The sequence below is a fragment of the Hermetia illucens genome, chromosome 4 (genome assembly GCF_905115235.1).
Source record: "Hermetia illucens chromosome 4, iHerIll2.2.curated.20191125, whole genome shotgun sequence".
NCBI lineage: Eukaryota > Metazoa > Arthropoda > Insecta > Diptera > Stratiomyidae > Hermetia > Hermetia illucens.
In genome coordinates, this window is record NC_051852.1 from 50,846,291 (window position 1) to 51,791,440 (window position 945,150).

Sequence of the window (945,150 nt, forward strand, 5' to 3'; positions counted from 1 at the left end):
CTTGATACTGTTGGGAAAGTGCTCGAAAAGCTCATCAGAAGTAGACTCGCTGAAGCAATACGCGCTGCCGGAGATTTATCTCCCCGGCAGTTTGGTTTTAGGGCAGGGAGATCGACAATTGATGCTGTCATGCAGGTCGTGGACGCCGTTCGACGAGCAGAGGCACATAGCCGCCGAACTCGACGGGTGGTGCTCCTCGTAACGCTTGACGTCAGAAACGCCTTCAATTCCGTAAGATGGAAAGACATTCTAGGCACACTAGACAATACCTTCAACGTGCCGAACTATCTCTTACGGATTTTGAGGGACTATCTGAGGAACCGCTCCCTGCTCTATGAGACACTAGAGGGTCAAAGGTGGATGGAGGTCACGTCGGGGGTAGCACAGGGATCCATCCTAGGGCCGGACCTCTGGAACGCTACCTATGACAGTCTGCTTAAACTCGACATGCCAGAAGAGTCGCGCCTGGTCGGCTACGCAGATGATGTCGCAGCGCTTGTTGCTGGACGCACTGTCGAACAGGCGCAAAGCAGACTCGGCATATTGATGCGACGGGTAAGCGGATGGATGACTACTCATGGTTTCAACCTTGCACTGGAAAAAACCGAAGTAGTCATCCTGACTAAGAAGAGAATTCCGACCCTGCGTCCCATATCGTTCGGCGAGTCGATAATCGAGTCAAAATCAGCGGTAAAGTACCTCGGGTTGACTCTTGACTCAAAGATGAGCTTTTCTGAGCAAATCCAAGCAGCAGCGAACAAGGCTGCGGCTGGAGTTTCGGCTATCTCTCTACCGCAGTACCTCGATGGTGAACAACTTGGCCACCGTGGTAACTAAAAGCGTTTTAAATAATAGATGATGATGATTAGATATTGTTCAAACATATCACAACTCTACCAAGAATTCCAATTACGAAGGCGAAGAATGATGCACTGAATCGAGATCGCTGGTCGACGAAGTCAACCGGGACATCCACCGCATCTACTCAAGAGGTACTCCAGGACGAGTAATGGACCTATTCAGGAGAAGCTGATTAATTTGAAGATCTCCTCCAATTTCAAAGCCGTCAAAAGAGAAAGCTCATGGAACCTCAGTAAATATTATTATTGAAGGAGTGTGTAAAAGGAGTGATCCAGCCAAGACTCAACGAGAACAACCCTGATCGGAAAAACAGTCTTTCATGCAGTTTCGCGCTAAAATAGTAGACGTGTTCAAAATCATCAAGGCAAGCATAACGTGCGCCATGCCATTAAAAACATGGTTAGAGCCAGTGCAAGGATTTTGAGGAGATGACATCTAGATAAAAAAAGCCTTTAAACATCAATTTAAATTGTAGGAGCTCAGAGAAGAACGCATCGCGAGTCTGAGAAAAGCGACACTCAAACCGGCGTAAGAAAACCTCGAATTGAATGGGCGATTTGCTGTCTAAGAGGACAGATCTCATTAAAGAAGTGCATTAAATGACTCCCCATAGCCACCCATCCCTAGCTTACACTAAAATACAAATAATAACGGACTGCGGATTATTCAATTATTAGCGTCACGCGAAATGGTTATTGGAAGTACCTAGTTTGCGCGGAAAACGGTCCACAAACACACATGACCCTCTCCAGACGGGACCACTTTCAACCAAATTGACCACGTGCTGATCGAACGCCGCCACTTCTCAGCCTTGATGAATGTCAGAACATATAGGAGGACCAATATAGACTCGGATCACTATCTCGTTGGCATGGTGCTCCGAACTCGAATAACAACACCACACAGAATGCCCTCAGATGAGAGTTAACACTGAAGCCAACCACAACACAGCTCTCCGCGGCACCTATAAGAGGGAAATGGATGCCGCAATAACCAGAGTCAACAGAGGACCTGGAGATGAAGCATCAACAAATGATCTTCACAACCACCTGAAGAACGTTATCATTGATACCACCACAAACATACTTGGCCCCAGCCGCAAAACGAGTCGGAACGGTTGGTTTGACGATGAATGTAAGCTAGCAATGGAACGGCCGCATACCAAGTAATCCTGCATTCTCAAAGAACGCGGGCACGCACAGCGACTTATCACAAACTCCGTCCAACGGAGAAGCGACTTCACAAACGGAAAAGGAATCCTGGCAAAACCAACAGGTCTGTGAACTAGAAAAGTACAGGGAGCAACCGCACGAGGTGCGAAAGTTTTACCAACAAGTCAGCAGGATGAAGCCTTATACACCTTGATGCTCATCCTGCCGAGACAAAGAGGGAAATCTGATTTCCGACAGAACGGGCATATTGGAGCGATGGGTTGAGTATTTTGATGAGCTACTGAACAACCAAAACATCGGCGAGTTGGAGATCCCGCCATATATAGAAGAAACAGTCCGTACAATTCATCGGCTAATCATAAGTTGCAGTGCAGCAAATATAGAGGTATCACGTTCCTGAGTACCATCTATAAGATATTCTCCGCTATATTGCTAGGCCGGATAGCCTCATACGCTCAGAACATCATTGGCCCATACCAAAGAGGCTTCACTCCAGGCAAATCAACAACAGATCAGATTTTCTCTCTGCAGCAAGCGATGGAAAAACTGTTGGAATATGGACAACAGTTGCACCATCTATTCATAGACGTTAAAGCCGCCTATGATAGCATAGCCAGGGTAAAACTGTACACGGCCATGAGAGAAATCGGTATCCCGACGAAATCGATAGAACTGACTAGGCTGACCCTGACCAATGTACGAGGTAAAATAAAAGCAGCACTCTCAAGACCATTCGACATCAACAACGATCTACGACAAGGGGATGCGTCCTCTTTAACCTGGCCGTCGAGAAAGTGATCTGTGATGCTGAGATAAAAGCAAGAGGTATGATCCTCTTTAAGGCCACTCTACTATTGGCCTATGACGATATTGAAATCATGGGAAGAACCACCCGAAACGTACAAAATGCCTTCATCCAGATCGAGCAGGCGATAGTCGGCGCGAGATCTTGGGCTGCACATCAATGAAGGCAAGACAAAGTATATATATATATACTAACAACATCAAACCGCACTGGTCAAATGGGAAGAATTAAAAATAAGAGAATACAACTTTGAGACCGTTGATAATTTCTCCTATCTAGGGTCGAAAATCACAACCGATAACAGCTATGATGATGAAATCCGCGCACGGTTGTTGTCAGGCAACAGAGTCTATTTCAGTTTACAAAAACTTTTCCGCTCGCAACGTCTCACCATAGGGTCAAAGCTCTTACTGTACAAGACTATGATCTTGCCAGTCCTCATATATTCCTCGGAGACTTGGGTTCTTAGCAATAAGAATTGCGAATTCTTGGCCGCGTTCGGGAGGTCAGGACGCCAGACAGCTTTTAGGGATATCGAATTGGTGGACTTCGGCGCAAAACCGGGATGTCTAGAGTTCCTTATTAAGGCAGGCCTAGACCGGATACCGGTTGTTGCGCCGTTGATGATGATGATAGCCATATACACATATACTTGAGAAAAAGCATCCACCACGTTTACTTCTGCATTGTTTATAGCGAAATCGGTGAGTTCCATCACGCTGTATGCTGCATCTTTCATATGTGGCATGTTCTTCAGACGCAATCGTATAGTGGAAACCAGGTCTTCGGTTCAATGTTCGCGCCGTCTATCATACCAATTCCAATCGAAACCGGACACGTTCTTAAAATTCAGATTAAACTAGAAATTAGCTACATTTTATTTTATACTTGACCATTTCGTATTGTTTACTATCAGTTGATATTAAAACTTTCAAGTTCTTTACAAGCTCCTTTCAACGTTTCAACGCTACAAAAAAGCTTAAACGAGTGATACCTCCTAGAAATTTTTGTCCTCACTTTCTACTTCCTATTTCGAAAGCTTCGCAAATTACTTTATATTGGTTTGTGAATTTGGTGAAATGTCAAAATCCGGATACATTACCTACGTAATAAACGGGTGTATGAGTATGTGATTTCCATTATGCTCCTAATGGGGTATAATGTGTTAAAGGTTCTATAGCTTCAGCACTTAGATCCTAATTACACCCAAAGCCTTCATAGCTAAGAGTTAGGGAATTCTCTCCACATATAACATACGTATCTATGGTTATTTTTTTTTATTCTGATTCGAGGGATAACGAGAATTTTGTGCATTTATTGAGGTCAACAATTTCGACTGGAATTGTATGCAACAGCCGGTATCCGATTTAGACCTGTCTTAATAAGGAACTCCAGACATCCCCGTTTTGCGCCGTGGTCCACTATTTCGATATCCCTACAAGTTGTCTGGCGTCCTGTTTGTTTATATAGGATGAATACAGTATTTATGTCTTTAATGTCGTATGTGTGGAGTTGGACATAATATGAAAGAATATGTTGTATTCTTAGCTATGTACAAATGGAATGTCATGCGTAAAGAATTTCTCACATAAAATGAACACAAAACCGTTACACCCAAAGCGCCCAGCTTCCGGTATCCCGACTGTAAAAGCTACCAAAATTCGATTTTCCCCGATCCCGTTAGTTCTAGTTCGGGTCATAACTACATGCGTGCTAAACAAAACTGCATTATGAATTCTTCTTCGAGTTCACGGTTTGGTAAAAAAAAAAGCAGGAGAAGTTGGATCAAGTCTCGAAAAAGAAAGAAATTTCAATACCAAATACAACAAAAACAAATAGATACAATTGAGCTCCGAGTGTAAAAAGTAGCCTTAAACTTAGCGGACTCAATTTTTGCTGTGCTCTTGGATTCCCAATATTTTATATATCTGTGTAATTGTATTGCATGGGACTCTACAAGGCACCAAATGGCTGAATTGAAAGCATTCCTCCCATCGGGGATCACTATCACACAATATTTGCTGGTACTATTCTTTCCGTGGATTGTACTACCACGAGCATAAAAAAAATGTTTTGATAGTTAGTGATATCTAAAGTGTTGGGGCGAATTCAAGGTAGCAGTGAATGTTTCATATGCTTCGTATTAGAAAACAGTGCAGCACATCAGCTTATGATATAATTTTATCCATTGAGCGATCAACAGCCAAATAATAATATCACCGAATGAATATCACCGTTTGGAAGAGACACAAGCAAACCTTGGTAATTATACCTTCGCAATACCATTTACTGCATTCCAGATACAAATCATAGAAACCCATTGCTAAGAGGTTTGGTTTCCCAAATCATAATTGGTGATCAATCGAGAGTATCGGGTGTCTACCTTGAGATAAGGCTTCCGTCTGGGTAATACTAAATAAAAATCTTATGAAATAAATCGGGAAACCGGAAGGTAGACGCTTCAGGTATGAAAGGTATTGTGTATATTTTTTATAAAAATATTTGAGTGGACATTTGCCTCATTAGTACCTAGTACATAATGCATATGCATATCTCATGTCAGAATATTCACTTTCGCGTGCCACAAAAAATCCTTAAAATTAACGCTGGAGCGACAGCTTTGAGCTATTATAACTTTGATATTAATAGTGTGAATTGGCACGATCATGCTTTATAGTCTATATTATTGAAAAATTCCATTATTCTAGGATGACCTTAAGGGGGGTTTTCAGTCAATTACTAAAAATAGTGACATAGTGGCACCTTCGTGGTTTTTTTCTGATTTTTCGGTTGGGAATGAGTCCTTGAAAGAAGTTAACAATTTCCAGTCCCCGGCCCGCTTCCTTAAATGTCAGAACTTACATTAAATGCTCGAACTGAGAACAGCTTTGAAAAGTAGCAATCGAAACCTTTCATTTGATACTCGAACTGACTACATTTGGTGAAAAATAAATGGTTCATTGCGTTTATCCTCTATTCATTACGTTTGTTTGGCTGACCAAAATTATTGCCTTATCAGAAGAAGTCTAGGAGTTCTATGAGATCGGCTATAAGGTGGCGGATATCAGCGCGCACAGTTGGCGCAAATCATATACCATATAAACAGGGCGGGTTAGAGAAATTGGAGACCTCACTGATAGCAAACCAATCCCGGTCACACATATGGGTGTTTTAATCAAAGAAACCGGTATAGCATTTCATGAATTGCCCATATAGACCCCTCACCAGGTAAGAAACCTGCCTGTTGACAGCAATGTCGATGAAACGATAAATTTATTTCAGGTCCTGTGAACTGGAAATCCGTTCACAATAGCAGGGTGGAGTATACCAACCAATCAATAGGCTAACAAAAAAAAAAAGTTGATGAAGAATTTGTAGGTATGGCGCTAACAAGAAGACTAGATACAGAAGATTTGTCTCCTCGCGGATTGAATTTATATGGTGGAAGATAAGCATTGCGTCTGTTCTTCAACCACATGAACGTCGCCAAGGTTGGTTCGAGGTCGATGGTAAACGACCAAAAGGAAACGATGCTGGATTGATTCGCTAGATGGTGATTTAAATTACGATCAGCCATTTAATAAAATAAAATGGTGAAACCGGTCTGGACGAGCCGACCCCGCTTGTGAACGGGACAAAAACTGAAGAAAAAGAAGAAGATGTGAGGAGCGATTCTATTGCCCTCTATTTTTTAGAAAGCGATTTAAATAAGTAATCTGATGAAAACACTGTATTGATAGTAGTCAACCTCATACACTTCACACTCGGAGTTTAATATTACTAGCAAATGTGAAGAACTTAACCTACAGCAGATACAAACAAGTCGGGAAACGGGGAGCTGGACGCTTCAAGTACATATGAAAGGTTTTGTGTATTTATTTTATAAAGACATTTGAATGTGAATTCGTCCAATCAGTACGTAATACGTAATATACGCATATGTTATGTGATAATATCCACTTTCGGGTGATATTGACATTAAAAATATTGAATTTCCAAAGAACTGACAATTTTGACCTATTATAACTTTGTTAGTAATGGTGCGATTTCCACCAAACTTGGTAAGCTCTATATTATAGCCTAAATTACCGCAAAACATCATGTTGCTAGGATGAACCTAAGGGGAGTTTCGCAGCCAATTACTGAAAATTATCGTAATATACTATTATTAACTTGATTTGAAGGGATATCAATATGGAAGTGTTTCCGAGCCTAGCCACCATATAGTGGCAGCCTCTTAATTTTTTTCAGATTTTTTGATTGGGCAGTTTCTGAGAATGGCCCCCTCAAATAAGTGATCACTTTCGACTCCGGATTTTTAACAAATTTCAAAACTAAGATCAGCCTCGTCCTAACCGTGATCTTTTATTTGATACCCTGCATGACTATATTTGGTGAAAAAAAAATGTACACCCCCCTTTTGCATGTATGGGGACCTACCTTAAATTCGGCGGTACAGGATGTAACTCACTGTTTGCGTGAGCGTTCACAGTTCCCACCTTTCCACAATATTCGATGTCAATCGCTGCTACAGTATCCGAGAAAAATGTGTGTGACAGACAAACAGACAGACAGACAGTAAACCGATTTTAATAATGGAGGTTTTTCAGCCAATTTCTACACAAAAACCTTAAAAAGAGCAGGGAGAAGTAGATTCTTCATAAACGCAATATTTAACGCAAATCTTATTTAATTAATTATTAATGGCCATATTTCCATGAAATTTGGCATGCCTATACGAAATATTGTTCTCTATGATGGTGCGTCTTAGTCAATTTCCAAAAGTTGGTAGTGTACTATTAATAAGTTTATTTGAGCAGATATCGGAATAGGACATCTTTTGAGGCGTAGATTTCATTTAAGCGCACCTTCCTGTTTTTTTTCGGATTTTTGGGTTGAATAGTTTCCGAAAATGAGTCGTCCCTCACTTTAAGTGTGTACATTTTGAGTCCTTACTCGTGCACTTTGCAATCAATCACGTCAAAACTAATATCAGATAGGATCGGATAGTACTAATTGAGATCTTTCATTTGATATCCCACAGGTCTACATTGGATGAAAAATGTTTTTACATTTCCCTTTAACATGTATGGGGATTCCCCCTTTAAACTGCATGTAAATTTATGTCACTCACTGTATGCGCTGTGCACTGTATGAATTTGACAGCCCCCTTATGTTCAAAAAATTTCGTTCGAATCGGTTAAGCGATTTTGGAGAAACGTGCATGTGACAGACAGATAGACAGTTTTGTTGTACACAAGACCTTAAAACTGGACGATAAATGGCCATGAGTCTTTTCGGATTACAGACATAATAATCTTCACCGGCAGGTCTGTCATGGAGGACGGACAAAGGTCAGGGGTGTTATCAAGAAGTCCGATTATGGAACAGGCCCAATAATAATAATAATAATCGTTGGCGCAACAATCCATATTGGATCTAGGCCTTGAAGTGTGTTAGAGCACTTCATTCAAGATCGTAACGGTACACTACAGTAGACTGTAGGAGGCAATGTGGTCAGCATTGCGCTCGCCCGAGATTATTACCCTGATTTGACTCAGGTACTCATTCACAGCTGAGTCGACTGGTATCCGACGTCAAATCACGATACAAATTCCACTGTCACCAGTGAGATTTGAACCGCGACCTTCCGTAAGGTAGCCTAGTGCTCTAACCACTCAGCTACCCGGACACAGGCCCAACCCCTTGGAAAAGGGACGACAATATTCCAAGGGGAATATTTATGGTGTTTCATTGACAGCAGAAGAATATTTGTGACAAAAATAGGGGGGTCGCATCATTCGAATCTGTTCCGACAGTCGGGCAGCATTATCAACACTCTAAATCAACGTCTTATCAAGGTGTGAACTTGTCATCAAGTGCTGTTGAAACTTGTTGGGTGCCAGGGCATCAAAACATCGCTGATAATGAGGATCTGAGTCCACAATGGTTGGGCCAGAACCAGCTTTTGGCATCCAGACACTCACTATCAAGTCTACACCGAAGAGTGAAATTACAAGGATTCGCGCAGCCGGATGGAGAAATCTGAACTGTTGCTGGTAGGTGAAAATCCTTGTGAAAGAACCTAGGGCCGCTAAAGTGGCACTTTTATTATCTCTTAAGATGTGGGATATGAAAACCTTAGCAGGGCTTTTAACGGGACACTGCTCCTTAAACTACTATATGGAATAATTGGGGTGGTGGTTTCGGCTATTCGCAGCCAATGTGGGAAGAAAGAAAAGACGTCCCTGCACTTCCAAAATCTGCCCAGGCTCCTCAGATCTCAGGCGAAAATACTTCGGTAAGGTTTTCTTCAATAAAGAATCTCCACTCTCTCTGCCTCTGGAGAACTTCCTCAGATCTGGAAAAGCCTACTAATGCCGCAAGCGAAAAGCCATTGCATAGGCATTTTACTGGGATAGTACAATGGGCCTAAAAAGGCTTGAATTCTCGCTCCGGCTACCCATTAAATTAAACTAAGTTATTATTATCATTAATATTTGAAACCGAGGTAATGAGATGGAGATCAGTCTCTAGCTCTGGCATAAACGTATGTACATAAACAAATGAGATATGAAAATAAAACACTCGAATGAGTGGATTTTCTAAAACAAAGTTAAACGAAAATGAAATTACCCTAACTAATGATAATTGCCATCATTACTAAATACCCCATTAACAATATATGATGAGTTCAAGGGCAGCAACTCTATCTCTAATGAAACAGCAAGGCAACTCAGGCAAATAAAACGTGATGCATCTTCCGTGAAGCAATTAACTAAGCAGCAATTACCTGTCACTTATCAATAAAGTGCAAATAAACAGAGATTTATCTTATCTTTTTTTACAACATCAAAGCGCGGAGGGAATATCAAGAGCCGATTCGGATCAGCTGAAATATGCAATAAAAATTGCTGCTGTAAGAGTTCAAGCCTACTCTCACTTATTAACCACCTGTTTTAAGGGGAGCATTGCTATAAATTGGTTAAAAAATCAATGAATTTTGGTTATGAAAAGGTAGTATTACATAGGTAAAAGAATTGAAAAGGCTTCAAATTTATTGTTTGCAAGAAGAGGAGCTTCTTGTTGACTCGTGGAGTTGCGCTTTACAATTAAATAACCCCGTACCCCCTAATAGCCTCCGTGAGCTCTGCGCCGACATTGTACTTACTTTACTTACTTACATTAAACTGCTAAGACTTTTTATATATGTAGAGTAATCGTTTTTCTTGAAAATATATTAACCTTCTACTCTGGAGAAAAAATGCGCATACGGTTAGAATTGTGCATCTACTTGAGAATTCTGCTGATCCTTTTCCGCTCGAAATATGCTTTCTGCTTCATTCACATTTTAGTCGTTACCATAGAAGTAGGCTGAATGGAAAGGGTAACCTTTTCCGGGGATGGAAAAAATTGACTTGATTATTTTAATTAGTTATTATAAATTTCGGAAATACCAGTCGCAGTAATTGTTCAGATGCGGCTCCATGACCTCCCTTAACAATGAATCAATCAAGAATAATTGCGTATATCTTGATTTGCAATATATATATATACTCCTATCTGCACGTTAATTTATTTTTCTTGGAAAAAATAACTTCTCGCCTTTAGTATAAAAGATGTTCATGTAAAGTGTCAACATTTAAAGTGCACTAAGCAGTTCTGAAGAGAAGTGTGAATTCGTTGTCTCCATTCTTTAATTTTGTTAATAAAAATGAGTTTCCCCAAGATTAACAGTGTCGTAATTGCTGTGATCTTATCTGCGCTAGTTTTAGTAGTTGTGCGGGTAAAATTTTTTATTAATATTAATTATCATGAAAATATCCCAGGTACTGCGTTTTCACACATTAGGATGAAATGGAATTTATTTGTTAAATTATACGACAGGGCCCTCGAAAAAATTAAAATGATTAATCAATAAAACCAAATTAATCAATTGAAATCAAAATGATAACTCGAAAATGTAGAAACAAGTGAATAATTTTAAATAAATTAATTTCAGGCCAAAGTGGATGAGAACAAACTCAAAGCGTACACTGCGAATATTGCTAAGACCTGTCAACCAGAAGGAGAACCTTTTGGTAAATACGATGTGTAAATTCGACGCCGTGAAATTATCCTTTGAAGTGCATGCATTATTGTATAAATATCTTCATTTCAGGCGAAGTGCACGATATTGTTGAAAAAGCCAATCCAACGCAAGATGAAAAATGCTTCATCACCTGTACTATGACGAAGTGGGGATTGGTAATAATTTCAAAAATGGAACATAATCAAAATTGATTCATAATTATTGCTTTTAATTTCTTGTAGTTGTCCGAGAATGGAAAATTTCAACCTGATGGAGTTAGGAAAGTGAACGAAGCTATACGTGAGTTTGATGATAATCCTGCAGAATACAAAAACGCAGATGAAGCCATAATAGCTAAATGTAGTGCAATAGAGAAACCAGAAAAGTAAGTCGCATCTATAATGTTATAGTTTAATATGCAGAGATGTATAATATTTGATGACCTTTTGAAATTACAGATGTGATAAAGGATATGCTATAGCTGAATGCGGTTTCAAGGTCTTTGATGAAATTCATGGATGAATATTCAAAAAAAAAATCGATCCGGAAGTTACTAAAATAATAAAAACGTTTCATTTTGTAAATATGGAGTTGATTTGATTAAATAATATTTCCGACAACAAACAATGTTTATAACGAATTTTATAAAACGAAAAACTTAAGCGAGTAACCTTCAAATTCTCTCTCCCACCTCATACACACACACCGACACACAACCTTCAAATTAAAGACAGAATATAAGTATATAAGATATACTTAGGCGAAACCCAATCGCCTTAATGACCCAATTTAGGTTCGGTTTTTTCGTTAGGTTTCCACATCTGCCACTTTCACTGCCCTGCGTCCTGCCTCAATAATTGTCGAAATGACACCGCGCCGAATAAATCTCTCTCTGGATTAGAGTCTGGCCAAATTAAAATGTTAATCCGTAAAAAAGCAAATATAACCCAGACTAATCATAGCTTAACATTCAATCTACCATGATGAGTTCTTCGAGAAACTTAAAGCCCAAAAGATCTTAGCCCGAGAACAACTGAATGAGTTTGAGAGTAATAATATAGGATTACCAAAAAAAAACCTCATGTGAGACCTAGCGCAGCAACCACAGGTTTTTATTCCTGTGACTTCCTCCACAATTGTATGTAGTTCTAGTGCCACTTGGTAGACTCTCTAATCGAGAATGGAGTTGCGGCTATTCCTTAATATGTGACCAATGCACTACTTTTTGATTCAAAAATTCTAGGATATCACCCGCCTGTACGTCAACCAACCAAGTTTTCAAAAGTTTGTTCAAAACAAATTGTTCTTAAAATTGATTTCCTGGCAATCTGTCCTTTTTTCGGGGAGGTGGAAATGTTTAAAAGGCACTGGCCTCGACACACAAGTGCGTGAGATTTTCAACTAAAACCATTCCCAACTGCTCCCCGTACCCCGTGGAACCACCTTTAAGTATTACATCACGGGCCGGAGTTAACTTACTTAGTCCCTTAGGGCTGTTCTTCTGTAGACCCCATCCAGTTTTTCTGCGCTAGATAAAATATGCAGCGTTGATCTTCAAACTAGGACTGCATACAGCAAGATGGAACTCTCTCCTACATTCAACATCATTCTTGCTAGAGTCCGTGCTGCCTGAAATTGAGCTTCGCATCTATCATTTATCATAAGTATTTGATGGCTGGTTTGGGAGTGATGATGTTACTCCCAATTCTAATGTAAGTGAAATTTTTCTTCGGGCGGTTGATGATGAGGACCGTTTCCGTCTTTTCATCCGCGGGTGTCAGTACAGCGTCAGCTAACCAACCCTTAACAGCACTGATTACTTCGCATGAATAAAATTCAGCGTCTTCAAGATGCTTTGCAACCACAACCAGTGAAGTGTCGTCGGCATAGACCACTACCATGGCCCCTTCAGAGCCGAAAGATGAAGGATATCGTTGTACATGATGTTCGACACTAGTTGGCTCAGTACTGAGCCCTGTGAGACAGCCGCGAAGACAACGCACTCCTGAGGTCCATCATCGGTATTGTACTAGAGCGTCTGTTCTCGCAAGTAACTGTCCAAAATCTAACGAGCTAGATAGGAGCACCAATCATTGCCAGGCACTTCTGTACATGGCTCCAATTGTTCGAATTGAATGCATTTTTCCCATCTAGGGTTACTACCCTACTATGCTTGCTGGTTCTGCCCCTTCCATGAATTGCATTTTCGGCCAAGCTTTACGAAACCCATACTGTGCTGTCTAGATTTCACGGTGAACGGGAAGGCCTTATTCGGTATTCAGTTCAGGTCCGGAGCTTTTTTTTCACCTATTGCCGTCACATTCAGGCACCTCTTAAAGGCGTCAGCGGCCCTCTCTTACTAGGGGATAATTTTCAGCAAAAGGTTAGGGCACTTGAATTGCGGAGATGATCGGTCTCTACTTCATCTCATCACTACTTTACAGGCGCTCCCCACGGGGTTACATCCGCCTCGGAGCAGAACTCCTTAAAGCTTCATTGTATACATGCTCTTTTTGCATATGATCGAACCTATCTACCGCCCGCTCGGTGACAGCTTGATCGAAGGCCAGCCAGCTCACTATTTCACTAGTAGTTGGCTACCAGACATGGACGCATCATATGGCTTGGAGATGTCTTTGTGACTTAGAGCCGCCAGTCTTAGTAAGTTGGTATAGCCACACTTATATGAAGTTTTGCTCACCCAGTGCTTTTGCGAACCAGCTTGCTCTCCCTCTCAGCTCTGTGTATGTTGGTAATTGCCTAGTGGTGGGTGTGACTGTAGTCCTCGCTAACATGCCGGGACATACAACACACCAATACAGGGATAACAAAGGTGAAGTCTACGATTGGAGCAGACCCTCCTTTCCGAAAAGTTCCTTACAGTATCTTCGTTGGCCACGACTATATCTAACTGTGCAAAACGCCTCTAATATACAGCCACTAGCTGCCCTATCGAAAGCATAAATCGCCGCTCCATCAGTCGAGTCAATGAACCCAACATACAAGTACAATTCACTCACCCAAAGAAAGGATAAAGCCATACGAATATACCGCACAACAAGAACTATCTTTGGATCTTGCAACGGTGTCAAATAATGTAAGTCAGTCCACGGCTGGGAGATTTTGAGTAAACGTAGACTTAAACGCCGTCCACCGGCTTTGGCCAGATTATATTCCAAAAGCCTCAAATGTGATAAAGTGAACCACATTAGGTGAACACAGAAAGGGAATCTGATGTTAAAATTAAATAGATTTAATGGATAGTTAGTGGAGGGCTTTTGGTGTTAGAGCCAGGGTGCAAGGACCTTGACGAAAGCACTTCGCGGGATATCTGCCCTGCGTTGAAAAACCAATTCCATCCTAGTGCTAAAGGACAGAGTGCCATAAAAAGGATCAAGAATTCTGTTTATTACTTTATCGACGAAGGAATGAGAAAATTGATAAACACTTGAAAAATAGGGATAGATGTGTGTGATGTGCAAGAAGAAAGCCGGAACATTGGGAACTGGAGGATGAATATCGAGATCTCCAAAGTAACCTTAAAGAGGCGATACAAAGAAGCAAACGAGATCGATATAGGCAGCTGTACTTCGATGATAATTTGGCATGCCGGCCAAGGATGTGCAGCGCATATAGTACAGCATCCCCGTGAGTCAAAGAAATCGAACATTGTGCCGATTAAAACTGTGCTATTTCTTCCAAAAAAGAAGGTATAATCCATCCGAAGTGACCCCCGAATTCCAAAAAGCCACTAAGGAGAAGTTGTACAAAAGATGATAGCAGCCATGGAATAAATACGAAGAACGAAGGGGTCGAACGGAGATACACAGAATTCAATTACCACCTGACACAATTTCTTTCAAGACATGATGGATACAGCAAATATTTGAGTCGTTTCGGATTGGATGAATTTCTCCGCTCTACCGAATTCACTACCATCCCCGAGGACTCAGAGCAATGCTTAGTTAGTTTAGTTGACTGAAGGGAGCCGCAGCACCGAGCCAGCTCAGGCCATTGTTAGGCCCATTGTATTATCCCCGTAAATTGCCTATTCAATGGCTTCCCACCTACGGTGTTCGCAGGCTTTAGCGAATCTGAGAACATTCTCCAGAGGCAGAGAGTGTGCAGATTCTTCATTGAAGAAAACCTTGCCAAGGTGCCTTCGTCTGAGATCTGAGGATACCGGGCAGCTGCATAAAAAATGCAGGGCCGTCTCCTTCTCCTCCTCGCATTGGCTGTACATAACCGAAACCACCATCCGAATCTTTTCCATATGGTAGTTTAAGGAGGAGTGTCCCGTCAAAAGCCCTACTAGGGTTTTCATGTCCCACTTCTTGAGGGACAACAAAAATGCCGCTCTAGTGGCCCTAGGCTCTTTTACAAGGATTTTCGCTTGCCGGCAAGAGTCCAAATTTCTCTACTCGGTTTCGTGAATCCTTGCAATTTCACCCTTCAGAGTAGACTTGACAGTAGATGGTCGGATTCCAAAAGCTGGTTCTGGCCCCACCATTGTGGATCCAGACCCTCGGCGAGCCAGTCTGTCAGCCTCCTCATGACCGGCGATGTTAGAGTGCCCCGGCACCCACATCAGGAATGTTTCGTTCAGTCGGCCAAGTTTCAGCAGCACCTGATGACAACTCCACACCAACTGGCTTGATATGTCGTTGCCATTTAGTGCTGATAATGCCGCTCGACTGTCGGAACGGATTCCAATGGTGCGACCCCTCCATTTTTGTCGCAGACATTCTTCTGCTGCCAATAAAATGGCATATATCTCCGCCTGGAATATGGTTGTCATTTTTACGAGGGGTCGGGCCAGTTTTATAATCGAATTCTCCGAGAACACCCCTGCGCCCGATCCATCCTCCATGACTGACCCGTCGGTGAAGATTATTAGGTCTGTAATCTGAAAAGACTCATGGCCACTTGTCGACTATTCATCTCTTTCGGTGAATACGACAGTATATGTCTTTCCAAAGACGAATCTGGAAACCATATGATCGGTCAGCATCAGGACTACCGGATGTTTTTCAAGGAATTTCCAGATAGACGCATTTGATGACGCGTTAGATTGGCCGCCTTTTCACACCCCAATGCTATCGAGCCTATATGCGTAGTTGACTGCTTTCCGTTTCACCTCCAAGTGAATGGGGGTAAATTTAGGATAGCTTCAAGTGCCGCGGTCGGCGTAGTACTCATTGCTCCAGTAATACTTCGGCAACAAAGTCTCTGAATCTACGTTAGCAGCTTTTTGCTGTTAGCAAAGTTCAGTCTTGGTTACCAGACGATGCATGCATACCTCAAAATGGGTTTTATTATCCAGTATATCCCTTTGAGTGAAAATCTCCAGGTCCTACCTATCGCATTCCTACAGCTCCAGAGCAATCTGCAGGTTTTCTTATATTGTTCCTGGATATGATGCTTTCATGTTAACTTGGAGTCGAAATGTACTCCTAAGTACTTGACTGTTTGTGTCAGCTGAATTTCCGCCCCTGCTAAGGTGGGTAGCGTATAGCTGCCCCCCCCCCTGACGTTCCTAGGTAACGTAACTAGTCCAGTCTTCCTAGCGTTCACCGTGAGTCCATTGCGGAGGCACCAGGTGTGGATTTCATGAGCAATGCTTATGTTCCACTGGTCGAAATTCGTGAGAAGGTCGGAAAATCTATGAAGTGGATTGAATCCGGAACCAGAGTCCGACCTGCGAAGTAATGCTTTGGGGTAGACCCGCAAGAATGTCGACATAGAAATGCGAATGGCGTCACTGAATGGGAATCTCAGTCAACCTGACGCAATAGCGTATATTTTCACTTCTATCAACAGAAAAGGCTAAACAATAAGAAGCTTACCCTTTTAGAAGTCGAAGAAGAGAAATAAAACGTGATATATCTTTTTCAATGTAATTAACTAAACACCAATCACATGTTACGTAATTATTAAATGCAAGTGAATAAAAATGGAAATGTTTTCCTACAAGATCGAAACTGGAGGAGAGAGATGAGAACAGAACTAAGAACCGACGTTGATCAATTGCCATTATGCAATTATTTTCCAAACAAAAAGCTGGAAATGGTGAACATTTTACGAGTTCTAACTTTACGGGATAAAAGTTGGCTTGCGTGAATTAGCACTGAGATTACTATAAAATTAATATAAAGTAATTTTTCAGATATGACTCCCATCAAACATGAACCAGTCAAGAATAATTGAACATGTTTTTATTTACAATATATTTTTCAGTCGACACTTTTACACTCGTATCTACTCACTATTTGCCTTAGCAAAAATAACTTCCCAACTTTAGTATAAAAGATATTCATCTAAACTTGCATCATTTAAAGTGCATTGAGCAGTTCTAAAGGATAGTTTGAGTTCGTTGTTTTCAGTGGTTATTTTTCGTCGTAAAATGAATTTGTGGAAAATAGCAAGTTTCGCTATTGCCGTAGACTTAGCGGTGTTAGTTTTATCAGCTGACGTTCAGGTGAAATTTAGTGTTAATGTGCAGTATCTGTAAAATACTCCGGATGCTGCACTTTCTTGCAATAAAAACGATTATTTCAAATAAAGGCGGCACCGTCAATTTCAGGCTAAAGACGATGGGAAGAAAATCGGAGAGTACATTGCGAATATTACTAAGGCATGCCTATCAGAAGGAGAACCTTTCGGTAAGTTATTTGTGTAGACCGTGCACCGTGGAATTATCATCTAGAGAACATTGCTGTAGAAATATCCTCATTTCAGGCGATATGCAGGAGATAATTGAAGAAGGTAATCCAACGCAAAATGAAAAATGCGTCATAGCCTGTATCATGACGAATTGGGGAATGGTAAGATTTTCAAAAATGTCACATTTTAAATTTTGTTCAGTATTACTGATTTCCATTTTGTGTAGTTGTCCGAGAATGGAGAATTTCAACCGGATGGAGTCAGAGAGGTGCACAAAGCTATACAAGCATCCGATCGTTATTTGGAAAAATATAAAAACATCGACGAAGTCATCATAGCTAAGTGTGGTTCAATAGATGAACCTGAAAAGTGAGTCGTATCTTTAATACTTTCATTTTGATCTGTGATATTCAGTGAGATTTTTACATTGCAGATGTGATAAAGGATATGCATTAGCTGAATGCTGTTTCAAGATCTTTGCGGAAGCTCGCAGATGAATATTTGCGGTTCTTATTTCATTTTGTAACCATGAAATTTCCTTTTTGTTTGATTAAATTACATTTTTTGCATTACATCTCGTATTCGTATTACGAAAATGAAAGATTTAAGCGAGCAAACCAAAAGTAAAGGCATAACAGGTTTCTGCACAATAGATGCCGGTTAACACTTCATGAAGCAATTCGGTCTCATTTGCGTTCCGGCAGATAATAAAGCAAATTATACCAGTTGGACGCGTGAATCTCTACAGCTTTGGTCTTTACAAGTAGCTTCACGGAGAATAGCAAGATGCCGTAAGGCTGGTCCCACTATTGTGGAAGAAGAGCCTTGGTGAACACATCTCGAGTGCCATAGTATCGTCATCAGGAACATTTGACGAATAAGTTCAACCGGCATTTCTCCAAGGTGCTCTGAGCCTGATCTCCCTTTCATACACTTCCATCTGTAATTTTGCAAAATTCGTGACCATTCGGTAAATTTTGCATAGAGGTAGTGTAGCGCCAGCGGTTTTGCAACTTGGCGGTATTTCACTCGCCTCGCTTCGCAATTATCCCTCTCAATTTCATAATTTCCATCCCGACATCTAATATATACGGTTACCATTACGCCTAGGTATATCGCGTAACCCACACCTACGCGCCATCGTTCCGGTTATATAAAATGCGCTTCAGGTCCCCCGGGACTTCCTGAGACGCGCGCATTCCTCCTCTACTGTCCTGCACTAAGCGCCCTTGCGGCGGCCATCATGGGGAAGTGGACTGCTGGCGTAGCCAGCAATGCAATTGTCGTCTCTTCTCAATATGTAACCTGTCCATGGCCACCTCCGTCGTCCAATTACAGCGCATATGATTGCCAGTACTGTGCGCCAATCAAGTTCTTCGTTTGAGATAGCGTCAGGCCAGCGTAATCCGATGATACGACACAAACAGATATACACGAAAGCTTGGAGCTTTTGAGTAATAGTGAAGTTCGCTTTCCATATGCGACTCCCATATAGCAACACAGAAAGAACACTAGCACAGAACAGTCTCAACTTGATCTTGGTGTTGAAATAACTGCATTTCTAGATTTTAGACAGGACAAATCTACCGCTGTTAATCCGCCTGACAATATCCAGTTCGGTGCGGCCGTCGACGGAAACCACGCTTCCGAGATGTACAAATTAATTGACCCCTTCGATGTTCTGCCCGTTAATGCAAATAGGGAGAGTGTGATGACCCGTCAGACTGAGAATCTTCCAATCCAGAGCCATTTCGACAAGGTCCATGACCCAATGAGAGAGCAAACATAGTCGAGGTATTTGAGGAAAGATGCCTTTGTCCATTGAACTCCTTCAAGTCCTCTGAACAAGGCGGCATGAAGACCGTCACCAATAAGAAGATAAAATATCGTTGACATGATGCAACCTTGGCCGACTGCGTTGGATTTCCAAATCACCGAGATTTTGCTTCGACGCAGCACGTGGCATTTTGCGCCATCGTATGGCGCTCTGATAATAGCTAGATAAGCGGCAACTCTCTTAGCAAAATGAAGCTAGAGGCAGATGGACTGTGCGGCTCACTGGCAACTTAAGTGCGTGGCTGAATCGGAAGGATGGTGAGATTGACTATTTCCTTACCCAGTTCTTAAGTGGGCACAGAGATTTTCAGTCTTACCTGCACAAGATTGGAAACGCGCGACCTCCGGATTGTGTGTTTTGCATTGGGGTTGTGAACGACACTCATCACGTCTTCTTTTCTTACGGAAGGTGATCCTTCCTTACTAAGGCAGGCCTAGACCGGCGCCGTTGATGATGAACGTTTCTGAGGTTCCATTCGCGGAGCTCTTGTGCTACTTCAACTTCCCTTGACCATAATGTTGATTATAATCGTTTTCAGCTTGACCCTCCGGCTTCATCTCTATCGACTCACAAAAATAGAGTTATTGGCATTTTGTATTATTTTTTTTTTCTGCTGTTTATATATACTTATATATATGCAATAAGCAACTGGAGCATTCTCCGTTTATTGTTAATCAAATAAATAATTAAAGCAGATCACGGAACGATATCTGCCCTGCGCTGAAAGAGCAATTCAGTGTTAGTGATATAGAGCAGAGTGCTATCAAAAGCATCAGGAAGCCATTCGGTCGTTAGTTTACCGGTGGGAGCATCTCTAAAGATATTTTCATTTCGGTCACTTTACACAACAGGATAACAGGTCAATATGTGAGATCGTTGTATCTACGAGCGAAGATACTTTTCCAAAGCGCAAGAAGAAAGTCGGAATATTGGGAACTGGTGGATGAATTTTGGGATCTCCAAACTAATCTTAAGGAGGCAATATGGAGAAGCAACCCAAATCTATACAGCTAGTTGTGCTTCGATGATAATACGAATTCACTGGCCGCTGCATCCGGGATTGTATGAACAAAATTCGTGTGCAAAGAAGGAAGCGGCAATTAGTTTTGTTACCGATGACCACCTGTCGTGTTTTCGCTCATTTTATGGTTGGGTTTAGGGCACCAAACTGCGTGTTCCTGGCCACTTAGCCATAGTTATCTCTAAGGGAACCTTTTTTAGTAGGGAAAGGACAACGAACCCAAGAAGTACATTGTGCCGGGAGGTATTCTTTATCCCCCCATCCCTAGGAACCGGAACGATATGGGGGGAAACTATTTATGCTACCACATCATGGTTGAACTGGATCTGGCGGGAGAAAAAGCGAAGCCATCGCAGGAAAAACAATACTGACAAAATTTGGGTTTGTAGTTACGAAATCGTTTCGAAAACGATCGTTAAGTGCCTAGGGCTAATAACCGATACAAAGTTTAGCAAGCAAGCAAGGAGCACTTGGACTTGAGAAGGCAACAAGGATGATGCCTAATATACATACTCGAAAGTTTCTTATCGCAGGTGTGGTGAAATCCGAGCTACTATATGCGGCCCAGGCGGGATGGGTGCACTGTTTAACACTGCGAACCGGTAGAAAGTGAATTCGGCATACCGGCCAATCGGGCTAAAGGTATGCGGTGCATATAGGACAGCACCGAGTAGTGTGTTTTAACGAAATTAAATAATCTCTTTGGATTTTGTAGCGAATGTGGCACACTATCTCCTCCAAAAAATTATTTCAAAGCTATCTGAAGTAAGAGCAGAATTCCGAAAGCCACTAAGTATAAGTTGTACAATAGATGACAGCAACGATCGAATAAATCCCAAAAAGGTCACTGGACATACTACACTGAACTACCACTTGACATAGTTCCTCATGGGACATGGTGAATGCCGCGTCGCTTCGGATTGGACGAGTCTCTTCACTGCACCCGAGGGGCCGGGCCATGATCAAGGGTCGTGGACGCAAAAAGGAATTTGAGCAACGCCCTAAATCTAGTTATCGTGCCTCATAACCTCTTAGAGGAGATGCTGAGGTTGCAATTGGAGCGCGACAAACGAGAAAATAGCCGAAGTACAAAGGAATGTCCATGAAGTAGAGCGGGTCCGAAAAGCGCGACGGACGCGTGGGGAAATAATACTTCACGGAGTGGTATCAATGGGTGAAAATCCCACCCATTGCTATAACCTGGCCCAGTAGCGTAGATATTCAACAAGAAAAAAATTATTACTATTCAACAAGACAACTTACCCTTTTAGAAGTCGTAAAATGAAATGCTAATCACAGAGAAGCAAATAAAACGTGATATATCTTGCAATGTAATTAACCAGGCAGCAAACATATGTTACTTAGTTATAAAATGCAAATGAATGGAAATGTATCATAGTAGTATTTTTTCTACAAGATCAAAGCTGGAAGAAAATAACGCGCCTCCCCCTACATTAATCTTTCGACCAATTTTTTTAACGTTACGGAATAAAAGTTAGCTTTTATTAGGCTTACCAGCACTGAGATTACTAGAATAATAATATAACCGGTCACGGCCATTTTTCAGATGTGACTCCACTTAAACATGAATCAGTCAAGAATAATTGCGTATACCTTTTCATTATCAATTTATTTATATTTATTTTTATGGTTGTCATTTTTATACTCGCACCTACAAAACATTTTTTGTTAGTAAAAATAACTTCCGACCTTTAGTATAAAAGATGCTCATCTAAACTTGCATCATTTAAAGTACATTAAGCGGTTCTAAAGGAAAGTTTGAATTCATTATTTCCATTATTTAGTTTTCCTCATAAAATGAATTTGCTGAAAATAGCAAGTTTTGCTCTTGCCGTAGGCTTAACAGGGCTAGTTTTATCAGCTGACGTTCAGGTGAAATTTTGTGTTAATGTTCAGTATCATGAAAATACGCCAAGGACTGCGCTTTTCCAATTTGTTTGAGAAATTACACAATAAGATCAAAACGATTAACCAACAAAACCAAATTAATTAATTGAATTAAACAAAACATTCACAACTTCATTTGAAATTGATGATTATTTTAATTAAAAGCAACACCATCAATTTCAGGCTAAAGTCTATGGGAAGAAAATCGAAAAGAACACTACGGCATGCCAACCAGAAGGTGGACCTTTCGACAAGTTGTTTGTGTGGCTCGTAGGCCATGTAGTAATCATCTAAAGTAGAAATATCTCCATTTCAGGCGACATTCACGAGATAGTTGAAAAAGGCAATCCAACGCAAGATGCAAAATGCTTCGTAACATGTATCATGACGAAATGGGGACTGGTAAAACTTTCAAAAATGTCACATCTTAAATTGGGTTCTGTATTACTGATTTCTATTTTGTGCAGTTGTCTGAGGATGGAGGATTTCAACCCGATGGAGTCAGAAAAGTGACCAAAGCTATACGAGAATTCGATCGAAATCCCGCAGAATACAAAGACATCGATGAAGTTATCATAACTAAGTGTGGTGCAATAGAAGAACCTGAAAAGTAAGTCGCAATCGTTGTATCTTTTTGATAGATAATATTCGATAATATATTGACATTGCAGATGTAATAAAAGATATGCTATAGCTGAATGCGGCTTCAAGGTTTTTACTGAAATTCAGGGATGAATGCTTGAAAATGATCAAATATCCGATCAAAAACTGTAAATGCTGGATTTTTATTTTGTTAAATATTATTTCTGGTATACTACGAACACGAATTTTACGAAAACGAAAGATTCAAGTGAGTAACTTGAAGGGTCTAGTCATATTATTAAAAATAATTAAAGGAACTTTTAGACGTCCCTCAACAATAGAAAGTTGTCGAAGGGGCCAAGTAGAGTCGAATCGTATCGATCAATATCGCTACTTCCTACTACAGCCAAGATTTCCTTCTAACTTCCCAAAATTCCCCTTATGCTTGTACTTCTAGCATGAATTTAAAGGCGTTTCCAGCAAAATTTCTAAAATATGGAAATATGCTATTATTAACTTAATTTGTGCAAATATCGAAACGGGATGTATTTTGAGACCTAGATTTCGTTTAGATACACCACTGTGATTTTTTCAGACTTTTCGGTTAAATAGGTTCTGAGAACGAGACATGTTACACTTTTTGGGGGTTACATTTTGAGCCCTCGCTAGCCTATGTTTCATCTGAGATCAAATATGGGACCAGTTTCGAAAAGTATTAATTAAGCCCTTTCGTTTGACAGCCCACATGTATGGCGCCCCCCCCCCCCCTTAAACTTAACACAAAATGGTGCCACTTGCTGTATGAAAAAGGAACAACAGATTACACGCTCTTACAAATTTTCGTGGCAATCGGTCTAGCCATTTCCGAATAAATCGGGTGTGACAGACAGACAGGCATCCACTTGATTCTAATAAGGTTTTGTTTCACACAAAACCTTAAAAACAACATTTTTATTCATAAATAATGAATATCACACTTTTAAAACAAATTTAACCTAAGAAACCTTAGTAGCTAATTTGAACTAATAAAAACTTGTTTTTCCTATTCGCTAGTGTTGATTTCTTGGTTTTGCAAAAACTGACATTTCAGGAACTACTTGTTCCCTTCATCAGTGCTAACAAGTCTGCTCATCAGTGGGTTTATCAGCTGTTTTTATACTAATCTAAATCTATAATACTATTCTTATTAATTATATGGCTAAATTAGTTTTTAAAGACTTATATTCGACATTTTTAAATGCAAAAGAAATAAATCAACACTAGATAGATGATTTGTTTAACGTTAGGAATGGGAATTGAATTGAGGAATTAGAGATTGATCTACGCTGGCTAACCTATTCGTTGTCCGGTTGCCTAGGTGCGCTAAATCGTGAACGGCGTGGAATACTTCCTTTCGGAATATATGGCCTTGGTCCCTTATCTCGCAGTATATACTTGATGTTGAGCCGAAAATAAGAGACTCCCTAAATGTGTATTTGAAGTTGGCCCTCAGACTATGAAGAACTGCGAAATATCGTTGGTGGCGGGGATCTTAACCTCTGCAACACGTGGCAAAGCGTCAGCAATTAAGTTATATTTTCCAGACAAGTGTTGAATGTCTGAGGTGAGCTGGCTGATGATAAAGCTCAAGTGCCGAAGTTGGAACGGTGAATGGATTATGGTCCGTGAGCACTATAAACCGCATGCCTTCACGAGAATACCGGAATATTTAATTGCGATACACGCATAGCTTGAATTTAAGAAACTTGTAAGGATTTCAAAACGACTTCTTTTAGGAAATTTTATAGCTTAAGAATGTAAAATGGCAGGATGACGAAATAATAGTATTATTATTATTCTGTTAAGGGAAAGTCGCACCGCGTCCTTGAACGGCACTATTTCCTAGTATCCCTATAGAGGAGGCTATTGGGAACCTAGAAGAATGGTTAATCTCACTGAACGCAACAATAAAAGGTTAAAAAAGCTAAACTATTGAGAAAACTTACATCTATATGCATGACAGAAAACTAAGTTATCTTCAGGGACGCTTCTTCTAAACAACAATAAGAATAGCTATGGGTAACCCCAACGGTAAGGGAGATATTTATGGCTAACCAAAAGAAGAAAATGCCTAAGGTATATATACTGCATCTAGGGGTACCTGCCGTGTGGACTTAATCCCACGGTCTTCTTAAGACACGGATTGATTTTGTCACCACGATCAGAGCCCCGCTATAACAAGCAACAACGCTACCAGTCTATACCAAGTGCATGGCTCAGCATTCATACTGGTGGATGCAAGACCTACCTAAATCTCTACCGAACTAAGGAGTACGGCATCCGTGTTGAAACGCAACACCACGCCGAGGCCCGAAGTTCTCCGCTCGCTTGAGCATAACCACAGCCCCCATAAGTTCCCACTAGCGAGCCAACTGCAAACAACCGAGCTGTAGTCCAGGGGCTATCCCGGTTCCCATGGTACCAGTATACTCCTGGTAAGGAAGGTTTCGTGACCAATTGCCACTTCAGATGAGTCCCCGCGCAGACTCGCGTCTGATCGCCCTGGTTAGACCTTTGGAGTATTCGGTTACTGCATCACGGCCGGCAAGCCAAAGTGAGTACAGCGTCTCCCGGTGCCACCACTATGGAGGTTCTCCTCGGCCACTTGATTTTGGTTCCGCCGACAGGGTTGCAGCCCCGTCTTCCTCACCGCCACCTCTGAGCACCAAGGGTGGGCAAATAGAAGTACCGACATGTACAAATTCTATTGTCATGAACACCGCAAAGCGACAAGGGCTCTAATGACTTTCAGGTCCATAGCAGGGAAAAAACGGGGATACACCCCGAAGATACTACCTTGGATATACACTGCAATAGTAACGCCAAACATTACCTATAAGGCGAAAATCTGGGCAGAAAGAACTGAACCCAGCATAACAGCCTGGGAGTTACACAAACTTCAAAGACTGACTTACGTACTTATCAGTGGGGCAATGAGAACATGCCCAATGACGTCCCTAAAGATCGTTCTGGGACTGACTCCTCTCCATCTGCACGTAGAAATGCAGGCAAGGAGGGCGATCTTCAGAATGTTCGTGAGTACCAGTAAGGCGGGAAGCTGCCTAAATCTAAGGAAAATTGATATTCTTTCTAGACGGCATCCCGAAATACTGATACTAAGGGATAACATGACAACATGATTCCACTTCGTTAAGAAATTTGAAACACGTTGAAGCACCAGGGCAAACTGGGAGAGCGTGACATTGACGTACGGCTTAAACTAGCAACTAATTACCTGGTACACGGTCGGATCACTTATGACAAAGGGAGGAGGTGCTAGAGTCATTGGTTCAAGGAAAATGCGCTTTAAATCAATTGGTAAGCATACCAGCATATTTCAGGTGGAAATACGCCCTATAGACAGATTTGCTTCCTTCAACCGCGAAAGGGGCTATAGGGGGCAGAACATCGCTATTCTAACCAACAGGCAAACAACTACTAAGGCACTTAGGCCCTACCAGGTAAATTCCAAACTGGTATGGGAATACCTTAACAGACTGAACACACTCGGCTCACTCAATAAGGTCTGGATACTCTAGGTTCCAGGCCATATTAGTTTAGAAGGCACTGAAGCAGCGGACGAACTGGCCAAAAAAGGAGTAGCCTTGCCGCTACACTGGCCAGAGTCATTGTTTGGAGTGGGACATAGGTTCATGGCGACGGCATTAAAAAACGAAGAATGAAGACTGAGAGAATTTCACTAGGCGAACTTACCAGAAATGGAAGAGTCCAGGGTGTTCATGGGGGGATACGAACCCACGGCCGAAAGATTGTTGAAACCTCACCAAGAAGAACCTCTGAATCATAGTGGGATAACTTACTGATTACTGCAGGGTAAACTATCACCTGGAGAAGCTATGGATAAAAACGAACACTGTCGCTAGATTCTGTGCGGAAAGTGATGAATCTTCCATGCATGTTCTGGGACAACCTCCGGCACTTATGCAAAGTAGGTTCAGGCACCTGGGAGAATAATTAATAGCAGACGCCAGGTTGAAATACTTGGAGATAGGGGACTTAATAAAGTTTCTGTCGGTTATAAGTTTAAACGATATACTGTAGCTTATAGGTGTACTAAAATCAGTAAAGAAGCACAATAGTTCTTTCAGGATTATTATTATCATTTTTCACATTTCATTCACAGTTCAAAGTTTTTTTACAAAAAGGAAAGGAATTTTGGTGTTTTCGGATAATTAGATGGAACTCAATTTTACAATTGAATTTTTAGACTGAAACTTTATTAGTTATTAAAATTCGCAAATAAAACAAAATAAAAAATGCAGAATGAGAAATCGAGGAAGTTTCTGTACAACACTAGAAAAAAGCAGGCAACTTAAGATGAGTTCAAGCATAGCAACTAGGTCTCTAACGGAATGGGTATTGTCACTAAACAGAGTTACGAGTATAACTTAAACTTTTAGAAACCGTCAAGCGAATTGCTAATTATTGTGAGGCAGATACAACGGGAAGTACAATATTTTCTACAAAGTAATTAATTATATAACAGACACTTATAACTTAATTATACAGTACAAATGAATGCAAATTTGTTACATGTTTTCCGACCAAATTAAAGCTGGAGGGACACTACTAAGAACCGATTTGTATCTGCTGCAATATGGAATGATGGTGTATTTGCGATCGAGCAATTAGATATATCTTCTCATGCAATATAATTCTTCAATCATTACGCGTATTCCTAATGAGAACAATTTCTGACCTTTGTATAAAAGATGCTCATGTCGAGTGGCAGGTTGTAAAGTGCATCAAGCGGTTGTGAAGGAAAGTGTGAATTAGTTGTGTCCTCTGTTTAGTTATGTTAATAAGAATGAGCGTACGGAAAGTTTCAGGTATTGCATTTGCGGTAGGCCTATTAGTGCTGATTTTGGCAGTTGACGTGCAGGTGAAATTTAGTGTCAATATTTACTGTCATGAAAAAACGGAAAGTGAAATTTGCTCACTAAATTGGACAAAGTAACAATCAAAATTACCCAAGTAATCGGCGGCATAAAAAATCTAAAGTAGTCAATTAAAACAGTTTTTTCATGTAGGGAAAAAATATTTCATTCGAAATTGATGATAATTTCAAATAAATTCCGCATATTTTCAGGCTAAACTCGATGGGAAGAAAGTCAGAGCGTTCACCGCAAATATTGCTAAGGCATGTCAACCAAAAACGACACCCTTCGGTAAGTTATTCGTGCAAACTGTATACTGCAATATTATCTACTGAAGTATATTAATACAGAAATATCTTCATTTCAGGCGAGATACACGAGATAATTGGAAAGGGCAAGCCAACAGCAGAAGAAAAATGCTTCATAACCTGCGCTATAACGAAAGGAGGATTGGTAATATTTTCAGAAATTCTGTATCATCAGGGTCGAATCCTTTTTTTCATTTTCCAATTGTATAGTTGTCTAACAATGGAGAATTTCAACCTGATGGAATCAAAAAAATAAACGAAGCTATGCGGGAATTCGATGATAATCCCGCAGAATACAAAAACATTGATGAAGTCATCATAGCCAACTGCGGCGGAATAGAGAAACCAGAGAAGTGAGTCCGCTTTATAATGCTATCTTTCGCTACGATAAAATGTACGATATTTGATAACCTATTTAAATTTCAGATGTGATAAGGGATATGCTATAGCTGAATGCAGTTTGAAGGCCTTTATTGATGTTCACGGAAATATATTCTAAAAAGGACATCTAAAGAAGACCCTGCGTACCGACGCTTACTCACACGATCAAGTCACTTTGTATCTATTTCAATTTGTAAATACATAATTTTCTTTTATATTTGATGAAATAAAATTTTGGGCATTATGAAATGTTAGCAATGAATTTTACGAGCGAAAGACTTAGGCGGGCAACCTAGAAGTCGGAAAAATGTTCCTATATATATGAATATATACGATTTTTTCTGCCTACTAAGCATATGGTTATTTGTTTGAACTTCGAACCAGATTTCTTCAGGAATCTTCATCTTTCTGCTTCTTTCCCTTTGGGAACACCATACCATGAAAGATACGCAGAAGGTTGATGTGACGGCATAGAATCACAATCGAGACAATGGGCGATCGCTTGACGTGTCTTTATATCTAAATGTCCCTAAATATCTGGTTAACATAAGTATATTTTTTTATTTATGTATATTTATTTTGCATAGACACCCAAATAAGCGCCTTCAATAATAAAATGATGATGATCACTTGCCATCAACGAAAAAAAATAATATACCAAGGGTTGAATATAAATACTTCCGGCGGTTGAAGGGTAATACAGGTCTGAGAGCGAAAATATGGATTGGTACCCATGATGGAGCATAAAACCTGGGGAACACCAGCTCAACCAACACTAAGAGCTCAAAACCCAAACCCCATCTCGATCTCCACGTGGTGATCGCTGGGAATTCTTTCTGAATGAAAATCTGCAGACAGATAGGTATAATGCCAGCCCGGCTCCTAAAAACGGAACAAGTTATACAAAATGATCATTCAGGTTAAGGATTGGGTACGGTTGAAAACATACACGGGAAACAATTGTTACTTGACCACAAAAGAAGCCTCGGATAGAATGGACTGCACAATGAAAACGGACTCATGGAAAGTACCCCCATTGTGCAGACCAGCAGCTGCTAAGTAGGAAGCCGTTCCCTGTTCCAACACAAAGCTTATGTCACAATGTTACAACACTAGAGATTACAGTGGTCATCCAGTAAAAATTGCGTTCGGAGTAGATATGCTAGTCACTCAAACAATGAAAGGAAAATTTAGGAACATAAGCCTTACGAACGTCGACGTCCCCACAAAGAAGGTTACTTTCTGCGAGACAGTAGAACAAACCTTCGAAATCTGTCCCTAGTATGACATCAAAATCAGAAGCCGTATTCTTTACATCGTCCTACCGGCTCGAATTACAACACCGCTTAGAATCCTCTATGAAAATCAAGTGAAAGTGTATGCTGAAATCATCCACAACACCCGAAATAATCACTGCTAACAGGGATTCTAGAGAAGACAAATGATCTTCAAAACCAACTGAAGTACGTTGCCATTGGTGCGTCCATAAACATAAAAAGGTAGTATAGTTCCCAGGGCGAAACCTGAATTGGTACCCACGATGGAGCATAAAACCTGGGAAATACCTGCTGAGCCAACAACAATAGCTCTACTACCAAACCCTATCTCCACCTCCACGTGGTGACCGCTGGGAGCTCTTTCGTAACGAAAAGCTGCAGACGGAGAAGGATGAAGGCGAGTCTCCCGCGCCTAAAAACGCGACAAACTGTACCAACTGGTCCTCCAGGTTGGGGGTTGAGTAGGGCTGACAACCCTACACGGAAAACCGATGTTACGGAGCCACGAAAGGAGCCTCGGACAGAATGGACTTTACAACGACGAACCCGGCAACGACAACGGATTAACGATTTGCGCATTTTCTCACGGAACGTGCGCTCCCTGTACAGAGATAAAGCTGACGAGCAGCTAGCCGATACCCTGTCCCAATATAGGGCTGATATAACAGCGTTACAAGAGATGCGATGGACAGGGACCGGTTTCCTGGAAAAATGTCGCTACACCATATATTATAGCGGTCATCCAGTAAACCATGTACTCGGAGTAGGTCTCTTAGTCAGCCAAAAAATGAAACCTGCTGTTATCGGCTTTGAAAACATAAGCGAACGGCTATGCACTCTGCGCTTGCGAGGCAAGTTTAGAAATATAAGCCTCATTAACGTTCACGCCCCTTCAGAGGAGACTGCAGAGTCGGAGAAGGATACCTTCTACGAGGGAGTAGAACGAACCCCCGAAGCATGTCCCAGATATGATATTCAAATCATATTTGGGGATATTAACAGCCAAGTAGGGAAGGAGCCCGTATTCAGGCGATACGGTGGCTTCCATAGCTTACACGAAAAAACAAATGATAGCGGACTGCGGATTATTCAATTAGTAGGGTCACACGAAATGGTTGTTGGAAGTACCTGGTTTGGGCGGAAAGCGGTTCACAAACATACGTGGGCCTCTCCAGACCGGACCACTTTCAACCAAATTGACCACATGTTGGTCGAACGCTGCCACCTCTCAGCCTTGATGAATGTCAGAACAAATAGGAGGACCAATATAGATTCGGATCACTATCTCGTTGGCATGGTGCTCCGAACTCGAATAACAACACCCACACAGAATGCCCTCAGGTGAGAGTTAACACTGAAGCCATCCCCAACACAGCTCTCCGCGACACCTATAACAGGGAAATGGATGCCGCAATAACCGCAGTCAACAGAGGACCTGGAGATGAAGCATCAACAAATGATCTTCACAATCACCTGAAGAACGTTATCATGGATACGGCCACAAACATACTTGGCCCCAGCCGCAAAAGGAGTCGGAACGGCTGGTTTGACGATGAATGTAAGCTAGCAATGGAACGGAAGAATGCCGCATACCAAGTAATGTGACATTCTCAAAGAACGCGGGCACACGCGAATCCGTCGAGCGGAAAATCGACTTCACAGACGGAAAAAGGGAGCCTGGGAGAACCAACAAGTCTGTGAACTAGAAAAGTGCAGGGAGCAACCGCACCAGGCGCGCAAGTTTTACCAACAAGTCAGCAGGATGAAGCCCTATACACACTACACGATGCGACCAGCTACCCCAAGTGGTTCATCAACTTGTCCTCAAGGTATGGGGCAACGAATCAATGCCTGACGATTGACAACGAGGCATTATCTGTCTCATACATAAAAAGAGAGATATCACACAGTGCAGCAATTATAGAGGTATCATGTTGCTGAGTACCATCTATAAGATGTTCTCCACTATCTTGCTAGGCCATGAGAGAATTCGGTATCCCGATGAAATTAATAAAACTGACTAGGCTGACCCTGACCAATGTGCGAGGCCAGATTAAAGCAGCAGGATCACTCTCAAGACCATTCGACATCAACAACGGTCTACAACAAGGTGATGCCCTATCATGCGTCCTCTTTAATTTGGCCCTCGAGAAAGTGATCCGTGATGCTGAGGTAAATGCAAGAGGTACGATCCTCTTCAAGTCCACCCAACTACTGGCCTATGCTGGCGATATCGACATCATGGGAAGAACCACCCGAGACGTACAAACTGCCTTCATCCAGATCGAGCAGGCGGTGCGAGATCTTGGGTCAAAGCTCTTACTGTACAAGACTATGATCTTCCCAGTCGTCACGTATTCCTCGGAAACTTGGGTTCTTAGCAAGAAAAATTGCGAACTCTTGGCCGCGTTCGAGAGAAGAATCCTCCGAAGAATTGCTGGCCCCCTACATGAGGATGGGATATTCCGTAGCCTACACAATGACGAAATCTATGAGCGATACCATGACCGTCCGGTTCTGGATAAAATCCGGCTCAATTGGTTATGGTGGGCGGGTCACTTAATCCGTATGGATGAGGATAATCAAACCCGGAAAGTCTATAAGGGCAATATCTAAGGTAGAAAAAGAAGACGAGGCAGACCCTGCCTAAGATGGAGCGATGGCGTAGGTCAGGACGCCAGACAGCTTATGGGGATATCGAATTGGTGGACCTCGGCGCAAAACCGGGATATCTGGAGTTCCTTATTAAGGCAGGTCTAGACCGGATACCGGTTGTTGCACCGTTGATGATGATGAGATGGAGCAATTGAGTAAACCAGAATGCCAGATAGCTTTTAAGGATATCAAATTTGAGGGCGCCAGCGCAAAACCGGAATGTGTGGAGTTCCTTACTAAGGCAAGCCTAGACCGAATACCAGTTGCACCGTTAATGATCATGATGCTTCCTCCACCAAAAACGACCGAAAGCAGGGAGAAATGAGGACAGGGAGTCACTATATTGTGACTGGCCTTGCAACACTCAAACGTATCAGGGAATAGATGTTCAATACTGTTTTATCGCATCTTTAGCTTATTCTATAGTATTTTTACTTTTTTAAGTATAACGTCGTTGTTAATGGGGTGATGTGATCCTAGCTTTGCCAAGGTAGTATTTTTGACTTGCATCCAGAGCGTGGTCGATTAGTATTCATGGAATCTGTATTAGTAGACCACGTTACCCCGAGCGAGCGCTGATCGCATACTAGGGTAGATCTCTGGAAACTGGGATAGGAGCTTTGGCCCCGAGGGTTTTTCCTGACTATTGCGCCCCCTCCCTTGCACATGGTGCCCTAGTACAATTCCAGGGAAAAATATATAAAACTTATAAAATAGTAGGGCAGAGAAAGAGGTAGCTGCGTTTGAGCGCAGCATGAAAATATAACGCTCGCCGCAGCACCTAGCGCAGGAGATGACAAGAGGTGAAATACCCGACGAGACACCGAAAAGAGCACACACCAATAAAGGACTCGGTAAAATTATGTGACACTCAAGACAAGGACAGCAACATCAGTACCCTGCAATACTACTGTTCTGAAAAAGATACAGACTAATAGCTGAAACTGGGCAAATGGCTTTGGATATAAGGTGTGAGAGCACAGTAGATTATCCTTGCGAAAATCAAAGAAACAAAGTTTATCAGATGGCAGATGTGGAGCGCATGCACTCTGGAACGCTACTTCAGAAAAACGTCAGGAAAGATATAACAAGTCGGGAAACCGGAAGCTAGACGCTTCAGGTATGAAAGGTTTGTGTATTTCTTTTATAAAGAGATTTGAATGTGCATTTGTCCCATATCATGTAGCACGTAAAATAGGCATATATTATGTGAAAATTTCCACTTTCAAGTGATATTGACATTCATAGCCTTGAATTTGCAGAGAAGCGACAGTTTTGACCTAGCATTACTTTGCTAGTAATAGTGCGATTTTCACCGAATTCGGCAAGATTATGCTCTATACTGTAGCCTACATTGTTGCAAAATTTTGTGGTTCTAGAGTGAACTTAAGGGGGGTTTTCCTGTGAAGTACTAAAAATTATAGTAATGTACTATTATTAACTTGATTTGAACAGGTATCGGTATGGAGGGTATTTCGGAGCCTAGGCACCATATAGTGGCAGCCTCCTGATTTTTTTCAAATTTTTCGGTTGAGTAGTTTCTGAGAATGGGTTCGTTAAAAAAATGACCACTTTCAACCCCCCACACTCCCCACCTTTTCAACAAATGTCAAAACTAAGACCGGCTTCGATAAGTACTAACCGAGACCTTTAATTTGATACCCCACATGACTTTATTTGATGAAAAAAAAATTACACCCTCCTTTTGGATGTATGGGGACGCCCCCTTAAATTCAACGTAAAAGGATGTAACTCACTATATGCGTGAGCATTCACAGTTCCCACCTTTCTACCAAATTTGGTGCCAATCGCTACAACCGTCTCCGAGAAAAATGCGTGTGACGAACAGACAGACAGACAGACAGACGGACAGACAGACAGACAGTAAACCGATTTTAATAAAGTTTTGTGTTTACACAAAACCTTAAAAACGAACTGATGGAGCTAGATGGACTACTGGATAGCATTTTCGCAAAGATCAAAAGCAACCGCACTTCTCGCTGGGAGCACCGTAAGTGCCAAACGGGTCGCAGATAGGCCGTTGCAGAGCGAACTGGGGAAAAAGCTTGAAGAGGAAGATACATTTGAACGAGAATTCACCAGGGCAGCAATGGCTTTGCTTGAATCTGGTGTTCAGGAGTTACGTTTGTCAGCGTCTATTTTACACCGAATGAGACGATGTGGGACTGTCCACGCAGGCTTGACGCTCTGGGAGACGCGGTCTTGGCACAGAGGGATAGAGCCTGGTGGGAGGTGACTCTATAGGGAAACCGATTTTCGGAATGGTGGCGAGAACCGCGCTCGTTATTTTAAACACCGCACACAAGCCAACGTTCCGGCACCCAAACAATGAAGAACGTTCTGGGCAAAAGACCATCAATACATCGTGTTTGAAGTAGTTAATGCTACCTCTCGGTATGCACCAGCTCGCCGTTCTCCCTGTACATCGAGCATCGCGAAGCTCTAGGAACAAGTAGAGCCACGTTGAAGGATACTCCGGAGGGTGGTAGCGCTACAGGTCACACTGTCGTAAATACAGGGAAGAACCTACATAGCGCGTGAAAAATGAGGCCGGTAGTTTCGACGAATAGGAGAAAAAGGACCAATCGATTGCAGACAAATACAACAAAAAACCACCTGGGAAACCAATAGAAAGCGAAACCTACCGTCTTTAAGCGAAATCGAGCCCATTAATAAAACAAAGAAGCAGAGTGTACACGGCTCGAGCGCCAACCAATCTCTGCAATCAGCGAAACGTAGCGACGTTCAGCGACGCAAACAGATCATGCTCAGGGTAACGGGCTGGACAAAATCTTCTGGTGAGGCCCTGGAGTTGCTAGGACATACGCCCTTCGCCACCAGTGAGAAGGACTGCGAGTCAGGGCCTTTTTTAAGGGTATGAGCCACAATCTTGTGAAATTGCCAAATCAGTAATTACCAAGGATAAAATCAGATGGGCTGTAAACAGCATCTCCACACATAAATCTGCCGACTCAGATGGCATAATGGCAGTCATGCTTCAGAAACAACAAGTTAGGATTCTGCCGTGAGTTGTAGATATTAACGGAACTTTCTTTCAGATACGAACCATAATCTTGGAAAGGCGCACGGATGTTCTCCTTGTTATGAGTGAAATCACCTAGGGCACGTCTGTTAGTTGAAAAATGTAATGGCACAAATCTAACCAAAGCGGAGCTAATGCTATTTACTATCAAGAAAAGGCTACCCGAATTCCTCTTCCCAGACTAAATGAAAAAGAGTAACTCCTTTCTCCAATGCAAACCTACTGCAATCGGTGTAATTCTAAATCGTACGCTGAATTAGAGACTGATCGTAGAATTGATGGTAAAGGAGGACTGTATAGCCTTCTACGCCAGCAAGAGGAGAATGAATTTCTGGATGTACCCAAGCGCGTGTTTCAACTAACGTGCGGTTCTATTTTGTGACAGGCGTTTAGTAAGAAATATAATAGGACCAAACTTGGTATGACTCAAAGATTAAAGGTGGTCTGTGCAGTCGATGGAGAAGTTTTCTCGAATACACACAGTGTAGCCGGGTTGCACAGCCTCCCAGGATTGAGCAGTGTATTCCAGGCGGAAGTACTGGTAATACTGGAAGCCTGTCAATGGCTGGGGAATCATTCGTAACAGCCATTCTGACCGACAGTCTAGCGGCCATTATGGTTTTGCACACAATGGTGACATCCTTCGTACTGATGGAGCAGTGCAGTGACGTGTTGAATAGTCTGGGCAGTCTGCCGGCCATACGAATAGAGAGGGAAATGAGCGGGCTGACGCTGGTAACTGTCAGGGGTTGAATTTACTCACAATACTTAACAGCCGCTGACTTCAGAAGGCGAAGGCTCACCATCTGCATCAAGTCAAGGAGGATTAGGCCTTTATATAACAAGAACCAATCACAAAAGGTGTTGGGCCAGAGATGTGCAAATGCAAATCTGCACAAAAACTGGTCTATATTTAGACCGTGCCGTTAGGCTCGACATACCCTACAGTTCGCATTGCCGATCCTGCGGAGAGGGGGGAAAAGAAACCCTCAGACACTTCCTTCGAGTTTGCCCAGTTCTAGTTAGAGCCAGGCTGCAGACGACAGGCGGACATTTCTTTAGGGACCTGAAAGAAATCTCTAGTTACAGGGTGGAGAAGCTACTATTCTTGGTAAATGCTACGAAGTGTTTCTAAAGGTATGAAGTCTAGTTAAATTTGCAATCATCTTTAGTAAGCTATGCTAACTGTTCTCCAATCAAAAGATGTTGGGCCCTGGCTTCTTGTAGTTCTCTGTTACATTTATAATCTAGTCAGGCACGCATACTTCGTTCTATGTTAAGAGTGACGCCTCAAACCATAGAAGGTTGAGACATAATACCTGGAAACTTCAACTACGGAGTCCCTTATCCCGTGAAAAAGGAATCAGTTAGAAAATTTACAAGGAAAATTCCAGGTTGAAAAGCACTGAAACGCTTGGAATAATAATTTTACTGTAAAAAAAATTACACTTTCTCCGAACTACAACTACATTGATTTCAGCATATATGGAAATTACTGTGAACATGTGTCACCGTGGTCCAAGCAGGAATGGTCTTACTGAATTTAGTGAACAAAAGATCCAAATAACTAAACAATTACACAAATTGTACTTACTCTTTGACTTCTGCTTCTTCATCGGCTTCCATGTTATCCTCGTTTCCAAACCAGAATCCTAATCACAATCACAACACAATCGTATTATTAACGAAGGAAAACTTCTTTCCCTTTTAAAGTACATACTAAAATCAATCCGACTACAAAGATGCGAATTTTTAAATCCAACATAACCACGCCGATTTTAACTTTATTCATGTCGCTAAAGTACACCTTTCGCACGAATACGTCCATTAGAGGCGTAAATCCGGAAGCACTTGACCGGTTTCCGTCTACAACACTCCTCAGAGCCATCTATTGTTAAGTACTTTAAATACCCCAGCCGCGAACCGCCATTATCACAGGGTGACTGGTCGGACCGAATGAATTTCTTGGTTTTTTTACACGAAATGTATAGAATGACTGTGGACTGCGGTTGTTGCTCCAGAAGTAGTACCCTGGGAATAAATCTGAAGCAAGTAGGTAATTTCTGAGTCGGGCGGATGTCTCGAATATTCTCCATAAAGGGGTGACCATCTGAAAAGCATGTATAAAATTTAGTGCGGTTTAATGAACGGTTAGTGGATTATATCTAAAAGTACAAGATAGGAGCTGGATATAAAGTGGCACCAAATATTGTTAACTACTTTTCCTTTCTACTTTGGCAATATTACTAAATAAATTTAAAACACTTTATTGGGAACAGTCAAATCGCATAATCCTTGAACAAAATCATTGGAACGGATGTGGTTTCCCAAATTTCTAAAGGTGAGAAGGGAGAAATAATTTTAGCCAAAGGCTGAATTCAGTCATTTATCAACCTTTATTCTAAGTTTTTGTCAATCGGAATTAATAGAATTAGTAGTCCAACGCCAATGATACCGTCGGAGCAGAAATCTTGCGTCATTTTTAAGGTTTTGTTTGTAAAACAAAACCTTATTAAATCGGTTCAATGTCTGTCTGTCTGTCACAGGCACTTTTCCCAGAAACGACTATACCGATTGACACGAAATTTGGTGAGAAGGTGGGACCTGTGCACCCCCAGACATACAGTGAGTGATATCCTCCTACGTTGAGATTTAGGGGGGGTCCCCATACATGTAAAAGGAGGGAGAAAATTTTTTTTCACCAAATATAGTCATGTGGGGTATCAAATGAAAGGTCTCGATTAGTACTTTTCGAAGCCAGTCTTAGTTTTGAGATTTGTTAAAAAGGCGGGGAGTGGGAGGGGTGAAAAGTGATGATTTCTTTAACGGACCCATTCTCAGAAACTACTCAACCGAAAAATCTGAAAAAAAATCATGAAGCTGCCTCTATACAGTGCCCAGGCCTCAAAGTACCCTCCATGTCAATATCTGTTCAAATTAAGTTAATAATAGTATATTACCACATTTTTGGGAAAATTGAGTAAAACCCCCCCTTAAGTTTATCTCAGAGTTATAAAAGTAGTAGTATAAAATATAATATGATGCATATTATCTCCAAGTTTGGCCGAAATCATACTATTAGTAACAAAGTTACAGTAGCTCAAAAGTGTTTTTACCGTGTAAATTTACAACCCGAAGTACTAAATCTGATATGCTAAATGCATATTCTTAACGGGCTACGTACAAATGGGATAGTTCTACACTTAAATATACTCACACAAGAAGAAAACAAAACTTTTCATACCTGAAGCGCCCAGCTTCCGGTTTCCCGACTTGTTTCACTTCCAGCAGTTTGTCATTGTTGGGAAATCAATCTAATTTTATTTTGTCGTATGGTAATCTAATTTTAGTAGTAATATGCAATGACCTTGGGTTTTGAGCGATGGCCAGAAGACCATCTTGAGCGGCTAGAGAGAACCGAGAACGGGGAGCTATCCCAAGGACCTAAAAAGTTGGCGCAATTGATCGTGAGCGTCCGCCGCATACATTGAAGCTTCACCGAAGTGTTCCGTCGACACCTGCTTGCTTGCTTCCCTGCTGTGAATGTGGGGGTGGTCCTTCAAACACGTAAATCCCCAAAGTTTCTTTCTACAAAATTTCACGTGTTCTTATGCCGATGCGTAAGCTCACATCGGAACCTGAAAATTTAAGGAACATGGGGATATCACGCGAACGCAACAGAAGATATCAGACGAACTAAATCTAGAAATGAAAACACAAGAAAAACATAAAACTGTAGATATGATTTCCGTGATTGAGAGAGAAGATCTACGACGGATCGCATCCTTAATCGATGCTTGTCCTGCTTCAGATGTTCATGAGGCGCGACCTTTGGGGTTCCCACCCTACCTTGACAACCTCAAGTCATTTTAATGGAGGATGCGCCTCGTTATAATGTGAGCTTTGCAGAGATAGAGAGGAGGTGGGAAAGAAGGAGTCCTCAAATTTTAATTTTAAATTGACTTAATGTGGCTAGAATTCAGCAAACAATTCATTCAAAACCAATAAAAGAACTGATACAGAGTGAAAATCATAAAATTAAAAAGAGGTGCCCCGATTTAAACCCAATGCAAAATTATGCCACATTCTGACTAAATTTCGTGACAATTAGCTCAGCCGTTTCCGAGTAAATCGGGTGTGATAGACAAATGGACAGATATACATTTAATCACTAATCTGATAAAGCAGGCGCCCCTGCGGAAAGAGATGTCCATGTGGCTCAATGCATCGCCAAAGCATGTGACGCTAGACCCAGTAGAAGACCAAACTACTGATGGAATGGTCAACTGGCCAGCCTTCGATCAGCCTGCTACTAAGCCAGAAGAGCAGCTCAGAGGGCGGTAGAGTCAATCAGGGGCAAAACGAGTGCGCCTATAAAGTAGCCCGCAAAATTCTCAAGCTCGCCATTCAACGAAACTTTAAAGAATTCTGCTCATAAGCACACGTAAACCCGTGAGGAGTGCCTATAAAATCGTGATGGGACGATTCAGAGGCCGTTCATTTCCGCACATCAGTGTCCTACCCTCTTGCTGGAAATTATGGAGGGATTATTCCCCTAGTAAGAGGAAGGCACCGACACATTCCAACCACCTCTGAATGCGACGGCAATTCCACTAATTACCAGATATAAGCTACTAAAGATCTGGGGTAGAATAGGAGACAACAAAGCCCCTGGTCTGAACGGAATACCGAATAAGGCACTTAAACTTGCCGTGAAAACCACACCGAACATGTTCGCTGAGTTGTCCGAAGCATTTGTGTCCAAGGAGATATTTCCAGCGGTATGGAAGCGGCAGAAGTTGGTGCTTCTGCCTAAGCCTGGTAAATCTCCAGGTGAACCATCCTCATGCCGACCCATATGTCTTTTAGACACGGTGGGGAAGATGTTAGAGCGGGTAATCTATAATAGAAATTGGTACCATCCTGTCTTCTTACCCCCGCTTGTTGAGAGTTAAGGCGGCAGATCGGCAGTATGTGTTCCGTAAAGCCAGATCAAACATTGATGCAATCAAATTGGTTAGTGGCTTGGCCGAAGATGAAGTTCACGCAAAGGTAGTAGAACCGAATATTGCGTGCAAGTAACCCTGGACGGCCGTTTCGGGAAATTGGAGTCTAATACGGAAATCCCTATCGAAAGTTGATAGTCCCGCCTATCTCACTTCCAAGTTGACCATCAAATACAGGGAGTGGTGATAGACAGCAAGCTCAGCTATAGGCAACACGTGCAGTATGTATTCGACAAATCATCCACTACCTTGGCAAGAAAGATGCCGAACGTGGGAGAACCAGGGTTTACCTCTAGGTTACTTATAGCCAGGGTGGTGACCTCAATCATGCTCTATACACCCCCAGTTTGGAAAAAGACGCTGCGGATGTCAATTAACGCTAACAGACTGACTGTTTCACATGATGCAGCATTCGTCATCTCGGGAATGATGCCCATTGACACCTTGGCAGATGAGATGGTGTACATATACAATGCGAAACCATCTCTCTCTTATCGTAGATGAAAAACGCTGAGAGGGAGAGATCCGTAGATAGATGGCAAGAACGATGGGGACGCTCGGGGAAGAGTCGATGGACTCACAGGCTCATCCCTACCATCAAGGAGCGGTTGGAGAGACGAAACGATGAGATTAATTATAATCTCATCCAATTTCTGACGGGACACGAAGGATATCGCCAGTACCTGCACAGGTTTAAACTAGACACCCCACCCGACTGTCCAAATTGGGACGGATTCTCAGAGGACCCAGAGCATGTATTTTTCCGGTGTCCAAGATTTGGGGAAGAAAGGAGGAATCTAGAGGAGACTCTAGGAGAGATGCTAGTGGCAGAAAATCTGGTGACGAGAATGATAGCACGTCAAGAGGATTGGGATGCGGTCAGCTCCGTGATCGCATTTATCCCAAACAAACGGTGAAAGGCAGAAAAGAGGATACAAGCGCGTTTACGTACGCCCCCTATTGAAGAAAGGTGGCGAAGCTAGAGTGAACTGACCCTGCCCCGTGATGTAGTACCTTATTGTGGTTCCGCTAGGCGCGTGGTTGGTTTTACTGGGTAATAATTCCACACACTGGGGCCTCCTCAAAAAAAAGACAGGCACCGATTAGATTCTAATAAGGTTTTGTTTTACATAAAAACTTACAAGCTGAAAATTTAAACAATTAAAGGAGGAAGAATGGATAGCTTCAGTCTTCAGTCCGTACACCACTGCCACGTCTCAGGGGGTAGGTGAGGAAAACGCAGGAGCTTTCTAGTCCTGCAAATTACTCACTGAGGCAGTTATCACCACATCTGGCAGTTAGGAATAAAAACCAAATGCAAAAATTAGGAGAAGAAGGAACTTAAAATCCGGTATACATATATGATAGCAATTTTCTGGACGGAAATGCGCACAACACGCATGACATTAGTGAGAGGTCATTCAGGGATGATTTGCAGAAGTTATGTAACCTAAAGGGTAATTTCTTGATCGGTGGAAATTTCAACTACAGGCACAAAAATCGGGACTCTACAAAAAAAACAAATGAGGTAACATCTTAAATATCTTTCTTTATTCTCATCCTATCTCTCTTCTATTTGGGGATGAGCATTCCAAATATTTGTTCCCCTTTCAAGGTGCTAAATGAACTCAACTCAAACCATCTACCAGTAATTTTTAAAGTCTATGTTTCTCGCATCTCAACGGGGGAGGAACGTAATTGAAGTAGCCAAACCAAAACTGTCCGCGGGCTTTGATAACATCCCCAACATATGCCATAAAAAAATGCCGAAAAAAAGCGGTTGTTCTCCTAGTGCATATCTTCAATGCATATATCAATTTTGCATATTTCCCAACCGCATGGAAGTTTGCGAGAATCATTCAGATTTTAACGCCGCAAAAACCTTCACATTTTGGCAAGTAGCCATAGATCTATAACTCTCCTCAGCAACTTATCGAAATTATTCGACATTGAAAAGACAGGATCTGGCACAATAACTTGATTTATAAACTCCTGTAGAGTCATTGTCCCTCGCATATTAGAGATCGAAAGAGATCACATTCTGATGGACGCTTACATTCGCTTGCGTGTTGCGTCCGCCATTTCTCGCAGGGAGCTGCGACCCCCCCAAGTTCAACATCGACCGCTTGTACGATCCAGCTCCGCTTAACAGTGGCAAGCTCTTTTGCTAATGGAACGGCAGATATACTGAGTAACCCGCCTGAGAACATCGATGAGCATTGGGCCGCCATAAAAAGCGCACAGGTCGTCGGCCACGCCTCGAAGTGGCGTCATAAGGTCTAGCTGATTGTGGAATCGTAGAAGCGGATCGATGAAAGGGATTGAAGGCTCTACTGACAGCTGCGAGCGACGGGAGGAGTGACGGGCTGGAACTCCAATACCGAGCGAAATCTCGAGAAGTTCAGCGAATTGCACGCCGTGATAACAGAGAATTTTCTATTGCGTTGGTCAGGGAAACAAAAGATGCCGCAGATTACGATTTCAGAAGTGTATACCACATCCCGAAAGGTCGCAAGTCTTTCAATCGTCCTGTGAAGGACGTCCTCTTGTGGATGAAGTTCCTTCTCTTGTGGATGAAATGATTAGTCACCGTAACATGCGGATGCGGACTGCTCCTCCAAATAGAAGAGAAATCATTTGGCCCATCAATGCACTCAAACGGAGTAAAGCCGCTGGACTTGACAGTCTTCCAGCAGAGTTATTTCTCGCTGCAACTGCAGTTATTGCTGCTTCCCCTCGTGCCGAAATATTGGGAATCCGAGGCCTTTCCCAGAGAATGGAAGAAGAGGATGATCGTCAAGATCCCGAAGAGGACCCGTTTTGAGTATGAAAATTGAGGGGGGCGGGGGTATCTGTGTGCTCCCCTTCGTTGCAAAGATAACGGCTAAAATTCTGGAACGTATCAAAGAACATCTCAAAAGCTTGATCGACAGAGAGCAGGCTAGTTTCAGTTCGGAATAATCCTGCACCAAAGCAAGATCTTACGGATCACTTTGGAACAGTGTGCGAAATCTAAACTCCATTTTCACTATACTTGCTCTTCATCGATTTCGAGAAATCTTTCGATAGCGTGAACAGGGGGTATTTCTGGAGTATTCTACGTAGAAAAGGCATTCCAGGAAAACTAATACATACATACATATGATGGCAAAATGTCACGTGCTGCACCGAGGCAAACCTGGGAGGATTTTCAGGTCAAAAGCGGAGTCCGCCAGGGTTGCATCTTATCACCGATATTATTTCTTCCTATTATCGATGACGTTCTTCATGCTGCCTTGTCCGGAGGACGCGGAGGAATTCAATGGAGGATGAGGTCTTTTCTCAAACCCCTTAGTTACGCTGACATCTGTTTGCTCCTTCATCAGGTCATGGGCCTTGGCCAAAAGGCTCTGGTTTTGGAAAGAGAGGCAAGTAGAGCTGGACTGGTTGTCAATCTGACGGATCAAGGTACTCTCCCTATCCACATTACTGGGCGGAGCATCGAAAGCGTCGATCAATTTGTATATCTAGGATATGTGGCGTCTGTCGGCGGTAGCATCGAAAGTGGCACAATAGATGCAAATAATTTGAATGACTAGAAATTTAAAGAAGATTGCATCGCAAAAGGTTCCAGCCTCCATTCAGTATTATAGCTGGGTCATTGATTGGCAGTACAGAACGCCCATAAATTATCCAAATGACAATAAGGCAAGACCAAAATGCTATATAACAGTATTGGAAACCAGAATGATACTGAAAGCATACGATAACTTTGCTTCATGCCAAAAGGCCAAAAAAAGAACATAATTTTTTAGAAGCTAAACAAGGGCTTTTGATCGGTCTGGTACTTCACCGGAACTTAATACCAGTAAAAGCCTTTGGGAATCATTGAAAAACTCAAAATTTTCAAGGAAAGTATAACGAATAAAAGATAGTTAACAGAAACCATTATGGTGGTCAAGCATAGAAGAAATGAAATAAAAAAAAATACATCGAATGTATTGAGAAGTAAGAGTTATGATTCGAGCAAAAGACGGCTTGGCTAAATATTAAATTTTTATTTTACTTTTAAAGTTATAGGATACTTTTAAGTAACATATATTTCAAATGTCTACTCAATACACTGCCAACCTATTTCTCTCGGGGTGCATGTGTGGCTAACCAAAAGCCAAGCTTCTCGTCTACCAAGACCATTAGTGTGGTGGTACCTACAACCTGTACGAGGTAAACCTACTATTGCTACGAATCTAGAGGAGTCTAAAAACACTTCCCCTAATCCAAACTGTTATGCGAACCATGCCCATTGGATATCTTACAGTCTGGGATAGCTGACTGTATTCGACCGAAGCCTCACTGACACCTGGTTCCCTCAGTGAGTAAGTGTAACCGTACCATGCTAGGGGAGTCTATGACACGGCAGATCTCATAATCGCCTATACTCGTGGGAACCATATGGGTGCACAAACGAACACAAAAATTAACTAAAAACAAACAAGCGGAACTCCGTATCGAACATAAACTGGCCATCAGGCGGAGGCACATTTCTGTAACACTGAGAATCAGGTGGCCACTCCCAAGAGGAGAGAAATTCGGAGGTCAAGCAGTGGAGCCAAGGCCAACATTGAGGTGAGTATATCAGAGGTCAGAAAGGAGACAGGTCTTAATGACGTAGGTGTGAAAAAGGGCCCATAAGAAGGTTCAGAACAGACCTAAACCTTCAACATCAGAGCCAAGTAAGTACAGAGCAGCGGAACTCAACACACAAGAGGAAGATGCTTCCAAAAGACCTAAACCCGTACCCAAGAGAAGAGAAACCTCGAGGCGGTCAAGAGTGAAGGCAGGAACCAGGAAACCTACCGTTAGCTATGCTAATGCAGTAAAGAACATTCGACTGGTCATACTGCTGAAAGTATTTCTGGAGCAAATACTTACTCGTGAGGAGCAGTAAATAATTGAGGACCTCATCGTCATAAAGATGTGCGACGGATGGAACAAGAAGCTAATGTTCACCAGCATACGCTTTCGACCAGGTCGTATGCTAGTAGACTGCGCGACGAAGGCCGCGGCGTATTGGCTTAGGACTCTGGTCCCAAAATTACCAGGATAGAAGGAAGCGGAACTGTACACATATGCAAAGGATAATATACCAGGGATACACATGGTGACGGTCTATCTTCCCAAAGCCGCATCAATAACCACGGGGAAGCTTCTACGCCTACTCCTCACTCAGAACATTAATGTCTACATGCGATTATCGAGAGCTTTCAAAAGCAAGGAGGGCAGTGCAAAACTTTTCACGATCGAGGTAGAGGACCAATTCCTGGAGGCAATTAAAAGTTGTAACTGCTTCACCAAATGCAAATTTAGTAGCACATCTGTGCCCGTCCACGGAGAGAAACGAAAGAAGGATACTCCGGGTGGTAAGCTTGCCGGGTTCCCCAGAAGAATCGGGAAAGTCATATAGGCTTAAAGGGCAAGACCGAGTAGGGAAATGGATTTGCTGTCCGAGAAAAGGAACAGCTGGACGACTTTGATCTAACTCTTAGAGAGACGACTTAAGTCCGACAACAAGACTCAAAGAAGTGCCATGTTGGAGGAAAAGGGTAATGCTCCAACACTGGAGAAGAGCTTCAAGCGCCAATGGAGCCGACTGCCAGCACTAAATAGCTCAGGTAAACCTTCATTATGTAAAAACTGCATCGGCGATAATTGGAAAGGCAAGTTCAAAGAATAACATTGGAATAGTGCTGGTTCGAGAACCCTCGGTGTACCGAAGACAGATTTGCGGTCTGTAACGAGGAAGTATGCAGGTAATTTAGGATTCCTCTGGTGAAAAATCAACAGCTTGCATAATTCTCAAAATAATCTTAGGATATAGATGCCTTTCAGAGTTTCTAACTGGAGACCTCGTGTTCTAAATCCCATTGGAAGCCTGGGGAAGAACTCGAGAGGCAATCGTGGCATCAGGATACTTCTCAGAAGCGACTCCCGGATCCCGGACTGACGAAGTTCTGCGAGAGGAAGGGCTACCACTTCTTCTCCGTTGCGATGTCGACGACCACCATGTAGTCTGGGGAAGCAGCGACATTAATCGAAGAAGTGAATGCTTTCTGGAATTCATCCTCAGTAACAAGTTAGAAATACATAATGTAAGGAAACATACGAACAATCGTGACCAGCAGCAAACAAGAAGTGCTAGACATAACTCTAGGAAGCATGTTGATATGCGGCTTGGTCAAGAAATGGAGGGTGTCGAATAAGCGTTCTATGGTGAATCATGAGGGCAGCTTGGAAGCAAATAGAATAATAAGGAATCCTAGGAGATCAGACTGGGACTCTTACACAAGATATCTGAATGACAGCATGTCTCATCTACAAATGAGCGTTGACAGCAGGAGCGAAATAGAGCTAGAAACAGTGGTGGAAGCCCTTAACAAAGCCATCATTAACGTATATCAGGCCAGCTGTGCGGCCAAGACAATCAAGTTATCAAAGAAGATACCCTGGTAGAACAGGAACCTTGCCCGAATGAGAAAGAAGGTACGAAAACTGTTCAACCAGGCGAGAGAAACTGGAGATTGACAGAGATACAAAAGGGCACTAACGGCGTATATCAACGCGATCTGAGAAGCCAAATGAAAGATCTTCAAGAAATTTTGTGAAGGAATAGAGCAAACCACAGAAGCATCCAGTTTATATTTACCGAAAATGAGGAGGACAGGATACATCTAATTCTCACAACTCATTTCCCGGTGTCCTACTCCACACCGGAAGGCAATAACATTCTGTCTAGCACCCCAAGAACGGACAGAAGGAAGGAGCAGGTGAATTGGAAACTAGCGAAAGAGGTACGCTCGAAAGCTAGATCAAGATGGGTAGTGGAAACCTTTAAACCACTGAAATCACCGAATTTTCCCAGCACCAGTTGCGACCTAGAAATGATAGCAGCGTAGCACTGGGATACATACCAAGGACATGGAGACGGGCAAAAGTGGTCTTTATTCCGAAAGCGGGTAAAAAGGATGCTTTTCACCCTACATCCTTCAGACCAATTTGCCTAACATCGTTGGTACTCAAAACGGTGGAGAAGGTCATAGACAACTATATTAGAACTAATGTTCTAAAGCGTAATCCCCTACATCACTGTCAGCACGCTTACCGGGCAGGACGGTCAACTGAAACTGCTCTGTATCAGCTGACAGAGGTACTACGGGATGCCATAGGAGCAAAAGAAATTGCACTGTCCGCGTTTTTGGATATCGAAGGAGCATTCGACAACACATCGCACACAGAGATACAAGATGCCCTGAGCCGCAAAGGAGTGGGAAACACCCTGGCATTCTGGATGGGCAAAGTGCTAGAAAGCAGGCAAATAGAGGTACCGACAGGTACAAATTTTATTATCATGAACACCACTCAAGGCTGTCCACAGGGTGGGGTAGTATCGCCGCTGATGTGGAGTATGGTAGTGGATGAACTCCTGGACGTGTTAACAAATACTGGAATACAAGTCCAGGGTTACGCGGACGACATTGTTTTAATCTGTAGGGGTAAATATGAAGATACCCTATGTGATAGAATCCAAACTGGACTGAGGGTTACTAGTGCCTGGTGCAGGAAGATAGGACTGCGGATCAACCCAGCCAAAACCACCATAGTACCATTCACTAGCAGGCATAAGCTTGATCACCTGGGAGCCATAACATTACATGATATGGAGGTGAAACAAGAAACAGAAGTCAAATATTTGGGAAAATTACTCTGGAAGACACATGTCGGAAACACTTGTCGGAAAGCCACGAGTGCTCTCTTGACTTGCAAATCCATAGCAGGAAAAAAATTGGGTTGCAGCCCGAAGATACTACTTTGGATATATACTGCAATAGTAAGGCAGAAAGAACCGAACCCAGCACACAAGCCAGGGAATTACAGGAGCTCCAAAGGCTGGCTTGCGTGTGTATCAGTGGGGCAATGAGGACATGCCCAACGGTATCCCTGGTGGTCCTTCTGCACATACAGATGCAGACAAGGAGGGCAATATTCAGGATGCTCGGTAGTATCAGTGAGGCGGGGAGCTGCCTAAATCGAAGGACGATTGATATTCTTTCTAGGCGGTATCCCGAATTACTGGTACCAAGGGATAACATGACAACGAGGTTTCACTTCGATAAGAAGTTTGAAACACGTTGGAGTAGCAAGGCAAACTGGGAGAGCGTAGCTGCGACATACGGCTTAAACCAGCAACTGATTACTTGGTACACTGACGGATCCCTTACGACAGAGGGAGCAGGCACTGGTCAATGGAAAAGGTACGCCGGACCAATGGGTAAGCATACCACCATATTTCCGGTGGAGATATACGCCATATACAGATGTGTCTCCTTCAACCTCCAAATGAACTATAGGGGACAGAGAATTGATATTCTAGCCAACAGTCAAGCGGTTATTAAGACGTTTAAGTCATACTAGGTAAATTTCAAACTGGTAAGGAATGCGTTAACGGGCTAAACATGCTCGCTCAATGAGGGTGGATAATCCGGGTTCCAGGCAACATTGAATTTGAAGGAATAGAGCAGCGAACGAGCTGGCCAGGAAAAGAGCAACGGCGCCACTATACGTGCCAGAGTGTGGAGTCAGAAGTGGGTTCATAGCTGCGACATTGAAAAATGAAAAGGACCGGGTGAGGGAACTTTATTGGGCGAACTTACCAGGAGTAGAACAGTCGAGGGTACTGGTGGGGGGATATGAGCCCAAGCGTTCACTTTTCAGCCCAAGTTGATCCTATCTCCATCAATCTCTGTTAACTACATCTAAATGAAAACGATGCGGGATGCAGAATTGGCGTAGTTTTTACTGCATTGATAATCTGTGCGTACTCTCGTTTCAAAACGGTTGTTTGAAATTTGGGAAGTTTCAAGCATCTGCCTGAAAATTTTTGCTCCGGGACCTTTGATTATCGGAGGAAGACATACGTTTGGAAATTTACATACAAGATGACAAGTGGAGAAGCAATGAAACGAAAGGTCAAGTTTCCTCTGAACAACAACTTCAGTAAAATCGGCATGAGCTTGTATAGAAAGGACTAAACTTGTTACGATGGTCATTAGCTGCCTGCATGACCCCAGCTGCATTCAGGGCATGCGATTTTCGAAAAATAAGTATAAAACTAACGAAACCACCGCACTGATTTTAGCAAACAAAAGATGCAAATAAATAATTATACAAATTGTACTCACCTTTCGAGTTCTGCTTATTCATCGGCTTCCATGTTATCCGTACTACCGACCTCGTTCACAAACCAAAATCACAACACGACCGCGCTATTGACGGAAGAAAAATAATTTTCCTTTTAAAAAACACACTCAAAGCCAATCCGAATGCAAAAATGCAATTTTTTATCTGAAGCAAAGCCACGTCGACTCTAATTTTATTTACTTCACTAAATTACGTTTCTCGCGGGAACACGTCCAATTGAAGCGGGAATCCGGAAACAACTGACCGGTTCCCACTTAGCATTCTGAGCAGCACCTGTTGTTAGGAACTGTAAATATCTCAGGCGAGAATCATCGCTACCAGAGCGTGGGTTGCCGACTCGAGTGAATTCAGTGATGATTTCTTTACATCTTTATGCGAAATGTATAAAATGACTGTGGAACATGGTTGGTGCCTCGCATATAATGTCGTGCTCAAAAATGTGCAGGAACAGCCTAGGTAGTGGAAATCGGACGGTTGTTTTCGATATTTTGCATGCAGGGGCGGGAGACTAACAAACATGTATAATATAAAATTTATTGCAGTTTGTGCAATTGTAATGTCGAATCAAGTATTCTTTCTGGTGTGGATATTTGGAAAGAAATTGCAAAAACTGTATTTTGAAGATTTAGTCCTATTATCCTCGAACAAGGTCGTTTTGGTTATTATTTCACTACTTGGGAAATAAAAAACATTTGAGGGAAATATGAATCATCATTTAATTCATGTTAGTTGGGCACCACATTTCCATTATACAACTTTGTAAACTCCCATCTTTATTCTTGCTAAAAACTTATATTTCACTTATATTTCTATTTTCTTATTATTTCTATTTCGCAATGACAAGTCAAACATTATTCTTATCGTTTTTTTTAAACGGAAAAAAGTTCCGTCCTCTTTGATCACTTTGATCTCACTAATTAGTTCAAAAAACTGATTCAGTCTGCTTGAAATTTATATGTCAATTCGAATATGGCTCCGCCACAAATTAATCATGTCACGCCTATTATCTCAGAAACCATCGTTCCTATTGTAGTGTCCATGGCCTTGCGAAATGGGCAGTATGTCATTTGACTGTCCAGGTTCCACCAGGAGACCTATTTTTTCTCCCATTATAACACTCCCTAGCTTTCATAATTACTGCTCTAAATTAGATAATTCCTATCGCGAGATTCCTTTAGATCCGACATTTAACATTTAAAATGCTTAATTATCAATTATTTTAAAAAAAGCCTTAACCATTGGTCATCATCATCATCAACGGCGCAACAACCGGTATCCGGTTTAGGACTGCCTTAATAAGGAACTCAAGACATCCCGGTTTTGCGCCGAGGTCCCCGATATCTTCAAAAGCTGTCTGGCATTCTGACCTACGCCATCGCTCCATCTCAGACAGGGTCTGCCTCACCCTCTTTTCCTACCATAGATATTGCCCTTATAGACTTTTCGCGCTGGATCATCCTCATCCATAAGGATTAAGTGACATTAAGATTAAGATTAAGTGACGCCCACCCTAACCTATTGAACCGCATTTTATCCACAACCTGATGGTCAATGTATCGCTCATAGATTTCGTCGTTACGGAATCGGAATATTGTGATGAGCTGATATATTAATGAGTTTCATCAGCTAGTCATCAAATCGATCGGCTTGGTCAATGGCGTCAGGGAAACTCTTTGGAATGGTAATGCCAACACCGTATTGAGTGTGTGGGCTACCAAAATAAAGAAGTTTATAGCCATTTTTATCGTGTTCGCGTTCTATGTTGCAGCTTTTGGCACCAGACCACTTTCCGAGGCTTGTGACTCAACACAACCTTTCCATTTCTAACGATATTAGATGCACTTTATTGATCGGTCGGTCGTGCGACCTGTCACCAAGAGAGATCAGGTAGGATTTAGTATAGCTCTTTCCCTGATCGCAGCGCTTTTTTTTTGTTCTACTGATGTACAATAGTACAAAGTACGTTACCTCAAACCGTCATCCTTCACCTGTGCTTGGGACCAGCATGCTATGACAATGATGATGTGCACCCCAAGATCACGCTCCGCCTGTTCGATCTGGAGGAAGTGTCGGGTCGTTCTTCCCATGATGTCAATATCGTCAGGATAGACTAGTAGTTGGGTGGACTTAAAGAGGATCGTACCCTTCGCATTTAGCTCAGTATCCCGGATCACTTTCTTCAGGAGCAGGTTAAACAGGACGCATGTTAGGGCATCCCCTTATCTTAAACCGTTGTTGATGTCGAATGGTCTTGAGAGTGATCGTGCTGCTTTCATCTGGCCTCGCACGTTGATAAGACTCAGCCTACTCAAACTTATTAATTTCGTCGGGATACCGAATTCTCTCATGGGCGTCTACAATTTTACACCGGCTATGCTACCATAGGCGGCCTGAAGTCGATGAAAAAATGGTCTATATTCCAACAGTTTTGCCATCGCTTGCCGCACAGAGAAAATCTGATATGTTGCTGATTTGCCTGGAGTGAAGCCTCTTCGGTATGGGCCAATGATGTTCTGGGCGTATGGGGCTATCCGGCCTAGCAAGACAGCAAAGAATATCTTATAAATGATACTCAGCAACGTGATACCTCTATAATTGCTGCATTGTGTCAAATTTCTCTTTTTATATATGAGGCAGATAATGCCTTGTTGCCAGTTGTTAGGCGTTGATTCGCTGTCCCCCCGCTGAGTAAAAGTTTATGAACCACTTGGTGTAATTGGTCGCCTACATATTTAACCAATTCGGCTGTAATTCCATCGGCTCCTGGCTCCTGGATTTTTAAGTCGATGAATTGCACGGACTGCTTCTTCTATACGTGGTGGTGGCAGTATTTTTCCGTCGTCTTCAGTTGGCGGGATCTCCGAATCGCCGATGCTCTGGTTGTCTAGTAGTTCATCAAAGTGCTCAACTCATCGCTCCAATATGCCCATTCCGTCGGAAATCAGATTTCCCTCTCTGTCTCGGCAGGATAAACATCGAGGTGTGTAAAGCTTCATCCTGCTGACTTGTTGGTAAAACTTCCGCGCCGAGTTCACAGACTTTTTGGTTCTTCCAGGCTTCCTTTTTCCGTCTGTGAAGTCGCTTTTCCGCTCACCGAAGTTCGTGATAAGTATCCACGCGTAGCCGCGTCCTTTGAAAATGCGACATTACTCTGTATGCAACATTCTTCCGTTTCGTTGCTAACTTACATTCATCGTCAAACCAGCCGTTCCGACTCTTTTCGCGGCTGGGGCCAAGTATGTTTGTGGCCATATTTATGATAACGTTCTTCAGGCGATTGTGAAGATCATTTGTTGATGCTTCATCTCCAGGATCTCTGTTGACTGCGGTTATTGCGGAATCTACTTCAATCTGACAGGTTTTGCGGAAGGCTTTGTTGTGGATTCTAGCACGGAGCACCATGCCAACGAGATAGTGATCCGAGTCTATCTTTACTCCCCTATATGTTTTGACATTCATCAAGGCTGAGAGATTGACTGCGTTCGATCACCACGTGGTCAATTTGGTTGAAAGTGGTCCCCGTCCCCGTCCCGTCTTTCCATATGGAAACATTGGCCTAACTCAGAGGAAGAAATCTGTCCGTGTGTTGTCAGAGGCAGGCACAGACATTTGTCTGAGATAGACACAAACATTTGTCTGGTACAGCTACTGACAAATACCGTTTTTTATGGATGGAAGTGGAAATATTACAAAGCCACTGTCGCGCCAGATGGCAGCACTGTGTGGGGTTCTCACTCTCTAAAATCACCCTCACTTTCACCTTCTTCCTTCCCCACAGAACCATTCCGAAGCATTACTGGGGGTGGACTGCGCTTGAAGCGACCAAACCTTCCGTTGTTCGCGTCCTTCTTGCGCGCTCCGCCTTCCAAGTTTCTCCTGTATACTTTTGATTGCAGAGTTCACCGTACACCAGTTTCCTCTCTGAATAAAATTGTGCACAGTAGAGGATAACATGCACCGGGTCCGGGTTCCACATTCAGGACAAAAGGGAGAATCATCTAGCCTGAATTGGTGCATGTATTTCCTGTAACCACCATTACCTGACACAAATTGCGTCAGATGGTAGTTAATCTCGCCGTGTCGTCGCTGAATCCACTCTTCAATACGGGAAATCAAAGTGTGGCTCCAGCGACCTCTCTGTGGGTCATCCCACCGTTGCTGTCACCTTTCCAGCGACTCTCGCCTTTCGGTATTTTGCGTCCTTTTCAGATGAATTCATTTTGCTTTTCTGGTGCAGGCAGCGTGTCTGACTTGCCAGAATATCTATCGGGATCACTCCCGCAATAACACACGCTGCGTCGCCGGATATTGTTCTGAAGCGCTGCACACCCTAAGATCACTAAGCGGTAAGTTATACTTACCCTCCTATGATTACTCTCGCACGCTAGTGCTTCCCCCCAAACTGGTGCCGCGTATAACAGCGTGAGCGAACCAGTCCGGCTACAAGTAATCTGCGACTGTATCTTGTGCCTCCAATGTTAGGCATCATCCGAGCTAATGATACGCTGGTGTTTGCCGCTTTCTCACAGGCAAAGTCCAGGTATGCCTGGAAATTGATTTCAGCGTCAACCATCACCCCCAGGTATTTGATAGCCAGTTTCGAAGTGATGATGTGACCACCAACACGAATATTTACCGTATTCGTCTTCCCACGGTTGGTAATCAAGACCGACTCCGTCTTTTGTTCTGCCCATATTCGATCTGGAGGCAAATCGCCTAGTGGTCGCTATGAGTATAATGCTCACTGACAAACCATGCCATTCTCCTCGCCAATGTGGTACTCACATATATCAGATCGACTATTCAGGCCGGCTCTGTCCCACGAAAAGTGGAAACATTTCCCGTATTTGCAAGCACCAAGTCTAACTCCGCGAAAGCAGGATACGGCCCCTAGTGTTCGTAATGCGACTGCCCTAATCTACCGCCCACGAGTTGAAATCACCCACTATGATCTTGGGGTTTCGACTTCTTACATCCGAGATTAGCCCAGTTAACCCGTTGGGGAGTTCCGTCCTCACGTACTCGAGGAGGGCGATCAGACCCGAGTCTACAAGGGACTCATCTGAAGTGGCTTCGGCCACGAAGACTCACCGGAGGTTATCTGGTACCATGGGAGTCGGGGCGGCTCCAGGAGAATTCCTGGAGGATGTGTTCTCGGCCCGGTTATTTGCGGTTGGCCCCCTAGAGTTTCATGGTGGTTGTGGTTATGCCTGCATCGCGGGCAAAGCTCCTCGGAGCTCAAGCGTGGAGTTGCGCTGTACAACTCGGGTGCCGCACCCCTTAGTTGCAGCAGAGGTGTTAGATAGGCCTCGCATGCACTGGTATAAATGCTGAGCCTACACTCAGTATAAACCAGGACCGCTGTGGTTGCATGGCGGGGCTCTGATTGTGGTCCCAAAATCAATCCGTGTCCAAAGAGGACTGTGGGATTATGCCTACATGGCAGGTACTCACGTTAAACCCCCACAACTTTCATTCGAGATTAGCATACCTAGTATTCCTTCGAATTCTGTTATCGTCGCGCTTGGTGGACCATAGCAACTACATATGTAAATGCCAGCTATTTTGTCCTGACGAATCCAACTACTGGAAATTCCATCATTTCTTGAATGGTTTGATTTCCATACATCTGCAGTCCAGGCACCGCTCTTATTATTGTTATAAGCTAACAGCTTTGATTCCCTTCTCATAGATGGTTTGCGGGAGAAGGTCTTACGCACCACACAGTGGTTGAGGTTGATTTGTATCAACTTCATTTCTTTACTGCATTCAAGACTCTCCTAAACTCTGGGCATCTGGTGCTGCTTGTAATATGCCGACAGTCGATGCCCTTTTTCCCTTGCAGAGCATACATTCAGGCTGAGCTTTGCACTCCCTGAACATATGACCTTCTCCCCACATTTTCTGCAACTTTTTGAACTGTCACAGTCACCGGTGCATTTCGCCGCGCTTGAGGGATATCTGCTCCCTGAGTCGGCAAATGACCCAACCTATTTTACTTTACTTTGAACGCTGCTTCAGCTGATAATCTTATAGTTACCGTTTGCGTGCTTCCGTATGCTTTCCTGAGTCCTCTGATTGAGGAACCTTGCAAGTCAAGTGGTCGGAACTGCTTTTCTAAGCCGTCGCCGATATCCTCCTTCCGCTCGAAATGTGTCACCATAGGGTTAAAGCTCTTACTGTACAAGACAATGATCTTGCCAGTCCTCATGTATTCCTCGGAAACTTGGGTTCTTAGCAAGCAAAATTGCGAACTCTTGGCCGCGTTCGAGAGAAGAATCCTTCGAACAATTTTTGGCCCCCTACATGGAGATGTACAATTCCGTAGCCTACATAACGACGAAATCTACGAGCGATACCATGACCGTCAAGTTGTGGATAAAATCCGGCTCAATAGGTTATGCTGGGCGGGTCACTTAATACGTATGGATGAGGATGATCCAGCCCGGAAAGTTTATAAGGGCAATATCTATGGTAGAAAAAGATGACGAGGCAGACTCTGCCTGCTGTGCCCAGTCAAATTCTCGAAAATATACTTGTAACAAATATAGTGATATACTCTTATTAACTTTCTTTAGACAGACAGACAGTAATCGATATGGAAAGTATTTTAAAGCCTAGATACGATTTGCATGGATCACCATATTACTTTTCAGATGTTTGGGTTGAGTAGCTTCTGAGAACAGGTGCTTGAAGTATTCGCCCCATTTTGGACCCGCACTCCTCTCCTTTGCAACCAATGCCAAAACTTATATCGGTCTCGGAAAATACTAATTGAGACATTTCATTTGATACCCCACATGATTATCCTTCCACCCTTAAACCTAGTGCAAAGTGATGCCACTCATTGTATGTGAAAGGTTCCCAGACCATACATTCTCACCAAATTTCGTGACAATTAGTTCAGCCGTTTCTGAATAAATCGGCCGTGACAGACAGTGAAACCCATGGTGTTTTACGTAGGCACCTGCCAGGAGACTTAATCCTACGGTCTTCTTAAAACACGGATGGATTTTGTGACCCCAATCAGAGCCCCGCTGCGACAAGCAAGAACGGTACCAGTCTATACCAAGTGCATGGCTTAGCATTCATACTGGTGGATGCAAGAATTACCTAAATCTCTACCGAACTATGGGGTACGGCACCCGTGTTGATACGCAACACCACGTAGAGGCCCGAAGGTCTCTTTTCGCTTGAGCATAACCACAACCACCATGAAACTCCCACTAGGGGGGCCAACCGCAAATAACCGAGCTGTCCTCACATACAACAGGAGTTCACCCGAAGTATGTGAGTCCAGGGGCTTTCCCGGTTCCCATGGTACCAGTATACCCCTGGTAAGGTTTCGTGACCAATTTGCCACTTCAGATGAGTCCCCGTGCAGACTCGGGTCTGATCGCCCTGATTAGGCCTTTGGAGCATTCGCCTACTGAATCACGGCTGGCAAACCAGAGTGGTTACAGCGTCTCCTGGTGCCACCACTATGGAGGTTCTCCTCGGCCACTTGGTTTTGGTTTGGCCGATAGGGTTGCCGCCCCATCTTCCTCACCGCCACCTCTGAGCACCGCCGTGACAGACAGACGGACAGACATCGGATCGATTTTAATCAGGTCCACACAAATCTTTAAAAACAGATTGGAAAGAATTCAAGAAGAATGACAGGACCGGACCGGAACTTGAACAACAAGAAGATACTGAACTATTTTCTTAAGTTGAACAACCTGACACTGGTTGCAAGTCATCCACAACGTCACAATAATATGGAAGGATATGAAACTGCAGTCATAGAAAGGCTGAGAAAGTGAAAAGCCTTCTGTTAACCCGTCAAACATTTTTTCGGAGATATGGGGACTCCTTAAGCTTGCGCAGAATGTAAACCGCCAATATTACATACATGAAGTGAACTCGCAATGGTGGAAGAAGTTCCAGGGTATTTCACCAAGCGATTCAGATACCATGTTTACAAAAATAAACATGCTGTTCCGGAATATGTCGCGAGTAACTGTGCCGAGAATGAAAGTCGATGGTAGCGAAATACAGCACCTTATTGACTCAGGTATAGACACCAATAGTGTAACTGCTGAAGCGCAAGGACACTACATTGGGATGGATGATGCTCTGAAACTCGAACTTATAGGGGAGCACTTTGAATCGGTGCATCGGCCCAGAACGGACTAAGAGCCAACGCGACATTCAGAAATTGCAGGACGAGATATCCACAATTTCAAAAATAACCTGAACAGCACTACAGTTCCCCAGATCAGTCCTGCCATGCTGATCTCATCCCGAGTGATAATCTGCTTGATTACTTCGCCTCATGTGGAGAATTAACTTCCATATTTAGACAGGTAAACAATAAAAGATCATCTGGTATGGATAGCATTCCCAACGCGATGCGGACATTGATATTCGCACTTACTGCATCCGGTTCAATAATCTATTGAACAATTCCTTCTTTTCAGGACAGTGGAAAATTCGGATTTCGAGCTGGACATTCGAAAATACATGCTATACCGAAGGAAACGTCGGATATTTGCTGGCGGATTAACAGGGAGTGTATAGGCGCTTGCTTCCAAGTTTCCCAGCCAAATCCAAGCGACCCCGTATAGTAAGGACTGGATGATGGAAATCTCACTACTAATAGAAAATTCTGTGTTCTGAATGGATTGCAGCAAGGAAGTGTGACCGCGCCTACACGTTTTGCAATATTTACAGGTGAATTACTCAACTCGTTCGGGTTTCATAAATCTTTGCCCTCGCTGACAATATGATAGACTACATGTCCTACAAAAAGGTAACTTAGGTGCAAGTTGAAAAAAAAGCTCATCATGAACAGTTGCCAAATGAGAATGAACGTTGTAAAAGTGTGAAACGACTCTGTTTCGAAATTTTTTGGCGTACGCGAGAACGAATTTGAAAAGGAATTTCCACATTTTGAGCGCATTACTCAGAAGAATTGTGCAGCATACCTGGGTTTGGGTCTTGACGAACATCTCCAATTTAGCGAGTACTTTGGCGTTAGAGGACACTCACAAGGTATTAAGTCTCTTCGAAAACTCTTTTATGCTCCACATCTCAGTCGAGAGGGTAACATTATTTGCTATCTTACTCTGCTTGGGCCGGTACTTATCTACGGGTGTTCTGTCTGGTTCAACTTGAGTGGCGCTGGCCAAATGTACAAACTAAAGATCTTTGAAAGGAAACTTCTACGCGCTGACATGGGGCTTAATAGGATTGCTTCGTCAAACTATGAGCATTATAAAACTAATGTGGTGATGTATGCAGCTACTGCAGTGCCATGAATCAACGCAGTTATTGTCATATTGATTGGAAACCCTTGGCTATCGGAGTTGTTCAACCCAAATGACGGGTATTTCGAGAAACTCTCATGCCAGGTTTCAATCCTCCAGAAGAATTTGTGTATCTTGACAGGAATGGTATAATTGCTGATTCTGCCAGAAATCAGGTTGTGTATCATATATATAGACGGCTCACAGACAAGAGGATAGATTATTCCCCGAAGTTGATTGTGGGGCCAATGGGATTCGACTGTAGATACTCCAAAGCGAAGGTGATTTAAATTAAACGGGATGAAAGAGAAATCCTGGTGCTGATGGCTGCGGGATGCCGGTTAATTTCCGCTGAAAAAAATTCGGCAAACCGGAAGCTGGACGCTTCAGGTATGAAAACGTTCTTCTACTTCTTATATAAAGGCATTAGTACTTAGCACGTAATATATGCATACATTATGCGAGAGTATCGTGGAAAAGTTTCAAGAGATTCGTCTTCGATGGTATGGTCATGTAATTCGTCGTAACGAGAATTCACTTGCCAAGATTGGTCTGAATATCGAAGTCGATGGTAAACGACCAAAAGGCAGGCCTAAACAACGGTGGCTTGATACACTGGATGGAGATTTAAAAGCCTCGAGATTGCACCCAGATCCGGCATTCGATAGAGTCATATGGCGAAACCGATCACGACGAGCCGACCCCGCTTGTGAACGGGACAAAGGCTGAAGAAAAAGAAGAATTTGAAAAGATATCCGTATGAAGGGTATTTCGGAGCCGTGGCAGCCTTCGGATTTTTTTTTCAGATTTTTCGGTTGGGTACTTTCTGAGAATGACCCCGTTAAAGATATGATCACTTTCGACCTCCCGCACTCCCCACCTTTCCAACAAATATCAAAACTAACCGGCTTCGGAAAGTACTGACCGAGACCTTTCATTTGATATCCCACATGACTATATTTGATGGAAAAAAATGCACGCTCCCCTTTTGCATGTATGGAGCCCCCTCCCCTTAAATTCAATGTAGAATTATGTAACTCACTATATACGTGAGCGCTTACCGTTCCCACCTTTCCACGAAATTTTGTGAGTCGCTGCAACCATCTCCAAGAAAAACAAAAAATTATTACAAAATGAAACCGCCAAGAAGGGCTGGTAGTAACAGCAAAAGAATGTATGTTCTATGCTAATATTTTAGGAAGAGTTAAGGCTGATCCTACGCTGAAGGAGCTTAGAGACAAGATAACATAAATTAGGCGAACACAAAAAGGAGGATGGCTTTTCGAACTATCGAAGGAAAAGAAGGATAACGTTGACCTACAAAGAAATACAGAGGCTTCACTTGGTGATCAAGCGACCGTCCGCCTAAGTCGGCCAATTGTTACGGTAGAGTGTAAAGATCTTAACAAGATTACTACCAAGGAGAATTGCAATTGAAACTGGAGAACGTGCAAGAAACGGACTTGAAGAGCCTAAGGAGAACGTATGGTGGAACGCAGACAGCGACCCTAACTATGTCTATGACCTCAGCTACAAAAGCACTGTCTGCGGGTAAAATCTGGTTGGGACGTGTGCAGACTACGCGGGCAAATTCCACTGAAAAAGTGTTTTAAATTCCTTGGATTCGGACATATGGCGAAGGATTGGACTAGCACAACTGATAGATCTAAACTGTGTCAAAGATATGGAGAGGAAAACATTTGGCGAAGGGCTGCAGTAAAAACCCTCACTGCCTTCTATGCAAGAAAACCAAAGATCGCGATTGTAACCACATAACGAGTAGCACCAGATGTCCAGCCTTTAGGATAACTTTAAGTACTATACGTAAATGGGAGTCATCCAACTCCAGCGTCCAAGCCGCCCCCGACCTGCTAGTACAGAAAGTGTATGAAGAGGAAATCGATGTTGCTATTGTCTGCGAGCAATACAAAAATGCAAAGGATGCGATGTGAGCTCGCTGTAATCGAGCCTTACAGCAATCAATGAAGCACCGTGAACAGGATTTTGTAAGGGTTAAAATCGAAGACCTCTACATTTACGGTTGTAATGTCGCCCCAAGTATGACAATAACAGAGTATTGCAACCCCAAAATTACTGCTGGTAACTTCAATGCTTGGGCAATGGAGTGGGGAAGCCACAAGCCAAATAAAAGTGGAAGAATCCTACTCAAGGTTTTCTCCTGCCTAAACGTCACCCTGACTAACATCGTGATTCGCTGGTCAAGCATTTACACTGACATGTTAGCAAAGAATACACGCATAGTGACCACCAGGCGATATATATTACTATTTATAAGGGACCCAGAACAATAAATCCTCACCTAAAGAAGCCAGGTTGGTCATCAAGGGCACTTGATGAGGATACATTTCTGGAGGTATTGCAGTGGCATACCGGGTTTAACAGCCAGAAAAAAAACATCGCAGCTGTCCCAACAGATATACCGAGCATGTGACGCTTCCATGACAAGACGTGCACACTCTCGGAAACGCAACCCTAACTACTGGCGGAACGCTGAAATAACGAAGTGTCGTACGCAATGCTTGAAGGCCAAAAGGCGGAGTCAACGCCGAAGAAACATGCCAGAGTATAAACAACGGTACCTCGAATATAAACAGGCACGCGAGAAGTTCAAGCGACTCTGTGATGAGCCAGATTCAGGTCTATGAGGAAGAGTGTATAAGTCGGTTATGTTGGCAATAAAAGGCAAAAGATCCCCGCCTATTATGCGCCCTAGTTTATTATTGGAGATAGTTTCGACATTGTTCCCCAACATCCGGGAACAATCTTCCCAATGATACCAATGGGCGCCGAAGATATACCTCCAGTAACTAAAGACGAAGCCTTGGACGCAATAACCACAGACGAAGTCTTGGACGCAGTGAAAAACGTCCGGGATACCACAGTCCCCGACATTGATCGAATTCGCAACAAGGCGCAGAAGCTGGCAATGAGAATCGCATCAAGCATGTTCGCACGGGTATTTATAGACTGCCTAAAACGAAAGGTTCTTCCCCGTAGAGTGGAAAAGACAAAAGCTTGTGTTGATCCCGAAGATAAGTAAGCCGATAGATGAACCAACATCCTGTAGACCTATTTGTTTTCTGAATACAGTAGGCAAGCTCCTCAAGTGGGTAATCTATACCCAGCTGTATACATTGATTGATAACGGCGGTTATTTATCAAATAGACAGTTTGGCTTCCGGAAAGCTCGGTCAGCGGTTGATGCTACCAAACTGGTTTTTGAGCTAGCTACGACGAAGGGAAATACTGCGCACTGAGGGGTTGGGGATAAAAATCGGAGAAAATCGTGGACAGCTTTAAGCTGCATATCGATTAAGCGCCTTCCGAACATATTCCGTCTACCGAACATCTTATGAGGCGGAATGCATGATTGCGGGAATGATCCCGGTAGGTATTCTAACCGATGAGGCAAGTCGTCTGTACCAAAATCAGGAACCGAGCCACAACAACCAAAGTGAGCGTATGTGGTCATTTGCTGCATGGCAAACAGTATGGGACCAGGTGGAGAATGGCCGGTGGACACACAGGCTTATCCCAGACATAAGTATGTGGACTATGCAGAACCACGGTGAGACGAGTTACGATCTGACTTAGTTCTTAACCGGACACGGTAGATGCAAAAATTAGCTCTATAGGTTCGGTCTAGATGAATCGCCCGATTGTCCTAAGTGTGAAGATCCAGCCGAAAATGCAGAACCCATTTTGAAAGGTTGAAACAAAGCTAAATACGAATATTTAGCCCCATCGTGGAATCTACTTGAAGTAAAGATTGATACTTGGAGATAACCAAAATTACCATCCGAACTCACTAAGCTCAAAAGAGAGTAGAACTATCTCCGAAACATGATGGCACGATATAGACAAGTGTTGAAGAAGACTTGGAACCTTCGAGTGATTGTGGTGATCACTTTCCTTATATTGTTCCTGTTTAGCAGTACAGAAAGAATATTGCTGCGGAACACTCCCAACTTAATGTTGGTGTTGAGAAAGCAACATTTCCAGGTTTTGGATATACCAAGAAACGCAGATTTAGCACTGTTCATTTTTCTTTGGTGCAGCTGTCTACTAGAGCATATAAGAGTGCACTATATATCGGTTATTCAAAACTGCCAATATGACACAATCGCAACCTTCCTCATTTCCACAGATATGCAAACAAATGACCTTATTAAGTTTAGAAACGTTTTTTATCTGTCTAAAGCAGCAAACAGACAAAAAGAGCAATTTACGGCGCATTATCTCGAAAGCCAAACACGTGACAATATTTATTAACTGAGAAAAGAAAATTTGATGAGACAATTTTCACTGTCAACGACATAATCATGTAAATGTCGGTTCAGAGCAAGTGGAAATCCCTTCAAAAAACGACATCAAGGACGAGGAGTCACATGGCAACATTATTCCATTATTGCCTAGCATTATGGAACCGTTCAAAGGGTGTTGCGGAGGAGACGCTGATATCGTAGTAATGATATGCATATTTGGTGTAATGGAGTGCTTGAGCATTAAACCGCAAAACTAACTTTCAGAAGATTCGCAGATAAGTGTAGTGAGGGCAGAACAGCACCGGTTCCTTTCCAGACTGTCGAACAAAATTGATGAGCGCCTTGAAGATAAATTAGGTGCTAATCATCGATTACCGAAACTTTCTTCAAAAGTGGAACAGAGACATGACTGCTTTCACGAATTTGCAATAAATTTATTTTAGAAAAGGCTCTGAATAAATATTTTCCAGGCTGGATCACCGAGCATTAACTACGTCTCTAATGAAAGCCAGAATATCGGTTCTACATGAAATAAAGCCTCATTTGAACCGAGTAGTCAACCCGGTGGAGTGAGCCTATTGACTCTGAATTAAGTGGGGCTATTAAACAACGGAAGGCTGCGTTGACTATGAATGAGTTATTTCGCGGAAAACTGTCTGAGGGCCATTTCTGAAATCTCCAAATTATATTGATGGCCCTCCCATAATAAAAATTAAATGAAGCGTCTGTAATTCGATAGTTATTCCAGTGGAATAAATCCGAACCACTTATGGCTTGGACGAGGACTAATGTCAACCAAAGGACGAAACAACTCAATTAAAGTTGAATTGCTGAGTTTTATTAGTTTTTTATGATCCCGTTTTCAATCGGAACTGATTCTTTCAATTGGATCTTGGTGGAATCAGCCGACAACCTTCAATCTTTTATGGACCCACTTTACTTATATCTGTCGTAGCGATAATCAGTGCCGGTTTCGCGTGTCCTTAAGGCAATAAACTTGAATAGAGCAGAAATTGTTCTATGATTCGGGTCATCCCTACAGAAAATGACACTTAATGGTGACCCTTATAAGTGTTCCTAAGAAGGTAATTCGCGTTCTTGGTCTGACTGACGTTATAATAGTCTGTAAATCTATGCAAGGAAAAAACCAATTCATTAAAATTTCACTTTGAGAGAGGGAGTGATGACATCATTATCGTAAAATAAGTTATTCATACTAAATACCACTAGCCACTGAACGGAAATTTTCTGTAATTCGACCGAATGACTTGTTCGAAGTTATGGCAAATTAAAGTAACGAAATAAGTGAGGGAAATGACTGGAAAGTTCAAGCAGAAATTTAAAAAAAAATCAAATGAAGGAAATGATATGCTGAACTGTTTTCAGGTCATACCATCTTACAGGCTTTAAATAGACAGAACTTTTAAGCCTTGTAGCAATTTATTCATAAACATTCAGTATTACCTTAAAGGCTTCCACTATCGCAATTCTCCATCCAGAAATGGACCTACTGGGTGGGTTAGCTGGGTCATTTTCAATTGACTGTTCCGGTCCGCCAAAAATGGATGGCGGGCTCAACGGTGTCTTAACCCCTAAGCGAAATAATAATGACTCGGTTGTGAATAGAGGATATGGGTAACTTCCGTCTGAATGGCTACAGTCCACCGCAGTGTCTCAGAGGGTAGGTATGGAACGTGCAAGAACTTTGCAGTCTTGCAGATTACCCACTAGAGTTAGGTATACAATGCAAATCCGTCAAATGTGGAGGAGAAGAAAGAAACATAAGGCCCATTACGAATAACAGGCGGGAGTAGTTTGATTCAGTGTTAGGGTCGGAGTCCCGAAATGGAAAGCACAACATCGAAACTGCTAATCTTTGGGCGATTCGACTTCTACTAATTCCAAATTGCATGTGTAGAAGTTTCGGGAATGAGTAATTTGCAAAGATCAGGCACTCCCAAGCTCGATGTGCCACAAGCAACTCCGAAAATTCTATCTCATATCAATGATGACATTGCGTTTCGACTATGTAACGATATGTCATCTAGGCAACAGTCACTTGTTTATTGTGGTGCAGTTGGGGCTGTCAAGTTACGAGATCCACCATGGATTGAATTTGTCGGAAACGTCGGCGTATTATAGTGGGAAATTGCTGACTCAAATTAGCACTGACAATGCCAGTAGACAGGTGAAGAATAAAGTGCAGAGGGTTACCGGAACTGTGCCATCTCCAGTGAGACACCCATAGTTGAATTTCAGAACACACTTAAGAAGAAATTTTCTATCGTATGCAGTCGGCGAAAGTGAATCCAGACATCTGTGCAAGACGTGCAATGTACGCAAGGTACCAGCGTATTTTTTTCACATCACTCAACGAATCCCAACAGAGCGTTCAGACAATGTACTTTTCGGTAAGAGAAGTGAATATTGGGATCGACTTTGGAGGTTACCCGCCCAGCATGTTGATTAGGTTAGCGCCGAAGGCAACCGCTAAACTACTGCGCAGGGCATGAATTCTACTGATGTTACCAAAGAGGAAGCTCGACGAACCACAAACGGCGAAAAGAACTAAAAGGGCCTTTGTCTTGAGCGGATGCAGAATTTCTGGAAGAAAAATTTCACCCGTACACTCGGTCGGTTAGCACATAGCATAAATCAGGACATTAGCCCACCGGAGGAATCACCATGGTCCAAGGCTCCGCACACATAAGACCGATAACCAAACGAATTGGATAAAGGAGTTACAAAGAGCAACTCAATATCGCATTGGTAGTTGTGGGAAGGCAGAAAAGGCCAAAGAATTTTCTTTAGTAACTACATCGGTTACGCCAAGGCGTTTGACAACGTGCCGCAAAGCTGTCTAATCGATGGCCTATATTCGGTTATTCCAAAACTAATAAGGTTTTTGGAAACAGCCTTGCAAGGGTGGCTTACCACGTTGTCAGTGCGCCAATATGAGGATACCGCCACCTTAGAGCTCATTCGCATACAGAAGCGCACCTTCCAAGGGGATTCATTAAGTCCTCTTTGGTTTTTTATAACACTCAAACCCCTTTCATAACAACTGAATGATGCTAAAGGGCATGGTTTTACAATACAATGATCATCTTAGGATTTATTGCGGATGGTAAACATGTTCAGCAACGATATTCGAATGAAATTTGGATTAGACAAGTGCCGAATCCAAGCCATCCGTAAAGAAGTATGGTAGTGGATGAAATCTTGAATGAGTTCACAAATATTGGAATACAAGTCCAGGGTTACGCTGATGACATTGTTTCAATCTGTAGGGGAAAATATGAGGATACCTAATGTGATAGAATCCAAATTAGACTAAGGGTTACTAGTGGTTGGTGCAGGAAGGCGAGGCTGCACATGAATCCGGCCAAAGCCGCGATAGTACCATTCACTAGGGAGCGTAAGATTGATCACCTGAAAGTTATTGGGTTGTATGCCATCAAGGTCAAATGAGAAATAGAGGACCAATGTTTGGAAATTACACTAGACCATGTCCGAAAGCGGGAATACTTGTCAGTCCATCTTGAATTAACATCGTTATTGATCCAAAGAAAATGTGCTTTGAATCAATCAAGCAAGTTGGTATATTCAAGGCAGAAATTTACTCGGAAGATAGATGTGCCTTCTTCAACCTCCAATTAAATGTGGCATATTACTATTCTGACCGACAGTCAAGTCGCGTTCAAGGCACTTAGGTCTGACTAGGTGAACTATAAATTGGTATGCAAAAACTTTGAGAGACTGAATACGCTCGGCTCGCATAATAAGTTCTGGATACTCTGGGTTGCAGACCATGTTGGGATGGAAGGCAATGAGGCAGGAGACGAATTCATCAGGAAGGATGCAGGGGTGTCTCTATACGGGCCAGAACTCTTTTGTAGAATTGGAAACAGGTTCATGGCTATGACATTAAAAAACGAAGAGAAACGGCTGAGAGAGTTATACTGGACGAGCCCACCAGGAATGTAGCAACCTAAGATGCTCATGAGGGACACGAACCCAAGCGCACAAAGAACTTGTTAAACCTCACCAAGAAGAACCTTCGAATTATAGTTGGAATACTCATTGGTCACAGCCGCCTAAACTATCACCTGGGGAAGCTAGGGATATTTACGGACACTGCCTGCAGTGTATCAAAACCTGCGAGTGTATCAAAACCTCCACACACGTTCTGGGATAGTGTCTGGCACATGTGCAAAGTAGGTCGAGGCGTCTGGAAGTCGAGAATAGATAGGCTTGCTTGACAGACGATAGTTAATCGGTGCACTATAAGCATAATAAGTAAGTAATTTCGAGCTACATGCCGGATATAGCGTTGGTGGCTTCCCTATTCAAACTATTACCGAGACAGACGTCCGGATTCGGAGCACACAACATCATTGCCAACTCGACTCACTACGCCCATATTTTCTCAACAAGGAGCAGGCGATTCCCTTGCATGGGGTTGTAAGGCGTACTATGAGCTGACTCCACCTAACTTGAAGAATCGCATTTTCAATCCTCTGAGTGGGGTGAAGTAAGACTAAGAGCAGATCGATGAATGGAAATCGAAGCTAATACAGTTAGACATGTGAGTTACCTCTGGTAGCCATTTGTCGATTTCCCTTATGGCTGTGTGCTTGGGAGCGCTTTTCTGATGGTGCGGGATTTATGTGCCGTTCAAGCTTATAAAAAGTTCATAATGAAAGAACGTCTGTGTCTAGAAAAGCCCTCTCGGCTTTGGATAAAGATCCTCATTCATTAAGCACTTGAACCTTTGGGACTCTGATACAGTGTGGTTCACACCATGCAGAAGTACATAATTCTGCAAAAGTGCACCTAAACAGTTGGCGAAATTGACCGTGAAAGGTCACCTACAAAAATTGAAGCTGCATCGAAGTATTCCGTCGACACCCGCTTGCTGTCTCTCTGCTAGCTAGGCTCGTGTTGCTTCGGTGGAGCTTCAATATTTGCGAGAGGACCTTCGCCGGCAATTTGGCCAACTTTTTAGGCGAGAAAAGGCAATGCTGCTGATTTGAATCACGCAAACGACTTCATAATGAGTCGAATGGCATTAATATGGTGAGTAAAGTCAGTAAAACTTCTACGGTATTCAAATACACTTTCAGTTATCGAGCTTATCTCCTGAATTTTGACGGTCCCCTTTTTCTACCTTTTCAGCTACTTATCATTGCGGATGAACAGTCTACACCTAGCGTCCTTATGGGGCCATCGAAAGGCTTATGATCACCTGTAAGCTATTTCGTGATGCGGTATATGGTAGCGAAATCGTTGGTATTTGCAGCAGCTTCTGTTTAAATAACGAACTCAATGGTGGAATTCCTTTTATCACGCTGTACGCTACGCTGAATTTCTCGCACTTTTTTTGCATTATTGGAGTTTTAGCGTGTCGTCCTCTTCTCCGCTTGCAGTCATCAATGCAGCACTCCTCTGCAAACGTTCATCGGTCAGCTGCCATGTTCTTCCAGTCAGTCATTAGACCGTTTGGGAGATGACTGATAAAGAGTTTTGATGACGGCTCATCAATCCGATCGAGTGGGTTGTTTGGAGTTTGTGCCATATGCACAGCAAGAAAGTTTTCCCACTGCCGGAAGACAGCCGAGTCGCGGGGATGGCCCGTATTGAGGAGTAGACGTAGTAACGACAAGCGAGCGAAAGTAAGTGACCATCGGATACTGATCCATTTCGAGGTCAATGTCAGTTCCTCTTGCGTTACGTACATCCAGAAATTTCGTCGATCTGATTAGATTTTGATTTTATGACAGGTCCTGTGTTCAAATTTTCGCGGATTTGTCTTGTCAGTTTAAGCGTTTTAGCAGGGATCAAGAACACTACATACAGGAGGTGCAAATCCAGCGACAAAGAGGCACGGAATCTCATTGTGTACCTTTCTGGTAAAGACGAGGTAGGTAAGAGGCCCGTGGCCGATGTGGTTAATGAACTGGTATGTCGGTGTACAGCTGTCGCTTAGATAGTTTTCTTGTGTGTGTTTCCTCATCCCATTCCAGTAGGAAACAGATGTATTCGACAGATTGATCTTGGATGCATCTTCTTATTTCCTCCTCATTTCTTAGGAGAACAAACAATGGATCAACTGCCGAGAATGTTGCGGTTGTTTGCTTCACCGAGCTTCCTATGGAAGAATTCTGAAGTTTCATTTGCTTCATGATTCCATTAGGGCCCATTACCACTAACCCGAAATCAGTCTTTAAGGAAGCTCTGCTTTTGGTTGCCACTGTAGTGTGGGAAGCCATAAACAGCTGCGCAATGTGTAGAATGGATTTTGGTTGTGGATAAGTAAGTATTTTGCTTGCCGACTAGCTTGTTTCGATTTGAGTAGTTAACATGTTAATTTGATGGAACTTCGCACTTCGCTTGCTTCTATTGTGATGACAGATGTTGCCCCGTGCTCACAGCAGCTCGCAGGAAAGGGCATGCAATTACGTGGCCCCATGTTAACGCACTGCATCACATACACTAACACCAGCGCATATGCGCGCGCAACTCCCACCGCAGTCGCAAATGTGCAATGACTTTCCGGTACCATTAAATTTTAGTTGAATCTCCTGTGTACAGTCTTCTTGGTAGGGACTCAATGGGGATATGGGAAGCTGCGTTGTTTCTAGCTCCTTTGATAATGATGATTGGATAAGATGATACTTTGGTAGGGATTCAATGGAGATAGGAGAAGCTGCGTTGTTTCTAGCTCTTTTGATAATGATGACTGGATAAGATGATGTTCAGATGGGAGAAGATTTTTAAAAGAATGCTTCCTCTTTCGTTTGCTTTAGGACTTCTCTTTCCATTAGCCAGGCATTTTAGTCGCTGACAATAATTTTCAATTTTTAATGTTTTTTGTCTCCAGTTAGTCTACCAAACATATCTGTGATTTCTGTTGTTTTCAGGATTGACAGTAAATGTAATCAATGATCCTAACGCCTGCGAAGTCTTATTCGCAATGCTTCACTACTTGCTTTTACACTTTTTCTTTTTGGTTCTGTTTCCTAAAAAGCTGGTGGATGTTTTTACATTGTTTGCAAATGATATCCTAAATCGTTTTGGTAGCAAATCCTGAACATCTTTGCAGTGCTTAAATTCAATTGTAGAATTTTCGCAAAGTATTTACGAGCATCCTGGAAGTTGGACGTCTGATATGTGTCCGCAATTGCGATCCATTCTTTTTTCCTGCAGAGTAAGCAGTTTCGGACTATTGCGAAAGTCGATGCAATTAGTTCTTCTCCATATGTTCGTATAATCATAGTCCTTGCAACATTACTTCACCGATCAGTACTGATGGTTATGACAATCCGATTTGATCGAATAGTTTAGTGACCCACCTTTAGATTGCCTTTTGTCCATCGACAAAGATTCTCGGACCGTAAAAGCCTCCAACCCATTAGACACCCAGCCTCTTAATAGTGTCATCATAAGCCATTGAAACGTGATACTGGCGTCGTAATTAAAGGGAATTGCTAATTTGCAGTTAGTAATTTCTGCAATAGGTCGATTCGGGAAGATTCACGATGTTGAGATCACTTCGTTTGCTCACGGCTACGGCACGCTTCATTCGGTTATCACACTTCTCATGCTTAAGTCTGGAGCATGTTGCATCTCACACGGGTTCTTGAATAATAATGGCATTTACCCATTTTTTTTTTATCGCCAGGTTTATAAGTGATAGGCATTCCCGCATGAGTTGAGGCATAAGAATACTCTTATGGACTACTCTGTTTGTCATAAAAGGCGATTACAGTAGGCTAGCAACTCGCAAATTTCGAAACGCCAATAACGCCTCGGATTGGGACTGACCTCTCGGATGCGACCCTTGGCTATCGAAAACGGACTATGATTGGTTTCCCGAAAGTGCACACATCCCTTGACAAAGGTATCGAGGGACTCCAGAATGATCGGTTTCTCTAGCTGGAGCAAGAATAAGATATTAGCTAAACATTCTGGACCTAAGCAAAGTAAGCTGGCAGGACTCTGAAGAGTACTCCGCTCTCTCTTGAAGGCTATGACAAGGCGCGCTCTTTTTACCTGGGAGCTGGTTTCTGACAGGATTCTGACTGCAGGAGACTTCCGGTATAGTGAAGAAGGATGCTTTCAGTGAGTAATTTGACGCAGTTCGGCAAAAGTTTCCCTAAGATGACATTGTGGTTGTGATAGGCGAGCTGAATGCCAAGGCAGGTTATGGAAATACCTTGCTCGTCCATGTAATAGGGAAACACGAACTTGGCGATAATGATGTGAGTAAACTGCCTGAGAATGTCGATGAATATGGAATACGAGCCGTTGGCAACGTCCCGATGAGGTGTCACAAAATCTGGTTGACTGCGGAATCGGATCAATGAATGGAAGGAAATGAACGATTTATTGAGCACTGCGAGCGATGCGGGATGTGACACGCTCGAGCTCCGATACCGTGCGAAATCCCGAGAATTTAGACGTAGTGTGCTCTGAGATAAAAGAGAATTTGTTTTTGCACTGGTGAGGGAAGAAGAAGCTGACGCAGATCGCAATGACTTCAGAGGTATATATAGTATCGTGAAAGAACTTGCATGTAGTCGCAAATTTTCCGACTGTCCAATGAGAGAGTTAATGGTTGACTCCTCATCCACGATGACAAGCAGTTGAAAAGGTGGAAGGAGCATTTCACCACGGTTCTCAGCCATATTATATCAAGTGAAGTTGCACTTCTCATGGATGAAATGACTAGTGAACGTAACATGGGGATATGGAGTGCTTCCCCAGAGAAATTATTTCGCTCATCAATGCATTCAAACATAGTAAAGCCGCTGACGGTATCCCCGCAGAGTTACTATTCGTCGCACCAGAATTTGAGACCTTTGCCAGAGAGTGGAATGAAAGGATAATCGTTGGAGCGCATCAACATTTCCAAAGCCTAATCGACAGAGAGTAGGCTTGATCTAACACCGAGTCGTGGACCTTGGGCAAATAATTCTGGATCTGGGAAAAGGATAAGCAGAGTCACAAAAGACAGAGAGAAAAGCATATAAGAGTTGATATAATAAGAAAATAAAAAGAAGACAAAATACAAGGGAAGGGGAGATAATGAAAATAATCCAGAAATTGGCGAAAATAAGTGTACCTAAAACACGTGACCGGATAGCTGAGTGGTTAGAGCGCAAGGCTGTCGCACGGAAGGTCGCGGTTCAATCAATTTGTATCGTGATTTGACGTCGGATACCAGTCAACTCAGCTGTGAATGAGTACCTGAGTCAAATCAGGGTAATAATCTCGGGCGAGCGCAATGCTGACCACATTGCCTCCTAGTGTACCGTTACGGTCTTGAATGAAGTGCTCTAACACACTTCAAGGCCCTGATCCAACATGGATTGTTGCGCAAACGATTATTATTATAAAACTTTGAAATTATCTATTGAAACAAATGATTGTGTCTAAAACTATTTGGAAATGTAGTTGCTTATTGCTCTGTATTCAAGAAGACTGAATTGGTTGAATTTGTATAGTGGAAGAACAGCATTGCTCATGTTCTACGCTCTTCAATCATTTGCGCATGAAGAGTTCTTCCAATCTTTTTGATGGCATTGCTGTCATATATGTGATGCGTGAGTTGGGGAAACATACAAGAAAACTATCTAGGTATCGTCGACACGTACGTCAGTGAGCTACCTCGTACCTAACCCGCATGAAATTTTTTTGCTATTGCTGGTTTGGTCGCTTCACCACTCTTCCCCTCTGTAAATTTTGAAAATGTAATTTCACCTATGAAGCAATTTCATCTTACCTAGTCATTACGAGTGTTTTAACAAATAAAACTACTTTTTGTTTGTTTTCTTAAAATAGTTTACCTTGTTCATCCCTTTATTCCTCTTGAATCATGTCAATTCTATGTCCATTTTAAATTTTTCAAATATTCCGTTTATTTGCTTTAGCGTATCTATTTACGATAATGTCCAATAGTAATTGTTTTTTACACTTTTGTAAAAGTGCGAATAATTATTTCGTCTATTCTCATCCAATACATACACACACAGTCGCACTTGCGCGCAAACAAAATTTCTTTTTAAATTTCATTTGCATTTCTATAAAAAATCCATTCGATATACACATAAGGAAAGAATTCTAAAAATTGTTCGTTTACAACGAGCACATTTTTTTGTATCTTTGTATCTTTACATTTAAAAATATTTTTAAACTAGTCAATAATTTTTATAAGGTACATATTGTGTGTATGTATTTAAGGGTTCGTTTTTTAAGTGTTGCTTAAACGCGTATCTGATTTATAGTTAGTTGTGCTCATTTTTGAATTTTTATTAGGATCTCTTTTATAAATTCTTACCTTTTAGTTACTTTGTCTAAGCTTTACAAATATCTAACTACATTTAATCTAAATTCAACATAAATTCTTTACATGTCAGAGCAGTACCCACTCTTCAACAAACAATGTTTCAGTTTAGTCCTTGTAAACATAATTTCTCCTATTTGATTGTAACAAAATAACGTTTATAGCATAGTCAATATTTCCTACGAAGTTTTAATTGATTTTGATTTACATTTATTTTATCATTGGGTTATGTATAGATTCCATAAACTTTAATTACAATTGCCTACTTTAATTGAATGTTGTGTATACGTAGTTATTTTACGACCAGACATTTTGGAAATTTATAATGAATTCTGTGTTATAGCCTCAATACTCTTCCGGGGCTCTATTGAGAATTGGAGGCTACACGTTTGCTTCTTGCATAGTTTGCTTATCTAATAGTTTGCCTTATGTTAGATATTTACATTAGATTCAAGTTTTTATTGTGTATTTATTTGAGGATTTTCTAATGAACGATTCCATCTCCGTTGTTAAAAAATCCGCAAATTTTGAACGTCGACATTTCTATACATCGAATACCCAGCAGCTTCACACAACTGTCGCAAAGTATGTTGTCCCAGCAACACACCCTATCGTTGGTGATGGACAAGGAATTTTCGTCCCCAGTCTTTAACCTTCGTTTCTCAGTAGGAGGCAGTTTGAGATCTTGTGCTGTGAGCCTTGTTGCTCCACGAAATGACCTCACCCACCCGCATAAATTCGGCTTGTTAATCAAATTGATGGACTGCAGCGGCGGATCGTTTCGAAATTGTTTTGACTTGATTAACCCCCTATGACTGAATAATTCACAGCTGACCGAACTTCAAAACAAATCGCAGAATAATTCAGCGTTCATCCAGCCTTTAGTAATTAAAATTTCAATTTCGTAATTATCCATAATAATTTTTAATTTATTCAATCATTCTGTGTCTTCTTCTTTTAGAATCATCCAACCCCCTGACTGTTACTTTGTGTTATTAACCTTAGTCGAAGTATTTTGTTATTTTTTGTAAACGAGGCTAAGCGAAACGATATCGTCCCACCAGCAATGGAAGGGGCAATATTCTTAGCACGTCTTTCGAAAACGATTCTGAGATAAAAAAAAAGTTTCAATCTTAAGGACTGAAAGTTTTAATTAAACTGGGAAAATTAGAAGCCATTAAAGCTATTAAGTGTATTACACCTTTCCAGGAAGGCGGCCGGGGGGTTCAGTTGGGCAAGCAGTTATAATGTCATTTTCACATTGCTCATTATAATAATAAATCTGGGGCTGGCAAGCAAAGGTTCCCCATGATTTCAGAGGAGGGATAGCTACTCACTTGTTCTGTTCACTGTTTAGATTGCCTTCGGATTCAATAATAAACAACATTACAGTTAACTCCTGTTGTGCTTCCCTCATATTCAAATTAAATGTTTTTACACAAAATTAGATACTATCTACAAACTGAATTTTGCATATGTTCCCCCATTCGCAGGCACATCGTTTTACGGAAATTTCATTGCAGAATTTTGAAATGCAATTTTGGGTTTTAATCAAATTGCACACTTGGCTTAGTTTGAGTAATTGGATTATAATAGTTAACCAAAGAATTGTGGGGGAGCTCCATCGAAAAGATAGTTCAGTTTTGATCACAAAATTTGAGGGTATAATGTGTTGCCTATAAAATATTATTATGATTCCATTAAAGGGGATAACTGACGGGTAATCTACATAGACAGATTCAATATGTACGTTTACATCTAATTATTGTAATGGCGTTTTATCATTATTGATTATATAATGTTAGGGGAAATATCTCTGAAAACAAAGCACATACCAACTACGATTCCAACCAGTTCGAATCACAATGGAGAGAAATCCATCGGACTCAATGGTCTATCTCAAAAGGATTTAGTTAGATAAAAGATGGGTTTTATAACAAATACGTTAGAACGCCTAGCTGAGATATATGTAGGGGTTTGGAGATTGGGAAAACGAGGAGACGATTTTGTGCACTTATTTGATATTTGTCAGTCGCAATTAAGCAACCGTGAAAGATGGACCTGTAAGTGGATTAACTTAGCAATCAATTTCAAACGAAAATCCGACAGTAGCTGTGTAAAACCTTATAGAGTATAAAATAGGTACCGATTCATTGCTCCAACGAAATGTGTAGAACATGCTACCATAGCAAAACCAATTGAAAGCGACTGATCAGCAATCAATCCTTAATTGCGGCAACAGAATTTCTCAAAAGAGAAGTTTCAAACGTGTTAGTACTTTTTTCAGTATTGTCAAGTCGAACCAACACTTCAACTCTTCAACAAACATGGAAGACGTCAGTCAGTCATCATCGAACCATTTTAATGGCAACCAATGCCGATGGAATAAGTAGATATGTCTCGAGCAAAATATTAATTTTTCAGTCAGCGCCAAGGTCACTCTGCATCTGGTCACCGTTTTTAGCAGATGTTTTTTCAGGTTCCCAAGAAGGAAGTGGACTACCACCAATCTGTACCACCCCCACTATTAGCCGAGGGTTTCATTGCCGCCGGACATCACCTGTTGTCAAAAAATTTGTAGGGCGCACAGAATGTACCAGCAAATTTTGTTAATTAAGTTTTTTTAAGAACTATGAAATCCTTTTTAAAATAGATAGATATTAACAATTCCACATAATGTGTACTGCGAAAAGCGGTTCTAAGCGTCTTAATGTAACGGATCGAGCGAGGCGATATCCGCCGTTTCCGAAAATGACTTACGGTCGGAGCTGATGAAGCCAATGGAAGTACATTTGATTTCTCGCCACTGCGCGAGCGGGAGAAGATATGCTTTGAGGGTGTCGAGGAGAAGCAACAGGAAGACCGCTTCAACTACTTCTGTCGGCGGAAAACTAACAAAAAGCAACAAAGCCACAAGGGATGCGCTAATACTTCCATCCCTGGATCTAGTATCTCAAAGTCCAAAAAGAAGAAAGTTCCTAATTATCCCTGTCGGCTACATAACAAATCGGAATACTGGAATTGGAAGCTTCGGGTTTTGTGTTCTTCTCATGTGAGAAATTTCCTATTCACGTTTTCTCATTCACATATACCTGCAATTCAAATGTTCCTTGATATACATATGTATTTCGAACTCAAATTCCGCAGTTCATATGAGTTCATTTGATATGACGAAATGATAAATTCACGTGTAATACACAATTTTGACCCTCTATAAATTTGTTAATAATAGTTGGATTTTTGTGAAACTTTCCAAAATTATCCATTATACTAATACAATAATTTTGTATTGCTAGGATGAACTGAAAGGAGGTTTTCGCGTAAATTTATAAAACATGATAATATACATTCATTAGCTTTGTTTCAGCAGATATTGGATGATGATATTGGGATGTATTTTGAGGCCGAGATTTCGTTTTCAGATTACTCAATGGGACAGTTTCTGAGAACGAGGTCTGTTACACTTTTTGGGCACCAGTTTTGAGCCCCCACTCCACAACGTTTCACTCAGTATCAAAAAATCATTAGTTTCAAAAAGTAATAATTGCATCCTTTCATTTGATACCCCGCACGGACATATTCTGTGAAAGAAATTTACCCTCCATTTCACATGTATGGTGAGCCCTCTTAAACCCAGTGCAAAATGATGCCACTCGTTGTATATCAAGGGATTCATAGACCACACATTCTCACCAAATTTCGTGACTATTGGCTTAGTCATTTCCGACTAAATCGGGTGTGACAGATAGACGGACAGACAGTCATCGAATCGATTCTAGTAAGATTTCGTTTTACACAAAATCTTCAAAATGGAAGTTGTTGGTATATATATCTGTTTGTGATGGATAGACTCCGAAACCATTCAACCGATCGCCATGAAAATTGGTACATACATAGATGTATTTTTCAATGAAGAAATCTTACACCCTACGCTGCTGTAATTCCATCCAATATGGATTATTGCGCCAACGACCATTATGATTATTATTTATCCTCGGACTTTATACGGTAGGAGAGGGGCGCTGTGCAAAAGGAAAATGAAGGTCCCCCTCCCTAATCCCATTAAAGATTGTGACAGCCATCCCCGCTTTAAAAGTTATGACGCCCGGGGCTATTTTCATGTTAAACTGATGGGCTTAACTTTGAACCCTATACCCCCACGCGAAAAGCAGAGTATGAATGGGAAAGCAAGAAATCTTCTTTCTGGAAGCTCCTTAAAAACCGCGCATGTCGCCTTTCACTCCCTCACTTGCGTGGGTGCATAAGGGGGTTGAGGGCCGCTCTCTCTGAAAATAACTCTTCTTCAAGGCACCGTAACTTTTTAAGAATTATTCCCCCTTTATATCCTGTCCTTCTAGTAGCGTCGTCGGCAAATCAAACTTCACCATGATGGTGTCGAAGTATTGCCCATTTACAATACCTTAACTTTCTCAGAAGGGATGCCTGCTGCGATTTGACAACCGCTACGAATTTCCATTGCATCTGAACAGAGAAAATCTCCTCGCACCAAAACGTTTCCACCCCTCTAGGGATGGGGGATAAATTCGGAAAATTAGTGAAAATGCTACCCAAAAGAAGTTCAACTAGCCATTTCACGGCAACCAGCAGCCAATAAAGCTGATGAGATATCTGAAGAACAAGACTCGCTACCGGAAACAGAAAAGAAACATACCCTCTATTTCAAAATCTGCTGAAATATGAGAAAAGCGTGATGCACGATTTGATAACCTGTGAGTTCCACTTCAACAGCTTTCGAAACATCTCAAAAAGATGATGCACGAAACAATCCAGCAAAAGTGTTTACTGAGAGAGCTGCTGAAATTCCCGGAAGGCAAACCACACACCGTGAAGCTGAACGCTCACGATAGGCTCGATCAAGTTTGAAAATCGAAACTAATGAATCAGTATTTAATTACAATGAAATGGGTCGACATGTCTCATTGATCTAAGGACTGTATTGTGCTTAGTTTCTCGTGCATTGAAGTATCAGTAACAAATGTCTATAATTATCAGCACACTCCACAGGCAAACTAATCTTGGAGAAATTATAGTGGAACTTAATTCAATGTACTTACTTCTAACATCTCGCTTGATTGCACATTTTGTGACCAGGAAAAATAAGGTCCTCCACAGAGGGAATCCTTCAATCTTGATCTGGGTTTTTAAAGCCATCTTTGGACACTCCCAGACGCTAGGTGAAATTTCGAGGTGAAGTAAGTATTTCACTAAAATATTACGTTCGAAAAAATGAAGCCAGTGGAGTGAGTGTAGTGTTGTACCCGCCAAAAACTTTGAGCATGTCGCTCAAAATTGCTCGCAGACGCGTTAAGTGCACAAAGGGAGCACGCGTTAGAAATGCTCAAAACCTACGACGGAAGTTTCTCATTGATGCAACTATGGTCGGGTGAGCCTAGCTTATAAAGAAAAATATTCAGTCAAGCAAACGGCGGTTCAACAGTCACAGAGCTTTACCAGTCAAGGCGTGCCATACGAGCAAGCCGCTAGGAACCCTCTTTCAACGGCTTCCGAGGATTAGTTGAGGCTCTCACTTTTCAGCCCACGAGGGGAGCGACAATAAGCTCTTAACTTATTCTCAATTGATGTAACTTGGCGTCCCTAAACTCACACGACTAACGTGACAGCGCCCAATTATTAATCGACACTCTGAAGGCAGGTTTTTCGCAGACTTAAAAGCAGGTATAAGGTTCACATTAGATCGCAGCCTCAGTCGATGTTTCTCCGGCCTCAGATCTTAAGGAGCCGTTTCCTTTGGAGTCCCTACTTTACTTGGCCATTGTAATTGATGATATCCCTTAACATGCGACGTGAGGTCCATGAATAATAAGAAAAAAGTGCGAAAAGGGATCCCCAAATCAGAAGAAAATGGAAAATAAAAACCATAAACAAAAATAATAATAAATTAAAATGCCAAAGCGAAGCAAAATAATAATAACAAATAAAGAGAATATATATATATATGAAGAAATGGTCATGCAAATTAAAATTGTACTACTAAGGAAAAAAAGAAAAAATTAAAATAATAAATACATACCGAATACACCAATTGCAATCAATTCGAATCACAATTCCCTAGAGCCATCCACCGCAGAAGATTTTCGGGAGCAAGTACAGCAAAAAATCACTGCAACTTTCTTTAATCAAGACAGCATTGTTCTCATTCTTCAAAAGGCACATGTGTCAACTGCTTCCCATTTCAAACGAGACGCAGTCTCGTGATCGCAAGGTCGATTTTCCCAGCCCAATGAAAAACCTATTTCTCCTCGTTTCGCAGCACCGGCCGCCCAGGTCACCGACCAGTCATGCGGAGCGAACAAAATTGGGAATATAGCCTGTGCGAACTTCCATATAAATATTGCCATACGTAATCGAAGCTTCACAGCAGTACATAAACGAATATTTCCCAACGCAATAATCGATCCGCAAGGCTAAATCCAATTAATTACCCGATGGCATGGGTATGCACATAATACGGTTCGACCTTAAAAGAAGGGGTCAATGGTCTATATTATATATAATGTTATGATTATTAAATAGGATTAGGGTTTCTAAAGAAATAATTATTAAAGAAAAGAGTAATTTTGATGACTGTGAAGTCAGAGTGAAAATGAGCAGTAGGGAAACATAATGGTGAAAAAGAGAGAAAGTCCTATGTGGCAGGAGAAAAAATAATGCTACGTACAATCAAATGAATTCCACCCAGCGATTCGGCATCAACTAATGACACAACAAGAATAGAATAAAGCACTCTCCAGTTCCGCGTATTCAACTCAACTCCTTCCATTGCACGGTTAATGACATTTTCGAAAATTATGGTAAACTGAGTACAACGGCTATTTACTGCCCACGTAATTCGACAATTGTTCCCAACCAATTCGACAATTTCTTCAAAATGTTTGATACCAAGTACCTAGCCGCAGCTGACTTCAGTGCAAGATCACCCTTTTATACGCAAACAACCATTCAAATCTGTATCCACTAACAACCTTAATTATATGCAAAGTGCATGTGAGAATAGAATTTCTTAGACATCTTCCAAGTATTCGATATGATATGGCGCAGAGGTCCGCTGAAAAGAATCCACACCTTCCCCCAACCAATTTTTCTTAGCTATCTTCAACTCCAGAGCTACCTACTCCATAACTGGCTTCCTCAAGATAGTTCCTACATCTTATCTTATCTGCATTTCGAACCTACCCATCAATCACGACTCACATCCTCCCTTCAATTTTTTCGATAATACCAACCTGTACGCACAACCCAGCTGTAGCAACGCGAGAGGAAAAGAAATTGAAACTGGTCCAAGAAATTTCACCCCCAAACTAACATTCAAAAGGGACAGCAAATTACTTTTACCCTAAAGAAACGCTCCACTTCTCTAGGTGGTCGCTAGAGTCTAGCCACCATTGAGCTGTAATATTTCCAAACATTTCTTTGTCTTTTTGGGTTCGCCTTTGGATTCTCTCCTAAAGATTGATGTCAGAGAAAGGATTTCGAAATCGCCTTCTAAGAGGGTCCACAAAATCCGGGCAATTTACTTCCCCGTGAGATTGGTGGAACCCTCAAAACCAATCGGATCTATCCCCGACGAAAACATATACGTGTGTTCGCCTAGCAAGCGGAAATTCTACTACAAAGCAGAGCGAGTTAGAGCCTCTACCTGATGCAAGAATCGATTAACAGGTAAGAACAATTCTATCCCCGAAGATTTCAAACCACAACAATTTAAAATTGTGAGATGCCTGTGAGTCGTAGAATGAAGCGGGTGGCATGATGCTGAAGATGGACGTAATTTAAGGTAGGCGGAAGGGGCAGCTCTCGTACGCCTTCTTTGCCTGCATAAAGAGATGTTGGCATAGAGGGATCGAAGATGTGCCATTCTAAAAACTCGCACAACAGCGTATCCTAGACATCCATTTCATTGTGATTACGGAAATGGCGGCTCTTTCCGACTTTCGACATGCCTATTTCAAAGGCAAATCTTTAGGAAATACCCTTCATGATTGAGTGAAAATTATGTACACCTTACCTATCTTGCTGAACATAAAACGAGCAATCAGCAATGTTATCACCGGAGCCATCCTAACACCGCATTGGATAGTATCAGAAATCAGGAAAATCTAATCTTATTTGGTAGGTAGTCACCTAATCAGAGCCCTGATAAAATGGGCGTCCTAGGCTAATGTCATCTCGCTGGCACTCTGGATAATAGTCATGAAACTAGACAAGGACGGGATCAAGGTGATACTGTATGCGAACACGTTGCGTTGGACGTTGTAATACTGGCATTGGGGATGTTTGCCCCCGTTTTCGGCAAGGTTTTGGAGGGTGTGTTGGAAAAATTGAGCGTTTGGACTTAGAAATAATTGAACCAACCAACTATCTGATACCTGATCACATTAGAACAAATCATACAAGAGGTTCGCTTCTGGTGACTAAACAGATGAATACTCTTACAACATGTACTCTTGCAACATCAAACATTTTGGTGTGATCCTGGATACGAAATTAAATATGGAACCGAGCATACAACTACGGATGAAGGAAGCCAGAATAGCTTTCTAGATTTGCAAGAAGCCATTCGCCGAAAAATATGAAGCTTCTTCCAAAAATGTACATCGCAAAGCTTATTAGGATCGCACCTCACCTCATGTAATCGACTTGCAGGAGTAAGGCAACCATCTGGGTTGAACAGCTGCAGTATGGCTAAATGTGATAGTTTCCTGCAATGACGGCGTCTCCGGCTGCTTATGCATTTCTGTCCCTCGTCGATTATGCGAATGGGCATGGCCAAGACATCTACGTCTTTCACACGCGTGCGGGGAAACAGGTCTTGATGATTCTCTGCGAACTGCAAACGGTGACCAGTGCATCCTAGACTTCCGAAGAACGACCAAAGGTAGGTGGGTAAATCAAACGAGATCAGAGCATAATAAAATTAAACAAATTAAAATTAGTAAGGCCAGCACGGAATTAAAAGTATGCAGCTCAGCTGACTAGATTTCTGGAAGGATCTTAACTTTATTCTACGCTGTCTCAAAGCCTTTTTCCTTTTCCTCATTGATTAAGGACTGCAAATAAGATCAAATAAACGAGTTCCCTTACCAATTTTTAGCGCGAATTGTATCTTGCCGAAAGAGCTGTGAGCATACACATCGAAAAGGCCTACCACCACTCGAACTCGGGTTCTACCGCGACTGTTCTGAGCGTGTTGTTTTCAGATGATACCATCGCCACGCGAATATCACCCTACCTATCGCACCTGCTTTTGCTCACGTTACCAACCGTGAGAGCCAGTCTTTACTGGAATTGTCCAAAGCACGTACGATAATTTCGCTAAATTCACAATCAAGCCATTAACCGTGCACAATTCCAATCGCATGTAATTTCCCTCGGCTTGGCCGTTCATTTCTCACCTATCTTTTAGCAAGCAGCGCGGATTCGTAAGGTAGGTCAGGCGGTCAAAGGATAGTATAGGTCCCAGGACGAAACGTGAATTGCTACCCACGATGGGGAATAAAAAATGGGAAACACCATTAGAACTCCCACCAAACCCTATCTCTAACTCCACGTGGTGATCGCTCGGAGTTCTTTCTTAACAAAAAGCTGCGGACGGAGAAGGATGAAGGTGAGTCTCCCGCGCCTAAAAACGAAACAAGTTGCACCAACTGGTCCTCCAGGTTGGAGGTTGGGTAGGGCTAACAACCCTACACAGAAAACTGATGTTACGAAGCCACAGAGAGAGCCTCAGACAAATGGAATTTACAATGACGAACCCGGCAACGACAACGAAATAAGGATTTGCACATTTTCTCTTGGAACGTGCGCTCCCCGTACAAACCGAATGGTTGCACGCGTGGAGACTTATCACGAACTCAGTCGAGGGGAGAAGCGACTTCACAGGCGAAAAAAGGGAAGAATGGGAGAACCAATAGATCTTTGAAATCGAAAAGTACAGTGAGCAATTGCACCAAGTGCGAAAGTTTTACCAACAAGTCAACAGGGTGAAGTTTTATACACTTCAATGCTCATTCTGCCGAGACAAAGAGAGAAATCTGATTTCCGACAGAATGGAGATATTGGAATGATGTGGTAAGTATTTTGATAAACTGCTCAACAACCAAAATATTGGCGAGTTGGAGGTCCTGCCAGCGAAAGACAACGGACAAACATTATCACCTCAAAGCATAGAAGGAACAGTCTGTGCAATACATCGGCTTAAAAACCATAAGTATGGAGGCAACCAACTAAACCAAGCGGTTCATCAACTGATTCTGAAAGTGTAGAAAGTGACGACTGACAACGAAGCATTATTTGTTCCATACATAAAAAGGGAGATATCATGCAGTGCAGCAATTATAGAACTATCACGTTGCCGAGTATCATTCATAAGATATTCTTCGCTATCTTACTAGGTCGGATAGAACCACACGCCCAGAGCATCATTGAGCAACACCAAAGAGGCTTCACTCCAGGCAAATCAGCAACAGATCAGATTTTCCCTCTGCACCAAGCGATGGAAAAACTGTTGGAATATGAACATCAGTTGCACCATATTTTCATCGACTTCAAGCCGCCTATGATAGCATGGCCAGGGTAAAGCTGTGCACGGCCATGAAAGAATTCGGTATCCCGACGAAATGGGTAAAACCGCAGCTATGCGATGAAATCCGCGTACGCCAACAGAGTCTATTTCAGCTTATAAAAACTGCTTCGCTCGAAGCCTCTCACCACTCTTACTGTTCAAAACAATAATCTTGCCAGTCCTCATGTATTCCTCGGAAACCTGAGTTCTTCGCAAGAAAAATTGCAAACTCTTGGCCGCGTGCCAGAGAAGAGTCCTCCGAAGAATTTTTGACCCCCTACATGAGGAGGTTGTGGTAAGCGGGTCACCTAATCCGTACGGATAAGGATGATATAGCCTGGAAAATCTATAAGGACAATATTTATGGTAGAAAAAAAGACCATTAGGTAAAATGCATGCGATTGCACCTTAGCAAGAAAGGAATTCTGCATACAATCAAATGAAGTTCTCCATCAGCTCAACCCAACACAACAAAGAAGAACGAAATGACGATGATTCGGAAGTGCTCTAACCGGCGAGTATTACATTTTGCCCAAACATTTGACAAGATTTGGCACAACTTTACATTAAGAGTTGCAGTAAAGTAAACTAGGGACCTATAAGGGTTGAATAGTTACAAAGAAGCATAATAAAACAAATATCAATTCAAACGATCCCCTTTGCAGTTTTCCTTTGCTCGTTTTCCATGTGTAAAAAAATAAGAAAAAAAAAAAAACAAAATCAGGAAATTTATTGGCCAGAAAATTCCTAGATATCTACAATAGGCACAATTTCATTTGGGTCGTATTCTTTGTAACTCTTGTAGAAAACAACGCCAGATTGAGTCGTCAAAAACGAAACGGGACGAAACTGCTCCATTGTCATGAAAAAAGGTGCCATAAATATTTTTCCGCTCATTTTCCTGTCTTCGCAATAAAAATATTTCATATATTATCCAAATCCCCAGAACAATTGTACACTTTGCATCCCTTCCTGGCATCGTTGGCCCATCCTTAAATTACCCAGTACTAATGGAGGCGCCCGACAAGCTACGTTCAGTCAGAAACGACGAGTCATATTTCCTATCTGTAAGCCCAATAATATGCGTACGTACGGACATGTATGCAAAGGTGTGTAATAAAATATAGGTTTGATGAGAAAAGCAGCCGCGAATATCCTTGTTATCTATATATTTTCCTCTGATCTTGATGTACTGAGTGTAAACATACCTGTGAAAGCACGTGCCCCGCTACAATGTTATTCAGCACCGCTCGTCGCATCGGCAAGCAGACACAGGTGCACATCCCGAAGGTAAGCATAGAGAATGGCTCCCGTCGAAAGCAAACATGAGAAACGTAAATAATCCCCAAGGAGCACCTGTAGCGTGCTGGAGCTTATTCACATGAGGAATAAAGGAAGCTTCGGGCTGTGAATTTTCGCGAACGCTAAGCTCCGCCAGGGGTGCGTAGGCTCGTATTTTCGTGATTCAATTGATTTTGAAACAAACACCGCAGATAGTATGCAAATTGCTGGAAATCATAACAATTCGATTCAGGTGCTTCCTTTGAAGGAGCGAATTTACATTGAAATGGAGAAGAATCCTGAAAATATTTTGGATGGATTTTGAAAAGTTTGCATTTCCTAGAAGTTCATTGAAACTTACCAAATATGCCCAAATCAATGTAAAATTCGCTCGCTCAAGGAAAAATCTTTCATTCTTCAACAGATAGACGAACTTCCCTTCCTCCTGCTTGAGATCTGAGAAAGAACTTTGGAAGGTGGCAATACCGTAAAAAGGGCACTACGGTTTGCCAGAGGACCGATTTCCATGCACGCAAATTTCCAGTTAGTTCTAAGACAAAAGTTTGTGTGGCGCTGCACTTTGGGTATTCAATGTATTGCGTTTACTATCAACGATGTACTATGCAATAAAATTCAGTGGCAACCCTGACCTCGTTAATTATCATGTCTACATAAGTAAGTATTATATTTTACCACTAAGGGTGCAGGGAGTGTGTGAGAATGTTACAAAATGGTTTCTATGTACAATAGAAGGAAACATTGTGCTTACACGAGTAACACGCACACAAATTACAAATTCTTGAGCTTTTATGTTAACATTTCTCCGCCTTTTACTTTATATTTAACAATTTGCAATTAAAATTTTCCACGACGTACATACTATAGCAAAACACTTCAATGTATCTTTAGATTTATGAAAAAAATCAAAAGAATTACCTTCGCTAATATCCTAGTGCTAGTTTAGAGCATTTCTCGAATACATACATAAATACAAATAGCAGTTTTATCTGCTACGACTTTAAAGTTGTTCAGATATCAGCGTAAGATTCCTATTGGCCCTATTATCCTCTATGTTCTTTATTGAAATCCGTCCTAATGCGGATTTTGGTCCGTATTGTATCCAACAGATCTCACTTTCTTAACGTAATATTATCTAGGAAAATTCAGTTTCCTTTCAATGTTCAGTGTGTAGGTGTGTGCCTTGAAGCTAGCAGTTGCTACATAGTTACAGAATGTCAGCATTGGAGGTTCCATTTCCGGTTGTCCTGGTTGTCTTCGTGGGCTGATTTCGATGTGTTTCGATAGGTGGTGGTCCGCACCAAACAATCTGCAAGAGAGATTATGAAAATGTACTTTTTGTCAAAATAGATTGATTTTATTTTTGAAGGAATATTAGTCTGAAGAGGGGGATGGACATTGTACTGTGGTGTAGGAGACAAAAGTGATGCTTTTGCCCTGTAACTGCGGTGATATATATTTATAGCCTTACTTGGATGAAAAATAACGGACTTTCTAAATCCGTCTGTTGAATTCCGATAACAATCTAAGTGGATATGTTTCATTTGTAATGGGTAGCTCCCGAAAAGGGGGCGCAAAGCTTATGTTTTCCATTCATTAGTTGAACTTTTACATATGTGGCTATATTGGGAAAACCGCTCGATTTACGTATATTCTTTACATTTCCCACTATAAACATAATGAGAAGAATTCGATTATTTCTTAATCTGTGGCTTACATTACTAACTCCTTATCCGGGATGGTTTTTATCCTATCTTCACTGCTGATACATGTTACAAGGTTTGCTGCAACACTTAGATCTATGGCACTTATCTGTTTATGAATCTGGAAATGGAGATTTTAAACAGACGCAGCTGCCGTGCTGCAGTAGTGTGGCATTACCAAACAATAAAATCACTCCCACCTCTCTGCTTATATGCCCGCGAGACGACCGCGAAGTATTGGGTTGAGGAAAAAGAAATGTCGTATTTTGTCAATAGATGACGACACTTAAACATACCTTATGTTGTACTTAGTGCATCGGCGATTTGAAGACGACAATCTGTGCTACAAGTACCTCTTTGACAGTGTTGTGATCGTACGTTTCAGTCTCAAGTTAAGTTATAGCACGTCAAAGATGGAGTCCACCAAGCAAGAAATTCGTCATATTTTACGTTTTTACTACCTGAGAGGCAAAAATGCAACGAAGGTGGACGAAAAAATTTGCGAAGTTTATGAGCCCGATACTGTACCGATTCGCATAGGACAACATTGGTTCGATCGATTTCATCCTGGTGGGTACTGGTGGGCCAATCGTCGTAGAAACCGATAAAATCGTCGAAATCATCCAAGTGAACCGGCATGTGATCATTCGCTCGATTGGCCAGGAACTGGATATAGACCATAAAACCGTTTGGAACCATTTGCAGAAGAGTGGATTCCAAAAAAAGCTGGATGTTTGGGAGCCACACGAGTTGACGCAAAAAAATCTCTTGGACCAAATGAACGCCTGCGATGTACTGCTGAAATGGAACGAATTCGACCCATTTTTGAAGTGGATGGTGAGTGGTCATGAAAAGCGGATCACCTACGAAAACCTCAAGCAAAAAAGATCGTGGTCGAAGTACGGCGAGGCGTGATTACCATCTCTTCCGGTCCATGCAAAACACTCTTGGCGCTACTAATTTGGCCTCAAAAGAGGCTTGCAAAAACTGGCTGAGTTTTTTGCAAATAAGGAGGGGCCCCTAAGCAGGATATTGAAGTTGCCTTCTAAATGGCAACAAGTCTGCGAACAGAACGGCGCATATTTGATTTAAATCGGAAAATTCTAAGTATGTTAAATAAAGCCTCAAATTTCGATCACAAATACGACATTTCTTTTTCCCCAACCCAATATTACTTTGTGAGGACTTTAGTTCACACCAGCTATCGCGCATTTTAGACTCGATTCAGCTCCTGGAGCTTATTTTAGATCGCGGTCATCGTGGCATTTGCTGCACGCCTCTTGAGCCCTCCACGCCATTCCCATCGTATCGATTTGCCATCTTCCACATATTATCCATTTAGGGCCTCGGTAGCAGAAGCCTACTACGAGGTTATCAATATTGTTCTTAAAGTTCCTGATATTCCGGTTTTGCGGTATTTGATTTCCTGACTCCATCAATAATTTGACTTCCAACTGTGGTACAAACATTACTGAGGCATTGTAACGTCACCTTTTGACACAACTGGCCACCTTTTCCAGAACCATTCCTTCGGATCATGACTTCTTTCTAAAGTTCCTACATCTCCAGGTTTTTTTCACTTCTATTGCGCTCCCCACTATCGCTTACACCATGTCCAATGTCGAAAAAGATTGCTTGTTGATCAATAAAGGTTTAGATTTCATTCAGCTGCCGGGCTCAATCTACTTTCCGGGAATTTTCGTTTTTGCTTCTTCTTGCGAGGCACGTGTTTACTAATATCGTCGTCCGGCGTTGCTGAAAAGGTGTCACTTTCGTTTCTTCCTCGAATTTGGAACTTGATGCTTCGCTATTTTTCTCCTCTAACGCCCTTTATCAGAGCGCTGATATATTGTTACATTTAATTTACTCGATGAACTTGTAAAACTGCGTTACGCGTTCTCGGAGTAAAAGAAACGCTGTTCCAGTTTGCTGCCTCCTACGTTCATCTTTTGCACCAGCAAAGTTGGTGTGAATATTATTCTTATTTCTTTCCCAGTTCTTCGACGAATCTAGACTGTTATGAGGACTGTTATGGATTACAAAGAAAAGGATCTTGTGTGGATTTCATTTTGACTTATCTCCGAAATCCAATTGTCCACCCTTAAAACCACTAGTCCACAGTAAAAAAATTCTTTTCCCTCCTCCAAATATACCAATATTTGGTCATTTTTTTCAAAATCAGATCTATTTAGTCAAGCTCCATGACTCGGTGAGTTAGCAAGCAGATGTCAAGATACTAGCTGAAACGTTTGAGGAAATATGACCTCGCCCAATGAACCCTCCCATATCGTCCATAAAAGGTAACATGAAAAACGTCACCGGTAATGAAAAGCAAAAGTATTGTTGACAACATGCAAAGCTGCCGAAATACGCTTTCAATTTTAAATGCTTCTAAGAGTTTCTCTCAAGGAAACACTTTACGCTTTCCATTGCCATATACCACTCCGATAATAGCTACAAGTTTTCCGGGACGTGTCTCCTTCATATCGCTATCGAGAATTTTCTCGAAATTGATGAATCGCAGGTGGACCCTATTCTAAAATTATAATGAAAATTTTAATGTGGCCAGTGCTGGATGATTCGGGAGAAAAACAAGCATCGTCTCTATGAATCAAGCTTTAGAGAGATATTCTTCGATGCGTTCCGGGCTGATTTTAGCAAGCTTCTCATTATCGTATCTGCAAGCTTTTCGTAATGTGGTATACGATAAAGAAATCGTTAATATATATTTGCAGCAGTTTTTTGTTTCCATAACTTAAACAATATTAAAATTTCTTCTGTCTTGGCATACTTAGCATACGTAATTCGCCACGTAATGAAGCTCCAGCGCATCGCGGTCTCAAGGCTCACAATGGCCTCACCTTCATCGATCCGTTTTCATGTTTCCGGTAATCCAGTGAATAAGCAGTAAGGTAAGAAGATAATCAACAAAGACATACTGTAACGACAAAGAATTAGATCTAGGGAAGAACTCTACTCCCTCAAAATAAATAGGATTCACACCGCGGAAAGCGAAATCAGCGTTTTGCAAAATAAGAGTAAAGATATTGGACCTAACAGATTTCGCAATGTCTCATCACAAGTCGTACGCGACGATCAAGAACCAAGTACGAGCTGTTAGGGCTACTTATCTTAAGGTGCAAAAGAAGCAAGCTACCCAAAGTTGTTGAAAAGAACTGCAGGCGTTACCTAAGAAACCCTTAAAGGAAAACATACAAAGGTAAGCCAAAGAAAGCGTAAAGAGTACACTAGAGCGCACCCGGAGAAAACGTAAGTACCTACCATGCGAATATAATTCTATTCTTCCCTTTGTATACAGGTTGAGTAGCACAGAGGCAGTGGTTATACTGAGTGTAAGTTTAGAAGTCATAGCAGCGGATATGAGACTTATCTAACACCTCGAGCTATGAAGTAAAACTTCACGCACTGAGTCCACTCGGAGAATGCACACAACCGAAACTGCCATGAAGCTTCCACGAAGAGGTCAAACTAAAACAACTGAATCGAAAGATCCAAGAATTCAGCATATGCTCTCAGAGGGTACTCTACATGCTACCAGATAACCTCCGGTGAAGATTCATCTCAAAAGCCACCTCAAGTCAGTGTCTTCAAGATTCACATCTCATGGCTCCCCGGTAGTACATTGGACCAGAAGAAATTAATGTACTATGGGATTTAGCTCGCGACCTTTTATCTAGCTTCACTTAGTTTTAGACCACGAACCCGACAACTGTGGGTTTACCATACATATCTAGAGTTTGTATAATCTAATTGTGGACATGGGATAGTTAAAACGAGTAAAATTACACTTCCACCCGTTAATAGGAAAGGCAACGTCTTAGAATGACAGATGCGTTCCTTAGTTGGCATCAAATTCTTGTCCAAGTTACACTTCGTGACGACCTATGGAAATCGGACGGAAAGACAATAAGATGGTTTTAAAAGATATGAACCCCACTCACGTTGACATTCCAGAAGGAGAACAAATGCCATTCTCTACACTCAAACATCTATCACTTTTTGACTAGGGTGCATTTATAAACATCGGAGAAGTTTCCACAGCTTTTCTGATGCAACATGGCGACATGGATTCGATTACGAAGGAACTGGCTTGAACCAAAATGCTCAGCGGCCGCCATCCAGAATCAGTTAGCCAGTCTATGGTTGATCGGTGACAGGAACGTGGGTGGGATCGACTGGTCTCTGGCCGTGGACTTTTCAGGCGGCCGGTGCTCGATTGAAAAACGATTCGGGCATCGGGCGGCTGGAAAGTAGGTAAGGCAAACAGGCACGTGTAGGCATACTGCGCCCTTCCAATGGTTGCCGCTGTGACATTTAAATTTAATGCGCATTTTCATGCCTGATAAAGAATTTTCTGAATATTCAAACACAAAAATACCTGAAATTTGCGTCTTGAAGCCTTTCATGGACATAGTTGAAGTGGCATTCAGCTTGCCGGTACGTGCATGGTGTTTTCAGTCCAACACACTGACGGATAGGCTGAGGACTGTTTAGGTGTGCCTGACAGGTGAATAAAAAGAGAGTTATGGCGCAAGTATTTCTGTACAAACTAGCTTGTAACAATCAAAAAGTTTGCGAAACGAAAACGTCACTGCATGGATGCAATAGATGGCGATATGGTTGAGGAGGGTTCGGATCCCGTCTTTGTACTTGTCTCCGCCGTTGTATTGAACTCCGCCATGTTGTTCACATAGCTTGCTGGGCCCAGACCCAGATAAAGGAGGAGTATTTGAGGCGAAGTACTTAGTGCTGTCCTCAGTAAAACAAAGATAAAATGCTAAGATCGGGGAATTTGATAAAAAAGGTACAGTTGGAGTTATTCCGCTATACTAAATCCTACCTGATCACTATTGGTGACAGGTCCCGCGACAGGCCGACTAAGAAAAGGTATCCAACGTCTTTAAAAACAAAATTACCGTAATGAATCCAAAGCTTCAGACAAATGCTATTACGTTCACCTCAGTTGACGTGCCAGAATGGGCCTCGAGCCTGTCGAGTATAAAGCAAGGGTTCTTCACAAATCGACAGCGGCAGGCCGTAGTTCGAGCAAAACAAATACAGTTTCACTATCATTACACTTAACACTGAGCAAGTGATAAGCTCACAGCAACGAGACAAACACAGACTGCGTGGATGCCCTATACTCCACTACGGTGTGACACAGATTGTGTGGATGCCCTTTACTCCGTTGAGGTGTGAACAGGATAGTGTTGTCTGTTCATACCTGTTTAAATACAACACTATACAAATACTAGTTATTGGTACTCTCATTGAAAAAACAGGATAAATCGGAAGAGTCCTTCGAAATAGGTGCATTGATATTTGCGCTCTACAAGAAACTTAATGATGCGTTGCCAAAAACTGCGAAATAGGTACGAACTCATGGCAGCCCCCACATTCAATAAAGTGTTAGCATTGCCATGTCTGCGACAGGTCGACTTGATGCCAAGAAAGATGCCTTCCGGCAACTTCCTAGTACGAAGACCTATAACGTCACTAATTCATATTGGGGTGAAAAAGCAGGGAGCAGCAAATAATAAACAAGTCGGCAAACCGGAAGCTAGACGCTTCAGGTATGAAAGGTTTTGTGTATTTCTTTTATAAAGAGATTTGAGTGTGCATTTGTCCCATTAGCATGTAGCACGTAAAATATGCATATATTATGTGAAAATAGCCACTTTCAAGTGATATTGACATTCATTGTCTCGAATTTGCAGAGAAGCGACAGCTTTGACCTAGTATTACTTTGTTAGTAATAGTGCGATTTTTACCAAATTTGGCAGGATCATGCTCTATGCTGTAGCCTATATTGTTGTGACTCTAGAGTGAACTTTCCTGTCAATTACTAAAAATTATAGTAATGTACTATTATTAACTTTATTTGAACAGATATCGGTATGGACGGTATTTCGGAGCCTAGGCACCATATAGTGACAGCCCCCTGATTTTTTTCAGATTTTTCGGTTAGGTAGTTTCTGAGAATGGGTTCGTTAAAAAAATGATCACTTTCAACCCCCCGCACCCCCCACCTTTTCAACAAATGTCAAAACTAAGACTGGCTTCGAAAAGTACTAATCGAGGCCTTTAATTTGATACCCCGCATGACTATATTTGATGAAAAAAGATGACTATATTTTGATGAAAAGAAACACCCTCCCTTTGCATGTATGGAGACCCCCCCTTAAATTCGTCGTAAAAGGATGTAACTCACTATATACGTGAGCGTTCACAGTTCCCACCTTTCTACCAAATTTGGTGCCAATCGCTACAACCGTCTCCGAGAAAAATGCGTGTGACGGACAGACAGACAGACAGACAGACAGTAAACCGATGTTTTACAAACAAAACCTTATTAAAATCGGCGTAACAATCCATATTGATATCCGGACACAGCTACAAATGCCATGGGGAAATAGGGTTTGGAGCGACGAAGATGTGTTTGAACGGTGGCGTAACACGTGATGAGTATATCCGGTGGTAATGTAATTCCCCTTAACGAGAACTCACTTCTCAAGATTGATCTGAACATTGAAATCGATGGGAAAGGATCAAAAAGAAATCAGGTGAAACAACGGTGGCTTAATACGCTGGATGGGGATTTAAAAACCTCGTGATTGCATCCCGATCAGGCAAAATGGCGACACCGATCAAGACGAGCCAACCCCACTTCTAAACGGGGCAAAGACAGAGGAAGAAGCACTGTCTTATTCAAAATAAAAATATGGCGAAAAAACAGGAATTACAACCGGCCCTATAATTCACAAAGGAGTGAACAGGAAACGAATGAGCATGAATCCAATTCTAGAAGCAATCCAAAATTGATGCCCCTACAGTGTCGCGCTACTATATGCTTTACGGAGGATTGCCCAGTTCATTGTGGTGGATGCGAACCTACCCAAAACGATCATTTATTTAGGAGTGTGACTACACCCAGAAACCTTGAGGCTGTCTGCTTATAGCTGGTTCCGGCGATGGAGTTGGTACCCGGCTTTTCACCGATTTTTGCCAAACTATTTAGCGCTTGTTGTTTAATTTATTTGCCTCGGGATAACATGGTAGTTTAACTACACGGGCATGCATTCTTAAAAAAAAATAAAATATGGTTGTGACGCTTACATGAAGAGCATTTTTGTGTGCTTCTCGAATAAATAGATAAGTGACGTTATGATCTCGAGAAAACTAGGAGTAGCGCTGACTACATTATGAACAGTAGCTGAATGCACATCGCCAATTTCTGATATAGTCGCTAGCGTTTTGATGTTCTCCAGCTCCAAATAATTTGGCTGCTTTTGAGGAGATGAACGAGGCTTATGATCCCCAGTTGTTCAGAGCGCGAAGCATAATCGTTTTATTACCTTAACCAGCAGCCTTCACTAATGCTTGCTTAATTGGGGAAAATATCCACTTTGTATTACTGCAAAGTATGGTGAAACTTGCCGTACTCCAAACAGCGGGCTTTGATTGTACATTTTCTAAAATCGGGCAAGAGACAACTTCGACGCAGCTTTCTTTACTTCGTAAACTGACATCCTTCTTTGACAGTAAGCTTTTTAAAGGTGTTTGAAGTAAATATTGAATGATCCCCTTTGCTGTGAGAACATCCCGGTTTTGCTAGTCTTTAAAACTATTTTTTCTTCGGGGCCTGACTGGCGACCAGCGGTTATCTGATGTTTACCAGAAGCTTTTCGGTAGGGAGAAACACAGCTTATCTACTGAAGGAAGATCCTTGAGATCGTTCATGTTCTCTTCATGGAGGTGAATAGTTTCCTTGTCATCGGTGCGTGTATAATGAATGACCGTATCCCAATCCTTTGTTGAAAACTAAAGATTACGGAGACAAACTAGACAGTTGCGTATTGTCGTATACATCGTTATTGAGTCGATCGTGCATTTATAATTTAACATCATGGATGCAGCTTAATAGTTGCGACTGGTCAACTGCAGATGAGAACCCACTTCCTTCGTGGCACTTTGCAAATACCCTAATAAGTAACGCATATTTTTAAATTTTCCCCAGTGTATTGTTTCAGTGATTGACAGCCATATATATTTCCACGAATTGACTCATTTCCATGCTCAGTCCTATGAACAACAGGATCTGCATAGTTGGTGATATTGGCAGTTCCTAAGGCATGTACACCTGTGAGCTCCCTCCATTGTTGTCCATAATACCCGCTGCCAGATAATAGTGTATGTCCCATTGCACTTGCTGCTCCACGTGCAGAAAATCTTGCTGATCCTGCATAAATAAGGCCGTGAGTTTAGTTTCCGATTCCAATTTCCAGTGTTTACTTTCACATACGGAAGCAGAGCTCCTTTACTTTCAACAAACGAATCAGTTTCAGATATACAGCATAACATGTCCTCGTCAGCACCACCAATACTTCGAGCTTGTGAAATATTCCATCGTTTTGTGTCGTTATTATAATTCCTTACGAGATACCTCTTTCATAAACGTCATTATTAATAGTGTCTCTGCCATTGTTGGTAAGGAAAATTTTGGGATTAAAGTTTTAAGTAGACAATTTGATGTTAGTAAAATTTGACAGGATTCGAACTCAGTAACAAGGAGTGAATTAACTTGCATCCACTTTTGGGCTCGGTTGACATTGGTTCTAGTAGCTAGCACGTTCCATGTTCCATGACCTGCCCAACGCACATTTTACAGCATAATTCTAACCAGTGCCCCAATGAGTGAACATCACTCGACTAGCGCAAACCACACTAGTATCAATGTTGACTCAGCTCAAAAGAATTACCTCGTCATTCCGTCCGATGTTATGCCTGGATTATGTAAAGGGAAACTAGACAGATCGTCAAGGACTAACGTTCATAGACCGGAAGGCAAACTGATGTGATAAACATAAAAAACTAAATTACTACTTTGAAAAATTGGAGACACAAATAGGGGTGTGGTTGTGCTCGGAAGAGCGGTTTTTCTACCTTCCATTACTTATTTAAAATAGGTGTCCAAAACTTTCAAAAGCAATTACAATATTCTTAAATCGCGGGAAACTCTAAAAATTTTTTCGGAAACGTGAGTGAATTATTATGACCCGATAGATGCGATTTATGCAAAATTTCTTAGCTATTGATATATGTAAGCCTTAATCAGGAGCAATTCAATTGGCCCTGTCAGTTAGAATTACCTAAATTTTCATGGAACGCACTAAATTAAATTCCACAGACAATCTCCTCGTTTTATCTTTTTCGGTAATCTCGTAGCCCAACAAAGTTTCTAGCGAAATTTCAAAATTCTCCCAGTGGAAGTCTCTAATCAATGCAGTAAAGATGTCATTGATTGCAATATTCAAAGGATTCTTTCCCGTGCCATTGTACTCCGATTTCGAGTCTATTGATCCGGGTGATTTTATGCTGCTTGCAGATTCGAACCTGCACAGGAAGCAAAGGAAAAGTGGAAGATGCACTTTATAGTTGGTTGTGTTCGGGGTTCGACGTAGTGGTTTCTTCCCCATTCAGCTGTGAATACCATTGTTGAAATTGCTGGATCCTTCTCTCCTTGAGGGCTTCAATGGAATCATTTGAACACGAACACAACACCTGGTGGCTTCGTTTATCTTCCATTCTTTTTTTGCAAATAAAAGCTTCTTTTGAATCGTTAATGTTTCAGCCTTTCCTGCTTTTGCAAATAAGGTACTTTACAGAGAAAATCGTTATTGCTGGGAAATTTGCCATCCATTGTTTTGGAAAACAGATACATTTGGTTACTATCTAGCTTGAATGTATTTAGATATACTTCGGTAAAGAATCGTATTTGCTGGAAGAGGCGAGTTGTTTGCTGTGTTGATAAGAACAATGGAAACTTATGTTTCCTAGAGGAGTCTAGTTTACATAGAGAGAAAATGGTTACTCTGCATTGATTTATCATACAAAATTGCATATATCGAATTAATGCAGTGTTGATGCATAAGCAACTAAATTGGAGCATTTGAATTTTGAAAACAAATTTGCCTACACTCTAGATTTCATCATTGAGAAAGTGAGGTGCTTGGCATAGAAAAGGCAAATAGTATCACCGAATACAATGGAACTATTTGATATCTACTCATCCTGTACACCAAAGAAGACGAAGATACCAGAATGGAAAAGCCTTATCATATTCTAAATGGAAACAAAGTACTTGCAATTACAGCTCTATTGATCTACAAACTTGAAAACTTTCGTTCTTCATGTTGCAAAGATAATAGATAGCATAAACATGGAATGCATCAAACACACATCGCAAGCATGATTGTAAGCATCTTGTACCGAAGATATTACCATCCTTTTGATCGTTATGAAGCATTGTGATATGATAAATATTGGGTATACCTGTAATATTACGAGCAACCAACCAAAAGATAGGCACAAGCAAAAAAATGTCAGGAAGGAAACAGACCTCAGTGGCGCATGGGCTAAATGACACCTGTGTTATCTGAAAGAAGGCCTGGAGCCAGAAGAAGCCCTTGGAAAGGCACAGGATAGACCTAAGTTATGATTATCAGAGCTAAGAATGTGCGCAGCAGCGGAGATCAGCCGCCATAAGGGGAAAGCTATCAAAAAACCCAAACTCGAGTTTAGGAAGAGGGAAATCTTGGGTGGGTGATAGATAAAGGCAGAAATAAGCCGGCCCGCCATTAGCTATACAAGGACATAAATCGGTATCAAACCGGTTGCGCGGTTAAGGACATTCGACCCCCTGGGCCTAGGCCTGGGCTTTTAAGGGTTAAAGCGGGCAACGACAGGGAGGAAAGTGTGATGTCGGAGGAGAAGGGTGAAACAATAGTGGAATAAAACTCCAAACACCAACGGTGCCAATATCTAACTGCATCTGCAGTGATTGCAAGTGTCGTCTCCGAAGACAACATTGGAAAAGTTCTAGCTAAAAACCGTGATTGTACCGGAGACAGATCCGTGGTGTGCAAGAAGGAAATATGCAGGTAGTTTGGAAATGCTCTGACGAAAAACCAAGAACTTGCATCATTCTTAAACGTAATTTTAAACATATATATCTCTTAGAGTTCCTGGGATCCTTGCGGCTGTTAAAGTTTCACTGGAAACCAGGGGGAGAACTTGTGAGGCAGTAGTGGCAGCAGGCTACTTCCCAGGAGACGACATCCGAGTCAAGAGGTATAGGAAGATCTCTAGGAAATGCTCTGATGAATAGGCTCATAAAGAATACTAGGGAGTACAAAATAATCAGATTCGACATTGAGGGCAACTCCGAAATGAAAATAATAATGACGAGTCCCAGAAACACGGTCTAAGACTCCTATTCACGGCACCTAAGCAACAATATGGCTCATCTACAAAGTAATTATACGCCATAGGCGGATGTGCCTCCTCTAAACTCGAAAGAAACTACTGGGGGCGAAACATTGCTATTTTGACCGACAGCCATAAGTCCAACCGGATGAACTTGAAACTCGTACTGTAATACCTTGAGAGACTGAAAACGCTCGGCTCGCACAATAAAGGCTCATGGTATCTCCCCAAACGCCCAAAGAATTAAAGTCACGAAAATGATCTTCCTAATTACGGTGGGAATACTTACTGGCCAATACCAGAATGTTTTAGAATTAAGTCTTATATTATCACTTTCACAAATGCTAAATTGTTTACTTCTAGTTGGGATTAAGGGGTGTTTACGGGTAAATGTCTAACATATGGTAATATGCTATTATTAATATTATTTGAGCAGCTATTGTATTGGGATGTATTTTGACGCCTAGGCTTTGGGTAGCTGATTAGCTGGTAGCTTATTGTGATATTTTGCAGATTTTTCGGGTACATAGATTCTGAGCAAGTTTCACTTTTTGTAGCACAAATTTTGAATTTTCACTAACCTGTTTTTGACCCAACATCAGAAATAATTTTATTTTCGAAAAGTACTAATTTAGCCCTCTCATTTAATATCGTTACATTCTGCGAAAATAATGTTTAAACTTCCTTTTACATATATGGAAATTCACGTTAAATCCAATATAAAATGACGCTACTCGCTGTCTGGGAAGCGATTAATAGATCACATATTCTCACTAAATTTCGTGACGGTGGTTCCCGCCATTGCAGAGTAAAACAAAACCTTATTAAAATCGGTTTACTGTCTGTCTGCCTGTCCGTCTGTCTGTCTGTCACACGCATTTTCCTTGGAAACCGTTGTAACGATTGACAACAAGGTTGGTGAAAAGATGGGAACTGCGAACGCTCACGTATACATCAAATTACATCATTCTAGGTCGAATTTAACGGGGGGAGGGGTCTTCAGATATGCGAAACGTGGGGTATCCCATGAAAGGTCTCGATTAGCACTCACCAATTCTAGTCTTAGTTTTGGCATCTGTTGGAAAAGTGGGCAGTGCGAAGGGGCGAAAGTGATGATTTCTTTCACGGACCCTTCCTCAGAAACTACCCAACCAAAAAAACTGAAAAAAAAATCAGGAGCCGCCACTCCGAAATACCTTACATAACGATATCTGTTCAAATAAAGTTAATAATAGTAGTTATAATTTTCAACAATTGGCTTCAAAAACCTCTTTAGGTCCATCTTAGCAACACGAAATTTTGCAACAATATAGGCTATGCCATAAAGCATACTATTGCTAAGCTGGAAGCCTCCAGCTTCCGGTTTCTCGACCTATAGTGGGTTATTCACCATTGATTTAGGAGATTAGATTTGAAGTCTAAACTAAACTTTTTTCCAAGTTTAATCGCCCTTTGCTATTACTTAGACAGCAGCTTCTCTACGTATCCCGACATTTTTACTTTTTTGTTTGTATCTCATTGTCGAGGTGAAATTAGTTGCTGATAGCAACTCCAAATGTGAAGAAAACTCTCACCTGGCAGCTCTTTAGAATTCAGAGCAGCAGTACTGAATTTGTTTCTTTATGGGTTCTAAGAAAGCTATCACATCACGGATACTCGTATCCGCCATAATTTTTGAAAATTTCCCACATATTAATCTTCTCATCACTATCTTCACAAATGTTCCCTTACCGCCCCAAAAGTTTATTTGTTGCATTTATAGTTAAGGTTTCATTTGATCATTAACCTTTAAGTATCGACGGGCGGTCTGAAAGACCCCGGCAGGCACTTTACTTGCTTGTTTACCCCTTTTTCCACACAACACCGAATCCTGCTTTTACGTAGTTGCGAGAAGAGTGCCCACATTGACGTCGAAGCAGGAGGTGGTGTCATCGCGAGAGCATTTGGTGAGTAATTACGATTTGAAATTCAGATGCGGCCATTGGTACTTACGTAAGCTTTTTGTTATAGTAAACTGTTATTGTTACAGAAGTTGTGAACTATGGATATACCAGATATTTCAGGTAGTGAAAAAAATACTTCTGCCTCAGATTTACAGCATTCAAAGAGATGCCGGATAGGTGCAAATGAATCAAATCCAAATTTCACAGGAGTGATTGAGAGCTGGCTTGTGGATGAAGATTCCAGCGGTTCCGATGTCGACGACGTTGGTAAAGATTTTTGTACGGAGTACAGTGAGCATGATACATATACTAGCACTGATATATCTGATACCGAAGAAACTCAACACAGACACCTGGATGGGCTACATCGCCATCAGATGAAGATGCTCCGCTTTCAAGGCTGGGTTATTTTAGAGGGAAGAATAAATATAAGTGGTGTGAGTCTCTACCAAACAGATCATCAGTTAGAACTCCAGGACACAATATTATTGCCCGAGTACCCACATCGAATGTAAACAATGATGGAAAGGATCCTTATTCTTTATGGAAACAATATATAAATGACGAAATGTTATCGGAGATTATGCTGAGAGAAGCTAGCTGAATATAGATGTAAATATATGAAGCAGGATCGACTAGAACTAAAATATATCGATATAATTGAGTTGTAAGCGTTTATTAGATTTTTGATGTAGATAGCTGTGCTCAAGCCTAACCACGAAGACGTGGATTTAATAGTTTCTACTGATGGCATCGAAGGAGATATGCGTAGTGTCTAAAAACAGATTTTTGTGTTTGCTTCACTCTTTTCGTTTTGACAATGCACTTGAGAGAGCAGAGAGAAAAAAAAACTAATAAATTGGCTGCGATATCGAATATTTTCAACAAACTCGTATTATACAAGTATTATTGTGTCAGAGGGTATTAATATAAGTCAATATGTTAGAGAGAGGGCGATCGTCTTTGATGTTATATATGCCAAACAAGCCCGCTAAGTATGGGCTAAAAGTAATATGCCTATGTGAGGTCGAAAACGGGTATTTTTACAATTGTTAGGTGTATTGTGGAAAAGGTTTAGATATAAAAACACTATCAGATGAAGAAAAAAAGCTTTTAGTTCCTAGGCAGGCTGTGATCCGTTGAGTAAACCATTACATGGCAGCTACAAAAATATAACGTCTGACAATTGGTTGACGCCAATTCAACCAATTGGTGTATTGAAACAGAGAGGATTAACCTTAAAAAAAATAAAAGGGAAATTAGTCCTGATAATGCGTGACCAGAAAAATCCCTATGAAAATTTTCTACTGTCTTTTGGATATAAGTTCAGTCAATTCTTATCTTTGTAATGACCGCGGCTGCGCGACGGGAGCGGAATCTCATTCGGCTCTTTCTTAATTAATTTGCTTAAATAATGCATTTAATAATATGCAATTACCCTAATGTTCGCCGCAGATTGCACATTATTGAAAGCATTCGGGCGAATTAATCTTGACAGAGGCGAATGATTTGCCGCATCCGCAAGCGCATGCGCATGTTGCCGCAACATTGACTAGACAGAGTTCAAGGCAATGTAGCGGCAAATGAAGCGGTGCTGGAAAAAAGGTGGGAGGACCGTTTTTTTTGTTTGGGAAGAAAGGAAGTGTGAGTTTGGTAGAAGTCGGAATCGTTTGAAAAGGGTGTGAAGTTTTTCGGGAGAAGAATAAAAGAATTCGACCAAGAAAACTGACACCACATCGTGCTAAATCATAACGCAAGTGTATTTTAAACGAAAGATTCCGAGAATAAGTTCAAATCGTTGACAAGAGTAACAAATGATAAATGCACAGTGATTTAAAGCAAAAAGGAGAGGCCTAAGACCAGGAAGGCTGTTTTTTGTTGTTGTGTTGGCGGGGACGTGAACGGCACGAACCCTTTGTCGTCTCTGTTCCGGACAAAGGAAGCCTTCGAGACTGCATCAGAAAACAGCAGAAGAAAGGAGAAGCGGCGGCTCCAGTGGAGGTGAAATTTTCGTGGAGGCTTTGGAAAGGACTTGGAAGGGAAAATACAGGGAAAGTGGGAACAAAAAAAAGAGACAATCCAACTACTTAATTAAAATTTATATTTTTAGAATTTTCAGATTATAGCAAGTCATACTGTAATGAAGTTCGTATTAACAACGATGTATCCTTCGAGCTCGGAGTGACGCCGAAGTAAGTTTTTTTTTTAAATTTTCTTTGTCTTTTTTCCCTTTTAGTTTTTTTTTATCTTTTTCCTTTACATTTCTTTAATTTAAGTTAATTTTTTTTCCTATTTTGTTTTCATTATATATTTATATATTTGTTTTTTTTTATCTTTAATACACTATGAATTGTAAATAAGTTTGGCATAATTTGAAGACTTCCTCCCTCTCTTTTCCTTCTTGCTCCCGCAGAACCTGTATTTAAGGGACATCCTCAAAAATGACAAACTGGCCTGAGGATGTCAAGGAAGGGTGGGAACCTCAGGGGCCGCGCGTCATTCAAGATCTGAGGCGGAAGAGGCAATAATTGGGACTGTGATCCGTCGTGGATCTTCCCCTCCTTGATCGCGGCACTCGGGTCCGGAGACTTACGGTTCCACGCGCGCGGTCGAGCCGTTTTTAGGATGATCGCTCTGATCATTCTAGCCACATAATACATTACATCATTTACGTGATGTACATTTGGGAAGACAAAATGATAGAGGGGCCTTTATAAAAAAATTAGCTCGACAGTTAGTATGTTTGTTAGTATAGCAAATGATTTTGTAATCTAAAGTTGTCCCGTGAATTTAGAATGGGTTTGGCAAGAATACTGAGTTCTGATAAGCAGGATACATCTGAAGATAACGCTGAAGAAGTCAACGTTCGAAAGACTTGTTTTTTATGCCATCCTAAAGTGAAAAGCAAATCGATGTATAGATGCTATTCGTGCAAAAAACACGTTTGTTTACAGTGCGCGAAACAAGTGTGCCCTGACTGTGTTTAGAATTTAAGGTGTCGTCCGTCTTAGGACGTTCTTTTTATTAGAAGGTTTATGTATCTAATATATTCTTCAATAAAAGTTATATTAGTCTTTAATAAAAAATACTAATTTTCTAAGAAAAGTATTCTTTGTGTTGCTTTTTTATATGTATTAGTAGGAGTTTTGTAGTATTGTATTTAAAAATTTAATAAAGTTGATTTTATTTCTATACTTCATTTTTCTTAAAACCCATTCTTATTCATTATACATCAAAGAGATATATTTAAATCATCACTTTCTTTATAAAACACTACATACATTTTTCTCAGGCCTCACGAGGGTACTAACGTATCAAAAAATTCAGGTCGGAACTTAAGGTTAAGGCTGCAGTTGCCAGTAAGTTGAAATCCGACTGCGCTAGAACAACGTGCCGTCAATGATGAGGTAGTGGAGTTGCGAAAATTTATAAAACCCTCATCGGCCACCAAGACGATGTTTGCCTATTGCATACCGGTAGCGTGTTATTAGAGTCTATGTGTACTGGCATTCAAATCACTCATCACGATTTCAATGGAACCCTCAGGAATTCTCTTCTGACTTACAAACAGTTTCTTAAAGAAAACATCCTCCTCTTCTTTATTGAAAATATCCGTTGGTTCATAGCATTGTACTATTGGGGCAATCCTCATTCTGGACAATACTCAGTTTGACACCGATATATATCATGGGGTGTCATGCAGAATATACCTGATAAATGGGTCCACCACCGAAGCAAGTTGGCTTTGAGCGAATTCTCCACCCTCAACTAACATGGAGTTGTCACTGTCTCAGCAGAGGTGACTATTTCACGGCTCAACCGTGAAAATTATTAGTCCGAGTGAGGTTAACTTCACCTAGACCATGAGATGCCTAGGAGTTCTATGTTCATTCAGACTGTAGTGACCCTTCCTTAATTTTCTTTCAAATGGGCTTAGGGCTGTCTATGGCTATGGTTATGAACTGATTTAAAACTTTCACAACTTTTTCATAAAAATTGTGTTTGATATCACTGTAGATAATAGTCTCATGCAATGTCTTCTTACCTTTCTGAATGCTTTCCTAAAATTGTCCGAGAGGAAGGCGTAGAGAATTGGATTAATACAGGAATTCATATACGCTAAAACATGTGAAACGATTTGAATTAAAACATTCACATGTGATGTTTCATATAAGTCCAACGCTTTCAAAACGAGGATAACCTGGAAATAGGAGAAATGATAGTATGTTATTAATCGTTCGAAAATATTCAAAGGAGTTAACAATGAGTAGAATGAGTAAAATGTATATGCATTTAGCATATCAGACTATTCACTTTAGTGTGGTATTGATATAATATTTAGTGCTTTGGGTTGCAGTACATTTACACCTACCTATACCTTTGAGGTACTGCAACTTCGTAGGTAATAGTATGATGTAAACTTAAGGGGATTTCGACTCAATTTCCCGAAAAATATAATAATATACAATTATTAACTTAATTTGAGCAGATATCGATATGGTAGTATTTTAAGGCCTGGACACCGGACAGAGGCGTCATGATTTTTTTTCAGATTTTTCGGTTGAGTAGTTTCTAAGAACGAGTCCGTTAAAGAAATCGTCACTTTCGACCCCCGCACTCCCCGCCTTTCCATCAAATGCCAAAATTAAGACTGACATCGAAAAATGCAAATCAAGACTGTTTGGGAGTCTTATATTAGGGCACAGGTCGCCCCAAGTCCAGCCTGGTATTTAACTAGACGCGCTTACTTCTTGGAAGCGACGGTCTCCTCGCCCTTTGCCCCTCGCTGTCGAGTAAAGCTGTGGAAAGATTGGGAAGTTAGGGTCTAACCAATTGTTTTTTGGAGTTCCGCAGTCACAATAAAGGAAAACACTCTTCTTTACTATAACTAACACTTTATTAATCGTTTAATTTGCACTACACTAATTTCCTTATATTATAAAAATTTCCTAAATGTCCTTGATACTCGACCGCTCGGGCTCTTACTAAATGCCCGTACTAGACACGAACGTTAGTTTTAATTTTGACTACTGCTTACTAAACACGACCGCTAGTTTAATTTCGATTACTCCTTGTGAGGAGTTCCTCCAGTTGGGAGGGGTTGGGCGGAATCGCGAAGGTTCAAGCAGAAGAACATCCCATTGCTAAGAAGGCAAAGACCTTATGTGGTCGGAAAAAACCGCATAAGGAAATTTCCCTTGCCGCAAAGGCACAAGGGGGAAAAATAAAGCGTTTTCCATGCTACATTTGTATGGAAGATCATCTGGTGTTAAAATGTCCACGGTTGTGGTATTGACGAATTGATATGTGATGATGACGTCATGCAGGTTGTAGAGTGCACGAAATTCACAAAAAAATGTGAAGTTTCACCCCCCATAACTTTGTTAATAATAGTTGGATTTTCTTCAAGTTTGACCAAACTGTGCACTATGTTCTTCATTATACGCATGCCAAATTTTGTACTACTGGGATGAACATAAGGGGGGGGGGGGGTGCCGGGTAAATTTCTAAAATGTGGAAATATACTATTATTAACTTTATTTGTGCAGATATCGGAACCGGATATATTTTGAGGCCTAGATTTCGTAGAGATGCACCACTGTGATCTTTTTCAGATTTTTCGGTTGGATAGGTTCTGAGAACGAGACCTGTTACACTTTTTGGGGGTCATATTTTCAGCCCTCACTCCCCTATGTTTCACCCAACATCAAATATTGAACCAGTTTCGAAAAGTACTAATCGAGACCTTTCATTTGATACCCCACATGGCTACATTCTGTAAAAAAAAAATTTGCACCCTCCATTTACATGTACGGGGAGCCCCCCCCTTAAACTTAACACAAGATGGCGCCACTTACTGCATGTAAAGGGAACACCAGATTACATACTTTCATCAATTTTCGTGATAATTGGTCCAGCCGTTTCTGAATAAATCGGGTGTGACAGACAGACAGACAGACAGACAGACGGACAGACAGACACCGTCTCGATTCTAATAAGGTTTTGTTTCACACAAAACCTTAAAAAGGTACGGAATGTCAAAGGCGTAAGTTTTTGAAATGCGAGCTTTGTCATGGGCAGCATGAAACAGTATTGCATGGCGGGAAAGACCAATCGGGCGAGTCATGCATGCAAGGGAGTATTTCTCATCACGCGGAAAACTCTACAAAGCTTGCCCATTCCGAAACTGTCTTACCCACAGCTGTAATAAAGAGAAAGGCAAAGGATAGAAGTATAATTTCAGTTCGGTGCTTGGTGGACCAAGGTAGCCAGAGCAGCTATATCACTGAGGAGTTAGTTCAAAGGCTGCGACTAACTAAGAAGAGAACCAATGTGGAAGTATCCGGAGTGGGAGGAGTATTCGCAGGAAGAGTGTCCTCAATTGTCGGGTTGACTCTTAGTTTAGAGGATGGTTCAAACATGGAAACGAAGGCGCTGGTAGTCAGGCGAGTTACCAATTACTTCATTGTTCCCAGGGAGGAGGCTGGCAGATCCGGTTACAGATCACGCTTCGCATGTTCCGGTTTTTCTAGGTTCTAATGTCCTTCCTCAATTATTTTTGGAAGGAGTGGAAGTTCTGGAAGGATTTTTAGCTCAAAATACTCGACTTGGATGGGTAGTACCTGGTTCTGCAGCACGGCCTGCTTCTAAAGTTACGGCCTACCTAAGGTATTTTTGGGACATGCCCATTGACAAAAATGAGAAGGTTGAATTGGATGAGGAGCGAAGTGAACATCTATTCCAATCACAGCACTATCGAACTGAAGACGGTCGGTATGTTGTACCAACCCCGTGGCGTCAGGAGGATATTAAGTTGGGAAACTCGTTTAGCAAGGCAGTTCAGTATTTTCTCGGCTAGGAGAAACGGTGGTTAAAGAACGCCGAACTCAAAACGAAATCGGACGAGTTCATGTCAGAATATCGGGACTTGGGCCATATGAAAGAGGTCCCTACTGAACTCCGAGGTGATACTAGTGGAGACGTTTATTACATACTACATACCTGAGTGTGATTCGCAAGGATGCCACCACATCGAAGCTCAGGAATGTTTTTAACGCTTCCAGTCCGACGTCGAATGGCGTTAGTCTTCATCAAACAATTCTTCCTCGCCCAAAGTTGCAAACCCACATCTTTGACATTGCTACCCGTAGTCGGAAATTTCAGTTTGTTTTCTCCAGTGATATTACTAAAATGTATCGCCAGATTTTGCTAAGACCAGAGGACCAGTTAAGACTGAGAATCTTATGGAGATCTAACCCGAAGGAACCTATTCAGGAGTATTCTGAAAACAGTGACCTATGGGATCGATTGCGCTCCCTGGCAGGCGATTAGGACACTTCGTCAGGTTGCCGAGGACAACACGCCCGATAAGGAGACGAAATGGGTAGTAAAAAACGAACATTTGATACCCAACGTGAATATGTTCGGCGAGAAAAAAATTGTACAACCCTTTCTTTTGCATGTTTGGGGCCCTCACTCCCCTTAATCTTAACGTCGAAAAATGTTACTAGCTGCATTTTGAAACTTTTCTGCATGATCATTATATTACTAAACCATTTTCAGTTATTTTTTTTATTGAAAATATTACATCGTTTGTAACATTGAAATGGCCGTTAAAACACATGTATTTATCTTTTTATATTTCAAGGTGACGAACGAATGGATCATCTGAACCAAATGTCGATGGGTTTAATTACATAATAGTGAAAGCTAGTGCTCGATCGAAAATGGTGGACCATCAAAATTAATGGTTCGATTTTTCAGTAAAAAACGGTGATTTTTTATCTGTAGAAAGTAATTCGAAGCCATTCTTGCTCGAATAATCAAATGAAAGCAAACTACATATTTATTATAATAATAACAAAAAATTGGAATTTTGTAAGAAAATCTCTAACGTGGAACTTTCGTCTGATGATTCGTTTCTGTTCTATCTTTTATAAAAAAATCCTATTCGCTGTCGATTCGGTACATTCGCCATTGCTGTTTGTAAATAAACGGTTGGATTATTTCTTCACAATCAGGCTCTTTTATTGTAGCATTATTATCATCATTATTATTCTCACTGTCGTCCGCATTTCATGCAATTTGGCGAAGTTATTCTAGAATTCGACACTCATCAAGAATATCACCTATAAAGGCATCGCTATCAATCTAGACATAGCCTAGTAGCTGAGAATCATCGACATTAAATCTGCGTCCTCATAGAGTGCCAAATTTCTTCAGATTTAATCTCACTGCTTTCTATCAGCAGTGACAAATTGTCATTGCCATCCCACTCAAATTTCGAATTTCGAAACTTTTAATACAATTTTTGTTTAGAATTGAAGGGAGCCCTAAGTCAATTGGAAAGGAACTTTCTCCCACTTTTTGATCCATAGGTCCTTTTTTGGATAAACACCCAAAGTTAAAATACAGACGACGACGGATTCGTCCAGGGCAGAGACGACTCATCAGAGCTACCTCATCTCTGCTGTTCCCAGGGTAGAAGTGAGCATCTGATGAGTTGGCTATCTTTTAGAAGAAACGGCACTCGTTTGTGGTCTTTAAGAGGTTAACCTCGCAACTTCGAAAAATATAGATTTTGTTGATTACATTTTTTGAAGTGAATACGTTCTTAAAATTGCAAGTCTGAGATATGATAATTGAAAGAAAAGAATCCGTGCACGACCCGAAGTTAAAACTAAACGGTTTTTTTTATAAACGACATGTTTGAAGCCAGTGATCAAAATTACTCGAAAGCTACTGAACCGATCTTTTTGAAACTTTGCAGCTTTTTCAATACATATGTAAGAATGTAGTGTCTAATTCTTCGATGTTTTACGGTAAAAAGTGGCCGTTTTATAGCCTAAAAACGACAGTTTATAAGGTTTTATGTGAAATAGAACCTTGCTAGAATCGATTTAATGTCTGTCTCTCCGTATGTCTCTCTGCCTGCTATCTGTCCCACCCAATTTACTCAGAAAGGGTTGAACCAATTGTCACGAAATTTGGTGAGAGCGTGTGGTCTCTCAATCTCTTTACATACAATGGGTTATATCATTTTAAGGGGGGCGGACTGCTCATGCGAAAATGCGTTATTGAATTTATTTTCAGCAAGAAATGGTCATGGGGAATATCGGATGAAAGGGCTTAATTAGTATTTTCCAAAACTGAGACTGTTTTTGACACTGGGTGAAACATAGAGGAGAGAAGGCACAAAACGTTTGCTTCAAAAAGTATAACAGGCCTCGGTCTAAGAACCTATCAAGCCCAAAAAAACGCACAATGGTGCATTCATATGAAATCTACATCTCAAAATAAATTCCGTTCCAATATTTACATAAATAAAAATAAATTCCGTTCCGATATTTACACAAATATCTCCATATTTTAGAAATTTACTAGAAATCCGCCCATCTGCATAGGAAATTTCTCATACTAGATGAACACATTGTACCTAAAGCGTCCAGCTTCCTGTATTCCGACTTGTTCCGATGAAAAATCGCACCGTTAACTTTGACTATCCGTCATTTGGTTAAAAATACAAATTTTTGAAATCCTTTAATAAAACACTGTTTTTGCTGTTATCAAACTAAGTCCATCGACATTTTCTGGTTTAGATGATTCGGTTCGCCACAATTTCGATCACCCCAAAACATAAAAATGAAAATACATTTTTTTGACGGCCATTTATAACTAAAGCGTTTAATATTTTCCAACAAGATAATATAATTATCGTCCAAAATATTTTCCTTGTTTCCCTCAAAGAAATTCCAGAAAATGACCTACAATTTTCTCAGAACACATGGGATTAATCCCTTAAAACAATTTGTAATGATGGCAGGTGTGACATTATTATATATTAATTTTTTATATTTTAATTAAAAATTAATTTATTTTTAAAACGAAATCAACGCAAGATTTCATGAAAACTTTTGAAAATTTAAGTGATAAGCGGTGTTAGGATATCCTCCATTTCTACACTCGCATTGAAAACAATTTTCGCTGTCAAAAAATGTTTTTCGATATCATGGCCAATGCGATTTTTTTTGCGTATGTTTGACACGCAAGTTGCTCGCTCCGCCACAGCATCTTGAGCACGGACTAAAATCTTTTTGATTCTTCAAAAGTTCCAGAACTTCCTTTAAACTATGTTTCTGGTAGTGCACTTTGAATGATTCCCATGTTCCTTGGTCCCTTGATTACGCATCACCTTCTTGCCCTCCTATCAACCACCTTCTAGAAATATCGCCGGGAATATGTTACATGATGGCCTGTTTATCATATAATTGACGGGCCGATAATTTAACCATTGAAAGCAATAAGAGTTGCTACTGGTCCGTATTATTGAAGTTTTCAGCTTGTCTTATCTCGCCATGTTGGCTCCCATCAACAAAGTTAGCCTTTCTTTACTTTACTTTCAGTCGAAGCATGTACGACCTTTTAGCATTAAAGTGTCATTCGGTAAGCACTTGTAGAAAATAGTATTTTTGTTTATACCTTCAAAGATCGAACTTTAGCCTTTAAGCCAGTCGCCCGTCCCTTCTTGATTGCTGCACTTCCTGCTGGTGTAATTATTTCATAGATCTCCTGTACATTTTAGAATCAGCTGGCCAAAATAAAGACACTTTATACTCAAACTTTGTAAAACAAGGCCCTTAAGGAAAAAAATTGGGCCTGGGGAGCAAATCATCATCACCAACGGCGCAACAGCCGGTATCCGGTCTAGGCCGCCGCGCCGAAGTTCAATAATTCAATATCCCTAAAAGCTGTCTGGCGTGCTGACCAACGCCATCGCTCCATCTCAGGCAAGGTTTGCCTCTTCTTTTTTTTCAACCATATATATTGCCCCTATAAACTTATCGGGCTGGATCATTCTCATTCATACGGATTGAGTGACCCACCCACCGCAACCTGTTGAGCCGCATTTTATCCACAACTTGACGGTCGTGGTATGGTTCATAGATTTCGCCGTTACGTAAGCATCCTCATGTAGGGCGCCAAAAATTCTTCGGAAAATTCTTCTCTTGAACACGGTCAAGAGTTCGCGTTTTTTTTTGCTAAGAACCCAAGTCTCCGAGGAACACATAAGGACTGGCAAGATAATAGTCTTGTACATTAAGAGCTTTGACCCTACGAGCGGGACAGTTTTTCTGAGCTGAAATAGGCTCTGTTGGCAGCCAACAACCGTGCGTGGATTTCATCGTCATAGCTTTTATCGGTTGTGATTTTCGACCCCAGATAGGAGAAATTTTCAACTCTCTCAAAGCTGTAGTCTCCTATCTTTATTGTTTTCGTTTGACCAGTGCGATTCGATGTTGTTCGTTCTTTGCTTTTTGGCGTTGATGTTGCCACCATGTATTTCGTCCTGCCTTCTTTTATGTGCAGCCCGAGATCTCATGCCGCCTGTTCGATCTGGACGATGGTAGACTGCATATTTGGGGTTGTTCTTCCGATAATGTCGACATCGTCACCGTAGACCAGTAGTTGGGTAGACTTGAAGAAGATGATGCCTCTCACATTTACATCGACATCGCGAATCACTTTATCCAGGGCCAAGTTAAAGAGGACGCATGATAGGGCATTGAGAGTGAGAGGTTAGCCTAATTAGTCTTATTAATTTCGTTTGGAATACCGAATTCTCTCATGGCCATGTACAGTTTTACTCTGGCTATCCTCTCATAGGCGGCTTTAAAATCGATGAAAAGATGGTCAAATTGATGTCCATATTCCAACAGCTTTTCCATCGCTTGCCGCAGAGAGAAAATCTGATCTGTTGCTAATTTGTCTGCAGTGAAGCCTCTTTGGTATCGGCCAGTGATGTTCTGTGCTTATGGGGCTATTTGGCCTAGTAAGATAACGGAAAATATCTTATAGATGGTACTAAGCAACGTGATGCCTCTATAATTGCTGCATTGTGTGATATCCCCCTTTTTATGTATGAGACAGATAATGCCTGATTGCCAGTCGGTAAGCATTGATTCGCTGCCCCATACTTTGAGCATCAGATGATGGACCGCTTGGTGTAATTCATCGCATCCGTATTTAACCAATTCGGTTGCAATTCCATCGGCTCATGGCGACTTATGGTTTTTAAGCTGGTGAATTGCACGGGGTGTTTCTTCTATGCTTGGTGGTGGTAGCATTTGTCGGTCGTTTTCGGTTGGCGAGACCTCCAACTCGCCGATGTTTTGGTTGTTAAGTAGGTCATCAAAATAGTCAGTCCATCGCTCCAATATGCCCATTCTGTCGGAAATCGATTTTCTCTCTTTGTCTCGGCAGGATGAGCATCGAAGTGTATAGGGCTTCATAATGCTGACTTTTTGGTGAAACTTCCGCGCTGGGTGCGGTTGCTCTCCGTATTTTTCTAGTTTACAGACTTGTTGGTTCTCCCAGGCTTCCTTTTTCCGCCACTCTGCTCGACAAAGTCTGTGATAAGTCTTTGCACGTGCTCGCGTGCTTTGAGAATGCAATATTACTCGATATGCAGCATTCTTCTGTTCCATTGCTAGTTAACATTCATCGTTAAAGCAGCCGTTCCAACTTTTCATGTGGCTGGGACTTGGGACAGGCTTCGAGGTCCGCTCAAATGCCTTGTAGAGGATATCCTTCTTCGACTTTGCAGTCTCCTCTGTAGGGGCGTGAACATTTATGAGGCTTATATTTGTAAATTTGCCTCCGAAACGCAGAGTGCATAACCGTTCGCTTATATTTTCAAAGCCGATAACCACGGGTTTCATTTTTTGGCTGACTAAGAATCCTACTCCGAGCATATGGTTTACTGGATGGCCGCTACAATATATGGTGTAGCGGTTCTTCTCCAGGAAACCGGTCCTTGTCCAGCGCATTTCTTGCAACGCTGTTACATCAGCCATATATTGGGACAGGGTATCGGCTAGTTGCTCAGCAGCATTTGATCTGCACAGGGAGCGCACGTTTCATGAGAAAATGCGCAAATCGTTATTCCGTTGTCATTACCGGGTTCATCCTTTTGAAATCCTTCCTCACCGAGGCTACTTCTGTGACTTTGTAACTTTGGTTTTCCATCTAGGCTTGTCAGCCCTACCCAACTAACTTGGAGGATTAGTTGGCACATTTTGCCCCGTTTTTAGGTGCGGGAAACTCGCCTTCATCCTTCTCCGTCTGCAGTTTGTCATAAAGAAAGAACTCCCAGCGATCACCACGTAGAAGTGTAGATAGGGTTTGATAGTAGAGCTGTTGGTGTTAGTTCAGCAGGCATTTCCCAGATTGTATGCTCCATCGTGGGTACCAGTCCACTTTTCGCCCTGGGACCTATACTACCCTTTGACCACCAGGGAGGAACAAATCATGCATACAAACTGAATTCGAGGCGAAAATAGTGCGTGCCCCACTATTATCCCCTTTTTCATTGAAATGTTTGAGCCCCACGTTGATATACACTTACATACATGGAAATAGGAAGATTTCCACGGTGGAATGAAATTTTAATTTCAACTTAAAGGAATTATAATGTATGAAATATTTCCCCAGAGGCAATAGAATATGGTTTGAGTAAGAGCAGTTTTCGATTTAAGCAATTCGATTCAGAGGTTGAATTTTAGGAAATGGGGAATGGGGGGGGGAATGCCAAAAAGTTCTAGTTAGAGAATAATTCAACTTAAAGAGGTTGGATTGTTCGTAATCCACATACACATCCGTTTGCCTAATCTTCTTCCAGGTCAGACTGATAGCGGAACCGTTTTTATTCGATCGCCGGCCGTAGGTTAACTGCAGACTCCTTCCTTCATAGCTGACAGGACGGGCGGAGCTTGTCTAATTTATTCAGCAAATATAAAATAAAAATTCGTTCATCAAAATCGATATTTGCCCCTTCGAAGTAGTCGACTACAACTATAATACAATCTTCTGAACATTTTTTATACTCAACGCTTGCTATGACCATCCTCTATTTTTCCAACAGCTGCTCTTGACCACCGATTGAGCAGAAAGAAGTCAGAGGGTGCTTTGCAAGTTTGATAAAATATTCCTAGAAAATGATGGCAATCTTGAAAATCTACGAAAAGTTTGCCAACAAATCTTTTCGTCTCTGGCGAATCGTTTCACACCAACATGTCATAAGATCCAAATAATACTTATTGTTCACTGTCTGAACTTGGCTTAATCAATGCACAAGCATCGTCTTTTTTTCCTACCACGTTTCCTTTCCAGTAATAACTCGCGGAACGAATGTAGGATCGAATTCAGTCACGGACATCATGTTGCAAAAATTTGATACAACTCGTTCAAGCAAATTCAGTTTCATTTTTAGAATTATAAAAAATCAATCTTGGTTTACGGTTTCCCTAATTCTGGCTGAATTGTCCAAAGTTTCAAATCCCCCGGAAACAGATACATGTGTTTGAGTTCTAAGGCGAATCACAAATCGGTTATCCTCGGACAGTAATTTCTCTTGTATGGCATAGTCAGCAATGAAGCTGTCGTTTTTCCTAATTGTGTGGCTTATCCACTACCTTCGGATCGCTTTCTGATCCATAGGTCTCTGACCCAAGCGCCAACGAAGTTTATCAGTTGACATTGCCTCAAGTTGGAGAGATCGACAACATGAGTAAAGTAGAGGAAATACTGCCACGGTACGCAGTGTTTGAGGAATGCTTGCACGTCCCCTAGCGAAGGCAGCATGAAAGACGCCATAGATAGCGAAGAACACAGTTTCGAACTTCAAATTTTGAGCTGTTATATGCAGCACAAGGCACAGGGCACTCCTATTATAAATCTCCTCGAAGTCGATGAAGGTGGAGCGGGGATCTAAACCCCACACACTGCTTCACAACTATCCGAAGGGTTTCATGTGGTGGACGTAGATACATTCGGAGTAGAAACCAGACAGGTTTTGAGTGGTCCTTTGCTACGTTTCAAGAATTTTTCCCTAAGAGGTAAAGTGTTTGGATGTTTGGAAATATCAAACGAGTTAAGCTATAATACATCATTGTGCATATGTATATACTTGCACGAATCGAGACCACCTTCTTTTTGTAATAAAATATAACAATATTCACATTTTCAGAAATTATTCTGGAAACAAAGTCATTAAATATTGTAATTTAATACAAAAGAACCAAAACAGAGACATAAAAGATACAGAACAACGATTATCCGCACCAACTGCTCCGCAATCAAGAGTCTCATTGGATCAAATGAATTAATTGATTTATGTTCTCCAAGTATTATCGGTTTTGGGTTGAACGATATGATATTGTTATTTACAGATTTAACATTCCAGCTTTTTAATATTCTCGCAATTAAATTTGCGAAAATAATTACATCCCTTCAACCATTGACCGAATAAATGCATATAAATCAAAAAGCGAAACGTTGAGTTTCCGCAAATAACAAGTGTTTTAATTTCAGTTTTCGGAGATGTAGCAGATGAATATTGCTTTACGCATTTTATTAATTCCATACGTTGATCCACTGATGAGAAAACAGGAATTATCAGAATCCACTTCAAAGCAAAAATTAATTCAATATGGAAAGTAGAAAAGTTGCGACATTTATAATTTCCACATATCATTCAACGAAGTATTACAAGGACAAAAATCATGGCAAGCTTTGACTGCGCAACAATATTGAATGTAGCAGTTTATTCAAACCGCGTGGTAAATATTATTCTGAAAAAGATTGAAAGAGTTGCTATCAAATCCAATCAACCTAGAGTGCGCATTTGAAATCCGTTTTTCAGAAGGTTACCCTATACTATGGAAAACTAACTTATAGTTATAGGTCCGAACGAGTCTAAGTGTTGGTTTGTACATGTAGAGGCCGCCTGTAGAAATATTTAGTCCTCCAATACGGGCTTTATTCTTAAATTTCATATTTTGTATGAAAAGAACAATATTAGGAAAGTATTCGTCAGAATGACGTTTGTAGATGCCGATCATTATAACGAACTCATGGGGCATACTCCTGATAATTATGGCCCTATTTCATTGGTGACTATTTCGATATAGATAACTTTTGACCTCTTGAACTCTTGGTGGATTTCATACTCTTGTAAACATTATATCTTACACAGCCTCATAAGAAAAGGCCCATCGGTATCAAATCACATGATCTTTCTAGCTAGTTAACAAAGTTGCGAACAATTAACCAAAATTCCACCACAACCGGACACCGGAAGAAGAGAGTTTCAGAGTTTCTACAACCCAAGTAAAAAACAACAAAAGCTAACTCTGGATCTCAAATCCTTTTTCAAAAGCAAACAATTAGCGCAGAAACGTTTCAGATAGATATCGAACATCATAAATTTCCATCTTTTCTCAGACCCCAAGCGACTATGGCACGAGGCTGTCATTGACACCAAGGAAAACATCGGAGTGAGATATGGGCAGCGAAAGTCGACGAAACGAAACGGTTTTGGGGAAAAACCAATGGCTTTTGCAACTGCCTCAGCGAAAACAAGGACTACCTTGAACTTCTAGCTGGTCAGCATAAAAATTCACCTCACTGTCCTAATCTCAACTTAAAATACCATTCAGTTGCAGAAACCTACTGTCAAGAAAACCTGGAGAAAGCCTTCCACAAACATAAGAAATCGTCTGCCCCAGGCAGGCAATTTCAATCATTAAAGTTATCCTGATTTCCAAGAAAGATTAAGACCCTGACATCCTGACCAACTACTGCCCCACAGCTATAATCAATGTTTTCACCAAATTATTGAATACCATGATGAAGAGCAAGGAAAACGTAAAGGAGGACTATAATGCATTTGCCAGCTGTTATGATTACTCTGCTGGAAAATCCACCTCTTCCTGTACTGACGATCTCCATGTGCAGCAGTCGTTCTTGATGTCATAAATGCGTATGAGAAAGTGATTATAGCGACCGTTTTCCCGCAAAATTTGTCCTTCGGATCATCAAGCTAATGTCGAAAAGACGACCCCAGCTCGCATTAGATCACGTTGAAATAAAAAATGACATCCCACAAGGAGGTGTTCTAAACTTCACACTTTTTTACATTTACGCAAAATCGTTACACAACAAATGTTTTGAGAACGTTGAAGTTTTCCTGTATCCGGACGATTTCGGCATCATACCCACGGGTGAGGACTGACAAAGCCAGGTCACTTTTTTTCGTTACCAAATGTAACGCACTGGGTCTTTCACAACACCCTAGATAAATCTAAATCTATAGCCTTCAAAAGAAGTAAAACAGTTTTACTTAGAATGCAGATAGACAGCCAAAAATTTCTTCGGCAGAAAAAACAATCAGACCGAGGGTAGCTAGAGACCATATAAGGAGTATCGCGCCATAGGTTTAAGGAGGCAGGAGAATCATAAACTTTTCGAGCATTCTTGGGGGCTTCCGCCTCATAAAGCTATTAAACTTTATACATCCCTTATAAGACCTATCATCGAATACACTGCCATAGTATGAATAGCCTCAATATTTTGAAAATAAATTTAATTCTCTAGCTGCCTGGAACTTGAGGAGACGCCTCGGCCTTACTAGAACTACCTAACTACATCAGGTTTTCGCTCTAGCCAAAGAAGTAAGCCCACACATAAAAGAACTGTACTTGCTGCGAAAGAACTGACTGAAGAGACAACTAGTGAAACGTAAAGTAACGTGGATAATGGACTCTCCAAAACTTTTAAACACTTTCAAAATTTGTTCGGCATGGTAACTCCAAACTCCAACCTAAAAATATCAGAAAAACTCCATTATTTACTATGACACAGATGGTAACACTGGTAGCACTGGTAGCAAAACCCAGATTGCAGCTGCATATAAGAGAGCGCTGACCCGCCAGATCTTGCAGGACTGCTCGGCCCTAATTTGTGACCCTTTCGTTACACAAAATGGATGTGCTTCTGTCATAGTAGGTCCAGTAGAGGCTGAAGTCTCACATTTCACTCTAGAAGTCAACTTGATAATAACAGCCGAGCTCTTTGTCATATATCACCACGACTAAGACCCTCAGGATCGGCATTACCAAGACTACATAATCTTGAATTCTCTGCATGCCTGCAAAATTCTAAAGCACCATCACAGCTCGTTAATAAAATTCATATTTTATTTCTAACCACGAATTCTCTGCGGTCAAAATTTGTTGGTGTCCAGCACATACCGAAAAACACTAAGATTTCCTCCAGACGGAAGCTACTGATGTTGAAGTAGTACTCACGCAACCACAAGATGCGGTTCTTATCCGAGAGTTAGTTTCAAACAGAATACTGGTATCCGATCCAGAATACAGCGCTGTGGCTTTCTACGAACAACTCAACGTAGTCTAAAAAATGCTTTCTAAAGAAATTCAATTCGAGTCACCGACTCCATAGCAAGTACTTTTTATTAACACATATGCCGGAAATTCGAGAAAAACTTGTTCCCTCTCCTCAGTGCTTGAAAGGGCTTCATATACTCTTCCTTTGCCTAAGCCTAACCTCAGTTAAGCATACATACCACCGTGAGTGCAGTAGACACCGTTTAATGGAACGGCAAGGGAAGCAGGATCTAGTTGGCTCAAATCTTTAGACCCAGCCCCTAGCATTTACCAAGAATAGCAGCTCTCCCACCCTGCAGATAGAGATTTCGTTGAGGTCCCCAAATAATTGTTTACTTAGTGCTCGCAGGCTAGCTAGAGCTGGAATCCCAAAGGATATGTCTGAAAATGTCTACCCCTACCACTCACTGTGTACCGAGGGACCACCAAGAGCAGAGCCTTGCCTTGCTGGTCCGTCAGCCCGTTCATTCCCCTCTATGGCCCAGACCCACCAGTATGTGTCCTTACCCCGTGGAACCGCCATAAGGTATTATATCGTAGGAAGGATATAATTCACTCTAGTTTAGTCTCCTTTCTTTTCTACCGCGCTTTCCCGGTCTGATGTTCTGTTCTATCACCTCTCCTAGAGTTTCCCCTTGGTTCCTCCGCTCTTGTACAGACAGTAGAAGAATACGTGCTCTGGGTCCCCTGGGACTTCGTCCCAGCATGTACAATCGAATGAGGTTTGCAGTTTAAACCTGCAGAGGTACTAGCGATATCATCTGTGGCCCATGAGAAATAGGTTAAAATTATAATTGGTTTATCCGTGCCGTCTTCCAACCACCCTTTGGTGGTACGGATAAGCCTGCGTGTCCCTAACCCTGGCTCAATGCCCTGCTTATCTATTGACAGATCTCTATCTTTCGACGCTCTTCATCTGCGATCATCATATTTACAGTTGTCATCTCATCTACCAAGATGACAATCGGCATCATTCCTGAAATGACGAAATCCGCATTATCTGAGACTGTCCTGAAGGCAGAGCACACTCTTAGGGCTCTCCTTCGGTAGACTACATCCAGTTTATAGCAAGAGCAAGATCGACTTCAGTATTCAGTACGCCATGGTCCTTCCACATATGCCAGGATTATACTTGCAGTGGATGCTTTGTCGCAAACATACTGCACGTGGTACTTATAACTAACTACATGTGGTACTTATAACCAGGCTGCTTTGCGACGGCAAACGTATTTCATGGTCGACTTGGCAGTAAGGACATAATTCCCAATTTGTATACACAGATGATGAGGACCGTTTTTTTCCTCCGTAAGCTCAGATCAGAACTCTCTAGCCAAACCTTAACAGCAATCAATGCTATTAAGGTTCGTCACATGAACATAACTCAGAATTTTCGAGGTGCTTTGCTACTATAACCAGCGCTATATCGTTCTACATGCTGTCCCACAGCAGTAAGCCCAGCCCCACCATCTATATTAAGATTCGAAACCTCCAGTGGCCAGGCTATATAGCGCCTATTCAAAGCCAAGGTTGAAGGTAAACGACCACCAGAACGATCCAAAAACAGATGGGAGGGCTCATTGGGGAACGGGATTTACACACTGTATAGTTTCTGAAGTTGGTGAACGCGGTCGCTCAATCGGGGAGAATGGAGACGAAGACTGCGGTTACATAAATACGGACAACGAACTAGAGCGCCACAGAAGAAGAACTTCACCGACGATCGGAGTCAGATACTTGCGGACTCCATGATGTGAATGTGAAGTGGAGTAGGTCGCATATTAAGAAATTACTGGCTCTGTCACATATGCATTCACTACCCAAGGGTTGTGAACGAATGGGTTGCCTCAGAACGACATGCAGAATAGTAGGAAAGGAATATAAGCTCCTCGGGAAGTCCTGAGACCACCCCATTTAGGGGAAAGTGATTATCAGTGTAATTTACGGTAACCACGACATATATACGGAACTTGCCGGTATTTGTATAAGATTGAATATGCTAACTGATTCGCCATTGAAATGGGAATCCATAAGAATTTTCAAAACAGAGACCCGAAAGTTTAGTTCAAGTGACGTTGCGTATTCATTCAACAATCCACAATGAAGTTCTCTATTCACACCGCCATTGTTTACATTTAATTAGAGCTGGCCACCAGTTCCATGCGCTGTCCTTGATTTCCTACAGCTGCAGGTATACATAGAGTATAGCATCGTCCGAAATAGGAGTAGGTGAAACAAATTTCTGTGTCGTTTCCACCCTCTCAATTAGGAATTTCGTTCCTGACATATTGTGGCGAACGGAAAACCACCAGCACTACAACTTAATTGCGGCACCAAATTGCACAGACATGTTGGAGGTATTTCTCCACCAGGGATTGTTGAGCAGAATCGATGACGTTTAAATTCCTTTCAAAGAATTGTGGATTCGTGTCGGAACAATTGAGGAATGTCATGAATCTTTGATTTGTTTCGGAAAACGTTAAAATTGGAAATAATTAGATTCTTTGGTAGAGTTTTTAACTGTCATTATGATGTACATTTGAAGGATATAATAAACACTGAATTTGATGGACATATATACTATATATATGCTCACATGGGCTAACTTAACTCCGGAATTTCACCAATATAGGTTGGACATTCCAACATTAAACGAAATAGGATACTGGAATTCTGGGGTATTATGATATTGTATTATTCTACTCTGGAGATCCTGCCGTAAGCAAGCATGAATCTGATAGTGAATTAATGCTTATTGTAACCGCAAGGGTGCCTTTGATTCCTGAGAACTTCTATCAAACACAATATTGATTGCCAGATTCCGTTCCAAAATAAGGAACATCTCAATACCACAGGTTAGCACTAAATTCTGAAACAGATAAGAAGGAGATTTTCTAAGAATATTTTAATTCGGCCCCGGAAAGGGTTCCAAAAATTGGCACTGGGATTGTGAGAGTGAGTGCGAGTGATTTGATTACTAAGAAGGGCTTTGGTAACAACATTTAATGGGAAAACACGGTCTTGGTAACCGTAACAGGGATATTAGGTTTTGCGGCTTCTTGTAGCTTCCACTTCCACGTCGTTAGCAGATCAATAAGGTCAGTTGGATTTCATTTCAATTCAATTGAGAATTGTGGAGGGTGGATAGCCTGATGACCGCAGAAACCTAGAATGAAATTAATAAGTGTAAGCAGCTGAAGGCTAATATTGACGCTATGAGTGCGAGCGAACATGATGTGTTTGAGCTGTGAAATTGTAATAAACATTAGAGGCATTGATTAGGGAGGAAGAAGCTCCCGAGGATAATAATAAACGCATACTGCGTCATAAGTGCCCATACCTCCGTACTATAGAGCCAAACAGACTGCGTCACCCCCATAAGAAATCTCTCCCCAGCTCCAGCGGCAGTCTTGCCCGGTGCCGCTTTGATTTTCTCCAGGAAGCTCACCTTCGAATCGAATATTATCGAATATGGCTTTGACTGTACAGTCCCTGCTCATCTTACGGAATTGAACGCATTTCTGACATCAAGGGTTCTGAGGAGCACTACCCGCCTAAATAGGCGGCTGTGTGCCTCGGCTCGATGAACCCCAACCAAAACCCCCATACCAACATCTACAGTGGATCTCCTTGCTGAACCCGCAATACCTTGGGGTCAAGTTCCCGGCAGTGGGGATTCGTTTAGTGTCGTGTCAAGCATACACAGCGGTCTGTATGCAGACGGCAGCCCATGGTCTCATTTTCTTTGTTAATTAACGCGAGTCTCGCACCTTCCAGCGACAAGGAAGAATGTCCTCCTTCAAGCAAGCGTTGAACAGTTGACGAAACACCAGCTTGTAAACTTCCGCCCGGATACCATCAGGACCTGGCACCTTCCTGTTTTCTATGGGGAAACCTGCTTCTCCGAGCTTTTTTAATGTAAAAAAAGGACAGTACTCGACGCTTTGCGCGCTGTTGACATCGACCTGTATAGAATGTCTGAAGAGTAATGCCCGTACAATGAAGTTCATCTGGTCGGTACTTAATATGCAGAATTTCCGTAAAGCCCCAATTTTTCGGGTGACAAGTTTATAACTTAGTCCCCACGAGTCCTCATTTACCTCGTTGGCTAGATTCTGCCAGCCGTGAGCTGTACTTTATTATTTTATATTTATCGCGCTGTGGAGTCTCCTTTCTGCTGATCTCTACTTTGTCTTTATTCCATATGTACCATTCATAGAATGCTTTTCAGGGCTGCGGCCCCTCCGGAGCACGGAAGTCTCACAGGCTGCCATTACCAAGTTCATCACTGAATTTACTACAGTGTCAGGACAAACGCTGCTACCCCCGAAGTTCCCTCCAGCGCGACTCTGTTTGTTCCAAGAGCTACGACGAATTTTCTGATATTGCGACGAGTTGGTGCACGCCGGCAAGTAGCGTCAACCACTTCGAACGCGACGTACTGATGATCATTTGCCGACAAGTCTTCTGGGACTCGCCACCCGTTCACCAACGGTGCCAGAAATTCTGATGCAAGCTATATCAGGGATGCTTGCTCCTCACCCTTGCGGCGAACGTTGACGTGGAACTAGTGTTTAAAACTACGAGTGCGGTTCTCGCCGCCATTTCCAGAATCGTTTTCCCTGGAGTCTAGCTGAGGCATGCCCATTCAAGGGCCCTAGCATTAAAATCACCTTTTACCAGGGTTGCTCCCTCGTCGTCCTCCAGAGTATCAAGCCGGCGCCGGTAAACGCTAAAAAACGTTAACACTGAACACTGAATCCAGATAAAGCCTCGGCCTTGGGCGAAAACCTGATGTCAAACGTCGCCCCGAACCCAGATGGAGCGGTAGCCGATAAGCCGAGATGCCATCAAGCTGGGTCTCTGTTTCACTATTGCACGCTGATAGCAGTATAACAACTTTTATCACTGCAGCGAACTGCACTAAGAAGTCGTGAGTGCTTGCAGTCCTGTACATGTTAATTTGCATAAGATTGGACACTGCCCGAGTCCGGAGGATCCTTACAAAGAACGCAATCTTCACTTTCATTGTAGGTCTTCACTTGGCGACATACCTGATCTGCCCTCCTGCCGGGTCTCTTGCAAGTTACCCAATCAAGAGAATATTATAACGTCACTAAATCGTCGACTGATCAACTTTCGAATCAAATGGAGAACTAAACCTCTATATTCGGGAGGGGGGACAATCCGCATTCACACGGATACGATGCAGACAAATATCTGGTTCTTTTAGAAGCAGTAAAGCCTGCCATGTATGATCAGGCTGGTGTGACCGTTACGCCTGAACAGTCTGCATGTAAACGGCGGCCGGGCGGCCCCGTTGTGGATGCGGCTGGCCTGTCAGCTTAGAATGCACAGACGGCCAGTAATCAACTGAAAAACTATTTGGCTCTCTGGCTGGCCGGAAAAGTGCTAAGGCAAAACGGTACGTGTATACGTTGAGACGTCAGGCCGACGGTCGCTGGACAGGCTGTCTAGGCAGTGAACGTTCTGGAAAATGCTAACATGCAAAAATATCTCAACTTTACCTCTCAACGCCTTTCACGCCAGAGACGAACTGGATAGACTGTGGACAGATCAGCTATAACTGATAGGCATGCCTGCCTTAAAAGGCACCAAATTTGCATCGGAACAAGCTACTAGGGTTGCGGTTCGACAGACCGCTGATGAATTTGACCAATTATTGGTACCAGGAACACATTATGGATTGCCAGGAGAGGTTTTATCTTAGCCTATGCTTAAAACTATTGCAGGAAGAAGAGTTTAAGGTATCAAGCTGTAGTGCATTTTAACAAAGACATAATCTTAGACTCAGAGAACGGAAATAGATTTCGAGCTACGCGAATGATACGCGAAAATATCTGCGTGGCATGTTTTATAGGAGGTGGTGCAGCAAATGATGTCGTTAAAGACTGAGCAGTCCATCAAAGCCGTGGAAAGTTTGAAAAAGTTACATAAATCGAGATAGGTTGTATGTAATCATAGGGTCATTAAGAAAATAACCGTGAATCAAGCCGGATTTGTCAAAAACTGCGGAACTACTGACATGGATAAACACCGTGAGAAGCCTCGCCCTGTTTACATTGCCTTTCTGGATCTAGAGAACGCGTTTGACCGTGTGTCACGCGAACTCATCTGGTATGCTTTACGACAACACTTAGTACCAGAAGAACTCAATTGCTCTACCACGATCCGAAAAGTAAAGTTCGAAGTATGGCGGGTATATCAAAACCGCTTCGTGTCTCTGTTGGTGTCCATCAAGGAAGCGCCCTTTCACCACTCCTCTTTGTTCTTGTTATGGACACCGTCACACGGGATATCCAACGTCCAGCGCCCTACACACTGCTTTATGCCGATGATATTTTCCTAGCATCTGAGAGCAACCAAGATCTCGAACAACTTGTCCAAAAATGGAATGATCGCCTCATGCAACACGGTCTCAGATTGAATTTAAACAAAACTGAATTTTTGACGACCGATCCCCATGAAACAGGCACAACTACTGTCAGCGGCAGTGATCTGCCCAGAACTGAGCGATTTAAATACCTCGGGTCAACGCTATCAGCCAATGGAGAACTGCGTTATGAAATTGCGTTACGCATTAACGCAAGCTGGATGAAGTGGCGTTCCACAACTAGTGTTCTTTGTGATCGACGTATCAACGAACGTCTCAAATCGAAAATTTACCACAATGTTGTCCGTCCTGTCGTTCTCCATGATTCTGACTGTTGGCCAACTATAAAAGACAATGAACGGAGTCTTGCGGTAATGGAGACGAAGGTGTTACGTTGGACTAGTGGCGTGACACATTTTGATCACATCTGAAATGAGGATATCCGCGATCGTTATGGGGTTGCACCGATCGTGGAAAAGTTGCTAGAGAGGCGTCTTTTATTGTATGGTCACGTAATTCGTGCTAAGGAGAATTCAATTGCCAAGATTGGTCTGAACATCGAAGTCGATGGTAAATGACCAAAAGGCAGGCCTAAACAACGGTGGCTTGATACGCTGCGAACGGGACAAACGCTGAAGAAAAAGAAGGGGATCGTTAAGGAAATAGGAAAAAGAAGTGGATGGGAATGTTACCCAGTAATACACCTCCCCCCCCAGCGAGTGTCTAGGTTTGATTGAAAGGAAAAACAGTCTATGGGTGAGTATATAGCGCATACAAGCTTAAGGCTTTCGGCATAAAGCATAAATAGACCCTCACGAGACGGGGAAGAAGGGAAACAGGAACGAATTGTGCAGCCATCAAAAGAGAAGTACATGGTCAGTTTGAAAGGTGAGAGGCAAATTTCTTTGGGTGGTGCAGTAAAGAACATTCTTTTCTAGACTACGAGAATTATCAAGCGGTATGGAAACGCTTCGTGCGCTTTAAAACTTACGCTGAACACTTTGTTGGTGCAACTCATAAGTGACTAAGAATCGACTGCAAAAGCCAATATTCATGACACAACGAAAGAATGCATGCACGGTTTGTCAATATATCAATGGTATACTGGGGCCCCATATTATTATATTTATTGAATGGATAGCGGCTGAAAAATTCAAACCGTTAACGGATTTGTGGAATTTTTTGAGATACAATTCCAGTTACTTGACATTTTAGTACTGAAAGGCAAGTTATCTAGCGATATTTATGCACCTTCAGGGTGCATTCACAACAATAATATTATCAGCATGTGTCAAATGGAAAGAAGCTCATTCGTTGCATGCTTGCAAAAGTTTCTTAAATCAAGCTCCTTATAAGAAGGTGTAAGTTGTCTGAAGCAATGATCAGTGCACCAAATAGAGTTCTTGAAATGCATGGTCAAGGAAGTACAACACTCTGCTGTATAACGATGGAGAGAAAGAATACGGCGCAAGTCAATCAGCAGAAAAGAAAGCATGTGATAAGCTGGTGTCAGAAAAGGCAGTCGATCTGACAACTTAAGACGATCAACAGAAGGAAGTCAATCATCAGGGTCTCAATTAATTGTTTGGAGGAGCAACTCCATTGTAGCTCTGTATAGTGACGTATAGGGCAATATCAGCTCCATTTTTATCTACATCTGTAATGCTTGGCTACTGAGGTGTAAACCAAATATATAGAAAAATCAACGATATTACAATAGTTCAAAATTTCCACGTTGATGATTTAAAGACCCAAGAACTTGAAAAAATATTACTCCAGAGGATGAGAATTTCTAGTAGATTCGTCAAGGACAAAATTGGTTTTGTCAAGACGATAGGAATAATCAGGCTCCGAAAGATACACCTATTTGAATTCAAGTTGGTCTTGAAAATGGTAAAGGTTCATAGAACTACAAAACAAATACTTACACCAGAAATGGCCCGGTTATTCGACCCATTCGGATTGGTAGCACCTACTCTGATAAAGGGGAAAATAATACTAAATATATAAACTAAAATTGGATTGGGATGTTGCCATTTCTCGGGAGGTAAATAATGTATAGAATGTAGTATGTTTCGAGATGGAGCTTGGCCGCTTATAGATCCTACGACACGTTTGCTCATCCGATTAGGCTAAGGTTGAAGAAATAATCTGCACTTTTAGTTATCAATGAGAAAATAGTTTACCCAAACTTCCATAATAACCTTGAATACCTGAAGTGTTCAGCTTCCGGTTTCCCGATTTGTAATAAATATAATAATTTGGCAAGCTTATACTAATGAGGTCGGAATAAGGGAGCGACCTCTAAGACCGTAATCACAATTAAGATTTGTAGGGCTAGAAAGTGATGGATAACCTGGGCTCTACATAAAAATAAGAAAAAGGTATATCGAAATATTTATATATTTGCAATTTTCCATAAATTTCATAAAATTTTTCAATCTAATTAAAATAGCCTGAAAGAGAACTCCCCGGCAGCTAGTTAGTATAAAATTTCAACTTAGCTGCATTTCAGAAATGCACTCACAAAAAGTGGTTAAAGTATGCAGTGCTTTACAGAGCCACTTTGCAGGTAGCATCTTTCTAATTAACGGAAAAACTCAAGTATGAATTTTGTTTTGCTTCACAGAAAGCCTGGAAAGCATCATTATTTCATTGTCTTCAGCCTTGCTCGCAAGTCAACCTTCATTACTCATCTCCATCCACCCCGACAACACAAAGAACTTCATAATTGTTACCATTAGCAACCTTTCCACTATAAGTGTCTTGCAATTACTTTCACGTCACCTGTACCCTCTGCAATATTCCACGGAGTAGCCCAAGATAATACTTTCTCTCTAATCCTTAATTTACCCCACACAGTTCGACAAATGATGCTGGAAGTGGCCTCGAATCAAAGAGAGATATTCATTGTGGTGTGACGGTGTGGTTTTCGCGGGTGAGAAGAGACAACGAAATTTAATTATTCCTCACCGGTGGCGATGTAAACGAATAAGGAGGGCACCTTCTCATCGAATCCTTCTGGGCTTCAAGGCTGGTCTTTGTCTCAGTCGTCGTAATGGCCGCGGGGTATGTTTCCGTGGATGAAAATTGAATTAGTTTCTGGAAAGCCAGTCCGAGCTTTTAAAAGGACACAAACCTGGACTTTGAAGAAAGAATTATGACAAGAATGAAGTGGAAGACGACCTGTAAGGGGAGTCTAAGTGTTGATTAGCTTATTATTGAGGCATGAACTTGAAAATAGTTCTGGAGGTCCGTTCGTTGAGAAAGTTGCACACAGTGGGTGGCATTTCCTTGTTTAATAGGATTATTATTTTCTTTCACTGTGAAATTTACGTGGAAAGTGATATTTATACTCAAATTATATGCAGAACAACAGTGATGAATTTACTTTTTGTTCCTCCTATTATCACGGTTAGCTGCTTGAACTCTCACGAAACTATCTCGAGCCCTACTACGGTATAAGCACAAGATGCACGGGAGGTTCTTCTTGTATCTTCCTCCACCTGCTGCATCCTTTTCAGAACAGTTTCTTTTCGTTGGTCCCTTACTACATAACTATCTTCTTCACGAGCGAGGTAGAATCCTTTATTGGTATGTTACGACTACAAGGAAAAATTCACTCGAACTTGGCTGTTCCTCTCTTCCTCCTTTGTTGCCACCTTGTACACCTCCATCTTCTGCCATCTTGTACATGCTGCTCCTTTACCGGCTTCCTGATTGCATACTAGGTAGTCCGCGCATCCGAATGGATAGGTTTTGTGAACAAAACTAAACATTACAGCTCCTATGGTCCGTTTACCATGGGTTAACCTTGGATAATATTTTGGTATTCACTGTCTTGGATCCAACAACGGTTTCGATTATATAAAGTAGGCGAAGTGTGCTGATGACTTATTAACCGGTCATGTCCTAAAGAAGACACAAATAATAGAGCCATGAGCGACTACATTTTACATATCTCGTATTGAGCAGAGCATACCGCATTTCAACGCAGTGCAGCGACTTAATAGAGGAGCAGTCACCAAGGCGACTTCGTAGCGGCACTATTTCCGGGGCAAATCTGGTAAATAGGATTAATGCTGTATATGAGAAAGTGAGGGAATTATTAACTTAGCAAATTCAGATGAGAAATATTGAAAGAACACCTTAGCCAGTCTCGTTAGTTGAAGAGACAGCGAAAGGTGAGCGAAATTAAAGACCTACCTGATATAGCGGTAGATGGCTTGTTAGAAAATGACTTTTTGTTTGAACCCCTCAACGTGGCAAAACTTTAAGACCAACTGATGTTCCCAAAAACCAGAAGCGCATTTCAGATACCTTCGTAGAATTTGGAATCAGCATCGAGCACTGACGAGGTGGTGTTGAATAAATCCAAAAAGAGCACTCAAGAGCAACACTCATTGAAAATCGAATGTGTGGTTAACACTGAGATGACATTTGGAATCAGGAAGAGAACAAAGAAACCACCCATAATACGAGGGAAGGGAGATTGAAGGTATGAAGCCGCGGCGAATAGTCAACCCGTGGAAGGTTTTTTCCAGGTGAATTTACGTTGCACAACTTTAAGAGCGCGATAGTCAAGGATGCGGAAAAGGAACCAGACTATAGAGCAAATAATTTAAGGTCGTCTGCCTCAAGGAAAAACAAGCAGGCGAGAGTAGAGGCGAAGTCATTGACAAAAAGCAGGAAAAGTAGAGGAAGCAGAGAAGGAATAGGATAAGTGCCCATGAAAAGAAACTCTGCAAGAATAGTATGCAAGATAAGAGGCAAACCACGTATCTCTCAACGATCTTGGAATAAGATGAGAGAAGAGAGACAGTAGGATAGTTCACAGCAAAAGGAGGATCTCCTATCTTGACGATAGGGATGATAGGGGCCTCTTTCCACAGATGGGGAAAGTAGCATTCTTCTAGACTTTTGTATATGCACAGGGGGAGGGAAATCTGTTTTTTACAATTGCGAAGGAAGAGGTTAGGAAGCGCATCGGGACCAGGTCAGACATTGAAGTCAACATTACCAATGAGGAACTTAACAAAGGAAGGCGTAAGAATAGGAATGACCAGACATTCGGAGCAGTCTACTACTAGAAGAGGCGTAGAAGGCGGAGGGGTCGAGAGAGAAAACACTGAAGACAAGTAAGAGCAGAGAAGATCGCAAGATTGTTGTGGGGACTTGGCAGTGGAGTCAGCAAAACTGAAGGAGGAAGAAAGAGATTGGGTGAGATTATGGGAATGGTGGGTGTGGGAACAAAACGGTTTCCACGGGGAAGGGCACTTTTTTAATCATGGACTTCACAGTGGAGCGCATAGTCTTGAAGTGAGCAAGGTCGGCATTATTCTTAGGAACCCGAAACTTCTTCCGCAATACATGTTTCAGGTGGATGTTTATAAGGATCTCCGTTGTGAACCAAGGGCACAAATGCAGACAAGGAGGGGAAGAAGTGACAAAACAGGAGAGAAGATCGAACAGCATATTGTAAAAGGTGCTAAGAGTTTGATCGTTGAGTTGCATAATATGTGATTCCAGTGGATAAGACGCTAAAGCTGAGTTTAGACCGTCAAAGTTAGCTTTGCGCAACTTGAACTTAGTAGATCTACGCGCAGTTTTAGTGTTTGAACGGGGAGCTCTGCTTCAAATTTAAGTGGGGGGTGATGAGCGTCAATTTTGACATACGGGGATGTGGAAGGAAATAGAAACAGGTGGCGGTCGGAGGGTTGCAAAGATCGAAAGTGCGGCCCAAGGAGCTTTTGGTGGTATTGCAATTCAGGGGAAAGCAAGTGTTCAAAAAGGAAGAAAATAGAAGGCAAGAATGGGAGAGGTTGCTGGAGGGAATTGGAAGGCGAGCATGGGAAAATGGAGGCAAGAGAATCTGACAGTAAGCCGTTCCAACAAATTGTCGAATAATTCTACATACAAGTGAGAAGGATAAGCACAGGAGACGTACATACAATATGCAATGAATGGTAGGGTATTGGGCGGGGAGACACGAAGAGCAACACAATGATAAGGAGAGCCAAAGGAGGAAAAGGGTTCGGGGCGAAGTGGATCTTTTATTTCCATTAGGACCCCACTACCCCACTACCGATGGATTCATGTGAGTGGGGAGCTCGGAATTTAATATAGCATCGTCCTTCCACTTTCAGAAATATGCCATGGTGTGCTGAGCCAGCGCGAATAAATTGCAGGCTTGGCTCCTAAACTCCTCAAATTTTGATAGAACAGACGGACAGTAAACACGGATCCAGAAAGACTGATCGGCGAGACAGGGGGGTTGTCCTGAAACTTACCCGAGTATTGGAGCGCTTGTACGGCTTGATGAACACAATTTCAGGGCAGAAAGGAGGTTTACCGATGACGTCTAACTCGTGAGGATAAGAGACCTTCGAAGAAGATTGACATAGGACAAAGGAAAAAGTAAACCGACTTTGCTCTTTGTGTACTAAAGTACATCATCCGTAGAAGTAGCAAACGCTAGCATGGAGATAAATAGCTGTTTAGTTGGGAGTGCCCCTTTAAACCGAAGCCACCGGCACGGTTGGATGAAGTACTACGGTATAGAGCAGTGGCAGACAGTGGAGCTTCGATGTTGAAATCGTTTCCATCGCCAACGCGCGGGGGGTTCTGTTCCGATACGTGACCTGCGGATATTGTCCCGTCGAATCCTGCATATCCAGTTGAAAAAACCATAATGTAGGAACGCATTCCAGATGAAATCAATTCAGATGCTACAGGGGACAGTGGGGAATATCAAAATGTTAGCGGTATAAAGATCTATGTAGCAGATTAACAGGAAAAACTCATTGCAAATTTTAGTAGAACAAAGAATCCATTGATAGAATTAGAGCAAACAATGAAGGTAGCAACACGCGTTTAGGCCTCGGTAGGAATGCCAGCAAAACTGGAAAAGGACCCCCTCTGCCTGTCACAGGAAGTTAGCGCGACTAGCGATGCTGAAGAAAAAAGATTCAACCAGTTGAGGAAGGAGTTGGATGTGGGGGATCATTTGAATATAAACGAGGAGAAGTCCGTTAGAGAATTGTGCGACAAGAAAAAGGTCATATTCTATCTAAAGGGAGATAGGTTGATATACACAAGAGATGTTAATCATCTGATTCACCATTGTTGGTAGTTATGAAATGATCCATGAATGAGGATGATCCAGCCCGGAAAGTCTATAATGGCAATATATATGATAGAAACAGAAGACGAGGCAGACCCTTCCTGAGATGGAGCGGTGGCGTAGATCAGAACACTAGACAGCTTTTAGGGATATCGAATTGGTGGGCATCAGCGCAAAACCGGGATGTCTAGAGTTCCTCATTAAGGCAGGTCTAGACCGGATACCGGTTGTTGCGCTGTTGATGATGATGATGTGGTTCATTTCCGCAAGCTAAATTATGTTGCCCCGAGTAGAAGACATGTGTGTGTGTGCGCACGCGAGTTGGGAGAGAGGCAAAGCCTTTAAACACTCACAACCTAGTGGTCCATTGTACTTCATTCCCCTGCCTAACGGAATATCCTCGATTTGTTTATGCATCACAGAATTTCCGTTAATTGATGTGATACAACTCTCTACTTCTAGAGCACGGTAGCGCCGAAAAAACTGTTCCGGGGATCCTGGTTCCTCATTATAGGATGGACACGTTAAATCTTTGAGCATTCCTATTCTGAACATATGTCCAGCTAGTGAATAATGGCTAGTCAGAGTACTCACAATACTTATGCAAGTCTTCCTGCTCTTCAGCCAGGTAAATTTTGCAGTATATTTGTATGGTTCTAACAGGAAAAGTTTTGTGTGTCTAGCATGATTAAGGCTCTGCCACCTGCTATTATGGGCAGCTTGTTTGCAGACTTTGATAGCAGTTTGGGAATTGCCAGGTTAGATACATAGCAGAAGTTTAATGAAATTGTGATATGTTTATTTAAATCTATTATCGATCCTGCTTCTCATTGGGGTGTTCACAAAGTCAGAGCTGTGAGTAGACTGACTCTTCTACTCTCTTAACCCTCTAGCAATTAGTTAACTTTTAGGAAGTAGATCACTTCGGCAGAAAAGAAAGGTAATTAAAAGTTCTAATTCCAGTGTCTGGAAATAATTGACACCGCCACAGCAGCATAAGCCAATGTGAACACGTGAACCGTATAAGACGCACGCAGAAAGGCGATTTGCTCCTTGAGCTTAGGCCGGGAGAGAGTAAGTCCCACGATTTACATAAGAAGATCGAGTCATCACTGAGCAAAGTAGCTGAGGTAAAAATGAGCCAGGACTTAATGCTAATTGAATGCAAGGACCTGGATGAGATCACCACAAAAGCGGAGATCTGTGAGGCCTTAAAGACTCAACTCGGGCTAGATTGGATCCTTGAGTCCAATGTGATAAGGCTCCGAAAAGCATATGGTGGTACTCAGACGGCCATAATAGCAGCAAAAAAGGCTGTTACTGTTGGCAAAATACGCGTCGGTTAGGTCAGCTGTCGACTGCGAGAACAGATATCGCCAAAGAGGTGTTTCAATGCCTGGAATTTGGACACATCTCGAGAAACTGTTCAAGCAAGTACGATAGATCTCAGTTGTGCCGAAGATGTGGAGAAGAAGGGCATACTTCCAAAGAGTGTAATGCGAATCCTAAATTCCTGCTATGCAGAGAAACACAGGAGGGTAACGTCGATCATATCACAGGCGGTTACAGATGTCCGGCGTTTAAAAAGTCGATTTCAGCATTTCGCAAATGAAATTCCTACAGCTGAATTTAAACCACCATTATATGCGAATATTACAAAGACTTCCACAGTGGTGTCTTTGCATCATACAGAAGCGGCAATCTGAACTTGCGGAAACCGAGCGATCGGAAATACGAGCAATAGGATAGAAGACGGATTCACACGAGCTAAGGTAGGCGGTATTCCCGTATTCAGTTGCGCCAAGCCTCACGCTAGATGAATTCGCATTGATGTTGGAAAAATTAGCTTCCGAAGCAAGCCGCCACAACCAATAATAATAGCTGGCGATTTTAACGCTTGGGCCGAAGATTGGGGAAGTCGCGAAACAAATGCTAGAGGCCGCATATTGCTCGAAGTATTTTCACGTTGTTTTGGTAAATACTGGCGGCGTCAATACTTTTGGGAGACGGGATATGGGATCGGTAATAGACCTCACCTTTGTTAGCGATTCATTATCTAAGGATCTTCAATGGCAGGTGAGCAAAGAATATACGCACAGTGACCATCAGGCTATCATCTTCCAAATGGCGCGTACGACAGGAGGAAAACGAATCAAGAACACTACAGTATCGGGTTCGACGTCCAAAAAACTTGATGAAGAAATGTTCGAGGAAATACTTCTGCAGGAAGCGATGCCGGTGAGAAATGCATCAGAAAAGGTGGCGCAGGTCCTTGAAAAGTTAAAAAAAGCTTGTAACGCGATCACCAACTCTGATTTGCTGCGGGAATTCATTACTACTCTCTCCCATACGTTTCAAGTGAGTCGAACCTACCCACTGTCCAGGTAGAACTCCTGGATGCCGCGAAGAAGATTGCCGAAAATAAAGCCCCAGGTTTAAACAGCATTCCGAATAAAGCACTGACAGTGGCCGTCAAGACAGTTCCAAGGTTGTTCTCTGAAACATTTACCACGTGCCTCATAGATGGGATTTTCCCGGAAGAGTGGCAGAAAGAGAAACTTGCGCTAATCCCGAAGCCAAATAAACCTTTGGATGATCCTTCGTATTATAGACCTATATGCCTGCTAAACGGCATCGGCAAACTTTTCGAACGGGTCATCTTCAATAGGCTTGTACCAATCACAGAAAGGGAGGGTGGTCTCTCAGATAGGCAGTTCGGATTCCGAAAGGCAAGATCTACTGTCAATGCCATCAGCACGGTGACGGAAATTGCGGAAAAAGCAATGGAGGCCAATAAATCTTGCGCGGTAATTACTCTCGACGTAAAGAATGCCTTTAATACGGCAAAATGGAAAATAATTGCGACTTTAAGCAAATTGGGCGCCCTTAAATATCTGGTGCACATAGTCATGGAATTTCTCCGGGAGAGGATATTGTGTTACAATTCGGACGATGGACGTAAGACGTATACAGTAACCTGCGGGGTTCCACAAGGATCAGTCCTCGATCCTCTCCTGTGGATAATAATATATGACGGAATTTTAAAGTTGCAACTACCCAAAGGAGTGACAATCATTGGCTTCGCAGACGATATCGGAGTAACTATCGTGGCACAAGACATTGATGAGATCGAGGTACTCACAAACGAGGCAATTTTTGAAATCAGGTCTTGGCTAGAAGAAGCTGGTCTGACACTCGCGGATCATAAAACCGAGGTAGTTTTGATTACAAAGCGAAGGAAGCAGACGTCGGTAAAGATTAGGATTGGAGAACACATAATACAGTCGTAGCCAACGCTTAAATACCTAGGAATTATGGTTGACCAAAGACTGAAATTCAAGTCTCATCTTGAAAATTTGGCAACCAAGGCTTCCGGAGTGGCTACCTTGTTGCCAAGAATGTTGCCAAATATAGGTGGTCCTAGGCAAAGCTCCTGGCCTCGAGAGTTGTTAGCTCCATCTTACTTTATGCAGCTCCAGTCTGGGCATCGTCTTTGAAGGTGGAAGCAAACAGAAGGAAAATCGCAGCCCCATACCGATTGAGCGCATTACGTACGTCATGCGCTTACCGTACAACTTCAGATGAAGCAGCTTGTGTGATAGCCGGCATGATCCCCATCGACATCTTGGCGAATGAGGGTCGACGCCTCAATGAACCATCATATGCAGTCGGTGAGTCTTATACCAATCGTCGGCAATTGGCACGAAGTGATTCTATTTTGGAATGGCAGAAAAGGTGGGATGATTCACCTAAAGGACGCTGGACACACAGGACTATTCCAGATGTCTCTAAATGGATCAAGCGAAGGCACGGTGAGGTTAGTTATCACCTAACTCAATTCCTAAGCGGACACGGAGGGTACCGTGCATACCTTTATCGTTTCGGGCATCACGCCTCCCCGTATTGCCCAAGCGTGATGATTCTGGAAGATGCGGAGCATGTGGTTTTTAACTGCCCGCGGTTCGCTGCACACAGAGCGGAGGCGGAAATTAACCCCGAAGCACGGTTGACACCCGAGAATATCGTGGACCACATGCTAGCCTCTGAAACATCAAAAGTAGATTATAAGCGTTATCTTACGAAAATCATATTGAATATGATTAACAATCCTCTCTTGTCTATCCCTGCCAACAACAGGACGATGTATTCTGAAGTATCTTTCTTTTATGCTCCAGTTCTCTTATATCAAAACGGATTGATTTGGTTAGATATTTCGTTAATGCCTGTTTTGCTACGTAAGACTATCACGGCATGTACGATTCAATCGTGTATTGAAATTTTTATAATCCCCAGAAATTTTTCATTCCTTTATAGTTGTTCAAACCTGAATTCACTTTAAATATGATAAATCCGACAGCTATCCCGAATGGGATTTAAGCAAACTTTTTTCAATGCAGTAAAAAGCATGAACCCAAGAATTTCAGGGAGATATTCTGCTAACCCTTGCGGTTTATCCCCTTCCGGTTGTATGCATACAAAACTGAAATAAAAGACCCGCAGCCAAATCCAATATCAATCGAAAGGAATTTTTGGAGGAACATAACGGAAACTGTGTAAGCAGCATCCAAAAGGAAACATGAGAAGAATTGTAGTTTCGGAATTATTTCATGCTCCTGTGAGTATGTTTGATTCCGTCACTCCGCATCATGCCGACGTAATATAGTACAAATATTTGCGAGGTCTGAGTGGGAATCAGAAAAGAACTTTCTTTCATCTTTGCTCGGTAAGCGCAAACACGCATCCATCAAATCGATCGATATGTTTATGTACGTGTAAAAAGATATATCCTTTGGAAGCGTCATGCTTTTAGCGTATTATCTCCTGGGGTACGGACAAATACCTTCACTGGAATCCCAGCTCATTAACTGATGCAAATGACCTGGATCTGGTTGGACACCCATGACAAACTCACGTGAGTTCTGATAATGCGTCCATTACATAGCTCCCAATAAGCCTTTCATCCAATGAATGGACAATTTGAATCAAAAGCAATTCTATCCCCACCATTCAAATGCTGCCACTGTGGGCTGCCCGTATGAAAATTCTTGCCTTGTTCACGGAAGGTCCCGATATAGCGCGTGAGAGCTAATAGATCCTTTTTCCAGTCAGTAATTTTGCAATTAAATAAATTTATCTCTGACAGAATCGCAGTCACGTAATAAACATTCCTCCATTAATTATTATATGTGTAGTTTGACTGCGACGTATGCGGAGACAAATTTGAGCGCAGGATGACAAGAACGTGAACCCGCCAACCATATGTAAACAGCGGTTGTCCCCGGCTGAGTTTATGCCTAGGTTTGGGTTTGTTTTCACGCTTTCCGAATACCAATCTCAGCAAATTATAATTTGCAATTATGACATTCATGGTAATGTTACCATCTGCAACCCGCTATCTGCTAACATACCAGAAATTAAATTACACACTGGCTCAAGTGAGGGTGCGTTACATCTAGGTCGTTCGAACATGACTTTTGTGCGCTTTGTTACGGTTGAAATAGAACCAAATTAAGCGTAGATGAATGTGGTATGAAGACTGTCTGATGCGATTTTAAGTATCTACTGTTGAAAGTCGTACGATTTGATTTACCTGAGATTATTGGGATTTTAAAACATATCAATATCATCCAGCAAGGTGTTAACCCACAGCTACGATAGGCATAAACCCATATGGAGCTGATTCGATTTATTCTCAATAAAGCAGTACGTTGTCATAGGCGATATTTTAGACCAGTGAACGGTATTTTTAGACCCTCTTTAAATTTTGAATTAAGAGGGTCTAAAAACGACTTTTGCGAGAGAGAGCATCTAGCTTTCATTTTGCAACATTAAACTTACTCCACAACTGGTCCGAGAAACTAGACACATACGTTAGAACTAACTAAGCGGTTCTCCCTTTATTTCTAAACACCGATGGTGCTTCCAATAACACATGGGCTAAATAACAGACTGGTGAGCGTATGAACCACCACCAATAATACAGTCATTAACCCAACCCATTGCAGTCCACAAGACGAATTTCTAAAAGAGCTAACTAATACTGAGTTGTGCCAATGACATGCTACTAATCTATATGAATAAATGAAGATTATTAGGAACTCTAGACCAAAATTTATTTTGGAAGACGCATCCTACAAATTAACTTGTACCGGAGAACAACTACTCACAAACTGCTTGCGAAGTTTGCTGCGGAGGTGAAACCTGATCAGCGAGCAATACTCACACAGACTCCAGAGGGAAACGAGAACCGAGCTCGTAGTTCTCAACACCGCATCCACGCTCATATTCCAGCCCAGGTTGCGAAGGAAGCATCTTCGACGTAAATTTTGCGTGCGATGGACGGGTGGCGAGTTCTAGAAAACTTTTCGACAACTGTCCACCGTATATCGCGTTCGAAATGGTTGACGCTATTTGTCGGCGTGCACCAACCCTCTCCCCTAGCGACGATAAACATCGGGTGATTTATCGAAGTTCTAAGAACAGGTGGAGTTGCGCTAGAGAGCACTTCGGGGGCGGGAACGTTAAAGCCGACCCTGTCGTAAATTTAATGATGCACCTGATAATGAGAGCCTGTGAAGATTCCGTGTCCTGGAAGGGCCTTTTATATTGGTGCATAACTGTCCAGAAATGGGCAAGGGTTCTTGGCGCATGAACGGCGTCTCTAGGTAAGTAAATTACTCCGAACAAATCAAATACGTGTCTGCACGCTAATTGTTAGGACCCTCACTGGAAAGGCCGGCAAGCAACAAAGCGATCGCTGTCACCCAAGCGATCTGTTAGGAAAATCTTTACGACAAACTGGATACTGGATCTGCACCGACTTGTCAAAGCACACAGACATGAGCGCACATAGAATATCGAAAACTTTTGTTGCGTTAATGGCAAGAATGGTACTTTGGTTACCAACTGACGAGATGCGAAAAATAAATGGCCAGAATATTTCGAGCAGATATCAACGGAAGAATTTGTTCATCCTCCACTTTCACAAGCATTGCCTGACGACATCGCAACTAAGCTCTGGAAAGTGAAGAACTAGAACCTTAAACTGTGGCCCAGTGAATCCTTCAATTGGGTTATTCAGGTAGAACACTGTGGCCAATAATACCATTGTGGTTTTTGTTCGATTTACTGAGAGCCCACGCCTGAGGCATCAACTGTCAATCAAATCAACGCCACCTTATATATGTGTATATTTCTACACACCGTTCCGAGATCCCGACGAACAGCTAGCACAACCACGTCAGCATGAGATTGTGCGTATATTGGCAGCTTACGACTGAAATAGTGATGAGTCGATCAGCACAGTCAACAGAAGTGGCGATTGTTCACCTCCTAGGGAGCAGACTTTCGTTACTTCTGCTTTTGGATAGCGATCGATTCACACAACAATCTTTGCTTTGGCATAGCATAGATCCACACACTTAATTAAAGTATCATCGACACTATGCATTCTGACGGCATAACAAAATTTTTGGAAAGATGCATGGTCAAAGGCCCGCTCAATGTTCACGAACACCCCAAATTTTAGAGTTGCATCCTTTATCTTTGAAATCAAAGAATGAAGAATAAAATGATAGGAATTTTCACGTCGATAAGCATGTTAGTCTTCATTAAAGTTCTTTGGGTTTGAATAGTAAGTGTTCCCAGGCTTCGGTATGAAGACTATCTTAACCTTCTACCCAGAGGAAGGCACGCAGCCCAAAAAATATTTCTTAGAAGCCGCTCTAAGTGCTCCATAGCCTCATTTAGTATTGCCGGATAGTTGCATCCACGTTAGGTGCTTTGGAGCGTCCAAAGGGCAGTATCGTAGCTCGAACTTCTTCACTGGTAATAACCGTTCTCGCAGTGTTCCAATTCGTCTTGCAACGCTTACATGTTGAAAGCGTTGCATCAACCGTCAACTCTTCCACTTTTCTCATTAGTTTTCCAAGATAGTGTACTTCGTGAAAGTACTGCCCGGTTTCCTAAAGAATCCAGTTCATAACCTTTTAAGGACTGTGCAGTTTTGAAGTCTCTCTTTTCAGTTTTCCAGTTTCTAATAGCACGCTCTAAAAGAGCCTCATTTCAAACCCTTAGGGAGCCCCTGTAATCGCGCTGAAAGTCCCGAGAGTTTAACCAGTCTTCGCTCTTATCGCTTTTACAAGCACGATTTAGAAATCGTCTGGTAGATTTTCTGAGTTTTACAGTGCGTGGTTCCACGAAGGAACATCTTTACCGCTCTTGCTTCGGGAAATAGGACCTCTTCAAACCAATCTAAAAGTGTGCGATTGAGAGTTTCTAATTCTTTTTCTAGCACCAAAGGAGTCCTTAGACGCCTATAGAGCTGCACTACAATGCCAAGAAGTTCATTGAACTTTGCCCAATCCGTTTTCCTAGGATTTCGTTCGCACGCATAACAGACTGGAATCTAAGTATTGGTGATCTGACAAGGAGACTTTGTCTAGCATCGGTCAGTGTTTAATCAGGTTTAATACCTTTGAAGTGAAGATCGTTTAGTCAGTTACTTCGTTTCTTCTTTACAGTCATGAGACCATTTGGAGCAATGAAGTCAAAAAGCTTCTCTTCTCAGCATTTGGTAACAGAGTTCGAGACTACTTGATTCTACATACGCTACCAGATCCCTTAGTTCTTGTGTCAGAGGGGGACATAAGGCACCATAGAATAAGTAAGCATACGCAACTACGATGTTTCACTTTTCGCCATTAATTTGATATTCTAAGATGACCGTAACCAGGGTCTGGGAACACAAGTCTTTCAGCATGATTGTGAAAGATTATAGCCCCCTTAACCATAGATGCCATAGATTCTATTAAATCTAACCCTAACCCTGGGTCTTGCACCAGGAAAATGTAAAAGCAGTCCTACAGCTTTTTCAGCCACGCTGTCAGCAGATAGGAATGGGCTTTGGCATGCGGCAGCTTGCTTTGAACAACCTTTATGTTTTTCGACATAAGCTTGGAACACAGTTACAAGCATATGCCACGGTCGCCAGGTTTCCCTCACACTTTACCGCCAGAGACTGGATCCCGTCGTGTTCGATTTTTCTGAGAATTACTGTCTTTGTAAATGCAGCATTTTCCGTCTCCTTATCCATGAACGATCTCATCTCATCACGCAGAGCATTCTTATGTTTCCACTTAACACCTTTACTGGTATGTAGTGTTCAGTGTGCGTAGATCCCATCACCCCAGCTGGCATCAAGACAGTTCCGTTCACACCTCTTCCGCTTACTTCGTAAATGGTGTAGAAGTTACTAAGAAGTAAGATTTACTCTAGGCACCTCGAGGCTCTTTTGGTCTAGTCGAACACCAGAATGAGACCCTCCATGTTTGTACATTGGCATTTCATCTACGCCCAGGTGCTGTTTACCCAGCATGCGGATAATGTCCTCTGCCTTCTTTCGAGAGCCAGGTATCCAATATCCAACATGTTCCGTACTGTGTAGCACGGTAGTCACAAAAGTGAATTTGGGGCAACCGCCAGAACTGAAAGCTGGAATCACCTGCTGGAAAATAGAGGAGCCCATCGCGAAAACCTATTATCATGTTTCGAGGTTCTTTTTGCCTTGTTACGTAAAGCAGTAACCTTCAACTACAGTTTGAATCAAAGAATGATAAACCACAGAAAGTCAGGAAAATCAGTCTTGACACTACTACGTCACACGGGCTGTAGCGTGTTCAAGGTGGGAAATAAGGAGCGATTAATAGTAGAGCTTAAGCATACCAGGGATACATACATATATGCTTTATTGATTATTTCTATTCAAAGCCCCCCTTTTACTGTTAATTTCAATCATCTTTCATTGAAATACTTGATTATTTCATTAATGTTCATCAGTTCATCCCCAATTTCCTAAAATAAGTAGTTAGAGGGTACGTGTCCTGCAGCTTCCAACAGTATACGGATAAATGACTGGGCCTACTCTGCGTTGTAATTTCCAAATCGATGTAGATTCCTAAGTATCTTCCGCACCTGAATTGATATATTTTCAGAATCTCGTCTGTGTCGGAACCATTTAATTTCAGTGCCAAATTGGATAATTCATATGAAATGCTCACAATGAACATGGGCCGACATTCTACTCAAATGTAGTCTATGTTGCCAGCATGAAATACCAAAGCAAACCATTAAAACCGTTCCGCTGGGAGCAAAATTGTTAGGTCATCGCCTTCAGGCCGCTACTGTATCATAATAATATTAGTCGTAAGAACAAAATTAATTTGCCGAATTACGCAAAATTTACTTCACCGAAAATGAAAATGACTTTCTTTGGGGACCTAAAACTGAATTAAATATAATCTGACAACAATTACTTGGTAGAAAGGATATAGTCGCCTCGAGGATTAAATTCATATGTCGTTACATGCACATATGATTTCTGGCGCTGTTGGAAAATTAACTTAATACCATAAACAGGTTGATAATAAGGAATGAATATCATTCACTCTTAGCAGACGGATAGCCCCATTTTTATCCTGTGGATATGAACTGTGCCAGAGATTTACCGCTGAGACGCTCCACAAATTGAATTGAGTCAACGAAATCCCAGCAATATATCAACATACAACGCAAGCCTATTAACTCCAAGTCATTTTTGCTAAACACATGTTTACTTTTATACCCCCATTACGTGGTCCCCGAACAATCAATCAGTATCTCCCATTTATCACACTCATTTATTAGTTATGCGGCGACGACCCTTTATTTCGCCAAGAAGGAGCTGTCTGAGTCCATACACAATCTCGAGCTTATTTTCTTCATCCACTATATGGATTTGTAATTTGACAATCAGATGCGTTCATTATGGGATTCGGATGTCCAAACGTATTTGTCCCTGCTAAGATGATTAATCGCTGAGTAATTTGAACGTCTTGGTTGCCGCAAAATGGCTGAGCAAACTGAGGTAGCTTCCAACAAGGACAGTCATATGAAATCTTCACGAAGCCATCACGTATGCAGGTTGAGTTGCGGTGATTTATTCTTACGAAAAACATCGCATAAAAGCCATCAATCTCGCATCTTGGGAGTTGACGAGATTCTCGTCTAGGACAAACTAAGGCCGGGGCTGAGAGCGGGCAATGCGAAGGATTTGATTTCTCCATCGTAGATAGGATTAGTTTGGAACGTGATTTTCTGTGTATGGCAGAGAAAGGAACAAATCAAAGGCTCTTTGCCTTTTGATTTAGCTGGGCGGGGAGGAAGGTCGAATCCATTACGACGACAACTGCAGATTGCGGAAATACGTAGTTATTCAAGCTAGCGCTTCAGAATCAAATCCTCTTTAGGGTCTTTTTACGAGGTCGTCTTGCGTATCATTTTGGCCTATTTAAATAATTATTTAGCACGTCCTTAGATGAGAGGATGTCGAGTTGTGGGTAGTAGACGACTTCTTGGGAACGAATATCTGTCCATTGATTTGAGGTAGATTATTCTCACCATTATTGCTTCTCCTTCCTTGTTTCAGATGCCAACATCATCGGATTTATTTGTGAAGGTGAATACTTAAAGGTTTATCAAGAACACAATTTTAGCTATTGTTGATTGATGGGATATTCTTAATGTTTAATTTCTGATATGAAACCTTTAATCAGATAAGTTCAGAGAAAAATGGATTCGGGATGTAAGCAGCACCAATGATAAACCTACTATGGTTTAAAAAACAGGAACGCAGTATCTGTTGTGCCCTGTTTTGTGCTAAGACGAATGAGTTTAGTCTACGAGTTTACTTTGGTCACTGACGAGGCCAGCACTGATATAAAATTAATGCGAATTCTGCTGTTAATTTCATTTATCATTGACGTGTGCGTTATGACGTGTGAGCACTTACAAAAATTTTGTCGTGTCAAATTTAACAACGGAAACCAAGCTAGAGTAAGGTAAATAATGCAATTTCTCAATAATTTTGATGCAAATAATCTCAATCTTGCCGTGCTATTTGGTTTCAAACTTGTTTCCGGTGGACATTCTGAGGTATGAAACGACGACTAAAATGTGCATCAGAATGACTGCATGTAAAATGAATGAGTGGCAACACGAATTGTACAGTCTAAGCGCCTCACTCAATCTCCTTCCTCGGAGAAATATAGAGGGAAACAAGCGGGCCGACGAATTAATCAGAAAGGATTTCGCCCTTGACGATCCGCCAATAGGCACATTCTGCGTCCCACTGTCAATTGCATACTTCTACAGTGCGTATAGCCAAGTCATCCACAAAACCGAAAAATGTAGCCTCTTGTTTGACGGGAACACGTAGAATTTTTGGCATCCAATGCCAACACGATATCGGAGCCGCCAGAAACCAGCGCGTATTTTGCCAGATTATTGCATCGATCAAATCATTGCTGCTTTCGATGATGGGTAGCAGTCTATTGTAAATGACTCTCTCCGCCATCTTCCCAATTGTATTCAACGAACAGATGCTGAATTTGCAGGTGGCTTATTGGTTTTGGGAAGCAACACAAACTTGTACTTAATTAATAAATTGTTTAGGTACGCCTCGAAGATATTAGCGAAAGAGTCAAACCTAGCCTTCACTCCCAGCTTCAACACCTGGTTACTAGCGCCGACCAGATCTCGGACCTTGCTGCCGCTGATCGTACCACATATTTCCCGCAAGCTCGTCCACAGTTACTGCAGCTACTACGCATTCGTTGAGCATGGCCATCGTTTGCTTTCCGCTATTTGTTGGTGAAGAAACAAAGTGGCAACAATCTCTTTCAGGAAGCGCAACCAGGTCACCTGAGGCGATGTTCGCAACCATTTCAGTACCATCTTATAGGTTCACCCTCAAGGGTTTACGTCGTGATGGTCCTACAACTGTTTGAAGCAGTTTTCTACTTCTCTCTCCGAAATGGTCTCTTTTAAGCGGCCGCACAGTCCTTGGTGATTCCCATCGGGCATTCCTCTAAACCTTTGGTAAAGCCTCCTTGCGCGAAAACATGCCGATCGCAAACTTGCGACTTTGTTGTTCCAACAGTAGTTGGGTTGCACACTGGGGAGCAATCGCTCTCTGGGTATCGCATCGTATGTTTCCGTCATCAGTCGGGTGATTTGGGTGACCTTCTCTCTGGCACTTGAGAGTCGCAAAAAACGTGTCCTCTCAAAAGCTTCCGTCATCCACCCGAACAAACCACCCGGCTTGCCAGACTTCTTTTTCGAGCTAGATTTGCCCTTGATTTCCATGCAGATTACGTGGCGGTAACTGTGGGTATAATCCTCGCTGACTTACCGAGCACCGGATAAAGCGGCACTTATGTATGCTAGGCTCACTATAACCCCCAAGCTCCTTAATCGGAACAAGTATGAAGTCCTGACATTCACGAATACCGTGTCTTGCTCCGCTAATGCTTCGAGCAGAGTACGTCCTCTTACATTCGTTGTGGCTACCCCATTCAAAAGCCCACGCATCAAAATTCCTCGCTATGATTTTCGGCCAACGTTCTCTTATTTCCTGAAAGGCTTGTTTTTCGCAAGCCCAAAGCGCTGCTTACCCCATCTTCGACGCAAATGCCACCATCGTGATTTCGATATGGCTCATTAATTATAACCACGACGATATTTTTCTCGCGGATGGTTTGCGAGACGAGGTCGTGCGCCGCCTCATTTGCGATTTGCGTTAAGGCCTCTCCTGTATCCCGGGCACCTGCTGCTGCCTTCTACGTGCTGATGGTCCACACCATCCGTTACTTTGCATAATAAGCTATTTAGGTCAGGCCCACAGTCATTGATAATATGTCCTTCCGCGTCACATCTCCTGCATTGATTTGACCTATGCAAGTCATGTGGCGCACTATGCCTTTGCCTAGCGGGCTTACCGCAGAAGGAACACTTAAAATAATTCATTAATGAAGAGTGAAAAAAGGGGTTTACGATGTAAGTTCTCGCTATCAACGTATCAGTGGCATTTGGACATAACCTTGCAACCTTTCGATAATCAGTAGCTCAATGGTATTTAAAGAAATAAATGCAAAAGAGCAAATGGTCCGAGAGACATCAAGTTAGATGCCGTTGTCATCCTAAATACACAAATAAATTGATGTATTCAATGCTCTACCCACTACAGGACCGTTACGATGAATCATTAGACTGAGAACCTTCGTTTTGTTGGAGGCTGTGGAGTGATTGCTATGTAATGAATGCCCTCCTAACGATAGCCATTGGCTTGGAACACTGATTCATACGTTTCCTCTTCCATTTCAATATCATCTGATTTATTAATCCATATGTCCAGTTTACGGAATATATTCATGTGGGGTGTTAGATGATAGGTCCCGATTAGTACTTTTCGTATCAGATATTAGTTTTGAAGCCATTTGCGAAACGGGGTAGTGATGGGATCAATCTACCCACCAGACTCTGTATGACATCTATGCCGCGCATGACTATATTTGGTGAAAAAAAACATTATATCCTCCCTATGCATGTATAGAGATCCCTCTTAAATGATGCAACCCACTCTATGCATGAGAGCTCACCTCAGATTTGAACTGTCACAGAATTTGAACTGTCTCTAAGTAAAGGCTGAGCCTGATAATTGAGGAAACCTGGTTTGCGGATATTGCTCCTACTTTGATATTTTCATAGTGGTTTTTATTTTGATTAAGCACGTTGATTAGCGCTGTGGGCAATATGTTACGATAATGAACCAATGCCGTGGAGTTTTTATTTTGCTCGAGAACATTTCCACAATGATCCTTGCAAGGATACAGTATTGTCTTGTATTGTCCATAATAAAGCTCGTATTTCATTTCAGAGAGTTTATAAGCGGAAGCTGTTCAGTAGGCAGCCAATAAAAGACTGATGCAACTGTGTTGTCATTTGCTGAACAGGTAGCGATTTCTTGGAGAAGAGCGAGGTATATTGCAGCAGCAATCCAGTAAACCACTCCCTTGGAGCAGATTGATTAATCAGCGGCTTCGTAAACATAAGCGAACATATGCGAACCATTGCAAATCACAATTACGTCCCTGCGCCTACAGAGGAGAATGTAGAATCGAAAAACGATACCTTGGGTGAAGCAGTAGAACAAACCCTCGAAACCTGCCCTGGTAGAACATTCAAAATGTTTATAGCCAATAAGGGACAGAAACCGTATTTGGTTGTGCGAGGTTTGCTGGCCTGTTGATTCGTACAACCTTTGGAGCAGCCTCACCCCGCGGTTTCGCTTCTCTTGTATTTTTAACAGGCATAAAGTGTGCCGTTTGGTTCAATTTTTCACTTGACGCCTTCATCTCTCTTCCATCTTCGACCTTGTCGTACGCGAACCGGATATGTGTTATCATGGCCCTTATATTCTAGTAAATATTCCGGCACTCTTTGGTGAATTCACAAAGTTCCACGATCTTTTCACAAAGTGCGATAAGAGCAGCTCTCGATTGGTCGCTTCGTCCTGCATCACTACTACCTATAATCGGGTTTCTTCTGCACAGGTTCTTTGATAAAGCCAGTTCTAGTCCCTCCGCGTGCTATAATAATAAATGATTCAGTAGCCAAGGTTCCCCCTTAAGCGCTTCATGTTTGGTTTTATTTCTGGGCATCCTTCTCACAGCCAATTTTTGTCCGCGGGTGGACGTTTTGTTCCCACCTAACCGACCTGCGCATAAGCATATCCATACACGCACATCTCCAGATGCATGCATGCCCAGAACATATCACAACACTCCTTTATCCGCATAGAGGGACGTGCCTGGTGAGAGATTCGCAACTCCTCATGGGATTCCGGTAGAACTAATAGCTATTATCCAAACGACGTACGAGGTAAAATCTCAGAGGAATTTCAGGTCAAAACGATTGTCGGTGATATTCTTTACAATGCCTTGTCCGAAGGACGTAGAGGGCTTCATTGGATCCTGACATCTTTGTAGTAGGAGCAGTACATGGAAAGTGAGCGTCAGTGTTACTCAAATGCTTCAAGCCTTCGTCAACACTTATCTGCGACATGTCATCGGAATATGCTGACCAAATATAATTTCGAACGAAGAACTTCGTCGACACACAGGCTCGTTATCTGTGGACGAATTGACCAGAAGGCCGAAGTGGCAGCGGATAGGTCATACGGCGAAAATTCCATTTCTGGCTACGCCATTGTCACGAGATGGCTGGCGAATGGGTTGTGCAGGAAGGAATGGCGCAGAACAGTGGACGAAGGGTGCACAGTTTCTCTGGAAGTCCCTCGAACTCTGAACGATGGTACAACGCGGGGATTACGACTTGAATGTTCGACGATCCCGCTGTATCCATTTTAGTCAAACTTCGTAAATGCTGTAGATATTCATGTGAAGCCTATGAAGAACCCAAAACGCATAAACTCACGCGGAAGTGTGGAGCTTCAGGCACAAAAAGCACTAAGAAAAAGATTATATGCCATTACGGCAGGTTACTTTAAGGACTTGTCAATTGGAGGATGTGGTCCGCCTATCGACGTTTTTGGAGGCCAAAGCCATAGCTCAATCCGGCCTTTCGCGCCACTGATGATGATGATGATGATTATTATTCTTGACAGTACGAGCTTCCACCCTATGGTTTCTCATTTTATTTTTTCAGTTGACCTTCGTTACTGAATGCTGCTGTTTTTAGTGCTAAGCAGCCCAGGATTTCTTGCCGCCCTGCGTCGGGGAACCAATTAATTCAACGTTGTGGATTACTTTTTCTATGGCCGTGTCAAGTTTTATCCTGACTATGGTAACACACATACATTTTTAACTTATTGAAAAAATGAAAAGTTGCAGCTGATTCAATCTGATCTGTTGGAGTGTATACTCTTCGGCAAGGGACGATAATAATCTAGGCGTATGAAAGCAACAGTTTATCATGCGTTCATCACGCGGTCTCACATTAGCTAAGAATTCCGTTTATAATTTGAATTACAAAAGATGCTCCTGAGAATGTCAATTTTACTACCTAATTTCGCATGACATCATGATAATGTGAACTTCTTTCCTATTGAAGCCGCAATTCGTATCCGCTATATGAAATGTTCAGCTTTATTTTATCTGTTTGATACTTTACCTCAGCTAATATCCATTAGAACCGAGGCTTCCTTTTAATGGTGTCCTATGCCGAAAGTGACTCGTCATCTTCCAACTCATTTCCTAATATGGATATCTACACTTTGCCTCCGAAAATCTAATCCTGCATCTCCTCACTTTACGTGGGATCTATCCACCTATCGCCTTTTAAATCGCATAAAAATGAATCCTATCCACACAGTGTCGAAACTTTGTAATCTAATCTTTAATAAATGTCAGTTTGGAGGAAAAGTGTTGCTCAGACTTTCTCATTTTCTTACTGCCTCAAATTTCTTTTATCAGAGCATCACTGAAATGAGTTCGCCAATATCCTTGCAAAAACTTTTCTTGCCAAACTCAATTTAAAAGTTGGAAGTATCGGCAAAGAGCTTTGCGGGTAAAGGCTACACACAGAAAATAATAACAAATTGGGCATATGTGATGTATCCTTCCTACATGTGTTATTGGTGGTGGCTCGAAAAGTGGATTTTAAGGATGTGTATACTGCATTTAGTATGGTTTATAGCGTTGGCGGGCAATAAAACGTAAAATCTAAAATTGCGTTGATTCACTATGCTCACTATCTTATGAAAAACAGAAATCTTGTCACGCAAATCGGAGAACAGCACGGCCGAAGTAGATAGAAAATAGGACATGATTTAGGGCTTTTATAGTATTTGCCTCAAACCAGTTGCATTTTTAGGGTAACTTTCAGTTTGAAGTGTATCAAATTTACAAGGAGACTACACCACTTCAGTAGAGCGTGGAAAGGCTGCTTTTTTTGAAGGATTCAAATATTGTGAACAATTCTTATCTTAGTTTGCTCGCATTCTGTAAATTTTATTTTCTATATGAGAGTGAATGTTTTTCTATTAAAGAACTTTCTCATAAAATTAGATGTAGCCAAAATGAAATGATCCTTATTTTTATCCTAAATGGGTCAACCTTCCCGTAACAAATCAAACACAGAGACAATCGTAAAACATTTTTTATAAACCGCACCCCCGATGACGGTAAGGTCGTGTGGGCATTGCGTATAAGCGTGAGTCCCTATCAAGAAGTATGTGTACGACTCGAGATTTTGGGAAACGCTGGCGAAAAATCACATGGTTGGCGGTGGTTTGATCAGGCTCACGGTCGGTTCATTCGGCTCCATCGCACATCCCTGGGGAGTGTCAGGTTTTCCCCGTATACAATTTCCGCGGGGTTTGCAGCAAACTACTCGCGGCTGACCGTCCGTAGACCAAGTAAGACAAGAGGCAGGAGTTGGGACCAGTACGGGTCGTGTGTCGCCATTACAGCGGCCTTTAGCATCTTGTGCCATCTTTCGAGCATCCAGTTGGACTGAGGGTACTAGGCAGAAAGAGAGAGGATTCAAATGCTAGCACAACAAAGCGTGGAATCCTCTCCCGACAAAGGGCCTAGCCACATCATAGTACCGTAATGTCCTTTAGGTGAATCACCTCAGGCCACTGCATGAACCTATCGATGATTGTGAGGCAATATCTGAAATCGTGCGAGTTTCACAAAAGGCCAGTGATGCCGAGGTGGATGGTGTGCAAGCGCTTGGTGGATCTGGGGAACAAACTTACTTTTTTTTCTCATATGGTTTGAAGTTTTACACTTCTGACATGCGATGCACTGTCTGACCGAAGAATTGATGTCCTTGTTCGTTGTCCCAATACCCAAGCATCCAGATCGTGAAAGCCATTAAACACTCGCTTGCGGAAAGCGGCCGGGATGAATGACCTTGCTTCGGTTACTGGGGTCTTGCAGTATAATGTAGAGGTCGAGTTGAATACGGATAACGCCCTGAAATTGTATTTGGAGTTACTGCTTAGGTTCTGGGGAATTGCATCGTCCTTCTGCAGCTCGGTGATTGCCAAGAAATCGATTGTGGCGGGGATGTTGACCTCGTTAATACACCACAAAGCGTCAGCAACTACGTTATCTTTCTTTCGGAGGTAAACTGGCTTATGAAAGTTAGGGCCTGAGTTGACAAGGAGACGCTTTGTTGAGTTTCTGTTTCAAAGCAAAGATAACAGGCTTGTATTCCATGAACACTGTGAACGGCCTGCCTTCTAGGGAATAGCGAAAGTATTTTATTAAGAGGTATGCGGCTAATAACTCATGATCGTAGGGTACTGTAGTTCCATTGGGCGGGGTTTAACTGATTCGAGAATAAACTCAACGGCTGCCAACCCATGGATGAGCGGTATGGGATAGCGGCGTAGCCTCACCGCTAGATCCAACGATTTTTTTTGCGTCAGATTGGGCGCTTTGAGTGTGCACTACTTTAGAATTCCGCTGCAGGTTAATTCGAGCGATAGATTTAGTTACATTCGTCTCCACAACAGAAAGCCTCCTTCTTTTCTGTATTAGAAGATTTCATGGGCGCGCAGTACTACAGTGTTGAAGTGTTCACCATTCTGAGGGGTAACCTCACAGTCAACATTGTGTATGATACAAGCATTAATCCACCATCCAACCAAAATACAATGATACATCGGTGAAAACGCAGCGATATCATTGCAGAGGAACGATCGTATATTTTATAGTTTAATCGTAGATCATAATTCAATCATCATCGGTCATGGAAACAAAACGTTGCAACGAAAGAAACCGAATAAAATAACATTACACTGCTATGGATTACGTAACATTCCATTAAAAATCATGGAAAGATTTTTAATTCGCAGAAGCTGAAAGCAGTTATCGCCAGTCTCCTAAATTAATCGTTGTTGGGGATGAGTAGTTCGAGGATGTCGGAAATTGGCGCGGTGATCACCTAATGGCATCGAAAACAGGCATCTGTGGCAGTGTCATCAATAGAAAGAGAGGTCACGGCTTAGATAGCTTTCAAAGCCATGAGCTTTCCAGTTTTGAGCACAATTGCGGTTGTATAAAACTAATTTTGTGTTCCGCAGGAACGTGCTGGAGTAGGAGACAGTCTGTGCTGTGGCGTCCAACAAAATGGAAACTATGTAGTTGACATCCTGACCAAAAAGATAGAACTAGGAAAAGGGGCTGAAATTGTGCAGATCCAAGCAGGCTAACGCGAGAAGGAGTGTTGGAAATTAGTGCGTCCAGAATGTTCGGGCAACGCTCAAGTGATTCGATCACGCGCTCGATGAATGCTGTATCGATTGATGATCTCACCCTAGATAAACAGCGCGATCAACAACCTTGATCTCTCTTGACACAGATGCCCCATTACCGAACAGGAGCCAAATATAAAATTGTTGACTTGTATTGTCCGCATCGGACTTCTAACCTCACATTAATCTTTGAAATAAAGCTCAATTCGTCCATAAAACCGTGCACGCTTTTAGTTCCTCCCTGCTCCATTTCCATCATTATACAATAATTGGTCGCTAAAGAGTAGTATAGGTCCCAGGGCGAAACGTGGATTGATAGCCACGATGAAGCATAAAACCTGGTAAACGCCTTCTAAACCAACATCAACAGCGCTACTACCATTTTCACTTGGTGATTGCTGGGAGCTCTTTCTTAACGAAAAGCTGTAGACGGAGAAGGATGAAGGTGAGTCTCCCGCGCCTAAAAACGGGACAAATTGTACCAACTTGTCCTCCAGGTTGGGGTTGAGTAGGGCTGACAACCCTTCACGGAAAACCAACGCTACAAAGCCACAGAAGGAGCCTCGGAAAGGATCGACTTTACAACGACGAATTCGGCAACGACAAAGGAATAACGATTTGCGAATTTTCTCATGGAACGTGCGCTCCCTGTACAGAGATGGAGCCGCCAAGTAGCTAGCGCATACCCTGTCCCAATATAGTACAGCGTTGCACACTACACCATATATTACTGTGGCCATCCAGTAAACCATGTGCTCGAAGTAGGTTTCCCAGTAAGCCAAAAAATGAAGCTTGCTGTTATCGGCTTTGAAAATATAAGCGAAAGGCTGTGAACTCTGCGTTTGCGAGACAAATTTAGAAATATAAACCTGATTAAGGTTCACGCCCCTCCAAAAGAGACTACAGAGTCGGAGAAGAATACCTTCTACGAAGCAGTTGAGCAAACTTTCGAGCCTGTCCCAAGTATGATATCAAAGTCATACTTGGAGATTTCAACAGGCAAGTATGAACGGAGCCCGTATTTAGGCAATACATCCGCTCCCATAGCTAACATAAGGATACCGATGATAACGGTCTGCGGATTATTCAGTTAGCAGTATCGCACGAAATTATTGTTGGAAGTACCTGGTTTGCGCGGCAAGCGGTCCACAAGCATACTACAAATACTTCCATCACTAAGCATAGAAGAAACACTCCGTGCAAACCATTAGCTTAAAATGATAAGTCGCCAGGAGCCGATGAAATTACAGCCGAATTGGGTAAATATGGAAACAGCTAATAAGTTCATAAACTGATGCTCAAGGACTGGCAACGAGGCATTATCTGTTCCATACATAAGAAGGGGGATATCACGCGGTGGAGTGATTATCATCATTACGTTGCTGAATACCATCTATAAGATATTCTCCGCTATCTTGCTAGGTCAGATAGTCCCATACGCCCAAACTATCATTGGCCCATACCAAAGAGGCTTCACTTCAGGCAAATCAGCGACAGATTAGATTTTTTCTGTGCGGCAAGCGATGGGAATAATGTTATGGACATCAGTTGCACCATCTTTTCATTAACTTTAAACTGTCGAGACCATTCAACATCAACAACGGTCTACGACGAAGGGATATCCTATCATGCGTCCTCTTCAACCTGGCCCTGGAGAAAGTGATTCGCGATGCAGACGTAAAGGCGAGAGGCATCTTCCTCTCCAGTCCACCCAACTATTAACCTACACTGACGATATTGACATTATGGGTTGAACAACCCAAGATGTACAGCCTACCTTCATCCAGATCGAGCAGGCGGCGCGAGATCTCAAGCTGCATATTAATGAAGGCAAGACGAAATACATGGTGGTAATGTTAGCGCGTGAAACCAAAGAACGAACAACATCGAATTGCACTGGTCAAACGAAAACAATAAAGATAGGTGACTACAACTTTTAGACCGTTGATTATTTTTCCTATGTAGGGTAAAAAATCACATCCGATAACAGCTATGACGATGAAATCCCCGCACGGTTGTTGGATGCCAGCAGAGCCTATATCAGCTTACAAAAACTGAAACCTCCCACCATAGGGTCAAAGCTCTTACTGTAAAATACTATGATCTTGCCAGTCATCATGTATTGTTCGAATACCTGAGTTCATTAACAAAAAAATTGCGAACTGTTGACCGTGTTCGACAGAAGAATCCTCCGAAGAATTTTTAGCGCCCTGCATGAGGATGGACGATTCGGACGGCGAAATCTATGAGCGATACCGCAACCATCAGGTTGTGGATAAAATCCGGCTCAACACATTCCGGTGGCGGGTCACCTAATCCGTATGGATGTGGATGATCCAGTCCGGAAAGTATATAAGTATATAACTTGTTTCCTCGGACCCTTCCGTCTCCAAATATCTTTAGCTAGGCAATAAATCGAAAATCAGGCGGCTGCATCCATCAGTAATGTTCGAGACTAAGGAGCCGAATCACCGACGACTGCAGGTGCCTGAATGCTTGCACGACCCACATCATTCCCCGCTGCCTTTTATTGAGGATTTATTGCAGGAAGTGAGAAGCAAGCCTTCTAGTGCACAATGCACAACCTTTCAACAGATCCTGACCGCACAAAAGGGCATTCCAAAGACGGCCATCACAACTCCATGCCGCCTATTCGAATTCACCCGGTCATCTACGGGTTATCGAAAGGTAGCCCAAGGTAGGCCAAGAATAATAAGTCCCGCCTAGTGTAGACGCCCAAAGCAGAAGCTGCATTTCGAAGCAACATGGCAGCATTAGCCACCACACCTGCAACAACTGATTGTTCTCACTCCATTGATTCGTCTCTGACACTATCGAGCAGTGAAAGTCGCTATAGCGCCTACTAATGGGAGCTATTCGCTGTCTTTGCTACCATTAAACACTTTCAACAAGTGCATCAACTGGACCGCATCCTGCCGCATCAGGTAGTATTCAAATTCGCCAACGCAACCGAACAACATCGTATCACATGCAATCGAACATAATGGTTGAACGCTTCCACCAAAGACCCAAGCGGCCATCTCGATCTATTACCGACAGTCCCCCTCGGCCTTCGAACAGCCTTTGAGGAGGACCTTCAAGCTTCAATAGCTGAGTCCTCGCAGTCCCAGATGAGCTCTTCATTTTATCTGAATACAAAGATTACAATCTTTCATGGTCCTTGGAAGGCTTACTTCGCTTCTCACTGTATACTATCTTGTAGCGAGGTACAGCGATAATTCGCAATAAAAAGGAATGCGTCTTTCGAAATCTCTCTGCCTTTCTCTTGTATCTTCGCGTAGTGACAGATTGGACGATCTCCAAAGCTATAAGAGTTTTAATTTTCTGTTTATAGGTGACCTTGTCCCTACCTGTATATGTACATATATGTATGAGAAGTGACAAATCTACATTAAACTGACCATGCCCTCAGATATTCGTAATCTTAACGGTCAAGCACAGTAAACTAACTGGTATACGGCCTTTAAAATACTGACTATCGTCGTGAGAGAATCTAACAACGAAGTTATCAGCCCCTGTAAAGATAAGTAAGTGTTGATTAACCTGACAGGGCACTAGACAATCTATACACTTGGTTTAGCCAACAGGATTAGGCTAGCTTACAGAATGAACTGGAAATTTTGGTCATAGATGACATACAACATTGTATCTGTATCTGAGAAGTAACGCTTGATAAAACTCCTCCTCTGTTCCACTGGAACGGTACAGTTGTTATTTGATTTATGGCTTCATTGCACTTCGACTCTAGGATACACAGCCTTGTGGATGAACTTGTTGCGGAAATGTACTGCAAAAACTATCCAAATTTGGGTTTCAAGTTCATTCTTAGATTAGTGAGGCAGACGAAATTGCAGCTGAGTAGCCACGATAATTGCAGCTTTTAAATAATGATTTTAATTAAATAGAGGAAACCTGACAAGTTGGATAGCAGGGAGCGTCCACATTCGTTCTTATAAAGCATTGAACAAATAAAACTACGAGCGTAGTTCAATTAAGTTAAACTCGTTTCCCCCAACATTTCAGAAATCTTAATGGAACTTTGTTGAAACGCAAACAGGAGCTGTTGCTAAGTCTGTTTCTCGGTTCTTTAATTAAGGCTTGCAGATTTCGTTTAAATTATAATTGCGAACTTCTGCAACTCACTCAGTTCAAAAAAGCGATTTACATTAGGAGTTCAGAAAAGTAATTGAATCAAGTTTCAATTCGCTTTGCTGCTGTCTAAAACATGATGTACAACTTGCAGAAATTTCACGTTTCACCAAGTTCCCCGGCTTGCAGCTTTGGAACATTTCAATTTTATTGCCAGTGGCTTCCTTTGAATTCCTCCGCAAGCTTTTATGGCAATTGCGTTATTAAGAATTCACCACATAGTTGCAAATGTTGCTAACTTTCTTCTCCGTTTCAAAATATTTCTTTTGTATGGGGGAAACTTACTATTCCGTTGAACGTGATAAATGTTTGATGAATTCTCAAGTGAGGAGCTGTTATACAAAGGAACTTCTTAAGAAGGATGGCACGACTTGGGCTGCTAAGTTGTTTGCCGGTATAAAAAGTATCTGAAATAATGCAAATTCAGGATGCGAGAGCATAAAGATGGCAGCAAATGGAAAATTATTGTTTCTTTTGGTTTCCATAATGGGTTTGTTAAGGTGAAAAATTAGGGTGCCGAGACGCGCATCGCAAAGTTGGAGGAGATAATGAAGAAGTTGCTGTTGACACCCTGTGGTATATCCTAGAATAATATCAAGGTAGGAACGGCATTAATTAAAAGTGATCCTTGCTGCTTGTTGTTTGCATATGGTAAAGAACATGTAAATGGCGGTTCACAAACAGAATAATAAACTCATGCAGTCATCAGGATAGATTCACTTGACTTTACGGAAGAAACGAAAGAGGAAAGAAGGGAAAAAATACTTGTTTATTGATATCAAATTTTGCAATTCACATATTTGTCACAAACAATATACCTACGCTTCAAATTACAGCTTTTCAAAAAAGTCCTCATCTTCAGACTGAGTTCTAAAGGGAGTAAACCACAAAAGATCTAGCTGAAGGGAGCTTGCAAATATACTCTTAGTTTAAGGAAACGGGATTGGCCTGTTCCTGAAAAGCACATTTTTACAAAAAGGAAACATACGACCGTAATATAGAATAAATCTTTGTAGTGACCTTGGGAATACGTATGAATTCTGTGGACTTTATTAACAAGATAAGCTCATGGTACGACGGATAAAACCTTCACCATATGGAAATCTTTCAATGAACTATACATGTAAGTCACGCTCCAATGGTAGTATAGGTCCCAGGGCGAAACGTAGATTGGTACCCACGATGGAGCATAAAACCTACGAAACGCCTCCTGAACCAACACCAACAGCTCTACTACTCTCTACCTCTAATAACCTCCACGTGGTGATCGCCGAAAGTTTTTTTTTAATGAAAAATTGCAGACGGGGAAGGACGAATGTGAGTCTCCCGCGCCTGAAAACGGAGCAAATTGTATCAATTGGTCTTCCAGGTTGGGGGCTGGGCAAGGCTGACAACCCTACCCGCCGCTAAAGGCGCCTCAGACTGGACGGATTTTAGAATGATGAACCCGGCAACGGAAACGGAATAACGATTTGCACATTTGCTCATGAAACGTGCGCTCCCTGTACAAACCGAATGCTAGCAGCTAACCTGTACCCTCTCCCCATATGATACTGATGTAACAGCGTTGTAAGACATACACAGGGCAGGGGCTGGTTTCCTGGAGAAGAGCCACCACACCATAAATTATAGCGGCCATCCGGTAAACCACGTGCTCGGATAAGGTTTCGCAATGAAACCTACTGTTATCGGCTTTAAAAGTATTAACGAAAAGCCATGCTCTTTGGGTTTGCGAGGCAAATTTTGAAATATAAGCCTTATTAACAATCACTTCCCTACAGAAGAGATTGTAGAGTCCGGGAAGGTTATCTTCCACGAAGCAGGAGAGCTAACTCTCGAAGCCTGTCGCAAATTTGATATCAAAATCATACTTGAAGAGTTGAACAGTCAAGTAGGGACGGAGTCCGTATACAGGCGATACGTTGGTGGATTATCCAACTAGTAGTGTCGCATGTACCCGAACCTGATGCAACAAGCATCAAAGAGGACAACGCCCATTCAATATATAGCCTGCGCTAGCTGCTTCGTCGAAGAATCATCGGAGAAGAGCTGCGTAAAATACCTAGCCCGGTGCAGAGCCAAAATTGTCAAAAATTTGGTTACACTAAGACATACTGGAATCTACCCAGTGTTTGTGTCATTTGTGGAGATCTCCACGCAACAGCTAATTGTAAGAAAAATAAGGAGAATGCTTATGCTAAAAACTTTAGCAATTGTAGTAGACCAAATACGGCTAATTACAGAGGTTGCCCAGTCTTTGCTGAAATTAAACAAAAGTCGCAACCGAAACAACAAATACCACTTCCGCAAGCACATCTGCGATTGAAGGGTCTAAAAACATACCTGAGCAAGGCGTAAGCTATGCCAGCGTTTTGAAGTCCGCACCTCAAAGCCATGAAAATGCAAGCGCCCCAACCCACATTCCTTACACTTACTCAAACGATGAAGCAGTTTATGGCCCTGATGCAAAACACATGCAAGAAATAATCGATAATCAGAGAGAGCCATTTATTCAGAGCCAAACAAGTTGTTCAACTCTTCGGAGAACAAGTGGACCCAAAAAAAGTTCCAGGATAATCACTTCCCAGATATCGCAATCACTAACGTGATTCACATATTCAACGCAATTCTACGTCTCGCCTATTTCCCCAAGGCTAGGAATATTTCAGAAGTTACAATGATTCCTTAATGCGGGCAAGACCAAACGCAGGTTGCATCATAAGTAAGTCTGCCATCCATCTTCTCAAAGGTGTTCGAAAAATTACTACTTTCAAAAATATCACTACATCTAGTGGAAAACAGAGTAATTTGCCAGCATCATTTCGGCTTTCGAGAGAAGCATAGTACAATCGAACAAGTTCCCAGGGTTGTCTCTGAGATATAGAGTGCGATCTTTTTGGAAGTGGAACAAACCGTCGGCAAAGTGTGGCACGAAGAATTGACTTTTACAATAAAAAGGCCACCTCGTTTTAATAGAGTTTTGGATTTTTTTCCCTTGGAACAATTCATGGTTGAATACAAAAGCTTCACGTCTCGCGAGTACAACACCCAAGCTGTAGCTGTAGTCCGTCAAGGTAGTGTTCTTGGACCGTCATTTTAACTCATGTATGCCTCGGATCTACCAACTGATCCTAATCTGATAGCTTCAAAGTTTGCAGATGATACTGCCATTCTATATATTCACACCAGGTTGCATCACAAAATTTCTGAATCCACCTAAGACGTATCGAAAAGTGGTCTACAAAATGGAAAATTAGAGTAAGCGAAACTAAGTGCTATCATGTCATTTTCACCCTGAACCGACAAAACTGCGCTAAGGTCTCAATCAATGGTGTATTGATCCCTCAAAAGAATGAGGCAAAGTATCTCTGTTTGCACCTAGAACTACTAGAAACGCCTGCTCTACAACGCCGTCATAAAGCCAATCTAGACTTTGGGATTTAGCTTTGAGGTTCAGCGTGTACATCTATACACGCTTCAGTTCGAGTTGTTTCAGAAAGCCCAGTCTAGGATACGTACGGATGATCAAAGGGCACCTTTGGTATATGAAGAACGAAAACATCCACAGGGACCTTCAAATTGCGAGAGTGAGAGAGGAGATCCTCTTCCATTCGACAAAGTATAATGCAAGTTTAGCTTCCGATCCTAACTCCTTAGCTAGGAGACTGGTACAACAGCCTGGTGGAAGGTGGATTGAAAAAAAGAAAATTCTAGGATGTAAATAAAGATAAACAAAGCGTTGTGTACGTAGACTAATCTGTAATCATACATTGATAATAATGCACTGAACAGGAATATATCTGAATTTTAGCTTTAAAATTTGAAAATTTATTGAAGTTTCTACTTAGAAAGACACAATAAAATAAATATGTCCTTAACAGAAAGTACCTGTTTTGCGCGAAAAGCGCCCAAAAACATACGGGGGCCTCCCCACACGGATCAATTTTCAACCAAATTGACCACGCATTAATCGAATGTCGCGGTCTGTCAGCCTTGATGAATGTCAGAACAAATCGGGGCGCCAATATAGATGATGTTCCGAGCTCGAGAGACAATACTACCTCGAATCCCCTTTGATAATTAGGTGGTAGTGGACACTGAAACCGTAAAACCGATAAGGAGGAAAGGAATGCCGCAATAACCGCAGAGTTGCAGATAAAGCATCAATAAATGATAACAATCACAATCACCTGTGAGGAACGTTATCATTAGTACGGGCACGACCACACTTGACGCCAGTCGCAAAAACAGTCGGAGCGACTGACTCGATGGTGAATTCGTCCTCTATCTCGTACGTACTAACAACTCCACTCAAAGCGCATTACCGGCAAAATTAAACGGAGATGTTGCATTGCCCACAGCAAAGTGGATTCTTCAGATTGTTTGTCTTCAGTTCGGGGACTCACTTAAGAAGTACTAACGTCAACCCTTGCTTCGGTCGCTCCTAATTTAAATGTTGTTATGCCCCGCAGGCAACATTTCCTATCCGTCCGATTAGCGTCGAATACATTGACTGACGACGTTCTAAGGTATGTGCAACATAAACTGGGGTCCTTGTCGTCTCCACTAGCTTGTACCAAATTAACTAAGAACAACAATCCGGGTACTGTAATTACCTTGTTTAAAATAACATATCCACACCATCTTTTTGAACTGAATCTGTCATCGTTTAAGATTTCAACCACCGGAACCGTCCCGGAAATTTCCGACTTAACTCCGTTCACATTATATCACCAAAATGTAAGATGCATCTGAACTAAACTACTAGATCTGTGTATATTGGTTGCGTCTTTATTGCGCGATATCATTTACTTTACTGAAACGTGGCTTGATAGTAGTATTTTTAACCCGAGCTTCTCGATGGGAACTCAATTCTTCGTTGTGATCGCGATGTGTAGTCTTCCGGCAGACTTATAGCTGGAGGTGTTTTAGTTAACAACAGTAAACAGTTTTATCTCAATCAGCTTGTTTAGTAACCGCTCCTGTAACGCAATCACTGTTCAGATTTCACTATCGAATTGCGTCCCATTCACAATTTCCAGTGCTTATTGTTCGAGTTATTGTGCAGCTTCTCTAGTGTATTAGCATCTCACAGTAACTTTGTTAATCTAAAATTGATGCTCCCCATCCTTCGACTTTCCTATTAATCGATCCATCGTACAACCAATACAGAAGGTTCGAAAACTCAACTTCCACAAAGCCAATTTCGTGGCCCTAAATAAATTTCTTGGCTGGGTTAATTGGAGCGTTGCCCTCTATAATTTATCTTGCAACCAGGCTGTCTTAGTTTTTAATGATACCGTGGAAAAACTCATCATCAACATCTGTCATAAGATCCGTAAATACCCGATTTAGTTTAGATTAGAAATTCGTGATACCTTAGCTGTAAAACACCAGCCTCGACCAAAATATCGTCGCACAGGCAGTGCAGCTCATCTTGCTAACTTTAAAGTCTTACGTTCGTCAACAAAAACCGTAATTAAGAGCATATCAGCATACCTGTCGAATATTCAAAGCTCTTTTGAGCGACATGAGTTGTCTCATATCATATTTTTAAAAAACTGTGAACAAAATATCTCCCTTCCCTTCTCGCTAATTTTTAACAAAACTTATATGAATTTGTCTTTCACGACAATTGGCCGGAGGCACTTATCATCACCCTACATTAAAAAGGCGATGCCACTTTAGCTGAGAACTACCGGTCCCTAAAATTCAAGCATGTTACGGTGGCTCCCCACATCATCATCAGTAGGTGCAACTTCACCAGCTATTTTTCGATTCTGAGTCGTCATAAAGTGCTTCTTCCATCTTTAAGCTCCTGATCATCGCGGGCGTGAAGCCTGCCGCTAACATCTTTCATAGGACCGTGGACAGGGTTATGTCCGGCAGCAAGCTCCTGATGAGGTAGATGATGGCGAAATCGCTGCTATTTGCGACAATTTGTTTCCTTACCAATACAATGCTGGAGTTCCTTTTATTACGAAGCGCACTACACTGCATTTGCGTTCACTCCTGCTCGCAACCATATCACCAACCTTTTGGGACGTAGTCAACAAATTCATCCCCACCAGAGTTAAAGGCACTAGAGATAGCAGCCTATGAGTGATCAATACTCCCGAGCAGATTGTTTAAAATTTGGCAACATTTGGATTAGATCTTTGTTGTCTTGTGGTAGGTCCTGTGCTTGAAATATGAAGAGGCAATCTCTCGAAGTTATTGTCTAGCAATCTCTCGAAGTTATTGTTACGGTTACCAACACCACGCCTACCCATCGTAGGCGCGGGCAAATGGTTGCCGATCATCCATCAACATGACAACGTCACTTTCTGGAAGCTTTTCCCAAATTGTCCAGATCATGTCAGAATCTGATTCTCAAAGCAAGTGTACGCGCTTTGAGTTAACCTGCCTCCTTATCGCTCTACACTGTTTTTGTTTTTTTCGCTATGTGATGAATTCCATTTTCACTTTTGTTCGTCATTTTCTTCTCGTTCTCAGGTTATAGTTAAACATCGGCTCTTTTTTGGGTTAGATAATATAGGTTTCATGAAAAGCATACCTCTATTAAAATCAGCCCAGCGCCCAATTTAAAAAAAAACAGCCACATATACTGCTGGTTGTGGGATTTGTATGCACTAATTAATTCCTATATTTCCTCTCGCGGAACCCCCGTTGAATGATATCCCGTCAAGTAAACTTACTCCAAGAGTCTCCCCTTCTGCCCACATCAGCCTATGATGAATAATAGATAAGTGCAACTTGATATTATTGTTAATCTGATAAGGAAAGTTTCACTGCGTTCTTTGTGCCCCTTCTACTGGTTATACTGCACCTCTTAACTATGGTACGTCATAACGGTCAGATTCCCTACATCCAAGTATTTCAAATTGGCATCTGGTATTGTCCCCAGAATGTGTATGGAAGTTTCGTCACACTCCGCACAGAATCTGCAGGCAGTGTCCGTAGACATCCCTACCTTAGTCAGCTAGGACTGTTCCTTTGTGCGCTTTGGTTCGTATCCCCCCATAAGCACCCTGGACTACTCCGTTCCTGATATGTTTGCCCAGTATAGCCCCCTCAGCAGCTGTCATAGCTAAGAACTCGTTTCCGAATCAACAGAAGGATTCTGGTCCGTGTAGAGTCATCCCTGCTCCTTTTCTGGCTTGTTTGTCCGCAGCCTCATTATAAAGAGAAAGATGCCTTCCGACAGCTTCTCGATACAAAGACCTGTAATGTGCTTGATGATGACTATATCGTCATTGTGGCTGAAAAGATCGCAGGTGTCATGTGGGAAAAGGGTTTGATAGACGTAATGAGGGTGACGCCCATATAGCCAATTTTGCGGATGCTCACGAACTTGTACTTGTCAATACATGGTTCATTAGACGATTGTCTCATTTTCCTACATTCTATATTAGAAACAATAAAACGCAAATTGACTATATCCTCATAAGACGACGATATTTTATCGCCTTCACCTACCATACCATACCATACCATACCATCGCACCTCAACATTGGCCGTTGATTGCTGCCCTTGCGAATTGAGGCACCGATAAAACAGCGTGACGCACTAATCCCGTCGTGAATTAAATAATGGTGATTTCGTGAGAAAGAAGAAGAGACCTCACTTATGCGATAACTAAAATTACAAATAACGAAAAATCGGAGGGCCAAGCCAAAAATACGGTCTACAAAGCCGCTTACGCAACCCTCGGGGCTACCAAACCTGGTAAGCAGTTCATCATCCGAAATAACTGGCTATGGTAATACGGACTAGCAAAAGTGGACGAAAACTTCCGCTGCGTGAATCAGAAGAAGTTTGCTTAGCGATCGACTAACCACGAAAGAGAGATGGCGGGAATATTCCCAACAGATTTGGAACGGAAGAATTTATACATCCGGTTGCTGTACCATACCATATAGATTTGTGAAAGCATTCTTGGCAACCGTATTCCCGACATAGTTCAAATAACCGTGAATGAAGTCAGGTTTCTCAAGAATTGCAGAATTACTGACATTGCGTGTATTGCACATGTTGCACAGTTACTCGTAGAGAAACATCGTGAGAAACATCGCTCTCTAAACATTGCATTTCTGGATCTAGAGAAAACCTTCGACCGTGTGCCACACGAACTCATCTGGTATGTTCTGCGGCAATATCCAATACCGAAAGAGCTCCGACGCTGGCTTAAATTGCTCTACCACGCTCTGAAAACTAAAGTGCAAAATATGGTGGGTGTATCAAAAATGCTTCGTGCTTCTGCCGGTGTTCATTAAGGAAGCGTTTTATGCTGATGATTTTTTCCTTGCGTCTCATAGCAAAATTGATATCGAACAACTTATTCAAAAATGGAATGACCGCCTCATATAACACGGTCTCAGATCGAGTCAGAATAAACCAGAGTTTTTGACCACCCATGGCAATGAAATAGGCACTTTCACTGTTAGTAGCTGTGTCCTGCCCAGAACTCAGCGATTTTAATATCTGGGATGAATGGTAAACTATGTTACGAACCTGCTTCCCTCATTAGCGCAACCTAGATGAAGCGGCGTTCCACAACTGGGTTTCTTTGTGATCGTCGTATAAATGAACGTCTCAAATCTAACATTTACCGCAGTGTCGTCCGCGTTGTCGCTTTCTATGGTTCTAAGTGTTGGCCTACTACAAGACGCAATGATCAGCGTCATGCGGTAATGGAGACGAAGATGTTTTGTTGGGCTATTGGCATAACACACCATGCTCACATCCGAAACGAGAATATCTGGGATCGATATGGGGTAGTTTTGACAGTGGAAAAATTTGCGCTAATAAGAATTCACTTGTCAAGATTGGCCTAAATATCGAATCCGATGGGAATCAATCAAAAGGTCGGGTGAAATAACGGCGGCTCCACGGTATTAGGATAGTGATTTGAAAGGATCGCGACTGCATCCAGAACAGACCTTTGACAGAGCAAAATGGCGCAAGCGATCAAGTCGAGTCTACCCTGCTTTTGAACGGGACAAATATTAAAAAATAGAAGAAGAGAGCATAGGATGTACTGGAAGCAGTTGTCGTAATAGCTTGTAACACTCAGATTCCCAAATTCTGTTTGGTATAGGTTATAAAGTTATCTTCCAGCGCATAGTCAACTGGTACAGACCCACGAGATACGTGGCAGGATATACTTAGGTCTTCTATACTAGTATATCAGAAAGAGAGTAAGGTTCTGGGACTACAACTCATATCAGGCATTCGTTAGAGCCAAATGGCGAAGCCGATCACGACGAGCCGACCCCGCTTGTGAACGGGACAAAGGCTGAAGAAAAAGAAAGAAAAAGAAGATCAAAATGAGAAACCGGCTTCTTCTTTGGGATAATATTCAACAGCCCTGCAGGTTGCAGTATATGCGATTCTAAGAACGGAGACTTGATTGATTGATAAGCGATTAAGGATATGCGCATCGCAATTTAGACCAATAAGCAAGTAGCCATGATGGGGTTCAGTAACCGCTTCGTCACCTCAATAATTGTAAGGAATGTAGAATTCGTTTGAACTCTATATATAGATTCAATACGATTGAAATAATCTGAAAACCCCATCGTCCCAGTAGTGTAGAAAGAAATTAAATCTCAGTTACCTAAACAAGAGAAGGCTCAATTTGTCCCATGTAGGGATTGGAACCAGCATTTGGAATGCATTTGAAATGTAATTAGAATTGGCAAAGGTGGCATTCGAAAACTGGGAACAAGCTTTCAATAAAGACAAGTAGCGGTGAGTAAATGTTGTAAGACACACCAAACTTTTCTTGCCAGGACCAAACAAACCTCCTGGTGAAAAATAGGAAAATGTGCCAAAATATTTTTGGCATTCTGTCTGGATATAACTCATTAGTTGGGCATATGTCCAGAGTGTTAGCATGAGATGATACGTGCATATCCCGTAATAAGGAAGCGGAATCTACGTAGCATTTTCCACGCGGATGCCCCACCTAAGGACACAGCAGGGCGTAAAGTTTTTGGTGTTCATGTACTTCATGATTACGGACTTATCGGTAGTGAGCACAGAACATTCGGCAAAAAAGGAGTCGAAGGATCAATAGATATTATAAACAGCATGTGTACCATTTTCAGATTGAATTATTCTACGAATTGCTCAGGATGACTTTGTACGCGGGAGGAGCAAAAGGAAGGGTTGTTTTCTTGCTCTAAATTCGAGGCCGATAGTAGCAGGCTGAAAAACAATCCGAAACGTATACCCCGAAAATTGAATCAGGCAAGTATTAAAATTAGAGGAAACCTTATTTGTAGTTATCTCCGTAACTATGCTAATTTATGATGAGAAGAATTGACGGAGGCAAGAACAAGGACAGCTGAAAGAACCCAAAGCATGATATTAAAAGGCAATCGTAACCCATAAAGTAATACTGTAATTGTAGTTCCCTAAGTCGTTTTAGAATAGTGGATGAGAATTCCATACGAATACTCTCCAGAACGTGATAATTTGAAGCCAAGCAGATATAGATGCCTTGGAATTTTCTGTACTACAAGAATAAAAGCAGGTCGCCAGGAGCAACGTTCTAGAGGGATACCAAAGGGCTTCTATCTGTAAGATAGCATGTAGCACTATTTCGGACTAATGTTTTCATTATGTTGAGAGCAACGGTTCATTAACGTAATGGCGGAGAGGATTACATAACAATTTGTTGCAATAATTGAGAAACTTTCAGGGCCTTGTCTTATTCGTAGGAAATCTTCCAAATCATCCAAGAATGCACATCGTGAATGAAATCTAGCCATAATGTGAAACGTCGAAATATAATATTGGATATGTTGGTGGAAATTTCCAGATGGTGTTACCAGCTGTTAACATATAAAGCATTTCACAATTTTTCTATTGGGAAGCAAGGACTAAAGCGCTCAGGAACATATCTGACGTATTTCCGCCGTCACACTGTTGGATTCAGATATCATTAGATTTCCAGTTGATTTTGCCAATTGCTTCACTACCTTTCAGTGCTTTTGCAAAGAGTTTAAATATTCTCCTTTTCCTTTTATGGGGAGCTCAGCAGTAAACGTTGAAGTTATGTCCCTTTTGAACGGAATGCATTGTGGAAATTCAATTTTGCCTCTTTCAGCTTTTTCGTGCTTATGGCAATTTGTTTGCCTATATTCCTGGCGCTTCCGGTATTTCTAGCTTTTTCGGATGCAATCTGAAAGGATATTGCATTTACGTGCAGCTGGCTTGCTGAATAGATTTTTTCTATGCAAGGGAAAATTATATTTCCTTCGAAGCTCTTTGCAGCGTAGTCGAAATGGCCGAGAGTGAAAAATGATAAATAGTCAAAAGGTCGGGATGGTTCGCTTGGTTGGCTTTAATTCGGAAGGGCTACCTAAAGCAGGATTAGTTGACATTTTCTCTTATAAAACCAAATATTGAATGCCACTTTTTATTACTTTCTTTCAATAATCATCCTGGATATAATTACCCAAGCGTAGATGTATAAAATAGGACATGCGAAGTATTATTCGAAGTGCCAGTAGCTGTTGGAGGAAATTGAAAGTTTTCCAATTAGTTAACCGAAGTTCCGCCTTATCTTCCGCTCCTTTTCCAATGAAACTTGCTCCAATTGCAGTAAATCGTTCCTTGGAAATAAAAGGCTTGCCCTTCATATATAATATCGATTAGGGAATACTGTTCAGACGTTTGTCAGAAGAGGAATGCACATTCGCTTTAGTGCCGACAAATAGTTACAAATTGAAGTGGAAATTCTTCTACATGAAAGTGTGCCTAGAATGACTCCACTGATGTACTTGAATCACTCCCTGCTGGTCTTACTAGTCCTTTAGATCGTGAAGCTGCTTATATGGAGGGCCGATTATAGGAGCAGAAACTTTAGATATTAAATTTCTTCTGCAAAGTCTTTATGAATGGATAGACTTACGAGCAGGATAATACTTGATGATAAGTAGAAGTAAAGGCTGCGAACAGAAACTCTTCAGAAGTGCTTGCTATATTTGTTAACTTATAAATAAAGTATTTCCTTTGACTCAAATTCCTCAAATTTCAAATTAAGCAGGAAGATGTTGAGAAAGGTAAATTAAAAAGGTGATTTTATAGATAATAATTTCGAGCAGAAATTATTCAGATTCGGAACAAGTGAAGTGCCATGAACACTGGGTGTTATTAAGGAGCTCGTCTGGTATCTTTAACAAATATTTAAGGATATTTTTTCATAGAAAGATTTACTTCTAGATTGTATTCTTTTCACACCAGAAAGTATACGTATTGAATTATATAAAAATAAATGCATCTTTTGGTTCCAAAATAGCGATGATATGGTTACCTCAAAAAATCCCTTTTTAAGGTTTTGTGTGAAACAAAACCTTATTAGAATCGAGACGGTGTCTGTCTGTCCGTCTGCCCGTCTGTCTGTCTGTCTTTTTTTATGGATGGAGGTGGAAATCTTAGAAAGACACTGCCGCGCCAGGTTGCAGCAGCGTGTGGGATTCTCACCCACTAAAACCACCCCCACTTTCTCCTTTTTCCTTCCCCGCTGGACCGCCGCAAAGCATTACTTCGCGGGGTGGACTGCGCTTTATGCGACCACGCCTTCCGTTCTTCGCGTCCTCCTTGCGCGCTCCGCTCTTGCCAGTTCTTCTTGTATTAGTTTGATGGCGATGTTCACCGTACACCAGTTTCCCTCCGATTTCAACATTTCCCCGACGATGTTCTGCGGGCTTAGAGTGGTTTTCAGGGAGTCTTCCAGACTCCTCCTTTCTGAGAGAAATCGTGGACAGTGGAACATAACATGCTCCTTGTCCTCAGGTGTGCAACCACATTCAGGACACAAGGGAGAATGATCCAGCCTGAATTGGTGCAGGTACTTCCTGTAACCGCCATGTCCTGACAGGAATTGCGTCAGATGGTAGTTAATCTCACCGTGTCGTCGCTGGATCCACTCTTCAATACGGGGAATCAAAGTGTGGGTCCAGCGACCCCTCTGCGAGTCATCCCACCGTTTCTGACACTTCTCCAGCGACTCCCGCCTTGCCTCGTCTCCTTGTCTCGTACAGGCAGCGTGTCTCACTTGCCAGAATGTCTATCGGGATCATTCCCGCAATAACACACGTTGCCTCGCCTGATATTGTTCTGAAGGCGCTGCACACCCTTAGCGGCACTAAGCGGTAAGTCATATTCACTCTCCTACGATTACTCTCACACGCTAATGTTTCCTCCCAAACTGTTGCCGCGTATAATACTGTGGAGCGAACCACTCCGGCTACAAGTAATCTGCAACTGTACCTTGGACCTCCAATGTTAGGCATCATCCGAAGTAATTATACGCTGGTATTGGCCGCTTTCTCACAGGCATAGTCCAGATGTCCCTTGAAATTGATTTTAGCGTCAATCATCACCCCTAGGTATTTGATAAACGGCTTCGAAGTGATGACGTGACCACCAACGCGAATATTAATCGTATTCCTCTTCCTACGATTTGTAATTAAGACCACCTCCGTCTTTTGTTCCGCAAGGTCAAGCTGAACCATCTCCAGCCACGCTTTTATGGAGCTAATGGTTTCGTTAGCGTACATTTCAACATCTTCAGGTTCTTTCGCGACGACAACCACAGCTAGATCATCTGCGAAACCGATTATCGTGGCCTCCTTTGGCACGGGAAGGACAAGGACCCCATTGTACATGACGTTCCACAGGAGAGGACCCAACACTGAGCCCTGTGGTACTCCTGCGGTGACGGTGTACTGCTTGGATCCTTCATCCGTGTCGTACCACAGTGTCCTCTCCGAAAGGTAACTGTTGAGGAGCTTAGTCAAGTAACTAGGGACACCCGTTTTAGCCAGTGAACTTTTTATCTACTCCCAGCATGCGGAATTGAACGCATTTTTGATGTCCAACGTCACTACGGCACAGCATTTTTTAGACGACATCGCGTCTCGAGCCAGCTTCAAAACAACGTCTACGGCGTCGATCGTTGAGTGGGCTTGACGAAATCCAAATTGTCGCTCCGATAGTCCATCCAGTTCGATGATAGGGAGCAGTCTGTTGTAGATGACCCTTTCGAGCATCTTTCCTGCCGTGTCGATAAGGCAAATCGGTCGGTATGATGATGGGTGTCCTGGGTGTTTATTCGGCTTCGGGAGCAAAACTAGTTTTTGCCTCTTCCACCGGTCGGGGAAAACTCCTTCTATCATGCATGTTTCAAACACGCTGATAAACCAGTCGGGTCTGGTCTTAACAGCGAGTTTAAGGGCTCTATTGGGAACAGCATCCAGACCGGGTGCTTTGTTATCACCAATTCTCCGGCAAATTTGCGTAAATTCCTCCTCAGTTACCGCGGGTATGGTGTAGACGTCGAGTGCTCGCTTGTGTTATTTGCGCTCCCCTTTATCGGGGGGAAGAGCGCCGTCACGATATCGAGCAGAAGATGCGGGCAGGTCTGTCTGTCTGTCCGTCTGTCTGTCACACCCGATTTATTCAGAAACGGCTGGACGGATTGTCATGAAAATTGATGAGAGTATGTAATCTGGTGTTCCCTTTACATGCAGTAAGTGGCGCCATCTTGTGTTAAGTTTGAGGGGGGGCTCCCCATACATGTAAATGGAGGGTGCAAATTTTTTTTTACAGAATGTAGCCATGTAGGGTATCAAATGAAAGGTCTCGATTAGTACTTTTTGAAACTGGTTCAATATTTGATATTGAGTGAAACATAGGGGAGTGAGGGCTCAAAATATGACCCCCAAAAAGTGTAACAGGTCTCGTTCTCAGAACCTATCCAACCGAAAAATCTGAAAAAAATCGCAGTGATGCATCTCTACGAAATCTAGGCCTCAAAATATATCCGGTTCCGATACCTGCACAAATAAAGTTAATATAGTATAATAGTGGTCAAAGGGTAGTATAGGTCCCGGGGCGAAATGTGGATTGGTACCCATGATGGAGCATAAAACCTGGGAAATGCCTGCTGAACCAACACTAACAGCTCTACTACCAAAACCTTATCTCCACCTCCACGTGGTGACCGCTGGGAGCCCTTTCTTGACGAAAAGCTGCAGACGGAGAAGGATGAAGGCGAGTCTCCCGCGCCTAAAAACGGGACAAATTGTATCAAGTGGTCCTCCAACGGCAACGACAAAGGAACAACGATTTGCGCATTTTCTCATGGAACGTGCGCTCCCTGTACATAGATGAAGCTGATAAGCAGCTAGCCGATACCCTGTCCCAATATAGGGCTGATATAACAGCGTTGCAAGAGATGCGATGGACAGGGACCGGTTTCCTGGAGAAGAGCCACTACACCATATATTATAGCGGTCATCCAGTAAACCATGTGCTCGTAGTACGTTTCTTAGTCAGCCAAAAAAATGAAACCTGCTGTTATCGGCTTTGAAAACATAAGCCAACGGCTATGCACTCTGCGATTACGAGGCAAGTTTAGAAATACAAGCCTCATAAACGTCCACGCCCCTACAGAGGAGACTGCAGAGTCGCAGAAGGATACCTTCTACGAGGCAGTAGAACGAACCCTCAAAGCCTGTCCCAGATATGATATCAAAATCATAATTGGGGAATTTAACAGCCAAGTAGGGAAGGAGCCCGTATTCAGACGATACGTTGGCTCCCATAGCTTACACGAAAAAACAAATGATAACGGACTGCGGACTATCCAATTAGCAGGGTCACACGAAATCGTTATTGGAAGTACCTGGCTTGCGCGGAGAGCGGTCCACAAACATACGTGGGCCTCTCCAGACGGGACCACTTTCAACCAAATTGACCACGTGTTGATCGAACGCCGCCACCTCTCAGCCTTGATGAATGTCAGAACATATAGGGGGGCCAATATAGACTCGGATCACTATCTCGTTGGCATGGCGCTCCGAGCTCGAATAACAATACTACCTAGAATCCCCTCTGACAATCAGGTGAGAGTGAACACTGAAGCCATCCACAACAAAACCCTCCGCGACACCTATAAGAGGGAAATGGATGCCGCAATAACCGCAGTCAACAGAGGACCTGGAGATGAAGCATCAACAAATGATCTTCATAATCCCCTGAAGAACGTTATCATGGATACGGCCACACCCATACTTGGTCCCAGCCTGGCCCCAGGCTGGTTTGACGATGAATGTAAGCTAGGAACGGAACGGAAGAATGCCGCATACCGAGTAATAATGTTGCATTCTCAAAGAACGCGGGCACGTGCGGAGACTTATCACGAACTCCGTCGAGCGGAGAAGCGACTTCACAGACGGAAAAAGGAAGCCTGGGAGAACCAACAAGTCTATGAACTAGAAAAGTACAGGGAGCAACCGCACCAGGCGCGCAAGTTTTACCAACAAGTCAGCAGGATGAAGCTTTATACACCTCGATGCTCATCCTGCCGAGACAAAGAGGGAAATCTGATTTCCGACAGAATGGGCATATTAGAGCGATGGGTTGAGTACTTTGATGAGCTACTGAACAACCAGAACATCGGCGAGTTGGAAGTTCCGCCAACTGAAGACGACGGACAAATACTGCCACGACCAAGTTTAGGAGAAACAGTCCGTGCAATTCATCGGCTAAAAAATAAGTCGCCAGGAGCCGATGGAATTACAGCCGAATTGGTTAAATATGGAGGCGACCAGTTAAACCAAGTGGTTAATCAACTTGTGCTGAAGGTATAGGACAGCGAATCAATACCTGACAATTGGCAACGATGCATAATTTGTCTCATACATAAAAAGGGAGATATCACACAGTGCAGCAATTATAGAGGTATCACGTTGCTGAGTACCATCTATAAGATATTCTCCACTATCTTGCTAGGCCCCATACACCCAGAACATCATTGCCCCATACCAAAGAGGCTTCACTCCAGGCAAATCAGCAACAGATCAGATCTTCTCCCTGCGGGAAGCAATGGAAAAAACGGTTAGAATATGGACATCAGTTGCACAATCTTTTCATCGACTTTAAAGCCGCCTATGATAACATAGCCAGGGTAAAACTGTACACAGCCATGAGAGAATTCGGTGTGCCGACGAAATTGATAAGACTAACTAGGTTGACCCTGAACAATGTGCGAGGCCAGAAAAAGCAGCAGGATCACTCTCAAGACCATTCGAAATCAACAGCGGTATACGACAAGGGGATGCCCTATCATGCTTCCTCTTGAATCTGGCCCTCGAGAAAGTGACCCGTGATGCTGAGATAAATGCAAGAGGTACGATCTTCTTTAAGTCCACCCAACTACTGGCCTATGCTGACGATATCGACATCACGGGAAGAACCACCCCAGACGTGCAAACTGCCTTCATCCAGATCGAGCATGCGGTGCGAGATCTTGGGCTGCACATCAATGACGGCAAGACAAAGTAGATGGTGGCAACGTCAACACCAAAAACCAACCAACTAACATCAAACCGCAGTGGCCAAATGGCAAGAATAAAGATATGAGAATACAACTTTGAAACCGTTGATAATTTCTCCTATCTAGGGTCGAAAATCACAACCGATAACAGCTACGATGATGAAATCCGCGCACGCTTGTTGTCAGCCAACAGAGCACATTTCAGCTTACAAAAAACTGTTCCACTCGAAACGTCTCATCATAGGATCAAAGCTCTCACTGTACAATACAGTGATCTTGCCAGTCCTAATGTATTGCTCGGAGACTTACGTTCTTAGCAAGAAAAATTGCGAACTCTTGGCCGCGTTCGAGAGAAGAATCCTCCGAAGAATTTTTGGCCCCCTACATGAGGATGGACGATTCCGCAGCCTACACAATCACGAAATCTATGAGCGATACCATTACCGTCGTGTTGTGGATAAAATCCGGCTCAATAGGTTACGGTGGGCGGGTCACTTAATCCGTTTGGATGAGGATGATCGCACCCGGAAAGTCTATAAGGCAATATCTATGGTAGAAAAAGAAGACGAGGCAGACCCTGCCTGAGTTGGAGCAATGGCGTAGGTCAGGACGCCAGACAGCTTTTAGGGATATCGAATTGGTGGACCTCGGCGCAAAACCGGGATGTCTGGAGTTCCTTATTAGGGCAACTCGGCTGTTGCGCCGTTGATGATGATGATATACATCAAAGGTATTCAATATGACGATAGGTATGTATGAGTTCAATAGCTGGTTACGATATTAACATCGAAAATATTTGTTGGGGAAGTTATATTATCAATACGTAGATATCCGGAATATTACAATATTTATCAGTAATCAAATTGCAGATCTTCAAGTTGGATAACGAACGAATCTACTTCCTTCATTGTGACCAGGTCGGAAATCATCGACATCATGGTGGTATACCCTAGCATGGCGACTCTTGCTGGAGAAGGGTGGGCATTGAATGGTATAACGCACTCAGATCACAAACGTATTGATTTATTAATGGGCATGGACCTACTTTCCGCTGGTCCATTTCGGAAGGAGAGAGAAGAAACGAGCGATGTATAAACTAGTGCTGAGCAACTGAGTTACGATTGCTAAGAGGCACATTAAATCAAATTTAATAAACAAACAACAAATTTATAAAACAACCTAGGGGATCAGGTAGTATGACAGAAGTTTCCAAGAGAGCAGAGCACCTAGTACGCCAAAGAAAAGTGAAACACTATGGATTTGGCAAAACACAGGAGAACAACAAGGGCTCTCCTCAATCAGCTCTGAAATCTGGCTCAGTTAGCTCTAAAGAGGAGCATAAGCGTAAGCTAAGTAACCACCATAGAGACACTTTTGCAAAGAGTCAATTTGGTGGAGACTACCTTGTTAAAGGCGCAGACAGCGCTTGGGTAATATACATTTACAGAATAGGAAGTACGCGGAAAGCCATGACAAAACGGCAAACCATTTGCTTGAAGTGCACTTCGCGGGACCAGAAGATATAATTCTAGCCCCAGTAATACCCGAAATGGGTATCCACAATTTAAATAAATCCAACACTGCTTATTTCGAAATTGAGTAAACTTACTTGAAATTGAGTAAAAAACTTCCAACTGATTAGTTTAACTTTCGAACGGACTGGAAAGATTAGCAAAGATTCTATAATTGGTCCGAACCTTTGAAACGCGTGGTAAGATAGTCTTCTACGACTCGAAATGCCTGATGAATCGCACCAGGTCGGATACGTGGATGATGTTTTGGTACTGATCACTGCATGCACGGTTGAGTAAGCTCAGCGCACAGTGAAAATGGTGATGCAGCGAATAAGCGGAGGCTGGGCAGGCTGGACATGGATTCTCCCTGGCTCTGGAGAAAACCGAAGCCGTTGTGTTAATTAATCAGAGGGTTCCCACACTATGATCTCGCAGAAGCCGGCGGTGAAATACATCGGCATCATGACAGATACAGTTAAGCCCTTGAGTGTTTAACGTAGATACCTGTCGTGGAAACTTAATCCTACGGTCCTCTTCAGACACAGATTGATTTTGTGATCACAATCAGAGCCTCGCTGAGACAAGGAAGAACGGTACCAGTTTATACCATATCATGGCTTAGCATTCATACTGGTGGATGCAAGAATTCCCTAAATCTCTACCGAACTAAGGAGTACGGCAACCGTGTTGAAACGCAACACCACACCAAGGCCCGAAGGTCTCTTCTCGCTTGAGCACAACCACGACCACCATGAAACTCCTACTAGAGGAGCCAATTTGCCACTTCAGATGAGTCCCCGCGCAGACTCGGGTCTGATCGCCCTAATTAGGCCTTTGGAGCATTCGCCTACTGCATCACGACCGGCAAACCAAAGTGAGTACAGCGTCCCCCGGTGCCACCACTATGGAAGTTCTCCTCGGCCATTTGGTTTTGGTTTGGCCGACAGGGTTGCCGCCCTGTCTTCCTCACCGCCACCTCTCAGCACCACACGACAGATACAGAGAGATTCAGCAGATTTGCACCACCACCGACAAGACTGTGGGTACAATTTTTGCGATATGCCGGCAGAAGGTTGGAGCGCCGTCGCCAAAACCTTTCGATGAAAGGGTGTCTGAGACCATACTGCAGAGCAAGGACACGTGGAGCTGAGCGGTTCGTTTCATTAAAGAATTCTTAAGGCGAAAAAGAGGGATTTGGATAAGAGAGATGCCAGCGTAGCCAAGGTTCCTTGAATCCACGGGGTTTCGCTCCTATGCTTAATATACCTGGCCTAAGGTAACGTGTCAAACGGTTTCGGGTCAAAGTCCTAGACGCGGAAGCGTTTTAGCCGGTAGTCTGTCTGAGACAGGAATCGGTCACTTTGTGCGTAAATTCATTTTACCGCCCTATTCAACAACAAAAACAGAAGGCAGATCGTGTTCAGAGGTTTTTTCGTAAAAATCGATAAGTTTGATCGGATCTTTTGGCAACAGGTGAATATCAGCAAACAAAAATGACGGAGTCGCACCCTCGTAATCTGTTCCTACAATAAGGTAGCATTATCAGCATTCAAAGGGAACATCATATCACGACACCCCTGTTGCTATTAAAACTTTGCCGATTGAACGCAGCATCCCTAATTTCTGATGCTAGTGTACTCGAGCTTCACTAATAATGAGGAGGCTGGGAGACTCACGTAGGATCTAGCCCCATAATGGTCGAACAATAGTTAGAATTAAACGTTGGGGTTGTAATGACTAAGAGGATTGGGGATGGTGGCCGAAGTTATTACAGAGCACTCACTGCCAAGTCTACTATGAACAATGAAATTTCAATGACTCACGCAGCTGTATGGAAAAATTTGAAATGCCGCCAGAGATAAAAGATCTTTGTGAAGAAAACTCCAGTATTTTTGAGAGTCTTTTTATTAACTCTTAAAAGCACTAACACTTTTAACGGACCAATTACCTGGTCTCTCCTGCATTTTATATTTAAACTAGATAGAACGCCAAGAACTATTATCAAAAGCTGATACAATTGGGGCATTACAAAGTTAACATTTCCTCAAAGACTGGTTTCCTGTTGAAAATGATGGAGATATTGCAGCTTTGAATCCACTTTTACCAGTTATCGATGACAACCCCGAAAATGTAGGTATAATTGAGAAAAAATTATGTCTCCAGACGAAACGAGTATTACAAATTTAGTTGGACTAAAGTGGTATAACGCTTACAAAAGCCAACGTAATTGAACCTGTAGTGCGGATGCTGATAATATATTAAATCCTGCGACGTGAATACAGGAATATACAACCTTTCGGCGACTGCCAATTTACTATAAATAATTAATCCATTTTCTTGTTTACACCTCGTACTTTTGTCGCTCAACTACCCCCGACGGTCGCGTCAGATAATTATAACAAACCGCAAATGAAAAATGAAAGAAACCTTTCCCAGGTGAATCTGAAAACAAAAGGCTCGACTCTTTTTATAGTTCCCTTTGTCTCTTCCTCCATCTTTCTGATACGTCCTTTATTAATTTGTGCTCATTGTTGCCGTAACATCCTTTCAATTCTCCTTTTACTCACAGCCTGCTTTCTCCAAATTTACTCCGCACAAATCTTTCTGGTGCAAACCAACCTTTTATTCTTTCTCCTCAGGAGCCTAGTCCAGGGCTTTTTAGTCCTTTCACCAATAAAAAGGAACCAACGTAAAGACCAGAGAATCAAGAAAGCAAAAGTAAAAGGGTATCATTCGTCCTTTTGCCTCGGTCTGGCGGCAAACAATACAGCAATTTGTTAGGGCGTGAAATAAGGATAAAAATGTGTCCTCCAAAGGTTCGTTGGCTGACTTCACCGCCCGCCCGTTCACCCGTCATGATTTAAAATATTCAGTTTTGGCCAATGCGGGATACGTGGAATGAATTAAATATATCAGAGCCTGTTAGGAATTATCTCGGGCTCAGTTTTCCTATTTTTTTTTCCTAGTCCGTAGTTACTGGCATTTGAGACAACATCTGGTCGGTGACATTTTCCGTTCAGAAATCTGGAAAGCGTAGATGGAAGCGGAGGGCTAAATAGCGTTCTATTTGTCGGGATTTAGGTGGCCATAATCAATGAAAATAACATTTGGGACCATGGATGGGTCATGCCTCCGTTTTTTATCCTTATTTCCCCAGCAGGATCAAATAGATTCCGGCGAATTCAGTCTCATGTAGACACTATTAGCAAGCCAATTCCTTGGAACATAATTTATGTACCATGACCCGAATGTGTGATAAGTCTTTTATGCCGGGTGCGGCAAATTGAGTTACTACGTGTATTTTCCTTTCATGAAGTGTCCAAAATGAGCGTAGGCGCGGCCTCATTTTGCTCTGATACCGGCCGCAGGAAGAGTCATATATGAGAAGATATTGCGCCGTTGCGAAGTATTTATGACTTGCGGGAGTGCTGCCCAACAATGAATGAATTTCTTTAAGTGTGCGACCGGTGTCATATATTTATTTGCAAGGCGCTCCTCTGAGCAATCGCTTCCATAATTATGAAAATGAATCCTTACGCAATCAAGAGAATTAGGCCACATCTCAGTCTCAAATCTCTCGCCAGTTGTGAAGTTATTATGCTGTCCGTGGACGAGTGGCACAATCGTTTACAAAGTTGCTTTCATATTTGAGCCGTAATTTATCGCAGGATGACATCACTTTCAATAGAAATGTAGGAACGTAGGCGTTGTGTAAGTTCCCAGAAAACACCTAACCCTAGTCCATATGGAGCAGAATAATAAACGGGAGGCGGACAAGGCTCTGTAATCCATTTGTTAACTTTGTCCTGAGGGCGGTAGTTACAGGACATCAGGCAATGCGGCGCACCTCATAGAGATAGTGGATGATGGCACCAGCGTTGAAATGCTGGCCCAAGTGGTAAATCAAACTCATGATGAAGTATTGGACGTGTTCATTGCATTGGATTTTTTGGAATATATTGTTTTATACTAATCAAGAAAAGAGAAAGATTTTATGGTAATATCGAGATAGTATCTAGCCTTCCTTGGAAATATAATTAAAGGCAAGGGGTCTTCTGGCTAGAGATTTTTTAAGTCGATTGGCTTCTATGAAAAAAGACGCTCATAAGGCTGATCTAATAATTGGAAACCAGATGCCGGATTTTTCCAATTTTTTTTTTCATTTGACAAGTTTTAGGGACTGTGGCTTTCATTTGAGTGTCTAGATTTTCACTACTTCCTCCCTCTTTTTACAACTGATGTCAAAATTAGAGCATGGTTCGGAATGGACTTTCACTTTCATTTATTTGTTATCCCACATGAACATGTTGACTTAAAATAATGTACAAGCCGTTTTTATGGGTGGGGACTCCCTCCGCGTACACGAAACATAAAGGGGAAAGGCATAGCCTCTGACGGCATCCTGTCCCACCGTATATCCCGGATTCATTTCAGTACAAAAAATATAATATCAGTACAAAAAATATGACATCTGATGTGGATATGTTCGTATGATCTTGTTAAATTTCTGTTCTGAACATATTCGCAGCAATTATGGACAGTCAGCCTGTATGTTTTTCAGCTTTCGTAGAGGATAAACTTTCCAGTAATATTTTTCCGATTCCGACAGAAATAGTTTGGTTTGCCAATCAACTGTAGTTTTAGCTCGAACCCCTGGGGGCAGCTTCATTATTGTTGCAGGCTACGATGCACCTGTCCTTGCTCGTCGATCCCCGAAGCTGCAGTCACGAGGATCGCACAGACTTCAGGCTGAAAGAATGATGTATACTATTCCACGGAAAAAGCCCAGTTCCCGTTTTTATTCTAAAGGTAGACTTCTACTACATAACCCTCTTCTGCCATTGAACCGTCGGTAGAGGGTCTATCCAACCACACATTCTTCTGGTTTGAGCAGGCTTTCCCTGCATATAAAGATAATATATGTCCCTCTTTTTTTGCAGTGAGGTTAGCTTACAGACAAAATACTTTTCATCATCATTAACGATGCTACAACCGATATCCGGTCTAGGCCTGCTTTAGCAAGAAACTCCAGATATCCCGGTTTTGCGCTGACTAGCAGCGTCTGGCATGTCTTGTTTTTCTACCATAGATATTGCCCTTACAGACTTTCCAGACAGGATCAAGCGATCCGCCCATTTTATCCGCAACCAGATGGTCGTGGTATTGCTCATCAATTTCGTTGTTATGTAGGCTACGGAATCGTCCACCCTCATATAGGCCAAAAATTCTTCGGAGGAGTCTTCTATCGAACGCAGTCAAGAGTTCGAAATGTTTCCTACTAAGAGCCCAAATCTCCGAGACATACATTAGGACTGGCAGGATTATTGTGTTGTACAGTAAGAGCTTTGACACTATGGTAAAACGTTTCGAGCGGAGCAGTTATTGTACGTCGCATTTCTTATTGACAGTGATTTTCGACCTTATATTGTTGCCATTTACGCTTTGTGTGTCAAACAGGCAAAATTTCTGTACGAGCAGATCTGAAGTAACAGAAGTTACGGCGATAAATGACGCTGCGGGGAGAACACCATGCCCAGCGGCTTCATTTCATTGGAGTGACCAATGCCTTGTGGCTAACATTGCTTAAGTCGCTCTCGAAGTGGGCAAATGCTTTACAGTGATAATACTCCGTAAAGAATATCTTCAATTCCGCGATGTGAAGCAAAATATTACAGGTTCTAATTAAATCGGGAGGGCCGAAGTACCTGGTTCCCATCATTGTCGACTTCTTAATCAATAGGCTGTGCTGCAATTGAGATCAAGGCCCTAAATCATTTCAAACAACATGCGGAGTTCAACAAGGGTCCATCGTAGGACCATTTTTAGGAAAAATTACGTTTAGCGAAGAGCTGAAGTTAGATCTCCCTACCAGTGTGGCCACCATCGGCTTCACGGAGGAGATTGGATTGATGGTTGCTCCGCGCACGCTTCGGGAGATTTACGCCAATGAAACAGTCTGCGACATTAAGTCCTGGCTGAATTACGACTATGAAGATCAAAGTGGGGACAAAAATAATACATTCCCAACCTGCGCTCAAGTATTTAGGCGTAATGATCAACCAGAGGCTAAATTTCCAATTACATGCAGTAATATGCAGTGATGATGATGCGGTGGACTTTTGGTGGGAATGCTACCAAATATAGATGGCCCCCGTGTTTCAGGGGTGGTCAACTTGATCCTACTATATGCAGCCTCAGTGAAGGTGGATGTACTGAAAAATAATTCCATAAGAAGCTTAAAGAGAAGAAAGACAGATGGAAGAAATAATGAGTGAGAAGCACAACGTGAGGACGAGTGAAAGAAAAACGCTGACCAGCTCCGCGGCATAGTGCCATATGGGAAACCCGCGAGGAGAGTAGAAGGAGAAAGAGGTAGTTGTAGTGGGTAAGAGTCCCACATAACCGGCTGACGGGAGCCAACAATAGCTTTCGAAGCTTTGCATCTTCCAGCGACCAAAATAGAAAACAAAGAGAGACAGCAAGCGCATGAAAACCCGTGAACGATGGCAAGTAGATGTATTTGACCCGCTATTCCCCAAAAGTTGGCTCTGTTTTCAATATTTTAAAAAGAACCATATTAGCAACCCATTTACAAGGAATCCCGCGTGTTGATAATTGTCCAGGATCCTTTGGGTGTTGAGCTGTTGTTAAACCAGGATCATTAGTTCCATTCTCCGCCATGCTATTAACATAGTATGCTGGTCCCAAGCCCAGGTAAAGGAGGAGGGTTTGAGGCAACGTACTCTGTACTATCCTCAGTAAAACAAAAATAAAATGCTGAGATCAGGGAAAGAGATAAATAGAGTATAGTTGGAGTTATTCTACTATGCTAAATCCTACCTGATCTCTCTTGGTGACAGGCCCCGCCCGCGACAGGTCGACCAAGAAAATGCATAGAATGTCGTTACAAACATGATGATCGGATTAAGTCACAGGCCTCGGAGAAATGCTAGGGCGTCCACCTCAGTCGACGCGGCAGGACGGGCCCCGGTCCTGTCGAGAAATGGGCAAGGGTTCTTGACGCATGGACGGCGTCAGGACGTAAGCAAGTTAGTCCGCACACAATGAACAAAACAAATACGTGTCTGCACGCTAAATGTTGGTACCCTAACTGGAAAGACGGAGGAACTCGCAAGAGCCCTTCGGAGAAGGTGCATTGATATCTGCGCTCTGCAAGAAACCCGATGGTCTGGTGCCAAAAGCTGCGACATTGAACGCGAACGCGGTAAAAATGGCTACAAACTTCTTTATTTTGGTAACCCACACACTCAATATGGTGTTGGTATTGCCATCTCAGAGGGTTTCCGTGATGCCATTAAAGAACTCGAACGATTTGATGATCGGCTGATGAAGCTCACCATTATATCAGCTGATCGCACTATTCACTTCTTCACCGCGTATGCACCACAGACAGGCCGCCCAGATGCCGAGAAAGATGCCTTCTGGCAACTTCTCGATGAAAAGACTAGTCACGTGCCTGCTGACGATTACATAATCATTGCCGGCGACCTTAATGGTCATGTGGGTGAAAAGGCAGACGGTAACAGGTGCCATGGGGGAAAGGGGTTCGGAGCGCGCAATGAAGGTGGCGAGCGTATAATCGATTTTGCGGACACCCATGACCTTGTACTTATGAATACATGGTTCATCAAACGATTGTCTCATCTTCCCACATTTTATAGTGGGAACAATAAAACGCAAATCGACTATATTCTCATAAGACGCCAACATTTTACCACTGTCACTGATTGCAAAGTCGTTCCCTATGAGACCATCGCATCTCAGCATCGGCCGTTGATTGCTGTCCTGCGAATTGAGCCACCGATAAAACGGCGTGAGGAACGCACTGGCCCGCCGCGCATTAAATGGTGGCGATTTGGTGAGAAGAATGAAGAAACGGTCTCACTCATACGATTCCCAACCATTACGAATGTGGAAGAATCATGGAACCAAATGAAAGACACGATCCACAAAGCGGCCTCTGCAACCCTCGGGGTCACCAAGCCGAGTAAGCGGTACATCAACCGAGATACTTGGCTTTGGAATGATGATGTTGAAATGAAGGTCCGTGAAAAGAAACGCCTCTACCACAAATTTCTCGACGATAAAACGCCTGCTAATTGGCAAATTTATAAGACTGCCAACCGGGAAGCAAAGAAAGCAGTCGCTGTCACCCGAGCGAACCATTTCAAAAATCTTTACAATAAACTGGACACTCGGGATGGCGAGAGAGATCTTTATCGACTTGCTAAAAGCCGTGATGAACGCACACAGGATATCGAACACTTCTGTTGTGTTAATGATAAGAACGGTACTTTGCTTACCAACCGTCAAGCCGCAACGCATAGATGGCGAGAATACTTGGAGCAGATTTCAACTGAAGAATTTGCTCATCCTCCACTTCCACAATCATTGCCGACATTTGGAGCAGTTCCACCAGTCAGCGCAACTGAAGTCGAGGAGGCAATAAAACAAATGAAATCGGGGAAAGGAACAGGACCTGACGACATCGCATCTGAGCTCTGGAAAGCAAAGAGCTGGGACCCAACACTGTGGCTCAGTGAATTCTTTAACCGGGTTATTCAGGAAGGAAGAACACCATCTGACTGGCAAGAAAGTACCACTGTTCCAATATGGAAAAAGAAAGGTAGCCCAGCAGAATGTTCAAATTACCGTCCGATCCGGTTACTTTCCCATACCATGAAGATTTTTGAACGCATTCTTGACAACCGTATTCGCGAAATCGTTGAAATAACCGTGAATCAAGCCGGATTTGTCAAGAACTGCGGAACTACTGACGCAATACACGCTGCGCGGTTACTCATGGAGAAACACCGTGAGAAGCATCGCCCTCTTTACATTGCCTTTCTGGATCTAGAGAAAGCGTTTGACCGTGTACCACACGAACTCATCTGGTATGCTTTACGACAACACTTCGTGCCAGAAGAACTCGTGCGCTGGGTTCAATTGCTCTACCACGATCCGAAAAGTAAAGTTCGAAGTATGGCGGGTGTATGAAAACCGCTTCGTGTCTCTGTTGGAGTTCATCGAGGAAGTGCCCTCTCACCACTCCTCTTTGTCCTTGTTATGGACACCGTCACACGGGATATCCAACGTCCAGCGCCCTACACACTGCTTTATGCAGATGATGTTTTCCTAGCATCTGATAGCAAAAATGATCTGGAGCAACTTGTTCAAAAATGGAATGGTCTCCTCATGCAACACGGTCTCAGATTGAATTTAAACAAAACTGAATTTTTGACGACCGATCCCCATGAAACAGGCACAATCACTGTCAGCGGCAGTGATCTGCCCAGAACTGAGCGATTTAAATACTTCAGGTCAACGCTATCAGCCAATGGAGAGCTACGTTTTGAAATTGCTTCACGCATTAACGCAACCTGGATGAAGTGGCGTTCCACAACTGGTGTCCTTTGTGATCGACGTATCAACGAACGTCTCAAATCTAAAATTTACCGCAATGTCGTCCGTCCTGTCGCTCTCTATTGTTCTGAGTGTTGGCCGACCATAAAAGACAATGAACGGCGTCTCGCGGTAATGGAGACGAAGATGCTACGTTGGACTAGTGGCGTCACACGTTTAGATCACATCCGAAATGAGGATATCCGCGATCGTTATGGGGTTGCACCGATCGTGGAAAAGTTGCGAGAGAGGCGTCTTCGATGGTATGGTCACGCAATTCGTGCAAACGAGAATTCACTTGCAAAGATTGGCCTGAACGTCGAAGTCGATGGTAAACGACCAAAAGGCAGACCTAAGCAACGGTGGCTTGATACGCTGGATGGGGATTTGAAAGCCTCGAGATTGCACCCAGATTAGGCATTCAATAGAGCCAAATGGCGAAGCTGATCACGACGAGCCGACCCCGCTTGTGAACGGGACAAAGGCTGAAGAAAAAGAAGAAGATTAGTTCCATTCTTCTCTGCCCTACACAAAGATTCAAAAACTGTCAACAGCCTAAGAACCGCTTCCTTAGGTTTTAAAAGTTGGTGTCAAGTCTACAGAAACGTTTGGACACATTCGCCACTTTTTGAGCGAAAGGTGGAACTGACAACTTTGTCGTTTATTGTTTGGGCGCGTTTGCCTCAAATCTACGTTTAGTACCACTAAGCCAAGTCAGACTTTAAGTTGTTTAAGACCGATTGATTGAGGGATTCCTGAATACATTTGTTGGCGGACTTGGTTAAGAGAGAGAAACGTTTTTAGTCCACGTCCCCGTTTTTGAGTTAAGCTCTGAACTAAAAAAAACAAGCAAGCTTGCGGTTTTGCCCGAAGCAGATGCATCAGACACTACCTCACCACTGCCTTGGTAGTAGCATGACCGAAAGTGGTGCCAAGGGTTTATTATTTGCATATATATAGAAACATGTCATATGTATTTGAAAATTGAAAAACTTTTATTAGTGCCTTGTTTGGTGCAGATATGCTGTTGCATAATTCTGGCCAAGGTCTTGGTTTTATCTGATATTTCTTGAGTCTAGGAGCAGTTGCTGCCGAGGGACATCCACCAAAATAATGGGCTGAGGATGTCAAGGACGGGTGGGAACCTCAGAGGCCATCGCTCATTAAACATCTGAGGCAGAAGAAACAATGATCGAAGATGTGATCCGTCGTGGATCCTCCATTTTGATCGCGGTACTCGAGTCCGAAGTTTTAAGGATCCAGGCACGCGGTGGGGCCGTCTCTTTTAATTTTTATATCCAGGTTTAGTTCGCGTGTGCTTTTATTTCGTTAGGCGCACGCGACCCTCCTTGTTTGTATATTCCAGGATCCGGTCCGAACCAACGTCCCGGCAACAGCAGGTGAATTTCGATATAATGACACATGAGTGATCGAAGTGTTCGAAGAACCCCCCCACATTCCCGAGCCTGGCTTTTCTTAGAAAATTTTGGCAAATTTCAGTTTAATAATTGCCAGCAATTGCAACCAGTTTGATAAGCTTTACATGTTTTTTTCACTTAGGGTATAGGATATTCTAGAGGTGTTTATGTAACCAAAGGAGAGCTCAGATTCATGCTAAATGAATTTGACAGTCATAGACAATTAGTATAGTTGAAATCTTTGGAACGGACTGTTAATGTGCCTTTGAAGCTAGTGCTTCAGTAATCTGTTACAGTGTCATAGTTAGATTCATGTTGTTACGACGAGATTTTTTGGGAGTCGGCGAGAGAGAACTATCTGCACGGAGACGAGCCTCCGTCTATCTGTTTCCAAGAATCAGCCCTCCGGGGGTATCGATCTGGTAATATTCGGCCACGTCAGCTTCGGTTTCCCGAGTAAATCACGGCACAGAAAAAATGGCAATGAGGACACTCGTGCGCTGTTCGAACCGATCATATCTTAACAATACACGGAGATAGCCCTAAGAAAGTCAAAAATAGATACAAACCAGCACAAATTAACCAACAATTTAGTCACGTTAGAACACAACAAAGACATCGAGTCCGCGTAGATGGAATTAACCACTCCACTCAGATCGGCGACTAAAAGAGAAGTGATGTCACTGATTATAGATTTAGGAATTCTACATTATTAGGATGCTCAAAAGTGGAGTGGAATAATTAAATATTGAAACTTAAGAGAAAATTCCAGTTATCTCTCAGCCAGAACGGTAGCTTTTAGCATTTCTCCCGCGTAAGTCATCTCGTTATGAAAATGGTCAGTGTCTTCCCTTTTCATTGAGCATCTCGTATAGTGCAGCGTTAGCTTGTTAAGTGGCTTACGAACTTCTATGTGTTATTCATGAAGTACCAACGATATATATAACTGAGGCTAGTTTATAAAGAACCCCCCACAGTTACTCGTATTCTCGCAGGGTAATGAATGGCCAAGCCTGCAACCTGCCGCATATCTTCCCACCGCAGATGCATCTGTCCTGTGGAGCATATCTCGCCACTTAAAACCCAAGTACGGCTGAATTCATTTTATTTTCTGCGAGCATTTAGTATTCCGCCCATGAAACCGCAGCAAGGAGGCTACCGGCAACATCCATACGGGATGTGTAATAAGATTTATCTTGCAGGACATGTTATGCATCTTGTTAAGCGAAGTGCTGGCATCGCAACGAATCCTTTGTTCGTTGTTAAACTGTCATGTTGGATGCTTTTGCTACCATTACGGAACTAATCTAAAACGACGGAAAAAGGACATACTAAAGCTATAAAGGTGTAATTTGTGCCATTTTTTAGTTCACTTGGCGAGATATATTGAGACCTGGTAGTACTTACTAAATGTCATCAGTTTTTAGTGTAGTTCGTGACTTACCTGGAAAGAGAAAGAGAGAAACATTGAGTTAGTTAGAAAACCAAAAGTAGAAATTAAAATGCAGCTGAAAAAAGATATATGTTCAGATTTCACAATTATGAAACATGAGGTGGCACCATGCTGCCTGTTTTCGTTACATGAGGATGCGCTTTATTTCCAAAACTCATAAGCATCCTTCTAAGTGAAGAAAGTGGATTTGATGTGCAATGAAAGCTTATACGTCCTTTTCATCACAAAAACGTTTACAGTCAGAATGTAAGGCTCCTTACAAATATGAGCTCTAAAGCGAGCCCTGAATAAAGCTTGGTATCAAATTTTCAACATGAGTCGCACTCAGTAGTCCGCATAATGCCAACAGCGTTTTCAGAATAACGACCTGCATAAACAGACACTTTTATATGTCATTCCCTACACAGGAGACAATGGATACATCCTTTATCAGCTCCAGAAGCCTTCATTTGTGAGCGCTATTGACTTTCAAAGTGCGTTATTAGTGGGTTCTGCGTCGGGCTCCATTTCTTCTTACCAGAGATGGGTTCAGAGCTGCTTTATGAAATATGGTACATGCGGACGAAGTATGCGAATTAAGGTTGACTGAAAAGCTTTTGAAAAATGTAGACAATCTATTTTCCCAGCTGAAAAATCATGAAATCTATCATAAATCTGCAAAATAAATTGAATAATTCGCAAGTGCAAACCCAACGAACTAGAAAAAATAGATCACATATCAGTTTTCTAGAAATACCTGCTAGGGCACTAGAGGGGCGGAAGGGAACACCATTTCAGCCTGGAAGTTTCCTCATAGTGCTGCTTCTCCAGATAGACCAAGTCCCGGAGGGTTCGTTTTCAACAAAACATATATTGTATGTATATTATTTGGGTCCCATATGCTCCGGCTTCCAATTTGTTTCATGTTCAGAGAATCCCGAACCCGTTCATGCGGAAATATTGCGAAGAGTTATCTCTCCGTGTCTCTAATTTGTTGCAGGGACATTGATAACTTCCAACTTTGAAAAAGGAGACATACATATATGGTCTGTGTAACCTTAGCTCGTTCATACGAGAAGTGTTCTGTTGTGTTATATTTTATCATCGAAATGATATGCCAGGGATTTTCTATTTCGTCCGCATGGAAATGAATCTTCGTCGCTCCAGGATACATATTCGCATATTACCAGGATTCTCGGAAAGTATGCTAATGAACAAACAAGTAGCTTTCGGTACGAGCTCCTTCCTTTTCCGCCCGTCACTTCTGGCGTGGTATGTCACTGAAATTCAGATTGCAGGCAGTAAATGAGTTTTGCTCTAATTTGTTGCGAGGATTGAGTATCTGAGCCTGGTTTAATGAGGGTATCGCCCATCAGATTTGATTCGGTTGTGCAGAATAACTAAATCTGAAAAGTTTAAAGGATACAGTAGTTGGAAAAGTTGAAATGCAAATAACTAACTAGTCTGGGACGACATTGGGTAGCTACTGATTCGCTTAAGGCTTTAAGGAATTCTCGTGACTGTAATCAAGTCTTAACGAGTCTTTATCTTCATGAAGTAGCTGAATGCTTTCACTATATTCAGGAAGTTTTTTGTCTGAAATAACACCCGACCATGCAGAATGGCTTAGCAATGAATGGACCAGTTCATGCAGCTCTTACTCTTTTGGAGAATAACCACAGTTTTGTTATTTTCAGGTGTAATTTCCAGGACAAGATTAATTTTCCAGCTTTCTGCACATTACCGAATGATGACTGACCTGGATACCTTTTTAGAAAAAATACATGTGCATATCCGAATTTGTTATTAGGGAGGCTATAAATTTGTGATTTTATAAGGAAGGTCTTCCTTCAGATTATGACTACTATTGTTGCATATGATTCAGCCGTTTGGTCGATTTTAGTACTATGATGGTCATAACTGAAAACTTGAAACGACAGATACAGAGCCCTTTAGTACCTAATTGAAGTATTCCCTCAACACACTGTCGTTTACCAGTTCGGGAATTTCGGTTGGGTCTTTCTAGCGGATCTTTTTGAAACATATCATCGCCAATAACGATGAGACAAAAAATAACGAGAACCAAAATAAAGAGCGTTGATTTGAACAATCGTTTGATTATCGTTCTGTCGTGATTCTTTCCCAAACAGGGAAATATAACCGGGATCTGCCGTAATTGTGCCTCAGACCTTAGATGTAACTATAAATTTGTATTGGCAGTTTGAATTCTATACGGCACATGAGGTCTGCTGGACTAATATATCACCTAATGAGTGCCACGGTGTATTGGAAGTTGCTCCAAGAACGATAGGCTCTAGAAGGGAAGGAAGAAGAGCTGACTACGCGGTGCAGCACGAAAATGCGAAGGAGATCAATTGCTGAAATATCCAGCGAAAGTCCAGGGCACACAAAACCAAATAATCGAAGGCTGTTGGGATCCTCCTCGTTGAATTAGATCCGACGACAACCCACAAGTGAACATTATGAGAGGCAGTTAAGGGACTTTACTTTTGATACTTGGGAGAATGGAGAAGCAGCAGCTCGAACTATCGAAAATTTAATTATGCACTTCAAAGTTTAGAATTTAGAATAAGAATGAATTCAAAATATCCCCGCCCTCACCAATTCCAGTAATATTAGCTGAATCTTCTCGGCCTAAGCGAAGGGAGATGGTGGGTGGGTTTATGTTCTTAATGTTTGTAACAAAAGAGGAGATGACATCGAAAGGGCTCATAATTTGGATCTGCATCTGCGTGCAGGGAAACAAGGCGGGGACCATCAAATTCAATACGGATCGCCTCTGCGATCCGGATGTTGCCCGGCAAACTTCTTCCTTCAGAAACAACGCAAACTCTAATTAAGTCTCTGGAGCGGGTGAAGTCGGCGATGATATCCCAAAATTACGTTTCAACAAGTCGGGAAACCGGAAGCTGGACGCTTCAGGTACGAAAGGTTTTGTGTATGGCTTAGTACGTAGCACGTAATATATGCACATATTATGTGAAAGTATCCACTTTCGGATGATATTGACATTCATAGTGTTGAATTTCCAAAGAAGCAACAACTTTGATGTATTATAACTTTGTTGGTAATAGTACGATTTCCACCAAACTTGGTAAGATCATGCTCTATATGGTAGCCTACATCATTGCTGGTGCTAGGGTGAATTTAAGGGGGCATTTAAGGGGGGTTATGCAGCCAATCACTGAAAATGATAGTAATATACTATTATTAGCTTTATTTGAAGAAATATCGGTATGGAAGGTATTTCGGATCCCAGGCACCATGTAGTTGAAGAGAAGTAGTTTCTGAGAATGGCCCTCGTAAAGAAATGATCACTTTCAACCCCCTGCACTCCCCACCTTTCCAACAAATGTCAAAACTAAGACTGTCTTCGAAAAGTAGTAGTACTTAGACCTTTAATTTGATACCCCACATGACAATATTTGACAAAAAAAATGTACATCCCCCTTTTGCATGTAAGTGGATCCTCCCTTAAATTAGCAAAAAGATGTAACTCATTGTATGCGTGAGCGTTCACAGTTCCCACCTTTCAACCAAATTTAGTGTCAATCGCTATAACCGTCTCCAAGAAAAATGCGTGTGACGGACAGACAGGCAGACGGACAGACTCGAGCAGGCCATCTACGAATCTGAGGTAGAAATTGCCATCATTAGCGAACCCTATAGAAACCATCGCGGTGGGGTATGGGTTACAGATTCGACCGGTGGAGCGGCGATATGGGCATGTGGTCGGCAAGCCATCCAATGTACTGGGGGTCAGACATATAGCGGCTTTGTGTGGGCGAAAATAAACAGGGTATATGTGTACAGCTGTTACACCCCACGAAGCCTGACATTGCCCGAATTCGAGAAAATGCTTGACGGTCTTGTCCTCGACGCAAGGGGTCGTAGTCCAAGGATGATTGCTGGTGACTACAATGCTTGGACCCGTGAGTGGAGTAGCAGAGAGAAAAATGCAAGGGGCCGCAGTATATTAGAAGCTTTCGCACAGTTGGAGATCATTCTGGCCAACGAAGGATATGCAAACACCTTTCAGAAAGGGGGATCTGTCTCAATCCTAGACCTAACTTTTGTCAGCCCTGCATTGGCACGTGGTATGTCTTGGTGCGTCAGCAAGGGCTACACCCACAGCGATCACCAGGCAATCTTTTTTACGCTATGGGTGGAGTCATCGGGCAGAAGATCATCATGCCAGAAACTGAGAAAGATGTCAGGCTGGTCCGCTAAAGCTCTGGATGAACAGACCTTCATGGAGGTGTGGTTGGACCAACCTAATAAAGCAGGCGCCTCTACGGGAAGAGCTGCCCATGTGGCCCAGTGCATCGCCAAAGCGTGTGACGCGTCCATGCCTAGGAGGTGCTCATTCCCCAGTAGAAGACCAAACTACTGAACTGGCCAGCCTTCGATCAGCCTTAAGTGTTTAATTACACATCTGCTAAACTTTAATGTTTTATTACACATATGCTTCACTTAGCAAAAGACATCTTCTTTCTTAACACAATATGCCAATATTTGAAATTGAAACTGTTACTATATCCAGGAATGATTACAGTCGTCACAATGATTAATAAGCGGAACGTGCTGTGTTATATTAAAATCTTTAAAATATTGCAATCCACAGCTGAGAATGACAGATGCCGGCAACTCCTAACCTCCTTGGTGGCTGAGACAGAAGAGACCGGCTTATTTCCATGCGGTCTTTCCTGTCCCAACCAACGGCACTTTCTCACCGCTAGTCCTCCACTCCCGTGGCGAGTTCTAAAAGTGGAGAGTTCCGCACCATCTATTTGTTCGCATTTGCAACATTCGAAATAAATTTCGAATGCCGCGAATCCTGCCGCGCCACAAGCCTGTGACCTAGGCAGAAGAGCGGCTTAGAGAGCGGTAGGTATAATCGACCAAGGGCAAAAAGACCGCGCCTATAAGGAGGCCCGCAAAACCCTTATGCTCGCCATCCAACGGAGCAAGGGGGAAGCTTTATGGAGCTCTGTTCGGAAGCGGACGTAAACCAGTGGGGGAGCGCCTATAGAATCGTGATGGGGCGATTCAGAGGCCGATCATCTCCGCAGATCACGTCCTCTTCACATTTGTTAAAAGTTATCCAGGGGCAGCAAGAGGAGGGCATAAATAGCTTCCATCGACCTCTCAATGTGACGGCAATACCACCAGTCACCAGTGACGAGCTGCAAGACATCTGCGCTAGGATAGAAGATAACAAAGCTCCGGGTCTGAATGGCGTTCCGAATAGGGCCCTTAAGCTTGCCATCAAATACAGACCGGACATGTGAGTTGTTCGAAGCGTGCTCGAAACGACAGAAGTTGTTGTTACTGCCTAAGGCTGGCAAACCTCCAGGTGAGCCAACCTTATACAGACCTATTTATCTTTTGGACACTGTGGGCAAAATGCTAGAGCGAGTAATCTATAATAGGTTACTCCCGGTTGTCGAGAGAGAGGGAGGTCTCTCAGATCGGCAGTATGGGTTCTGTAAAGCCAGATCAACCATTGATGCCATCAAAATGGTTACTGGCTTGGCCGAAGATGCAATCCACGGAAAGGGCAGTACCAGGAAATATTGCATAGTAGTGACCCTGGATGTGGGAAATGCAAATGATCAATTGTAACCTAATACGGGAATCTCTGGCGAAGATTGAGTGACGGACCCCAGGAGTACGTTGTCTCCGCGGGTATCCCACAGGGCTCTTTACTGGGCCCACTACTGTGGAACATCATGTACAATGATGTTCTTAATCTTTCCCTTCCGGAGGAAGCCACAGTGGTGGGATACGCCGATGATATAGCACTGGTTGTGGTCGCAAAGCACCTCGAAGATGCTGATTTATACTCATGCGAAGCGATCAGTGCTGTTGAGGGTTGGCTAGAGGGTTCTAGTCTGACACTTGCAGAGGAAAAAACGGAAGCGGTCCTTATTATCAAGCGCCGTATAAAAGTTTTGCCCGTATTCAAATTGGGAATCATATCATCACTTCTAAGCCTGCCATCAAATACTTGGGAGTGATGATAGATGGGAAACTTAGCTATAAACAACACGTGCAGTATGTTTATGATAAAGCATCCACTGCAAGTGTGGCCCTGGCAAGGATGATACCGAACGTGGGAGGGCCACGGGATGATTCCAGGTTGCTTATAGCTAAGGTAGTGTGTTCGATCCTGCTCTATGCAGCTCCAGTTTGAGGAAAGGCATTGCAGGTTGTGTTTAACGCTAACAAACTGAGTTCAGTCTAGCCCTAAAGGTGTGCTTGGCTTTCAGGACTGTCTCAGATGATGCAGCATTCGTCATCTCTGGAATGATGTCCATTGACATCTTGGCAGATGAGATGACGAATATATATAATGCGAAGTCTATCTTCCCTTTATCGCAGACGAAGAACGCCGAAGGACGAAAGGGTCGGTGGACTCACAGGCTCATCCCTGCCATCAAGGAGTAGTTGGAGAGACGGCACGGTGACATTAACTATAATCTTACTCAGTTTCTCACGGGGCATGGAGGATATCGCCAGCACCTGTTCAGGTTTAAACTAGATACCACACCCGATTGTCCAAACTACGATGGAGTCCCAGAGGACCCAGAGCATGTATTCTTCCACTGTCCAAGGTTTGTAAAGGAAAGGAAGAACCTACGGTTACGTACGTCGCGTAGAGACGAAAGGAGACCAAGGTAAAATGAGTTTACTCCACCGCGTGATGTAATATCGTACGGTGGTTCGGGGGTGGTGTTAGTGGGTAAGAATCCCACAGACTGGCGTGTCCAGACCAGTGTTTTTCGAAGATTTTCACCTCCTCAAAAAAAAAAGGCAGACAGACAAACAGACAGTAAACCGATTTTAAATTGGCTGACTATGGAAACGTTAAGACGAATCAATGAATGCAGGGAGTTGAGAGGTTTGTTGTGGGCTATGGGTGGTGAATGTAATGCGCAGAAGCTAAACTACCGTGGAAAAACTCGGGTAATTTAAGGTAGTTTGCCGCAAATAGTAACGTTTTCGCAACCGTATAGCGCATCACGAAAAAGTTGGCAAACGGTCTTAATTTTTTCGATAATTCTGCGAGAGACGTTAATAGTAGGCTCCTTATTCCACCTCTTGTGAGTGATATCATAACCGACCTTAGCACCGTAGCATGCGGATATGACGATTATCTCTGCCACCAACGCACTCAGCTGAGTAAAGCCGCCGGACTGCAGTTCCAGCAGAGCTGTTACTCCCATTCATTTGTAAAGCTGAGAATCTGCAATCATTCTCAATGAGTGGAAGAATGAGAAGGGGACGATTGGAATATTGTCAAGAAAGGCACCCGTCGTGAGTGCGACAATTGGAGGAAAATTTTCGTCTTTCCTGCTGTAAAGATATTTGCACAATTAGCCTGAAATGCATCAAAGAACACATCGAAAACTTAATCAACGTTGTGCAGGCTGATTTCCGCATTGGACGTCACTGTATCGATCACCTAAATACTCTCCAGATCATAATGGAACAGTATGCGAAGTTCAGATCACCGTTCCACCAGTTCTTCATCGGTTTCAAGGAAGCTTTCGATAGCATTAACAGGGAGTGTACCTGAAATGCTCTACGCAGTAAGGGCATTCCGGAGAAACTAACAGCTATTGTCATTATATTGTTGCAAAATATCATGTGTTCCATTGACATAAAAAATCTGTTAAATTTGATGTCCGAAACGGAGTAAGCCAGTGTTGCATCTTAATATCGATACTTCTTTTTCTCGTTATGGCTGACGTTCTTCATCTTGCTTTGACTGGGGGGCGTGGAAAGATTAAATGGACTCTATTATCTTTCCTTAAACACCTCCACAACGCAGGTAAAATGTGCTTACTCTCTCACCGAATCATGGACCCTGGCCAAATGGTTTTGTATTTGGAAAAGGAAGTAAACAAAGTTGGACTCAAAATAAACAGGAACAAAATCAAGGTTTTTAGTCTGACTGATCATCGCACACTTCCTATTTACAGTAGTGACCAGAACATCAAGGCTGTTGATCAGTTCAATATCTTCTGCCGACGGTGCGAATTAGATGTTGTGCGACGTATTAGCAGTACTAAATCCGCTGTTTTATGCGAAATCTAGAAACTCAACTATCTCAACACTAACATCGAGTTGAGGCTGCTCCGTGGCAATGTTCTCTCTGTGCCATTATATGGGAGCAGTGTATGGAAAAAGACCGCTACTATTAGTAAAAAGCTGCAAGCTTATATCAATTCATACCTACGTCGTTATATCGTCGCTCGTTACATCGTTATTCTGCCTAAGACAATAAATAAAGAAAAACTTTGGTCGGCATACGGGCTTGATAATTACGGTCGTATTGATCAGAATATGGAAGCGACCGGAAGCGACATGGGTTTTCTGGGTCCACACCTTGATGCTGGAAATCAGCCTGTGTTCATCGACCCTTTTCCGCAAGTTCTCACTATTTTTGCAACCTGCTTAACGATTTCTCACTTCCGGCGTTTTTAACGTGCCGATCAGAGGAAGAATTGGGTGTACCACAGAGATGCGTCATCTGATTGGCAAAAATGTCGAACGACATTATTCTGACTAGGCTGCTTCCTCTGAGATAAATCCAGAGCACACTTTTAAAGCGGTCTTTCTGTAAACTGCGCTCATCTTTTGATTATAGCATGTGATATGCAGCCCAAATTGGTGCTGCGTAGAGTAGCATAGTGTTCACTACTCTAGCTACAAGCAAGTTCAGAGTGCATTGCCGGCCCCCAACATTTGTCAATATCCTTGCGAGAGCGGTGCTGACTGAGCAGGACATGTAATTGGTAGAGCTGCCTGACCTTTGAATCTCCCTATAACAACCCGGTAGGCGTTTCCCTATGGGTCTATATTTGGCTCTACGCAGAGTTTGAAGCAGTCCCTCTTGCTTCGTTGTATAGCTAGCTTCAGGTCTCTTCAAGCTTCCATGTAAACGCGTTGCATCACCTTCTGGTCAATCCAGACCAGTGCTCTCTGGACCGCTCGTCTGGCACCGATGGCGCGACGACTGAAGATCAGACAACTCACTATTCTACCAGCAGTTGGGTCTTCTACTGGGGCAAGTATAATGTCTCGGTGTCGATGAGTCATATGCCCTCGCGATATACTCCTTAGTATGGAGGGATTTTTTTTTTTTTGTGCATACACGGAGGTGGAAAATCTTAGAAAGACACGTTCGCCGCAGCTCCGCCGCCCGAACGGCGGAACAACAGCGGGCGCGTGTGGGATTCACACCCACTAAAAACCACCCCCGGTCTCTCCAGCCCCAGCCCCGCGGGACCACCATTAAGGTACTACTTCACGGGGTAGGTTTGCTCTTAGGCACTCATCCTTCTCCTATTTGCAGCTTTCCTCCTTCTTTGTTCCTTCAGCAACTCCTCCTGCATTTGGATGATTGCGGAGCCAACCGCAAGCCACTTCTCCTCGGACTCCAGCATCTCAGTAACCAAGCTCTCCGGGGTCCCGCTCCTGCCCAGCACCTGGTTTAAGCTCCTTCTCTCCATCGCAAATCGTGGGCAGTGAAACATCACATGCTCTGGATCCTCCGGTATGCCATCGCATCTGGGACAGTTCGGAAAATCATCCAACCCAAAGCGGTGCAGATACTGCATGTAGCAACCACTGTGTCCCGTGAGGAACTGGGTAATGTGGTAGTTGGTATCCCCATGTTTTCGCTCAAGCCACACCCTAATGTTGGGAATGAGCCTGTGCGTCCACCGACCTTTCGCAGACTCGTCCCATCTGCGTTGCCAGAGATCAAGCGACTCTGACCTTGCCGCATTTCTACGCTGTGCATGCCCCTCCATATGTCTTGCATTGTACAGGACACTCATTTCTTTGGCCAGAATGTCAACCGGGATCATGTCTGCCACCACCAATACTGCCTCATGTGATGTGGTTCTAAAAGCACTGCAAACCCTCAAAGCCATCCGCCGGTAAACCGAGTTCACCTGCTTCCGTCTCTAAGAGTTTGCAAGCGCCTCTGCCCACACAGGCGACGAGTAGAGCAGGATGGAGCGCACGACTCCGGCTCACCAATATTTGGCAACATTTTTACAAGTGCCGTGGTGGCACTGGCTGCCTTTTGGCATGCATACTCTAGGTGTTCCCTAAAACTCAATTTGGTGTCAATTATTACCCCCAGGTATTTGATAGCCGGCTTTGATACGACCGTATGTCCACCGACCTCCACTTTTACAGTGTTATTTTTCCTGCGTTTCGTTATCAAGACCGCTTCCGTTTTCGCGTCCGCCAAGGTCAGCCCGGCCTTTTCTAGCCAGGACTTTACCGCTCTCACTGTTTCCGTTGCGTAAACCTCCACATCTTCGGATGTTTTGCTGCAACAACCACAGCTAGGTCATCAGCAAAGCCGACAATCGTAGTCCCCTCTGGGACGGGAAGAGCAAGCACCCCATTATACATGATATTCCACAACAGGGCACCAAGTACCGATCCCTGTGGTACCCCGGTTGTGACAATGTACTCTTTGGGGCCCTCATCCGTCCCGTACCAAAGAGTCCTCTCTGAGAGGTAGTTTTCCACCAAATTCGCTAAGTATCCGGGGACACCTATGTCAGCCAACGCCCGTTTAATTCTATTCCAGTTGGCCGAGTTGAATGCGTTTCTGACATCCAACGCCACCACGGCACAGCAGCCGCCAGAAATCAGTGCACCTTTTGCCAGGTTTACCACCATGCCAATTGCGTCGACCGTAGAGTGGGCGCGTCGGAAACCAAACTGGCGTTCCGACAAACCATTGTTGGCTTCGACGATGGGCAGGAGTCTGTTGTAAATGACTCTCTCCATCATCTTCCCCATTGTATCCAACAGGCAGATACGACGATACGACGCTCGGTTTCCAGGTTGCTTGCCAGGCTTCAGAAGCAACACCAACTTTTGCTTTTTCCACTGGGCAGGGAATATTCCTTGTTTTAGGCACGCCTCGAAGGTGTTGGCGAAAAGGTCGGGCTTAGTCTTCACTGCCAGTTTCAAAGCTCGGTTGGGGATGCCATCCAAACCTGGGGCCTTGTTGTCACCGATTAGTATGGAGGGATGAGGGCGTGTCTGATATAGTATCCTGGTCGAATCATACATCTATGAATGTTTGCTCGTCAATTGCTTTCGCAAACTAATTCAACGTTCCACTTATGATTATCGTTAGCCAATATAAAGTTTAACTGCATGGAAGCTTCCAAGAGGCAACGCCCTTTTGCATGCGTAAATGAGGTTCCGCATTTTGTGGATTATGCATTTAAGTTACCAGCGATGACTTTTGGTCTCTGTGCCAATCTATCCAACATGTCCTCGAATTCAGTCAACGTCAGACTTGAAGGACCATGGCAACTATAGACGCACATGCCGTCTATTTTTCCCCATTCGAACTTCCCTCACATTTCTGTGCGGCTTGGTACTCTCATGCTTCCAGAGCCACTCCACCTGTAGGATCGGCCACCTGTACATTATTGTTATGGATTTTTTTTAGTTCGTTTATTATAGCCTTCGATTCGTGGTTGGCCTGCGAAAATATGTCTTGAGTGATCTGAAGTGGTTGAGGTTGATTTGGATCAATCTCATTTTACCACTGCATTTAGCGCCTTTTCGGGCTCACTATCCGCCATCCAGGCATTTTTTTTCATAGCATTAAAGATATTTGGAATCTCTATTACATTCCCTGGCATTGCGACCTGTTTCCACACAACATCTACATCGCTCAGACCGATCTGCATGTTCTCGCCAAATGTCCGTCTGGAATTCGGATGGTCGCGGTCTGTGTGCCTCCATACGCCCTTCTGAAGCTTACTGTGGACGCTTCCTGCAATGCGTTAAACTTGACCTGCTCCACTAAGGCAGCGCCGTTTTCCGCCTTGGATCACGTCTAAGTCCTTGTATCGCATACCAATCTCATGATTTTGACCACGCACGGCACTACTTTCCTGTTAGTCGGGTGTAAAGGACTATGATTGTACTCTATTTAGACCTTTTCAGCTCCAGCATGAGATCCCGCTTTTGGTTATTCCGAACCCTGCTTACATTTTTCCCCAAACCTTTGAGATCAGGGTCCGCTTTCACCGTTCATAGTATGTCTGCGTAAAATATACTAGCCGTGCTTGATGGTCGCCTCAAGGCGGATCTAATTCTCCCCTTCCCCTTTTTAGACTTTACTGGTCCAACCCCTTTGGTGGTCCTAATGCCTTAGGCACTATTTTCCTACCTATGGAGGTTTTAGGCTCCCTCTTCAAAACGGCAACTCAACAATTTTCACTGCACGCAAAGAGAGGGATGACATTTCCAGATCAGACTCCTTTCTCCAAAGCTTCCATTCTTCCTTTCTGCCTTGGACATTGAAGGAGATTTCATAATTGTTGAAATTCATTGATCCGCTTTTCAATTCTGAGAAGCTTTCCCAATCACTTACGCTCGGATTCGGTTGGTGTCACTATTGTTTTTGAAGAACGCCGGTCTCCCATGGACACATCCTTCTGCGCTTTTGTTATAGAGAGAGCGATGTACTCGGTTTAAACACCTCCTCGTCTAAGCTGTCAGTCGAAACGATTACTCCCATTGATACCAAATTTGACAGAAAGATGGAAACTATGAACCCCCTTTCATGCATTGATTAAAATCGTCCTACGTTAAGTTTAAGCGGGGGCCCATGCATGCAAAAGGGGGATGTAAAACTGTTTTTTACCGAAATAGTCATGTAGGACATCAAATGAAAGGTCTCGATTGTTACTTTTCGAAGCAGATATTAGTTTTAGATTTAGGTTGCAAAGCGGAGAAGTGAGGGAACCAAAGGGGACAACTGTTTGAAGGACCCATCCTAAAAAATTATTCAAGTCAGGAGTTAAAACGTCAGTACTAGATAGAATAGAATATTGAATATATACAACGCTAGCGAGCTATATATAAGTAGAGCCAATGTGTACTCAATTACTCTTACGTAAAAATTAATAAAACCTTTCACACCTGATGCGCTGGAATTAGGAGCAGTTCCACCTGTCAGCGCAGCTGAAGTCGAGGAAGCAATAAAAGCCACAGGTCCTGACGACATCGCATCTGAGCTCTGGAAAGCGAAGAGCTGGGACCCAACACTGCGGGTTTAATCATCTGACTGGCAAAAATGTATCCCAGTTTCAATATGGAAAAAGAGAGGTAGTCCAGCAGAATGTTCAAATTGCCGTCCGATCCTGTTATTTTCCATCGCCTTCTTTACACTTCTGGATCCGGAGAAAGCGTTTGGCCGTGTACCACACGAAATCATCCGGTATGCTTTACGACAACACTTAGTGCCAAAAGAACTCATGCGCTGGGTTCAATTGCTCTACCACGATCCGAAAAGTAAAGTTCGAAGTGTGGTGGGTGTATTAAAACCGATTCGTGTCTCTGTTGGTGTTCATCAAGATAGCCCCCTTTCACCACTCCTATTTGTCCTTGTTATGGACACATCCAACGTCCAGCGCCCTATACACTGCTTTGTACAGATGATGTTTTCCTAGTGACCAACAAAAAATGATCTCGAGCAACTTGTCCAAAACTGGAATGATCGCCTCATGCAACACGATCTCAGATTGAATTTAAACAAAACTGAATTTTTGATGACCGATCCCCATGAAACACAGCGATTTAAATATCTCTGAACAATGCTATCATCCAATGGAGAAATGCGTTATGAAATTGCTTCACGCATTAACACAACCTGGATGAAGTGGAGTTCCAGAGTTGGTGTTCTCTGTGATCGACGTATCAACGAACATCTCAGATCTAAAATTTATCACAATGTCGTTCGTCCTGTCGATTTTGAGTGTTGGCTGTGATCGACGTATCAACGAACGTCTCAGATCTAAAATTTATCACAATGTCGTTCGTCCTGTCGCTCTCTATGGTTTTGAGTGTTGGCCGACTATAAGAAAATGAACGGCGTCTTGCGGTAATGGAGACGAAGATGTTGCGTGGGACTAGTGGCGTGGCACGATTTGATGGCATCCGAAATGAAGGTATCCGCGCTCGATATGGGGTTGCACCGATCATGGAAAAATGCGAGAGAGACGTCCTAGATGGTATGGTCACGTTGTTCTTGCTGACGAGAATTCACTTCCCAAGATTGGTCTGAACATCGAAGTCGATGGTAAACGACCAAATGGCCGGGGGATCTAAAAGCCTCGCGACTGCAACCAGATCAGGCATTTGATAGAGCCAAATGACGAAATCGATCACGGCGAGCCGACTCCGATTGTGAACGGCACCAAGGCTGAAGAAAAAGAAGAAAAATATTCAGGACAACACCTAACCTGAATCGAACGCAACAAAAATAGGTCCTCAATATTGCGATTATTTTTATTTGTCACCTATCGCAAACTCCTTTCTGAACAGATCGAATTATGAAAATACTTTTCCCTCAAACAATTCGATACCAAAAACGGTGGCTGATTGCTCTTCCGCTGAGTAATTATGATTTTATCAACTCGTTGAACGGTGAATGACAACATATTCTAAGTAAAACTTTGTTTCCTTTGTTGGACAGAAAGGACATCATTGTTCCATTTCCGTTATACCAAAAAAGTTAAGCTCATTTCTAGACAGACAAATGTACGAGTACGATATCAAATATCATGAGTCCTAGAACTTGGCTGTCCATTGCCTCTTCTGACGGCATGGCGCCGTGATGCAACCAAACAGAAAAGTAGGAAATACAGCTCCACTGCACTTACCCCGAAGCAATTTCTTCATATATTTCAAGGAAATCGAGGTAGTAAGCATTTCCGTTACCAGAAACTATGCATTACGGAATTCCTTATGCTACATTCCACTCTACGCCGTGACGTTGTCGAACTAGGACATCCGAGGAAAGTAAGATTACCTTCCTGTTGTTTTCCTCTGCTCAAATGTGATATACGAGCATGTTGGAATGGAATGTAGGAATTCTGATGGCTTCGAATGACGTGGCAAACGATAATGTTACAATGTCATAAACGACCAAAATATTTTTGAGGTTTCCATTGTCAGGGTTATTTGTGCCAGGTGGAGAGACGATAAATATTTTCGGTTCATCGACTGAAATGTTGCATTTTCCAATATCATGTCTACCCCGATGCCGACATTGATTGCTTGGTTACAGCCCAATAATTTCTGCTCAGGACGTTTTATTTTTGTCGATGTACAGAATTATATTACAAATGCTTGTCTTCAGGCGTGTACATGTTTCCATGGCAGCGAACATTGGAGCTTTGCCTTTTATACTTTTTGTAAGTCAGGAAGATTGAAAACAGGATCTATTTTGCATCAAAACGCCCGCATTAAATAATTCCTCCTTCAAAGAACATACTTTGCCTTCAATTTTTCTTCTCAACTTAATGGACTTAGAAACACTTTTACAGCCCCTTCAGACTAGTTTGTCGGATACGTTATACACACAGTTTTCCTTTAGATATAATTCCCCAGCGGAAAACGCCTTGATATGGATGTGAGTGCCCATAAATAAAATCAAAAGAATGTACTGTCGAGGATACATGGAAATTTCAGAACTGCTACAATATATTCGTGGGCAAGCATAAACAACGGGAAAATCCTCCCAACCATATTTGCATATGATACTGTTTCGATTATCCTCTCGGGCACCGCCAGACCCATAATAGTTACTTTCGCACTTGCTTCGTCGCCTTAAAGCCTAACCGAATAAAAATCCGCAGACTGACACGGAGATCAGGACTTCCTTAAAGGACAAACCAGGAATTGGGGAACCATTTGAATAATGCATGATCCGTATTCCGGATATCTACCGTATTCTCTATATCCTCAAAATACTTGCCTTATTGAATAATTCCAATGAACTTGTTGAAAAGCGAAGCTCCTCGTGGTGAAAGAGGGACGACGCCCAAGGTCCTCAGTTCGGTCGGTTCCACGTTTAACAGCCTTACAGTTCATAAATTGCGGAAACTTACGCCTCTTGTTATTTTTGTGTTTTTCAAAATAATATTCAAATACAATCGTGTCCTTGGGGATGGTAAATCATTCAGTGGAAATAACAAATGGGAAAAGCATTTGGGAGGTTGTTGTTTTCCTTTGTGACAGGTGGGAGGGTTGGATGTGCCGCGAGGGCAATTGGAGGAAATTTGTGCGAAGTAGATGTTGGAGAGTTGATGGAATTAAGGGTGTATTTACATTACTACCCCACAACGGAATTGATTTCCTGTCATAAATCAGATGGTGTTCGATGGATTCGGCTCACTGAATGAGCAACAGCGGCCGCTTTTATTTAATTAGCATGGGAAGGAATGCGTTGATAAAAGATTTAAGCAATGGTCACCCAGTAGCCCATGGATTTGCCACTCCAGTATTTACAGAACGAAAGACGAATGGGAGGATAGTACGCGCATTACTTATGAAGGACTGACTACGCCTCCTAATTTGATCATTATTAGATAAAATGTAATGTCGGCTAGAAAATTGAAGGGAAAATTCGCCGGAGATGCAAATAAACATAATTCCAAACTAAGGTATCTGATGGGCTAGCAGTATTCAAAAACATCGGTTGTCTTGCATATGAAGTTATATCGTATGAAGCAAATAGATTTTGTACTGTTCAATTGAGAAGATATCATGTTATATATTTAAACAATGAGAAAAGGTAGTTAGTCGGCAGTATATGTAGCTGCTGGCTGATGAATGGAAGTGAAAATCTTAGCGATATTGCAGGTAAGGTATAGGATTCACATCAACTCACTCCATCTTCCACTCGTCTCCTCCCGCTTTTGCCACGAGAGCCAACATTAAGAGTTATTTCAAACAGTCCGCAAACAGATCTCAGTCCCCGAATTTTAAGTATTATAGTTGCTTAAAATGAGGTAACTCTTTCTGCCTTCTCCCGACCGTAATCCAGGTGCATATTTATCGATTTTTGGATCTGTTGTTTTCGTTAGAGTTGGTCATAAAAACCGCTTACGTGCTTCAACTACTCAAACTAGATCGTTGGGTCTGATCTGATTTGATAGTATCAATGGTTTCACAATTTCAGTACACTCTTTTCCGCGTCTATAAGGATAGAGGGAATAAAGAAGAAGATTATGTGGATGCACCTGAATTAATACTGGTCTGTGGAAATCAGATCCACCTGGACCAGACACTGTGAACTTGTGAGGGCCCCTAGCCAATGGCGATGGACTTCGCTGCACTATCAAATGGTGAGAACAAGTAACCCCGGTGAAACCCCCAGCGACAATGCTTGAAAAAAGCGTAAGATCAACACATCGATGTTGGGCAATACTCCGTATCAGGCCTTAATTCGACGAGGGAGATTTCAATAAAACTGGTGCTTCACATGTACTGCAAATGGAAAATTTACCATTCTGTGGGAGTACCAGTGGAAAGCAATTTTTGAATCGGGAGCGAACCCAAGGTTCAATAATTAAAGTTTTCCCGACCGTTCGGGGGGGCTGTTTGGAGCTGACAGTCCAACACGGAAAGCAACTTACTTTACATTAGTAAGCCACAAAAGAAGCCCCGGACCGGATGGAACCCGGCAACAAAAACTGACTAACGACTTGCGCATTTTCTCGCAGTTTACCGATACCCTATTCCAATACAAAGTTGACGTAACAGCGTTACAAGAGATGCACTGGACGGACAGGGACCGTTTTCCTGAAAAAGAGCGACTACACCTTATATTATAGTGGCTGTCCTGTAAACCGTATAAGAATATGTTTCATAGTCAGTGAGAAATAAAACCCGATGTTATCGGCTTTGAACATATAACCAAATGGCTACGCGTTTGCGAAGTAAATCTCGGAATACAGACCTCATTTACGTTCACGCTCCCACAGAGGAAACTGCAGGGTCGGAAATAAATGCCTTCTGCGAAGCAGTAGAGCAGACCCTCAAAGCCTGTCCCAAGAATGATATCAAAATCGAGCCCGTATTCAGCCGGTATGTCCTATAGCTTACATAGAAACAATGATAACGCGGATTTTCATGAGCAATAACGCAGGAAATGGTAGTTAGAAGTACCTGGTTTACGCGGAAAGCGGTCCATAAGCAAACGTGAGCTTCTCCAGAGACGACCACTTTCACCAAATTGTCGACGTGCTAATCGAATACCGCTACCTCCAAGGCATGCTGAATGTCAGATTAAATGGGAGGGGGGGGGGGGGGGGAGCAATATAAACTCGGATCACTATCTCGTTGGCATGGTACGCCAGGCTCGAATTAGGACACCGCCTACAATCCCCTCTGACAATCAGATGAGAGTGAATACTGAAGCCATCCACAACAGCAACTTCGAAACACCTATAAGCCAATAACCACAATAACCGCGTTTAATATAGGCCTTGAAGATGAAATATCGACAACTGATCTTCACAACCACATGAAAAATGTTATCATTGTTACGGCCACAAATATACTTGGCCCCAATCGGCAAAGAAGTTGGAACGACTGGTTCGACGAGGAATGTAAGCAAGTAATGGAACAGAATAATGCATACCGCGCAATGCTGCAATCGAGTGAAGAAACGACTTCACAAACAGAAAAAAGATATTTTGCAGAACAAAGAAATCTGTGAACTCGAGAAGTACAGGGAACAACCGGCACTTCGATGCTCATCCTGCCGAGACAAAGAGGGCAATCTGACTTACGACCATATCGGCATATTGGAGCAATGGGTTTAGTATCTTGATGAACTGCTCAACAACCAAAATATCGCAGAGGTGGAGGTCCCGTCAACTGAAGACGATGACCAAATGCTACCGATACCAATCATGAAAAATGAGTCCATGAAATTCATACGCTTAAAAACTGTATGTCGCCAGGAGCCGTTAGAATTACAACGGAATTGGTTAAATATGAAGGCGACTGATTACACTAAACGGGCCATCAATTTGTGGTTAAAACGTAGAACAATGACTAATCACTGGGAACAAAGCATTATCTGTCCCATACATAACAAGGAGGATATCAAGCAGTGCAGCAATTATAGAGATATCATATTGCTGAGTGCCATCCATACCAAATAAGTTATACTCGAGGCAAACCAGTAACAGATCAGATTTTCTCTCTGCAGCAAACGATGGGAAAACTGTTGGAATATAGCCCTCAGGTGCATCATCTTTTTATCGACTTACGGCCGCTTATCATAGCATAGGCAAGGTAAAATTGTACACGACCATGAGGGAATTTGGTTTCTGACCATAGTGCGAGACCAGATAAAAACAACAAGATCACTCTCGAGACCATTCAACGTCAACAATTATCTAAAACAAGGAAATGTCCCATCATGCATCCTCTTTAACGTGACCATAGGAAAAGTAATTTGTTATTGCGAAAGACACGCGCATATTCCAGTCCACCTAAATAATGGTCTATGATGACGATGTTGACATTATGGGGAGAACAACCCGAGACGTACAGTCTACTCTCATCCAGATCAAGTAGGCGGCGATCGGTGTGAGGTCTTGGGCTTCACATTAATGAAAACAAGACAAATGACATGGTGGCAATATCATCAGTGAAAACAAGGGACCAAGAACATCAAGTAGCACTGGTCAAATGAGAACAATAAAAATAGGAGATTACAACTTTGCGACCGTTGATAATTTCTCATATGTGGGATCAAAAATCACTACCGATAACAGCTACGACGATGAAATCTGCGCACGGTTGTTGGCTGCAGAGGCAATTTCCGCTTACAAAAACTGGTTCGCTCAAAACGCTCACCATAGGATCAAAGTTTGTACTGTAAAATACAACGATCTTGTCAGTCCTAATGTATTACTAGGAGGCATGAGTTCTTCGCGAGCAAAATTGGGAACTCTTTTCTACGTTTGAGAGAAGAGCCCCTACATGAGAATGGAAGATTCCGTAGCCTATATAACGATGAAATTGACGAGCGATACCACGAACGACCGGGCATGGATAAAATCCGGCTCAATAGGTTACAGTGAACGGGTCACTTAATCCGTATGGGTGAGGATGATTCAGTCCGGAAAATCTATAGGAGTAATATCTATGGTAGAAAAAGAAGAGGCAGACCCTGACTGAGAAGGAGCGATGACTTAGGCCAGGATGCCACACAGCTTTTAGGAATATCGAATTGGTGGACCTCGGGAAAATCCGAGATGTCTGGACAGACTGACAGACTGTTCGAAAGGAGAGTAGGGTACCTGCAGACCAAAGCCCGGGATTAGTGGCTATTTAAACATAAGGTTTTACATCACATAAATATTTGGAGAGACGTGTTGGGCGTTACATTCGTATGAAGGTGCTGATGATTTTCAAGTTGGAGGACGCATCCCTGAAAGACGAGTACCTGATAGCGACATTCATGAACACTGAAGAGGCTTTTGATGGTATGCTTTACCAAAAGCTTCGTGATGCCGACAGAGAGCATAGTGTCTATGATGAGAGGCTGAAGAAGAAATTTGGGAGGTACCTGACAGGTTGAAAGACAGGTGCGCTTCAATCTATAGGGATAGACCAGCAGCTTTGTATTGGATCTGTATTGAGTCGATTAATCTCCTAAATCACTCAGGAATATAGAAATCGTTTAGAATTGATTACAAGTTAGCGATAGTGAACGAAATCCACTATCAGATTCCGTTGCCAAGAATTAAATCTCACTATTCCGGACAAGTGTCCAGATAGTTGAAGTAGTTAGAGCGCTGAGCTGTCGTAGCGGAAGGTCGCGGCTCAAACTTCACTGGTGGCAGAGGGATTTGTCATCGTGACTGACTTGTCTCAGGTCAGGTCAGGTCAGGTCAGGTCACGAGGTACGTAAACGCTACTTTGCTGGAGTATGGTGATCGACTCCCTGCTATTAGTAAATTGCAACAACTGACAAAACAGACTCAAGCTTGTTCTTAATTGTTGGTTCTTCAGCGCAAGAGCTTTCAATAAATCCAAATAGAACCACGATGGCATTATTTGCAAAATAGAGGCAACTAAACGGTCGTGCCGCCTATCTTTCAAGAAATTATACTCCAGCTTTCTGAAGGGGTGAAATTTTCGAAAGTTATGCTAAAGCTATTCTAAGCTTCTTTGGAAAAAACATGATATAAAGATGAAACAAGTTTTCAAAGCTTAGAGATTATGCAGGCCGACCTTTGCCTCGATATGAGGAGCATGCTACGTATGTTAATTTAAACATAAGTTGCCGCCATTAAGGCGATATTTGCATGTTTTGGGTTTTGGTGGCACAAAAGTGATTTCACTGAAAGTTGGTTTCACTGTACAGAACTGTATTAGGGCGCCATGGTCACTATATTGGGCGCAATTTTACTTGTAATCCTTGGATGTACATGCATGTATGCATACTCCGACCACTGCAATGGGAGCAGCCCATTGACTAATTCGTTTAGCTCTATGATGAAACAGTGGACTGCGGGGCACAGAGAAGTGGCCACAACTCACTACCTGGACATGTTCAAAATAGGTATTCTACAAGTTAGCCTCTAATGCTCCTACCTTGGGTTCAAACAATTTTCATTCCTCCTAATATAATTACCATCTTACCCTTAATGGCAACACAAAATATTAACACCTTAATTTGTTTATCCCACTAGTAGTTTTGCTTTCCTTCAGAACCCTCAATCCGATCCTGTATGGCCAACAAATTGTACCAATTGGTCTTCCAGGTTGGGTAGGGCTGACAACCTTATATGGAAAACTACTTATTAAAAAACCACGAAAGGTGCCTTGGAAAGAAAGGATTTTAAAACGAAAACAGACGAACGATTTGCGAATTTGCTCATTATTATTACTCCATTTAGGGAAAGTCGCACCGCGTCCTTGAAGAACTATTGTGCCCCTTTTACTGGTTATAGTGTACCTATTGATCATAGTATCTCAAGCAGGCCTGTAACCGTTAGGAACTTTAGTAGTTCCCCACTTCCAGATGTTTCAGCTTTGCATCTGGTATTAAATGTTCTCCCAGATGTCTCGACCTACTTTACGCAAGTGCCGGACACTGTCCCAGGACGTGTATAGAGATTTCGTCATACTCCTCACAAAACCTGCAGGCATGTCCGTAGATATCCCTAGCTTCCCTAGGTGATAGTTCACCGACAATGATCAGTGAGAATTCCCACTATGATTCGGAGGTTCTTTTTGGTGAGGTTTAAGCAATCCTTTGTGCACATGGGTTCGTATCCCCCAATAAGCACCCTGGACTGTTCCATCCCTGGTAGGCCCGCCCAATATAGTTCCCTCAACCGATTCTCTTCATTTCTTAGATTCATAGCCATGAAACCGTTTCCGATTCCACAGAAGGGTTGTGACCCTTGTAAAGGCATCCCTGCTCCCTTCTTGGCTAGTTCGTCTGCTGCCTTGTTGCCTTCCAACCCAGCATGGTCTTGAACCAAAGGTATCCAGACCTTGTTGGACGAGCCGAGTGTATTCCCATACCAGTTTAGAGTTCACCTGGTTGGACCTGAGTGCCTTGATCGCTGCTTGGCTATCGGTGAGAATAGCTATGTTCTGCCCCCTGTAGTTCTTTTGCAGATTAAAGGAGGCACATTTGTCTATGGCATATATTTCCGTCTGGAATATGCTAGTGTACCTGCTCATTGGCTCAAAGTACATTTTCCTTGGACCAACGACACCGGCACCCGCTCCCTCTGCTGCGAGGGATCCGTCAGTGTACCAAGTAATCAGTTGCTGGTTTAAGCCGTATGTCGCAGTCACGCTCTCCCAGTTTGCCTTGTTACTCCAACGTGTTTCAAACTTCTTATCGAAGTGAAACCTCGTTGTCAGTTGTCCCTCGGTATCAGTAATTCGCGAATTTGCTCATAGAATTTGCGCTCCGTATACAGATCGGATGCTGTCCAGCAGCTAGCCTGTACCCTGTCCCAATAGAAAGCTGATGTAACTGCGTTACAAGAGATGCGCTGGACAGGGACCGGTTTCAATGAAAAGAGCCACTACACCATATATTATAATGGCTATCCAGTAAACCGTGTATTCGGAGTAGGTTTCTGAATTAGCCAGAAAAGTGAAACCTGCTGGTATTCGCTTTGAAAACATAATACGAAAGGCTATACACTCTGCGCTTACGAGGCAAATTTCAAAATATTATACAATATAATGACGCCCCTACAGAGGAGACTGTAGAGTCGGCAACAGAGTTTTTGGAAAGGACGCATGGACAAATGATTTTCACAACCACCTTAGTACGTCTACAAACATACTTGTCCCCAGTTTTAACAACCACAATACCGGGGAATTGGAGGTACGCGAACTAGAGATGACGGATAAATGCTGTGACCACGAATCATAAAAGAAACAGTTCACGAAATTCATCGGCTTAAGAATCCTAAGTCCTAGGAGCCGTTAAAATTACAGGCCAATTGATTAAATATGGAGGTGACCAACTACTGCAAACGGTTTATCAACTTACACCCAATGTGACGGGCAGCGAATCAATACCTGATGACTGGCAAAGAGGCACTATCTGCACCATATGTAAAAATTAAGATATCAAGCAATGCAGCAATTATAAACGTATTATCTCTAAGACATTCTTCGTAATCTTCCTAGACTGGATAGTAGCATATGCATATCATTCACATATACCGAAGCAACTTCAATCTCTCTCTCTCTCTCTCGACAAACTATGGTGGCCATTAGTTGCATCATCTTTTCATCAACTTCAAGGCCTCATATGATAACAGCCAAGATGCAGCTATGAGAGAATTCGATATTGTGCTTAGTTGATAAGACTGGCTGAGTTACTAGGCTGATCTGTGGAAAGATGGATAAAAGCAGCACCATTGACCATGAACAACGGTTCAAGACTACCGTGGCCCTGGAAAAAGCGATCTGGTAAATGCGAGAGGCACAATCCTTTTCAAGTCAATTCAACTACTTGCAGTAGGCTGACGATATCGACATAACGGGGAGAACCACAAGATGTGCAAATTGCCTTCATCCATTTCAAGCAGGCCGCGCAAGATATTGGGCTGCACATTAATGAAGCTAAAACGAAGTATATGGTACAACGTCAGCACCAAAAACAAAAAAAAATGAGAACAATAAAGATGGGAGACTACAACGTCGACACCGTTGCTAATTTCTCCTACCTAGAGTTGAAAATCACAATCAATAACAGCTAAGACGATTAAATCCGCGCATGGTCCTTGGCCGGAAATAGAGCCTATTTTAGCTTACATAAACTATTCCGCTCGAAAAGTCTCATCATTGGGTCAAAGATCCTACTGCACAAAATGATTTTGCCAGTCCTCATGGATTGATCCGAAACTTGGATTCCTAGCAAGAAAATTTGCGAACTCTTTGTCGCGTTCGAGAGAAGACTCCTACAAAGAATTTTTACGATGAGCGATACCATGACCATTTGGTTGTAGATAGAATGAGATAGATAAAAAAATAATCCGTATGATTGAGGATGATCCAGCCCAGAAAGTCTAGAAGGACAATATTGAAGGTAGAAGAGGAAGATGCGGAAGACTCTGCCTCAGATGGAGCCATGGCGTAGGTCATGACCTCGGGGCAAATCCGGGATGTGTGAAATTCCTTATCAAGGCGGACCTAGACCGGATACCTTCCTTAATGATGATGATGATTGTGGGTACCTACCCGTTCTTTCGGTCTGTCACCTCAACTATCCTTTAACCATCTGGGGATTCTGAAGAGGCGGTTGGTACCATCCAAACGAACCATCCCTCCAAGTCATCGTCGTCACCTTAGTGAGTTGGACTAGAATTCAGCGATTGAATCGGAGGAACCATTGGAAAATTAAAGCCTAGAGGCCATCCATGAAAGCAACTGTCAAAACTCTGAGGAAAAAGGACAGCGCTATGGCACCTGAACAGCACCGCGACGCATCTTTTGTTGCAGCTGCAGGAAAGTATTTAAGCGGTAAAGCCTTCATTGCAGTGGTAGACAAATAAGCTCGAAAAGGAAAGCTCAGAGGAGCAGGGGATTGGTCCCAGGGCTGTCGTCATCCTCATCTCCTGAATAGTTAACAAGTATTCCTGACACCTTGCAATATTGACGCTCCTGTTCGGCATTGTCGCCATGAAACAACCACCAGTTAATAGGATCAACATAACACCACCATCACTAGTATCCAGAGGTCCGAGCCTTCCAGGTACCTAAAGCAATGGTAATTGGAATTGATAAGACAAAACCCTAAGAGCTTCCCTGTTCGGTTACTTCGAGTTTAATGACGAAATAAAGCGCTTCCGTCGACACGCCTGTATGCGAACGCCATAGCCTTACTTGTAAATATCTTGAGTCGAATTGACGCGGCAGGCAGGGTTAACTGGTTTACTTTGTATGCCGTGAATAAAATTATTATAAACGGTTGATTTAACATTGAGGCTTAAAGCACGTCTGAATATGGATGGTTACAAGCCTATATGCCAGCGACACTTTTCTGTCTCTTCCGCTATCGAGAAGTACGTCTTTAGGTCTGAGTGTAATTACGCGATTAATTATTTGAAATAATAAAACTTGTTTTTCTTATTCGCTAGTTTTGATTTTTATTTTGCAAATACCGATATTTCGGGAACCGCACTGATGAAGAGAGCAAGTGGTTCCCGAAATATCGGGTTTTGCAAAATAAAAACCAACATTAGCGAACAGGAAAAACAAAATTTATTATTTCAAAAGTCTTAAGGTTTTGACATGCCTGAGTCACTACTCATAGCAAACACATTCGACTAGCATCTTCTGTTGTTGGGCCGAGTGGCCCTCTGAATGAGACAAGCGCTGGATGGAACCATTCGCAGGGATCTGGTTAAGGGGCTAATTATCTCAGGATTCTCATTCCGGTAAAATCGCCTGCGATGTTGACCTAACATAATTTTTTACATCAGAGATCGATAACGCTGCAAATGATGGGAAAAGCTCTCGTTTTCGGGCCGGGCTTCGGTTTCGTGAGTTGTCAGGGATTGGCGAAGTAGAGTATTGTCGTTTGTTTGGATAAAGAAATGCGGATAAATACTATACTGCTAAATTTTATCAGGAATTTGCAAAGACTTAGGTTATTATGAGAGTTGACACTTATTAGCATTATCATCATAAAGGGGAACTGACAAAAACGCTTCGATTTTAATCGATCAGAAAAATGAGGCAAAGAATCTTGAGTGTAACAGAAATAGCAAAGTAGTCTCGTTGTAGGTTATTTTCCTTTCGTGCCTCTTTTCATTGCTGCTAAAACGACGAATTTATTGATTCTCGACTTCTACAATGAGCCTCGAAATGCTAATGAAGGATGAGGATTCAAACCGTTCGTGCCTCAATGTCAGCTAAGGCTATGGGTATGATTGTTACAATCCATTATAGATCTTCTATTCATCGTCCGCTCCTAGGTCCGAGTATTGCTGAACTTCTATTTCAAATTCTAGCACCATGTGCAAAAAATGTGAAGGTTTGTACGTGATGTGAGAGGGACTAAAAAGGATTCTAATTTAAATTCGAGCAACACAGATAACGCGCCGTGATTTTCTTCGTCAATGGGCGAAGTAGTGCCTGTAAATTGGGCACGCGATTCTGTCTTGTAGTTAACATAGGCTGAAATGTCCAAAGGACCATACCACAATCCTGAGTCCCGCTGACATAGGAGTATGCAGGCGTGTCGGAATGGAAAAATGATGAACTTGTTTCCTAATATTAGTTTCTAGTATGTAAGGATGCATGGACGCCAGAAGAATGATTTTTTTCTCTTTTAATTCAAAGTTCAAGTCCGAGGCCAATTAACAAGGATTCAAAACTGACATCACTAAAATGAATACCAAATTATAACCGCAGATTCCAAAATATATGCACCACATATCTCAAAGCTAATTCATCATTCATGGTAGAAGTCAACCTATGAATAATATAACCTAAGACATTTCTAATTATCTGTCTGTAATGAACTTCCCATCCAAGCTCCAAGATACGTTATCACACTTCCGTCACTGTCCAAGTTGAATGATACCATTAATATAAGGTCACCAGATCTTGTCAAATTTGTGGGAAAAATCAGGACGAAAACAATCCTTACTGACGCGTAAAGTTCGAGTGGAGTTTCCATTGTACTTTGACCACAGAATAATCAACCCCCAGACACGTATGAGGGATTCCGTCAATCAGCTTCGCCTGATGTCCTTATAATCCCATCAACTTAACACGTTCATTCAATTCCAACTCATCGGGGAAACTTTTGCAAAGTAGTTCCGACTGACTATCTTCCCATCTCGTCCGTTCTTCGTTGTTATTAGATTACGAAAGTTGTTTGCTCTCTGCTTGCTCCGTGTTCCTGTTCCCGCTTCCAGTTATGGATGAAAACTTCCCCTAGATATCCAATCTATGAGCTTATTATGTCTGACCCTTGGCTGTTCGACGCGTCACCGAGCCGTTATAGAAGCACTTCACTAAGAAACTCCGACAGTTCCATTTCCTGTCGTTCGGCTTGGGATCCTGTTTCTCTAGGCAGGCCTTGAATGGACCGAAAGTAGCAAAAGTTTGAAAGACAAAGACAAGATAAAATGTGGGGAGGCGTCGTTCAGGTTTCCTCGGCAAGGACAACAAAACTATTAGCGATGATTTTAGGGACAGGGTCGACGTGGGGTTGCCACACTGCCGACATTTCAATGTTTTATCGTTAGCGCTCTTCAGTTTGAAGAGCTTATCCAATACTCCTAAGAGGGATTAATGGTGCTGGAGAAAAGCCGATTGATAACTTCTGTAAGTCAAGTGGCTTTGGATGATTGGAAGCCTCGATGCATTTTTTCAACGGATCATAAATAAAATTTAATAAGTATGTTTTTGTGATTAGGATTATGAGGATGAATTCTGCCAAGGAAGATATCTAGATTCCGTCTAAGCGGCCTATTTATTCTCGAACTTTCTCCTTATTTTTCCCCCATTGGTTTGTGTTCATGGTGGTCGAGGAATAATTTTTCAAGGCAATTTAAATTGTAGAATTCAAAAAAGAGAAACAGTTTCGGTTGGTATTTATTGCCAACCATCCTCAGACATTGTGGGGATTGTCCTCTCTGTTATTTTCAGAATTTAGCGGAATGAGGCCCAGAACAATCTGAATAATGAAAAAACATGTCCTTTAAAATAGCTCCTTATTTATTTCTCTCCGTTTATTGATGGAAACCATTCGCAAATAGAAGTTAGTGACTCAGCGATGTCTTTAGCGGGTAGTTCAACTACCACCATGCAGGAAAGTTTTCAGCACTTTTTACAGCTCCGACATGGAGCCACTTTGACTGAAAAAGTGTGTTCATTGCGTAGCAAGCGTAGCAATGGAAATGTTGTTTATATTCAGAGTGTATCAACATGAGTTTCCAATCAACTTCAAAATCCTCGTCTAATTTGCTCACTAGAGTGTCTTTTCCTAAGAAATACCATTGGAGAGAAATTCCCGCTAATTGAGGTGTCGAGATAAATTGAATGGATTGAATATTACGGAACAGTGAATTTTAGACCAGTTGAGTTTTCGAGATGTGCCTTCATACGTTCACCTCTCTACCCCTCTAATTGATTCACTGAAGCCAATTTTAACAAGTAAAGAACTCAAATCAATTTATTTTTAATAAGAAATCCATTCGAATACACTTCGGACTAAGAGGAATAAACCTAGACTAACTTTAAAAGCTGGGGTTATGAATACAGTTAGAAGTCCTCCCTGCTTACCGTGAGAGACAATTAAAAGGGATGCAAATTTGTAGGCAAACAACCCGCGAATTTTACTATTATCGAAACGTCAACAACACCTTGGATAGGGTCTGGCTTCACGACTACAACCTTTGGCTATCGAAAACAGCTCAAAAAGCGCACTCGTACCGAAGATCACCAGAATATTGCCCTTCTCCAACTCGATCAAGAATTCCAGAGATATAAGCTGGTCATTCTGGGCCTGAGTAAAGTAAGATTATGGGACTCTCTGTTGTCCTTCTCCTGTCTCTTTTGCGGTTCTACACCCTGGAAAGTCAAGTGGAAGCAGACGAGGATCTTGTGTCGGACTGTTACTGACGGTTACTGCTCTCTTAATCAGGATCGGTATTTGACAGGATCTTAGCTGCAAGATTCCAGCCTAGGTTAAGGAACACCACAATTGTGCAGTACAACATCAGCCGATATTTCCGATATAGTGAAGAAGGATGCTTTCTATAAGGAAATGCACGCAGTAAAGAGCCTGCCTAAAGGTAACATTTTGACCATGATGGTTGATCTAAATGCCCAGGTGCGTCCGGACTGGGCCTTGTTCAGAAATATGATGAGGATGGGGATCTTCAACTGCCATCACCTCGTCATCTACGACACACTATTCCAACAGAGAATTTGCCATAAGTTCAGTTGGGTTTCGACTGACCGGCATTTAACCAGCGGCCATGTCGCGATCAGCAGTAGATTTTTGATTTTGTACGTAATAAAAGAGATGCTGGCACCTGCCTCGGGGACCATCATCTGATGGTTGCTTAACTTTGTTTGCTGCGTTATTACTTCGTTTGGTCAAAGGGGAACAGAGCGTCAACCCCCAAATTGAATATGGGTCATCCACGCACTCCTACTGTTGTCCAACAGTGGGAAAACTTTCAAGCGGTACATAGATCTAGCAACCTGCCCTGGAAAATTGATCAATCAAAAGTGACTTTGCCTCTTATGCGAGTTGAGTTATCGGCCATGTTCCAATTAGACATTACATGAACTTACTAGCTGCAGATACTTAGAGGCGGATCGATAAATGTATGAACCTGTTGTTATTGGCTGCGACCGAAGACGAGCGCGAAGGAATTTCACTCTTGCGCTGGTGAGGGAATCAGAAACTTCCGCAGATAGCAACGTTTCCACCATTGTCCACTGCATCACGCAAAATCTTACAAGTAGTCGTAAGCCTATCGATGGTCCTGTGATATACGTTGAAGATGAGCTTCCCATCCGGGATGATAGGCAGCTAAGAATACGCAAAGAGCACTTCACCGGGATTGTGACTCGTACAACATGGAGTGGGCCCCATCCCTCGTGTATGATATATCAAGTCACCATAACATGCGGATATGGACTACATCTCCAAACAGAAGCGGCATGATCACTGATATCAACGCAAACGGAATAAATCCGCTGGTCTTGACAGTCTCCCCGTGAAATTATTCCATGCAGCTTCTGTAGGTTCTGCAGAATTGTTACGTCCATTCATTGGGAATCAGAAATCTTTCCTAGTGAATGGAAAAAGGGGATGATTATTAAGATTATTAAGAAGGAAAAAGGTTCCTTTTGTCGAAGAGATATTAGCTAAAATCACCCCGGAACACATCAAGGAATATCTCGAAAGATCAAGCTTTCGAGAGACAGAGAGCAGGAACTCGTTTTGCTCCGGATCCTTCTGTATCGACCCCATTAGCTAACAGCAGGAGCAGCATACGGAGATGCTCCGTATGCTGCTCCTGCCCTCACCTCACTTCTCCACTTTTCATCGATTTCCAGGAAACTTTCGACAGAGTGAACAGGAAGTGCATCTGGGATGACCTATGCAAGAGGTTCATTCCGGAGGAACTAATTGCTATTATCAGAGTGGTATATAATGGTGGTTTTCCGAAGGTTCTATACTTGGCCCTCTTCTAATCTGTTTTTATCAATGACTTCCTTTTCATCCTTAATGACCCTGTTCGCTTTATGCTGATGATCTTAAGTTATTTGCCTCTGTTTCGTTTCCCCTGGACTGTACTCTACTGCAGGCCATTCTTGACACTTAGGTTCATTGCTGCTTGGTTAACAAATTGACACTGAATATCAGCAAAGGCCACTGAATGCGTTATTTACTTGAACCCTCCCCAACATCCTTTCCCTACTCTCTTGGCGGACAACGCCTTTCAAGACAAGCAAACTCCGTTTCACTTTCCACTGCATTGACATCATCAATCGAGTTTCCAAAATGTTTGGTTCTACCCTACGTTCCTCCGCCAACTTCACCACTAATTCAGCCTTTTTCAACTCCTTTATCAGAAACGCCCTCGAATATTGCTGCGTAATCTGATCCCCTTCCGCAACCATTAGTATCGCGCTCTTTAAGCTGTACAAAGTAAATATACCCAGATCGTCTTTTTCAGGAAGAACCTTCCTCGTGCAGACTATCCGTGCCACGTCAGCACCCTCAACCTTCCTTCCCTGCAGCAATGCATCTTCCTTGATATGTGTAAGTGTCAGATGGACTGCTCTGCCAAATCCGACATCATTTTCCGCATCGTCCATCGTAGTACATGTAGTGTAAGCATTTTCGAAGTCCCCTTTGTGGAGTTCGGCATCTATTTTCACTCCTCGATCCTAATACTATGCGGGTCCTACTTGCTTGCATCTTACTACCGCCATTTTTCTTTCTCGTAAACGGTAGCGTTTGTCATGATGCCTTGGTTAGATGACGTGAAAAAGTTCAATGAATTATGTCCTCTTACCTCAAACACCTCGACTACATTGATGACATTTGTTTGCCTTCTCACTAAGTCGTAGGCACCTGACCAAATGTCTCCAGATTTCAAAAAGGAGGCAAAGGGAACTAGCTGCAGATAAAGACCAACAAAGCCAAATGTAGCTATCTCAACACTAACATCAAAATGGGGTTGTTCCGCGGCAGCGATTATTGTGTGCTATTTTGTTGGAGGAATATATGGAAAATGATCGTCGCTGTTACTTAAAAACTCAAAGTTTTCATCACTTCATATCTAACTTTCATTGTATTTTGATCTAAAACAGACAAACAGACAAAGACTGGGTCGGTGCTCGGGCAGATATCTATGGACGTGTTGATGAGGAGGAGGTCATACATTAAGGAAGGGCGGCAACGCCATTGCGGGTTATGTCATGCAATGGAAGGTAGGACTCCGTGGTGTTGAACAGTGGAGGAGAAGTACAAGCGACCCGAAAAATCCTTGGATGAAGTGAAGCACATTGCGTGAAACCGAAATAATGGCGCATAGGTGTGTTTGAAGCGTTATGCCCTGCCTAGACAACGACGGCAACCAAACGTTTTGAATAGGCGCAGAAAAATGAACATGTCAAATGAATATTGTCAACCATGGGAACAAACTTATTCAATTTATTTCTACAGTTCTAATGAAAGTCCTGAGGATGTAACGTGAGAATCTCAGTACTGTGTAGGCATAATCCCGCGGTCCTCTTCGGACATGGATTGATTTGGACATCGCTATCAGGCTCAACATTGATACCAGAGGTTGCAAGGCCTACCGAACACATCTGCTGCAACTAAGGGGTACAGCGCCCGAGTTGTACAGTGCAACTCCACGCTAGAGCCCGCAATATGAGCACAATCGCTACCATCATTAAACTCTCACAAGGGGGTCAACCGCAAATAACCGGACCGAGAGTATAGTCTCTAGGAATGCTCCTAGAATATATGCTCTCAGAGAGTCATCCCAGTTCCCATGGTATTAGGTCACCTCCGGTGAAACTTCGTGGCGAGAGCCACCTCATATGAGTCCTTGCAGACTCGAGTCTGATCGCCCTTCTCGTATACATGGGCTAATGTGGCAAGGCCGACAAATATCTGTAATTCCACATTTTCAGCTGCTGAACATCAAGAATAATGAGGACCGTTAACACCCTTCATCGAAACTTTGGAACCAGCAGCAAATTCTGTCGCGATGCGGTATATAGTTTCTGAACTCGTTATTTTTTTATCACCAGATGGTGATCCCTTTTGAAACCACTAAGGTGGAGAGAAGACCAAATGTCGAGAAGCGCACACACATTTCAAAAATTAACTATGTGCCCTTACACGATAGTCGAAGGTCGTAAGCGATAACTCCGCCGTAATGCGCGGCATGGATACAATTTCGTTTGCAAGAAGGAGAATCGAAATTCGCAAATTACTAACGGGCAATACTTTGAGCGGGTTCTTAATTCACAACTCAAAGAGTAGCCACTGTCTGAATGGGGTAAAAATGCGGTAAGTTACAGTGTACAATTAATGAGGCCCTACCTATTCCTAGAAATGCTTGGATATTAGGTGGTCTTTGCCCTGTTAACTAGTGTTTCGTGCCTGGTTTGACGGACTTGTTCCCCAAATTTATCGAGTTAACTATTATAATTTGGGTGCTATGGTATTTTTGGAGACCCTTCGCCGCTAGACAAAATTTCCCTACCTCTACTTGAGCCTCGAGCATCATTCTGACCAAATCATAATGGAGTCAATATTGCCCACATGTAGTCTGTTCTGATATTCTTCAAGGCTTATAGGGAACGACATGGAATCTGAAGAGATCCACGTTCATTTCTGGATCCAAACCAGGTATTCGAAAAACTTTTTCGCGTGATGCTACTGGTTGGGTGATCCGCAGTGCCTTTTTATCAGCACATTTATTTAAACTATGGGTGCTTACTTGGCCATTCAAACACCCAAGTATGATTTCGATGTCGTACCTAATATCAACTTCGAGGGTTCGTTCTCTCCCATGAAAAAGGTTGCCTACTCGACTCCGCACTTTTTATTGCAAGGTAAAATCTTTTATGTGGCTTCCTTGTAAGCGAAAAACGCACATCGGTTTGTCCATATTTTCAAAGCGCCTAACAGCAGATTTTATTTCTTGTGTGTCCATTGATAATCTTGAATTTATTTGTGGTAAGAAGAGCTACAGCTTTACTGTACTATTGAGAAACTACAGCTTCTTTGTATTAGCTCTAAAATGTTCCACTCAAGTCACTTGTCATAAAACCGCCCTTAGATGCTACAAAATGTTGTTCAGTGAAGACCAATGTTAGGACATCGGCTTTACAATGGAGGAACTGACGATGCTCTTCGTCTTCAAATCATTTAGTCTTTTCAAGGACCAAGTAGTAACAATCTGCCAACAGAGGAGCTAGTTATCGCCTAGCAAAAATCTTTATAGGGAAACTATAGGCCACTGGCCCAGTTTTCTTCTTCAAGAAGATTATCTATAAAAAGTCAGTGTGGCGATCGGCTACCTGCAACCTACATGAAAACGAGGAGGAAATGCCCACCTACTTCATATGCAGCAGTTTTTCATTGCCAGACCTAAACAAAGATACCTTTGGCCAGTCTTCTTCAGCGACAAACCTGCACACTCTCTGATGAAGAAGGCACACTTTGTAGCCGCAACAAGTTGCGAGCAACGTAGATGCTCCAAGGGCCAATTGTATTCCGCCTAGTGCACCAGGCATAGATCCTTGAAACTACGGTTCTCTACTTTTCTTTCACTTAATTTTAAAGTAAGGCACCATCCTTTTGATGTTCTGTTTATTCTCGCAGATAAGGTTAGTTTTCCCAGCAATAGAATGGTGTCCTCGCAAACAAAAACTTGGTCACAGAAGAAGAACAAAAATCACATGGAAGCAATTAAAACAGGGAGTGAAGCCGCTCTACTAAGTAAAGAATAACATCGTCTTGACTGCGGGGTCATTTGCAGTACTTAAAGGGTCGGGATCCCCGAGGCACCGAAGAGGGTATTCTAACTCGATAATGAGCATTTTTTCTGCATTCTAGGCAATAGATTGGAGAAAGTTTCTAGGTAATGAGTAAACCGCGAATGATCGGTACTCTAGGAGTTCCCGGAGCCGTTGACATTTCTCTATGACGTTGATGGGATGAGGTGAGGTTGGCTCTGCCATGGTGGTAGTCTTGGAATCTATTAAGGGATCTTTGGAACCGTAGTCCGCATTGACCCGAGTGAATTTCGGGATCAGCTGAGGGTATATTATACCTCAGAAGGCAAAACAAGAAAACTACCTCCTTCCCCTAAGAAAAGGCAAAGAACCAACGACGACTAGATCGCAAATTTGATTCAATAAGTTGATGGAGGCCTTTTGTGCCAGTTAGAGGTTAGACTGGCTAGGTTAGGACTGAAAGCATTGGTTCAAAAGTGTGTTCTACATAGGAAACGAAGACTAGCTATATCCTCGATGAATTAGGTCCAAAGACAACCGACAAGGATACGTTTTATGAAGTGGTTAAACGACTACTGATGTTCTTTAGTTTTTAACCTGGAGGTTATGTAAGATTTTAACTGTCTTACAGAAAATTCCTGCAGTGGAAAAGGCCATCAAACGGTAATGCCCAGGGAGAAGCAATACTGGAATATCAGTCGACTCAGCTGTGAATGAGTACCTGAGTCAATTGAGGGTAATAATCTCGGGAGGGCGCAATGCTGACCAGATTGCCTCCTACAGTATACTGTAGTGTACTGTTACGGTCTTGAATGAAATGTTCTAACACACTTCAAGGCCCTGATCCAATATGGATTGTTGCACCAACTAAAAAAAACTCCATGGCGTGATTAGTAAAAGCTAGTCGATGGAGAACTTTATTATAAACTAGTCACTATTCATGCAATAATATGCATGGACGGTACGTACTATCGACACTTAGCCTCCATTAGTTCAGACTGAAAACAAGGAGATCAACAGAATGAATCATCTAAGAAACCGCTCCATGCTTTATGAGACGCTGGAGGGCCAGTGGAGGTGATCTCTGGATGACTTCGAACAATAGTCTGCTATATTGAATAGGTACAAAGTAAACTTGTCATAATGGTGCGGTAGGTCACCAGACGGATTACTCTACATGGTTGTACCTTTCTACCGGAAAAATCGAATCAATTGTCTTAACTAAAAAGAGAATACCGACTCGGAGGTCGGCGAAAAAATTGTAGAGTAAAAGCCAACAGTTAAATACCTACCCTTTGTCATTGTCATTCTTAAATGTATTTCCATAGTACTTACTCAAATTGCTCTAAAATATCTTTGGCATCTTCTGGACAGAATACTTACTACCAACTTACGAAAGTTTGACTCTAATCACATCAATATTGAAAGATAATAGTCTTAGTGAAATAATTACAAGATTCGGTGAGTACTTCAACGCGCAGCTAACTTTTGCTCACTAAAATGGAAACCTTAAGTCCACAAAGATACAAACAACAAGTATCCACTATAAAATTCCTAAAGGATGGTAACATTTACTCTAGGTATCACCGGAAAACAATCTGACATAGTACACAATACACAATACTTGAAAAGGATATACGAGTGTGCATGTTCGGACCCAGCTGCTCTGTGCAAGGATTAAGCTTGTTTGAGATGTGCCAAGAGATAGGATCAATGGAATAAAAGGAAGCGTACACGTGCTGTCCTCCACAGGGAGACATGCTACGGTTACCTGAACATTTAAGAGCAGATTAGTAATGTACAGCTTAATCCTTTCAGCTTCTCGAAAGTTCATTAAAAATTTTACGCCTCAGGAGTTTCGTTTCTATAGTTGTGGTTTATAGGCATTATTGTTAGCTGGAGGCATATCTTTTTCGACAACATATTTCTCCCAGAAGAGGAAGATTTTGGTTATGGAATCAGTTAGTGTCGAAGCTGTTTGTGTGGGCAGGATTAAGAATAATATTCAGTAGAATAATTAGAAGTTTGGTTTCTATAGGAAGAAGAAACTTATGCCAGTGAGCTATTATCTGCAAGAAAGGTCAAACCTAATATTCCAAAAGCGCAATTTCCTATGTTCTGTTGATGAGTCTTTAGAATTTGAAGGTCATCCAAGTTTCCTCTAGTTTCAATGGAAGATGATACTATTGTCACGAATTAAGCATATTTACAAATTATCTTGAAACACGTGTTTTCCAAAAAGGCTGAAATAGTTGAGAACTAAATCGAGACACGGTTTGATTTTCATATAGTCAAGTGGATTAAAATTTTAAAAAATAAAGGATGGAACACATACCAAAGCATTAATGCTATCGTCAGGAAAAGTTATCCTCCATCGCAAATTAACAATATTCCAGACGAAATTAACCATTTTTCAAATCAAATTAACGGCCTTCCATATAAAATTTAAGTTTTGCAAATCGAATTCACGATTTTCAAAATTAAGTTAAAATGTTTCCAAATCAAATTCAAATGAAATTAAGATTTTTCCAAACCAAATTAGCAGGAACAAATTATTATGTAACGTAAAAGCAAAGTACCTATGATTGGCGCCACTCTTACGTAATAATTTGATCCTGTAATATAAAAAAGTTAATTTTTTAGGAAATATATTAACCCAGCGTTGCACTTGAGTATATAGCATTTCCATAATTTTCCAAATCAAATTAACGTCTTTCCACATCAAACCTCACGTCTTTGCAAATCCAATTCACGATTTCCCAAATCAAGTCAATGATTTTCCAAATAAAATTAATATTTTTTCAAATTAAATTTACAAGATCAAATTGGTAAGTAACCTAAAAGAAAAGCTATTTGTGAAAATTGGGAATATAGTCCCAGTCCATCTTCATACATAGTGTTTTTTTAGATTATGAAATACTTTGGTCCTGTCAATTTGACTGTAAAATGTTAAATTTGGTTAGGTAAAAGTTAATTTCATTTGGAAAATCGTGAATTTGATTTGGACAGACGTGAATATAAGAAATGCTAACAGGAATCACCAGTATTATTATCAGAAAATTTATGTAAATGCTTGTAATGTTTTTTTTAGCGAGGTCTACCCTAAGTGAAAGGTCTATGCAATCGGAGAAAGAAAGTGCGAGGCGAGAAACTCCAAAGAAAACCAGTTTTCTAACCTGTTCCGGGAGAACTTGAATGAATTGAAGAATGGTTTAGTTGGATGAAATTCAACAAGTAATAAGCAAAGGCAACCTGGCACCCCCTTTGCTAAAAAGTAAATAATGTAGTTACCAAAGAAGAGCACAGCAAAGCTACAAACAATTTTTCCGGCTCCACAACCTCACAACTTATTACGGGTGCACGAAGTTTATAACTACACTCGCCTTGTGGATGTTGTGTACGGAGTTGTCAAATCTCCCATCAGCCGCGTCTATTCATGTTGACAAGGGGACGCTTGACGTGTTATGAACACGAGACAACGAGAAGTTGCAGGAAGCGCCGAGAAGGGTAATTTCATTAAAGGTTCTGTGCTGTGGTAGATTTTGTTGTGAAAACTGCCTTCAATTCTACAAGACTGAGCAAAATAATATGGGCTTTAACGAAATTATGCATTATGAAATACTTTTTGTCCCAGGCCGAAACATGGATTGATACCCGCGATGGAGCCTAAAACCGGGGAAACGTCTGCTGAAACCACAGCAACAGCTCTCTATCTAACGCCACCTCTGCAGTGCCGCTACGAGTTCTTTCTTAGTGAGAAGCTGCAGATGGAGAGGCATGAAAGCAAGTCCCCCGCGAGTAGAAACCGAACGAATTGTACCAACTGGTTCTCCTGGTTGGGGGTTACTTATTACGAAGTCACCACAAGAGCCTCGGACTGGATGGATTTTAGAACGATGAAACCGGCAACGAAAACGGGTAAACAATTCCGCTCCCTATACAGATCAAATGCTGCCCAGCAGCCGATATCCTGCCCCAATATAAGGCTCACGTAACAGTGTTACAAAAGATGCGCTGGACAGGGACCGTTTTCCTGGAGAACACCCACTACAACATATGAGTATATTATAATGACTATCTAGAAAACCATGTATTCAGATTAGGCTTCTTAGTCAACCAAAAAATGAAACATGCTGTTATCGGTTTTGAAAACATGAATGCACTCTGCACCTCATTAACGTTGCCGCACCTACAGAAGAGACTGCATAGTCAGGGAAGGATACCTTTTACGAGGCATTTGAACGAACCCTCGAAGCCTGATGATGATGATGATATCAAAATCATACTTGGAAATTTTAACAACCAAGTGGGGACGGAGCCTGTATTCAAGCGATATGCTGGCGCCTATAGCTTAAAAAAGGATACCAATGGTAGCAGACAGCGGACTATTCAATAAGCAGTGCCCCAAGAAATGGTTGTTATAAGTAGCTGGTTTGCGCGGAAAGTGGTCCAGAAACAATCGTGGGCTCCTCCAGACGGGATCACTTTCAAAAGTCGCCATTTCTCAGCGCCAATACGATGCTAATCTAATTGTCATAGCGTTTCGGGCCCCAATGACAATGCTACCTAGAATCACCTTACACAATCAGATGAGAATTAACACTGAAGCCATCCACAGCACCGCCCTCCGTAACACCACCGCAGTTAACAGAGGTCCTGAAAACCACCTGAAGAACGTTATCATTGATACGGACGCAAATATACTTGGCCCCAATAACAAAAAAAGCCGGAACGGCTGGTTCGACAATGAATGTAAGCTAACAACGAAACGGAAGAAAGCTGCATACCGCATTATGTTGCATTCTCAAAGAACGAAGGCATGCGCAGAGACTAGTTACGAACTTCAACGAACGGAAAAGCGGCTCCACATATGGGAAAAGGAAGCCTGATAGAATCAACAGGGCTGTGAACTCGAAAAGTACAGGGAACAACGGAAAAAGTGGCGCATGTTTTACCACCAAGTTAGTGCAAAGACGAAGAAAGAAATCTGATTTCCGACCGAATGAGCATATTGGAGCGATGGGTTGAGTACCTTGATGAACTGCACAACAACCGAAATATCGACGAGTAGGAGGTTCCGCCAACTGAAGATGACGGACAAAAGCTATCACCATTAAGCATGGAAGGAACTGTCCGTGCAATTCATCATCATCAAAAACATAGGTCGCCCGGGGCCGTTGGAATTACAGCCGCATTGGTTAAATATAGTAAGGTTTCAGCACCTGAAAAATGGGAAGAATCGAAAACTAGCAAACCCAAGCAGTGAATAAAGGTGAAAAGCAAAAGCGACAAAAAGGCGAAAAAGAAAATCCGTCCGGAAATCATATAATTTTTCTTCTTTCCTTCCAAAGGTGAAATCGAGTCCGGAATTGATAGACTTGGACAAAAATGTGACCAGCATCTTGGAAACACAGAAAGGGTATTGGCAGCTGGAAATGAATATAACCAGCGAGACTAGAGAGAAAAAGTGAGCAAGCGGAGGTTAAAGCCCGAAAGCAAGAGATAATAGTCTATTGTAAGGACCTAGACGATGTTCAATTTCGGTGGATATAATTCTCACCCACATCATGTTTGCGATTATATCAAAAAGGAGCTAATCAGACCAGTTGCCACTTTCGATCGCTCTCGGGTGAGTTGCCTCTGCGTTGAAACTATTCGTCACATTTGTTTTTTTTAACAACTTAATCTTGAAATAATTAAAACTTGCTTTTTCATGAATAGTGTTATTTATTGGTCTTGCAAATACTGATATTTCGGGAACCGTGAGGAGGGTTTAGACCTACTCTAACTAAATATTTAACGCTATACGCGAGAGAAGCAGTAAAGACTAATCTATCTCTAGTAAGAACGATGCCCATCACCGGGAAGCGAAAGTTCTGTAGTAGCGGTGATTGTATCCATACTTCTCTACAACAGTTCTTTTTGACCAGGAGCAATGGAAAATACTACGACCCGGGGGAGAGTGGATTCTCAGAATACCCGTGAAACAGTGTGTGGCATCGCAGGGATGACCTCTGAGTGCTTTTTTCACCAAAAAAAGAAGGCAAATCTCCCAAAGTGACTGACACAAGCAGTCCTACTCGCAGCTACATTTGTTCGAAATTCAAATATCTTTATTAATTGCACAGTTACGATAATTTTATCCATATCTTCATTTTTTGATGAGTAAAAGCGAATATGAGACAAACAAAAAACATATTGCTAGTGCTTGTGTTGTTTTTAAGGTTTTGTGTAAAGCAAAAATTTATTAAAATCAGTTTATTGTCTGTTTATGTGTCTCTCTGTCCCTCAGTCGCACACACCTTCCTCATGAGCTGCTGCACCTATTGTCACGATATTTGGTGAAACAGTATAACAAAAGGTGTTCTGACATTGACCACGAATCTGCATCCCCAAGTTCAATGCGGTTCATCTTCGAAATCCAGCTGCTATCCAGAAGTGGGCAAACTGGGCGGACGATATTCGTGAGCACGAGACTGCCATCAAAAGCATCTTTCGTGAATTGATCAGAGAGTTTCGTTGCGGGGGTTGGTGAGGGAAGCAGACGTTACCGTTGGTAATAACGGTTTCGCTATGATAAATCGCACTACGAACAAACAAAATCGAAATTAACATGGCCATCAATGAATTCAAGCGTTTCCGTTCCCCTTCGAAACTCTGCCGTGTAGCTCCTACAGTCTACGCTCGATAAGTACCTAGCCACATTCATAATTCCGAAGAACCTGAGAGTTTCCCAATGAGTAGAAGAAGGAGAAGATCTTAAAGATTGCGATCACAAGTAGACGAGTGGGTTGTTTAGACTTAAAACTGCGTGGTGAAATGCAATTATCTCAACACCAAGATCAGGTTCATTCTACTCTGTGCTAATGTTCGTTCTGCGTTACTATATGGAAGTAGCACATGGAAAGTGAACTCCTCTGTTACTCAAAAGCTCCAACCCTTCGTCACTTATCTACAACGTGTCATCGAGATACGCTGATCTGATCCTATTGCAAGCAAAGAAGTTAGGTCCGTGGACGATGTGATCAGAAGGCAGAGGTGGCAACGAGTAGGTCGCACATTAAGGGGGGGGTTGTGACAATTGCATTGCTGGCTACGCCACGCAATGGGCCCTACTTTCTCAAGATGGCCGATGAATGGATTGCCCCAAAAGCATTCGGTGCAAAACAGTAGAGGAACAGTGCGGCCATTTCGCGGAGTCCTGGAAAGTGGTGAAGCGAATTTCAACCAACTGGGAACGATGCCGCGTAGGAGTGGTTGACGCACTATTCCCCATCAAGGGATAAACGGCAACCATATCAACAAACATTGCGTCCCCTGCTTTAAAAGTGAAAACCTGGAACTACAATGAGGACATACATGTGGATTACAAACTTGGAACCGCCTTTTATGCCGAGTTCCCGACTGCCTCATCAAAATAAAACAAGGTTGCATAATTGTACCTCCTACGACCCAGTTTACATTGTTTCTTGCTCCAGATGAAAAATATAATAAAGGGGAGAATCAAGTGACGCTGGCAATATTTTATAATTTGTGGCTGTCAAATAACGACACCAAGCAACTTTTCGAATGCATCTAAATGGCCCCCTCTCTGAAAGCTTACCATTTCCTAAGAACCAATTCTTCTTCCAAAATTCTCAACTAGACGGGTAAAACGGTCTAAAATCATGGAAAGCCATTTAGAAGAAGCAAAACCACAGTCCCAAATATCTGCATATAAACGTAATCTATTCTCCCTTGTTGAATCTGTCACTATAAAATATTTACTCCCAATTTAACTCGGGGACGAGTTTAATACAAAATTTACGTAATCTAGGTTTGCGTTTGTATGCAAATTCAATGCCTAATTTAATTGCGGTCATTTTTGGAGTGATCCAGTCGAAACCAATTTACATTTTTGTGTATTACTCTTCGAACTGTTGGCGATAGTACCTAGATAAATGGGGATTCGCTGGTGGCATCCAATGTAAATATACACACATTCGCGGGTAAACAAATCCTTCAGTCCTTGAAATTGTGAAAACATACAAACGACCAGACATTAACATATTGGTACACGTTAGCGAGTTCCGCTGGGATATGAGGTCATTCTTTTAATTAAAATGCTGGAAAAAGTTATCCTGCGGTTAGTCAATACACAATTATAAGAGCCGACCTCGCCGCTAATACCTGAGGCTTGAACTTTTTTCAATTCAAGAGTAATGAAATGAGCATTTATCGATTTGTCCCCTTTTGTAGGAAGACATATATAGGCATACATGCATGTATGTTGTCCTTAGCGCCGAAATTCCTGGGAAGTATTTGCATCGAATTTATGTATTTGTATGTACGTAGGTCTAGATATTGTCATTTTTTTAGAGCTTCACTAAATATATGAGTTGGAAGATATTGTTTTCAGGACGATCTGTATGTTTTTGCTTCAAGTGTTGATGGCAAGGAAAACACTTTAATTTTGGGTACCTATAAATCATGGAGTTTTTCGTCCCACTTGAACGAGCAGATCCACTTGGGCATCAAATGGTATCGCCACAGTCTAATTGACTACGAGTACGTCCTCCGTATTTTCAAGGAAGTTTGTAAACTACACTGAGCGTTTTGTAAATAGAGTCCACGCGAATAAAATTGTTATTTGATACTTTGCTTAGACTCAGGACGAACTGAAAAACACAAAAGATAAAATAAAACGAGCACTAGCAGGTTGTTTACAAGACAAAAACATGACAGAAGTCGTTATCCTATTTTGATCTAGCCCCATCCATTCAAGCGAAGATCCGTGCTTCTGATACACCACATACATTAGAGCATCCTTTAAAACTGCTTTGAACCGCTCGGAGGAGGGTTGGGTGAATGAGGGAAGTCAACATTTCTTGGTTTTGTAAAGTTGTAAGTTGATTTTAATGTGGGTTGGGGGAGTAAATGCTTTTGACGTTTTTGAAATTTCTTAAGAGACGGAAGTTCACTAGGCATACAAAAGAAATGTTTCAGCTTTTGTCTGGAAGTCTATATTCCTTAACCAAAGGGAAGTATGTATTATGGAGCTATCATGAACTTGCTAGCTTTATGCAAAATACAGGAGTTCATGAAGTTCGACGGAAGGAATTATGTGCCATCAGAGGTTTAAATGAGCTTTGTGATGATCTATAAGAGATAGTCGTGGAAGTCAATATAACCTTCATCTGGAATTCCTGCAGAAAGTAACTTTCCCCTACTTTACAGGGAACAGGATTAATAAGACAATTATCCTTTGTAATTCTTCACTTCTTCGTAATGAATATAGACAGATATACAATATCTGACGCACTTTCGTTCACAGAAGATTTGAGCTACAGCCTGCTAACTACTTTGTGGAATATACGACTATAAGCATGCACTGATATAAGATAATATTTGTTCATTGTTTCTGTTCGCGTGTTCCATATAAGAGGAGCTTGCCTAAAATATTGCATCCCAACTCACATTTTGGGAACAATTGATATGTTTTAATATGTGTCTAGGAATGTATGTATAAGGGCAAGGCGGAGATGGACAATGGAACATTCAGTATTTTGAAACTTAATTGCCACCGTTGGCTATCGAAAACAGACTATGATTGGTTTCTAGAATGTGTCGAGCTAGTCGACGGCAGTATCACTGGACTGTTTCGGCGATATCCTAAACGGCCTCTTCCAGTGGGCTACCCTGCTTGGGCGTTGGCCAAGCTCGCGCACTAGCTCCTGGATTTTTAACTAGAGGACCGTGGTTGCTCTCGTTCCGGGCTGCCGAAACTTAACTTCGGAACGATGGGGTAATCAAAAACTACTGGAACAGAAAAGGCTAAAAGGTTAGGAATTATACTTACGTTGATTGGCTTCGATTTAGTTAAAGAAAACACTCGCGTTTCCACTTCAACAAACCTTTTATTACTAAACACAATATTCTACTTTTTTGTTTTTAACAATTTCACTAATTAATTCTATAAGTGAGTTAAAGAAATTACCGCGCGAAATAAAGTGTTCTCGGTTAGAACACTTTAGCTCTGTTCAGAGGCTTTTTGACTACTAAAAATTAAAAGTAATGCTATTCTTTAAGTCACCTATGTTTGACCCTTCCGTGTTTACACATTGGTTTGAAAGTGCTCTTGTACACAACACAATAACACTTGTTTATTACTATAAATTTTCTTGCTGGCGGCAAATCGACACCTGCTGTTGCGCTGCGAATTGATGACACGGAAGAAAGTCATGTCGAGGCCAAATATACCATTTGGTAAGTAACATGCTGATGCAATGGCGGAAGAGAATCTCGCGATATCCAAACAGGCCATTTGCATAGCATGTGATGTAACGATGGAAGAGGTTAAATGCGCAAGCAGACTGGGTTTCATGGGGCTAGCTCCAAAGATGCGGCTGCTGGAGAAAATCCGGCGAAATCGCTTAAACAACTGGACATTCTGCTCCTAAGCAAAGTACGATGATGGGACTTTGGAGAGTACTCATCTTCCCCTTGCGGCAATGTGCTTTTGTACTCTGAAAGATCAAGCGGTAGCAGACGCGGATGCGGTATTGGTATGTTTTCGAAGTCGAACGCAAAGCGCTCTCTCATGTCATGGAAGCCCGTTTCTGTTGGTGATATATTGCTCGATCACAGGGCTTGACACGAGGTCAGTTAGGTTTCAATCGACCAACACCGTACCAGCAATCAGATTGACTACTTTGGGATCAGCAGTAGATTTAGGAGTTGTCATCTGAATGCGCGTTACAATATCTGACTTACTATGGAATCGTGCAAGCGGATCGACGACCGCAAGGGACTGAATTTGTACTTCAGGTGGATGAAATGACTAGTCATTGTAACTTTCGAATACAAACTGCTTCTCCAATCGGAAAAGAAATCATCTCCGCCCTCAATGCACTCAAGTGGAGTAAAGCCACTGGGCTCGATGGTCTCCCTGCATAGTTATTTATCCTTGCCCCGCAGTTACCGCAAATATGCTACTTCAACTCTAGGGAAATTTTGCAAATCCGAAATGTTTGTTAGAGAGGGGAAAATATCATTAAGATTCCAAAAAATAGTAAGCACTTTGAGTGTGATGAGAGGCTTGATACCTGTGTACTCAATGAGGTCTAAAATAATCGCGGAACGCATTAAAGATCAAATATTGAAAGCTTAATCGACAGAAAGGAGGGTGATTTCCGCTTTCCATCCTCCAGTATTGAGCACATCTAAATCCTACGGATTATTTTCGAAAGGTGCGCGGAGTTCAGTTGTTCGCTTCAGCTGGTCTTCACCAATTTCGAAAAAGCTTTAGATCGCGTGAACAGAGAGTGTATCTGGAGTTCTCTACACAGGAGGGACGCGCCGGAAAAACTAATAGCTATTCTCGGCGCGACATATGATTATGCAAAAACTCACGTGCCGCATCAAGATAAACTTCCGAAAGAATTTGAGATCCAGCTAAAGCCTGCTAGGACTGTATCTCGTAGCCGATATTTTTTCTTCTCGTGCTCTCATGCTGCTTTATCCGAAGGGCGTGGAGGAGTACAATAGACCGTGACATCTTTCCTCAAACACCTCGACAACATCAATGTTTTCAGTCGGAGAGGTCATCGAATTCCCCCTATCTGCATTAACGACCAGACAAGACAATTTATATGCCTAGGAGCTTGGTTTCTGCCGACAGTGGCGCCGGACTGGATGTTTCCCAACGCTAGACCCGCTTTCGCTACCTTGTCTAAAATCTGGAGATGCAGTTAGCTATATCTGTTTCATGCTAGTGAGCTATATGAAAGTAGCAGATGGAAAATGACTCCCAATGTGAGTCGAAGGCTTCCAGCCTTCGTCAACAGCTGTCTGCATCGTATCATCGGAGCTAGAAACGAAGAAGTAAGTCAGCGCACAGTACTGGGTCATTGCGAACGATGGCGGTATTCTGTCGACACGTGTCAGACTCGGGCGTGTACAGGGGGGAGGGGGGGGCCAGGAAGGATGGCACCTTCAATCGATGCTTTTCCTGCCTTAGAGGTACTGTGAAGCACGGGCTACGTGGTTCCTTCCCTGCATTGGTACCCTCGGGAAATTCTACAGGATGCTCAGAGTGGTACCCGATTTTTTTCATGTGGTAGTTTAAGGAGCAATATCCCATTGAAAACACTACTAACGATTTCATGTCCCATTTTTTAAGGGTCCGGGTTCCTTTACAACAATTTTGGCCTCCTAAAATTTCCCCATTCGGCGGCGGCTTGCAATATCCGCCTTCAGGGTAGTCTTGATAGTAGATGGTGAAATGCCAAAGGCTGGTTCTGGTCCCACCATTGTGAATTCAGAACCCTGGCAAGCCAATCTGTCGGCTTCCTCATTACCAACAATGTTTGAGCGCCCAGGTACCCTCATCAGGAATGTTTCGTTCAGTCAACCAGATTTTGGCAGCACTTGATGGCAACTCCAAACCAACTGGCTTGATATGTTGTTGTCGTTTAGTGCTGATAATGCTACCCGACTGTCGGAACAGATTTGAATGGTGCAACCCCGTTATTTTTATCGCAAACATTCTTCTGCTGCCAGTGGAATGTTTAGAAGATGCTCGTCATTTTCCCGAGAAATCGAGCCAGTTCCATAATCGTATTTCTCGAGAACACCCCTGCGCCCGACATGCCTTGCACGACTGACCCTTCGATGAAGTTTATTACGTTTGTAATTCCAAAAAAAGCATGGCCATTTATCGACTATTTTCCTTTTTTGATGATTACAACGGAGTATGTCTGGAAACCGTATGATCCGCGAGCATCAGAGACACCTGATGTTTGCCAAGAAATTTTCAAATGGGTGCATGGCTGCTTTTCCGTGCGCCAATGGTATCGACCTTACATGCGTCGTTAGCTGCTCTCCGTTTTACCTCCAAATTAAAGGGGGGTAGATTTAGAATAGCTTCGAGCACCGCGATCGCCGTAGTACTCATTACACCAGGAATACTTAGGCAATCGAGTATCTGAAACTGCGTTAGCAACTTCCTGCTGTTACCAAATTCAGTTTCGGTCACCAGACAATGCATGCTTACATCAAAATAGGTTTTACTATGGATTTATACATTCAATGAATCCGTTTTGATGAAAGACCCCAGGTCTTACCTATTGCGGTCCTGCAGCACTACACCGTTCACCGTGAGTCCATTACGGAGGCACCAACTCATCACATGCATTCAAGCCGTCACATACTGTATTCACAAACTTGCTCTTGATTATTATGCTTTTTCGGAAGACCTTTGTATCGTCGAGAAGACATAGCAAGGTGTCCATAATCAGCAGTCATAACAGCGGGGGTAGAACCCCTTCCTGTGGGCAACTACTGAGGATTGTGCCTCAATGGACTTCTATCCGACCAATATATGAATCTTTCTCCGTTGTAGCATGTGAAGGAGCCAACTGATTAATAGGGGATCTATTCGATGATGTCTTCCCGCGTTACAAATCCCCGCGAATGAGATATAATTGAAGGCACTTTCGATCCGTGACCTCAATGAGTGCTGGCTCCGTCGTTTTGCCTTTTTGGTAAGCATGTTGCCTACAGTAAAGTGACCACCTAGGGATATATGTATCTCTTACGAACCGATCTACTAATCCTTCTAGACCATTTAACAGAAAGGAAGGTAGACTAATTGGTCGGAAGCTTTTTGCGTCAGTGTAGGTGGGTTCCCTGTTTTGGAGATAACGGGGGGACGTCTTTCAAGATCACCATGCACGAGCAGGGTCTATCACTTCCACTATCCACTTCGGAGTCAGCATGTCAGAAGTTTTGGCTTGCTGTTATTTTTTTCAGATTTTTCGGTTGGATAGGTTCTGAAAACGAGACCTGTTTCATTTTCTGGGACTAACATTTTGAACCCTCAGTCCCCTCTGTTACACCCAATATCAAAAATGCCAGCAGTTTGGAAAAGTATGTAATTAACCTTTAGTACTCCATTTGATATTTCCCACAGCTACATTCAGTGCAAAAAATTAAGCACCCCTTTCCCTCTTCTCACTTGTACAGGGACTCCCTCTTAAACTCAACAGAAAATGGTTCATACTATATCTAAAAAGTTACACAGACCACATATTCTCACCAAATTCGGTAACTATCGGCTGAACCGTTTCCGAATAAACCGGATGTGACAGACAGATAAACAGGCAGACATTGATCGCAGTGTATATTTATACTCCGAAAAGGATGTTAATTGCGTCCATGTGCGTCTCTGCTGCATAGCACCAAAAGATCCAAAGAGTTCGACCCACAAGTAACGATTCTTATGAAGGAAATCAATTTGTTGTCAAGCCACGACAAAAGAACTCTTCTTTTCTCAAAACCCAAGATCACTCTCTTCAGCAAAACTCAAAATCGATTTCCTGGCGAATCCATCTGATCAAACTCCAAATTCATCAGCCGATTTTCGGCCCTCCAATTCGTACTTTTGCGACCCCGTCCTCAAAGTTGAAAATTCAAAGTCGGCGCAACAAAAGCGAAAATTACACCAAATTTCATTTCTAGTGGAATGTCCATTCGTCCCAGCTAAGGCCAATTGTCTTGCCTGCATTCAATGATACACATGTGTAATCTGGGCAAGCAGAAGGATTAACGAACAATTTGGAATTGTTCAAAGGAAAATCGATTCTTAGGTTTAGGGAAGGCCATCAATTCTTAGGTTTTTTTTTTAAATAAATAAAATTAATCATTGTAAATGTTAAAGTTTTTATGTAAATGGAATGGGAATTATAAAATTGAGAGCGATAACTGGGAAAGCTGAGTGCTAAAATGGGAGAAAGGAAATATTACGTATTATTGAATGCACCCTCTCGTCAGATTTTCCTTAGAAGAGTCGAGTGAAATACCGTCTAAGTTGTAGGTCTGAAGACGCATTCATATCAAATAGACTCTCGCTTCTAAGTACATTCTCTTTGTGCTATGAAAATCCAGTAGATCAAACTATGCGATATACTTATATATGAAAATTCCATCTTTGTAGCAATCCTCGTACTCCCTATATAGGTAGCTTATGAATTTATTGATTTTATTGAGCTCATTTTTCAACTGGTTTTGAGTTAAACTTTTTACTTTTCATATCCACAGTCAAGATTCTTTTTATGAGAAACGTTTCCAATTGTATCTTACTTACATGAATAGGTAACCAGCAAACTGCAAACGCAAGCACCACCACTACCACCATCCGTGTGACGCGGCGCTTCCCTCGTCTGTGAACGAAAATAAAAAGAAAGCAAGGCTAGAATGCCATTTTCTAATAAAACCCATCATGTGCACAATCGAGATTGCATTATTATCCTTTCCAGTGCAATTGGAAAGTACAAATTGGTAGGTAGAGCGCAATGTGAAAGAAGCAAAAATAAACACCGTCGCTATGGAGGAAAAATCACTTACCTGGATTCCGCCGACTGCCTGCATCCTGGAGCACTTTTCCACAGTCGCACCAGCATGCCCATGTACAAGAATGAAATTAGTGTGAGCGGCACCACGTAGGACGAAAGAAAAAATGAAACCTGTTGCAATGGAAGAGAAAAGGATGTGATGACAATGAAAGTGGAATAATATTGATACTGGAGCAAATATGCAACAATAGCCCGAGAGGATGCAGCGTGATTTTAATATCAGGAAAAGATATTTTCTGTAAAAATCGAAAGGATTATTGGGAATAAATCCCACCCTCTTGTCAAAGTGTACCCTTGTGACGCAGGTATAGGTAAAAGGAATATATCCACCTCCAGTATGAACGGATAGTAACGCCATATGGGGGACGCAGATGTTGAAAATGTGTACTCTACATGAACGAGTAAGCGCTTTTATGATGGATATGTCATTTTTAGTATCAAAGTTAATTGGTTTACATAATGCCTCAAGCTTCTTTGTACTGCAGAAAAAGCAAGGGAGAATCATATTAACTAGAAGAGTTTTTTGCGCTATTTGAACGTTATCTATACGCCGAATATTGTTGCGTTCACCTTTCTGCCCTCGAAGCTGTTGATTGAGACTAAGAAACGAGTGAAGATTGTTGGGAATAGAAATGGGGACGGAGGTTTACATTGGACCATTCTAAACCCAGATTCTCGAATAGCAGCCTCTCGGCTTTGTCTGAAGCTGCATGATAAATGCCTCTGCAACTCCCCTCGCAGATGAAGTCTCGAATTACCTCTATGTCAATGATGAGTATTTCCAGACCAAGGCCAACCAACTGTCATCGACTGTTACTACCCGAGACAAAAATAGGCCCTGGTTAGCCCCGAAAATCACAAAACAAGCCCTTGTTTTTTTTTGGTTCTTTGGGTGGCATCCTAACTTCGCATTTTTTTTTCTTGTGAAGTTTAAAGATAATGATCAGCGCGGATAAGAGAGCAATACCATCGCAGACGTTTTTCTAGTAATATCCGAAATACGTAATGAACCTAGTTCTGGGCGTTAATAGCAATGTTTATGACAAGAACAAAGAGGGCACTCCGTATGATAAACACCGACAGAGTCACGATGTGGTTTTGATACATTTCATACATTTTACTCTTTAGAGTAATTAAACCCTACGCATGAGGTTCTCTGACACTAGGTGTTATCGCAGTGAATACGGCTAAACGCCCTCCAAAATCCTTGGTGGGCAATGTAAAAAGAGTGATGTTTCTCATGTTGTTTCTCCATGAGTAAGTTGACAACGTGTGACTTTGTTCACAGTAATGTCAACGATGCCGCGAATGCCAATGTTAAGAATGTTTTGAAATATTTTCATAGTATGGGATAACAAGCGAATCGGTCTGCAACTTGAACATTCCGCCGAACTCTCCGTTCTTTCTCCTTAGAGGAATTGTACTGGTTTCGTCTCAATCAAATGGTACTCTACCTTTTTCGGTTCACGCAACTGAAGTGGTTTGTTCTAACTATTGTATGATCCTACACATCCCTAAAATGGGACTCCGCATGAGATGGCCACAACCTCATTTGAGAGAGGAGGCGAAAAGAGTTACTATGGTTTGAGCACCCATGTGACATGTATGTCGGATGGTTATAAGGTAAATTTCACACTGACAGTTTCTACTAATAATGCTCCGCTGATCTGAAGATTGGTAATTCACTCAAAGTATTCCCTGCTTTGCATGAAAAGTGGCCGCTAATGCATTATATGCTACAAAAACCGTAATTTCGAATTTTATTTATGCTTCCTAAATGGCTCCTGGACCCTAGAGGTTGACTAATTTTTAGCTGCGGACAATTGTTTTCGACAACAGTTTACGATTTGCTGGCTCCAATTTCGGCGAGAATTTTAGCAGTACAGGCTAGACATTTTGAGGGTTAGCAGAGTAAATACAATAATCCAGAGAGCACTTCTCCGCCTTATGTGGCAGTGTGCTATAGTACTCTGAGAAGTCAGTCAGAAATAACATAACCGTGGGTCCGATGTCGTACTAAAGCTTTATACATACCCAAGGCACGCCTCACACCTTGAAACCGTTACCAAACAGTATACTGACCACAAGGTGCCCTAATAAGGAATACCTCAATAATGCACTGCTAAGTACCGCTTTCAACAAAGGAGAGGAAGGCTTCCTATAAGCAACTGAATAAAAGAGATTTTAATGAAAACAAGCGAGTCACTTGCTTGGGGGTTGGGTAGAGCTGACAACCCTACACGGAAAACAAAATTTACGGAGCCTCAAAAGGAGTCTCGGGCAGGACAGATTTTAAAATAATGGATCCGAAAACAAAAAGGCAATATCGATCAACGCATTTTCGCACGGAATGTCTCTTCTTTGTGGAGAGAAGGAGCTGGAAAGCAACTAGCCGATACCCTCTCCCAACATAAGGTTAATGTCAGAGTGTTATAAGAGATACTCTGCACAGGGATCAGTTTACTAGGAAAGAGCCAATACACCATATATAGTATTATAGCGGCCATCCAGTAAAAAATGTATTCAGAGTACTGCTGTTGCCGATTTTGAATATAAAAGCGAAGGGTTATGCACTCTGCCTTTGAGAGGTAAATTTCGAAATCTAAACCAAATTTACGTTCACGTCCATACAGGGGAGACTGCACAGTCGGAGAAGGAAGATTGCTGCGGGCAATGTTGCACAGTCGGAGAAGGAAGATTACTGCGGGCAATGTTGCACTGTCAAAGAACGCAGACACATACAGAGGCCTATCACGAACTCCATCGAGTAGAGAACCGACTTCAAAGACAGAACAAGTCGGGAAAATCGGGAGCTGGACGCTTCAAGTATAAAAGTTTTTGTGTATTTCTTACATAAAGACATTTGAGAGTGCATTTGCCCCGTTAGTACGTAGCACGTATTATATGCATTTATTATTGTATGTGAGAGTATCCACTTCCGGGTGATACTGACATTCATAGTCTTGAATCTGCAAAGAAGTTACAACTTTGACCTATTATAACTTCGTTAATAATAGTGCGATATCCACCAAACTTGGAAGGATCATGCTCTATATTATAGCCTACATTACTTTCTAGGATGCAGCAAATATCAAAACTAAGACCGGCTTCGGGGAGTGCTAATCGAGGCATTCCATTTGATACCCCACATGACTATATTTGGTGAAAAAAAATTTACTTAGTGGCAACGTTAGCACCAAAAACCATAGAACCAACAGCATTAAAAAGGACTGGTTGAGTGAGAACAATAAAGATAGGAGACTTTGACATTACGACCGTCTGGGGAGTCACTTAATCCATATGGATGAATCTATAGTAGAAAAAGAAGCGGCAGACTCTGTCAAAGATGTAGCGATGAGGTAGATGAGGGCGCCAGACAACTTTTAGGGATATCTAATTTTAGCAAAACCCGGATGCCTGGACTTACTAAGCCAAACCTAGATCGAATACTGGTCGTTGCGCCGTTAGTGATGAGGACGATTTGTATTGCGGAAAACGCTCGGTTTTCCACTATGATTCTATTTTTCGTTTCCTGTTTTCGGATTAATAGAATCGCTTGATTATAAAACTTAGCAATTATGCCATACGAAAAGGTAAAGGCAAAAATCTACATAAAGCGGTAAAAACGCAAATTGTTTTCTGAAATCTGACCACTAGCACACAAACAGCCAAATCGCATAATTAATTTTTACTTTTATATTCCCCCTCCCAACCAATCATCAGCGCAACATTGAATCAGCTGGTTCAAAGGAATGCACAAATACATCCCTTCCGCACATTTCCGAGGCATACCGCTAAACAAACTGCATTTACTAGTATACAGCATAGAATGACGGGAATAAGTCGCTTCCCAAATAAGGACGTATATGCCAAGTAAAATTTATTTGTAAAATTGAGAGGCTATGTGTTGAAGTTCGATCACTTTTGCGATCCGAGAATTTCAATAAATAAAGGTTCAAACTGTACACGGCCATGAGAGAATTCAGTATCCCCACGAAATTAATAAGACTGACTAGGCTGACCTTGACCAATGTGCGAGGCCAGATAAAAGCAGCAGGATCACTCTCAAGACCATTCGACATCAACAACGGTCTACGACAAGGGGATGCGCTATCATGCGTCCTCTTTAACCTGGCCCTCGAGAAAGTGATCCGTGATGCTGAGGTAAATGCAAAAGGTACGATCCTCTTCAAGTCCACCCAACTACTGGACTTTGTTGACGATATCGACATGATGGGAAGAACCACCCGAGACGTACAAACTGCCTTTATCCAGATCGAGCAGGCGGCGATAAGCGCGAGATCTTGGGCTGCACATCAACGAAGGCAAGACAAAATATATGGTGACAACGTCAGCAACGAAGACAAATCAGCCAACAACATCAAACTGTACTGGTCAAACACGAGGAAGAATAAGCATAGGAGAATATAACTTTGAAACTGTTGATAATTTTTCCTATCGAGGGTCGAGAATCACAACCGATATCAGCTAGGATGATGAAATCCGCGCATGGTTGTTGTCAGCCAACAAAGCATATTTCAGCTTACAAAGACTGTTCCGCTCGAAACGTCTCACCATAGGGTCAAAGCTCTTACTGTACAAGACTATGATCTTGCAGTCCTCATGAACTTGGGTTCTTAGCAAGAAAAATTGCGAACTCTTGGCTGCGTTCGAGAGAAGAATCCTCCGAAGAATTTTTGGCCCCCTACATGAGGATGGACGATTCCGTACCCTACACAATGACGAAATCTATGAGCGATACCATGACCGTCCGGTTGTGGATCAAATCCGGCTCAATAGGTTACGGTGGGCGGGTCACTTAATCCGTATGGATGAGGATGATCCCACCCGAAAACTCTATAAGGGCAATGTCTCTGGTAGAAAAAGAAGACGAGGCAGACCCTGCTTAAGATGGAGCGGTGGCGTAGGTCAGGACGCCAGACAGCTTTTAGGGATATCGAATTGGTGGACCTCGGCGCAAAACCGGGATGTCTGAAGTTCCTCATTAAGGCAGGCCTAGACCGGATACCGGTTGTTGCGCCGTTGATGATGATGATGATGATGAAAGGTTCAAAGAGATTTCAGGATTTCGGGAAACTTAAAGATGAAAGGGTTTTGTGACAACAATTTCAAGAAAGAGGAATTCCAATTGATTTTTTATAAGTGAGTATTTACGTTAATGTGTCCGGATGGCTGAGTGGTTAGAGCACAAAGCTGTCGTACGGAAGGTCGCGGTTCAAATCTCACTGGTGGCAGTGGAATTTGTATCGTGATTTGACGTCGGATACCAGTCGACTAAGTTATGAATGAGTACCTGAGTCAAATCAGGGTAATAATCTCGGGCGAGCACAACGCTGACCACATTGCCTCCTACAGTGTACTGTAGTGTACCGGTACGATCTTGAATGAAGTGCTCTAACACACTTCAAGGCCCTGATATGGATTGTTGCGCCAACGATTATTATTATTTTATAAATGTATAACCAACTCAGTCCTGGAAGGCAACTGCGATTCAGGTCAGATAGCAGACTTTTTCAGAAGTACGCATCCAACCCAATATCTGCAATTTAAAAGCAGTATTGCTCCCTGACCTCATCCATTCAGGCATAAATAGTCTATTTTGAAGTTGAGGAGCAGAAAACGGGATGCCATACTGAACTTTACTTCAGGCCAGCAGAGGATCAGCATATCGAAAGAGAAGCCCATTCAAGGGGGACATGTAAAAAATTTGCTGTTGCGAGGGGTTGACATTAAAGCATGCAACAAATGATTGGCCAATGATGTACTGTTTTACCAGACATAGGCATTCCTTACGTCAGTCAAAGATGATTCACTCCCAACGAAAAACAACAAACGTTGTATTTCATGATCCTTCAATTAACAACTCCAGCTGTAATTTATGCACTGATGAAAAGGAGATAACCTATCATGTAATATTTACGTGCAGGATCTTGAGCAGTACCGAGAAAATCAGCCGTTGCAATGTCGTAGCTCCGCTTGGAATTTTCTCCATCAAAACGAGAAGAGAAAGTATGACTTATTGGGAAATTATCATCCAAATCGCTACTGCCGGACTCCAGGACTGTTACCGACCACAGATTTGATAAAAATAGTCTAGTTCTACTTCTTGAGAAAGAACGAGAGCGGTTCATAATACCGTTGGATTAGGGTACTGTTGGTAAATAGCAAGAAAAACCCCGGAACTAAAGCCATTTCGAGGATGGTTTGAAGCTGACATGGAAACTATAGATGATGCAAATAATCCCAATAAAGTTACCGGAGTTAACCACCACATGCAGTATATTTCCCCCGGATCTTTCACTACATTTGGAATCACGCGCAATCCTATAAGTCTTTGAGTGTATTATCCCCTTTGTACTAATTTTAAAAATGGGGCCATGTGATGATTTATCTCCCTATGACGTCCTTTAGTTAACTTCTTTATATTGGGAATAAACTGGAACCGTTCTTTTACGACTCCCCTCCCCGTGACTTCCAACATGCTTCCCCCTCGCCCCTCTTCGAACTTGCCAAGATAGTAGGATTAGTTTATGCCATTTGGTGCCTAGCGGCCAGCATATTTTCTTCACGAGAGGATCGGTTAAGATCATACTGCCTATAAGATAGGTTGGTGTACAGGCTTGGCGTACGCGATGTGATCGGAAGGCGAAAGTGGCAGTGCATAGGGTTAAGGAGCGACAATAGACAATAATACTGCTGGTTACGCAATGCAATAGAACCCACTCTCTCAAGATGGCCGACATGACGATCGCCCCAAGAGCACTTGGCGCAAAATAGTAAAGGAGGAGAACGGGAAGTCATGGGTGAAACTGGAGCGCATGTCAGTGAACCACGAGCGATGGCGAGTAGGTATGGTTGACGCGCGATACCCTACTAAGCGTTAAATAGCGAACATGTTTATAAACGCTTTCATAATTTCTCGTGCTTCCATCGAGCTTTCGGAGATTCCCAAACCTGATAGACATAGGAAATTTCGCACAAGTCGTGAATGGAGATGAAAAGGGCCCTTCCACATTCCCGAGCAAAGCCAACACAAGAGAATGAAAACGGGATACTTCAGTAGGGTTGGCTGACCTGCGCGATCAATTCTCACCACACTTCCGGTTTTTGTAACAGGTTTGCCCACATGATCGACTACAGTCATATACATATATATTTAGTACCTAACCTGAATACTGATCTGATATAGCCCGATCTCGTAAACTGGACTGAAGATTTCTCTTGCGATCTCGCTCATCATACCTACGAATAAGGTCAGGTTATCTGCAAAGCCAACTCATTTCACAAGAGGGCTTCAGCACAAAGCACTATGGTATTCCTGCCATAATCACGCTCTCGTCAAGTCCATGTCCGTACTATAACAGACGGTCCTATGTGAGAGGTACCTTCCGCCGCCAGATAGCCAAATACTTCGATTCCGTAATCTCCATTTTCGATGTCTATGTTTTCTTAGTAGTGAAGGGAATTTTTGCCTAAGATGTAGTCTGCGAAACTGTATTTTAATAGATAACAATTTTCAGTAAACAGAGAAATTTCAAAGTATTTTTTGCCATTTAGGAACTTTTCTCTCGAATTCGCATCAAACCAGTTAAGTTCCCCATTCGGGTCTTTCTGTCACATATCCTGCCACATATCTTCAACTGCTAGTGTTACGGAAATATGGAGTGATATTTTAAACGACGCGCTGTTTGCTTCATGCGGAGGAAAAAGTTTTCTTGAAAGTCGTGGAAAGGTTATTTGTGGGGACCTTAATCCTCTTACTTTTTTCATCTCCCTTTTCCGGCACACATGGGTCAACATTAGAAACTATTTCTGGTATAACAGAAACGAAATGAATTGCCCAAAAATCTAATCCCGACCTGCAGTATCCAACCTGCGTGATTGTGTCATTGACATGATATCTTCTAGTCAGATGGTGGAAATAAATGGTTCTTTACCCTTTCGGCCTGCATTATTTCCCTCAATATTTTATACCCGAAATAATTCCGATATTCCAGCATTCGGTTTGTTTCTTTTTCAGGGAAGTGAGTTTGGGGGCGTTCGTAACGATTTCAAATTCAAATTAATGCCAAACGGCAATTTATAATTCTCTCTAACCCGATTGGATGAGGAAAGGCTCTATTAATAATGTATACCATTATAAGATGTTGACGGGATAGATAACTTACCACTTTACCCTCTATAAAATTTTATGGGGCTTGGGTTTCAACTTAATGAATACACACACACACACATCTGCCGGTAAAAGCAGTTCATTATTATTAATTTCGCTCGTGGCACTTAACTCCTTCAAGGTGGATTATCTATGTCTAACCGCAAATTTCCAAGAAGGGCTTTACCTCTATGAGCTATGGCAATAATAAACACTTTATTAACTACTTCTTGTATTGCTTCATTAAAACGTGGAAACGGGGTGGGCTTTGCACGCTGAATGGATGGCTACGTGCGTCTTGCATATTATCCGGGCATATTTGGGTTTCGGAACATTAGAATTTGAATTTCCAGTTTGTAATTATAATTAGACAGATGACATATTGCTAATAAAACCCGATAGTTACTTCTGGAGCAAGCTAACAAAGGACAGCAATTAGACAAATGGTAAGGACGTATTATGGAGAATCGAAATTTACAATATTCAGAAGGCCTCCGTGTTAATATGAAGGTCTCCATTAATTAATTGTCCATGCCCTCTCTTCCACCTGTCCCATTAAATAATCATAAATCCATGGAACTTCTCATAGGGACAAAATTTAATCATTGTTTTCGGCCAACAAAAGAATATTGATCAAAGTATGTTTGTTCAACTCCATTTATAGAAAGATCAAAGCAAACCGACAAGTAATGTATGAAGATAATCATTTTAGGGAGACGCCTCAGGCATTACGTAAAATCGAAATGGAGCGACTTTGGCTCTAGCAGGAAAACAATGAAAAACCTGACAAACCTCTCAAAATTGCCCCATCCATGATGGTGGACTTCAAACGTAACAATGAAAACACGAGAAGGGAAGCCCATGTTGGTACTGGAATACTTATCAGATCCTGCATGAGGCATTACCCTATAAAAGTTGCTGCAAAGACTATCTCCAAACAACTTGAAGTCGATTACTGGACTAGCGCGATAGCCATTATTGTGATATGCTGTCCTCCAAGTTTAAGCTGATTTCTCAAACATTTGAAAAGTTTTTCAACATCCTGGGGAACAGATTTCTTGCCACTACAGATGTTAATGATAAGCACACTCATTGGAGATCCAGACTGATCATTCCCAAGGGAAGACAATTATGGGATTCGTTAGCCCGGGACACTAGACTAGACATCTTGTCTTCTAGGTAGCCCACTTATTGCTTCTGCAGTCAGATACCGATCGACACCCACCTCAGCGCACAGCAATCTTTGCGTTAGCATAGCATGAGTCCACTTAATTAAAGCATCATCAACACCATGCGTTCTGGCGGCATCACAAAGTTTTTGAAAAGGCGCACAGTCAAAAGTCCTTTCAATATCCACGAACCATCGCATACTCACCATTCAAAGTAGAATCCTCTGTCTTTTTGACCAAGGAATAAAGAGCAGACTCACAGGACTTTCCGCTTGTACGCATGTTGGTTTTCATTCAGTGGGTGCGACCTAAGTGCGTTTGCACGAATGTAACGCTCCACCAGTCTCTCCAAACCTTTCAGCAAGAATGAAGTCAAGCTGATCTGTCTGATGTTCTTTGGGTTGGAATAGTCATCTTTCCCAGGTTTCGGTATGAAGACTACCTTATCCTTTTGCCAAGAGGAAGGCACGTAGCCCAGAGCAATACATCCTCGAAGAATATTTCTTTGTTCTGTGTTCCATACCCCCCATAGAAATTGGAGCTCGTGAAAGTCGTCGGGTTTTCTAAGAGAGTCCAACTTGGCCGACTCTCTCTTTTAGGGACTCTGCACGGCCTTGAAGTCACTTTTTCGCCTTCCAGTTCCTCACAGTACACTCTAAAGGAGTCTCGTTTCGAATACCTAACGAGCCTCTTATATTGCTGTGAGTTCCTGAAATTTAACCAGTCTTCGTTTTTATTACTTTTGCAAGCACGGTTCAGAAGTCGCCTGGTTGATTTCTTCTGTTTTTGTAGTACCCGGTTCCACCAAGGAACCGTTTTACCGCTTTGGCCTTGGCAAATAGGACAAGCCTTTTCATAGTACTCTAAAAGTGTGCAGTTGCAGAGTTTTCAATTCATCTTCCAGCGTCGCCTTCCTTAGTCGTCTAGGGAACTGTACATTATTGCCAAGAAGCTTATTGAACTTTGTCCAATCCGTTTTCCTAGGGTTCCACCTTTGTACTGGAGACTGTTCACCCGCAATAGTCAGATTGAATTCTAGGTATCGATGATCTGTCAGTGAGACCTCGTCTAACAATCGCCAGTGTGTGATCAACTCTAACACTTTTGAGGTACAGATTGTTAGGTCAATTACTTCGCTTCTTCTTGGTCCCACGAACGTAGGGGCATACCCTATGTTTGCAGTCATAAGACCAGCTGAAGTGATGAAATCAAATAGCTTCTCTCCTCTTGGATTGTATTTGCTACTGCCCCAACAAATATGTTGAGCATTCGCATCGTAACCTATTAAGAGTTCGAGACCACTTGGTTCTACATACGCCACGTGGTTCCTAAGCTCTTGTGTCGGTGGAGGATACAAAGAATCATAGGGTAAATAAGCGGAGGCAACTATGATGTTTTTCCACTCGCCATTTATCTGATATTGTATAAGTCCTGGGAGCAGAACTGTCTCAGCATGGTTGCCTCTAACCGTCATGACATCAGGACGCACGCTCTCGGTCTTATTGATCTTTCATCGTAGAAGATCCTAGCTCCTAATCCAATGCCGTAGATCCTGTTAAATCCAACCCGTGGCTCGTGCACCAGAAAAATGTAGGGGAAATCACGCTGCCAACAGATGGGAGAAAGCTGCAGGTTGACTTGACCAATCTTTATGTTTTTCGACATAATTCTGTTATGGAAAATAGTTAGAAGTGTATGTGGCAGTCCGCGTATGATGGGGTTTCCCCCACATCGTACCGCCAGAGACTCGGTCCCTTCGTGTTTAATTTCTCTGATAAAAACCGCACTTGGAGGTACCACAGTTCCCATGTCCTCATCCATGAAAAATCTCATCTCATCCCGCAGAGCACGCCTCTGTTTTCCACTTACCACCTTGATTGATTTGCGCTGTCCAGTTTGCATAGATGCGATCACTCGAACTGGCATCAAGCCAGTTCCATTCACTTCTCTGGCTTCCTTTTCTTCCGCCTATTCCTTGGAAGGTGTAGGAGAAGTTACTAGCAGGTAGGATTCACTCTGTAGTCCACGCCTGTATGCACTATCTTGCGCGCGCAGCTCCATTGTGGGAGAGCGCATCGTAGATGCTGCAATTTGCTCTATATTGTGTGCGTCGAAGACCATCATTGTTCTTCGCTCTCAAAAGGGAGATGATGTCCTACAGTTTCCTGATATGACTGAATTTTAGTCTATCTAGGAAAAAGTGGAGTACCATATGGTGACTTCCGCTGAGCACATTCAGACTCTCTTGGTCCAGTTCGAATACCAAGTTGAAACCCTCTACGTTTGTAGATTTCTCACTTTGGTTACTACTTACCTTATCCCCGAAAAGGACACGGTGCAGGATCCCGCAGACATAAGACCAATTACTTGCTAACCAACGCAATGCGTACCTCGAGACCAACAACATTCTGTCGAAGAACCAGAAAGCCTGTTCACTTGGATCAAGAGGTTGCAAGGAGCAACTCATTATTGACTCGGTAGTACTCCGACACACAACTGGAGGTCAAAAAATCTCTCTAGCTGCTATATCGGTTCAGCCACGATATTTGAAAGGAATTCGATTTAGGCAAGGGTCGAATACAAGCCATCCACATCCTTAACATAGTACTGGTGATCGACGCATACAAGACATGACCGGGACAAACTTCTACCAGTACCTAGGTACCCATGTTCAAGTTGCTTTGCTGTCCGAATTCCTGTAACTGTAGATGCACAGAATGTATTCTCTATCCCTTCATTGCCATATGTATTCAAAATATTGCCGTAGACGAAGACGAAGAACGTTCAGCAGTCGATACAGACTACTATGTCCAAATTCCGAATGCATCATCCAAACTCCGCCATCGAGTGGGTGAATCTACCTCTTGGCAGCGGAGACAGGGGTCTGGTTGACACTGGGGTACAACATCATCGCCAAAGTAGCTCGCTATGTGCTTATTTGTACAGCAAGGAGCAGGCGAGTCTCTTGCAAGGGGCTATTTGTGAGGCAGACTGTGGACTGACTCCACTTAACTTGAAGGATGGATCTTCCAATCGTCTGAGTAGGATGAAATTGGCCCAAGATCGGATCGGATCGATAAACGGAAGTGGAACGCAATGCACGGCAACCAAGTGAACTGCCTCTGGTAACCATGTACCGATATTCATTTCTCGAAGAGAGGGCTGTATTCAGGGGAGCTTTTTGCTGAAGTGCAGGGATTCATGTGTTCATTTAGGACAGCGCAATCGTCAAAAGAACTTATAAAAAGCTAATAATAAAACAGCAGGTGGAGAGACACCAGTGCAGAATGTATGGCTGGAAGTTAGGGACGTTGGACAATCTCATTTCCGGCTGCATAGTTATGGCGTTGGCATGTATTGGGACCGGCAAGTTTTAGCTGACTTGCTGTTAGCCGTCAAGATCGGTTAGATTCTACTATCCACCACAATAGCAACATTGAACGGAAATACGTGAAGAAGAAGGTAAAATATGGGCCACTAGTTTGAAAAGTCAAGAGAGTGGTTGTAGTTCCGATAATTCTATCAGCTACAGGTATTGTACCTAAGTCCCTGATGGCCTCTCTAGGCGTCCTGGGACTTTAACACTATCTGGTTCAAACCATGCAAAATTACACTATTCTTCTATTAACCTACCCCCGGCCACCACCAAAGGTCTATATATTTAGCGCCACTGGAGCTAAATGATTGGCACTCAGTGGTAGTATTAGGTAAAATCAGATATCTGCCGAGATTGTGATAACTCGTAAATAATAATTTCCTTTTTTGAGAATGATGGGGACTTAACTCCGCATCAACTTAATGCTGGAGCGGACCAAATGGGGAGCAACTTACTCCTTCTTGTTTTGGTTCACGGACCGTTCGTTTAAGTCTTAGCACCCAAACTTTCAAAAGTATCAGGCGATGATCTGTTTGCCTCCTGGTCATGTGTTAGAGGCAAGTGGATCTGGAGTGGGGACGACCCGAAGCAACAGCCCGGGGACCGGCTTCTCTGCAATTGAAAAGGCACTAACAGGACCTGCCAAGGTGGAATAGTATATGCCGAGGAATGTGTGAACAATAGGCCAGCCGTCGACAAAAGCAAGGACTAACAAAAATGTTAACTAAGAAGCGGAGGTCTAATGGAGACCTGCTCAAGAGCCAGTGCCAGATGGCCATGCATATTCTGAGCAAGATTGTGAAAAATAAGGAGACCGATACTGTCGACGGGCGGGGTGAAAAAGACCTCGTTAAATACTAAGCGATTGTTGAAGAATATGAAAGCAAACGCCTGGCAGATAATCAAAAGGCGAAGCCCATCACTCTCAAGCACATCCAGTCCATACGAGGACCAATTCTCCCGGAACTTCCTCGGTTCGTGCATGACTAAGATCAGCCATACCTGGGAAGTTGTAAAACACAAAGTCATCCCCTGGGACGAGATCCCCGGGAGACGAGTCGCTAGCATCTGGTACCCGAAGATTCGCATGGATAAAGACAAACTTATCCAATCCCTGCGACTTGAAAACACATAGACTACTGGGTAGTTGCACCCATTGGCAACATCCCCCAGGATGGTGGGACAGTGCAGAACAGTCTGGCCGGCACGATCAAGTTACCCTCCTCTTGGTTTCCGGTAATAGAGGGGAATGAGCAGACTGATGGACTTATCAAGCGGGGCTCAGGTTTTGGCAATCCTTAGGCGAGTGCATTATGTGTCCTGCTGGCGACTGTCAAAGGTGGAATCTACTCTCACTACTTAACAGCCGCGGACCTGAAATGGCGAAGACTCACCACGTGTGCCAAGTCAGGGAGAATTTGGCCCGCATATAACAAGACCCGATGGAGAATTCTTGTGTCAGGCGCGTGCAAATGCATACAAGGTTATGGCAGATTATGAGATTGCCCAGTTCTAGTGAGAGTCACGCTGCGGACACTAGGTAAACCATTTTTGAGGATCTCAGGGAGATTTCTAGCTGCAGGGTGGGAGAGCTGCGTTCCTTGGTGAATGATACGGACTGGCTCCGAAGAACTGAGCCGCATGGACTACAACTCGTTGCTCTCATAACAGGAGTCATGGTCTTAGGGGTTTATGGCATCAAAACGGCACACTGCGCCGCTTATTGGGCTCCTCGGAGTGGTCATCGACACCTACCTAGTTGACTGTCGAAAATTCGCTAATATCGATCTGGCGATAATGCAAGTACTGCTCTTAATTATTAAGCGTACATCTAATTTTCGACATGATGATACATAGCATAATAACGGCAAGTTCACGAATATCTGTCTTTATAGCAATTTGAGGATAAATAAGCGGAAATTATTATATTTAGAATGGATTTTAAAATAGTATATTGAAAAGAAAGTACATTTTTTAAAGATCCATCGTTTTAGGAAGTGGTATAGCTAGAAATTTGGGAAAGGTTCCGATAAATGTAATAGTCTAGGGAAAGACGGAGATTGATCAGACCATTAGACACTGTATCTTTTGTTGACGGAGTAGACTGAAGCAAGTGAAATAATGCTCAGTTATGCATAAACTAGCTTTTGTTTTTTTTTAAATTTCAGCTGAACATTCGAATTATATAATAAAATTAATATAGTTTAACCAAATCGTCATAACAGCATCACGACGCAATGGGTATTACTGACAATAACTTTTGGTGGGAACCGCATGTTGTCGCACATGAAAAACCATTGTTTCCATAGCCAAATAGAAGCATTGTGAGACCCAGAAAGCTTGTATCAGATTAATCCCTATGTTTGGAACAGAGCTCGCAAACGAACACACTCTGAATCCCATAACGGTGACTCCTATTCTTCTATGCATTTCATTTATGAGAGTATCCTTCGCATGTATAACAACATCAAGCCCAGCTAGGGGACTTTTTTCCTGTCGAATATATTCCCTTTCATGAATAATTGTGGAAAGTTCAGATTTCATTGTTGGGAGATTCTAGTCGAGTCAATGGGGAATAACCAGAAAATACTTCTGTTGTCTTCTGCACAAACAATCATAGTCGCATACATTAAGCAACATGCTTCCAACAGCGATCCTATGAATATGTAAATATGGAGCTGAAAACAAGGGCGTATTAGTACCAAATGGATTCCTACAATTCCAAAACTACGTTAACGACTTATATATGGTAACTAAACTGGAATAAAAAGCTTCGTAAAACTGTAATTTCCTTCCTGGCGCAGGAGACATCACTAGGAGCACTCGATGGAACTGTCACCAACAGACATCCTAGTGTTAAACGGTCGCACTTATCGCCATGCATATTGCCGAGTGCTTAATATATTATCCTGCGCCACGGGCGAAGTGACAACTGTGACTTTCAGTTGTGTGGAAGGACAAACTTTCCCAACATTCTTTCCACATATTTTCAGGAATACATTTGAATATTTAAATGCTATGAAGGGGTGTTTGTCCTTTGCAGAACTTTCAACGAAAAGTCAGGACGTCTGAATGTGTCCAAGAGCAAGAGGACAATTCCAAGAGGGCTAGCTCCATGCCAGCGCAGAAGTGTTCTAAATTATAAATCCTGTCATCCAATGCAACAACTGTAATAAAAGTATTCGCCTCTTTTTATTTTATGTGTGATATTTTGTCGCAGTTTGAAAACGATACACATTAAAATTACCCATTCATGACCGACGAATACCCAAGCGTTGCCACCCCGTGACTAATGGCCTGGTGCCATTTGCAAAATGACATAGCATCGCCTCCACATCACGAACCTGGTACTGTGCCAGGACTCCCTCATACAAGTCATCGAAGTATATTGCGTCGCACTTATGTTCCCCACTTGACGAAACACCGATGGTTTGAAGGTAATCACTTTATTAATGTGTTCGGAACAAATTGCAAGAATGCAATTTTGGCAATTCATAGAGGACGGTATTGTGTATTTGGACAACTCATTTTGTCAATCCGATATGAGCTAGAAATCATATCGTACCGAATTAATTATAAAGTTTAAAGTATAAAGCTCACTTCATTAGAAAATCGTCGAGCCTGTTTAAATACGTCCATTTCACCCAAATGGAGTGTTCAGCAAACACCCAAATTCTCTGGCTTTCCCCGAGGATTCGATTATTTTGCAAAATAGTTATCTGCAAGCGAATCTCCGATGTCAACTATAAAATTTTCACCCCCTATGTGTTGCACCATTTACCTATAGCTAGCAGATCAATACTCACCTGGAATCCTACTAAGCTCCACACCCCCTGATGCGATGAAAACACGCAGGCCGTGTGATGCAGTCCTTTGAGGCTATAAATTCGAACACTGTGTGACAATGCCACCGGAATGGCTGACGTCAGGATTAGAACCCAAGCACACAGAATAGCTCTATGGGAGATAACAATTAAAACGTCACAAATTAGACTCTCAGTATTGAATCCAGTTGGAATCCTTACAACATTGCATTACGTTCCGTCCTCAGGGACATGCTCGTGACAGGATGGACCACAGCCAGAAATCGATCGAAGGACATCAAAACAAGTGTATAAACGCTACAATGGCAGGTGACAACAATCATGTACTGGACGAACTTGCACCATAAGTTGCCAAAGGGCCATTCGGGCAGGATGTAGTCTGTGGCAGTGAACGGGACACAGAAGATGACGAACAGGATGTCGGATATTGCCAGATTTATGATGAGGAGGTTCGTTGTTGAACGCATTTGTTGGTTCACAACCACAACTGAAATGACAAAAGATGATAGATGTTATTAGATGACTCCATAAATTGTAGCTAATAAAAAGGGTATGGAAAGGTTAATTGAGTTATCTTGGATATGTTGACATTATATAAGTTATAGAGAATTAAGATAATAACTGAGCAGGAAGTTTATTGTTATGACATAACGATAATGTCAAAAGAACTGGAAAATGTAGTATAAAACTTTGATGGAATAACATAAAATGACAAGTTTAATGAACTTAAGTAATCCACTCGAGAGTAGAACCCGCCGTAGTATTATCCATTTTAGAGCCTTAGATCAGGGATTTTGTATGCTTTCAGAACAATATAATCTCCAATTTCTTAATGGAAAACTACCAGAGCGCCCAAAACTAATGCTTATGTCAATCAATCAAAGTTTCGTTGTTATGGAAAATTAGCTAAATTTCTACGGCTTGATGAATAGGTTGACTTCCAGTGTTAGACATCACAACTGCCCTTCGCATGCTACTATTCTTTCATTTGGTTTGCTAATAATTATCAATGGTGTGGCACAGCAAGAAACCGCGACGATTTTCATGTGCTACTCCCATAGACTCATGCGTGTTCTGGGGCTTTAACATGAGTACCTACCCTGCAGGCATAATTTCACGGTCCGCTTCAAGTGTAGATATGCTTGGAGACCACAATTAGAGCTCCGCCGTGACTACCGAAGCGATACTGACTTATACTGAGTGCAAGCTCAGCATTCATGCCAGTACATGAAATACCTATCTAACACCTCTGCCGGAAATAAGGGTTTTTTTTTGTTATGAGTGGAAACCTTAAAAGGATGCTGCTGCGCCAAGTTGCCACAGTGTGTGAGATTCTCAGCTACTAAAACCACCTCCACTTTTCCGCCCATATGTCCGCAGGAAGTATTACCTCCGAGAAGGGCTCTGGTTCACACCAGCACGACTAAGTCACGCGTCCGTCGCACTTTCCGGGCTCGATCCAGTTCCTCTAACTTTTTCTGCATCGCAGATATTGTTGCCTTTATCGCACTCAAATTTGCTTCCGGCCTCAGCATCTCCTCCGCGAGATTACCGGGTCCTATAACTGCGTTGCCCCTTGAAGCTCAACTTGGCCTTAATTATTACCCCCCATCTAACATAATGATCGACTTTGAAACAGCTTCGTAATTACCAACCCAAATTTTGACATGTCTCCCGAGCCAGGTCCACAACCGTTAATATTACATCGATATTTTATATAGACCACCCTCTCAACATTTTCCCCATAGTGTCTAAAAGTTAGAGCAATATGAAGAGGGTGCGGCAGGTTTTTTCTGGGGCTTCAGTAGCAGAATAAACTTTTGCTTTTCCACTGGGCGGGAGACACTTCTTCCACCATGTGCTTATGAACCATGCGGATCTAATTTTAGCATCCAACTTCAGGGCTTTGTTTGGAATCCCGTCCAATCCCGCAGCCTTGTTACATCAAATTCGTCCATAGATCGCTCGTAGTTCCTCCTCGGTCACCCCTTGATTGAGAAGACGTCCTGTTGAACCGTTAGCTGAAGTCCACTTTCTTCCTGTTGTGGGAAAAGGATTCCAATTATTTCAAACAAGAATCGCCTGCACGTCAACTGGAATGATTTTTGTTCAAGGATCTTGTTCAGTAAATCTTTGTAAGCAGCGCCCCACGGGTTTGTATTTGCCTCAAGGCACAGCTCATTGTAGCAATTCTGATTACTACCCGGCCTTTTTAAGGCCACTTGGAAGATCGCGCTATTCTTCCTCTGACTGCCGGGGTTCTTGCTTCCTCTTCTCCTTTGGCAAAGCCTCCTCGCTCCCACGATGAACTCAATGGCCAAATTTCTTGGTTTCCTACTGTGGTGGAACTTCCGTCGCGACGTTGTAGATTCGCATGCCTCAGTTACTCGCTGACATAGGTGGCTCACCTTCTCCAGCGCCGTTTCCTTCGGGTCATGGCTTTTAAAGCCGCCTATTCCTCGAAAGGTCTAATGGGCCATCGAGCTACACTAGTTTTTCCACTTCTGTTTCTCACTCGACTGTTTCTGATGTCGAAAAATATAACCTGGTAGTCATTGTGGGTGTAGTGTCCACTCACTTGCCAAACCCTTCCAGCCACCTATGGGGTACTGCGCTAAGTCAGATCGAAAAGTGGACATGCATTCTACTTGGCTCTGGTCTCCGATTCCATAGTTGAAATCGCCGGCAATAATTTAGGGACGGTGGTCTCTAGCGTTCAACGCAAATCTGCCTAGTATCTCCTCATATTGCACTAATTTTGCACTAGGGGGAGAGTGAAAGCTGTAGATATGGACGCCGTTGACTTTTTCCTTACAAACCTCGCTCCCGGGAATGCCATTGTTTCTTTTATGGCGCGCCTGCGCATGCCCATATCGGCGCGTTCCAGATGCGTCTTTCCTCGTAGCACCACCATAATTTCGGTGAGGTTCGCAGATTACCGTCACGTCTACATCCAATCAATCAATCAATCTTGAGCTGCCTTGTAATGGTTGAGATTGATTTGTATTGATGTCATTTGGCCCTACGATTCGACCCCCTCCTACATGCCGAATACCTGCAATGTGCCGGTTATCGTGGATTTCTCATGAAATCTTTGGTAATCTTTCCCCACACTTCCTGCACCTCTCCGGCTTATCGTGCTTAATAGTACTTGCTGCTACAAAGTTACCAAAATCGACGCATTTAAAACATCTCTTGAGAAATACTTGGTCCCTAAGTAGGCATATGACCCAACCTATTCTTACCTTGTCCGCGGAAATAAGTTTAATTCCTGATTCAACCGCCAAGTTGATATTAGCGGTCTATGTAACCCCATACGCCTTCTCTCTCACACTCTCTTCTATTCCGCTAAGATTGAATTGAGCACAGATCTTCTCTCGTGACGTGCCCGCTTCTAGGCCTTTGCGCTCGGTTGGTATCGAACTTTCGAGCTTTCACTTCTGCTTGCTCACCAAGCACCCTTTTCATCTGGATGCGAAAAGTATCCATTGTCTTCTCGCTGGATTTTTTTAGCTCCAAAATCAGATCCCCTTTCTGCGTACGCCTGATAGGACTCACGTTGCCGAAGGATACCGGATTAACACATATCGACCTTTATCCATTGTTCGGGTTTACGAACTCTGCATTCTTCCCCTTTTGTCAAGGTAATCGAGAACTACTTTCCCCGTTGCAGTTGCTACCTTATACGCTAGTTTTTCACAACAACTGTAATCATGTCGATCCCAGGACTATCCATGTTCCTTTGAGAGTCCCGCAACCAATCTCTACTGCCTAGGGGCAGATCTCTTGTACCATTAGATACCAAATCACAAAGTTTCTCATAGCTGAAGCACTACGGTTGCTGAAAATCGGCGGCCGGGAGCCCACTTGGCCACTGCCAAAAATCTGCTGGTGCTGGGGTTCCGAAGTCCGTAAATAAACTTCCTCTCTCGTCCTACATATATGGTTTAATTTCTGGATATCACACTACTCCACAAAAATCCGAAGGGGGTTAATATGGTCAGTACAGTGCGGAAATCCCCCTACTCTCTATAGACCAAGTTCGCAAAGGTGTCGCACTCAAGACAGGTACCCTTCTTCGGAATCTTAATGCTCCTTTCCTTCTTCCACTCACTGGAAAAGATCTCAAATTACCAGGATTTACGAAAAATTCCACCTTTATTTAAAGGAACCGTCCATATTAGTTAGCTTGCCATCAGGAGCGAAACTTCACCGGATGACATGCCACTGCTGAAGTGAAGTGCCTCTTGCATATTTTCAGTTGCTCATCATCGAGGATGGTTCCCCATGGGACCATCAAAAGACGATCATTTGTAAGCTCTACAGTACTATGTTGTACTCTAGGAAGCCTAGTGGTAGCAAACGGGAATTCAGTGGCAACCGGTTTCTGTTAGGATCCTGATTACGGAATTCCGGTCTAAGTTAATCAAGTGTGCGGTGATACACATGAAGAAAAATTTCCAATGAAGAAGAGAAGAATGCTTTCTATGAGCAACTGCACGCAGTTCAGGAAATGTTTTTCAAATTGGCATTTCGATCGTGATGGATGATCTGAACGAAACGATGAGCTCTAACAAGAAGTTGCTCGAGCATGTCAACAGACTTCTGCAATTTTCACAAACTCGTCATCAGTATTACATTCACCGAGCACAAGACCTGTCACAAGGTGAGTAGATATTGGACCAATCGGCAACGAATATCTGATCAGATTGACCATATTGTGATCAGTAGTAGACTTAGGAACTGTCCCAAAACGTTCGTCAGAAAAAAGAAGTACTGATATCAGAAGAGAGAGAGAGATTTTAGCCCACTTAACCCATATTGGTGAGGATAATCAAACCCGAAAAGCCTGTAAGGGTAATATCTATGGTAGAAAAAGAAGACTCTGCCTCCAATGGGGCATGGCGTCGGCCAGACCGCCTTTAAGGATATCGAATTAATATACCTCAGAGCAAAACCGAGATATCTGGAGCTCCTTACTACAGTAGACCTAACCCGGATACCGGTTGTTTGGCCGTTGATGATGATAATGTTGAACAACGATCAATGTCTTCGATATTTGGCTGAGACCGCTTTGTTGTTGTTTGTTTTCATTGCGACTCTGCTCGCTTCTTTCTCCAAGTCCAGAGCCATTTGTTGAAAGCCCATGACTCGATGAAAGAGCAACAGATATAATCAACGTAGACGAGGTGTTTAACTTTTTACTGGCATGGTACGCGATATACGTTCAACCCTCAGCCTCTCTCTACCCCCTGACAGTATCAACAGAACTTTCATCCCATTACATTCATTGGTTCACCTCCAAATTTCCACAGCCAGCTATATAGGTCTTGTAACTTTCTTTTGGAACATAGGCTACAAATTTTGGTTTGAGAAATAAGGAGTCCTAAGTCCGTATCCACTTCATGTGGAACCAGACCAGATGGAAAGCAATTCCCAGTTCATTTGATCCACAAACCACTCGCTTGTTGTCAAGTTTTGAAAAATCAAGGTGTGACAAAGAAAAATTACGATTTCGTACCAGGGCAGGGGCAAGTCATCGCCTCTCCTCTGAGATAATTAAAAGCGACAATTAAATCATCAGAAAGTTCTTGAGGAAGTAGAGACGTATAGTGGCAGTTAATAATTGATTAATAACTACCGCAGTTTCGCTTACTCCATGGCAACATACTATCGTAGGTGTCAGTATCTTCTGCCACATGTTTCCAATGAATTATCCTTTTAGTTAACGTTAACCTTTCAGATAAGGGGTAGGTATGCAAGCGTTATAATGCACGTGGTAAAGTATCAACCCAATCTACACGAAATAAAAATTCTGATCAAAGTCTCGAGACGAAAACCACAAAAGTCACTCACAAATGTTTTAGATAATCAGATAAGTGAATCAGATTGACATCTGCGGTTCATTGCTCTGCATATTTACGATGTTGATTGCCTTGGGTCGGCAGGAATTCCTCCTTGTTTGATGTGAATTCATTCCAACCAGATCTGTCATCTGAAAACTGGGCCATTAGTTTTAATGGACGTTCTTTCCTCGCATATCCATACATAAGATGTCGATTCGTTTGGGTGTTAAACTTTCATAGACCAACCTGCATGCATAAATCATTCTAACAGCTATTTTGTGTTCAACTTTCCCTCGCATTACCGTATTTTAAAATGCTTCCAATAACAGGGAAACATGTCAAACTTCCAAACAAACCCCATTGGAACTTCCCAAACATCACACGACAAACATTGAGTAAAAGTTTCCCCGCAAAGTAGTTCACACGAAAAGTTAAACTAGCAATCGGATTGTTAGCCAAGGACAAAGTTGGCCCATTACTCGACCGATCCTTGTCGATAGCATGTGACGTTGGGGTTTTCAGAAATCTTGATTTGAAAGTAATTTAAATTATAGAGGGGATATCCCCGTAATGGCGCTTGAATGTCCTTTTAAAAAGAGACAGTTTACGATAATGGCCATAAGGTGTGAAACACCTGTTGCAGGATGTGGGGAACGTGAGGGATATAAAGGGATTTGATTCATGGACAGGGAAGGCAAGCACTTGCAATTTGCTTAAATGGGGATTGTATCAATTGAAGTTTTCCTGGGCAAAGAAGTAAACGTTGGTGTTTTGAAGGAACTTTCAAAGTTTAGAAGGATGTTACATATTGGAGTAGGGATATTGACGAAAGTGGAAGTTTGACACATTTTAACTGCCTTCATTTGCATCAATTCCGTCACGGCTTTTGATGGGGAGTAACCTTACTGTAACCTTTGAATTTTATTCAATGGATTTAAGTAACAGGAATATCATGCTAGAAATACGCTGCTGTGCAAGGCCAAATATGTAGTTCACTACGATTGTTCGATTGACACTTCTTGATCCTAGTAAAATTGCTCATATCAGGTAATTGGCGAAGGAGAAGTAGTTGCTCATCTAATTGAAGCCACTTTTGTATTCCTGCAAGCTGTTGAAAATACCACGTATAATATGTAGCATGTCCACTATGTTCTCGGTTAATAATGTTGTAGTTAAAACCTATTGACGGAATCTGCACTCTTCCTCGATTATCATATGCCGTATTGCCTTAGATCGCTGGGCGAGTTTTCCGAGGAAATTGATTTTTCTGCTTGGTACACTCAAAAAATGAAATGATATCCATTATTCACATGTATACTACACATTAGTGTAGTTTATTAATATTGTATTATAGTTTCCTTTCTAGAACGTAGAGCTGTTTGTGCTCGCGACACTATTAGTTATCCCAAGGGACGCTTTCTAGAGACGTAGTTCCCAACTGGAATTCCCACTTCTAGACTGAGGGTAGCGACACTTAACTCTGATTAGGAGCTAATTACGTTAACAATAAACGTACAGACAATTTTTCCACTTTTTGGTCCAATGGGAAATATTCTGCTCAAAAAGCTCTGATGGAACTCCTACCTGAGAGAACCAGATAAGCCACGTAGAAACTGTTCAGAGGAAGATCAAATTCTAACCACTATTATGCAGGCAAAAGAGAACCGCGGAATAACCGCTCGTCCTCATTAATCAACAGTCGCAATTCTAAGCACTTTGGGAAATTCATCAACTGAGTGCAACCGTATGGGATTTCAACAAAACCTCGAAAAATAAAGGATCACCTAAATATTGGTCAATGCTGGCCTAGGCAGAAGGAGCTTAGCGACAATGTAACGCCAATTAGGCGAACACAAAAGGAGAATTTCTTTTCGAACTATCGAGGGAAAACAAGGATCGCGACGACCTACAGAAGAATATTGAGGCTTTACTCGGCGGCCAGGGACCGCGTAAGTCGGCGAATGGTGGTGATAGAGTGTAAAGATCTTGACGAAATTATCACAAAGGAAGAATTTTGCGCAGCGCTTAAACACCGATTAAACCTGGATAAGATGCAGGAAATTGATATCGAAAACATAAGAAGAGCGTACAGTAGAATGCAGACAGCGTCTGTGATTTCAGCTTCAAAGCACTACCTGCAGATAAAGTCCGCATCGGATGGATGGTGTGTTTCCAATGCTTCAGATTCGAACATATGGCGATTGATTGCACTAGCACCGTCGAAAGAACCAAGAAGAGGTGGAGGGTAAAATCATTTGGCGAAGGATTGCATCAAGAGCGATTATTGCCTTCTATGTAGAGAAACGGGTAGCACCAGGATCTTAAATAAATGAAAGTCATCTAGCTGAATGTAAACCATTGCCAAGTCGCTCAGGACCTGTTCACTCAGAAAATCGATGAAAAGGAATTCGATGTTGTTATTGTCTGCGAACGATACAAAAATCTCCAGCAAGGCGTTTGCGAAAAATATACATAAGCGGAAAGGCTACGGCATGGGCTTGCGGTAATCGAACCTTGCAGCAACCAATGAAGCATTGCAAACAGCACTTTCGAATGGTTAAGATCGGTAGCCTCTACATTTACAGTCATTATGCCGCTCAAAGTATGAGAATACCAGATAATGGCAACATGCTAAACAGACTAGCGAGAGACGCTAAAGATCACAACCCCAAAATTATTGCTGACGACTTCAACGCTTAGGTCGTGGAGCGGGGAAGCCTGGAGACAAATGTCAGAAGTGAAGGCACTTTTATGCGTGGAGAGACTCCCTCGTGGATCTTACTTTCGTAAGTGACCCGCTGGTCAAGCGTCTTTACTCGCTTGTTAGCGAAGAATACACGCATAGCGGTCAGCAGGCGATTTATATTACCATTCATAACGAATCCAGTGATTGTTCTCCAACATTCCGAAACGACCTTCCCAACGATACCAATGAGACCCGAAGACATCCCCCGAGTAACCGCTGCCGAAACGCTGGACGCAGTGAAAAGTGTCGGAGATACCGCAGCCCCAGATTTGATCGAATTGCCAACAAGGTGCCGAAACTAGCAATTTGAATGACATCAAGCGTACTCGCACAGATATTCGCAGACTGCCTAAAAGAAGGGTCCTTCCTGGCAGAGTGAAAAATACAAAAGCTCGTATAGACCTATCCATCTTCTGAATACAATGGACAAGGTCCTCGAGCGGATAATTTGAAACCGGATATATCCAATAAACGATAATGGCGGTTATTTATCAAATAGGCAATTTAGCTTCTGGAAGGTTGGCGGTTGATGCTGCCAAAGTGGTATTTGAGCTAGCCGGGAAAGCTTTGGACGAAGGGAAGTATCCACTTTCCACATCAAGAATGCGTTCAATTCTACCAGATATCATTGAAGCACTCGTCTACCACAAACGTCGAACCATATATTAAGGATAATCTTCGATTACTTATGACAGCGGAGGGTACTTCACTATTCAGACGAAGTGTCGAAAATGTACAATATAACGGCAGGAGTTCCATAGGAGTTTGTTCTGGCTCCTAGTAATTAAGCAAGCCATTGCCGTCGGATTCGCAGATGACGTTGAAGTGGTAATAACATCCGATCACCGCGATGAAGTTAAGATCCATGCGAACGAGACTATAAGGTAGAAAAGGCAGAGAGACAGGCAGTAAACCGAATTTAATAAGGTTCGGTTTTACACAAAACCTTAGAAGGATAACAGTTTTGCTTCAGAAAGAACAGATTTATCACCTTCATCTGCTGTTCTTTCAAACAGAAGAGAAAATATCTTGGTCGTCAAAGCCCTTAAGCCGTTGGGCTTAACGGAACCGTTTACTCAAAGTTGCTACTTTTTCCTATCTGAGAATGTAGTATCTTCAGGAGAGGAAGCAAAAGGAGATGGTCGTCATTAATGGGAAAAAGCCACTCGTCATGGGTGGGACAATTGGAGAGGTATTCTCGTACTTCCTGCCTTCGCAAAAATGATAGCTCAAATTATCTTGGAACATATCAAGGAATACTTTGAAGTTTAGCCAACAATGATAAGGCTGGCTTCCGACCTTGATCTACATGTTCTGATCACACACCCCGCAGACCATTTTGGAACATTGCGCGGAGCTCAGTTTTCTGCTTCGCCACCACTCCCAGGAATGCTTTCGACGGTGTAACAGGGAATGCATCTGGAGTGTCTTTTCACAGGTTGGGGTTTCGGAAGAAATAAAGAGCTTCAATCATTAGTGATGAGATGGCGAAAAATTAAGTACATAAGCCATATGCACACAGAAATTGCATCACTTGCAGAGCATCGGAGGCTACTATACCAGTGCAGGAACGTGTTCAGTACAAAGTCTTTTGTCTTCTTCTTTTTCTCAGCCTTTGTCCCATTTACAAGCGTAGAAGGGTGTAAAGGGTCCCAGGGCGAAAACGAGGATTGGTACCCATAATGGGTTACAAAACCTGGACCAGCATGAACTACTTGTCCCAAAATAAGAAGCGTTACAAGAAATGCGCTCGGGCGCCACTATACCATATATTACAGTGGCCATCCAATAAATTGTGTGCTTGGAGTAGGCTTTCTCGTCAGACAAAAAATTAAACTTAGTATTATCGGTCTTGAAAACATAAGCATAAAAACACCAATGACAACAGACTGCCGACTATTCAACTAGTAGTGTTACAAGAAATATTTGCATGAACGTCTATGTCTCTTAACTAGACCTTCTAGGGCTTATATCCAGCACTAAAATGGCCCAGGTAAACGTCTACAGTGCAAAAGCTGCATTTGAAGTAATTGGAATGGCAAGTTCCAAAGATAACATTGGAATAATGCTGGCTCAAAAATCCTAGGTGTATCGGGGACAAATTCGCGGTTTGAAAGGAGGAAGTACGTAATTTGGGATTCCTCTTGTGAAAAACCAAGAGCTTGCATCATTCTCGAAAGGACCCTATGATACATATGCTTTTCAGAGTTTCTAACTGGAGACCTTGTGGTTGTCCAAGTCTCACTGAAAGCCAGAAAAGAACTTGAGAGGCATTCGTGACATCAGGATAGTTTCCAGGAGAGGACATCCGGAATCCACCGAAATTGGTCGCTGGACTGGCGAAGGTTTGCAAAAGGAAAGCACTACCACTTCATCTTGGCTTGGATGTCAACGCCTACTATGAGGTCTGAGCTAGCAGCAACATTAATCGAAGAGGGTAGTACCGTTTAGGATTCATCCTTAGTAATAAGTTAGGGATGCATAACACAAGGAAAGCTCCAACATTTGTGGCCAGCACCAGGCAAGACGAACTGAACATAACTCTGGGGGTTGCTCAATAATTGAAGGGTATCGGATGAGCCTTCTATTAGAGAATAATCAGATTCAACATTGAGGGCAACTCGGAAGTAAATAGAATAATAAGAAGGAGAATAGACTGATATTCCTACAAAAACACTTGAGTGAGCGGTCACATCAAGAGCGAAAATAGAGAAATAGAAACAGTGGTAGGAGGCCTGAGCGAAGTTGTTATTGACGCATATGAAACCAGCTGTCCGACTAAGATAGTTAAGTCATTAAGGGACGTACTCTGGTGGAGCAGTAACCTAATAAGAATGAAAAAGGAGGTGCGAAAACTCTTCTGGAAGAGGTACAAAAGAACACAGGCAATGGATAGCAACGCGTGATCAGGGAAGCAGAACAAAACAGCGAATCCTGTGAAGGGGCAGAACAAATCACAGAAATATCGAGAATATATAAAAGAAAGATAAGATAATATATTCTGTCGGTCTGAAGAAGGAAGATGGACATTTCTCGAAAATGAGGAAGACAGGATACATTTGCTTCTCACAATTAATTTCCCGAAGTTCTACCCCACGATGGAAGGCGACAACATGTTGCCTGATACTCCAACAATTAACAAAAGGGGGAGAAAGGAGAACTGGAAAATAGCAAGAGGGATATACTCGGAATCTAACGTAAGATGGGCAGTCGGAACCTTTAAACCACTGAAATCACCCGCAGTAGATAGCGTTTTCCCAATACCACTCGAGAAAGGCCTTCGGATATATACCGAGGGCATAAAGACGTGTTAAAATGATCTTTTTCATTCTAGATCTTTCAGACCAATTTGCCTGACATCGGTGGCAGAAAAAGTCATACATCCATGTCAGCACACTTCCCGGGTAGGACGGTCAATCGAAACTGCCCAGTATCAGCTGACGGATGTAGTAAGGGATGCCATAGAAACATAGGGAATAGCCGATTTTGGAATTGAATGAGCATTGGATCGCACACAGAGTTACGAGATACTCTAATCTGCAAGGTAGTGGACAACACCCTGACCTTCTGGATCGCTTAATTGTTATAGAGCACGTAAATAGCAGCCATGAGTACTATTGAAGACTCTCCACAAGGTGGGTTACTACTATCATGTAGTTGGGGAACTCCTAAGAGAGCTAACAAACTTTGGAATACAGGTCCAGGGTTACGCTGATGATATTGATTTGATCTGTAGGGCAAATATTAGGATACCCTATGTAGCAGAATCCACACCGGACCGTTAACCACTAGTAACTGGTGCAGCAAGGCGGGGATGCTCATCATTGCAGCCAAAATCAATATAGTACCATTCACTAGAAAGCGCAAGCTTCATCACTTGAGACCCATTAGATTACGTGGCATGCAGGTGAAACGAGTAACAGGGGTCAATTGTTAATCACACTAGACCAGAAACCACTCTGTTCAGACATGTTGGAAACATATATTGGAAAGCCACAAGGGCGGCCAAAAATTTAAATTGTACCCCGAAGACACTACCAATGATTACCTATGGGACAGAACGGAACTAAACACAATAACCAAGAAGTTACACGAACTTCAAAGACTGGCTTGCGTGTGTATCAGTAAGGCAATGAGAGCTTGCCTAACGGCATCCCTAGAGGTCCTTCTAAGATTGATTCCTCTTCATCTGCATATACAGATGCAGGCAAATAGAGCGATCTTCAGAGTGTTCGGGAGTACCAGAGAGTCGGGGAGCTGTCTAAATCAAAGGAAAATTGGTATTCTTTCTAGGTTGCTAGACTTGTTCTAGGCATCCCGAATTACTGATACCAAGAGATAATATGACAAAAAGGTTTTACTTCCATAATAAGTTTGACACAAGTTGTGGCAAACAAACAACTTAAACCAGTTAGCGATTTCCTGGTACACTGACGGATATCTTACTGCAGAGGGAGCATTGGATTATTGGTCCAAGGAAAACAAACTTTGACCCATCAGGTAAACACGCCAGCATATTTCAAGCAGAAATATGCCCCATAGACAGATGTGCCTCCTTCAGTCTCTAAAGGAAGTTTAGGGAGTAGAACATTGCTGTTCTAACCAGCAGCTAAGTAAATTCCAACTGGTATAGGAATGACTTAACGAACTGAACACACTCGACCCGTTGACTAAGGTCTGGGTACTCTGGGTTCCAGGCCACATTGGGTTAGAAGCCAATGGAGCAACGGACGAGCTAGCCAGGAAAGGAGCTGCGACACAGCTGTAGAGCCATTCTGTGGAGTCGGAAATAGATTCATGGCCACGATATTGAAAAATGAGGAGGAAAGGTAGAGGGATAGGTATACTATAACCAGTAAAGGTGCATAACAGTTCTTTTAAGAGGCAGTGCGACTTTTCTTGACAATATAATAATAAGTAAGAATGCATTAACAATTCTTTCCACAACGTACCTGCGCTGCCCTGGGTATTTCATGTAAACATTCATTACAATTCACCTAATTAAATAAAAATTTAGATAAAGATTTACGATAATTATAAGAATAAAGTATAATAAGGGTTGATTGTGTCCGTATGGCTCAAGTGGTTAGAGCGCTGGGCTGTCGTAGCGAAAGGTAGCGGTTCGAATCTCGCTGGGGGCAGAGGAATTTGTTATCGTGACTGGATGTCGGACACCAGTCGACTCAGCTGTGAATGAGTACCTGAGTCAAATCAGGGTAATAATCTCGGGCGAGCGCAATGCTGACCACATTGCCTCCCACAGTGTACTGTGGTGTACCGTTACGGTCTTGAATGAAGTGCTCTAACACACTTCAAGGCCTTGATCCAATATGGATTGTTGCGCCAACGATTATTATTATTATTATTAAGGGTTGATTGCGGGAAGGTTTAAGAGAAAGTATTAAATCCCCTTTATTATTATAATATTTCAACTAATTTGTTTCAGTTTTATGGCGGCATTTCCCTTCCCTGGTCAAAGGGTAGTATAGGTCCCAGGGCGAAACGTGGATTGGTACTCACGATGGAGCATAAAACCTGGGAAATGCCTGCTGAACCAACACCAACAGCTCTACTACCAAAGCCTATCTCCTATCCTAGCTCTTTCTTAACGAAAAGCTGCAGACGGAGAAGGATGAAGGCGAGTCTCCCGCGCCTAAAAACGGGACAAATTGTACCAATTGGTCCTCCAGGTTGGGGGTTGGGTAGGACTGACAACCCTACACGGAAAACAACTTGTTACGAAACCACAACAGGAGCCTCGGACAGCACGTACTTTAAAACGACAGACCCGGCAACGACAACGGATCAACGATTTGCGCATTTTCTCATGGAACGTGCGCTTCCTGTACAGAGATGAAGCTGATGAGCAGCTAGCCGATACCCTGTCCCAATATAGGGCTGATATAACAGCGTTACAAGAGATGCGATGGACAGGGACCGGCTTCCTGGAGAAGAGTCACTACACCATATATTATAGCGGTCATCCAGTAAACCATGTGCTCGTAGTAGGTTTCTTAGTCAGCCAAAAAAATGAAACCGGCTGTTATCGGCTTTGAAAATATAAGCGAACGGCTATGCCCTCTGCAATTATGAGGCAAGTTTAGAAATACAAGCCTCATAAATGTCCACGCCCCTACAGAGGAGACTGCAGAGTCGCAGAAGGATACCTTCTACGAGGCAGTAGAACGAACCTTCGAAGCCTGTCCCAGCTATGATATCAAAATCATACTTGAGGATTTTAACAGACAAGTAGGGAAGGAACCCGTATTCAGGCGATACGTTGGCTCCCATAGCTTATACGAAAAAACAAATGATAACGGACTGCGGTTCAATTAGCAGGGTCACATGGAATAGTTGTTGGAAGTACCTGGTTTGCGCGGAAAGCGGTTCACAAACATACGTGGGCCTTTCCAGACGGGGCCACTTTCAACCAAATTGACCACGTCTTGATCGAACGCCGCCACCACTCAACCTTGATGAATGTCAGAACATATAGGGGGGCCAATATAGACTCGGATCACTATCTCGTTGGCATGGTGCTCCGAGCTCGAATAACAATACCACCTAGAACCCCTCTGACAATCAGGTAAGAGTGAACACCGAAGCCATCCACAACAGAACCTTCCGCGACACCTATACGAGGGAAATGGATGCCGCAATAACCGCGGTCAACAGAGGACCTGGAGATGAAGCATCAACAAATGATCTTCACAATCACCTGAAGAATGTTATCATGGATACGGCCACAAATATACTTGGCCCCAGCCGCAAAAGGAGTCGAAACGGCTGGTTTGACGATGAATGTAAGCTAGCAACGGAACGGAAGAATGCCGCATGCCGAGTAATGTTGCATTCTCAAAGAACGCGGGCACGCGCAGAGACTTATCACGAACTCCCTCGAGCGGAGAAGCGACTTCACAGACGGAAAAAGGAAGCCTGGGAGAATCAACAAGTCTGTGAACTAGAAAAGTATAGGGAGCAACCGCACCAGGCGCGGAAGTTTTTACCAACAAGTCAGCAGGATGAAGCCTTATACGCCTCGATGCTCATCGTGCCGAGACAAAGAGGGAAATCTGATTTCCGACAGAATGAGCATATTAAAGCGTTGGGTTGAGTACTTTGATAAACTACTGAACAACCAGAACATCGGCGAGTTGGAGGTCCCGCCAACTGAAGACGACGGACAAATACTGCCACCACCAAGTTTAGTAGAAACAGTCCGTGCAATTCATCGGCTAAAAAATCATAAGTCGCCAGAAGCCGATGAAATTACAGCCGAATTGGTTAAATATGGAGGCGACCAGTTACACCAAGTGGTTCATCAACTTGTGCTCAAGGTATGGGACAGCGAATCAATGCCTGACGATTGGCAACGAGGCATTATCTGTCTCGTACATAAAAAGGGAGATATCACACAGTGCAGCAATTATAGAGGTATCACGTTGCTGAGTACCATCTAAAAGATATTCTCCACTATCTTGCTAGGCCGGATAGCCCCATACGCCCAGAACATCATTGGCCCATACCAAAGAGGCCTCACTCCAGGCAAATCAGCAACAGATCAGATTTTCTCTCTGCGGCAAGCGATGGAAAACCTGTTGGAATATGGACATCAGCATAGCCAGGGTAAAACTGTACACGGCCATGAGAGAATTCGGTATCCCGACGAAATTAATAAGACTGACTAGGCTGACCCTGACCAATGTGCGAGGCCAGATAAAAACAGCAGGATCACTGTCAAGACCATTCGACATCAACAACGATCTCCGACAAGGGGATGCGCTATCATGCGTCCTCTTTAACCTGGCCCTCGAGAAAGTGATCCGTGATGCTGAGGTAAATGCAAGAGGTACGATCCTCTTCAAGTCCACTCAACTACTGGCCTATGCTGACGATATCGATATCATGGGAAGAACCACCCGAGACGTACAAACTGCCTTCATCCAAATCGAGCAGGCGGCGATTGGCGCGAGATCTTGGGCTGCACATCAATGAAGGCAAGACAAAATATATGGTGGCAACGTTAGAACCGAAGACGAATCAACCAACAACATCAAACCGCACTGGTCAAACACGAAGAAGAATAAGGATAGGAGAATACAACTTGGAGACCGTTGACAATTTCTCCCATCTAGGATCGAAAATTACAACCGATAACAACTACCATGATGAAATCCGCGCACGGTTGTTGTCAGCCAACAGAGCCTATTTCACCTTACAAAGACTGTTCCGCTCGAAATGTCTCACCATAGGGTCAAAGCTCTTACTATACAAGACTATGATCTTGCCAGTCCTCATGTATTCCTCGGAAACTTGGGTTCTTAGCAAGCAAAATTGCGAACTCTTGGCCGCGTTCGAGAGAAGAATCCTCCGAAGGATTTTTGGCCCCCTACATGAGGATGGACGATTCCGTAGCCTACACAATGACGAAATCTATGAGCGATACCATGACCGCCCGGTTGTGGATAAAATCCAGCTCAATAGGTTACAGTGGGCGGGTCACTAAATCCGTATGGATGAGGATGATCCCACCCGGAAAGTCTATAAGGGCAATATCTATGGTGGAAAAAGAAGACGAGGCAGACCCTACCTAAGATGGAGCGATGGCGTAGGTTAGGATACCAGACAGCTTTTAGGGATATCGAATTGGTGGACCTCGGCGCAAAACCGGGATGTCTGGAGTTCCTTATTAAGGCAGGCCTAGACCGGATACCGGTTGTTGTGCCGTTGATGATGATGATGATTTCCCTTCCCGTCCCTGTTTTAAAGGAAGTTCAGATACGCTGAATTTAAGGCACGTATTTGTTGGCAGTGATGAAGGAGGAACAATGTGTCAAGAATCCAATCCATCTCCTTGACTGGCAGATGCATTTTTGGTTGAAATTGCAATTAAGTGGTTTTAATGACCAAAATTCGGCACATTTTCAGTTTCTTTTGTAACTTCGGCCTCATGATTCATAATCGTTAATTCAGACGTTATCCTCAGTATCCTAAGTATAACGAATTAAGGAGGGATAATGTTCATGCTTCAGATCGTAGAAAGGCGGTTTAAGGGTGGTGATGTGGCAATCAAGCGGACTGTATCTGTATTTCCAATACCATGGACTCCATTAATATCGCCAATATTGCCAATACTGAAATGACCTTCAAACCTATTGACAGCTTTCCACTCCAATTCACTCTTCAACTTCTGAATTATCCATGCAATAAAAGTTTAAATTGTTGGGAATAGCTTCTTCATTACGCTCCAAAAATTTGCTCGATGGGAAAAGGCAAAAATTGGATGACTTTCCATTTTACATCGTTACCCAGCACAAACAAATTCTCTGTCGGTCTTTAAAGTTGCAGGAAGTAAACGAAACGTGTTTATGTTGGCCCTGGCCCCGAAGTAATTTTCATTTTTGCCTGTCTCCGGTGAAAATACACATAACAGACAGTAAGCAGCATCTATATCTACTTTCACCCGGCGGAGAGGAAAATGAAATGGAAAATTTAAGGTGTTTATTAGGATGGAATGTACATAATTAGAATACACAGTAGAAACCGCTGAGAGCTCTCACCTGCTTGTGCTGCGAAGTAGCAATCGAATTTGAACAGGTGTGCAAACAGCAAACAATAATGAATTCGAATGGCAGATGGATTTGTGGGGAATTGTTTCCTTTGCCCGGATGGAATGGAAACCAATTTACCCGTATTTCTGCTCACGCCGTGCATCTCCATCGTACGCCCGTTGCCATTAGTCAAGTGGCACTTCTGCACTTCCCATCGGTGGGAAATGCTATAATTTATGCAAAATCACCTTCTCTGTTGATGCATAGTATAATTGGTTATTTTATAAAGGAATGTGAAAGACGAATGGCGATTTCAGGTAAACTAACACAGACCTAATAAATAACATAAAATGGTAGTCAGACTTGTTGGGAAATCATCTTAACAGTATGGAAAAGCAATGCATAATATGCAGAATAAATTAAAAACAAGACTTCCAGTTCCAACGCCCGAACGACCCCCTCACTTCATTCAAATCGATACCGCCAGATCTGCAAGAAAAGTCCTTTAAGAGTAGAAGGCCAGAAATAGGTGCCTCATTGTGATGAGTTACTGAGGTTTCCTAATCTTTCCATTAGTATTTTTGTTTTCTATTTTTTTCAGTCATCAACCATCGTAAGCGGTCACCGAGGAATTAGGGGGGGGGGGGGGGGGGGGGGGCAGCTATCACAAAATCTAGAAGATGCCCGCAAATACTGAAGGTCTAACGAAATGCTCGGTTGACAACTTCTTGCATTCCTCTTTGCTAGACAGGCTCGGGAATGTGGGGTGTCCTTTGAGCGCTTCGGTTCCTCACTTGCCATTTTCACAAAATCAACTTGTCTATAATGATGCGTGGGTTGGCACCGGATCTAGAAATAACCACACAAACAAGGGAGTTCGTGGCGGCCCAACGAGATAGACTAGAACGCGAGCTAAACCTGGAAAATAAATAAAACATGTCGGGAAGCTGGGAGCTGGGCGCTTCGACTTTGAAAGGTTTTGTGCATTTGTTTTACAAAAACATTTGAGTATGCATTTCTCCCATTAGTACATCGCACGTAATATATGCATACATTCAGGTGATATTGACATTCAAATTCTTGAATTTGAAAAGAAGCAACAAATTTGACCTATTAATAACGGTGCGATTTCCACCAAACTTGGTGCGATTGTGCTCTATATTATACCCTACATTGTTGCAAAATGTCGTGGTGCTAGAATGAACTTAAGGGGGGTTTGAGGCAATTTACTAAAAATTATAATAATATACTATTAACTTTATTTGAACAGATATCGGTATGGAGAGGGTATTTCGGAGCCTAGGTTGTCTCCGAGAAAAATGGGCGTGATAGACAGACCGACAGACAGACTCACTGCCTTCTATGCAGGCAAACCAAAGATCGCGATTGCAACCACATAATGGGTAGTCTAGCCTACAGAATCGTTTTAAGTACCCTACATAAATGAGAGTAATGCAACTGAATCTAAATCACTGCCTAGCCGCCCAGGACCTGCTAGCACAGAAAGTGTATGAAAAGGAAATCGATGTCGCTATTGTCTGTGAACAATATAACAGCCTCCATAGCGGCGTTTGGAAACAGACATAAGTGGAAAGGCTGTGGTGTGGGTTTGCTGTAATCGAGCCTTGCAGCAAGCACTGAAGGATCGCTAACACGATTTTGTGAGGGTTAAAATCGATGGCATGTACATTAACAGCTGTTATGCCGCCCCTAGTATGACAATACCAGAGTATTGCAACATGCTAAATACACTGGGCTAGAGACGCCAAAGGTCGCAACCCTACAATTATTGCTGGCGACTTCAACTCTTGGGCAATGGAGTCGGGAAGCCAGAAAACATGCCAGTGGAGGAGAAGAATCCTTCTCAAGGTTTTCTCCTGCCTAAACGTCACCCTGGCTAACATCGGAAGCGTAAACACTTTTAGGCGTCGAGAGCTAGGTCCGTTGTAGATCTTACTTTTGTAAGTGATTCGCTGGTCAAGCGTCTACACTGCCATGTTAGCGAAGAATACACGCATAGCAACCACCAGGCGATATATTACTATTAATAAGGGATCCTGAACAATAAATCCTCATCTGAAGAAACCAGAAACAGGTTCGTCATCAAGAGCATTTGATGAGGATACAGTTCTGGAGGTATTGCAGTGGAACACCGAGCTTACTGGAACGATCATGAAAAAAGCATCGCAGCTGCCCCAACAGTCTGTGACGATTACATGCCAAGACGTCCACACTCTCGGAAGTATCGTGCGGAATGGTTGAAAGCCAGAAGAAAGAGTCAACACCGAAGAATCATGGCAGAGTATGAACAAAGCTACCTCGAATATGAACAGACACGCAAAAACATCCGGAAATAATCTTCACAATGATACGAATGAGGGCCGAGAACATACCTCCAGGAACCACAGACGAAGTCTTGGATGCAGTGAAAAGGGTCGGGATACCACAGCCCCCGGCATTGATCAAGATGACGTTGGAGTGGTCATAACATTCAATCACCCCGACGAAGTATAAATATATGCGAACGAGACTATACGGACGATCAATTTTTGGCTTAAAGGCCACGGGCTGGAGCTTGCCGAACACAAGACGGAGTTGGTGCTCTTTACAAAGCGGCGGAAACAGAAACTGTTGAAATTTGTATTAGGGCGCATGTCGTTAGCTCTCAGCCATCGCTGAAATACCTGGGAGTAACATTCGACTCCAAGCTGAGCTTTAAACCCCACTTAAAACTTACTGAGCAGAAAGCGGGCGGCTCGAAACACAGTCGACAATTATTCTTACCGCGAGTCGTCAGCTCTGTACTTTTATACGCAGCACCAGTGTGGACGTCGACGATAAAAATCGAAGAAAGTAATAGACAACTTGAAACTGCAGCTGCTCTCCGAACATGTTACGCCTCCCGAAAAACATGTTATGAGCCAGCATACGTGGGGATACTCATCAGGAAGCGAGCCTAAACAAGCAAAGTGGGCGTATGCGGTCATTCGCTGCATAGCAAACAGCATGGGATCAGGCGGAGAATGACATAAATATGTGGGCTATGCGGAACCACGGTGAGACGAGTTACGATCTGAATCAGCTCTTAACCGAACACTGTGGATACAGGAATTACCTCTATAGGTTCGGTCTAGATGAATCGCCCGATCGTCCGACGTGTGAAGGTGCAGCCGAAAATGCAGAACACGTCTTCTTTACCTGTCCAAGATTTAAAAGCTCAAGTTCTTCCTTCGCGAAATCAACCTTACTGAAATAACAAGTAACCTCGATTTTATTGAATCAGAAATAATATCAAATATTATTAAGCGAAATAAAATAAAAAAAAATCCACTGGTTCAGACCGTATCCCTACTTCTGCCTTCAAATTTTTCAGAGCTATCAAAACTGTTACCTGTTTGCTGGAAAAAGAAAACTTTCGCCTCAATCAGGCTGCATGTACTGATCCACAAACTTATTCGAACCATTTTTTTCACTCAGATTTAACAAAACTGATCGTTAGCTGCAATGTAGTCAGGATTCTGTTTCTCCATGATAATAACCCTGATTTTACTAAAAATCACCTTCAAAACAGTGAAACTGTTTGCTGTAGGCAACAGATCAGGCCGCTCATCTTCTTCAGGTTTACTTTTTGGTCGAAATCCGCGTCAAATGGAACATCTTCGGAGGATCATGAATTAACCAATTAAATTCTTGAAAAACTCGCCAATCATCACAACCCTCTATTCCCCAGATACTTCCAAAGCGATTGCATGGATGATAATTATCTCCAAGTATTGGTTTCTCCAATATTTCCTTTTTTGAGAGGACAACTGAATTTTTGGCTATGATGGTAGAGTCACTCTCTACAACAAGGCGTATTCTCTGTTTCAATACGACAAATCGTTACGATAGAACGGCAACGCAATTAATACATAGACCTTCTTTTCGTTACCTATTTTCCTAACTTCCTCTTATCCTGTTTCACCCTTATAAATAATGTATACATAATAGTTTTTCCTCTAATCAGGGTGTTACGCAAAAGAAGTCGATGATAAACGACCAAAAGGCAAGCCGAAACAACGGTGGCTTGATACGCTAGATGGGGATTTAAAAGCTTCGAGATTGTACCCAGATCAGGCACTCAATAGAGCTAAATGGCGAAGCCGACCACGATGACCCGACCCCGCTTGTAAACAGGACAAAGGCTGAACAAAAAGAAGAAGAAGACTAAAAGACTAGAGAAAATAAAATCAAGACCAATGATCAGAAAACAGGGATGCTAAGTTTGCTTGCTATGCTTTCGATCATATCTGATACCAATAGAATGACAGAGGACATGGTCGAATGATTTGAGAGCATAATTCCTGAATCGCCAGGCGTGAAGGGACCAGAACTGTTGATATGTACTAATGACTAGACACCGGGTTCACACGATAATCTACTTTCCCGATGGCGCAACAATAGCTTTTAAATCTCATGATTGCCCAAAATGAGGGGACTGACATATTGACTTGCTAATGATCTGGCTTCACAATAGTCGGAGCTGACTTTTAGAGCTAATTCATCCCCTATCAATTCTGTCCTGCAGGGTAGAGCGACAAAACTTCAAGCAGCTAAATGAAGCCATCCTTGTCGCAGGTCGAAAACCTTATGATAGAACGCGAAGCCCCTAGAGCTGCAATTTGGTTGTTTCTTAAGAAGGAGAGCAAGGTGGGCAGAAAAACGCAGTACAGTCTTAACGAGGAAACACGGCTTCTTAAGCAACAACATAGAAATCTGGAGTCTGGACTGAGTTATAGTTACCTAATATGGGAACGAAAAGACGTTGGTTCTTCATTTTATACGCAAAAGCTTCTGCCAACTTTAAATAAACTTAACTCCGAAGGGAAGAACCTTTTTGCCTATAGGTGACCTCTTCAGATTTGCAAAAGCGTGTGAACGTTGCAGGGAAAAGACGGTCTAAGTAGGTGCTACAAAGAGTAATAGAGCAAGTACGTATATGGATCCAAGTCCTTGGACCTGCACCTCCCCGGTCCCTCATCCTAAACCAAATGGAAAAATATCTTAGAAGCATACGCGGTTCTTTGCCCTCAATCAACGTAAATTATGACAATGAGTGGGAAGCACCGTATCCACTAAATCTTGGACTTCTAAGCTTATTAAGTGATTGATCTCGCGAGTAGCAAAGATATGTTTGTAAGCTCCAGGAGGTTCAAGTAGTGGCATTAATAAAACAAGGCGGGAACAGGAAGCTAACCGCTTTAGGTATGAAAGGTTTTGTTAGTTTCTTCTGTAAGTATATTTGAGTACAGAAATATTCCATTTGTACGTACGCAATGTACATGTATTTTCAAAATGACAAACTACTCACTTTAGTGTGATAGTGACATTTAGTACTTTGAGTTACAGTAAATTACACAGGAAAGATCACTTTCAACTACTGTATCTTTATAAATATTTTGATCAAACTCGGGGATATCATGCTTCATATCATATTCTACCTTAATGCATTTGTAGCTCTAGGATAAACTTAAGGGGACTTCTAGTCAATTTTTCGAAAAACATAATAATATACTATTCTTAACTTAATTTGAGTAGATATCGATATGGAGAGTGTTTTAAGGCTTGGATACCAGATTGTTCGGTTCGGTAGATTCTGGGAATGGATCCGTTCAAGAAATCATCATTTTTGACCACCCGCACTCCCCGGCTTGCTGACACATATCAGAGCTAAGGTTAGCTTCAAAAAATACTAATCGAGACCTTCCATTTGACCCCAACATGACTATATTCGATGAAAAAAAATTTTACACCCCACTTTTGAAGGTAAACTCAACGTAAACAGATGTACTGTATGTGTGGGCATTCATAGTTCCGACATTTTCACCAAATTTCCTGTCTATCGATACAGCCATCTTAGAAAAGTGCGCGTGACAGACAGATAGAATTTGAACTGATTTTAATAAGGTTTTGTATTACAAGCAAAACCTTAAAAACGAAGGAATCTCTAAATTATCACGTCATTCATCTAAAGAGAGGTACAATCCGCATTCTGAAATTTTGTTCATTATATCATTAGAGGAAAGTTCAAATAACTGTCAGTACGATCTCCAGAATTTGTCAGGGGAAATGAAACTCATTGCGAGAACCATTCATTTGACAGTGGGGGAAAGATCTCGTTGATCAGAAGGTAGTTATCCTGAAGAGCGAGACAGAAACCACCGCAAATTATAACGATTTCAGAATCATATACCATAACTTACCGGTATATGGAAATTTTTCAATGATCACGATGGCCTTCGAATCCACAATAATAACCAAATTATCAGCTGAAATTCAATTCCTAAGACTGTAGTTCCCTATCACAAATCGAAGCAAGATGTTATCAGAATCCACCTTTAGAAAGCTTGCTTCTCCTCTCTGTCGGAAGCCTACTTTGAAATGGTCCTCGTTGTGGTCCGTTACGAGTAATGAGGAGGCGCTCTGATGATAACCATAACGCATGCTTTGATCTAACACCGGTTCAAGTCGCATAACAACATATTCAACTCCAAGTTGTCCAGTTGTAAGGCTGGAACTTTCGCACAAGTTCCATAAACCAACCCTCATTTTCTTTTTTTGTAATAATTTTTTTGTAAGTTAAATATCGTCGTTGTATAGCCGGTCCGTAGATCGACGATATTTATGAGTGATACCAGGATGACAGAGAGTTTTTAAGGATGCCAAATAGGTGGATCTTGGCGCAAACCGGGAATGTTTAGAGTTCCCTAGTAAGGCAGACCCAGACCGGATACCGGTTGTTGCGCCAGTGATGATGATGTTAATGTAAGAGGACATGAAGGAGCTATGATCATTTATTTTAGATAATCCCTGACAAGGGTCAAGAGAAAGTTTCAAAAGTCAAATTTAAGTTCATATTTTATTACAGTTTGTTAGATATCGATTTTAATTCACTTTCGGTTATTTAGGACAACTAGCTGCTTGTACAAATGGCACCATTGTTCAGTTTACTTGCATAATGCCAAAAAGGAAAACTGCTTCTTGGATACTAACAATACTGCAATAACATGACATTTTTAAAGTGATACTTTCAAGAAGAATATACACAAGGATGTGGTGACCTCGCTTGCCACCTGCATGCACTTCTATATGCGATCTTCGCATATAGAAAGATCTGTTTTCTTGTTTGCGGTGGTGCATAGCCACGCTATCGCGATCAAATAGTTGCATGACAATCGTCATCTTGCAACAGTAAGTCAAGAAAGTCACGCCTATCGTGGCTGAAAAACAAAGAAAAAGTTTAAAAGTTCTTCAGTTCTTCTAGTGTACCTAAAAGTCCTGGCAGGGACATTGAATCGCCCGGCACAGTGGCGGCATCAGGGTTATTAGGGGCATGCGCTTACGTGTAGCACTACCGAAGCTAAGTGCTACCAGGCTGTGTGATATTGTCGCTTTTCACTTGAAACGAATTGTTAAGTTGTCGAAAACCGTTAAATCGTTGGAGTCAAGTCAAGAGCAGGGATGCCATCACTACAGCGGAGAATAAGGTTAATGTTGTTAAGTAATTGATACACATAAGCCTACTTGGATACTGAACCTTACTCGGATTGCCTTACATAAGAACCTCAGACTTCCGTAGTCGGAATTTTCAACACCCGTACGAGTTACACAGACTACATGGTTTTATATCACTGGAATGCGTAGGGCAACACGAAACCCCGTTCTATAATTTTAATAGAAACGTTTTATTGGCTCTTAATGACACAAGTTTATGCACAATTAATTATAGAACATGACTGACGCGTTTCGTGCTACTTCAGGAACTGGATTTTCTCTGGAGGCAGCCCTCAGATCCTTTGTATACTTCGCAGAACAATCCAGAGAGCTATGCGAATACTTTGTGAGAAAACTACGTTGCCACTTTGACACGATCTTCCCACTGACATTTGACCAATTCCAAGTCTTCCAAATAAATATTCGCCCTACTGTTATATAACTTTGGTATTCTGGCCAATTATCATTATTACGGTTACATATATTTCCCGCAATATAAAAACTGGGAGTGCCTTACAGGTAGTGCCAATCTTCTCTTTCTAAGCCAGTCCACGTAAATGCGAATAGTCGTAATTAAAAGCTCACGCGTCCAAACAAATGCCGATGCGAGCTTTTCATACCAACTTTTGAGCAGATATGTAACGTACACAAAGAGCCATCGGTGTGGAGAAGATCTAAGGGCCACAACAGAAGCATCGCACTGTAGCCGCTGCAGTCAAATCGGCCACCCAGCTAATGATTTCGAACGCCTTGCCTACAAAAATATGCTAACTAGAAGGGAAGCTGACAAAACCAGTAAAACCAAGGAAATTTTTGAGGTCAGGCAAATGGTATCTTTCCAGGATTTTGGAGCAAGAGGAGGGAAGAGAGATGGGGCGGTAGTTCACAGCAAGAGAAAGATTTCCGCTCTTGAGGATAGAGATGATAAGGGACTCTTTCCAGAGATGAGAAAGCAGCTTTCTTCTACACTTTTATTGTAGATTATACTCAGGGGATTGACATGTGTTTCTTTAGTTAAGAAGGAAGAGGTTAGGAAGTCCATCGGGGCCAGGTCCGGCATTGGGGTCATGATTACCAATGAGGAACTAAACCAAAGAGCAGTCTGCAGTTAGAAGAGGCGTAGAGGCTGGAGGGGTCGAGGGAGAAAACACGGAGGAGAAGTAGCTGCCGAGAAGGTCTCAGGATTGTTGTGGCGAGCTGGCAGTGGAGTCAGCAAAACTAATAGAAGAAGTGAGAGATTGAGTGGAATTAAGAGAATTGCGAATGTGAGACCAAAAAGGTTTGAAGTTACCGCGGGCAAGGGCGCCTTCGACGCTCAAAAAGTACCTTTTATACACTGTTTTAATCATTGACTTTAATATGCAATAAACGGGGGGAATTTGGGCGGGGAGACGCGAAGAGCAACACAGTCAAAAGGAAAGCCAAAGGGGGAGAAGACGAGTTTGGCGGGGTGTGTATCTTTTATTGCAATTAGGACCTCATCGCCGGTGGACTTACGAGATGTTCTTCGATGTACTTGTCTTTTGTCAGTTTGATGCAAGACAGAGGAGAAAGTAAGCCAACTTTGCTCTTTATGTACTCCAGTACATCGTCCGTAGAAGTTGCGATCGCTAGTTTGAAGATAAAAACCTGTTTAGGTGGGGACACCACCTTTAGCCCGGGGCCGCTGGTATGGGTGAATGAAATACCAGGATATATGGCAGCGGCGGAAGTGGAGCTTCGTTGGCGATGGGAGCGATGTCAAAAAGAGGAGCGGCGATTCGTGTCCTGCTGAGTAGGCTGCGAATATTGCCCCCTTGAAAGCGCGATGGAACGAGACAGGATCGGAGGTTAGGTGGACCGCAACTCGACGCATAGGAGCCACTGAATCAGAGGTGTAGAGCCAGTTGGAGCAACCCTACATCAGGGCATTGCAGATGGAGCCGACTCAGATTGAGAGTCCTAGTGCACAGATTCTTGAGAAGATGTATTGTAGTAGGAGAAAGCTACCTAGTTTTATTTTTATTTAGAGGAACTGCAAGCATCGGAACGATAACTATTTTAAAATGTTGAGGCTACACTAGGACACAGTAGGAAGTACGTTTTCGACGGAATTCAATGATTGTGCTGAATCGATTAACGGTCATAGGCGAAATAACGCAGCCACAGTGATGCAAAACCATTGAGTAGTTCTTGGCAAATAGTACCATACCTCCCGTGTAAATATCAATGAGACCAAAGTACAAATTTGAACTTCTAAGACAGTCTGGACACAGCGAATCTAGATCTGTCCACAAAAGAGCCAAACAACAGCTTAGCATGGGAGAGGGAGAGACTTCACAACCATTAAATTTCAGGAATTCCTGAGATTTAACCCACAGTGTAGATCGATGTCTGCAGTGCACCTATCCCCAATTCGGGGAAACGTATTCTAGTCCGCCTTGAATTGATTTTACTGTGGTTTTCTCTGATATCGTTTATTTTTATCAAAATTATTATTATACTCCTTATACCTAAACTAAAAGAAGGGTTGCGGCAAATACAATAGCTCGAGAATCGACGGCTTGAAAGTGTTGGAGTCAAAAGGAGTTTTAGTTCCCACAAAGAACCTTCCCTGGTATAAGAAAACATATATATACTATGCGCTAAGAAAACTAATTAACATTCTTCTATGTGATTCTAGCTCTTTCCGAACCGGAAAGATCCATACGACTAGGTAGTTCCCTAGAACTATCAATCCGAAATTAATCTACAGGTGGAAGGAGCACCATAACTAATTATTAATGAAGATATACGTGACCGCAATTAGCAGAAAATTATCATCTGCCCACAAAAGGAAACGCTGAACACACAGGTAAGCAAGGCATGCTGTTTCTCCTCACCGGTTTCTCCTCACTATTTTTCCGAAGGTACGTCCTTATTTGTTATAGTGCCCCCGGAGTCCTTCCTATCCCAAGTCAAATGAATCGTTACTTGGCCTCTAATTAACTGTAATAAAGTTTGGTTAGGGTGTCAGACCAAAATTTAAATGTTGCTCCCTCTGGAAGGAATTTCTGGAACGACTATTTGATTTCTAGCTTTTATTTGCTTGGGGGCACATTATTACTTTGCGTTGGTCGAATGGAAAAACTTTATGACCCTATAACGAAAGAAAAAGTGCCTCCGTTTTTAATAGCTCAAGGCATATCTACCGTAAATTAGGTAAGCTAGGTACATATAATGCATTCCAACATGTTCCGCTCATTTTGGAAAAAGATTATAATCTGAAATACAGAAACTAACGCCGACGTTCTGAAATCAATATATTCGGAGTAGACCAGCTCTAACTGACAGGAAATTGCATGTGAAACCGTGTATGATCATAAATAGTATGGAATTGGCGACAGAAAAGCTGCCATAATATAATTCGATAACTCGAAGTAATTACTGTAATTTTGTACTTTGTTACAATCGTTAAGGCTTTGTATTTCCATTAGGAAGGGATGCATGCATTAGAACGAGCTGATAAGCTTCATTGGCAGAAGGCCAATTTTTTAAAACTACGAACGGTGCGATGGTTGAGCGGGTAGAGTATCAGCCTATTAATCTTCCTGCTCTGGGTTCCAATCCCAGTTGTCATGGGTCATTTGTACAGCTTTAAGTGTGATATAGTGGAACTGAAATAAGTTGTTAAGTAAAAAGAATGAAAGTAACCCTGACTTGAGTAAAACATTCCAGAATGTTGAACCTGAGTGGAATTGGCTTGCTGGAATCGAACTGTAGTGAATTGAAACGGCAAGACCACCGCAAAGGAGAGTTCTCTTTAGAGGTAAAGAAGGACGTTCTTCGAGGATAATACATGATTTTCGTTCAGTTTTATCAATGCAGCCATTCAAAATGAGTTGATAATCTTCTGGGAAACGAACATCTTTAGATGTTTGACAGAAATTGTTAGTTTAGCATTACCAATTTTTGAAGCCTGAGAACCCTAAGAGCACGGCTCAGTATGAAGAGACATAATAATGCAGTGCAGTAAATTTTAAACCTAAAAACGACGATACATGAACAGTTGTAGGCCATAAATTGTTTAACTATCACTTTTGTTTATAAATTCTTTCTTTCCCCTAGTATTTAACTTAACTAAATTAAAGCTTTTACTGCTTCCCTATTGCTTGCATCTGACTGGTGAAGATCCGTAGTGAAAGCGCAAGCTCGTCAATGTTTCTTCACATGCCGAGTTCCTTATGGAAGATTGGGTGGTGCTAAGGAAATGAGATTCCAAAAGGACAGTCTGCCTCCTACTTATCGCAAATGGAGAATGGTTGGATAGTGATGAACGAAATTCTACGGATGTTGGATAGGACCGGAGTGAAGGTGGTCAGGAATGTTTACCTTCACTATGTGCTTGTGGGCTGCAATATGCAGACTCGCTATAAACCCAACTAAAAAGGCAAGAGTTCCCGAATTCTACCTCCTCCCTTCCTTCCTGCGTGGGCATGAATGTTGGACGGAGAAGCGGTACCGCCATAGTAACATCCTGGACGAAGAATCTCGGGAACTGTGGACATTCTCTACGGACAGTATCACATGCAAGCCGAGTTTCACGACGAAATTTGCTGCGGATTTTCCCTGCGAGGGCAGAGTAGAAGACCGGTGATGTGTTACAACGTTATGACATAGTATTCTTCACCAACAGATCAAAGATGGTCAGTGGAGCCGACGCAGGAGTTTTCTCATACGGTTTCCCAGGATTCTTCAATGAACTCTAAGCAGAAGTTCTGGCGACCCTGGAGGCTTAACAAAGCCATTCTAGCCGACAGTCAAGCATAGTTAATGTCCTACTGGGGACTGTCAGGAGTGGAATCTACTTACGCACTGTTTAACAGTCGCTGATTTCAGAGGGGGAAGGTATACAACCTGCGTCGAATCAAGGAGCATTTGGCGCGTCTAGGACAAGACCTAATCGCGAAAGCTCTTGTGCTGGACGCGTACAAGTGCACAGAAGATTACCGCGCTCTACACGGAACATTGATCTACAGAGAACCACGCCGCCAGAGTCTGCATACCTACAATTCGCATTGCCTTAACTGTGGAGAAGAGGGAGAGACCTTGAGTCACTTCCTTTGCGATTGTTCAACAGGAGGACAGACTATGGAGGCAAGGTAAACCATTGCATGCAGTTAACGAGTAACAGTCAATTCATACATAAGATTTTGAACTTCAGCTTAGTTTATACGATTGAGAACCTTGCTAAAGACCTGATGCCGAAAAAGATGCCTCCTTGCAACTTTTCGGTGGAAAGACTTGTAACGTGCCTACTGATGACTATCTCATCATTGCAACCGACTTTAATGGTCATGTTGGTGAAAAGGCAGACGGCAAAAGGTGCCACGCGGAAAATTAGTTCGGAGCGCGGAATGAGGGTGGCGTGCGTACAGTCGTATTTTAGACACCAAGGTCATTATGAATACATGGTACATCAAACGATTGTCTCATCTTCTTACATAAAACACACCGACATTTTACTACCATCACTGCCTGCAAAGCTGTTCCTTATGCGACCATTGCACCTCAACATCGGTCGTTGATTGCCGTCTTCCGAATCAAGCCAGCAAAAAAGAGCATGAGGGACGCACTGGCCTGTCGCCCATTAGAGAAGAAAAAATAAATAATCTCACACGATTACCAACCATTACGAATGTAGAAGAATCGTGGAACCAATTTAATGAGATGATTTGCAAAGCGGCCCATGCGACCCTCGTAGCGTGTGTCTCGTCCACTCTGTGGCGTAACACGCTATGATCACATCGCGATCGATATGGGGTTGCACCGGTAGGTAAAAATATGTGAAAGCCGTCTGCGATGGTGTGATCATATAATTCACACTAAAGAGGATTCAATTACCAAGGTTGGTCTGATCATGGAAGTCGATGGTAAGCGACCAAAAGGCCAACTAAAACAATAGTGGCTTGATACACTGGATGGGGATTTGAACCGATCACAACTAGCGGAGCCCGCTTGTGAACCGGACAATAGCTAAAGAAAAAGACCGTACTTCTCGATCCGACCGGTCCGACCACAAAATTATCAGAGCGCACCTTGCCATTAAAGTCATCCATCACGACCATCGTATCATCATAAGAAAGCCCCTCCTGTTGCTCGAAGTGAGGCTCTTCTTCTTTGTAACGAAAATTGCCATTTGTGGATAGGACTGTGTTATTGATATGTTCCTCATTCTGAACCGAAATCTCACTGCCAATATTCTGTGTAATACTGGTTCTCAGAACATCAGGGAGCACTTTTTGTGGATGCACTAAGTAATAACCCGACACCGAATTTACACTTACTTCCCGCAGGTGTGCACGGAATTAACTTATGTTAAGCGCTTCTGCAGGTCCTGTTCACTAACAATAACTGCCGCAGCTAATACAAACGATAAACTATATACTCTTACAGATTAGTCTGGTAATCTATTACTGTGATTAATAAGACCCTGGTCCTTCCATCAGAATGAGTCCGTAGGATAATACATCCTACCTATAATAGAGCTTATTTTGGTATATACAGACATGGTTTATTTGCGAAAATGGAGATTCCAGTACAAGTTCAAAGGATATGTTGCAGAGAAAGGAGAACCATATCGCATTTGACACTTGAAACTATCCCCCCCCGCCCATTTTTTACTGGCAACAAATAATGTCTTCGCAAAATTTCAACGTATCAGCGCTATCAGTCCGATTCGGAACTGCAGCCAGTTATCGCTTGAAGGTAATCGACTAAACGGATCGTTCCACAAGGGTAGAATCACTGCCTGCTTTTGGCGTTAAGGCATCTTTTGCCAAGACTGCTCTGAAGGGAGAAATCACAAAGGTTTATGAAGCAACAAAAAGTGAGCAAATGAAGAAATTTTACCTCAGGTTTATAAAAGAACCTGAGATTGCCAAAGCAGCATTTTCACGGTCCGTTAAGAAGGAGAATATGAAATACTTAGTAGAGGTTTTAACGGAACAAGTACTACTTAGAAAACATTGGAGTGGTAGTATTGCAGCCAATATATTTATGAGGTGGGAATACCATTTACTTTATGGGCAGTCGCTCTACTTCCTAAAATTTAAAACAGAATTTCATTGCAAAGGTCCTCTTCAATGAAGAAGGTACTCGCTTTTTGCCTTTGGGAGAGGAACTTCGATCGCAAATGCCTGTGCATGTTGGGAAAACCGCTTGAATAGATGTTTCAAAGGATAATACAACGGGATTAATATAAGAATATACGGGATTAATATTAATATAATGGAGGGAGATATCGTAGAATAAAAGTGGGGACCATAAAATCTACGTGTAATTGAATCGTTACGTCTTACTAAACGTTGATACCGACCAGGGTCTCAACAGAGCCTACCTTGTTTTACATGATTATGTCAGTTCAAAAAAGTTACTGTACTTTGTACCACTTTTGGTGAGGCCAGCTTTTTTGTATATTTCTTTAGAAAAACTAAAGTCCGGATATTAGAAAAAAGTTATGGAAATGATAGATACACGTTGTCTTTTATAATAAACCAAATAACATTGTAACAATCAAATGATTTATGGTTGTCAAGTTTAAACCTTACGGTATAGATTTGGATTTGCTGGAACTTCTTATTATGAAAGATGCATTCAGGCTAAGATAATGATAAGTGAATTTAAGAAGTAACCTAGAAGTAATACTCACCTAAAATTACTAATCCATTACCCAGAAGTCCTGCTAATCCAATTAGACCGAAAAATACTGGCACTACCATGGAAACAATCCGTTCCAATGGCCATATTTCATCGGCGTAATCTAGTGTTGAGTTGAAACACGGATACGAATCGTTGCAATGCGGGTCCATTGTCAAATATCACACATTGAGTTTTCTTGCCGCTAACTAAATTGTAATTTTCGGATTAAGAAAGCTAACAACTTTCTCTAAGTTCACTTTATTCTTTCACTGCAGTGGTACGGCTCATTTCAGTCAAGACCGCCTGTAATAGAAGAAAAGAAAAAGATATTTAAGTTTTGGTATGAAAACTTTAAACTATTATATAAACTATCTTTATAGCAAACATGCATGCGTATGTATATACATAGTATGAGGTACTCGTAACCTTTTTCATATCGTTATAGTAACATATCTGTAATAACGGGTTGTATTTTATTATACATCCGTATCTAACAAGAACTATCATTTTGAGTGATTTTCAAACTAAGATACAACTGACTCATATACTGGGTTCCGGTAAATGCTGAAGAGTTAGCATTTCTTTTTTCTAGGTCAGGGTAATTGCGACAACACGAGAGTAAAATGAACCCCCTCCTGAGGATATAACGTTGTTAAAATGAAAGTTCTTTTCAATGGAGCCTTTTAGATTTCATGCAAAGAAATATCAAAGATAGCACAGAGAGTTGCAGGGTCTTATCTAATAAAGTCACTTTACTCTGCTCCGTACGTTGGAATTCTTGCAATGCTTTGGCCATTTTGGAGTTGAACAAAAAGAGTTTAGTTCTTATCTAGGCTTACGTTATGATCTACATAAAGGGGGTGCCAAATGTATCTAGAACTACGTAATTAAAATGACAACCGTCACCAATGGGACTCACAAGTGCAACAAATTGCAAACTTTCGCAGGTAAACATGGACCCACCCTCGAAAAGTAAACCAGAATTGAAAACAAATTGATGTTTACTAACAAAACGTAATGAACTATTCTTTTCCATGAAATAACAGGTGTCTAGTCCATAATTAATTCGAATTGACTCCCCCCAGCTTTTTCTACGAATAAATGAGAAACTCCTTCCCGTCCAGTTGCCTGACCTCTGATGGGTTTGCTTGTAGGCTTATAACTTTTGTTCGACTACGGACAGGAGTAATTCAAACAGCCACTATCCATTAGCGTTTGAAAGGACGTTTCATATGGGGTTATGTGGAAATTGCGTGCTAACTAATAGGAGCCATGAGATAACGTATCGAATACAATCCATTCATGCATGTTTCGTGGGTGTAACTAAATATATAGTATACCATATATTTTAGATCGCAACCGACCCTTACTGGAGGTTACATCATTTTCGACGCGTCGTTGTGACCACATTTAGTTATTTAATAGACGATAATTCGTTGGTATTGGGAGTCTTAGATGAGCAACGGTAGCGATGTAACTAACAACGTGTCTTTTCTGGGTTTGTTAGCTGGGTTTTATGGTGGAAATAAAATCGGGATCCCTTAACTTGACATTGTTTTCGTGTTTTCGAGGCGGAATAAATCAGAAGAATCTCTGAGATTAGTAAGCTATCCTAGTTAGGCTCTTTCAAGAAGTCCGTATCGTAGGGAAGTCACTCATCCTTTATTACATCTCCATCGCAATCCGCAACTCCAAAAAATCCAAGCTAATGAATCGCATTGTATATTCCGAACCAACAGGGAATATGTTATCAGGATAGAAGAATCTCAGACGATAAATAATCGAAATAAAGATTGTGTACTCGGAACCTTAAACGTTTTCTCTTGCAAAAAAGAAGAAGATCATCACTAACGTTCAAACGCCGAAGGCCAGTTACATCGTATTCCAAGTAGCAGATTTCATTAACGAGTGTGTTGCCGGGGATGAGAAAATTGATATTCTTTCTAGGCGGTATCCTAAATTACTAATACCAAGGGATGACATGACAACAAGGTTTCACTTCGATAAGAAGTTTGAAACGCGTTGGAGTAACAAAGCAAATTGGTAGAGCGTGGCTGCGACATACGGCTTAAACCAGCAACTGATTACTTGGTACACTGACGACAGCAGAGGGAACGAGTGCCGGTATAATTAGTCCAAGGAAAATGTACTTCGAGCCAATGGGCAGGTACACCAGCATATTCCAGGCGGAAATATACACCATAGAAAAATGTGGGCAGAACATAGCTATTCTCACCGATAGCCAAGTAGCGATCAAGGCACTTAGGTCCAACTGGGTGATCTCTAAACTGTTATGGGAATGTCTTGAGAGACTGAAGACACTCTCGACACTCAGGCTCGTCCAAAAAGGTCTGGATACTTTGGGTTTCAGGCCATACTGGGTTGGAAGGAAACGAGGCAGCGGACGAACTAGCCAAGAAGGGAGCAGGGACGCCTTTACACGGGAAACGGTTTCATGGCTATGCATCTAAGAAATGAAGAGGAACGGTTGAGGGAGCTATATTGGGCGGACCTACCAGGGAGGGAGCAGTCCAGGGTGCTTATTGGGGGATACGAACCTATACGCACAAAGGATTGTTTAAACCTCACCAAAAAGAACCTCCGAATCATAGTTGGAATTCTCACTAATCATTTTCGGCTGAACTATCACCTAGGGAAGCTAGAGATATTTGCGGATACTGCCTGCAGGTTTTGTGAGGAAGATGATGAAACCTCTATACACGTCCTGGGACAGTGTCCGGCACCTGTGCAAAATAGGTCGAGGCATCTGGGAGACCACTTAATACCAGATGCAAAGCTGAAAGATCTGGCAGTACTAAAGTTGCTAACAGTTAGAGGCCTGCTTGAGATACTATGATCAATAGGTGCACGATAATCAGTGAAAGGGGCACAATAGTTCTTCAACGACGCGATACGATCTTCCCTTTACAGAATAATAATAGGTGTTGCCCAAGCTTCACCAAGTATTGAATTCCTCGCGAGAAACAAAAACCTAGGAAACGTCAACCAGAGAACATTTTGATTAATAAAAGTCAAACGATCAAAAAAGATTAGATGAGCGTGGGAGTGGCGACCGGTGAAGAGGGCTAATCTATCTTCCCTGTTCAAAAGACGGTTATCACTTTTATGAGACAGGAAGCTAAGCAAGTTTTCCTTGCTGATCTGAATCCCCAGATACTCAGCACCTAGAGGGTTAGCATGTGACTGCTACCATCCCAGCAAATTCAAGGCGTATTAAGCCATAATGGCAATGGGTATGGTGTATGGAGTTTTCGTAGTGGAGGTAAAGGGAGGTGTAGGTCCAGAAGAAGGAGAAACTATTAGCGGTTGAATAAGTGGGTATAGCAGAAAACCGGATTTTTTCGAAAGGCACTATTGGCACCGTTTAAAGTCTTATTAATGTAAGAGATGTTGAATAGGTATGACTTTATAGTGACGTCAAGGTAGATAACGTGGCGGAGATGGAAGATTTATAAATTCTTAAGAATATATTTCTGGTGCAGAAATCTGCGGCCTTCTTGTTTCATGTCAACAAAGGTTCGGCGGACAGTTCTACAGAAATACCTTGGGTTTGTGCAAAGTAAGAGTGGTTCAGACCACGATTAATGAATGATGTAATTTTCTTCGGAAGAAAAGTACACTTGAAAGCATCGCTTTGTTTTCCATGAGAAGGGTCTCCGTTGCGATGTAATACTCTTTAGATTTAGCAAGTCTTTGGTCATTGGAGATGCGGACCTTGAAAAAAGTTTTCATCCTCTACTTGCAGGTGTTGCAACCTGGATGCGCAGATGTTCATGTTCCGATATTTGCGGCGCATTTCACGTCAACAAATGCAATTGTTTGCGCAGATGGCCAGAAACAGAGAAGGGAATCTTCAAAAGATACTGGTACATATTTATCAGCGTATGGAATATTTACTAAAACACACTAAAACAATTTAGCTCCTGTCTTCTTTGCGCTGCAAACCATACGTCCCGAGGTAACGTAGGTCTGACTATCTGACCCTTCGGTTACATTGGCAACCACGCATTTCTCCTCGGTTCCACCTCTCTCAACCTAGACTGAATCCCACCTCCTCAATTGTGGATAACTACATTAAAGTTCTCCTAGCACGTAAGCATTTCCCTAGTGAACTTTCCGGTGGCACTGGCGTTTTCCTAATGTCTTCTGCACTATTGTTCTCCTCTTTGAATCAAGGACAATGGAACAAGATATGCCTTGACTGCTTGGGAATACCATAATAATTGTGTAACAGTTAAGTGAGCTGTCCACTTTAAGCCAATGCAGATATTTTCACCTATACCCCGCAAGAAGCTGCATTTGTTTATGGTATATCTCTCTGCTCCTTATATCTAGACCTTAATGCTGAGTTTCGATCTTTACGTCCGACGACTTTTTTTCGTCCATTCACATTGTTGCTGCTACATAATCAACGTTTTTCTTGACTCATAATAGATACGCGTCAGTTCATGGGCCAAAGTGTTGATCATTCCGGGTACCATGTAAGGCACCACAACATAAGATCTTAATCTTAAGATGGTCATTCTACAAACCACACTGATCTGTTAGGCATTCTGTGTACCTTGCAGTGTAGTTCACCAAACTGCTGCCGCGTGGTGTTGTATCGAGTTCATCACTCTTGCTATAAATAGCCTACCGGTCATTGTTGGTCTGCAACATTTGGTATCACCCTTGCCAGACCAAGTTGATATCAGACGCCTTAATTGCAGCCATTTCAAGTCCAGTCTAGCAGCTTCCATCACTGCCAGCTATACGATCGCAGATTTTACAGCGATGGTGTGGTTCCCATTCCGATGTGAACGTACGCTCTTTTATGATGCCTCATGACAGGCACTACTTTTCCTTTGACCTCCACGAGGGCAAGAGATGTGTTTTTGATTTTAGCAACAACAACAATCATCGTTGTGGGATCATTATAATCCACTATAGGAAATAGTCCGTTTGATAGGTTTCGAAGACTCTCTGCAATGCGTACCAATCTGTTATGGATTATTTGCTCCAACATTTTCCCCATTGTGTCTAATAGGGATATAGGTTGATACATAGATGGTTCGCGAACCATGCACCAACTCTCGCCGTTGGCATTTTTATACTTCGGGAATCATACTTCAAGCCACAATAATAATTACATTCCCGACTTTACAGTCAGCTTAGGGGTTTCTCATGGTATATCGTCAAGGACAGGGCTTTGTTGTTGCTGCAAATCTTCACTGCTTCTTTCGTCGTTACTGCAGAAGATTTTCACTGCGTCTGCCATCCTGAGGAACTAAACTTTGAATGGTTTTCAGAAAAAGTTCGGAGGCGCACCTTACCTGCGAATCCTTAACAAAACCTCAATAAGTGCTTCAATTGCTTTCGCAATCAAACGTGCTCCTCAATATTGGATGCGCAGGTCCCCAACAAATTTGCTAGATCTTCAGGTTGAAATGATTCCCTGGTGATCGCTGGTCCGGCACAGTTTAATTGCGAGATTGCCTCTAAAAGGTAGCAACTATTCGTTAGTAAATTTCCGCATTCTATGTGTATTAAAATCACCACAGTAACTATTGGCCTCTGTCTTTTTGCCTTCGGGACCAATTTTCCCAACACGTACTCGAACTGTAAGGCTCGTAGCAACCTGATAACTATAAACATATGTATATTGCATCTATTTTTGCTCATAAGAAGCCAGCTCCAGGCTCTTATACATTTCTATATGGCTTGGCTACCGCATGCTCACAAATACGCTCCAAATCTTAGATCCACCATCCATGCATTACTCCCAACTTTCTACATCTCCGGTTCTTAAGTAGACTGTGAGCGCAGGTCTTGAGTAACCCTACAGTGCTTGAAGTTGATTTGAATAACGCTCATTTTTCAATCGCAGTTCACGCCTTTCTGAACTCAAAATACTTGCTATTTCATGCTGTGTACCTCATAGCCAAGTCCTCCTTTCTATCAGCCTCAGCGTCGATCGGACCGCACTCGGCAGATATTCTTGCACGAGGCAGTTGAAGCATCTCTTCAAAGAGATCTTTAAGATGATTAGAACTGATCAATTTCCATTCCCCTCACTCCCCGTCTTTCCAGCGAATACCAAAACTAAGACCGGCTTCAGAAAGTACTAATCGAGACCTTTCATTTGGTATGCCACATGACTATATTTGGTGAGAAAATAATTTACACCCCCCTTTTGCATGTACAGCGACCTCCCCCTTAAATTCGACGTAGAATGATGTCACGCACTGTATGCATGAGCGTTCACAGTTCCCACTTTTCTACCAAATTTGGTGTCAATCGCTATAACTGTTTCAAAGAAAAATGCGTGTGACAAACAGACAGGCGGACAGACAGACAGACAGACAGTAAACCAATTTTAATAAGGTTTTGTTTTACATAAAACCTTAAAAATGACTTTTCTAGGTTCAATAACCCTTCTTTGCGGCAGGGAGGCCTCTATTCCTGCTTCCCTATATTTCAGGGTGTTTAGAGAGCTTATGCCTTTTTCCGCCCTACATATTGCAGAGAGTGTCTTAATTATTGAGGTTCTCATGAATGGATACATTCCCCTGCGATTTTATTATGGGTGTTAGAAGGAACAATACACTAGATGTTCGCTCCCAAAAGCCGTCGGAGGTGGGGTCCCTAATACCAATATTCTCAAAATCTGAAATCCATCCATCACTGATGTGGAAATCAAGTCATGAAACGATGGTCTTTCCGGATGCACAACAGCTCCAACAAGTGGCATACGGAGAAAAGCTAAGTATATCGGGCTTTGAATTGGGAGCAGGGCATTGTTCCAACCTCTCCCAGTTCTAGACCCACTCTTTTAAAAAATGGAAGTAACTTTTAGACCTACTCCTTGTAAAAAACGGAAATGTCCCTTTGTTTGAGAAACCGGGTCGAGCTCAATAATTGATTTAATATTTGTGTGTACAGGATATTGATGTGCGAGTAGAATGGCCTGGTTTGTTAGCAATGAATTTTGCGAGAGATCCAAGGTGAACCATAACGAAAAGTGTGTTCTCGTGGATGGGGAGCTGGGAACCGGGACTAGTCAACAGCAGCCTTTGAGGGGATGTTTTGGATTCTACTGAGAGCAGCACATATTCCTTCCATGGTTGTCTTTCCCATTCCTTTTCTTCCTCTTCCGGAATCTTCCAGTGTGCTATACTATGCCCCTACTATTCAATTTTTGATTAATGGCCTTCCTTTTTTTCTCACCTAGTCGGTGTATCCTGCACTCCTTCTTCAAAATTACGTCAGCCCAACCTTCCTTAGCCCAGAACATCATTGGCCCATACCAAAGAGGCTTCACTCCAGGCAAATCAGCAACAGATCAGATTTTCTCTCTGCGGCAAGCGATGGAAAAACTGTTGGAATATGGACAACAGTTGCACCATCTGTTCATCGACTTTAAAGCCGCCTATGATAGCATAGCCAGGGTAAAACTGTACACGGCCATGAGAAAATTCGGTATCCCGACGAAATTAATAAGACTGACTAGGCTGACTCTGACCAATGTGCGAGGCCAGATAAAAGCAGCTGGATCACTCTCAAGACCACTCGACATCAACAACGGTCTACTGCGCTATCATGCGTCCTCTTTAACCTGGCCCTCGAGAAAGTGATCCGTGATGCTGAGGTAAATGCAAGAGGTACGATCCTCTTCAAGTCCACCCAACTACTGGCCTATGCTGACGATATCGACATCATGGGAAGAACGACCCGAGATGTACAAACTGCCTTCATTCAGATCGAGCAGGAGGCGCGAGATCTTGGGCTGCACATCAATGAAGGCAAGACAAAGTATATGGTGGCAACGTCAGCGCCGAAAACCAACCAACCAACAAAATTAAATCGCACTGGTCAAACGGGAAGAATAAAGATAGGAGACTACAACTTTGAGACCGTTGATAATTTCTCCTATCTAGGGTCGAAAACCACAACCGATAACAGCTACGATGATGAAATCGGCGCACGGTTGTTGTCAGCCAACAGAGCCTATTTCAGCTTACAAAAACTGCTCCGCTCGAAACGTCTCACCATAGGGTCAAAGCTCTTACTGTGCAAGACTATGATCTTGCCAGTCCTTATGTATTCCTCGGAAGCTTGAGTTCTTAGCAAGAAAAATTGCGAACTCTTGGCCGCGTTCGAGAGAAGAATTCTCCGAAGAATTTTTGACCCCCTACATGAGGATGGACGATTCCGTAGCCTACACAATGACGAAATCTATCAGCGATACTGTGACCATCCGGTTGTGGATAAAATCCGGCTCAATAGGTTACGGTGGGCTGGTCACTTAATCCGTATGGATGAGGATGATCCCACCTGGAAAGTCTATAAGGGCAATATCTATGGTAGAAAAAGAAGACGAGGCAGACCCTGCCTAAGATGGAGCGATGGCGTAGGTCAGGACGCCAGACAGCTTTTAGGAATATCGAATTGGTGGACCTCGGCGCAAAACCGGGATGTCTGGAGTTCCTTATTAAGGCAGACCTAGACCGGATACCGGTTGTTGCGCCGTTGATGATAAACCTTCCTTAGCACTCTCCTTTGTTTGAAATGTACTTGAACATTAGTCTGTAATTTGTTTTCCCTGCCGACACTGTGAATGATTTGCTCTTAAATCTGTACCACGCGGTCCTTGATTCTTAAAAAGAACTTTCCCCGTGTTGACTACTCTTCCCAGATTCGCATTCTCAATCTCCCTCAATCCCAACAACAACGACGAATCTTCTTTGATATGTGTTTTAAAATTCTGTTGTCCGATGAGTACCTCTGCTTCCTCGGATATTATCTTTGACAGCGCGGACCACATTTTCCCTTCGCTTCGCGAAGCTTTCCAGCTACATTCATTCAACGATCTCGAAATTATGCCGCTTCTACAATGCGCTGCAGCTGGGTTCCTTTGTATTGCGTAGATTAAGAAACTTACTTGCTTCTTTCCGTGAGGGTAATAATATATGTAATTATAACTTTTTGTGTATCGTTCCTTAGTTAAATAAATAAATAGATGAGTATATGTATATGACCACCTGCTACAGTAGGGTTTATTATCTGAGGTTTCTGTGGCAGCTACAAACACTGAAGTGTTAAGTTTGCAGGTAAAAAGTGATGCGCGAACACCATGAAGTTCTTATAACCAGCCTGCTCATCAATGTATGCAGCCAAACAGGGCCATTTGGGGGCCCGTTGGCAAGCGGAGGTGTTTGTTTAGAAGTCTGAGGTACTTAGAGATTCTCATCTCACATGTAGAGGAACATGGAAAGCAGTACTTCAAAGAGAGAGAGAGAGAATCAATGTCCTCAGAACTAAGTCGAAGATACATTTTACCAACGAACAGCTCTCTTCCATTAGGAGACCTCCTCAGATCAGCAAAGATCTGGGAGGGGCAAGCAGGAAGCTGCCTGAGTTGATGAACCAGAGAATAGTGCAGTAAGCGAAATACACCCTAAGCGTTTGGAACACAACATGGGACGGTTAAAAGGATATCCGCATTTTTCTCCAAAACATTTAAAAACTCAGCAACTCTGAAATTCTGACGTTTCATAGGTATTAAAAAAGGACGTAAATTTTTGACTCAGGGACACTGAAACGGGATGGTTTTGCACTTCGTAACTAGAAGCAGTATAATGAAATCACCCATATCCTCCTTAGTTTTGGTTCTGGTGGATTATTTATGTTTTTGCATGCTGTATCTCGTTTCCATTTTTCACAAACAACATTTCCTTGCTCTTTCAGAATAAATACGTATTTAACTAAAATCAACGTCACCTACACAAAAAATACACTTTTTGAGTGGATTCGTTTCAGCTCTGTAACATGCATCAAAATTTTCGCCGAAAAACTACAAAAGCTAACCTTCTCACACTTGACATCATAGAGTCAGCTTTCCGAGCCTGCACCCTTCAACAATTTCTGCTGAAATTTTCCTTCACTTATACAAGCGAAGCAATGCTTGCTTTTCTTTCCTTACTGGGAATTTTTACATGAAAAGCTTCATCAACGTCATCGGGCCCATTTTTCATGTTGCCAAATGGATAAGGAGAACCACCTGGCGCAACTAGAGGAATTACATTGCAATCTATTCCTCCGCCAGCTTTGATGCCCTTATCGCCTGAATGCAGAGCATTTAATTAAGGCACTAAAAACAGTCCATTGTGTTCGGCACGAGCGTGAAAAGTACGCTTCACATAAACGGACCTCTTCCTACAAACGGATTCCAGTCGCACAGGGATCCGCTCGTCGTCTCAAATATAAAGCAAACAGATGGAATTCCGAAAGAATTTTCATTGGTTCCCATTTTCCTATGAATTTCAATCACAATGATTGCGTTTTTCGAGGATTCCAAGGCATTTTCATGCTAATTTTGCGAACAATGTAGAGGCGGCGACTAGAATGACTAAAAGGGAGAGGGGAATATGAAAGTGGGCTAAGCTGTCGACGAGTCCATGCCGACATCCTGCTGTGGTGGACTGAAACCAATGCTGAAATTGAATGTCTGACGATGATGACACCGACAGGGATACAATATTGAAACCCAAGAACGACAATACTATCAAAGCGAACTGTTATCTTAAAAATGGGCTCCTTGAATTGCCTAACCAGTCACAAGCTGTCGTCTAATAAAAAAGAAGGTGAATCACTAAATTCTCAGTAGCAGTTTGAGGCCAACACCGCTTACCCAAATGGGGATGCTTAAGCGGGAAAGGCTTCAGCAGGCAAACTTTTTTCTTAAATGAAATGAAAACTATGTGCCATCAAATTACAATAGGAATGAGATCCAAGTTCCTTTCATTGTGTCACAGCTGAACTTTCCCTTGAGGAAGTGTGCAAGGCCGTGTATTCGACCTCCTTAGCTTATCCCCGATTGCCAGTGAGAACCAACAAAAGCCCACGAACGTTTTGCTCGAACGGTGATGATGATAACCTCTAAGCGTAGGATAAGAGCGGATCAAGCAGTTTAAGGCTTAGCATTGGAGCTGAGATCTATACGTAACTTATAGCTCCTGGTGGACTGCTCACTTACGACGCGAAGGAAGGGGATGATATGGCTTCGTTTGGATAAATTGGATTTCGACTTCTGAAATGTCTGACATCTGTTTGTAATATGGAGATTTCTGGTTATTCTGGTTCCGATAGGAGAATATTTCGATACACATATTCGACTTGAGAGGACTCTTGATAAAAATCGCATTGGTTGACTGTTGGGGGAGGAATGGGGAGCACCTGTTGAATGGAATATGTCTGCAAGGAATATGTATCCGATACTATTGTAGGGATTTTAGAGAATGTACTGAAGTATTCTCCAGGAAGCATTCTTTAGTAATATGGTCTTAGCTTTTCCGGGAATAGGGGGGCGAATATATCGCTCGGCTGCAGTTAGTGAGTGTAGACAGAATTTCAGTGTAGGACGATTGAAACTCGGGATTGGCTTAGGCTTCTAACATAGCATATTTGAATATATTATGTATCATAGCAGACAAAGAAAATGTTTCTTGTTAGGAGGTACTACAATGTGATTAGTGTTGCAAGGAGACATGGAATCATCGTTCTCGTAATATTACAAATATAAGTAGAAAAACAAGACACGTTCGGGTTACAAATGACTTTAACATGGACACCCGCCCATATCTTTTCCCTATATCTGTATTCGGCCGTAGCGCAAGGCAATTACCGTTTTGTAATGTAATTACAAGCCTATGAGTACCTGCTGACAAGTTTCGATCCTTGACCATCGTCGTGACGTGGTTTGTCTAGATGGCTATTCAATAGAGGATTCTACACATTCGGTGATGTTTACATACTTGTTGCAGAATGTAGTAGATATTTGATGGGTACCATAATATTACATGCAAATAGATTTTCCTATACAAACTAGAAATTACAGAACACATTCTTTTCTATTGATTTATGCTGATTTAACGCTGTTTATAAGTAAGGAATATGTGTTGCTTTTGTGTTACTATGTCACTATACTGCATGGTCTATGCCTGTGTTCTTTCCACAGGGTATACTATGCCTTTTTAAGGTTCTGTTTGTAAACCAAAACCTTATTAAAATCGGTTCAATGTCTGTCTGTCTGTCTTTTTTTTTAAGGAGGTGCAAATCTTCAAAAGACTCTGGCCTGGGCACGCCAGAGTGTGGGATTTTTACCCACTAAAACCTTGACTCCCCCCCCCTACCAAGTGGAACCACCTTTAGGTATTACATCACGGGGCGGAGTTAGCTTACTTTAGCTAAATCCCCTTCCGTCTTCCTGCGGGGTTCGTAACCGCGCCTTCCTCACTTCTTCTGCTTTTCACAGTTTCTCCTGGATTACTGCGATCATGGAATTAATCGCATCCCAGTCTTCCTGGCAAGCTGCACGGATTACGTCCGCTTCCAAACAGAGCTCCTTGAAACATTCCCTCTTACTCTGCTGGATGGCGAGCTTGTGGTTCTTGTGGGCTCCCCTATAGGCATGTTCCTTTTGCCCTTGATCGATTCTACCTATTGCCATCTGAGCCGTTCGTCTGGCACTGTGGCAAATCGATCGAAGACTGGCAAGTTCACTATTCCACCAATAATTGGATCTGGAGATGCTTTGTGTAACATGGAGAGCTCTATCCGTGGAGGTGCTTGCTTTGCTAGGCAGGTCTAGCCACACTTCCATGAATGTTTGCTCATCCATCGCTTTTGCAAACCATCCTGGTGTTCTTTTGGATTTCGTCTTCCGGATTGCGCGTCTCTTGCCTTGTGGCTCAGTCCTTATTTCAAAGGTAATCGCCTGGTGGTCGCTGTACGTGAAGTCCTCGCTAACTTGCCAGGACATACCACGTGCCAGCGCAGGGCTGACAAAAGTCAGATCTACAATTGAACCAGTTCTCCCTTTCCGATAAGTGTTTACATCGCCTTCGTTGGCCAGAACTACATCTAACTGGGCAAATGTTTCTAATAACCACCGCCCCTTTGCGTTAGTCTCTTTGCTGCCCCACTCGATAGCCCACGCATTAAAGTCACCGGCTATCACTTTGGACCTCGTCCCCTTGCGTCGTGAACAAGATCATCTAACAGTTCTTCAAACTCAGGAAGTGTGAGGCTCGGTAGAGCGTAGCAGCTATATACCGCTTATTTTTATTTATTTGGTGAGAAGGTGGGACCTGTGGACCCCCAGACATGCAGTGAGTGATATCCTCGTACGTTGAGATTTAAGGGGGGGGGGGGGTCCCCATTCATGTAAAAAAGGGGTGTAAAATTTTTTTTCACCAAATATAGTCATATGGGGTATCAAATGAAAGGTCTCAATTAGTGCTTTTCAAAGCCGGTCTTAGTTTTGAGATTTGTTGAAAAAGGTGGGGAGTGGGAGGGGTGCAAATTGATGATTTATTTAACGGACCCATTCTCAAAAACTGTCCGGATAGCTGAGTGGTTAGAGCACAAGGCTGTCGTGCGGAAGGTCGCGGTTCAAATCTCACTGGCGACCGTGGAATTTGTATCGTGATTTGAAGTCGGATACCAGTCGACTCAGCTGTGAATGAGGACCTGAGTCAAATCAGGCTAATAATCTCGGGCGAGCGCAATGCTGACCACATTGCCTCCTACAGTATACTGTAGTGTACCGTTACGGTCTTAAATGAAGTGCTCTAACACACTTCAAGGCCTAGATCCAATATGGATTGTTGCGCTAACGATTATTATTATTATATATTCTCAAAAACTACCCAACCGAAAAATCTGAAAAAAATCATGAGGCTGCCTCTATACGGTGCCCAGGGCTCAAAATACTCTCCATATCGATAGCTATTCAAATTAAGTTAATAATAGTATATTATCATATTTTTTGGGAAAATTGAGTAAAACCCCCCTTAAGTTTATCTCAGAGTAATATGAAGCATATTATCTCCAAGTTTGATCAAATTCATACTATTAGTAACAAAGTTACAGTAGCTCAAAGTTGCTTTTACCGTGTAAATTTACACCCCGAAGTACTAATTCTGACATGCTAAATGCATATACATAACGGGCTACGTGCAAATGGAATAGTTCTACACTCAAATATACTTACAGAAGAAGCAAACAAAACCCTTCATACCTGAAGTGCCCAGCTTCCGGTTTCCCGACTTGTTTAAAGTTCCGTGTAAACACAAAACCTTATTAAAATCGGTTTACTGTCTGTCTGTCCGTCACATGCATTTTTCTCGGAGACGGTTGTAGCGATTTGCACAAAAGAAGAAGAAATAGAAAGGTGGGAACAGTGAACGCTCACGCATATAGTGGGTTACATCCTTTTACGTCGAATTTAAGGGGGGATCCTCAAACATGCAAAAGGGGGGTGCAAATTTTTTTTTCATCAAATATAGTCATGTCGGGTATCAAATTAAAGGCCTCGGTGAGTACTTTACGAAGTTTTGACATTTGTTGAAAAGGTGGGGAGTGCGGGGGTTGAAAGTGATCATTGCTTTAACGAACCCATTTTCAGAAACTACTCAACCGATAAATCTGAAAAAATCAGCGGCTGCCACTATATGGTACCTAGGCTCAGAAATACCCTACATACCGATACCTGTTCAAATAAAGTTAATAATAGTACATTACTATAATTTTTAGTAATTGGCTTCAAAACCCCCCTTAAGTTCACCTTATATAATAATCGTTAGCGCAACAATCCACGTTGGATCAGGGCCTTGAAGTGTGTTAGAGCACTTCATTCAAGACCGTAACGGTACACTAGGAGGCAATGTGGTCAGCATTGCGCTCGTTCACCTTAGGATTAGCAAATTTTGGTAATGTAGGCTACAGCATAGAGCATGATCCTACCAAATTTGGGGAAAATCGCACTATTACTAACAAAGTTATACTAGGTCAAAACTGCCGCTCCTCTGCAAATTCAAGACTATGAATGTCAATATCACTTGAAAGTGGACATTTCAACATAATGTATGCATATTTTACGTGCTACATGCTAATGGGGCAAATGTACACTCAAATCTCTATATAAAAGAAATACACAAAACCTTTCATACCTGAAGCGTCTAGCTTTCGGTTTCTCGACTTGTTTCTTACGTAGATAGTGCTCCTCTGGACATTGGGGACTAGATCATCAAAAGTGTCTCTATCTTTTTCGCGAATGAACTTGTCAGTCACGTCCCAAAAGTCGTTACAAGACCTGATTGACTAGGTAAATATTGCGGCCAAGGTACTTAGAGTAATCATCGAACTCCTCCTATTTCCATTAAAGAACAGCAGATTGATAGTGCAAGGCAACATAAATATTGAGGTACAATTTTTTCTGCCGATGACGGCACCGAACTTGATGCGATTCGACGCAGTAACATCTAGAAATGCATTTAGCAATGTTGTCCCTACACTGGGAATAGAATGTGTTTAGTGAAAGCCACTTTTAACCAAAAGCTCGAAACTATCGTAAACCCGGCTCTGCATAGTGTCAACGCCGCATGCTATCTTAAAATAATATCAAAAGGAGAACTTCGTCTGGCTGCGAGTTAGATACGCGGGGACGCGTTTTTTCAGCCATGCAGTTCTTGCACAATCCACTGCATTCTGCAAGAATTGTAGAATGAAAGCTTCTCGGAAAGTCGTGGAAAGTGCTGCTACACATTATCAAAAATCGTAAATGTAAATGCGGTGGACGTACTGCACTCATTCCCAGCATAAGGTAGCTCGCGGTAGAAATATCAGCTTTCTTTAATGTGTAATCTACACATTGCCACTTCCGCCTTCTGATCAACTCGTCCACCCGAAACTGGTCCGTTCGCGAAACAAGTTCTTTGCTCGAAATAGTATCAACCCCGATGACGCGCTACAGACAAATGTTCCCGAAAGTTTGAACCTTTAAGGTAACAGATGGGTCACCTTTCACATGTTACTCCCATATAGCAACACAGAAAGAACATTAACACAGAACAGCCTCAACTTGATTTTGGGCTTTACACAACTCTCCAGAGTTTAGACAGGACAGCGAAGGCAGATTTAGCACAATTAATGAATTTGGCGATATCCTTATTATTAAAATCGGTTCACAGTCTGTTTGTCTGTCTGTCGGTCACATGCACTTTTCTGAGAGTCGGTTATATCTACTGAAAAGAAATTTGGTGCGACGATGGAAACTGTTGCTCAACAATCAAGACAAATGCTGCCACCACCGAGCATAAAAGAAACAGTCCGTGCAATTCATTGGTTTGAAAACCATAAGTCACCAGAAGCCGATAGAATTACAGTCGAATTGGTTAAATATGGAGGCGTGGTTCATCAACTTATGCTCAAAGTATGGGACAGCGAATCAATGCCTGACGACTGACAACGAGGCATTATCTGTCTCATACATAAAAAGGGAGATAACACACAGTCCAGGAATTATAGAGGCATCACGTTGCTGAGTACCATCTGTAAGATATTCTCCACAATCTTGTTAGGCTGGATAGCCCCATACGCCCAGAACATCACTAGACCATACCAAAAAAGCTTCACTCCAGGCAAATCAACAACAGATCACATTTTCTCTCTGCGACAAGCGATGGAAAGTTGTTGGAATATGGACATCAGTTGCACCATCTTTTTATCGACTTCAAGGCCGTCTATGACAGCATAGCCAGGGTAAAACTGTACACGGCCATGAGAGAATTCGGTATCCTGACGAAATTGATAAGACTGACTAGGCTGACCGTGACCAATGTGCGAGACCAGATAAAAACAGCAGGATCACTCTCAAGACCATTCGACATCAACAACGGTCTACGACAAAGGGATGTCCTATCATGCGTCCTCTTCAACCTGGCCCTCGAGAAAGTGATTCGCGATGCCGATATAAATGCGAGAGGCACCATCCTCTTCAAGTCCACCCAACTACTGGCCTACGGTGACAATATCGGCATCATGGGACGAACAACCCGAAATGTACAGTCTACCTTCATCCAGATCTAGCAGGCGGCGTGAGATCTTGGGCTGCATATTAATGAAGGCAAGACGAAATACATGGTGACAATTTCAGCGTCAAAACCAAAAGAATGAACAACATCGAATCGAGTAAGTAAGAAAAATTGCGAACTCTTGGCCACGTTGGAGAGAAGAATCCTCCGAAGATTTTTTGACCCCCTACATGAGGATGGACGATTCCGTAGCCTACATAACGACGAAATCTATGAGCGATACCATGACCGTCCAGTTGTGAATAAAATCCGGTTGAATAGGTTACGATAGGCGGGTCACTTAATCTGTATGGACAAGGATGATCCAGCCCGGAAAGTCTATAAGATCAATTTCTATAGTAGAAAAAAAAAGACGAGGCAGACCCTGCCTAAGATGGAGCGATGGCGCAGGTCAGGACGCCAGAAAGCTTTCAGGGATATCGAATTGGTGAACCTCGGCGCAAAACTGGGCTATCTGGAGTTCCTTATCTCTGCCTGCCTTAGCCTAGACTGGATACCGGTTGTTGCGCCGTTCATGATGATGAACTACTGGCCTATGCTGACGACATCGACATCATGGGAAGAACGATCCGAGATTTGCAAATTGCCTTCATCCAGATCGAGCGAGCGGTGCGAGATCTCAGGCTACACATCAATGAAGGTAGGACAAAGTATATGGTGGCAAAGTCAGCACCAAAAACCAACCAACCAACAACATCAAACCGCATGCTCATTGATATTTTCAGACGGGTTTCGCATAAGTGGCCGATGTTAAACTTGGAACACCGTATCTCTCTAATCTTGCGAGAAGTGGCGGTGGTATGACGCGTATTTAGAAAACAAATAATAATTGTACTGCCGGTAACAAAGTGGTCAATCCGATTGCTTGGACGGTGTCAGTCAGTTGAAACCCAACTGACTTTATGCCAAGCTCTGCGCTCAAACAGTGTGCCATCAATGACGAGGCAATGGAAGTTGCAGAAATCCACAAACCCCCCACCATTATCGTTATAATCGCCAAAACCGTGCTTCGCCATCATATGTCCGAGTAAGGTGTTATCAGAGCCAACCTTGGCATTCAGATCACCCATGGCGGTCACAACGTCATCTTTAGAGCAGCCTTCTCGACTTACATATATTTGATTTCTCTGCTCCTCAACCTAAACCAGAATATTGCAGTCCCGTCAGAAACCACCTACAAGGTCAAGTGAACGCAAGTAATAGTTCGACATTCAATTGGAACAGCTACTAACTGACTTTTCAGAGCACAAAAGCACATTACCGCAAGAAAGAGTCTCACAACCTTACTTCGCTTAGGTCAAGAATGTCCAGCTATTATCGCTGGAATTCCCACTCGAGTTGGAGAAGGCGGGCAGTCTGGAGACCCTCCATACCGTCATTGAGAAAAGTGGGCGCACCCCGGAACTAGTTTCTATCAGAGGCGTTGTTGCTGCGTCGATACCATTAAAATTCCACAATTCTCAGGCTGCTAGCCCACAAATTTTAATGCCTTTTACCAGAAGCAGTGAAGACTTTGATTGTATTCTTGAACACAAACTTACCATAATAATAAAAATAAAAGCGTATCGGTGAGGAGGGTTGTCTAATTTATTAATGAGCACTCACAGCAATCCTCAGAAAGCAGATCGAAAATAGGCTATGGCACGTTTCTGCTCAAAAGGAAAGAGAGGGCTAGGCTATGAAAGATGGATTCATGGAGCTACTGGGACGCCACGATCTCAAAATGTATTGAATGAACCGGCGATTTGTCAAAGAATCAGCGATAACGAAGCCCCTGTTCTAAATTTCACTAGAGTTCCGGCCCGACAGGTTTGTTAACGTATTTGAGGAATACAAAAATGATTTTTTTTCCATGAATGAAGAAGCCAGAGGCTAGTTTTGATTCCGAAGTCAAGTAAACAATCGAAACTGACCGATCTGCCTTAACGAAACTGCAAAGAAGGTGATAGGATAATTTATCGTAGAGATTATTTGTCGGGTCGAAAATTTGGTTTTCGCCAAACCCCTTTTACGATCTACGCCATAGGGAATACAGAATACCGAAGAGTGGTGAGACAAGGATCACTAAAATGCTGGCAACTACCGTGGAATTATTGGCGAAATACCGCTGAAGTGATACACTGATTTCCCAACGGAGGAGGGGATTCAACAACCGGAACGGCAAAAATTAACTACCACCTAATACAAATTCTTGATAGTGCATGATGGCTTCTAGAAGTATCTGTACCAATTTAAGTTGGAAGTGCACTGATTCCTATTGCTAACGGATCACCTTATCAAGTTCAGGATGGAACAAAAGGCTATTGCCTAATTGGAGGAAAAACAATACAGTGAAATGCCCGATTTTGAAAGAACGTTGAAGTTGCATGACCAAAATGACCATCTGGATGAGCTATAGTCAATCACTAGGGCAAAGTTATTTCAAAAACCCAAGAGATGGCAAACGTTGACAAATCAACTCAAGCAGCACCTAAGCGTAGCTTCACTGAAGTGTTCCGTCGGCACGCACTTGGACAAGCTAACAGACAGAAATTTCTTCAAAAAGAGCTCGTTTAAAAAAAAAAACACATTTTCTTCAGGTAGTTTTGCCTTACAGTGTCGGCGATTTGTTTAAAAGCACAACTTTCAGCACAGTAGCTTTTGCTGCAAAAGCAATAGTTTATTATGATCCTACAACAATGTGGATGTAAAAACACTGAGAATGGTTTTAGTAGGTATCACCCCCACTAAACTGCAACCTGCCACGGAAACCTCTTTCTAAGGCTCCCAACTCTACCCGCTGATAAGTGCCTAACACTTAATGTTTCTAACGGTCTACCTATACACAGGATCTAATATACTTTCGTTGATAGAAGGAATTCTGTGAAAAACGTCATTTTGAGAAAAACACCTTTGAAAAATACCCTTTCGCATATGAAGCCATTCATTGGTCTTAATTACAAACAAAATATCGTTACAACAAATACAAATGCACTCATATAAGGTATTGATGCCATATGTTTAAAATACACTTCACAGAGCATTGCAAAGTTTCGTGAGGATATAAAGCGAGTACCTCCTGGGCGGTGCACTCTGTGCTTGTACCCGCTAACCGCTCGGGTCTATGCCCTTACAATCTAAAGGACTGTGGCGCGGCAGGATCCGCAGCATTCGAAATTTATTTCGAATGTCGCGGATGCGGACGGGTAGATGGCGCGGAACTCCACTCACTTTAGAACTCGCTTAGAACTCGCCGAGGGAGTGGAGAATTAGCGGTGAGAAAATGCCGTTGGTTGGGACAGTAAGGGCCGCATGGAAATAAGCCGGTCAGCTGTCTCCAACCGTGGTATAGAACGCATCGGGCCTGTCTATCAGGACGGATATAGCGTTGTTATTGTGTCGTGCCACATCAAGTTGCGTATCATAATCCGGAGAAACGGCACCTCGCAAAATACAGCAAATTGGTGACCCCGAGAACGCGCAGCAAAGCGCCGCCGCCACAACCATCGCCACTGCAGCAGCCGCTAACACCAGCGCCGCCGCAGTAATAAGGCGCCGCCGCCGTAGTCGCCGCCACAACCATCGCCACCTCAGCAGCCGCCAACACCAGAAGCCGCCGCTACAGCCCCAACGCCATCACCGCATTCCCGCACGTCAACAATTGCAGCACTTTTGTGAATTAGTGAAATTCATTACTTTTAGTATTGTTTGCAACTTTTATTGTAAGGACCATTTGCAACGTCCAAAACAAGGAAAAGTGCCTAGGATGCTGAGTTTGTTGAATTATATTATATATTATATATTATATATTATATATATATTATATATATATTATATATTATATATATATTATATATATATTAAGTTTTTTTCATATTATATTCAATTTAAAATCAATTAAAACAATAATCGCTGCAAGAGACGGCGTCAAGGTGTTATCTCATCGTGGGTTCTCCATTTTCTCGGCAAGTATTTATTTTCGGTCTGCGCTAGCGAGCGTCCGCTTCGGTCGTGTTATCCACTTTGTTCGTGCGTTCATTCGTGCGGCCTGCCGTGTCGGAGTAAATTCGCCGCATTGAAAACTCTTCCTTTTTTGTTACTCGAGATGTCGTTGGACAGTAAAGACGCGGCAGGCCCATCAGACCCGCAAGTGACCGCCCTCGCCGTACGCGTTCCTCCGTTTTGGCGGCGGAACCCGGAACTGTGGTTCGTGCATTTGGAAGCACAGTTCCAAATGTCCGGCATCACATCGGACGCGACCCGCTTCAACTACGCGGTGGTCGGCCTGGACGAAGAATCTATTCTTCTGGTGTCCGACGTAGTGAAGTCGGCATCATACACGCAGCTCAAGAGTGAGTTGATCAGGCGCCTGTCGGCAAGCGAGTCGGCAAAATTAGACCACTTGCTGGCGGGTTTAACATTGGGTGATCGAACTCCCAGCCAATTGCTTCGCGAAATGAGGCAATTGGGTGGGAGCAAGATTGGCGATGACCTGATCAAGTCGCTCTGGCTGCGACGGCTCCCGGAGGGCATCCAGGCGATCCTAGCTGGCGTCTTCGGTTCCTTGGAGGAACTGGCAGCGACGGCCGACCAGGTGCAGGAGGTGTACGTTCGCCCAACCATAGCGGCGGTTCAACCACCGTCGGATGAGGTTGGCGACTTAAGGCGCGAGATAGCCGCCTTAACAGCCAGCGTGGCCGAGATGCGGGCGACGTTGGACGCTCAGCGTTCGAGTGCCAGATCGCGAGCTCGCTCACGGTCTGCCACACGAAAAGGGCGTTCGGGTAGCAGGTCGTCAAGACAGCCTTCGGACAAAGGTATTTGCGGGTACCATCTGAGATTCGGAGATAAAGCGGCAAGATGTACGCTACCTTGTAAATTCGCGCCTACCGCAAAAAACTAGGTCCGCGGGGGGTCTTGGCGACGGCCACCCAGAGCGCAGCGCCACGTCGCCTAACTATTTTCGACCCCCTCAGCAGGCGTAACTACCTCGTCGACACGGGTGCGGAGGTTTCGGGTCTTCCCGTACCTCGGCATCATCGACTATATCCACAGCCCCTCAAACTGGCGGCAGCAAATTCCTCCCGCATCAACACATACGGGTACAGGCAAGTGGACGTGAGTCTTAGCTTGCGTAGGACGTTTTCGTGGCGTTTCATCCTAGCGGATGTCAGCTTCCCCATATTAGGCGCAGACTTCTTGTGTCACTATGGATTGCTGGTCGACTTGCAAAATAAGTCCCTTATAGACCCCACAACCAACCTGAATTCGTCGGGCCAAATGGTATCTCACGCTGACAATAACCTTTCCGTTCTTTTGGAAGACATCACCGACTCTCGTGTTCGGACACTCCTCCAAAAGTTCAGCCAGATTACTACCGAGTGTAGTCTCTCGAAACCAGTGAAGCACAATGTGCAGCACCACATTAATACTACTGGTTCCCCGATTTTCTCGAAAGTGCGTCCTCTACCACCCCAGAAACTGGCTATTGCGCGGAAAGAATTTGAACAACTTGTTCAACAGGGTATCTGCAGGCCCTCAAACAGCTGTTGGTCTTCCCCATTACATATGGTCCCTAAGCCAAATGGCGAATGGCGCCCCTGTGGGGATTACAGAAGGCTAAACGCACAGATTGTTCCTGACCGATGTCCGATTCCACTCATCCACCACTTTGCGCATCTCTTCGCGAATTGCCGCATCTTTTCGACCTTGCACTTAGCCAGCAAAGGACCACGAATTTCGCTTGAAATTTCTGTAGCGCATTCTGGGATGGTTAAGCTAACGATCAATAGAATAACAAAAATCGGCTCTGAAAACCTCCTAATGTAGTTTGCCCCGTAAAGGGTAATATCGCTTTACGATCACCTAACATCACCGCTTGGCCTAATATTTCAACATTATACCATATTACCTAACATCACCGTAGTGACAAAGTGCGCTCTCATTTGCAAATATATTTTGGCTTTGAACCAGCTTTGGACTGGCTTTGAGGTGACTTTGGATTAGCTTTGGTCTGGTTGTGGGCTAGAAAATGATTTCGGCTGCATGTGAATATGAAGATGCAGATTCTTGGTTTGATGTCATTAGTTCGTAATGCTACCGTTTGGTGATGAATGTCGGCTGCTGATTGATGTGTGTATCGCATTCATCCGATTGCCGAATGCCGATGTAAAATATCGGTTACGAATCTTCTCCCGTCTGGCTTTGGTGTGAAATGATAACTTCGACTTTGCACGTGAAAAAAAAACTTTTAATTATGCCAAAAAAGATAAAAATGAAGTAATGTTGACTCGCAAAAATCTCGAGTGCCTGCTCTTTGTGAAAATATTGTACTATCTAATATCTCATATGTGAACTTTCTTTTTTTTTGCTTCTGTTGAATGAAAAGTTCACCTATTCTTCATTGATACCTATGATATTTGGCGCTACCATACACAGATACCGTACATGCAAGGAAAGGTCCATATCGTACCATTTTAGAGTATGGCATCACTTTTCAAGGACACTATAGACATGGAGAGTTTAGATACACAAACTTTACAATGAGATAAGAGGTGCTCAGTATTATTATCAACCGCACTACTTATGCTTCGAAAGACAAAAAGAAATTTTGCAGTTAGCTGCCTTACTCCACCATGCAGAACTTAGTTTTAGTTTCGTTCCCGCACGCTCCTTGCATCTTTTGATGTGCTCTGTTCTGGCCTTTTCTGCTGCCTCTTGAAAGTGATTGCGTCGAAAAGAACAACTGTCATTCTTGAAGCCCGCAACGGTCATCTTGTGGAAGGAGCGAACTTGTCAACTTGTTTACCTGCATTCACATAAATGTGTTCTAGGATAGAACCATTTTGTTTGACAAATAATTCCCATTGACGAAGTGGTTCCCTTTTCCTAATGATGTCCTGTTCAAAAAAGACAGGCAGCTGAATTCCAACCCCTCGAAGAGTAGAATAGCATAATCAAAATTCCCTCACCATCTCCCAAGCGAGATGCTTCCAGATATAATAGTTTAGCTACCCAAACACCTGGACTACAGACGCCCCTTGGGTATCTTCATTACGAGAGTCTCTAGAACTTAATCAAATGAAAATATCTGGACTAAGCTCCGTATTAAATGTAGTCACTTGAAAAACAAAATCAGAAGTAGCTTCATTTCAACATTTTATAACCTATTAAAGGTGAATTCTTACTTCATTCAGGACTTAATATGCATTAAACATTGGAGCGTATCTCCCCATGCAACTAAATATATTCTATAAAATCCTTTTCCAGATAATACTTCGACTTTCATAGGGGTAAATAGTGGAAAATAATATCCCTATTTACCGTTTCCAATATGGACCCTTGTGAAATAAGAAATGTATTCAATTCATACAATCACTAGCTAGAAATAATCCTTACATTTGCATGCCCACATGGAACGCTATATCGAACGTAAACTACCTTGGGAACAGACATTCAAGGAAGGGCTACTTAAGCAGGATAATAGACACTCGGTTCTAGGAAAGTGTTCATCACGGAAAATCCCAGCTTTAGAAAAATAAACTACGAGCAGAATCCTTACCTTCGTCCTGGTCTGCAGCCATTCAGGAATTATTTTCTGTAACGAAGCAGCGAGAACTGAATCTCTACTTAGGACCATTGTTCATAAATACGAATATAACTTTTACTACGACTTCATCCCACGTATTCCTTGGAGCTGGACGTTGGGTCTGCCCGTCGTAGAAAATACATAAAACTTCCCCCAAGCTCCAGGCCTAATTGCATGACGTGCTTGAAAACGCGTCCGTTATGCAACAAAAGTGCTCTCGCCGGAATGGAATGAATTTCAATTGACAGTAATTCAGGCGGAGCATTACGTAATGGGAGTATATAAACATCATTATTGGGAGATAGCACAAAATTAAATGGCAGCCGATGAATTAAGTTAAGCCCGCGGATGATGTAAAATGAATGATATTTTGATTTGGATTTTAACGACCTTGTTACAGGCTTGCCCGGGGAAATTAATTTGAATTTTTCTCTTACAGCAACGACAGTTTCGGATGACATTTATAGATAAAACGAGCCCTAACATTTCGCAAGGGAGTGGTAGGTCCTTTTGTGAACTGAAGGACCTTTATTAAATGTCAAGCAAATTTTCTGTTTTCTGAGGGGCCTTTTCATTCAAGCGCGTATTGAAAAGCAATTTAAGCAGAGTAGAAACACCAGGAAAACACCCACTATTTCTGCGTTTATCGTTGACTGGAATAGATTTTGACGAAAGGACCACTAATTGTAGAGGGTAACATAAAACCTTTTTCGTCTATTTGACCACATCTTGATTGTGAAGATATTGTTTTTCAAATCGGAAATCAATGTTAAAGATCAAACGAAAAAAAACAATAAAAAAATAACTGAAATAACACGGGGTAGAGCTGAGAAAAAGCAAGGTTATTTAAACCTTCCCTTCTTTCTCCCTTGAAAACGCTTTCTGGGAAAACTGCCTTCCTAGAATTTATCAAAGTTCAGAGCGGAATTCGCAATTATGTTCAATACCTTCCTTTGAACATTTCAAAGAAATTAGGGTATGGGAAATTTCCAGATTATCCGACTGGATAATATATAATTTTTCCGAAATGTATTCTGAAAATTATTGGAAGTACTTTCAGCAGCAAATCAACCTAACCAAGCCAAGCTAAAAACGCTGTCAGACACTCGTATCTTATGAAACGACCTGACCTTCACTGCGGCATTATCGCTGTAGGGAAGGGAATGTAAACATAAACAAGTCGGGAAAGCAGAGCTGGACGCTTCAGGTTTGAAAGGTTTTGTATATTTCTTATATAAAGACATTTGAGTGGACATTTATCCTCGCGCCTAATGTATATGCACATAATATGTCACAATACTCGCTTTCGCATGATGCTGGCATTCAAAGTCTTAGAATTTTCACTGAACCTATTATAACTGTTCCAGTAATAGTTTGATTTTCACCAGGCAAGCGGGATCCTGGCTTATATTATAATCTATATTACTGCGAAATTTCATGATTCGAGGATGAATTCTGGGAGGGGGGGGGGGGGGGGATTCCCCTTAAATTCTACGTAAAATGATGTAACTCATTGTATGCGTGGACATTTATGTTTCCCACCTTCCCACAAAATTTGGTGTAAACCAGTATAAGTGTTTCTGAGGAAAATGCGTGTGACAGACAAACAGACCTGTGAAGATTTGCTAGGTGGCGAAGAGAGACATACCTAATTGATGTGTAAATACATGTTCATGTACTTTCCTCCCCTGGCTGTGCATGGGCTAGTGTTTGCTCGCATCTGGGGCATGGGAATGGCCCTAGAACATAGAAGGATACCTAGAAAGTGAAGTATTATTTTACCGAGAACGGCAATAAGCATGTGTCCAAGAGGAGCGACAGTAGAAGAAACCCAGGGACCAAGAAAGGAACCCATTCAAGAAAAGGTCCTCAACTCGGTTGGACCCGCCTAAGAGGAAAAAAGGCATACTAATAGTTATGGAAAAGGGAAATAAAGCGAGAAAACAGGTACCCCAAGTACAAAATGGCGAAATCTAAGGCAAACAAAAACGGTGGATTGGGCAACGTAGTTACACAGAAGGGGAAGAAACAACCGAAAGAGCAAGCAAGGAGACACGATATTTAAAAAAGTCAAAACTGACACTGACCCAAATATTTAGGCAGAAATGTCAGCAAGATTCGAAGGGCCCAAAAGGATGACGACATGTTTAAGCTGAAAGAATCCTGCTTAAGAAAATTGGATGGATTTCGTACTTAAATTGAGAACTCACTTGGGGAAAATATCACAGTACGATGAAGTGACAAGCAAAGCAGAAATTTGCACTGCTTTGAAGGAACAGTTCTAGTTGGAGGCACTTACCGAGTCTATTGTAAGTTTGCGAAAAGCCTATGGAAATACTCAAACGGCCAATTGCGACTACCAGTGGAAGCAGCGCAGAAGCTATTAGCGATCGAAAAAGTTCGAATCGGATAGATTGTCTGACGTCTGACAGCGCAAATTTCTTTAAAGAGGTGCTTCAAGTGTCTCATGTTTGGTCACTTCACGAAGGCATGCACCAGGAGCGTTAATCGGCCGGATCGATGCAGGAGGTGTATTGAGGAAGGGTTGTTGTGCGATTGAAAGGATGGACGGGATAACTGGAATATTGCCGGAAGTACTAATTGCTCGGAATTTAGGAAGTCGCTGACTTCAATGAGAAAATGAGGTTTATTCAAATAAACATCAATCATTGCAGAGTGGCACAGGACTTACTCGAGGAGAACACTTACGAATCCAAAGTGGAAATTGCCATCATTAGCGAACCCAAAGAAGCTATCACGAGGGTTTATGGGTCATAAGTTCGACTGGTGGAGCAGTGATATGGGCATGCGGTCAATAAGCCATACAAGGTACTGCGAGTCGGGCAGCCAGCGGCTTTGTGTGGGCGAAAATAAACGGGGTATATGTGTACAGCTGTTATGCCCCACCAAGTCTGGTACACTGCGAATTCGAGGAAATGCTTGACAATCTTGTTCCCCACGTAAAAGAATGCAGTCTAAACGTCATTGCCAATGAATTCAATGCTTGGTGAAGAATCACACCAATGAGCAACCTGATCAATGGAGTGTCTACTTGGCTGGGAAAACGCAAATATATAAGTGTTTTTTTGCTATATATCATTATACGTTGTATATGTATCTAATTTTCTCTCGATTTATGTATGTGATCCGGGACAGTCCCAAAAATGAGGCAATTCGTGAAATCAAAGAATACTACCGGCCAAAGTAGTAAAGTGAAAAGCAAAAGGATCTCTATGAGAATCGATCTGGCAGTCGAATACTACGTTTTTGGTGGGAAAGACTTTTTTACTGCGGTAGCAAAAATTTATTTAAGGGACTAACATACTGAATTGTAGTTATCTGCACCTGTAAGCTGCTTCCAGGACCCAAACTTGCTCTTTCGCTCTTCCTTTTCTTGCGATATGCCCCGGTGAGCAGAAATATTAAAGGCCGGATGAAAGTCCTGGGGGTTTAACGTGAGTACCTGCCGTGTAGGCATAATCCCACGGTCCTCTTCGGACAAGGATTGACTTTGGGACCACAATCAGAGCCCCGCCATGACTAGAACAGCGGTACTGGTTTATATTGAGTGCAGGCACAGCATTCATACCAGTGGATGCGACGCCTATCTAACACTTCTGCCGCAACTAAGGGGTACGACACCCGAGTTGTACAGCGCAACTCCACGCTTGAGTTCCGAGAAGCTATACTCGCGATGGAGGTATAACCACAACCACCATGAAACTCCCACTAGGGGGCCAACCGCAAATAACCGGGCCGAGAACACATCCTCCAGGAATTCTCCTGGAGCATATGCTCCATGACCATCCCTGTTGCCATGGTACCAGATAACCTCCGGTGAGCCTTCGTGGCAGAGCCACTTCAGATGAGTCCCTTGTAGACTCGGGTCTCATCGCCATCCTCGAGTACGTGGGGACGGAACTCTCCAACGATTAAAGACCGGATAATGAACAGGAGGTCAGCTATATATGCAACATCATGGTCGGATCAAGGGTTCGAAACTTACCGAAAATACCTCGACTAAACTGACGTTAAACTGAAAACTGAGAGAACTGAGGAACAGTCGGTGCTCTCGTTTTCCAGTTCTGCCAGTTATCAGTTTGGCCCCAGTCCGGCAACGGTTGAAGAAGATAAAAAGTTCTCGCATGTAGCAGAACAGATCGGCTATTTGTTTGTGTAAGTGCCGGGTCTGATCTGAATTTTTCCAGATAGAATTGACAACGAATCTGATCTTTGTTAGTTCCCGCTTCTGCAATTGTAAGTGCGAAAGCTCCAGCACAACTGCATATTGTCAAACTGCTGATTCAGCCCTACTCTGTGCCAAGCGTAAACTAAACACCATCAACCCTTTGGGTTGCAAAGCATTCACTTTTGAGCAAGACGTTTACATCCTCAAACAAAATAATTGCATACGTTCAGGTCAGCTTAAGTGAAAACCCGATAAGCTCAATATCATGGCAGACAGGGATTCACGAAATTCTTCAATATTCGTCGTTGGAACAATAATCTAAAGCGAAACATCAACAGCAACTTTCTCATATTCATAACATTTCTTGGGTAATACAGGGTGCGGCAGCATAACTTCCTCTTTTAAAATGCGCGCCACTCAGTTAGTTGATGTCATAGCGGAGCGCTAGTGGTCTCGTTCAAGAGGGGATACTGTAAAGTTTTGTCCCGACATGGTTCAGTCGCCATCATGCGTTGAAATAGTGAGGAGCGTGCCTTTGCCGTTGAGGTTTACTTTTCAAGCGGATGTTCGGTTATTATAACACAGCGTGCATTTCGGAATCGCTTTAATTTAGCCCCGCTGGCTCCCGTCCCAGACCGCAAATCAATTGCTACATGGGTCACTACATTCAGATAAACTGCAAGTGCGACAAAAGGAAGAACTGGAGTCCCTCGGCCCGTCAGATCACCTGAGAACATTGAAGCAGTGAGAGCGTCAATGTTGCGATCGCCACGGCGTTCTGCGCGCAAACACGCACCTGCCCTTGGACTATCCGATCGTTCTGTGAGAAGAATTCTTCGTGATGATCTTCATTTTCATCCCTATAAGATGGCGATAGTGCAGGAACTTTCAGAACGTGACTTCAATTCTCGGATGAACGCGTGTGAGCTTCTTCTTGATGTCGTTCCCGAGGGTGCTATTGTCTTTTTAACGATGAAGCCCATTTTCATTTGTGTGGGTCGGTTAACAAACAAAACATGCGCTACTGGGCTGACACCAACCCTCGGGAATTGCATCAAAAGCCTTTGCATTCACCCAAAGTCACAGTGTGGTGTGCAATTTCCTCAGCTGGAATTATTGGTCCCTGGTTTTTGAGGAAAATGAGGTTACAGTGACAGTGAATTCGGACCGGTATGTAAACATGCTACAGAATTTTTTTTCCCACGGCTAGAAAATTTGGATTTGGGGAACACTTGGTTCCAACAAGAGCATCGATGGCTGTTTTGAGGGAACACTTTCCAGAGCGCGTTATCTCAATTAGAGGTGATTTGGAATGTCCGGCACGCTCTCCCGATCTGTCCCCTTGTGATTTTTTTCTATGGGGTTTTTTGAAATCCCATGTTTATGTGAACCGTCCAAGAAGCCTATAAGATTTGAAGACCAACATCCAAGAAGAAATTGCCAACATAACACCTGCTATGCTAACAAGAGTCATGACAAACGCCAGAAATCGGTTTACGCAATGTATGGAGAATGGGGGACGTCACCTAACAGATTTGATCTTCAAAGCAATGTAAATAAAAACTTTAGACATGTGCCTACATTATAAAAAATAAATAAATATTTTCCGATGCATACAATAGTTTTTACTGAGTTTTGAAAAAAGGAAGTTATGCTGCCGCACCCTGTATCATGACATCCATCAGTATTGATATGATGGCGGATAGAGTTGATATCATGACAGCTCTGTCGTCGTTTCCTTAAATCGTGACCCTTCTGCTTTCTCCACTTTGTCAGCTTCCTTTCTGATTTTCTTGTATGATTGATATCGCGATAGTTGTACACAACATGTACACTTGCAAAATTTTGGACAAAATGCTTGGAGTTCTAGCAAATACACAGCTGCCGTTAAACTCCTGAACTTTTACAGAGCTACTTCGCCTTGGTAGCTAGAACTTCAAAACCGCCTTCGAGGTGTTAGTAGCCTCGGCGGAAAAGCACCATTCTGACTTCATTATGTGGCTGCCGTTGAACCTTCAACAGGCCGTAGTGCGTCAACCATGTCCATGTTATGCTCAATTCAGGACTTCGTTAAGAGCTGGCAATTTTGTTGACTGCCTGGTCTGGTATTTTTGAGTCATTTGTCGGCCATCCTGAGATAGAAGCCTTCTGATCAACACGTTTACATCCGCCTTGTCCGTACGCCGATGGAGCTCTTCATTTGAGATTCTGTCAGGTCAGAGTACCTAGGTGAAATGAGGCATTCAAGTGTCGACGAGAACTAGGAGCTATCGAATAAGAGTAGCGGCCATTTCACATGTGATACTCCTAGCACGGAACGGTCTCAATTTAATGTCGATGATTAGTTAATTGCATTTCCAGATTTTACGCAACGGAGCGAAGACACATCTAGTGCTGTTAATGCGTCCAACGACACCAAGTTCGGTACCGCCGATAGAAGAAACAACGTTATCTGCATGTACAAATTGATAAACGCTGTCGATGTTCTGGAAATATGAAACGTGCGATGATTTGTCAGACTGGGGGCCAATGCGTTTGTCTTCAATCCGAATCTTGGTCAAGATTTGTCATGTTTGAAACCCTCTGCGTATTTTAATCAAGAAGGAATAATAAAGACTTCGCTTTAGATTTAAAATTACTCTGAAATTTTTCCTCGGTGCGGCACGTGACATTGTGTGACATCATATGCCGCTCTGATCATTATTGTGAGTTTCACTGGAATGCCCCCCGCCCCCTTGCATAGAACAGAGATGTAAACTCAGTACATTACGGCCAAATGATCCTCAGAATCCTGATCTTGTCAGGGCAGGCCTACTCTCTATCGATCATGCTTTCGATTGGTTCTTTAATACATTCCATCCACCATGTTCGTCATCACTCCATGCGATCAATTGAGCTTTCAGTCGGTTATATTCATTGATATGTTCCCACGATTTCACAGTCAGCCAAGTCTTGTCACACCTTTCAGGATGTGGCCGACGCCCTGAATAGTGCCCCAGAAAAGACCACAGGCGGACTATTAGCAACATCAGTCAAACAACTGCTGGATCATATATGCAGGTGGTGTTGAAGTCTGGGGTGGAAACACTCCAACACACTCAAACGAGGACAAGCAACCACTAGATGATCTTATCGAGGGCAACGTCAGTTCCTTTCTTCTTATGCATAACCAGAGAATAGCTGGTAAATATACTGCTAATCGCAATGTAATCAATTCAATTGTCCGTAAGTCCCGCTCAGTTGAAGCCCAACCGCCCTTTCTTGAAAAATATCCCGCAACTGAATAGCTGCAGAAATCAGCGAATTTCGTCCCGTTGTCGCTGCGGTCACCAAGGCCGTGTTTGCGCAACGCATGTCTAAACAAAGTATTGCCAGATCTTATCTTGGCCTTCGGATCACCCCTCTCCTGAATTGCATTCAGTTGCTCATAGACAGGGTCTTTCGCTTCTGTATCGAAAGTTTCATTATTGATATATTCCTCATTTCCTTCATATAATCGTTAAAACTGCAAATAAGGGCACCCGTCTTGAGTGCGACAATTAGGGGAGGGGGTATATACGTGCTCTTTGCCAATGTAAAGATGATGTTTTTGGGCAGCTAACGATTGCCGTTCTGGTTCCTCCCGCATTGTCTGAAGTTCAGACCTTCATAAGGAAGAGGATTCCAAAATTTTCAGGTTGTTAGCCCAGAATTTTCTATCGCTTTAGTAGCCTTTTGCTTTGGGTGAATTCTAAATACCCAACTTAAAAGGAATCACTATAAAATGCATCAAATCAATAATACATACAATTAATAAGACATCATCTACTCCCTGAGACCCTAGGTGTTACACGCCATTCAGAACACAGTGACAAATCCCCTTTTTAAGGTTTTGTGTGAAACAAAACCTTATTAGAATGGTGACGGTGTCTGTCTGTCCGTCTGTCCGTCTGTCTGTCTGTCTGTCTGTCTGTCTGTCTGTCTGTCTGTCTGTCACACCCGATTTATTCGGAAACGGCTAGACCGATTGTTACGAAAATTGGTGAGAGTATGTAATCTGGTGATCCCTTTACATGCAGTAAGTGGCGCCATCTTACGTTAAGTTTAAGGGGGGCTCTCCGTACATGTGAATGGAGGGTGCAAATTTTTTTTTCACAGAATGTAGCCGAGTAGGGTATCAAATGAAAGGTCTCAACTAGTACTTTTCGAATCTGGTTCAATATTTGATATTAGATGAAACATAGGGGAGTAAGGGTTGAAAATATGACCCACAAAAAGTGTAACAGGTCTCGTTCTCAGAACCTATCCAACCGAAAAATCTGGAAAAAATCACAGTGGTGCATCTGTACGAAATCTAGGCCTCAAAATATATCCGGTTCCGATATCTGCACAAATAAAGTTAATAATAGTATATTTCCACATTTTAGAAATTTACCCGGCAGCCCCCCTTATGTTCATCCCAGAAATACAAAATTTGGCATGAGTGTAACGAAGAATATAATGCACAGTTTGGTCAAGTTTGAAGAAAATCCAACTATTATTAACAAAGTTATTGGGGGTGAAACTTTACAATTTTTTGTGAATTTCGTGCACTCTACAACCCGCATGACGTCATCATCACATATCAATTCGTCAATTCCACAACGAAATGAATTCTTATGAATTGGGTCGCAGACAATTATTTTGTTTTAGTTTTTTAGTTATTTGTCAACCAGACATGTGTATATGTAGGTATATAATATATGCGTGCTAATGAACTTTGCGGCTAGTGCCTAATTCAGATAGATATAAGACGTAAATCGGAAATATGGGTACGATAAATTTAGATACGTGCATATATGTGTACAGCAGGTAATAGGCAGTTTGTTTGTTTAGGGTGAGCGTGATATCTATGGCTCTAATATGTACGTATGTCTCGTAGTTTGGAAAAATATGAAGGATTATGTTGGATTTGTAGCTATATACGGACAGAGAAATGTGCGTCTCTTACATAAGATGAACACAAAACCTTTATACCCGAAGCGCTAGCTTCCGGTATTCCGACTTGTTTTTCAACTGTGCTTAGGACAATCGTTGACGGAGACTTCACTAGCCGCATAGGATGCTTCTTGTAGGAACCCTCGGTTTGCCTTAACTTCAGATACCTAGTGATAAGGTTTTTTTTATAATGCTCGCCGAATCTACCAACTATGAAAATGAGAATCTTAGGATCATTTATTTAGAAATCTTCTTGAAATCCTTGGAGTTCCTGAACAAGAACTTCTTGCATCCCCATTGCGATTTGTAACAGATGGGGCAATCGCTCGCGAAATCTTCGGTACAAAATATTTTGAAGAATAAAACTCATCGTTTTCCTATGAAGAGAAGAATGAACAATGCAGCCTGATTTTCAATAAATTGAAAGTAATTTACATTCTTCTATCACATTAAAAGGAGAGAAAGCCTAAGTACAAAAATTTTCCGATTTGTAGCCACCTTCAAGCAATCTTTTCCTAATCTTATTAGACCCATTTCTTCATTTCATGACATTCATTACAGCCCCATCATTTCTCCTTTACTTTGTATCTCCAGAGCAAAAACACATCAGCAAATTATTAACACGGTTCTCCCCTTTCGCAGGCATTTATATCAGTCATTCTACTGGTGAGTGGCCATTTTACTAATTGGTACAGCCTCAACTATCATTGCTTCGATTCACATATGTCCAGAGCACTTCCTCCTACCCCTAAATGACACCCTGCACATTCAGAATCATAGTCGGGGAATTATTTATTGTGTTCAGCTTATACTTGGTCATTAAGGCGCCCATTATATCATACGTAGCAATACATACTGGACATGTGCTGGACCGGTGATAGTCTGATAATGGAAAAATAAATCCTGGCCGGAAAATGATTACTCATACTTTGTCTCCTTCCTTCTGGTCGTTTCCATTACGACGTTATGAATGAGTGCCACACACTTCTTCTTTTTGAGGACCAATCTTTGTTAGGTAGATTCGTTTGATTAGAAAGAATGTGGTGAGAAACTTGGCTATAAATGAAGCTATACCAATCTGAAAAAGTGGGCCAGGACTTCATGGAATAATAACGGTCACTTTAATGTTTAATTCAAATTATTCGAAGCGGCGGAAACCATCTCGGGATTTTTTGGAAAATATTATTCATTTGAAACCAAATATAAATGGCAAGAACGAGCTAAGGGTGCAAGCTTTTTTGAAGCAGATACACAAAAACTCATCAGATTCAATTTATTGTGGCTAATTATCGTATAGGGTTCATTTTAGGGTTAGCCCTTGCTTTTTTTGTTGTTTGCTACCGGTGGATTTTCTGGTAGGTAATCTGTTTTTATATATGAAATACAATAGAAGAATGAATCGCCAATTTATCCCATTTGGTTCACAACTGATAGGCGAACGTGCCATGTTCTGCCTTTGGCCAACACATTTCGCTAACAAGCTCCACTTCATGGTATTGTACCATCTGAGCGCAAATAATTCGATTAACTAAATGGCAAATTATACTGCCACTGGAGGAGTGTCCACACGCCTCCGATAACGTCGATATAGCTCTGAACAGTTTCAAAAATATAAAGGTGTCAAGGCATTGAATTATGGCTATCAAATCATCGCTATAGTATGCGTGCGTGTATAATTTCACCCTCTGGAAATGGTGGAAACTTGTCGCACGCGTATGTCAACAGTCTATCGTGAAACGTTAAATCCAGCTAAGACGATATGCAAGAATGATTATCTAAGGGAAATTACAGCCCAGTAAACACAAAATTTCTCAGAAATTTTATCAGGATACATCACGTTTTTTTTGGCCATCATGTGCCTGATAATAGCTATTAGTTTTTCCGGAATACTTTCCCGCGTAGAGCCTTTCCAAGAGGATTGCGACCTCGTCCCTGCTCCCCAATAGAAGATACCCTTAGGTTTAGCGGCGGCCTGAGTGTTTTTCGAGTATCCAAAGTACCTTTAGTTCGTCTACGATAGGTCCGAAACAGGAAGAGCAGAACGACTGATGATGTCTAAGAGTAAGCTAAAAGAACACGTAAAGTTACAGAGCATTTGGGATTCCCTCAAGTCTAGAACGAAAACTTAAGAGTATATGGGAGGACCATATGGAAACCTGAGTACTCTTAGATTGGCGTTACAGTAATCGTCGAACACTAATCAAAAAGGAGACTCAAGCCCTCATAGAGTTTTCCCAGATAGCGCAAGAGGTACCATTACCATACCAAAGCTGAACACACGATCGGGGGTGTCCGTTATGTGCCTCCTATAAATTTCGGCGGGTAGTGGGGTGTCTCGAACAACAAAACAAATATTCAAACCGTGAACCTTTCTCCAAACAGATGTAATCGAAGTGCAGGGAAAGGTAATCCCCATCCATTGCTTAGTAAACCAAGGAAACCAGAGTAGCTATATAACGCAAGTCACATCCTCAAAAGAAAAGAGTCAGCGCAGAAGTTTGAAGGGTAGGAGGAATTGAAGTTGCTCGTTTGTTGGCCTGACCATGGCGTTGATAGACGAGTCGAAAATTGGAACTAAGATACTCGTCGTAAAGTATTTAATCGAGAAGCGCGCTTCCCTTGCTGTAACGAATCGCGTCATGAAGCACCCTTCACATATCCCGATGCAACTCGAGCCAAATATCTTGCTGGAGCTGCTGTGAAGGAGGGGGGAGGGTCAGACAAGTCGATAGATTCTGCGCGTGTTTGCTGGTTTGAATGTATGTGTTTCCGCCATGTACACAGGGGTACATGATAAGGCGTGTAGTATCCATCATTTCGGACCCCCCAAACTTAAACCGAGATACACGAGTTTTAATTGTTTTTATAAAAATAGCCAATCTTTCGGCTATTGAATTAGATATTCTGAAATACATGAGCCTTATTATTATTATTTCCAAGTTATCACAATCTCGGCAGATGCCGGATTTTACCTAACACTAGCACTAAGTGCCGAGCATTTAGGCTCGGACGATCCTACCTACTTAAAACTTAAAGGGGCGTTGGTGGTAGTGGCCGGTGGTAGGTCAATGGGAGAATCCGTCGAGAGCTCCCCGCAACATCGAGCACGTATGCAGAATGGTATACTTCTGCATGGTTTGAATCAGACTGTGCGAAAGTTCCAGGACATCAAGGCAAGCCGTGGGGGATCTAGGTACAACACCTGTAGCTGACAATATTATGGGAACTACAACCACCCGATCGAGATGCCAAATTTCTTTGATTTCCCGATCCAATGGCTCATAGTTCACCTTCTTCTCCACATATTTCCGTTCAATGTTGCTATTATAGGGGATAACAACATCAATAATATACGCGGAGCGACCCGTCTTGTCAACTAACAGTACGTCAGGCCTGTTATGTAGAGTATGGCGATCAGTCAGAACTTGCCGATCCCAATACATGCTGTAAACGGAACTATGCAGTACTGCTTACGGCTCATATCGGTAAACCGGACATGTTCCCGTGATCAGCCCATGCTTGTATGCAGAATTTTGATGGATAACCTTACATGCAGCATTATGCCTGCTGATATATTGCACTGCAGAAATGAAATGGTCCAACATCTCTAACGCCGAACCACACATTCTGCACTGGTCGCTCTCCACCCGTTCTTTCATGATGAGCTTTTTATAAGTTCCGGTGGCGACCATCCCATCCTGAATGGCAGTCATGAAGCCCTCCGTCTCAGCAAAGAGCTCCCCAGCACACAGCCATCTATTCCACAAATGCAAATCAACAAATGGTTGTCAAAGGCAATTCACGTGTTTACCGTGCATTCCCTTCGACTTCCATTCATCGATCCACGGCAGAATAGACCAGAATCATAGTTTCTAAATTGACACGTAAAAAGGGAGCAAAATCATGGATATGTCCTGACGGCAATATACAATGGGCGCAGATCGCGTAAGTCTATCTTCCTACAACTGCAATGATAGAGATGGAGAAGTTTCTGAATTCCGTAATCACCTAAAATGACGGGGTCTCCACACACGAAGCAAGCTCCTCTCGACCGAAATAAATGGCCGATCAATTGAGACCATCAAAAGCTACAATAGCAACAACATGAGCAAGAAGAAACAGAAGAAGGACATTTTAGAAGACACATCGGGTGGAAAGTGTACTACCCGAAGGAGTCATGAAAACTATGGAGGTTGCTCCTAGTAAGGGAGTGCACCTGCTGCCTATTGGTGCGGAGAGGCTGGACGATCTAGACCTGGATCCCCTAAGTTTCTAAACGACCAAGCAGTAATGAAGCTATGTCCAGCAATAAAATAGCTCAAATAAGCCTCCACGAAAACTGTAGAATCTCGGATCAAGATTCGACAATGAAAGCAATTATAAAGCATAAAAAATAGTAAGAGATTGGGATGCCTATGTGTATATGTGAATAACGATATGCTCACCTAGAGTCAGGCGGTGATATCAGGAATGAACTGGAGCTAGAGGCAATAGTTGAATACCTCAAAAGAGTCATAATTGATGCATATGAGAACATATCCTGATGAAACAGAGAGAGGATAGAGATCCGAACACTGTTCAACCGAGTACTGACCGAGGTACAGAAATGTCCTTGCGACAAACAGTAACGCGATCAGATATGCAAAGTGGAAACCAAATTTCGAAATATTATGCATAGGGATTGGATTGGAGGGCGCAAACCATAAAAGCCACAGTGAGAAGGACGTGAACCGTCTCTTTTTCAAAACTCATTTCCCCCGATTACGTCCCACGGAGGAGGACAGTAACTTTCAGGGGGAAAAAAAGGGAAAACTGAAGTATAGCAAAAGAGTTATATTCGGAAATTAGAATAATATGGGCACTGGGAACTCTCAAATCATTGAAATCACCCGTATGTCAAGAACATGGAGGTGAATAAAAGTGGACTTCCTTTCGAAAGCAGGTAAAAAAAATCCTTTTCACTTCAAATCTTTCAAATCAATTCGCCTGGCATCCTTCTTCCTAAGAGCAGTAGAACGTCCAGAACAACTACATTAGAACTTACTTTCTAGAGGGTATGGGTCACCGACCAACTGAATACCCTCGCTTGCCATATAATCTCTAGGTATAACTTTTTTAAGAATATGAGGGAATCCGGAGTTCGCCGTCCACTTGATGGCGGGCCAGATCATATGAAAAGAAACTTCCTTTCACTTTTTGTTCGACGGACTCCTCTGCTCTGGGCTGGAAACTCAAAAAACTCAAAAAAGAAACCCAAGAATAGAAAACTTGTCTAGATACTTTAGATTAGAAGCCATATTGGTTTGGAAGGCAGATGATAAACTGGAAGAGGAACCAGCACTAGGCGAACTTACCAGGAATTGAGAAATGTGAACTAAAGCGTCCTCAGATTTTTTTATGCCTCACCAAGAAAGCCTGGGGGCATAGATCGCTGTAAGCTACGTTATAATCTGGGGAAGCTGAGGTCATCTGTAGACTCTTCCTGTATATTCTGTGTGGAGCGCGTTGAAACTCCCAAACATATTTTGGTAGAATGCTCGACATTTGTGCGTTGCACTTGCAATTGGTTAATACATCTTGGAGAATGCTTAATGCCAGATGCAAGGCTGTGCAATATAGATTTTTGCCGATTATAAAACTATTCGACATACTATAGTTAATAGATACACTACAACCATTAAAAGGGATCGATAGTTCTGCAGAACGCAGTGAAGCTCGCTGGGTACTCTTTTTATTATTTCTCAGTTGTGATAATCTCAGTGGTTACCGGATTTTACCTAACACGAAGTGACTAGCAGTTAGGTTCGAACGATCCTTAATAAGAATAGAGGGGTTTGGTCGTGGTGGCTTGCGGTGTATTCCTGCATTGTTTGAACAAGATTGTGGGATGGTACCAAGACATCTGGGGAATCCGGGGCAAATTTACGTACAATATCTGCCGCTGACAATATTATGGGAACTGTAGGCAACTTGTCGAAACGCCTCGGCTCATAGCTCACCTTCTACTATGCGTATATCCGGTCAATGTTGCCACTATAGAGGTTGGTTGTGTGGTTGCAACACATTTCCTGACAAGAGCTATCTAGCACTGCCTGCGCTTCATATCGACAAATCAGGCATGTTTTTCGTAATCAGCCCATGTTTATATGCTGCTGGGGATCGAACGACGGCAGCCAGAAACAATTCAGTGTTTACCGTAAGTTCCACTTATCGATCAACTCCTGGTTGGACCTTACCGGATTTAAAAGATTGAAAGAAGTTCAAGTGGAGTGGAGTCAATTCTGCTTTACAAACAGCCGTACAATTCTCTTTGTAAAAATAAACACGACATGACAGTGATCTTGTGTGATATATTCGGAATTTGGGCCAGTAGCTTGTATCCGTCTCTGGACGTTTTCCAGACTGACCTCTGCCCACGGCAATATTCCGAATGCGTATGCCAATGAAAGTAGCAAAAACATGTGCACGCAGAAATCCTAGGTACTTGTATGCGTTATGCGGCTCGTGATGACATGTGCCGCGAAATTTACATTTTTCAATCTAAGATGGCCATCACTACCAGCATACAACCCTAGTATCATTCAGTAGCCATGATAAAAGGTTCAGTGCCATACAAAACCAAAGCAGATTCAATGGATCCTCTTAGAATATACCTCTCCGCATGCAGATGAGCGCTGAGGTGTTGATATCCGCAGGTGAACGCACTGACGAGTATGCCAGCCTTTCACGAGTATCGACAAAAATCTTACCAGTTTAGATCAATACGTTACAGACGTAGGACATCGACCAGTTAGGCATGTGGGACACTGTCAAAAACTCTGGCGTAATCAATACAGCAACTAAATAGCTTTTTAGCCTGCTAACTCTAAGAAGAATTGTTCTTTCCAACTATAGTGTCCGCGTCTGTGCAACGGTTGCAGTCCTTCCTTCTCAGTTTACAGAGACAGTGGAAAAAACAATGCATCCGTTAGTATGCAATATTCTTCCTTTTTCTTCCATTTTTAACATAGATTAGTTCTTTCTTTTTCCCATCCCCGACATTCATTTACCTCATTTAAAGCTTTAAAAAATACTCATTTCATCTGTCAATAAAACTCAGTGATGTATTTATATACAAATTTTCAATAGAATATTGCTTGATCGGTCAAGAATGGACATCAATCTTGTATTCAAAGTTGGCCGGTTCATATTTTTCGGAATGTAGTCCCAACGGTTGTTCTGGTTGAAGCGAATGACAAAGCATTTTTACTGAAGAGACTAGCGGAACCAGAGACCGGCTGATGGACTTACAGCTGATGAGCCCCATTCGTTAAGCAAGTCTCGAAAGGTGAGGTTGTGTGATTTGTGAAAGTCAATACGGAACTCGAAAGGGAGGAAATTGTTCATATTAAAGCGGGCAGTTCGGAAAGCGAATTGGAATCAAGATGCTGGTGTTGCGCGCCATATTGGTTGATTTGTGTGCTATACGAGGGAGAACCCAGTCTAGTGATTGTCCATAAGGATTTCGGCTTATTCTGGCATTGGGTGCTGATAACGTTTGAGATAAGATAACTTTGCTTATTTTAAAGATCCATGAAGAATACCCATATGGAATATTGAACAATCTTCGTCGTACCATGCAAAAAGAAGAAATATCAGCCACCATGGTGGAACCATGCAGTGGCACATTGTCTGCGCATTCAGTGGTCTGGAACACAGACAAGACACCATATCAATAATGAGGCTCTCTACGACATCTGCTTAAGACATAGGATTTGATGGTTAATGCTTTAAGGGGGATTGGAAGATTGGCACCGCGGACGGGTGCTGGTCTATAACAAGTGAAATTGTCTCTGCAAAGTGAGGAAAAAGAAATCCTAAATTACAGAATATAGGAGTTGGGCATAGAAATAAAGAAGGGTATTCGAGCCTGGGCACTATATAGTGGCAGCCTCTTGATTTTTTTTTCAGAACTTTCGGTTGGGTAGTTTCTGAGAATGAGTTCGTTAAAGAAATGATCACCTTCGACACACCCACTCCCCACCTTTCCAACAAATTTCAAAACTAACGATTTCGGAAAGTACTAACGAAGACCTTTTATTTGATAAACCATATGAGTATATTTGTTGAAAAGAAAATTAAATCCCCCTTTTGCTTGTATGGGGACCCACCTTAAATTCTACGCAGAATGATGCAATGCACTGTATGCAAGGGATAGTTCCCACCTTTTAACCAAATTTGGTGTTAATCGCTATAATCGTTTCCGAAAAAAACGCATTTGACAGACAGGCGGGCAGACAGACGGACAGGCAGATAGTAAACCGATTTTAATAAGGATAACACCGTAATGAAGAAGGATGTTAAATCCTCCAGCTGAATGATGGCCTTGTTTCTGCTAGGTGCTACTAGAAATTCTGCAACCGATCAAGGTTTCTCCAGTTCTTCAAGCTGTGGCTCGTCAGTGATATCCGCAAAATTTCTGGCAGGGATTGTGGAATGGCGAGTACCTTCGATGGCGACATGTTCTTTCGGTAACTTCCAAAACCCACACACATATTTTTGTGCTTTACTTACCGAAAACTGCATCTGCGCACTCCGTTGGGATTTGTTGAGTGATCTGGAAAAGCGCCGTTGCTTCCTCGCGTATGTTGTATTCTGAACGCGTCTGGAGCGAAGTTCGCCATACCGTCGCAATGAACTGAACACAACAAAAAGTTTCTGCTTGAGTGTGTCCAAAATTTCACCGAGGCGTGTTTCAGGGAGGATGGCTTAGTTTCGGTGGACTATGTACAGTTTGTTTAAGCCAGCTTAGCAATGAACCGGATTCAACGAATCGCGCTGATGTTCCAAATGAATTTTCTAGGACACGTTTTTCAGCCCTTACACTTTTCGTCTATACCAACTCCTTAATATCTAATTGAGCTAATGAATCCATTCTGCTTGTAACTTATAGTATACCCAGACCCATGTAAATTCTTGGGCCCTACCAATGTCCATCAACACGCCATTATAGTTTCGCGAATAACTATCGTTATATATGCATATATATGTATTCCGACTGATGACCGAGATAAACTCACTTAAGAGGATAACATGTATGCACATATTCGTTGATGTTCTAGCTCTAGAGGGCGTTATCTGCTTCCCATAACTGAATCCACGGATGTACCATTTCAAATTATTCCCGCACGTAATTTCCACCTCATTCATTCGTACGCCTCTAAAAAATGTTTATGCAAATATAGTTTACGAGAAGGGCACGTACGGGCACGTGGTGGCACACTCATTTTATGATTTTCGGGGCCATCAAACTAACATAAATCTCGCTTTCTACGGCCTCCCATTTTGTTGGCCAACAATACTGAAAGCAGTGGATATGGAACCAGCAGTTTTCAGCACCATGTACACGCGCTAACACATATTTCCCTAAGTAGGTGATCATATAAAAACAGGGCTTTGGAAAGTACTTTTTATATTGCAATCAAATGTGGATTAACGAGATTTCCTGTGTCCAAAGCTTAAAAAGGAGACAGCGGTACTCGTGCATAAAAGCTAGATGTGTTCGGCTGTGATGTGGGCTGGCGTACAATCTTTATTTCCTGGAAGGGAGGCTTTTGCGAATAATATTGAATAAATATAATTGATTCGAAAATAATGGACGTACACATGCCTGTGCACACGTATGTGCCAATTTTAAAATATGAAAATGAATTATGGACAGATGATGGATATATTTAGTTTTAATTGAAATTCAATTTCTGTAGATGTACAGGCATTCTTTTGGATCATCCTAAACGCCCATCCAAATAGATACACCATGTCTAGTACATATGTATGTTATGTATGAATCGCTAATTGCACAAAAGAACTTCCCATTGAAGCGACAAGAATATATTTTCCGAAATTAAAATGGTAAGTGATGTCTCCTGGTAAACAGTTCATAAAAAGTAGGAGAAATCGAGCCCCCAAACGCCCAGAAGTATGGAAAAAAGAAAGGAGGGAATGTGAAACAAAAAAAAAAAATATGTGCAGTGACGGGTGGTAAGCCTATTGTCAACTTTGTTGATTCTACAAGCGACAACTCATGAAATATTAAGCGACAATGACATCTTCCAACATTGTTGGTGAATAAATTCGCCTTATACCGGTGGTCCTGCATAAGCCTCGCGCATGATGTGATATATACAAATATCACCTTAAGTAGCAAACGATAAAGACCTCTTGCCACGAGTCCTGCACATCAACATCATCATCGCTGATAATGATAATGAAAATACCACAGAGACTACGTTTCTGAAAGTTGACTGATGATCTGAAGGCAACTCAGACGTTGAATTAGACTATTCAGGATAACAGTTCTCATTCAGTGGAAGGTTCTAAGTAGTAGGCTCGGGTAGCTGGAAATGAACCCTGTGTATTGGCCTGACGATCGTCTATGGTTGGTATACGGGGTAGTCAGCGGCGATGTAGCTTGCAACTAGCAGCTTTTTAAAATGGTCGGAAGCTACTATCGACATTGTTGAGGTAGCGATGATCGTCTAGCCTTTGGATTACCTTGTGTGGACCAATATGAGGGGTGAAGACATACGCATAAGTATGAAGATTCCACTACATAAACACTTTTCTTCTGCTATGATGTGTTACTGCACTCGCCGCAACACCCGGAAGTGCTTTCCCAGCTTATCCAAGAAAGATGCTGACGAAATCGGAAGGTGTAGGGGGACGAAACATTCTCCTGGTATCCATAGCCCACCCCAATATTTTTGCGTTTTAATTACCGAAAACTGCATCAAGGCACTCTGTTGCGATTCGTTGAGTCATCTTGAAAAGCTCCGCTGGTTCTTCGCGTATGTTCTATTATGAACATGTCTGGAGCAAATTTCGCTATACCGTCGCAATCACCTGCACACGACAAAAAGTTTCCGCTTAAGTGTGTCTAGAATTTCAACTAGGCGTGTTTCGCGGGGACTGGCATAGTTTCGGTGGACTATCTACACTGGCGTTGTGTGAATCCCTTCCATGCCAATCAGCTTTGCCAAGTTCACCATGGCTATCATACATTTTACCAATCGTGCGAGTGGATTCCCTGTCAGAGAGCCAAAATTCGAAGGTATCCTCAAAACCAATCTATTAACATCGAGATTCCGAAGGCATGTTGTGATAGTGCTGATTTGGCAAATGAAGTCGAGTTTATTTATTCATTTATTTATTAAAGACAATAAACAGAAAATTAAATTCCTAATTACATATTGTCCTCAGAGAGAGCAGCAAGTAAGTGGCTCAACTTACGCTTAAGTAAGTGAGGAAATAGACAAAACCAAAGGACACAAGCACCGGCATAGCCTAAAGAGCGGGGAGTGGAAGTAGATGTCGACCTCCGCGAAGGGTACTTCAAAAATATCCGCACTACGTGTACTACGAGAGTCGATGCGGAAAATAATACCGGAGTTGCCAGAACAGTTAATCAGGCAATTACAAAGTTTGAAAAAGGTAAACATTTCAAGGAAGATACGGCGTTGCTGCAAATAAAGGAGATTGAAGGTGCGGAGCCGTGATGGATGGTCTTTTTGAAAAGAGAGTCCCGGTAAATTTACATTGTGCAGTTTCAAGAACGCGACAGTCACAATTGTGGAAGGGGGACTAGTCTACACAGCAATATTCAAGGATGTTTTTGACAAGGTTGTTGAAAAGTGTTAAGGAGGGTTGAATTGAAGAAAAGTCAGAGGAGGAACCTAGGATAAAACCAGACATTTTGGAAGTCCAGTTGATGATGTCATGATGTGAGAACTGAAAGGAAGTTTACCATCGAATATTATATATATAGCGAAGAGAGGCGCGGGGGTGGAAGGAGTTGAGAAGAGAGAGTTTGAAGGAAAAACATGGTGATCAACAGTAGCAAAGGCTTTGGTGAAATCAATGTCAAAAGCGTGTAACTCCTGTAGTGAATTAAGGCATTTAGCAATAAAGTTAGTAAAGACCAAAAGGTTTGAGCCAGTACCACGAAACGATCCTGTTCTTTCACAATGAGGTGACCGAAAGGTGCGGTCAATCAGTAATAGACGTATCTCCTGTGGGTTTTGGAGCAAGACGAAAGAAGAGAGCTGCAACAGTAGTTTACAGTTAGTGAAGGAACTTCGCTCTTAAGTGTAGGGAATGATAATTTTCTTCTAAAATTTTAATAATAATAATCGTTGGCACAACAATCCAAATTGGATCAGAGCCTTGAAGTGTCTTAGAGTACTTCATTCAAGACCATAACCGTACACTACAGTATACTGTAGGAGGCAATGTGGTCAGCATTGTTCTCGCCCGAGCTGCTGAGTCGACTGATGTTCAACATTCAGCCACGATAAACAAATCCCTCTACCACCAGTGAGATTTGAACCGGTACGACAGCCCAGCGCTCTAACCACTTGAGCCATCCGGACACAAACTGCTAAACTTTTATTGAAAATAATACACAGAGGGAGGGAAATATGTTGCTTACAGTTAACGAGGAAGAGGTTAAAATACCTATCGGGCTAGGGTCCGACATTGGTGTCGAGATTGCCAATGAGGAACTCAACTAAGGAAAGCGTGAGGAGAGGAGAGGCACAGAGAAGGCGAAGCCTGAGAGAGTAAACACGAAAAAGGAGTAAGAACAAAGAAGGTCGCAACATTGTTGTCGCAATAGAATCAACAAAGTTGGTGATAGAGGGAAAGATTGGGATGGGTTACGGGAATGACGAGTATAATACTAAAACTTATGCACTATTTTAATCACCGGCTTCACAGTGGGGCGCATAGCCTTGAATTGGCCAAGTTTGGCGGCATTCCTAGTCTTTGTAAAGTATAGTCGAGACCTTTCATTTGATACTCCACACGGATATATTTGGTGAAAAAAAAATTTACACCCCCCTTTTTACATGTACGGGGACCCCCCCTAAATCTCAACCTAGAAGAGAATTGCGCACAGTTTCGGCCTCTAAGCTGGGGAGCTCAGCATAAAATTCAACTGGTGGGTGGTGAGCGTCAATTTTCACATGGCGAGATTGGCGAGCGGTTGGAAAGGAAGAGATCGATAGTGCGACCCAAGAAATTTTTGCATGTGCTGAAATTTAAGGCAGAACAAGTGTTCATAAAGGAAGAGAATAGAAGGGAAGAGTGGAAACGCTTTTTGGTCCTGCAGCGGTCATAGTACGTGCGGCAGCTGATGTAGACTCTAGAAGAAAATCTTTCTGATTACACGGCATGCTTCCTGTTGACAAGACATTTATACTGGTTGCTGCATGCCGATCGAATGGACGAAATACCGACAGCAAAGTAAAGGGAGTTGACTAGTTGTTGATATCGGTGTTTTGATTCCTTTTTGAGACGACCACAGTTCGAAATTTCAGTGGTAAACGACATTTAAGGGTGCTTGCCAGGTAGAGTGTATCATCTGGAGTCGATTGTGTATGGGTTAGGGCGGTTAAATTTGAAGTGGGAAACTGGTACACGGAACAAAATGTGAACTTTGTTACCCATCACACACAGATCCTACATGAGTCTCGCGCATGAGACCGCATCAGGCTGTTGTTTCCGTGAGCGTCACAGAACCCGCTGAGGCTTGCAAAAGACGGTGATTGAGTCCCGGGGTTGAGGGTTGCCACAGAATAACCCAAGAAGTAGAGTAAAAGTGTGGCCAATAGCTCAAAAATTTTCTTGTTCTCATTCTGCTTCTCTGCTCTGCTATCCTCTTCTCGCCACGCCTTTCGTTTCACTCTTCTTCTCCTTATCGGTCACAACTGACTTCAGTTTAGAAAGTATAGGTAATTTCTTTTATCCTGTGTGAATCACAGCAAAGTACAGTAACGAAAAGGATTAAATAAAAAGTAATTAATTACTGCTTGCTGAACGCGAATTGGAAGTCCGTTCGAATCACTAGTATTCCCAAAAGGAATGAAGGTCCTTTACTGCTACAAACCTATTTCCATCCCCTCACCCTCCACCGAAATCTTCGGCGAACCATCAAAGCATTCATCCATGTGCGCTGTGACAAGAACAATACTACCCCCGATTTCTAATTCGCCAACCGAACAGGTATTTCGGTTAAAGTTAACAGCTAAACACCTCCAATAGCCCGCCTCCATGACATAAGGAAAGTTTTGGACTCCAATATGCCGATGACGTCACTGTTTGCACCTCCAGGAACGACAGAGTATGAACTCACATTTGGATGAAATTTAACAATACTCCACCGAGAGGAAATTAGCTCCCAATCCTGCTCACAGCAGCAAGAAATGATCGGTGATCTGCATACGGCTCCGAAATAATCCGCAAAGTGTTGATCATCATATTTCATACGCATCATCATACGCAAGTAACTCTCCAAATTTCTCACTCGGGTGTTCTTAACAATAATTCCTATCTTCTGCTCTTTGGGTAAGGTTTCAAATTCCCGGCATTTCCGGGTTAATCGGAGAAACCAAAAGGATAATTCTACGAGGAGACCATCAACCACGAACCATTTCTCTATGAAGGGCTAGTCTTCGCCGGATGTTATACGATTAAGTGTCATAATAGAACGCTCCTTCCCGAGAAACCCACCGTTAACGTCTTTAACCGCATTATTAAAAGAATATGTACTTGTAAGTTTCTTCGTGATGCAGAATACTATTTTGAAATCATTCAGCTTCAGTTGCGATTTCCATGAGTAGTGCCAATCACACACAACAATACAGTAATAGCCAGGATGCACTGGTGGCGTCGAATAGTATTTTGATCACCACGAACCGTTCAGGAGTGTAGAAACCGATTGAACTCTCTATTTATAGAGTCAATACGGTGGAACTCCTGAGGAGCTGGTCACTGTGGGGTAGAGGAAAGTGAAATCTCGAATATTTTAGCGAAAGAGGATTATATTTCCCCCACACCGGGACCGCCACCAGCAATATCAGTAGCATTAGCTAAGGCTGTCTTCAAAAAACTGGGAATAAGCTACCCATATTGGCAGGTGAACTTAAATTTAGCCATTCAGAATTTTAATTATTTTACATTTTTTTTCCAAATCTCATTATAAAATGTATTAGGTCAATTTATTCTCAGATTTTATGGTTATTTTTCTTGAATAATAAACAAATTGAAAGAATAAAACAATCTTCTTTAAATCAATCAAGTTGAAGGTCGATTGGCTCTAAAATGGAATTACAGAATTCGAGAATCACGATATGCGAGGGTGCACAGTTCGCGTCCCGTATAACAGAGGCGTTGAATATCAAAGATTAAATTATGTATTTAGATTGTAACCTTACTCGTCCCGTAATGAGCATGTCATAAATACAAAACGAACAAACATTCATAGATTCTAAAGTATGTTTCTTCGTCAAATATGTTCGCCAGGCTGATAAGATAATATGCTCTCGATTCCGCATAGGCCGCATTGGTATAAATGTTTGATGATATTCACAAATATGAATCAATTTAGAAATGTTAGGGAAAAGATGAGAGTGAGAGTACATTTTCTTGAAATTCTGACAACCTACGCAGGAAAAACGGCAGATTACCGGTCCTACATCTCAAACCGGGAGAGATACATATACTATATGACAATTACCAGGAATAGATACTCTCCTGTTCGCCGTATTACCGAATCTACATGTTTAGTGCTATTGAACTTATAGAAATTGTCACCCTCATTGAGCTTATATATGATATATTGCCATCATTCCACCCTTATGTTAAAGTAACTCCCACGATAAGCTCCATTCCTACTAAAGAGTACGCACATATTTCTGAACGGCATTGTCGACATTGTCGACTGTATTTGCATCCCGATTTTTGTGATCCAGACAGCCTTGGCACAAGAGCTCATTGACATTTGAGTTCAAGAAAGTAATAAATCGTCTATGTGCGAGTCTATGTTTCGTAATCATGTATCATATATAAATGGATGTTCATGATATATCAAAAGTGCGATTTTCGCTCATTTTTGGGAACCTCCTAATGTCATACCCAAAATGCAATCCCAACTTCAAACCACACATACCATGCCCGTTGGCAATAAACAAAAAAAAAACCCAAAAAATCATCCTTGCCCATTAAAGCAAGGATTTATGTATTTCATTGGAGCTATATCACATAGCCGCCATTAATTATAGATGATTTTATGTTAGCCACGGTTTGGGTGTCCAGTTAGGGTGGAAACGAACAAAAATCGCCCTTCCATGATATCATACAAACACATGCGATATTCTTGGAGCTACAAAAAAAGTCCAAAGAGTAGAGGCTTTTTCAGCACCAAATTAAGTAAGCCAGGGGATATTCTGCGTTACGAGCGAAATTTAATTAAGTTCTTTCACCAAACAACCTGTGGATGACAACTTTTTATTGCAGCAAGGCCAGTTTTGCGTTGAATGAGGAGCTGCGGTCATACCAGTCACGAAGAGATTTGGAGAAGCTGCAGGACTCGCGTTAATTGTGTGTTGCCATTCAAAGTTATCCAAGTGAACTTCTTTGAAGGTTTGCCCATTGCTAGAAAGGAAACTTTCTTAATACACCAACCTTGAAAAGTTTCAGGTTGTTTTCGTTAGCTGGACTTAAACTCAGCTCGTCCGACAATGAATACAAAATCAACATGACTAATTTATTTCATGATGAAAATTCTCGCACTCCAGGTTCAACACTGAAACTAAATTAACATGAATTATTGATGGAATATAATTTTTTTCCTTGCAGGCAAACAAACATTTGGGGAATATGCTCAGTTATCCTCCAGTATTCTCATCGGCTAGAATCCTGAGGGAAACTCAAATTTCAGTGATGTTCCATTTGCTTTCTAGATTCTACCCTGATTACTGCGGATAATATTATTTCTCACACTTACTATCTTGAATTAGTGTCCATGTTCAAATGCAGCGCAAGAAATATGAAAAAAAATGAAAAAAATATGAGTTCAGCTCATTTTCAAGGTAAAAAGCTCTGGAATTCAGTTTTTGATACAGCACAATAGTGGCAAGTTTATTGCAAATCATGATATTTCCTAAATAAATAAAGTAGGCCTAAAACATGTGGAAGCTAATACATTAAAGAATGCTCCACAGGGTGGTCAGGGAATAAGGCAGGAAACCCGCCATTAACTGTACTAATACGGTAAAGAGCTTTCGACTGGCCATACTGGCGAAAGTTTTTCCGAAGCAAAAACTCACCCGTGAGGAGTAGGAAATAATTGAGGACCTCACCGTCATGAAGAGGTGTGAGGGATGGAATAAGATGGTCGTGTTTACCGGCATACGCTTTCGACCAGGTCTTATATTGGTAGACTGCACAACGGGGGGACATGCCAGATTGGCTTAGGACTATAGTCCCTAAATTGGAATGGAAAGGAACGGAATTGTCGACATGTGCTGGGCATGATATACCAGGAGGACATGTAGTGATGGTCTACTTTCCCAAAGCCGCAGCAACTGAGACGGGGAAACTTCTACGCCTCCTCCTCACTCAAAACATGAATCTACACACGTGGTTATGGAGAGTTTTGAGAAGCAAGAGGGAGGGCTAAGGCAAACTCCTCAAAATCGGGATGGACGACCGATTCCTGGAGGTAACTGAACGTCGTAACTATCGCATCAATTATAGATTTGGTAGCACACTTGTGCACATGCACAGGCAGAAACGAAGAAAAGATACATTAGATGGTAAGCCTACCAAAGCTCCTTAAAATAATCGCGGAAGCCATAGAGGCTGAAAGAGCAGGACCGAGTAAGGAAGCCCAGAGAAAAGGAGAAGCTAGACGACCTTAATCAGAGCTTTCTAGAACTTAAGTCGAACAAGGAAACGCAAGGAGGTGCCATATCGGAGGAGGAGGGTAATGCTCAGATATTGGAGAAAAGCTGTAAGCATTAACGGAATCAGTGGCCAGCACTGAAAGAGCACCGATAAATCGCCACCATGCAAAATCTGTATCTGCAGAAATTGCAAGGGTAAGTTCCAAGGATAACATTGGAATAGTGCTGGCTCAAAAACCCTGGAGGCTAATTTTTGGTCAACAAGGAGGAACCAAATCAAGAGCTTGCACCATTTTCAAAAGAAACTCAACATACATATGTATTTCAGAGTCTCTAACTGGTGACCTCGTGACTATCCAAGTCTCATTGGAAGCCGGAGAAAGAACTGGAGAGATAGTCGTGACTAGGAAAAGATACTTCCCAGGAGACGACACCCCGATTCCACCGCAATTAGTCGTTAGGCTAGCGAAATTTTGCGAGAGGAAGGCACTTCTACTTTTCCTACTTTTCCGTTGCGATGCCAACGCCCACCATGAGGTCTGGAGAAGCAGCGACTTTAATCGAAGAAGTGAGTACCTCAGTAATAAATTAGAAATACATAATCTAGGAAAAACACCAACATTCGTGACCATTATTAGACAAGAGATACTAGGCATAACTCTAGGGTACAATCTGCTGATCGGCTTGGTTAAGAATTGGAGGATTGCGGATGAGCCTTCTATGTTGATCACAGAATAATGAGACTCGAAATTGAGGGCAACTCGCAAGTAAATAGAATACTAAGAATCCCAGGAGAACAGGCTGGGACTCCCACACAAGACACTTGTGTTTGTGTGCTTAAGGTGGGGAGAGGCAAAGCCTCTGAGCACCCAGACTATAATGGTCCATTGTACTCGATTCTCCCGTCTACATCTCCAATTTATTTATGTATTACAAGATTTCTGTTAGTGAATATGATGCTACCGGCTGCAGTTGGAACACATTAACACCAAAAATCCGATATCTCACGCGTCCATAGGCGGAGTACTCACATAGAAAATGTTCCGTGGATTCCACTTTCTCATTACAAGATGGACACGTATCATCCTGGATAATTCCTATTCTGAACACATGCCCAGCTAGTGAATTATGGCCTGTCAGAATGCCCACAGGATAAACTTTGCAGTATATTTGTTTGATTCTGACAAGAAAAGTTTGGTCTAACAGCATTAAGTCTCAGCCACCTACCATTATGGGAAGCAGTTTTTAATAGTAGCAACAGCCAATGCTACTGACACTCCAATTGCTGGTTCCGCGCCCGGCATGGGGCTACACCACAATGACCGGGTACCTAGAGTAATTCCACCGTATTGAACCTAGAAGCAGAGTTCAATCGGTTCCTATATTCCTGAACGATTTTTGAAGTGATCAAAGCACTACTCAAAGTTCTCAATGCAGCTTGACTATCGCTACAGATTGCGATGCGCCTGCCCTTCAATCGCTCGTCAATCACCTAGATTGCCGCCCTTAGGGTCACATACACTTCAACTTGAAAAACTGTTGTGTATTGTCCCAAGGGAAAATCCAACTTCTCGTTTTTATTAGAGAGGTAGACTACGGCTTCTTGTCTAGAATAAATCCCAGATGTTTCACCTCTTCGGAGAGGAGAGAAGGATTGTACTCCTCATCTCTGGAAAGGAAAGACCATTCAGTTTCCTTCTTTTTGTAAATATTATTATTATAGTGTATATGCGGTTTTATTTGGATTTACTAAAAGTCAATGCATGAAACTCCAACTGTCAATCAAATCAATGGCGCGCTGTGTATTTCGACACACCATTCCAAGATCTCGACCAACAGCCACGTCACTTGCATAAGCTTGAGCGTGTATTGGAAGATTTTGCAGTTCGCATAGTAGTGAGTTGATCAGTATACTCCACAAAAGTGGCGATAGCACACCCTCCTTGAAGGCAGCCTTTCGTGGCTTCCGCAGTTAGGTTGCGATCAACACCCATTTGAGTTTTATTAAAGTTTCGTCAACACCATGCATCACAGAGCTTTTGGAACGGCGCCCTCTCAAGAACCTCTTCAATGTCCGCAAACACCCCCACGCGTACTCGTCTTTCAGAATTGCGTCCTCTATCTTTGAAAAGGAATGAAGAGCAAATTCACAGCACTTTCCACGTTGGTAAGCATGTTGTTTTTTTTAGGGAGTACGACCTTAGCGCCTTCTCTTGAATGTGACGCTCAACCAGTCTCTCCAGACACCTAAGTGATAACATGACTTATCTGCAGGTGAAGGGAGATATCAAAAACAAAATAGAGCTAGAAATAGTGGTGGAAGGTCTCAACAGAATCGTCATTGATGCATATAAGACCAGTTGTCCGACTAAGTCAGCCAAGTCATCAAGGGAAGTACCGTGGTGGGGCAACCTTGCCAGAATGATAAAATAGCCGCGAAAACTCTTTAATCGGGCGAAAGACACTGGGGACTGGCAGAGGTCCAAAGGGCACTGATGCCATATAGCAATGCGATAAGGGAATCAAAACGAAAGTCCTAGAGAATTCTACTCCACGGCAGAAAGCAATAGCATTACCCGACAACCCAACAACGGGTAGAAGGGGAAAAAGGTGAATTGGAAAGCGAAAGAAGTATACTCGGAAGCTAGATTAAGATGGAAAGTGGGAACAATCAACCCATTGAATCACCCGCAGTATGGTAGATGCAACTTTCCCAGCACTACTCCAAAGAGACCTAGAAATCATCCTAGGATATCTCCTAAGAGTGGTAAAGACAACATAGCCTTGGGATATATACCAAGGGCATGGGGACGGACAAAAGTGGTCTTTATTTCAAAGGCGGGTAAAAAGGATCCTTTTCACCCTTTCACTATAAATTTTCCAGACCAATCTGCCTGATATGATTCGTACTATATTATATTATATTAGAACTAACCTTTCAATATGCAATCCCTTACATCCATGCCAGCGCGCCTACTGGGTAGGACGGTCAACCGGGGTGTCGTAGAAACGAAGGAAATAGCACTGTGCGCGTTTTTGGACATTGAAAAAACGTTTGATAACACATCGCCCACAGAGATACGAGATGTCCGCATCCGCAAGGCCTTCTGGATGGGCAGAATGATAGAGAGTAGACAGATAAAAGCACCGACAGGTACATTTCCTATTGTCATGAACACTACTCAAGGTTGTCCACAAGGTGGGGTATTATCCTCATTAGTGTGGAGAATGGCGATTGATTAACTCCTAGGAGAGCTAACAGGTTACTCTGATGACATTGTTGTAATCTCTTGGACGCGGACATGGGGATACCCTGTGTGATCAAATCCAAACTGGACTAAGGGTTACTAGTGCTCGGTGCAGAAAGGCGGGGCTGCGCATAAATCCAGCCAAAGCCAATATAGTATCATTCACAAGAAAGCGCAAGCCTGACCACCTGAGAGCCATTAGATTAAATGACATGGAGGTGAAACGAGTAACAGAGGTCAAATATTTAAGAATCTCACACTGGACCAAAAAGTACTCTGGAAAACACATGTTGGAAACATATGTATGAAAACCACAAGAGCTCTGATGCCTTGCGGGTCCATAGCTCCTCAGATTTTGCATATGTGACTAATTTGTTCACTGAACCACTTCCAACGTATTATACAGACCGCCATTTAGCAATCTATTCAGGATTTTAGGACACTTACGAGTATTTACTTCCATTATTATGATCTTCAGTTGCTCGTGTAAAATCTATTGCAGTCGCCTAAAGTCAACTGCGATATTTAATGAGCCGATCATAATACGGAAAAAGATATTTTCCACTTATCACAGCAAGAATCTGATATTATACTTTCGTCCTACCTAATAGATTTAGGGAGTTTTTCGATGAAGCGCAAATTGGGAGTCACCAGTACACGTCGGAAAATAATGGGAGTCCCCGAACAGGTCATCAATTCTCTGCCGGGGTCGATGGGGTGGTGTAACCTTACTCTTCTAAGGTGGTAATTGTGGTGTGTATCAGATAATATCACCTTTGGAATCCTGATCGGGTAATAGGCATTGAACCTTTATTATTAGACCACTTCGTCCTAGCGAGTGCTGACTCTTCCGTGAGTTCCAAAATCAGCTAATCATAGGTCAAACCCCAGAAAATTGAGCCAAGGTCTCACCTATTCCTGACTAGTACAATTCACTCCCTTGTACTCAATACGTTGGTACGAATTCATGAAGCGTACGCAATCTACAACTTTGCCCTAGAAAAACATCAGCAAAGACGTGAAAACTGGCAGATGGAACTGGAAGAGGCACTGGCAAGCATTTTCTTCTACAGGCGAGCATGGACAGCAGCAGAGCGACAAACGGACCGCAGATAGTCCACTGTAGAGCAAACTGAGGAAAAAGGGAAAAGAGAAGGTCGCATCTGAAAGTAAGTCTCTTTCAGATGCGATCCAGAAAGCCTTCAGAGCGCAATAAAATAGAAAGCGAAGGAGACGAAAAAGAAATAGTCAATCACGCCAACAGAAAAACGTCTGCCTACAGTCAAGGTGGTACGAACGGTGGAGCACTAAAAGAGAAGAGGAAGAAGTAGGTAGGTTGAAGTTCTGAATATCAGGTCCGAAGATCGTGGAATATGAAATATCTTTTATGAGGAAAATAGATACTAACGAGATCCTTATTGGATCAAATACAAAAATCACGAATGAGGGTTTATTCTGTGAGGCACTCAAAAAGCTACTTTGAGAGAAGGCTGCAGTTTCTAGCTCGGAGCCCATGTATTTTTTGGAAATACGGCGTCAGGCAGTGCCTAATAGAAAATATCGTAGTAGATAGGCTACGAAACTTAAATGACATCTGCGAATTTTCGAGGCGAAAAACTCTATGTGGTAGACAACGCCGAACTGCACCCGAAGAAATTTCCGATAGCAGTGAAATCAGAGCTGATTGAGTAATGTATACGATACGAGGGGTAGAGAATAGAGGGGCTACAACTGACAGTATTGTAAATCCAGTTATGAACCTGATAACGACAGCCTGCGGGAATTCCACCGCCGGAAAGGCACCAAGCCGTGACATGCCTTCTATGCATTTTTGTATGGAGAAATTGTCAGCCTGCGAAAGGGATCTCCTAATTTCCACCATTTACTGGACTTTCAAATAACCAGATCAGATGACAAGATCGACTCAAAAGAAAGCTTGCTGTGCGATAAATAAAAGCAAAGCCCCCTGTTGACAGGAGCTAGTCGATAACCAAGAAAACTCGCGGATCTGCGAAGACCGTGTTCACTTAATATCGTAGACGGGCCGCATTGTGGGGGTATTATTTCTTTCGCATCCTTCTTTGGTTAACGCCTTTACCTATAAAAGAGTTGGAAAAGATACTCTTCTCTATGGAAAAAAGAATACAAAAGGGTACGACGGTATTCCCGCAGAGATACACAAACCGGTGTTCCATTGTCGAACGGATTTACTGCTCGGTGAATTCAATGCTTGCCTCCTTCTCCTTGTCGCTGTTGAATATTGCCGTGGAAGTCGCGAATGTGGTTCACTAAGCTGAGCCGTGGAGCTCGATGTGTAGAGGTCCCCGTAACGCTCAGTATCGCAAATGCCTTCAATTTCGTAACTTATGCTATAAACTCTAGAAAATGTTTTCCGGGTGCCGGGCTACTTCTTGAGGTAAAGATGCCCTCATACCTTAAAAATGACATATTCAAAGGATTAAGCTAGGAGAAGTGTCTTAAAAAATGCTATTCAGAATTTTAACGAATCCACTCTCAGTGTGTTGCGAACATATCAAAAAATTCAAACGCGTTTTCCTCGAGACTATGTACATTTTTTAAACCTGCCGGACTCCTAATGCGAACAAATCTTGACTAATTGGCATGAAATCTGTACTGTACTTTTATGATTAAATTCTGCATGGTAGCACGGAAGATTCTTGTTAAGGTTTTGTGTAGTCTCGTTCGCGTCGAAATAACATCGCGCCAGTAACCCCTGTTACCTCCTTTGCTTCTTTGCAAGCGAAAGAGGGAGGAATCAAGAGACATGGTCGCTCATAAAGGACACTGACATATATTGAGTAAGTGGAAACTCTCGTAGGAAAAAGAGTCAAGAGGTCTGCGGTATTCATCAAAAACTCGAAAAAGTTGGTAAGATTGAATATTTTTGTGCTCAGATTCTAAGCTGCCATGGACGTTCTCAGGTTTAGTTGCATAAAATTGGTAAAGCAGAATCATTTGCTGGATTTTCACCAATTTGGCGGTGGAAGTGACAAAGCATACCCTTTGTTCTTGCGAAAGATAGGGGGACATTCATCAGTAACTCTATTCAGACACAAGCGAGCTCTCTCCGGACAATATTATTAGAGAGATGCAAAGGATTGCTGGGAAATGAAGCAGTGTTACTTATTCCTTTCGGGTTCTTCTTCTCGCGAAGATCCACAAAAGAAACGGATAGCAGAGGGTCCTTTTCTACTGTCTTATTGATGGAAGGAATTCCTCGACATGATGACTGCCTAAGGAAATACGGCGGGAAGACAAGTCGGAAATAATGCATCCTACTCACAATCAAGACAAAATCTACCGAGGTGGAGCTGTTTCTGGACGAACATCATTCGAAACTATGTGTTTATCGGGATCGTTTTCGATACTCAATCTGGCCACCAAACCATATACTCGTGGAACGACATTTTCGATCAATAATTGTAATTTAGAAAATGGAAAAATGTTCTGTAACTTAAGATTTTCACCGGATTTCTGGCAGTCAGATTTTTTTTTTAACCACTTCTAAACTGAGTGTTCCCAGCACAATATTTTTTGACTCAACTTCCATATCAAAGTTAACTTACTTAAGATAAGGAAACTACATACTACCATAGTATGCATGATAAGTGAAGCAGTAATTACCCATATTGGACATCGTTGGCTACTGAGGAGTCCCTTTTCAAGCCAATTTTCCGGATTCCTACACAACACTGCTGAAACTGCAGTCGACCCTCTCTAAATTACTTTCGTAATTCGTTTAAACCTGAATCACACTTACTTTAGGCTGAAGGGATTTTTTTCTAATAAAATAGAATTCATTCCACTGACTGGTTTAACTGAAAAATTTGGAGTAACTTGCACTTTAAACAAATTGGTCTAGAGATAGTATGAACATTTTGCGACGTTCCACGGCCAGTCAACGGCAGAACAGCTTAAAATGATTCGGAAGGTCTAAATGTAGTTGGAACAGAAGGATCCAGAGCAGAAACATTCCCGCTCCCTTTCCATTAAGCTTTTAAGATATACGGAAGATATCAATTTGTGGTCCCGATTAGGGTGTTCACCATGTCTTAGAAAGTAGTGATAAAACTTAATGGCTTATAGAGGGATAACAGCAGGTCATTGAACGTAAGAAATTAATTTTATTTGTTCAATTCACCATTACAAATGGTCGTCAAACACCCTAATATTTCAATACAAAACTAAAGGGTAGGCGTTTGGTACGCCATGGCCTAGGGCACCCTGTCATATCCACTGTCAAAAGAGGAGCAATCGCAAATGGAAATACTCCAAATTGCTGTACATATTTTGAAGAATTGGCAATAAATTGACAATACGACTACCGATGCGTCAACGAATATACAAGAATCCATAACAAACATAACACCGAGGTATCGGACTGATTGCATCCAATTCCTTGGGCGCATTTCAAAGGCTCCGGCCTTACCTTAACCCCTTTCTTCTCTATCAGTTTCAGAGAGGCGCCTTGGAGTATTAAGTATGAGTATGCAAATAAGTTCATTTCTTCCAGACTGTCTACTAACATTTCCACTTTCATGTTGTTTGCAAATCCCGTGATTGGTGCCTTCTGTGTAAAATCTCGTTGTACTTGATGATCCGAAATAAGGATCCTAAATAAGATCTACACACATAGCTCCGGAATTCAGTTTGCAATTCAGGTATACTTCTCACGAAATCCTATTTCCCCAGCAAAAACACTTAAACGGTCAGTCATCTCTTCGGCAACAAATGGTCGGCACACCGCCGCTTCAATATCCCCTCCTCATCCCATACCACCAATCGACAATCCAATTTCCAGTGTTTTTTGGCAACAAGTGGAAGCTTTAATTGCCTTTAAATATAAAGCTAATCCACTCTTCGGAAACTTCCAGTTTCGTTTTCGGCAGTTGATTGAAATCCCTATATAGACCGGCGAAATGAAGTTACAGCACATTCTCAGGACCTAATTAATGAGAGAAAGCAAAAGAAAGCCGGACGCCCATCCCCTGCAACGAAGAAAGCCCGCAGTACCCGATTTCCATGCTTACCCAATTCAATGAATCAATTTAAAACTTGGAAACTTTGCGGTTGCAAATCGTCGCAATAATTAGCGCTTTTTATTAGATGACTTACGCTTCCCTGACTTTTAATATCATCAGATTCAGATCCACGATTTCTCCACATTTTCCAGCTCGACGTAGCTCTTAGGCGCGGATTTGCGGGAGTTTGTTAAATGCTTTATCAACAGTAATCGCATTAACACAATATCTGTTCGATTAATTGAAAACATTTTTAATCCTCGTTTATCTACAATCGGATGTAGAGCGAGTGATCTACGAATGTGTGCGCGGGATACAAGCGCCGCATTAGAAGGACAATTGAATCCTGGACAGCTGGATACATGGAAACTTGTGTAGGGGGCACTGAAGCCTTACTAAATCCTCTTTAGGAGGGATTAGTGCGAGCAGCAAACGAGTAGTACATGCGGCGTTGTTTATTGCCGCACGGATTGCTAGTTGCAGAAAGTTTTACACTGAAAACAATAAATGGTTTTGCTAAGGCTATTCAAGCGTTGAAGCAATTCTGGTTTCTTCCTCTTAGCGGAAGCATTGGGTCCTTCGGAATCGGAAGACAACATTTGAGGTGGATGACCAACCGCGGAATTAAGTGTAATAGTTCCTTTAGTACTCCAGTGTAACAAGGAAGCCATAACGAAGTGCAATAAAAAAGTTAAGGACGATTCAAAGTTTTTTACGACGTGGAAGAATTGTTCCGTGAAAATGGACGTGATAAGTAACGGCAGGAATAGTTCTTCCAAGAATTATTTGAAGAGAAGAAAAATGTTTGAAACTTTGATATGAAGCAATCTACTCTGAGAGTCTTTGTATTATACTAACTTTAATGGAAAATGGGAGCTAGATTGTTTATTCATTTCATTTTATGTCAGTTGTTACATTGCTAACCTCAACAACGCTATTTTCATCACCTAACTTTGTCGGTTACAATCGTGACAATTAATAAAAGTAGAGCACTGGTAACGACGGGGACTACTTTAGGTGAGGACCTCTGTCGTGAGCGCACGTAACACATCCTTTCCAAGAGTACTTCCACCCACAAATTTGCAAAGGGCACTTTGATTTCTATGATTCCGTCCAGTTTACCGATTGAACCTTATATACTAGACCAGAAGATCAATTGGAAACTTTGAGCTGCACAATTTTAGAGTATTTTAAAGAGGCGTGTCTTATTTCCTGAGGCCAACACGATAAAACGGTTCCATGGTGGAATCGAGAACTGCAAAAACGACTTCTACATCGTGCTTGCAAAAGCAATAAAGATGAAGACTGGTTGAACTCAGAGCATGAAAATGAGAGGCTCGTAAAACGTTCGAAACGAGACTCTTTTAGAGCATACTGTGAAGAACTGGAAAATGAAAGGAGACTTCCAGGCTGTGTAGAGTCCTTCATAAGCATGAGTTGGCCAAGTTGGACTCTTTTAGAAAACCGAATGATACTTGCACGAACTCCAGAGTTGAGTCTATACAGACTCTCTTGGAAGTACATCGCCCTGGAAAATAGGAGTCAAAATTAGAAAGAACAGAATTGGCGGTTTCTGCAAGCCTTTCAATACGAGAGTGTTGAAAAGGAACTGGGACACTGCAATTAACAACGGAAGGGATGAAAGGCTGCCCGCAAGGTGGTGTGCTATCGGCACTTCTGTAGAGTATGAACTCCCTACTATGCGAATTGCAAAATTTGCTAATACACGCTCAAGCTTATGTGGATGACGTGGCTGTGCTGGCTGTCCGTCAAGATCTGGGAATGGTGTGTAGAAATACACACGCGCTTTCAGTAAATCCAAATAAAGCCACAGTAATATTATTTACAATAAGGAGGAAACTGAATTGCCTTTGCCAGAGATGAGTGGTACAATCTTTCAACTCTCCGAAGAAGTGAAATAACTGGGAGTTATTCTAGACAAAAAGCTTCTTTAGAACAAACATGTAGAGATTAAGATGAAACGAGCTCTCACAACTTATGGACTGTGTAGGCGGAACTTTGCCTCGACATGGGAGCTTAGGCCTCAAGTAGTAAAGTGAATATATGTTGCACAGTGTGTCTGGACATCACCGGTGCCTTGAGCACGACATCTGGCGCAACTCTGAATGCATTACTTAATTTGCAGCCCTTGGATTTTGTTTATTCAGCGCACAGCAATGAGAGCAGCTCATACACCAATCCGATTAGAGCTATGGGGAAATAATCGACGTCGAGGGCACAGGGCGTTGGAAGAGTTATTGGGAGAACTGAATCTAGTTTTCGCAATGCCCTCCGATTCTTTGATCCCCATGCATCTATTTGGTAGAGGATATGAGGTTATCTTGAAACGAGGAGAAAATTGGGACGAACCAGAAGAATGCGTGTCAGGATATACTCACGTCTTCTACACCGATGGCTCAAAAAGACAAAATTATTCTGGAGCAGGAGCATATCTCTCGAATAAAAATGAGAAGTGGGCTTTTCCCTTGGAACAATATACAACGGTGTTTCAGCCTGAAGTGTATGCGATCCTAAGGGCGGCAATCATCTAGATTGACGAGCGGTTGAAGGACAGGCGCATCGCAATCTGTAACGATAGTCAAACTGCGTTGAAGGCGTTGAGTAGTACTTCGATCACTTCAAAAATCGTTCAGGAATGTAGAAACCGATTGAATTCTGTTTCTAGATTCAATACGGTGGATTTACTCTGGGCACCTGGTCACTGTGGTGTAGAGGGAAATAAAATCTCGGATGCCTTAGTGAAAGAGGCTTCAACTCCCACCATGCCCGGTCCGGAACCAGCAATTGGGGTGTCAGTAGCATTGGCAGGTCTGAGTGCTCGGAGGCTTTGCCTCTCCCCCACCTCAAATACATACACACACAGCTGTTTGCGTCAGCGGTCAGTACTTTTGGGTCATCTACGGAAGCCTCAAATAATAGATCTCACAGTAAAGAGTGCTGACTATACCATGTATTAAAAACCACAACCTCTGAAACGAGGATTGAATTGCCCTACAATCACGTAACACAAATCGTTGAGAAGGAGATGGGTTACTTGGAAAGTCTTTAGTTAATTCGAAGGAAATACTCCTTCAAGGGGAAATGGGATAGAGTCCGTTCGTTTCAAAAGTTTCAGCAAGAGCACTCCGTTAATCTAGAGTTCATAGTAGGGAAATTTTGAATTAATAGTGTATATTCCAGTGAAGTTCATCCAGCTTTAAGAGCTATTCAGTTAGTCGTGAAGCAACGAGAAAATTTCATTGTAAATTGTAAATCTTTGCTCCGTTATTAGTAAGCAACTATTACTACACATAAAGTTTCGCACCGTTATATATAGAAATAAAATCTTACCAAAAAGGCACAGAATCTGAATATTTCCGCTCATGTGACATACCTGGAAAAGACAAAAATTGAAATTAACTTTGAAATTATTGAAAAAGTTTTCTAGTTGAAAGATATGAAGGAGAATTTTAATTGGTTGAAATGTCATATCGTGACAAATTGACAATTTTCAATAAAAAAATAACTTCAATTGCAAGAAATGAAGTCCCTAACTCCGTGGATGAATTGCTCTTGACCTCTTATTATTATTAAGGAGAGAACAAGTCGGGATACCGGAAACTGGGTGCTTTGGGTATAAAGGTTTTATGTTCATCTTATGTGAGGAACTCTCTATGCACGGTTTTCATTTCTAGCTAGCTAAAAATGCGAAATATTCCTTTATTAACTGGTGAATATATCATACATACATATGTATTATATGTATGTAAATACTGTGCTGATCCGAAATAAGCAAACGTCTCCAATTACGGCATACCGATGCATACATATATATAAATTTATTATATCAATTTATACGCAAACTTAATTAGCATACATACATATACATGGCTGAGTAATTCATACTGATATAAAAATAACTAAAAACAAACCTTCACGTTAAATGCAAAACTTTGAGCATCTTCAACCTTGTTAGTAATAGTGGGATTTCATTTAAAATTCCCGAAGTTTGCCTTATATTTCCCGCAATTCACACACGTGCAGCGAGTCGCAGACCAGTACCGCTTTATTACTCGCAGCGACACAATCTCGGCCATCATCAGGGACCGTGTTTAACTTGAAGTCACCGCCGAAACTGGTGACCGAGAGTCGGCGGCGGCATCAATAACACCACGCCGCACAGCAGGCAACAGTTTCAGTACTCGCCGAAGCACTCTTCTCCACCGTCCAGCCGAGGTTTCCGTTGAGGTTCGCGACGAATCCCAAAGAGCAAGTATAGAATTCTCGGAAATCCATTCTTTGCATAGACCAGGTATTTCCAGGCTCTATACACCTCCAGCAACTCCGGGAATTCTATCTCAAATCAATCATGAGATTGCGTCTCGAATGTGTGCTGATATGTCGCTGCTGCAACTACAATCACTTGTGTATTATGGTGCAGTTACTGCTGTCAGATTGCACGGTCAGAGGATTTGCTTTCGCGTTATTGGTTTGAGTGACCAAAAAAATTCATCATGGAAAATTCGTTTGGGACGTCAGCGAGAATCACTAAGGCAGGAGATTGTTAGCCTGACTCAACTCAGCTCTGGCAATGCCAACAGACGGGTGAAGAATAAACTGCAGAGGGTTTACAGGCACTATGTCATCCCCAGTGAGACCCCCCCCCCCACAGACCTGTAGTTGAAATTCTGGACACACTAAGGCAGAAACTTTCTATCGTATGCAGTCGGTTACGACGGTATGGCGAAAGTCACTCCAGACGCGTCCAGAATGCCACACACGCGAGGAACCAGCAGAGCTTTTTCAGATCTCTCAACGAATCCCAGCAGAGCGTCCAGACAGCACAGTTTCCGGTAACGGGAGCGAAAGAATACTGGGGTGGACTTTGGGGTTACCCGCCCAGCATGTTGAGTGGATCACCGTCGAAAGCACCCGCCATGGTAATACGCCTGGCATGAATTTTGCGAGGAATTTCGACGAGCTATAAACAGCTCGAAGAACTGGAGGGGCCCAGGTCTGGATCGGGTGCATATTTTCTGGTATAAGAAATTTACCAGCGTACACAGTCGGTTGGCACACAGCATAAACCAGGTCATTAGTCGGCCGGAGGAATTTCCACCCTTCCTCACTGCAGGGATAACTTACTTTATCCCTAAGAAGGACACGATGCAGGACCACGCAGATACAAGACCGATTACTTGCCTACCCCTCTATAAATTCATAACGACCATTATTAGTGAAATGCGCAACTCGAGACCAACACCATTTTGTCCGAGGAGCAGAAGGGCTGCCGAGTTGGGTTAAGGGATTGCAAAGAGCGACTTATTATCGACTCGGTAGTTCTAGGACAAGCAACTAGAGGCCAAAGAAACCACTTTACTTGCTATATCGATTATGCCAAGCCAAGTGTTCCCCGCACCTGCCTAATTGATGTCCTAAATCTGTATCGCATTGATCCGAAACTAATAAAGTTTTTGGCGACAGTTATGAAAGGGTGGCATACCACCTCATCAGTGCGTACATCTGAGAGATACAGAGAGGTATCTTCCAAGGGGATTCGTTGAGTCCCCTGTGGTTTGGTTGGTTTGATATGGGACTGAACCCCCTTTCATGACTACTGAATGATGCTAGCGGGCATGGTTTTGCAATTAAATAAAAGCTGTATACTGGTACTGACGACCATCTTAGAAGTCTGTTGCGAATAATGGACATGTTCAGCCGTGATATTCGGATGGAGTTTGGATTAGACAAGTGTCGAATCCAAGCCATCCGCAAAGGTCATCTCGAGCCGCATGCCGGACATAGCATTAGTGACCTCCACATCGAAGCTATGACCGAGACAGACTTCTACAAGTACTTAGGAATTCTGCAAGGAACCCATGCTCGAGTTAGTGATCTGAAGGATGCTCTGCTGTCCGAATTCCTGCGACGTGTAAAGCTGGTATTGAAATCACATCCCTCGGGGAAGAATAAAATTAGCACATTGAATGTGATATCCCTTCACAGGCTTATGTATTCTGAATATTGCCGTGGACGAAAACCGATCGCGCCGCGTCCAGGGGCGGGCACGGGCAACTTTGTCCAAATTCGGAATGCATCATCCAAACTCTGCCGTGTAGGGAATGAACCTGTCTCGTGGCATCGGAGGTGGAGGCGTGGTTGACGTGGCAGCACAACATCATCGCCAAGTTGACTCGTAACGCACTTATTTTTACAGCAAAGAGCAAGCGAGCCCTTTGCATGCGACTGTCTATAAGGCAGACTGTGGATTGACTCCACTCAACTTGAAGGATCTTTGAATCCTCTGAGTGGAGTGAAGTCGGACCAAGAGCGGATCGATGAAAGGAAGTCGAAGGCAATGCACGGTAAACACGTGAATTGTCTTTGGCCACCATTTGTCGAACAGATGGCTGTGTGCTGAGGAGCTCTTTGCTGAGACGGGGGTTCATGTGTGTCATTCCGAGCCGCTTGAGCTTATAAAAAGCTCATCATGAAAGAACAGGCGGAGAACATATCCGGTTTACCGATATGAGCCGCAAGCAGTACTTGATAGTTTTGCTTAAAGCCTGTATTGGAACCGGCAAGTTCTAACTGATCGCCACATGCCGCACAACAAGCCTGACGTACGGTTAGTTATCAAGACGGGTCGCTTCGGGTATATTATTGATGTTGCTATGTATTCCCCATAATAGCGACATTGAACGGAAATACGCGGGTTCAAACTATACAGAAGTATAGTTTCCGTTTTCTAATCAACACGTTTACACTGTCCTTATGTCAATGCAGTTCTTCGTTTAAGATTATGTCAGGGCAGAGCAGCCCGATTACAGGACTTAGGCCGGGGTTAACGAAGTCTTTCGAGTAACATTAGCACTTCCCCCTTTGACTTTCATAAATTTTAGTAAATAAAATTCCACCCAAAGGATTCCCATTCAATACATATTTGAAATTATCATTTTGTCATCTTTCACATTGCAAGCAGGAGCCATTGGCACTTGTTAAGTAATTGAATGCAGATTAATCACATGAACTCTCGCACACATGGTCATTGGTTAACAACCAAACATACAAGTTTTCTTGAGTACAAAAATAATTCCAACAATGCATAAACAAGTAATCAATCATGGGCCCCACTAGCTACTTCTCGTAGATGTCATTAATCATGGCACGTTATGATTCCAGCTCCTACCTTCAACGTTCCTCCGCCAGATCCCATATAAATGACGGAAAAGCGGACTAAGACAGGCAAATCAGTAAGGTCAAGTATTTCCCTCGGTCAACCTTTAAAAAAAATACTTCAGAATGTATTTTTCCGCTCTTTCATCACAGCCAGGATAGGAGAATCTAAATTATGTTAAGATCCTATAAATCATGCTCGACTAAAGATTACCGCAGGATCCATCATCTTCTTTTCGGTTAATTCGCTCAAGGGCAATAAAGTGGAACATCGTAATCGTGTCCATAAATAACTTCAAACATAATTTAATTGAGAATAGTCAGGTTTTTGGGTTCTCACAATTAAGATGTGGACATCGCATTCTGGAGGTCTTTTGGACATACATTCAGCACTGGAAACTTTGCCCTTATCACTTGCCAGTCACACTCCAATGTACAAAGCATTTATTTTTATGCAAATTTTCACTAATCTGGAGAGTAATCTGTCTCTTGCTTCCTTCATGAGAAAACCTGTTAGTTCGCTATGGAATTAATATAGCAACGAATTTTCATGATAAACGACGGTCATGAAGGAGATAAAGCTCTACGCGCAATATTTAGGGATAAAGACCGCTCGCAACTTTCAGGAAGTACAATATAAATATTCAACGGTTATAATCCCCAAGCTATTTGTCAAAGTAATCTTGAATTTTTCAACTGTCCTACATAGGGGAGGGGTTTTTGCCACTGAAATTTCAAGGAGTGCAAGAGGAAACATATTTCTTTCGTCAAAAAAGTTGCATTTCAAAGCTGATAAAGGGTAATCGCTTTGAGAGACGCTTGAAAAAATATAACTGCGACTAGTGAGTTGAAAAATCCAGAAAGTAAATCTCTCGAAGGATTCGACTTTTTATATGTTAGCATCAATACTTTCCTTTTGTGTAGTTAACAAAAGGGGTAGCTTTTGAGAGTTCTTCGTATTTCAATGTAGAGACTCTTGAATCTGTATTCAGATCCGATGACAAAAAGGACTTAGTTCTAGTCACCAATAGAGCGCTTTTTATTATATAAATTCGGGCTATAGAAAGTTAAAATTACGAGAAAAAGTGACCTCTGGTGTTAACTGGTATCCTCCATACAAATGCTCGGAAAATTAATAACACTGAATACTGCAAAAAATCTTGAAGATAAAGCCTTTGAATCTAAAAAATAAATTGGAGTGACAGCTTAAGTGAGTACTACTAATATCCATCCATCAACTGAGACAACTCCCATTGTGATTCTTTCTTCTTCTTGAGCTGAGGATTAACAACTTTTTCAAATAATTTATTACCTAAAAAATACTTGTCGTAGAAATCACCTGGCATGACGAAATTTGTGGTCGAGCTTCCTAAATTTGGAAAAGTTTGGTTTATGATTAGCGGTTACAATAAAAGGGCTGAGGACAGAGAGAAATATGCATACGCTAAAGCCCAGCCATGAAACTGGCTTCCTATATAATTAGTGGATATTCCAGCAATAGAGACTAGCCTGCTATGTAGAATCGTCTGAAGAAGACTCCAGAGGCTCTCTTTTCCAAACTATGCAATCTAGCAAACTGGTTGCAAATAAGAATGAATCTAATTTGAGCTGGCAGAAATGAAATTGAGTGGAGTGCAATCAAAGCGAAATTTGGATTGGTACTCACGATGGAGCATAAAGTCTCGGATACGCCTGCTGACTCAATACCCAACTCCACCAAACTGCAAAGGGCCTAAAAGCGAAGCAAATTGTACCTGTTCGTTCAGGTTAGGGGTTGGCTCGTGCTGAGAACCCTTACGAAAAACCAAGACCATGGAGCCCTGACAGGAGCGTCGGAATGAACGAATTCTACAACGGTGGACCCGAAAGCGGACAAACGATTCGCGTATTTTTCATGGAGAAGGAAATGCCAAGTATTTACCAAATAGATAGTCCCAATATAGGGCTGATGTAATAACGTTACAAGAGATTTAGTGGAGGATGAGCAGTTTCCTGGAAAAGAGCTACTACAGTGAACGCAATTTCTATAGGCACACCCAATTTTTTTCAATTTTGAGATGAAATTCATGTTAAAACAAAATATTATATTCAAAGTAAAGTGGACACATTTATTTTAAATTATAATACAAACAAAAAATAACGAAATAAATATTATTCTTAAAAAAATTAAAAAAAAATAGCTTTTCAGTGCGCAATTTCCATAGGTGCACTTTCATTGTAACACTTTTACCAATCGAATAAAAGACATCAATCAAACTTTAGTATTTTGTTTTTGCACCATTATTTCTTATTATTTGAAATATTCTGTTTGGCATTGAATTAATAAGGGTTTTTAGTACATTATCATCGATTTCCCCCCAGCACTCTAATATTTTCTTTTTTAATTCAGCGACTGAGCTAAACTATTCCCCAAAGGTTTTCGATTGGGTTTATGTCGGGACTACGGGAGGGCCACTCCATTATTTTTATGTTTTTAGAATCTAGGTAAGATTTTGTGAATCGGGAAGCATGGACGGCGGCGTTATCTTGTTGGAAAATAAAATCTATGTTATTTTTCTCGTCTAAATATGGGACAAGAATAACCTCTAACAAATCGGTGTAAATGTCTGAGTTCATTTTTGTGGGTACTATCCCAAGACGAAGTTTTCCATGATAGGAGAAAGCACCCCAAATCATTAAACTTCCACCACCAAAGTTTCTGCTCATACGCGGAGGGTTATCTTTTCGTAGGTCGTGCCAGTAACAACTAAACCCATCGGGGCCATCTAAATTGAATTTCTTTTCATCAGAAAAGATAACTGTTTTCCATTCATCTTCCCATTTCATATGTTTCCGTGCAAAATCTAACCGGGCGGTTTTATGGCACTGTGTTAGGGCGGAGCTTTCGCGGATTTCTTGTATTTTAAATTGATATCGGCCTGCAAAATTTGCTGAACACGCCTCTTTTTGATGGGAAGATTCAGTTTGGAAACAATTTCAGCCGGACTTAATTTATTTTTCGTCGCTTCATCCTTAATTTGTGTGATGAGCCTGTTTCCAACTTTTTTGTTTCCTTTCGGGTGCTTTCGGGCGACGTATTTTTCCCCTAATTTGAAAAAATTTCGGATAACATTTAATGATCTGCCGATTTCCTTTGCTATAGCTCGCATACTGCATCCCAGATTCTTCATAGTGGCTGCTTTTACTCGTTCTGTTTCAGTTAATACTTTTCCACGTGGCATACTGTTGTTGCTATATAAAACAATAATATAAGACTATGGATTTTAACCTATATAACATTAAACAATACTATTACTAATAACACACCGTTTTTTGTACGAAAAGCCCCCTCTAAACAACACACTATAAATTTTTTTTCGTATGCACTTATAGAAATTGCGCAGTTGAAAACGGATTTTCACCATAAAAACATAGAAATTAGCACAACTAATCAGCTGATCACATTGCAAATGTCAAAACGCCTTCCCAGCAAACCCGAGAACAGATATTAATGCAAGTGGTAATGATACAGCAAGCGTTCTTTGTGCCTTCCTTGAAAATTATTAAAAATGCCATAGCACCTATAGAAATTGCGCTCACTGTATACTATATATATCCAGTAAACGATGTCCTCGAAGAAGGGGCGTTATCGGGTTTGGAAATATAAACGAATGGCTATACAGTTACGGCTTTCGAGCCGAATTTCAAACTGTAAGGTTCATTAACATCCACGCCGCGATGGGAGACTTACGCTCCCTCGATCGAGAATTGTGAGTGTACAGAATACAAAGCCAATATTTGCTCACATATGATCTTCCTGAAGATTGAAGATGTATGATTTTTCAGCCGCGATTCGGAACCGACCATGATAAATATATATATATATATAATTTTAAACAAAAGGCTCAGATAAAAAGAGATTTTCCATTATATTAATTACTGGCAGTATCCAATAAAGAAGATGGTCCCGAAGATAATTTTAAATGATACTGTTGCAATGAAATTGCTTCCATTACTGAAATCCCTTAACTCATTTAGATGCGATTAATGGCACTCCCGATAAAAAGGACTTGGAACATCATCGTAAACTGATTTTTAAGAAACTGGAATTCGAGCTACTTTTATGTGTTCATTAACTAAATGAGAATTACCATCATTAAAAGTTTGGAACATTTTATAAAATCTATGATTTGATTACATTATTCATTTTTATTGAGCCTTCATACATTTTAATATAGAGAATGAAATCCTAACATTTTATCGCCCATCTTTGACTGCATTAAAAAGCAATGCAGTTTAATAATTCCAGGGGGTCTGGGAAAGTAATACGTTGCTAAAGCGAACGTAAAATTGCTTAATTTCGGGAGAATACGGACGAATTACTACTTTGTGAAGTGTTCTTCACCCGTACTCTTCCACCTAACCCCCGAAAAATGTCAAATCTGAAATAAAAAACCAAAAGCAAAATCAGTAAATCTGCATTCAACAGTTTTCCCACTAACATGCTCAGCAGGAACTCTAAAATTAAACTATTTTCCGATGTTCCGTTTCTCAAGTAAACTTGTAATTTGGAACCAGGAAAATATATGTGTGTACTTGAGCATTTCCCTAAAGCTCTCTGGCAAGAGCCGGAATTCAATGGAAATTTTTTCTTTTTACAGGACATCACCCCTACCCTCTTGAATGCGGTCAGCCGCGTAGTGGAGCAATGATGACGAAGACCCCACATGATACCGACTTATGATTTAACAACGACAATTATGGTATTCTGTTTTCCTACCACAGCACAGTGCCGTCTAGTGGAAACAGCTGATGAATTGTCAATGTTAGAATTGTCTCCGTCCCAATAATAACCTCGGCAGGACTTGGTAGCTATAACACCATTAAATAAGCAAGGCAGGCCCAATTGAGGCAGACCCTTAATTAGCGCCTGATCCGACTCTGAAAACAATCTCCCAAAAGGATTTGTGTCCACCCACGTGTGAACTTCCTGCTTATATAGGCAACAACAGGGATCATTTAAGGCGACTGTACTTTTTAGCGGAGATAGCGGTTTTGCATAATATCAGCAAAGACGATGACACAACCGGCAATAGCCAAACATTTTAAGAAGGAGCGGCAATACGCTGCCCTCAGGTGTTCTTGCAACTGACCATAAATCCTTTTGCAAACGCAAAGCTACGATGGTCACCTACTAAAAAGATAGAAAGCTCAATTTTCCCAAAAGAAAAGACGACTAATAGGGAGAAAGGGAGCAGCACTGTGGAGGGTAGTAGCCCTAGCGGCTAAATAGGAGAGACGCCATCGAGCTTGAGGTCGGAAAAAGGGCCACGAGTAAAGATGTCAAGCTCAAAGCTACGGGAAAAAAGATTAACAAACTCGCCAACTTAGCGAAAATGCAAGCTACCTCACTGGAAAAGATGGACCTCACCTGAAAGACAAGAGAAGACGAAGAAAAATTAGTCAAGAAGTTCGGGGTCTCACGGAAAATAAAGAATTCTACCATCGTCCAGGGAAACATTGGCATGGCATAATGAGACTTTATGTATACATCAGCGAACCCTGAGAAGATCGCGGAAGAGGCGCCGAGAATCGCTAGCAGAGCACTAACAAACAACTAACAAATAGAAAGAAAAACAGCGCATATCTGCCGCAAAGGTGGTAACCGAACGGACCAAGGAGCGTAAAAAAAAGACAATATAACAACAACAGCGTAAGTTGAATAGCGATAACCATAACACCACAGCAGAAAATTCGAGATTGATTACGACAGCAACATCAGCGCCATAGCAAAAGAAGAAGTAGAAGAAAGCTTTCTTATATCTGATTTCGAGCCTACAACACATATACACCCCAGAAATAAGGGATCTGGACTGTTTTGCGAGCAGAGAACCGATGAAGGAAGTGATAAGGAAGGGAGTGCCAAGATGCGAGTAACGTCAAGGTAAGAGTTATATCCGTCAACTCCTGAAGACAAAAATTAGTAATTGTCACCGTTCATGAACGAGCGACTTCTTCATTCCAGGTAAAAAAGATCGAATGGATGGTGCTATAGGTTTGGCGAGCTCAGATACAAATCAAAAACTTGTGTGTCGAAAAAAACGTGTTCCCGCCAGGATCGCAGTCTGTGCAGGTGGGGTCTAGGTCTCCAAAGAAAAGTTGCAAAAAGTGAAAGATGAAGCACCATTACGCATAACCGGCAACCGAACATACATAGCAGTAACACTCCTGTCGACCGGATGGGGCAGATAGTGCAAGAAAGAAGAACTAATAAATGCTCCTCAGCCAGCATTTCCTAGATTTACCATCGTGGTAACCTAATTTATTTGGCACCGCTGCCATCTGGTTGAGAGATACGGTCAACTTGTGAGTCCGGACTCATGGTCGAGGAGATGGCTTCGTTTGGATTCGTTGCGCAGAAGCGAGTTTTTCACCGTTCACCTCGCATCGCAGGAATCTTTGTCCGTTTTTAAGGTTTTGTGTGAAACAAAACCTTATTAGAATCGAGACGGTGTCTGTCTGTCCGTCTGTCCGTCTGTCTGTCTGTCTGTCTTTTTTTTTTTTTTTTTTTTTTTTTTGTTGAGGAGGTGGAAATCTTCAAAAAGACACTGGTCTGGACACACCAGCGTGTGGGATTTTTACCCACTAAAACCACCCCCGACTCCCTCCCTGCCCCGCGGAACCACCATAAGGTATTACATCACGGGGCGGAGTCAGCTCACTCTAGCTTTGTCACCTTTCTTCTATACGCGGCGCACGTGACCGCGTTTTTCTCCTCTCCTCTGCTTTTCGCAGTTTATTTTGGATAGATGTGATCATAGAGTTTACCGCATCCCAATTCTCTTGATGTGCTAGCATTTTCGGCACCAGATTTTCTGGTACCAGCACCTCCCCTAGAGTCTCCTCTAGATTCCTCCTTTCTTCCACAAATCTCGGACAGTGGAAGAATACATGCTCTGGGTCCTCTGGGACTCCATTACAATTTGGACAATCGGGTGAGGTCTCCAATTTAAACCTGTGAAGGTATTGGAGATATCCTCCGTGCCCCGTGAGAAACTGGGTGAGATTATAATTAATCTCACCGTGTCGTCTCTCCAACCACTCCTTGATGGCAGGAATGAGCCTGTGCGTCCACCGGCCCTTTCCCGAGCGTTCCCACCGCTCTTGCCATCTATTTATGGATCTCTCCCTTTCAGTGTTCCTCGTCTGCGATGAGGAAGAGGTTGGCTTTGCATTGTATATGTTCGCCATCTCATCTGCCAAGATGTCAATCGGCATCATTCCAGAGATGACGAATGCTGCATCATCTGAGACAGTCCTGAAGGCAGAGCATACCCTCAGGGCTGTCCTCCTGTAGACTGAACTCAGTTTGGTAGCGTTCCCTGACATCCACAACGCCTCCCTCCAAACTGGGGTTGCATAGAGCATGATCGAGGTCACCACCCTGGCTATAAGCAACCTAGAGGTATGCCGTGGCCCTCCAATGTTCGGCATCATCCTTGCCAGGGCCATACTTGCAGTGGATGATTTGTCGCAAACATACCGCACATGTTGCTTATAGCTAAGCTTCCTGTCTATCACCACCCCCAAGTATTTGATGGTCGGCTTGGAAGTGACGATATGATTCCCGATTCTAATACAGGCGTAATCTCTCTTCCGGCGCTTAGTGATGAGGACCGCTTCCGTTTTTTCCTCCGCAAGTGTCAGACCAGAGCTCTTTAGCCAACTTTTAACAGCACCGATTGCCTCACTTGAGTATAACTCAGCATCTTCAAGATGCTTTGCGACAACAACCAGCGCTATGTCGTCAGCGTAACCCACCACTGTGGCTTCCCCCGGAAGGGGAAGATTAAATACATCGTTGTACTGTCTGTCTGTCTGTCTGTCTGTCTGTCTGTCTGTCACACCCGATTTATTCGGAAACAACTGGACCGATTGTCACGAAAATTGGTGAGAGTATGTAATCTGGTGATCCCTTTACATGCAGTAAGTGGCGCCATCTTGTGTTAAGTTTAAGGGGGGGCTCCCCATACATGTGAATGGAGGGTGCAAATTTTTTTTTCACAGAATGTAGCCATGTAGGGTATCAAATGAAAGGTCTCAATTAGTACTTTTCGAGTCTGGTTCAATATTTGATATTAGATGAAACATAGGGGAGTGAGGGTTCAAAATATGACCCACAAAAAGTGTAACAGGTCTCGTTCTCAGAACCTATCCAACCGAAAAATCTGAAAAAAATCACAGTGGTGCATCTCTGCGAAATCTAGGCCTCAAAATATATCCGGTTCCGATATCTGCACAAATAAAGTTAATAATAGTATATTTCCACATTTTAGAAATTTACCCGGCACCCCCCCTTATGTTCATCCCAGAAGTACAAAATTTGGCATGCGTATAACGAAGAACATGATGCACAACTCGGTCAAGTTTGAAAAAATTCCAACTTTTATTAACAAAGTTATAGGGGGTGAAACTTTACAATTTGTTGTGAATTTCGTGCACTCTTCAACCCGCATGACGTCATCATCACATATCAATTCGTCAATACCACAACGAAATGAGTTTTTATGAATTGGGTCGCAGAGAATTATTTTGTTTTAGTTTTTTAGTTATTTGTCAGCCAGACATGTGTGTATGTAGGTATATAATAGATGCGTGCTAATGAACTTTGCGGGTAGTGCCTAATTCAAATAGATATAAGAAGTAAATCGGAAATATGGGTACGATCAATTTATATACGTGCATATATGTGTACAGTATTCGGTAATAGGGAGTTTGTTTAGGGTGAGCGTGATATCTATGGCTGTAATATATACGTATGTCTCGTAGTTTGGAAAAATATGAAGGATTATGTTGGATTTGTAGCTATATACGGACAGAAAAATGTGCGTTGAAGTTTCTCACATAAGATGAACACAAAACCTTTATACCCGAAGCGCGAGCTTCCGGTATTCCGACTTGTTTGGAATAAGTTCACGCGACTTTGAGGAGGAGACTTTAGCGCCAGAGGCCTTGAATGGAGCAAGCCTTAACCAAATTCTTAAGGCGCACCGATTTTGGAGATGGCCGCTAGGTAGGACTTATTGTCTTAAATATCGATAGGACTCCAACATTCCGATGCCCCAGCTGCGAGGAGACAATCTCCGACGAACCTTTGCTACGGAGTCCTTATTGTTAGCGGCCAGACGATGGAAGGTACTGGAAAATTTCATGCCCACTGATCGTCAGTATATTTCATTCGAAGCGACAAATAGCTCTTCGCAATGTTCTGACATCCGGCGACAAGTCCCAGGCGCAGACAGAAAAACTGTGATTGAATCGTTAGTTGATTCAACAATAGTCCTTATCAACGCTGCTTGTAATGCAAAATTGCGTCCCAGGGAATTACCTATTTACTTGTTGACGGCTGAAATTGCAAGCCTACGAAGGAACTGCCTCAGACTTCGGCGGATTGCTCAGCGTGCAAGAGAGGTCGAGGTTACCCTTAGATCCACAGAATATAAGAGAGGGGAAAAGAAACTTCGCCACGAATCCACCGTCAGAAAGCACGTTACTGACAACTAATCAACTACGTTAACATGGAGCAATGGGGCCTCGGGTATAACCTGGTTACTAAAAACCTCGGTACCCATCGATTACCTTCTTCCACGGAAGCAGTGAAGGTTGAAGAAATGGTGCAGGCCCTTTTTCCTGTCACCCCATCCGGCGCTGTCGATGAGGGAATGAGTATTGGGGAATGCCCACTCTTCATTGAAAAGGAACTAGAAGAGGCGGTCTTCTCCTTGAAGGATAAAAAAGCAACAGCACCGGAAGGTATTGCCAGCGAAGTGTTGAAATTTGTATGTAGCTTGCTACCCACGGGTATCTTTTCCTCCAAAGGGTAAACACGACCCCCGTACTGTTAACATATCGTGCTCTCAGCATGTTGGACACAGCGGAAAAGTTATTTGAGAAACTCGTTAAGCCAAAACTGACTGACACGACGATATGGTTTCAGAGCCGAGCGATCCATAATTGATGCGACTGAGGAGAGAGTTTCGGTGGTGAAGCTGATTACATTCGCTACTGTCGGCGAGTGGTACTTCTTTTGATGGTGAATATAAGAAACACCTTTAATTCTGTTTCCACGCTCCAACTTTCACGGATATTGATGGGCAATTAAAAGGACTAAGACATGGGACAGACAGCGTAGACTGAGGGTTACATAGGCGGCTCAGGGATCTATCCTTGACCTACACCTTTGAAACGCCTATAACTCGAGGTACCTGTTCACCGCTTGTAACCGGGTATACAGGTGATGTTGCGGCACAGATCGGCGAAGACTAGGAATTTTGATGCCGTGATTGAGAATAAGAATGCCTGATTACTTCCTGCTCTGGAGAAAACCATTTTTTCAACTGGCGGCCAATAAGTATTCGTTGGAATCATCTACTGATGAGTATGGTTCAGTCCCCCCCTTTTTTACGTTCTGAATACTGGGATGACATCCTCAGAGAGCCAACAGTAACCGTGATAGAAGGAATTATTTCGATCGCTCTCAATGCTGCAGAACAGAGAAATAAGCTTGCGAAGAGAGGGTTCACGTTATCAGGGCTTGAGAGCATTTCTGCGAAAAAGAATCGAGGGGTAGATGGAGCGCACATCCCATCAAAGACATGTAACTGTGGTAAAACCGAAAGCGCAGTGAACAAAGAATCGGAAAATAAAGTCGTCCAACTGCATTTATTGCAAGGATATGGTAGATAATGCCTGTCACACCCGTTTCAGGCTTTGCTGCACAACGAGCAGACGTGAGGCAGGATGACATGTTATACTTAAGACATTCTTAAGGCGAAAAAGAGGGAGATGAATAGGAGAGACGGCAGGGTAGGTGAGGCGTCTGGAATCACGAGTTTGTTCCCGTACATTGAATAGGTCAGGTCTGATGTGGCAAAGAGTTCTGGGTCAGTATATCCTAGACGCTACAGAGGACGTTTTAACCGGTAGCCTGTCAGTGGCAGCAGTCTGACAATTTATATGCATCAAATCTCCTGCACAATTTTTTAGATGCCTCTTCCAGCCCAATGGCCGCAAAATCACCTTTAGTAAACTTTTTATCTGGATTTAAAGGTGCGTAAATAGATTGTTCCCCCTTGTAATGAAAGTTTCTCTTTGTAGGGAAGATTATTTTTTGTCTAAACCGGAGGGGCACCTTAATCCATCACCATTTAAATCCAAATCTGTATTACTGAACACTTAATCCCAGAAACAAACTTATTATTTTCAGGGTTTTCAATAATATGAACCACCTATTTCAAGGGCGTTTTACGAAAGATATGTGAGTAAATTGCTGGCCCTCAATTTGTTCAAGGATCACCACGTTCATAAGTTGTTCATTACATTAAAGTCAGCAGGGTGCAGACAAACCGAGTTCATGGTCATTTTAGACCGGCTAGAATATCACCCACAAAGGTGCTCATTAGTTATTCAGACTCCTTCCCCCTCGGCTATTCTTCCTCCGTACTTGGAATTAATTGAAATACATATTGTAATGAGTCTAATTGCTACTGAAATTAAATGCCCCCGTTCGATATATTGCTAACAAGCGACATTTGCACTTCAACCAATATTGAATTCTAAATAGCAGTCAAAGCTAAATTCAGGAGGAAATTAGACCAGGTACTTGCATGCGAATATCAAAATTAATTGAATCTGCAGATATCTATTTGCGTAACCGCCTCTCCGAATGTGTTATTAAATTACGGGGCATACATGCATATGTAAATAAACATGTGCTTGACTTGGTAAAGTTGATTGGGAACAATTCCAATTAGGATTCGTTCGAATTCAAAATGATCCCCGGGGGTGGGACTCATGAAATTTGAATATGTCACACTTTCCAGGAAGATATCATAAAATGTATAATATTGTATCATTCAACTCTCGATTTCGCAGAGAACAAAGGAAACTCAACCAATTTGTTGGATCATGTTTTGTTTTCTCGTTGCAATTGAGACACATGTTCCGTCTGAAAGGATTTTGTTATGCAAAGATTATTTTCGATTTTCGGTACTAACATGTTCTCTAATTGGGGAAAAACACAATTTGCCAAAGGATTTTCAAAACTCAGCCGAAATATACTGGGAGCTTTTTAGTAAACAGATTTATGTATTTTCGTATTCATACCACTGCTTTTATGCGCAATATTTATTATTGAATTTTTGCAAATTAGGGCCTAAAAACCTGAGTCTCATAAAGTGTTCGGATCGAATCGAACATTTGGCAAATTACGCATTTCCCTAAAATGTGACCTAAAAATACCCCTCTTGCCAACGGCATGAACTTTACCTGGGACTAGGAGGAATAGGATAGGAGGGACCAAGAGGGATAAAAAAAGTTCGTTCGACATTGCGTTAGTATTTTAAAATAAATAATACAAATCGTTGACCGGAAGCTCGGCGTTTCAGATATGAGAAAATTTGTAGATTTTCTGTGCAAGAATATTTGGGTTCACGATCTGATTCCATTTGTACTGCGATGCCGTCATTTTGAGCCTTGAGTGCTTAAAATTCACGCGAAAGTGACAAATTTGACATAAATCTTTTAATAATGGTAGGGTTACCACCAAACTTTCCAGAATAATGTCCCTATCATGACCTCATATTAGAACAATATTTTATAATTCTAGAACAAACTTGTAGCATATTTCCAAAAAAAATATGCTATTATTATTAAATTTGAATTTATTGTAGTAAATATCGAGATGGAGGGTATTTTGAGGTCGTCATAAATGATTTTTTTCAGATTTACTCGGGTGGGTAGTTTTTGAGAATGGCTTCATATGGTAAACTACCAACTTCTAGCCCCACTCTCCCGTTTTACATCAAATGACAAAACCAATTGATCGATTTGATAAGTGCTAATTTGGTTTATTTTTTGATATCTCACATGGCTATATTCGGCGAAAAATATTCTGCACCCTCCTTTTGAATGTATGGGGCTCCCTGCCCCACTTAAGCAATGTTGGAAGTATACGTGGGGTTTCACAGTTTCAACCTTCTCACCAAATTTCGGGTCAATAACCATGACCAGTGTGTGTGATAGACACACAAACAGACAGCAATGTAGGTCAACAAATCTTGCACGGTAATTGCTGTGAGAAATACCTTTAATTCTGCAAGATGGTACAAAGCAATTGAGGCTTCAATTAAAAAAGTTAAGAAAAAAATTAAAAGAAATTAAAAAAGTAATGAAAATTTAAAAAAAAATGTCACATAGCCGCACTCGTTGGTCAATGAACTAGCAGATGCGACATTTAGTTAGCAAGGATAAGTCGCTCAAACGGGATTTTTTTCCGGCTGGTTTTGAGTGTGGGAGGACTGAGAATTGTAAATGTCAGGTGTGCAAGTGGGAGGAGAGAGAGACGACTAAACACGTGTGGCCCAAACAAGAAAGTGCGAATGCTCTGGGAAGGGGTAGGGTTGAGGTTAAGACACTCGAGAGAATACTTAGTATCAAAAACCAGGTTGAAATAATTGGAAGTATTGAAATTCCTACGGGTCAAGCCTTGTTTGACATACTTTAATTAATAAGTATATTATAACTAGAAAGCTTTAGAAACTTTTGGTATGAAACAATAAGAACGTACTATCCTAAAGCAAGCCTACGTAGAGAGCGAACGAATCTCTTGTTCGCTCCGGGTACTCGCACGGCCACCAGTTCTCACCATGTGCTTGGACTTTTCGAATCCAATTGCAAAATCGGCAAATTAATTTTTGTCGATTCTAGCAAACACACAATTGAATAAAATTCGAGTTGAGGATAGGGAAAATGCTTGTCTTAGCTCCTTTATTAAATAGGTAGGTTCTCTTCAAGCCGACTTTTACGTCTCTAAAAATAGAGTTCTGCTGACTTCATGCATAAGGCTCTAAGTTAGGCAACTCCAATTGGCTCTGAGCCGAAAGTAGTTGTTACGCTTTCGTCCGATGGACCTCTTGAGCTCATCAGCCGGGATTTCCAGGATACTAATTAGATTTTGGTCTAATACTACAGATGTATATTTATGTAACCAAAAGTTTCGATTGCAAATAGTGAACATTTAGAATCAAGAATAATTCACGTTCTTTTTCTAATTGGTCTGTGAGCAGCAAACCCACATGAGACAATCCCTGAGTAAACACAGTAGATATTCAGAGTCCTTGAATGGATGTAGTTCAGACGAGTGGCAATACTCTGTTACGTGTAAAGACGTAACGGAAGATTTAGCATTTTCTTCTGTGTTTCATTCTGTAAGTTATTTTACCCCGAAATATCCAATAGGGCAAGCTAAATCAAACCGTCACCGCCTCGTGGTACATGAAAGAGAATGCTAATGACGGTAGTAACGAGTACGAGACGTCCCGTTTACCTGCGAAGGGCTGACAACCCTTCTGACAATACCCTATTGTCACAAACTGCAAAGGCACATTTCGGAACAGATTGGATCAGCGGAATGGATCACGCAAACGAACTACTCTCTAGGGTCCTGGAAAGTACAATAGATCTCCAGCACTGAATACCCTCCTCGTCATGCAGTACAAACTCTGATCACCGTCTAGCGAAGACAACTATCGGCGACACATATGTATTTACACTATACGAGCACAAAAATCCAATCTAATTAAAAGTCTCAACACCGATAGGCACCAGAACTAATGGGGCATGTTTTAATTATGGAAAAAAATGAATGCTCAAACTCAGTGACCTAGCAAATAAACCCGCCACGATCGGACTGACGGAATTCTGGAAAGCCAATCGACCACAATATTTCCCTTTGCCGGTCTATACTCCAATTCATAGCTGAATTCTTCCAAAATAGCATTCCGCATTACTTAACACACGTCGAAATCTTTCGATAACCACTAATCATCCGAGGTAGGAAGTTATAGGTCAGCCGGCCAATAGCAATACCTCCTCACTCGCATAATCGGCGGTTAACTAGTGTTCTTTACTGAAGCCCTAGGCTTTCTGATTATTTTTCGACTGATTAACAGACGCAGACGCACGTCAATCTCCCTTCACCTTCTCCGTGTAATCGACAGTGAAGCGGCAATAATACCTGGACCAACGAACGATCTCAATTAACGCACTATTTATTTGGAAGATCAGGAACAGCCTGGATCCTCTTTTGGTGGGTTTTAATTACTTTTTCTAGAATGGCATTATCAAAGAGTATAACCTCACTCCTAAGAAATTCGTGTCAGGATAACTGAGTGGTTAGAACACAGGGTTGTCGTAGAGGAAGGTCGCGGTTCAAATCTCACTGGTGACAGTGAGATTTGTATCATGATTTGAAGTCAAATACCAGTCGACTCAGCTGTGAATGAGTACCTGAGTCAAATCAGGGTAATAATCTCAGGCGAGCACAATCCTGACCACATTGCCTCCTGCAGTGTACTGTAGTGTACCGTTACGGTCTTGAATGACGTGCTCTAATATACTCCAAGAGCGTGATGCAATATGGATTGTTGCGCCAACGATTATTATTATTATTAAGAAATTCGGACTTATCTACCAATAGTTAGATTTTCATGTTCAATTCATCAAGTGTTTTCAATGTTCTAAATTTTGAAAACTTCCTTCCTCATCTTTGTCCATAACTATAATATCATCTAAGTTAATAATCCCCAAAGATTTCGTCTAGCGCGTGCTAAAAATTTGAAGGAAAATTTTTATGAGTGGAGCTCATATTTCATACTATTTATCTGCAATGAAACTTGACGAAGGCGACGTTTCAAATTAATGACGTGAAAAAGTCTTACACGTCAGTTATCTAATCCCATTAGTCAATAGCTTCATTTTCTGCCAAATTCTTTATGCACACAGGGTAAAAATACGATTTAGAATAAACCGCGGTAATGACTGGTGTGAGTTTCCCTCTGTATTCTATTTGAATATGTCAATTTTAAAATAATTCAGGGCGCTTACTAATTATACTCATCAAACTTCCTGTCTTTCCGAGGTTTTAATGTCAATGTATCTAACTCTATGAGGTTGCCATTGCCTATAATATCATCAAAGGATCTGAAACCGCTTATTAAGAATATTTTTATTATCGATTGATAGAGCTAATTGTGAAACGTTTCTCATTCATGTGCCAATTAGGAATGCAGAAGTTTTTCCAATGTTCGCCATATATCAATCTAAAAAATCACATCTGCAATTATGCTTCCCCCTCTGGATGACAATCTGGCAAAGATGCATACAGATAATTCATTTTAATTCACACCGAACATATTTGTTGATTTGTTGTTCGTCGTTCGACATGGACAGTATGGAACATCGTTTGCTGCTCCAGTTGCAAAACGCTGCACTGATTTCTTCTCTGTTCAAAATTGATTTTGATAAGTAATTGCTCGTGACCTTAAAGATTGATCTACGTCCAAGGGCTCTGGAGGACCCTCCAGTTTGAGTGACAAAGAAAGTCTAACCGCCACAGTTCCAAACCGATTTTATCAAATATCACAGAAAGCGTTCAAGCACAAATCGAGAACAATACCTTTAAGGTGAACCAAGGAGACTACATACCGGAGGAACAAATCGAGGCTGTCTAGGCGGCACGGAATGTGATGCCGTATATGTGGATTTGGTACAAGGTTTTCTTGTGTTTGATCTCAATCTCACGCATCACGTGCTCGTCACCAACACTATCAAAACAATGCTTAGGACTCTTCACGCACAAGTGATGGGAGAACATCCAATGCAATAATTTTCGTCCGCCCTACCAATGCAAGCAATTCCCAGTTGTTTTCTATAGAAGATTTACCCAGAGAATTGCAGAGGAACAGAGGAATATCAGTCCGCGCCTGGCATAGACAGGATTGTATACATACAAATGCAATGACTCAGTGGTCAAACGAAGATCATGCTACTGGAATCTCTCAATAACATCTGGTTGCTAATATCCCCCGTAGAATGGATGGAGATTAAAGTAGCTCCCATACCCAAAAAGCACAAAGACCTTGGCGACTTAAGGATCCCGGTTCAAACCCATTTCTTTAATAAACGTTTGTATCAAATTGCTTAACTCCTTGATTAAAATCAGACTCGTGAATTTCATCGATTCATTCAAATGAATCCGAAAGGGAAATCCACCGCAACTTGCCTAGATGAGCTTTTGCAACATTTAGATATTGATAACGGATCATGACTGAGTCTTAATCAATAGCGACATTCCAAAAGGCGTTCTAAGCCTTGCAATCATCAATTTATACACAACCAGGAGATGTGGAAATAATACAACAATATGTGGACAATTTAATTAGTAGTTAATAGCAGCAGAAAATCCAATGTAAAACGTTGAAAAACTATTTTCAGAAGAATGCAATTGACTTAAACTAGTCCCAAATTTAGAGAAATCCAATACCATATTATGAAAATTTGTAAAAATTCAATCAAATTTCTTAGCAGAATCTTGAAAGCCTCTCTTATCATCAAAGACCATGCGAACCCCACAAACAAGGTCAGTCCGATCACTAAATATGCTGATACCACAACCTTGATTGCTCACAGATACCTAGGTCAAACATAAACTCCATTCCAAAACTCAGAAGATATATTCATCATCATCATCAACAGCGCAACAACCGATATCCGGTGTAGGACTGCCTTAGTGCCTCCAGACACCCCGGTTTTGCATCTAGGTCCACCAATTCGATATCTGGCGTCCTAACCTACGCCATCGCTCCATCTCAGGCAGGATCTGCCTCGTCTCCTTTTTCTATCATATATATTGCCCTTATAGATTTTCCGGGTTGGATCATTCTCATCCATACGGATTAAGTAACCCGTCCACCGCAAGCTATTGAGCCGGACACAACCAGACGGTCGTGGTATCGCTCATAGATTTCGTCGTTAAGTGGGCTACGGATTCGTCCATCTTCATGTAAGGAACAAAAAATTTCTCGGACGGTTGTTCTCTCGAACGCGGCCAAGAGCTCGCAGTTTTTTTTGCTAAGAACCCAGATCTCCGAGGAATACATAAACACTGGCAAGATCACAGTAAGAGCTTTGACCCTATGGTGGGACGTTTCGAGCGAAACAGTTTTTGTAAGCTGAAATAAGCTCTGTTCGCTGCCAACAACCGTGCGCGGATTTTATCCTCATAGCTGTTATCGGTTGTGATTTTCGACCCTAGATAGGAGAAATTATCAACGGTCTCAAAGTTGTAGTCTCCTATCTTTATTGTTTTCATTTGACCTGTTCGATTCGATGCTGTTCGTTCTTTGGTTTTTGGTGCTGACGTTGCCACCATGTACTCCGTCTTGCCGCCATTGATGTGCAGCTCGAGATCTCGCATCGCGTGCTCGATCTGGATGAAGGTAGACTGTACATCTCGGGTTGTTCTTCCCATAATGTCAATATCGTCAGCGTAGGCCAGTAGTTGGGTGCACTTGAAGAGGATGGTGCCTCTCGTGCTCATTTATATCTGCATCGCGAATCACTTTCTCAAGGGCCAGGTTAAAGAGGACGCATGATACGGCATCCCCTTTTTGACCAGACCGTTGTGAATATTGAATGATCCCGAAAGTGATCCTGCTATCTATCTGGCCTCGCACATTGGTCAGGGTCAGCCTAGTTAGTCTTATTATTTTGTCGGGATACCGAATTCTCCCATGGCCGTGTACAATTTTACCCTGGCTATGCTTTCATACACGGCCTTGAAGTTGATGAGAAGGTGGTGCAACTGATGGCCATATTCCAGCAGTTTTTTCATCGGTTGCCGCAGGGGGAAAATTTGATCTGTTGTTGATTTGCCTGGGGTGAAGCCTTTTTGGTGTGGGCCAATGATGTTCTGCGCGTATTGGGCTATCCGCCTAGCAAGATAGCGGAGAATATCTTATATATGGTACTTAGCAACGTTATTTTTTTATGTATGAGACAGATAATGGCATTGATTCGCTGCCCCATACCTTGAGCATCAGTTGATGAACCACCCGGTGGAGTTGGTCGCTTCCATATTTAACCAATTCGGCTGTAATTCCACCAATCCTGGCAACTTATGGTTTTTAAGCCGGTGGATTGCACGGACTGTTTCTCCTGTGCTTGGTGGTGGCAGCATTTGTCCGTCATTTTCAATTGGCGGGACCTCCAACTCGCCGATATTTTAATTGTTGAGCAGTTCATCAAAATACTCAATCTATCGCTCCAATATGGCAATTCTATAAGAAATCAAATTTCGCTCTTTGTCTCGGTAAGATGAGCATCGAAGTGTATAAGGCTTCGTCCTACTGACTTGTTGGTAAAAGTTCCGCGTCGTCATAACACAGAAGAACACTATTAGTAACAAAAGATTTATATTAAGTAAAACACAAATGAACACACACAATTCAAAGTTAGTCAAAACCATTCAGAACAACAAATTTGTTAAGAATGACCTGAAAACAGGCTGAATACCCCGATGCTCTCATACTCTTTGGATTCTCTCCTCGTATTCATCTGGGAACAACAAGTCAGACTTTGCAAACGCCTGTGCGAAAAAAGAAAAACATCTTAAAAAGAAACGCTAACTGATTGTAGCCACAGATGTGGCGATTGACGATAAAGGTACTGGCTATGCAGTGTTCTCTCGAAACCATGGTTTCTGTCTCAAGTACAAACCAGTAACATTTCTGTGTTGGCAGAAGTTCTTGCAATCCATCAAACGAGTATGAGAAAGATTGAAGGGCTGACCATTATCACAGATTCACAACATTCTTTCAGAATCCTCAAAACCACCAGTTAACTATCTGGTGAAGATCATCCACAGCAAGTTGATTTGCATTCTATGGTATCTAAGTCATAATGGATACTCCATAAATTAAAGTGCACACTCGACTACTCGTGAGCGTATAAATCTTGGAATTGGAATCAGTTCTTCTCCGGGATATAACCCAATCCCCAAATGGGTACAGAAAAACTAGAACAAACAACGCAAGGAAGACAGTCAAACGAACATTTTTCGCGCACATGCTCCCCAATTTTCTAGCCAACCCGTGGAAATTCCCCGTAGCATCCAGTGTAGCAGGAATCAATCACATACAATAAATCCTTTTTTAAAAAATTGGACTTTGGTCATCGAACAGTTAAGCCCTTTGGTCTTTAACGTAAGTACCTGTCGTGGAGACTTAATCCTACGGTCCTCTTCAGACACGGATTGATTTTGTGACCACAATCAGAGCCAGTCTATACCAAGTGCATGGCTTAGCATTCATACTGGTGGATGCAAGAATTACCTAAATCTCTATCTCTATGGCACCCGTGTTGAAATGCAACACCACGCCGAGGCCCGAAGGTCTCTTCTCGCTTAAGCATAACCACAACCCCCATGAAACTCCGACTAGGGGGCCTACGGCAAATAACCGAGCTGTACTCACATACAACGGGAGTTCACCCAAAGTATGGGAGTCCAGGGGCTATCCCGGTTCCCATGGTACCAGTATATTCAGATGAGTACCCGTGCAGACTCGGGTCTGATCGCTCTAATTAAGCCTTTGGAGCATTCGCCTACTGCATCACAGCCGGCAAACCAAAGTGAGTACAGCGTCTCCCGGTGCCACCACTATGGACGTTCTCCTCGGCCACTTGGTTTTGGTTTGGCCGACAGGGTTGGTCATCGGACAGGAGAAAACAACGATAATCATCAAATTATATAATAAATCAATAGGCAACAGTCTGCCATTTTGTTTCTCCTGGACCGAATCAGCGTATGACTGTTAGCTCGCCGGGTTGTTGGAAAATACGCCTACTCACAACAGCAAGCAATCCTTCAAAATGCTAGATCACTAATGTAAATCACTCATGTAATTATGCCCTCCAATCGCCTTTGCAAAATTTACTAGGGCACGGCTCTTTCTGGAGAAGCAGCCTTGAAATATTCCGATTCTCGGAATTACTCAGGTTTTTGTTCGAGATCTTCTGAGGGCAAAGCACACCGCCGACACAGCGAAGCAGGTGTTAACGAAGGATTGGAGCTTTCGAATAACAGTAGTCACTTTCCATCGGCTGCATCCACATAATAGCACAGAGAGGACATTGGCAGGAAACAACCTCAGCCTTATGTTAATGTTGAGATATCAGTACTTCCAAATTTTAAACAAAGCCGCAAAAATAGATCTAGTGCTGTCAATGCGTCGGGTGATATCAAACTCAGTGTCGCCATAGGCAGAAATAACTATATCAAAATAGAATAACGTTTTGTTTTACACAAAACCTTAAAAATGGGCCGAAACCCTTGGTATTCTGCCCATTAATGCAGATAAAAAGAACGTGATGACCAGTCAGACTGAGCACCTTCGTTTAGTTGGTGTTTACCTTCTGTCCGACTCTGCTTGATTCTCTTTACAAATCCAGAACTATATGGCCAACGTCTATGACTTTGCGAGAGAGTAAACACATGTTACCAACGTGATAGAAGGATTTAAGGAAAATTGTCATGGTCCATTGAAGTTCCCCACATCCTTCGAAAGAAACAGTATGGAGATCATCCCCGATAACAAGAAGAAATAGTATCAGTGGCAGAATGCCAAATGCACTCACTGCTTACGCTATGAAAACCCTTTTCGAAATTGATGAATGTCTAATGAAGCCGAGATCTGAACTACGCGTTCCAAAATAATTCGCAGGGTGCTGATGTAGTCGATGCAGGAGGATCCAGAGCGGAAAGCTCTCTGGCGATGAAGCTTTGGAGATGTTTTTTTATTGCATTCCAGGATAATTTTGGCTATAATCTTTGCGACAGTAGGAAGCCGGAAATATCCCTTCAATTGTCGCACTTCGGAATCGATGACGACCATCCCCTTTTTCCACGCATTCGGAATGACTTCAGATTACTAGGATTTTCGAATGAGTAGAAAAAGTGAGTTTGCAGAGACAGTTGGAAATGTAATTACCAGCGAAGAGACCATCAAATCATGAAGCCTTACTTGCTTTAGGGCATTCAGGACCGAGATGATCTCTCTTTTGTTTAGAGTAGTAGTCCGTATCCGATGTTAGATGATTACCCATTTCGTCCATAACAATTGGAGCTTCAACAGGTGTTAAATGATTGTTAAATGATGATGATGAATCATCTTTTGTCAGGGAGCACGTTACGCATCACTTCGTGAGATATTCTGCGGTATCGGAGCTCAAGCGCGTTACCTTCGCCTCCACTCGTAGCGGCAATAACAGCCTTTAGTTCCCCACACTTCCGAATCCAGTCTCGTGTTTATTCAGCTAGACTTCATTCTGTAATTGAGTGAATACTCCTTTTTACCTTTTTTCCTACTAGGGGCCTCTCCGGAACTCTAGACAAAAGTGCACTTTCGTAACTTCGGCTCGAACCGCAATCAACCTTTTCGAAATTATTTTCGTTACTCGCAACTTGAATCGCTTGTGCTTTTGTAATTAGATTTAATTTTTCGTACTTTACTTTTTGCGAAATCGTATTTAAACTAAAATCGCCTTTACTTTCAGTAATGAGATTTTATGTTAGGGTCCTACGTTGAGAGCCAAGATTTTTTGGAAAGTGCAATTTATTTAACTGTTTGGTTTAGCTTCACAATTAAGAACGACTTGCAATCTAACCTTTAGCATAATAATAATTAAAACAGGCCCAGTTATAGTGTCAGCATATTCCGCCTTCAACAGCCAGATGGCCAGTTCATATTGACTGGCTCCATGCTGGATGATATTACATCCTTTTAATGATATTATAATCTCACTTTATCATTTCATCACACAAAAAAAGAATTTGTCATTTTTAAGGTTTTGGGTGAAACAAAACCTTAATCGATTTAATGTCTGTCTGTCACACCCGATTTACTCCGAAAAGGCAAAACCAATTGTCACGAAATTTGGTCAGAAGGTGTAGTCTGTGAACCCCTTTACATATGGAAGTGGCGCCATTTTGGGTTGAGTTTGAAGTGGCCTCTCCATACATACGAAAGGGGGCAGTAATTTTTTTTTTGGACAGAATATGGTCATGTGGGGTATCAAAAGGACTCGTTTGACTTTTCAAAACTGATTTTATTTCTGACATTGGTTGGAACATAGGGAGTGCGGGCGCAAAATGTGTGCCCCAAAAAGTGAAACAAGTCTCGTTCCCAGAACCGAAAAATCTGAAAAAATCACAATGGTGCATCTATGCAAAATATACGCCGCAAAATACATCCCATTTCGACATCTGAACAACTAAAGTTAATAATAGTATTCAACCATGTTTTAGAAACTTTCCGAAAAGCCTCCCTTAATTTCACGCCAGAAGTACAGTACAATTTGGCATCAGCTTAGGCGATAAAATAGGATATAATTCTAAAAAGTTTGATCGCAATCCAACCATTATTATAACAAAGTTATAGGAGGTGAAACTTTCACATTTTATGTGAATTTCGATCATCATATAAAGTGAACTTATATGAACGGCGGGTTCAATGCGGACGTGTTAGTTTTTCCTTTTTTGGCTTTTTTAAGTTATCTGCCTTCCGTTCTTCTTTTCGTTTCTTCATTTTCGTTCATATGTACATGTATGCTAAAGTGGAAATGCGTGAAGATGCGTTAGATCCATTTAGATGCGCACATATCTATGAATATAAGATGGATGCATCGTCATGCGGTAATAGTAATGTCTGTTTATTTAGGATGAACAGAGTATTTATGTCTTTGACATATATGTACATATGTGCATCTTGGAGTTTAGCATAATATGAAAGAATATTTTGTATTTTTTGCCATATACGAATGCATACAGGGTTTCTCACATAAAATGAACACAAAAGCTTTATACCCGAAGCGCCAGCTTCCGGTATCCCGACTTACTTTACATTGAGATTGTAGGTAAGGCCATGGGAGTTCCGACGTTACGCGGCTTACATAACTATCTATGTTGCAGAAATTAGGAAAATGAAGAAATGAATTCTTTTTTCAAGTTTCGGAAGGCAAGGGACGAAGAGACGCTCAACTATCTCGATCTGGTAGATAGACCGTTAAGACTCTAGACAGTTGACTCACAAAATAACTGTGGAGTGCAGTCATTTCGACAAAATTACAACCAAAGTTGAGCTGAGGCATAAGAATACACTCAAAGTCTTCCCGGCTTCTCGGGGAAGGCGACTTAAAGTGATAGACATTTGTAGGCAAACATCAATGATCATCATCAAACATCAATGACGCCGCAGAGAGATCTCACGGCGAAGTTCTTTGACTATTGAAAACGGACAATAATTGGTTTCTGGAATGTACGCACGCTCCTCAACACGCTGGCGAGAATCATCGGAAGGTTCGCTTTCAACAACTCAAGCGAAAATTCCAAAAATATAAGCCGGACATTCTGGGCCTAAGCGAAGTAAAATGGTGAAACCCTGGAGAGTGTTCCTTTCCCTATTGCGGCAATAGCTCTGGAAATTCAAGTTGTAGCAGGCACGAATCAGATGTCGGATTGCTCCTAAAGGCTACCACAAGGGGCACCTTCTTGACCTGGAAACCGGGTTCTGACAGACTTCTGGTAACAAGGTTTCAGTCTAGGTTAAGTGGCATCACAATTACACAGTACTATTCACCAAAGGAGACTTTCGTTATGATGGAGAAAATTCAGAAGAGGATTCCTAAATTTGACGTTGTTATCGATATGGGGGACCTGAATGTTTGCCTAAGATCAGTTGGGTTTCAATTGACCGACACCGCAAGAGCAATCAGATTGAACTGTTTTGCGATCAACACTAGATTAAGGGGTACTCTCCTGGATGTGCGGAACAAGAGAAGCGCTGACATCGGTCTCTAAGCAGATCACCATCTGATGGTCGACTGCCACATCTGGCAAAGTTGGTGAGCTTCGACCGCTCCAAGTTCAATATCAATCGCTGTATAATCCAGCTGTCACTCCACAATGGTAAAGCTACCTTGCTGATCGGACCGCAAATTCCCAGAGTAATCCGCCTCAGTTTATCGATGAGCATAGGGTCGCCATCAAAAATGATATCTTCTGTGATCAGGGAAGCGGGATATGTCGCAGAACCCAATGATTACGAAAGAACTTACATGTAATCGCAAACAATTTGATGGTTCTGCGAAGGATGTTAACTGTCGACTCCTCATCCATGATGACAAGCAGCTGAAAAGATGACACTTCACTGCGGTTCATAACCGTAAAGCCGATTAGCCGATATGGACTGTTTCTCCAAGTAGAAGAAAAATCATTCGACCAAACGGAGTAAAACCGACGAGCTTTATTTATCGTTGCACCTGCAGTTACTGTAGATCTGCTACTTTCAATCGCACAGAAATCTTGGGAATCCGAGATCTTCTCCAGAGAGTGCAAAAAGGGGGTGATCGTTAAGATTCCAGTTTAAGTGTGGCAAAGATAATAGCTAAAATATTTCTGAAACGCATGAAAGAACATCTCGATAGTTTCGTCAAGAGAGAGTAGGCTGGCTTCCGCTCTCCGTGCTCTTGCATTGAGCAGATCAACACATTACCGATCATTTTGGAACAGTGGGCGGAGTTTAGATCTTTGCTTCACCTGCTCTTCATCGATTTTCAGGTCGCTTTCGATGTAAACAGGGAGTGTATCTGGAGTGCTCAACGCAGAAGCAGGATTCCTTGGAAACCAACAGTCATTATGAGGACAACATATCATGGCGTAAAACATGACGTGTGTGTGTAAAGTACACCTCGTAGTCCGCCAGGGTTCCATCTTGTAATTTCTTCCTGTTGTCGGTTAAGTTAATGTTGCCTTGTCCGGAGGACGTGGAGGAGTTCAATGGGCTATGATATCTTTCCTCAAACACCTCGACTATCCTGATGACATCCTTTTTGCTCTCTCACTGGGTCAAGGACCTTGGCCAAATGCCTCCAAGTCTTGAAAAAAGAGGCAAGTAGAATTGGACTGAAATTAAACAAAAAACTAAGGTTCTCAGGCTGATGGATACCACACTCTCGTCGTTTGCATTAATGGGGCAGAGTATCGTGAATCAGTTTTTATATCTAAGAGTCGTCATTTCTGCCGACGGTTTCACCGAACTGGATGCCACCCGACGCATTAATAGTGCTACAGCCGCTTTCCCTGCCTTATATTGAATCTGGAAATGCAGACCAAGGCCAGGTTGAGATTGTTCCTTGCTAGTGTTCTCTCTATGTTGCTATATGGGAGTAGCACATGAAAATTGACCATCACTATCATTCGAAGCCCTCCACCTTCGCTAACAGCCGTGTACGTTATATCATCGGAGTACGCTGGCCTGATACTATTTCAAAGGAAGAACTTGGTCGGCGAACCGTCCTGTTACCTGTATAATTAGAAGGTGCATGCATAAGGGAGGGGTGATTCACACTCTCCCAAGATAGCTGGCCACCCCAAAAGGAATAAAAAGCAAGGGTCGAACGATTCACAAGCAGCAAGTTGAAGAGCTTGATACGGTGCGTTCAGCGATTATTAACGGGCTTTATGCGGGGTGAGTAGACAATCGACCAGTAAACGACCAGTAAAAGGTATACGATTCGGGCAACTGAAAGATTCGTGAAAATAAACGGAACATCTGGAAATGGATTCATTCTTCATGCCTACACTTGTATGCTCCGTCAAGTGAGAAAAGCGTAGAATATGAACGACTGTTACGTAAATAATCGTTGTGAGGCAAGTGCAAGATCACTTCCTCCTATCATCGCGAGAAACTTTAACGTTAGTCTACTGGATGGGTAAAGATTGAAACGACAGAGCACTAATAATGCTGAAAGTCTATCTTTACTAAACATTTTGGTTGCTAATATCGGAAGTACCTGCACCTGCTGCAAAGGTAGGGTAGGCTGAGTAAAAATATTGTAATCCGTGGGACAGACAGACGAGGCGATAGAGTTTGAATATCTTTGACGTCGAAATATTCAGCAATAACATATTTAAGGAATATTTCGCGGAGGAAGTTGCGAAGAGCAATCCATGTGTGCAAAGGAATTTCGTTTAAGAGATTGTGCAAAAAAGGTAACGTGACCAATGGGGTATAGTCGATAGTGCAGTAATGGCAAAGCTCAAACAGACAAAGCTCTGCGTATTGCACAAGCAGTGCCAAATTTATGCTTTGAAGTGCAAGCGTTCTGCATATACTTTTTGAGTCCTCGAACTTATTTTTTTGAACTAGGGCAAACAGGATTTGCTGAATCCCCAATAACTACAAACTCAATTTTTATATGCAGTTTCTCAAATAGGGAATCTCAACTGATCTTTTCATAAGCTCGCGGAAGGAAGAGCTTTCCATTGACTTCCCTCGATCCTGCCATCTAGCATGTAGAAAATGTTGGTTGTTACTTCGAGTAGATGCCGCTAGGCTGGGCATACCCTACTACTCGCATTGCCGAAGCTGCGGAGAAGGAAGGGAAACCTTCATGCACTTTCTCTGCGACTGCCCAGCTCTGGCTAGAGTCAGGCTGCCCACTCTGGGTAAACCATTCTTTGGGGACCTCAGAGAGACTTCTAGCGCAGAGTCGGAGAGCTGCTTTCCTTCGTGAACACTACGGGCTGACTCTGAAGATCCGAGCCGGTTCGACTCGGCCTCCCTGCTCCCATAACAACAGTCACGGTCTTAGGAGTTTGTGGCATCAAAACGGCGCACCAAAGCGCTAATTGGGCTCCTCGGAGCGGCCAGTGATACCTACCTACCTACCTACTTCGGATACGACGTAACTTGTATCCAAATCACCAAACCTTGTGCGACTCGCTCTGTTGACGTACGCATATAACTTGCTAATATTAGCAAACTAAGCGGTAGTAATATCAAAAATAACATACACTTCCGAACTGTATTTCGGGGCTTCGTAACTTTAAGGTTTTATTTCCTTTTATCTTCCTAGGAAACTAAAAGATATTGGGCAATTAAAGAATTAAATACACCACCCCAACCAGCTATTAAATCTGCTATCCTCCATTAAATTATTGGAGGGATATCAATGAAGAAATCAAATTATATCAATCAAATGAACTCAGGATATTTTCAAAAAATGTAATTACAGTATTTACTCTCTTGGCTATTGATTGGTCTTCTTTCTTCTCATCAAATTAACTTCTCCTCAAATAATTGGAAATTTTCAAAAACATTCCATGAATTCCCCTTCCTCCTCGTTTCAGGTCGATGCCGTGCTGTCAAAGACTCTCAGGCGCCATGAGGGCACTGATTTCTGTTTGACAACTTAATAAAAGCAACTTGAAATATTTCGTCATAAAAATGTATTGACTCAATAACATTATTTCGTGGAAAAGTGAAAAAGTTTCCCACTTTACTCGCCCTCATAATGTCTGAATAGAGAAAATGGAAATGATACTAGTGGGAAAAAATAGGCAAGTTGGAAATTGATTTGCTATTATGATCACCGTTGGTGAGTTTGTACTTTATTACGGCTATTCGCCAATTTATTCAGGACATTTGACGGTTTGCCTCAAATCCAGCTCCCAGTGTTTGCACTATTGGCAGCGACAAATGCTAAATTGATTTGGCCAGGACGAGGACATAATTGGCGAAATGTTTGAATAGAAATTTTGATTGGGAAAATTACTTGGAACTTTCAATTATAGACATGACTTTCTGCATGAACTCCTCAGTATTTTAGGCAAGTAATGTGGTGGTTTTGAAATAAGTTTTTGAGACTATCTAGGAGTCCACTACCACAACCGAAACAATTTCTCTCCATTTATTTACCTAGGATGGTGTATCGACATCGAACTTGATGGAGGCATGTTTGGCATTGAAGCGGTCTAGCCTCAAAGTTGAAATGCTGCGTTTTATATTCCGAGAAGCCATTTGCATTTTATTTTCTATTGAACCATCAATCACCTCCATCAATTCTCCTTTAAGGACGCTTATCGGCCACAATTAGGTAGTATACAGTCTAAATTTTGCCACTAGTGGAGAGCTTCCAAACGAAAACCATTCCATCCTCTGGCAACCTCTGCAGCGACTTTACGTAGTTCACTTCGCCCTTGGGTTACAAAAGAAATTAATTTTGCCATTAAGAATGAAAATAAGAAACCGAAAATCAATGAGCATTGGCTTTCGATTGTGGGCGGATGGGCTACAATCAGCACGTCGTCGTTAGGAGGATGACAAGAAACTCCATCAGGTTTCAAGTTCATCTTGGTAGAGATAACGGCGCCTGGAGAGTACAATTTTGCTCCAATTTTGCTATTTGTTAAAAGCCAAACAGAACATTGAAATTTGCTCTTTATTATTTGACTGTTGAACTGTTGTGTTGTCGGCAGTAGGTTTATTCACACCTTTGATATCTGGGAAATTAGGAAGCGATTGCATCATCATCCAATAATTATTTCTCCTTTTATTACCAACAACCACTGCCAAAAATAGATAGCTTGAATTTAGTGTATAAACCACTCCCAAACAAAACGACTAGCTACCTTAATTTGACGTGCTTTCCGCGAGGAAAGTGCGTCCAACTTCGAATACCTTAGGTACCAAAAGAACGAAGAAAACAAACATAACTCGTTTTGAATCTGCACCAGGTTATGCCACTCGGGAGTACGGACTGTTGGGACCTCTTTTTTATGTGAGTTTCAGCACTGCAGCTGACCTATTCATCGGCCCCAATTATCCCACGTTCATTACAAACGACGCCCAAATTGGGCCAAAAAACCTAAGTCACAGAAATAAAGCCCACCATGTTTTACTAAATTTAATAGTGTTTTATTAGTACTGACATTTGCGGCTATACGTAGAAAGATTTCCATGTGTGAGCTGCATCTGGTATGCCAATTTGTTGGCTCAATTCCGCAAATATTTGTCACTATCTATTCTTAGTCTGTGTGGACTTAAGTAGACGCTTGGTGGCTACTATTGGAAATTAGAAAAGATTTGTTTGTCGTTGAATTTTATCGTCCTTGATACTCCTCCCCCGGAATGAAGTTGCCAAACCTCCCAACAGGCGCGTTCCTTTCGTGACAATAACGTAATCCACGGTGGATGTGTTATGAGCTTGCACATGCGCGCGTCCTGAAGTGTAGGTGTATGAGCAAGGTTCAAAGGTAGTATGTGCCCCTGCGGAAAACCGGAAGCTGAACGCCTCAGGTATGCAATGTTTTGTGTATTTCTTTTATAAAAACATTTGAGAGGACATTTGTCCCATTAGTACATAGAACGTAATGTATACATATATTATGTGGGAATATCCACAATCGCCTGATTTTGACATTCAAAGTCATGAATTTGCTTAGAAACGTCAATTTTGACCTATTATAACTTCGTTAATAATAGCGCGATTTCCACCAGACTAGGCAGGATCATGCTCTATATTATATGAAGGGTATTTCGGAGCTTAGGCACCATACAGTGGCAGCCTCCTAATTTTTTTTTTATATTTTTCGGTAGGGTAGTTTCTGAGAATCATCATCATCAACGGAGCAACAACCGGTCTAGGTCTGCCTTAATAAGGAACTCCAGACATTCTGGTTTTGCGCCGAGGTCCACCAATTCGATATCCCTAGAAGCTGTCTCGTGTCCTGGCCTACGCCATCGCTCCATCTTAGGCAGGGTCTGCCTCGTCTTCTTTTTCTACCATAGATATTGCCCTTATAGACTTTTCGGGCTGAATCATCCTCATCCATACGGATTAAGTGACCCGTCCACCGTAACCTATTGAACCGGATTTTATCAACAACCGGACGATCATGGTATCGCTTATAGATTTGGTCGTTATGTAGGCTACGGAATCGTCCATCCTCACATGGGCGGCCAAAAATTCTTCGAAGGATTCTTCTCTCGAACGCCACCAAGAGTTCACAATTTTTCTTGCTAAGAACCCAAATCCCCGAGGAATACATGAGGACTGGCAAGATCATTGTTTTGTACAGTAAGAGCTTTGACCCTATGGTGAGACATTTCGAGCGGAACACTTTCTGTAAACTGAAATAGGCTCCGTTGGCTGACAACAACCGTGCCCGGATTTCATTATCGGTTGTGATTTTCGACCCTAGATGGGAGAAATTATCAACGGTCTCAAAATTGTAGTCTCCTATCTTTATTCTTCCCGTTTGGCCAGTGCGATTTGGTGTTGTTGGTTGGTTGGTTTTCAGTGCTGACATTGCCAGCATATATTTTGTTTTGCCTTCATTGATGTGCAGCCCAAGATCTCGCGCCGCCCGCTCGATCTGGATGAAGGCAGTTTGTATGTCTCGGGTGGTTTTTCCCATGAAGTCGGTATCGTCAGAATAGGCCAGTAGTTGGGTGGACTTAAAGAGAATCGTACCACTTACATTTACCTCAGCATCACGCATCCCTTTCTCGAGGGCCAGGTTAAAGAGTTCTTTACCTTAGGAGTTCCTTATTAAGGCAGGCCTAGACCGGATACGGATGAGAAAATCAGATTTCAGACAATTACATTATTCTGATCATAGCTCCGTTATTATTTATCCCACTGACCGCTATCATGCCTCATTTTAAAGGTGTTCTCAAGAACTTCAAAATGGCTTTAGATTAATTACCACTAGAACTTACTGACTTTGCGCCATTTAACCTTGAAAGTGCTACCTTTTTTTTAGAGATTACGAATCTAGGTTTGACGAGTCAGTCAGTCAGTCAGGAACTCAGTCCATATTGCACCTACAAAACAATGGAATGGAATGCTTTGTTGCTGCTTGACATCATTTCTACATGGAATGCATGGTTTTCAAATTATTTACGAAAAACCATTATAAAAACGCTATATAACTTTTGTTTCTTATGTCGCCCCAAATTTCACGTCAATCGATCTTGAGTGAAAGAATTCGGAAGTCGTACCCGATTTTCAGCTTTACTACTTTTTCAGAGAATAATCCCTAATGGGTTGTCCCCGGTTACTGAGGGCCTATAAGGGTCATAAGGTCGGCTGCAAGTTTTCCATAAAAGTGTAACTAATCGCTGGTGTCGGATTTTTTTCTTGATCATCTGTGGAACTATCAATTAGAGTTGTCGGTTAAGTTCCCAGTTTAGAAGAAGTATAGTGTTGGAATCAGAATTGTGCATTCACGAACATAGTTCTGAATCCTCGTTTTATAAAAACTAAGATATTGAAAGTAAGAATTTCCTTGAGGGTTGGCCCACTTTCATAACAAAGTATAATGAACTTTTGTTATCCAGACCTGGTGTTTGACCCGAATCCCCCGAAGAATCCTTGAAGTTCCCAATCAAGAAAATCCCATTCAAGATTAACCTTTAGACCCAGACCGAATGCTTAAAAATGTTTTTGACTCAAAATTTCACATTCTTTCCTCCCTAGCGTCTACTGCCACCTTCGGGAAAATGGGACCATGGATGCACTTACAGAAACTCTCGGCATTGGCAGTTGGATCTGCTGGTGGCGTTGTGCTCTACATGTACGCCACGCAAGACGAACGGAGAAGATTCGTTGCGGCTTCGTGGACAACAATTTCGAAACCCAGTAAATGTGCCGTATGGGACTACAACTGGGACAGAAGGGAGCCAACGTCACTAGTGGAGCCTCTGCGGCATCATCCAACTCCCGATGACGAGAGCAAGTATAGAGCATCACTCGAGAAGGCCAAATCGAAAGCCACACGCCATATAATTCTCGTTCGTCACGGCGAATATCTAGATAAGATTCTAGATAAAGATTCATCATCATCATCAACGGCGCAACAACCGGTATCTGATCTAGGCCTGCCTTAATAAGGAACTCCAGACATCCCGGGTTTGCGCCGAGGTCCACCAATTCGATATCCCCAAAAGCTGTCTGGCGTCCCGGCCTACGTCATCGCTCCATCTTAGGCAGGGTCTGCCTCGTCTTCTTTTTCTACCATAAATATTGCCCTTATAAACTTTCCGGGTGGGATCATCCTCATCCATACGGATTAAGTGACCCGCCCACCGCAACCTATTGAGCCGGATTTTATCCCCAACCTGACGGTCATGGTATCGCTTATAGATTTCGTCGTTATATAGGCTACGGAAACATCCATCCTCATGTAGGGGGCCAAAAATTCTTCGGAGGATTCTTCTCTCGAACGCCGCCAAGAGTTCGTAGTTTTTTTGTTAAGAACTCAAATCTGCGAGGAATACATGGGTACTGGCAAGATCATTGTCTTGTACAGTAAGAGCTTTGACCCTATGGTGAGACGTTTCGAGCGGAACAGTTTTTATAAGCTGAAATAAGTTTTGTTGGCTGCCATCAACCGTGTGCGCATTTAATCGTCATAGCTGTTATCGGTTGTGATTTTCGACCCTAGATAGGAGAAATTTTCAACGGTCTCAAAGTTGTAGTCTCCTGCCATCTTTTTTTTTCGTTTGACCAATGCGATTTGATGTTCATTCTTTTGGTTTTGGCACTGACGTTGCCAACATGTACTTCGTGTTGCCTTCATTAATGTGCAGCCCAAGATCTCGCGCCGCTTGCTTGGTCTGGATGAAGGTAGACTGTACATCTAGGGTGGTTCTTCCCATGATGTCGATATCGCCAGCGTAGGCCAGTAGTTAAGTGGACTTGAGGAGGATGTTAGCTCTCGCATTTACATCGGCATTGCGAATCACTTTCTCCAGAGCCAGGTTGAAGAGGATGCATGATAGGGCATCCTCTTGTCGAAGTCCGTTATTGATGTCGAATGGTCTTGAGAGTGATCCTGCTGTTTTTATCTGGCTTTGTACATCGAATCGATTATAAGCTTCTGACGACCACTTCTCCTTGCTTCTTGCTAAAAATAGATCAACTTCCAGACCTTGATTTAAAGTTTATAAACCGTCCTGTAGGAAAAGTAGAAACGTAAGATTCTTGTACACAAGTACTTAGAACAGATGCTCAAATGTAACACTTTGAATCATCGCTGTTTTTATGCTACATACAATATTTGTGCCATTCGTAATGAGAAATGTGATCAGATCACTTTTTTTAATACACTGCTAAGTTCACTTCATAATGGATCCCTTCTTAAAATGGAAAATACTTTAGATACATACCTAAATAACATTATTCCGAAACACTACGTGTCTTAATTACCTGGAACGGAAATAAACCCTTGATTAGTAAAGATAGAATTCCTAGAGTTCAAAAGCTTGTTCAATATTATTCAATATCAGTCTTCAAATCAAATACAAAGTTCAAAGTGACGGAAACAATGAATAGAATGAGATAATATCTATCCTTTGGATGATTGATTGGAAACTCTAAACGTGACTGCAAAATAGTACTTGTGTTGATAGAATAGTTGCTGCCTGGAAAGGGTAAGGAATCTTTTGTCACGTGAATTGAAGGGCAAGATGTATCTTAAATTCAATTTTGCAAAATCTAAGCTAACCTGATTCAATGAAAGAAATTCTGAAGCTGGAACTACGAAATAACTCGCCATTTTACAGATCATCTCGTGAATGGAACTGAATTAGGAGCTTCGGCGATAGCTGATGGGTGATCTTTGTATGCGTGATTCTCCTTGTGAAATCCATCTACATTTCTTTTAGACTCTATTTGCAGAACGCAAGCTCTTGGAACGAATCGAGATTAGTTTTGAATTTCTAGCAAACTTGATTCTGTTTGGCGAGAAAATTTCATGTCTCGATGCAGGAAATAGGAGAATGAAATGAGTATAAAGGATGGTGCTGAATGAAAGGTCCAAGTACCCTATCGGAAACGTAGCTTAGTATAACCAATATGATATTTCTATTTTCAAATTTCCTCTAGATACAAGCGTTTTTAAGGTTTTGTGTAAAATAACACTTTATTAAAATTCGTTTACTGTTTGTCTGTTTGGTTGTCCGTGCGTCTGTCTACCTGTCTGTCCGTCCATCACACGCACTTTTCTCAGAAACGATTACTCGTTCTGATATAAAACTTGGTGATCGTGAGCTCGCCATCTAACATACTTAATGTCGGGGTCACTTTTCATCTATCCCCAAACAAAAATCTAGGTCGCTTAGCAGAAACCAGCCAAAGTTGCAAACATATCGGTTCCCTTGTCAATATCCGTAGCTGCTCTCGGTGACGCTGCTCTGCAGAGCAGTGGCGCAAGACAGCATGTGATGAGACCACCTCGGCCCTGGAATTGCATCCGTCAGCCAACAAAAAAAAATTTGATTTGAATGGAACAATTATTTTCTGCAAAATTTATTGAAATGCATTCATTTTTAAGGTTTTGTTTGTAAAACAAAACCTTATTAAAATCGGTTTACTGTCTGTCTGTCCGTCTGTCTGTCTGTCCATCACACGCATTTTTCTCGGACACGGTTGTAGCGATTGGCACCAAATTTGGTAGAAAGGTGGGAACTGTGAACGCTCACGCATATAGTGAGTTACATCCTTTTACGTCGAATTTAAGGGGGGGTCCCCATACATGCAAAGGGAGGGTGTACATTTTTTTTCATCAAATATAGTCATGTGGGGTATCAAATTAAAGGTCTCGATTAGTAATTTTCGAAGCCAGTTTTAGTTTTGACATTTGTTGAAAAGGTGGGGGGTGCGGGGGGTTTAAAGTGGTAATTTTTTTAACGAACCCATTCTCAGAAACTACTTAACCGAAAAATCTGAAAAAAATCAGGGGGCGGTCACTATATGGTGCCGAGGCTCCGAAATACCCTCCATACCGATACCTGTTCAAATAAAGTTAATAATAGTACATTACTATAATTTTTAGTAATTGACAGAAAAACCCTCCTTAAGTTCATCCTAGAATCAACAATTTTTGCAACAATATAGGTTATAGCATAGAGCATGATCCTGCCAAATTTGGTGAAAATCGCGCTATTACTAACAAAGTAATACTAAGTCAAAGCTGTCGCTTCTCTGAAAATTCGAGACTATGTCAATATCACTTGAAAGTGGCTATTTTCACATAATATATGCATATTTTACGTGCTACATGCTAATGGGACAAATGCACACCCAAATCTCTTTATAAAAGAAATAAACAAAACCTTTCATACCTGAAGCGTTTAGCTTCCGGTTTCCCGACTTGTTAATGATAAAACACGACGATATTTGCGTTTCCGTAGCTCGACTGACGTTTCTGACTCTACTTGATACAAAGGCAATGAAAGAGCGCAAGTACTCTACCGAAGTGTCACCATACCAAACTTTGGGTATAATTTCCTTCAGTTTAATCATTGTTCTGGGTGTCCTTATTCGAATATTGGCAGTCATATGGACTCGAATATTCCCGACTGACTTGAAGTCTGAACTATTACTTGACCAATCCAAAGAAATAAGGCCCATACTGTTACTTATGGAGCGTGCTCAATGATAAGTTTTTCATCCTTTTCTGTGATAGACCCAAAATATGATATACCTTTTTTGAAACTCATTCATTACTTTGTAGAGTGTAAGGTGGGTATCCTATGCACAGTCCCAACGCAGTCTCTTTTCGTATTGTTCGTTTTTTCCTATTTGATTTTCGATGAGACTGAGCTTGTGATTCAGTTTCATTTGAATCCGGAGCCATAGACCATAGCGCGGTCCATTGAATCTAATGTCGTTTCTGTAACTACTTTACCCTCTTACTATTGGAAAAGGAGTAGGAAATGGTTGGCTATGGGAAGAATGCAATTTTTTACATCTTTTTTCCGACGGCTGGTATGCGACGTGAAAACCGGGACCGGTCTAATTATGCTTCAGGTAAGGGATTCATAATTCGACAAAACCTCATACGACCTTCCCACGGTAGCCACTGGAAACCGTCCTCAGACGGTTGTGCACGGCCGGGCCGGAAGTACATTCATCAAATCGACAATGCCATGGCCACGTTTTAGCGCAAGCGCACCGCCCCAAGCCAAAATGGTGTAGGATACGTTAAAGGCTGCGTGGCCAACGAGGAACTTCGTTTCTGGCACTCTGAATATCTTAGGAACCTTCATTTTCAAATAAGACGCTTATCGACAAAAATATCGGCCAGAGGAGAATCGATTGAACCCTGCAGTCCTGCTCAACAACCAGTCCCAGAAAGCCATACATATTCTGATCAAGACCACGAAGGATAAGGTGGAAGCTGATACTGTCAACGAGCAGGATGAAAAGGACTTGCCCAAATTCCAGGCGATTGTAGAGGAATACGATCACAAACGCCCGGGAAACCAGTAGAGGATGAAACCTACTGCCTTTCTTTGATCTCACGATGAGGTTGAACAACAGAACAAAAGAAGTAGAGTGTGCAAGGGTCCGTACACCAAACAACCTCTCCAAACAGTGAAATAGCAACGGCCGGCTGACGAGCTCTGCACTGACACTTCAGCGACCTGGCCAGGAGTCACTTACGGGTGAAATTCCGCTAGCGGTGATGGTTTGTTTCTGGTTGCTAAAGGTCCGCATGGGTAAGGACAAGACCGTCCAAACCTCCAACCAACCCTCAAAGATCCGGTATCTACATGGAGGTCTGGTTGGTGATCAAGGAGGAGGAACTCCAGCTGTACACTGAACTTTTTTTATTCCACACGAAGGGAGAGCACCTGCAAGCAAGGGGAAGAAGCAGATAACAAAGTACGGTTCAGAATTAGCAACGTATATTTGGGAGTATTCCAGTTCGAGACACCGGACTGCGACCTAGACTTAGTCGACACCGTCAACGAGCTGTTGGAGAAGATGATGATTGCAATGTGATAGAGATTGTCGATGCCCCTATGCAAGCAGATCGTGCTTAAGACATCGCACAGAAATTTACGACATTCGAAGTTCGCCTCAGTTGATCTGCGGTTCTTCCTCCGAGAGGAAGACATCGACGCCACATTAATACAGAAGCTCTGGATAGGAAGAGCGCGAACCATTAAAAGACAAAGTAAATATTACAATTTATCCCACGATACAAAGAAATTTTTTTTGGGGCAGACCTAGAAGAGTTCCAGCGACCTAACAGTAGCCAAACTGGACCAGGCGGGAATAAAGAACGTGTACATCCTCTTGCCGTATATGGCCCACAGCCGATCACCTCCAATGGAAGAACTACAACATTTGACAACCATCGCAGCAAAGAAAGCCAACCTGTTGATAGAAAACGACACCAATGCAAAGTGTGCACTTTAAGGCAACTCAGAAAGCGGTCTTAGCTGAACTATTATTAGAACATTGAAAGTACAAGTGAGTCCATTATAGAAGAAATTATGTAGAGCACGTTGGGAAAGATATGGGTTTGGACTGCTTTTTATCGCCAAGTCAAGGGTATCCGCATTTCAACTCCCGCGGCTAAATGGGCTCTGTTCATCTGGAAGCACACAGCCGTCGACCATTCCATTCTACGGTTCTATTGTATGGTGGCAGACGTTAATATTATATAAATTTCTCTCCTTTCCTAGAAACAATTCCTGCCATTAGCGCCCACAAAACTATAATACTCCACTATACTGAATTCTGCCGATCTCTCTTAGTGGCAGGCTCAGTGATCGGCCGACCAAGAAAACGCATTTAGTATCACGTTGCGGAGAAATACTAGGTTGCTCACCTCAGCCGACGCGGCAGGACGGGCCCCAGTCCTGCTGAGGAATCAACAAAGGCTCTTGACACATGTCCGAAGCAAACAAATACGGTAAATGTTGGTAACCACACTGGAAAGACCGACGAACTCGAAAGAGCCCTTTGAAAGAGACGCATCGATATTTGTGCACTTCTGGAAATTTGATGGTAATACCTTAGTGGCCGTAGGCTTCTCTATTTTGGCAGGCCGCGCATGCAATATGATGTCGGCATTACTATTTCTGGGGGTCTCTTTTTTTACCCTTGTATTTGCCAATACATGATTTATCAAACAATTGTCTCATCTTCCTACATTTGATAGTGGGGAGAATAAAACGCAAATCGACTATACCTTCGTAATACGCAGGCATTTTATCTCCGTGACTCCCTGTAAAGGCGTTCCCTGTGAGACGTTTATTGCTGTTTTGCGAAGTCATCGATAAAACAAAGTGGGGAATACACTCGCCCGTCGCGAATTCAATGTTGGCAATTACACGAGAAAAGAGAAAGCAATCAAACGAATTAAATCGGGGCAAAGCAACAAGACCTAACAACTTCTCAGCTGAGGTCTGGAAAGTAAAAAGTTGGGGCCCAATACTGTAGCTCAGGGAAGTCTTCAACTGGGATATTGAGAAGGGTAGAACACCATTTGATTGGCAAGAAAGTACCACCATTCCAATATTGAAAAGATTTAAAAAATATCTTGCATCAGTGCTATCAACGAATGGTGAACTGGGGATTGAATTTTCTTCATGCAACAGCTCACCTTAGATGAAGTGACATTCAATAACAGGCGTTCTTTGTGATCGATGCATCAGCACGTTCCAAATCTAAAATTTACCGGAATTCTGTCCGCCCTGCCGCCATTTATAGTTCACGGTAGTGGAGACATAACTAAAATTAATAACACTTGAAGTTATTAATTTAATATATTTTATTGATCTTCATCCTCACACAGTTCCAACTAGACTCCTAGTTATTTATTTAATATATTTTATTGATCTTCATCCTCTGACAGTTCCAACTAGACTCTTAGTTATTTATTTAATATATTTTATTGATCTTCATCCTCTCACAGTTCCTACTAGACTCTTCCTTTTATTATCTTACTGCTACCTTAATACCTACGATGCTCGCTCGTTTGTGCATCCGTTATGCAGGTGCACTTAATAATGTTTATGATTCTATTGGTTTGTGCATCCGTTATGCAGGTGCACTCAATAATGTTTATGATTCTATTAGTTTGTGCATCCGTTATGCAGGTGCACTCAATAATGTTTACAATGTTTCGGAATTAACTGTAAATGGGAGATAAGCGACTCAAGCGGATATTTAACCTCTCCCCTATTTAACTTGAAATTCTCCGTAATTTTACTGGATTGCGAGCTTTTTACAACAATTTTCAATTTTTTTTTTTTTTTTTGTTTTTGTTTTGTGTCCATGATATAGGGTAAGTATTATGATAAATAGTATTAACAAAAATGCGCTTACAATTGAACCAGATAGGTAATTTATATTTTTATGAAATTTTAAAATATTGATATGTTCCAAGTTTCTCTTATTTTCTAAACTATCTCTTTGAAATCAATGTTTTTGGTGAAATTATAATCCGTATTTTCATTATAAAAGAACCTGTCAATAAATTTTACATTTGTTTTACCAACGGTTTGATTTAGTATCTGGATTGTACAGTTATTGATGTTGCTTAAATAGTTACCATTTAGGTGTATGTTTCTGTCGTCACAATAATTAACAATATTAGTTTGTTTAAGATTCTTACAGATTATAGTGTTATCATCAACGTTCACAATTTCTGTTCCATTATTTTCTACAAGTACGCAATTATTTCTTGTAATACTCTTACTCAAGGGTTTCAACTCCCTTTCATAATTCAATTTTTCATCATAAACATATTTTGTTCCATTTATTTCTATAAAATACTGATCTTCTAACATTGCTTGTAAATTATTCGTAGTGGGTAACGATGTAATTAATTTGTACTCTTCAATTTTGTAAGAATTTGGAATTTTAAGGGCCAAAATTATTGTGTTTTCCTTATACTTCAGTAGTCCGGTTCGTACGTTTTTGAGTTTATAAAAGTCCAGTTTAGTCGTCAAAATTTCGGTTGCTGTTAGCATACTAGAGTGAATCAATCCATGTTTCATCATTGCTATGTTGTCAATAATCTGATTTAACTTCTCTTCCAAAATTCGGAGTTTTTAAAATTTGGTCTGTTTTCAGTTGTTTTTTTTTTTTTTGTTACTAATAATTTTTCGTTTCCTGTGAGTTGTTGAAAGGTTTTACTAATTGCGTTTCGGTCTGACTCTATCAGATTTTTAAGGTATTTAATCGAGTTATTAAAGTGAGAATTGAGTTCAATTTATTTATTAAGGTTTTGAACTGCATTTTCACAATTCTCTTCTATTAGTTGGATATGTTCTACTATTTCCTGTCTATCTGTGGTGTTGCTAATAGTAGAAGTTGCAGTGCAACTACCCAAACTGAGGTCATCACCTGCAAATTTACGAGGACGTTTTATATTAATGGGATGTTCTCTACCTAATTCTTTAATCCTATATCTCGGTTCGTTCTTATAGTAATTACGTTTATAGTTCTTAACTGGAATAGTTCTCCTAGTCTCCCTATAATCTTCTCTTTTCTTATTAAGCTTATTTATATATTTATTCTTGTACTCCTTCAAAGTCTTTTCAAGCATTGCAGGATCAGCCCGTACTGCTTGATTCGGAGTCATTTTGATAGAAGAGTGATATCTATCATTATAATTACTTACTGCCCTATGTATTTTCTGTAATAAAGTTAGATCTAATTTCCTCATAGATACTAGTGTTTCCTGTAATGTTGAGTGAAACCTTTCGATATCACTATTCCCTGTATGGGTATTTGGTTTCGTGAAATGTAATGCTATACCTTGCGTTCTAAAGAAGTCCTTAGTATTAATACTAGCGAACTCATTATCGGTAATAATCTTCTGCGGTTTACCAAATTTAGGGAAGTGTTCTTCCAACACTTCGATCTTCCTATTCCAATTTCTATTTTGCAAATGATAAATATAAGCTTTTTTCGTCAGCTTATCAATTAGCGTTAGAAATGCCTGCTTCATGAAATAGTATATATCCATATGCAAAATTTCGTTTATACTAATGGGAGTTTCACTAATTTTGTATTTAACTCTGAAAGGCTTACGTTCGTATTTGGTTTCCAAACACGTTTTACAATTATTAATAACTTTGGTTATCTCCTCGACTAACTTCGGGTAATACAATTTATTTTTTAGACTATTAAAGGTTTCTATAATCCCACTGTGCATACTCTCAACTGTGTGATATAAGGATATCTGTCTATGGATTTCCTCTGCTGTTTTTATTTCTCTAGCCCCCATTGTAGCTTTGATAAACTTTATGTTCCTATCATCTCCAAATAGTTCAATTAATACTTGCTGAATTTTATTAAACTGATGGTATGAAAGTTCGGTGTAGATTCCTGTTATACCTGGTCGAATATACCTTCTTAAAAGGTCAACCCAATGGTCCTTATCCCTAGTCATATCCATATATATTATTCTACGGTTATGCAATATTTCTATTTCCTGATCTACGTCATATGCTAGTATTAACTGCGTTTTATATTTATTTACTATGGTCTCTTTAATAGGAATGTGATCCAACTGTTGTTCATCTTGTGAATGAACTGTAGCGTTATCTGACAAATCATTGATCGATTGGTTATCAGTGGAATTTTCTTTTTGATTAGTGGCTTCTGGAATGCGACTCAAGAAGTCTGCAACCTTGTTTTCCTTACCTTTGATATACTCTATATCAAACTGATACTCTTGTAGTTTCAGTAACCACCGTTGATTACGTTGGCTAAATTCTTTCCCCTTATACTTCTTTGTCATATACTTTACTGGTAAGTGGTCTGTTATAAGTTTGAATCGATTACCCCACAAGTAGGGACGGAAATATGTTACAGCCCAGACAACTGCTAAAAATTCTTTATCGGTAACAGAGTAATTTTTCTCATGATCATTTAGCGATCGAGAGGCATAACACACAGGTTGATTATTCTGTGTTAACACGGCCCCTATCGCATAATTGCTCGCGTCGGTAGTGAGTGTAAAAGGTTTATCGAACTCGGGAAATTTTAAAATCGGTTGTTTAGTCAAAACTAATTTTAGTTGTTCGAATGCTTGAATATATTCTGGATCTCTAACATTAATTTTTTTGTCCTTTTTCAGGTATTTGATCATCGGGTGTGCAATTTTTGCATAGTCTTTTACAAATTTTCTATAATAGCCTGTAGCACCTAAAAATCCCCTTAACTGTTTAATTGTTGACGGTAGTGGATACTTTTGTATACACTTTACCTTATTTGGGTTAGGCTGCATACCCTCAGCTGTAAGGATATGTCCAAGAAATTCGGTGTGTTTTTGCATAAAAGAACATTTGTCAAAACGAATTTTTAAATTATGGTCAGATAAAATTTGGAATATTTTTCTTAATGCCTTAATATGCTCTTTTAGGCTAGTGGAGAATATGAGAATATCGTCTAAGTAGACGATGCAGATTACGCCTACACAGTCTCGAAGTATATAGTTCATAAATCGTTGGAAGGTCATTGGGGCATTCTTTAGCCCAAAGGGCATTCTAAGGAATTCGTATAGGCCGTCGGGTGTAACGAAGGCAGCTTTGTGGATATCCCTTGGATGTACTTTTATTTGATGATATCCATGAACCTACGGCTGAAAAATATTGTGCTCGTCCGAGCTTATCTAATAGACTCTCTATGTTAGGTAGGGGGAATTGATCATCCTCTGTGATTTCGTTTAACGCCCTGTAATCTACGCACATGCGAAATTTTTGTTTACCTGATTTATCTAATTTTTTTGGTACGATTACAATAGGTGAGGCATATCGGCTGTGTGATTTCCGAATTATCCCCATTTTCTCAAACTCCCTCACTTGCCGGCGGACTTCCTCCTCGTGTTTTGGAGGAAGACGGTATAGCCTCGAATGGATTGACTGATCCGTTTTTGTTTTTATTTCGTGCATAATTGTGTCGGTGTTAGTTAAAGGATCCCCTTCCTTGTAAATTAACCCACTAAATTCCTTAAATAACTTTTCCATTTCACTTTTTTCTTCTTTATTTAAATGACTTAAGTCAACTTCTCCTTGTTCGGCATTAAGTTCAAAGCACTTGAGATTTTCTTCATTTTCTGAAGAATCTAAAGATATTTTACTACCATTATTTAGGATGAGACATTTATTCTCAAAATTGAAGATTTTCACAATTTTGGATAATATGTCCATTCTGATTAAAAAGTCATACGACTTCCCTAATAAATCCCTCTTATACCATTTGATTCCACCTTTTGGATCAAAGTTAAATTCTGTTGGAATATTTGTAATTACTCGTTCAACGCTTTCCGTGGTTGTATCATATGATTTATAGTCTGCAAACGGATGTTAGTCTTATCGAAGATTTTAAACTTGCTACAATCTACTCTAGCAGAGTTCACAATGCTCATTGTTGAACCTGTATCTATCAAGCACTTGTACAGTTTATTATCAATGGTAAGATTAGCAAAGATTTTGTTTCCGAGGCCTAATTCATAAAAAAACTCTGGTTCAATATTATGAACCTCCTCGTTTACTGAATTAGACCCGGGTGATGGGTCATTTCTATTTTGATTTGATCTTCTATGGGTCACGGTACCTATCTCCATAAGTTTAGGTGGTGATCGCCTAACCTGGTCAGAACGATTCCAGGAATGTTGTCTATGTTGAGTAGGATTATTATTACTTCTAAACCCAGAATCTCGGAAGTTATTTAGTCGAGAATTTTGTCGATCTTGCCAAAAATGTCCCGAGCTACGTCTGTATTGATTTGATTCTACCCTATTTGGTCTACCAAAATTTGAATTGTATTGTCCATGATTACCGGATTGTTTCTGTCTAGTGTCCTGTTTGTTATGGTGTTTTCTATAGTCCTGACTGTTATAATTCTTTCTTTCCTGATATAGTGTTTCTCGGTCTAAATTATCTTGATCGTAGCCCACGTACGAGTATAAAATTTCTTTTACTTCATGTAAATCAAACAAATTTCTTATATCACGTGACAAATTACCACTAACTATTTGCTTAATTCTATTCACTAATAACGCGTAGAAAGTTTGGCGAGTTTCCGCTGTATTCGATTCATAAGTGGCGAATGTATTGATTTCTTCTATAATATATTCAATTTTAGAGTTAAGATCGGAGATAGAACATACTTTGAGTTGCGTTATTCTTCTCGAAAGGTCCTTGTAGTTCGTAGATGGTCGAAAATGTTGTTTGAGTAAATTTCTAGCCGACTCCCAGTTTTCCGGACGATTATTTAACAAAAGTTCCTTTGCCGCTCCTGTAATTTTTATGTTATAAATTACCTGCCAGGCTTCTTCCCGTGATTCCTCATCAATAGCACTAAGATGACCACCAACGGTTGTTAGAAACTGCGTTAGCTGCTTCCTGTCTCCCGAAAACTCTTTTATGTAGGCAATTTGTTTTATTATTGTTTCTGCTCGATTCGGCCGTTGCAAATTAGCTAAATTCTCCAAAGCTGCTATCAATCGTTGCGCTAATACGTTATCCATTTCGGCTTGAAGGATGCGTCGATGGTAAATAGCTAGTCTGTCTCTACGTTGAGTCTTGAGGTGAGTCTATTTCACTGCACTTTTATATTAGATTTTTTTTTTTTTTATTGCTAGGATTCCAAACCAGCCTCAGAATGTGTTTTAAGACGGATTTATGCTTGTTACTCCGCCTCCTAGCTTTGTATTTATTTTAGTTAATATATTTTTTTTTTTTTTTATATTATTAAACGAATCGCGACACTTGATTTTTTTAGTTAAAACAACTTTGTTTCTAAAAAATTGCGCCGGTTCTTGAACGAATTTAAAACACGTAACTTCGCGTATCACTGGATCCTGCTCGATGCATGGATCCTACCGACTGCGCCACTAAAATTAATAACACTTGAAGTTATTAATTTAATATATTTTATTGATCTTCATCCTCACACAGTTCCAACTAGACTCCTAGTTATTTATTTAATATATTTTATTGATCTTCATCCTCTCACAGTTCCTACTAGACTCTTCCTTTTATTATCTTACTGCTACCTTAATACCTACGATGCTCGCTCGTTTGTGCATCCGTTATGCAGGTGCACTTAATAATGTTTATGATTCTATTGGTTTGTGCATCCGTTATGCAGGTGCACTCAATAATGTTTATGATTCTATTAGTTTGTGCATCCGTTATGCAGGTGCACTCAATAATGTTTACAATGTTTCGGAATTAACTGTAAATGGGAGATAAGCGACTCAAGCGGATATTTAACCCATAGATGTTGCATTGGACGAGTGACGGGCTGACTCCGCTTCTGAACAGGATAAAGGCTGGATAACAAGATAGGAAAGCCTCCCTTAAATTCACCCTAATATTACAGGGATACAACAGTAGCAGAAGCATGAAGCACAGTACAGGGGAAAATACTGGAAAGTTTAACGGAAATTATACTATTGTTAACAACAAAATTAGAATACTATAATGCCGCGTAAAGCACCAGCATCGCGTTAAATAGTCCGATGTGTTAAATTCGTAAAACTACGCCAAACCTGTTTGAGAAAGGAGGAAAGAGTCATTATAGTTTGAAAGGCCGTGCAACATCAACGTGTACTGATAATATTAACTATTAAGCTGGGAATGCGGTGTTTTACTAGGGTAGTGACCTCTCGTGAGCTGAGGATTTAGGAATTGTGTTCACGATGTGGGAAACTATAGAGGCGGGACCATGGATGATTGGTTTCGCTGATGTGTTGGATCTGTATCTTCTAGCAGTGGGGGGGAACTTTGACCCCTTAAGCTCAATACTACCCACTTTCAAGACCCCCGAAAACCAGCTTATTGGCGGGATGGAAGATTGCCGGCGAATAATTATGAGGATTTCTCCAGCGCCATTGATTAATTATTTAATTTATCTCTAAATACCGAAACGATACAGCCGATCAACTAGCGAACGGAATAGACGGCCGCTGTGGGTGGAGGCGAGTAACTTGAAAGGAGAGAATATTTCACCACAATTATCAGGCAAATAACTAGTTTCAACTCTTGTGGATAATGTGGCTGGTATTATAGGAGGATACGGACTGCCCCTCCATGCAGTATTAAAATAATTTCAGCCATCGATGCATTCACACAGAGGCAGGTAGTTGAAATTTACGGTCTTCCTGTGAAATTGTTCCCGGCAGCCCCTGATTTCTCTGTAGGACTGCTTTTTCTACAAATTTGTAAATCCTGGGAATATCAAACCTTTCCTAGTGAGGGGAAGAAAGGATGATCGCTAAGATTGCGAAAAGGACACTCGTCTTGAGTACGACAATCAACAAGAAATTTGCTTGCTTCCTGCTCTCGTCAAGATATCAGCTAAAAATGATCATAGAATGCATCAGGGAACATCATGAAAGCTTCTCACCTTTAAGATCTACGCGTTAGTTGCTCTTCATAGCTAACGAGAAGGCTCATTCGAGAAACTAATAGCTAACTTAACGTGCTGCATCGAGGTAAAATTTCGGAGGAACTGGAGAGGGCTTCAATGAACCATGATGTTTTTCAGCAAATACGCTGATGATATTTGCCTACTATTTCACCGGGCTTTAAAGAAGGAGACAAAGCCGTGTTGAACACCAAAAAAAATCAGGTTCATATATGGATTAATGAACCGAACATAATGTTACTCGATGCATTTACAACGCTAGATTCGCCTTCGCTATTTTGGCCAAAATTGGGAAATGCAGGTACCTTAATGAATTTACGTTGACCCGCGTGAATAATGGGTTAGGGAAAAAGAAACGTCGTATACTTAACATATTTAGAATTATGCGATATAAGTCGTTTTGTTCGCAAACTTGTTGCCATTTAGGAGGCAACTTCAATATCCTCCCCTTATAAAACCCCCCTCCTTATTTGCAAAAAACTCAAACAGCCAGTTTTCGCAAGCCTCTTTTGAGGCCAACTTAGTAGCACCAAGAGCGTTTTGAATGGGCTGAAACAGTTGGTAATCACTTGGTGCCAGGTCTGGACTATACGGTGGTTGCGATAGAAAATCCCATCCGAGCTCCCGTAGCTTCTGGCAGGTCATCGAAGATGTGTGAGGCCGAGCGTTGTCAATTGCCTGCTTTGAACGGTCGAGTTGCTCACAGTAGAGAACCGAATTGCATTTCTTTTACCTCAACCCAAAATTTTCTCTTTGCTATATTGAAGCGGCACAGAGAAAGCGACCGACACTATTACTCAAAGGATTCAAGCCTTCTTAACCACCTATTTTAGCGTAGTCCTCGGTGCACTTTCGTCCGACAAAATCTCGAACGGAGAGCTACGTCGGCGTACAGGAAGGCAGATACTGGTAGACGTGTTCACCAAAAATGGGAAGTGGCAGTGGATAGGTAGCATTTTACGAAAAGGTGGGGACTTCGTTGCAGGCCATACCGAGCAATGAAATCTACCATCCTAAAGCAGCCGGCAGCCGGTTCTCTCTAAAAAATATCACGTAGTGTTGAATATACTGCGACTGTGGAACTTGAACTTTCAGCGTATTTAGAAGAAGAAACAAGTATTGCTGGAAACCATATTTACCGCGCAATTGCCTTATATATATTATACTTGAGTAATGAATCTTCAAAATAAACAAAGCTGCTTACACTTCCAAAATAGTCTCCAATACTCTTGTAAGTCCCCACCGGCTATGTCTAAGTGGTTGTCTGCTTTTCATTAATCTGTAAGTCAACTTTCAACAGCTCTTGAGGCACAGTTTTCAATGGAGTCTAAGTTTTATTTTTGGTACGCACTACGGACTACATTGTTCTGAGAACTTGAAAATAATAACATTCTTGCAAACCTTTCTTCCCCCTAGTTGAAAAGAGTAACAAGGTTTTTGGAGAATATTCACTAATGAGAAGGCTTTCTGCGAAAGCTTTATTAATTTTGTCTTTATGCTTCCTAGTGTTGGTATACTCGACTTCTTAAATATTCATTTTGATCTCGACCAGAATCCGACAGATTCTAAGGGTTAATTTTCAAAGGAATACTACCCATCTGGGAGTTACTAATTTTTATAGATTATACTCTACAAAACCTAATTCAATAATGGCCACACCGTCCCTAACTTTCAAGGAAACCATAAAAGGGAGGTCATCGCGTCTTGAATAAAACCAGCAAGGATCAAACAGCATAAATTACTTGCTGCGATAATATACTCCGTGGAGACAATGAGGAAATTGATTTCCTGTGTGCAGAAACACTCCTTCGCTTCCTCCTTCCTTCATTTATCTCTTTTGTGTCCCTTTGCGTTGGCAGCCGGCTTGTTTATCTAGCCAGCAAACGAGGGACGGAAACTACCAAAGAAATTCCCAAATGAATTGAAAGTTGAACGAGAATTTCGGGAAGACATAGCGTCGCGCATCAAAATTATAAAACGACAGAACGTAGAACAAACAATTCTGAGAGATTCGAACTGAATCAATAATTGCTCAGCGATGATGATGGCTCCTAGGAACATCCTGGAATATCCTTGACCTCCGGTCTCACGGAGTACGAACGATGATGGCAACGACAAAGGCGGCGATAGAAACGGTGACTTTCGACTAATGTAATGGAAATTGAAATGCGAAATAAATTTGTTCAGTTAAATTGACAATAAAATTTTCATGATGACAAATTTCGATGGTGATCAGGTGAGACATTGTCTTTGCGATACGCGTGGGAAGGGTCGAGGCGTTGGCCGATGGAAACCGTTGAATAACGCTCATTGTCACCAAGGCGCGTTGACAAATTTATGCCGAACTTGTTATGCCTTTCAAGTGGAAAAATATTTATCTTAAAAATAGCAAAATATACTCGTATATAAGCATCCATTGATTCGGAAGGTTTTAAGATTCTTTGTGAGCAAGTCAACTGGATAAAAGGACTTTGGAAAGGTGTCCCTTCTGAATTATTTTTAAAGTAGAATGGAGCGGCGAATATTTAAACTGCTATTGTTATACATCAGTAATTTTCATAGGATTGTTTTCATTTTGTGTTAACATTAGAAAGTGGGAAGAATTTATATCCATCCTCGCGAATTATATCAAAATTACATGTCAATTTATTTATCAAAAGTAAAGGAAAAAAAAACAAAACCGGAAATCGAAGCAAACGTGATATGATAAAACAAGTCGGGAAACCGGAAGCTGGACACTTCAGGTATGGAAGGTTTTATGTGTTTCCTTTATAAATGACATTTAAGTGTGAATTTGTCCCACTAGTACGTAACACGTAATATGCGCATATATTGTGTGAGAATATCCACTTTCGGGTGACAGACAGATAGACAGACAGGCAGACGGACAAGATAGTCAAACCCTACGATCCCAACTGGGAATACAGTCGATCCAGTAGCGAGATATTCTACGGCTAAGGACGGCATATGGCGGCACACAAACTGCGTCCATAAGTCTAACACTTGAAGCGGCCAAAAGGGCTATCATGGCCAGTAAAGTTCAGATTGGCTGAGTCGTCTGCCGACTACGAGAGTAGATAACTCTGAAAAGATGCTTTAGGTGTTTAGAATTTGGGCAGGTGGCGAAAAAATGTACTAGCGTTCACGATAGGTCTGACCTGTGTCATAAATGCGGGAGAAAGCCCACATTGCAAAATTCTGCGAAAAAAATTCCAATTGACAGCGCTCATATCACAGGCAGCAACACATGTCCGGTGTATAGGAAGGCGATCGACACTATGCGCAAATGAGGTTCTTACAGCTAAACCTGAACCATTTCCAAGCGGTTCAGGACCTGCTCTTCCGGACGATATTTGAAAACAAAATCGACGTTGCTATTATGTGCGAGCAGGACAAAAATCTAGACAGTGGAGTTTGGGTCGCGTATAAGAGCGGAAAAGCAGCGATATGGACATGCGGAAATCGGGCCATAGAAGAACCATGAAGATTCTCGAGAGTGGCTTCACTAGAGCAAAAATAAGCGGAATATCTATTTACAGCTGTTATGCGGCTCCAAGCCTTACAAGAGAGGAGTTCCATTCTTTGGTGGAGAGGCTAGCAAAGAATGCAAAAAACCAGAGCCCTAAGATAGTCGCTGGCGATTTCAACGCATGGGCTGAAGAATGACGCAGCTGAGAAACGAACGGAAGAGGACGTATATTACTCGAAGCTGTTTCTGGTTTGAATCTTATAGTTGCAAATATTGGATGCATGGACACTTTCCGTAAGAGAGAAATAGGGTCCGTGATAGATGTCACTTTTGTTAGCGATGTTTTAGCTAAGGATCTGCAGTGGTATGTAAGTGAAGAATATACACATAGCGACCACCAGGCCATCATTTTTTAAATCAGGCATGGTAAACGAATGAAAAGGTCTCGGACAAGAGCTGAAAGGTGAGCAGCTAATAAGTTTGACGAAGAGATTTACGAAGAAGTTCTGCAGCAAAATACAGCGCTTGAAGGAAGCGCAGAAAATAAAGCTTTACAGATTGGCGAAAAGTTGCGAGAAGCATGTGACGCATCCATGTCAAAGTATGTTGTATCCCAGAAACGAGTTCCGACCTTTTGGTGGAATTCTGAAATCGGAGAATGCCGCAAGACCTGCCTCAAGGTCAGAAGGTGCAGTCAACGAAATAGAACCCGATCTGGATACGAGGAATTACATGAAGAATACAAAAACGCTCGGAAGAAATTACATGTGGCCATAATAAAAAATAAAAGCGAACACTTTAAGCGACTGTGTAATGAAGCAGACGCGAACCCCTGGGTTGGCGCCAATAAAACAATAATATCAAAAGTTAAAAGCAAACGGATCTTTTCCCACAGAATGCGAGTACCGCTAACCTCCCCACTGTCAAGATAGACACCGCCCAAGTTCCCATGGTAAGTGAAATAAAGCAGCTGGCTGGGAGAACATACCCAATAAAGCTCTCAAGGCAGCAGTCAAAATAGCTCCAAATATGTTTGCCGATACATTCACCACATGCCTTAAAGAAGGAGCATTTCCTACCCAATGGAAAAAGCAGAAATTAATACTAGTCCCCAGGCCAAACAAACCTTTGGGGGAAGCTTCGTCCTACAGGCCGATATGCCTTCTAAATAATACTGACAAACTATTCGAACGAGTAATCTATAACAGAATAATTCGAATTGCCGAAAAGGATGGCGGTCTCTCCGAAAATCAGTTCGGTTTTCGAAAGAGGAGGTCTACAACGGAAGCAGCTAAGACTGCACTTGACGAGGGCAAATGTTGATTACACTCGATGTGAAGAATGCCTTCAATGGAGCTAGATGGCGCAAGATACTTGAGTCCCTAATCAACTTAGGCGTGGTGTAGTACCTGGTGCGTATCGTTGCCGACTTCCTAATCGATAGCATTCTGTGCTGCGAATCAAATGAAGGAATGAACTTATAACAAACGACATGTGAAGTTCCACAAGGGTTTGTCCTAGGGCCACACTTGTGGATTACTATGTACAACGGAGTAGTAGACCTTCCTACTGGTGTGGCCTCCATGGGTGTCGCGGGTGGTATTGGTGTGACGGTTGTTGCACGCCTTCTCGAAGAAGTCGGGCTTTATGCAAATAAAGCAGTCTATGAGATTAAATCCTGGTTAGAGGATGCTGGTCTACAACTCGCAGAGCATAAGACGGAAGTAGTACTTATTACAAAGCGGAGAAAATGCTCTTCCACGAAGATCAAAGTTGGAAGGCAAACAATTCATTCCAAGCCTGCACTTAAGTGCTTAGGTGTAATGATTGACCAGAGGTTAAATTTCAGATTGCAACCAAGGCATATAACATCGGAGCGCTAGTTGCGAGAATGCTACCAAATATAAGTGGCCCAAGGCCGAGCCGTCGACTTATTTCAAAGGTGATCAGTTCGATCCTACTGTATGCAGCCGCAGTATGGGCAGATGCACTGAAAAATATAGCAAATAAGAAAAAGATTGGAGCCGCGTATCGCATAGGTGTGCTCCGAACATGTTGCGCTTACAGAACAATATCCAATGAAGCAGCTTGCGTGATAGCAGGAATGGTCCCAATTGAGATTCTGGCGAAAGAAATACAACGACTTTACTATCGAACGTAACTCACCGGAAAATCGACAGTTCGTACGAGCTGAAACTGTCACGGAATGGCAAGGGAAGTGGGACGAGTCAGAAAAAGGCCGCTGGACTCACAAAATCATATGGGATATCACGACGAAATAGGTTTCGACCTAACTCAATTCTTGAGCGGACACGGACGCTATCGAGCATATCTGTATCGATTTAGGCGTGATGATTCGCCATATTGCTCAAAGTGCCCAAATATTGCAGAGGACGCAGAACACGTCTTTTTTCATTGCCCCAGATTCGAAGCCCAGAGGGCTATATTAGAAGCTACAACCGGGGAGCACTTTATACCCGAAAATATCATGGAACTTATGGTGAAAGCAAAGGGGATATGGACCGAAGTCGAAAAAGTGATTGCAGTCATCGAAAAGACGCTTAGGCAGGAAGAAGTCATCCGAAGGAATGAACACGAGAGAAATACGAATATTAACATGAGCGCAGAATAAATTCTGATCCAGCCCTGCGACGTAATACCAAATGGGAGTCCCGCGGGGAGAGTGGAAGGAAAAGGTGGTGGTTTTAGTGGGTAAGAGTCCCACATAACCGTGTGGCAGGAGCCTGCGGTAGCTTTTGAAGCTTTCCACCTTCCATTGGCAAAAAAAGTCAGACAGACAGACAGACGGACAGACAGACAGTAAACCGATTTTAATAAGGTTTTCTTTTACAAAAAACCTTAAAAAGGACAACGACTCTCAAAAATGTAAACGATCGCAGTACACGCCGTATGTTGACATCAGAGCAATCATCGAAAATTGTGATGTGACAGAAGTTAATGCCTTATCAGTGCACAGTACAAAGTCGACTGAGATAGTCTAAACCAATACGAAATAGGAATCGTGTTTGAGCTGCGATGTTCGGGAAAGACGTCTTACTGTCACGACTGACTCTTCAGAGAAATTGCCCGAAAATCTTGTCCGTGCTATCCGACTAATGGGATAGAAATGCCTGGGCATTTCACTAAGTGCAAGTCGTTTGGTTAGAAGTGCACTCGCTGAGGGAATTTAAACCATCATAAGTCAAATACGTTGGTCGATAGTTACTTTGATTAAGTGGAGCTAGAATAGAATCTGAACAACATCCTTAGTGCGGAAATGCATACATGAATGAGGAGCGCATTGATTTACTTCCATACTGCAAATTTGAGTTTATAGCCAAAAATGTTGAACCAGGTTGTCCACGTGGAGCTGCTCGTTGCTAAACTGCCAAGTAAGTAATAAATAAGCAAAAATTCGTTGATGTGTCACGTTGCAGAAAGGAACCAAATACAAACTATCCAAATAGAGTCGCCTACATAGGCTCACGAAGCTGCTTACGGAGAAACCCGAATTTTGCTATGAGCCTGAAGACATCCACTGCGGGTGGGATGTTGATGCTTACCGGTGCTCCGAAGATTGGAACCGCCATTGGATTTTTTGGAGATGAGGCTACTGAGACTATTGGACCCGTTCTGTTGGGAACATAAAAAAAAATCATCGAAAGAACCAGTGCAACCAGCGCAAGTGGATTACGCTGTCGCTGAGAAAAAACAGATTTAGCTTATTCTCGCAATACCTAGGTGGGACCGTTGAACTGCTCCAATCCTCGTTTGATATTTTCTGCCACAATTCCGGTAGCTACAAAAAGAACATTCCTTAAATGCATATCATGCTCATAAGCAGTTCAAGCAAAGATTCGAGCTTCGAAGGACCTCAAATCTCTGGCAACGACTGATACGATACGGAAGTTGACAGAGAATGTAAGAAAAAAGTAGGATGAGCCCAAATTAGATTGCACCAAGTATTGTCCAAATGTCCTGCATGTTGCTACTGTAAGTCCTCCTGAAAGGTAGGTATGTTCGCAAAACGAAATATGATTGCTGAACCGATCAATACATCAATGCCAATATCTTGCCCGATTCCTCCACCGCCATCTAGAACCATAAGATGTGAACTTCAGCTACTTGCCTCGGGCTGTTATTTAGATTAACACCACTTTCAAAACCCCTTGATAAATAAACCACCAAGAGGCATGACCTCTATGTTAACGGTATGACGAGGAATTACTAGCGGCCGTAATTTGAGCGCTCCTCATCACCAAGTACCAAGTACCAGCATGCGCATGCGCATATATCCGCAGTTGTCAGAAGCTGCTTGTGTATACTCACAATGGCCAGTAGTTCCTCCAATTTGAAACAATTTAATTTCAAGACTCTTTCAGACACTTTCTTAATGGAGTTGAACTCGCTAACTTAAGGTTGCAAAGAAGGTACAACCAGTGCCGAATAAAGTGCGTCGCCGATGACTGAACAAAGTCTAGAAGTAATAAAAAGCAGAAACAGCGCAATTATACAATGTACCCAAAATGGCTGACTTGGGGCTCGGCCAGTGAAGAAAACCCCCTTTAGAAGGGTGGTTAAACTTTATTTAATTTGAAAATAATATTAATTGAAATTAATCTTGCCAAAAGATTTCTACTCCACAGAATATACACCACGGTAGTGAAATAAACAGCAAAAAAACGCTAGAGTGTCTCAATGATAGTATCCTCTATTTTCGAAATTATTCCAGTGGTTTCGTGTTTCCAGAAAGCAGGCGCCAGTGCATGGTCTCGATTATATGTAAGTGCCCTCCGATCTCGTTACCATATCATAGTCGGGAGTAGTGGCCCTCCCCAGGGTTATGCTGTTCATTCATTCTCAGATTCCCAGAATTTCCCATTAAGTGCACAATATAGATCAGCAAAAAGGAGACTCCGCAGCGCTATAAATAAAAGCAAAGCTCGAGGCTGGCAGAATCTTTTTAATGAGGTGAATGAGGACCCGTGGGGACTTGGCTATAAGCTTGTGACTCGGAAAATCGGGGCTCTGCGAAAGCCATGCATACTGAGCACCGACCAGAAGGACCGTATTGTGCGGGCATTGTTTCCCAGACACCCTGTATAGGTTGATGTAAATAGCGCGGAAAGCGTCGTGGATTGCCCCCTTTTCACAATGAGAGAGCCCGAAGAAGCTGTTCTGACTATGAAAAATAGGAAAGCGCCAGGTCCTGATGGCATCCAGGCGGAAGTTTACAAACTGGTGTTCCGCCAACGGCCAGAATTGCTGCTTGAAGTGTTCAACGCGTGCTTGAAGGAGGGCATTTTTCCTTGTCGCTAGAAAGTGGCCAGACTCGCGTTGATCAGTAAGGGTAAAGGAGACCCGGAGCTCCCGTCTGCATACCGACCGCTGTGTATGCTTGACACGGCCGGAAAAGTGCTCGAGAAGCTCATCAGGGGTAGACTCGCTGAAGCGATCCGTGCTGCCGGGGACTTATCCGCAAGGCAGTTTGGGTTTAGAAAAGGGAAATCTACAGTGGATGCTGTTATGGAGGTCGTAGATGCGTTTAATCGAGCCGGGGCACACAGCCGCTGATCTCGACGGATAGTGCTCCTCATATCGCTTGATGTCAGAAATGCATTCAATTCCGTAAGATGGACAGATATGCTGGGCACACTAGAGAACTCCTTTCACGTGCCAAGCTATCTCTTGCGGATATTGAGGGATTATTTGAAAGACCGATCCCTGCTCTATGAGACGCTCGAGGGCCAGAGGAGGATGGAAATCACGTCGGGAGTAGCGCAGGGATCCATACTAGGACCGGACCTCTGGAACGCTTCCTACGATAGTCTGCTGAGACTCGATATGCCCGAAGAGTCGCTCCTGGTCAGTTACGCAGACGACGTTGCGGCACTTGTTGCCGAACGCACTGTTGAACAGACGCAAAGCAGACTTGGCATATTGATGTGACGGGTAAGCGAATGGATGACTGCTCACGGTTTCAACCTTGCGCTGGAAAAAACCGAAGTAGTCATCCTGAACAGAAGGAGAATCCCGACCCTGCGTCCCATATCGATCGGCGAGTTGACTATAGAGTCAAAACCAGCGATTAAATACCTTGGTTTAATGCTCGACTCGAAGATGAGATTCTTCGAGCAAATCAAAGCAGCAGCGGACAAGGCTGCAGCTGGAGTCGCGGCCTTGACTCGGCTAATGGCGAATGTTGGGGTCCTATATCAACTAGCAGACGTCTCCTCATGGGAGCAACGCAGTCCGTTCTTCTCTATGGTGCGGAGGTATGGGCTGATGCCCTTGACAAGGAGGTGCATCGTAAACGCCTCGCTCAGGTGCAGAGGCGGGAAGCTTTGCGAGTGGCGTCTGCACCATCTCCGAACCGGCTGTGATGGTGATTGCGATAGTGATCCCCGTTGCCCTCCTTTCCAAGGAGCGCAAAGCTATCTATTGCCGTAAGGGCGAAAACTTAAGAGAAGTTGCCCGTGAAGAACGTCAACGCACCCTTAGCGAGTGGCAACTTTCTTGGAAAAATGAGCCAAGGGGCAAGTGGACTGCGCGGCTCATCGACAAATTAGACCCATGGTTGAACGGAATGCACGGTGAGGTTGACTACTTCCTTACCCAACTTCTAAATGGGCATGGAGGTTTTCAGTCTTACCTGCACAGGATTGGGAAGGCGCGATCTCCTGATTGTGTGCTCTGCAATGGAGTGGCGGATGACACTGAACACACCTTTTTCTCTTGCCGCACGTGGGACGGCCTCCGCCAGCAGCTTTATGCAGACACAGGGGAGCTCTCTCCAGACAACATTGTGCAGAAGATGCTGAAGGGCGCTGGCAGCTGGAATCGTAGTGCGCATTATGTTCGGGCTCTTTTTATTACGAAGAAGATTGAACTCGGTCGGCGGAGGGATTGGACGGTGAGGGGTTCCTTGAACTAACAACAACCCCCTTCATCCCCTCCCCTCCCGTTGGTAAAAGGAATTCCCTGACTTGAAGGCTCCCAAAGCCGGGAGAGCGGGAGGGCTACCCCGAAGTAATGTGTCAAACGGTTCCAGGCTAGTTTTCTGATGACAGGGAGGTGTTAAGTTGGTATTCCGCGAGCGTACTGTTGCGGGAATCCAACACGTAAACGCATTCGCCTACCCTACTCCCCAGAAAAAAACAAAAAAAAAAGCCATCTAACGGAATATTCCGGATTCGTTAACGTATCGCAGGATTTCCGTTAGTGGATGTGATGCTACCCGTCGCAATTGGAGAATATCGGCACCAAAGATAGGCGGGGCATTCACATAGGAAATGCTCCGTGGATTCCGTTTCCGCACGTATCATCTTGAGTAATTCCTATTCTGAACATATGCCCAGCTAGTGAATTATGGCCTGTCAGAATGCCCACAATACACCTGCAAGTCCTCCTGCTTTTCGACAGGAAAAACTTTGCGGTACGCATGTTCGGTTCTAGCAGGAAAAGTTTGGTGTGTCGAGCAGCATCTAGGCACTGCCACCTGTCATTATGGGAAGCTTGTTTCCAGTTTTTGAAAACAGACTTAGCCAATGCTGCTGATACCCCAATTGCTGGCTCCGGTCCCGGCACAGGGCAGTTTCACCGGATTGAGAGATTGGGATTGAGTTCAAACGGTTTCTGCATTCCTGAACGATTTTCGAGGTGATCACAGGACTACTCAATGCCCTCAATGCAGCCTGGCTGTCACTGCAGATTGCGATGCGTCTGCCCTTCACCGCTCGCCAATCACCTAGTTTGCCGTCCTTAGGATCGCATAAACTTCGGCTTGAAAAATCGTTGCATATTGTCCCAAAGAAAAGCCCACTTCTCGTTTTTATTTGAGAGATGGGCTCCGGCTCCAGAACCCTCTTCTGTTTTTGAGCTATCGGTGTAGAAGACATCAGTATATTCCGCCACGCATTTCTTTGGGTCTTTCCAGTCCTCTCGGACAACTGTGTACTAGCACAGTCCAATGAGATGCTTGAAAGATGATGAAACCTGCTGAAAGCCGCTATAATGGCGCAAAACGATTCTCCTTAATCACGGGTCCTTCCGCTCGTACTACTTGGCCTCTGTACAGTCAATTGCGACAAATTTGCTGCAAGACTGTCAGGCTGGTATACGAGGAGAACCTTAGACTCCATAGCGACCTTGTACTCTGCATTAGGGGGAGCATTAATACCTCTAGATTGATGCATCTGCTCAAGGATACAGAGCGGAAGCTCAAGTCGTCACCACTCGCCGACCACCTGAAAAACGTGGGCGCGGTATCTAGAGATTTCGACCCCTGCCCGCGCGGCCTAATTAGAATGATCGCCTCCCGTAGACCGCTGCAGATACTTTGCGAGGGTCCCTACAAGGTATTCAGCTGAGGCCCACACCCAGCCTCGACGTCGGAGTTACGCTCAAAATATCTCCCTGGCCCGCTTTCTTTCCACCACTGAAAAAGCCTCATCCCTCAAGTGCCAGGTAAGCCACAACCAACCAGTCGAATTCCCTTATTGTGACAGATTTTGATTCCCAGAGGGTTAGGCCTTCTTTAATTTGAAATCTTCTCTTCTCTCGCCTTTCTTTCTCTCCCCGTCCTCCCAATGCGCATGCTTTTTCGGTTTGTAATTTCATTTTTCATAATTTTAAGCCCTCCATTTCATATTGACGTCTCCACACTAATAAGTTTTTCGACGCATTAAGCGGTAATAATCTTTTATTCAAAAGATAAAAACTTCTCCAAGCAGATATCGGGAACCTGCTCCCCACTTCACTTTTCTACTGAACTGAACTATACAAATCATAAATTGCACTTTTTGAGCATTTTCCCTAAATATCCGTTCAATAACATCTATAACAATATTTGATTTCATGAGGGTTATCTGCCAAAGGATATATGTTTGCGGAAACTTTCCATGAAAGTGAAACCCCAACTCGCAACTGAGATGCTGCCAATTAATATTCGATAAACTTACTTTTCGGAAAAAGACAAATATTGAATTTTAAATATATATGTATATAGAAGCTAGCTTGCTATCCCGCCCAAACTATTTTGCTTCACTTCCAAACAGATTGGTATAAACGTCCTTCCTAAGTCAATATTTAAAATTGACCCTGGAAAATTAGAGAATTCTATTTTATTTAATGTGTATCTTTCCTTAAATTCTCATAAAGGCGTAACCATTTCAACCCACACGCCGACATATTTCATCGATTTAATTTTCAAATCTAGCAACAAAAAACTGGAACTGGCTGGTGGGGGCAGTTGCGGCAAAAAGAAACGAATTTCGCCCCCAAAGACGATTACGACAATTTCATATACTTAATTTTTTCGAAATATGTCCAAAACGGATATTTCTCGGAACCACACTGAATGAAATCCTTTTCCCTTTTGGGTTGAAAATGAGAATAGATAGTGTCCCAAGGAAACCAAACAATCCGCAGCTACTCTTTTTCACTTCCAGACAACTTCTGTCCCTTTTGCAATTCTGAACAGGACCATAAATGTCGTCTCTGTTCGATAAACTCGATGGAAATAGCGAGTAATTTCTTAAAGGAAACAATCAGACCCTTGTCAGAGAAAAGTGGGATGTAAAAGCGCAGATTCACCCTGCTCCTTGCCTAATTTTTTACTATCTTTTCAAATCATGCACACTCCCTGAAAATAACACAGCAAAAATGAAAACGGTTCTAAAATTTCTTCTCTCGTCCCCTTCCTTTGTCCGGGTACAGATTTAAGTGGAAAAAATACTGGCAGAATTCTATAAAGCAAATCTGAACAATGGTGGAGCGAAAGAAATACAATTTCTTTCCGGGAGGAGAGATTCAACCGAAACCTGTGGAGCAAACAATAAAAAACTGATTGCGGGTGAATTTCAGAATTTGTTGACGGCATTGAAATAAAAGAGAGAATTTCGAAGACTGAAAACGATACACGTAGGCATGTTTCGTTTAATTCTCCGCACCCGGGGTGCCGTTGCCTAGGATTCCACCTCCGTCCCAAAAGCTGTCGAAATATCATCCATTTCCATCGTATCGCCGTGAAATGACAAAACAGTCGAAACAAGTACTGAACTGGAAAACCTGTTGCTCTGTCACTGTGTCCTCTTTAATATTTCATATTGTGTACTGCTACCTTTTAGTAACGTTTTGTCGGATCCCCCTAACCCCTCCAATTGCCTCGAGGACACAGAAGGAAAAGAACAGCAGCAGCAGCAAATTTCACTCAGGGCTGGTGGTTCTGCCCCCGCGGTTTGTAACAAGGCACAACCCCCCAAAAGCCTCCTCGTCTCACTCGCCCAGCACTGTACGCATGGGTTTGCATATGTAAGCAAGTTTCCAGTGGCCTCCGATCCCTTATCCTCTTCTGAATCCTTGTGAAATCGTATCTCACGTTCGACAAGTTTAATTCAATAGTTTATATATAAAAGTCACTTTAAATTTGGGAGAAGAGATTGCAAGACGTGGTCTGAGAGGAATGTTAATTGGGTTCTTGATCCTGGAGCTGGAAGGTGGTTATTGAAGGTCAAGCTATTTAGCTAGGAATTTCTGTGGGTGTCAACTCAGGGGTGAAATTTATACATTAAAACGTACATGACTGACATTTCATGTGGGTTGCCTGAAAGCGGAAGGAGGATGACTGTGGGAATGTGAGCACGGATTCTCACGGTTGTCTGATCATCGATTAAATTCTGATTTACTGTTGAAATGTGAGCTTACACAGTAATTCTTCTAATTCGTATTTGTAAGACAAGCGGATAAGATTTTATAATACTTCGGAGTGGATTCTGTTCTGATTCAGAAATAGAACTGGAGAATCGTGGAGCTAGCAGTAAATTCGCCATTATTAAGCAAATGAAGAATCTAGCTAAAGAATGCTGCTGGTACCCTGAAATCTAAGACGCTGCAAGTTGAACCGGCTGCCGTCTATGTATAGCGCGGAGTATGCGTGACACATTTTAGCGGCCTTGAATGTCGATGTACAGACTAACGTCTATTACCGGGAAATACATGAAAGCCTGTTTGATCTAAAGCGTTCCAGCAATTCCTAAGAGACATTAATCGACGCCTAATAGTTCTTATTGATTGTATTTCCGAAATGCGATGCTTGTCTGAGTTTTACGTCTTAAACTTTGTGGAAAAGGGGTTTGTTTCATCGGACGACCTTCCCTTCTAAAATTGAATTATATTTCTGCTGAACGGAACAACGACTAACAAATTGAAAAGATGATAGCAACTGTCATCATACACCTGAATTATATGGCTGAAAAGTAGAGCGTTTTTCACACAACCGTCGAACTCAAAACTAAAATAAAAAGGTCGTGAAAGATGAACCAATGTTTAATCAAATCAAGTCAAAGATTTTCAACTCTTCTAGCTGAGGAAGCGTTTCTATATTGAGTATAAGAACACAAACAGTGACACACCCACTGTAACTATGGAGTCATCTGCAAATTTGGTCGGTTGATGGACGGAAAGAACAAAAATAGTGACCTAACGATCGGGTTTATCGCAAATGGCGTCCCACAACTGCATGAGGCTCTCTTATTTATCAGGACCCCGACGAATCGCACCTTGTCTGAAACGACTAGCACTAGATGTAGTGACGACCTGACTATTTTATCGGAACGGAATGAATCTAGATCAGGGCGTCGAAAACTCTCCCCTCCAAACTCTTCTTACCATGCATAGTTTGTTACTCATTAATCGTTAGTATTTAGTCACCTCACTGTGTAAACTAGACCTATCCGCCCAGCTAGGGCAATGGAGTACGGACTTTTCGACTGCCGCGCTCATTAGAATAACAAGTCAGGAAACCGGAAGCTTGACGCTTCAGATATAAAAGGTTTGGTGTTTCCCTATGTGTGTTGTCCATTGGCTGATACCATTGACTCGAGATATTTAAATCCCTCAGTTCTGTCAATAGCAGTAACCTGCCCAAAACTAAGCGATTAAAATATCTCGGGTCAGCCACTGGAGAACTGTGTAATGAAATTGTTTCACGCATTAACGCAACCTGGATGAGGTGGCATTCCACAACTGGTGTTCTTTGTGATCGGCGATCGATCCCAAATCTAAAATTTACTGCAATGTCGTCCGTCTGCCGCTCCCTATAGTTCTGAGTGTTGGCCGACTATAAAAGACAATGAACGGCGTCTTGTGGTAATGGGGACGAAGATGTTGCATTCCACTGGTGACGTGACACGTTTTGATCACGTCTGAAATGAGAATATCCGCGATCGATATGGGTTTGCACCGATCGTGGAAAAACTGTGAGAAACGCGTTTTCGATGTTGTGGTCACGTAATTCACGCTAACGAGAATTCACTGACCAATATTGGTCTGAACATCGAAGTCAATGTAAAGGCCTCGCGATTACATCCTGATCAGGCACTCGATAAAATAAAATGACGAAACCGGTCACGACTAGCCGACCCCGCTTGTGAACGGGACAAAGGCTGAACAAAAAGAAAAAGATGTGAGGAGCAGCGAGTGCACAACAGCTCCATCTCACATAGCTAAAAATTCCATTGCCTTCTACACACTCTTCACACTCTGAGTTTAATATTATTAGCAAATGCCAAGAATGTAACCTACATCAAATATAAACAAGTCGGGAAACCGGAAGCTGGACGCTTCAGGTACGAAAGGTTTTGTGTATTTCTTTGTACGTAGCACGTAATATATGCATATATTATGTGAGAATATCCACTTTCGGATGACATTGACATTCATAGTCTTGAATTTACAAGGAAGTGACAACTTTGACGTATTATAACTTTGTTAGTAATAGCGGTATTTCGACCAAACTTGGTGAGATCATGCTCTATGTTATACTCTATGTTATACCCTATATTATTATTATATATATTTGATGTTGCTAACATGAACTTACTAAAAATTATGGTAATATACTATTATTAACTTTATTTGTACAGATATCAGTATGGAAGGTATTTCGGAGCCCAGGCACCATATAGTGGCAGCCTCCTAATTTTTTTCAGATTTTTCGGTTTAGTAGTTTCTGAGAATGGCTCCCTTAAAGGAATGGTCACTTTCAACCCCCCGCACTCCCCACCTTTCTAACAAATGTCAAAACTACTTCGAAAAGTACTAACCGAGACCTTTAATTTGATACCCCACATGACTATATTTGATGAAAAAAAAATTTACACCCCCCTTTTGCATGTATGGGGACCCCCTCTTAAATTCAACGTAAAGTGATGTAACTCACTGAATGCGTGAGCGTTCACAGTTCCCACCTTTGTACCAAATTTGGTGTCAATCGCTATAACCGAGAAAAATGCGTGTGACGGACAGACAGACAGACAGACAGACAGACGGACAGACAGACAGACATTCGGAGATGGTTTGAACGAAACCATGGGGAATTAAGCCACGAGTTAACACAATTCTTGAGTGGACATGGAGGTTATCGTGCCTATTTACATCGATTTGGTCACGACGAATCACCATGCTGCCCAAGATGTGGTAACGTGGCTGAGAATGCGGAGCATGTCATATTTGATTGCCCCAGGTTCACCGCGCACCGAGCAAGAATGGAAGCGGTCGCAGACAGGCGTTTAACACCCGAAAACATTGTGGAGTTTATGCTGGAGTCAACGGATGCCTGGAACCAGGTTGTAAGGGAACTGCAAGCTATTCACCAACAGCTTAGGCAGGAAGAACTACGACGAAAACAAGGAAGGGAGAGAACCATAATGAGCCGCAGTTAAAAGCTGATCCAGCCCCGCGATGCAATACTTGATAGGAGTTCCGTGGGGAGAGTGGAATGAGAAGGAGGTGGTTTTATTGAGTAGAAGTCTCACATAACTGCGTGGCAGGAGCCAGCAGTAGGTTTTGAACCTTTCCACCTTCCAACGCCGAAAAAAAAAAAAAAAGACAGACAGACAGACAGACAGACGGTAAACCGATTTGGGGAGTATTAGATTCTTCTTCAATGGAATTTTCATATTTCACTTGAATGTCAATTATTCTCGTTAATTATGACGTCAGCATCTTATTTGTATGGCTTAGGAGGCTGTTAATTTGCACGAAATTGCTAAGTTTGGGTTTTTCAGTAAATTTCTAAAAGTTAGTAATATACTACACATTTTGAGCCCTAGATTTCATCTAAGCACATCACCCTGATTCTTTTCGGATTTTGAGGTTGGGTAGTTTCCGAAAATGAGTCCTGAGTCCTATCTCACTTTAATTCCGTACATTTTGACTCCTTACTCACGCACTTTGCAATTCACGCCAAAACTAATATCAAGTTCAGAAAGTACAAATCGAGACCTTTCCTTTGGTACCCTACACGACCATATCCGGTGAAAAAATTGTTTAAATCCCCCTTCTACATGTATGGGGAGCCCCTCTTTAAACTCCACCTAAATTTATGCCACTCGCTGTATGTTTGGGATTTTATAGTTCCCATCTGTGCACCAAATTTCGTTTGGATCAGTTTAGCCGTTTTGGAGAAAAGTGCGAGTGACAGACAGACAGACATTGAATCGATTTTAATAAGGTTTTGTTTTAAACAAAACCTTAAAAATGGACGAAATAGAAAATGAAAAAGTATATATACATATATTTTGTGGAAAATCTTAAAAAGACACGTCCATTCTAGGTCCACTGGACAAAAGAGGTGTGGGATTCACACCTACTAAAAACCATCTCCGGTCTCTTCAGCCCCAGTCCTCGCAGAACCACCGTCCTTTGAGCTTTGCTCGTCCTTCCTTCCTTCACCAACTCTTTCCGCATTTTTACAATTGCGGTGAAAACCGTAAGCCAGTTTTCTATTGGCCTTAGCATCTCCGTAACAATACTTCAGGTTCAGGTTCCTTTTCCCCACCGTGAACCTTGGGCAGTGAAACATCACATTCTCTGTATCCTCCGGTGTACCACTGAATGCAGGACAGTTCGGTGAATCATCCAGCTCAAAGCGGTGTAAATACTGTCTGTAGCAACGACCAAATCCCGTGTGGAACTTGGTAACATGATAGTTAGTTTCTTCGAGTTTAGAATGTTTGGAATAATCCTTTGTGTACACTGGCCCTTCAAAAACTCATCCCATCTACGTTTGCAGATATCATGCGACTCTGACTTTACCGCATTCCTGTGTTCCCTCCATACGTCTTGCATGCACCGGCTCCGCAAACTCTCAAAGTCATCAGTCGGTAAACCGAATTGACCTGCTACCATCTTTGAGAGATTACGACCGCTTCCGCCCACACAGGTTGCAATTGGGCAGAATTGATAGGACGACTCCGGCTAAAGGCAATCTTCTACAGTGTTTCGGCCTTACAGCATTCGGCAATTCTTGCAAATGCGGTAATGACGCTAGCTGACTTTGACATTAATACTCTAAGCACTCCCTAAAGTTCAGTTCGGCGTCAATTATAAGCCGTAGGTATTCGATAGCCGATTTGGAAAGGATAATATCTCCACCAACTTCTGCCTTCCCAAGAACTTTCCAATTTGACTCAAGAATTTATCCGCCGTTCTATCATTCGACTCGTTGAGCTCCAACATAAGGTGTCCTTTCTAAGATTGCCTAATGCGCCTAACATTATCTCCCAAATTGAAAAGTTCTAGTCTGCCTTCACTCACTTGAAAATGTTAGCATATGATCCTTCGCTCGTTTGAAGATGATAATAACCTCTGGTCGTATCCTACTCTTATCTCCCTTTGAGGTGCTACCTTCCTCCAAGCTTCCATACATTCCTTGGAGGATCCATATACTCCTTGGAGGATCCACATACTCATTGGAGGATCCACACTCTCTCCCCGGATGGTTACATGAGTTTCGGCAGCAGTTTGAACCGTCCTTCTTAACTGCTGGCTGCTGGGAGTTTGCTGGCCTATTGACTCGTTCAACCGTTCGCGCAGCCTCTTGCCCGCTTTCTCCTCTCACGACTTGTATATGCGAGTCACTTGTGTTGCCCGGTGCCTTCACTTCTCTTTCATCCTGGCGTTCGTAGGTAAATTCGCACAAAATCCAAGATTTTATTAAGTAGTGCAATAAAAGCAGCTCCCGATTGGTTGCTGCACCTTATGTCACTCCCAAATCACACTACACTCATTTTCATTCCCGGGAGCTTGTGACTGCAAGAGTGGAGATCACGCGAAAATACTGGCGATACTAGAAGCCTGTCGATGATTAAGGCATGATATAATCCTCAAGCGCAAAATAGCTATTCTGACCGACAGTCAAGCGTCCTTACACCCAATGGCAACATCCTTCAGTTTGGTAGAGTAGTACAGAAACAAGCTGAAAAGTATAGGCAGCACGCTCAAGGTCACCATCCCCTGCGTTCCCGGTCATAGGAACATAGAGGGGAATGAGCGGGCTGACAGAATGGTCAGGAGAGATCATTCTTGGCAGTTGACCAAATTGAATGAATTTCTTATGTCTAGTGTAGTATTACCCTTTCCGACTAAGCAAGTAACCTATTTGTTTACATTAGCGGTTGATCTGCCTTTACGAAACTCAAACTACGGATTAGGAAGGACGCTTTGGTGCGCAATACCTGGAAGTAATCTATTGTAGATTGTCGGTTCTGAAAATTTTCCCGTGGCGCCTAGAGTACATATAGACTTCATAGCGAGCTAAGGGAAGCTGTGTTGTGGATTGTTTTACTGCTACTTATTTACAACTTGTTTCTGGCGATTGCAAGGATCGTCGGCCAATTTGGAGGTCTCCAGGAGCCTCTCTTGCTGAAAAAAAATCTTCGAATGATTTTGCAGCAAAATAGTAGTAAAACACGTGATCTACGGGGACGAACTGGCTCTGAGTGCCCTATTATAATTCAATAGGCCCTTGGCCACCGATTTATATTCACTTCTGCGCAAAAAGTATCCACTTTTGCTCTGTTAGGTAGCCAACTTGAGGCTTCTGCGGACTTCCTTAGATGCCTGCTCGCTTGGCTCGGTGGCAGGTCAACCGAAGGTCTGTCAACTCACATTACCACCAGTGGTATGGCCCCGGTGCATATGTTCTCTGTGTATTTCTCAATTTGTCTGTCACACGTAGTCTTCTCGAAAACGATTATCATATTAACGTAGAATTTAGTTAAAGATTAGAAATAGTTATGGCTCTTGACGCTCGTAGTTTTCCCAATTAAAGAACACAGAACTTTTTCTATTGCGAAAGTTTTAATCTGTGTCAATTAACTATCCGTAAAATGGAAAGGCTAATACCAACTTGAATAACTGTTGAAGGACTGTGTGCCCTGAGCCTTTTAAAGGTAATCGCTTGATTGTGAAGAATTACTATTGATCCTATTTTAAGACATTACCCATAAATATATTGATTTTATGCGGTCAACTATATTACAAGTCGGGAAAGCGGTATGAAAGGTTTTGCGTATTTCTTTTATAAAAACATTTGAGTGGACGTTTGTTCCATTAGTACCGAGCACGTATTATATAGTATATATATATTATGTCAGAATATCTACTTTCGTGAAGCAACAATAAGACCTATTATCACTTTGTTAATAATAGTATAATTTCCACCAAACTTAGTAGGATCAAGCTCTATACTATAGCCTGATGATTCGAGGATCAACTTAAGGAGGGTTTTACAGTCAATTACTAGAAATTATAGTAATATATTATTGACCTAATTTGAATATATATCGGTATTAAGGGTATTTTTTTCAGATTTTTCAGTAGGGCAGTTTCTGAGAATGAGTCCGACAAATGTCGAAACTAAGACCGGCATCGGAAAGTACTAACAGAGAACTTTCATTTCATATCACACATGACTATATTCGGTGAATCGCAGGCACACAGACAGACAGGCGGGCAGGCAGTAAACCGATTTTAATAGGGTTTTGATTTACACAAAACCTTAAGAAGAGAAACACAATTTGATAGAAAGCTTGAGTAATGTAACTCTTTAAGGCAGCATATTGCTCCTGATTTCATGAGATAATGTTCTTATTGACTCCTTTTCGTCCTTTGACTATATGCATTCATTTTGTAAATATATTTTGGGCTTTATGAAGGCATTTCAAGATATTGGATTCTCGGAAGTTTATTTGGTTTTGCATATTTGAGTTTATGAGGTTATTGTGTGCGTGTTTCAGACTGAATTTATTGATTTAGATTGACTTTTATGGGTCGAAACGGTTTTCTGAAAATTTGAGTGGCAAGATGTTCTTAGAATGTCGCCATGAAGCAAATTATTTATTCCCTTCTTTTCAAAAAAGAAAAAGGTATGATTACTTTTATTTTGCAGTTGTTTGGGGCTACAATGTTTTTGCACCAGAAATTTTTAATTTTCTTTCAATATTCCGAAATTATGTACCTCTGCATGTCAGAGTCGAAAGACGGTCTTAAGCTAATGTAGAAACCTAATAGCCGACCGCTCCAAAGTGGTCTATTAGTTTGAAGGAAAGTAATATCATCAATGGTTTTAGAAGATATTACTATTAGGGAATAGGAGGAGAAAGGTTTGTGTTAAACACTTGACGTTGCTTCTTAACGCTTTATTTCATTGGTTACACTAAATTCTCTTTACACTTAAATAGTTTGTTGTCATGAGTTTGAAGTTGGCACATTCGAATTTCCCACAAGCCAAATAGGTCGACCTGACCTAAAACCTATGGCTTAAGGGGGTCCTCCCGTGTGTCCGATCCGCGGAATCGAATACGGTGCGCAAACTAGGATAATTGTGATTCATTCAGTAGCTTTTTTTTGTATTCATTGAAAAAGCCGCAAAAAACACCAAAATTCAAAGATATTAATAAATCTATGGTGAAAAATTCGTATTTGTATCTTCATCCAGTTCTTCACAAAAAATTTCTAAAAAAAACGGCCTTCACACGGGCTGACCCCCTTAAGTCATGACTAGATGCATGATCCATTATAAGTATTCAAATTACAGCTTGGCAATATTAAACAAAAATATTCGCCTCGTTTCTGCGATCTTATTCGTTTACATACAGTGAATGAAAGGTGATCTTCGTTAAGATTCCGAAAAAGGACCCCCATTTGATTGTGCAAGTTGGAGAGATATTTGCATGAACCCTGCCCTTGCAAAAAAAGTAGTACAAAAAAAAAATGATGGAACGTATCAAACAACACCTCGAAAACTCAGTTGACAGAGAGCAAACTGATTTCCGCTCTGAATTTTCTTGCATTGTTCACATCGACCTCACGCGAGTCGAATCGAGAGTGTACGGAGATCATGATCTCGATACATTTGCTTTTCGTTGCCATCTAGAGGCATGTGGAAAAAACTAATAATTATTACAGGTGAAATGTCCCCATACATGCAAAACGGGGGGGGGGGGTGTAAATTTTCAAATATGGTCATCTGGTAATTTCGAGAAAATGTGGGGCATCAAATAAAAGGTTAGTCCTTCCCGAAACCGGTCTTAGTTGGAAACGTGGATAGTGTGGGGAGGGGTCAAAAGTAGATATATATCCTATGTAGACATATTAAGAAAGGTGAAAATTGAACTTAATCTTAAATACCTGGTAATAAGGTATGAAGGATCCGAAAAGCGGGCATTATTTTAGGCACCTAGAGCTAAAAAGAAGGCTTCGAAATTGAAGTAATATTTTTTCTAAGAAGTGTACTGCGAGCGTCGAGCAGGTTCTTGTTGCCAGGTGTGGGACAGGAACCAGAAGGGAATACTGCTCTATGAAAAGATAAGGCTTAAATAGTAAGAAGACTGCAAGAAAGGCAAATGTCCTGAATTACCACTGAAAGGATAAATTAATTTGATTTGAATAAAGCTCAACTACTGCAGGGTCGTTCAGAATTTACTCTTGAAGACCATCTACGAATTCCGAGCACGGATTGCTGCAATTAGCGGAGTTCTAATTGGCAATAATGTAACGGTGAAAAATTCGATAAATACAATGCCATTACGGGCGTAAGCCATACAGGAATTTTGTTTAAGAATTAAGAGATTGGATCCTTTCTCGAACTCTTTTTTTTTTTGGTCCACGATCCCCGTTTTTGGACTTAGCGCTCAAGTGTTTAAAAAAAAGAACGAAGACGACTTACTGATTGCTCTGGTGCTGTAGGAATGCGATAGGTAAGACCTGGGGACTTTCACCTAAAGGGATATACTGGATGTATACATCCATAATAAAACCCATTTTGATGTATGCATGCATTGTCTGGTGGCCAAGACTGAACTTTGCTAACAGCAGGAAGCTGCTAACGTAGATTCAGAGACTTGGTTGCCCAAGTATTACTGGAGCAAGGAGTACTACGCCGACTGCAGGACTTGAACCTATCCTAAATTTACCCCCCATTCACTTGGAGGTGAAACGGAAAGCGGCCAACCAGGCAAATAGGCTCGATATCATTGGGGCAAACGGTCATGCGTCTATCTGGAAATTCCTTGAAAAACATCCGGTAGCCCTGATGCCGACCGACCATATGGTTTCCAGATTCGTCTTTGAAAATACATACTCTGTCGTATTCACCGAAAGAGAAGAATGGTCGACAAGTGGCTATGAGTCTTTTCAGATTACAGACCTAATAATCTTTACCGACGGGTCAATTATGGAGGATGGATCGGGTGCAGGGGTGTTCTCGGTGAATCCGATTATAGAACTGGCCCGACCCCTTGGAAAAATGATATTCCAGGCGGAGATATATGCCATTTCATTGGCAGCAGAAGAATGTCTGGGACAAAAATGGAGGAGTCGCACCATTCGAATCTGTTCCGACAGGCGGGCGGCATTATCAGCACTAAATGGCAACAGCATATCAAGCCAGTTGGTGTGGAGTTGTCATCAGGTGCTGCTGAAACTTGGCCGACTGAACGAAGCATTCCTGATATGGGTGCCGGGGCACTCTAACATCGCCGGTAATGAAGAGGCTGACAGACTGGCTCGCCGAGGGTCTGGATCCACAATGGTGTGGCCAGAACCAGCTTTTGGAATCCGACCATCTATTGTCAAGTCTACTCTGAAGGGTGAAATTGCAAAGATTCACGCAACCGAGTGGAGAAATTTGGACTCTTGCCGGCAAGGGAAAATCTTTGTGAAGGAGCCTAGGGCCACTAGAGCGGCATTTTTGTTGTCCCTTAAGAAGTGGGACATGAAAACCCTAGTAGGGCTTTTGACGGGACACTGCCCCTTAAACTACCATATGGAAAACATTGGGGTGGTGGTTTCGGCTGTGTGCAGCCAATGTGAGGAGGAGGAGGAGACGGCCCTGGACTTTTTATGCAGCTGCCCGGCATCCTCAGATCTCAGACGAAGACAAGGTTTTCTTCAATGAAGAATCTGCACACTCTCTGCCTGTGGAGAATGTTCTAAGATTCGCTAAAGCCTGCGAACACCGTAGGCGGGAAGCCATTGAATAGGCAACTTACAGGGATATTACAATGGGCCTAATAATGGCCTGAGTGCTCGGAGCTCCGGCTCCCCCCAGCTAACTAAACTAACTAACTACTGTTTTGACAAAATGTGACCCTTATATACGGTAGCGACCATAATGTGGGTATGAATTATGATGAACATAAATCCGCCATAGTTCAGGCCTGCTCTGGACAAAGCCGTAAATCGTCTCTATACAAGAGTATTGACGCAGCCCATGATTGCCTCTGTTCTGGTCATTTGGCGAAATAGGAGTACATGAATGGCAGCTTGATTTCAGATGAAAGAGGATGGAGCCCACATATCTGATCTGATAATGATCTGTAATCTCAATAAAAGGAGGGAGGAAGAAGAGACGTTGGTAGGAATTAAATCCCGAATTTAGAGAGTATATTATCTGCGCAAGTATTTCATAAGCTTTTGTGCTGAGGGCACTGTAGTAGAATATCATTTATATGGTGTTAATAACATTTCGAATGGTTGGGATATTTGGTTACAATGACAGTATAACTGTAATTGTAGTTGCCAAACATTCAAACATATCTCAAATATTGAGCTTTAAATAAATGGCTGGAGAATATTACTACTAAGTACGTCTCAAACAAATTTAAACGGAAACGGAACCAAATTGAGCAGTTGCATTCTATAGTGCATGCAATGCCAAAAAAATCAGTGTGGATTGGAGGATCCTCACTACGCCGTCAATGACGCTGATCGACATTCTGACTCTTGAAGAACATTGGGCGACGACGATCCAGTTGATTAGAAAATGTCATTTGATCAACAAATTGATTTCCAACATCAGTTTGGGCATACAGTAACTATGGAAATATTAACTATAATTTTTATCAATTTCTCACAGAACATGGTCGATACCACTGTCACTTGCATAACTAGACAAATCACCTAACTGTCCCAGCTAGGAAAGCAACCAATCTTTTTATTACCTTAGTTTCAAAGATGAAAGAAAAAGTCTGGAAGAGGCACTGGGTAAGACGGTTGTACCGGAAAATCTACATGGTAGGGCGCATTAAATGTCAGCTGATGAAAACCAGAGGAGACCAAGATAGGCGGAGGCAGAGCTAAGTCTATCTATTTAAGAACTACATTCCTTCGAATTAGTTTTTCGTTTCCATTAGCTTTCAGGACGTCAGCTTCAACATTTATCATTTCTGCTGACGTATTCGTTGTCATTTTTAAGGTTTTGTGTAAACACAAAACCTTTGATGAATGCTTCAACAACTAGTAGATGAATGTTACAGTCATTGTGAGTTAAGAGTACGCCCAAAGTGTTCTCTCGCCTATAAGAGATAGAAACGTATATGGCAGCAACCTAAATATTTCGAAACTTTACCGCTACCGAAACATAAACGTCTTTGATAGGGGCCTCATGGCGAACACCTTTGGCTATGGAAAACGGACTATCATTTTATGAAATGTGAACCCGCTCTTCGACAAGGGTATCGAGGGTCTCAGAAGGCTCGGATCCTCCAACTTGCGCGAGAATTTCACGATATAAGCTGGTCTTGGCGACCGTAGTGGTAATTGTCGGGAATTTGTGAATTTAGTTAGTAATGGCACATCGTAATTGCTAATTGGATACCAGATTTAATGAATACCCCGGCTCAGAACATTGATGAACATTGGGCTGTCATAAAAAAATACTCTTTTCTCGCTCGCTGACCTCGGAATCATGGGAACGAATCGATAAACGGATCGCCTTTAGTGATGGTGAGCAAAACGAGCTCGAGCTCCGATACCGTGCGAAATCCCGAGTAATTCAACTTATGGTACACCGTAACAAAAGAAAATTTGTTATTGCGCTGGTGAGGAAAGCGAAAAATGCCGCAAAACGCAATGACTTCAGGAAGAATTGGCCAATTATTACGAAGCTTTTGATAAAAATGTCAGGCGACGACGACTTTACGGTTTCTTACCAGCATTAAGTTGATGTGAACTTAGGAGCCCACGATCCTCAAAAAAAGAACCTTTTGGTGTAAACGATAACCAACATCTTATTAGTACGGTGCTTACCCGTATTACATCCAGTGAAGTTCCTTCTCTTCCGGACCAAATGGCTAGTCACAGAACATGGGGATACGGACTGTTCTCCAAGCAGAAAAGAAATCATTTCGGCAATCAATAGACTCAAAAGAGCTCCATGTACAAGTTATTTATCGCTGCAACTGCAGGTTCAGTAGATCTGCTACTTCCACTCTCTCCAAATACCAGGAATCCGAGACCTTTACCAGAGAATGGAGGAAGTGAATAAACAACAAGGTTCCAAAAAAGGGAAATGCCAATTGGAGGGGTACCTGCGTGCTCCATGCCGTCGGAAAGATGATAGCTAAAATAATTCTCGAACGCATCAATAAACATCTCGAAAATTTGATCGACAGAGAGCAGGATGACTTTCGTTCCGAACTCTGCTGCATTGACCACACCAACACTATACGGATCATTTTGCTTCTTCGTTTCGCCTTCCAAGGAGTTCAATGGACTGTGACATCTCTCCTCAAACACTCCGACTACGCTGATAACATCTGTTTGTTTTCTCACCAAATCATGGACTTAGATCAAATGGCTTAGATCAAATGGCTTTGGATTTGACGAGAGAGGCAAGTAGAGTTGGTCTGAAGATAAACACCAACAAAGCCAAGGTTTTCACCCTGACGGAGCATTGCACTCTCCTTATCTATATTAATGGGCAGAGCATCGAAGGAGTCGATCAATTTGTATATCTAGAGAGGGTGGTTTCTGCCGACGGCAACACCGAACTGGATGTTGCCCGACGTATTAACAGAGCTCGATCCGCTTTCGCTTCCTTGTTTAAAAACTAGAAATGCGGTTATTTCAACATCAAGATCAAGTTGAGCTCATTCTGTGCTAGTGTTCTTTCTGGATTTCTGGATTCTGGATGGATGGAGTAGCACCCCCACTGTTATTCAAAAACCTCTCGCCTTCGCCAATACCTACACTACCTGATACAATTACAAACGAACAACTTGCGCGGCGCACAGGACTGGCATCCATAAGCCATTTGATCGGAAAGCGGAAGTGGCAGTGGATAGACCACATATTAAGGAGGGGCGACAATTGCATTTTGGAATCCATTCTCCCGAGATGGCCGATGGGTGACCAAGACCATTGAGCGACGATCACTCTCAAAATTTTTCATCATCGATAACACAAAGTGAAACTCTACCTAGCATTCTTCCTACCCTGGTCCTAAAAAAGTGATTCAAGACGATGAGATAAAAGATTAGCATTAACCTCTTCAAGCCCACTAAACTAATAGCTTGTGCTAACGATATCGACTTAATGATTACAAATACTCCATATCAATCAAATGCTTCCGATTCAGTAAGTTGTCGGAGATCTTGGGAGTATTGGTCAATTAAAAAAGGTAGGAAACCACAAATTTGGAAGCTTTCAAAATTTCGCCTTCGCCGGGTCGAAAATCAGAACAGCGCACAGCCTGGTTAGCTTCCTACAGAAAAATGAACGAAAAAATCTAAGGCTCAATAGGCTGCTGTGGATGGGTCATCATTTATATAGAAAAAGATAATCTAGCACGGAAATCGGGGTATGCTGGTAATAGAAAAAGGAGGCGTGGTAGACGTTGCCTCAAATGAAACCAGATAGTTGTTAGGAATATCGGTTCTTTACTAAGGCAAGATTAGATCGAAAACTGTTTGTTGCGCCGTAAATAAGTTATTTGCCGTTAAAGATGCTGCCGGTCGAACCGGCATCACAAGAAATGATGGTCGAACCGGCAGCGCACCAAAGAAAGATTTGACAAAATACTTTCATGAAGGTAAGAGTTTCTTGTTGAACTCAAATTGAGTAAGGAAGCCTCAAAGATTATTAATCAAGAATGACAACATTCAAGCCTCTATACGAAATGCTAGTTAGATGCTGGCTTGCGTTGATTTTCCAGTCTAGTTTTTCCACATTTCCGACCTACGGAGCAAAGGGTAGTAATTTTACTTCTCTTTCAGGTAGCGCTGATGTCGGAAAATCTCTGTTTGAAGTTATGTGTTTCATCAGCTTAAATGCAACCCGTGTTACTAATGCTCTCTGATGCTTTTCGGGTCCCTAACGGTCGTGGCACGCGACACGAGTGAGTGGATTACTATGAAACTTGCTAAACTTCCGAACTAGCTTGCAGAGAGTCGCACTGGCTATTTCACCTGCTCGGTTGTTTCTAAGCCATTTGTTTGCTCGGGGATTTGGTCGGGTCTAGACTGAATTCAAGGAATACGAAATTAATTGTCGAATAGGTTTGCTAAACGTAATTACCACTTAAGTCAGGGCTGTCATAGCCAGACTTTATATATGGTAAATTTCAACGGAAATGCATATCAGCTGCCAACCGAGAATATGCTCTTTCTGTCATCTCATGTTTCACTTTACATTAAACACCTTTTAGACTGGCTTTAACAGATTTATTATCACAAGATTCAGGCCAAATTAATCAATTTGAAATTTCAATCCGTGCTCCATGCTTTACACGCCATTTCATGTATGCACTTATAAAAGAGAGAGCCTGTCGCATGCTGCATCACGATAAAATCCTAGATAAAATGCACTTTGCACACGTATCACTGGACGTTGAAATGTTATTAATTTTCAGATAAAAATGCCACGCTCAATTTTCCATATTTCATAAATTCATTTGCATTTGAAATGGCAGTCATAAAAGGGTATCGATTTCGTGCATAAATGGCAAAGGACTCGAGCAAAACGCTAGAGGCCATTCAATATTTTTCCCAAATCGTGCAATATGGAGCTGAAAAGCGTTTTCAGTGCTGCAGTCGAACGTCGATATATCACATCATTTACAATTTCCGGAGCGATGAGGGCGAATTGGAACAGGAAATTCCTTACGGAAGTCATTAATGCTACCGAGGAAGAGGAATATTCTTCAAAAGCCGAGTTCACAAGAGCGAAATTGCTAAATTACGAGTCCTTTATTCATTGAGGAGCTGATTTTTTCATTCATTCAATTGGAAACATTCTTCCAAGCGCATAGAGAATAAGCAAATTGAATATTAGCTGTGCAAATGCAATTTGCCTGCACGAGCAATGCAGTAAGAAACTATTAGCGTTTTATGTGTCCTTTGAAGTGGAACGTATATTTGCAGAAGACAGAACAACGGAGGAATATTGCAATGTCAAATCAAGTACTTGCGACTCACCTGAAGTGCTGGAGGTCCAAAAGTCAAATATCTGCAAAGACAAAAGAAAATTGTGATTTCAATTTACGAGGATAGCTAAATTTAGGTGGTGATTTTTATTATTTTTCAGGACATTTCCTAGAAACGATTTATATGATTACATTGATGGCTTCGTGAACTGCGTAAACATTCATCTACCACATTTCTGGCAGAATTCCTTCCAAATGACTCGTAAACATGGCCTCATTGCTCTTGTGCTTCACAAATATTTTAGTATCTTTAAACAATTTATGAGGAGTTACTCATTCAAAAATGTATCTTCCGTCTTTCACTTCCTGCCTTTGCTGGCATTTTATCATCCAAAGTAGTTCTTTTGGCAGATTTCATCTCAGTATTTCATCAACACATTCGAAAATGTGCCATCAACTCTTATGGATTCGCTTGAAGGCGATGAAGATATACCAGGAAAATTCTCATCCGTAGCCTTGGCCAGGCACTCTATTCAGTTGATATTCAGAAGACCTTCATAAGATATAACAATGAAGCAGTTGATTGTGCACTGACTTGCTCAGGAAGTTGAAAGGAATATTTGTCCTTCATGTTCGTTGTAGAGTGGTACAGCATATATACATACGAATTTGTGTATACGCACCCTGTTACTAACCCTGATGAACATTAGTTATCACAACCTATGATTTCCAAGCTATTTGCCTTCACGTCCTTGCCGTACTTGGATGTACGGTGTAGGCAGCAGCTTGATGTACATACATTAATGAAGCTGAGAAGAGAAGAGATGCTTGCTTGGCTTATTAATTTTGATATTGGAAATTTCCGCTTGCATGGGAATGTCAAAGGTCTGCATGGCCTTTGTTTGCATTTCATTATATCCGTAGAAGTGTATTTTAATATAGAGATGATTCGGTGGTTGCTGTCAAGCATGGAAAGATACATGGAAGCACGTTTGAATTACAAATATGGAGAAAAGGCACTCGGTCTGGATAGATTTGCAATCAAAATATGGGGAATTGAAAGGAACAATCAAACAAATAAAGTGGAGGATTGAGATAATGAAACTCGCTGCAAAAATGAAATCCCACGCATACGATGAAAGATATGTGTTTGCAGGTAGTTTAATCATACGAGCGAAGAGGGGGTGTTAATTTTTTATCTCCTAATATAAACGTGTGGGATGTCAAACGAAAGGTCTTGATTAGTACTTTACGAAACAGGTCTTAGCTTGGATGCTGGTTGCAAAGTAAGGGAGTGCAGGATCAAAAAGTATGAACTTGAAACCGAAAAATCTGAACACATTCCTTGTCAAACTTGGGTAATATTACTATATTTTCAAACCTGGCAAGTTCCATCTAGGGATCCGGTAAAATATGTTATGAGGCATGATACTGGAAAATTCAAGCGTACTACTAACAACAAAGTTATAGTGAAGGGCGGCGTAGACGCCAGTATGTATTAGGTTGTTGCAAACTAAATGGCCGCTTTGGTACTAAAATTTGAAACGACTGTAAAGCTTACAAAAATTTATTTATTTAATCAAAATAGGTGCCAGTCGATTAAAACATTTCTCCCTGCAAGATTCAAGAGCATGTATGCCAGTTTCGTAAAAGTTCAACTGTCGGGTGTTGATAAATTCGTGGAAGGCAATTTTGACAGTCTCTTGGTTCCTAAATTGTTTTTCCACCAAAAAATTATTCAAATGCTTAAAAAAGTGGTAGTCGGTTGGCGAAAGGTCCGGTGAATATGGTGAATGAGGCAGAGTCTCATACTGCAATTCGTTCAACTTTTGAACCGTTGTTCTGGATACATGAGTTCGTGCATTATCGTGAAGGAGTATCACACCATCTTTGTTGACCAATGTCGGCCGTTGAATACTCAATTTTTGGTGCATTTCCTCGAGTTGGCACAGTATTTCTGTGCATTTATCGTTTCTCCAGGTGCCAAAAAAGAAAAGTGGATAACTCTAGCTGTAGACCACCAAACAGTCACCATTACCTTCTTCGAATTGAGGCTTGGTTTCGGCATATTCTTCGGTGGCTCATCAGCATTTAGCCATTGTGCTGATCGGCGACGATTGTCGTATAATATTAATTTTTTATCACATCTCACTATTCTGTGCAAAAAGGGATCGCTTCTGTTGCGGGTTAGAAAAGAACTGCGAATTTCCATTCGAAGCACCATGTTTTGCTCCGTAAGGGCACGCGGAATCCATCTGTCGAGCTTTTTCACCTTTCCAAGTTGTTACAAGTGCCAGGAAGCTGCCGAATTGTGTACGCCCAGTTTCTCTGCAATGTCTCTTACAGACTACCGTGCGTCAGATTCGATTAGCAAACACAGCTCGTCATTGTCAATCGATGGTCCTGGATTTCCACGTGGCTCCCTTTGAATGTTTACGTCGCCTGGCCGGAATTTTTTTGAATTTGCTAATCCTCCGCTTTCGCAAGCACTGCCGACGCAATTCCACTCGTCAGCACTACAGAAATCGTGAATCCTTAAGAAAATGAAATCGAAGAATGAAAGGAAACCTGACGATATCGCAACTGAGTTCAGGAACTTGCAGAGTTGGGACCTAACACTCTGGCTGAATGAGATCTTCAATCATACTATGTGGATGTTGGCAAGCGCATTCTTCACAAGGTTGAAATAAACGTGACCCGACGTGCCAATACTGACGCAATACACGCTGTGTGGTTACTCATCGCAATACGTCGTATTGCTCTCTACTTTATATTATATCATATTTACTCATCTAGTACGCGTTACGACAGCAACCTGTGCCAGGAGCTCTCGCCACCCGAAGAGTAAAACTAAGGTTCGGCAGTCATAGCAAATCCGCTTCGCGTTTCTGTTAACGTCGATAAAGGAAGGTTAAGGTTTCAAATGTTAAATTTACTGTAGTATCAGCCACCCTGTTGCCTTCTATAGTTCTGACTGCTAACCCGTAATCAAAGACAATGAACTTCTCCTTGAGGTAACGGACACAAAGAACTTGCACGAGTGGTGTAGTACAACATGATCTTATCCGCAATATGGTGTTGCGACGGCCGTGTAACGTCTTAACGTAGCGGATAAGAAAAGATCAAAAGGTCGACCGAAACTACGACAGCTTGATGCGGAGACGGTTATTTGACAGTTTCTCGACTCAACTCATATCAGAACAATGCGAAAATTGGAGCAATCTGTCGATTGGAGTTCATTATGCACCTGACCAGGACAAAGGCTAAAGAGGAAGAACATACACATATATGTACTAAAAAAGGACACGATCCATCTTCCCACCGAGCTGGGCTGACAAGAGACCAACCTAAGAATGTCATAAATCGAAGATAGTGCAAATCTAGAGAACGGCCCACTAAGCCTGATTGTTACCGGACATGCTTCTTAGGACTATAGTACAGGTTGCAAAGATAATAGCTTTTCAAGTCTGCACATATAGTTCAGCCCTGAGGTGGAGCAGCTTTATGTAAATTTTGCGAGACTAATCCTGTCGCTGAAAGTACGACTGGGACTACCTGAATATTTTGTAGTCCCCATGTTTGTTTAATATCGTCTGCCAAGGGGCCATAGTTCCGGATTTTTCTTGCTGTTCTTCAAACAATGTTCCGGTCCCACGGTAGGGTTACATTGATTATAAAACACGCTCGTTCTTCCTTGAGAGCCGATCAGGCCTATTGTGATCAACAGTCTGGTCGGTAGCAACAGTGTGGTCCCCACCACCCAGTCATTTCCCAAACTTTCCTGCGGGGTATGTTTATAATAAAAACGCGAGTTTGTCACTACGTCTTAATGGCTGAAGTTACATTCAATGGCGGGTCCCATGATCTGTTTTCTAGTTCAATTTATTATCCGCAATGACGGTAATCTGATATAATTGGCTAGAGGATTGTTAATATCAACTAAATTCATGGAGAGAATACACATAAGTATAGTGCAAAACCAGGCACCCACTCCCACCCTTCCTGATGACGTCGGATAATGATCCCCAATTTTGATATCCAGCGAACCCCGCGCCTCACTTGTGAAAACTTGGCTCCTGTGGAATCTAATGCTAGATAATAGATAATAGTGGAATGAATGAAATCTATTCCGATTTCCGTACAAACTGGAAGGTTTGAGGGTCACCACCAAGGGCCACGTTACTCCTCAACAGCCGAAGTTCATCGCGGAGCTCGGAAAGGAAAAGGCAAGAAACTGGAGCAGCGTTTCCTTCGCTGGACGAACGCGTAAATCATTTACTCTGCAGGTTCACTAACAACAAAAATTTCAGAGTTCTAGTACGAAGCATTAAATTATCCTATATTTAGACAATGGAGAGCCATGCATCATGTGGCAAAGTCACACACGAAACGTAGGGAGCAAGTATCTCCCAAAAGATTCTTCAGTCACAACCGCATACACTAATCAACACGATAGATCGAAATAATGCTAAAATTGTGGAGGAGAGAGGCATCTCTTAGAAGATTGTACTGTTGATCCTCGATACATAATGTAAAAGGGGAATGAGGAGTGTGCGACCGCTCCGTTGCAGTTGGTGACATGTATCCGGCATACAGGAGGGATAACGGCTACGATGATGAAATCTGCGCGCGGTTGTTGGCAGCCAATAGAGCCTATTTCAGCTTACAAAAACTGTTCCGTACGAAACGTCTCACTATAGGGTCAAAGCTCTTACTGAAGAAGACAATGATCTTACCGGTCCTCATGTATTACTCGGAGACCAGGGTTCTTAGCAAGAAGAATTGAATTCGAGAGAAGAATCCTCCGAAGAATTTTTGGCCCTCTACATGAGGATGGACGATTCCGTAGCCTACGTAATAATTGTTTACGTTGGGCGGATTACTTATTCCGTATGGATGAGGATGATCCAGCCCGGAAAGTCTATATGGGCAATATCTATGGTGGAAAAGAAAACGAGGCAGACCCTGCCTAAGATGGAGCGATGGCGTAGGTCAGGACGCCAGACAGCTTTTAGGGATATCGAATTGGTAGACCTCGGCACAAAACCGGGATGTCTGGAGTTCCTTATTAAAGCAGGCCTAGATCGGATACCGGTTGTTGCGCCGTTGATGATGATGTAGGAGGGAGCGCAATCATAGGGCTAAATGGAGTTAATACAAATCAATTTGAAGCATTGCGAGGCAGCTCAAGATTTGCTCTTGCAAACCATTCAAAAGTCGAATGTGGACATGGCGGCAATCTACGAACTTCATAAAAATTATGATAACGCTACGTGGGTGAGAGACACGTCTAGGTGGCATGGGTATGAGGAAGGCAAGCCATACAAGAAACAACAATATTGATACGAACAGCTGTTGCGCCCTCCATAGTGCACCAATAGCACAATCTTAGGATATGCTAGACAGCTTGGTGTTGAACCATAGGCACCGCAGCCCAAAAATGACTGTCAGCAATTTAAACAGGGGTCAAATCCTACTTAAATCTTCGCGGATCTCTATATTGTATTAGCCAACGCTGACTACATTTCCACATTCGGAGGCAGAGCGTTAAACTCGATCGTCGATCTGCCTTACTTCAGTACCTTGCTAATAAGAGCATTGGTTCTGACTGGTGACTCAATACTACACTCACAATGACCACCACACCATTTTGCTCGACATTAGAAACAGAGGCGGCTAAAGTCGAATGCGCAACAACAGTAAAAAATTGGAATAACTGGCTCAGCCACTGGATATTCCTAATGACTTCAAAAGGAGAACTCGATTTGGAGGGTACGGCACTGCGAAAACTAAGTAAGTTATGTCAGCATTTCTACAATGCCGCGGCGGCGTTTCCACCATAGTACGAATACAAACTAATGGCGGAACCAGGAAACCTGGCTACAAGCAGCGTTGCCATGGGGCAAATATAAACCCATAGGGAGCAATATACGCGATTGGAACGAACAATTTTCGTGCGAAAAAATAACCCTAAGTAATGTGCTCCCCGTCCTTGTTCAAAATAATTGCAGCTCCTTTCTCATAACACGAAGAAAGTAGACCTGAGCCAAAAATTTAACAAGGCATCTTCCCGATCACCGGGGTAACCGAGTAGGAACTACAGGAGATATGCGGAAGAATCGGTGATAATAAGGCTCCGGGATTGGACGCAATTCCGAACATTGATATTATGCATGGTAGAATATCACCATCTCTCTCTTTTAGACACTATGGGGTTGATATTATATTATATGGCGGAGTGCTTGACTTTTGCATGGCAAATGAGGTAATATTGATTGGTTCCGCAAACAACCAAATAGGACAGTATCGAGTAAAACAATACATGTTGGGGCGAGAATGATTCCCTCAGATCTTTTAGCGAACGACGGCACTGTCTCTACCATAGAAAGAGAATGGAATCACCTGATCCGACTCCGGACTGCCGAAAAGCCAATAGGGAGGATTTGTACAGGAAATAGCAGCAACAGAGGGATAATTCCACAAAAAGGCCACTGGACCCATAAACTGACCCACCCAACGGCCCCCCACCCAAAGCAGGTCTTTGTGAAACACGGTGGTTACGGGAAATATTTGCACGGCTTCGAATTGGGCGAGACCCCTGACTAAGTCGAATGCGCTGCTACACCTGTGGACCCAGAGCATGTTATGTTCCATTGTCAGAAATTCGGATGAAGGGGGAAGGCTGAACGACGCCCTCAACGTGATTATCCAACCCCATAATCTCGTGGAGGAGATACTGAGGTTAGAAACAAAATAGCGCAAATGCATCAATAATCGTGATACAACAGAAGCTCCACGAACTGGATGAAATGTGACGGACACGTAATTCAATCATGCTGGCGTAGACCGAGTAATACTTCTCGCTGATCCCGCTGGGATATGTGTGGAGAAGTGGAGGTGATTTCAGTAGCTGAAAATCCCACAGGCTGCTGCAACCTTTGAGGATAACAAAAAGGAAAAAAACATAAAATCAGACTTACGCGGCATCGCTGCTGACTTTTGGTAATTTACTTCAACTCCCTCTACGATTTTCCAAGAAGCTGGGACTCCTCCTCTTTCTACGACATGAAGTTCTAAGGTGACTTACTCCTCGGGCATTCTGGGATAATGGGTCGCATTCTATGACATAACTCCACTGTTCCTTCCACTTTGTGCTCAACACGTTCACAGGCGTCTGGCCCGAAAGGCGACTAAGGTCCTTTTGTTTTTTTCGCAAGTCAAAACATCCTAATGACAACACGCAGATATGAGTTGGTGGAAGTTTGGAGTTACAGCGATGGTTGCTTTTCATGTAGTACTCCCATATTGAGAGAATAGTGGCGCGAGATAGTTTCAACTTGATGTTAGTATTTAGATTGTTGCATTTCCTCGGCCAGCAAGGGAAGTAAGTAAGCGAAGTAACCGAATATCAAACGGTGTTTTCTTTCCAGACCAGTGTCAATACTTCTTTCCTCACGGACATTCAAAAGACAAATCCTAAATCTGCTGCTAGTCTCACCGTGCTCGATCAATTGTACATTACCCAACTAGCCTCTTGAGAGGCCCAGAGCTTCGATAATATCACGGCAATGATCACGTGATGAATGAGTGCATAAATCTATAAACCTTCTAGCACCGTTGTCATGGTCACCAAAAACATACCTCCTCAATACAATACCGTTAAAATGTCGCCTTCATTAAGTGGAATAGGGTGGAGATGCTTATATAATGAATCCTTCTCTCTGTATCGAAATCCTCAACTGATACACAGCGCTACATAATTAAGACATTCCTTAAGATGGACCAATCAGTTACCCTCTCCCAATTTACGAGAGTGCGTCTTGTGGTAGCTGGTAGCGTACATCTGCCAAATTTCTCGTCCTTTACCGATAGACTTTCCGGAGAAGAAAGTCAACAGAAACTTATGACGTTGGAACTTACGCTCAAGTCGAAGGGAGCGAGAATTTTTAGAGTTTTTGATACTGTTATTCAATTGCCTAGGTCGTACCTTATAAATTCGTTCCTATGCAAGGCGTTGTTGACGCTTCGATAGTAAAAAAAGTTTCAAAATATTCAATGGATTTCAGGCGTCTGAATTAGTAGCTCAGTCAAATCGGTATGATAATCTCGGGCGAACACAATGCTAAAAACATTGCCCCTAAGTGTGTCGTTACGAACTTAAGAGCTCTGAGACTCTTTATGGCCTAGATCTAACTTGGAGTGTTGCTGACAAACAACTTCAGTTTTAGGCTTTAGGAGACAATTTTAGGCGTCGTGGCAATAAACCTAAGTCTATCTTCGCCTCCGGCGTTGTAGGGTACCTACCCTGGAAGGACTGCTGATCAGTGGCCGCTCCAAGGAGCCTAATTAGCGCTGTGGTGGACCGTTTGGATGCAACCAACTAATAACACTGCGACTGTTATTATGAGAGCAAGGAGGCCGAGTTTAGCCGACTATAATCTTCAGAGTCAACCCGTAGAATTAACGATGGGAAGTAGCTCTCCCACATTACAGCTAGAAATCTCTCCGAGATCCTCAATGAATGATGCACCTAGTCTCTGTAGCCTGACTCTGACTACAGCTGGGCAAACGCAAAAGAAGTGCCTGCCTGCCCCCCTTCTCCGCAGCTTCGGCAATGCGAATTGTAGGGTATGCCGATTCTGGCGACATGGTCCCTTATAGGCCAGTGCCCAGGTGCTCCGGCATTGTACAGTTCTGGTTTTTCTGAATATTTTGTTATAAAATCTAACGTGAATATGGCATGGGAGCAGTGGTGATTGAGAAGACAAAGAAGTAGAACGATCAGGCTTAATCAGGCATAGAAAAACTACCACTGTTAACGCTCAAAAATGACTAGCAAATTGTGAAAGAAGTTCGCAAATTTTGAAAATTTTATATTGATGCTACGACTTCTGAAGTAGTAACTGACGAAGCTTCTCTCACAGTTCACTATATTAGTAGAATTGACGCTTCTGAAATATTTGGCCGGATTCGTCGATGTGAATGTGTTCGTTAACGAGGAAAGCTGAGAGCACTGGACCGTGTGGATTTAATTTTTCCAAGTTTTGAATTTGGAGGACTGCTTCACTCCGTGTTCAGAGTTTTCTCGAGACTCGAAACAAAAGTTTAAATGAAAAAAATAGTAGGTGGGCCTGCATAGTTTTCACTCGTTTCCCCGTTTTCTGGAGCCACGACATGGGGCAATAAGTCAGACTGATTGGGGAGGATATAACAAGCCTATAAAGACACCTAAAGAAACTTCTAGTGTGCAGCGAAGTGAAGGCGAATATTGAATGCACTGTGCTTGCGGGTTTTGTAGAGGGGATCTGTTCAACATCACGGGAGTGGCAGCTGTTGGTAGCCAAATTGAGTAAACTTTCAGATGAGCCATCCTTTTACTTTCCTACACATCTTTTAAGAGCCCTAAAAAACGCTGTGAGAAAGTGGGTATTTATGGGCTTTAGAAGGTATATATACATACATTCATTTTGCTTAGGCCGGAGGAATGAAGGAGAGAAGTAAGTAATTTGGCACAGATGCGGAATTTTTTTGGGTCCTCGAAAGAGACACACAATGAAATAGGCAAAGCTAAAGGTAGGTCCGCGTAGTTTTCACCCCGGGCCCAGTTTCCTCTCAGCAAGCCCTGGTGATCTATCCACAATTAATGGATTAGCGCCATAAACAATAGCCTTTTTGGATTCAAGAACAATTGAGAGATAAATGCGCATGTTTATAGTCATTTTTTGAGAACAGCGGAACGACTGCGAACATTGTTCTATTTGCCCAAAATATCTATATAAATCAAGGTATACATTGTACAAAGTAAACCGTGAGGAAATGTTGTGTCTGGAAAGCAGAATGGTTAGAGCACAAGGCCGTTGTACGGAGGTAGCGGTTCAAATCTCACTGGTAGCAGTGGGATTTGAACCGTTATTTGGCGTCGTGACAGTCGACTCAGCTGTGAATGAGTCAAATCAGGGTAATAATCTCGGGCGAGCGCAATGCTGACCACATTTCCTCCTATAGGGTACTGTAATCCTATAGTACATCATTACGGTCTTAAATGAAGTGCTCTAACACGCTTCAAGACCCCGATCCAATATGGATTGTTGCTGTTATATTGAGTGTTAACGATTGTTATTATTATGATGAGTAAATTACCCATTTTATTATTTTAGTATTTCGATGTTTGTGTATCGTTTTGATCAGTACAGATCCGAGATTTCGTGGTGATGGCAGTTCGATAGTGATCCTCGATTTCTTTTGAAAGTTTCTATTCATGGAATAGCTGAAACAATCGACTGTGAGCAGACTAAATACTTAAAAAAGAGAGCCCTTCCGCCGAAGTTATCATGTCGAAGATCAGGATACATTTTTGGTTAGATATGAATAGGATATGTAACATCACTTTAGCATCACCAAGCTTGACCCTAATATAACAACATCACCTAACATTACAACGTTATGATATCACATTGCAAACAATAAGCATCACCATTCCTCCAGTGGCGATGGCGATTGTCAAGTGCACATTCCAACTATCACTTGCAAATCTGCTATGACTCCCTGCTCCTTGGACGGCTTTGGCGTGGAAAAATGATTTCAGGTTTGCATGTGGTAATTTTTAAATGTGATGATTCTTTGGAGTGCCTAGTAATGCAAAAGTACTTGGTAGGCAATGTCCGTTCCCTGTTCTTTTCAATTAACTAATTCTCAACTTTCTCAAAAAGAGTTGTGATGTGACATTACCTATTAAAGCGATTCCCTAATTTAGGCAAGCGATCTTTACCGATCTTTTGAGCCAGTATGGCACATCTTCTTCACTTTCCACTGTCCGCTGTGAAGAAGGAAAATAGCTGACTGTTGCCTGTTATGCGAGCGTATGTCAGTTCTCATCAAAGAGATTTTAATAACAAGGTGTCATCCATTAATTAAGCTTTTCGTTCAGTAAACCACATGTTGAAAGAAACGCCTCCTCCTTAAAATACTTACGGCCTTTAATGACGTCCAAATGCCTTGTACGATGCAATTGCCCTTCTCAGGGCGTAGGGTTATATGCAAATTCTGAAAAGTTAAAATTTGCCACCCCTATGTCACGATTCACCTATATAAGTGTGCGAAAAAAGGAGCACAATTCCAAAGTAGACCGGAACTTTCATTTGCACTCGCAGGATTTCCATGATTTCTTTGGCCTGCTTGCAATCGAGAAGAGCGGATGTGCATTAGATGGATGAAGTGGATATCAATCTTCATCAAGGTTTGTCTAAAAATAAATCAACCTCAGCTTGCATCAGAGCTCGAATGTTGTTTTCCTTTCAAGCGAATCAGCAAATGGTCTACCAGAATTTTCATATCAAAACCGCATCTATTCCTATCGACTATAATTATCATAAAAATATTCTGCACCCTTGAAGACACGTTTCTGGACACTTATTTTCCAGGTTGCGTGCGTATATCTTGTCTACATTGTAGAGCTCCACACTTTCACACTATTATATCTGACCGTGACTTCCCTTTTGCAACGGATTCATTCCAGACCAATGAATACCGGAGTTTAGTTCATTATCTAACACCTTGTTGGATAAATGTGGGTTTGCGGTTGTATACATTCTGGGCTTTATCTCACGCGCATTGCATCCTGCTCCGGAACTTCTTTGAATTCATATTCATTGCATTAGGAATGCAACCGAACGTATAACCTCAGCTATACCGAACCTCATTGTCTCTCTTTGAAACCGGCCTTAATTCGGAGAATAATGCGGTGCCGTGAGGGTTGTGGCCCAGATCACTACCGGATTCAGATTAAAGTACAAGAATGCAGTCAGCTAGGAGTGCTATCAGACAAAACAACATCCTTCTTAAAAGCATACGTGATACAATTTCATGTCGTCCTTCTAAAACACGACCAGATAGTCCTAGCTCTTGCAGTATTAACTTGGCAATTCTACATATAATTCAAGCTTGAAATTGGGTATTGTGACCAGTTGGAAGGACACGGCTCGGTTTCTGAATCCCTTGCATTACATTTCTAATGGAATTATGCACTACATTTCGATTGTAATGCCTTCGAAATCCTAATCTATGTACGACTCCACATTTCATATGTTGGTGTAGTTCTGTCACTGGAATGTATACATTCCAGAAATTTTATTGCCTTCTCAGCTATGTTAGCCTCGAGGTAAAATGGGAATTGATTCGGCCTTTCAATGAATTTATTCCCCATGGAAATTGCAGTAGCAGGACAGCAGACAACTCGGCTGCAACGAAGGCTAATTGGTCAATAGTATTAGGCAAAGTTAATGAGGAAATGTAGCAATTTGTCCCCAGTAATGGACTGTTCAGTCGCGACGACTGGAGGCCGTAATCGACAATTTCCTACCGCAGGACTCAATTTCGCGGTATTCGCATTTCAATATCTTTAGCTCTACATAATTTCCCAGACAATGGTAACAAGCAATTGCGAATAAATGATATCAAAAACGTTGTCATCCTCAAAGAGAATATTTCCAGACCAGGTCATACGTGTGCACAGACAAGTTCAAAGTTCAAGTTCAACGAAGCGCTCACTCGCCTGTCGTAAAACAAAGTTTTTTCCTTTGGATTAGACAGTGAAATCCAAATCTGGAAAATCTCATTTCCCCTTGTCATCCTGAAAAAGAATATTCTTCATAGCCGATAATATTGACTCAAATGATTTCGTCAATGTCCTACGCTTCACGTTTCGCTTGCGTCGATATATCTATTTCCTCTCCACACGCCGGAATATGAAATTTAGTGGAATATATTCAAGTTGGGAAAATCCTTTAATCCTTGAATAAACATTCACATGAGCATGACGCTATCGAAAATCTGATTCCGAAGCGAAACATATTTGACGGACTAGGTCCGGAGTTGGGCCCATAACCATCGAATACTTTGAAACCATTTAAGAGATTTTCCTGAAGGATGAAGAATGTTCCTCGTTTCGTTGCGGATCAACAGAGCGAAAAATATGGCCTGACGTAGAGTCATTGAATCAATAGTAGTGACGGTCCCTCATAGAAACGGAAACCATTTAATAACGATGCTGACCATAAAACCTGTCAAGGTGATTTGCAGGCCTTATCTCCGTGTACGCCACGGCCAGGAAAACAGAATGGTGGAGTTTATTGCGGAGGTTATGCGTACGAGGCACATATGTGAGTGCTTCCACTCTCTAACAAGTTTACAACTGCCGAGTTTAGCTATTCAATGGGACTTATTTATGACAGGGTGGCATTACTCTAACGGAATTGCGATTGAGTTGATGTCAACTTGTCAGAAGTTGGTATACTCAACACAATGTAGTGAAATAAAATGTAGAATGAGGTATAAAGTAACAAATGGTAGATAACGTACCTAAATACAGAAAGGATGGATGGATTAACTTTCTGTCATAAATGACAAGAACTCACAAAAGCACAAAATTGTAAACAAGGGAACTGCATCTGAGAGTTTTTAGAGTTTATTTGCTATCTGACCAAAGTGCAAAGGCGTAGAGGACCAATAAAATGCATGGCTTTGAGGCTTCCCCCCGATCTTACTTCTAGCCAAGAAGACTATATACAGGCGATTTGTCTCCCGCCGCATCACTTGAATTTGTATAGTGGAGGAAACGCATTGCACATCTTCGACGTCCTTCATTCACTTTTGCATTCGCGTATTTACTCTGATGTTAGTTTTGTGTATGTGATACATGAGACGAGGAAACATTCACAAATATATTATCTAGGCGCCATCGACACACGCGCAAGTTAGTTACCTCACACTATTGCATGGCGCCTAGATTTGCTCCTCTTGTGTGTAGTTTTCTTGCTCTCATCATTGAAGCCCTCGTTACTCCCAACGACCCTAGTCCAAGCCGTGCCAATGGAGTGATACTGGTGGTAGTTTCAGAGGCGCTGGAAGCGGCAATATAAAAATAAAACTTCATCAGGGCCTAACGGCGTTTTGAGACTAAAGGCGTGTAGTTTCAGCTGTAATTATGTTTACAGTATATAAACAGCTATTTGAATCCCAATAGGTTATAATTGTTACTATGGTTTATGCTAATTAAAATTTCACCATCCAACTCCACAACTGTTGACCTCTCACACTTGCCACTGCTGATTGGGTATGCAACGCAATTCGCTGCGCTGAACTACGCCGTTTTCACGGAGTTGAAATCTGTTTTGAATTGCTGTACGCTTTAAAAGAAGGCATGCACTTAAGAGCCAGAAGGTTTTCAAAGAAAACTATTCGAAAATTCAGATTGGGGTTTCAATTACCTAAAATTATCTACATCCAAAAATACGTTTATTTTTTTCATCATCATCAACCAGTATCCGGTCTAGGCCTGCCTTAATAAGGAACTCCAGATATCCCAGTTTTGCGCCGAGGTCCACCAATTCGATATCCCCAAAAGCTGTCTGGCGTCCTGGCCAACGCCATCGCTTTATTTTTTTACTATTTGAAAATATCAAAAGGGTGCAACGATATTGTATAATTCTTGGAACGCTGGAAAAAAATCTGCACACAAAAAAAAAAAGAAAAAAAAATTATTAAATTAGATACTATAATCTAGTTCTCGTGGTTCTAGTGGTCAAAGGGTAGTATAGGTCACAGGCCGAAACGTGGATTAACGGAATAACGATTTGCGCTATTTCTCATGAAACGTGCGCTCCCTGTACAGAGATGAAGCTGATAAGCAGCTAGCCGATACCCTGACCCAATATTAGGCTGATGTAATAGCGTTACAGGGGATGCATTGGACGGGGACCGGTTTTCTGGAGAAGAGTCGCTACACCATATATTATAGTGGCCATCCACTAAACCATGTGCTCGGAGTAGGTTTCTTAGTCAGCCGAAAAATGAAACCTGTTGCTATCGGCTTTGAAAACATAAGCGAACGGCAATGCACTCTGCGCTTGCGAGGCAAGTTTAGAAATATAAGCCTCATTAACGTTCATGCCCCTGCAAAGGAGACTGCAGAATCGGAGAAGGATACCTCCTACGAGGCAGCAGAACGAACCATCGAAGCCTGTCCCAGATATGATACCAAAATCATACTTGGGGATTTGAACAGCCAAGTAGGGAAGGAGCCCGTATTCAGGCGATACTTTGGCTCCCGTAGCTTACACCAAAATACAAACGCTAACGGACTGCGGATTATTCAATTAGCAGTGTCACATGAAATGTTGTTTGCGCGGAAAACGGTCCACAAACATACGTGGGCCTCTCCAGACGGGACCACTTTCAACCAAATTGACCACGTGTTAATCGAACGCTGCCGCCTCTCAGTCTTGATGAATGTCAGATCATATAGGGGGCCAATATAGACTCGGATCGCTCTCTCGTTGGCATCGTGCTCTGAGCTCGGATAACAACACCACCCAGAATGCCCTCTAACAATCAGGTGGGAGTTAACACTGAAGCCATCCACAACACAGCCCTCCGCAACACCTATAAGAGGGAAATGGATGCCGCAATAAACGCAGTCAACAGAGGACCTGAAGATGAAGCATCAACAAATGATCTTCACAATCACCTGAAGAACGTTATCAGAAATACGGCCACAAACGTGCTTGGCCCCAAGTGCAAAAAGACTCAGCTGGTTAAATGATGAATGAAAGCTAGCAACGGAACGGAAGTTTTACCAACAAGTCAACAGGATGAAGCGTTACACACCTCGACGTTCATCCTGCCGAGACAAAGAGGGAAATCTGATTTCCGACAGAATGAGCATATTGAAGTGATGGGTTGAGTACTTTGATGAACTACTGAACAACCAGAACATCGGCGAGTTGGAGGTCCCGCCAACTGAAGACGACGGACAAATACTGCCACCACCAAGTATAGAAGAAACAGTCCGTGCAATTCATCGGCTTAAAAGTCATAAGTCGCCCGGAACCGATGAAATTATAACCGAATTGGTTAAATATGGAGGCGACTTATTACACCAAGTGGTTCATCAACTTGTGCTCAAGGTATAGGACAGCGAATCAATGCCTGACGACTAGCAAAGTGGCGTTATCTGTCTCATTCATAAAAAGGGAGATATCACACAGTGCAGCAATTATAGAGGTATCACGTTGCTGAGTACCATCTATAAGATATTCCCCACTATCTTGCTAGACCGGATAGCCCCATACGCCCAGAACATCATTGGCCCATACCAAAGAGGCTTCACCCCAGGCACGTCAGCAACAGATCAGATTTTCTCCCTGCCGGAAGCGACGGAAAAACTGTTGCAATATGGACACCTGTTGCACCATCTTTTCATCAATTTTAAAGCCGCTTATGATAGTATAGCCAGGATAAAACTGTACACGGCCATGAGAGAATTCGGTATCCCGACCAAATTGATAAGACTGACCAGTTCGTTTTGAGAATGAAGGGGGTCCTAAGCCCGCATCAACTTAATGCAGGACCGGACCAACTGGGGAGCAACTTACTCCTTCTTTTCTGGTCCACGGGCCACTCGCTTAGGGCTTGCACCCAAACTTTAAAAAAAAAAGTCAAGCGACGACGGCTTTATGGTTTCTTACCAGGGCAGACGCAAATCGTCAGACGCTGCCTCACCTCTGCCCTGGGAGCAGCGTGACCGTAGCGGCTCGCAGATGTTGAATGCTCCTTTATATAATTCGTAAAGCTGTCGTCGCTTGACTTTTTTTAAAAGTTTGGGTGCAAGCCCTAAGCGAGGGGTCCGTGGACCAGAAAAGAGGGAGTAAGTTGCTCCCCAGTTGGTCCGGTCCTGCATTAAGTTGATGCGGACTTAGGACCCCCTTCATTCTCAAAACGAATATTTCAGCTCTGGCCAAGCTCTGGTCAATAAGGCGGATTTACGCTCAATATAATTCGTAGGCATGTCGTGTTCTACGAATTATATAAAGGAGCATTCAACATCTGCGAGCCGCTACGGTCACGCTGCTCCCAGGGCAGAGGTGAGGCAGCGTCTGACGATTTGCCTCTGACCTGGTAAGAAACCGTAAAGCCGCCGTCGCTTGACTTTTTTTAAGACTGACCAGGTTGACCCTGGCCAATGTCCGAGGCTAAATAAAAGCAGCAGGATTACTCTCAAGACCATTCGATATTAACAACAATCTACGACAAGGGGGTGCCGTATCAAGCGTTCTCTTTAATCTGACCCTCGAGAAAGTGATCCGTAATGCTGAGGTAAATGCAGGAGGTACGATCCTCTTTAAGTCCACCCAACTACTGGCCTATGCTGACGATATCGACATCATGGGAAGAACTATCCGAGACGTACAAACTGCCTTCATCCAGATCGTGCAGGTGGCGGTTGGCCCGAGATATTAGGCTGCACATCAATGAAGTGCAATGTCAGCACCAAGAACCAATCAACCAACAACATCAAACCGCACTGGTCAAACGGGAAGAATAAAGATAGGAGAATACAACTTGGAGACCGTTGATAATTTCTCCTATCTAGGGTCGAAAATTACAACCGACAACAGTTACGATGATGAAATCCGCGAACGATTGTTGGGAGCCAACAGAGCCTATTTCACCTTACGAAAACTGTTCCACTTAAAACGTCTCACCATAGGGTCAAAGCTCTTACTGTACAGGACAATGATGAAGAAAAATTGCGAACTCTTGGCCGCGTTCGAGAGAGGAATCCTCCGAAGAATTTTTGGCCCCCTACATGAGGATGGACGGTTCCGTAGCCTACATTTCGTCTTAGAAGATACCAATTTACGATTAAACGGTGGAAATTTGAAAATAAATAGTGATTTTTGGATCGTTTCAGTGCATGACTGGCCGAACTGATTTCTTTTCTGCTTGGAGGAATAGTCCGTATTCACATGTTACGGTGACTAGCGAATTCATCCACAAGAAGAGGAACCTCACCGTATGTGATACGGTAAAGAACCATGGTGAAATGTTTTCCCACTTCTTCAGTTGCTCATCATCGTGGATGAGAAGTCGACCTTTGACATATTTCACAGGACCATCGAAAGATTTACGACCACACGCCAGCTCTTTCGAAATGCGGTATGCATTCCTGAAATCATTGCGATATACGGCATTTTCTGGTTCCCTGGCCAGCACAAGCGCGAATTCTCTCTTATCGCGGCGAACATTACGCTGAACTTCTCGGGATTCCGCTCGGCATCGGAGTTTGAGCGCGTCACGACCACAATCAGTCGCAGTAGTCAATAAAGCCTTCAACTCCTTCCGTTCTTCTATCCACTCCACAAAACCGCAGTTAGCCAGATCTTGTGAACGTAGCTGCAACCTGTGTAGCACCCGAGAAAAGAGCATTTTTGATGTCGGTACAATGTTTATTGATATTTTCAGGCGAGTTACTCAGCATATCTGCCTTCCGATAAACAAGATGGCTCCCACACTAGCGGCAGCAGGGTAAAGCGGCCGATGTTGAATTTATGAGGTTGTAGCGTCCCAGCCTTACAAAAAGTGGCGGACACAACACGCAAACGAATGTCAACGACCATCAGATGGGGATCCCTTTGGAGATCGCTGCAAGCGCTTCTTTTGTTACGCATATCCAGGTGGCAACTCCTCCTAAATCTACTACTGATCGCGAAGCGGTCAATTTGATTGCTCGTATGGCGTCGGTTAGTTGAAACCCAATTGACCTTATTTCAATCAGGACTCCACCAGAACTTAAGTGCTCCCGAATCTAAAAGCAATCTCCAAAAGTGTGGCAATTTAATCACTTTGACATTTAACTTCATGCAAGGTTTGAGAAAGCGGAGCAGTTGTATTTTTCAGGCTTTATCCCGTTCACGAGCAAGGTCGATTCATGATTATATCAAGCCATTGTTATTTCTTATACTTTGTGTCCTTCTTCCATTATGTGTACGGATAGCTGAGTGGTTAGACCCCAAGGCTGCCATACGGAAGGTCGCGATTCAAATCTCATTGATGGCAGTGGGATTTGTATCGTGATTTGACGGCGTATACCAGTCGGCTCAGCTGAGAATGAGTACCTGAGTCAACTCAGGGAAATAATCTCGGGCGAGCGCAATGCTGACCACATTGTCTCCTACAGTGTACTGTAGTGTACCGTTACGGTCTTGAATGAAATGCTCTAATACACTTCAAGGCCCTGATCCAATATGGATTGTTGTGCCAACGATTATTATTATTATCGTTATTTCTGCCGATCTTTTGGGCGTTTCCCGTTGACTTCGATGTGTAAACGATGTGTAAGTGAATTCTCGATAGGGCCAATTACATCACCGTATCATTGAAAATGCTTCTCTTGTAATTTTTCACGATCGGTGCAACCCCATGTCGATCGCGGATATGGTCAGGGCGTATTATGACACTGGTCCAATGTAACATCATCGTCTAAATTACCGTGAGGCGCACGTCATTGCTTGTTATAGCCGGGCAACACTCAAATCCATAGAAGGTGACAAGGGGGACGACACTGCGGTGTTTTCTTTTGCCTTTCTTAGGAGATAATAAATCCCCCAAAGATTTTTGCCTGCTGGCAGAAATTTAAATTTCTCCAATCCACTCCGTGAAGTATTCATGGTAGACTTGATTATGGATAGACTATTCCTAAAAGAATTCTCATGGAGGAGAGACTCCAGCTAAAGATCTACCTAATCTCGCGGGACAGACTCCATGTAGTATACATTACAAAAAGTGAAAAGGAAACTCCAAAAATGCTTCTAAAAACCCATTTCCAACGTTTTGAAATAAGAATGAGTGGCGAGGTCCAGTTGAATGAAACAGTTTGCAAAGCTCGCACACTGAATAAGGTGAAGTGGAGAGTGGGAAACTCACTTGTAGTTTACAAACCCACGCAGTTTAAATGGAATCTACACCATGGTGCTATAGCAGAGGGTTCTACAGGATTAGGTGACCTTTCTAACAAAGCTAAGGCCAGACCATACCATGGTTAATGTTTACAGGCCAATAAATCTCACCATTGACTTAGTGAAGACGCTCGGAAAGTTAGCTTGGAGACAAATTGCGGAGCAGCTAATATTCGTCGTCTACATAGAAGGAAAATGTAAGACAGCACCCCAACAGCTAGTTTGAACGATTCAGGTTCCAGCAAACAACAAAGGTAAAATTATACTAGTCGTGTTAGAGGCATCTGTGGTAACTCCTTAATCATCATCAATTTATCAATAATATTAGCCTGGAAGTACGGCATGAAAAACACTATATGTAGACTTTTCAATCATTGCTGGAGGGCAGACTAACTCAAACAGATCTGTGTGCTGAAATGCACACCGCCATATAGAGGGGTTGCCTAGAGGGCGGTTGGGTCCTACCAGCTCTAAAACGGAGCGGATTATCATACCCCGCTGATGATATCAGCCTCTATTGTTGAGTCTAATAGAGAGGTGGGGTGAATGAGAAAATCTCACGAGCTCCAGCAAGATAAATTCCTTGGGGTTCATAAACTCGCACTCCCATCCGTTTTGCAGCACTCAGGCTTTAGATGAACTCTTGTTCTAAACTGGTTGCATTTTGGATGGCAGCTGTAATATTTGTTGAAAACGCTCTTTTGACTGTAGTGCAGCTTAAACTTTATAGCGTCTATTCCATAAGAAGATGCCCATATCACTGTTCCTTTTCAAATACTAGGTTCATTTCTGTACAGTGCGTCCGTTAGATGTCATATCGGACTTTTTAGCAGCGCTCACCTTTCCAATTAGCCTATACATAAGTACATGACGTGGACGTATTGGGTAGGATTTCATTGACGGAGATAATGTTTTCAATAGTAGGAGACATTGATGAAATTATATTGACGTATAGAATAGGGCAGGGCTTCAAGACTATGAGAGCTGATGCTAGCACCTTGGTATTACCTACAATAACGAAAAATTACATATCACCTGGCTCTCAAAGAGTAGCACTTTAATTGAGACATCAACTATATCAACTACAAATATAATCTAATCAAGTTAAGATTTTCAAACGGCAATTTTCAAAGAAATATGATTTTCGTCCAGTTCAACCAATCCTGATTCTGGTAGTCACCCGAAATCGAGGCAGAAAGCATCAACGTTACTTTCGTCAAATCTGGTTCCATGGCACGCATCATAACAACAATTCCGTGTTGTACGGTTCCTAACTGTTTTGCAGCAATACATAAACCACGTTTCTCAATTCCTTCAAGCTATCCGCTAGGCAAAAACGAATTGCCAGCACGTCAGTATCGGCAATGCAATGTATGAGGAAGACAAAGAAAGAAAGTGCAATTTTGGTGTTTGAGAAGTTCTATAATCAAATAGTATTTAATGAAGTGTTAAAGGTAAGAAAGTTTTTGATAAAAATTTCAAAAATACATGAATTTTAAAGCAGAATGGGATTTAAAAAATTGAATAGAGAATCGTTGACACAACAATCCGATTAAATCAAGGCCTTGAAATGTGTTAGAGCACTTCATTGAAGACCGTAACGGTACACTACAGGATTGTAATACTCTGTAGGAGGCAATGTGATCAGCACGCGCTCGTCCGCGATTATTACTCTGAATTGACTCAGGTACTCATTCACAGCTGACTCGACTGGTATCCGCGATCAAGCCTCGATAAAGATTGCGCTGCCAGGGGTTAGGATTCAACCACGACCTTCCGTACAACGGCTGTGGGCTCTAACCTCTGAACTGCCTGGAAAAAAAATTTTACAAATAAATATATCCTACCCCTTGATCAGTGTACTCTCTGCTGTGAAAAACTGTCAAGAGCATATTGGTGAAGCAGCTAGTTCCCGAATTGGAGTATTTGCATTACATCATCAAAAATATTAGCTAATGAAAGTAATCCTGATTGAATTTGTTTCTTTTAATGAACCACACATGAATATCCTCCACTTCAATTCCTACTTAATTTCCAGAGCGTAGCATATGTCATATTATGTTAAATAATAATCACACCAGGGATACCTTAAACTCTAGAATTCCACTTTATCGCATTTCACTGTTTCTACTTAAGGACATGAAAACAATGTAGATTAATCCTGAAATGCGAAAAACCTTTTGACCGAAAAGGTTTAAAAGATTTTCTCTCATATTTTTCCGCTTCAACCCTAACCATGCACGATTAAAATTCTTTTTCGACCCCAACATTTCTGGTCATCCAATACCTTCGTGATAAGACTCATAAATTTTAATCAAAATTTCACTTCGATGCGAATTGAGGAAGAGGCACTATGGGTTCACATCAAAAAGAATGTTGTACAAGTTTAAAGGATGACCATGGATTTAAACGTAGGAGATACATTTCAGGGGATGTAGAACAACTGAACAACAAAAACTGTGCAAGGAATCCATTTAGGACAGAAGATTGGGCTCAGAGGTTGAATGAACTGAATTTTGCAATAATGACTTGAATGAAGAGAATCGTGATTATTTTTTTGGAAGTATTGAGTGAACTAAAGAGGCCAGACCAGCTCGTCAAACAATACAACAATATACTACGAATATAGATACACTATATTTTCAACATCTATAACTTAGATACATAGCACGTGTATCCAAGATGTTGTGTTATTTCATAATAACAAATGAGTCCATGACTAGATTGGGCACCATTTGAGTAGATTAAATTCTGAGGAAATGGATTTAGGCTTATAGTTTCGAACTCCTCCTGTCAAAAGTGAAAGAGAAATGACGCCAATATAGTCCAGAATCCATAGAGACCAGCGATAGATGAATTAATACAATAATAATATAAAATAAAATGAACTAATCAAATCAAGCGGTGGTGAGTCAACTTCTAGAAGACAGTGGAATCGATAACTTGAATCTGAATGGCAGAACAAGGATAGATGCGGAAATTGGAAAAAAATCTAATAATTGCCGAAAACTGTCGTGTCATCTATGTAGCAGTGTAGTATTTATAAAATGAATCACTGTCTTAAGAGAAAAGCCTGAACTTGATGTCTGGTATTGATAATCGGAGGGAGTCGCAATGACCAACATATAGTCTAAATGTTGGGCGATTGAGAGTTGACGGTGCTGATTGAGAAATCAGGTTTGGAATTTGCATATAAATTTACCACAGAGACCGGATCTGATCTTTTTCCATATTCAGACCCTAAGTTCCTCAACTTAGGCGAAGTTAATTTGAAGGCGCTCAGGGCATTTTACAACCTTCTGCCATCGCTATTCATTAGCGCTTCTTCTGCGGTGCTCCTCTTCCTCAAATTGGCTACGTATAGTCGAACTTATCACCCCAATTTTGTCGGGCGCGCAACTTATAGATAAAGACCAGTGCCTTACTTGAAGATATATGAAGGCTTTTATCTTCCACTTCTTTATGGACAATAGAAATGCCGCTACAGAGGCTTCGGGTTCTTTCACAAAGATTTTCAACTGTTCATATCGATAGATATTTTCCATATTAACATGGACTAAGTCTCTCCTGAGATGCCAGCGCCGTATCTGCTACGGCATGGATAAGTTGCAGTAGTGTCTGCCAATTTTTATGACCACAATGTTCGTTTATGAATTGTTGGCCTGAGTGACTGTGAGAGAAAAAAAGAATTAAGTAACTTGGTATATTTGGTAAATTTATTTTCTGTTTAAGAATGTTTCCTTCTATGCATTAACAATCTACATTTTACACCTTAGATCATCAGTCTGTCTGATTATGCTCTGGTTAATAATAGTAGTATTTCTACCAAACTTTCCATTATTGTGCTTTATACAATGGCTTATATTAATGCCACATTTTGTACTTCCAGAAGGTAGCTAAGAAAGGTTTTCAATATAGTTACGAATTTTAATAATATACCGTTATTATTTGAGCCGATATCAGAATGGAGACATTTTAGGGTCTAAAATTCATATCGTGACATTGTCACGAAATTTAGCAGATATTTTGGATGGATTGCTTTTGAAAATAGATCTTCGATGTAATTGTGAATGAAATTTAAATCCCTACATGGCCACAGCTAGCACATGGAACCATTTTTTTCAATGCACAGTTCACAGCAGCTGCAAAACTTAGACCGAAGTTCGTGTCAATCCCTTCCGAGTAAAGTGCCTGTGCATGTGACTTACAAGTCGGCTGGAAGCATGTATGCGTCGTTGACGACTCACTAAGCCGCACGGAAGATAGAAAATGCCTGATCAATCAGTTTGTGAGTATTTCGAACACTCCCAAAGAAGAACGGAACGACCATCACCATGGGAAAGAAAGTCCCTAAAACAAGCACAGGCTTACCAGAATGGAAGACTTTGCTAGGTTGAACACACTCATTGTACAGTTAATGAAATTCGTCAGGCAAATGAATGACGACTATCACTATCAAAGAACTTTAAAGGAATGAGCAACACAACCCTATCCCCCCTATCTCCAAATACGATTGAATACATCATGCCTTATGAAGAAAAAGTTGGGCGGATTCAAGGTTAAAACCGGAAAAGTGTTTCGGAAAAGCGTCTCTGAAAGGCTGTATGTGATCCCAGTCTTCATTCACAGAGAACCAACCAAAGTAGAAAAAGAATAAAGAATTAAAACCGGAGGTGCTGACAATTAGAAATATCCGATGCCAAACTAGACTTCTAGACTTGAGTTAAACCAAAAAGAATTTACGATGAAACTTAGAAAAAAAATCCTAAATCTACATTGTTCAGAGTCGATAATAATTTATAATGGCTATGTCATTTTGATTGAGCAACAGCCAAAATCGATTATAATTGGCTGACGTCGACCAAGCGAGCAGACCTATCATAAAAAACTAAAGAGTTGAGCCCATAAATTCTGTAACTCCACTGAAGTTTCCTGTCGCCAGGTGCTTGCACGCGTCTATCTCAAGGAGACTAAGGAATGTGGGACGATCCTTCTGGAAATTTCACTTCGTCAAATAATATTAATCGGAATTTCACTTGCCCCGGGATGTCGTCGAAACCTAGGGAAAAACATAATAATAATAATCGTTGGCGTAACAATCCGATTGGATCAGACCCTTAAAACACTTAATTCAAGACGTTAAGGGTACACTACGGGTTTACAGTATCCTATAGGAGGGAATGGAGTCAGCATTGAGATCGCCCGAGATTATTATTATTATTATTATTTTGTCAAATTTTTCAGTGTTCCACCAGAATCTCATTTCCCCTGTCAAGAATAAATACTAAAGTCTGAAATAGTAAAAATTTGTTGTTTTTTTTTCGTTGGTGTGAATATTTATTCTTGCAAATACCGATATTTCGGGAACCACTTGTTCCCTTCATCAGTGCTTGTTAAATGGATTTGTCGATAGTCAAACGACTATCCTTGGTAGCCGGAGACGATCAAAAAGGGGAAGCTAACCCAGAAACCTGAAAAAGTGCAAAATTAACCGCCGGAAATATTCAAGCTAACTAAGTGAACTAAGTGCGTGTTTGGATTCGAGCCTCGAAGTGCCGTCACTCGCTCGCGAACCAATCCTTCAACCCATGAAATTTCCGTCGCCCTTGCATCCTGCGTAGAAGGATCAACCCAACCTACAGCATCTATACTCGTAGACTCATGCCACCGTCAATCAGTGCGTTGCGCTGACAGGGCAAGCTCATCAGTGCTCCGTTGATCCGAAGGAAAATCAGAGATAAGACGACATTGATCACGTGAAAAATGATCCCGTTGTGACATTTCTATTTGTCAAAAGCGAGTAAAAAAAGGGAGGAGTGATCTCTATATTTAAAACGTAAAACGAAAATGTTCAAAGTTAAGCGAAACCAAGCGATTAAGGCAAAACAATTTATAAAACTGCCAAAATTATGACAGAATGTAAAAAGTTAATACAACCAGAATGTAGCCAAGAGAGTGGAAATAATGGGAAAAACTGAAAGATAAACTAAATCCTAAAGAAAAGAAAATAATACCAATAATACAAATAATTAACGAAATTAAGTAATTAAATTGCAAAAAGCTCAATCCTCCGGAAAAAAATGAACCCTAGAGACTACTTCCACCCTAAATTTTCAACTCTCCTAGTCAATTCCCCCAAAAATCATAGATGGCCAGAATATCATCCCAACCATATACACTTACCTACACATGTGTACAGACTAACTTCCGACACCAAGCTTATTGACAAAGACAGCCCAATCGTATCGCTCCTTGTCGCAGAGAAAGGGATCACGAGAATTAAATTTTCTTTAATCGATATCGGCACCAAATGTTACCATACCAGGTTATGTACCTACAAGGAGATTCATTCCGCAGAACCGAAATGAATAATATGTAGGTCATCAACCTGTTATAGCAGCCTCAGTCAAAATTGCTTATATTCATCTCAGAGGGCCATGGTATTCCCGCAGTACTGATGTTCATACAAAGTCTGATATTGAGAACGATAGTCGGAGATATAAGGCAGAATGTGTGGTTCGGCGTTAGAGACGTTGGACCATCTCATTTCTGGCTGTACTGTTATGGCACCGGTGCAATACATCACCAGGCATTATGCTGTATGTAAGGTTACCCATCAAAACCTTGCATATAAGCATGGGCTGATCAGGGGAACATGTCCGGTTTACCGATATGAGCCGCAAGCAGTACTTGATAGTTCTGCTTACAGCATGTATTGGGACCGTCAAGTTCTGACTGATCGCCACACTCTACACAACAAGCCTGACGTACTGTTAGTTGACAAGACGGGTCGCTCCGCGTATATTATTGATGTTGCTACCCCCAAAATAGCAACATTGAACGGAAATACGTGGAGAAGAAGGTGAACTATGAGCCATTGGCTCGGGAAATCAAAGAAATTTGGTGTCTCGAGCGGGTGGTTGTAGTTCCCATAATATTGTCAGCTACAGGTATTGTACCTAAATCCCTGACGGCTTCCCTTGATGTCCTGGGACTTTCGCACAGTCTGGTTCAAACCATGCAGAAATACACCATTCTGCATACGTGCTCGATGTTGCGGGGAGTACTCGACGGGTTCTCCCACTGACCTATCACCGGCCGCCACCACCAGTGCCCCTTTTAGTTTTTAAGTAGGTAGGATCGTCCGAGCCTAAATGCTTGGCACTTAGTGCTAGTATTAGGTAAAATCCGGCATCTGCCGAGATTGTGATAACTCGGAAATAATAATCGTTGGCGCAACAATCCATATTGGATCAGGGCCTTGAAGTGTGTTAGAGTACTTACAACGGTACACTACAGTACAATGTGGGAGGCAATGTGGTCAACATTGCGCTCGCCCGAGATTATTACCCTGATTTGACTCAGGTACTCATTCACAGCTGAGTCGACTGGTATCCGACGTCAAAATTAACTTGGTGGCCAATAAATTTATTAACATCGCCAAATGACAAACCTACAGCATCGGCACAGCACAAATACGAACGCAAACGTCCAAGACAACTGGAATTCGAACCCAGAGTACCAAGATGGAATGGCTGGCGCTCATCCATCTCGATCACCGAGTCATACATACGCTTGAGAGAAATCAAATAATAAATTTTCACTAACCCAAAAAATACTAGATATAGTTGTGGGGGAGACACATAAGGGCGGACAGCCACTTAGTGAGGTTTACAAGTATATGTGCCAAGAATGGGGTTCGCATTCAATCCGATGTACTTCTGCTAAACTAACCGCTGATGGTCGTTTATAAGCCTTTGAAATAATTTTCAAGTGAAGAGAGGGAGGTTGCAGGATTAAGATCCCAATCTTTATAAATTTCACCCAATAATTGCAAGCACTTTGAAAACCAAAAACCGAACCGAACCCAAGTTCTTGGCAAACACTAACCAGAGTTTTTAAAAATTCCCACATTCGCCAATAATCCCATAATCCTTTTTGGTTAATATTTTCAGGAACTTACTGGCCACATCCATTCATTATTCTGTATATTTTCCCTACTATTGTTGTGTGTTTTTGTATCTGCACCTCCATTTGTTTATGGGTCCTCCTTGTTGAAAAAAGGTTCCACTAATTACTTAAGCCTGCTGCAAATGAAAACGGATTGAGCTGTTGATAAAATCAAAATCGACATGCGTCCACCCTACTTTTATCAATGCGGGTGGATTTAATAGTGTTCAACAAAATCCCTTGGGCAAGAAGTCCTCCACGTGTTAAAAAAAACTCTCTACCTCATTTTGCTGTTGCATGGAGTCCCCTAATTGCACCAATTTAAACTGAAAGCAGAGCGACCATATCACCTGTACTTGTAAATTGGAGGACTCTGCTGTTACGGAGTTGCATACTTAGTAACAGACCAACTTGCATATATGAGTAAATTCATTACATATGCATGAGGCATGAGGTTAAATAAAGTAATTATAAAAGTGGATCCTGTACCTCAAAGCGAGAGTGGCGACGTCTGCAATTTGCACGCGTAATAGTTTAATATTAGTTTCCCTGGTAATGGTAAGAGTTACGAATTTGCGTTATTTCCAAAAGACAGACATGCGAAGTGAATTCAGAAAGTTCTACAGCCAATGAACGATGCAGGCGGTGTGGGATTTTCTGCTTTTCGTGGCAAGCTCATTTGCATCTCTGCTCAGGAGTAGCTAATTAAGAGGTGGATGAATACACCTATACTAGGAACACACAAGGTTACGTTACCAACACACCCCCGTACGGTAAATTCGGATGTTGCATACATTAGTTAACGTGAAGGTAATTTGTTACATATTTGAGTAGAATTTGTAATTTTGGATGAAAATTAAATAATAAATTTGATGCCGTTTTCAGCCATTGCAATAACAGGATTACTCTCAGCAGATAAGTTCTCTACCCTTCACCATTCTGGTGAAGACGTTGTCTCCGAGAGTAATTCACATTGAGGATAATTGAAGGCAAATAAGCACTACATCATAGAAACACCTAAATCAAGCCGAGTGTAGTGTCGTTAATAGTAGAAGTAAGAGCTGATTTTTGAGTGTACAGCTCACAGCAATACAATTATGCTCTCTGGTTTGAAAAGTTAAAATCCTCGCCCATTAGGCAAAGACCACAACACTGCAAGCTTAACTTAGAAATGTAACGATTTCTGAGAAAGATGGAAATGTGCATCCTCTTGGTGATCTATCTGGTGACCTGAACAGGGATCAATGATAGTTTTTGGAGTTTCCGTAGTGAGATTAACTATTTTACTGGGCGCAAAATTTTAATTTCAATTTTCAAAATGGGCTATAGTAAAGTGTCAATGAGTTAATTTAGCTTGTCTGTGCAAAATACCGCAAAATTTTCTAGCCATGTTGTGTCCAATATAACTCCAAATCTCTCTCAGTACCATTTTAGTATGACAATTAGAGGAAACATCCCGCTGAAGTTGGTAGTCACTTTTCTCTTCCTGTGAAAAGGAGCTGTCAATTATTTCAACAAAAACCGTGGACAAATCATATGAGTTAAATTTTCCCCATGTGCCTTGCACACAATAATATTACAGGCAGTTCTGGTTTCGCTTAAAGTTGTTCCGTAAATCCAGGTATCATTCTCTTAGTCATTTATTCCGCCTCCTACTTGGCATTTGACAAAAACTTCTCGACGGAAGGACAACCAACCAACCAAAAAATGTCAATTTCTCGATTCTACCAGCAATTTATTAGGATTTATTAGGATATTAGGATATAGAGGGGATACTGTAAAGTTTTGTCCCGACACAGTTCAGTCGCCATCATGCGTTGGAATAGTGAGGAGCGTGCCTTTGCCGTTGAGGTTTACTTTTCAAGCGGATGTTCGGTTATTGCAACACAGCGTGCATTTCGGAATCGCTTTAATTTAGCCCCGTTGGCTCCCGTCCCAGACCGCAAATCAATTGTTACATGGGTCACTACATTCAGACAAACTGCAAGTGCGACAAAAGGAAGAACTGGAGTCCCTCGGCCCGTTAGATCACCTGAGAACATTGAAGCAGTGAGAGCGTCAGTCAATGTTGCGATCGCCACGGCGTTCTGCGCGCAAATACGCATTTGCCCTTGGACTATCCGATCGTTCTGTGAGAAGAATTCTTCGTGATGATCTTCAGTTTCATCCCTATTTCATCCCCAATTCTCGGATGAACGCGTGTGAGCTTCTTCTTGATGTCGTTCCCGAGGGTGCTATTGTTTTTTTTAACGATGAAGCCCATTTTCATTTGTGTGGGTCGGTTAACAAACAAAACATGCGCTACTGGGCTGACACCAACCCTCGAGAATTGCATCAAAAGCCTTTGCATTCACCCAAAGTCACAGTGTGGTGTGCAATTTCCTCAGCTGGAATTATTGGTCCCTGGTTTTTGAGGAAAATGAGGTTACAGTGATAGTGAATTCGGACCGGTATGTAAACATGCTACAGAATTTTTTTTTCCCACGGTTAGAAAATTTGGATTTGGGGGACACTTGGTTCCAACAAGACGGTGCAACAGCACACACTTCAAGAGCATCCATGGCTGTTTTGAGGGAACACTTTCCAGAGCGCCTTACCTCAATTAGAGGCGATTTGGAATAGCCGGCACGCTCTCCCGATCTGCCCACTTGTATTTTTTTTCTATGGGGTTTTTTGAAATCCCGTGTTTATGTGAACCCTACAAGATTTGAAGACCAACATCCAAGAAGAAATTGCCAGCATAACACCTGCTATGCTAACAAGAGTCATGACAATCGCCAGAAATCGGTTTACGCAATGTATGGAGAATGGGGGACGTCATCTAACAGATTTGATCTTCAAAACAATGTAAATAAAAACTTTAGACATGTACCTACATTATAAAAAATAAATAAATATTTTCCGATGCATACAATAGTTTTTATTGAGTTTTGAAAAAAGGAAGTTATGCTGCCGCACCCTGTATAAACCACCAGAAAGACCTTAATATGCATTTCTTCACATTTTCCTGTTTCTGGACAGAATAAACTGCCGTTTTATCTTTGTTTGATTTTTTTTCCCTTCTTCGCTATATTAACCAGGTACATAAAGTATTTTTACCGTATCAAACCTAGATATAGAGTTCAAGCGACTTCTACAATTCTGCAGGTTGCTGGGCTTTAACGACAAGATTCCTTCATCGCTTTAGAATCGTATATACCAAAGAAAAAAAAATTTCTCGCTGTGATCTTACTGATAAATTCCTGCTCCAGGACCCTGTACTACTTTTCAGTCATTAGTGAGGAAGACTGCGGTATAAGCTGCCATGTATTCTCCTGCTCTGGCCCAGTTTTCTCTGAATTAGAGACTAACTTTCGTTTCTAATTCTCTGTGCTTTGATCTCGATAAACCTTAACTATTTAGCCTATGAGGTGATGTGTTCAGTATATACATATGCATATACCCATAAATCAATATACCTGGGCAAAGGTCAGCCGGCATAGCCTATAACATATGGGAACTCGTTTAATCTTTGCCCCTACATATTTGTTTTAAAGGTGGTTCTTAACTATGAAGAATAACTTCCAGAATTTTCACTTTCTCATCTTTGGATGGCAAAAATTTACAAATTTGCTTCAATTGGTAAATGATACCATCGTGATTTTGATTGGATTTACTGTAACTCCTACACACTGTTGGAAGATTTCGATCAACAGCCAGTACCACCACGTTATCTGCATATGAATATGGACGGTTCTTGCAGTTCGCACAGTCGCAAGTAGGTCAGCATACTCTACAGAAGTGCTTATAATATAGTAGAAATCTTTGAGGCTCTCTCATTATCATCAACGGCGCAACAATTGGTATCCAGTCTAGGCCTGCCTTAATAAGGAACTCCAGACATCCTGTCTGGCGTCCTGACCTACGCCATCGTTCCACCTCAGGCAAGGTCTGCCTCATCTTCTTTTTCTAACATAGATATTGCCCTTATAAACTTTCCCAACTGGATCATCCTCATCCATACAGGTTAGGTGACCCGCCCACCGCAACTTGTTCACCCGGATTTTATCTAGACTTCGGAATCGGCCATCCTCTTGTAGGTGGCCAAGAATTCTTCTCGGAAACGCGGCCAAGAGTTCGAAATTTTTCTTGCTAAGAACCCAAATCTCCGAGGAATCAATGAGGACTGGCACAGCAGAGCTTTGACGCTAGGGTGAGACATTTCGAGGGAAACAGTTTTTGTAAGCTGAAATAGGCTCTGTTGGCTGCCAACAACCGTGCGCGGATTTCATCCTGTTGCGTTGCCTCTACCAGCAGATAACTATCGACACCTACTTCAGCGCAACGGTAATCGGTATTCCAACTTCTCTTGCAACACTTTCGTGTGGAAAAATTTTCTAAAACTTGTTTTCCCGGATCCAAGAGAGCTCAACTGAATCAATTCTGGAGTTTGTAAAATTACCATTCAGTTTTCTGAGGGAGCTCAGTTTTGCCGATACATCCCATTTAACGACCTTGGACAGTCTTCATGGTGGAATCTCCCTTCAAACTTGTTAGGAATCTCTTATATTCGCTTCGAAGTGCTCTAGAGGTGTGACTTTTAGAGTTTCTTTCGCTAAAGGAGTGTTTTGTAGCATTTCAATGCCAGAGACTTCACTGAACTTTATCCAATCCCTTTCCCCTTGGATGCCGCTTTTCTTTTCTTTTTTTCTCCATGGTCCGATGGACACAGGCGCAGTAATGAAGCTAATGAGCATGATAAGCAGGACATATGGCTGAAGCTAATGAGCATGATAAGAAGAACATATGGCCGTGGTCTGTCCCTTGGCGTTTTCTTTGACACCGTCATTGGTAGTTGTTTCAATGATTGCTTCGTTTGATCGCTATGCAAGAACTGGCGGCATATCTGCGTCGTTTTGTTTTCCTTCTATTAGCGGACCATTTTCTCTTTGGCGTTTTAGGGCGGCTTGACTGTTTCGCGTTTTATTTGCTTTTTCTTGAACTACCCTTCAGCGGTCTTCTAGGTGCTGAACTGGTGATAGGTATTCAAAGTACATGGAGATATATTGCATGACAATAATAGTAGGCTTCGCTTTCTTTAAGACGACTATGCATTTGATAAGCAACCCCTCCATATGAGGTACATCTTCTCCTACGAAATAAGCTGCATTTTCTTATTTAATAACGGCAACAAGTTCCTTTTCTTGCCTATTCCGCAGTGGCATTGGCCTTTCAAACAATACCAACATAGCACATATCCCTTTTTTAAAATACATAATAATTCCGTGTCCGGTCTTTGTTTGCAAACTTTAGCTATTTCTGTCGGACTCGTCTTCTTTCGGAAGTTTCATTTAGTGAAAATGATTCTTTCCTTTTAAAAATTTGATAGCCATGTACAGGTTATTCATCACCTTTCCTTCTTTTGAAGGTGGGACCTCCTACCTTCCTTGGGAAAGTCCCGCATTTGACTTGTCCACTTGTGCTCTGAATATTTTGCTCTCCCAATACCTTATTTTGGGACAATTCAATTTCTCTCCGTCTACAATGAAAATCCAATTGTTTCTACGGATGTTGCATCGCTCTTCTATGATTTAGAATTGCTATCTTATGCTCTCGCTAAGTGAAAGAACGCTACCCCAGTACGCTTCTTCCTTCCTTGGCGCCTTCCACTGAGTGAACCATTTCGAAGACAGAAACCATCCACATTTTTTTCGGTTACGTGAAGAATCAATACTGATAAAAGCGTCTCTCTCATTGCAAGTAATTTCAGGAGTCCGAAAGTCCTTTTATATTGATCTAGCGTAGAACTGACATTGCATTATATCATAATCTTCTGCAGTATTAGATGCGATTGTTGCCAGGTTTCTCACAATTGAGGCAACGATGGATATCGACAGCCTCGAGTCCGCTTAACGATTCCCAGAAATCGCTATTAGCAAATTAGACAGGACTGTTCACTTGGATATGGAATGCGAAATTCCAGAGGATAACACGAGCGTATGCACGATATGGTTGCTATTCACGGCTTGGTGGGGTATAGCCCGTCAACCATACCTACCCACTGTCGTTGGCGGTTACCTGAAACGCCCTTCAGCACCACCCACGACTTCCCGTGATGCCCGCACTCCTCCTCCACCGTCCTGTCTCAAGTGCTCTTGGTACGACCCACTCATCGGCCACCCTGAGAGGATGGGTTCTACTGCAGCAATGCACTTGCCGCCCCTTCCTAATGTTTGACCTATCTTTTGCCACCTTCACCTTCCAATCATATCGTTCACGGGTAACCGGCATGTGCGCCGACCAAAGTCATTGGTTGGATTAGTATCAGGCCAACGTACTTCGATGATACGTCGCATACAAGTAATCACGAACGCTTGAAGCTTTCGAGTAGTAGTCGAGGTCACGTTCGATGTGTTCGTATAGCAACATAGAAAGAACATTAGAACAGAACAGTCTAAACTTGATCTTGGTATTGATATTGGCGATTTCAGGCAAAACAGCGAAGACAGATACCACACTTTCTACATATGCGAAGTGATCGATGTCTTCGATGTTCTAGCCCCCTGTCAGATTGAGAATAACGGTTTTGTTGGTGTCCATGTTTAGTCTGACTCTATTTGCCTCTCTTTCCGAATCCAGAGCCATTTTGCCAAGGTACATGACCTTCGATGAAGAGCAGGTGAAGCGATGCGTTATTATCTTTGCGATGGGAGGCAGCACGCAGATACCCCTCTAATTGTCACACTTAAGACAGGTGCCCCCTTTCGGAATCTTAATGATCATCCACATCTCCCACTTCCTTAGAAAGGTTTCGGATTCCTAGTATTTTAAAATCATTAAAAGATTTGTGACCACATACATATTCTTTTGTGATATGTCCGATCAGAAAGATAGCTCTGCCACTGTCGAACGGCAGCTGGATCATACAAGCGGTCGATGTTCAGCTTGGCGGTTCGCGACACTGCGAGAATTGGCGAACGCAAAGGACCATCAGATGATGATCCCTTTCGAGGCCCATGTCAGCGCATTTCTTGTTACACACATTCAGAAGACAACTCCTAAATCTATGGCTGATCGTGAAGTGATCAATTTGATTGCTCGTACGGCGTCGGCCGGTTGAAATCCAACTGACTTTGTTGTGGGCTTGAACAATTTGCCACCGATAATGAGGCGATGGAAGATGCAGAAATCCACAAACCTCCGACCATTATCGTTATGATCGCCAAGACCATGCTTCCCGATTATATGTTCGAGCAAGGTGTTATCAGAGCCCACGTTGGCATTCAATTCGCCCATCACGATCAGAATGTCACCTTCAGGAAACCTCCCCTGATCTGAGTTTAATTGCTCGTAGAAAGCATCCCTCTCCTTTACATCGGAAGTCTCCGTTGGTGCATAGCATTGTACAATTGTGATGCTCCTCAACCTCGAGCGGAATTTTGCTTTTACAAATCTGTTAGAAATGCGTACCAAGTCAAGAGAGCGGCAGCCATCAGAGGTAACCCGACATCGGATTCGGGTCTGCTACCACTTTCCATAGTACAAAAGCATACTGCCACAAGGGAAGGAGAGTACTGTCCAAAGTTCTATCATCTTACTTCGCTTAGATCCAAAATGTCCAGCTCATGTCACTGGAGTTCCCGATCAAGTTGGAGAAAGCGAGTATTCTGAGAACCCTCGCTGCCGTTGTCGAGGAGCGTGCGCACGTTCCCGAAACCAATCATAGTTTTTTGATAGCCAAAGGTCTTCAGCGTGAGGTCAGTCCCTATCCGATTCATTGTTGAAGTTTCGGTAGCAATACAGTTTCAAAATTTGTAGCCCGCAAATGTCTATCCCTTTACTCGCCTCTTACAAGAAGCAGGGAAGACTTTGAGTGTATTCTTAAGCCCCAACTTACGAGGCAATAACCCTAGCAGGCCCCAGAATACAAAGCACAGAGAAGTAGTCCTTATGGAACAATAAATGTATGATTTATCTGGAAAAAAGTTACCATACACAGGTTTTCCTCCGTCAGGGAGGCGCGTTTGATTCCGCGCGTGTGATTACATTATGACCGGAAAAAAGCGTAAATTATTGTCAGGCAGAGCAGCTTAACGCCAGCTTAACCCTGCACCCCATCCTAAAGAAATGATGATGGCTTATGTCTTATGCAGCCTTAGGCTGAAGCACAAATATATCGTTAAGCCCTACCGCCGCTTCCTGTACCACTCAAGCATAGAAAATCAGGAATGCATGAATTTTGCAATTAACTAGAAACTGTTCCCAAAAGAAATAAGTATACTATCTCTAGCTAACACGCATTGTTAGTTAGTGTTTCCCAGATGTCACAGCAATTATTTCTTGGCCAAGCTTTAGCAGCCTTTCTTCCGAAAAATTGCTTTAGTTCCTATGAGGAATCTAAAAGTAAATTTAAAAGCTTGTTCTAGTCATCCTATATGGCTCTGCTATCACACCTCGTTGGTTAACAATTCAGGGTCAAATTTAATCGGAACTACTTGGACTAGAAGCTAGAATTCCGCAAGGAAGCGCGTTGAACCCGATTTCGGAACCCCTATTGACGTCGAATTCACTTTTCATCAAAATCTGCTCATATAAACATGAGCGAATGTCGCATATAAATCCCAGAGAGGGAGGATATGAGTGCATGAATTCTACGTGATATACTAAAGTCCTCTTATTCTGTGAAATAGAAAATTAAAAGTTACATTTATGTCCATGAATGTTACTTTTTTTCGAGATTTAAATTAGCTTTTCTATCAATATCTAAGAATCAATCTACACCCGTGTTTGATCAACAAGAATACACTTCACTTCATCCCCCATAAATACAATTATCCTGTTCGAATAATAACTATATCTTATTTTCTTGACAACTAGATCTAAGCTCTCCCTGAATTTAGGACGCACCCCATAAAATATAACTTGTCCCGATGAATTTGGAGCGATATCATCATTTAAAGGACATGTCAGAGAACTTATTCCCTAAAGCAGGATACAGAATCATAACAGCAAAAGTTTACCAACACAATTCCAGATCGCATTCGAATGATTTTTTGTTTTATAGTTGTGAACCATAAAAGGATAGTTTAAAATCCCCAAGGGACGTGCATCTGTGTCATCATTTGTAGAATAAAAAGGAAAAGTACGAACGGGGAAATTTACGGTCGCCACCGCGCGCTATGTGGTTCATGTTGTGGCCATTTCGACACATGTAATTTATGTTTTAGCGTCAGTATTTTAAGTTTTCTGGCGTTAAAACGGTCACGCCGCAAGAAATATAAGGACGTTAAAAGGAATGGATGGTCCACTCAGGGAGAATGCTGTAAATCTCGTGGACAATAGCTTCTTGTTTTAGAGTCTGCTGATGGTCGTAAAATTTTTCGAAGCCAACAGGAACAGTAACGAGTTTATAATCAGTGGAACTATTATCAATCCAGAAGAAAGTAATTTCAAATTCTTTCTCTCTTATCTCATGTGGATGTAGAGGTCATTTCGAAGAATCTAATTGGAATGCTCTTATCTGAACTCGCATTTCCCTGAACGTGACCATTTACAACCACCTGCATTTTCTGAATGTCCTATTTCTCTAATCAAGGAAGCACATCCATTGAATCAATTAACTCGGAACCATTTAACGTTTATAGATTCAGGAGGAGTCATTACATTCCCAAACGTATTCACAAAAATACTTGTGCTCTTATGTGGGCCTCAGTTCAATCACCAGTAGATAGTCCAGAAGTACAGGCAGATGAGGACGCTTATCCCAACGAGAGCATTGCAATTGAAGTGAATGTAATTGAGAAAGCTACATCCAGCTTCTCCAAGTGGTTCCTTTAAAATATCGAGAATTTGTTTCCCAAAAAACCTTTCCAAATATTGACAATTAGTACTTCCTACAGTTTTCGAAATATCTAACGAATTACAACAGTATCCATAGCCATTCTGTGCGTCATTTCTGCTTTATGTGTCAAAACCTCGCCCTCCATTGCACATTTATTGATGGAATAAAGTGAGTGTAATCCAATGCCCATGAGTGCGTCATACTCGTATCTGTTCACCTGAGACACCACCGCTCTCGTGCAGTATACCTGAAAGGCACACGGTGTTTGCTAGGAAAGCAAACACAAAAGGCAATCCTTTAATTAAATTCTTTCACGTCGATGTATGGCGATAGCCTCCCACAATCGCCCCATTCCGGCGTATCCTTGCTTAACCGAACTCTGCACTGGCTTCGAACTTCATTAACTGCTGCCACTATCTTAAAGATTAAAGTTCTTTCGTAGGATTTGTTGCCAACTATTGTATTTTTCGCAAATAGGACACGGCACGAGAAGGCGCCACACATTGGACTTTTGCTTTGTGCCTAGGGAAACCATATTGCATAGGATGACAATGTTTTTCTTTGCAAAAATAGATTTTCCCTGAAAAGTTTGTTTTGAAACGTATCCGCTCTTATTGTGTTTAATGATGGAAAGCACACAGGGAGACGAGCTCCGAGGGGGGTAGGAGGTTTGTTTGTCAACTTTTTGGGAGTAGAAGAAGTAATTCCACAAAATCTGGGCATCCCATTTTCATGTGAAATCAGTTTTACGAAAGAATAAAATGGAAAATAGGAAATGTGATGTTTCAGAAGTAAAACAGGTCGTAATGTTTGGCTGGGATATAAAATATACACTTAGGGATACCATTGTATTTAACTTTTACGGCTTCTAGCTAAGTGCAGTAAAAGGACGAGGCTGTACTGTATTCCCGGATTTGTTTGATGTGTTTCACTTTTTGTGCATACTTGACAGAATAAAGTACCACTAGAGTTGAGAATCAATATGCAGTCGGTCAATTCTTCTGGTGGCTGGATGAATAAATATCTTACGAAACAGCAGCAAATTTTTATTCCGAGAAGGAGGCACTTACTAGCGCATTCTATCCAGGAAAGCTTGGCCTAGGTCATAGCTAATGAGATTTCAATATCTACCCGATCATACTTGACTCGAGGAATAAGAAAAATGATTCAACCTAACAGATAATTCCAGTAACCACATGTCCGGTCAGGAACTGTGTCAATTGGAAGTTAATTCGTCCATGTCCATCCTCAATCCTAGGAATCATTGTGTTAGTCCTATAAGACTTTATGAAGCGTTCCACTGTTATGGTCACTTTCAACGCCAATTAATTCATTTTCAAGGACGATTAATTCGGTTTTTTTTTTCACAAGAAAATCCACTGCACACGCGTCGAAACGGCCTGCTCTCTCCTAAGGTTCACGCAAAGCTCGTCCATCTCTAGCCACGGTTTATTTGTGACACTAACCTTAATCAAATTATCAGCAAAATCTGCCAATATAGGCTTTTGGAATAGCAAGAGCCACCAGCCAATTGCAGAAGTTTAAGTCGTATCATACTTTCGGAGAAATACCTCTCGGCTAACTTAGATGAGAAAGCCTGCATTAGTCAATATACGTTGCTCCTACAAAATCTTTTTTTGACATCCAATCTCACTGGAGCATTTGCGAGGGTCGCCAACTTTCAATATAAATTTAATAACATCCCTTTCGTGTCGACTGTAGAATAGGTGAAATCCACTTGCCACCCCAACTGACCGATGGGATATTTAAAACCAACCCGAAGAATTTGGGCAGAATAGGCCCCCCCATCAACCGCAGTTCTGTTTGAGATCCCAAAGAATTATGTACCTAGCGACCGCAAAGTGCTCAAGAGGTGCTTCTTCCTCTCCGCAACTTCGACAATGCGAACTATAAGGTATACCGAGTCTGAAATATAGTCCTCGATAGACGGGCACCCCATGGAAACTGCTGGGTTTCTTTTAGGAGGATCTGATTCTTCTTGATAGACTATAAGAGGTGAGCCATGCGAATAGATTTCACCCTTCATAAAAGCCCCGAGGGATTCCAATTGAGCGCAACAAGAGATTTGCCGCTTATTCCCCTGTATGTAACCATAACCCCAGAGGAAATTGACATTCAGCGTATCGACTAGACTGTTCCGCGCATGTCTGCACTACCCTATCAGTCTGGAGAATGTCGCAATTGAGTACTGCTTGGCTGCAAGTTAGAATGTCTATGTCACACTAGTTGACCCGAGACTACTTTTGCATCGGCTCCACGGACCATCTTTCATTGTTATTATTATCACGATAGGGCTTCGCTGACTAACGCTCGGACTTATGTAGTTTGAAAGCGTTGTACGCTACAACGCGTTTAATATGGAGATCCAGATTAGGAGGCGAAGGAGTACATCGAAGACACCTGCTGGGCAGGACCTGAATCCTCTTAAACTTTGATCTGTTTTATTTATTGCTCATCGCGCACAATAGAGTCCTTGCCGTGTACATCCAGTAAGGCATCCTCCAGCTTTTCCAAGCATAGAAAGCTCTACAGGTCTTATTAACTCTAAATCCTATGCTGGTCTTCAATTTAACTTTTTTAACGCTTTAGATAACGAGGTTACAGCATAATATTCAACAAATTTTACAGCATACAGTGAAGCAAACGCAGCGACACTAACATTTCAAGAAGTCACTGCCATTTCTCAACGATAGACAGGAATGTATTGCAAAAGACTTTAGCTCTCCTTTCTTTCCTGCCTGTGAGCTGGGGCTTAAAACACTCAGAGTCTTCTCGTAAGAGGTGACTAAAAGAGATAGAACATTCGGGGCTAGCAACCAATAAATTTTGAAATTTTGTTGCTAGCGAAACGTCAAAAACGTCTCAAATTGGAACTGATCTCGGCTACGGGATAAGATTGGTTCCTGGAATGTGCGCACGCTCTTCGACAACGGTAGCGATGATCTTAGAGTACTCGCTTTCTTGAACTTCAGCGGGAATTCCAACAATATAAGCTTGACATGCAGGGTCTAAGCGATGTACGATAGTGGGACCCTGTAGAGCAGTTCTCTGCAAAGCTAAGTAGTAGCACAGCCGAATCCGATGCCGGATTGTTTCAGACGGCTACAACAAGGCGCGCTCTTTTCACCTCGAAGCTGGTTTCTTACAGACTTTCGACTGCAAAATTTCGGCTTAGGTTAAGAAACATCACACTTTTACAATACTACAATGAACTCCGATGCCGAGCGAAATTCCGGGAAGTTCCGCGTAGTGTACACCGTAACAAAAGGGAATTTTTTATTGCGGGAAGCGCAAGATATCAGAATTGTATACAGCACATCAAATCTTTCAATGATTCCGTGATCATTCCGTGACTCCTCATCCACGGTAAAAAGCAACTGGGGATGGGGAAGGAGCACTTCACCAATGTTCTTAACCCTATCACATCCGATGACACGGACTGTTTCTCTCATACCGAAATCCTGAGAATCTGAGACCTTTCCGGGAGAGTGGTGTAAGAAGGGATCATCGTTCGGATTAAAAAGAAAGGCACCCGTTGTGAGATTGACAATTAAGAGGTATCTGCGTATCACGTAAAATAATCCTGAAATGGATCAAAGAACATCTCGAGAGCTTGATCGACAGACAGCAGGCTGATTTTCGCTCCCGGCTTGCCTGCATTGACCACATCAACACCTTACGGATCATCTGGGAACAGTAGGCGTAGTTCAGATCTTGCTTTCATCTGCTATTCATCGATTTCGATATTGTGGACCTGAAGTGTATCTGGGGTACTCTACGTAGGAGCCACATTTCGAAAAAACTAATAATGTCACATACTGCACCGAGGTAAAATTTGGAGCACTTTGAGGTGCAAAGCGAAGACCGCCAGGGTTGTATCGTGGCACCGATATTATTTTTTCGTTTTGTCAGTGACGTTTTTCACGCTGCTTTGTCCAAAGGATGGACTTTGTCATTTTTCCGCAAACACTTCGACTGCGCAAATGGTTCCTGCTCTCTCATCAGTTATGAACCCTGGCCAAATGGCTCTGAATTTGGCAGAAAGAAAGCCAAACAGAATTGGACAGAAGATAAACACCAATAAAGCCAAGGTTCTCAGTCTAAACGGTCATCGCACTCTCTCTATTTGCATTCATGACCAGAGATTCGAAGACGTTCAATTTCCACATCTAGGAAGCGTGGTTTAGGCCGTCAGGGTCATCGACCTAGATGCCGAGTTATTAACAGCGCAAGCTCTGTTTTCGCTGCCTTGTCTAAAATCTGGAAATGCAATTACTACTTAACACCTAGTTGAGACACTTTTGTGCTAATGTTCTTTCTGTGTTCCTATATGGAAGTAACACATGGAAAGTGAACCCCACTGTTACTCAAAAGCTCCCGGCTGCGTCGTTTCATCGGAAAGCAGAAGTAGCTGTGGATAAGTCACACATTAAGGAGGGGCGACAATTGCATCCCCGGCTACACTATGCAGTAGAATCGACTCTCACAAGATGACCGACAAGTGAGTCGATGCGCGCAGTAGAGGAGGAGGTGTGAGGATCTCAAGAAATCATGTGGGAAGTGGATATCAGGTAACCCAAACGATGGCCCGCGGGTATAGTCAACGCGCTATACCCCACCAAGGTGTAAATGGCAAACATATATATGTGTATTGCGCCTAATCCTAATTTTTTTCTTTTCGACGGGAAAGGATATTTCCTCTATTAGTTTTAAAGTTCTATTGTCAATGCGATTCATTAGTCCAGGGCGTTGCGGGAAATGAATACTGTTCAAAAGTCTGCACCTCCCCTCTTGGTGGGTTGCGTGGCTCTCTTTGGAATTCGATTTACTTTTGATCTTCGTTAGTTAGTTAGTCAGCAAAACAGCTGTTTATATGGATTTCTTTTACTTTTACCCTTATGAGTGTTGCCGGATATTAGTTCGTGGAAGTTCTGGTCTCTGCCATTTTGGCATATAGTAGCGGTCTTCATACGACTGTAGGCTTTTCGTTTGAAATTTTACTATTGATTACTAAAGTTCGATAACACCGACATCGTTACCTTCTTGATCAAGGTTTTTATACTCTGTTGTGACTTCTATCTATGCCTGCTTCCTTTCCTAAATAATTTTCAATTTTGCTAAATAGTTTGTCCGCGATTAATTTATTGAGCTTTAATTTATTGAGCCTTCATCCTTCTAATAATATTGGCGTATGATCATTCACTTCATTGTTGGAATAATTTTCATATCCTCAGCGACGAAATCTATGAGCGATACCATGACCGTCCGGTTGTGGATAAAATCCGGCTCAATAGCTTACGGTGGGCGGGTCACTTAATCCGTATGGATGAGGATGATCCAGCCCGAAAACTCTAGAAGGGCAATATCTATGCTAGAAAAAGAAGACGAGGCAGACACTGCTTAAGATGGAGAGATGGTGTAGGTCAGGACGTCAGACAGCTTTTAGGAATATCGATTTGGTAGACCTCGGCGCAAACCGGGGTGTCTGGAGTTTCTTATTAAGGCAGGCCTAGACCGGATACCGGTTGTTGCGCCGTTGATGATGATGATGATCCTCATCTTACCCCTTCGTTTCTTTGTACAACTTTTATCTAAGCTTCTGCATGCCCTTTGAGAGGCTCACTCCTTTTCTGAGGTGCTACGAAATAAATGTTTCGCCAGCACTTTCGGCCTCTTGCCACACATGTTCCTCTTTCATGGAAGTTAAACCCTGATATTTTTAACTACATAACTATCAAGATCAACAATAGGTCGTCAGGAAATTGATGCACCCATTGCATTGATTGACTGTTACATCCACATGTCCTTAACCGATGGATGAAACCTCAAGCTAAACCTGAGAATTGAAAAAAAGACTGAAGGACCCTTGTGCTTCGATCGAGAGGGAAGACCTACGCGGATCGCGTCCTCAATAGATGCTCCTCCTGAATCAAATGTGAAATAAGGAGCGGCTTTTGAGGTTCTCTCCCTTCCCCTATTACATTGCTTTTTAAGTCCCTGTACGGATTCACGTATCGGTTAAGGACTCGCAAGGAATGACACGTGAGGAACTGAAGTGTTCAAAGAATGTGGCATTCCTGAACCCGACTAAAATAGGGCAGCAAGCAAGCAAACGATCTCAATGGTGTACTTCGGTAGAACTTCACTATTTTGTGTACGGAATTTCACGGCCTATTTCGCAAACATTTTTTAGGTTTTGGGATAGCTTTCCCCTGTTAGTCATCTCCGATCAAAAAGGTGCTCCCATCTTTCAGCTGAAAAGGGGCGGCGAGAGTAAAGCATTTTTGTAAGAAGTATAGCATCCCCACGTGGTGCAGAGAAGGTTATTTCTTATGTCAAAATCCGCACTGGCATGGTAAAATAGTTTGACTTGCATACCCTTTCGATGACGGCTCTTCTAAGCCTCATTCTTAAATATTATGAAATGCCAGCGGCTATCAGACCTACAAGAAAGGTAGTTTAGGAGTGTACAGCCCCATGTTGCCATTCTTGGCTTACCCTCGCATTGTCGAAGCTGAAAATAGGAGGAGGAATTCTTTAGCAACGTCCTTTCCAATTGCCCAGCTTTGACTAAATTCAGGCTGCGGACACTAAGTAAACATTTCTCTGGGAACCTCAAAGATATCTCTGGTTGCAAGGTAGCGGGGCTATCCTTCGTAAAGGCTAAGCGCTGATTCTGAAGACCTGAAAACTTGAAGCAAAAAAACGTTTGTGAGAACAAATGGATATTCTTGGGTGTTTGGCGCATTTGGTTGAGAATTATCTCTCAGAAAGAGATCTATGGTATAAGGTGGATGTGGGCCGAAGAGAGTACACTGTTACAGCACACAAGTATTGAGCGTTCTACTGTTGAATGTGACGAATAATCGAATGCTTGCCGTTTTCAACCCAGAGTTGGCTGCAGTTGTCGTAACTTGGGCGATACACTTCATTTCACTATATACGTTTCCTACAAGAGCAGAGATGCTTGCCAACTCGAAATGATGGAAACAAGTGCCATCGAAGGTTTGGGAGATAGCAACTCATTCACGGAGTAATGTTCAAATTAAAGGAAAACTGGCTTTCAATTGCCACCACGATTGTAAAAATGGAAAGGTAGCTATTGTGGGAAGCTAAAAAAGGAGAGCCGAAATAGTGGAAAGCCGTAAACCTAAAAGCAACCCTGCCAAGGAATACCTAAATGAGAGCTCCAAGGAACCAGGACCGCGGAAAGTAGGAATTGGTTTCACTAGACGCGAATTCACACACACACGCTCAAGCCACGACATATTCACATCATTTAGTAGGAGCAAAAAACATATAAAAGTATATGCGCTACATTTTAATGACCTTGTTTCATAAAGGTTGTGTAACGTTCGCCACATTTTTATGTATCTATATAGGTTTCAATATTTAGGTGTATAGGTGTTGCGATTCACCTCCTGGTGGGGTATAGCACGTCAACTACACTTGCGCGGTTATCCGAATTGCGCTGCAGCTCTTCCCAGGACTTCTCGAGATGCCTGTACTCACTGGCCTTCTTGCGACAATGGGCCGCACACCGCATGGCCTCCATAAAGTGTAACCTAACCTTGTGTGCTGAAGAAACTATCCGTTTGAAATAGTATCAGGCCAACGTCCTTCGATGATACGCACTATCATGCAACCTATAATCTTCAGTTCAACTGTTCTTGTCTGCTTTTGAAATCCAGAGCCCACTGCGAAAGCAAACAGATGTCATCAACGTAGTCAAAGTATTTTCGGAAAGATACCATGGTCCATTGAACTGCTCTACATCAAGAACGTCATCGATAGCAAGAAGAAATAATGTCGGTGACAAGATGCAACCCTACCAGACTCTGCTTTCTATCTTAAATTCCTCTGAGATTTTACCTCGATGTAGCACGTGACATTTTGCAGTATCATATCTTGCTCTGATAATAGCTATTAGCTTCTCCGGAATGCCCCTCTACGTAGAGCACGCCAGATACACTCCATGTTGACGGTGTGCATGAAGCAACGTTCTAAACTCCTGGCACTGTTCCTTTTTTTCAATTTTTCAATCGAGGAGGATCCGGACCGGCAAACAGCCCCCGCTTTGTCGATCAAGCTCTCGACATGTTCTTTGATGCCCTCCAGAATCATTTTGGCTATAACCTTTGCGACGGCAGGAAGCACGCAGGTCCCTCTCTAATTTTCATACTCAAAACGGATGACTTGCTTTGGGATTTTAACGATCATCTTCTTCTTCTTCCGAGATTTCACATGACATCCCGGTTCGATCATGCTACACCCGCCATCATTTGTAGTTATCAATAGAGACTACAATCTCTTCCGTTCATCGATTTGCTTCCGGATTCATTAGTCGGCCAGATCTTATAACGACCCAATGTTCATCGACATTCTCTGGCAAATTACTTAGTGTATCTCTGCTCGCCTAATCATCAAGATAGCTCTCCCACTACCAGGCGACGGTTGGATAATACAACTGGTCCATATTGAACTTTAGAGTCACAGCTCACCAACCCTGCGAGAAGTGGCGGACGTAACAAGTAAGCGAACGTTGGCGACCATCAAATTGGCCTTAAAAGCCGATGTCAGCGCCTCTCTCGTCTCGCACATCCAGGAGACAACTCCTAAATCTACTACTGATTGCAAAGTGGCCGATCTGGTTGCTCGTACAATATCGGTTAGTTGAAACCAAACTGACTTTATAGCTGGCTCTGGGCTCGAATAATAATAGTATGATTTTGATCAAACTGGGAGATAATATGCTCCATATTATATTTTATACTACTACAAACTCTTATAACTCTGAGATAAACTTAAGGGGGTTTTCCTCAATTTTCCCAAAAATATAGTAATATACTATTATTAACTTAATTTGAACAGATATCGATATGAAGAGTATTTTGAGGCCTGGGCACCATACAGAGGCAGCTTCATGGTTTTTTCAGATTTTTCGGTTGGGTAATTTCTAAGAATGGATCCGTTAAAGAAATCACCAATTTTCACTCCTCCCACTCCCCACCTTTTTAACAAATCTCACAACTAAGATCGTACAACTCTTCCCATGGTTGGCCATCAGCTACTTTCTGATGAAGTAGCTATATTGTATACGGTCCTTGTACTAAAGACTAGGAGGGAATTAATCCAAAATTAGAAGCTTGGGAACTTAGGACCGACTCACATTATCATACAAAGTAATTTTCTAGTCACACACTGAAACCCAAACACTATGGTATGGTCGGTCTGTGTTTTCTTTATGAATCAATAAAGATGGAGGAAACAATTTCGATATACCGTATTAGGTGGCTCTATCAAATTCCTGACTACAACGTGCAGACCCTTACCATCATCATCAACGGCGCAACACCGGTATCCGGTCTAGAACTGCCTTAATAAGGAACTCCAGACATCTCGGTTTTACGTCGAGGTCCACCAAATCGATATACTTAAAGGCTGCCTGGAGTCCTGACCTACGACCATAGATATTGCCCTTATAGACTTTCCGGGCTGGAAGCTCATCCATACGGATTAAGTGAACCGCCCACCATAACCTATTGGCCGGATTTTATCCACAACCTGACGGTCATGGTATCGCTCATAGATTTCGTCGTTATGTAGGCTACGGAATCGTCCATCCTCATGTAGGGGGCCAAAAACTCTTCAGAGGATTCTTCTCTCGAACGCGGCCAAGAGTTCACAGACCCTTACCAAGTAACGTCTAATGTGCAACCCTGTCAGCATATTCAGGTCCTGTTTGATGCGGCTATTTTGCGATATTCGAGAAGAAGATATCTTGTCGCTACTACCATGATTATTTAATCTGCAAAAATCTATGAAACTAGTTCTGAATGAATTCACTCATTGTTTTCATAAGCGTAAAATTATAAATCACAAAATCGTATTCAGGAGTGACACAGAAAACAGAAATCACATCTCAGATATCGTCCCTCATAATTTCTTCCTCTGAAAGCTTGTTTGCAAGTCTGTCCTCCGTAAACATTTTACAATTCCGCAATTACGCATTAATCAATGTTCTTATAAAGTACCTAATTCAAAACATAATAAATTTATTCACTACTTATAGAGAAAAGCTTGAACAACCCCCGAAGAGCTGTTGGCCGAATTTCAGGACTCGGGAGGGAGTGCATAGCTAATTACCCTAATTTATTGAATTAGTCATCTTCACGCTCGCAATCCGTGAGATTATTTATCAATTTGCAAGCAGTTGTTAGTAGCAGTAAAGGAAAACCCTTTGTTATACTTATTGCCAATGAAACTTGTATCCCGCAGCGACGGGTAGGGAAGAGAGAACATCTGAGTTACGAACTACCAACATTGACATTGCTTGTTCTCGTTATTATTCCACTTGGGAAGTTCTGACAGAAACGGAAATGTTGTCCATAACAAACAAATTTATTAGCGCCATTTGTCTCGGTCGTGGCTGGAGTCGGTGAGGCGGAAGGAGACACTGTCAACGACTTTAGAACCCGACGAGACGCAATTACGTCAAATTTCTGCACCCATCCTTATGGAAACTTCCAGTCACTTAAGGATGTTTTGAGTATCTGATACGGAGAAATTCTAAGAAGAACCAAATGTAAGGGTAGTACTCCATGAATAGCTGGAATGGAGTCATCGGGATCATTAGGAATGCAAGGCCTCCTTTCGTAACTTTTAACTTTAAGCAAAAAATAGTCTGGCATCATCGGCGAAGCTTCTGAATCAACAATCCAATAACATATTGATTTGTAGCCAACCGTAATTTATTGCAAACACGTTCTCTGCTAGACATGACCTGCTCAACCCAATAGACTCCAAGTACTTTCCAATTTGTTCCACAATCAATTAAGCGAGACTGGAAAAATATGTGAATCGTCTACTGCCCAATAGAACAGAATGAAATACGCGCCAAGCATGATATATCACATCAGGATCCCAATATCTTTGCTAGTGTAAAGGTTTTGCTCTTAATAATTTTCCCATAAGATTTTCACGGAGTTTCCTTTAACAAGAAATGACAAATTATTCCTTTTTCTCGACAAGAATATATGCTGTACATGAAACATATCAAACTTCTGCAAAAAGGATGGTCGCTGGTATCCAAGGATCCTAAAAGTCGTCAATATTTCATGCTTGATTAGGTGGCGGTTGTTTGATATCTTTTACTTGATGAAAAAGTAAAAGCATTCCTGTGTCTGGCCGTAGCTGGTGGGTAAAACATTGCCGACTCCAATATTATGAGTTATATGCCCAGAAATGTACCAGTTTGGGAGGGTTGTACAGATACTCTCTGTAAAAGCACATCGTCCTTTTTACTTGCTTAATTCCATGCTGAATTATTAATTCATTCTACTTAGACATGAAAGGGTTGTTTTGAGTGAAAACGTTATTCTTACAAATTCGCTGTAATACGTCCTTGCATCAAAGTGGATGGATTTTGCTTTAATCTCTATGGCTTTATTAGATTTAAGGTGTCCTAGATATTGAGGGGGCGAAAGTAAAAATTCCTTTTAGCAAATATGACAACTATTCGTTTATGAATGGCCAATATCGCAGATCATTTTGCCTCAGGATACAGACAGGGATTATACGAAATTATTAAATGAAGGTATCCTTAAAGCCTTGAGTATTTTTCCATTAACAAAATTCATCTTATCCTATCCCCGACCCAAAGTTATATAGCGTCGATTCGCGCTCTCATTGTAGTGCATCAAAAGAGATTTTAGTTAAATGGAAACCTAATTTTGAAAAGGAGTTGACTTGCGTTTTCGTCCAGGGAAGAGGCAACTCATCGGATGTTGCCTTAGCCATGCCTGGTTGTTAGTTGCTCATTTATATAAATATGGCGGGCTTAAGTGTCACAGGTGCGCCATGAAGTGGATGGACCAATTTAGTTATGAGGTGAAGCAGCCTCTAATGAGTTGCATTTGGCCTGAACAAAACAACAAATCGAGTGTCTGCGAAGATAGGACACTACCCCAGGTGCTATAGATCACAAATAATGGGGCCAAGTTGCTCCCCAATTGGTCCAAGCGGAGGGCAAACTTAGCAATCACTCCCCCTCTCAAATATGCGTCAAACATCATGCAATGCTGGAAAAGGGAGCGAATGGGCTCTCCTGGCCTTGCGGATTCCATTAACTAGGCAACATATAAACATAAATATAAACATCTTCTAGTATGGAAAACCTTACATTTGCCAGTCCTACTCAGAAGGTCCCATCCCGTACCCGGCAATCTAGTTGGGAGGGCGAATGCAATTGTTTGGCGCATCAAAATTATGTACATGATTAAGACCAACAATCTTATTGTTGAAACTTAAACTCATTGACAAGCCTCAGGAAAAGTTAAACCAATGAACTCGTTAACGAAAAAGTAATAACAATAAGTACATATTGAAAAGGCAATGAGCTTTGTGAACAGCATTATTACAGGTTCGTTAATCATGTAATTATCGATTTCAAAACAATAAACGCAAGACACTCCGCACGATGGCTGAATTGCGAAATACCATTCACAAGCTCTGATAAAGGAAAAAGTTTTGGGTAATATACTTGATGCTATCCCCAATAAAATAAGTACAAAATGCTGAGAGCAAGAAAATGGTAAATTAAGTATCGCTGGAAGTACTCCTAGTCGAAGGTGTTATCCGAATCGTTGGATAGTTTGCAGTTAAGGGTCCCTTACCGACTCAAACAGAGGGTAATGGACACCTCAGCTTGTAAGCCTACCCTTCCTATAGCTCGGAGAAGTATGACACAGGAGACCTACTAACCCCCATACTCGTGGGAAACAAAAACATGTAAAAGGAAAACAAACAACAAACAAGCGGAACCCCACATCGCACATAAAGGGGTCCATCAGGCAGAAGATCACCTCTGCCAATCTAGACCTAAGACAGGATAACATAAGCGTTCATAAACAGGTATCGAACAAAAGGGGAACAACAGAGATCAGCACACAAAAGGAGAATGCTCCCAGGAAATTGGAATCCGAACCCATGATGGAAGACATTCCAGATAATTCACGGGCGAAGATAGGAGCCAGGAAATCCGCAATTAGCTAGTGGTGAAGAATGTCAGACACAAAAGTTATTTCTGTAGAAAATGCTCACTCGTGAAGAGCAGGAATTCATTGAAGACATTCTCGTCGTGCAGACCCCTTGTTCACCGGCATACACTTTCAATCAAGTTATATACCGGTAAGCTGCGCGACAAAGGACACGGGGAAATGACTTCAGACCATAGTCCCTAAATTTACAAGCTGGAAGGGAACAGAAATGTTGGCATGTGCTGTCGATGATGAGCAAGGACACACATGGTGACAGTCTACCTTCTCAAAGCCGCAGCGATTGAAAGCTTAGAATAAAGATCTTCACATACAATCGCGGAGAGTCTTTGGATGTAAAGTGGAGGGGAAAGGCAATCTTCTCAAAATCTAGGTAGATGACCGATCCCTAGAAGCAAATAAACACTATAATTGCCCCATGAACTACATATTTGGCAAGAACCCTGCATATAAAAGCAAGGATGGATACTTCAAAGGACGCATCGGGTGGAAAGCGTACTGAGATCCTCGAAGAAATCGTGCTGGTATTCTAGAATGAAAAGTTAGGATCGAACACGACTAAGGAGGAGAAGCTGAACGACCTTAATCTTCTAGGGTTCAAGGCAGATAGCGAGACAAAAGGAAGTTCCATGTCAGAGGAGGGGAAGCTTGAATGGTGCCCAAGGTCAGGACTAAGCTACTTTTGATAAACCTCCACCGGGCAAAAGCTGCACCTGCGACGGTAATTACATATGCCATTTCCAACGACAATATTGAAATAGCACTGGATCATGAGGACAGACTCATGATCTGCAATGGAGAAGCATCCGGATAACTTGGAATTCCTCTTACGAAATGCCAAGACCTTGCACTATTTTAAAATAACATATACATATATGTCTTTCAAAATTCCTGGCTGGTGGTTCATGGCTGTCCAAGTTCTATTGCCGGAAGAGGAGAACTGGGTTACGCAATCGTTTCATCGGGCTACTTCCCTGGAGACGACACCCGGATCCTACCGGAATTAATCGACCCCGACGTCTATAATAAGAACTGAGGAAACAGTCAGTACTCTAGTCAAGAAATACACAATGTAGAGAATACGCCAGCATTCATGACCAGGCAATATGCACTAGAACTAATCCTAGGGTTATGAATCGGCTATACTAACATGACCAGGGAAGCTGAGTGAAACGCCTCAAGGAAATTTATTACGGGATTGAAAACTATAAAAGCATCCAAGCTAGACAAAGCTGTAGTCAAAGATAGCCAATATCCTCTGCTTTTTTAAAGATGAAGATGGGATAATCACCGATAATAAGGAGTGCAGGGTGTACACAATTTGAAACCCGATGGGAGGGTGAAAGGAGAACGAAACATCTATGCATACTCTGGGACAGTGTCCCGCACTTGCGCAACCTAACTTAAGGCACCTGGAAGAATAATTAAGACCAGGCTGGAACACCCAGAAGCAGATGACATCTTAAAATTCCTGTAGATTACAGCCTTCACTGAAATACTATCATTAACCATCGTTAGCCGTTACAATGGCACAATAGTTTTTCTATTTTCCTTGTTACTACACTTTACTCTTACTCCTACCCAAATTCTCTATCTGACTTGAATCGCAAAAGCGCATTGTATTGTATTGTATTTTATTGTAAGTCCTGCCAGTTAACAACATCAAGCCTCGGAAAAATATTTGGTTGCTCACTTCAATCGCCCCGGCAGGGCGAGACCCGGTCCTTTTAATAAATAAGCAGGGGCTCTTGACGTAAAGACAGAATAACTAGCTCAATCCATGCAATTTCGATTCTACCCTCCACGTTCCTGCGAAGAAGCTTGCAGAAGCACTTCGAAAGGGGTGTACTGATATATGCAATCTGCAAAAAACGGTGGCATGGTGCCAAGAACTAGTGTTTAAAACGTGAAACCAGTAAAAATGCCGAGAAGGACACCTTGTGACAACTACTTGGCACCCAAGACTTGTAACGTGACTGCCAGTGACAAGATCATTATAGCGGGTGAGGGCAATGTTAATGTTGGCGAAAATACAGACGATGCCATGGGTGTAAAGGTTTCGGTGCCCGCAATGAGGGTGGAGAGAGAAACATTAAGCACCATCTGATTAAAAGAAGAATGTTCAAATTATCATCCAATCCGGTTGTTATCCCCCATCATGAAAATTCTTGATAACCGCGTCAACAACAAGCGAGGTTGCTCCAACGTCCAGCATTATACACACAGCTCTAGGCAATAATGTCACTTAACTTCTATGACAAAATTGACTTGGAACCAGCTTCATTTTCACAATCAGTGACAACAAACTGTCTTTAACTGAGCACTCTGAATTTTTTCGATCGTTGCCAATCAATTGTCATCTGTTACATGATAAGACGGCGCTGCAAATACTATCATTTCCTATGGTTAAGAATTCTAACTAGTTACCAAAGAGAAACAACGTCGCTTCACGGTAATGAATCAGCCGGGTAACACGCTATAATCAAGTCCGAAATGATAACATCCGGCTGTACCCAACATGGAGATATTGGTGGAGGCGCTTTCGATGGTTTGGTGATTTAAAACGTGCAGTATGAGACCTCACTAATTAAGATGGGCGTAAACGTCGAAGTTGATGAGAAACAACCCAAAGGCCGATCGAAACAACGAGCGCATAGCCGAGAAAAATGGCAGACTCATTCTAGACTAGAAAATTCCTTTACCAAACTGGCCAAAAACTAAAGAAGAAGAAAATCAACATTCATGGTACTAGTGAGAAGTCCTATTTGGTGCCAAAGATCGTCTTTTTGAGGAGATTGAACAAACTTAAGATATAATATTAAAATGTTGCCCGAGAAAAGGAAGGACTCTTATATTCAACCGATACGTTGACGCGCATCTTTGCTAACTCAACCACATGAACGGCGGAGCTAGATGGGATATTTCTCAGAGTCTCCCTCATTTAATGTAACCTTGGCCTATACCACTCTGCTCTCATAAAAAGTGAGTAGGAACCCTAAACACTACTACAACCTGGCGCAGCATCTTTTTAAGATTTCCATTTCTACCCATAAAAAAAAATCTTGGACCCATGGGATTACTATTTAGATACTATGACGCGGGGAAGGTTTAGAGGTAACTCTAGTACATCATGTTTCCAACTCCTCTTCTTTACGTAACCTAACGAATTAATAGTTAGTTGTGTTAGCAACTACAACCCAGTTCTTCTTCAACGTGAACATCTCCTCAATTATACCCTCAGCTCGTTCAAAGTTCATCAAGTTCGTAAATCACGCGGAGATAATACATTACATGCTCTGGTCCTTTTCCGCTGTGTCATCATATCCAGGACAAGTCGAGAAGCCAGCCAGTCCTAAGTATTACAGATACTTCTGTAGCTACTATCGCGTCTTGTCATGCACTGAGTGAAACGTTAGTTGGTCACCTTGGGTCTCCACTGGTTGTTATGAATAGGCAAACGCATCCCCAGACTATTTACAAACTCGTCCAATCCGCGTTGCTAGCGATTATGTTTCTTTTGCCTTGCTTCCTGCTGCTACTTTTTTCTCCTTCCATCCATAAAAAATGGTAAACTAAACTTGCCTGCTTTCGCCCCGTCGACACAGGTGGTATATATACTCGTAATAGAATGCATTTCATCACTCTAGCTGCGTAAAATGTGTGATTATGTTTTGGCCCACCAACATTTAGCAACACTTTTGCGAGTATCAAAATGGCGCCGTACGTTTGGTAAGCATGCAATAAAGTTTCATTTGGAATCAATTATCACCCCCAAATACTACCGTATATACACCTACTTCTATATTGGCACAGTTTTTCTACGATTCGTTATCAAAATTGCCTCCATTTTCTCGTTTGGCAGGGCTAATTTGGTTCCTCACCCTTCCTCACAAATCCCATCATCCATCCCATAGGTTTTATCTCATAAAACGCATTCGCAAAGATAAAAATTGTTATCTCTTTGGAGCGGGAACCACAGGGGCTCCAATATATATCATTCACACATTCACAACGCTGTACTCAGTACAATCCGCCCTGAAAGGTAATTCTCGACCAGGTTCACTAGTCTTCAGTTGGCGGAGTTGAATGGGTCTAGCGTATAATTCAACACCCACCACAATCCACCGTATTCACGATGCTATTTTATAAAATTAATCATGAATTGAATTCTTTTGCTCTAGTCCTCTCGCAAGAAAGCGTCAGTCCTCCCGTTTATTTCGAGTTCCCCCTATTATGTTTGAAGTAGCAGGGAGTAAACATTTAGGTTAGGCTAGACCGCCGCAGGGCCACCACGTCATCTAGCCCACCATGAAGAAGAAACGAAAACGGGGGCCATTCGGCGCGTAGATGCCAGGAGCAGCTCAGCGCTAGTCCTTCCCCGTCCATTCCGCGCGTGTTACTTTTTTGTGATTTTGTCGCCTCCCTTATTAGTCCGTTGGACAGTTTAGCTTCCTTGGTGAAAAAAATGTTCGACGGTATCAACACAGCCCAAGACTATTAGAGTAGTTTATCCCGGGTGGGTTTCGTGTTTTTGTATTATTGAGCCTAGGCACGTGAGGAAAATTGCGTCCTGGCAGGGAGATGATATTTGAGAATCAAGAACCTCGGCCCCATCCCATCATTCGGGTTAGCTCCAACACGTGCCGTCTAGTTCCATATATTATCTCGCGTAGTTGGTGTTCACCTGTTAGAGGTGTTTGGTTGATTGACAGACTTGGTGCTGTGTTGATGCCAATCGTGCCAATAACCGTAAACTAGAAAAACATTGAGGGATTTTTTGGATAACGTCATCATCTTGAAACGCCTCGACTACAGTGAAAACGTCTGCTTGCTCGTACATGGAGTCATGTACTTTGACCAAATGATAGAAAAGTCGGACTGAAGATGAACAATAGCAAAACCAAGGTTTCGATCTGGTTCTTGCTCAACGTTTTACTGCACTAAATCATCCTTCACTGTTTTGTCAAAAATCTACAAATACAACAATCACAACACGAATGTCAAATTGAGATTGTTCCGCGTCAACGTTTTCTCTCTGCTGCTATTTGGAAATATCATATGGAAAGCGCCCAACATTGGCTCAGGCTGCACGTGAAAGTGTTACTCAGAAGGTGGATGTGAAAGTGACAGAGGTTAGGTTGCATATCGAGAAGAACTCTTTTGCGGATTAGGACATTCAATGGGATGGCGCTGAGTGGGTCGCCCTAGAAATCGCGGCGCAGAATAGTGGAAGAAGACCAAAAGTTTTTGGGAAGCTGGAGCACGTTGCCAGAAACCGACAGTGATGACGTCTTATGGTGAGGAAATAGGACAGTAACAATTTCCTGCGCCGATAATTGCGGTCGCAACCTGTTCGTTGGTACCCTGTAGACCCCACACCAAAGTTTTATGTCGGTATCCTAGCAATTTGAAGCAATTTATTTTGGTCTTTCTGATAGCTTCTTTACTGAGCCTTTAAAAAAGTCTCCCCACCCCAAAAGGATGATGACCGCACATTATGTTTCCATTTCTCCACCAATAATTGGGTTGTCTAATACAAGTATTCACCGTCTGAGCATAAATACATGATCTGGTGACCGTTTGGATAATGTGGGTGTGACTGCGCTATTCTGGGATATACTGTTCACGATTGTCGCAGAAATCGTGTACTGACCCAAGTAGTCCACCCAGTATCTGACGAAAGTTCTACTGACGTCCGTGCGATTCTTCTTGGAATTATATGTAGATTGCCTGGTTATCACTGTAAATATAATGCGCGCCAGTAAAGTATCAAAAATACATGGCCAAACAAGGGCAAGCAAGAAATATATGTACTGTCACAAATCCCATCTAGTCTATTAAAGTCTGAAATAGAATTAAGTATCCTTTTGGTGGCCCTGGATTTAGAAATGCGTTCGAACCTCTGCTCCAATAGCAAAGTACTCAGTTCATTCCATTTCATTATGAAAACCTTCCACCGTATTTTCCATTTCGGCGTATGCGCCAAAAGAAGAGCTGACTTGAGGAACATTATAATTTTCAAATTATTAACGAAATATTTTACATTTTAATAGGCTGCAATTAACTCCGGAGAGGTTATGGGTTCCAGGATAATGGATTACCACGATTATACCGTATACCGACCTGCACCTAAAAGAAACACAAAATCCGCATATTCGCGGTCATAATCAGGATTATGAGGTGTATAATTCCTTCCTCCTGGTGCAATTCGCCCACGAAGGACACGTTCAAACAACGCACACTAGAACATTTCCGATGTTAGAATTAAACTACAATACCCACTTCGGCGATGAAACCTATTTATTGCCCGTAGAAGAAGCTAAAAGCCATAAACCTTCAGTTTTACGAGTTATGGTGATAATTTGAAGTTTAACAACTTTTTCTACTGTTCCTTAAATATAAGGACTCGTATTGTAGCTTCATCCACCCAGTCCTTTGTGGATGTTGTAAAGTGTGACACTTCATTATGGATTTATTATTGGCATTACGACAGTGAGTAATGAAGGTCTAAGAACGAGCAAAACGCATAACCTTCTTCAGTACACCAGGATATGGATGAGCATGACGGTAGTGGCCCATTTCTAATTTTCGCACGGAGTTTATGCGATCACAGGTGAAATGGAAGACACGTTTATTTTCATGACAAGATTGAATATCGTAAAACCACGAGTGGATGGTAACGAGCTCCTCAACAATTTTTCAAGGTGATCAATATTTTATAGCAAAGGCAAATCATAGTGCTGGCATACATTTTAGAAACAATCGATAAAGCTAAGAGCTTGTCATTCCAGTATATCTCTCTCTCACCTAATGTATTAGCTTCTGTCCATGCAGGAGTATAATTTGTAGCTAGAGACAATGTAAACAAATTAATGTTTTTGGTTATTTTCCTTCTTTCCTTTATAGTGAAAAAGAAAAATAGTCTAATTATTCAGTCGTTTAATTGCTAGAACACCGCAAGAAAGCACTTAGTTGGGCGAATCTAAAAGTTCGTTTTAGGAATGATGGGGTCCTAAGTCCGCATCAACTTAATGCAGGACCGGACCAAATGGGAAGCAACTTACTCCCTCTTTCCTGGTCCACGGACCCCTCGCTTAGGGCTTGCACCCAAACTTCTCAAAAAAAAAGTGAAGCGATGGCGGCTTTACGGTTTCTTAGCAGGGCAGAGGCAAATCGTCAGACGCTGCCTCACCTCTGCCCTGGGAGCAGCGAGCATAATAGCGAGCCGCTACGGTCACGCTGCTCCCAGGGCAGAGGTGAGGCAGCGCCTGACGATTTGCCTCTGCCCTGGTAAGAAGCCGTAAAGTCGCCATCGCTTCACTTTTTTTTTGAATCTAAAAGTATCTATCACCGGTGAAAACAGGAACGGTTTTGATTTGTGAATACGGATTTCAACATACAGATATGAAACTCTGGAATTGCATTTCAAATGCATACTCCCTAGTTCTCGTCAGCCCCGGAGAAATGGTAGGGCATTCGCGTCAGCTGACGCGGCAGGATGGGCCCCGATCCTGACAAGATACTATTAAGTATTCTTGGCGCATGGACGGCTTCAGGACGCAAGTAAATTAATATTGGCAGCATCGCTGCAAATACGGAGAACCGGAAAGAACCATTCGAAAAAGGTGCATTCATATTTACGCTCTACAAGAACCCCGATGGTCTGGTGCCAAAAGTTGCGACATAAAACGCGGAAGCAGTAAAACTGGCTATAAACTTCTTTATTTTGGAAGCCCGCACACTCAATACGGTATTGGCATTGCCTTCTCTTTCTGTGATGTCATTAAAGAAGCTAAGCGGTTTAATAACCAGCAGAGATAATTTAATAAATAAATAAAAGATGAAGCTGACTATTATATCAGCCAATCGCCATATTCAGTTTATCGTACCGAAAAATATGGATTTTGGCCGCTCCTCAATGGAAAGACCTGTAACTGCCTGACGATGACTACAGGAAAGCAAAGCGGTCGCTGTTACCCAGCAGTTATTAGAAAGATCGTTACAATAAACTGGGCACTCGGGATGATGAGGGAGATTTGTATCGACTTCTCCGGAACCGACCCCGACGCACACGGAATATCGAGCACTTCTGTCGCGTAAATGAAAAGAACGAAATTTTGCTTACCGATCAACCAGCCCCGACAGATAGATGGCGGGAATATTTCGAGCACAAACACTGCTGACAATTGGAGCAATTCACCTTTCAGGGTCACTGGTACCCCGAAGTGACGGTGATGAAGAAGCAGCAGCTACCATGTCGGCCAGACCAAAATCAAGTGACCGAGAAGAATCACCGGACCGGAAAACTCTGTACTCACTTTAGTTATGCGTTATGCGAATGCTTAATTAGGGCCATCAAATCCGAGCCTGCAAATTTTATAAGGAATATACTGGTATCATGAGAACCGGGATAGCCCTATGAATGTACATGTCTCTGAAGAATTCCAGGTTCCTATAAATTCAGTTCAATGATGGCGGTTAACCTCCTAGTGAGACTTTCATCGGGGTCGTGGTTACATCCAAGCGGATAAAGAGATCTTTGGGCCTCCAACGTGAAGTTGCGTTTCAACTCGGATGACGTACTCCTTAGATCGGTATAGATTTAGGTAGGTCTTGCATCCATCAGTATGCATGCTGAGCCATGCACTCAGTATAGGATGGTATCGTTATTGCTTGTCACAGCGGGGCTCTGATTATGGTCATAAAATCAATGCTTGTCTTAAGAAGACCATGGACCATGAAATTAACGAGAGGAAAAAGACAATTAACAGCCCTCTGGATGAATGGGAACTACTTTATCTGCAGAGACCAATTCTACAAAACCACCTTAGGAACCGCAATGGGGTACCCGTTATCCCCCTTGATAAGCGAAATCTTCATGAAAAGCATAGAAGAAGAAATTGAAAAAGGGGCACCATACTACGTAGACGACATATTGGTTATAATCCCAAATGAAGACATAGAGGAAACACTGGACGCAATAAACAACATACACCGCAACATAATTTTCACACTGGAAAAGGAAGATGACCAACGGATAGCGTTTTTGGACCTAGCAATAATAAGGAACAACAATACACTCGAATTTGACATAGACAGAAAGAAAACTCACACACAGCCAACCATACCAAGGACATCGAAACACACATATGGGCAGAAAATGGCGGCTTACTACAGTATGATCCATCGGTTGCTAGTGACACCATTGACAGAAGAGCGCTTTAAGAAGGAAATAACTTACATAAAAGACACAGCGATGTAAAATGGATATAGTAGGGAAGAAATAAACTCACAACACTCTACAAACAACAAAAAAGGGATAATGCTCCTATCAGAGCGAGCATTACATTTTCATCGTTAACGAGCAAAATAAGGAATACAACAAACGAAAAAGCGACGACCCTCGGAACATCAAGTCAATAGTTGCAAGGCATATGGTGGAAAAGGGACATACCCTAACGATGGACAATGTGGATGTTATAAAGCGGGTGCGGAAACCCCACCTTTTAGATGCAGCAGAAAGGATATACATCATCAAAGAAGGGAGGCAGATAATCTTAAATCACGACGAAGGAAACTGTGCAACGACCCTGGTAAAAAAGCTAGGCAGCACGTAATAAAAAATAAAGAGAAGGGGGAAATATGGGTAGGATCAGAAAATTAACTATAACGTAATTAGTAGAGCTAAAAAGCTACGGTAGTTAAGGTAGTTTGAGATAGATTAACTAATTAGGTACTAGCACTAAAGAAGGAGGCACGTGGTCTCCGAAACAATTCTATGCGGGGGAAAAAATAAAAATATTTACTGGATAAGGAAAAGCACCTAGTTCTTTTCTTAACTTATAAGACCATGGGGTTACCGCAACTTGACAGGCACTCACGTAAAACCACCCAGCATATAACTGTCAGCGCCACTAAAGTCATGGAAGCTATAAAACAAATGAAATGGGCGTGAACAATAGGTCCTGATAACATTATATCCAAGCTCTTGAAAGCTAAGGCCTGGAACCCTACACTATAGCTCAGTAAGTTCCTTAATCGGGTTATCCATCGCGACGTTGTTCAAATAACCGTGAATCAAGTCAGGTTTGTCAAGAATTGCAGAACTACTGACGCAGTACACGTTGTGTAGTAATTCATCGAGAAACACCGTGAGAAGCCCTCTTTATATCTCATCCCTCTTTGCATTTCTGGATCTAGATTGGCCGTGTGCTACCCGAACTCATCTGGTATGCTTTACGACAACACTTAGTGCCAGAAAAACTCATGCGCTGAGTCAAATTGGTTTACCACGATTCAAAAAATAAAGTCCAAATTGCGGTGGGCATACATCATACCATATGTTTATCTCACACCACTCCCCTTGGTTCTTATTATGGACACTGTCACACTGACAGTAAACGGTTTCTTGCGGTAATGTAGGCGAAGATGTTGCGTTGGACCACTGACCTGACACGTCTTGATCACACCCGAGGATATCCGCGATCTATATGGGATTGCACCCATCGTGGAAAAATTGCGAAAGCGATGTCTTTGATGGCATAGTTGTGTAATTCGCGATGTCGAGGATTCACTTGCCAAGATTTGTCTGAACATCGAAATCGATGATACACGATAAAGGCACGCGGCTGAATCCAGATGAGGCAAATGACAGAGGAGAATGGCGCAACCAATCACACGAGAAGCTGACTTCGCTTGTGAATGCTAAAGAAAAGGAAGACTTGACCATTCAAAAATTTAGTCTAGATGAGAATATTCCGATCCGACAAATAGCTAGCCTTTCACGATGAGAGGACCAGGTAGGCGAATATTTTAGAAAACTATGAGTAAAATCTGAAATTAAATGGTACCCCACTCGAAAACTTAAATACTACTACCACGCTGCGGGTTAACTATTATAATTATGCGAGATAAGATGTGATCACGAATGGTGAACTATTAGCAAAAAAAGGACATGACAGCCATTCATGAGAACAAATTTGAAAAACAAACGAACTAGGGGTATCTTGCTATGCGTAAATCCTTACCAACCACATACGCGACAAGTTTCGCGTAAAAACATCTCCGCCAAAGGAATGACCCTAGCAAAACTTTTGAACAGAACTAATAGGAAAGAATCCAGGAAGATGTTTACGACCAAGGGTATGACGAAACCGGAATAAGTTTCAACAACTACAACACCAAATCGTCAACTTGACAACAAAAAATATAAGTTCGGTGTCAGCCAAGGGAAGTTATGAAAGTTAATGCGAGAGTTTTATTTTCGCAATCGATCAGGTCATGAAACATTATAGACGTCAAGAATGCTCAGAGCTGAGGCATGGAAGTTGTAGTAGGCTGTGAAGTTTGTGGCAACTACATACAGTTGCAACAAATTCGTAGGTAGAACCGTCATCGGACGGACAAAATGCTACCCAAAAGTACAATTTGATAGACGCCTTTAACTTTGTTCCAGTTAATGCCAATAGAAAGAGTGCGATAGTACGCCACTCGCTATTAGCTTAGCTGAAATCACTGATATTAAAAACAACAGTTATCAACCGCAACCCTGTTGGTTGTTGCTGCTTACCCCGATACAGACGGAAGATAAACACCAACAAAACCAAGGGTCTGACGGTGCATCGCATTTTCCCTATTTGCATTCATGGGCAGAGTAGCGAAAGTGCGGATTACTTTGTATATCGAGGAAGCGTGATTTTTGCCAGCGGTGACACCCAACCCCTGGTCTGTGACATATCATCGGGGTACCCTAGCAAAAAATTTCGGGCATGGGCCAGTTAAGCCCAGGCGATGTAATCAGAAGGCGAAAGTGGCAATTGATATGTCACATATTAACCATCCAGTAATAGCTATGCCATGCAGTAGAATGAAAGTCGGAAAGTTCTCGATGGAGCTGTTAGTAAATCATGAAGGATGCCGCACTGAGGCGTAAATGGCATACCTATACATAATTGAAGCAGACACACATATTTTAATAGAGCAAATCTATATCTAATAATTCTAACTCCAAATTACCCAAAAACTATTGAAAACAGAGACCAAAATAGATAGGTCGGTTAACGTGGCGAGAGTATAACGGTAAGGTATCAATGCATTATTTCAAAAGGAACTCATGGCAGTGCCCATTTCGCGGAACTCAATAGAGTTAGAATAGTAGGCAAGTCAGAGCTTGCAACTGGGTATTTTTTTCATAGGGACGTGGGATGTATTTGCAGACAATGTCAGACTCCTGTTTCAAACGGACTACCGACTAAAGCACCCATGTGCAGCGTCTAGGCCTCTAATCCGGAACCTTTGACATATTATCCCAGGCCAGGCCTATTCAGTATAAGAGCAAAAGCCCGTGGAATCAGGGAGCCTTCGCTACCCTAGCATCTCTCCTATCCATCTTTCTATTTTTAGCCTTAAGAACGCTTTGAGTATAATATGCCACTCGGCTCCACGTGTCCCCACTCTGCAACATGGCAGACACCTTTCCATCAAAAGATGATGGCGATGACAATCCTACCTTCTGAAGGAGGATAGGTTTGGCAGGCATCATCCACCATATCCTTGCAATAAATGCAGTCGGGCGATCCTGATTTCCCGATTGTGTGCAGGTAAGATTGAAAATACCCATCTTCGCTGAGCAGCTGGCTTTCGATTAAATCAAGTCTGCCTCTCGCCTTTTCTGAGGTAAATAAACTTTTGTTCGGCAGCATGGAGAGCGATCGGAATATCTCCCGCGGCGGACCCAACTCACAGAGCCCCTCCCCTTTGTATTATACATGCGTTAGGCACTTGCGGTACATCTCCTTACTGAGGGAGAACGGTAAAGAAGAACGGACGTCTGCTAGATAAGGGACCTCCCACATTGGACATCAGCCGGCAAATCGTAAACATTCTAGACGCAGCCTTGTCTGCAGTGTTGCGAATCTGCTTGAAGAAGCTCATCTTCGTGTCTATCATGATGATTTCACCGTCGGTTTCGACAAGAATATGGTTTCACTAACCTGAATAAGGAGGGCTCTCCTTGATCAGCACAACGACTTCGATTTTCTCCAGATGGAAAATGCATGTTCAGCCATCCATCTGCTTACTCATCACATCATCATTCCCAGTGTGCGCTGAGCTTGTCAAACCGTGCTTGCGGTAACCAGTGCCGTAACATCACCCGCGTATCCGACCAGACGCAATTCATTAGGCATCTCGAAAGGGTATAATGTTTAAACCCGGAATAACAATTATTCGTAAAGATAAAATGAGATAAACATAAACACGAGAAACTTTAAATAAAAGAATAGAAACCTTATCAGCACACTCAGCTCTCTTTGAAATAAACATTATAAGGACGGTCTTCAGCTACCAACTACGGTATGCATGAACAACCTAATAATGAATATATAATCATTCTTGTCAAACTGATAAAATTGGTTTTGGAATTAAGTCAAGCTGTATGTAATTAGTAAACATTCAATTGGTAAACATGCAAGCTGATTCCTATCTATAAACTTCTACGATCTGAAATTCGCAACGCTCTAAACCTACTGTAGCGATTAACTAAATAGAAACCACTCAACACAGTCAGCTGCCTTCTAATATGGTTGCTAAGGACCTATCAGACCCAACCTTGTTAAAACAACTTTACGTATCAAAAACGTGCCGATTTGAAGTAGAATCTAAGCAAAAGCACATTTCATGTTAGGTTCTCTCGCATCCTCGTGACTGCCACCTTTTCCATCAGTTACACGCCAGCCTCTCATACTCATGTTGTCCCGGCCAGACGTTCTTACTTAGGATGCATTGGGAGCTAAATAACATCAAAAACCCAAGTGGGTGAAATTCAATACAGAATTTTCACTTGTTTAGCTATGTATCCTATAAAGTATGCAGATTAATACAATGAAATGGCACTATTAATCCTGCGGCGATTGACCTTCCTAGAATATTGCAAATCCTAACATTTCACTTAATAGAACTCAATACAATTATCCTGACGACCTGTAGCTATTCATCGGAAAACGAAAGTGAGCCCTGCTAAAACCCCAGAAAAAAATTCCAAATCGATAGGAGTCCCACATATAAGATACCATACGGTATCCTGCTCAACCTACGTATGTGCCAGGACTAGTGAGTAATTGTTCCATAGAAAATCTGATGATTAACCACATCAAGATATGCCCTCCCTCGAACTAACTATCAGCAGAAGGTGGATGTATCGATCGCAGCTCCTACAGAACATCCTTGAGCCCTCGTGTCGTCCACCTCACGAACAATTAGTACCTGGCGGCAATACATTTTTGCCAATAAAACTAGATTTAACGAAGCGAATAATTGACATAAGCAACCCTCAGGATACGAGCATGTCGAACTCTTTGTATGACAAAGAAAGCAATTACGGCGATGTTTGCGAAGAACACCACTAAATTTTGTGGGAAAGCATCCGGGAGGGATTCTCGCCTATACCGAAGTGTAGTTCTGCTCGCACGTAGTCTTCTATTCTACATTTGGAGTCTGGACACATTTCGGGTACAACAAAGTTTGATTTACTTAGGTTTAAATACAGATACCTGCACACTCGGATATTTTGAGGATGGCAAGGCACAAGGGCGGTCTGATTTTATCACTGTTTAATGGTGTTCTGTTTCCTGAAAACATATTTGATTCTACGTCGTTATTAGTTGGTTTCGGGTAAATTTCGAAAATGGATTCTGGAATGCCTCGGGCAATATCAATTAGTTGGGTTGGGAAAAGTTTGTCTATCTGTGCGAGATGGGGGATTAGAAATTGTGGCAGTTGGAATCTTCGGGGTAGTCATAAAGGCCTACAAGTTTACCGATAATATCATCATGTCATCACTACCATGTGCAGAAAGAATTCTTAATAAACGGTACCACTCAAAGTGACATGGCATTCTGCAGAAACATTCGAAGCTGAACGGAGTACTATACTATTGAAGCTAATGAGAGAAGGGTCCTGTAGAGTAGTAATAAGGGCTCTTGATCTGACTTCACTTGAAGCAACGTGCACATGACAACTTTTTTTCAACCATAGAAATACTTCTTATAGCCACTTTCTGAAATCACCTTAAGGTCCGTTATGGCTATCCAGCATGTCTGTTTGCAACAGGGTTTATGAAGACAATTGTGGTCTATTAGAATTAGACTTTCAGCGGTGCGTGTTATGCCTTACTTATCGACAAAATTGAACAAAGGAGCCCATGGAACCCATGTTGAGCTCATATGTTATCATATCTCTCAAACTTAAATAATGGATTCCGAGTTAATTTTTTTCAATTTTTTTATGTTGTTTTCAGGCAAATTTGCCGCAGTGTATTCACAACGAGGCAACTGTTCGACAACCTCTCGATCATAATCGAAGGCTTTGAGCAACTCATATGTGTGAATGAGTTTTTTGATAGTCCTATATCATGACAACATTTTTAATGCATCGGAATATGAAAATTTCGTTCACAATATAAAAATTGAGATAGATCGCAAGACGTTATTGATATTGACTGACTTAAACTGCTATTTTTTCGTGTATAGTGGTGTCAAAATCATATAAAGATATACCATATACGGTCCAGCTTAGCCGCGCAAGAAGTTGAGGTATATTGGGCGTGTGTGAGATTCGCATCCATTAAAAACCACCCCGGTCTCTTCAGCTTCGGGACTGCGAAACCACCATTTAGGTATTACTTCGGGATGAATCCGTTTAGAAAAATGTATTTCTTGTCTTTTGAGCTTTCGTCCCGCTTCCTTCAGCAGCTCGTCCTGTATTTTTACAATTGCCGAGGTAATCACAAGCCAATGTTCCTTCGACTTAAGCATCTCCGCAACTATTATCTTCGGGTTCACGCCCCTTCCTCATGCTTGGTTCAGATTTCTTCTCTTTATCGTAGACTTCTGGTATCCCACCGCGTCCAAGACAATTCGACGAATCAGCACGAAGCGATGCAGATGCTGCCTGTGCTCGGCTAAACCTTTACTATTCTCACTGTCTCTATCAAGTAGATATCAATATCCTGTGTCTGCATAGCCGACAATCGAAGTCACTTTTGGAATAGGAAGGATAAACACTCCATTATACCTGAGATTCCACCACCGGGCGGCTCAGTACGGTATCTTGTGGCACCCTCCTTCTGATTATGTTCTCTTTGGGGTCTTTATTCATCCCGCATCAGAAAGTCCTCTCTGAGAGATAACTCTCAACCAGACTCGTCAAAAGTTCGGAAATGCCTATGGCTATGTATGATTTTAACATCCAAAGTAAACATGGCACAACAGTCGCCAGAATTCAGTACGTCCTTTATCAAGTTCATCATCGTAGTTATTATATCCATCATAAAGTGGACGTGTTGTAATTAATATTGGGGCTCCGGGAGGGCATTGCTCGACGATGGGTAACAGTCTATTGTAGATGATTCTCTCCATCATTTTTTGCATTGTATCGAGCGGTCACGTTGAGCGATATTATGTGTGATCTCCATGCAGCTTATTGAGCTTGGGAAGCAACACGAACTAGTAGACATGCATCGAAGGTGATGACGAAAATGTTGGTCCTAATCTTCACTGCCAGCTTCCAAGCTTTGTTAGTGATCTGATCCAAACCTGATGCCTTACTGTCGCAATCCTACTATATGCATATTTCCCACAGTTCCTCGTCGGCACTCGGAGGTATAACGCACTCATTGAGTTGGACCACCAAAACCCAAAACCTTCCACTGGTTTGGTAGTGTGAAAACAGAGCATCAATAACTTCTTGCAGAAGGCACCCTGTAAGCTTCAATTTGCGGCGCTCGATTCACACTAACAACGACAGTAACGTAGCGGAGATCGATTACAGAACTCAGAGTCGTTCCTCTGAAAGTGGATGAGGTCCAAAACTTCGCGAGTGGCAGGTATAGTTCCGCAAATGCTTCGAGCAGAACACATTCTTCCCGGCTACCATTTTTGGCCCACGTTCTCTCACGTCCAAACCCAAAGCGCTCAGCACCTGCCCATACTCCGAATGTGTAGCGCTGGGCGGAGCACAGTAGGTGTATATGTGGACCTTAATGACTCCCCCAATCTTCTGGTCCACTCTTTCCTGGAATAGATGTTCTTGCTGGCACTATTTACCCCGTTTGATCTTTGACTCAAATTCGAGCATAAAGAGGTTAAAAAAAGGTACATGTGGATCCGTGAAACAGCAAAAGTACATGAGCAATATTGCGAACGGAGTACGCGAGCTTAATCCATGGACCAACACCCATAAAAGAAACCCAAACAAAAATGTGTTAGTTACTAACAGATTTCACAAGAGAGAGATGATCATATACTGGAGTAGACCTTAACCCAGCCAGCTTTTCTCCTGGGAATCTCAGAAACAACGGACAGTTGACTTATTACTTGTTTTACATCCTGGAGGACTCGGGGTACATTCATAATGATACCAGAGTCACCGCTACCATGCCCCCTTGAAACATAAATCCATGCATGTGCCAATCACTGCAGGATTGCACTATTAAGCTTCCTTACATTCAGACGTCACGGCGCTGTCTACCGCCAATCAATTCGATGAACTGAGAATGTTTGACACAAAAATTTGAAACAAAAATGAACAAAGACTGCGAAGCAAAGGAAGGGGATAAGAGGAAACGGAACTAAATAACTATCCTCAATAGCAGCGAGATAGCTGGGAATGTCGCCAGTGATTTCTGTGTTTGGCTTCAATTGACCGAACTGGAACCATTTTTCACGCTCAGGATCAACACAACGCAATATTTGCTAATATTATACTAGGTTCTTCGTAAATTGCATCTTCGGCCAAGCGTCAATTGTTAATCTGGCTTTGCGAACCAATACTACAAAGCTGGAGGCCTCCTTGGCTCTCAGCAATCGCGAGCAATCTATTATAGGTTACGGGCTTTAGCATTTTCTCCATTGTGTCCAGAAGACAAACGGGTCTGTAGGGGCAAAGTTCAATTGGAAGTTTATCAGCCTTAAGAAGTAGTACCAACGTCTCCTGCTTCTAACTTAAGGGCCCAATTTGATATGCCGTCGACACTCGGAACTTTACTCTCGCATATAATTTACCGCAGATTTCCAGCAGCTCACCTCTGGTTACACTTGGAATTGCCGTCACATTCAGTGGTCACTGGAAACTGTCAGTCTCCCTATCTTGCTGGAGGAGTAACTACTCCTGATGATTTTCAACAAGCATTTATACAGATGAGGTGCCTTTGAATCTCCCATCACAGTTCTGTAGATATCCACCCACGGGCTTATGTCCTTCTTCGCGAACAACTCCTTACAAAATTTCTTTTTGGCTCGCTAGATGGCTTGCTAAAGTCCAGTATTCTCGATTGTTCTAGAAACGTGTGGCGCTAGAGCACATTTTTGTAAACCATCGTCGACATCTCGTGGGCGTTGTTGTTGTATCATGCCCCATTCAAGGAAAATTTGGCTAACATATATATCGTTAAGAATAATTATGGTCGTCACAGTCTCGCCCAACGGATAATTCGACTGACAAGAATTGGTGAAGAACATCGCTCAACGGAAGTAATGTATATAAACTATATCAGATGAACGAAAGGCCTCAACGTATTAACCTGAGGGTTATCTTCAAACCGGAATCTAGTTGAATTGGGATTCCACAAACCAAAGCCAATAGGTACACTTATAAGCGCCAAGCGAAACTTTGCGAATTTCCTAAGTCTGATCGCAATAATCTTTCCAGCGGACTTCCGATAATACGAAACTCTACATTATGTAGGCAGGACATTAAACTCCAAACTGAAGTAGTAGGTGAATTCGAAAAGCAGGACGAAAAGCTAGATTGGCGATTGCAAGTTACTAAAATTATTAATTAAAAGCTAATACAAAAAGTAATCTAAAGAGATATCAGGACAAAATCGTAAACAGTATATAGTAACAACCATTCTGTTCATGCAAGGCATAATATTATAGATACATTACATTGCATCATAATGAGATTGCTATTGTTCACCAAGGGATTCGAAAGAGCTGGTCTATCCTATTCCTACCCTTAAGTTGATTTGGACTAGTCTCGGAACTGAAGATTTGCAGTCCGCATCGCGACAGTTTAAACATAATTTCAAGACGCTCATCAGACAAATTATTGCCTCACGCAAAATTCCGCATTCTTACAAATCTTATCAAAGCGATCCGACACATGTATATAGTTGTCATAAATCCTTATGTGGAGCATAGCGCGAACAATTCACTTCAAGTTTCCACACAACTGAGAAATTTACACACCTTACATCTACATGTATCATGTAGATCTAGAGCGGCCCACTTGCTGGTAATCCTTCGTTTTGTTGGTCTTTATTATCAATCTACCGGTTCTTCCTCCATGTCCACTAAGCCATATCTCCAGGAAGAAAAACCCTGATAAACTTCGCTTTGGACCTCAAATTTCTCTTGCACGGTCATAGGTCGTCCTGATAACACCTATTAGCTTCTTCGGAATGCCCCTCCTACGTGGGGCATTCCAGATGCACTTCCTATAGACGTTGTTGAAAACGTTTCTTCAAATCAAGCACGCACATACTATAAAAAAGTTGACCGACGGTTTCGTCCAGGGCACGGTTGTTTTATGTTTGTGTCATTTACATAACACAAACTGTTTTCCAGTGCTGGATGGCAGTCGGATCGCGGAAATGGCCCGTATTGAATTTGGGGCCGAAATACTTTTCCCTTGCAAGCAGATGCAATAGTGACCCTCAAGTCAAGACAAATGAAGAACGAAGCCAATTTCTGCACCGCTTTTCGGAAAATAACTCTTAAGTTTACGGTTGATCACGATTGATCGATCTGATCGAATGTTCACTGCCGGACCCCAACTGGGATCATGGCAGATCCTATATTCGAATAATGAATTGTCAATAGCAATGTCCACCAGTTTGCAGACGTCTAACAAATTTTCATCTTTGTTACGAGGGTCATCGAAAAAATGCCACTTGTTATATGACAACAATCATAAACGTTTTTCGATAACCAAAGGTGCGGAGCCGCGAGATTAGTAGTTAACCAATACGTTGTTGAGGTTTCTGCAGCGATATTCCAATTTCCAGGGTGCTGGGCAACAGATTTCTGTCCCTAATACTCGCCTCTTACTATATGTATTATTAAAGAGCAATAGGCAGAGACGTACCAGCGTTATCATTCGAGAAGACCCCAATTGCTAGAGAGGACAGTTGATTCTAGAGGAGAAGACATCACTATGCTACTAGCACACCAGGTGATTTCCTTCCCGGTGGAATTCATCGAGAAGACTAGTGAGCATTTTCCTATTCGGTCATCTAATGAATCCTTTCTTCGCGGGTTAAAAAATAACCTAATGCTATAGAAGCACTAAGGAGCAAGTTTTTTAAGCATTAATCGGAATAATTGCTCTCTCGGCCAAATGCTGGTAACAACAAGGTGATCATCTAAGTCTTCCGTCAACATATGGCATGGGCACATCCTAGTTAAGATTACAGGAAACATAAGTGAACGTTTTGTCAATTTCGTGCCCAAAAGCTTCTCCACCTACCAGCTGCGACACTAAGAAATTCCTTGGAAAGATGTTTGACAAATTTACGTACAACCTAGGCATAATGCCACATTAATTGGCACTCCTGTTCATTGCTCCCGGAAAAGTAGGTTCCTTCGCATGGGATTCACTAATGCCGCTGGTAGACGAATAGCGAGTTCAAGTACGGCCAGAAGCTCTTCCCGTGTGTCGAACATCGTGAAAGTGATCACCGGGAGATTTGTCGTAGCTCTTGGAGCATGTGGAGCCGCGCTGGAAAGCACTCAGGAAGTGACACTGTCGCCAATTAGTTATGAACCTAATAACGACAAATGCGATACTCCCCCTGTTCACTTAGAGTCGAACAAATGGATCGTGTTCTATGGGCACTATTCCTTGTACATCCCATACGAGTTGATGACAGCAGCGCTGAAGAAGCCGACGATTGACCGCAATTCCCTATAAAAGAGTTGGAAGAGGCAGTCCTTTGTATGAAAAACAGTAAAGTGCTAGCACCTTGTGGTATTCCAGAAGGGCTATACAAAACGGTGCTCCAACATCAGGCAAACATATTGCTCCGCGTTTTCAACGCTTCTCTGAAAGAGGGCCGGTGAAATGAGGCAAAGGTTGTGCAGTCTTAGAAAAGGTGACCCTGAGCCACCGTTTACACATTGGACATTTTATATGCTTGTTACGGCCGGAAAAAAAGGTCGAAAAGCTGATCAAAAGTATTATAGATTGGTTGAAGCGATACGTACTGCTGGCGACTTATCCCGAAGAAAGCTCGGTATTAGATCATGGAGCTTTATAGTAAATGGTGTTATGCGAATCGTGGATGCGCTCTGTCAAGTAGAATCATCGAGCCGCTGAGATTGCCCTCGTAAAATTTGTTGTCAAAAATGCCTTTTATAGTAAAATGGAAAGACATTCTAGGCACATTAGACAATTCATTCCACGTGTCGAGCTCTGTTTTACGGATATAAAAATCTTGTCTGAGAAATTGCTTCCTGCTCTATGAGACACTAGAGGATCAAAAGAAGATGGAGATCACGTCTGGAGTAATGCAAGGATTCATCCTCCGCCTGACCTCTGGAAAGCTTTTTATGATAACCTGTTAAGTCTCGGCGTTCCAAGAGTCGGCTCTGGTCGGTTATGCGGATAATGGTGCAGCACTTGTTGAAGAGGTGCAAAGCAGACTTGGCATATTTATGCAACGGGTAAGTGGATAGTGGAAACGAAGTACTCATCCTGCTTCAAAAGAGAAATGCGACATTGCAGTTCACATCGATCGACGAGCCGATAATCGAGTCAAAAACCAGTATTAAGCTCTCTGAATTGATACTCGACTCAAAGATAAGCTTTTTGGGCGAATCAAGGTAGCAGCGCACAAGGTAGCAACAGGAATTTCGGAGTCTGATTGAGAGGGTTGAAAGAATCGATTTTTTTGCCTGAATCTATTACCAATATATTTGGGAATATATGCATAAAGTTACAAAGTCTAATACTCAATACCACCATAGATACGAAGCCAAAAGGAGACGAGTGTCAGACAGTTATGATGCGACGGAATGGCTTCACTGCAGCAGGCACGCTCCCTTTCTTGTGTCGAGCCGGAGTTCTTTACTTCAGACGGTGACGGATGTTCAACACGATAGGTAGAGTGCCATTATTATATGGTTATGGAATAGTTAATTAGCGAATAACTACAATTCGATAAATGGTACTTTTCCTTATCGAAAACTTTGAAGTTCATTTGTATGACTCTTCATTTTTATGATTTCTCTTAATTTGTCGGCCGTAATTTGAAAAAAAAATAATGAACTTTTTGAAATAAATTAGAGCTTCCTCTCTTCAGTACTAAATTATCTTTTATTTCAGCCAAAAAAAAATGTTGAAAAATCATTTTCATAATATTTTTACCAAGCCGAAGTAAGTTTTTTTCTCAAAACCACATTTTGCCTGTCAAAAACCCAGGGAGTTATTTTTTTTTTATTTCATCCACCGGAAAAAAAAGTAATAGTGAAAATTCATCCCCACTTTTTTTGTTTCCCAGAAGAATTGCTATTCGATGTTCTACAAATTTCCACGCTGAAAACAACAACAATTTTTCTGAGGTCAACTAATTTTCCTTCTCAAAAATAAAATTGAAAAAACGAGCTTTTGAGACCTCCTAATGTAGAGTCCCCCTTAAGCTGGCTAAAGGCAATCATTGGAAGTAATAGGTCTAGCAAGCGACGTCTGCTGATGAGTGTAACCTGGTTTGTTCTGCTCAATGGCGCGGAGATATAAGGTGATGCTCTCAGTAAGGAGGTATATCGCAAAGACCTTGCGCAAATACAGAGACGGGGAGCTGGTGACATCTACCACTGCCTCTGAATCAGCCGTGATGGTGATTGCGTGCAGGATGCTCGTTACCCTTCTTGCTAACGAGCCCAAGGCCAAACCGAGCTAAACACAGGGAGAGTGTCTACTCGTGAAGGACGACAACGTACACTGAATAGGTGACAATGCTTTTGCCAAAGCGAACCAAGAGACGGATGGACTGCACGGTTAACTGTCAACTTAGGTCCGTGGATGAATCAGCAGCATAGTGAAATTGACTATTTTCTTACCCAGATTCCAATAAGTTTCCAGGGAGGATTTCAGTCTTACAAACTGCACAAGATTGGAAATTCACGATCTCCTAACTTTTGCAGTGGAGGTGTGTATGGCGTCGATTTCCTCGCTAAAATTGGGATGGAATTTGTTAACAATTTTATTCAAACACGGAGAAGTGCTCTCCATACAACAGTGTCAGACAGAGAGATGCTGACCAATGGGTTCTTCTTGCTGCAAAGGGGCTAGAGCTCGAACGGTGAAGGGGGCGGATGGGAGAAAGTTGCTTGAACTAGCAGTTCTCTTATTTCTCTCGTTGGTGAAAGATTTTACCTGACTTGAAGGCTCCCTAACGCGAGAGAGCGAAGCGATGTGACAAGCAGTTCCAGGCTAGCTCTGAAGACCTGGAAGTGTTTGGTCGATAGTTTAACGGTGTACATTTGCGGGAGTGCAATATTGGTTTCTTTAGAACAAAACTATCTCTCTCAATTTAGTCATTGAGAAAGCTCGACACTTCCATGAAATAAGTATAAAAATCGCCTTGTTTTGGAACGCAAAACTTGATAGAAGACAGCAAATAGGGAAGTCAATGAAAATTTGGCACTGTCTGAATATAGCCAAGAGCGGCGATCCTAGGGACGAAGATTGGTTGTCCGCGATCCACCAGAAACGATGATCTAATTAACAAAGAGACTTTCTGCGAAGGGATGGCATCACCCGGAAAAATATAGCACAGAACTTGTGTCTTACTGTTCCAAAATAAGTTCATTGCCTTTTTTATGATTCTGGTTTAATGAACTGAAAACTTTTGCAGAACAATTATTTCGAAAATAAAACGCCTTAGAATCGAAATGAAACCAAATGCAATAATTTATTAAAATTGTACTGACCACCCCCAACTCGAACAGATCAGAGTCATTCAAGATAAAAATTTCATTATTGGAAAACAAAAATAGTTTATCAGCGCCGAATGAGAATATCCAGAGGCATGTCATACGCGTATTTTGCCGTAATCAAATTTCAGCTTGCCTTCATTCGTTCCCTGAACAAGCTCACATAAGATAGTTTCAAAAGCCGGCCATATTGCTATGCAGTAAATGAAGCCATTAATATCGCATTACGGATACAACACCATCGTTCGAATGGCAATCGGAGATGATTTCGCCACATGGCCGTTTATTTGCGAACATAACAATTTTCGCTGACTGAGTTAATCGCTTACGAAACACGATAATGATACCGAGAGGAGTTTATAGTTGAAGTCGGAAAGCCAGCCCAGAATGAGGGTGGTCATGGTATTGGATGAAATCCTCAATAATTCGAGTATCGATACGATTATGTTCTTAATTGTCGTTGATTTATCAGACGAATTTTGCAGTTCAATTAACATCAGAAGTATCCAATCTTCACTATCTCGAAAATGTAATCTCATTGATCAACTACAAGCTTACCTTGTACTCAAAAGTCGAACTCACATCGAAACCTGGAAGAAAAGAGAAGAAGAAAGTGTGTGAGTAAATGAATCTAATAAACGCTGATAGAATTATCAACCCTAAATAAACCCATCTTGCCAGCAAAGCCCTCAGTTCGTTCTGGATAATTGTAGTTTCACCAGAGGCTAATCCCCGCATTGAGAGATAGCTGTTGATTTCACCTGCAAAGCGCTTTCCAAAGTTTCATTGCTGTTTTTATTGCATTCAATCAATAACCCACGTCCGAAACGACTCCTTCATATAAAGTACTCGCATAAGAGTCCTTTGGTATATTTGAATGGGATCCCAAGCAGGCCAATATGCCCTTGAACAATGTTCTTCAATGCGAAGCATTTTGGTCAAAATGTTCCCAGTTGAAAGCATCTTCATGTGGCTGGCTGGAAACGGAAGTAGGGACCCATCGTTGAATCTCTTAGCGTAACAAAAGCCCAGCATGCTATTCTGAGGATACCTAACATGGAGCGCTCTAATATAATATTGAATGAGCATTCAGGAATCTGCAGCACGCTGGCAGCTTATTTACAAACGAGCTTCATCCCCAATAGATTTAGAGAGTTTTCTGAACTGCAGTTGAAGCATTATTGAAGAGTCTTTACGGTGTGATCCGCATTGATTATTGAAGGAGGATTCCAGGTTGGATTCTTGCTGCTTTGTTGAGGTTTAATTAACAAAATTTTGTACGTGCTATGGCATGACCACACTATCCTAAACTATAAAGGTAACCAGCATTTTTTGCTGTGTACTTTCCCATACTTATACATGTCAATATTAGTTGTGACTTTGAAAATTTGGCAAATTACGTCAATACATTGATAAAAATGTCTTGTAAGGTCACATTTTAGAGGAACTTATTAACATTAAGTTAGCCTTTAACAAATTGCCCCATTCATCTTAATTATTATGCGGTTAAGCAAAATAATTTCAGGGCAAGCAGAAGTGACAGCCTTGCGTCTACCAGGACTTGTACGTGCGACATAACTTGGATAACTTGTAGTTGGGGGTAACTGATTGAATTCGAATGGGGTTTTACTGACACTTGGATATCGAAGGAATAATGAGGCAAGTCGTATCACCCAATACTGTAGACCACGAAGACCACAACTTACGGGGAACAGCGTATGGAGGGCAAAATCACATCTTAATTAAGGATAGCATTCTTCAGAAATAAGACAGGTGTTGCAAGAGGCAGATAATGCCTACGTTACCTGAAAGATAACCTAAGATAACTGTTAGAAAGGTTCAGAAACAACTGAAGCCTTTGCTGGGAGACCCGAAAAAAGGGGGCTAGGGAAAATTGGTTAAGAAGAAGGAAGTGATTCAAAAAGTCCGAAGTTAGAAGCAGAAGTTTCAAGTAGCTAAGGAGTGAATATAAAAGCCAGTATACCCATGTTAACTATACTAGTTTAGTAAAACGGAATTAAATTGATAATTTTCCTTAAAATTTATTCAAAGCAAATAACAGATGCCTTTGGTTTCTACCAATTTAAGAACTTTGAACTGTCAACTCGAGCGAAGATAAAATATTGGGACACAGCAGCAGAAGCTCATAGATGCCACTATTCCGCAAACTGAGCAAGTTTATATGAAATTATGGACAGCATTCAGGAGGAGGACGCAAGCAAATTGTTCCCACATGGAAGCAGCTAAGAGAAATAACTATGTCGTAAGATATAGATTCCGTTGCGTCCCAATGAATGTTCATAAGAGCATTTTGAAGATAGAGGTATCTGAAAGAATACCGGACGAAATTCGACTGAAATTCCAAAAGGAATCGTGAAGGTATTTGAAACCGAAAGAGAGGAAAGTAGTACAGAGGTGAACCCACTCTCTAGCGAAAGAAAAGGATAATACTAAGAAGAATAATTCCAAATTATGGCCCAGTCAATGGTAATACCTAGAATTGCCTAGAAAAACCGCCATATAACAACTGCTTCAGCGCTAATTGTAAGGGTAACTACCGAAAACGACATCACAGTATTGCTGGTTTCAGAAGACTAGGTACACCGGTGACAGATATGTATTCCGATGAAGAACTTCCCCAGATGTTCTAGGTTACATCTCGCAATCGATTCGATAAGGTATAATTATATAATAATATAGGAGTGGAATAGTTGAAAAATGAAAAAAATTAAATGAGCCTTCCCTTCCATGTTGGATTATAAACTAACTCGATATGAGATATAGCAAATATATATATACATATATAGCTGATAGCAAATCAGAAATAGAAAGGGTCATTGATGTTCCCAGATGAATAGATTGGCAATCCTATGTAAGATATCTGAGAAAAAATACGACTTGCGTAACAGCAGAAAGGGTCATTAAAAACGAATTGAAACTAGTAGCAATGATAGAAAACTTCGATGGGGTTATCAAGGGGGAAAAAGGGTGGAATAAAAACCTGGCCAATCTGATAGCAGCGCAGAGTAAACCGGAGACTGGCTGAGGTATCAAAATGCACTAATAATGTAAAACATTAGGATGAGGAAAGTAATGCGAGAGTAATGAAGAATTCTGAACGGGCATAAAGAAAACCACAGAATATACAGATTACCCTGTCTTCATTTACGTAACCATAACTATCGTGTCCGAATGACAGGCCGAACAAGAAACCGTAGTGATTGAAGTTAAAAAAAATAACCCACGCCGGAAAAATGGTGGTGGTAAATTCAGCCCCCATTCGCGCAACTTGAATGAAATGACTTTCTACAACTCTTTTTTTGCGATCAACGCATTAACGAATGTCTCATTCAAAATTTACCACAGAAATGTCTATTTTGTCGCCCTCTATGGCTCTGAGTGCTGGTCGACAACAGAGAAGTTGCGTTGGATCAGTGGTATAACACGGCATGATCAAATCCAGAATGAGTATATTTCGATCGATATGCCACTTAAATTGAAAGCACCATCCACGTACCGGCAAGTCGCAACATCATTAGTGCAACTCTGCACGTGGGAGGCTTTGAGATGAGAATTTAAGATATTTTATGTATCAGCATTTATCCATGCCCATAGTCTAAACAAACATATCTGGCCGGTTGGCCGAATCATTTTTCATTCGATCACCGACGGCCTGAACATTCAAAACCAGCAGACTAACTGGATCCCAAACACGTTACGGCCGCCGATCAAATGAGGACTCTTCAGGCGTAACTGACAGACTGAATTGAACATGGATGCCAGGTTTAAGATAGGCCTAACCAACAAAGTCGATGGACAAACACCAAAAGAGGTCCCGAAACAGGGATAGGTTGACACGTTGGATAATGATTTAGAGCTTCTCGACTCCACTCAGATCAATCATATAAACGAGAAAATGGTACTTTCATTGCCAATCGTTGGAGAGGGGAACAAGAATCATCAGATAATAAGCTAGAATGGGATACGGTAACGCTGCTTCTAGGGCAGAGGTGAGACAGTCTCTGATGCCATGGACGAAATCGTTGGGCGTCTTTGTCGTTTTCATACTAGGAAGATTTCTGATAGAAAAACTGAAAAACACGATGAAACAAAGCTGAACGATCAGTAATACGGCATCGTATATCACACAGCGAAGAGTTCGGTTGAAGTTTAATTTTACACACATTGACTTTTATCAGCGGTCTCGTTTGTTCAACTTATTTATGAGCGACTATTATTTATCGAAATACTTGACGTCTCCTGTGTATATTGATAAATTCAACACCTTACTCAGTTTCGCTCAAATATTGAACGTAAAATTTCCCCTATTGGTATCGCGACATTCTGTCCAGTTTAGAAGAGGCAATTCCACCCGGAGGATTCATAGGATTTTGACTAACCGGCGACCAGGGTCTAAACAGATTGATCATATGAGAATTGGGAGTTATCTTCTGAAGAGGTACTCTCATCGGCCTTCTAAAATACCATTATCTGATCATCGTTTACCTTCGTTTACGTGTCGTGTCCACTTTCCCTCCAAATTCAGTGCGAACCGATGTTGGACTGCTTTCTGCTGTCGCCTGGAGGAACACCTCGAAAGCTTGACCAACAAGGATTAGTAGGCTTAACATAGAAAGGTGTTTCGATAAAGGTATTATCAGAACAGGATATGATGGAGCGCTATATGACGTGTCCAAAGCGAATTTCGCCAGCGATGCATTGATTCACAAATGATTTTTCTTTTTGTTGTTAGTGACTTTCTTGAAGTTGCCTTTCCTTAAGAGCATGGGAGGCTCAATGGGCTATGATCTCTCCCCATAAACACCACAAATGGTATCTGCTTGCTCTCTCACTTAGTCATGGACCTTGGCTAAATGGGTATGGATTTGGAGAAGAAGATAAGCAGAATGAGGCCGAAGTTTAATACCAATGAAGGTAAAATTCCCAATTTAACTGATCATCGGTTATTTACATTAATGACCAAAGATCGAAGGTGTCGATCAGGTCAGCCAATTTTTATATTCATAAAGCATTGTTTTTATTGGTGGCGGTGGTGACCTTCATCCGGCATCCGCTGCGTTAAATCTGCTTTCGCTATTTCATCAAAAATTCGCAAATGTAGCTATTTCTACAAACCTGTCAAACTAAGACCACTTCATGTCGATGTGTGAGCTGTGCTACTATATGCAAGCAACATATGGAAAGTGATCTTTACTATTACTCGGAAGGTTCAAGCGTTTATCGGCTCATATTTGCGTAATGTCATCGGGGTACTTTAACTTGAGACAATGTCAAATGCTGTGAATATCGACGGCAAGGGAGCTGAAGCCCATCGCCAGGAACTAACAGTTATACCTTATACTAGTTAATAGATGTATTACTTCTCGTATTAAAACTATAAGAAATATTTGTGTGGGCTTTTCGACATCAGGGACGCCTTCGTCATCCATTACCACTTGTGGAAAGAGGAAGCGGTTGAAGCAAACTAACGAGGAAAGGAGAAATTTTCTGCACTCTGTGAAAGGTACTTGTCTCCAACTGGGGGCAATATGCTTTCGTAATCACGAATCTGTTGTCGGGATTGTTTCTGACGGCCACCGCAAGGCGCGCTATCTTGGTCTGGGAGGCGGTTTCTGAAAGACTTGTCTGTAAGATTCCAGTCCAAGGTAAGCAGCATCACAATTATACAATCCCATGTACCGACGAAGACTTCCAATGTAGTAGAGAAGGATGCTTTCCACGAGTAATTAAATGCAGTTCAGGAGAGGCTTCCTAAAGGTGATATTGTAATCGTGATGATTGGTGTCAATGCCAAGGTGAGCTCCGACACTACATTGCTACGTCTTGACGACCGTAACGTTATAATGGTCGGAGGTTTGTGTATTTCTGAAATTTCCACCGCTTCATCATTGGTGGCACATTGTTTCAATACAAAGCCTGCCATAAGATCAGTTGTGTTTTTATTGACCAACACGGTGTGACCACTTTGTGCTGTAGATTTAGGAGTTGTTTCCTGGATTTGCATAGCAAGAGAGGTGCTGGCGCCGGCCTCGAAAGGGATCAACATTTGACGGTCGTTCACGTTCACTTGCGTGTTGTCTCTGCTACTTCTAGCAAAATTGGAGGGCTTCGACCCCATAAATTCAACATCGATCGCTTGAATAATGCAGCTGTCGCTCGACATTGAAAGAGCTACCTTGCTGATCGGAAGGCAGATACATTATATATCAAAAAGCCACGGACCCTCTTCCCGCCCAACCGGACCGAGGGGCGACCAACCTAAGAATGGGCTGAAGGCAACATCCAAAGGCCCGCATCACAGCGATGATGCGTTTTAACGCAAAGTGTGTGCGACCATGCGAAAATGTATTACTACATCCCGATTGTCGCAAACACTTCAGCCAATGACGCGGAGGTTCTACACTACAGAGACATGGATCTTATATTGAAGACAGTGCAGATCAAGACTGAAACCCATTAGGTCAGATTGTTACCGGACAGGACTCTTCGGACTGTAGCACAGGTTGCAAGGATAACTGCTTTTTGCATCTCCATGTATGAAATTATTACTGGGACTACTTGGATCTTTTGTAGTCTCCAAGTCTGCTTCATATCGTCTGCCAAGGGGCCGTAGTTCCGGATTTTTTCGTGCTGTTTTTCAACAGTGTTCCGGTCCAACGGTACGGCTACATCGATTATAAAGCACGCTCGTTCTTCCTTCAGAAGCAGAACTAGATCGGGTCTGTTATGATTAACACTGTGGTCGGTGGCAATAGTGTGATCCCACAGTAGTTTGACCCGATCATTTTCCAAGATTCTCTGCGGAGTATACTTATAGTAAGGATGGTAGGTTGCCACTAAGTTATACTTCAACGCAAGGTTTTGATGGAGAATCTTGCAGACGGAGTTATGACGATATATATATATATATATATACATGGCGTACCAGGTTTATCCTCACCTGAGTTGCAAACGCAGAGCTGCATGCGACCAGGCGCGTGTCATGGGTTGCGGATAATGACATGACCCACCGGGTCAGCTACGAATATCGCAAGTTAATCTTGTAAATAAGTAGCCGCGGACAAGCAGAACGTTTCCCTCTGTGTTCGTCCTCCCTTACCGATTCTTCCCGTTCAGGGGGAGTAAACCTCCTTAACAAATCCGTAATCCGGGGTGAAGGGATCGACGCGCCTATCGGATGAATTGCAGTGACGTTACACTGTATTTCAGCGGCTCCCCTCCAAATACCTTCCCTACCTTTGGAGGTAACCATGGGGCATTGCAACATTGGGGCTCTGTTGCAGGGTTGACTGCTTCCCCAATACTCGTGGGAATAAAATTGGGGAAAACAATTTAAATTCTCTTAATGGGACCCCAGGGACACGAAGACAGTACCCAACACGGTTAAGGGTCGTTCAACAACATCAGAGCGGCTCTTCGCCCTTGGATGTTTTGGCGGTTATGCCGTCAACCACCAGGGACGGGAGACCTAGGCGTCGTATGGTTTGGACGAACCAACTCAACGAATTTATCGTCCGCGCCTATTACCGTGTCACGGATTTGGAACGGAATCCATCAGGGTACAGACATCGACTACATGACGCGTTCATAACCCGATTTCCGGAGCTAAGTCATGTTCCGGAACAGAACGTCGTCAACCAGTACCGGGTGATCGTGAATAACAACCGAGTTGCCTTACCAACTAGGCAACAAATCTTTCAAGAGGTTTCACTGGAGCTCGGGCTGGAGTCATCAAATTACCGGACTAGTCAAAGGAGTGACACAAGTACTCCACCTGTAAGGCACTCCATGAATCCAGTAGTCAGGAGAAGCTTAGTAACTGGGGATGTCGACCCAATTTATTATATAATGAGGCTTTGACCGCATTCCAGGTCGCATTCACAGAGTATGCTGAGATTCTCCCAGACGCTAGGCCCAAGATCCCAAAACTGAAGTTTACTTCGGCAACTACTAACATCATTGCTGCCGTTGACAGAATTTTGGCTGATCGTTTGGCTAGCGAGATTACTGCTACAGAGGTTCACAGCCTGATCTACGTTGCAGCTGCCACGGTTATTCGTCTCCATAACCAACATCTTAGAGCGAATAACAGAGGTATGCGCAGAAGGACTTTACCGTTCTGGGTGTTTCGACTCAACAAAAGAGTCGAAAAGTTGAGAAAGGAGATTGGTCGTGTGACGCAAGCACTCCTTGGAAATCCATCACCAAGAGTGCACAGATGCGTTGCGAACATCATTGGAAACTACCATCTGTCCAATGATATGCCAATCAAAGAAATCCTCGAGGTGCTGAAGCAGAAACTTGCGGTATGCTCCAATCGCATCCGTAGGTATCAGAAAAGCTTTCAGCGAAGGACAGACAACACCTTGTTCTTCCAGAACCAACGGGGATTCTACAAAAATCTCACCAGCTCAGATAGGGAAAGTAACCTCAATCTGGATCAGGCAGAAGACTTCTGGAGAAGTGTTTGGAGCGAATCTAGCCGTTGCAATTTAGAAGCAGCGTGGCTCCCACACCTTATGCGTTCATGCAAGGCCCTCCCCGAAATGACCATGCCTGACGTAACTGAAGTCGACGTTGAAGCAGCCCTTGACAAGGCAGGTAACTGGAAGGCGCCAGGAGTTGACAAGATTCACAACTTCTGGCTGAAGCGGTTCAAGAGCACTCACAGGATATTGGCAAATCAATTTAATCAGATGATTGCCGATCCTGATTTAGTTCCACCATTTTTCACCAAGGGGATAACTTTCCTCATCCCCAAGGAACAGGGTGCCTCTTGCCCTTCAAAATGTCGACCAATTATTTGTCTTCCTACCATCTACAAGGTCTTCACTTCAGTTCTGTGCGCGAACATCTCAAAACATCTTGATGTTCATAAATTGATAGCTGAGGAGCAAAAAGGATGCGCAAAAGGCTCCCGAGGCTGCAAAGAACAGCTTATAATCGATACGGTAGCTGTAAAGCAGGCTGTTCACCAAAAACGAAACATCTCGACAGCCTACATCGATTATAAATCAGCCTTTGACTCCATATCACATTCGTGGTTACTACAAGTGTTACGCTTGTATAAAATCAACCCGAATGTCGTTCTTCTATGAGAACAGTAATGAAGAATTGGAGCACGAAGCTATCGGTATCTTCGCAAACATCAGGAGAGATACCAATCAGGCGTGGCATTTTCCAAGGCGACTCTCTAAGCCCACTGTGGTTTTGTTTGGCTTTGAATCCGCTGTCCCATCTTTTGCATGAAAGCAAATACGGGTTCCAAGTCAAGCATGGCATATTGTCGAAATGTACATTGAGCCATTTAATGTACATTGACGACATCAAATTGTATGCCAAAGACGAGAACCAACTTCGCTCCTTGCTGGACATCACCATCCAGTTCAGCAGGGATATCGGCATGCAGTTGGGTTTGGAGAAATGTCGCATAAAAATAATTGTTCGGGGAAAACACACCGACAACGAAGGATACAGCCAAAATAACATCCGAATTGAGGGTATGGATTCGGACGACGTCTACAAATACCTCGGCATATTGCAAGCAACAACACCTGCTGTAGCAATAATCAAATCTAAGTTGCTGGGGGAATTTAAACGGCGTCTGGATCTTGTCCTTAAAACTGAGTTGTACGGGAAAAATAAAATCATGGCAATCAACACCTTCGCCATTCCCGTCCTTCTATACACTTTCGGTGTGATACAGTGGAGTAATACTGATTTAGAAGCTGTCAATAGACGGGTAAGGGTAGTTCTTGCAAACAACAACATGCATAATAGAGCTGCCGAAAAATTGAGGATCACTATCCCACGTCATCAGGGAGGAAGGGGGATACTTGATTTAAAAACGTTGCACTACAATCAAGTGCATTCTCTTCGTGAGTTTTTCTATGAGAAACAATCCTCTAGCCAAATACATCAGGCTACCGTCATGGCAGATAACAAATTATCTTCGCTCCCAACAAAAAATTATAAACGGTACATTCTTCACGACTCCTCAATCACCAACTCCAGTTGTAGGTTATGCAACTGTGAAGAGGAGACCATCCAGCACATAACATCTGCGTGCAGGATGTTGAGTGGTACCGAGTACACCAATCGTCATAACTCCGTCTGCAAGATTCTCCATCAAAACCTTGCGTTGAAGTATAACTTAGTGGCAACCAACCATCCTTACCATAAGTATACTCCGCAGAGAATCTTGGAAAATGATCGGGTCAAACTACTGTGGGATCACACTATTGCCACCGACCACAGTGTTAATCATAACAGACCCGATCTAGTTCTGCTTCTGAAGGAAGAACGAGCGTGCTTTATAATCGATGTAGCCGTACCGTTGGACCGGAACACTGTTGAAAAACAGCACGAAAAAATCCGGAACTACGGCCCCTTGGCGGACGATATGAAATAGACCTGGAGACTACAAAAGATCCAAGTAGTCCCAGTAATAATTTCAGCGACGGGATTAGTCCCGCAGAACTTACATAAAGCGCTGAAAACGCTCGATCTTAGGGCTGGACTATACATGGAGATGCAAAAAGCGGTTATCCTTGCAACCTGTGCTATAGTCCGAAGAGTCCTGTCCGGTAACAATCTGACCTAATGGGTTTCAGTCTTGATCTGCACTGTCTTCAATATAAGATCCATGTCTCTGTAGTGTAGAACCTCCGCGTCATTGGCTGAAGTGTTTGCGACAATCGGGATGTAGTAATACATTTTCGCATGGTCGCACACACTTTGCGTTAAAACGCATCATCGCTGTGATGCGGGCCTTTGGATGTTGCCTTCAGCCCATCCTTAGGTTGGTCGCCCCTCGGTCCGGTTGGGCGGGAAGAGGGTCCGTGGCTTTTTGAACTATATATACATTTATACATTTATAACAACCCGGCTGAAAATATCAATATGCATTGGGCGCGATCAAAAATGCTCTTTTGGCGGACGCTAAGCAAGTCGAAGGCATAAAATCATAAAATCTAGCTGACTGCGGAAGCGGCTCAATGAACGGAAAGGATTGCAGATTCTATCGACAATAAGGAGAAACTTAAAAGTCGGAAGCTTGGCGCAGATATGAATTTTTTTGTGTACTCCTTTCGTAAGAATATTTCGATGCACGGCAGGGAAGCCCTTAAGGAGGGTATAGCTGACAAAAAATTTAGAGATGTGGAAGGAAGGAAGGAAGGAAATTTTAGAACTTTTAGCAGATTATTCAGTTAATTAGTTTCCAAGGACTCATGATTCGTAACTGCTCTTTTGGTTTGTTTTGCGTTTTCTGAAAAACCTGAAAAACTGTCGAATTAGTATACATGGAATTAATAAAAGAGCTTGGTTTCCCATAATTAGAATAGGAGATAAGGTCACAGTAACCATATACAACAAAATAGTGAGTTAAATAAACAAAATGAAAGCTGTAGAGCAACAAATGTACATACTTCATACTGCACAGCTCTGTTTGGCTGAAAATGTAATTGTATATTCTCCATAAAATCTCTCAACCATTGCTCTTTCTGAAAACATATTTAAACCTTTTTTCGCTCGTCACAAAGTTCTTTCTCGTGATGTATATCATTATCCCTTAATAAAGTCATTTCTGCATCAACTCATAAAAGCACAAGCTTGAAAAATTGCACAAGAATGGCATACGCCACCGCACTAGCAATTCATGAGGGACTTCTAATTACAGAGAATCCAACATAGCAACCCGAGAAGCACCTCAGAATACGACCCACACCACGATTTCGCCTGACAATTTTCGTATTTTTAATCGTGACGCCATGAGCCAACCAAGCATTAAAAGTTCTGCTTATAGTCTGCAACCAGAGTTGGGCGAGAAATAAATTATGCCAAGTGCGATTCCACAGAGACGTTTTCAGGCTTCCAGGATATCTTGTATTTACACAGGACACGACAAAGCCACTGAGGTAAATATTCAGAATGACCTTCTATAGAAGAGTATAGACGACTGCATAAATTTGCAGGATGAGTTCCTCTGCTATTGGGATTTCGACTGAACTCAACCCGATAACTGTCTGCGAAATATCGAGGACGCGGTCTAGCAAGTAACTGATTTATAGTCGTAATAATGTTCAGATTTGATACTTTTACGAGTATGATCAGGAATGCAAATGAAGGTGCCATCAATGGTAGCCAACGGGATGCACTCTTGTTGTCTTTGCTAAATAAATTCAACCTTGTGAAGGCTGAGCGGCGGTCACTAAAGGAGACTATCATCTCATCTTAAGGCGAACTGGCCGGTGAGCGTAACAGGTGAAGTCAGAGGAGCCCAATGTTGAAATATGTTCTCAAAATTGTCACGTACTCCCATTCCTCTGAAATGTAAATTCAGTTATCTTTGCTATCAAAATCTTTTTTTAGAACCATTTTTTCTGTCTTTCTTTTGTCTGATAAAAATTAGCGGATGAAAAACGATAAGACCCATCGATGCGGTTGGTATACTACAAAAGCAATTATCGTGCTTACGTATTCAGCAATAAATGCCTGAATTTGCAATTATTTACAACAAGAAAACTTCTGTAAATTTTCAAGTTTGTCGGTCAATTTACATTCAAGAATATATGGAAATTGGGACCAAACATGTCCAAGGATATTAGACAGATTAAAGTCAGTCTCATAATCTGAAAGGCTTCCTTACTTTAATTAGAGGAGTGTAACGCTGTCTTGGTTACATGATACTCGCAAATTCACTGACATACGCTTAAAACCGAAATAGTGATAATTTTCGAGAATTTCAATAAACGGACCTAGGCCCACCTTGAAATTAAAGTTTGGCCACAGAAGTAATGATTGCTCCATTAATCTCAAGTCCAAGCACAATCACCAGAGGGATAAAGTCGAAATTTCAGTTGAAATTTCCGAATAATCGTTTTCATGTCTACCTGAATTAAACGGATAACTAATTAGGGCAAGCACACAGCTGGAGCCCACAAAGGATTAAAAGCCCAGGTTGACCGCCGGCTTTGAGTAATAGGTTGATGTTTCGCCTTTATACCCGAGTCTTCTCCGTAGATTATGTCGCCACTAATCTGTTATCTATTTCAGTTGATATCACGCAAAGAACCAAGGATTTGGCCACTTTCTTAAGCATAGATAAATTACTAAATTTAGTAAAACATAAACACTAATTAAAGAGTTCAGCTTCCTAAAGAAACGAATAATATTTGGCAAACTATGCCAAGCTGTTTTGGATATGATAACCGGCATCCGAACGGGATAAACATTTGCAGTGCAACAGTCTCCCAGCCGTGACGAGTGGTTCGGAAATGAGATTATAACGACAGAGTTACACTTCAGTGCTGGCATCAATTGTAATTGTAATATGAATTGGCCCGATAACTACGTTGGGGCCGTCATTTTACCTCAGGCAATGGAACATAACATGCTCCGGGTCTTCCATTTTAGCGGCGCATTCGAGACAATCGTCGTCGTCGTCACATCCGAAACGATGCAAGTACTTCCTGTATATGGCCTGTAAGGAATTAAATTCTCCATATTTTCACTGGACCCATATCTCAATACACGAGATCAGTGTATGTGTCCAGCAAACTTTTCCGGAATCAATCCACCATTGCTTCCATCCCCTGTACAGTTTCCTAGTGGCTTTTCGGAAATCCCTAGTCACATCGGCCCAATTTGCCCTTCATCTCTGACAGCGGCAGTATGCCTTATTCGCTAGAAGATCCAGGGGGCCATTCCCGCAATGGCACACATTGCCTCATCCGATACTGTCCCATAGGTGCTAAACACGCTCAGCACGATTGGCAGGTATACCGAAATCACCCTAGTCAGGTTCAGTGCTTCCGCCCAGACAGGAGTCGCGTTTATATTTTGACCCTCCAATATTAAGTACCATCGTTGCTAAAAATGAATCAGCCTTTGTTACCTTTTCTCAAGCATAGTCCAAGTGCCTCTTGAAGATCCACTTGGCATTGATAATTATCCGACCTCGCTATTAACAACCCTGTATATCCAAGGTGCATTTAACCTCAGTTGCCCTGGTTGGAGGCATTATTCCACATGAAGAAGCCGTCATGTTGAACCGTTGGCTTCTGTTGTAAGAAAGGAATTGCGTTCCGTATGGTCTTCTTAAGGCTACTTCGAAAATCGCGGTATTCTTCCTCCATCTGCCGATATTCGGGCTTCCAATCTCTTGCGTCAACTCTAAAGTTGCGGGCAAGCCTGCTAAGTTTAACTTTCGAAGGTCTGAATAATAATCGCAATTTGATATATTCAGCCCCAATTATGATTATCAACTGGAATCTCAACATCAGCACTTTAACAAGCTACCCCGTATCCGATCCCTTTTATATCTATCTACCCTGCTAGCTTGTTACGCCCTTTCATCCACTCTCAGCCATTCTAATTCACAACTGAGATCTACAAATAGCTTGACTTGGAATTCGCAACAAAGAGAGAATATAAGGATTCCGGAAAACTTCCCTCCGAAAAATTCAGTAAAGTAGCTGATAACCAACTCTAGAAAGGAAACTAAAAGCCCTTCTGGTTTCACAATCGTAACACCCGTAACCCCAACCAACGATCTCAGAGGTCGTCTGCGACTTTTAACGGGCCGTTCACCATGCGGATACTAACATGCCCGAGGTGCCCGAGTAAGTAGTTCTGACCGCTTAGTTGGCATAATATTGGGTTGGGAAAAAAGAAATGTCGTATTTGTGATCGAAATTTGACGCTTTATTTGACCTACTTAGAATTATCCGATTTAAAACGAATATGCGCCGTTTTGTTCGCAAACTTGTTGCCATTTAGAAGGCAACTTCATTATCCCCCCTTATAAAACCCACCTCCTTATTTGCCAAAAACTCAGACAGCCAGTTTTTGTAAGCCTCTTTTGAGTCCAACTCAGTAGCACCAAGAGCGTTTTGCACGGACCAGAAGAGATGGTAATCAACTCGTATGGCACCCGAACATCCAGTTTTTTTTTTTAATCCACTCTTCTGCAAGTGGTTCCAAACGGTTTTATGGTCTATACCCAGTTCCTGGCCAATCGAGCGAATGCTCACATGCCGGTCTGCCTGGATGACTTCGACGATTTTATCGGTTTCTACGACGATTGGCCTACCAGTACGGGGTGTACCTTCGACATTAACTACACCAGAACGAAGTCGATCGAACCAACGCTGTGCAGTGCGAATCGTTACAGTAACGGGCCCATAAACTTCACAAATTTTTTCGGCCGCCTTCGTTGCATTTTTACCTTTCAGGTAGTAAAAACGAATTTCTTGCTTGGTGGACTCCCATCTTTGACGCGCTATAACTTGATACTGAAACTTACGATCACAACACTGTCAAAGAGAAACAGCACAGATTGTCGTCTTCAAATTGCCGTATAGTATGACCCGCTGCGATAAGTAGAACACAAGATATGTTTAAGTGTCGCAATCTATAGACAAAATACATTTCTTTTTCCCCAACCCAATATCTTCGTCCTAGGTAATAGCCTTGCGAAAATTTCTTGGTGAAGAGCAATTCGCAAGTGACCGGTACAGGTCGAAACACACTACGTAGTCAGAACCGTCGGGAGCATTCTGCCGACTTTCATGGTGTGATGTGACCTCAACTCTGACAAGGTGGTATGTTCGGCGTGTATCGGAAGGCAGCCCTTTCGGGATGCTGGTCGGATCCGGATAGTGTACATTGAAGCAGTATTAGTAGACCGCGCCGACTCGAGCGAGCGCTGCTCCAGAATCAACAAAGCGTAATTGAAACTTCGAAGACACCTAGGAAAAACATAGCGTTTGAAGTAGTTGACGCTATTTGTCGGCGTGCACCAGTCCGGCGCTCTCTCCACGGGTGGAACGTTGCAAAATTGAAAATCGACAGTTTCGACGAAGCTATGCAAAGCACTGGAGGTCATTTTAAGGGGTGATGGGGTTGAAGCTGACACTGTCGTAAATTCAGTGATGAACCTTATAACGACAGCCTGCTGAGCTTTCATACTACGGAGGGCAACCACTCATGACGAGCCTGCTACGTATCAGTAGGCGGCGGAAACTGCCGGCCTCCGGAAAAATTTTCGTATGTTACGGCACAACGTTGGTAGGAGGCATGCGCTACAATGACACAATACAGAGCAACTAAAATGATATACCGCAGCGTGACAACAAAAGAACAAAGCTCGCTGCTAACTGACCAGTTGAATGGGGATGAGTATGGAAACGGTTATAAACTTGCCACCTGGAAAATCGAGACAATAGCGTGGAATCCGGCAGGGACTGCCCAGTTTTCATCATGACAGGGATTGGCGAGGCAATTCTCCCTATAAAAATTAAGAAGGTGTCAGGTCCTGATGGTATCCCGGCAGAAGTATAGAAACTGTTGTTCCGTCATAAGCCAGACTTGCTGCGTTTGCCTGGAGAAAAGCATTTTTTCTTTCCATTGGAAGCTGGTGAGATTAGTGGATAAGCAAAGGCAAAGAAGACCCTGAGCTGCCGACTGCATGCGAAAAAGCTGCTGATGTCAATGGGTAGTGCTCCTTATGACGCTTGATGTCACAAATGCCTTGGATTCTGTAAGATGGGCAATTATGCTAAGCACATTAAGAAAGTAGCTATCTCTTGCTGATACTGAGAGATTATTTGGAAGATGGCTTCCTTTTATACGAGATGCTGGAGGACCAGAGGATGAGGATCACATTAGGGGAAGCACAGATATTCATCCTAAGACCAAACTCCTGGAACACCTCTTATGATAATCTGCTAAGACTCAGCATACCAGGAGTGTGGCGCCTAGTCGGTTATGCAAAGGGTCTTGCGACACTTGGTAACGGACACACATAACAGGCAGCAAAGTTGGAATATTGGTGGTATCCACAAAATAAGAAAAGGCCCGAAATCCCCCAGGCGGAGTCACTTTAATTACCGTATGTTTACTGTAAAATTACTTTTCTTTGGTGTATAACTACTTTCCTTTCCTTCTCTTCTTTTGCAGTATTTTGCCCTACCTCTTTCGAAGTCAACCTTGCCACCCATGCTAAACCTGATCCCGATAATCTTCCCAAGCCTTTTTGCAAGAAAGAAACGGATACAATTCCCTCCCTTTTCTGAATAATTCTTAATAAGAGCCGAGACACTGATCATTTTTAGACTATGGCAAGAGGCTTTCGTTGTTCCCAAAAGTGGCGGTAACACGGTCCTGTCTCGCTACTTTTCGACTATTCCATAATCCTTGAGAAATATATTAACAACTGGTTGACTTCGTCATACCCACCTCAATTCTCTTCAACTTCAACTTACTGCGTACCCATTTCTATCTTTTAGTCTCCCTTAACTAAACGACACAGAATTTTCTTGGATAGCTTTAAAGTTTTAAAAGGGGGCTTTGTTCTTCAGTATCTCCTCCTTCAAGGGCAATATTCAACTGGATTGACCTCTTCAAATAAATGAATAAACAAATAGATATTTTGAGAACTAGAGCGCACTATAACACTGTAGGGAGGGATTATATTTAAAAAATTTCAAAAGTGCTCGTACAAAACCACAGATGTGCATGTAATCTGAACAAGCCGGAAACCGGAAGCTTGGCGCTTCAGTTAAGAAAAGTTTTTTGATTTTTTATGTAAGAATATTTTCATAAACGATGATTCCGTTTATATACAGCTCGAAGATATATACGGAAATATTCATTTTGTATTTAAGGCTCTGAGTCCGCCATGATGGTGGACCGGGCTAATTGGAAAGAACATGTTTTCTTCATTTTCTGGTCCACGAACCCATCTATTCTGGGCAAGAATCCAAACACCTGGTAACCACTTGGTCACGCTGCTCCCAGGGCAGAGGTGAAGCAGCAACTGATGGATAGCATCTGTCCTGCTCGAAACCGCAAGTCGTCGTATTTTTGGATATATTCAATACCCGATTTTGAATTCGATTCGATGGCATTGACGTTAGATTTCCAAGGGAGTAGTAATTTGGCATGAAAGAGGCAATTTCGTCCTATTATAGCTTTTATAACTTTGTTAATAATGGTAGGATTTCCACTAAAATTTCCAATATAGCTTATATTACTGCATGATGAACTTAAGGGGGGTTCGCAGTAAATCATCAAAATATAATAATGTACTATTAGACGAGCAACTAAGTATACTCGCTATTTCTTTATGAAAATCTAACTTTATTGTGAAAAAATAGTTACATGTAACTCAGTGAAAGTATTACCCATTGCTCGAATACCGTCACGATGTTCGTCTCTTGATGCTATCCACGAATTAAGCTATGTTTCGACGTCTTCACTTGAGAGGGACTGCTTAAAAAGTAATGATCGGACAGGGCAATATCTGGGGAATCTGAGGTAGGACTTCCCATTTGAACGACTCTATCTGGGTTTTAACGCGTTTGGCAATACAACCCCGAGCGCTGTCATGCAATAGAATAACTTTTTCGTGCCTCTGTCCATATTGTGGTATTGTTTGCGGAGTGCTCGGCTTAGTTGTATCAATTGAAGTCGATACCGTCCCCCAGTAATGGTTTCGTTCGTTTTCAACAGCTCATAATAAATAACACCCCCCTAGTTCAACCAAATGCACAGCCTAGCCTTCGCAGCGTCTACATTCGGCCCTGCCGACGACGTAGAAGCATGACTGGGTAATTATCAATACTTTTTTTTCTTCGGGTTGCTGTAATGAATCCATTTTTCATCCTTCCTTTTTGTCACTATAGCAGTTGTTCACAGGCGAAGAAAAAACGACGATCAACGTCCCTTGTCTTCAATTCATAAAAAACATAAATTCCTTTGTTTTTGAATCATTCCCAATGTTCCCAATCACTGGGAAATGGCGTAGCAGGTAATTAGTAATACCGAAGCTAACTCCGCCATCCTACTAACATAGTATGCTGGTCCCAAGCCCAGGTAAAGGAGGAGGATTTGAGGCAACGTACTCTGTACTATCCTCAGTAAAACAAAAATAAAATGCTGAGATCAGGGAAAAAGATAAATAGAGTATAGTTGGAGTTATTCTACTATGCTAAATCCTACCTGATCTCTCTTGGTGACAGGCCCCGTGACAGGTCGACCAAGAAAATGCATAGAATGTCGTTACAAACATGATGATCGGATTAAGTCACAGGCCTCGGAGAAATGCTAGGGCGGCCACCTCAGTCGACGCGCCAGGACGGGCCCCGATCCTGTCGAGAAATGGGCAAGGGTTCTTGACGCATGGACGGCGTCAGGACGTAAGCAAGTTAGTCCGCACGTAACGAACAAAACAAATACGTGTCTGCACGCTAAATATTGGTACCCTAACTGAAAAGACCGAGGAACTCGCAAGAACCCTTCGGAAAAGGCACATTGATATCTGCGCTCTGTAAGAAACCCGATGGTCTGGTGCCAAAAGCTGCGACATTGAACGCGAACGCGGTAAAAATGGCTACAAACTTCTCTATTTTGGAAACCCACACACTCAATATGGTGTTGGCATTGCCATCTCAGAGGGTTTTCGTGATGCCATTAAAGAAGTCGAACGATTTGATGATTGGCTGATGAAGCTCACCATTATATCAGCTGATCGCACTACTCACTTCTTCACCGCGTATGCACCACAGATAGGTCTACCTGATGCCGACAAAGATGCCTTCTGGCAACTTCTCAATGAAAAGACTTGTCACGTGCCTGCTGACGATTACATAATCATTGCCGGCGACCTTAATGGTCATGTGGGTGAAAAGGCAAACGGTAACAGGTGCCATGGAGGAAAGGGGTTCGGAGCGCGCAATGAGGGTAGCGAGCGTATAATCGATTTTGCGGACACCCATGACCTTGTACTTATGAATACATGGTTCATCAAACGATTGTCTCATCTTCCCACATTTTATAGTGGGAACAGTAAAATGGAAATCGACTATATTCTCATAAGACGCCAACATTTTACCACTGTCACTGATTGCAAAGTCGTTCCCTATGAGACCATCGCACCACGACATCGGCCGTTGACTGCCGTCCTGCGAATTAAGCCACCGATAAAATAGCGTGAGGAACGCACTGGCCCACCGCGCATTAAATGGTGGCGATTTGGTGAGAAGAAAGAAGAAACGGTCTCACTCATACGATTGCCAACCATTACGAATGTGGAAGAATCATGGAACCAAATGAAAGACACGATCCACAAACCGGCCTCTGCAACCCTCGGGGTCACCAAGCCGAGTAAGCGGTACATCAACCGAGATACTTGACTTTGGAATGATGATGTTGAAATGAAGGCCCGTGAAAAGAAACGCCTCTACCACAAATTTCTCGACGATAAAAAGCCTGCTAATTGGAAAATTTCTAAGAATGCCAACCGGGAAGAATTTGCTCATCCTCTAAATCCACAATTTTTGCCGACATTTAGAGCAGTTCCACCAGTCAGAGCAACTGAAGTCGAGGAGGCAATAAAACAAATGAAATCGGGGAAAGCAACAGGACCTGACGACATCGCATCTGAGCTCTGGAAAGCGAAGAGCTGGGACCCAACACTGTGGCTCGTGAATTCTTTAACCGGGTTATTCAGGAAGGAAGAACACCATTTGACTGGCAAGAAAGTACCACTGTTCCAATATGGAAAAAGAAAAGTAGTCCAGCAGAATGTTCAAATTACCGTCCGATCCGGTTACTTTCCCATACCATGAAGATTTTTGAACGCATTCTTGACAACCGTATTCGTTTGACCGTGTACCACATGAACTCATCTGGTATGCTTTACGACACACTTCGTGCCAGAAGAACTCGTACGCTGGGTTCAATTGCTTTACCACGATCCGAAAAGTAAAGTTCGTAGTATGGCGGGTGTATCAAAACCGCTTCGTGTCTCTCTTGGTGTTCATCAAGGAAGCGCCCTCTCACCACTCCTCTTTGTTCTTGTTATGGACACCGTCACACGGGATATGCAACGTCCAGCGCCCTACACACCGTTTTATGCAGACGTTGTTTTCCTGGCGTCAGATAGCAAAAATGATTTCGAGCAACTTGTTCAAAAATGGAATGATTGCCTCATGCAACACGGTCTCAGATTGAATTTAAACAAAACTGAATTTTTGACGACCGATCCCCATGAAACAGGCACAATCACTGTCAGCGGCAGTTATCTGCCCAGAACTGAGCGATTTAAATATCTCGGGTCAACGCTATCAGCCAATGGAGAACTGCGTTATGAAATTGCTTCACGCGTTAACGCAACCTGGATGTAGTGGCGTTCCACAACTGGTGTTCTTTGTGATCGACGTATCAACGAACGTTTCAAATCTAAAATCTACCGCAATGTCGTCCGTCCAGTCGCTCTCTATGGTTCTGAGTGTTGGCCGACCATAAAAGACAATGAACGGCGTCTTGCGGTAATGGAGACGAAGATGCTACGTTGAACAAGTGGCGTCACACGTTTAGATCACATCCGAAATGAGGGTACCCGCGATCGTTATGGGGTGGCACCGATCGTGGAAACGTTGCGAGAGAGGCGTCTTCGATGGTATGGTCACGCAATTCGTGCACACGAGAATTCACTTGCCAAGATTGGTCTGAACATCGAAGTCGATGGTAAACGACCAAAAGGCAGACCTAAACAACGGTGGCTTGATACGCTAGATGGGGATTTGAAAGCCTCGAGATTGCACCCAGATCAGGCATTCAATAGAGCCAAATTGCGAAGCCGATCACGACGAGCCGACCCCGCTTGTGAACGAGACAAAGGCTGAAGAAAAAGAAGAATAGTAATACCGAAGCTGATCTTGCATTTGACACGAATCCTTATCGAGCAATTCCTCCAATTTTGCGGCTTCGAAGGGTTTTGGCCCTCTTTCATGTAAACAGTCGTCCACATCACTATTTTTAAAGCGACGAAACGAATTATGGCACGATGTTTCACTTATAGCAGAGTTCTGTAAAATTTTTCAACTCTCAGTCTACTTCAGCGGTTTGTCTTAGCTTGGTAAATAACATTTTAGATACGCCAACATTGAGCAGCACTTACCGCTAAATCAAGAACTTAGTTGTGCACCTAATATTATTAACTTGATTTAAACACACTATTATGGAGAGTATTTCGGGGCCTAGATGCCATGCGCATGGATGACTATAATTTTTTTCAAATTCTTTGGTTGGGTAGTTTCTGAAAACGAGTCCTTAAAATAATTGACCCCTTCCGTAACCAAAACTAATACCTGTTTGGAGAAGCCCTAATCGATACTTTTCATTCGATACCTTACATGACTATATTCGATTAAAAATAAATTTGTACCCCACTTATAGGTGTATGGGGACCCCCCTTAAATTCAACATGCAGCAACGTAATTCATCGCATGCGTGAGAGTTCATTGTTCCAACCTTTCTATCGAATTTCCCCTCAATAGATCTAACCGTTTCTGAGAAAAGAGGGTGTGACAGAGAGACAGAGAGACAGACAGACGGAAAGACATATCTCATAATTTCATATGGTCTGAAATGTGAATTGTGTAAGAGTAAACTCCACGGAAACTCAAAAACAGTAGAGGAAAACCCAATGATAAACTAATTCACTCTGCATGTTTCGTTCACTGGAAGACGAAATTGACCGAACGACTAAAAAATAGGCTTGGAGATAGCCTTCTTCATACAAATTTCTTAAAAGTCAATTTAAAGGCGGAGAAGATCATTTTGGTACAACAAAAAATACACGAGATAACACTAAGCTTTAAGATATCTCAAGGATTAATCTTGAGCTCTCGTCATAAAATTCTCCAAGGAACAAAATTTTTTAGGTCAAACTCCCTCGCAGGACAATAATTGTCATGGACGACGAAACTGCCGCTCGTACCGGAAGAAATATAAAATCCTTCGAAGTCATCATAGGATTTGACTAGAAAGCTACATAACAAAGGCACAGTTGCTAGAAAAGGATATACAGAAATACAAATAAAAATTTCAGGATAATAATACATAAATCATGTTCCCTTTCACCTAGATTAATGCCCTTTTTCTCCCAGATGTCTAGGGACTTCTAGGGACTCTGAACATATATTTTCCATTATTTACGGTTTACGGTAACGGAGCAGATGCTGCGGTCATCTTTAGGAAGCCGCGAGAAAGCCAGAACTCACGAGTGGAAGTATTTGATTGACATAGCGGATACAATTTGGTGGTAAATGCTGTCGACTGGGCCAACAAAGCCTGGAGGTTTAGCATACCCAGGAAGGAGATGGAGGGCGACAAAATCATTTGAAATGCATAAAAGTTCCAGTGAAAATATTATTTCCGCTTGGTTAAATCTTCGCGACAGTCCAAACAGCGAATTGAAATGGAATTAGTGCTGCTCGCTCTATGCACAAGAACCATCGATTTTCGATGTAATGAATTGTGAATAATTCACTTAAATTGAGTGGAAATATATAACTGTTCACCTCGTCCGTGATTCTGGATTAATTAATGGAGTTATCGTCCGAATGCATGGATTCAATTATAGTAATGTATCTTTAACTGATTGTACGAGTAGTTTGTGAAGTGGTGGAGGTTCAAAAACATCTCCAAAATTTCGTTCTACTGACGGAAATTCGCTATTGAACGGACAGAAATCTTGAGAAAATTTATATAATTATTCTTCGAAAAGAACAAAAAGCCATCAAACTCAAGGGAAAACTTCATTTATATAAATTGTCAACAAATTAAAGTGAAAAATGCAAAGAGGCCGTTTAGATTTGACTACTTACAGCAGCAAAGATCTGGCCGCACCACGGTAACATTCCTTGTTTGCAACTTTTACAGTACCCAAAAGAAACCACCATCAAAGGACTTCCAATTCAAACATTTGTCTCTTAATAGCTGTTAAAAAGTTTCGTAAATAATTCAAATAATTCGCTCAATGCTGCTGTGTAATTGAGAAATGGCTACAGCAAATGCCAGGGCACTGTCTTGTGAGAGTTCATCCTTCAAGGAGGCCCCTTTTCCCTCGCCTATTTCCAGTCCATTCATTTTCCTTAACTATATACGTTCGCTTTCAGCCATCTCCCACCGCTTCCGTTGAAGTTTTAAATTAAATTAATTATAGGTTAGCATTATGTGCTATTAAGGAGCTGGTGCGCGGCTGGAGGGTTGAATAAGTCTCAACTCGAGAACAATCGCACTCTGGCTATGGAGCGATGCGAGCACCCTACTTTGAAAGTCATAATCGAGAGAGAATTTATTTGAAATCTGGATCCCTGTTTGAGGCGGTGTAGCCTTACAGCTGCTGGGACTTGGAAACGGATTGATGGAAGCACAAGAAAATCCCAGGACTGTGTGAAATATTAAAAATTCCACCGAACATTCATTCTCTGACTAAACGAAAGTCCTGTGGGAATAGTTGGAAAGTTTTGCGAGAAGACTGTTCAACAGTCGGAGTGGGTATATTAAGCTAAATCTGAAATGAGAGTTTTGATGAATTATAGATGAGGGAGGTGCATACATGTTCGTATTCCCAAATCCATTTCAGATTGATGGTAAATATGTAGCTACGAGACTGTACATTAGGCATTAGCTGGCGGACGACCCTTCAAGGCTCCAATAGAATGGCTGATAAATTCCAAGAAGGGATTTATTTGGATTTCATTGCTTTGATTATTACTCCGTCAACAGTTTGGGAAATTTAAAGGGTCAATCAACTGTGGCCTATCCACTCGTAAATGATGATACGACAGCTCAAAGGAATAATGGAGGTTATTAATAAATTAAACTGTCTGCCCATTTTTGTCTGGGGTGAATCGTTTGTGTCTGCGAAAAAACTGGAACTCTGCTGACAGGCGATTTTTCGATTAGGGTGCCCCAAAAGAATTGCAAATAGGGCAATGTTAATTTTTATTGGGAATTCAAACCTACGCTATTGCACTAAATTATGGAGATAGCATGGCTCGTATTACGACTCGCCGAATTCGGCATGAAGAGTCCTTGGTTTCAGTAATATTAAGAGATATTCAAGTTCTCAATTTCTGTCTCTGGTTTACTGACATGGATTACAAATTTAATATATCCTTCAGATAAAAATTAACAAGATGAAATGAAAAGAAATTTATACCTACTAAAAATCAGCCCTGTTCCCAGCCGGACGGGACCATCATTTAGATATGACTACGTACGGTGCGCTTGCCTTTAAGCACTCCTTTCTTTCGGCATCAGCATCTCTACAACTATATTGTCTGAGCTCCTGCCTTTCCCAGCGCTTCTTTGAGATCCATTCTTCCTATCTCGAACCCAATGGCACTTGACATAGTCTGGCGTCCTCTGTAGATAGGCCCGATGCAGATACTGCCCATAGTAACCACCATGTCTCGTGAAGAATTGGATAATGTCGTAATTAGTCTTGCCGTGTTTCCACTCAAGCCGGGACCTATGCTCCCAGCGACCCTTAGTAAAATCGTCCCTTCTATGTTGCCAAAGATCATAGGACTCTGCCTTTGCCACATTTACACATTCAATGTGTCCATTCATACACCCTGCATGTAACATCACACCTATTCATTTCGCCGGGATGTCGACTGGAATCATGCGCGCCACTAGCAAGTACTGCCTCATCGGATGCGTTCCTGATGGCGCTGCAAACCCTCAGAGCCATTAAATGGTAAACCGAATTCACCTGCTTAGATCTGTAAGAATTTGCAACGCCTCCGCCCACATAAATAACTCTAGGTGTTCCCTAAAGCTCAGTTAGGCATCAAACAACACTATCAGGTACTTGATAGTTGGCTTTGAGACCACCGTATATCCGTCAACATTTACTTTAATGCTCTTCTTTCTATGATTCGTTAAGACGGCTCCCGTTTGCACAACCGCTATGATCAGCCTGGTTCTTCCTAACTAGGACTTTCATGCTCTCTTAGTCTCCGTCGCGAAGACTCCCAAATCGTTTGGGTGCTTTACTATAACAACCACAGACAGGCCTTCCGTGAAGCCCATCATCGTGGCCTTTTGTGGGACATGAAGAGCCAACACACCATCATGCATGATATTCCATAACAGAAGAGCCAATACAGAGCCCTGTTATCCCCAACATTCTCTTTCTAGTCTTCATCCCTCTCGCACCAGAAAGTCCTCTCTAAGAGGTAATATTCAATCAGATTCGCTAAATATCCGCGAACACCTGTCTCAGCCAATGTGCCTTTAATTCGATTCCAGTGGACGGAGTTTAATGTACGGCAGCCGCCAGAAACCCATACTGGTGTTCCGATAAGCCATTACTGCTTTTGACGATGGGTCACAGTATGTTATAGATGACCCTCTTCATCATCTTCCCCATTGTATCCAACAGAAAGATCAACCGATATGATGTTAGAGCTCGAGTTGGATTATTGGGCTTGGGAACCAACACCAATTGTTGCTTTTTCTATTGAGCAGTGAATATTTCTTCTTTTAGGGACGCTTCGAAGTTGCTAGCGAATTGGCCGGGGCTAGATTCCCAGCTCCAAAGCTCTCTTAGGGGTGTCACCCAAATCTAGGACCTTTTCTTTTATATTTCCTGCAGCCCCTCCTAGGTTACTAGAGGTATTTCGCACTTGTTGAGTTGCACCGCCGCACATAAGGACAAACGACCATATTACGACGACAAAATTGATTTTTAATATTTTTCCCAAATTTAAAAAAAATGCGCCAGAAATTTACACTATAAGTCCCTTTATTGTGAACTAGAAAAAATTTCCTTTTTTCTGCGACACAGCGCTCATCCCATGCGCGCAAAGTTGAGTAATTGTTTCTATTCGTTGATACTGGTGAGTTACAAAAAATTGTTGACAGTTACTATACGGTCGTTACACTTTTGTTAGTAAGAAAAATTAAAGTTTTGTATCATGAATTTAGAATCGTCAGGTAGGTACTTTAATTTGCAGTTATTAATATCATTACTGTGTACGAAGTAATTACTTAGTATGCGTATCACAAAATACTACTACTTGATGTTTAAAAGAAATTGAAATTTTGACTTTTGCTTGTGTTACAAAAAAAGTTCCAAAAAGTTCCATGACTTTTTTTTACTTGTTTTGTAGCACAACGTATAGCTGATAAAGGCATGTAATACTCATGTCCCCCCGTTTCCCCCTTTTCTTAAAATCGCTAAATTTCTTTCAGGTAGTCGACTTGACCCTGTTCCTAACGAAATTCGAATTAAGAAAGGGGAACTTTTTACAGTGCTAAGAAACAGCCAATTCAACAAAATGTCATCGGCCAAATGTAATCAACAATTGATTGGCTACATAACGGAAAAATTTGCCATAAACGAACTTTCAGAAAATTGCTCAAAGCAACTGAAAAATATAGTAAAAACGTTTGTTGCAAAATTATTTATAAAATTTATTACACGTATGAGCGGTTTCGGAACAACAACATGAAATGGCTTGATGAAGATTTAAAACTTCCAGAGATATTTGAATTAGAGCCGCTTCGGCTATCCGGAAGGCCAAAAAAGGACTTTGAAGAAAGTTCTCTACGTACTAAGCAAAGGCAGATCAGTGAATTAACATCAAGCATAAGCACAGACAAATTGTACATGGCCACAGAATCAAGCTTAGTCAAATCTGGAAAGAGAGGTGTAGCTAAGGTTGTAAAATTAGCCATCCAATCTTCACCCAACAGAATAAAAAAAATGAAGACTGCTCACGATACACAATCCTCTGGTTCTATAAGAGCATACAGCCCTGAAGAGGCTTTAGGTCTTGTAGTTGATCTTGGCCTAACCAAGGAGGATTATATAACCATGCGAGTTGGAGCGAAGGAAAGAGGGGCTGACATTTACCCTTCGTATCATTTAATAGTAGAGGCAAAAAAGATGTGTTATCCTCCAAACATTACCGTTTCTGAAAAAGAAGCTTTTGTGCCCTTGCAAGATCTTTTTACACATACAGCAGAACGTTTTACACAAGTACAGGCTGAAGTAATTCTTCAGAATATTTTGGAGAACTCTAATATCATCGAAAGTGGTGGGCATAGCATATACAAACAGAATTTTGCAGATAATTCATTATAATTGGATGCTTGTATCTTCGGACCCCATTGTAACAAGTAAACGAAAAAATCCCAAAAAGAATAAAACCAAATTTAACCAGGTGGTAATAAGTATGCTAAGAACTCCTATTTGCTGTGCGAATGAAGACGAAGAAGCAGAACTCTAATTTTAAAAAAATGTACTTATATTTCTACTATGCATAATATATTAATAGATAAGAATAAGTCCTTTTGAAATACAAATTTTTATTTAATTTTTTGTTTTATTAATATTTCCGCTGTCTGTTAATTCCCGTGTACATTTTTTAATAAATCTAACGTCAAATTGGGTATATTGAATCGTTAAAACCACTAATGTGAATGAAATCTCGTATCTTCAAATGTCATATTGGATCCGCCATTTTGAAATTTTACTCGAATTTGTAACTAGCAAACTCTGTTACCCTTGAATTCTATGTTTTACCAAAATCGCTCTCATAAACAATGAGCAAATAATTTTGTCATGCTAAAATAACGATTCGTCCCAGTGTGCGCCGGTGGCTTTTCGCTATTTTGTTGGTGAGGAAGTGACAACAATCTCTTTCACCACAAGGGTTTACATCGACATGGTCGCAACAGCCGCTTGAAGCAAATCTGTTCTTCAGATGACTTCTTTTAAACGGTCACGCAGTTGTCTATATCTTTTCTCGATCATCGCTACCGGACTTTTCCCTAATCCTCTGATAAATCTTCCTGTTCCGGAAACATGCGACTCGCAAACTTGCCATTTCGTTGGGGAAGTTGAGTGGCCTAAAGTCCTCACTGACTTTCAAAGCAACTCTGCTAACTTAAGCGGTGCACATGTATGTCAGGTCCACTATAGACCCCCGGACTCTTAAAGTGTATGACGTTCCGAAATTCGCGAATATTACGTTCAGCTCAGCGAATGCTTCAAGAAGAATACGCCCTCTCACACTCGTTGTATGGCTGTCCAATTCAAGAGCTCTCGCGTTAAAATCTCCCGCTATGATTTTCGGCTAATGTTCTCTTGCTTCCAGAACCAGAGCGCTTAGCATCCGCTCATACTCGAAAGTTTGGGTGGAGCATAGCAGTTACATATGTGGATTCCTTTCAGATTTGCTATGACGAATTCACCCTCCGAATGTGTTTCATTATTTCCTGGAAGGCTTGTTCTTCGCAAGCCCATAGCGCTACTAGATGCACTTGGTCTTTGACTCAAATAACATCACCGTGATTCCGATATGTCTCATTAATTATAGTCACATTGATGTCGTTTTCACGGATGGTTTGCGAGAGTAGGTCCTGCGTCACCTTGCAGTGGTTGATTTGTATCAACTTCATTTGCGATTTGCGTTATGGGCTCTTCTGTATGCCAGGCACTTGATGACGCCTGCACAGTGCCAATAGTAAATATCTAGCTTCCCTTTGCATAGTAGGCAATTTGAGTCGGCTCCATAGCCTTGATGATATAGCCCTCCGCCCGCATCTAAACCATGGCTTCAGTGCCACATATTCCCTAAGCCAGCCTCCCAGTCTATTCATACTCTTCCTGCTGCCAACAGTTTGGGTGATGCCTCCACTTTCCTTAGCGTTTTGAGCGCTAGCCCTTGTAATCTTCTCCAAGGCCTTGTAAACCTTCTTCTTCCTGGTAATCTCATCTGTGTCCTTGCAGACCATACTAATCTCCGACTTGCTAGCCCTTATGTCGGCTGGGTTCTAGTGGGCTTAAGAATTTCTCCGCCGGTACACCCTTTCATTTAAAATCTTCTTTCTGGGACCGTTTAATGCGGCTAACATTATCTCTCAAATTAGGGAATTCTGGATCTGCCCTGTGAGAATAATAATAATAATAATAATCGTTGGCGCAACAATCCATATTGGATCAGGGCCTTGAAGTGTGTGTGTGTGAAATGAGCACTTCATTTAAGACCGTAACGGTACACTACAGTACACTGTAGGAGGCAATGTGGCCAGCATTGCGCTCGCCCGAGATTATTATCCTGATTTCACTCAGGTACTCATTCACAGCTGAGTCGACTGGCATCCGACGTCAAATCACGATACCATTCCCACTGCCACCAGTGAGATTCGAATCGTGACCCTCCGTACGACAGCCTTGTGCGCTAACCACTCAGCTATCCGGACACTGTGGCCCTGTGAGAATATCAGCATATAATCCTGTCTGGATATGATGATAAACTCCGATCCTTCGATCTTCCGAGTTGCAACTTTTCTTCAGGCTTCCATATTCTCCTTGTGAGATCCACTTCCTTTCTCCAGAATTGCGGTTACGTGAGTCTCCCAGTTCAGCTCCTTTTTCTCTTCGGAGTTTGTTGGGCGTCTTCCGCGTTGCCTGGTTAATTTTTCCGCTCGATTCCTTCACTCCCCTTTCATCCTGAGCCTTGCCATAGGTCACCAGGATATCCCTTATCATGGCATTCATATTCTTATGAATATTGCGGCGTTCCTTAATGGATTCACAAAGCTTCATGGTCTTGCTGCTCAATGTAATAACACAGCTCCTGATTGGTTGCTGCATCTTAGATATATAGATGTGGTGGTTTGGCACCAGAGTTTCTTCCTTTGCGTATCCTCTTGCTACACCATCCCCACTGGCGGTAGCGCTTTCGATTGAGAGAAATTAGCCCGTAGGGGCCGGAATCTGCCAAGAATAGAGCTTCTTGGGAACAGGTCCGTCGATGGAGCTCATTCTAGTCTATCCCGTGCGCTTGTCACATTAAATGCCAAAGTAGTTCCCACTACTGAGGCATTGCGATTCTTGGATATCGACGCTCGGGAGACCGTTTGTGCACAGCGATCAAAACATAGGAGCAACAAAGGGGGACCTAAGTTATCATATGTATGTACTGAGACATAATGTAAGTTAAAGGCGGCAAAGGCAACGAAATATAAATCAAATCTAAAACCTAGTTACAGTTGGCACCTGAAAATCTATCTTTCTTTGTAAAGTAATAAAATCTCTCATATTGCCACGGAGGCATCTAAGCATGTTTGGAAAATGGGTTCCGTGTTTATTGCCATGTTTTATATGGCGTAATAAACGTTACATTTAAAGCACCTGACAGGTACATCTTTGTATGTTTGTAACGCAACATTCACTCGGTTCCGTCCTCGTAATTCGCAATTGAAAACTCACTCAAATTTTATGATCCTTTGTATTTCGTCCATCATTGATTGACTAATATGAATATGCATACAAGGACACATCAATAAAATTTTCCTGCGTATATTCTGTCCTTAAATCCTTCATGCCGCCGGTACCACCCCGTTTCAAATGGCACAAAATCCCTTTGTATCAGTAACACAATTAGTATTGACATCGTACTGAACACAACAAGCAAATCGGCTCTCATGCCGCCAACCATTACCAATAACTGGAGGTATCTGCGTTTGGGAGTTTCATAGAACCAAGCACAGAAATGACAGCATCCATCATCTAGCATAAAAGATAATTTAAATCTGCCGGGGAAAACGTGCTGCTTCGGGCGTTCGTAACCATTGACAGCAGACATAAATTCATCATCATCAGCAAATGCTTTTATTGAAAAACATATTTCGTATGCGGGTTGGAAGGATTTATGTATTTCAGGACATGAGAGTTCGCAGACATATGCGTATTTGATATACGATCTTTTGTCAACATTTCTTAACTATTGCAAATTATTTCACTCAGAAATGATTTGAATACATTCCACGGGATATTTATGAGTTACACTTCTGGGTGAACCCTTTCTTAGTAAATGTCATTCACTTTTGGAAACGATATTTGTACAAACTTTTAACAATGAACATATGTTTTTGAGTTTTGTACATATTTCCTTATATGTATGTATCTATACACAGAATGCTTTATGAGCGATTTTTCAAACACAGATAAATTTTATCATAGTTGATGTTAATAGCCCCTTGAGTGGTATAAAAGTTTGATGGTTAGGATTTAAGTTTTATCTATCTTTCGGAAAATGTCAAATCATAACAACAACACCACGTTAATATTCAGATCCCTTCACTCTTCTTCTACTCATCCCAAAATCAATCAATAACTATAATTCACTCCAAGCCGTTTGTCTTAAGGATACATGATCGAAAGAGAGACAAATATGTGTTTTATTCATGAGGCACCTCCTTATTTTCAAAGTAAACCCCTTTTAGCAGCTTTCGCTTTAATTTCTTCAAAGTTAACTAATTGTTTTCCACCAAAGAAGTAACCTGCAACAAGGTGACACATTACTTCGGAATAGGTCTCCCGTTCTTTCGCCTCAGAGAGCCTCCAAATCAGGGAATTTCTTCCTCCAAAGAGAGAAGGCAGGAAGGGGACTTATTAGTTTCGCTCCCCCCACCGATTGAGCTCAATCTTCGCCACTTGAAGAGGGAACCAAATGTATTTCTTAACATGGCATGGGACGGGCATCTCTCTTCCCGCCTGTTCCGAAGAAGTCTACAACGAATTCCATACTACTAACAAAACAGATGTGATCGACGTTGTCCACCACTTCATTACAAAAGACAGTCAGGTGATAGAACCTTAACAATTTGTTTGGGTAAAACTGAAAACCTCTACGCCTCTACTAAAAGCTGGGTAAGGAAGCAATCAATCTCTAGGCTCGTTTCCCACAATAGTTGTGGTCAGTGTATGTTGCCGTTTTCCTCCCTTGAGTCGCTTGTAGATGGCATTGTATTTCTTAACTCCATCACCTAGGTTCAGTTGGGCCTGCCAGTTTCGCCGAAAAAGCCGGCAATGCAGTTGAACCGAAAGCACCAAGCTCCGACAAGCCACGATATCATTAGCTCAACTTTGGACATAGAAGGCCTTAAAAATGTTCACCAGCGATAAAGATGCGTATGAAATTCTCGACGCATTCTAAACAAACGTGTCGGGAATCATTTTCCATTCGATCAAAGACCGCTTGAAGGGCTTAAACTGACAGGCCAGAGCCTCCCATCTACGTTTCAGCCATCAGTCAGACGTAACTGACAGGCCGACTCAGCCATTGTGGTATGAAAGGCTTACTGTATTTTTTATGCAGGAATATTTCAGTAAATATCGGACGAACTGTTATTAATTTTGTTTAATGAGATATTTTATTTTCGACTAGAAATGGCCACTGAATTTAATAGTTCACTTCGAAAGCCTCACATTCCTACATTATAACTAACGTCATAACGTGGACCTGCTTCGAAAAGTACCACTTTACACATTTAGAGGTTGAAACTTTCAAATCTTCTTGTTACCAAAACATTAAAAGCTCTTTGGAAAGAGGCTAATCGCATAGCTACGGCCTTTGATTAATTAGCGAGCATGAATATGGAATGTATGCCCGTCCATCAACGTTGATATCGCTGCTCGCTTTCACCAACTTGAACAAAAATTCCTAAACATTTTAGGTACCAGCGATATGAGATAATGGACCTCTGGAAAGTACCCTTCTTTGCCTCGAGGCGCATACTTTTCTACTTTGGACAACCTAGTGGCAGTACACGCGAATCTGGTTTTAGCCAGTTACGACAATACACGCTCTCATGACCTGAGACCCTGTTTCTGATATTAAACCTGCCAGAGTGTCAGTTGGATTTCGACTAACTGAAAACAAACTTCGCTACCGTACCCCGCCTCCCCAACAGTCTGGATCCAACAGTCTAATAACAATTTAAAAAATAGGTTATTATTGGATTACTAAAACTTTACTTTCTTTTATCTCTTTCAGTTATTTTTTTTATAACGTGGTATTTTTTCCACTTAATATAGCACTATCGTCAAACTAGCTCCAAAGCTTAGAATCAACTAATTTAATCCGACGTCAGACTTCAATTTATATTCAGAAAAAATCTCATCATCATCAACGGCGCAACAACCGGTATCCGGTCTAGGTCTGCCTTAATAAGGAGCTCCAGACATCCCGGTTTTGCGCCGAGGTCCACCAATTCGATATCCCTAAAAGCTGTCTGGCGTCCTGACCTATGCCATCGCTCCATCTTAGGCAGGGTCTGCATCGTTTTCTTTTTCCACCATAGATATTGCCCTTATAGACTTTCCGGGCTGGATCATCCTCATCCATATGGATTAAGTGACCCGCCCTCCGTAACCTATTGAGCCGGATTCTATCCACAACCGGTCGGTCATAGTATCGCTCATAGATTCCCTCCTTATGTAGGCTACGGAATCGTCCATCCTCATGTAGGGGGCAAAAATTCGTCGGAGGATTCTTCTCTCGAACGCGGCCAAGAGTTCACAATTCTTCTTGCTAAGAACCCAAGTCTCCAACGAATACATGAGGACTAGCAAGATCATTGTCTTGTACAGTAAGAGGTTTGACCCTATGGTGAGACGTTTCGAGCGGAACAGTTTTTGTAAGGTGAAATAGGCTCTGTTGGCTGACAACAACCGTGCGCGGATTTCCTCATTGTAGCTGTTATCGGTTGTGATTTTCGACCCTAGATAGGAGAAATTGTCAACGATCTCAACGTTGTATTCTCCTATCCTTATTCTTCCTGTTTGACCAGTGCGGTTTGATGTTGTTGGTTGGTTCGTCTTCGGTGCTGACGTTGCCACCATATATTTTGTCACATCGTTCGCTCTCAACTATCACTGAAATACCCTTATTAAAAGCCGATTGAGCTGAAGGCAGCGATCACCCGCTCAACAATGCTTCCAAATATAAGCGATCAACAACCGATGATTACTTTTATCGCCAGTCATCAGCTCAGTTTCCCTTATACGCGGTACCAGTGTGGACACCAGTGATAAATATCTTAGAAAATCGCAGACAGCTTTAAGGTACACATGGGTTAAGCGTTCCCCGCACATACTGCCCCTCCCGGACAACATCGTATGAGGCAACATACGTAATTGCGAGGATGATTCCAGTGGATATTTTAGCGACTAAGGCCTGGCGTGGCAAATAGCATGGAGTCAAACGAAGAAGGTTGGTGACACAGGCTTACCGCGAAGACAAGTACCTGTATGTAGATTCCACGAAATCACGGCGAGATCAGTTATCAATTAACTGTGTCCTTAAGTGGGCATGGTGGGTGCAGAAAGTACGTTAATAGATTCGGTTATAAATCACTTGATTGTCCTACATGTGAAAAAGAGGTTAATACCATGATCCAGCTAGGATTGATGCGTCTGTCAAATTGTCCATAGGCTGTACCCTTGCATATGGAGCCTAAAAGGAATAACGAATGTGGAGATTATTGCACAGACAAGTGCCCAATTCGGCAATATTCAAGATTTGGCTCAAATGCTCTATGGAAGAAGCGTCATTTCAACAGTGTTAACTTTTGAAGTTCATCAGTACCTTAGTACCTTTTTCTAATTTTTCAATACTTTCCAACAGAAACCGCGAGAAAGGTACTATTTGTCAATACCACATTTTGCTCAACGACAAAATGACGGTAAAGCTAAACTGGTAATATTATGCTGCCTGTCATGACTTTGTGACAGTGAAGAGCTCGAAAAAAGAAGGAAGAAAATGTTGTAACATCCATGAGTGAAGAGATTCACTTTCAATGCATACACTGAATATTGTTGGTTCATAGCCGCCAGGTAAGAAGGAAACCCCTCTCTGAAAATAACCGAGGTCTGTGGTCTGGTAAAAGTAAATACGACTTGTTTGGGTTTTTCTGATAAGCCATTAAGAAGCTTAAAACTGGCGACATACGTACTGTCAAGCTAAGCTTGGTGGCGGGAATCAATTGAACTCCAACTTAGGCATAAAATAACTTTTCCAGTCGGACAACAACCCTTAGTACACTTTCTTCTCAGAACGGTATGGTTGTTGTAAAATATCCAATGCCGACTCTTTATGCCTACCCAATCGGTAAACCTTAACCTGATTGACCATCTCAAGCATTTACTCAAACTTCAGGTCCATATATGACTCATCTCCTCAAAAAATGATTTTCGGAAGGGATTGTAAGAAACTTGGAAGGAATTTTCGCTCTATATGGTTTAACACCTTTTCAATTTGGAGCTTTATTGTCTTACATTAAAATTGAACCTCAATTTGGTTGGTTTAGAATTAGAATCAGTTCACTTTCCTTGCTGCGGCAATACTTTTGTTGCGCTTCGTTAAGTTCATCTTCTTTGTTCTCCTTGTGTTATCTGTATTACGTGGGAACAAATGTTCTGGTCTTTTCATTGTATCGTCTCATACGTGTTTAGATGCGTGCTCTTCACCTTACTTTCTCCTAAAACATTTTTTCGCAGTATGCAAACAATATTGGTAGTCATACCACGCGATATATATGGACATGAAGCAAAACACAACAACAGCAGATGTAAAAATCTTTTCTTTTTGCTTGAACTTAAGTGTACTCATAAAAAGATACCATTTACTACTTTTTGTCACGACAACACTGCTTTTCAACAATAAACCAGATAACCAAATCCCGGTAGCTGAAGAAGACATACCAAAGGCTGCTATCACAGGATAGTTTACGGCCTCAGTGAATGCCCGATTATGACCTTTACCCTACGGAATACAACGCAACATCCCAACAATTGGTTGCGCAGGCTTTGAAAGGTTTGGACTTTTGCAATGCTTACATCGATGATAGTCGAGTCGCCCCGCCTTTCTCGTGAAGAGCACGCCAACCACTTAAGAACTCTGTTCCAAATGTTGAAAAGATAAGGAGTAGTGGTGAATCCAAGCAAATGCGTTTTTGATCAATTCGCGATCAGTTTCTTAGGATATCTTGTCTCATGCACACACGTCCCTTGCCAAAAACCGATTCGATCACATCCGCAGCTAACCAACGTGAAGCAACTCAGGGCATTCTTGGATATGTTAAATTGTTAGAGAAGGTTCATACCCAGAGCAGCAGTGCAAATACTACTAAAGGAGATTCTTCCCGGCAAAATTAACGAAAATGCACCAATCACCTGGACCAGCGAATCTGCTGCAGCTTTTGAAGCTTCCAAAAATGCACTGTAATAAGTAACACCGCTTGCAGATCCAAAACCCGACGTACCTTTGGCCATTTTTTGTGGTGCATCTGCCTTCGCGATTGCAGCAGTCCTCCAAGAATGGATTAACTGTAGCTGGCTTTCTTTTCAAGAAAACTCAGTCTAGCGAAACGTAAACATTGAACGTAGTACGTTCGTATATCGAGCCGTTTACTATCGATATCCAACACATATCCGGTTGCGACCACGTTGTCACGGACACATTATCGCGTGTTGAGGAGGCAAAGTCAATTATCGATTATGCAGAGCTTGTAGCGTCTGAGGCCGAAGGGGAGGCAACAGGGAAACACACGGCTTCGACTAAGACAATTTCATGTTCCGAAAGTCAGCTGCAAGCTATGCTGTGATGTATCTGCTGTTATCATCCTACCTTACATCACTGACCCATTCCGTAAAACTCTTTTCAACAGCTTACCCTATCTATCCCACCCAAGAACAAACGTCACCCTTAAACTAGTAACGCAGAGATATATTTGGCCATCTGTCAAAACCGATTGCAGGAATTGGACGCGAGGTTGTAATAATTCTCAACGATCAAAAGTGATTTGTCATGTGGCATTAGTCCAAATTTTTGCGCCGCCTTCATCTAGAAACTAGCACATTCCTCTGGATCTTATCGTTATGGCTTATTGTAAAGGGCAATGGTAGATCGTTTCTCACTTTGGTCAGAACCAGGACAAATCTATGGATCTCCAGGTTCGGCATTCCACTTTGAATCGAGCTTGTTCCAAAAACTTAGCAGCCTGACCGACGGAACCTACATTAGAACGACACCATCCGGCAGCTAATGGTATGATAGAACGTTTTCGCCGTTAGCTCAAAACAGCAATACGATGTCACAATAGCCGCTGGAGGGAAACATTACCTCTCTTGCTACTACTTCATCCGTAACGGTGGTCCAAAGAAAGAGGGTCTTGGAGTGTGTTAGAGCACTTCACTGGAGGCAACCCGAGATTATTACCTTGATTTGACTCAAGCACCCTCTGCCACCAGTGACATTTGAACCGCAGCTTTCCGCTACGACAGCCCAGCGCTCTAACCACTTGAGCCATCTGCAGCACCCGATCTCGGACCAAAAACAGAGAGTCTTCGTGATAATACCGGTTTCCGGAGAAGTCGCCCACAGTGAGAAGCAGGTCAGATGTTGCATTCAAATAAACATATTAAGTTTATAAACAGTCGGGAAATCATAGCGTCAATGGATCATGGCATCTTTCTTCGGACACCTCGACTACGTTAATGCTCTTGGCAAAATGGCTCTTACTGAAAAAAATTACCAACAATATCAAGGTTACCAAATTGTCCAATTGGGCGGTTTCTACACCTAGAAACCGCTGTTTCTGCCGATGGTGACACCGAACTCAATATCGCTTCACGTATTAGCAGCACTGAATTCACTTCTGCTGTTTTATTTAAAATCTTGAAATGCAACTACATCAACACTAATATTTCACAACCATATGTGCCAGATACCTATGAAGGAATCGATAAGAAGGCTTAAGTCACAATGGATAAGTCACACATCAAGAAAGGGCGACAAAGCTATTGCTGGATAAGCCATGCAATTGAATCCACGATAACAGAATGACCGACAAATACTCCTCTTGAGCAAACGAGATGTATACACACATGACACCTGGGCAACAATGACGTCATCAAGACTTTAAACGGGAAAACACGCTTTTCTCGAAGCATAGTAATCATAGACATTTTCTATACCGCTGATTACAATGCCATGAAAGTCCGGTAGATCCATCAAACAAATTCATCATTAAACAACATCCTTCTTTTCATCAAATGGAAACCCTAAACAATAAGTAAATTATCCATCGCCTCCTCCAATGTAGAATACTTTTGTTTCCCTAGTTTACAATATCACGTCTCTTGTTATGGTTATTATTGAGCATAACCAAGAATTTGGGACGGGGTTCATCAAAGAAAAAGAAATATTGTTACCAGGCCGAAAAAGATCCCAGCACTTCGCTCACCTTTGAATTTCTATCGTTTTCTAATAAACCCTCGAATCGCACAGCTAGTCTCAATGCCACAAGAATATCAATTTATGTGTACCCATTCATCACGCCTGTAAGAAATCCTTTGCCTCTTAATTGTATTCAAATTCAGCAGACCCTTATTCTTCCAAAGATTCTGGAAAAAGTTTCAAATTACCACAACTCACACCACACGAAATGTATTCAAAAGACTTTTCATCACAATTTACATAAATTTCAGCCACCCATAATGGGTGGCTGAAAAGGAAACCCCTTTAAATATTTTCCGATCGAAAGGCTTTTCTCACCTTAGCTGGGGACGTAGATGAATATGGATACTCACTTTTTATTCAATCTTCAGTTGCGAGGATGAAGAACATTCACAATTTGTAAAGATGACCAGAAAAGTTTCCTAGGGATAACTTTTTTCAACTTCGTAATATTCTCCCCGGACTAAACGAAATTGATGATGTCATGACGAAGCTGGAATTAAAGCCGTCGCACTTTGTTAAGTCTTACACCGGAACCTACCTGGAGTAATTGGGACCTTGACTTATTGCGAGGTGCGCGCGGAGCAGTCAGACTAAGTAGTTTCACGTGTTCACCAGCCATCAATCCCGACCAGTGTCAATATGAAAGCATGGATCGAGAAAACATTATCCAAACACAACAATAAAACATCGTGGCCCCAAACCTCCCCCAATTTCATCCCCTATGGAAAAATATGCTTTTTCTCTCCAGCGGGAATAACAAACTGCTAATCTCTGGATTTTCTCGGCAGTGAAATACGACATTTTGAAACGTCTGATAAATTAAAGACGAATCTGCCCCATTAGCACCTCCCCTCCGATACGGATACACACAAATACACGCACATCTCCGAAATAAACTCGCTAAGTTATCTATTCCACCTATTCCCGGATGCCAACATTCAAAAACCAGTCTAAACTGTAATCGATAAAAGGGGTGCCAAAGTATCCGTGGAAAAGTGAACATCTTGGAGTTATCAAGGGGCGAAATTTGCTTACAACCCTTATGTATGTATAATAGTTAGGAGCGGGAATATTATCTTCGATAACATGAAGTTATTGAAAGCTTAATGAAGCGGGCAACAGGGAAAATGTGAAAATTTAACAGTCAAGAAGTGTTCAGACATCCATGAAAAGTATTCTACATTAGGCTTAAGTACCAAATTAGCACAATAGGTATCGGTGAAAATGAAGTCGTCAAGTGAGTGGGGAAGTACTCGGCAATATGCTTGCCGTTGGCCTCATAAATTCATGGGTTGGCGGGTTACTGTTCGATGTGAAGGACTTTTCGAAGCCAAGGATAATGCAAATCCAGAGCTTAGAGGATAGTAAAATTAGCAATTTTTCATTTCGGTTCCGTCATGTGAGTAATTCTATTTATCTTTGTTGAAGAAATTTATTACCAAGGAATTTCGTGATTTAGTTTGATGACAACGAACGATGGAAAAACTAATCAGAAGGGAAAACTGTCCTCAGATAGTGGTTTCATCTGAGAATTTCAAGAGTTGCAAAATGCTTTCAAACTAGACTAGTTTACCAGAATAGAATGCATGTGAACCACGTACGATCCTTCTTTTGCCATTAAACACAAGTCAACTAAAGGGGGTAACTTATCTAAAAGTAACAAAAGATGGCAAAACGATTTTAAAGTTTCTACTGATAATGCAACCTATGAACAACTTTTGAAGTTACTACACGAACTTTTCCCTGCGATTGTTGTTTTTATTATAACTATTCAGGTTGCGAGCAATGTAAGAGCTTGATAAATTCTTAATAGAAGTCATATTGGCATAGAATTTAAAGTTGAACTTTAGAACGGATCTGAACCTATCTTTGATTAAATCAAATACCCCTTGTAAACAGCTACATTATTGTGTTGATTTGTGGTGCGGGAGAAATTCTTTCGATTATACGCAACTCATCCTCGTTTTTTCTCTTACATTATCATTTCCATCATTTCATTTAATGGGGGTAGTGTCCAGATGTTAGCGTTAGAAGGTTTTCCAAGTGATCAGTAACAGTAACAGTAAAAGGAGAAAGAGTACTTATTTGTCCGGCAAGAATTTGAATTCGGGCTTCACTAGAACAAGGCTTGATAAGCCGATTGAGTTCAGTTTACATATCCAGAAGCGTGACACCGATTTTATAAAGTTTGTCTTCAATTAATATTATAAGATAGGATTAGATAAAATCGTATGTGCTGAGTGATTTTGTGCTGGTGACACATAGAGTTCAGTGACTTTTCCTGCTCAAATTTGGCATGGAGATGGCTCTGGACACTCGGGGATTCACTAAATAAGTTCATTTCTTTACCTTTGTGAGATAACGTCGAGTTAAAAACCTCAGGAGCAGCTTAACATATGAAGCACGAGCCACCTTTGAGTTTTAGATTTTATACTAGTTAAATTGTTGTTTAAATGCAAATGTCTTTCTGCAAAATTTCTTTCTACAAATGACATGTTGTTCCGGTGAACAAAATTACCCGAAAACTACTGAATCGATCCCTTTGAAAATTGACAGGCTCACACAATGCACAAAAGTGTGCGATAATAATAATAATCTTTGACACAACAATGCAGTTGGTTCAGGGCCTTAAACTGTGCTTCATTCACGACAGTGACGATACTGTAGGAGGCAATGTGGTGACCACTGCGCTCGCCCGCGATTATTACGCTGATTTGACTCAAGTACTCATTCACAACTGAGTCGACTGGTGTCAGACATCCAATCACGCTAACAATTCCGATAAAAAATGACCGTTTGTCCTAAAAACTACCGTCCTTTTGATGCAAAATGGAACCATTAACATTGATTGTGAAAAAAGCGTATTTTTTAAAATTCGTCGCTCAAGCACTAGTTTTTACTGTAATTTATTGAATCAGAGACCCAGTTTGCCATAATTTTAGTTATAGCGAAACCTTCTTAGAATTGATTCGATGTCTGTCTGTCATATTCGATTTATTCGGAAACGGCTAGACCGATTGTCACGAAATTTGGTGAGAAGGTGTGGTCTGTGGATCCCTCTACAAATAACTGGTGACGTCATTTTGTGTTGAGTTCAAGGGTAGGTTGTCCATACAAGTGATCTCCACCTCCACGTGGTGACCGCTGGGAGTTCTTTCTTAACGAAAAGCTGCAGACGGAGAAGGATCAAGGCGAGTCTCCCGCGCTTAAAAACGGGACAAATTGTAGCAACTGGTCCTCCAGGTTGGGGGTTGGGTAGGGCTGACAACTCTACATGGAAAACAACTTGTTACGAAGCCACAACAGGAGCCTCGGACAGGACGGACAACATAATGAGGAACCCGACAACGACAATGGAATAACGATATGCGTATTTTCTCATGGAACGTGCGCTCCGTGTATAGAAGTGCATCTGTCAAGCATCTGGCCGATACCCTGTCCCAATATAGGGCTGATGTGACAGCGTAACAGGAGATGCATTAGACAGGGAACGGTTTCCTGGAGAAGAGCCGCTACACCATATATTATAGCGGGTATCCAGTAAACCATTTGCTCGGAGTAGGTTTCTTAGTCAGCCAAAAAATGAAACCTGCTATTATCAGCTTTGAAAATATAAGCGAACGGATAAGCACTCTGCGCTTGCGAGGCAAGTTTAGAAATATAAACCTCATAAACGTTCACGCCCCTGCAGAGGAGACTACAGAGTCGGATAAGGATACCTTCTACGAGGCAGTAGAACGAACCCTCGAAGCCTGTCCCAGGTATGATATCAAAATCATACTTGGAGATTTTATCAGCCAAGTAGGGACGGAGCCCGTATTCAGGCGATACGTTGGCTCCCACAGCTTACATCAAAATACAAATGATAACGAACTGCGGATTATTCAATTAGTAGTGTCACACGAAATGGTTGTTGGAAGTGGCTGGGTTGCGCGGAAAGCGGTTCACAAACATACATGCGCCTCTCCAGAAACTTTCAACCAAATTGATCACGTGCTGATCGAAAACCGCCACCTCACCCTTGATGAATGTCAGAAAATATAGAGGGGCCAATATAGACCCGGATCAATATCTCGTTGGCACGGTGCTCCGAGCTCGAATAACAACACCGCTCAGAATCCCCTCTGACAATCAGGTGAGTATTAACACCGAAACCATCCACAACGCAGCCCGCCGCAACACCTATAAGAGGGAAACGGATGCCGCAATAACCGCAGTCAACAGAGATCCTGGAGATGAAGCATTAACAAATGATCTTCACAATCACATCAAGAACGCTACATAAATACGGCCACAAACATACTTGGACCCAGCCGCGAAGAGAGTCGAAACGGCTGGTTTGATGATGAATGTAAGCTAGCAAGGTAACGGAAGAATGCTGCGTACCGAGCAGTATTGAATTTTCGAAGGACGCAGGCACGCGCAGAGACGTATCACGAACTCCGTCGAGCGGAAAAACGACTTCACAGACGGAAAGGAAGCCAACAGGTCTGTGAACCCGAAAAGCACAGGGGGCAACGGCACCAGGCGCGGAAGTTTTACCAACAAGTCAGCAGGATGAAACCTTACACACCTCGATGTTCATCCTGCCGAGACAAAAAGGGGAATCTGATTTACGACAGAATGGGAATATTGGAGCGATGGGTTCAGTACTTTGATAAACTACTGAACAAGCAGAATTGGAGGTCCCACCAATTGAAAACGACGGACAAATACTGCCAACATCAAGTATAGAAGAAACAGTCCGTGTAATTTATCGGCTTAAAAATCATAAGTCGGCAGGAGTCGATGGAATTACAACCGAATTGATTAAATATGGAGGCGACCAATTACACTAAGTGGTTCATCAATTGCTGTAAGACAGCGAACCAATGCCTAACGAATGGCAAAGGGAGATATCACACAGTGTAGCGATTATAGAGGTATCATGTTGCTGAGTGCCATCTATAAGATATTCTCCGCTATTTTGTTAGGCCGGATAGTCCCATACGCCCAGAACATCATTGGCCCATACCAAAGAGGCCAATCCAGGCAAATCAACAACAGATCAGATTTTCTCTATGAGGGAAGCGATGGGAAAACTGTTGGAATATGGCGCCTTAAAGTCAATCGGATTCTTCAAGCGTAACTGACAGGCCGAAATGAACGCGGATGGCGGGCTTAAGATGTTAATGTATGAAGAGAATTTCAAAGACTACCAATTGTACTAACTGACACCAAAGAGAACACCAAGAATTCTCTCTTTACCTTAACTTTAGCCGCGTTATTCAGCGGTCTAGCCATTTATTTGTTTCTTTCATTCATTTTCGTGAATGAAGTTCACATTCACGAAATAGATAGCATGGTGATATATAAGGGGTTGTTTATGGAATTATATTTGGGCATATGTAGAAGTGAATACCCAATGTCCTAATAGCCAGCCCCAGGAGCTCTAAAAACAAAAACATATTGATGAGGCGGTAGGCATAAAGACAACATGGGAAACATGTGCAAATTCGCAATCACCTGAACTTCTGCCAGAGATTACAAAGCTTTGTTTTCGCAGATGAGAACACCCATGGTTGCGTGAGACTTTCAAAAATATTATTTCTAGACGAGTCAGGGACACAGCAACACCCGATGCCTAATCGACAGAACAAAAAGGTGAGAACGTGGGAAATAAGACATGAATGTCATGATAGACGAAATCCGACTGCCGGTAGCTTTGACAACTTGCGTAGCGATTTATAAGCACTTTGCAAACGCTTGGGCAAATTTTTCGTCTTCTATCCAGTTTTCTAAGAAAGTCCCCGTTGTTAGACTAATCTGAAGTCCATCTTTCGCCCCTTAGTTCCTCATGGTATACTCTGAAGGAATCTCGCAGTGATTTCCTGAAATCTTACCAATCTTCATTCTTATTGCCTTTACAATTAAATTCAGAAGTCCTTTTCATGATTTCCTAAGTTTCTACAGTTCCTGACAATTTGATTTAATTAATAATAATATGGCTTTCACCAAATTTTCCTGCTTTACAGATTACTTACAAATAACTAAAAAACAAGGAACTAAATAAAAAAACAAAACAAGTTTGGAAAACATTACTTCGTGACGCTCCATCAAAATACTAGCAAGCTTTCAGTAACGCTTAACCTTTCGTAACCTCGATCGAACAAAAAGCGGTTTGGAGTTTTTCAAATATCTCTTATTGTGGTCTTATAAAAAAACAAGTGCAGTATTTAATATTTAACAATTAAATCTTCATTTAAATTTGTACTTTGCTGTTAATATAGTATGCTGATCCCAAGCCCAGGTAAAGGAGGAGGGTTTGAGGCAAAGTATTTTGTACTATCTTCAGTAAAACAAAAATAAAATGCTGAGATCAGAGAAAGAGATAAATAAAGTATAGTTGGAGTTATTCCACTATGCTAATTCCTACCTGATCTCCCTTGGTGACAGGTCCCGCGACAGGCCAACATAGAAAATGCATTTAATATTAGAAACAACGTGCACCGGCTCGAGTAACAAGCCTCGGAAAAATGCTAGGGCGTCCATCTCAGTCGACCCGACAGGACGGGCCCCGGTCCTATGGAGAAATATTAGTCCGAGCAAAAAACAAATACGTCTTTGCACGCTAAATATTAGCAGCCGAGGAACTCGCAAGAGCTCTTCGGAAAAGGCGCATTGATATCTGTGCTCTGCAGGAAACGGCGCGAATTAAATGGTGGCAATTTCGTGAGAAGAAAGAAGAAATCATCTCACTTACGCGGTTAACAACCATTACGAACATGAAAGAATCGTGGAACCAAATGAAAGACACGATCCACAAAGCGGCCTCTGCCACCGTCGATGTCACCAAGCCGGGTACATTAACCGAGGCACTTGGCTTTGGAATAACGATGTTGAAATGAAGATACGTGAAAAGGAACGCCTCTAACACAAGTTTCTCTACGAGAAAACGCTCACCAATTGGCAAATTTATAAGAATGATACCAAGAGGGACTCAAAGAGAGCAATCGCTGTCACCCGAGCGGGCCATTACAAAAATCTTTACGATAAACTGAGCACTCGAGGTGGCGAGAGACATCAGTACCGACTTGCCAAAACCCGAAACGAACGCATACAGAATATCGAACACTTCTGTTGCGTTAACAACAAAATCAGTACATCTATCATTGCAACTGAAGCCGAGGAGGCAGTAAAATGAATGAAGTCGGGGAAGCCACAGGACCTGACGACATCGCATCTGAGTTCTGGAAAGCGAAAGCTGATACCCAACACCATGGCGCAGTGAATTCTTTAATCGGGTTATTCAGGAAGGAAGAATATTATCTGACTAGCAAGAAAGTATACCAGCTTCAATATGGAAAAAGAAAGGTAGTCCAGCAGCATGTTCAAAATACAGTCCGATCCGTCCGATTCCCATATCATCAAGATTTTTGAACGCATTTTTGACAATCGTATTCGCGAAATCGTTGAAATAACCGTGAATCAATCCGGATTTGTCAAAACTGCGGAAGTACTGACGCAATACACGCTGCGTGGTAACTCATGAAGAAACACCGTAAGAAGCATCGCCCTCTTTACATTATATACCTGGATCTGGAGAAAGCGATTGACCGTGTGCCACACGAACTCATCTGGTATGTTCTAGAACAGTTAGTACCATGAAGACTTCGTGGCTCCGAAAAGTAAAGTTCGAAGTGTGGAGGGTGTAACAAAACCGCTTTGTGCCTCTGTTGGTGTTCATCATGGTAGCGTCGTCTCACCATTCCTCTTTGTTTTTGTTATGGACACCGTCACACGGGACATCCAATGTCGCCCTATACACTGCTTTATGCAGATGATGTTTTCCTAGCGTCCAATAACAAAAATGATTTCGAGCAACTTGTCCAACAATGGAATGGGGATGCAATCAACGGACGTGTCAAGTTTAAAATTTACCGCAATGACGTCCGTTCTGTCGTTCTCTATGGTTCCGAATGTTGGCTGACTATCAAAGACAATGAACGGCGTCTTGCGGTAATGGAGACGGAGATGTTGCGTGGGACTAATGGCGTGACACGTTTTGATCACATCCGAAATGAGGATATCTGCGATCGTTATGGGGTTGCGCCGATCATGGAAAAATTACGAGAGAGGCGTATTCGATGGTATGGTCACGCAATTCGCGCTAATGAAAATTCACTTGCCAAACAACGGTGGTTTGATACGCTGGATGGGGATAAAAAAGTGTCGCGATTGCATCCAGATCAGACATTTGATAGGACCAAATGGCGAAACCAATCACAACGAGCGGATCTCCCTTGTGAACGGGACAAAAGCGGAAGAAAAAAAAGATATATTATAATTACGCTAACTTATTTCACACAAAATATTAAAAGCAGCATTTGTTACCATGGGTGTTTTACCCAATACCGATATGTATATTGCTGATTAAAAGCACGTGAATATCTCTGCCTGAAAGCACAGTGCGTCATGGGAAAACAGAAAGAAAAAGAATGATAGTGATGAAAACTTTCCTGTTTTCATGATGAAATTTATAAATGGAAGGAAGTAGAAAAGAAAGCCAAATCACTAAAAAAAGAATGATTAAAGGACAGTTGACGTCTGTTTAACCGTAGAAAACATCCTGGTAATCTTTGGAAGCAGTAAAGGTTATAAGGATACAAATTTAATATGCAGGAGCCAACAGAAAATCTAAATGAGTTGGATGACAGCTGCTCAGAGAAATTACAGCCCATACTCTATTCTACCTTTGATGACTTTGGCTGGCAATATTTTCTCTTTGAGTAGTGGACATGTTGCAAGAGTTCGCCATTTCAACAAAATTTTCCTCCTGTTATTTCATGAAATTCTCATGTTCTGATTTTGTTTTACGCAGACTAAGCCTCTTTTCATGAGGGCATCACTCATGAAAGATTCAAAAGCAAGACGTTTTGGCAAATAACATCAGCTCTCCTTACCAATCTCGAGTGCCACCAACTGTTCAGACTAATGACAAAATGATCTCTCCAGAGATACAAGCTGGCAAAAGAGCCATTAGACACATAAAGTTTGCCTTCAATTCACAAAGGACACACTTTTTCCGTGGCAAGCGACTTGGTTCCTCGTCAGCGATCCTTGCCTGTTTATTACAAAATTAATTTCATATAAAAGCGAATATGGAAAGTAATAAAGTTTTTAACGAAGACGATGAGATAAGGTTGTTAAAGCCTTTTATGTGGTACCACGTCCTTAGCACAAAACCGTGTTCCTGCCTACGGAGAATGCATACTACTCTGGCTTGTATGCTCAGAATACCGCCGTTATGTATAGCAATTACGTTTAAATATTCATAAACAAGAAATATAAACCATCTGTAGCGGCTTCATCTAAAGACTTCATTTAGATAATTGAATGTCGTTCCAGTGGAGGCACGGGAATCATACGTTATTCCATTGAAGTCGAGCTCTTGAGTATAGAAAGCGCTATTTTCACTAGATTACCTAGTGAAGGGTACTTTTTATTTATACATATATAAATATAATCAAGACCGGCTAGCAAGCACTGTTAATCTCATCCTTCTCTTTATTTACTTTTTTTTTTAAAAAAAAAAGGTATTTTAAACAACTCGAGAGATGACACTCCTACATGCTGCCGTCCAGGAAATGAGAACAGCATATCTCTATTCATGTGAGAAGTTTCCCTAATAAATATACCAATTGGAAAGTTTCGGGGGCGCGCAAGCAAACAGTTGCTCATAGATTACGTCTTCTAGCAGTTCTCTGCTAGTTGAGAGAGCACAGCAAAAAGACTATAACAAGGATCCTGTAAAAAGTTTTCCTTTGATAAAAGCAAGCAAAATTCCATCATGAGCACCCAATTCAGGCATCATATCCGGGAACCGAGGTGTAGGGGAAGCCTCATTGCATCCTTATTGAATCGAATGAAATTCACACTGGTGTTTCCCTTTCCACCCTTTATGTTTTACTTTATGCTAGTGGAACAGGGTTACTCCACGTTGCATCTTGCAAATGCAATCGAGAACAATTGCAACAGTACAGCACGTTTGTATACTTTCTAGTTCTTCCCCTTATCAATGCAGAACAGTTCGCTATTGTGAAATAGAATGAACCAGTCTAAGGGCGCAGGGAGCCTGTAGATAAGCATTTCAATTGTTAACTGTGAGGGTGTATACAATGTATTTCAGGAAAGGATAAATCCCCGACTTCGCATGACAGTCTGAAACCATCCACTCACCTGTAGAGTAGAATAAACTTATAATCAAGTTGATTGTTATGAAGTAAACCCAAGAGTAATACCTATGAAATCGATGTGACATCATATGATACGAAGCAGGCTCTGTCAAAGAACAGAAGAGAGTGGTGTGACAATAAACAATACGTTGTTCGAAATACTTCTGAAATATGTGAAGTGGAATCACAATCTCTCGAGGAGCGCTCTTAATAACATAAGGACGGTAGCGCTTTTCACGCAAATGAATAAAAAGCCCGGAGCCATTGCTAATCTTACCATATGGAAGAAGAGGGGATCAGGTAGAGAGCTTCAGTCGTAACTAGAGAGCATTTCACTTAATGGAGTAGAGAGATTTCAAGCAGCTCCTTGGCATTCCGATCCACTTTTTTTTAAATAATGGATTGAGCTTGTTTTCTGTGGACTTCAATGAACAGCTGGAATGGACTGCTGATTTTATCTTAAGACCGAATAAGCCGAAACCCAGAGTCTAGACGATTCATGTATATAATTTATGCTCGCTTTAGAGCATAGCTGCTCCTTTTGTGTGGAGCTGAACAGTCAGTTCCACTCTATTCTCCACAATTCATTTAAACGTCGAGAATATTATCTAATTATTGTACTAAGAGTACCCGAAGTATGAATATAAAAGTTAAGAATTTATAGTCCCCAAATGTAAATCGCATCTTAGACGTGGATTTTGGAGGCCTCGTCCAAGAAATCCCTGGGAAACATACTCTCCGTAATAAAAGAAACTAGAGACCCAAGCATAATCATTCTGTTCACGGCATTGTCCAGATTTTCCAAAGAACGGAAGAATTAAGCACGACGTAAGGAAAGTTCAGTGATATATTTAGTCGGACCAAGGGCCCACCAACCTAAGGATGCGCTGAAGGCAACATCCAAAGGCAAAGGCGTTTCAACGCGAAGTGTGTACGACCTTGCAAAAATATATTACTACATCCCCGATTGTCGCAAACACTTCAAGCAGTGATACGGTGGTTCCAAACTACAGAGACATAGATTTTAAATGGAAGACAGTAGACTGAAGTCCGCTAGGTCAGATTGCTACCGGACAGAACTCTTCGGACTATAGCCTTGGTTACAGGATAACCGCTTTTTGCATCTCCATATATAGTCCAGCCCTAAGATCGAGCGTTTTCAGCGATTTATGTAAATTTTGTGAAACTAATCATGAGATTACTTCGATCTTTTGTAGTCTCCAAGTCTGTCTCCCCTCACCCGCCAAGGGGCTATAGTTCCGGATTTTTTCTTGTTGTTTTTCAACAGTATTCCGGTGCAACGGTACGGCTACATCGATTATGAAGCACGCTCGTTCTTCCTTGAGAAGCAGAGCTAGATCAGGTCTACTGTGATCAACACTGTGATCGGTGGCAATAGTGGGATCCCACAATAGCTCGGCCCGATCATTTTCCAAGATTCTCTGCAGAGTAAACTTATAGTAAGGATAAGAAGGACTTCAAAGCAAGGTTATGATGGAGAATCTTGCAGACGGAGTTATGACGACTACTCAAAATCCTGCCACGATCTATTTTTTTCCGAACAGCTTAGTTTTCAGGACAAGATCCAGATGCCGTTCAAATTCCCCTAGGAACTTAGATTTCATTATAGCCGCAGCAGATGTTGTCGCTTGCAATATGACCATGTATTTGTAGACGTCGTCCGAATCCCTCAATTTGGATGTTATTATGGCTGTACCCATCGTTGTCGGTGTGTTTTCCCCGAACAATTGTTTTCATGGCACATTTCTTCAAACCCAAATATCCAACAAGGATCGAAATTAGTTCTCGTCTTTGGCATACAATTTGATGTCGTCAATACATCAAATGGCTTAATGTAAATTTTGACAATATGCCATGTTTGACTTGGAAACCGTATTTGCTTTCATGCAGAAGATGGAATAATGGATTCAAAGCAAAATGAAGCCAAAACTTGCCTAGACAATCACCTTGGAAGATGCCACGCCTGATTGGTACCTTTCCTGATGTTTGTGAGGATGCCGATAGCTTCGTGCTCTAATCATCACTGTTCTCAGGAGAGGAACCACATTTGGGTTGGTTTTATACAAGCGTAATACTTGTAGTAACCACGAATGGGATATGGTGTCAAAGGCTGATTTACAATCGATGTAGGCTGTCGAGGTATTTCGTTTTTGGTAGACAGTCGCTTTACAGCTACTGTATCAATTATAAGCTGTTCTTCACAGCCTCGGGTGCCTTTTGCGCATCCTGTTTGTTTCTTAGCTATCTTTTTATTAATATCAAAATGTTTTGAGATGTTCGTGCACAGAACTGAAGTGAAGACCTTGTAGATGGTAGGAAGGCAAGTAATTTGTCCACATTTTGAAGGGCAAGAGACCCAGTTCCTTAGGGATGAGGAAAGTTATCTCCTTGGGGAACAATTGTGTAAGTTGATGCGGACATAGGACCCCATTATTCTCAAAATATTTTCAGCTCTGGCGCTCAATATAATTCGTAGTCATGTCGTGTTCTACGAATTATATAAATGAGCATTTAACATCTGCGAGCCGCTCCGGTCACGCTGAGCACGCTGGCAAAGGTGAGGCCTCTGCCCTGGTAAGAAACCGTAAAGCCGTCATAGCTTGACATTTCAATGTTCTTACTAATCCTCGTGTATTCCTCGGAAACGTTGGCTCTCAGTTCTGACAAGTACTAATCGAGACTTTTCATTTGATACCCCATATGGCTACATTCGGTGAAGACAAATTTTGCACCCCCTTTTTGCAAGGAACCCCTTTTTGTTTCCGAGAGGGGAAAATCTTAAATAGACGATAGAGATCTTGCTCAAGTTGCAGCAGTGCGTGGGATTTTGATCCGTTGAAACCATCTCCACTTCCCTACCTCACGATTAAATCAAATTCAGATACAAATAGAACAGGACCGTGCTTTCTAGAAACCTTCATGCAGCTAAACGTTATACTGAGTAAGGAAACAAAGTAAACAGATCCATTACTGCGCTCATAACAGATATACTTCCCACAACCATCATCAGGCAACTGTTTCCAATTTGAAAAATAAGTGAAAAATAATTTAACATTGGTATCCAAAAGCAACGTGAGTGCTCACGAAAACCACAAACTTGTTGTACAGTGAAACAAGGCGCTGCTTGAAATTCCCTACAAAGACGATTATAAAGCAATGGGGAAAGGCATTCAGAGATTACCTTCTAAAAAATACTTCCTGGTTACTTCCCCTGGAGGGTAATCAAGTCGTGGCCGAGATACGGACTTTGGAGGCTTCATTAGACATATATTCCCCCACAGAGAGGCCAGCCGGAAAAGAGAGTGCTTAATCCTTTCAGAAAACTGAAAAGAACGGCTCGGCAGAAGGAATCTTGGACTACAGGCTAAATCTTACCTCTCAGAAACTTGTCTTGTTCTTTGTCTGCACCGGAAAAAGTGGAGGAATGGAAAGCTGGTAATATGAGCACAGCTGGTCTAATACCAATATGTGAAAACAGATACATGCATGTCGGATACCCTAAACCTGGGAAGACAGAAGGAACTATTATTATTATTATTCTGTAAAGGGAAAGTCGCACCGCGTCCTTGAAGAACTATTGTGCCCCTTTTACTGGTTATAGTGTACCTATTGATCATAGTATCTCAAGCAGTCCTGTAACCGTCAGAAATTTTAGTATGTTCCCCACTTCCAGATGTTTCAGCTTTGCATCTGGTATTAAGTGTTCTCCCAGATGTATCGACCTACTTTGCACAAGTGCCGGACACTGTCCCAGGACGTGCATAGAGGTTTCGTCCTCCTCCTCACAAAACCTGCAGGCAGTGTCCTAGCTTCCGTAGGTGATAGTTCAGCCGACAATGACCAGTGAGAATTCTCACTATGATTCGGAGGTTCTTTTTGGTGAGGTTTAAGCAATCCTTTGTACGCATGGGTTCGTATCCCCCGATAAGCACCCTGGACTGCTCCATCCCTGGTAGGCCCGCCCAATATAGTTCCCTCAACCGTTTCTCTTCGTTTCTGAGATTCATAGCCATGAAACCGTTTCCGATTCCACAGAAGAAACTATGAAAGAAGGCGATGTTTTTGGGAATGAAGAAATGGGCGTTGCTGCACCATTAAGTGTTTCAACATCCAGAGAAATCGGGCGGAAGGAAACAGAACTTTTGTGGGAATGTGTAGACTGGTGTGGTAACCCTAACAGGACCACACTAGAGGCAGAGGACCCTTCAGTTAACAGCGGCTTTTCAGGAAATCTTACAGCACACTTATTAGTTAGTTATATCTTTCAGTTACAATAGCCATGGATTCAGTTTAACAAAATCTGTGGTATTGGATCAGCAAAGGGGACTAGGATCTTTTACGGTGAGAGATCCACAAAGCCAAGAGACAGTGCTAGGATATCCTAGGAAAACGGATTGGACAAAATTCATTGAACCTTTCGGGAATAAAGTGTAGCTTCGCAGATGAATAAGGACTGCTTTGGCGATAGGATATCAATTGGGAACTAGGAGGCTTGTTCTGTTACCTGAAGCAAACGTGGTAAATCGATTCCCTGGTAGAATCAAGAAATGCAAAAATTCAGGAAATTAATCATACGACTTCTGAAGCGCTTTCATAAAAGCAATAAGAATGAAGTCTGGTTAAACTTATCGAACTCACAGCGTGAGTATAAAAAGAGACTTCTTTGGAGCGAGCATGTGGAACTAGGATAAGAGACTTCAAAGCTTTACAAATCTTAAAAATTACGAGTCGGCCAACTTGGACTCTTTCAAAAAACTGGTGGAGGGAATCAAAGACTTGCGCCACATTGAGCTGTTGTTTGAATAGCTATGACGTGGAGAAAACTTAAATATTGGAAGACTTAGCCAAAGAGGGATTGAATCTTCCCCTTGCACGAATGGAATCAGCAATATAAGTAGCATTGACAAAAATAGTTCAAGACTGGAACATTATTCAAAGAGGATCATCAACGCAGTGCAGAAAAGCAGAAGCAAAGCGATGAAGCTGTTTTTGATTGCAAATCGATCAGCAGTTACCCAGTTTCAACTTCCTAAGCGATTACAATAGTTCCAAAGTTTCACAAAATATTGAAAATCAAATAGGGGAAAAAAAGAAAAAAGAACAATACGAAAAAGAAATCGCGAGGATGCCCTATACTCCAGAAAGGACTAAACATACAACAGAAAATTTGACAATTAACTGATGGAGTATTATTGCGGCCGAATGGCAGCCTTGCAGTTCAGGAATCGGGCGTGATTGCCGCTCTGGAGACAAAAATTAGACAGCCTTGACTCAAATGCAAGAGAGCGAAGATCAATTACCTCTGATGGCGTTACTGATAATTGAGGGATAGCTTCAAACAATTTTCTACAGGGAGTATACATCCGTAGAGAAAAGCCGGAAAATGTTGGAATATAGTTTACAACTATTTGCCTTTTTTATTGAAGATGTGAGGGGCTTGTCACAACAACATCGTGATTTCCGCAAAACTTAGTGAACACTGACGTTATCACATTGTTTGTTGAATTATATTCATTTAAAATGATCATTAGCAGTGGCTAAGAAAATGACTCGTGTGGAGAAACTAAAATGGTGTCAATCACCAAATTAAGTTCGACATGTTAATTACATAATAACTGGTTCAAAGCCATATAAAGGGTAAGAGCAGGAAGACCATGCACAGAAGATTCTTGTCCCGGCGCAATCCTTGTAATTGTATGGTGAAAAAAATCATTGCGCATGTTCGTCTTTCTTCGGTACGTGTGCGAGAAAAATGTCACGCATTAGTTTTGGTGTGTACGAGATGCGCCCGATTCTGTCGAGAGACTGAAAAATAAGCACTTCTTGACACACGGGTGGCATCAGAAGGTAACCAAATTAGTTAGAACCACAAAAATCTGCATCAGCACGCTAAATAATGCTACTTTCACTGAAAAGACGGAGGAATTCGCATGATTCCTTCGAAAGAGATCGATATCTGCGGCTTACACGAATACCGGAGTGCGAGTTACGATAAAGAATGAGGGCGCGGTAAAAATGGTTGTAACCTTTTCCACCCGCTTTGTGTCTCTGTCAGTATTCATCAAAGAAGCGTCCTCTTCCCACACCTGTTTGTCCTTCTTATGGATACTGTCATCCGGGACATCCAATGTCCAGCGCCCCACACACTGGCTTATCCGGACGATGCTTTCCTAGCGTCTCATAGCAAATCAAATGTAGGGCACCTTGTCGACAAGTGATATCACCGTCTCACGCATTGTTGTCTGAGACTGAATCTAAGGCAAACACTACCATCGTTAGAAGTGGCAACCTGCGAGAACTAAGCGATTTAAATATCTAGAATCAAGGCTATCAGATACTGGTGAATTAAGTTATGAAATGGCTTTTCGTATCAGCATAACTTAGATGAAGTGACGGTCCATAAAAGGCGTTCTTTCTGATAGACGTAGCACTCAGAGTTTTGGCGAATATAAAAAAAAATTAACGGCGTATCGCGGAAATGGGGAAAAAAATTTTGCGTGGGGCCAGTTGCGTAACATATCATAATCAGATCCGAAATGAGCCCATCCACGATCGATTTGGGGTTGCACTGATTGTCGAAATATTGGAAGGGTGACGTTTTCGATCGTATGGTCATGTAATTCACGATGGCGAAAACTCACTTCCAAGGTACATAGATCTGAATATCGAAGTCGATGAGAAACCACCAAACATCCGACCAGAACAACAGTGGCCTGATACGTGAACTGTAATTTAAGATTCTCTCGATTCCATCGATTCAGTGCCAATATAGCCTTCAATATAAACGTAGACTGCTCATCATCAGAATGTTGGTCTGCATCTATCAGTTAAAATGCTGTGGAAGCTGTTAGCCAATGGAAAGTCTGCATCAGATGGATTTGTCTACCGTTGGAAAAAAAACACCTTATTAAAGAGACTTTTCATATGTAGGACGTTCGGACATTTATTTCCTCGTATAAATTACCTACAAAATGGGGAAGGAGATGCACATTATAAAAGACCCCATTTAAATAAGGTAATAATATAGGGAACACACTCTAACTGACGAACAGGTGATATAAAGACAGTCGGGAGTGTGAGCAAAGGTAAGACTCGGATGTGTGCATAATTGTCTTCTAGGAACTACGCGTCTTGGTCGGTTCGCAGAAACGCGCTTCCAAGTCTTTTCGACAAGCCTAGAGTCTCCTTCTAGCTTCGGTCACTCTGGGATTATAGATTCCATTGGATGGCATAACCAGCGATGGAGTTGTCGCCCGTTTTTTCAAATGTGACCTATCCACTGCCTCTTCCGCCTTCTAATCAACAGGTCCATCGATATCTTTCTTAAATCCCGACGACATTCCTCGTGGATTCCCAAGATTCACGGATAAGTAGAAATAGCAGCTGCAGAGCTGCTGTAACTACATGAAGTGGGACAATTCCGCGGAAAGATCGTCAGAGCCGTCGACTTTTCCCCGATTGAGCGTATTGATTCAGTTCTCTTATCGTCCGATTTCGACGACACTTCAGGGCCTACTCCCAGACGCAAAAATAGTAATTACACTACTAAGAGTGGAAAAATTGAGTATCAAATGCAAGGATATACAGCTTTTCGAACTTGATTACTCATCGGAAAATACATCTGTTTCATTTCTAGAATGGTCATTCGTTAACTTTAAGTTGCACGTAACGAGTTCGCAATTGTTAGCAAGGGTACTCTCACAGTCATCACGAAAGAATCTCTTCGAACATATTTACTGAAAACGAGCAGCAGAGAGGAACTGTGGCTAGACCAACCATACTAGGTATCCTGATAAATAAAGCTCTATGCATAATATAAATATGTGCGAATCGTTAATACGGAGTAGATTGCTTATAGGGTTATGACAGCGAAATTCAGGCGATATCGGTTTTCCTGTGTTATAAGCTGGTTTTGTCATCTAAAGTTGGTAAATTTCTTGACTAGAAAAGAGGGCATTCCATATGTTTTTAGGTGGCGTTATCAATCGCATGTCAGATTGTGACAGCAAGTTTCCCTTACAGTTGGATTCACCATTAAGTGGTCAAAGAGTGTCAAATTGCTACTCATATAACAAAAACAGGAAGTAGTCCTTGTAACAAAACATCGCAAGGGAAATTATGCTTCGATTAATGACTGAAATCTACAAATGAAGTTTTACACACTGGTGAGTGGAGCTTTCTTCGATTGCGAGCCAGGCAAGACCAGTAAGCAAACGTTACTAGAATTGAAGCAACATTTCAGTACAAGATATTCGCATTCCTTCGCGTTTCACTTAAGACTTTTTCAACCAACTTTGCTTTGATGACCAGGGTAACAACCCTGTTTTTCCACTAACCCAACTCTTTTTAAAAGCGCTCAGGCCGTAAAATGCTAATTGCATATCCTTTAGTTCGCCTTTTCAGATGATTCTCCGCCCTCTTAAAATACACTGGGACTTCCGGGATGCCGGGATCGAGTCACGCATATTTTCGTTCATCTTTGTGCTGTCCCCCACTGTAGGCTTTTAATTGTGACAGCAACAAAAAGTAATAGGATGTAGTAGGGTTTTATTGATTGCTGTCATACATACCTGAATTGTGAACAGATATTTCGTGATGTAGAAATTATTATCGAATTCCATATTTTCTACAATTGGTTCGATCAATAACTCCCTTCAAACAGCATCCTTTGCACAAGTTGATACCGAACGAATTCGGCATAACACAGCCAATTAACAGTGAACTTAGTAAATTTTATCAAATGCAAATGCCATCCCTTTCCATATGAAGTCCTAAACATACAAATCAAACACCGCTAATTAGAGGATGACATACCGTCAGGTTTCAACTTTATTGCAGGCAAATGCATTGAAATTCTTATCGCATAGGTGTAAACAAGTGCATGTGCTCCCTTCAAAATTAATTATTCATTATTTACCACATTTCATTATTCGAGTTGTTTTGTTGACTCACCCAACCACAATAAATGTGGAAACCGGGCGCAGTTACCTGATATTTAATAATGCAATAATTAGATAGTGCAGACAAACGGAACCTGCCAAATATGCCAATTAGCACATAGCCTTTGATGAAACACCATTTTGCCAACCACAGGCAGAATGCAGGCGTGCGAAGTCCTGGGTACGTAATTAATTTATGCCGAACAAAACACCATCTAATCCGAGTCTAATTGAATAACAACTGTTCTGGCCCCTAGCGCTTACAAAGCGTGTTGCTCATTAATGGGTTTGTCTAAGCCAGAAAAAGGATAAGACTAAATAAATTGGAAAATTAAGCGGTTACTGTTTTCGAGCTTCTTGAAAAAAAAAATAACTACTTGCGCAGAGTTTATTTACTTCTGAGCACTTTTGCAACCTGGTGGAGCGTTCGGAAAATCAGGGATGGAATAATCCAATAAAACATCCACGCAAAATCCTTATTGTTAGAAAACAAAGTGAGCAGTCCCTTAAGTATATCAATTACATTTATAAATATGCTGAAAACCCTCGATGTCTAATCAAAGCAGTGATAAATTTATGACCGATTACTGCCAGACCGATAAGCGCACTTTATCGTAAAAGAGGGAGGACAAATATAAACATTGTAATGGTGGTTTGCAAACTATGAAGCTTAATTGGAAGATATTCACGGCTCAAACTGAAGTAAATACCATATTGAGGCAGGTCGCACAACTTTCAATAAGTAGCTTATTTCGAGATAATCTTTCATCAATTAATTGCCAAATACCAGTAAAAAAACTAGCGTAAAATATGGAATTTGGGAGTAGAGAAGTATATTAAACATTGGCATGCCAAACTACAATTCAAAATATAACCTCAATTGCCAAGGCTAAAAAGGTCTGAAGAACTCATTTAAATCTTCATAGAGAGTCATAAGATTATTCTCGTTAGTAAAATGATATTAGAGCTCCTTCCATTCATTAATAGTGAGAACCTCCTAAGAAGCTCCTTGTTTGCAGTCTCATTCCTCACTCCTTCTATCCCATGGGTTTTCTAAAGAACTTGGTCTGCTAAGAAGCAAAGGTGAGATACAAATATACTCATGGAGTAAACCGAACATTCGAAAAAAAAACAAGTAGATATAATTTGTATCGGAAAAATGTTTAAAGGTGGAGACATCACACACATACATGGTTAAGTTAGTTTTTGCACGGACTCATATGAGGGCCTTACACCTTTCTGGGTCCTTTGACTCTTGCTGACATTTCCGCCGAGGTGTCTTAGATGATGGTCCACTTTGACGTTTTTCAATGCTTCCATGTACGACAGGTTATCCTTGCTAGAGATAATAATAGATATTTGTTTACTACTTTGGACCATTCACCGTTTTCGTTCCCATTGTGTTTCACTTCGATTGGCAACGCTAGCCCCTTCCGAACTGTGAGTTCCATTTCTCGATACTGCTAGTACGATTTTCTCTCTTTCTCTGTCTCTCTTCAGCACCTACTGATTCCCAGCGGATCCCCGCCTTTTCCGGCACGCTTTTATTTGATAGCAGGTTGATGACAATACGATTAGGTGTTCCTTGGGTTGCCTGTGAAACTGTTGTAGTGAAAGATTTTAGATTTGCCCTAAACCAGGACCGCATTCCTCTTCCTCTACTCTAATACTCGAATAGTTCTCGCAGGTTTTTGTCTGTTTGTCTACCTGCCCTCAAGTAAGAAAGAGGAGAAGTAAATGCAATTAGGCGTGGTCTATTAGAGACTTTGGTGAAGTTGGACTTTTTGGCCAACAAAGATGATGTGAGCACCTACTGCAAAGGGAGTCTACCTCAATCATAGATCTACTTACTGCCAGTTCCAAATTGGCGAGTGGTGCATTCTGGCATGTGAAGAAGGACTACGCTAACAACGATCACCAGCCAATAATTTACGAATTATGGAAAGAGCCGAGAAGAACATCAGATTCGTCTACGTAAGTATTGGATGCGGAAACTTTTATAGAAGTGTGACTAGACCAATCCATACAGAGGTGCCAGGACGGAAAAAACTCTTCATGTGACGAATTGCATCTCCAAAGCTTTCAAATCTTCGATCAGCTTACCAGCGACCCAGACGAATGACTCCAAAGAAGCTATGTAAAACCGTGGGAGAACGTCTATGGAATATTGATGGAACGAATCAAGGTTGAGTCATCCCTATAGCGCGTGACCTGCCCTCTTGTTCGAAATAATTCAGAGAACCTAATACGGAAATTCCTGGTAACGATTGGTATTCTCGCCCATCTGTCCTCCACAGAATTCCTCAGTGGTTTCAGTTGTATAACATAATATACAGTGATTAGATACATCATCTTCCGATTCCGGAAGAGACCACTCCGAGGGGGGTGACGACATGGTACTGTTGTAGTCGCAAAGCATGGAAAGGATGGAGAGTTATACTCATATTATGCAATCAAAGGGAGGGGATGGTGGATTGAAATTGGATAGTTCCAATGTTTGCCCCGGGGACCCAAAAAACGTATATGCCCACTGCTTGAGAACAATGTATAATAAAATCGAACCTAAAGGTGCTGATACCACAACATGTAGTTCGCAGAACGCTGGTATGCCAGGAAGATTGGGTTGAGATCAACTCTGTGGTCGGAACTATGCATGGTCCCGAGTGCTATGTGTAGAAAGGAAGAGATGTAGCTAGAGTGAGTGGTGCTTCCACTTGTTGGTAGACAAATTCATAAGGGGTTGCCGAATTTCGCATCAAGCGTTTCCTTTTACACGAGGCAAAATAATTCTTGTAGTTGCGTATGGACCAAACAGATGTATACATTTGGAAATATGCGTGCATAGGCAGATTCAGGTTGAGTAACATAGCCGAAAGGAAGGTGTCTAACCATGAGTACAAATTGTTATGGAAAGAACATCCAGAACAATGCAACAACAGTGAAGAGAGGGGGAATAAATTTATAGTAAACGCTTTTGGGAGTGGAAAAGCCGGCCTCGAATCTAGTATTGGGTAGTAGTATCTGATGCAAGCAGCTCGGAGGAGGAGATGTTTAAATGGACTATCTCGCTTTCGGCAGCCCAGGAAAGAGCGTTAGAAGCCGCAATAACAATAACCGCACTCGGGTGTAGGAGGTCATAAAAGACCACTCAGGATCAGTATCAACTCAAATATTTAGGGCAATAACGAATGTGGGCAAAGAAGCTCCTTTAGCATTTTGAAATATGAAGAAAGAGGACGGAAATTCAATCCAAAAAAAGCAATTCTTTATATTGCACGGAATCAAAATTGTTGAGCTTTTCGAATTTATTACAAACAGAAACATGTAAAAATCAAGAATAGGACGAGAACCATCAACGCGCTATACAATAAGTAGCCGGTGAAAGAAAAGTAATCTATTGAAAATTCCAAAACTACTCAGTTAACGATAACACAGTGAATACATCCAGGCATATATCCGCAGGTATATGTGGAAAAAGAGGGTATAAGGCAAGAAGGAGGAGCATCCTGCAGCCAGAGACCAAAAAGGCATGCCACCTATCTTGGAGAAAAGGTAAGGTGAACAATAAGCCAAAAACACTAGTGCCAACAAGCAAGCCGACCAGTCGAGAAGACTGTAACGACTGGACTAAAATTGAGCCCAAAATGCATGCAATGCACAAACCAAACAGGAATGAATTAGGCAGCCTGCAACCAGCTTCGTTATGAACAGAAATAAGTAGCCTATACATCTATGCTTGTTATGCCTCTCCAAGCGTCACATTGCCTGAGTCCGATAATATGCTAGATAGAATCGTCTGGACACGAAAGGACGAAGATCAATCTATGGGCCATTGAACGAGAAAAACACTGACGAATGCACGAATGTGCTGTCTTTTGGAAAGCTTTGGTCAGTTAGGTATCATGTTAGTTGGTCAGGTTAATACGCACTGTCCAGGCGAGTTTAGACTTGACCTTCATTAATTCTTCACTTGGTAGGTAGTTATATGTCCTGGAACATTACTGAACAATACACCTACAATGAAAGCAATTAGTGGCCAAATATTTACGGAAGATTAGTTGCACCAACACTCCATAGCAAGTACACCGTCTGGGAGTGTTTTCTATAATATTGTAGTACATCGTGATGGCATGCGATTCAACAATTCCAAAGGTTATATTTTCCTCAGTGGAAGATCGAATTGCTGGTGAAATAATGAAGTAAGTGTCCCGCAGTACAGTGGGTAGGAATGAATAGGAGCCAAACGAAACGAAAAAAATAAAAAAAAACCTATACATAGAATGAAAAAGGGCTGCTTCCAACAAACCCGCGCAGAGGTGGATATAAACTTCTTGAATATCATTCAGGCTTTATCTCCTTATCTCCTTAGAGAAGTGGGCATGGAAACAATCTTTAAAGACTTTTAGACATAGTAGTAATACGCTCAGTGACAAGGAAGGAAGTGTTAGGCACTCGCAGCAACCTAGGAAATATGAGAGTTCTGGAGTTTGACGGTGTACCTAATAATTCTCGTTAGTTAGCTGTCAGGTCGAGCCAGAACATTTCCGTAGAGTTGTGTGAGGCATGCTTGGGAGATGAGATCCTTCTTGAAGTATGGAAGGGTTAGGGGATAGTGTTCTTGCCTATAGCTGGTAAACCTCCTGGTGAATGATTATTTGATTATATATGCCTATTAGATACCATGAGAACAATATTGGTTTCCACACCCTATCAAACTGGTTACGGGCATGGCTGAAAATAAATGGAAATGTTAGTACTAGAAGTATTCCGGAGTTGTTTTTTATTTCCGCAGGATCGTCGCGGCGGCTTTGGATTGGCACCAATGTTGTAGAATATCATGTATCGTGTTAACAGCATGGCCATTGAACTTCTCAATCTCGTTGACTTTATCACTTGCACAGCATTAAGTGTGAGAAAAATGGAAATACAGCAAAGTTTTACTGAAAATGGTAGACTAAAATAAAGGGGATATAGATATATGTGGCGACTACCGCCAACTGTTTTCACAATAAGATTCCGTGCCATACGTCGAAGTTTCGGAACGCTCCCAAATCCAGCGATCCTATCACCGTCATCGGGCAACCAACGACGCATCCTTTGAGTGGAATTTGGCCCAACCTTCCCTTCTTCTTCGATGAACACACAACGGAGACGACGACGTGACGGTTACCGACAACCATTTCGAACATCAGCGTACTTACAGTGAAACTGAACTCCCAAAGAGTTACGTCAAGCTGCAAGGAAGGAAAGACCGAACTTTGCTGGACTCCTGAAACTGAAGCGATTTTACAGAAGGCAAAAGATAACCTAGCACAAATCACCTTGCTCGTCTATCCTTGCGCTAAAGTACCACTTACGCTGCTCACGAACACCTCTGATTTTACTGCTGGGTGAGCCCTTCAACAGCAAGTTAATGGAGTGTGAGAGTGTTTGATGAATTTTAGCCCTCCACAGACTCACTAGAGCGCCTTCGATCGAGAGCCCCTCACTGCCTTCGAATTCCTTCAGGAACACGACAAAGCCTCAGTACGCCACTTCAACGTCCAGTTTTCCACGGACATGTAACACGTCGCTGGGAAGGAGAACATCGTAACCAATGCGTTCTCTTGCATCAAGGAAATGTCAACATCACGCCACTATGCAGCGATTGTACGAGTACAACGAGATAACGAGAAGCTGAAGCAAATTCTCGCTTTTCCATCTTCTTTCAAGCTGACGGAAGTAGACATTCCAGGTGTGGACGATCGAATATTCTGCGATATTTCCACGTAAGCTTCTCGACACAGGCTGTCAGCAAACGCTACACCTGCTCAGCCATCCAGTGCCAGGATTCGAAAGTCTCGAGACATACGCACACCTATCGGTAGGTTTTCACTATCATCACCATGCTTTCAGCATGAACACATCAACACAATCGCTATACCATGGTCAGAAGACAAACAATATAGCCGATGCCAGACCAAACAGCCGACTCCGTGGCTCGAACATGTTTCCGCAAGTCAAGTTACTGATCAGTGAAAATAGCTCGGATCGCACCTGATCGAATCACCCAGCCAATTGACTGATACGACTCATCTCTGTAGAACACCATGCCACGCCCAAAGGACTTTAGAGTGTTTACATTCACATGTTAAAACTACTGTCCGATGCAACAAAAATGTACAATGGACGCGCCTATTACCATATCAACTGTCCTTCTCTGTAGTCGTGCACCTTAGTGCAAGAATTTGGAAGCCACCGACCTTGTTTGCGGCCAGCCTCCCCAGCTTCTTCCTGGGGACGCTGTCAAATACCAACAACCAGGATCCAGCTCGCTCATCATTGAGCTGAGTCAACATTTCCAGCAACTTAGACTGACGACCCAATGGCAGCATGGTGAACACAAAACGTTCACCTTCAGGGAACTTGCCTCTACAAAACATGTTTTCATAAGACAAGATGCGATAGAAATACTGTACGATGTTCCTGTCCCGATCATCACCCGTTGAGAATAGACTTTCCTCGTCGACATCCATGGGAGGCAAGCACCGTTGACATACGATCTCAACGACAACAACAGCAGCCAGCTTTGCAAGGCGACTGCCAACGACACAACCGAGCAAATCAGCGAGACGTGTGCATTTTGACTATAAAGCCAGTTTAACGTGATTTACATCCTTTTCACCCTTCAATGTAAATTTTTACCGTGACTAGCGTCACCTGTTCACACAACGGACACGTCATCGGGCAACTCTCGACGCGTCCTTCGAGTGGAACGTATCCTTTTCAACGGACAGAAAAAGAAAAACACACGACGTGAACCGAACACCTTTCCGAAGATCAGGGTTTTTACGCCAAAACGGAACAACTTCTTTGAAGAACAGCGAACGGAGATGGCAACCAAGAACCACGATTACCAATTTATTGGTAAGTGTACTTTGTAGTAGTGTAATAGTAAGTATACTTTACGTTAAAAGTGGCACACATCTTGTTCACTCCTTTATGGAGGGTAGGAAATCCACAGAAAGTCTTTTTCGTGCTGTTGCTTTTTTCCTATTTGATTCCCAATGAGACTGCACTTCATCATCATTCTCATTACACTAAGTGAGAAGCCTATAGAAGCTGGCCAGCGCAAAGACAAATCACAGCATAACATCTATAACAAAGCGAGACTAGAAGCTGGGGCAACAGGATCGAGAGGCTGACGTTCAATCAACACAGCCATCGCATCGTTAATTATCTACATGGTAGGGCAGAAGAAACGAGAAAGACTCGGTTATTAGTGCAGTGGAAAAGCTGGTGGTTAATTCTTAGTTCACCTCGCAGTGTAATTCTTTACAGTGGTCCCGCGAGGAAGAGGAGAGAAGTTAGGCATCGTTTTAGCGGAATCCTCTGTGCTTGCGTCTTTTGAAGACTCCTATCTCCGGGCAGACAGTATGCTGGTTTGCGTATTAAACGTTAAAAGTGGTGTCTACATAAATAGCTCTAATGAGGATAAAACTGGATATGAGCAAACCAGAACTTTTCAAAAGGTGCATTGAGAACAAGGCGCAGGAATTTATTGTATACTGTAATTTAGCTCAGGTTAATTTGTACGTAGATATATTTATTGTCTATTGCTACTCGTTTTGTAGGATCTCAATTTCAAAGAACTCGGCTTTATTAGAATTTTCTCATCGAAACAGAGGTATCATGTTCACGTCGTCAATTCTTCCATCATTCACATAACTCCTAAATAGTTTGCTTCGCTGCAAACACTAAACATCTCTTCAAAAAATAACTCTGACCTTTCTAAATTAATTATATTTTAGAAAATGCCTGCTAATGTTTCATCATCTCCACAATGATAATCTTTGCAAACAAATAAATACGATCGCACCATTAGCTCCATTAGTGACAACTTACCCCTGCTTACGCAGCCTACTAGGATCATAACAAAAACCCTATTATTCCTAGAATGTGAACTGCAACCACTGCAACACTTGTACAAACATTAGCAAATGCGATTACAATTAACCGGGAGTGTATTTGCTTAAAACAAATACTGCAATAAAGTGATAGATTTGCATCCCCATCTAAAGTTCACTGGGAGCCGCACTGCTGGTAAATTATTTGTTTATTCGGTGCACTTTGTTTGCATATTTATGCAAATGGAAAACGCGTTTGTTTTGAATGAAACAGTTGGGGGAACCTTCCGTAGCTATAGATGAATAGCAACAAGAAATGTATCTCAACGGTGCTGCTGAAGGATGCACCTCGAGGTGATTTATGGCGTAGGCGCATGGCTATCTTGAGGGTTAGGAAGAGTTATTGATTCAAATTTTCTTTAAAGGTGCAAGTTAGTTTAATGTCAAGCTAGTTGAGGCTTGAATAATCAGCCAGCGACCAACTCTAAATCATATCGACAGGAAACCAAATTCGACAATAATCCTTCTGAATCGTTGAAGGCAGCCTTTCTCAACATAGAAAAACCATGTTTGCCGCATGAACAATCGTTTTATTCCAGGCAAAATCTTCAAACAAGGTCGTCGGCAAAATCCTCCATCCTTACTCCCGGAAAAACGAAAATTCCAAAAACCAAACTTATATCATGTTCTATAAAAGAAGTCCCAATACGGTAATTTGGCAACTATCTGCTGTTTCCTCTCCCCTTCATATCATAAGGACCTCCCGTGAAGATACAGTTCAAATTTTAGCCTGGTATCTTACGTCATGTGGAACTGGTTGACATCTATCCACCAAGCGCACTCGTCGACCTCACCGGCACGCAAAATACGATGGGAGATTCTGGCTTTCCGCGGCAGCAGCAAGCGGCACTGGCTATTGGCCCTGGTTATTTGGTTGGACTGGATGTTGTGCGTCAATGCTGGTACTGGACTGCTGTTCGTTTTCGCGGGCGAATGCATGCGGATCTCATAATATTCTCCCTTATTGTCCTCATATTTTTTGAATAAAAACGTCTTGTCGGTTCTACTTACCACCTCGAACAGGCGATCATAGCGCATTTTCAGCATGTTTTTCACCACGTCGAGTCAGAGCAAAACGTGCGTGGCCATCCTGATGTCTTTGAAGGCAAATGGCATACGCCGATGGTGATGAAAATAGCTTGCTTGACTAGACCGCCTGACCTCTTAACAAGAAGTTCTCCGGTTAATCGGAGTTGTGTTCCGTACATGAGGTTGGCTTACAGATCCACGCCCCAAGGTGCTCGTATGCCCATGAGCACAGTTAGTAATACCTGGGTCCATAAGTCATGTTAGTGGCAGCGTACTTTCAGTTGTCGATGGAAACGCTCGGCCGGTAACGAAGAAAGATTAGACCGTCGACTCTGTTCAATAAACCGGCGGAAGGTAAGATATTTGGGGAAGTTATTAATGAAATCCGCTACAAGATAAAACCCGAAGACAAAGGGGGGAAAAGTGATTTCGAAGTGGTCAAGGAGTTACTAGGGGAAGGCTCTTCTTTCTAGTCTACAGCATATGTTCTGTCTTGAAATCTGGCAACTTGACTGGCTTCACAGAAAAGGTCGAAGCGGAGGAGGCCATAAATTGTGAATGCCCAGATGAATGCCTTCTGTAAATACTCGAGAGCAAAAACTCGCTTTGGTGGAAGTCGCCGAGTAATATCCGAGAAAGCTCCTTAATAGCGGGAAAATCAAAATCGGATGGGTAGCTTGCAGAGTACGAATGTGGATATCCCCACCAAGTATTACAGACCGATACACGTCTAAAACTTGCCAGAGACCCGGGATAAAAACAGCATGCCGTAGATGCACTCAGGTAGGACTGCGGAGATAAAAGCTGATCCAGTGCTAATCAGCGAGCGGCGACATAGCATCTCTACTTAACGAATACCACTGACATTTGTCTGGATTCAGTGTTAAAGGGTAAAGGTGTTCAGCGTTTATCTAACAGAGAAATAATGCCCCACTTTCAATGAAGTCTTCATGGTCTGGTTTACCCCCTATTCTAGTATTTCTGGGGCCCGTGCATGAGGTATGCCCGACTCAGACTCCAGAGGGAAACGGATCCTAGAAATGGCGGTGAAAATCACGCTTATACTTTTACACACACATGTTGCGAAGAAAACATCCCCGAAGTTTGGCGAATTCTGGAAGACTTCTCGGCAAGTGACCACCAGCATGCGTGTGGAATGTCATGAGAAGAACATCAGGAGAATCGTCAAAGCTTACTTATTAACAACCAAATAAACGGTATTCTACAGATATTATTCTCCAGAGATACCCTACGGATTGATGGTACCAGAACGTAAAGCAGCAAGTACTGTCCGTTGTTGACCATGAAAAAGTTTGAAAAGGCAGTGCTCACTATGAAAAATAAGAAGACGCCAGATCCTGATAGTGTCACGGCAGAAGCATATAAACTAGTGTTCCACCAACGGCCAGACTAGTTGCTCTTCGCGTTCAATGTTTGTGTGAAGAGGGAAATCTTTCCTTGTCGCTGGAAGGTGAGGGGGTTCTCGCTGATAAAAAAACAGCTTGACTCGGCCGGAAAAGTGCGAGAAAAGTTCATCAGAAGTACACTCGGCGAAGAGCTATGTGCGGCAAGCGACTTATCTCCCATGGAGTTCGGTCTTTGGAGAGTTTCAGGAAGATCTACAGTGGATTCGGTGATGAATGTCGTCGAGCCGGTTCACCAGCCATTGCCATGCCCTCAATATTATTAACGCTCAGAACTGCATAATATGGATAGATATGCTAAACATACAAGTAAATTTTCCTCCCTTTTTTGCAGATATTTAACGATTGTCTAGGGGGTTACTTCTTGTTCTATAAGACCCAGAAGAGATTGGGGGTAGTAGATCGGAAACTTGAAACCATGGTGAGATTGATCCTCTTCTAGGCGGATGTACGAGTTTACAGTCTTATCTGTACGAAATCTTTAAGGGACAATGTCCTGCCTGTGTGTTGTGAAACTACGTTATGAAATTACTTTTCGCATTAGGCCAACATGGATGAAGTGATGTTCTTTGTAGTTGATGTATAGACGAATGTCGCCAATGAAAAATTTACAGCAATGTCGTCTGCCCTATCGTCTTTTATGACGCCTCGCGGTAATGGAACCGAAGATGTTACTGTGGACCAGTGGCGGAACACCACTCCATGATCACTTCCAAGAAGAGAATATCCGAGATCGATATAGGGTTGCACCGATCATGGAAGAATTGGGATGGTATCGAAGTGTACTTCGTGCTAACGAGAATTGATTTGCCAAGATTGGTCTGAAACTAAAAGTCGATGGGAAACGATCAGAAGGCCAAACAATGGCTTGATACGCTGGATAGTGATTGGAAAGTTTCGCAACTCCATTCAGATCAACCCGCCTCTGAACAGGACAAAGGCTGAAGTAGAAGTAGGTGAGGTGGGACAAGAAAGCTCTCTCCGAGTAATATTATCAGAAAGATGCAGAAGAGTGTTGACAAATGGTCCCGTGATAGACATTGCATTCGGATATTTCTTCTGCCTTAGAATAATAACCTTGGCTGACGCAAATACCAAATGACAAGGGGTTCGTTGAACTATGTTGGTGAGACTAGTTCTTTGATAAAGGGAAGGAAAACAAGGAATTTTCGTATTAAACGGTTCCACGATCATTTTCTCATTATGGAGAGATCTTTGACTTGTAAATGTGTAGGTTTATAGTTCGACAGCCTATCGTTGCAATAGGGCAATATGCAGTGAAGTTAGCCACCCCACCTATAATAGATAAAAAAATAAAAAAATCAAACGTATTATATGAGCAAAAAAGGTCGAAAGTACAATTTGTGTTAATAGCGTTCTTCCTTGTTGTATCCACAAAAAACAGCGAGAAACTCCTTTCCTACTCCCAATGCTTTCGAATCAAGCCTATCAATCAGAAATTTTATATGTGTGATTTTATGAACTCTGATGGCCATAAATTCGGTGGTCAAATGATAGTAAGGATCACAGGACGACACCGTGATCTGGTACAAGGTTACCATAAATCCTGCAATACGTCCCCTATATTTTAACACAGACAGCTCTGCTTTCAAATCCTACATCCACCTCCACACGGTAACCACTGGAGGATGGAAGCGGGTGAATGTGAAGGCGACCTTTCCGCGCCTTAAATCTATCTGGACCCGCCCTCCAGGTAGAGGGTTGAGCGAAGCGTTGACAACGCTTTCTCGGAAAATATCGGCATGTCCAAAATCATAAACAACAACTTTAGCTGGACGGTGATATCCGCTGTACAAGACAATGATCTCGTCAGTCCTCATGTATTCCTCGGAAACTTGGGTTCTTAGCAAGAAAAATTGCGAACTCTTGGCCGCGTTCGAGAGAAAAATCCTCAGAAGAATGTTTGGCCCGCCTACATGAGGATGGACGATTCCGTACCCTACATAACGACGAAGTCTATGAGCGATACCATGATCGTCAGGTTGTGGATAAAATCCGGCTCAATAGGTTACGGTGGGCGGATCACTTAATCAATATGGATAATCCACCCGGAAAGTCTATAAGGAGAATATCTATGGTAGAAAAAGAAGACGAGGCAGACCCTGCCTAAGACGGAGCAATGGCGTAGACCAGGACGCCAGACAGCTTTTAGGGATATCGAATTGGTGGACCTCGGTGCAAAACGGGATGTCTGGAGTTCATTATTAAGGCAGACCTAGACCGGATACCGGTTGTTGCGCCGTTGATTATGATGAAAAGCGAAGAACAAAGACGATGTCATTAAAGATGAATTCTACACCCGACTAAAAAGAATTTTTGACTGGCTACCTTCCAATGATATCAGAGTGTTATTGGAAGACTTGAACCCTAAAATTGGCAACGAATTGTTTCATAAAGCCATAATAGGAGGGCAGAGCCTCTATTGTGAAACAAACGGTAATGACCAAAGTCTTATCGGCTTCGCCAGCAGCAAAAATTTAGTCGGAAGCTACAGTTGCTTCCCCCATAAAAACATACATAAAATGATGTAGACATCACCAGCCGGGTAGACTTTCGAACAAATCGACCACCTCCTCGTCGGAAAAAGGAGCAGCCTCAAATATATTGAATGTGAGGGCGTTACGAGGTGCTAACTGTGACTCGAACCATTTCCTGGTCAGAGGGAAATACTGCTGTCGAATAGCCAAAAACAGTCACAGTCGCAGGAGCTAGTGTCCCAAGATTCGTGTGGAAAAGTTGAAAGACGACACGACCAAAGTGGCTTACATGTCCAAATCAACTTTCAACAAACAAACAAATTTCGACATAATACCTCATGGTGATTCTGAGGAAAATAGTAAAGAAATGTGGCGACAAATTAGGCATGGTATCCAGAGTGTAACTAAAAACACCCTTAGGCATGCAGACCGAAGGAACCGAAACGAATTGTTCAATGATGCTTGCATGGAAGTGTTTAGCAAGAAAAACGAAACTTACCGCCTTCTAATGGATAGACGAACCCGAGCCAAAGAAGACAATTATCATGAACTAAGGCGATATGGTAAGATCTCCAGACGAGACATTTACACTGCTTTAGCATTCAGAATTTTCCGTTTTTGTACGAAGCAGAAGCAGCTTTGTCTAAAGCTGATAACGAACATAATGGAATGATGACTGGGAGAGTATATGAACAACATCATTAGGGAATACCAAGGTGGTTTCAGAACTGGACGATCGACAATGACGATAGTCACAGTTAAGCAGGTGCTTGAAAAGTGCCGCAACTGTTCGTAGACGTCTGTCAGCCGTACAATAGTGTAAACTGTAATGTTCTGTACAGAATACTGTTTGAGCTGAAAATCCCACCGAAGCTAGCCCGGCGAGAGAAAGCCACAATGATTAACAACGAGGGCCAGGTAAAAGCCCAAAATTAACTCCTATATTGTCAGGGCTTAAGCAAAGGGATGGTCTCGATCCCGCCCTTTTTAATTTGGTGCTCGAATACGTCATGAGGAGAATGACGTTACTGGTAAAATCCGCTCAATGGGTGGCGTACGTAGACGACGTGAATATTTTTGCCCGATCGATGCTTTGTGCGAAGGAAGTGTTCGGGCAGCGAGTGAAGTGGGGTTCAGAGCAAATGAATCCAAAACGAAATACATGTCCTAAATTGGAAAGGCGGCTACTAGTATGCAGAACATTACAATGGATGAGCATAATTTCGAACATGGATGCGAGAAGTGGACCTTGACGCAAATGCCGGAAAAACAGATATCTTCGAGAGAAACGTTCTCTGAAAGATTTTCGGAGCGGCAAAGGAAGGAGATACTTGGTGAATCAGATACAATCATGAATTGCATGAACTATTTGACTGGAAATTGCAATGCATCAGCAAGGCATTCCGAAACGGGTGTTGAAAGGCAGAGCCGCTGGTAGCGAAGCCAAGGAAATGTTGGGAGAACTCAGTGAATGAAGACTGCATATCAATTTTAAAATTTTCTAACTGAAGGACGCGGTTTTTGAATCGAGATAATTGGAGGGGATGCATCCGAGAGGCCAACGCTCGTTTTGGGCTGTAGCGAATTTCTCATTTCAGTTCTGTATTATGTTATTACTTCCTTTTAAAGTAGAATCATTTTTTTCTTATTATCGAACTCTAAGTTTAAATGGCGCAAGAATTAACATGTTCCCTCTTCTCCCATTTTTCATGTTACTGAGGAAGATATCTAATCATCATTTTATGTTATATCAGAAGAAGCCCCAAAATCATGTCCCTCTTCTCAATTTACTACAGGTCCACTTTTCCTTTAAACAACACTTGTAACCTCCCCTACCCAGGAACGGTTAGATAAGTTACGGTTAGTTAAGTTAGTAAGACCAATTCGCTATTTAACTCGTACTAAAAACACGGTTAACTTCCTAAGCGTCGTTTTTGACAACCGAAATTCCTTTCTCATCATCATCATCATCAACTTTCAAATTCGATATCCCTAAAAGCTGTCTGGCGTCCTGATCTACGCCATCGCTCCATCTTAGGCAGGGTCAACCTCGTCTTCTTTTTCTACCATAGATATTGCCCTTATAGACTTTCCGGGTGGGATCATCCTCATCCATACGGATTAAGTGACCAGCCCACCGTAACCTATTGAGCCGGATTTTGTCCACTACCGGACGGCCATGGTATCGCTCATAGATTTCGTCATTGTGTAGGCTATGGAATCGTCCTCCTCATCATACCTATCATAATTCAGAACCAAATTATATCTAATAAGCAAATAGTTCAATGTGATCCCATTATTCGAGCCTCTTTTCATTTTAAGAGTCTTGCTAAGTACTTTGTCTACTTTCTGTTACAGTAAGCAGGTGACAACTAAATAAGCGATACTGGGAAGTTATACTTGTTGAGCATAGCGAATTTCTGGAGTATTACTTTGGTAGGCTGTTCAAAATAGTCGTGTGCGTATAATAATAACAGATACACTTTTCCAGCAACTTTCTCAGAAACTGAGCTTTGTGAAACAATAAGTGCAAAATACAAGGTCCGTAACTAGGGGAAAATCATTGAAGCATTTATTTCCAGGAGAACAATTTCAATAAATTTTTAGATATTATCTTGGGAATTGCTTCTTTCCATTTTTAAATAAATTTTCCAGGAATTCTGAATTATATTTAGTCAGCTTTTCTCTGGTGATAATGGAGGCCCTTATATTAAAAGCGAATATTTTCAGATTTATTCTTTTCCATTTTAGCTTCGGAACCGAAGTCCTATCTGCTGCTGTTGTCTTTATAAATATCATTCTATCCAGATACATACTACAAAAACAACTGTCCGTCCTGACTTAATGCTTATGGTTACTAAGAAAGCCAATACCAAAGGTTTGTTCACTACCATTGCCTTGGCAAAATGCAAATTACCTCCCTCAAACAGCTTCAAGGCTGCACAGTGAATACGTTTCAAATTAATTATGAGCTCAAATGCATATAATTATTGATAACATGCCATGTGAATATTATAATTGCTAGGAATGCATCAAATTAATATATGCATGCGTTTATTCGGTCGCATAAACAATCATGCAAACATTATTGCATTCGAAATGCCTGAAATCATCTGTGAAGTACGTAAACCACCAAAGGCTACTTCTAAATTACCCAGCAATGCATGCCTTTTGAAGGACACGTAAGTATTCCTTCAATGAGAATCCTCTGGGTTCACGATTGCATTCTGCAAGATTTGCGACTAAACAATTAGTTCTACTCAATTAATTCAAATCAGGTTAATTGCGAAATATCCTACATCAATTCGTATATTATTACAAGGATTCACTGTCGGAGAGCAAATGGCTCACAATCCTAAATCGACCACGAAAGTGACCCCATTCAACCGAATTCCTTTGCTTCCTGGGCTTTATTTAGAGCAACAAGTCCTTGCAGAAGATGCCGACACACATGCCAAACATAATTTGCACCAATGGGTGTAAGACAGTAAATTGTTGGGTACATTGTTCACGTTGCTTTTGTTAAAAGCCTACTTGGGGTTGGGGTTAAACTTTTTTGTACGTACAAGCTTGAAAGACTTCTTACAATATACTTTTTCTGTACAAAAAAATTCTTGACTCTTTGAGTAAAATTGTATGAGCCTTGGCGGGTCATTCAGAAGCTCTCAGTCGAGAACCAACTAATGAGCGTTGTCAGCATGTCATAAACCGCTGTAATTGCAGTTGCTTATATGAGGACCCAGTTGCAACCATTGTAATCCAGTGAACCATTAGTGAAACTGACATCCGCGCTAAATCATAGCAGTATAGATAAAGATATGGAAACGGTAGAATTTCGAGTATACACGAAATTACCCGACTAACATAACTGTGGCAGATTGCAGGCTCTATTCTTTCTTACAACGCTGGAAAATCTCGGTCACCAAATCACCAAAGAAAAAGTGAATGATACCCACGTTTTCTTCATCTCAAGAAAATGCTGAACTTCATCAGAGATGAAAAAGGAAACCGGGTAGTGCATTATATCCAAGATGTTTGGCAAGGAAGAATGGTACTGTGCCAAAAGGGATATAAGAATCGCCGAACGCGGATGCTTCATATAGCACAAATGACTATAGAATAATATTGTAGATGGAGGTACCCATCAAATGTCCTCTTCAGTTTATAACTTCACAAACTCTAACTGGCGATTTGTTAAGTTTCAAATGCTTCCCAAACCCCAGACATGCCACCTATCTATTTATCTGGCTTGGTAGCATTGTTTCTGCTGACAGTGGTACCGAGGTTAATTTTACCCGAAGTATTAACAGCTGTAGGTCCGTTTTTGTTGTTATTTCCAAAATCTAGATGTGCAGTTACCTCAACACCAACATCAAGTTGATCCTGTTTCACACCAACGGTCTCTCTGAGCTGCGATATTAGATTAGCAAATCGAAAGTGACCATCACTGTTACTCAAAAGCTCCAAACCTTTGTTAACATTTGCCTCCGTAGTCCCATCAGTGTACTTTGCTTACCCTAAACTAAAAGAATATAGGTTCTCGGGAGGATCTAGAAAGAACTGAAACAGATTTCAAAGAATCGGCAACAATGCTGCGCACGCGTGTTTGATGCGCTATAGCCCCCTTATTGTCTTGTACACCTTTTCTCCTTCCTAGGTGAGGAAACCACCTAAAAAAGTTACTAATCCGAGGCGGAAGAATTCACATGCCTATCCGATTAATTAAAATGACACAACACTATATATGGAAGATAACCGCTGTCTCCAGATACTTTGTCTGTCTATGGTGATGACCGCCGCTTTTCTATTAATTGAGGGCGCAAAACGGAAAAGATAGTCCTAACTTCTCCTCTCAGACATCACTTTTTCATGGTAGGGTAGCCTGCGGTAGTTCACTATTACACTAGGAATATGGAAGCTAACGATTTCGACTCTCCAAGTGGTAAGCAATTACACACTTCAAACATGTTCTCCACATAGTATGACTGATTGACGTGAGACAAAAGTGTCTTCACTGTAAACTAGGCTCACTGCAAACAACTGCATTTCTTATTATGCCCGGTGCCATGGCCCCGGCATTTGACAAGTGGCCAAAGCAAGTAGTCTAAGCAACCCATGGAGTCATCAAGCCCGGTAATTGAGATACTTGGCTTTGAAATAAGGATTTCCGAATGAACACCCCTTAGAAGAAACGCAGCTACCATCAGTTTTTCTACCATAAAATGCTTTTACACAAACGTGAACCGGATAAACTGGACACTCAGGACGGCGAGAGATATTATTTTCGACTTTCCGAAAGTAGACATCATAGCATAGCCAGGATAAAACTGTACACTGCCATGAGAAAATTCGGTACAAAATTGGTATGAGTGGCTATGTCGACCCTGACCAATGTGCAAGGGCAGATAAAAGCAGCAACAACATCAACAACGGTCTAAGAGAAGGGCATGCCCTATCAAGCGTCCTCTGCAGATGTTAATGGAAGGGGCACTATCCTCTACAACTCCACCCAACTACTAGCCTAACCTGACGATATTCGATCTACAACCAGATGGAGCAAATGACAATCAGTGCGAGATCTTGGGCTACACATTAAAGAGAACAAGACGAAGTACATTCTGACATTGTGGAACAAACTACTTTGAGACCATTTCTACTCCAATCAAGAGTCGAAAATTACAAGCGATAACAGCAATGAGGATGAAATCCACGCATGGTAGCTGGCTGCCAACACAGTCTATTTCAGCTTACAAGACCTGTTTCGCTGGAAGCGTCCCATCATAGGGTCAAAGCTCTTACTGTACAAGACAATGATCTTAACAAACCTCATGTATTCCTCAGAAACTTGGGTTTTTAACAGGAAAAATTGCAAACTCTTGGCCGCGATCGAGAGAAGAATCCTCCGAAGAATTTTTGGCCCCCTACATGAGGATGCACGACTCCGTATCCTCTATAACGATGGAATCTATGGTCGATACAACCACCGTTCGGTTGTGGATAAAATCCGGATCAAGAGGCTACGCTGGGCTGATTACCTAATAACTATGGGTGGGAATGATCCAGCCCGAAAAGTCTAGAAAGGCAATATCTATGGTAGAAAAAGAAGACGTGGCAGACTCCGCCTCAGATGGAGCGATGACGTAGGTTTTAGGAATATCGAATTGGTGGGCAAAACCGGGATGTCTGGAGTTCCTAATTAAGGCAGGTCTAGACCGGATATTGGTTGTTCCGTCGTTGATGATGATGGCAACATAACACACAGGATGTCGAACACTTCTGCCCCGCGACATTGTTCAAATAACAGTAAATCAAATCAGGTTCGTCAAGAACTGCAGAATTACTGACCCAGTACACGCTACGCTCTCTCATAATTTCGTAAGAAGCATTGCCTTCTCTATTTTGCACCCACCCCCTCTGAACCCAAAGAAAGCATTTGACAGTGTCACGTGTTGCGGCAACACCTAGTGGCAGAGGAATTCATACCATGGGCTAAACTGCTTTACTACGATCCGAAAAAGCAAAGTTCGAAGCGTGGCAGGTATATATATGGAAACCGCTTCGTGTTTCTGTCGGTGCTCATCAGGAAAACACTTTGTCATCACTCCTCTTTGTTCCTGTTATGGACTCTGGCACATCTAAAGTCCAGCGCTCTTCACACTGCTTTATGCTTATGATGTTTTCCTTGCATCCCATAGCGAAACTGATCTTGGACAAAAATGGAATGATCGCAATCTCAGATTTAATCTGAATAAAACAAAATTTTTTATGAACACTTTCAATAAAACAAATATTACCGCTGTCAGTGGCAGTGACCGGCCCAGAACTGAGTGACTTATCAGCCAATGGTGCAGTACGTAATGGAATTGAAATTGGAAACTTGAATGAAATAGAATTCCACAACAAGCGTTCATTGTGATTGACGCTTCAACGGATGTCTCAAATCCAAAATTTACAGTCATCTTGCATTGGATAGCATGGATGCATTGTTGCATGGATGAGAACATTCGCAACAGATATGATGTTGCCACGATCCTGAAAACATTGCTAGAGAGGCAACCTCAATGGTATGGTTATGTAATTTGCGCTAGCTAACGGTAATTCGCTTGCCAAAATTGGTCTGATCATCAAAGTCGATTGGAAAGAGCCAAAACAACCATAATGAATGGTGATTTATGAGCCCCGCGACTTTATCAGGGCCAGGCTTTTGACCGAGAAATATCGCGAAACCAATTAAGATGAGCCGCTTTTGGACGGGCTAAAGACAGAAGAAAAAGATTGTCGAGAAATGAGTGGCAAACGAAACCCAACTAAAGAATGTATTACACATAAAAGCATTAAAGCTGAATTCCGTGTTATATTACTTTAGGATAATGGAATCTAAAGACATTGCCTTCGTGGGTTCTTAGCATCCGCATCATTTAGTTCTCTTTGTTCCGTGACGAGCGAAGTCAGCGATTCATTCTCTTGTTAGCAGCATATTTTTTTCTCCTCCTTCCTTCAATATCTCCGTCACCCTTCTTTCAATTCTCTATTTGCTATCCCCATAATCGGTAATTTTTAAAATAGTACTTAAAAAATTAACATTTTGATTTTCATTTTTGCATTTTTATCTATAACACTCTCATGCCTTTTAACTTTCTACAAAACTGTAAAATTCGTTTAAAGTTTAAAGTTAAAGTTAATATAGATAATTACTAACATTTCGAAAACGATCATTAACCTTTTTTGTTGTTATTTACACAAAGGTAGATTTCATCACGTTGCATATTATGAAGTGCAGTCTTAACGTTTGTTTCGCTGGAATCCACTGTCTGGTTGAAAACCCGTTTGAGGCCAGCAGCTAAAGGCTGGTCCTTGTTGGAAAGTCATTTTGCGAAGAGAGTTGATTAAATTGAGTGCTCAAAACTCGAAGTGCCAAAACGCCAGTTCGAATATTTTTTTTCGGATGAATTCATGTTCCTAGAAGTGGAAGAAATGATGACGAAGGTGTTTCATAAGAAATTCTGGTTACACAATATACGAGGAGACGCAGTGCTACCGGTGGCGGGATAGTGGACCAGCCAAAGTAGGAATGCTCGTCCTCGAAACATGCTGTGATCACTTGAAATTTGGCTTTGCGAAGTCGTCAATTAAATCGCGCTTGCTGTGTAACTAAATTATTGATGGATTGTTCTTCATTATACAACAAGGGATAACAAAGCTATCCCAAGTGCTATTAACCTATTTCACCTGGGCCGACCATGGGACGAGAAATAGGATTCGAGTCAACCATGGTTTGATAACCACCCCCATTAGTAATGGATTAAATTGATTTTGGAAAAATGATTTGAACTTTGCGTTAAAAATGTCCTACTGTAATGCATTGAGATTTAACGCTTATCATTAGTTTCCAAGCTCGACAGCAAGAGAGAATTTTGGAAAAAGAGGAGATCAGCTGTTCTTGAGGCAGTGTCGCCCTTTTCCCGTGAAAGAAAGTATACAAAAAATCACTCCTCTTCGTTACAGTAAAAAAAATCGAAACCAACGTCCAGAAATCCGCGATGAAACAAGTTTAAACATTGCTGGCGACAACGGGGAGTATCCTAGCAAAAATATCTGCACGCCGAGCTCCGCGTTCGAGTTACGATCACGCAGCGTCGTCCTCGTGGATTATAAGTCATTTTCATTTATTTCCCAGGCAAGGTGCGTGATGCGATCCTGCCGAACTGACTGCAGATCAAACCAGGGCGCGACTTAAGGTTTATGATTTTCTACATTGTGTTGGCGTAAATACGATTTATAAATATGATAAGATATATCCACCAAAACCTTTGCTTCAGAGCTTTTAGATGGGAAAACATTATTATATTTTTGTGTTTCTATTTCATTTTTTATTTCAGTTTTTTATGCTAGTATTTGGAATGTTTATTCTATTTTTAATTCAACGATTACATACCTTTATTATCCTTCTTTTATTTTTAATTTGTTTCATTTTTTAAGGGTTTGTGTGGGTCTAGCGGAAAATCGCTAAGTTATTCTTACCGAAATTATGGTAGGAAATTCAATGCATTCCGGAACATGTCATACCTGAAAAAGACAAAAATAAAGCAAAAGTAAGCAATATTATTTTTAAAAAGTCTTGTAAATATAATATAAGCTAAATTTCAGATTATGTTCCTAAAACAATGTCCCCGTTAAAGCCAAAGAAAAAACCTCCCCAAACCTTGTAAAACAGGACCTGAAATTCCATAAATAGGTCACCCTATGAAAATATCCAACCATAATATACATATGTATGAAACGAACGGAAATTTCCGATATAGATAAAGGCGGACTTATTAAAGGAGACATCATGATTGTAATGGTTGATCTACGTATGAAAATGGCATGGTTTTGGTGACTATAACAACAACCGTGGAAGATAAACCCACTTCTGCGGCTTTTACTGCTTGAAAACAATAATAATAATCGTTGGCGCAACAATCCATGTTGGATCAGGGCCTTGAAGTGTGTTAGAGCACTTCATTCAAGACCGTAACGGTACACTAGGAGGCAATGTGGTCAGCATTGCGCTCGCCCGAGATTATTACCTTGATTTGACTCAGATACTCATTCACAGCTGAGTCGACTGGTATCCGACGTCAAATCACGATACAAATTCCACTGCCACCAGCGAGATTTGAACCGCGACCTTCCGTACGACAGCCTTGCGCTCTAACCACTCAGCTATCCGGACACTTGAAAACAAGGTCCGCCGTAAAGTCAGTTGGGTTTCGACTAACCTACGACGGATATCTAGTTATCAAGGTAGACGACGGATATCTAGGAGTTGTCTATCGAATGTCCAGAATGCTGCTGACATGTCCTAAAAAGGGACTATTATCTGAAGGTCGATTGTACTCAGTTGTGTGTCAGCACCACCATTGTTCGTAGAATTGTGGAGTATAGGCATTCCAAAGATCCGAATGATATCCTCGGGGCACTTCCAGGATCCGAATGTCGTCCAGCAGTGGGAAAACTTTACTTCTGCACAAGCGATACAAACTTTGAACAGCCCGCCCGAAAATATTGCGTAACATAGATGACGTTGTCGACCATGTCACAAAGGGACGGACACAAAACCTGACTAGTTGTGGAAAGGTGAAGGCATGATGAATCGATGGACGTAAGGAGCTGGGAGCTTTATTAATTACTACGAGGAGAACGAGATTGAGTGCAACTTGCTGAAATTGTGTTATGAAAAAGTACGTACTGTTTTCTTGTATTTTGAGGGAAGCAAAAGTTACTGGAAATTGTACCAACTTGCAACCTTTCGATGTTAAAGGTGGGTGGGCTCTCATCCACGAGCCCCGGCTATGACGGTTTCTTTACAGAACTGTTCTTTTTCACCCTTAGATTTTATGCAGAATTTTTACTTCAGCTCATTCGTAAATCTTTATATCTTCCCCAAGCAGCGAAAGAAGTCACACTCCTTGACTGGGCCGGGTATTGGCGGGCCTATTGTCATCGCAGTGATAATAACTAGAACAATCCTGGACTATTCTGTACTGATCTCATTAACTTAAATTCCGACATCTTCCCTAACTGGGGTTAGACATTTTGCGCTTAGTAGCCTAACAGTCGATATCTGCCGTCTGCCAGGATATCTACGATACACACTATTTTCTAAAAAGGTAGGTGAAAAGCATAATTACTTTTCTTCAAATCATCAGACCGCCGAGTAAGACTTGGCAAGTCGTTTAATTTTTTTGTCTGCTACCTTGCATTATTTACTATTGGAACCTCCTTAAGGAACCACATAAAAAGAGTTTGGACGTTATTCTTAACAGGGATGTAGTCATTATACGTAATAATAGACTGCATAGGACCTTCGGACTTACGTTGAGTAATGTCGCCTGCATAAATTATAGAAAACACGAAAGACAGTTTCCACTGCAGGTAGTATGCAGGATGACTCAATTTCTCCCAGGATTAAGTCCTCAATAATTGAAAAATATTACCAGAAAGAAATAATCATTTAGTTGATGGTTCCGATAAATTGGAAGATCAGATGGAAAGCCGTACCGATGAAAGCCAGGCTAGTGTTGATGATCGATACAATTTAAAAACATTCAAAACTCTGGAAGCGAGGCCGCCAAACCGCTAACTACGTGGTGAGGGTAGTAAGGAAAATCCTCTAGGAAACTAGAGGTGATACTTGAAACTAAGCGGTCAAAAACCCAACCCCAGCATATGGCTGAATGATTACAGAGGCTAAGATGTTCCCGTGAACGGTGAATTGTTCCTTAGTTTCAACTAGTCTTCTCTCAGCAAAAAGAGATACTGTTGAAATCGACATACTTTCCCCGGTAATTCGATGCCTATGGGAAAATCTAAAAACACAAAACTAAAACCAAAAATAAATTTCGATTGCGACACTTCAAACCCGAGCTTATCGATGGAGAACCGAGTATAGACTCAGATTATTTACTTATTCAATTGGAGACTTATCGTACGAGCCGAACCAGACTCCTTCTATTAGTTGACCCAGGGCTCCAGTTAGCACCACCTGCTGAAGCTAGAGTCTTGCCTATGGCTAAGCATTTGTTTTTGGGGAGAAAACAATCTCTGGGCAAAGCACCTTCCGGCGAAACACTGCTTCTGGGGGAACGATCTTCGTACGAACGGCCTCTTTGCAAATTATGTTCGGACAAGCATCCACTGGTACTAATGCTGGTTCCTGGATCTAAAATCAACCTATATAACCTATTATGACCAAAGCTTCAAAAAATCTGAGTAGGTTTATCTCACCAAATTTACAACATGGAACCAATTATGAAACTGAAGCAGCAAGAAGCCATATTCGAGAAACAGCCTTGATACCAAATGAATTCCAAAAATAAGGCAATGGCATCTGCTGCCTCAATTTTTCCACATAATTATGCAAAAAGGGGAATTATAAATTAACATACTTTCTTTTACTTGATCACACAAATGCTTCCATTGTCTACAACTTTTATATTGCTACAGGCCGTTGTCGGTCATTCACAAGCCCTTTCATTTCGTTAACAGGTGTGGCATTAACATTGAAAGATCTCCAACGTATCTAACATATCTTCCTTGGATATACTTGCCGAATCTATTGTTTGCTACAATGCAATATGCCATAAGAAAAACCAAACCGAAAAGACGTCTGTACGTCCACACTTAACGTAATATACATAGGTACAAGCAGATAAACTGAGCAAGCTCTTCCCAAATATAGACCAGTTCCCTACTCCTGAAAAGAACTCCACTTCAACAGTAGCTTTCATCCTAAATGAAATTGGAAACTGTATCCTGTAACATACACATTTCGAATAGGTGCCAAAGCAAACACAATTATCCGTGTGACCTGGTAAAGAAGGCTTTTGTGGGGAATTGGGGGATGAGTCGAGTCTCATAATAAATATGTTACCGGCTCTGTGGGATTCCCAGAAAGAAGTAGATATCATAGTGTCTTCTACGCTCAGGTGAAATGGAATCCTGGCATTATCCGACAGAACTCCTTGGAACTAGGGAGACATTGGGAAAGACACTCAAGCATTGTTTATTCTCGCTATTGTATTAAGAAAATGTGTGTCCAATGATCCATCTTGAGCATGATACAGAGTTTTGATTTCATGGGAAGGGAAAGAATTGAATTGAATTTTCCCGGAACTTGTTGAACTTCTTCATTCGTCCTGTTATCTTCCATCTTTGAAGGATGACCTTAACATGGAAAATATGTTTGCCCATTCAGATCTAACTTTGTGTTATTATCTGGAATGATATGAAATTCAATTTGATGCGATTTCAGGAATAGTAGAAGGTTCCATATGAGATGAATACATAGAGATAAACCAAATATTTGATTAGAATACCAGAAATATATCTCTGCGTAGATACATTCAGATTTCATTCTGAATATGAGAAATATGGATAAACCCACTCCACCTACCTTCCCTTTCCAGCTCCATTGAATTTCGTGGTTGTACGTACTCCTAGTGTGTGAAAGCAGTTATTTTGGCTTGTGGGACGTTTCCATGACGTCATTTGAACCAAATTTCCAAATCAACTTTATGGTTTATTTCGACAGATATTTGATGCCTTCATAGTCGCAAAATTTTTCTCTTGATACCGACATATCATATTTTTAGACATCAGGAATGGTCGGTAGTTTCAATATCTTTAAAAATTTAAGATTACAGCATCTAATTAAAGTTCAATTTTGAAGTAGTAAATAATGCATCCTGCAAAGTATTAATACAAAGCAGGATGTCTACAGTTCCTACGCCTCTTACTGGGTGTTAGCCATGGACTTCCCAGGCGACTTGTCCAACCATTTACCGAGAGGAAAGTCAATTTGAAGGTTTATTTGTTTGTTCTGAACAAATTTTAACACGAATGGCAGTGCGGACTGCTGGGCAGTTTCGCTGTCGAACACGAGAAACACTTCGGTTGAATCGATCCTTGGCTTTAAACTATCATGGTTTTAAACTAGAGCATATGTGGAAAAAAAGACAAAATTTTCTTTTTAGTAGTTTTTATTGCTCGTATACCGATATTACGAGGACCAGTTGTCCTCTTCCTCAGTGAGTTTCTGTCTAAACTGCTTAAGGTTCAGCTTGTCCTTGAATACCTAAATCTGGACCTTAATTGCTAGTTAATTTAATCACTTGCCTAATTAACTTAAAAAGTCAACTGTTCACGTGTCCTAAATCACTGTTAATTCTTTTATCCTCTGTATCTTGTAGATGATGAAACTTTCTAACGCGTCCAATTCGTGGAAGTCATTAACCTCCTTAATTCCTCTAAGGTTATCCTCCGTTATTGCATGTTTCTCCTGGGCAATATGCTTAGCTACCAATGAGGGCATGTGTTGGTCTGTTTTTTGCTTTCGCCAGATTTGCTTCCCTTATATGTTCGTTGAACCTTATTAGCCTTTTAGTTTGCCTTATATATCTATTTTTACATTGTATTATAATATACTGCTTTTAGGCTTGTAGTCGTTTTTGTTCCTTCGCTTGGAAATTTTCAGCCTTCAGCTTAGACATCAAATATTTTCTTGGGAATGCGTGATTCTTTTCTCAAGGTCCCTCAGTTTTGGATCGGAGTTGACCTTCCGGAGGAACTCAGCGTATGTAATATAACCTTTTTAAAAGATGATGGTCAATTTGGGTCATAATGTTCTCTTGCGTGCCACGTTTTTTAGTGTGACCGTCGTCAGTCCCTTTTTGGGTTTTGCCTCCCTTGAGTTAATTGAAGCCTGCACCTCTGTTTCCACAATTTTCGTTATTTTGTTAGCCTTCTTCTTTTCCGATGAGAGGTGTTTTTGCACTTTGGCGTCATGTAGGGGCCCAAATGGATTGTTCGCCGCTGCTCTACTCCTCCTTTGGATTTTAGCACCCTTTGAACTTTGAGACGTGTTTTTATTGGCCTGGTGCTCGATGTTTTTATCCTTTCTGAATTCGAATAATTCTATTATTTTTCCTCCGAGTAATGCAGCCCGTGAACCTCGGAAGGCTCTTGGCCATCTAAGGCACTGCGGGAGAAGCCGAAGCTTCTGGGAATGAGGACATGGGCGTTGCTACACCACCAAGTGTGGCGATGTCCAGACAAATCGGACGGAAGAAAGCGGCACTTTCGGTGGAAGGTGAGATCCCCACTGAATGCAGCGGACTTTTCAGTTAACGGCGGTTTCATATTAGCATGCCAAAGCCTCTTCCCATCTACTGGCGGCAAGGCTGGCAAAGTTACAGAACTGTCTTTATATATTTTTGGTTCAAGAGCCATGGGTTCGTTTTGGTATTGCATCAGTCAAGGGGACTAGGATGTTCTTCGATGAAAGATCCTCGAGACCGAGGGCCTGCATTCTTCTTTCAAAATTCCCAGGCGCAACCATGCTGAGACAATTCCGTTTCCAGGACCCAGTTGCGGTCAACTTACAATACAATATTAATAATGAGAGGAGAAACGTTATAGTTGCTTATGCTTATTTACCCTATCATTCTCTATGCCTTCCGCCGACGCTAGAACTAGAATCTGGTAGTGTATGCAGTGTCAAATGGCCTTGAACTCTTAAAAGGTTGTTATGCGAACGCTCAGCATATTTATTGGAGCAGTAGCAAATGCAACCCTAGAGGAGAAGAGCTATTTCATTTTATCACTTCAGCTAGTCTGTGGAGTTCCCTAGTAGACTAAAGACACCCTTGGCGATAGAAGATCAATTGGAAACTCTGAATCGCACACTTTTAGAATGCTTTGAAGAGGCTTGTCCTATTTCTCAAAGACAAAGCAGTAAAACGGCTCCTTTGTGGAACCGAGAACTGCACAGACTCAGGAAATCAACCAGACAATTTCTAAATCATGTTTGCATAAGCAACAAAGCACACTGTAAGGATATTATCATCTGAACACTTCAAAGCACGTGGCATGGATGGCATCTACCCAGCCATGATAAAAGAGGGTATAGAGCACTTAAAGCGATTTCTAAGAAATATGTTTCGTCGATGTCTTGGTCTGGGCTACGTGCCTTCCTCTTGGCGAAGGTTCAGATGGTCTTCATACCTTAGCATGGGAAGGGTGACTATTAAAATCCAAAGAACGTCAGATAAATCAGCTTATCATGAAATCTCTGGAGAGACTGGTTGATCGTCACATTCGCGAGAAGGCGCTAAGGTCGCACCCAGTAAATGGAAACCAACATGCTTACCAACGTGGAAAGTCCTGTGAATCTGTTTTTTACTCTTTGATTTCAAAGATAGAGGACGCAACTCTGAAAGGCAACTACGCTATGGTGCGTTCGTAGACATTGAAGCGACGTTTGACTGTGAGTCCTTTCAAAAGCCCTGTGATGCCGCCAGAGAGTAAGATGTTGATGAAAGTTTAATTAACTGCATCTACGATATGCTAACGCTGAGATTGTTGTATGCTCCAAACCAAACAATGGAAGCCACGAAAGGTGGCCCTCTGGGAGGGGTGCTATCGCCGCTTCTGTTGGAGTATGTTGATCGACTCATTACTATGCGAACTTCAAAATTTGCCAATACACGCTCAAGCTTATGCAGATGACGTAATAGCTGTTTATCGAGATCTCGGAGCGGCGTGTAAAAATAAACGAAGCACCGTTAATTTGATTGACAATTTCTGCCTCAGGTATGGACTTTCAGTAAATCCAGATGGAACCACAATGGTATTATTTACAAAAAGGAGGAAACTGAATGATGAATTCAGAGATGAGGGGTTCAATTCTCCCAGGAAGTGAAATATCTTAGAGTTATTCTAGACAAGAAACTTTTTTGGAGCAAACATGTAGAGGTAAAGATGAAACGAGCTCTTACAGTTTACAGTTTACTGTATAGGCGGAACTTCGCCTCGACTTGGGGACTTAGGCCTCAGGTGGTAATGTGAATATATATTTCTATCATTAGGCCGAACTCCATGCCTGGATATCACCGGTGCCATGAGCACGATATCCGGCGTAGCCACGAATGCATTACTCAATTTGCAGCCATTGGATTTGTTTATTCAAAGTATTGCAATGCGAGTAACTAAGTCGATTAGATCTATGGGGAAACATTGGACATGGAGGGCACAGAGCATTGAAAAACTTATTGGGAGAACTGAATTCAGTTTTCTCAATGCCTTCTGATTTTCGCATCCCCATACATCTTTTGATAGATTTGATAGATATGAAGGGAAACCTGGGAAACGAAGGGAAAACTGGGACGAACCAGAAGAATGCGTGTCAGGATATACTGACGTCCTCTGCATCGATGGCTCAAAATTAAAACATGATTCTGAAGCCGGAGTCTATCTCTCAAATAAAAACGAGAAGTAGGCTATTCCCTTGGGACAATATACAGCAGCCTTTCAGGCTGAAGTGTATAAGATCCTAAGGGCGGCAACCTGGATGATTGACGAGCGGTTGAAGGGCAAGCGCATCGCAATCTGTAGCAATATCCCAACCGCAGCTCCTTCCAGCTCCGTGAACAGTCCTTTGATCACTTCAAAAATCGTTCAGGAATATAGAAATCGATTTAACTAGACTCAATACGATGAAACTACTCTGGGTCCTTGTGGGGTAGAAGAAAATGAAATTTTTCATGCTTTAGCAAAACAGGGTTCAACTTCACTCATGCCCGACCCGAATCCAGCAATCGGGGTGTCAGTAGCATTGGCTAATGCTGCAATCAAAAACTGGGAACAAGCGTTCCATAATGACAGCTGGCTAAGCCTTAGCTGCAACAAACTTTTCCTGTCAGAACCAAACAAACATACTGCAAAGTTTACTCTGTCGAAAAGCAAGAAGACTTGCAGAAGTATTGTGGGCATTCTGACAGGCTATAATTCAAAAGTTGGGCATATGTTTAGAATAGGAATTCTCCAAGGTGATGCGTGTCCATTGGGTAATGAGGAAGCGGAATCCACGGGAAATTTTTTATGTAAGTGCCCCGACTATGAACGCATCAGATATCAAATTTTTGGTGCTGATATACTACAAGTGCAGCGGGTAGCATCACATCCTCTAACGGAAATCATGCAATACATAAACTATTGTTTAGGATAAGTGAGGGATCCTAAGTCCACAACCACTTGCTGTTGGACCGGACCAAATGGAGAGCAGCTTACTCTCACGTCTTTTTGGTCAACTTATCCTAAACAATAATTTAGCTTTAGCCTAGCTTAGGCTCAAACTATTGGCGGTTTCAATTGAATATAATTCGCACCCTTGGCGTATTTTTTCAAATATATAATATAAAGGAGTGTTTTCCATCTGATGCCACTCACGGTCACGCTGCTCCCAAGGCAGAGGTGAGACAGCGTCTGACGAGTTGCCTCTGCCCTGGACGAAACCGTTTGTCCTATGTTTATTCTGCTGAAGGAAGGGGAGGTTGTAATTAGGCATATATACCTTAAAAATACAATGAGGTTCTATGATCCTCCTTTCGCGTCGTTCTGTACAGCACCCCACTATCCACACTCAAAAGGCGCTGCAACCGCAATTTTCGAAGTTGCTTTACCTTAATTAACAACGTTGTTTTATAAAAAAAGGAAATTTCCTCCCAGATAAGATTAGGTATATGAGAACAAATTGCCCACTCCCCCAGTAAAAATACTCCCACACATACCACGACTACACAAATATGCAAACCTCAAATAACATTCTAATCATACATGATTGCCACATGTCCCAGCGATATTACCGCTGTTACACTTTTCCTGCCGTTGGCATACATTTTTACATTTTCTCTGCCATTTTTATATTGTCGGACAAGAATTTAATTTCGCGCTTCATCCAGCAAACAAATTGAGTTTCGCGATTCCTACTTGTGCGATTTCTCCAGAAACACAAATACCGTGAGTCGCACTTTGTGATGTGTACATGCGGAGACGAGAAATTACACCTGGCGGCGGCCTTGAATCATGCAGGTAGGAGGATCATACAGGATGGTCTGCTACCAGTGTCGGAGATGCTTTCCAAAATGACAGAAATTAAACTAGAAGAGTGGGAGATGATTGTATTGTTTTGTTTGTTCAGAAAGTATTTGATGTCTGCGAAATGAGGGGGAAATGCTCCTTTTTGGAGGACGGAAAAATTAATCTGGAGGATAAATTTTATTAGACCCAAGTTATTTAGGTATCTAGAGGGCAATTCATCAATTATCTCTAAACGAAATTGCTTCTTTAAATAATCTGTGGTATAATTTTGTATTCATAATTAGCTTTTTGACTGGAGAGATTCTTGCAAATAGGGGTCGGAAAAGGTTTAAAGTCATTGTGGAATCAGTTGGATGTAGGTTTCGCTATTGCGGGGATAATAATTGTGAGTAACTTCGAAACACAATCCTAATGTCCTACGTACAATATGCCCGCCACTGGCGTTGAAACAAAATTATCTTCCGCGTATCAAGCAAATAGTTCCAAGTTTGGATCATCTTCGCACATGAATAGAACTGAAGGGAAAAATTCTTTCCTTCCTCTCCCTCGAAAGGTTCAATATTAGTCGCCTTCACAACCGGTCTCTCACTCAGAGGAGTGAAAATTATTTACGCAATAATATATTTTGAAAATTTCATTGTTATAAGACCGGATTGATATACGCCCAGAGTGGAGTGCCGAAACAACATTTGAGAACGGGATTGTCTACGCTAGAACCCCGATACAGTGACAGAAGTCATGGAACATTGGGAGTACTAACGCGTTGTGCAGGTTAGGTAAGTAGAAGTTGCGTTTTACGGGATTCAAATATTATTTTACAGAAAGCCTTGGTCATAAGTTTGCCGAATAATCCGCATCTGGATATTTATGCCTTCTATTGAACAACTTCAAAGGTCCAGTAATTCAACAGCCACGCTCTCTAGTTAGACAGTCTCAAGAGTGTCAAGTGTGTCAATTCAGTCTTTCTATTTTTGATGTAGTGCTTCTCTAGACTGTTTTGTTTGGGTTCTCTCTTTTAGTTTCTCAGCTGAAAAATGTGCGTTCGTCCATGCAATATCCGTAAAAACCTGAGGTACCAAATTCGGTATACCTAGCAACTGGAAGATGTCTATAGCTAGACTATTGCTCCATCTAAGGCAGGGTCTTTCACATTTTCTATTGCTGGATCAGCTTTCCCTATAACATTAGATGACAGATTCGCGGTATCCTATTCAGCCTCATTTTTTTTGTCACGACCAAAAAGTCACCATATCGTTCATAGATTCTTATTATACAATGAGGGGATGTAAATGTACAGAGAGCTAAAAATTCTTCGAATGTTGTTCCCTTTTAGTCTTAGACAGTGACCGATCCTTTTGCTTTCATTTGGAGTGGTACATTGGTCATGATCAACCTAGCCAGTCGTACTAATTTTTGGCCTCATCTTGCTAACTCGTTGGTAAAACTTTCAGACTTAGCGGAGTTCCCACCTATTCTTCACAATTTTATCGACTAATTGGTTTTCTCCAGTTGTCTTTATTGTCTGGAAAGTCACTTCTCCATTCGGTGAAATTTACGATAACTCCGCTTGCATGACCCCTGCCTAATGCATCCTTGTTGTGGAAGGTGGAGATCATTTTGGCCATGGATGACATTATTCTGTGGATCTACACAAGTTTATGAAAAATGACACTTTCTTTTCTTTCATACCGATTAAAGCGGAAAATGGATTTTCTTGAAGGTCACACACTCATCAGAGGAACTAATATGATTTCCATCTCAAGTTTTTTTAATTATTTTTGGAAGTTGACCTTCCTACTCGATCATCTCTTCAACAAAATACTTCAAGTATATATCAATAATAAAAATCATCTTAAGTAGAGAAAATCTTGGAAAAAAAATTCTGCCTTCGATAATTTAAATTAAGAATATAGTTTTTGGTAGCTCGATTCTTCAAAGAGGAGGGTTTCATTTAAGTCAGTCAGAGAATTGCACGAATAACTATTGTGTCTCGACAATATTTCATATGCATATGATGCTTCACTTACTTGAAGGATATGGTAGATTTTATAAATATCCAGAAAACGAAAAGTTTTCGTTTCCAAAAATATGAACCAAGTTATTTTACTGAAATTATTTTAGCATGGCTGATTCAAATCGGAGGTGGCTCCTATTCCCCTTTTTTATTGCCTATTCGATATCGGTATACGTCACCGAGTAACCAAAGATATCTGACCTGTCCCAGATGACAGATACAATTTTAGCCCTTATTCATCAGTCGTTCGATGCGCATTTGCCCTCATTAAATGATTTTCTTTCCGAAATACAAAACCAAGCTTGTTTTTTCCTTTAGCATCACAGCTTATAAATGGAGTGAGACACATTCGAAGCAAAATATGCGCTCTATGAGTTGGAGCTTAAGAATACACTACACAGTCTTCCCTGTTTGTCATAAGAGGGTACTAAAAGAGATAGAAATCTATGAGCTAGCAACTTGCAAATTTTAAAATTTTATTGCTACCGAGACGGCAACAATGCCTCGGATAAGGACTGACCTCACGTCGAAGGCCTTCAGCAACCGAAATCGGACTACGATTCGTTTCCGTAATGTGTCGAGGGTCCCCAGAATGCTCACTTTCCCCAGCTTGTTTTCGTTCTGCGCCTGAACGAAGTAAGATGGCGGAAATCTGGAGAGTGCTACTCTCTCCCTTGCGGCAATACGCACTTTAAAAAACCAAGTGGTAGCAGACGCGAAAACGGTTTCGAATTGTTTTTGATAGCTACCCCAAGGCGTGCTGTCATAGGAGCCGGTTTCTGACTGGATTCTGGCTGCAAGATTCCGATCCAGGTTAAGGGACATCGAAATTATACGGTGCTATACACCAACGGAGACTTCCGATATAGTGGAAAAAATACTTCTTATGAGTTACTACATGCAGTTCAGGAGAGAATTCCTAAAGAAGACATTGTAATTGTGATAGGTGATTTGAATGCCAAAGCGGGGTCTAACAACACCTTTCTGGGACATGTGAGGGGGCAGCACGATTCTGGCGACGGTAACGAAGGAGGTTTGTGGATTTCCGCAGCTTCTACAGTCCCATCATTGGTGGCACATTTTTCGGACAAAGAGCTTGCCATTAGGTCAGTTGTGTTTCAGCAGACCAACATCGCACAACCAGTTAGATTGACAATTTTGCGATCAGCACTAGATTTCCGAATTATCTTGAGGAAAGACATAACAACAGAGGCACTGATATCGCCCTCGAAAGGGATCATGATCTGATAATGACTTACGACGACATTTATATGATCCAGCTGTCGCTCGACAGTTGAAGAACCATCTTGGTCAGCAGACGATAGACACCTTGAATAAGTCAACTTAGAATGTAGGTAAGCATTGGGCCGCCATCAATAAAACTTTTTTCTCGGGTACTACACAGATCGTTGGCCATGTTCGGAAGGGGCGCTGTAAGACCTAACTGAATGCGGAATTGTGGCAACGCATTGATAAACGAAGATGAAGATCCTACTGATCGCTGACAAATGGGAATGAGAACAACCTAAGTCAGCGAAGTCGAAGATGCCACGAAACACAATAATTTCAGAGCTGTATACCGCATTAAGAAAAAACTTGCATGTACTTGCAAACTGTTCGATAGTCCTATGATTGACGTTAACGGTCGATTTCTCATCCGTGATGACAAGCAACTGAAAAAATGGGAACAATGTTCCATCACGGTTCTTAACCGGATCAAATCCTTTGGGGTTCCTTCTCTTGCGGATGAAACGGCTAGTCACCATTACATGCGGATACAGGCTGTTTTTATTTCGGTGATCAATGCACCTAAAACCTAAAAAGATGATGAAATTGACCCTGAAAGTCCGCCTGCAAATACTGAACTTCTATCGAAGTCCTCAGTCGACTTGTGTTTGCACGCCTATGTGCCAGCCAGGCTCGGGAATGTGAGGAGGTCCTATGAACAATTTAATCCCTTACGTGTCATTATACCAAAATTCACGTGTCCTTTTCGAATTAAAGAAAATGTGTGTTAGTGTCACCCTCTATACATCACAGTACCACTCATTTGTCACCATTCCTTGATGCACTCCTTCTTATTCACTTCCCTCCGACGTTATCTCGCATGGAAAACAACATGCTGATTCTCTAGCCGGTCAAAGGACCGAATACAAGCGCCAAACACTCGCAACAAGGGACAACTTCGTTGAGTTTATTGCTTGTTTGATTTATTTATTTTTTCAGCCTTCTGTCAAGCATATCTATATTTTCGGCTCGTGTGTAAGACGCTAAATCCCTAGCTGAATATCACCCAAAAATACACGAAAATGCAATTCATTACAATTTCAAAATCACAAAAAAAACCGCAACGTGACAATTTTTTATTACAAACTTAATACTCGGCTAACGAGCCACCAATTTTTTTTCAGGATGTAAGCTACTCTCAGACACAACACAAAACTCCTCAGACTAAGTGATTAGATTTTTGTCTGATACTTGTAGTCCAGCCTATAATTTATAGGCAAAAGAGTAACTTATCTCAAACTACAATTTTTTATTTTGAACGAAAGTTAGCTTTTGTACTGAAGAAGAGAGTATGTCGCTCCCGAAATATATATATATATATACATTCAAAACAAAAAATTGCAGTTTGGTTAAAGTTAACTCCTTTGTCTATTAATTATCCTCAGACCGCCTCTTTCAACAGCCAAAAACGATCTCCCTTTATCTAAGTGTAATTTCGTAGTGTTTCTAGCGATTAAATTATTTGAAATTATTAGGACTTGCTTTTTTCAATTCGGGAACCACTTGTTCCCTTCATCAACAAGTTTACAAACTTGGTAGCACTTGCTGAAGGGAACGAGTGGTTTCCGAAATATCGGTATTTGCAAGATCAATAAATATCACTAGCGAATAGAAAATAGCAAGTCTTAATTATTTCAGGATCTCGCTTTTCGTCAATTCCAACCAACCTCTTTCTCCGAAAGCCCAGAACCAGATCCCCCAAAAGACACCAACGGTCTCCCTTAAACACTCAACTTATCCAGCTGATTACATGTCCATTCCATCAGCCGGTCCCGGTCCCGCTCATTTCTCATTCCACTGACCCTTGAACTTCAAATTAAACTCGCTCAGCGGAGGCAAAAATCAACTCAAATGTTGGCATGACTAAACGCATGCATATTCATTCTAGCCTAAGCAACCGTCGTCTCTATGTACATTCAATAATACCTAACAGGGGGGCCAACGTACATTTTCACTGGTCAATATTCAATGGAAATAAGGAATTGTTAGAAAATTCAAACTGAAATTTGTTTATATGAAATTGGATTTTTCAATTTAGGGGAAAGAGGCCATTTCTTAGGTTTTTTTTAAAAAAAGTAAAATTAAGTATTTTATTAGAAAATATTTTGCATTCCTGCATAGCTAAGAATTCAAAATATCTCCAGTAGTTGACACTGATATGCGGATCACTAAAAAAAAGCCAAAAAAGGAAAATTAAAATTTCTCCATATAGCCCGCTATTTACTTTATATGGTGATGACGTCATCCACGTCTTAGGGTGCAAAAAATTTACCTGAAGTGCAAAATTTTGACCTTCTATAATTTTGTTAATAATAGTTGGATTGCCTTCAAACTTTGAGAATTATGTCCTAAGTCATCGCCTACGCTGATGCCAAATTTTTTCCTTCTGGGATGAATTTAATGGGGGTTTCCAGAAAAATTACTAAAACATGGTAATATATAAATTATTAACTTTATTTGTGGGAGATATCGGAACCGAATGTATTTTGAGGCCTAGATTTCATATAGATGCATCACAGACTGTTTCGGATTTTTCGGTTCGATAGGTTCTGAGAACGGGCCCTGTTTCACTTTTTGGGGCACACATTTTGAGCCCTATCTCGCCTATGTTCCACCCAATATGAGAAATAAGATCAGTCTTGAAGGGTACTAATCGAAACCTTTCATTTGATACCCGAAATGTACACCCGTCTTTTGCATGTATCGGCAGTCCCCTTACAAACCCAACACAAAATGGCGCCACTCGTTATATGTAAGAAGACACACAGACTACATAATCTTGCCAAATTTTCTGACAAGCCGCTTAGCCGTTTCCGAATAAATTGATTGTGACAGACAGACAGACGGACAAACAGACATTGAATCGATTTTAATAAGGTTTTGTTTCATACAAAACATTAACAAGGAAGATAACATATTACTGAATGCACTCTCCTGTCGGATGTAACTCGGGAAAGCTGAATAACAAACCGCCACCTTCAGAATCGATAGGGGCAGCTTGGTTTCCGCTTCCGAATTTGAGCTGCAGAGTCGGTTGCACCTTGTACGTATGGTTGCCATTTATTCCTTGCTAGAGTAGAGTGCGCCAGTAACACCTATCATCGTTCGCGGTTACCTGAGATACACTTTAGTTCCCGGAGACGCCTACACTTCTCCTCTATTGTTCTGCGGCGGTGTCACTGAACCGAATTTAGTTCGACGTGTTAATAGTGCTCGTTGCTTTCGTTGCTTTATCATAAAAACTGGAAATACGCTTATCTCAATACCAAGACCAAGTTGAATCTGTTCTGCCGATATTCTTTCTGTGTTGCTATATGGGAGTACCACATGGAAAGTGAACGCCACTGTCATTCATAAGCTCTAAGCTCCCGTGAACACTTGTCTGCCACATATGGTCAGAGCAGGATGGCTTGATATAATTTCGAACAAAGAACTTGGTCATCGAACAGGACTGTCACCTGTGGACGATGTGATGTGAAGCCGGAATTGGAAGTGGATAGGGGCGATAATTCCATTGCTGGCTGCACCATGGTCCCAAGAACACTTGGCGCTAAACAGTAGAGGAGTGTGGGATTCTCGGGAGGTGCTGGGGGGAGTCCAAGCGTTATACCCAACCAAAGGGCAAAAATACCATAGACTAGTATTTCCAGGCCAATGGCATATCCAGCTAAAAATAAATAGATAGGCAGATAGCCAATGAACTGATTTCAATAAAGTTTAGATTTATATAAAACCTTAAACGGAACATGTATCTTAATGAAATCGAAGGTACCGTAAATTCGCCATATACAATTCGGCAGATGCTCAAATCATAGAAAAATCTGCTTTTATGTGTTTTCACATCTGTACCCACGCAAAATGAACTGGTGACACAGGTGTGAGTGAAAGAAAAGAGTTCAATCAAGTTAATCCCCGACAGCTTTCGCACCGTTTATGTGACAACATACATTGAGGACTACCGCTGCTTTAATGGACATAACTCATATAGATAAATTCCTAATTTTTAACTCACGCGGAATGCATTAATTTGTTTATTGAAGTGAATTATATTAGCCCATTACTATCCGGTAAATACCACCAGATCTACTATCTAAAATTCTCAAATGCTTTGCAACCGTTCAAACTAGTCACTTTTAAATAAATCGCGAAGAATTAGCAAAGTTTTTAGACTGGCAGATAAAACTCCGCAGATGGACTGTGTATCTCTTCTTCCTTATCCTTATGCAACAGTTTCAAACAACAAATTGTGTTGCCATGACTCCTTCTTTTCTACAAGCGATGCAGCTTTCTAAAGTTTTCCCGGATAGACACCATCTAAGAATAGTCAACCGAACTGTTCCGATGCAACCAAAAACAAAGTGGCAGCGTTACTTACTTCCAAACTACTAAAACTTAAGGAAACTTAAATTAAGTTAACTTCAATGAAACTTATATTCGAGAAATGCATTTGAATTGAGTACCTTAAAGATGACTATCATAAACAGTTTCACAACATCTGGACCCGTCGTTTTCAGACACGAGATGGCTAAGTAATAAAGGCTCAAAATATCCTTAAACTTCTGCTCCCATATTAAAACAAGTCTGCATGCGAGTATTTTGCATAGGGAACAGTTGAACGAGGAGAAACTTTCCACAACTTGAACATTCATTATTGATTGCATGGTGAAGTAAGGCCTCGAATTGCACGCCACTAAAACGCAGTAAGTGCTGTGTGGAATGGCGTCCTTAACGCTTTATTAAAAAAAAGTCAGTAGTCATTGGCCATGCAGAGGCGTCAATGCAATTTCAAAATGCATAAAAATTATCATAAAAATGCAGAGCGTCCCTACTGGTCGTAATTTCCATCATGTTCCTGCATAATGGATGGAAGCCTAGCAGCCTCTAAAGCGTTTTATTAGTCACGACTCTTGCGGAAAGCCCCACTTATGTTAATGGGGAAAAATTGAAAGTTTTTACGTACGCAATTTGTACTGCAAGTGAAATTATAATATTTCTAGCCAATTGAGTCTGAAATTTAGTTTGAAATGACTCTGTTCTATCCCTCCCTTGGATGCATTCTCAACTAAATCAATTCTAGCCCCCAGGCACCAACATAAACATCAGCACTGAATCCCGCTGTAAACGCCTCAATGGTTTCCCCGGAAAGATTTAAATTGTGCGCAAACGGGAAGCTGGGGATGCAATGATGAATGAGTTTGTTTTGATTATTTTTTTCCATGGAGCATGAGGTGGAATGCTTCATGCATGGAAATATTTATGAATTGCGGAAAAAATCTGTCTGCAATTGAAAGGATACGAACAGACGGTAGCTGCCCTTGGATAGCAAAATTTGTTTTGGAAATTAATCGTGGATGAAGGCGGGAATATTCGCTGGTGCACTATTGTTTCCGAATAAAAATGCAAAGTGGAATAACAATTTTTAATTAAATTAAATTCCGTACGTTTCGAACGAATGATGTGGAATATTCCATATAAGTTTCTACTTGAGCATTTTTCAATTAAAGGGACCACAACACGAAATAAATCACGAATATGTGTTGTAAACAATTGGAAAATACCAGCTTTATGATGACGTACAAATGAAACTAATGAAAAATAGACAAGATCGAAATGAAAGGATACAATTTAAGGTAATAATTATATACACAACTACATATAAACCTCCCCAGGACAGGAAGGTCAGAGGAGCTCTCAACCAAATAGGAGCAACGAAACTCAAGGAAGAACAGTTGTTCTTATCTTAGTGCAGAGAATCAAGCAGTGGACTACTAGGGCTACTGCGAAATATAGCTCCCTGGGAGTGAATATATAACTCTTCAAGGGTTAACATATAGCCGGAAATCAAGCCTCTTGTCTACCACAACCCATTAGTCCTTGGTGACATCTCCACCGGGTAAAAGATGACCCTCCTATCCACAAAGCCATCCAGATGTAGACTGGGGAGTCCAAATATACCTCTCCAAACGAGGCTTCTATGCGAACTGTACCCATCGGTTCGTTGAACATTTGAACGGAGTCTTCATCATCATCAACAGCGTAACAACCGGTATCCGGTCTAGGTCTGCCTTAATAAGGAACTTCAGACATCCCGGTTTTGCGACGAGGTCCACCAATTCGATATCCCTAAAAGCTGTCTGGCGTCCTGACCCACGCCATCGCTCCATCTCAGGCAGGGTCTGCCTCGTCTTCTTTTTCTACCATAAATATTACCCTTATAGACTTTCCGGGCTGGATCATTCTCATCCATACGGATTAAGTGACCCGCCCACCGTAACCTATTGAGCCGGATTTTATCCACAACCGGACGGTCATGGTATCGCTCATAGATTTCGTCGTTATGTAGGCTACGGAATCGTCCATCCTCATCTAGGGGGCCAAAAATTCTTCAGAGGATTCTTCTCTCGAACGCGGCCAAGAGTTCGCAATTGTTCTTGTTAAGAACCCAAGTCTCAGAGGGATACATGAGGACTGAGAAGATCATTGTCTTGTACAATAAGAACTTTGACCCTATGGTGAGACGTTTCGAGCGGTACAGTCTTTGTAAGCTGAAATAGGCTCTGCTGGCTGACAACAACCGTGCGCGGATTTCATCATCGTAGCTGTTATCGGTTGTGATTTTCGACCCTAGATAGGAGAAATTATCAACGGTCTCAAAGTTGTATTCTCCTATCCTTATTTTTCCTGTTTGACCAGTGCGGTTGGTTGGTTGGTTTCCGAAGCTGACGTTGCCACCATATACTTTGTCTTGCCTTCATTGATGTGCAGCCCAAGATCTCGCGCCAATCGCCGCCTGCTCGATCTGGATGAAGGCAGTTTATACGTCTCGGGTGGTTCTTCCCATGATGTCGATATCGTCAGCATAGGCCAGTAGTTGGGTGGACTTAAAGAGGATCGTACCTCTTGCATTTACCTCAGCATCACGGATCACTTTCTCTAGGGCCAGGTTAAAGAGGACGCATGATAGGGCATCCCCTTGTCGTAGACCGTTGCTGATGTCGAATGGTCTTGAGAGTGTCCCTGCTGCTTTTATCTGGCCTCGCACATTGGTCAGGGTCAGTCTAGTCAGTCTTATTAATTTCGTCGGGATACCGAATTCTCTCATGGCTGTGTACAGTTTTACCCTGCCTATGGTATCATAGGCAGCTTTAAAGTCGATGAAAAGATGGTGCAACTGGTGTCCATATTCCAACAGTTTTCCCATCGCTTCCCGCAGAGAGAAAATCTGATCTGTTGTTGATTTGCCTGGAGTGGCCTCTTTGATATGGGCCAGTGATGTTCTGAGCGTATGGGACTATCCGGCCTAACAAGATAGCGGAGAATATCTTATAGATGGCACTCAGCAACATAATACATCTATCATTGCTGCACTGTGTGATATCTCCCTTTCTATGTATGCGACAGATAACGCCTCTTTGCCATTCGTTAGTCATTGGTTCGCTGTCTTACACCTTGAGCAGCAGTTGATGAACCACTTGGTGTAATTGGTTGCCTCCATATTTTACCAATTCGGCTGTAATTCCATCGACTCCTGGCGACTTATGATTTTTAAACTGATGAGTTACACGGACTGTTTCTCCTAAACTTGGTGGTGGCAGTATTTGTCCGTCGTTTTTAGTTGGCGGGATCTCCAACTCCCCGATGTTCTGGTTGTTCAGTAGTTCATCAAACTTCTCAATCCATCACTCCAATATGCCCATTCTGTCGGAAGAGGTCGGAGGGTTGTGTTGTGGATGGCTTCAGTGTTAACTCTCACCTGATTGTAAGAGGGGATTCTAGGTGGTGTTGTTATTCGAGCTCGGAACACCATGCCAACGAGATAGTCAGTCTATTTTGGCCCCCCTATATGTTCTGACATTCATGAAGGCTGAGAGGTGGCGGCGTTCGATCAACACGTGGTCAATTTGGTTGAAAGTGGTCCCGTCTGGAGAGGCCCATGTATGTTTGCGGACTGCTTCCGCGCAAACCAGGTACTTCCAACAACCATTTCGCGTGACCCTGCTAATTGAATAGTCCGCAGTCCGTTATCATTTGTTTTTTCGTGTAAGCTATGGGAGCCAACGTATCGCCTGAATACGGGATCCTTCCCTAATTGACTATTAAAATCCGCAAGTATGATTTTGATATCATATCTGGGACAGGCTTCGAGGGTTCATTCTACTGGGGAAGGTATCCTTCTCCGACTCTGCAGTTTCCTCTGTAGTGCGTGTAGGGCGTGAACGTTAATGAGGCTTATATTTCTAAACTTGCCTCGCAAGCGCAGAGTGCATAGCCGTTCGCTTATGTTTTCAAAGCCGATAACGGAGTCTTACTAATACTCATTCATCATATTACTTGGTACAACTAATTTTGTGTTTCCGTAACACAGAGGGCCAAATGACCACAAAGCCGCAGCGATTGGAACGAAAAAGCTTCTACGCCTCCTCATCACTCAAAACATGGATCTCCACAAGCCATTATGGAGAGTTTTTAGAAGCAAGGAGGACAAAGGCAAACTTCTTATGATTGAGGTAGGTAATCAATCTCTAGAGACTATTAAACGTCATAACTGCCTCATCAATTACAGATTTGGTATCATATCTGTACACGTGCACAACAAGAAACGAAGGAGGGATACTTCGGAGGACACATCGGGTGACAAGCCTACCGACGTCCTCGAAGAAATCGCGAGACTGAAAGGGGAGGACCGAGCAGGGAAGTGGACATGCTAGAATCTGGACGACGTTGATCTAGGCCTTTTAGAGCTCAAGTCCAACAGGGAAACGCAATAAAATGCCATGTGGAAGTAGAAGGGTGATGCTTTGACATTAAAGAACTCCAACCCAGCTGATGGCCAGCACTAAAATATCCCAGGTAAACCCCCACCAAACAAAAGCTGTATCTGCAGTACTTGCAAGGATAACATTGGAATAGTGCTGCCTCAAGAACCCTGGATATATCGGGGACAGATTCGTGTGCTGCAAGGAAGGAGTATGCAGGGCACTTGGGATTCCTCTGGTGAAAGACCATGAGTTTGCATCATTCTCAAAAAAAAATCTTAAGATACAAGGCGGGGCAAAAGTAATCACTTAAAGTTCTTTTCCTGCAATTTTTTTTTAATGAAAAAGTTTGGTTCTGCTCTTGAAATTTGTCTATTATTATAATTTACTCCATCATTTTCCATCACTCCTCCCAGAACTTCGGGCGACAGGTTCTCGCATTGCTGGCGAATATTCTCCTTAAGGGCTTCAAGTGTCTGAGGCTTCCATACAAAAAAGTCTGGAACGGTTAAATCAGGTGATCTGTCCGACCAGTCCAAATTATCAAAACGAAAAACTAAACGACCCGGAAATGCTTCCTTCAGAATTTCGGTTGTGGTTTGGGCAGTGTGCGCCGTTGCACCTTCCTTTTGAACTCACATGTTATCCAGCCCCAATATATCCAATTGAGGAGAAAAAATCGGTAATTATGGCTCTGTAGCGCGAAAACGTAAACAGCAGTAAACAGCACACCATGCAGTAACTGTGAGCGAGTGTAATGACCCTTCGTGGGTGATACGTGGATTTTGGGTGCCCCAGAAATGATTATTTTGTTTATTCACGTAACCGCTAAGATGTCTGGTCGATTTTTCTGGCTTTCTATTCGACATCTTAGACAACAGTAGCTATATTCTCAGCAGAACGGGTGCTCCGGGATAGGTCAGCCTTGGGAACTTCTCGTGTTGCCCCAGTCTCTTCAAGGTTAGTGACCAAACGCCGCAGTGTTGGTTGGTGTTGGACGGCCAGAATATTCCCGCTGCGCAAACACAACCGACGAGTTGTTGCGTAAAAAATGGACAAGAAGTACTAGATATAACTTTAGGGTACACTCTGCTGAGTGCTTGGTCAAGAATTGCAGAGTGTCGGCGGGCCTTCTATGTCGGATCACCGAATAATCAGATTCGGCATTGAGGGCCAGTCGGAAGTAAATAAAATAATAAAGACTCCCAGGAGAGCAGACTGGGGCTCCTACACAAGATACTAAAGTGACAACATGGCTGATCTAGAGGTGAGCAGTGACACCAGGAACGAAGTAGAGGTGGAAACTATGATGGATGGCCTCGGTGGAGCAGAAATCTAGTCAGAATGATAAAGGAGGAAAACCCTTCAACCGTGTAAAACTAACTGGGGATTGGCAGAACTATAAAAGACCATTGACAGCGTATAATAATGCGATCAGGCGAAAAAAACGGATGAACTTCAAGGAGTTCTGTCAAGGAATAGAATAAACGACAGAAGCATCCAGGCTATATAAAGTTATAGCAATATTTTCGGTCTGTAAGAAGAGGGAAGATTAGACATTTACCTAGAATTAGGAAGACAGGATTCACTTGCTTCTCCGAACCCATTTTTCGCAGTTGTACTTCACGGACTAGCCAAAGAGATATGCTGGGAAGCTAGAGCAAGATGGGCAGTGGGAACCTTTCAACAATTGAAATCACCTGGAGTAGATGACATTTTACTATTAACTAACTAACTGCTAAAAAGAGGCCTAGAAATGAATCTAGGATCCCACTTAAGACTGATAAAGAGCAGCATAGCCTTGGGATATATACCAACGGAATGTAGATCCACAGCCACAAGAACTTCAGTGATTTGCAGATCTATTGCAGGAAAAAAAATGAGAATGTATCTCGAAAATGCTGCACTGGATGTACACTGCGATAGTAAGGACAATGCTTACTTATGGGGCGATAATCTGGACAGAAAGAACTGAACTCAGTACAACAGCCAGGAAGCTACACAAACTTCAAAGACTGGCTTGGGTGGGTGGGTATCAGTGGAGCAATGAGGACCTGCCCAACGGCATCCTTAGAGGTCCTTCTAGGATTAACTCCAGTTCATCTGCATAGACTGATGCAGGGAATGATGGCGATCTTCAGAGTGTTCGGGAGTACTAGTAAGGCGGGAAACTGACCAAATCGAAGGAAAATTTATATTCTTTTTAGGCGGCATCCCGAATTATTGGTACCAAGGAATAATATGATAACGAGGTTTAACTTCAAAAATAAGTTTGAAACAATTTGGAGGAACACGGCAAACTGAGAGAACGTGCGACTTAAACCAGCAACTGATTACCTGGTACACTAACGGCAGGTGCTGGGGTTATTTGTCCAAGCAAAACGCAATTTAAATCAATGCGTAAGTACACCAGCATATTTCAGGTGGAGATACAACCCATAGACAGATATGCCTCCTCCAACCTCGTCTAAACATACTGAACACGCTCGACTTGTTCAATGAGGTGTGGATACTCTGGGCTCCAGACCACATTGGGTTAGAAGACAATGGGCCAGCGGATGAGTTGGCCCAGAAAGGAGCAGCGACGTTCCTATACGGACTAGAACCTGACATTGAAGAATGAAGAAGAACGACTGACGGGACTCCACTGGGCGAACTTGCTAGAAAAAGTCCAGAGTGCTTATGCGGAGATACGAACCCAAGCACACGAAAGTTTGTTCAAACCTCACCAAAAAGAGCCTCTGGCTCATAGTTGGAATACTCGCTGGTCACTTCAGGCTGAACTATCACCTGAGCACGCTGAAGATATCTACGGACACTGTTTGTAGCTTCTGTGAGGAGAGTGATGAAACCTCCACACATGTTCTGGGACAGTGTTCGGCACTTACGCAAAGTATGTTCAGACACCTGGGAGAATACTTAATACCAGATGCCAGGTTGATACACTTGAAAGTAAGAAACATAATAAAGTTTCTGTTGGTTATAGCATAGGTTTAAACGACATACTCTGGTTTATAGGAATACTATTACCAGTAGAAGGGCACAATAGTTCTTTTAAGATACAATGGGCAGATGTATAAGAAATGGAACTCGAAGTTGCGTTCGGCGGCATACGCTTCGGAGCAGGTCTGAAACTGGTAGACTGTGCGACGAAGGGCATAGCGGAATGGCCCAGGTTTATACTCCCAGATTTACCAATCTGAAAGGAAGCAGAACCGTCTCCATGTGTTAGAAATGCTATACCAAGGTCACGCATTGTAACAGTGTACCTTTCTGAAGCCGCATAGTTTTGAAAAGACCAAAGTGGGTGACATTTTTAGAAAGCACAATAGAAAGTTTTTGTGAATCTTCGTGCTGAACCAAGTTCGATAAAAACGAAGACAAGTAGAAAAAGAGATGTATAAGGTCAGGGAATCCAAAAAGTTAAGTTACGTAATAAACGTGAGCGTCATAGTTGGTTTTGCGGAAGTTGAACTCAAGTGGTGTTCGCGCAGGGTTGTAGTTACGCCGACAGAGCTCACGCCAATTTGACATAAGTTCAGGCAGATTTTTGGTGATGTTGAATTGCTGGGCAGAACAAATATTCATAAAGGAAGACAGTAGGAAGGGAAGATTCTTCATACAAGTGGAGTCAAGCACAGGGCAATATAGACAAAAATTTTGACCAGGAGGGTTATAAGGCCACATCATAAAGGGGGGCGCAGAAGACAAATTCGACGAGTAAATGAAGTATAATTTGGGGAGTTCGGATTTTAACATTTTATCGTCAAGCAAGGTTTCAGAAATATTGCTGGTATGATATTGCTGAGCCAGTGTGTTTGACTTGAACACCCTCAACTTGGATCTTAATGGATTATATGCAGTTTTAATGACCGGGAAAATCGAAAACAAAACTTTGAAGGTGACAGTCGTGAAAGTGAGTTAAATTTGCTCTTAGCGTACCCCAATATCTATTCCGAAGAAGAAGCATACGACAGCCTGAAGACTGTTTTGGTGGAAAGGCAGGAAAGTTAAAGACTTCGGGCTACAGGCGCGAATATATAAAGCAGGGACGGGCGAAGCAATATCAAAGAGTTGGCCTGTTATGTTTCGATTCTAGACCGAGAGCGCATTATTGACTTTTTCGGAGCATCTCTAACTACGTCGTAGGCTATGGAACAGGCGGTGCTCTCAGCTGTGCAACAGATTGCGTAGTCGCGGGTGTAAATACAAGAAGCATGTGAGGCGCCTAAGCCAAAACTGGCTGGTTATGCATAGTGAAACACATTTGGTAGAATACCTTGTACCAGAAAGAAAATTAAAACACCTAGAAGTATGGAACATCGTAAAATTTCTGTCAAGTATATCAAAGGAGTGCAATCGTCACAATCTCACATTGTACATTTCTCAATTTAAACTTCAGCAGAAATCAGAACCAAACGAGCATGAAGTGTAGAGCTACAAAAACAGGAAAAAATGAGAGGTTTGTTTACTGGAAAGATGTCATGACAATGCAATACATACAGTAGCAGCTACTTAGCATCCTGCCCTACGTTATCGCTCCAGTTGAAACAGGATCTTTAACGTCTTCTTCTTTTCTATAAATGTTGTTCTTGTAGACTTTGGGGCTGGGTCATCACTCATACGGATTAGGTTCCCAGCTTTTTACACATTATACTAAGCTAGGTCTATTCACTTTAAGAGTAGACAACTCTAATAGGAGACTTCAGGTGATCTGCCGTCTCTTTTATCTACATCGCGTTATACCTTCCTGTCTCCTATTCTACCACAGATCTCTATGTCTTGTCTTTGGCGTTATTAAGTTAATCTAACCATGCTTCTATGAAGGTTTGGCCATCGAAAACTTTTGCAGACCAGCCTGACACGTTTCTCTCTTCGGCTGACAAAAGTCACGTCTACTTTTGAGACAAATCACCCTTTCCAAAAGATGCGTACATCACTTTCATTGGCCAGAACTATATCCAACTGCACAAAAGCATCTAATAGACTGCTCCCATTTGCATTTGTTTCTGTGCTATCCCACTCAAGAGCCCCAGCATTGAGGTCATCTTGCCCTATGTCCCCATGCGCCGAGAACTAGATTGAGATTTATTTGAAAAACCTCATTTTATCATTACAGTCAGCGGCAATGTGCCGGCTATCCTACCCCTCCTTTCCTTCGTATCTGTCTGTTTGTCTGCCTATCATTTTCTCAAAAACGGTTGCCCGTATTAGTTCAAAATTTTATATGGTCCTCATATAATATATTCGAAATGAGAGTGTAGATGTCGATTAGTATTTTCCAAAGCAATTTTGACATTTGAGGCAAGAGGAAGGCGTGGGCTGGTAGGTAACAATTCCTTTCACGAATTCGTTCTAAAAACCCTCGGCTTGTTAACGTTTTGTTGAAAACAGAACCTTATTTAAAATCGGTTCCCTATTTGTGTCACGAAATTTGGCAGAAAGGTTGAAATCTCATACATGTGGTGAATAACACTGCTGCACATTACGGAGGTGTCCTCAGATGACGAATATAACCATCTGGGGTATCAGATAAAAGGTTTCGATTAGTACTTTCCCGTGATAATATCTGCTCAAATGAAGTTAATAATAGCATATTATTATATTTTGAAAGTTTATTGCAAACCTTCTATGTTAAGTCCGTAGAATTTTACAACAATCCAGGTTCTCTTATGAAGCGTCATATTGGAAAGTTTGGTTAAAATCCTGCTATTAGTAATTACTACTCCGTAAGAGAAAAAACGTATATTTGACGAAATGAAAACTCGACACCGTCTCCGTTACTAGATGTTATTTTTATTCAGCATATATCGATATTTCGGGAATAACTTGTTCCCTTCTTCAGTGTCGGGTGCTTCACGTCAAATTGAATATCGGGTATATTCAGCGAAAATATATGACAGGCTATCTATTAAAGAGACCACCGTGTACCCAAGTATTGCTACATACAAAATTAATAAAACCTATTATGTCTCAGGCACGTGCGTTCCGATTTGTTAAGGTTTTGTTTTACAAACAAAACCTTATAAGAAACGGTTCAATGTCTGTCTGTCTGTTTGTCTGTCACAGGCACTTTTCTCAGAAACGGCTATACCGATTGGCACGAAATTTGGTGAGAAGGTGGGAACTGTGGACCCCCAGACATGCAGTGAGTAATATCCTCCTACGTTGAGATTTAGGGGGAGTCCCCATACATGTAAAAGGGGGGTGTAAACATTTTTTTCATATAGTCATGTGGGATATCAAATGAAAGGTCTCGATGCTTTACTTACTTACGTACTTTTCGAAGCCGGTTTTGGTTTTGAGATTTGTTAAAAAGGCGGGGATTGGGAGGAGTGCAAAGTGATGATTTCTTTAACGGACCCATTCTCAAAAACTACCCAACCGAAAAATCTGAAAAAAATCACAAAGCTGCCTCTATATGGTACCCAGGCCTCAAAATACTCTCCATATTACCTTAGTTTTGGGAAAATTGAGTAAAACCCCCCTTAAGTTTATCGCAGAGTTATATAAGTTGGTAGTGGTATAAAATATAATATGAAGCATATTATCTCCAAATTTAATCAAAATCATACTATTACTAACAAAGTTACAGTAGCTCAAAGTTGTCTTTACCGTGTAAATTTACAACCCGAAGTACTAAATCTGATATGCTAAATGCATATTCTTAACGGGCTACGTACAAATGGGATAGTTCTACACTCAAATATACTCACACAAGAAACAAACAAAACCTTTCATACCTGAAGCGCCCAGCTTCCGTTTTCTCGACTTGTTTTTAAATAAATTTTGCGCAGAACATTGGAACATAGGACTATCAACCCTGGGGTGCTCTTTCTAGCAAATTTCTAGAATCTGCCAAAAAATCTGGTGATAATGGTAATCTCTAAGCTCTTACCTTCTTCTGCAAAGATTTCGATTAATCTGCTAATAGACTTATCAGCTAGTATCAAGAAAACCTCAAATAACGTCGGTGCTATTTGTGAATGGACAGCATCCACTACCTTCGGGATGTAGCAAAACCTAGTACATCGCTATGTTTAATGCACTATTTCCGCCATACTTCAAGCAAACACAAAAGGAAATAAGCTCAGAATAAAAAAAGCCTCGAATTTAATTATTCCCCCTACATTGCACGCAAAAGTCAATTCTACCAAATCACAGAAAAGTTCCCAAAAAGATTATCTTATTCGTTCCCAATCCACCAAAGAACATAAAGCACTTAAGCTCCTACAGCTATTCAATCATCCTAGCCCACAAATAGCTCGCAGAATCTACTTGCTTTCCTTGTTTCTAAGGTGGATATTTCTTTATAGGAAAACTTTTGTTGCAGGATAGACAAAAGGATAACTCAGTACAACTAGCCCATGAGAAATGGCTCTACTTAAACCTTATGAAAGAAGCGAAGGACGAGCAATAAGAATAGCAATGAGAAACTCCCAATCCTGATAAATACTTAAAAGCCTTATAATGGAAATAACAGATTCAAACTCTAATTAAAGCATCTTTTGGATGTGATACTCGCCTCTTGAGACTGCTATTCCACATCGCGGCTTTAGCAACAAATTAAGTACAAGGCAAGCGACAAGAGCAACTTATCAAACTGCCTCTCTCTGATAACATTCGAACCAGTTCACCTGTAAAGATGTAGCACACACTCGACAGTTGGGAAGTTCAAATTCGCCTTATCTTAACTTTGCAACCCGCTCTGGCTGCTGTACCTAATCCGAATGATAATATACTGTTCAATTGACACTGAAAATAGTTCGTGAAGTCGCACAATAGGTGCTGAAGTTTCAAGTGAATTTAGTTTCAAATCGTCCCTGGAGTGAACTAACATTTCAAGAATTCGAGTGATGTAACCACGAACGATAGCACAGTTACACAATGCCTCGAACTTGAGCTTATCGGAACCCCCCATGCCACCCCTACCGTCAATTTAGAAACTGTGCAGAGTGATTCAATAACACGAAGGAATAAATTCAGAAGAGGAGATAATTGAAACCTTAACAGTTCTGGAGCTATTGGCAGACAAAGTGGCAATCTTGAATATGTTGCGCTACATTACGAAACGTATTTCGTTATCAAAGAGGGGATTCTAGAAAAACGTCTGGTGACTCTTACATTGCTTGGAGCTTTAACTCCAGCGACCATGACCCAATTTCCTCTAGTAATGACAGAACCACCACCGACGATCACCGTCTCTATCCTCCCTCTATTAATGCTTGTTACATGAATGGCATTTACACTTACAAATAGAAGATAATTTAGATGGCTCACTTCCATACCACGTTCAAGGTATTAAAACCTTTCAAGGACCTTTTTTTCTAACATTGGAAAAGTAATACAATCAGCTCCTCGTTTCATACAAATTCAATCCCTCAAATCGACTTGAAAGCTTCATTGATGAGAGTAGGACATTATCCATTATCCTGTAAATTATCTTAACTTGATGAAAATGGCATCTTACACGTTAAGGCAATCATTGTGTGTTAACGCCACCCCTGAAAGAGAAAATTGCACTACTTTTATCATGGACGATAATTCTATGTGAGTCGTGTCCGGTCACATTACAGATTTTTTCCGAACATTTCGCTTTTATGGTATCTCATACTTGGTCATTACATTTAATCACTTTCCATTTATCTGACTGAATTTAAGTTTGGACAAAAATCGCCAAATAGGTTTCCATTAGCTTCATATTGGTCAGTAAAATGTTTTGGATGGTCCTGACAGAAAACTCCGATTGAAGTGGGCATCAAAATGAGGCAGAAATTACAACGGCATCAAGTTAGGAGGATACACCCTTCAATGTTAAACAAACCAAACGCATCCTCAGATGAAGTATCACAAAACTTCTCTCTTAATTAACGCTAGGAGGTCAGAATTGCCAACCTATCTCTCTACTGCGAGGATGGCAACCAACTGTATTCTTTAGTGAGACGATAGGATCCAGCGAAAACACGTCTGAAGGCAGGATATCAGGCGTCTGGAAGGGGACAAGGCTCAGTGGTGTAAGTGCTACATGAGAGGCTCTTAAGAAGGCTTAGGATAAATCTAGCCTTCAACAGAGGAGCCAAGGAAGAGTGAAGCAGGGGAAGTCAGCTCACAAGAAGAAATGCTCCAAGAAACCCAAATCCGAACCCAATTGAGAGAAACCTCTGGGTGGGTCAGGATGAAAATAAACGTCATGCGGTCTTACGTTAGCTATGCTACATAGTGTGGGGAAGGACATTCAAATAGCTACGCTGCCAAAATTACTTACGAAACAAAAACTTCCTTATGAAAAGTAGGAAATCACTGAAGAGCTTGTCGTCATGCAGATTGGAAGACGGAGGATCTTCTCGGCCTCTTGATTGCTCAGAATAAAGATATGAACACATAATTGTGGAGAACCCCCAGAAGCAAGATTGAGAACAAAGAGAGAAGGGCAAATTCCTCACAATCGAAATTGACGACCGGAGGCAACTAAACGCCGTAACTGCCTCATCAATTGCACATCTTGCATCATTGCGGTGCATGTGCGCATGGAGGAAGGACATATCAGCTGGACCGCTTAACGAAATCCCCGCAGGAATCGTGAATGTCATTTAAGCCTAAACGGCAGAATCAAGTAAGGAAATGGACTCACTACGCACAGAAGAAGAGAATCTGGATGATCTGGACCGGAATTCCCTGGGGCTGAAGGCAGACGGTCGTACGCAGGAAAGTGCCGTGTCGGAGGATGGTAGTCTAACATTGAAGTAGAAATCGAAATATTAATGGAGCCAATAGCCAGCACTAAAATAGCCCGGGTAAACCTCCATCATGCCAAACTTCCATCAGCGGTAATTGCAAGGGGCAATTTTCAAAGACAAAACTGAAAGTTTACATCGTTGTTAAGTGCAAATTTAAACATATATGTTTTTCAGACTATAAACCTTGTGGCTGTCCGAATTTCATTGGGAGCCTGGGGGAAAATTTGAGAAAGAGCCGTTGCCTCGGGCAGTTTCACAAGAGACGACACCCGAATACCACTAGAATTATTCCCTGGACTAAAGAAGTTCTAAGAGAAGAAGGCAATACCACTTCTCTTTGGCTGCAATGCTAGCGTTCATCGGGAAGTGTGGAGAAGCAGGAACACTAATCGAAGACGCGAGAACCAATAGCAATAGGCTAGGATAGGAAATATGTAAGATAGTGAACACGCCAATATTCGTGACCAGCACCATCATGGAAGGTGTTTGATTATAGAATAACCAGGCTCCATTTTGAGGCCAAATTTGAAGTGGGATGAATAGTAAGAAATCTCAGGAGAACGGATTAGGATTCTTATATAAGGCACCTGAGCAACTCATTTATAGGTGGACGGTGATATCAGCTGTACAAGACAATGATCTTGCCAGTACTCATGTATTCCTCGGAAACTTGGGTTCTTAACAAGAAGAATTGCGAACTCTTGGCTGCGTTCGAGAAAAGAATCCTCCGAAGACTTTTTAGCCCCCTACATGAGGATGGACGATTCCATAGCCTGCATATTGACGAAATCTATGAGCGATACCATGACCGTCAAGTTGTGTATAAAATCCGACTCAATAGGTTACCATATGGATGAGAATGATCCAGCCCGGTCCAGACGCCAGACAGCTTTTAAGGATATCGAATTGGTGGACCTCGGCGCAAAACCGGGATGTCTGGAGTTCCTTAATAAGGAATCAGATACCGGTTGTTGCGCCGTTGATGATGATGATGATATCAGCAGCGAACTGAAAAGAGGGGTGGAACCTAAACAGAGTCGTCATTGATGCGATGAGGTCAGCTGTCCGGTTAAGACAGTGATGACATCAAGAGATGTACCCTGGTGAAGCAGCAACCTACCAAGTATTAGGACAGAGATCCGAAAACTTTTCAACCAGTCGAAACAAATCGGAGACTGGCAGAGGTACAAGAAAGCACTAATTACATATAGTAACGCGATCAGGAAAGCCAATCGAAACAGCTTCCGAGAAGTTAGTAAAAGAATTGAACCACCGCAAAAAATATACAAAGCTATAGCTAAAGACAGGGCAATATTTTTAATATGTCTGAAAAAGGAAGATGAAACATTTATCACGAATGGAGAGGACAGGATAAATGTGCTTCTCGGAAGTCATCTGCCGGTGTACAAAAGCGTACAAAAGGGCAGAGCAGTTAGATGGAAATGAGTGCTTTCAGAGTCCCACCGCATCATTTCACTTAAACCCAAAAAGTTGATCCTTTACCTATAGAATTTTCAAGTTATCAACATTCCGGAGACCAAATATAAACCATGCTCTAATAATAATTAAAGCAAATTCTAGGGCTTTTGACAGGTATGGTAGAGTCGAGATGGTTGAACGTCAGCCTCTCGATTTCATTACCCCGGGTTCGAATCCTGATCGTCTTTGATATTTGTGTTCGTATTCGTGATGTGTCGCTGCTGTAGGGTTATCACTTGCACAGAATTAAATATGATGATAATGAAACAAAGGCACAGTCTGCATTACAACGGAAAAAATAGCTTTAGTCCAAAAGGAATGCGGAGAATAAACAATTGCCACAACAGTTGGATCTACGGCAACTTCAACTCGATTGTACGGATTTACTAATGAATTGTGACTTTTCACATTTCAATGGCAAAACCAGACAAAGGATCATACAGAAAACGTTCGTTTGGCCAAATATGTCAAAGGAAATTCAAAATTGATCATGCTCATGCTAAATTGACGGGGACGAGGGCGTAATTCCTTTAAGTATGATAATTTCACCCGAACCTAGGGTTTTATTGGGAACCCGAGGTAGACACTGAACAAAATTAGATGAATCTAATGATATATTCACCCTAGGTCCAGATTTTCTCTCTACAGTTCTCCTCATATATGATCCGTCTATTAGATCCGATAGTTGTAGGAATAAAAGGCATATGGTTAACATCGTTAGCGCCAAATGCACGATAGGTGTTAGCCGAACAGGAAAAACAAAATTAATTCGACGCTACTCTTTGAAGAGTCGTTCAGGATTTGCATTTTTAGGCCATTTGCCAATTGATTCCTATAGGAATGGATCATGGTTTTGTGCGACGAAATTGCTGCGAACCCCGTTGACAGTATTCAAGGGGATTTTTCGACAGCCTGCTCCTACGCCCGTTATTCCAACAAAAACCCAACATCAGTTCATTGTTTTGCGCAGTTGGAAATAATACTATCGAACGAAAACGATATGAATAAGTAACGAAAAAACGTACCAAGTTCAGTTTTGGGATTGAATTTCATTAGTGTTATGCAGGGACAACATATTTACACACTTAAGTGAGAGTTATCTCTGTAGTAGATCTGCAAGAGTCGAAGAAGAGGTAACATCAAGCTGATCAGCAAAAAGTGATAAGCAAGCAAATTTTGGTGGAGGTATGGTACAATAAGGTATCCACGCAGAGAAAGCCTGTTCCTTCAAGTCATTCTTCATAGCGAAACATAATTTACGGGATGCGCAGGACCGTAGGCAAAGAAGAAAACCAAGCCCCATTCTCACAATTTATTCCTCAACGACTCAGGAAGTGAACATCACTAGGAGAGGATTGTGAGACGACTCTGTATCATGCTAACATGATCATGGAGTTTCACCATTTTCCCAATAAGGGCGGCAGGAGCACAGGGAAACTCTAACCTAAAAAAAAAATGCTCTTTTTCCTCTTATCGTTTATCACACGTTCTTATACCGGCACGAAAATACAGAATTAAAATTTGAGTTTGAGTTTTAGTTTTGGCAGCTGTTATGAAGGGGCAACGCCTGTAAAATGCGACCAAGGTGGCCTGATTCCGTCATCTAAAGACACTTGTTATGTGATGTTGGCACACAACCGCCGAATGGATGCCTTCTCGAGCTTGTGCGAGAATTCCCGATATATCAGGGGTCTAAGTTGAGTGACAAAATGCTACTTTCGAGAACAACCCTGCTTGCAGAATTATGCGCTTGTATCCTAATAAACATAGTGGTAGCAAACATGAGCTGGCAGCTGGTCTCTGTTACGATTTTTACTGCAGAATTCCGATTCCGATCAAAGAGCTTTGTAGCATACACAGATATTCGATTTAGAGCAGAAAGATAATTTCTGCGAGTAATTACACATGGCCCTTTTCCTGGCATGCCGTTGGGAGGATCGTCCTAACTCTGAAGTGGCTCTTCCCATGAGGCCTTACCGGAGGTTAGCTAGGAGAGAATGTGCTATCACCGCTGACACATCCACTATCGAATATCCTGCGATAAATAAACGAATTCGAACACAGCTCATTAGAAAAGCATGCCGCCATCCAATATAATTTCAGAATACAAAAAAAGGAATACATCCGTCTGATCAACACGTTTTTTACCGAAGCAGACTTCTTATGCAATTATGTGACTGACCGATCAACCAGCCAGGTAACATGGCTATATTGTGCGAAGCGAGAAGTGCAGAATTCAGGGCTCTTGATCCAGGAGCTGGTCCAAGTCAAGCTTTCCGCTCTTCTGAAGATGTTCGTGTTCACCCAAAAATAAGAAAACCAAAAACTGATCGAAAGTCGAAGAAGAAACGCAAAAGTGTGATGGCTGCAAGCACTCCAGAAATGAAAGCCATTGCAGAAAATAAGAAGCCGGTTCCACTTTCCAAGAAGAGGGCAGCCAAAAGGAAGTTATTTGGATCAAAGAACAAACAATTTGCACAACGAAAGAACGTTTATTCATCAGAGGAAGGTGATGAAGACGTTCAATATGTAGATACGGACGACGATGCGGACATAGATGAAAATTTGTTTGCAGTCAAGTCTAAGCACCATGCAGATGGAAGATGATGAGGGAGACTACGAGGTGAAATGCCTTCAATACCAAAAATGCAACACCTTCAGGGAGCCTCCTGTAGATGACATTGCTTCGTTCAATGGTACAGAAAGACAGAAGGGTTTAATTTCATTCGGGATCGATTTCAACAATTTGAACATGGGCTGAACATATACCCATTTAGGTAGCTACATGCTACCTTCATCAGTGGGTTATCTATAATCCCCCTACATATAAGGGGCATTGGGCACAAAGAAATAAAATTCATTTTTTGGAAAATATCCGCTCACTGTCACACATGATGCAAAAAATAATGGGTGATGCATTTCTTACATAGATACGTAGATCCTAAGTTAACAGAAAAAGATATGGAAAATTCGAGAAAAAAGTCGCAGGAGGGGTGCTATGGGTAAAACTAATTGTGCCCCAGCCTTCCTTATGTACTTTCATCATCATCATCATCATCAACGGCGCAACAACCGGTATCCGAACTAGACCTGTCTTAATAAGGAACTCCAGACATCCCGGTTTTGCCTACGCCATCGCTCCATCTTAGGCAAGGTCTGCCTCGTCTTGTTTTTCTACCATAGATATTGCCCTTATAGACTTTCCGGGGTGGATCATCATGTCATCACTACCATGTGCAGAAAGAATTCTTAATAAACGGTGCCACTCAAAGTGACATGGCATTCTGCAGAAACACTCGAAGCTGAACGGAGTACTATACTATTCAGGCTAATGAGAGAAGGGTCCTGTAGAGTAATAAGGGCTCTTGATCTGACTTCACTTGAAGCAACGTGCACATGACAACTTTTTTCAACCATAGAAATACTTCTTGTAGGAACTTTCTGAAATGGCCTTATGGTCCGGAGTTGCAGCTATCCAGCATGCCTGTCCACAACAGGGTTTTTGAAGAAAATTCTGGTCTATTAAAATTAGACTTTCAGCGGTGCGTGTTATGCCTTACTTATCGACAAAATTGAACAAAGGGCCCACGGACCCATGTTTGGCTCATATAATACTCAAACTCAAACTCAAACACTGGACTCAAATACTCAAATAATGGATTCTGAGTTAATTTCCTTCAATTTTTTATGCTGTTTTCACACAAATTTGTCGCAGTGTATTCACAACGAGGCAACTGTTCGACAGCCTCTCGATCATCGGTCCAGGCCTGCCTTAATAAGGAACTCCAGATATCCCGGTTTTGCGCTGAGGTCCACCAATTCGATATGCCTAAAAGCTGTCTGGCATCCTGACCTACGCCATCGCTCCATCTTAGGCAGGGTCTGCCTCGTCTTCTTTTTCTACCATAGATATTCTCCTTATAGACTTTCCGGGTGAATTATCCTCGTCCATACTCATACTCATCCATAAGTGATCCGCCCACCGTAACCTATTGAGCCGGATTTTATCCACAACCGGACGGTCATGTTATCGCTCATAGATTTTTCTTATGTACTTTAAGATGATATATTGCTCGTTCCGAAATGTTTCGAAGTTCCCTTGAATAAAATTTGTGAAAATGAACTCTTGTGCAATAAGTGGGGTTATCCCCTTGAGTATTATTTGATTGCCAGAAGGAGACCTTGATATCACCAAGCCCTCACATTCATCAATCATTTGACAGCAGATAGGCCATGTCAGAAGATGACGATTCGCCTAAACGTACATAACTGCGGATAATAATGAGAAAAAAATACAACTCTATGGTACGCTATCCTTTCATGACTTAGTACTTGCTATTGTCATTAAAATCTCCTTCATAAACTTCTTCCAAGTTCATTTCCTCAAGAAAGTGAAATCCGCTTTTGTGCTCACCCGAAACTTTCATAAACTACTTCCTGTAACTGCATTTCATAACACTTTGTTGTTGGCTCATGGCGGTCCTAATTTCAAACCCCACAGAATTGACATAAAAATTGATGGAGGTTTAAAACCAAGCCAGACCTCTTCCATTTTGGAATTTACACTATGCATGAATAGTATCCCCACATGGTCATAGGAGCATGCATAGTGCACTATTGAAAGTTCAATCCTGCCATAAAACAATGCAATAAAATTTAAGAAGGTGCTAACTAGTTTTACGCTCCTTTTACGTGCCAACCCTAAACAAACAAGTAGGAATCATTGCTGTAAAACATTTCTTGCAGAAAACCCACTCGTGCATATGCTTTCGGCGACATATTCCCATAAAACAGTGAAAGTTTACGTAAGCATCGTAAAGTGTCTTCCGGGTATTTGGGAGTCTTTTCAGTAATTAAAACTTCATTCACACAAATCCTCGTTAGCAAAGAAACAAGGGCCAAGGAATAGCTGGTACCTGACGAGGATATCTTGTGTGAATGCAAAATATATTTCGTTGAGATTGCACATCGAAAATGGCTGGTAAAATGGTCTTTTCTCTTTGTCCTGTTGATGCCAAAAGTTTGTAGACTTCAACGTTCTAACGGAAAAGAGCTTCCCTGCTAAAGCAATTAAAAATGAGCTGGACATGGTGAACGAATGGAAGGCACTCGAAAGTCAAAGTGGAGGTTAAAGAGTCGAACCTGGCGTATCCGTAAAGGCGGTGAGCAAAAGTAGCTGTAGAAAAATATGGTATGTAAATGGTACCGCGGGCAAATTTTCAAACGACCATGAAGCTTCAAGGGAACTGTCGTCCCTTAACGCATATTTATTGCAGTTATGCTTCACCGAATTGCTCGTCTATGTCTACAATATGAGCTAAATTAACCCCGTATCCTTGCCTGCCACAGCTATCTTCTGGCAAGAATAAAGATCTTATTTCAACGCCACTTTGAATGCAAATCTCTGCCCGTTTATTGGAAGTATGGAACTGTATTTTTGCTAATTGAATTTATGTTTCGTTCTGAGTTTCCTTTATTGCTGTGGTGGTTTGACAGCTTCCTGTCCTGTCTTTGTAACAAAACAGCGATTGCCGTTTAGATTAAACAATTTCGAAATAAGCTGAAATGCATTTTAATGATCGTAACCTGTGCGAACTTCGTACCCCATCATGCGCATTCTTCATCCACACGTGAAATCCATGTGGTACCTTCCCAGTGTTAGAAAGGAGAAAGCCTTGTTAAAACTGGAGAAAAACCCCACGGAAGTGAGTAACAAATGTAAAGCAATTACAGAAAATAAAGGCTAATCCGGTGCTGACATATTTAGTGGATAGTGATTCTCATCATACTAATGTAAAACCAGGATTGAATCAGGAGCCTATAATTAGAGCTTAAAAACAGGAGATAACCTTATAAAACAATGAGGTAACCTCGTGGGAAAATACTCATGTTTGCTTCGAAGCAAAACACATTAAAGAGTCTGAAAAATTCGGTGGAAACAGCAACTGTAGACAATGCAAACATAAGGTGCAAAGTGTCCAGCTTGATGACATAAGTATCCTTTAAAAGAGGCTTTAGAGTTCCAAACGTCGGCAGGGTTGAGTGAGTGGGAAGAAAAAGGGCACTTTGTCGATTAAGCAATGCTTTACGTTTCTCCCGTGGAACGAGCAGGAATGCTACAGGAAATTAAATTGACGAGCTGCTTACGAAGTTGTTACGAATAAATAAAATCAAATGCCTGCTTCTTTCAAAATGAACCGGAGGTTTAGTTTCTTAGAGTCTTTTTTCAATATCTACCAATTATAACCGGCATTCTACAAACAACTTGGTAGCAAGGGCCGTGAGTATGCTTACGCAGCGGAAACGCTAAACGTCAAAAATACTTTTAATCTACCAATTGAAATTGGATTTAAAACTTTTAGACAAAAGTGGTGTCCATGGTTACTCAGTTCGACTAATCAAAAATTGTCTACTATTAAAAGAGACGAAGGAAGTGTCGGCGAGGCACATGGTGATGAATGGTTATGAAAGGAGCTTCTTAATACTCTTTGAAAATATTAAAAATCTTTTATGGAGCACAATGTATAATACAGGTCTCAGCTTTCATATATCGGAGGAGTCTGCGGTTGTTGCCGCGAAATCCATCAAATATCTCAACCAATCCAGGGTCAAAACAAAAATACTATGAACCTGAACCTGGGGAAGGTAAACGCGAAGGTCTCATATATACGGCATATTTACTATCCCCTATAACACCTAATGAACTGCCTTATACCTGCGGTGTTCGCAGGCTTTTGCAAATATAAGCACTTCTAACAGAACCAGAAAGTGTGCAGATTCTTCATTAAACAAACCATTCCTAGGTATCTTCGTCTATGGCCAGAAGAGGCCAGGAAGTCACATATGTAATTCCCCTGAAGTTTCATGTCTCCCTTCCTTAAGGACAATAAAAGCGCCTATTTAGATGCCACAGGTTCAGTCAGAAAAACGTTCATCTACCAGCAGAAATTTAAATTTCTCCATTCACCTCTTAAGAGTAGCCAGTAAAGGACTTAAGGTCGCTGGCTCTAATCCCACCATCGTAGAGCCAGACTGTTTTCCAACTTCCCCATTACCAACGATGCTTGAGTGAAATTTTCGGAGTAATGGTCATAAAGTTTTGTGGAAGTACATTGTAAAGTGCCAGGTTGGGTTAAGAGAACAGTCTGATCATGTCTGAGCGAAGGCAGTGAGCAGCGATACAATCCAATGCGCTATGTACAGGGGCCCCTTTCTCGCCCAAAAGATTAACCAATGCCATGAAATAGAGAAGAGTGAATGTGCACCAATTTGATTAAGATCTCTATGGATCCTTCAGCGAGTGAAACCGATTACCTTAATGAAAGAGCAAAAATAAATCCATCTAATATATAGTATCATAAGCTCAAAGGAGTAGATGGCGTGTGGAAGGCAGAGCAGATGACAAGCATGATGATATTGGTCTAAGCTAAAGCCTTCTCTGCGAAAATTTTTTTTACATGTGACAGGGAGAGATTTCGGGGGACTAATTCCCAAATGTTACTGCACTCAAGGGTAGAAGCATCTTTCTATCTCAATAAGAGTGATTCTCAAGGGTCAGACAAAAACATTTTAGGCGAAATGAACGATATGGTGAAACTTTATCCGAATTCAACAAGAATGAAGACGAAATTAAGGCCAATCCATTTTGAAATTTTAATACAATCATTACATCAGAAGCTTATTGGGATTATTACCTGCTTGACCAGATTCAGCTTCAAGCTGGATCAAAGACCGTCTTGCATATTAGCCTCCTGGCAGGCCCTCTTTATCATCAATTGTACAACAACCAGTGCTCAGGCTGAAGTCGCCGGAATCGAGAATTCCATATTCCCAGCCCCGCGTCAATCGCGCAGTTCGACATGTTTGCCGTGCTGACATACATCATCATTCCACTGAAGGCTAACTCTACCTCATCGACTCTTATTATAGATATTTCCATTATATATTTTTCAGGCAGAGATCTCCTCGTCTATTGCTCAGTCTGAACTAATCCACAGTTGTACGATCACCATATTATTCAGACATTTTGTCGCTATACAGACGCAGGAATCGCCGAAACTCCTCTGGTTTTAACTGGAGATAAGTAAATATCAATGTTCTGGATAGTATCATCCAGGTGGGTCTTCGAAGGATACTCTCTGTAAAATAGGAATGGAAACAAGTCGGGAAACCGGAAGTTCAGACCAATCTTGACAAGTGAATTCTCGTTAGCACGAATTGCGTGACCATACCATCAAAGACGCCTCTCTTGCAATTTTCCATGATCCATGATCCCATAACGATCGCGGATATCCTCGTTTCGGATGTAATCAAAACGTGTTACGCCACTAGTTCAACGCAACATTTTCGTCTCCATTACCGCAAGACGCCGTTTATTGTCTTTTATAGTTGGCCAACACTCAGAACATAGAGAGCGACAGGACGGACGACATTCCGGTAAATTTTAGATTTGAGATGTTCGTTAATACGTCGACCACAAAGAACACCAGTTGTGGAACGCCACTTCATCCAGGTTGCGTTAATGCGTGAAGCAATTTCATAACGCAGTTCTCCATTGGCTGATAGCGTTGACCCGAGGTATTTAAATCGCTCAGTTCTGGGCAGATTGCTGCTGTTGACAGTGCCTGTTCCATGGGGATCGGTTGTCAAAAATTCAGTTTCGTTTAGATTCAGTCTGAGACCGTGTTGTATAAGGCGATCATTCCATCTTTGGACAAGTTGCTCGAGATCATTTTTGCTATTAGATGGTAGGCAAACTTCATCTGCATAAAGCAGTGTAGAGGGCGCTGGCTTTGGATGTCTCGTGTGAGTGTTCATAATAAGAATAAAGAGGAGTGGTGAGAGGACGCTTCCTTGATGAACACTAATAGAGACACGAAGCGGTTTTGATACACCCACCATACTTCGAGCAGCGTGTATTGCGTCAGTAATTCCGCAGTTTTGACAAATCTGGCTTGATTCACGCTTATTTCAACGATTTCGCGAATCCGGTTGTCAAGGATGCGTTCAAAATTCTTCATGGTATGGGAAAATAACATTCCCCATTGTTCGAGATCCTGCGTACGTTCGTTACAGCTTTTAGAATCCCCACATTCAGTCTTGAATTTGCAAAGAAGCGACAACTTTGATCTATTATAACTTTGTTACTAATAGTGCCAAAATTTCCTGATGCTAGGATGAACTTAAGGGGAATTCTGCAGGCAATCACTAACAATTATAATAATATATTATTAACTTGATTTGAATAGATATCGATATGGAGGGTATTTCGAAGCCTAGGCAATACATAGTAGCAGCCTCCTGATTTTTTCAGATTTTTTGGTTGGGCAGTTTCTGAGGATGGGTCCGTTAAAGATATGATCACTTTCCACCCCCGCACGCTCCCCACCTTCCCAACAAATATCAAAACTAAGAACAGCTTCGAGAAGTACTAACCGAGACCTTTCATTTGAAACCCTAAATAACTATATTGGCTGAAAAAAGTTACACCACCCTTTTGCATGTATGGGGCCCCTCCTAAATTCGACGCAGAATTATGTAGTTCACAGTATGTGTAAGCATTCACAGTTCCCAACTTTCCACCAAATTTGGTGTGAATCGGTACAACCATCTCCGAGAAAAATCCGTGTGACCGACATACAGATAGACCGATTTTAATAAGGTTTTGTTTTACACAAAACCTTAAAAAGAAGCAAGTATTTGTGGATAATTAGTTTGAATTTGAAGTAGGCTAGGAGAACTGCCCGAGGAATATGCGACAATGGTGTATTGACCATCTAAAGGGAAGTCACGGTTCCAACCTCACTGGTGGAAAAGGTATTTGTATTATAGACTCACACACTACAAGGCTTAGGTGCAAACAGGAATGTTGTCTTGTCTCTCACAAGTTTGTCAGTCAGGGTTGTACGCTTCTAACGTTATGTGACTTGAGGCTACGTCCAGGTATCAAAGGCATGCCGGACCCAGGACCCCGTCCACTTCCTAAACAAAATCTGGTATCTGTTTTGCATTTGATGTAATTCTGACGCGAACCCAAACACGTTAAAGAATTCACCATTCATTTTCCTCTACTTCCATTTATCTCTGGTCTAACTACGTGCCAATAAATAATCCATCCTTAAAATTATGTGGAGTCAGGTTGAAAACAGGCACATTGAAGAGACCCGCTTGATCCTTGTTGCAAAATTATCTGATTTGATTTTGATTTTGCCCCACAACTAAATCCTTCTCTTCTTAGTAATTTCTTGCCGGTGCATATCATTCAACATTTTATCTCAGAAATTCACAACACTCGATCGTGGGCTCCCTGTTGCTTACGGCTTGTCAAACATCCTCTTCAGTAACATTTGCTAAATTCGTGCTACCCCATAGGAGCCGCCTCCGAAGAAAACCCAATCAACGCGCTCAGCCTTGACATTTGTTAAATAATTCAAAAAACTCCACTGATCCATCACATACAATACATTCTGAACACTTCTGGAGCAACAGGATACTTCTCTTTAATTATGTGCAACATTTCTATAACAGAAATGTCAGAGTTCCAGTAAACCCTCCCCGCTGGCATATCCAACGACGATGCGAGCTGCATGGTTTATCAATATCCAGCTTCAATAACGCGTGCCAATGCTCCAAATGCATCGGCAATCTGTTCAATTACTCAAACCAATAATATAAAGGCAGACTGTCTGGTCAATCAACCTGCAAGCCACAACTGCACCACCATGACATGTGATTATATTTACAGCAAAGATATATCAGCATTTGGTTTAGATAGTTGATTTGAAATAAAATTTTTGGCAGGCATGCATAAAACATGAGAACATGATCTACGCCCTAGACGAAGCTCCATACTTTCGTTTCGGAATTTGTCCTAAAACTTCGTGAAAACTTCAGCCGAATCTTGAAGAGATCTGTTTTGATGAGTATGAACTTGTAGGCTCCATTGTGGCGAAGTGTTGTTAACGGCCTGCAATTCGCCATACAGTTACGCCTCTTTTGTGGGAAACGTTCGACAAATCTTCATTGCTACAAGGAGGGTTATTTTAAAATAGGAACACATGGAAGAGGTTCAAGACGAACTCATAGTCGTCATGGTCCCTAAACGTCTAGCCACACCGTGTTCACTAATCATGGAATATTTCGACGATCAGCGAGTTTGACCGCAGAGTCCGGCCCACTTATCAAGTTATAACTAAAATCTCTCCAAAAACAGAAAATTTTTGCCCTCCTCACCTACCGGCTGAGATACTAGAGGGGCCAACAGACGGGACTTGCGATCGGCTTCTACATATTTACAATTTCATTATTTGTCTTCTCATCACAATCACATGAGATTTTTCATCACTTAATGTTTAGAGTAGATGGAAATTCCTTTAACAATATCAAAAAGATAAATCTGATTGTAGGGAATAAAGGATCTCAAGTCCTTTTTCGTTCGGTCAGTTATAGAAACAGCTGGTGGTATTAAAATCAAAGAAGCTCTGGTATCTGAAAGATTTAACACAAATAGGCGTACAACATAATAATAATAATCAATGGCGCAATAGTCAAATTTGGATTTAGTCCTTGGGGTGCGATTAGATTACTTCATTCCCAGATCGTAGCGCGAAACTAGGAGGCAATATGATTAGAAATGTACTCACTCGGGATTATTACCTTGATTTTATTTAGGTACTCATTCGCAGCTGAGTAGACAGCTATCCCTTTGCCACGAATAGAATTTGAACCACGTCCATCTGTTCCATCGAACACCACTAGGCCATCCCGACACATACTAGGCTAAATTATTTACAAAAAGCCGCCCAGAGAGAAGTGTCTTCAACATTGCAAAATTCTTGTTGAAGAGCCGCACAAACGAACCGGACTGGTAGAATGTTAAAATAGGCTGGAATTTGGCCACACAAAGGCTTACTGCCTAGCCTAGCCTATATATCGACGAAATCTATGAGCGATACCATGACCGTCAAGTTGTGGATAAAATCCGGCTCAATAGGTTTCGATGGACGGGTCACTTAATCCGTACGAATGAGGATGATCCAGCCCGGAAAGTCTATAAGGGCAATATCTATGGTAGAAAAAGAAGACGAGGCAGACTCTGCTTGAGATGGAGCGATGGCGTAGGTCAGGACGGCGCAAAACCGGGATGTCTGGAGTTCCATATTAAGGAAAGCCTAGACCGGATATCGGTTGTTACGCCGTCGATGATGATGGAAGACTTACTGCAAATTGCTTGATCATGCTATTTATTGAAAGAAGAAGCAGAACTGCAGTTCCAAAAAACAATTAGTAACTGGCGGGAAGTATACTCCCTACTAATTATGAAGGCTGCCCACTATACGTACAAGCGACGCCTGCCACAATATCTGAACTGTCATCCAATCAGCAACTGTGCTAATGTTGTCAAATCTATTCCATATGAGCGTTCACCTATATCTCCGGCTTTTTTAAATTTACGTGTCGCTACATTAACGCAGACAATGGTCCGGTTAAGGTCAGCAACATAAAATATATTTAAGAAGGTTCCGACCTCACTGGAAAATAACCACAAATATGTTTGATTGAACTACAATTCAATCCTTTTTTCGGGCTGTTGATCTATCTATCTATCTATCTATCTATCTATCTATCGAAAGGCTCCTTACGTTTGTTGATCAAATTGTATTAGCAATCCAGTCGGCTTCCTCGTAAAGTCTAGCGATTTTCAGGCATATTCGGACTCTTTCGCCAGACCTTCCGAGGAGGAGGCTTAGTGGCGGACGGATCATGTGGTTAAAAGAGATGATCTTGCCTGACAAATGTTGTCAATTGAATTCTTCTAGATTTTCAGATCAAATGTTTCCTTCGAATTAACGGGATTAAAAAGGGCAACTTCCTTTTCCCTCTTTAGAGTGAATTTTATTTAATATTTTGATGTAGTTTATTGGGAGAATTGAGGGTGTTTTCAACGCCATCTTTTCTGACAATGCCGCTTTGAGCTCATGAATGTCAACCTCCAAATTAGACGAGATTCATATACTACCTCATCTTATATTTCCATTACAAGAAAAAAGAGCCTTGGCCGTAAAGAGCATCAAGAATTGTTTCTCTCTGATTACCCCTATCAACTGAAGGGCTTAACTGAATTCGCTTCAGTTCTCCGCCGATTTCATGTCAAAACGTTTTTCCATATATTGGAATTACTTCACTGACCGTTTATCTATTTGATACGCTGATGACATTTCCGCGGAGTCGACTCCTCTTCTTCGGCGTATCACGATACAAGTTTTGCTGCCGGGAATTACAATGCAAATCACACTCACTGGGAATCATGTGTTGGTCTTACCAGAAAGAAAGCAGTCGTGTACTACACTGAATTGAAACAGTGGTCTGGGTTCACATCAATCTATCAATTGACCAGTGAAAAACGTAAATTTGATTTCTTTATCGAAAGAAATCTAAACCGTGGACTGTTAACTGTTACAACCTTTCTTCAAACTATTCTCCAGTGATATTAAAACATCTTAGCCCCAATAAAGTTTTGGCCCTCGCAGTAAAGAACTGCACACCGCAGCCAACAAGTAAGACAAGGGCAATATCTAAATCGCCTGATGAGTTCCAGAACCATTCCAGAGAATGGCGAAAATATAGGACCCTTCACTAAAATAGCAGCCGAATACATGGAAAAAGCTTAGTTAGAAATAGAAACTTGAATTTTGAATTGCATTTAAGCCACTTATATCCTTCAGCAACGTCTGATTCCTCCTTATGGAAGACACCTAAAGGAATAATGTGTCCGCATCTGATATCATATTGGAGGAAAACTGCTGGGCCAGAGATGATGCTGAAAAAGATGCGGCATTTGCAAATTATTATCAGTAGCCCACCTCCCCTCCGAGCAAAACACATAGCGATAATCCAATTGACTCAAGTTTTCAATGCGTTATCATGGATTCAACATTATCCTAACATTTTGCAAGATTTCGAAATGTCAAAAAGAAAACTCTGGTTACTTCTTATAGTAGTATAAGTATTCTTTCCCCTCTATTTTCAACAATGCCATGAGATCGTGAATCAGGAGTGTCCTGCCCAGAAGTTGTAACCCGGAGAAACAAATATCCATTATCAGAATGACGGCAGTGCAAAATGCCTGCATCGAGATAAATATCCGATGAATTTGAAGTGCAAAGCGGAGTCCAGCAAAGTTCCATCATATAGCCGATATTATTTCTTCTCGTGATGTTCTCCATGTTGCCCAGCTCGGAAGACGTAGAGGGTTTTAATCAACGATGACATGCTTCCTTAAATACTTAGAATAAGCTAATGACATCAGGTTGCTCTTTCACCGAGTCATGGACTTTGGTCAAATGGTTCTGGATTTTTGGAAACTGCACAAACTGGAGGTGCAAGCGGCAGTAGCTATATCATACCTTAAGAAAGGGCGAGAACTCCATTGATAACTATGTTATGCAACGAGAACAACTATCCCAAGCCGATCAACACATGCTGTAAAATAATGGAGCAGGAGTGTTAGCCCCACGGGAAATTTTGGAGAAAGATAAAACACATTTTGGCAAGCTGATAACGATGGCACATGGGTATGGTCGGCGCAGTATGCCCCATTCAAATGGCAACCATATTATTCTCTAGTGTCCAGATGGCTCAGTGGTTAGAGCACTGGGCTGTCATAGCGGAAGGTCGCGGTTCAAATCTCACTAAAGGTAGAGAGATTTGTATCGTGACTGAATGTAGGATACCAGTCCACTAAACTGTAAATCAAATCAGGGTATCACGGGAGAGCACAATGCTGACCGCATTATCTACTACAGGGTACTGTAATCCTGTAGTGTGGTTACACACTTCAGGAAACAGATTTAATTAGATTGCCACACCAACAATTATTACTGTTATAGTATTCTATGTAAGCTGTTTGAAAAATTGTTGCAGACGCGAATATTCTCGCTAAAATCTCAAAGCAATATCATCATTGACGATCGGATTGGATTCCATGATAAACAAGGTGCTATTGAGGAAATTCCCAGAAGCAAATCCAAAACTGGATCTGATCTAAAAACAGGAAAATCTGCACAGCGATATTTCTCGATATTGTGCAAACACTCGGCAAGGTATGACACGAAGGCCTAGTATAGAAAGTTGCGCCCTAGAGAAAAATGTCCATCCATTACATAAAACAAAGCTGCTGTCCCTTCTGCAACGATATCAAATAATTCGGGGTGGATCACGATCGAGGCTTGGCACGGAAGGCCCAAATCGATACCTACATCTAGAAACATCGAGTTTATACTGAACGGTTCACAAAAGTTTAAACTGCAACTTATAATCTTTTCCTCTACAAAGTTAGCTAAGTCCATCTGAACTTATGGAGCTCAAAGCTGGGGATCAGCAAGGAACTCACCCATTGGGCTACTACAACGAGCTTAATCAGAATAGTTGTGGCCGATAACCGGTACCCTATGGCAACTGTCGAATAACTAAAAGTTTGCTGGCTTTAATCGGTTAATACTAAGCAATTTTTAGATCTTATATGCATCAGAAAACATTTGAAATAACATCCTTTGAAAAAAGTCGCATTCCACTATATTAATAAGGAGCGCTATTTATGACTAGTTCTTACGATCTGAAAGTTTTCTGTGAGTTCTTTATGTAAAACAAGATACAATATACAGATGCTTACAACAAAGAAAACTTTCTCGTTTGTTACGACAGCACCAACGCTTCTTCCGAATCAGAAATTGCATAGAATCTTTAGTATTCTGTATCATTTCTGATTCTTCCTCATTCTCGTCGTCGTCTACAACGCCATTGATTTCGAGATCCTTAATAGACTTAAAAAAGTATATTCCATATAAGTTTCTTTCTTGTCTTACCCAAGCGGAAAATCTCGTTAAAAAGCATGAAAGACAGATTTCTGAATTTCCTGATAAATGATGCTACTCGTATCAGGCACCAGCACCTACCACTACTAGGGATCAAATTAATCGTTTTCCCAAAAACGGACGAAAAAAGTCAGGAGCTTAAAGCGTCGTTAATGACCCATTATTGTTAGTGGCTAAGGCCGTCAAGTTAGGTGACATGAAAGATAAAAGCAGGAAAAAACGAATACAACAAAAACAATAGCCAATGGCTAAGTAAAAAACATCATCATTTATTGCAACTTGACTGAGTGTCGTTCTTGCTTAAATGTCACTATATCAGATATCCGATTAATTAGCAATTGGGTAATGGCAAATGATGTATGTTATGTGGAGGATACCCACGAACCTCCACTTTAAATGTTGTTCGAGTATAATATCCTTATGGGCGCAACAGTTCATATTCAATGCATGGTAGGATATCCGTCACTGCTGTGATCACCTTTTCGTAAAGATATTTTAGTGTCTGTGAAGCACTTGGTAATCTCGTCTGCCTTTCCCGAGCCTAAAATGACATACGCCCGACGACAAAAGTATATGACATAGCACACATAATTTTTCAAAAAATCGGAAAAGTAAAGAAAGGGTGAGTATGCACAATATTTAGCTCAGAAGGGCTGAGATACATTGTAAATATGATCGAGTTTTTAAAGGTCCGGCATCTCAGAGATGCATCAAAACTATGAGACATAAATTTGTTAGGCATTATTACTAAGACATTCGATTTTCGTCTGCTAGTTGTAGTCCAGTTTGAAATTAATAGAAAAGGAGCTGCTCTAATAATATTAATAATATTATTCATTATTATTATTAATAATATTGTATTAAACCAGGTGATATACAACCTACACTGAGACGTACAAACTGCCTTCATCCAGATCGAGCAGGCGGCGCGAGATGTTGGGCTGCACATCAAGGAAGGCAAGACAAAATATATGGTGGCAACGTCAGCACCGAAGACGAATCAACCAACAACATCAAACCGCACTGGTCAAACACGAAGAAGAATAAGGATAGGAGAATACAACTTTAAGACCGTTGACAATTTCTCTTATCTAGGGTCGAAAACCACAACCGATAACAGCTACGATGATGAAATCCGCGCACGGTTGCTGTCAGCCAACAGAGCCTATTTCAGCTTACAAAGACTGTTCCGCTCGAAACGTCTCACCATAGGGTCAAAGCTCTTACTGTACAAGACTATGATCTTGCCAGTCCTCACGTATTCCTCGGAGACTTGGGTTCTTAACAAGAAAAATTGCGAACTCTTGGCCGCGTTCAAGAGAAGAATCCTCAGAAAAATGTTTGGCCCCCTACATGAGGATGGACGATTCCGTAGCCTACACAATGATGAAATCTATGAGCGATACCATGACCGTCCGGTTGTGGATAAAATCCGGCTCAATAGGTTACGGTGGGCGGGTCACTTAATCCGTATGGATGAGAAAAGGATCCCAACCGCAAAGTCTATAAGGGCAGTATCTATGGTAGAAAAGGAAGACGAGGCAGACCCTGCCTAAGATGAAGCGATGGCGTAAGTCAGGACGTTAGACAGCTTTTAGGGATATCGAATTGGTGGACCTCGTCGCAAAACCGGGATGTCTGGAGTTCCTTATAAGGCAGGCCTAGACGATGATGATGATATACAATTTACGCTGGTCTTCCAAACATCTTTTTGCTTAAAACTGGCCAGTCCATCTCTTTTCCCCTATCCCTTATTTTTAACAAAAGCCTCGAAGAGAATTATGTTCCCGGCTGGCGGAAAGAGGCTCCGATCATCCCTATTCACACGGTTGCTGAGAATTGCCACCCCATTTCCCTCTTCTCCACAAGTTCCAAAATCTTGAAAAGATATGTCAGCGACTGGTTGCCCGCCCCCTTTGGCCTCCACAGTGAAAGACGCAACAAGGCTTTGTTAAACATAGGTCCACTGCCTCCAACTTGCTCGACTTTACCAACTTTGTCGCGAATTGTCTACATTCGCGGCAAGAAGTGCATACCATTTACACTGACTTCGCTAAAGCCTTCAACACTGTATATCACAAGATACTTCTATCCGTCTCTAAGCGTTCCCGTACCACTTATTTTATGGCTTGCCTCTTACCTTCCCAATCGATCCTGCCGCGACTTTTTTGACGGTTGCACATCCCACTCCTTCTCCCAATCCTAAGGCATCCCGAAGGGATCTATTCTGTTTTTTTTTTTTAATTTTTTATCAACGACCTTCCCCACCTGCTTACTGTTTGCTCTATGCCGACGACTTTAAGCTCTTCAATCTAACACACACAATATGTTCGAAGTAAGTAAGCTTGCGAAAATTTTCCTTTCTTAAATTTGGAAAATAATAAATATGCCAACTAATTTCGGAAATCACACAGATACCGAAGTGAAACCAAAATTCTACCAAGGTTGTCACTCTAACGCAATACGCTGGTATAGGTTTTGATTGCAATATAACTGGTGGAGGCTCGCATCATGGCGAGAACCAGAGATCAGGTGGTAGTATTACTGTCAATAGACTCATTAAGGTTTCGAACGGCCTTTCATTTCCAAAGGGCTGTCACTGCACTGGAAAATTGCCTCAGTAGGCGTGAACATTATGCTGTAGTAAACATCTTGGCTTCTGCCCCTGAGCAGATCCCAGATCTACGGAGATTGTGATTACATCTTGGTTAAGATCAAGCCTAGCGAAATGTTTCCAGTATTTTGAGCCTAAGCATATGGAGTTAGTACCTGCAGACGAATTAAAAAACTCAGACGAATATTTCATATCCCACCAGGCTGTTTTTAATCATAACAAATTCAGGGAGTTTGCATGGCTTTGCCAATGCATCAGAAAATGCGGCCTTCTGCCGGTGCATATTTTATCTCCGTGTCTATATCCATCTGGCAATCCCTTACTCAAATAATTATCTGCTGCTTATTTACCAACCAGAGTACCAAGTTTCTCGTGTAACCGATAGAGGTGCAGGGCTGGAGTAACTCGTGGAACGTGTATTGCGTGTTAAGGATCTCGGCTGCAAAATCATATTAATTTTGAGCAATGTCATGTAGAAGTATGTTTCCACAATCAGATACTGCTCGCTGGTTGCTTGGAGGCTGCTGCATCAATTTGATGTGTTTCGTCCTTATTCTTAAGACTGCTGATAAGCTTAACTGCAGGACAAATCTCACTGGTGACAGAGGGATTTGTTATCGTGACTAGACGTCGGATACCAGTCGACTCAGCTGTGAATGAGTACCTGAGTCGAATCAGAGTAATAATCTCCGGCGTGAGCAATGCTGCCCACATTGCCTCCTACAGTGTACTGTAGTGTGCCGTTACGGTCTTGAATTAAGTGCTCTAACACACTTCAAGGTCCAGATCCAATATGTATTGTTGTGCCAACTATTATTATTACTAAAGCGAGACACAGGATTAAATACAAACATGGCAGTACCTTGCCCATAGATATTGAAGCATATCTACTGATGAATTAAATGCGGCTGATTCGGCAGAATCAGGTCATCCACTTTGTAGGGGAACTCGAAGTGAAAATAAACCAAGCACTTCTTAAAAGTAGGTATTAAGGCAGCAAATTATGACTATCTCATGACGTAAAACGAGGAATTTCCCATCATTTTCGTAAGGTATATTATCATATCATTGCAAAAATTATAGTTAGGGTTTACCACCTAACCACCATGCGGTGTAATAAACTAATCAACCGCAAAATTGAGGCTCTGTTAATCCCGAAAGGATGGACCGCGTCCGGGCATTATTTCATAATCTATATGCCTTCAAATTTCGTAAGATGGACAGATATGCTAGGCACACTAGGAAATTCATTTCAGATGCTGAGCTATCTTATGCGGATACTGAGAGGTTATCTGGGAGAACGCTTCCAGCTCTACGAGATACTAGAGGGCCAGAGGATGGTGGAATTCAGGGATCCATCTTAGGCCCGGACCTTTGGAACGCCGGTTTAAACCTTGGGAGACGTCTTCTTTTGAGTGCAACGCAGTCTATCCTGATCTATGGTCCATGGCTATTAGCTAGCCTTGGCAAGGAGGTGTATCGTAAGCACTTTGCCCAAGTGTAGAGACGGAGAGTTTTGCGGCTGACGTCTGCTTGACTGTCTCTAAACCGCGTGTGACGATGATTGCGGAAGTGATCCCCGCTGTCCGCCATGCTAAGGAACGTAAAACCATCTAAACAAGGGCAATACTAAATAGAAGTAGTTGCTCGCGGAGAACATTAACGTTCTTCTTGTTGTGAAGTAGTTAGAGCTAGACCGGCGGAGGGATTGCATGACAAGGGGTTCCATAAACTAGCACTTCCCTTTCTCTTCTCCCCTCCCGTTGGTGAGCGGCATTCCCTAAATTGAAGGTTTTCTAAGCCAGCGAAAAAGCTAGCCAGAAATAAACTGTCAAAAGGTTCCAGGTCAGGAAAGCCGACTTTTCATGCTAAAACGCATTCAACAACTATATCAAGAGTACGTGTCAGAACTATCTTCAACTCAACTCTGAGTATCATTTTGCAGCTATCAGCTGAGACGACAAATAGAAGTGACCTCCATACCATTGCAACCTTCCTGATCGAGAGCTCTCGACATTGCCACAAATTGAACTTTGTCTCAACGTCGCAGTAGACAGTCTGAAGTCCGTTTGAGACAGGAAGACAAAAGAGTTCCTACAGTCTCTATGCCGGTGTTGCACTTTAATGTCTCAAGGAACTTCACCCGAACTAGTAACTGAGCCAAAGCATTTGCTGCTTGTTATAAAAGGTAGATTTGCGAATGTCTCTCGACAATGGTATGGAAGCTCGCTCGTCGTTCGGTCCAACTTCAGTGAAAATTTCAACGATTCGGCGTATACATTCTTAGATTAAGCGAAGTAAGATGGTGCAATTGTGGCGAGGACTCCTTTCCCTCTTAAGTGCTACGCAATGTGCTATTGTAAGATAGCAAGTCGACCCGGATTAAGGCATGCTGCATACGCGAGATGCACCGTCTTGACCTGAAAACCGGTATCAGACAACTCAATAAAAGACTTCCTAAAAATGACTTTGCGATCATGAAAGATGATCAGAATACCAAGGTGAACTCTGACGAAAAAATAATGCCGAAACACGGTTTTGGCGATCTTTCGTTATGATGGTGTGAAGTTTACTGGTTTCTTCAGCTTCTACCACCGCGAAATTAATGGCACATTGTTTGAACACACAGCCTGCCATAAAATCAATTGGGTTTCTACTGATTGGCAAAGTATATTTTATATATATTATATATATATTTTATATTATACTCTGGATGAGCAAAACAAATAAGGAGCTGACATCGGCTTCGAGCGAAATGATAATTTAACGGTGGCTTGCCTTCACTTACGTATTGCGTCGGCGTCTTCTCGGAGGCGTGGGAAATTTCGACCTCCGAAGCTGTCGCCCCACAGTCACAGGAGAATATTGATGAGTACTGTGGTCCACCATCAAAAGTGCTCCTCTCTGGTGCAATTAACGCTGTCAGATGCATCTTTAAGGTCAGCCAAAAGACCTGCTTGATTATCGGGACATGGTAGCGGATCGAGTGAAATGAAAGTTCTCTTATTCGCTGTATGTTTGAGCGAACGTGATGAACTTGAACTGGACTACCACCGAAAATCTCAAAAAGTAAAGCGTAGCGTGGGCCGTCGCAACATTAAATTTGTTATTGCATTAGTCAGAGAAGCGGGAGCTGCTCTAATGACAGCGTATCATGCAAGAACTTGTGGGTGGATGCAAGTCTCTCTACAGTCCAGCGAGGAATGTTTATGGTCCATGGCCAAGAGCAGCTAAAGAGGAGAATCAAACTTTTCACCTTAATCATCAATCCTATAACATCTGGAACTTCCACCTGTCATGGATGAAATGCCATCAGAACATATGGATATAGGCTACTCCTCCAAACTGTAGCCAAATTATCTCGGCCAGCGATGCGGCATATAACATAATTGCCCAATATATCACGTTTTGCATATAAATGAAATTTCTGAGAAATTTTGAATTCAAAACGCATTCTGCGCCGATACTATTCTTTCTTGTCATCGATGATTTCCTCCTTGCTGCCACTTCCAGAGGAGTTGGAAGACTTCAATAGACCATGACTTTTTTCTTCAAAAACAACGACTACGCTGGTGAGCAGAGTCGTGCTGAAGAAAATCATCATTAAACTCAAGGCTCCTAAATCGACGGGTCACGCTCTTTTCCTATCTGTATCATCAATCAATTTATCTATCTTGGTAGCGCTGTTTCTGCTGACAATGCTATATCCGTCCTCTAAACTATTATATAAGAGTAGGAAAGTGGAAAGGGACCGCCACTGTTACCCAAAAGCTCCGAATCTTCGACAAGACTTGTCTGTGAGTCATGTCACCGGCAACTCTGACCTGAGAAAATCTGAACAAGGAGCTGAGTCGACGTACGGGCTAGGTACCGGTAAATGTGTTAATTAGAGGGCGAAGGTGGCAGTTAATAAGTCACGCTTTGAGAAAGGATGACAAATTGCTGGATACGCCATGCGATTGAATCCACTATCCCCACGTGGTCGCCTAGTGGGTCCCTCTAGAAGCACATGGCACACAGCAGTAGAGGAGGAGTTTAGACTTTTTGGGAATAACTGAAGTAAGCTAAAGGGCATTTCCTGGAATCGGTAACTATGGCGCGTAAGCCTGGAGGCACTATGCTCCGTTTAGGGGATATTGGCTACCATATATAAACTCACGACCATTATGTGCAGTTAGCGTAGACAGCCAAAACCCAATTCCAATAACTCCTAGCTAGTTTCTGATTGATCATGGTCTGTACAAACGTATATGTGAGTAACCTGTGGCGCGGAAGGATTCGCGGCATTCGAAATTTATTTCAAATGTTGCAAATACGAGCGGATAGATGGTGCACCGAAACTCTCCACGTTTTTTTTAGAACTCGCCAGGGGAGTGGAGAGCTAGCGGTGAGCCGTTGGTTAGGGACAGAAGGACCGCATGGAGACGAACCGGTCTTCTGCCTCCAGCTGTGACCGCGAACAATCCGAAATACGCTCGACGTCTCCTTATACAAAAATTTAAAGTAGGATTTGAATCGAAATAAAATTAAAAATAAAGGTAAATACCTAAAAACCCTTTGGTGCTGGTAGTGGTGAGTGAACTACTACTAGGAACTAGGAAGAAAGGAATAAAATTCGATGAGGGGAAGACAGTCGAAAATCAAAAAATAAAGTATTATTATTTGTGAAGTTTTCTCGTTTTGGTCCCTTGTCTTATAATCTCATCGCGCATTTATTACGCCACTCTTTATCAGGAGAAAAATAACGCCACCCCCTTTTTATTTTCATCTCCTTCCATTCTTTCAAAAACAAAATTAAATGTTGGGGATTCTACCTTCTTTTCAGTAGCAATAATGTAGTACTATTGCTTCCCTGGTGAGCTTTCCCTTGCAAGAAAAATACTGAAAGAACTGTCCATATAATTCCACTTTCCTCAGTAGCCATGATGTGATTAAACCTCTTGATCCAACGGGAATATACTAGATGTAAATATAATTCTAAAACTTTCAGGTACAGAAAATTTTTGCAATTACAAATGCACATATTCTCAGGAGTGCCTTGCACAGTGCATAATTAATGAATTCACGTTTTATTCCAAGCAGAAAATACAGAAAAATCTAACGAGAGATATATAGATATAAAATCTAAAAAATTCATCAAAACGATTCTTGCTGTATATGAGAATGGTATTATCCAAAGGGAATATTCATTCGCAAGTGCACCCACGGTCCCTCAATTTTCCTTCTATAAATACAGAATCGCAAACTTTGTGGAATCCACGAGATTATTACTAACGAAATTAACATTCCCCCAAACAGATGGCTGCATCATCTGCTGGAATTCACTCCCAATTAAAAATGCGACAGTCCACACGTCCGTGAGGATAACCGTTATTTGTACAATTTTATGTTTTCAGGATTCCTGTAATTTAATTCACGAACAACTGCAACATGCACCAGGATAAAGTTCTTTCCGGACATTGCTGTCGTACACGACACGATGTTGCAGTTGTTCATAAGGTGAAGTTTTCAGAATAACAAAATTAAGCAACAACTCAGGATAGGGATGATAACGCCAACTACCATCCTGGTCCACCGTATGGCAATATTCAACTAGTTGGATAGACAATCTGATGCTTCTCTCAAACTTAATCATAATTTCTGTTTTCCCGTTTTCGTATTCTACCTCATTTGAATTCAAAAAAGTGGGAAAGATACTTTGACGATAGTATCTGCAATGAGCAATATTGTGTTTGAATTTGATGATGAGAAAATATTAACGAATTTGATTAAGGCATTATTTTTAGATCAGGTCGGAGAAGTTCGTTTGCGATTTAGTAGTTTGTACAGTGCTCAGTGAAATATTCCATTGTATGCTCAGAGGATGGATCACACCATTGCGATATCTGTCATTCTAAGCTAAGTTGATTAAGGAGTCCAAACATGACTACTAAAAAGACAATTGAAATGGTTTCCAGCAACAACTTCAAGGGAAGTTTTCTTTCAAGGAAGCACCGTTTTCTAGTAACAATAGAGTTTTGGGATTAGCCGTGATATGAATGCCAAATGTGCCCTTGACGAACATTGATACTTTTATCATCAAAAGGAAAAGACAATGCTATAGAGCTCGCAATTCCTGTTTTACCAGCTCTTCGGACGTTGGTTCTAAGCGGTTGGGTAAAAAATAATTGCCTTATTCCATGAAAATTGTAGCACACGGCAAATAGCGGTCGTTGTGGGCTTTCGTCAGCCCTCTGCAGCTGAGTTTTTGATAAAATTCCGGGCCACTGGGTCAACTGGCCTAAAACAGGCTTCTAGAAGGACGAGAAAGACTACATCAGCCGAAAACAGACTGATGCGGAGATTCTGCCTGCGGAATCGGTTCAAAACTTCATCGGACATTAAAAAGAGCTCAAGGATGCCATTTGGACAGAAGTTGATGCGTCAACGGTTCGTCGGAGGCTCAGAGAGGGCGGATTTCATGGCTGACGTCCCCCCAAAAAAACAACATTTTTTAAATGGAAGTAACACTATTTATGGGCTAAGGATCACGAAAATTGGACACTGGAACAGTGGAAAACTCTTATATTGTCCGATGAATCCCAATTAAATATTTTTGGGACGAATGGGATCCACCACGTATGGAGAAGATCAAGTTAGTGAATCAGTGGCACAGTACGCCAGCCGGTGAGCAGGATAATCTGGGGCTGCTTTTCAGATGATGGTGTGAAAGGACTTTCATTAATTGATGGAAGAGTCAATTGTTCAGCCTATAAACGAATTTTGTAGGAATCCATTTAAGAGCAATATCAGTATTCCAGTGAGGCCATTTTTCAGGACGATTCTGAATCACAGGTCTCACATTGTAACTAATGATTTTTAAGGTTTTGTATAAAACAACAAAAAACAAAAACAAACAAAACCTTATTAAAATCGATTGAATGTCTGTCTGTCTGTCTGTCTGTCTCTCACACGCACTTTTCTCCAAAACGGCTAAACCAATCGGAAAGATGGGAACTATGAAATCCCATGCATACAGCGAGTGCCATAAATTTAGGTGGAGTTTAGTGGAGGGGGGCTCTCCATACATGCAAAGGGAGGATTCCAAAACTTTTTTCACAGGATATAGTCGTGTAAGGTATCAAATAAAAGGCATTGATTAGTACTTTCCAAAACTAACATGAGTTTTGTTGTGAATTGCAAAGCGCGCGAATAAGGAGTCTAAATGTACGCACTTGAAGTGAGACAGGACTCATTTTTCGAAACTACCCAACCTAAAAATCCGAAAAAAATCAAGGCGGTGCATTTAGATGAAATCTAGGGCTCAAAATATGTTCCATTCCGATATCTGCTCAAATAAACTTACGAATAGTATATTACTAACTTTTAGAAATTTGCTGGAAAACCCCCCTTAAATTCATCCTAGGAATTCCAATCTGGCCACTAACGCCAAAGTTATAGCAGTTCCAACTTTCGCGCGCATTAACTGCTTCCAAAGCCATGCAAATAAGATGCTGACGTCATAATTAACAGGAATAATTGATATTCGCGTGAAATATTAAAGTTATGAAGAATCTACTTCTCTCGAGCTCTTTTTAAGGTTTTATGTAAAACACTTATGTGAAATCTAATCCTCGAGAGATGTCCCATTCCGGTATCTGCTCAAATAAATTTACTAATAGTATATTACCAACTTTTAGACATTGACTGAAAAACTCCCCTTAAGTTCATCCTAGGTGTACTAAGTTTTGCACCGATGCCAGTTTCATGAAAATCCAACTATTAGTGTCAAAGTTATAGCAGTGCAAACTTATCAATTTCGGGCGAATTAACAGCATCCTAAGCCATACAAATAAGATGCTGACGTCATAATTAACGAGAATAATTTAATATTAAATTAATTAAATTAATTAATTAATTAATTTAATATTAAAATTCCATTCAAGAAGAATACTCCCCAGCCCTTTATAATATATTTGATGTAGGTTAAATTCTTGGCATTTGCTAATAATATTAAACTGAGAGCGTGAAGCGTAAGAGGTTGACCATTATCAACATAGGGCTTTCCATCAAAATAATAATAATAATAATCGTTGGCGCAACAATCCATATTGGATCAGGGCCTTGAAGTGTGTTAGAGCACTTCATTCAAGACCGTAACGGTACACTAGGAGGCAATGTGGTCAGCATTGCACTCGCCCGAGATTATTACCCTGATTTGACTCAGGTACTCATTCACAGCTGAGTCGACTGGTATCCGACGTCAAATCACGATACAAATTCCACTGCCACCAGTGAGATTTGAACCGCGACCTTCCGTATGACAGCCTAGTGCTCTAACCACTGAGCTATCCGGACATCCATTCCATCTAAAGATTTATTTAAATCGCTTTCTAGAAAATAGAGGACAATGGAATTTTTAGCTATATTACACGGAACTGTCGTGCACTCGTCGCTCCTCACATCTTTTTCTTTTTCTTCGGCCTTCAGTTCACAAGCTCACAAGGGTCGGCTCGTTGTGATCGGTTTCGTCATTTTATTTTATCAAATGCCTGATCAGGATGTAATCGCGAGACCTTTAAATCCCCATCCAGCGTATCAAGCCACCATTTTTTTTGGCCGGCTTTTTGGTTGCTTACCATTGCTTTCGATGTTCTGACCAATACTGATTGTTGAATTCTCGTTAGCGTGAATTACGTGACCACACTATTGAAAATGCCTCTCTTGCAGTTTCTCCACGATCGATGCAAACCCATATCGATTGCGGATATTCTCATTTCAGACGCAATCAAAACGTGTCATGCCACCAGTGCAATGCAATATCTTCGTCCTCATTACCGCAAGACGCCGTTCATTGTCCTTTATAGTCGGCTATAGAGAGAACTATAGAGAGCGGCAGACGGACGACATTGCAGTAAATTTTAGATTTGGGATGTGCACTGATACGTCGATCACAAGGAACACCAGTTAGGAAATGGCACTTCATCCAGGTTGAAGCAATTTCATTAGGCAGTTCTCCATTGGCTGATCCGAGATATTTAAATTGCTCAGTTCTGGGCAGGTTACTGCCATTGCCAGAACTGAGTGATTTAAATATCTCGAGTCAATGCTATCAGCCAATGAAGAACTGCGTTATGCTCCTCACATAGGGAAACACAAAACCTTTTATACCTGAAGCGTCAAGCTTCCGGTTTCCCGACTTGTTTTCCTTTCTCTAGCTGTTTTATAAGAAATATTGAAGGTTTCCCATTTTTTTGCTTTCGAGGTGCGCAACGTTCTGGCCGAAAACTCCATAAAGCAGCTGACTGGGCCCGGGAGCAGCCCGAATTTAAACCTCATAGAGAACTTCTGGGCACTAATGAAGAAAAAGGTAGCTGAATAGAAGCCGCGAAGCCAACATGAGCTGGATTTAATGTACTTAAGGATGTGGAATGACGAAACTGACCTGCAAATTCTGCAGAATCTCATTTCATCAACGCCAGCGAGGATTAAAGCCGTAATTGAGGCAAAAGGAGGTGCAACGAAATTCTAATTAAGAATTTATGAAGTCATTGTTTAGTTATTAAGTAAACAAAAAAAAGTATTTAATACGGCGAGTTTTGTGATTGATATGAAACACAAACGAATTTCACCTATTTTTCGTAAAGTAGATTAATTTTCAATCCCTCCTGAAAAATTTTACATTGGCTTTTTTTTTCCAAAAATTATTTTCAGTCAAAAATATCAATACAAAAAAACACTCATATTTACTTTTTTTATTAGCTCGATATTTTTTCGCAAAAATCAGATTTTCTTACTGATCGGATTTTTTTGCCAGCATTATACGTCGCGAACACATGAATTATTTACAGACTCATCAAAGACTCGATTTCCATTTATCGCCTACCGCCCGTTTACCTCCGTTCACCTAGCTTCAATTTACGTGGATTTTCCAATTATTAGGAACACATAAAAACTTCCTATGCTGTTCCATAATCAGGGGATAACGAAGATCAACGTCGGATTTTCTGGCTTTTCTTGAGTTCTTAGCTGTCACTTCTGCCTCTTCTATGTGCGACATTTGTGGTATTCTTTGTTGGCTGCGCTCTGTGAGTTGGGGCTTATGAATATACCCAAAATCCTCTCTGCTTGTCGTAAGAAGGGACTAAAAGGGATAGAAATTTGCAAATTTTGAAACTTTATTGTTATCGAAATGTCAATAGCGCCTTGGTTACGACCTGTGGCTATCGAAAACGGAATATGATTGATAGGAACTAACGGTTTCGTCCAGGGCAGAGACAACTCATCAAACGCGACCTAACCTCTGCCCTGGGAGCAGCGTGACCGAAAGTATCACAAAGTGGAAAACGCTCCATTAGGATCCCTCATTATCCCAAACAATAATATATATTTAGCCTATCTTGAGCTCAAATTATTGGCGGTTTAACTTGGATATAATTCGCACTATTGTCGTGTTTTTGCGAATATATAGAGGACCGTTTTCTACCTGTTGACACTTTCGGTCACGCGGCTTCCAGGGCAAAGATGAAGCAGCATCTGAGGAGGTGCCTCTGCCCCGAACAAAACCGTTAATCCGAACACAGGGCCTGCCTTAAGGCCAGTTGAGTTTCAATTCACCGACACCATACGAGCAATCAGATCGACCACTTCGCGATTAGCAGTAGATTAAAGAGTTGTTTCCTGAATGTGCGTAACAAGAGCGGCATCAGCCTCGAAAAGGGTCACCATTTGACGGTCGTATATTTTCGCTTGCATGTTTCTTCCGCCACTTCTCGCAGAGGTGAGAAGCTTGGACCCCCTACGTTGAGCGCTCGAATGATCCAGCGGCCGTTCGACTGTGAGAGGCTATCTACTGATCAGAGAGCAGATATACTGATTAACCAGCCTGGGAATATCGATGAGCATTGGGCTATTATTAAAAATGCACCATTTTCAGGTGTTATACAGGTCGTCGGCCACGTCTCGAAGAAAAGTTATAAATCTGGCTGACTGCGGAAGCGTGGAGACAGATCGATGAATGAAAGAGGTTGAAGGCTCCATTGATCGCTGCGAGCTCCGATAACGAGCGTACTCTCGAGAAGTTTAATATAGTGTACGCCGTGACAAGAAAGAATTCCTATTGCGCTGGTCAAGAAAGTAAGATACCACAGAACACAATGATTTCAGAAAGGTATTCCGCATCACCGAAGGGGTTGCATATGGTCGCGAATCTTTCGATGCTCCTCTGAAGGACGTCAATGGTCGAGTTCTCATCCGCGATGACGAGCAACTGAAGAGGTGGAAAGAACACTTCACTCGCACCTGTAGTTACATCCGATCTGCTACTTCCACTCGTACGAAAATCCTGGCAATCTGAAACTTTTCCTAGGGAGTGGAGAAAGCTAAGATTTCAAAGAAGGACATCCATTTTGAATCTGTCAATTTGAGGAGCATCTTCCCCGCCGTTGCAAAATTAATAGGTTAAATAATCCTGCAACGCATCAAAGAACATCTCGAAGGCTTGATCGGTAGAGAGCAGGCTGGTTTCCGCTACGGATCTTCAGTGTGTGGATCATTTTGGAAAAGTGCGCCGAGTTGAGATATTCGCTGCACCAACGCCTCATCGGTTTCGAGAAAGCTTTCGATAGTGTGAACAGAAAGTGTTTCTAGGGTGTTCTACGCATTCCGGAGAAACTATAATAATAGCCATTATTAAAGCGACACATGAAGGCATAAAGTGTCATGTGTTGCACTGAGGTAAAATCTCGAAGGATTTTGAGGTCCAAAGCGCAGTCCGCCAGGATTGCATCCTTTCTCCGACATTATTTCTTCTTGTTATCGGTGACGATCTTCATCCTGCATAGGACGTGGAGGAATTCAATGAATAATGACATCTTTCCTCAAACAGCTCGACTACGTTGGTAACATCCGTTTGTTCTTTCACTGGGTAATGGACCTTACCCTAATGGCTCTGAATTTGAAAAGAGTGGCAAATGGAGTTGGACTGAAGACAAACACCAACCAACCCAAGGTTATCAGTCGGATCATCGCACTCTCTCTGTCTGTATTAATAGATAAAGTATTGAAGGCATCGATCAACTTATATATCTACGAAGCGTGATTTCTGCCGACAGTGGTACCAAACTGTACGCTAGTACAATAAAAATGGAAGCTGTATATCCGGGAGGCCACAAGTGTTGACCTCCCGGATACAGGGTAATGGTTCTTCGAAGATGCGTACAAGATCGCGGGTGTTGGACGTTCAGTATGAGATTCAAGATATGAGCAGTGACGCAAACGCAAACAGCTTTAATGTACCTGGCACACTTCGAACTCTGCTCTCAGGATTACGGAAGAGCAGTTTAGCCCAGCAAATGAGTTCTTCGGGAACTTGATATCTTCACAACACAATTCCTGTCAATTTTATATGGAGTGCTTTTTTTTAAATGGATGAAGGCAATGTATTGAACATGATTTCAGTGGAACCGTACAGCGTGTATGGTGTCGATAGCAGCACAGTTCTTGTCGAACCCGGCTCAATTGATAGGAGTTTGATCATTGTCGAGAATGTGCTTACCAACGATGTTCTTCTTCCTTTGCCCTTGTTCTGTTCAGAAGCGGATGCGGCTCGTTTTGATCGGTTGCGCCATTTTGTTCTATCATAGGACTGATCTGGATGCAGCCGCTTGGCTTTCAGATTACCATCCAGCGCATCAAGCCACTGTTCTTTCGGCCGGCCGTTTGGTCGTTTCCCATCGATTTCGATGTTCAGACCAATGTTGGCAAGTGAGTTCTCGTTAGTGCGAATTACATTACCATACGATCGAACACACTCCCTCGCAATTTTTTCAGGATCGGTGCAAAAACCTAGAAAAATCCAATTTAACTTGGGAGGTGGCGACTTGACTAAACCTGTGAGCATTAAGGTGTTGAACTCAATGGCTATCTACCAGGCTAGTGAGGAGTTCAAGAACGCGTTGATTATTCTGAGCGGCACGCTGAAGAGGAGAGAGGAAGAAAGCCTCAGGCAATTCCTTCGCGATTGTCCAACTCTAGTTAGAGCGAGACTACGAACACCATTCTTTGAAGACCTCTGAGAGATATCTAGTTGCAGGTTGGGAGAGGTGCTTTCCTCCGAGAATACTACGGGCTGATTCTGAAAATCTGAGCCGCCTGGACTTTGACCACTTGTTGTTCACATCACATCAATAACAATGATTGCTTTCTTCGCTTCACCTTTTTACCAATGGCACTCCTATACACGAACCGTCATTTCAGAATCACCCTTCCACAATCGCGTACTATGGTTGTACTCTCCAAATTATCATATTCCCTGCTGGAGCAATTTCATTCCGTGGTGCTTTGACTGAAGCCTGTTTAGTGTGTATTTGTAACATATACAAAGGAATAGTTTTAGAACTATTGCAATTTTAATAACTTTTTCTTAACAAAAATGTTCCACAAATCCTCATTACTACAGCAGCTCGGCGTTGATGCTGACTCAATAGAACCAAGATTCCTTCATTCGATAAAAGGCGTTTTGTTTGAGCTGACCTTCTATTCAATTGAAAACTTTTCCTCTTAAGCTTTCGTTGCTTGATGTACTTACTCTTATCGTAAATTAACTGAGTATGAAAGTCTCGCTACTGCTGCTGTCAGCTTCAAAAAGGTTTACTTGATACCTAAGGAATTCTTTTTAGAAGTTCTTTTCACAAATCTGTCTCTATATTACTTCGACTTCAATTTCTTACTGCATTCTGAATACCCTGGGGACTTGTCGAGCTAGGTCGAGCACTCTTGAAATTAATTCCTTTTCAATCGCGTCGTCACTTTCGACTATAAGGATGCATTTCAAACTTGTCAAGACCCTACATTTAATTAGCTCTAGAATTGATAAAATCTACCGCATATTCAATTTTTACTCCAAAGTTGGGTTTCATGCATTATTTAGTAAACTCAGAAGGAGTCCCTCGTAAGTGGATTACCTGGAACCTTTTCAAAAAAGATGGATGTACTTGTCTTTACTTTCAAAGGTTGCATTGTTTCCTGCATAAAACATCCGCTCCATTGTTCCCATTTTGTAATATGACCTATCTGCACATTCACCAGCTTCTAAGATAAAGAATCTACTTCTGTCCATATTCTCAATACCAAGGAAGCACATCATAAGTCAGAAGGTCACTTGTGTTGTATCAACTCAAAGCAACTTGAAGAGGATACTTCCTTTACGTAACACCCCCAGGCTATTATTATACTCCAGCAGTTCATACGACTGTCACGTACCTCTAATCTTCTCACACAATTGATGTAAGGCAGTGCAGTAAAACGTGAATAAAGTGACTTGGAAACTCATCGAGGGAAGACAATGAACGTCTCCCCCGCCCACTCATTCATTCACGAGACTTCAGCTGGAAGGAACGCTTTCACAGAATCCGAGAAGAAGCTCCTTGGATGCGCGCATGAGGAACCCAGAGAGCCAAGATGAATTCCAAGGAAACGATGAATGCAAAAATTGTCAAGATATCAACTCGAGTTTTCTAGTTGCCAGAGAAAGTTTTTCATTTCTTTCCTTTCCTTCTAATGCGTTGTTCCACTCTTAACGAAAAGTGAAGTTATGAAGTTTTGTGTATGTTACTCATTACATACACACATCCTTGTACAGTCATACAAAGTGTCATGTTTACTTGATGAATGAGTAAAAACTGCAAAACTTTTGTCTAGAATCACAACCAACTTCCACAACAAGGACGCCAAAACAAAAGTCAGCACTCTTTCAGCCCCCACCGAAATGGAAGTCTGAGTGAAAAGTTGAAACTGTGTCTTTCTGGGGATTGTAGTCTGCCGAAAAGCCTTTTCGTTGGGACGGGAAATGACTGTAATATATAGACTTAATGAGCGGAAACATTAGCACATGTTCATGAAACTAGCAGCATTTTGACTTCTCATCATTCCGACAAAGTACTACTAAGTAACAGCTTGCCTCTTAATTATATTTCATCTGCAGAAGTAGTCCTGAATCTGATTACGGCAAATTCGGGGAAAAGTCTGCTGCCGAAGAACAAAAGTGGTAGCCAAGAGAACTACGATAGGAATCAAGAAAAAGTAGCTCATTCCTAATGATTTAAGGTACATTTGCTTTATAGCTCGATGATGTATAGGTGGTTGAATCCACTTAACTGCTTGTAGCGTTAAGCCCTCTTTAAGACTGTAGGAGAGAATTCCAAGAAATAGATATTCATAGCCACTATTGCCGGCATATAAGAGGAGAATTGCATAAAATATCAACAACTGGTTAGATTGGGCAACGATGAACGACAAGCTCGAGAATAAACGTTACAGGACCGATGCTTTACTATAAGTATTAAAACAGATGTACAAAGTCATCAGTGAATGCCAACCAATCTTATGAAATACCAAACTACAAATCCCAGTGCGAGTACTGCCTAGGATCAACGAGCATCTCAAGATCTTTAAGCCAGGTAGGAAATCTGGGTAAAGGAATTCTAAAATATGGCAAAATAATTTCAGACGAAAACGATGACGACGAAGAAAACATTAAACCCCATCCCCATCGAACCACGCCTCTTTCAACTACTTAATCAATCGGATGTTAACTCTGCTCATGTTGTTCGACAATTCAGTAAAAGATACTAAATATGTTCCGGAACTCGGCAGACATAGCGAGTACACCGACCAGACTATCAACTTTCAACGAGAAACGCTCGTGAAGCTTCACTTCACACCAGCAACCCAAAAAGAGAAGGACATTGAAGTTTAATTAAGTCTGGCTTTCGCTAAAACAAAAGCTGTGGAAATGGTTTGGGCATTGTTTTCACTAAGGCCTAATCAACCAAATCAGCTAAATCTGGGGTATACCAAATATACTGCACCTATTGCAACGAGGTGAGCATCGAATAAACTAGAAGGGAAACCAGGCGAATACCAGAAGTAGACAAGTTGAGGACAAGGGTATAAAGTTCAAATAAGAGATATAAGCGAAGGGAACAATCAACTTGTGAGAGCTGTATCCTCACAGCGTATCGAACTTGGCTTAAAATTGCTAGGTGCCTACCGTAAAATATTACGGCTATACTTTCAACAAACGAGTGGTTCATGAGATACAGATCCACCAAAATAATAATCGGAAAGGCACACAACTGTCTAAAAAGAGGTTTACTGAGCTGCATTGTTCAACAAGTCCTTTCTGGATGACGAGAAAAATGTTACTATGGAATGGCTATGAGAAAGAGCTAATCAATCGGGAATTTTCTGACTATCGGCTCTTCCCAGAAAAAAGTATGATGAGCTACGGTGAATTTCGAATAGAATAATTAAATGCAGAAACAGAAATATTTTAACGAGAAGTTGCTGAATAACAACAAACGTAGCTAATAGAAACACCCGACTAGGATATCAGGTTATCAACCCAGGACTAGCCTCTTTAAGGGCAAATATGGAAACATCATCATCGATGTCGGCAACATCACACGCTGGGCGTCCTAGTTCTGAATCCGACACCTGGCGCCCCATAAAGTAGCCCAAGTCGATGGCGGTATTGGTGATCCTAGCCCCACTACACATCCTCTCACTGAAATTAAACAAAGCGCCGGGCGCGGACGAGAGAGCCGAGCTGTTACAATCGGGTGGAACGGGTCTACTAATTGCAATATACCAACTATTGTTTCGAATCTGGGAGGACGAGGAGATCCCAGACGACTGGCGCAGGAACATCATCTGTCCCATCCACAAAAAGGAAGATAGATTGCGTTGTAGTGCTAAGAAAGTTGACGTGTACCAAATCTTTGTCGAGTTGAAGCAGGCATATGGCAGCATAGATAGTGGAGTACCGTTCAAAATAATGTTACGATTTGGTATACCAGCTAAACCAGTACGACTGATCAAGATGGTTATGATCAACTCCATCTCACATGCCAAGATCCAGAACTGGTTGGTTGATCCTTTTGGAATACATCCAGGTTTGAACCAGAGCGGCGGACTGACTGGCGCTATCCGAGCAATGGATACCAATACCAGTGGAATGCTACTCATTATGTCGACACAATTGCTAGCGTATGCAGATGATATCAACATCATGTCCAGAAAACTGACCAGAAGAACTTCTGCATACCCTTGACGGTGTTGCGAAAGAAATTGGACTACGCATCAATGAGGAGAAAACGGAAATAATGATGCAATGATGAACTAGAACGCCAACATCAAATTCGTAGGCAGCTTTATATACCTGGGTAACCTGTCAAAGGATGCCAATGAGACTGATGAGTTCAAGCGGCGGATACAGCTAGAGAATAAAACTTTCTTCCCGGTTGTTCCCAGAATGAAATTGAAGCATGTGCATAGAAACATACAAAACCATCATACGACCCGTGCTATGTTATGCTTTCGAAACCTAGACCCTAACCGAAGCCTCCGATAATTTGGTAAATACGTTCGAAAGGAAAGTCCTTCGGCGAATTTTGGGAGCAGTTCGTGAATGTGATGAATGGCGCTTTCCGCACAACCATGAGTTGTATGACCTGTACGATGAGCGAAAGGTGTCGAAATTCGTTGAACTACGACGCCTTCAGTGGGCAAGGCGTGTCCAAAGAATGAGCGACGATCGCATGTCTAAAAAGGTTATGAACGGAAGATGTGTGAATGGAACGAGTCAACGAGGAAGACCGAGAAAACGGTGGGAGAGCACAATATATACGGGGAGTGACGTCCCCGAGCTGCCTGAGGAAGTAGTTCTCATACCCTAGCTGGCAATATACCTGTGTTGAGAAAACCTCTCGAGTAGGAGCTTCGTCCTCGAAGGTACACTAGTTCGTAACTATAATCTCCCTTGCACACGATGCGTTAGTAAAAAAATCTCGTCGAGAACAAATTTAAAACAAGTCAAACAAGTCGGGAAACCGGAAGCTGGACGCTTCAGGTACGAAAGGTTTTGTGTATTTCTTAGTACGTAGCACGTAATATATGCATATGTCCACTTTCGGGTGATATTGACAATCATAGTCTTCAATTTTCAAAGAAGCAACAACTTCGACGTATTATAAATTTGTTAGTAATAGTGCGATTTTCATCAAACTCGGTATGATTATGCTCTTCATTATAGCCTATATCACTGCAGAATTTCGTACCGCTAGGATGAATTTAAGGGGGGTTTCCAGCTAATTACAAAAAATTATAGTAATATACTATTATTAACTTTCTTTGAAGAGACATCGGTATGAAAGGTATTTCGGAGCCAAGGTACCATGTAGTGGCAGCCTCCTGATTTTTTTCAGATTTTTCGGTTTGGTAGTTTCTGAGAATGGCCTCCTTAAAGAAAAGATCACTTTCAACCCCCCGTGCTCCCCACGTTTCTAAGAAATGTCAAAACTAAGACCGGCTTCGAAAAGTACTAATCGAGACCTTTAATTTGATATCCCACATGACTATATTTGATGGAAAAAAAATTTACACCCCCCTTTTGCATGTATGGGGACCCCCCCTTAAATTCAACGTAAAAGGATGTAACTCACTGTATGTGTGAGCGTTCACAGTTCCCACATTTCCACAAAATTTGGTGTCAATCGCTATAACCGTCTCCGAGAAAAATGCGTGAGACGGACAGACAGACAGACAAACAGACAGACAGACGGACAGGCTGCCGGAAGGGTTCGGATTGGATGGGTTGTCTGCCGTTTAAGGGAACAAATTTCACTGAAGAGGTGCTTTAAATGCCTCATGTTTGGACACTTCGCGAAGGCATGCACCAGCAGCATTGATCGATCCGATCGATGCAGAAGGTGTGGGGAGAAAGGCCATATTGCCAGAGAGTGCAATAGGGACCCCAAGTGCCTATTGTGCGAAGTAAAAGAGGGACAGCATAACCGGCATATTGCCGGGAGTGGTAAATGTCCAGAATTTAGGAAGGCGCTCACTGCAATGAGAAAATGAGGTTTATTCAAATAAACCTGAATCATTGCAGGGTCGCTCAGGATTTACTTGAGCAGGCCACGTTCGAATCTGAGATGGAAATCGCCATCATAAGCGAACCGTATAGACACCATCACGGTGGCATATGGGTCAAAGATTCGACTGGTGGAGCGGCGATATGGGCTTGCGGTCGACAGGCCATAGAATGTACTGCAAGTCAGGCAGGCAGTGGCTTCGTGTGGGCGAAAATAAGTGGTGTATATGTATACAGCTGCTACGCCCCGCCAAGTTTGACACTGTCTGAATTCGAGCAAATGCTTGATAATCTTGTTCTCGACGCGAAGGGACGAAGTCCAAAGGTGATTGCTGGTGATTTCAATGCTTGGGCCCTAGAGTGGGGTAGTAGGGAATCAAATGCTAGGGGGCGCAGTTTATTAGAAGCTTTTGCGCAGATGGATATAGTTTTGGCTAACGAAGGTGCTGTAAACACCTTCCAGAAAGGGGGATCAGGCTCGGTTGTAGACCTGACCTTTGTCAGCCCTTCGCTGGCGCATGGTATGTCCTGGTGCGTCAGCGAACGCTACACCCATAGCGATCACCAGGCAGTTTTCTTTGAGACATGTGTCGAACCTCAGGGCAAAGAGCTATCATGCCCGAAACCGAAAAAGATTTCAGGCTGGTCTGCAAAATCTTTAGATGAGCAGAGCTTCTTAGAGGTGTGGTTGGATCAACCTGATATAGCAGACCCCTCTACGGAAAGAGCTGTCCATCTGGCTCAATGCATCGCCAAAGCATGTGACGCGTCCATGCCTAGGAGGTGCGCATTCCCCCGTAGAAGACCAAACTACTGGTGGAATGATGAACTGACCGGCCTTCGATCAGGCTGCCACCGAGCGAGAAGAGCAGCTCAGAGGGCGGTAGGCAGAGTCGATCAAGGGCAGAAAGAGTGCGCCTACAAGGCAGCCCGCAAAACCCTCAAGCTCGCCATCCAGCGAAGCAAGAGGAAATGCTTTAGGGAGCTCTGCTCAGAAGCGGACGTAAATCCGTGGGGGAGAGCTTATGGAATCGTGATGGGACAATTTAGAGGCCGTTCATCTCCGCAGATCACGTGCCCCGCCCTCTTGTTGAAAATCATCCAGGGGTTATTCCCTCAGCAAGAGGAGAACACCGACACATTCCAACCACCTCTGAATGTGACGGCAATCCCGCCAGTCACCAGAGACGAGCTCCTGGAGATCTGCGGCAGAATAGGAGACAATAAAGCACCGGGTCTGGACGGAGTACCGAATAAGGCCTTTAAGCTTGGCGTGAAATCGAGGCCGGACATGTTTGCTGAGTTGTTCGAAGCGTGCATGTCCGAGGGAATATTTCCAGCGGTATGGAAGCGGCAAAAGTTGGTGCTTCTGCCTAAGGCTGATAAACCACCAGGTGAACCATCCTCATACCGACCCATATGTCTTTTGGACACGGTGGGGAAAATGCTAGAGCGGGTAATCTATAATAGATTACTCCCACTAGTTGAGAGCCAAGGCGGCCTTTCAGATCGGCAATATGGATTCCGTAAAGCCAGATCAACCATTGATGCCATCAAATTGGTTACTGGCTTGGCCGAAGATGCAATCCACGGAAAGGGTAGTACCAGCAAATATTGCGTGGTAGTAACCCTGGACGTGAAAAATGCATTCAATTCGGCCAATTGGAATCTAATTCGGAAATCTTTAGCGAAGGTTGGTATTCCCGCCTACCTCGCCGCAATTGTCGATAGTTATTTAACTGAAAGGAGGCTCTGGTACGACACTGATGACGGACCGCAGGAGTACGTCGTTTCCGCGGGTGTCCCGCAGGGGTCCGTATTGGGCCTACTACTGTGGAACATCATGTACAACGATGTACTTAATCTTCCCCTTCCGGAGGAAGCCACAGTGGTGGGTTACGCTGACGACATTGCACTGGTTGTTGTCGCAAAGCATCTCGAAGATGCTGAGTTATACTCAAGCGAGGCAATCAGTGCTGTCAAATGCTGGTTAGAGAGCTCTGGTCTGACGCTTGCGGAGGAAAAAACGGAAGCGGTCCTCATCACGAAGCGCCGGAAGAGAAATTACGCCTGTGTTAGAGTCGGAAATCACATCATCACTTCCAAGCCGGCCATCAAATACTTGGGGGTGGTGATAGACAGGAAGCTCAGCTATAAGCAACACGTACAGTATGTTTGTGATAAATCATCCACTGCCAGTATGGCCCTGGCCAGGATGATGCCGAACGTGGGAGGGCCACGGCATACCTCTAGGTTGCTTATAGCCAGGGTGGTGACCTCAATCATGCTCTATGCGACCCCAGTTTGGAGCGAGGCGTTGCGGATGTCAGTTAACACTAGCAAACTGAATATAGTCTACAGGAGGACAGCTCTGAGGGTATGCTCTGCCTTCAGGACTGTCTCAGATGATGCAGCATTCGTCATCTCTGGAATGATGCCCATTGACATCTTGGCAGATGGCTCGGGAAAGGGTCGGTGGACTCACAGGCTCATTCCTGCCATCAAGGAGTGGTTGGAGAGACGACACGGTGAGGTTAATTATAATCTCACCCAGTTTCTCACGGGACATGGAGGATATCTCCAATACCTTCACAGGTTTAAATTGGAGACCTCACCCGACTGTCCAAATTGCGATGGAGTCCCAGAGGACCCAGAGCATGTATTCTTCCACTGTCCGAGATTTGTGGAAGAAAGGAGGAACCTAGAGGAGACTCTAGGAGAGGTGCTGGTACCAGAAAATCTGGTGCCGAAAATGCTAGCACATCAAGAGAATTGGGATGCGGTCAACTCCATGATCGCATCAATTCAAGATAAATTGCGAAAGGCAGAGGAAAGGAGAAAAACGCGGTCACGTGCGCCGCGTATAGAAGAAATGGGATTAAGCTAGAGTGAGCTGACTCCGCCCCGTGATGTAATACCTTATGGTGGTTCCGCGGGGCAGGGAGCGAGTCGGGGGTGGTTTTAGTGGGTAAAAATCTCACACGCTGGTGTGTCCAGACCAGTGTCTTCTGAAAATTTCCACCTCCTCAAAAAAAAAAAAAAAAACAAAAAAAAGACAGACGGACAGACAGACAGACAGACGGTAAACCGATTTTAATAAGGTTTTGTGTTTACACAAAACCTTAAAAATTGATGCGATAACAGACAACGAAGGAGAGTTGACTGCGTTTAAGCGCAGCATTTAAATGCGACGCTCGTCGCAGCGCCCAAAAAAAGAGCCAGCGAGGGCTGAAACGCCTAATAACATGATGTGACACCAGGGCGCCAATGAAGAGGCAGCCAGGTACCACAGTTGCAAAGACAGCAACTTCAGTACCATGCAGTTTTTCTGCTCCGGAAAAAAAACCGGGCAAAATCGGTAGATCTATATAGGAGGATTTGAAGACGAGCCAAGTAGAAGTGCAGTCGAGCGTCTTAGCTAGTGCCCAAAATGAAAGGCTTATCAGGGAATGCATGAGAGTGATGAAGCGTATGCGGTCGGCAACATTTCTGCAGAAGAACGTCAACAAAAGTGTCAAAAACGAGATGATCGATCTGGAAACCCAACTAGGTCGCATTTTCCTCAGCAGGCAAAAAACGAGAAAACGAAGTAAACCATCGGCGCTGTTGATTAAGACAACGGAAGGCAACATATTTGCTGTTCTGCAACTTATGTGCCTTCTAGAAATCTGAAATCTTCACTGCCTCACAGAAAAGGTCGAAGTGACGGAGGCCATAAAGCGTGAATGTCCAGAGGTAACCAATGCCAGGGGTATTACTTGTGTGAATGCTCAAATGTGGTCTGGTGGAAGCATCCTTAATACCGAAGAAATAAAAATTGTATGGGTAGTATGCAGGATATGAATGCGGATAATTCCCATAGATAGTGATTCGCGGCCATATTGCATTCTTATGGGAGGAACGCGGTATGCTCTGCTCTACGGCGCTGAAGTATAGGCTGATGTCGTTGGCATCTTGTGAGCACCTTGCCCAAGTCCCGAGACTGGGAGCTTTGTCAGTAACGTCTGCTTATAGCACTGTCTCGCACGATCCCCTCATTGTGTGTTATGTAATGGAGTGGCGGACGACCCCGCAAAGAATTTTTATCTTGTGAAATCTGGGATGGGTTTCGTCACCAACTTTATGCAAACACAGTGGAGCTTTCTCCCGACAACGTTGCCAGAGAGATGCCAAAGATCGCTGGCAGATGGAGCCATGATGCACATTACATTCGGATTCTTCTAGTTACAAAGAAAAAGCTACTAGCAGAGAGAGATTCTTGGCTAAGCATATTGAATCGACGAGAACGATGGCACAAAAGAGAACAAGCATCGCTAGATGGCCGGCGGCAATTAAGACTTTAACTCCGGGAGACCGGGAAGAGGGAAGCAAGGAAATCCGATAACAGAACGTCGGCAAAGAAACAATTGTATATCAGCTATAGTCATCGAAGCTTCACCGAAGCCTAGGATGATATCACACCTGTGTTCCATCCTAGATTTACTGATATTTAATGTTAACGCATTAAGACTTAGGGTCCGTAAAATAAACGAAGGCAAGTGAGCATAGAGCGAAAATTATTGGCGTAGTATAAATATAGTATTGGACCCAGAATGGATCCTTGCGATACACTAGAAGAAGAGAAGAAAGAACGGAATTTGCAGCCATCAAAAACCCTGGAAGAACGGTTGGAGAGGTGGGAGACGAGTCATGAAAAGAGTGATAAGGGAAGGTTAGATGAGGCGAGTTTAGACAGAAATATCATACGATAAACATAGTCAAAGGCCTTGTTGAAGTCTACTAGGTTGAGAGCGGTGGACCAAAATTTCACAATACCGTGTTATTATTTAGTTACAAGATCGCCATGGTTAGCAGTCAGCCAATCTAATGTGATATATGATATATGATGATATATCTCTCGAAGATTTTGGGGTTGAACGAGATGGTAAGTGTAGCGGTGCAAAGCCAGAAAAGTCTAAAATTTCAGCATACCAATCTTGACACTGGTCGAATATTTCTCCTAACAGTTAGGTTTCGGTAACTTTACTAAAGTTTACAGAGCTTAAAAATAGGCGAAATCTGCGTGATTTTCATGCTGCGGGTAACGAAGTGATTTCCGAGGAAATTGAGCTCGATTCACATGTCCATGAACGTGCATAAAGTATGGGAAGAGAGAGAGGACGTATTGGGAAGGGATAGCGAGCATAGAACGTGAAGTCAGTCATAAAAAGAAGAGGAGGAGGGAAAGATGAAATCAGCGAAGAAGTCAGTCATAAAAAGAAGAGGAGGAGGGAAAGATGAAATCAGCGAAGAAAGAAGAGTTAACAGCGATCAGGGAACCTTCACTAGTAACCTTACCCAAACCTATGCAATCTCTGCCACAGCGAAAGAAAAAGTTGCCTTTGAAGAGCGAACAATTCAAACATTTTATCATCCGGGCAGATTTCAGAAATACATATGTGTAGTGCTGTAGCCCAATTGGTTGGTTCCTAGATCTATTTTGATTGAAAAGCCTTCAGCAAATAACTGATTCAATAAAGTAGACGGATGGCACGAAAAATCCTTTGTAGTTTGTTGGAAGCTTGGACGATAGCGCCGAGGTCGTGGAAATACTGTTCCACGACCGACGGTGTCATTCTTCGTTAGCTTTACACACGAGAAGCGCCCCAAAGATGATGGATTGCTAGCTGTGGAAAACTAAAATAAGCCGTCTTGCATATGAAGATTTGGCTTACGTGCTGAAACGAGTTACAGCAGTGGCCCATTGGAGCAAGCAGAAGAATTACGACAAATGTAACTTGTGGTGCTGCAATGACCATCATATAGGAGACGTTACCGTGTTGAACCCGGCACAGTGATAAAAGGCAAAACTGGTGTGTTGCCGGTTGCTGAGAAAGCTAGCTAGATGGGGAAAAAAGGCAGTGCATTTCACCACTAGGTGCAGTGGAGAGGAGTTTTGAAGCGGAGGCACCCCCTTTGACCTCTTCCGAGTTTTTGCTCGCATGAAGAACGTAAAATTCTAGTCCGTCATATGATGCTTTGATAATGGTTATTATTTTCTTCCAAAGACTTCTATACAAAGCGTTTCAAGTACAGTCCCTGCTGATGATGTTAAAAGTTTTCTCAGAGTTGAAAAAGAAATTGATGCACAATGTTGAAAAAGCATCCGATTGGTATGCCGGAGGGTTCAGAGTGGAAACTGGCTTTCTCTTTGTGAATTGAGCTCACTGGGTGTTCGTCTTTATTTTAATTAGTGTCACCCGTCAAAAAGTATAGGAACCAGAGGGAAATGATATTAAATATAACGAAGCGACGTTGGGAGTACGTTGTCAAAAATTTTAAATGAACATTGCATAGTTTACATTTCAAGGAAAGTGTAATGTTAATTTCTTCGAAAAGTATTTGCTCCAAAATAAACCGCAGTTATTTTAGAAATGATAACAGTCCCTTACTTCGCACTAGAAATTGAGGTAACCGGGTTCAAAAGCCGAAGAGTATATATTGACGAATTTATAGACACTATAAGCTACACACGTTTTCAAGTCAGGAAAGCACCCTGTCGAAACTATCAATGACATAATTCAATCTGAAAACCACAGATTAATAAAGCAAGATACTCAATTAAATCCTGAATTCGAAGAAATTTCTCCCACTAATGTTCATTCCGTCCTACCGCAAGACAAAAGATCCATTCTTTCAGTTCGCTAAACAACTTCTCGGCGTGACACCCTTTTTGCTTTCAAATTTTTCACACCTGCTTCCCCCTAGGAGTAAAATTCAAAAGGCAAAAATCCCATTTGGAATGAAACCCACAGACGCTTAGAAATCCAAGTACAAGGTCGTTGATTGCCTTCCCCAAAAGGCATTAAAATTAACTTGAACTCTTTGCAACGTGCGAAAACGGTCCTAATGAAGATTAAGATTGCTACTTTCAAAAGGCAATATGCTTACCTTTCTGATATCTACTTCCACAACAGTTTCTTCTTATCGCATGAGTTCCGCTACGCATTTAAAGCCTCATTACCAGGTAAATCGATAGCGAAATGGACGATAAAGGAACATCCCGAAACTAAGGGAAACCGAAATATTACGACACTGATTAAAACCCAACGACTCAGACGAAGACCGATGCTGGCGACCGGGAACATGACAAAGCAGGGATGGCTTTTAATTAACGTGTCACTCAAGGATAAATGTGGTGGGCTCCGTACGAGGGTAAATAGAGGGTGTGTTACTTTTTAACATTTTTTTGTCAGATCCTATCTTAATTACAACTTGCCTTAGTGACAGTGCAAATATGCTAAGTAGGGATTTCATGGAAATGCCAAGGGAATCGTAGCAAATTGCCTGATAATTTGAAACCGGACAGTCCTTTAACTAATCTTTACACCACCACGGAACGGTCCACCCTTCCGGCGTGTATTCCCATTTAAGGCACGAAAGCCATCATTGTACACGACACCCTACGGAACTACTGTTTTCAACCTGAACCAAAAAGTCCTGATACAAATTTCATGATAGCATCCTAATGGCATTACTGGAGTTTTCGTCAAATCGGATTAGGCCGTCAGTAATTTCCGATGAAATTTCATTATCCCGGATGTTGGGTTTTCTTCCTTATACGATTATATGCTAAAAACGGAACATTTCTTTAAGCATATTCGGAGTCTGATTGATTTACCTCAGCGTATGAACCAAAGTATATCAGTTTAAGGACGGTTGACTGGTTATGTGTTGCCTCTTGGCAAATTTGAGTATTAATTAATTAAACGCGAAAATTGGAAGACATGAATTGGTAATTTGGAGAGAGAATAAGGTTTTATATGGGGGGAGGGAGAAGGAGGTAGAATGTTGCGAGCAGATTTAATTGAATCGTGCGCCACAACAGCATTTTATGCTGGGGCAGAGAACATAAGATCAAATCGGAATAAGCTTCCTCCATCTATCTCCCGGGCTTTGAAAGTATCTGAAAGTGGTTGCGATAAGTACACAATGAAAAAACATCAAGTTTCCAAAGGCAACTTCAATTTCGTTAAATTTTGCTAGTTGAGGAGGTTAGCGCTCGCTATCGATGCGGAATAAATCTTATTTTAAGTAACGATGACAGTCAATGATGCATATTTTTTCCATTGTATTCTCAAAAAAGCTGACGACTCCGTATAATTTCAAAATGAAACATTTGAGGTCAACGTCCGAATCACAAATTACGAATCATTTTATTGGCTCCTTACTCTAATTGCTACAGATAAAATAGGCTCTAATATTTTTACGCTAAATCAAATCAAATGATGACAGGACATTATTTTTATCGCATCCCAAATTACTTGGTAACATTGTCTCCAACGCACAAATAGCTACAGACAATGTTGCATTGAATTTTCTGCTGATGCTCTCACCTTATCAATCTGGAATAAAAAAAGAAAATAATTTGAGAACGTTTAAAAATACAATATTTCTTATTTTATATGATAAATGTGCATGTGTGCTTATTCCAATAATATCCAACTCAAGGATAATCTCAACGATTTTAAAATCGAAATGTTTGGAGCAGTCGCTAGGTATCGTTCAACGACGCTATTCGAAACAGATCCCTTTTCATTGCGCCATATGTCACCTGTGCATTTCACGTGTGTTACTTCTTTAACCAAGAATAGTCAAATTTTGTACAAACAAATACAAATTTCGGGAATTGCGTAGTTTCCCTTAGATCCGCCGCCCAAGCAACATCCCCGTTGTTATTTCGGCTTGCCAGAATATGACCTCGAAAAAACATCTAGTTGTCCCATACTCTCTTCTTCGCCCAGCATAAAATTTTTCTGTTTTCTTCACAATAATTTCTAGCCCCTACCTAAATCCACAACTTGCTTTATCAATATTTCCATATTCAGGCTCCTCCTCTCTGAGCTAAATCGTGGAAAGTAGAACATGATATCCTCTAGGTCCTCGGATGTCCGGCTATATTCAGAACAAAAGAGAGAATCATTTAACCTGAAACGGTGCAGACACTTCCCGTAGCTACAATGTCCTCTCAGGAATTAGGTCAGGTGGTAGTTAATCTCGCCGTATCGTCGCCAAATCCGCTCCTGAACATAGGAAAAAAGCAGGAAGGTCCAGTAACACCTCTCCGAGTCATCCCACCGTTGATGCCAGCTTTCCTTTTCATGTAGATTCAATATCCCTTTCTGACACAGATAACACGCCGCACTGGCCAGAAGTCCATCCGAATCATTCCCGCGATAATAATTTTTGCCTCGCACGAGATGATCCTGAAGATGCTGCATCCTCTTGATGCCATTAAATGGCACCCCATGTTCACCCCTTTCCGATCACTTTCACAAGCTAGTGCTTGCTAATAAACTAATACTGCATATAATAGTGTAGACCGAACCACTTCCGCGACAAGTAATCTGGGGCTATATTTTGAGCTTCCCGTGTTGGGCATCATTATCAGCAACGGCGCAACAACCGGTATCCAGTCTAGGCCTGCCTTTGTAAGGAAATCAAGACATCCCGATTTTGCGCTAAGGTCAACCAATTCGATATCCCGAAAAGCTGTCTGGCGTCCTGACCTACGCCATCGCTCCATCTCAGGCAGGGTTTGCCTCATCGGCTTTTTCTACCATAGATACTGCCTTATAGACATTTCGGGCCGGATCATCATCATCCATAGGGACTAAGTGACCCTCCCACCGTAACCTATTGAGCCGGATTTTATCCACACCCTGACGGTCATGGTATCGCTCATAGATTTCATCGTTATGTAGACTACGGAATCGTCCATCCTCATGTAGGGGACCAAATATTCTTTGGATGGTTTTTCTCTCGGACCCAGCCAAGAGACCGTAATATTTTCTTGCTAAGAACCCAAGTCTCCGAGGAAGGAGCTTTGTCGGCAGCCGACAACCGTGCGCGGATTTTATCGACATAACTGTTATCGGTTGTGATTTTTTACCCTAGATAGGAAAAATTTTCAACGGTCCCAAGTTGTAGCCTCCTATCTTCATTGTTTTCGTTTGACCAGTCCGACTCTATGTTATTCTTTCTTTGGTTTTTGACGCTGATGGTGTGTGCAGCCCAAAATCTCGCCGCCTGCACGATCTGGATGAAAGTAGACTGTACATCTCGGGTTGTTCTTCCCATAATATCAATACCATTAGGCCAGTAATTAGGTGGAGTTAAAGAGGATGGTTCCCCTCGCATTTACATCTGCATCGTGAATCACTTTCTCCAGGACCAGGTTGAAGAGGACGCATGATTGGCCATCCCCTTGTCGTAGACCTCAACAGTGATCCTCATGTTTTTATCTGGCCTCGCACATTGGTCAGGGCCAGCCTAGTCAGTCTTATCAATTTCGTCGGGATACCGAATTCTGTCATGGCAGTGGCTATGCTGTCATGGACGGCTTTAAAGTCGATGAAAAGATGGTGCTACTGAAAACCATACTCCAACAGTTTTTCCATTGCTTGCCGCAGAGAGAACATCTGATCTGCTGCTATTCTGGGCGTATGAGGCTATCCAGCCTAGCAAGATAGCGGAGAATATCTAATAGATGATATGGATTCATCCCGCTGACTTGTTGGTAAAACTTCCGCGGCTGGTGAGGTTGCTCCCTGTACTTTTCTAGTTCACAGACTTGTTGCTTCTCCCAGGCTTCCTTTTTCCGTCAGTGAAGTCAAGATAGTCTCTGCGCGTGCACGAGTTCTTTGAGACTGCAACATTACTCGGTATGCAGCATTCTACCGTTCTGTGACTAGCTTACGTTCATCGTCGAACCAGTAGTTCCGACTTCTTTTGCGGCTAGGGCCAAGTATGTTTGTGACCGTATCAGTGATAAGGCTCTTCAGGTGGTTGTGAAGATCATTTGTTGATGTGTCATCTCCAGGACATCTGTTAGCTGCGGATATTGTGACATTCATTTCTGCCTTATATGTGTTATGGAGGGTTGTGTTGTGAATGGCTTCAATATTCACTGTCACCTGATTTTCCTTGGGTTTGTAGATGGTGTACAACGTCCGGAGCACTATGTCAACAAGTCTATATTGGCCCCAATATATGTTCTTACATTCATCAAGGCAGAGAGGTGGCGGCGTTCAATCAGCATGTGGTCAATTTAATTGAAAGTGTTTCCCTCTGGTGAGACCCACGTATGTTCGTGGATCACTTTCCGCGCAAATTAGATACTTCCAACAACCATTTGGTGCGATACTGCTAACTGAATAATCCGCAGTCCGTTATCATTTCTATTTTGATGTAAGCAATGGGCGCCAACGTATCACCTGAATACGGGTTCCGTCTCTACTTGACTGTTGAAATCTCCAAATATGATTTTGATATCATACTTGGGACAGACTTCGAGAATCTGCTCAATAGCCTCGTAGAAGGTGTCCTCTATAAGGGCGTGAACTTTTATGAGGCTTATATTTCTAAATTTTCCTTGCAAACGCAGAGTGCATAGCTTTTCGCTTTTATTTCCAAAGCTGATAACAGCAGGTTTCATTTTTTAGGCTGACTAAGAAACTTACTGTTAAGCATCATCGGTGCTAATTTTACACTGATATCTGCTACTTTCTCTCAGGTAGTCTAGGTATCCCTTGAAATTGATCTGCATGTCAATCAGACTCTTAACAATTAGGAGAAATTTACTGTAGTTCATTGCTGCTTGCCGGCGTGGCAGCTGTTGGATTTTAAATAATGAGGGAAGGATCCGTACTATAGACATGTCTCGAACAACTCCACAAGCATGTCCAACCTCAAATTAACAGCCAGTTTAAGGGCTTTATTTGGCATAGAATCCGGGACAATGGCTTACTGTCTCTTACTTTGATATATGTAATACTACAAAAGTGATTTTGCTTTAAACGGTAATATCACATTACCATCACCGAACGCAAGATCACCAAACTTTATAACAATAATTGCAGGATTATATTACCCTGTAGGAGGTAACCTCACAGGGATCCTCCTACAGCGGCTGTAGCGACCTCCGAATAGCATCATTCTTCACCAGAACACAGGTGGAGACTTCAAGCTTCCCAGAGGTGTGGACAGCTGGCCGCTCGAGATGGCAGAAGCGGGTTCTACCTGAGAAGAGCCTCCCGTAGCAAGCGCAACAATCCGCTGCCTGCAAACCTGTCTTTCTTGTCGAGGACTAGGCAGTTGGGTAATCGCAGATTCTTCCATCTACTAGGTCAGCTAGGCTGGCAGCACATTCTTCTCGGACGGCCACACGAAGCCCAAGCAGAACAAAAGGCAAAACTTGCAGCCAACTGTCTAGCATTCTATTGAACTGCGGATGATATGCAGATTATATGATGTGGAATCGTTCGCCGTCGATTGCCGAAAAATCGACTGAGGCTGGGAAGTTGATCTCAGGTAGCCGAGACAGTCAGTCCTGGGGGTTTAACGTGAGTACCTGTCATGGAAACTTAATCCTACGGTCTTCTTAAGACAGGGATTTATTTTGTGACCACAATCAGAGCCCCGCCGAAGCAAGCTACGACGGTACCACTCTATACCAAGTGCATGGCTTAACATTTATACTGGTGGATGCAAGATCTACCTAAATCTCTACCGAACTAAGGAATACGGCACCCGTGTTGAAACACCACGCCGAGGCCCGAAGGTCTCTGTTCGCTTGAACGTCTCCCGAAGTATGTGAGTCCAGGAGCTATCCCGGTTCCCATGGTACCAGTATACCCCTGGTAAGGTTTCGTGACCAATTGCCACTTCAGATGAGTTCCCGTGCAGACTCGGGTCTGATGGCTCTGATTAGGCCTCTGGAGCATTCGCCTACTGCATCATGGCCGGCAAGCCAAAGCGATAAATCGTCTGCCAATGCCACCACTATGGAGGTTCTCCTCGGCCACTTGGTTTTGGTTCAGCCGACAGGGTTGCCGCCCCGTCTTCCTCACCGCCACCTCTAAGCACCAGATAGCCAAGACAAACCATCAGCGTGTAAATTGTCTCTACTGGACACATGTTGAATGTCCGATGTAAACTGGCTGATGTAGGCTAAGTGCCGAAATTTGCCGGGGAAAGGTTGACCGGTTTTCGGCCTTAAGCCAAAAGCTAGAGGCATATGGTCTGTAAACACAATGAACGGCCTGTTTCAAGGGAATATCAGAAGTGCTGGATACTCAGATACACGGCTAATAATTCACGATCATAAGCGTCCGAGGAACGGAATTGAACTATTTTGAGAAGAATCCCAGCGGTGGCCAGCTTTCGTTGGTGAAGAGCAGCTCCTACTGCAATGTCTGAGAAATCGACGAATACGGCTAGGGGTGCATCTTGTTGAAGAAATGCCAAAAGTCTAGCCTCTATCAGCTGTTGCTTGGTGGTTTCAAGCGCTTGGACGACCCCTGCGGCTCTTTGGTCTTAGGACCAGGCAGGTAGGCGTTAGGTCAAGCCTGGTGGTGAGCGGCTTTTGGCAAGGATCGTCGGTAGAAGTTTACCATACCGAAGGAGTTTCTAAGGTCTTTGACCGTCTTTGGCAGTGAAAAATTCGCAATCGCTTGCATCTTATCTGGATCGAATCGTATGCTGCTGTTGAAGGAATCTGCAATTTTCAACGGTAAAAATGAAAGCCAATGTCACGAAGATGATGGAAAATGTACTCGAAAGGCTCCAAATGCTCGAAATCGACGATAAATGCGACCAGAATGTAATCCAAATAGAGGAAACAAAAGTCCAAATTTCCTAACACAGAGGGGATAAACCTCTGGAATCTTTGCGCCGCATTGAACAGGCCAAAAGTCATCCGTATGAACTCGATGAATCCGAAGGGTGTGTAAATTGCTGTCGTTGGAATATTTTTGGTTTGTAAGCGCTGGCGAGATCCAATGTCGAAAAAACACGACAATTTGCTAAATAATCCGCAAAGTCTTGGATGAGTGGAATGAAGTTCCGGTCTAGAATCGTCTGAGCATTCAAGCGCCTATAATCTCCGCCAGGTCGCCATTCGCCGTATGACTTAGTGACTAGTTCAAGTGAAGATGACCAACTGCTGTTTGAACGTCTGCATATACCCTGATTAAGTATCTGTTCATTTTCGCAACGCAAGCTGATAGGGTGGTAACGGATGCACCGTGGAGAAGGTTAGAGAGCCAGTAGCGTTGATGTGGTTGGTTACCTGGCTCAAAAAGACTACACTCGGTAGTGATGTGGCGGTATTTGTAAAGGAGTGCACGACTACGTGGATCCGCAACGTCCTCAAAAACGACGGAAAGAGTACTGGGTGAACAGGTTGAAATTTTCTCTGACGATTCAAGTGAGGTTGTGGGGTTTATCAGGGAGCTATACTGCATATCCATCAGCAGCCCATAGTGATATAGGAAGTCGACGCCTAATACGGGAATGATGAGACTGATGTCAGCCAAAATGAAGCAACATGAAAAGGTCATACGCAAACCAACACTCATGTCTGACTGTGACCGTAAATTCTGATGGACGTCGAGTTTGCTGCATCTGAGCACATTGAACAACAGCGCATTTTGAACAACACTGATTCCTCCGATATTCAATCGTTCAATACCTCAATGCTTACTTGAATATGATGATCTGGACCACGTATTCGCCTTATGTCTGAATTTTGCCGGCGAAATGGAACACTTTAAATAATTCTTGAGAAGACGCTTACGAATAAAGATAATCAATCCACAGATAATCGAGTCCCAAGCAGCACTGAATGAGGTAAATAACACCAGCGCACATAAAGGAATTACATGTGATTTGGAAAGAGGGGAGGGAATAATCGTCACCGTAGCACCCAGGCGGTAGGGCCGTAACACTTTCACGATGAATAGGTTATGTCTATAGTTAGTTCCGTGGAGCTCAGTGGAGGAAGAGGGTTGATTTTGGTAGGTCAATGTCCCACACTGCGGCTTTCGATACTTTCCAGCTTACGTAGATGGTTTAATCAAAGAAAATAGACAACTGATTTCAATAAGGCTTTGTTTCACACGAAATAATAGAAAACAATGTGTCAAGCGGGCATTACTTTTGTTTTAGAACTAAAAAGTAAGGTAGTAAGTAGGTCATACATATGTAACATAAAATACCTTTGTCAAATAGAAATTCAATTAAGATCGTGGAATTCCGAGAATTTTTTTTTCTATTTTCCGTGATCAGTTGGCAGCTTTAACACACTAGAATTCAAAGTACCAACAACCTCAATATAGTACGCAAAACAAAACAAAAAAAAAATTAATTTTTTCATTTTCTACCCCACAGCATAATAAAAACTCCAATATCCTGACCACATACCCGCAAGTGTTAACTATAAATAACAGCTCTTCGAAGGTCATTTCATGCTTGAGGAAGCTAAATAAATAAGAAAGATGAACATCCCAGAATACCACAAATTGCGTCTTCATACTCCGCATTATCCCTGACATTTTTTACAAATTTTAATTCGCAACTCGAATAAATTCACTTCTTCCCCAACTTCTAAGTCCAGGTCGGAAAAATTCTGGTCTGCGTCTGGCATTTATCCAAAAAAAAAAATGTTTATCACATGCGAGAAAGGTTCAATTACCACATACATATATATCCAAAATGAGCGCTCCTCACAGTCAGTTTAAGCTATGGAATTACGTTCGACCACGTTCGTCTGCCTGTCCTCATTTATCAGGTGACAAGCACGTGAATATGAACATCATAAAATGTACACCACCCACGGCCATATTTTGCAGTCCTTACTGAAATTTTTCTTCCTGGAAAACTTTTATTTAGATAATCTTTCATGGTCCTGGAAATTCTCCAATTTTTTTTAGCTAATTTAGCATGGATTTTGGCTGGATGCAAAATTTAATAAGTTGTGAAGTTCCTTTTCGGAAAATTCCTCTTTACGGACTTTTCCAGGGCAACCGTTTAAGGGAAGTTCATGAGGAACAAAGCAGAGTCTCCAAAGGTTAAATGCAAGGCTAATAATAACTTACCTTTCAAGGAAATTCAATTAGTTCCCGAGTCTTAGTTGAAAAACTAATAATGCTACTGCTAACTTGAAGTCAGCCCCTTCACCGTCAACCAGTATCTGATAGAAATTTAAAGTGATGAAAGTTGCAGAATTTTATGACTATTCCGAGGAAGCAATGCAGGAGTGCAGCAGAAGGAAACCTTTTTTCCCCAAAGGAGAAATTGGTAAAAAGCAAATCTGATTACTTACACTACGCGGACAGAAATCTGTGGTAGTGTAAAGGAAGATTTCTGGAAGCTTTCTATGACTAAGGAGCGCTCCTTACAACCGTAATGAATGTGAAATGTAAATTCACTTTGAAGGGATTTGAAAACTTCATTCTCAAACGTGTCTTGCAATGATACTTGATTACATTCCCATGTATCCTTTGAAAGTCCTTACAATGTTGATTAAAACCACTTCCACAAATTGGTTGAGAAAGTGGTATGAATGAGACCTTGAAAAACTCATCGTGGAGTGGAAGACTTCCAGAACTACCCTTAGTTAATAATAGAAACCACAATATCACGAATAAAGAATTGGTAAAATCGATACATAAAGAATCGTTACTCTGAATATATCCCATTTAACGGGATGAAAAAGTACATTTTGTGAGCCACCCAATCAGAATAAAGTCACTTGGGTCTGGGACTGGTTTTCCCACAATCATGTACCGTAATACTCCCTACTCGATTAAGTTTATTTCCTTTTTCGGCTGGGGACTAGATTTAACAATCGCCAAATTTGCAGTGAAGAATGTTTTCATCGTTGAATGATCCGATCTAGGTTAACTCAAGTCATGAAAAATAGAAATTGGCATAAATCACAGGCATAGTCTGAGATATAAGCCTTCTGCTTCGAATTATTCTAATTTTACCCAAATTATAGATACCGCCGCTCTATCCTTGCAATCTTGAAGACACCTAGAAATAAAAGATTATTTTTTATATGGAAGGACTTTTTGTATTTACCGATATTTCGGGAGCCAGACACTCCCTTCTTCAATACTGTTTACCTTTTGAAATTGGACAAACAGAAAGTTCATAGAAGCTACAAGACTACAGGATTATCGCTTATCTTTATTTTACCATAAGTCGAAGTATCCTTTGTCTATAATAAGCTTAGTTTTGTACATGTCAACAGCGGAGGTTACGCTTCAAGATAAAATTACATCAGGTTACAAGTCCCCACACAAACTCCCCCTAATGGGCGCTGGAAAGTGTTTTCTAACAAATCAAGAGGTCGTTGGGCCATATTAAGGATAAAATCGTCTAGCTGACGAGACCCCATTTAACAGACGGTCATGGAAAACGGCGAATGAACAAACTGAAGCAGCTTTCGATCTAAACACAGAGATCCAGGCCCTCTTCCTGCCCACCTTCCCCTTCAACTAACCCTCATTCCCACCGTCCAAACATGCGGTCCTAAATCAAACTCTTCCGAGTAAGCAATAACCTTCTTAACCAGTCCTGGGGCACAACAACTCCCATTAACCTTCCAACCATCACAAGCCTCAGTGGTGTTATATTACCCATAAACATTTCAGAACGACTACCGAGAGCCCAACCCAAACTTCTTCTTAATTACGCTGCTGCTAATTGTGAACTCCATAACCAACGACTTGTGGACAAACTGCCCGTACTCGACCACCCCATTCTCCTCACAGATTGACTCTGCTGTACAAAAGTATGCAGAAATCACTCAAGATGTTTCGTAACCTCAAAACTACCAAGGATTAATCACCCTTCCTCCACAAACTCTTAACCTCATCAAGGAGAAAGTTACCAACTCCACCGCCGCAGATACTCCCCGCACTTTAACTGCAGCCCGTATTTACCTCCTTTCCCAATGCATCCGGACCGATATCCAAACTCTCAGCCAGCATAAATGCAGCCAACTAGGACGCACATGTCCCCGACTAACTAAACCCCGATCAGCCAGCTTACTTCCTCAAAATACCTCCCACAAAGATCACGCAGACAGCATTGCTGAGACCTTCCTTACATCCCACCATACCACACTCCACAGTTTAACCCTGATTTTGATTCTACCGTACGCCAGTACGTCGACCCTTCCCGGTACTGATCACACAGCCGAAGCCTATATCCCTTTTCTAACCGCCACCACTCACAAAGTAAATTCCATTATACAACAACAAGAAATCCACCGCCCCTGACTTGATACCGTTCATTGTCTTAAAGACTGTTAGCCCGTTCTTATCTCAGCTCCTCAACTCATGCGTCCTTACAGCCCATTTCCCTGCTCCCTGGAAAAACGCCCACATCTGCCGCCTGATCTTATATACTACAACCCGTAACATTCCAGCTACCCAAATTAGACCTAACCTTACCATCCAAATCCTCTGGTTCTTCCGTTTAGCCACGACCGATTCCTCTCACCGTTTCAACCAGTTCCTATATGACAATGTCAATTCCACCCGTATCGACAAATTCATCTTCAACTTCCTCCCCTTGCATAAGGCGGGGTAATGGGTTAAAGAAGGACTAACATATAGCGAACATCAGGTTATAATGTTTGGAATCAGGGAGCACAGAAGGCACATAATCCCTAACTGACAGGTCCAAATTGAAAGGAGAGTTTCTTCAACAAAGACGCTTTTGACTTGATGATGGGGTCCACGAGTATGAATCAAGAATCAACAAAAACGTTGCTCAAAAAACTAATTCAAGCTGCTGTTAACGACTGCGATGCAACAATACTGAGAAGAGTATCCACCAGGAGAGGCTTGTCTTGCCACTGGTAAACGAAGAAATAAAGGAACTAGGAGGAAGACTGAACTTCAAAGAGCAGCTCTCTATGTTTAGACCAATTGAAGTAAAGAAAGTAAAAACAAAAGCCTTTAAAAACCTCTGGAAGGAAGCTGACGTAAACCCTTATGACTACAGACAGGGAGATTGATGATCGATCAACAAAGATGAATTGTTCAGAGAAAAGGGTATCACTATTACAAGCAGCCCTCTTAAGAATGCAACAAAATTTCTTAGAAAAGGCTATCGCTGTTTACAGTATATGGGCCCTAAGAATGATTAGTAGCTTTCGAACGATATGCGATCGCGCGACATCTAAGGATGATAATTTGAAAATTATCAAGGCCGAGGCAGCATCAATGGCCACACGCCTGACCTGATGCCGTGGAGAATGGTGGCTACCGTAAGTACCTAGAAAAGTTTATCCACGAGTCTCCAGCAAAGCAATACAAGAACAGGGGCATAGTGGCTAACTACGCCCACGAAGAAGTATTTAACGACTGTTCCGCGGGGTTAGCGATGGAAGTGGTTCACGTGTGTGGTTTGGTACGTACACGCTAATCTTCGGTAAGCAATATATAGGCAATGGCGGCTTTACGGTTTCTTACCAGGGCAGTGGCAAATCGTCAGACGCTGCCTCACCTCTGCCCTGGAAGCGGCTCGCAGATGGTAAGTGCTCCTTTATATAATTCGCAGAACACAACATGACTACGAAGTATATTGAGCGCAAATCCGCCTTATTGACCAGAGCTGGTGGCACATTGTTCGAAAACAGAGTCTGGCATAAGATCAGTTGGACTTCAACTGACTGACGCCCAACGAGCAATCAGATCGATCACTTCGCGACAAGCACTATATTTAAGAGTTGCCTTCTGGATGTGCGTAACGAGAGAAGAGCTCACATCGGCCTCGAAAGGGATTACCTTCTGATAGTCGCTTACGTATTGCCTTTGCCACTTTTCGCAGGGTTGAAGAGCTGCGATCTCATAACTTCAAGATCGACGCTTGTATGACCCAGCTGTCGCACGACAACACTATCTTGAAGGCTCCACTGACCGCTGCGAGAGTGCGTGACTCGCACGAATTTGCTGCTTCCACTCGTACAGAAATCTTGGGAATTTGAGACTTTTTCCAGAGAGTGGAAGGAGGGGATTGTTAACATCCCAAAGAAGGGCACCCGTTTTGAGTGTGACAATAGAAGGAATATCTGCGTACTCCCTGCCGCCGCAAAGATAATGGCTAAATTAATCCTGGAACGTTTCAAAGAACATCTCGAAAGCTTGATCGGCAGAGAGCAGGCTTCGCTCCGGATTCTCCAGCATCAATCACGTCAACACCCTACGGATCATTTTAAAACAGTGCACGTAATTTAGATCTTCGCTGCATCTGCTCTTCATCGATTTCGAAAAAGTCTTCAATAGAGCGAAAAGGATATCTGGAGTGCTCTACGCAGGAGGCGCATTCCAGGGAAACTAATAACTATTATCAGAGCGACTTATGATGGCGCAAAATGTCGAGGTAAAATCTCGGAGGATTTCAAGGTTAAACGCTGATGACATCTGTTTGCTTTCTCACTGGGTCAAGGACCTTGGCCCAATGGCTCTGGAGACTTAGTAGGATTGGACTGAAGGTAAATACCAACAACACAGTCTAACCGGTCATCGCATTCTCTCTATCTACATTAATGGGCAGAGCATCGAAAGCGTCCATCAATTTGTATATCTAGGAAGCGTGGTTTCTGCCGACGGCGGCACCGAACTAGATGTTTCCCGACGCATTAAGGGCGCTAGATCCGCTTTCGCTGCTCTGTCTAAGAACTGGAAATGCAGTTATCTAAACACTGAGATCAAGTTGAGATTGTTCTGTGCTAGTGATCTTCCAGTGTTGCTATATGAAAGTAGCACATGGAAAGTGAACTCTACTGTTACTCTTCATCAATACCTGTCTGCATTGTGTCATCGGAGCACGATGGCCTGATACTATCTTAAACGAATAATTTGGTTGGCGCACAGATTTGGCATTCATCGTACATTAAGGAGCAGCGACAATTCGACATGCAGTGGAATCCACTCTTCGAAGCTAGTCGACGAGTGGGTCGCCCCGAGAGCACTTGGCACAGAACAGTACAGGAGTGCGAGCGTCTCGGGAAGTCATGGGGCGAGCTGAAGCGCATTTCAGGTAACCGCAAGCGCTGGCGCGTAAATGTGGTTGAGGCGCTATACCCCACCAAGGGGGGGCGAGCTGAAGCGCATTTCAGGTAACCGCAAGCGCTGGCGCGTAAATGTGGTTGAGGCGCTATACCCCACCAAGGGGTGAAAGGCAACCATATATATATATATATATTTGAACATTTCGATTCCGGGAACTTCACGTGTCTTCTAAGCGATTCGTCGGTCCGCACTAACCTAATCAGCCGATTCAGGTCCTGATAATTCTTGCTTTCACTGACAACGACCTTGAACTTCACATTCCAAGTGGGTAAAAGTAAAAATTACATACTTTTTTGCAATGCCAAATGAATTTACACGCGCTCCACCCGAAGACACAACGTTAGGCTTACATGCAATAATATTGAAAAGTCAACCTTCACTTTGTCAGCGTTCAAAAATGCTTGAATACCATATATCTGAAACGTTGTCTTTTCCAATTGAATTTATTTGTTCATACATCTCGTGGCTTGGGAGAGCTATTTAATAAACAACGCTTCAGACAGGTGCAACATTGTCCCACAATTTTTAAATTCAAAGCAATCACTCCTCTCAAAAACACAACATATTCGCCTTTTTATTGAAAGAAACAGCGATTCAATGCAATATTTCAAACAGTTCATTCCTCATGCAAGGCTTCAATATATTTCTTACCGAACTCAATATTGAGCTGTACCAGTTGAATATTCCGTCCAATTGCAAGCGTTCAAATATTCTGATTTATCATGCACAGCAAGCTACTACTATTCAACCCCAAATGGACTTCTCCATTCGTTCTCCTTCTTGCACTTTGGAACATTTCCAATTTATATTTAGTACGTACCGTCTTCAAATCTTCTCTGATTCAAGTAGATAAAGTCAAAATGTTATTTGTTTGCCACTAGATTTATCATACATGTCTCCTCCCCCAGCTTCTCAAGATTTGGCTCTAATCGGATTTGGTTTGCCACCACACAAGCCGCAGGATCGTTTGGTCCATTTAGACTCATGAGACTGAGGCTCCTTCATGGAAGGCATTAACCGTAACGAGCATATTATGGTTATCTATCCAATTGCCAATTTCTAAAATGAGGTTTTCTGTCCTTCGGATTAGATGGCAGAGATTTTCAGTGGTGTGTATGGTCGTTACCGGTCTTATCGAACGGAGACTTAGTACGATAGACAGAAATATGTTTGTAAACATCCTGAAGCTGGCCCGTTGGTAAAAAATGTCCTTCCAGCTTCCTCCACAAATGAATTCTTCGTCTCAGTATAAGAAAAACACGTTTCCACCCGTGTTTCGAATTAATTCCCGTCATATTTCACCCGCACCAAAAAAAAAACCACTTTCACAAATTAACTTTGTGTACGACTTTGTTAAAACGATTACAATAAACAATTGCAAAGCCGCAGCACGGACTTCCCTCTTCCGCAAACCCCACCGCATGCACGAGTCATTAAATTCAGATTAATTGATTCAAATTCTCCAGTAATTGTTCCAACTTTCACAGGGTATAATGGCTTTTCCATGAGTTTCTGTTTTTTGTGACTTGCATTTTGTAGGCGGCTCCACTCCACTTTCACCATTCATCGAGGTAACACCTACATGATAACGACCATTTGTTTTTTACACATTCGCAATAAAACCGCACCGTGTGCAGGACTAGTTGATTAATTGTTGGATCCTTGGGTACATCGCGTCTACTTGGAATGTTAAGCACATTTTAGTATTGAATACAATCTTAGCCGTTTTCCAAAGCCCCTAAGATAAATGAAAATCTATTCGACAGCAAATGATTGTGGTAATACCCGAGAGAAAAATAGATCCAATATGCAAACAGATATTTTCGAATGAAACTTGCTGGGAAGCTGTTTTTGGTGGACCGAAATTAAACTCAACTGAGATAAGTGTTGTATAATTGCTCTGTCCAAGTCTTGGAATAGGGGCGACTAACTTTAATCAGATGAAAACGAGAAAATTTTATGGTCGGGAAAATGTGTGAGATTAAACGAAATTAAAGGGATGCACCATTAGTCCCTTTTTAAATTTCGTCGTTCAAAGATTAGAAAATCTGATTAAAACATAAATACAAACCCTATCTTCACAAAAATAAATAGGCTATTCTTGCTTTCTTCCTATTCAATGCATTTTTTAAAGATTGCGAAGGGTGGAATTTAGGAGGATCCAGCCTCCTAAAGGAAAGCTCACCCAGGTACGTGCCAATGCGCATGAAATAACACAATTCTTTAAAGACTTCAAATAGACCTAGGTCAGCTAAATCCTCGTCCCTTCCAGAAAATTTAAATCGTTGAGGATGCTAAACTAATCCTTTAGATGTAATCTGATGATCGGAGTGGATGAAATTTCTATATCATCACAGATGACGTTATCGAATTAAGATCAGCTGGTAGATCTGAAGTGAGGATAAGAGGGGTAATGCTAAGGGCAAAAATTGAAGGATTGCATGATACAATTGTCAGAAGTAAAGCTTTTTTATTTCATCCCCAATTAGGACTAGAAGATTGCCAAAATTTCATCTAGAAGCAGAGCAGAGATTTGATGTACCTCTTGCCAAAAACAACATGCAAAAAAACCGCTGAAGAATACCGTCAACCACCTAAAAGATTGTAATCTTCTTGTAAGTTCCCTGTAATGATGTCATATCCAATCTGTCTTTTAATGATCTGAGCTTACTTGGCTCGAAATCAGAAGGTCTTTTTTCCTGTCTCTATAGATACTTTTGGAACTCTTAACTCCATCTACGGCAAAAGAGGAAGCAATAAAAGGAATACACTTTCCAGATATTTTTCAAAAGTTACCTTCGTTTCGCTTCTTTTCTAGCTAGCGTCTCGCGATCATAGTGATGCATTAGCAATGAACAACGTTCTTCATCTTTTTACCAGAATAGAAAGAAATATCCTTAAAATGTTTGTTTTAGTTTATCTTTGATGGTTTCATAAAACGACTAACGTGCTCTACGAACTGGTTTTTAGGTCTAGAGATCCGTGCATCCCCCATTCCCACATTACCTTGCTTTTTATTCGTCAGCGATCCTCCGCGGATGCCGAAGACTGCGGAACAGAAGTGTCTTCAAAAAACGAAGGGTGGAGGAGTCCCCGTCGTATTAGATCCGAAGCCAACCGACAAAGGTACTGGGAAAGAAAGTTCTGCTTTCTAGCCAAGAACCCGCGTGCTTTCTGGAAATCCGAAATGTTGACTGCCTCACGGAAGAGGCCGAAGAAGAGACCATCAAGCGCGAATGTCCGGAAGTAACCAATGACCAAATTGATACCACCTCTGTGAAATCTTCGAGCCAAAACGACGCTGCGGTGGAAGTTTGTAGTCCGATGGCATACAATTGCAGGAATCCAAAACTCTTTTCTCAGTTGTTGTCCCGTTCAGAAGCGCGATCGACTCGTCAACATCCCAACGATCAGACGCAAAAGTAACGAAGGAAGTATTCGTGTCCGAACGCTGCGGGACGGGAGGCGAGTCCGGAAAGACTTCTGAGCAAGCGATCATCAATGCATCACGTTCGAAGCGGTTGACACCACCTCTCGGTGTACACCAGCCCATCGTTTTTCCTCTGTGTGGAATATCGCGGTGGTGAGCATCGAAGATTTATCAAAGTCTTGGAGCAGATGAATCCGCGTTGGGAGGCTCTCCAGTGGATATTCTCGCTACATTCAGTCATGGATCTGATAACGGCAGCCTGTGGAGCTTCCATACCGATGGCAAAACTTCTAGTCCTGGACGACGAAAATTGCTGATCTCGGAAAGGAGTGACAGAAACTCCATCGCTTGACACAACGCCTAAACGACTGAGAGGAAGCTGTTCACTTAAGGCCGAGCAGATACACGCACGTGTTGATAACCGAAGCGTAAAAGGCGCCGAAGATTTCCCCTTTTTCTCAATAAATGAGTTGGAAGAGGCATTCCTTTCTATGAAAAACAAGAAGACGCAATGGCCCGGTGATATCCCGACAGAAGTACACAAGGTGGTGTTTCAACATCGACCAGATCTACTGCTCGGAGCATGCAACGCTAGCCTAAAAGAAGGCATTTTCCTTGCCACTAGATGGTGTACTCGAGGGGGGCGATCAGACTCGAGTCTGCAAGGGACTCATCTGAAGTGACTCTTGCGACGAAGTCTCACCGGAGATTAACTGGTACCATGGCAACCGGGATGGCCCTCTGAGAGCATATGCTCCAGGAGAATTCCTGGAAGATGTGTTCTCGGCCCGGTTATTTGCGGTTAGGAGTTTCATTGTGGTTGTGGTTATTCCTCGGAGCTCAACCGTGGAATTGCGCTGTACAACTAGGGTGCCGTACTACTTAGTTGCGGCAGAGGTGTTAGATAGGCCTTGCACTTAGTATAAACCAGTACCGCTGTGCCAATCATGGTGGGGCTCTGATTGTGGTTCCAAAATCAATCCGTGTCCGAAGAGGACCATGGGATTATGCCTACACGGCGGGTACTCACGTTAAACCCCAGGACTTTCATGCCACTAGATGGTGGCGAGGTTAGCGCTAATCAGCTACGGGAAGGGTGACCTTGAGCTGCCGTCTTTATATACTTAATGTGACCAGGAAAATGTTCGAAAAGCTCATCAGGCGTAGAACCGCTGAAGCGATACGTGCTACCGGAGATTTATTGAAAAGAAAGTTCGGTTTCAGAGCAGAAAGGTCCACAGTGGATACTCTCATGCAAGTCGTGGATACGACTCACGGCCGCCAAGCTTCACGGGGAGTGCTCCTCGGAACGCTTGACGTCAGAAATACCTTTAACTTCGTAAGACGGAAAGATGTTCTGGCCACATTAGACGATTCATTCAACCTGCTGAATTATCTCTTGCAGATATTGCGGTATTATCTGATAAATCGCACCATTCTCTACGAAACGCTAGAGGGTCATAGGAGAATAGAGGTCACGTCGAGGGCAGCATAGGTATCCACCCTAGGACCGAACTACTGCAACATTTCTTACGACAATCAGCAAAGACTCGACATGCCTGAAGTGGAACTTATTGCCGGATGCATTATTGAACCGGCACAAAGCGGACTTCGAACATTGATGCGGCGGGAATGCAGATAGATCACTGCTCATAGTTTCAACCTTGCGTTGGAAAACAACCCGAAACCAAAGATAACTTTTTTCGACCAAATCGAAACAGCAGCGAACCAAGGAGTTTTGATATTAAGTCGACTAATGCCAACATTGGGAGTCCTACATTTAACAAGTGACGTCTTCCAATCAGTGCAGCGCAGTCTCTTCTGCTCTACGAAGTGGATGTATGGGCTGATACTTTTGGTAGAGAGGTATATCATCACCGCCTTGCGCATCTGCCTATGGCATGTTTCTGAACCGGCCGTGGTGACGATCGCGGGACTGATTCCCGTTGCTTTCTTGCTAAGGAGCGTGCCAGGTACAAACGCAGGAGAAAAAAACCAAGGGATGTGTTTTTTGTGAAGAATGGTAACGTACACTAAATTAGTGGTAACTGTTGACAAAACGAGCCAAGATGAACAGCGCAAATCACTGGCAGCTTAGGTACGTGGCTGAACTGAAAGCATGATGGGATTGACTATTTCCTTACTCAGCTCCTTGTTGGGCACGGAGGTTTGCAGCCTTATTAACATAAAATTAGGAAGGCACGGTGACGGTGTTTGGCAATGAAGTTGTAGACGGCCCCGATCACATCTTTTTTCTTTTCACAATGGGATTCGTCAACAAGTTTCACTCTAGATCGCTGTGACGAGGGGGATTATAGGGGAAGAAAAGGGAAATATCGACTAATTGACTGAAGATATTTGGCCCCAGATCTATTGGCAGCCTCCGGAACACATTGCCTTCAAAATATCAGTTCACTAGCCGCGTCTACCGATTGTGAAATCCTAACAGTGACCTGCTATAGTTTTATATCGTATCGTCCCGTCTATTTCCTTGTGGCCCTGTGCCTCAAGCTTCGTCTTGCGTTTATACATTCTGACGTCATCTAAACGCTCCGCATGGCTTGACTACCGCAGCTTGCAAGGTTGGAATAAAATGGATATACCTAGGTTGTCTAAGATTTCTCACAACTAAATATTTCGCCTGATTTTCCTGATCTGATCCCACCCGTATCGGATCAAGTATTAGCGGCAGCATTGAATGGCATTTTCAGATGCTTTTGTCATACCCCAATTTTTACAGCGAAAAAGTAGCACAGATCTAATGATAATTCTATATGTGTGTGCAATTCCCGGTAACGTGTACCTTTTTCGACTTTACAATTGCCTCCGAACTTCGTCATCTTCACTGCTGTCCTTTCTCCAAGGACCTTAAACAAGAATCAGAACCCAAATCCATAGCAGGAAATGCAGATGCATCCTAGAAGTACTACGGAGTTCATTTTCGCCAAAAGTGTGACCAGTGATTACCTAGAGAGCGGTTATTTAGGCAAAGAGAAGAAATTTTAATAAAAACGGTGACGATCAGAAAGCTACCCAAGATGTAAGAAAATGGACATCTTTTTCAGATGGCATCCCCAAGTACTGATCTAGAGAGAAAGCATGAAAACAATTTTACTTTACCTACAAACTGGTGGGCAGGGTAGACTATAGGGTAGTAGAGGAAAGACATGCTACCCGTGGGTCTCTTTCAATGAAAAAATATATGCTATAGATAGGATTGTTTACTACAACCTCCAAAAAAAATACAAAACATTCTATTTCCTAGCATTAGGTACTTAAATCTAACCAAGTGAACTTGGAAACGGTAATGGAATACTTTAATAGACTGGGCACGAATGGCTGTTTAAACCAAGAAGTGGATAGGTTGCACAGAACACCTGGGACTTCTTTTTTCAAGTTCAGGTGATTTTTGTCAGTTATAGGATACCTCGGTGAACGATAAAATCTAGGTCTGTGACAAGGAAACCAACGAGTTCGTTGTAAATGAGAAAATAGATGCTATACTTTTACCATCCCCGCAACTTGGCTCCTGGTCAAATCTATTATTAACAGTAGAGCACCGAGTTTCGTAAAATCGTTTGAGATTGTAAAGCTAATTTACGCTCTTGAGGAATTTAGCAACTAACCTCGTCAAGTTACAAGAGTAGACCAACATGCACACACATTTAAAATAAGCCCCAATCAAATTATGTTCTACTTAATATTCATGATAACTGGCAAGAAAAGACTTTGGAAAAGCACCATCGAAATGGTCTTAGCGTTAACATCCAAGGTATTGTAAAATCAATAATTTATTAGTTGCACATAAGCGTCAGACCCTCTATGATTGAAGTAGTTAAGCGAATAAAGTACTGAACAATTCTTCTTCTTTTTCTTCTTTTGCCTTTGTACCGTTCACAAGCCATTTGGCTCTATTAAATGCCTGATCTAGGTGCAATCTCGAGACTTTCAAACCCCCATCTAGCGTATCAAGCCACTGTTGTTTAGGTCTGCCTTTTGGTCGTTTACCATCGACTTCGATGTTCAGACCAATCTTGGCAAATGAATTCTCCTTGGCACGAATTGCGTGACCATACCATCGAAGACGCCTCTCTCGCAACTTTTCCACGATCGATGCAACCCCATAACGATCGCGGATATCTTCATTTCGGATGTGATCTAAACGTGTGACGCCACTAGTCCAACGTAGCATCTTTGTCTCCATTACCGCAAGACGCCGTTCATTGTCTTTTATAGTCGGCCAACACTCAGAACCATAGAGAACAACTGGATCGACGACATTGCGGTAAATTTTAGATTTGAGACGTTCGTTGATACGTCAATTACAAAGAACACCAGTTGTGGAACGTCACTTCATCCAGGTTGCGTTAATGTGTGAAGTAATTTCATAACGTAGTTCTCCATTGGCTGATAGCGTTGACCCGAGGTATTTAAATCGCGCAATTCTGGACAGATCACTGCCACTGACAGTGATTGTGCCTGTTTCATGGGGATCGGTCGTTAAAAATTTCAGTTTTGTTTAAATTCAATCTGAGACCGTGTTGCATGAGGCGATCATTCCTTTTTTGAAAAAGTTGCTTGAAATCATTTTTACTATCAGATGCTAGGAAAACATCATCTGCATAAAGCAGTGTGTAAGGCGGTTATTTCAACGATTTCGCGAATACGGTTGTGAAGAATGCTTTTAAAAATCTTCATGGTATGGGAAAGTGACCGGATCGGACGGTAATTTGAACATTCTTCTTTCTTTTTCCATATTGGAAACTAATTGCAGAAAGTTTCTAGGAAACCTTTTCCCCTTTCTATTCACTGCTAATTCCTCTTTCCGTTTAACATATCTATGGATATGTGACCCAATAGTCGGTGAACTTCTTTAGTTGATTATGTTGACACAGACATGAGTTGATGAAAACTTGGAACTTCCGAGTAACTATGCCTACTGTTCATGTACAGCTCCTATATAGCATATACCCTGCCAAAACTCTGCTTTGAACTTCATTTCTCTGAGAAGTGATAATTGGCATCATTATATACCGCCCCATTAGCTGGTGGTCTATTCGAAATTACCCTCCAATGTAAAGCGCCTCAGGTGAATTCCTTGCTGACGAAATCGTCCCCCGAAATTGATAAAGAGCAGAGATTCAATGTTATACGACTGAAGATCGTGATTAAGTGCTCCTTTCCCCTCTTTAGCTACTCACTATCATGGACAAGAAACATATTGTTAATTTTAAGGAGAATTTTGCAAATTGGGTAAAATTTCATTCATTTCATTTTTTCAATAATTTTTTCATAACTGTGCAAGGAATTATCATCAATATAATATGGTCAAAGCCTAGTTTTTTCCTGAAAGCTTGATTAAGATGAAAAATTATTGCGTAAGTCCAAGTTCATTCCCGTGGGAGTTTTTGCCAACAGGTCTTTACATTATCATCAGATGATTCCCTTACTCTAGCTTCTACCTTACCTGGGAGTGGACCCATCTGCAATGAACTTAAAGGAAATCGGAAGGAAGCTCCATCAAAGCGCTCAGTTGACACGTTCTTACACCTCTGTGTTAGCTAGCCTAGCCAGGCAACTGTCTTCAAAAATTACCTCAGTCCTATACCAGAGAATGTAGTTAGGTAGCGAATAGCGAACAAGTCGGTAAAGTTTTGAAAAATAAAAACTAAAAACATATTCCGCCATCAGGGATACAAATTCTGCTTTTAACCTAAACCTTGTCTTTTGCAGAACCACGCTTGTTGCTGAAATTTTGGTTTTGGTTTGGTCTTCGTTCGCATCACCGCAAAAGAAACTGAGATGAACTCAAATCAAGGCCCTTAAATCGAGGCTGCTGCAAAGTCCCCAAGATTACCAATGAACTAATAATCGCCTTGCTGTACCAATCGGGACAGTATTCGTACGGAAAGCCCCTGCTTCCCCTTTCGAAAATATCCGTCAACGAAAAAGGACTTCATATGAATAATTGGCTTCAACACTAACTAGATTACTCCCTTTACAAATACCAAAAGATAGTTTTTATTCGATCAGCAGTGCTAGGCCGAGCAACCCGCGAAAAACATCAATGGAAGTCTTTGACCATAATGCAGTGACAAAGTCGAAAAACAGAAGCTTGGCGCTGCACGTATGAAAGGTTTTGTGTATTTCCTATTTGCACCATTCTAACCTAACTCATGATGCTTATGTATTGAGTGTATTAGACTATTCGCTTTAGTGCGATACTGACATCAAATTGCAGTTAATTTACACAAAGCAGGCAACTTTGTTAGTAATAGTGCGACTCCCACCAAACTTGTTAGCATCATCCTATATGTTCTAGCCTATATTACTGTGCAAGTTGATGATAGTGGGGTAAATTTAAGAGATTCACAGTTTCCACCTTTCCATGAACTTTCGTACCATTACGAGTAACCATTTCTGGGGAATGGATGTGACAGATAGACGGACGGACAGACAGAGAAGCAATAAACCAACTTTAATAAAGTTTGTTGCACAAAAAACCTTATAAATAAGGAAACTACACTCCCCAGCAGCAAGAAAACCCTCTTCAAAACAAATGCTCCCGTTCCCAATTTTCAGTGCTGCTCCTAGAGCTTCATAAGCATTCCACTTAATACTGCGCAAGTGATAAACTAATGTTATGCAAGTGATGAGCCTACAGCAAAGGGGAAAGATTATGACAGACACTCCTTGAGGTTCGAGCCCGTATCACAAAATCAATCCATCGATTTGAATTATCAAAGCAACTGCTTTGCACGGTGTTTATCCATTGTAAAAACTGGAAAGTTATTCTAGGTTTCGAGTTTTTCTGAATAAGGAAACTAGGGCCAAAAAAGCAAAAGGTAACCTACAACATATCACATGCCATGGGTAAAACTGTCTATTTTCAAACACGCCATCTCCACAAATCTGGAAAAATATCCAAAAACACAATATGTCTCTCAAGGAACTATCCCACAAGGGACTCCAAAACATGTCCTCAATCAAGAGTATTTACAAATTATTCGAAATTTTTAGGACAACTGAGGACAAGATAAATCCTTTAAAACCTTAAGGGTATGTTACTTTTCACGGGCACATCTCAAATCTTTCAAAAAATCTCCCATCATTCTGTATGTACATTCTTTCATATTGACAAGAGAAAATGTTCTGATACAATTCTGTAGGATAATGTTACTGAATGAATGTTCTCATTTCATGTATGACTAATGCAGGCATAAAATGGAATCTAGAAACCAGTGCACTCAATGACAGCCACCTGATTTGATTCAACCAAATATAGTAGAGATCCAGCCTTCAGCTTCATCCAACCCAGCTTTCAACCTCTTAGGAAACAGTTTCTCGAAGAATACTTCAAATCCTTCTCAAAGTATTATTAAACGAAAATGGGATAGACTTTTACGTCCTTCGTCGTATTCTACTTTGTGCCAATTTTCTAATCGATTAAACTTGGGTAAAAAAAAAAACTGTTCCTTTCTATACTTTTTGAAGGATGAAACTCCACAAGTATCATAAAAAGAAAGCTCCTTACCTTGGACGTATTTATAGTCTACGTTTCAAAAAAATCAATATTCTTACTTGGGGAAAACGAGCGAAAATCCTGACACCAATCTTCATATGTAATTATTTCACTAGCCCAAGGACACAAAACCATCCTCGGGTTATCCACGCAGCCTTCATGCAATGCAACCAGCAGCCGCCAGCAAACCTCCACATCCGCTCAGTAGGGCATAACTGCTGCAAAAATGGATATACACGTGTACATTTGACGGGTAAGTTGTGCACATCCCAGAAAACCTGAGCCTTTCACTTTGTAGCATTGAATCCCTCTGCGGTGGCTTGCAGAAGCTGGAAAATGTTCATATTTCAGAGTACGTGGATTACGATAATTACCGCAGTCGCCCAGCACCCTAACACCTTAAAAAGCATTCAGCAAGCTGAAAAGTCTTGAGGTTCCACATTCTCTATTCGTCCGATCCCTTTAAAGGAAATTCCTTTCGTATCTAATTACAAGTAATACCTTTTTCACTCATACGAGAATTGCACTCGATGCTTGCTTGTGCTACTCTGTCATGGAGTGGCAAGTTCCTGGCCATACTTCCCGGAAGTGTTCATTTATTGCTAATGGATATGTTGCTTTTCATATTTAATCACAGCGAACGAGCCGGAAAAGCTTTGAAAAGTAAAAACAAAAAACAGATTTTCTCAGCAAAGTTCGAAAAAAAAATCGCACAAAAGTCCTTAATGCTCGGAAATGTGGAAATCTTTCTAGACACCTGGGAAATTTGGTTTATTTTCACGCTCTTAAGCCTAACCTTCCTTCAAAATGGATTGCAGTAGCCTTGAAGCTGTTATTATTTATGAATGCTGGTGCTAATGCCTGGAAGGATCCTAGTGCTTTCGCAAATGCAGGAATAGGAACATCACTTATTGCGTCTCGAAGAAAATCCGTTTAATGTCGTTTCTAGGGTTTATTATCGATTGCTTCTGTCCGTCACTGCAATCCTTGTTGCACTTTCTAATCCCGAGAAGAAGTGGTTACTCTAAGGAATCCCCATTATTTCTGATTGAAAATGTCGGCGGAAATTGATGAAAAGTGCGGTTTTTCCCTTCCTCTTTTAGAAAAATAATTGAAATCCCGAACAATCCTCAACCTTAAGCAACACATTGATTCAAAGAAGAGAACTTTGTGATATTTAACGTTAATTGTATTACATCGCCGGATCAGAATTAATTCACAGAACAACAATCCCGGAGTGAACACCTAATGAAATTGTTCCTGCCAGGATCTACATGGAAGGAGACGAGTCTTTCACAAACGCTATCTGATGAACCTCCTCAGGGTTGAATATTTTCCCACTTTCCAAGTTAATGAATTGAAATCCGTGCCTTGCTTTTAATGACAAGTGTGAACCTTTCTAAGAATTGAATTGTGCACCTATCATTATGTATGACCTTTGATTCAAGAAAATTCACTGACATGACTGTTTGGTTACAGAAAACTAAGACAATATATTATATTTGAATTACTTCCCCTTCCCCGCTCCACGTGCATTGCCTCAGAAATTTTCTTTTTCGGGGATTACATGAGCCTGCAAAAGGATACTAAAATAAGCGCTTTGTGGTCTTTGTTGGCGCCTTTATGTTTTTCAAAGCCGTCATACACATTTACCTGGAGACGAGAGTGCATACGAAGCGATGCTTCTTCGACAATGGTTTCTAGATACATAGGGGATTTTGCGTCTGCTAGCTACGATGTTGTCTTTAAAGAAACTAATTTTTAAAGACATGTCGTAGATCAACAGTAAAAGTCCCAAAATATGTAGTTCGAAATCGTTGAAAAATATTGGCTGGAGACATTGAGGGGTCAGGCGCGGAATATAGCTCCCTGGGAGTCAACCTGTCTTTCTCTGAGGGTGATACGTTAATGAGTGATGACCGCCACATCCTGTACGAGGTGACCCTACTATTAGCAAAATACTACGGATTTAGGCGGGGTCGAAAAACATCTTTCCCAATTTAGAGTGCCCATAGGATAGTTTGCAATTGGGAGTAACTGACTGTATTCGAACGGAGTCTCACTGATACCTGGTCGCCTAAGTGAATTAGGTTTACCTTACCGTAGAATGGGGAGCTATGGCACGCCGGACCTCCTGACTCCCATAATGCTCATGGTAGACAAATGAATACACCAATCAATATTAAAAACACCAAAACTAATAACAAACAATCGGGCCCCGTACCGCACTGGCTTGCCAGGCGAAAGCACATATCCGAAACACTGAGAGCCAAAACAAAAGGAGAAGTTGGGGGGCGTTAAGTAGTGGAGAGGAGATCAACATTGACCTACTGCGAGGACTACAACCAACAAATGCCACTACCTAAGAAGCAGGGATATCCGAAAGCACAACTAAGATCAGTATATCAGGCACCAGTAAGAGGCAGATCTCAGTGGCGCAGATGCTAATTGTTACCTGCTTTATCCCAAGGAAAGTGCGAAACCAAAAAAGGCCCTTAAGAAGGCTCAGAACATACCAAACGAACATTATCTGAACAGAAAAAGCGGGGAAAAACAGAGATTAGCCTGCATGAGGGGAATGCTCCCAAAAAAACCCAAACTTGCACCCAAGTGGGGGGGGGAGGGTCAGAAAGCGCCCCATTATCTACGCTAGTGCCGTTAAGGGCATTCGACTGGCCATGCTGCCAAAAACCTTTTCCGAAGCAAAAACTCCCTCATGAGGAGCAGGAGACTATCGAAAACCTCGTCGTCAGGCAAGTGTGCAAGGAATGAACTGCGAAGCTTGTGTTCACCGGGATACGATCTCGATCAGGTCAAATACTAGTCGACGAAGCGTCTTGTAGGAAAACATCATGTAGGAGGAAGAGGGCGATACTCCCAGAGTGGAATAGACCCCCAAAAACTAATGGAGCCATAGCCCAGGTTAACCTCCACCAGGGTGCTGGCTCAAGAACCTGGGCATATCGAGGCGAATTCGTGGTTTCCAAGGAGGAAGTTATCCAATAGTCAAGTTAGTATTAGAATCGGGAATCATATCACCACTTCCAAGCCGACCATCAAATACTTGGGGATGGTGATAGACATGAAGCTCAGCTATAAGCAACATGTACAATATGTTCACGATAAATCATCCACTGCTAGTATGGCCCTGGCGAGGATGATGCCGAACGTGGGAGAGCCACGCCATACCTCGAGGTTGCTTATAGCCAGAGTGGTGATCTCAATCATGCTCTATGCGACCCCAGTTTGGAGGGAGGCGTTGCAGATGTCAGTTAATACTAACGAACTGAATGCAGTTAACAGGAAGACAGCCCTGAGGGTATGCTCTGCCTTCAGGACTGTTTCAGATAATGCAGCATTCGTCATCTTTGGAATGATGTCGATTAATATCTTGGCAGATGAGATGGCGAATATATAAAATGCGAAGCCAATCTCTCCCTTATCGCAGACGAAGATCGCTGGGAGGGAGAGATCCATAAATAGATGGCAAGAGCGTTGGGAACGACAGGGTGAGATTAATAATCATTAATTATTATCTCACTCAGTTTCTCACGTGGCATGGAGGATATCGCCAATACCTGCACGGGTTTAAATTGGAGAACTCATCCAACTGTCCAAATTGCGATGGAGTCCCATGCATGTATTCTTTCACTCTCCGAGATTTGTGGAAGAAAGGAGGAATCTAGAGGAGACTGTAGGAGATGTGCTGGTACCAGAAAATCTGGTGCCGAAAATGGTAGCACATCAAGAAAATTGGGATGCGGTCAACTCCATGATCGGATCTATCTAAACCAAACTGTGAAAGGCAGAGGAGAGGAGAAAAGCACGGTTGCATGCGCCGCGTATAGAAGAAAGGTGACTAAGCTAGAATGAACTGACTCCGCCCCGTGATGTAATACCTTATGGGGGTTCCGCGGGGCAGGGAGGGAGTCGGGGGTGGTTTTAGTGGGTAAAAATCCTACAGGCTGGTGTGACCAGTGTCTTTTGAAGATTTCCACCTCTTGAAAAAAAAAACAGACAGACAGACAGAGAGTTACGATCTGACTCAGTTCTTAACCGGACACGGTGCATGCAGGAGTTACCTTTATGGGTTCGGTCTAGATGAATCGCCCGATGGTCCAACGTGTGAAGGTACAGGCGAAAATGCAGAACACGTTTTCTTCGCCTGACCCAGATTTGAAAGCTCAAGGGGAAAGCTTGAAACAAAGCTAAATACCCGTTTAACGGTAAAAAATCTGATAAGGTACATGGTGCAATCGAATATATCATGGGACGCGGTAGTTGCAATGGTAAAGCGGATCCACCAGCAACTAAAAGCAGCAGAAGTACAGTGGAGACATAGAAAGAAAGCTACTACAATTAACATCACGCACAGCGGTAGCAGCTTGTTTAGAATGAACATCTAAGAACTGAACAGCCCCGCGAAGCAATACCGAAACGGTGGTCCCGCGGGAAGAGCGTGGAGAAAATATGGGAGGTTTTAGTTGGTAAGAGTCCGGCATGCGTGTCCTAGATTCCAGATGCGTATCCATGATAGATTTCCCCCAGCCAAAAAAAAAGACAGAGAGACAGACATTGAACCGATTTTAATAAGGTTTTCTTTTGCAAAAAAAACCTTAAAAAATACAAAAAATAAAGAAAATATTTCAAATTACTGCTATTAAAGGATTCAGGATAAAGATATGATGGAAATGTTGCTAGAATACACATACAAAATTGAAGATAAGGAAATTAAAAAAATTAAGAATTCGGACCGACAAATTCTAGATACAATGCCTTTTTGGCGGAAAGAAAATGGTGTAGCTACCTAAATGACAACACAAGCTCACGGTCAGGTGAATCCTAAGTAAGCATTCTGATCAACGCAAGACTACACACAGGAGATTCATTTCCCCTTGAAATTTTATGATGGAAAACAATCATTAAGCATGTTCGAACTTCTTCGATACGTGCGAAGAAAAAATTTCGCGAATTGGCTCTGGTGTTACTGTCCGCTAGACACTTGATTTACCCTTCCTGTGCTTAGCCTTCTTGGACCAACGGGCACTGCATATCCCACATCACTTTCTAAAAATACAAGTAAAAATACTAGTGGTCAAGATTCCAACACTCGATTAGCCGAAACGAAGCTTGAAGTGGAAAACCTCTGGACAAAGCTTAGTCAAAGGGCTAGAAATCTGCTAGGACTGCTGAATGAGACTACCTAGTCTGCCTGCGCTCTAAAGCACAGACTGCATTCTGAACCTTTCTGTCCTTCTGTCTCAGATAGCTATGAAGCATGGTTGCAAATTCTAGCTGGCGTTGAAAATTATTCAATTATTCAAGTTCAAGTACTCGTGAACCCAGGTGCCCTATCGAAGGAGGAAAATGCATCACAGGTTGCATTCTGAACCTCCCTGCCCTTCTGTCTAAAATAGCTATGAGGCATGATTGCAAATTCTTCCCTTACTTTAGCATCTCTTGTCAGAACTATAAGAAGATGCTACTTACGAGATGCAAATTTCTAACTTAATAATTTATCCAAAAAAAGTATGTTTATTTGATTTCTGCTTGATGAAGGCAACTGTCAATATACCCATTGTCCTTAGATAGAGTCATACTAGCTTAATAAAATGCTTGTCCAAAATCTTTCCTCAATTATGCTAAAGTTGTATAATACTGAATGTTAACTTGGAATCACAATTTTCAAATAATTTGGCCTTGGCTCTATTTGTTGATTTATCGTCGTCTCTGAGCATACACGACATCATACACTCAGTGAATTTCTAATGATGTTTCCATGCGAATTTTCAAAACTCAGAGATTATCTGAGCTATTTGAACTAGCTAACAACATAAGCGCATAAATGTGGATAGAGTGCGAAAAAAGCTGCAAATGCCAGTGGAAAAAACATATGGAAAAACCAAATCCCCTTCACTCGAATATATCCTCCCCAAACAAGGATAACATGTCCACGTGCATTGCCAGTCGAGTCCTTCCCTCACAAATCCAGCTAGCTCATTCTGTGCTGCGCCAATACCACGAGCTGGACCAAACAAAAGGAAAAACTTTTGAAGTTAAACATTATATGACCCCTCGTCGACTTATATGCAATTTTTCGAAGTTGGTCTCTGTGGAAAATATACAGGCAGTCCCCAAGGATGGCTATTTCAGTGATATGTATGTTTGCAGATAGAAACTGAAACTCATCGCAAACATAAAACTGGCAGATGGCTAATACGCCTTGTGTTAGCCAGTGAACGGGTTAATAAATCCATCAGTATTCAACATGAACACCTTCGTGTCTCCACTATAGCCAGCGAAAATGCTAGAGTGTTGTGTTCTTTGTGTGCTCCGAAAAATAGGAACGGATTTTTGCAAAAAGTGATGAATGCTTTGTCCTTTGTTGGAAGATTTATTTCCATTGGTGAATTTTGATGTTTTTCCGGTTTTTGTAAAAATCACTGGACTGCACACATTTCAAGTAGGGCAGGGAAATAGATGAAAAAAGTTTCCAGACCACTATACGAGAATAGTGCACTTGATATTGACCAGTACATTCTAGGAGAGCTCTAGCTTCATGAAAGTATCTATAATCCCAGGAATATCTACAAGCACTACTAGAAAGAAGTACACAATCACATTTCCTGCAACCTTACAACAAACTAACATCTACCGGGTACCGACTATTGTAACCACACGGACAATAGGCCATGCTATTTTCATTGTAAATTTGGGCAATGGAATGACAAATATCTTTCGACATGACACACTAAAAGTGCAGTTGGCATTCCCGCACGAAGGCCGCGCAACATAACAAACTTCTACGCCAACGATAATGCCAGAAAATCAACTGACAACATATCAATTGTAAACTTAAACGCTTGCCTTTGCAAAAATAGCAAATTGAAATTTAGCCCGGTCAGCTTGTCAATAAATTAAAAGGATTTCTAACTTGGAAATGCTGAAATTGCTTCGGTACTATTTTGTATGAGTGCAAATACAGAAAAACACAAATGAAAGCGGCATCAAGACTCCATTAGTTTCAATAGAGCTTGAATGAAGGAACCTGCTTTCCATTTGAGGTTTCCAAAGTACACAAAAAGGAAAACTTACACCAAGCTCAAAACTCACGCATTGCATCACGAAATATCTTTTATTCTAACAAAATCCAACCATCTTACTAAAGATTTCTTGAGGAGCTGTCACAACTTAATTTGTCAACCACTTTCAGAATCAAATCAAATCGAATTTCGCCAAAGTAAAGTTTTTTTTCTGTTGTGATATCCACGGTTTCAAAACGGACAAAATCTCTTGCTGCTGGAAAGAAATAATTTAATTGCACGCATCACTTCCACTTCTCATACTACATGGTATCTTTCGTCATTTTCATCATCCACGTTAACAAAAAATTAAAATATTTTTATTGTAAACTGCAACCCTAAGCGCTATTTAATAAATATATAATTATATGTAATACTTCACAATACTACGTACTTTCTTATCCTAATATGCAATGAAATGCATTTCTACCTAGCCGCCCGCAACGGAGAAACAATTATGTTTGGAATTATGCCAAACCAGAAATGGAAGGGCGACAAAAGCAGTCCAAGGTTTTTTCCGTTTGCGCACTGAAGTCGCAATATTCGTATGACCGAGTGATAACTACAAGGAAAGAACCCAACTGGTCGTGTGAAACAAAGAGTAACAGAAGACGAGTAGCCTCTTCCCTGGTAAGAAACCGTAAAATCGCCTTATTTTTTTTACTTGTTAAATAAATTTGATTGGTTTGTTAATTTTAGTTTATTCAATTCTACTTCCTTGACCCGCTTTCCATTTCTCTGACTTATTCAAACAAATATCCGAACGTATTTGGCACTATGAGGACTTTCCCATGTTGCGCGAGTTACAGCGAGAGGTGAAAGAATGGAATCGAACGGGATTTCGCCAGAATCAATGTAAGTATGCTCGGTAAGGTGTGATTTATGTGTTTTATTAAGAAAGCTCACGTGAGAAACCTTCTGTCTAGCGAACTAGTCCTGGTAAAAAATTACCTCTAGACTTCAGCGACTAATTTTTTTTTTGCGTTTGATCTGCACGCAGGTTTTCAGATTGTTCCCCACACCCGCCCTATAAATAAATAAATTTCGGAACATCCGAATACGTCAGCTTCTGACAAGGCGAAACTGAAGTTAAGAGAAACATCCGAGAGGCGTGAACTACAAAGCAATGTTCTTGTTGTGCACGCGCTACGATCAACTCAAATATTTTCCGTCAAGAAAAGATTAGAAAAACAGCAACGATTCACCCGGAAGTGATCCAGCTAATACGAACGACAATAGGGCAATAGGTACAGATAGTCAGCCACGGATCAAAATAAGTTAACTTATGACTTCCAGACTAAGTCAGGATTGAATCAAAGAAATGCTTTCGCCCCAATACCCTTCAACACTACTAAAGTCTGTTATCCCAAAGGTTACCTCAGTGAATACAAATCAAAATTTACGCAGTCGGTAGCGACATTTGTACAACTTGTAGCGTATGCTTTCTCACTTAATTATTGAGAGCCTAAGTGCGAGCCAGACGAATCACATCACCGAACAAAACGTTCCATGTCATACCTGTTCATACTAAAATCAGTGTTGGTCCACAGAAACTATAAACTAAACATCTATAAAGCATTGCTAAGGCTGGTGCTACTATGTGCATATATAACGGCAACATATGGGCCTTAACAAAGGTGCCGGAAGCGGGAAATCCCCAGAGACACTTTCTCATCAGGGAAAAAAGGAGATACATGGCCAGTTAGATAGGACCAGGAGTTGCATAAGTTATTTAACGAACCACATCGGCCAATTAAAATGGGCTGAGCATATCGACCTAAAGGGCGGCCTCGAGTGAACTTCATCGAACTGGAAGACGCATATATAAAACGAAGTGTGGATCCGCGGAAGGCTCATCACGACCTAATCTGCCATTGCAGAAGAAAATACAATAGTTTTTTATTTATTTTTAGATTTTGCCAGTTTACTGAAACTTTTCAGCCGCTTTTCAAAAAGTTTGCAATCCGCAGTTCTACATAATAATGTCTGTGGGGCGACTCTCTCACCTGCCAGTTGCATGGCATTGTCGTCCTTCAAACATTTTAGGAAAGATAATCCATAGAACCTCCCCACATCCTCCAGCCCGAGAAGGGAAAGTATTATTGACAGAATGCCTCACCCAAGAAGAACACTCCAGATATATATACTCCATGATCACATTATTCCTGTGCTTGTGGCAGAGATCCGAATGCTGCATGTAAGTCCCAGATTGTTCAGAAAGCGGTTAATGTGGGTGTTTCAAGAAGATTCAGAATTATAACCAGCCTACTTTTGGTCGGTCGTACCTCCAAGGTGTTTTTTGATGCGTTCTAGGTTTATTTTAGCTACAATCTTTACGACAGCAAGAAGCGCGGAAATACCTCATTGACTCGCTTAGTTCCGATGTTCCTCATCAAAATTTGAACGAGCCTTTCTTTCATTCACTGCGAAAGCTTCGCTTGTGCTCATTCCGGCCCCACTATTCCACAGTCAGTTACGTCTTTTAGGACATACTGAAAATTCAACCCCGCCAGAGGTTCTGGCACTTTTCATCGCATCGGTGGCGACTTGTAGTTGAGAAACTATCAACTGCTTTTTCAGGGCGATATTAGCATCATTGTTGTCACGTATATTCAAAATCTGCTGATTCTAGCAATATTTTCGATCTAATTAACGATAGACCTGTACTACCAATCCAAATTTACAGTTAGAAATGATGTAGCTAAGCGGTTACACAAAGTTGATTTTCAAACAAGAATTTTAAAATTAATTCCCCCAAAATATTTTAATATAAAACTGAATTCTGCAACAATAGTAGCAGGGAGCAGTGAACCTGCAACCACGAGTATGACTGCAATCGCCGTAAACTATGCACCAAGTTTTCCGGACTTTAATCCCCACGACCCTGAAGGTTGATTTAAAATCGCGGAGGCAAGCTTTGTGATACATAACATAACATACCCACAACAGCAATATTTTCAAGTCATAGCAGTGCTGCCACTGCCATGACAGTTCATACAACCGATCCCGTGAACAATTAATAAAGCGGTTGTGTGTCTGGCAGGAGAAGAGAACGAGGCCACTCATGAAGAGCACTTCCATGGGTGACCGAAACCCCTCCCAGTTCGTCCTCCACCTGCAGTGTCTCGGTGCTGATGAGAAGGTTAAGACGCCTGGCATCTTCTTTTTAATGGATTATGGTGCCACTACCAACTGCAATCGACATAGCTGCTAAGGTCTACGATGCACTTCTGTCAAGCATCGCGGAAATATCAGATAAAACAACATCCAGCTGAAACCGGCTAGTCCAAGAATTATTAAGCCAACTTGCAGAGCTGCGAATGGAGCTACACGGGGTCAAACAGGAGTCCCACCGCGTGAATTCTTCCAGACGTAAGCGTCGTCGGTCACACTCTCGATCGCATTCACAGCCCAGATCCGAAAGTCTTCGTCCCCAAGGTATATGCTGGTATCATTGGAGATTTAATGCCGAAGCTACCAAATGGAACCGTGTAACTAAATTTCGGGAAACGTCTTCGGAAGTTTTTAAAGGTAACAAACGGTTCCATTGCATCGCCTTCATAATAATAATAAAGTGTGTTAGAGTACGAGAGATTTCCGTGATTGAGTTATTATAGCGAACGTTTCTAGATCCATATATGAAACAGATTACGGACTCCTCCTCCAGGTCGTCAGTACGGTCATCTTCGCGGTTCAACAATTTACCTACCAACGAGAGATATCAGAATATACAATTGCGACCATCAGAAAAATTACTGAAGGAACCCCTTATTATGATATCGCAAAGGAGTTCCCGGAAATAACTCGCCCAGGTGGAACTTGAAAAATGGTGTTTCACCATCATATAATCACAACGACAGGATCAGTTGCTTTAAAACCCAGGCGATTAGCTCCGGATAAACTGAACATCGCAGAACGGGAATTCAATACCATAATCCTAGCTAGAATTGGAGCGTCCATCAAATAGTCCATGGACTGCACCCTTGCATATGGTGTCTAAAAAGAATAATGAACGGAAACCGTACGGAGATTATCGTACTCAACGTACGCCCTAATCCAACGATTATTGTTATTATCATTTAGATTCAAATACGTTCATCTGGATCTTCTCACTACGCCTAATTATGAGAGGCAACGCTACTGCCTGACCATGGTATACCGTTTCTCATGTTGGCCGAAAGTAGCACCAAGCTCGATCAAGAAGCCATCACAGTTGCCGGAGCGTTCCTTGACGCATGGATCTGCAGGTTCAATATACCACTTCGGATTACTGAGATCAAGTAAGACTGTTTGAATCAAGGTTGTTTCAAGAACTCAGTAACCTGACCGGTACAAGCCACATCAGAACAATACGATACCATCCGGCAACTAATGGTTTAATCGAATGTTTTCACCGTCAGCTCAAAGCAGCAATACGATGTCACAATAGCCGCTGAACAGAAGTAGTGTTAGTAGGCATTCGCATAGCTTGGAAGGAAGACATCGGCGTAACTGAAGCAAAAATGACGAATGGTCAGCCATAACCTTTCTCAAGGAAATGTTCCGACTCACACATCAACGAAGAGGGGTATACACGTCTAACTTAGCCAACGAGTTAACACAGCGAAGACCTGGCAACAATAAGACATGTCTTCCAATATCCGTACCAGTGTCCATATCGGATAATCAGCAGAACGGATAAATTCTTTAAAGTTGAAGTTGTTGCTGAAGTGTATCCATAGATAGACTGATACTTACTTACGAGATGGCCGACGATGGAGAACCCCGACCTCGTGCCAACAACTGGAAGTGAGCGAGAGAGACATCCGAAAAATCGTTCAAGCTCCTGACCACAACCTGCAGTGGCGAACTCAACGAAATTGGGCAGCCTTACTAGTTAAAAGTCGTTCGGTTCAGGACATAGCATGCCAATAGAGGGTGTCGCTCCTATTTACTCGATTTGGAGAGCCACAGTATTCGAGTGTGTAGATGAATTTATCTCTGGCTAGAAGAAGGTAAATGCAGATCGCCTCAGGTTTTCAGTGGCCCGCTTTTAATAAATAGTCGTTGGCGCAACAATCCATATTGGATCAGGGCCTTCAAGCTTTTAATAAAACCTAGCTATTGAAGTTAGGCTTATGGCAAGCAGCGGACATTTGTATTATCGTTTCCTATAAGGGGAACATGTATCCTAAAGATAGTTTGAGATTTAGACATCCGAAGAAGCAGTTCTTCGTTTAGAAACGCTCATCTCCATCCCGCAAAATGGTGACGATATGGTAGGTTGCCCTTTCGAAGAATATCTGCCGAACAAAATGAGGCCATCGACCATTTCATCAGGTTTCACTGACCTCGCTCTGGTGGACACAAAAATTCATTAAATTTGGGATTTATACGTAGTGCTCACATTGCTACAAGCGTAAGCGAGTCTATAAAAATCAAAGACGGACACTGTCATTGCATTACCGTGACAAGCACTGCTGCTAGGTGCACGTTTTTTGAAAAATGTATTACATTTAGTAGGTGTGTACTACTCCATCCATTTGCATCCAAAGTGTCGTTTCTCTTTTACCCAAGCTTCACGAATTACAGTCGCTATCTAATACACTCCATCAAGTAAATTTGACAATTTCCGAAGAGAAGTCGACTCAATAACAGAATGGCGATATCACCATAAAACGAAATAACGATTCTCGGAACCTGGTGATCTCCGACCCCTGCTAGAATGAGGTGGAGTTCTGAAATTCGAACAATTATTCACCGAGATAATTCCGAAATATTCAAAAGGAAAAGATATACAAATACGAGTATTTAGTATTTTCGAAAGACAGAAAGAAGCAGACATTACTGTAGAAGTTTCACCATGAATCGAATCGGAATCAACACCGAACGAAATTTAGTTCAATGGTCAAACCCAGATTACTTCCCAACTATTGACTCCCCTTTTCCTATTACATATTCCATCTGAGATATCCAATGCTATGAATTCCATTTTTAAAAAGTACCATCTGGCTTGTTTACAACTATCAAAGTCAATTACAGAACGAATGCAATAATAAAGATAAGTTAGCACTCAGTGATTAGAACTTGGGCGGAACTCGATCCAGTGTGCCTTCGGTTGGTATAGAACCCCTCCACTAACTACACCCTAAAGGAGGTAAACAACTTTTAATTCACATTCTGAAAAACTTTTGTGGTTACCAGAAATGTATAAGGAACCAAACAATCTGATAACATATACCTGCATTTACCCACGGGCAAGTCAGCTCTTATCGATTTCTGAAACAACCCTAAATCAAGCTGTTCAATCAACGGAAACTAATTAACTATATCCGATTATAAATGATAACAAACCATAACGCCAACAACCATAAAATCCTCACGGCTGATGTTATCCCAAATGTAATATGCCTTGTTAACTTTTATTATATTATTTTGGGAGCCAGTTGCTCTGTTGAAGTACAAGGGATGACACAAAGATATATTTCAGGCGATCTAATTATTAATGATGATTTATTAGGATTCATATAATTTTTGTCATTTCTTCTTTGGTTTTTGTAAAAAAAAAATCAGTTTTCATGAAACAATGGAAATATTTCGCCTTATTAGATAGCACTATCAGATACATGGTTTTATGTTTTTAATGGTATTTTATATTCATTATACCTTCAGATCTTTTATCTCCTCTAAAGGTTTCCACAAGGATACGGCGATAGAAATGTCACTAATGTCAACCTCTCCCCTCCTCTCCAATGTTGACAAACGTAATTTCGAATTGGAAAATGGAAGAGATGTGGCAGATTTGCAAATAGGTTTGAAAAGCTAGAATGAATAGACGAACCTAACATGGAAAGCTATAATCGCAACACAGAATGAATAAGAAAGTGGAGTACCTGTACGCAAGGATTTTCGATAAGCAGTTTACAAAATGGATTACTAACCTAAACTTATAAAATGTTAAAAATTTTAAGGACTACCCACAGTGAAGGCCTACTATGACAAACCCGGATAATTGTGCCATATTGCATGCCATGAAAAAGCTCCTCCTAACAAAAAATGGAAGCGCCTAGCGTCTGTCAACACACTTAAGTAAAGTAAACCCGATAGTCTTGATGGTTCTACCGACGAGCTGTTCCTTGGGGTACCGATATGATCTGCCCTCATGTCAATTGCGCTATCCAGGTAGTAAGATATTCGGTTGAAGGCCTTTTTTCTTCTTCAGCTTTCGTCCCGCTTTAAAGCGATGCCGACTCGTCTTAATTTATTGAATCAGGATAACGCCCACCGTTGTCTATTATAAGTACGACGATCTCGATGTTTATTGGAACTCAACGTGGTACGAGACTAGCAACAGAGAGTTAATTTTTGTGAGACCAAAATTACAATATATGTGAATATGCTTCGGATAAATGAGTTGTCAGCAATGCGTTCGTTACTCACAATAGTCAACTCATGATAAGTACTAAGCACTTCCAAGTAAGCCGGGTCTACTACCGCTACTCCGGTTATTTTAAAAGCCACGATTTCGTCGAAAGCTATCGTTTTGATTCCGATCATTAAAGAGGAAATTTACATAACTTTTGCAAGTTATCGTAAATGTAACGATCAAAATAGCTGGGAGCCTACAAAAACATCTTGATCAACTTTATGTTTTAATCATACCGACACTGCGGATCCGAGTTAGTAGTTAGCAACCATCAAGTATAAAATGATCGTACAAACATAAATGAGAAGATGCGTATTAATATATTGAATGTGAAAAGTGGAAAGTAGTTTAACAAGCCGAGAAATATGAGGATTAAGGTGAATGCTACACACCACTCAGGAAGACAGCTCCGATGCCGGTAGTACAAGTGGGAAGAAAACAGACGGGAATGGTACGCTATAACAAGATCACGGAAAAAAAGCGCAGCCTCCAATCCACCAACCTCGAGAGCCTCGAAATGAGCAAAGAACGATAATAAATGAAAATCCTCGGTATTTAACGTCAATAAATCCTGTGAGACATTTTCAAGTTGCTCTTCGAACACGGATTGATCTAAGGACCAGAGTCAGATTACAAGTTCAGCGTTCATATCGGTTGTTAGGGGCCTATTAACACCTTCATTACAATTAAGGCTTACGGTCCCATAACGTAGCTGTAAAGCGGAACTCCAAAAGCACACCTACCCAACGATCAGGTAACCTCCGTTGAGGCTCCTCTGCAAAGCCACTTCGGATGAGTACTTTGAAGACTCGATTTTGATCGCCTCTCTTGAGTATGTGGGGTAGGCAAATACAGCAATAACTATTACACTATCATATCTAGAGTACATAACAAACATACATAGTAACACAAGAATCTCCACGTATAAACAACCTAAGCGTAAAAAGTGTCCGCTATGAGCAAACATCCTTGATGCTGTTGACCATCGTAAAGGCGACATTAAAAAGACTACAATAGAGACATTTGAGGGAATCATGTATTGACAAGTAGTCAATCAGTTTGATGACGATCGGATAAACTTTTATATATACAAGCTGAAAAGCTTAAAGGGGCTGTTGGTAATAACTAAAGACATAGGCCCTGAGATAAATCCAAACGACATTAAGGAAGAGCAACTTAGCCAAGGCTTCAAAGTGAAGGCGATTCCCAACGCCATTAATAAAAAGGAGCTACCAGCCAAGAGTTTGTGCATCGGAAAATTTACTGAAGGTTTCCTGGTCCCTGCCAACAGAAGGATAGCGAAACCGTAATGGGAACCATACCAATAGGGTCTGCTCAGTCTACCAGTGGCAAATGTGCTGCTAACGCTGCAACCGGTAGATCCAAGTTTTCACCCACCTTGTAGAAGATTGAACTCGGCCGGTGAAAGAACCAGATGGACAGCTCCTTAAATTAACAATTCTTTTTATCCACCCACTGATGAACGGAGTTTTCCGACTTGAAAACTCCTAATCCCTCCGGGTTAGACCGAAGTGATTTGTCAAACGGTTCCAGGCAAGTTCTCTAATGACGGGAAGGTATTCAATTGGTAGAGTGACGTAATTGAGTAGCTCACCCTTCAACTCTCCCAGGAAGATTAGTAACAGCCAATAGGATGAAATTATACAAGTTCTACTCACTCTCACTGATAGCCTACAACAGCTTTCCTCCTAAATTTTTAATCAATAATGAATGCAATGCAACTTGTATCTTTTAGTGCAAAGAGTGTTCTAGGATGCAAACTAAAATTATTCATAGCTTATAACTGTGTCCGGATAGTTGGGTGGTTAGAGCACAAGGCTGTGGTCCGGAAGGTCGAGGTTCAAATCTCACTGGTGACAGTGGCATTTGTATCGTGATTTGACGTCGGACACCAGTCGACTCAGCTATGAATGAGTATCTAAGTCAAATCAGGGTAATAATCTCGGGCGAGCGCAATGCTGACCACATTGCCTCCTACTGTAGTGTACCATTGCGGTCTTGAATGAAGTGCTCTAACACACTTCAAGGCCCTGTTCTAATATGGATTGTTGCATCAACGATTATTGTTATTATAGTTAATAACAATATTGATATTATATTTATTACAGCAACCTCTGTAGAAAAAAAACTGATGGTTACACTATTCATAACAACAATCAAACGGACGACAGGTTACATTGCACAACCAAACTGATAAACAAACATTGAAGCATTTCCCAAAACCCCATATGCATACCCTTTTTCTCCCTTATACAGTTGTTCATCATCATCATAGGCGCACAATAACCAGTATCTGGCCTAGACCTGCCTTAACAAGGAACTTCAGACATGCCAGTTTTACGGCGAGGACCATCAATTCGATAGCTCTAAAAATTGTCCGGAGTCCTGGCCTGCGCCATAGCTCCATCTGAGATGTCTTCTTTTTCTACCATAGATAGAACTGTTAATATCTATCTCTATTATAAACCAATAAATATTATAACCATCTATTGTGAACCAAAACTGAAAGTTAGATCAAATCTCTAGATTTTTTTTCTATGGTCACTAACGACCACCATCTCCGACGTAAGTAGATCCTCAAAGCAGCACTACATAATAAGCGCCAATGCACAGCCAGATATTTAACAAACAAAAAATCAGAATCTAATCGATTTTAGCATAGTTAAAAATATAAATAGCAGGTGCATTTCTGTAACGACATTCCCTGATCAGTCGTCAGAAACTCTCCAACTATGATACAATGAGATCTCCCCGACTCTACCGATATTACAACTGAACGAACAACCAACTGGACAAAATTTAGAAGACAATTTCAGATGCTTTGTTGCCCCCCCATAAACAAAAACCGGCAAGAAAGGCCCCTTTACAACATCTGACAGCAACTGTTACCGAGTATGGAATGTGAACCAACTCTTAAGTAACACTAAGGAAAACAGAATCTAGCTCCCCTGTACACCGCGATTCCTGATCACCCCGGGGCTAAGTGCAACGCCAAGGCGAAATAGTAAAAGTCTCGCTCTCGAAAAGGTAAAGCCGCGCTTAACAAATATCCGAAATGAAAATAGTTCTGGCACGCGACAAAAACCACAAAATTGACTCATTTATAGGCAAGTACAGACGCTATCTCCATATGGGTAACGCTAAAGCACCAACAGCCGGTCCTCCCATTAGCAACTATTAAGGAATTTCAGGCAACCAGAGACCAGAACAAGTAGAAATCTTTGCAGTACATTTGTATAAAGTCTTCAGTCCAGAAGCAAACTACATAACTCAACAAATCCCCCTTCCCTTCCCCCTCTACGCTGAAATTAGTACCTAATAAATCAACTACCTAAATAACCGCTCTTTCGATATTCAGTTAGGTCAAGAACGAAATTGTACAACCCGACATAGATACAAACACGGTAGAGGGAGAGCAGTGAGGCAGTACGTATAGCCCCGCCTTCAAGCGCTTTTCCTTGGTTTCGAAAAATCTACCAGGAATTTACGTTAGTGCAGAATTTCATGTGTTGTTATGTATACGGGTCAAAAATGGAGCCCGTCGGGGCAGAAATCAGAATTATTATTCCTGTGGTCTTGTTAGACTCCATAACGTTTCACAATAACGGCATTTTTTGTTCGCTAGACAGACATTTATACATTCAATTTCCCACTATAAGACGAGGCAAATATGCATTGCATTCTTGAATTTTCTAAATGCAACATTGACTGAAGGATATGGAGATCAATCACCCAAAATAGCGTTGAATAAACCCCATGGCCTTATTGACTCACTGCCATATGAACGTTGGCTGCTGGATTTACATCTTCTTCTTCTTCTACGTACTTAGTCCCGTTCACAAGCAGGGTCGGTTCGTCGTGATCGGTTTCGTCATTTAGCTCTTTCAAATGCTTGATCTGGATGCAATCGTGAGGTTTTTAAATCCCCATCCAGGTATCAAGCCAACGTTGTTTCAACCGGCTTTTTGGTCGCTTATCATTGACTTCGGTGTTCAAACCAATCTTGGCAAGTGAATTCTCGTTAGCGCGAATTACGTGACCATACCATGGAAGACGCCTCTCTTGCAATTTTTCCACGATCAGTGCAACTCCATATCGAGCGCGGATATACTCATTTAGGATGTGATCAAAACGGGTCACGCCACTAATCTATCTTCGTCTTCATTACCACAAGACGCTGCGCATTGTCTTTTATAGTCGGCCAACACTCAAAACTATAGAGAGCGACGGGACGGACGACAATGCGGTAAATTGTAGATTTGAGATATTCGTTGATACGTCGATCACAAAGAACATCAGTTGTGGAATGCCACTTCATCCAGGTTGCGTTAATGCGTTAAGCAATTTCACAACGCAGTTCTCCATTGGCTGATAGCGTTGACCCGAGACATCTAAATCGCTCAGGTTACTGCCGCTAATACTGATTGTGCCTGTTTCATGGGGATCGATCAACAACAATTTTTATTCAGATTCAATATGGGACCGTGTTGCATAAGACGATCCTTCCATTTTTTGGACAAGTTGCTCGAGATCATAATAATAATAATCGTTGGCACAACAATCCATATTGGATCAGGGTCTTGAAGTGTGTTAGAGCACTTCATTCAAGACCGTAACGGTACAGTATATTGTAGGAGGCAATGTGGTCAGCATTGCGCTTGCCCGAGATTATTATCCTGATTTGACTCAGGTACTCATTCACAGCTGAGTCGACTGGTATCCGATGTCAAATCACGATACAAATCCCACTGCCGCCAGCGAGATTTGAACCGCGACCTTCCGTACGACAGCCTTGTGCTCTAACCACCTAGCTATCCGGACACAGTTATAACTATGAATAATTTTAGTTTGCTCTTGCAGCCTAGGACACTCTTTGCACTAAAAGATTCAAGCTGGATTGCATTCATTATTAATTAAAAATTAAGAAGGAAAGCTGTTGTAGGCTATCAGTGAGAGTGAGTAGAACTTGCATAATTTCATCCTATTGGCTGTTACTAATCTTCCCGGGAGAGGTGAAGAGTGAGCTACTCAATTACGTCAGACTACCAATTAAATACCTTCCCGTCATTAGAGAACTTGCCTGGAACCGTCTGACATATCACTTCGGTCTAACCCGGAGGGCTTAGGAGTCTTCAAGTCGGAAAACTCCGTTCATCAGTGGGTGGATAAAAAGAATTGTTAATTTAAGGAGCTGTCTATCTGGTTCCTTTACCGGCCGAGCTCAATCTTCTGCAAGGTGGATCTACGGGTTGTAGACTGAGCAGATCCTATTGGTATGGTTCCCATTGCGCGAGATCATGAAGAAGCAAAAGGAATCAGACTCAGATTAACGCCAACACAGCCAAAAATGGTTCTGAATCTAACGGGTCATCACATTCTAAGTAAACTGTTCGTCATGATGATAACATACAACGCCACCCTACCCAACGCATTGACAACGCGAAGTCCACTTTGATTGTCTCAACCAAAGGCAGGCAGAGCCATAGCGTCAATAAGTTAATATTCGATTTCTTAAACCGGTAATTGTGTATTTTGAGGCCAAATCCAAATAATTATCTGCAAAAAGCTAACCCCTAAAAATGAGGAAGTTGGACGAAAAATCGAAGTGAAAAGGAAACCTACAATTACCAACCGGGAAAGAACAATGCACAGAACACTTCCAATCAAAATACGTTCAAAATGTACCAGCAGGAAAGGTTCCCTGCAGAACCAGTAATCTGTATTTTCGATATTTCTCGGAGAGAAAGTAAAGAAATTCAATTATAGAAACCGCTATCTATAAAGGCTGTGAAATAACAGAACCACGATATGGGTTAATCGTTCCGAAGAAAAGAGAAAATCATCTCCACGGCTGTAATGCCTTATACCACGCAACATATTCAAGCGACCAAGCAAAGTAAGGATCGACAAAGAAGCATTAATTTACCAAGAGGAATAGAGAGTTTAGGAAGACATAATGCGGACTGCGATAATTTCGATACGATTGTTTAACAGATTTCGATTGAATATGAAAAAAAAACTCCAGTCAAGCTTCTTAAAAGCTCCTCGACTTCTAGCGATGCCTACAAGGAACATCCAGATGCAGCAAATTATTTGAGGCAGGGCAAACATGAAAATGTAATTTCAGCCAGATCTATATGCCATCGCCTTCTGACAGTATGTCTCAGCTGCCCCACGACTTCGCGAGAAGCTTTCACCGTTGCTCAACTGTGCTGCGCCACGTAGCTCAAAGGCAACCCACTCGTCATCCATTCTGCAATCGTGGATTCAATTGCATGAAATAAGCTATAAGCAATAGACTAATCGCATGATCTCTTCACTACCAATTCAACTTTCTTATCAATACGTCTACTAGTAGCTGGTAACCATATAGCAGATCAGAAAGAGCATTGATGTGGAAAGATTCAACTTGATGATGATGTTGAGATAATTGCATTCTCAAATTTTGGACAAACCATGGAAAGCAGATTTAGCGACCTCAAATCCAAATTGGTCATCGCTCTCAATATCCTATCCTTTAATACAGACAAGAAGAGTGTCAGATTTAGTCAGATTTATTGGCTGAAACGTGTTAGGAAAAGTAGCAACATCCCTTTAACCCCTCTGAATCGTCCAAGCAAGTACCGATAAGGAGAACAAAAAGTATCGGTGGCAAAATGTAGCACTGGCAGTATTCGCTTCAGAATTAAAGTTACCCTAAGATTCAACCAAAAACCTCGCACGATGTCACACAATGGTCCGAAACCCGCTCATTTCAGGATTATGTGTGCCACAGCAGGAAGCAAACAATGACTGCTTAAATTTCGAATTGGAAATCGGAATCCTAATTTTCACTCATTAGAAATAATCTCAGAATTTCCAGATAAGTAGAAGTAACTGCTCTGTCTGTAAAGGCTGAAGGAAGACCAACGAGGTTGCAGTATTTCGCTTGGGACCCGTCGATGGGCAAACGGAACGCTGAGAAAGATCTACGAAGCCCTCGAAGAAAAAAATCATCCAATAACCATGAACAACATGAACATGATTGAAATTATTTTCAATCTGGAAAAGAAAAGCCAAATATCTTTCTCTACGGGTCTAGAAAATAGCTACCAGCTTCTAGATGCATAAGCGTCTACACGCCCGCCTAACACCAACCTAAAAGTTCCTTTGAACACTTCAGTCCCCCAATTGTCATTTAACATAATTTCGCGTGTCCTTACACTGATGTGTGGGTCAGCACCGGAACATGAAAATGGAACAAACATGGGATATGGGGGACACATACGTACCTATCGGGATAGAACACGTGGGCTTCTTCTTTTTCTTCAGCGTTTGTCCCGTTCACAAATAAGGTCTGCTCGTCGTGGTCAGTTTCGCCATTTGGCTATATCAAATTCCTGATCTAGATGCAATCGCGAAGCTTTCAAATCCCCATCCAATGTATCACCGTTGTTTCGACCGGCCTTTTGGTCGCTTACCATCGTCGCTGTTCAGAGCAATAAAACAAAAAAAAAATAACCGAATGCCGAAATTGAGAGGAAAGATCCGCGTCAATCTTTCTCCTGTCTCATAAGTTCAAGAGACGCGGTTTTTGGAGCTCCCACCCTGCCTTGGCATCCTCAGGCCATTATATTGGAGGAAGTCTCTTTCATTATTGTGAGTCTTGCAGGCTAGGGGGAGGAGGGGAAGAGAAAGCCCTCAAGTCAAACATTTTGACCCCGATTCATGCAGAGACAATAAAAGAATTCATGAAAAGGCAATAAAATACCCAATTTAAAAAGAAATAATAAAAAAGAAAGGAAAAAGAAACAAGTTAGAAATAAAAGAATGATAAAAAAAATAAAAATAACCGGCCAACTAAAAATAAAGCCTCAATTTTAAAAATAAAGAAGCACGAAAAATCTAACTAATCGTAAAATTAGAATACTAAAACGGAAATTAAAAAAAAAATATACAAATATAAAACATTAAATAAAAAAATAAAATTCAAAAAAAATGTCCTTCGCTTTCAGAGCTTTTAAATGGTTGGTTTCCAAGATCCTTGGACTACGTACAAAGTGTGATGTCAATGATTGCCTCGCATTCCTCGAAATGCTTCTGGTGGCTAGTGCTGGAAATTTTCGATGTTCTGTGAATTAAAGCACTGTCTAGCTAAGACCCTCTTTTCAAGTGGAGATGAATGAGTTCTTCGGAATACGGGCGTTCAGACAGAGGGTCACCTGACTGAGGAACACTTTGAGTGCCACTTCGCTTCCTGGATAATTTAAAAAGTATCATGAAAACTGATTACCATACCTTACCACCGTTAGCGACGCAGGAATTCGACCAGACCGTATAAGTCACTTGTTCTTCCACTCGAGTTCCTATTTTCCAATTTCGACACTTACACAGGAAAACCGATGCTCCAAGGATACTTCTCGACTGGGCTTAACTCGACCAAAATCATCCGCTGAATAATGTGCAGGACCGCAATTGTTCATTTGAAATTCCTTAACAATCCGGCTGAACGATTGACTTAAACTTCATCTTATGTTTCGCATTTTTTTTTCTCCCAGACCAAAAAAACAAAGTTCACTAATATTTTCTTAACTTCTAAATTCAAGTCTATTCTCCATCAAAATCCAACTACATCACTCTCGAGTCAGCTTCACCGCCCAATGTCCCGCTAATTGTTTTTGGCCCAGACTTTGAACTCAAAATTCTTCGTCAGCTGAAACAACAGCAAAAGCTACCAACATTTTTGTTCATAAATTGTATGACGCAAATCGGCCTCATTCTTCTTTTTCTTCAGCCTTTGTCCCGTTCACAAGCGGAGCCTGACTACAACAATCAATTTACGTTCGCATGCATAAGCAACGGATCATTAAAAAGAAATTGAATCCTATGAAAGTCATCTGAAAAGGACAAAACTTGCGACACTTTAGGTTAAATAATTGAAAAACATATTCTGAAAGCGAATGCAAGAATTAGATACAGACATATGGAACGTATTCCCAGATTCTTAGTCCAATATGAAGATATAGCCTACCGATGTGGGAAGCTAACTTGGAAGTTATTCAAACTGCATCATCATCACCAACGGCCCAACAACAGCAAACGGCCCAAAACTACTGGTTTTGCCCCGAGGACCACCAATTGACCAATTAAAAGTGGTTTCAGTGGATCACTAATGTCACACTCGCAAGACACGTTAGCCCGGGGTCCAATCTTTTGACGATTTCACCCTCAATAAAATAAGTAAAACAGTAATGTTTCTGCACGATTTGTCAGCTATTTACCAAAAAAACTTTGTATGCTTTGAAAAGCTGTAACCCGATATTCCACAGAAAATATTTAGAAGAGGTTTCTACAGTTTTACGAGCTAAAAGTACTTCCCAATCATTTCATCCACTTTTCAAAGAGCTCTGTAACCAGTTGAGGGGATATAAACCCAAATCAGGTTTTCATTCTATTACATAATTGACCCCCCAATAAATCCTTTTCATTATTTTAAAAATAGATAAATTCCATCTTAAACACAAAGAACTCATCCATTTTCTGATAAATTCACTCATGTTTCCAGATAAAAACTACATACGGATTTACACTTCAAGATTGTTTAACCGAATACATTCTAAATCGATGGGAAGCCCTTCACTGTATCGCGTTCATATAAAGTACACCACTTCATTTACTCATGAGTATGAATATATGAATATATACCTCCCCCAGGCAAGGATTCGAAAAGTTTATCTCAGCGCTTTTCAGGCCACCCGTAGGACAAATAATAATTGCAGCAGCCAATTTATCTGCGACAGACAGGCAAACAAATTGGAAACACACACCTGTCTCCTGCAAAACCCTGATAGCGAATACCAGAAATGGTCTAAAACAAAATTCAAGCAGCGAATTGTATCAAACGCTCTTAAATATCCTAAAAAAGATATGAGCCCTTCAGTCGTAAATATCCATTCCAGTAGAATTTCTTCCAAACATCAAATAGATCTTCTATGAGATGACCATGTAAGATGGACTCTGTTTCTTGGTACAGCCAACTTCTGAATATATCTCATTCACCATCAATCTAAAGACAAGCGTAGGTGTCAGCAATTATGGTCGCATAGAATGAAAAAAGAAAGGGAAAATTACCCAAAATTCCAGACTCTCGAGACTTTCGATAGTAGATTAAGAGCAAGGTCGCGCGAAACCCAATTGCCCATTCAAAAGGCTGCGTGAAAGCACTCGAGTCAAATTTAGATGGCCCAAGATTATTTCAATTTATCTATAATTAGTACTTAAAAGAGTGGACAACCAGTACCTAACCCTTCGCATTATTGATAATTGAATGTGAGCCAGAAGGATGAAAATTGGTTCAATTAAATGATTATTTTCCATGGAAAGGCTTCTTTGTTAGTGAATATATTGTGTCTATAATTGAGGATAATCGAATTGAGCATTTGCAGATACTAAAGTCCTTCATCCCCGGAACGTGCTTCACATTAAAGTTGAATTAAGAGATCACTTACAACCTAGACCCGCGAGACTCGCGTGTTAAGAGAACAATTCCAAAACAGCAACTTAAAAAACACACCTTGCAACATCTCCAATTCCACCCACGCCTCAAAGAAAAGGGTGAAGTTTTCGCATCGTAACGAGCGCAAAGTCGAGAGCCTTCGCCAGAGCGCCTATGCCGCTTCCGAGAAGGGTGTGTCCTGTTATTAAAGTGAAACAATTCCAGGAAAGAAAAACGTTACAAGCCCCAAGTATGCCTTCTTTTTAATTACCTCAAAACCAGCTCGAGGCGAGGCACCTTACTCGAGTAGGAACAATACGAAATTGGCCAACTTACACACTCCAGTGAATTAGAGTCCGCTCCTAATTGCCGCCGGCTTATCACGAACGTCCTGGACCGTTTCCGCACTGTATGCGGTGAAAATCCTTCTTCAAATTACAACCGCAAACATTGGTTGCAGGCACGCATTATGTCAGACGAGGACCGTGGACAGCGAGCGCCGCCACCTTTCGCCTCCACAACAAGGCTCACTGTCGCTTATCACTTATCACACGCCGTGCGGCACGAGACAGTCACAAAGGGGCGTATCACTCGTTATCATGACACAACTTGAATCAAATTACGGCCACGGACCCCGCTTGCACGGGCACGCACCAGCCGCTCCGCGGAAAACTACCGAACACCAGAAAGCAATTATCACATCATGATCGCATCGCGGATTTTCGCGAGCACCGAGAAAAATCCAAATAAACACATTCCTGCCAAGGATGCCTGATTCGCGCGCGGGATGCCGAAGCCTCGCTCCTGCCCAACGATAGTTTCACGTACGACGAAATGCGAGCGAGTTAGCACTGCGTTCACCACCTCCGCGGAACACAATCCGAACGCAATGAGTTTCCGCTACCAACTGGCCGACAAAACTATTCGCGAAAAAAGCTTCCACTCCCGGCTCGAGCGCCGTTACATTCCGATACGAGTCCAACACGCGACCTTGGCTGGGCTTACACTACACCCGTGGCGCGTGGGGGCCTGTGCGCAGGCTCCTGCCGAGGACCGAGTACCCACCCGATAGCGAGATGGTATCGTCGCTCAACAGCCTCATGAATGGACCACAAATGACAGCGTGTACTCAAAACAGAAGTAAGTGTTGCAGGAGCCGGGGACCGGTTGCAGGGCGCGAGGGGAAAACGCTCACTTTCAGGATAACGCGAGTTGCCGTTCGAGTGCAATTAATTTGTTTCCGCTGTGGAACCTGTTGAATGCCGCCCACACAGTCCTTGATTTTTCGTGAAAATACAAGCCGGAAAATGAACTCATCTTCTCACTTTCACGAATCATTTTTTAGCCGGACCAACTTTTATACTTAATTTCTGTTGACTCAGCTAAAACCACAAATTCAGCCGGAAATTGAGAGCCTTTTCTGTTGCTCCTGTCAACGACGCGACCAAGTTCCTGTCATTTCTAGGAATGGCGCCCAACGTGGGAAATCAATGCAAGCATTTTTCTTGATTTTCTAAATCAAATTTCATTTTCTTTGGAAAAATATTTACAGTTGATAAATAAGCTACCATGCAATATTTTATATTCCCGGATAAAGTTATTGTCTCTTTTTCAATTCTTGTGATAGCTTACTGTCATTACCAAGCTTTTGTCATAATTCTTCCAAAGGAGACATATTAAGTTTGATGTAACCATACCTCCGGGACTGCCTCCTATAAGTTCAGCAGATCTGAATTTGCTTTGAGACAGAAATGCTTTGTAGAAGCGGCAACTACAGTTGTTGACAATATCTCGTCTTCCATCGGACACCACCTTCTCGTGGTGGGGTAGCCTATCCAAAATATATGAATATTGAAGCTACCGACTTTGACTCTCCAAAGAAGTAAGAATTCACGGGCTTCGAGTCGCGGCCAAGGCAAGGATTTTTCAGCCCTTACGGGATTCATATTCCCTCACTGAAAAATATGTGGCAGCCATGCTCTCCACTTCAGTGGCAAGTCTGCAAAGCGATTCCCATAATCTGAAAAAGTTCTCACTTGTTCCAATAAATAGAAGAGGGAGACAAGATAGAATCTTCAATCGCAAAAGGGAGGAGACTACAGGTTAAATCGTGCCTGTCGTGATTCACCGAAATGCGCTTCAGCTCAGCAGGTTTTTCGAGATACCCGCACTATAGTGTTCTGCGGCAAATGTTTTTTGGGCGATCCAGTGCAATCGTCACCCCTCCTCAGTGTCTGACAGAACCACTGCAACTGCGGCAAGTGCTTTTTTTGGCGAACCAATCCAATGAAATTATCAGCCCTACTTAGTGTCTGACCTATCCAATGCCACTTCCGTCTCCCGATCACATTCAGTATGGGGGGTAGGCCTACGCCCGGACCAATTTCTTCTTCTTTGAAATAGTATCAGGCCCGCGTACCTCGATAATACGACACAGACCTGGTTGTCTCAGGATGTTTCTAACAGTTTTAATATCGGAATATTGACCAAGTTCCTAGTTCCCTCTACAGATCCAATACCACAGATTTTGTTCAATCGAACCCATGGCTCTTACCCCAGAAAGATCATCTAAAGGCAGTTTTGCTGCCTGGCAAAACGAGGAGACTTTGGTATGCTGCTTTGTATACCATATAACACTCTATCCTCAATGACTCGGTCCACTAACGGTCGATTTCCTTGGGAATTGCCACATTTGGTGGGGCAGCAATTCCTTGCCTTGCTGGACGAGCCAAGTGTAGTCAGTCTCTCAAGGCATTCCCATACCAGTTTAGAGTTTGGTTGGACCTCAGTGCCTTGATCGCTGCTTTCCTTGGACCAATGACACCGGCACCCGCTCCCTCTGCTGTGAGAGATCCGTCAGTGTACCAAGTAATCAGTTTCTGGTTTAAGTCGTATGTCGCAGCCACGCTCTCCCAGTTTGCCTTGTTACTCCAACGTGTTTCAAACTTCTTATCGAAGTGGAACCTCGTTGTCATATTATCCCTTGGTATCAGTAATTCGGGATACCGCCTAGAAAGAATATCAATCTTCCTTCGATTTAGGCAGCTCCCCGCCTCACTCATACTACCAGCCATCCTAAATATTGCCCTCCTTGCCTGCATCTATATATGCAGATGAAGAGGGGTTAATCCCAGAAAGACCTCCAGGGATGCCGTTGGGTATGACCTCATTGCCCCACTGATACACACGCAAGCCAGCCTTTGGAACTTATGTAATTCCCTGGCTTGTGTGCTGAGTTCAGTTCTTTCTGCCCAGATTACCGCTCCATAGGTAATCATTGGCCTTATTATAGCAGTATATATCGAAACTAGTACCTTCTTTTTTCCTGCTACGGATCTGCAAGTCATCAGAGCCCTCGTGGCTTTCCGACAAGTGTTTTTGCGGCATGTGTCTTCCAGAGTAATTTTTGGTGACCTCTGTTTCTCGTTTCACCACCATATCATGTAATGTTATAGCTGTCAGGTGATCAAGCTTACGCCTCCTAGTGAATGGTACTATGGTGGTTTTGGTTGGGTTGATCCGCAGTCCCACCTTCCTGCACCAGGCACTAGTAACCGTTAGTCCAGTTTGGATTCTATCACATAGGTTATATTCATATTTGCCCCTACAGATTAAAACAATGTCGTCCCCGTAACCCTGAACTTGTATTCCAGTATTGGTTAACACGTCCAGTAGTAGTTCATCCACTACCATACTCCACATCAGCGACGATAATACCCCACCCTGCGGACAGCCTTGAGTGGTGTTCATGACAATAGAATTTGTACCTGCCAGTACTTCTATTTGCCTGTTTTCTAGCATTTTGCTCATCCAGAATGCCAGGGTGTTTCCCACTCCTTTGCGGCTCAGGGCATCTTGTATCTCTGTGTGCGATGTCTTGTCGAATGCTCTTTCGATATACAAAAACGCGCACAGTACAATTCCTTTTGTTTCTATGGCGTCCCGTAGCAGTTTTTGACAGTGATGTAGGGGATTACGCTTTAGAACGTTAGTTCTAATATAGTTCTTCTAGCATGTCGACGATGTTCTCTGCCCTGCTTCGAGGACCGGGTATTAAACATCAAATAGGATCTACCTTGCTTAGCCCAGCTTTTATGGTGGTGAACTTGTCAAACAAGCCAAAGGCAGAAAAAAGCCGAAATTTCACTTTAGGGTAGCCTCATCTGCCTCAGCATCTTTAACGGGTCGCTCATTATACGGGGAGTGACGTCCCCGAAGCACCCAAGTAGCTAGCTAGCTTGCAGTATGCTGCGGCACTTTACGTCTTAGGTAGCATGTGATAGCCTCTCGGTAAAGAATGAATCGTGAATGACCGGTACACGTCAGGCCACACTGCTAGTCTTTACTGCCGTCGACAGCTCTTTGTCAACGTGGATGGCTGATGTGAGTCTACCTCTGTCAAGGAGCCAACTCCTTCGAGACTTTGGTCAGATAATGTGTTTTGAACAGGTATTAGCAGACTGCGTTGCCCGAGCGGGCGCTGATGCGTCCGTGCATTCCGGGATCACCTAAGGGTAGGTCAACCCTCAGGGAACTGGCTTGTCCACGAGATTACACCCGTTCTTAACTTTTGCGAAACGCTTCCTTGGATACGATGGCTGATGAGAAATCACGTGGAAAATAAAAATAAAATAAAGCAAAAAACGACACAATAACAGAGAAAGAGGAAGAGTTGACTGCGTTTTGGCGCAGCAAGAAAATGAGTCGGTCATGGACACCAATAGAAAATGCGCGAAAAGCAGAACCAGCCGCACTTCCGGCTGAGAACCCTGTAAGCGCCAAAGCAACCAAGAGACAAGCGGAAAGAGGGAGACCCCCCTGAAGGAAACTTTATCTAAGGAGTTTCCAGGCCTTAAAAGGGAGGTCAAACAAAAAGGAAACAACACGCTACGCAATCAGAAATCCGTCGGTCCGAAGACAAGGAGGACACCAATAGAAAACCAGCGACAGAAAAGACGAGGAAACGAAGAAGGACTAGATCTGTGCTCAGCTCATTAAGTCGACGGAAAGCAAAACATTTGCAGAAGTCCTTAGTGAAATACGCTACAAGATGAAATCCGAAACCAAGGGTGGAGGAGTTCTCGTTGAATTAGGCCCGAAAACGATTAGCAAGAGTACGTTCTGCGAAGCGATTTTCCATGTACTACTACCGTATAGCAACACAGAAAAAAGTTCACACAGAACAGTCTGAATTTGATCTTGATGTTGAGATAACTGCTACTTTTTAGACAAGAAGGCAAAAACGGATCTAGCGCGGTTAATGCGTCGATCGACATCCACCATCCACAGAAACCACCCTTGCTAGATATACAAATTGATCATTAAAGCATTCTTTTGCTTTTATCCTTAAACCATTTCCACCTCCCTATCCTTCCAAATCCAGAGCCATTTAACGAAGGTCCAGGACTTGATGAGAAGGCAAACAGATGTCATCATCGCAGTCGAGGCGTTTTTGGAAAGACTGCTCCACGTCTTCCGGACATGACGACATGAAAAATATCACTAATAACGTAAAGAAATAATATCGGTGACAACATACAACCATGGCAGATTTCGCTCGACCTTAAATTCCTCTGAGATACTCTACTACAACACTTAGTGCGGGAAGAACTCGTGCATTGGGTTAAATTGCTCTACCACGATCCGAAAAGTAAAGTGCAACATGATCTCAGATTGAATCTAAATAAAACTGAATCTTTGACGACACCCCACAATCACTGTGAGCGCCAGTGACCTGCTCTGAACTAAGCGATTTAAATATCTCGGGTCAATGCCATCAGTCAATGGAGAGCTACGTTTTGGAATTGTTTCACGCATTAACGCAACCTGGGTGAAGTGGCGTTCCACAATTGGTGTTCTTTATAGTTAACGTAGCAACGAACATCTCATATCTAAAATTTACCGCAATGTCATCCGTCCTGTCCCTCTCTATGATTCTAAGTGTCGGCTGACTATAAAAGACAATGACCGCCATCTTACGGTGATGGAGACGAAGATGTTGGGTTGGACTAGTGGCGTGGCACGTTATAATCACATCCAAAATGAGGATATCCGCGATCAATATGGAGTTGCACAGATCGTGGAAAACTTGCGAGAGAGGCGTCTGGTGTCGATGGTATGGTCACTCATCACTCGTCTTTAATTTGATCCAGGATTATTTTAGTAACTTTCTTTGCGACGGCAGAGAGCGCAGAGACCGCCTTCCAATTGTCACACTCAAAACGCCCCTGCCCCTCTTTGGCACCACAAAGATCATCACTTTCTAACGTTCTCTAGAAATGATCTCGGATTCCCTAATTTTCCCTGTGAGAAATAGGAGATCTGCAGTAACTGCAGGTACAACGATAAATAATGGCTTTACTCCGTTTGAGTGCATTGATTGCCGCAATGATTTGTCTTCTGTTTGGAGGAACATTCTGCACTCGTATGTTACGATGACCAGTCATTTCATCCACAAGAGGAGGAAATTCACCGACTGTGTTTCCCCCTTTTCAGTTAATCGTCATGATGGATGAGAAGTCGACCGGTGACGTCTTTCACAGGATCTTTCTCGACTCGGCTTCTCGTGCACTTGACTCCATCTTTCAGTTTCAGGCTACATGCCTTTTCCCTAGAAGCAAGTTTTTCCTAAACCTAGTTTTTCCATCCCAGAGTAGAGTTATTTAACCTTCCCTTGGTAGTATGCCTTAAGAGATTGACGTTTCTTGTGTCTACCTTAAGGGATTAGCGTCTCGTAGATGATTGCATTTCAGATGTCTAGATCTAAAGGCCTTTGCGGCTATATGCTGGAAGGTATTGCGGTCCGAGCTTCTGACGAGTGTCTCCCTCATCTTTGTGTGAAGCGGGAATCTGTTTATGCAACTATTTGAAAAGTGTAATACCCGAGTGAGATGAAATACGGAGGCAGTCGTTCAAAGCTGTATGGCGGAATGAACGTATTGTGTTTTAAAATTATAAAATAAAAAATTAAAAAACAAAAAGGTATGGGTTGACCGTCTCTTGAATTTGTAATAAGAATACTAAATTTAATTAAAAAAAAAAAGTGAATTGAAAGAACGCATCTTTAATAACAATTGGTGACCCTAAGTGTAAATTGAAGAGTGTGCATGAAGCGGAGTCTCAAGCGCGGCGGAAAGATTGTTTCAATTGAGGTTCTACCCGCAGGTTACTGTCGCCATCGAGGTGGTTCTCGAAGCACTTCTGCCTTACCCAGTACATTTATTGCAGCGATTGCGCCCGCGATGTTGCCCGCATCCCGAATGAATTTTGTGCCTCGCATTAACGCAACTCAAAACTTCCTGAGGAGTATTTTGAATTTTCCCTTGACTTCAACGCTCCTCCCAGCTGATGATATCCACAAGCGTACATCTGGGACAAGCGACGGCGAAATTTAGTTTGAATAAAAATTACTCCAGTTTTGATTATAAATAAAGAAATAGGTCCAGTGAAGAGGATCGTTGGCGAAGTTTTTAATCAAGCAAACAGGCGGAGATCATCGACAGTTGTGACGCACTTCGCACAGGTTAAAACAAACTGAGTTCGCTGTGGTACTCGGTTACGTCTACTTAAAGCGCATCAACACGTTGCCTTAGAGTGTAGGACCCGCTTAGTAGGCGCAATTACATAATAAACATGGGCAGCAAATTCCAAACCCCTCACAATTTACGGCTGCAGGCAAGTAGACGCGAGTCTTGGCTTGCCTAGGACATTTTCGTTATGCTTCATTCTGGCTGACATCCGTGTCCCCATATTAGGGGCAGGCATCTTGGGTCACTATGGGCTGCTGATGGATATGCACCAAAGGTCCCTGTTAGACCACACAACCTCACTTGAATAGTTAGAAAAATTTCAGCCTGTTAACCGAGCACTATTTCGTCCACTTCTTCAAAAATACCGCAGCATTACTACCGAGCATAGTCCCTCTGAGCCAATTAAGCACGATGTTCACCACGAAAGTGCGTCCTTTACTATCCTAGAAGCTCGCCGTTCCGCGGAAAGGGAGTGAACAGTTACTTAAGCAGGGTATGTGTAGACCTTCCAATAGCAGTTATTCATCTCCACTCCATCGGATCTCAAAGCCCAACGGCGAATGGCGACCTTGTGAAGATAGACGCCTGAATGCTCTGACGATTCCAGACCGATACGCCATTAAATTCATCTAAAACTTTGCGCATTATTTACCAAAAAATCATGTTTTCTCGTCTTTGGATCTCGCCAGGGTCTACTGTCAAATCCCTGCAGCTCCCCAAGATACTCCAAAGGCAGCCATTTGTTCGGACTCTTCGAGTTCACACGGATGAGTTTTGACCTGTGCAATGCGGTGCAAACCTTCCAGAGATTTATCCACTCTGTACTGCGGAACTTGAACTACTGTTTCGCCTAGTTGGATGATATTCTGGTCGCATCTCCACTGAGTCTAAGCATTTGGCACATCTCGAGTGCATTTTTCAATGTCTCTTTGAAAATGGTCCAATTCTTAACGTTGAAAAGTGCAGATTTCTCCAGCAGCAGGTGAAATGTCTAGGCCATTCCATACCCCTGACGGCCAATAACCCTACCCAGGCAAGGTGCGAGCTTTTCGTTGCCAAAGACCATCAAAGACCTTAGAAGGGTCTTGGGTATGATAAAATTCTACCGTCGTTTCCTGCCCAAAGCCGTTCACCACCAGAGACTATTTAACGCCTTCCTGCCTGGTTCTAAGACCAAAGATTCGCGGCAAATTGTGTGGTCTTCAGAAATTGTCCAAGCGTTTGTACCACCAAACAGCAGCTGGTAGACGCTACTTTTTCGGCTTTCCCTCAACAAGATGCACCCGTGTTCATCGATACCTCAGACATTGCATTAAGCGCTGCTCAAAACAATTGATTTCCGTTCAACAGAATTACAGCACCCATGATAGTGAATTACTAGCCTCGTATTTGAGCAACAAGTACCTCCGTTCTTCCTCTGAAAGCAGCCAGTGTCCAGTAAGGACAACTTAGTCGCTGATGCTTTACCTCGGATCTCTGAGATCAACCACCCAGCCGCAGTCAATTGGCCAATCACTGTTGCTCAGTAGGATGACGTAGTTCATCACAGACTGCAGTCGGGTTCAAATGCAAGTTTAAAGAGTTCCCCGACTTCGGCTCACCTTGTTCTATCTACTGCGTGATTACCGAAAAGGGGCCCAGGCCATATATTGCGGCCCCTTTCCATAAGGAAGTATTTCGCTCGATGCATGATCTTATGCACCCCGGCATTGAGACAACGAATCGGCTAATCTCAAGCAAGTATTTCTGGCCGTCCATGAACAAGGACGCGCTTTGGTGTTCCCGCCGTTTTCATTACAGACCAGACAATGCAACTCGAATTCGCCCTTTCCTCAGACTTCGTCCGTGAAGAGCTTGCTGCCAACCCTGCTAAACTAATGTATGACGATTACCCAGCGACCTGGTCCACGACAAGAGAGACGAGCTTGGAGAGACCGAATGTTTGCAACTGGTACGGTTCGTCACGTGTGGCTAGCGGTCCACACCCCAGCTTGAAGTTTGAAGTCTGCACCCATGTTCTGATGAGGTCTGATGCATGCCACTCGGAGGACGCTACAGCCACCGTACAAGGGTCTCTAGGAGGTCCTCGAGCGTAAGGAACACGCAACACCGAATTCACGCTTCGTTCCGCCAGTCAGGGTACAACAACACGGTGCCGTTAAAGGAGGGGAGGGAAGTGCTCCTCAGAGTCCTCTGCATTTATCTGACTGAAATTCACCCCAAAGTTTCAACAAACGAACATCTCGGGGATTCAATACCGTTGTCGAAAAGTTTTCGCTTATTCTAGAATCCAATCATAAACCGATGTTCAAAGCAAGCATTGTAATCAACAAATTAGTTCCATTTCGAGTCGTTTCTGATCTCACAGGGGAGTCACTACCTCCGCAGGGTACTAATTTCCACCCCACCTGCTTCCTGAGACGCTTAGATGTTACACGGTCATTTAGTTTATAGCAACTCTTGTTTTGCCCCCATCTTAAACCGGATCCAAAGAGAAAATTGAAGCGTAGAACAACCTCAACTGGTGTTAGTGTTGAAATATTTGCATTTTTAGATCTTGGACAAAACAGCGAAACAGAATTTAGCGCTTCTACGATCTCGAGAGAGATCAACTTGGACGAAAGCAGTATGCTTTCTGTCCATCAAACTTTTGAGGCGTTCTTTCATATATGGTACTGGAAGCTTATTTGAGCTAGTATCCTGCACTTAACGAATCTTATGGCGTCCTATAGAAACGTGAACGACAACTTCATCCTTGCGAAAGATTAAAAACCTTTATTGATTAAATGTTCGTTGCCAAGCAGTGAAAACCTTGTGACCGAACAGTGTAATGCGGATTATGAGCCAGTGAAAGTTGAAGGAGTCCTCAAACCTTTCACCATTGTTGTTACGGTCATTAAGATCATGCCTCCGCATAACATGCCTAAGCAAGGTATTGTCAAGGCCCATCTTGTCACCTTTAGGAAACTATTCCTCAACTGCATGTAGTGGGTCATAGAAAGCATCCTTTTCCTTTATATCTATCTATTTTATCTCAGCTCAAGGGCGCACCTTGCGGAAGCTCTTAATAACTATTAGATATCAGATTCATGTTTGTTACTACACTTTCGAAATTGCAAAAGCATAGTGACCGAAGAGAGAGAAATATTCCTTAGAGTATCACGTCGCTTAGTTGCAGAGTTGGTGAGAGCAAGCATTCTGTCACCCTTGATGCCGTTGTTGAGGACCGTGCGCACATTCTAGAAACCAAGAGCAAGCATTCTGTCACCCTTGATGCCGTTGTTGAGGACCGTGCGCACATTCTAGAAACCAATCATAGACGGTTTTCGATTGAAAAAGGTCGTAGCCGTGAGATCAGTCTCTATCCAAGGCACTGCTGACGGTTCAGTAGCAAGGATGTGCAGGTTTCTAGCCCCAAGTTTGTATCCCTTTCTCCAGTAAGCAGGGAATTCTATGAGTGGATCCTTGAACCCCAGCTCAATAGACAATCAATCAGAGCGTGAATATATAAAGAGGGGAATAGAGACAACGATATTGTTATAATCTAATCCATCTAACTATAAAAATTCTCCTTGCTCCACTTCAATCTAAATATCATGTATACATACATAGATCATCCTTTGTGTCTTAGCCGTAACTCAACAGAGTAATTAGCCACCGAAACAATATAGTAAAAGTTACCAATGCATATTACATTTCGAATATCAGTCCTGAAGAAGTTAAGGCTGTTAACGTTATGGTTTGTTATTATCATTTATAATCCGATGTAATTAATTAGTTTCCGTTGACTGAACAATTTGATTTAGGGTTGTTTTAGAAATCGATAAGAAGTCGCTTGCTCCTGGGTAGATTCACGTATACATATGTTATCAGGCTGCTTGGTTCCTTATTAAGTTTTGGTAACCACACATTTTTTTCTACAATGTGGGTTTATTTATGTACCTTCGGTGCGGTGTACATATGTAGTTGGTGGTTATATTGTTCTCCTTGACCAACTAAAAGGCCATAAATAAAAAGTAATCATTGAGTCTTAAGTTACTTTCACTATTGCGTTACTTCTATAACTGGTCTTGCTAGCTATATAGTTAAGGCAGATGATACTCTCTAAAAATGGAGTTTATTGCACTGGACATGAATTAGGAATTCTCACTAATAGAGTACCTAACAATTTTTTAGATGCAGTCAATAGTTGGGAAGTAATCTAGGTTTATTTATTGAAAATAATTGATTTACGTCTACGTATCGATTACATTATGGGGTTATTTGTCCGGTGCAATATCTGCTTCTTTTTTTAAATCCATCAAGGTTTATCGCTTGCCCTTACCATACGATGGAGGGCTATTGCATGGCGGACCAAGTCCTATATATGAATACTTCTTCTTTTTCTTCAGGCTTTGTCCTGTTCACAAGCGGCATCTGCTCATCGTGATCAGTTTCGCCATTTGGTTCTATCAAATGCCTGATCTAACCTGAAAACAGAGGTGCGAAAACCGGGGACTGGTAGAGATACAAAAGAGCACTAACGACGTACAGCAACGTGATCGGGAAAGCAAAACGAAACCGTCTGAGGTAATTCTGCAAAGGGATAGAACAAACCACAGAAGCATCCAGCTATAGCCAACGACAAGGCAATATTTTCTGTTTATCTAAAGAAGGAAGATGGGTCACTTGCCGAGAATGAGAAGGTAATAGCATTCTGCCTGACACGCCAATAACGGAAATATATACATGGTTGCTATTTACCCCTGGGAGTCGGGTGTAGCACATCAAACACACGCATGTGTTATTGTTTGCGGTTACCTGAAATGCTCTTCAAACCCAACAACGATGCTTTCTCGCAATGTGGATACATCGCTTTGTGTATTCTGCTAGGTTCGTGCTTTAATTTGCTGTCCCCCGGGAACCTTAGGCTGCTTTTGAGTTGGTGAATCCTGTGTGACGGCACCGCTGATGTTTAACCTTTAACTCGTTTTTTAGGCTTCATCGAAGACCTTATTCTTCTTTTCCCAGCCGTGTTGTTGACGAGAGACGCCATGCCCGTATTTCTTGGAGTTTCGTCTTTTTTTTAAAGGGATTTTCAATAATCGACGCTTCTTCACTCAGGTGTCGATGATAGACTTCTTTCCTTTCATTAATTTTACAACACTGAGAGGGACAATCTGTGGATCATTACATTGAAAAGAACCATTTTATATCAATGGGATTGGTTCAATTTTTCCGGAGCCGTATTCGCTCCAATCATGCGCTAGTCGGGCGAGATGAAGAGACAATTGAGCTTGTCCTCCACATCTCCGAGGACTGCTTTTACAAAGTACTGACTCATAAAGCGCCTGTCAGTAAGTGAGGCAGCTAAAATTTACCACTTACTGACAAACCTAATACTAAGTGACCGTTACCCAAGCCGGATGCTGGGTGAAATGAAACAGTTGCGTGGTGACAAAATCTGTATGGAGCTGCAGAAGACTTTTGGATGCAGAAGCTTTCGGAGAGCATACAGGCCACCCTGGCATGCGCGGATTCGGGGTCTCTAGACATGTTAACCGCCACCGCGGACAAAATTCAGCTGCAGCAGATGGTGGCAGTATTGACAGCCACCATTTCTAGTTGGAAGAGGCCATCGGTGATTTACATTCGGGAGGTAGGATGATGTTCAGGCCGCGTCTTCCTCTGAATGCGAGCACTTAGAGCACCTCGAGTGCATTTTTAAACGTCTCCTTGACGCCGGTCTTGTACTTTAGGTTGAAAAATGCTAATTTCTACAATCACCAGATTACTCGGCTACCTGATTACTCCTGAAGGTATCCGACCGGACCCAGTCAAAGTGCAAGTGATTTAGAGATTCTCGCTTCCGAAAATTGTTAAAGATCTGAGAAGGTTCTCTGGCACATTAAACTTCTACCGTTTTTTCTTGCCTAAGGTCTTCCACCAAGTGTGCTGGAGCACTTCATTCAAGACCATAACGGTACACTGCAATACACTGTAGGAAGCAAAGTGGTTAGCATTGCGCTCGTCCGAGATTATTACCCTAATTTGACTCAGGTACTCATTCAGAGTTGAGTCGACTGGTATCCGACATCCAATCACGATAATAAATCTCTCTGTCACCAGTGAAAATTGATTCCCGACCTTCCCCTACGACAGCCCAGCGCTTTAACGACTTGAGCCATCCGAGCATTACCTGGTAATTAAATAGTTCTGGTATTCCCTTGAAGGCAGGCCATTTACAGTGTTCACGGACTATAGGCCACTCACCTTTGCTCTGCAACACAAGCCCAAAAACTCGTACTCTCGCTAACTGCGGTTCATAAGCCCGTAAACTCCCGGCGTTTAACATATGTCTGGAAAGGATAACATAATTATTGACTTTTGACATATATTGCACAGGTCCCCGTTGATTTTTTCATAATTATGGGGACGCAGATCGACGTCACAATTCTTTAGAAACTCAGAACCAACCCCAAATATAAATCTAAAGGGTTTCCTATCTTCGGCTAAACTTTTATTCTAGACTAGATATACTATCTGCAAGACCTCAGAAAAGCTAACAAAGCCATGTATTTCGGCCGATTTCCTTAAGGAAGTATTTCGTGCTGTTTACGATCTAACATAATCATCCACATAACGAATCAGCCATTCACCGCATATTTCTGGCCTTCCATGAAAAAGGACATTAGTTCTTGGGTCAGGCAGTGCAACGCATACCAGAAATGCAAAACAGTCAAGCATGTAAGAAAAGAGGTAGTCGTCTTCCCTCGGTCCACCAAACGCTTTCACACAATCCATCTCGACATAATCGGCCCTCTGCAAGACCCACACGGTTTTAGATATTGTCCCACAACCATGCATAGGTTCGCGTGGTGGTGTGAGGCGATTCCTCTAGAGAACACTACCGCGCAATCTAGTGCCGAAGCCCCCTGTCGAGAGTAGGTTCCACGCTTTAATGAGCCGGCGATTATAAACACCGACCAGGGACAGCCGTTCAAGTTCTCCCTTTTCTCAGAATCAGACAAACCGGTGTACGGGGAGAATCTGAGACTCCTCATGGACCATGCAATCAAAATTAGGTTCAACCTTAACACCCCCGAATTGTTGCGTCTGCTCAAGGGTGCAGTGTCCTAGCTTTGCCACTGCCACCACCGCACGCCAAACATTCGAAAAATTTAGTCGACGTGCCAGGAAATTTTAACCCAAACAAACACATCCTAATTCAAACTTAACCGAGAAAATCAAAGCAGACTGCGTTAAAGCCTTTCTTATCGGAAGTAAATGCAGCTTGGAAAAATGCGCACGTCCGTTGGCAGACGAACTGAGGGGGGCACGTCTGGTTCGTCGCTAAAATCATGGGCATTTCACTACTATTATGAAAGACAATGTAAAATGATGTGCTCCACTTTCCACTTCAGGAGGAAGCCACGGGGAGCCTCTTGGAATGAACAGAGAGGGGTCTCTTCGAAGGATAGTGCCAACCAATCTGAATACCCTGTGGCGAGAATGATCATAGTCCCAAAAAACTTAGATTTAATTAATTCGATGATCAGATCTATCCATGTATGATAGTAAGTACTACCAGAGGGTAAGATGAGGCCTACAACAGATTCGCCCTTGTGACATTACATGTATGCATGAAAGTCTATCACAATGACAAGGCTGTGAAAGCTGCAGAGATCCACCAACCTCTCAAGTTGTCTGAGCAAGGGATTGTCAGAACTCATTTTGTCATTCAAATCACCCATCGCGATCACAATGTCTTAAGGAATCCTCTTCTGAAACTGAATGTAATTGCTCACCGAGAGCCTCCTTTACTTCTATATCGAGGATCTCCATGACTACGAAGCACTGCACAATTTTGATACTCTTTAATTTGAACTGGTATCGCGCATTGAACATTCTGTCAGAAATCGTCTGTCAAGTACTCTAATACAAGCCTTCAGAATATGCCTCCGAGATCTCTGGAATTCGCACTGATGGCAAAGGTTTTTTTTTTCTTGAATAGGAATTAGAGTGAGAAATTTTCCTTAGAGAATGCCCTTAAATCATATGCTTGTCAATCTGGATCTGCTAACAAAACTGCCGGGAATCGATAAAAACCAAATCCAGAGCTCTAGGTTCGAAGCACATACGACTGATTACTTAGTTGCGTATAAAAGATAAAGAATTTTGACATATTCTCCACATTCCGATCGATGAAATATCCAATTCGGTATCGAAAAATTGAGTAAAAGTTCCTGAATATTGTAAGCGATAGCGTTCAGAAAAGCTTTTGAATGTACTGTAACGAACACAACCTTTCGTTCCTGAAATATGTTCACAAGTAGATACTTTATATGGTTGCCAGTGAAAAACTATTTGCAACGAGTGCAAAATAGGATTCGTTCACAGAGAGAGCGGGGAGCAAAGAATCCACTTTGAAAAAGGAAAATTTAATGAAAAATCCAGAGCTACTCGGTGATTTGAACAGGATATTTGACTCTGAAGTCAAAGGATATTACATCAATGCAACCCGAAGTAAGTCCACTATTCAATCCATTTCGTTAGAGCAAGGAGTGGATAAGCCACTGCAATCCAATGAAATCTAAGACTTATTCAAGACTTCAACGAATGAACGATATCTTATCGAAATGTGCACGGTGTATTTGACCAAACATTTTATTGTTGATCCATTCCTCACCTAGGTATCGCAAAATCGAGATTCATTTGAAGGAAAAGTTTGTCTGTTACCACCACCCACTGGCATACCCACGCATTTAAGTTGCGATAGAAATAAAATAATTGGAGAAAGAATGTTTCATTGGTATCCTTGATAGCGAACAGTTCGCAAGTGCAAATTTTTGCCCTACCGTCAACTTCCCCTTGTCATCAATTAAAAGTCGGTTGAATACAACGAAACAATTAATCTCCCTCAAAACACAATAACGAAAATGGGAGAAATCTGAACATGAGCGCAACAGATGGTTTTCATCCTGTTTCCCTTGAACCATTATGGGAAAAGTCAACACTTCGATAGAATCAAGTTGACATTTTCCATTCGCCCACGATCCGATCCTGCCCTGTCCGCCACCCCGTGCTTACCTTGGGTAGCACAAACCATCCCATTAAAGTCATAAAAAAATGTCTTCATCTTTAAATAAGTCTTGAAAACAACTTTCAGACGATTTCACTTTGCATCCGGATATCCGAATTTCGTCTTCATCATTTTTATTTCCCGAGTTCAATGAGAAACGGACAAGTCAGGATTCCACCCTGGAGTCATGTCTTCATCAACTTTTCTCCCATTTTGGTATAGAAAAAAAGTTTCGTTTCCGAACTTTGAATTCTTTAGGATACCCAAAAGTGCTCGGGAGACGAATTTCGTAGAAATTGGAAAACATAGCAAGCGATCTCTATCAGAGTTTGACTCCGTTATCAATCAGTGGGGGAAGTTAAAAGCCGATCCAAATGACTACATAAATAATTAAAAATACTGAAGCAGGGGGAGGGTAATCGTTTAGTTTATTCCGAATTCCCAGCGTGATTTGATGAAATTGGACTTTGTGCGTAAAATAGTAATGAATCAATTCACCTTTGATAATTTCTAAGTCAACCAGAAAGTCCTTCTTTGATTCCTGCTGGCAGCTATAACATGGCGAGGATGACCTTCAAATTAGTTTGAATAAATTATAGAGGACTGAATACATCTGTCGGGGAGCCTCCCAAGCTCCATGCTGTAATCTCCACACACCATTGATGAGCCCCAAAGAAAATTTACGTACGTTTGCGATGGTGAGTAACAAAGCCGAAAATGATAGGAATTAGCAGTTTTTCATCTCAGCGTGGACATCGCAGGTCAATGTCTAAGCAAGTGTTTTGCATGGAAATGTTTAAAGCTCTTAAGAGAAAATTCTTGAAAACTATGCACTGAGAAGTGTTTTGCGATTTTTATCACTAAAAATAATACGATTAGCGTCAAGCCAAATGAAACAGAAGCATCTTTCATACAGAAAACGAAGGATGGCGGAATCCTCGTAGAGGGGGGGGGGGGGGGAGAAAGCTCTCGTTTCTAGTCTACAGCTATGTTCTCCCTAGAAATTCGAAATCTGGACTGCCTCACAGGAAAAGGCGAAGTGGAGGAGGCCATAAAGCATGAATGTTCAGAGGTGTCTGGAATATGGACACACAATCGGAACTCGCCAGGGAGTCAACAAGAAAACATCATACCGCGTCTGCGCTGTACTTCAACAAGCGAAGACCAGTAGCAAAAGCGGGAATTGTGTTCTTTGCAAGGATAGCTTTGGCAGTGTACTGTGCGCGGTTTTGGGGCAGTGTGCACTCTTCAAGCTAGAGCTGGAAAGGGCTAAGATGCGATTAAAATGGTCCACATCCTAAAAACCTAAACCGGAGTGCAACCACTCACGAGCTACTTGGGCAGTTCGCTGCGGAGGTAAAAGCTGATATAGTGCTAATCAGGGAGCAACACCGGAACAAGGACCCTACTTCATGTCATCTCGACTTATCGAATACCACTACCATCTGGATTCGGAACGGCATTCGACTTCGGGTTTTTGCCCAAACCCGGGGGGAATGGTTTTATCTAGATTCGATATAACATTTTGTAGCATTTACCTAACGCCGAATGAAACAATAGCGACGCAGGCTTGATGCTGCGAAGGACGCCGTTTTAGGCACGGAGGTAACTTTAATGCTAACACCCTTGAATGAGGCATGCCTCACCCAGACTCCAGAGGGGAACAGATCCTGGAAATGATGTTGGATGGCAGAAATTACTTACCTACGTAAGGAATGTGATAAGCTCTCCCATTTGGCACGATGTTCGCACGCCTGCGAGTAGGTATGCGCCACCAAGGCAAAGTACAGTTCAACGAAACGAAGATATGGCACCGTAATAAATAAAAGCAAAGCTCGCGGCTGGCATAATGTGGTCAACTAGGTAAATATGGACCCGTGAGTACTTGGCTATAAACTTGGCACCCGGATAATCGGAGCTCTACAGGTTACTTAATACCGACGAGATGGACCGCATTCTATGAGCATTATTCACCAGACATCCCGTGCGTGTTGATGCCAACAGCGCGGAAGCCTTCGAGATGTGCCCCATTTTAACCATACAAGAGCTCCAAGAGGTAGTTCTTACCATGAGAAATAAGAAGGAGTCAAGTCCTGATAGTATACCGGCGGAACAGATGTTCCGCCAACGGCCAGACCTGCTTATTGAAGGAGGGCATTTTGCCTTATCGCTGAAAAGTGGGTTCGTTATGGAGGTCATCGATGCAGTTCATTGAGACGAGGCAAATAGCCGCCGGATAATGCTCATTAAAACACTTGATGTCAGAAATGCCTTCTATTTCGTAATATGGATATTAATGATCCATCCTAGACCGGACTTCCGCTTCCTATGATAGACTGCCAAGGCCCAACACGCCAGAGGAATCGTCGCTGGTCGGTTATGCAGACGACGATGCCGGTCTTGTCGCTGATGCACTGTTGAAGAGGCACAACGCAGACTTGGCTTATTGATGGGACGGGTAAACCAAAGGATAACTGTTCATGGTTTAAGCCTTCCACTGGAAGAAACTGAAGTAATAATTCTGACCAGAGAGAGAATCGCGACCCTACCTCCCATATCGATCGACGAGTTGACTATAGTCTCAAACCTGGTTCATCAAAGAACCACCAGATATGGCTGCAGCTGGAGTTTCGGTTTTCAGCCGGCTGATATCGCACGTTAGGTCCCTATATGTATCAGGAGACTTCTTTTTATGGGACGCAGCCCGTTCTGCTCTACCGTGCAGAAGTATGGGCTGATGCCCTTGGCATGGGGGTTTATCGTAAGCGCCTTTCTCAAATGCAGAGAACCGGCCATGATAGTAATCAGGGAAGTGTTCCTGTTGCCTTTCTTGTTAAGGAAGGTACAATGAGACAGGTAGATAGACTCGATTCATTGGGAATTTAGATATGTGGCTCAATTGGAATCATGGGGAGATTGACTATATTCTTACTAAGCTTCGTAGTGTGTATGGAGATTTTAAATCTTACCTGAAACAAGATTTGAAAAGCACGATCTCCGTCGAACACACCTTTCTCTTATGAAATTTGGCATGAGTTTTGTCAGCAACTTCATGCAGAAACAGAGAAGCTCTCTTTAGACAACGTTGTCAGAGAGATGCTGAGAAGCGCTGGTAGATAGAGCCGGGTTGCCCATTACATTCGGGTTTTTCTTGCTACAAAGAAGACTGAGCTCGACTGGACCGGATGGTAAGAAGCACTATGTTAAATTGTTCTAGGCTAACTCTCTGATGGGGAGGTGTTAAGTTGGTCGTCCGACGGCGTACCGTTGCGTTAGTCCAACATTCTGAGTGTAAATGCATTCACCTACCCTACTCCAAAAAGAAAGACAACAAAATATCACAGTTCCAAAATGATTTCAACTCTCCAAGTGGTGAGAAGTAGCAAACTTCGAATCCACTGCATGGCGATGTAAACGCAACGAATCTCATGACATTATGTGAAAATGGAGTCAGAGGAAGGCGAAGCGGATTGGTGATCAGGCAGGCTGCACAACCAATATCCAGAGAAATCGAACGTAAGAAAGCGAAATCCTGGTCGGAAAGTGGAAATATAACGATAGCTCCAGTGAGATCACCTTCGGCTGCAGTAGACTCTTCCGTCAGCAGAAGACGGGTAAGACAACCACATCTGTGGTGGACAACGCTTCATTGTGCTCTACCTTAGTGGCCCGCTTTGAACGGAGACTACGACCGGTGCACCAAGAGGTGATCCAAAAAGGCGAGAGATATATCAACGAAACTGGTTGTATACCTTTCTGATAAATTAACTAACATTTTTCGGTGTAACACATCCGCTAAGTCGGAAAACCCGAAGGTCGGTACTTCAGGTATAAAGGTTTTGTGTTCATCTTATGTGAGCGATTCTCTATGCACGTTTTTCCACTCGTACATAGCTAAGAATGCAAAATATTCCGTCATATATTGCCAAACAAAATATGCAGACATAAATATTGTGTTCAAACTTCACGGATTTCCACTTTGCTCTGTACACGAAAGCATATGTACATACGTACACACTTCCATTTTATTGAACACTCCCCGCAATTTTCATTAGCATTTACATATATACACACATGCCTGTCTCCAGTAGTTGATACTGATATTCAAATAACTAAAAAAAAGCTAAAAAAGAAAAACGAAAGTGTCTCCATGGATCCCGCCATTCATATAATTATTTATATATATGATGACGACGTCATAATGATGCTAAAGTGCAATATTTTACGGGACATGCAATATTTTAACTTTCAATAACTTTGTTAACTTGAAATACGATAGCTGGGTTGCGTTCAAACTTTCCAGAATTATGTCCGATATTATTGCCCAAACTGATGCCAAATTTTGTACTTTTAGGATGCTATTAACATAGTATGCTAGTCCCAAGCCCAGGTAAAGGAGGAGGGTTTGAGGCAACGTACTCTGTACTATCCTCAGTAAAACAAAAATGAAATGCTGAGATCAGGGAAAGAGATAAATAGAGTATAGTTGGATTTATTCTACTATGCAAAATCCTACCTGATCTCTCTTGGTGACAGGCCCCGCGACAGGTCGACCAAGAAAATGCATAGAATGTCGCTACAAACATGATGATCGGATTAAGTCAGAGGCCTCGGAGAAATGCTAGGGCGTCCACCTCAGTCGACGCGGCAGGACGGGCCCCGGTCCTGTCGAGAAATGGGCAAGGGTTCTTGACGCATGGACGGCGTCAGGACGTAAGCAAGTTAGTCCGCACACAACGAACAAAACAAATACGTGTCTGCACGCTAAATGTTGGTACCCTAACTGGAAAGACCGAGGAACTCGCAAGAGCCCTTCGGAAAAGGTGCATTGACATCTGCGCTCTGCAAGAAACCCGATGGTCTGGTGCCAAAAGCTGCGACATTGAACGCGAACGCGGTAAAAATGGCTACAAACTTCCCTATTTTGGTAACCCACACACTCAATATGGTGTTGGCATTGCCATCTCAGAGGGTTTCCGTGATGCCATTAAAGAAGTCGAACGATTTGATGATCGGCTGATGAAGCTCACCATTATATCAGCTGATCGCACTATTCACTTCTTCACCGCGTATGCACCACAGACAGGTCGACCTGATGCCGAGAAAGATGCCTTCTGGCAACTTCTCGATGAAAAGACTTGTCACGTGCCTGCTGATGATTACATAATCATTGCCGGCGACCTTAATGGTTATGTGGGTGAAAAGGCAGACGGTAGCAGGTGCCATGGGGGAAAGGAGTTCGGAGCGCGCAATGAAGGTGGCGAACATATAATCGATTTTGCGGACACCCATGACCTTGTACTTGTGAATACATGGTTCATCAAACGATTGTCTCATCTTCCCACATTTTATAGTGGGAACAATAAAACGCAAATCGACTATATTCTCATAAGACGCCAACATTTTACCACTGTCACTGATTGCAAAGTCGTTCCCTATGAGACCATCGCACCTCAACATCGGCCGTTGATTGCTGTCCTGCGAATTAAGCCACCGATAAAACAGCGTGAGGAACGCACTGGCCCACCGCGCATTAAATGGTGGCGATTTGGTGAGAAGAACGAAGAAACGGTCTCACTCATACGATTCCCAACCATTACGAATGTGGAAGAATCATGGAACCAAATGAAAGACACGATCCACAAAGCGGCCTCTGCAACCCTCGGGGTCACCAAGCCGGGTAAGCGGTACATCAACCGAGATACTTGGCTTTGGAATGATGATGTTGAAATGAAGGTCCGTGAAAAGAAACGCCTCTACCACAAATTTCTCGACGATAAAACGCCTGCTAATTGGCAAATTTATAAGAATGCCAACCGGGAAGCAAAGAAAGCGGTCGCTGTCACCCGAGCGAACCATTTCAAAAATCTTTACGATAAACTGGACACTCGGGATGGCGAGAGAGATCTGTACCGACTTGCTAAAAGCCGTGATGAACGCACACAGGATATCGAACACTTCTGTTGTGTTAATGACAAGAACGGTACTTTGCTTACCAACCGTCGAGCCGCGACGGATAGATGGCGAGAATACTTCGAGCAGATTTCAACTGAAGAATTTGCTCATCCTCCACTTCCACAATCATTGCCGACATTTGGAGCAGTTCCACCAGTTAGCGCAACTGAAGTCGAGGAGGCAATAAAACAAATGAAATCGGGGAAAGCAACAGGACCTGACGACATCGCATCTGAGCTCTGGAAAGCAAAGAGCTAGGACCCAACACCGTGGCTCAGTGAATTCTTTAACCGGGTTATTCAGGAAGGAAGAACACCATCTGACTGGCAAGAAAGTATTACTGTTCCAATATGGAAAAAGAAAGGTAGCCCAGCAGAATGTTCAAATTACCGTCCGATCCGGTTACTTTCCCATACCATGAAGATTTTTGAACGCATTCTTGACAACCGTATTCGCGAAATCGTTGAAATAACCGTGAATCAAGCCGGATTTGTCAAGAACTGCGGAACTACTGACGCAATACACACTGCGCGGTTACTCATGGAGAAACACCGTGAAAAGCATCGCCCTCTTTACATTGCCTTTCTAGATCTTGAGAAAGCGTTTGACCGTGTGCCACACGAACTCATCTGGTATGCTTTACGACAACACTTCGTGCCAGAAGAACTCGTGCGCTGGGTTCAATTGCTCTACCCCGATCCGAAAAGTAAAGTTCGAAGTATGGCGGGTGTATCAAAACCGCTTCGTGTCTCTGTTGGAGTTCATCAAGGAAGTGCCCTCTCACCACTCCTCTTTGTCCTTGTTATGGACACCGTCACACGGGATATCCAACGTCCAGCGCCCTACACACTGCTTTATGCAGATGATGTTTTCCTAGCATCTGATAGCAAAAATGATCTCGAGCAACTTGTTCAAAAATGGAATGATCGCCTCATGCAACACGGTCTCAGATTGAATTTAAACAAAACTGAATTTTTGACCACCGATCCCCATGAAACAGGCACAATCACTGTCAGCGGCAGTGATCTGCCCAGAACTGAGCGATTTAAATACCTCGGGTCAACGCTATCAGCCAATGGAGAGTTGCGTTATGAAATTGCTTCACGCATTAACGCAACCTGGATGAAGTGGCGTTCCACAACTGGTGTCCTTTGTGATCGACGTATCAACGAACGTCTCAAATCTAAAATTTACCGCAATGTCGTCCGTCCAGTCGCTCTCTATGGTTCTGAGTGTTGGCCGACCATAAAAGACAATGAACGGCGTCTTGCGGTAATGGAGACGAAGATGCTACGTTGGACTAGTGGCGTCACACGTTTAGATCACATCCGAAATGAGGATATCCGCGATCGTTATGGGGTTGCACCGATCGTGGAAAAGTTGCGAGAGAGGCGTCTTCGATGGTATGGTCACGCAATTCGTGCAAACGAGAATTCACTTGCCAAGATTGGTCTGAACATCGAAGTCGATGGTAAACGACCAAAAGGCAGACCTAAGCAACGGTGGCTTGATACGCTGGACGGGGATTTGAAAGCCTCGAGATTGCACCCAGATCAGGCATTCGATAGAGCCAAATGGCGAAGCCGATCACGACGAGCCGACCCCGCTTGTGAACGGGACAAAGGCTGAAGAAAAAGAAGAAGATAAATAAGAAAATATATCAATATACTATTATTAACTATTTTGAGGCCTAGATTTCGAACAGATGATCACTGTGATTTTGTTCAGATTTTTCAGTGGGATAGGTTCTTTGAACGGGACCTGTTTCACTTTAAGGGCACACCTTTTGAGCCCTCACTTTCCTTTGTTTTATCTAATATCAATTTCGAAACATCATACAAATCAAGCCCCCAACATGACCATATTCTGTGGAAAAAACGTTCATGCCCTTTCGCATGCATGGCAAGCCCCCTCCAAACCAACACAAAATGGCGCCCCTCGCTGCATGTGAAGGAAGACGCAGACCACATGTTCTCACCAAATTTCGTAAGAATCGGTTCAGTCGTTTTGGAGTAAATCGGCTGGGACAAACATTGAATCGATTTTAATAAGATTTTATTTCTTCCCATTGGAATACTAGCAGGGAAGCTGGAAAGAGGAGAACGTATGTTCAAACGCAACCTCGGACTTTTCCATAGTAACGTACAGAGGATAGTGCATCCAGTGGCATAATTCCCATATAGAAGCTCGCCCTGGCAAAAGAACTACAGAGCAAATCCTACCTATTAGTGCCTTTTGTCACACCTTTAACAGAACAACCGGATGAGAGACAAGCTAGAGACGAGAATAGAACTGGCTCGATACCAGTTCATGGAGGGAGATCTGCGCGAACGAAGAACGCTAGATAGAAAACAGAAGAACGCTTTGCGTGAAGAGAGAAGGATCTTTATGGATGAGGATATGGACACGGCGGTAAATGCGTCAAATCTCTAAGAAATCGATCATGAAGCGAGAAGCCTTAAACCTGATTACACACACGAAATACATAAAGGTTAGTCAAGTAAATCCGGGACCTCCTTTCTGCTACATAGCAGCAACGCTGTGAAAGTTGTAAACCTACCCTCATATATTTCTGGTGGAAGAACCATACGTTTGTTTTACCAAAACTGTGAATCAGTTAACTGGCTGGCTCTTTTACTATGTAATATTCATAGGACTCAGAGCTTGTGTCTTGATGTCAAAGTCGTTAGAAGCAACCGTGCTAAGACGCTTTTGTTCCCAAGACCAAGTTACAGTCATCTTATGATTCCAGATTAATAGCAAGAAAAACGTCTTAGTTGCCTTTGTTTATTTACTCTAATATTCTATCCCGACGCACGAGCTAAAGGCTCTGATAGCGTATACACAATTACGTGGTCTTAAACTCTTGTTGGTGGAGGAGGGAAACTATTTCATCACTTCAATTGGCCTCATGACTGTGAACGTAAGCTGTGCCCCTTAACCCAAAAATGTTAGAGTTGATCAGGGACTGGCGGGGGCCAGACGAGATCCCCCGATGCTTTTTCCACCTCAAATGTCATTGAGGCACGACCTTTAAATTCCCATATTGCCTTGGCATCCTCAGCCCATAATAACATGAGTTTCACGGGTTAGTGAGGAGAAGGGAAAGAGGGAGCCCTTAATTTGAAAAACTTACTTCGCCCTCCTGTCACTATAATTCCCGAAAAATTGCTAAAACAAACAAATTAAAAATAAAAAAAACAAAGAAAACGTAAAAATAAAAAATAAAAAGAAAGAGAAGGGATAAATAGCTTCAATCTGAATGGCTGTACGTCACAGCAGCGTCTCACCGGGTAGCTGAGGAAAGTGCAGGAACTGACTCACTGGGGCAAGGTATAAAATGCAAATCCTTCGAATCAGAAGAAAAAGCAATTTGAGGTCCGGTACGGATAACCGGCGGGAGTCGTCTGGCTTGGTCACTGGGTTGGGCTCCCGTAATGGAAAACACGGTGTCGGTCTCCAGCAACCCCCAGCATTTTATTTCAAATTAATGGAATGGGGATTACGTTTCGATTGCGTATATCGCTACTGCAACCACTTGTGTATTGTAGTGCAGTTGCGGCTATCAAATTGCACGGTCAAAAGATTCGTTTTCAGATTATCGATTTGAGTGGCCGTGCGATCCAGGCTTAAATCAACACTGGCAGATGGGCGAAGAATAAAGTGCAGAGGGTTTACCGGAACTATGCCAGAAACTTTCTGTCATATGCAGTGGTGCTCTGAGGTGGCGGGGAGGAAGATGGGGCAGCAACCCTGTCGGCTGAACCAAAACCAAGTGGCCGAGGAGAACCTCCACGTGGTGGCACCGGGAACCGCTGTATCGCATTGATTTGCCGGCCGTGATGCAGTAGGCGAATGCTCCAAGGCCTAGCTAGGGCGATCAGACACAAGTCTGCACGGGGACTCATCTCAAGTGGCTTCGGTCACGAAACCTTACCAGCGGTATACTGGTACCATGGGAACCGAGGTAGCCCCTGGACTCTTATACTTCAGGAGAATTCCTGTCGTATCTGAGTACAGCTCGGTTGGTTGCGGTTGGCCCCCTTGTGGGAGTTTCATGGGGGCTGTGGTTGTGCTCAAGTGAGAAGAGACCTTCGGGCCTCGACGTGGTGTTGCGTATCAACACGGGTGCCGTACTCCATAGTTCGGTAGAGATTTAGGTGATGCTCGCATCCACCAGTATGAATGCCAAGCCATGCACTTGACATTGACTGGTACCGTTCTGCTTGTCTAACGGGGCTCTGATTGTGGTCACAAAATCAATCCGTGCCTGAAGAGGGCCGTAGGATTAAGTCTTAAGACAGGTACCTACGTTAAACACCGAGGACTTCACTATCATATGCAGTCAGTTACGACGGTATGGTGAAAGTCACTCGAGACGTGTTCAAAATGCAACGTACGCGAGAAAACAGCGGAGTTTTTTCAGATCGCAAAGCGACCAGACTGTGCAATTTTCGGTGCCTGAAACAAAAGAATATAGGAATGAACTTTGTGGGTTACTCGCCCAGCATGCTGAGTGGTTTACGCCAAACGGTCTGGAATCGTCTTAGCATTTAGGCGTCTGTAGTCGCCAAAAGGTCTCCATTCGCCATTTGATTTAAGGACCACGTGAAGTGGCGAAGACCAACAACTGTCTGAAGCCTTGCAAATATCTTGCTTAAGAAATTTGGAATGGACGCACCTTAGAGAAAAATAGGGAGCTAGTAATGTTGGTGTGGTGATGAACATCATCCGTAGCTAGCTGCAAGATACCACGTAATTTCGAAGAAGCGCGCGAATGCGAGGGATCTGATGGCATGCCTTGATTAAGTCGAAGGTCCAGAGAGTGCGTAAAATCGTGGATGAATCTGGAATCATCTGAGCATTTGGACGTGTGTAGTCGCCACAAGGAATACATGCGTCGGCAACATCTTCAAAAACAATAGAAAAAGTTCCGGGTGAGCAGGATGAGATTATTCTTTGATGATCTAAGGGAATATTCTTTTTGAGAATGATGGGGTCCTAAGTCCGCATTTGGTCCGATCCAGCATTAAGTTGATGCGGACTTAGGACCCCATCATTCTCAAAAGGAATACTTTAAGCTCTGGTCAAGCTCTGGTCAATAAGGCGGATTTGCGCTAAATATAATTCGTAGTCATGTCGTGTTTTACGAATTATGTAAAGGAGCATTCAACATCTGCGGGCCGCTACGGTCACGCTGCTCCCAGGGCAGAGGTGAGGCAGCGTCTGACGATTTGCCTCTGCCCTGGTAAGAAACCGTAAAGCCGTAATCGTTTGACTTTTTTGATCTAAGGGAAGTTGTAGGGTCAATGAAGGGCCTGTTATGTATATCCACTAGCAATCCAAAGTGACACAGGAAATCCGCGCCTAAGATGGGTGTGCTGATGTCCGTGATAATCTAACACCAAGAAAACACTCATCGACGTCCTAACCTCAAGACCACCTGCCTTTAGCCATATGTGCGAATCAACGAAGATGCGTGTAGTTGCGCCGGCTCAAGGCCCATTTCAAGAGGCGGATCTAAACGTTGATCTAGTTCTACTCCCCGAATGCAAACCACTGACGACCTCTGAGGCTGTTAATGCTGCAGCTGATCCTCCTGGCGTGGGTTGTCCCGAGACACCTTACCAACCATGGATCGCACGTGAGCTTTGTCCGCGGTGATGGCTAACGAATCCAGAGACCCCGAGTCCGCACATGACATGCCCTGTGTGCTCTCCGGAAGCCTCTGCAGTCACAAAGACTGTAGCAGCTCGGTACTGACTTGCCACCCAACTTCTACACTTCACGCAACCGTTGACTTGAAGCATGGTAGCGTTAGCTCTATCAGTAAGTAGTTAAATTTAGACGTCTCACTCACTGACAGGCATTTTATGAGCTGCTCTTTTAATTGCTTATAAGAGCAGGTGCTCAGGCAACCCTGTCGGCCAAACCAAAACCAAGTGGCCGAGAAGAACCTCCATAGTGGTAGCATCGGGAGACGTTGTACTCACTTTAACTTGCCGGCCGCGATGCAGTAGGCGAATGCTCCAAAGACCTAATCAGAGCGATCAGATCCCAGTCTGTACGGAAACTCATCTGAAGTGGCAAATTGGTCACGAAACCTCACCAGGGGTATACTGGCACCATGGGAACCGAGATAGCCCCTGGACTCTCATACTTCGTTGTATGTAGGTACAGCTCGGTTATTTGCGGTTGTTAGTTATGCTCAAGCGAGAAGAAACCTTCGGGCCTCGGCGTGGTGTTGCGTTTCAACACAGGTGCGGTACTCCTTAGTTCGCTAGAGACTTAGGTAGGTCTTGCATCCACCAGTATGAATGCTAAGCCATGCACTTGATATAGACTGGTACCGTTGTTGCTTATCTCAGCGGGGCTCTGATTGTGGTCATAAAATCAATCCCTGTCTTAAGAAGACCATTCGTCCAGACAGGTGCTCACGTTAAACCATCAAGGATTTAACTGCCTATAAGAGCAGTCCACGAGGACGTCGAAAACAAGCTAAACGCGTAATTGAAGCGGTCGGCATCCGCTATGACACCGGCCGAAGCGAATTGGGCCTCGAGCCGCCCGGCAGCCTGGTTCCTCCAGGCTAGGCGTTTTCGAATTCCACAAAGTACAAAGCTCAGCTTACATTGCTACCAACTGTTTGTTTGCGCCCTAATCATCAATTTGCACGATACCTACGTCGCCTATGGTTTGTCTTAGCACTGTTCACAGGCAATTAGGATTTTTTTGCCACGAACACGAAAATTCACACCAGACACCATTACTGAATAATCGGTGGTGTTTGCACAATTAAAATAACGGCCACTCTATTCCGGGGGTGAGAAGTAATAATAATAATCTTCGGCGCAACAATCCAATTGGATTAGGGCCTTGAAGTGTGTTAAAGAACTAAATTCCTATCACAAAATTCATCGGCGCAAGCAATTGATCCGAAGCCAGATCCTTCGCAGACAAACTATTGCACTGGAATTAACGTGGAAATTTTGGATCAACCCTTAGGATGCGATCATGATCAAACCAGCAAACATTTCAATCAGCAGATCGCATTCCAGGCGGGTGGCAGAGTAGCGACTTGTACTTGCTTTATTTTTTATTTTCACGGGGTCACCAATTGTGGATAAAATTACATTTTACTAATTACGAGTGGTTAAAGCACAAGGCTGTCGTTAGGAAAGTCGCGGTCCAAATCTCACTGGTGGCAATGACGTCGGATACCAGTCGGCTCAGTTGTGAATGAGTACCTGAGTCAAATCAGGGTTATAATCTCGGACGAGCGCAATGCTGACCACATTGCCTTCTACAGTATACTGTAGTGTACCGTTACAGTCTTAAATGAAGTGCTCTAACACACTTCAAGGCCCTGATCCAATTGGACTGTTCCGCCAACGATTATTATATCCGAATTATCACCAGCTCGGCAGATGCCGGATTTTACCTAATACTAGCACTAAGTGCCAAGCATTTAGGCTCCGACGATCCTACCTACTTAAAAACTAAAGGGGCGCTGGTGGTAGTGGCCGGTGGTAGGTCAAAGGGAGAATCCGTCGAGAATTCCCCACAACATCAAGCACGCATGCAGAAGGGCGTACTTCTGCATGGTTTGAACCAGACTGTGCGAAAGTCCCAGGACATCAAAGGAAGGCGTGAGGGATTTAGATACAATACTTGTAGCTGACAATATTATGGGAACTACAACCACCCGCTCGAGATGCCAAATTTCTTTGATTTCCCTTCTTCTCCAAGTATTTCCGTTCGATGTTGCTGTTATGGGAGATAGCAAATCAACTATATAAGTAATAGCACAATATGAATATTTAGGGTATACATATAGAATAAATATTGTTGGGTGCAGGCATAATGTATTTTATATTGCCTGTACCATAGTTGTAGACATATTCTTATCTTAAGATAATAACAGGACCTTGTTCGAAGAACGCATCTTGTTTTGTAACATGTGTGAACGGGCCTGATAATAAAAATGGTACAAGCATAATGTTATTTATATTGCTTGTACCCTATTTCGTAAGAAATGTGTGTTCATTAATGAAGACACTTTGACCTGCGTATTGTAAAATGCAATATGGACATGTGCGCGACACATGATAAAGATAGGATAATGTTTACAAGATAGGTTACTTTGTAAGAAATATTGTAAGTAGTCTTTAGTCTAAATTTGGAATTTAAATAAAATGGTCATACGATCCTTCCCAAACGGACTCAAATTAAATTTTATTTTAATTTATACGCGGAGCGACCCGTTTGTCAACTAACAGTTCGTCAGGCTTGTTATGTGCAGTATGGCGATCAGTCAGAACTTGCCGGTCCCAATACATGCTGTAACTATCAAGTACTGCTTGCGGCTCATATCGGTAAACCGGACATGTTCCTGTGATCAGCCCATGCTTTATGCAAGGTTTTGATGGATAACCTTACATACAGCATTATACCTGGTGATGTATTGCACCGGTGCCATAACAGTGCAGCCAGAAATGAGATGGTCCAACGTCTCTAACGCCGAACTACACATTCTGCACTGGTCGTTCGTGTTTATTAATTGCAATTATTACTTAATTATTCATTTATTCATTTAAGCTGAAATAATATACTTCAAAATCAATAACTAGTGAGAAGTCCTTCTCCTCCTCGTGCTCGTTTTTCTCCAGCTGACACCGACAAACAATTTTCGCTGTCAAAAATTGTTTTTCGGTGTCATGGGCAACGCAACTCACACTTGGGTACGTGCGACACGCAAGTTACCCACTCGGTCACACCTTTATCTTTTAAATAGGTAGGACCAAACCTATGTAAATGGTTGGCATTTAGTGCTAGTATTAGGTAAAATCAAGCGTCTGTCGAGATCGCGAAAACTCGGAAAAAAATGAAATGGACTTATCAGAATAAGAAAGTAAAATTATGAGAAAGTAAAAGTATGGAAGTAAAATGCCCCCTTCCTTTAGAGCTCTTATTTTAAGTTATGCGAGCGGCGAATTGTTCCTATCGTACATTGATGGTAGGGCTTTGATAAACTGTCCGAAGTGTAAACTAACTTTTTTTAAGGTTTTGTTTTCAAAACAAAACCTCGGTTCAATGTCTGTCTGTCTGTCTGTCCGTCTGTCTGTCTGTCTGTCACAAGCACTTTTCTCAGAAACGGCTATACCGATTGACACGAAATTTGGTGAAGAGGTGGGAACTATGGACCCCCAGACATGCAGTGAGCGATATCCTTCTACGTTACATGTAAAAGGGGGGTGTAAAAATTTATTTCACCGAATATGGTCATGTGGGGTATCAAATGAAAGCTCTCGATTAGTACTTTTCAACGTCGGTCTTAGTTTTGAGATGTGTTAGAAAGGCGGAGAGTGGGAGGAGTGGAAAGTGATGATTTCTTTAACGGACCCATTCTCAGAAACTACACAACCGAAAAATCTGAAAAAAATCATGAAGCTGCCTCTATATGTGCTCTATGGTGGTATCTGTTCAAATTAAGTTAATAATAGTATATTATCATATTTTTGGGAAAATTAAGTAAAACCCACCTTAAGTTTATCCCAGAGTTATAAAAGTTGGTAGCATAATAATATGAAGCATATGCTTACCGTGTAAATTTGCAACCCGAAGTACTTAACATAGTCTGACATGCTAAATGCATATACATAACGAGCTACGTATAAATGGGATAGTTCTACACTCAAATATACTCACAGAAGAAGCAAAAAAAACTTTCATACCTGAGGCCCCCAGCTTCCGGTTTCCCGACTTGTATCAACTTTCTACTTTTCTTTGATCTGATTTATTGAAAGAAAATTTATTATGGACAGAATGAAATCTCTCACTATGTTTGAATAAATGGTAAAAAATAACGGACGCTTAATTGAATGTCGTCAAAGTTTGCTTCACTTTTCTCTAAACGGTTGAAGTTTCTGATATCTTGCGCTGAAAAAGTGCTCTGACTCAAGAATTGCCCATGTGAATTCATACGCAGTCTATCTAAATTTCCCCTTTCAAGTAGAGATGAATGTACTCTTCGAAGAAGATGCATTCGAAAAAAGAAGTAGTCTAAACCACCAGGCATAAACACGAAATTCCGATACTAAATATGAGAAAATCTACATGCGAAAATCACTTTGAGAACTACATTCGACGAACCCGAAAACAATTTCTTCTCAAAACGATGGGGCGAGATGCCCCGTACGAGATTTTCTCTTTGACTGCAGGAAACTTTTATTTGCGGGAATTTACAAAGAGCTATTCCACAGCTGCACTAGTTGATTCCTCATCGTACGAAAATTCCGGATGAAAACTGTGTGCACTTAAAAAACCGAAGGGCGCAACATTTAAAAACCTCCGTACATTTTCCTAGTTTGGGCGGGCAGATATCACACAACAATTCCGTTGCGCTTTTATGATTACCATAATTTGAATGTTCCTCAAAAGAATCCATAAATCCACGAACGTTGATTGCCATCTTTTTTGTTTGCCTCGAAAACTGCACTCATCGAGCCAGGTGACTTATCGGTTTACCTCCCTCAGTTGCCCAATGTCTACGCAACTTTCCAGCTCGAACCTTAAACCCAAAAGCTACTATATAGCTTCACTACCACAACGGAGTTTCTACAAAATGAATCTGCATTTGCATGCATTTCGCGTTAGCCAGAAACAAGCGTTTGGAATGTATTTAATGTAATCCAATATGAGCTGATCTAAATGAAACCAACGACAGAGTAATGTTCATATTCAAAATATTGACAAATTGCTATATTAAAATTTAATATAATAATTTAAAATTTAGGGTTTTGGGGGAAAAATAAAATAAAACGATCATTTTGAAAGTTAACTTTTTTATTTAAGTGAATGTGGCGAAGGGAATTAGAAAATTAGAAGAAATGTATTGGAGAAGCTAAGGGGTGTAAAAAAGTTTGTCGCCGCGAAGTCACGGACACTCTACTTTTCACCCCAGGATATTGGTTGAATAACTCCCGCAACTTAGAAGATACCGAACCTAATAACGGTGATTTGAACCAAAAATTAACCTTGTTAGCTATGTATCTAACCGAAACACTTTCGGGTTAGAAAGGCAACGAAATTGAAACTAAGAGACCCAATGAGTGATTTACTACTACACAATACGTGGCGATTAATCGAGAAATTATGGGGGGTAATAGAAGTCTTATTAAACTCGTTATCATAATGACGCTATTTTATTTGATTTTCATTGATTTGTTTTCCATTGGGCTGACTGCGCTGTTTATTTATTCACCTCATCCCTACCCTTTTCTCAACGCTCCCCAAAAAGTAATATTCCTAGATCCGGATTGCTTCCTGGACGCAATGCGAAATTCGGACAATATCTAGTATAAAGAATATAGAAAGGCTAATGCTGTTTACAGATAATATGTGTCAGGTTCTATGGCTAACAAATTGCTCGTTTCCACCGGCTTCGATATCGCCAGGCCGACGAACAAATTAATACTTTGGGTGTGAAATATACAAACAATTTGTTAATCTATTTCCAGAAACGCAGAAGACACCTGGGGTGTCGATTGCTTGTTATCGACCTTCAGAATATACGAAACAAGAGAATTCCTCCTTCGGCCGGAACGTGACGTAGTCAGACCCAGATGATCCACAAGGTGCTAGTGAAATGTTTCATCTGCGAGTAATCTTCGATTCCGTAAATCTTAATTATTTGATGCGAGCAGTTGGACCGGCTCTCGATGGACCATTATTTATCAATCAACACTTTTTCCACACAATGTGATCTAATAAACACGATGAGAGGAAAGACATTAAACGTTTTCGCCTCTCATTTACCCCGAATTTTTCTACTTTTCTGAATTTATTTCGGTAGGTCGTCGTTGCAAATTAAGATGAAATTTTGATATCTGGACGAGTTTTATGACACGCTGCTCCTTGAAATAGAAATTGAATTATCGTATTAACTTTGATACGAAGAATCCAGGCATCAGCGCTTTTTTGCAGGATTGATGCGAAATTTCAATGTTCATCACGAGCGTAGTAAAAATTATTGTTTTCACCAGCGGAGGCGAAGATTTATGTGTTTTTGTTAACAAATTTCACCTACGAAAATTCGCACGAAAGCAAAGCGTCACTGGTTAGTTAGAAATCGCTCGTGTAATAGTAGTTTTCGTCCTGTATTGCTTAGTCTTTTTAACGACTTTGAGCTCATCGAAATTTCAAGGACATATGGGAAAATTTTAAGGGAAAGGCCAAACTTGTGAAGTTATGTAAACATTTTAATAGTTGCCGAAATGTAACTTTCTAATAAGCGGAGAGTTTGCTAGTTGCCTCACGAGTGTACCTAGACGGCATTGTGCAGACAAGTGTGAACGGAAAGTTGAAGTTTATGGGCGACCGTGGCGGTCACTTTCCATGTGCTGCCCCCCCAGAGAAAACAATGGCACTGAATAACCTCAATGTTGGTATTGAAATAGTTGAATTTCCGAATTTCGGACAGAACAAGATGATATATGGATAGTCAATATAAATTTACAGATACAAAAGTGTATTAATGCCATGAATGATGTGCCCATTAACGAGATACAAAAATACATGATTCGAATATTAGATACTAACTCCGTCTTTCATTTCTAGGCGAAATCCCAGATTCTCAGGATTCTCGAGTAAGCGGAACCAAAAGTACAAGAGACACTCTAAGCGCAGTTAGGAGAATATTAACACATTTCACTCGTGTTTGGATGAGCAGTCCCTATCCACATGTTATGATGTTTTGCTATATCATGCAACAGTGGCAAAACTTGATTTGGTGATCTTTCTATCTAGTCAAGTGCTCCTTGAATGAGAACCCTATCGTTAACGTTGTTGGCCGAAACATTGAAAGATACCACAAAATGCAAGCCCTTCGTGATATGTAGTACTGAAATAATTTTAGTTCGCGGCAGTTGTCCTTTCCTGACCAGCGTAATGACTAAATTCCCTTTAAAACGGCATAAGTCACGCTGTACTTCTAGTCCTTCGTCATGGTATTGCAGCGCTAACGATCTGTAGCAACGCAACACAAGTATTTGTCCATAACTTTTTCCCCGACCAATTGGGGAGAAACTTTTTTTATAGTTCACGAACCCCTCTTTTTAGGCTAAATGCCTATTGAAGGGCTCAGACTACTCATCAGGTTTTGCCTCACCTTTACCCTGGAGAAGCATCGGATACGGACTCAGGACCTCCTCAGTCCTTAATAGGTATTTTTTTACACAGTGAAACAGCATTTATCCAAGCGTCACGGTTACCTCTTAAGACTCTGCACAACAACAAAGCACTAAGCGATGTAAAGATGCCTTCAATTCGCTACATTCCATTCTCTCTCATCCCCCTCCACTCAAATAAGATTTAAAAGTGCAAACAGCTCGAGAAACCGAAAGCTAGACGCTTCAGGTATAAGAGGTTTTACGTTTCTCTATGTGCTCAAATAATATATCATCTTACACTACGTACTATGAGTCCAACATTATTAGAAAATTTGAAAACAACTCAGAAAACCGGAAACTAGATACTTCAGGTATGAAAACTTTTATGTATATTTTATATAAAAATATGTGAATGGACATTTGTTCCATTTGTGCCTAGCACGTTATATATATGCATACATTATGTCAGAATAGTCACCTCACCCAACTTGATGTTGACATTCAAAATTTTAGAACTTGTACTGAAGCGACAACTTGGACCAAACATAACTTTATTAGTAGAATGAGTGACAGTGACGACCCAGAAGGGTCGTATTCGGGCATTATAAATGTTTTCACCGTCCTGTGCCGTCTTTCAAGCGTCCCAAGTGACTGTGGGAGAAACACTGTTCTCCGGTTATATTTGAAGTCCAGGAGTTTGCCCAATTCTGAGAAAAGAGAAAACTCGAACTCCATTGGCTGATGGATGATTAAAATTACTGGCACTTCCAACCACCGAATCAAATCTAGACAGGTGGTCTCGACACAAGATTGTACAGAAAACTATTTTAGAGGTATCGCCGCGCGAACCTATTGTGAGGCAATACCTGAAAGCAAGCGAGTCTCACAAAAGACCGTTTAAGTCGAGACTGATTGTATGGAAGCGTTTGTGGGACCGAGGCAACACACCTACCTCTTTTCGTTTCGTTGTTTTGCACTTCTGGTATGCGAGGCACTATCTGGGTCGAGAATTAATATCCTTATTCATGGACGATCAGGAATATTTTTTGTCCGAATGCCTGAGCATACTAGATCGCGGACGGGACGAAATATTTGCCTATGGCCTTCGTCCTTCTTCAGAAGCTTCGCAGTATATATTGGACGTTGAGCCGAAGATCGGAAACTCCTTAAAACTGTATTTGTAGTTGGTCCTGAGGCTCTGAAGAACTGAGTCGTAATTCTGCATCTCGGCAATTGCTGAAAAATCGACAGTGGCAAGGATTTTGGCCTCTGCAATACGTAGCAAAATGTTAGTAACGACGTTATACTTTCGAGAAACCTGCTGAATGTCGGAAATGTGATTTAGCAGTTCAGGAGAGGAGACGCTATGTTGGACTTCTGCTGTAAAGCAAAAATGAGTGGCTTATTACCTGGGGACACTGTGAACAGCCTGCTTGCCGGAAGTATTTAATTGTTAGGTGCACGACTAATTACTCACGATCTCTCTCCTAAGCTATAACCTTCTTTCTACTAAAAGGAAAGGGAAAAGTAGTTGGTTCGTAAGGGATATATCTATATTCCTAGGTGACCGCTTGACTGCAAGCAGCATGCTTTCTGGAAAGATAAATTCACGGAGATAGGACTCCCCGAGCTTAGAGTGAAATTTGATGACATCTGAAAGGAATATGAATTAAGCGCATTCATGGGCATTGAATGTACCACTAAGTATAGTACGAAATCCGGCCGGATTCTCCACATGCTGGAGGAGAGAAAAATCCACAATGTGGAAGCGTGGAAGGGACCTCGAATATCATCATCATCATCAACGGCGCAACAGCCGGTATCCGGTCTGGGCCTGCCTTAATAAGAAATTCCAGACATCCCCGTTTTGGGCTGAGGTCCATCAATTCGATATCCCTAAAAGATGTCTGGCGTTCAGGCCTACGCCATCGCTCCATTTCAGGCAGAGTCTGCCTCGTCTTCTTTTCCTACCATAGATATTGCCCTTATAGACTTTCCGGGCTGAATCATCATCATCCATACGGACCGCAACCTGTTGAGCCGGATTTTATCCACAACCTGACGATCATGGCATCGCTCATAGGTTTCGTTGTTATGAAGGTTACTGAATCGTCCAGCCTCACATAGGGGGCCACAAATTCTTCGGACGATTCTTCTCGCGAACGTGGCTAAGAGTTCGTAATGTTTCTTGCTAAGAATCCAAGTCTGCAAGGAATATATGAGGACTGGTAAGATCATTGTCTTCTACAGTAAGAGCTTTGACCCTATGGTGAGACGTTTCGAGTGTAAGCGCTCGCGCCACTTGCTCGATCTGTATGAAGCCCAGTAGTTGGGTGGATTTAAAGAGGATCGTACCCCTCGCATTTACCTCAGCATCACGGATTACCCTGGAAAAGGCCAGATTAAAGAGAACACATGATAGAGCATCCCTTTGTATTAGACCGTTGTTGATGTCGAATGATCTCGAGAGTGATGCGGCTGCTTTTATCTGGACTCGCACATTGGTCAGGGTCCCTGTTAGTTTTATCAATTTTGTCGGGATATCCAATTTTCTCATAACCATGTACAGTTTTACCCTGGCTATGTTATCATAGATGGCCTTAAGAGAAGCTTAACAGCTGGGTCACTTTTTAAAGAAGAAGAAAGGTAAGCGTTAAGGATCGATCGATGGTGAGCGGCCTAGGGCAAGAAATGACTGTAGAAGTTGCATGCCCAAGAACCTTCGCAGATCCTTAACTGTTTTCGAAAGCGGGAAACTTGAAATCGCCGGCACTTTGGCTGGGTCCGGTTAGATGCCATTAGGAGTTGTTAGGTGTAAAAATCTCTCTCCAAAAAGTTTTCTCGGAGTGTCTTCGGGAGCAACAGGAATTTTATAATATGCCTTCACTAAGTTCAAGGTCAAGAAAATACGGCAGTCTGCGATACCTTTGAAGAAGCGACATTGCGATACCTTTGAAGAAGCGCGCAAATACGCGGATTGGCAACGTTTTCAAAAAGGATGTAAAAGGTGTTGGGCGTGCAGGTTCCTCGTAACCTAAGATAGGTTGTAGGGTCAATGAGGGGTCTATTGTGCAGATCAACTAGCAATGCAATACAGTGCACAAAGTCAGCGCCTAAGATAAAAGTGCTGATGTCCGCTATAATGAAGCGCCAAGTAAACGCCCGTCGAAGTCTTTAATTCATGTCTATATGCCTGCAGCCATAAGTACGGATGGACGAGAAATTTGTAGTTGCGAGTTTTAAGGTCGCGCGATGTCAATTTATGATTCCGGGATACAGAGAAAAACCGAGACTTAAGCGCCTGTATCGTGACGCTGACTCCAGGAGTCGTAAATTTTCTGGAGGCGTGGTGCAGCATTTGGCATTTCAGATAGCCTTCGTCATAGCTCCTGCCAAGTCTAGTATTTTGAAGACTTTTAAGTGCAATTCGTAGGCTGGCACAATCCGTGGGAATTTCCGCCTACCTTCGCTGATACCAGCATACCCCGGCACTTGTCGAGGTTCGTGATGACGTACTACCGTACTATCTACACCGTGATCTAGTCGCATTCCCCGAACGAAAACCTTCGCACTTTAGAAACGGTTGCGCGCCACCTCGCCAACCAAGGGTTGCACATGGAGCTCTTGTTAATTACAGGCGGTGGTAGTCAACGTATTCAGACACCCATAACTTACATCAGGATACCGATGATAAGGCGGATTATTCCGCTATCAGTATCGCACGGAATGGTTATATATGGGCCTCTCCAGACGGAACCATTTTCAACCAAATTGACCACGCATTGGTTGAAAGCCATGATCTCTCAGCCTTGATAAATGCCAAAACATATAAGGGGGCCATGTAGACTCGGATCACTATCTCGATTGTCTAGTGTTTCGGGCTCCAATTACAACACCACTTACAATCCCCTTTGGAAATAAGAAATAAGACAGAATGGCCACTTTGAAATGATGGGTTCAGTACTTTATGTAAACCCAACTACTAGCCTACGCTGACGATACGGGAAGAATAACCCGAGATGTACAGTCTACCTTCATCCAGATCGACCAGACAGCACGAGATCTTGGGCTGCGCATTAATTAAAGTAAGACGACGTACATGGTGGTGTTAAAACCAAAAACTAAAGAACGAGCAATATCGAATCGCATCGAAAGAGAACGATAACTTTAAGACCGTCGAAAATGTCTACTATTTACTGAAATCTATGAGGAATACCACCATCTGGCTGTGGCTAAAATCCGGCGCAAAAAGTGGAAGGGAGTCTATCTATGGTAGACAAAGAGGAGATAGCAGACCCTGCCTCAGACGGAGCGATGCCGTAAGTCAGGATGCCAGATAGCTGAATAAAACTAAATTTCTGTTGACCGATTTAAATATCTCGGGTCAATGCTATCAGCCAAAGGAGAACTGCGTTATGAAATTGCTTCAACCATTGACCCAACCAGGATGAAGTGGCGTTCCACAACTGGTGTTCTTTGTGATCGACGTATCAACGAACGTCTCAAATGCCCTATATGGTTGTCCGTTTTAGCCGACTATAAAAGACAATGAACAGCATCTCACGGTAATGGAAATAAAGATGTTGCATTGAACTAGTGGCGTAACACCCCTTGATCATATCCGACATGAGAATATCCACTATCGATATGAGGTTTCACTCATTGTGAAAAAATCGCGGAAAAGGTGTCTTCGATGGTATGGTCATGTAATGTCTTGCCAAGGTTGGTTTGAACATCGAAGTCGATGGTAGATGACCAAAAGGCCGGCCGAAACATCGGTGGCTTGATACGCTGGATGGTGGTTTGAAAGTCTCGCAACTGCATCCAGATCAGCCAAATGCGAAAGCAAAATGGCGCAACCGACCACGACGAACCGAGCCAGATGTGAATAGAACAAAGACTAAAGAAAAAGAAAAAATGGAATCTTTAGTAGTTCGACAAACCGGCCTTCAGAATAATTTGCCTCCAGTTTTCTCAGTTCATTGACCATACTTTCCGGGCACATGTCCTGAAAAGGTTTCTTCTATCAACTTTAACTGAGTCCTTTTCCGTGGTACTCGTTGAAGTTTACCTTTTAATGTCCGGCGTAGGACTCTCCAGAATGGTTCGACGTATAAATCGTACGGTCCTCCCTTACCAAGACCAGGTTCATTGTATGCTCTTCAAAAACGGCTACTGTATTTTATGATCTATCTTTCAGTTTACATGAAATTAGTAAGGAAACACTGCTCTCGAATACCGAACTGCTACCGAATGGTACTGCAGTTGATGCAGCGAAGGTAACAAATAAGGCACCACAACAAAAATAATTGAATTTTGAATTTATTTGTTGTTTAAATATTAAATGCGTAACATTTTTCAAAGTAGCGATGAATCTGGTGATGAGAGAACTGTAAAAAACTTATCAATAATGTTTTATTGACAGTACTGCGAGACAGAAATTACTTTGATAGCCTACATAACATACAATCTGTGAGAGAAAATGGGGAGACAGAAAGGGGGGTGAGAGGATGAAAGGGAAGGAGCTCATCCTCAATTAAAAAACTTGCATATAGAGCACCGGGGTCAGACTTAGATATCAGATATTCTTCCCAACTTAACGACGGCGACCGCTAGAATATTTTTGCCTTCAAGGATGCTGCCCGTGTCTTCTCTAACTCTCATAGCAAAAGGGGCAAACTGTAGCAAACCTATGGAGGTTTCCTACAGTTCGGAAAATCTTCCCGGTCTACTTCTTCGTTTTCCCATCATTTTCATCGATTATAAAATTCAGAAGCTATGTTGCCTTACACTGAACAGTCCTAAGAACGCTTTCCTTTGAGGCTGATGACAAAATCCGCTGTAATTTCTTGGAAAGAAGAAAATTGTTATTTCTTCAGAATTCACATTCCCCTTTCCTTTATATTGATCCTACTTTAGAACTCTCTCCTCCTCTCCTAAAACTTCAATAAAATTATAAACAAAAGATTAAGCATAAAAACGCCCTAACCACTGCATATGCTAATGAAATCCAATTCCACCAAACATCCCCCTCCCCCAAAATTACAATTATGTGATTAAAAAGTAATTTTTTATTCGTTCGTTGAAGCTCCTAATCACCTGCTATTGAACGAATTTCCAATAATGGCAACCGCCTTTCCACCTGCCGATGTCGCTACTCGTCGTGCTCATCCTCCCACTCACCAAGTGCTTCCGAGCGCCCCCGGAATATAAATCATCCAAACGAATTTCAAAACACATTGGCATCACGGCTTAGCATGTGAATCCACTCATTTACATATGATACATGTGTGTAATATCGAGCAGGTGATATTCGGATAGCCAACGATTCCAACGCCTCCAAGAACGCTTGTAGGTTATGCCCGCATCAGAGAGTCATCAATTCTGGCACGAGGCAGTTGATATGTAAACACGTAATCAATCACACCTTCTTTTTGAAGAACAAAAATTAAGAAAAACGGTCCTCGTCCTGCTTGAATTACTTCGAATTTAAATATTTATTGGAAGCAGGTCGACGAGCCTGTTGGCAGATAATTTATGGATCGTACTTCAGGTGGCTATTGATGAAGGTATTTGTCGCTGAATCGGTATCCTTGACGTTATCCTTTAATTAGATTTGCTACTCATGAAAGGCAATTTAGATCGCCTTCGGATTAAGTTGTGTGGAACTTTGGCTGCACGAAGATAGAATGCAAACATCGTATCAAGTCAAGTGGCTTCAAGTTTGACTTTATACGTCAATAAGAATCTTTTTTAACAAGGAAACCCTCGTAAGTGGCAATGATTCCCCTTGTCATCCGAGCTTGCTTCTCCTTGAAAAGATCTACTCATGAATGTCCGGCATATGCATCGTTTGCGATTACGCCGTTATTGAAGGAGCTCAAATATTTTATTCAGTTAATCCAAAGCCATCCTATGCCAACTCATGAATTATAGACCACTCCGAGATTAATTTGCCCATAATTCCGGAGCATTGATCCCATACAGATTATCAATCCATACATATAATATGAGTGCATTTCCGTTGAAAATACTCAAACACAACTCGCCGAATGGATTCCGGAATCATCAACATTCAAGTGTTTGATAGCTATTAATAAAGTTCCATCCCTCGGAGGTTATAATTCTCCCGACGAGTTGCAGGCCGAAAACGTTCCATGTCACCTGAACGTTCTCCTCCTCATGTCAGATATTCGTGTTTACATCTATCACTTAATTGTCGCAGGTGTAACTTTTCCAAACTTCAGAATGCGGCTCCTTCACGCTATGGCTGGGCAGGGGCATGGGGAAGTCTGAATGATTGACACTCGATGACAGTTTATTTGGATACGAAGGCCGTTAATGGGATTTCCGTTTCGAGGAAACAAGAAATGTTATACGTTTTAATAATAGTTTGCATGAGATTCAATGTTTTCCGGGGCTTAAAGTTCGGGACGCATTCATGAAACTTCTATTTTTATCCTTCGGTATTTGCTTGTCACTGGAATGCACGTGAATTAATTATGACTGTCCGCTTACAAATTGGATTTGGTTAAGATTAGGTACAACTAGCCCCACATGTGGGAGCTGGAGAATGGAATGAAATGAATAGAGAATCTGGCAGGATCTTTTTCTGGAAATGGTAGTTTCATATATCCAATCAAGTGTTGATACAAAGTGTCAATCCCAGCATTCTGAAAATGTGAAAGTGACTTATCAAGATTGAATACACTTTAAGGGTATTTCAATTTTGAATTATAGGCAATTAGCTCATTCACTAGCTTCTTGTTAGGTAGTCACATTGTTTGGGACCACTCTATGATTACTTAATCGAAACTTACATCGTAATAAAAAGTGAAAGAAGCGGCGAAAATTCGGGTTTTTCAAGGAGGCAGAACGAAAACCTGGATTTTAAATTAGTCGAAAACGATGGATTCTGGGTACCAATCGACTACAAGTTCCATCTACAGACCCTGTTGATGTCGACCTACTTTCATTAGTAAAACACAAAATTACCCAATGAAAAACACGAAAATCGGAACAAGAGTTATACTTCCATCGTTGGGATCCACTCCTGAGTAAGGGCAACCCTGAACTCGTCGATAGAGAACCTGTGTCGGGATTGAGATTGGAATCCAATGATATCAGTCAATGAGCGAGCCAAAACAGGCCCCTTTTATCAACACTCATAACCCTAGGCTCCTGTGGCCCAACCTGCCGATGTCACATTCTGCCGACCTGTAAGCCTCCGCCGGATCTCTTTCGGGCAAGCTCCCTTCGGTGAAACCATCACCCTTTGGTTATACCAAGATTGTGTGGGAAGGATCGTGGAAGATATCTGCGGCTAAGGGCAAACTGAAGTGACAAGGGTTTTTGATGGTACAAATCATCAACACAAATGGTAACGAAGCAGGTCCGGGTGGTAACAGCTAAGTCTTCATCTCCAAGGGAAGCTATTAAAGCTGATCAATGGGTCTTGTACGACGACATAAATTGGTCAAATTGTGAATGTGAGCCATGAGAGCAGATTAGGAATAAACTCCTGTCTGTAAGGATTGCATCCTCGCATCAACAAAACGAACGACTAGCAGGCAGTACTACTCTTCCCTCAACGATATGTGGGAAAGAGTAACTAACCGTGAAAAAGGCTGCTAAGATTCAATAAGTGCAGTCTCTGGCTTCCTTACTAGAATCACAACGGGTTGATGTTTTGAACCAACTTAGAATGCAGCACAACTTCAACACCAACACTTGGATGCTACTAAACAATGGGCCTTCATAAAGGGCTGATGTGGTTAGGACTTTCCTTACTATCCTGAACCGGATGTTAACACGGTTAACAATAAACGGATCGCCAGCTCTGTTACGAGCTTGATACCATCACGCTGCAAATGTCTACTCCTATTACCTCGCTCTTGCATGATGATTTCGAAAAAAGTCTAAGCTGTCTTGGTAAAGGTATCTTAGAGAAGTTCTAACGTCAATGAGAGGGAATTCAGAGTGTAGAACTGTAGAGCGCGTCAGCTCGGGTAATAAATAACGGTAACATCCTTCAGATAACGTTTCTAGTCATCATATTTGTTGGAATTGAAAAATCCAGATGATCACAATTAATAAGAAAGGAACTTACAAATCGAGGTGTGTACTCCGTACGGCAAAGAAGAGTAAAATACCCCAGGGCATTCTTCAATCAAGCTTTGCGGGCTGGAATAGATGCCAAAGGGCTCGTCTCAAAAGTTATGAAGAAAAACATTAAAGAACTTAACTCTTATGGTGGAGACGCTTTTATAAAAATCAAACTTGCTGGCATGATGGTCGAACTTAAGTTTATACAGCGAACAGTACGCAGAATTCGAAGGGGAAATGCGAATCATCTGCTTGAAGTAACAACAGCGTGATTAACGACCCAACAACTGGTATCCAGTCTAGCTCTACCTTAGTAAAGAACTCCAAACATCCCAGTTTTGTGCCGAGGTCCAATAAACTCCATATCCCTCAAAGCTGTCTGGCGTCCTAGCTTACACCATCACTCCATCTGAGGCAGAGTCGGCTACGTCTTCTTTTTTTACCACAAATAATGCGCTTATAGACTTTCCAGTTTGGATCATCCTCACCCATATGGATTAATGACCCGCCCACTGCATACTATTGAGTCGAATTTTATTCACACTTAAACTGTCATGATATGCTCATAAATTTCTTCGTTATGTATCGTTTATCCTCATGTAGGGGCCGGAAACCATATGCAACCCCCAATGCAGAGGTACCCATTTACTAGGACGGGTAAAATGCGTTACATAGATACAAATCTAAATTTGACTTTCCTTTGATAGTCGAGTGATTCCTAAGTTCACCAGCCACTTAATGGCGGACCGGGCCAGTTGGAAGGCAATATACTTCCATGGTTGAGGTCCATCAAATAGATGGCGGACTTAGGAATCCCTCGATTCTCAATCAAAAGTCTAATTTAGCCTCGGCCGGCTTAGGCCTGAATTTTACAAGGCGACCCATGTTCAATTGATATAAGGGAGCAAATTCCTTGTAACCTTCCAGAGGTGAAGCAGCGTCTAATGAGTTGCCTCTGCCTTGGAAGAAACCGCAAGTCATACAAATCTACATACTCAGATAATATCATTCTTATCCTAGCCATAGAGAGGACGGATGTTCTATGTCTACTAATTCGGAGTATATACCATGCATGCTTGATACACGCTTATATTCTTATTAGCTGGCGTGTTGCAATAGTAATATTTATTCCCAATCCGGGGAAATTAGCTAACATGAGCACAAAACGCTTCCTAATAATATACCTATATAATCTATAACCTCCTTTCTACTAAAAGGAATGAAAAGGGTAGTTGGTTCGTTAGGCGTATATCTATATTCCTAGTTGAACGCTTTACTGCATGCAGCATCATCATCATCAACGGCGCAACAACCGGTAGGCCTGCCTTAATAAGGAACTCCAGACATCCCGGTTTTGAGCCGAGGTCCACCAATTCGATATCCCTAAAAGCTGTCTGGCATCCTGACCTACGTCATCGCTCCATCTCAGACAGGGTCTGCCTCGTCTTCTTTTTCTACCATAGATATTGCCCTTATAGACTTTTCGCGCTGGATCATCTTCATCCATACGGATAAAGTGACCCGCAGCCTGTTGTGCTGAATTTTATCCACAACCTGACGGTCATGGTATCACTCATAGATTTCGTCGTTATGTAGGCTACGGAATCGTCCATCGTCATGTAGGGGAGCATGTTTTTTGAAAAGAGAAATCCACGGAGATAGCACTCCCCGAGCTTAGAGTGAAAACTGATAAGATGCATCTGAAAGCAATACGAATTGATCGAATCCATGAACATCAAATGTACCATTAAACATAGCATGGAATCCGGCCAGACTCTCTACATGCTGGAGGGGAGAAAAATCCACAATGTGGAAGTGGGGAAGGGAACTCGAATATCACTGAGAATAAGGAGTCTAACCGGCTCGCAAAGGTTTGTGAATCAATACATAGTTAATTTGATTGAGAGTTTGATCACTAGGTAATGCCCAACCTCTTTTGTGTATTCAAAGCATAACAAACCCGCACTTGACTTTAGGAGATCCACTGTCAAGGCTACTCTGAAGGGTGAAGTTGCAAACGTTTGGGTTGCAGAAGAGAGAAATTTGAATTACTGTCAAGTGAAGGAGATATAGAAAAATTGCCTTGGTCCTTCAGCTTGGGGGTCCGGAAAAATGGGCTTACAACGCATCATCCACCAAAAAACCAAATATCATGTATCGAATCACAATAAATCGCCTCCAACAGGACCGATACCATGGAAATGACTGCGCAAACGAACGACTACGCAACAAGCAAGTACAAGCTCAGGATTTTTGAAGTCCAGGTAACGAATTGGAGTGGTTGCGAGGTAACCGACGTGAGATCAGCCACACAAAAAGTAGGAAGCTAGCAGAGTAACGGGAATTTGGAGTCACTTTCATCATAGGTAAGGACATTAAAGCAAATGTTATTGACTTCAAACTTATACACAAAAAAAATTGTGTGCGCTTTGTATCAAAGTAAAGTTTTTTAATATATAGTGAGAATTGTCAACTAAGAAAAAAATGACGAGGTAATTTTGGTAGGATCATGATCTATGATGTAACCTACATCGGTGATTTTAGGATGAACTTAAGGGGAGTTTTCCTGCCAAATACTAAAAATTATAGTAATGTACTATTATTAACTTTATCTGAACAGGTATCGATATGGAGGGTATTTTGGAGCCTAGGCACCATACAGTGGCAGCCTCTTGATTTTTTTTTCAGATTTTTCAGTCGGATAGTTTCTGCTAAAGGGTCCATTAAAGAAATGATCACTTTCAACCCACCGCACTTCCCACCTTTCCAACAAATGTCAAAACTAACCGAAACCTTTAATTTGATACCCCACATGACTATATTGGATGAAAAAAAATTTAGGGGGGGGGGCTTTTGCATGTATGGGGACCCCCCTTAAATTCGACGTAAAAGGAGGTAACTGACTATATACGTGAGTGTTCACGGTTCCCACCTTTCTACCAAATTTGGTGTCAATCGCTATAACCGTCTGCGAGAAAAATGCGTGTGACGGAGAGACAGACAGTAAACCGATTTTAATAGTTTTGTATTTACACAAAACCTTAAAAATTAAGATAACACAACGAAAACATTTTGACGACGAATGAAAGAGCAACAACAAAAAGAGCAACAGGATACATATTTACGGCCAAACAGATACTAGAAAAATAATGGGAATTCGACGTTCCATCAAGACCATTTGTTGACATCAAACAGGTATATGACAGTATGGACCGAAATGATTTTGGATTTCCAATAAGACTGATAAGCCTTACCAGAATGATAATGTCCTGCACAATAACGCAGAACAGAATCGACAAAATCCTGACAGATACATTTGACACAAGCGTCAGATTAAAGCAAGAAGATGGACTGGCGCCTCTACTGCTAATCTGGCACTATAGCAAGTTATAAGAAAGTTGCTTGTAGACACAAAGGTACACTCCTTTCTAGGTCCTGCTCAGTCGTCGCATATGCGGAAATAAACATCATGTCGCGATCTCTCATATCAACAAAGCAGGTTTTTATTAGTCTGGATAAAAAAGCAAAAGAATTGGTCTACGAATAAACAAAAACAGGACGAAAATTATAGCACAAATGACAAAAATTACGCCCTCCAGACAAGATATAACAATTGATGCAACCATGAGTTGCATCAAATATTTGATGACCCTGAAATCTCCGAAACAATTAATCGGAAATTCCAATGGGCTGGACTTGTATGGAGGACACTTGGATGCCGGAAAATACCGAAAGCGGTGGGTAGATTCTATTGACGACGACAGCGCATCAATGCTCGGATTTGGATATCAGAGGACGCAATCGATGGATAAAGACGACTGGAGGAAGGACATTCTAAAGGCCAAGGTCATGTTATCCCTGTATCCCTCGACGACGAAGTGTCTTTATAAAAGAATCTAAGGCCTCTAGAACGGCATTTTTATTGTCCTTTGAGAAGGGGAAGACCCTAGCAAACCCTTTTACAAGGCACTGCTCCTTAAACTACTAGATAAAAGAAACTGCATGCACATACATCGATGAGTGCCCGCGAACACGAGCAATGTCGTTGTATCATAGAACAAGGCCAATCACTATACTACTAGCACGGAAGGTATGCCAAAATGTTCAGCATACCATAATACTACCTTATTTCATTCAAAAATTTAGTGATATCCATCAAAAAGGCTAGTGACACGTACGCTATTGCTTTGCAAGTCGTTAAAGTTTGTTTTTACTTAACCTTTGGATGCACAACACTATGCCGATGCAATCCTGAAAATCACTGTCAATTAGCGCATTTCATAACTGTCAGAGAGATTTGTATCGTAACTGGATGTCGGATACCAGTCGGCCAGCTGTGAATGAATGACAATAAACTCGAACTGGGGTGAGCATTAGGTTCTCATTAGCCACTATTTTTTAAGTTTCCTGATTCACGCCTCTTTCGGAAGCTAATCCATAATTAGTAGAAACGAAGTTAAGTTTCAATCGCCCCCATTTTACCAGTTTTATCAAAACTGCCAGCAATTGTACAATTTCGTCCTAGGGTTTAGGTTCTTCGTTCTTTGGCTCCATTCCCTGTCTCTAATACAACAAATACTTTTTACTTGCAAGTAGATCGACTAACATCTTATTCGTCATAACCTCAGCTATCTAATATGTGCCACCGCCCTCTACATCTGTCGGCTGTCTAGACAGTACTTTCCAAGAGATAATTTTTGGTTAATCCTGACAATTATCCAGGAACAACTATTCCAACAAAAGCGTCTTTGCTTGCTTCCCTCGCAATCCCACGGTTGGATTAATCGACTTCATAAGCCACTCGAAAAGTGTTTCTGGTCCCAACTCTCACGAGTACCATGTGCATTTCCGCGTTACTTCGAGAAGAATGGGTTCCCTAACATTCATTTGTGATCTCATTTAAGACTATTCCATTTCACCTCATTCGCTGGAATGATCAGAATCTCCTTACATTTAACAGTCCTGGAAGAATATAGACATAACGAATTTATATCCATTCATTTCGCTCTTGCGATTCCGAATCAGAGTGTTCCACGAATTCCTGATAGTTCTCCCAGCTAGGTTTCACCCTATATTTGCCATATTATGGTAGCATCGATATTGTCCTCGCAAATAATCTGTATCTTTATCAACACTTTTTCCGATTCAGAGTTTCTCTATACTACAGGCATCTACCACTTTCTACATTATGTCGATGCTCAAAACTGCATAGCATAACTGGGCTATTTTTAGCAATCAAAACTTCTTTAGTCCACTTTCCGTTTATTTGGCGATCAAAATAGCGGTAGCTATTGTATGGTATACAATTTGAGTCGACTCTGCAACTCTTATTCAAAATTCCCGAAAAATTTTGTCAAAGCCAGAGCATATTTTCTAGTGCTGCATAATCACTAAGTAAACCTAGAACTCCACCTCATGTCACTCTCCCACAGCCATCAGCTTGAGTGGCCAATCTGCCCAGCACAAAATCGCCTCCTAGGGCTTCGCAATCGTCCTTCTTCATGTTGATCTGATCGACGACGCTTCAATCGATAATGATCTCCTAGATTCTCGCCCTTATATTCGCCTCCTACGCTACGGACTTTTCTACTGCCCAAAGCGGTTATTTTTTCATTTGTTTCTCATTGTCAAACTCTTAGACTACTTAAACTTTTCGGAAAATGTTGGCATATGCTCTCTGCTCATATTTAAATATGATGGTCAGTTGTTCTGCTCTTCCCGGACAGCTCGACCGCTCCTGCCACTGTTCCTTTCTCTTGTTAGTAAAGTCCTTCTGCAGTTTGAAAATTTGTTGTCCTAGTGGTTCATTCAACTGTTTATTTAGTCGTCCCCTTTCAGCATTATTCTATTCACCGAAGTAGTTGACCTTAATGAGCTCGGATGATAAATTGAACATCACTTGCCTCCGTATTCATTACAAATGGCGCCCTACGTGGGGTCATAAAACGGCGTGTTTGAGTAAGGTTAAGCTTTTTCGTATTTAAATTATTGAATAAAGATGACAATAGCCTCTGAGCTTATTTTCGGTTAGGCTTCCGAACAAAGCAGTTGTTGCTTTGCTTCATCCCTATCCTCCTTTGTAGAAGAGACCTACCTATCCTTTCCCTTATTAATGTAATATACCATAGAGAAACTGCCATCTCTTTGTTAGTCCGGGTATTGTATTTCCGATCCGAGGTTGATGGAAATATCTTATTTTGCCGACAACCCCTTTTCGTTTGCTTGAAGTTGCAGCTACAGATCATCTCCTCTTTAACGATAGAGAAAGACTGATTTCCTTTAAGATTGGTTACTAGCTTGAATGACAGCGGCATGTTGCTAGCCGTTCTCAATGCTTCGTCTCCGTGTTCAGAGTACAACCACAAAAGGCTATTTTATTTATAATGTCATGGCGCGTTAACTACGCTGACATTGTTGACGGTTTGCTGAAATATGTTTCGCCTACCTCCACGACTTGAAGAGAGAAAACTACTACTTTCTTTTGAAAAAACGGAATGAATGATGGTACGTCTGGGTATACGTATAGCATATTGAGGGTCTCCAACTATGTAACATCAGCTTCTGTAAAACTGAAAACTTCATTGTTTGAACGCGCTATTGGATTTCATCAAGTGATCTGAAAACCTCCGATTATCATTGATCAAAACAATATGCTGTTAATCGACTTCTTCAGTTATCCGTTTGCCTCTATTTGCGGTTGCATTTACCACCTCCATGTGTCGTGGCTGATTTCACAATAGGTAATGCTAAGAAGGCCTTCAGCCTTCTGCTTTCACAGCCTGTCTTGCGAATACGCGGAGTAAATTATTAATTGATCTATTGTTACTAGCATTATCCAATTTTTATATTATGCTATTTTTTATTTAAATCTATTGTTATTATTCAACTTGAGGACTTTCACTTTTTACCCTTCCTCGTTACTCCCTTAAGAACACGAGAGAGAGCATCTGTATTTAAGTAGACCGTTGAAGATCAATACAAAGTGGCGGCTCAGTAAGAGAAGTGACGAGAATAACTGAAGCATAAAAGGAAGCAGCTTGTTAAGGCTTTCCCCCGGTCAATCGTGCCCTTTAGCACATTAGTTTTAATTAAATTATTCATAGAACCAATTTTCTTCCGGAAAAATGCTTTCACATGCCCCCATAATACTGCTTAATTGGCTATAATCGGCCCACCTCATATACATATGTAAGTGCTCCCCAGAGCTCTATTTCCGTACTCGAATTTTTTCATATAACCAGACTTCCATTCCTAGTAAACGCCCTGCCCTCACTAACTATAGCAACCATAAAATACCATCCCAAAGAAATACTAATTTTAATTATATTTTTCCATATCATTGCAAATAAATAAATACCCACAATCGTTACTATTTTGCGAAACAAATTGAACATCCAAAGCTACACCGAACAATTCCATTCCGTTTAGAAAAATATACAAACATTTGGAAAAACACTAACAATCAATTGCGGACTCAAATGAATCGATAAATGTAAATACAAAAATAAATCTATTTTCAGAGAGATAATTGTATCTTTTGAGCTTTAGTTAGGCTTTCGGCCAAATTTTCTATTGAAAACGAATAAACTTGTTTTTTGGACAAGGTATTTCCTTTAATTGGAGGACAACAAAGAAAAACGGAAAGAAAATAAGATTTAAATATTTGAAATTGCTACGGATGAGTGCTGCATATGGAATGCTTACCTAGAAACGAATGGAGCTTAAAATAAAATAGCGAATACAATATAGTTAACTCAACTAGTTCCGAAGAAAGCGGGGGTGATATTTTTTACCGAAGAAAACATTGTTCAAAAGATATTCAGTATGAAATATTTCGGCATACAATAAACACTATTGTAACTTTTGTATAATTATAGATGCAAAATCAATTATTAAGCATTGATAACTGCTGACTGTCTGACGCAAATATTGGTTTGTAAAAGTAGTAGAGGCGCAAAAATTTCGCAAGAAGGTGAGGCTACTAGTATATAAGATACACTTAAAAAAGAGAGCTACTTCATAACCGTTCGACTTTCATTTACCTTACCGCCCGGGGAGAAGAAGGGCCCAGAGGGAGGAAAGTGGAACTAAGCAGGAAGGTAAGGTAGAAAGGAACTCACGGAAAACACTAGTAAACTATACCACCTTGTGGGAGGGCTTCGTTTAACACAAGTAATTCCGTACAGAGAGAGACATAAATTTGTGAGGGATGCCCATAAATTTGCTAGGAATAACTGAGAAATCATACATCTCCACTGATCACTTACTAGCTTACTAGCTATTCACAAGCCACTTCCTCAACAATTCAGAAGAGGGTAGCCTCTGTCATTAATTTCTGCATGTGCTAATAACGCTTGTAGTAATGAGAGAATATGCATATATGATAGGTATACACCTAATCATACATCTTAGCTCCCACCAGAAATACACTTATACTCCTTCTCAGTTGATACTTAATATGTAACCTATCCAGTGCCAAGTCCGTCGTCCTTTACGGTACATTAGTATAGGCTGACTCCTTCAGTAAGGAAAGCGCCTAGTGTAAGCACAAAAACGAGGGGCTCTACAAGTTGTGTCCGCCTATTGTACCGCGTATTGGTGATAGCGGGAATTATTCCGATTAATCTCCATGTGGCCGAGCGACACCTTATAGACCTCAGAAAAGCGTGGGAAATAAGGAAGCTGTTGCTTTTGAAGAGAGAGCCCAGGAGGAGGGGGCATACAAAATGAGATATTTTATTATTATGGAATTTCAAGGGGAGTCCCTCACTTGCATGTATGTGGGGATGTAAATTTTTTTCCTCGTAACATGCACAATAGTTCTTTAAGGACGGGGTGCGACTTTCCCTTAACAGAACATGCATGAATGGGGTCTCAATTACTAATTTCATACGCAGATTTTAGTCTCGACGTTATATACCAAATAAAAGCTAAAAATGTGCAAACTTAAAGTGACACAAAACTTATTTTCGGAAACTATCCACCAAATAATAATAGTAATATTATTAATAATATAAATAATATGTTTCGTGTTATTGTTTTGAGTGACCAGAGAGATCCACCATGGAAAATTCGTCTGGAACGTCGGCGGGACTCACTAAGGCAGGACGTTGCTAGACTGATTCAGATCAGCACTGGAAATGCCAGCAGACGGGTGAGAAATAAAGCTCAGAGGGTTTACCGGAACTATGCCATCCCCAGTGAGACACCCGTAGTTGAAATTCTGAACACACTAAAATAGAAACTTTCTGTCATATGCAGTCGGTTACAACGGTATAACGTGTCCAGAATGCAACATACACGAAGAACCAGCGGAGCCTTTTCAGATCTCTCAACGAATCCCAACAGAGCGTCCAGACAATACAATTCTCGGTAACGGAAGCGAACGAGTATTGGGGTGGACTTTGGGGGTTACCCACCCAGCATCCTGAGCATGCTGAATGGATCACCGCCGAAGGCACTCGGCATGCCAATACGCCTGGCATGAATTTTGCGGATGTTACCGAAGAGGAAGTTCGACGAGCCATAAACAGCTCGAAAAACTGAAGGGGCCCAGGTCTGCATCGGGTACAGAATTTCTGGTGTAAGAAATTTACCAGCGTACACAGTCGGTTGGCACGCAGTATAAATGAGGTCATGAGTCGGCCGGAGGAATTTCCACCCTTCCTCACTGCGAGGATTACCTTATCCCTAAGAAGTACACGGTGCAGGACCCCGCAGACACAAGACCGATTACTTGCTTACCAACCCTGTACAAATTCATCATGTCCATTAGGGGAAGGATCAATGCGCACCTCGAGACCAACAACATTCTGTCCGAGGAGCAGAAAGGCTGTCGAGTTGGATCAAGGGGTTGCAAAGAGCAACTCATCGACTAGGTAGTTGTAGGATAAGCAACTAGAGGCCAAAGAAATCTCTTTAGTTCTTTACGTCGATTATGCCAAGGCTTTTGATAGCGTTCCCCATACCTGACTAATCGATATCCTACATCTGTATCACATTGATCTGAAACTAATAAAGTTTTTGGCGACAGTCATGGAATGCCACCCTTCACCTTATCGGTCCGTACATCTGAGGATGCCAATACCCCAGAGCCCATCAGTATACGGAGGGGCATCTTCCAGGGGGATTCGTTGAGTCCCCTTTGGTCTTGTATGGCACTGAATTCGCTTTCATGACTACTGAATGATGCTAGAGGGCATGGTTTTGCAATAAAGTATGGCCTACGTGCTAAGTGTGAACTGACACATCAAGGTATATGCTGGGACTGGCGACCATCTTAGAAGTCTGTTGATATTCGAATGGAGTTTGGATTAGACAAGTGTCGAATCCAAGCCACCCGCAAAGGTCATCAGGACCCGCATACCGGACATAGCATTGGTGACCTCCACATCGAAGCTATGACCGAGACAGACTTCTACAAGTACCTAGGAGTCCTGCAAGGAACACATGCCCGAGTTGGTGATCTGAAGGATGCTCTGCTGTCCGAATTCCTGCTACGTGTAAAGCTGGTGCTGAAATCGCATCTCTCGGGGAAGAAATAAATAAATAAATAAAATAAGCGCGTTGAATGTATTCGCTATCCCTTCACTGGCTTATGTATTCGGAATATTGTCGTGGACGAAGACCGATCTGGAAAACGTCCAGCGGCGGATATGGACAACTATGTCCAAATTCCGAATGCATCATCCAAAGTCTGCCGTGGAGTGGACGAATCTGTCTCGTGGCATCGGAGGTACGGGCGTGGTTGACGTGGTGGCACAACATCATCGCCAACTCGACTCGCTGCGCGCTTATTTTTACAGCAAAGAGCAGGCGAGTCCCTTGCATGCGGCTGTCTGTAAGGCAGACTGTGGGCTGACTCCACTTAACTTGAAAGATCGATCTTTCAATCCTCTGAGTGGGGTGAAGTCGGACCAAGAGCGGATCGATGAATGGAAGTCGAAGGCAATGCACAGTAAACTCGTGAATCGTCTTTGGCAGCCATTTGTCAATTTGCATTTGTCGAACAGATGGCTGTGTGCTGGGGAATTCTTCGCTGAGGTGGAGGGGTTCATGTGTGCCATTCAGGATGGCGTGGTCACCACCCGAGCTTATAAAAAGCCCATCATGAAAGAACGGGTGGAGAACGGCCAGTGCAGAATGTGTAGTTCGGCATTAGAGACGTTGGACCATCTCATTTCTGGCTGTACTGTTATGGCACCGGTGCAATACATCGCCAGGTATAATGCTGTATGTAAGGTTATCCATCAAAACCTTGCATAACAAGCATGGGCTGATCACGGGAACATGTCCCGTTTACTGATATGAGCCGCAAGCAGTACTTGATAGTTCTGCTTACAGCATGTATTGGGACCGTCAAGTTCTGACTGATCGCCACACTCTACACAACAAGCCTGACGTACTGTTAGTTGACAAGACGGGTCGCTCCGCGTATATTATTGATGTTGCTACCCCCAAAATAGCAACATTGAACGGAAATACTTGGAGAAGAAGGTGAACTATGAGCCATTGGCTCGGGAAATCAAAGAAATTTGGCGTCTCGATCGGGTGGTTGTAGTTCCCATAATATTGTCAGCTACAGGTATTATACCTAAATCCCTGACGACTTCCCTTGATGTCTTGGGACTTTCGAACAGTCTGGTTCAAACCATGCAGAAGTACACCAGTCTGCATACGTGCTCGTTGTTGCGGGGAGTTCTCGACGGATTCTCCCATTGACCTACCACCAGCCACTACCACCACCGACCCTTTAGTTTTAAAGTAGGTAGGATCGTCCGAGCCCAAATGCTTGGCACTTAGTGCTAGTATTGGGTAAAGCCCCGATTCTGCCGAGATTATGATAACTCGGAAAATAATATATAATATATATAATAATTAATATTAGTAATAATAGTTCATCTTAAAAGTCCCAAATGCAAATCCCCCTTAAGTTCGTCTTAGTGTCATGAAATTTTTCCGTAGTATACGCTATGCTATAGAGCTTGATAATGAGCAGTTTGGTGGAAACTGTACCGTTACTAACAAAGCGATAATGGCTCTCTACAAATTCAGTGCAATCTAAGAGTTCGAATGTTGTTATCACGCTACGAGCAAGATACAAATGGGAAAAGTGTCCACTCAAATATTTTTGTATAAGAAATAAGGAATAAATTGCTCCCTCTCGTACTGCCACACTAAGGGTGTCCTCAAACACATCAAGATGGAAACAAAAGATTGTAACTCTCCAAGTGGTCTCAAATTTCGAATAACCCACGACTTTGAGAAATCAGGTCGTGGTCGAGGCATGGATTTTGGAAACCCCACCAGATTTATTGTACCCCGTATTCTACACCGTGAACTTGCGAGGGCGCCAAGTCGACGACATCGGAGGGCACTGCGAAAGAAAACGAATTTTCTTGGGAATGAGGGCATGAGCGCTGCTAAACCACCAAGTGTGGCGATATCCAGAGGCGGCTCGTTTTAACGAAGTCTATGTTATTGGATCAGTAAAGAGAGCTAGGATCTTCTTCAATGAGAGATCCTTGAGACCGAGGGCCTGTGTTCGGATGTCATAATTGTTATCGGCAATCATGCTAAGAAAATTCTCTTCCCAGGACTCAGTTGCGGTCAACTTACAGTACCTGGTTAAGAGTAAGAAGAGAAAAGTTATAGTTGCCTCTGCTTACTTACCCTATGATTCCTTGTGCCCTGCCCCGACGCAAGAACTAAGGGATCTGGTAGTGTATGCAGAAACCAATGGGCTTTAACTCTTAATAGATTGTGATGCGAACGCTCAGCAGATTTGTTCGGGCAGTAGCAAATGCAATCCTTGCGAAGGGAAGCTGTTCCATTTTATCACTTCAGATGACCGCAAACCCCTATGTTAGCATTTGACCTAACAATCTGCTCTCAAAGTTGTTAAAGTTGATTAGAGACTGGATAGTGCTAGATGAAGTCGCACTATCAATTCACCATTACTTAGAATTTAGTCTAACTATTGCAGGCGAACAGCCGAAGACGGAATCCTAGGAAAACGAATTGGATGAAGTTCAATAAACTTATTGTCGACAAAGTGAAGCTCCCTAAGCGAATAAGGACTCCTTTGGATAATCCAATATCAATTGGAATATCAATATCAATTGGAACCCCTGAATCGCACACTTTTCGAGTGCTTTGAAGAGGCTTGCCCTATTTCCCGAGGCCAACGCGATAAAATGATTCCATGGTGGAACCGTGAACTACAAAGACTCAGTCAATCAATCAGATGATTTCTACATCGTGCTTGCAAAAACAATAAGGATGAAGACTAGTTAAACTTCCGTAACTCAGAGCCTGAATATAAGAAGCTCTTAAAACGTTCAAAAGGAGACTCCTGTAGAGCATAACGGGAGGAACGGGAAGTTGAAAGGGAGACTTCTACGCTGTGGAGAGTCCTTAATAAGGACGAGTCGGGCAAGTTAGACTCTTTTATAAAAGAGTTGGTCCTTTCACGAATTCCAGAGTTGAACCTATACAGACTTTCTTGGAATTAAACCAGCCGGTGGGAGAAAGAGAATTGGCGCTTTCTGTAAACCTTTCAATACGAAGGTGTAACAAGGGGACTTGGAAGAGCAGTTGTTACCAATGAAAAGGCGAAAGCTGCTATACTATCGTTTGAACATTTTAAAGCACCTGGTATGGATAGTATCTAGCCAACCATGCTAAAGGAGTGTATAGAGCACTTAGAGCAACTTGAAATATTTTACAAGATGTCTTGCTCTGGGATTCGTGCTTTCTCTTGGCAGAAGGTAAAGCTATTCTTTATACCTAAGCCTGGGAAATATGACTATTCAAATCCAAAGAACTCCAGGCAGATCAGCTTAACATCATTTTCGCTGAAATGTCTGGAGGGACTGATTGAGCGTCACATTCGCCATTAAAAACCAACATACCTACCAACGTGGAAAGCCTTTGAGTCTGCTCTTCACTCTTTGTTTTCACAGATGGAGGACGCAACTCTGAAAAACGAGAACACGATGGGGATGTGCCTAAACGTTGAAGGGGCATTTAATTGTGCGCCCTTCTTTAATAAAGTGGACCTGCGCTATGCTACCACAGAGATTGCTGTGTGCTGAAGTGGATGTTGATCAACAGCTAACAACGGAAATGACAAAGGCTGCCCTCAAGGAAGTGTGCTATCGCCACTTCTGTGGAGTATGCTGACCGACTCACTACTATGAGAACTGCAAAATTTGCCAATACACGTTCAAGCTTATGACGATGTCGTGGCTATGCCCGTCGTTGGTGGCGATCTTGGAACGGTATCAAGAAATACGCATTGATTTAATTGATAGTTAGTGCCTAAGGTATGGCAATAAATGCAAATGAAACCACAATGGTATTATTTATAAAAAGGAGGAAACTGAATGTTCCTTCCCTTCCAGAGATGAGGGGTACAATCTTTCAACTCTCTGAAGGAATGAAATATCTGGGAATTATTATAGACAGAAAGCTTCTTGGAACAAGCATGTAGAGATAAAGATGAAATGAGCTCTCACAGCTTATGGGCTGTGTAGGCGGACTTTTGCCTCGACATGGGGACTTAGACCTCAGGTAGTAATGTGGATATATGCGGTATCATTAGACTAAAGTTCGCTTAAGCATCGGTAGTGTGCTAGGTTAAGCTGAAAGAAAAGAGTCTTAGCTGTAAACTAGTCACACTGCAAAGAACTGTGTGTCTAGGTGTCACCGGTGCCATGAACACGACATCGGGCGCAGCTTTGAATGGATTACACAATTTCCAGGCCTTGGATTTGTTTATTCAGAGCATTGCAATAGCAGCAGCTCATAGACTAAGTCGATTAGATTTATGGGGGAACAATGGACGTCAGGGGCGCACACCATTGGGAGAGTTGTTGGAACAACTAAATCCAGTTTTCGCAACGCCTTCTGATTCTCGGTTCCTCATACATCTATTTGTTAGAAAATGTGAGATTATGTTGAGACGGTAGTCAAGCTGCATAACGTCAAGCAAGCTTTTGATTACTTCAAAATCGTTCAGGAATGTAGAAATCGATTGAACTCTGTTTCTAGATTCAATACGATGGAACTACTCTGGGTACCTGGCCATTGTGGTGTAGAGGACAATGAAATCTCGAATGATTTAGCGAAAGAGGGTTCAATTGCCCGGACCGGAACCAGCAATTGGGGTGTCAGTAGCATTGGCTAATGCTGCTTTCAAGAACTGGGAACAAGCTAAACACATCAAACGTTTCTTGTAAGAACCAAACATGCATACGGCAAAGTTTATCCTGTCGAAAAGCAGAAGACTTGCAGAAATATTGTAGGCATTCTGACCGGCCATAATTCACATATGTCCAGAATAGGAATTTTCCCAGATGAAACGTATCCTTCCTGTAATGAGGAAGCGGAGTCCATGGAACATTTTCTATGTGCCCCACCTATGGACGCATTAGCCATCAGATTTTTGGTGCTGATGTGCTATAACTGATGCGGGTAGCATCGCATCCACTAACGGAGATCCTGCGATACATAAACGAATCCGGGATAAAAACGGGAAAGCCAAGTACAATCGACCACTAGAGTCTGAGTGCTCAGAGCCTTTACCTCTCCCCTACCTCAAACTCACCCATACACAATACAGAAAACCTTTCATACCTGAAACGTCCGACATCTATTTTCCCAACTTTGTACCTGTTTTAAGTTAACTTTTGCACACTTGCTAATAATGTTGGGCTCCTAGTGTGAAGCTTATGTTGACTATTATCGTTACAGTACTTTTCAGGGCAAATTATTTGTGTAAATAACTCTTCGAAAATAGTGCACAATTGAGCTGTTATGCACTCAAAGTTCCTCCAGAAGGAAATACAGAACCTTCCACACCTGAAGTTTCCCGGTTCCGATTTCTCGTCATGTTATGAATCTATTTTGATACTTATGGGACAGGTGCTTCAGAGTATTGATAATTTTGCTGTCAAATTGTTTTGCCCGGCTTAATTTCATCCGTTTTAAGGTTAAGAAACTTGGTAGAGTACGCCTTCCACCCTTTAAATTGCTCGTCATTTTGGACGAGAATCCTAAGAATCATAAGATCGATAAATTTATCTCATAACGAGGTAGCAAAAGTTACAGAAGTCTACAAATTTCCCATTGCAGGGCTCACGTTATCCAAGATCTTACTTCCTCACTATTTGCCTAAGGAAGATACTATCGAGGTTCACCTAGACATTTAGATTATCCATCGCAACCATTTGCCACATTGCCAATGGCATGACCCAACACAGCAAATATTTTCAAGCCATACTTTAAATGGCACTGATGAATAACGACGAAATATTGCTTGACATACTTACATTGTCTGGATCAACCAAATGTCTGCAGCTGCTTTAAAAAAATGTGCACCTACCTCAAACAAAGACCTGTATGAGGTAAATGTTAGTCTTGGCTTGATGTTTCACTCCCTTCCTTTTGGATCAAATGGCAATACAAACGACAGCTTTAGAAAGTACTAACCAGGGCCTTCCATTTGCTACTCCACATAACTCTATTCGGTGAAAAAAAACTTGTACACCCCCTTTTACATGTATGGAGACCCCCTTTTTTAAACGCAACAATGTTACTCACTGCATGCGCGGGAGTCACCTTTTCGCCAAATGTTATATCAATAATAGTAACCGTTTCTGAAAAACATGCGTGTGACAGACATCCGATTAAGCAAATAGACTCAGAAATCTCACTTGAAGCTGGAAGACGTGCAGGAATTGAATGTGAAAAGCCTAATGAGAGCATACGGAGGATCGTAGACAGCGGCCCAAAGGACGTCTGTGGCGTCAACTGCGAAAGCACTGTCTGTGGGTAAAGCCTGCACACGATCCATCCTACGCGAACAAATTCCATCAAAAAAGTGCTTTAAATGCATCGGGTTCGAACACATGGTGAAAGATTGAATTAACATCACCGAAACATCGAAGTTGACTGCCGTAAGAACTCTCACTGTCTTCTGCAAGTATGTGTAGAAACTAAACGCGATTGCAACCATATACAGGTAGTACCAGGTGTTCAAACTACAGGATCATTTTAAGTAGCTTACACAAATGATCCAGCTGGATTTACACCACTTCGCTATTCAGGACCTGCTATCACAGAAAGTCTTTGAAAAGGAAATTGATACTGCCATTGTCTATGAATATCAAGGCGTTTGGAAAACGGACGCAAATGGAAAGCCTGCGGAAATCGAGCTTTGCAACAAGCAATGGAGCATCGCAAACACGACTTTGTGAGGATTAAGTTCGACGGCCTCTGCATTTACAACTGTTATACTGCACCAAGTATGATAAGACCACAGTAATATGCCAGACAAACTAGCGCGAATGGTCACAGCCTTTAAATATTGGCAGCGACTTGAACGCCTGTGTACTGGAGCGGAGAAGCCGGAAAAGAAATGAAATAGGGAGCATTCAACTCGAGGTCTTCTCCAGCCTTTACATCACCTTCGTGAATATTGAAAGTATAAACACTTTATGCGTGAACCACTAGACACCATCGTGGAACTTACTTTCGTAAGTGGATCGTTAGTCAAGCATCTACTCTAGCATGTTAGCGAAGTGTAGACGCAAAGTGACCACAGGCAATATATATCGCCATTGGTGAGCGATCCGAAGCAAAAAATCCTAACCAGAAGAAACCAGAAACAGGTTGATCATCAAGATCAGTTAATAAAAATACATTTCTGGAGTATATTGCGGTGGAATGTCGCGTTTACTGGAACGCCTATAGATAAGGCATCGCAGTTGTCCCAGCAATTATGTATATCAAGCATGTGATGCTTTTATACCAAGACGCGCACACTCTCAAAATCGGAACCCAAACTAGGAACTACGCTGTCATACGGAAGGTCGTGGTTCAAATCTCACTAGTGGCAGTGGAATTTGCATCGTGATTTGACGTCGGATACCAGTCGACTCAGCTGTGAATGAGTACCTGAGTCAAATCAGGGTAATAATCTCGGGCGAGCACAATGCTGACCACATTGCCTCCTAGTGTACCGTTACGGTCTTGAATGAAGTGCTCTAACACACTTCAAGGCCCTGATCCAATATGGATTATTGCGCCAACGATTATTATTATAAACTAGGAACGCTGAAATACCATGTGGAATGCCTGAAGGTCAGAAGACAAAATCAACACCGAAGAAATACGCCATAGTATGAACAACGATATCTCGAACATAAACACGCGCGCAAAAGATGTCAGTGAACCATCCTAAGAAGTCAAAACAATTGCTTCAAACTCCATGATGAGGTAGATTCTGACCTACGCGCAAAAGCGCACAAGTTTGTTATAGTTATTGTTTCCTGTTCACTCCTTATTGGAGTATAGGGCATTAACGCAGTCAAATTGAACTGCAACTTCACTATCATCACACTCAACGCCGTGCAAATGCTCACAGCTGCGAGACAAACACAGATACTCATGACGACTGGGATTCGAACTCAAAGTAGCGAGATTGAGTGACTGACGTCCTACCCCCTCGACCATTGCGCCATTAGATCAGGTAAGTCAGCAGTAAAAGGTAAAACGACTCCTCCTATCATATGTTCTAGGTCGTTATGGAAGATAATTTCGACATTGTTTCCAAAAATCTGGAAAATGCTTTCCGAACGTTAACACAAAGTGCCGAAGACATCCCTCCAGTAACCGCAGACGAATTTTTGCACACAGTTTTGTTCTTGCATTGGATGTCAGCGCTATTGTAAATTTACTTAGAGCTGGTGTATTTAGTAACAGTCTTTACTCCTTCACTAACAGCGTGCTTGACCAACCTTCTTGGAAGTAGCTGTCTGGATTTCCCGACTGGTGAGAGAGTTCAGGATAATACAGTATTGATCCAATCTTAAACAAAAAGCTGAAACTGGCAATTAAAACGACACCAAGCAAATTCGCACAGATATTCACACTGCCTAAAAGAAGAATCTTTTCCCGCAGAGTGGAAATTGCAAAAGCTGATTTGATTCTGTAGCCAGGGAGGCCGATTGGTGAGCCACATGCTATAAATATATCTGTCCTCTAAATATAACAGGGTAGGTTCTCGAGTGAATAGTCCATCTATAACCGGCATTTATGAAATAGACAGTTGGCTGGAAGATTCGTTTAACGATTGACGCTGCCAAAGTGGTTATTGAACTAGCCAGGAAAATCTTAAACAAAAGGATATACGGCGCACTGGTGGCTCTCAAAGAACGCGGTTGATTCTGCCAGATGGAACCGTATCATCGAAGTGCTTATTACAAGCGCCAAACTATATACTCGGTATAATCTTCGTCTATCTCTGACAGCGGAAACTACTTTAGGATTCGATCGAAGGCTCGAAAACATACGGTATAACGCCAGGAGTTTCTTCTGAGTCCTCTACTATGAAACATAATATATGACGCGTTCTACGCCACCCAGTACCGCAGATGACGTTGAGGTAATCATAACTTTCAACTACTCCGACAAAGTGGAGATCTATGCGAGCCAGACTATCTGGACGACCGAGTCTTGGCTTAAAACTTCGGACTGACGCTCGAGGAAAAACATCGAGAGTGAGCTGGGGTCCCTTTAATGGTAGAAAATCTGGTAAGCTATATGGTATGGGGGAATTGAACACAGCGTGGAATGGGTACACCAACGGCTAAAAGAAGCAGCGATTCGAGATGCGTATCCATAATGGATATCACCCAAAGAAAGAGATGATCAGAGCGTTGCTAAACCGATTTTAATAAGATCCGTGCACCAGAGATCGAGGAAGAAAGTTTCTTTCCAATTGTTCCGGTCCGCCATCATTGATCGAGGACTCCAGACGTTCCTCATATTCGTAAACAAAAAATTAATAAGGTTTAGTTTTACAAATTGTTCATCTGGCTCATGTAGAAATGCTATTATATCATAGAAAGGCAACGCTACATTACTAACCATTCTTTCAACAGAATCCACTGCCCCATCAAAGATAACGTGTAGCTCGCCACAAAGGTACATAAATATATAGTTTAACTACTCGACAAATTTTTAGTGAGAATTTAGACTCTTAGCAGAGATCCGATAGCAATGGCACCCCACGAAGGTATTTTCAACAATCATAATTATATTCTCAACCAATGGATGTTTGTGCCACTTAACGTCGCATAGTTACGTTCATCCCAAAATCTTGTATTTAACGTTGACATTTTGAAAGATTTCCAAAATATATCAGATCAATACAACCTGGAAAATATTGTATCTTGAAAAAGTACAAACTTTATCATCGAACTCGGTCTTGGCTGGTCTATTAGCCCGCTCCAGTGCCAGTATCCTTTGTGCTTACTCTGCACATAATACTCAAGATGTTTGCATCTCGAAACTCCAAGAGAGCATAATGCAATTTACCATATTCTATTATATGTTCATTACAGTTCTGGTGCATTAAAAGTTTGAACTGCTTATCTTTACCAACCCCAACTTCGTGGGACATTGTTCTAAAAATGGCAAATGAAATTTTCTGTGCAGGAGTAAGTTCAGAGCGCAAACACCCACTCTAGTCAAGTTTGACACTGAAATACAATAAGAGCCAGCTCTTTGCCTTTTTAACCATGTTCTGTACGTTCGAGTACTTTCTGGGACGTGACTGGAAATTACGATGTTTGTGTATATGTGCACGTATGGCAAACATATCATAATATGAATATTTAGATAACCAGCAAAATTTCGTAACGAATACATAAACATTTGGAAGGGTCCTTTTGAATACGAATTGGAACGGAAAAAGAGAAATTGATTCCGATTGCTGACGATTGTAACTGATAAAAATATATTGGGAGTGCGTACGCGTGAAAAGTCCGAAGACAAGTTTAATGTGTACCGAGATCCTTCGCTACAATATTCAATGAACCATTCAGGTCTGGAGCAGGATAATGAACTCGAGTGGAAATGGTAGCCTCCATTATTCTTCAAAAAGTGTTCCTACTGCTCAACCAAAACCTGAAAATTTGCCTACACATGCAACCAATATATATGTCCGCTTTGTCACTTGGGAGCTAATCGATGACATGTATGATGACCAAATTTTAAAATTTACGATTATATTACAAAACGGAATCTCAGGTGACGACACTGCGTTAGCATATTTGTGGGCAGAGATAGGTGTTGATTAAGCTGAAGAGAATACTGGTGTCACCTAGGATCCATTTATCACCAAGCATTTGCCAACAATGCTACCGAACTCCTGACGACCAGCCTTGTTTAATACATACATAAACTTACCCTTAGGTTAGTGCTTTCTATTTCTAATCTTTCAACCCCTCAACCTATAAACCATATCTAATTTTCAGTCGAATCTGCTTTTCTAACATTTATTTTGATATCCTGCGATTTTAAGAACCAATTTAAGAACCTTCTCAATGAGGATAGCCCTTAAAATGCCATGCTAAGTGCGGCAACTGCAGGTGTATTTTCGTGTCTTTCGTTGTCATCAAAGCAATGGCTTAAATCATCCCAGAACACATTGAAAAACACTTCGAAAAACTGATCCATAGGGAGTAACCTGGTTTCCGTTCTTTATCCTAATATACTAAACAGATTAGCACCCTTCGGATCATTTTAGAACTGTGTGCAGTTCAGATATCTGATTAACCTGCATCTCATTGATTATAGAAAGCTTTCGATAGCGTCAACCGAGAGTGTATCTGCAATGCTCCACGCAGGAGAAGTATTCCAAAGAGCGACATTTGATCGGCTGGAAAATATGAATTTTATGATCTGTCTCAATCCTCCTGACATGGTCTCCTGGAGTTTCCTCCACGTCCCTCCTTTGTCACACGAATCTAGGATAGTGGAAAAATACGTACTTTTGGTATCCTAAAATTCCATCTCAGTTTGGACAATTGATTGAAATGTCTAGTGTACACCTTTGGCGTTATCCTCCATGCCCTTGGATATAATACACTGGCTATCCAACTACTGGTTGATGACAGATATTAACCAATGTTTCCACCGACCGCTTCCTGAGGGTTTTCGACTCTGCTGTCTAAGCAAGCGTTAACAGCGCTGATTGCTTCGCATGGCAAATAACCAATGGTACGTTCGAGATGTTCTGCCACTACAACCTTCTCCTTTTGATCGTCCACAGCAGTAGGCCCAACACAGAACACTGTGAGAGACCCGCGGAGAAAATTTACATCTTGGATCCGTCGTCGGTGTTAGACCAAAGCCTCAACAACCGCAAGCCATTTTTTAACTACCGGAACTAGCGTCACATCCAGAAGTCGTTGGCGGTTGTTAGTGTCCCTCTCTTGCTAAGGCAACAACCCCTGAATGATTTCTCTGAATCGTCCTATCACGAATCTATAGGCGCTGCCCTAAGAGTTAACGTCCGCCTCCGAACAGAGCTCCTTCAAATGTTTCTTTTTGGTTCGCTGAATGGTCAACTTAAGATTTTTGCGGATTTCCCTACAGGCCTCTTTCTTTTGGCCCTGATTGATTCCATCTACTATCCTTTCAACCGTTCAACAGTTCGCTATACAGCCAGTAGTTCGATCTTCTACTGGAGAATATGGACATGGACGCATCACATGTTTTGGCAATGCATTGTGTTGCATGGAGAGTCTTTCGGTATTTCGCCTGCACAACCTTTTTCCGGAAAGTGTTTACATCACCTTCGTTAGCTAGAACTGTACCCGATAGCGCAACACCTTCTAATACAGCGTGTTCCGTGCATTGTCTTCCCTACTATCCCATAACTTTTGCACTTCTCCCCTTACGTCGAAAAGAAGATTGAGTGTTTCCGCGGATTCAGACGATGTCAAACATTTTGGGCGAAACAGCTGTATGCTTATACACCACTTATTTTCGCCCACACGCTTGGCGACCGCATTTCCATATCGCCGATTTATCGGTCGAATCTGTGCCATACGCCACCGCGATGGTTTCTGCAATGCATCCATAAATGATGGCAATTTGCATCTAAGGTTTGCAGATCCTCAGCGACCCTGCAATGGTTGAGATTCATTTGAATAAACTTCATTTATTCATTGCAGTCAACGCCCTCCTAAATGTCGGACAATTACCAATTCAGGTAATATTCCAGTTATCCCGCCCCTCCTTTCGTTCGCACAATAGATATTTGGATCCCTATTGTCTGCCTCAATAAACTTCTGGCCAACCAATATGTGGATTTTTCTCCACTCCATCATGTGATGGATCCAGCTGATTAACAGCGGTTCGATTCCATGCTGTCTTGCCGCGTAACAAATTGCCACGAATGATGCATAATTGAAGACGATTTCGGTGTTCAAGAATGCGCCTAAAGCGTTTTCTTTTTTGGACATCGATTTTTCAATTTTTGCCGTGAGCTCATGGAGTGATGTCGCCATGGGTTTGCCTTCCTGGTAGGGTGTTGCCTATAGTGAAGTGGGCACTTAGGGATGTGTGTGTCCCTTATGAATCAATCTACTAGTCTTCCTAGTCCTTTTAGTAGAAGGGTCGTCAGACTGATCGATTCCAGTCCCTCGGTTGAGGGCTGTATGGACCCATCGACCCCGAAATCAGATTATGGATGCTACCTGGCAAGTGCACTTCAAGTAAACGGTTTCATCGCTTTCTGTGTACTTCCCGCTCGGTAAACGCAAATAACCCAGTTTCTGGCTATGGCTTCTGGATCCTCTTCAGTTTTGAGAGTGCCTCAAGTGAGTTAGTCTCTTCGCAAAAGCGTCTCTACGATGATCCTTTCGCCGATCTTATCCTCTTCTTTAGAGCCTTCTGTGTCTTTTTCTAGCGATTCCAGCCTTCGACTGAATCAGACTTCAGAACACGACCCCTGTCGTTCTCCTCTGTTTTGCCATGGTGTTTTACCCTTCTTTAGAGTCTCATACTAGCTGTGATCATCTGGGTTATCTTCTCAATTTCAGCAATGGATTTAATGCGCCTCCCAGGAATCGTGACTTAGTGCCTAGTTCTATTTTATACGTAACCCAATCTGTCTTCCGCGGATTCTGAAATGGAGTGGCCGAAAGTGGATCAATGTCCATTACGACAATACGCCTGTGATCCGAAAGTGTGATACTCTCCATTCTCCGTCAATGACCACTCGCCTGACCACGTTAAAGAAAGTGGATTCATTACCCCAATTGAGGATCTGCAGATCGGTTCCCACTAGATATTCTAATAGTCTGAATCCTCTTGCGTTGATGTTGGAACTCTCCCAGCATATGGGCGTTGACAACACATCTTTCTATTAACCCCATGCCTTTACGTTTGGCATATTGGATAGCTCTAATGAATGTTCCGCTGGGAACTACTTCTGCCCCATTCCCCCTCTTTATCTTTTTTTTTTACTTTTCATTATTAGTTTGTTCGTTTTGGTGTCGTCATCACATATGTCTTTAACCAAATTTACCAGGAAGAGGAAAGTTGCCGGCCTATCGGCTCTCTCTCCTGTTTTGCTGCCTAGCAGCATCCAGGTGGGAATGCCAGAGGGAGCGCTCTTGAACGATAGCTGCTCAGAAACCCTTTTCACGGTTAGTCGCGCACCCTCCCACACATCGTTGAGAAACGAGCAGTACTGCCTCAGCAAGTATAATAGTTTGCGTTTTCGTGTAGCCGCTAGAACAGCATATTTGTTATCCCTTTAGAAGTGGGATATGAAAACCCTAGTAGGGTTTTGTGCGGGTCACAGCTACTAAAGTTACCATATGGAACAATAGGTACACTATAACCAGTAAAAGGGGCACAATAGTTCTTCAAGGACGCGGTGCGACTTTCCCTTAACAGAATAATAATACCATGTGGAAAAAATTAGGGTGGTGGTTTCGGCTATATGCAGCCAATGTGACGAGGAAAAAAAGACGGCCCTGCTTTCCATATGCAGTTGCCTGGCCTTTTCAAATCTTAGATAAAGTTTTCTTCAAGGAGAATCTGCACACTATTTGCCTTTGGGAAATACTCTCAGATTTGCAAAAGCCTGCGTACACCGTAGGCGGGAAGTCAATCAATAGGCGATTTACGAGAATAGTAGGCGGCAGAATGCTCGGAGCTGCGATTCCCTCCATTAAACTTAACTAAAGTAAACTGGGGTCCCTATTGCTCTCACAGATAATATGGCTTTCGCTCCACACCTTTCACGTCGATCGAATTGATAACGCCGCTATTGCATCCCTTCAAAAAATATCCAAACATGGGGTACTTGAAGCACCTCTTTCGTGAGGTCTGTTCTCTTAAACAACATATTACCCATCCAATCTAAACCTCTTCGGTCGCCAACATCTTCTGTACTTCCTCCACTGGTAATCACATTGAAGCTGTTTGAATACCGCCAGCCAGCAATTTCCTCCAAACTGAGTTGTTCACTGCCTTGAAGATTTTTTTTTCGATCCTACTTCGTCGAGATCGTTACACTATATATGTGAATTGTTAAGTTCAGTGCGAAAGTTATCAGTTTTGCCTACATTGAATATCTTCAGCTTTCACTATTAAGTTAGCAGATTTCGGCTACTCCTTAGAATTTCTTTCTTCCTCTTATAATCTGTTATAGAGGACTCAATCCGCTCTTATCAAATTTTTTATGGCTTGATGGCCTCTGTGCTTGTCCTTGATAAACTCGGAAAGCTCAACTAGTTTTGCCTGGGTGAAGGGTAATTCCTCCGGATCAGAATCTTCCGGTATCTAGTGACCTTCCCTGTCCTTTATCTTTCGCAGTCTTTAACATTGGCAGATATCGTCCTGAATGGGTCTTTTCCGGGGTCCTGGGGTACCTACTGCTGTTACTTTTCATGAACAATTGAGGTGCTTTTGTTATCATTTCTGTCATCCAGCGTCCGGTTTTCACCTCATCTTTCTTCGGTTTTATTATTATTATTATTATCAGCGGCCGGAAATCCGCTTGGTCACTCTTGAAAATCATTAGCACTGGCGTTCCGTCTGACATGCTAAATGTATATACAGTACAGTCTGCGTACAGATTGAATAGTTTTGAATAGGGAGTTGAGTTGAAGCACGTTGCCGGGAACTAACAGCGGTGGCCCGTAGGAGCGGTTCACGTATTATAACCTGCATATGGAAATTGACCACCACCATAACTCAAAAACTCCCGAATGAGGCAATATCAAATAAACAACTGCGTCAGCATACGGACCAAATGCTAACGTTTTGATAAGAAAGCGGAAGTGGCAGTGCACAGGTTAAATATTGCGGAAGGGTGGCGCCATTTCGGGATGGCTAACGAACGGGTCGGTCTAAAGTTACATGCTCCAGAACAGTAGAAAAAGGATGAAAGCACAAAAATTCAGGTTATGGCAAAGCGGAAGCACGTGGCGAGGACCTATGAATGTGATTAACATGCTATGCTCCCCATAGAGGTTTGTTTCAGCCTTATAAACGAGAAGAGGTAGACCTGAAACAGTGGGCTGAGGATCATTGGAAGGGATACCCATGAAAACAGCAAAAAATCGACACTGAAAAAAATAAGTCTAGCAAATAGATAACTAATGAAAATGAACTGGAGAAAGCATTGCGCGATTGAAATCAAGTTCAGTGTAAATTGCAAGGCAAAGTTACCTTTTCTGGCTGAAAGTTTTTACGGTTTTTTCAGACAAATTGGTTAACAAACCCAGTCTAGGTGGTAGGCTAACAACAAAAAATCAGGATAATTACAGGAAATGGATATGGACCAAGAAGCCCTGACAGGAGCACAAGACCTAAGAAAACTGCAACAACACAAGAGACTCGATAAAGATCCTGATAGTAAGATTGCTTTTCGCAGTAAATGCTGTCATGCCGATACAAACGACAGTACCGCACTTGGTATGTGCAACGAACACAAAAGGTGAACATGGTAACTCAACCCGAACTCGCTGAAGTAGGACAAGCAGAAAATGGGAACGTCAATGTAATCGTAACATCCACTTCCGTAGAAAAAGTGTGTACCTCAGAAATCATACAAGGTGTGGATCTATCTTTAAGGTCATGAACTGTATTTTAAAATTCACGGGGACGAAAGCGGTCCTCATTATGGTTCATTGTTAATGATCCATTATTGATTACTGATCAACTTGATAAACTTACTGTGATAACCGGCGATCATGACAATTCTTAAGCGCATGCAGTGTACAAACTTCCTCTAGAAAAACGTCAGCAAAGGTGTGCAAAAAGAGCCTATGTGCTCCCTGGAAATCAGCAATTTTGACTGGAAGAAGTCAATCAAAGTTGAATTTCCAGAGGTAACGAACGCATGGTTAAGTATCATCTCTGTGAATTCTCGAATCTAAAAACCCGGTGTAGCAGAAGTTGCCGAGTAATACGCGCGAAAATTGTTTACCGGCGGAAAAATCAAAACTGGTTGTAGGTCACAAAGCGATGACGACAATGAAAAGGAGAGTTGCGTTCTATGCAGGGACCGTAGTGCGACTGGTGAGAGTGTTGCACAATCTTCAGGGTGGAACTTGAAAGGATGATTCGCACCCTGTACTAGTACAGTTCGCTACGAAGCTAAAAATTGATCTGCAGCTAATGAACGAACAGTACCGGAGCAAGGACCCAGCTTCATGGCATTTGTACTTATCAGGTAACCGCTGCATTTGGATTCTGGATGGCACCCGATTTCGTGTTCTTGCCCAGGATCGATGGTTTGGTCCGGATCCGGTATTTAAGAATAACGTTTTCCAGCATTTATCAAACACCGAATGAGAACTTGCCAGACTTTCGACGCAGGTTTGATGCTCTGAAGGATGCCGTTGGGGCAGATTCTAGTTAGGGGTGAAAATGGCGGAAAGCACGGGGCTCTTGATTTTACACACCCGATACACACCAACGTTCTGGCATCAGGTTGCGAAGGAAAAAATCCCCCGAAGTAACCTTCGCTTAGGAATCATTGATGTCGATAAACGGAAGGGATATCATAAGCTCCACCATTTGCCATAGCGTTTATATGGCCATGTACCACAATAATAGAGTACACATCAGCTAAAAAGAGACTCCACAGCGTGATAATCAAAAGTAAAGCTCTCTGCTGAACTTATTCTACTCAGTTAACGCCGGATATTCTTCCCTAAACGTCAAATAGACGTTAATAACAACGGTGTGGAATGCGACAGTTTTCTCTATGAAAAACTAAAGACGCCAGAATCCGACGGTACCCTGGCTGAGGTGTATAAACCGGTATTCCATTTGCATTTTTCCTTGCCCCTGGAAGGTGATGCAACTCATGTTGATCAGGAAGGGAAAGGGCACCCTAAAACCGGAAAAATGCTAGAAGCCCATCTGAAGTAGGCTCCCTGAAATGATTCCTACTGCCGGCCTTATCCGTTCGGTTTTCGAGCAGGATGCTCCACAGTGAATGCTATCGCGGCAATTGTAGATGCCGTTCATCGCATAAGGTGCACAGCTACCGATCTTAACGAGTAGTGCTCTTCGTAATGCTTCATATTAGAAATGCTTTCCATTCCGTAAGAATGGTAGATAGGCCACTAGCAAACTCATTCCATGTTCCTGACTATCTCTTATGAATGTTGAGAGGTTATTTGAGACGCCGCTCCTTGCTCTATGAGGCGCTAAAGGGCCAAAACAAGAGACGGAGATCACGAAGGGGGTAGGACAAGGATTCATTTTAGGATCGGACGCTTCTTACGGTAGATTACTAAGGATGTACCTGCCAAAAAGAACGTGCCTATCCGATTATGCAGATAATATTGCAGCATTTAGAACAGCAAAAAAGCAAACTTGGCATATTAATGTGACCGATAAGGGGACGGATGACTGCTCACGTTTTCATCCTTGCATTGGAAATGAAGAGAATCCCGGGTTTGCGCCTTATATCGATCGCGGAGTTGATTATAGAGTCAAAGCCAACGATTAAGTATCTTAAATTGACGCTCGAAGTTGAGCTTCTTCAAACAAATAAAAGTACCAGCGGATAAGGCTGAAGTTGAGGTTTCGGCAACGGCAATCGCTGGGGGTCTTACACTTACGAACAGATGTCTTCTAATGAACAACGCAGTCCGTCCAGCTTTATAGCCCGGAGGTATGGGCTTATGTCCGTGGCAAGGAAGTGTATCATAAGCGCCTTGCGCAAATACAGAGATGGGGAACTGTACGGGTAGCGTTTGCTTATCGCACTGTCTCAGGACCGACTGTGATTGTGATCCCCATTGATTATTTCTCTATCCACCTTCTACATTGATATCAAGATTTTCAGCCTTACCTGCAGAAGATTGGAAAGGCACGATCCTTGACTGTTTGTTCTGCAACGGGATGGCTAACACCTTTTTTCTGGAAGGTGGGATGGGAATTGTCAGCGACTTTGTACAGACACAGCGGGGCTCTCTCTAAAAAACATTGTTAGAGAGATGTTGACCAGTGCTCGCAGATGGCCGTGTTGCACATAAGCTATGGATTATTTTTGTTGCAAAGAAGATTTTGCTGGACCGGATGGCAAAGAGTTCTTGAAGCAACTATGCCCTTCCTCCTCTCCCCTACCGTTAGTGAAAGGATTTCCTTGACTTGAATGCTCCCTAAGGTGGAAGAGCGGGGGGTAGGGCTAAACCGAAGTAATGTATCAAAAGATTCCAAGCTTAGGAAAAACACACTTTGAGAGTCCATAACTTTTAAGAGACCACCTCGAACTTTCATCTGGGTTGAAGCGAAAGGACCTCTCCCTTCCCCTTTCAACTTCTCGCCTCCACTCGGCCCCCGCCACCTCAAATCTCATATTTACTACCTTTCAATACATTAAGTTCTTCAAAAGTTTATGAGGAATGTTTATAAAATACTGTTCTAGAACCAAAAACAGATTCTCATATCAAAAATTGCACCAGCGTAGTTATAATAGTTTTTGCTTTGACTTATCATTCAATCAGGGCCCGAAGCCTTTCTCTAAACAAGTCTCCTAATATAAGGTAGCCAGGAACGCATTTCATCCTAATTTTTTTAAACGAAGGCTCCCACATTCATCCAAAAATCTGTAATACACTCACGCTTAGACCGCCACAATGAGGGAATGATCACATTACCAAAACCGTCAAATTTGATTGATTGGAACCTCATCGTTAACTGAAGTCTATGTAATCACAACTTGGATATTTGTTTATTGCACGCATAAGCACATTAGAAAGAATTCCAAAAGCAAATGTTTGAAAAAAACGACCAAAAAGGAAAGCGGATGAAAGCCACGCGAACGGATGTTAATTTACAGCATCAGAGAAAGGAAACTCTCTGGGTTCATTGAAATCTCATTTATTCGATGGGAATACACACTGTTTGCCCAATTTTCGTGAACAAAGCTCCGGAGAAAAGATGCGAATTCATCTACATCAGTAACATAATTTAGTGTGTACTCTCCCATGACATGCCAAAACCAATAACTCTAATAAATCACATCACGAGGATATATCCTGCCTTTAATGAAATTTCATTTATTTTTCTCCAAAGCTCCAACAAATTAGTCTTCGATGAAGAATCGTATCATCACCGAAATATAATAGAAAAAATATTTCCTAGGCCTTTCTAGTCTCGCCCGCGGTAGTCATATATCGTCATCGCACGGTAAAAATTAGTATGTAGACAACAAAGGCCCAAGTTTCAATTCCCCCGAGCGAAAGCGACGGAGGAAAGTATACCAAAGTGGCAAGGTACACTCCAGTAAACAAGACGTAATGTATGAAAGGATTTTTTTTTGATTGATTGTACAGTACCCTATAGCTCTCAGACTCAGCCTATGTATGCGTGACGGAAAGTTGTTCGCTACAATGGCGAAAACGAGCCAACGTCTTCCTATTTGTCGTGGGTTTTGTTCGAAGGGCAAGAAACATCCGTTTGTTAGAGACATACATCGCGGCATTCACTATGATGATGGAAAACCACAACCGATTCATTGTCCTTGATCTCACACGCAAAAGCAAATTTCCTTCAAGTGAAAGATGCTCCTCCGCTATTTCACCTTCCCCATGATCGGTGCCGGCACTTTCGGAATTAGTGATGAGAAGTGAAAATTCGTATCATCACAATGCTCCATCACCTGAGAAGGAAAAAGGTACGAGCACACCCCATCCACAGCAGTCCTATGTAAACTTTTTCTGGAGCGATCTTTCCTTTATTTACATTCACCCGCCTAACCAGGAAGAAGTCAGATTCCCTTAACCAAAGCAGATGGAAATGGAACAAACTTCACGGGAGCCCTGAATAAGCGACCTAGAATAAATCCTGCGATAAAAGTGAACAAGCAATAACACACCCACCTGTGTTCGAATACCATGGACTGGGGACCCCTGTTCCGTGTCCTTTCGCAGCACTTCCAGAAATATTCCTCACTGCATGATAGCACGGTGCGATTTTATTCCACCGGAAGAGTGTATTCGCTAGAAAATGGATACAAAAGAACTCAACGTCTGGGTGAAAGTCGGAAGATTCCCCATTTGAAATTGAAACGTATTTGAGGGCGTGTACGTTATTATCTGACAACCCGAGGAGCGTATCAATGCAACGTGAATCAGATACAGAAGGATTCACTATTATGTAAATTCTCCGCAAATCTAAATTTCATAGCGCCATTAATCATGTGGGCATAGAATGAAGGATTTCCCCCTTTTTCAAGAAAACGTTACGTTGATGCGAGTATTGTAGAACTTGGTGTAAAACGTTTCTAATTTTTCCACCATACAAAGCAATTGACTAAAAGCGATTTTAAAACGATTCAGGGAAGCGAATGGCGTTAATGGAATATTTTTCAGATAGAGATAGATTTGACACTGACTCTATTTGAAGTCATTCGGGAATAGCATGAGAATTGGATGGGAACGAATTACGATGGGGTTGTTGAAAAGAGGATTTGGCGTTTTTATATACATTTCCTAGAAGTAGATGTTTCTTTTTATCCTAAATAGTTGACGTACTCTGAAATCAACTGGCTGCAGAATTATCCCCCATGGTGGATTACACTGCCGTCGTGCGATAAGGACTCAAGTAATAAGCGTCAGTTCTACGTTGGGTCAATGGTGAAATTATCTACAAGACCGCATGTCCTATAAAATAATTTCGAACAGAATTCTGACTGCAGGGTTGTGATTCAATATGAGGAGCATTAAACTAGTGCCGTTAATCAAAACTTCCAAACGAAGAGAAAAGATAATTTCTATACGCAACTAAACGCCGTAATCTAAGAAAAGTTTGTTCGAATGATACATCTTTCGAGCAAAGAGCTTGCGATTAGACCACTTGAAATTCGACTAACAGACAAAGATCATCAGATCCCTTCATTGGCACTGCACCATATCCAAAGATGAATTGATTTCTAGGGTGTATAGTAAAAGCAGCATCGGCGATTCAAAATCTAAATAAGAGCACCTTCTGTTGATCTCAAATAACCGTTGCTGTAATAGATTCATTCGCGCAGGACGGATGAGCTTTGACGAATCAAGTTCAACGTCAAAACATTTTATCTATCAGCATTGGAGGACCTACATATATCGCTCGAATGTTCCGAGTGTATCACTAATCACTAATCCTCAGTCAAATATTCCTTTTTGTTGTTGGTCCATGATTAAAAATTATATTGTTGGTTGAGTAAGCATTTCAAAGGCCATAGAGGCTGTAAGGACTGGATGAATCAGGGAAGTAGACCTGCTGACCAGTGAAGAGCAGAAACTTGACGACCTATACCTAAATCTTCTAGGGCTTAGGGTGGACAGCGACGTACAGAAGAACATCATGTTTAAGGAAGAGGGTGATACCCCGACAGTGGAGAGGAGCTCCAAACAACAACGAAGCCAATACCCAACATTTAGGTAGCCCAGATGAACCTTCACTATGCGAAAGTTGCATCTGCGTTAATTGCAAGGGCAAGTTCCAAAGAGAAAATTGGAATAGTTCTAGCTCAGGAGCCCTGGGTGTACCAGATTCGTGATCTGCAAGGAGGAAGCATGCATATAATTTAGGACTCCTCTTGCGAGAAACCAAGAGCTTGCATCATCCTTAAACGGAGACCTTGTGGTTATCCAAGTCTCACTGGAAGCCGTGCTACTTCCCACGAAACGACATCGGGATCCCACCGGAGTTAATTACTAGACTGGTTAAGTATTGTCAGAGGAAGGTGCTCTTCAACGCCCATCACGAAATCTAGAGAAGCACCCACACCAATCGAAGCAGCTGCAGGGAATTCTATGAAGGGATCAAGCAAACCACAGAAGAAACTAGGCTATACAAAGGCAAAGCCTAAGACAAGGAAACATCTTCTGTCTGCCTGGAGAAGGAAGACGAGACATTTACCGAGAGTAAGGAGGACAGAGTGCACTTGCTTCTCAGAACTCATTTCCCGAAGTACTGCCTGACATCCGAACAACGAACAAGGGAAGAAAAGGAGAACGGGAAACTAGCAAAAGCATCTAAACCACTGAAATCACCCGGAATAGATGGCTTCCATTTTTCCAGCACTACTCCAATGAGGTCTAGAAATAATCTTAGCGTCTCTTTTAAGGGTAGCAAGGGGCAGCATCATCATCATCAACGACGCAACAACTGGTATCTTGTCTAGCCTGAAGGTCTGTAGTAAGGAACTCCAGACAATCCAGTTTTGTACCAAGACCCACCAATTCGATATCCTTAAAAGTTTTCAGGCGTCCTGACCTCCGCCATCGCACCATCTGAAGTGAGGTCTGCCACGTCTTTTCTTTCTACTATATTATTATTATTCTGTTAAGGAAAAGTCGCACCGCGTCCTTGAAGAACTATTGTGCCCCTTTTACTGGTTATAGTGTACCTATTGATCATAGTATCTCAAGCAGGCCTGTAACCGTTAGGAACTTTAGTATGTTCCCCACTTTCAGATGTTTCAGCTTTGCATCTGGTATTAAGTGTTCTCCCAGATGTCTCGACCTACTTTGCACAAATGCCGGACACTGTCCCAGGACGTTTATAGAGGTTTCTCCTCCTCACAAAACCTGCAGGCAGTGTCCGTAGATATCCCTAGCTTCCCTAGGTGATAGTTCAGCCGACAATGACCAGTGAGAATTCCCACTATGATTCGGAGGTTCTTTTTGGTGAGGTTTAAGCAATCCTTTGTACGCATGGGGGTACTATAGATATTGCCCTTATTGACTTTCCGGGAGGATTATCCTCACCCATACGGATTAAGTGACCCGCCCACCGCAACATGTTGACGCGGATTTTATTCACAATCAGACGGTCGTGGTATCTCTCATAGACTTCATCGTTATAGAGGCTGCTCATGTAGGGGGCCAAAAATTCTTCGAAGGATTCTTCTCTTGAACATGACCAAGTTAAATATATAAAAACTTGCAAGATCGATGTACTGTATAGTAAAAGCTTTGACACTATGGTGAAACGTTTCAAGCGAAACAATTGTTATAAACTGAAATAGACTCTGTTTGCAACCAAGAACCGTATGAGGATTTCATCGTCGTAGCTGTTATCGGTTGTAATTTCCGACCCTAGATAGAAGAAATTATCAACAGTCTCAAAGTTGTAGTCTCCTGTCTTTATTGTTCTCGTTTGACCAGTGCGATTCGATATTGTTCGGTTTTTGGAGCTGACGTTGCCACCGTGTTGTTCGTCTTGCCTTCATTAACGAGCAATCCAAGAGCTCGCGCCGTCTACTCGACCCGGATAAAGATAGTTTGTACATTTCAGGTTGTTCTTCCCATAATGTCAACATCGTCAACGTATGCCAGTAGTTGGGCGGACTTGAAGAAGATGGTGCCTATTGCATTAACATTTGCATCGCGAATCACTTTCTTCAGGGCCAGGTTGAGAAGGACACATGATAGGGCATCCTCCTGTCTTAGACCGTTGTTGATGTTGATTGGTCTCGAGAGTGATCCTGCTGCTGTTATCTGGCCTCGCACATTGGCCAGGGACAGCCTAATCAGTCTTATTAATTTCGTTGGGATACCGAATTCTCTCATGGCCGTGTACAGTTTTAAAGGTCTTAAAGTTGATGAATAGATGGTGCAACTGATGGCCATATTCCAGCAGTTTTTCCATCGCTTGCCACAGAGAATATATGCAACGTGATATCTCTATAATTCCTGCACTGTGTGATATTTCCTTTTTATGTATGGGACAGATAATGCCTCGTTGCCAATTGTCAGACATTGATTCGCTGTCCCATACCTTGAGCATAAGTTTATCTACCGCTTGGTGTAGTTAGTCGCCTCCATATTTAACCAATTCGGCTATAATTCCATCCTCCTGGTGAATTACGGTTTTTTAGTCGATGGAGTGTATGGACAGTTTCTTCCATGCTTGGCGGTGCCAGCATTTATCCGTTGTCTTCAGTTGGCGGAACCTCCAACTCGCCGATATTTGAGTTATTCAGCGGCTCATCAAAGTACTCAACCCATAGCTCCAATATGTCCATTCTGTCGGAAATCAGATTTCCTTCTTTGTCTCGGCAGAATGAGCATCGAGGTGTGTAAGGCTTCATCCTGCTGACTTCTTAGTAAAACTTCCGCGTCTGATGCGGTTGCTCCCTGTACTTTTCGAGTTTAAAAACTTGTTGATTTCAGGAATGTATACTGTATCACGAAAGAGCTTCCAAATCTTTCGATAGTCTTCCGAGGGACATCAACGATCGATTCCTCATCCACGATGATGAACAACTAGAGAGGTGGGAAAGAACACTTCACCATGGTTCTTAACCGTATTACATCCGGTGAGGTTCCTCCTCTTCTGGATGAAATAGAAAGTCACCCTAACATGCGGGTACGGACTGTTCCTCCAAGCAGAAGAGAAATCATTTCAAACATCAATGCACTCACACGGACGGGGGGAGGAGGTGTTTCCTGCCGTTGCAAAAATAATAGACAGAATAATCTTGGTAATGCGTTCCAAAAAGAACATCTCCGAAATCTGATCGGCAGTGAGCAAGCTGGTTTCAGCTCTAGATCCGCTTGCACTGACTACAACACCCTAGGGATCATTTGCGAACATTGCGTGGAATTTAGATCTTCGCTGCATCTGCTCTCCATCGAGCTTTTTATAGCCATTATCAGAGCGGCATATGATCTCGGAGAATTCTGAGGTCTAAAAAGGATTCCGTCAGGGTTGCATCTTGTCACCGATATTATTTTCTCTTGTTATTCGCGACGTTCTTCGTGCTGCCTCGTCTGGAGGACGTGGAGGAATTCAATGGACGAAGACATCTTCCCTGAAACACCTTGACTGCGCTGGTGTCATATGTTTGCTCTCTACCGGGTCATGGACTTTGGGGAAATGGTTCTAAATTTGGAAACAGAGGCAATTAGAGTTAAGTTTTTAAACGTAATTTAAAATATATAGGTCTTTCAGAGTTCCTGACCGGGGACGTTGTGGCTATCCAAGTCTCAGCCGGGAGGAGCAGTTGTAGCATCGGGATACTTCCCTGGAGACGACATCCGGGTTCCACCGGAACAAGTCGCTAAGCTGGTGAAGTACTGTGAGAAGAAGGCGTTACCACTTCTCACAACGTCCATCACGAAGTCTGGGGAAACAGCAACACCAATCGAAGAAGTGAGTACTTCTTTGAATTTACTCTTAGCAATAAGTTAAAAATATAGAAATTGGGAAACACTCCAACTTTTGTGAACAGCACTAGACAGGAGGTACTATATATAACTCTAAGAAATACCGGAATTGCAGGGTGTAAGATGAGTTCTCTAGGTCTGATCATAGAATAATCATATTCAACATTGAGGGTAATTCCGAAATAAGATGAATAGTAAGGAATCCCAGGAGAACAGATTGGGAATCCTATGCAACGCACCTGAGCAACAACATGACCCACCTTCAAGGGGGCAGTGACTCAGGAGCGAACTGGAACTCGAAACAGTGGTGGAAAACCTCAACACAATCACCATATGAGGCGATTAAGGGATGCACCATGGTGGGACAGGACCCTAGCCAGAATGAACAGAAGTACGAAAACTCTTCAACCGGGCAAACAAACCGGGGACTGGCCGAGGTACAAAAATGCGCTTGCTGCGTATAGCAACGCGATCAGAGAAGCAAAACGGAACAGCTTCGGGGAATTCTGTGATGGGATCGAACAGATCACAGAAGCAACCAGGCTTTATAAGGATGTAGCCAAAGACAGGGCAATATCCGCTGTCTGTTTAAAAGAAGGAAGATGCGACATTTACCAAGAATGCGAAGGACAGAGCTTCTCTGAACTCATTCCGCAGGGCGCTACCCCAGGGCGGCAGGCAACGTCATTCTGCCTGACACCCCAACAACGAATAAAACGAGAAGAAAGGAGAACTGCAAACTAGCAAAAGAGGTATGATTAGAAGCTAGGATAAGGTGGGCAGTGGGAACTTTTAAACCACTGAAATCAACCGGAGTAGATGGCATTTTCCCAGCACTAATCCAGAGAAGCCTAGGAATCATCTTAGAGTCTCTTTTGAGAGTGGTAAGGGGCCGCATAACCCTGGGATAAATACTAAGAGCATGAAGACGGACAAAAGTGGTCTTTATTCCGAAAACTGATAAAAAGGATCCTTTTCATCCTAAATCTTTCAGATCAATTTGCCTAACATCGTTCGTACTCAAAACGGTGGAGAAGGTCATGGACAACAATATTAGAACTAACGTTCTAAAGCGTATAGCCTTACATCAGTATCAACACGCTTACCGGGCAGGACGGTCAACTGAAACTGCTCTGTATCAACTGACGGATATACTACGGGATACAATAGAAACAAAAGAAATAGCACTGTGTGTGTTTTTGGATATCAAAGGAGCATTGTACGCCAACGAGGAGGCATGTGCCATAAAAGCACAATATAGATCAGCAAAATGGAGACTCCGCAGCGCTATAAATAAAAGCAAAGCTCGTGGCTGGCAGAATCTTGTTAATGAGGTGAATGAGGACCCGTGGGGACTTGGCTATAAGCTTGTCACTCGGAAAATCGGGGCTCTGAGGAAGCCCTGCATACTGAGCACCGACCAGATGGACCGCATTGTGGGGGCATTGTTCCCCAGACACCCTGTACTGGTTGATGTAAATAGCGCGGAAAACGTCGTGAATTTCCCCCTTTTCACAATGAGAGAGCTCGAAGAAGCGGTTCTCACTATGAAAAACAGGAAGGCGCCAGGTCCTGATAGCATTCCGGCGGAAGTTTACAAACTGGTGTTCCGCCAACGGCCAGAATTGCTGCTTGAAGTGTTCAACGCTTGCTTGAAGGAGGGCATTTTTCCTTGTCGCTTCATGTCAAAAATGCCTTCAATTCCGTAAGATGGACAGATATGCTAGGAACACTAGAGACCTCCTTTCACGTGCCAAGCTATCTCTTGCGGATATTGAGGAATTATCTGAAAGACCGCTCCCTGCTCTATGAGACGCTAGAGGGCCAGACCAGGATGGAAATCACATCGGAAGTAGCGCAGGGATCCATCCTAGGGCCGGACTTCTGGAACGCTTCCTACGATAGTCTGCTGAGACTCGATATGCCCGAAGAGTCGCGCCTGGTCGGTTATGCAGACTACGTTACGGCACTTGGTGCCGGACGCACTGTTGAACAGGCGCAAAGAAGACTTGGCATATTGATGCGACGGGTAAGCGGATGGATGACTGCTCACGGTTTCAACCTTGCGCTGGAAAAAACCGAAGTAGTCATCCTGACCAGAAGGAGAATCCCGACCTTGCGTCCCATATCGATCGGCGAGTTGACTATGGAGTCAAAACCAGCGATTAAATACCTTGGTTTAAGGCTCGACTCGAAGATGAGCTTCTTCGAACAAATCAAAGCAGCAGCGGACAAGGCTGCAGCTGGAGTCGCGGCCTTGAGTCGGCTAATGGCGAATGCCGGGGACCCTATATCAACTAGGAGACGTCTCCTCATGGGAGCACCGCAGTTCGTTCTTCTCTATGGTGCTTTCTGTCGGTGAGATTGATTACTTCCTTACCCAACTTCTAAGTGGGTATGGAGGTTTTCAATCTTACCTGCACAGGATTGGGATTGTGTGTTCTGCAATAGAGTGGCGGATGTCGCTGAACACACCTTTTTCTCTTGCGTGAGGTGGGACGATCTCCGCCAGCAGCTTTATGCAGACACAGGGGAGCTCTCTCCAGACAACATTGTCAGAGAGATGCTGAAGAGCGCTGGCAGCTGGAATCGTATTGCGCATTATGTTCGGGCTCTTCTTATTACGACGAAGATTGAACTCGACCGGCGGAGGGATCGGTAGGTAGGTGTTCCCTGAACTAACAACAACCCCCTTCCTCCCCTCCCCTCCCGTTGGTGAAAGGAATTCCCTGACTTGAAGGGTCCCAAAGCCGGGAGAGCGGGAGGGCTAGCCCGAAGTAATGTGTCAAACGGTTCCAGGCTAGTTCTCTGATGACTGGGAGGTGTTTAGTTGGTAGTCCGCCAGCGTACTGTTCCGGGAGTCCAACACTCTGTGCGTAAACGCATTCACCTACCCTACTCCCAAAAAAAAAGGAGCATTCGAGTACATATCACACACGGAGATACAAGACGCCCTGAGCCGCAAGGGAGTGGGAAACACACTGACTTTCTGGATCGGCCAAATGTTAGAAAGTAGGCAAATAGAAGTACCGACAGGTACAAATTCTATTGTCATGAATACTACTCAAGTTTGTCCACAGAGCGAGATATTATCGCCGCTTATGTAGAGTATATTAGGACATATACTGGAATACAGGTCCATGGTTACGCGGAAGACATTGTTTTAATCTGTAGAGGCAAATATGAGGATACCCTATGTGATAGAATCCAAATTGGACTAAGGTTACTAGTGCCTGGTGCAGAAAAGTGGGACTGCGAAACAATCCAGCCAAGACCACCATAGCACCATTTACTAGGAGACGTAAGCTTGATCACCTGAGAGCCATAAAGCTACATGATATGGAGGTAAAGCGAGAAACAGGCGTCAAATATTTGGGAATTAGGCTAGACCAAAAAGTACTCTGGAAGACAAATGTCGAAAAGCCACGAGGGCTCTGATGACTTGTACGTCCATATCACTAAAAACATGGGGTTGAAGCCCGAAGATACTACTTTGGATATACACTGCAATAGTAAGGCCAATGATTACCTATGTGGCGGTAATCTGGGCAGAAAGAACTGAACTCAACATACAAGCCATGGGGTTGAACAACCTCGAAAGAGTGACTTGCGTGTGTATCAGTGGGGCAATGAGCACATACCCAATCGCACCCCTGGAGGTCCTCCTGAGATTAACCCCTCTCCATCTGCAATGAGGCAGCGGACGAACCAGTCAAGAAGGGAAAAGGGATGCCTTTACACTGTGGAATCGAAAACGGGTTCATGGCTATGACATTAAAAAATGAAGAGGAACGGTTGAGGAAATTTTCTAGGGGGCCTACCAGGAATGGAGCAGTCCAGGGTACTTATTGGAGGATATGAATCCAAGCGCATAAGGGATTGCTGAAACCTCACCAAAAAGAACCTCCGAATTATAGTGGCAATTCTCACTGGTCACTATAGGCTAAAATATCACCTAGGGAAGCTAGGTATATCTACGGACACTGCCTACAGGTTCTGTGCGGAGTGTGATGAAACCTCTATGCACGTACTGGAACAGTGGTCGAGGCATCTGGTAGAACACTTAATTCCAGATGCAAAGTTGAAAGATGTGCAAGTAGGGAATATACTAAAATTCCTAACGGTTATAGGCTTGCATGAGATACTATGATTAATAGGTACACTATAACCAATAAAAGGAGCAGAGTAGCTCTTCAAGGACGTAGTGCAACTTCCCCTTAGCAGAATAATAATAGTAAGAAGAGTTGGACTGAAGGCAAAGAGCAACAAAACCAAGGTTCTCAATCTGACGGGTCATCGCACTCTCCGTATCTGCAATAATGAGCAGAGCATCGATAGAGTCGATCAATTTGTATATTTGTATGGTATGGCACCGAACTGAATGTCGCCCGACGCAATAACAGCGTTAGATCCGTTTTCGCTGTTTTATCGAAAATCTGGAAATGCATTTACCTCAACACCAACATTAAGTTAAGACTATTCGGTGCTAGTTGGAAGTGCTAGCTACGCTATGCAGTGGAATCCACTCTCCCAAGCTACCTGATGCGTAACCCGCTCCAAGTGCACTTGGCGCAAAACAGTAAAGAAGGAATGTGGCCGTCTCAGAAAGTCGTGCTAGAGCTTAAAGGCATTTCAGGTAATCGTGTGGTAGACGCGCTATATCCCACCAAGGGGTAAATGGCAACCATATTATTATTATGAAGTCTACAAATTAATAAAACTTCAGAAATTGCAATGGGTTGGCTACGTTCAGAGAATGTATGACACTTGGATACTTAAAAGGATATTTTAAAGACGAGCAGAAGGACGAAAGCCGATAGGAAAACTCCGAAAGCGATGGGCAGATTCTTTTGACGAAGATAGAGCATCCCTCCTCGGATTTCAAAATTGAAGGACGCGATCAATCTATCGAGTTAGTTGAAGGTAGAGCCTCGACAACGACGAGTCCGTAGAAACTACAGAAAGCCAGGTCTGGATTGTTATTACAGTCCGCAGGATCGTGTTGCTCCACCACACGTCCAAGATGTTGTCTGAACCCACCACAAATTTCTACATCTTTTAGTCGCCTTTTACAACAAATAGGGAATACTTTGAGTGAATTCTAATTTACCAGAAGAAACACGTGACAACGGCACACCCTAACCCACAACAGGACCCCGCAAATGCTGAGCAAGCAGTGATGGTGAGATTTCGCGACCACTTGTCTCATCTTTGACTCAAGTAACACAAGAAATTCTAGCCAACCAGAGTCAGAAACATAACATCCAGCCTGAAGTCGTAACACTACTCTGTATTTTCATTAGTGCTCCTCAAATGTGTTCGAAGTCAAAAGGCATAATTGCAGACAATCGAGTATTAAACAATTATTTCCACCCGTTTAGCAAAATGACAAGCACCCATTTGTGAATCATAAATCCCAATCGACTGGATTAATGCAAATGGGATAACATTCTCTTGTTTTTGGATCATTTAATTACTTTTTTGCACGAAATGACTTTCATAGCAACACCCTCGTCCTCTGGTGCTCCAATGGAAATCATGTGCTATAAATCATTTTACGATGAAGCCGGTGATAGCTCAATCATTTTATGAACAATGATGGACTTTATAGTGTCTGTAACTGGGTACGGATGAACAATTGTTTCCAGTCCTTAATCAAGTAGTGGAATGAAAAGAGAAGAGTAAGACAGCTAGACACATCTCAATTATATCTTATCTGATATAAATCGGATAAATTATTTATAAGTGCTCAGGAATCAATCGTAACTTCATGGATCCTGATAGACATTTCACGATGAAATTGAGAAGTACAAATCAAGCCGCACCGACCGCAAGGAATGTCTGCTTAATAATTAAATTTTAAAGATTTCGACTATTTCAAGTCAATCAAACAATGGCAGAAAGAATACGCCTCCATATTTCCAAGAAACTGAACAAAGACTTGGAACAAAAAAAACTTGTTATCAAAGCTAAAAACATTTTATCCTTTCGGCAAACTCGAAATACTTTCCTAAAGATTCGTTCTATTCCCTATTAAAGTTATCCTGTACATTCCGCCTACTCCAAAAAGAGTTAGTATCAATGACATTCATTGGGAATAGACGGAGGAAAAGAAACCCAGAGAATTAGGTTGTAATTTCCCAGAAATCCACCACCGAAATCCATTATGGAGCGTTCTCTTTCAAGTATTTCCCGTCATATCTTGTACCGTGACTGAAACTGAAACAATGAGAATCATGTTGTTGGCAAAGAATTTTCCTGTCTTATGATCCTGGCATTTGAGTTATTCCATTCAGATGCTACAGGCGCAAGAGAGCTCCCAACAATGGTACCACAGCGGAGGGACGTCTGATGGAAGAATGATGGGATGAAAACTGTAAGTCCCTTCTTATTTTATTTGCGGGTTTTACAATTTCACTGAGAACGCCTGGTGCGGTGGAATAAGACAAACTTCTCAATTAATTACAGATAAAGGTTTTCGTTTTATGCACAATACTCCAACCCAACGACATGAATTATTAAAGGACTTTCAAAATGTGACTCCCTTCAAATTGAAAACTTTCTCCCGGAGAAGGTCGCCTCCAGCCAATATCGATAGCTACGACGGAAGGCTTTCTTCTTTTCTCGTAGCTTCGAGCGTGCTGTAGTTTACATTTAGCCTTCATTTCGGGACCCTACTTCATTTTAACTTTTTACATTGATTTTCCGTGAAATTATTGAGGCCGAAACAAAAGGTTGTTCTCCTTTTAAGGACGCGCCGTGACTTCTGATTTCAGAGCGAGAGATAATGGCGATATTAATATTTTATTATGCAAAATCGTAGAGTGCAGAACCTTGTTCATCTTTGTACAGCTAAATTAGTAAGTATGGCGAAAGATACCACAACTTGCTTATTTAATAAGAATTAAAATCCATCAACATTTTATTTATTTATTTTTTTAACTGAAATGTGACTTGTATGCGCTCCGACTCAATAATATTTATTATATCTCAGGCTTGGACTTGTCAAACAACATACTTATCCTAGCAGACAGAGGAGTTTTTAAAATACCTGCGTTAGGGGTCTAATTCCACCGTCCATAAAAAGGCCAAAATATTGTATGAGAAAAGAAAGACGCTCTTCAGTGTCCTCCAACCTTAAGGTGTAAACATCAATCTATGCCAAGTGCACCCTTGAAATTAATACCAGTCGATGCATGACCTAATATATCTTCGCCATTGGACACCGGCACCAAACTGGTTAGATGAATGGATAGGAAACTTGCCCAGTGTTGTTTTCTCGGACGCGAGTTGTATCGATCGAAAGCCTCGAGAAATCAGAAGTCCACTGGAGTCGTTCATAAAAGTTAATATCAAAGGGGCATCCATATTCTGAGCAAGACAGCCAAGGATATGCAAGCCAACGAAAAACACAGTGCATTGCAGCTAAGCGTACACATCTTAAGAAGAGGTTGATCATCCTAGCGCGGACAGTAAGGGGAGAAGAAAATCTCATTAAATAGGATCTAAAGACAACTGAGTGATGGCTACGAAAGAAAATTTCCAAAGAATAGTGCGCCTCTCCTCTTTCTCATTAGTTGAGAATATCTTGCAGTACTGAGAAAAGTGAATGACAGAATACAGTTTAGGATCGGAACGTACCTACCGATCTTTGAGCCCACATAGCAACTTGAATCCAGCTGACATAGTTAACGATATGTTGGAAGAAATGAAAACCGGCAAGCAACACGAAGGGCAGGGCAGATCGATCCGCAGTACTGCACCTCAGCTAAGTGTTAATTTTCCCCATATACATATATAGTTGCCATTTAACGCCTTGGTGGGATAAAGCGAGTCAACCACTTCTAAACGCCATCGATCGCGGTTACTTGACTTCCCGCACTGCTCCTCTACTGTTCTGCGTTAAATGCTCTAGCGGCGATCTATTCGTCGGCGATCTTAGAAGAATGGGTTCCATTATATGGCGTAACCACCAATGCAATTTTCGCCACTTCTTAATGTATGACCTATCCACAGTCACTACATGCAATTATCGCCCTGCCTTAATGTGTGGCCTATCCACTGCAACTTCCGCATTCCGATCACATGACGTACGGTTGTCATGCCCGTGCGCTGACCAAGTTCTTCGTTAGAAATAGTATCAAGCCAACATACTTTAATGATACGTCGCAAGCAGGCGTTGACGAAGGCTTGGAGTCTTTGAGTGACAGTCAAGGTCACCTTCCATGTGGTACTCCCATAAAGCAACACGGAAAGAATACTAGCACAGAACAATCTCAACTTGATCCTAGTGTTGAGACAACTGTATCCACATCCAGTTCAGTAACACCGTCAGCAGAAACCACACTACACCACACCACGCTTCCTAGATACACTAATTGATCTAGGCCTTCGATGCTCTCCGCAGTAATGCAAATCCAGAGCCATTTGACCAAGGCCCATAACCCAATGAGAGAGCAAACAGATGTCATCGAGATGTTTGAGGAAAGATGCCATAGTCCATTGAAGTCCGCCACGTCCTGTAGACAAAGCATAACCAGAAGAAATAATATCGCTTACAAGATTCAACCTTGGCGGACTTATCTTTGGACCTCAAAATCCTCCGAGACTTTGCCCAGATACACGCTGTCGAAATCATCCTCAAATCGATAAAGAGCAGATGCAGCGAAGATCTAAATTCCACCTACTGTTCCAAAATGTAGATTGTTGATGTGGGCAATGCAAAAAGATCCGGAGAGGAGACCAGCCTGATCTTTGTCGATCAAATTTTCGAGATGTTCGTTGATGCTTTCCAGGATTATTTTATCTTATTATCTTTGCAACGGCAGAGAGCACGCAGATATCACTCTAGTTGTCACGCTCAAAAGGGCTCTCCTTCTTTAAGATCTTAACGATCATCCCCGTTTTCCATTCTCTTGGAAAAGTCTTTGATTCCCAAGATTTCCGTGCAAGTGAAAGTAGAAGATCAGCAGTAACTGTAGGTGTGGGATACTGTCAAGTCCAGCGGCTTTACTTCGTTTCATTGCATTGATGGCCGGAATGACTTCTCTTCTGCTTGGAAGAACAGTCCGTATCCGCATGTTGTGTAGTCATTTCAGTCACAAGAAACGGAACTTCATCGGATGTGACACATGAAGCGTTCATCATTGAGAGTCGATCATTAACGTTTCTAACAAGACCGTCGAAGGATTTGCGACTACATGCGAACTGTATACAGTATACACTTCTGAAATTTTTGCGTTCTACTACGGGTTACTCAGTTTATCTGCCGTCTGATCAGCAAGATAGCTGTCCAGCAGCTTTCTAACCCTGCGAAAACTGGCAAACCCAGCATGTAAGTGAAAATAAGCGACCATCAAATGGTGATCACTTTTGAGGCCGATTTCAGCGATTCCCTTTGGATAGAAGACATATGATAATAAAAAAAGTTCCAAGACAAACTGTATAAAATATTCTATAGCTAAAAAGATTCCGATCCGGAACAATCCAAGTCCTATCTTATTGACAAACAGGATTTTAATGTACTTCTTTCTCCTGAACTAGACCCCAGTGAATTTTGTCGGACTGGAATCAGTGTGAGTAGAGGACTTGTATACATCCTCGATTAATTTAAGGAGCGGTGCGCCACCCTCGTTGTTTAGAGTGGGAAAGAGGCAACGCCTCTGAGCACGCCAACCTCTTATTTTCGAAGTTCAATGAATTGGGACAGATGAAATGAGATCAATGAATTGGGACAGATGGAAGGTCGGTTCAGAAAGTCTCAGGAAGATGACTGAGCCGATCCTATTCATTTTCTGCAAGCAAAAATCTGTGGTTTCCAGACACAGGAACAAGGATCGGTCCAGAAATGGAAATATCGAAATAGAACAATGCTATGCACCAACGAAAACTGCCGATACAGAGAAGAAGGAGGCTTTCTATGAGGAACCAAATGCAGTTCAGAAGAAATTTCTCAACGTGAGATTGTGATTGCAATCTGTCATCTAATACCAAGATGGGCTACGACAACATATTGTTCAGATCCGTGATTGAAAAATACGGTTTCGGTGACCGCAAAGATAACGGTGAAAGTTTAGCGGATTCTTGCAGGCTCCGCCACCTCGTTTTGGTGCCACAATATTTGAGCATAGAGGCTGCTGTAAGGCCAGTTTGTTTTCAACTAGCTGACAACATACATCTAATTTGATTGACCATATCGCCATCAATATCATTAGAGATCCAGAATGATCACTTCCAAAGGAAGACAGTGGGACGCGCCAGCTCGAGGCACAAAATTAAAGAGCCCACCTGCTGAGCAGCAACATCGACGAAAAATTCTTGACTTGATTTGACTTTGGTGTTACTAAAAATGTGAAGTCTAAGCTGGTAACAGGCGAGGCAAGCTATGAACTATTTTCAGACCACCTGACCGTCACTATGTAATTTGCAAACGTACAACAAATTATAGTGAGGAAACTAACAGTCAAATCATCGAACAGGTTTTATTTTCGAAAGTACATAAGCGTTCCTTTACTAATCAACACTCCCCTGAAAACCAAAGCTGAAGTCAGACCCTAGCTACTCTGTCTAACGCAAATATGTCGTCAATCTTACAAAAAATATTACACCACATAAGATACTGCAGCTGCTCAAAGTAAAACACAAGTCAGGAATGTAGGCGCACAGATCACCAGACCTAAAAAGATAATTAGCCAGAGCAAGTCAATCGCTCCTTGAAGCCCTTAAGGATCAAAAAGAACAGGAGTCATGAAGCTACTTACGAAACTCACTCCACTCTCACCTCTCAACCGTCTTCGGATGGGCCAAGAGGGTGCAGGGCTCCATCCAACCGAGGAGAATATATCTACCTACTGATCATGTATTAGGAGCAAATAGATCTGGTGGGGGATGAACTGAAGTAACAGTTCGAGAACTGTTGTACTAGAATAGAACTCAAAACCAAAGTGAGACAACACACGCCGAGATCTGCTTGGCCAATGCGGAGGTTAGTCTCTAGCATGCCGACTCTGAATACCTTGGGGTCCTTCAGTTTCAAGTAAGACCCTTACCCTGATGGCTGGGCTACTCGTGGAATGATTTTATGGACTCAAACTTTATAAAACAAAAACAGGAATGGACTACGACAGGGGAATGCCAGAGGCATCCTAGGAGAATATGTTACTGGCATTCAGCCAGGAGACAGTAGCCACGCTTTGTGAAATTCTTCAGCGCCGTTGCCAGTAGTCAATTATGGGTGGTACTGGCAAATAGTAATTCCACTAACAACAAACGGACGACGGAGGTGTGGACCAGCGCTGAGGCCATGCAGTCGGAAGTGGTTATCGAGCATTTATTGGACGACAAGGCATAACAAGGCGGATATATAGCCTGCTTTGATTCCTCGCAGGTGGTCCATGGGTTATAGCATGTGAGGGCCAATTCTCCAGGACCTTCCTTGGTTTTTGCGTCGCTAAGACTAGCAATAAATGGAAGGGCCACTCAAAATTGTCCCATACGATGATATTCCCAGCGAACTGGTGGAGACCTCGAGGGGATTGGTTTAATTGCCTATTACCTGACTAATAATGTTGGAGTGAAATTCTACACATATTGGACAAGAGCGGGATGAAGGTCGTGGCGTATGCCGATGATTTATTGATATTGGTGTCAGGGATGTTTCCCACAGTTGTAAGAATTAAATCATGGAGGGCGCATATTCAAAGGTATGTGTGCTGCAGGATGCAGACTCAGCATAAATCGAACCAAAACGGAGCCGATACTATTTACTACTAAGACTAGGGTACTCTCATTTCAAATACTGCAACTAAACGGACAAAAATTGTGTGTAGATGCTACCGAGGTTCGGCAGTCCTGCCTGGCGGATGCTTCCAATGTACCGGTACGCCCCGCCCCTGCATCCCCGATTAAATCTACTCTAGCCTGCAATACGCAGACTACGTGAGTCCGGACATCGAATCCGAGGCATTACGACCATTGTGCCATCTTAAACAAAATACCTAGGGAATTCTGACCATTGACAACCGATTGGACTACACTCAAGCACAAGGAATTTTGCTGTTGGTTTTCCAACTAGAGCAAAATTCAGCGCCGATGACATATTACCAGGTTATGACGCAGTATTCTTCACCAACGAATCAAAGACCGTTTGTGGAATCGCGCGGCCTTTCAGGGTTCGCCACTGCACTACAGGCAAAGATACTGGAGAGCTGTCGATGACTGGGCACGACCCGAATTCCAAACACAGCATAGTTAATCTAACCAACAGCCAAGGGGCCACTTGTGCTCAGTGGTGGCATCTTCCAAGCTGGCACGACAGTGTAGTATAGGCAATACATTCTACACCCCCCTCCTGCAGGTTACAAATTATAGAAAAATAGAATTCCGACGGAGGGGTCAGGCGACGCTCTGCTTTTGATGGTCCCTCTCTGGGCGTAGTCCGTGTCCCGCTGGCGAATGCGAAGGGTGGACTCTACTCATACTAGTTCTGTTGCAGGCAGGCTCAGAACTCCCAGCATCCTCAACAAAAAAATAAAGGAATCTGTTTTTGGGCTAGTGATGACTTCAATACCGTATAGTGCAGTGCAGAAAAAAAATGGCAGGTTGTGTCCATTTAGTTTCTGCCCTGATCCGTAAGTCCTGAAAATAGTGCATTGTTATAATTTTTAGTAATTCACTGCAATACCCCCTTAAGTCCATCCTAGAATCATGAAATTTTTCAGTAATATGGGCTATGATATACAGCATGGTCCTACCAAATTTGGTGACAATTGCAAGGCACATGTGCACTATTACTAACAAAGTTATAATAAATCAAAGTTTTCGCTTGATCGCAAATTCTAAGACCTTGACTGACAGTATCACCCAAAAGTAGATATTTTGACATAATATATGCATATACATTACATGCTAGGGGGGAGATATTTGTATAAAAGAAATACACATCAGGTATGAAAGCTGAAGCTGACTTATTTTTGTTTTTTTGTTGCAAAGACACCTGTTTTCAAGTCAAATGCCTCAGTTTGGTTTTTAAATTGGACTGTGGTTTCATTCAGGGCAGAAGCAACTTATTAAATGCTTCCTTACGATGGGAGCAGCTGGTGAGTTATCTCTACCGTAGACGAAACTGTCAACTAAAAATTACTCATGACAATGTCGAAAACTTTTTTGATTTCTTTTTAAAGCCAATGAAACTTTCCGCAATCGCAACAAAACTCATCATCTCCAAGTGCTGTAAAATTCCATTTTATATCGTTCAGCTACATATGTACCTATATGCTTACACTTAAGCAAGCATTGTTGCTGCGATGTTGTACTCTTTTTAAAAATGCCATATCTACCCCCTCATTGCAATCTGCCTTAAATACTCCCCTGACGGTAACCTACATTAAACGTCTAGCAATGGATTATATCCAGACTAACGGGATAATGAATTTCTAGCAGTCCGACAATTTGCGTCCCTTTTTTCGAAGTGAGCCTAAATTGAATTTGCACAATGAAAAAAATCTACAGCTCAGAAGAGGAGCAAAGCTATTTTACACATGATCCTTGACCTCGTACCTTTCGTAGGTTGTACTCCGGCCATGCATTACCTGCTCAAGTTTAAAAGTTCCCTACGGTTTTGACTCAATTTTCATTGTCCAAAAAGCTACATAATATAGTGAAGGCCAAATATAATATGGTTTTCAAGTGTCCTCAAGTGAGTCCTTGAAAGATTCATTCACATGTCCTGTCGCAGTCTCCCAGGGAGAATATCTCCACAAATTGTTTAAATCTCGAATACGTAATGCTTTTGTTTTCTGTCAAGGATAGCCACTTTCCGTAAATAACTTACAAATTTTATTTATGAATAGCACTGAACCACTCCCTGACAAAGGACAGTACTATTGTGGCTGGCACTTCCACCACATACCATACCGGGCAACCGAGAGAGAGAGCAACGAAACAAGGACTTCTTGACATTTTTCCAAGTGAATCCTGCAGTAGCTAGGAAGCAGGAGAACCCACAGCACGCAATTTACACAAATACCTGCACACATCGAGCACCAAGTGCTACCCTGTTCCTCTGAGTGATGTCTTCCAAGGTTAAAGGTGAAAGTTGACGTGTTCTTGCAACAGGTGTTCCCATTATCTGGGCAGGACGCAGACTGTGCTCGGCAGATCCTGCTCGTGAGATATTTCATTATCTCCTCGTAAAGAGCATTGTCAAGGCATTGAGCAAACGTTGACTTTCTGAAATAAAGCTTTTTCGTAGGTTGTAAATTGGTGAGGAGAAGCATTACGTTAATGAGTTGCTGTTAGAAACATTTAGCAAATTATTTCAGTTGTACTGGAAGACACGCGGTGGGCAGGGAGGGAAGGGTGGCACAAATGGACGTTAACAACCCGCATTTAATTTATTTTGTAGCGCTGAATAATGCGCTTAAACTTGTGCTTTTAACTAGGTGGAAGCATTGTGAACGTAGGCCTCCCTTATTTGCCAGACTTTAAGCTTCTTCGACACCACACAGCCCCTGAGTTTGGTATGAGAATCCATTGTTCCGGTTTGGTTATTTCCATTTCCACATTGGAAATAGACTTTACGGACAACAATTTCAGGCTAAAGGCTAATATTTCTCGCCACTCATAACCTGTTTTCAAGCAATTTAAATGGGTTTTACGTCAAAGGCCACAATGAAAGGTGGAATTTACAATGGGTCATTGATGGGAAGAGAAATACGTGCCTAGAATTAATTGAAATCTTACCGCAAATGCGTTGCGTTTCCGTAAACTTCACGCCTAAAAATATCTGAAAGTCTACCTGCAATGCTTACGGGTTATTGGTTTGAAGCAAGTTTGAGAAAGTAGCCCAAAATAATCAACTCCAATGGAGTAAAAGACAATGAAAACCATTACGGCAGTAGGCTTCCATGCAATAGAGTCTCTACAAAGGCACTCAAAAAGTTGGTGCACCACAACCTTCTGGGGAGAAATTGGGGTAATTGAAAATATTTTGAAAATAGAAGGCAATAGAACAATCTATACTAGGCTTAGGGCTTTTGACTTGAAGAGATCTTTGGCCAACATAAATTTAATGGCCGTTTTTCTAACATTATAAATTTATTGGTAAATGACAAAAAGATCATCAGAAACATTGTTGAATTAATCAATTATGAAGTGTTCCTTATTATCTACTACTTATTTTTATTTTTCGTTTCGGTGTAGTTCATTCGAATATACCGCATTCAACTAGCTGGGAAGTTTTTGAGGAATAAGTAGTGAGCGCCTTAGGAAAAGTCCGGCAGGTATTAAGGAATTTGCCAATTAAACTCGAAATGGGTTTCGTTGACCAACGCCACTAGATACTCGTATGAAAAATACTACTGACAGTTTCGTCGGGGGCGGACGTCACTTATCAGACGCTGCCTCAATGACATGAAAGCATTGTGACCGCAAGTGGTGCTCCTAGGGCAGAGGTGAGGCAGCGTCGGATAAATTATCTCTGCTCAGGACCTATCTTTTTTAAAAAGAAAAGCCCGAAAAGAGTGGTCCGTCTCTTCAACTGGTCCTATCTATCATCAAATAGATGAGGGCTAATTACTGAATGCGGTCCGGCGTTTCCATCAATATCACATGACACCTACAATTCTGTCTTTTTAAGGCCTTGTGTAAAACAAAACCTGATTGAAATCGGATCATTGTCTGCTGCCTGTTGGTTTGTTTGTTTTTTTGTTTTTTGATAAGGGGATGGAAACCTTCCTAAGACGTTAGCCGTAAGTGTGTGATTTTACCCACTAAAACCACTACCAACTCTTCTTCTGCTCTATGGAACTACACGGAATTACACCACGAGGCGGAGTAAGCTTACTTTAACTGAATCTGCTTTCTTCTATGCATAGAGTTCGTAAATTTGCCTTCCTGACCTCTTCCACTCCTGGCTTCTCCAGACGAAATTTTCCGGTGAAAGCATCTCACCTAGAACATCTGGAGTACTGGAAGAATACGTGAACTGTGTCTACCGGAACTCGATCGCAGTTCAGACAATCTCAGCCACTCCCCGATAGCAGGGATCAAACTTTGGGTCCAGCATTTTTTTTTTTTAGTGATTCCATCACCGTAGCCGTCTGCCAAGGTGTCAATCGGTCCCATTCTCAAGATGACGAACGACGTATCTTCTGATACGGTGCTGAAGACAGAACATATCTTTAGGACTCTTCTTCTATAAACCACACTCAGTTTATGCACATTAGATAAGATATGCAGCGCTGTTCCCCAAAGTAGGACTGCATACAGCATGATTGAACTTACCACCCTGGCTATAAACAATCTTGAAGTATACCGTGGGTCTACATTCGGAATCATTCTTACTAGGCCCATAATCGTAATGGATGCCTTTTCAGTAGTACACTCAATGTGGTGCTTTAAACTTAACTTGTCACTTATCATCATCATCAACAGCGCAACAACTCGTATCCAGTCTAACGCCGAGGACCACCTGTTCGACATCCCTAAAAGCTGTCGGGCGTCCTAACCTATTCCGTCGCTCTATCTGAGACAGGGATCGCCTGGAGCCACAACCAGAATGTCGTGATATCGCTCATATACTGCGTCGTTATATAAGTCACGGAATTGTCCATCCTCATGAAGAGTGTCAAAAATTCTACAGAGGACTCTTCTCTCGAACCTGGCTAAAAGTTCACAATTTTTCTTGCTAAGAACCCAAGCCGGAGGACTAGCAAAATCATTGCCTTGTATAGTAAGAGCTTTGATATGGGTCGTCAGCGATCCTTAACGGGGAGTAGCGTGCCCGAGGTGCCCGAGCAAGTAGTTTTGACCCCCGAGGAGATATCAGGATGCGCAAATAAAGAAGAAGGAGACAGTACCATGAAATGCTGTTGTTGCGGAAAGAGGCACAGTGGAAACTGTGTTAACTGACCAGTTAATATAAGTTGCGTGGGAGCGCTGTCAACTATTCTTCTGAAAACTGAAAACGAAGGCTTATTAAGAAATCTGTGGCAGTTGTGAAACGCATGCAATCTGCTACGTTCCTTCAGAAAAACGTCAGCTAAAGACTGAAAGACGGGCTGATGGAGCTGGAGGAGCACCTGGATCGAAATTCGTACTACAGACGGACATGGTGAGCAATAGAAGAAGTGCGAAAAACAGAAGCAACCGCCACCCCCCCGAAAACTAGCGAATTGGAAAAAAACGAAAGGTGAAAGGGAATCTGAAGGGCATTTCACTCAGATACTCCCAAGGCTCATGAATAGAAAACGAAGAGAGACAAGAAGAAACAACACGCCGCGTCATCAAAAAAAATTTTACCTAAAGTGAGGACCGACACGAAGGGGGAACTAGACCGCCAGCTCTGCTTATTAAGCCGGGGGATGGCAAGACCTTTGCAGAAGTACTCAGCGAAATTCGTTACAGGATCAGATCGTTCTGTGAAGCCGTCAAAGGACTACTGGGATAGAAAGCATTTATTTCTATCGTAGAACTTACATGTTCTCTCAAATCCAAGACCTTGACTGCCACACAGAAAAAAAATGATGTAGAAGAGGCCTTCAAGCACTCTGCCTACAAGTCGCCGTCCAATACGCGAGGAAGTTTCTTAACAGCGGGAAAATCAGAATTGGTTGGGTAAAATTAAGGATCCGGGCCGCCCCAACCAAATTTTTGAAGATGTTGAAATTATACACGTCAGCAATCTGCCGGTGACCTGACAGAAGGGCAACATAGCGCAGATGCAGCCAGGCAGATCATAATACGAATACTCTGTAACAAAAGGGAGAGTTACGTTCTATGCAGGGATAGTGGCGCGCCTGATGAGAGTGTTGCGCATACTGCGGGCTCGGAGCGGAATCCAATCTTCAGAGCGAAACTGAAAACAGCAAGGACGTGGTTGACACGATTCGCATCCTATAGATCTATATGCACCAGAGTGCAACCGCTCACGAGTTGCTAGCGCAGTTCGCTGCGGAGATTAAAGCAGATCAAGTGCTCATCAGTGAACAGTACCGCAATAAGGACCCAGCTTCATGGCATCCCGACATATCAGGTACCACTGCCATCAGTGCCCGAGACGGCACCTACCTTTTGATTCTCGCCCAAGGCCGCGAGGACGGCTTTGTCTAGATTCAGTGTTTAGGCGTAACTTTTTTCAGTGTCTATCTACCATCGAATGAGACCGCCGGACTTTCGACGCAGGCTTGATGCTCTGGAGGACGTTAGCATGGACACAGAGGGGCGGATCCTGGTCGGAGGTGACTTCACTGCACTTGAATTGGGCATGCCTCACTTCAACTCCAGAGGGAAGCGAATTCTCGATATGGCGGAGAGAACAGGATTCGTAATTTTCAACATCGGATCCACCTTAATGTTCAGGCGGAGTCACTGGTGTCGCTGGTGGACGGGTGACGAGTTCTGGAAGACTTCTCTGCAACGACCAATATATTAATCAATACATTGCCTTCGAAGTGGTTGACACAAACTCTCGGTGAGCGTCACCCCGATGCTCTTTCTGTATATGAAACGTCACGAAGGTGAACACCGGAAGTTTTGTCGAAACTTTAGCCGGTGAGGCCACTCTGGACACCTTCCGCTAGAAGTGGTGGCGCTGCAACTGATAATGTCGTAAATTGAGCTATGAACCTGATGAGGACGGCCTGCGAAGCTTCCATGCCTAGGGGGGCCATAACTGGTGTCATACAAGAGCCTCCTTTCTGCTAAATAATTATCAACAATAGTAGCGTGATAAGTGGGAACACCAATCGTCGCCAGGGACTTCTGTATACTGCTCCAACTGACCGAACTGAATGCATCCTTCACGCCCAGGGTCACCACCACGCAATACTTGCTGGTGTTACCCTTTCTGTGAATTTTTTTTTCGACCAAGCCAACAACCAATTTGATCGCGTCAGTGGTTGATCTGGCTTTGCAGAACCCATACTGCCGATTTGACAAGCCTCCTTGGTTTTTAACAACTGGGAGCAAACTTCAAACAGCTTAGCAAGTATGTCCTGTCTGAATTTCTCGCGAGCTTAAGGGTCCCATTCGGCATTCAGTCCAGGCCCGGAGCAACAACTCGTCTCTGGTTACTGGCGGTTACTCAGCATTTTCCTCTTGCTTAGGCAATAACCCTCACTGATTTTCAACCAGAGGAGAGGATAACAATTCCGTAAGCGCTCGCGACGGGTTTACATCGGCCTCCGAGCAGAACTCCCAATCGATCGTACCTACAGCCCTCTGAGCTGACTCGGTGGCAGTTGTTGGGTATCCTTCTGGGGAATGTGCACCTCCTAGGCATGGACGCGGTATATTACGACACATGGAGACTTCTTTCCAACTCCAAGGCTTAATTAGTTGATCCAACAACCCTCCCATGAAGATTTGTTAATCTAATACTTTTGGAGGCCAGCATGATGTTCTTCTCGGCTTTAGTTATGCTGTTTCCCTGCCGTGTAGCTCCCTCCATAGATAATTCCTCTTAATCGCTGTGGGTATAGTCTTCGCCAACGTGCCAGGGCATACCGTGTACCTTCTTTTCCGAAAGGTGTTTGCGTTATCTCCGTTGGCCATATCTATACCTAAGACTTGGCCCTTTACGCTATTCTCTTTACTTCCTCATTCGAAGGTCCATGCTTAACAATGACCAACAATCACCTTGAGTTGTGAACAAAGTTTTCTAACATGTCTCAAAATCAGATAATCTGAGATACACATCGCTTACTTTCGCCCACACAGAGCCACACAAAGCCCCTAACTGACTCATGGCGCATTGAACAGCTAAACTACCGCTTCGCTAGTCAACTTTGTTTCCTAATTTCTTTAGGGTACACTTCCGGCAATATACCTACTGTCTTGTAACTCCTTCCCTTCCTACAATATGCATTTGGAGTTCTTATTGCACTTCTCGGCAAAATGGCACTTTTCCCCACACCTTCTGCAACGATTAGATTGATTAATGCCGCTGGTGCATGCCCTCACAAAGTGTGCAAATATGAGGCACTTGAAGCACCTCTTTAATGAAGTCTCCACTCTCAAACGGTGGGCAACCCATGCAATTCAAACTTTTCAGACCGACAACAATTTCTACGTTGCCTCCACCGAAAATGGCAATGTAGTCGTTTGAGTACCGCGACGAACTTTTCGCAAGCATACAATAGACTCCTCGGCAAGTTCCTCCAATTTGAATGGTTCGTTCAAGTCAGTGCAAATTTTCCCTTTGGATGTCACTTCGTCGAGATCCTTACACTGTATATAGACCTCATGATTTTGAGCCGGTACTATGATATTCTCCCCGAGTGAGTTCTTAACTTGAATGTGAACGCCTTCGACCCAAGCTGGATTTTTTCAGTTCAAACATCTTTTAGGTCGAGGTAAGCTTTGTCCTTTTTCAATATCTCCATATGACAGATTGCCCTTGTAAGAGATAAAAATTGTCTCTGGGCGAATTCTAACATCTGCTTTCTTCTTAGCCTTTTTAGCGTTTATGGTCTTGGTTAATCTACCATTTTCGTTCCCCTTGCATTTGGCTTGAATTGCCAGAGCTCGCACTTGAGGAACTTCCTTTCCCCCTTCCGTGGTTTTAGCTTCGTTTCTCGAAAAGCTAATATGCTTTTTTCCTCTTAGGCGCTGCTGAAATCTTTTTTCGCACCATCTTGTTTGGTGCAGGCACAATATGGTTAATTGTGGCTTGGGTAGTCTGTCTGTGTCTGGTTCGTCCTTGATATTCCGTTCTTCCTCCTGTTATAGAGCACTATAATAGCTCTCATCGTATTCTTTATAGCTGCATGCATGTTGCGCTCATCCCTGATAAGCTCGGACAGCTCTACTATTTTTGCCCCAAATTGAATGAAGGGTAATTCTACCGGATCAAGGCTCTATTCTCCATGAGTCCCAACTGGATTACTCTTTTTATATAGTCTTGCATCTTTGGTATTCGCTGATTTTCCTTCCACTTTATCTTTTACGATCTTTGGCATTGACGCAGATCTCAGAGTTGATAGTGTCCCTAGCTCCCACGGATGGTAATTAAGCGAGCAATGGCTAGTGAGTATTCCTAATATGATCCTACAGGAAGACCCTGGACTATCCCATTCCTAGTAAGTTCGCCTAGCATAGTTCCCTCAACCATTCCTCTTCATCCGTTAGCGCTATAATCATAAATCCCTTTCCGATTCCACAAAATGGTTCTGGTCCACAAAGTAGATGATTGTCCATGATCCGATCAGAATAGCAATGTTTTGCCCCCAGTATTCGTACCTATAGCGTACATTTCAATTTCAATTTTTTTGTCGAAATGAAACTTCATTGTCATAGTATCTCTCAATATCAGTAAATTGGAATACCGCCCCAGAGATCAATCAATTGCAATCTTCTTTCAATTAAGCCAGCGCCCCACTTCGCTGATACCGCCGGACATTCTGAAGATCGCCCTCCTGCCTTGTATGTAAATAAGAAGAGGAGTAAAAACCAGCAGGACCTCGAGGGATGGCGCTGGACATGTCCTCATTGCCCCAATAATACACACAAGCCAGTCTTGGAAGTTGGTGTGACTTCCTAGCTGCTGTGCTAAGTTTGATTCTATTTGCCCAAATTACCACCCCGTAGGTAATCAATAGCCGTACTATTCAAGTACATATCCAACATAGTATTTTCGAGGTCATCAAAGCCTTTATAGCTTTCCGACATATGTTCTCAACATCTGCCTTCTTAAGTAGCTTTGGTTTAGTGTAACTCCAAAGTGTTTAACATCTGCTTCACGTTTAATTTCCTTTCCATGTAGTCTAATGGCTCTGGAGTAATCAAGCTTGCACTTCTTTCACTTCTGCTTCGACCTCCTACACTGGGTATTAGTATTTCTTAGTTTAGTTTGGATTTTATCTCATAGCATTTACCCCTGCAGATTGATACAATATCGCTAGCGTAACCCTGGGTTGAACTGCCCTATCAGTTTTGGTTAAGGAATGCAGTCAAAGCATTCCCTGCTTGTCGTAAAAGGCGACTAAAGGCAACCTGTACTGCTACCGATACATCAAGAACGCCTCGGATAGAGACTGACCTCATAATTACAGCCTTTGACTATCAAAAATGGTAAATAATTGATCTCTGGAATGTGCGCACGCTAATCAAGAACGGTATCGAATACCCCCAAATGCTCCAAGTCAAGACAGGATTCCAGCAATATTAGCTGGACATTCTGGACCTAAGCGAAGCGAGATTGTGAAGCTGGAGAGTACTCCGCCCATTTTGCGACACTACGCTTTTATTCTCCGGAAAGTGTAGCAGAGATGAATTGGCGATCTAATTGTTACTAATGGCTCTCTTTACCTGAGAGCCAATTTCTGACAGAATCTTTCTCAGACATGTGATGGATAAACATGGTCTTGCTGACCGTCATGATAATGATAGGTCTGTGGATTTCTGCAGTGTCCCTCGCTTCGTCATTGGTGGCACATTGTTCACATCAGCACAGAGCTTGCCATAAGGTCACTTGGGTTTCAATTGACTAACACCATACGAACAATCAGATTGACTACTTTGCGACCAGTAGTAGATTCAGAAGTCGTCTTCTGAATGTGCATAATAAAAAAGATGCTGACATCGACCTCGGACGGATTGCCATTTTATGACTTATGGTTGGTCATCCCCAAATTCAACATCGACCGATTTCAGCGAGTTTTCTCATCTAGTTTTGGAACACGAATTAAGGAAAGTTGTACTAAAGATAAATACCAACAAAACAAAGCGTTTCGGTATGACAGGTTATCACACTATTCCTGTCGGCAATAATAAGCAATTACAGCTGATGGTGGCAACGAACTTCATGCCGCTCGACACATTAGCTTCCAGATACGCAGATACTTGCTGCGTTCAGATAAGGCAACAAGCATATAAAGATGAAACAAATAGGCCAGTTTTGTCAAGAAACAAACTTAGAGACTAATGTCATCTCCATCCAGCAATCCAAAAAGAAATTTGAAGCTAAAACAAGCTAATTTTTAGTGTTTCACTCATGTGATTTAGGCAGCTTTGAGGCAGCATCCACTCATTGATGACCCGATAAATTAAAGAAAAATTCTGGATTTAGTTGGTTCGTTTAAGGTAAAGGACCCAACTTTTAACCGGTTTTCTGCAGGGCAGAAACTACTGATTCAACCCCACATTATGAATATCAAATCATTGAAGATCACATCAAAGGGATGCTGCTAATAACAAGTCGAAATCCCGGAAGCTGGACGCTTTGGGTATAAAGATTTTGTGTTCATCTTGCATGAGAAATTTCCTATGCACGCTTTTGCATTCGCACATAGCTAAAAATTGAAATTATACTTGATATACCCGATTCCGCCGTTCATATGAGTTCGCTTTATATGATCATTACGCTATACAGGACTTAGATTGCTTTGTTAATAACAACTAGATTTTTTTCAATTTTTTCCAAAATTGTGTATTATATTTCTTACTTATGATTTTGCACGTCTAGGATAAACGTAAGGGGGGTTTTCAGGTAAATTTCAGAAATATGGTAATATGCTATTAGCAGATATCGGAATGGGATGTATTTTGAGAGCTAGATTTTCTACAGCTGCACCATCATGAAATTTTTCTGATTTTCCGTTGGATAGGTTATGAGAATGAGATCTGTTACACGTTTTGGGGCATACATATTAAGCCCTCACTCCCCTAAGTTTCATCCAATGTCAGAAACATGGTCAATTTCGAAAAGTACTAATTCAAACCTTCAAATTGATACCACACATGACTATATTCTGTGAAAAAAATGTACACCCTTCTTTCACATGTATGGGGAGACCACCCTTAAACTCAACACAAAATGGCGCCACTCGCTGTATGTAAAGGGATTTACAGACGACATATTCTTACCAAAATAGCTTCGTTGCCGAATAAATCGGGTGTGACAGATAGACATCGAATCGATTCTAATAAGGTTGTCAGAACTCCCTGAGATGCGCTCTTCCTCTACTGTTCTGCGCAAAGTACCTTTGGCAAAAGTTTCAAGTCGTACTATGAAATTAGATTTGTTTGGGTATACTATTAGAAATATATATAATTGCCATAAACCCCAATAACAGGCACAACACGCAATTCGTACCTATTTGTTATCATAGACAAATCCAGGAGGGATATTTCAGCTTTCTCCATGTCTTCCCGGGACATTTTCCCTCCTCCTCAACTTTTCTGAGCCTCGCAATTTTAGAGCTTCACTCGCCTGCCATCTTGCTGCAACGGATCTCACTACGTAGCATTATCCGTAATATATCCTCTCTCAATATATTACCTATGTTCCAATGTACGGTATGGAAGAAAAAGCAATTAATCCTGCTCTTTTCACACCGCTCTGGTACAGAATAGCAAGCTTGAATTTCATAAATATCCACTTCGTTTTGGAGAAAAAAGATTTCTGGAGGAAACTCGATTGTACAATTGTATTGTACTATATTGAGACTATTGTAAATTTTTAGAAGAGTACTGGTTAACCGAAACGTTTCATCATAGGGTCAAGACTATAATCTTGCCAGTCCTCATTCCTCGGAAACTTGGGTTCTTGGCCGCGTTCGAGAGAAGAATCCTCCGAAGAATGTTTGGTCCCCTACATGAGGATGGACGATTCCGTAGCCTACACAATGACGAAATCTATGAGCGATACCATGACCGTTCGGTTGTAGGTAAAATCCGACTCAATAGGTTACGGTGGGCGGGTCACTTAATCCGTATGGAGGAGGATGATCCAGCCCGGAAAGTCTATAAGGGCAATATCTATGGTAGAAAAAGAAGACGAGGCAAACCCTGCCTAAGATGGCGTAGGCCAGGACGTCAGACAGGTTTTAGGGATATCGAATTGATGGACCTCGGTGCAAAACCGGGATGTGTGGAATTCCTTATTAAGGCAGGCCTATACCGGATACCGGTTGTTGCGCCGTTGATAATGATGACTGGTTAACAGTCGAAATCTTAACAAAATTAAAGGTATAATGTCTACGATTTAACTGCACCTATATGATTCCTTCCCGCTATTTAATTCTATAACAACTATAGCAACTATAATACAGGGTGCGGCAGCATAACTTCCTTTTTTAAAATGCGTGCCACTTAGTAAGTTGATCTCATAGCGGAGCGCTAGTGGTCTCGTTCAAGAGAGGATACTGTAAAGTTTTGTCCCGACACGGTTCAGTCGCCATCAGGCGTTGGAATAGTGAGGAGCGTGCCTTTGCCGTTGAGGTTTACTTATCAAGCGGATGTTCGGTTATTGCAACACAGCGTGCATTTCGGAATCGCTTTAATTTAGCCCCGTTGGCTCCCGTCCCAGACCGCAAATCAATTGTTACATGGGTCACTACATTCAGACAAACTGCAAGTGCGACAAAAGGAAGAACTGGAGTCCCTCGGCCCGTTAGATCACCTGAGAACATTGAAGCAGTGAGAGCGTCAATGTTGCGATCGCCACGGCCTTCTGCGCGCAAACACGCATCTGCCCTTGGACTATCCGATCGTTCTGTGAGAAAAATTCTTCATGATGATCTTCATTTTCATCCCTATAAAATGGCGATAGTGCAGGAACTTTCAGAACGTGACTTCAATTCTCGGATGAACGCGTGTGAGCTTCTTCTTGATGTCGTTCCCGAGGGTGCTATTGTTTTTTTTTAGCGATGAAGCCCATTTTCATTTGTGTGGGTCGGTTAACAAACAAAACATGCGCTACTGGGCTGACACGAACCCTCGAGAATTGCATTAAAAGCCTTTGCATTCACCCAAAGTCACAGTGTGGTGTGCAATTTCCTCAGCTGGAATTATTGGTCCCTGGTTTTTTAAGGAAAATGAGGTTACAGTGACAGTGAATTCGGACCGGTATGTAAACATGCTACAGAATTTTTTTTTCCCACGGCTAGAAAATTTGAATTTGGGGGACACTTGATTCCAACAAGACGGTGCAACAGCACACACTTCAAGAGCATCGATGGCTGTTTTGAGGGAACACTTTCCAGAGCGCCTTTATCTCAATTAGAGGCGATTTGGAATGGCCGGTACGCTCTCCCGATCTGTCCCCTTGTGATTTTTTCTATGGGTTTTTTTGAAATCCCGTGTTTATGTGAACCATCCAAGAACCCTACAAGATTTGAAGACCAACATCCAAGAAGAAATTGCCAACATAACACCTGCTATGCTAACAAAAGACATGACAAACGCCAGAAATCGGTTTACGCAATGTATGGAGAATGGGGGACGTCACCTAACAGATCTTCAAAACAATGTAAATAAAAACTTTAGACATGTACCTACATTATAAAAAATAAATAAATATTTTCCGATGCATACAATAGTTTTTATTGAGTTTTGAAAAAAGGAAGTTATGCTACCGCACCCTGTATTAAATCATTTAATATTTGGAATGACTCAAATTACTCAGACTTAGAAAAGAATAAAATATCTAAAGCTCCGAAAGGATATATTTACTCTCTTTCATAAAATAAATGAAATTTCCTTTCTCCATAGCCGAAAGTAGTAACAATAGAAAAATTTCGCCTACGTAAGTCGGTGACGTATACCAGGTGTAATGGCATTCAGACATGCTTGTGCTCCCACGATGAAAGCAAATATTGTTCTGAAGCTTCTCAGGAAAATTGGATAGAAATACTCTGAAACTCAGAACAACTCTTCGAAAACTTTTCACAAATCATAAAGATCCATTTGTCTATTTAAAAAATGTGCTAACGGAAGCCATGGCAACACGTTCTCGTCATCTCAATAGACATTTTTAATAGGTGTTTCGCTCTAGCCTTGTTACCCAGCTAACTCACTTTGACGGATACATATAAACCTACAAAGGAAGCTCGTCAAAGCGCACAATATGGTCATTCACCTGCTTGAAAACTCATTTACCCACATCCTCGCAAAATAAAATTTTAGTTAAGCGTGTGCGAAGGATGAAAACCCATTTCATCTCTAAAGATGTCTTCAACGTTCCATTGGCGCTTCCCTTCAAGTCTTCAATAACACAAAACAATAAAAAGTTGTTACCATCAGAATACCCTTCTCCTCCTTTCAACTGACATTAATCAATTTTTTCCCTTCCCATGGAAAATTTAAAAGAAGAAAAAAATTGTATTGATACAACGATAAGGAAGTAGAGCCTGAGGAGTGTTTTTCATCCCAGTAATATGGAAAGGGTTGAAAAAGGTAGCAAAACAAAGAGAAATATTTGTGAACCCAGGGACCCACCGAGCTAACCAAACAGAACGCTGTAGGCCTGTCGGCTCACCTGTCCTTACATACCTTATACTTTACAACGAGTCCTGTCTTGTACCTGTCCTTTTAAATCTCCGACAAAATATTGGTTGAATTTCTTGTGAAAACAGAATGTCGACGATAATACAATTAAGTTTTGTGTTTTTATTAAACAGGGAGGGAGTTTTGGCGAAGATGAGGAGTTCCCCATGTTGTTTTTAGAATATTGCGAAAGGATATAAAAACTATGAAAGGAAATGAATTCTGGAAAGCGTACTGAAAAGTGATGAGTATGCATATAGCATCGCTCAGATTACAAAATCTTGGGACACATCCAATATACAAAGGAAATCTAGAGAAACGTTTAGGCATCTCAGAAGATATAATAGCACTGATACAAACCTGATGCCTACTAATCACAGGGCATAAGATCCGGCAGTAAACCATGGACTCTATATAGTATATGCCACTTATGATATTGGAACCCAGCCCTCAAGAGATGAGTCAAAGGACCGCCTTCAGGTCAAAAATGTCTGCAAAGCTTCAAATTTTATTTGAAGCCGGGAGCATACTGTAATACGCTAAGACAAACACGTTCAAAAATTATCCTTTTGGCTTCCTATTGAACCATAAATTGGTACTAAGGTCCGAAAATAACTTAGTGTCCAAAAAAATTTCAACATAACTTCAAGGATGCTGCTAGGCAGAAGAGCGAAAGATAGAACCGGATAGAGCACCTTCTTCTGATCAATTACTGCCTGACACTTACATGCCTCATTCCGAAAAAAAATTAGAAGTCTAAATTTCCAGTAGGCAGGTCTATTATATGTGAAAAAAGTGTCAAACCCACTACTTGCATGGCGATAGCGTAGTAAAATAAATCCCAGAGTCCACACACAGATCGGTACTTACAATAAATAAAACCAGGGACGCTAACAGCTCTACTACCAAACCCTATCTCAACCTCTACGAGGCGATGGCTGAGAGTTCTTTCTCAATGAAAAACTGCAGACGGAGATGGATGAGTGAGAATCTCCCGCGCCTAAAAACAGGACAAATTGTACCGACTAGTATCCCAGGCTCGATTGGCAACGAGGCATATCTGTCTCATACATAAAAAGGGAGATATCACACAGTGCAGCAATAATAGAGGTATCACGTTGCTGAGTACCATCTATAAAATATTCTCCGCTATCTTGCTAGGCCGGATAGCCCCATACCGCCAGAACATGGTATGGGCCAATATACCAAAGAGGCTTCACTCCAGGCAAATCAGCAACAGATCAAATTTTCTCTCTGCGGCAAGCGATGAAAAAACTGTTGGAATATGGACAACAGTTGTACCATCTATTCATCGACTTTAAAGCCGCCTATGATAGCATAGCCAGGGTAAAACTGTACATGACCATGAGAGAATTCGATATCCCGACGAAACTTATAAGACTGACTAGGCTGACCCTGACCAATGTGCGAGGCCAGATAAAAGCAGCAGGATCACTCTCAAGACCATTCGACATCAACAACGGTCTACGACAAGGGGATGCGCTATCATGTGTCCTCTTTAACCTGGCCCTGGAGAAAGTGATCCGTGATGCCGAGGTAAATGCAAGAGGTACGATCCTCTTCAAGTCCACCCAACTACTGGCCTATGCTGACGATATCGACATCATGGGAAGAACCACCCGAGACGTACAAACTGCCTTCATCCAGATCGAGCAGGCGGCGATTGGCGCGAGATCTTGGGCTGCACATCAATGAAGGCAAGACAAAGTGTATAGTGGCAACGTCAGCATCGAAAACCAACCAACCAACCGCACTGGTCAAACAGGAAAAATAAGGATAGGAGAATACAACTTCGAGACCGTTGATAATTTCTCCTATCTAGGGTCGAAAATCACAACCGATAACAGTTACGATGAGGAAATCCACGCACGGTTGTTGTCAGCCAACAGAGCCTATTTCAGCTTACAAAAACTGTTCCGCTCCAAACGCCTCACCATAGGGTCAAAGCTCTTACTGTACAAGACTATGATCTTGCGAGTCCTCATGTATTCCTCGGAATCTTGTGTTCTAAGCAAGAACAATTGCGAACTCTTGGCCGCGTTCGAGAGAAGAGTCCTCGGAAGAATTTTTGGCCCCCTACATGAGGATGGACGATTCCGTAACCTACATAATGACGAAATCTATGAGCGATACCATGACCGTCCGGTTGTGGATAAAATCCGGCTCAATAGGTTACGGTTGGCAGGCCACTTAATCCGTATGGATGAGGATGATCCAGCCCGGAAAGTCTATAAGGGCAATATCTATGGTAGAAAAAGAAGACGAGGCAGACCCTGCCTAAGATGGAGCGATGGCGTAAGTCAGGACGCCAGACCGCTTTCAGGGATATCGATTTGGTGAACCTCGGCGCAAAACCGGGATGTCTGGAGTTCCTTATTAAGGCAGACCTAGACCGGATACCGGTTGTTGCGCCGTTGATGATGATGAGTACCCTAGGTTCGGAAAATCGTTAGTTACGAAGGACTCTCGGACTTTTACTAATAACACAACACTGGACCCGGCAACGACCAAATTCAAACGATTTGCGCATCTTCTCATGGAACGTACACTCATTGTACAGAATAAGAACTGCTAAGCAGCTAGCCACGACTTCCGGAGGCGCCCGAATTCATTCTCTCCTGCTCTGTGCCAGAATGCGCAGCCAAAAATACAATTGTCTTCTTAATGTGTAATCTATCCACTGCCATTTCTGCTGCTGCGTTTGTAATAGTAGTAGGTCAGCGTACCCCTATGATACGACGCAGACAGGTGTTGCCGAATTCTTGGAGCTTTCGAGTGATAGTCGAGTCTCTTTCTACGCGCTACTTCCACATAGCAATACAGAAAGAATGTTAGTGTAGAACAGTCTTAGCTTCATTTTGGTGTTGAGATAACTGCATTTCTAAATCTTAGACAGAGCAGCCAAAACGGATCTAGTGCTGTTAATGCGTCGGGCAACATCTAGTTCGGTGCCACTGTCAGCAGACTGAGAACCCTAAAATCCTCCAAGATTTTACTCCGGTGCAAGACGTGAAATTTTGCGCCATCATATGAAGCTCTGATAATGACTTTTAGTTTCTCCAAAATGCCCCTCCTGCATACAACACTGCGGATGCACTCTCTGTTGACGCTATCGAAATCGATAAAGAGCAGGTGAAGCGAAGGTCTAAATTTCGCACGCTGTTCTAAAATCATCCGCATAGTAATGATATGATCAATACAGGAGAATCCAGAACGGGAACCAGGCTACCTGTCCACCTCTTCAGTTGCTCGTCATCGTAAATGAGGAGTCGACCGTCATCATCCTTCACAGGACCATAGAAAAATTTGCGGCAACATTTAAGTTTTTTCGTGATGCGGTATACATTTCTGGAGTTATTACATTTTAGTGCATCGTTCGTTTCCTTGATCGCCACAACAGAAAATTCCCTTTTGTCACGGCACACTATGCTGAACTTCCCGGGATTTTGCACGGTATCGGAGTTCGACCGTGTTGCGCTCGCCTTCACTTCCAGCGGCCAAGAGATCATGCAACCGCTTCCGTTCATCGATCTGCTTCCATGGGCTACCCTGTTTCTAAGCTGCGATGTCAATACGAGGCACACGTTTTGGGTCAGTTCGCAAGTCAATGAAAAAAATAAACCCCTCTTCAATTTTATTATTAGCACACAACTATCAGTGTATAACATAAGCAGGACTTGAAACTTTCATTGCCTCAGCTCGGGAAATGTTGCAGTTGGAAGGAGATCCTCGATATCGCCCTTCTAACCGACAATGGGACTTTCAGGATGAAGAATCGGAAAGTGTCTAATACCCTTTCAGAGATCCCAGGAGGATCGACCTGAGGAATTTCGATCACGCTATCAAAACCAAACTCCCCGGTGCTCTTGTCCTGTCTTATGAAGTATAATTCGGCCATCAAGACTACCAGCAAGCGGTCCTAGCTGAATTATTCAGCCAGATTCTAACAAAGGAACATAGCATACGGACAAATTTTACCACCGGCGAGGAGGACTGTGAGTTAGAAGCTGGCTTGGAGGTTATGCAACCCCAATTGTTAGAGATTATCCAATCGGCAATTAGCCACGGTAAAATCAACTTGACAATAAGCAGCTTCTCCGCATATACGTAAGCAGCAATGAAGTGTTATACCGAGGCTTGTAGAGATTTATCAGAGCTCTATTTCATTTGGAGAAGTACCGGATTCCTGGAGAAGTGCGAGCCTCAGCTCTTTAGTCCTGAAAACCCTAACGGTAATCATAGAGAGGTCGCTTTGCTCCAAATTTCTAATTAGAACGGTTACAGTACAAGTATATATCCGAAATATAGAAGAAACATTCAGTAACGTGAGAAGACTACCAACCAAAATATGATTAGAGAGGGATATCTTACTTAATGGATATTATCCGGATAATCCATCCTGATCTGGGAGATAGTCAATTGACAAGTGCTGGTGTTGATTGCCAGGGATAAAATTGTAAGGATACTAAACAACAGGGTGAAAGTGGTGGCGTATGCCGACAATTTGGTGAGATTGGCGTTAGGAATATTTCCTTCCATTGTAAGTGGAATTAAAGATGGCACGTTTAGAAAGGTGTGTCTGTAGGATGCAAAACTCAGTCAGCATAAATCTAACCAAAATGAAGACGATGCATTTACAACCAAATCAAGAAAAACCGAATTGCATGTGTTGCGGTTAAATGAGTAAAGATTGGCATTTTCTCCCAATGTAAAGTATTTTGATACGATACTGGATCCTAAGTTAAGTCGTATATTGAACATAGAACTGACGGTTAAGAAAACCTCTCTAGCCTACGAACATCTTTGGGATGAAGTTGTACACTACCGTCGTTGGTCACATCCTGACGTATTGCCCTACTACAAAGGACCGTATTAGCAAATGCTACTGAGGCTCTGTAGGCCTGCCGGTGGATGCGTTCCTCTGAACCGTCAAAAAGTCAAAAGAATCTGGTTCTCCTACAACAAAACCCGTTCGCGAGAGCTTTTGGGCTAGACACGTACGAATGTAAACACGCGGCACTAGCCTATAGGAGACCACGTCGCCAGGCTCGATATACTCTACAATTCGCATTGTGGATGGTGCAGAGAGGAGAAAGAACCGGCAGGCTCTTGCTACACTCAGTCAGAGCATAAAATGAGCAATCCTTTGGAGATCTCAAAGGGACCTCTGGTTATAGGGAGAGTAGTTTCTGTCTGGCTGGCTCTGAAGATCTAACCCAGTTAGATTCTGCTCCCGTTGTCCTTCATTATCCGAAGTTACTAGATAATGTAGAATGAAATTCAACATCCCCCACAAAAGGAGAAAATAACAGTAGCATATGTATGTGACCTTACATTCTTTTACGTTGCTATGGGAAGCTTTTAACAAGTGATGTTATGCACACTTATCCAGAAAAAGTCTAGATGGGAAGTCGCTTCATGGAATTCTAGGAATCTTCCTCACATTGTCCCAGTTCGCCCTTCCATAACTACCCGTTGGTTATCATTTATTGAACCAACTGAATATTTAGATTATGTTTTGGAACTTTCATTTTGCCATCTGCTCGTTATTGATGAAGATTGTTCCTTAAATGTATCAAATTTCATCAAAAATTCTTCATGATTATATTCCCAAAACTTTAAATCGTAAATTGTGGGCCTTCTGACGTCATTATATATTGAAATTACGATCAGTAACTATTTCAATATTTGCAATGAAGAAATTTGGTTTCCGGAATTTATTTATATTCCATCGTCAATCCTTTCGACGTCAAGTCCTTCACGATACCTTTACGCCCTAGAAGAATTCTCTACGAAAGCCATAACCACTGGATTCTCATATACAATTGGATATTTCGTTTGAATTATGTAAATGCGAAGGAATCAGTGAGTACGGAAGTTTGAAGCTGTCGGATATCGGGTCGTAAAAAGGCGGAGATACAGATGAATGTAATATCTACAAGTCAAACAAAAAGGCACTTGAAATATCCTGATATCCTGGAAGAGATGAATCGCTGTACGCTACTCCCAGATTGCATGTTCTCGTCGGTTCAATTTACGACTCTTATCCACTTCATTTCCGACATTTGTCTGTAATATTTCATAAAATTTACGTTTACGTGTATCACGGAACGTTCTGAAATTTAATGTCGACAAATAATGATGTTCCTACGAAGGAAAATTGAGTGGCATCATAAAAGTCGATGAATGCACTTAGCCACTTGTGCCAGCCCTAGTTTCAGCGAATATATATATACACCGGAACCACACATAAAGTGCACCCGGAATTTTATGAAAAATTGAGATGGCACTCAGAAACACTCACCAACCCTTTGACATGCTTAGATACGGTGTAATATCATCTTCTCCTGTGATAAAGGAGATGAATATTAAAACGACAAGTTGCAGTCTAATTCAAGCGGAAGGATATTACCCGAGACAACATCAAATATTTGAGCATTTTATTCATACAAACCGATTTGCATTTATTTTCGTTGCATCTGAGGAAAATTGTGTTTTATCGGGGCTTGTTTAGAGCTATTCGAAATAAAGGATATTTGATTCTTTACATAGGGGAGGTATACTATATTTAATGGTGCCATATATATTTACGGTGTTTTGCGGAAGAGTTATCCCGATATACATTTAAGCTACTGGAATAGGGAGCTGGCCAATGTCTGGGAAGAATAAGGCAACTTAGAAATTCTAGAACTAAAACTCAAGGCCAGTTAGTATCTCCGGCACGACAAAGCGAATGGGATGAACGCTCAGATCAGCAACGCCTGGAAGAGCTTAAGGCCATCCAGTTGCTCGCATCTGGTTGCCAAAGATCCGCATGGATAAGGGCAAGTTCGTCTATGCATTCTGTCTTCAAAACCCCAGGATCCCCACGGATGAATGAGTGGTTATCAACTAGGAGGAACCCCAGGCGTACAGTCAAACTTTTCTGCTCCGCATAAATGGAGAGTGCCTGGAGGCACTAGAAAAGGCGAATTATAAAGTGTGGTTCGAAGTCAGTAACGCAAAACTGAAGGTGTTTTGCTCCGGGCGGCCACCTCCATTCAGTGGAGGCCGCCAACAAGCTGTTAGAGAAGATGGAGATCTATCGTCCGACGGGGACTGACGAATTCCCCTACGCAAGCATATCATGCTAAGCGCACGTAAATCTGCAGTACACGAAGTGCGCCTCATCTGCTCTTCCCCTTAGAGGAAGACCCCCAATTCGCATTAATACAAGAGCCCTGGCGGCCAAACCACAAAGGGCTCCAAAACAGATATTTCAATTTATTCCACAGCACAAGAGACAATGATCGTTAAAGGCCTAAAGCAAGCATCCTCGCCAGGAAGAACCTGTGCGTTTTTCAGTGTCCAGACTTGAATTATAGCGACGTAACCGAGGTCAAACTGGATCAGGTCAAAGTGGGGAACATGTATATCTTCTCACGATCAATCAGCTCCACTAGAAGAACTACATGCAATACTGTTACTACTACTAAAATATTTGACGTCCACCATCTCAGCAAAGAAGGCCAATCTTCATATTACTCTACTACCCGACAATGAAACTTTTGGGGTGCAGTACTGGAGACTGCCTGAGCAGAGATCCTGCTCAGACCAAAGTCAGCTACTTTTGAGTTTAGATCTTACTGAAGAGGTCTCTAACACTTCGACTGCGACTGGAAGATGCTTGGTCAAGTTATCAAGAAAAAACTCTCCGCTGTGCAATTCGCAACATTAATCTTCAACACCTGTTGAACTATTGTCAGAACATTGAAAGCATTAGCGAATCTACGAGACCCAGTACGATTCTGGGCAAGGGACATAGGGCCCTATCCTTCCTGCTAGTTCAAACGCACTTTCCTGTCAGCGAGTAGCACCGCTTGGCGCGTATACAGTCCTAATCATGTGAAGTTATCAAACTTCTCTGCATTTAAATCTCTAGATGGCATAATGCCAGTCATTATACAGAAACAGCTGTATCTCTTTGGGATACGTATCACACACTTAAAGACATGCGTGTGGTTTTCACACCGAAAACGCCCAGGTGCAACCATATGTCCGTGAAGAATTTTCAACCAATCAGCCTCACCTCTTTCATGGTAGCATCTTGGACATCTATTTAAGGACAATTATGGAGAGAACACCCTTCTCCAAGTCTCAACATGCCTACCCCAAAGCAACGCTGCAGAAACTGCTCTTTACTAAGAAATTAGCACGGGTGAACGGTCGGTCGCATTCATAACACAGCCCTCCGTAACACCTATAAAGGAGAAATGGATGCCGCAATAGCCGCAGCTAACAGATGTCCTAGAGATGAAGCATCAACAAGCGATCTTGACATCCACCTGAAGGGCATTATCATTGATAACGCCCAAAAATTAACTTCGCCACAGTCGCAAGAAAAGTCGGAACGGCTGGTTTGACGGTGAATGTAAGCTAACAATGGAACGGAAGAATGCCGCATAACGGGTAATGTTGCATTCTCAAAGAACGTGGGCAGACGCGGACTTATCACGAACTCTGTCGAGCGGAGAAGCGACTTCACAGACGGAAAAAGGAAGCCTGCGAGAACCAACAAGTCTGTGAACTAGAAAAGTACAGGGAGCAACCGCACCAGGCGCGGAAGTTTTACCAACAAGTCAGCAGGATGAAGCCTTATACACCTCGATGCTCATCCTGCCGAGACAAAAAGGGAAATCTGATTCCCGACAGAATGGGCATATTGGAGGAATGGAGTGAGTATTTTGATGAACTGTTCAACAACCAGAACATCGGCGAGTGGAGGTTCCGCCAACTGAAGACGACGGTCAAATGCTACCACCACCGAGTATAGAAGAAACAGTCCGTGCAATCCGTCGAATTAAAAACCATAAGTCCCTTGAAGCCGGTGGAATTACAGCCGAATTGGTAAAATATGGTGCGCGGAGAGCGCAGAGGACTATCCACTTTTCTCTATAAAAGAGTTGGAACAGGCAGTCCTCTGAATGAAATGCAAGAAGGCGCCAGGACCCGATGGTATTCCAGCAGAGGTATACAAACTGGTATTCCAATACCGGCCAGACCTACTGCTCGGCGCATTCAACGTTTGCCTGAAAGAGGCCATTTTTCCTGCTCGTTGGAAGGTGGCGAGGATTGCGCTGATCCATAAAGGGAAAGACGACCCCGAATTGCCGTCCTCATACCGCCCACTATGTATGCTTGACACTGCTGGGTAAGTACTCGAAAAGCTCATCAGAGATAGACTCGCTGAAGCAATACGCGCTGCCGGAGATTTATCTCCCCGGCATGCAAGTCGTGGACGCCGTTCAACGAACAGAGGCACATAGCCGTCACACCCGACCGTAACGCTTGATGTTAGAAACGCCTTTAATTCCGTAAGATGGAAAAACATTCTAGGCACACTAGACAATACGTTCAACGTGCCGAACTATCTTTTACGGATATTGAGAGACTATCTGAGGAACCGCTCCCTGCTGTATGAAACACTAAAGGGTCAAAGGAGGATGGAGGTCACGTCGGGGATAGCACAGGGATCCATCCTAGAGCCGAACCTCTGGAATGCTACCTATGACAGTCTACTTAAACTCGACATGCCAGAAGAGTCGCGCCTGGTCGACTATGCAGATGATGTCGCAGCGCTTGTTGTTGGACGCACTGTCGAACAGGCGCAAAGCAGACTCGGCATATTGATGCGACGGGTAAACGGACGGATGACTACTCATGGTTTCAACCTTGCAATGGAAAAAACCCAAGGTAGTCATCCTGACTAAAAAGAGAATTCCGACCCTGCGTCCCATATCGTTCGGCGAGTCGACAATCGAGTCAAAATCAGCGGTAAAGTACCTCGGGTTGACTTTTGATTCAAAGATGAGCTTTTTTGATCAAATCAAAGCAGCAGCGAACAAGGCTGCAGCTGGAGGTTCGGCGTTAATACGCTGGCGAACATTGGGGATGTCTCCTGATGAGTTCAACGCAGTCTGTCCTGCTCTATGGCGCAGAGGTATGGGTATCATAAACGCCTCGCGCAAGTATAGAGACGGGCAGCTTTGAGGGTGGCGTCTGCGTACCGCACTGTCTCTGATCCGGCCGTGATGGTGATCGCGGGAGTGATCCCCATTGCCCTTCTTGCTAAGGAGCGTCAAGCCATATACAAGCGCAAGGGAGATGAGCCAAAGGAGGTGGTTGCTCGCGAAGAACGGCAACGCACTCTAGACGAGTGGCAGCTCTCGTGGCATGAAACTAGAGGCAGATGGACTGCGCAGCTCATCGACAACTTAAGTGCGTGGCTGAATCGGAACCATGATGAGGCTGACTATTTCCTTACCCAATTTTTAAGTAGGCATGGAAGTTTTCAGTCTTAGCTGCACAAGATTAGAAAGGCACGATCTCCGGATTGTGTGTTTTGCAATGGAGTTGTGGACGACGCCCACCACGCTTTTTTTTCTTGTGGAAGATGGGATGGGGTTCGTCAGCAGCTCTATTTAAACACGGGGGACCTCTCTCCAGACAACATTGTCGAAGAGATGCTGAGGAGTGCTGACAGGTGGAGCCGTGTTGCCCATTACATTCGGGCCCTTCTCGTTGCTAAGAAGATAGAGCTCGACCGGTGGAGGAGCCGGAAGGCAGGGGGTTCCTTGAACTGACAGTTTCCTTCCTCCTCTCCCCTCCCGTTGGTGAAAGGAATTCCCTGATTTGAAGGCTCCGCAAGGCGGGAGAGTTCAGATATACAGATATTATTGCAAGAGACATCCTTATATGCATATTTGACAAAAGCGCGATGCAGATGCTGGCGTCTGGCAACAATTTGGTGATATTGGTGTCAGAAATGCTCCCCTCCCCCCCTACCAGTGCAATTATGAAAACCACATTGAGAAAATGTGCCTGTAGGCTGCAAGATATGGGACTCGGCATAAATCCAACCAATCCCGAATTTCACCTCTCCCGATTAAATGGACAAAAATTGTAACTTTCCTCCAATGTAAAGCCTCTACGTGTGATTCTGTGTACGCCATGTACGCCCCTTGGTGGGGTATAGCTCGCCATCATTCGCGGTTACTGTAAGAAGTCTATATCATATCATGAAAAAGCGTAGATATGGTGGCAAATTTTTCGAAAATCCTGTGAAGGACGACAAGTGAAGAAGGGGAAAGAATACTTCGCTACGATTCTTAACCGTATCACGTCCTGAAAGGTTCCTCCTCTTGTGGAATACATGGTTAGCCGCCGCAACCTGCCGACACGGATTATTCCTCCCAGCAGAAGAGGAATCATTTCCACCACCAATTCACTCAAACGGAGTAAAGCCGCTGAACTAGCCGGTCTCCCCTTAGAGTGATTTGTCACTACATTTGCAGTTACTGCAGATCTGCTACTTCGAGCAGTTTCAGTACAACTCAACACGGTATGAGATCTTCCCTAGGCAAACAGTGTCGTATTTTCCGGAGGACATCAGAACTTCAGATCCAGTTCAAATTCACCAGCAACGAATGGTGAACCTTGCAAATGGAATTAGATGGCTTTTTGATTTCGTCGAATCATAATTTATATGAGCTGCTTTCTACGTTTGTCCCAAAGGTTGTAAACATACTAGGGGTAAGAAAAGTAAATATATTGCTGTTATATAAGGGATGAACTCTCATTGGGAGAAGGTCAATTGAACGAGGAAAGATGATACCCATCACCGAATGAGGAGCCAGAATGTCTAGAATATTTCCTTTCTTTGGGTTCTATAATTGGCAAAATCAACCGCTCGCTTTTTCTACACCAGTTGCGGTGGGCAGATCCCATGAGCTTCTTCGAGCAGATTGGCAGCGGTCACAGCTTCATCTTTAGTTTCGGCTAATGGCCGACGCTGGAAATCCTGCATCTAACAGGAGACTACACTGTACACCCAACAATCAACCTCTACCGCACTAAAAGAATCAAGTATCACCTTCTCAAATCTGCCCAAGCAAATAAAACGGACATTGAAAAGGTTCGATGTACAAAGGGTAGGATCAGGTCGTATCTACCAGCTAAAATCCCAGCTGGCTAAGGAAAAGGACCGAAAAACGGTAAAACGAACGAAAACCTACAAAATCTATGGTGGCTAAACATATCGTGGAAAGCAGCCATAAAATAAGCGCCGATGATTTGAAGGTGCTAAAGCAGGTAAGCAAAATGGACGCCTACGAAAGCTTATTCATTAGTAAATAGCCGGTAGACTCTAGGTTGAATTCGGATCTATTGTTTTTTATTATTTCAAATAATTAAGCGCTGGAAACACCGCATAACTACACTCATATATATTGGAAATAAACCGAATGTCCTGAGAATCTCCTGAATCAATCAATCAGTGAACTTGGACCGACTGCCAACCGGGATTACCTGCTGGAGCCAGTGCAAGGCAGCTTCTTCAGTGAACTCCAAGTGAAAGAACCCATCGCGAAAACTTTGGCTTCGTTCCGGGCTCCAGCATTTTTTCCTACAGGCATTCCCGGAGGATGGTAAAGTGTATCTTTGACATTTTGACCTCCCTTGAGGAAACTCCCACGGCAGCGGTCAGAAATGGAGAGGAGTCTGGTCGATCCAGCGTGGATCTCACGGGATTACCCATTTGAACTTTACTGCATCTAGTTGTGCAGCCACGTCCATGTCCTCATTCCCAAAGTGCCTCACTTTCTTCCGCAGTGCCTTCCTTTGCCGCCGGCTTGACACCTTCCAAGGTTCACGGTGGCCGGACCACTTGGCACCATTTTCACATACCGGAGCTAAACCAGTGGCGCTTTCGTCTTTTCTTTCCATTTTTTCTGGTATGGATGAAGGAGAAGGTTCTGACAGGCTGGACTCAGCTTGGAGTCCCCCCTCATTAGTGGTTAATGTTCCTTGAATGCAACTCTACATGAAATCCCCAGCTGGTGCCTCCGCAATGGACTCACGGTGAACGCTAGGAAGACTGGACTAGTTATGTTCACTAGGAACGTCAGGTGGGGCAGCTATACGCTACCCACTTTAGCAGGGGCGGAAATCCAGCTGGCACAAACAGTCAATTACTTAGGAGTACATTTCGAGTCCAAGTTAACGTGGAAGCATCATGTCCAGGAACAATATCAGAAATCCTGTAGATTGCTCTGGTGCTGTAGGAATGCGATAGATAAGACCTGGGGACTTTCACCCAAACGAATATGGTTTCCAGATTCGTCTCTGAAAAGACATACACTGTCGTAATCACCGAAAGAGAAGAATGGTCGACAAGTGGCCATGAGTCTTTTCAGATTACAGACCTAATAATCTTCACCGACGGGTCAGTCATGGAGAATGGATCGGTCGCAGGGGTGTTCTCGGAGAATCCAATTATAGAACTGGCCCGACCGTATTCCAGGCGGAGATATATGCCATTTCATTGGCAGCTGAGGTATGTCTGCGACAAAAATGGAGGGGTCGCACCATTCGAATCTGTTCCGATAGTCGGGCGGCATTATCAGCACTAAATGCCAACGACATATCAAGCCAGTTGGCGTGGAGTTGTCATCAGGTGCTGCTGAAACTTGTTCGACTGAACGAAACATTCCTGATGTGGGTGCCGGGCACTCTAACATCGCCGGTAATTAGGAGGCTGACAGACTGGCTCGCCGAGGGTCTGGATCCACAATGGTGGGGCCAGAACCAGCTCTTGGAATCCGACCATCTACCCCTCAAGTCTACTCTGAAGGATGAAAATGCAAGGATTCACGCAAGCGTGTGGAAAAATTTGAACTCTTGCCGGCAAGAGCTCCCTTAAGAAGTGGGACATGGCTCTTAACGAGACACTGCTCCTTAAATTACCATATGGAAAACATTGGAATAGTGACCTCGGCTATATGCAGCCAATTTGTGGAGGAGGAGGTGACGGTCCTGCACTTTTTATGCAGCTGCCCGGCATCCTCAGATCTCAGACGAAGACACCTTGGCAAGGTTTTCTTCAATGAAGAATCTGCACACTCTCTGCCTCTGGAGAATGTTCTAAGATTCGCTAAAGCAGGCAACTACGGGAATAGAATGATACAATGGGCCTAACAATGGCCTGAGTGCTCGGAGCTGCGGCTCCTCCCAATAAACTAAACTAAGTAAATATCGATTTGATACTTTGAATAGGAATTCTATTTTTACTTACTTTTTCACAAAAACAAGTAAAAAAATAAAAATGCAAAAATAATAATAGGTTAAAAGATTGCCTCTCTCGAACTGCATCCAGTAGCCCATAGAAGGCATAGAAAGCGTTTCCGAAGCATTTTTACTAATAAAGTCTATAAACTGGTATGTAATCTTGCATTCAAGACCCTATCTGAAACCAGCCCCCACGTTTCCAAGGCGTAGTTTTCACATGCTATCAGTATTAATCCGGCTTCTATCCCAGAAAAAAAGAGATAACCTCTCCCAAATGCCACTACTTTGCTTCGCTCGAGCCTAGAATGCCCAGCTACCATTCTGAGCACATCCATGCCGTGATTGAAAACCGAACAACCTAAAAGCTCATCCACATTTTTGCATGATAACCAACGAATATCGTAATCGTCCTTATCCGAAATTTGAATAACATTTTATTGGCGATATTTTGTGTTTCTTACCAACAAATATCTAGTCCTGTTTGCTACTTCCTACCACAAGGAATTCTTAATCCCAAATCCCCCGGGAACTATCAGTAGCGCGTTATATTGACCGCATATACTTCCTGAAACTTAAAATATTGAACGGACGCTCTCTCCTCGTTTTTCGCAAACGAATTCGGCGCCGTCGCTAAAAGACAAGTAGGTAATATATTGATTTCAACAAACAAAAACAAAATTTCAATTTTATACGAACCCCAAAAATCATTAAAAACTAAAATCAACTGAAAGGCTCGCAATTTAGAAAAGACAATCTTCCAATCACACCTAACCACTTCCGCATAAAAGTTTACTTTCTCAACGTAGTTCTCTTAAGGACTTTCAATGTTACCCTTATTTAGATAATACAAAACCCTATCCGTAGTAAAGACTCTCTAACATACAACAATACCTTTAGATGGCAGCACCCGAGTTCAACTTTTCACCACAAACCGAGTCCAACAACTTCCCCAACCAAAATTGACAGAAGACCACAGATGACAGTGAAAAGGTAAACAAGCACGTCTTGTGTCGTTCGCCTGCAGTTTTTCGGTCGATTTAGGCAAATCCAGCCAGTAATATTGATTGACGCTGCTCTAAAGTGATTGTGCCTCGAAACGAGGCTGTCACCCGTGGTTACTTCTCTCTCAGACGTATATCAAATTTAATCAACTCTAACAGGTGAGTTACAATCAATAGAGATCCAAGCAGCACCCAAGTGCGGCGTACATCCCGGAATTTAGCTTCTACAAATTTAAAAACAACACAGGATACAAATATCTAATTTAATGCTTCTCATTGGCCAAGCAAGCTCTTGCTAGATAAGTGAGAAGTACAGAGAAAGCGATGTTGACCCTTAGATCATCGTAACCAACAGGCCGGTGTACATCTCTCTCGCTTAGGGAAGATTCTCCGGAAGTTTTTAAGGTGTCATTTTACTAATTTAACTTTCTCGTCCATAGTCCATCGAAATGGGGACTATTTTGTGGAAAATTACGCTATTAACCTTCCATGCTTGGGTTTCGTTCGTTTTGCTTCCAAACATTGTTTACATTTCCTTTCCAGCTGCTATGGAGTTTGTGGTGCAATCGCTATAGATGCCTTTACATTTTCCATAAGAAACTACTCTAATTGCCGATGTCAAGTCGTTGACTAACTTCAAGTGCAAGGGCTTTGTCGTCTTTGTTGATTTTCGCCCCACGACCTTTTGACACTTTTTCTATGTTTCCCATCAGTTGTTTTCGATTATGGGTTACTTCCGAAAAAAGATGCATTTATGTTTTACCATTTCCTACCTATTTAAAATCCCGTGGAGTTGATAGCTGCTGCTTTGGTCTGTAAAGTAGGCGCACGTTCCATGAGAAAATGCGCAATTATGTGTCCTTTTACTTTGACGTGTCCATCGTTGTATTGTTAGTCCAGTCTGAGGCTACTTCCGTGGCTTCATAATAGTCCTTTTCCATTGTCAGCCTTACTCAATCCCTAGCCTGAAAGAGCAGTTGTCATAATTTGTACCGCCTTTTTGCGCGAAAGACATTCGTTCTGAAAGCTGATCGTCCTCTTTACATTGCATTACTGGATCTATGTAGAGAATGCGTTTGGCCGTGTGCCACACGAACTCATCTGGTATGCTCTACGACAACATCTAATACCAGAAGAACTCGTACGCTGGGTTCAATTGCTCTACCACGATCCGAAAAGTAAAACCGCTCCGTGTCTCTATTGGTGTTCATCAAGGAAGCGCCCCCTCACCACCCTCTTCGTTTTTGTTATGGACACCGTCACGTTAATGAGGCTTATATTTCTAAACTTGCCTTGCAAACGCAGAGGGCATAGCCGAGGCAGTAGAACGAAGCCTGTCCCAGATATGATATTAAAATCATAGTTGGGATTTCAACAGCCAAGTAGGGAAGGAGCCCGTATTCAGGCAATACGTTGGCTCCCATAGCTTACAGCAAAATACAAATGATAACGGACTGCGGATTATTCAATTAGCAGGGTCACACGAAATGGTTGTTGGAAGTACCTGGCCTCTCCAGACGGAACCACTTTCAACCAAATTGACCACGTGTTGATCGAACGCCGCCACCTCTCAGCCTTGATGAATGTCAGAACATACAGGGGGGCCAATATGAACTCGGATCATTATCTCATTGGCATGGTACTCCGAGGTCGAATAACAATACCACCTAGAATCCTCTTTGACAATCAGGTGAGAGTTAACACTGAAGCCATCCACAACACAACCCCCCGCGACACCTATAAGAGGGAAATGGATGCCGCAATATCCGCAGTCAACAGAGGACCTGGAGATGAAGCATCAACAAATGATCTTCACAATCACCTGAAGAACGTTATCATGGATACGGCCACAAACATACTTGGCCCCACCCGCAAAAGAAGTCGGAACGGCTGGTTTGACGATGAATGTAAGCTAGCAACGGAACGGAAGAATGCCGCATACCGAGTAATGTTGCATTCTCAAAGAACGTGGGCACGCGCAGAGACTTATCACGAACTCCGTCGAGCGGAGAAGCGACTTCACAGACGGAAAAAGGAAGCCTCGGAGAACCAATAAGTCTGTGAACTAGAAATGTACAGGGAGGAACCGCACCAGGCGCGGAAGTTTTACCAACAAGTCAGCAGGATGAAGCCTTATACATTTCGATGCTCATCCTGCCGAGACAAAGAGAGAAATCTGATTTCCGACAGAATGGGCATATTGGAGCGATGGGTTGAGTACTTTGATGAGTTACTGAACAAGCAGAACATCGGCGAGTAGGAGGTCCCGCCAACTGAAGACGACGGACAAATACTGCCGCCACCAAGTTTAGGAGAAACAGTCCGTGCAATTCATCGGCTCAAAAATCATAAATCGCCAGAAGCCGATGGAATTACAGCCGAATTGGTTAAATATGGAGGCGACCAGCTACACCAAGTGGTTCTTCAACTTGTGCTCAAGGTATGGGATAGCGAATCAATGCCTGACGATTGGCAACGAGGCATTATCTGTCTCATACATAAAAAGGGAGATATCACACAGTGCAGCAATTATAGAGGTGTCACGTTGCTGAGTACGATCTATGAGATGTTCTCCGCTATCTTGCTAGGCCGGATAGCCCCATACGCCCAGAACATCATTGGCCCATACCAAAGAGGCTTCACTCCAGGCAAATCAGTAACAGATCAGATTTTCTCTCTGCGGCAAGCGATGGAAAAACTGTTGGAATATGGACAACAGTTGCACCATCTATTCATTGACTTTAAAGCCGCCTATGATAGCATAGCCAGGGTAAAACTGTACACGGCCATGAGAGAATTCGGTATCGCGACGAAATTAATAAGACTGCCTAGGCTGACCCTGACCAATGTGCGAGACCAGATAAAAGCAGCAGGATCACTCTCAAGGCCATTCGACATCAACAACGGTCTACGAAAAGGGGATGCCCTATCATGCGTCCTCTTTAACCTGGCCCTCGAGAAAATGATCCGTGATGCTGAGGTAAATGCAAGAGATATGATCCTCTTTAAGTCCACCCAACTACTGGCCTATGCTGACGATATCGACATCATGGGAAGAACCACCCGAGACGTACAAACTGCCTTCATCCAGATTGAGCAGGCGGCGCGAGATCTTGGGCTGCACATCAATGAAGGGAAGGCAAAATATATGGTGGCAACGAATCAACCAGCAACATCAAACCGCACTGATCAAACAGGAAGAATAAGGATAGGAGAATACAACTTTGAGACCGTTGACAATTTCTCCTATCTAGGGTCGAAAATCACAACCGATAACAGCTACGATGATGAAATCCGCGCACGGTTATTGTCAGCCAACAGAGCCTATTTCAGCTTACAAAAACTGTTCTGCTCGAAACATCTCACCATAAGGTCAAAGCTCTTACTGTGCAAGACAATGATCTTGCCAGTCCTCATGTATTCCTCGGAAACTTGGGTGCTTAACAAGAAAAAATGCGAACTCTTGGCCGCGTTCGAGAGAAGAATCCTCAGAAGAATTTTTGGCCCCCTACATGAGGATGGACGATTCCGTAGCCTACACAATAACGAAATCTATGAGCGATACCGGCGCAATAGGTTACGGTGGGCGGGTCACTTAATCCGTATGGATGAGGATGATCCCTCCCGGAAAGACTATAAGGGCAATATCTATGGTAGAAAAAGGAGACGAGGCAGACCCTGCCTAAGATGGAGCGATGGCGTAGGTCAGGACGCCAGACAACTTTTAGGGATATCGAATTGGTGAACCTCGGCGCAAAACCGGGATGTCCGGAGTTCCTTATTAAGGCAGCCCTAGACCGGACACCGGTTGTTGCGCCGTTGATGATGATGGATGGACACCGTCACACGGAATATCCAACGCCCTACACACTGATTTATGCAGATGATGTTTTCCTAGCTCCTGATTGCAAAAATTATCTCGAACAACTTTTCCAAAAATGGGATGATCGCCTCATGCAACACGGTCTCAGATTGAATCTAAACAAAACTGATTTTTTGACGACCGATCCCCAAGAAACAGACACAATCCCTGTTAGCGGGGTCGCAGTCAAGAAACGACAGGCCAAGATCTTTCAATTCTAAGGACTCAACTAGATACTCCGCAATAGAGAAACAAACTCCCTGGACACGAAATCACCTTGTTTCTAGGGGATATTAGTCAATAAAGCTTGTTCAAGTTGGTTTACAATGGTTCCGATATTGGCGATGCAAAGCAAGTAATCGACCACTTAGCGGTCTGTGGGGAAAATTATGATCGAGCATGGGATCTCGTGGGTCGATGATATAGAAATCGGCGAGCCCTAGTAGAAGAGATTCAAGCACTTATCGATCTACCCCAGATTTCGCTAAAGGATCCAAAGATCCTTGGGATGGCATTGGACACAATGCGTTCCGTAGTCCAGGAGAATCTCCTCAAGGTAGAATACAGCGCAACGGAGAGCGTCGAGTTAATCCTCTTCATTCTGGCACGTAGTTAGTTCGACACATCACTGCGGAATCCAAAATGCCCGTCATCATTGATGAAGTTGACGAGTTTCTTGAAAACAAATTCGTGGAGTAGTAGTACCTTTTCTAACGGCCATCGTCAAGATTGCAGCAAAAGATGACCATGGAATTCCAGTTCGTTGTCTAATTGACCAGGGAAATCAAAGCAATTACATCACCAAATATTTGGTTCAGAAGCTTCACCTGAAGAGGATGAAAACGAATATAGAAGGATTATATTTAATTGGGGAATTCGTACCAGCAGTATGGCAATTTCTGACCCAGGATAAAAAATAGGCAAAGAATATCGAACTGAAGCAACTATCGGATGAATTCATGCATGCATATTTGGCTCTGGACCACATGGCGGAGGTGCCAAGTGAGTTGCAGGAGGAGGTGTATTCTATTCCGTATTTAAGTATATTATGGAAGAATGCCACATCAACGAAGTTGCGAAATGATGTAATCCAAACTGGCCAAAACTGCATTCGACATTTTGACCTGAGTAAGAAAGTTTGAATTTGTGTTTCGACATTACAAAAATGTTAAAGCAAAGCCAGAGAGGACCAGAAGAAATTTAGAATTTTGTGAAGGGCAAGTTCTGAGGAGCCGATCAAGGAATACTTCTTGGAAACTGTCATATGCGATATTGACTACGCCCCATAGCAAGCCGTCTGAACTCTACACCAAGTAGCGGACGACAACACACACGATGAGGATATTCAATGGATTATTATAAACCATTTTTAAATGGCACATTCATTGTGAAAATGGCCCAGGACATGATTCGCAAAATCTCTCAAGGCAAAATTTACACTCACAAAATGGGCATCCAACGAACCTAGTTCTGCTATAAATTGATGGAAGTAGGCGAATTGAGTTATTTGTGAAACTAGAGGAAGGAGAAGGCAGCATAAGAATCCTAGGATAACTTTATAGACCTAGAAAGGACTGCCTTTGCTATAGTATTAACCCCTTTGAAAAAGTTGTCTATACAAAACGCAAGGTGTTAAGTTTAACTGCCGGAGTATATGATCCGATCAACCGGTTTTTGCCTGTAATAATGAAATTGAGAACCGAGATTCAGCGACAGGTGTGGCAGGTGGGTTACGACTGGAACGACGTCATCACAGGCCCATCCAGGGACCAGTGGGAAAAGATCATTTATTCCCTGCATTGTCTAAATGGCGTGCGTATCCCTTGTTGGACTGAGCATAGAAGCAACGAGGAAACAGTCGAACTAGTTGGGTTCAGGGGTGCTCTAGTTAGAGCCACGCTCTGGACGCTAGGTAAACGATTCTTTGTGGACCTCAAAGAGATCTCTAATCGCTTTTTGGGGGAGCTGCTATCCTTCGTGAATGCTACGGGCTAGCTCTGAAGATCTGAAAAGTCTGGACTCTGCTCCCTGGCTCGTCCCATAGCAGTCGTAATCTTAGAAGTTTGTGGCATCAAAACGGCACACGACAGAGCTAATTGGGACTTCGGAACTACTTTTCGGCCGCAAAAAAAGATGTAAGTTGTCGAATGTTGTTATAGAATGGACAAAATCGAATCAGTACCTGTAATGGATAATTAAAAAATCAAATGAAGGCGTCACAAAAGTGATGCGTTCTCTTTAAACTAAACAAGTCGGGAAACCGGAAGCTGGGCGCTTCAGGTACGAAAGGTTTTGTTTGCTTCTTCTGTGGGTATATTTAAGTGTAGAACTCTCCCATTTGTATATAGTCCATTATGTATATGCATTAACATGTCTGACTACCCACTTTAGTGTGATATTGATATTTAGTTACAGTAAATTTACATGGCAAAGTCAACTTTGAGCTACTATAACTTTATTAGTAATAGTATGATTTTGATCAAACTTGGGGATAATATGCTCCATATTATGTTTTATAATACTACCAACTTTTATAACTCTGGAATAAACTTAAGGGGGGTTTTACTCAATTTCCCCAAAAATATGGTAATATACTATTATTAACTTAATTTGAACAGATATCGATATGGAGAGTATTTTGAGGCCTGGGCACCATATCGAGGCAGCTTCATGACTTCAGACTTTTCGATTGGGTGGTTTCTGAGAATGGGTCCGTTGAAGAAATCATCACTTTGCACCCCTTCCACTCCCCGCTTTTTTAATAAATCTCAAAACTAAGACCGGATTCGAAAAGTACTAGTCGAGACCTTTAATACCCCACATGACTATATTCGGTGAAAAAAATGTTTACACACCTCTTTTACATGTATGGGGATCGCCCCTAAATCTCAACATAGAAGGATATCACTCACTGCATATCTGGGGGTCCACAGTTCCCACCTTCTCACCAAATTTCGTGTCAATCGGTATTGCCGTTTCTGAGAAAAGTGCGTGTGACAGACAGACAGAGATTGAACCGATTTTAATAAGGTTTTATTTTGCAAACAAAACCTTAAAAATGGTCCCCGCAACTGTAATCAACTATGAGGTTTTTGGAAACGATTCGGCCCTTGGCCTACAGGATAATTCGTCTTCCGTATCCTTGGGGCAATGACCGTGTCCTCAACAGTCTCAGAAGAGATTTCCTGGCGTGAACCATTCTACTCTTCGTTATTTTGAGAAATGAGTAGTAAATAATTTTGTCAACATATTTCGACCTAAAGTTTCCCATTGTAAGTTTTTAACGTATCGGTGTTTGTCCGCTTATTTGGGCGCGTTGATACTGAAATATTTTAAATACACTGACCTATTGCAAACGAATGTTACCTGCTCCCTCTATGCAGACTGCTCTCATATATATTGTTCCCTCTATGGGTTTCCTTCTATCCAATACAATGCAATAAAACCCGATCTTAGGTTACTGTCTGGGTTCAACAACAATTGGGTTATTAGGTTTCTGTTCTTCTTTAATCTGTTTAGCGTCAGGAGCCTTTTTGTTGTTTGCAAAATAAATCTTAAGCGCTTTGATCTTTGCCGATAAACACCAATCGGTGACACCTCACGTTCATTAATTCGTTGCTACGTCTCCATAATCGCGCTGAACATTTTACGAAGCCTTCATTAGCATCAACAGTTAATTATTTCGAATAGCAACCTGGTTTTCACTCAGGACTTTTACAGTGCTGAAAACCAGATGAACTACAAAAACAAAACATAATTTTTATTTCCATGAAGTTACATTTTTCGTTTCTTTTTCCGGTATGCAGGCGTACTCAAATATTCGGCAAGAACCATCCATCTTCACTCACTTCAATCTAAAAATGGAGAAGCCAAAGATAGTTTTCGGAAAAATAAAACTAAATTTGTCGAGCAGCACAGAAACAAAAGGGGAATCAGTTCCAAGTGAAGTTAGCAGTGAAGCTTCAGGTTTCAAAAAGTTTGGAAATCCCAAGGAATTAGATAAGAAAATCGAGGAGCAGGTCGAAAAGACAAATAACGACAACACGGAAACTAAAACGAGTACAGGTGGCTTTAATCGAAGCGCAAAAGTTTTCGATATCAATGTAATTACATCAAAGTTGTCTCCACTTTCTAGTTTTTAGTAATTAACTTAAAATTTTTAACTGAACTTAGACCAAACGTAATCTTGATAAAAAATATTTACCAAATAGGATCAAATTGCGAAGGCAATGGAGCATTCAAAAGCAAAGATACAAGAACGGGAAGCTATGGATGAAGAAGACGAGGAACTCATTGGGCCCCTACCAAACCTCGCTGTTCAAAAAAATCACAACAGGGAGAGTAACGAAAATTCTTCAGATGAAAGTGACGGAAACAGCGATGATGAAAGCGACGAAGATACGGAAGGAAATATTCCTGTAACAGATCACGCTACCATGCAACATGGTAATAAGGCTGTTCTGGCATTGGCTTGTGATCCATCCGGTGCGAGACTTGTGTCCGGTTCAATGAATTATGAGCTGCGCTTTTGGGACTTTGCCGGCATGGACTCAACAATGAGAAGTTTCCGAACGATTCATCCATGTGAAAATTACCCCATAAGAGGTTTGCACTACTCCGTCACGGGCGACAGCATCTTGGTCATATCTGGCAATTCTCAGGCGAAAATCCTTGATCGAGACGGTTTCGAGAAAACGGAATGCATAAAAGGCGATCAATACATTGCAGACATGTCCAAAACTAAAGGTCATACGGCACAACTAACAAGTGGATGTTGGCATCCATTTGAGAAAGAAGAATTTCTCACAAGTTCTTTGGATTCTACCCTTCGCATCTGGAACGTATTCAATGCAAAACAGCAGCAACGGGTCGTGATTAAAACGCGAGCGCAAGGTGGATTGAAAACGTCACCTACATCATGTGCATATAATCGAGAGGCAACATTAGTAGCAGCCGGTTGTCTCGATGGATCTTTACAAATGTGGGATACCCGCAAAGCTTTTGTAAATACAGCGCATTTAGTACGGAATGCTCATCGTAAAAACTGTGAAATCTCGTGTGTGACTTTTTCATATTGTGGTGAGTGTTAAGTTCTCATATCTTCCCCGACTCAAATAATCTGTTTGTGAGTGCTAAAATAACCAGAAATTCTTTTCGATTCGTACAGGAAACCATGTTGGAACACGATCGTGTGACGAAACAATGAAGCTTTGGGACCTTCGATCGATAAGAGAACCTCTCAACGTTTGGGACAACTTAGCCATACGATATGACACTACAGACTGCTGTTTCAGGTAAGATCTAACGCCTTCAGAAATGGTGCCTGGGAATATTTCTAATCTCATATGATACATTTTATCTTTCGTCTGAGTTAGAACCTAAACAATTCTTCTCTTCTGAGAACTAAATCACATTTTCATTTCTAGCCCCGACGACAGTCTACTGGTGACCGGCGATTCAGCTTATGTTCATCCAAAAACATCTAACCTGCATTTCTACGATGTAAAAACCTTCCAGTTAGTAAAAACTGTTCCCATAACAGATTCTCACGTTATCAAAACCTTGTGGCATCCAAAACTAAATCAGATTTTTGTCAGCTGCGGTAATGGCGTTATCAACTGCTACTACGACGAAAAGAGAAGTTCACGTGGTGTGAAACTCAGTGTGGCCAAAACATATCGTAGAAAGAAGCAATCCGAAGTCGTGGGCGTCTCTCAAATCATCACACCCCATGCTTTGCCCATGTTCAGACAAGAGAAATCTAAATCAAGTCGAAAGAAAATTGAAAAAGAACGGATGGATCCTGTCAAGTCTAGGCGACCGGATCTTCCAATCACAAGTGGACAAGGTGGACGTGTGGCATCCTCGGGTGGAACATTGAGTTCTTATGTTATTCGAAATCTGGGTCTTAGCAAGCGCGTCGATGATGATCAGGATCCAAGAGAAGCCATTCTAAAATATGCGAAAGATGCCGAGGAAAATCCATACTGGATTGCGCCTGCATATGCGAAGACACAACCCAAGGCGATTTTCAATGTGGAAGATGAACCGGAGGCTAAGAAGCTGAAGGAATCATAAACGATGTTATCATTTAATCGAATTGACAAAATAAAATATTGTAAACAATTCATACGACTTTTATTTCATCAAAGCAACTACAAGCAGAATAGTTACCCCCACCAAGTGTGGAGGATGCTCCTCTAAATATATTGAAGGTGAAATTCGCCCGAATAACATTATTCATTGAGGATATCTGAATACTTATCGATTTAAAAAAATCTGATATGGGATGTGAAGAAATTTTGAAAGTAGAATATGTTGGAAGTTTGAGTTACAACAAATAGGAAAGAACGCGCCATGTTGACGTGCACACAAAACGAAAAATTTAAACGCGTTTCCTCTGTTCTGTTGATTCGATCCTGTTAAAATTTGTACATCTTATTCTACACAACTGCAGTTCTGGTCCGAACCAAGATTATGTAATTTCGTTAGTAATTCCCTATTTTTATTTATTTTATTTCCGAGTTATCACAAACTCGGCAGATGCCGGATTTTACCTAATACTAGCACTAAGTGCCAAGCATTTAGGCTCGGACGATCCTACCTACTTAAAAACTAAAGGGGCACTGGTGGTGGTGGCCGGTGGTAGGTCAATGGGAGAATCCGTCGAGTACTCCCCGCAACATCGAGCACGTATGCAGAATGGTGTACTTCTGCATGGTTTGAACCAGACTGTGCGAAAGTCCCAGGACATCAAGGGAAGCCGTGAGGGATTTAGGTACAATACCTGTAGCTGACAATATTATGGGAACTACAACCACCCGCTCGAGACGCCAAATTTCTTTGATTTCCCGAGCCAATGACTCATAGTTCACCTTCTTCTCCATATATTTCCGTTCAATGTTGCTATTATGGGGGATAGCAACATCAATAATATACGCGGAGCGACCCGTGTTGTCAACTAACAGTACGTCAGGCTTGTTGTGTGCGGTATGGCGATCAGTCAAAACTTGCCGGTCCCAATACATGCTGTAAGCAGAACTATCAAGTACTGCTTGCGGCTCATATCGGTAAACCGGACATGTCCCCGTGATCAGCCCATGCTTGTATGCATGGTTTTGATGGGTAACCTTACATACAGCATTATGCCTGGTGATGTACTGCACCGGTGTCATAACAGTACAGCCAGAAATGAGATGGTCCAGCGTCTCTAACGCCGAACCACACATTCTGCACTGGTCGTTCTCCAACCGTTCTTTCATGATGAGCTTTTTATAAGCTCGGGTGGCGACCACGCTATCCTGAATGGCACACATGAACCCCTCCGTCTCAGCAAAGAGCTCCCCAGCACACAGCCATCTGTTCGACAGATGCAAATCGACAAATGGCTGCCAAAGACAATTCACGTGTTTACCGTGCATTGCCTTCGACTTCCATTCCTCGATCCGCTCCTGGTCCGACTTCACCCCACTCAGAGGATTGAAAGATCGATCCTTCAAGGTAAGTGGAGCCAGTCCACAGTCTGCCTTACAGACAGCCGCATGCAAGGGGCTCGCCTGCTCTTTACTGTAAAAATAAGCGCGCAGCGAGTCGACTTGGCGATGATGTTGTGCCGCCACGTCAACCACGCCCCTACCTCCGATGTCACGAGGCAGGTTCATCCGCTCCACGGCAGACTTTGGGTGATGCATTCGGAATTTGGACATAGTTGTCCGTATCCGCCGCTGGACGTTTTCCAGGTCGGTCTTCGTCCACGGCAATATTCCGAATGCATAAGCCAGTGAAGGGATAGCGAATACATTCAACGCGCTTATTTTATTCTTCCCCGAGAGATGCGATTTCAGCACCAGCTTTACACGTCGCAGGAATTCGGACAGCAGAGCTTCCTTCAGATCACCAACTCGAGCATGGGTTCCTTGCAGAATTCCTAGGTACTTGTAGAAGTCTGTCTCGGTCATAGCTTCGATGTGGAGGTCACCAATGCTATGTCCGGCATGCGACTCGTGATGACCTTTGCGGATGGCTTGGATTCGGCATTTGTCTAATCCAAACTCCATCCGAATATCACGGCTGAACATGTCTATTATTCGTAACAGACTTCTAAGATGGTTGTCAGTACCAGCATACAGCTTGATGTCATCTAGGTACATCAAGTGTGTCAGTTCGCACTTAGCACGTAGGCCATATTTTATTGCAAAACCATGCCCTCTAGCATCATTCAGTAGCCATGAAAGGGGGTTCAGTGCCATACAAAACCAAAGAGGACTCAATGAATCCCCCTGGAAGATGCCCCTCCGTATACGGATGGGCTCTGAGGTATTAACACCCTCAGATGTACGCACCGATAAGGTGGTATGCCACCCTTCCATGACTGTCGCCAAAAACTTTATTAGTTTCGGATCAATGCGATACAGATGTAGGATGTCGATTAACCAGGTATGCGGAACGCTATCAAAAGCCTTGGCATAATCGATATAGCAACTGAAGAGGTTTCTTTGACCTCTAGTTGCTTGTCCTACAACTACCGAGTCGATAATGAGTTGCTCTTTGCAACCCCTTGACCCAACTCGGCAACCCTTCTGCTCCTCGGACAGAATGTTGTTGGTCTCGAGGTGCGCATTGATCCTTCCACTAATAATGGACGTGATGAATTTGTAGAGGGTTGGTAAGCAAGTGATCGGTCTTGTGTCTGCGGGGTCCTGCACCGTGTCCTTCTTAGGGATAAGGTAGGTAATCCCCGCAGTGAGGAAAGGTGGAAATTCCTCCGGCCGACTCATGACCTCATTTATACTGCGTGCCACCCGACTGTGTACGCTGGTAAATTTCTTATACCAGAAATTCTGCACCCGATCCAGACCTGGGCCCCTCCAGTTCTTCGAGATGTTTATGGCTCGTCGAACTTCCTCTTCGGTAACATCTGCGAAATTCATGCCAGGTGTATTGGCATGGCGGGTGCCTTCGGCGGTGATCCACTCAGCATACTGGGCAGGTAACCCCCAAAGTCCACCCCAATACTCTTTCGCTTCCGTCACCGAGAACTGGATTGTCTGGGCGCTCTGTTGGGACTCGTTGAGAGATCTGAAAAAGCTCCGCTGGTTCCTCGCGTATGTTGCATTCTGGACACGTCTGGAATAACTTTCGCCATACCGCCGTAACCGACTGAATATGACAGAAATTTTCTGTTTTAGTGTGTCCAGAATTTCAACTACGGGTGTCTCACAGGGGATGGCATAGTTCCGGTAAACCCTCTGCACTTTATTTCTCACCCGTCGGCTGGCATTGCCAGTGCTGATCTGAATCAGTCTAGCAATGTCCTGCCTTAGTGAGTCCCGCCGACGTTCCAGACGAATTTTCCATGGTGGATCTCTTTTGTCACTCAAACCAATAACGCGAAAGCGAATCTTCTGACCATGCAATCTGATAGCCGCAACTGCACCACAATACACAAGTGATTGTAGTTGCAGCAGCGACATATCAGCACACAGTCGAGATGCAATCTCATCATTGATTTGAGATAGAATTCCCGGAGTTGCTGGAGATGCATAGAGCCTGGGAATACCTGATCTATGCAAAGGATCCATATCCGAGAATCTATACACGCTCTTTGGAATTCGTCCCGAACCCCAGCGGAAATCTCAGCTGGACGGTGGAGAAGAGTGCTTCGGCGAGTACTGAACCTGTTGCCTGCAGTGCGGCGTGGTGTTGTTGATGCCGCCGCCTCTGCCCCCATCGACTCTCGGTCACCAGTTTCCCCGATGACTTCAAGTCGAACACGTTCCCTGATGGTGGCCGGGATTGTGTCGGTGCGAGTAATGAAGCGGTACTGGTCTGCGACTCGCTGCACAGTCACGTGCGCGAATTGCGGGAAACGCTCGACGAATCTCTGGTGCAACAAGGAGCGGTAGGATATTGTATCCGCCCCCGCCGTTATTTCGTAGTAGGAGCGGATCCGCTTCCTACGCGAACCTACTGAAGTGGTCGCCACAGATTGTGGCGAAACAGCTGCAGCAGGCGGAGCTGTGCTCCTGGTCGTCGTGGCGCCTAGACGTCGAACCGTCCCACGACTAGCGGTTTCGACGCCGTGCTGTCCATTACGAGAGCCCGACCCAGTCACCAAGTCAGACGACTCCCGCCGGTTATCCGTACCGGACCTTAAATTTCTCCTTCTTCTCATTTTTGGTGGTGCATTTTATCCCTAGCTGCCAGGTGTGTAGATAGCTTCCTTAGTGAGTAATCTGCAAGACTGCAAAATTCCTGCACTTTCCTCACCTACCCCCTGAGACGTTGCGGTGGCGTACAGCCATTCAGACTGAAGCTATCCATCCCTCCTCCTTTCACAACCGGGCTTGGGACCGGCTTCGGCAGAGTTATTTTATTTTATTATTTATTATTATTTATAAACTCTGCCATTTTAATATTGAAAAGGTTATAATCAATGTGCGGACGATAGAGGCAAGTATACAGAATAAAAAAACATTTAAATTTTTGGTTTCAGATTACTATAGCTTTTTTAAAGGAACCCACTTTCATGAAAGAAATATAAACGATTATCGAATTCATTAATCAAAAATTTTGCATCATAATTTAACACCCCAATTCCGGCGTAGCTGGTTGTGAAAGGAGGAGGAATAGATAGCTTCAGTCTGAATGGCTGTACGCCACCGCAGCGTTTCAGGAGGTAGGTAGGGAAAGTGCAGAAGCCCTGCAATTTTGCAGATTACTTACTGTGGAACTATCGGCACACCTGGTAGTTAGGTGTAAAATGCAAACCTAAGATGGGAAGGAGAAATTTGAGGTTCGGTATGGATAAATGACGGGAGTCGTCTAACTTGGTGACTGGGTCGGGCTCCCGTAATGGACAGCACGGCATTGAATCCGTTTATCGTGGAGCGGTTCGACGTCAGGAGCATTACTCCGTCTGCTGAAGCGTTTTCGTTACAACCTGTGGTGACCACATCAGCAGGTTCGCGTAGGTTGCGGATGAAGTGGACTGAAGAAAAGTCTCTGTATCATCCACTCCTACTACAAAATAAAGGCGGGGCAGGTGTAACATCTTACCGCCCCTTGTTGCACCAGAGATTCGTCGAGCGCTTCCCGCAATACGCGCACGTAACTGTGCAGCGGGACTTCGCTTCGCTTCATTACTCGCACCGACACAATCCCGGCCACCATCAGGGAACGTTTCTGACTTGAGGTCGTCGCGGAAGAGTCGATGGAGGCAGAGGCGGCGCATCAATAACATCACGCCACACTGCAGACAACAGTTTCAGCACTCGCGCAGCACTCTAGCTGCGGAACGATCTGGAACGAATTTCAAAGAGCGTGTATAGATTCTCGGAAATGGATCTTTTACATTGACCGGATATTCTCAGGCTCTATGCAACTCTGAGAATCCTACCTCAATTCAATGATGAGATTGCATCTCAACTGTGTGCTAATATGTAGCTGCTGCAATTACAATGATTTGTGTATTGTGGTGCAGTTGTGACTGTAAGATTGCACGGTCAGATTCGCTTTCGTGTTATTGATTTGAGTGGCCGAAGAGATCCACCATGGAAAATCCGTCTGGAACGTCGGCATGACTCAAATTAGCTCTAATAACGCCAGCAAATGGGTAAAGAATAAAGTGCAAAGCGTTTATCGGAACTATGCAATCCCCAATGAAACACCCGTAGTTGAAATTGTGGACACACTAAAATCGAAACTTTCCGCTATATGCAGATGGTATGGCGAAAGTCACTTCAGACGCGTCCAGAATGCAACGTACCCGAAAAACCAGTCAAGCTTTTGTAGATCACTCAACAAATAGAGCGCCCAGACAGTAAAGTTTACGGTAACGAAAACGAAAGAATGTTGGGGTGGACTTTGCTCGTCCAGTATGCTGAGTGGATTATCGCCGAAGGCACTCGCCATGCCACTATAGTAGGCATGAATTTTTCGAATGTTTCCGAAGAGGAGATTCAGCGAGCCATAAACAACTCGAAGAACTGCAGGGGCCCAGGTCTGGGTCAGGTGCAGAAATTCTTGTATAAAAAGTTCGCCAGTATATATGGTCGGTTGGCATATAGCATAAATCAGGTTATTAGTCGGCCGGAGGAATTTTCTCACTACGGAGGTTATCTACCTTATCCTTAAGAAGGTGCAGGACCCCGCAGACATAAGACCGATTCCGTGATATTCGGATGGAAAGGTCATCACGAGCCGCATGCCGAAGATAGCATTGGTAACCTCCACATACAAGCTATGACCGAGATAGACTTCTACAAGTACCTAGCAATACTCCAAGGAACGTATGCTCGCGTTGATGATCTGAAGGACGCTCTGCTGTCCGAATTCCTGTGACGTGTAAAGCTGGTACTGAAACCGCATCTCTCGGGCAACAATAAAATGAGCTCACTGAACATATTCGCTATCCCTTCACTGGCATATGCCGTGGACAAAGACGGGTCTGGAGAACGTCCAGCGGCGGATACGGACTACTGTGTGCAAACTCCGAGTGCATCACCTCAGTTCTGTCGTGGAGCGGACGAACCTGCCTCACGACATCGGAGGCACAGGCACGCTCAACGCGGTGACACAACATCACAGTCAAGTCGACCCGTTACGCGGTTATTTTTTCAGCAAAGAACAGGCGTTCCTTGCATGAAGCTGTTTGTAAGACAGATTGCGGGCTGACTCCACTTAACTTGAAGGGTCCATCTTTAAATCCTCTAAGTGGTGTGAAGTTAGATCTAGAATCGTTTGATGAGTGAAAGTCGAAGGGATTGCCCGGAAAGCACGTGAATTGCCTTTGACAGCCATTTGTCGAAGAGATGGCTATGTGGTAGGGAGCTCTTTGCTGAGGCGGATGGATTCATGTGTGCCATTCAGGACGGCCTGGTCGCCAGCCACCCGAGCTTATGGAAAACTCATAATTAAAGAGCGGGTAGAGAACCACCAGTGTAGAATATGTGCTTCGGCCTTAGAGACGTTGGGCCATCTCATTTCTGGCTGCACTGTTATGACGCCGATGCAATTAACGAACAGGCATAATGCGGTATGTAACGTGATCCATCAAAACCGTGCATACAAGCAAGAACTGATTACGGGAACATGTCCGGTTTACCGGTATGAGCCGCAGGCAGTATTTGATGGTCTGTTTACAGCGTGTATTGGGACCGGAAAGTCCTAACTAATCGCCATATACCACACAACAAGCCCGACGTGCTGTTAGTTGACAAGATGGGTCGCTTCGCGTATATTATTGATGTTGCTATCCCCCAGAACAGCAACATTGAACGGAAACACGTGGAGAAGAAGGTAAACTATGAGCCACTAGTCGGAAAATCAAAAAAGTTTGGCGCCTCAAGAAAGTGGTTGTAGTTCCCATAATATTATCAGCTGCAGGTATTGTACCTAAATCCCTCATGGCTTCCCTTGATATCCTGGGACTCTCACACAGTCTGGTTCAAACCATGCAGAAATACACAATTCTGTTTTTCGACGGGTTCTCTCAGTAACGTACCATCAGCCACTGCCACCAGCGCCCTTTTATCTTTTAAGTAGAAGAAGAAATACACAAAAATTCTATGCACATATGTGTTTGCACAACGGATAGCAGTTTTTCACATGTATCATGGGTGGACCTGCCAGTTCGGAAAACGCATTACTTGCCCGACAACAGAAGGGAAGTTTTCAACTCCAGCCACTGGACCATAATTTCCTCCAGGGCCTTACCAAAGCAGGGAGAAGTAATATGGCCCTGTACGATCAAGAATTACTCCTACTCTTCTCTGGTAATCTCAAGAGCACAACAAACCAGCAGTCTTCTAGAATGCAAGGAAGTATCCCTCCCGTAAACAACAATCATACAAACACTAGATATGAGATGGAATTGCCCGCCATAGACATAAGCTCTCCGTTCATCTTAATGCCGGCAATGTCGTGACTTCGTTTGGAACTAAAAGGTATAGAAATCTATAAGTTCCATAGAATCATGCAAATTTCGAAACCTTGCTTGCTTATGATTGGTTTCTGAAATGTGAATACGCTCATCGACAACAGCATAGAGAACCGGCGTTTCCAATAACAGGCTGTGGCCCAGCAGTGAAAGGCACTGGGCCTCCATCAAAAGTGCCTTTGCATCTGGAACGGATGCAATTGTGTGCTACATTCCAAAAGAACGTTACAAGACCTGGTTGACGCCAGTCGATGAACGTAAAGTGAAGAGAGCTCGGTCGATGACTACAAGCGGGAGTGAACGCAGGGCGTAAAGATCCGTTATTGGGAAAACGTGTGAGAAGTGCAGGGTGGTATCCGCCATTTCGAAGATTGCTCTATAATTGCATTTTTGAGAGAAACGTAAGCTCCCGCAAACAGCAACGATTTCGCCACCGTATATCGCATCACGAAAGAGCTTGCAGGTGATTGTAAAAATTGTGAACGTGCTGTGAGCGAAATTAACCGTAACCGTTTCTCATCCACGATGATGAGCAACTGAAGAAGTGTAAGCAAACAGACTGTTTCGATGTCGGAAACTGCTAGAAAATCAAAAAGAGGTTGGAATACTAGTCCCGCATGTTGAAAATTCAACCGTAATGACAAACTCTAGTACCATTTGCCCCACACCCGTAATCAAGGTAAAAGACAAGGGATGGGCATGCTTCTCATATTCGTGTTAAACTAGGATTCAATAGCTGTCCTTAAAAGGAATGTCAATGAAAGGTGGGTTTCTTGCTCAAAACACACGTTCTGTTTGATTGATTTGAAGTCCAATTAAGACATCCGTTTCCAAGGTTTCCATGTATCGTTGGAGGAGTTCAGAACAGGAGCTAATAACTTCTAATATATGCCAGTCAGCAAAGAAGATAGTATTGAAACTTGTATCATGCTAGCACTATCGTGGAAAAGATTGGTGCTATGTTATCTTTCCATAATGTATTTGATCTTTTCTTTGAACAAGAGAAACGATAATTAAAAAACGCCGAAGTGGCTACGAATTATATTCGTAACAAAAACGCCTAGTAAAATTCACGAAACAGAATTGAAATAGCGTCTGATGAGTTGTCTCTGCCGTGAACGAAACTGCAAGTCGTCTATATTTAATAGGATGATTAATGTCTGAGTATCGGTTTCTGCTCAGTTAAGGAAAGATACTGATGGAAGGGTATACTCCATACCTCCTCATACCTTACCTGATTCCCGGAATACAACTACGCGAAACTTAAGAATGCCTCAAGCCCAATTTACAATTGTATCAACCTTAACCAGAATTCTTCCTGCGCCAAAGCTTCAAACCCGCATCTTCGACATCGTTACTCCCATTCGCCAATTTCAGTTCGTTTTCTGAGGTGATATAACGAAAATATATCTGCTACTCCCAAAGGACCAGATGAGATTACGTATTTTGTGGAGAGCTAACCCCGAGGAATCTTTAAGCACAATACACTGTAAGAGGCAATTTGGTCAGCATTGCACTCGCCCGAGATTATTACCCTGATTTGACTCAGGTACTCATTCACAGCTGAGTCGACTGGTATCCGACGTCAAATCACGGTTCAAACTCCACTGCCACCAGCTTTGTGCTCTAATCACTCAGCTATCCGGAAATACCCTCACTCGTAAGGCGGGACTTATAGCAGTCTTTAAGAGAACATTTTCTGAAAACCATTAGCTGGAGTGGAATACCCCCTCCCCTGGCAGGTTATAAAACGCGCCCGGTGAGGAGACCACGTAGATCATGAATAACGCCTTTTATATACAACGATCTATATAACCTATATAACATATAGGGCTGATTCAACGACGCATCTGGGAATAGGTATACTACACTAATAGCAGGGCAAAAGTCAATGAAGGGTATGTCGTACATTTGATTGCAGCTAAGAAACGAGTCACCTCATTGAGTTCTCGAAAAAACCTAGACTTCGGGGTCTGTAGTAATCCCAAAATAGATGTGACGATTATGTTATGAGCCACCCCCACAAAGTTCATTGCTCACACTGATTCAGCATGGATACAAAGCTAGAAAGAGCTGGGCAAGAAAATAGAGAATCGAAAGGACTCGGTTACCCTAAAATCCTTAAAAGCCACTTCCGAAATACAGCACGTGAAACCAAAATTAAACCCGAACTGGCCCTCCGCAGAAGATTATAGATCATAAGCTATGATTCACTGGCAATCTTTTTTTGAGAGAAGAACTCTCAATGACCACTTTTGCTGCATATATTATCCAAAGTCGAAGAGTGCTTGCATTAAAGCTTCATGATTCCCCAGGGGAAGAATAAGCGAAAGGTTGTTTGAAGCGGCAGTTGATTCTAAAATCGTCCTCGATATTGCGAGCAGTTCTCGACGGTTTTCCCCCTAACCTACCGATGACCTCAACAGCCAGGCCCCCCTTTAAATTTTTTAGCAGGTAGGAGTTCCGAGCCTAACCGTTCGGCACTTAATGCTAGTCTTAGTCAAATCCGGCATCTTCCGAGTTTGTGGCAACTCCGAAAAACTATAATAAACATATTGATCGAAAGTGATAGTGAATAGAAGTGATAGTGAATAGATCACTCATTGAAAGATGATGACATCAACTTTTTTTGATGTGGTCGACGACTACATTGTAGGCTTCAGCGATTCAAAAGCGATAATTTCGATTTGAGAAACAAAGAACTTGGCAGACCACCGAAAAAGTTTGAAGATGCCAAATTGCAGGCATTACTCGATGAGTATGAGCCTCAAACTAAAGAACAATTGAATGTGACTCAAGCGAGCGTCTCCTTACGTTTGAAATTCTTCTCAAAAGGCACGAAAGGAAGCGTTTATTTCATTCAATCGTGGCGGGAGATGAAAAATGGATCTATTTGGAAAATTCTAAACGGAGAAATCATAGGTCGATTCATCGACTGCAAGACAAGGCTCTGTGTTTGGTGGGACCACAAGAGTGTGATCTATTATGAACTTCTAAAACCAAGGGACACTGGTGAAACGCAATGTTATCGACAGAAAATGCTCAATCTGAATCAGGCATTGCTTGGAAAACGACTAGAATGGGACACGAGGCACGAAAGAATAATTTTTCAGCGCGATAATGCCTCAGCACACACATCAAAACGAGTCAGAGACAATTCTGCTGCACTTCGCTGGGATTTTCTGCCCCACCCGCCCTACTCACCAGACTTGACGCCTTCTGACTTCCACTGCATCAATGGGGGCACGCGCTTGCTGAGCAGAACTTTGGGTCTTACGAAGAAGTAAAAAAAAAAGACCAATGCTTCTACTGAAAAGGCATATACAAATTGGCAGAAAGATGGCAAAACTGCATAGGTAGCGATGGCCGATACTTCAAATGAAATAAATTTTACCAATTTTCTAAAATATACGTATTCTTTCAGCTTAAAAAAAATCGCGCGTACAGGTAGGGCTTGTAGTCCTTCCTGGCAGATGCCCTTAAATTACTCTGTAGCCTGGAGTCCTGTCAGACTACGTAAGTACAGATGCTGAGAGCGAAGCACTACGGCGATAATAATATTCTACACGAAGTACCTCGAGGACTCTGGGCATTTCCGGCGGATTACGCCACACGCAAGACGATTTTCAAGAGGAATTTTACTGTGAGCTTTCCAACCAGAGCGGAGTGGAAGGCCGACGATTATGACGCAAGCTTAAGACCCAAAATGGTCCTTGGAGTCAATGCACACAGGATAGGTGAGTTGTACTGTCTTCCAGGAGTCGCCAGTGTATTGCTAGGGCGTGACTCGAGTTCAAAGGGTAACATAGTCATTCTGACCGACAGCCAAGCAAACATTAAGGCACTTTAAGTAATCCAATTAAGTAATTATGATTACTTATTATTTTTATTGAAATATTTAAGCGAACTCAATGCGAATTTTATACAGCAAACTCAACGCGAATTCTATACAGTAAACTCAACTCAAATTCTATTTTCAAAAAGGACTTCCATATTCTTTAGCAATTTTCACTTAATTATTAAATTCAGTGACAGGTCTGAAAAACATAGTTACTGCGATCTTCCACTCCCTTGGTGTGCCACGCAAAGTGGATAGATCCGCGCCATCTATTCGCTCGCAACATTCGAAATAAATTTCGAATGCTGCGAATCCTGCCGCGCCACATCACTCCGCCCCCAGATGAAACCTAGGGGGTTTCAGCGACTGATCCCCGAACTTCGTTCGCCGTTAATCCACAAAGCGGACACGACGTTGCTTCGGGGCGCACGCGGGTTTCAGCCTGGACAAAGAGACCGCCTTTTTGTGACCACCAATCTCGAGCTGAAAGAAATGTTCTCCCCGCTCGAGAACGCGGTACGGGCCCTCATATGGAGGCTGCAGCGGCTTCCGGACGGCATCCGTCCTGATCAGCACATGCGTGCATGTGTCCAGTTCCTTGGGCGAACAAGCAGGTATGGACGAGTGTCGAGTGGGTGGTGTCGCCTTGATGCGCCGGAGATTGTCCCTCAGCAGACGCACCAACCCCGACTCCGTGAGACCCGATCTCTTGTCGAAGACCGGATCGCTTGGGAGTCTTGGGTTCTCCCCGTAAACCAGCTCCGCGGGGCTGGCAGCAAATTCCTCTCGGCGGGTTGTACGAAGGCCGAGTAGGACGAGAGGCAAGACTTGCGTCCAGGACGGGTCGTCGCGTGCCATAATGGCGGCTTTCAGCGTCCGGTGCCAACGTTCCAACATCCCATTGGATTGTGGGTGGTATGCCGTAGTCCGCTGGCGTTTAAAACCAAGGAGTTTGCCTAACTCGGAGAAAAGGGTGGACTCAAATTGCATTCCCTGGTCAGTGATGACCACTGCAGGGACGCCAAAGCGAGGTATCCACTCTCGACAGAGGGCTTCAGCACATGATTGCGCCGTGATGTCTTTCAGAGGTATTGCCTCAGGCCACCGCGTGAACCTGTCGATGATTGTGAGGCAATACTTATAACCATGCGAGTCTCGCAAAGGCCCTATAATGTCGAGGTGTATGGTGTGGAAACGCTTGGTAGTGCGGGGGAATGAGCCCACTTCTTTCCTAACATGCCTGGAGACCTTACATTTTTGGCATGCGATGCACTCTCTGGCCCAGGAATTAATATCCTTGTTCATGGAGGGCCAGAAGTATTTTCCGGTGACTAACCGGTTTGTTGTCCTGATGCCGGGGTGCGCCAAGTCGTGAACTGCGTGGAACACTTCCTTGCGAAATGTGGCCGGAATGTATGGCCGAGGTCCCTTTTCCGAGTCTTCGCAGCAGAGCGAGAGGTTTGAGCCGAAGATGGGCAACTCCCGAAATTTGTATTTGGGGTTGGACTTGAGGCTCTGAAGTGCTGCGTCATCCACTTGCGCCTTGGCAATAGCCGAGAAATCGAGTGAGGCGGGGATGTTAACTTCGGAGACACGAGACAAAGCGTCAGCAACAATGTTGTCCTTCCCGGACACGTGCTGGATGTCCGACGTAAACTGGCTTATGAAGCTCAGGTGTCGAAGCTGACGAGGGGACGCTTTGTCGGGCTTCTGTTTCAAAGCGAACGTGAGAGGCTTATGGTCCGTGAACACTGTGAACGGCCTGCCTTCTAGGGAGAAACGGAAGTATTTGATGGACAGGTATGCGGCGAGCAGTTCGCGATCGTAGGTGCTGTAGTTCCGTTGAGCGGGATTCAACTGCTTCGAGAAGAAGCTCAACGGCTGCCAAACTTGGTCCACCTTTTGGTGAAGGGCAGCACCTACTGCGATGTCAGAGGCATCAACAAAAACGGCTAGGGGTGCATCTTGCAGAGGAAATGCCAAGAGTGTAGCGTCAGCCAGTTGTTGACGAGATTTGTCAAACGCGCAGATAGCCTCTTCAGACCACACGATCTCTCGTGTGTCCTTAGTTTTGGGGCCAGACAAGTACGCGTTCAAAATGGACTGGAGATGGGCGGCATTGGGCAGGAAACGACGGTAGAAGTTTAGCATGCCCAAGAACCTCCTCAACTCCCTCACTGTCTTTGGACGCGGGAAGCTTGTGATTGCTTGCACCTTGTCTGGGTCGGGCTGTATTCCTTCAGGGGAAATGAAATGGCCGAGGAATCTCACCTGTTGTTGAAGGAATTTGCATTTCTCAACGTTTAGGACTAAACCGGCCTCAAGGAGACGTTGAAAAATGCACTCGAGATGGGCTAAGTGCTCAGACTCAGTGGAAGAAGCGACCAAAACATCATCCAAATATACGAAACAGAATTCGAGGTTTCGCAGGACTGAGTGAATGAACCTTTGAAAGGTTTGCGCCGCGTTGCACAATCCGAAAGTCATCCGGGTGAACTCGAAGAGTCCAAAGGGTGTGCATATTGCCGTCTTTGGAATGTCTTCAGGAGCTACTGGAATTTGGTGATAAGCCTTGGTTAAGTCCAAGGTCGAAAAGATGCGGCAATTCGCGAGGTGATGCGCAAAGTCGTGGATGAGTGGAATTGGATATCGGTCAGGAACAGTCTGTGCATTTAGCCTTCTGTAATCCCCACATGGGCGCCATTCGCCGTTTGGCTTAGGGACCATATGCAGTGGGGAAGACCAACAGCTGTTTGAGGGCCTGCAGATACCCTGTTGAACGAGTTGTTCAAACTCTTTCCGTGCAATTGCCAGTTTCTGAGATGGTAGAGGACGCACCTTCGAGAAGATCGGGGAACCAGTAGTGATAATGTGGTGCTGCACATTGTGCTTCACTGGTTTGGAGAGACTACAGTTGGTAGTAATCTGGCTGAACTTTTGGAGAAGTGCCCGAACACGAGAGTCGGTAATGTCTTCTAAAAGAACGGAAAGATTATTGCCTGGGTGAGATACCATATGTCCCGACGTATTAAGGTTGGTCGTGGAATCTATAAGAGACTTGTTTTGCAAGTCCACCAGCAATCCATAGTGACACAGGAAGTCTGCGCCTAGTATGGGGAAGCTGACATCCGCCAGGATGAAACGCCACGAAAACGTCCTACGCAAGCCAAGACTCACGTCCACTTGCCTATACCCGTACGTGTTTATGCGGGAGGAATTTGCTGCCGCAAGTTTGAGCGGTTGAGGGAAAAGTTGATGATGCTGGGGTACGGGAAGAACCGAAACCTCCGCACCCGTGTCGACGAGGTAGTTGCGCCTGCTGAGGGGGTCAAAAATAGTTAGGCGACGTGGTGCTGCGTTCTGGGTGGCCGCCGCCAAAACCCCCCGCGGACCTAGTTTTTTGCGGTAGAAGAGAATCTACACGGTAGCGTACATCTTGTCGCTTTATCCCCGAATCTGCGGTGGTACCAGCAAATCCCTGGGTCCGTGGACTGTCTTGACGACCTGCTACCTGATCGCCCTTTTCGGATGGCAGACCGCGAGCGTGCTCGCGATCTGGCGCCCGAACGCTGAGCGTCCAACGTCGCCCGCATCTCGGCCATACTGGCTGTTAATGCAGCAATCTCGCGCCTCAATTCACCCACCTCATCCGACGGTGGTTGAACGGCCGCCAAGGTTGGGCGTACGTACACCTCCTGAACCTGGTCGGCCGTCGCTGCCAGTTCCTCCAAGGAACCGGAGACGCAAGCGAGGATCGCCTGGGTGCCCTCCGGGAGCCGACGCAGCCAGAGCGACTTGATCAGGTCTTCGCCGATCTTACTCCCACCCAATTGCCTCATTTCACGAAGCAATTGGCTGGGAGTTCGATCACCTAAGGTTAAACCTGCCAGCAAGTGGTCTAATTTTGCCGACTCGCTTGCCGACAGGCGCCTGATCAACTCGCTCTTGAGCTGCACATACGATGTCGACTTCACCACGTCGGACACCAGAAGTATGGACTCTTCGTCCAGGCCGATCACCGCGTAGTTGAAACGGGTCGCGTCCGATGTGATGCCGGACATTTGGAACTGTGCTTCCAGATGCACGAACCACAGTTCGGGGTTCCGCCGCCAAAACGGAGGAACGCGTACGGCGAGGGCGGTCACTTGCGGGTTCGATGGGCCTGCTGCGTCTTTATTGTCAAAAGACATCTTGTTTCACGAAAAGTACGAGATTGAAATGCAAACGCGGTGAGTTTATTCTGAAACGCGGTGAACTTTACACCGACACGGCAGGCCGCACCCACAAATGCACGCACGAAACGAGAAAAAACGAAGCGGACGCTATCCAGCGCAGACCAAAAACACCACCAATGAGAATGGAGGACTCGCGATGCTAAACACCTGCACGCCGTCTCTTGCAGCGATTTCAATTTTTTTATTACTATTTTTTTTTTTAACTGAATAAATAATATATTATATATAAATGAATAATAACTTCTCTTAAAAATAACTCCTCGTTGTTTGTCGGCTGTAGCTGCGGCGTTGGCGGTGCTGGGGACGTCCGTTTGTTGCCGTTGTTGATCGTTGTGGCAATGATGACTAGTTCGGTGCGTGAAAGGTGTTGTGCAGGAGGGCGTGCGTACAGGAAGTCGCGTGAAAATCCACTTCTGGTGAGGGTCCGACGTGTGTCGCGCAGTACACTGTGTAGAGAAGGTTTTCTCGCGTTTTTCTTTCTTGCCTCTGCTCCGACTCGGGATGTGGAGATGTGACACGTTTTCGTGATGTTTACCACGGCACTCCACACTCAACTGTAGATGCGAACGCGTGAAAATCGCTTGCCGTACGGTCTACTGATGTTTTGGAAGGATTTCTCAGTCCTTGGAAGTTCTATTTCTGCCGTGTTGTTCGGACGAATTTTTGTCGTTAATAGAACTTCACCAATGTCGTCGATGGTGGAGTTGAGTGCGGCGGCGAAAGTGGCTGCGGCAGCGATGGCGGCTGCGGCTGCGGAACTCTTATTTATCTCCAATCGGTTGTTGCGGCTGCCTGCTGGGCGATTGTGCTTGCGCAGACTGCGATTTGTTGATGGGGATGATGATGTGCTTGAGTTTTTCAATTTTGCAGGTTCTGGGAATTCGGGATCCCAGTTGTTGATGCTGTTGGTGCGAGTTCCGGGGTCACCAATTAAGTAATCCAATTAAGTAATTATGATTACTTATTATTTTTATTGAAATATTTAAGCGAACTCAATGCGAATTTTATACAGCAAACTCAACGCGAATTCTATACAGTAAACTCAACTCAAATTCTATTTTCAAAAAGGACTTCCATATTCTTTAGCAATTTTCACTTAATTATTAAATTCAGTGACAGGTCTGAAAAACATAGTTACTGCGATCTTCCACTCCCTTGGTGTGCCACGCAAAGTGGATAGATCCGCGCCATCTATTCGCTCGCAACATTCGAAATAAATTTCGAATGCTGCGAATCCTGCCGCGCCACACACTCAGTGGCAATATCCTCTACCCGAGTGGAGCAGTGCAGAGGTGCTAAACAGATTGGGCGGCACGCCCAAAGTCATCCTCCTCTGGGTGGTTACAAAAACACAGAAGAAAATGAGCCGGCCGACGGACTGGCTAGGCGGGGGTCTGCCGTTGACAGTTCCGCGGTGGGTGCTACGACGTTCCGATAGCGAATGTGGGGAGTGGACTCCATTCGGACCGCTTCAAAGCCATTGATTCTAAATGTTGAAGGCTCACCGCCTACGAGAAGAGGCGAATTGAAAGGGTTGGACCCTGCTATAACAAGACCCGTTCGCAGAGCATTGGGTCAGACGTGTGCAAATATATACCGAACTACGTCAGGCCCGGCATCGCCTACAATTTGTATTGATGAAATTGCGGGGAGGAACGCTCACGTACTTTCTTAACAAACGCCCAATTCTAACTAGAGCCAGGTCACGGACAGTAATTTAACAATTCTGTGGGGACCTCAAAGAGATCTCTGGAGGTGGCGGTGGAGACGCTATTGTTCATAAATGCTATGAAGTGACTGTGAAGAACGGAGTCAGCTAGATCTTGCTCCTCTTGCTTTTCCTACAGCAGTCATATCGCTAGTTGGACTCTCTGGAACCTAGTTTTGAACTAATGTTTAGAAATAATACAATATATTGCAAACAGAGGAAAATACAGCGGCTACGAAATGTGTGCACTTCCGCCGAGTAAACATTTTTATGAAGAATGAAATTTCAATTTACACATAATTGGGGTTCCCTTGTTTCAATTAATCAGAGCAATTGGAACTTACCTCCTCAGAACAGGATAATTTTTAGACATCTAGACAAGGACTTTCTTGAAAACTTGCTTCACAATGGTCCGCAAACCGCGTTTTCCCGCCTAAACGTTTCCCTTCGGATAACTTCGCGGCATTCTCCCCAAAATAACTTTATCATGGTTAGCTCGTAAATGAAAGTCTGATTTCGGGTATACAAAAAATCACAAACGTGTCGAAACAACTTAAACTTTATTCCCTAATCTGATTTTACTGTGCTGAGAGAGTCTTGCAGACGATAGCAATCCGACGCTATTTTCCACTTGTCACCTTGCGCTGTTATAATGAAATTCTGCTGGAAGGGTCGCATCGGGTTGTCCTGAAACTTCACAGTTCCCGCCGCTGAGATGAGGAAAGTAAGCTGCCCAGAAACGGCGTCGTCGACCACGGGCTGAGCATCCAGGACTTGTAGGTTGTGCTCCGAAGCGGGCAAATCCAAGATGTACTTTTGAATCGCGTCTCTGTTGGTGACACCGCAGCCATTCCACACTAGCAGTCCGTTGTCTAGGTACAGTTTGCCCAGTTGCTACATAAAAACGGAACATTAGTGAAAGAACGCTCATGGGCATTCCAAAACAACATACGTGACGTCTTTTGTCGACGCTACTGTAGTAAAGTTTCGTGAAATCCTCCGCCGTGCGGCTGCACTGCTCGACTTTCAACCTCATTGCCTGCAATAGAAAACGTCTGTAATCACTTGATTCGGGCTTCAAGTCAAGGCAGGAGAGCATCCACCCTTGATAATAAGTTCAAATCATTGAAAGGGCTAATCCAATTGAATTGACCTGTTAATCACTTGTATTGTGGAACTTTACTTACATCGTCCATTCTGTATAGAGAATAAAATAATTTATCACACCAATGTGCAGCAAAACCACGTCTTCCACAACCCAAACAAATTCCTTCCGACAACTGTCAAATCAACACGTACACTGTAAATCGTCGTATACAGTCCCTAACAAAAGTGTTATCACATCCATTCGTATGGGGAGAAAACTGCTTCATTAAGAACAAGATTGCGGTAAATCCCACCACAGAACAGTAGAAGCAAATATGAATACGTAATACGTAATAATACGTAATCGTCCTATTTGAATATGAAGGTTAACATTACTCAGATCAAATACTGTTGCGATCATCAAAAATCTTCCATTTGGTTTGTGCTTAGTTTTGGCAAATGCAGGTAGAACTTTTAAGGTTTCTAATGAATTCTGGGCCATCTCCCACACATCTCAATATCATACATCCAAGCGGTCTCTAATAGCGCTTTGCACACATATGGAGAAACCCCATCTTGAAGGCGGTAGCGTCAACGACAAAAGGGTAGTGGGTTTCTTCAACTGTAACCACCTCCTCATTAGTGACATTTTTGCGCAGGCGACTCGGGGATCAATTCGATGTCAACTGACCGGTAAAGAGCATATAACTAAATCGAACACGTCCCTATCAGTTGTATCGTATTCTGGATGCTGCAACGGAAGGGGCACTGACATCGACGTTACAAAAAAAAATCATTACTTGCTAGTCGCTTACCTTTGCTCATGCCCCTTGAATTCGACACAGACCGCTTCCATAATACATACACTAGGCAGAAAAAGTGTGCGTATACTCAGTAGTATGATACGTTTCCTTAGTAAAACAAAAAAATTAAGCTAATTTTTGTGGCGAATTTATTATCCAAACATTACAAATAGTTCCGTAGTTTTAGTGTATTTAATTCACTAAGTTATAAGTCTTACAAAAACCAGGTTATAAAGCCAAAAATTAAAAGAATCGCAATAATTCAGTAGAAAAAGTCTGCGTACAGTAAACAAATATTTAAAAAAAATTATATTTGAGTAAATATGAAAAGCAAATCAGTAGCTTGTAGGACACCCTTTTCTTTTTATGACCTCTTTTAATCTTTTCGGCATAGAAGATACAAGTTTAGATGTTTCTTCAACACTTATTTTATTCCATTCTTCTTGTAATACATTTTTCAGCATATCCTTTGAAGTTATATCGTATTGGCGAATTCTGCGTTCTAATAAATGCCACAGATGTTCTATGGGATTTAAATCTGGCGATTGTGGGGGTGTATGTAACTGTTTGGGAACATTATATAATAGCCACAGCTTATTAACCTCAACCGTATGCTTAGGGTCGTTGTCATGCATAAAATAAAATTCGTCACCCAGGCGTAAATTTTCAGCACTTTGTTTTAAATTACGTTTTAAAATATTTAGGTAGTCATATTTGTCCATGGTAGACTCTATAAATTGCAGATTTCCTACGCCACCACTTGCCATACACCCCCAAATCATTATTCCGCCACCACCATGCTTTACCGTTGGCATCAAATTTTCTTTATTCAATGCTGTACATGCTTTTCTCCATACTATTTTTCTTCCTTTTATTCCAAAAATGCAGTATTTACTTTCATCTGAGAAAAGCACATTTTCCCAGAATTCATTTGATTGGTTTACGTACTTATTCGCAAATTTTATTCGTTTTCGCCTATTAGTTAATGAAATAAATGGTTTCTTACGTGCAACTCGCCCATGGTAACCAGCTCTCTTGAGTATTTTCCGTGCAGTATCAGCACAAATTTTTTTGTTGAACTTAAGTTCAATATCTTTCGCGATTTGTGGTGCAGTTATTCGTGGATTCTTTTTCACCGAACCTATAATACGTCGCCTTTCCCTAATCGACAACTTCGATGGGCGACCAGATCGTGGCTTCGATGTTATTATTCCCGTCGATTTGAAGTTGTTAACTACCCTTTGAACAGATGAATGTCGCCTTCCTACTATCCTGGCTATTTCGCGGAAACTTTTTCCTTCTTCCCATAATTTTATTATAACTTTTCTTTCACTTACACAAATCTCTTTTCGCTTCAATTCCATAATAACAATTATACACACAAAATAACGAAAAAACGTCCTTATTTTTCACACTTCAAACACAGCCATAAACCAATAACTCACAATCAATTTACTCCAAATGGCAAGGATTTATATTTCGGGGAATCACCTACATAATTATGTGGCTGTACGCAGACTTTTTCTACTGAACATTTGTGACTTTTCTTATTTCCCTTTTTTTATTTCAGTTTCCTTGAATTCTAATTTCGTAAAAGTGGCCTTATCAAAGCAACAAGACCACAAGCAATATGCAAACAATAAAATGTTTTTAAAAAACTAATTTATTCGTGTGTTTTACTAACGAATAACCAGGAACTGCTTAGTGTACGCACATTTTTTCTAGCGAGTGTATATGTTACATGGCGGAAACTGGGTTTAACGTTGATATCACACATGATTCGCACAAGGACCTTCAAATTCCACAAAGTAAAAATTGCTGTTGCAGCGGATTTAATAGAATTTGTTTTCGATGCAAAATTACATTGCTGCAAAATTCCATGTTTCTGAAATTCTGTAGACGCATCGTCATTAGTTCACCTTAATAAAAGTAAGGTGTAAGATTTATCAGCGTCTTAGTCTGTCAGTTGTAAGCAGGAGTATCTGCAATTATCCAGCTCTTTTCCATCCGACAGTTTCAGGACCAATTACTTGGAAATTGACTAACTGGGAGAAGGACAACGCCTGTTAAGGAGAACCAGCCCAATCTCTCGTCATCATAGAGTCACAGCTCTTACTGTACAAGACTTACTGGCAGTCCTTATGGACTCCTCGGAGACCTGGGTTCTTAGCAAGAAAAATTGCGAACTCTTGGCCGCGTTCGAGAGAAGAGTCCTCCGAAGAATTTTTGACCCCCTAGAAGAGGATGGACGATTCCGCAGGAATGCTATGGGCGAGTAACCCGTATGGGTGAGGATCACTTTGCCCGGAAAGTTTATAAGGGCCATATCTATGGTAGAAAAAGAAGACATGGCAGACTCTAGGAGCTTCTAGGAATATCGAATTGGTGATCCTCGGCACAAAACCGGAATGTCTAGAGTTCCTTACTAAGCAAGACTAGACCGGATTCCGATTGTTGCGCCGTTGGTGATGATGATCACTGGTCGATATATAGAATAACTATTTTGCTAGGCGAACCACATACATTTTCTTTCCGGCGCTAATCAAGTTGTGTGCTATCATGTGAAAGGACGCCGCAAGACCAAGCTGACTACAGCAGTTTAGAAGTGAATCAATGATGAATTCCGTGTAGTGCAGTACGTATCCGCATAACAATGAATTTGCCATTGCAGTGGCCAGAAAAGCTGAAGATGACACAAATAATGATTCCGCAAAAGTGAGATGAATACAGTGGTATTTACGCACTACATGCAGTCAAAGAAATAATAGCGAAAATAATCCTGCATTGCATTGCGGATAGCCTCGAAAGCTTGCCAGATAACTGCATGACACTCTACCTCTTATCGTACTATTGGGTGGTTTCCTTTGAAAAAAAACGGTACGAAACGAAAACTTCAATTAAACATTACTTCATACTGACACGTTTATTCGTAAACCGTGTTTTGTTCGAAAGGTTCGTACCCCCTCTTTTAGAATTTAAAATATTTATATTCATATGTCACGGGCACAAGCAGTTATAGCTGAAGACTTCCTAACAATCACCTCGAATAGGAAAATGCCCCGCCTTACATGCGATCAAGAATAATATGCCCTTGGCGGCAAGGAAATCTATATCTTCAACAGAACAACGGCGACATCCTTTCACACACATGCATATGCGTCATAACTACGTGTTCTATTTATCTCTACTCTGTTTAATTAGTTGGGTTAACTGGGTTATCTTCTACCACACACGTATATAAACATAATTTATACATCTCATATCGATACAAGCCGTTCCTGCTGATATCCTTTTTTTACTGCTCTTTATTCATGTCGGCACCGAGATAAGGAGAAGACTCAGTCTTGACTTCAATACTTTAGGTATATGGCCCATCATCCAGGAAGTGTTTAACCTCGCTCATTGCACATATTTTTTATAGCGGCTTCAGCGCAATGCGAGTTCCACCGCAAAATCACACCCTCCGGAATATTACCGGTGTATTTAGTGCTGAAGTCAGTTTTTAGTCCACAATAAATCGTCGCCCCGTGCCTATTGAATAAGCCACATAGTCGATCTGAAGCTCAAATGGATAACGTTACATTGAAGGTCACCGTAAAAGCGAATTCGGGGCACAAAGCGCATGAGTTTTATCATTGATGTTGGGTGTTTCTACAGAAAAAATTTTGAGTCACCTAACGAAAACCGGCGAAATGAAAATCGCACGAATTAACCGATGCGCAAAAACATATACGACTCTTACCTTTCACTCCTGAATCGAAAAAAAGGGAACTATTTTGGAATCGAATTGTTACATGTGATGAAAAATGGATTATATACGATAATTGCAAACATTCATCTCAATGGTTCGAACTAAATGAACCACCTCAATATTGCCCGAAACGGAACATTCACCCAAGACACTGATGGGTGGTAGCCTGGCCAGGTGTCATCGGCTACAGGAATTTTGAAATCAAGCAATCAAGATACCAATCGGTCGGGGCCCATCCTCTTGCATAACAACGTTCACCAAATTTCCACCAAAGTAACCATGCAAAACTACAGTGGTTGGGGTTGTTCATTTATTAGCTAAAGTTTTTTGTTAAGAACACAAATATAGTATTTCGAGAACCAACTGCTAGCTTCTTCTGAAATTCAAATTGTTTTTCGATTCCTACAGGTATTATTGTAGTTACAACATCCTAATAGCTTAAGTGAGGAAATACTAGTATCTTTTGATATAAAAGCGTTATTCCTAAAGAAGGCCAAACTGTACAGAAAACAGTTTTCACACGTATGAGTGAATCGCACTTCACATCCAGAAATTTTGCAAAACAAATTGCGGGTTAGCATTGGGCCCGTTATTATGTGACATTTTCATGGAGATCCTGGAGAATCAACAAGGGCTAGCTTTAGGCTAGCACCACGGAAATCGAAAAAGAAGAGGAGATACCTTTCCTGGATTTAAAAATAATCCGAAAAGGAATTCGACCTCTACATTGAACCAATCCAAATACAACGAACCAAGGAGGAAATAGAGTACATTCTCGACATAGCAAACAAAAACCGGTACAGCGCAGACGTAATCGTGAATCGAAATTTTTCTTCGAACGTGCCCACCTAGATTTGCTTCTCAAGTTGCCGGTGACGGAATACATTCATGACGTCCTTGCATCATGATGCGATCCTTTTTGGAACCGGCTAAGAGGAGCATGTTGAGTGTTATCAATCCAGCAATCACGCTTAACCCTCGTCACAGTTGAACGCATATGTTTGTAGATAGCTCTCAATGACCCCCACTTTCTGCTGGTCTTTGATTTGCCTTTGATTAAACGAGTGCGTTCACTTCTTCATGTACTGTCTTCAACCATTCTTCTTTGTCTGTTTTTGACTTAATTTTCTCGAACAAGATTTAATTTAGTAAAAAATTACATCGTTTCCGAAAAGAATCTTTCGATCTTTTGGACTCCATAGTCGAGATCTATTCGGGCAACATCCAACCATAGTGAGAGACCTTAAGTCGGAGTTTCGTCCAAAGAATTGCTTGAAATGTTTCAAAAATACAACACATCCAAAATGTTGCAATTTCATCACGCACGCCTTTCACCCGTGACAGAGAAGTACTGGTATTTTCCTAGCGAGTATTGGGAAGAGACTCCTACATATTTGTCAATTGTTTCTAATCAGAAGAAGTTCTTGAATAGCAGGTGATAAGCATGTTTTGTGCGTTGTCCAGAATTCTTTTAGCAGCGTCATTCTGCTCTGGGGTGTATCGGAACTGAATTCATCTGACAATCGGAACATTCTTTGATCTGCTTTGAAAGATATTGTTGTCCATTGTCGCATCGAAAACCTCTAAATTTCACATTAAAGTGTACAATTGCCACAGCCTTCTACTCCATATCATGCGCTGAAATAAAGTATGTGAAATCGTCGATAAATGTGGGCATGTTTTTCTTGGTGTCTTATAAGTTGGGGTTAATGATGTCATTATGAACTGTATGGAAAAGTTGCAGTAGGCGATTCGTTCACTATGCATTTTGGAAATCTGATTTTTCTCAATGCAAACTTTGCATAAACTTCTCATTGTGTCCTTGAAATCTGTCTGCCTGCGATTCTACCGTAAGGACTCCAACTTGGCATCTGAACCAGACAATAAGCGAAGAAGGCAAAAAAGTAATATTGTAAAGTGGTCAAAGGGTAGTATAGGTCTCATGGCGTAAATGTGGATTGGTAGCCCCGATGGAGCATCAAACCTGGGAAAAGCCTGCTTAACCAACACCAACAGTTCCACTACCAAGCCCTATCTCCACCGCCACCTAGTGATCGCTGGGAGTTCTTTGTTAATGAAAAACTGTAGACGGAGAAGGATGAAGGCAAGTCCCGTGCCTAAAAACAAAAAAATTATACCAACTGGTCCTCTAGGTTGGAGGTTGCGTGGGGTTGAAAGCCCTACACGGATAACAATTGATTATGAAGCCACAAAAGGGACCCTGGGCTGGATCAATATTACAACGACAGTTGACGTAACAACCCCCCTCCGGAGTGCACATTTTGTCGAAACAACCACAGAAATCGATTAAGCAGTCGATTCTAAGCAAAAAATGTTGTATAAATATTTTCATAAAAGAGATAAATAGAGTATAGCTGGAGTTATTCCACTATGCTAAATCCTACCTGATCTCTCTTGGTGACAGGTCACGCGACAGGCCGACCAAGAAAATGCATACAATGTCGTTACAGACATGATGATCGGATTGAATCACAAGCCTCGGAGAAGTGCTACCTCAGTCGACGCGGCAGGACGGGCCCCGGTCCTGTCGAGAAATGGCCAAGGGTCCTTGATGCATGGACTTCGTCAGGACGTAAGCAAGTTAGTCCGAATAAAACAAATACGTGTCTGCACGCTAAATGTTGGTACCCTAACTGGAGAGACCAAGAAACTCGCAAGAGCCCTTCGGAAAAGATGCATTGATATCTGCGTTTTGCAAGAAACCCGATGGTCTGGTGCCAAAAGCTGCGACATTGAACGCGAACGCGGTAAAAATGGCTACAAATTTCTCTATTTTGGTAACCCACACACTCAATATTGTGTTGGCATTGCCATCTCAGAGGGTTTCCGTGATGTCATTAAAGAAGTCGAACGATTTGATGATTGGCTGATGAAGCTCACCATTATATCAGCTGATCGCACTACTCACTTCTTCACCGCGTATGCACCACAGACAAGTCGACCTGATGCCGAGAAAGATGCCTTCTGGCAACTTCTCGATGAAAAGACTTGTTACGTGCCTGCTGACGATTACATAATCATTGCCGGCGACCTTAATGGTCATGTGGGTGAAAAGGCAAATGGTAACAGGTGCCATGGAGGAAAGGGTTCGGAGCGCGCAATGAGGGTGGCGAGCGTATAATCGATTTTGCGGGCACCCATGACCTTGTACCCATAAATACATGGTTCATCAAACGATTGTCTCATCTTCCCACATTTTATAGTGGGAACAGTAAAATGCAAATCGACTATATTCTCATAAGACGCCAACATTTTACCACTGTCACTGATTGCAAAGTCGTTCCCTATGAGCCCATCGCACCACGACATCGGCCGTTGACTGCCGTCCTGCGTATTAAGCCACCGATAAAACAGCGTGAGGAAGGCACTGGCCCGCCGCGCATTAAATGGTGGCGATTTGGTGAGAAGAAAGAAGAAACGGTCTCACTCATACGATTGCCAACCATTACGAATGTGGAAGAATCATGGAACCAAATGAAAGACACGATCCACAAAGCGGCCTCTGCAACCCTCGGGGTCACCAAGCCGGGTAAGCGATACATCAACCGAGATACTTGGCTTTGGAATGATGATGTTGAAATGAAGGTCCGTGAAAAGAAACGCCTGTACCACAAATTTCTCGACGATAAAACGCCTGCTAATTGGCAAATTTATAAAAATACCAACCGGGAAGCAAAGAAAGCGGTCGCTGTCACCCGAGCGAACCATTTCAAAAATCTTTACGATAAACTGGACACTCGGGATGGCGAAAGAGATCTGTATCGACTTGCTAAAAGCCGTAATGAACGCACACAGGATATCGAACACTTCTGTTGCGTTAATGACAAGAACGGCACTTTGCTTACCAACCGTCGAGCCGCAACGGATAGATGGCGAGAATACTTCGAGCAGATTTCAACTGAAGAATTTGCTCATCCTCTACTTCCACAATCATTGCCGACATTTGGAGCAGTTCCACCAGTCAGAGCAACTGAAGTCGAGGAGGCAATAAAACAAATGAAATCGGGGAAAGGACAGGACCTGACGACATCGCATCTGAGCTCTGGAAAGCGAAGAGCTGGGACCCAACACTGTGGCTCAGTGAATTCTTTAACCGGGTTATTCAGGAAGGAAGAACACCATTTGACTGGCAAGAAAGTACCACTGTTCCAATATGGAAAAAGAAAGGTAGTCCAGCAGAATGTTCAAATTACCGTCCGATCCGGTTACTTTCCCATACCATGAAGATTTTTGAACGCATTCTTGACAACCTTATTCGTTTGACCGTGTACCACATGAACTCATCTGGTATGCTTTACGACACACTTCGTGCCAGAAGAACTCGTACGCTGGGTTCAATTGCTTTACCACGACCCGAAAAGTAAAGTTCGTAGTATGGCGGGTGTATCAAAACCGCTTCGTGTCTCTCTTGGTGTTCATCAAGGAAGCGCCCTCTCACCACTCCTCTTTGTTCTTGTTATGGACACCGTCACACGGGATATGCAACGTCCGGCGCCCTACGTACTGCTTTATGCAGATGATGTTTTCCTAGCATCTGATAGCAAAAATTAACTCGAGCGACTTGTCCCAAAATGGAATGATCGCCTCATGCAACACGGTCTCAGATTGAATTTAAACAAACTGAATTTTTGACGACCGACCCCCATGAAACAGGCACAATCACTGTTAGCGGCAATGGCCCAGAACTGAGCGATTTAAATACCTCGGGTCAACGCTATCAGCCAATGGAGAACTGCGTTTTGAAATTGCTTCACGCATTAACGCAACCTGGATGAAGTGGCGTTCCACAACTGGTGTTCTTTGTGATCGACGTATCAACGAACGTCTCAAATCTAAAAATTATCGCAATGTCGACCGCCCTGTCGCCCTCTATGGTTCTGTGTGTTGGTTAACCAAAAAAAAACAATGAACGACGTCTTGCGGTAATAGAGTTGAAGATGTTGGGTTGGACTAGTGGCGTGACACGTTTTGATCACATCCGAAATGAGGATATCCGTGATCGTTATGGGGTTGCAACGATCGCGGAAAAATTGCAAGAGAGACGTCTTCGATGGTATGGTCACGCAATTCGTACTAACGAGAATTCACTTGCCAAGATTGGTCTGAACATCGAAGTCGATGGTAAACGACCAAAAAGTAGGCCGAAACAACGGTGGCTTGATACGCTGTATGGGGATTTAAAGAGAGATTTAAAGAGAGAGCTAAATGGCGAAACCGATCACGACGAGCCGACCCCGCTTGTGAACGGGACAAAGACTGAAGAAAAAGAAAAAGATAGTCCTTATTCATATTCAGTAATAAAACTTCGCTCCTCCACAATTAGCGAAATTAGCACTACTCATGGTGATCAAAATCAGGGTTTTCAATTGGAATTTTTTTTCTGGAAATATGAAATATGAGCATTCAGACGGATTAATCAACAAGAATACGCAAGAAAAATACATTCTTAAGCATTTCAACGTGATGGATTGATGATATTGGAAGACAGAGAAATCGACCGTGACGCAGTCCGAAGTTTAATGTACTTGACCGTAGCTACTAAACCAGACATTGGCTTCACAATTATAAAAATCTGTCGGAATTTGGAAAAACCTTAGCTGACCGAGCCAATTTCCGGCTGACGTTTATAATTATGTGAATCCAGTAAAGTATCTTCTGAAGTATGATGAACTCAGAAATTCGCTTCACAGAAGATATTAAAATTTAAAGCTTGACGTCAAGGTCCCTTTCTTTCCCGGGAAATGGTATCATCAGTTGGAAAATGCAGAAATCGCTGTCGGCAATGGAATCGCAATATATGGCAGGATCACAAATTGCGAAGGAATACTTATTGCGTGAGCTACTGCAAACAAAACTAAATACGCCACGATTTTGTATCGGCAATCAGAATGCTACTCCAACCAAACATATCGAACTGTAATATCATTTCATCCGAAAAAAATTTGAAGACAAAATTTTCAAATTGAAATACGTTTCGATTGATTGATCCAAAGCCAAAGCAGATATCGTGACGGAAGCATTGTCGAAGCCAAAGCAGTATTCCTCTTTTCTTGGTAAATATTAAGGCCTAACTATAATGTGCATAAGGCGTCTATGCGATCGCGTATGTTGAATTCGCTCAATGGGATTTTTATTCAATTGTCATTATGCAAATAAATTTCTCTTCGGCAATTTCCGTAAATTTTTCGGTTTGCATGACGATTTCCACTTCCACTAAACACAGGGAAACTGAGATTTGATTTTGAAATTTAATGGTGAAGAGATGACAATCATTGCTAATACTCGATGAAAAATGCTGATCTCAATATAGACATATCAATTCATTAAATCATATATATAATATATAATCTAATCTACGAACTTTAAAGCTACATCAATCTAATAAAATAAATAAACCTACAACATTCAAGTCACATTATTAAATAACTAATCTAAAAATACTGCACTAAGTGGTATTATAGTATTCAATCCGCTACAACATCTATTTCATTCTCATCACTGCTTTCCTCCTCATAAAACTGTTTCCCATAGGCAGATTTCTCCTGTTTATTCCTAAAATTTCCTCTTGCATGTCTCCATTTCATACGTCGATTTTGAAACCAAACTTTGACCTAAAATCAAATCGAAAATTTGTATAAATTCCAATAAATATCTAAATTCGCTCACCTGGGCATCGGTAAGATTTAATGTTGCGGCTAACTTACGTCTGTCCGGTTTTGTAATGTATTTTTGAATTTGAAATTGAATTTCCAAACCTTTTCGTTGCAAATTGCTGAAAACAGCTCGTGACCACGAACGCTTCCTTTTTCCAGAATTTGTACTTTGCACACAATTACTAGTTCCTGTTTCGAATTGCGACAGGGTTTGTTTGAAAGGCTGTTGACTTATTTGTAGATTGTTTTGTAGTTGTGAGGTGATTATTTTGGTGGAAGACCCATCAGGTATTGCCTTTTGAAACAGTCGCTCCTGCGTTGGTTCTTCATAGGGGAGTAACTGTGGGCACAGTAGCGCTGAAATTATATACGGTATTCAATTTATTCGATAAAAACATACGTATCTGCATTCATTGCAAAAATGTCTAGAACTTCTCAATTTTATCTGGTTAATTTAGAAATGTAGTTAAAATGTAGTAAAAGAAGTCAATAATAATAAATTTAAGTGAAAAAATTGATCTTCCAAATGCCCCAAACACCCCGCTGTGATTCTATATTTATGTATTTGTGTTCCTGCTGGGCTAATAATGCCCGAATGAGTAACGCAATGCCATCAATTCAGATCAACAGTTAATCTTAATTACCGTTATATATAAAGTAATCAAATAATTCACAATAATTGAGATCCACATGTGTGTTAAATCACTGTAAATCCTGATTTTGTTTTTCACTATGATAAATAGTAGTTTCGAATTGCGACCTACGCAATCGTGAATAAATCTGAAAGAGGTCGACATAAAGCGATAGATATAAGGCCAATAAAAAAATGTTTACCTTAATTTCGGAAGAATTTCACCCCTCCATCAGTCTTTCCTCACATTCGGGTAACGTTTATTTATATTGATATATGAAAGGAGAATTCGAGTAGTATACAAACTGAGCGATTTCACTTGAATATTGTATCTTGGAAGTGGAACAATTGTATGTAGTTTAGTCACCATGCATTGTTATTCCTTGTTCCAAAACAACTGCGTTGGGATGGACTATTAATCACTCAGGGCGTACCGGAACTGCAGATTTGAGTGGACTGGTTTTTGAATTCCGAGGAAATATGTAGATTGTGGCTATGAAGTCTCTGACCTTGTATCCAGATTCCTTCAATCCCCTAGTAGTGGCATTTTAAACGTTCGAGGTCGTATGTTTACGAGTCTACTGGGAAGTCTTACTTCGGTGGACTCAAATTTTATTGACTTCTCAGTTGTGCTGAGTAGCGATTGCCATCCGAATGATTGCTTGCTTGTTTTGCTATGCATTTTGAATTAGTTTTCCATTTTAGTTTATTTTTCCAATTTAATTTCCCGAATTACAATCGGAAAAATAGAAAGAATCATGAAAAGAGACAAAGTGGATTTTTGGCGAGAATGTTCTACATCATACAAATTTCGAAGTGGCCATCTTAGTATTACGAATTGAATGAATATAATCCTTAACCATATTCAGTAAGAAAACTGTCGCCCTTCCAGAATAGGCGCTGCAGCTTCCATATAGCAGCATAGAGAGAGCACTGGCGTGGAACAATTTCAACCTTTTGACATAGTTCCATTTCCAGATTTTGGATAGCGAAAGCGTTGTTAAGGCGCCCAGCGACCGCAATTTTGGTGCAAATTCGACAGATTTATGAATCGAAACAGAATACCGCAAGTTGCATGCAGAGGCTCCTCTTGTACAGGAAAATCACATAAACGCAATAGTCCTGTCCAATGCATGAACTGCCAGGAACTTGGCCACACCAGACTATGCTGTACATTTTCCCATCTTCTGCGGGGAATTCCATTAAAGTTCTATGCACCAAAAATAAAAAAAAACCCACAAATAGCTGTGGACAAAACCATACTGCCATCTATGGAGTGCGATTTGCTGATGTAATTAAAAACCAAAGCCAAGACGAAATTGCCGCTGACAGTTCACGGCAAGAACTATATTCGGTTATTGCTCCACTGTCGAATAATCCGAATCAGTTCATGAATACTACCAGCACCATGATCTAGGAACAAATAGAAAACCCAAATATAATGTTGCATATTTTTTCAACAAACAAAAAAACCAACAAACTAAGCCAACACAGAGCTGAAGTTATGCTCTTCTTTAAAACTCATGACATTGATCTGTTTCTAATATCGGAAACTCACTTAACAGAAAAAAATAATAAGTCAAATGTTCTCAGCTATATTTTTATGATGCTGAACACCCTGGAGAGTGGTCAAAGGGTAGTATAGGTCCCATGACGAAACGTGGATTGGTACCCACGATGGAGCATAAAGCCTGGGAAACGCCTGCTGAACCAACACCAACAGCTCTATTACCAAACCCTATCTCCACCTCCACGTGGTGACCGCTGGGAGCTCTTTCTTATCGAAAAGCTGCAGACGGAGAAGGATGAAGATGAGTCGAAGGCGAAATTGTACCAAGTGGTCCTCCAGGTTGGGGGTTGGGTAGGGGTGACAACCCTAAACGGAAAACCGAAGTTATGAAGCCACAACAGGAGCCTCGGACTGGACGGATAACACAACGACGAACCCGGTAACGACAAAGGAATAACGTTTTGGGTATTTTCTCATGGTACATGCGCTCGCTGTACAGAAATGAAGCTGGCAACAGCTAGTCGATACCCTGTTCCAATATAGGGTTGATGTAACAGCGTTACAGGAGATGCGTTGGACGGAGACCAGTTTCCTGGAGAAGAGTCGCTACACTATATATTATAGCGCCCATCCAGTAAACCATGTGCTCGGAGTAGGTTTTTTAGTCAGCCAAAAAATGAAACATGCTGTTATCTGCTTTGAAAACATAAGCGAACGGCTATGCACTCTGCGCTTGCGAGGCAAATTTAAAAATATAAGCCTCATTAACGTTTACGCCCCTACAGAGGAGACTGCGTCGGAGTCGAAGAAGGATACCTTCTACGAGGCAGTAGAACGAACCCTCGAAGCCTGTCCCAGATATCATATCAAAATCGTACTTGGGGATTTTAACAGCCAAGTAGGGACGGGGCCCACATTCAGGCGTTACGTTGGCTCTCATAGCTTACATCAAAATACAAATGATAACGGACTGCGGATTAGTCAGTTAGCAGTGTCACACGAAATGGTTGTTGGAAGTACCTGGTTTGCGAGGAAAGCGATCCACACATATACATGGGGCTCTCCAAGCGGGACCACTTTCAACCAAAGTGACCACGTATTAATCGAACGCCGCCACCTCTCAGCCGTGATGAAAATTAAAACATACAGGGGGCCAATATAGACTCGGGTCACTCGCAGCTCGAACAACAACACCACCCAAAATACCCTCTGACATTCAGATGAGAGTTAACACTGAAACCATCCGCAACACAGCCCTCTGCAAGACCTATAAGAGGGAAATGGATGCCAAAATAACCGCAGTCAACAGAGATCCTGGAGATGAAGCATCAACAAATGATCTTCATAATCACCTGAAGAACGTTATCATATATACGGCCACAAACATATTTGACCCCAGCCGCAAAAATAGTCGGAACGGCTGGTTTGACGATGAAAAGTTAGCAACGAAACAGAAGAATGCCGCATACCGAGAAATGTTGCGGATGTCGCGAACTCCGGCGAGCGGAGAAGCGACTTCACAGACGGAAAAAGGAAGCCTGGGAGAACCAACAGGTCTGTGAACCCAAAAAGTACAGGGAGCAGCCGCACCAGGCGCGCAAGTTTTACCAACAAGTCAGCAGGATGAAGCCTTACACACCTCGATGTTCATCGTGCCGAGACAAAGAGGGAAATCTGATTTCCGACAGAATGGGCATATTGGAGCGATGGGTTAAGTACTTTGTTGATGATACTGAACAACCAGAACATCGGCGACTTGGAGGTCCCGCAAGCTGAAGACCACGGGCAAAGACTGCCACCACCAAGTATAGAAGAAAAAGTCCGTGCAATTCATCGGCTTAAAAATCATAAGTCGCCAGGAGCCGATGGAATTACAGCCGAATTGGTTAAATATAGAGTCGACCAATTACACCAAGTGGTTCATCAACTTATGCTCAAGATGTGGGACAGCGAATCAATGCCTGACGACTGGCAAAGAGGCATTATCTGTCTCATACATACAAAGAGAGATATCACGCAGTGCAGAAATTATAGAGGTATCACGTTGCTGAGTACCATCTATAAGATATTCTCCGATATCTTGCTAGGCAGGATAGTCCCATACGTTCAGAACATCATTCGCCCATACCAAAGAAACTTCACTCCAGGCAAATCAGTAACAGATCAGATTTTCCCTCGATCGAAAAATTGTTGGAATATGGACATCAGTTGCACCATCTTTTCATCGACTTTAAAGCTGTACACGGCGGTATCTCGACGAAATTGGTAAGACTGATTAGGCTGATCCTGACCAATGTGCGAGGCCAGATAAGAGCAGCAGGATCACTCTCAAGACCAATCTATATCAACAACGGTCTACGACCTTCTCTTTAACCTGGCCCTGGAGAAAGTGATCCGTGATCCTGAGGTAAATGCAAGAGGTATGATCCTCTCTAGAAACCACGCAAATTTATCAACGCCTTTGATGCAGGCGTCTGGCGTCCTGGCCCACGCCATCGCTCCATCTTAGGCAGGGTCTGCCTCGTCTTCTTTTCCTACCATAGATATTGCCCTTATAGACTTTCCGGGTGGGACCATCTTCATCCATACGGATTAAGTGACCCGCCCACCGTAACCTATTAAGCCGGATTTTATCCACAACCGGACGGTCATGGTATCGCTCATAGATTTCGTCATTGTGTAGGCTACGGAATCGTCCATCCTCATGTAGGGGGCCAAAAATTCTTCGGAGGATTCTTCTCTCGAACGCGGCCAAGAGTTCGCAATTTTTCTTGCTAAGAACCGAGGAGTTTCCGAGGAATACATGAGGACTGGCAAGATCATAGTCTTGTACAGTAAGAGCTTTGACCCTATGGTGAGACGTTTCGAGCGGAACAGTCTTTGTAGGCTGAAATAGGCTCTGTTGGCTGACAACAACCGTGCGCGGATTTCATCATCGTAGTTGTTATCAGTTGTGATTTTCGACCCTAGATAGGAGAAATTGTCAACGGTCTCAAAGTTGTATTCTCCTATCCTTATTCTTCTTCGTGTTTGACCAGTGCGGTTTGATGTTGTTGGTTGATTCGTCTTCGGTGCTGACGTTGCCACCATATATTTTGTCTTGCCTTCATTGATGTGCAGCCCGAGATCTCGCGCCGCCTGCTCGATCTGGATGAAGGCAGTTTGTACGTCTCGGGTGGTTCTTCCCATGATGTCGATATCGTCAGCATAGGCCAGTAGTTGGGTGGACTTGAAGAGGATCGTACCTCTTGCATTCATCTCAGCATCAAGGATCACTTTCTCGAGGGCCAGGTTAAAGAGGACGCATGATAGCGCATCCCCCTTGTCGTAGACCGTTGTTGATGTCGAATGGTCTTGAGAGTGATCCTGCTGCTTTTATCTGGCCTCGCACATTGGTCAGGGTCAGCCTAGTCAGTCTTATTAATTTCGTCGGGATACCGAATTCTCTCATGGCCGTGTACAGTTTTACCCTGGCTATGCTATCATAGGCGGCTTTAAAGTCGATGAACAGATGGTGCAACTGTTGTCCATATTCCAACAGTTTTTCCATCGCCTGCCGCAGAGAGAAAATCTGATCTGTTGCTGATTTGCCTGGAGTGAAGCCTCTTTGGTATGGGCCAATGATGTTCTGGGCGTACGGGGCTATCCGGCCTAGCAAGATAGTGGAGAATATCTTATAGATGGTACTCAGCAACGTGATACCTCTATAATTGCTGCACTGTGTGATATCTCCCTTTTTATGTATGAAACAGATTATGCCTCGTTGCCAATCGTCAGGCATTGATTCGCTGTCCCATACCTTGAGCACAAGTTGATGAACCACTTGGTGTAACTGGTCGCCTCCATATTTAACCAATTCGGCTGTAATTCCATCGGCTCCTGGCGACTTATGATTTTTTAGCCGATGAATTGCACGGACTGTTTCTCCTAAACTTGGTGGTGGCAGTATTTGTCCATCGTCTTCAGTTGGCGGGACCTCCAACTCGCCGATGTTCTGGTTGTTCAGTAGCCCATCAAAGTACTCAACCCATCGCTCTAATATGCACATTCTGTCGGAAATCAGATTTCCCTCTTTGTCTCGGCAGGATGAGCATCGAGGTGTATAAGGCTTCATCCTGCTGACTTGTTGGTAAAACTTCCGCGCCTGGTGCGGTTGCTCCCTGTACTTTTCTAGTTCATAGACTTGTTGGTTCTCCCAGGCTTCCTTTTTCCGTCTGTGAAGTCGCTTCTCCGCTCGACGGAGTTCGTGATAAGTCTCTGCGCGTGCCCGCGTTCTTTGAGAATGCAACATTACTCGGCATGCGGCATTCTTCCGTTCCGTTGCTAGCTTACATTCATCGTCAAACCAGCCGTTCCGACTCCTTTTGCGGCTGGGGCCAAATATATTTGTGGCCGTATCCATGATAACGTTCTTCAGGTGGTTGTGAAGATCATTAGTTGATGCTTCATCTCAAGGTCCTCTGTTGACTGCGGTTATTGCGGCATCCATTTCCCTCATTATAGGTGTCGCGGAGGGTTGTGTTGTGGATGGCTTCAGTGTTCACTCTGATTGTCACTGATTGTCAGAGGGGATTCTAGGTGGTATTGTTATTCGAGCTCGGAGCACCATGCCAACGATATAGTGATCCTAGTCTATATTGGCCCCCCTATATGTTCTGACATTCATCAAGGCTGAGAGGTGGCGGCGTTCGACCAACACGTGGTCAATTTGGTTGAAAGTGGTCCCGTCTGGAGAGGCCCACGTATGTTTGTGGACCGCTTTCCGCGTAAACCAGGTACTTCCAACAACCATTTCGTGTGACCCTGCTAATTGAATAGCCCGCAGTCCGTTATCATTTGTTTTTTCGTGTAAGCTATGAGAGCCAATGTATCGCCTGAATACGGGCTCCTTCCCTACTTGGCTGTTAAAATCCCCAAGTATGATTTTGATATCATATCTGGGACAGGCTTCGAGGGTTCTTTCTACTGCCTCGTAGAAGGTATCCTTCTCCGACTCTGTAGTCTCCTCTGTAGGGGCGTGAACGTTTATGAGGCTTATATTTCTAAACTTGCCTCGCAAGCGCAGAGTGCATAGCCGTTCACTTATGTTTTCAAAGCCGATAACAGCAGGTTTCATTTTTTGGCTGACTAAGAAACCTACTCCGAGCACATGGTTTACTGGATGACCGCTATAATATATGGTGTAGTGGCTCTTCTCCAGGAAACCGGTGCCTGTCCATCGCATCTCTTGCAACGCTGTTACATCAGCCCTATATTGGGACAGGGTATCGGCTAGCTGCTTATCAGCTTCATCTCTGTACAGGGAGCGCACGTTCCATGAGAAAATGCGCAAATCGTTGTTCCTTTGTCGTTGCCGGGTCCGTCGTTTCAAAATCCGTCCTATCCGAGGCTCCTGTTGTGGCTTCGTAACAAGTTGTTTTCCGTGTAGGGTTGTCACCCCTACCCAACCCCCAACCTGGAGGACCAGTTGGTACAATTTGTCCCGTTTTTAGGCGCGGGAGACTCGCCTTCATCCTTCTCCGTCTGCAGCTTTTCGTCAAGAAAGAGCTCCCAGCGGTCACCACGTGGAGGTGGAGATAGGGTTTGGTAGTAGAGCTGTTGGTGTTGGTTCAGCAGGCATTTCCCAGGTTTTATGCTCCATCGTGGGTACCAATCCACGTTTCGCCCCGGGACCTATACTACCCTTATTTTCAGTCCAACTATAATATATTTGCCTATCTTTCCAGCCATTTGGCTAAAGTTCATGATCCGGTGAGATTGCAAAACGATGTCATCGGCGTAGTCGAAATGTCTGAGATGTCATAGTTAATTGAACTCCCGCATGTCCTCCGAACAGGACAACATGAAGAACGTTACCTATAACAAGAAGAAATATAGGCGATAAGATGGAACCCTGACGGACTTCGATTTTGATCTCGAATGCATCTAAAATCTTAGATGTGACTTTTGCGCCATCATATCTCGCTAGTTACTGCAAGAACATCCAGAACAGAAGCTAGTCTGCTGTCTGTCGATCAAGCTTTTGAGGTGTTCTTTGATGCATTCTAAAATAAGCAGATACCTCCTTCAGTTATCGCACTCAAAATGGGTGCCTTTCTTTGAAATCTTAACGATCATTTTCTTCTTTCACTCTCTGGGAAAGATTTCGAATTCCCAGCATTTCCATACGAGTGGATGTAACAGATCTGCAGAAGCTGCAGATGCAGTAATAAACTACTCTGCTTGACTCCATTTGAGTGCATTCCGTATTTGCATGTTACGGTGACCAGCCATTTTAGAGGAGAAATAATTTTCCGAAAGATTTTAAAGTAGTTGGTACAGGAGGATCTGTGTCGGAATCAAGCTTGCTTCCTATCGACCAAATTTTCAAAATGTTCTTCGATGCGTTCGAGGATTATATTCTCTATTATCCCTACAACAGCTAGCTGCGTGTTGACTGATGCGAACGTGGAAACTTGAGCAGATTTGCTATTTGCGGATCAAAGGGGAGCGTAGAGAAGTAGGTGAGGAAAACTTGAGTGATCTTGAGGAAGTAGATACCTTATTGAAAAAGCTGTTAACGAGTCTTTTGCAAAAAGAGGGAAAATTAGAAAAGAAACTATTGTAGCTGAGAAACAGGATGATATTAGGCAGCTTAGGAGATTTGAAAAATCAACTTAGAGAAGCAGAGATACTCAACAATGAGTTGGAGGAAAAGCCGAGAAATCGGGATATAAACACCCGGGCGAGTATTTCAGAAGCGAAAAGCGAAAGCGAAAGTGTATTTGGACTGATGAAAAACAGTAAAAAAATGGCCCATCTAAGGAACGAGGTATACGACAGTGCTATAGAAAGTTTGTTCCGTCTTTCTCGGGCGAAAGATTTGTCTCCCATAAAGAAGCGTGCTGAATTTGAATAGTTAGGTACCACATGACCAACAAGACACATTCTCACTTCTGTAGGAAATTGGTTTATCGAGGATGCGTACTACCTCATATCTTCGATCCAGTGCAGTAGAGTAAATCATTTACAGGAGAGCATGTATACTATATGCCAAGCTGACCACTTGCGAAATATGCTACGAGTATGTAGGTAGCTTCCTGTAGAGTTAGATAGAATATTTCCAGAGGACTACCTCTCTTTTGAAACAAAATCAGGATGCGATTAGCGTAAAATATCTGGGAGGGGATGAAAGGTTGAAGAGTTGAAGAATGATTGTATAGTTGCCTTTAAGTTGGAAGTGCTGAATGATAACTCCTAGGAACACCTAATTGAAAGACTTCATCGACATTGAGTGCGGTGAAGTCGGAAGCTACGTTGTTTTAAGAGGATTAAAGGACATCGACATCGGTCTGGTGCGAGTCTAAAAATATCTAGGAATCGATAATTTCACATCAAAGTACAAACTTTGATGTCGATCAACCAATTTTGAGCAGCGAATAACGGACCGGCTACCTGATTCGTCCGGGCCGCAGTTTACTCCGTCAACGCAGTACCAGTCCAATGTTTCAAGTACAACAACTTAGGGCATCGCATGAAGGAGTGTTGGATGGGAAATATTGATCCTGCATGTACTCAGTATAGGTATACGGTGGCGCGTTGTACCGCTGATAGTCGAATATACTCTCTATTGTCATTTCTGCGTTTCACGGGATCATGACTGGTCCGAGTAATCGCCGCCCTTGGAAATAAGAAGATAGAAAGCAGGCTTTTGAAAAGGATGAAGGGAGTTTAGCGTACAATGGAATAATAGATAAGAAATTCTTACACAAGAGAGCCGTAATAGATTGTCTGGTGTTTTGGGCAGCGGCAGATAAAGATGAATAGTAGGTAATTAAGAGTTATCAAAACGAGGTTCAGAAAAAAATCGAATGGGTTGAATATATTGTTTGGGGAGGAAGTTAGTAAAGATGATATAGACAAATTGATCGACGCTTTCGAGCCATTTGGTCAAGGTCCACGACTCGGTGAAAGAGCAAACATATGTCATCAGCGTAGCCAAGGTAATGTCATCCTCCATTGAATTCCTTCATGTCGTCCGGACGAGAAAGCACGAAGAACATCACCGTGGTCACGCAGTGCCTTGCTTATCTATTGGAAGGTCATTGATACCGCGCAAAGTTCATAATCATATCCATTCTAGTTTGCACGTTGAAAGTGCTAACTAGCAACTGATCGGTGCAATATATGCAAATGCGTGGTATTAGCAGCTATTGCTACGCAACGCATGTTATGACAAACGTATTATGTATTTTGACAAACATTGATTGAAATCAGGGAAAGTACCAGCACCTGACAACAACGCACTTGAGCTCTGGAAAGCGATGAGCTCAATAATCTGACTCAATATAGAGAAGGGTAATCCAGCAGAATGTTCATATTATTTTCCGATCTGGTTATGATCACATACCGAACGCAATACAATTTCCGCGGTTACTTATTAAGAAATGCCGTGAAAAATAGTGTCTTCTCTACACTGCATTCCTGGCTCTAGAGAAGGCATTTGATCGTATACCATACAGTGGCATCTATTGATGGCAATTGGTGGCAAGGATCAGATTGTAGAGGATGTCCAGCTTATATCGTTGGAATCTCGTTGTCGATTAGAGCGCGCAGAAACCAATAGTAGTCCATTTTCTATAGCTAAAGGTAGTAACGGTGAAGTGAGTCAGTGTTCAAGACGTTGTTTATGTTTCAGTAGTATTTGCAGATGACTAGCTCACAAATTTCTATCCCTTTTACTTGTCTTTTACGACTAGCAGGAAAGAGTTTAAGTGAATTCTTAAGCCCCAATTTACAGGGCTATAGACGTCACGTAAATGATAATGGGCCCACCATTCTGGCCATAAGCATCATACAAGCATATCAGGGACCTTCTACGTTTGGCATTAGTCTTGACAAATCTACACTTGCTGGATCCCTTGTCGCAAACATATTAGAGTTGTCACTTAAAATTTAACTTCGCATCTACCATCACTGCCAGATATTCGACGGGACCTCTTAGTTAGACCCAAATGCTTTGGAAACAACACATCGTATCAAGCAGCTGAGCACATGACGTAGATGATCTCTGAGCCGTCCTCTAGACGCTCGCCTGTGAACAGACTTCTTGAATGCATTTCATTTTGTTTCCTGGATAGTAAACATACGATTTGTGCGGGCCACCCTATATATTTTTTTCCTTCCTGATCAACTCAACTCAACCTTTCTGGTCCCACATTCGCAACTCCCGCTGCCCTGCGCAGTTATCCCCTTCGTCTATTAAATTCTCTGGCTTCTCAGCTAACTCCCCCCAACTATCTTGTGATTTACTCTGCCGCCACTTTTCGTCAGTCTATGTTCCCCCTCCTTCCTTCGAATCCCTCCCGATAGTGGATGTAGCCTGCCCCGCATCGCCTACCATTCCCATTCTTACCCCTATCCTTGTCGAGAACCTCATTGGCAAACTTGATGCCAATGTCGGACCTGGCTACGATGGTCTTCCAAACCTCATTTGCTCAAAACTGGTAAGTCCATTTCCCTTCCCCTATCTCTTATTTTCAACAAAAGCCTCGAAGAGAATCATTTTCCCGACTTGTGGAAAGAGGCTCTCATCATCCCCATACACAAAAGTGGCGATCGTACGCTTGCCGAGAATTACCGTCCCATTTCCCTCCTATCCTCCTGTTCCAAAATCCTGGAAAGATATGTCAACGACTGGTTGTCCGCCCACTTTGGCCAACACATAGTGAAAGAGCAACACGGCTTCGTTAAACGTGGGTCCACTGCCTCCAACCTGCTTGACTTTACCAACTTTGTCGCCAAACGTCTAAATTTGTGGCGCGGCAGGATCTGCAGCATTCGAAATTTATTTCGGATGTTGCGGATGCGGACGGGTAGATGGCGCTGAACTCCGAAACTCTCCACTCACGCGTTTTCTGAACGCACCAGGGGAGTGGAGAACCAGCGGTAAAAAAATGCCGTTGGTTGGGACAGTAAGGACCGCATGGAAATAAGTCGGTCTCTTCTGTATCCAACCGCGGCACTGATCACATCGCTCGTGACTGAACAAAGTTTTAGCGTTTTCCTCCTAAATTTAAAATATTATAATCAAACTCACACACTCAAGTAAATCAAGTCAAATCATTGCAAATCCAACCTTTTCTTTGCTTTCGATTCCGCCTCGTGAAGTGTGAAAAATTCTGTTTGGTAATAAGTCTGAAGAGTTTCGGGCTCCATCGGTCAGTCTCCTACAAGTGCGGAAAAAGTCATTTGCTAAAGTGGTGACCCCGACAAGGAAGAAGAGGGACAGGAGTAGTCGCGACAACGATCAGCAACAGCCCAAGGATCTCAAGTTCAAACCTCCGCCCCGGTGAAAGGAATCACCCGCGACTGCTGATCGCATTCACGCCAGCCCGAGCCGGGAATCAACAGATCGGAGGAGCTGTCCGGCCGACATCCGCCCAACTTAGGCAGCGGCAGGGATCGTCTTTTTGTACCCGTCGCAACGGGCCGGCCGAAAAGCAGCAGCAGCAGCTGAGCCAACGCATTCCGGAACTCTTGCTTCCTTACAGCCGACGAAGCGCCTACGGATACGCTGCGCCGAGCCCCGGCCAGTGGCCCACCCCGCCCGATGAACAGTTGCTTGCCGATTTGAAAATTCTGGTGAAAGAGCAAAGCCAAACAGCAGCTACGTGTTTTAGGAACTCAAATTAAATTTATATTCCAACAATGTTCATTTTCAATTCATCCATCTCTGTCAAAATAATTGTTTGCTGAAATATTATTTAAAAAAAGTGATAATAAAAGTAAAATCGCTGCAAGAGACGGCGTTGAAGTGTTTCGCATCGCGGGTTCTACATTTCCTTGGTGTTTTTGGTCTGCGCTGGAGAGCGTCCGCTTCGGTCGTTGTTTTTCTCGTTTCGTGCGTGCATTTGTGGGTGCGGCCTGCCGTGTCGGTGTAAAGTTCACCGCGTTTCAGTATAAACTCACCGCGTCTGCATCTCAATCTCGTACTTTTCGGTAAGAAAAATGTCGTTTGACAATAAAGACGCGGCAGGCCCATCGGACCCACAAGTGACCGCCCTCGCCGTACGCGTTCCTCCGTTTTGGCGGCGGAACCCCGAGCTGTGGTTCGTGCATTTGGAAGCGCAGTTCCAAATGTCCGGCATCACATCGGACGCGACCCGTTTCAACTACGCGGTGGTCGGCCTGGACGAAGAGTCCATACTTCTGGTGTCCGACGTAGTGAAGTCGGCATCGTACTCGCAGCTCAAGAGCGAGTTGATCAGGCGCCTGTCGGCAAGCGAGTCGGCAAAATTAGACCACTTGCTGGCGGGTTTAACGTTGGGTGATCGAACTCCCAGCCAATTGCTTCGTGAAATGAGGCAATTGGGTGGGAGCAAGATCGGCGACGATCTGATCAGGTCGCTCTGGCTGCGTCGGCTCCCGGAGGGCACCCAGGCGATCCTAGCCTGCGTCTCCGGTTCCTTGGAGGAACTAGCAGCGACGGCCGACCAGGTACAGGAGGTGTACGTTCGCCCAACCATAGCGGCCGTTCAACCACCGTCGGATGAGGTCAGCGACTTACGGCGCGAGATCGCGGCCTTAACTGCCAGCGTGGCCGAGATGCGGGCGACGTTGGACGCTCAGCGTTCGAGTGCCAGGTCGCGAGCTCGCTCACGGTCTGCCACACGAAAAGGGCGTTCGGGTAGCAGGTCGTCAAGACAGCCTGCGGACCAAGGTATTTGCTGGTATCATCGTAAGTTCGGAGATAAAGCGACAAGATGTACGCTACCTTGCAAATTCGCGCCTACCACAAAAAACTAGGTCCGCGGGGGGTCTTGGCGACGGCCACCCAGAGCGCAGCGCCATGTCGCCTAACTATTTTCGACCCCCTCAGCAGGCGCAACTACCTCGTCGACACGGGTGCGGAGGTTTCGGTTCTTCCTGTACCCCAGCATCATCGACTATTTCCACAACCCCTCAAACTGGCGGCAGCAAATTCCTCCCGCATCAATACTTACGGGTACAGGCAAGTGGACGTGAGTCTTGGCTTGCGTAGGACGTTTTCGTGGCATTTCATCCTGGCGGATGTCAGCTTCCCCATATTAGGCGCAGACTTCTTGTGTCACTATGGTTTGCTGGTGGACTTGCAAAATAAGTCCCTTATAGACCCCACAACCAACCTTAATTCGTCGGGCCAAATGGTATCTCACGCTGACAATAACCTTTCCGTTCTTTTGGAAGACATCACCGACTCTCGTGTTCGGACATTCCTCCAAAAGTTCAGCCAGATAACTACCGAGTGTAGTCTCTCGAAACCAGTAAAGCACAATGTGCAGCACCACATAAATACTACTGGTTCCCCGATTTTCTCAAAGGTGCGTCCTCTACCACCCCAGAAACTGGCTATCGCGCGGAAAGAATTTGAACAACTTGTTCAACAGGGTATCTGCAGGCCCTCAAACAGCTGTTGGTCTTCCCCTTTACATATGGTCCCTAAGCCAAATGGCGAATGGCGTCCCTGTGGGGATTACAGAAGGCTAAACGCACAGACTGTTCCTGACCGATATCCGATTCCACTCATCCACGACTTTGCGCATCACCTCGCGAATTGCCGCATCTTTTCGACCTTGGACTTAGCCAAGGCATACCACCAAATCCCAGTAGCTCCTGAAGACATTCCAAAGACGGCAATATGCACACCCTTTGGACTCTTCGAGTTCACCCGAATGACTTTCGGATTGTGCAATGCGGCGCAAACCTTTCAAAGGTTCATTCACTCAGTCCTGCGAAACCTCGATTTCTGTTTCGTCTATTTGGATGATGTTTTGGTCGCTTCTTCTACTGAGTCTGAGCACTTAGCCCATCTCGAGTGCATTTTTCAACGTCTCCTTGAGGCCGGTTTAGTCCTAAACGTTGAGAAATGCAAATTCCTTCAACAACAGGTGAGATTCCTCGGCCACTCCATTTCCTCTGAAGGAATACAGCCCGACCCAGACAAGGTGCAAGCAATCGCAAGCTTCCCGCGTCCAAAAACAGTGAGGGAGTTGAGGAGGTTCTTGGGCATGCTAAACTTTTATCGTCGTTTCCTGCCCAAGGCCGCCCATCACCAGTCCATTTTGAACGCGTACTTGTCTGGCCCCAAAACAAAAGACACACGAGAGATTGTGTGGTCTGAAGAGGCTGTCTGCGCGTTCAATAAATCCAGACAGCAACTGGCTGACGCTACACTCTTGGCATTTCCTCTACAAGATGCACCCCTAGCCGTTTTTGTTGATGCCTCTGACATCGCAGTAGGTGCTGCCCTTCACCAAAAGGTGGACCAAGTTTGGCAGCCGTTGAGCTTCTTCTCGAAGCAGTTGAATCCCGCTCAACGGAACTACAGCACCTACGATCGCGAACTGCTCGCCGCATACCTGTCCATCAAATACTTCCGTTTCTCCCTAGAAGGCAGGCCGTTCACAGTGTTCACGGACCATAAGCCTCTCACGTTTGCTTTGAAACAGAAGCCCGACAAAGCGTCCCCTCGTCAGCTTCGACACCTGAGCTTCATAAGTCAGTTCACGTCAGACATCCAGCACGTGTCCGGGAAGGACAACATTGTTGCTGACGCTTTGTCTCGTGTCTCCGAAGTTAACATCCCCGCCTCACTCGATTTCTCGGCTATTGCCAAGGCGCAAGTGGATGACGCAGCACTTCAGAGCCTCAAGTCCAACCCCAAATACAAATTTCGGGAGTTGCCCATTTTCGGCTCAAACCTCTCGCTCTGCTGCGAAGACTCGGAAAAGGGACCTCGGCCATACATTCCGGCCACATTTCGCAAGGAAGTGTTCCACGCAGTTCACGACTTGGCGCACCCCGGCATCAAGACAACAAACCGGTTAGTCACCGGAAAATACTTCTGGCCCTCCATGAACAAGGATATCAATTCCTGGGCCAGAGAGTGCATCGCATGCCAGAAGTGTAAAGTCTCCAGGCATGTAAGGAAAGAAGTGGGCTCATTCCCCCGCACTACCAAGCGTTTCCACACCATACACCTCGACATAATAGGGCCTTTGCGAGACTCGCACGGTTACAAGTATTGCCTCACAATCATCGACAGGTTCACGCGGTGGCCTGAGGCAATACCTCTGAAAGACATTACGGCACAATCTTGTGCCGAAGCCCTCTGCCGAGAGTGGATACCTCGCTTTGGCGTCCCTGCAGTGGTCATCACTGACCAGGGAATGCAATTTGAGTCCACCCTTTTCTCCGAGTTAGGCAAACTCCTGGGTTTTAAACGCCAGCGGACTACTGCATACCACCCGCAGTCCAATGGGATGCTAGAACGTTGGCACCGGACGCTGAAAGCCGCCATTATGGCACGCGACGACCCGTCCTGGACTCAAGTCTTGCCTCTCGTCCTACTCGGCCTTCGTACAACCCGCCGAGAGGAATTTGCTGCCAGCCCCGCGGAGCTGGTTTACGGGGAGAACCCAAGACTCCCAAGCGATCCGGTCTTCGACAAGAGATCGGGTCTCACGGAGTCGGGGTTGGTGCGTCTGCTGAGGGACAATCTCCGACGCATCAAAGCGCCACCACCCACTCGACACTCGTCCATACCTGCTTGTTCGCCCAAGGAACTGGACACATGCACGCACGTGCTGATCAGGACGGATGCCGTCCGGAAGCCGCTGCAGCCTCCATATGAAGGCCCGTACCGCGTTCTCGAGCGGGGAGAACATTTCTTCCAGCTCGAGATCGGTGGTCACAAAAGGGCGGTCTCTTTGTCCAGGCTGAAACCCGTGTGCGCCCCGAAGCAACGTCGTGTCCGCTTTGTGGATTAACGGCGAACGAAGTTCGGGGATCCGTCGCCGAAACCCCCTAGGTTTCGTCTGGGGGCGGAGTGATGTGGCGCGGCAGGATCTGCAGCATTCGAAATTTATTTCGGATGTTGCGGATGCGGACGGGTAGATGGCGCTGAACTCCGAAACTCTCCACTCACGCGTTTTCTGAACGCACCAGGGGAGTGGAGAACCAGCGGTAAAAAAATGCCGTTGGTTGGGACAGTAAGGACCGCATGGAAATAAGTCGGTCTCTTCTGTATCCAACCGCGGCACTGATCACATCGCTCGTGACTGAACAAAGTTTTAGCGTTTTCCTCTTAAATTTAAAATATTATAATCAAACTCACACACTCAAGTAAATCAAGCCAAATCATTGCAAATCCAACCTTTTCTTTGCTTTCGATTCCGCCTAGTGAAGTGTGAAAAATTCTGTTTGGTAATAAATCTGAAGAGTTTCGGGCTCCATCGGTCAGTCTCCTACAAGTGCGGAAAAAGTCATTTGCTAAAAATTCACGGCGTCTCTTTTGACGACTGTACTTCCCACTCCTTCTTCCCCTCCTCTGGCGTACCACAGGAATCTATTCTAGGTCCTTTGTGATTTTGTTTATTAACGACCTTCCTCTCCTCCTTACTTGTCTCTGGTTGCTCTATGCAGACGACCTTAAGCTGTTTTCCACTACATCGTCGCATATGAACTGTGTTTCTTTTCAATCTAACCTGGACACTCTGGTTCGTTGGTGCTCGACTAATGGTTTAACGCTAAGCGTCAGAAAGTGTCACTCTATTCGCTACTTCCTAAAATCCTCACCCACTTCTTTCTCCTCCTCTCTTAACGGTCATTCCTTATCCTGCTTAAATTGCACTCAAGACCTCGAAGTCACTTGCCTCGATGTCATCAATCGAGCAGTAAAATAGTCAGGCTTTATACTTCGCTTCTCCTCTGATTTTGACTCCATCCAACCCTCCTTAGCTCTCTTCAATACTCTCGTGAAGAATATCCTCGAGTATTGCTCCGTGATCTGGTCACCCTCCCGTAACTGTAATTGTCTTGCCCTTGAAAATGTTGCAACGTAAATTCACCCGTATCCTCTTCTTTAAGAAAAGCTTCTCCCGTGTGGACTACCCCTCCCGCCTCCGCTTTCTGAACCTTCCCTTCCTACAACAGCGTAGATCCTATCTGGATCTATGCACACGTTTTAAATTTTCCTCGGGTCTGATGGACTGCTCCGCCGCTGACGACATCACCTGCCGTCTTGCGTCTTATAACAAACGTAGCGCAGACATTTTCACCGTGTCCTTCGCAGAGCTTGAAGTCTACTTTCATTCCCCGATTCCTAGGCTTTGCCGAAATTACAACGCAGAACAGCTTGGTCCTTTCAACTTCTCTACTTTAAGTAGTTTTAAACGTAGGATAAGATTTTTGCTTTCTCCTCCTCCTGAGGACAATAATTAATTGGAGTTTACTCTGTTTGTTGTCCGTTAAATTAAATGAATAAATAAATGCAATAAACTCTATCTACGGACCTCTGGACCTTTTATCTGACACGTAAGGCAAATGAAGGTTAATCAACTTTTTTCTACCAGGAATTAGGTTTCCTGATAGAGAATGGTATTGACGGGTCGCACACTTTTGGAAGGAATTATGTTATGTTAAAAGCGTTTTTCCGCGTTGGTGCCTGGAATATTAGGCCTTTTAGCCACATCTCCTTGAAGTTTTGCCTATCTATTGTTTCTACAGATTAGCCTGACGTTCTTCTAAACATCTGGCCCACCGGTTTCCTGCCCATTGATGCAGTTACTAGAAGACAATTTCCAGCTGGTCGGCTGTGACCTCATCAATGCAGCGCTCACGAAGTTTAATTTCCTAACAAAACCATATTCCTTTCCAACAGATATTAACATCAGTTTCATGACCCAATTAGATGCACAGCCTCTACTAAACTAAAATACCAACAGTTTATAAATTATTATTTCAGTAATAGACATTTTTTTGGTCCAAATTCCTCAATGGTTGAAGTTTATTGGAAATAAACATTATTTTAATTTGTGCTTGAATTTGCTAGTTACCTACAGCACTATATCTACAAACTAAAAGAAAATGAATTGATAGATTTTATTGGCAAAGTTAGTTGTCCAACACTCTATTTCTTAGTTCTTCTCTTTATTTAGATAGTGGGGACTAATATTTCCTGCGATGTTATTTTAGAGACGATAATTAATACGAGCTTCGTTAATAGTTTATCGACACTTTTTTGTTTGTACAAGCCTATTTTCAATTTGTGCTTAAATTTCAAAATGGACCATAACTCACAAAATAGACATAATCATCGATTTTTCTTTCAAATTTTGAGAATTTATGAAAAGACATAACTAAAAAATTACAAAATATCTATCCTCTGAATTTAGAAGTAGCGTAAAAATATATATCCTGAATCAATTATTCTCTATAAATTCTCGAGCAAATAGTACTCAATACCTTTCTCCAATATCTATTTACAGTGGATTTTGAGTAATTCATAAGACATTACGAATTATGTATCAATATATTCAGCCTTTCAACTAGACTTGAAATTTACATTCTTAAATTCGCCCCGGGATGAACTATTGCTATGAAAGAAGTCTGACCGAGGCACAGTAGTGGCAAATAAACTTTAAACGTTTTAGTAAATTAAAAGTGAGCGACCGTTCTGAAGTGAATGCTAATAGACTTTTGAATGTTCTATATCGTTTTGTAGGTAAACTCCAAATTTATTGTATATAATCGGTTTTCGAGACCAACAGAGAAGATAAAAATTTGATTAGCATCAAGATAAAATCGGGACATTTTTAGTCTTTTCCGATAAACTCCTTCATGTGCACAGAATTAAACCACTCACTATTCTCCACCAGTATCATCTTCAGCTCTCGAAATGTTATAAACTGTTTAAGACTAAAGACGGAATGGATACTTAGCGTTTTCATACTACTAAAGTGGGCGACATATGGTTTCCGTCTTTAGTCATGATATTCGTGTTTAGATTAAAATCCGTTTGCGTAAACATAAAACATTCGAGATCCAATGTAACGCCACAATTATTCCTAATAAATATTGATTTGTTAGTACGAGTATTTGCTGCTGATTATTTACTTAGCGTGATTTGTAAGAATTCAGAAAACAAGTGTATCTCCAAAAACGTACAGGTTTCAAACCGTTTCCACTCCTATCTGGAGTACATGTGTAATTTGGGTGAAGCAGGCACTAAATTCAGTTCGATTCATACTGGAAATAATGCAGAGGAACTTTAGATGAGAAATGGTTTCAGCCATCATTCAGACAGCCGCAATGGATTTGAAGAAATTAATTATAATTAGTTTCGTATTAACATTATGTAGTCACATATTTGGTAATACGTGACAAACGAAAATATTTACAAGAACAAATGCGCAAGTTACAACTCATGTACATTTGAAGGTAATTTCTTTACAAATTTGAGAAACTACTCCAACATAGATGGACCCAATCCCCTTTTGGGAGAGGAGGAGGGGAGTGTCAATCAACTCAAGATTTAGATGCGAAACTTCACTCGAATTAGAAATAAAATTGAATACGTCGTTGAGGTAGTAAGTCCCCTATGAGCTCAATATTCCTTGCTTGTCATAAGAGGCAACTAAAAGGAACAGAGATTTGTGAACTAGCAACCGGCAAAACTCGAATCTTATTTATGCTTTAGATACGGCTGCCATCCCTCTGAACGCACACGTCCTGTCGTAAGGTCAATTGCCTACTTACATCTCTTAAATTGTGAACATCACAATGCAAAAAAAAACAGATTACGTTCATAGAAAAGGCTTCCATGAAATTGCTGCCAACAACCATTCACTTGGTAATACCTAAAGCGGAGACCCCAAGTTCAACAACAGAATTACCGGGGTCAGGATATATATAAAATCAGCAACAACGAAGATGCTAAGAACATGAAGCATGCCTGAAAACACGAGTATGACTGCGACCGCGATGAACTACGCATCGAGATTCCCAGAGTTCAATTTTCATGGCTTTGAAATTTGGTTCCAAGTGGTGCACGTAGATCCACAGCAGCAATATATGTAAGTCATAGTGATGCTGCCACAGCGGTATATCACCGAAGTCCGGAACATAATTACAAAGTCGCCGAAAAATAGCTCGAACAACCGCTTACGCAAAGAATTAATAGAAATAATGTGCCAGTCAAGAGGAGAAAAAGAGATAACTCGTAGAGAGCGCTTTCATGACTGACGAGAAACTCGCAGTTTCTTCACTACCTTCAGAGGCCCAATGGCAGCACAGTTCCAGAGTCGTTGATGCGAAACCAATGAGTAAGACACAATCTGCTCTTCAAACTATTATGGCGACGATGGAAAACCATCCATTACAAATTGCAACCGATTTAGCTGATAGCACGCCACACTTCCTTCGATACCGAGCATCGCGGAAGCAATGTATTGGTTTCAGCGGCAGAGGCCAGTTTAACGGCTCTGATCAGCGCGCCTATTAGTAACATCGATCGATCCAAACCTTCTTCTAAGAGGTGCGCAAAATATCACCTTAGTAAGTAATGTGATATTATATCACCTTTTGAAAAAAGTGATATTACAAAGTTATATCACAAACATCAGCTTTCATGACCTTAACCGTACATATGATGTTATATGTCATGTCATCAACATCAAATGTTAACATTCAGCAGCGGATGTGTGACTGTGTTTGAGGTGGGGAATAGACAAAGCCTCTGAGCACTGAGACCCTAGTGGTTGTGATACTACCCGCTGCAGTTGTAGCACATCAGCACCAAAAATCTGATGTCTGATGCAGCCATAGGCACACATAGGAAATGTTCCGTGGATTCCGCTTCCTCATTACACGATGGACACGTATCATCTTGAAGAATACCAATTCTCATCATATGCCCAGCTAGTGAATTATGGCCAGTCAGAATGCCCACAATATTTCTGCAAGACTTCCTGCTTTTCAACAGGGTAAACTTAGCCGTATGTTTGTTTGGTTCTGACAGGGAAAGTTTGGTGTGTTTAGCAGCATTCAGACCCAGGTAGCTGTCATTATGGAAAGCTTGTTTCCAGTTTATGAATACTGCTTATACTCCAATTGCTGGTTGCGGTCCCGGTATGGGAGAGATTGAACCCTCTTTTGTTAAGGCATCCGACATTTTATTTCCCTCTACACCACAGTGACCAGGTACCCAGAGTACCCAGAATCTAGAGATAGAGAGAATGGTTTCTATATTCATGAACAATTTTCGAGGTTATCAAAGGACTACTCAACGCCCTCAGTGCAGCCTAGCTATCGCGGCAGATTGCGATGCGCCTGCCCTTTAACCACTCGTCAATCATATAGGATTGCATATACCTCAGCTTGGAAAACCGTTGCATATTATCCCAAAGGAAAATGCTACTTCTAGTTTTTATTCGGAGGGTAGACCTCGGCTGAGCCATCGGTGTAAAAAACTTCCGTATATCCCGCCACGCATTCCTCTGAAACTTCTCAGTTGTCTCTACGTTTCAGGGTAACTTCATATCTTCTACTAAACGAGAATAGTTCTGCAAGTAACTCTTCCAATGCTCTGTGCCCCCATAGATCTAAGTAAATTACTCTATAGGCTGCTCTGATTGCAGTATTTTGGACAGGGATTCCAGGGACTGAGAGAGAGCTGTACCGGATGTCTTGCTTATGGCATCGGTAATACCCTGAAATGCAGTTCTTTGCAGTGTGGCTCGTCTTCGGTGAGGACTTGTTTGTCTAACCTTAATCCACTACATTACGGATGCACAAGTGAACATCGACCTGAGAATAGCAACGTATATCCACATTACTACCTGAGGCCTAAGTCCCCATGTCCGCCTGCACAGCCCATAAGCTGTGAGAGCTCGTTTCATGTTTACCTTTACATTTTTGTTCCAAAGAAGCTTTTTATCTAGAGTGACTCCCAGATATTTCACTTCTTCGGAGAATTGAAGTATTGCACCCCGCATCTCTGGGAGGCAAAGTCCATCCAGTTGTCTCCTTTTTGTAAATAACACCATTGTCGTTTTCTTTGGATTAGCTCCCGATCAAGAGCAAGCACAACCACGTCATCAGCATAAGCTTGAGAGAGTATTGGCAAATTTTGCATAGTAGTGACTCGATCAGCATACTCCACCGAAGTAGCGATACACACATAGCGATACACACACCTTCTCCGGGGTAGCCTTTCGTTGTTTCTGCTGTTGGGTAGCAATCAACACCGACAGCATACAGCAATCTCACCGTTAGCATAGCATAGATCCACTTAATTGAAATATCATCGATACCATGCGCTCTGGTGGCATCATAGAGTTTTTGGAAAGGTGCACGCTCAAACGCTCCTTCAATCTCCACGAACACCTCTATTGCGTACTGGCCTTTTAGAGTTCCATCCTTTATCTTTGAAATCAAAGAGTGGAGAGCATACTCACAGGATGTTGGTTAGACATTACAGCGAAAATTATGTTAAGCTTTTTTATCTGAAGTGCTTTGGATTTGAATAGTCATTTTTCTCAGGCTTCGGTATGAAGACTACCTTAACCTTCTCCAGTTGCAGGTTTGCAGAAACTGGCAATTCTCTCCCTCCCACTTCTGAAACCTGTTCTCCCAGGTGGTGTACTGTCAAGAGAGTCTGTATAAACTCAACTCAGGAGTTCGTAAAAGTTCCATCCGATTTTGTAAGAGAATTCAACTTTGCCGACTCATCCTTATTAAGGACTTTGCGAAGCCTGGAAGTATTTTTTTCATTTTCAAGTTCCTCACAATATTATCTAAAGGAGGCTTGTTTCGAACATTCCACTAACCTCTTATATTCACACCTTGAATTCCGGAAGTTTAACCAGTCTTTATTCTTATTGCTTTTGCAAGCACGATTTAGAACTCGTTCATGGAAGCATTTTACCGCCTCAGCCTCGGGAAATGAGACAAGCTTCTTCAAAGCACTCTAAAAGTGTGCTATTTAGAGTTTCCAATTCATCTTCTATCGACAAAGGAGTCCTTAGTCGCCTAGGGAGATTCACTTTGTTGTCAAGAAATTCATTGAATATTTTCCAATCCGTTTCCTAGGATCCCGCCCTTGTATTACATACTGTTTGCCTGGAATAGTCAGACTAAATTCTAAGTAGTAAGATTACATCTAGCACTCGCGAACCAATAATCAACTCTAACAACTTTGATGGGCAGATTGTTAGGTCAATTACTTCACTTCTTCTAGGCTCCACATGCATCACCCTACGTTCGCAGTCACCAGACTAGCTGAAGTAATATTCAAACAGCTTTCCTCCTCTAGGGTTGCATTTGCTACTGCAAAACAGATATGCTGATTGTTCGCATCACAATCTATTAAAAGTTCAAGGCTACTTGATTCTGCATACACTGCCAGATCCCTTAGTTTTTGCCTTGGCGGAAAACACAAAGAATCATAGAGTAAGTAAGCAGAGACAACCATGACATTTCTCCTCTTGCCGTTAACTCATAATTGTAAATTGACCGCAACTAGGTCCTGCGAACAGTACTGTCTCAGCATGGTTGCCTCTAACAATTTTGACATCAGGACGCAGGCTCTCGGTCTCGAAGGTCTCTCATCGAAGAAGATTCTAGTCCCATTTACTGATCCAATACGATAGATTTCGTTTTTTTGCCTTGCTTCCAGTAGTTATGAAGAAGTTTTGGCATGCTGCAAGTTAATTTAACTAACCTTTATATTTGTAAACTAGTTATCGTTTCCATCTTTGTAGAACTTTAACGCGTAGCTTCTCCTTTATATGTAATTGTTTTATTTTTACAAACAAGTGCTTATTTCGGGAGCTACTTGCTCCCTTTGTTTTTTATTGCTTAGCAGAAATAGAAGCTATGCGTTTCAGTTTTATGCTTGTATACATAAAGTAAGCGTAGTCTAATATAAAAACCGCCGCTAACTGGAAAGTCTGCTGCGTCCAGCATGGATCTCACCGGGGCCACCAGCTTGTTCTCACCTTCCGCCGAAAGTACCGCTTTCTTGTGTCCAGCTTCTCTGGATATCGCCACATTTGTAGCGTAACAACGCCCATGCCCTCATTCTCTCTCTCTCCTTTGCGGCTCAAGCCTCCTTCTGCCGAGCCTTTCGGCTGTAGATAGGTTTCCAGTTCCTCTCATTAAGGGAGTTGCAGTTCTATCCTTTCTGGCTGACCGCGACGTAGACAACGAGTGCAGGTTTTCCACTGAAGTGGAGAGCCTGTCTTCCAGAGATTTCTCCGTGGGAGTACATGAATCTAGTGAGGCCTCTAAAATTTGCACCACGGCCACGACCTGATTTCTCAAAGTCGCGGATGAATTCGAAGTCTGTGAAACTACTACAGGCTCCCCACCACGACAAGGTCGTGTCCGAGGGATGGTGTCAGCAGCGGATAGTAGCAAATGTTAGTTATCACTAGAATAATTTGCCCTGCATTTATTGCATTTATTATCCCAAGCTAGGAAAAGAAGGAGAGGTTGAAGCAACATATTTAGTACAATCCTCAGTAAAAGCACAAGTGATCGGAAAAAGTTAGAAAAAAGTAGAGGTAGACGCCCAGTTTAGTTGGGATAACTCCACCATATTGCATCGTATCTGATCACACCCTTTGCCAAAGGGGTCTTATTCAATTGACCTGGTTCTCTAGATTTGGGATTTGGAGCAGTGGGCCTACAACACCTCATCCCGCAAAAAACCCACCCACCATATATAGCAAGAGGATGAGCAACAGCCTCGGGAAGGATTGATACTATTGAAACGACGGTTCAAACGAATAAATGACTCGGTCGTAGATCCTGGAATGTTAGATCACTAAACAAACCGTTCATCAAGCTTCAAGCTCAACTACCAGAGGCGACAAAAAGCCTACGGAAAGCTCTGAATCATAAAACTAAGCCGAGTATGTAAAACTATTATACCTTAAAGTTTGAACTGCGATAACAGACACCGGTTATTTCCTCTGGAAGCCTCCTAGGAATCTAAAAAGACCAAAACATCATTTACCACTCTTGCCTCTAAGAAATGGCGACTGAGCTCGTAGTGATGCTGAAAAAGGTGCTGCATTCGCCACCCATTTATAAAATATTTTTACACCAAATTCAGTGAAAAACAAAGTTCAGCTTACGAAATGCTCACCCCCATCTGCTTAGAGTTGGAATTCAAAATATGCTCCGATTTAGAGTTAAAAATATCGCTCGTATAACCGACCCCGACACTGTTATGTATGTTCTTCGTATGGTTTCGGAATTAAGGCACCCTTTCAACGAAAAACAAGACATAACACCAGAAGCTGGACGTTTAAGGTATAAAGGTTTTGTGTTCATTTTGTGTGAAAAATTTTCTGTGCCTGCTTTTCCGCCTTAGAGTGCAATATATGCAATTTTATAACTTTGCTTGAATATAGTTGGATTTCCCTCAAACTCTTCAAAATTGTGTATTATATCATTACTTATAATGGCCAAAGGGAGCGGGGGGAGAACGCTGGGCTGTCGTAGCGGAAGGTCGCGGTTCAAACCTCACTGATTGCAGAAGGATTTGTTATCGTGACTGGATGTTAGACATCAGTCGACTCAGCTGTGAATGAGTACCTGAATCAAATCAGGTTAATAGTCTCGGGCGAACGCAATGCTGACCACATTGCCTCCTACAGTGTGCTGTAGTGTACCGCTTCGGTCTTGAAAGAAGTGCTCTAACATACTTCAAGACCCTGATCCAATATGGATTGTTGCGCCAACAATTATTATTATTATTATAATGATGCCAAATTTTACTTTTACTTTACTTTGTTTGAGCCGATATCAGAATGGAATCTAGTGAGAGGCCTAGATTTTGTTTAGATCACACCCCTCTTCCATATGGAGAGCCCCTCCTCTTAAACTCAACACAAAATGGTGTCGCTTGCTATGTGTAAAAGGATGCATAGAACACATATTCTCACCAAATTTCGTAACAATAGCGTCATCGTTTTCAGAATAAATAAAAATATTGTTAGTTCTGTAAAAACAGAAGATACAAACAACACAGTTACAAAGCAAAAAAACTAAACAAATCTGTTACTTCCAAGGACCTACTTCAACAAGTTTGCAACGGATCAGGATTCTAGCAGCCAAGGAAACGAATTGGAATGGTTACGAAATAACCAACATAAAGTCGCACACAATCTTCAAAAGTGGGAAGCTATCAGGGAAATGTGAGTTTGGAGTCGGCATCGCCGCTGCCCACTTAGGTGATGTTTTGAAATGTAATATCAAATTACAAAACATTACCTACCACTTTTGCAATGCCGAGATGTTTGGTAATGGGATGATGTTTACTAATGTGGTGATATTGTGATGGTTAAAAATATTTGGATCTCTACTTCTTATGCTGTGGCCAACAACACCGAAAGGAACCCGATCTCCGACCAACCGGGAAACCATCGTGATAATGCCTGCTCCCTCCACAGACATCCCTTCCGAAAATCGGTGAACCTCTGTTCAACAATTGGCAGAAAAGAACCCAGCGAAATCCGGCAGACTGGGTTCAGCAACACATTAAGTCTATCAAAAGATTCTCATTGAATTACTGCCAACTCATTGACTTCACTAAACTTTTTTTCACGAAACTTGGTGAGAAGGTGCGGTCTATGCATTCCTTTGCAAGTTATAATAGGTGAAAGTTGTCGCTTCTGTGCAAATTCAAGACTTTAAACGTCAGTAGCACACGAAAGTGGATATTTTCACATAATATATGCATATGTTACGTGCTAGGTACTAATGGGACAAATGTCCACTCAAATGTTTTTATAAAAGAAATACACAAAACCTTTCATACCTGAAGCGATCGGCTTCCGATTTCCCAACTTGTTTTGTCTTATTGTTTAGGATAGTGAGGGATCCGAAGTCCACATCCACTTGATGTTGGACCGGACCAAATGGAAAGCAACTTACTCCCTCGTTCTTTGGTCCACAGATTCCCCTTTTGGGGCATGGCACCCAAGCATTTAAAAATAGGGACAAATGGTTTCGTCAGCGTCTGATGAGTTGCCTCTAACCTGGACGAAACAGTTTGTCCCTATTTTTTTGTTTTGTCTGTACAAGAGTTGAAATATATTTTTTCAACAAAGGAGAATGGAATTTTCTTAAGGGTTTGGAATAGAGAGACGGAACCCAGAAACTCAATCGAAATAAAGGAACAATGGTGGGGCCGCATAATTTTCATCTCAGGCCTGGATTTTATCTGTTCGGCTCTGGTCATAACCCTGTATCTAGTCGGCCTAGTCTAGGAGAAAATGAGGTGAGCGGAAATGGAGCACGTTAGCATCTTATCATGCCATCTAGTAACAATGGGAATTTCTAAAATGGCATAGTTTACGAGGCTAACAAAAGTGCTCACAACTGTGGAAGACGAGCGAGTCTTGTCCAACAACATTCGACGCTTGAAACACCTTTCGAAATCGTCTCTTCTCCCTCTTCTTAACTAAAAGAATATATTTCATTAAAATCCAGCAATATATTCCCAGCAAATCCTGGTTAGAGGAAAGGCTCTTTGCTGAAAAAAATCCAGGAGCCAGGGAAAGAAATGTAATTTTCTCTTGCAAAACATATCCCAAACACAGGAACACATCCAAATGGAGTCAGGAATTTAGCTCTTTGTGGACCCCTTTTGCAAGGAGGCCCCTGAACATCTGGAAGATCTTGTCAGCTTCATTGTAGAATCGAAAATTAAACTCTAACATTTTTATTTTATAGTCTTTTCGTTGTTTTCTGCTTCCGTGGGTTATACTTTTCTAAAATCATTTACTAGTTCAAACAGTTTAAAGAAACTAAACTGAAGGAAAGGAGTTCAGCAATTATCGAACAGCACGATACCAACAAGATTTGAATATGGGTTTCAATATCAAGCATTAGCCAAATAAAATCATTTTGAAATCTAACAAGTCGGGAAACCGGAAGCTAGACGCTTCAGGTATGAAAGGTTTTGTGTATTTCTTTTATAAAGAAATTTGGGTGTGCATTTGTCCCATTAGCATGTAATGTATGCATATATTATGTGAAAATAGCCACTTTCAAGTTATATTGACATTCATAGTCTCGAATTTGCAGAGAAGCGACAGCTTTGACTTAGTATTACTTTGTTAGTAATAGTGCGATTTTCACCAAATCAGGATCATGCTCTATGCTGTAGCCTATATTGTTGCTAAATTTTGTGATTCTAGGGTGAACTTAAGGGGGGTTTTCCTGTCAATTACTAAAAATTATAGTAATGTACTATTATTAACTTTATTAGAACAGGTATCGGTATGGAGGGTATTTCGGAGCCTAGGCACCATATAGTGACAGCCCCTGATTTTTTTCAGATTTTTCGGTTGGGTAGTTTCTGCGAATGGGTTCGTTAAAAAAATGACCACTTTCAACTCCCCGCACCCCCCACCTTTTCAACAAATGTCAAAACTAAGACTGCCTTCGAAAAGTACTAATCGAGACATTTAATTTGATACCCGACATGACTATATTTGATGAAAAAAAAATGTACACCTTCCTTTTGCATGTATGGAGACCCCCTCTTAAATTCGACGTAAAAGGATGTAACTCACTATATACGTGAGCGTTCACAGTTCCCACCTTTCTACCAAATTTGGTGCCAATCGCTACAACCGTCTCCGAGAAAAATGCGTGTGACGGACAGACAGACAGACAGACAGTAAACCGATTTTAATAGGGTTTCGTTTTACAAACAAAACCTTAATAATATGAAGGCGACAAGCTTATAATAGTATCGAGGCAATATAGCTTGCCTTCCGCGACCTTAGGAGTCCTCATGAGCCCTATCAGTGCAGTACTTTTACCCGAGGAACCAAACAATAACAACAACAGTATTGAATCGCGTGAGGCTCAATTATAACCGATGCCTTTGCATGAATTCGTGTAGCATTTAGCTTGTACTTCAATTATTAGATGTGGTTGATCGATCTTTTACCAATCATCCATTGCACCATGACATGTATGCATTTAGCGTTCACTGTAAATCCCACAATAAAACAGGATAATATCGTACTACACAGTGTACACTTTTTGGACCTAAACTCACCAGTACAGAAACCTCCGGTTGGCCTTATAGGAGTTGGTTTCACTAGGGTTGATGTACTATGTAAATTCGAAGAACCATTGCTGAAATTAAAATTTCGCGGTCCCTTGTCTTCTGAAAATCCGTGATCGTCATCTGGATTAACGTCGGCACACATTGAAAGTCCACCTTTATCAACTGGTTCTGAATTATGATTCCTCAGCAAGCACATTATACTGAAGTTCAAGTCATAAGGTACACTATCCTTTTCCAACTTGGATGGGTCACGATCGGAAACTGGCAAACATCCTGTTGCATCAATGGCAACGTTTCCAAGGTCATTATTGTCAGAAATGATTGGCACTCGCGGAGCTTCCATGCTACGTAAATTCTAGGACCTCCACTAAACAATGTTAAGTCAACTACCTATATAAATATTATGTTAGCATATTGAAACACATTTCCACAATTTCAAGTACTAAACAAAGATTTTCACCACAGCACCTTTTGTTATGGAAAGGATTTTATTTTTTCAAAATAGGAACACGAAGATCACTTCCACCAATCCGATGAAATGATTCCGGAAAACTAAAGCAGAATAGATTAGAAATAGTCGAACATGAGGCATAATTATGCAGATACTCTTTTGGGCGGAGTTTGAACCTGTTACTGTAAACACCTCAGCTAAAAATACATTACAATATAAACAATATGTGCAGGTTTGGGTAAGATCGTGCTGCATTCCTACTTGTGAGCACTCAATGGGAGAAGCTACTACTTCTGTGAAGTGTGATAGCTACAAGTGAATATTTTCAATAAAAAGTTAAGATAGAAATCGATGTAGGTTCAATGTCATAAATGGAACGCCTCCTATTGGTTGGAAGGCGGAGTTCTTATAAATAAATCGAAGGGAATATTCCATAGGAGAAAGTGCAACTGACTCATTTGTTGCACAGGCGACCGACTAATTACTCATTTGTCATCACTGCAATATACTTAAATTCGGTTTCACATGATCTGTCAATAATAAAATGAAGAGGCATAAGAAATCTAGAAAAGAACAGGGACTGGACTGACCACCTCCTGCAAAGTCAAGGAGCGGAGTATCCACTTTTGGGAACAAAAAGTATATATGAGACATTGTATGGTTAGGGTGAATCTCGAGTAGATCGAGTATGATTTATTTAGATTCGAATATTTTTATCTAGTGCGAAACATCGGATTATATGTGGACTCATGCCTGAGATTTTCAAATCCAGTTTTATAGACTTAAGGTGACAAGAAATATTTTATTTCGCAATTACAAATATATGCCCATTTCTCAACCGAGCGTTTCATTGGTTGAAGACACCCGTTCCCTACTCTTTTTAATTAACAGGACGAATTGTGGTTTGACATCGGCTTGCTATGGAATAAGCTACTCATGGAATAAGCTACTCATATGCATATACATGCATATATATCTTTCTTTACTAATGCCGATCCAAAAAAGTTTATTTTTACTTTTTCCAGCAATTGTCTAGTTTTCTTGCTGCTATGAATGTTTTTATACTGCTCCCGAATCATCTCCATAATATAAACATATTACTACCTTTGCTACGCAGAACAATAGAGGAGGAGCGCGAGCATCTCGGGAAGTCCTGGGGGAGCTGAAACGCATTTCAGCGACCCGCGAACAATGGCGCTGTACACCAACAAATGAAATGGCAACCATATTATCACGTTTTGTTATATGGACTCAACCTACTGTTGTGGAATCATATTTATTTGAAAAAATATTTGACAGTTGAATGTATATTTAATACAGTTGTAGTAAGCTTAATTGTTAATTCACACTATGTATTACATTTAATGGTTAGTTCACACTGTTACATTTCTCCTTCCTTCAGTAATTTTACATCTCTTCGACTTGTCTCTTGGGTCGATTTCTTAGCCGTTGGCTTCAGATTGTCAAATAAAGTTCGCAGGCGTCGACCTAGCAAAAATTCAGATGGTGCCTTCCCTGTAAAGGAGTGTGGTGTGTTTCGATATGTAAATAGAAATGTGCGCAAGCGCTGACGTTGTGATAAACCATCATATTCACTGGCTTTCATGCGCTCCTTGAATGTTCGTACGAATCGTTCGGCTAGTCCGTTGGTTTTCGGATGGTACGGTGAAGACGTTACATGTTTTATTCCATGACTTTGACAATAATTTCGAAACTCTTCTGACGTAAATTGACTACCATTATCCGACACGATAATTTCCAGATAACCAAATGTTATAAACTTCTCCTCTAGGAATTCGCACAAAGTTCTTGTGGTGGCAGCATAAAGTACATCTGCTTCTACCCACTTTGATAAAGCATCAACAAGCACAATCCACATTTTTCCTTCGAAGGGACCTGCAAAGTCCACATGCAGTCGTTGCCAACAATGCTCTGGCAGGGACCAAAAGTAGATTGGCAGTTCAGATTGTTTTGGGCGTTGCCGTTGACATGCCATGCATGATTTCACTGTATGTTCCACGTCCTTGTCGATGTTCGGCCACCATACATAGTACCTCGCTAACGCACGCATAGAGCCAATGCCTAGATGCCCTCTATGAAGATGCCTCAATGTTACTTCTTGAAGATTATCGGGCACGATAATTCGTCCTTGCCACATCAAAATACCGTTTTCGTATGATAGTTCCTCCCGTTTGTCGTAGTATGGTTTCAGCTCGTTGTTGATACACTTCGTGTCTGGCCAGTGACGCTCAATTAACTCAATTACTCGTCGTAATATTAGGTTATGTTTCGTCTGCTTCATAAGTTCCTGTTCTGTTAGTACAATATCATCAAGCTTCCGTGTTTGAATTACCGCATAAATTTTATGAATCTTCTGCGCTTCCTCCGAAATTGCTTCATGTGCGTTTGGTAAGCGTGATAAGCAATCAGCTAGAATATTGTATTTGCCTTGACGATACTGTATATCGTAATTGTATGCACCCAACATTAGTGCCCATCTCGTCAGACGGTTGTTTACGATTTTTTGCAAATTTCGTTTGTCTCCCAACAGGTGTTGAAGCGGCTTGTGATCCGTAATTAATGTAAACTTTGTCCCACGTAAATATGGATCAAATTTCTTCACGGCGAAAAATATTGCTAATGCCTCCTTGTCAATGGTAGCGTATTTTTGTTCTGCTTCGTTCAATTTTCGTGACGCGTAGGCGATAGGTAACTCGTTGTTAGCCTCGTCCTGATGATATAAAACAGCACCAAGGCCTACATCGGATGCGTCTGTTGCCAAATAAAGCGGTTTTGTGTGATCGTAAGGAGTTAGATGACGGGCGCTAGCTATCATATGTCTAACATTATCAAATTGTTTCCGTTCCTTTATTGACCATCGCCATTGCGACTTTGTACCAGTTAATGCGTGTAGTTCGGAACATGCTCCATGTAAGTTGGGTATGAATTTCTCGTAAAAATTGACCAATCCCAGAAAAGATCGTAACTCCTTCTTGTTAGTGGGTATTGCAGCATTTTTGATTGCTATCAGCTTGTCTTCCACTGGATAGATCCCTTTTCGGTTGAATTGATGGCCCAAATAGTCGATACTGTCTTGAAAAAAGCTACATTTGTTCTTTTCGATACGAAAACCAGCTTCACACAGACGTTTAAAAACTTCTCTTAATGATCTTAGATGGACCTGTAATGCCTATGTCGTCGAAATAGATTGCAACGTTGGGTATGCCAGCAAGTAGATTTTCCATATAATTTTGAAATGTTCCGGGTGCACTCGATATATCAGGAGTCATACGGTTATACTGAAAATAACCTTTGTGTGTGGATATGATTAGGTATTTTCTTGACTCTGGACTAATCTCGAATTGTAGATAGGCATCGCGTAGATCTAAATTCGTGTACTTCTCACCCTTGGCAAGCTGCTGACGGATGTTTTCGAATGTTGGTACTGGATGTCGTATTGTTACTAGTGCTGGATTCAGTGTAACACGAAAATCACCACAAATACGTCTATTTCCGTTTCGTTTAACCACGTTGACAGTGGGTGTTGCCCATTCGATCGGTGTTTCGTTGGGGTCAACAGGTGAGATAATTCCAAGCTGCTGTAACCTTTCAAGTTCGAATTCCACGCTTTTTTGAATTCCGAATCGGACTGGCCTGGCTGGAATATGTATTGGTGTTGCTGTTTCCTTTACGTGAATTTTAACTTGGTAGTTATTTATTTTTCCCAGTCCTTCTTCGAATAGCTGCTTGTTCTCTTCCAATATGTCATTTAACTTCTGATGCAGTGGTTTCGTTGTCGGCTGCACGTGGTTGTTGACACGATCTACGTTGTACACTGGTTCGGGCAGTGGCAAATTGAAGGCTTCATTCCACTCTAAGCCAAATAACATTGGATTCGCGTTGTCCACCACGACTACTTTTAAAGATCGCGTTCGCTTGTTCAGCGTCACTGTCACTGTAGCTTCCCCTTGGCAAGGTAAATCGAAATTGCCATAAGCCCGTAGTTTTGGCTGGATCCGATCTGTTTCCAAAAATATGTACTTATAATGGAAACTGACGCGCCCGGATCCCAGTCCATCGTACACGTGACACCGTTTATCTTAACGTCAATGTTTCTTTTCTTAGCAATGGCACTCATTACTTTAAAAACTTGCTCACAACTCGAAATAGATGTATCACTATTACGCTAAATACGCTGTTGTTTCTTTTTGTCTCTCGCGATCAATTTAGCTCTGCCTTTTCTTATACAGCACGACCCGTAATATCCACGTTTGCCACACGCTTCACAATTGTGATTCGCCGCCTTGCAGTTGTCTTTTGAATGTCTTTCACGCGCACCACATCTTAAACATTGTTCTTCCGACAAAATTCGGATCCGCTTACCGATTTTCGAACGACGTTTTACTATCTTTTTCACTTCCGCGCATTCACTTTCTACAATGTCTTTTTCCGCCAACTCTCTTGATAGCGCTATTTTGAAAACTTCCGCGAACGACACTTCGTTTTCTATGCCTTCAATATCATCGAATGTTTTTAGCTCTGGCCACCTTTGTTTCAATTCCACTTCAAGTCGGGGATGGTTGAGACCCGTTGCAGACCGATCACGTAATTGACGTTCTAGCATGTCGCCGTCGTAGCCACAATCGCGACTTATGTCTTTTAGCCTGTTCGCGTAAAATTCGAATGACTCATCTTTTTTCCTCACACAATTCCAAAAGTTCGTTAGAGCTTTGAAGCGCGTGGTTTTTCGTTCAAAAAGCTTCACGAATTTTTCCGCGATTTCCGTGTAAGTCAGGTTTTCAAATTTTTTCTTTGCGTCCGCAAATGCAATTTTTAGTTCACGATAGGTTTCCGGCTTTAGACATGATACGAATAATTCTCTTTTCGAACTTATATCATCCGCGATTCCCCACATGTGGCACTGGGCTTCAAAATAATCTACGAAAACACTAGCCGTTGTAACGCCATCATATTTCTCACATTTAAAGTTTTTTAGGATGTTTTGTTTTTTTACCTCTGTAGAGATGTTTTCTCTACCAACCGTCACGGTAGCGAAATTTTCAAGAATTTTTAGGATGGCGGTTTGTTGCTCCGCCTGCACACGTAAAAATTCGGCAAACTGTGTGGCGTCCGTATTTAACTCGCGCTCGGAGAAACGAAAAACACGACCGTCCTCGTCACCAGTATGTTGTGGAATCATATTTATTTGAAAAAATATTTGACAGTTGAATGTATATTTAATACAGTTGTAGTAAACTTAATTGTTAATTCACACTATGTATTACATTTAATGGTTAGTTCACACTGTTACACCTACGTCTATTACTGATAAGATAGTGCTTGTTTTACTACATTTTGTTTCGATCATAAATAATGTATAAACTCTGTGATAATCCCTTACTCGAACTGCAAGTCACAGCATCACTGTAGTATCAGTTTAGCTATACATAGTAATTGAAGATGTCTGCGAAGGCGAAGGCGAATTTTGCGCTATTAATATCTTAAAGGACATGGAGAAAAATAACGTTAACCAGAAATACAAATTTTAAGTTTACATAACATCATTGTCTCCTTCGTCAAATTCAAAACTATTTGGGTGACAACGCAATCAGAATCATAAACTTAACCGAGGAGTTTAAAAAGTGACATGTTTGCTAGAAAACTTAATATCGTGCGGCCAAGGTAAGACGAAGGACTTCAACCAACTGCAACTTTGGTAAGTTGCGCTTTGGGCTTCATATTCCTCCAGGATTTTCCCTTGACGCAGCATTGTGGAACACTTTTATAGTTTGACTACCAAAACTTTCTAGTGCGCTTGGTCCTCACAGTCAGATTTGTAGCATCAGGACGATTGTATTATTCGATTGCTCACGGTTCCAGCCTTGCGCTGGAAAAAACCGAAGTAGTCATCTTGACCAGAAGGAGAATCCCGACCCTGCGTCCCATATCGATCGGCGAGTTGACTATAGCGTCAAAATCAGCGGTTAAATGCATTGGTTTAATGCTCGACTCGAAGATGAGCTTCTTCGAGCAAATCAAAGCAGCAGCGGACAGGGCTGCAGCTGAAGTCTCGGCCTTGATCCGGCTAATGGCGAATGTTTGAAGTAACGTCTCCTTACGGGAGCAACGCAGTCCGTTCTGCTCTATAGCGCAGAGGTATGGGCTGATGCCCCTGACAAGGAGGTACATCATAAGCGCCTTACTCAGGTGCAGAGACGGGGAGATTTGCGACGGCGTCTGCTTATCGCACTGTCTCCGAACCGGCCGTGATGGTGCTTGCGGGAGTGATCTCCGTTGCCCTCCTTGCTAAGGAGCGTAAAGCTATCTACCGCCGTAAGGTCGCGAACTTAAGACGCACCTTTACCAAGTGGCAAATCTCTTGGCAAAATGAGCCAAGGGGCGGATGGACTGCACGACTCATCAACAATTTAGACCCGTGGTTGAAACGAACGCATGGTGAGATTGATTACTTCCTTACCCAATTTCTAAGCGGGCATGGAGTTTTGCAGTCTTACCTGCACAGGATTGGGAAGGCGCGATCTCCTGATTTTGTGTTCTGCAATGGAGTTGTGGACGACGCTGAACACACCTTTTTCTCTTGCGAGCGGTGAGACGGCTTTCGTCAGCAGCTTTATGCAGACACAGGAGAGCTCTCCCCAGAAAAGATGCTGAAGAGTACTGGCAGCTGGAATCGTGTTGCACATTATGTTTGGGCTCTACTTATTGAGAAAAAAATCGAACTCGACCGGCGGAGGGACCGGATGGTAAGGGGTTCCCTGAACTAATAATTACCTTCTTCGCCTCCCCTCCTGTTGGCGAAAGGGATTCCCTGACTTGAAGGCTCCCAAAGCCGGGAGAGCGGGAGGACTCTGATGACAAGGGGATGTTTAGTTGGTAGTCCGACAGCGTACTGTTGCGGGAGTCCAACACTTTTTGCGTAGACGCATTCAGCTACCTTTGCAGCATTATGTGTTGATCTGATAATAGCTGTTTGTTTTTCTGGAATGGCCCTACTGCGCAAAGTCATCCTTGTTCACTTCCTATTGGTTTTTTCGGAAGCTTTTTCGAAGTCAATGAAATTCAAATGAAGTGCAGATGTCCGCACACCTATTGTTCCAAAACGATCCAAGTGGTGTCGATTATCCATAAAGGAGGGTCCAGGGCGGAAAACAGTTTGCTTTTTACTGATCAACCTTTCCAGGTCGCTTTCGTGGTAATTAAACTATATTTTTGTTTTGTTTGAGGATTAAGGGGGCCCTCGGTCCGCATCCTGTTGATGTCGAACCGGACCGACTTTCCTCCACAGTTGTGGTCCACGGATCCGTCTTTTTGGACTAAATACACAAATTTTCAAAACAATGACTGATGATTTCGTCACTTAGACACTTCGGACTACTGTTTGCGATTATACATAAAGGAGTAGCCACTTTCGTTCACGCTGCTCCCAGGGCAGAGGTGCGGCGGCGTCTGATAAGTTCCCTCTGCCCTGGACGTAAAACGAATTGGAAAAATGTTTTCAGTGTGAATTTTTTTTTAAATATTTTTTTTTTATGGAAATTCCAGTGCGGGGTATCAAATCGCTCTTAAATTTGTGTGCCCAAAGACGTTAGTATTAGGGCCCTTTTCGTTGTGTGCATTCAGAAAAAACTCCTACATCGACTATTGATTGCGATGTAATCAATCTGATTATGTTCGCTGTAGATCAGTTGAAATCCAATTGACCTTATCGCAATTTAATCGGTAGTGTTCTTCTTCTTCTATGGCGGACTGTAATTCGAAGTCGGTTTTTGACCTCCAGAAGTCTTCATCTCCATTCTTTTCGGTCGAGTGATCGCTTCCGACAATTTCCGATAACGAGCTGCGTGTAAGTTGCGCTGTCCACTGTGCCCATCCATTTCTTTCGGGGTTTTTCTGGTAGTCGCTTTCCTTCCACCCTGTCTTTGAGTGGAAGACTGGGAATTCAGCTAACGTTCATACGCTCTACGTGGCCTGCCCACTGGAGCTTTCAAACCTTAATGTCATGCACCCCCACGACGTCTAATATTCTCCTGAGGACTCGGTCTTCGAAAGCATTGACTTTTTATTCACTGGCCCAGAATATCGCGACTGCGGTTGACAAGAATGCGTTCAAAAATATTCATTGTCTGGGACAGCAACCAGATCGGACGATAATTTCATTCAGTTCGTTTCCAATATGGAAAAAGAAAGCATGTCCATTTTTTTCCATATTGGAACTCTGATACTTTCTTTTCAGTCAAATGGTGTTCTACCTTTCTCAATAACCCAATTGAAGAATTCCCTGAGCCACAGTGTTGAGTCCCAGCTCTTCGCTTTCCAGAGTTCAGATGCGATGTCGTCAGGTCCTGTTGTCTTCTCCGATTTCATTCGTTTTATTGCTTCCTCGACTTCAGTTGCGTTGACAGTTGGAATTGCTCCAAATGTTGGCAATACTTGTGGAAGTGGGGATGAACAAAATCTTCCATTGAAATCTACTCGAAATATTCCCGTCCATCTATGCTTTGGGGCTCATCGATCGGTAAGCAAAGTATCGTTCTTGTTATTAACGCACCCAAAGTGTTCGATATCCTGTGTGGGTTGATGTCGGCTTTTGACAAGTCGATAGAGATCTCTCTCGCCGCCCCGAGTGTCCACTTTATCAGATCTTTCTAATGGACGGCTCGAGTGACAGCGATCGTTTTTTCTCTGTCCAATTAGCATCCTTATAAATTTGCCAATTGACCAGCATTTTATCGTCGAGAAACTTGTAGTAGAGGCGTTTCTTTTACGGACCCTTATTTCAACATCGTCCTTCCAAAGTCAAGTATCTCGGTTAATGAACCTGGTTTGGTGACCCCGAGAGTTGCATAGGCCGCTTTGTGGATCGTATCTTTAACTTGGTTTCACAATTCTTCTACATTTGTATTGGTTGATAATCGCGTAAGTGAGATCATTTATCCTTCTTATGAAATCGTCACCATTTAATGCGCGGTGGCCCAGTGCCTTCCTCACGCTGTTTTATCGGTGGCTTGATTCGCGGAACGTTGATCAACGGTCGATATTGAGGTGCGATGGTCTCATAGGGAACGGCTTTGACGTCAGTAATGGAGGTAAAATATCGGTGTGTGTGTGTGTGTGTGTGTTTTACTGTTCCCGCTATAAAATGTAAGAAGATGAGACCACCGTTTTATGAACCATGTATTCATAATTACAAGGTCATAAGTGTCCGCAAAATCGACTATACGCTCGTCACCCTTATTGCGCACTATAAACCCTTTTCCCCATGGCACCTGTTGCGTCTGCCTTTGCACCCAGATGACCATTAAAGTCGCCCGCAATGACGATATAGGCAGGCGCGTTACAAGTCTTTGTATGGAGAAGTTCCCAGAAGGCATCTTTCTCGGTCATCAGGTCGATCTACCTGTGGTGCGTATTCGGTGAAGAAGTGAATGGTGCAATAAACTGATATAATGATGAACATCATCAGCCGGTCATCAAATTGTTCGACTTCTCTAATGGCATCACGGAAGCCCTCTGAGATGATAATGCCGACACTATATTGATTCTGTTGGCTATTAAAACACAGACGCTTATAGCCCTTTTTACCGCATTCGCGTTCTATGTCGTAGGTTTTGGCACTATACCATCGAGTTTCTAGAATAGTGCAGATATCAATATTTGATTTGTTCGGACTAATTTACTTACGGACCGGAGTCCGCCCTGCCGCGTCGACTGAGATGAATGCCCTAGCATTTCTCTGATTCTGCTTTTAATAACATTGAATGCATTTTCTTGGTCGGCCTGTCACGGGACCTGTTACCAAGAGAGATCAGGTAAGACTTAGCATAACTTCAACTATATTTTATTTTATTTTTGTTTCACTGAAGATAGTACAAAGTATTATACGTTGGCTCAAACCTTTCTTCTTTATTTGGACTTGGGACCAGCATACTATATAAGTAATATACCCATATGCCCAATAGCAGCGTTAAGCAGAAACATGCAGAGAAAAATGTGAATTACGGGCCACTGGCTCGGCAAATCAAATAAATTTGTCATCACAATAGGGTGGTGGTAGTTTCCGTTATATTGTTAGCTACATATATTGTACCTAAATGCCTTACAGCTTCCCTAGTTGTCCTGAAAATTTTGCACAATCCAGCTCAAAACAAGCAGAAGTTATACATATATGCTCGATATTACGCAAGATCGATCTTCGCCATAATCAAACTTACCACCAAAAAGATTTAAAAAAATACAAACAGATTTGATCATCCCTTATACCTCAAATCATTTGCGGATGAGGAAAAATTTAAAACGAAATCAACGCCCAAAAAAGTGGAACATATGTTCACTTGTCTTATTTGTGCTGTGATCTATATAGATCAAATGAAATGGTTGAAATACATATATAAATCCAAGCGACGGAATATCTTAGTGGAGCAAAATTTTCCCAAAGAAAAAACATTATCCAGCATTCCAAAATATCAGAATTCTTTAACAAAAGAAATCGCGGATACCACTTGATTAACTAAAGGTGTTATCATGTTTATGGTAAAGCAAGGTGAGTAACCTATGCTAGAACGAACATATGTCTGTCAAAATACTAGCAAATTTAATTTTCCTAATCTAGTTGCATTTATTGTAAATTCGAAAAATTTAAATCAAAACTAACTTTTCATTGACCAGGCATGGGCGAACCGAAACCCCATTCTTCAAAGCGCGAGCGACCAAGCCGCCTTCACACCTTTAAATTTACCGGTGAAAGTTTCGACGAAAGGTTAAGTTCATCCGTCAAAAATAGAACACCCCGCGCTTTTCTTGCCACCCCCGATAGATTGGAGGAGTTAGCCGCGAACGTTGTGGATAAAATGAAGATCCCTTCAGAAATATTTTGGACAAAGAGATGTGTACAAAATTTCATTTCAACGCTAGGATTTCTCACGTACCCGGTAAGTTGTTTCATTATTTCACTCTGAAAACTTAAAACGATTGGCGCTATATTTCCTTCCAGAATGCCTTTGTCGAAAATATGGTTACTGGGCGAGCCCTCGTTATAGTAGACGCCGCAGCATTAGTCAAAATGAACATTCAAGATTTCGATGACATCAAGACCATAACAAAGGCAGTTCGTGAACTATATGAAATAGAAAATATTCAGTATCAGAGATGCGTAGCATTACCTCCTCGTTATCCACTAACGCATTGGAAATTTTATGTGCGACTCACTGGACCCAAATACCAAAACTGTCGACCATCTGACCTTTTTAGAAAAATGGCGTTAATTAACGAGTTGCCAAAAAACGAAAGCCATTGGACACAACTTGAAAACTACCTTAAGCATAAGCACAGGAAGGATATTGTCCGAGTAGGTTATACACCTCGCTACAGACTATACACCGGTGACAGGCCTTATCTTAAAAAGTATACTAGATCTGATACTGAAGTGGAATGTAACTGCATGCCCCCATGCGAATGTAGATGGACAGAACCACAATTGCGAAAACCTTGGGTTCTAAGTTGTTTGTCCAAACTTAATAAATTGGAATTTTCAGGCGAGACTTCAATAATTCCTACACAGTGATCAAATTCAATGGGTTTTCTATATGTTTTTGTGTGAGAATATTTTTAGTCTATTACTACAATAGCTAGGCTACATATGTGCATATGTGCGCTTAAGATTATGTTGATCCTATGTGAATGTATCCTTAGATGTCGATTTCAATAAAAATTATAAAGATTCACACATACATATATAGAACATTATATGCTTCTATGATCTCCCGTCCTCGACAACCATATCTCCTTGCACATCCCCGTATATCAAAATTGACGCTCACCACCCACATTTGAAGCTGGGCTCTATGGTTCCAAATCCAAACCGGCGAGTAAATCAGCTAAGTTTAATTTCAGCAAAATCAACTTTTACCATTTCAACTCAGAATTAGCTTCAATCGACCGGTATCACGTATTATCTAACTCGAAGTGTGATCTTTGCGTGATCTCTTTTTCTCTCCCTTCTTCCCCTACTTGTCTGTGCTCTTAATCAACTTGGTTCAACACGAGGATCTACCAAAATATTCTCAGGAAGCATGCACTGGGGAAGAAGTTTCTGGCTTCTAAGAATGACACCGCCCTTGCTCATTTTTCCGAGCGCCAAGTCCACCCTTGTTCGCAGTGGTTTGAAGCCGGTCTAGTCCCACACTCGTTATTGCCATAATCACACTCAGTGTTTCTCCACTCCCATCAATTTAACTGACTCCACTGGAAACTCCCAAAAACAATCCCTCGACCTACTCTGTTCTTACTTGTCTTTCGTATTTACTTCCTCAACCACTGCACCCTCTGTACCTCTCCTAGGTGGAGACTGGTCCAAATCTCTCGCCGTTCCTCTTCTAACCCCTTCCTTGGTTGAATTCCTCATTGTTAATCTGGCCACATAACAATATCTTCCTTCCAGTACATCTCCCTCGCTCCCTGTTATTATAATTTCCTCCTCTTTAGAAAGAGGCCCTTATTATCTCTATCCTCAAAACCATAGATCCTACTCTAGCCCCAATCCTCAGAGACACATTAGACTTGGACTTTACCAACTTCGTTGCTAAATGCGTTATTTACCACGCTTTTGCTAAAGCCTTGATACTTTTAACCACTTCTTCTCCCTTCTAAACTCTCTCTTTTCAACTTACCGTCTTCAATCATCTCATGACTCTTCTCCTACCTCTCAAACGGTTTCTGGAATGTTTCTTTTCATGGTTATTTATCCCGTTCATTCTCTTCTTCTTCTGGTGTTTCCCAAGTCTATACTTGGCACCCTAGTTTTTATTAATGACTTTTCCTTCATCCTCCTGCCCGTGTTTATTTTACGCAGACAACCTTAAATTATTTGAATCTCGTTCATAGCCGCTGGACTATCCTTCCAAACTAGATATTCTAGTGCATTGGTGCTCGATTAAGAGGCTGACACTAAATATCAGCAAATGCCACTGGATGTGGTACTCGCTTAAACCCTCCACAACATGCTTTTCCTACTCTCTTGGTGAATAATTAATATCACTCTCTCACTCTCTCATTTCAAGGCCTGGGTGTAACCTTTAATGAAAAACTTCACCTTAATTCCCACTTCGTTGACATCATCAATTGCACCAAAATGTCTGATTTTATCCTACATCCCTCATTCGACGTTACTTGAATCTACCCCTCCTTAATACCTTCCAACTCCGTTGTTAGAAATGCCCTTGAATAGTTGTGTAGTTTGGTTTCCCTTCCACAACTGTAACTTTCGTCCTCTTAAAGTGGCACAACACAAATTAATTCAGAAACAACTTCCCCGTGTGGACTATCCTTGTCGGCTTCGCATTCTTCCTTCCTACAACCACGTCGAATCTTCCTAGAAATGTATACACTTTCCAAACCCTGTAATTGCCTGATGAACTGCTCTGACACATCGGATATTATATTTCACATTAACGCACTATTATATTTCTCATTAACTCACTAACTAACTTTTTGGAGAGTAGGGTAGGCAAATGAGTTTACGCATAAGGTGTTGGTACGTCGTCGGTGTACCAACAAACACGTCCCTGTCATCAGAAAACTAGCCTGGAACTGTTTGAGTCATTACTTCGGATCAGCTCTCCCGGCCTAGGGAGCTTTTAAGTCAGGGAGAGGAGGAAGAGAGTTGTTAGTTCAGGAAACCTCTTGCCATCTGGTCCTTCCGCGCCAGTCGAACTGAACCTTCTTCGTAACAAGAAAAATCCAAACATTATGCACAAAACAACTTCATCTGCCAGCGCTCCTCAGCATCTCTTTGACAATTTTATCTGGAGAGGGTTCCCTTGCGTCTGCATAAAGCTGCTGACGAAAACCATCCTACCTTTCACAAGAGAAAAAGTGTGTTCGGCGTCGTCCGCCACTCCATTGTGTTGATTGTATTCAATCTTGTGAAGATAAGACTCAAAACCTCCATGCTCACTTAGAAAGCTCCCCGCCTCTGCACTTAGGCAAAGCGTTTTTGATGCACTTCCTCGTCAAGAGCATAAAAAGACGTCTAATGGCACATATAGGGATCCCAACCTTCCCCATTAGCCGACTAAAGGCCAAGGTTCCAGCTGCAGCCTTGTCCGCTGCTGCTTTGATTTGCTCGAAGAAGCTCGGCTTCGAGTCGAGCATTAAATCAAAGTATTTAACCACTGGTTTCGACTCTCTAGTCAAGACCCCGATAGATTTGGGAGCGTCGGGATTCTCTTGTAGCGATGGCTACCATTCGAATTTTCACGTCATAATTTACCTTAACCCCTCGATTTATACCAAAACTCGTAAAATTTCAGAATATGTAATATAAAATACCACAATTAGTTCATAGCAATGTACTAAGTTATAAACAGTTATTTATTAAACACGTGTACAGTTGCGGGAGCGATTCAAAACAGGTTCGTTTTCGTTGGCGGTCGGAAACAGAAGGAAGTACACCACGACGGTCTCGTGCTAGACCGCCAGATGTGTCGGCGGTAGTTCAGTGCATCGGCTGAGGTGTTTATCCTGCCGGCGATGCAATCGGCAATTTACGTTTCCGCGGTGCGGCCACACTCTTTCTGGTCAAGATGACAACTAGGATAAAACCATGAACTGTCATCCATCCACTTACCCGTCGCATCAATGTGACTAGTTTGCTTTGCGCCTGTTGAATAGTGCGTCCGGTAACAATTGCCGAAACGTCGTCTGCATAACCGCCCAGGCGCGTCTCTTCTGGCATATCGAGTTCTGACAGACTATGCTAGGAAGCGTTCCAGAGGTCCTGCCCTAGGATGAGTCCCTGTGCTACCCCGACATGATCTCCAACCTCTTCTGGCCCTCTAGTGTCTCATAGAGCAGGAAGCGATCCCTCAGATAATCCCTCAATATCCGCAAGAGTTAAATTGGCACGTATTATAGAATAAGTGCTCTAATGTGCCGAGCATATCTGTCCATCTTACGGAATTAAAAGCATTTCTGACATGAAGCGTTATGAGGAGACTATCCGTCGAGATCAACGGCTATCTGCCTCGGCTCGATCAACCACATCCACCCCTTCCATAACAGAACCCACCGTGGTTCTCCCTGCTCTAAACCCATATTGCCTTGGGGATAAGCCCCCAGCAGTGCGGATCCTTCAGCGAATCTACTCCTGATGAGCTTTTGGAGCACTTTCCCACCCGTATCAAGCAGACACAGCGGCCAGTATGCAGACGGCAGTTCAGAGTCTCTTTTTCCTTTGTTGATTTACGCGAGCCTCGCTACCTTCCAGTGACAAGGAAAAATGCCCCCTTCAGACAAGTGTTGAACGCCCCGAATAGAAGTCTAGCCATTGGCGGCAAACTAGTTTGTAAACTTCCGTCGGAATACTATCAGAACCTGGTGCCTTCTCCTTTTTCATGGTGAGAACTGCTTCTTCGAGCTTTCATTATGAAAAGGGGGCAGTCCTCGACCACTTCCGCGCTGTTGACATCAACCCGTACGGGATGTGCAAAAGTTCCAGAACAACTGCGGAAGCTGTAAGGGATTTAGGTACAATACCTGCAACCTACAATATGACGGAAAATATAATCACCTTTCCAAGACGGCAAATTTCTTGGATTTTCCGATCCGAGGGCTGACAGTAATTCTTCTTCTTCGCATATTTTCGCTCAAAGCTGTTATTCCTCACTTTAGCCCTGTTTTGTTAATTAACCGAACGTCAGGCTGATTATGTGAGCCAGTTTCAAATCATATCGGTCCCAACACATCCGATAAGCACAACTGCCTCTAATTCATATCAGTAAAGTGGGCATATTTCCGTGGTCAGTACATACTTGACAGCGCAATGGTTCGTCGGAGCGTCTGCCTCTCAACTTTACTAAGAAGTGAACACGAAACACTACTAAGTACATGCTTCTATGCAAGGTTTTGCTGAATCACCTTGCATAGAGCGTTATGCACTTTTGTGTATTGCACCGGCGCCATCATAATGCAGCCAGAAACGAGATAGTTCAACGTTTCTAACACCGAAGCACACATTCTGTACTGATCGTTCTCCATACATTCCCCATCTGTTCAACAAATGGAGATCAACAGAGAAAATTCATGTATTTGCTATGCATTGAATTGGTTTTCCACTTATCGATTCGCTTCTGGTTGGACCTCATTGTATTCTGAAGGTTGAAAGATCAATCCTTCAAGTTAAGGAGAATCAACCTGCTCCTCACTGAAAAAATAAGCGCTGAATGATGCATTCGAAATTTGACCATAGGGGTCCGTATCCGCCGCTGAAAGTTTTCCAGATCGGTTTTCGTCAACGGTGAAAGGATAGCGAACACATTCAGTACACTTATTTTGTTCTTCCCCGAGAACAACAAATTCACACGTCAAGGGTTCCGGCAGAATTCCTATTTATTGCTAGAAGTCTATCTCGATCGCTCGGATGTGGATGTCACCTATGCTATGTCCTGCATGCAGCTCATGGAACCACATGGCATGATTTACTACGAAAAATTACTACTTAATCAATGTAGCTGCCTTAGCCGCACCAAAAGCATTCGCAGAACTATTATACAATTCGGCGAGCTAATGACTCTGTTTGAGAAGCACTTGTCTCCGATAAAGAACGTAATTTTATCCTAGCATATCAAGCAACAAACACCCACCTCATTCAAATTACCTAATCCTGTATCATCAACTAACACAAGCGCGAGCTTGTAAATCGCTTCAACACAATGTCACATCTAGACCTAACGCAAGATCTTCCAAATTGCAGCCCCCATGGATAAACAACTCATTTTGATTGGACACACACTACAAGAGACGAAAATTAACGACAACTTTCAACGTTCATCATATCTATCACATACTCCGAAAAAAAAATTAAAAATATATACTGGCGGGGGTCCACCAAGCAATGGGTCTATCTCCTGAAACCAACGAAGACGTCATTGAAGAGCATTCTACAACATTCCGCACGCTCTCTTCCAGTCATCGCCCAACCATCGTAGCATACGGTTAGCGACCACAGAAAATGCACATGTTACATTAAGCGACAGGTTATCGAATATCTACTTCCTTGCAAATTCAAGCGCTAGATATGCGGGAAGATTCGCAAACTCATAATTGCAAAATTTTAAATTCAAAACTGTTCGAATCCGATAAAATTTGTATGGTAATTCTCAAGAAACTCATCACATCAATCATTGGGTATTTAACTATCACCCTAAACCGTCCAATATCTTTCACTATCACTCATCAGAAGAAAGGAACTTCTGATTTTAAGAGAAGAACTCTACGCTTGTCCTGCTAGTAACTTACAAAGCTGTTGATATCTGTAGCAAATTATATAGCTCTAATCTGGCCACTTAACTTAAGGAGCATTCAATGGACGAACAGTCAGACCTTCCAAAATGCAGCTCTTGGCATAGTAACAGGCTACCTTTTGATATCATCCAAAAACCGACTGCACCAGGCCGCTCTCAAAACGATTTTTGGTAGGATGCTACCAAACCACCACCACTACAACCACCACGTAATAAACATAACACCACCTCGGCGCAACATCCAACCTAACATCAGGGACCTAGAAAAGTAGATATAACGATTTAAAAGGAAACCTCTTCGTTAATAATGGAACAACCACTTCTACCCCGATAGCTGTTCTTGCCCAGTGTCGATCATAATAAAATTCTTACCTCAATTCCCACTTGCCCTGAACCGGCCACAACATGTTAAACGCCTGGCTGACAACTCTACGTCTAGTTCCAGGAGCTCGTGGGAGAGCAATTTTGTATGTCAACAACAGTTTACACGAAACCCTTTCAAAAGGGCCAACAACAAACAACCAGGTTAGAGTCAAACTCTCAAAAAATTCCCTCCCAGGGAGCTACCTCGGTTCCGTTGCTACTAGATCAAACCTTAGTCAGGTGCCAAACCAATCCCGTGGACCTCAGCATTAACAACCACGAACATAGCTAATTCGATGAATTCGAAGGCTCTCACAGACAGAGACTGGTCCATTGTCCTCAAGCCATCACAAACAGACTTGACGGAACTTAACTTGAAACCCTCAAATTCAGGTGCAATTTCAGATTTCGTCCGTACGATCCTGTCCATGGCGCACAAGTGCTTAGTGAAATGGCTTCATGCTTCGTGAATTGGGCTTTGGGTATGTAAGATAAAGTCAAACCCTCAGACGAGGCATGCTTCACCCTGGCCCAAAGTTTTTCCCACGACTCTAGTTGCCGTAGTAGAACAAGAAGATGCGAAGAGAGATTATTACTTTCAAGATTCAAAAATAAGCTGTTTATCCTGATGCTTCATGCGATCCCACCATTCGATTCAATGGAATAACAAAACCAGGGGTGATAACTCGAATATCCCTCCTGCCGAATTCTCCTTGTCGATCGCACGGATGAAGAGGAACAAATAGGTTGCCGTCTTTTTGCCCTAATCTGGAAGAAAACACTTATCAACGAAGGACAAGAAACTCCCACCCCATATTTTAGCGACAAAATTCATCTGGAAAATTTCGGACACTTTGCAATCTCTGTGGCGAAGTAAACTTCCGGGAGATTTCGTAAAGGTTGCATTGGATTTAGTAGACTACGCGATTATTACATAGAGTTCAAAAATAGATCTAAATGGTTTGAAATGATAAACAGCGGGCTGACAAGGAGAAAAATTGGTATTCGGGGTGAAAATAAGAGGGAAAATTCAAATGAAAACTATTCCGGGTCCTGAGAGAACTTCAGACCCAAGGAGAAACACTCCCTTCCGCCCTTCTATCGTCAAGGTTGGCGGTTATTTTCCGGATGTTCTGCCAAAGAGCAGCACAAAGAGAAAACTGGCACCGAACATCCTATTTATGTTGTGATAGTTATATTTCCAGATTTTCAATGAAACACCGAAGGCGGATATAACGTTGCTAATGCATCGAGTAACATCAAAACTGCTGTCGCGGTCGGTAAAAACAATGGATTGCTCCTAGCAGAAGAGAAATCATTTCAGTCATCCACACAAACGGAGTAAAGCCGCTGGGCTTGACGATCTTGTGGCGCAGTAGCATTCGCGGCATTACAACAGATCTGTTACTTCCACTTGTAAGAAAATCTTGGAAATCCGAGACCTTTCCCAGAGAGTGGAAGAAGGGGATGATCGTCAAGATCTCAAAGAAGGGGACCCTTTTTGAGTTTGATAATTCGAGAGATATCTGCGTGCTCCCTGCCATCACAAAGATAATAGCTAAAATAATCCTGGAATGCATCCAATAACATCTCGAAAGCCTGATCGACAGAGAGCAGGTTGGTTTCAGCTCCGGATCCGTTCGCTTCACCTGCTTTTCATCGATTTCGAGAAAGTTTTCGATAGCGTGAACAGGGAGTGTATCTGGAGTACTCTACGCAGGAGGAACATTCCGGAGAAACTAATACCTATTATCAAAGCGACATATAATAGCGCAAAATGTCACGTGCTGCACCAAGGTAAAATCTCGAGGTCCAAAACGGACTCCGCAAGGGTTGCATCCTGTCATCGATATTATATTTCTCCTTGTCATCGGTGACGTTCTTCATGCTACCTTGTCCGGAGGACGTGAAGGAATTCAATGGACGACGACAGCTTTCCTCAAACACCCCGACTACGCTGATGTCATCTGTTTGCTTTCCCACCGGGTCATGCACTTTGCCCAAATGGCTCTGGATTTAGAAAGAGAGGTAAGTAGAGTTGGACTGAAGATAAATACTAACAAAAGCAAGGTTCTCAGTCTGACGAGGCAGAGTTTTGAAGGCACCAATCAATTTGTATATCTAGGAAGTCTGGCTGATTTACAAAATCTGCACTGTGGTTTCTGCAGAGAACAGAGGCATAACAAATATCGGTGCGAATCATTCAAGAACCTCCCCGTGAGTGACCGTACCAAATTAATTTCAACCAGCAAAAAAGATGTGGGGTGTTTTATCAGACAACAGTCGAACGAAACCCAAGCGGACAATATGAAGCGAAGCTACCATTTAAGGACTAAGTGGGTTTAAAACCCTTCTAGAGGCATGTTGGTATTCCGATACAAACAGCTGGAAAAACGGCTTAAAAAAGATAAAGAGCTATTATGAATTTCTGGAAGAATATTTCGAGCTGGGTCTATGGAAAAGGCATACGTTGGAAGATATCTTTTCTATTTACCTCATTATCCTGTCTTCGAGCAAAGCAGCACCACGACTAAAGTATCGGTGATGTTCGGATGATTTCAGGCAAATTAGAGTAACCCCCGAGGATCGGAGGAACGGAAAAATAAAGACGATCCCATAGAAAAAGATCGATTGAATACTGTAATATATGGTACGGCCTCGACCATATTTCTAGCAGTGTGAACAATGATGCAACTTGCCAAGGACGAAGGTAGAAGATATCCGATTGCTGCAGAGATTTTAGAAAGCGACTTACGTTAACGATTTAATGACAGATCCAGAACTTCTTTCTAAGATCCTGCATAAAGATAGGGAATTTGGACCTCTTGAGATACTTGAAAGCAGGCAGGCCAAAACTTTAGGTGTAATTTGGAAACCTAAGAAAGACGAGTTCCAGTTTAAGATAACGGTCATATATACTAGAGTATTACTAAATACATCGAACCTAAAACTACAATGATCTGCGCAGAAACAAAAGTCACCCCGTTGAAGGCAAAGGTACCGTCACTAGCCGAACTGATGCATCAAGCAAATTCATCGTTGAACATAGGTTGCAACGAAATCTACTGTTGGGGTGACATAATAACATATGTCTAGGATGGCTTCAATGGAAGCTTCTGTTCCTAATATGTAGTCCAAGATCCAAATAATAAACACAAATTGGAAATGGAGTCATGTCAGATCTAAGGATAATCCAGATGACTGTGCCCTTCGGAAATATCACCTCCTGGGAATTGCTAAACCGTAAAACTTAAGCGACGATACTCAAGGGTTATGTTGCCTTTTTCGTTCGGATGGTCACAAAGGCAACCCATCTGGAGCTTGTTAATGACTGAAGCATTTCTAGCTGATGAATGCGAGTCTCCCACGCCTAAAAACGGGAGAAATTGTACCAACTGGTCCTCCAGGTTGGGGGTTGGGTAGGGCTGACAACCCTACACGGGAAACAACTTGTTACGAAGCCACAACTGGAGGCTAGGACTGGACGGATAACACAACGACGAAGCTGGCAACGACAAAGGAATAACGATTTGCACATTTTCTCATGGAAAGTGCGCTCCCTGTGATGAAGCTGCCAAGCAGCTAGCCGATACCCTGTTCCCATATAGGATTGATTTAACAACGTTACAGGAGATGTGTTGGACAGGGACCGGTTTCCTGGAAAAGAGTCACTACACCATATACTATAGCGGCCATCCAGCAAACCATGTGCTCGGAGTAGGTTTCTTATTCAGCCAAAAAATGAAACCTACTGTTATCGGCTTTGAAAACATAAGCGAACGGCTATGCACTCTGCGCTTGCGAGGCAAATTTAGAAATATAAGCCTCATTAACGTTCACGCCTCTACAGAGGAGACTGCATAGTCGGAGAAGGATACCTTCTACGAGGCAGTAGAACGAAGCCTCGAAGCCTGCCCCAGATATGATATCAAAATCATACTTGGGGATTTTAACGTTGGTTCTCATCTCAAAATACAAATGATAGCGGACTGCAGATTATTCAATTAGCAGTGTCACACGAAATGGTTGTTGGAAGTACCTGGTTTGCGTGGAAAGCGGTCCTGGGCCTCTCCAGACGGAACCACTTTCAACCAAATTGACCGTGTTGATCGAACGCCCCACCTCTCATGATGAATGTCAGAACATATATGGGAGCCAATATAGACTCGGATCACTATCTCGTTGGCATGGTGCTCCGAGCTCGAATAACAACACCAACCAGGAATCTCCTCTGACAATCACCGCATACCGAGTAATGTTGCACGCAGGCACGCGCGGAGACTTATCACGAACTTCGGCGAGCGGAGAAGCGACTTCACAGTCGGAAAAAAGAAGCCTGGGAGAACCAACAGGTCTGTGAACTAAAAAAGTACAGGGAGCAACCGCACCAGGCGCGGTTTTACCAACAAGTCAGCAAGATGAAACCTTACACAGCTCGATGTTCATCCTGCCGAGGCAAAGAGGGAATCTTTTCATCGACTTTAAAGCCGCCTATGATAACATAGCCAGGGCAAAACTGTACACGGCCATGAGAAAATTCGGTATCCCAACGAAATTGGTAAGACTGACTAGGCTGACCCTGACCAATGTGCGAGGCCAGATAAAAGCGGCAGGATCATTTTCAAGACCATTCGGCAACAACAACGGTTTACGACAAGGGGATGCCCTATCATGCGTCCTCTTTAACCTGGCCCTCGAGAAAGTGATCCGTGATGCTGAGGTAAATGCAAGGGGTACTTTCCTCTTTAAGTCCACACAACTACTGGCCTATGCTGACGATATCAAAATCATGGGAAGAACGATCCGAGACGTACAAACTGCCTTCATCCAGGTGCGAGATATGGTGGCAACGTCAGCACCAAAAACCAACCAACATCAAACCGCACTGGTCAAACGGGAAGAATAAAGATAGGAGACTACAACTTTAAGACCGTTGATAATTTCTCCCACGTAGGGTCAAAAATCACAACCGATAACATCTACAATGATGAAATCCGCGCACGGCCATCAGCCAACAGAGCCTATTTTAGCTTACAAAAACTGTTCCGCTCGAAACGTCTCACTATAGGGTCAAAGCTCTTACTGTACAAGACACCGATCTTGCCAGTCTTCATCTATTCCTCGGAAACTTGGGTTCTTAGCAAAAAAAATTGCGAACTCTTGGCCGCGATCGAGAGAAGAATCCTCCGAAGAATTTTTGGCCCCCTACATGAGGATGGACGATTCCGTAGCCTACATAAGGACGAAATCTATGAGCGATACCATCCGGCTCAATAGGTTACGGTGGGCAGGTCACTTAATCCATATGGATGAGGATGATGCAGCCCGGAAAGTCTATAAGGGCAATATCTATGGTAGGAAAAGGAGACGAGGCAGACCCTGCCTAAGATGGAGCAATGGCGTAGATCAGGACGCCAGACAACTTTTAGGGATATCGAATTGATGGACCTCGGCGCAAAACCGGGATGTCTGGAGTTCCTTATTAAGGCAGGCCGGTTTTTGTGCCGTTGATGATGATGATTTCTAGCTAGTTACCGAAGAAGACTTTGTAGGGAGATCTACAGTGAACATGGATCAAATTTTATTGGAGCAGACAACAGGATGGAGAAAGAATTCGCAGAAGCAATTAAATCCTCTACCAACGAAATCACAAAAATATCGGCCAAGAACGGTATCTCCTGGAAGCTAATACCTCTGGCTTCTCCTCACTTTGGTGGCTTATGGGAGGCCGCAGTCAAGTCTACAAAGGGATACCTCAGGCGGTTTTTTGACAAGGCAAAGATAGTTCCAACCTTCAGTAGGTTTTCTAACATTCTTTACCAGATCGAGGTCTGCCTGACAGGAGGTGACTCTTACAATGAAATGCAAACAAGATGCTCTAAATACACAAGAGTACTTTGGAGGCATAGCAGTATCCTCGACTTCTTCTTTCGCCATCAGGCATATTTAAATGACGATGAGCTTAAGGCATGTACAATTGAGAACGATCCAGGCATGGTGAACAACATGAAGACCAAAACAAACTATACTTCAGAAGAACTATACAACAAGCACCAGAGAAAATCATGCCCGGTCATCGAAGTGCTATTTCGTAACATGGAAGGAGTTAGTCATCCCCAATACCTGGCTCTTCATCGCAGACGTCTCCACAACAACTAATATCATTTGCAAAGACAGCAGAAAGGAGTTGCTTCTGCATCATACGGATCTTGGGAAGTTGCGTCGTACAGACTGACCGAATCACATTACAAGCAACAATCGCCAAGGAAACTTCCTCCCTAGCAAGGCCCTCCAGCTTCAGAAAGGACCGAAGCAATAACAAAGGTCTCCGGATAACTTTCGCCTATTTTTCAGCTGACATCGCGATCTCCTCAACATCACTTTGCAAAATCGAGAAACACGCTCTTCCAGGAATCATCACGATAGTGGCCACCATTATCGTTCTGCTCATATTACTTCAGGGTAAAAGAATGGTAACATCGTGGCGAAATAGGAAAACGTGGAATTTAAGGAAGCCAAGAATAAGAATATCAGCACCATTACAAAAAGCTGGCTTAAAATCACTTCAGGAAAGGCTCAACAAGATTCTTGCTGCCCAGAGCCCAATATGTTCAGAAGCTGAACAAGGTGAGGAAAATATGTGGCCTCGTTATTGTTTCCTCAGTTCAATCAACCACCTGCAGTTGCATTCGAACACATTTCATCCATGAGTAAGCAGTTGATTAATACAAGTCAGTTATTGCCAATACCACTCCTACCTTTTCCCCAAAATCTGATATTCTTCTACAATCATTGAGGATATCAAAATCCTTTTCCATATCACCAACTGGAGCGATTGTGTATTATTTGGAATCAGCAAAAAACAAGTTTCACCCGCTTACAAAAATTTTAGTGGCTGAAGCTACTAAATCGGCTGCAATTAAGGTTTTGTCGATTCCTTATCTATCAGATAAAAGAACATTCGACTAGCTAATTTAACAATTTAATATATTAATTTGTAAAAAAAAAATAAATAAAAAATACATAAAGTTTTTCACTCACAATACTTCGCAGGTAGTTTGATATTTCAACCTATTTCAAGCGCAAATTATTATTGGAAAAGCGGAGATAATTTAAGTTCCAAATATGCAATTGTCCACTTTTCTTTTTCACAACTTTTGCATCAACCGGTCTGTGTTATAATTACATGTTCGAACAATTAAACCTTCATTCTCCCTGGGGAAGAACAGCAACATAGAACGACTACTTCCTTTCTTCTTGCAAAAGTACTATGGCCCCATCTGACTTTTATGCCAAATAATCTGCTTCCCGCCAAAAGCTTAACGGCTAAATACCAACTCCTATATAATCATAACCAGCCATCAGGGATCCCTTTCATAACACCACGAGAGAACATTCAAAGCTTAGATTGCCCCAATCTATGATAATTTTAATTTTGTCGAGATTTCGACATTTCTGCAAACGAACATGCACTAAATATCTGACCTCGCAGTGAAGATCTGCTCTGGCAATGCTGCCGCCATTGAAAATTAATTTTCCGTCGCGAAAGTTGGTATGACCGCCTAAGCTCGCTAAATGGAATCTATCTGGCATTCCCATAAGACTTCCATTGCGTAGTTCGTCAGAGCCAGAGGCACAGCACAAAATCGATTAAAACCACTTGGGTTGGTGCACAACTTTCCGCTCTGTGATTGTAACTTTGTCAGCTGACCAGTGTCGTGTGACTTGTGAGGGTCTTTTTCGTGTTTGCAAGTGATCAGAGGAGGTAAATTTACAATATTCCCGCTCGCTGTGGAATAAAACCGAATTGAAGGCGGATCTCGAGAATTTTGCTGGTCGAAATGGCGATTTGATCTAATTAATTTGTCCTCTTGCCAAAAGCCCTGTCCGTGTCAATTGTGAAAACCAGTTTAGAGGGAATTTCGGCTAATTATTAATTCAACGCGATTACGACTGCAAACAGCCCCGCCAGCGAGTCACAAGACGGCAAAATACTCGAGAATCGGCTGGAATTCGCGTTGCGAGATTGCACTTCTCCAGTCACATGACTCGGTCTTGATAGCTCTGATTAAGACGGTCGAACAAATATTTCAGAATTAGCCCAGCAAAATGTCGTCCGGGTTGAAGAAAATTTCCGATGAGGACCGCGAATCGAAATATGGACGCGTATTCGCCGTTTCTGGTCCAGGTAAGGCTCGTGGACTTCAAGGACTCCGCTTACCTAACAATTGTGATTTTTTCAGTCGTTACGGCCGAGCGGATGTCTGGGTCTGCTATGTATGAGTTGGTCCGTGTAGGATACTATGAGCTCGTGGGAGAAATTATTCGTCTTGAAGGCGACATGGCCACTATTCAGGTCTACGAGGAAACCTCAGGCGTCACGGTCGGCGATCCTGTGTTGCGTACCGGAAAACCCCTGTCCGTAGAGTTGGGTCCAGGTATTATGGGCAGTATTTTCGACGGTATCCAGCGTCCATTGAAGGATATCAACGAGCTCACAAGCTCCATTTACATCCCCAAGGGCGTGAACGTTCCATGCTTGTCCCGCACACAGTCGTGGGAATTCAATCCCCTGCACGTTAAAGTCGGCTCACATATCACCGGAGGTGATTTGTACGGTCTCGTCCACGAAAACACACTCGTCAAGCACAAAATGATCGTTCCTCCGCGCGCGAAGGGTACTGTACGCTACATCGCCCCCGCCGGCAACTACACAGTGGAAGATGTCGTCCTGGAAACTGAGTTCGACGGAGAAATCACCAAACACACTATGTTGCAAGTGTGGCCTGTACGTCAGCCACGTCCCGTCACAGAAAAGTTGCCCGCCAACCACCCGCTACTCACTGGACAACGTGTACTCGACTCTCTGTTCCCTTGCGTCCAGGGCGGAACCACAGCTATCCCTGGTGCTTTCGGTTGTGGAAAGACTGTCATCTCACAGGCCTTGTCAAAGTACTCCAACTCTGATGTCATTATCTACGTCGGTTGCGGTGAACGTGGTAACGAGATGTCTGAAGTATTGCGAGATTTCCCCGAATTGTCTGTAGAAATTGACGGAGTCACTGAATCTATCATGAAACGTACTGCTCTGGTTGCCAACACCTCCAACATGCCTGTCGCTGCTCGAGAAGCCTCTATTTACACAGGTTTGTCAAGAAACCACTCCTTTTTCTAGCTGGTACTGAAGTTTTCCCATTCGTCCCGCAGGTATTACATTGTCCGAATACTTCCGTGATATGGGTTACAACGTTTCTATGATGGCTGACTCGACCTCCCGTTGGGCAGAAGCTCTTCGAGAAATTTCGGGTCGTTTGGCTGAAATGCCTGCCGATTCCGGTTACCCCGCTTACTTGGGCGCACGTCTTGCTTCCTTCTACGAACGTGCTGGTCGCGTGAAATGTCTTGGCAACCCAGAAAGGGAGGGCTCCGTGTCTATTGTAGGTGCCGTATCACCACCCGGTGGTGACTTCTCAGATCCTGTCACCTCCGCCACTCTGGGTATCGTACAGGTGTTCTGGGGTTTGGACAAGAAACTGGCCCAGCGTAAACATTTCCCCTCCATCAATTGGTTGATTTCATACAGTAAGTACATGCGTGCTTTGGACGATTTCTACGAGAAGAACTTCCCCGAGTTTGTGCCACTGAGAACCAAAGTCAAGGAAATCTTGCAAGAGGAGGAAGATCTTTCTGAAATTGTGCAGCTCGTCGGTAAGGCATCTTTGGCCGAAACGGACAAGATTACTCTGGAAGTAGCCAAATTACTTAAGGACGATTTCTTGCAACAAAACTCCTACTCGTCCTACGATCGTTTCTGCCCGTTCTACAAGACCGTGGGCATGTTGAGGAACATTATCGCCTTCTATGACTTGGCACGACACGCCGTCGAGTCAACAGCCCAGTCCGAAAATAAGATCACATGGAACGTCATTCGTGACGCGATGGGCAACATTATGTATCAACTGTCTTCAATGAAATTCAAGGTAAGGTCCCTCTAAATTGCATGAAAGTGAGGATTCTGACGTTGCTTGTACTTGCAGGACCCCGTTAAGGACGGCGAAGCCAAGATTAAGGCCGATTTCGACCAATTGTACGAAGATTTGCAGCAGGCCTTCCGGAATTTGGAAGACTAAGATAGTATTGTTAAGAGTATTAATCCGTATTGGTTCAAAATATTTCATTATGAATATGTTATACGAGTGTAGTTATCGCTAGTTGTACAATTCTCGCCCGAGGCGCATTGTATACTGCATTCCTGTTAAATATTTTTTTTTTGTTTTCCCTGTGCTGCGTTTTCAAGACAAAATTCATAAACGCATTCACTGTCACGTCTTGTGTATTTGTATTAAAAGTTTTCCGCCCTCCACCACCTCTCCGCTCGATCCTTTCACACCAATCACGTGTACGATACCATTCCAGAATGTATTATTCTTTATCTTTTAGATAGCGCGCGAAGTCGGTCTAAGGGTTAGTGCTTTAAGTTTGTTGTTAACGAAATTCATTATTACAAAACTTATCATGCCGTTCCAGAGAAAATGTAAAATAAAATTTCTTGTCATTCAAACTTTCACAGTTCCATCGCTTTTCTCTGCTTCAGTCGTTCTTGATCATAGGCCGTCTTGACTCTCCGGACACAGGACCCTCCAAATGTACTCGTCGATCGTTAGGAATATCGCCGGCACTTATAGACTTATACCATGCACTCTTTCTCGAATCAACTGATTAGTTAGCGGTGAATGCTGCCCCTCCAAAATTTCAATGATTCCCTAAACCATCAAGTGTAATTTCAATAGGCTGAATATTTTAAAGAATGCATTTATAAGACTACGGAGAGGATAATTCGTTTCTGGTGCCCAAGATATTTGTTACAGAGATAGTTACTGTTTGACGTGGAAAAGAGTTCTATTAGCTTTTCCTTGGTATAGCATAAAAGACAATTTTTCCTCCAGTTCAGTTGTATTTACTAATTTATGTTAATGTTTCTTCTCATCGCATTGCGTCTAATTTGTGGTAAAACTCTATGAAGGTCACTGGACGGTAGTATTCAAGGGTGACCGTCATTTAATTCCTCTGCCGGGAAATCCTCCACCTTAATATTTGCGTCCACGAAATATTCCAACGTCCCCAAAAGAATATTTATTTTCCGTCGTTTAATTCATTGCTGATTTGACGAATTTGTTGACCCAGTTGGCACGCACGGGCAATATCTCTAAACACGAAAAACACTATTGTATTCATCAACTGTTTCGAATAGTGATGATCATACAAAAAGGAACAGCATCAAAAATTTGCAATACATTGCTCGTAAATTGGAGGCAAGACAATGACTAGAAACTTGACCCAGCATAGGCCTGTGTGTAGGAGGTAGGGGAGAGGTGAAGCCTCTGAGCACTCTAGACACTAGTGGTTCATTGTAGTCGATTCCACCATCTAACGGAATATCCTGTATCCGTTTCTGAATCGCAGGATTTCGATGGTTCCCGCTTCCTTATTACAGGATGATCACGTATCATTTTGAAGAAACTCTATTCTGAACACATACCCAGTTTGTGAATTATAGCCTGTCGGAATGCCTACAATTATCCTGCAAGGCTTCTCGCTTTTTAACAGGATAAACTTTGTAGTATGTTTTTGTTGTCCTGACAGGGAAAGTTTGTTGGTCTAACAGCATTAAGGCTCTGCCACCTGTTGTTATAGGAAGTTCGTTCATAGTGCTTGATAGCATTAGCCAACGCTACTAAAACCCCAATTGAGGGCTCCAGACCGGACATGGGGGAAATTGAACCCTCTTTTGCTAAGGCATCCGAAATTACATTTCCCTCTCCCACCACTACAATGGCCGGGTGCTCAGAGCAATTTCACCGATAGAGTGTTGAAACAATTTCTACATCCCTGAACGATTTTCGAAGGAATCAGAGGACTGCTCAACGCGCTTAATGCAGCGTGACTATCGCTACAGATCGTACATCAATCATTCTTAGAATCGCATACACTTGAGTCTGCAAGACGTTGGCATATGTCCCAAGGGAAAAGCCCACTTCGCATTTTTATTCGAGAGGTAGACTGTGAAAATTGGATTCATCATCATCAACGGCACAACAACCGGTATCTGGCCTAGGTTTGCCTTAATAAGGAACTCCAGGCATTCCGGTTTTGCGCCATGGTCCAATAATTGGATATCCCTAAAAGTTGTCTGCCATCCTGGCCTACGCCATCGCTCCATATGAGCCGGGGTCTGCTTCGTCTTTTTTCTACCATAAATATAACGTTTATAGATTTTTCGGAGTGGATCATCCTCAAGCATATACCGCAACATATTCAGCCGGATTTTATCCACAACGAGGCGGTCATGGTATCGCTCATAAATTTCGTCGTTATGTAGGCTACGGACTCGTCCGTCCTCTTGTAGGCGACCAAAAATTCTTCGGAGGATTCTTTTCTTGAACGTGGCTAAGAGTTCGCCATTTTTCTTGCTAAGAACCCAAGTCTCCGAAGAATGCATGAGGACTTGCTAGATCATTGTCTTGTACAATAAGAGCTTTGACCGTATGGGAAGGTGTTTCGATCGGAGTAGTTTTCGGAGGCTGAAATAGGCTCTATCGGCTGCCAGTTTTAGTCTCTTATCTTTATTGTTCTTATTTGATCAGTGCTACTTGACGTTGTTGCCTCTTTGGTTTTTGGTGTTGACGTTGCCACCATATATTTCGCCTTGCTTTCATTGGTGTGAAGCCTAAGAGCCGCCTGCTCGATCTGGATGAAAGCAGTTTGTACTATCGAGTTGTTTCTCCCATGATGTCGATATCGTCATCATAGGCCAGTGGTTGGATTGCCTTAAGGAGGATGGTAACTCTTGCATTTACTTCAGCATCACGGACTACTATAGGGCATCTCCTTGTCTTAGACCGTTGTTGATGTCGAATGGTCCTGAGACTGATCCTACTGCTTTTATGTGGCTTCAGGTTCACCCTAGTCAGTCTTATCAATTTCGTCGGGGTACCGAATTCTCTCATGGTCGTGTACAATTTACCCCGGCTATGCTATCATAAGCGGCTTTGAAGTCGATGAAAAGATGGTACAACTAATGGCCATAAACCTGATCTGTTGCTAATTTTCCTGGAATATGCCTCTTTGGCATAAGCCAAAGATAAACTGAGTATAATTATGCGGTGTTTCCAACGATTCATTATCTGAAATAATAAAAAACTTATTGTTTCTTTTTCGTTGGTGTGGATATTTATTCTTGCAAATACCGATATTTCGGGAACCACTTGTTCCCTTCATCAGTGCTAGAACTTGTTACTGTTTGACTGCTTTGGCCTCGGGAAATAGAAAAAGTCTCTTCAAAGCACTCTAAAAGTGTGCGATTTAGAGTTTTGAATTCATTTTCTATCGCCAAAGGAGTTCTTAGTCGCCTAGGGACCTCCACTTTGTTGCCAAGAAGTTCATTGAACTTTGTCCAATCCGTTTTCTTAGGATTCCGACCTTATATTACAGATTATTCGCCTGCGATAGCCAGACTTAATTCTAAGTAACGGTGATCTAAGAGTGAGACTTCATCTAGCACTCGCCAGTCTCTAATCAACTCTAACAACTTTGAAGTGCAGATTGCTAGGTCAATTTTGGCACTTCTTCTTGATCCCACGAACGTAGGGGCACACACCACTTTCGCGGTCGAGAGACCAGCTGAAGTGATAAGCTTCTCTTCTCTAGCATAGCATTTGCTACTGCCCCAAAAACATGTTGAGCGTTCGCACCACAAACTAACTGATTCTGCATAAACTACCAGATCCCTTAGCTTTGTGTCGGCGGTGGACACAAAGAGTCATAGTATAAGTAAGCAAAGGCAACTAGGGCGTATCTCCACTTGCCAATAAACTAGTATTGTAAGTTGACCGCTACAAGGTTCTGGGAATAAAATTGCCTCTGCATGGTTGCTTCTAACAATTTCGACATCAAGATTTAGGTCCTCGGTCTCGAGGATCTCTCATCGAAGAAAATCCTAATCCCCTTTACTGATCCATGGGTACTGATCTTGGACCAGAAATATAAAGGACAGTCCTGCAATTTTGCCAGGCTCGCTACCAGTGGATAGGAAGAGGCTTTAGTATGTTGCAGGTTAATTTGACTAACCTTTATATTTGTTGACATAAGTGCAATCTAACATGAAAACTGCCGCTCATTGAAAAATTTGTTGCGTCCAACGTTGATCTCACCAGGGTTATCAGCCTGTCCTCAGTTCCCCCGTCAGATTTCTCCGGTTATCTCCACACTTGGTGGTATAGCAACGCTCATGTCCTCATTCTCAAGGAACTTCACCTTTTTTCGCAATGCCTTTCGTAATCGGCTGCGAGCCTTTCCAGGTTCACGATGGATGGATAGGCTGCATGGATCTGTTTCCATTTACCGGAATTAGACCAGCTGTGTCAACATCACCAACTTCTCTTTCTTCCGTTTTTCCTAGTAGAGGCGAAGGAGAAGGTTCCGACAGGCAAGCCTGTAGTTCCTTTTTCTTTGCAGCCTCTCCCGTCTTCTGCAAGAGTGAGGGATAGTGTCACCGACAGGCTTCCCGCAGTCAGATTTTCAGTTCCTCTTATTAAGTTGCTGTACTATTCCTTGTGGCTGACCACGCCGTATGCACCAGAATTTCTCTGAAAACCTGCCGTCCTAAGATTTCTTCGTGGAGGAACATGAATCTAGTGAGGCTTCCAAAATCTATGCCACGACCTGATTTCTCAAAGTCGCGGATGGATTCGAAGTCTGTGACTTCGTAGCTTGCATTGCTTCCATTTCATTATTTTTGGACACCCTTAGTGTAGTGGTAAACTACCACAGGCTTCCCCGCCGCGACAAGGTGGTGTCCCAGGGGAAGGATTACAAGCCCACTTCAACCGTCATTCGCAGGACCATTGAAAAGCGCTCGACCCGCAAGCTCTGTTGTGCAGCGGTATATGGTGACCAAGTCTTTGTAGACAGATTCTGCCTTCCTCAAAAGTACAATAGTGCAATCTCTTTAAGCACAGTTAAAAGTTCGCAATTTTTCTTGCTAAGAACCCAAGTTGAGTGAAACCGTTTTAGCGAGCTAAAATAGGCCCTATTGGATAGAACCGTGAGCGGATTTCACCCCCATAGTTGTTATCGGTTCTAATTTTCGACCTTAGGTAGGAGAAATGAGTATATTAACGTTGACAAAGCGCAAAGAGCAGTACTATTGGATGTTGCCTTCACTTTTGGTACTGAAATTGCCATGTGTTTTGCCTTGCTTTCGTCAATGCGCTAATCAAGATTTTGCGCTGCCTATTAGCACTGGATGAAGGCAGTTTGTACATTTCGGGTTGTTTTTCCCATTATGTCAATATTATCAATATAGGTCAGTAGTTGACTGAGGAGGATAGTGCCTCTCGTATTTACATCAGCATCATGGATCACTTTTCTAATGCCAGGTCACCTTGTCTTAGATCGTTGTTGATGGTGATAGGCCTGGAGAGTGATCCTGCCGCCTTTATCTGGGTTCGCACATTGGCCAGGGTCAATTGCTTGTTTGTTTGTTCGTTTTCTTGGACGTGTATATTTGACAATCTTCTAGCGAGAGTGGGTGGAAAAGGGGGACTTCTCCGGAGCTCTCCAGGGGTATGCTGATTTAGTTGGTTACGAGTTGTTTATACAAATTATTGGAAAAAAAAATGAATCGTGCCAGCGATGTGATTCGAACCTACCAACCCTGGGGTGGCAGTTTAGTGGACTATGTGTTTCAGCCTTGCGGAGGCTACTTAACAATAGTAGTTTAGTGTTCTGTACTACAGCTTGTTCTTAATTTTATATATATATTGTCTTATTTGTCGATCTACATTAATATTATTGCCTTCTTCAGGGCCTCCAAGTTTAGTACGCTATTGTACCTAATGATACAAAGCAACGATCTGTGCTCAACATGGAGTGCTGGGAACGATGAAACAACCATCCTTAATTAATTGCCTTGAGGGTAGTAGAGCTACTACGCAATTTCGAAACTTTGCGACTATTGTCTATTTTTTTGGGCCCAGGCTTAGTCAGCTTTACAGAAGTACCTCTCGTTACGCATTTGTAAGACGCATTTCCCCACTTTAATTCAACAATGTGGGCAGGTTTCAGATTTCATGACATAATAATCCTTCACCCGCCATCACGACAGCGTGCCTCATCACTCCATACTCTCTTTAGCAATAATTATAATGATGTACAGATTTGAAGGTTCCTTCCCTGCCTTGACACAATGATATAGTACTATTTTGTATGGTTTTGTGTAAAACAATCTTATTAAATCGACTTAGTGTCTGCCTGCCTGTCTGCTGGTCTACTTCACAATGCTTGTCGAATGGAATTTATTCAGATATGAAATTTGGTGTCATGTTTATAGCATGTTGCAATCATGAACTCTGCGCATGCAGCGAGGCGTGGATATATTTTCTTCTGAAAATAACCACGTGACATATCAAATGAAAGGTTTTGATTAGTGTTTTTCCGATTAGATATTAGTTATTAAGGGGGAGTGAGGGGGTTAGAAAAAAATAGCATGATATCTATGCAAAAAAGACCCCGAGACCCAATAGCATCAAATAAAGTTAATAATGGTGCTTTAAAAAAAATCCACTACTAAGTAAATTTTGCCTTTTGTATAAATTTGTTGTAACCGAATCTAGAAGGTCAGTATCACACAAATATGGATAAATTGTTTGTCATACTAACGCCGTATTTACGATGCGCATAATGAAGTGCCACTTACCGTAAAATAGCCGTTATGTATATCATTTACGATTGTCATAAGAACAGAAAATGGCAGTCAGTGTTCCTTTAGTTTAAATCATAATTTATGAAAAGTAATGAAAAATAGAAACAGGCAACGACACTGAAATTACCCACATATCTACTTGGCTGCATACTTTAAACGTGCGTGGCGAAAAACCGCTGGTTCAGAGTTATATGATGAATATTGTCCCGAACACTTTGTATGATGAACTTGAAACAGGGAGTAAAGATAAATTTATGTAAATGTTAATTCGTTATACGATTCCAAAAAGTTGAAGGAATTGAGAAATTCAATAAAAACGCATCCCACCTTATCGTTCATCGAAGCGGCTACTAGAAACCACGAAACATTTTGAATTGCTGGTTTTGGACGGTAAAATGTTTTGTAGAGCACCTTTAACAAGTTCCATCAAGAGGTTTCATTTCCATCTATGTGCACATTACCGCCTTGTTGTGATTGGCGGTTGAATTCACCTCACTAAAGGGAATCGTCTCGCAACGTAAAAGTTAGAACCTTGCAAGCCTTGCGATGCGCATTGTAATATGATGTAGGCGTTACCATATTCTGAACGTCGGCTTATATTAAGTGCAATACGTTAACTGACATCTGATTATGTGCACCGTAAATGCGGCATAAATGTATGTGTATTACGAGTTACGTATAAATGAAATGTCGTGCTGGCAAATAATCTTAAATAAGAAATATACAAAAACTTTTATACCTGAAGCGCCTAGCAACTAGATGGCAAGAGTTCGAGAGCAAGTACAATACCAATCAATATTTTTGCGTGACTCCACAAAAGCGACAGCACATAAGAAACCTAGAAAAGGAGAGGAAAAGTAAACCGCTAGAGTTCAGACACGGGATGTCGCAAGGAACTGTTGTCAGATAACAAAAGAGAGTGCAATTGTAAGGTAAGAAAATACAATAAATTTCTAGCAAATGTGGTATTAAAACAAAGTAACGAATAGCAATTGATCTGTTTTTGCAGCTCGATGAAATCATAATTTAGGCCCATAAGAATAAAAGAAAACGAAAACTATGGCATTTAAAATTTGCACAGCTTCTCATGGAGTAAATTATTATATTCAATATGCCAATAGAGGATCAAATGAGAGTGAGTATTTTTTAAAATATTCTGCAAGTTCGGGGTATGAGGTAAATTTTACACTATGTGAAATAGTATCCCGGTAGAAACTCGAAAATTTTTGTGAGAAGAACTAGTGGATATAGAGCCAATGTTCTGCCAGACATCGGTAAAAAAAAACCTTAATAACAGTAAATGAGTCCATGGAACCAAATTTGAGAAATCAATTCGTTTCATGAATTAAAATAAACACCGTCAAATCGGCATTTAATTTGAGCCCACTTTCCTCTCTCTTCTGAAGGCCAGAATGACTTCAGTAAGAAAGGATATTCCTAATGTCTGTTCTAATGAGATAGGGTGGAAACCCCGAAGGATGTATCCGTTTCTGTTCAAGCTAAAGGATATAGCGAGTGAAGACAAAAGTGGCCGAAGTTTTTCATCGACCAGGTGTGAGATTTTCATTTTTTCTTTTATCGTTTTTCCGTCGAGCAATCTATGTTCGCAGTCGTGGTTTCAGTTATAGGTAGTTCGATTTCATGGTTTGGCTCCAGATGCGCCATGATACTTTAGTCTAACGCCTGCTGAATAACAGAAATGCCAGGGGCAACTAAAAAACGCAGGATTGCACAAGTAACCTCCACTAAGTGTTGGTGGTTCGGAATGATTAATGGTCGTACATTTTTCAGGGTGAATATAGCTCAGCTCTAATCATTGACCAAAGTGAACTCGAGTCAGCTGCTTGATAACCAGCTGCATTTCATATTCATTACATGTTCTAAAGCAGAACAGCAGCTGTAATATTTTAAACCATCGTAGGAATTACTATAGTATTATATTTCTAAATTCAACACAGGTGTAAATAGAAAGCTTAACCGAGATCATTATTATCCTGCCAAAGAAAACAATTTTTAGGAAATTTGGGGATTTTCATTGTCGGTGGTTTGTCTGATTAATTATTGTGCAAAGGTCGGATAACCCTCCGGTAATTTTCATTGTTGGTAAAAGTCTCCTGTAAACAACTCCCTTAGAACTTTACCTAGCTCATCCACTATGCAAATGGGATAACATTTGCAAAACTAGCTTCAGTCTTCGCTGCATTTCGGCAAAATTTCCTCGAGTTCATACCTATTTAGAACATTGATAAAAATTTCAAGATTCAACTCAATTCAAATCTAAATCTTCAGCGCCCACATCAGACTGAGGTTTTATATTCCTAATAAGATCATACGACCACCAGCCTTCTGTGTCTAGCGACCTTCTGTGTCTAACGAGTCATCGTCAGTCTCATACTGCTTACCTAGTTTTGAAACGCTTTCGTGCTCAGTTCAGGCACGATTGGCTGCTGCCTGCCAGTTAGCATGTAGAGGTAGTAGGTTGATTTGGTAGCGCAGCTGTTAATAAATAGTTCAAAGGTTATTTTCCATGTTTTAACGAAAATATACAATATCCTTTGATATATATGGAACTTTCGTTTATATCCTGTTCCCTCTTGCGTGGAGTATAAGGCATCTACACGGTGGGGCAGTTCTTTAATTTCATTGTTATCGCACTTATGCTAATGCTGGGCAGGTGATAAACTCAACAGCAAAGCAAACACAAATATCTACGTCGACTGGGATTCGATCCCAGGCGAACGAAATCGAGAGGCCAACTTTCTAACATCGATTTGCGAAGTACAATCCAGATGGAAACATTTGTCAAATTCAGACACAGACCTCTGTTGTCTTGTCAGGTGGCGGGGAGGAAGACGATGCGGCAACCCTGTCGGCTGAACCAAAACCAAATGGCCGAGGAGAACCTCCATAGTGGCGGCACCGAGACGCTGTATCGCATTGGCTTATCGGCTGTGATGCCGTAGGCGAATGCTCCAAAGGCCTAATTAGGGCGATCAGACCCGAGTCTGCACGGGGACTCATCTGAAATGGCAATAGACACGAAATCTTACCAGGGGTATACTGGTACCATGGAAACCGGAATAGGCCCTGGACTCACATACTTCAGGAGAATTCCTGTCGTATGTGTGTTCAGCTTGGTTGTTTGCGGTTGGCCTCCTAGTGGGAGCTTCATGGGGGTTGTGTTCAAGCGTTGTTATGTTTCAACACGGGTGCCATACTCCTTAGTTCTGTAGAGATTTTGGTAAGTCTTGCATCCACCAGTATGAACGCTGAGCCATGCACTCGGTATAGACTGGTACCGTCGTAGCTTGCTGCGACGAGGCTCTGATTGTGGTCACAAAATCAATCCGTGTCTTAAGAAGTCTACAAGACAAGATTCATAAAGAACAAACGGCACTGCTTAGGATTCCAGGATGATTTCATATGATTGAATGACCATGATATGATGACAGTGATTACGATTGCACGGCTACATGATTGCGATCGTAATTATGGCATGTGATTATGATAATAAGTACGTAATCATGCTCACTTACCGATTATAATCATAATTACGATTTTGCCGAACTCTTTTGAAGTCGTCGCTTCCATTTCTTCCACTTTGCAATTCATTAGGCTCCCATTCGTAATTCTAACGTTTTCGAGGAGTCTTTCAAGGGGCTCTTATGTACATTCAATCCACTGTACCAAGAATGCTACGAGTATACGATTGTCCTGACTATTTGATGCGTTTTCAAAAAGTACCTTTCGTACTGTAACTATTTTTGCAATTCTCTTTCATATATAAAATTTGTACGTATATTTTTTCTAAATGAATAAAACCTGGCAACAGATCTGAATAAATTACTTAAAAATTTGGTAGTTCAATTTTGGATTGAACGTATGAAATGTTTACTGAGAATCAATTTCTGGATTCTGTTCAAATTAACAATTGTTGCGACCGTAATTGAACTAAAGTTAT

General features: G+C 42.3%; 11 protein-coding genes across 17 annotated transcripts; 7 read left to right on the forward strand and 4 right to left on the reverse strand.

Moving 5' to 3' along the window:
* Positions 1-10,462: 10,462 nt before the first annotated feature.
* On the forward strand, positions 10,463-11,533 carry LOC119654692 (general odorant-binding protein 19d-like). Of its 2 annotated transcripts, none has more exons than XM_038060202.1 (5): positions 10,463-10,624; positions 10,841-10,919; positions 11,000-11,085; positions 11,152-11,294; positions 11,368-11,533. In XM_038060202.1, the coding sequence occupies exons 1-5, from the start codon at positions 10,553-10,555 to the stop codon at positions 11,429-11,431; spliced, it is 444 nt and encodes a 147-aa protein (XP_037916130.1). In that variant the 5' UTR covers positions 10,463-10,552; the 3' UTR covers positions 11,432-11,533. The 2 variants fall into 2 exon arrangements, with proteins under 2 accessions (XP_037916130.1, XP_037916132.1); XM_038060204.1 differs by lacking the exon at positions 10,463-10,624 and adding an exon at positions 10,638-10,667.
* A 5,693-nt stretch (positions 11,534-17,226) lies between these two features.
* LOC119654691 lies at positions 17,227-18,144 on the forward strand. Its single transcript, XM_038060201.1, has 5 exons — positions 17,227-17,387; positions 17,493-17,571; positions 17,648-17,733; positions 17,799-17,941; positions 18,006-18,144. Exons 1-5 carry the CDS (start codon positions 17,313-17,315, stop codon positions 18,067-18,069), a joined length of 447 nt encoding a protein of 148 aa, XP_037916129.1. The 5' UTR covers positions 17,227-17,312; the 3' UTR covers positions 18,070-18,144.
* Positions 18,145-22,098: 3,954 nt separating this feature from the next.
* Positions 22,099-23,159, forward strand: LOC119655411. Of its 3 annotated transcripts, none has more exons than XM_038061295.1 (5): positions 22,099-22,323; positions 22,522-22,595; positions 22,638-22,740; positions 22,806-22,948; positions 23,010-23,159. In XM_038061295.1, the coding sequence occupies exons 1-5, from the start codon at positions 22,249-22,251 to the stop codon at positions 23,071-23,073; spliced, it is 459 nt and encodes a 152-aa protein (XP_037917223.1). In that variant the 5' UTR covers positions 22,099-22,248; the 3' UTR covers positions 23,074-23,159. The 3 variants fall into 3 exon arrangements, with proteins under 3 accessions (XP_037917223.1, XP_037917225.1, XP_037917224.1); XM_038061297.1 differs by having other exon boundaries at positions 22,106-22,323; positions 22,522-22,592; positions 22,655-22,740; XM_038061296.1 differs by having other exon boundaries at positions 22,109-22,323; positions 22,522-22,576; positions 22,655-22,740.
* Positions 23,160-27,698: 4,539 nt separating this feature from the next.
* LOC119654785 lies at positions 27,699-28,800 on the forward strand. The gene is made up of 5 exons (XM_038060329.1): positions 27,699-27,862; positions 28,070-28,148; positions 28,225-28,310; positions 28,376-28,518; positions 28,592-28,800. The coding sequence occupies exons 1-5, from the start codon at positions 27,776-27,778 to the stop codon at positions 28,662-28,664; spliced, it is 468 nt and encodes a 155-aa protein (XP_037916257.1). The 5' UTR covers positions 27,699-27,775; the 3' UTR covers positions 28,665-28,800.
* Positions 28,801-84,578: 55,778 nt separating this feature from the next.
* LOC119653576 (allatostatin-A receptor) lies at positions 84,579-864,474 on the reverse strand. 3 transcript variants are annotated; one of them, XM_038058319.1, is made up of 12 exons: positions 864,287-864,474; positions 726,434-726,519; positions 664,182-664,190; positions 506,275-506,306; positions 431,137-431,167; positions 287,392-287,684; positions 254,248-254,533; positions 254,029-254,179; positions 237,497-237,615; positions 237,237-237,312; positions 104,586-104,741; positions 84,579-86,917 (listed from the first exon to the last, which is right to left on the reverse strand). In XM_038058319.1, exons 6-12 carry the CDS (start codon positions 287,549-287,551, stop codon positions 86,816-86,818), a joined length of 1,050 nt encoding a protein of 349 aa, XP_037914247.1. In that variant the 5' UTR covers positions 287,552-287,684; positions 431,137-431,167; positions 506,275-506,306; positions 664,182-664,190; positions 726,434-726,519; positions 864,287-864,474; the 3' UTR covers positions 84,579-86,815. The 3 variants fall into 3 exon arrangements, with proteins under 3 accessions (XP_037914247.1, XP_037914245.1, XP_037914246.1); XM_038058317.1 differs by lacking the exons at positions 726,434-726,519; positions 864,287-864,474 and adding an exon at positions 712,989-713,741; XM_038058318.1 differs by lacking the exons at positions 726,434-726,519; positions 864,287-864,474 and adding an exon at positions 712,924-713,001.
* Positions 836,340-846,350, forward strand: LOC119653575 (gastrulation defective protein 1 homolog). Its single transcript, XM_038058315.1, has 5 exons — positions 836,340-836,519; positions 844,029-844,325; positions 844,434-845,301; positions 845,390-845,516; positions 845,649-846,350. The coding sequence occupies exons 2-5, from the start codon at positions 844,083-844,085 to the stop codon at positions 846,298-846,300; spliced, it is 1,890 nt and encodes a 629-aa protein (XP_037914243.1). The 5' UTR covers positions 836,340-836,519; positions 844,029-844,082; the 3' UTR covers positions 846,301-846,350.
* Positions 864,475-864,483: 9 nt separating the features above from the next.
* Positions 864,484-865,262, reverse strand: LOC119653577 (NTF2-related export protein). The gene is made up of 3 exons (XM_038058320.1): positions 865,130-865,262; positions 864,895-864,981; positions 864,484-864,836 (listed from the first exon to the last, which is right to left on the reverse strand). The coding sequence occupies exons 1-3, from the start codon at positions 865,136-865,138 to the stop codon at positions 864,510-864,512; spliced, it is 423 nt and encodes a 140-aa protein (XP_037914248.1). The 5' UTR covers positions 865,139-865,262; the 3' UTR covers positions 864,484-864,509.
* A 10,642-nt stretch (positions 865,263-875,904) lies between these two features.
* Positions 875,905-906,838, reverse strand: LOC119653411 (H2.0-like homeobox protein). The gene is made up of 4 exons (XM_038057978.1): positions 906,764-906,838; positions 906,284-906,685; positions 876,270-876,613; positions 875,905-876,214 (listed from the first exon to the last, which is right to left on the reverse strand). Exons 2-4 carry the CDS (start codon positions 906,636-906,638, stop codon positions 876,068-876,070), a joined length of 846 nt encoding a protein of 281 aa, XP_037913906.1. The 5' UTR covers positions 906,639-906,685; positions 906,764-906,838; the 3' UTR covers positions 875,905-876,067.
* Positions 906,839-908,127: 1,289 nt separating this feature from the next.
* LOC119653931 (uncharacterized protein K02A2.6-like) lies at positions 908,128-911,370 on the reverse strand. The gene is made up of 3 exons (XM_038059090.1): positions 911,130-911,370; positions 909,904-910,767; positions 908,128-909,839 (listed from the first exon to the last, which is right to left on the reverse strand). The coding sequence occupies exons 1-3, from the start codon at positions 911,368-911,370 to the stop codon at positions 908,128-908,130; spliced, it is 2,817 nt and encodes a 938-aa protein (XP_037915018.1).
* A 5,971-nt stretch (positions 911,371-917,341) lies between these two features.
* Positions 917,342-918,460, forward strand: LOC119653412. Its single transcript, XM_038057979.1, has 2 exons — positions 917,342-917,695; positions 917,758-918,460. The coding sequence occupies exons 1-2, from the start codon at positions 917,435-917,437 to the stop codon at positions 918,325-918,327; spliced, it is 831 nt and encodes a 276-aa protein (XP_037913907.1). The 5' UTR covers positions 917,342-917,434; the 3' UTR covers positions 918,328-918,460.
* A 13,556-nt stretch (positions 918,461-932,016) lies between these two features.
* Positions 932,017-934,988, forward strand: LOC119653410 (V-type proton ATPase catalytic subunit A). 2 transcript variants are annotated; one of them, XM_038057976.1, is made up of 5 exons: positions 932,017-932,192; positions 932,522-932,615; positions 932,671-933,573; positions 933,635-934,407; positions 934,465-934,988. In XM_038057976.1, exons 2-5 carry the CDS (start codon positions 932,537-932,539, stop codon positions 934,555-934,557), a joined length of 1,848 nt encoding a protein of 615 aa, XP_037913904.1. In that variant the 5' UTR covers positions 932,017-932,192; positions 932,522-932,536; the 3' UTR covers positions 934,558-934,988. The 2 variants fall into 2 exon arrangements, with proteins under 2 accessions (XP_037913904.1, XP_037913905.1); XM_038057977.1 differs by having other exon boundaries at positions 932,040-932,091.
* Positions 934,989-945,150: the final 10,162 nt, after the last annotated feature.

Coding starts and splice junctions, on each gene's coding strand:
- LOC119654692 (XM_038060202.1), top strand. CDS start 10,553: ATGAGTTTCCCCAAGATTAACAGTGTCGTAATTGCTGTGATCTTATCT. Junction 10,920..10,999: donor ACCAGAAGGAGAACCTTTTG/GTAAATACGATG, acceptor TCTTCATTTCAG/GCGAAGTGCACGATATTGTT. Junction 11,086..11,151: donor CTATGACGAAGTGGGGATTG/GTAATAATTTCA, acceptor AATTTCTTGTAG/TTGTCCGAGAATGGAAAATT.
- LOC119654691 (XM_038060201.1), top strand. CDS start 17,313: ATGAATTTGTGGAAAATAGCAAGTTTCGCTATTGCCGTAGACTTAGCG. Junction 17,388..17,492: donor TTTTATCAGCTGACGTTCAG/GTGAAATTTAGT, acceptor CGTCAATTTCAG/GCTAAAGACGATGGGAAGAA. Junction 17,942..18,005: donor TCAATAGATGAACCTGAAAA/GTGAGTCGTATC, acceptor TTTACATTGCAG/ATGTGATAAAGGATATGCAT.
- LOC119655411 (XM_038061295.1), top strand. CDS start 22,249: ATGAATTTGCTGAAAATAGCAAGTTTTGCTCTTGCCGTAGGCTTAACA. Junction 22,741..22,805: donor TCATGACGAAATGGGGACTG/GTAAAACTTTCA, acceptor TATTTTGTGCAG/TTGTCTGAGGATGGAGGATT. Junction 22,949..23,009: donor GCAATAGAAGAACCTGAAAA/GTAAGTCGCAAT, acceptor TTGACATTGCAG/ATGTAATAAAAGATATGCTA.
- LOC119654785 (XM_038060329.1), top strand. CDS start 27,776: ATGTTAATAAGAATGAGCGTACGGAAAGTTTCAGGTATTGCATTTGCG. Junction 28,311..28,375: donor CTATAACGAAAGGAGGATTG/GTAATATTTTCA, acceptor CCAATTGTATAG/TTGTCTAACAATGGAGAATT. Junction 28,519..28,591: donor GGAATAGAGAAACCAGAGAA/GTGAGTCCGCTT, acceptor TTTAAATTTCAG/ATGTGATAAGGGATATGCTA.
- LOC119653576 (XM_038058319.1), bottom strand. CDS start 287,551: ATGGACCCGCATTGCAACGATTCGTATCCGTGTTTCAACTCAACACTA. Junction 237,616..254,028: donor GGAGCTTAGTAGGATTCCAG/GTGAGTATTGAT, acceptor CCATTGCAACAG/GTTTCATTTTTTCTTTCGTC. Junction 86,918..104,585: donor TTAGGAAAGCATTCAGAAAG/GTAAGAAGACAT, acceptor TCTCTCTTGCAG/ATTGTTTGGTGCGGACCACC.
- LOC119653575 (XM_038058315.1), top strand. CDS start 844,083: ATGGAGAAGCCAAAGATAGTTTTCGGAAAAATAAAACTAAATTTGTCG. Junction 844,326..844,433: donor CAAAAGTTTTCGATATCAAT/GTAATTACATCA, acceptor TTTACCAAATAG/GATCAAATTGCGAAGGCAAT. Junction 845,517..845,648: donor ACTACAGACTGCTGTTTCAG/GTAAGATCTAAC, acceptor TTTCATTTCTAG/CCCCGACGACAGTCTACTGG.
- LOC119653577 (XM_038058320.1), bottom strand. Junction 864,837..864,894: donor GCGTCGACAAAAGACGTCAC/GTATGTTGTTTT, acceptor GTTTTTATGTAG/CAACTGGGCAAACTGTACCT.
- LOC119653411 (XM_038057978.1), bottom strand. CDS start 906,638: ATGGAAGCTCCGCGAGTGCCAATCATTTCTGACAATAATGACCTTGGA. Junction 876,614..906,283: donor AACCGGAGGTTTCTGTACTG/GTGAGTTTAGGT, acceptor ATATAATTTCAG/CGCTACTGTGCCCACAGTTA. Junction 876,215..876,269: donor TAAATCTTACCGATGCCCAG/GTGAGCGAATTT, acceptor ATTTGATTTTAG/GTCAAAGTTTGGTTTCAAAA.
- LOC119653931 (XM_038059090.1), bottom strand. CDS start 911,370: ATGCTAGAACGTCAATTACGTGATCGGTCTGCAACGGGTCTCAACCAT. Junction 910,768..911,129: donor AAAACGTCGTTCGAAAATCG/GTAAGCGGATCC, acceptor TTTTGGAAACAG/ATCGGATCCAGCCAAAACTA. Junction 909,840..909,903: donor ATCTAAGATCATTAAGAGAA/GTTTTTAAACGT, acceptor GCTTTTTTCAAG/ACAGTATCGACTATTTGGGC.
- LOC119653412 (XM_038057979.1), top strand. CDS start 917,435: ATGGGCGAACCGAAACCCCATTCTTCAAAGCGCGAGCGACCAAGCCGC. Junction 917,696..917,757: donor TAGGATTTCTCACGTACCCG/GTAAGTTGTTTC, acceptor ATTTCCTTCCAG/AATGCCTTTGTCGAAAATAT.
- LOC119653410 (XM_038057976.1), top strand. CDS start 932,537: ATGTCGTCCGGGTTGAAGAAAATTTCCGATGAGGACCGCGAATCGAAA. Junction 932,616..932,670: donor ATTCGCCGTTTCTGGTCCAG/GTAAGGCTCGTG, acceptor TGATTTTTTCAG/TCGTTACGGCCGAGCGGATG. Junction 933,574..933,634: donor AGAAGCCTCTATTTACACAG/GTTTGTCAAGAA, acceptor TTCGTCCCGCAG/GTATTACATTGTCCGAATAC.